The sequence below is a fragment of the Balaenoptera musculus genome, chromosome 6 (genome assembly GCF_009873245.2).
Source record: "Balaenoptera musculus isolate JJ_BM4_2016_0621 chromosome 6, mBalMus1.pri.v3, whole genome shotgun sequence".
NCBI classification, from domain to species: Eukaryota; Metazoa; Chordata; class Mammalia; order Artiodactyla; family Balaenopteridae; genus Balaenoptera; species Balaenoptera musculus.
Window position 1 is genome coordinate 71889322 of NC_045790.1, and position 953659 is coordinate 72842980.

The 953659-nt window shown below is 40.0% G+C and overlaps 3 protein-coding genes and 1 non-coding gene across 17 annotated transcripts; 3 read left to right on the forward strand and 1 right to left on the reverse strand.

The window, feature by feature from the left end:
- The first annotated feature begins 228388 nt into the window (after positions 1-228388).
- On the forward strand, positions 228389-717477 carry PCSK5 (proprotein convertase subtilisin/kexin type 5). Of its 11 annotated transcripts, none has more exons than XM_036855671.1 (38): positions 228389-229115; positions 266274-266378; positions 310985-311098; positions 357779-357922; positions 361778-361854; positions 395262-395350; positions 398648-398820; positions 420584-420796; positions 432013-432113; positions 480993-481096; positions 510185-510302; positions 512166-512354; positions 525725-525861; positions 534362-534505; positions 538525-538627; positions 540198-540391; positions 551993-552077; positions 556051-556148; positions 556581-556710; positions 557130-557245; positions 599156-599258; positions 605633-605769; positions 612122-612328; positions 612667-612735; positions 652141-652183; positions 656445-656581; positions 657422-657649; positions 661869-661949; positions 665132-665215; positions 666467-666662; positions 678988-679205; positions 680273-680509; positions 683435-683665; positions 687688-687865; positions 692495-692712; positions 698306-698406; positions 700060-700246; positions 717422-717477. In XM_036855671.1, the coding sequence occupies exons 1-38, from the start codon at positions 228924-228926 to the stop codon at positions 717427-717429; spliced, it is 5289 nt and encodes a 1762-aa protein (XP_036711566.1). In that variant the 5' UTR covers positions 228389-228923; the 3' UTR covers positions 717430-717477. The 11 variants fall into 11 exon arrangements, with proteins under 11 accessions (XP_036711566.1, XP_036711559.1, XP_036711560.1 ...); XM_036855664.1 differs by lacking the exon at positions 717422-717477 and adding an exon at positions 703604-705302; XM_036855665.1 differs by lacking the exon at positions 717422-717477 and adding an exon at positions 703604-705302 and having other exon boundaries at positions 556584-556710.
- An 8523-nt stretch (positions 717478-726000) lies between these two features.
- RFK (riboflavin kinase) lies at positions 726001-733708 on the reverse strand. Its single transcript, XM_036856497.1, has 4 exons — positions 733280-733708; positions 732200-732351; positions 729904-730006; positions 726001-729129 (listed from the first exon to the last, which is right to left on the reverse strand). The coding sequence occupies exons 1-4, from the start codon at positions 733359-733361 to the stop codon at positions 728999-729001; spliced, it is 468 nt and encodes a 155-aa protein (XP_036712392.1). The 5' UTR covers positions 733362-733708; the 3' UTR covers positions 726001-728998.
- A 22232-nt stretch (positions 733709-755940) lies between these two features.
- On the forward strand, positions 755941-756047 carry LOC118897603. The gene has a single exon (XR_005020491.1). It is a non-coding gene; the product is annotated as a U6 spliceosomal RNA (small nuclear RNA).
- A 51958-nt stretch (positions 756048-808005) lies between these two features.
- Positions 808006-866488, forward strand: GCNT1 (glucosaminyl (N-acetyl) transferase 1). 4 transcript variants are annotated; one of them, XM_036854671.1, is made up of 6 exons: positions 808024-808142; positions 808773-808810; positions 808966-809085; positions 853885-853978; positions 863469-863605; positions 864685-866488. In XM_036854671.1, the coding sequence occupies exons 5-6, from the start codon at positions 863578-863580 to the stop codon at positions 866112-866114; spliced, it is 1458 nt and encodes a 485-aa protein (XP_036710566.1). In that variant the 5' UTR covers positions 808024-808142; positions 808773-808810; positions 808966-809085; positions 853885-853978; positions 863469-863577; the 3' UTR covers positions 866115-866488. The 4 variants fall into 4 exon arrangements, with proteins under 4 accessions (XP_036710565.1, XP_036710569.1, XP_036710566.1 ...); XM_036854673.1 differs by having other exon boundaries at positions 808778-808810; XM_036854670.1 differs by lacking the exon at positions 808773-808810 and having other exon boundaries at positions 808006-808142.
- Positions 866489-953659: the final 87171 nt, after the last annotated feature.

The window sequence follows — 953659 nt, forward strand, 5'->3', positions numbered from 1 at the left end:
CAAAATTTTCACCCAACCAATCTTACCCTAAATCTTGCCCTCATCAGAAGTTGCATCACCTCTGAAATTTCTGTTTCAAGTAATAAATCATTCTTGGACCTTTGCAATTTATTCTTCCAGTTACTTCCTGTAGCTTCTTAACTGTAACAGTTCTTGCCTTATTGAGCCTTTGCTCTATAATTCTACTTCCTTTTTACTCTTCATCCCCCTTCTGTCTCTGTTTTCCTTCTCACTCAACTCAGATTCCATTCATAATCCATCATTGTAGTTGCTTTCTTGAAAATAGCAATAGTTCACCTCTCACTCCCTTTTTATGTATTTGTACAGCAAAATTCTAACATTGGTCAAACCAAATCGTTCACTTCTTCTGTTCCAATACTGAAGGAGCAGAATATTTTGGGGGACTATCACAATGTAGCTGACTGGCTTCACTTGAAATCCATAACTAGAAACCCAAAATAGATACTGTCTGACAATCCTGTTATTTACAATGCTTTCACCGAGTATGGCAAGCTTAATGAATGGGCTTTTCTCCATAGGGACAAAGCAGGAAAGCTGTTTCTTCTCTCCAGTCACTGCTTTCCAACCCAATGAGTAGGAGTTCTCTTCCTCACTCACCGATGGCCTCTCAGGCATATTTCATGAATTCTGACCACTTTCAAATATAAACAAACACATTCTCAGGTCAAAGAAAAAAAGTGTAGTCCAGTCTCAATTACACCTTGAGCTTATCATTCAATTAAAAGTTTCTCCTCTTCCCAGCTCAGCTGACCCATGGTTTGAGGATATTCAGTGGAGGAGTAGAGCATAGTCTATATTTTCAGTGTTTCTTCACCTTGCTCTTCCACTTCTCTACCCCAAGCCCCTTGTTATGTTTCTTTTGGATCCTGGAGGGTCAAGATCAGGAGAGGATGAGTGAAAATGGGGAAAGACCATTTCACTTAGCTAAGGCTAATGAAAGTTCTCTCTTGTCTGAGAACCTGACGTTAACCTCCGTCAGGTCAGGTATTCAAATGCTGGCTCTTCTTTTGTCTTTAGTGATCCCCCCAACAGGGTTTTCAGTGACCTCCTCCCCCAGCAGAGGGAATCTTGGCTCTGTTAGAGTTAGCAAACTCTTGTGACCCACTACCTCAGTTTCTGCACCCACCAACTCCACCAATACCGTGACAAGATATACATCAACAGCCTTTTGAACTTGGAGTTTCTTCAACCTTAAAGGCAAAGAATTATTTGAGCAAAGATGCTATAAGAATATTCATATCTGACTCCCCTCTACAGCGACCACTCATATCCTACAATAAACAGTACACATCCTTGGTCTGCTGGATCAACACCTTGGTCTGATTCCAATACTGAGCTCTTTTCTTAGTCTCTTACTAAGAGCAGGTGAAAGCAGGAATCAAGTGCCTGTAGCTCTACTTTATTTTTTTTTCTTGAGGCTCGCTCTAATGGCTCCCTTGGAGCCCTACCAACCTTCTGCTATCTATGGGGAAGGTAGTAAAATTAATCATTCAAAACTCCATCTTTCCTTGAAATTCCCTTTCAAACAGTCCTCCTCTGCGAATTCTTAAACGTTGGTTGTAATTCTATAGGCTATAGAACGTGGTGATTACTAGCCATTTTGCTGTCTTTTTATAGATCCTTCATACAAGCATCTGGCAGACCCATCAATTCTCTAGGCTTTTGGGATCTAACTGCAATTCTGAAAATAGAAAGTATCTCATTCAAAATTCTTTTACATCTGTAATTTATTTCTTTTAGTCTTTGAGATGATTATTTTATGCCTTCTCCTTTCTCTTCATATCTTGCACTCATTTTCTTCTATTCCCTCTCAACTGTTGACTTTGTCTCACATTTTGTTGAAAGAATAAATATCATGATAGGGAAACTAGGCAAATGTAGCCATATTCTCTACTTTCCTTTTTGTTTCCAGGAAGAGGTGCCCCTTTAAACTAGAGTTTATTGCGGTGAAATTTCTGAGGTTATCAAACTGGAGGGGAAGGGCTTTTTAAAAATTTGTCTTGGAAGACAAGAATCAAAGTGGAAATAAAAGAGAGAATAACTGGGGCTTGAAACCTGGCTACCAAAATTTAGAGGACACAACTATTTAAACACTGATTTTAAAAAATACTCCTCTATTAGAGACTGTCATACAGAGTGAAGTGAGTCAGAAAGAGAAAAACAAATATAGTATATTAACGCATATATGTGGAACCTAGAAAAATGGTACAGTTGAACCGGTTTGCAGGGCAGAAATAGAGACACAGACGTAGAGAACAAACGTATGGACACCAAGGGGGGAAAGCGGCAGGGGGTGGGGGTGGTGGTGTGATGAATTGGGAGATTGGGATTGATATGTATACACTGATGTGTATAAAATGGATGACTAATAAGAACCTGCTGTATAAAAAAATAAATAAAATAAAATTCAAAAATAAAAAAAATACTCCTCTATTGTAATTGGATGAAATTATGTACAGCTTTATTTTATTTTTAATTTTCATAAACATGAACATAAGCATATGTTTATTTATATCAAAAAATACAGAAGGACCTTTACTGTTGTTTTGCTTTGAGAACAAATAACAGTAGCCTTCAACTCAACTAGTTGGAACAAAAAGGAAAGTTTATTATCTCTCATACAAGACATGTTGAGATAGGGTTGTTTAACTGAGAGCTCAGTGATGTCAGGAAGGTTTCAGGTTCTTCCATGCCCTGCCATTCTGTGGATGTTAGTTTTTTCCTCAGTCTAGCTTCCTCTTGGTGGTTATACAGTCCAGGCATCAAATTCAGACATGTCAATTTTGAGAGAGAGAAGAGGAAAGCAGTCTTCCAAGAATCCTCCTTTCATATCTCATTGGACAGAACTGGGCCATATGACATCCTTTAATCCAGTCACTGGTTAGAGATGTAGGATTACCATGATTCATTAGACTAATCAAGATTTACTCCTCGTTAGAGATGGGATCACATTCCCTGCAGAGTAGAAATCTGAATTCTGTTTGTAAGGAAAGAGGGGCAAATGGAACTATTGCAGGCTTATAATGAATGTAAGCAACAGTGTCAAGTTCCCTTATCCCCTCCCCCATTCCTGCACATTATTCAGCAAATTCATTCTTTCAGCAGATATTTATTGAGCAGTTACAATCAGCCACTTGCTATTCTAGGTACTGGAGACACAGTAGGAAAGTTCTTCAATTTTTACTTCTGGTGGTTACTCCATATTTCTAAATGGTATGCTTATGGTACAGTTTCTTAATATATCAAAATTAGACATTGCCTTTTGACTTCCTGCCATGAATCATGAGAATTTGGCTATCTTATATCACTACCGACCTCCTCTGTGTCTCTCCTACTCTCATAGTCCCTCCATGAATCTTCAAAGAGGATTTTTAAATCTGTTTCTTATTTAATAAATCACAGACAATCTCTCTCTCTCTCCCTCTCTCTCTCTCCCCCCACCCCCTCAGCATTTAGCATTTATTTAATTCCTAATAGCAATTTGGCAACAGAAATATGAAATCTTTCTTCCTTAAGTCTTTTTCTTTCTTGCAAACTTTTCCAATGTCATTTTCAGTTGCTTTTAATTTCTACCTTTTGGTGCCTTGGTGCTTCTTTGCCTATTGCTTCTCTCTCAGTCAAGAACATCCAAAAAGTGAGACTTGGTACTCTAATTCTTTGGGAACTCAGTAGCTGAGGGCAATGGCAGAAATCTGAGGGAAGGCTCTCACTTTATAGACGGTAGGTATCTCTTGGTTCCCAAATTCGTAAGATAAAGTCATTAGTCCTCCCTCCACGATCCTCATCCTCTTTTTACCTCTCAGTCTTCATCAGTTATACCTTTCTTTTAATATTGTCAATACTAAGAATATTTACACTTTATATCTTTTCCCTTGATTTATTTACCCTTGTTGACTCTAAAAGGTGAAAATGAATAAGTAATAATATCATATTATGACTACATAAATATTTTCTGCTGCAAAAAGAGTCAAATAGTGTCCTCAGATTACATTTTTTTCCTCTATGAGTCAGTGTCACACCAAAGAAATAATTCCTGTCAGAAGTTTGATTGGATTATCTCTCTCTCTCTAAAAAAATAAGCCACCAATTATATAATCAAGTTATTCCAAGCTTTTAACCACACTGTGTAATTTAGAAATTCCCAACGACTGACTTCATGAATGGCTTCCACGTCAGCCAGGTTCTTTGTCAGTCAGCCCTCAGCTCAGCCAGAGGGGCCCAAGGCTCACAGAACATACAGAGGTTGGCTTCCAGGTTCACGCAGTTTCCTCCATTTACTCCAGTGTGCCTGATATAGGTTACCATTTTTATTTGTGCCATGATATGAGAAAGGTTGAGAGGAATTGGAAGCCTTTCAACTTTCTCATTTTTCCCCACAGAGATCTCCGAGAATCTGAAGTTTGCTTTATTCCTGTTGCAAAGTTATCATCTCAGGACTTCCCTTCTCTTCCCTTCCCTTCTTCTGGATTAGATCTATTGTTTTCCTGGATCCCATGTTTTCTTTTTTCGGGGTTTACTCTCACATTTTCCTGAAGTCTAAAAGGTGTTCTGAGACAATTTCTAATGTGTGTGTGTGGGGGCGGTTCCCACATCACCAACAAACAGTTCTCTGACACCAGCTGGGTGTCCTATAATTCAACTCAATTCTGACACTATCTGTCCAGAGATAGCATCAGATCCTGAAGGTTAAAGGCTCATTCCCATAAGACTGCTCCTCCCCACCCCCACTTCAGACACCCATCACAAGCTCAGTTTGTCACCTGTGCTTCTAACCGATCAGCTATAAATCAGAGGTTCCAGTGACCTCCTCCTCAGGTTTAATTTGCTAGAGTGGCTCACAGAACTCAGAGAAACATTTTACTTACTAGATTACCAGATTTTTATAAAAGGAAACAACTCAGCAACAGCCAGATGGAAGAGATGCATTGGGCAAGGTATGGGGAAAAGGCCTGGAGCTTCTATGCTCTCTCCAGGCTCACCACTCTCCCCAAATCTCTACGTGTTCACCAACCTGGAATCTCTCCGAACTCTCTCCTTTTGGGTTTTTATCGAGGCTTCATTACATGGATATGATTGATTAAATCATTGGCCTTGATGATTGGTTCAGCTTCTAGCCCCTCTTTTCTTCCCAGATGTTGGGGGTGGAGGTGGGACTGAAAGTTCCAACCCTCTAATCACAAGGTTGGCTCTCCTGGCAACCAGCCCCCATCTTTAAGTGCTTTCCTAAAGTCAATCCCTTCAGATAACAAAAGACACCTTTTTGCTTTCATCATTTAGGAAGGATTTTAGGAGCTCTATGCCAGGAACAGGGACGGGGGCTAAATATATATTTCTTATAAATCACAATATCACAAGTCTGTCTTCAGGCTACTTCCTAGAAATTATACTGGGAGGCAAGAATTCCGAGTCTTCCATTTCTCTAAATATGTTTATTCTGCCTTCATGCAGGATTGATAGTTTGGCTGAATGTAGTCCTCTCAGAACTTTGACAGCACTGCTTAGTTTTCTAGCATTCAGTTGTTGATGATAATTGGGGCCACTGTTTTTTGGGGTTTTTTTTTGGTACATGACCTGAAAGCTTTTAGGATCTTTGGTTTATCCTTGATCTTTTGAAATATCATGGTGGTGTGTCTGTAGGGCCATATCCATTCATTCAGCTGGGCACTCAAGAGATCCATTCATATAGATATCCATGTTCTTCTTTAGGTCTAGAAAATTTACTTCTGTTTCTCTGAAATTTTCCCTTTCATTTTCTCTATTCTGTCTTTCTAAAATTTAAATCAGATAGATATTGGACCTCCTAAGTAAATCTTTATTTTCATTTTTCTTTACTCTCATATTTTTCTGTCTCTTTTTCTCTTTGTCCTGTATTCTTAGAAGTTTTCCCAATGTACGTTCAAACATGGCTATTAAAACCCCAGAACAAAGTCCTCCTTACTCTGAAATTTGGGCCTCTCCAAGTGTAAAAGCTGCTTCCTAATTTGTTTAGCCTAAAGCAAATCCTTCTAATTGGCAAACCCCATTCACGTACACAGAGCTTCTGCTTCTATCACCTTTTTTTTAGATTTTCCTGAGTTTTATTTTATTTTGTTTATTTTATTTTATTTTTTTTTTAAGAAATTCACGTTCTTTTATTTATTTATTTATTTATTTATGACTGTGTTGAGTCCTCGTTTCCGCGCGAGGGCTCTCTCCAGCTGTGGCAAGTGGGGACCACTCCTCATCGCGGTGCGCGGGCCCCTCACCATCGCGGCCTCTCCCGTTGCGGAGCACAGGCTCCAGACGCGCAGGCCCAGCAATTGTGGCTCACGGGCCCAGCCACTCCGCGGCACGCGGGATCTTCCCAGACCAGGGCTGGAACCCGTGTCCCCTGCATTGGCAGGCAGACTCTCAACCACTGCACCACCAGGGAAGCCCTATTTTGTTTATTTTTAATTGAGCTATAGTTGATGTACAATATTTTATGTTACAGGTGTACAGTATAGTGATTCACAATTTTCAGAGGTTATATTCCATTTATAGATATTATAAAATATTGGCTATGTTCCCTGTGTTGGACAATATGTCCTTGTAGCTTGTTTTATACATAGTAGTTTATACCTCTTAATTCCTACTCCTAAATTGCCCCTCCCCCCTTCCCTCTCCCCATTGGTAACCAATAGTTTGTTCTCTATTTCTGTGAGTCTGTTTCTTTTCTGTTATTTTCGCTAGTTTGTTGTATTGTTTAGGTTCCACATATAAGTGATATCATACAGTATTTACTTTTCTCTGACTTATTTCACTTAGCATAATACCCTCCAAGTCTATCCATTGCTGTTGCCAATGGCAAAATTTCATTCTTTTTTATAACTGAGTAGTATTCCATTGTGTGTGTGTGTGTGTGTATATATGTGTGTGTATATATATATATATATATATATATATATATATAAATATATGTACCACATCTTCTTGATCCATTCATCTGTTGATGGACACTTAGGTTGCTTCCATATCTCAGCAATTGTAAATAATGCTGCTATGAACATTGGGGTGCATGTATCTTTTTGATTTAGTGTTTTTGTTTTTTTCAGCTATGTACCCAGGAGTGAAATTGCTGTGTCATGTGGTAGTTCTATTTTTAGAGTTTTGAGAAACCTCCATACTGTTTTCCACAGTGGCTGCACCAATTAACATTCCCACCAGCAGAGTACAAGGAGTCCCTTTTCTCCACACCCTCGCCAACATTTGTTATTCGTGTTCTTTTTGATGATAGCCATTCTGACAGGTGTGAGGTGAAATCTCATTGTGGTTTTGATTTATATTTCCCTGACGATTAGTGATGTTGAGCATCTTTTTATGTGACTGTTGGCCATTTGCATTTCCTCTTTGGAAAAATGTCTTTTCAGGTCTTCTGCCCATTTTTTTATTGGGTTTTTGTTTTTTTGATATTAAGTTGTATGAGCTGTTTACATATGTTGAATATTAACCCCTTATTGGTCATTTCATTTGCAAATATTTTCTCCCATTCAGTAGGTTGTCTTTTTGTTTTGTCGATGGTTTTCTTTACTGTGCAAAAGCTCACCTATGCTTAAATGAGAACAGATAACCAAGGATCATTAAGCATTCATGGAAAGCCTGCAACATGAAATGTAATTAAGCTAACTAAAATTAAACTAGGAAAATTTGACTCACATGGAAAGAGATAATTCAAAAAGAGATCAAAAGAGAACAAAAATAAAAACTAGAAAAAATTAATTTCTTTTGTAGGGGTTCAGTACAGGCTTCTCAAGATGTGTCACTTTGGCATGTGGATTATTTTACCTTTCTGTTTTTGAACCTCTTGTGTATATGGACTCTCTGACCCTCTCATGTATGTAGGGTTGCCATACATGCAAAATTAAATTTTATTTTCTCCTGTTAATCTGGGTCTTGTCAATTTAATTCTTAGACCAGCGAGAAGAACCTAGAAAAGTAGAGAAAAGCTTTCTTCCTTCCCAACATTTTCTTAAAGAAATACCCTTTTATTTAGTTCTACCTGGAGAAAGATAATAAGGTAGCAGTTCATTGCATAGATTTTCAATGCAGTCCCCCTTTTTCCTGTGCTTTTTCACTTTTGAATCCATAGCCTCTTTGGGGTTTTGCCTGACTCCCTGTTTGGCTGAGGTACCCTCTGAAAATATAGCTTCCTCTGTTTGTTTCCATTGGTTTTTGTTTCTTCAGAAAGTTTTAAAAACTCTCACCCATTAGTGTTCCCCCACATCCATTTCCTTTGTTATTAGGAAAAATACCTTTATGTATCTCTGCCATCATTTTAAGGGATATCTGAGAAAAGGCAATAAATATATGTGTTCAGTGCAAGATCTTGAACAGTGGAACAAATTCTGACGTTTAACTTTTTTTGAAATTTTTTTCATTTCGTTTACCAGTTGATGGTGCATGTACTTCCCAAAAGAGACTGCCTGGTTATCAAGAATTGATTAAAATATTTTAATACCAAATTTCCCATACTGTTAATCATCTCCATCTGTTAAATGCATCCTGAGTTATGAAGTTGTTGTGAAGTTCATTTTGTGTTGCTTATTCTGGTCAATGTTGCTGGTTACTACTCCAGCCAGTTTTAGCATGCCAACTAAGACTAGTCTGGGTGATGAGAGGCTGTATTCAGCATACACTTTACCCTTAGGAAAAGTATAGCATAGAATATTCATAAAAGAATTTTGTAGAAGAAATACATATTCTTATATTGGGATGACCTTACAGATTTCTGACAATAATAGGCTGTGAGAAGTCTAGATCAGTGACCTTAAATATTTTTGTTTATGTTCCTCCTAAAAAATATGAAAACTTACTTTCAGTAAATACCCCTTTTTATATTTTAAGTATTCAATTTTATTTGTCAAAAGATTTTTTTGTTTAGGTTAAAGCGAGTTTATTTAGAGAGATACACATTGCATAGACAGAATGCAAAGCATCTCAGAAGTTGAGAGCAGCCTGTCAAAAGATTAAATACCTGCAAAAGATATAAGTATCACATGTAAAATTAAACTATTGCAACCCCTTAAAAAATTTACCCAATGGAATCTAAATATAATATGAATTTATACCTATTACCATCCATTAAAAAATACATGAGTAAGCTATCTTTAGTAGTATATTCTCATTGCATTTCCCCCTCTGAATTTTGTCCTAATGTAATATATATTTAGGCTGGAAAGTCTTTTTGTTTAAATAATATTGATGTTCTATTTATTTATTTTATTATGATTTTTTTTTTTGGCCATGCCACGCAGCATGCAGGATCTTAGTTCCCTGACCAGTGATCAAACTAGGGTCCTTGGCAGTGAGAGCAGGGAGTCCTAACCACTAGACCACCAGGGAATTCCCCACACTGGAAAGTCTTTAATTAATTGTCTTTATTGATTAACTCTATGTAAAAAATATATATGAAAGTAAATTGAAATAGCAATATATTTTCTGTAACTCTAAGTCTCTAAAGGTTAAATTTATTTTTATTGATTTATCATTATGATCATTAGTAACAGCCAGTTACTCAAAACAGTATAAATGTATCACAAATTTTGAAAAGTATTAAATATAAAATGTGGAAGTGTATTGAAAATGAATCATTTAATGAGATGGATATAGTCATTTTTCCTGATTAATTCACATTATCATGAATAAGTACTTCTCATTTCCAGAATGAGAAAAGGCTCAGCATATTTTTTATTCTAGTTTTTTACTTTTATAGATATAATCAATAAGGGCTTACCTATTAAGTAGATGAGAATACATAGACTTTTTTTTTTAATTTTTATTTATTTATTTTTGGCTGTGTTGGGTCTTCATTTCTGTGCGAGGGCTTTCTCTAGTTGTGGCAAGCGGGGGCCACTCTTCATCGCGGTGCGCGGGCCTCTCACTATCGCGGCCTCTCCTGTTGCGGAGCACAGGCTCCAGACGCGCAGGCTCAGTAGTTGTGGCTCACGGGCCTAGTTGCTCTGCGGCATGTGGGATCTTCCCAGACCAGGGCTGGAACCCGTTTACCCCTACATTGGCAGGCAGATTCTCAACCACTGTGCCACCAGGGAAGCCCAACATAGACTTTTGTTACAATAATGTCACTCATTTTTTGGAACTCCTTTTGATCTATTTGTCAAAAATCACATGATGTATTTTGAAAAATTATTTTTCATCATCTAGAATCTGACAACACAGTTTTGCTTTTTCAATTTTTGGAAAGCATGACTTGGAAATTACCTGATAAGCACACGGATTTGTTATTCAGTTATTAAGGTCATTCACTTTCCCAAACCGACACCGGTGTTTTGAATTCATTCAGTGTTATGAGTTTTTACACCTGGAGCAGTGCACCATATTAAGTTGCAGTGGAACGTATGCTACCTTTTCGTAAAGTGGAAGAGGACAATTGTGAAAGGGATGGTTTGACTCTTACATATTCCCAGTCCAATCAATTTTAGGAAAGAAAATATGTGAAGGATGAGGATCCAATTTGATTCCCTTCAAGTCATTCTATCCCTTGGGAAGCCTTTGTGAACTCTCAGAGGTAGCAGCAGTCCAGAACCCTACTGAACTATGGGATTTCACTTCCTTTTGACCCTTTGATGATAAGAATTACTGATGTTTCCTTTCTCCTATAAAGGAAAACACAGCTTCAAAAAACTTTAAAGAGGGTCTCGAAGTGATTGGGGAAAAAATAAATGTAAACTGCAGAGGAGAAAAAACTCTGTGGTTAGGAAGCCCAATAGGCAATGAGGAGACTGCATAAAAGTGAACTAAATAAAATCCAATGTTTAAATCTGATTAAAAATGGAAATTTGGGGTTTTAATCTATGAGAGGTGTATGTGTGCACACACACACATACACACACACACACACACACACACACCCCACACCTATTGCCTTTTTGTGCCAAAACAGCAGGCTGATATCTGAAGATTTTAAAATCATAATAAATTATCATTGCATTATAATAGTTTCGGAAGACTTTGAGTAAAGGTGGACTGATGAATGATTGCTTTGGGACAGTGGCTTTTAATCTTTTTAAACACAACTCACAGTAAAAATACAATTTACATCTATATAACTGAAATGGGAGTTCTCTCAAAAAAAAGATTATACTTACACGTACAATGTGAGATATTCTCTGATATTTTGTCTTCTATCCTCCATTTTTCTCATCTATTAAAGACAATGCTGGTCAAGAATTACCAAATTTATTTCACAATCCACGAATGGGTAATGGTCTGTAGTCTGAAAATCATTGTATAACAAGGTCCTCTGAGAAACAACATTATATCTTTGTATTAAATATTTATTTTAAAACAATGTTGTAAAGAAAAGCACACTTATATTGAACTCATCTCTGCCTAGGAGAAACCAAGCTTTTCATACCCAAAGGATAAAACCAAGATTCCTTTGGTCGCAGCCAACCCCAATTGTAGGCATCGTGCCTAGAATGAAGTAGTTTCTGAAATGCTATAGAACAACAGTAAGTAAGAAAAAAAAATCAGCTTAATAGAGAATCAAAGGCCTCATAAGTCAATCTTTGAATTGATGGAACCCTTTTGTTCTGGGATGATAGAAAGTAGGGGTGGAATGGGAGTGGAGGAGGTAAGGAGGTAGGGAGGTTGGGAAGGAGCAAGATTTGAGAGAAGAGATGATGTAAGTGGAAAGTTACTGGATCTTCTTCACACAACTGATCTTCCCAGTAGAGTGCTAGACTATCTATGTGTTCCACACATCTTGTAACTGATAACTGTCCTCACTTGCCTTTTCTCTCTAAGAGAAGAAATATGCAGAATTAAACAAAGGCATCGGCTTCCTAAGAATGTGCTCTTGGAGTTGGCTCGAGTCTGTGAGGCTAATAAGAGAACAAACACATCATTAGGGTGCAATCCAAGCAACCCAAGTTAATGAATACAATAGGAGAGGGCTGTGGGAAGACTGCTGAAGCCAAGAACTGGTTTTTAAAAGAAAGGGAAAATATAAATTTCTAATCTACCTATTACTCTAAGGTTCTTTTTACAGTAGGTAAAAAAAAAAAAGTTAAAGGCAAATGAAACAAAAAAAATCTCTGAGTTACACAATGTTATCACTATCAAATCAAATTACAAAACAAAAAATTAAACAGGATTTACTATCCTGAAATGTGTCAGGATTGAAAAAATACCCAGAGTGCCTAGGACTCTAAACACTTACACCTGTAACTATCAATAGAGAACTTATTGGTCAGATTAAAAAAATTTAAAAACAAAAACATTGTCCTAAAATCCATTGGAGAACCAATTGAAATGGCCCTAAATGGATTCCTAAATGGAATTACCTGGGGGAGCTTTTAGACCATCAGAAAATATAGCCCAATCCAGACCAATTAAATCAGAGTCTCTGGGAATGGGACCCAGGCATCAGCATTGTTTAAAGCTAATATGCAGCCAAAGTTGTGAACCATTGCTCTAGACCCTCCTAGTCACAGTGTCTTCTGTGGACCAGCAGCAAGAGTATCCCCTGGGAAATTCTTAGCCATTCAGAACCTCAAGCCCTCCCCTAGACTTCCTGAATCAGAATCTACAATTAGACAAGATCCTCAGATGATTCTTGTGCATATTAAACATTGAGAATCACTAATTTGAAAGATCCACACTATTAAATTCTGGTGTTCACTGTTTCCGTAATACTTTACTGTTTCTTGTTTGATGTTGATCTACATCACGGTATTTGGAATGAGCCAACTGGCAGCACCTGCCTTGTTTTACTACCTCTGAATTCTCTAGTTGCTCAGAGTTGGTGTCCTAATTCCTAAGACCTGTAGGGCCAATTCCTGTCTTGATCCTAATCGTAAATAGCCTTGGCCCTTCCCAAGTGAGATCTGAATGTTGCTAGGATCCTACGTAGAATCCAGCGTCTTTTGCTGAAAACCATATCCAGGACAGATTTTGGTGTGCTAATTCTGTTTATTTATTTATTCTTTAGATTAGGCATCAATATTAGCACTAAGACCTTGTTCCTGCCTTCTCCCTCTCATGGTTTTCTCTTTCAGTTTCTATTGCTAATTCTATTTAGAACACTCCTCTGAATCCAAAAGAGTGGCTGTAAGGGCAGTTGGCCTTCCTTGCTTATGCTGTTTCTTTTTCAAAAACGTGGCTAGAATTCTGAATGCACATGTAGAACTGGATGAAGATGCTACCCAATTGGTTCCACTGGTACTGCCTTTTCCATGCATCTAAGCTTTCTGTGACTTTTCAATTTTGTTTGTCCACCAGGCTACTGGAATGGACTGATAACCATTAAAATAACTTCTAGAGTAGAATTCTTCTTGCATTCCACTGGAGATGACTTCTAGAGCAGAAACCCTTCAGTCCCTGGCCCTGGAACTGAACTTTATAAGGTCCCAGCTCTAGTCTTCCTTTCCTTCTAGCTATATTTGGTTATATATGACCCATAAAACTTCATGTCTCATGCCCAGCTGAGCTCTAACATTATTTATATGGTAGATGGTCAGTATATAGTCATCTCAGGTTCATTAGATTTGTAAGGAAATCTCAGAAGGTTTCTATGTATAGGGACAAAGAGGCAAAAAATAAAGGAAGAAATGCAAAAAGAGCTCAACCAGAAAAGTCTTTTTTACTGTGTTTCTGGCAAACCTCAGCATATTCCTGGACATATTGTTGGATTGTCCTTGTGTAGACGTACTCTGAGATCCTGGGGAAAACGTGTCTGCAGGCACTAGAAGTGAAAGCCTTAAAGGATTCTATGATGACTAACTCCTGTAGTAACAGAATTTGGGGACATGTGCAACTCTGGCTTATTGAAGAAGAATTGATTTCTGAAAGGGAAGATATGAAATTCCTCCAGAAAAGAACATAAATGTTCATAGGGCATTCACATCATAAGAACAAGATACGTAGTTGGTTTAGAATCAGGAGCTTTCAAACTGAACAGCTGTAACCCATTTGGGCAGTCGTGCAAAACAGAAAGTTGGCAGACCAGATAGTCTTTTCGGACATTAAACACAAGATGCTTGGGGCCAAAACCTGTGATTAAGAAATCAAATGTTTTCTTTTTCCCCTTCCAACCTGTTCTCAGACTGTGGAAAGTTGTGTGATTTTTCTTCTCTGACTCTCTGGCTATAGTTATTGAGAACTGCCTGTCTCTTCAGCCACTGGAGGTCAATTCAATTCAATTCAATCCATTCTAGTCCAGTCCATTCCAATTTAATCCAGTCTAATATAATCCAGTTTGACTTCATCTACCTTTCTTTGGGGGAGACCTATATGAACATAAGAATTTAAGTGCCATGGGGGCTGAGATACCAGGTTCTCTTCAGCTCAGCTCATAAAGTATCTTGACTGTGATGCAATATCTCTCTACTTCTCTGCTTCCACTGAGGATCTAGAAATCTGGTTTCTAGACACTTTTCTGCATCCTGGATTCTGTTTCCTCTATAACTCCCAGTTGTTGTACATTCATTTGGGCGTGACCTGTTGCATTTCTGCCTAACTCTAATGGATGTAACTGACGTCCCAACTCTCTCCCAAAGTCTCCTCCCAGCTCTTCTACAGTACCTGTCTGTATTTCTGTCCTTCATTTCAACGTTTCAGACTTTACTTTCTCCTCCCACAGCTTGGCCTAGTAGGGACCACTTCCTTTCAAAGGGTTTCCTTTCAAGTACACATGCAGAAATATGCATGAGCATCTGGTGTGAGCCTTTAGTTCAACTTCAGCCCCTAGTGAAATATGGAGACATAGACACTGAGAAAAAGACAAAAAGGCAAGATTAATGAGAACAAACATCAGAGAAATGCCTTCATGTCTAGAAAATGTTAAGAACCTGCTTTGGCCACATTTGAACAGTCGTATGTCTGGATTTCAGCCTCTTTTTTTCTGGTGTACCTGGAATAGACCAGACTCCCAAGAAGCCTGGCAGCAAGAAGTAGGGGGTTGTAGTGAAAAGTAGCTGCTGGCTCCAAACTCTCATGAGGAAAGGGGTGAAGTCAAAGCTTCTAGTCAACAGGCAAATACCCATGATGGTCGTACTAGTTAAAATATGGGAATGCTACCCTGCTAATCGGTAACCAGCCATTGCCCCACGTCCCCACTTACTCCTCTTCTGTGCCCTGATGCCCTGAGTGCCCTCATAGGTTCCTCTCATGCCTCCAGCAACGAAAAGGTTAACATTTTAATTTGTGGTTAAATGTTGTGAAAACTCATTCCTGGATGATGACTCTTGACTCTGGGAGGAATTGAATGCTTCGAACTTCTTTAGGAACCAATAGAAAGTAAATAATTTGTAGGATCTTAGGAAGTGCTGTGCTTGTAACTTGCCTCCTGAGTTAACTTCCTTAGGGCTGCCCAGATTCATCCAAATCCTTTTGCTTCAACCATCCTCCTCACTAATTTGGCGTTTGACTGTCTGTCTGATGATCTAATCTTCCTGCCCCCTGTCCTCCATCCATGGAGCCTGCTGTCTCCATTAAGCACAACTTGAAACTCCTTCTCTTCATATAGTCACCTCATCCACTTTCCTGGACAGGAACTGGTTGGTTCCAGGTCTGATGAGCAGATTCTTCCCAAATGTTCACTCCATAACCCCACGCAGCCATGTGCCGGCTTCTCTGCCGCAGCCACCACAGGCAATCCGGTACCAGTGAAGCCCTCCTGCCATTATCCTCCCAGACAGTGTCAGGGAGCTTTGGAATCAGATAGACCTGGGTTTGAAAGCCAGCTTCTCTTTACTAACCAAGTTACTTGAGCAAACGACTGACTTTTTATAAGGCGATTTTTCTAATCTGCAAAATAAAGGTAGATATTACTTCATAAGAATGAGAAGGAAGAACAAATGAAATAATGCTGTTGTAGTGATACATTTATTTTCTTGGCCTGCCCAGCATCTCTTTAGGGAACCACCCTTTCCTATTCTTATTCTACAAGGTTTGACAATAGGAATGCACATGACCCAGGGGACCAGAGTACTTGGCTACAGTGGTTCATTCTGATATAGGCAGATGACCCAAGTCTAGCCAATTAGAATCTTCCCTGAGAATTTGCTGAAACAATCCACAAAGAGATAGTCTCTTTTCATGAGTACACTTTTTTTGTTTGTTTCTTTGTTGTTTAATCTTTATTGGAGTATAATTGCTTCACAATACTGTGTTAGTTTCTGTTGTATAGCAAAGTGAATCAGTCATATGCATACATATATCCCCATATCTCCTCCCTCTTGAGCCTCCCTCCCACCCTCCCTGTCCCACCCCTCTAGGTCATCGCAAAGCACTGAGCTGATCTCCCTGTGCTATGCTGCTACTTCCCACCAGCCGACTGTTTTACATTCGGTAGTGTGTATATATATCCATGCTACTCTCACTTCGCCCCAGCTTCCCCCTCCCCCGTTCCCGTGTCCTCAAGTCCATTCTCTATGTCTACGTCTTTACTCCTGCCCTGGTTCATCATTACCATTTTTTTTTTTTTTTAGATTCCATATATATGTGTTAGCATACAGTATTTGTTTTTCTCTTTCTGACTTACTCCACTCTGTGTGACAGGCTCTAGGTCCATCCACCTCACGACAAATAACTCAATTTTGTTTCTTTTTATGGCTGAGTAATACTCCATTGTATATATGTGCCACATCTTCTTTATCCATTCATCTGTTGATGGACATTTAGGTTGCTTCCATGTCCTGGCTATTGGAAATAGTGCTGCAATGAACATTGTGGTACATGACTGTTTTTGAATTATGGTTTTCTCAGGGTATATGCCCAGTAGTGGGGTTGCTGGGTCATATGGTAGTCCTATTTTTAGTTTTTTAAGGAACCTCCATACTGTTCTCCATACATTTTGAATAGACAGTAGGAGAAAAAGAATTATTTTTTAAAATTATTTGTATCCAGTTATGTATTTTGAGAATAATGGTTACAGTGGTGTTCTGACACTTATAACCTAGAGTTTTGGTATGCATAAAAGCTCCAACTCTAAATGTATATGTCATATCAATATATGATTTAGAGCACTAACTTAGTTCTTGATAAATGGTAGCTAAATTATTTAATCCTTAGATTAGCTTAAGAAAAAATGGAATTTATTGGTTCATGTGTCATGGAGCTAGGGTGGGGTGTTGAGGTAAAGAACTGTCCTTAGAGACTCCAGGAAGTTTGAGAGTATCACCTCTGCTTCCCTAACGGCCATTGGCTTTGTGATCCCTACTGTAAATGAGTTATTAAATTGGAACAGGGACATGACCAGAGACAACTTTAGATCTTCATAATTTCAGTTTAGTAACTCCAGAGGAAAGAGAAGACATCTTTTTCATTCAGTGTCTATGAAGTGTCTTACAGGGTCTTTGAAGGCACATTCACAAGAGCACAAGTTCTTAAAACTCAGGTTGGTCTGGCTTGAGTCACTTGAACATTGCTGAACCCATCTCTGAGATGTATATATATATACATATATACATACACACACACACACACACACACACACACACACACACATATGTGTGAGTGTGTTGAACTGTGTAATTGACACATTCACCAAAACCATTTGGAGAGGGAGACAACAGTTCCTAAAGGAAAAGGAGGTATAATTACAAAAGAATGGTGGAAAGGGAGGCTTGAGTAGGCCAAAACAGTAAGTATCTCCTATTGATATCATTATCATCACCACCTTCATTCTCATACTATTATTCTTAATCATCACCATCATAATTACTCTTGCAGGAGGTGTATACTTAACAGTGATTCACTGTCAGACTGATTTTCAGGGGACATTTGAAAGCAAAGGGAGATGGGCATGGTAAAAGCTAACAGTATTTGGCCCTTTTGACAGTAAAAATTGACCTGCCATCTCTGGCAACAGCATATATAGGTGGTATTTCCTTATTAAGAGGAAAAAGCCATAATTCCTAACTTACAGTAAGCATTATCATCCATTTAAAAATATTAGTGTCAGTAGGGGCTGAAGCTTCATGAAAAAAAAAGATGTTTTAGATATGCAGAAATTTCATGGACCACGTGCTCCTAGAAACAGTGCTCTTACCTGGAAGACACTCACATCCCATGTAACACAGCCTGGTGCACTTTGTGGCTACTTGAAGAATATGAATTCAATGCGATTATTGGACCAGAGGAGCAAAGGCAGTATCTTTTAATAGTTATTTTCTGTATGTCACATCTTTGGTAATAAGGTGCCAAAAGGGATATTTCTGGCTGTGATTGGTTAGTATCATTCCATGTGCATTAGAAGACATGCCAAATATATTTCTCCATTTTCTGCAGCAATATTTATTTCACTTTATTATGTAATTGGCTTTATTAAAAAGTAAGAAAAATAAAATATTCTCTCAGTATAGCACATGAAAGTTGATATGACAACCACTTCTCCTAGTATACTGTGGTTTTGGAAATTCAATAAATGCAGATGTATACTTAGGCAGATTCAAAAAGGCACAGTATAGAATTTCTACTTCATATAAATTAGAAAGTCATTTGGAGCTTTTATGGCTTTTGGTGATAAACTGTATTAAATCAGCTTTCGAAGAAATAGATTTTTATGAATTCTAAATTGTATGCATTTGGGCCTTCATCATTTCATATTAACATGCTATCCTTCTTACCAGATGTCTAGTACTTAGTAACATTCATGTTCCTTACTAAAAAAAAATCCAATTTTTTCAAAGCAGGGCGAGAACCAGTAACACTGCCAGAATTACGTTCTGATTTCAGAAATGGAATAGATGTTGCCCATTAGACACCCCTCTTACCTATCTTTGACTCTGCCCCACGGTAGGAACACCAAATTTAGCAAATAAAAATCTTGGGTGTCCAGTTAAATTTGAATTTCAGATACACGATAAATTTTAGTATAAGTATGTCTCATGCAATACTTGGGACATATTTATGCTAAAAATTATTTGTTGTGTATCTGAAACTCAAATTTAACTGGACATCCTAGATTTTTATTTGCTAAATCTGTCAACCTTACCCAAAAGGGCATTACCTGACTCTTTCCTCTAAGACTGTGCGCCCTCCTCTTGTTTTTTAATGTGCCTTTCTGCTAAAATATGCACAAGGCAGAGGATCCCAAGCCCATTCATTCTAAGATATAAACCTGTGTGCAGCCCTTATGGTCCATCTTAGCTTGCTGATATACCCAACAGAAACATAACTCTGACTCAAAACTAGCCTTTAAGGGAGGCAAATTTTTCCTGGTAGTCCCTTGAGGTTAGAAAGCACATCACACAATAAATCATCTTAGAGGATGTCTTCTTTCCCTGTCTCTCTCCAAAGTCTTACTCTGTGAGGAATTCCTTCTCACTCTTTCTTTCTTTTCTCCCCAACTTCTCTTCAAACTCCCCTCTCCACTCCCACCCTCCATTATGTTCAGTTATCTTATCTTCCCCAGCCTTCAGCCATTTGCATTCTCACTCATATCCCAGCAGATTAGAGGAAGGAAGAGGTAAAAAGAGGAAACGCTGTGGGTGCAGGTTTATGTTGACATATTTCCCCCACTTACATACCAAACACTACTACAAATGAAATACTTATAATTATCTTATTGACTTGGATTGAGTTGGATTAACTTTAACCTTCTTCTAACTCTTCTTCCAAAACTAAGATCGTCCAAATTTCTTAAAATATACCCCCTCAGCATTGTTTGCAATTATATTGCCTTTCAGTGTCTTAACTGATGACTTCTAACCTAAAATGTAAAATAAGAAAGCTTTTTTCCTTCTTTTTAGCTAGGAAGGTCATCCCAGAAGCCCAGAAATTATTCCATGCAGGCAGAATTCCATATTCTGCCCTCCCTCTGGATAAATTGAGCTTGTCTGTAGTAATTTCTCTGTATTTCCATACCCACACACTTATTACAGCTGCCATCGTCCAGCAATATTTTTCCCCACTCATCATCATAACGGCTTATAAGTATTTGATGGGATTAAACAGAGCCAACCTAATTCTGTCACTTAAGCAGCCAAATTCATGAGCCCAGGCATCAATATATACTGATACAATGTCCAGAAGCCCATTCCTGCTGGCTGTCATCTGAATGGTGTATGGGTGGGTTTTAAGTTTTGGAGTCAGGTAGACACCCTAGATAGCAAAGCAGGTGAGCTGTGATATTAATAACTGAATTACTTTGCTAAAATCTGCCCCTGAATTTTTTAAGTTTTGTACAATCTATCCCTGGGGACAGTCAAGTGCAGGCTTGAAAATAGCTGTTTACCTTTTCATTTGCCCAGAGTAAATAATGATTATTTCTGGGTATGGAGAAAAAAAGTGTTTGTTTACTTTATGTTGCTGACATTAAGATATCCGCATCCCAGCAACCACCAAGGGAAGGTAGGCTGGAAAAGCATTTGTTGGAAAGGAAAATAACAACAACGATAATAACAACAATTATAACAATTTAGTATTAGCAATAGTATATCCCATATTTCAAATTATCAGCCTGATGTATTTTAAAACAATTGTACAGAGACAAATTTGAAAATGTGATTTTTTAAAATACTGTACTACTGAAGGCTTGACTATATGCATTTGGAGGGTAAAAAGGTTATTGACTATAATTTATAGCAGAAAGAAAGCTATCCTGCATTTTTACATGCAATTTCTCATTTTGTAAGTGATGTGCCTCTAACTTTGTGAGTGAAACAGGTAGCATGTACAGAGTAGAATAACACCCATTTGAAAAGTTGTTAATTTAGCCAAATAATATTTAAAAATACAGTGTAATGCCAAAAAATTAATGGATCCATTTCATTTCATGGATCTGTAGCACATTCTTGATCAACTATTGTCCTGATGATTTATCACAACTGGCTCTTCCTATGGCTAAAAATTACCTTTTAAACTGGAACATATATTTGCATGATGCAAAGATATTATTTGACTCTGATGATTTTATCTTTCTAAAGTATTCTAGAAGATTAATTGATAGAATACTGGGCCATATGTGGACTATATTGTTGGGGCTCATGTGCATATGAAAAAAATGTTAAGCCAAAAATTAAAAAAGCTGGACCCAAAAGAAAATGTGCAAATTGATTACAACTATGTAAAAGTATTATACACATCAGCAAAGAATAAAAATAGGTTTGGAGAGTAATAATCTAATGCTCATTAGGAGTGTGTGTATAAAGTTTGATTTATAACACTTAAAATAATAAAAAACATCCTAGAAGGAAAAGTGCCAAGACAACACTAGTTTTAAAATAAAGTTTTGTGCTATTGAAACATGCGTATGTAGTCAAAACAATTTATTACTAGGGATGGATTAGAGATATAGTAGTTTTAGTCTTTAAAAAAAGCAATAGAACAAGATGAATATTTTAAAAATTTACTTAGAAACAAAACACTAGTGGCTTCCAGGATCCCATGTGCCAATTTCCCCCTCTGAACCATTTTTACAGACAACTTACAACCTCCCTAAATTATAGGTTTATGTGGGAAAATAAGGGGTTGTTGTATAATAAGGAAGCTGACAAATCTTTAAGTATAACAGAACTAGTTATTGCTACTGTAATTTATGCACAGATACTGATTCTAATTAAGTAATAGCAGAGGTTGCCTTTAAATTTATGAGGCTATAATCAGCTCCCTTGTGCTCAGTAAATGCCACAGCTACAGACTGTGGTGTTAATTTCACACTACAGTGGAAACTAGTGGTTGTTGCCAAATATACTCATAAGTCACAGGCAATTTGGATTATTACTGTAATGTGTGCTGCATCGAGCAATGTACCACTCATAATCACTTTTTAAAGTCATTATTGAGTGTTTGTGTATGATAAGTCTTCTGACATTGACAAGGCAGAGTGCGGTAGCTTGCCTTTCCCCGAAGTCATTTCCAGATAAAATAAATATGCTAAGTCCTCTGGAAAAATAATAATATAAGAAGCTCCCACTTCCTCAGCTCCCTAGCTATTTCTGGTACATGAGAGCTGGAAACTTAGGATTTTTCCTATAAACTACCCTGTGTGTGATGTTTCCCAAAGGAGAGCACCTGATATGGGGTCACTTTCCTTTGGGGATCTCATGAATTAATGTGATGGGATTTCATAAGTGCCACAAACTGAGCTTTCTGGCAAAACTGCATTCTGTTCTTTTCCACTTTCCTGAAGCTGGGTGTGAACTAGAGAACCCTCGCTGTGAGGTTTAATGCTAGTTACTTTCCTCAAAACATCACATGAAAGATGAGAAGTGAACAAACCAGCTCACACAAACACAGTATCTTCCTCTTTCTTTTACCTTCTCCCTTCTATTTTAGAGGAGTTCCTCTTGACACTTGGGATTTAGGAAATTCCACCTAGGACTACCTCATATTCCACATCTTATTCTTAAATCCGCAACATTGGAGTGGCTCCTTATGGTCCAACGGTAAACGGGTCCAAACTCCAGCTGTTGACGATAGGGGTCTTCTTTGTGACTGAGTGAAGACTGCATCAATCCCAGGGACAGCATGCTCTGACTGGTGGCAGGGACCACAGATTTCTGTTTGGAATATTGTCACATCATTTCCTAAGGAACCCAGTAGGCTCCAGTGCAATCAACCACATAACAGGAGCACCATGTTTTCCTCTTAGCGGGCAAGCACAGGAGGCAGATGGCTCCCCAGGTGATGTTGTTTTAGACCTGCCAAAATCAAGATGCAAAGAGCGGCCGAAACTAGTCAAGTTTCACCGTCTCATTGTATTCTTCCAAATAAAATGACACGAAATATCAGGTATTTCCTGTATGGCTTTTCATTATTTGCCAAGAGAGGATTCTTCGAACATCTGAAAGATCTAGGATCCTGGAGTTGAAACTGCTCCTTTGGTGATGGGCTATCCATAGAAAGGTGGTTTCAGCAACCTACAGCCAGTGCCCTGTGGAGATAATGGGTACTCATTATGGAAAAATGTGTGCGTGTTTGTGTTCTGATCCCTCTTACTAACACATTCCAGGGGCAGAAACTGTGGTCTCATAGTGGCACATAATCACAACTTTTCTTCACTTAATTTGTGACACAAAAGGACGAGTCTCTCTTCTAGTGTTGTACAGACAAACACATAACAAAAAATCAGGTCAATAGCTTTATTAACAAAAAGGCTTTAGGAAGAAAAATTGCAGTTGTACATTCTCCTCATTCAGTGCAGACGTGCAGCTTAGCTTTTTGGAGGGAAAATGGAGACCATTAATAAATCCCACTTAACAGCACAGACAGGGTCATAGTGTGTCTGTGGTGGCCATGGAGGTGCACCATTCAACCCCTCCTAGAGAGAACCTCTTGAGAAGCATTGTCAGCTGAGAGCCTCTGCTGTCACACCTCTGGATCCACCACAGCATTCGTGCCAAGACCATGGTCTTCCCAGACAGCGCTCAGCAAATGGCCATGGTGGGGATACTAGAGACGGGCCATTCCTGCTTGACATGGGACTCCTCCGATGGGCAGGATGTGCTCGGGGGTCCTCGCCAGCCTGACCACAACTTTTACAGAGCGGCACTGCAGCCTGAGGCTCACCCTGCTCAACCCGCCTTCCTTCCCTTTTCTTTTTCCACAGTCGTGAGACCTCCATCACCATTTGAAGTCTCTCTCTTTCTAACGCTGCTGTCTTGTCCTTTTGCCATACATGTCTCCAGATATCACCACATGTCCACTGGATGAGGGCCACTGGTAGAAAGTAAGAAAGCTTCCCTAAGGAGAGTAAAGCACTTGTTCCCCTGGGCTCCTGTGGCGCTTAGTTTCATTAAAGCACTTTTTATGCTTAATTGTCACTGTTTAGCTGTCAGGTTCTCCCACTAGATTACAAGCTCCTCTAAAGAAACTGTCTTTTGTGTTCATTGTATTTCTCCAGTCCTCTTTGGTTCTGTTTAAAAGGTGCTCATTTAAATGTCAAATAAGAGAAGAGAGGGAAGGTAGCAGGAAGAGAGGAACAGAGAGGGAAGGAGGACAAAAGCAAGCAGTTGGGCAGCCGAGGAGGCAGGACAGAGTGACTCCATGGTTCACCTTTCCTCTGCTGACCAAAGAGGGCTACGATGTGTTTATACTTTTGAGCCTATTCATTCCAAGTTCACTGCTTCCCATTTGGGCCTTCCTGCATTCCTTCTTTCTATATTATTAGTTTGTTAAGGAACCATTCATTTATTATACTCCAAGTGTTGAAATCCTCTTTGGTTTTTGGACCTTCTCATGGTCTCATCTGCCCACTCTGAGGCCATTACCAGGCAACAGCTGGCAGCTTGTGGTCCCTCTCCAGTAGTTGACAGCAGTTAACCATCAATAACGTGATCTCACACACCAGGGCAGTGCTCCAGAGGGTGAGTACTTTTTGTTTTGGATTAACAAAATATTCTGAACAGTGGATGGTCCCAAATGGAGAGGTAGTTAGGAATGCAGTCAATTAACTTGGATGATGTCATAATCCACGAGTGGCAGAAGAACTGGAATTCCAGCCCTTTCCTTGCTCAGCTCTTCTGAGGGTGATTAGCTGTGTTCCAAGGCCTTCCACAGGCTATTGTGTTCTATTTCTCTAACAGTAAAATAGGCCTTGGAGACTTGGAAAAGAATTCATTTATTAAAATTATTTAAAACTCAGACTAGCAGGAATGAGAGCAATGCTGGTAGGCATAGCAGAATTATACTAGTGCCTGTTTTGGCTCATCTTGCTCTCAAAGCCTGCGTTCTTCTCAATAGCAGATGTAGACGTAGAGAGGCAAAGGAACTCTCTGGCCAGGCATGGGCCAGGTATTACAACCTACCCTAGAAGCCCTCCTAACCCACGCACTAACTGGTTCATCTAAATCTGTTCCCTAGATAGAGGTTTGCCAAGCTTAAAAAAATTTAACTTCTAGAGTTCTTAGTCTTTGATATTTTTCATAGTCTTCCTAATAGCTAAAAATATCTTTTGTCATCTATCTTTGACATTAAGGAATGCTTTGCCACTGTCACCCAAATTGGAGTTTTATGGAATCCTAAATTTGTAAGGGAGGAATCAATTATTAAACTCAGTAGTGGGACTTCCCTGGTGGCACAGTGGTTAAGAATCCACCTGCCAATGCAGGGGATACGGGTTCGAGCCCTGGTCTGGGAAGATCCCACATGCTGTGGAGCAACTAAGCCCGTGCACCACAACTACTGAGCCTGCGCTCTAGAGCCCGTGAGCCACAACTACTGAGCCCGTGTGCCACAACTACTGAAGCCCACGTACTCTAGGGCCCGCGAGCCACAACAAGAGAAACCACCACAATGAGAAGCCCACACACTGACGAAGAGTAGCCTTCACTCGCCGCAACTAGAGAAAGCCCACACGCAGCAACGAAGACCCAACAGCCAAAAATTTTTAAAAATTTAAAAATTAAAAAAAAAACAAACCTCAATAGTTCCCAAATTTTAGTGAATGAAGCATTCACCAAGGGAGCTTGTTAAAAATTCAGATTCTGATGAGGCCCATCTGGTCCAAACTTATTGTTTTATAGATGAGGAAACTGAGGTGTAAATGTAAGTGCCTTGTCTGAAGTGAAATATTACTGTTAAATCATTGGAATTGTGTCTCTGGAGAGGCTTCCTTGAATCATTTAATTTTCCTCGACCTCCCTGTGATGAGAGAGATTGAGTCCCTGAAGAAGCACCTTAACAATCATATCAAATACTCTTCGTATTTCTTTTTTATGTTTATTTCTTTCTTTATTTGGCTGCGCTGGGTCTTAGTTGCAGCAGGAAGGATCTTCGTTGCCTCGTGCGGGATCTTAGTTGTAGCATGCGGGATCTAGTTCCCTGACCAGAGATCAAACCCGGGCCGGGCCCCCTACATTGGGAGTGCAGAGTCTTAACCGCTGGACCACCAGGGAAGTCCCCTCTCCTTATTTTGGATTCACCTGACCAATGGTACGAGATCCAGTGTGTGAATATTCTTTGGATTTTCTTCTGGGTTACAGGAAATTATTGCCAGGTCTTTCCTCAAATTAAGAAATATTTACTGAGAGACAGATGATGTAACAAAATAACTCTTTAAGATTCTTGATTATAGTGTTTGCTTTTGTACATGGTAAAACGCAATGAACAAAACCCCTAACTTGACATCAAGCCTCCTCAAGTTCCTCCAAAGGAACTGTGTCTGACTGACTGAATAGACTTATTCCTTGCCTCCCTATTCCATGCTTCCAGCCTGGAAACTGGTTGCGTTGATCTTGAAGATCTGGTAGAACAAGTTTTTCCCCCACTTTTTTCTGGATCACAGGCCCCTTTGTGAATTTGATGGAAGCCACAGAGCCTTTTGGGGGAGGGAGATGTTGAGGGACACATAGGCAGGTGATGTGGCAGCTAAGCAGAGGATCCAGGATCAGGCAAACAATAGTCAGGGGGCAGGACTGGTTACAGCTCTAAGAGTGTCAAAGCTCTGTAAGGGTGCCCCTGCTGACTGAGTCCTTTGTTCTTCAGGAGTCCAGGTCTACCCCATGAAAACTACGCTCAGGCCTAATTTTACAGAAGAAGAAAATGAATTTCTGGGAAGACCAAAATCTGCCTGTAGCCAGTACTTAGCTTAGTCATACAGCCAGTACCAAGCTCATGACGTTAACCCAAGTCTGTTGTACTCTATCACCCATCCTATGCTGTCTCCACTATTTGCTCTAAAACTGAATGTAGGAGAATGATGTAGAGAAGCACATCAGCTAGTGACCATTTATAGGTAGAGCAAAAGTCTTCCAGGCCCTCACCATTTGATCATTTATCCACATGACCGTTTTAAAGGGCTAATGAGAGTTTACGAGGCTATTTTCCTTTTTTGTGGCTTCTCTAAAAATTGGAAGTGCAACCAATGCCATAAAAGTAAAATGAGTTAGTCTTCCTTCAAAAGTAGTAAAAGAAGGGGGAAGCAACCAGAATATATCCTTTAAAGTAAGCAGACAATTCTAAGGATAATACTCTCGATTTCCATTTATGACTTTCTTATGTGAACCCTCAGTACTCTAGAGCGAGCATGTGTAACTTACTGATCCTGGAACAGAGTGCCCAGCCCTTGTCTTGAAGAGACCTGCGATCTCCTATCACACCCCTGCGTTTGAGGCAAGATGGATGATCCTGTAATGACTTGCTTCTGTAATCCTTTTTCAGAGCCTCTGAGAGCTAAAAAATGTGAATGCCAAGAAAATAAACAAACTGAAAGTGTGAATTATCTTTATAACTAAATTACACATTCATATATATATATATATTTGTACATTGCAACAAAAATAAAAAGCTTGGAAGAATTTCTAAACACACAACACATATTAAATGTATTTTAAAAGTTGTCAAAATAATCAAGTTCATCCATAGTTCTTAGCCTCTTTCTGCTGAATCTCTTTCGTAATGATTGGCTATGACTATGTTCTTCCCTCTACTTTGAGCTTTTTTCCTTCACTTTTCACCTGCAAAGCTCTAAATCAATTTTCAAGACTTAACTTCAGCACTTGCTACTATGACTTCCTGAGCATGCTGTATATAATTTCATTAAAACACATACCTTATTGTATTATAATATTGGTTTTCCTGTTTGTCTCCCCATTAGCTTGTGGGACTATCTTGCTCATGTTTGTATTCCCAGCACCTAGTGCAGTGCCTGGCAAATAGTTGATACTCAGTCCTGCTAGACAATAGAATTAGTGAACGCCATCCCGCTATTCCTTCTTATCGCTGGGTCTACAAACCTCTAGTTCACTTTCCTACATTCATTGATAACTTTGCCATCTTGCGTCTCTTACTCACTTCACTCCCTCATCTTTTACTGTCATCCTGAGAGACTTCTATGTGGTTGATACATCCATCTTTGACATGAAGTCAAATGGAATTTTCATCCTGATTCTGCTTCATAAATTCATTTCCATGACTCAAGGATAGATTCTTCATTTCGCCAAAATGTTTCCCTTCCAAAATAGTAAATTCCAATATGCTGTTCTGTGATCTCAGTTTTATATCCTTCCACTTTTATTTTTTCATTCCCACTCAACCAGATTTCAAATATATTAGGATTTCCAGTCCCTTTCTCTGATTATTTTTGGCTCACCCTGAAATATGGTTCCTTGTTCACTATGTCCAAATCTTATGATTAGTCACTTCATTTCTCACCTATAACCTCAGCGCCTTTCACCTTCCACTAATCCTATCTCAGAAATCTTTAGTCTAAACTCTGCAATGTAATTACATCTCTCTTATATTGGGGCCACTGAATGTTGTTGGAGAATAATATAACATGGCTTTGTAAATTATTACAGAATATGAATGTCGGTATCCAATATACCCTCAGTGCGGCTCAGATTTTTTCTATTCTTAGGGAGTAGTTGACTTTCATAGTCTTACTATTATTTGCAGGTTAACTTCCTGTTTCAGACACCTTTTCCTCATAAGGCCAGAACCTGTTGGCCTTACCTTTCTCAGGGGCCCTCAACCATTAGCTTTGCCCCACATGTACTGCAATGATCTGCTCTATGTGGGCTCTTTCCAAGTATTGCTTCACCCACCATCTTCATGAGGGCACAGTAACTCACCTCCCACCCTGGGGCTTCCCTGGGAAACTGCTAGGCACCCATATTAGAAAACTAGTAATGTAGGAGACTTGATGCTTTCTGGGGCAAAACTTTGACCAGTGGAGATAGGAGCTACTGGAAAAATTATTCTCCATTCTCACTCCCTCCCTGGACTGTCCTGCAGTGTTTCACATGACCTTCTGCAGTTGGATGTCTGATGTCACATACTTAGCTGCACTTGGTAGCAAGCATTCATTATTTCAGTTATGTGCCTTTTCATACTTGTTCTTCCTCCTTCTCTGTCTCACTTCCCTTTTCCCTCCCTCATACTTCTTCGGAATTATGCCACACTTCCTCCTCCAATAAAGTGTTAGAAAATAAGCTTTTGCCCTAGGTTCTGTTTGCCGGGTAATCCTGGCTAGAATACTTTCTATGCCCCATTACCTTCACTCTCAAAAGACTACTTGCTTTCTATTTTATAGAGATAATGGAGGCTACTGGGTATGAGAATTTTCAACTCTCTTGCTCTGTAGATGTAAATTTAATTACCTGTTCCCATGTTTGTCTCCAGTCTCAGAGAAGAGGTATCATTTCCCTAATATAAGTCTAATTTCTTTCATTAAGCTTTGGAGCTAATCCCTTCCCTTCCTCAAAGACTGTGATGTGAGCCATTCATTGTAACTTCCTCTTCTCTTTAATTTCACTGTCTCCTTTTTTGTGGCTCCTTCCCTGTAAATTGCAAATATGCACATATTTCCTACATTAAAAAAATCCTCTCTGAAACTATAGTCCTCCTGTACTCACTCATTTTCTTAGTAGTGAGATTGCTTAAATGAGTCAGTAACAGTCTTTTCCCGCTTTTATCATCCTTGAACACACTCTTAACTTCATGTAATGTGGTTTCTTCTCTTACTTCTTAGATGGAACTGTCCAAGCGAAGGCCACCAAACGTTCCATTGTTACCAACTCTTAATGGACAGTTTTCAATATTGATTTCCCTGAGATTCTTGATACTTCGGGACACTCTTTTATTACTTAAGCTCTTTCCTCCTTTAATTCCAGGATTCTACTCCCTCGTAAATCCCACACCTGATTTCTGGCTATTCTTTCTCAGATTCCTGTGCTGACATCCTTTCCTCTGCCCACCTTTAAAGCAGATGTGTGCAAGACTCCATCATCCTCTCCTCCTCCCCCCCTCCATTGTTCCTCACTCTGCACACTTTTCCTGTTGGAGTGCATCCACTGCCATGATTCTAACTCACATCAATATTTTGATGATTGTCAAATCTAACCTAAGTGTATGTCACAAGTACCAGCCGCACATGTCCAATAGTATAATGGGTGTCTTCATCTGTCAAAATCATCTCAACATGGCAAAGGTCTCAAGCATGTGTCATGCTCCTTCTACCCACAGTGCTCCTCTATGCAAGATCCACACGTCCACCTCCTTTTTCATCCTTCAAAACCCACTTTAATGTCATCTTCATTAAACCTTATCCAGTTCCTTCAGGTAGAGTTGATGACTCTGGCTTTTGGGGTCCACTCTGGTAAACCTCTTCCAACAAACATTCATTGATAATGTACTTTATGTCAAGCCCTAGAGAAAGAGAAATGAAAACAGCTCACAGAGCAGCAGAGAAGTCACTGAAGAGGTACAAGTTCCTTTAGTAACAGAAACAAGCAAGAGAATCTGGTAAGGCCATGGTTCTCAAAGTGTGGTTTGTGGGCCCCTGGGGGATCCCTGAGACTCTCCCAGGATGTCCACAAAAGCAAACGTACTTTCATAATAACATTAAGGCATTATTCACTTTTCCACCATATTGATATTTGCACTGATGATGCAAAAGCAATAGTGGATAAACATCTTGGTGCTTTAGGCAGTGGCACTAAACTAGTACTTGTTGGATTCTTCACTTCCTCCCACTTACAGTAAAAGAAAATACCAAGATCACTTGAGAATGTTCTTTCTGAAACAATAAAATTTTAAATTTTAAATCTCAACCCTTGAGTGTAACTCTTTTTAATAGTCTGTGTGACAGCATGAGAAGTACACATAAAGTACTTCTATTGCATACTGAAGTACGATGTTTATCTTAGGGAAATTGTGTAATTGTTGTGTAATTTCTCATTTTGTGTCTGTTAACCTTTGTCGTATATGTTGAGGTGCTCCTATGTTGGGTGCATATATATTTACAATCGTTATATCTTCTTCTTGGATCGATCTCTTGATCATTATGTAGTGTCTTTCTTTGTCTCTTGTAACAGTCTTTATTTTAAAGTCTGTTTTGTCTGATATGAGTATTGCTACTCCAGCTTTCTTTTGATTTTTGTTTTCATGGAATACCTTTTTCCATCCCCTCACTTTCAGTCTGTATGTGTCTCTAGTCTGGAGTGAGTCTCTTGTAGGCAGCATATATATGGGTCTTGTTTTTGTATCCATTCAGCCACTCAGTGTATTTTGGTTGGAGTGCATTTATGTTTATGGTAATTATCGGTATGTATGTCCTTATTGCCATTTTGTTAATTGTTTTGTAGGCCTTTCCCCCTGCCCCCTGCCCCTTTTCTTCTTTTGTTCCCTTCTCTTGGGAGTCAATGATTATCTTTAGTATTATACTTGGACTCTTTTTTCTTATTTTGTGTGTATATCTGTGATCAATTTTTGGTTTGGGCTTACCATGAGGTTTTTATATAGTAGTCTCTATAAATATGCGATTGTTTTAAGTTACTGATCTCTTAATTTCAAATGCATTTTTAAAACCCTGCATTTGTACCCTCCTCCCCTCATGATTACTGTTTTTGATATAATATTTTACATCTATTTGTTTTGTGTATCCCTTAACTGCTTATTGTGGATACAGGTAATTTTACTACTTTTGTCTTTTAACCTCTCTACTAGCTTTGTATGTGGATGATTTCGTACCTTTACTATGTGTTTGCCTTTACCAGTGAGCTTTTTTCACTTTGTAATTGTCTTGTTTCTAGTTCTGGCCTTCTCTTTTTCACCTAGAGAAGTTCCTTTAACGTTTATTGTAAAGCCGGTTGGGTGGTGCTGAATTCTTTTAGATTTCATTTGTCTGTAAAGCTTTTGATTTCTTCATCAAATGTGAGTGAGAGCCTTGTTGGGTAGAGTATTCTTGGCTGTAGGTTTTTCCCTTTTATCCCTTTAAATATATCATGCCACGCCTTTCTGGCCTGCAGAGTTTCTGCTGAAAAATCAGCTGATAGCCTTATGGGAGTTACCCTTTTATGTTATTTGTTGCTTTTCCCTTGCTGCTTTTAATATTCTCTCCTTATCTTTAATTTTTGTCATTTTAATTACGATGTGTCTTGGTGTGTTCCTCTTTGGGTTCATCCTGTATGGAACTCTCTGCACTTCCTGGACTTGGGTGACTGCTTCCTTTCCCAGGTTAGAGAATTCTACAGCTATTATCTCTTCAAATATTTTCTCAGGCCCCCCTCTCTCTCTTCCCCTTCTGGAACTCCTATAATGCAAATATTACTGCACTTGATGTTGTCCCAGAGGTCTCTTAAACTGTCCTTGTTTCTTTTCATTCTTTTTTCTTTTTTCTGTTTGGCAGCAGTGATTTCCATTACTCTGTCTTCCAGCTCACTGATTCATCCTTCTGAATCATTTATATGGTCTATTTTTCATTTCAGTTATGATATCCTTTATCTCTGCTTGGTTGTTCTTTATATTTTCTCTTTGTTAAAAACATCTAACTTCTTGCTCTGTGCATCTGTTCTTCTCCCAAGTTCTTTGATCATCTGAACTCTTTCTTGGGTAGATTGCCTATCTCCATGTCACTTAGTTCTTCAGGAGTTTTATCTTGTTCCTTCATCTGGAATATGTTCTTCTGCTGCCTCATTTTGTCTAAGTTTCTGTTTGTATTTTTATGTGTGTGGTAGGTTATTTACATTTCTCGACCTTGGAGAAGTGGCCATCTGCAGGAGACGTCCTGTGTGTCCCAGCAGCCAGCTCCCCCCTTATTACCCAAGCTATATGCTCTAGGGGTTCCCCCTAAGAGGGCTGCATGGGTCCTTCTGTTGTGGCGGGCTGACTGTGTGGGCTGTCTGGTAGTTGGTTGTCAGGCCGTGACTTGTGTGGATGCTGCTGGCTGCTGTTCATTGGGGCGGTCATAAGGCAGCTGGCTGCAGAACTCTAGGGGGCCCTGGGGCTAGTGCTGGCTCATTAGTGGCTGGAGTCAGGGTTCCAAAGACTCTGGGGCTGTTGCCCACCCACTGGCAGGTGAAGCCAGGTTCTGGGGTTAGTGCTGGACTACTGGTAGGCAGGGCTGGTTCCTGGAGTCTGGCTGCAGGACCCAGGGATCCAGAGCTCATTTCAGATCATTGGTGGGGAGACTGGTTCCTGGCACAGTGGGTATGGGGTGTTCTGAAGCTTGTGCTGACCTGCTAGTGGACAGGGCCAGGGCCAGCTGGTCCCAGGGTAGGGTCTGGCCTGCTGTCTGCAGACTTGGTCCGTAGGCTGTGGGATTGTAGTTTTCTTGCTTCTGGTATCTTCCCCCTGGTGGATGAGGCTGGTTTAGAGGCCAGTCCAGGCTTCCTGGAGGGAGAGATCAGTGCCTGCCCACTGGCGGTGGAGCTGGGTCTTGGCCCTCTGGTGGGCAGGACTGTGTCTAGGGGTGTGTCTAGAGGTGGCTGTGGGCTCAGGAAGTCTTTAGGCAACCTGTCTGATGTTGGGTGGGGCTGTGTCCCCGCCCAGTTAGTTGTTTGGCCTGAGGCATCCCAGCACTGGCGCCTACAGGCTGTTGGGTAGGGCCAGGTCTTGGTGCTAATGAGCCAAGATGGCAGCCACCAGCAGCAGTGTTCACACGATATCTGTGTCTGACACCAGTGTCTCTGACCCCAGGGTAAGCTGCAGCTGTCCTCCACCTCTCCAGGAGACTCTCCAAGACCAGCACGTAGGTCTGGCCCAGGCTCCTATCAAATTACTGTTTTTGCCTTGGGTCCCAATGCACGTGAGATTTTATGTGTGCCCTTTAAGAGTGAAGTCTCTCTTTCTCGCTGTCCTGTGAGGCTCCCGAAATTAAGCCCTGCTGGCCTTCAAAGCCAAATGCTCTGGGGACTCATCTTCCCGGTGTAGGACTCCCAGCCTAGACAACCCGATGTGGGGCTCAGAACTCTCACTCCTGTGCGAGAACCTCTGCATTGTAATTATTCTCCAGCTTGTGGGTTGCCCACCCAGGGGTGTGGAATTTGATTACATCTCGAGTCTTCCCCTTTTACCCATCTCATTGAGGTTCCTTCTTTATGTCTTTAGTTGTAGAAGATCTTTTCTGGTAGGTTCCAGTCTTTTTTCATTGATGATTGTTCTGCAGAGAGTTGTGACTTTGATGTGCTTGCCAGAGGAGATAAGCTCAGGGTCTTTCTATTCCACCATCTTGGCCACTCTCTGTTGTGGAATTGTTGAGTTGTAAGGTAGACTAGTTGCTGTTTGTGAAATGCTATTTTTTACTTGAATGACTGATGAGTAGACTATGGTTATTTAGACTTGAGTATTTGGCAAATATATCCTAAAAATGAGTGAGTGAGCCTGTCACGGAAAATAACTGACTGTATCTGTTGCTAATGATGAAATTCAAGCTTGCAAGTGAAAATTAGAATTTTGGAAAACATATACACCTGTAAATTTGAAAGCTTCCTAATATTTAAGGCTTTTTTTGAGATTGGTTGTGATATTAACAATGTGATTTTTTAAAATACATATTATATAATGAGATGTGTAACCATTTGAAAGATCTTCATGACTTAGTGAACCAGTGTTTTCCCAGTGACCAATGCATGATGTTAGAAAATCATGCATAGATAAAAGATCCTTTCAATGTGAAAGATAGACCAATGAATTTTAATTTAATAGAGTATGTAAAGTTCATTGGAATGGTATCAGATCCCACATTGCAACTAACCTTTAAGAAACTACAGCTTGGCAAGTTTTGACACAGTATTAATAAGAATATCCACAATTATCTGAAAAGGATATTAAAATACTCCCCCCTCTTCCAACTACATATCTATGTGAGGCCAAATTTTCTTCATATACTTCAACTGAAATAACATAGCTATAGGAGATTGAATGCAGATATGGGAAACCAGCTGTCTTGTATTATTCCAGACATTTAAAAGATCTGTAAAAGTGCAAAACAACTCTATTCTTCTCACCAATGTTTTGTTTGTTTTAAAAAATACACTTTGTTAAAAGATAATTTTTTAAAAAGATCAAGTGGAATCATGACTTTCATACAGGTATAAAAATAAGCACAGGTTAAAGATCTTATTCTACTTGTTAATTGGTAAGGGAACCAAGCAGATATTATAAACAGTTCAAAACAATAAGTTAAATTCAAATTTATATGGAGTAAAAGTATATTAATGAATTGTAAGTGGAGGCAAAATGGGTTTGCCAATCTAACCTTTATCAGACAGGACACAATTTGCATGTCTCTCAGTCATCTACAATTATAGAGTTATAATATAGCTCAAAAAAAAAAGAGATGTTTAGAGTCTGGTAACCCAGAAAGGGTGTCTTCTACGCAATGCACAGTTTCACAATGAAATAAATTTTTCTCAACAAATTAATTTTCATTTAAAAAAATGTTGTGTTAACAAGAAATGGGTATCATTCTGGATGAAAAACACTTTCCATTTCTTGACCTTTTGAACTTTAATGACCTCCACTCCATGTCCTTGATCGGATCCTAAAACTTTTCATTACCAGGAAATCCTTCCCTCCATCCAAACCTCACACTTTCTGATCACGGTTCCCTCAATCTGTTATTCTCACTATGTCTGCTCTTCAGTCTCTTTGTGATCTCTACTGCCTTGTTCCTTCAACTGTCATCCCACATCATCTTCAGTCCCATCATGACCACGAGGCAAATTTCCTCATTCACGCTCTTGCCAGAGTCTTCAATTCTCAGTGTCCTCCTTTCATCTCCTACACCCGGTAAAGTCCTAATTTTACAGATCTCCAGCTGATTGCCTTTTCTGCCTTCACTCACAGGCTTCTTTCCCAGTGCTACGCATAAAGCTTGGTGCTGCTATAAATTCATCTTCTCTAATTTCATGCACTCTTCAAAGGTGCCTTGTATTTATATTTATACATCTTCTGAGTCATCTCTCTCCAACTTTCCCCACACCCCTCAAGCCCTCTCTTCTACTACCTTCTCCTCCTGTGCATCAGGAATGCATTTATCTCCTTCCTCACATACATACAATAAAAGGAGGCCATCACGTGAGATCTCTCAACTTCCTGTCACTGCTACCCACACCTGCATCCAAAAATGGCTTTGCTTCCGCCTCTGAGGTCACAGTGGAAGAGTCAGAAGGTGTCCTTTCTAAAGCTAATCCCTATCCCTGCAAGATGGCTCAGACAGGAGCTGTGCCACTAGTTGAAGGATGTAGCCACATTCCAGTGACCCCACAGGGAAGGGCTCAGGGGAGAAATACCCCAGCCTCATTTCTTTTCTGTCCTTTTCTCTTGCTGGTGCTTCCCACTGACTGAATCCAGTTGGAAGCAAGAGGGCAAGGGAGCCCATTGATACGATCCATAAAATTTCAGTCTCCCAGGACCCAGGGCAGAGGGGATAAGGTGAAGAGTAGATCTAGAAGGCCAAAAGAAAATATCCTCCTTTTTCAGAGCTAGGGACTGAGAAGGATCTTTCAGCGTTTTTTGCTTCATTGGAATGTGATCCCCATGGCACACCCAGCGTTCCAACCAGTGAATGTCGCGGGGGCAGGGGCAGGAGGGGCACACCGGAGTGGACTAGGACCTCTTTTCCATATTCTTCTGTATGTCGGGTCCTCTAGCTGGAAAGGAGGAGCTCAGCATTCTATCAGCAGTGCCCCTACAGTGCAGGACAGCACCCTCACACCTTTCCACTTGTCTGCCTGCCCAAATAGCACGCTGTGGTGGACATTCTGTGGCTATGTCGTATGCCCCTTTTCCTTAACTCCATTCTCAGTGTTTGGAGACACCTCCACTCCTTCACATGAAAGAGTAACCCAGGGGACTTCACTCATGGTTTAGAAGGCTCAAGCAGGAGTTAAGTCAAAAATTATTTACCGAAGGGCCCTTTCTGAGACCACCTCCTCCTGTCACCTACAGTGGAGAGCTGGGCTGAATGCCTAACAGATGAGTTCGGAGAGAGGTAAGATGACCATTTGCCACATTTTCCTGTGTAGCTGACTTCACTCCTCCTGGCTCTTCCTTACTCCTGATCATATTTAAGCAGAGCCAACTATTGCAGCAAGAGATCGCTTTTGATATGAAGCATATATCCTCCTATTAGGCATAAAAATTAATCTGTATTCAGTCATTGTGTGTAAGAAATTAAACCAGAAGATTTTCCAAGGTCTGAGCCTTGTCACAAATAAGTATGTATAAGCTATGTCAATGCTGTGCTTAAACATACTATAATGTAATGGGGAAGATGAATATCTTCCCTTCTGCTTTAGATTTGAGGTTAGATTGGGTAGGTCTGTGCCAGGGTCGTCTAGATCTAGACTGCAAGCAAATCACCTTCGCTGAGATCAGACCTGATAATGGAAATGAAGTCACCCAGCTAAAATGTGTTGAGCCTTACAAAAGACTTCCTCCGTGCTCCTGTTTATATAGGCAAATTACTCACCCCAGTGGCTCCTAGGCCACTGTACCTGCTGAGCCCCTGCCTGCTATTTTTGAGCCAGCGATTTATCACAACTAGAGTTTTATTAAAAAATGTACCCTCCGCTCTTCAGAGAACAAATATGAAAATCTGGTTTCTGAAGATATCAGAGCCATTTATTTTTGAAGTTGGCAGCGCTGGCTGTGAACACTGCTCCAGGATGGATCTCTTCTGTGGAAGGTGGAGTTATGTATTTTTCAGAACAAGGTTTTCTCCTTTCATCCACAAGAAGCAATAAAATATTAAATATGGTATAAGATAATTAAAACATTTTGGAAGAGAAAGAGCAAGCAAATCACATTCCCTGAGTGGCAGCCACTGTAGGGGGCCTCCCTGGCAACAGGGAAGAGAAAGTGGCTGGCACGGGGCCCTCTGATCACTGCATCTGTTCCCCAGCTTCCCTGCAGAGCTGGCTGCCCCATGCTGGGCGAAAACACTGGCTTCTCCCCGGCCATAAAGCGGACAGGAACAGATGGGGCATCTTTGAGGAGGCTGTCCAAGACCGGCCAAGGCCTGCTTATGGGACACTAGGACAACTAATTGAAAAGTGAGAAAGTCAGCCAGCTGGCTAGTTAGCTGCTTCCTCTTCACAAGTGCGAAGAGGCGGCCTGGAATGAGAAAGACTTGGTTAGGACTTGTAGCTTAACCGCTTACACAGTGTGTGGTCTTGGAAAAATTACTTATTACTTATTACTCTGAAGTCCATTTTCTCTTCAAGGAGAATAGAGATTACAATATCCAGCATCCACCTGGAGGTATTGGCTGCAATCATTAAGGTAAAGCACCCGGACTAAAGTAGGGATTTATCACAGTCATGGTAGCAAACACTTACACAGCGCCATTCCTTCCTAAGCACTTTATGCGTCAGCTCATTTAATCCTAAAACAGTTGTGTGATACAGGTACAAGTTTATCTCCATTTTACTGGTGAAGAAACTGAGGCACAGCAAGTTTAAGTAACTTGCCCTAAAACACACACTTGCTTATAAGATACAGAGTCAGGATTCAGACCCAGGCAGTCTGGTCCTGGTTCTCAATCTCTAGACCTGTACTCTTCACCTTAGAAGAGTCTCATATGGATTAATGTTCATGTCCCCCTACCCATAGTTAACAGTGTGGTTTTTCTTTCCACAGAAATAAAAGGGAGTTTTGTTACTGTCATTTTTGTTTAGACATGGCTCCCATGAATTTGAGAGAGCATCTTAGGACTCTGCATTTCTTCTTTGCAGTGAATGGCCTTTCTTTTCACTGTTTAAGAAATTCAACACACTTCAGGTTGAGACTATTCAGTTTAAGTCCATCATGTTCCAAGAGAAACCTGCTGATTCAGTTACAATGATGTACAATGGACAAACGACTGGTTATTTAGGTAGTTTGAATTTTCATCAGGTTGTCAGGGAATTGTGGAGACATTATAATGCTGGAGAACCAAGACAATCAGATGCAATCCTAAAGTTATGATGTCGATGATAAACTTAGGTATCAATTGCCAACCAGAACCCTTTACTTAGCAAAAATGAGTCACTGTCAATTTTATAGGTGAAAACAAAAGGATACTATGTTAAATCAGGATCTTGGCCTATCCTGATTTGTATATTTGTCTCGTTATACATTAACTGATGTGTTTTTGTAAATGTGAATATGGCAGTCATCAATAAACCTTTATGAGTGATTGAGTTAACCTCAAGTCACTGTAGCTTTAGTAATTGCTTGTTAGTTTAGATGCTAGAACTGCATGTGTTGTGCATATTCTGATTTTATTAAAATAAAAAGTTGAACTGCAAAAAAAAACTGCATGGAAAATTAATTTCGTAAATAAATCAAATTTTAAATTCATAGGGAAATGTAGTATTCTGTAAAATCATTTTGTGAAATGAAGGCTTATTCTGTGATGGAAATATGTTCTGGTTAATGTACCTATTCAGTAATTGAAGTTTTTGTATGATGATGTTTCTAAAAGTGAAATGTATATATATGTATAGATGTGTGTATAATCAGCAACAGTGACACAGAACATAATCCTGAGCCCTTGAAGGGCACTGAGGTTTGAGAATGAGGTTCCCATGGGTGCCATGTTTGGTTTTTCCTGCAATATCTACCTATAAGTTGTTGGCAGTAATCCAACAGTAATCAGACACCATCTGTGATTTCCTTTCTGTTTAATATCAAAACCTCACCGACTATAAATACCCTCCTTCCTCCCATTACCACGCATCTCTCTCTGCTTCCCCCACCCCCACCAAATCCTCCCAACAGACTTCAGGGCTGCTCTCTAATCAATTTATTCCTACAAAAGAGACACACAAGTTACAACTTAATGGCAAGTTGAATTTTCCAAGTGTCTAAGTGTAAACCCTACAGTCATCTATCAGTAGAGATATGAGTATGAACTAAAGCAGAAAAACATTAAATTCCTGAACTAGGTTTATCAACAGTTCAGCCTGATAACAGTTTTATATGTTTCTAATTACAGCTGATGATGCAGACATCAGACTAACACTAAAAACACATAAATACAATGGCATTTGAGGGAGTATGAAGGTGATTTCTACCCACACAGACTACAGCTTTCAGAAGATCCTGGCTTCAGCTAATAATGACCATTCAGATAATATATGCACTTATAGTGTCTTATTTACATAAAGAAAGGAAAGAGATGAGGGACTTCCCTGGTAGCGCAATGGTTAAGAATCTGCCTGCCAATGCAGGGGACATGGGTTCAAGCCCTGGTCCGGGAAGATCCCACATGCCACAGAGCAACTAAGTTTGTGCACCACAACTACTGAGCCTGTGCTTTAAGCCCATACTGAACCCGCGTGCCTAGAGCCCGTGCTCCACAACAGGAGAAGCCACCGCAGTGAGAAGCCCGTGCACCGCAAGGAAGAGTGGCCCCCGCTGGCTGCAACTAGAGAAAGCCCGCACGCAACTACGAAGACCCAACGTAGCCAAAAATAAATTAATTAATTTTTTAAAATATTTTTTAAAAAAAGAAAGGAAAGAGATGAGATGGGGTTGAGACTTTATCAGAATGGCTGCAAAGTAGGAGAGATTGGAATCAGTCTACTGGACTTGAATTTTAGGTCTAAGAATATATGCATTTGGCATTCAACTTTTAGAAGATGTTTATAAATTCTTCTCTGTGACAAATACAATTTATTTTCTTTAAATGTTTAATAGGCACATTTTTTTCTGTTCAGCTGCAGTATCAACTGTGCACACCTGTATAAAGGAGAAGATATTGCTCGGTGTCAAGTGGTTATTCCTTTGCCCTTCTCAGGGCAGTGATGCAGCCGATGTACCCATTACTGCTTTTAGTCCCCTTTATTTTCCAGGAGCAAGGTGAGCTAAAGGAGAAAATTCACTCCAAACATAGAATAAAATAGAAAGGAAGAAGAGAGAGGATTTGAGCACTCATGAACTATAAAGAAACAGGGCAAAGAGAAGTCAAAAACTTGTGTGAAGTGTTCAGCCTGCGTGGATGTGGGTGGAACCTGCAGAAAGATCAAGCGGACTAGTCGTGTTGGGGAAGAAGATCTACATGGGGAGGGAGGCAGTAGAGAATGGGCTTGGGTTGGTGTAAATGTGGTAAAAGTAGACAAAGAATTGGAAATGATCAGCAGGTACATGGAAATATGGAAAGATGCTGAGAGTATAGATTTGAGAATCATCTGCACTGAAGGGTCAGGTGATGCCTTAATAAATGAGTTTTGTTTGGTAATATCTTTAACTTATTATATTTAACGTCTTATCAGGTTTTTCTAAACAGATTAATTTACTTCTGGGGAAAAAAGAAAAGAATGTACATTCTAATTCAAGATAGATTGAACATACATATTCATCTCTCTCCCTGTAGAGACTACATTGAAATGATAATAAAAGTTTTTAAAGGAATGGAAAGAGTGTGGAGAGGAGGAAATGAGTAGATAAGAGACTTCAAGAAACTTCTAGATGATGGCAAGTGGTTGGAAGCATGTAGACAGATGAAACACAGTAGCAAAACCATAGCCCAGAATGTGCTGTATGATGGTCTGCAGTGCAGAAGAGCACCCATCCGCCTGGAGGGGCTAAAGGCTTGGAGTCACAGGAATGATGAGAAAGAAGAGGTGAGCAGAAACCATAAACAGGGGAAAGTTGTGTGAAAGTCAGTGCCTGGCAGCCCTACTTGCTCCCCGACCCCTCAGAGCTGCAGGCCACCTGGCCATTGCCTCCAGGATCCTTCTCAAAAGATAATAAGTAAACCAGGGAAAGCCATGACCTCTTTTGAGAGTTTTGGCTGTTCAGCAAAAGAATTCCTTATTCTGGCATTTGGATACCCCTGAACTGTCAGGGAGCTCCAAGCCTACTTACCATAAAGCTGATCTTTCAACCTGCCCTTCCCTTGTACACGGATCTTCCAGGAAGACCCTCCAAGCGAGGAAAAAAACTCTCTACTGAACAGAGGAGGAAACACACATCTTCATTATTAATATGTAGCATCTAGGGAGGATCCAACACATGAGGAAGACAAGTAGTATGAAAGAGAAAGACCACAATTATCAGAGAAAATAGACATTATTCAGAAAACAGAGAAGGACTTTTTCAAAATCTTCTGGTACTCTCAGAGATTCGAGAAGATATTGTATCCTAAAATCAAATTGTTGTGAAACAGGAACACAGAATAAGTAAGACTGCTTAGAAATTAAGCATAATTGCTATAAGATAAAGCAGAGGAAATCTACAAAACAAAGCAGAAAGACAAAGAAAATATAAAAAATGAAAGAAAGAGACATAGAGGCTTAATTTAGGAATTCCATCTTCTGACCATAGAGATTCAAGAACAGTAGATTTTAATAAAAAGAAGAGGTGAAAATTCTTTTTAAAATTAATAGAAAAATGCCCCAGCAATAAGGATAGACACAAGTATTGAAATTGAAAAGGCATACTGAGGGGCAAATGGGATGAATGTAATAAAGATTCCTACCTAGAGACATCCTCATGGAATTTCAGAGCAAGAAGGTTAAAGAAAAGTTCCTAAACTTCCAGAGAGAATAAACTTGGACTTCAAAGTAGTTAGAATCAGACTCACACAAGACTTCTTATCATCACCTGTGGATGTTAGAAGACAATGAGGGAAAGCTTTCAAAGTACTGAAGGAAGACGATTTTCAACCTAGCTATTTTTCTTTTTTAAAAAAAGTTGAAGTGTAGTACCCATGGTGAGATGCACAAATCTTAAGTGCAGAGCCTGGTGAGTAAATGTGCACCATCCAGATCAAGATGTAGGCTGTTTCCTTCACCCCAGACAGTTCCCTCATGCCTTCTCTCAATCAATACACATTACTTTCTCCCTCAAATCGGTATTTGACTTCTATCACCATAGATTTGACTTCCCTGTTCCTGAACTTTCTATAAATGTAGTCATAGAGTATATACTTTTATGTCCAGCTTCCTTTGATCAATATAATTGTTTTAATATTTATCCAAGTTGTTGGGTGTAGTAGTAATTCATTCTTTTCTATTGCTGAGAAGTCTTCCATTGTATTATTATGGTATGGTTTGTTTCTCCATTCTCCTTTTGGTAGTCATTGGGTTGTTTCTAGTTTGAAGCTATTTTGAATACAGCAACTACAAACAAACTTACACAAGTTTTTGTGAATTGTTTGACCATTTCTTCTGGGTGGATTTGAATTGCTGGTTTGGTCATAGGTAAATGTACGTTTAATTTATTAGAAACTGCTATACAGTATTTCAAAGAGTTTTACCCTCTCATAAGCAATGTATTCTGAAGTTCTAGTGTCTCTACATCTTTCCCAGTAGTTGGTATTATCAGTCTTTTTAACTTAAGCCATTTTGGTCAATGCACAGTGATATCTCACTGTGAGTTCGATTTTCCCTGATGAGCATTGATAATGAGCAACTTCTCACATACGTCTTAGCCATTTGGTTGTTTTCTTTTGCAAAGTTCCTATTCAAGTATTGGCCCATTTTAAAAAATTGGGTTGTTTATCTTTTTCTTACTGATTTTTAGAAGTTCTTTGTAAATTCTAGGTCCTGGCTTTTTTCAGGTTTATGTATTGCAAATATTTTCTCCTAGTCTGCAGCTTGCCTTTTCACTTCTTTATTTAACTTATTTATTTCACTTCTTTATGGAATTCTATACTTGGTCAAACTATCCACTGAGTATGAGAATAAAAATAAAGACTTTTTTTAGAGGTATATGTCTCAGGATCTCCTAATATCCTTTCTTAGTAAGTTATTTTGGGATGTCCTCTTAGAAGACAGGGGTAAAAAAGCAAGAAAGAGGAATAGGTAAGATCCAAGAAAAAGTAAATCCCAGAAAGACAGTGAAAAGATGAGGATAAAAGCTATACAATGGGCTTAAGCAGCAAATACTCCTGATTGGAGCAGGAGAATGCAGAGTTCAGGGAGTTCTGGGGAAAAAGGTGAACTCCAGCATGACTGATAGTCTAGATAAGCCTGAGAATAAGGTGAAGGTGAATTATTCTTCTATCAACAAGAAAAAAGAAAGCAATTACAAACTTCAGGAGAAACAAAAAACTATGTAGGAAATTCTAGTTCAGATATTATGAAATAAAGTGTGTCAATTTTTTTTTGATATAGGATGTCATGATTTTCAGCTTTTAATTGATTTGGCATAAGAACAGGGAATTTATTTGACTAGAGTGATTAAGATATAAATATTCTCCTTTAAATTGCTCAGGGGTTATGCCATTAGACCTTTTATAAAAAAATATATAATTCTAGCCTATTACTTGTCTTTGCAGTCATTGACATGTACATAGTTATGATAACATAAGTCTGTTAATAGATTTTTGACTTTTAGAATCAACCTATTTAGGTAAAGAATGGAAGACCTATTTATATTTGAAAAACAGAATGGAAACATTAAAAATCCTGATGATATACAAAATACAAGTACAGCTGTAAAAGAAGAATTGGGCACCACTATCCTCATGTTAAAGATAAGGTGTTAGTTGAGACACTAATTAGGTGGTGGAGCTGAAGTAGGAGAACATAATGTGAGAATGTGAGTTCTATGAGGGCAAGGATTTTTTTTTTTTTTTTCTTTCCAGTAGGGAGGTCTCTTCATTGCTGTATCGCTGGCACCTAGAACAATGCTCTGAGCACATAATTTGCCCTTAGTATAAATTTGTTCAGTAAAACACATATTTAATGTAACAATTAGAAGAACAAAATATATGCTGCCTCATACTTGATTTCCACTTCTTATCCCCTTCCTTAAGAAGGCCAGTTTTGGGCTTCCCTGATGGCGCAGTGGTTGAGAATCTGCCTGCCAATGCAGGGGACACAGGTTCGAGCCCTGGTCTGGGAAGATCCCACATGCCGCGGAGCGACTAGGCCCGTGAGCCACAACTACTGAGCCTGCGCGTCTGGAGCCTGTGATCCGCAACAAGAGAGGCCGCGATAGTGAGAGGCCCGCGCACCGCGATGAAGAGTGGCCCCCGCTTGCCGCAACTAGAGAAAGCCCTCGCACAGAAACGAAGACCCAATACAGCCATAAATAAATAAATAGGTAGATAGATAGATAGATAGAAGGCCAGTTTTGTGGTTCCTGACCTTGGCCTCACCCCTAGAAAGAATTTTTCACATGTCTCTTAAGTTTCAATCACTGCAGCCCACTGTCCTATCTTGTCTTAGGTTCTTACACAAAGCCCAGTTCAATTCAATCACCTAGAATTCAGGTTGGTTGGTAAGTAAGTTTAGCCAGATATCACTGTCCTACTCCAGTTCTTAGTTTCCATTGAGTTCAGTGGCAGGATCCAGGAGCTGGAAATGTGCCCAGTGGACAGCATCTGTACCAAGAATAGGGGCCTGCCATGTATGGAGGATGAAACATGCACTTCTGAGGCACTAATGCTGAAAGGGCCTATATGACTGAATGAAACAAAGAAGAATTGGCATCAGTTGAAACCATATCTTTGGGTGGCTAAACTATTTGCTGTCAAAAGTTAGGAAATGGGGTTGATAGGGAGGGTGGGAGGGAGACGCAAGAGGGAGGGGATATGGGGATATATGTATACATATATTCACTTTGTTATACAGCAGAAACTAACACACCATTGTAAAGCAATTTTACTCCAATAAAGATGTTAAAAAAAAAAAAGTTAGGAAATGCCTAGTGTCTTAAATTGGGCTGCCATAGCAAAATACCATAGACTGAGTGGCTTAAACAACAGAAATATATTTCTCATAGTTCTGGAGCTGGGAAGTCCAAAATCAGGTGCCAGCATGGTTCCATGAGGGCCCACTTCTAGTTTGCAAGTTGCCACCTTATCACTGTGTCCCTACATGGTGGAGAGAGAGCTCTCCTTATGAGGGTACTAATCCCACCTTGGGTGCCCCACCCTCATGAGGGTAGGATGTCCCATCCATCTAAACCTCCCAAAGGCCCCACCTCCAAATACCATCACATTGGAGGTTAGGACTTAAACATATGACTTTTGGAGGGACACAAATATTCAGTCCATAACACCTAGCAAATTTCATTTTGATTGCGCTCATCATTTTCATTGTAACTTGAGAAAAAGAAGTTTGTTGCACTGATCAATTTGAGACTTTAAGGACTAGATATATATGGGAAAAATCACTGGAAAGTGTCAGATGAGAAACAGAATGTTTAAGCAGGAAATCTCTAATTGTGATTTCCTCTCAATTAAAAAAAAAAAAAAAAGAAGTAGGAGGCTTGAGAGATTTTAAGACATGATTGAGATCTGGATGCTAATGTAGTTAGAAAGAATAGATCAGAATCCACTTAAATTCCAGTCAGTGGTCTTTTTACAGTGTAACACTACTCTCGTTCTTGCCAGTGATCAACCATCCTTAGCCAGCAGTAAGGGATTTGATTTCTACTGGCCAATTTAAAAAATCATGACTTTTGCCATTTCCATCTAGAAAACCTTGCAAAAATATTTTAAGAATTTTAAAGAAAAGCTGAGATAATGAACATCAGTGAGAATATTTAAAGATCATAATAAAGTGGGGTAAGAGAGAAACCTTCCTTGATGGAAGACACAATCCCATGAACAATAAGAGGAGCAAGAGAAATTCTCACTTTGGAATTCATCTGGTATGAATATTGGATGAATACATTATTTTTTAAAATCATTTTGAGGTTGGGGAGTGATTTAATAGCATGCTAATACTTTTTAAATATCTGGTTGAATCTAGTAAAATAATCCATTTCATCAGGTTGCTTAAAATCCATTTCACCAAATTCACTATCTTTTTTATTAAACCTTTTTGGGTGAACAAAAAAAAAGCCCATATAAGAAACAAAAGAAAAGGTTTGTGTAGTTTATGCTTGTATATATGCCATAGGACTCTGGAAGAATCTGCAAGAAAAGGTAACAAGAGCTGCCGCTAGGAAGGGGAGTAGAATCACTAGGGAGAAGTTTGGGAAGACCTACATTTCAGCATATACTTTTTGCAGCTTTTGAATTTTGTACCATGTGCATAAATTACCATTCAAAAGCTTTAAACATAAAATTTATTTTTAAAATTTAAAAAATAAACGCAGTTGAGTTTTTTAAAGTTAAATTTGGGGAACACAGTGAGCTGTCTTACTGCTGCTTGGAGTACAGTGTCCCGAAATACCTTGGCGAAATTTCTACAGTCATTTTGTCTGAGCAGCTCAGAAGGGAGGGCCGTGGCCTCCATGGTCACTGTACTGTTTTGCTTTTTTATTTACTGTAGCTGTGACAAGGTGGTGTGCAGAAGAGAAGCCTCCACCTTAGTCACTGGCAAAGTGCTGACTTGAGAAGTTTTGTTCTCCGTTATGTTTTTTCAATAAAAACTGGCTGCATGCTTCACTATCTTTTTTTTTTTTCTTTCTAAGTCCATACAAATGTCAAAATTGCATTCACATTTCCAGCTATAAAGTTAACATGACCAGCAAAAGGGAAACTGTCTGCTTCCAGGACTTGACTTTACTAGGGATTTTTCAAGCATGAAGCTTTTAATAAGCCCTCTGCATGCAGTATTTCATTTCCTTCAGACGAGACACTACCTCACGGCCTCCAAACGCCCTCCCCTTGGCTCACAGCAGCTGCTCGCTGTGTGTAACCTGCCTAGGGGTTTGTACAGCCTCCTCCCATGGAACCCGGCATGTTTCTAGAGAAGAGATACGGAAGTTAAATTTTTCTTTAAGTGGCATATATAGCTACTTCTCTCTAAATTCACAAAGTTGCATGTTTATGCAGTTATGGAGAGTACTAGGGACCTGGGCAAAGGCCACCAGTGCTCTAGGGACTACAGGTATTTTGAAGAAGGCTGCTGGAGAGAATTTTGAAGCTTTGGGACTTGGCACTCCTGGAATATCAAATATTTTCTCTTTCTTGCTTTCCTCTTTTGGACCCCCAAAACAACAAATATTATTTTTTCTTCTTGGAACAAGTATGGAATTTAGAGATGAACCTATAACCCTTTTGGACATCAGTTTTTTATTAAGTGTTGGGTGGAGTAGGGTCAACGTTTCCAGAGACAACTCGCCAAGAAAGGTGGTAAATCAGCATTTTTACAATCTACCATGAGAGTTTGAAGAGGCAAGAACTTAAATGACACTGCTGGGAATTACAGACTTTGCTATAATTGCACAGTGGTGCACATCCATATGGGAGGGAGCCTTTTATTTATTCCTCTAGTCATCTTTCCTCTGTTTGGATGGGCCGGAACTGGGCTGTGTGTGCTGCCTGCATTACATCCAGGACTGGTGCTCTCAAATGCACCATCCATGGAGTGAGTTCAAAGGCTATCATTCATGCCCCTACTGATACTGCTTCTCACTGTTTGTTTGAAGGGGAAGTGGAGGATGAGAAGAACTTGGAAGCCATGGAGTGGGTGGGCTCACCTGGGTGGGGAGCAGTGAAGAAAATGTAGAGATGGTAGACCTCATATGGGCACGTTTATGTGTGTTTTTGGCCTTTGCCAAAATGTCAGGGTTGGCATCCACTTGGTTGAGATCTAGTTTTGGTTCTTTAAAATAAGCAGCAAAATAGAAAGTTTAGGACACAGAGAGCCTTAGCAGAGACCTGGTAACTATCCAAAGAGTTTCCTACTTCTCTTTAACGGTTTCCCTCTGTGCTCACAAGATTCTTTCCTTTGGTACCGTTATTTTCTTTTTCTTTTTGATTGTCTAAGGTATGGACTAACGACCTTCTTTTAAGGATTTTTGTCAGCAAACTCACGTTTGCCTCAGAGTTAGGGTGAGTGAGAACAGAGGCTCTTCCATCTTATTTGCTTACAGCCCTTTTGGGATGGGGAGTGTGGAAGGTGGAGTTGATTGGCAGTGCTGTCAAAACACACTGACTCTTTTTAGTGTGGCTTCCCTGAGCAACATCAAACAACAACAGAGCCTCACTGTGAGCAGAGGAGCTTCTCTAGGGGAATTTGCAAGCATCATGCGTTCTGCTTATTGCAGTAGTGTGAAATTTATCTTTCTGAGAAGGGTACATGCAGATCTCCATGTGCCTTTACGTCAGTAAAAGAGATAACAGTCACAATTTACTAATCCCATTTGTTTCCCAAAAGAGGGGGAAAAATCACTAATTTTACAGCAAATAAAATTTTCCCGTATTTCATAGACTATAATGTCATTGACAGTAAGAACCACCGTTATTTTATAGATAGCTCAAGAAAGAAAAAATGCTGTCAATTAAATTTACATAACATTGTTCTCTCACTTAGAGTTTTCATTTTCTTCTTATCGAAAGAGCTGTTTTAGAGTTATTTAGGCATAGATTATTTTGATATAGAACTCTTGCGCTTTCCTTAAAAAGGAAAACATAAGCAAATTAAATTGGTTGAGATATTCCTAAAACTTCTAAACATTTAGATGCTGTCTCTTCTAAAAACTTTTTCACACAAAGCAGTAGATATTGAGATTTTCTACATACTGTGGTTACTGACCCAGATTCTTGGACTCTTTAATCAATAGAAATTGATAAGAGGCCAGACTAGAAATTCAGGCAAGGCTTTATCGGGACTGGTGCTGCAGCATGAGAGAGTGAAAACAAGTAACAGGTTCCCTTGCTCGCTCCCTGAGGGGGGAGAGCTGGTTCCTTAAATGGGGTGAGTGTAGGGGTGGATCCATGGATGGGGCTGGAGGGGCGGCTTAGGCGATCTGCCCACCCTCTTGGTGGTGCTGTGTGCAGAGATCATGTGCAGTACACTGTTTTTGCTCCGGACCTCTCAGAAGTGGCAGTTGGGTTTTGGTCTTTGTGTGTCTTGTTGTTCATAGTTTGCCCCAACTGCCCATGCACGCAGTTATTTTTAGTCCCTTACAGTTTCTTTGTATCTGTTGCTTGAGGAACGTGTGTCCAGGTGCAAGCGCTGCAACAAAGGAGCCCAGTTCCCAGGACCCAGCCTGTCTCACTATTATCTTCCATGGTGTCAGGAGAGTTGGTGATGTCACATTGCTTTAAAACCATCCTTCATCTTTTCCATGAATTCCTTTGAAACCACTGACACCGACCTTACTACTTCGGATGTACCAACACACTATGACAACCATATCCTGACTCTGCCTGCCCAACAGGGATTAGGAGATCCCTCACCATTTCATAGATGTAAAACATGCAGAACAAAATTTGTGTCTTAGAACTGACACCTTGCCCTATAAACTGGAATTTGTCAGAGGTCTTCCAAGAACTATGACACTTTGGGAAGGACATGTGATGATCTTTTACATTTATATACCATGATACCCCAGTCCAGTTGTAGGATTCATTCATTTATTCATCCATCCATCCATCCATCTAGGCACCCAGTCATACAATATATTTATTGAAGGCCCAGGCATAATGCTTGATACTGACAATACAATGATACTTAATATGAAACTTGCAACAAAATTGAAAAATAGACTTAAACCCAATAGTCACAATATGATACTATTGGTGAAACAATAGAGATATATAGTAGGTACTTGTTACAAGGAAATGAACAAGCAAACACCTTTGCTTGGAAGGCTGAACAGACCTAGACCTGCTGCTGAGATGGAGCAGGGACATTCCTGGTCCTGAAAACAGCTGGCCTTCCTTCCAAGCAAGGTTTACACACTTCTTAGCCATACTACACTCAAGCAGAGAGCGTTGCCAAATGAAAACCATTGCCGTCCATCTCTGACTGGTGCTGTTGGGTTGTTTACAATGTAAAAGCCTATCACTTTTGTGGGCCTCTCAGGATTGGAGATCTGTAGCCTTAGACAGGAGGCATGCTGTAACTTCAGTAGCACACAAGTAGACATTGGAGAGGAAGCTGGAAAAGTGTGGGCCAGAGCCAACAGGGCTAACCCGGGTGTGCAGCTGGCCCCAAAGAAACTAACCCATGGTACACATGACACTAAACCAAGGCTGTCCTGAACTTGGGGCTGTCACTCAAGGGATGATCCTAACATTTCCTTGCAGACACACTGTTACAAGTAGCCAGCTGGCAGCATTGTTTTTGCAGTGAGATCCAGTCAACTACAGTGGAAAAATAGGACCTTCCATTGAGCCAGGGGAGGAGTCATACTGCAGGTATAGAGGTTTCAACCTGGGAAAACTGGAACACACTTAAGGGATCGGGGGCAGAAGCCAGTCTTGGGAAATCTCAGGAAGACTTAGAGAGAAATGTTGTTCAGTGGGCCCCTGAACTCAAAAGCTCACCCCAGGCACACAGACTTCATGCTGCAAGACTAATTCTACACTCCTTCTTCTGCATCCTACCTCTTCGTTCAGGGAATAGGAGACTTCTAAGAGTCTCCCAGGCCTGATCAGTATTGGCCCAGAGAATTCCTTGGATAAACCAACAGGGAGAAGGCTTTTATCACTCACAGCTAGTGGGGAATGACACTCACATTTTTCAGAGGGAATTGAGATTTCTAGAGGATAAATAACTGCCAACACTTATCCAGCTGGGCGGTAGTGAAGGTGACAGCCTTTGACTTGAACCCAAGCTTTCTGATTCCAGATTCCATAAGGGGCACTTTGATACCTGATAGGAAGGGAGACTCCTTCTCCCTTGGACTTAGCCTCTGCCCAAAGGAAAACAAATTCTGCCCAAGCTTCTTTTCCCCAGTCAGAGGACTACAGAAGGAAATGTTAGTGGCTGCAACTGGATTTCCTTACCAGACAGAAGGATTTTCTTTCTTTGTCCGCGCCTGACTTTCATTTGGTCAGAGTTCACTAATGGGTGAGGTCATTGCGTTGGGAGCAGCTGAGCATCTTCTGCTTCTGATGGCAGTTTTCTCGGGGCAGGCCTCTTGCTCACACTTTCACTTCCTGCATTCTTGCCTTGGGCTTTCTTTTCTCAAACAGGAGGGCCACCTGGGCAGAGCTCTCAACCCACCTCACAGAGGCAGGCTCCACCAGAGCCCTTTCTCCCCGTAGGAGGAAGCCAAGGCCTCTTTCCTGTGCTCTCTTTCATCTCACATAACAGCTTCCTATCAGTTCGACAGCCCAGATAGTGGAGTCTGGGTAGCCTAGGCAGCTAAACAGTAGGCATTGGTGATAACTACATGATTTTTTTTTAAACTTCTTTCGTGTTTCCTTGTTGCTGTCACTGGTAAGTGTGTTTTGAATTGGCTTTCCAGTGGGGTGGGGGTTCCTGGGTGTTGATAACAGGCTGAGACTTACTTAAGCCTCTTGGCCTTAGCCATGCTACAAAACCTTTTCTAGAGGAGCCCTAATTAGTGAGTATTTTCTAAGATATTTGACCATTTTACCTTCTGTGTTCTGTGTTTAATACATTTAGCACAAAACCTGGAGGATAGAAGAAGTGAGAAATCAGATTTGAGCCCTAAAACCCACATTCAACCTTGAACCCATAACAACAGCATCGTCCATGGTCAAAGATAGGTACTCAGTCAGTGATAGGTGCCCAGTAAATGTTTGATTTTATAGAGAAATTCAGGTGCCTGTGTATCATTAGTGTGCTTCTTCCTCCCAGAGCCCAATAATCTTTACATTTTCTAATCAATTAGTCCAAGGACCTTTTCCACCTTGTCCTAGCAACTAAGAGTTGCCATTTAGCATATGCTAAATCAATTTCCATACAAGGCAGCGACATTTCTAAATCAAGCCATAGACTATTATGAGTTAGTTTCATTCACTAGAATCCAAGACAAACAGTGCATCTTATGCCTTTTGACAGCAGTTGTTTGTTTGGAAGAATGTTTTCTAGGGTAATGTGGCATGAAAATAAAATTACTACAATCAGAAAGTTTTGCACACTAAAGAGGAGCAGACAATGCACAGTTGAAAGGAGGCAATGAGTCACACTGTAGTTTGGAAAACAATTCCTAAAACACACTTGTGAAATGCCAACTCAAGAGACATTCAGCTAAAGGATAACAGTTTCAGCTGCTCAGAATTTTTGGCACGCTGTGAAATTATTTTCTATGATTAGTGCTTCCTACGTGAAAGGAGTATCCTTTATATCCAAAATTATATAAAAAAACAAAAGCATTTTTAAAAAGAAAAGTAAACAGAAATATTTCTTTCTGTAGCAGTGTCTTCTGAAGAGTGACAAAATGTTTCTTTAATTTAAAATAATAAGTTAAAGTTTTGGCGCTAGAAAGAAAGATTTCGGCAGAGTTGCTTAACTAAATTTATGTTTCTTAAGAACTGTGGATAGTTGAAGTCTACCAAGAAATCACTTTTGGTTTTTGTCAAGGTGATAACCAACAACTGATTCAACTCGACTTTGTCCTTTTGACCTGTTGTGTGATGTTTTATAAGTAAAAAATTAAGAGAAAAGAGGTCAGGCCTGTGAAATGGCCTCTGAATATATAACTGCTTAATCTACTGGGTGGTTTTGGATAAGCGAATTAAATTTGCTAGACCTTAGTTTCCTTATCTGTAAAATTAAGGGAGTGAGTTAGAAGACCCTGTTGGAGTTCTCTCTTTGTTTTATTCCTCTTTCCTTACCTTCCTTTCACCACTTATTTTACTTGGGAAGAGAAGTCTATATTTTATAGTACTGCCAACCATTTCCAACTATTGTATTTCTTCCTTTTACTCAGACATTTATTTCCATCCCTCTTATTTTATTGGCTTCTATTTGTAGTAACAAAGAGATATAGGCCAAATGCTTGATGTGTGTGAAATAACTTCAGCTGGAGCCTTATTCCTCTCTAACATGCTGTGTGACTTTTAACAAGGAATCTGTGCTTTAACATTATGTAAGGGCTGATAAAATGACATTTGTACAACGCTGTGGAGTGGAAATAAAGGAACTATGTACTATGGAAAATCCTGTTATTTTTATCAGATGATGTTGTGCCAACAAGAAAACAACACAAAACTAAGTTCTCAGACTGTTTGGCTGGGTTTGCCTGTCTGAACGTACATTCTTTGAAATATCATTTCCAGGTTTATAGTTACCGCAGAAAAGCCTTCTAAACAAGATGTAGTTCTAGTTTGCACATTGTGGTAGCCATCTTCTACAGGGTCCCCCAATGATCCTCGCCTCCCCTGTTAAATAGGGTTGACCACTTATAACTAATAGACTATTGTGTAAATGATGGCATGTGACTTCTGAGGGTAGATAATGAAAGACATATGGCTTCCACCTTGTGCTCTTCGGAATTATTTTCTTGGGAGGAAGTCAGCCACTGTGTTCTGAAAACATTTCAGCAACTTTTTATAAAATTACACGTGGTGAGGAATTGTTGCCTCCTGCCAACAGCCAGCACCAACTTGCCAGTGACTGAATGAGCCATCTTGGAATCAGATCCTCCAATTCCAGTCCATCATTCAGATGGTTGCTGTTCCAATCATCATGTTTACAGCAGCTGTGAGAGGCCCTGATCCAGAATCGCCCAGCACCCAGCGCTCAGCTAAGCCACTCTGGAATTCCCGAACCACAGGAACTGTGTGAACTAAATGTTTAGAGTTGTTTAAAGCTGCCACTTTTTGAGGGTAATTTGTTACGCAGCAATAGATAACTAATACACAAGTCAAAAGAAAAATGTAACGGCCACTTACGCATGTGTAGGAAAGAAAATAATGTTCTTTATTTTTCTATAACAAAGTAATCTCTATTTTAAACTTCATTATATCTGATTATGGGAAAAATAACCTTAATCCATTCTGGGATAATTTAGTAACTTCAGATTTTAACACAGGTAATTCAGGATTTTTCCTCACTCTCCCATCTGCCTAGGAGTGGCACCTATGACCAGAGGACAGTGGCTTACCTGGTGTATGGATGTCTTATCCCTTGTCTTTGCAATATGTCCTCAGCGGCATCCACTAGAATATTAATGGAATAATAGGTGACTATAGATGTATTATATAGGTGTATTATAAAGGTGGACTTCTCAGGATTCTTTCTAGGTCAAATGCTTTTCACTGTTTTATCTCTGATATTTACCTCTGATATTTCATTAAAACCCAAAGGAATTGTACAGGACACAGAACAAACCAATAAAGTCTCACTAAAAATTCTATGGCTTATTGTGGAGGTAGAAGGCCAATGTTAATTTAAATGTGTGGACTCCTTTGAAAGTCCTTTCCTTTGCTATGTGTCATGAGCTATCCATGAAGTTTTAATATCTGAAAGCTCTCCTGGAAGGGCAGAAAGTAAAAGAAGCTACTTCAACATTGCTTGATACTTTAAAGTGAATGATCATTTGGGGAGCATTATGCTGGATGCCTTAAGCTGCCTTCAATATTTTAAGACAATTTTGCTTTTTTTAACCTGTAACTCTTTGGAATAACTGTCACGGCTCTCTCCTTTGGTCAGATAGAAGTGAATATGTTGAATAAATGACTAATAAAACATACCAGTGACAGAAATGTGGATTATTAGCACTCAGGACCGGTGTTGCCATATAGTAAATCACATAGTTAGATAGTTACAGTGCAAGTATTAAAAATAAATTACCTATGACAGTTGATCAGGACAAATACTGCGAGATGGCATGTCCCATCACGTGGTACACCTCAGAAATGAACAAAATCGACCCTTACATGACCTCTCATTTGACGTCTTTCCCTTTGTTTCTTAGCCTTTGTTTCACTACTAGAATTTAAATGACTTTCATCATGTTCTATGTTCAGTGATATCTCCAGGTTTAGGCCACTTCATCAAAGTAACAGCCTAAGACACGTTCCTGCCACGGAGCTCTCCTTCTATTTTTATCAAGGCAAAAGCAATCCACTTGTTAGCCTCTATAATTCTCATAGAAGCTGAAGGATAAAAACAAGACATTGGGAGGACACTAATATGAGAAATTCTCTCCTTTTTGGAGGTAAAATTTCATGGCCCATATGTTCTTTTGATTTTTCTTGCCATTTCTTAATTTCAGGGTCATTATTACTTGTAAAATAACCTGAGTCCTTAGACTATATTACCATGCCATCAGTAGATGTGTATTTATTTTTCTGCCGTACATATTTTATTTGTTTTTTAGTTGCTTATCTATTCTGGAGTTGCTTTATCATTTTATAGTGTTGATTTTTGATTCATTGCATGTCTTTTGGTATATGAAAGCAAGTCACAAAGGAATATCATAACATAGTACAAAAACTGGTAACAGATAGAATAATATGAAGTCCTGAAATAATGATTAAATCAAAGAAAGATGAAGAAAGACTAGTGTGATAGGAAGCACTATAACCACGTTCTTAAAAATGAGGTGATTTCTGTTGTAATTCAGATATAAAATCAATTTGAGAAACAAATATAAATTCTGATGTTTGAGGCAAGGTGAAAGGCAAGGTATATAAGGAGGACAGTGAGTGTCATTATTATAGTAACAAGTGACACACTGAATTGAGGGAACAGTCAATTACCTTGTCCCTTTGAATTTCCACTGCAGCATTAGGGACTCTCAGTGAAATGTATTCTTGGAGAGACAGGCTATTCTGTTTAAAGTTGGGACATTCTACTCTGTGAACAAAGACATCCCATTCCCCAAAATAATTTTTGCCATTGTATTTCAGAAACTTAGATATTATCCTGCTTTGAAAATATTTTTATTTTCTATTGGCCATATCAATATTATTTGGAGATCTGTGGACTTGCTGTGTTACAGTGTCTATGATGGACTCTGTAATCACTTTCCTTTATCTTCTAAACCATAGTCTTAAATGGGCATTTTTCTAATATAGAAAGACACTCTGTCAACTCCTCTACTTTCATCATCAATATCAAAAGTATCTGCTGAGTGGCTATTACGTATTTGTCACCATACAGATTCTGCAGTTAACCAACAATACACTCTAACTGTAAAACACAGCCTGGTACATTGTTTATAACCATATTACTTTTTTTGTAAACATAGAAGTAAAAGCCTAAACAAAATACTATCAATCCAAAATCAGCAGCATATAAAGAAGCTATTCTATCACAGATATAACTGAGTTTATCTCAGGAATGCCAAAAGTGGTTTCACATTAGAAAAATTATGAATGTAATTCATCATATTAGTGAATTAAAGAAAAAAAAAGCTATATACCAATTCCATTTAAGCAGAAAAATCATTTGATAAAATACAACACCTATTCAGTTTAAAGATAACTTAGTAATCTAGGAATAGAAGAAAACATTTTTATCTTGATAAATATTATTTAAAAATAACTAGAGAAAACTTCATACTTAATGGAGAAATACTGAAGTTACTGTCTTTAAAATTAAGATCAAGATAAGGGTACTCACTTTACTGCATACATTCAACATTTATTGAAGGCCCTTGTCAGTTCCATAAGACAAGAAGAAAAAAAACTAAAGGTATGAAGATTACCAAGAGAGTAACTTACTTAAGATTACTTAAGATTGTTGATTTATGTTATTTATTAGAATAAATAAGAGAATAAAGCAAAATGAGCATATATAAGATCAATATACAAACATTAATTGCATTTTTAAATACTAGCTAAACTTTGTTGTTTTTAAAACTGCATGACATTTAAAATAGCAATAAAAAAATATAAGATCCTTGGAAATAAATCTAACAAAAATTGTGCAGAACCTCTTTGGAGATATCATAAAACTTTATGGAGAGACATTAAAGAATACTTAAATTGTGAAATTTATCAGGTATACAGATTGGAAGATCCAATATCATAAAGATTTTAATCCTTCCCAATATGATCTATAGATCCAGTGCATTCTAGTAAAAAAATAAACAAAAAAACAACTGCAATAGAATTTTTAGAGACACGTGAAAAGTTGCTTCCATAACGTATATCAAAGAACAAAAAGCTAAGAATAGACAATGGGGTAGTAGGATTTGCCCCACCCACATCAATATTTATTATAAAGCTTTACTAATTGTGACAGTGTGGTATTGGTACGGCCTCTGTTATAAACAGAAAAAAAGCCTAGAAACAGATACACACATTTATCAATACATGATATATTACAGAGTTACTATTTGATAATGTTGCTGAGACCGTTATGTATGTGGGAAAAAATAAAATTGTGTCCCTACCTCATTCCATCTACAAAGATTAAAGGCTTATATGTAAAAGGCAAAACTTTAGAGCATTTAGAAGAAATGATAGAAGAATATCTTTTTGATAGTGGAATACGGAAAAAGTTTCTTAAATAAAAAAGCACTAAACGTCAAAGAAAAGATTAATAAGTTTGCCTATATTAAAATTAAAAACTTCTGTCTTTCAAGCAGTATAATAAAAAAAGTGAAAAAAATAACCACCCCTCCAGAAAAAAAAGGTGAGAAGATATTTACAATGAATATAACAAGTATATAAGGAAGATCTATGCATTTAAAAAAAAAAGAATAAAGAAAAACAGCTAAATAGATAAATGGATAAATGACATGAATAGGTATTTCCTAGAAGAAGAAACCTGAATGGCCAACAAACATTTGAGAAGTTGTCCAGCCTCATTAGCAACTAGGAAAATGTGAGCTGAGACCCCAGTCAAGTATTATTTTCCACCTATTAATTTTCAAAAAAAAGTCTGAAATACCAAGTGTTGGCAAGAATATGGATAAACATACACTTTATATACTGCTGGTGGGAATGCAAATTAGCAAGAACTCTTTCCAAAACAATTTGTCATTATCTTGTAAATTAAATGTTTACATGACCTGCAACCCAGCAATTCCACTCCTAGGTATATCCCCTCAGAGAAACTCTCTTCCAGGTGTGCACTGTGATAGAAATAAAAGAGTGTTCATTGCAGCACGGTCTGTAAAAAGATAAATTGGAATCATCCCAAGTGCCTGTTTATAGGACAGTGGAATTAGGTCATATTCACACAATGGAATGTTATGCAACAAGATGGATGAATCTTAAAAACCTAATAGTGAAAAAACAGGTTTTGGAATGATACATATGTGTGTGTGTGTGTATATATATATATGTATATATATGTATATATATATATATATATATATATATATATATATATATATACATATATATATATATATATATATATATATGGCTGCTATGAACATTGGGGTGCAAGTATCTTTCCAAATTAGTGTTTTTTACCTAGGAGTGGAATTGCTGGGTCATATGGCAGCTATATTTTCAGTTCTTTGAGAAACCTCCATACTGTTTTCCATAGTGGTTGCACCAATTTACATTCCTACCAACAGTGTACAAGTGTTCCCTTTTCTCCATGTCCTCCCCAACACTTGTTATTTGTGTTCTTTTTGATGATGGCCATTCTGACAGGTGTCAGGTGATATCTCATTGTGGTTTTGATTTGCATTTCCCTGATAATTAGTGATGTTGAGCACCTATTCATGTGCTTGTTGCATCTGCATTTTCTCTTTGGAAAAATGTCTCTTCAGGTCTTCTGCCCATTTTTTAATCAGATTGTTTGTTTTTGTGATGTTGCGTTGTATGAGCTCTTTATATATGTTGGATATTAACCCCATATTGGTCATATCATTTGCAAATATTTTCTTCCATTCAGTAGGTTGTCTTTTCATTTTGTCAATGGTTTCCTTTGCTGTGCAAGCCTTTAAGTTTAATTCGCTCCCATTTGTTTATTTTTGCTTTTCTTTCCTTTGTTTTAGGAGATGGATCCAAAAAAATACTCCTATGACACATGGGTGACCTGAAGGAGCGAGGTATGTGACCATATTGGCAGGGATCCTTCTAGACAAAGGTTGGTCAAGGGGAGAGTACAAGGGTTGATCACAAGTGTAGGCCTGAGCGACAGAATGAATGGAGGTAACATTTAAATTTTTTTTTTCCCTGCCTTTATTTTCTTATTTTTTATTTTTAAATTTATTTATTTATGGCTGTGTTGGGTCTTCATTTCTGTGCGAGGGCTTTCTCTAGTTGTGGCATGTGGGGGCCACTCTTCATCGCGGTGCGCGGGCCTTTCACTGTCGTGGCCTCTCTTGTTGCGGAGCACAGGCTCCAGATGCGCAGGCTCAGTAGTTGTGGCTCACAGGCCTAGTTGCTCTGCGGCATGTGGGATCTTCCCAGACCAGGGCTCGAACCCGTGTCTCCTGCATTAGCAGGCAGATTCTCAACCACTGCGCCACCGGGGAAGCCCATGGAGGTAACATTTAATGAGATGAAGACAGGTTTGGCCGGATGGATGGGACAGGAGTGTACGGGAAATTAAGAGTTTGGTTTTAGATGTGTTTAGTTTGAAATGCCCTTTAAGCCTCCAAACTGAAGGGTTGAGTAAACAATTGCGTAGATGAGTCTAGAAGCCAAAGTGCAGGTTGAGTTATATGGGATTGCAGGTCAAAGCACATGTGCAATTACATTAAAAATGGGTATAAGGCCAAATTTATAGCCACCTTAATGTAATACAGGTTAAAGTAACAATAAATATTCCTCACTAACAAATAATCCACTGATTTTGAAATATAAAATAAATTGCAAGAACAGTTTTCTTCCTAAGCAATTTGCTCTTGCAATTCATGTACAAGAAGCAAAGCTTCTGGTTCAGAGCTGTGGTCGGTCGCCTTTCTGCTGGTCATTTGAAACAGCAAAGCAGGGGCTTGTCAATGAGGCTTGACTGAGCAGAGGCGAGATCCTTTGTCTCACTGAGTCCGGTGCTTGCTGGCCTGGTTGAGCACAGCGTCCTGCTGTACCCAGCGTTTTCGAGGCATGAAGGCCGTGCAGGTTGAAGAGCCACAGCATCGTTGGAGCCAGTACTTTGACAAGCAGGTTTGCTCCTGCAGTGGGTTTTCAATGGAGCCAGCATAACAAGGAGGAAATTCTGCCAATTAGTGAATGACAATGGGCTATAGGGCAAGCCATGCCGAGACTCAGCAGCAATTGTACCTAGAGACCAGAACATTCCATTCCCTCTTTCCCTTTGCCTCATGTTCCTCAAATACCAATGTTTCATGTTGATGTTAAGTCCCCAGCAGCTCTCCCACAGCCTCAGCAAGGCCTTCCTCCTTCCCCCGTCCCTCGGGTTTAGATAACACTAGGGTAGGGGGATCAATGGATTTCAGTTAGGCTGAGCATTGTGATCTCTTGCCCAAATTTGACCCGAACAGCAGCCAAAACTTGAGATCTTGGGAACACCCAAGCAATGTGACACACTTACTTCAGAGTAGGGGATATTCTCATTCTTCCTATCTAGAAAGTGAGCATCATTTCTACATGCCTCTTAAAGATGCAATGATATATGCTTCAAACATCTGTCATCACAAGATGTTTAAATATAGGAGATAAATGATAAGTAGGCATTACTCATTTGGAATCAAGAAACTATGTATTATGTCCAGTGTACAGAATTTATAAATAAAACTCAGGTGTAAACTGAGGTTTCCATGACCCTTGAAGATCTCAAAGTTGACTCAAACTCAAATCCCCCTATTCTATGGCCAGTGACAGTCCAAAGTTGTCTTCATGATTTCAGTTAGTCCTAAAAGCTAAAACTCTTCCTGGTCCCCTCTATCCCTTATGTCTGTGCCCACTTGTGCTACCTCTCTCTTCTCCCATATCCACCCATACTCCAAGCTAAAACCTTTTACAGATTTTCACAAAAAATGACTCACCCCTGCAAAGCATCTAGTGGGTTTGGTAGCTTTCCTAGAAATTTGAAAGGGAACAGGGAGGGGGCCCATCGTGCACTCTATGGCTTTGGTCATCTCAACAGCTTTATTCCTCCTCTCTTTCCCTTCTTCACCTCCAGGGCCAAATGCAGTCTTTGCCGTGTTCATAGCAAGTTCTGGTTCTAACAGAAAGTGTGGCCTCTCTGGACTGTCAGGACCTCAGTTTACACAGTCATAAATATAACGTGCCTATCTTGTACTGACTTTGAGTCCCACTGAACTCTCACACATGACAGGTCCACCAGAGTTCTATATTGATATGTATTATAATCATCAAATGCAAATGGAGCCCCAAGGAACACAGACACACATGTTGCACAGATCTCCTCTGTTCACACATGCTCCCTTGTCTCATTGGACTTTACTTACAAAGCACACGTTCAAAGATGACAAGTTATATAAGACAATCAGGATGGCAACAGCAGTGCATTAAATCAAGTGTGCGGAACTCTTCTGAGCATGGTGTCTTGTGTGACTTTCTGCAGCCCTGGCTGATATCTAACAGAACGGTATGAGATACCAAACCAGAAATACTCAGCTAAGCTTCCCCTAAGTATCTGACCCATAAGAACTATGAGAGAGAATAAATATTTGTTATGCAGGAACAAATAGCTGATATATGAGTCTCAGTAAAATGCATACTCATTGATTCTAATTCAGGGTCAGGTCGTAGCCCAGGAATACGCATTTTAATACTAATCCCAAATGTCAGGGAAGTACAGATCAAAACCATAGTGAGCTACCACTTCACACCCACTAAGCTGGCTGTATTAAAAAAACCCAATAATAACAAGTGTTGGCAAGGATGTGTAGGAATTAGAATCTTCACATACTGCTGGTGGGAATGGAAAATGGTGCAGCCACTTTGGAAACAGTCTGGAAGTTCCTCAAGGGTTAACAGAGTGTTACCAGATGAGCCAGCGATTCCATTCCTAGATATGTACCCAATAGAATTGAAAACACATGTCTATAAAAATATTGTACACAAATGTTTATGGCAGCATTACTCATAATAGTCCCAAAGTGGATACAACCCAAATGTCTGTCGACTGATAAATGGATTTTTAAAAATATGGACTAGGGTTCAGTAGTAAAAAGAAATGCGGTACTGATACATGCTACAACAAAGATAAACTTTGAAAACATTATGAAAAGTGAAAGAACTCAGTCACAGAAGACCACATATTTTATGATTCCATTTATATAAAATGCCCCCAAATAAGCAAATCCATAGAGACAGAAAATAGATTAGTTGTTGCCTAGAGCCGAGGAGGTTGGAGGGAAATGGAGAGTGACTCCTAACGGGTGTGGGGTTTAACTGGGGAATGCCGAAAATCTCCTAAAATTGATTGTGTTGATGGTTGTGTAACTCTGTGAATATGGTAAGAATCATTGAATTGCACACTTTAAGCAGGTGAAATGTATGGTATATGAATTGTTTCTTGATAAAGCTATTATATAAAATAATAATCCCCAGATGACTCTAATGCCAGTGGTCCAGTTTTTACACTAGGCTGGTCCAATGCCAGTCTAGTCTTTTAAAGTTGATATTCATTTAAAATAAAAAGAATAACTATAATAATTCTAATTCATTTTCTTATGTTCACCACTTAAACCTTTCTAAAGAGAAAATATGACACTAGACAAGTGAAGCAAAACTTGGGATAAGACAGATCTTTAACTTCAGTCTGAAACGACTTTTAAACTATCCAGCTGTCTTGGCAAAGAACAAAAAGCATGACAGTAGCTGTGAGGATTGAAATGAACTCTTGAGAAGAGAACAAGTGTGTCAGTAAGAGAAAAAAACATTCATAGTTCCTCTTTAGAGGCAGTGAAGAGGAGCTTTAATTTCTCCACGAAGTGGCTTCTTTGCTTGTTCTCAAGACACCCTGTCTCGGCCTGGCCACCATGAGTGTCATTCATTTTGCTTTTTCTCTGAGATTACTTACAGTCTCTTCTCCTAGCTGGGACGGGTTGACAAGACACAGGATGCACCTTACAATTTCAGTGACAGCAGTTTTTATTCTAATTTGGTGTCTGTCAATGCCTAGCATTTTGCCTTTTCTCTGTAGAGCTTGCAGACACAGTAATTATTTAATTGCTCAAGCTCTCTTTGTCATAGGCAGGGTTTGAGCTCTACTGAAGCCAGGGATGAAGCTACGGAGAGGAAACGAAGAGGTTCTCTGTGCTGAAGCGCTTCCCTCTGGAGGCGTGCACAGTCCTCCCTTTCTCTTACAAAATGGGGATGGTCAAAAATTGCCCAGTTTCCACTCTCAATTCCTTAACCGTAAGATTGAACTCTTAAACTGTGATCTTTAAAAAAATTTTGGCTTCTATACAATGTGTAGAAACACTTGACTATATATATATTTCTCATGTAACTCATAAATTGAGAATGGAATCATTTGTTGGGAATTCAAAGATCCCTTTTTAAACATCTAAGGTGACCAATATCATTTGAAAGACTATGAACGAGAGTTGTAACTAGGGAGAAAAGCATATTCTCACGATTGTGCTAGTTATATCAAAGATGTGCTATGGATTTTCTGAATTTATAATATATGCCACTGTATTCATGACTGAAATTTCATCTGAAGAAAAAACAGGAAAAAAAACTTGATTTCAGCCCTGACCACCTCCCAGGAAGGGACTGTGCATTATTTATGTTAACACTAAGCCCAGATTGCAGCACACTGTTTGGAACATAGCTGGTGCTCAGTAAATGTTGGAGTTTACAGAATTACCTTGAGAGCTTCCCTGCTCCCCTTTGGGCACCTCCCTCTTGCTTCCATCCTTCCCAAATCATGATTCTCCAAGTGCTGCATGTGTTGCCTTGTATGGCCTTGTCTCTAACATAATCCCCTCCATGGCTAGATGCCTTATAACAGGGCCTCATCGCATTTCATTGAGTGCTGTGTGCTATGAATTATAAGGCAGCAAGATCATTTTTTAGGAATGTCTAGAGTTTACCAATTTTTCAAACTCTCTTGCTGGGAGAGGGGGCATATCCATCCCCAAAGAGTTCTGTTAGATCAGTTCCATTTAGCTGTAGAGCCATTAATTTGAGGAAAATTCTTGGGTCCTTCCCAGTTCTGCTTCAGGAAGCAAACTCTAGAGCTCATGAGAGAGTCTAGTGGGTCGAGGAAGGGAGGAATAGTGGGGCTACAGAAAGTAAAGAGCCCCAACAAGCAGCACGAAACTCCCTGGAACATACCCTGTTAATTGATAAGATCTGCTGATTTAGCCAAGGGCAATGCAGAGGGCTCTGGGGCTCCACATGGCCCAATATGGTGGAGCTGCCAATCAATCTGTTAATTTCAGGTACCTATAAGCCTGCAGGATAAATTTTCTTCTTAAAGACCCTTTGTCCCTCATGAGGAGGATTCCACAAATGGGATTGTTATCGTCGAAAATTTACAAAGGTAATGGAGAGCAAGCAACAGTCAGAGGCTGAAATAGAATTTTTCAGCTGCCACCTTTTCTCTCTGCATCAGTTTATGAACGAGGCCCTCATTAGTCCTCATCAAATGGGAGAGGCCTGGAGAGTGGCTGATTTTCTGGGGGCCTCCTAAATCTCTAACAATGGAAAAATAAATCACCACTTCCTTAGTAGGAGAATCAAGTGGACTGATTGGAATTTTTAAAGTCATTTCCTTTTTTTAATTCTTTTCAGGAAAACACAGGGCAATTTTGCCACTTAATTCTAGAGACACTATATTTAAATGAACAAGAAGAAATTAGCAGAGTTTAAAAGAAAAAGAGCAGCTTTGGTTTTAAATATTTTCAAAGCAAGCAAAAACCACAACAAAGCATGTTTTCAGCACCATGAAAACATAGGTTCCTAGAGGTAAAAGATAGTCCAGTCTTTGTACAGATTTCCCTGTCATGCTTTGTACTGCACGGGGCTGGCTTCAATGTGTTCTTTGTTTCTTTTCTCAGAAGCCCTGTCTCTAGTCTTTCACCTGGAGACTGGAAGAATTTACCTGATGTTGACTGAGGGAGCAATTCTTAGGAAGCAGAACTTGAAATTGTGGACACAAAATGAATCTTTAGGGACCAAACTTCCCTTCCTGAAGCTCAGTCTCCTCATCTGTGAGATGAAAGAGTCCCACGGTATCTTTAGGTTACCTTTATATTCTAAGTCTAATGATGATGACAGTACTACACCTATTAGTTTAACTTTCCCAGTTCACCCTTAACTTCCATTTTATTCTTCTGTTGGAGTACATTTTAAAGAATGAGGGCTTTGAGGTCAGTAAACCTATGTTTAAATCCTCATTTGGCTCTTTGCTAGCTGTGTGACCACTGACCAGTTACTTAATCTTTCCGAGATTCAAATTGCCTCTTCTGCAAAATGGCAATACTAATATTGTGGTGATGATTGAACAAAATAAGCTATATACAGTCATCTTGTAATATCCACAAGGGATTGGTTCCAGACCTGCCTTGAATACCAAAATCCATGATGTTCAATTACTGTTATTTGTGATTCTGCATCCATGGATTCAACCAACCTCTAATTGTGTAGTTATGTAGTACTTAATGAAAAAAATCTGCATATAAGTGAACCCGAGTAGTTCAAACTCATGTTTTTTGAGTCACCTGTACTGTGTTATGGACTGAATTCAACCTAAAATTCATATGTTTAAGTCCCAACCCCCAGTACCTCAGAGAGTAACCACGTTTGGAGATAAGGTATTAAAAGAGGTGAGTAAATTCAAATGGGACCCTTATGGTGGGACCTTAATCCAACGTGACTAACGTCCTTATAAGAAGAGGAAGAGGAAGATACACCAAGGATACTTGCACAGAAAAAGGGCCATGAGGACACAGAAAGAAGACAGCCATCTATAAACCAAGGAGAGAGGCCCCAGAAGAAGCCAAATCTGTTAACACCTTGATCTTGGACTTCAAGCTTTCAGAACTGTGAGAAAATAAGTTTCTGTTGTCAAAGCCACCTAGTCTATGCTATTCTGTTATGGCAGCCATAGCAAACTAATACAACTTTTACAGTAACTGTACCACAGTCCACTTTTAAATAAATAGTAGCACTATTACCATTTGACAAACATTGGTTGAGTGCCTACACTGTGCTGGGCCTACTAAGAGTGGGGGGCTGGAGGGGTAATGAAAAACACAGCCAGACTCTTTCTAAAGAAGCTCATAGTCTATAGAAAGTCAATATATTAGCAATTAATACATTATAATGTGATTAATACTGTAATGAAAACATGTTCTTTACTTGTTTTTCAATTTTCCTCCTTTATTATATAACCTAAATGGTTATCCTTAATTTTATTAGAACGTCCAACCAATCCTAATTACTTTTTTCTCATCTCTTCTTTTCCTATTCAACTCTACCTGTGCCTGAAGCGATTTTCTTTTTTCTACTTGGGACCACCTGAATTCTCTATTCCTTACCTTCATTATTCCAATCGTTCATTTGTAATTTTTAGACCCATCACTAATTCAGTTACTGGTTTCTTGGAGTCATCTGCCCAGTCAATTCCAATTGCTCTGAATAGCATCTGTACATTTCAATGTGATATAGCTAAGTGATGGCTTTCCTGGCTCCTCAATTGCATTAGGTTTCCATGACAACACAAGCTTCCATTGATAGTTTTAACTTCTTTAGCTCTGAATTCCAAGTTGTCCCCACCCCCTTCCCCATTACTTTACTTCAATGCAGTATTTTACTGTGGGTTGCTCTGTAATTTTCTCCATATGGTTCTAAGCCCATGGTGTTTTGAATGTGCAGGTGAGGTTCTTTTTAGACACAAAATTAGTTTTATCTGGTATGGGTCATTTAGATTCCTGACAACTGTTGACAGATGTGCAGGAATATGCTGACTGAAATTACCCACTCTCCAGCTTTTGCACACTCACACGGTCACATTCATATTCAAGGATAATTGATGGGTGTGTCACAATATTCATTAAAATTATGACCCATCTTGTCACTTAGGAAGGGTCTGTCACATATGTATGAACAAACCTCTATTTTCAGCACTTTATGACTTTTCTATAAAAGAATTATTGTGGAATGAGAAGCCCAGAATGTCTCTCAGCTCAGAAACATTTTTTTCCCACTCTCTTTCTAAACTGTAGTATCAATTTCTCATTATTTCTCCTTCTGGGAAGTTGAGAATGACTTAGTTTAATGGTTTTCTCAATAAGTCACACATGAATTCTGTAGCATTTTTGCCTCTTTGGAGTTTTCTCATGTACTTTGTGGAATTAGTACCTGAAGATATGGTGTAAATTGAAAAATCAAAAGAGCAACTATATCAATTTTTAGGGTAAGTGGAGGAAATCAACAACTGAAAAAGTAGCAAAGGGCCTTGAAGCATGTGCACATGGTCAAAAACATGTAAAAGATTCAACTGGATTCCTTCCAACAGTCACACAAAATGTGTGAAAAGCTAAGGAGTAGAGGGGGCTGAAGAACTGAATCAAGGTTGACAAGAAAAGGGAATTGTCAGTGGAATGTTCTCTTACAACTGCTTTCCATGACTCTTCATCTTAATTGAGGAATCATATTCTCTAGCCTTCTGGTGTCAACCACTGTGACCCTTTGCTCTCTTGTCCCCATTCCCAGTGTCTACCATATTTCTCCATTTCTCTCTGTATAGCCACTGTGATACTCAAGCTTCTTATCCCCTCACCACTAGATTCCTCCCTTTGCCTCTCAGCTTTCCCTGAGCCTGCCATTCCCTGCTCTTCCTCTGTAGTATTGTTAACTGAGATAATGCTTAATGCACTTAAAACAGTGCCTGGGACATAGTAAGTATCATAAAAGGTACTGTTATTCATCACCTCCAACCTAACCATCAAAAACATTTCTTCTTTTATATTTTCCACATGATTGTGAATCTTGTTTATTCCATACTCCAAACCCAAACTCTTTGGCTGAATATCTAAGGCTCACTCTTAATAGGCCTCATTATACCATTTTTAAGGTCATCACTCAGTGTCGTAGCCTCTGACCCCATTAGATTAACATGTGGCTTCTGTTTAGGTCTTCATTATCCCTGCTCTGGTAACATTTATGTCATTCTAGCTTACATTATGCATCATCATTTTATTCCTCTATTTTATTCCTCTATGCACACTCTGCAGTAGGTATTATCACCCCCATTTTACAGAATAAGAAATTTAGTCTTAGAGAGGTTAAGCAATTTATTAAAAATGACATAGCCAAGACATGAACTTGAACCAGAACTTGGACCAGATCTATGCAAACTCTTTGGACTTCCCCAAGTTTTCTTGACTAGTTTCAGAGACATCAGTCTTCCTCTCTGCTAATCCTCTGAGGCCATAGTCTTATGTTGTCTTTTTTTTTTTTTTTTTTTTTTCTATGTTGGATGGTTTGTTGTCCCTATTATAACCTCCTCAATCATTTAGTCCCTGTATGTAGTGGAGACTGGTGTATCTTTCTTTTAATTATCATAGTTGTCTGGATTAGCACTTTGGGTGGAGGTACATGAACAAATGATTAGTACTGGGAGTACTGGGCTTTCACCTCTATCTTTTTTTCTGAGTACTCAGCAAGGAGGTTCCTGCTAAACTCAGTGACTACGTGTGAGGTGAAAAATACTAAAGTGCTGAACCAAATCTTCTGTCTGGTGGCAGTCACCTCTCCTGGTTGAGTGTGCTGCACGCGGCCAGCTTCCCTGAATTATAAGCAGTATGCGACGGAAGAAGCTGGAGGGAAGGTCTATGTGATGCTGGCTTTATGTTCCCATGACTGTTACAGGGAATAGTCAACTCCTTCGCAGATCTCAGTGAGAATGGAACCAAGGCTTCGGTACTAACTGGGGACTTTGAATTAAACAGCAGACCACTCAGGCATGGGCTTTGTGTCCTACCATGAATTGAGTTTCTCTAAAGTCTTACCTCTACGTAAATGTCACTAATCTAGGATATGCTAAAAAATGTAGCCTATAAGATAGGAGATTCTACGTGGAGTTGGAATTGATGCATTGTCAGCTCCAGAAAGCAAATGCAAACTTGTGGCGTGAAGGTAATGCCTGCGACTGAATGTCTAAAGAGGTTTTAGTGGCATGCAAAGGCTAAAGGGCTAACCTTCACATCTGCCACCCAACTGGGGCTTTCTAGTTTTGTTGACTTTGGTCCCCCAGTATTCTATAGCAGGCTGGAAGAGACTGGCTGCAAGCTACCGGTAACAAGGCTCATTGCTCTGCTTCCTCCTCAAGAGACAGAAGGAATCCTCACGGGCTTTCCAACTATGGGGCCAGGTGTGTCCTTTAAAAGGAGAAGAGAGGAGGTCAAGGGTAAGCATTAAATCATGTTAAAGTCAGAGTGTAAGTTCTGACTTGTGATGATTAACTCCACTGGCGATCAATTTAAATGAACTCAACCAGACAGGAAAAGAGAATTTTGATGGAATCACTTAAATAGTAAAAATTTCAGGAGCTGCTGTATGAATTTTAAAGGGAACTTGAATGCTTCGTATCCTCAGAGCATTGTTTTGCTTTCTGCTGCTGATGTCTTGGTCCTTTGGAAGATAAAGTGAATGCTTTGGTTAGACTGCATGTGTTCTAGTCCCTGAAAAGTTGGGTTTTATCTTTGTATCACATACTGCTGTGAATGAGAATAAGTAAATCTATCTTGCTTTTGTAGCTACAAATCAAGAAAAAGGTTTGACTGTGCACCTCATCAAGAAATATATTTATTATATCTGCTGCTTCTAACCAGCTACCCTGGCTGCTTCCATTATCCTCTTGTAATGCTTTCTGTTCTCAGCTTTTAATTTTTTTTCTTTTGTAGGCTTACGTTGAATCCCTTGTGTTACTGTGTTATTGGAATGTTTCCTTGTGTTATTGGAATGTTTCTTTATGAAGGATTCATGAGTAGTGCGTGAAGTAAAATCAGAATACTAATGCTACTTATTCTATTTTTACTCACTCATAATTTTCTTTTGGGCTGAGCCTTTGTATTTTGATCAATTTTTGCTCTCAAATTCTCAGCTAAATTTATTAATCTCTTTTGTGCATGAATAGATCTCTAGTGGGAGATGTAGCTACCAACTTGAGAAGGACTAAAGCTTTTAAACTTCTGGTACGGCTTCATGGCTGTGAGTAGTTCTAATGGATTTGTCAAATCCTAAGGAATTTTGTAGGTTGTATATTGTTTTAGAACTCTGATTTCAGGTGAAAATATATTTGATCATTTTAACTCACTGGCTTCAAACTACACTATGAAGATTTCATCCTGACCCATTTAAGATTGCAAAAGACCGTGACATACCGCATTTGGGCTCTTAAATTGGCGTCCTCATGACTATTTATATCACTATTGTCATATTCTTTTAATTATTCTCCAAAACTAGTTCTTTCATTATTTGTTCTTTATTAAAGAAACACAGTAGAAAGTGAAGGAATTTTTATCAAACAACCACTCTTTTATTCAACCAGCTTTTCCAAGGGTCCTTTTTTTCCTTCTGTGCTTTTGGTTGCTCTTCACTTCAACTTTGAACACTACTGAACTGAAACAAGGTTTTCCAGGCTAAGAACCCATAACTCGCGGACAGTTGTACACATCTCCTAGTCAGGAGACAATTCTCCAAGGGATGAATGGTCCAGCAGAAGGACAGTTACCACTGAACAAAGGGAAAGGGGAACTAAAGAGTCGCTATTATGGCGGCATTAGATACATTAAGTGAAGCGAGCTGTCCTAGAAGCATAGATCTTCCCTTGCATTTCTCTTTGATGATTTATGATATGGTTACGTTGAGTGTCCTTGTGGCCTCATATGCAGCAGACATTACTTTGATTTTCTTTTTTTCGAGCTTCATTTCATTCCACAGAGCACAATCCAAAAAAGCCAGAGAGGCTCCTATTCAATGCACTGTAGTCCATTTAAGCTAGCTCCCTTCTGGTTGACAGAGAACGGGGAATTTGGGCTGGCAAATTTTATCTGGTAGAACAATGATAAACAACATTAGACAATTATTACCTTTACTGGAATACTCCTTAACCCCCAATATCATGTGATACTTTTTCTTTCACATGCTTTTTCCCACTTATAAAAATCAGAGAACTATGCATTGAAGTAATTTTTGATTCCTTTATCTCTTCAACTGAGCCAGATATTTTCAAATACATCATTATATTATTTAAATTTCAATATTCCTAAGAGATAGATATAGTCACTAGATCCATTACAGAAACTTACACACATCACATACGTGGTAACTGGCAAGATTAGAATTCAAGCCAGAGCAGTCAGGATTGAAACTCAAAAGTCATATACTTTCTATTACATGATGCTAAAATCTTGCTGAGTTTCCCTATATAATACACACCATTAATAAAAAGAAGATATTTTCTATACCAATAACTTGTCCTGGGCACTCTACCTTTAAAAACTCAAACTCAAGTTATATTTTTGCACTCTGGCCCTTACACTCATTCTTTTCCCAACTGAAGGATTATAGTCAAGCACAAGGATAAAGGTCACCTTAGGACAAAAAGGAAGGGCCTGTATTTATTTTAACTGATGTAGAAACATTTCATGTCCAATTATAAGCTACTATTCAAGCCAAAGGAAAAAAACAGTTATTGTTTTGATGGCTTACTATGACATTATGAAGGAAATCATCAAATCACATGACTCACAAAGAAAATGGCATTCTTTTACCAGATGGACAGTAGCAGCATATAATCAGAATTCTGAGATCAGATCTTTTCCCCACTTTGGAATGCAATTATGGGTCTGAGTCACGTTTGTTTTTAGTTTCTTTCTTCTTTCAACTTCAGAGATTCTAGTCAGCGGTTTAACATCTAAAATTTATGAGTTTCTTTTTCATTGAGTAAAAGAGAACATTTTAATTTGTTTATTGACCGTACTAACCACTCCAGTTAGTGTTATATTTGATACTTTAGCTGGATTTCCTTGTGTCTTAGACTGGATTCTTCCAGAAGCAGACCAGAGGCAAGCATTTGAGAGCAAATAGTTTATTTGGGAGGTGATCCCAAAACGCGCCAGTAGGGAAGTGGAGAAGTGAGACAGGGAAGGAAATAAAGCCAATAAGAGGTGTGTTTATGAAGGCAGTTACTACAGTGAGCAACCTGGTGCTACTCCACGAACTGCTTGTTACCAGTTAGCAACGAGATAAATCCAAAAGTTGAGACCAAATGTTTATAAACGCTTATAGCAAGTTGACATTGTCATGAAATACACATTGATTTTTATGGTATTTTACAAAAATATTGGTCAGAAACAAACAAAAAACTGGTACCTCACAACTTAAGGGTTGAGAAGCATTGGTATACAGCAGATGCCTCAGCATTAAGTCACCCACCCCAGAGGGTCTGAGCTGTGATGCTTGTATACCCAGGCTGCTAGTACCTGTAGCCCTGCTCCTGGAAGGGGTAATACCTGGTCTGTCTCCATCTGCTGTGCATGTGGGCAGAGTAGGCAAAGAGATGCAGGTGCTGGCTTTTGGAAATTGGGTAGGGCACTTTTCAAAAACTGAAAACAATCAGTAAGTTATTCCAGAAGTGATCATATGGCCAGGGCATGAAAACCAAAGGGATTAGCTGGGCTGATACTTATTGAACATCTCTGAAAACATATGGCAATTTAGAACTCAGTATTCAACAAAAAATGACTTTCTAGTAAGGAAGGTAAAATAAAAACACTTTCAGATTAAAGAAATCTAAGAGAATTCATTGCCAACAGAACTTCAGTGCAAGAAACGCTAAAAGAATTTCTTTAGCCTGAAGGGAAATGATATAAGAAGACAATGTGGATCTTTGAGGAGTAAAGAATATCAGAAATGGTAAATATCTTGGTAAATATAAAATATTTTTTCTATTTAATTTTTAAAAAACAAATAGGACTATTTAAAACAAAACATCAGAACATTGTCTTGTGATTTTAAAATGTATTTCAATATAATATAGATAACAACTATAGCACCAAGTTTGCCAAAATTAAAGAAACCTATATGATTTTAAGGTTTCTATGTATTATGTGAAGTAATACAACATTAACTTTATGTAGACTGTGAAAAGTTAAGGATGTATACTATTATTCCTGGAACAACTACTAAAAAATTGCAGAGTTGCAATGGCAATAATAAGTTAAAATGGAATTATTTGAATGATTCAAATAATTCCCTTTATTAATGCTACCAAGTTCCATCTATGTTGTCACAAATGACAGAATTTCCTTCTTTCTCATGGCTGATTTCCTCCTTTTTCATAAACCAGCTGGTTTTGAAAGGAAAATACATGTTGAAACTTTCTAAAAATGGAGAGCAATATATAAAATGCCTGGGAAACCAGAGAAAATATTTATTTATTAATAATTTTTGAGAGATTCTTCAATAGCAAAAGACATTTAATCTATTTTATTTTAGATATTTGCCCAGAGTCTATTAAAGCGTGAATTCTTTGTGAAGTATCCCCTAGCGCAGAATTTTTTCAAACATGGGATTATAGGTATTTCATCTTTGTTACCTATACATTTTTAGTTTTATTTGAGGAGAATAGAGTTGAATAAATAACTAATATTTTGAGCTGATAAAGTAGTTTGGAGAAAGCAGAGCTTTCCTGTCTTTACATTCTGAATTTAAAATGTTCAAATATAAACCTTAACAACACTCCTGGACATCAGCATAAGCAAGATAAAGTGAGGGTCTTTATTTAGTAACTGAAGCCCCATAGTTTGGGTTTGAACAACATTCTACAAGTGACCTTCTGATACACTATAGTTTATTTTTGGGTTTTAAATTTGATGTTAGATGTAAAATTAAAACCACGTGTGCATCACATTATATATGTTTACACAGTGAAAGCATAAGAGAGAACTTTCTTAAAATGGGAGATATACAAACGTGAACCTTATGACGATTTACCAGCTGTTCAAGGGTATGAGAGAAGGTGGTGGGATTTTAGACCTCAGTGTTTCTGGGGGCTCATTCAAATTCTAAAATTAAATGACTGTTATTCCAAGTTTGTTTACTCTAACGTGGATGTATTCACCGTTATACTGTGCATGTTTATTTCTCTGCTGCCTTCTACGTTCTCTGCCCCAAAGACCTCTGCTCTTCATGTCTGGTTGTCTTTGTCCCTGGGAATGTTTGATCATCTGTCCCTTGCTCTCCCTTTCATGTCTAGTGCTTTAAGGTTCCTGCTCGAGCCCCATGGTGGACAGACAAATCCAGAAATGACCAGCAGAAGCAGCAGGAAGTGAGGGGTATAAGAGGGGAGCAATAAATAAAAGTAGCCTCTTTTAACTTCACAGTGTATTGGACTAAGCAAAGTGAGATGAAAAAGGCTCTAAATGGGGCACAAGGACCTTGTAACTACCTATCAGTTATTAGTGAAATGGGAGTAATTTGTCTCCTGCATGAAAGGAGTTGGCTTCTGCAAGGTTTCTTGCAACACTTCCAAAAAGTGTCAGTGCCACTTTTTTTACAGACACTGACAGCTCCCATGCTGCTTCCTGGTTGTCCAACTTTATTCATTGACAAAATTTACATACCCTATGCCCTATTCCCTCATAATCCTTATCTCTCATGTTAGCTACTGTGACAAATTATCCTAGCAATGAGTATGTATAGTTAACGTATTATCCTTTCTCAGGGAACGTGTTGGCCTCCCATAAAAGGGTCTTATTCTCTTCTGTCTGCTCTCTGGAGGGCAGGCCACTGAGGGAGGCATTTGGAAGCCCTCTGAGGACCTTTGATTGCATTGGGTGGGCAGTTGCCCATCCTGACTACCTTTAGGTACCAGTTTGAGGAGTGCACACCTCCGCTGCCCATCGCTGCTTCTTTTGTACTCTCCCAAATAACACTACTATCCAGTGCAGCTGCTGGAAGGGCAAGGGAAGGATGTGACTTGCCAAGGATGCCCTCTTCTGAGTGGTATTGACAGTGGTGCAGTGGCAGAAGGGACCCATGAACCACATGTGAGTCCTAAGTACCAAAAAGCACAGTTTTAATGTCAAAGCCCAAGATCTAAAGCTGGTAAAGGCAGAGCCTAGATTGCAAACCAAACTTTTCCACCTGGAGGTAGCAGCACATCTAGTTTCCTATACTATTGATTTATTTTCTCTACAACAAAGGAGAAGCAGTAAGAGGAGGGTAGAGGATACCCAAAGGGAATGAAGCTGGGGAGGGTACTTGGAAACGTACAAAAGGGACATAAAAATAGAAAAGAGAAATTCTTGGATATTCAGATTTTTCAACAGACTAGTAGTGAGGATTGTTTTAGACAGCACATCTTGGCAGCCAGATTTCATGCTGGTAGGTAATGTTGACTTTCAGCTGCACCAAACAGAAACAATGTGCTCTCCAGTCCTCATCAGTGGTAAAGCCGGGAGCAGGTGAAGACCTCCGTCATCTCACCTACATGTGTGAGAGGTAGCTAATGCCACCAATGCAGGGCAGCCGTTCCCAGGGCTTTGCAAGCACAGCCTCTCTGGTGTAAACAGGTTGGATCTTTTCCCCTTCTGTGCTGAGCTAAAAATAAAACTACCTGACTCCCTGCGAGAGCCCCATGGCCAGCTGCCTGCCATCTATTAGTGGAAAAGACTGGGTAAGAATAATTGCTCGTGCTTCCTGTGTTTTGATCAAAATGGCCTGAATTTAGATTTTCAAGTTCAGTATTGTATTTCCGTACAGAGAACTCTACTCCAGGCTCTCCTCCCATCCCCTCCTGTCTGTCTTCTCTGTGTTTCAAGTGAAGAGATACGTTGAAGCACCGGGAATGGATTTATGGGGCTGGCTATCACTATGACTTCAAGATGCAAGTAATTTATTGAAGCCCTGTGGTCCCCTGGGAGTGGGAAAGGCTGGTCAGTGCTGAAGAACCGTAGCAGGCCTTGTTTCCTTTTCATTTATGGGACGACTGGAACGCTGCCTCCTTAGCTTGGCTGAGGAGGAAGTTGTTAATAACTAGGTTTTCTGGTATGGACTCTGTCTGTATCGGGTCGATACATTCTTTGTCCAGATGTTGCTAAGGCCTCAAAACGTACTGATAGCCTTCAATCTGATGGCATTGCTGGCAGAGCCAGCTTGTGACATTCACCCAATGCATGAGTTGTTCCGAATCTGGTTTCTGTTTTCCCACCTTCTCTCCTAGTCCCATCACCAACCCTTTTCTCCATTAATCTGCTCACCAGCCCTTAGGCATGTTGGAGACATTCCTACCTCCAAACACTGGTTCACAACGTCACTCCTACCTGGGCTGCCTCTTTCATTCTCCCTCTCCCTCTCCCCCCCTCTCTCCGTATGTCCTCTGCTTCTCTCTATTGTATTTACTCTTTAGGGCTCAGCTCAATCCCCTCTTTCTCTGGGAAGCCTCTCTTTCCCTGACCCTCTTTAACTTTGTTTCCCAAAACGAGGTCCATGTGCTCACATCATCAGCATCATGTGGAAGCTTGTTCGAAGTACAGATTCTCTGGCCCCACCCCAGATCTACTGAATCAGATGCTGCCGTTTAAAAGAACCCCAGGAGATTTATAGGAACATTAATTTTGAGAAGCACTGTTCTAAAGCACCTACTGCCTAGCTCATTTGGCATTTAGCAGCTGTCTCCCCAAATAGATCCTAAGCTCTTGAAGAGAGTGACCCTGGGTTCTAGCTCTTCGTGTCTGCAGCGCCATGCTTACAGTGGCTGGTGGTTCACTCTCATATAGTCATTCAACAAACATGCAGCTAGGCACTGAACTTGGCTCCAAGGATATTACTTGGATCACTTTCTTTTAAATTTCCAGATGTATCTTTCTAACCAAGTTCTATTGCCCTGGGGTCTCTACACCAACTAAAACAGTGGGCTTTAGTGCTTTATAAGAAAGGTGAATTCCCCTTTTTCTAGAAAATTAGAATATTTTCTGAGTGCATTGCAAGATGATCAATGGGATTTTCCAAATTCATGTTCTCATTAGCACCTGAGGCCTAGCTGGCTTAATCATGGAACCCTTTTATAAGTTATAGGGTAGAGAAAATTCTAGGTACAGTGTAAGGAAAAGGGACACTTCTAGTCCCTGGCAGTCTCAGTGAATTATGAGAAGAAGAAATTGGAGGTAGGGAAACAGGTTATGAGACATGTTTATCTTGTCGTCCCCACTCTTAGCCTCAGTTCTGTAGCAGGGAGGTAGTGTAGATAAAACCAGGGGAAATCCAAGAGCAGAGAGGCTTTTGTTTCACTCTCCACTTGGGACTTTCAAAGCAGGAGAGACCACAGTGTCACTTTGCCCTGCAGGATCAGGAACCAAATGGAAATCTCAGCCTTACTTCAGGGAAACTACCACTTCAGAGCTAAGGAGGGTTGCACTGAGCAAGTGGAGATGTCTGGTATAAAGGAAGCAGACCTTGAGGTACATGAGCAGTGGACACAAAGAGGATACCCAGGGACAGGACTGAGGTGTAAAAAAACAATTAAAATTTTAGTAGTCAAGAGCTGGTATCTCACTCCATGGTCATCTTGCTGCTTCAGCATCCATTGCTTTCTTTCATATGATCCAAGATGGCTGCTCCAGCTCCAGTCATCATGTCTGCATTCCAGCAAGGTTTGATCTAGTGAGAACTTAACAAGCATGAGAAATGTATTTAGTCATTTAATGAAATGTTTTTCTATGTCCTTTTTAATATTTATACTTTATTTAATTTAATTTATTTATTTATTTATTTATGGCTGTGTTGGGTCCCCGCCTCCGTGCGAGGGCCCTCTCCAGCCGCGGCAAGCGGGGGCCACTCTTCATCACGGTGCGCGGGCCTCTCACCATCGCGGCCTCTCTTGTTGCGGAGCACAGGCTCCAGACGCGCAGGCTCAGTAATTGTGGCTCACGGGCCCAGCCGCTCCGCGGCATGTGGGATCTTCCCAGACCAGGGCTCGAACCCGTGTGCCCCGCACTGGCAGGCAGACTCCCAACCACTGCGCCACCAGGGAAGCCCCTCTATGTCCTTTTTAAAGATACAGTTAGTAGATAGTAAGGTTTAACAATTAATATTCTGTTAAATTAAGAATGCCACAAACCAGAATAAATCTTAATCTAAAAGGAATTATGCATGCATATAGAAAAAGGAAATGAGGAATAGATGTGGAATAAGGTAGAATGACATATTTAACATGCAGCCCAAAAGTTTGGTTTATGGACAGAAATTCAGATGTCTGAAACGTTTTATACAAATTTGGCTTGGTTCCTAAGAGACACAGAAAATTCAGATAACTCATGTTTAACTTCTCCAGTGTTTGGGGAGGAATGAAGTCAACAGCAGATGCCCCAGTGGTGTACATGTGATGAAAACTGAGTAACAGTTTCACATGATGGCAGGTCTGTACACCTTAAATTAAATTGCTGAGCTGAATCAAAGACAAAAAAAATGTAATCCTACAAAGATGAAAATAAATTGTTGATCCTTTCTTATTTTCTCCTGAGAGACTCTATAACAAACCATTATTTTTCTTCCACCCATCTTCCCAATTTTTGCTCCTCGTATTTTCATAAGTTAATAGAGGAAAATACCATCGGCATCTAAACTAATTTGGTCTAGTTGTTGCATGGATTAAATAGTCAACTAACACAAGAGTGATTTAAAGTCCATCCCACCCCTTTTTGTATTCCCTGATGAATGATTTGACAAGATGCCACCAAGGCAGCTCAGTTTAAAAGAATAGTATTAATGTGGACACAAAACCAAGAAGCTCAGTGACGACCATCAGCCAAAGTACATCTGCTTTTCACATAGTGAACACATCCATTTCCAACCGTTCCTAATTTATGTGTGACATACTGATATGAGGTTTATTAATGGAAAAGGTGAATTTGACTGGCCTTCTAATACAATACACACAACCAGTTATGTAGAAATGTATTCAAACAACACTCCTGTTTTGTTGAGAATAGAAAAGGAATAATGAAAAGAATAATTGGGGGATAAAGTACAGTGGAATAGTGAATAAGACAATGTTCTGAAACTGTAAAGAAAAGCAAATTGTAAATAAAGCAGTGGGCCCTCCAGGACCATCAAGAGAGAATGGGGAAGATGGAGAAAGGCTATTTCCAATATCAGGATTTATTCGATGAGTAAAAAAAAACAATAATTATATTAAAAACAAAGAAAATCACAAAATGACACCAGTTAACAAATTAAAGATCAGTATTCTGACCCACTATCTTATAGGACATGATAAATTTCAAAGAAAGTACCTGACAATCTCAGATGTGGGTGAGGAGGTACATCTTGTTGCTAATAGACCTCAAGTGGTGGCATTTCGATGTGATAATTTAAACACCCTCAGTTTTACTTACTTTATTTGGTTGGAGTATCAGAAACTCTAGCTCATCGATGCTGCAAATACAGTTGGAGGTAGGGTTGCTGAGTCACACAAACTAAACTCACAGAGGCTGTTATTTATAAACATAATGACAATTTAATAATTTACAAGGAATAACATAACTCGCATGAGGAGTAGATTATTCATTTTAACCTGGAGAGCCCATTTTCTTCCTATGACAAAGCCATACAAAGAGGAAAATAAAATTCAAAAGGTTGCTACACAAATACGGAATAAAAAAGTTCATCGTCATTAGAAATTTAGAACCCGGTACATCTATATTCACAACAGGGATTAACTGCAAAGTGGGTCTCTTCTTGCCAAGACACTGTCCTTTTTTAGACATTGCTTTTCTGACTTTTTTTTTCTTTTCTGACTCTCTCTTGTCTCTGTGTTAGTTCTGACTTTCCTCCCTACCCTTCTGATTGATGTATTCTTTCTTTAGATATGATAATAACATCAATGAGGTATTATTATTTTTGTTGTCATCATTGTTAGTCTGTTCCTTAGACTATTTTCAATTTTTGAAGTATGCTAAAGGACCTCACTACTCAAAAGTGTAGTTTAGGGACCAGCAGCGTTGGTGTCACGTGGAAACGTGTTGGAAATGCAGAATCTTGGGCCCCACCCCAGACCTACTGAATCAGATTGTGCATTTTAATAAGATCTTCAGGGATCTGGGTGCACATTAAAGTTTAGAATGTACCTCCCTACTTCTCATTCCATCCCTACCTCTCCTTCCATCTGTCTTTCTACTTTTGCCTTTACAGTTGGATTAACTCCAATTCAATATTGACGATAATCTCAAATATAAACTCTTCTCTAAGTTGGCCCACTGTGTTTTGAGTTTATATCTCAGGTCTCAAGGGAATACCTTCATTTCAAATTTTGGAGGCTACTTTGCTGTTGCACCCGGGGAAACAAGCTTTCTGAATACTGGGCCTGAAATGGAACCACACAGCCTCAATAGTGTACTTGGAACAACAGACATACTTGAGACATAGCTCTATCATTGAGTAAATAAGCTAAATTCCAACTAAGATCTCCTTTGAAATAGTCAGGATTCTACCACTTGGAAGTTATAGAAAAGTAACTAAAATGGTTTAGGTCAACAGGAGAATTGCTGGTTCTCAAAATGTCAAGGGTTGGGGGTTTGTGTCACTGATGATACAGGAACCCAGAGCATCATGTCGCAAGGCTCTCGCTCATCACCTCTCATGCCAGCTTTACTCCCGCCCTCTGAGGACGGTTGCCAGCACTTAGAGATTCAGCCCCTCTGTGTAGCTTACAGCCTAATCTGCTGGATATCACAAGACAATTTCTGTTCCTACTACTTGAGAGACTAGGGTTCAGATATATTCCTGATCAAAATTAACTAATTTCATTACTGCTAGAGCCAACCATAGAAAGCTGAGGAAAGCAATTATTAAGGAGATTATGAAGGAGAAGATGCAAAAGAAAGAGGTAGGATTGGTGGATCTGGGCTCCATCCCTGTCCTGTATTCACCTGTATTCACCTGTATTCACCTCCAAGGACTGGAGGACCCACCCGGCGCTGTGCACATGATTAGTGGCCGCCCAGAGAGATTATCTCTTTTTCAATTACGTGTTATCATGTTTACACTACTTCAGTGTATAATCCATTCATTATTTAGATTTCTTTTTCCAGTAAGAGTCAAAATGTATATAGCTAATCTGGCCCCTCTAAATTGCTTACAATATATTTAAGATTGAAAGCAAAAAGTTTTCCTTAACTTTATTCTAATCATCACATTGTGGAACTTGCTCTATTGATGTTTGTGTGCAATTCCCACAATATAATTTTTACATGTGTTTGAAAACAATAACAAACTACATTGGGGGAGTGAGTAGCTTGTCAAGTTTAATCTTGTTTCATATTTGGAGTGATGTCTCAGTCAGGGACTGTGAACTTTACAGTGCTATTTCTCCATAAAAAAAAAGCTTCATAAGGAATCACATAATAAAAGCCCAAACTTTATTAATAAAATTAAAATCAATCATCCTTGGAAGGCATTACTTGGACTGTTTACTAATCAGAGGAAGTATAGAAAATGGATCCCACAGTGGCTAATGTTAATTTTTTCTTCCTTTTCCTCACCCTAATCAAATATAGCTTGCTTTTAAAAGTATTTGCCTAAGATTAAGACAGAAGTTTACACCCTGTGGTAGAGAGAAAAAACAACCTTGATTTGGGGAGATTTAACATTCCTTAATTTGCTGAACTGATGCTGTGCTCAGTCGTTTTTGTGATTGTCTGTCCTACAATAGGATACAAATTCTTCAGGATACAACTTAGAGGCAATACAAACATCAGGTTTCCATCATGAAGGGCAGCCGTAGTGCATCTCACTTGATCAAGACATACTGGGAAAGTTAATCATTTGAATGGCACTTTTTAAAAATGATAGGAACACAGGGCGGTTCATGGGGGCAGGCTGTCCCACCAAAAATAATACTGAAGATTGCTTATTTTCCATAGGTGTGGGCAGAAATGTCAGGGAAACATGAGAGAGGTACAGTATCTTGAAGGTGATCACAGTGGAGCATCTTTACCACTGCGAGGTATGAAAAGAATGGGGATCTGGAGAGAGAGAGAGCTAAGTATGGCCAGAATGAGGGAGGGTGAAATGCTTAGGGGCAGAAATTTAAGGAGAAACCATCGGGGTTCCTTCTCTGGCTCCTGCCCGCCTCCCAGTCCCCCACCCCAATGGACCGAACATTGCCCCCGGAGGTTTAACTTCCCTATAATTTTGGTTTTCTGACATCATTAGATACCGCCTTGAGGCAGAAATTGGGAAGACTAACAGAGGAAGCTTTGTCATTTGTCATAGGACGGCCACCACTGTAAGGGATTCTGTGCCCACCTCAGTAGAAAGTGCTCCGAAGGCAGAGGCTAGCTGAGGGGACCTGACCCCAGGCCCCAAGGCTACACAGAGAAAGCCCTAAATGGAGGTGCACTCGGGCACATTTGCCAGCGTCTTGCTACTTTGCTTTCCCTTTGACTCCCCCAGCCCCATCCCTTCAAGTCCAGAAGACCTTTATCACCTCAGAGACAGGATTAAACACAGTATTACATCATGTATTTGGATGTCTACTTTTCAGTGGCAAAGATCAAAACGTTTTCTTTTAAGCTGGTGTCTCTATCACAATTTATAACATATATTTTGAAACTCAGAAGTTGAGCATTGTCTTTTTATTTCTTCTTGTATTTCTGCTATAACAACTCTACCCTGAACTGGGGGCTGTGGGGAAAGAAGAACTGGAGTAGCAGAATATGGCAGCAAACAAAGTATGGGTTAAAGTTTCAAAACATAATCTGCCCCCGCCCCCCCCAACCCAGTATTGAGGGGTGAAAATCATTCATTGCTGAGTGTTCCCAGTCTTACCCCGAGGCCTTGCTTAGTCAAGAGGACAACGGCTTGACCTCAGTCTATCCACTTCCCCACAGTGCCCTCCACCTCCCACCCCTACGAAGGTCCCGCTTTGATAGACTGATTCTGAGACTGTTGTAGGGGACAATCTGGAGGAAACAGAGGAAAGAGGAGCATGGAAAGAGGCACATAAATGGAAGAGTCGGAGGGATTTGGGAGGAATCTCAAGTTGAGGAAAGCAACTGTGGCGTGTGAGGGCAGTGTTCAGAGCAAGAAACAAAATGGGAGCTTTAAACAAGTATTGCAGGAAATTGTGTGTCCCTTGTTGGTGTTCAAGAGATACATATAAAGGACTTGAGTTATTTCTAAATTGCTTCTGATTACACGGACTGTGTTCTTTTAACTGCGACTTTTCTCTGGGACTGAACCACATGAATCACGTTATGTAAGCATTCATATCACTCCTTGAAAAGACGTCTCTGCCACTCTCTTCTTTCTCACTTCTTTTTTCTCCTCCTTACCTCTCCCCTTCTTCCTCCCTCCTTATCAGCTTTTTAAAGTGGGTTTATGGACTTATGGGCTATAAGGGCTGAGATACTATCCTCCCCACAAATTTAGACCATGGTGATGAAAGGAAAAGCATGATCTCAGATATTTGATCTTAAATTTTCGGCTTTTGAATGTTATATGTCACTTATTGTGTGCTGTGTCTTACAGTCCTAATGAATGTTGCTAAGTCTTTCTTAATTCTACCTCATCCTCTCCGCCATGAGTCCATAAGCTCTAAGGGCCTGATCTTGTCCTGAACTTGTCTCCAGCCCAGTACTGGAGAGCACCAGCAACCCTTCTCCTTTAGATTGCAGCCTTGCATTTCCATTTGTATTCGTTGCCCAGGGTGGCTTTAAAATGCATTACAAACTACTTGGCTTCACACAATAGAAACTTTATCTTCCAAAGTTCTGGAGGCTAGAAATCCAAAGTCAAGGTGCTAACAGGGCCATGCTCCCTCTGAAGGCTTTGGGGAAGAAGACTTCCTACTCTTCCCCAGCTTCCGGTGGTTGCCAGCAGTCCTTGGTGTCCCTGGCCTGTAGCTGCATCTCTCCAGTCTCTGTCTCCATCTGCACGTGGCCCTCTCCCCTCTGTGTGCGTCTCCTCTGCATCTCTGTGTCACTCCTGTTATTAGGGCACCAGTATAGTTGGCCCTTGAACATTGTGGTGGTTAGGAGGGCCAACCCTCTGTGCAGTTAAAAATCCACATATAACTTTACACTCGGCCCTCTGTACCCATAGTTCTGCATCAGTTCAACCAACCACAGATTGTGTAGTATTGTAGTACGTGTCTAGTGAAAGAAATCCGTGTATAAGGGAACTTGTGACGTTCAAACCTGTGTTGTTCGTCAACTACAATTGGATTTAGAGTCCACCATAATCCAGTATGACTTCATTTTAACTTAACTAAGTACATCCAAGTTTCCAGGTGGATGTGAATTTGAGAGATCGCTGTTCAAGCCAGAACACAATTGAAGGCCATGCAGCAAGCACTTCCTCTCCCCTTCACCCAAGGCATCACACCAGCCCAAGACTGGCGATCGAGCCTGTGGCCAGGACTAGACGTGGGAGTTAGATGTCACCCCAGCCCTCTGGGCTGCAGCTATTAAAATGCAACCGTAGGCGTTCAGGTTGCTCTGGCACTTCAGCTGTACCTTTTCCAGGAAGGCATTCACCCCAGAGGCTGTGGGGACATACTTTGGCATGGAGCTTCAACAGTTTGATTTAGTTGCAACGATGGGGTTTAAAGCTCACTGAGGATAGCTAGCTATCCAAATGGCACATCAACTCTAAGGCACAATCCAGTTTATCCTTCTATAAAACACTTCAGAGAACATGGACAGATATATTTTACAATGTTTAAACATTTCTGTAGGGCCAATAAAGGAAGAGCCTGGTTCTTGAGAGTCACTTTGACTTACTGGTATCTTTCCGTGTTTATGGGCTGCCTTGTAATGCAGATTTAGGGGACTAGAATGAACTCCAAGGCAAAGCCACAAAGAGGAGGCCAACAGAGGGCAAAAGAAATTACCTCTTGCTGTATGAACTCCTGAATTGGAAATGCAAACAAAATCCAAGTTTTAGATATTAATTTATAAATCAAAACAGAGGAGCAATACCCTTAGCATTTATTTGTACATAAAGATTCACGTCCTGTATCTGTGGACTGTGGCCAGAGAAGCCTGTAGTTATTGCTGTGAGACTCCTTGACCACTGAGTACTAGTACAGCCTGGCTTGGGGCCCGAATTATTGATACTTTGTGTTGATGGCTGCCTGGCAAAACGCTGGTTAGATTGAGATGCCCAGTATAATCGCTGCTGGGTGGTAACTAAAACCAGTCATTAGGAAGTAATCTTATAAATCTAAGGTATATACCTATAGTCTCCTAAGGACAAGAAAGAGTAACATAAATAAAGAAGTAGGCTGGGTGAGAGCTGCAGCATTGACGAGCCGAGGCCCCTGCTGCATGGAGAAGCAGGTACTTTTTTTCGATGACTGTTTGCTCACATTTAGAATGTGAATTTTCAGTACCAGTACAGCCAGAACCTTATAAAATTCTCTTAAGGAAAACAAAGCATCCCGACTTTTATGTAATTTGCTGCTTTTAAAAATGTAGATGACTGGTTAAATTCTTTTGAAAACACAATCCAGGTAAAATCATCATCATCATCATCATTGAAAAAAGCCTGGCTTCTACAAGTACCCACTGATTTAAAATCTCCATCTCAAGATTAAAGAGGAAATATCTTTCTCTAGGGGAAAAAAGAAACAAAGAAGAACTTTCTGTCATCAACCATATTTTTAACAATAGGTCTGCATTTTACATGAGGAGACTTGGGGTTGTACTCACAGCTCTGCCACCAACAAACTCAAAACCCTTCAAAACCTTCACTCTCAGGACATCGATTTCCTGATGTGGGACCGATGATTTCTGAGTATTTCTGTTGCTGTCATTATTCTGTGATTTTGTGATCAAGCACCTTGAGGCAAACAGTGATCCCTTTGTTCGGTGTCTAGCACAGTACCTGGCGTGTTGTCAGCACCCAATAAGTATTGTTCAATGCAGGACTAAATGCATGAGTGAGTGAATCAGTGTTATCCCCATTTTCAAGATGAATAAACTGGGTCCCAGAGACGTTGAGTAATGTGTCTAAGTTTCTACTATTAATAAGGGTGGAGTCAGGATAGGGAACTTTGGTCTTTCTGCCCTTGAGGTAGTGAACATTGAACACTGAACATGAAGGAGGATGTACCAAGTGCACGAACGCCCCCTAGATTATGTTACCAGAAGTTCAGCTCGGTCCAATTCCTTGCTACTGGTCACTTTCCCCCCAGGTTTTTTTAAAAATTAAGATGTCATTTACATACCATAAAATCACCCTAATTTTAGTGTACAGTTGGCAAAATTTTTTTGTTTTTAATTAATTAATTAATTAATTTTTGGCTGTGTTGGGTCTTCGTTGCTGCGCGCGGGCTTCCTCTAGTTGCAGTGAGCGGGGGCTACTCTTCGTTGTGGTGCGCGGGCCTCTCATTATGGTGGCTTCTCTTGTTGCAGAGCACGGGCTCTAGGCGTGTGGGCTTCAGTAGTTGTGGCACGTGGGCTCACTAGTTGTGGCTCGCGGGCTCTAGAGCACAGGCTCAGTAGTTGTGGCGCACGGGCTTAGTTGCTCCGCAGCATGTGGGATCTTCCTGGACCAGGGATCGAACCTGTGTCCCCTGCATTGGCAGGTGGATTCTTAACCACTGCACCACCAGGGAAGTCCCCAGTTGGCAAGTTTTGAAAACACATAGAATCATATAACTACAACCAAAATCAAGATATAGAAAAGTTCCATCAAAATTACACATATATTAGCTATACATAAAGTTGTTCTATAACTGGTGTTCATTATTTTTCAGATATTTTCTTCTTTGTGTTTCATTTTGGATAGTTTCTATTGCTGTATCTTTAAAATCACTGATATTTTCTTCTTTAGTATCTAGGATATTTTAATTTCATCCTGTGTATTTTTCATCTCAGACTTCGTGTTGTTCATACCTAGAAGTTCAATCTGGGTCTTTTAAAAATATCGTCCATAGCTCTCCTTACCATGCTTATGTTTTCCTCTACTTTCTTGAACATATAAGTTATAGTCATAATAACTATTTTAATGTAGTTGGTACTAATTCTATCATCTTTGTTACTTAAGGGTCAGTTTTGATAAGTTGATTTTTCTACTCATTGTGCATCATATTTTCCTGCTTCTTTGTATGTCTGATAATTTTTGATTGGATGCCAGATGTCTTGAATTTTTCCTTACTGGGTGCTGGGTTTTCTTTCAGTTTAAAAAATACCCGGGAACTTTGTGCTAGGTTACTTGGAAATTCTTGGATCTTTTTGAGGGCTTCTTTCTACAAGCTCTGTAAAGTGGGATTAGAGGAGCCTTATTGTAGGGCTGATTTTGCCCCCCTATGAAGGTGATATGCTGTTGAGTACTCTGCCCAGCCTTCCATGGGCTACAGGCTTTGTCTGCTTCTGGGCAGGAACAGGAGCTGTCCCAGGCCTGTGTGAGCCCCAGGGGTGGCCCCACCTGCTCCTTTGCCCGTAGTTCATTCCCTGGCCTCAGCTAGTTTCTTCACATGTAAGAGCTGGTTAGTATGCAGATCTCCAGAGTGCCTGCTCTGTGCACTTCCCTCTGGTCTAGCTGCCTGGGCTTTCAAAAGCTCCCATCTCCATCTCCCCAACTCAGGGAGACCTGGAGGACTTGCCTGGGTTTCCCTTTCCTGCACTGGGGCCTGGAAACGCTTTCCAAGCAGTGAGCTGGGGCAACAGCAGAGCTCTCTCCTTATTGTGTCCCCTTTCTCAGAGGCCACTGCCCTGCACTGTCTGTTGTCTATTGCCTGAAAAACATTTTTTCATATGTTTTTATGGTTATCTATTTCTTTTAGAGTGTGTGATGGGGGACTATACATCCAGCCCTCATTATTCCACCTTGGCAGGAAGCAGGCCATTGGTCTCTTTGATTTCCTCTTGTTCAGCCACTCATGAGGTGGTTCTTTCAGTGTCCCTTTTGTCCCTTAACAATGCCTGATTCCGATTTCCTTCCTTGTCACGTTGTCTCCAGTTCATAAATAAATAGGCAATGGGAATAACTTTATTATTTTATTTCTAGTCAGTAACAGTGGCTAATTCACTTTTTCAATCTATCTCTGTTGCTTACAAATTCCCTCATCAGCCACCACGTCAGTTTAGTACTGATTCTTGGCACAAACGCCCCACTCCAGAGCTGCCGACCTGTCTCAGCTGCGTTCCCAGCGTTTGAATTCGCTTCTGGATGCCACCCCTAGGGTCTCCACTTTCCCACTCATCTCCAAGGTCTTTACAATGCTCATATTCATTCATATGCATTCAAAAATTATTTTGGAGCATCCACTAGTCTAGTCCTGTGTTGGCCCCTGGGAGACCAGCGGTGAACAGAGAGGCCATGGCTCCAGTCTTCGTGAACCTGACCGCATAACAAAGGGAATACATGTCACTCAAATATTCATTTGTATATTTGTGAGAATTCAACTCAGAAGACTTCAAAATGATGGATAAAATTGTTTCTCAAACACTTTTTAAAAAACTACAGCTGAATAGCAGATAAAGAGGAAAAAAATGTGATAGGCTTGATATAAAAATGGTGTAATTTCCTAGAATAAGCTATAATGGGCATGAAGGTCTGCGTCCTTGGAGTCCTTGAGGCTCGTTTTCAGCAGGCCACGTGTGAGAGGGGGACAGGAAACAAACCAGGAGCTAAGGAAGAAAGATCAGGTCAGAAACCCTACTGAGGGTGGACCCTAAGGAGTAATCATACAGGAGTGAGCCAGCCAACCTCCATCCCACAGATGAGATCACTTCAGTCTCATCCCCAGCTCTGGGTGGAGCAAATGAAATGAAATGAAAGCAGGATCCTCTGAGACTCCATTACTACAGCCTTCGATCACCTGATACTGGGGCTTGGCTTTAAGTGTGATGACCAAGGGGGCTTGGCTTTAAGTGTGAAGACCAAGGGGCTGGAGGCCAAAACCATAATTTAAGGTATTGCTGACAGTCCATAGAGGAAATTGATGCAAATGACTGTTTAACATAGGACAAGATGATAAACCTCAGTCATAATAAAAATACACTGAAATAATACTTTGCAGCTACGAAACTGGTAAAAATACCGAAGAAAGACATTCTCATTTACTACTGATGGTCATACAAAATGCTCCAACTCCCATGGAGGAGACTATCTAGTAAAATTACATACACATTTACCCCTGTACACATGGGCCCTATTTCTAAGAATCTATCCCAAAGGTATGCCAAAAAATATACAAGTTGATATCAGCAAGTGGCTAAAAATTGCAGCTTTATTTGTAACAACAAAAGACTAGAAACAATGCAAATGCTCATAGAGCACTAGAAGAATAAGTTACTGTAATAGAGAACTAAGAAGTTGATTGAATAGCAATAAAATATTATGCTGTATGCTGTTTATAAGAAATATTTCAGAAATAAAAGAACTTAAAATGATTGAAAGTAAAATGATAGAAAAAGATATATAAAGCAAATACAAACCACAAGAAGGAGGGATAAAAAAGTTAATTTTAGACAAAATAGAATTTGACAAGTTATTATAAGAGATAAAGAAGATCACAGCATATTAGTAAATGGTTAATTTCACCAGAAAGATACATGTTTAACTTTGTATATTCCTAATATTATAGCTTACAGCAAAACTTAACAGAATCCAAGGAGAAACTGACAAATCCACTAGCTTAAAAAGGAGATTTTTAACAGCATACTTAGTAATTGCTTGATCAGAGAAAAATCATAAGGATTATAGCAGAGACAGCTACTTTCCCTCAATATCTGGGGTTATTTCCCTTCCTTTAAATACTTACTTAGCATCCAGAGTAAAGACTGTGTTTCCCAACTTCCCTGACACCCAGGTGCTGTTGTGTGACCAAGTTCTTGCTAAAGGAAAAAGTGTGAAAGTGGTAAGTACACCGTCTGGATCATGTCCTTAGAAGGAAACTGGCTGGACTGGAAAGGTGAATGTAAGAGCTAGCGATGGACCGGGAGATGGAGGCCATGTGTTGAGGGGAAGAGCAACAAGGAGTGTGGGCCCTGGACACTGTAAACACCTTGCATTGCTTTTGTGATAACTGCTGTTTGAGAGGGAAGTAAACTCCTGTCTGGCTTAAATCACTGTTATTGTGGGTCTTTAATACAACATGTACATCATAACAAATACAAACTTAGTCCCTGGAAGTGGAGCTACAGGAACAGAATCTAGGTGACATTTGCTTGGAAGGCGCACTACTCAGAATGCAGACTCTGAGAATGCAGACAGGGCAGGCTGGAAATCTGGGGGCCTGCACAAATCTGAGGAAATCTGGGGGCCTGCGCAAATCACTTAGTAAATCACTCAGTTCCTTTATTTTGGATGACTTCAAGGTAGCCACCAATAAGTTGAAGCAGAGCAGGACTGGCAGAGCACAGAGATCATTAATAAAAGTCCAGAACTGAAAAACTGCTAAGATTAGTGCTTTCTAACCACATTCACTCATGCACTCAAAATATAATATAATATTTGTATAGCTCATAGGGGTACATCAGTGAAGCTACTCATAGCCAGTGGTGACCAGACTGCATGCTCTGATCATCCCAAGTAGAGCCCAAAGGGAACAATATCTTGGATGTATTTGTAACCTATTTGTGGCTAAACAGTATGCCCAGTGCACTGCTTGAAGAGCTCTGTTTTACATAAGGTCTTTGGCTGTAGTAACTCCAACATGGAACTGACCAGAAGCAAGCAGCCTAAGAAGGCTAAGCGAGTTTTGCCAAAGAACCCACAAGCCTAGCCTGAAAAATCTGTGCTTGTTGACTCCTTAAAGCAATCCCAAGCCTTAAGTCTGGAGAAGCAGGAAATGCCTGTAATACCATCGGTCACCGAGGAGGCGCACATTCTAATAGCCACTTCATTGTGCCACAGGACAGATAAGAGGTAGGGAAGCTCCTTCTAATGGCAGAGCCAGAGGACAAAGGACAAAGGAGTTCCTGCCAGACCTGAAACAATAACTGCAACATGGGCTAAGCAAGAATTTTCCTCCATTGCCAGGACAGTATATCTCCACATGCTCAGTAGCATTTAGATTTTCCTATAGAGGAATGACTCCTGGGTGTGACTAAGGTTCCCTCTTCTCAATGAGGAGCTTTTTATTGCCAATATTCTATTCATACTCCACAAGGGTGAGCATATTAATAGCCTTCATTGTAGGTGGCTGGGTCTTGCAGAGCCAGACCTGATGGAGTGAACAGGGCATCTCCCAGCAATTCTACACTTCTGGAGGGGATTTCAGGGATGGATTGTTGTCCTTTGGGAGAAAAGGTTGTGTTATGTGTAGTGAGAGGTGTCCATTGACATAGTTGGGTAGGCATAATAGTTATCTATCATATCAGTCCAGGATTGCTTATGCTCGGACTGTTTTGGGAGAGAGAAATACTTCTACCTTGTTTAAGTCACAGACTTGTTGGGCCTTTACTATAGCATAACTACTGGCCTATATCTTAACTACGATAGGTATAGAGTAGATTTGAATAGCATAACCAAAAGCAACAGGAAACATGCATAAGAATAGTCCTAGAAGCTATTTTTAGAATTGTACAAAACTGCAAACAATTCAAATATCCATCAAGAACACAATGGGTAAATAAATTGTAGTTTGTCAGACAGTAGAATATAAAATAGTGGGGAAAAAACAGGAATAAACATGAATCAACTATGAACAAACATGATGTTTAGTAAAAGAAAATCACAGAAAAAATGCATGTGGAATTATTCCATTCATGTAAGGTTTTAAATGAGACAAAATTAAAGGCGTACTATTTAGGTATACATTCATATGTGGTATATCCATTGTGGTGGCTGATTTTATGTGTCAAAATGACTGGGCCAGGGCTTCCCTCGTGGTGCAGTGGTTGAGAATCTGCCTGCCAACGCAGGGGACATGGGTTCGAGCCCTGGTCTGGGAAGATCCCACATGCCGCGGAGCAACTAGGCCCGTGAGCCATAACTACTGAGCCTGCGCGTCTGGAGCCTGTGCTCCGCAACAAGAGAGGCCGCGATAGTGAGAGGCACGCACACCGTGATGAAGAGTGGCCCCCACTTGCCACAACTAGAGAAAGCCCTCGCACAGAAACGAAGACCCAACACAGCCAAAAATAAATAAATAAATAAATAAATAAAAGACTGGGCCACGAGGTGCCCAGATTTTTGGTCAAACATTATTCTGGCTGTTTCTGTGAGGACCTTGTTGGATGAGATTAACCTTTAAATCAATAGACTGAGTAAAGCAGATTTCTCTTCCTGCTGGATGTGGGTGGGCCTCATACAGTCAGTTGAAGGCCTGACTAGAACAAAAAAGCTGACTGTCCCTCTAGTAAGAGGGAATTCTATCTGTTTGATGACCTTTGAACTGAGATCCTTGCTTTTTTCCTGCCTTCAAACTCAAACTGAAACATTGGGTCTCAAGCCTGCTGGCTTTCAGACAGGAAAGCTCTCCTGGGTCTCAGCCTTCAGCCTCGGACTAGAACTCCACCAACGCCCTTCAGCTCGCCGACTCATCCTGCAGATCTTGTGACTTGCCAGCATCCGTAATCACATGAGCCAATTCCTTATAATAAATCGTTTTCCATATTTATATACATCCTATTGTTTCTGTTTCCCTAGAGAACCTTCATATGTACAATCCTTCAAAAAAAATAAAGCAAGAATGATTAACAACAAATTCAAGGCAGTGGTCACATCTGTTAGGGACAGAGAGGAGGATTCATTCATTCAGGACACCCAGGGGACTGTCGTGTTCATGACGATGCTCTTTTGCTTCATCCTGGGTGGTGAACTTCAAGGATGTTCACCTTATTATTAGCCTTTAAAATGTACTTTTATCATATATTGTTTTTGTATGTATGATATGTTTCACAGAAAAAATGAAAAAAAATTTTTTTCATTAAAAAAGTTGCAACTTTGAAAGTGCCATGAAAAGAGGTGAAAGCTTCCATGGGCGCCTAAAGAAGGGTGGTCAGGGGAGATGTCACTGATTGTTCCTGTCAGGCCTTCTGTGTCTGTAACTAACATTCACAGTGTTTATTTATTGATCACATGAGGGACTTCCAAACAAATACTTCTGTTCTTTCTCAATATGCAGTTGACAAAAGCAAGGAAAGGTCAGTCACTCCCTAAAAGTGACACGGGTGACTTCCCTGGTGGTCCAGTGGTTAAGAATCTGCCTTCCAATGCAGAGGATGCGGGTTCAATCCCTGGTTGGGGAACTAAGATTCCATATGCCGCGGGGCAACTAAGCCCACACGCTGCAACTACTGAGCCCATGTGCCTCAACTAGAGAGTCCACGTGCCACAAACTACAGAGCCTACGCCCTCTGGAGCCCATGCACCACAGCTAGAGAAGCCCACGCACTGCAAGGAAGAGCCCACACGCGGCAATGAAGATCCCGTGTGCCACAACTAAGACCTGACGCACTCAAAAATAAATAAATTAAATAAATAAAATATATTTTTTTAAAAAAGTGACAAGGTCCAGCAGCTCCTGAAACTAAGTGGAGAACCAGTTTCTGGCCAAGGCACACATTGAGGTCATATGACACACACACAGAGGCAGGCGTTGGAAACACACCCCTCCCGTAATTTGTTTCCAAGCTTCTTTGGTTAATTTCACTAGGATTATCTCAGACAAGAAAACTCTTAGTCCCTGAAAAAGATAAATGGTCAGAAGAAAGCACACAGGAGATCACTGAATTGAGTGTCAAGGGAAGTAAATTCAGTCCACTCAGTTTATTTTTTTAATCTACTCATGACTCATTCATGGAAGAGTTTAAAATCCCAAAATCGTTCATCATGCTGGTGTGGAATGTGGAGCTGGATGCTCCGGTTAGCTGGATGCAAAATTTTCGTGCAGCTAACGTGGGGGTCTGGAAACACCTGCCCTCCATAGTGGAAGTTGGTAGAAAAAGTGTATTCAATGTGAAGAAATGTATTACTGACCAATCTATTTAAATGAAGAGCATGTTATTAAAACAATAAAGAAAACAAGAAAAAGACAGTTGTGTTTTATGTGGCAATTGGAGGTGGTCCTGTGTGTATGTATTCAGTGTTTTGAGAGTTGCTGACACAGCAAAAATAAGATTATCATTTATTAAATGCCTACTAGGCAGTTTAGACACAGTATCTATTCTTTTATTGAAGTATAGTTGATTTACAATGCTGTATCAGTTTCTGGTGTACAGCAAAGTGATTCAGCTATACATATATATATTCTTTTTCATAATCTTTTCAACTATAGTTTATTACAAGACATTGAATATAGTTCCTGTGCTATACAGTAGAACCTTGTTATTTATCTATTTTATATGTAGTTGTTTGTATCTGTTAATTCCAAACTCCTAATTTATCCTTCCCTCCCCCTTTCCCCTTTGGTAACCATAAGTTTGTTTTCTATGTTTGTGAATGTGTTTCAGTTTTGTAAATAAGTTCATTTGTATCATATTTTAGATTCCACACATATGATATTTGTCTTTCTCTGTCTGACTTACATCACTTAGTATGATAATCTCTAGGTCCATTCATGTTACTACAAATGGCCTTATTTCATTATTTTTATGGCTAATATTCCATTATATATAAATACATATATATATATATATGTGTGTGTGTATCACATCTTACTTGTCTATCTATCTGTGGATGGACATTTAGGTTGCTTCCATGCCTTATCTCTTATTTTTATGAGTACGCTATGGTGACAGTTTATTATCCCCACTTGACATAGGTAGGTTCAGCACCTCTCCTAGATGTGAGAAACATCCTTGCCTTGAAGCAGAGAGTATAGAAAGAGCTGCCAGGTCTTGCCCACCTTGGGGTGGAGCGCTAAAGTGGTGGGATTCTGTCTTTACTGACCTGGGTTAGAAAGGTAACGCCTGCTTATTCCTAAGTAACTTATCCAGCATCTTCGTCAGCTTCAAGGGTTGGAACTCTCCCTTTTTCTTCCCTACTCCTTGTCTGCCTGCCCTCTTGTTGCCTTTCCCCTATATCCCTTCTTTCTGTGCTTGGTCCTCCTCTGTTGGATCCTGCTTCTCCTTTGCCTTGGGTCCTGATGCAGGCTCCTTGCTCTCATTTCCATTTGTCATTACTTTGGACCATCCTTTACCTTCCAAATGGAGTTTTCTGGAAGCCCTTATATATGACCCTGGAAAAGATGGATCTAGTGCCAAGGTTTTTGCTCCTTCCTCTCATCTCATTTGACAGTAAGCAACTGAGAAGAGGCATAAAGATAAAGTCCAAACTCCTTAACATGGTCGATGTGGCATAAAAGTTCATTTAGATATCACCTTATTGTCTTATGTTAAGTCTCCTGTAGGAGACTCAAAGAATGAAAAGCTAAACATTCCTTCCATTTGTATTCTGGAAGGACAACCAAGCATCTGTCTTTTGGACTTCTTGCCCTAGTAATAGTGGAGATTAATAATTCCTTTGTTTTTCCAGAATATCACTAAAGATATCTTTGAATGCCTTTGTTTAGAAGGCCTAAGAGAGTACAGAAAAGGGTACTTTGAGAAGAAAAGGCATGTGACCCAATCCTAGAGGGAGAACCAATTCTTGGTTCCTGTGAAACTGGAAATACAGGTAAGTTGTGGGTTTCATGAGTGGCAGGCACCAGGACTCTGCTTATATTTACGCCGTAGTGGGTGGCAGGACCTCAGATACACATATGTTCTGGGATGCTCGCCCCTGAGCCCTGCATTTTGGAATCCATGGAAAATGTGGTTGTCTCTGCAGTGCTCATAATGGATGGAGAGATGCTGCTGGCTTTCAGATGGAGGGAAGCCCCAGGCCAGAGAGCATTGGAAGCAGCAGCTAGGATAGAGGAAACATCAGAGGTCCTCATCAACTTTTCTGGAATATGAATACTTCATAATTCATAGAGGAAATGATCACAAAAATGTGACTGAGAATAGCTATCCCTCAATCCTTAGCAGAAATAGATAGCCATTTGCTAAAATTAGATATATATATAACATCTCCAGAGTCTGGTGCAAATTTACTTCTTCCAGCTTTGCTTTGCCCCTTTACCAAATTGTATTTTGCCTTACTCTAGTTTAGTTAAAATTTTTCTATTTTTAAAGCACACCATTAGTTTCTTTGCATCCAAAACCTTTGTGTTTGTCATTATATCTGCTTGAAATACTTCTATCTCCTGTCTTCCCACCCCCAAGACACACATACACACACACATACTTAGGTGAACAGAAATTTGGAATGGGACCATGTGACCCTGGGGTTGATGGTAAGTCTGCCTATTTTGATTCACTTGTGTAGCTGACTAGGGATTTGTACTTGTTTAATTTGGTCACTGCTAAATACAGAATTGAAAACTTACACAGAAAAATGAAATTTGTGTGTAGCCCTGATTTAGAAAGGAACAAAAGTGCTAGCAAAAGTTAAACGAATCCTGCATAGAAATATGTTTCCAATCAAAGCTGAGAAATACTGGGAACCAAAAGGCTGTCTCTTGCCTTTTATTATAAATCTGATGCACTAGCAAAGGCCTTGAATTGTTGAGCTCGTTACAAATCCATAAAATAGTCCTCTCTAAGGAGCTATTTCAACCTTTTTTATATAACACTCATTATAAATTAATTCTCTCTGACAACTAACTAGGGAAGTATTTTAATCTGGATAGACAAAAATCATACTCTTCTAAGCCACCATAAGGTCTATGTTCTGTTACTAAAGACAATTTTATGAAGGTTCAGGGGTGATTTGCAAACTAATGTTGTTTTGATGTGTCTAATACACAATATAGTTGCTGAGTTTATCTACTAAATTAGTCCCTCTTGGTACACATTACACTGGGAGCAGTCTTGAAGAATGATAGTGAAATTGAACCTTGTTTCATGTTTTGATTACCTGTATTATTATTACTTTCTCCCTTGAAAGACTTAAAAAAACAATTAAAATTTTCTTGGGAATAGAATGAGAGCAAATATTATTCTGCTGTGCAGACATACAACTGTAAAAAGAACACAAATGTTTCAAAGAAACCAGAGACAACTCTGCCTGCGGGAGGTTTGTCTTCTTGTCAGAAGCCTCTAGATTAGGTTTGCTACATTGAAATCAAATAATACATATTTCAGTCCAGGGGATATTGAAAGTAGAATTATATTTCTATGTTCAATGCATAAAACATGAGCAAATAATTCAGTGGTTGCAGAACAGTTGTTTCTTTGGGTAGGGATTTTGCCAGCCTGTTTTGTAGCTTTGCAATTCTCTTGAGCAAAGTGATAAAGGTGATGAATGTCTATTTTGAATTAACTCCTGTTACAGTGAAGTGCCAGTTGATCCGAGCTCTTTCAGTCATGACAATTCAAATGTATCTCATTCTTTTTATAAAAATCTGAGCAATACCTTCTTGAAAAGCAAAAACTGACAAGAAGTATACCTCCCTGGAGATAAAGGATGGATGGGAATCATTGAGTGGACTTTTGAAATGTCATTGTCAGATTGCACTGGACACTCTGCAATCACTCAATTGCATAGTTGCTCCCCAGCCTCTCCTCTGTGTTCTCAACACCAATTCCTTCCAAGCCTGAGTCTTTGGAACTTACGCAAAAAGGAACGACATGGATTTTTATATCTTCCTAAATCCATTTATGAAATAGCTGTGACCATTGTAAATAGAATGTGAATATTACACTTTTGTGACAGTACATTGAATCATAAAATGTTTGAGTTAGAAGAGGCCTGAAAAATCATCTTAACTTTACTGTAAGGAAATTCTGGCCATAGGAGGTGGCATAACTTGGCAGTTAGTTGGTAGAAAAGCCTGAATAGGAACTTTGCACAATATGTGGTATGGAATAGGTGCTCAATCAGTTTTAGCTTAATTGAATTGAATTGGAATATACTCTAGCTCAGAGTGCAACAAAGATGGCTTATCACTTTACAGACGCTTAAGATGACTCAGAAAGTCATCTCTGTTGAGAAGAAGAGCTAACATTTCTTGAATTTATACTATGTGCCAAGCTTTATGCTAAGTGTTTTATATACATATTATTTCTACTGTTCAATCAGGTATATTCTTTTATCTTTCTTTTTTCTTCACACAAAGAAGCCAAGAATCAGGAAGATTAAATAACTCGGCCAGTTACCAAGCTAGTGAATAAAAGAACGAGGATTCCAACTTAGGACAATCTGACTCCAAAGCTTGTTTTTTTTAACGACTATGCTGTAACCAAGTATTTTTACTGGCCAAGTTAAAGAATTGAAGTGTCCACAGAATGTCTCCAAGTAATGCCTGTTGATACTAAGAGAATTGACTGAAAAATGCAAAGACAATAGTCTAATTTGACTTCCAATTCTGGTAACTTGGCAAAGTAAGCCAATTGAGAAACTCTCATGTAACAACTACTTGGAGAGCTGGATGAATTATTTTTAATATGATATCCTTGAGGCGCTTAAAAGGAAATCACATAACACAGGAATGCTCATGCACACATATACACACAAACACACCACACACACACACACAAACACACACACACACACACACACACACGAAAGATATAGCTACAAGCAAAGATGAAGGATTCATATTTGGAAAACAAACTTTGTTGAAATTTAATTCTCAGTCAAAATTGAAAAATGTGTTTGAAAAAGATCCATGTGTGTCAGAGTTATCAGGCACAATAAACAGCAGGATTTATAGTCCCCAAAACTTGGATAGATAGAACCCATTGGAAAACAACAAGACACTGTGAAAAAAACAACAAGCAGATGTGAAGAAAAGAAAAATCAAACTTGAATTTGCAAAAATGAAAAATATAACAATTTAAATTAAAACCTCAATCTACAGGCTAATTAGCAGATCGGACCTGGTGGCAGAGAGAACTGGTACAATTGAGAGATCTGAGCAGTTTTCCAGACAGTAGCTCAGAGATCTGAAAAAATGGAACAAGTGAAAGAGATTCTAAGCACCATGGAGCATGTGGTGAGAAGGTTCAACATTATCTAATAGGAGTTCAGAAGGAAAGAAAAGAAAATACTTGTTGGCAAGGTTCAATATGATATTCAATATTCGATGATTGACTACATTTCTAGAACAGGCAAAAGACATGTATTTTCAGGTGGAACGCATACACGGCCCAAGGAGTTTAAAAAATATAAATCCACACTCTTTTAAGGGATATTTTTGGCCAAAGTCTCGACAGTCTCTCTCTTCTATGCCAATATTCAAATCAATTATAGGATTATTTTTTTTTAGGCAATAAATTAAAAACTCAGAAATCCAAGAAAAAGTCATTAGTCAAATGGCTTTTCAACAAGTCCGTTTATCCTCTACTCAAAATAACAAATAACTAATCATCAAATATTACTCTCACTGTTTCCAAATATTACTTTTATGATTTCATAGCCTTCTATGGTTGGGACCTGTATCATTTAATTGTTTCCTACATTCATCCTTGTAGAACTGCCATCTTAGGAGTGACAGACCAAAAGAAGTTTGTCCTTGGTAAAGCTTTGTGGACACAATCCAGCTAGTGCTTTTCCCAGCACGGCCACATATATCCAAGAAAAACTAACATATTCAAAAACAGTTACAGGTTGTATAACCCCTAAATGAGTCAGGTGTAGATGGGAGGGAGGAATACTCAAACCAGTAGAAACCAGGAAAGAAACCTAAGAAAAAACATTATTCAAAGAAACTACAAAGTAATATGGAAGAAATAAATCCAAATGTACCAATTATCACAATAAATGCCAATGGGCTAAACTTACCAATTCAAAGACAAAGAGTCTCCACTTGCTTTTTAAAAAGTACTGCTGTTCAACACCCATTTATCATAAAATCTCTCCAGAAAGTAGGCATAGAGGGAACCTACCTCAACATAATAAAGGCCATATATGACAAACCCACAGCCAACATCATTCTCAATGGTAAAAAACTGAAAGCATTTTTTCTAAGATCAGAAATAAGACAAGGATGTCCACTCTTGCCACTATTATTCAACATAATTTTGGAAGTCCTAGACATGGCAACAGAAAAAAAAGAAATAAAAGGAATCCAAATTGGAAAAGAAGAAGTAAAAATGTCACTGTTTGCAGATGACATGATACTATAAATAGAAAATCCTAAAGATGCCACCAGAAAACTACTAGAGCTAATCAATGAATTTGGTAAAGTTGCAGGATACAAAATTAATGCACAGAAATCTCTTGCATTCCTATACACTAACAATGAAAGATCAGAAAGAAAAATTAACGAAACAATCTCATTTACCATTGCAAAAAAAAGAATAAAATACCTAGGAATAAGCCTACCTAAGGAGAAAAAAGACCTGTATGCAGAAAACTATAAGGCACTGGTGAAAGAAATCAAAGATGACACAAACAGATGGAGAGATATACCATGTTCTTGGATTGGAAGAATCAATATTGTGAAACTGACTATACTACCCAAAGCAATCTGCAGATTCAATGCAATCCCTACCAAATTACCAGTGGCATTTTTCACAGAATTAGAACAAAAAATTTTATAATTTGTATGGAAACATAAAAGACCCCAAATAGCCAAAGCAATCTTGAGAAAGAAAAATGGAGCTGGAAGAATCAGGCTTCCTGACTTCAGACTATACTACAAAGCTACAGTAATCAAAACAGTATGGTACTGGCACAAAAACAGAAATATAGATCAGTGGAACAGGATAGGAAGCCCAGAGATAAACCCACACACCTATAGTCACCTAATCTATAACAAAGTAGGAAAGAATATACAATGGAGAAAAGACAGTCTCTTCAATAAGTGGTGCTGGGAAAACTGGACAGCTACATGTAAAAGAATGTAATTAGAACACTTCCTAACACCATACACAAAAATAAACTCCAAATGGATTAAAGACCTAAATGTAAGACCAGACACTCTAAAACTCTTAGAGGAAAACATAGGAAGAAGACTCTTTGACATAAATCACAGCAAGATCTTTTTTGACCCACATCCTAGTGTAATGAAAATAAAAACAAAAATAAACAAGCGGGACCTAATTAAAGTTAAAATCTTTTGAATAGCAAAGGATCATAAACAAGACAAAAAGACAACCCTCAGAATGGGAGAAAATATTTGCAAATGAAGCAACTGATAAAGGATTAATCTGCAAGATATACAAACAGCTCATGCAGCTCAATATCAAAAAAACAAACAACCCAATCAAAAAAATGGGCAGAAGACCTAAATAGACATTTCTTCAAAGAAGACATACAGATGGCCAACAAACACATGAAAAGATGCACAACATCACTAATTATTAGAGAAATGCAAATCAAAGCTACAATGAGGTATCACCTCACACCCGTCAGAATGGCCATCATTAAAAAATCTACAAACAATTAATGCTGGAGAGGGTGTGGAGAAAGGGAACCCTCTTACGCTGTTGGTGGGAATGTAAATTGGTACAGCCACTGTGGAGAACAGTATGGAGGTTCCTTAAAAAACTAAAATTAGAACTACCATATGACCCAGCAATCCCACTCCTGGGCATATACCCAAAGAAAACCATAATTCAAAAAACCACATGCACCCCAGTGTTCATTGCCACACTATTTACAATAGCCAGGACATGGAAGCAACCTAAGTGTCCATCAACAGATGAATGGTTAAAGAAGATGTGGTACATATATACAATGGCATATTACTCAGCCATAAAAAGGAATAAAATTGTGCCATTTGCAGAGATGTGGATGGACTTAGAGTCTGTCATACAGAGTGAAGTAAGTCAGAAAGAGAAAAACAAATATCATATATTAACACATATATGTGGAATCTAGAAAAATTATATAGATAAACTCATTTGCAAAGCAGAAATAGAGACACAGACATAGAGGACAAATGTATGGATACCAAGAGGGATGGGAGGGTGGGATGGATTGGGAGATTGGGATTGACATATATACACTACTATGTATAAAATAGATAACTAATGAGAACTGACTGTATAGCACAGGGAACTCTACTCAATGCTCTGTTGTGACCTAAATGGGAAGGAAATCCAAAAAGGAGGGGATATATATATACGTATAGCTGATTCACTTTGCTATACAGCAGAAATTGACAACAATGTAAAGCAACTATACTCCAATAAAATAAATAATAAAAATAAAAAATAAATTTAAAAAAAAGTAGTTATATTCTATTTAGCGAAGACATCTAAAAACATAAGATGACAAAAAGAAAAAACAAAAGGATAAGTATATACCAGTCAAATACTAAGCAAATGTTATTATAGTGAGTGGTGCTTAATACCTTCAGATGGACATGGCCTAAGGGCAAGGACCATGTGGGCAGCAGCTAGGATACACTAAGCATCAGAGTTATCAATTTTTCTAGGATGTGAATATTTCACAATTTATGTATAAGGAAGAAAAACTAACCATTTTATTTTTTTCCAACTTATTTTTTTGAGTTGGAAGCTTATCTCATTAATTTTTAATTTTCAAACTTTTTGTTTTTGAATGTGTATATATTATATGCTGTAAATTTCCTTCTAAGTATTGCTACATTCCATGAATATTAATATATAGTGTTTTCATTGTTTTTTACTTCTAAAAATTCAAATATCCATTATGATTTCTTCTTTTGAGAAGTGAGAATTTCAATTTTCAAACTTTTGAGTGTGGTTTTCATTTTAAACTATATTTTATATTTAGGTATTAAGAACATACAGTGACAAAAGAGAAAAATAATAATTCTTGAGTAAAGTACGTTGGAATAGTTGAATCTTTTTTTAGAGATTCACTATGTATATTAAAACATAAAAGGACATGAAAAGATGTGCAGCTAAGCAACCTAGCTGTCATTTTTATATATTCCCAAATTATTTAACCAGATGTCTGTTTATAATGTTGCACCTATTGCAGTGACACCAGCAGTGCCCTGCCCATATCCCCTCAAAACACAGAAATTCCAGTATATGCCCATAACTACAAGCAGCTGAGTGCTTTCCCTTGATCCATAGGTGAGAAGGCAGGAAGTGCTAGGGATTTAAAGCCCTTGGGAGCAGCCCTGAATCACTGATGAATGAGGGAGAGTCAGTACCCTAGCTTCCTTGCTCCTTGGGTGAGACAACTTCTGGGCAGAAAGGACGTTTTCTAGTATCTCTCAGAGTGCCCCAGTGGGACCAAGCTCCAATTGCCCACAGTGGAAATCCACTTTATAACACACGTTTTCTTGACTTTCTTCCCTTTCCTGTCTCATTTCCCCACCACTTACTGGTGCTCCTAAGAAGTCAACCCAAAACACCAATTGACAGCTTGAAAGAATTCTGAAAGGAATAGAATTTGAGGATAGAAGCTTTAAAGCATTGGGTTACCACCAGTTTCATTATTTGCGTTTATCTGAGATTAGAGGAACTTATTCATATTCATGAAATAAAGAACTATAGGCAAGTCAAGAAATACAGTTTATCCCAGCAGAGAGCTTATGGCCCCTCATTCTACTTTTGGAGAACTTGAAACTCTTTAATAAAAATAAATTTCTGCTCCTTGTAAGCCACCCAGTATATGGAATTCAGTTAGAGCAGCCAGGACAGACTAAGACAAGGGCTTTTTATCCTAGGATCCATGGATGACCAGGGGATAAGTGGTTAGAATTCAGAGAGTCCTTCAACTTGGAGATAGATAGGTAGATCGATAGATACATGGATAAATCTAGATAGACACAGATATAGAGATCTAAATATATATATCTTTAATTTCAGTAACCTCTAACTGAAATTTAATATATCCTTCAATTGGGAATGCAGGCACCAAACCACACAGTAGAATTGGCTGTCACTTTATGACCTGTAAAAATTGTTGGGTTTTTCTGGTAACACATTATAATTGTTGTAGATAACTTGAAATATTATTTTCACTCATCACAATCTCAAGATTATGGTAGGTATTATACCCCTTAGTTCTTATTATCTAGTAAGTAAAGATATATATAAATACATACAACTCTGTCAGCTATATCTGTTTAAATATGTTGATAACTATTTTAAAAATATATTTGGTGTCTTTTGGAATCCTATGGTATGTTATTTTATGCATTAAAAAAATATTTTTTTTGAGAAGAGATCCATAGGCTTCACCAGACTGCCCAGGGGTTCAAGGCATAGAAAAGATTAAGAACACCTAATGGGCACCATTACCCATTTCACATATTGGGAGACTGAGGCATAGAAAGCCTAAGCAATTTGCCCAAGGTCAAAGAGTTTATAAGGCGCAGAGCTAGGAGAGAAACGCAGGTAATCTGGCTACAGAGTTCACGCCCTTAACCGAGACCCTGTGGCTGCCTCTCTGAGAGTCTGTGAAAGCTCCTCTACAGTATTAGATTACAGAGGCGCCAACGTCTCCCCAAGAGTAATCTCGGCCGCGCATGCGCGCTCCACATAGCAGCCAGCTGCGCTCAATTAAACCCTCAATTGGATCCTTTTTGTACCATCCTGCGTGTTCCGGCCGTCGACTACCGCTCCGAGCCTCTCTCTGCTTTCCAGCCGCATTGCTCTTTGAACTCAGTCTGTCTTCTTGCTGGAACGCTCTTCCACCCTTCACTTCTTTTTCATCGTTTGACCTTGGTCTCCGTGTCCCCACCAAACAGAGGGCTTCCGTGGTTAACTTATCAAAGTAAGTTCCCTTTTTCTTTATGTATTTTATATGTTAATCCTGTCTCAGTTCCGGATATTGCAAATATCTTTTCCCAGTTTTTGGCTTGTCTTTCGCCTTCTTTAATAGAATCATTGGATGAGTAAAATTCTTAATTTTAATGAATCAAGTTTATCAGTCTTTTCCTTGATAGTTTGTGCTTTTTGTTTCTGAAGAAATCATTCCCTACCTCCTAAGTCACTGGGATATACTTTTGTATTTCTTCCTAAAAGTTTTAAAGTTTTGCCATTCACATTTAAGCTCTTGATACATCTAGAGTTGACTTTAGTGAAAGTTGTTATGTAGGGATTCAATTTTTTTTCCTTATGGATCTGAAACATTTCTTTAAAATCCTTTCATTTTAGGATATTTTAATTTCAGAATATTGTTATTTCATAATGATAGAACATGGGGTGCTTAACAACAAGAGAAGACCCTGATGCTTTCTGTGAAGAACTTGCCATGATTTGTGATGTGGAGGAATGAAGAAAGCACTTTTCTATTATATTTCCACTAAGTATTTTCTAAAGAAATTAAAACTGGCCAATTTTAATTAAATACTCAAATTTTAAACTCCTTAAGAAGAAATGCTATGTATAGAATTGGCAGTCATCTCTCTATGTTTTGGATGCTACTTCTTGAGGCAGTCCTACCTAGCACTATGTCCAGCAACTTGGCACTTAACATTCAGAAAGTGAAACTTCTAGAAAACAAGAGATCAGGGGGAATGCATGTGCGTGCCTGCATGCATGCATACATGTCTTTGTGTGTTTATGTTGGGATTAGTGTGTTTGCGTATGTATGAAGTAAGGGGAAAAACACAGAAATGGCAGTGTGGCATTTCATCCTGAAAAATGTACCCTTTCCCAACTGCAGCACAGTGGAAGGTGACAGAGAAGGAGTCCTGGTGGCAATGCATGCTGGGATTGTTGCTTTCATAAACTCATTAGTTCAACCGGTCACCCTAGTTACTGTTACCAGATGTAGGGAAAAGAAGGGGAGATAGAAGGAACGAAGTGGGCAACTGGCAGAAATTTCTGCTGTGGGAATCTGCATGTACAGCCTTTTGTAGTAGTTCTTGGCATACAGCAAGACATGTCAGGGCCTGGACTATGGACTCAGGAATCCCTATAGATGGATGAAAGGTCACAGCTGAACATCTGGAAAGATAACTGGTTCCTAGGAGTAAGTGATTATAGCTGTAACCTTCCTACTGAAAGATCAATAGCTTAAGTATTTTGTTCCCTTAATTGGGCTTTAATCTGAAAATGGCACAGCAAGACTTTACGTTTCAAAGGAAACACAGAGGGAAAAAAGTCCTTTTCCAGACTTTTATAGAAGGATATTATATAGAATGAAACTGGATAGTTGTCACTCATTCTCTCATTAGGGCACCCTAAATACTGTGATTGGGTCTAATTCTCAGTAATACTGTAGAACAGTAGTTAAGAGCTCAGATCCTGAGCTAAACACCTAGGGTCCTAATCCTGCAGCCACAATTTATCACTTGCTTTTTCTTAACATGACTTTATCTCTATGCCTAACTTCCTGTATCTATAAAAATGGGGAGAGGGAGTAAAAATAGTGTCTGCCTCATGGAATCTTCTAAGGGTTAGATGAGGTAATATGTGTTAAAAGCTTGATCAGAGCCTGACTGACAATATTATAGAATTGATAGACCCCACTCTCCAAAATTTCCTCATTCAACTCTATGTAACCACAAAGTGCTTGCTAAAACAGCAAACTGAGTTAATAAGAAAAAATGCTAACTGGTTTGATTCTCTCATTGCTACTTTACCTCCAGGAAAGAAACTTGACATTTTGTTTCTGTAAAACGCCCCAGGAGCTGGAGTATGGTAGGTCATGTCATTGTCCCCAGTTCTCCCATGTTTCTCCCAGGGAGTAGTTTTTACCTCCCTACCCATCAGCTTGGCCATGTGATGATGTGTTTTGGATGATACATTTTGAGCAGAATTGATGTATGCAACTTCCAGACAAAAATGAAAGGGTCATTTCATGATGTGATATTGCTCTGTTTCCCATGAGGCCAGTTAAGGACAGCTCCAACAACCTGGATCCACTAATGAAGAAGTTGTGAATTAGAGCCATCTCCAGTCTGCAGCTGACATGAACATGGGCAGAGATAAACTTTTGTGTTGTAAGCCCCTTAAGAGTTTGTTTCTGCCGTATAACTTATATAAACTGATACAAGGGAGATGGAGAAGTGTGTTAGTTTAGGTAGAGGCAGAAACTGTCAACCTGGGGCAGGGAGAAGTTGTCCAACACTGGAAAAACTGTGTTTTCAGGGACCCACACCTCCTCTCCCTACCCTGCTGCTTCTCTGCCTAGAATAGAGGACTGACCTGAGAAAAACAAACAGCTTAATGCATTTAGTTATGTGAGCTTCTAGCCTCCTCAGAGATGCTCTTCAATGCACATCTTAAAGGGTTCGACCATGTTGACTTTTCTACATGAGCATATCATAAAGACCACCATGAATCTAAAGATAATGGGGTCTCCCTGAAAGACCTGGACTGTGTAAGCCCCCACCCTAGGACTTCAGCCTAATCCCAGTGGAGTTGGGAGCCCCAGGAATGACTGAGACTGAATTTCTCACCACCCTAACAAGATTAGAAATTTGAGCTAAATTTTGCATGCAGTTGTGGTAGTCATGAGTTTATGCCTGCTTTGTTTGCTTGTTTTGGGAGCTTCTTTTTTTTTTTTTATTTTTGGCTGTGTTGAGTCTTCGTTTCGTGTGAGGGCTTTCTCTAGTTGCGGCAAGCGGGGGCCACTCTTCATCGCGGTGCGCGGGCCTCTCACTATCGCAGCCTCTCTTGTTGTGGGGCACAGGCTCCAGACGCGCAGGCTCAGTAGTTGTGGCTCACGGGCCTAGTTCCTCTGCGGCATGTGGGATCCTCCCAGACCAGGGCTCGAACCCGTGTACCCTGCATTGGCAGGCAGACTCTCAACCACTGCGCCACCAGGGAAGCCTTGGGAGCTTCTTTTGAAAAACATGATTATTTTAGCAAATATGTTTCCTAGATATTGAGCAATAACTGAATTACGGACTGTTATGGCATAATCCCTTGCTCACACCAAGTATCTTTTTTTTTTTTAACATCTTTATTGAAGTATAATTGCTTTACAATGGTGTGTTAGTTTCTGCTTTATAACAAAGTGAATCAGTTATACATATACATATGTTCCCATATCTCTTCCCTCTTGCATCTCCCTCCCTCCCACCCTCCCTATCCCACCCCTCTAGGTGGTCACAAAGCACCGAGTTGATCTCCCTGTGCTATGCGGCTGCTTCCCACTAGCTATCTATTTTACATTTGGTAGTGTATATATGTCCATGACACTCTCTCACCCTGTCACATCTCACCCCTCCCCCTCCCCATATCCTCAAGTCCATTCTCTAGTAAGTCTGTGTCTTTATTCCTGTCTTGCCACTAGGTTCTTCATGACGTTTTTTTTTTTTTTCCCTTAGATTCCATATATATGTGTTAGCATACTGTATTTGTTTTTCTCTTTCTGACTTACTTCACTCTGTATGACAGACTCTAACTCCATCCACCTCATTACAAATACCTCCATTTCATTTCTTTTTATGGCTGAGTAATATTCCATTGTATATATGTGCCACATCTTCTTTATCCATTCATCCGATGATGGACACTTAGGTTGCTTCCATGTCCTGGCTATTGTAAATAGAGCTGCAATGAACATTTTGGTACATGACTCTTTTTGAATTATGGTTTTCTCAGGGTATATGCCCAGTAGTGGGATTGCTGGGTCATATGGTAGTTCTATTTGTAGTTTTTTAAGGAACCTCCATACTGTTCTCCATAGTGGCTGTATCAGTTTACATTCCCACCAACAGTCACACTAAGTATCTTAAAATCACCTCTGACTCCATTCTATCTCACCCTGTATCCAATGCTTCAGGAAATTCTGATGGCTCTACCTTTAAAATATATCAAGAATACAACTACTTTTCATCACCAGGGTGGTCCAGTCTACCATCATCTTTGCCTTAGGGTATTACGATAGCCTCCTAACTGGTGTCCCTGCTTTCACGTTTGCCCCTTCCTATAGTCATTATCAACAAGACAGCCATAATGGTCCTGCTAAACTTGGAACAGATTATCTCGATATTTCACAGTGGCTCCTCATTTCTTTCAGAATCTAATCCACGGTCCTTAAAATGTACAGCAAGTCCCCCCCTGTACTCTCTTACCTCTCTGAGTGTATTTCCTTACCTCTTCACTGTTTTTTAAACATATTAGGCACATTCCTGTCTCAGGGCCTTTGCACAGACTGTTCCTGATGTCTGGAATGCTTTCCCATCCAAAATCTGCCTGGCTTACTCCACATTTACCTCAAGGAATTACTTAAATGTCTTCTCTGATGTCCACTGATACTCATAAATCTAGACACCTCCATCTAAAACTGTAGCTCTTTCTGGCACTCCCAGTTTCCCTTATCCATTCTCTTTTTATTTAGCCAGAGTACTTAGCCCATTTTGACATACCGTACCATGTCTTATTTATTATGTTTGCTTTTTGCTGTTTGTGTTCCTTTCCAGGAATGTGAGTGCAGGAAATTTTGTTGATTTTGTTCATTGAAAACTAGAGTGGTACCTGGTAGGTATCAGATGCTCAACAAATATTTATTGAATGAATTAATAGATGAATGAATGAAGTGCAGTACAGTGTGCTGGTGGTCACAGGCCAGAGCAAAAGCCTCCACTCTGGTTTGACCGAGCCATCCTGTAATGAGGTAGGCCCCTGTGGTTGGGTCAAGCATTGTGTAATTCTGAGAGGGAGAACCTCCCTAAATTTTGCACCCTAGCACCTGCCTTACTCATCTCACACAGTCTGGGCCCTGGTCAAATGTGACAGCTTCTGTTTCTTAACTAAAGACTTCTGAATAGAGAAGATGGTAAGGAAACAACACAGTGTATCTGAGTGAATTTTACATTTTGTCCCCTGTAAATCCAGACTCATTTTTTTCATTTTTTCATTGGGTGCCCTACTGTTCACAACAGAAATAAGGGGAGAAAAACCATTTTCTTCTGAGGAATGCAGGTGTCTTCAGGAAGAGAACTGTGATTACCATATTTTTTAAAGATTATTTGAGTCCACTGCAGAAATAGTTGTGAAATTATACATTAATCTTTGGAAAACATTGGAATGTAATTTACTGCTACCAGTTAGACTTAATATTTAATTCAGTTAGGTTCAGTTCAGTTATTAGCATTTTCCTTCTCAAATATGCAAAGATCATTTAGTTCTCTGGGAAATTCTTCCTAGGCTTCAAGAGTTCATATTCAGGAGACCTGCTGAGAGGCAGCAAGCTGCAGGTACATCATTCATACATTCAGAAACCCTATGCTGACTCTCTAGCTGGCATAAACTCTTTTGTATTCAGATCGTAATATTGCTGTCTGATTAGGTTATGATACTGAATTCACAAAAAAGCCACCCAAAAGGATTCACTGTATGACCCAGTACCTAAACTGTATCCAAAATGCTACTCTCTTGGTATAAAGATTTCCGAGGAAAGGAAACGCCCTAGGTTCTTATTCATTCATTTGCTTGTTTCCTGCTGTAGTAGCAATTGCAGCAGAGATCTGGAACCTCAAAGAGGGGCTTGCTCCTTTACCAAATTAAAACTTCTTCTGACTGCTTTAATGTGTGGGGTTTTGCTTTTCTTTAAGTCACAGACTGAAATTGACATTTGAAGTGCCGCAGCATTGTAATTAATGCTAATTATATTGGCAGTAGCCCAAGAGCCAGGAGGTGGTGTGGGAGGAAGCACAGTGGTCCCTCTTCAGGACCCTCTTGCTAAAAGTGACCTGTGACACTCCTCCCTTGTGGCCACGGTTCAGTTTAATTCAACACTGAGCGGAAGTGGACACCTCTGATGTGCAGAGCTGCAAGCTCCTTTTTGAACCCTAGTCCCTCGTTAATATGTAACCTGAGCAGCCAAAGAATAAATCTTCCATGCTTTCTCCTGGCACCACCTTCAACCACGCATGGAATATTTCTGTCCTTTGCCAAGTGACAAACCAGAGATGCAGGCTCTGAAAAAGACCATGGGCTGTCATTTTTTTAAGTGTCTTTGTGGAGCGAGCCACAAAGAAAAAGGCAGCAGGAGCATATGTTTGTAGATGCTTTTTATATCCCAAAAGGAAAAAAAAGGAGGAAGACACTGTGGGGATTGCGATTTACATTTGGATTATTTATTTTTATGTTAAACACAGACTCCCTGGGAAGAGTGTTGCTTTTAACACAGGCCAGGGTGGCCAACTGGAAACTGGTACTCCTTCCCTCTCTGCGGGCTTGCCCACTCAGTCAACCAACTGTCAAGCAAGTGGGTTTGCCTCCTACTTATGTGACTGTTTCCAGCTTCCCCCCAGACTTATCCAGTTGCTTACGTGGGTGCTAATCTTACCCCTTTGCCTAAAATACAGGGGTAAAACTTGCCTGGATGTAGATTGCTCTAACACCTGCTAACTTCATAACTTTGGACACATAGTGTCAGGACTCTAAATCTCAGTTTTCTCATCTGTAAAACAGGGGTAATGATAGCTCTTATCTCACATGGTTTGTCTTGGGACCAAATCCATGTAAGGCGTTTGGCTCAGTGCTTGGCATAGAGTACTCCCTCTTAAAATTCTAGCCATTATTACTATTACTATTATTATTATTATTATTATTATTATTATTATTATATTTCTTATTGGCACCATAGAATAGATACCTCCCGGGTAATTTTCATAGAGAAAAATCTAAAATTCTAGCATGTGCTAAAGACTTCCTGGGTTCTGCTCAGTTTGGGTTCACCCTAAAGTAGACGCCTGAAGCAAAGATATAGTTACATGATCATAATGATGATTTTTATTCTTCAGTTTGTTAATGTGGTGTATCACATTGATTTCTTTGTGGATGTTGAACCATTCCTTCATCCCTGGGATAAATCCCACTTGATCACAGTGTATGATCCTTTTACTGTATTGCTGAATTTGATTTGCTAATATTATGTTGAGGATTTTTGCATCTATGTTCATCAGTGGTGTTGGCCTATAATATTCTTTTTTATGGTGTCCTTGTTTGGCTTTGGTATCAGAATGATGCTGGCCTTGTGGAATGAGTTTGGAAGCATTCCTTCCTTTTCAATTTTTTGGAATAGTTTGAGAAGGATAGGTGTTAATTCTTCAATAAATGTTTGGTAGAATTCATCTGTGAAGCCTCTGGTCTGGAATCTTGCTTATTGGGAGTTTTTTGATTACTGATTCAATTTCATTGCTGGTAACTGATCTGTTCATATTTTCTATTTCTTTCTGATTCAGTCTTGGGAGATTGTATGTTTCTAGAAATTTATGAGTTTCTTCTAGGTTGTCCAATTTCTTGGCGTTTAGTTGTTCATAGTAGTCTCTTATGATCCTTTGTTTTTCTGTGATGTCAGTTGTAACATCTCCTCTTTCATTTCTGATTTTAAGGTTTTGGGCCCTCTCTCTTTTTTTCTTAATGACTCTGGCTAAAGGTTTATCAATTTTGTTTACCTTTTCAAAGAACCAGTTCTTAGTTTCATTAATCTTTCATATTGTTTTTTTAGTCTCTGTTTTATTTATTTCTGCTCTGATTTTTTATAATGTCTTTCCTTCTACCAATTTTGGGTTTTGTTTGTTCTTTTTTTCCTATTTCCATTAAGTGTAAGTTTTGGTGGTTTATTTGCAATTTTTCTTATTTCCTCAGGTAGGCTTGTATTGCTATAAAATTCTCTCTTACAACTGCTTTTGCTGTGTCCCATAGATTTTGGATTGTTGTGTTTCCATTTTTATTTGTCTTCAAGTATTTTTTTATTCCTTCTTTGATTTCTTCAGTGACCCATTGGGTGTTCAGTAGCATATTGTTTAGCCTCCATGTATATGTGTTTTTTGCAGTTTTTTTTTCTTGTAGTTGATTTCTAGTCTCATAGCATTGTGGTCAGAAAAGATGCTTGATATGATTTTAATTTAAATTTACCAAGGCTTCTTTTGTGGCCTAGTATGTGATCTATCCTGGAGAATGTTCCATGTGCACTTGAAAAGAACGTGTATTCTGCTGTTTTAGAATGGAAATATATATATATATATATATATATATATATATATATATACACACATATATATATATATGCCTGTTAAGTTCATTGGGTCTAATGTGTCATTTAAGGACAGTGTTTTGTTACTGGTTTTCTGTCTGAATGAACTATTCATTGATATAAGTAGGATGTTAAAGTCCCCTATTATTATTGTGTTACTGTCCATTTCTTCCTTTATGCTTGTTAACATTTGTTTTATGTATTTAGATGCTCCTATGTTGGGTGCATATATATTTACAATTGTACTTCTTGTTGGATCAATCCCTTTATCATTATATAATGTCCTTTTTTGTTTCTTGTTACAGTCTTTGTTTTAAAGTCCATTTTCTCTGATATTAGTATTACTATCCCAGCTTTCTTTTCATTTCCATTTGAATGGAGTGCCTTTTTCCGTTTTTTACTTTCAGTCTGTGCTTATCTTTAGATCTGAAGTGAGTCTCTTGTGGCAGCATATATACATTTTTTAATCCATTCAGTCATTCTCTGTCTTTTGATTGAAGCATTTAGTCATTTTACATTTAAAGTAATTACTGGAGGACGACGTTCAAGTTGGCGGAGGAGTAAGACATGGAGATCACCTTCCTCCCCACAAATACATCAAAAATACATCTACATGTGGAACAACTCCTACACAACACCTACTGAACTCTGGCAGAAGACCTCAGGCTTCCCAAAAGGCAAGAAACTCCCCACGTACCTGGGTAGGGCAAAAGAAAAAAAAAAAAACAGAGACAAAAGATTAGGGACAGGACCTGCACCTCTGGGAGGGAGCTGTGAAGGGGGAAAAGTTTCCACACACTAGGAAGCCCCTTCGCGGGCAGAGACGGGGGATGGGCGGGGGAGGGAAGCTTTGGAGCCACGGAGGAGAGCGCAGCCACAGGGATGCGGAGGGCAAAGCGGAGAGATTCCTGCACAGAGGATCTGTGCCAACCAGCACTCACCAGCCTGAGAGGTTTGTCTGCTCACCCGCCAGGGCAGGTGGGGGCTGGGAGCTGAGGCTCCGGCTTCGGAGGTCAGATCCCAAGGAGAGGTCTGGGGCTGGCTGGGTGAACACAGCCTGAAGGGGGCTAGTGCGCCACAGCTAGCTGGGAGGGAGTCCGGGAAAAACTCTGGACCTGCCTCAGAGTCAAGAGACCATTGTTTCAGGGTGCGCGAGGAGAGGGCATTCAGAGCACCACCTAAACGAGCTTCAGAGATGGGCACGAGCCGTGGCTTTCAGCGCGGACATCAGAGACGGGCATCAAACGCTAAGGCTGCTGCTGCTGCCACCAAGAAGCCTGTGTGCAAGCACAGGTCACTATCCACACAACCCCTCCTGGGAGCCTGTGCAGCCCGCCACTGCCAGGGTCCCGTGATCCAGGGACAACTTCCCCGGGAGAACACACAGTGCACCTCAGGCTGTTGCAACGTCACGCCAGCCTCTGCTGCCGCAGGCTTGCCCTGCATTCCATACCCCTCCATTCCTCCAGCCTGAGTCAGAGTCCCCTAATCAGCCACTCCCTTAACCCCCTTCTGTCTGGTCGAAGAACCTATGTCAGAAGGCAACCTACATGCAGAGGCGGGGCCAAATCCAAAGCTGAACCTCAGGAGCTGTGCAAACAAAGAAGAGAAAGGGAAATTTCTCTGTGCAGCCCCAGGAGCAGTGGATTAAATCTCCACAGTCAACTTGATGTACCCTGCATCTGTGGAATACCTGAATAGACAACGAATCATCCCAAAATTGAGGCGGTAGACTTTGGGAGCAACTATAGACTTGGGGTTTGCTGTATGTGATGACTAGTTTCTGATTTCTATGTTTATCTTAGTTTAGGTTTTAGAACTTATTATCATTGGTGGATTTGTTTATTGGTTTGGTTGCTCTCTTCTTTTTTTATTTTATTACTTTTTAAATTTTTTATTTTAATAATTTTTAAATTTTTTTATTTTCATAATTTTATTTTATTTTTATTTTATTTCTTTTTTTTTTCTCCCCTTCCTTCTGACCCGTGTGGCTGACTTGGTGCTCCAACCAGGTGTCAGGCCTGAGCCTCGGAAGTGGGAGAGCCAAGTTCAGGACTTTGGACCACCAGAGACCTCCCAGCCCCACATAATATCAATTGGCAAGAGCTGTCCCAGAGATTTCTGTCTCAACGCTCCACTCAATGACCAGCAAGCTCCAGTGCTGGACACCCCATGCCAAACAACTAGCAAGACAGAAACACAACCCCACCCATTAGCAGAGAGACTGCCTAAAATCATAATAAGTTCGGAGACACCCCAAAACACACCACCAGACATGGTCCTGCCCACCAGAAAGACAAGATCCAGCCTCATCCACCGGAACACAGGCACCAGTCCCCTCCACCAGGAAGCCGACACAACCCACTGAACCAACCTTACCCACTGGGGGCAGACACCAAAAACAATGAAAACTACGAACCTGCAGCCTGTGAAAAGGAGACCCCAAACACAGTAAGTTAAGCAAAATGAGAAGACAGAGAAATACGCAGCAGATGAAGGAGCAAGGTAAAAACCCACCAGACCAAACAAATGAAATAGGCAGTCTACCTGAAAAAGAATTCAGAGTAATGATAGTAAAGATGATGCAAAATCTTGGAAATAGAATGGAGAAAATACAAGAAACATTTAACAAGGACCTAGAAGAACTAAAGAGCAAACAAACAATGATGAACAACACAATAAATGAAATTAAAAATTCTCTAGAAGGAATCAATAGCAGAATAACTGAGGCAGAAGAACGGATAAGTGACCTGGAAGATAAAGTAGTGGAAGTAACTACCACAGAGCAGAATAAAGAAAAAAGAATGAAAAGAATTAAGGACAGTCTCAGAGACCTCTGGGACAACATTAAATGCACCAACATTCGAATTATAGGGGTCCCAGAAGAAGAAGAGAAAAAGAAAGGGACTGAGAAAATATTTGAAGAGATTATAGTTGAAAGCTTCACTAATAAGGGAAAGGAAATAGTCAATCAAGTCCAGGAAGTGCAGAGAGTCCCATACAGGATAAATCTAAGGAGAAACACAAGACTGAACCAGGAAGATATAGAAAATATAAACAGACCAATCACAAGCACTGAAATTGAGACTGTGATTAAAAATCTTCCAAAAAACAAAAGCCCAGGGCCAGATGGCTTCACAGGCGAATTCTATCAAACATTTAGAGAAGAGCTAACACCTATCCTTCTCAAACTCTTCCAAAATATAGCAGAGGGAGGAACACTCCCAAACTCATTCTACCTGGCCACCATCCCCCTGATACCAAAACCAGACAGAGAGGTCACAAAAAAAGAAAACTACTGGCCAATATCATTGATGAACATAGATGCAGAAATCCTCAACAAAATACTAGCAAACAGAATCCAACAGCACATTAAAAGGATCATACACCATGATCAAGTGGGGTTTATCCCAGGAATGCAAGGATTCTTCACTATACGCAAATCAATCAATGTGATACACCATATTAAACTGAAGGATAAAAACCATATGATAAAAAATGCAGAAAAAGCTTCGACAAAATTCAACACCCATTTATGATAAAAACCCTCCAGAAAGTAGGCATAGAGGGAACTTACCTCAACATAATAAAGGCCATATATGACATACCCACAGCCAATATCATTCTCAATGGTGAAAAACTGAAACCATTTCCACTAAGATCAGGAACAAGACAAGGTTGCCTACTCTCACCACTGTTATTCAACATAGTTTTGGAAGTTTTAGCCACAGCAATCAGAGACAAAAGAGAAATAAAAGGAATCCAAATTGGAAAAGAAGAAGTAAAACTGTCACTGTTTGCAGATGACATGATACTATACATAGAGAATCCTAAAGATGCTACCAGAAAAGTGCTAGAGCTAATCAATGAATTTGTTAAAGTAGCAGGATACAGAATTAATGCACAGAAATCTCTTGCATTCCTGTACACTAATGATGAAAAATCTGAAAGAGAAGTTAAGGAAACACTCCCATTTACCATTGCAACAAAAAGAATAAAATACCTAGGAATGAACCTACCTAAGGAGACAAAAGACCTATATGCAGAAAACTATAAGACACTGATGAAAGAAATCAGAGATGACGCAAACCGATGGAGAGATATACCATGTTCTTGGATTGGAAGAATCAACATTGTGAAAATGACTATACTATTCAAAGCAATCTACATATTCATTGCAATCCCTATCAAACTACCAATGGCATTTTTTACAGAACTAGAACAAAAAATTTCACAATTTGTATGGAAATACAAAAGACCCCAAATAGCCAAAGCAATTTTGAGAAAGAAAAACAGAGCTGGAGGAATCAGGCTCCCTGACTTCAGGCTATAGTACAAAGCTACAGTAATCAAGACAGTATGGTACTGGCACAAAAACAGAAATATAGATCAATGGAACAGGATAGAAAGCCCAGAGATAAACCCACACACATATGGTCATCTTATCTTTGATAAAGGAGGCAAGAATATACAATGGTGACAAGACAGCCTCTTCAGTAACTGGTGCTGGGAAAACTGGACAGCTACATGTAAAAGAATGAAATTAGAACACTTCCTAACACCATACACAAAAATAAACTCCAAATGGTTTGAAGACCTAAATGTAAGGCCAGGCACTATAGAACTCTTAGAGGAAAACCTAGGCAGAACACTCTATGACATAAGTCACAGCAAGATCCTTTTAGACCCACCTTCTAGAGAAATGGAAATAAAAACAAATGGGACCTAATGAAACTTAAAAGCTTCTGCACAGCAAAGGAAACCATAAACAAAACGAAAAGACAACCCTCAGAATGGGAGAAAATATTTGCAAACGAAGCAGCTGACAAAGGATTAATCTCCAAAATATACAAGCAGCTCATGCAGCTCAATATCAAAAAAAAAAACCCAATCCAAAAATGGGCAGAAAACCTAAATAGACATTTCTCCAAAGAAGATATACAGATTTCCAACAAACACGTGAAAGGATGCTCAACATCACTAATCATTAGAGCAATGCAAGTCAGAACTACAATGAGGTATCACCTCACACTGGCAGAATGGCCATCATCAAAAGGTCTACAAACAATATATGCTGAAGAGGGTGTGGAGAAAAGGGAGCCCTCTTGCACTGTTGGTGGGAATGTAAATTGATTCAGCCACTATGGAGAGCAGTATGGGGGTTCCTTAAAAAACTAAAAATAGAACTACCATATGACCCAGCAATCCCCCTAGTGGGCATATACCCTGAGAAAACCGTAATTCAAAAACAGTCATGTACCACAATGTTCATTGAAGCACTATTTCCAATAGCCAGGACATGGAAGCAACCTAACTGTCCATCGACAGATGAATGGATAAAGAAGACATGGCACATATATACAATGGAATATTACTCAGCCATAAAAAAAAAGAAATTGAGTGGTTTGTAGTGAGGTGGATGGACCTAGAGTCTGTCATACAGAGTGAAGTAAGTCAGAACGAGAAAAACAAATACCGTATGCTAATACATATATATGGAATCTAAAAAAAAAAGGTTCTGAAGAACCTAGGGGCAGGACAGGAATAAAGACGCAGACATAGAGAATGGGCTTGAGGACATGGGGAGAGGGAAGGGTAAGCTGGGACGAAGTGAGAGAGTGGCATTGACATGTATACACTACCAAATGTAAAATATATAGCTAGTGGGAAGCAGCTGCATAGCATAGGGAGATCATCTCGGTGCTTTGTGATCACCTAGAGGAGTGGGATAGGGAGGGTGGGAGGGAGATGCAAGAGGGAGCGGATATGGGGATATATGTATACGTATAGCTGATTCATTTTGTTATATAGCAGAAACTAACTCAACAGTGTAAAGCAATTATATTCCAATAAAGATGTTAAAAAATAAAAATTAAAAAAATAATTACTGATAGGTATGTACTTATTGCCATTTTGTTAACTGTTTTCTGGTTGTTTTTGTAGTTCTTTTTTGTTTCTTTCTTCTTTTTTCTCTTCTCTTGAAATTTGATGACTGTCTTTACTCTTCCTAGCATTACACTCAGTCTCAGGAGCCTTATGCCAAAGTAGGCCTGGGATCTTCATTCTACAGCTATTAATAACCAACAATTCCATTTCAAGCTTTTATACAGCTCTTTCCCTAGAGACATACCTAGAGTACCATGGTAAATGGGGTCAGGAGAGATCCAGACCCTATACTCAGGACCAGCTCTCCCTCCACCAACCTGGGCCCTTTGATTAAGTCCAGCTATTCAAATGAAACTTCCCCTTTCTAGTTGATGAGTTTAATCTGGGAGTGGGATTGCCTATTTTTAGATTTTACAACCATGTTTCTTCTGCAGCATCTTCCATTTGATCAACAGTTTTTAAAAGGGTGAAACTTATCTCTTCTTAGTTGCAGCATAGAATTCTTGTGATGCCTCTTAAATGTATGGTTCCAGCCCAGGGACTCATATATATATAAAGCTGCCTGCTGAATATTCTACTTGGATATACCATGAGTCCCTCAAAATCACTATCGGCTTCCTCAAACATGCTTTTCTTCTGTTTCCTACTCAAGAAATAGGAAATGGAACAATCACTGACTCGGTTACTCAAGCCAGAAAGTTAAACATTCTCCTTGGTGCCCACCTTTCTCTTACTCCTATGTATAATCATTCACAAAGTCCTGGCGTTTCTTTTGAAAATACCTACTTCTCTCCATCCCCACTGCTACTATTCCAGTCCATATTACCTGAGCTGTGAAAAAATCTTCCCAGTGAAACTCCAGATATTCCTTCCTTAAACCATTCTTCATATAATAGCTAGTGTGATGTGTCTCAAACACACAAACCTGATCATATCTCTCTGTACTGCTTACAATCCTTATGTCCAGAATACTAATGATCTAGCATTGCTTATCTTTTAAGCCTGTTTTCATTCCACTCTCCTCCTGACAAACTGCTCTTCATACACTAAATTTCTTTTAGTTCCATGAAAGATTCAGGCTCTATTTCACTTACAGGATGTTGCACAAATATCTCCTCTACCTGGAGCAGTCTCTCCCTCACTCTTCACCTGACCCACTCCTATTTATCTTCAGTTCTAAGTTTAAATGGTACTTGAAATCTGGCCCCCAGATTTGAGTAGGTTCCCTTCCTATGTACTCATAGCTTCTTTATTTCCTGTTATCACTTTACTCTTCTACAACCCCCGTTAGATTATAAACCCTGGGAGAAAAGATCCTGAGTTTGCATCACCTTGTAAAACTAGCTTCTAGCACAGGGCCTGCTATGTGGTAAGAATTCAACAAATACTTGCTGAATGAGTGAATAAGTGAATTGTGGGAAGCCATTATGCACAGCTCATGACTCCCTTATTTTCATCATTATCAAATAAACATCTAGGCAGTCACCAACAGAATCAAGTCAAGAGGTGCCAAGGGTGGAAACTGAGTTTTTAAGTGTAGTTCTAGGGGAGTTTACAGTTCTGTAGCTATCTTTCCTTCTTTTTTCTCTTGCTTGATGTTATTTAATTAAAGATAACTGTGTTTTTAATTATATGAATACTCACTGTAAGTAAAGTATTAATCCACTCACCCAGAATAATACTTTTCTCTTGACTTGTTTCTCTACCTATTGCAGTTGTGATCACACTATGTTGTTTTTAAAAACATTACTCTTAAACAACATTTTAATCATATTCTATTATTTGCCCTGGAACCATGAGCTGAAATAACTCATCTTTTGATTCAATTGTTTACACTATCTCTAGGAATATTAAAGAAATATTAACTGCAATTAATGTGGGCTTGAATTTCCAAAGAAAACTATTCTGCAATATATTGCTCCATATTTACCAAATGGTTGGAGTTTCCCCAAATTTCTGATCAAAGAATCCCCTGGCACTTCTTAAGGAGTCAGTCTCAGGTCCTAATCCTCTCTATTGCTATAGAATCCCCAAGAGGAATGTGGGATCTGTAGTGCATTTACTTGTGTCGTGAGATACTAGAGCAGCAGAACAAACACCAGGCTAGGATTTATGGAGACAAGAAGTTCAGTCCTTACTAACTTTTCCCAAACTCTGAGACTGTAGGAAAGCTGCTTAATATCTCCAGGCCTCAAGTTTTCTTAACATAAAATGCTGATTCTTTTTCCTATACGATTTACTCCAGAGGAATGTTGACCAAATCCATTGCAAAGATAAATATATATAACCGCTTTGAAATTTACACAGCCCTGCACTGACATAAGGCATGATTAGTATCAGATAAAGGGCGCAAATCTATCATTTCTGTTCATATGGTTTAATCAATAGCATCACACTCTTGCTTCTTTTCCAGTTACAAAGTTAAACCAATTCTAAATGCTTTTGAGTGAAATTTTAAATCAAACAGTGGCAAAGCTTTCTATTTAGATAAAGTCTTAGTTTTCTCTATCTTCTGAAAATAACATTTTGGCTAATCACTAGAATCTGTAGGAAGAGTGACAGCTCAGAAGGCAGTGGTTGGAAGGTCATAGGCTTGGATGCAGTCAGGAAATTCTGTGTTTCTCAGCTTTGATCTTTGGTTCTTTCCCCACTATCAAACACCTTTTCCAGTTTTTTGAAAGATTAACCACTTTACGTTAAAGACAACCTTTTAAAATACTGAAAGTACTAAAATTATTTAATTATTATTAGTGTTTACAATTGTTTTCATACTTTTCATTTAATATACCAACACACTGGCAAATAGAGCCATTCTTATATCTCTGTTTTTCTCACGGCTGTTTCTCAAGTACTTACGCATGAAGACTTGCTATGGGATCATAAAGCTTGACTGATTCAATATTTATTCATGGTTTTGAGTAAGTAAAAAATATTTATCAAATACATCATATTATATAATATATTTAGGTGTGGGGGGAGAGGGAGAGAGAGAGACTGAGATCATTAAAATAAGGCCCTGATTGACTGTTAGTTCTCATGGATACAATACATCATAGTAGAAAGAACATAGGATTGGGAGTCAGATAGACAAGGTTTCAAAAGTGGAATCTGCCATTGCTAACTGCAGTGATTTCAGGTGAGAATTTCACATTTGTAAGTATGAGTGTTCTCATCTGTAAAATAGGAATCATAGTGCCTTGTGAGTAGAGTTTGGAGAGACGATGTAGGGAAAGCGCTGGCATGAAGTAGGTGTTCACCGAAGATTAGTTTACTTCTCCTGTCACTGGAATGATGTTTTATGTCTTTTACTTACCCTCCACGTTCTCTTCCTGTCACTGCATGCCAACTTTCATTCAGTTTTGCCGATGTGCTGACAAGGTAGATTTTTTTTCCTCTTTCACATTTAAAACTTTTGTTTTGTATCCTAGCCTGTTGCTCACCTGTGATTGCATTTCCCTTCAGCTTATAGGAGAAAGGAAAGGAATTATGAAACAGGTTAAGAAATCAAAAATAATAAAATTGCCTGCAGCACGGGCAAGAAGCAAGTGTCATTTTTTTTTTTTTTTTGAATGTTGCAAGTGTCATTTAACGCGGCCCCATAGAACTGAAAGTGAGGCTGGTGCTTAGAAATGGATTCATTACTTCACCTCACAACATTGCATTTGTTGAGGGTCTGCTGGGTGTGTGGTACCGTTCCAACTGTTTTAAATACTGGATGTCACTTTTAACACTACCCTCCTTCTATTTTCAGCACAACCGTCCCTTTAATTTTGCTTAACTTAATTCTTCATGTACTCTTTCTTTCCTCATCCTGAACTGCCTTCCATCTCTCCCCTCTTCCTACTCCATCTATCTAAATCCCATTTATCCTCCTAGGCTATGGCTTATATCATCTGTGAAGTTGTCCTGTCTGCTTGAAACCCACTTGGGCATTCCTTCCTCTGCGTGCCTCAGTTTCCATATTTGTGAAATGGAGGCAAAAATAGTACCCGTCACATAGAACTGTCAAGAAGACTCTACTATAATGTATATAAATCACTTAGCAGAGTACCTTTTTTTAAAAAATGGAGCTGTTATATTAGTAATATTTTATCATTACCCCTAGCATCATTATCGTTATCATTATTACCTCTGGGTGCCTGTAGTATTTTGCTTGGGCTTTATATTTGATGTGTGTTTTATTCTGCCTGATACTGGAGGAAACTACACGTGCGTTTCCTCCAGAGCAGTGTGCACTGCTTGCAGAGAGCAAGGCTCTTTCCTGACTGTAGCCCCAGAGCCTTACTTAGTGCCTGGTGAAGAGTGGAAACTTATTAGATGCTTACTGTGAAAAAAATGGACAAATCCCTTACTTCCATAAAGAAAAAATTTAAGACCTCTTTATCTGTGGTTTCAGTTTAGCAGTTCTCACCATGAAAGGTGTCTCGAGCATGCAGTGTGATGAAAAGAGGATTTTCTTTGTTGTCTTTTCTTTATTAAATGTTTAATGGTAAATTGGCTTTTCCTTTTGCAAGGTAGTCCCTCGAGACCAAGGATTTAAGGGAAAAATGTGCGATTATGCAGACTTGGAGTAATGGAGCTCTCGTCCCCTGGGCCTGAGTCTTGCCTTGGGAGTTGGTGTGGCACCTTGGGAGACTCACTCAGGCATTGAGGTCCCTCGAGAACCATGTAGCTTGGTGCTGTTAGACTCAGAGCTTGATGCTGGGCTGAACAGTCTTGGAAAAAATTGCCTGGACTCATTTCATTAAAATATCTCAGTCTTTGGCGTTTAAGTTATTTTTTATAGAGATGGTGTCGTGGTTAGAGAAATATTTCATGCACTAGGTCGTATTTCTCTACGCAAGCCTGGTTTACAGGGTTAACAATTATAATACGTTTAGAAGGCTGGGCCTGGATCATTCTATGCTGGCCACTTCTCTTAAGTTTGAAGATTGAGGGTGGCAGAAGAATCTGGCTGTAGCTGAAAGGGATCTTACTTCTATCCAGGCTACCAGTGGAGGGCTCTCTCCCCTGGGGTTTGCTGTGGCAGGTGGAGATTGATCTGGCTGCATCTTAGGACTCAGTGTTCTTACATTTGGGAAACTTTCTTCTTATAGAGACTGCTAAGGATAAGGGCATTTTTGAAATTGTACCCGTATGAATTAGAGTTTTGAAACCTTAATGGAAAAAAATTGAGATCTCAAGCTTTCAAGTGTTATGAGAAGTTGGGGGCTTGGATTTGCTCTTTAGGACAAATAGTTCTTTCTGAAAAGTCCATTTCTATCAACTTTTGGTGGTAAAAAGGAAAACAAAGAAAAAAAAGAGTCTAATTCCGTTAAAATATCAAATTTATCTTACTTGTGGTAAAGCTTATCTCTAGATATCACTTCTTTTAGGAATTTTTTTCCCAAAATTATAGATTAAGATTTCACTTCACCTGAAAATTGCTTTTGGAAAATGTGTGTGTGTGTGTGTGTGTGTGTGCGCGCGCTTGTTTTCTCATTCAAGCAGTTATCCACAGACAAATAAGATTGGAAACCAGAAGATGATAGTAAGAGTTCTGGGACATGACCTCACCTCATGCTAGTGGAAGATGCATAAAGACACCAGACTTTGATTGCTGACACCCAACAAGAGCCATATATTAAAGTTGTTGGTCTCAGCAGTGTTATTATAGACTAAATTTCCTAGATATTGATGAATACACTGATAGTAGATATTTGTGATATGACAGAAAATCCTGAAGGGGATTCTAGGGCAAGGCCAAGGGTAACTACCAAGGATAGGAAGTGCTGTTTTTTTAATGAAAGTATCGAGCACCCCAAAAGCCAATCATCTCAGAAGGTGAGGGATCTGGGATGCAACATGAAGACTCAAAAGCAGACCTGGAGCAGGTGTCTGTGGCCTGGAGCACCATAGGGAGGAGGCACTGGAACTCATTTTCCCTCTTTTTTTCTCTCTCTCTCCCTCTTTTCTAGAGAGTATGGCAGACTTCCTCTATGTAGAAGCAGGCTCAGAGCTAGACTGTGAAGCATCCAAGAAGATCACAAGGTAAAGGGTTGGACCCTTGTGAGTATGAGATCAGTCATATCTAGTATCTGAGCTTGAGCATCTATGAAATGTAATTCTCTCCTGTTACACCCAAGTTTTCAGTAAAGTTTGCTAAAGGTTTTAGCCTGGTTTGGGCAGCATAGTATGGAATTAGCTGTGTCCATGCTTAGCATGTGGATAAAGACAGAAACAGTTTTCCCTACCCTCACTTCCATTCCTTAACTCCATCTTTTCTGAAGCCATTATTGTGGCTGCTCTTCAGGAAAAAATTGATGTCTTGAAAATCCATGCGGTGACTGGCAGCAAAATAAGAAGTGATCCAGGGCAGAGGAGTAAACAATGACATGGAACCAGTCAGCAATATGAGCACAATCTGTTTCCTAATCAGATGGCAAGAAATGTTTACCAGATGATTAAGAGATAGATTTGCTCAGCTTAGTTTAGTCATTGAATTATATTAACCTTAGATGTTTTATCTGGCTATCAAAGGACTCTACCTTGTTGCTTTGATTAATGATTAGCCAGACAACAGAGATAATTTCTATCATGTGTGTTTTATGCCAAAGCAACCCTCAGTAATTTTGATAGATTTATTACTATGTTTCTAGGAAAATGCTAGGAATTTTGTGAGACGGGGTGATATGGTAGATGAGAAAGATCATCCCTGTTGTTTTGGAAAATGACTCAGTCCTGCCGCTGAAAACAAAGGAATAAATACCTCATGATAATTCCGGATAAGTCCTCAAGTTGGGCTATGAGACACTACTTCATAGGTTTTATCAAGAGATGTCATTTTGGCAGAATGAGCACTCCCACCACAACCAGAGCCAACAACCTAGTCAATATGCAGAATGGCTGGGGAGGTAAAACAGCTTTTGGAGAAAGTGCAGCATCTCCTTTCTTCACAGGCTGTGAGCGAATTCTCAATAACCACGCCCACAACCCAGCACACACACACTGCCTTGAAGATAAGGGGAAGGACACACAAGATAACTGGTTTTAATGTTTGATAGTTGCTTCAGGGAAGAGGTACATTCTTACTCCATGATGTTATGTCTTCCTAACTAGTGGGACTGGTAACGTTTTCCAGAGCAGTGCAAAGAACACTGGGGAGGGTGTGGGATGGTAGTACGGACAGAAAATGAATGAAGCAGTGAGTGCTACCTGTTGTAGTATTCTTGGGCTGCCATAACAAAATACTACAGATCGGTGGCTTAAACAACAAAAATTTATTTTCTCACATTTCTGGAGTCTGGGAGTCCAAGGCCAAGGTATCAGCAGGGTTAGTTTCTCCTGAGGTCTCTTTCCTTGGCCTGCCTTCTTGCTATGTCCTCACATGGCCTTCTTCTGTGCATGCACATCTCTGCTGTCTCTTCCTCTTCATATAAGGACACTAGTCATGTTAGGTTAAAGCCCCACTCTTACGACCTCATTTTACTTTAATTACCTCTTTAAAGGACCTGTCTCCAAATGCAGTCACATTGAAAGTTAGGAATTCAGTGTATGAATTTTGGGGAACACAATTCAGTCCATAACACCACTCTTCCCAAAATTATGTTCTCGAGAAGTATAAAAGATAAATCTTTTTTCCTTCATGCTTTCCAGAATTGGAGCCACGGTGGACTGACGAGTGTGGAGGCTGCAGAGTGCTCAGAACCTCCATAGCGTAGAAAAGGGAGGTGCAAGCATCAGAGGACAATGATGTAAATCCTCCAGATGGATATCAAAGTTCTCAGGGGACCACCAGTCCCTAAGAGAACTATTTGAGAATTAGTCCTTAGTGATCAAGGCTTGTCAAACAAATGACTAAGTCTTGTAGAGTTTACAGACAATGAGCTAGATCAACAGTGATGATCGGCAGAACATCAGTCTTGCCAGGACAGGCATGTAAGGACTTATGTTTTACCTTCCTTTGTCTTTCTCCCTACCCGAACATCAAGGAGTAAGATACCAAGGATGGTAAAGGTACAGCTAGTAAGGCCAGAATTGTATAACCCTAAGAATAACAAACAGAGTATATGCCCAGATGAATGAAATCCATCACCAATAGCACAGCAGAAAAATATATTTAAAATTCCAAATGTAATGTATGAGTATAAAATTTTGAGGCATGTGCCATAAGTGACATGTAAATTGGCATTACTACTATAGAGCAGGGATTGGCAAATTTAGCACACAAGCTAAACCCAGCCCATCACATATTTTTAAGTATTTTAAGGATTGTTTTTTTCCATTTTTGTATATAAAATGAAAAAAAGGCTCTTAGGAGATTCCATGTCTAGAATGGTAGCATGAGGAGTTCCATGGACCTGTTCCCCAAACCTTTGAAGTTGCTGGAAATTATCCTAAGGGCATACAACAAATGGATGGGCATTTATTCAAGAAAATCTACTAAATCTTAGTAAAAACAGCAAGAACTTATGGCACTTCAGCTATGACCCTCCTTCCATACCCCCAGCTCAGCTTGATGGACATTTCATTCTGAGCAGGTATGGCCAAGAAGACAAGTCCCTCTCCCCTCATCAATCAAGGGATACAATCTCTCTCCAGGAGGGACAGGCCATCAGTAACTCTCATTTCCTCCAGATCCATGTTGCAGAGACTAAATTCCTGGTAAGGGTGGCTAAGAGGTCAGGGCTCCCTTTCTCTACCCAGTCCCCACTCCTAGGGCACAGGCCCCAGGCATGTTAGGCCACTTCACCTCTGGGGCAGAGCTCCCATGCCATAAGAGACAAGCTGAAATACCAGAGGCTACCATCACTGCCCAGAGCCCTGATTGTAAAGCCCAAGTATTATTCCTGCCCCCAGCTCTAAAACAGCGTCTCTGAGTTTTGTGCAAGGGGAGAAGCAATCCATAAGAACATAGAGCTCTGACATGCTCCAAAAGCTTACTTTATTTGAAACAGAGTGTGGAGAAGTTCAAGCGTAAGGGCACTCTCAAAAACAACGGAGATTTTGGTGGTATACAATTAAGAGGAAGCTGCTGGCTTTATGAGAGCAACAAGCTAAACCGTAGGACTGCTAATTTACCAGGGAGAACCAAGGAAAACTATAGCTAAGAAAAGCCCTCCTGGAATCAGAACAAACCTGAAAGACTGGCCTCAAAATCTGTTCCTGCAACAGGCCCTGAAATTAATTGGATCATACCGTGGAGCAGTTTATGCCAGGGTATTGTCAAATAGTGAATATTGTCGGCTGGCAATTACTGAAACTTAATAGCCGAATGTCATACCAAACCTATCAGACAGTAGAGAGGTCAGGGGAAGAGGCAGTCTAGAAAGCCCTAAAATGAAAGCCCTAATATAACTCTTATCCCAGGTTGACTGTACACAGTTAGCTGTGTTCTCTAAGGAACAACATCAAAGGCTTCACACTGTAGGGAAAACATATTTCCCTAAAATAGTCCAGCCAAGTCACTAAAGTAATAAAACAAGCTAATAAGAAAAACAAGCCTTGAAGATGAGGGAAGGGAATTAGTATCAAAAATTGCTACAATATATTACCTAAAATGCCCAGTTCTCAACAAAAAGATGGTGAGAATACAAATAAACTGGATAAATATATAAGAAGAGCAGAAAAAGATTACATATTACATTCCTTAGTAGCTTACTTATTCCTTAAAGTAACTAAATGGATAAGACCATGTTTCCCAAGAATTTTTATTGGTATTATTTTATTCATTGGGATTTACAGGAGGGCATACAAGAGAAAAGGTCACTAACTGGGCATTTGTAAGAAATAATCTTTTAGGATATTTTCCATTTCAAGGAAGAGTGTGTTAGAGAGGAGCAATGGCTGATCTTGAATGGAAGCTGAAGTTAACCACCTATTGCCTTCTAGTCTTTAGAATGTGTCCTATTAATTTGAACATGACTATTCCTCTTTTTCAATGACTCTTTGGGTATCATCAAATGAAAGTGCTGTTCATTTTTCCTTAAAGAGGATCAAGTAAGTGTTTCATTTGGCATAACTTTAGCTTTCAGTTACAGGTGTCTTCTTGTAACAGAGGAGCTTCTTGGGCCATCTGAATTTGTCATCTACTAATGGTTCCATGACAGTTATGCATCTGGGTTAGAGCTAGGGCTCAATGGGGGTAGCAGAGAGGAAGAAGAAGGACAGGGGGCAATGAGGTCACCTCACACAAGTGCAGATTTGGCCAAAAAGGGCCTCTGTGGCCAACATCAGATGCCAGATTATAAGGGAGGTGTGGGACACTTACTTGGATTTGCCTGACATCTCAGATTCTTAAAAATCATAACCTCTAATAGAAGAGACATAGCAATAACAAGGGCATAGTTTAAGCAAAGGCATAGTAATACTTATATTTTCAAGGTCATGCTGCCAGCCAAATGAAGAATTTGAAATGGATTTCAGACATCTGCCCAGCTAGACTGATTGTAATATCCTTTTTTTTTTTAACATCTTTGTTGGAGTATAATTGCTTTACAATGTTGTGTTAGTTTCTGCTGTATAACAAAGTGAATCAGCTATACATATACATACATCCCCGTATCTCCTCCCTCATGCGTCTCCCTCCCACCCTCCCTATCCCACCCCTCTAGGTGGACACAAAGCACCGAGCTGATCTCCCTGTGCTATGCGGCTACTTCCCACTAGCTATCTATTTTACATTTAGTAGTGTATACATGTCAATGCCACTCTCTCACTTCGTCCCACCTTACCCTTACCCCTCTCCATGTCCTCAAGTCCATTCTCTATGTATGTGTCTTTATTCCTGTCCTGCCCCTAGGTTCTTCAGAACCTTTTTTTTTTTTTAGATTCCACATATATGTGCTGGCATATGGTATTTGTTTTTCTCTTTCTGACTTACTTCACTCTGTATGACAGATTCTAGGTCCATCCACCTCACTACAAATAACTCAATTTCGTTTCTTTTTATGGCTGAGTAATATTCCATTGTATATATGTGCCACATCTTCTTTATCCATTCATCTGTCGATGGACACCTAGGTTGCTTCCATGTCCTGGCTATTGTAAATAGTGCTGCAATGAACATTGTGGTACATGACTGTTTTTGAATTATGGTTTTCTCAGGGTATATGCCCAGTAGTGGGATTGCTAGGTCATATGGTAGTTCTGTTTTTAGTTTTTTAAGGAACCTCCATAGTGGCTGTATCAATTTACATTCTCACCAACAGGGCAAGAGGGTTCCCTTTTCTCCACACCCTCTCCAGCATATAATATCCTTTTTATTTACCTCAAAAAAAAATGTCCTGCTGTGATGAATGAAGAAAGTGATAGAAACATGGAAAGAATCATCACAGGTTAAAAAAAAAAGGACATACAAAATAAAAATCCTTCCAAATGCAGCTGTGACAAAAAGACATCTCTGCAAGTCAGTCTATAAAGCGTCTGTGATAATTCAGAGAAATTATTTAGCACTCAGGAAAACATTGCCATGGAGTGATGGAGGGGTCTGGCAGGAGAAATTGTCAAAAGACAGGCATCAATCACAGTTAAGTGTGGCATCTCCGCTGATTACGTGTACCCTGCAGCGAGCCTGCCAAAACAGATCTCTGACACAGCGATGACACGCTGATGGGTGACTGTGAGAATGATTGATGGGGTGGCCCGCCAGCATCTGGTACTAAAAGGAGCAGATTGACATTGCTGAGTGTTTTGAATGCAGAGTAATTCTTTGTGATCCTGGCATTACATCCCTGAAGCTAAATGTACACAGTGAGAAAGAGGAGGCTTCCTGTGGCCTGGCTTTCCATGTGTGTGAGCTTATCCTCATTATTTGCTAGAGAAACCAAAGGTTTGGAATGGCCTGAGTTGGTCTGAAGTACTACAAAGATGTACAAAGAGAAATCTTTAGAATTTTTCTCATCAAAGCCTATAAAATGTTTAGTGTTTTCCTCACACTTCTTAATGAACTCAAGAATGACAGCAACTACCATATTTTGAGTGTCATTTATGCACTGTATACTTTATATATCATTTCAAATCTAACACCTACCCTACTAGGTGGATATTAATAAGCCCATTATATAGCTGTGGAAACTGAGGCCCAGAGAAATTATGTCATTGAACTGAGGCCACCCAGCCTATAAGTAACAGTCTTCCTGCTTGAATTCAGGAATGTCAGACTCCAAAGCCTGTTCTCTGCCCACTCTGTCATACCACCATCTCCCAAAAAGCCGCTTACATGGTACTAGACACTGGGTCTGTTAAGAGATTATGTAACTACCAGATGAGCAGTGGTACCTTAATTTTGAACTCATTGTTTAGAACAATTAGGTTTCCCATAGACTTGAAAACTCAGAAATAATAGTTCAGTTGTAATAGTTCAGTTGTAACTTCAGTCACTTCATTCTTCCTATCATGAGACTGAACTCCATCAGGCCCTATCCAAGTCTTGCATATGCAAGAAAAGTAAGTAGCTGATAGCTCGCATGCCTAGTAACTGCCTAGCAGATTTATCACGGTCTAGATCACTACTGTCCAATAAAAATAGAATACAAGTCACAAACGCTAGTCATATAATAAATTTAAAATTTTCTAGTAGCCATATTTTAAGAAGAAACAGATGGAATTTATTTTAATAATAGATATTATTTAACCCAATAATTCAAAGGTTATCATTTCAATATATGATCAACAAATAAATTATTCTTTTCTGTACTGTGTCTGAAATCTGATGTACAGAATGTCTGTTTGGACCAGCCACATTTCAAGTGATTGATAGCCACATATTGGACAGTGTAGTTCTTGAGAGTAAATGACTTGGCTTAACTGACCCAACTCCTTGAACTCAGACCAAATGTCTGCTTTACCTATTGATCCATCTGTCCCTTCTATCACCTGATTTATTTATACAATATTCATTTATACAAGAATGTGAGGGAGCTGACATTCCTCTAAATATCATCACCTCACCTACCAGTTCTTAAGTTCTTATCATCTCAAACTTTGAAAGCCTGACTTTGACCTGAAGTTGGGACCCCTTCCTCTTCCAGCTCCAGTCATCTGGACATTGTCCTGAAGATTCTGCCTGGCCCTAAGAAAACTGTTAGCTTTCTTTTCACTGAATATTCTGTTTTGGTAATGTTCACAAATCAAAAGTAGACAGCTCAATGAATTCTCACTCAGAATTCAGATCAGATCAGAAAATCCTTCTATCACCCCTGAATCCTACTATCACCTCATGCACCCTCCTGTAATCATTACCCCCTCCAAGGTAACCACTATCCTAAGTTCTAACACACAGATTAATTTTGCCTATTTTTAACATTACATAAGTAGACTCTTCTAGGGCATACTCTTTTCTATCTGCTTTCTTTCAGCCCTATTCTATGTGCGAGAGTCATCATGCTGTTGCATGTAGTTTCTGTGATTTCATTCTCACTGATGTAAAGTATTCCACTGCACAACTATCACAGCTTATTCATCCACTCTACTGTTGATGGATGTTCTAGTTTCTGACCATTACAAGTCATGCTGCTATGAACTTTTTTTTTTTTTACATGTCTTCTGGTAGAAAAAAAAATGAATGTGTGTATGTGTAGAATTGCTGAATCATAGTAGATCATGCCTGTGGTAGGTAGAATAAAGACCGCCCAAAGATATCAGGTCCTCACTCCTGGAACCTGTGAATTTTACCTTGTAAGAAAAAGAATCTTTGCAGATGTAATTAAGGATCTTGAGATGGAGAGATTATCCTGCAGGTCCTAAATGTAATTGCTATCCTTATAAGAAGGAGGCAGAGGAAGATGTCATGTAAACAGAGGAAAAGGAGATGAGAAGACAGAAGCAGAAATTGGCATGATGCGACCACAAGGCAAAGAATGACAGCAGTCACCAGAGCTGGAAGAGGCAAGGAACTGTTCTCTGCGAGAGCCTCCAGAGGGAGCACGGCCCTGCCAACACCTTGCTTTCGGGCCAGTGTACTGATTTCAGACTTCTGGCCTTCAGAACTGGGAGAGAATTCATTTTTGCTGTTTTAAGTCACCCATTTTGTGATAATTTGTTACAAGACATTAATAGTGCTAATTCGTTTTCCCAGTTGACAGTTAGCTGTTTAAAAGAAAAAAAATCTTAGTTCTCAAATTACCAACAATATTAAAATGCAAAGTATAGACTCTAAAGAGCGAGGTTCAAAAGAAAAGTCTACTGTCACTACTACCATGTTTAAAAGAAAATATCACCATCCAGAGGGCTCAGAAGAAAAGCATACTCTAAAAATAATTCACTGAAACACACAGATGAAAATTTTGGTAAACTGTCTAGCATCCTTCGTAAAATATAAATAGATATAAACTCTATTAAAAGAAAAAACACCTAAACTAGGTAAAGAGAATCCAAATTGCTGCATGCTAAGTAAAATAGCAAGGGGCTATGTGGGAACTCTCCATACTATCCAGACAGTTTTTCTGTAAATATACAACCATTCTAAAATAAAAAGTTTAATTAAAAAAATCAGAAGAATGGTAAACAGAATTCAAGAGCACGCTAACCTCTGCTGAAGCCACTTCATGGCTTCTCTTTGGCATATTTGAATTGCTAGCATCACTAGTCTTGTGCTTTGGGGCCATTATTAAGTAAAATAAGGGTGAATTGGGCACAAGCACTGCAATACCGTGACAGTCAATCTGATAACCAAGTCAGCCACTAAGTGACTAACAGACCAGATATGTGGGACAAAGAGATGATTTCACATCTTGGGCAGAATGGAGTGGGAAACCATGAGATTTCATCATGATACTCAGAACGATGCACAATTGAAAACTTATGAATTGTTTATTTCTGGAATTTTCCATTTAATATTTTCAGACTGCACTTGGCCACAGGTAACTGAAACCACAGAAGGTGAAACTGTGGGGGGAGGAGGGACTACTGTACAAAAATGAAGAGCTAGAGCCTAGAATGGATGCAATAGCAGAAAAAAGTCTTTCCTGTGTTGAGGGAACAAGTATATATTGAACAAGCTCACTCCAGGCAAAACTAATTAAGAGACCTATTTCTAGATACAGACTGGAAAAGAGACAAAATACCTTACTGGTATTCAGACCAAATAAAAGAAAATATTTTTTTAAATTTAATTAATTTATTTTTTTATGCAGCAGGTTCTTATTAGTTATCTATTTTATACATATTAGTGTATATATGTCAATCCCAATCTCCCAATTCATCCCACCACCACCACACCCCCCAACGCTTTCCCCTCTTGGTGTCCATACGTTTGTTCTCTACATCTGTGTCCCTTTTTCTGCCTTGCAAACTGGTTCATCTGTACCATTTTTCTAGATTCCACATATATGCGTTAATATACAATATTTATTTTTCTCTTTCTGACTTACTTCACTCTGTATGACAGTCTCTACGTCCATCCACATCTCTGCAAATGACCCAGTTTTGTTCCTTTTTATGGCTGAGTAATATTCCATTGTATATGTGTACAGCATCTTCTTTATCTCTTCATCTGTCAATGGGCATTTAGGTTGTTTCCATGACCTGGCTGTTGTAAATAGTGCTGCAGTGAACACTGTGGTACATGACTCTTTTTGAATCATGGTTTTCTCTGGGTATATGCCCAGGAGTGGGATTGCTGGGTCATATGGTAATGCTGTTTTCACTTTTTTAAGGAACCTCCATACTGTTCTCCATAGTGGCTGTATCAATTTACATTCCCACCAACAGTGTAAGAGGGTTCCCTTTTGTCCACACCCTCTCCAGCATTTGTTGTTTGTAGATTTTCTGATGATGCCCATTCTAACTGGTGTGGGGTGATACCTCATTGTAGTTTTGATTTGCCTTTCTCTAATAATTAGTGATGCTGAACAGCTTTTCATGTGCCTCTTGGCCATCTGCATGCCTTCTTTGGAGAAATGTCTATTTGAGTCTTCCGCCCGTTTTTTGATTCAGTTGTTTGTTTTTTTAATATTGAGCTGCATGAGCTATTTATATATTTTGGACATTAATCCTTTGTCCGTTGATTCATTTGCAAATATTTTCTCCCATTCTGAGGGTTGTCTTTTCGTCTTGTTTATAGTTTCCTTCGCTGTGCAAAAGCTTTTAAGTTTCATTAGGTCCCATTTGTTTATTTTTGTTTTTATTTCCGTTACTCTAGGAGGTGGGTCAAAAAAGATCTTGCTGTGATTTATGTCAAAGAGTGTTCTTCCTATGTTTTCCTCTAAGAGTCTTATAGTGTCTGGTCTTACATTTAGGTCTTCAATCCATTTGGAGTTTATTTTTGTGTATGGTGTTAGGGAGTGTTCTAATTTCATTCTTTTACATGTAGCTGTCCAGTTTTCCCAGCACCACTTATTGAAGAGACTGTCTTTTCTCCATTGTTTATCCTTGCCTACTTTGTCATAGATTAGCTGACCATAGGTGCATGGGTTTATCTCTGGGCTTCCTATCCTATTCCATTGATCTGTATTTCTGTTTTTCTGCCAGTACCATATTGTCTTGATTACTGTAGGTTTGTAGTATAGTCTGAAGTCAGAGAGTCTGATTCCTCCAGCTCCATTTTTTTCCCTCAAGATTGCTTTGGCAATTCAGGGTCTTTTGTGTCTCCATACAAATTTTAAGATTTTTTTGTTCTAGTTCTGTAAAAAAATGCCATTGGTAATTTGATAGGGATTACATTGAATCTGTAGATTGCTTTGGGTAGAATAATCATTTTGACAATATTGATTCTTCCAATCCACGAACATGGTATATCTCTCCATCTGTTTGTGTCATCTTTGATTTCTTTCATCAGTGTCTTATACTTTTCTGAGTACAGGTCTTTTACTTCCTTAGGTAGGTTTATTCCTAGCTATTTAATTTTTTTGTTGCAATGGTGAAAGGGACTGTTAATGTATAAGAATGCAAGATATTTCTGTGCATTAATTTTGTATCCGGTAACGTTACCAAATTCATTGATTAGCTCTAGTAGTTTTCTGGTGGCATCTTTAGGACTTTCTATTTATAGTATCATGTCATCTGCAAACAGAGACGTCTTTACTTCTTCTTTTCCGATTTGTATTCCTTTTATTTCTTTTCCTTCTCTGATTGCTGTGGCTAAAACTTCCAAAACTATGTTGAATAATAGTGGTGAGAGTGGACAACCTTGTCTTGTTCCTGATCTTAGAGGAAATGGTTTCAGTTTTTCACCATTGAGAGCTATGTTGGCTGTGAGTTCGTCATATATAGCCTTTATTATGTTGAGGTAGGTTCCCTCTGTGCCCACTTTCTGTAGAGTTTTTATCAGAAATGGGTGTTGAATTTTGTCAAAAGCTCTTTCTGCATCTATTGAGATGATCATATGGTTTTTATTCTTCAATTTGTTAATATGGTGTATCACACTGATTGATTTGCGTGTATTGACAAATCCGTGCATCCCTGGGATAAATCCCACTTTATCATGGTGTATGATCCTTTTACTGTGTTGTTGGATTCTGTTTGCTAGTATTTTGTTGAGGATTTTTGCATCTATGTTCATCAGTGATATTGGCCTGTAGTTTTCTTTCTTTGTGACATCTTTGTCTGGTTTTTGGGTATCAGGGTGATGGTGGCCTCGTAGAATGAGTTTGGGAGTGTTCCTTCCTCTGCAGTTTTTTGGAAGAGTTTGAAAAGAATGGGTGTTAGCTCTTCTCTAAATGTTTGATAGAATCCACCTGTGAAGTCATCTGGTCCTGGGCTTTTGTTTGTTGAAAGATTTTTGATCACAGTTTCAATTTCAGTGCTTGTGATTGGTCTGTTCATATTTTCTGTTTCTTCCTGGTTCAGTCTTGGAAGGTTATACCTTTCTAAGAATTTGTCCATTTCTTCCAGGTTGTTCATTTTATTGGCATGGAGTTGCTTGTAGTAGTCTCTTATGATGCTTGTGTTTGTGTGGTGTCCGTTTTAACTTCTCCTTTTTCATTTCTGATTTTACTGATTTGAGTCGTCTCCCTCTTTTTCTTGATGAGTCTGGCTAAAGGTTTGTCAATTTTGTTTATCTTCTCAAAGAACCAGCGTTTAGTTTTATTGATCTTTGCTATTGTTTTCTTTGTTTCTATTTCTGCTCTGATCTTTATGATTTCTTTCCTTCTACTAACGTAGGGTTTTGTTTGTTCTTCTTTCTCTAGTTCCTTTAAGTGTAAGGTTAGATTGTTTATTTGAGATTTTTCTTGTTTCTTGAGGTTGGATTGTATTGCTATAAACTTCCCTCTTAGAACTGCTTTTGCTGCATCCCATAGGTTTTGGGTCGTCGTGTTTTAATTGTCATTTTTCTCCAGGTATTTTTTGATTTTCTCTTTAGTTTTTTCAATCATCTCTTGGTTATTTAGTAATGTATTGTTTAGCCTCCATATGTTTGGTTTTTTTACGTTTTTTTCCCTGTAATTTATTTCTAATCCTATAGCATTGTGGTTAGAAAAGATGCTTGATATGATTTCAATTTTCTTAAATTTACCAAGGCTTGATTTGTGACCCAAGATGTGATCTATCCTGGAGAATGTTCCGTGTGCCCTTGAGAAGATACTGTAATCTGCTGTTTTCAGATGAAATGTCCTACAAATATCAATTAAATCTATCTGGTCTATTGTATCATTTAAAGCTTGTTTTTCCTTATTAATTTTCTGTCTGTATGATCTGTCCATTGGTGTAAGTGCGGTGTTAAAGTCCCCCACTATTATTGTGTTACTGTCTGTTTCCTCTTTTATAGCTGTTGGCATTTGCCTTATGTATTGAGGTGATCCTATGTTGGGTGCATATATATTTATAATTGTTATATCTTCTTCTTGGATTGATCTCTTGATCATTATGTAGTGTCCTTCCTTACCTCTTATAACATTCTTTATTTTAAAGAATGTTAATTTGAGAATGTCTATTTTATCTGATACAAGGATTGCTACTCCAGCTTTCTCTGGATTTCCATTTTCATGGAATTTATTTTTCCACCCCCTCACTTTCAGTCTGTATGTGTCCTCAGGTCTGAAGTGGGTCCCTTGTAGACATCATGTATATGGGTCTTGTTTTTGTATCCATTCAGCGAGCCTGTGTCTTTTGGTTGGAGCATTTAATCCATTCACATGTAAGGTAATTATCGATATGTATGTTCCTAGTACCATTTTCTTAATTGTTTTGGGTTTGTTTTTGTAGGTCCTTTTCTTCTCTTGTGTTTCCCACTTAGAGAAGTTCCTTTAGCATTTGTTGTAGAGATGGTTTGGTGGTGCTGAATTCTCTTAGCTTTTGCTGGTCTGTAAAGCTTTTGATTTCTCCATCGAGTCTGAATGAGATCCTTTCCAGGTAGAGTAATCTTGGTTGTAGGTTCTTCCCTTTCATCACTTTAAGTATATCATGCCACTCCCTTCTGGCTTGTAGAGTTTCTGCTGAGAAATCAGCTGTTAACCTTATGGGAGTTCCCTTGTATGTTATTTGTCGTTTTTCCCTTGCTGCTTTCAATAATTTTTCTTTGTCTTTAATTTTTACCAATTTGATTACTATGTGTCTCGGTGTGTTTCTCCTTGGGTTTATCCTGTATGGGACTCTCTGCGCTTCCTGGCCTTGGGTGGCGATTTCCTTTCCCATGTTAGGGAAGGTTTCGACTATAATCTCTTCAAATATTTTCTTGGGTCCTCTCTCTCTCTCTTCTCTTTCTGAGACCCCTATAATGTGAATGTGGGTGCATTTAATGTTGTCCCGGAGATATCTTAGGCTGTCTTCATTTCTTTTCATTCTTTTTTCTTTATTCTGTTCCGCAGCAGTGAATTCCACCATTCTGTCTTCCAGGTCACTTATCTGTTCTTCTGCCTCAGTTATTCTGCTATAGATTCCTTCTAGTATGTTTTTCATTTCAGTTATTGTATTGTTCATCTCTGTTTGTTTGTTCTGTAATTCTTCTAGGTGTTTGTTAAACATTTCTTGCATCTTCTCGATCTTTGCCTCCATCCTTTTTCCGAGGTCCTGGATCATCTTCAATATCATTATTCTGAATTGTTTTTCTGGAAGGTTGCCTATCTCCACTTCATTCAGTTGTTTTTCTGGGGTTTTATCTTGTTCCTTCATCTGGTACATAGTCCTCTGCCTTTTCATTTTGTCTGTCTTTCTGTGAATGTGGTTTTTGTTCCACAGGCTGCTGGATTATAGTTCTTCTTGCTTTTGCTGTCTGCCCTCTGGTGGATGAGGCTATCTAAGAGACTTGTGCAAGCTTCCTGATGGGAGGCACTGCTGGTGGGTAGAGCTGGGTGTTGCTCCTGTGGGCAGAGCTCAGTAAAACTTTAATCCACTTGTCTGCTGGTGGATGGGGCTGGGTTCCCTCCCTGTTGGTTGTTTGGCCTGAGGCAACCCAGCATCAGAGCCTACAGGCCCTTTGGTAGGGCTAATGGCAGACTCCTGGAGGGCTCACGAAGGAGTACTTCCTATAACTTCTGCTGCCAGTGTCCTTGTCCCCGTGGTGAGCCACTGCTGCCCCCCAACAGTAGCAGCAGGAGACCCTCCAACAGTAACAGGTAGGTCTTGTTCAGTCTCCTATGGGATCACTGCTCCTTCCCCCCTGGGTCCTGATGTGCACAGTACTTTCTGTGTGCCCTCTAAGAGTGGAGCCTCTGTTTCCCCCAGTCCTGTCGAAGTACTGCAATCAAATCCCGCTAGCCTTCAAAGTCTGATTCTCTATGAGTTCCTCCTCCCGTTGCTAGACCTCCAGGTTGGGAAGCATGACGTGGGGCTCAGAACCTTCACTCCAGTGGGTGGACTTCTGTGGTATAATTCTTCTCCAGTTTGTGAGTCACCCACCCAGCGGTTATGGGATTTGATTTTATTGTGATTGCACCCCTCCTACCATCTCTTTGTGGCTTCTCCTTTGTCTTTGGATGTGGGGTATCTATTTTGGTGAGTCCCAGTGTCTTCCTGTCGATGATTTTTCAGCAGTTAGTTGTGATTCCGGTGCTCTCGCAAGAGGGAGTGAGTGCACATCCTTCTACTCCACCATCTTGAACCAATCTCCAAAGAAAACATTTTTAACAAGAAGCAGTAATCAATTTACCACAAAATTCTTTTCTGTAAAAAGAAAAGAATTCCAGAAAACCAGTGGAACAACACCTGGAGTTCTAGGAGCAGTGCTAAGGCCCAATAATTATATAATTTAAAAATGCCATCCTTATACAAAGGCAATAGAAGGATATTCTCAGGTATTAAAAAGCCCAGGAAATAGGCTACCCACTTACCTATCTTGGGAAAAAATATATTTTAAGTCTTACTTCAATCAACTGAGATGAAGCAATACTAAGTACTCCAGGACTTGGTAAATCATAATATAAAAGGGCTGAGCAATATTAAATTTAAAAATATCGAAATAGTATTTTAAAGCTGTTTTAAAAAATGGAGTGGGGGAAGCGAAAAATAATTACTTCAAGAAAACATATGTAATCTATAAAAATTTCACACGTATTGTCTATATCATAAAAACAAACATATATAAACACATACAAATCAGTGACTCCTAGGAAGACTCTCTTCTGCCACCCCTGATACCACCATTGACTAGAACCCCGCTCATCCCTTGCTACCAGTACCAACAACTTCAACAACATGACCTGCCTAAGTGACCATCAGAAAAAGTATTTTACCTAAGTCACTTTGAGGACCTCAAGACTTTGAGGTCATCTTTCTTCACCTGGACACTCATCCACACATAGCCCTGTAAATTCCTTACTCTGATCCAATGTCTTATTCTCCTCACCTTCACAAAACCTTCCACTGTCCACCAATCCCTATATATTCAGCTCTTTTCTGAATGATTCTTTTACCTTTTTAGTCTAAGACCTGATTCTCTCCTGTGCACATTGTTCCCTGTTATCCTTCCCCAAAGTAACTATTTTTTTCTCCCACACCTGTCAGGGCCACTAGAGTTAGGGCAGATATACTCGTTAGTACTCATTCTTTGAAGATTTTATCGCCTGGCTCACTGTCACTTTTTCCAAAATTAGTCTTGTCATAATTATTGATGAGCTCAATATCAGTATCCTTGTAGATCAATCCAATAAACTGTTTTTCAGTGATGGAAATGTTCTCTTTCTGCCCTAGCTAATATGGTAACCATTAGACACATGTGCTAGTAAACACTTGAAATGTGACTAGTGCAACTGGGGAACTAAAGTTTTCCTTTCATTTAATTTTAATTAATTTGAATGGCCATGTGTGCTAGTGCCTACCATTGTGGGCAGCACAGACACCGATGATAATTTCAGTAGCCAGGGCTCTCAGGTGTTTGTCCTATATTCTTCCAAGTGGCTTGTCCTCCATACTACATCAAGCGTCTACTTTCAAACCCTAGAACACGTTACCGATAACTACACCTCCTCCAAAAGTTTGATTTCAGACAACCCCCACACCAACCACCATTCTTGCTCTTTACAACTCACTTGCTCTGGTAGACTCATCCCAACAATTGCACAGATTCACCTGGTATATATCTCCAGTTCCCTTGCCTCTCTCTCTCCATTTTACTAATGTGACAGAATACTGCCCTGATTAAATCAGCACTCAGGTGACTAAATGTGGCTGGCGAAAAACACACAACCATGCCGACCTGTCTCACTTTAAGTTTATATCCACCAACTTCAAGAGGGCTTTTACCTCTCTCAGTTTTACTACACCTCTCTAGTCCACTCGCTCTCACTCTCCTAGACAGATGTGCTATGTCCAGTCCCAACTCCTCTAACTTTCAGCACCTCCTCTCACTGTGTATTCTCTGCCAAAGATTTGGTTCCTATTTCACTAAGAAAATAGAAGTAATGAACACAGAGTTTCTATAATGCTTCCACTGATACATCTCCCAGCCCACCTGCATCTGTCCCCAAATATTCTGCTTCTGTTTCTGTGTTGGATGTGCAGTGGATTCCAAGCCCCTATAGCAATTATCCCCCATATCTCCTGCATCATCAGTTTCTCCCTCTCTTCTGGATATCTCATCAGTAGGCAAACAAGCTATAATACCTCCCACATTAAAAAATAAAAGCTTTCTTTAACTCAGTTGATTCATTCCCCTTCAGCTATAATCCCATTTCTCTGTTCTCCTTTACAGCAAGACGCTGTGAAAGAATTAGTTGCAATTGCTATCTCTGTGTCCTCTTTCTAGGTCTCTCTTAACTCCGTATTCATCAGGCTTTTGTCCCCACTGCATTCACTTAGATAGCTCATGTAAAGGTTTATAGTGACCCCCATGTGGCATAATTTGACTATCTCTTCCTCACTCAGCACCATTAATCAGCAGCGTTAATATAGTTATCCCTCCTTCCTGCTGAACATTTTTAGCTTGGCTGCCAGGATTCCTTTATTTCTTGATTCTCCTGCTAAAGCACTGGCTACTTCTTAGTCTCTTGCTGATCCCTACTTATGTCCCAACTTCTAAACATGGAATTGCTGCTGAGTTCACCCTTCTGATCCCATTTACACCCACTCCTGGTAGCACATGAATCTGATATCATGACTTTAGATGCTCTCTCGGTGTCGGTGAATCCCCAAATTTATCTGTCTAGTGCAGCATATCCCTCTAAAGTCTAGGCTCACATTTCTAATTGCCTGCTCAACATCTCTGCTAGGGTATCTCACAGGCAATTCATATGTAATACACCCAAAAGTGCTCCTCCCATAGTGTGCATCACCTCAATGATGGCAACACCATCCTCTCAGCTGTTCAGACCAAAACCCTTGGAGTAAATCTTGAATCTTCTCTGTCTACATCCTATTTGCAAACCCTATTTGCTGCTTTGCTTTCAAAGTTTATCTTGAATCCAGGCACTTCTTACCATTTTCACCACCATCATCCTTTATCTAGATTACTCCAATAATGCCCTACTATCACTCTTTCCTTCTGAAGTCCAAATAATTATACTTATATAACAAAAGTCAGATCCAGTCACTGCTCAACTCAAACTCTGCGATGACTCCCATCTTGCTCAGAATAAAGGGCTTACAAATGGGCTAGAAGGCCTTACATAATCTGGCCCCACTCCTGTCATCAACTCTGTGGCCTCACATACTACAAATATCCCCCGAGTTTAGTCCCCTCTAGCTACCCTGCTTCTTCTGCAAGTTATCCACATGATCTGCTACTTTTCTTCCTTCTGATCCCTGCTAAATACTGCTTTATCATAGAGCCTTCCCTGACCACCTTATATATAATTTCAGCAATTCTCAGTCCCTGATACACCACATCCCTTTTACCCTGCTTTATATTTCTTCATAACACGTAACACCATCTGAGCTAACTCTGTAGCTAGATCTTCTGTATATCTACAGCAATATCTACATATTAGAGGGGGGGCATATTTCTGAGGGTAGTAACTTTATATTTTTTCATGCTCTGTCTCTATTTTCTGGCACTTATTGGAAATCAATAAATATATTTTGAATGGCTGTAAGAAAGATCCACACAGGAATTGGGTAGGAACGAAGAAAGCACTCAGGTTGGGAACAGCACCCCTGGGAGGACCAGAAGAAGAGGGGTAATAAATGGGCTCAGAGATCTTCTGTGGGGAGTGAGTGGTGAGAACTACATATTGGGTGCCCCAGGCCTGGGGTTTGACACCAGGAGGACGAGTCCCCTTAGATGGTTTGAAAACCAGTGGGACTGATAGTGGGGTTGTAAGAAACCTAGACTCTGCTCTTGAAGAGCACACACACGCTTGCTTACTCGTGAAACAAGGCAGTGTAAGCAGATTGAAACTGCCCAGGACTCTGGCTGGTTTCCCGTGACTGCCCTGGAGCATGCCCTAGCCTGAGCCAAGTGTCCACTCCAGCACCACTCACCCCACGGCGCAGCTCCACACTAGGGGAAGGGCTGCAGTGGCCGAGGGGAATGTGCAGTTGTGAGGAACAGAGCTGGCTTGGACCCAGAACAGCATCTGAATGGGGAGAGGGTGGCCGCTACTGGGGCCTGAGGAGGCAGTGGGTCAGCAACTTGGGACCCAACCCTGCCCACAATAGGGGAGTATTGGTCACTGAGAAGAGGAGAAGCTCCAGCTTACACCTGGCTCTGGCTTTATCCCCTCCATCTCTAGCCCCACCTCCTACCAAGGTGATAGCTGCCAGCACACCTGTGGGGGAGGGTGTGATTCATGCTCATATCAAATCCAGCTCTCCCACCAAAGCCACTGGATACAAGCAGACTGCATAGGGACACAGCCATTCAAGGACACCATTTGAAGACCACAATAGGTAACTGTTTCAACTAATTTCATAGAGACAGAGAAAGTTAAGCAAAATGAGAAGACAGAGAAATTTATTTCAAGTGAAAGAACAAGAGAAAACCCCTGATAAAAACAAGTAATGAAACAATTTACTAGGTAAAGAGTTCAAAACATTAATAATAAGAATGCTACCTGAATTAGGGAAAAGAATAAATGAACACAGTGGGAATTTTAACAAGAGACAAGAGAATATAAAATAGAACCAGTCAAAACTGAAGAATACAATAACTGTAATGAAAAACACACTAGAAGGAATTAATAGCAGACTAGGTAATATAGAAGAACATTGAAGTGATCTCAAGATAGAATAATGGAAATCACTCAATCAGAACAGCAAAAAGAAAAATAAATTTTAAAATGAGAACAGCGTGAGGGACCTCTGAGGCAACACCAAGCATACTAACATTCACATAATAGGGGTCCCAGACGGAGAAGAGAGAGAGAAAGGGGTCGAAAATGTATCTGATGAAATTACGGCTGAAAACTTCCCAAACCTGAAGAAGGAAATAGATATCCAAGTAGAAGAAGCTAAGAAAGTCTCAAGCAAGATGAATCCAAACAGACCCACACCAAGGCATATCATAATTATAATGAAAAAGTTAAAGAGAGAATTCTAAAGGCAGCAAGAGAAAAACAAAGAATCATAGACAAGATAACCCCCATAAGGCTATCAGTTAATTTTTCTGCAGAAACTTTGCAGGCCAGAGGAGAGTGGCATGATATATTTAAAGTGCTCAAAGGGGAAAAACCTAAAACCTAGGATACTCTACCCAGCAAGATTATTATTTAGAATTGAAGGAGAGGTAAAAAACTTATCAGACAAGCAAAAGCTAAGAGTTCATCAATACTAAACCTATGCTAAAAGAAATGTTAAAGAGTCTTCTCTAGCTGAAAAAGAAAAGGCTACAACAAGAAATAAGAATCTTTAGAAAAGGAAAAATCCCACTGGTAAAGACAAATATATAGTAAAGGCTGTGGATCAATCACATTTTTAAATAAGATAATACAAAAATTAAAAGACAAAAATTTTAATATCAAATAAAACTATAATAAACAGTAAAGGGATAAACATGAAGCTGTAAAATATGACATCAAAAACACAAAATTGGGGGGAGTAAACAAAAATAGATCTTTTACAGTGTGTTTGAATTTAAATGATTTCTAGTTTAAAAGAAGTAAATACAGTTATAAGTTAACATATATGAACCCCATGGTAACCACAAATCAAAACTCTACAATAATTTAGTTAATTTAGTGTATATCTCCTTCTCAAGGTCCTATGCTCCCCAAGGTAGAGAATGTTCTTGTTTTTCCATTCCCAGAACCAACTGTCAGGTTGTGCACAGAGTAACCATTCAAAAAGTGCTTATTGAGTAAAGGAAGGCCTTTAATCAAGAGGCCACTCAGAATGAAGCAACAGTACAGGGGAAAAGGCACAGGACTTTGATTCAGGAAAACCGAGTTAAAGCTCTGGCTCTGGTATTTGATAGCTATATGACCTTGGGCAAGTCACTTTGCCTCCCTACCCTCGGCTCTCTGAATGAAAAATAGGAATAAGGTCATCTAATTCATGTGAGCTCAGTATTTGACTCAACATATATTTTACATGAATTATTATATTCTTCATCGCCTATTATTCCCTTTCTTTAGACTACAGGTCCCTGAGTCACTCCCACAATCTTTCCCCCGTAATTTTACATACCTCTATCCTTTCACTTAGACTCACTTCTTCATCTTTTTCTCTTATAATTTCATTGTATGTGCTGTAAGTCCTTAAGCATTAGAGAAGCAGTAACTATTTCTATATTGCCCATTGTTGTGCTGGACTGTGCTGTAGTCACCTTGGTTAGGTGAGGAGCTAGGATCTCTTTCTGTCTTGGTAGCTGGTTAGAGTCGGCCAAAGGAGAAACTTGCATGAGATTTGGGAGGCAAACTGAAGCAGCAGTTAGTGTTCTCAGAAAGTCTTTTTCACAATCAGACACTGTCGTGGAAGGATGCAGAGAAGCCCAGTGGGTCCTAGCCTGTCCCAACTCTGCTTTGCTCCACATCCAGTCATTTCCTGCCCACGCTGGCCAGGCTGCTGAACGGACCGACCCCAGATGCTCCGTACAGAGGCAATCGTGCTCCCCTTTCTCAGTCTCTCTTCAGAAACAGGATGTGCTTAGCTTCTTGGATTTCCCTGCAAGCTCCAAATTGTCCACACGTGCCAATGTCTAGGTGAACTGATTAGGGACTCAGTCTCTAATATCCCAACTGCCCCTTTCCAGACCTTTGCTTCCCCAGCTCCTCTCACATTTTAACAAAGTCTAGATAACATACAGTATCTCCAGTTTGTCGTGTGTGTGTGTGTGTGTGTGTGTGTGTGTGTGTGGTGGGGGTGGGGGGCGTGGTGGGAACAGAGAGAGACAGAGACCTGGCATATAGTAGGTATCCAATAAATACTTGTTAAATTAATGAATAAATGAATGAATGTGAATATATATACTGATTTAATTCCCCTATAAGACTGTTTGACCCCTAAGATCAAGGACTACATCTAAAGACTCTTTAAATATCTTTTACAGTACTAAGTTAGTATTTGTTAGTTTTCAAAATGGCACATGGAAGAACCAAAAACAATGATGAACCCCAATAAAAAGATAGAGGGGACAAGCAAACACAGTTTGTAGACTTTTGTGTGACACAGTTGAGCTCCAAGGAAATACAGCTAAATACTATAGGTTCAAATAAAAACACAGGGTGACTCAGACCTTGAAAAAATGATTACTCCATAAAGTTAATGTGGGATATGATTAAGCCAAGCAACGATTATGAGAGATCCTCCGTTATTTCTGTTTTCCAAATAATCTAGAAATAAATTTTATGTGTTTCATATATAGATAGATTTCATGTCTTAAGAGTCAAATTATGTCTCCTTTTTCTTATATTGTTCTTCTATCAGTGGAAGAAAGAAATCTGTAATAGGAAAATGTGGTACATTGACTGAAAATTATACATGTTATAAATCTTTTGCAAATTCTGCTCTAAGACTTCACTGTGGTCTTTCCTTTCTCTCTTTTTTTCTTAACTGCAATCATATCCACCCAGATGTTTGAACCCTGAACAAGTGCGATGTGTTCAAGATGTACACTTCATTAAATGAGGATTTAACGGGAGCACTGGTGTGTGATTTTCCTTTTTGAACTACATAGAAAAGAGAAAGCCAAAACCTATGGTAATGTGACATTTAAGTTGCAAATTCAAACTGAAAAAAAAATTAGGAAATGCAAAAGTTATGGTTGTCATAGCAATTCTAGCTAAACCTCAGTATGCAAGTGTATTTCCTGAAACTCATTTACACTGTAGAATCTTTTATATTATAATAGCATATATTTTAATGTTACATGGTTCATGATTCCTACTAGCATATGCATTTATATGAACACAAAACAAGCTCTTTTTTGTTTATATATTTTGCTATAGTAGTTCACATACTAAAAGCTGAATCTAAAAACTGCTCCTAAATTCATGCTAAAATTTTAAATTCTGGGTAGAGTTTGTTTACTATGTCTTCCTTTCCCATCACCAGAACATGGTGTTTGGAGTAATGCGTTCAACAATGTATGAGATGATCTCATTTGGCTTCATCAGTATTCACGTCGAAGCCCTCTTGACTTGAAAATGCAACATTAAAGAATGTACAGAATGCTGGATTCTTTAATCCCAGTTGACTTTTTCATCATTTCTACATACCACATTACGCATTGCGTGCCAGGTGCTTTAAAGCCTCTTTCAGCCTGGAAATACTATGATTCTCCCAACTTACAGACTTCTTGCTCAAAAAACACCCCATCACTTCTCCAACCATTGTTCCACTATCCCCTATGAATACTTTTGAAATATCATTTATTTTTGTAAGACAAGACAAAATTGAAGCATCCCTCAGGCAACAAATAATAGCATACATATCGCATCTTTTTTTTCTCCACTAAAAGTTGTGTTTTACTTAGGGCAAAACTTGATAGAAAAGCCAAGATTTTTATGAATAACTTGAAGGCAAATTATTATAGCTCACACCTTTAGAGCTTCAAAGCATCTCAGCCAAGAAAGTACATAACTCTATACAATTTTCAGTATGTTCTATCGAACAAATCTAAAAGGGAAAGGACTTTTCAATTTCCCTGTTACTTATAAGCATCATTCTAATTAAACATTCCCCTTTTCTAAAGGGAGATAGCAGGGCCAGGTGCTCTCAGCTTAAATCAAATCCATCCAGCCTGCAGTTGACCTTGACGTCCTGTTCATTCATATCATTTTCCTCAGTATAGATAGTGCTGTGTCTACTCATCTCTCTCCCAAGTAGAACCCAGGGTTCAGACCTTATCCTGTTCCTCTATTTTGCACACCATTGCATCCTGGGCACTTTCCAAAGGGAAGCACTACATAGTAAATGCAGATATGTATTTTTGGAATGAGTTAATTAATGATTTATAGCCTACTAAGCCTTCATCTCCCCAGCATGGATGCTATTATTAAATTCAGGGTAGGCACTCAGTAAATTTTTGGTGAAGGAAAGAGCGTAAGAAAGCTTCTAGTAGAACTCTGAGGTGAGCAGAAAAGTTCTTTAAGACATCCGGGAGAGGAATATTGCTCCAAAGGAAATCACAGACATCAGCGACCACCAGCATGTTTGCTATTTTAGAATGTAATATATTTGGCATTGGATTCTGAGTCCTTGGTGCCTTATACCAAAATATTCATGGAAACAGCTAAATAAAATGTTTTCCTGTGGAGTGTTTTGCAAGTCTCAACCCATATCTGGCAGTCAAAACCCACTTGGATGTTGAGAAATGCTGTTCTGTTGCATCCAGGTGTTTGGCTGCATCAGAGCCCTTTTGTTTTCATCTGCCCTGCGTTCTTACCTGGTGACACAGTCCACAGATTGAAAAAGCACACCAGGCAGAGACCGTAATGACTTACCATTGTTCAGAAGAGCCTTGGGCCAAAAGTCGCCATTTCATAAATGGTCTGCAAGCATTTGAAAATCAGGAGATAAGGACATATTAAGAAAACTGTTTCCACTTGGTAGAAGACTAGGGAGTCAAGGTAGGAGGTGGAGATAGGTGGGGAGTTTATTCTTCTTCCTTTCAAAAGCGTCCATACTTTGCTCCATTCTAAGTCTGTGATAAACACACTGGATACTTCCGGTATTCCTCTGTGGTTCTTTGTTCATTACAAGTATTAACACATTTGATCCACACAACATTATTACAACTGTCCAGTGATACTGCTATTTGCTTAGCCAGTATCCATTTCCCCCCTTTCTTCCATGTAAATAATACCATAATTTTGTTTGGGAGTGGCAATGTGGCCAGCTAAATCAGTAAAATCCCCAGCCTTCCTTTACATGGTAAATGTGATGCAGTTCTGTCCAATGAGATAGAAACAGAAGTTTCGGAAGAGGCTTGCATCATCAAATAATAAGGTAGAACAAGCCAAGAGAAGACTTTTTTGCTTTACCTCTTTCTCTTTTCCCCCTTTCATATTCTGCCTGGAATGTGAATATCTGCAGGTGTGAAACCATCTTGAGACCATGAGAATAAAAGTTACACATTTGTTCCACACATTAAGGATGGTGACACAAAGCTAAGGAAAAAATCTGATGGCCTCTTGGAGCCATTGTTCCAGCCCTGGACTGCCTACTCCTGAATTATTACCCTAGAAAAATAACCACTATTTGAATAAGCCATTGAACTCACATTTGTCTTGTGCAGCTGAATCTAATCCGCACTGACAGAGGTAGGGACTATTTAAATCCATGTGTTTCTAGTGAGGAAACAAGACACAAGGAGATTTAGTAACTTGGCCAAGGTCTCTCAGGCAGGAAGTGGAGGGATTAGGATAAGCACCCAGGCCAATTGCTCCTGGACCTTTGCTTCCAGCATCCTGACCTGAGCTCTCGCTTACTCTCTCTCTCTCTCTCTCTCTCTCTCTCTCTCTCTGTTTGGTTCCTACAGATAGTCAGGACCTTTGCACATTCTTCAAACCCTGCACCAGTCATCCCACTTCCCTGGTTCCAACAGAGAAAAAGGCAATGTCCACAACAGGCTTCACAGCATTCAGGCTTAAGGTAGAGAAAACTATTTCAGAAAGAAATTACTCATGATATTTTTCTCTAAGAAACACATGAAAGCTTTAAACAAAGTCCTAAACTAATAGGCTGCAAATCTGTCTTGCAATGGGCTTGTGAGGAATGAACTGCAAATTAATGAAAAACTCTTTCATTTCTAAGGGCTAAATCACTATCATTAAGACAGTAGTTCCAAGGGGGCGCCTGGAGAGCTGTGACTTAGTCTTCGATCTTCAACCATCATGCTCTCAGCCTTTTCTCTCCTAGCAAAGTTTTAAGCGGACGTGCATAGGTTCTGCCTCTTGATATAAATTGTTTTAATTGCTTATTAAAATTGAAAATGTACAACCATGAAAAGCAAGAAGAATGCAAATTTTCTGTTAGCAGCCTGTCTTCCAGGAAATACCCCAACAAGTTGAGTACCCTTGGAGATGTAACTTTATCAAATAGAACACAGAAGGGAGAAATGGACAGTATGTCTAAGATCTGGAAGTAGGGTTAATCCACCCACTGACCCTAAGAAACATTCCAGAGAGTGGTCATTTGGCTATATGAATGACAGCCTTTACAACGCAAAATGCTTTTCTATTCAAATAGAAGTTTTCGGAGCCTTAGGATTAAGTTCCAGATGATTTTGTCAGAAGGGCCTTAGAGCAGCATTTCCCAGAGGGTGTAATGGTCAAATTTAGGAAATACCATATTTTGTAGACATTTACAATGTACATTAGCATATTTAAGGCTTTGAAGGTTTCTGCAGTACAGTGACAGGTTGGATATTATTCAATATATTTAAATATATTTGAGGAAAATATTAACCTACACAGAAACTGAGAACATCACGTCTTTACCTTGTCAGGTTAATGCTTACGTGAATACTTTAATAATCCTCCTCCACACCCCCCATCCCATTCATAAAGCCCTTAGCTATGCAGGAAGTTTGAATCAATTATATACAGTCAATCCTAATTCTTTGCAGATTCGATATTCACAAATCTGCCTATTTGCCAAAACTTATTTGTAACTCCCAAGTCAATACTCCTGGTGCTTTTGTGGTCATTTGCAGACATATGCAGAGAGGCAAAAAAAATTTTCTCCCAATGCATGTGTTCCCAGCTGAGGGGAACAGGGCAAGGCTTTGCCTTCTCGTTTCAGCTCTCATACTGCAACAAGTGACCTTTTCACAGTACATTTAGTGCCACATTTTTGTTGTTGTTGCATTTTTTATGCTTTGCTTGTTGATGAGTTGTTTAAAATAGCCCCTATGTGTAGTGCTGAAGTGTGATCTAGCGTTCCTAAGAGCAAGAAGGCTGTGATGTGCCTACAGAGAAAATGTCAGATAAGCTTCATTCAGGCATGAGTTATTGTGCTGTTGGCCAATATATAATATATAAGCATGTATATATATAATAATATGCATATATACTGGGTTCCGTATGATGTTATGGAAAAACCCAAACGAACTTTTTGGCCAACCCAATATAATGGTTATGAATCAATCATTTATCTTAAATAAGGTGTCCTTAAATAGAAACACACATAAAACAAGGCTATGTGTTGACTGGTTGACAAAAATGCTGTGACCAGAAGCTCACACGAACCTGGCCCTGCATTTCTCCTACGAGCGATGCTTCAGTTTCGGCCAACTCAGTGTTCAGGACAGCTTTATAGAACCTAACTACCACAGACAACAAGAATCGATTTTATCTTGTCAAACTTAATCAATTTAAAAACTGTCTTCAACACATAAGCACAAGTAACTGATAAGAAAACTTTATATATGACGCTATTCATCTTCAAGGCATTTTAATATAAGACAAGCAGTGATAGAAACAAAAATATATAAAAACATTTACTGAGTCCTCACTATGTGCCAGGCACTGTTTCATATCTTTCAAATGTATTAGCTCAAAGAATCCTTCGAATGACCTGTGAAGCAGGAACACTTTCTTGTCTATATTTTACCTGAGGAAACTGAGACACAGGGAAGCTAAGCAACCTGCCCACAGGTACCCAGTCAGGACACAGCAGGGCTGGGATTTAACCCAGGCTGCCTCCAAAGCCGTGCTCATAAACGAGTTACATGGGCTGTGTGGAGAGAGGCAGGCGGCAAGATGCATTTTGATCCAAAACTCAGACGGAATACATCAAAAACATTATGGTCAGCATGATAAACACCTGCTTGAGGGTGGTAAATAATACTGGAATTGTTTCAACTGAAGAGATTCCAGTGGCAGTCACGGCATCAGATGCTGGAGGATACTAGGGCTCAAGGTGGTACTTTCTTTGTTTTGGGTTCTGAAATTTAAAGCACTTCAATTTAGGGCAAATTTAGATCAGACTAGCTTTGGAGCAATAGAAGACCCTGTGGATGAAGGGCCACTGGCAAAGTCTTTTAAATCGCTGCTACTGTTCTCCCTTAAACACTTCACCTGCACAGAAACTTGATGGGAGATTCGTGGCAATCAGAGCCAGGGCAGGCAGGGTGTAAAGAGTAAGGAACGGAAAGGAATGGGCTTTGGAGTGGGTGATTGGGGAGAGGTGGATAAACATGGAAGAAGAAAAAACTTAAACAGTAAGAATGAAAAAGCTTCACTATTTCAGTGAAGCTTTTTATGGCCAATTTAGAATCCATTTCTCTCCCACCCCACCTAATAAACTTCTGTCTGTTCTTCAAAATTTAACGAAAACCTATGTGCTAATCAGTCTCCATGTGTCATCGCCCACCCAGCTCCATCGTTCTCCCTTCTCTGCTGGGCCCCTGTGGGCTGTGTACACCTCCTGGCTGCTGGCCTCAGCTAGTGCAGAGAAGATGGGAGGAGAGAGAGCTCAGAGCAGTTCCTCCCTACCCACTGGCTGAACAAGTCATCCCAGTTTGCCTGGGACTTTCTGGTTTCAGCAGAATCCCCCATCCCATCCCGGGAAACCCTTCAGTTCCAGGCACACTGGTACAGCTGGCCACCCTACCTACTTCTCCCTACTTGGGCACAATGTCTCTGAGTGTCTCCATCCTTCCATGACCACAGCTCTTATCAGGGGAGCCCTCCTCCGTGCCTCCATGTTTCAAGTCTCACTGGGTCCTAGTTAATGCATCTCCTTACCTCATCCCTTTGACCTGCAGCTGGAATCTAGGTGCCATACTCCCCACTTGTTCGTTCCCCAAAGCCTGCCCAACCTTCACCTTCCTTTCACGAAAGTCTCCATCTGAACCATCCAGAGTGGATTCTATTTCTGCCATCACAATGAATGAGGCTACTCTCATGACTTTATTCAGAATTCACATCCCATCTCCTTTCCTTCCCCTCCCAGAGACCTCCCGTAACACTGGAGATGTATTCTGCCTGGTCTTGGCAACACTTGTTTGCGTATCATCTCTTTGTGGGTAGAGACTGTGCCCAGTACTCCTCTGTAGCCCTCACGGCATTTAGCGCAGAGCTGGACATCATGTGCCCAGTTGTTGGTTGAGGAGTGGGCGGCTGAGAGCACGAGTGAACCAGCCTACAATGGCCTTGCGTCGAGCGCTGCACTGCCTGCTGCTTTAACTCCTGAGCCACTCTTTAGTTTGTAGTTTTGACTAGGTTGAGATGTTTTCTTCCAAATCTCTGATGTGGCACAATAAAGGTATGAATTAAAGTTTAAAAGACTATACTTATTGTGGTGGACAGAATAATGGTCCCCCAGAGATGTCATGTCCTAATCCTCAGAACCTGTGAAAATGTTAGGCTTAGTGGCAAAGGAAAATTAAGGTGGCTAATCAGGCAACCTTGAGATGGGAGGAGCATCCTGGATAACACAGGTGGGCCCAATGCGATCACATGGTCCTTAAAAGCAAAAGAGAAGCAGCAGGAGAGTCAGTGTCAGAGGCTGAGTGAGCTTTGGAGGTGTTATGCTGCTGGCTTTGAAGATGGAAGAAGGGGCCACATGGCAGGGGATGTGGACAGCTTCTAGAAACTGGGAGACGTAAGGAAATGGGTCCTCCCCCAGAGCCTCCAGAAAGAAAGCTGCCCTGCTGACCCCTTGATTTCAACCCACTGAGACCCACTGCAGACTTCTGACCTGATGTCCAGAACTGTAAGGTAACTAATTTGTATTTTAAGCCACTAAGTTTACGGTAATTTGTTACAGGAGCAGTAGAAAACTGAGTCAGGAACCAAAAAGTAATTGTGTTCTTTTAATACGGATATTTGGTTGATTTCGTAGCAAAGTCTTGTAGAATTAAAAAACTAGTTAAACTTTCTTATCATTTGATTCATGTCTTAACTCTACAGTGTGATTTTTATAAGTATAAATTCATAGTCTTTTTTGAAGAAAGTTTAGAAACATCTGATGAATGTTAGAGTTGGATCATCGGCTTTGTAGAAAGTTGAAAACTGCTTGTTCCTTATTTTCTGATCCACGAATGGCTACCTAGGATCTCTCTTGCAGGTGTTTCCACTTTGGCCTCTGTGATTTTCCCTCCTGTAGCTCATCCACAGTTAATTTGTTGATTAAGTCGTTGACTGAATAATCCTGAGTTTCCAGACTGCAGGATGAAGTCCTGATGACACTCAGCTGAACTCAACACACACACTGGCCACTCATGCTCGCCTCCCCCTTCCAAAGAAATTTTATCTTAGGCTTTCTGGCCATACACAGTGCTAAACATCCTACAACAAAGAATTACCTGTCCAAAATATCAATGATGCCGAGGTAGAGAAACCCTGGTCTCCATGGTTTACTGATTCCTTTATTACTTACTTCATTCAACATTTTAAAACCAAATATTTGCTGAATATCTACTGTGCTCTAGACCCTACATAAAATTTGATTTTAGAGAACTTATAGCCTTGTTTGTGAAGAAGTCACATTAACAGTTATAGTTAAGAGCAATGGTGTAATCACTAAAATATAATCTCTGCGAGGTCAGGGAACCACTTTACTGACGTATCCCTGGCACCTTGTAAATTCTCAAAAAATACTTGTTATTTGAATGAAATGTTTTATATGGAGAGAGATGCACAAGAGTCTAGGGAACCCAGAAAGAGGATTTCTATCCTGAACTAAGAGGGTCAGAATAAGCATCCTGGAGAAGATTGTCCAGGCAAAAGAGGGGGATGGGGTGGTGGAGGGGTAGGAATGGTCATGAGGGATAAAGAGAGGTGATTTCAGACAGATCAGTTTGGGCACCATGGTAGGACAACATGCGGTCTTGTTACTTAGCTTTTCACATGTGTGTTCATGTCCTATCTCTCTAGTTCCCGTTGTAAGCAGTTTGAGCATTGGGATTGTGTCTAATCCTTTAGCAGAGTGTATCCCCTCCCTTCTTCAGCAGTGCCAGAGCAGTGTCTTGCACACAGCAGGTGATTAATACGTGATTGTTTATTAACCAGTATAATTCACTATAAGAAGATATAAACAACAGCATCTCCAAATACATTACGGTACATGCGTATTTACAAATATAGCTTATCCTATGAAATAGGTGAGTTCTAAAACAATGTATGTACATTAAATTTTGTAAATTTTAAATTCCAGCAAATAACCTAAAAAGTAAAGAAATCAAAATTTATTGGGTAGTGCACAATATTTTTGTGATGGTGAAATTTGCCCCCATGTCCTGGATCTGTTTTTTGTGTATAATTTAGCTGTGGTATATCCAGAATGGTAATCTTTAAGATGGAAAAGAAGCATGAGCAAAGCCTCAGGCTGTGGGACAGTATTCAGCAGCCTAATTCATACCTATATCTTGAGTTCCAGAAGGAAAGAGGGAGACTGAAAGGGTATTTGAGGAAATAATGGTTGGACAATTTTCGAAATTTGTTGAAGACTAAACCCACCCGTCCAAGAATCTCAATGAAACCTAAGCAGGATAAGCACAAAAACAAACAAAAAACCTAAGTACAGTAGTATTAAAATCAAATTGTGGAAAACCAGTAATAAAGAGTCTTGAGTATTCTACTTTTAGCTGCTGGTCCTCGGTTTTCTTTCATCTGTAAAATGGGTCTAATATCCATTTTGGTTTTTTCTAATAGTGGAGGCAGGTATGTAGAGTAAACAACATGTATTTAAGACCCCCATGATGTGGTGATTCTTAACAAAGGCTCAAGAACAGCCTGTGTCCCAAACTCAGCTTAAGGAATCTCTGGCAGGTTACTTAAGCTCTCTGTGCCTTGGTTTTCTCATTGGTAAGACAGGATTATAACAATCCTACCTTTAGGGATGTGAGGGTTAAATGAGGTGATGACTATAAGATACAATAATGCCTGAAAATAGCTAGTGTTCAATAAATGTCAGCTTCTATTTAATGAGAAGCAAACAACCACGTTCTAGCACTAAAGTGATGTGTTTCCAGAAGGAATGCTAAGCACAGTGTTTTTCTCAGTGCACCTCAGGTTTAGGAACTGAGGCAGACTTGCACGGCACATAGGACCGGCTAGAACTGTGTTCCTGAGGTTCATCCGCAGGCTGCGCCTACAGCATCCCAAAGCACGGACCCAGCTCCAGGCTCCTTGGGTAGAGAAAGTGCTGTGCTTTGGTAAAGGAAGGAATCAAGCATCTCCTTGGGGAGTGAACTTGCAAGTCCAGGCAGAATCTAGTTTCCCTTAGGATCTCCTGAAAAATTATCGATTTTTGCAACCAGCAAATCTTTAAAAATAGAATAGTCTTTTAATAAAAAGTTCTTTTTCCCCCCAAAGAGTAAAAAAGGAATTTAAAAACTATAATATTAATGCTGAAATAAAAAGTAAAACACTATCCCCTGGAACTTTTATAATCACTTTTGTCTGTGCCAGCTTTCATGAGCTTCAGAATTGTAGGTTTGATTTGAGTTGTCAGTCAGTATTCATCCATTGGGGTAAAATGTCCCACGTAAACAAACACACAGATAAAAGAGGGTCACCATTGCTCTTTGCACAAGAAAAAATGACGCCGATTCACGTAAAGGGAGATCTGTCCATCATTCTGTCACCAAGATCCATCTTGCTTTGTTGGATTTGGCATCTTAATAAAGCCCTTTTTATCTTAAAAAGACTAGGGTCTAGTTCAGCAAGACCTTGCTTAGGGTGTCATTTTGAACTTATACCATTTCATATCATCATGGGGCAAAGGGGTTTGGATCGACATCTTGCTTCCCGCCGATTTTATTGACAACATTGAGAATGTCATCTCGGAGGAGTGAAAGTTAAGTGCACTATTGACAACATGTAAATAAGAGAAGATTAGTGCCTTTCCTGGTGAAATAAAAACGACCTCACTTTCAAAAAAGACTGTTTGAAACTGACTGCTCATGACTGTATACAACTGACACTTGGAGTTATTCCATCTTCCCCTAAAGTATAGGCAAACTGTCTTAGTCAAGGTTCTCTTGGTTGCAGGTAATTGACAGCAACGGAAATTTACTTGAGGGGAAAAAATGCAACTATTGGAAAGTTACTGAGTTCCCTTCCAGAATTCAGGAGAGACTGGGCCTGTCAAGTAACTGCAACCAGAACCAGAAAGGGAACAGGAATCCAGCTGTTCCTCTCTCAGCTCCTTGTTTCTGCTTCTCTGTGTGTCTCTGTTCTTCTGTCTCTACTGAGCAATTTTTAAAAAAATTTTTTTATTGAAGTAGAGTTGATTTACAATGTTATGTTAGTTTTAGGTGTACAGCAAAGTGATTCAGTTATATATATCTATATATGTATATATATATATTTTTTCAGATTCTTTTCCATTATGGTTTATCACAGGATACTGAGTATAGTTCCCTGTGCTATACAGTAGGTCTTTGTTGTTTATCTATTTTACACAGATATCTATTTGTGTATCTGCTAATCCCAAACTCCTAATTTACTCCTCCCCACATTCCCCTTTGGTAATAAGTTTGTTTTCTATGTCTGTGAGTCTGTTTCTGTTTTGTAAATAAGTTCATTTGTATCATATTTTAGATTTCACATATGAGTGATATCATATGATATTTGTCTTTCTCTTTCTGACTTACTTCACTTAGTATGATAATCTCTAGGTCCATCCATGTTGCTGCAAGTGGGATTATTTCATTCTTTTTTATGACTGAGTAATATTCCATTGTATATATGTATCACATCTTCTTTATCTATTCATCTGTTGATGGACACTTAAGTTGCTTCCATGTCTTGGCTATTGTAAATAGTGCTGTGATGAACATTGAGGTGCATGTGTCATTTCAAATTAGTTTTTGTCATTTCCAGATATCTGCCCAGGAATGGGCTTGCTGGATCATATGGTAACTCTATTTTTAGTTTTTTAAGGAATCTCCATACTGTTCTTTTCTGAGCAATTTTTCACCATCTCCTTGCCCACATGGCAGAAAGTGTCCAACCTACAGCTCCTTCAGTTACATTCACTTGGTCACGTCCACAGGCAGAAATGAATGAGTTATCTCTGAATCCCAACTCTGAGTTACTAGGAGTCAAACCTTCCTAGTGAGCTCAGATCAGATGTCCTCTGGTGGTCTAATAAGCATGGTCAGTGTGGGTACGTAGTCTGGGGGACAGGATGTGTGACACAGCATGGATATCTGAGCTCCATTTCTGTGAGCAATTAGTTGGCTGTAGACTGAAAAAAATGCACAACCTAAAAATTGAGAATTATATTTTATTTGGTGGACAAAACTGAGGACTTAAGCCTGGGATGCAGCCTCTCAGATTGCTCTGAGGGACTGCTCAGGAGAGGTAAGGGAGGAGCTGGGATATATAGGAGTTTTTGCAACAAAGACTAACTAGGTAGTTGGAACTTCAAAAGATTACTGTTAATGAATCAGAAAAATAGACATCTCAAGTTAATGAATTTAGCACTTTTCTATGTATGAAAGATTCAAGAGTCTGGGCTCATTGAAATAATTCCTTTGATTAAGAACCTTAGCTATCTGGTGCCAGTTCTCTCCCATCCTGAGTTCCCTCGGGGTGCACAGTTGGGGGCAGCTGCAGTGGTTGAGCGCATGGCAGCGGGCAGCCTGTTTGTCTCCATCCTGAGTTCCCTCAGGGCTCACTCTTGGGTCAGCTGCAGTGGCTTGATAGCTGCAACATCCTTTGTTTACCAATATGGCAGGCAACATTTCTCATTCACAAGGCAGTTCTCAGAGAGAAGGGAGATATTTAGCAGATATCTGCACAAACATTAAAAGAGTTGCTTTTTTTACATAATAATAGCTATAAAAGATAATGTCTACTCAGCAAAGAATTCAACTCTTCTATTCCACCAAAATGTAGCTAAGGAAAAGGCCCCACAGTCAACACTGGGCCAGCCTGAGAGAGGCCTTGGTGTGGAGAAAGGTGACTTGAAAGAGGCCAGATCTACAATTGTTAGGAAAACACAACTTGCCATCTCTGGGTCTCCTGACACTCCTCTTCAATGGGCAGACAGCAGAGTTTTTATAGAATTCTTTCTGCAGTTAGTGGGAATTTGTGTGCAAACCTAAATATTAGCAAAGATAAAATTTTATCTAGAACTTTGTACTGTTTATTTTTTAGAGCATTAAAATTTATAGCTAAGCTGAAGTTGGTTTAAAGTGTAATAAAACATGGGTTATTCCTTTGAGATAATACTTTGGGAATATACCAAGCAGCTGATAAAGCCTTAAGGCATTTTCCATCTTGATGTGTTGACTTGATGGTGAATTTAAACCTTCACCACGGTATCTTTCAGAATGTTGTTGTATATTTTGGGGAATTATGTATCATCTGCCTCCCTCTGATTTTTATCCTCAACTCATTCAGAATAAACTGGCTCTTCAGTTTCTTTGTAACTTCCCAAATTCCACAGCACCTATGATGGACTCCAGGTCTCTCAAAGTAGCTTTTATAAATCATTTATGTTAAAAGTAATCCATTCATTTTAGAGATATAGACTGAATTATACTGGGATAAAATTGCATGATGTGTGAGATTTGCCTTAAATACTTCAGTGAAGAAAAACAAAAAGGGCACTGATGAAGCTAATGTGGTAAGGTCTAAATAATAGGTAAATAGGGATGTATTGCACTATTCTCTCTGCTTTTGTGGATATTTAAAATTGTGAACAACAGTAAAATATTTTAATAATACAGAACAACATGATCCTGCCCAGCCATTCTTCTGATGTTAGAATTCCTCCATAATACTCCTGGCCATCTGTTGTTGAGCTTCTGTTTGAAAATCACCAGATCAGGGAATTCATTATCTTCTAAGGCAGTCCATTCCATCTGAGGACAATTGTGCCTATTTCACACTGCGTTAACATTTATTTATCTGAATCAACTATTACCCCACACTTTTACCACCAATACTGTCAAAAAAAATCGTCAAATCAACTTTCTCAGAACTCTAGAAATTAGCCAAAGGTTTGTAACAATCCAGGGATAGTTTAAGAAAAACAGCCAAATATCAGTAAAAACAACAAGCATTGTGGCATTTTAACTTGCTCTATTCCCATTCACCCTCCTTGGTTTCCTTGAAAACCAACATTTCCACAATCACGTGGAAAGCAGCAACCTAGCAGCCTCTGGAGGTGACAGAAAGAGGTTGAAGATCCTCCAAAGCCCTACTTCCAGAGAATTGTCATTATTTGTTCTGTCTAGCAGTTCCCTGGAAAACTCCACTTGCATGGCTTGTCTTCATTTGACCTGACTCAGAGCTCTGCCCATGGATGACAGATTTGCCTCCAGTGGTGTTTGTTGAAAATGATAGGTGTCAATTGTTTAATGGTTCAGCTGCCTGAGGTAGTGATAACAGTTGGGGCAAATGGTAAGCTGACTAAAAAAAGTTAAAACAAAAAGCTGGAGGATGAGATATCTATAAAAAGGTTTGGAAAGCTCCCACATGTTCCTGGGGCATCTAGAAGACCACACACATGTGTAGGGCTGTGCACATGCCCAGGGCTGTGTGCATACTTAGGAGAGACCTGAGAAAGCCTTAAGCACACATATGTATGTCTGACCTTGAGACTCATCTCAGGTCGTAGTGAAGGATAAGGCAGAGTGGCAAACTGAGTGGTGAAGGCATACCACAACACAACAACACACACCCAGAACACCTCAACAATGGCTGGGAGACTTACCGGTTGCAGGTATTTAAGGGAATCTCTGTGCAAACATTAGCTGACCACTGAAGCAACCAAGCAGAGATTTCATTGGCTGCAGAGGACAAAGAACCGAGACTTTAGAGAACTATTCTAGAAAACTCGCTAAACGAACAGCAACAGCAGCAATAACAATGATAACAAACTCTGGGGAAGCAGGAGAATCTAATTTCCAGAATTGCCACACTATATTGTTAAAAACATCCATTTTCAACAACAAATTTTGACACAGACAAACTGTCAACTTAAAGAAAAAATGCACAATATGAGAGTTGTGAGTTTAAGTTTTATTCAGGGACCTTGCTGAGGACTGTAGCCTGTAGAGCCTCTCAGTAGCTCTGAGGGAACTGCTCCCCAGAGGTAGGGGAGAAGCCGGTATATATATGATTTTTAGCTCGAGAATACGTGGTGTCAAGCATACATCTTGAATAAAAGATGACTGCTAGTCACAAAGAATAGAAATCTCAAGTTAATGACTTTAGTGCTTTTGTATGCATGTATGTATGTGCTGTGACTGGACTGGTTTCTTCTAATGGTAGCCATGAAAGTCTCTGGACCACTACTACTCTTACTAGTCTGTTATGGTCTAGGACACGATTCTCCCTTGTTGCTTCTTCCCATATCTAGAGTTGTACTATTATAGTCATTTTGATCTTATGTAGAACTATATATTTAGTGAATCATTTCAAGTCACTTAGTCATCATTTTTGTCAGATGGTTAGTTACACATTGAGTAATACAAGAAACAACAATCTCACAGAATAGGCAGAATACAAGTAATATAACTAGTAACATTAATAAGGTCATAAGTAAGAATTTAAGTCAAGAACTTCAGAACCAAATCAGGTCCTTAAAAGATCACTAGGACTAGGAAGATGATCACTTAAGGCAGAAATCTGATTTTTCTTGTGGGTCGTTAGATGCATTATATTCTCTAGTACGACTTAATTGTTCCCAACATAAGGGGGCCTTTAAACTTAAATGACCAGAGCTTACTGTTATCTATATAAATCCATCCCATAATTGAGGGAGAACCCCTCCTGATAATTGGGAAGTTATGTTTGTTTGTTTGTTTTACCAAAACTTAGCTCATTGCTCTGACCAAGCTTGAGTAACTTTTAAAGAAAATTTATCTTTATGGTCAAGATCAGAGCAAGTATTATTGATAGGCCAAATGAGGGGATACCACCTAGTAATATCAATAGTGGCTTGAACAGAACTATAACTCCCTTCCTCTAAAATAAATTTTCTAAGTGTCATCCAATCAGAGGCTTGGAGAAGAGAAATCCACCAAGGTAAACCAGAAGTACTGGACATAGGTAATTGACCACAAATCCAGAAATTAGGTTAATTTAAAAACCTGTATGTGTAGGATCATGCCTATGATAGAAAAACATTGACTTATGTGCAAAAGTCTAAGAAGTCAAGAAAACATAAATAATCATTCAGGTCAGGTCCAGAATCTTGGGATAGCTATCTATTTCTGATGTTGTCATCTTGTCCCAGTGTGGGTGTTGTTTCTTCTCTGAGCATTGTTTTAAAGTGAGTTTGAGGTCAGCAGTCTTCCCTATAGATCAGTCTGGTGCAGGGGTCCTTTTTAGGTGGGAAATATAAATCTGAGAGTCAATTCCCTTCAGTTTTGCTGGGCATGAGCTAGTTAAGAGTACCTGATAAGGGCGCTTCTATCTATGTTGGAGAGAGTGCTTTGAATGGTGTCTTTTTCAGCATACATGATTATGACCTGGTTGTAGGTCATGGGACATCTGATCTTCATCTAAAGATAGAATACTGTGATAAACTTCAGAAACAAGCTTAGAATGTCCTTTTAATAATTCAATTAAACTTTTGCAATAATGTAACATAGCAACAAGGACCCATCAAGGAAGTGAGTCTTACTCAGTAAACAGTAATATCTCAAAGACAATTAACAGCACTGGAACTTAATATCCACAAAACTATATTACTGAAAGATAGTTTTTCTCTAAAAATCACCCTTATTTTTACCAAAGATAGCCAAATTAAGACATTCTCAAGGCTAGTCCATATGCTGGGCCATAAAACAAGTCTTACTAAATTTAAAAGGATTGATATCATAGAAAGTTTGTTGTCCAACCACAACAGAATAAAATTAGAAATCAAAAATAGAAGGATATTTGGCACATTTGCAAATATATGGATATTAAACAACACACTCCTAAATAATCAATACGTCAAAGAAATCACAAGGGGAATTACAAAATACGTTGAACTAAAACTAAAACTCAACAAAACTTACAGGATACTGCTAAAATAGTGTTTAGAGAGAAATTTATACCTGTAAACACCTATATGTTTTTAAAAGATATCTAATCAATAACTTAACATTCTACGTTAAGAAACAACATTCTAAACACGAATTAACCAGAAGGAAGGAAATAATAAAGATTAGAGTGGAAATACATGAAACAGAATAGAAAAACAGTAGAGAATATTAACAAAGCAGAAGTTTGTCTTCAAAAATATAAACAAAATTAACAAACCTTTAGTCTTATCAAGCAAAAAAAAATTCACATTACTAAAACTAGAAATGGAAGATGGGACATCCCTACAGCCTTTACAGAAATAAAAAGGATTATAAGACAATATTAGTGTGTGTGGAGAGAAAGAGAGATATTTATTATAAGGAATTGGCTCATTCAGGGAGGCTGACAAGTCCCAAGATCTGTAGTCACAAGCTAGAGACCCAGGAGAGCCAATGATATAGTTCCAGTTCAAGTCTGAAGGCTTGAGAGCTGGGAAAAGCAATGGTATTCTTCTAGTCCAAATTCCAGCAAGCTCAAGACCCAGAAATAGCTGATGTTTCAGTGTGAGGCCAAAGGCAGGAAAGGACCAATGTTCCAGCTCAAGGCAGTCAGGCAGGAGGAGTTCATTCTTCCTCATGGGAGAATCAGTCTTTTTGTTCCATTCAGGTTGTAAATTGGTTGGTAATCCAAAAATTTCCTACAACAACCTACAGAATGGGAGAAAATATTTGCAAATCATATATCTGATAAGGGATTAACATCCAAAATGTATAAAGAACTCATACAACTCAATAGCAAAAAACCAAACAATCCAGATAAAAAATGGGCAGAGGAAACTAAATAGATATTTTTCCAGAGAAGACATACAAATGGCCAACAGGTATATAGAAAGGTTTTCAACATTACTAATCATCAGGGAACTGCAAATGAAAACCACAGTGAGCTATCACCTCACACCTGTTAGAATGGCTGTCATCAAAAAGACAAAAGGTAAGTGTTGGCAAGGATGTGGAAAAAAGGAAACCTTTGAGCACTGTTGGTGGAAATGTAAATTGATACAGCCACTATGGAAAACAGTGTGGCAGTTCTGCAAAAACTTAAAATAGAACTACCCTATAATCGAGCAATTCCACTTCTAGGTATTTATCCAAAGGAAATGAAAACACTAACTCAAAAAGATATATGCACCCCCATGTTCATTGCAGCATTATTCACAATAGCCACAACATGGAAACAACCTAAGAGTCCATCAGTGGATGAATAAAGAAAATCTGATATATGTATATACACATACAATATGGCATATTATTCAGCTATGAGAAATAAGGAAATCCTGCCATTTGTGACATTGGATGGACGTTCAGGGCATTATGCTAAGTGAAATAAGCCAGTCAAAGAAAGACAAATACTACATGACATCACTTACATGTGGAATCTAAAAAAAAGAAAAAAAAAATCAAACTCATCAGAACAGAGAATAGAAGAGTGATTGCTTGGGATGGAGGAGGTGGGGAAATAGGGGGAAGCTGGTAAAAAGAGTACAATTTACAGTTATAAAGTGAATAAATTCTGAGGATCTAATATGAAACGTGGCTATAGCTGATAACACTATATTATAAGATTGAAACTTGGTAAGAGAGTAGAATGTAAATGTTCTCATAAAAAAAAAAAAAGTGAGGTGATGGGTGTGTTAACCAACTAGATGGTGGAAATCCTTCCTCAATGTATACATATATCAAATCACCACAAGGTACAATTTAAATATCTTACAATTGTATTTGTCAATTATACCTCAGTAAAGCTGAAAATTTTTTCTACAAAGAAGAGTTCAGTCCCGTATGGCTTCACTCGTGAATTTTATGAAATGTTTAAAAAGAATGAACTCTCAGTTCCTAAAAAAATCTAAACACAGAATTATCATATGACTGAGATTTTCTAATCCTATGTATATACTCATAGGAATTGAAGACAAGGATTCAAACAAATACTTGTATGCCAATATTTATTACAGTGTTGTTTACAGTAGCTAAAAGGTAGAAATAGCCCATGTCTCAATCAACAGATGAATGAATAAACAAAATGTGGTATATACATCCAGAGAAGCATTATTCAGCCTTTAAAAGGAATCAAGTTCTGATACATGCCACAATATAGATGAATCATGAAAATATTATCCTATATGAAATAAACCAGACATGTTAAGAAAATAATACAAGGAGGAAATATTTCCCAACTCATTCTATAAGGCCATGGTTACTCTGGCACCCAAACCAAAGAAATCACAAGAAAGGAAAAGTACAGATTGATATCCCTTGCAAATATAGACATAAATCTCCTCAGAAAAACACACGTGAACTAAATCCAGCAACATTTAAAAAGGATTATACACCAGGACCAAGTGGGATTTATTTCAGGAATGAAAGATTGGTTTAACATACAAAAATCAGTCAATGTAATGCACCATATTAATGGAATAAGGAACAAAAACCACATGATCATCTCAATTGATGCAGAAAAAGACATTTGACAAGATCCAACAAACTTTCATGATAACAACACTCAACAAATTAGGAATAGAAAGGAATTTTTCAAACTGATAAAAGGCATCTAAAAAACCCAGAGCCAGCACTATACTTAATGGTGAAGTACTGAAACCTTTTCCTCTAAGATCCAGAACAGGACAGGATGTACAATCTTGCCACTTCTATTCATCATTTTATTGGAGGTCCTAGCCAGTGAAATCAGGCAAGTAAAAGAAATAAAAGGTATCAAAATTGGAAGGGAAGAAAGTAACACTATCTCTATTTGCAAATGACATGATCCTGTATAGAAAATTCTAAGGAACTCCAAAAAGCTATTAAAACTAATAGTGTGACAAGATCAATATGCAACAGCTAATTGTTTTTCTGTACACCAGCAATGAACAATTTGAAAATGAAGTTAAGAAAGCAATTTTATTTATGAAAGCATCAAAAAGAATAAAACAGGAATAATTTTAACAAGTACGAGACTTGTGTACTGAAATCTACAAAACATCATTGAAAGAAATTTAAAAGTTCTCCATAAGTTGAAAGACATCCTGTGTTCATGGATTGGAAGACTTAATAATCTTAAAATGGCAATTGTCCCCCAAATTGATCTACAGATTCAATGCAATCTCTATCAAAATTCCAGTGACTTTTTTGCAGAAATAGAAAAACTCATCTTAAAATTCATGTGGAATCTGAAGGGACCCCAGAGAGCTGAAACAATCATGAAAAAGAACAAAACTGAATGAATTCTCACTTCCTGATTTCAAAACTTACTACAAAGCTACAGTAATCAAAACAATATGGTACTGGAATGAAGACACACATATAGACCAATGAAATAGAGTAGAGAGCCCAGAAATAAACCCTCACATATATGATCAAGAGATTTTTTATAAAAGTGTCATGACTATTCAATGGAGAAAGGACAGTCTTTTTAACAAATGATGCTGTGAAAACTGGATATCCACATATAAAAATTTGAAGTGGATCCCAACCTCACACCATACACAAAAACTAATTCAAAATGGATTGTAGAACTAAATGTAAAGCCCAAACTACAAAGCTGTTAGAAAAAAAAGTCATAAATCTTCATGGCTTTGGGTTAAGCAGTGGTTTCTTAGACATGACACTGAAAGTACAAGCAACAGAAGGAAAAAATAAACTGGATTTCATCAAAGTTAAAAAATTTTGTGCCTCAAAAGACACAATCAAGGAAGTGAAAACACAACCCATGGAACTGGAAAAAAATTTTACACATCATATATTTGATAAGGGATTAGGATCCAGAATACATAAAGAATATCTGTACCTCCATGATAAAAAGACAGTCAATCCAATTGAAAAGTGGGCAAAGGAACTGAATAGACATTGTTCCAAAGAGGGTATACAAATGGCCAAAAAGCACAAGAAAAATGCACAATATTATTAGTTATTAGGGAAATGCAAATCAGAACCATGAGATACTACTTTACATATAAATCAACTTTTAATACCTGATGCGAAGTCAAAAAAGCCAGACACAAAAGGTCACATATTGTATGATTCCATTTATATGAAATGTCCAAAGTAAGCAATCCATGGAGACAAAAAGTAGGCTAAGGGGTCAGGAGAGGGGCAATTTGGGGGAAATGAGGAGGGACTGTGAATCATTTTCTTTTTGGGGTGATGAAAGCATGCTAGATTAGATGGCGATAATGGTTGTACAACTTTGTGAACACACTAAAGACAAATGTAATTATTTACCATTCATTAATTTACAAACCCTATCTCTCTACTGGGTATATCATCCTTCTGCCCAATAAGCAACTTTGCAGTTTAAATGCCATGCTTCAGTATTTGGAAGTTTGAGAGCTCCTGGTATGAATATGCCCTCCAAGAAAAAAAAATCCATATGAGGTAGAAAAAAAGAATATCCTTCACTTAGAAAGAATATTTATACAAAGATTAAGAAATTTTCCCATCTTGCAAAGTGTGGGAACTATTACTGAACTAATTCTAAAGAGACGTGTTAAGGTTCAGGGCGCCATATGTACTGATGCAGATAGACATCATTCATAGTACTTGAGAATTCTCATTTCCATATACAGCAAGCCGGGGAAATAAACACAGCTTTGATTGATTTTTCCAGGAAAAAAATGTGCAATATGGTGTAAGCACATTTCTTTTATTCATTTTTTTATTTCATTTTCATTTTTTTTTGTTTGTTTTTTTTGTTTTTTTTCCTGAAGAGAATGGTTCTGGGAAAACCACAATAAGCTAGAGAGAATTCTGGGAGTTGCGTTTCAACTTCTTATATGGGAGCCCCAGGGCTCATTGGAATGGAGGGGTCCCTGCAGCCTCCTATCTGTGCTCTTTGAGATCTAAGCCATTTCTTTCAGTCTCTCCAATAATTGCTTTTTTCCACTAAAAATTTAACAGATAAGTCCACTCCAGTGAATTGCCACGTAGCTCACTGAGATAAAAATTAAAAATTGTGAAAAAAGTAATTAGATCTTGAACTTAATATGCCCCAAACAGAATCATTGATTTCTAACCCTTCCAAACCCATTCTTCCCCTAGTTCTCTTCATCTCAGTAAATGGCATAACAAACCATCTAATTGCTTAAGCTAAAAACCCAGGAGACTTCTTTATTCCTCCCTTTTTTTCACCTCCAACATCCAACCAATTATCAAGTCTTATTGGCTCTAACTCCAAAACATCGCTTTAATTCATCTACTTCTCTCTAAGCCCACTGCTACCATCCGAGTCCAAGCCATTATTTTCTCTGACGAGGACCACTGCCATAGTCTCCTAACTGGTCTTCCCAACTCCACAGTCACCCCACTGCAAGCCACTCTCTCCTGAGCTACTAGATTGGCCTCAGCAAGAAATTCACTTCCCTACACAAACCCATCTCCCGAAAAGTGTCCCATTGCATGTAAAATAAAATCCAAACCACTTACAAAGCCCTGTTCTCCCAGACCCCTGCCTTCCCCTCTGACCTCCTCCTCCACTTGCCCTCACTCGCTAGACAGCAGCCTTCTTTCTTTTCCGCTAACACTCCAAGCTGACCCCCAGTTTAGGTGGTTGCATATCTGAAACATTCTGGTCATTTCAAGTCTCAGCTTAAGAATCACTGCCTCAGAGTATCTTGAGTGATGACTAATCTCATACCTTTCCCATTACATTGTGGTATGTTAATCATAGTACTTATCTTTATTTAAAATTCTTGGTTCTATTTTTATCATCTATGAAATGTAAGCCCCACACAGGTAGTCTGTTTTGTTCCTCACTGTATCCCCAGATCCTAGAAAACTGCCTGGCACCTAGTAGGAACTCAATAAATGACGTGTTTAATGATTACATGTATTTCAGGACTGCATTTCCTGAGCCCTACATGAGTTCCTAAAAGCTAGTCAGTTCTTCCCACAAGCATTTTGTCAATGCCTTATTAAGTGCCAGGCGTGATGCCAGGAGCTAGAGGCATGAAGCCTAAAATCTTACCTTTACACACCTGTGCACACTGTTAGCCAACTGGGGGCCCTCAGTAGATTTTGATTGATATGGAATGATCTATTTATTATGCCCAGTTAAGATTACTAAAGAGGATATTGAGGGCTTCCCTGGTGGCGCAGTGGTTGAGAGTCTGCCTGCTAATGCAGGGGACACGGGTTCGAGCCCTGGTCTGGGAAGATCCCACATGCCACGGAGCAGCTGGGCCCGTGAGCCACAACTGCTGAGCCTGCGCGTCTGGAGCCTGTGCCCCGCGACGGGAGGGGCCGCGATGGTGAAAGGCCCGCGCACCGCGATGAAGAGCGGTCCCCGCACCGCGATGAAGAGTGGCCCCCGCTTGCCTCAACTAGAGAAAGCCCTCGCATGAACCGAGCACCCAACACAGCCAAAAATAAAATAAAATAAATAAATAAAGTAGCTATAAAAAAGAAAAAAAAAAAAAAAGAGGATATTGAACATTTTGACAGTTTCTTCTATCACTATGGAGACAGAGACTATTACTATATTTAAAGCACAGATTTGCCAACTTAAGAAGATGTTGGGTCGCTAATAATAACATACTAGTATGTTATTATAGTTGATATAATTATTAATAAAATAGACTAAGCATAGAACATCCCTAAACTGATGGTTACTTGGTGAGCCCACTGTGACAGGAAAGCAGCCAGTGCCCAAGAGAAAGTCCCATTCACTCGGATGCCAGTCTGTAGTAGCACTGGCCCAAAGGCAAAGGCTGAGTCCAGGATGAGCAATGTGCTGCCAGAGACCAAGCATCTCAAAGTACCTGCCAGACTGGGCTGTGTCAGGCAGGTGTCTATACCAGCTTACAGGCCATGATGTGGAATTAGGGCAATTCATGAAGTATTTGCTGAGCGCCTGTAGTGCTCCAGACCCTCTGCTGCACATGGGAGATACAGACCCAGACATGGTCTGGTGATGCTGAAGTATGGTTCATTTATTGAAACCCAATGCTCAGCTCTCTTATCTTTCTTTGAAGACTAATTTCAAGCCACTTTAAAATAATTTTACAAATACCAATTCACTTAATCTTTATAACATTTAGGTGGTTATTATTACCATCCCCATTTTAAAAATTCAGGAAGTTGGGCTACAGAGGGATTAAGTGACTAGCCTAAGGTAACACATCTGGTAAGTGGTAAGCCTTGCTCAAATACCACCAGCATCTGCATCTGACTCAGTGACCTGACTCTGCTCTAAGGATCCAAACTCTGCACCTCACCCTGGATCTAGTCTCGCTCCTCTTGAAGTTGATCTCCTTGACTTGATATCCTTCTAACTTCTTCTTCTGCTTGTTGCTTTTGTTAACGTCTCAACCCTCCCTTGCCCGGAGTCTGAACCGACTCTTTCTCTGATTTGTGAAACATCCTCCTCCTCCCAATTCCTGGCTCCAAATTGTACTGATAGCAACTGTCTGTGGGCTATGAAGGCTATCCAAATGGGCTGGTTGTTTTGGATTTATCAATTCAGCAAAAAACTGGGACGTTGTGATTCCCACATAGACATCTTGGAAAATGCATTCATATAGGAAATGAAGACTACACAACCACAGACAAGTATTTTGCATCTCTACAAATAAGTTGCAATATAAATGCAAGACTGTTATCTTTTCCAATAACGTAATGTGCCAAAGGGACACGAACAATGCACAACAGAGGTGAGAGCAGCACTGCAAATAGACAGCACACTTTAAAATGGGGGCCACTCGTGGGGAAATTGTAATTGTCATTTTCAATTTTTTAACACTCTTCTACCCTATTGCCCTCCAGTCTTTTTAATAAGGCATTTCTGTGTATGTGTGTGTATGTGTGTGTGTGTTTTCTTTTCACATCTGAAGGAAATGGCTATGTACAATTGTATTTGTAATAAATAGGAAAGTCAGTCGGCAAGTGATTACGAGTTCCACAATGAGTCATAAATATTAAATTTCTCTTGGAGCGTTTGGCACTCTGCAGTGTAGTTTCCCAGATAATGTGCATATAACCCCAGGTCTTATCAGTTTATGAACCAAAGGTTACGACCACAGTGACATTTTATCCTTAGGTCCTCCTGGATTATATAACCTCTTACTTTCTAAGGGGCAAGCGCTAAGAGAACCCCCTTTTCCCTTTATTATGTTTTGCTGAGAGGCCCAAAATAGGGGGGTTATGGGTTCACGTGTAATTTCCCCTGTTGCCTGTACCTCTGCTGTCCTTACATTCCAGCCGAACCCTTGCCATCCCTCTGATCTGTTTTCTAATCACTTGGCCTAGAGTGCTTCCTACATTCTCCTGGGGCTACTTACGAGGAATCACTGACCTAACCTTTTTTCCTGTGCCCTTGCATCCTATACCGTCACTGCTGCTGCCACCTGGAGCTCGGTAACTGCCTGGCTGTTAATCTCCATCACTGAACGTCACCTGCCATGATTCTCTGTGCTGCCCCTACTCTCAGACCACTCATGTAGTGTCCCTGACTGGCTTTTCACCTCTGCTCCCCACGTCTCCAGCTGATGGGGGCAAGTTTACTGCCTTACGTCTCGCTGTTTGGAAAGTAAGAGGAGGGGGTCTTTTAGTACAGTCACGCGAGCATCCTAATGTTGAGATCTAGTTGTTTTATTTTGCATCATTCTCTTACCGTAAACACTTAGGGTGCCTCAGGGTGGTTCAAATATAACGTCACTCCAGTCCTTGAACCAGTGCCCTCCTCAGCTCACGCCCTATTGTTGAGTCTGGTGCAGCCTGTAATCTGCCACCCAGTCACCTTCTCCAAGGCATCCAACATAACTGTCTATGTCTGAACTCTAGTCCAAGTTTTTTCCTAAGTCCCAAGGAAGTGTCACAGCATTTAGCCCTGTGTCATTCCCATTTGCCAACTTGTGATTGGGTGAATTGAGAATGCACAGTACAGGAAATGGTTTTGATAGCAGGGACGAGGAAGGCTTTATCTGGAGTGGGGTAGCCAGTGCTGAGAGGCCAGACAAAAAGGGAACTCAGTGCTTACTCCACCAGGCCATTGAGGATATTGGAGAACCAACCAACCAACAATCAAACATAAAACTGAAGGGCTAGACCACTGTAAGTTTATATATGGAAAGTGTATGGAGTGGCTCATAAAAAGGAGCTAATTCTTAATCTTCCATAGTGGGGGCTTCGGCTTCAACCAGCTGTCTTCAAACTTTAACTTGTGTAATGTCATTTGTTTGCTGGCTCTTGATCTATTCGATGCCCTTCCCCTGAAACTATATTTCTCAAGCTTCCTTGCCAGCTAGCTCGGGGCTAGATTCAGCCAATAAAATAGGCAGCAGGAGGAAGAAAGAAGCTAGGGCGTCCCTCCTCCCATTTTTCTGTGCTTCTAGAAGGATCTCTGACAGTGGCTGCCTCTTCTCCATGGTTTCTCTCTCCCCAGGCCAGACTAACACCTCCTTCCATGGCCCTAGCTCTCATCTTATGGATTCTAAGTCAATTCAACACTACAATCATCCTTTTTAAAAAATACATGAGCAAGCTTTATATTATTAATTGAAAAATTTAATCATTGCTTTATTTCCTCTTTGGGTTTTTCAAATTTTCACTCTACTTCCTTGACATAATTTTATATAAATGTAATGTTGAAAGTCTTTCATTAATCATGGGATCAAACAACTGTAAAACAAAATGTATATATAAAAATTTCAAATTGGTTTAATTTCCTGTGACCTTAAGTCTTCATGTGATCAAATTATTTCTGGAATAAGTTGTCATTACAATTATTATTTGTAAATATTTGATCTAAACAACAGTTATATTTTACAAATTTTAGTAAGTAAAATATAGGAAGTAGAATTTTAGTATAATGCCCTCCAGTGAGAGAAATTTTTTTTCTCAATTAGTACATGTATCTATGGATGAAAATGGCTTATTGCCAAAATCAAATAAGGGTCACCATTGATTCTTTATCCATTATTTACTTCTGTAAATGTAAACCCTGAGAAACCATGTTCACACATATATGGTATGAATATTATTTTTTCTTTTAAAAATCTGTGTCCCTTGATTTTTTAAAACTCCTTCCTGGTTATAAACCAAAATAAACACAATACTCTATCATCAAAAGTTTTTTTTTAAGATAATATATATGATGTACAATTTAATTGGATCCTTCTTTGATTTTGTGGAATGTGAAAAATTGGAAGCCACTTGAATTGCAAAATTTTCTTTATGAGTTAGACATTTGAGTCATTTTCGTTTTATATTTCAGGAAATATAGTCTTTATCCAAATTTAGAGAATTGTTATTAATTATACTTGTTACTCTACAATTTAAAGGCATCATGTTTAACTTCAGAAAGGATTGAGAAAGAGCATAATATTGTGAACCTTAGTATACTTTGCAGTTGCATTACTTTCTGATGAAATACTTTTATTTAATCACAAGCTTTAAATATACTTTCATCAAAACCCTGGAGCTACAGATTTTGCTATTCAGGTTATGAGAATTCTCTGCCATATAACTTAGTTAGGAAGGCTGACCCTTATTTTCTACCTATCAGTCATATAAAATCTATTTTCCATCAGAAAAAGTCTGATTCTATTTTTCAATTGCAATAAGCATATTATTATGTATTTCAGGGAATATGTTTTTTTAAATAGATACAGAATAATAGACTACATCTTGCAAAATATATTATTAAAATTATTCAGGATTAAACTGTTATAGAACTAATGTAATTAATACATCCATTCTCTAATAAGTTTTAAGATAATAAATCAATGTTCTATTACTCATTTTCTACCTCATGAAAATGTAAAATGTTGCTAAAATTGTGTTCTTTATGAAGCAAGAAGTATGATTAAAAAGGCATGAAATTCAGTAAATATATTTTGACCCTTGGCTTTTAGGAGTAATAAGAATCACATTTAAAAAATCAGAAATAACTCTACTTATTCATTAGACATTATAATCAAACTTTACTTATGTACTTAATGAAAAAGCATATCCTGCTAAAAATTAGATAACTGGCTAGCCTCTTTTTTGTTAACAGGAAATGGAAATACTAAATATTACATGAGATAAAATAGTTTACTATATTTGAAATAAACATTTTGAAACATATTTTTGATAAAATAATAATTACCATTAAATAACACATCAGAATTTTAAAGAAATCACACACAAGTTTCATCCATGGGTTTTACCCACCGTGTCTTAAAAATCTAGATAGTGCTGGGAAATATCCTAGTTATATTTAAAAGAATCCATAACACCAATCTATACTGCTTCGGCTGTTGGAAGGTGCTTTTTGTTCTCAGCTAACTATATATGTCTAAGAATAAGTATGCTGAGTAGTTGAAATGAATTTGTATTTAGATATTTTTTAAAGTTGTTTGCAGTGTTCAATATTTTCTACCACTTTGCTTTGCTCTTATGGGACCTTCCCTCAGAGTTACGCAATCTCAATAGTCAGGGACTTAAATAAATTTATCACTACTACCATACTCTATCACATATCTGAATTCTGAGTATGCCAACAAGGACAAACATAGCCACTTTCCAAGAAGAAGCTTCACCCTTAAGAGTGATGCAGTATGTATAAGACAGGGACATCTTACCAGGTAATGGGGACTTGATCCATCCTTAGCAAGCCTCCTCCTTTAGTTGGCACTCTTGAGATTTCTATATCGGGAAAGATTTTTGGATGAATGAGAACAAATGCCTTTGTTTTGTCAATTGAGAGAAAAGCTATTGTGAACTCAGACTCAATTTCAGCTACTGAAATTTTAGGAAAGTGCATATATGGATGTTGAAAGCCTAAAATTTAACATCTAAATCTGTGCCTGCAAAACCCTTGGAAAATCTTTGTGTACCCCAATTTGAGGACTGCTGGCCTAGTCCATTTTCTCCTTGCAGGGTTTAGGTTTAGCTAATGGTCCTCTATGTGGTTTTTGCGGTTTGTGTGAGACGTGACATACTTATCAACTTGCCCGAGGTTTCCTCTATGAAATCTCTATCCTTGAGGACCCCTGGAATGTTTGACTCCAGAAATGACAGTGAACATCTAGGTTTTTGGACTTGGTCTAATCTCTCTTCAAAGACCTGCTCCAGTTGTCTCTGAAGTGGTACAGGAAAGGGTGGGCCTTTTAAACTCCTTTGGTCATAGTCACTTCCTGATTAGTGCATGAGCTGAGAAATTGCCCATTGTGAAGTGCCAGGATAACACTTCCTGTGTAACACAATTAGCAAGCCCTCGAGGGAGGTCATTGCTATGTTTTAACCTCATCTTGCTCACTATTCTGTGGACTTCATTTATACCCTCAGAAAACATTATTTTTTAAAATGTTAGTATAAATGATTTTAATTATTTTGTAACCTTAATCATAATTTATGAACAATCAGAATTTTGTTAATGAATATGAAATATTCTATTTTTTATGTCTTCAACTTTAAAAGGGAACATTTAACATGTTTCCATTCATTCATGCGGCAGATATTTATTCAATACTTGAGTGCCAGGCACTTATACTAAGTGATGTGGATGCAAAGATGAGAAAACACAGGATTGTATACTGTAGAGATGGAGAATAGATTAGTGGTTGCCAGGGGACAGGGACAAGAGCAAGGGGGTGCATGCCACTAAAAAGGGGTAACACAAAGGAGTTCCTCTGTGAAAATGGAACAGTTCTGAGTCCAAAGGTAGATAAAAAACAGAGGTCAACAAATTTTTTCTTAAAGGGCCACAGCATCAATATTTTAACGAAGTTATGCTTAGAGAAACAATCAATATTAGCAAGAGATTGTTTGTCTTATAGATGGTTCACTTTGAAAAATCTGAATGACTTTTACAGCTATGACAGAACCTCCAGATCTGAACCTACCACTTTAGGATGGAGCTGGAGGCCCTGGCAACAGAGCAAAGGAATATGTAAGTCTATGAGGAATATAGAGGAGAAAGAAAAGAAGGGAGACCAGAAAGAGAGTGACTCCAAATGCCCAGCAGAGGAGGATTCTGAACAGACTGACACAATAGGAAAAACAATGATTTATACTAGAGTTGGAAAAGTATGACCCGGGGCAAATCTGCCCCACTGCTTGCTTTGGTAAATAAAGTTTTACTGGAACACAGCTCCATTCATTCATTTATGTACTGTCAATGGCTGTACTAGCACCACAACAGCAGAGTTAAGTACAGTTGGCCCTCCGGTATCCACAGGTTCCACATCCTTGGATTCAAACAACCTTGGATTGAAAATATTAGAAAAAAAATCCAGAAAGTTCTGAGAAGCAAAACTTGAATTTGCTCTGCACCAACAACTATTTACATAGCATTTACATTTATTAGATATTATGAGTAAACCAGAGATGATAAAGTATATGGGAGGATGTACTTAGATTACATGCAAATACTAACCTATCTTATATAAGGGACTTGAGCATCCAAGGATTTTGTTATCCGCAGGGTGTCCTGGAACCAATCCTCCTAGGATACCAAGGGACCACTGTAGTTGTAACTGAGACAATATGGTCCACAAAGCCTAAAATATTTACTATCTGTCCTTTACAAAACAGTTTCCTGACCCCTGTTTTACATCGACTTTAGACCCTGTGCCTTTCCTTCTGTCCTTGTGTTTATATGCCCTCTCAGGTGTCATAAGCATAACATGGGGATTATATTGAGTTCATGCATGCAACAGAGTTCTCTGCAGTTGTTAACAAAGTTTTATGTAGCTTCAATGTGAAATAGGGAATGAAAAAACTAATCAATATGATATAATTGAAAAAAAGTAAGTTTTGGAAGAGAAAATGTAGCCAAAAGCCATGTAAAATATAAATACACTCAAAATGAAATACATATTTTTGTATACTTATAGAACAGTGGCCAAGATGGTGAGGTTATAGGGCATTATCACCCTCTGATTTTTACATTTCTGTATTATTTGGATTTTGTGCAAAGGATGTTATTTAATAATCAGAGGGAAAAAAAAAAAAGCTCCTGAGAAAATAAACAAATAAGAACATAAAACATTGAAAAAACCACATTCACAGAAAGATAGACAAGATGAAAAGGCAGAGGGCTATGTACCAGATGAAGGAACAAGATAAAACCCCAGAAAAACAACTAAATGAAGTGGAGATAGACAACCTTCCAGAAAAAGAATTCAGAATAATGATAATGAAGATGATCCAGGACCTCAGAAAAAGAATGGAGGCAAAGATTGAGAAGATGCAAGAAATGTTTAACAAAGACCTAGAAGAATTAAAGAACAAACAAACAGAGATGAACAATACGATAACTGAAATGAAAACTACACTACAAGGAATCAATAGCAGAATAACTGAGGCAAAAGAACGGATAAGTGACCTGGAAGAAAGAATGGTGGAATTCACTGCTGTGGAACAGAATAAAGAAAAGAGAATGAAAAGTGATGAAGACAGCCTAAGAGACCTCTGAGACAACATTAAATGCAACAACGTTCGCATTATAGGGGTCCGAGAAGGAGAAGAGAGAGAGAAAGGACCAGGGAAAATATTTGAAGACATTATAGTTGAAAACTTCCCTAACATGGGAAAGGAAATAGACACCCAAGTCCAGGAAGCGCAGTGAGTCCCATACAGGATAAACCCAAGGAGAAACACACCGAGACACATAGTAAGCAAATTGGCAAAAAGTTAAAGACAAAGAAAAATTATTGAAAGCAGCAAGGGAAAAATGACAAATAACATACAAGGGAACTCCCATAAGGTTAACAGCTGATTTCTCAGCAGAAACTCTACAAGCCAGAAGGGAGTGACATGATATACTTAAAGTGATGATAGGGAAGAACCTACAAACAAGATTACTGTACCTGGAAAGGATCTCATTCAGATTCGATGGAGAAATCAAAAGCTTTACAGACAAGCAAAAGCTAAGAGAATTCAGCACCACCAAACCAGCTCTACAACAAATGGGAAAGGAACTTCTCTAAGTGGGAAACACAAGAGAAGAAAAGGACCTACAAAAACAAACCCAAAACAATTAAGAAAAAGGTCATAGGAACATACATATCGATAATTACCTTAAACGTGAATGGATTAAATGCTCCAACCAAAAGACACAGGCTTGCTGAATGGATACAAAAACGACCCATCTATATGCTATCTACAAGAAACCCACTTCAGACCTAGGGACACATACAGACTGAAAGTGAGGGGATGGAAAAAGATATTCCATGCAAATGGAAATCAAAAGAAAGCTGGAGTAGCAATACTCATATCAGATAAAATAGGCTTTAAAATAAAGAATGTTAGAAGAGACAAGGAAGGACAGTACATAATGATCAAGGGATCAATCCAAGAAGAAGATATAACAATTATATATGCACCCAACATAGGAGCACCTCAATACATAAGGAAACTGCTAACAGCTCTAAAAGAGGAAATCGACGGTAACACAATAATAGTGGGGGACTTTAACACCTCACTTACACCAATGGACAGATCATCCAAAATGAAAATAAATAAGGAAACAGAAGCTTTAAATGGCACAATAGACAAGATAGATTTCATTGATATTTATAGGACATTCCATCCAAAAACAGCAGATTACACTTTCTTCTCAAGTGTGCACAGAACATTCTCCAGGATAGATCACATCTTGGGTCACAAATCAAGCCTCAGTAAATTTAAGAAAATTGAAATCATATCAAGCATCTTTTCTGACCACAACACTATGAGATTAGAAATGAATTACAAGGAAAAAAACGTAAAAAACACAAACCCATGGAGGCTAACCAATGCATTACTAAATAACCAAGAGATCACTGAAGAAACCAAAGAGGACATCAAAAAATACCTAGAGACAAATGACAATGAAAACACGATGATCCAAAACCTACGGGATGCAGCAAAAGCAGTTCTAAGAGGGAAGTTTATAGCTATACGAGCCTACCTCAAGAAACAAGAAAAATCTCAAATAAACAATCTAAACTTACACCTAAAGGAACTACAGAAGGAAGAACAAACAAAACCCAAAGTTAGTAGAAGGAAAGGAATCATAAAGATCAGAGCAGAAATAAATGAAATAGAAACAAAGAAAACAATAGCAAAGATCAATAAAACTAAACGCTGGTTCTTTGAGAAGATAAACAAAATTGATAAACCATTAGCCAGACTCATCAAGAAAAAGAGGGAGAAGACTCAACTCAATAAACTTAGAAATGAAAAAGGAGAAGTTACAACAGACACCACAGAAATACAAACCATCCTAAGAGACTACTACAAGCAACTCTATGCCAACAAAATGGACAACCTGGAAGAAATGGACAAATTCATAGAAAGGTATAACCTTCCAAGACTGAACCAGGAAGAAACAGAAAATATGAACAGACCAATCACAAGTAATGAAATTGAAACTGTGATTAAAAATCTTCCAAGAAACAAAAGTCCTGGACCAGATGGCTTCACAGGTAAATTCTATCAAATATTTAGAGAAGAGCTAACACCCATCCTTCTCAAACTCTTCCAAACAATTGCAGAGGAAGGAACACTCCCAAACTCTTTCTATGAAGCCACCATCACCCTGATACCAAAATCAGACAAAGATACTACAAAAAACAAAAATTACAGACCAATATCACTGATGAATATAGATGTAAAAATCCTCAACAAAATACTAGCAAACAGAATCCAACAACACATTAAAAGGATCACACACCATGATCAAGTGGGATTTATCCCAGGGATGCAAGGATTCTTCAATATATGCAAAGCAATCAATGGTGTTAATACACTGTATTAACAAATTGAAGAATAAAAACCATATGATCATCTCAATAGATGCAGAAAAAGCTTTTGACAAAATTCAACACCCATTTATGTTAAAACTCTCCAGAAAGTGGGCATAGAGGGAACCTACCTCAATATAATAAAGGCCATGTACAACAAACCCACAGCAAACATCATTCATTTTCAGTGAATAACTGAAAGCATTTCCTCTAAGATCAGGAACAAGGCAAGGATGTCCACTCTCACCACTTTTATTCAACATAGTTTTGGAAGTCATAGCCACGGCAATCAGAGAAGAAAAAGAAATAAAAGGAATACAAATTGGAAAAGAAGTAAAACTGTCAATGTTTGCCGATGACATGATACTATACATAGAGAATCCTAAAGATGCTACCAGAAAAGCGCTAGAGCTAATCAATGAATTTGGTAAAGTTGCAGGATACAAAATTAATGCACAGAAATCTCTTGCATTCCTATACACTAATGATGAAAAATCTGAAAGAGAAATTAAGGAAACACTCCCATTTACCATTGCAACAAAAAGAATAAAATACCTAGGAATAAACCTACTTAGGGAGACAAAAGATCTGTATGCAGAAAACTATAAGACACTGATGAAAGAAATTAAAGATGATACCAACAGATGGAGCGATATACCATGTTTTTGGATTGGAAGAATCAATATTGTGAAAATGACTATACTACCCAAAGCAATCTACAGATTCAGTGCAATCCTTATCAAATTACCAATGGCATTTTTTACAGAACTAGAACAAAAAATCTTAAAATTTGTATGGAGACACAAAAGACCCCAAATAGCCAAAGCAGTCTTTAGGGAATAAAACGGAGCTTGAGGAATCAGACTCCCTGACTTCAGACTATACTACAAAGCTACAGTAATCAAGCCAATATGGTACTGGCACAAAAACAGAAACATAGATCAGTGGAACAAGATAGAAAGCCCAGAGATAAGCCCACGCACCTATGGTCAACTAATCTATGACAAAGGAGGCAAGGATATACAATGGAGAAAAGACAGTCTCTTCAATAAGTGGTGCTGGGAAAACTGGACAGCTACATGTAAAAGAATGAAATTAGAACACTCCCTAACACCATACACAAAAATAAACTCAAAATGGATAAGAGACCTAAATGTAAGACCAGACACTCTAAAACTCTTAGAGGAAAACATAGGAAGAACACTCTTTGACATAAATCACAGCAAGATCTTTTTTGACCCACCTCCTAGAGTAACGGAAATAAAAACAAAAATAAACAACTGGGACCTAATGAAACTTCAAAGCTTTTGCACAGCAAAGAAAACCATAAACAAGACGAAAAGACAACCCTCAGAATGAGAGAAAATATTTGCCAACGAATCAATGGACAAAGGATTAATCTCCAGAATATATAAACAGCTCATGCAGCTCAATATTAAAAAAACAAACAACCCATCCAAAACTGGGCAGAAGACCTAAATAGACATTTCTCCAAAGAAGACATACAGATGGCCAAGAAGCACATGAAAAGCTGCTCAACATCACTAATTATTAGAGAAATGCAAATCAAAACTACAATGAGGTATCACCTCACACCAGTTAAAATGGGCATCATCAGAAAATCTACAAACAACAAATGCTGGAGAGTGTGTGGAGAAAAGGGAACCCTCTTGCACTGTTGGTGGGAATGTAAACTGATACAGCCACTATGGAGAACAGTGTAGAAGTTACTTAAAAAACTAAAAATAGAATTACCATATGATCTAGCAATCCCACTCCTGGGCATATACCCAGAGAAAACCGTAATTCAAAAATACACATTGACCCCAATATTCATTGCAGCACTATTTACAATAGCCGGGTCATGGAAGCAACCTAAATGCCCATCGACAGACCAATGGTTAAAGAAAATGTGGTACATATATACAATGGAATATTGCTCAGCCATAAAAAGGAACGAAATTGGGTCATTTGTTGAGACATGGATGGATCTAGAGACTGTCATACAGAGTGAAGTAAGTCAGGAAGAAAAACAAGTATCACATATTAACGCATATATGTGGAACCTGGAAGAATGGTACAGATGAACCGGTTTGCAGGACAGAAATTGAGACACAGATATAGAGAACAAATGTATGGACACCAAGGGAGGAAAGCCGTGGGGGGGTGCGGGTGTTGGTGTGATGAGTTGGGCAATTGGGATTGACATGTATACACTGATGTGTATAAAATTGATGACTAATAAGAACCTGCTGTATAAAAAAATTAATTAAATTTAAAAAAAAACATAAAACATTGCCAGTCCAGGTGGACTCAAAAGAGAGGAAATTACTTCTAATTAGTCTGTCTGTGAACAAGGAAGCAGACAGCATAATAAGCTAACGCTAAGTTCTGAAAGCAGTGTGTTGGGGGCAAGGGAGAGGGGTGTTCCAAGGCAGCTGTGAGTGTTGGAATGGAAGGAGAAGGGAAGAGTGGCAGGAGATTCTATGCTATCAGGCTGGAGGGGAGGGAGTATCATTTGGTGACTATAAAGTCACCCAAGGAAAACTAAAGAAAAATAAATTTCAAGATATAAGGTATGAGATTTTAAAATATTTTGAAGTACCAGACAATTGTTATACAATATGAGTAAAATTTGACAGCTTTATTTAATCATCAATTTCTGAAATAAGGATGGCAGCTTATTCATTTTGTTTTCTTTTGTTTTAATGAACTGAACTGGCTTCCAAGACAGTATGTACAACATTTCATGTAAGTGGTAGCTTATTATTCTCTTGACTAAGTTGTTCTCCTCAATACCTTCTGAGCAGAGTTTCTTGCAATGCCCTTAACAGATTATGATTATAGCCAAGAGAATTATTTCTTAAACCACTATTGATTTTTATGTATGTTGCATTCACTTTTGTTGCCAATCTTAGCAAGCATTTTTTTCCTGTAGGAAAAACTTGTTTTACTTTTTTATTTACCTATGAGATTGGCTTTGAGTTCAAAATTAGTTACTAAATCAGTGCCATAAATCAAAATTTCAGTTGGTTACATTGATTGCAGTCATCTTCAATGGGGAACTCACCATTGAACAACTGTAGGTTTGGTCTAACAGCTTATAACCTGGCACATATTTCCATGGCAATAAATTAACAGAATGAAAGTACTGAACTGATCAGTAATATATGTAAAAAGAGACTATTCCTTAAAAAAAAATATTTGGGACTTCCCTGGTGGTCCAGTGGTTAAGAATCTGCCTTCCAACACAGGGGACCCGGGTTCGATCCCTGATGGAGGAACTAAGATCCCACATGCCACGGGGCAACTGAGCCCTCGCGCCACAACTAGAGAGAAGCCTGCTCGATGCAACAAAAGACCCCACATGCCACTACTAAGACCTGACTCAGCCGAATAAATAAACTTTTTAAAAAAGTTTTAAAAATAGTTATTTTAATCCAGGTGAATTTCTTGATTTTATATAATCCAGGTTAATCTCTTGATTTTAGATAGTGATTTTTTAAAATTTATTTTCAGCCCCACTCCAATTCAGTTTTAAGATTGGTAAGCTGTGAGCTTTAGAAATATATACAAATATATACATGTCAAACAGTTACAATTTCTTAAATTTCAAAAGAGACTGGGTGCAATTTAATACTACACTATATATGAAGAAATGGTGTAGAAGAGAAAGAAAATTAATTGGCCAAGAAATCAGAATATCTCTCCTAGTTACATAACCCTAGGCAAAACACTTAATTTTCTGAACTTCAGTTTCTTATTGGGAAATAACTTAAAGAAATGTTCCTCATTCTTCCTCAGATGTGTGAGGGCCAAGATAATAGTGTATGTGGAAGCACTATGCAAATGTCAAACTACAAATGTCAAATATCAAGGTGTTTCTTGACTATCTACATCCATTGTGCTGAGTGATATTCAAAACACAACGATAGAATAGAAATTTTCATACTATTTTCTAAAACACTGAAGCATAAAATTTCAGAGCTAGAAAGCATCTTTGACATCATATTGTTTGCTATCTTAATTGTTTGAAAATACTCCCCCACTCTTTGCTTCAAAGACACCCTGTCCGTTCAGACCATTTCTTCTCAGGCTCTGTTGCCCGCATATTCTCCAAGGTCAGGTTTTTTAATATTAGAGTTCCTCCAAGGTCCTCATCTCTGGCCCCTCTTTTCTTCTTATGTTATATTCCTTCCCTAAGCCCTCTTATACTCCCATAGCTTCCATCTCCACCTACAGGCAAATATCCTCTAAGATTCTATCTCAAGTCCACACCTCTCCCCATCCCTAACCCAACTAGCCAACTGCCTACTTAACACTTCTATTGGACGTTTCAAACACAGTTCAATAGAACCTTTCTAAAACTGACCTCATATTCTGCTTTCTCCACTGTCCCCCAGACTTGGCCCTCTTCCAGTGTGCTTACCTCAGCGTATTTCATGCCCATGTAACCTGTTCCACAAATCAGAACCTTGGGTATTATTTTTGTCGTTTCTCTTGCTGTTACTTTCCATACCCAAAAATGTACTTTAGTTCTATAGACTTTGCCTTTAAGAAAGTATCTTGGATTTATCTACCTCTCTCCATCTAAATAACTAAATAACTTTGGGAAACACTGAGTTCAACAAAATCTGTAGGCAAAATCTATTACTTCTGAATAACCCCAGAGACTCTATTCAGTTAATACCTATTATAAATCTCTTCACTTACCTGTTTTCCCTTGTTCTAGAAGCTGAAAATTTGGGCCCCAAAGCACAGGTATCATGACCCTGGCATTTCCATTAACAACCATGCATAATTTTTGGCCTCTTACCCTGACCAGATACATAGACACCTATCTCTGGTCCAGGTCACCAACCACAGGGTCTTGGCTGGGACCCACTTAGTCCACCCTGATGGACCACCATAATTCAAATCTCAGAGAGAAGATATGGGAAAGGGAGCTGGTCGTTGTCCTTCCTCAGAAGAAGAACTTTGAACTTCTTAGGTAAATTGGGCCATCTCTTCCTAGGACCAGCTTTGTATACCAAGGACCTAGAGGAGTGGGAGTACTGATCAAGTAAAAAAAAAAAATTTGTAACACTGTAATTTATAAAACTGAGTGGCCACTTAGGTGGCTTTATTCTGAATAGTGAGGTCTGTTCCTATGGCCTGCTATCTCCACCCTTAGACACAGGAGAGGCTGGGATTCTCGGTATCTTCTTAAATCCTATTTTATCTCTGCTTTGACAGTTGTCTGGTTATTTACCTCCTAGGACTGCGAGGAGCCCTAAGTGAAATAAAGTGGTTAGCATAGTTTGTGGGATGGAATAAGTGTTCCATAAAGGGAAACTATTATTATGGCTGATTATTTTAATCTCCCTAATTACCTTTAAGCACCGTAAGGACAGGGACCAAGTCTTATGTTTCTTTGTATCCTCATAGAAATTAGCATAGGGTCTGGCTCATAGTTGTCTTATATTGAAGAAATGAGGTTGCTTACTTCACAGTTTTTGGGGTTTTTTTTTTTTTACCTGTCTATGCCCTATGTTCCTTGGATCCCATTCAGCTAAAGAAATAATTGTAACGTGAAGTAAACATTTATTATTGTCCATACTGGTTCCTCTGAAAAACCACCCCAAAGTATGCAGAAGAAATAGAGTTTGAAAATCCCTCTTAGTTATGGCTACTATCTTGGAAGAGCAATTCCAAGCCTCAATCAGACAGCTACTTAGAGAGCAATCTCTTTGTCTACATTGTCACATAAACTTGGCGTTAGTGCCTGGATGGAGTTTCAGCGAATTCTATATATCTCAGGTTCAACTTCAGCATCATTCAAAGAGGACTGTTGCTGCTCCAGGCTTCTTCTCCTCACTGGTGAGTGATGCCTTAACAATGAGGGATTCATCTAAAATGTCATCTGATTGAAGATCGCATCAAACTGTGGAGCCCAGGGCATGCCTACTGCAGGCCAGCTCTATTGTGAAGCTGGAAGAGTAGGAACCAGGATGGCAGAAGAGAAGTTTGATCCTTTGAAGGAGGTTAGGGCTAGGAAACTCTTTCCTTAACTCTTTAAGCCAACGCTGTTCAATAGAACTTTTTACAATGTTAGAAATGCTCTATATCTGTGCTGTCAGATAGGGTAGCCGCTATCTACATGTGACTATCACAGCTGAGGAACTGAACTTTCCACTTTATTTAGTATTAATTAACTTTATTTATTTTTTAAATTTTATTGAAGTATAGTTGATTTATAATGTTGAGTTAATTTCTGCTATACAGCAAAGTGATTCAGTTATACATATATATATTCTTTTCCATTGTAGTTTATCACAGGATATTGAATATAGTTCCCTGTGCTATACAGTAGGACCTTGTTGTTTATCTGTTCTATATGTAATAGTTTGCATCTGCTAACCCCAAACTCCCAATCCTTCCCTCTCCCACCCTCCCTCACCCTTGACAATCACAAATCTGCTCTCTATATCTATGAGTCTATTTCTGTTTTGTAGATATGTTCATTTGTGTCATATTTAGATTCTACATATAAGTGATATATGGTATTTGTCTTTCTCTTTCTGGCTGATTTCACTTAATATGATAATCTCTAGGTCCAACCATGTTGCTGCAAATGGCATTATTTCATTCTTTTCTATGGCTAAGTAGTATTCCATTGTATATATGTAGCACATCTTCTTTATCCATTCATCTGTCGATGGACACTTAGGTTGTTTCCATGTCATGGCTATTATGACTAGTACTGCTGTGAACACTGGGGTGCATGGTTTTTTTTTTCATAAATTTATTTATTTATTTATTTTTGGCTGCGTTGGGTCTTCGTTGCTGTATGCAGGCTTTCTCTAGTTGCGGCGAGCAGTGGCTACTCTTCGTTGCGGTGCATGGGCTTCTCACTGGGTGGCTTCTCTTGTTGCAGAGCATGGGCTCTAGGCACACAGCCTTCAGTAGTTGTGGCAACGCGGGCTCAGTAGTTGTGGCGCACGGACTTAGTTGCTCCATGGCATGTGAGATCTTCCTGGACCAGGGATCGAACCTGTGTCCCCTGCATTGGCAGGTGGATTCTTAACCACTGTGTCACCAGGGAAGCCAACCATATTTCTTTATGAATTATAGTTTTGTCCAGATATATGCCCAGGAGTGGCCTTGCTGGATCATATGGTTGTTCTATTTTTAGTTTTTTGAGGAAATGCCATACTGTTTTCCATAGTGGCTGCACCAATTTATATTCCCACCAACAATGCAGGAGAGTTCCCTTTTCTCCACACCCTCTCCAGCATTTGTTATTTGTAGACTTTTTAATGATGGCCATTCTGACCAGTGTGAGGTGGTACCTCATTGTAGTTTTGATTTGCATTTCTCTAATATTAATTAACTTTAAATAGTCACATGAGGCTAGTGGCTACCAATTTGGACAGTGCAGCCCTGAGCTATGGAATACAGTTCTAGAAGGGATAGTTAAACCAATGATGTCGGTTGCTCTTATGCAAGGACTTCAGTTTCATAACCTGAAAAAAGAAAGGAAGAAAACTAATATGTTAGGTCACAAGATTTTTCTGAGGATCAAATGAGATAACAAATGTGAAAGTACACAGTTATGATAAAAATAAAATCCTCTACCAGTGCAAGGCATTATTATACAATAAGTACTACATGGTATGATAGATAGATAGATAGATAGAAAGATAGCGAGACACATACATAGGAAGAGAGGGCAAGAAGATGGTTGCTATTTTATAAATTCTCTCTTTCCTATAAGATGACTTTTTGCTTCCTATAAGCCTTCTTCTATATGGGGGAAGAGAGGGAATGTGAGTTCAGGTTCTTCTGACCAGCACCTCTCAGCATATTCTGAAAAGGGAGCTGACCCTGCAGCTGGAAGGTCTCTGAAATTAGAATGAGAGGTAATCTGTGCCCTATGGTTAGCTATGGGATCTGATTGCCAGTTTCTGGGAATAGCCTTTCAAAACCTCACAGCAGCATGTCACATGAGGAAAGGGAAGGGGGAAAGGAGCATGGAGTGGAAAGAGCCTGGGCTGGGGCTGACGAGATAGTTACAAGTGGTGGAGCATGAATGAGAGACATTTGGTGTGGAGCCAAGTGGCAGAATGGAGGCGGGGGATGGGTACGTGGAAGGCAGGTGACAATGTGAGAAACCTGGAACACCTAGAAAGTAAAGCAGGAACTCTCACACCTGAAAAAGTAAGCATGCACTTTCATTTCAGTGAGTACCTACTATGGGCTTGAACTACACTCGTCAATAAAACAGACAGATATCCATGTCCTACTCATATCCCAACAACCTAGTAAAGGAAAGTCAGATATCTATGGTATTTTTTCCAGAGCAGCTGCTCGTTATGGCAGTGTGTAGCCACAGGTGGCTGCTGAGCTCCTGAAATTTGGCTAGTCTGAAGTATAAAATATATACCTGATTTCAAAGACTTAGTACGAAAAATGATGTAAAATACCTCATTAATATTAATATTGATTACATGGTGAAATAACACTTTCAATATATACTGTGTTAAATTGTATTATCAAAATTAATTCCACCTGTTTCTTTTTACCTTTTTTGGTAATGTGGCTATGAAAAAATTTACAATTATATATGTAGCTCACATTATATTTCTATTGAGTAGTACTGACTTTGGAGTCAACCCAGCTGAGGCTGGTCTGAGAGGCTCACCTGAACACTTCCTGTGAATATATGCACACTGTGCTAGGCACCAATATACCTATGAGAAGATCGACGAGCCCTGAAAAATGTCTGCAGCAGGGGTTCTCAAGTGGAGCCTCTCTGAGAAAGAGATTTAATAATTGCTTTCAAAAGGCCCACATTTCATCAAAGAGTATATTGTTGCTGCGAAAAATCCTCTCTCAGCAGCACTGGACCTTTGTCTTTCCTTCCACGTTGACCAGATTCCCTATAATCTCTGAAATGGCATCTTTCCTAATGTCCCTTCTGCTAACACTAGACAGTTTCTTTGATCCATTGAAATATCTATATCTATCTATAGATAGATATATAGATATATAAAATATTTATACCTGAAATGTATATATTCACACACACAACTCAGATTGCATAGCCTTATACTATAGACTATCTGGAAGAAAGTATTTAAGCCTTAGGGAATATTTTACACTTCTTTCCTTCTTAATTCTTCCTGTAAGAATCTACATACAATTTTGTCTTCTATCAGAAGGTTCAAACTTCAGTGAAATGTCTTGTGACTGGAGATCATTAGATAAGAGAAAGGAAGTCCGGGACTTTCTGAAGACAGCTTCATGTGTTCACTCTCATCTGACAACACTCTATATTCATGTATATCTATAAACTGACTGAGATACTACTAACAAAGACCATTCTGCAGGAAGCAATGATCCAAGTTTTCTTACCATCTTTACTCACGTGTACCCATGGAATAGATGATTCTTTTATCAGGAGCTACTAACAATTTTTTCTTTAACTATGGGATTCTTGAGGTTTAAAGAAATACTTCAATGACCAGGTTAATCATTTTGGAACAGAGCACTCTATTTGTACATTTTCACATGCTTATGTGTTATGTCCAAAGAAGAACACATGCATTTACAGAAGGCAATCACCAAACCAACTTCATTTACAAAGAGAGGTTATGCATCCATACACCTAACTTGTGTTCACATGAAGTGGACAAGGGCTGTGTGTCTAGTAGTATTTTATCTCTAAATGCATCTTCTGAATTCAAATGAAATATAAAAAATATTTTCAATTTTTCATCTTTGGAGGGAAGACTTCTCAAACTCAGATGCTATAAATATTTTAATTTCCCATAATTCATTAATGTTAACTGCTTAATATTTTCTGGTCCACATTATAAACATTTCCAAAAAGAGAGAATTTCCATAGTTATTACAGTTACCTGCTGCTGTAGACTGAATTGTGAATTCCCACCCCCAAATGCATATGTTGAAGCCCTAACACCAAAGCAATGGTATTTGGAGATGGGGCCTTTGGAAAGTAATTAGGGTTAGATGACATCATAAGGGCGGGACCCTTCACATGGTATTAGTGTCCTTTTAAGAAGAGACGGAGAGAGAGCAAGTGTCTCTCTGTACATTCATAAAGACGAGGTCATGGGAACACACAGAAAGATAGCAGCCAACTACAAGCTGGGAAGAGAGTCCTCCCCAGGAACTAAATTGGCCAGACCCCTCATATTGGACTTCCTAGCCTCCAAAACTGGGAGAAAAGAGATTTCTGTTGTTTAAGCTACTCAGCCTATGGAATTTTGTTATGGCAGCCTGAGCTGACTTATTCATGTCCACCTCCCCATCCTCCTACTCTTCTTGTTTCTAAGAGTGGGTAACCATCATCAGTATCTCCTTCTGTACTGTATTGGAAAGAGATTTCCATGAGAAACCTTACCAACCAAAGAATATTCAGGCACATGACTACTTATGGCCCTAAAGATTCTTGTCATTCTTTCTCCTGAAATCAAACTGTTAAATAAATAAGTAAGCCTGAAAAAGAATGCATTAGTTTGTTCTTTCTGATGTAACAAATTACCACAAACTAAGTAGCTTAAAACAATACAAATTTATTCTCGTACAGGTCAGACATCTAAAGTTAGTCTTACAGGATTAAAGTCAAGGTGCTGGCAAGGTTGGTTCCTTCTGGAGTCTGTTCCTTACCTATTCCAGCTTCTAGAGGCTGCCTGCGTTCCTTGGTATTACTTGTCTTTTCTGGGCTTGAGGCCACATCACTCTAACTCTTCCATCAGCAAATCTCCTCTGTCCACCTTTTATAAGGACACTTGTGATTACTGGCTCATCCAGGACAATCTCCCCATCACACGATTAATCACATCTGCGAAATTCCATTTGCCATATAAAGCAACATTCACAGCTTCTGGGGATTAAGATCTGGATATTCTGGGAGCCATTATTCAGCCTGCCACAAATAAATACCACCACAAAAATGTCACCTATTTAATGGGTGTTACACATAATTTCTAACTTCCCATTTGGTGTTACAATTGTTGATCCATTTCTCTATGTGCTGTTGAGAAGGTGGCAATTTGACAGAATTTAGAACTAGTGGCATAGACAGTTTCCAGTGCAAATGATATTTTCTCCAGGAGTAATCTAATTCTCTCATGTACTAAAGGGTTTAATTTTTCAACAGCCAGACAAGGTGGCAAAAGCTGTTATTGTTTCTCTTGCAAAATGCAACCAATTATCCTCATTTGTGGGTGAAATGACTTTTTGTTAGTAAAAAGGTGCAAATTATCTTAAATTGGATAATTTTGCAAGTTGAGAAATGTCACGCCATTTGAGATGTTTCAGATATTCACATGAGAAAGATAGCATCGACTCAGGCAAACTTTAGCAGATGACTAGGAAAGAAGCCTGAGATTGTCTGCATATAAAGTATGTCCATAGGTTTGAACATAATAGGTAAGCAATAAATATCTGTTTCATGTAAAACTGGGGAGGAGTGTGACTCAGAAGTTTTCTAATGAGTCTAACCCTCTCATTTTATAGATGAAGAAACTAAGGCCCAGAAAGTGATCTAAGATCACAGAGCTATAAAGGCCCCTTGGGTATTTTTTAATTTTTAGAGGTGTGAAAGGTATTTGGACGTGGGACTACAGAAGTGAGCAGATTATTTTGCTGTTTAGATTGGAGATTTTGCCTGTAACAGGCCCCTGCCTTAAGTGCCTCATACGTATGCTGTCTCGCACACAGCCACCGTGTACTCTCTTACACTGGCCTCCTCCAGATGCACCCGATTCCTGACAAAGGAAAGGAGGTCAGGCAGCGGATAGACCGAGCGGACTAGAGGGAAGGGCAGCCCGGCCAAGTCTATCGCAGGTCCTGGCCAGCATCTTGATCAACTGTGGACTCTACCACATCGGCCGCCTCCTTTTTTTTTTTTTTTTTAAATAAACAGAAGAGGTTTTTTTTTGTTTTTGTTTTTTTATCTATTTATTTATTTATTTATGGCTGTGTTGGGTCTTCGTCTCTGTGCGAGGCTCTCTCCAGTTGCGGCAAGCGGGGGCCACTCTTCATCGCGGCGCGTGGGCCTCTCACCATCGCGGCCCTTCTCGTTGCGGAGCACAGGCTCCAGACGCGCAGGCTCAGTAATTGTGGCTCACGGGCCCAACCGCTCCGCGGCATGTGGGATCTTCCCAGACCAGGGCTCGAACCCGCGTCCCCCGCATTAGCAGGCAGACTCTCAACCACTGCGCCACCAGGGAAGCCCCTGGGCCGCCTCCTTTTAAAAACAAGATCAGAGAAGCCTTTCTCTGTGATGGGCCCAGGTCTCGTTAACTACTTTGTAGCAGCACCAACAAAAGCAGCGCCACAGACTGCTTCCCAAGCCAGTGCTCTGCAGAGGCCATATCCATTTCTTGAGGCTCCTGGTTTACTAGTAAATGAAGATCTCTGAAAGCAGAATCACAGAAATTGTAGGATATCCTATAGGTTGACATTAAAGTAATGGCTTAATGTTTTAAAAGTGTTATAACATTCTTATCTTCACAGGATAACTATGAGATATACTTTATGTATACATATATAATTGTAATACATAAGATATAATTGTAAGATTCTTATCTTCACAAGACAACTACAGGATATATTATATATTAATTATAATATATTGGATATAATACTATATTATATATAATAGTATAGTAAACTCTTAATGTATGTTAAGTATTTGTTGACTTGCAGTGTAGTCTGGAAGAGAGACACAAATTTTATTGAATTTTATTTTTTATTCTAAGTTTTATTTTTATTTTATAAATTGTATTGGAGTATTTTTAAAATGTGTTAGTTTCAGGTGTACAGCAAAGTGATTCACTTATACATATACATATATTAATTCTATTTTAGATTCTTTTCTCATATAGGTTATCACAGAATATTGAGTAGAGTTCCCTGTGCTATACAGTAGGTCCTTGTTGGTTATCTGTCTTATACGTAGTAGTATGTGTGTTCATCACAAACTCCTGATTTATCCCTCCCCTCCACATTTCCTCTTTGGTAACCATAAGGTTTTTTTTGATATCTGTAAGTCTGTTTCTGTTTTGTAAATAAGTTCGTTTGTTTCTTTTCTTTTTTAAAATTAGATTCCACATATGAGTGATAGCATATGATATTTGTCTTTCTCTGACTTACTTCACTTACTGTGATAATCTCTAGGTCCATCCATGTTGCTGCAAATGGCATTATTTCATTCTTTTATACGGCTGAGTAATATTCCATTGTATATATGTACCACATCTTCTTTATCCATTCCTCTGTCGATGGACATTTAGGTTGCTTCCATGTCTTGGCTATTGTAAATAGTGCTGCAATGAACATTGGGGTGCATGTATCCTTTCAGATTATGGTTTTCTCTGGATATATGCCCAGGAGTGGGATTGCTGGATCATATGGTAATTCTATTTTTAGTTTTTTAAGCAACCTCCGTACTGTTCTCCATAGTGGTTGGACCAACTTACATTCCCACCAACAGTCTAGGAAGGTTCCTTTTTCTCCACACCCTCTCCAGCATTTATTGTAGACTTTTTGATGATGGCCATTCTGGCCAGTATGCGGTGATACCTCACTGTAGTTTTGATTTGCATTTCTCTGATAATTAGTGATGTTGAGCATTTTTTCATGTGCTTTTTGCCCATCTGTATATCTTCTTTGGAGAAATGTCTATTTAGATCTTCTGCCCATTTTTTGATTTGGTTGTTTGTTTTTTTGACATAGAGCTGTGTGAGCTGTTTGTATATTTTGAAGATTAATCCCTTGTTGGTTGCTTCGTTTGCAAATATTTTCTTCCATTCTGTGGTTGTCTTTTTGTTTTGTTTATGGTTTCCTTTGCTGTGCTGAAGCTTTTAAGTTTCATTAGGTCCCATTTGTTTATTTTTGTTTCTATTTACATCACTCTGGGAGGTGGATCAAAAAAGATATTGCTCTGATTTATATCAAAGAGTGTTCTGCCTGTGTTTTCCTCTAAGAGTTTTATAGTGTGTGGCCTTACATTTAGGTATTTGATCCATTTCAAGTTTATTTTTATGTATGGTGTTAGACAGTGTTGTAATTTCATTCTTTTACATGTAGCTGTCCAGTTTTCCCAGCACCACTTATTGAAGAGGCTGTCTTTCTCCATTGTATATTCTTGCCTCCTTTGCCGTATATTAATTGACCATAGGTGCGTGAGTTTATTTCTGGGCATTCTGTCCTGTTCTGTTGATCTATATTTCTGTTTTGGGGCCAGTACCATACTGCTTTGATTACTGTAGCTTTGTAGTATAGTCTGAAGTCAGGGCATCTGATTCCTCCAGCTCCATTTTTCTTTCTCAGGATAGCTTTGGCTATTTGGGGTCTTTTTTGTTTCCATATAAATTTTAGGATTTTTTGTTCTAGTTCTCTGAAAAATGTCGTTGGTAATTTGATAGGGATTACATTGAATCTGTAGATTGCCTTGGGTAGTATAGTCATTTTGACAGTATTGATTCTTCCAATCTAAGAATATGGTATAACCTTCCATCTGTTTGGCATCTCCGATTTCTTTCATCAGTGTCTTATAGTTTTCAGAGTAGAGGTCTTTTGCCTCCTTTGGTAGGTTTATTCCTAGGTATTTTATTCTTTCTGATGTGATGGTAAATGGGATTGTTTCCTTAATTTCTCTTTCTGATCTTTTATTGTTAGTGTATAGGAATGCAAGAGATTTCTGGAGACACAAATTTTAAATTAACTGATGATAATCTAGCAATACCATCAGTGTGTCTCTGTGACAGTATTATCACCTTGGGTACTGTCAAAACTCCACTACGTGTATGAGAGGCCACAGTTATAACCATGGCCCATAAAATATATGAAAAAACTATTTATACAATACATAGAAAACAAGTCTTAAAGAGAAACAAATTAAACTTTACCATGGATGACCTCTAAGAAGGGAAATGGGATCAGGGTAGGAGTTGGTTTCCCTCTTCATATTCCTTGAGTTTCTTTTTTCAATGAGAATAATCCTATATCCCATTTATAAATTTTTTAAAAATTTAAATTGCCTCAGCAGAAACCATCTTATCCCATATGGAGTCAAAAGTTTGACAGAACTTAAGTCTCCCTAGGAGGGAATCATTCAGGAGACTGATATGTTGAATCCACCAAGGAAGGAAATAAAAGGTCAGCACTGGACCCTACAAAATAAAAAGCAATGCATAAAACATAGCCCACTACTGGAAAGATTCAGTACTTCAAAATTAAGATGGAGTAGTCCATTTCTACCTTTTACTAAATCCAGCCTCTCAAATAAATAAATGAAAAGATTTAAAAACACAACAACTTCCCAGTGCATGGTATAGTAGAAGCGACTTGAGAACTCGGAAATCCTGATCTCTAGTGCTAATGCTCCTCTTTATTACCTATAAGACATGCTTTAGGAAGCTGCTTTGGAAAGCAGAACCAGTGCTGTGGGGCTAGACAAGATCTCCCACTCAGCTCATCCATGAATGGAAATAACACAGTGCAACTGTGAGCCGTATTAATTTACCTTCTAAAATCACTGCAGTCAATTCAGGTTGGAATTCAGTCAATTGTAGTCAATTTCCAGATCATAAACATTCTAATAGGAAAAGCATGGGGAGAGGGGGCCAGAAAACATGGGAGGTGTGAGATGGAGGTAGAGCGAGAGATCTATAGGCTCAGCTAAGCCTCGTGAATTTGGACCAAACCGAGCCACCTCCCTGCTTTCCTTAGAAATCTGTTAAAGGGTAATGAATAGGATCAAGTAGCTGAGTCACACTGCACATCCTGAAGAATTCTGCAATATGTTAAAAATCAATGTTAACCTCATTTTCCACTTGCTGTAGTTGTAATTGTTTTAAATTTTGTTATTCTCTACAGAACTTTGTAGCCTATTCAAATGCTTTTTTTGGAATAAGATAGAGTTAAAATTTTTTTGAAGATACTGTTTTTATTCCCAAATTCTGCCACCAACTATTATAGGCTGTTATCTAGTGCAGTAGGAAAAGAGTACAGTTTGGGAACTGAAAGGCCTTAGGTTCAGATCCTTGTTTTGTCAAGGTGGTTGGCTCTAGACAACTCACCTTGAATCACAGCACCCATATTAGAGTGGCATTGTAAGATTCAATGAGACAAAGTGTAAAATGCAGTAAGAGCCTGGAAAATGTTTCCTTCTTTGCTCAAGAATTCTATCGCACCCCAAAAAAGCACAAATGACTCAGGAAGCTTCTTAAACAATCACAGAAAAACAAAGCATGTGTCCCAACAGTGGCTTCAGAGCAGCGTTCAGTGTGCTGAATGCAAGCTAGAATGATGAAGGACCAGAGATGTTATAAAGCACAGCATTTATAGCTTTTGAGAAGGCTTTTTCCTTTTGGACGAAGCACTCTATCTTCCTCAGTTTAATTTTGTGCAATTGTGACTCTCCTCTAAAATATGCAGTAAACAAATATTGGATTCATTCTTTTAGAAGAACAAAGCTATGCATTGCCAATGTGGGAACTAAGAAAGATTTAAGAAGAAGTGGAAATACATTTTTTAAAAAAAGGAATTGGGGGCTTCCCTGGTGGCACAGTGATTGAGAATCTGCCTGCCAATGCAGGGGACACGGGTTCGAGCCCTGGTCTGGGAAGATCCCACATGCCGCGGAGCAACTGGGCCCGTGAGCCACAATTACTGAGCCTGTGCGTCTGGAGCCTGTGCTCCGCAACAAGAGGGGCCACGATAGTGAGAGGCCCGCGCACCGCGATGAAGAGTGGCCCCCGCTTGCCACGACTAGAGAAAGCCCTCGCACAGAAACGAAGACCCAACACAGCCATAAATAAATAAATAAATAAACCCAAAGTTTAAAAAAAAAAAAAAAGGAATTGGGAGCTTTCCCTCTTCTCAGCCCAAACCGTATCAGACAATGTTTGGTAAATGTAGAATGAATGAGCCCAGTAGGCATTGCCAGCTGTGACATATATTCCCTCTCAAGTCTTGCAGATGATTCAAGGTGGTCTGGAGAGTGTGAGAAAGTCCAGGAAATGGGGTCCGGAGACCTGGGCTCTGGACATTGACATGTTCTGTGACCCTGGCCACAATTTTCTCAACCAGCCACAATAGTGATGAGTCTCCAATTTGTAGGTTCAAAGATAGGCAGTTCCTGTTCTCACCATTCCCTTTTAAAATTCTCTCTTTGGAGGGTCTTTCTCATATCTTCCCTTAATTACACCCAAGCAGTCTCATTCTGTGGTTTAAACTTTGGCTTGGGAAGGATTTACCATCTGGGAGACCTTGGAAAATTATGTAATCCTTCTTAGTCTCAGTTTTATCACCTCTAATATAGCAATAATAATGCTATATTAGAGTAATATAGAATAATATACTTCACAGAGGTACTATAAGGTTTAATAAGTTAATATAAAGCCCTACCTAATGCATGGCAAATAGTGAATAAATATTAGCTATTACTTACCATTAATATTATTTCTCCAAAATATTTATTGTAATTTCTCTTTTCTTATGACTTTATTCATATTCTCACAGCCTGACCCAGCTAACTTTTTTTGTTTCTAAATTAAAAATAAAATATTTAAGTGTGTATTTGTTAGGCTGGGTTTCAGGAAATGTGTATGTTACACATGTCACATTTGCCACCTTGTTGGTTGAATTTTGACCGAGTAAGAGTGTATTCTGAGCTACAGAGCACAGATAGGTGATCGCTTCTTTACTATGTCAAGATTCTATTTCTAACCTTAGTTTTTTCAGTGGCATCACAGGCATCTGAAGAAATGTCATTGTTTCTTCTGCAGAGTAGGGTGGCCCAGCATAATCTGGCAATGACTTTAGCTTTCCAGCAGTAAGAAATCTGGCTTTACTGCCTTACGATAGGCAGCCCTAAGGCCATGTGAAGTTGGCTTTGTCTGGAGTCTCAAAATGGTTGGAATGGACTTTTCTTTTGCCCAAAGAAACTGCCAAACAAAGTTTTCAACAATTCCAGATTACTTTTGGAGGGGGAAGAAGGAGAGTATTTGGTCTATCTTTCTTTGTGAGAATTGGCACAAGGTGAAAGAAGAGGTACATGATTTCTCTCTACCCATTGACCAAAACCTCTGATCCCAAATGGAGATGGATGTGCTCCAAGATCCATTCTGCCTCCAAACTGCCAACCTTTGGGGCAAGATCTAACTGAGCCTATCCCAGACCCTCCAGCTTAGTCCCTCCTCCTTGATGAAGCCTTCCCTGTCCCACACTCAGTTTAGTCCTTACTTATTGTCTTTAGTATTTGGTCTGCATTGCTTATTAATTCCAGCAGATAGTAAACTCCTTGGGTGAGAAGATCATGTCTCTCCCCATGGTGACCAGCACAGTGCAGAATCTATAGTAAGTGCTCAAAGCTGATCTATTCTGACATCACAGCTTATTGTCCAAAACTATGCCTTTTCTCAGCCCAACCCACATATCCCCACCAGTGGGCTCTCTGCTATGGTCTAGATGGCAAACACCATGAGGGGGTTAGGGGCGGGCTCATTCAACATTACACCCTCACAGCTCAGGATGGCACTGGACACAGTAGACATGCAATAAATAGTTGTTAATTTGAATAGAATTCTCAACATTACCTTTACTGAAAGCTTTCCTTTCTCCTTCTAAAACACCACATTGAGAAATACCTCTACTTTTTCTTTCATTTGTTTCTGGACTTCCAAGTATGACAGAAGCTTATCAGAAGGTTAAGGACCCGTGCCAACACTCTAGGTCAGGAGTAGGCAGACTATAGGGTCAAATTCTACCTGCCACTGGTTTTTGTAAATAAATTTTTACAGAAACACACCATGCCCATGAGTGTGTGTAGGGTCTATAGCTACTATTCTCCAGCGACAATGACAGAGTTGAGCAGCTGCAACCATATGGCTGACAAAGCCAAAAACGTTTTCTGTCTGGCACTTCATAGGAAAAGCTTGCCAACCTCTGCTTGTTTAAACTACAAAACCACAGCACTTCTTGTGTATTAGTTATGAACAAGGAAAAGAAGCCTTGAAAATTCCCCAGTACAGAAAATAATAATATTTCCTGATAGTTTTATAATAATGAGAAACTTTCTGGGGATACATTACCTATCTACATATGTAAAAACATACTTATAAAATTTTTAATATATGTAATCTCATTTGATTCTATTAACATTTGGATGAGGTAGACAGGGAAATTATATCCTTGTTTTACAAATGAGGAAATAAAGAAATTAAATTACTTGCTCTGGGGGGTAAATTGTTTAAAAAAATTTGATTTCCAATTGGGTCTTTTCCTAATACCCAGTTATTGAACAACAACAAAATAATAACAGTTCTGCCTTATACCCTTATTCCTTCTTTACCACTAAGCTGGCACTTGAAGATGTCCAGTGCTGAGCTTTGAAGAGCGCTGCTTCATAAAATTCCCCATGCTGGAGGCCCGTGGTCCTCTTATATAGATAGAGTTTACTTCATTTAAATCTTTGTGGGCCCCATTGTCTGAGACAGCACTGCCTTTTGCTGCAAAAAGTGTTTGCAGAACGAACAAAGGGTTGTGAAGACCCTTGTTTCCCTTAGTAGTGTCTCCATCTCAATATTCTCCTGTGGGGAGAGTAGGTATTGCTGTGTTCTTTCATGTGCTTCTGTAAATGCACCCCAATTCAATATTTTATTACAGAAGGTTTCCGACTTTTGGTCACTTCATAGGTTCCTGAAGGGAATACAGAAGGCCCCATGCATTCATCCCTGTATGTGAAAATAGACTGTGGCCAGAACAAAATGATGACAAATCTCATCACAGTCTCCTCTTCAGAAAATCCTGAAAGTTTGAATGATCCCATTTCAGACACTGTCATTCTCCCTAACCAGTTAATGGCTCCTACTGGTATCTTAACCAGGAAATTAGTTGCTTAGCAGCGATTATGTAGATCTTTATGTGTATACATATGATTAAGCCAGCAAATAGAAGCCAAGCCATTTATTTGAGTAGGTCTGCTATAAACCACTGAATCAGGCAGAAGGGAAGAAAGTGGGAGATGGCATCTGGAGAAAAAACAATTTAGAGCAAGTCCAGCAGATATAGTTACCAGAGATGTAGGACTTCTGAGGGCAAAGGAGTGAGAAAGTTCAGAGCAGTGCTTTTCAAACTTTATCATGCATCAGAATCACCTGGAAGGCCTGTAATAAACAGATTGCTGGGCTCCACCCAGAGTTTCTGATTTAGTCGGTGATGCTGGCGCTGCTGGTCCAGTGACCACACTGTGAGAACCACGCTAGACTCTGAACCAGTGTTTCTCTAACTTTAATGTGCTTATGAATCTCTTTGGGATCTTGTAAAATTCAGATTCTAATTCAGCAATTTTGGAGGAAAGAGGGCTGAAACCCCTATATATCTAACAAGCTCCCAGGTATTGCTGACTCAGCATATCTGGCCCAAGTAGATCTGGTGTTGTATATAACAAGGGATTCCACAGTGTTCCCTAGAACAGGAGGTCTATTTTGCAAGTGGAATTACACTTCTGAAGTTGCCGTGAAGTTATAGCATGCTTCAAGACTTTAAGTTTGCATCAAGTGTTTTTTCTCCTGAATTCAATGCCTATCTTTCTTTCCTTTCTTTTCTTCCTCTTTCCGTCCTTTCTTCCTTTCCTCTTTCAAACTCGAGTTTACTCTCTCATCTTCACCTGTCAGCTGTGAATGTATTATAAAGCTAAGGAGAGCTTAGTATAGTGAAGACAGGCCTGAGGTCGGGTAACTTGGATTCTAGTTTGGGCTGTGGTTCTAAAAGCTGTGGGGTGTTCAGCAGGTCACAGGATCTTTCTTGGCTTCAGCTTCATTTCCTCAAAATGACAGGGCTGTCCTAGATGATCTTTTAGGTCCCTTGAAGGTCTCAAAGACTATCGTGTTAAATGCAATCAAAAGCGCACCAAAAAGCAATAGTACATGTGCTGCCACCTTTGGGTGGAAAACATAACTTTAACTGGACCATACACAACTTTGAAATGAAAGATATTGTACTGAAACTCATGGCCTGCAGCCCCAATACCAAATGATATTTCTTCCACATGATTGCAATTCATACTGACCTCCCTTTAACATAGAATTTCAGGCACAACCCAAACATAAATTTGATTTTGATGTCATTGTCTTTTACATATATTAAAATTCTATAGCCTGATCAGTGTCTTGTGGATTTTTTTTTTTTAAATAAATTTATTTATTTTATTTATTTATTTTTGGCTGTGTTGGGTCTTCGTTGCTGTGTGCGGGCTTTCTCTAGTTGCGGCGAGCAGGGGCCAGTCTTCATTGCGGTGCGCAGGCCTCTCATTGTGGTGGCCTCTCCCGTTGTGGAGCACGGGCTCTAGGCGCATGGGCTTCAGTAGCTGTGGCACTTGGGCTCAGCAGTTGTGGCTCACGGGCTCCAGAGCGCAGGCTCAGTAGCTGTGGCGCACGAGCTCAGTTGCTCCGCGGCATGTGGGATCTTCCCGGACCAGGGCTCGAACCCGTGTCCCCTGCATTGGCAGGCGAACTCTCAACCACTGCGCCACCAGGGAAGCCCTGGATTTTTTTTATGTTATAAAATTAACATGGTTTCAGAAAGTTTGAATTACATTGGGTTATAATACATTCTAGTTAAAATATTGATTAGTAAGTAATTGAGCAACCCCAGAAATGCACAGTGGAGGAACAGAACAAAAATGTGTGCATTGGAGTAAAATTAACCTGGATTTAAGTTTTCGACCATTCTACTTTCTAACTATGCTATTTGGCAAGTCATTTAACTTCCCTGTACCTTCCCTTTGTTGTTGAGAGATTGAAAGTTTTACCTTGTAAAGCCCATGGCAAAGTAGCTGACACTTGTGAGTGTTCCATATACACAAGATATTAGCAAATGACCGCTGGAAGGCAGCCTGTGATGTTGAAAACCAAATGGGCTTTAAAGCCAGAAAATGGTCTCATTCTGAGCTGTTCCACTTATCAGTTTCGTGACCTTGCACAATTCACTGAACCTTTCTGAGGCAGTTTCCTCATCTGTATAATGGAAATCAAGACTTTCTGGAATTGGTTGAGGATACATGACGTTGCTATGGACTGAATTTTGTCCCCCACCCCATCCCAGTTCATATGCTGAAGCCCTAACCCTGAGGTGACTGTATTTGGAGGCAGAGCCTTTAGGAGGTAATTGAAGTTAAATGAGGTCAAAAAGGTGGGGCCCAGATCCAATAAGATTAGTGTCATTATAAGAAAAGATAACAGAAAGCATGCTCTCTCGCTCTCACTCACTCACTCGCTTGCTCGCTCCCTCCCTCTCTCTTTCCCTCCCTTTCCTTTTGTTCATTTGCACCAAGGAAAGCTCCTGTGAGCAGACAGTGAGAAGGCAGCCATCTGCAACCCAAGGGGGAGAGCGCTCACCAGATACCAAACTGCTGGTGCCTTGATTTTTTATTTCCAGTGTCCAGAACTATAGGAAAATTAATTTCTGTTGTTTAAGCCACCCATTCTATGGTATTTTGTTATGGTGGCCCAAGGTATCAGACTAATACAGTATCATAATTAAATGTGCATAAAACCCCACCAGGGATTTGAAAATGATCCCTTTCTCCTTTCCTCTTCTCCTTTGCTCTAATAAAAAGAATGTTAAAATTTTTGTTGTTAGGAGTTTAACTCACTTCTGGAGTAGCTTAGAATTAACCCAAAGTAATTTCCTTGCCACTAGAAACATACTTCTGCTAGCATACTTTCTTCCAAGTGCTGGAGTGACATGTAACTAGATTCATTGTTCTGGTCTTTCTCATTTGGAAACAACTGTGAAGGAAAAAAAGATCTGAGCAAGGCAAATGAAGTTGGGCATCTTCATCGGAGCCACCTGCAGATGGCACCCTGGAAATAGGCAACAGAACCAATAACTGGAACCCATATCCAGGCATAGAAGCAAGCTATCTGTGTGAATAATAAACTGTTCTTTGTTTCTGACCCCAGAGTCTCATGTCTTCTGCCAGCATCTATATCAGAGCAGGCTAACCTGTTAGCTTGCATATAGGAAAAATCTCAAACCTTTCACAGTTCTTCACACTTATTTTATCCCTAAAAACCCAGATCCTGCTTACCTTTAAGTTTACTTCAAGTGCCTCTCCTTCATAAAGGTGTCCTGGTTCATTTTTGCCTTATCTATAAAATAGGAATAATCATAGTATTTACCTATTTGGTTGTTGTGCAGGTTAAATGAGATGATATATGTAAACATAAGTTACTTTCTACTTTGTATGCTTCTAATTTATTTATGTATATTATTTCATCTTTTAACCTGTAGCTTCATTGGGAATAAGAACTCTAGTGGATTAATCTCAATGGTCCTCAAATGCCTAGCACAAAGAAGACATCAACTTATAATTCATTCATTCACTCATTCCTGCAAAAACATGTATGGATCACCTACTATGTACTAGGTACTCTTCTATCATGAGTGATACACCAAGAACTACTGACACTAAATAGGAGCAGGGGAAAAAAAATGCTAACCTTAAATTTATTTTTTCTCTTTTTAGGGATATAAAAAGTAGGATTTGGGAATTAGAGTTTGAGAAAAGCACTTGCTTATATAATTTGAGCCAAAATGGGAAATGGCTGTATCAGATAATGCTCAGGATTATTGCATTTAAGGCTTCCTTAAAACAATCTTATTTTCTCCATTGTTGCATATGGGTGAAAAAAAAAACAAAAGGTTATGTAATTTTAAAGTTTTTTTTTAATTGGTACACATTTGGTCGACTTAGGTGACCCCTGACTTTCTCGATTATTTGAAAATTCTGTGCATTTGCAATTTTCCTTATCCAAGCCAGTCTCCCACACACTGTCTTCAGCTCTCAGACATGGAGTGTGAAATCAACTTTCTCGAGAAGGCAAGTCTCCTGGTTCAGTTTGGTTGGTGTACTCCACCCCTTGCCAGCTTTTGGCATCTGACACTGGTAGAAAAGGTCTCAGCATTGTAAGTGTAGGAAGGGTGGGGGCATCCCAATGATCTCACCCTTTCATCGAATGAATAGGTCTCTCCAGATAACAACCGCCCTGAAACATGCCAGCCGGAAGGGTAGGGCCAACTTCCGAGAATCAGGAGCCCCACTACCATCCATTCAATCATGGGCCTCAGTGCCCTGAGAAAATCATTCTGCTAAACCATGGCTTCAGCTGCTCTAAAACTATGCAAAATACATCGTCATCTCCCTGAGAGGTGTCTGGAAAGACAGAAACATGCCATAATTATAATCATATTTGCAACAACAAAAATAAGCGTAGATATGTGTCAGAGGAGATAGTTTCTCTTCTTCCTTGACACTGCTCTAGATTAAAGAGACAACAGCAATCCTCAGATAGTGCCTTTGCGTCCCCTTGCTGGGATCCCATTGCCAATTAAATTTTCTTTCTGTGTTTATTTTTTTACTAACTCAATCAGTACAAAACATAAGCAACAGCAAACACATTTTATAAGTGCAAAGTAGTATAACAGCTACCTGGGGAGCCACTCTCCTTCTCATATCACGTGACCCAAAGAAAAGCAAAGGTGACCTGAGTGTTAAGATCCCCATTTGTTTTCTCATCATTTTGTGAGGATCGTCCTCACAAAAGCTTCCAAGATTACATTTCCAAGCAAAGCCAGCTTTTCCAACAGGGCTGGCATGTAGAGGGCCTCAAAAAGTGTTACCTGAATCAAGTTGAAATGCATTTATTAAATTCGGAGGAAATATAGTATATCAGTATTATAGCACATCTGGTTCTGGACTTCAGACAGACTTTGGGGGTCAGAAGTTGTCACCCTTAAACTCGATAACTGTTTGCTCTCCTCTTAAACCAATAGAATAAGATGGACCTGCAAGGCTCCAATGTTAGCATTTTCAAGGAGCTGCGTTATCTACCTCAGTGAACAGCTGGACACATATATAAATTAGTGAGTAGCAAGAAGCTTCCCGAAATCACCAAGCTCTGTTTGTTTTTCAAAAATAAAGGAATACCTTTCTATTAACAAAAAGGATGTGCTCTAGTGAAACACTTGCTTACTGACAGAAGTCTGGTAAATAAGTGCAGAAGTAATACAGATAGCATAGGGATGCATTCTAATGTAAAATAATTTTTATATTATTAAAATCATCCCTTTAGCTAGTCAATGTATATATTCATTGATCGCTTACCCTTTCTGAAGGGTAATACAGGCTCTTCCAAATCTAGAAGTTTCAGAATCAAATGGTCGCTCTTTTAAGGCAGCTCCCCAAGGTAAGGAAGGAGCTTGGAGATATAGAATGACAAGTACCTCTGTGGGTCTCTCTGGGCCCTGTCCCAACCCTGAGGATGTACTTGGCAGTGTCCCTCTAGGCTCACAAGAGGACACCAAGTTTGAGCTCCTTTCCTTACCTGTTGTTTATTCCTGCAGCCCTTTTCATTGTGAACAATGCCTTTTTTATCAATTTGGAAAAATGTAAATAGTTGCTTGATGGTTGCATGGGTTTTACTTTAAATGCAATCAATTTGTCAAGCCACAAGTGATAAAGAATTATCTCCTTATTAGATCTTTGTTGGGGCATTAGTGTTTCTGAAGCCAAAACCTCTGCTTAACTACTAGACCCCCTGCCCACATGATGTTGCATCCTCTGGACTTCTGTTTTCCTTTCTACTAAAACATCTGCCCTCCCTCTGCTGTGAAAAATGAAATAATGAGTGAGAAAATGATTTGGGAGCTGTGAAGTGTGGTGCAAACATGGAGATGAGGACAACGATGGTGGTTACTACTAGCGTGTGGTTCCAGACACTTTACCCCCTTAGAGCTCAGCACCCTCTGACAAGGTGTGTTTGTCTCTCCAACTCCTCACCCCATTAGAACATGAGTTCCAGGAAAGCAAGCTCTTTATTTTGCTGCTGTATCACCAGGCACCCAAGGAGTATTTGTTTAATAAATAGAAGAGGGAATGAATTGTTCATGTATGCTGCCAAGTTTTCTGTGTGTGTTTGCTTATTATTGAATAACAGCAGCACAGGGAGTTCCATTTGCCAAAATCCTTACCAAAATTCAGTTGAAAAACTTTATGCTAACTCAATTTCTTTGAGTGCACGTTTCAAAAATTACTTTGTCATGCTCTGTCTTTATTGGAGTAGAGATATTATGTAATATCTCATAAACTTTGTAAAGCTGGAAATGGTGAACAAAGACAAACACTGAGTCCCCATTCTATGGAGAAGACAGAGGCCAGAGATGTGGGTTTCTTGCCTGTGATGTGTAACGGTGGCATCCGTAGGCTGACAGTTGCGTGCTTTGCCTCCAGGTGATGCTACCTCTCTCTTCTCTCAGCAGACAAGTTGGGTGCCTGAGTGTCCCCTGCCATTCTGACTTCTGCTGGATAAGGAAGGCTCTCTCTGTCAAGCCACTTAAGTGGGTGTTGTCACATAAACAAGAAGAAAGAAAAGGAAATAAATGGGGGTTGGGGTCATACAGATGGGAAGTCAACTAGTGAGGGGAAAGAGATTAAAGTGGGAAGAACTTAAATAGCCTAGGAAACCAACAGAGCTGTCATGCACTTATTTAGGAGATACTGAGCCCCTACTATGTGCATGACTCTGGGGTAACAAAGGTGATCGCCACCAAGTTGGTGTTTTGGTGGAGACTTACTGTTGTCAAAGGAACAAAATGAATTGAAAGATGGGAACTAACTTTAGCTTGATTGTCTCGTCTCAAACCAGTTTGCAGCTCTAACCAGGTACTGAAGGTATAAACTATAATAAATAATTTTTATCACTATTATTAGCCATATATTATACATCTATATGCCGACTGGATAACTCCACCTCAGTATAATGTATCTAAAACTAAATTTCCTCCCAAATCTCCAACTCCCATCTCCCTGCCTTTGGATTTCTTTCTCAGTGCATTTTCCACAATGCTGTCAGAGCTATCATTCTAAAATGCAAATATAATAATATTACTTCTCTGCTCAAAGCCCATCAATGGCTCATCTTGAGTTTTAGGTTAACTTTCAAAGGTAGTAGTTTAGCAAACAGGGCCTTTCATGATCTGGCTCCTGACAGCCTGCTGTAACTCATCTGCTGTCCTTTTCTTCCCTTCCCCTCCTCCTCTTACCCAAAGAACAAACATGCTTTTTGCTCTTTGATCCATCCAGATTGATTTAGTTTGGTTCCCTGGATGAATCCTCCTGTTTTACATTGCTGGGACTCAGCATGTACAGTTCCTGTGCCTCAAATATTCTCTGGTCCTTTTGTGTAATTAAAGATCACTATCCCTCACAAGTCAACTCAGGCTTGTCTTTGAGGAGTCTTTGTGGTTACACAGTCTGGAGATCTCCTCTGGCCTCTGGTAGAACCATGCTTCTGCGTCCTAGAACTTACTATCCTGGTCTGTTTACCCTACCAGATAATGAGTTCCTTGAGGGAATGAACTATGTCTTAGTCAACTTTCAGTCACTGGCCTGGTAGAATATTTGGAACAGGGTGATTCTTCATTAAATATTTGGGAAATTAGTACATTTAGAAATGAACAAATGTACAATAGAGAAAACTTTTCTATTTTAGAAAGTTTCATATGAAAATCTAAGGAAACCTGGTCTTGACAGTGTTTTGTGTCTGTGTACATATTATCATTGGGGAAGCTGGGTGAAGGGTATATGGGAACGCTTTGTACTATTTTTGCAGCATCCTGTGAGTCTTAAACTATTCAAAATAAATTTTTTTTAATCTAAGGAGAAGAACAAATCCATGTAGCAATTAATTTCCTATAAATTATTCAAAAATCAACATGCTTCTAAAAAATTAAAATCAGTTGTTCTATTTTCTCCTAAAGAAGAATGGGTGACATCTTCTGAGAATTTCTTAGGAAAACTTAGAAGGCGTTTTGGTTATTGCCTCCGTCTCCTCCCCTCCCCCCCACCCATTTTTTGTCCAAAGACAGCCTATGATACAAAAAGACTTCTCTCCCTTTTCATCTGAGAATAAGAACCACATTTAAAAAGTATGTGAACTCTAAACCCTGAACATCACAATGTGCTGTGCAAACAATTGACAGCAGCATTAACTCCGATGCTGTCTAGAGAAGGGGAGTATTTGCAGTTTTTCTATTTATCACCCAGTCATCTGGCCCAAGCACTACATCAGGGTCCCTGGTCAGACTTTACTCTGGGTTTATAAAGGTTTTATTGGGATAACAGAGGAGGTACCACGACTCTTTTAGACTAGAAGCAGCAGGTCAGATTATATTCTTACGTGGTAAATGGGCTGAAGTTCATCATCACTGTCTGCTATAACAAATAGCATAGAATGGGTAGCTTAAACAGTAAACATTTCTTTCTCATAGTTCTGAGGCTGGGAAGTCCAAGATCAAGGTACCTGCAGATTCTATGTCTAGTGAAGGCCTGCTTCCTAGTTTGCAGATGGCTGCCTTCTTGCTGTAACCTCTCGTGGTGGAGAGATATCATCTCTCTCATGTCTTCTTATAAAGGCACTAATTCTATTCATGAGGACTCCACCCTCATAGCCTAGCCTAGCCTCCCAAGCGCCGCCTTCAAATACCATTGCACTGAGGATTAGGACTTCAACATACGGATTTGGGAGAGACACAAATATTCAGTCCATAGCTGGCACCTTTCCTTTTCTTGTAATGACACATCAAGACTGTACAGAGAAAAACAATGCAGAGCAAAGCAGAAGGCAACCCTGAGAGTGGAAACTTGATGAGACTATTTAAGGGAAGCATACTCTTCCCTCTTCATGGAACACTTTACCCATCTTTACTGGCTAGGTACTAAAAGATATTTAGGTTATTAGCATCATCCCAGAGGTTCCCACTGGCCCCCACTCTGCGCGTAGAGACTGGGTACATGCCCCTGCCACATGCTCCGCCAGCACCAGGTACTTTCTCCTCTTATAGGCTCTATGACACATATGAATGGTAGTTATTGTCTTGTCACTACACTCCTTGAGGCCAGGGACTACACACTGTATTGCTGATGCTCTCCAACACGTGAATAAATACCTGTTGAGAAAACGAAGTGTTGTGACTACAGGTGAGATTCGAGGGATCAGTCTCTTCTAAACCAACAGTTCTATCTGTGATCCTGAGTTTTCCTGTTGATTTTGTATTTCCCACTGAACTAAAGTAAACTATTTTTGTTGGCAATGTGAAATCCAAAGTGTGCATTAAACAAATCGAGTGTTTAGCTAAAACAAAATCAAACCCCAAATCATGATAACCTCAGGAGCCTTTGAAAATTCTGTATTCTTTCACAAGAAGGACATTTAGCTGCTGGCAATGTACAATGAGTTGCCAACCAATCTACTTCCCTGATGGCCTTGGACAGTCACTAGGCATTTTTCCACCCAGGATGGTTCTGTTCTTCAGTATGATGGATAACCTCTGGCACTTTTTGGAATCCATGATTTCCCAAGCTGAGCATAACTTGCATTGCTAGTATCTTCTTTATCTCCCTTCTGAAGATGAAAGCTGCTTCTGCGATGTGCACCTACACAGAGCAGATGTTCCATTTGGCTTTACATAAACGAGCAATTCCCCCGAATCAAGACTTGTTCCCACCAGTGCAGTTAATTAATCTGCCAGTTAATCAACAAATATTTATTGAAGAGCAGGCACTATTCCAAGCACTGAGAATACAGCAGTGAACAACACAGAGAGCCCTGCCTTCAAGGAGCTCACACAAGTCAAGAAGTGTGATTGTACTGGTTGGTGATAAACATACAAATAAAATTATAATTTATGAAATGTATCCGAGGTGATAGAGAAAGGATTTCCTGCCTAAAGGAAATAACAGTTTTGCTTTATTGAGTCACTGATTCAGAGCCAGAGAAAGCACTAGTTGTAAGGATTATTATTGGAAAGAATTTGTTGTAATTAGGTAAACCAAGTACTATTAACTCTGAGCTGCAGGGATATGGAAATAAAGAACCTTCTTCAAAACGGCATTGGCATCAATGGGATTTTGCCTGTGGGCCGCGATGGGATTTCACATAGAACTGTATTATTTGGCACAAGAGGAAGTTTCCTCTTTCCCCTGTTTGTCTCTAAGGAGCAATATGAGTTATTTAATGTATGTAATGAAGTAAAAACTTGACTAGTTGAAAGAAAATTAGGGCACATTTGTTTTTCTGTCAGCCTGACCCAAGTAAGTCATTAGTGGTCAATCCCATCATAGAACCAGAAACCCAACATGTGTGAGAATTTATCACAGAGTCAGAAGATAGAGCTGGGTGTTTATTGTCAAGTCACTCTACTTTCTGCTACCATCTGCACAATCTTTGATTTATCTGTGTGCCACCTGTACTATTACTTACACAATATTTTTCTTCATGTTGACTCATTCTTTGCCATAAAAAGCAAATTTGATGTCACCATGGATGGAAAACCAGTATAATTGCCAGAAATAGAACTCAGCCCTAAAAATCAATACAATAAATCAAGCAATACCATTATGTTCTAGTTAGATAATGCTGTCTGCTGAAGGCTCTGATTTTTGAGGTCTTCTCTCTTTTTGTTAAAAAAAGAGAAATTGGCAACTGTGAGAGGGGTTTTAGAGACATTCCAGCATAAGCATGAGCCATCTCCTTGAGACCACTAGAAGGAATGGCCTGAGCACTGAAAAGGGATTAACATTTCTCCCTCTGTGATCCAGTGTTATCATCATGTCCATGCATAAGCTAAAGTAATAATCTCTTCTAGGAATGGATGACTCTCTGTGCTTTGGGAAACATTTCACTAGATGAGCTTGAGAGGACCTTCCAGTTCTGAAGTGGCACACACTCTGAGACACACCCTCTGCTGGGGCAGGAGGACAGATGCTGTTTGAAGCCCAGCAAGAGTCATCTAGTACTTCCACTTCTCCCAGCCCTAGCCAAAATGTCACATCCCATTTTCTGTCTTCTACCTGCTGGAGACAAGTCAAACGACTTCGGCCTGGATATCTCTCTTTAACAACACAGCAAAATAGAGGAAAGAAAACAAGGTAGATCAATCACAGAACTAGGGGTCTGGGTGATCCAGGATGAATGGAGGAAAATCTTAGCTCCTTAGCTAAGTGTGGCGCCCACATGTCACCTGACGACATGAGGGTATTTGGAAACATCTCTTAGGGAGGCGGTATGTTGAATCTTGATGGAATGTTTCACTTTTCATGCAAATATTTGGAACCCTATAAACAGTGCCTCCCATCACCCTCTGTGCCACTCTACTCCCTGCCAGAATTATTTGTTGTCCTTTACACACTTTGAGTCCCATATTTAATTCACAGACACACAAAATTCTATTACAGGGCCAGAACGATCCCAGGATTTGCCAATTTGTGAAGAAAGAGAAAAACACTGAACAGGCATCAAATTCTTAACAAAGCTGAGGAGGAAAGTTAGGACTATTCACCTTTGTTAAATTTATAGATTCTCAATCTTTGTTTTTGTTGACTGCCGCCCATCAGTCTAAGTAGTCTCCATTTTTGCTTTGCTCAAGCAAGGAATTAGTCATAATTTAATCTAAGTTAACAAAAATTTTTAATGAGCCTTCTAATCTGTTTTGTTTACGAAAGACCATTTCGTTCTGGATGCTCAGATGTTTTGGTTTGCCTAAATCTTTTCGTTAAGACAATGCACAGAATTTCTATGATTTCAGAAAGAGAACTCCCTCTTGTGGCAAGAGTAGTTTTTGCAGCCAATTCTAGAGCATCTGAGTTTCAGATGCTAAAGAGCTGTGTAAGATCTTAGAAACCCCCTCATTTTACAGGTGAACTGAAACCCAAAGAGGACAAGTAGGTTATCAGTGTTTATATCTAGTTGGTGACTGAGCCAGATTCAGTACCCAGGTCTCCTGTCTTCTGGTCAAGGGCTTTTTCTCTATATGTTAGTAATGGAAGAAATGCCCTCACTGGTGTGATTTCCTTTTTCGAGGCTCTGCTTTCTGCTGCCTCTGAACAGAGCTGATAGAGAGATGCTGTCCTCAGTCTGAACAGGCAGAGTTCTTCACATGAAAGCTGCTTCTTGGTGAGCTTTCCCTCTGACACAATTAACCATTTCTCAGTGCTGGGCCGTAAGCTTCGTGCCTTACACCTGACAGCAGTTTGGCCCAGAAGACAGGGGCTCTCTTCATCTCTCTGGGGACAGCCACCACCTGTCATCACCTGGATGCTGCTTCCTGTCTAATTATCTGCCATAGGTTTTGGCTTATTGTGGCAATGGGTAGGGCCAAACACAGCGCTGAGAAATATAGAAGGACACACTGACAACCTGGCTTCCTATAAGGAGTAAAAATTATAAGTACTAGAAATATGATGGGACTCTCTAGAGCCTTGCTACTCAAAATGTGTTCTTTGGACCAGTAGCATCAATATCACCTGGAAGTCTTCCGGAAATACAGAACTGTGTTCTTAAAAAGCATAATCCGATTTAGTAGATCTAGGGGCTAAAATTCTGCATTTCTCACAAGCTCTCAGGTGACGTCAGTGCTGCTGGTTCGTAAACCACACGTTGACAAGCAAGAGTCTAAAGTAAATTAAGTTACCAAATTGCAAAACACAAGTCACAGTTCTGTTTGTTCTGTAACTGGGTACGACTTGAAAGTTGCTTATCAAAGTGAAGACAGTCATAAGCCCTTGATCTCGTAAGCTTGTGAAGAGAGCTACCACTGACACAGCCTAATAAATTGCGCTCCAGTCCATGTCGAATTTAGTCACCAGTGAGTAGAAAGACATTCATTCTTGGATTGCCAAATACACTTCTTATCCTGCCCATGTATCTTATCTCTAAGTTTATCACAGAACCTCAAATCTACAAATTAGAGAGTTTCTGCTTAGAATAAGGCCCAAGTCCAGCAGATCTACACACTCAGCCTCTGCTATCTCCTATGAATAACTCAATGGGTTTCCGTAAACCAAAAGATCTATTCCTAACAAACCTTCCCATTAAAAACATACATCAGTCTTTGCCTGTATTGACCATGAGGCAAAAAAAAAAAACAAAAAACCAGGAAGTGAGGACATTTGGAAAAAGAACAAAGCAGCGTCAGAGAGCCTTGAGGGATGCCCACTGTGGGAAGAGGAAGCTGAACAGTCCAAAAAATACCCAGATCACACAGTGTTTCTGGTGACATCTGAGAAAAATAATACTCACAGTTGTTCATGATTACTTTGACTGACTCGTAGCACATAGATAAATGTTTCTCACAGTTATATGTTGGATGTATTAATTTTGGATCATAGCCTCGAGTTTCCCATCTATTATGACTAGTAGAAATGATGAGACTTTTGGAAAAGCAGCTCTAGTCCAGTTCTGAATTGATTTTATAAATAATCACTCTTAGCAAAGCAAATACCGAGATTTCATGTCCCCGCTTGATGCAGATGGGCAAGTACTAAGGCTGAGCAGCATTCCAGTAAGCCTCCAGTGCTATCTTGGTCAGACACCCTGGGAAATTGCCTCTGAATTGGAGATTTCCAGGCAGCGGGTTTACTGGGAAGCACGACGCAGAACTCTACCTGTAAGGAAGCTGGGAAGGATTGGGATGCAGAGGTCTTTCCAGGAAGGATTGGGTAGAGGGAGAATTGATCTGCGACACTCAGCAGATCCCACGGGGAGCTCTGAAATAGGGATGACCTTCAGAGATGTCCCAGGTTGAAGCTAGGGGACCATGCTTTCTTACCTGTGCAGTCATTGGATAGGGACTGCTCCTGGGGAGGGGTGCAGGTTTGGATGAGGCGCTTCCTTGGATTGAGGCAATTCCCAGGCAGGAATCAGGTATGAAGAGAGCCTACAGCAGCCAACAACCTTAGAAAGGACACTCAGGGACCGAGAGCCTTTGTCTTGAAAGGGTGGAGGGGAAATATCTGGGTACCACACCATAGCAGCCATTTCAGTGACCAATTGCAAAATTTCCTCTTCTTACTCCTCCATACCGTTTATGTCCTGGGGCTGCTGTCTTTTAGCTTTGAGGGTATTTGTCTAACAAACTAGAATCATCTGGTGCAACTTTTAAGAATATCAATACCCAATTCCTACTCTCTAATTGAATTGATTTCAATGTGCAGCCAGGGTTGAGACCTCTATATCTAATAGATCAGACGGTTATTCTTAAATCTGAAGCGTGATAATGTCCCTTACCATGTACATGCAGCATCTCAGGATTACATTTGGCTGGCATGGGGCAAAGCTGTGAGTTGAGAATTCCAGCCACCACTGCTCCAAAGGGATTAATTAGAGATGTTAAGTACATTTAGGGGAATGAAATGGCCAACATAAACACATACACCACCAACTCATTCAGGGTGCCACCTCCCAAGACTTTGCGGATGGGTTTTATTGGCTAGATTTTAAATGTTTGAAGCTTATAGTTTGTTTCTTTTTCTTTCTCTAGCTCATAGTTTGTTTCTCTTTCTTCTTATTTTTGGTTCAGTGTCTGCCTTGGGGTCCTTGTATAAAGGAGACTTTTATCTGCCTAGCTCTTGTAGTCCTACCAGTTTGTGCCAAAGTACAGTGGTCGTTGCCTTTCAGAGCAGAACAAACTATTCATGAGCCTCATTCAAATCATATCCCCGGAAACATAATAGTCAAGCGCTGTAAAATCAAAAATTCCATCAATGATGCCCTTCTCTAAGATACTGGCATTATAAAGTCACTCTTCTTAGGATGTGCTTTTATGTGTTGTGTCTTGTGGTTGTGTGTGTATATAAATTTATTTTGTGCTATGAGAATTTTCAAATATAGAAATGGAAATTTTCAAATAGAAATGTAGAGAGCATGGCATATTTGATTCCTCCTTATTTATCACCGAGCTTCAACAGTTATCAATATTACGGCCAATTTTTTTCATCAATACCTATCATTTCTGCCATCACCCCTTCTCCCCCCACCCAAAAAAAAAACACCTGGATTGTTTTTAGGCATATCCCAGCTATATCATTCCATTCACAAACACTTCAGAAGAGACATGCTCTTTAATCCCTGTCAATATTCCTAATTCATCAGCACGTATCCTGGAACTGATGTGAGCCATAAGTCTAGATCAGAAATGGAAGACTGGAATTATTCATTTGACAGACAGATATTGGGCATCTAATACATGCTTGTTACTTAGAATTGAAAATAGAATTGGAAATGGTATTTGCCTTCAGGAATTTTAAGTTCTTGGTGTGTGATGTATATGTAGGGGTGTGTGTGTGTGTGTGTGTGTGTGTGTGTTTGTGTGTAGGTAGGTAGGTAGGTATTTGGAGGGGGAGGCAGGAAAAGAAACACATGAAGTTGGCTACAATGCAGTTTGTGATTGTTGTGGGCAAGAGAGGTACAAGATTTGGGAAAGGCTCTTTGCCAATTTCTTGAGTGAATTTTTGAAGATTCATCACCAAATGATGACGTGGAGGTTGAAGGATGTTCCAGGCAGTGGGAAGAACCGTATGAAACTCCTCACCTCTGCAGTATGTTAAGTGCCTATCTACCCATCGTTGAAATTGCTCTATCCAATCAGCTTTCCCACGGAGGCCATTTAGCATCACTCGGACACTTGGTCACAGTCACATTCTTATTCTAGACAGAACTTCCAAAATGAATGTAGTCACAGAGGGCAGGTCTACTCATCTATGACCTCTTTGACAGCCTGTACCAGCATTTTTACCTTGGATCCCCTAGCCCACCTAGAAAACTTAGGTACAGCATGGAGGTGATATATGTGGATCTGGGCGAATCAGAAGGCATCATCTACAGAGGGTGACTCAGTACTGTGATCTCTGTGTGTTATCCATGGGTCTTTTGGATTTGAGTATTTGCAGTGTAACTGCAAATGATAGCTGGTATGCTAACAAAATCAACGAAATAGACTCTCTGAAGTTTGAGCTGTTCTTTTCTCACATGTGCTCCATTGAAAAACTGTTAAAATATTTGCAGGGAGAAATTGAAATACCACTTGATGGTATTCAGAGGTATTTTGGTATATGTATTTCATAGACTATTTATGATATTCACTGCTAGTTCTTATTAAGAAACTACTATGTGAAGTCACATATTAAATCCCTTTTCATAAATTATTTTATTGAATCTTCACTACAGATTTATGAAGTAGGTCCTAGAATTATACCAATTTTACAGATAAAGATGGAAACAGAAAAGTTTTAAGGACTTTTCCCAAGATCATACAAGTGGTAAATCTGATGTTTAAACCCAGGTCGCCTGCAGTGTTGACACGACACAGCATAGCTTCTTTATAGTTTTTGATATTTTATGACTTCCATGTAGAATCAGGCTATGTCGTAGGTCATTTTCAGACTGCAAAGCTTGCTCTGTGAAAATCATTGAACCAAGAGGATGTGCCTCTATACAGATGCCAGTACAGTATTATCTGTAATATACTCCCCCCAAATTGGAAATGACCTATATTGTCCACAATAGAATAATGGTTATGTATGTGTGTCTATACAATGTGTGTGTGTGTGTGTGTGTGTGTGTGTGTGTGTGTGTAGTATATCTGTATGATAACTCTCTTGCAGCCATGAAAAGACATATTTAAAAAATAAATGGGGAAATAGAATATATTTGAAATATATAAGTGAAAATAAATGAAAATGAAATATTTGGAGAAAAACTACATATGTGTATGTGTGTACATTATACATATACACATATGTATAATTTGCCTAATGTATAATATGAGAGAGAAAGTAGATTTAAAAAAAAACCCAGATAGTGATTAGAGGTTAGAGGTGTTTGGGAAAGTTATGAAATATTTTTATTTTTTAAATTTTTTTCTGCAGTAAACTTATACTCATCCAATCAAAAAAGGACATTTTGAAAAAAGTTCAGCTATCTCAAACTTTGAGGAAATTAAACTTTTTGTTGAAGAATGTGTCTTAACTGTAAGCTAACCATTCATTTTTACAAATTGAACTTGCTTCCAATGTTACTGCTATGCCATCTTATTTTTATGTTGGGAGAAAGATTCAAAGAGAACTATAGTTAAATGCTGTGATAAGCATTTCTAGTCTTGTTTTTATCTTGACCCATTTCTAAATGTTTTTTACATAATAGAGTGACCTACCTTTACTTACATCTCCTTTCTTCAGACTCCTGAAGGTCTTTTCTTCATTGGTATTTATCTGACACAGTAAGCAAAATGGTCATTTAGTCCATATTTACAAGAGGATACACTAAGGAAAAAGAGTTCGTGAATATTCTGTACTAAATAATCTGCTGCAGTGCGGTGTTAACACAATTTTCTTCAATTTTTACATGGAGTCATACTTCTTTCATGCATACTGCATCCTCAAAATTGTCTTTTCTTTAAATAATGCAGTGAAGAAATTAAATACTTAAAATTGCAGACAAGATGTATTAAAGACTTTAAGCAGAAAAGGAGGGAAGAGTGACAGGAAAGAAATGAACATTTTTAAAGAAAATACTTGAAACCCTTAATGCACATGCTATTTAAAGAGAAAACCTGCATGAATGAGACCTGAAGGGAGAGAGGAAATGGCCAGTCTTTCTTTGTTAGAACAGGAAATTGGTGATTTTTGTTGATTGTTTCACTTGAGTAAGGCCTTTGGTGTTATTGATTAGATTGCAGAGTTTCAAGTAAATTTTAAATTACTTTATAGACCCATCAAACATCCTTCAGGATGTTTGAACTTATTGGAAACAAACCTCTGTGCTCTGGTTACTGGAGCAGCCAAAAGCTGCATTTGGGGAATCCTGTTGGCAGACTGGCAACCTTTACAGGGAAGGTTAATGGTATTCCACTTTCCTGCCTTGGCCTTGCTGGAGACTAGGAGATTATTTTGAATGGATTTTAAATGTCTCAGAGAACAGAGCACTTTCCCCTAATCCAATCAAGAGCTCAAATCCTCATACTTTGCTCAGAAATTGACTTTTAATCTTAAGGGGAAACAGAGAGTCATAAAGATTCTCATTGGTTGAAGAGAAATTCCTTGTGAGTTAGAGAACTTTGGTTAAAATTATAAAATAAAAAACAAACTCTTGGGGCTTCCCTGGTGGCGCAGTGGTTGAGAGTCTGCCTGCTAATGCAGGGAACGCGGGTTCGAGCCCTGGTCTGGGAAGATCCCACGTGCCGCGGAGCAACTAGGCCCGTGAGCCACAACTACTGAGCCTGCGCGTCTGGAGCCTGTGCTCCGCAACGAGAGAGGCCGCGATAGTGAGAGGCCCGCGCACCGCGATGGAGAGTGGCCCCCGCTTGCCGCAACTAGAGGAAGCCCTCGCATAGAAAATGAAGACCCAACACAGGCAAAAAAAATAAATTAATTCAAAAAAAAATTCTTAAAATCTTAAGCTCCCTAAGATTTGGCACTGAGAAGTATACCAAATATGAAAATCGTATAATATTTTCATTCTATTCAAACTCAACCCCCAACCTATCTTTTAAAATTTATCTCGAGCTCTGTTTTCTCCATGAAATTGCCTGGACCACTCCAGCAGTATCTTCACCCCCTCACCTTCTTTCTTAGTGTCAGCACTTAGCATTGACAATTAGACAAATTAAATAATAATATAACAATTGAAGTGTTTCAACAAATGGCTTAAAGCTTTATGAAACTGTGACTTCTATATTAGTCATTGATTCAACTGAGTAAATTTTAAAGATCTTGTTGGCTTTATTCAACAATTCATGAATTAGGAAGCATCCAATGTAGCAGATTAAAAGGAGCTCTGAGGAGCTGTACAAAATGAAAGACATTTATAGGCAGAAAGAAGCAAGAACAAGGAAGTTATACTAGACAGAAAAAGGCAGATTGGTTCTTGCAAGGTTACTTTCCCTATAGGGGATGGCAGGGGTTTATCAGGAGATTGCCTAACTGCTGATCAGGTGATTCCTGATTGGCTGCTTTAAGAGTCCATTTCTGGGAGAGTCAAAACTGTAATTAAGTGAAGTCTCAGTTTGTTGATGTGGTCTTAGCATAAGCAACTCCATTTTGGGCCTGTTTTCTTTAATACTAGTATTGACTGACTGACTGAAGGATGGATGGATGGATGCAGCAATCCTGGTAGTCAGAGAAGTAGATTTGGGGAATGCTGTCAGAGTTGAGAGAAGAGCTAATTCATTCACCATATTTACTGACCCACTTCTCTTGTTTAAATTACATACCTGGTCCCTCTAAAGTTTGAGGCTGCAAACCATTCTCTAATTTTTGGAGCATGAGAGACCCAAAAGACGTTAATTCATCTAAGGAAAAAAAAATCTACAACACACACAGCCTGTATTCATGAAGATACTCTCTGCAGTATTATTTACAACAATGAAAAATTGGAAACAATTTAAATGTCTTAGTAGAGTTTAGTAAATTATGATACATCAACCCAATGGAGTATGATCATTAAAATGATAATTACAAAGACCACAGAGACATATTTGTAGTATACATTATATAAAAAATGCAGAATATAAAAGTGTATATTGTGTTTATAACTTAGTAAAGATATAGTTGATTTCATACCAATACTAGGAGAGAGTACATAAATATGAAAGTAGCCATGTTTCAGCAGTGGAAATATTGTTATATATTTCCTTTTCTCAAATTGTTTGAAATATTTTCTCTCATTTATTATTATTGATGAAGATCAGGGTGATGAAGGACAATATGTGATGAATAGACAAATTGATAGGAAACTTGGAACAAGGGAGATACGGGACGAAAAATGGGGATAATAGGGTGAAGGACTTAAATTTGCTCTAAAGGGAAGGAGATGCAGTTGATGCTGCCTCACCTGTGATGAATCTTACTTGTGGCATCTGCTGCTTTTACCCATACACTTTTTTTTTTTTTTTTTTTAAATTTATTTTTGGCTGTGTTGGGTCTTCGTTTCTGTGCGAGGGCTTTCTCTAGTTGCGGCGAGCGGGGGCCACTCTTCATCGCGGTGCGCGGGCCTCTCACTGTCGCGGCCTCTCTTGTTTTGGAGCACAGGCTCCAGACGCGCAGGCTCAGTAGTTGTGGCTCACGGGCCCAGTTGCCCCGCGGCATGTGGGATCTTCCCAGACCAGGGCTCGAACCCGCGTCCCCTGCACTGGCAGGCAGATTCTCAACCACTGCGCCTCCAGGGAAGCCCAAGAACACAGTTTTAAAAATAGCTCTATCGAGGTATAATTGATATAAGGAAAAGGTCCAATTTTAAAAATGCACCTTTGGCCATCAAGTAAGAACAGCTCTGATAATTGGGTCACCTATAAAGTAAGCATGTAACTGACTGAGAACCTTAAAACCATTCTTTACGAGAGTGTCCATTATAATGAATTCCAACAAGACTTCACAATTGCCTCTCCTAAAACTAGTGGAGTTTCATCATATGGGCACATTGCAATTAATCACATCCATAGTTTGCAGGACCTGGAAACTTAGCAAATGAAAAGAAAACCTCTGAATTCAGTCAGAAAGGAGAAAAAGCATTTAGACACAATGAATCCCACGTCTGCTTTCTTCCTAGAAACTTTTGGAGAGGTGTTGATTTGGATATCCATCTGGGGACAGAGCTGAGAAATGACTGGACTTTGAGGTGAAGAAAGATGAGGGGAGGGGTAACTGCTACTTGATGACGGACTCAGGAACCCCTGAAGGAAGGCCCTTAGCTGCGAATTCTCCAGTCTCTCCTCCTCGGCTAACAACACAAAAACTTTCCACAATGAGTGACTGGTAGAGGCATGGGAATAGGACAGAAGTATATATTTTAGGGGGCTTATCTTTGTAGGGACTTTGTTGTAACTCTGGGATAGTGGAATTAGCACAAATACAGGATTCAGAAACCCTGACTTCCAGGCCAAGTCCCATCACTCCGTAGCTGTGTGCAGCTGCAAACATCGTTTCAGCACCCTCTTTCCATATCTGTAAAGTGACTGAGATGGCTGTGACAGTGTTAAAATAATGACGATGTCTCCACTTATTTGGCGTGTCACTCTGAGGAGTAAATATTATAATAACCTGAAAGTACTTTGAAAACTCTAAAGAAATGCTCTGTCAATGCTCTATCAATAATAGTCCTCAAGAGCACTCGGGGTTATTATTTGTCCAATCAGTGTGACAGGGCTGACTTTCACCCTGGCTATAGAGATTTGCCAATTTCCTCTTTTCCTTTGATCCCGTTGCTTTCAGGGAATTTTACTTTGAATTTGTAGAACGGAAAAGGCCTGTTCCTGCCTAGACTCCATTTGGCAGAGAGTTTATCATTAAACATACAGAAGGCATGACTAACACAGGAGAAATTGCAGCATTCCAGGCCCAATGTAAGTCAAAGGGCTATTGGATAATAGAATATTGATTAGATCATTTGTTTCAGAGTCATTAGTTTCCACACATAACTGAACCACTTCTGGAACCTCACACCTCTCAAATCATGAGACTCCATCTGCTAAACCCAGAGCTCACCCCCAAACAACACAGTTGGGTAGAAAAAGTGTTTTCCAAAGTGTCCAGATTATTAAATGCAAAATCAATTCCATGTGCATCCAATTCTTTCATCTAGTCAGTGGTGTGGTCTTGAATATTTCCCTGACCTTTAGGTGATCAGCTTTTTGCCTGTAAGTTTTTCATCTAACATCTAGCACCCAGCTCCTTTGAGCCTAGAAATCTTTTTCTTTTTTAAATTAATCAATTTATTTATTTTTGGCTGCATCGGGTCTTCATTGCTGCGCACGGGCTTTTCTCTAGTTGCGGCAAGCGGGGGCTACTCTTCGTTGTGGTGCGCGGGCTTCTCACTGCGGTGGCTTCTCTTGTTGCAGAGCACAGGCTCTAGGCACACGGGCTTCAGTAGTTGGTGGCTCACGGGCTCTAGAGCGCAGGCTCAGTAGTTGTAGTGCATGGGCTTAGTTGCTCCGCGGCATGTGGGATCTTCCCGGACCAGGGCTTGAACCCATGTCCCCTGCCCTGGCAGGCGGATTCTTAACCACTGCGCCACCAGGGAAGTCCGAGCCTAGAAATCTTAACTTCCACCATCCCTTAAGATTTTTTTTTTCCTAGTAATGCTTAGCCCAGTTTTATAGAATGTCACTAAGTTTTGCATTGCTGACATTCTCTGCAAAATCTTTTCATTTTTCATTTCGCTGCCAAAATGTCAACATGCAAATATCCTGTGAATTTGCCAGCTTGTATCTGTATGGACACATGCACGATATGTATGACAAAGACTAGCATAAGAAAGGATTAATGATACCAAATATATTGCCTGTTCTTTCCTACAGGATTCAATCTATGCTCACCTCTCACGGTTCAATATGCTACCAGATCTCTAAACAGTACTCTAATTATTTTTTAAATAAATGAACAGCAGTACTAGAGAAATGTCTTCCTCACCCAAACTCTAATTATGATGCACAGTATTTTCATAAAACTTGGTCTCATCTTCACTCACAGAAGGCAATATTTAGCATTTATACAGCCTATTTATATTATAGTCTTATTTAGCACATCTATGAATCAAGTTTCCCTGCTCATATTTGGAGAAAATTGAAGAGAGAAACCTGCCTCAGGGTCTCCAGTGATTTAGTGGACTCAGTTCTTGATACTCTGGGGGAGCCAACTAAGTCATAGGACTTAAAAGTGTAGCACTGCCAGAGTCCAAATCATAGTTTTTTTTAATGCAGGATCTGGTTTTGAGCCATCGCAGGAAACTTGTAAATAAAAAGCCAGGGAAATCTTACACGTTTTTACAATTGGAAAGCCCTGAAGAGGCGTCCTGTTGAATTGTATTTCCACTGCCTTTAGACAAATAAAATTTTATCAATGAATTATTTGTAAGTATGGGATAACCTTTTTGAAAATAGAACTTTGCCACCGTTCTCTACAGAACAATAAAGAATAGTAGATGCTCACTGGCATTAAGTGTAAGCTGAACTCCTTTCTTTCCAGGCAAACTACTGCAATGAGGTTCAGCTCTGGAGTATCTTACTAATAAATACCTTTATTTACCATGCTTCTAAAGGTTAAGGGTGACATAAAATGTCCTTTTTTCATGCATTCCTAAAATCTGAAGTAGATTTAGGGAAGGTTGGTAGGGAGCAGAAGCTTTACAATTGTTGTGTAACAACTACATCCAGAATACACCATGGGAAGAATGAAGTTATGTCACGCACATGACATAATGATGAGTGATCTAGGTATACAGTTTCTGGAAATGGTGAAATGTAGTAAGTATAAAGGATGTACTAATACAAGGTATTTGCGAAATAATTTTGTCATAATTTATCTTGCTTCAGACAAACAAGTAAAAGTCATAGCAGATGTGTTTTGAATTACAGTGTATCATTTGGCATTATTGAATCAGAGCTACACAGCCTGAACTCAAAAAATGTTTTAATTCCAAGGGTCCATTCAACTTAATCCAAACAAGATCAGTTGAGTCAGTAGTTATTAAACCCCTGATTCTCTGAGAGGTTTAAGAGTAAAAGAGCCAATAAAACGTCTTGGAGAAAATGGTCCAGAGGCATTACAAAGAGAGCAAGTCTTGACTCTTAGGGGATGGCTGCTGCCATTGTCATAGGATTCATTCCTTTTGGTGGGTAAATCTCCAAGACCCAAGCCTATTGCTTTGATTTTTTCCCCCACCCCTCTCTACCTGCTTTTCCCTGAATTAGAGTCTAATTTAGGGAGAGGGGAACATCACATCCATCCACCATATCCATCCTGATGGGTATACTGCTCTGTGATGAGGGATAGAAGCTAGAAGGTGACAGAGTTGGTGTCACTGCTTTCATATGTATATCTGAAGGAAGTCACCCACAACCTTTACACTTTGCTTCCAACTGGAAAGCTTTCTGAGACCCCGCTTGTCTTTGTAGGATTTAAATGTCCACAGATGAGGGCCAATTATGCCAATCTTAGACAACTTCAAGCAGGTTGAAGAAGGAGCAAAAGCTTCCCGAAATCTGCAAGACGTTAGTCACCTATTAGTGTCCCATTATTTAAATATTATACAAAAAGGTAATATCAAGCCCTGAATTAACTTTTTTCCTGGGCTCATATGTGTCATGGGTCATATTTTTAGATGGTGGTAGTTAAACATCTAAAGAATCTGAAATGTTAAGTCAGGTGTCCATTCTCCTGATTGAATTTATTAACCCAAATTTGCAAATTAGATTAATGTTAATCCTAGGTTCATAGCACACTATTATCTTTGGTCCATGTATCCCTTCCTTTGTTTTTTTTGTTTATTTCTAAAAAATCAACTTTATTGACGTATAATTTATATAAAAGTAAATGCATTCATTTTATAATTTGACAAGTTTTGACAAATATAACCACCACTACAATCAAGATATAGATTACTTTCTTAGCCTTAAATGTATTCTCTTGCAGTTAATCCCCAGAACTGTCAATCACTGATCTACTTTCTTTCTGTATAGTTCCTTCCTTCGTTTTATTTCTATTATTCATCCATTTCTTAACTTATTTTTTCCATGATAGGATTAATGTCTTCCAAATTAGTTTTTTTTTTTTTAAACATGAAACCCAGTGTAATTTTTTTTTAAATTTTATTTTGGAGTATAGTTGATTTACAATGTTGTGTTAGTTTCAGGTGTACAGCAAAATGATTTCGTTATACATATTCATATATCTATTCTTTTTCAGATTCTTTTCCCATATAGGTTATTACAGAGTATTGGCCTCCATTTTCTTTTCTATTAAATAAATAAGTTAGGGTCTATGATACCTAAGGTCTCTTTCAGCTCCGATGTTCTGTGAATGAGATTAAGGCCTGAAATGTGTTTGGCTCAGTGCCTGGCATAGAACTAGTTCTTAATAAACAGTAATAATAACTACCATTTATTATTATTACCATTATTAAATTTGACAAATTTCCACTGCCGATTCTGAATTTGATATACTAGAAAAGTGATTAGAATCCCCATAAATTTACTGACTCCCCTACTGGGCAGTGAAATTTCTAGGGGCAGTTTTCCCCCTTGGCAGCTCCAAACTTTCCATTACCAATTTATTGTTGATTCACAGAATCTCAGGTTGGAAGAGATCTTAAAGGTCATTTTCCAACAAAGGATGTAGCAGAGGAAGAAATGAGATGTCTCAGAAGGCAAACTCTTCCCAGAATAATTCCCATTTGCCGAGTTTCAAGATGAGTCCTATGGAGTTCTTATTCGCTTCTTGTACTAAACTGCCTGGATTTCTGTTCATCTCATTTCACTGGATTTTTCTGTTAGAGCTGTGAGGGACCTTGGCAGAGAGGCCAAACACTAGTGGGGCCTCATTATCAAGTAATATGTTGCTAAGTATAAGGCAGAGTAAAACTTAAAACTGCCTAGTTTCCTGCCATATGGCATGTTACAGAGGGAGAGAGAAGGGTCAAATCGTGGGTGCTACTCTTAGCAGACAAAAAGGAAGCATTTGGGGAAGACTTAGATTTTAGCTTTTCAGCTTCTTTTCCAATGTTAGTGATGGTTGTGCACTAATCATTACTATTCTGTCAGTTCCTTGTTCTTTTGGCTACTGAGGCATTGATAATAGGGCTGAGTGTGATAACCAACAAAGCTGAAGGTCATGAAAGAAGGTTTGTTTTTTGGTTTTTTTTTTTGCTTCAGCTATTGATCCTTATTTGGAAGCTTCATTCTGGCCAACTGGCTCTAATCAAGGAAACTAATGAGTTCATTAAGGTAGATCTCAAAGCAGGAAGCAGGGTGTGCTTGTGCACCAGTGGGAGTAGTATTATTTAGGTTTGAGAATCCCACTCTTTGAGAAAACACACATAATTGAAGTGGAAGAGAACCGTGAAAGCGATGGACACCAAGATGAATGAATCTACATTCATATGTTTGATTTGACAGATGAATGGGGGCTCCAAATCTTTTTTATTTTTTTGAACAGAGCTAGTTTTTTCCCTTCTGAATAAGTATGCATCCAAATGGAAGAATACACCCTTTGAGTAAGCTAAATGCTGGCCCAGGGATTGGTTTACAAAGCAGAAAAGTGGTTGCCCATTTTCCTACCTGACTTTCCAATTCTCTCTCATGCTCAATGCAGTGTATGCTGTGTGTGTGTTACAAGCAGGGCATGCTCACAGAAGGCAAGAGTGTTAGTGGAAAGAAAAAGAGAGACACACCCTGGAGAAAAAATATCAATGAGAAATTTGCCACTGTTAGGAAACAACCTCCAGGCCTCAGGAGACCTGGTGCGGTGACGCCCCTTCATTTCATGCAGAAGTCGAAGCCCAGAGGCAACATAGCTTTCAAAGAGAAGCATTTTTGTGCTGCCTTTGCTGTCCTAAACAATAATGGCCCAGAGTCACAGAGAAACCCACAGGCCATGCTGCAAACTCGACTCATGAAGTAGATTGTGTAGTCCTCGCAGTGGCCACCCTCCTGTGGTTCATCGGCCGACAGGCTCTCCCTCCAATCTGACAGCAAACGCCTTCAATTCTTCAATACGGCTGACTGGCGTATATTGAGAATTGGATCTTGGCTGAGGTCTTCCCATCCCATGTGAAATCCATCCGCTTCTAGAGGAATAATCCAATGTCCCTGTGAATAGATGCAGGTAGTCTGGGTGGCAATTAACAGTGACCTAATAGGTTGTAAACTTTCTAGGCTCCAGGTTGAAGAGGGAATGTGCAAAGGGACTAGCCAGTAGCCAGGCTGTACCGAAACTCTAAAGCCCAAAGCATAAGCATAGTACTTATGCTTTAATATCTACAAATAACAACAATAACAATAAACCACATTTAGAGTTATTCAGAGAGTCTGAATTCCATTAGTCCTTGGTGCCTCCCCATCTTCCCCCTCCTCCTCTTTCTCCAGGATCTAGCACAGTGCCTGGCACATTCTAGGTGCTCAAAAGATATGTGTCCAACCAGTCAAATAAGTAAATGAGTAAAATACATGTCTTTCTGCAAATGATTTAGTTCTTCTGATCTTCCACTTCTTCGTCAGTAGTGTGGGAATAAGGTTATTTGGTGGGTTTGTTTTCAAGAGTAAATAATAGGGCATACATTATACGATGTGTAAAATGTCATAAAATGATAATTTTATGAATTTAACTATGAATTTTATAAAATTTACATGTTTTGTGTCTGCAGCTATGGTTCAGCTGAGAGGATAAGGGAGGAAAGTAAAGCCCTAGGCAGATAAAAGAATCATTACCCAAAGCTATAGGTGTGATGGGTAAATTACCCTCAAATACATTTAACCAATGCCTAGGAAGAAAGAGAATGGGGGATGGGAAAAGGAGAGGGAAAAGGGGGGCCCGGGTTAGGGACAGAGTGAATACTTTTAAGGTCAATTGAATTATTTCATAAGGGGTACATTTTCTATTCACAAGAAGTCGTCCCTGTGCCAGAAAAGGCGGGGAGGTGGTTCAGCAGAAGCGGGTTAATCCGTGCTCCCTCCTGCCTGCTGCAGTCACAGCGCAAGATACAGCAATGAAGGCGGCGCAGTCACACATTTATTTCATTCGAAATTCCTCTGTGGTCCTTTTTCTATCAAAGTCTCTCACTGTTACAGGGCCGTGCTTGAAAAAGTTGCAAAACTTCTCCCTTGGTGGAGAAAAAGAAGCCCTCATCAGACTCAGTGGAACGAATGAATGAAGTTATTTCCTTGGGCCCAACAACTCCATCCACTTTCATACCGAATATACACAGAAACATCTTTCCCCAGTTCCGCGACTGGAATTTTACTCTTCCGTGGCGTTGCCTAGTATTGGAAGCACGGATTTCGAAAGTCAGCAGGCAGCAGACTCGGCTTTGGAACCGCCGTGGCTGGCTTTTGCAAGAGTCGATGCGCCTTACGGTCCTGTGTGGTAGCTTCTCCCGGGAGCAGAATGTGTAAAATAAACAGTTGCTGAAAAGCGTGAAGAATTAACGAAGTGAAAATCTCGGGTTATTTGTTCGGCTATTGACACGCAAGTGACCTCCTTAAATACCTCGTTGTTTGAGGAGGTTCAGAGCTAGGATGAATGAATCTTCGGGGCACTTGACTAGAACCAGCTTGTAAATCTCTTTAGTCTTTCGGGAAGTGGTGGTAAATTAATACAAATCCAGGAGGGAGGGGAGAGAAGGGGGTAAAACCTCCACACCGGGGCTCTCTTCCCAGCCCTTTGGAAAGACTCGCTTTTGCTGCCCAGGACCCTGGAGGCTACAGCCTGAAGAACCCGGCGGCGCTAGGACCTGGTTGGCGCCTGGCCGTGGCCGCTTTCGGGCGGGCGGAGGAGGGAGAGGAGGAGGGGGATGTGGGAAAGGAGGGGTGTCGAGCGGGGCGGGGGGAGTCATTTATGCAGAGCGGGTGCTGCTGCCATTGCCACTTACACTCCCGGCGCGCCGCTCGGAGCCGGAGGGAGCGCGGGGAGAGAGCTAGCGAGCGCTCGGAACCTGGGCCAGCAGAGGGGGCGCCCCGCCGCTGCCTGCACCGCCGCCTCCGCCGCGCTCGGGGGCCCCGGGAGGAGCGAGGGCGAGTCGGAGAGTCCGGGAGCCGAGCCCGGCGAGACCCAGCAGCGGGAGGGCGCCCGCCCCACTCAGCCGCCTCCTGCGCCCGAGCCGGGGAGCGCCGGCCGACCGCCCCGCGGGCCGGAGAGCTGGGAGCACAGGTCCCCGGAGCCCCAGGGATGGTCTAGGAGTCGGCGCGAGGCTCGCTGCTCTGCTCCCTGCCGGGGCTCGCCGCCTCCTGCCGATCGCCCAGGGCTGCGAGCCGCGGCGGCCGGGGGCTGCGAGCCGGGGCGGCCCAGGCCGGAGAAGTTAGTTGTGCGCGCAGCTTAGTGCGCGGAGCAAGCGAGCGAGCGAAGGAGCAGCGAAGAGCCGGGGCCATGGGCTGGGGGAGCCGCTGCTGCTGCCCGGGACGGCTGGACTTGCTGTGCGTGCTGGCGCTGCTCGGGGGCTGGCTGCTCCCCGTGTGCCGGACGCGCGTCTACACCAACCACTGGGCAGTCAAAATCGCCGGCGGCTTCCCGGAGGCCAACCGCATAGCCAGCAAGTACGGATTCATCAACCTAGGACAGGTAACCGCTGGCTGCTCGGGCTCTCGGCCCTGAAGCTGAGAGGGCAGGGGTGGGGGCTGGGGGGAGTCGCGCTGGTCCCCTCCTCGTCAATCCCCCTCCCCCTCTTCCAGATGTGCTCTTGCAGCTGTCGCCCTAACTCTTGAGCGATGCTCTCGCTCTCTCACACACACGCACACACACACACACACACATATTCGCTCCCTAAAGTTGCTGGGGTTTGTGTTTTGTTTGCTTGTTTCTTGCAAGTCACGAGGCATAGGTAGGGTCTCTAGAAGAATCGCGAATGTACATACCCTCCTGGTGGTTTCAGACCCGACCGGAACTTTTGCAGTGGAAAGTCGGGGACCAGTGGGCTCTTTGGGGGGTAGAGGGTAAGCGCGCCCCTGGTGCCGGCTCCCTGTGGTTTCTGAGAGCTGGTGTAAGGGGGAGGCGGGGAAGGGAAAGCCTTTCCTGCTCGGACCTGAATTTAGTCCAGAAAGAAGTTTCCTCTTCTAGGGGGGAGAGAACCGCTGGGACCGGAGCTAGACTGGAGGAGGGAGAGAAGAGGGCACCGGACCCGGCGTGAGCAAAGGTTTGAGGGGAGACCTCCCGGCTTCTTCGCCTCTTGAGCTGGATCCGCGTGGGGCTCCCAACTGGGGAGTCGGAGCGGGAGGTGGGAGAACTTCCGAGACCGCTGACGGGGCTCTGCTTTGGAAAACGGCGAGTCTGCCCTCGCGGAGGCTCGGTGGGGCGAGAGTTGGGCAGGCAGCGGGGCGCGGGGCTTTTGTGGGGTGCCGCTCGCGGGCTTTGGGCAGAGCTGCCTGGCTGGGGGACCGTGAATTGAGTGGTGTATTGGAAGCGCAACAGATTTGTAGATACCTCCATACGGTCTGGGCTTCCTCGCTCTCTTTCCTGCAAGAAATGGGGTGACAAAGGCTGTATACGCGGGTCCCAGAAAGTGCACCCCCATCCTTACACCCCTCCCACTCGCTTCTCCCGGCCTGGCCCGAGGAGCGGGCCCTGGCCTGACCCTGGTGAGACTTTGCTGGGGTAGGGAGGCGAGGGTGTTGGGGGCGCCCTCACAGCAGACGCGCTTGTGGGACTGCTCCGGCTGCACGCGCCCTGCCTGCCCTGCCAGGATGAGGAGAGAGGAGGGTGCCGGCTGGGGCCACTGGAGCAGGAGAGCACAGACGGTTTCTGATGCTGTCGACCTCCATGTCCAGGAACACAAGTGCTCTAGCACGGGGACCCTCGGCTGCCTGGGGACGCGGCACCGAGAGCAGGCAGAGCTGCTGTTGCCGCATCTAGAAAGAGCACTGGGGGCATCGGAGGAGCGGGGGGCGGGAGGTCTTGCTGCTCTTTGCGGGTCCAGAGGGAGGGCATGTTGCGGAGAAGCCAACCTTGTGCAGGGCTGAGACCAGGGCAAGGGGCATCATCTGTGTCTCCCGTCCCCGAGACCAACACACACCAGGAAGGAAGGAAGGGACAGCCAGCCAGATTTTCTTGCCTGAGTGCCTATCATCTTCAGGAGAGTTTCATTCTAATGGCTTGGTAGGGTTCTACCTGCTTCTTTTTTTCTCTGGAAGAAAACATTGAGTCTGTTCAAATCTTTTTACACGAGCTTGAAGTTGGGTGCTGCACGTGACTGGAGAATGTAACAGGGAAGGCTAACAATAAAAGTAGTCATGTTAATAATCTTTCCAGATGCATCACTCAGGTTCAGTTAACGTTGAGCATCTCTCATAAAACAGGCATATTTGGAAGAATAGTTCTTGACCATACACTTACTTCATAATCCACAAAACGACCGTTTTTGATGGATATTACTTCACATATAGCAACAGGGAACCTAATACTCTGGAGAAGTTGACCTGCACAGGGTCACCCAGCTAGACAGTGGTAAGGGCATGATTCAGACCTAGGACTGTCTGGTCCAGGCCTACTCATGCTTGTGAGGATGGGGGGAAGGAGGAAGTAAGTAAAATCCCCATTTCCCTGAATTCTGATTTAGTGGCTCAGTAGACTGGATGCAAACATCCATTCTTAATTCACAGATACTTAGTTCAAGCCGACCTGGACTTCTTGAACCTGAGAAGCTTCAGGAATTACGAAAGCAGAAAGATCTGTATCAAAATAAACTCATCAAATAGAACTTACACAGTTCGGAACCTGGCAGAGTGGGGGAGAAGAAATTGTCACAGAACCCACTTGTGAAGAAGCAAACATTGCAGTATCCTGCAACCTGGCCTGACTTTTTACAAAGGGCCTTCTAGTGAAGATCCATGGATTTTCATTTAAAAAGTAATACTAAGAAAGTTTACATACAAATAACACCAAACATGATTTATTGTGGTTTTTACAATGCCAGTGAGGAAACTGAGTGCTTACAGAGGTGACAGAGAACCCGTTGAACTCATGCCCTAACCAGAGTAAAAAGATCACCTATTCTTACAGTGTAAAGCATTTCCTCTGTAGATCAAAGGAGCATAACCTAAGCTAAGTCTTGCAGGTGGTAAATTGAGTTCACACATGCAATATCATTGCACTGTAAGAGCCATCCTTTTGTTATTCTTTCTTTCCATCAGTAAACCAGCTGTGGTTCAGTTGAGGGCAGTAATTTATTTGCAAATGTCTCTGGAATGCTCTCCTATTTTTACCCTTTTGGGCTTGGGGGGGTCCCACCTTATATGTCACAGATTGGAACTGAGACCTGTTATTGTTTCTAAAGTCATTTAATATCCTGGTAGTATTTTTTTTAATTTTATTTATTTATTTATATTTATTTTTGGCTGTGTTGGGTCTTCGTTTCTGTGCGAGGGCTTTCTCTAGTCGTGGCAAGCGGGAGCCACTCTTCATCGTGGTGCGCGGGTCTCTCACTATCGCGGCCTCTCTTGTTGCGGAGCACAGGCTCCAGACCTGCAGGCTCAGTAGTTGTGGCTCACGGGCCCAGTTGCTCCGCGGCATGTGGGATCTTCCCAGACCAGGGCTCGAACCCGTGTCCCCTGCATTGGCAGGCAGATTCTCAACCACTGCGCCACCAGGGAAGCCCCCTGGTAGTATTTTTGCTATCTTTCTGTATAATATTTTAGGTGAATAAGGTAGTCACTTTCCACCACAGTAAAGGTACGGTTTTGACTGTCTATTCAGAGTTTCAGTATCATGTTTTGTATAGCATCTTAGCATTTAAAAGCCACCAGAGGTAAAATTTCTGGCCTGGAGATTTCTACAGAAAAGAATAGGCATGCCTCTCATGTTCACGAAAGATAGGATATGGAGAGTAACACAAGAGCAAGTAAGCAAACAACAGGCAGAAGGGACATACTTGACTTCCTGGAAGGGAATAATAATGAAGGTTTTCTTGTCTTTGGTTATAGAGATAGCGCTTGTTTTGGTAGGTTTTCACATAATGTTTATATTTTGTGAATGGTTATGCCTCGAAACTCTGAAATTCTAGAAAGCCCTTCCTTTCTTCCCTTACAAGCCCTGACTCCAAACCCTCTTAATATTTAGTTCGACCTCTGTACCCCGGGTGGCTGAGGGTAGGTACGTCTGCCTGTTGGCCTGCACAGGGATGGAAGAACAGGCCTAGTTCTTCCTTCCTAATCGTGTGCTCTGACCCTTTGAACTAGCGGTATAGTGGTTAGAGGATAGAAAAGACGTAAAGGAATAAGACCTGACATAATGTTAATTGTGAACCTTTGTTTGGACAAAATCTACAAACCAGTAGGAATTAACTTCTGGTTATTTGAACCCAGGGAGAAGGTCCTCTGTAAAGGTTGTTTGCAGTATGCAACAGCTGTATTTATCCTTCTGTGAGGTGCTTAGAATCCTTGATTCCAAACTGAGATCACTAGGAGCAAAAACCCCTCCCCAAACCTTGTAACTTATCTTGAGCAAGATTCCAGAAAGATAAAGCCAGCTGCAAGCAATACTGGGGAAAATGTTTTACCTGGTGTTGCCATTGAGCGCATAGACTTGTAAGCTCTGCAGATGCCATTTGCAAGGTCCAGGAAAGCAGGAGAGTCACTGAACTTAATGGAGCCCCTGTTCCTTCATCTGTAAAAGGATAAATCTCTAGATAATAGAGGGAGTCGATTCTGTGTTGCCCAGCATATAGTTAAGCTTGCTGTGGAAGGTTTGTTGAATCTGAATCTGAAATAAGTGAGATTCAGACTTTATTTAGATATGGAGAATGGAAGACATTTTTATAATGGAAGATGCAACTCATTGAAGATCAGGAAAATACATTTTTGATGACCAAGTCAAAAGAGCTAAATCAGAGCTTTGTAGACAGGGAAACTGGTTTTCCACTTCAACTAACAATTTAAAATAGTTTAAAAATAGTTTTCTGTTGGGTTCTGAACAATTCCGGCTGATTTCCCATGGTAATGCTCCCCTCCCTGGTTGATCTTTGCTGTAGTCCATTAAAGAGTATAGGATAAGCTCAATGGAGATGGGAGAAAGGGACAAAAAATACCTGAAGACTGAATATTTTATAAAGCATCTTGCCTTGGTATATTATGATAGATCATATTTGAATCCATATTTCGTTTAATTCTGAATGTGGTTTACCTGAGGAAGGTTAGAAGAAGCATTTTCCAAATCAGCAGGAAGAACCTTGCTCAGCAATGCCCTGAAGGCCTCCCACTCTGCTGGTTGGTTTTGACCTGTGAGTAATGTGGAATGCTTGAAGTGCTGGTACACAGTGGAGAGTGAGTTCTGGGTGCTCATGGATGGCATTAGAAATAGGGGATGGGGCTAGTCTGGTAGGTTGTGTGGGAGTGGACTGTCCTCCCCTAGTTATATCCTTAGGCATTTGTAAATGGATGTGGGATTCCCAGGTTGATCCTTGTGTGATGCATCTGCCTTTGCACCAGGCAGGAACCTCAGCTCTGACCTCCATGCCCAAGAACTTTAGCTTTGACCTCTGCTAGCCACTCTCACATGCGTAGGTTCTTATGAGTGGGGGAACCATTCATGAGAAAAAGCAGTTCAGAGTGCTTGGCCTGATGATGGTGGGTCTGTTGCTTTAACCTCATAGACTAGGAATGGCTTGTATGTGACCATTGGGATTTTCGGGGTCTGTTTGAAATGAAACACTGCATTTTTGTGAGCCCCAAGGCAGCTGAATTTGCCTTATTGCTATCTTTCATGAGTTTATATCCAGAGGTCCTAACTGTAAAGGTCAGCCAGAGAAGCAGGGTAGTGTGCTGGGAAAATGTCCAGCAATGTCTGACTCTTTGGTTAAGGGAGGGAGTCCTGACCCAGAAACATCCCCTGGGCAGGGAGGGGAATTTGTGTTGTCGGTTCAAGTTATGTGAAGCAGTGTCTGGGTTTTCCCCAAGGCTAAAGTATCTCCCGGCATCGCTCTGGCATCGCTCTGGCTTCGGACTTTATCACTTGGCTAATTCAGGTTGGATTAAATGACAAAGAAGCTGACTTTGTCTTCATGGGTGGTAAAAATGAGTGCTTATACACACGCATGCATGCTATAAGATACATACGTATGTATCTGTGAATTTCTATTTTTATCAAAGTTAAATTTGTACATAGTTTAAAGTGAAATTACTCATGCAACGTTCTCACTAGTTCAACAGATTACATCTCTCCATCTAAGTGTACCAAGAAGGAACAATCCATGCCAATAAACTCTTCAGTTTGGGTTAACCCTGGGAGGAAAAAGAGACCAGAAAGAAAACCAGACTGAGTCAGAGGTTTGAGTGAAACTTCAAACCTTTTATTTATTTACCAACCTGACCCTCAGTGCCTGATTTTTCACTTTGGGGACCTTAACACCTGCTCCATCCACCTCACAGGCTTGCTGTGTTATCAAGTGCCCTAATAATGAACATGAATATATAAATAAAACAAGACATAGGAAGCATTACATGATCTATAAGGACTCCACGGAGATGCAAAGGCTGCTCAAAGGAAAAATAAGAGAATGCCAGGGTTCCTGGGGGAAAATCACTGGTGATTTTCCAGTTTCTGGTGATTGCCCCTGGGGATCTGGTGGAAGCAGAAAGGGGGAGGAATCAGGGTGGCATCTGATTCTCCCATTTGAGGGTACGGAAAGCCACACTTTTCCCTTGAGAGCCTTGGAGAGCAGTGTAGGGCTGGGACATCTGACCAGAACATCAACCAGTTAAGGTTCCCCATCTCCTGGTTGGACAGCTTTGATTTATAAGGCATATGCAACATGGAGGTCACATGATTTTTTTTTTTTTTTTTAATAGAGAGAATCAAAACATAGTCTTTTAAATTTGACTCAAATGTGAGCTACGTATAGAAGAATAGTGGAGAATAAAACCGAAATACAGAGAGGCCCATAAAGAATACAGATGGGACCCTTGAGTACAAGTGTCAAAAACCTAACTCATACTGCTTAAATAGAACTGATAAGCAGATAAGGAAACAGGGAATCTGTTGGTGTAAACAGACCCACGTGCCTTTATGTGCAGTTCTGAAAGCAGAAGCTGAACCTTTTTGCAACCAAACCTTATCTGATCTGTACTTTCTTTGTGGCAAAAACCTATCCTGACCTAAACTGACATTAATTAGGGCATTAATTTGTTTGGTTGAAGAAATCTGTTACTGAGTTTGATTATGAGGATGTTATCCTTGATCCAGATAGAGGTCTGTATAATACACTCCAGCATGTGCCCCATTGTACTTTTCTTATCTGAAGAATTACGAATTTCCGAAACACATCTAGATTCAAGAGTTTCAGGAAAGCGATTGTAGGTCTGCCCAGGTGAAAAGCCAGAGGTAGTGCTAATGTCAGTTATTTATCTGTTTCCTGTGTTAGCTTCATTTTCAGTCAGGCCCTTTCCACAGGCAGTAAAGCTCTTCTGATTCTTAGTACCTCTCTTACCCAGTATTGAAATTAACCCCTGAAAGAGATTCCAATTCTTCCTGCTTGGGTCATATCTCCACTTGCAGGCCAATCACTTTTTTCCAGGGGTGGTGGTGTTTTGGTGAGTCAGCTTGGGTCACATGTCCAGCCTTGAAGTGAGGGGGATGTTGACCTTGGATGGGCAACCCACCAAATGGGGAGAGACAGTTCCCTAAAAGAAAAGAGGATGCTACTACTAGAATAAGGGAAAGGAGATATAGGACAAGAAAAAAAAAATCTACTGCAAATCAGATTATATAAGGCCTTAAATGACTAGGCTATGGAGTTTCAACATTATCAAGGAAGATAAAGAATTATATTGAAGGTCTCTGAGAAGGAGGCAACAACCTATTGATTCAACACACATGAGAGTCCACCGTGTAATCCATAAGACAGTCTCTGCTCCCAAGGACCTAGGACATTTTTTATTTTTTAATAAATTTATTTATTTATTTATTTTTGGCTGAGTTGGGTCTTTGTTGCTGGGCACGGGCTTTCTCTAGTTGCAGCAAGTGGGAGCAACTCTTTGTTGTGGTGTGCGGGCTTCTCATTGAGGTGGCTTCTCTTGTTGCGGAGCACAGGCTCTAGGCACGTGGGCTTCAGTAGTTGAGGCTCATGGGCTCTAGGGTGCAGGCTCAGTAGTTGTGGCGTGCGGGCTCAGTAGTTGTGGCTCATGGGCTCTAGAGCACAGGCTCAGTAGTTGTGGCGCACGGGCTTAGTTGCTCTGCGGCATGTGGGATCTTCCCGGACCAGGGCTCGAACCCATGTCCCCTGCATTGGCAGGCGGATTCTTAACTGCTGCGCCACCAGGGAAGCCCATGGACCTAGGACATTTTTATCCATAACTACTGTTAAGCAAGACAAGTACCAATGGAGCCACAGGTAGTGCGGTATGGTTCAGTCCTGCCTGGGAGGAGTTCTCTGGTAGCCTTGTGCGTAATGACCTGGAAGAGGCAGAGATCCCATTGTGTTGGGAAAAGTTATTGTTAACAAACACAAAACCTGTGACAATGGAAAGAGAATAGATTGAGAAGCTCTTATACAGGTGGATTCAACATGGCTTGGTAACCAAATGCAAGTGGAGGTTGAGGAGAAGGGAGAAGGTGAAGAGAGCAAAGTTTATAGCCTGGGGACCCGGAGAATGGGGACTTGTCTGTAGAATGAGGGCAGTCTGCTGGGAACAACATGGTAGGATCAGCCTTAGTGTTGTTGGCAGGTAGAGAGTCATGCAGATGCAAATGTCCAGTAGGAAGAAGAGAATTTAGGGCAGGAAGGAAGTGAAGACTGGCACTCACCACCTCAATATAAGTGAAACTGTGGAAGGGCATAGGATGCTAAGATGTGAAGCACAAAGAGAGAGGAGGGCTGGGAATACAACCTGAAGGAATGCCTCCATGGAGAAGGCAAGGGATAAAGGGAGTAGATGAAGGAGGCGGGGAGGCCCTGAAGACACAGAGTCAGAGAGCCACAGAGGGTCGCACTACAGAGAAGTGCTGTAGAGAGAATCTAGGAGGTGAGAACTGAAACATGGCTTTAAGAATTGGGGACAAGGAGGTTACCCGTGCTCTTAGCACCAATGCTTGATTGAACAGTGAAGGGGAGTTTCATTGCACATCTGCCTGCCCACCTACATTATCTCCCTTCATCTCATCAGTGTCCTGGAGTATTTAGGATCATAGGTCTAGAACCAAAAGGGTTTGAATCCTAATACTGCCACTTCCTAGCCGGGGTGACCTAGGCAAGCATCTTAAGCTCTCTGTGCCTAAGTTTCTTTATGTGTGAAAAAGATCTAATAGTATTTCCCTCATAGGGTTGTTGTGAGGATTAGTTGAAAGTAGTTAGAATGGTGCCTGGCACATACTGCATACTAAATAAATGTCAGTTATTATGTCTTGTTTTTTTTTTCGACCAAGTTATGCTCAGTTTCTATATACTGTTTTCACTTAACATTGTATTATGAGCCTTTTCCAATGTTACTAAATAATTTTAGGCAAATTTTAATGGCTGCATAATCGAAGGTGCCATACTATCTTGTAATTAGTGTGACCATAATCATATTTTGCCAGGGACAGCACTGGTTTATGCCTACGGTAAATCAGTTCACCTCCATTAAGTATTTTCTATATCCCTTTCACTTTCAGACATGTCTGAGTTTGGCAGAGAAATGATATGGTCACCCTGATTGAATGTGTATTTGTGCGTGTGTTTGTGTGTGAGTGTGTAATTGCATATCTGTTCTTCCACTAGCTGGGAAAGCAGGGCTGTGCCTCATTCCTATTTGTGTCCCCAGCACCTAGCACAGTGGCTGGCATAGGAGAAGCACAGTGAGAACTTGGGACAGGAAGCACGAAGGGTGCACGTAGAGAGGAATAGGTTTGGAAAGGAAGAGGGACATTGGTGCCTTGAGCCTAAAGAAGAATGAAGGTGAATGGAGATTTAGGGAGTTCACATTGGGGAGGGAAGGAAGTGAGCATGTGTGGACAACGGTCTGGATCTCACTATTGGTTCTGAGGTGAAGGTCACCTGCAGAGAGAGGGGGAACTGGGTGAAATTGGTGGCCTGGTGCTCCAGTGCTCCTACCAGAAAATTCTGATAGGAATTAATGGTCAATGCCTAATGAGAAGAGTTGCCAAACAGCAATGGCAATAGCTGCTTGTACATAGTTATTGCTCAGTAAGTAGTGGTTAAGTGAATGAGAAAATGAACCAATCTATATTGTTTTGTGCTTTTGTCACTAATGCTCAGGAACCTTAGATTAGATAAAGACAAAACAGGGAGTTAGAATGTATCAGAGTGAGATAGAAGGGAACAAGAGACTGTGGGAAGCTGGGGGTGATGGAGATGAATGGTTCTCGAACACAAAGGGATACTGTCTTTGAAATGATAGACCACAGTGTCCTGGCTTTGAGAAAGATGGTAGGGCTAAAATAGGACTGGGGAGCCAAAGGAATAAGGCAGGTATAAAGGTTCAAAATAAAAATGGAAAGCCAGTTTGATAAGAGTGGTAGAAGTGGAAAGATGGGAGCCATCCCAGAGGGTAATTTTCTTTGTAAGCTCTAGGTTAGAGCTATTCTGCATGATGATAAGGTCCAAGGTGGGCTGACCAGATAGAGAACAGGTGAAGGCCAGGGGACTGGATGGGATCAAGAAACTGTGAGGCTGTGATATTGGCAGGGTTATCAGTTTGGATAAGATAAGGATTACAAGTATTTTGTGCTGGTATACCCACTAGGCAGATAAATATGAAGTCTGCCCCATACTTCAATTCTCCTTGGATAAATTTAGGTATTATCTCTACTTTACATATCTGTGCACTATTATTTGCACTGCAGGTCCTGTATCAACTTAAGGGATAAAGATAGATTCATGGGGGATTGCTTTCCAAATGAGCCTTCCCATATTTGATTTAAAAACTGAAGATTGCATTCAGCACTGAATATAGAGGGAAGAGTGTAAACAGAGAATGTGAAGCCAGAAATAATATTTAAGGATGATTTAAAAATGGTATATATGATGTCACATTTTATGTTTGCGTCTATCTTAAGTTGTCATGTAGCCTATTTTCCATTATAATAAATAATTATACCTATAATTTATTCACGTCATTTATTCTGCCCTTCACATATATTTTTTTATAGTATAATGAAGCTGTGTTCTGAACATGTCTTTTATGTATTCTTAGTCTAACTTTACTGCCTTGTAAGAATATGGATATATTTTTAAATGTGTTTTTTAAATTATTTATAAATTGCTCTCTGAATAATATATCATATTTTTCGGTTGCTGTCTACAATACTAGATTAATCTTGTTTGCATTTATATGTGAATCTGATTGTTAGGTTAGGATTAGCATCACAAAAGAAGCATGAAGTTTCTAGTTGAATCTTCTGTGCATTATCTAAGGGGTTAATTCTGTCCTGGGAAAATTACATTGTGGATACCCTGCCAGCATTGAAACTGGTTAAGATTTATTAAAAGCAAGTCCTTCCCTGCTGCCTTTCCCAGTGTGTGTGTGTGTGTGTGTGTGTGTGTGTGTGTACACACACACACATATATATATCATATATATTTGTACTAAGTACTTAGGGCTGATATTTTTGTAATAAGTACTTAAGGTCTGGTATTTTTCTACTCTGAGAAGCTCTTACAGCTGTAAAAATATACCAGTTCTCTCCATATCGATGTTCCCAGGCTTGTACCTTGTTTTCACTAGTTGAAGTTTCTCAACCATAATAAAACTGGGCAGTGCTCATGAGTTTGAATGCAGTGCAGGGAGGGAAGACAATTTCAGAGCCTTTAATCTTGTAAGCATGTATCCGTAACTACAAGTTTAGAAGTTTACTGCTTACTCATCCTGGGCCTATTCTAGTTGCATTTAACTAATTTTTTTTTTTTTTCTTTTCTGTGTGTGTGTGGGACCCATTCATCAATTTCAGAGTTTTTCAAGAGAAAACTAAATTGTAGGCCACTTAAGATTTATGACAGCCTAGCTTCCAGCAAAACCTTTTTTCTTTATTTTTTTTAACCTTGGGGCATCTTTCCATTTGGTTAGTGCTCATGAGCCAATTTACCAAATGCTGCATTCTTTGACTCATCATAGGATGATGTCATTGCTTCTGGGCTAGTTGGGCAATGCTGAGAACCAGTAAACAAAACTCAAGGCTGGAAACAGGTGACTTGAATTCTCCTCTAGGTCCTGCCCTGCCACTAATTTGCCACATACTTATGAACTGGTGATAGTTTTCTGTCTTAAAGGATTAGTTTTACTCATTGTTTTATTTTAAAAATAGTTATTGAAGGACACCATCAAGAAAGTCAAAAGACAACCCACAGAATGGGAGAAAATATTTGCAAATCACATGTGATGAGAGGCTTGTATCCAGAATATGTAAAGAACACCTACACTCAATAATAAAAAGACAAATAACCCAATTAAAAATGGGCACAAAGGATCTGAATAGACATGTCTCCAAAGAAGATATACAGATGGCCAATAAGCACATGAAAAGTTGCTCAACGTCATTAGTCATTAGGGAAATGCAAATCAAAACCACAATGAGATACTAATTCACATCATATTCATTTAGATTGCTATAATCAGAAAGACAGATAATCACAAGTGTAGACAAGAATGTGGAGAAATTGGAACCCTCATACACTATCAGTGGAAATGCAAAGTGGTGCAACCACTGTTGGAAAACAGTCTGGCAGTTCCTCAAAACATTAAACAAACATAGAGTTACCACACGACCCAGCAGCTCCACACCTAAGTATACAGTCAAGGGAAATGAAACATTTGTTCACACAAAAACTTGCAGACAAAAGTTGGTGGCAGCATTATTCATAGGAGCCAGAAAATGGAAACAACCCAAATGTGTATCAACTGATGAATGGATGAACAAAATATAGTGTATCCTTACGATGAAATATTGTTCTGCAATAAAAATGAATGAAGTACTGATACAGGCTACAACATGGATGAACCTTGAAAACACTTCACTGGCTGAGTGAAAGGAACCAGTCACAAAAGGTCATGCATGTATGATTCTGTTTATATGAAATGTCCAGAGTAGACAAATCTACAGAGACAGAAAGTAGATTAGTGGTTGCCTAGGGCTGAAAGGATTGGGGGGTGGGGAGATGGGGAGACTACTCATGGGTATGGGGTTTCTTTCAGGGGTGATGAAAATGTTCTAAAGTTGGTTGTGATTTTTGCACAACTGTGTAACTATACTAAAAACATTTGAATAGTATACTTTAAATAAATATATGGTATGTGAACTTTATCTCAATGAAGCTGCTAAAAAATAGTTCTCGAGTACCTGTTGTTTGTCAGCCATTCTGTTAGACCCAGTCCTACTGTATCTGTCTTTAATAAGGTATCTGCTCACATGGAGCTTATAGTGAGAGGAGCCAACCTATGAGGCAGTCATGAAGTGAATAAAATAATTTCAAATTATGATAAGTTGCTATTGGAAAGCAAAATACATTAGTAGAGTATAAAGTGCCTGAGGGTGGGAGGACTCCTTCAGATAGGCTGGTTAGGGAAGCTCATTGAGGAGGGAACACTTGAGCAGAGATCTGAATAAGAAGGAGCCGACCACATGGAGGTCTGGGGTGGGGTGAGTTCCCTGCAGAGGAGACAGCTGGTGCAAAGGCCCCAGGGGAACAGAAACCGGCGGGTGTAAATGAAGTCTAGTCAACAGGGAAGAAGTGGTTGAGCTTGAGATTGAAGAGGGTGATCTTAAAGCTTAATTTTGGTGATGCCATTTACCTGTTCAGAAGTCACCAGTAGCCCCCATTTGCCTCCTGTGTTTAAACAAACAGATTTCTTCTCTGGGCTTTTACAGGCCTCTATCTACTAGTCCTGAAATACTTTTTCCATCAACTTTCTTGCTCCGTCCCTTAACAAAGCCAAACTGGACTTCCCATTGTTCCCCAGATACTATACTCAATCCTTTCCTGTTTCTGTGCCAGTCTTTCCACCTGGAATATTCATCTGACCCCTTGCCCTTCTGGAAATTCTCTTCTTAAAGGCACATCTCAAATGTCACCTCCACTATACCTCACTCTGGAAATACAGGTAAAATACAGGTACAATCACTCTGATTTTTCAGTGCTTTGACTCCAATAGTACTTTGCCCGAAATCTCCCCAGGGAATTTAGTAAATTTTTTTCTTCTTTTTTTCTCCTTGTAAGGGGTGTAATTATTATTCCACAGCATGTAGCATGGTGTTTGGCTGTGTAAAGGTAATCACTGAATATTGGTCAAATCCTAAAGTATATTATAGTCCTGCAGTGTATATAAAATGAGAAACAAATCTGAACATTGGAGAAAAATTACAAAAAATTCTACTACCCAGTCAATAAGGAAGGCTAACAGTGCATAGTATATTCTATAGGGGAGTGTGGTAAAAAGGAGTGATCGAGGATTGATGAGTCATGTGTGTATGGATTCTAAAGTCTAGGGCTTCCTGGGAAATAGCCTAATCCTTATCTTTGAACGTTTCAGATCTTGGCATCGTCAGCAGGGTCATTCTTTCTGGCTTTGACTTCATGAGAATTCTTAGTGGGAGAGTCAGAGTACACAGTGTGACATCGTCCACCCCAAGAGCCAAGTCCCAGATCATCCTAGGACTGCGATGGCTTCTCCAGGGATCCCAGGGAACCCTGGGGGCTCTGCTGGCTATGCTCATCTCCCTGGGGGTGACAGTGCAAGTCTTGTATCTACTGGAGCAGTGGGAAGAACAGCACAGAGGGGCCCCCCAGTGATGGAACTGGTCAGTAGTAAGAGAAGGTTTCGGATCACAGGCTAATTTTACTGTCTGTGTGGAATGCACGGGAGTAGCAAAAATAAGCAGATTTGGTGCACACGACAGGTCCTAAAGCTCTGTATAATATAAGCCATAGAATCTTGTGATGGCCCATGGCTGACCTACCTGGATCGACCATGGAAGGGCTTACCTGGATTGGCCAATTTGAAGGGCCAAAGTGCTGAAGTTAAATCTGCATGAGAGGAGGAATTACAGGCTCCAGGACAAACAGACATAAATTTAGCCCTGCAGTTTAGTCCTTAAGGAGTGGCTTCAAAGATATCCTTGGAGATAGGAAATAAACTCAGAACAAATAGAGGAACTATCCATTGGGAGTTAACTCCACTTAATTATGAAAGGAATGCCCTCTTGGTTGGGTGACATGGCCAGAAGCTAGTCTCTCAATCGAGATGGGTCTCCCCGTCTGACCTCGTCACTTTGATCAGTTCTAAGCCTCAAATGACCAGTCCTTTCAGGCTCAGGCAGATAGAGGGAAAGGTGAGTTATATTTTCTGGGTCAGATGAAAGGGAGATGGGAAAGCTGAGTATTCCCCTGCTGTATACGATTCTAGAGTAGAGCTATTCTCTTCTCTCCATTGAGGTGGGTCTACTGTAGCTAAGCCCTTTGTTACTTCTTGTTTGGACTATTGCGCCAGTCCTATCCTGTCCCACTGTCTTTCCCTTCAAAACATGCCACGTAAGGCAGTTTAATCTCTTCAGAACCCACTGTGGTCAAAGAGACTTCTTCCTCTTCCTCCTCTTCTCCTCCCCCCTCTTCCCACTTGCCCCTCCCCTCCCCCTTCTTGCCCCTCCCCTCCCCCCTCCTTCCCCCCCCCCCCACCCCGTCTATTCTGAATATCATTCAGCCTAAACATTTTGCCATTCTTTGCACGTGCACTGCCGTGCCCTACTTTTCTGCCCCTGCTCGTGTTGCTCCCACTGCCTGGACATCCTCCTGTCTAGTTCTCACTCATTCGGCAAAGCCCTTCTCAGACGTCATTTCCTCAAATGAAATTGCCTGTGGCTAAAACCTCTTTTGTTTAAACTCTGGTACTTTATGGTACCTGGAAGAGTGTGCTCTGCCATTCAGATGCTCTCGGAAAAATATTCTGAAATGGATAAATGGCTGTGAATACATGGAGGCCGGGAGGGAATAGAGACGGCAGCGTCGTTAATACCGTCCCCTGAATATTTTCAGTTCTTCTCCTCGCCATGTGATAGGATTGTATTTCCCTATTTGGGGTGTAAGTTGGTGTATTTCCTATTTGGTCATGTAACTTCTGTTGGCCAATGAAATGTGAGCAGAAGTGACACACGTCCCCTCCTTAACAGTCAGTGCATGATTTACTGAGCTCCCCATCTGCCCTACTTTGATCTGCCAAGCTCCAGGTGGTGGGTGCTCCATTGGCCCGGGTCCTCGCGGGCCATGATGAACGGCGCTCCCAGCCAATGCACAATGGATGTGTAACATGAGCTAGAAACAAGCTTTTCTTGTTTTCAGTCACTGAGATTCATGGGTTCATTTGTTCCTACTGTGGAACCTTGCCTGTTCCCACTAATACAAAAGTTCAAGAGCTTTCTCCTTAGCCTTGCACACAGTATAGATGGAGATTGGTAATGGAAGAGGGAGAAAGATTATGTGATACTCTAGATAAGAATCCTGTGACTTAATGGGAAGACCTCATGGATCTCCAGTATACATTTTGCGCATTATGCAAGTGATAATTACATGTGTTTAAAAAAATCAGAAGCCAGATATTAGGTATTTACAAATGTGTGTATGGGATTCTGTTGCTTAGAGATTTGCACTTCCTGAAAGAAACCCTGAAGATCCCAGAGCTTAATTGCTCTGAGTTGCTTCTCTCCAGCCTCGCCAGCTCTCCGGAGGAGACTTGTTCCATGAGTTTAGATATAGCTGTCCATGACTGGTAAGACTAGAGAAAATTGAGAGTTTGTTTCCTTTTCCAAGAAGACAGAAACTTAGTGTATTACAGTTTGTCTTTTATTTTTTCCCATCAAATGAAAATAACATGTTAGCTTTGTACCTCAGTTAATTGTTTAATATTGAACTTGCTTTTTGCTTGCCAATTGCACTTGTTTGTGCCATTGCTAAGGACCACACTGTACTCTCAGATTATGACACCCACTGCTGCAGAATACACTTAAATTTGCCGCCGCATTCCACAGACCATTGTGCCTTAGTTGTTAGTGAACTGACTTCCCAAACATGTGGGTATCTGTGTGCTTATTGATTTATGTGAGGTGGACACAGTGGGGAACATCTGAGATTTAAAATGTTATGGCCTGAATTTCCAACTCTTGACATGAATCCAAAGCAGCAGATTTTTCTTCTTTGGCAAGACAGAATTGAAGCAACATGCAGTGATTTGGTTCGCCGATTTGCGAGCTGTTAAAAATCGGAATAATTTAAAATGAGGAGTGTAAGTGCTGCATAATGTGAAAACTATTCTAAAGGTCACATGGCTATGCAGCCTTAGACAAGTTAAGCACCGTGAAACTAGAATTATTTTGAATAAATTTGAAACACTGCATGTGAATGAACATGTGGATTTTTTTTTTTTTTTTTGCTAGAATATTCTGTTACCAAAGTAGTTGAAATCTTCTTTAGTTCACCCTGAATCTGAAGAGACAAGGTTCCAATGAACCTAGGAGGTCCTGCTCCTACCTTTTAGTCTCTCAGTGATGGAGGCCATTTCTGGCCTTTATTTCTTTCACTTGTGGGTTTTTTTGTGTTTTTTTTCCTTTGCTATCATCATTCTGTCCTTCAACATTCACTGCAAATGTTTTAGACTATCTCCCCTATGCTAAGTACACTACTAAACGCTGGAGATGCAGTGGGGCACAAAAATCTCTACCTTCTTGGAACTTACAAGGGCCCCAGCTTGCTTCAAAACATAACACCCGAAACCCAGTGGCTTAAAATGACAATCGTTATTGCTGTGAGGCTGTGAGTTGAATGTTAGGTTCTTCAGGCAACTGGTGGGTCACCTAGGGCCTGGCTGGTCTGGGATGGCTTCACTCATGTTCTTGTGGTTTCTGCTGGCTGCTGGCTTAGATTATGGGGGTAACTGGTCATGGGTCTCCCATCCTCCAGCAGCCTGGTTTGTGCTTCTTCCCTTAGCGACAAGAAGGCATCCCAGCAACCAGAGAGAGAAATTCTCACGTGCAAGCTCTTTTCAAATTTTTGCTCGTGTCCCATATCCTAACATCCCATAAGTCAAAGCAAGTCACATTACCAAGCCCAGCTTCAAGAAGCAGAGACATCTCTTCCTCCACAGAAGGAGATGCCAAGAATTTTGGCCATATTTTGCAGTCTATCACAGGGAGACTGTTAATAAACAATTGAATAGAAAACAAAAAAGTATGTCCACTGGTGGTAAGTCCTGTGCACAGGAAGCAGGGAAGGGGGGATGTCTGGAAAATTTTTTTCAGTTGTAAACAGGATGGTGAGGGAAGTTTTCATGGAGGAGGCGACATGAGAAAAGATCTGAAGAAGGTGAGGTAAAGAAATGAGCCTTCCAGATATCTGGAGGAGGCACATTCTAGTAGAGGAAGAAGCCAGTGTAAAGGCCCTGAACAGGAGAGAGCCTGATAGATTGAAGGATTGGTAAGAAGATGCTGAGCGAGCAAGTCAGGTAGCAGAGAGGTAATAGGGGTGGGTGGGAGAGGTGGGGGAGACTCAGTAGGTCAGTGCTTGTCACAGTTTTTTTAATTGAAGTATACTTGATTTACAATGTTTCAGGTGTACAGCAAAGTGATTCAGTTATACATATGTGTATTCTTTTTCGGATTCTTTTCCATTATCAGTTATTACAAGGTGTTGAATATAATCCTCCGTGCTATACACGGAGTGTATACAGTAGGACCTTGTTGTGTATCTGTTTTATAGCTTCTCACATTTTAATGTGCATAAAGTCACTTGGGGATCCTGTTTAAATGTAGATGCTGATTTAGTTGATCGATGGGGCCTGAGGTTCTGTAGTTTTGACAAGCTCTCGGGCGATACTATTATTGCTGCTGGCCCTGGGACCACACTTTAGTGCAAGTCTGTGTAGCCTGTGCATAGTAAGGACTGGATTTTCTCTGAGGGAAGAGGAAGGCCATTAGACAGTTTTGAGCAGAGATGTGACCTGTTCCCTACTATGTGATAAGAGACGTTAATTGTTTAGAATGTTAACATCCATAAAGTGCACCGGGTGGAAATGTTGTGCAGTCTCAGGTGGAGAGGAACATCGTCTCAATTTAGCCTGCTGTGGCTTTAATCATCTGAATGTCCTTTCCTCTACAGGGCCATTTTCTTCTCCTCTGTTGGTGAACATGAGAGAGACCTATCTCTGGACACCCCCTACCCGACCCCGCTCCCATACCAGATTCGTTCTAGGAGGAACTGGCTCTGTTTTATTGCAGTCACTCAGGTCCTGATTACTGGAGCTGTGCTTACTCAGCCTTTTCTATCCCCCAGCCTCAGTGACCCTGACTCAGTGGCCGTCAATCCCTGGCTCACATTCCAGTCACCCGGGAGCCTTTAAAGGTATCTTCAGTGATTCTGATTAATTGACCTTGTGTGGGGTCTGCGCATCCGTTGTCTTAAATATGCAGCCAGAGTTGACAGCATCCACTGTGCTCAGTTCTTCCTCAACACCTGATAGGCTGGCTGTTTCCCCAGAACTCAGAGCCTCTCTCTCCCCAAGGAAGCCGCTCTCCCTCCACTCTGGTCTCAGCCTTCTCTCTTTTCATTAACATCAAAACACAGGAATCATTAGCTCATTTTCAACTCTATTGCGCTTTGATGATTCCAGCCTCAGTACACAGATTTTGCTAAATTACAGTCTATTTTCTTTTGGACTGGGGGCTGGTCTTTGGATAGCTACACATATATAAGTATTTGTTGATGTTGAATGTCACAGATTTGTGCTTTTTTATGTAATTTCTATTTAAAGGCCCTGGCCACATAATAAATCTTTAAATGAGCTCCAAGATCTTACTCAGGGGATGGAATACCGGAAGCATGGGCTGAAGATCATTTGGCTCCAGGTTTCATGTTGAAATATCTTCCAATTTGCTTATAGATGTAGTTTCGTACCCCGGCCATATTGAAATACAATGTCTGTTTACTTTCATCTCATTTCTCATTACTACATTTCACTAGTTATAGTAAGTACACTAGGAATGAATATACATTGTGCATTCTGAAACTCTGGTGGACAGCATAGTTATATTTTTGTATTACACATAAACATTTAAATAAATATGCTACATACTTAAGCATTTCTTTATTTTACAATCCACCAGGCAGCTCAAAATATAGAAATGGGCTGGGGTCTTTCTCAACCTTTGAGAGGTCTTTCTGAAACCCTATGTAACTCCTTAGGAAATTGCTTTTTTTTCCCTTTTAATCCAGTCTGTATGTATATAGGTCTTATTTGAAGGTCTTATTTGTTCTTTAATGCCGTTTTGTTTTCTAATCAGAGTAGGAAATAAAGAAAAATGAAAGGCAGTGCAAAATATTATCTGTAACTTGTATCACAAATTCGCTGTATCATCATGTACCTGGAATGACTTGTCTATGCATCATTAACTTGTAACAGATTTAAACTAATTATTAACTCAACCAGATGGATTTACTCGAGTGTTATCATAAAGGGCTTTGTGATGGGAGAGTATGATCAAGTTCCATAAAATTTATTGCTTAAATCTTGCTGGATCCAGCATTCCATTAAGGCACTGCCTTGTACGTTATCACATCAGATTTGGTTATTCCTTATTGTTGGAAAGAGAGGGTGTGTATGTGTGTGTTTTAATTAATGGTAATTTGTTTGTTTTGAAAGACAAATGCCACTTCCAACAATCTATGGCTTTGGAGGAGTCCTATAATATTGTCTTCTAAAATGTAAATGGCCCCGTTAGGTAGTGAGACCTGTTGGGTTTCAGGTTTGCTAGCAATTGTACCACCTAGCCCCTCATTATAAAGATGAAGAATCTGAGGCCTCAAAAGAAGAGGTATGGCTAGAGCAATGAACGGGCATTTAGCAGACCTGAGTTCTAGTACCTTCAAGCTCTGATTTTAAAGGTGACTCCTGAGAATTGTCTTACTAATAATATAGAGAAGCTTTTCTAGTCATCTTGATCCTTTATAGGAAGAACATATATATCTTTAGTAAGTATTGCTAATAATTTTTGTATTTATCAGGGCCTGTGTCTCTTTAGGAGATATATGAGTGGGGAAAATTTATCAAAGGTGTTTGCATATTTAGGTATGTGGTGTACGAAAAAAATCTCGATTTTGGAGGCAATATTATTTTCCCTACTTCTGTGAAAATCTCATTTTTATACCCTTTTCATTAAACTACCTTGAAATGAAATGTTAGATGTTTTTTCCTGGTTTTGGTACATCAAAAGGTCATTTTTATTGTGGTGGCTGTTTAGTAACGAGGTAAATGATTGATCTAACGACTAAAGCATGAATACCTTGGTTGGTCTCTTGAACCAGAGAGCTGTTTCCTGGGGAAGGTCACAAGGCTTGTTTTGGGAAAGGTGGGTGTAGTGGTCACTTTTGCAAATAGGAATATGACCATATTATAATGGGGGTGCCTTTATCCATGACTGTAACCTAAACTCAGCTTTCCTTGGTGGGTTTATTAAACTGTGTGATGAGGCATAGGAAGTTAGGCAGTAACTAAAGTAACAGTATAGAGACATTTCAGAATATCTACTGCAGTCACTGTAAGAATTCAAATTAATATGATACATTTGAAATGGGAGTAAATGCTTGTAACTGCCCAAACCATTCTCCGCCCTGGGTCTTTATCACTTTAGTTTATTGGGGCTTTAAACCTATTTCACAATTTAGCTACAGAATGTCACCATATTTGAGCTAAGAGGGAGGAAAACTTGTGAAGCCTTTTTTTCTACTAAATTGCCTGCCTCTATTTGAGTGATACAAATGTAGCAGTCAGGCAATATCCAGTGTTTGGAGTATCAAAATAATTCATGGATTAATTTTTAGTCCTGTGGACACCTCAGATAGAAGATTAATATATATTAAATTCACTTACTTTTTCTTCATTTATCCAGATATGAGGTATTTGTCCAGATAAGTATATGTCTTCAGTTACTGCAAAATACTGTAAACATTGCAATGATTCTTTTGGTAAAACACTGTATTTGGTTTATCTTTTATGTCAACAGTAAGTACTTAGGAATGATAGAAGAGAAATACTTATAACTCAGTCTACCTCCTGAGTACATTTTCTTAAACATCACTTCTAACTTTCTATTTTATGGATACAGACATTTACTTGGTAGGCATAATGGTTATTTAAACTCTCTTTTTTGGGTTATTTGACATATATTTAAGATCAGGCAAGCTGCTGAGATAAAGGTCAATGGACTTTTTATGTTAAGAAAAAAAAATTTTAAACTTCAGACAAGCTCAGGAATTGCTGAGATAAAGGTATTAATCCTACAGTTAATCATGTTGGAGTTGAAACTTTAATAAGAGTTGAAAATATGACTCTAAGCACAAATTATGATTTTTTTAAAAGTCTATTTAGGATTTGTATCAAATAGTGAAACTAGCACTGAGCTTAGTGTCAGAAAAATCTTGTTTCTATTACTAGCTCATAGTATGAAGTTGGGTAAATTGCTGAATTTAGCTGGGCTTCAGTTTTATTATTTGGAAAATTAGGGTAATAATTCTTCACTTATTTCACAGTATTCATTCATTCATTTATTCATTCTATAAATGCTTATTGGGTAGCCACTCTGTGCCAGGCACTGTGGTGGGTGCAGCCAATATACCAATATTTTAAAACTTAGAAAATAAACAGCTTGATCAGATGGAGAGGAACTGGAGAAGGTCAGAGAAGCTTTTTTTCTGAGGAAGTGATATTTGAGTTAAGATCTAAAAGAGGAGAAGGAATTAGGCAATGGGAGATTGGAAAAAAAGGAATGCCAAGACAAATGGAACAGCAAGTGAAAAGGTCCTGAGGCTAGAAAGGAGGCCAGTGGGGTTGGATTGAGTGAAGGGGAGAGGTGTTAGAAGATGACAATAGAAAGGTAAATAGGAGCCAGATCTGGTAGCCCTTCTTGGGCCAAATTAACCATACTTTATTTTTTTATTTTTTATTTTTTTTATTTTTATTTTTTAAATTAATTTATTTATTTATGGCTGTGTTGGGTCTTCGTTTCTGTGCGAGGGCTTTCTCTAGTTGCGGCAAGCGGGGCCACTCTTCATCGCGGTGCGCGGGCCTCTCACTATCGCGGCCTCTCTTGTTGCGGAGCACAGGCTCCAGATGCGCAGGCTCAGTAGTTGTGGCTCACGGGCCCAGTTGCTCCGCGGCACGCGGGATCCTCCCAGACCAGGGTGCGAACCCGCATCCCCTGCATTGGCAGGCAGATTCTCAACCACTGCGCCACCAGGGAAGCCCCCATATTTTATTTTATTATAAAAATAACAGGAAGTAAATGGCCAGTTTTATAAAGGGGTATACCATTATCTTAATTACTCATAAAAAACAGTGTAAGGGAAAGCACTTTAAAGGTGGAAATATTGCTGTTACCTAGGATAAAACAAGACAAAAACATGTGGCCTGATGAGTTATTGATCCTGTTTACAAAATTGTAAAATTCTTAAAGTGGGCAATGGTGCTAAAACATGCAGATCATCCAAAACACTGGCATTAGTTTTACACGTGTTTTGGGCCAAGTGTATGCATGGAGGTGAGGGGCAACAGATCTACCTTGGTGGTGTTTTGCTTAAACTGATGTTCAGATGTTGTTGCCTGTGAGTATTCATCCACAGAAGAACTGAATGTCAGCTGGGAACTGGCATCAGATTAAATATCTGCCCCTAGATGATTGAAAGATTAGATAGTCCATTTGTGCAGAATTACGAATGTATAGCCCTTGGATATCATGGACAGATAGTATCAATAAAGCAGGACTCCAAGAGGAGACATTGATAATTTAATGCAAATAAAGCCTTGTTTTATAAATTGAGCATATCTGCTGGTATAATTATGATGATATTTGGGACTACTTTATTCATCTTCCCTGTGCTTGATGAACTCTCATTCAGATGGATGAAAATAACATTTTTCTACTAAGGCATCTGTTGAAATATCAAAACATTTTACTTGAAAAGAGGAAGAAAAACATGTTCTGATCTTTACGGCTTGAGGTATTTATTGAAAATTTAGAAATCATTATTCATCCTTTACATGGAAAGAAAAAGCTAAGAAGATACAGTCCACATAAAGTAGAATATGGCAGGACCCAATGGTTATTGGGAGACGACTTTTGATTTTTAATAGTTGCAATTATTAGTATGTACATCACCTGTGAAACTTTAGTTCTGAAACTTTACTCACTTGGTTATGGAATGAACTGATCTGTCACAGATAACTACACCTCTCTTAGTACTGTGAACATTATTAATGTTTTTAATTATCTCCTAGAATTGAGTTTGCATAAAATTCTACTTGAAGTCCAATTTCACTTTAAATACAGATTGGGCTCAGAGCGTTTTAAAAGGGTAAAGCCTGTAATTAAAACCCTTTGCAATCATTGTTGCTTTTGTTGTGGTCATCCATGTACAATGCTTGGTGTCAGTCTATTTATGTCTTGTAAAAATAAAATACAGTGTGTGTGTGTGTGAATAAAAAAAAAAAAAAAAAAGAAGAAAAAAAAAAAAAAAAAAAAAAAAAAAACCCTTTCTTACTATGTAGATTGTATGGGCATATGGCGGGGTAGGTTTGTACTTCATCTTGACCGCATGGGTGGAGATGGACGGCAATGTGCTTGCGTCCTTTTTTGGATGTTTTTTTTCATCAGCCATTCATGATGGCCACTTCCTCATCTGTTGAACTTAGAGTTTGCTGAGCAGGGAAATGACTGGATTCTGATTCACGTTGGGGTGGAGCACATGAATGTGCATCTGCTAAGCTCCTGATGAGATGGTGCCAGTACTGCTGGTCTGATGCCCGTAATCCTGGTGCCACGCTTCAAGAACTACCGACTTATATAGATTTTTACTTACTTTCAAGGCAGTTATATTAGGTGTAGAGTTAACAGCACTTAGGAAACTGAGCCATTTATGCTTTCTCATCTTTGTTTCAAAATTACCAGCCATATTTTCAGAGTTTACAGTAGCTTCAAATGACTCCATCATTTAGCATAATCAGTCATAGTTTGTTGTGACTAAGGTGGTCACGTTCCTGGAAAGCAGGTCTGTACTAAAAAATGTTGCAAGACTTCATTCCTTTGATAAAAGGAAAGCTTTACATATTGTGAATGGTTCTCAGGGTTGCTGTTTGCACTGTGTAATTCCAAATGTTGAAGTGGTTGCTGTGGATTTAGGGAAGCTCCTTAATCAAATAAAGCCAATTTGATAATATATTTTAATCCAAACAGCTTTTTAAACTTTTTGCTTTTCCATTTGCATCACCTTTCCAACTAACTCACTTTGATGACCGGGCTTTCCCCTATGGACATTTTTTTGGGATCAGGTTTATTTGAGGTATTATTTGCATACAGTAACATTCCCTGTATATTTCTGTAGGTTTTGATGAATGCATATAGTCATGTAAACACCTCCATAATAAAGATACAGAGCAATTCTGTCACCTCAGAAGAACTCCCTGGTGCTCCTTTGTAATCAGCCTCTTGCTTCACCCCCAATTCTTGGCAACTCCTAATGTATTTTCTGGTCTACTTGCCTCTTCCAGAATGTCATATTAGTGGAATATGCATTTATATATAACATTTTGAACCTGGTTTCTTTCCCTTGTTACAATGCATTTGAGATTCATCCCTAATTAATCAATCAATAATGTGTTCCTTTTAATTGATGAGTGGTATTCCATTGTATGGATTCACCGGGTTGTTTATTCATTCACCAGTTGTAGGCCAGTGGGTTGTTTCCAGTTTTTGGTGATTATGACTAAAGCCACTATAAACATTCATGTGCAAGTTTTTGTATGAACACAAGTTCTTATTTTTCTTGGAGAAAAGATTTAGGAGTGGGACTTCTGGGTCATATAGTAAATGAATGTTTAATTTTGTAAGAAACTGCCAAACTGTTTTCCAGGTATTCCCAACAACACTGTATGACCTTCCATTTACCTACATCCTCACCATCAGTTGGTGTTGCTGTTTTTTTGGTTTTTTAAAATTTGATCTATTCTAATAGTTGTGTATCTGTAATATCTTTACTACAAATGACCAATAGCTGCCTACAGTGGCAGCGCCTCAGGAGCTATAAAAGTAGGACCCAACCTCACATCTGCCTAGATGGAGAAATTCTCACCTGGCTGGATACCTCACCCACCTGTCATCTGCCATTGGCTACAGGTGCTGTTGCTTATCCCCTGCTCTGGGCCCTGTTTGTAAGTTCACCACCCTGCAAGTGTTAACCCTGCCAGTCCCCAGGAAGGACCAAGATAGGGACAAAGGAACAAGGCATCTCTGAACAGCCATTAGAAAAGACACGGAGCTTCTGCATCTAATAAGTTTTTTAACTGAGAGTGACAAGGCCATCAACTGTCTTGAGCACACATAGTTTCTATCACATGTTCTTTTTTTTTTTTTAACGTCCTTATTGGAGTATAATTGCTTTACAATGGCGTGTTAGTTTCTGCTTTATAACAAAGTGAATCAGCTATACATATACATACATCCCCATATCCCCTCCCTCTTGCGTCTCCCTCCCACCCTCCCTATCCCACCCCTCTAGGTGGTCACAAAGCACCGATCTGATCTCCCTGGGCTATGCGGCTGCTTCCCACTAGCTATCTATTTTACATTTGGTAGCTATCACATGTTCTTAATGCTCACACCTTCTACTCTCGGAATCTTCCTTTTTAAGAATAAAACGTGTCATTTAAAATTCTGTAGAGCTCAGAATAGCCTCTGTTTACCAGTATGATAAAATATTGGAAATTACTAATCTGGTTATACTAAATACATTTTTCTAAAAACTTTTTTTGGGGGAGAGATGGCTTTTGAAATAATTAAGGGGATGAATAAAAGAACAAAACATACCAGTTACATGAGTGCTAAAATGAAATTAATTAGATATTTTCTCATTTAAACATACTTTAATTAATTAGATAGGAATAATTGAATGGAGATTGCAGAATTCAGAGTAAATTGTTCTATTTCTGCAGAATGAGATGGATGGATTAGAATAGTGGTTGTTGACCTGTAGAATCACTTAGAATGCTTTTTAAAAGAAAATACTCATGCCCTGGCTTTTAACTCAGATCATTATGTCAGAATCTCTGGGGTGGACATGGGGGGAAACGAACACTTAGTATTTTTTTTTTAGCCTCCATATTATTCTAATGTTTAGCAAGGGTTGAGAATCATTGAATCTAAAGAGAAAATTTACTGTTCCTAGGGTAATTCTAGAAATGTTGCCACCTATCAAAATAGGTACTATTTTGTGTTTGTTTTCATATAGTACATGGAAATGCTTTCAGGTTGCAAAAGTGATCAATAATGAAAAGAATAATACAGATCTAAATATAGGCTGTGTGTGCTCTTTCTTGCTCAGCCTTTCTTAGACTCTTACTTCGTGTGTGTGTGTGTGTGTGTGTGTGTGAGATGTGTGTCTTATAAGCAGGTGGAATAGTTTAAATATTAAACAATAATTTCTTTCAGTTTCTCCAGAAATTACTTACAGATGAGTTTTTAAAAGCTCTTGGAAAGAATAACTGACTATAAATAGCAGTAATAAATGTTTTTATCTGAGGAATATAGTACACGGATTATATTACATTAAGGATAAAATTATTCATTTTGGATGCAAATGGATCAAAGAAAATAAAAGCCTAATGCCATTTACAGTTCATTCTTAAATAACTGTTCCAAACATGTTATACATTGAATGTTAAACCCCATCCTTATCTATAATAGACTAATACGAAAAATTATTTCAGTTCTCTTGGGAGAAATATTCTGATTCAATAGGGAAAATGTAAATTTCATACTTGCAGTTGACACAGTGGGGTTGTCAGAGTCAAGTCAGAATGTTATCTGCATCTTAGCAGGGTCTTTGTCTTGTTCACTCTGTCTCCAGTGTCTTTGGATCAGTGCTTGACATAGAGTATGCTCTCAGTAAATAAATGAATGTCTTGGCAGGCTGTAAATGTATAGAGTAGGAGATAGAAAATGACATTCAATATTCAACAGAAATGTAAATTTCTATCATTTACATTTAAGAAATTAAACTATAGACTGGAGGAGAACCAAATTAAAAAGGGCATCTGAGGATTTTTCAGTTGGCCAAGTTCATTCAGCTAAAAATATTTCAATTCTAAGCTACTTCTAATAGAAATACATTGCCCAGGGAGGTCATGGGATCATGACTCTATCCTGGCTCCACCATACCTAGAGTTGAGCTGTGTTATGTTCTGGGTTCCAAGTTTTCTGGGAAGGCATTATGGATGTTGGCACGTCTAGGGGAAGCAACCTTGCGAAGGCTTGTCACATGAGAAAAAAATGGAAAAACTTGGATGTTCAGCCAAGAACAGGGAAGACCCAGTAGGGACGTGTTGGCTGTCTGGCATGCAGAAGAGGGATGACCCTATTGGGTTGGCCTCACAAGCTAGAACCAGGAAGGAGGAGTGGATTTAGACTAATTATCTGGGAGAACTTCCTAACAAATGGACTGTCCCAGAAAATGCAGTGCTCTACGTTTAAAGGTTGAAGAATGGATTCCTGCATTCAGTGAGGAAAGGCAGATCAAAATCCTGTTAAGGTCTTTTCCAACTCTGATATTCTCTGATTTGCTTCAAGGGAAACTTCCTGTCCTGTGTGAATAGCGGGGTAGATCGTAGGTTTCTCACTTGAACTTGGGAAAATCTGGTGCTCACTCTGTTTTTTTCTGTCTTACATTTTCTTGGTGAAATTGCTGTATCCGTTTCTTGCTTGCTTGGGATTTGTAGTCAGGATGTTTTTGATCACCTGCTTTTAAGATGAACTATTGGGACCTAGATTCTGCTATACTCTGCTGATCAGGTAGCTTTAGAATAAAATAATGAGGCCTCATCTTGGTGAGGGCAAAGGAGTGGGATGGGGTGGGGATATTTGAGTGTGCATACTGAATTAAATGTGGTGATAGAAAACCCCTTGAATAAATTTTAAATAAAAAACAAAGTGCTATGACTAGAAAAAGCTTAGATTTTGGAAATCAGACTCAGACATTTCCTCACTTGGGCATGTTACTTAGCCTCTCCCAGGTTTGGACTGTTTCCTTCTCCATAAAATTAGAATAATTCTCCTTCCTTTGCAGGGTTGTTGGAGAGATTGGAGATAATGTAGGAAAGCATCAGTAAGTGGTACCTATTGTTATTAGTAGTATTAATTATACATTGGCTTTGAATAAACAAGCCGCTTACTGGTTCTCTTTTGCTGGGCCAGTTGCTTTATCTTGCTTTTCGGTTTGTTTTGAGGATTAAGCAAGAGAATGCTAACAAAGTGCTGAGCAGAGTACTGGGTTGATACTAATCACTATTATTATACTGGTATAGCTACTTAGAAATTGATAACTGAATACCCAGAGAGTCCTGAAAATTATGAAGAATAAACAGGCTCCAAATACAAATAGTCTAGTTTCGTTTCCTTTGCTTCTCATGGATGTCTACTGACATACCAGTTCTACCTAGTATTAGTTTCCTCTTGCTGCCGTATGTAACAAATGATCACAAACTTAATGGTTTAAAACAACACAAAATTATTATCTTTCAGTTCTGGGGCCAGAAGTCCTAACCTAAAATGAAGGTGTCATCAGAGTTGCGTTCCTTCCAGAAATCCTAGAGGAGCCTCATCTCCTTGCCTTTTCCAGCTTCCAGAAGCCACCAGAATTCCTTGGCTTGTGACCCCTTCCTCCATCTTCAGAGCCAGCAACATAGCATCTTCAAATCTCTGTCTCTCTCTTTTCCTTCTTTTTCTTTCTCCCTCTCCTTCTCCCCATCTCTGATCTCTGTTTCCGTCTCTCTCTGTGCTTCTGCCATCACATCTCTCTGACTTTGCTCTTATAAGGACTCTTGTGATCTCATTGGGCCCACCCAGATAATCCAGGATAATCTCTCCATGTCAAAACCCTTAATTTAATCACAGCTGCAAAGTCCGTTTTGCCATATAGGGTGGCATAGTTACAGGTTCCGAGGATCAGGATATGAACATTTTTAGGGGGCCATTATTCAGCGGTCACATTCCTGCATATCTGAGAAAGTTGCTCTAAAATCATAGAGATTATACATCTTTCCTTGAGCATCCTGATGAAAAAAAAAATGTAGTTCTTTTGCTCTGAATTCATGTATTCTAATGTCATTCTCTGAAGAGCTGAGTGATTGACTTGAAACTAAAGTCTAAGGAAGACATTTTTCATGTCATTTGTGGTGTTTCATGGAGTAACATCCAGGATGCTTGGTGCCAGGTATTGTACTTGTTAAGCTTAGAATGCCCCTTGAACTTCAAGGTGAAGGTGTACCTTAAAGATAATTTCTCACCTAAAGAAGACACTAATGTAAGTTCCTTGGGGTCAGTGGTAGAACAGGAAACAGAGACCAAGTTCCTTGCCCCCCACAGAGGACAAGAATGGGCTCTTTCTCACTCTCAAAGATGCTTGTCAACACTTTCTCTTTTGGATCTGCTCAAAGAAGATAGAAATATCCCTAGGAAACATCCCCTCTGTGTACAACTCTTAGGAGCACAGTCTTCTGGGTAATTGTTTTAAATTCATCCTTAGAAACCTTTTATTTTAAACATCTTTTGGAGTAGTTGAGAACATATGCTCTGGAGTTAGGCTGCCCAGAATCAACCTGAGCTTGGCCCTTTGCTGTGTGGCCCTAGGCAAGTTCTTAAACTTTGTGAGCTTCTGCTTACGTGCATATAAAATGGAAATCGTGGGCTTCCCTGGTGGCGCAGTGGTTGGGAATCTGCCTGCCAATGCAGGGGACACGGGTTCACGCCCTGGTCTGGGAAGATCCCACATGCCGCGGAGCAACTAGGCCCGTGAGCCACAACTACTGAGCCTGCGCGTCTGGAGCCTGTGCTCCGCAACGGGAGAGGCCGCGATAGTGAGAGGCCCGCGCACCGTGATGAAGAGTGGCCCCCGCTTACCACAGCTAGAGAAAGCCCTCGCACAGAAACGAAGACCCAACACAGCCATAAATAAAAAATAAATAAATAAACCCAAAAGTTAAAAAAAAAAACAAAAAACAAAAAAAAAAAAAAAAAAAAAAAAAAATAAAATGGAAATCGTGATACCTACTTCATATGGTTGTGAGGACACAGTGCAATGATGCTGGGCACTTAGTTTGTACTTCATAAATATTAGCAATTCAACAGATTTCTGTAGTTAGTTGCCTTCTAATTTAATATTTAATAAATTCAACAGCCTTGTTATAAATATCACTTTTGTTCAGTGATTCCAATAGGTCATTGACTATGATGAAATAAGAGAGGGAAATACAAAGGCAGACTTTGGTGATTAGGTGGTTGTTGGTAGTAAATTATTAATTTTCAGATATGTTTACATGTAATAATGTCATTCATTCATTCAACCTTTATTAAGTATAAAGTGTATGTTATATGTTAATGTATCACAGAAAGGGTTATAAAGAGATTTGCAAGAAGCCTTCCCTAAAGTTTAGAGACATGCTCACTGCTGCTTTGATTTCCTGAAGATCAGGGACCATTCATTCATTCATTCATTCATTCTAACATTTATTGGGTATGCCTGGCACTGTTAATAGGAGCTAAGTCTAATTCAGCAGTGAATAAAACAAAAATTCCTGACCTATGGAGCTAACATTCTAGTAGGGAAAGACCAGCAATAAATGGGACAAATAAAGAGAATATATAATATGTTAAGTGGTGATAAATGTGAAGGGGAAAAATAAATCAGGGAAGGGTCAGTGGGGTATGCTGGAGACAGCAATTTAAAATTGGGTGGTCAATTCGGTGGAAATCTTCCCTGAGAAGAGAGCATTTGAGCAAACACCTGAAAGCAGAGAGGATGTGAGTTATGGAGATTTCTAGAAGGGCATTCTGGGCAGAGGAAAAGCAGGCGCAAAGGCCCTAAAGTTGGAGTATTCTTGGTGACTTTGGGGAAAGCAATCATGGCCACCTTCTCTTTGATTCTCCTTTGAATGTTATAGAGTCTGAAATACAGAAGGCAAATAGTTACAATGGTTTTAATATTCTCAGGGAAGTACAAATGAGGCATCACAGTCAAATTTTAATGAAGGGAAATCAGTATATCCAGGCGGTGCTTCTGTAGCTTTCTGTCTGAATGGAATTTAGCAAGCAGGAGTTTCAAACTTTAACTCCTGGATGTCGGAGATTGATCGGCAAGAACAATTGTCTTGGTGACTTGGTTCCTCCCCACCTCACCTGAGAGGGTGGGAGGAGATCTGAGCTGAAGAACCCCAGGTCACTGGGTTCTTGCATTTCCCAATCTCTGAATCATTCTACAGATGGGAAAGAGAACCAGAGATCAGTAGAGGAGATATAACTTTTGAACTCACCATTATTGTGGTATAATTTATATACTCCCCATCGCAGCCATTTTTGTGTAAGATTGGATGAGTGTTGACAAATGTACATACCCTGGGTTGTGCTGATAAATACTAAACAAGTGACTGATCAGGGAAAAAAGAAGCCCTAATTTGTAGCCTTTGCCAATTTTTCCTGATGTGTTAAAAACTTCCATCATTGTTGATGTCAAGTCATCAATGTGATGTCCCTGCAGAGGGTGTTGGGAAAAGATGCAATTGGATCTGGCAAGCCTGCAATGAGCTGGTTCCAACATGCTGGAGCACTTACCACTGATGGAATTACCACCACAGTCATGATATAGAACATTTCCCAAACTCAAAAGTTTCTCCAGGCTTTCCCCAAGATTATCACTGATCTGTTTGCTGTCATGATAGAGTAACTGTCCTAGAACTTCTTACCAATGGAATCATACAGTGTATCCCCTTTGTGTCAGCATGCTGTTTTGACCTTCATCCATGAAGCTGCATGCATCAGAGTTTTGTTCCTTTTTATTGCTGGGCATTCCATTCTATAAATATACCACAATTGATTTATCCATTCACTTGTTGATAGACATTTGCATTATTTCCAGTTTGGGGCTATTATTAAGAAAGCTGCTATAAGCATTTGTGTATGAGTTTTCTTTGGAAATAGGTTTTCATTTCTCTTGGGTAAATAATGTAAATGAAATGGCTGGGTCATGAGGAGGATGTATGTTTCATAAGAAATTACCAAATGATTTTCCACAGATGTTGAACCATTTTCTACTCCCGCTAGCAATGTATGAGAGTTCCAATGCTCCATAATCTCATTAAAAATGGGTATTGTCTACCTTTAAAATTTTAGCCATTTTGGTATGTGTATAGTGCTATTATGATTTTAATTTGCATTTGAGCATCTTTTTACATGCTTATTGGCCATTTGTATATCTTTTGTGAAATGTCTGTTCAAACTTTTGCCCATTAAAAAAATTTTATTTGTAGGCTGGTAGTAAATAACTTTTCAAAAAGGAGTACAGAATTTGGGGAAATCTGTAAGCTGGACAGGGCAGGAGGGAAAACAAGGCAAACAAGCAGCCTGAGAGAGCTGACAGGTTCATCGAGGTGGCCACAGTGCTTTATTCAATGAGTTAGATAAAGCATGTAGACTAGTTCCTGGCACAGAATAAATGTTGATATAATTATTATTAACTTTAAAATTATATTATTAAATAATATTAAATATTACTATTTATTTTAACAGCAAAGGGAAGCCACTGAAGGATTTGAAGCAGGCGTATGAACTATGACAGTCAAATGTACATTTTATAACCTTATCCTGGCTACTGTGTAGAAAGACTTGAGAGAGGAGATTGGTGTGAATGGCTGTGAGAAGCCAAGAAGCCAGTGTAGCCATCTAACAGGATGTTAGAGCAGACACAGTGGGTCATCCGTAGCCTGTGGCTCAGTGGTGCCTGTAGCCCATGACTCAAGAGGTACATACTTTTGAGGATCTCTAAGTTGTACAATATTGTATATATATAAAGCTACTTTTTCAGAAATTCTCATCTGTCCAGTTTGGAATATTCAGGGGAGCCAACTACTGAATCCACTGCTTGGTCTGCTTTGGAAGGCATTCAGTATTGACTATTAAATAGCTTGGAGTATCAATCAGGAGGGCCAAGTTTTTAGAAAAGGCCCACAAAGCCACACCACAGAATGGGCCTCCACCAGAGCTGCTGCTTCTGCCTCAGTGAGGAAGCTGAGGAAGGAGGAAGCTACCCTATGATGCCCCTGTAGTTCTTCTAAAATCTCTTACCAACTGACTGACAAAACAGGATATGCAAATGAATGCCCAGAAAGCTAGCAACCAGGTACTAAGACCTTTAGCCACAGCCACCACTAAACGCGTAAATGCCTCCAAGAGCATGCCTCACGATGCCACGGTCTGCCTTTGATTGGTAGAACCTTAATCACATTCAGAACCCTGGCTGCATAGAATTTAGCTCTGCAGTATAGGAAGGCTCACTAGAAGGATGTCGGAATGTGTCTTGTGAGCCCATCGACGGGATGCACCATGAAACTTAACTAAATTCACCCTGATGCTAGGCATTCAACAAAGGTTTACATTTTACCACCTCACAATACCAGCTGTGTACATTTGGGCACTACCAGAGCCTCAATAGCCTCCTTTATCAAATTGGAGGTAATAATATTTGTCTTCAAAAGCCCTTGGGGAGATGAAGTTAAATATAATACCATGCGGAAGAGCAGCAAGATGCTTGGCATGTGGCAGGCATTCTGTAATTGAGGCATCAGCCAATCAGTGAACACCATTCCATAACCCTATAGAGGAAACAGAATCCCTGAAAGATGGAGATTATAAATAGAGTGTACTGCTCAAGAGATTTAATGGCCCAAATAGAAGTGGCCCTTGTATCAGTCCCATGGAATTGGGGGAGCGTATTTGCCCCTGGAAAAGTAGGTGGGATTTGTGTGTGTGCTATTTCACATGTTCATTTGTATTATTTTTTTCATTTTTGGTTAGTTTAATTTAAAACAATAATGCAGCCACATAAATAATGAAAAGAAAATCCCTCTTTTCCAGTGTGTCAAGTTTCCTTCCTGAAATATCCTGTGCATATAAGCACACATGTCATCTAGAGTCTTCCTTTTTTCTCCTACAAAAATTGGGTCATATTATATGCTTCTTTTGCACCTGTATTTATTTATTTCTTTATTTATCCACTACCTTGGAGACAATCCATTTCAGTTCACATAGAACCAATCACCTATTGATGGCAGCTAGGTGTTTGCATTCTTTTGCTTTTACAAAATTTGCTCTAATTAACATCCATCCTTTTACGTAAATGACTATACCTATAGAATAATTTTAAGAAGTGGAAAGGCTAGGTCAAAGGTTAAGTACTGTGTATAATTTTATTGATATTGCCACATGGCTCTCCAAACACCTGTACCATGGTACGCTCTTTACTGATCCTGTATGAGCTGCATTTGTGCCTACATCCTTGCCAACAGTGTATCATCAACCCTTTAGATTTTTGCCAGTGAAATAAGGGAAGTGAAATAAGGGAGGTGATACCAGGGCAGATTAAGAGGAATCCTGCCAAGAGACAGAGGTGAGGGATTAATTAGAGGATAAGAGGTGAGGGGGAAGGTAGGATTTAAATATAAATTTAGAAGGGAAACTCATAACCTTCTGCCACTTACTATGTGATGGGCAGTGACTTGACTAGGCAGGGTACCTGCTATTACATTCAGTCCTTATAACCACACTAACCCATAAACACTATTATCCCCCATTAGACTCTGACACCCATTCTCTGTCCACTGTACCTCCTGTGTCCTTATTCCACAGTTGAGGAAACCAAAGCCCAAAGAGGTTAAGCGATGTATCCAAAATCCCAGAGCAAGTTAAGTCAGGACAAGGGTTCCACTTCCCAGCTCCATGTACACTGCATTAGGCCAGCATTCTGGTGTGTACCGTTGAAGCCACAAAGGATCTGAATATTTCTTCAGGGTGTATTTCATCCACAGTTTGAGTTTAATAGTTGAGTTGAATTCAGTCATTTCCTACAGTCGAAGAGGTTCCATAATAGTTGAGTGGACATGATCTTAAACGTACTGACATTTTTCACGTTGATAAAAAGTTCTTCCTCAGGGATTCTCTGTTCCTTTCCACAAAAACTACTGTATTTACTCAAGGAGCATTCTTGACAGAAACTACATGAGGTGAAAGCTCTAAGCTTCTTGGGATTTTAAGATTTCTGATAGAGGATTATGCAGCCCCTCCTGAATTCTACCCCTACTCCTCTGGAATTTTAAAGTTGGCCTGTAAAACCCTCCTTGAAACACCCTTGGAGACTGGGACTGGCACCTGTGCCCTCTTCCTCATTGTTTTCTACTGCTTCAGAGTCCAGAATCATTGAGATTAGAGGTTTCAGCTAGGATTTCCTCATTTCCTACTTGTTTTCAGAGTCGAGGATCTCTTCTGTGTACATCTGGGCAGTTCCACTTGAATCAGAAATGGGAGACTTCAGACATTCAAATTTAATGAAGATAAGAAACATTCAATTAGAGCATGAAGTCCCAGTGAGGAGATGACTCTTAAATGGCACAGAAATTTGGTTGATCATCCTTATTGGAAGGGCGGGACGATGATTGAGAATGTGATGAAAAGATGGGAATAAAAAGTAAACCTTTTATCTGAAAAAATTAAGCTGGGGCAATGACTTTTTTTTCTTTTTTTTTTATTAATTAAGAAGGCCTAACTTTTGAATTGTCCTAATTGGAAAACATCCTGATGGTGGTCATTCTTTTAGGGTAGAGCAATGGTGTTCTGGAGGAATAGCCCTAAATGTATTTGCCCAAAGCGAGTAAAGTGTCAGTGGTAAAGAATGGAATTTGAGAGCTGTAGTGATCTGAGAAATGAACTGGCTTGAAGTCCAATTTTATAGATAATGAAACTGAGACATAGTAAGTATATGCGATTTAGCTAAGAAGACACTTCTGATGACCATCAACCAAAACTAGAACCAAGCTCTCCTGCCTTAGCTCATTGTATGGTTTAATTTCCATTATGTGATCCACATTTTATAATCTGCTGAAAGAATATGATGGTTGGAATTGTGTTAGTTTGTTTTCTTAGAATGGACAGGGATTTATTTTTACAGCTATCCTAAACAGACCTGTTTTTAACTAAAGAAAGGGGTACATAAATGAGAAAACTAATTTATTAAAGAAATGGTTAAGATAAAGTCGATTGAACTATTTTCACACAGGAAGCTTAGCTGATAGGTAGGACGTGTGATCTTTGTTTTGTTTTAGAAATTGCCATTCATTCCACTTTTAGTTTTGCAACACATGAATAAGAGCTATGTATTTATACTGTCTACTGAAGTCAGGAAACAAACTAAGTAGTGTTTTCTTTGCAGATGATCAATTGCTTAGGACTTGTTTCAAATTAATGATATAAATAATCTAACAAGGTCTTTCATTGTACATTTCTCAGAGCAAACAAAATGCGATGTGTTTTTATAACCAGATAGCTATTTGATTTTTTTATTCTCTTTCATACATTTGGATATAGATTGATATAGAATTACTTAAAATGCTGCATATAAATTAAACATTAAAAGGGAGATATGGAGAGCCCAAGCTGCCCCATTATAATCTTTAGTTCCACGGTCACCGCCTCAAAGACACTCCATTTCATATCACATGTCCTTCTTTTGAAAAGTGATCACCAAGGTTCAAGTAACATTTAAGCATGGCCAGCAACTACATAATTTATGGACCTTTTCCTTTTTTTTGCTTTTGTGTTCTTATTTTAATGAAAAACCAGGAAAACAGAAGACTTTTCATACGTTAACTCTCTTATATTCTTTCCCTCCTGCCTTTGCAGATCGGGGCCCTGAAGGATTACTACCACTTCTATCACAGCAGGACGATTAAAAGGTCAGTTCTCTCAAGCAGAGGAACGCACAGTTTCATTTCAATGGAACCAAAGGTAAGAAGAACCAGTTGGGTGGGGACCAAGAGGCAGAGCTTCTGCATTTTTCATTGGTAACATCACACTCTGAACTGGTGACCAGCATGAAAGCTTAAATTTCAAGAGCTGTCATACTATCCTTTGGTCCAATATCTTTGCTTCCTCTTGAGACCAAAAATAGGCAATGGCTTGATTTTTTATCGAAGTGCCCTTATCATCCCAGTTGTAGAACAGCCCAGGGGTATCAGAAGTAGGAGTTGTCATGGAGAAATGAGAAGGAGTGTATGTGGGGACAGATAGGGATGGATTCAGAAGTACTGAAGTCTTAAGAAGACCATACCATCTGCCTATTTGCATACAGATCTGAGGTTCTATCTGAGCTCTGTAGAGGGGTCTCTTCCAGAACCCTTAGGTCAGGCCTCAGGTCACTACGAATCCTTGCAGTTTCAATGCGCGTTAATAGAGCCATGCCACTGGTGGCCCAGGGACTAGACCATGTCTGAGACAGGAGGGATTCTGAGCACAGAAGGAACAGAAGCTGGCTGTGCTCCTCTTGGAAGCTCAACAGGGATCTTTCTTACACATTGTCTTGACCCCAATCCTTTTGGGTTGTACAGAAAGCATACTTCTAGGAGAACCTAGCAGAAGGTATGTCATGTCTAGATTCTCCCAATCCATTTTGGTGAGGCAGGGCAGCTTTGAAATGGGAGATAGGAAGCTGGAGGGTGTTGGGGACAAACAGACTAATAACTGGCAACTAAAACTCTGAGGATGAGTTAACCCTCTGTCCTTATTACGTTGGAGGAAGGGATTGACTCTGACAGAGAACTGCTTGGCCTCCCAGATGTGATGAGTAAAGAGGGAGAGAGGGCAGCAGTACCAGCCTGCCCTGGTTCCTCTGTGGATTCACTGTTTGTTATTTACTGATCAGGAAGGGTTGTCTTTTCCTCATTATGGTTTGGGTTTATCATATGAGCTCATTTTCAAATAAATTGGTCAACAAGTCTCTACCAGTGAGCATGGCAATCTCTCCTAGAGATTCCTCGAAAATGATATCCCTTATTAAAGCAAAAAGGTCCCTATTTGAATTAATATGCAAATCAGATTGGCCATTTGGAGTCCTGTCCTCGGTTATGTGCCACAGTTCTCCTTGTTTAATTTTTGTCTGGAATATTATCACACAGTGTTCATGACTGTGAAATTGTATCTTGGTGGTTAGAAAAAGCACATTTGTTGTAGGGCCCAATTTTCTGTGGATTATAGGAACATCCCCTGATACTTAACACTCCGGCAGCCTGTGGATTATATATATATTTTCCCTTTATCTCTATTCAGAATTTAATGTTACTGGAAAAGCAATCTGTTAGGATGTTCTTGAATTAGCGAAGTTTTCGAAGCAAAGTCACATTTTTCATCTGTTACCTTTTTCCAAGCTTTCTTGAACTTTGGTCATTTAAATGATTTTAATTTCAGACCTCACGTGCATAGTCCATGTGAATTTGAAAAACCGAGTACTAAATGGTTTGGGAGGTAAGAACAGAATTGAATACAGAGCTATTTCAAGCCTTAACGTTCTCTTGGTTGAGAACGGAAGCTTGGTCTTCCATTCTTCTTATCTCAGTGCATCAAATAGCTCATGCAGGACCCAGTGGAGACCTCAGATGCTGGGACACGTAGTGCCTGGCATGTTTGTCCTTCCCCACCCAGCCCAGAGGAACAGAGCCAGTTCAGGCCAGCTCCAGGGTACATGCTTAGTTCCTCTTCCTCCTCCGTATAAAGAACACCCTAGGATAGGACTGCACCTTGCTCCTCACTCCTCATTCTGGTGCCACCTGCACCTCATTGCCGCCCAGCTGTTTATACAGAAGGGCCACCGTTCTACCAACTTTGCAGATTGGGGATTGCCTGCAGTTTCTTTCAGATATTTCTTAAAGTCCGATCATTCCTTCCATTGGCCATTTCTTGAGCGTCTAATATATGCCAGGCCCTGTGTTAGGCTCTGGGGATTTGCGGATAGGGTGGTGCCCTCAGGGAGCTCTCTGCAGCCTCCCACAGTAGCTTTCGGGGAAACACAAGACGTTACAATGCTTCTCAGTGTTGGGGATGGAAGAGCAAAGGAGATGGGGGTCTACTACATTCCTCCTCCTTCTCCAGCTCCCTCCTCGAAAAGCTCAGGCCCACTTAGGTTAAGTTTCCTTTTTAATTTAAAAAAAAAAAAGCAACAAACGTTATTTACAGAGAAGTTGCAAAAACGTTATGAGGAGTTCCTATATTCACTTCCCAGATTCCCCAAATGTTAACGTTTACATTTTACATCTCATCAAACTTACTTGGTCATTTTCTCTCTCTTCTCTCTATACACATGCACACATAGCTATGTATATAAGTTTCTTTTTGAAAATTTGGCTGCGAATTGCAGATATGATGCCCCTTTAACTCTAAATACTTCACTGTGTATTTACCAAAACCAAGGACGTTCTGTTATATAACTGGGAGTACAATGGTTAACATTTTGGTAAAATCTGGATATTAACATTGATTCAATATTATAATCTAATCTACAGATTTTATTCAGATATTGCCAGTTGTCTCTTTTCTGGGCCAGGATCACATCAGTTGTCATATTTCCCAAATCCCCTTGGTATACTCTGTCATACTTTCATTTTCTTCCCTCCCCTCCCCTCCCTTCCCCTCCCCTCCCCTTCCCCTTCCCTCCCCTTCCCTCCCCTCCCCCTTCCCCTTCCCTTTCCCCTTCCCCTTCCCCTTCCTCTTTCCTTTCCTTTTCTTTTCTTTCATGATCTAGAATTTTTTTGCAGAGTACTGGCCACTTATTTTGTAGAATCTCTCAAGTTGCATTTGTCTGTTTCTTCATGATTAGCTGCAGGTTTGGCGAGAACACCAGAGAAGTGCTGTGTCCTTCCCAGTGTGTCAGATCGGGAGGCACATGACATTGACATGTTTCATTGCTGATGATTTGACTTTGGTCACTTGATGAAACCTGGTGTCTGCCAGTTTCTTTATTTTAAAATACGATTTTCCCCCACCTAATTAATAAGCGTTTTGTGGGGAAAGACTTTGAGACTATGTAAATTTCTACAGGCTGACTTTTTATTTTTCCCTCCCAGCAGATCTCATGGGGAGTATAAAGTATCCACACAACTTGCTTCCTTAGGCAGGTCTCCTTTTCTTTAATCTTGGGGGTGTGTGTGTGGTGGGTGATTTGTGTGCCAGAGTGGAGGCACATTTGTGATTAGGGGGACGGGACCATGTGAAATGGCTTGGTGGAAAACATTGGTGATGCGTGAAGTTATTTTTGTTCCTCATCTTCTCCAGAAAGGGAAAACACACATGGGTGAATTGCAGGGAATACACACACTCAACAGATCCTGGCTTTTACTTGCTGGAGTAAATTGCATGGCTCCTTCTTCCCCCTGCTATTGTTTTTACTTAGAGGGTTCTAAAGAAGGAAATGCAAAAAGTAGCAACATTGTAAGAACAACCCTCCTGGTGCTAAGAAAATGCTGTGGTCAGTTGGGGCACATGAGCCCGGAGAACAGGAATAGACTGGATTCCCATATGTTAACAGTATGTTATGATTAGCTTTTAAATGACAGGGATCCGCAGACTTCTAAGACAGCATCACGACACAATAATAACACAGTTTGGCAAAAAGTGTTGGTACAATATTACAGCAGTTAGAAGGGTGAGTCTTACAATGTTCTTGACTCACCAACTTCTCTCCAAGAGACCTAGGTTAAATTTGAGAAACAGCAGTCTTGAATTAACGTTTTCAGAAGCCTCTCATTAATCTGCTTAGAAATCTTTGCCAGCCCTGTGGCATTTTGGTCAAAGAGGGCGGTATCTACAGGAGCTCTTTGGAATAAAAGGTCTTTACAGCTCTTTAACTGCCCATGCAGACATGGGCGGGGGTGGAGGAGATACTTTTCTTTCGTTCTTCTTACCCAGAACAGAAAAATCAGAAGCCTACATTTTCCATTAGAGTAGGCTTTCAAAAATAAAGAACATAAACTGTCCTTCAGTTAGCCCCTATGTCCTATTCATGTGTAGTTTGATATACGAGCCCAACTTCTACCCTTGCCCATGAGGTTTTATCTTGAAGATTCTGGCCTTTTAATCTCTTATCTTTTCCAGTCCTTTTTTCTGTCTTCAAATATATTTAAAGATCAATTTTTATCTAAATCTAGGATAGAATTACCTTCTGCTCTGGGCTCAGGGATGAGCAACTCTCCTGCCATGTTTTTTGCTAAAGTTCAACTTATCAACCCGCCTCATCGCGTGGATGTGTATGGCTGTGTATCTCAAATATGGAAAAACTATTGATATAGTATTATTTATTGCAGAACCATAGGCTCCTTAGAATTAGACTTCTCTCCTTCCTATCCAATGCTAACATACCCTCTGTCATACTCCTAAAAGGATTATTTTCAGATCTGTTAAACATGCCCAATGACAGAGAGCTCAGTACTGGACAAGGCAAACATTTCTATAATTAAAGAGATTTAACATGCTGAGCTAAAATTTGCTTGTCTGTAACTTCTATCCATTGATTGGATCTACTTCTACCTTCCAGACTTACACATAACAGCTCTTTAAATATTTGGAGCCCCTCTCTTAGTCTCCTGGAGCAGCAATTGTCCCTCTGTCAGTGTGGCCCAGAATTAAGTTCAAGGCTTTAGCTCACAGAGAGACTGCTCATTTGTTACATTTATATGTAAGCCATTTCCTCTAAAGAGAGTTTTAGAGCAGGGCATGCAACCACTGTACAGTGACAGCTAAAGGGCTGTAGGAAAAGGACAGGAAGGTGGAAATGAAGTAATTGGAGGTAATTAGCAAGATCAGATAGAATCAAACCTGTGAAACAAGAAAGGGAAGTTCAAGTTCCTGACTAATCCCTGTTGGTACCTATTGTGTCCAGAATTTGATTTTCAGGTGACTGGAGTTTCTCTTTTTGCCTCAAGGGTGAAGACGATGTGATGGAGTAAAGTAAGGGTGCAGGAGTACTTCACTGTACATAATGGTCATGTTCCCGAAAAGCTGTACAAATCTACTTCTTATCAGTCAAACCTCATTTCCCCAGGGATTCACTTTAGAATTTCAGAATCAATTGATCTTCACTGAGGATTGATATGTCATTTTTCTGTGGAGACAACCAGCACATTAGTTAACTCTTTTTTTTTTTTTTAACTCTGAGACAAACCATTTATAAGCTGTTTGCATGCAGCTGACCTGCCAGGGGATCTTTGGAGGTAAAGGTCAGTTATTCCGTTAGAAACAGATGCTCAGGAGTGTCCGCCTGGCTCCCATGCGCGAATCGCAGCCGTGCCTTTCCACTGACAAGATTCCTGGTGTCCTGGTGCAGCTTCAAAATTCATTCCACCCCGAGTACAAGTGCTTCCTGTTCTAGCCGCTGCTTCACTTCCTCTCACCCCACCTGCCCTCATTCCAGCTGGTGCTCCCGTGGACTGTTTTCTCTGGCAGTTCAATTTTCTGCTCTTTGGTTTTAACTGTGATAATAACTTCATGGTTTGACTTTCTTCTGTGAAGTGCAGTTTTATAACAACATTCCTGGGCTTGTGCTCGGCGGCCATGTGCGCAGATCCCGGGTGTGTTGGGGTGGAACGAGAGGGGCTGTGTTCTCTGGGGCAGGAACCCGAGGCTGTGTGTTCTTAGCCTGTGTCATAACCGTGATTGTTACACATCTGCTTCTCAGCATCTCACCAGTGAATGAAAGCAGGTACCAGACAGCTTGAGAATGCCCTGAATTCTTCTGGAAGCAGCGTGGGCTTGGGTGTGATGATGAGCGGAGAGGACGTGGATGCGGTGGTCAAGGGGCATGTTGGGGGGCTGTCTTGTTCCGGGTGACCCTCTTTAACTACCTTTCACCAGTTATGAAGTGCAACCGCTATGGCAGATTCCTGTCTTTGCCTTTTGATAGCATTCCTGTGCCTTCGAAAACCCCACTAGAACGTGTAGACTCCTGGGAGAAGCGTTTCAGCCATAAGTTTGCAACCTGTGATACAGGTATAATGGCAGGATGGCTAGGAGTGTAGGAGAGACGGAAGGAGTGTGTGGGTACAGATGCCACCGAGTTCTCCGTCTTCCCTTCTTTTCTGTCTTGTTTTCAGGTCTCCCAGATGTCTGGATGATCAGAAACCGGAGAGTCAGATTGTACACTGCTGGGTTATCTGATGGGAAAGTTTGGGTCATAACCCCAATTTTTTTAGCTCCTTAGGAAAAGTGGCCAAATCTGTATTAGAGAGCACTTCGCAGCATTTCATTTTGAAAGGTTATAAACGCACACGCCCACAGTGGAGTGCAGATAAGAAGAATGAGTAAGATGGGCCAGACGGAAAATCCCTGGGCGTAGGATAGAGTGTAGAGCCCTTGCTGTGTGTAAGGGAGCAGCTGCAGCCCTGGGGCATCATGTTTGCAAGCTGGCTCGTGGTTGCCAGTTGAGAAGAACCGGCAAGTCTGCACTTTTACAGGACATTTCCCAATTTTAAATGTTGGCCAATAATTCAGAAGTTTGAACATATTCGTGTGGGCCAAGGAAAATGCATCCGAGGGCCATCCCAGTTTGTGACCCCCTGACATGGGCTGCATTGGGAAAAAGCAGGGCAGGCGTGAAAGGTAGGTGTTAGCACCTTCATAACTTGGCCTCGGTCTTGCCCTCACCTGAACACTGGTTTCAATCTGTCAGTCACGCTCTGCTGAGTGGCTCTAGTATGATTTTTCTCTGTGCCTTAGTCTCCAAACTGAAATGCAAAGATCTTTTAGGTATAAATAATTGGCTCAGAGCACTCACGTTCTGAAGCAGAGGCTGCTGCCGGTGAGGACGGGGGGTTGGGGGAGCTCATTCTAGCTCCTCTTGTGCTTTTCCCCAGTTTTCCACTGACAACAGTCTCAACGGGAAATGAAGCCTGGAGGAAATAGGATAAGTCAAAGAAAAGAACAAATAGCAAATAAAGTGATGACCATGTAAAAATAGGAAGAGGAATTAGATAGGGCGGGGGAAGGGTAGATTATGGATTTTGCCACTTTAGCCACGTGAAGGAAAGGTACAAATATAAAATCTTTATTATTTTCTTAGTTTATGTAGTATTTCTAAGGTGTCAGATGCTAAAGCAGCCGGTGCTAGATCTAGAAAATGTAGGGTAATGACAACATTCTGAATTTCTAGTTAGGTCTGGTCTTAGTTCAGGTTGCTTATGACAGAATATCATAGACTAGGTGGCTTATAAACAACAGAAATGTATTTCTTCTAGTCCTAGAGGCTGCGAAGTCCAAGATCAAGGTGCTGGCAGATTCGGTGTCTGGTGAGAGCCCACTTCCTGGCTCATAGACAGTCGTCTTCTCACTGTAATCTCACCTGGCGGAAGAGGCAAGGGAGCTCTCTGGGGTCTCTTTTATAATGGCACTAATCCCATTTATAGGTGACCATTAGGTCACTCCATCCTTGTGACCTAATCACCTCCCAAAGGCCCCACCGCTAAATGCCACCACATTGAGTATTAGGTTTCAACATGTGAATTTTGTGGGAACACAAATTTCAGTCTGTAACAGGTCTTAAGAAGGGAACTTTAGAGCCACAGGTTCTGTTGAACTCTTGGGCAAGTTAGGATATAATAAATAAGTAATCCTAGGGAATAAGCGAAAACAGTAAAAACAAACAAAAGCCAGCAACAACAACAAAACCCAAAGCCATTTTAATTGTTTGGCTTTGAAGAGAAATCATACTGATTTACATATTTACTTTAATGAATGCAAGAGTAAATAAGAGATCCAATTAAAACATCACCATTGAAAAGGCATGATTTGTTAAAAAGTGCTTGTGAATTTTGTTTCTGTGCTCAGTTCTACCAAATGTCAATCAATTCTTACAACATAAGAAGAGGCAATATGGTACAACAGAAAGAACCTTTGGGTCTTTGTTGATGCTCGGATCTCTGTGGGGTGAGCGCTTAACTCCTCTGTCCATCGATTTTCTCTCCTCATCATTGTTCATGCACATACTCAGGGAAGTACATGGTATAATACAGTATAATGATTTGTACATAAGAAAGGATCAAAAGCATAGGTTAAATTCTTATAACAAAATAGTAAGTTCACCATTAAAATGATGTTATAAATCTATACATACTGATAAGGAAAGATCTCCAAAATAATATGTAAAGTAACAAAAAGCAGTAATAAAAAGAACATATAAAATGCGTTCCTATTTATGTTTTACATTTAAAAACAAACAAACAGAAAGACCTGTGTGTATTTTTGTGTAGTTATATGCAGCATAGGTTTGAAAGGAAACACAAACACATAAAAATAACTCTTAATAGTTACCTTTCCACATTGTATGACTTTTAACAAACTGTTTATACTGAAACTGCTTTTGTTGATATCAACAATGATATTTGATATTTCAAATCTGGTGAGTTCATCTCTGTTCTCATCTGACTCTATCTTTCACTGAATATAGTTGTTGATCATTTGCTCCTTCCTGAAAAATGACTCTTTCAGTTTCCTGAGACCACATCTCCCAGTTTCCTCCTTGCCTCTCCTGCACCTTCTGTCTCTGGATGGTACTCCTCCACCTCACCTATGAATTTTGGAGAGCCCAGGGCTCCCCGTTATGCTGGTGTCCTTGCTTCTAATTTATATCTTCTTCTCTCACCTACCTGACATCTCCAGTTAGATGTCTAGTAAGCATCTAAGCCATAATATGATCTATATGATGCTTTTAATTTCTATCCATCACCATGGTGCTCAAACCTTTTCCTTCCCAGTAAACGGTACCATAATTTATCTAGTTGCCGAAGCCAAAAATAAAGCAATCTATTCTTGATTCTCTCCCTTTTCCTCATTTCCCCTCATGGAACCATTAAGAGATCCTGCTGGCTCCCCTGCTAAAATTTATCTTAAAGCTGTGAACCTGTGGGCTTTCCTCTCCTGCACTGCCACCAGCCTGGTTAATCCCACCATTGTCTTTGACTTGGACTACAGCAGTTGCCTCTACTTCCACTCTTGTTCTTCTGTAGTCATTCTCCACAGCAAGCAAGCTTCTTAAGACATACAAAGATCAGGTCTTTCAAAGACTTTCCATGGACTTTGGAATAAAATCCAATTTTTTCTTAATGATCTTTAAGGACCATCATGATCTGGCCCCTTCTTACCTCCCTGAGCTAGGCTTTGAAATGCCTCCTTTTGCTTATCACTCTCAGCCACATTGACCTCTTTCTATAAACATCAAACTCTTTCCCTTTGCCTGGAACGTATTTCCTTTGGTCTTTGCATGATGGATATCTTCTCACCCTTCACATATCAAAGCAAATGTCACCTCCTTTGAAGGACCTTCGACAGTCATCCTTGCTAAAGAACACCCTTAATCTCATCTGCCCAGCTTCTGTCTAGCTTTAACATGTTAATTTCCTCTTTGATAATGTATCTGAATCCAAAACCATATTGTTTCTTTATTTGATTGCTATTGGATTTTCCCTTCTGGGATAAAACTCAGTAGGGGCGGGGGCCCCATCTTATTAACTGTGGTATTCCCTCAATCTGGAATAATATCTGGTACATAAAGACCATCAATAGAAGAATAAATGAATAAATAAATATTTAAAATTAATTTGTACAGGAAAATAAATGATAGAGGAAGTAATAAATCTAGGGGCTGAATTTCTCTTAATTCCCTTAGAACTCAAATCATTTTATGATGACATACACAGTACTATCTCATTTTAGTGCAGACGTGAGGGCAGCCAGTTGGAGAAACTGTTTCATAAAATAAAAGAGGTATTGCCTGGACTTGGGACATTTGGATTCTGGTCTCAGCTTTGCTACCAGCTCAACCTGCTATTAGCAGGTCACTCCTCACTGGGCTTATTTCACTTATAAAATCATGGAGCAGGTGAGCTATTTTCTGACATTCATTCCGATCCATTAATTACCATCTTGAACCAGTGTCACTTGTGATTTTACTGTTGGTCCACATTGCCCATCAGATGTGCCCTTTTCATATTCCCTGTTCTAATGTCTTTCCAAACTTCCTCCTTCTCTCTTTCTCCCCACTACTTAGAATATTTCTTAGCACTTCAGCTCTTCCCCTGGACTCTGTTCTACCTGAAAGAGTGAATTTTGTAATTAGACTTGAGAATAACCTGGTTCGTCTTGAGACAGATATAGACTTTACCTATTCAGCAATGCACATGATAAATGAGGAACAAGTAACATTGCTTCTTTGTTTTCAGAGTACACGTCTCTCACTGATACAAGAGTATGATAACGAGAATGGTAATTATTATTACTGATGCTCATGAATTCCAGAAGGCAGTTCTGAACAGCAAAACATACTTAATACAAGTTCTTCTAAGGAATTTGATACTTTATGTGGTTTTTGGAGAAATGGAATACCTTCTAAAATGACAACAACACTAGAACAAATTTTTAAAAGCTTACCATGGAAATTAGAAATTAGAAATATATTGGGAGGGTGGTGGGTAGGAAGTAGGAAATAGAAGCAGCCAAGAATCAAGGGTGGACACAATTCATGAAAATTGTTGGTGGAATATAGATTCTTCTTTAATCCACTGGCAAAGCTAAGCGAGTGTTTTCAGGTTTGAGTTTTCAAGCTTAGACTGTGATTCCCCCCCGACCCACACCACCACCAAAAAAAACGGCAAAAGGTAAACAGAGTGAGCAGGTGAGGAACAGGACTGTGTCTTAGGGCAAATTTGCTAGGCCCCAGCTCAAGGTCAGCCTTTGCTGTAGACAGAATGTTCCAATAATGTCCCTCAAGATATGGACAAGCTTTTCAGACTTACTCTTTGCACCAGCAGGAAGCCCTTTTCAAATTCATCTATGCACGGAGAGAAAATGACAAAGATGGAGACTACTTGGAGGATTGGGAAAGAAATGGGGTCATTCCTCAATACCAGGAAAACTGAAGTCTCCCAGGAATGAGGTAGCGTTAGAGGGCTCTCTGGATTCAACCATTCATTCATTTGCTTTCTCCAAGGATAACTTTGAGAGCTAATTGTGTACAAGATACTGATAGACCCCAGAGCTTTTTCCGAGTGGAGCTTACCACCTAGTAAGCCTAAAGTCCAGGCCTGAAGCCAAAAAACCCAGTTCTCAGCATCAGTTTCTATCCCCAACTGCAATTCTAACATCACTAGAAAGCTGAGACTTTTGAAGGCATCAATTAATACAGTTTTAATAGCTTTTCACTAACACATCTCAAGTTTTTATTTATATTTAGGGCTGCCAGATAAAAGAATATACTTTTTTTTTTTTTTAAAGTTGTGATTTTATTTATTTATTTATTTATGGCTGTGTTGGGTCTTCGTTTCTGTGCGAGGGCTTTCTCTAGTTGCGGCAAGTGGGGGCCACTCTTCATCGCGGTGCGCAGGCCTCTCACTATTGTGGCCTCTCTTGTTGCGGAGCACAGGCTCCAGACGCACAGGCTCAGCAGTTGTGGCTCACGGGCCCAGTCGCTCCGTGGCATGTGGGATCTTCCCAGACCAGGGCTCGAACCCGTGTCCCCTGCATTGGCAGGCAGATTCTCAACCACTGCGCCACCAGGGAAGCCCCAAGAATATACTTTTAATAAGAGCTTGTCCCAAATATTGTACGGGCCATACTTTTATTAAAATAATTTGTTTTTCACCTGAAATGCAAATTTAACTGAGTGTCCTGTGTTATTATTTGGTATGTCTGACAACCCTGACTTATACGGAAATCATTTTGAGATTACAGTTAGGAAAAACACACTGATACCGAGACTTAGTACATGTAAATGCCGTAAGGCACAGCTAAGGGTAAAGACTAACCAAAACTCCGGTCTCCCATGACCACAGTAAATCAGGAGATTTCCCATGTTCCCTATGTCATGAAGTGTTTCTAGAAAACATTATCACTATATAAGAACCTGCTTGGAGTAACCACTATTTATTTTACCGTACATGTATGATGGGACATTAAGATTGGTTCTTCAGCTTATAGTGATATCTGTAACCCAGCCAGTAAAGTCCCCCAGCCCCCACCATGATGATTACTTCTGTGTTGTTTGGTAGAAAGACAATCTCTTTCAGCCCCTAGTAAAACATTTCATAAACTGTTCTTCTTCATTCCAAGAGACAAAGCCAATTTTCTCTGAGGCTGAGCTCTGTATACCTGACCCTTAAACCTCTGTAACAGAGGGTGTGTGTGTGTGTGTGTGTGTGTGTGTGTGTGTGTGTGTGTGTGTGTGTGTGTGTGTGTGTGTGTGTGTGTGTGTGTGGTGGGGTAGAGGTCGCTGTAGCTAACCTGAGACCTGCCACAACAAGGGCATTGAAATGAAAGCATCTATTTATCAGCCTTCTGATCAGCTCTCAGCTTTCAGATTGTATGATTATAGGAAAAGCAACACAGTGTGCAGATTTGTAGATTTTGGAGATTTTAAAGCAGTGTCATTGTAAGAGTGCCCCGTCACAGGAGAAAGTTCCAACTCCATAGACATAAGTTCTAACCAGCAGTTGTTATTAACTGATAGGAACCGGGTCAGAAGTCCAGCCTGGCACAGAACCTGAGACTGCTGAATTACCCCAAGAGGGCAAAGACTCCCATGTGGCCCTAAACGAAGATAACACGATGAATCACTAGTACAGAGGGCTGGCCTTTTCCAATTCCATGATTCTCCAACTCCAACCTTGGGGGCATTGGAATAACATCATTGGGAATAAAATTTAGAGCGTTTCCCCCTTTTGCACCAGTTCCAGCGTCCTGTATATGAGTTAATACAATGGTAGGGAATTAGGAAGCCATTCTGTAAGGGTCAGTTTTCTCTTATCATCAGTGGTAAATAAAGCCTATGTTCAGCCTTGTGTGTCTAATTCAAGTTTATAGTTGAGCAAACCCTGTGAAGTGACAGGCACAGCTCTCTGTGTTTGTGGCATAATTTACAATTTGAATCTGATATGTTACATGACTAGGATACGATAGTCATGGGAAAAATGATACCTCACAGCTTTGTAAGAGTTAATGGGATATGTTTTTATTAAATCCTTTAAAATGCTCATTGTGTTATGTATATATTTTAATTCATTAGAATTGTTTTTTCCCCATTTCATTATGATTTTCAACATACAGCAAAATTAAAGAATTTAAAGTGACCACCACTATACTTACTGTCTAGAATCCATCATTAACATTTACATACTTTCTTTATCACATATTTATGTACCCATCCATCTTTATTCATCTATTAGTTCATTTAATTTACGTATCTGTGCATCTGTCTATCATTATTCATCCATTTATCCATCTAATTTTTGATGTATTTCAAAATAAGTTGCAGACATCAGTCCATTCCCCTCCAAATACTTCAGCATGCGTGTCGTTAATATTTTTCTGTTTTTTTATGTAAAATTTACATACAATGAAAATCACAAATGTTAAATGTATAGTTTTTGAGATTTGACAAATGCATGCACACGTGTAGCCTAAACCCCTTTCAAGATATAGATTGTTTCCATCACCCCCCGAACCCCTTCCCAGTCACTTGTCTCCCCATCCAGAGACAATCACTGTTTAATTTTTTCCTACCATAAATTAATTTTGAAGGGTTGATTTTTAAAAATTAAGGTCTAATTTATAGAGTAAAATTTGTCCTTTACAGTGTACAGTTCTGTTAGTTTGTTTTTTTTGTTTTGTTTTGTTTGTTTGTTTGTTTTTAATTTATTTATTTTTGGCTGTGTTGGGTCTTGGTTGCTGGACGCAGGCTTTCTCTAGTTGCGGCGAGCGGGGGCTACTCTCCGTTGCGGTGCACAGGCTTCTCATTGCGGTGGCTCCTCTTGTTGCGGAGCACAGGCTCTAGGCACGCGGGCTTCAGTAGTTGTGGCACGTGGGCTCAGTAGTTGTGGCTCGCAGGCTCTAGAGCTCAGGCTCAGTAGTTGTGGCACACGGGCTTAGTTGCTCCGCAGCATGTGGGATCTTCCCAGACCAGGGCTTGAACCCGTGTCCCCTGCACTGGCAGGCAGATTCTTAACCACTGCACCACCAAGGAAGCCCTCTGTTAGTTTTGATACATGTAGATAGTTATGTAACCACCGCCACAATCAAGATATAGATCAGTTCCATCACCACCAGAAATTCTCCTGGGTCCTTTATAGTCATTCCCTTCCTCCACACCTAGCTTCTGGCAACCACTGATCTGTTTTCTGTCCCTATAGCTTTGCCTTTTCTAGAATGTCATATAAATGGTATAATATAGTATGTAGCCTTTTTGAGTCTGGATTCTTTCACCTAGTATAATGCATTTGACATTTCATGCATGAGGTTGTGTGTATCAGTGGTTTGTTCCTTTTTATTGCTGAGTAGTATTCTATTGTGTGGATAGACCACAGTTTATCCAGTCACTGGTTGAAGGACATTTGGATCATATCAGGTTTTGGCAATTATGAGTAAAGCTGCTATACGCTGAACGGAATACGTTTTTAAGTCTACTATGAGGTGGATTTGCCTGACCCAGGTTTTGGTGTTTATTTGTAAATTCCCAATCCACTATCAGACACAGGACAAATGCACAGTCAGTAGTTGCTAGAAGTGTGAATTATACGATTTGGTAGAGAATTGTTTAGTTATTTCACTCCTATGAAATTTGCAACAGAAATCCAAGTTGTCAGTATGCATTACATGACATTTTGCATTTTGACTTTGGGAACCTGAAAAAATATCATTAACTACTGTTTGAATTTCATAGTTTAAAATGTCTCATGGGTGATTTTTTCCAAGTGGGTTTGGAGCATTTTTATGTCCTCGGCAGAGCAGATATTTTGATTTTCCAGTCTCATTTCAGAAGCCAGTATGTATAATCCACCCTGATGCTCTGAGCACCAAGGGGGGAGATTTGATGGTGAAGAAGCAAGAAAAGTGAGACCGGGCAAAAAGGATATGGGCGAGGGGAGGGCTCCACGTAGCTGTAACAACCACCAATAAATATTTCATTGGGTTGCTATGTGGCAGCGGTTACACCAGGTCAAGTTGCCTAACAGTAAGTCGGCTTGATGCAGGGTTTAGTGAGCTGAGAGACTGATGAGGCGATAAATTTCACCGTAGGATTGTGCTTTTGTTTTAGTCAGAGATCCAGTGCCAAATGTGAGAAGCTTCTGCCAGGTGCCTACTGGGATGAAACCTGCTCGTCTCTTCTTGCTTCCTGCATTTTCTGTGAAAGCAGAAACAATTTGGTCATTTTATTTACATGCATGTGTGTGTGTGTGTGTGTGTGCATGCGTGTATGCATTTATAATGTAGTTGGAGATAGCAAACCAAAGTACTTGCTTTTTTCATTTACTCACTATTCCGTAGAAATGTATTAAGCAGCTATCAAATCCCCACACTTTTGAAACTTTCAGTCAGAATAATCAGACCTTAGCAAAAGAAAAAAGATTGCTATGCAGTTTTGTCATTATTATAAGAATTAAGGGTAGAGATGAAATTTGACTTATTTGCCTCAGTAAAGTCCTATGGGGATGAGAATCTTCCCTCCCTTCTCTGAGCTAAGAATCAAGAAGGAAACAGTCTTATAGAAAACTTTGGATTTAGCACTGCACCAAAAGGTGCTAAATGGATAAACTTCAAATAGGAATAAAAGAACATGAGGCCATCTAAATAGGTTAATAATTGGTAATTGTGTGGCTAAACAGTACGTGGAAACAGAGAAAACCAAGTGATTTTGCAACATACTTGGAATTTTGTTTCTAGAAACAGGCATATTTTTCCCCCCATGTAGAGTTTGTAGATGATTTCTGAGAATGGCATCAGGGATGCATTTTTCTTTATAGGTACATCATTGTTCAGGTTAGGTTCATCAGTCACTTTAACACTCAAGGAACATCAATAATCTGTCTTTGTGTTTGTAGACCTGTATGCTGCTTATGAATTTACAAGCATACAAGTTGGTTAATGAACGTCCCAGGAGGGCCAGGGGAAGCACATCCTTGACTAGCTCTCTCCCCCACTTCTGTTCAAGGAAGCTGATGTAGCACCAGGAAAACACTGTGGTACTTTATCCTTATTATAACGATAGCTCTGTTACAAAGTTATTGAGTTACAGTGCCTTGGCTTCTTTCAAGATCAAATTTACTCATAATTGCAGCTGTTACAATGGCAATTTGTTACACTTAAAATACTTGGCTCTCTGGAATGTCACTATTAAGGAGAGTGAAGAGGGAGTTTGGCTGCCAGGATCAAATGGATTTAGACCTGAGGAAAACCAAAGGGAAATAAATACACGCATACCCCATGGAAGCCTCCAACCAGCAAAGCCAGCCGACAGACGGGGAGCATGGCCTGAAAAGCTCCCCTGCTCTTTCACTCTAGGGCTTTCTCAACAGGAGACCGGGTCTATGCAGCACTTGCCAGGGAGAAAGGAAAATTATCAGAAAGCATGCTAATCCTTACTAGTGGTTGCCTACAGGTCTCTGAAATGCTGAACTATGAAACATCTTTCTTTTCTTGAATACACATCTTTCTCAAAAAATGTTTTGGAAATGTTTTCAGTTTGACACTAAATATTGACTGCATCCTAATGAAAACCTCCATTTTGTGGTTCACAATCATTCAAAAAGGATAATTTGAAAGAAAAGCTAGTATTTATCAAGCCTCTACTATATGTGGAAGCCGTGTGCTATGCAATTCATGAACGCTGTCATTTAATGCTTTTGACAAACTTTAGAAGAAGGTGCATTTCTTTCCAGGAGAAAGACTCAGAGAGGTTAGGTGGTTTTGTCAAAGCGTATACTGTTTTCACTCCACCATGCTTACTCCTGCCTTTGACAAAGATATAAAGCAGGAGGGTAAAAAGTAGCAATTAAGAAAGATTAACATTACTTAGGCAGGAACTCCAAGGCAGGCTGAAAGATCAGCTTTCCCTTCTCCCGATTCTTCAAATCCCCTCTCACCAACACACGTACTTTAAAGTCATTTTCAGTGATTTAAGTAATTTTAAATAGCTTAAAACACTTAGTTTGAAACGGTAGCCTCCAATTAATTCAATTATTACATACTTAATTGGAACCACGATACTACTGTTACATCTAAAAATAAGAAAAAAGTCATCATCATAAATACTGATTGCCTGCTTATTATGTATCTGGCCCTGTTGTAGGTGCTTTATATATACTAACTCAGTGTTTTGCAACCTTTTTTCTCATTATTGTCCTCCTAAGGTGAAAAATTAAATTAAAATTAACTTTATTAATTTGAATTTGAATTTAATTTAATTTCTCCATAACAAGAAACATTGAACAGTAAGGAATATGTCTTTGTCAGGCAGGGTTGCGCTTGGGGACACCACCACCATTCTAATGTCTAAGATCACCCTCCAGTGATATCATTCTTGGTGAGAATACATTTGATGCCCCTGACAACCCTAAGAGTAAGGTCCTGTGATTACTCTACCTATTTTACAGATGAGAAAACAAAGACCCTGAGAGGCTTCATAACTTGCTCAAGAAGCTAGTTTCCAGGCTGTACCATCTTAACCACTGTACTCTGTTGCCTCTGTTTAGTCATTCATACCAGTGGATGCCTTTCTGCAAATACATTTTATGTCTCAAACAGTAATCTTCGTTAGCAACATGGTCGAGTCTGTCCAAGTCTGTCCTGTTTGTTACCCCCTGGTTAACATACATCTGAATTCTGGCCTTGGCATACTTTGTAGTTCTCAGCCTGAGCCCTTTACTCTGTCCCCTGTCTCAACCCTTTACTCTTTTATCTTCTTTAATCCTTTTGATAACCTGTGGGGTGAGTAGGTGTTATTAACCTCATTTTACAGAGAAGTCAGGGAGGAGCCGGGAGATTAGGAAACCTGCCCAGGGCCACAGGGCTGGTAAACTACTGACCTAGGCAAGCAGTCCAGACGGGTTATATTCCAAAGCCCATGCATGTCCTGGGTCATTTCTCAGATAATCTCCCATGGCAGCATAAACTCTGGGTGGGCTTCCAACATCTCATCACACATTTGAAAATCTATTAATATCATTTAAATGTTTCTTTGAAATAATTCTAGATTCATGGACAAAACAGAGTGAGTTAAATGTATCTTCTGCCAAACCTAAGAGATTAATAGAAAGATTTATACATAATTTAAGGTACAAACTAGACAGAAATATTGGAGCGATAGCTAGAAGGCACTGCTGCCTGAAAATCAATTAGAAAGGAAGATAAAATACCTTGGAACTCGGGCAGGATTATAAAATGGATGCAGTTTTTCCTCCGTGGCTTGCCTCTCACTGAAGTCTTCTCTCTCCCCTGTATCTTTACATCTTTTTGTTCTCAGCGTCCTCAATATTCTCTTCCTCAGCAATTCTGAGACTGACTCTCAAAGCCTTAATTCACAACAAGTTACAAAAGATCAATTATAGCTTAAAGTATTATTCCTCCCCAGAGGATTTGTAATTTGGCAGAAATTGAAGCTTAGGGGATAAATGTTAAGGGTGACAGTTTCGGCTCAGGGTGGGGAAATTCATAGGAGGGCTTTACTGAGCTCCTGGCATCCTCCCAGATGGCTGTTGTCTACAGACTCACCCATAGGCCTGTTTCTCAGGTTCTAAATCAAATTGGGTGTTGGTTTCATGGGATTTCCTATATACCCACCTTTTCCAAGATGTGAACTCCGTGCCCAGCTTCTCCTGGTTATTGTGTCTTGTTAGGAAACCAAATCTTGACTGAGTCCTGGCAGAAGGCTATGGGCCCAATGATGAGCGAGATGGCGCCTGCTCTCGGCCCCTCCCGGTGGCCATGTGGGTGGTCTCTCGTGCCTTAGTTTCTCCATCTGTTTTAGTGGAAAGGATCGTAACATTCTTGGAGATCCCAGAACGGAATGTGCTGTGTAAACACTAGGCAGTGTTGTTACAATAAATAGCAAATTAGTGACTCTAGTTTAAATTTCCTACATTTGATGACTTGTGGGTGTACCAAAGAATCAGAAATTGTCACTAGGAAAAAAAATCTTCCTCCTATTTTCTGACAAAAACAGAATTTTAGGATTTTGGCTACCATCTGCTGAAAAGTGCAGTTCTGCCTCTCCCCGTGGAAGGCTGGAACGGGGGCTGCAGTAGAATCTGGCATCCTTCTAATTAGCTGGGTTGTTGAGTTCTGTCTCAAGGGTTCTAACCTGTGTTGCTAGCTTTTTGGTTTTCTAATTTTTACAAATCTTGTTTTTTTTTTTAATTTAAAATATTCTATTGAAATACACTGCCATATTAAGATTGACATTTCTGTTAGGCAAGAAGAGATGAGAATATCTCTATTGTGATAGTCTAGCTTGTTATGGAGACAGGCATGTACATATAGAGAGTGATGGCTTGTTGGTGGTTGAGTGCTGTTACTGTCTCTTTTAGGTGATTCTATTTTGAGAGATTTCTGTTTCCATTTCACATCCCAAGGATCCAGAAGTAGGCAAACAGATCCTCTTCTCTCACCTGACAGTGATAGTTTATGAAACAGAGAAAAGAATATCGACTTCGTGCCCTGAATCCCAGATCTTAGATTTGTCCCACGCAGTATGCCATCATTTATTAGGAATAATAATATCTGCCTTGTCTATGTAACTGGGTTGCTTCGAAGCCCCGATGACATTTGAAACTGCTTTGTAAACTCGAAAAGATTCTGTAAAAGTAACACATTATATCTTATATGTTCTGGTATAATGTTATAAGTCATAATCCTAGTTATTACCTTAAAATGTATATCTCAGAAATAACTAATTTTCTTGTAAAAAAAAAAAAAAAAAAAAGTAACACATTAGTGATAGTAAGTGTAAGGTCGAAATTGGGGTAAACCTAGTTAACTTTCTATGATGCCCGGGTGAGAACAGGCCCCTGCATCAGGCCCAGAATAAACTCAGCCTTTGACCCAGTTCAGGCTCAACTGTGGTCAGGACTTGACCTCTCTGTGCTCCTGTCCCAGTTAGAATAGAGTGGAGTTCAGGAGTGGAGAATGAAGCCAAGTTTATTAGGACATTCTACTCTGTGTATTTCACAGTGGTTTGCCCAGCCTGACTGTAAACAGCAGCTGGAAGACATTTTGCTTCCTGAGTCCCCATGTGTATCCATGGAGCTTGGAGTTCAGAGGAAAAGCTTGAGCTTTAGAGGCTAAAAAAACTATGTTCAGGAAGCAGGCCACTACCTCTGTAAGATTCATGAACTTGAGACACTCTGGGACTCAGTTTATTCTGTGTGGCAGGGTTGTTTTAGAGATTAATTGAGATAATGCACATGGAATTTTTTTTTCCATGGAAGACTCTGGGCCCTTGATTTGGAGTCAGAAAAACCATTTCTGTTTTTATCTTTCATTGACAGTGAACATTTGGGCAAATGATTTTAGCTCTATGAACAAAAGTTTCCTTCTGTATAAAACGGAAATGATAGTAAGAACTCATAACGATATAAAGGTTACAGAGGTTGATTTACGCAAAAGACATGTAAACTTGAAAGCAGTATATTCATTCATTTATTCATTCAGTCAACACTACACATCTACTTTGAATTCTTGCCCACAAGGAGTTAGCAGTCTAGAGGCAGACAGACAGAGAAGGTGACAATTACAGCATAGTAGAGTTAGGCCTCTGATAGAAGTGTGCCCACAACACGGAGGGAACATTGAGAAAAAAACTGTAATTATTTGAGGAATCTGGAATATCTTCCCAGAGGAGGGGAGACCCTTAAACCAGCCATTATGGAATAGAAGTTGGCCTGTGGGCAAGAAAATTGATGTGGCACAAGGAGGTTCTAAAAAGACTGGCGAGACTTTCAGGCGTGTGACAGGGAATGATGGTACCTTCATTTTGGCTGGAGCTTAGGGGTGTGTTTGTGGGGGGCAGGTAAGGTGGGGAGGTACAGAGGAAGAGGCTGATAAGGAGGTACCCTAGGAAGCAGGTCTTGATGCACTGCTTATTCCATACCCAAGCATGTAGGCTTCAGCTTGCATGTGTTAGGGTGTCATATCCTACATGTGAAACTACAGAATACCATGTTAGTATTAAATGATGATGGTACTGAGCTCCCATGAGCTGCACATGCAGTCTGATACTCCTCACCACCCCGCCTCCAAGATTAGAGAAGGATTTGCACTAATCCAGTGAGCTTCTTCCCTAAGCAGTCCACCACATTCCAGACTCCGGGGCTCTGGCACAAGCAGAGATATTTGCCAGGTGAAGCTTAAGAACGCTTCTGAGAGTCAGCTCACATTTGTCTCATCTGCAGCAATAAACATTCAAGTTGAAAGAGCATTTATTGGGCACTGCTGTGTGCAGGGGAGATACAAGGATGAGTAATGACAGTAGCTGCCTGTTGTCGAGCCCTCAGTGTGGGTCTGGCCTGGTTGTGTGTGCCCTGCTTGTGTTAACTCATTTAAATACTCCAAAGCCCTCTGAGATGGGTGTTGTAATCCCTATTCTTCCTAGCTCAGAACAAGCAGTTTTGCATAAACACCTAGTTTGTAGAGGAGCTGGGCTTTCAGAGTCGGGTGCCCGGGACCAGAGTCCATGCTCCAATGCCTACTCGTGGCATATGATGGAGACAGATGTGTACATGACTAAACGAATAGAAGGTGGAGACTTGAGAGTGAAGGAGATTGTAGGAAAATAACATAGACAAGAGTTAGGGTCCTTCTTCAAGTGTAAAATAAAAATAAAAGGTTTATTACAGGATAAAATAAAACAAAAAATAAAATAAAAATAAAAGGGACAAATCTTTCTTTTGCTTACATTTCTTAAATCCTAAGTCAGAAGAATCAATCAGGGCAATTGTCAGATTCTAACAGGCTCACGAATTGAAGGGGAAATGAAAGAGTGGGGAGGAATAAGGTTAGTTGCAAACAGCCGGAGTTAAGGGAAACTCAACAGGCTAGACTTTGGAAGGAGTGAGAAGTCTGAGAAAGCTTTGTGGGCAGCTAATCATTGAAAGGAAGTGGGGGTGAGGGAAGCAAAGCCATAGAGAGAAACTGTCGGAGAAAAAACTAATTTTAATATTCAAGGAAAACGGAGGGCATGTGATCATGGGGAAAAGGCATGATTAAGGAAGGAGCAAAAGGAAATTTAAAACACCGAAGATTGCAAATTTGATCTTGTTAGTATAAAGTCCAGTTTATTCTTTTTATTTATCACAGGGTCGCATTTGTTTATTACTCCCCAAATCGTATGTATGGAAGAGAAGGGCAGAGGGGAGCATCGGACATCCTCAGGATTCCCGCCATGCTCTGCTCATTAACATCCAACAGCTGTTTGCCAAGCTCCTGCTAGGAGCTCAGTTCTCTGTGAGGTTCCACAATGAATTCTAATCTTCCAGAGTTTTGAGAGTGAAGAGGGGTGCAGATGACACCAGGACAACAGGCTTGAACTGCAATTGTCCTGTCCAACAGGGACATCTAGTCACCCTGTTCATGACGAATAGGGCTCTCTCCAGGCTCAACTTATTGACTGTCTTATAAGGCAAACTGCAGCCTGTGTGCAATCAGAATGAAAAGTGGAGTGGTAGAGTGCTGAAGGACTGGGTCAGGCAGCAAGTGCTGGAAGAAGGACAGCTTCTTGCTAATCTAACAGAAGAGCTGTGTGGCTTAGCTGTGTCCCTGATTCCACCAGTTACTGTCGCCCCCAACTGGATTGAGTCTTTGTGATTGAGCTGAGCCTGAAGTTCAGGCTTCCTGATTGCATCTGGTGCCTCTGTGTAGCCTTATCTCCCATGCGTGGCCCAAGATGGTAGGGCTGGTGTACTCCTACAGGGAAATGATTCAGGATTGCACTGACTTGATACAAAGTGATTTAGCCTCCAGAGAAAATCCAAGAGATTTAAAGCCTTTCAATTGACTAGTGCCAACATTTTCTTTACAGTTAATTTAGCAATCAATTGATATTTTAGAATTCATTCTCTCCTTGAATCATTTAAATGGGTCTCCAGTATAGCAGCCACCAGCCACAGGGGGCCATTGTGTACTTGGCACGTAAATTTACTCAATTTAATTAACTTTAAATTTTAAAACTTATCCTTGACCCAGTTATTAGAAATCGTTTGTGTCTGATACAGTTTGGGTATGTGAATCTACTGTTTCAACTGTCAATTTTATGGAAGCTAAGTACAGATCGAGTATTATTGATGAAAATTTGGTATCTTAATTGAGATCTGTTTTAAGTGTAAAATACATACCTGATTTTTAAAGACTTAGAACCAAAAAACTGAACATATCTCATTAATATATTGAAATATCTCATTAGTAATTTCTATATTGCTTACATGATGAAATAATAACATTTTGGAGTACTGGGTTAAAGACTTATTAAAATTTATTTCACCTGTTTCTTTTTGCTTCTTTAATGGGTGGGGCCCCTAACAAATTTAAAATGATACACGTGCTTGCTTTCTCCTTCTATTGGGTAACACTGCTTCAGGTGTTGATTACCTGCAGTGTCTCCAGCTCTGAGCTCACCACAAACAACAGTCGTGGAGGCGGTGAGGTTCCTGCCCTGGTAAAGCATGCGGTTACTGTGGGGAGGATGGAAAATAAACAGATACACACAAATAATCGGCATGAATTCAGGTTGTGGTAAGTGCTGGGAAGCAGTTATGCAGGGTGATGCTGGAGTAATTGGGGCAAGGAGGCCCCATTTAGAGAGTGTGGTCGGGGAAGGCCTCCCAGAATAAATGATTGAGCCGAGACCTTGGAGGATGAGGAGTTGCTGGGAGGGATCGTAGAAGGTTTCTTGGAAGAGAAGGTCTTTGATCTGAGTCCTGAAGGGTGGGTAAACTGTGCTTCCCTTAGCTCATTCAGAAAGACTTCTTGGGCTACTGGGTCAAAAGGAGGATGTAGAGAAAGCTCCTGGCTTGAGACCAGGCTTGGCAACTCGGAAGGCTCAGATCCAGCTGGGCCAGGGGCCAGGCAATCGGCCAGCACATGAGGAAAGAGTCTGTTGGCAGATTCACCCTCCTGGAGCCAGCTGGATGTTCAAGGCTAGGAATGTGACAGGGTGGCCCTTCCATAAGAATCCAGACACTTTCAGTTTTGACAACTGGGTATTCACAGCAGAATACACAGTAGGTTTTCAAACTGTGGTGTGTGTGCCTGGCTCCGTCGTTCTGCCTAACCTTGGAACGGGGCAGAACGCACTGGGATTGATAGTCATTGTCATCTGCTGCTGGAGGTCTCAGCAGAGATTTGGAAGTGGACTGAGAACCAGCATAACATGCCCCATCTGTAGAGAGTGGCTCTGTCAGTGGGTGTTATGAAACCAGTAAGACATCACCCCTGACTGGCTGGCACAGATTGAAATGGGACCAACAAAAAAGTGATGAGTGGTGACAGAGTCCCAAATGGGCATCTTCAGGGACCCAGCCCTGGTCCTGTCTTGCTTCATAAGAAACTGTGTGTGTAATGGTTAATCGAGTGGGTTCTGGAGGCAGGTCTTGTCTGAGTCCTGCTTTGCCAATTACTAGCTGTGGGAACATGGCAGAAAACTAAACCTATCCGGGTCCCAGCTTCCTCATCCATGATAATGTCCTTTACACGATGCCAACTGACCTCCTAGGACTGTTGTGGGGATTAAACGATAAGATACATACACAGAGTCTCGCTCATAGAAAGTGCCTGATAAATTGTAGCTATTATTATTATTGGCATCATGTTCATTATTCCCTTTTTTCTTTCTTTTATTCTTTTGAAATACCACAGAAAAGCAAAGTTAAAAGATCAGCTTGGGCCATAGCTCACTGGTTAGTATTTTGGGGATACTTGATCTGACGCAATCAAGAGAGAGATCACTACTAACACCGTTCTGGGGGAAAATAACATAATCTTGGCTCTTCTGGGCTGCAGACTTTGGCAAACCCACGGAAATCACAGCTTTCCTCTGAAATTGCTCTCACATTTCCAGTTCCAACAATTTACAGTGAAAATCTAAGGAGCTTTTGTGTTTAAAATAAGCAACTTGGAAGAAGAAGAATTACGGGGGAGGCATCTTCACCTGAATCATTTTGTTGGCAACAACTGCCCTGCAGCATCCTGACATTTAGTTTTCGTGTGGTTCTTAGCCAACTTAGAGAGGTGTGGACTCGTGCCAGGCAAGGAAGAGCAGGTAGTGTCAGAGCATTTGTTTGAGTTCAGTTTTACTTTTGGTTAAAGAATAATTGAATGATGGCTTGTAGTGTAGTGGAAAAGCATGGCCTTAGCTGTGGGTTTACAACCCAGCTCTGCATAGTCTCATGGGTAACCTTGGGCTTTTCTTAGCTTTTTTTTTTTTTTTAATTAATTAATTTATTTATTTTTAGCTGTGTTGGGTCTTCGTTTCTGTGCAAGGGCTTTCTCTAGTTGTGGCGAGTGGGGGCCACTCTTCATTGCAGTGCGCGGGCCTCTCACTGTCGCGGCCTCTCTTGTTGCGGAGCACAGGCTCCAGACGCGCAGGCTCAGTAGTTGTGGCTCACGGGCCCAGTTGCTCTGCGGCATGTGGGATCTTCCCAGACCAGGGCTCGAACCCGTGTCCCCTGCATTGGCAGGCAGATTCTCAACCAGTGCGCCACCAGGGAAGCCCTTGCTTAGCTTTTTGAATCTCAGTTTCTTTAGCTGGGAAATGGAGATAACATCCAGCGGTTTGTTGAGAGGATTAGAGACCGTATGGATAGAGTACCTGGGACTGACAGTGTGGTATTTGGTGAGCAGAGCTGATGACACTGGCAGCTGCATTGCTCTCCTGTCTCAAGAGAGCACGTCTACCTGTAACAGGGTAAAAGTCCTTTGGCCAGAATACAAAGAAGTCGGTGTTCTGAGAGTTCCTTGTGTCTTGGTTTTTCTTTTTCGTTTCTTTCTTTTTTTTTTTTTTTTTTGATATTTTTACCTCAAGACTGAATATTTATATTGCTTGACTAATATGTTTTAAAACTTTGAGTGTTCTCAGAACACTCTTCCTGGCATTATCTCAGTGTTCTTGAATATTTTACACACATCTTGGGTTAAAAGCAATGAAATAAAACTTGTGTTTAGAACACGGTTGTAAAAAATGCCAACAGTGGAATGAGTTATGGGGTGGTCAGCACAAGCCCACCAAAGACTGGTGGCCTTCACCAAGCAGTGCTTCCTTTGCACCTGGGATGTTTGTCCATTGTATTTGATGGTTACTAGGTGTGCGCCTGGGCATGTTTTACGTATGACTGAGGGAATAAAGCCCACAAATGCCAATGCATGACTAACAACAGCATAATTTCAGTTTGATGAATGCCATTATTAATTCATGGTTCATTTCAACTTCACGTATTAATTAAGTCCTCACTGCATATCTGCTGTATGTGTTTACAAGGCTATTTCCTTGTAGGCTCACATTTTAAATCCGGCAGTTCATTGTCAAAATTTAGAAAGCCAACTTTGTTTTTTTTTTTTTTAAACTTTGGGTTTATTTGTTTATTTATGGCTGTGCTGGGTCCCCGCTCCTGCGCGAGGGCTTTCTCCAGTTGCGGCAAGTGGGGGCCACTCTTCATCGCGGTGTGCGGGCCTCTCACTATCGCGGCCTCTCTTGTTGCGGAGCACAGGCTCCAGGCGCGCAGGCTCAGTAATTGTGGCTCACAGGCCTAGCCGCTCCGCGGCATGTGGGATCTTCCCAGACCAGGGCTCGAACCCGTGACCCCTGCACCAGCAGGCAGACTCTCAACCACTGCACCACCAGGGAAGCCCCGCCAAGTTTGTTTTAAACAGTACTTTTGTCTCTTCCTGCCCATGTCGGGGGTCATTATCCATGTTGGTTCAATTTTGCTTAAAAGCCAAGCATCAAATATTAGACTGTGTAGTGGTGGTCAAAGGGCAGGCCTCAGAGGAGGAAGACCTTTCTTATCACAAATTAACTGTAACCTCACTTGGATTCAAGTTCGTTATTTGTAAAATGAAAGGTTTGAGCTAGATAATCTCTAAGATCTCTGCCCAAAAGGCAAAGAATCTGCGGCAGGACATAAGAGGCTGCTAACTGAAGTGTACCGTAGGCCTTGATCCCATGTTTATTGGTGACTTTTTTGGTGAGGCTATGTCCCCCTTTCTTAGGTGTATGAAGCAAAAACTAATAGATGCAGAAAGCTAGTTTTTTGCTTTTTTAGTCCCTGATTCCAAAATAGGAGGGAATTCTTGGGAAGAACAACATCCTGAACTCTGGACCTGCCCCATGAGGGCCACAGATTGCCAACAGTGATGGGATTTGTAGTTAGGAAGTAGAATCCAGCCCGTGAGCGGTGGAGGGCACATTAGAGTGAGACAGCAGAGGGTAGATGACAAGCATGGTACGGTGTACAAGTATACAGATAAGGTCCCTGCCTGCAAGGCGGTTTGCCCTGTGATGCCATCTTGGCTGCTCTTGGCACTAAGCCCCTGTATCAGCCAGTGCATCTAGAAGTTAGTCCAGGGTTAATGCTTTGGGTGCATACCAGCTTGTACTGAGGCAGGGCTGGAAAGGGCCCTGGAGGTAGGTCAGAGAAAGGAGAAATCTCTCCAGAAGTCCAGATGGAAGGCAGTTTCAGCAGATTGTTTACCATCTGGGAACTGGCCAAAATGCCTATCGGAGATGGTTAGACTAGCGATGGGGAAACCAAAACTCTGACAGTTTCATCCTATTCTAGAGGATGTGGGGTAGCTAGAAAGTGAAAAAGGACATCATGGTTGTCACCTGCAGTGCTTCTCTTGACAAAGGTTTTTTAATGGCTACTTATAAATAGGACATTTATTGGGTACTCCACCCAGAAAGAGAGCAGCTTACCATCCCAACCTCGTGGGAATGTGCTCTTGAAAAATCTCTCTTCTTGCTATAGAGATAGTCCTGTTTTTAGTGGTTTTACTGACTTCAATTAAATTCAATTAATCGCAGGTGGACCTACCCATGTTTGAACCCCCAGTGTGTCCTCTTAACCTGTCAATAAACATATTTGACAGTTTGGCCCCAAGAGTGCTAAGGGTATTGGAAAGGAACTATTTTCTACCAAACACCTACTATGTGCCCGTCACTTTGGCTCACAACACGCCAAGGTAACTGATAATTAGATAGGTCAAATCACTTAGGCAAGGTTACATAGTAAGTGTTGCTTTCTAGAATTAATCTAGAGCCATCTAGTTTTGTCTGTCCTATTTCTACACAACATATACTGTGAAACCATTCATCCCTGCACGTTATATCTTTACATAAAGGAAAACTAGTTCTGCCTCTGCATGGCTTTTTGTTCTCTCCATTCAGGGCACAGTCAGCCTTAGTAAACAGAGAGCCTCCAAGGGGAAGGAGGTAACCCATTTCCACTTGAGTCTCACTGCAAATACAAGGTGACAGGTTTTAGCCAGGGCCCCAAAGGAACTATGATGTGCTTCAGATGTTCAGCTTTCACCTCACCCCTTTGGATGAGGGTTCCTATTTTCTCTATCGTTGGCCCACTTCACAAGACACAGTGTAGCAGGAGGAACATGCTGAAGCTTTCCAGAGGTTGCAAGACAGAACATTTTAGAGCAAGAAGGGACCAGGGAGAATCCTATGTTGCTAAGACATATGCCCCTTGGTGTTATAATAACTTCACCACCTGGGCTGTAAGTAAGCTCCTGGAGGGGAGAGACCTGCCTGATCGTAATTGCCAGCAATTAACTAAATTGTCTCCCCTGCTCCAGGAAGTCAGAGGCCTGTTGGTGGATTCACTGATAAAACACCACTGCCTGGCACCTGGTAGGTGCTCAATAAAAGGGTTTCCAATCAGGTTGATTTGAAAGCTTAGCAAGGATCACCTATATCAAACAAGTGTGAGGTCAGTCTCAGGAGCTAGGCCAGTTGAGGCAAGGCCTTGAACGCCAGTCCGAGTCTGTTACAAAGTTCTGCTCTATTCTTCGTGCATTTACAGGCAAATTAATTCATTCAGCAAATACTTACGGCACCTCCTTTGTCAGCTAGGTAATCTGCCAAATGCCAGGGACACCGATATGGGAAGTACAGTCTCTTCCTTCTAGGAAGGTAAGCTTTCATGGGGAAGCCTGACAAATCAATAGTTCGAAGGCTTTTAATAATGGTTGTGGCAGAGACAAGCATAGGTTGCTCAGAATGCACCAGAGGAGGAAAACAGGTGCCTTCACCAAGAGGGTGCTAGGATAAAAGAATTTACCTACTGAGGTCCTCTGGAAGAGCTTGGAGGATGAAAGAAATGAGGGCCAAACTTTATAGAAATCCAACCAGGGAATTATTAGGGATTTCAGTGAGAAAGATATGAGAAAATCAGCATCTCAGTTAGGGTGATGGCTGTGGAAATGCTGAAGAGTGGTCAGATCTGATCCATCAGTGGTGGGGACCATTTGATATGGTTTGTGGAATCTTTTTGTGACCTGCTGTATTGTGAGCTTATTTAATTATTTATATTATGATAGAAATCATTATTTACATACCTACTTCCTTTTCTAAACACGGCTTTGGTAAACTCTAAGACATATGTGTTCATTAGAATTGTTCTATGGAAGGTCCAGAAACCCACTTTAATGGGGAAACATCATGACTGCCCTTAGTGGAATTCTGTCATCAACATAGCTTTCCCTGGTTCCAGTCTTCCACCACAGGCTACTGCTGATTACTCCATAAGAAAAAAAGAGCTGGAAAGTTTATTTGCACAAAACAAACAAACAATGAGAAATCTTAATTCTCAGAGGTTAATGTAGGTTGCCCTAATGCTAGACAAAAAGCAGGTCTAAAAATTTTAGAGGTTCAGTAGAATCTTACTCACCACGTGGGATCTCAGAACTTTTGAGATTGTCTTTTCTGGTATGAAGCAAAATACTTTATTCAAGAGATGGCCTACTTTGGAGGGTGGGGAGGAGGGGATATTGATTGGCCTTACTGTTTATCCACACTTCCTTGACCTTGGAGGCAACTCTCTGAACCCCTGGGCTCAGCTCACTGCTCTGGCCTAACACCTGGAGCTTGTAGAGAGGGACATTGAAACCAAAGAGGTAACAGGGCTGGATTGTACAGATCTCCTGATTTCCAGTCCAGTGTGCCTTTGTAAAACTTTGACCTTCAGTGTCACATTCTGGTCAGTTGGGACTGAACTCAAGCTTGCAGCTCTTGGGCTAATGAAAGCAGTAAACTCCTTGGTGGGCATAGTTGGGCATACCAACACATCGCCATGGCTGCATGGTGGGTAGTCTTGTGTCAGGAACTGTGCTAAGTATCTGTCATGAATCAGCTCCTTTAGTCTTCAGATCCAATTGTCTGCCCCATTTGACATTCAGAGGTTAAGTAACTTGTCTGAGGTCAGTGTGCTTTTCAGTGGATAAGCCAGCATTCTCAAACACAGGTTGCATGGACTCCAGAAACCCCGCTCTTAATCAGTAACCATCATGTCTTCTTTTGTCTCATCTTGTCAATTCAGTCTAATTCAAAGCATCTGGGTAACTAAGGAATTGGTTACAATGAGTTAGTGTTTTGTTTTTTAATTTGGGAGATTTTTAGACCTTGAACTTCCTAGGCTTTTAAATGACAAGTCAGAAGGTACCCTTGAGGGAAAAAGGATTTCTGTCATCACTGCCAAGGCTGTGCTGAGAATTCTTTTCCTGATTCAGATTTTTATTTTTCATTCATCAGACAACTCTCCTGTCTTTTGCAGACTTAACTGAGTGTCTTAACCCATTTTAAAATGCTTGCAGCTGAGTAATTGAGGACCTCTGCAAAATTCCTTACATTGATGATAAAAGCTCCGGTGTTATGCCATTTTGTCCTACTTTTTTTCCTCCTTCCCTGACCTTTCACCCACTAAAGCTTCTAGTTAAGTGATCAGCTTTGACTAATCTCCAGGCATAGAAATGTTATAATGACACAAAGGGGGAGGAAAAAGATGTGCTCCCTCAACCCACTCCATCAGCTGAAGAGAGATTTCAGTGAGGGGCCACTGTGTTCTATGGAAAGAAACCCGGGCGTGGATTTACTTGATAAGGATTCTTGCTTCAGGTCCCTTACTATCCTGTGACTTGATCAAGTCACTTAACCTCCCTGTACCACAGGCTCCCCACTGGTGAACGGCTGATCTTTTCATGGGACAGTTTGGTGGTGTTAAAGAAACAATAGGTAGATTTTATTTTGCACAAAACATGGAAAAAATCAGAGTTTTACTTTCAAAAGCATGAACCAATGATTTCTTTACCCACTGGAAATCAAAGTACTGGAAAAAAACCACAGCTGCCACCACCTATATGATTTATTCCTTGGCCAAGCAACAATGACTTCATTGGTCTGTTTTGAGCCTAAATCCAGAAGCTCCTATCTGAAAATGACAGATCATTTCCCCTCTGTTTCCAGAGACTGAGAACTCCTGTCCTACTAGAGCTTGTTTTTTGGCTTTCCCTAACGCATTTGGGGCTGAAAAACAACTGGACTACCAATTATTCCTTTACTGAAAGAGTAGTGAATACAGTCAGTCATTCTGTAAATCCTTACAGGGTGCTTGCTCCGGGCAAGGCACGGCGTGGCTGCTCTGAGGGCCAGAGAGATGCTGCTTTCATCCTCCTGAACCTTCACAAATCCTAGGCATCATCTTCAAGCCTGTCGTTGCCGTTTTCCTGCTCTGCCTTCCCTCCCCTAGATTCTGAGCTGCTAAGTGTTATACTGAACCAAGTCTAAGAAGTGGACTCGGCGGGTGCTACAATTTTGACGGCCCTTTCTCAAGTAGCCAAGACTCAGTAGGGTTGCCGGGAACTGTGGTCCAGACCAAGCTCTCACTCCACCGCCGAGAGCCCGAATGTGCCAGAGTGGAACTCGTTGGAGGAGGGAGAGTGATGCATTAGAACTGCTGACAGCCCCTGGGTGCAGTAAAGTTCATCACGATCCCATGAACATTGACACAACAGACTCCAGGGCAAGGCATCCAAAAGACACAGCAGGAAAGAAGGAAGCTTGAAGGGGGAGAGCTGTGGCTTCTGGGTCTCCCCACTGAAAATGTGTCAGATTTGATGACAGTGATGAAAATGTGCTTTCTCTTTCCTTCCCTGAGCCTCAGCCCCAGGGCTCCTGTAATTGACTGTGGTGGGTATGAGTTATGAGTTCAGGGAGAGGGAGGCCGAGTGGAGTGACTTGGCACTCCTCGGCTGTGACACGGAGGCCGCCAGGAAGCTGGGAGCCAGGGCGCTGCCTGGCCTTCGCAGAGGGCAGGCGGAAGCTCCAACGGGCACACTCACTCATCAGGCCCCGCTCCAGACTTTTATGTGCTCTGACCTGCAAGTTTGGTCAAGTACCACCTTGCTGGAAGCCTTGTCAGTGGTTTCGAGGTGAAGGAACAGCAGTGAAATTGAGAAAACATTTGGTTTGCCTCAGGCAACTGGATTTAGGTGAGAAAATGCCAATCCCTTTCCCATTGGCCCAGGGATTTTGGACAGTATTATTCCCGGAGGCTGAAGGCATGCTTCTCCCCCATCCTGACCGAAGTAGCTGTTTGCTGAATATTTCAGAGGGTGATGATGGTGTTTAAGAGCTGCCACAGTTCCAGTGTTTTTGTTGCAAAACACCCCTGCCATCTCTGCCAAGTATAAGGTTAGGGTTCAGGAAAAAAAGGGGAAGGAGTGGAAACCCAAGTCAGAGACCCTCTCCAAAGGCCCACCTTTCTCATTTCTCTCTGCCTTTTGGGGGCCCAACATGGGATCTTCATCCAGACTTCTCCCCACCGGTGACTTCATACTACTTATTTACTGACTTACACATTTTGAGCTCATTTTAGGTTTAAAAATGTCAGTTAGCCTCAAAAAAACATAGAACACTTGTGCAGACTTTGTGCATTCATCCCTAAAGTTGCACATTTATCTTATAGCAACAGGAGGAAGAGAAGACATTGATTTTTAGCCCAACCCCATTTGATTCATAGTGCTAGAGCTTACCAACACAACAATTGGTAGTTTCTTGATTTCCAAGATTTGCGATCTTGACAATAAAGAGATTTACAGATGCTGGAAAGATTAAAAAACAGAAGCTATCAGAGTATTGAGAATGCCTTACATGGAAAAAAGAATAAAATGGATGAAATTAAAACTTCGGGTACCCAATTCTGAATTTATGTACTCACCCCTCCCCCTCAAATTTTTCCACTGTGATCAAACTCATAGCAGTAGGGTCCATGGAAATTAGAAACAAAAGCTATTGCCATTTATATTTAAATAGCTTGGAGAATAAGACAATGTGTGCAGTGGAGCTGAATTAGTCACTAGAGAAGAGTGTTTCTCCCCATATGAGTATAACTTTTACAATCATTGCTCGTGAGCCATGGAATTAAGTGGTACATTATATTAAGAAGTAAGATGCTGACACACTTTTGGTATTTAGCAGATCACCCCATGTCCTCTGCTTGGAGAAATAATGAGAATGACTGCCCTTTCCTTTGCCAGCATTTGCCTCTTTTTATATTAATCTCAGCTGAATTGAACAATTTCTCCACTCTGTACAAAATAATGCTCGTCTTTGTATTCACTTGATATACAACTTGAGGGCATCCAGTTTTTGCAAATACAGATCTGGGAATATCTTGAATGATTTATTCACAGAGTTGCAGGATTGGTCAAAGAGAACCAAAATCTATTAAGTGATTAACACTTTGTTTTAAGGTAAAATTGTCATTTTTGCAGATATCTAAAACTTAAACTGTATTAAGGGCAGAATGAGGTGTAACTTTAAATGCTCAGTGGATTTCATTAATTACCTTGCCTTGGCTTTCAAATTGCTTAGAGGGTGGTTATTCAAAAGACAAATACATGTAGAATGAAGTCATGCCACTGTGTTTTTAATGCAGTGATAATCTTGATCCTAGAGTGAAGCTGGAGGGAATTCTGTGCCATCCCAATTTAATCCCTGCCTTAAGATTGCATTTAATCAAAAGTGTGAATTTAACTCCAGGTGGCATTCAGACAGTAGAATTAGTTTAGGTACTTTACAATTCCATTTCCTTTTAATACTTTTAAGCAATCAAAATTGTTTTTCGAATTTCCTCTCATTGCTTACATTAATTGTCCTAAAGTTTAAAATAGAAAAACCTGAAATCCAACTTTAAAAATGCAACATTCTTTGCCATTCAGGTATCTAATGAGTTCACATCACTGGCTTTTCCTTCTACCACTTCTATCCCATGAGCTGGGTGCATCTGTGTGCTTGCGTACACACACACACACATACACACATACACACACACACACTTTTTTTTTTTTTTTTTTTTTAACAAAAATCAAATTCTATTTTACCCACTGGAAAGCATTTTGGCATGACTAGGAATAGGGAACTATTTTTTCCCCTAGAGGACAAATTAAATTTGTCTCAAAAGACAAACATGTTACATTTGAAACATATATAAAATGTGTCATGCCTTCAAGGGATTTTAAGAAAGTTTAGGAAGTGACACATCAATGGGAAAATGAACCTAAAATCTTTTGAGATTATCTTTACTGGAAAGATAAAGGGAAAGCAAAATATAGATATAAATATATGTACTGTTATCGGACATAGGGGAAAAAAACTGTTGCTCATGGGTATTATTACTAGTGGCCAGGATGTGCAAAGTCTTAAGTTTAAATGTTTGAAAATAAGCGTTCCTTAAAGAAATATGCCCTAACATGTTTTTTCTTATCAGTTTGGCACCTTTTCCTGTTTTGCTTTGAGTTGGTTTCCAGTCATTTTCTTGTTCTAATATTCTACCTCTGTAGCTGCTTTTAAAATCCTACTTCTTCTGCCATATCCTTTGCTTACGGACTAGTTGTTGACCGTTTAAATATTGGAGATGCTCTTTATTAGTCTGGGAGAATGCATCATTTAGCACTGTGGGATTCATTGACTTTATTTAACGCTGGGCCCTTGTAGTTTATGAAAGACTGCTGGTTTCTGTGTTAATATGCCAGGTTCTTGACCTGTGTCAACCACTACTTCATTCATCATGTTTATCCATTTGAATTGTAGACACTGTCTTTTGTTGCTTCTCAGACTTAGTTTGGGAAAGTGGAGGAAGTGGTCCCATCTCAAAAGATAATCTGTACAGCAGTAGGTTTCAAGTTGAGGATCAAACCGAGAAGGGTTCCATGATACATTAAAAGTATAGAATTATATATAGAAGGAACCCATCCTATTCATTGCTAGTAAAGTAATAACTTGTGCTATCATCTTTCTGTTGTTGAAATATGAAATATCCTATTATATTTGGTAGAATTAAGCATACACCCTTTTTAGCACCCTCTCCTGTTTAAAATTTCCTCCTATTTTTTTTAATAAGTAGAAGACTTAAACATGCCTAACGGAAAATGTATTAGTTCAGTGTAAAAATATTGTCTAGCCCTCTATACCTATTTATTGAGGGCCTGTTGTCAAGCATTGCCCTTGATACTAAGAATACTAAAACTTAGCTTCTTTCTTTCAAGGAAGTGGCAAGAAACATGCAATTAGAATACAAGGTACTAAGCCCTGTAAGAGCCTGCATTTGTATAGCACAATATATTTTGAGCCTCACACCAAAAATGTCATTTTACAGGTGAGAATATAGAACGTTAAGGCTTATGTGATTTGCTCAAAGTGGACAGGCTAGTAATTGGTGGCACTCTACCAAGAACTCAGGTAGCACACTTTCCCAGTTCATTATTCTGCACTGCCTATCTGTGACATAGTCCAGTTCAGCTCTACCCCTCTGCATGTATAGAGCACATGCTAAATATTTTTACATATAGCTCTAGAAATAACCTCCTTGCTTTTTGAATAAACCTAATTTAATGTTAAATTGTTTTGCAAAATTTGTCCAACACGGATATTATATCCTTTTTTGTGGAGTTGAAGAGGTGGTAATTGATATGTCTGAGATGGAAGGATTAAGTAACTTTGTCTTCTGATTAGTAATACAATGTTCCATACCTGCTGATACACTAAATAGCATTTTATGCCTTATCCTTTCCTTATGCTTGAATGCTTCATACTTGGAATCCTTTCTATCCTAGAAGTCATTTTATAATTTCTCAGCTGTTTAGATGACATTGAAACTGTGATTTTTACTGCATAATTGAAAGGACAGAATCTGTATCAAAGCTCCTTACTGGACCAGTTTATAGTGGCCAGCATCACACAAGTACCATTCCTAGATCTGGGCAGGAGGGTCTTCTGCCCAGGGCCTCATGCTTTAGAGGGCCTTGTTGAGCCTTTTTTTCAGCTGAGTTTGTCCCTACCAGCTGAGGAGTTGGTGGGGCCTTGGGGACATGCCCACCCTGAACCTGTGTGGCCTTCTAGACCATTTTCCTGGTACTCAGGAGCCCAGAATTAGTTGACCAGATGGCTGGGAACCAGCTTCCATGACTTGTGTGCGTCTCTTTCCTCATCCATCCACTGGAGGGCAAAATGCACTACTGGTATACCTACCCCTAGGCCTTGAGGGATTGCCGTAGGCATCTATGGCCCATGGATGAGCTGTAGACCAAAATACAGACACACATTGTTTTAGGGCTTTTGCATTAGCTATTCACATTGCCTGTAATATTTTCCTTGAGACATTTATATGGCTGGTTTCTTAATATTCAGGATTCTATTAAAACATCACATCTTTCAAAGAGGCCTTTCTTGACCACCTTACCTAAAATAACCCCCTCCTCCATAATCACTCTCAACCACCTTACGTTATTTACTTTTTGCACCATTTAACACTATGAAAATCTATTATATAATCTTTTTATTTATTTACATGCTTATGGTCTAACTCCCAGTGGAATGGAAACTGCCTGAAGGCAGGAAATTGGTTATTTTGCTCACTGCCATTTTGTAGCATTCAGAACAGTGCCTGCCACATAGTAGGTACTTAATATTTTTGGAGTGAATAGAGAAATGAAAGAAAAGGCCTTGAGGGTGGGGAATAAATTTTACTGCTTTAACTGAATGTAACCATTCATTTTTCCCTTTCATACATCATCTTACCAGAAATGGAGAGGAAAAAAACTAGACAACAAATTAGGAAATTAAATTAGAAGTGTGCAAATTATAGTGGAATAGTTTAAGGGAATAAATATAACTTTAATTCTCTAAAAGTAAGTAATACAGTTAGAACCATAATGCCATGAGTTTTTCATGAAACAAAATAGAACATGATTAAATTGATGACACATTTAAAAATATAGGGTTCTCTTGGAGAAAGCCAGCTAATTATAAAATTTTAGGGCAGTTAAAGTTTTTCACTGTGGCCTGCATTGTCTTCTGTTACCCTCTTCTAAACATATGTGCAGTATTTATTTCACAACTTTCTTCTCAATGACCTTACAAAATTGTATGATTCCTCATATTCCTGACTAGATGATTCTTTAACATAAGCCTCTGATGTCTGCAGTCATTAAATAGGATTCAGTGTTCCTATCTCAAGGAAGTCAAGTGAAAATTCTCCTTCAAATAAACAATAATGCTTATTTTGTTCACAAGTAGCCCTCTGAAATAAGCAGAATTCAAACTATTATGGGTTTTTTCCTCCAAAAAGAGGAATCAAATAACAATGTCAGTATTTAGTAACTCACTGATTACCAGTTAGTGACTAGATAGCGCAAGATTTAAAGACTATTATACCCTGAATGCATAATTTTACTAGATTCTCTGATTCTCTCAGTGATTACCTCTGATTTCTTGACCAGAATTTTAGAAAACTTTTGGGATATGTTGGCTTCAGATTTTAAGGTTTGGAAGTAGCTTGTCAGTGCCAAATCGTCTCCATCAATCCCTTACTTCCAAAGGAAAAAATTACACGGCCGGTATGTACTTAACTAGTACTTTTTGTTTGTTTGTTTTCAAAGTCAGAGAAGAAAACAGAGGGGAGAAATAGCTTCGTGCTCCTTTCCCCCATTTTGTCAAAGCTGATCAAAAAAGAATATGAAAGATGGAATCCCACATATTTTATTCACTGGCATCTGCTTCATCAAATCACGAAAGTAGTAATATAATTTACTATGTTCCTTTCTAAATATTAATCTTGCATCTGCACAGAATGACTTAAGATCCTCTGTCCACAGGAGCACCTGTCTCACCTCTGTATTGTGTTTAACACAAACTTTTCATTCCCAGTCACATCAGAGAGTAGACCACATACATCGACAAAAATTTCAAAGCCAGAAGAAAGAGAGTAGAGAGCATATTTAGTCTGTCTTCTATCATTTTACAGAGGAAGGAGGCCCACGAAGATTTTGCAAGGTCACACAGGTGGCTGGTGGCACATTTGAGATTATAAACCAAGTTCCCCAAATTCCAACCACTTCTCTTGGTTACTTACCCACCTTTTCTCAATATTGGCCGTGTCACAACATACTATAACACCATCTAAGGTACTTTTTATATACTATTTTTCTCATTATTGCTTTTAAAATATGTTGTAATTTAGGCATTGGGTCACATTTGATACCATTGGATTACATAATAGTAACCAATGGAACATGTTAAATTAAAGGAAATTTAAAATTGTTTGTATAGGTGACATACTCACATAGTTCAAAAGTAACAAGGTATTAAAGGGCCTACAGTAAAAGTTTTCCCTCGTATTCCTGCATCTCAATCACCTAGTTATTCCCCCAGAAAGCAACCAGTGTTATCAGGGTTTTTTGTGTACAGTAATTACCTCAGAGAGGTGCAAAAATTGTAGTATCTTTTATAGACTGTTCGTACCTTCTTTTTTTTTTTTTTTTTTTTTTCATTTTAGGCTACATCATGGAGACTATTCTCTGTCAATACATAAAGCCCACTTCATTATCTTTTATGGTTGCATTGTGCTCCATTATAATGATATGTCGTTGTTTATTTAATTAATCCCTATCAGTGTATATTCAGGTTGTTTATTACTTTCAGTTATTACTAGAAGTGCTTCAATAAATAACCTTGTATATTTACATGTGTTAATAAAAATGTAGGGTAGCAGAAAGTAACACAACGTTGTGAATCAACTATACTTCAATAAAATATTTTTTTAAAATGTAGGGTAAATTTCTAAAAGTAGAATGACTTATTTCAGGATTTTTGTAGGTAATGTCCACTTACTGTCCATAGAGTTGTATAGATTTACATTCCCATCCCCATTATATGAGGATGACTATTTTATCATTCCTCCCTAGTAGTATGGCATCAATATTTAGAATGTTTATATCTGAAAGGTGAGATGTGAAAAGCCGTATCTTGGTGTGGTTTTTTTTTTCTTTTAAATTAATAGTTACTTTATTTATTTATTTATTTATTTTTTTACCTGTGTTGGGTCTTCGTTTCGTGCGAGGGCTTTCTCTAGTTGCGGCAAGCGGGGTCCACTCTCCATCGTGGTGCGGGGGCCACTCTTAATCGCGGTGCGCGGGCCTCTCACTATCGTGGCCTCTCTTGTTGCGGAGCACAGGCTCCAGACGCGCAGGCTCAGTAGTTGTGGCTCACGGGCCTAGTTGCTCCGCGGCACGCGGGATCCTCCCAGACCAGGGCTCGAGCCTGTGTCCCCTGCATTGGCAGGCAGATTCTCAACCACTGCGCCACCAGGGAAGCCTTTGGTGTGGTTTTAATTTGCTTTTTTGTATTTATATGCATGAGGTTAGGCATGTTTTTATATGTTTAAGAAACTTGATTTACCTTTTTGGAGGTAAATTGTACTCTTCTCTTTTGCCTGTTTTCCTATTGAATTTTTCTCTTATTGATTGTAGGAACTCTTTTTTTTTTTTTGAATTTTAATTATTTATTTTTTTAGCTGCATTGGGTCTTTGTTGCTGCATGCGGGCTTTCTCTAGTTGCGGCGAGCAGGGGCTACTCTTCATTGCTGTGTGTGGGCTTCTCATTGTGGTGGCTTCTCTTGTTGCCGAGCACGGGCTCTAGGCACGCGGGCTTCAGTAGTTGCGGCACACGGGCTCAGTAGTTGTGGCTCGCGGGCTCTAGAGAGCAGGCTCAGTAGTTGTGGCGCACGGGCTTAGTTGCTCCGTGGCATGTGGGATCTTCCCGGACCAGGGCTCGAACCCGTGTCCCCTTGCATTGGCAGGTGGATTCTTAACCACTGCGCCACCAGGGAAGTCCCAGGAACTCTTTATATTTGAGGGAAAGAGCCTTTGTCCATGGTAACAGCTATAAATGTTTCTCTAGTTTGTCTTTTACCTTGTTTATGAAGTAATTTTTGCCACGCCAAATTTATGTTTTCTGTAGTTGAATGTATCCATTTTTTCAAATCACTTTTGTGATTTTTATTATACTTAGACAAGCATCATCCACTCTAAGGTTACTTTTCAAAATTTCCTATGTTTCTCATGGGGCTTATATGGGTTTATTTGTTTACTTTACTTTTAAATATGATTCATTTGGAACTGATCCTGATTAAGATGTGGGAATGGTTTTAATTTTATTTTTTTCCCCAGTTAGTTCGTGTTTCAACATCTTTTATAAAGTAATCTGTTTTCCCCCATTGCTTTAGGATAGCAGCCGTATCATATGCTATATTCTTACATATTTTCTGTCAGTTTCTTGACTTTCCATCCCATTCCATTGATATATCAATACCTGTAGACATTTGCTAGCAGTATGTGTTTCAGTCATTAGCTTTAATATATTTTAATATCTAAAGGGCTGATTTCTCCTCACTGTGGAGATGCTACATATTTGTTAAATTTCAGTTTTATTGAGACATAATTGACATATAAAACTGTAAAATATTTGAAGTGTACCTCATTGTGATTTGATATATTTGATCTATTGAAAGTATCCCCCATCTAGTTAACACATCCATCACGTCACATGTTTATCTTTTTTTTTTTTTTTTTTTGGTGAGAACATTTAAGTTCTACTCTCTTAGCAAATTTCATTTATACAATATAGTGTTATCAGCTATAGTCACCATGTTATTCATTAGATCCTCAGACCTTATTCATCTTACAGCTGTAAGTTTGTACCTTTTACCAACTTCTCCTTATTTCCTCCACCTCCAGCCCCTGGCAGCCACTTTTCTACCTTTTTTTATGAGTTTGACTTTTTTTTTAGATTCTACATATAAGTGATACCATGCAGTATTTGTCTTTCTTGTGATAGATACCACAATTGGTTTTCTGTTTATATTTATATGATAACTTATATAATGTAGATTCATAGACTAACATCCTCTTTTCTCTGATTGCTGACAAATTTCCTTCCCTGTGTGTATAGTGTCAGAAAGTTGGTAAATTCCAAAATCATGAGATATGAGTTCAGCTGAGACTGTGGGTAGTCTTCCCATAATCATCAATTAACGTGCTTTGCTTGACAAGTGAAACTGATGAAAGAGAACATGTTTAGACAAAGATTCTGAAGTGGCAAATGCCCACTGTTCACGTGGACCATGTAGGCAGGTGAACTCTGTGAGTAGAGGGAGGGGCTGTCCTTAACACCCCGTACCACACATGTGGCTTAATTAATGGAGGCTAGATTGATTTCAGAGGTCTAAAGGTTTTTATACTCTGGCTTAAGTGTAGATCCATAATATATAGGAAATAGAACTTTTAGAAGTTAAACCAGTGAGGGAAAGCACACAGTTTTCCTTTTTTCCTGGGCTGACCATAATTTTATGAAAATGAATTTCTAACTGGCTTTTCTTCGCACTGGGCTTCTTGGCAAGAAGTGAAATCTGTATAATGCATTACCTCTGAGCTTTTTTTTTTTAAGGTCTCAAGGACAGACATATGGATAATGGTTTAAAAATATAAATATGCTCTTTCCAGTCATAGAAATCTTCAGACCCAAAGGGTGCTTTTCCCGCTTTCCCAAAAATGTAGGGCTATAGACTCATACTCATAAAACACCGAAACAAAATACATGGTATCTGACACTAAAAAAACCCAACTGTACTTTTCTTGAGTATTGCAGCCCTGTGATCAGACAGAGTGACTTATAGTCAAATGTAGATGCCAACTTGCTGTGCTACCTTCTAGCCACTGAGCCCTGTAACTAAGCATTTTTGTTTGGTAAAATTACAGAAGAGATGGTGTTTGGTGAGGTATTTTGTTCTATTTTAGTACCTATAGTTCATCCGGGAAAATGGCTGTCACTTGGTTTTCTCACATACTTATCCCATTTGTCCAGTTGTGCGTGTGTGTGTGTGCACGCACGCACACATGTAGGGAGAAGTACATACTTACAGTGTCATTGTAGAGACAGTTATCCACCCTACCCCACTGTAGACTTGTTCTGAGCTTGAGCCATCTCTTTATTGAGTCCACACGAGATCTGACACCTTCTGATTTGCGAACACATGTATGTTGGCAGTTCAGGATTTATGGAGGCTCTCTTAGGAAAGACCACTGCCAATATATAATTAGTTTGAAAAGCATTTGGTCTAAACAGATCTGCAGCCTTCTTTTACCAAGTGTGCAAATATGAACTAGTTCCATCTTATTGGGATAAGTCTTAAGAGACAGTACTATAAGGACTGTAAATGTAATTTGCATAGTCAAAATTTTCATAAATGGTCTAATTAGTATAGTGATAGATCCTGCATCACATGTCATTCATGAAGATAATGACATTTTTATGAAGCGGAGAATTGTAGAATAATTGCTGAATATTCCTTGATAAAATTAAGTCCATCAAAGGCAAAGATTATCCTTAGTCATCTTTATATTCCCAGTACAGTGTCTGGTATTGAATAAGCACTTACTGCATATTGAATGAATAAATGACTTTATGAAACTCATTCCTCAGAAAGATTGTTTGAAATAAAGAGATTAAAATGTTTTCTGGAAATAGACAAAATACATGCAAGCTCATGCTTGCTGCTCCACTTTGATTGAGAAGGAAATTGATTTTGTTCTGTATTTTTAGAAACATGGTCACTTTAAAAACTACTCTCTTCATTTAAAAAAATTACACACATTTTTAATGCCCCATTAGTTTCAGTGTGGTTTCTAAATAGCAGTCTCTTGGAGTAAAGAAAAAACAAGATCCTTATTAGCTTGCCTGACAGCTATTGTCCTATAGTTTAAAGAAATAACATGTAATACCTTTTATCCAGTGTGCACACGTGTGTGCATGTGTGTGTGACGTAGAATGATTCAGTGCCACTGAGTCACTTGGTCTAGATTAATTAAAGCAGGAACAGAAAACTTTCATTTTCCAGTGTATTATTTTTTATTTATTGACTTTTCTCTGTACTGATAATTTTGCTTAAATTACCTAGCAGAAAATGCACATATATGATGCTTAGCTGTGATCCAAATCATAAATAGATCTTATTTAGGAGGCTGTGTGATTCTGTTTGCCTTGTTAGTGATGTAACTAAGAATTCACTATTTAAATTCATCTTGCATACCAGTCTTCTTGTTGAATAATATTTCCTAATATGAGAATCATAGAAATTTATTAGTTGGGCTTTTGGCCTTAGTACCTTGTTTATAGCTATGCATTTTGAGCTTGTTAATTGGTCCTTTAGTATTCCTTCTCCTCCAGTAATCTTTGAAGTAGGCAAGAGAGGTTCTGAAATCTTTATTGAATGGATAGGTATGGAATCACAGATCATAGTAGTGGACCACAAAGTCTTCCTCCCCCCACCAGTTTTTAATTCCTTTGTGGAGAGTAGAGGTACATGGTGGAAGGGAACATTTTAGAGTATTACAACTGAATTAGCTATGGCCAGAAGAAGAAATCAAACAAAGAGAATTTAGGAACAAATTGTAGAATGCCACCGGGCTGATACTGTATCTGAGATGCTCCGTTCAAAATGAAACATGCTTATACTTATATTGCCATAATGATAAACTGTTTTTAAAAGTACCCCCATTCATACCCATACCATTTAGGTTACAATTCTGTATTAAACTCATAGTTCCCAGTTGCTTTTTAAAAACTAATTGTGGCTAAATGTTAAGACTTTCTCAAATGTAGAGGGTTTGAATTTTGGAGCTGGCAGGGAACCTATGGCTCAGACAGTTGAGTGACTTCTCCAATTTTGTACCAGAGACAAGTCTAGGGCTTTGGTTTTCTGATTACCTGAATAGTGCTTTTTCCACCACTCTGTTGTAGGCAGCCATTTTAAAAAAAAAATTTGTGATCCTAGAGCATTTGATCCCAGGATGATTCTTTTAATTTGATGTGTAATCCCAGACCATTTAAAATGTTTGATATAAACTGTGGCCTGTGGGCCAAATCCAGCCTCCCACCTGTTTTTATACATCTGGAACATAGTCACACCCATTTGTTTATGTGCTGTCTATGGTGCTACAATGGCAGAATGAGTAGTTACAACAGAGATTGTATGACCTGCAACGCCAAAGATATTTATTATCTGGACCTTTAGAGAAGTTTTCTAGCCCTTAGTATAAGGTCAGGATGAATAAATTAGCTTTAAAAATTAACACGATCAATTTGCAATAAATTGGGAGTAAAATATGCTTTCTGAAAAAGCTAAAGGGGTGAGCATGTTGTTGAGAAATACGAATGATCTATCATAAAAGGCTGCAAAGCCTACCTGCATTAAAGATGAAATAGAACCAGGTTTCTAGGGAATCTCTATGCTCTGGAGATTCTAGTTGCCAGAATGAAACCTGTGACTTAAACAGAACTGACTCAAGATGGAAATGTCCCAGACTGTCATTTGTGTTGTGCTAACCCTGATGGAACTTGAACACTCACCAAATGTCCTTCTTGGCAGGTGGAGTGGATCCAACAGCAAGTGGTAAAAAAACGGACCAAGAGGGATTATGACTTTAGCCACGCCCAGTCCACTTACTTCAATGATCCCAAGTGGCCAAGCATGTGGTATATGGTGAGTTTGCCTGGCCTGGGGCCACGGCGTTCTGTTCTGTGTTGTGCAGGGATTGTCTGTTAGGACCGGGAGGACACAGAAGCAGTGACCAGGGACTTTTTCCTGTTTCAAGATGGAGATTGATGGCCTGTGATGGTTTCTGGATCTTTTTTTGAACTTAGCTCTCTGGTTCTAAGGAGAAAGAAGGGAGTTCTGATTCTGAAGGTATTTGTGTTTGAGATCTTACTCTGGGTAGTAGCTTGGTAAGTTTGGGCGAGAAGATAGAAAAATATACTAAGGGCAGACACCCTGAGACCTAGCAATAGTTGTGTTCACCTCTGGTACTCATCTACTCCACCCTGAAACCAGCCTGGTTAATGGTACTGGGTCTTGGAACTCATTGAGATGACTTTGCAAGTAGGTAACAGATTCCTGACTTTAGTTGTCTAAATGTGCCTTCTCACTTTGGGTAACAATTTTTAAAACTAGACCAGGAAAAAAGCAGTTGAAAAGTATTTGACTTGTAGCTAGTTCATTGGTTCAAGCAAAAACTTTCAGTGAGGGAAATTTAACATATTGGGAAGAGTGATCTAGAAATTCACTTGATGCCGCCTCCTTTGAAAATATATTGACACTTCTGTAGTCTTAGGGTTTTATATTCATGATCCCTGAGAAATTGATTAGAATATGTTACTTAATCATGAAATTCATATGTTACCAATTTGCTCTATAATCTACAAAAGACCTTAACTTTTCTCTTTTTTGAAAATCTTTATTGCAAATTGTTGCCAGAGTTATCTCCTCCAATCTACCTTGTTTTTTGCACTCTCTGACCCTGCTTCTCTACAAATCCACTGCATTCCACATACTTGTCTGATGCTTTTCTGCCTCCTTGCATTTCATTCCTTCTGCCCAGAGTGGTCTTTTGCCCTTCCCCACATCCTCGGTTCAGGATAGTCCGTCCCTCAGAGCCCACACCCAAGGCTGACTATTTCTTGTCTCCCATGTCCTCACCTGTCCGTGTTTGTCCTTCCTCTGCTCTCCTGGGCCCTCTATCTCAGCCACTCCTGGCATCCTTCCCTTGGCACTTTGTTTCATAGTTGTTGGATTTTTAAATCTCCTCTGTTACTTTGGGCAGTGGGTCACTTATATCCTCCCATCTGAGAATCTAACCTAGCACCTAGCAACACTAAGAATTTGTGTTTATTTGGAGATGGGTGAATGTAGCTGGCGCTTCTCCCAATTTCCCTTTTCTTAGTCTTACCTGGAAGTGGAAGGTTGTGGAAAGATTTTGGACCCCAAACAGAATTTTACACAGAAAACTCTTTCATGCATAAGGGGAAAAAAAGGAGCCATAAAGCTAAGTTCAAAGGGAGGTGGGACTCTAAACAGCATTTGAGTAGAAATCACCTGAGGGGACAGTAAGACACTTGACAGCTTATTAGCTCCAAGACCAAGAAAGAGTGAACCACAAGGGAAGGCATTAGAGGGAGTGTTGGCAGGAGCTAAGGAGCTTTGTCTGTGCTGACAAGATGATAAGGATGTAATGGGATTAAGAGATAGGATGCAAGCAAAATCCCCCTACACCCCTGTTTATAAGGCTGGGGGGAGTGAGACCCTCCTTGCCTTACGTTTCTTTTTGCAAGAAAGAACCAAATTGCCGTCTGCACATGTCCCACTGGACAGTGGAAATGTACAGCAGCTTTCCCCTACCCTCTCCCCACTCCAGCAGGGCAGGTTGGGCTGTCGTAGGAGCCATGGCCAAGGTGACGCCAAAGGTCTCAGTGCTTATAGAGTGAGATACACTCACTCCCAGGAACCACTGCCATTTCTTTGGAAATTCTCTTTTGATGTAAGGAAAGGTTGAGAGGGAAGAGCTTTTGTTTGGCCATTTAAAATATTGGATGTTTTTCAACACATATTTGATGGTAATAATTCAAATAGGTAACATTCATTGAGCACTTACCACATGCCAGGCAATGTGCTCATACTTTATTTGTGCTAATATTTTTCTAATGTAGTGTGAACAAAAGTGTGCATTAATATTGGCCCCGTGTTATAAGAGTGAGAAATCTGAGGCTCATAAAATTTAGGCCACTTGCCTAAGATCACCCAGCCTGAGAGTGGTGGAGCAGAGATGCCAAACCAGGCAGACTGATGGGAGTCCAGGGGATTAAAGTGGCATCCTATCCCCATCCTTCTACTATGTACAACCACCATCATAAGGAAGACACTACTGCAACCCTCCAGGAACTTCTAATCTATCCATGGAGAAATAGCTGAAATACAAGGCAGAATGGTGGGTGCCATGTAGGATGGACAAAGTATCTTGGGGACAACCAAAATACTTCAAAACTTCCTATTACATACATACTGTTCCCTTAATGAAAGGGGTGGGAAATAGGTTACACACCATATGTTTATCTGTCAGGAGTGGTGACAGAATAGGAGTCAGAACTTCAAATCTGCAAACATGGATTCAAATCCCTATTATTTCGCTTACTACGCCCACGATTGAATCAGTTAAACTCTCGTCAGCTATAAAATAAGAGTATCTAGCTCTTACGTATGAGTTAGCTATTGCTGCATAATAAATTACAGAGCTCAGTTTTTAAGACAGTGATCTCCTGGGTTCTGTGGGTCAGGCATTCAGACAGGGCCCAGTGGTGGCGACTTCTCTGTTCTGTGATGTCTGGGACTTCAGCTGGAAGACTCAAAGGTATGACTAGAGCTGGAGGGTCCACTTCTAAGGTGGCCTAGTCACGTGGCGGGTTCCTCGCCACGTGGGCCTCACCGTGGGGCTGCTGGAGTGTCCACTCGGCTCCATGGCTCCGTCTTCCCCCAGCGCAAGTGATTCAAGAGGTTGCGTCAGAAGCGGTGACGTCTTTTATGATCTAACCTCAGAAGTCACAGTTACTTCTGTAATCTTCTCTTGGCCACATGTATGAACTCTGATTCAGTGTGTGAGGGAACTACACAAGCATGCGTATACTACTAGGAGGGGAAGATGGTTGGGAAACTGGTTACCATAATGAAGTGAAATACTGCACAGGAAGCCTTTAGCACACTGCCTGACACTAGAAAACTCTCAATAAATTATAATTGTGATTATTCTTCTCTTTTTAATTATAATACATGCTGTTTTCTTTTTATCTGTTGTTTTAATTGCTACTAGTTGAAGGGGGGTGTGATCACATGTGCAGTGGGCATCCTTCAGAGCGCTCTGGTGACGTGTGAGTGACACAGTTGGGGAAGGTGCTGATTTCCTTCTTCCTTTTTCTGAGCCCTTGGCCCTGCTGCAGTGTTTCTGAGGGCTGCTTGGTGAGCCTCCATAGGGTCCTACCTTCAGCTCGTTAGCCTAGGCCTGGTCCTGTCAGTCTATATTTATCACAGGAGAACAGAGATTAAAGAATGGCATGAAGTGTGCCTGAGTGTCTCTTTTAATTAATTTAAAAGCTTTGTCCCTGTCACTCCTCCCTTTGGAAACCGGTATGTGAAACCATTATGTCTAGCCTTGAGGCTTGGGCAGTATATTCAAGGAAAGGTACATATTCAAGAGTTTGTTATGGAGACGACAGCTGTCTAATTACTCCTCTGACCTGAAACACTGTGCTTAGGCTTCCAGGAGTTGGGAGGGTCTAGGCGTAGAAACAGAGCTCGCTTCTTATTGCACTGACAGACGCCAGCATCTCCTCTTTGTCAGCATGGTGGCAAGCACTGAGGATTTAGGAAGACATGATTCGTGCTTCCTAAGAAGATCAGTTAACGCAGGAGAGGAATACATAAGTGCCAATGAAAGTTTGCTGGGCCAACGACTCCTCCCTAAACGTTTTTCTGGGATCATGTGCATACACCCAGCTCCATGGGCTTTGGGTTGTAATTTTTGCTTGTAGATTTGCTTCTTCCATTAAAACGTCCTGAGTAGATTTTAATGGATATCCAAGCTTGGGTCCCACTATCAGAGATTGTTATTTTTGGTATAGAGGAGGGCTCAGGCAGTAGGATTTCATCAGAATTCCCTGGTGATTCTAGTATGCAGCCAGAGTCCTGAGTTATTCACTGCCCGTGTCTGTGGTAAATGCTAATCAAATAATAGATGAGTAAACTGGACATCTGTGATCATGTAGAGAAAATAATTGCTCATGTTTATTGAGTCTTTGTCAAACATTTTGCCAAACTTTCACATGTATAATATTATCTTATTGCCAGCGTTCCAGTGAGCTGGGAACTATTATTGTCTTCATTTTACACTGAGGAATAAAGCAGAGACAAGTTAAGTAACTTGCCCAAAGTCACACTCTTTACCAGGGGCAGATCCTGGTATTCAAACCCAGTCACTCTGACTCCAGAGGCTAGACTTCCAACTTCCGAGTCCCTGGACCTCGTACTAGCTGGCATCAGAATCACCTGGAGGGATTGCTGCCCACCCCTCTCACGCCCCCCAGCGGAGATTTGGGAATTTGCATTTCTAACAAGTTCCCAGTTCAGCTGGTGCTGTTTGACTCTCAGGACTGCTTTGAGATCTCCGTGCTCTATCATATTTTCAACAGGAGGTTTATGTGAACACAGCTGGCCTCCATCTTCCCATTATCAGTTGGAGGAAGAAGAGCTTTTTAAAAACTTATGAGACACTTTAAAGTGCACTTGGTCGATTTAATTTGTTTCTCTTGATCTTATACCTTTTTCTTACAAAATTTTCTATTTGGGAAGCTGGCAGCTTTAATATAAGAAGATATTTTCACTTTACTTGCACTGATTGAGAAATATCCTTGGCTTATATAGTCTTTCAAGATGTTCCACAGACAAAGGATATCTGATAGGAAAGGTTGTGAAGATTTGGCCAAGTCTTTGGGAACTCAGTGTAATAGACATGGTTTTAATGTACCCAGCTGGTATAATGGACCATTTTGACCCCCTGAAGAAAATTCAGTTTGACTCTAGAGATAACAAGGCTAAGATGCCTCCTCAAGGGTCTGGGAATGCCAATTGAGCAAATTCAGGGAGTTAAATTTTTTTAAATTGTTACAAAATATTTAAGACATACAAAAATTTGAAAGAATACCACAAATGCAGGTCCACCCACCCCCAATCTAAGGAATAGAACATTATGTATACAGTTGAAACCCCTTGTGAATCCTGTCCTAATAGTGTCCCTTCATCCCTTACAGAGTTATGGCAGATGCTGCATTTGAAATACAGAGTGGGGGGGAGGGAGTTCCCCTTTGTTGGCAGGATGTTTCTCTTTGTGGGAGGGATTATTCAATTTATAGTAGATTTTATATTTTCTGAAGTCATCCTGAAACACATTCATACATGAAATTTGTACTCAGGCTCTTGACAAAGAGTCCCAGGAAGGCAAACTGGAAATGAAACTTGGAGGAAAATATAAGTTTAATAGAATAGCTCTTTTATTCCTTTAGTCATGTAAATATTTTATTGCCTTAGGAACGTGTTATAGCATTGTACAGTATTTCTTGTCTAACTGTTAAGAACTAATACTGATTTTGGAGAAGCCCATAGTAAAGAACTTAAAAAAATTTTTTCTCCTGCCTTATGGAAGGCAAGCTCAATTCCAAAGAGGAAAGCAAAGAAGGCCTTGTGCAGTCTTGCTATTTGATTCTCAGACTATAGTAGTATGACTAGTATTCTTTTTTTTTTTAAAGGAATTCCTTTATTTTTATTATTTATTTATTTATTTATGGCTGTGTTGGGTCTTCGTTTCTGTGCGAGGGCTTTCTCTAGTTGCGGCAAGCGGGGGCCACTCTTCATCGCGGTGCACGGGCCTCTCACTATCGCGGCCTCTCTTGTTGCGGAGCACAAGCTCCAGACGCGCAGCCTCAGTAGTTGTGGCTCATGGGCCTAGTTGCTCCGCGGCATGTGGGATCTTCCCAGACCGGGGTTCGGACCCGTGTCCCCTGCATTAGCAGGCAGATTCTCAACCACTGCGCCGCCAGGGAAGCCCATGACTAGTATTCTTAACACAGAATTTTTTTAATGAATATTGGGTGGCCTGCTTAATATGCATTTTTTAAAGCCAGGTTTTAACAAATGGGCTCATTTTTTGTTGCACTACCTCAAATTTCATGAAAGCTCTCTGGGTGGTTTCTTTGAGGAAAAAAAATCATATTTGTCGATCAGCAGAGTGAAAATTAGCTGAGTTCGGCTATGCGTGTGAGGTATATCTGCCAAAAACTATGAACTAGCTAGGATAGTAATTGTGAAAAATGATTGTAAGCCACATGGTTCTTTCTCAGCCAACTGGATGGTATTCAGTTCTCCAAGAGTGTGAGGCATTGCTGTTTCTGTGGTTGGCACACATTTTCCTAATGACTTACTGTCATTTGACTCTAATAAAATCTGGTGGAGTTTGTGGCATTATTGTCCTGGCAGCTTGGAAATCATCCTTTTACAACACCCCATTTAGCTGTTTTAATTGAAAATGCAACATGGCGTAAATCTGCAACCATGTGGCCCGTCTTGACGTAAGTAGGAGGGCTTCTGAGAAAGGATGGACTCCAGCCAGGCAGCAAGTGATTTCCTGGTAGGAACTACTGGGGGTTGAGATGTGGTTTTGGTGGACCAGTGTTTGCTTCGAACTAGCTCTGTGTCCTGTGGAAAGGTATTTTAGCTCTCTCAACCTTAGCTCATCTGAAAAAATGAGGAATCTGGACTAGATGCTTTCTTGAGTTCATTCCTGCTTGAACCTCCTCTAGGTCCACATGGCAAGTTGAACTAGAGAGTGCGTCTTAGACAGACACATACCACCAGTAGGCCCAGGTCTTGATTTCCAGCTCAGACCCACCCCATGAGTTCCTGACTGTTGTATCCCATGCTTTTGTTTCATTACTACTTCAATCTCAGTGTGTCCCCTTGTTGGGGGTCCCCAAGGCCACCCCCAGATTTGGTGATTCACTGGGAGGAGTCACATGATTCAGCATAAGAGTCATACAGCTATGATTTATTTCAGTGAAAGGATACAGTGCGAAACCAGCAAAATGAAAAGCCACATGGGGTGAAGTCCAGGGGAAACCAAGCTGAAGCTTCCAAGAGACTTCTCTCAGTGGAGTCACACAGAAAGCACTTAATTCCTCCAGCTTGCATTGTGACAACATATGTGAAATGTTGTCTACCTGGGAGCTCGTGAGGGACTTGGTGCTCAGGGTTTTTACTGGGGGTTGGTCGTGTAGGTACCCGGTGCCTTCCATGTACCCGAATTCCATACTCTCAGAGGCGTTCAGCACAAACCGTATTGTTTGTGTAACCAGTTTAGACACAGTGAGACATACTTATGAAGAAATGGTGAGATCCCTCCCCAAACCCAAGTTCCCAGATGCCCGCCAAGTGTATCTGGGGAGCCGAACGCATGAGTGCCTGAGTTGGAATAATGCTCCTCCTTTATTAAAACTTTGTGTTCACTGAGTGAATAAATTAACACCAAAGAAAAATACTCATAAGTGATAATTCCAAGAAAAAGCAAACTTGAATCCTAACTGTAAGTCCATATTTGTTTCACAGCCTGGAAAATCCCAACTGAATGAAAGTTCCTATTAGGCAAATGTTTATTCATGTATGCATTCATTCATTCATTCATATTTAGCAGAGATTTATTTTTTCCCAGTACTTTCAATGTCTTTGACACCAAGGATAAAATAGTAAAAGGTGCTTTCTTTTTTATTTTATTTTATTTTATTTTTTTACATCTTTATTGGAGTATAATTGCTTTACAATGGTGTGTTAGTTTCTGCTTTATAACAAAGTGAATCAGTTATACATATACATATGTCCCCATATCTCTTCCCTCTTGCGTCTCCCTCCCTCCCACCCTCCCTATCCCACCCCTCTAGGTGGTCACAAAGCACCGAGCTGATCTCCCTGTGCTATGCGGCTGCTTCCCACTACCTATCTATTTTACATTTGGTGGTATATATAAGTCCATGCCACTCTCTCACTTTGTCCCAGCTTACCCTTCCCCCTCCCCGTGTGCTCAGGTCCATTCTCTACATCTGCGTCTTTATTCCTGTCCTGCCCCTAGGTTCTTCAGAACCACTTTTTTTTTTTTTTTTTAGATTCCATATATACGTGTTAGCATACGGTATTTGTTTTTCTTTTTCTGACTTACTTCACTCTGTATGACAGACTCTAGGTCCATCCACCTCACTACAAATAACTCAATTTCGTTTCTTTTTATGGCTGAGTAATATTCCATTGTATATATGTGCCACATCTTCTTTATCCATTCATCTGTTGATGGACACTTAGGTTGCTTCCATGTCCTGGCTATTGTAAACAGAGCTGCAGTGAACATTCTGGTACATGACTCTTTTTGAATTATGGTTTTCTCAGGGTATATGGCCAGTAGTGGGATTTCTGGGTCGTATGGTAGTTCTATTTTTAGTTTTTTAAGGAACCTCCATACTGTTCTCCATAGTGGCTGTATCAATTTACATTCCATAAACGGTGCTTTCTTTAATGAAGAGTAAGTGGAGCATTTTATGGGCAGAGGTTAGGGTAGTTATAGGCAGTTTGTCTGCTCAGTTGGTGGTAGTCCACTGAGGGTACCAGTAGCAGAACCCTAATTGGAACTTGCTGATCAACTCACGATGATTGTGATGACTTCATGTGATTTCATTACCCCATGTGATGTTTGTGATGGAAGTCAGTATATTAGAGGTATTAAGTTAACCTATAATTAACTAGTCAAAGTGCTTCTAAAAGAGACCAGTAAAAAATCACTTCAGATAATATTCATTCTTGCCTGGTGCAAATTATTACGACCTTTATTAATTTCCTTGAGCAAGACATAACTTATTCCATACTGGTAGTTTATCTTCTCAGCTTTACTTTCAAAGAGTAAAAGTATGTCTGTAGTCTGGCCCTTTGGGCCTGACTCTAACATGATGAAGGGTCTGTTAACATAAAGTTGTTTTCATCAAGATTTTAGTGATTTTTCTTTAATTAGTAACGCATTTTCTGCTGGAGAACAGATAGCATTGACCATTGAACTCATTTAATCTGTGGTTGTCTTCTTAACATGTTGATTCAAGTTCTTTTATCAAAGTTTCTCTGAATTCCTCATTTCTTATTTACTTTTCACCCAGTATTGGGATTAGTTCTAGTGATCAAGGCACATTTTTGGTTGATTTTAACATATTTCTTTGCCAATGAGTAGGGTTCTCTTAGTAAGTACTCCATAAATGTTTATGGATATGAAGTGAGGAGAGAGTTGGTCATTGAGACCAAATTCACAGAACTGAGTTTGGCTTTTCCTGAAAGGTGATGGTGCCTTCAAGTGTCCTGTGTTGAGAATTCAATTCTAAAGTTATCTGAGAGGAAGGTGTCTGGAATGCTGTTTTTTCCTTAATTTTGGTTGGCAGTGAACTTGGCTGGGAAGTTAATGGAGTAAGAGAAATAATTCTTAGCAATCCAGTGATGAGAAGAATCAGAAAGAAGAAAACGCCTAAATTGCCCGGGGACGAGAAAGTAATAATCATCTTCAAATAGGATACACATGCACTTCAATGTGATTTTTCCAGTTTCTCAGATGTTAAAAAAAAAAAATCCTTGGTAGACTATCTCAGCCTTGGGTTTGGAATTCTAGGCTAGCGATAGGTAATCTAATATGCAAATGGTATGGGCACCAAGAGCTGCTCCATACCAGATGAAATCAAATTATACTGAGGCAAGTAGAATAAAACTATAAATTCCAGAAATAGGATTTGATTACTTAATTACATAGGTCAGAATCAAATTGGGTTCATAATGCAAAGATGCTATTCTTTATGGTAGACGATGTGGACAAAGTACAAAATGCATTTACTGATTATTCTTTCCTTGATTAAAAGAAGGAGAACCCAATAAGAAACCTAATTTCTTCCTTTATGCTAGGAAAAAAAGAAAAACTAGTCAGTTTAGATGGTGTCTATTCAAATATTTGGTACAAAACTTACAGAATAATCTTAAAGACTACTTGGAAGAAATGTAGCTTTGTGGGGCTTTCTTTTCTGTTTTAGTTTTCTGGTGAGGTGAATTGCATGTCTTGTAAAAAGCCTACCAGGATAGAAGTTCTGATCCAGACGTACCGAATTAGCATGTCTGAAGCAAAGAAAAGAAAATTATGCCCGGGTAGCATAGGACTGTGTTCTCCTAATGATCTCTTTGCGTGGTTTCCTGAAATTTAGTTAAATTAGTGTCTTAAAAACTTGATGTTTGGGTTTGTTACCTAGTGATAGAGAAATCATCCTTATCTTTTAGTGAACTTAAAGAAATTCAGCAGGACTCTTAGAAGTAGTAGGTTAAACATAGCAGGTATACAAATTTTTTAAATGTCATTCCTATTCTGTAGAAATGTTTTATATGCCCATTCTCATTTTGCTTTCACACCTGTGCTCCGTAGCCCAGGCCCTTCTGCTTCACATCCATGGACTATCCAGAAAAACATGCTGTGTGTGTTTCTGCAGTTAGTACCTTGAATGTAGTCTTTAAGAAGAAGATACTGAAAAACAAGAAAACCCTCAAAGACCACCAGATTGGGATGGGCCTGAAAAATAACTTAATTGAAGCTCTCAGTTCATGCTCAATACCCACCCTGTATATTTTCAGTCACCAGAAATATACGCTACTCAGACAGCCCTTTCTTTCCATGATGAACAATTCAGTTCAAAAACACTTGCATGCAGATTATCAGAAACTTGTATCCCTGTTACTCCACACACACCCGATGGTCTAGATTCCAGGTTGTGTATCACATCTGATCCCTATTTCACCAGCTTTCACTACAAATATTACAGAAAAGCAGGACTAGAAACATTTATAATTGTGGAAGTTTGTCCAAGAAAATGAGAGATTAAGGCGATCCGTAATGATCAAACCTGATACTCTCTGGACAAGTAAAAGAAATGTGCAGTGAGCAAATCATTTAAACTAGTCATACACACTAATGAACACTGAATTAGTTCTGTCCTCCCAGGACTTAAGAACTAGGAGTTACCATAGAATGCTCAATAAAAGCATTAATTCAATGTGTAACAGGAGGGAAAATGTAGGAAAGCAACAGGGAATGTAATTCCCACAGAAAAAAGTAAATTGATGATTATTTTATTTAATCAACAACATGAATTGAGCTCCTCGTCCGTATCAGGCATAATTCAACCTGCTGGGGATACCTTTGGGACAAAGTGATTTCAAAGGAGAGTGAGTAAGAGATAACTGAAGTGCACAGGGCATCGTGAGGCTCAGGAAGGGAGGTCACCCCACCCCAACAGAAATCTTGGTATTGGGTGAGCATCTTCGTCATGCAGGTTCCTTGGCAGAGTGAGTGAAGGCAGCTGTTGAGAAGCCCTCACCAGAGAGCCTTAAAGAAGAGATAGCTGGCTTGCCGCCTTAGCAAGGGCAACGTGCAGTATCTGTGGACAAGGCGGTGGGTGGTCTGTAGGCGCTGGCTTGGCTTCCTCTTGGGTCCTGGTGTGCCTAGACGGCAACTGCCTCTCCCTGGATCATCTTGAAATCTGTCATTATGTCCTGAGCTCTATGCTTTGTGCCCTTTGGGGCCTAACATTTTGATTATTTTTTTTTTAAATTTTGCCTGTAATGTTTTACCCCCAGTGTTTTGTTTTGATAAATACGAAATCTATAGACAAATGGAAAGAATAGTAGGAACATATACACATTGCATTCACCTGGATTTAACCAAAAATTAATATTCTCTCTCTCTTTGCACACACACACTTTTTCCCCCTGAATTTTGAAAAGAAGTTGCAGACATGGTAAAAATACACCCCTAAATATTTCAGGATGCCTCTCCTAAGAATGGTATTTTTCTATATAACCAAGGTACCATTCTCACTTCTAAGAAAGTTAACAGTGATCTTACCCAGTTTACTGTCCATATTCAGATTTCCCCAATGGTCACAAAAATATTTTTAATAGATCTGTGCCTTTTGATCCAGAACCTAGAATCATACATTGACATTATTTGTTCTATCCTTTTATCTCCTTTAATTTGGAAGAGTTGCCCTACTGGGGGTGGGGAGTGGTGAGGAGTGGTCTTTCATGTTGATGATTTTGACGAGTCCAGGTTGGTAGTTTGTAAAATAACTCACACTTTGTTATTTGAATGTTTGTTTGATGGTTTTTCAGGACTTTAGAGGGATAAAACATTTTTGGTGTGAAAACTACCCAGATGAGATGATACCTTTTTCAGTGATTCATATTAGGAGGTAGAATGTTAGAAGTTTCATTTTTGGTGATGTTAACTTTATTTCTTTGGTTGGTTGAGGTATCTGCTAGATTTCTCCATTGTAAAGGCACATTTTAGCTCTCTAATTAATAGGAAATTTGAGGGGTAATAGTTTGAGACTTGTGAATTACCTTGTTTCCTGTCAACTTTTCCCCAAGGTTTTAGCACCTATTGATGATGTCCGCCTAAATTAATCATTAGATCAGTGGTCACAAGACGATGATTTTCTAATTCTGTAATCCCTTCTTCACTCCACTTACCTTTTAATATCATTATGAGTTCATGTACTCTTTTAAAATGGAATGATTCATTACTGACATTATTTGTTTTTTGGTTCTTAAATTGTCCCAGGTTTGGTGAGTGGGTAACTTTTCAAGTTGACTGAAGAGTCCTTTTGAGAAGACCCCAATCATTTTTTTAGTGCTTAGTGCTTTCTCCTTTATGGCACAACAAAATGTTCACCTTGTATTCTCTCTGCCTCAGACCTAGAAATAGCCATTTCTCCAAGTAGATGGTTTCTTTTATTGAGGAATGATACTTAAAAGTCAAGATTCTGGTGGTAAGGGTGTCCTTGGTTGTAGGCTCTTTTTCAGTGGACAGAGCTGAGGGATGTATATCTAGAATTCCTAGTGTTACCTTCAATTCTAATCCTAGAGCATGGCTTCTTCTTCTTAGCCCATTTCATATTTCTCTCCCCTCCCCACCTCGGTGAGAACCATGGTTCTCATCAATATCAATAAATGTACTACTGCACACACAAAAACGTATTGGAATTACTACAACAATGCCACCGACAACCACAAACCTACTTACGTAGAATTCAAGATTTCTTTTTATTCTTAGAATATATCCCACTGAGGCAATACAGTCACACTACTTGAGTCAAAAGTTGCTTTAATAAATGCTTTTTCCCTCTATGATTATGTCATTATTTATATACAGTTAGATCGTTCTGTTCAGTTTTAGAGCTCCCTCCCCCATCATTATATGTTTAATCTTATTACTTTTATTTTGGAATACATAAAACATATATATCAAAATGAGATACAGAGAATACTATAAATGCATTTTTCCATTTTGCTTTTATCACTTAATATACCTGAAAATCACTCCATGTTAGTTCATAGAGATCCTTATTCTTTTTTTACAGCTGTGTTATGGTAGACTTACCATAATTTATTTGACTAGACATTGATAAATGTGCAGTTAGGGTGTTTTCAATATTTTGTTTTTACAAATAACTCCGTACTGAGTAGCCTTGTGCATACGTTTTTGTGTTGTTGGAGGTGTATTTTCAGAGTAAATTCCTAGCTGTGGGGTTGCTCAGTCAAAAGGTAGAAGCAAATGTAGTCTGGTTTGTTTTTTTTAAACTTTTGGATTTATTTATCTATTTATTTATGGCTGTGTTGGGTCTTCGTTTCTGTGCGAGGGCTTTCTCTAGTTGGGGCAAGTGGGGGCGACTCTTCATCGCGGTGCGCGGGCCTCTCACTATCACGGCCTCTCTTGTTGCAGAGCAGAGGCTCCAGATGCGCAGGCTCAGTAGTTGTGGCTCACGGGCCCAGTTGCTCCGCGGCATGTGGGATCTTCCCAGACCAGGGCTCGAAGCCGTGTTCCCTGCGTTGGCAGGCAGATTCTCAACCACTGCGCCACCAGGGAAGCCCCGCAAATGTAGTTTTAATATTAGATCTTGCCTGATCCCCCTCAGCGGGGTCTAGGGCCGTTTACATTCCCATTAGCCATGTTTGAGAGGACCTGCTCCCCTCACCTTGCCCTGTTGTCAATTGCTGCATTTTGGCAAGTTTGATAGGTGAGAAACGGTATTTCTGTGTATTTTAGCTGATGTCAGAATCACAATGCCTGCTTTTACATCATTTGCATTACCATAACCCTTTATTCTTGGACATTTGAATTACTCTGTTTTAGGAGTTAGATTCTGCCTTGTGAGCCAGTTTTAATGCATTTTTCTTTCAGTGGAGACTTTTGAGCTTAGTTACATTTATAGATATGACCAAAAAGTCTCAACTCTGTCATATTATTGTCATATTGTCCTATTATGATAGATATGATATGTATTGTGTTATTTTTACTGTGTTTCATTACGTGGTCTGTTTTTGCTCTTTTAAAATAATTTCTTTTGGCTTTGGGGAAGATTTATATTATAATATATAATATAAAATATAATAAAATAAATATAAATAAAAAATATAAAATATGTAAAATAATATTTTAGTGATTGTTAAAAATACCTTACATCTCAGTTTCTCTTTTCTCACTTAGGCTTCTATATTTGGTTTATCAAGTTTAAACCATATACTTTAACTCTTAAGTCTATGACAATTCATTAGCTTATTCTATTTTAACATTTCTATTTCTTTTACTGCCCCCCCATTTTAAGTTCATTATTCCTACTTTGTCAGAACACATAGCATGTACTTACTCTTCTTCCATCCTTGTTTCCACCTTTGCTTTTATTCTTAGATTTACTTAGATTTGCTGATTTTATTCTTAGGTGTATATTTAAATATATTTCATGCATACCCTCAGTTATTTTGCAAGTCAGATCTTGATTGGATAAAGCACATCGCCTGCTAGACTACCTAGGATGGGATTGCAAGAGCAGTATTCCCTGAGTTCTTAACTGTATAACTGTATAGGCTTGGAACTTGAAGGATACCTTGGTGGTTGATTTTTCTTTGCTTGCCAGTAACTTTCTTTTTTTTTTTTTTTTTGATCTAGAGACCCAGGAAATATTTTTCTTTAAAGCGTACTATTAAAAATTAGACACAGTTATAAGCATATTAGATCTTCTTTGCCTATTTTCTTTATTAGTTATTTGCTCTCGGATCCTTTTGACGTCTGCTTTTTTTTTGTTCTTTTCGTACATTTATGTCTTTCCTCAGTGCTCCTGATTATATTTCCAGTTGAATCAATTCTCTCTTGGACACTTTGTAATTTTGTTTTTATTTATTTATTTTATTATTATTATTTTTTAATCTTTACAAGAGGTAGACTGACACCAAGCATTGTACATGGATGACCACAACAAAAGCAACAATGATTGCAATTACCAAACATGAAACACACTCATACTATGTCATAATATTGACATTGAGTCCAGTAATCCTCCGCTGTAACAGCTCCTTTACTTTGCAGTGAAAATTGATTTGTATATTCTTTGCCTCTGAGTCCTTGTGGGATTTTTTTTTTTTTAATTCAGACAGAAAGTCACAAAAATTATACTCATCCTCATCAGTTCACTCAGTCCCATGTAATTAATTTTTTTTTTTCATCTTGATCTTTTGTTAGCACTTTTATGAGTTCATCAGTTTTTCATTAGAGTTCTGAAAATGCTTATTCATTCAGTTCAGCAGTACAGTCAGTTACCAGAAACCTGTACTTGTCAGAGTCTTTTCCATGAATTTCTTGAAGATGAAACCCTTTTATAGGAACATATTTGCAAAAGCATCAGAGTACACCCAGAACTGTCTGTAAATGACAAAAGACTTAAAAATGACCACAGTTAAAGATTTGATGAAAGTTCATAATAATGCAGTTGACAAGAAAATTAGTTATTTCTGAGATATACATTTTAAAGTAATAACTAGGATTATTACTTATAACATTATACCAGAACATATAAGATTTTTAGAAATTTCATGTAATGTCTGAAACATTTATATTAACATATTTCCATACAAATACAAATATAAGATTTTTAGAAATTTCATGTAATGTCTGAAACATTTATATTAACATATTTCCATACAAATAACCCAATGAAAGTTTAGTATTAGTTGTTTTGTTTGTTTGTTTGTTTATACTGCAGGTTCTTATTAGGCATCAATTTTATACACATCACTGTATACATGTCAATCCCAATCGCCCAGTTCAGCACACCACCATCCCCACCCCACCGCAGTTTTCCCCCCTTGGTGTCCATATGTCCGTTCTCTACATCTGTGTCTCAACTTCTGCCCTGCAAACCGGCTCATCTGTACCATTTTTCTAGGTTCCACATACATGCATTAATATACGATATTTGTTTTTCTCTTTCTGACTTACTTCACTCTGTATGACAGTCTCTAGATCCATCCACGTCTCAACAAATGACTCAATTTCGTTCCCTTTTATGGCTGAGTAATATTCCATTGTATATATGCACCACAGCTTCTTTATCCATTCGTCTGTTGATGGGCATTTAGGTTGCTTCCATGACCTGGCTATTGTAAATAGTGCTGCAATGAACATTCGGGTGCATGTGTCTTTTTGAATTACGGTTTTCTCAGGGTATATGCCCAGTAGTGGGATTGCTGGGTCATATGGTAATTCTATTTTTAGTTTTTTAAGGAACCTCCATATTGTTCTCCATAGTGGCTGTATCAATTTACATTCCCACCAACAGTGCAAGAGGGTTCCCTTTTCTCCACACCCTCTCCAGCATTTGTTGTTTGTAGATTTTCTGATGATGCCCATTCTAACAGGAGTGAGGTGATACCTCATTGTAGTTTTGATTTGCATTTCTCTAATAATTAGTGATGTTGAGCATCTTTTCATGTGCTTCATGGCCATCTGTATGTGTTCTTTGGAGAAATGTCTATTTAGGTCTTCTGCCCATTTTTGGATTGGGGTGTTTGTTTCTTTAATATTGAGCTGAATGAGCTGTTTATATATTTTGGAGATTAATCCTTTGTCCATTGATTCACTTGCAAATATTTTCTCCCATTCTAAGGTTGTCTTTTCAGCTTGTTCGTAGTTTCCTTTGCTGTGCAAAAGCTTTGAAGTATCATTAGGTCTCATTTGTTTATTTTTGTTTTTATTTCCATTACTTTAGCAGGTGGGTCAAAAAAGATCTTGCTGTGATTCAAGTCACAGAGTGTTCTTCCTATGTTTTCCTCTGAGAGTGTTATAGTGTCCATTCTTACATTTAGGTCTTTAATCCATTTTGAGTTTATTTTTGTGTATGGTGTTAGGGAGTGTTCTAATTTCATTCTTTTACATGTAGCTGTCCAGTTTTCCCAGCACCACTTATTGAAGAGACTGTCTTTTCTCCATTGTATATCCTTGCCTCCTTTGTCATAGATTAGTTGACCATAGGTGCGTGGGTTTATCTCTGGGCTTTCTATCTTGTTCCACTGATCTATGTTTCTGTTTTTGTGCCAGTACCATATTGTCTTGATTACTGTAGCTTTGTAGTATAGTCTGAAGTCAGGGAGTCTGATTCCTCCAGCTCCATTTTTTTCCCTCAAGACTGCTTTGGCTATTCGGGGTCTTTTGTGTCTCCATACAAATTTTAAGATGATTTGTTCTAGCTCCGTAAAAAATGCCATTGGTAATTTGATAGGGATTGCATTGAATCTGTAGATTGCTTTTGGTAGTATACTCATTTTCACAATGTTGATTCTTCTAATCCAAGAACATGGTATATCTCTCCATCTGTTGGTATCATCTTTAATTTCTTTCATCAGTGTCTTATAGTTTTCTGCATACAGGTCTTTTGTCTCCCTAGGTAGGTTTATTCCTAGGTATTTTATTCTTTTTGTTGCAATGGTAAATGGGAGTGTTTCCATAATTTCTCCTTCAGATTTTTCATCATTAGTGTATTGGAATGCAAGAGATTTCTGTGCATTAATTTTATATCCTGCAACTTTACCATATTCATTAATTAGCTCTAGCAGTTTTCTGGTGGCAGTTTTAGGATTCTCTATGTATAGTATCATGTCATCCGCAAACAGTGACAGTTTTACTTCTTCTTCTCCAAATTGTATTCCTTTTATTTCTTTTTCTTCTCTGATTGCCGTGGCTAGGACTTCCAGAACTATGTTGAATAATAGTGGTGAGAGTGGACATCCTTGTCTCGTTCCTGATCTTAGAGGAAATGCTTTCAGTTTTTCACCATTGAGAATGATGTTTGCTGTGGGTTTGTCATATATGGCCTTTATTATGTTGAGGTAGGTTCCCTCTATGCCCACTTTCTGGAGAGTTTTTATCATAAATGGGTGTTGAATTTTGTCGAAAGCTTTTTCTGCATCTATTGAGATGATCATATGGTTTTTATTCTTCAATTTGTTAATATGGTGTATCACATTGATTGATTTGCGTATATTGAAGAATCCTTGCATCCCTGGGATAAATCCCACTTGATCGTGGTGTATGATCCTTTTAATGTGTTGTTGGATTCTGTTTGCTAGTATTTTGTTGAGGATTTTTGCATCTATATTCATCAGTGATATTGGTCTGTAATTTTCTTTTTTTGTAGTGTCTTTGTCTGGTTTTGGTATCAGGGTGATGGTGGCCTTATAGAATGAGTTTGGGAGTGTTCCTTCCTATGCAATTTTTTGGAAGAGTTTGAGAAGGATAGGTGTTAGCTCTTCTCTAAATGTTTGATAGAATTCACCTGTGAAGCCATCTGGTCCTGGACTTTTGTTTGTTGGAAGATTTTTAATCACAGTTTCAATTTCATTACTTGTGATTGGTCTGTTCATATTTTCTGTTTCTTCCTGGTTCAGTCTTGGAAGGTTATACCTTTCTAAAAATGTGTCCATTTCTTCCAGGTTGTCCATTTTATTGGCATAAAGTTGCTTGTAGTAGTCTCTTAGGATGCTTTGTATTTCTGCGGTGTGTGTTGTAACTTCTCCTTTTTCATTTCTGATTTTATTGAGTCCTCTCCCTCTTTTTCTTGATGAGTCTGGCTAATGGCTTATCAATTTTGTTTATCTTCTCAAAGAACCAACTTTTAGTTTTATTGATCTTTGCTATTGTTTTCTTTGTTTCTATTTCATTTATTTCTGCTCTGATCTTTATGATTGCTTTCCTTCTGCTAACTTTGGGTTTTGTTTGTTCTTCTTTCTCTAGTTTCTTTAGGTGTAAGGTTAGATTGTTTAGTTGAGATTTTTCTTGTTTCTTTAGGTAGGCTTGTATAGCTATAAACTTCCCTCTTAGAACTGCTTTTGCTGCATCCCATAGGTTTTGGGTCGTCATGTTTTCATTGTCATTTGTCTCTAGGTATTTTTTGATTTCCTCTTTGATTTCTTCAGTGATCTCTTGGTTATTTAGTAACGTATTGTTTAGCCTCCATGTGTTTGTCTTTTTTACGTTTTTTTCCATGTAATTCATTTCTAATCTCATAGCATTGTGGTCAGAAAAGATGCTTGATATGATTTCAATTTTCTTAAATTTACTGAGGCTTGATTTGTGACCCAAGATGTGATCTATCCTGGAGAATGTTCCGTGCGCACTTGAGAAGAACGTGTAATCTGCTGTTTTTGGATGGAATGTCCTATATATATCAATTAAATCTATCTGGTCTATTGTGTCATTTAAAGCTTCTGTTTCCTTATTTATTTTCATTTTGGATGATCTGTCCATTGTGTAAGTGAGGTGTTAAAGTCCCCCACTATTATTGTGTTACTGTCGATTTCCTCTTTTAGAGCTGTTAGCAGTTGCCTTATGTATTGAGGTGCTCCTATGTTGGGTGCATATATATTTATAATTGTTATATCTTCTTCTTGGATTGATCCCTTGATCATTATGTAGTGTCCTTCCTTGTCTCTTGTAACATTCTTTATTTTAAAGTCTATTTTATCTGATATGAGTATAGCTACTCCAGCTTTCTTTTGATTTCCATTTGCATGGAATATCTTTTTCCATCCCCTCACTTTCAGTCTGTATGTGTCCCTAGGTCTAAAGTGGGTCTCTTGTAGACAGCATATATATGGGTCTTGTTTTTGTATCCATTCAGCCAGTCTGTGTCTTTTGGTTGGGGCATTTAATCCATTCACGTTTAAGGTAATTATCGATATGTATGTTCCTGTTACCATTTTCTTAATTGTTTTGGGTTTGTTTTTGTAGGTCCTTTTCTTCTCTTGTGTTTCCCACTTAGAGAAGTTCCTTTCCCATTTGTTGTAGAGCTGGTTTGGTGGTGCTGAATTCTCTTAGCTTTTGCTTGTCTGTAAAGCTTTTGATTTCTCCATCAAATCTAAATGAGATCCTTGCCAGGTAGAGTAATCTTGGTTGTAGGTTCTTCCCTTTCATCACTTTAAATATATCATGCCACTCCCTTCTGGCTTGCAGAGTTTCTGCTGAGAAATCAGCTGTTAACCTTATGGGAGTTCCCTTGTATGTTATTTGTCGTTTTTCCCTTGCTGCTTTCAATAATTTTTCTTTGTCTTTAATTTTTGCCACTTTGATTACTATGTGTCTTGGCGTGTTTCTCCTTGGGTTTATCCTGTATGGGACTCTCTGCGCTTCCTGGACTTGGGTGGCTATTTCCTTTCCAACGTTAGGGAAGTTTTCGACTATAATGTCTTCAAATATTTTCTCTGGTCCTTTCTCTCTCTCTTCCCCTTCTGGGACCCCTATAATGCGAATGTTGTTGCGTTTAATGTTGTCCCAGAGGTCTCTTAGGCTGTCTTCATTTCTTTTCATTCTTTTTTCTTTAGTCTGTTCCGCAGCAGTGAATTCCACCATTCTGTCTTCCAGGTCACTTATCCGTTCTTCTGCCTCAGTTATTCTGCTATTGATTCCTTCTAGTGTAGTTTTCATTTCAGTTATTGTATTGGTCATCTCTGTTTGTTTGTTCTTTAATTCTTCTAGGTCTTTGTTAATCATTTCTTGCATCTTCTCAATCTTTGCCTCCATTCTTATTCCGAGGTCCTGGATCATCTTCACTATCATTATTCTGAATTCTTTTTCTGGAAGGTTGCCTATCTCCACTTCATTTAGTTGTTTTTCTGGGGCTTTTTCTTGTTCCTTCATCTGGTAGATAGCCCTCTGCCTTTTCATCTTCTCTATCTTTCTGTAACTGTGGTTTTTGGTCCACAGGCTGCAGGATTGTAGTTTTTCTTGCTTCTGCTGTCTGCCCTCTGGTGGTTGAGGCTATCTAAGAGGCTTGATGGGGGGCTCTGGTGGTGGGTAGAGCTGACTGTTGCTGTGGCGGTCAGAGCTCAGTAAAACTTTAATCCACTTGACTGTTGATGGGTGGGGCTGGGTTCCCTCCCTGTTGGTTGTTTTGCCTGAGGCAACCCAACACTGGAGCCTACCTGGGCTCTTTGGTGGGGTTAATGGCAGACTCTGGGAGGGCTCATGCCAAGGAGCACTTCCCAGAACCTCCGGTGCCAGTGTCCTTGTCCCCACGGTGAAACAGAGCCACACCCCGCCTCTGCAGGAGACCCCCCAACACCAGCAGGTAGGTCTGGTTCAGTCTCCCCCAGGGTCACTGCTCCTTCCCCTGGGTCCCGATGCGCACACTACTTTGTGTGTGCCCTCCAAGAGTGGGGTCTCTGTTTCCCCCAGTCCTGTCAAAGTCCTGCAATCAATTCCCACTAGGCTTCAAAGTCTGATTCTCTAGGAATTCCTCCTCCCATTGCCGGACCCCCAGGTTGGGAAGCCTGACGTGAAGCTCAGAAGCTTCACTCCAGTGGGTGGACTTCTGTGGTATAAGTGTTCGCCAGTCTGTGAGTCACTCACCCAGCAGTTGTGGGATTTGATTTTACTCTGATTGTGCCCCTCCTACTGTCTCACTGTGGCTTCTCCTCTGTCCTTGGACGTGGGGTATCCTCCTTGGTGAAGTCCAGGGTCTTCCTGTCAATGATTGTCCAGCAGCCAGTTGTGATTCTGGTGCTCTCGCAAGAGGGAGTGAGAGCACGTCCTTCTACTCCGCCATCTTGGTTAATCCCGTCGACACTACTCTTCTTGTTTTTATTTATAATATAATTTGGTCCTTGATTTATTTCCAAGATTTAGTCAACTCTAGTTTCACGTCTTTCTGGTTGTTTCTGTCCATATATGTTTTAAAATGTTTTATTTGTGCTATAGTTTCATATCTGCAGATTCTATTTTAGTGTATTTCATTTCGATTCAGGTGTGGTGCTACAGTTTTGTTCTGTTGCAGGTTTTTGAGCAGAATTTCTATAAACTGGAATATTTTGATTCACTTTGTATTTTCTACCTGTAGAAACAATGAATGGATGTTTGTCTACTGGTTGCCATTCACTTTGAAATGTTGTATTTTCTTAGACTGTTAGTAGCAGTTGTTTGTAGAAAGCTGTTGGAGTTCGGATGACTTGTTCATAAGTTCCATAGTTCAACAGTATGCTCGTATTTTGGTACAGTAAAGTTTATTTGTTTTGATCAGTGTTTTTGGAGGGAGTTGAAGGAGGGTAGTTTGTCTTCTGATTTTGTGATTCTATTTTTAGTTTTTTTCTTTATTTCTATTTTTCATCTCTTTCTTATCTTTCTCTCCATCACTTCGTCAAGGAGTGCTCCTTCCAAGTTGCCCCTTCTCTCCCAGAATCTCTGCTCCTTTGCACTATGTAGTTATTTTATCTGTTCTATCACCACTGGGATTCTGCTTACTCTTTACTTCTGCTCAGTCTCCACCTGACTTTTTTCTCTGGCGTCATCTCCATAGCTGATTCTGCAGGATTAGAGTGTTTTTCTCCTATTTAATGTGTAATTTGAGGTTTATATTCTTTTTCTCCTAGTTATGATGTAGATATGTGTTATCAATATTTTAATATTTTCTTCTATTTTGAGCTATATGTGTTTTTTTAAGAAATTGAAATTTTGGTGGTTTTCGGTACCGTATTGGAACCAGGATTAGATACTTGATAATTAGATAGGAAGGACCACAGATGCTTGGAAAACTGTGTTCTAAAATATGTAGGTAGTCCTGGTGTGTCTGTGGAAAGCTTCAACATTAGTGTTGAATTTAATTGTGTTAACATTACTGCTTTCATTAGTGAATGGAAAAAAAAAAATGTGACTTGGGTTACAATAGCAGTGTTCCAGTTTACCCTGAATATGCCATTATAAGAGTTACTATAAAGAGAGTTCAGCGACCATACCCTATAAATGAAGATGTGCCACTGTGTTTGTATAACTACTTTTCTGGAATTATTATTTTTCTCTAGCAGAAGGAATTCTGTAGGATGCTATTAAAGCAAGTTGTTTGGTTAGATTCTTTAAAGGATTCAACTTTTTTTTTTTAATTTTATTTATTTATTTATGGCTGCGCTGGTTCTCCGTTTCTGTGCGAGGGCCCCCTCTAATGGTGGCAAGTGGGGGCCACTCTTCATCGCGGTGTGCGGGCCTCTCACTATTGCGGCCTCTCTTGTTGCGGAGCACAGGCTCCAGACGCGCAGGCTCAGCAATTGTGGCTCACGGGCCTAGTTGCTCTGCAGCACGTGGGATCTTCCCAGACCAGGGCTCGAACCCGTGTCCCCTGCATTGGCAGGCAGACTCCCAACCGCTGCGCCACCAGGGAAGCCCCCAACATTTTTTATTAATAAGAAAAACATTTGCAATTACGCTTGCTAGTATAGGATACAAATGACTTGGTTTTCTTGCTCATTATACTTCAGGCTCTGGAGAGAATCTCACCAGGTCGAAGAGGCAATCTTCTCTGTAGGTTCCTTTATTGAGTAGCTAATCACATGTATTATGGAATCCTTCATCTTTTTTGAAGCATCTACACTTGCCACAGGAGAAGAAGCACTAGACATAGTATTGGCCTGTCCAAGCAAAATGTTTCATTGTCCTTTCCATCCACTTTGTAGATTTTATACTCGTTTACATCTTCAAGTGGACAGTGAAAGCAAAGATGTTAGGGAGATTCAGACAATTATTTTTACTCAGTTTAGAAGGAACAATATTAAAGCAGGCTTTTTAGTAGCCATCTGAATTGATTTGGCTGGTAGTTGGAGGTGAGATTGTTTTTGCTTTGCAATATAGATTTATTTTTCTGTGGATGCTTCACAGTAATAGCATATTTCACATTCTTTATTGTTATGGATTTTTGTCTTAGAAAATGTTTTGGTTTAAAATTTTTATTTGAAATGTGAAAATATTTTTTGTTTTACTTTTTAAATTTTAAATGGCAATAGGTCTGGAATCTCAATTTTGCCCTAATTTGCTTTTCTGAGGCTGGGGTTTATTGCCTTATACCTATAAACATCTTTTTTCAAAATGAAGTTTCTGTGTTCATTGAACAAAAGTCTGCTTAATAGTAGTAAAATTGTAAAGAACTCAAGGTATAAATTTAATAACACATTTCCCTTGTCATTGTCCAAGGTCTCTTCTTTATTTCCTTTATAATTATTACCATAATCTCTAATTATATTGTTTGTCTCATTTGTCTATTTATTATTTATCTACTCCAACTTGAATGTAAACTTTGTGAAGGCCAGACTGTGTGTTTTCTCATTCCCTGATGTAGGCTCAGCATCTAGAAAGCATATAATTAGCATTGGAAAATTAAAAACAAACTAATAAAACATAAGTGAATGAATGAAATGTTTTGACAGTTAACAGATGTAGAGAAATGGTAATGGAACTGATATTCCTCTAGCTATTATAGGATAGAAATCATTATATAACAGATATATGTTGTTCAGAAGGACTTGCAGATAACTCAGCTGGGGCAAGTATGCATTAATAACTGAATCTTACACAGAAGGGTGAAAATTCTCCAGCTGTTCATGTGAATGAAGAAGCCATCTTAAACTTCCATGTCAGTCAAGCCTTCAGATGCATCTAGCCCCGGTGGACATCTGACTGTAACTGCATGGGAGGCCCCAAGGGAGAACCACCCAGCTGAGCCCTGCCAACCCGTAGAACTATGAGCCATAATAATATTTTTTTTTCAGACATTAAGTTTTGGGGTCGTTCATTTGTACTATATAGGAAAAAGAAAAAGTTGATAGTATAAACCACATTTATTGATACTAAGGAATTTCTCTCTTTTTCTAAGAAGACACTTATTTTTTGGCCCATTATAAATATCAGACCTCTTCTTTGATTATATAAAAACATAAAGACTAGATTATACCTGAAGAATTCATGTCACCAGGAAAAAGGAAAGATTCATGGGTGTCCAAGTGGGCTATTGTGTTGACAGGAAAGCAAAAGTGAACTCAGATTTTGTCTGTGACCCATCATGACCATGTGAGCTTTGCCCACCCTATCTCTTCTGATACGATCACTTAATTTTAAGAATAAGAATTTTGACACACTGATAGTATTATTCCCTCTTCTCAGAGTTTCTATACCACAATTATTACAGGTTTCTTATAGAACTAATGTATTTGAGGTAATGATGTATTAGAAGGCATGGTGAAAACCCTTCAGAACTTTCAGGAAGTTGAGTCAGTAATCTCATATATCCAGAGAGAAACAAAATTAAAATCTGAAAAGACTGTTTGAAATTCCATATCCCATTAATTTTTATATATCATTCCTACAGACTAACACATCTTTTTTGTCCTTTTAAGCATATCTACTTCAGTGTCCTGTTTTGAAACAAAAATTAGGGGAACCACTGTTAATATTTAAACCAAATTTATGCTGCTCTCTGTTAACGTTAAATACATTAAATATGTTCTATTAGGAAAGTTCAAGTAGTTCTTGTTCTGGAAAGGGATGAGCTATCTAATAGCTCTGGACTTAGCTTGAATATGCGCAGCTTCACTGTCGTGTGGATTTGACCCTCTCTTCCTCTTCCATCCCCCTGTATCCTCTTCCTCCTACATATGTTTCATTTTGTGACGTGGTCTTGATTGAAAATATCCTTTGGGAGCATCTAATCTATGGGCATTTGAGGAGTTGACTCAGGGAAGAGGAAGTGGCTTTTACTGTTCAGAAGTTCTGCAGGGTCCTGGAAAGGTACACATCCTTCAATAGAAATTTGAAAATAAAACTGAAATATAATAGGACTTGAAAGTAACCTGCATGTATTGTCTGTTTGCTTCTCTGTCCATTCATTCTTTGTCCATCCATCTATCCTTCTGTCCATTTGTCCATCCACCCATTTGATTATGTGGTCAAAACCTGAATGGCAGAATGATTGAAGTTTTGGGAAGATCTTATATAGGTTTATTCCTAGTTCTTCATTATTTTTCTAACAGTAAAATGGATTTTTTTCTCACCTGGAAAATAGTTGCCTCTACTATTATGTTCCATAAGAATATTGCCATTTATGAAATCATGTAAATGAAGAAACATGACATATTAGTAAGGGTATACTCACATATCTTCAAATGATATTCAGATTCTTCCTCCTCAACCTTAAATGTCTCTAATATAACAAAAAATTGTTTTCTGTCATTTTTTTCTCAAAATTTCTTCTGTGACTTTGAAAAGATAAAAATAGTGGAGCAACTGAGTTCTGAAGTCAGTTGGTTAGGCTTATCCAAACCATACTGCATCCTACTCATTTTAAAGAAAAGGAAAAGTTCTCCAATCTGAGCTCTTCTTCCTGAGATCTTGATGAAAAAAGAAGAGACAGGAGTTTCTGAGTCAGATTTATGCCTAAAGGAGACAAGAGAGTGAAGAGTTCTATGCAAGCAGAATTTTGTGAACAGTGTGAGCAAAGAAGTTACATTTTAGAAAGGAATGAAGTTTGCTTCTTGCTAATGTTTGCATAATTATTAAATAATGCAGCTCAGTTGCTTCTCAAATTCATTTTCATGAGCTCCAATGTAGGAATTATTTCTTGGCTTTATAGGCATTTAAGGAAAAATTTCAATTGAGACCATCCCTAAACAAACACTACTTACTAATTTACTAATTGCACAATTTGGGCAAAGAATAGTATATTAGGAATAATTGGTGCTTGATTCATAGTCAGGAAAAGTCATTTGGTAACATGGAGTTTCTCAACTCATGGAAGAATTTACTGCATGACCTACAAGGAAAGACAGTATTAAAATTGAGCCATTGACCGGATACCAGAGAAGAGTCAAGAAGTGTTTACTTCCATCATGCCCTGTATTGTTCCAAAGGAAAGAGACCTGTACCCCTGAATTCCTCTCCAGCCAGGAGACATTTCCCACCAGGCCTGTAAAGGGATAATAGTTCTTGTGTCACCGTGTTGCATCTCTTTTCACATCTTCTGCCAGGAGTGTTGAGCATTATTAGCAGGGCGTTAGCATAACCAATACCCCTAAATGAATGTTCTTTTTCCTTATGTAATTATTTGGCCCCTGCACATTTCCTATGTTACTTCTTGAATCTTTTTGTTGGTAAAGTTGAATAAGCAGGTGCCCTATTATGAGCCCTGAGCGGAAGACAAAGATTTGTAGGTCTTATTTGAACCTTTTCTATTACCTGCATTTATGTCTTAACTATGTAAATTATCTTCTTCTGCATTTTATCTCAGAATTTACTTCTGCCTTCTCTCTTGAATAAATATCAATTCATTAACTGTTGAGTATTTTTACTATGAACTCTAGAGGTTATAAAGATGCATAATACAGACTTCATTATTAAAAGTGGCTTATAATTTCATTGAGAAGATAAAACCTATATACAGTCAGAAATTGCTGATATGAGGGCTGGATGGGATGAGCAGGAAAACACTGGGCTTCCCACGGAGGGAATGAGTCACAGGGGTCTTAGAATTTGCTTTAGAATTGTGTGTTTGATACATTGTATCCTTACTGCTCTTCCTCCTCAATTATACAGCCAATTCTTCTCTTCTTGATAAGCTATTTCACCGTGATTCGCTGATTTTTTTTTTTTCCTGTCTTTCTGGTTTGACTTACTTCCCTCAGGCTTATAACCTCATATTTTAGTTAGCTTTTGCTGTGTAAAGATCATCCCCAAAGTTTTGTGGTTTAAGACAACAGCACTTTATTAGATTTATGATTCTGCATGTCCGAAATTTGGGCTGAACTCAGCTGGACAGTTCTCGGGTATCATGTTGGCTTGCAAATGCATCTGTGAGCCATTCTAGGTCAGCTGGGGGCTAGCTAGTCTAGTGTGGGTTTAGTCAGGACAGTTTTATGTGTTCCATGTGATCTCCCATCTTCTAGCGGGTTACCTTGGCTTGTTCACATGGCAGCCAGGAAGGATTATAAGCGAAAGGGTGTGGGAAGTGTGGAAATGGGTCACTGTTACTTCTGCTACACTGTTTTGGCCAGAAGCAAGTCACCAGGTCTGCCCAGAATCAAAGGGTGAAGAAAAGCCTCCTTGCTTCACGGGGAGGATTACATGTGCCATAAGCACAGGGAGCCGTGGAGAATTGTAGCCATTTTTGCTCTCAGCCACACGTGGTCATGACCTTGAATTTGCTAAGACCATCAAATTTATACACTGTATGCTACCCTTAGGGATTTTTGAACTTTGGGGCAACAAGTGGCACTAGACAGTGTATGTTCATTGCCAGATTGTGGAGCAACTCGGAGGCGAAGACGTTAGTGCTTTATAGATGAGAAGAAGATTTGAGGTGGGAAATAACAGCATGATGCCAAAATTCTAGGAAGAATTCACTCGTGGGTCTGGGCAGAAAGAAACTTTAGATCCACATATCCAGTCGCTACAGGCAACTCCTGCTTGGATGTTATTTAAATTCCCATGTTTCTAAAACTGAGCTCAATATTTTCATTCTCCAGGCAGATTTTCTCCTCTTCCCATGTTTCTTTTCTCAGTAAGTGACCCTATCCTCTGCTCTATAGTCCAAGGCAGATATTAGATCATTCTTGATTCCTCTCTCTTCTCTCACCATACCCATTCACTGTCATTATCAACAAATACGAAGAATGCCTGCTGTATATCAAATACTGTAGTTTCCATGGTCCCACTAATCTCAACCACTGTCATTGCTCAATCACTAGAGCAATTAATTGGTCTCCATGCTTTCCTTTATGTTCTAGAGGACCCACAATGACTTTTTAAAACCCAGTCTGTTCATTTAATTGGTATATAATTATTGAACTTCTATGTGTTAGTGTGAATACAGAAATAAATAAGGCAAAGTGATTGCCTTCATGGAGTTTACAGTCCAGTGTGGGAGACAAACAATAAAGAGACAAATTGATAGATAATATAGTAGTTGAGAATGCTATGAAGAAAAGGCAATCAGAGTCAAGGGTGGAGAATGACATAGAATGCTATTTCAGATAGGTTTACTAGGAAGAGCCTCTCTTAGGAGGTGATATTTGAGCATAAGAGAGGCAGCCATGTGGATACCCGAGGAAGAACATCCTCGTGTGGGAGAAGAGCAAGTGTCAAGGCCTTGAGATGACAGTGGGTTGGGATGGGACAGGATAGTGTGGTGGAGTACAGTGAGTGAAAGACGAGAGGGGTGGGACAAGAGGTCAGGGAGATGGCACCAAATCAGGTCATGGGCCGTTTGTAGGCCATGGAATGGACATGGGGTATTATTGAAAGTGTGAGGGAAAGTCACTGGGAATTATTGGGAATATTTATTGAGAAAAACTCTGACATAGTTTACAATGATCACTTTTACTATTGTATGGAAAATAGACTGTAGAGGAATAAGAGATGATAGTAGCTTGAATCGGTTTGGGGCCGTGAAGATGGTGGGAAGAGGTCAGGTTCAAGAGCTGTTTGGAAGGATTCGCTGATGGGTGTTTATAGAGAAGGAGAGCAGCTATAGATGCTCTGGTGTGGGGAAGACTGAGAACCCTGGGGATGAGCGGCTTTGTAGGGGTCAGAGCAGGTGGAGATCAAGTGTTTTTCTTGGGAATTAAGTTTGAGATGCACTTTAGGCATCCAAACCATGCCAATCCCTATCTTAAAACCCTTACATGATTTTTCATCAAATTATGATAAAGTTCAAAATTTTTTTTAAAAAACATGGCTTATAGGAACATTTACAGTCTGGCCCCTGCCTATCTCTCCAGTCTCATCTCTTTCCATTTTTCTCATCTCCCCCACCTCTTGCATCTGTATCCTCCAGCTGTACTGAATTTCTTTCAGTTCTTTTAACACTCCAGTCTCTCTTTGATTATTCCATACCCTTATCGAAAATAAACACATCCTCTTTATCCCCTGCTTGCCCTCTGGCTAGTCAACTCATATTTGGGAGCTTAGATGTCATTTTCTCTCGGAAGTGCTCTCAGCCTTCCCACGCTTCCCCCTGACTGGGTTCCATGTTCCCACAGTACCCTGAGAACCCCTGTTATAATACTTCTGTTTCTGTAAAAAAAAAATTTAAATAAAAATTCCTTGTTTGTCTGTCACACAGACTGGACTTCAAGGACTTGAGCATAGTGACATTGCTCTGGCCAGTATAATAGCCAGAATATAGTAAGTACTTGATAAAACTGTTTTAATGCCAGGAGGATAGATTGAAAGCCTAAACTAGGTTAGAAAGATTAAAAGTAGTGGAGCAGAGCCAATGGCCTGAACTGCAAGGTGCTGTGAAAATTGAAGGAAACAGGAGAGAAGGATATGTGGTTTCAGACCCAGATTTCCAGAACCTGACTCAGTGTTTGAATCTGAGTAATTTGAGAATGGTTAGAACCATGGCACATGCAATGGGCCATACATGTAAAGGTAAGCTTGATCTTAGTGTCTCAGAAATATCCAGTAAGTTTCAGAGACTGATTACCCTTTAGCAACATGGCTGGCTAATATAGCTGAAACCAATTCTGCAAACACTAAGACAAGACATGTAGAGATTCCTTAAAGGAAACAAGATTTTTTTGTTGGCTTATTGGTTTTACTTTGTTAAATGTTTTTAGGACTGAAAGTTTCTAATTCAAAATGTGTTAGGGCTGGAAAGATTCAAAGAGGATCACAAAATTTACAAATGAAAGAAATGTGGTCCACTAAACTAAATTCATAGATCATCCAGTTACCCTTTGGCTGCTCTGTGAAATTCCTTTTCTTTTAAAAGACTAATTTTTTAAAGAGAAATTTTAACTTCACAGCAAAATGGAGGGGAAGGTGCAGAGATTTCCCGTATACCACGTACCCTAACACGTACACAGCCTCCCTCAGTATCAATATCTACCTCCAGAGTGGTCCATTTGTCACAGTTGATGAACCTACATTGACACATCATACACCCTAGATGTATAGTTTACATTAGGGTTCACTCTTACTGTTGTACATTCTGTGGGTTTGGACACATGTACAGTGACATGTATTCATCTATTCTAGTTTCATACAGAGCATTTCCACTGCCCTAAAAATTCTTTGTGCTCTGCCTATTTATCCCCTGATCCTCAATCCCTGGCAACCACTTATCTTTTTACTTTCTGCATAGTTTTGCCTTTTCCAGAATGTCATATAGTTGGAATCATACAGTTTTTAGCCTTTTCAGATTGGCTTCTTTTACTTAGTCATATGCATTTAAGGTTCCTCCATGTCTTTTCCTGGCTTGTTAGAGCATTGCTTTTTAGTACTGAATAATATTTCATTTTCTGTGGCACCACAGTTTATTTATCCACCTACTGAAGGGCGTCTTGATTGCTTCCAAGTTTTGGCAGTTATGAATAAAGCTGCTATAGATATCCCTTTGCAGGATTTTGTGTGGACATAAATTTTCAACTCCTTTGGGTAAATGCCAAGGAGCACAATTGCTGGATCGTATGGTTAAGAGTATTGTTTAGTTTTGTAAGAAGCTGCCAAGAAATCTTCCAAAGTGACTGTACCGTTTTTTTTTATTCCCACCAGCAATGAATGAGAGTTCCTGTTGCTTCACATCCTCACCAACATTTGGTGGTGTTCTGGATTTTGGCCATTCTAATAGGTGTTTAAATCTACATTTCTCTGCTGACATATGATTTGGAACATCTTTTCATATGCTTATTTACCTTCTGGATATCATCTTCTTCAGTGAGGTGTCTGTTAAGGTCACTGGCCCATTTTTTAATTGGGTTATTTTCTTATTGTTGAGTTTAAGAGTACTTTGTACATTTTGGATAACATTCCTTTATCTTTTGCAAATATTTTCTCCCATTCTGTGGCTTGTCCTCTCATTCTCTTGACATTGTCTTTCACAGAGCAGAAGTTTTAAATTTTAATGAAGTCTAGCTTTTCAGTTACTTCTTTCATGCATTATGTCTTCAGTGTCGTATCTAAAAAGTCATCACCATACCCAAGATCATCTAGGTTTTCTCCTGTGTTATCTTCTAGAAGTTTTTTTTAGTCTTGCATTTTATATTTAGGTCTATGAGCTGTTTTGAGTTAATTCTTGTGGAAGGTGGAAGGTCTATGTCTAGATTCTTTTTTTTTTTTTTTTTTTTTTTGCATGTGGATGTCCACTTGCTACAGCACCATTTGTTGAAGGGACTATCTTAGGTCCATTATATTGCCTTTGCTCCTTTGTCAAAGATCTGTTGACTATATTGCCTCAATTTTTTGATGCTCAGTTATGAGTAGAATTTTAGGAACTGGATTTATTCTCATTATCCTCTATTTGGGCATATTTTCTACAACAGCCTTCCTTCTAATATTTTCTATTTTCTGATGTTTCTTTGGTATTAAGTGGGACATCCTTAAAATTTTGTAAGTGAGAAATGATCTTCTATCAAAATTATATTATTGTAGATGTGATCCATGGTTCTAACAAAGTTGGAATACTGGTATAAATACGTAGGAGTAAAACATGGTGATTCATAGGAGGTCATTTGACCGATGTGCCAGAAAATAATTGGACACTGTTCTCTTCTCCTACACCCCATCCCTGATCTCCAACCACCAGCTGAGACTCCCAGCCACAAATGTAAATATTCAATCATCCTAGCTATCCTTACAAAGATGAAGTGCCCTTTCAAGTTTGCCTAACCTGTCTCTCCAGATAATGAAGAGAATCATCATCTCATTATTTTGTAGTAATCTATTTCTCCTTTTTTTTTTTAAACCAAGGTCATCTTCTGTAAACTATTAGGAACACTGATGCCTCCTATGAATGTGGAGGCATCCATTTGTTACATACTTTATCTTCTTCAACCTTCATAACAATTCTCTGCATTCAAACTACAAATCAGCTTTTAAGAATTTAGGTAACTAGACAAAGTCATACAACTGGGAGGTAGCAGAGGTGGAATTTAACCTTTCCTCTGCCTGATCCTCCTAACTAGTATCCCTTACCTGCTATGCTGAGTTTGGCGGTGTTGAAACGCACTGAGCTTCCTTGGAATTTCTGGGAAGTTTGTAAATTGAATGATCATTCTTGGATAAATGTACATTGGATCTAGTTTGGTCAGGGATATCTTTTTTTTTTTTAATGTGTGTGATAACAAAGGTTTTGAAGTCCATCAAAGTGGCCCGTAAATGTCTGAGAACTTCCCTAGCTTAATTTAGATTTTCTAAAATCTGTGAAGGCATCTTCAGTTTTGGAGTCACAAAATCTCTACTTCATAGATCCCAAGGAGAGCCCATCAGCTTATGGGCTCACCAAAGCTCAAAGTCCAGTTGCTTCAGGTAGCCCTGAGAACGAAAGGTTAAAAAAGATCGTCTCCAAAGAAGTGCAAGAGAGAGTAACACTATTGTCTGAAACTGCAAAGGGGAGAACTAATCCTAGGTACTTCCCAGTGGTTCCCAAGTGCAGTTGACCCTTGAATAGCACAGGTTTGAACTGCACCAGTTTACTTATATGTGGAATTTTTTTCAGTAGTAAATACTATAGTACTACACAATTCACGGTTGGTTGAATCTGTGATGGGGAAAGGCAGATACAGAGGAACCATGCATACAGGTGGCCGGCTATCAGTTATACGTGGATTTTCAACTGCGTGGAGGGTCAGCGCCTCTAACCCCTTCATGGTTCAAGGCTCAGCTGTACTGAGATGCAAATGGCAGAAGTATGGGAAGTGATGACTTCATCAGAAATGGAGCAGGACTAACAATGGAGTGAGCTGTTCCCGGTGGTGTGCTGGGTGACCTTCCAACAGCTCTTGAAAGCTTACTGTTACACATTCAGGAATTCTGCAAGCATGGTAGCTTAAAACTGTCCATGATGTGAGTATTTACACTGCGGAAATTGGCAAACACTAGAAATAAGAGATCTTTTTTTTTTTTTTTTTTTTTTAAATGGAAACTGCATTTAGGAATTTTCATTTTCACTTTCAATGCACTTTGCTTTTGTCCTTCCATCCTTAGTTTTTTGTTTGTTTGTTTGTTTTGTTTTTTTTAATTTTTTACTTATTATTTTTTTAAAGTATTTATTTATTTATTTATGACTGTGTTGGGTGGGTCTTCGTTTCTGTGCAAGGGCTTTCTCTAGTTGTGGCAAGTGGGTGCCACTCTTCATCGCGGTGCGCGGGCCTCTCACTATCGTGGCCTCTCTTGTTGTGGAGCACAGGCTCCAGACGCGCAGGCTCGGTAATTGTGGCTCACGGGCCTAGTTGCTCCACGGCATGTGGGATCTTCCCGGACCAGGGCTCGAACCCGTGTCCCCTGCATTGGCAGGCAGATTCTCAACCACTGCGCCACCAGGGAAGCCCGAGATTTTATTTTCAAAGAACTGATTTACCAGCACGTCATTGGCTCTTCAGTAAAGAAGTGAGCTCCCTGTCATTGAAACTGTTGAAATAGAAACTGATGATTTGCTAAAAGATGTGTTGCAATAAGTGGAATAAGGAAACATTAGAAGGCCTCTAAAGTCTTATCCAACTAGGTTCTGCCTTGTCACTTGAATGCACTGATCACAGTGCTAAGACCAGTGAGACTTCTGTTATTTGAATTTCTTTACTGGAGCTATATTGTCCAACATCCACTCCTAATCTGCTCCTTATGAGTCTGCAGTGTTTTGCCCTCTCCTGAGCCCTTTTTGTTTCAACTTTTAACAGAAGAGTTTCCATAGACCATAGGGCTGCTTGGTTTTGAATCCTAATTCTACTATTGACCAGCTGTTTGACCTTTGGAAGGTTACGTAGGCTAAGTCTCATGTTCTTTAGCTGTTAAAAGCAGATGATAAAAGTACCTCTCTCCAGTAGTTGTTCTGACTCTTAAATGAAGCTAGTTCATATAAAGGGATTAGTACAATGCTTGGCCATACTAAGAATCTAGTACATGTCAGTTCTATGTCCACTTAAGAGGGTAATGATTCTATTTTTTTTTCTATTTCTTAGAGCTTTTTGACTCCAAATTTTACAAAGAATTCCAAGCGTATTTTTACACTTTACTCAGCTAACTAGATATGTTTCTGAATTTGTCTATAAAACAGATTTTTTTAATTTTATTTATTTATTTTTATTTTATTTATTTATTTTTATTGAAGTACAGTTGACTTACGATGTTATGTTAGTTTCTGGTATACAGAATATATATAAATTATTTTTCAGATTCTTTTCAATTAGAGGTTATTACAAGATATTGCATATTGTTCCCTGTGCTATACAGTAGGACCTTGTTTAGCTTACATAAAGTAGTGTAGGGGGAACCTTCAAGATGGCGGAGTGGTAAGATGTGGAGATCACCTTCCTCCCCACAAATACATCAAAAATACATCTACATGTGGAACAACTCCTACAGAACACCTACTGAATGCTGGCAGAAGACCTCAGACTTCCCAAAAGGCAAGAAACTCCCCACGTACCTGGGTAGGGCAAAAGAAAAAAAAAAAAACAGAGGCAAAAGATTAGGGACGGGAACTGCACCTCTGGGAGGGAGCTGTGAAGGGGGAAAAGCTTCCACACACTAAGAAGCCCCTTCACTGGCGGAGATGGGGGGTGGCGGGGGGGGAAGCTTCAGAGCCATGGAGGAGAGCGCAGAGGGCAAAGCGGAGAAATTCCTGCACAGAGGATAGGTGCCGACCAGCACTCACCAGCCTGAGAGGCTTGTCTGCTCACCCACTGGCCGGGGCAGGCGGGGGCTGGGAGCTGAGGCTCGGGCTTCGGAGGCCAGATCCCAGGGAGAGGACTGGGGTTGGCTGCGGGAAGACTGCCTGAAGGGGCTAGTGCGCCACAGCTAGCTGGGAGGGAGTCCGGGAAAAAGTCTGGACCTGCCTAAGAGGCAAGAGACCATTGTTTCGGGGTGCACAAGGAGAGGGGATTCAGAGCACCGCCTAAACAAGCTTCAGAGACGAGTGTGAGTCGCGGCTATCAGCGCGGACACCAGAGATGTGCATGAAACACTAACGCTGCTGCTGCAGCCACCAAGAAGCCTGTGTGAGAGCACAGGTCACTATCCACACCCCTCCGGGAGTCTGTGCAGCCCGCCACTGCCAGGGTCCCGTTATCCAGAGAAAAGTTCCCTGGGAGAACACATGGTGTGCCTCAGTCTATTGCAACATCACTCCAACCTCTGCCACTGCAGGCTCACCCTGCATTCTGTATCCCTCCCTCCCCCTGGCCTGAGCTACAGCCCCCCCCAGGCAACCTATATGCAGAGGCAGGGCCAAATCCAAAGGTGAACCCCAGGAGCTGTGTGAACAAAGAAGAGAAAGGGAAATTTCTTCCAGCAACCTCAGGAGCAGTGGATTAAATCTCCACAGTCAACTTTATGTACCCTGCATCTGTGGAATACCTGAATAGACAATGAATCATCCCAAAATTGAGGTGGTGGATTTGGAAGCAACTGTAGACATGGGGTTTGCTTTCTGCATCTAATTGGTTTCCGGTTTTATGTTTATCTTAGTTTAGTATTTAGAGCTTATTATCATTGGTAGATTTGTTTATTGATTTGGTTGCTCTCTTCCTTTATATATATATATTTTTTTTCTCTTTTTGTGAGTGTGTATGTGTATGCTTCTTTGTGTGATTTTGTCTGTATAGCTTTGCTTTTACCGTTTGTCCTAGGGTTCTGTCTGTCACTTTTTTTTTTTTTTTCTTAGTATAGTTTTAGCACTTGTTATCATTGGTGGATTTGTTTATTGGTTTGGTTGCTCTCTTCTTTCTTTTTCTTTTTTTTATTACTTTTTTATTTTTAATAACTTTAAAAATTTTTATTTTAATAACTTTCTTTTCTTTATTTATTTTTCTTTCTTTCCTTTTTTTTCTCCCTTTATTCTGAGCCGTGTGGCTGACAGGGTCTTGGTGCTCTGGCAGGGTGTCAGGCCTGAGCCTCTTAGGTGGGAGAGCCGAGTCCAGGACATTGGTCTACCAGAGACCACCCAGCCCCACGTAATATCAAATGGCAAAAGCTCTCCCAGAGATCTCCATCTCAACGCTAAGACCCAGCTCGACTCAATGACCAGCAAGCTACAGTGCTGGACACACCATGCCAAACAACTAGCAAGACAGGAACACAACCCCACCCATTAGCAAAGACGCTGCCTAAAATCATAATAAGTTCACAGACACCCCAAAACACACCACCGGATGCGGTCCTGCCAACCAGAAAGACAAGATCCATCCTCATCCACCAGAACACAGGCACCAGTCCCATCCCCCAGGAAGCCTACACAACCCACTGAACAAAGCTTACCCACTGGCGGCAGACACCAAAAACAACGAGAACTACAAACCTGCAGCCTGCAAAAAGGAGACCCCAAACACAGTAAGTTAAGCAAAATGAGAAGACAGAGAAATACACAGCAGCTGAAGGAGCAAAGTAAAAACCCACCCAACCAAACAAATGAAAAGAAATAGGCAGTCTACTTGAAAAAGAATTCAGAGTAATGATAGAAAAGATGATCCAAAATCTTGGAAATAGAATGGAGAAAATACAAGAAACATTTAACAAGGACCTAGAAGAACTAAGGAGCAAACAAACAATGATGAAAAACACAATAAATGAAATTAAAAATTCTCTAGAAGGAATCAATAGCAAAATGACTGAGACAGAAGAACGGATAAGTGACCTGGAAGATAAAATAGTGGAAATAACTACCGCAGAGCAGAATAAAGAAAAATGAATGAAAAGAATTGAGGACAGTCTCAGAGACCTCTGGGACAACATTAAATGCACCAACATTCAAATTATAGGGGTCGCAGAAGAAGAAGAGAAAAAGAAAGGGACTGAGAAAATATTTGAAGAGATTATAGTTGAAAACTTCCCTAATATGGGAAAGGAAATAGTCAAACAAGTCCAGGAAGTGCAGAGAGTCCCATACAGGATAAATCTAAGGAGAAACATGCCAAGACACATATTAATCAAATTATCAAAAACTAAATGCAAAGAAAAAATATTAAAAGCAGCAAGGGAAAAGCAACAAATAACATACAAGGGAATCCCCATAAGGTTAACAGCTGGTTTCTAAGCAGAAACTCTGCAAGCCAAAAGGGTGTAGCAGGACATATTTAAAGTGATGAAAGGGAAAAACCTACAACCAAGATTACTCTACTCAGCAAGGATCTCATTCAGATTCGACTGAGAAATTAAAACCTTTACAGACAAGCAAAAGCTAAGAGAATTCAGCAACACCAAACCATCTTTACAAAAAATGCTAAAGGAACTTCTCTAGGCAGGAAACACAAGAGAAGGAAAAGACCTACAATACCAAACCCAAAACAATTAAGAAAATGATAATAGGAACATACATATCAATAAGTACCTTAAATGTAAATGGATTAAATGCTCCAACCAAAAGACATAGACTGGCTGAATGGATATGAAAACAAGACCTGTATATATGCTGTCTACAAGAAACCCACTTCAGACCTAGGGACACATACAGACTGAAAGTGAGGGAATGGAAAAAGATACTCCATGCATATGGAAATCAAAAGAAAGCTGGAGTAGCAGTTCTCATATCAGACAAAATGGACTTTAAAATAAACACTATTACAAGAGACAAAGAAGGACACTGCCTAATGATCAAGGGATCAATCCAAGAAGAAGATATAACAATTGTAAATATTTATGCACCCAACATAGGAGCACCTCAATACATAAGGCAAATCCTAACAGCAATAAAAAGGGGAAATCAGCAGTAACAAAATACTAGATATCAGTTACAGGAAGAAAACTGTAAAAAATACAAACACATGGAGGCTAAACAATATGCTACTAAATAACCAAGAGATCACTGAAGAAATCAAAGAGGAAATCAAAAAAATACCTAGAAACAAATGACAATGAAATACTACAAACCCAAAACCTATGGGAGGCAGCAAAAGCAGTTCTAGGGGGGAAGTTTATAGCAATACAATCCTACCTCAAGAAACAAGAAAAAATCTCAAACAAACAACCTAACCTTACACCTAAAGCAATTAGAGAAAGAAGAACACAAAAACCCCAAAGTTAGCAGAAGGAAAGAAATCATAAAGATCAGATCAGAAATAAGAAAAAAGAAATGAAGGAAACGATAGCAAAGATCAATAAAACTAAAAGCTTGTTCTTTGAGAAGATAAACAAAATTGATAAACCATTAGCCAGACTCATCAAGAAAAAAGGGAGAAGACTCAAATCAATAGAATTAGAAATGAAAAAAGGAGAAGTAACAGCTGACACTGCAGAAATACAAAGGATCATGAGAGATTACTACAAGCAACTATATGCCAATACAGTGGACAACCTGGAAGAAATGGACAAATTCTTAGAAAAGCACAACCTTCTGAGACCGAACCAGGAAGAAGTGGAAAATATAAACAGACTAATCACAAGCACTGAAATTGTGACTGTGATTAAAAATCTTCCAACAAACAAAAGCCCAGGACCAGATGGCTTCACAGGCGAATTCTATCAAACATTTAGAGAAGAGCTAACACCTATCCTTCTCAAACTCTTCCAAAATATAGCAGAGGGAGGAACACTCCCAAACTCATTCTACGAGGCCACCATCACCCTGATACCAAACCAGACAAAGATGTCACAAAGAAAGACAACTACAGACCAACATCATTGATGAACAAAGATGCCAAAATCCTCGACAAAATACTAGCAAACAGAATCCAACAGCACATTCAAAGGATCACACACCATGACCAAGTGGGGTTTATCCCAGGAATGCAGGGATTCTTCAAGGATTCTTCAATATAAGCAAATCAATCGATGTGATAAACCAAATTAACAAACTGAAGGAGAAAAACCATGTGATCATCTCAGTAGGTGCAGGAAAAGCTTTCGACAAAATTCAACATCCATTTATAATAAAAACCTTCCAGCAGGCAGGCATAGAGGGAACTTACATCAACATAATAAAGGCCATATATGACAAATCCATAGCCAACATCGTTCTCAATGGTGAAAAACTGAAACCATTTCCTCTAACATCAGGAACAAGACAAGGTTGTCCACTCTCACCACTGTTATTCAACATAGTGTTGTAAGTTTTAGCCACAGCAATCAGAGAAGAAAAAGAAATAAAAGGAATCCAAATTGGAAAAGAAGTAGTAAAGCTGTCACTGTTTGCAGATGACATGATACTATACATAGAGAATTCTAAAGATGCCACCAGAAAACTCCTAGAGCTAATCAACGAATCTGGTAAAGTAGCAGGATTTAAAATTAATGCACAGAAATCTCTTGTATTCCTATACACTAATGATGAAAAATCTGAAAGAGAAATTAAGGGAACACTCCCATTTACCACTGCAACAAAAGAATAAAAATACCTGGAATAAACCTACCTAAGGAGACAAAAGACCTGTATGCAGAAAACTATTAGACACTGATGAAAGAAATTAAAGATGATACAAACAGATGGAGAGATATACCATGTTCTTGGATTGGAAGACTCAACATTGTGAAAATGAGTATACTACCCAAAGCAATCTACATATTCCATGCAATCCCTATCAAGTTACCAATGGCATTTTTCACAGAACTAGAACAAAAACTTTCACAATTTGTATGGAAACTCAAACGATCCCGAATAGCCAAAGCGATCTTGAGAAAGTAAAACGGAGCTAGAGGAATCAGGCTCCCTGACTTCAGACTATACTACAAAGCTACAGTAATCAAGCCAGTATGGTACTGGCACAAAACCAGAAATATAGATAAATGGAACAGGATAGAAAGCCCAGAGATAAACCCACACACATATGGTCACCTTATCTTTGATAAAGGAGGCAAGAATATACAGTGGAGAAAAACAGCCTCTTTAAGTCGTGCTGGGAAAACTGGACAGCTACATGTAAAAGAATGAAACTAGGGACTTTCTTGGTGGTGCAGTGGTTAAGAATCCACCTGCCAATGCAGAGGACATGGGTTCGAGCCCTCATCCAGGAAGATCCCACATGCTACGGAGCAACTAAGCCCTTGCGCTACAACTACTGAGCCAGTGTGCCTAAGCCCGTTCTCCACCACAAGAGAAGCCACCGCGATGAGAAGCCTACACACTGCAACAAAGAGTAGCCCCCACTCTCCGCAACTAGAGAAAGCCTGCGCGCATCAACGAACACCCAACCCAGCCAAAAAATAAATAAATAAATGTATTTTTAAAAATTAATGAATTTAGAACACTCCCTAACACCATAGCCAGAAATAAACTCGAAATGGATTAAAGACCTAAATGTGAGGCAAGACACTATAAAACCCTTAGAGGAAAACATAGGCAGAACACTATATGACATAAATCACAGCAAGATCCTTTCTGGCCCACCTCCTAGAGAAATGGAAATAAAAACAAAAATAAACAAATGGGACCTAATGAAACTTAAAAGCTTTTGCACAGCAAAGGAAACCATAAAGAAGATGAAAAGGCAACCCTCAGAACGGGAGAAAATATTTGCAGATGAAGCAACTGACAAAGGACTAATCTCCAAAATATACAAGCAGCTCATGCAGCTCAATATCAAAAAAACCAAACAACCCATCCAAAAATGGGCAGAAGACCTAAATAGACATTTTCTCCAAAGAAGATATACAGATTGCCAACAAACACATGAAAGGATGCTCAACATCACTAATCATTAGAGAAATGCAAATTAAAGCTACAATGAGGTATCACCTCACACTGGTCAGAATGGCCATCATCAAAAAATCTACAAACAATATATGATGGAGAGGGTGTGGAGAAAAGGGAACCCTCCTGCACTGTTGGTGGGATTGTAAACTGATACAGCCACTATGGAGAACAGTATGGAGGTTCCTTAAAAAACTAAAACTAGAACTACCATATGACCCAGCAATCCCACTACTGGGCATATACCCTGAGAAAACCATAATTCAAAAAGAGTCATGTACCACAATGTTCATTGCAGCTCTATTTACAATAGCCAGGACATGGAAGCAACCTAAGTGTCCATCGACCGATGAATGGCTAAAGAAGATGTGGCACATATATACAATGGAATATTACTCAGCCATAAAAAGAAATGAAATTGAGTTATTTGTAGTGAGTTGGATGGACCTAGAGACTGTCATACAGAGTGAAGTAAGTCAGAAAAAAGAAATACCGTATGCTAACACATATGTATGGAATCTAAAACAAAACAAAAAATGGTTCTGAAGAACCTAGGGGGCAGGACAGGAATAAAGACGCAGACGTAGAGAATGCACTTGAGGACACGGGGAGGGGGAAGGGTAAGCTGGGACGAAGTGAGAGAGTGGCATGGACATATATACACTACCAAATGTAAAATAGATAGCTAGTGGGAAGCAGCTGCATAGCACAGGGAGATCAGTTCCGTGCTTTGTGTCCAACTAGAGGGGTCTCATAGGGAGGTGGAAGGGAGACGCAAGAGGGAGGAGATATGGGGATGTAGCTGTATATATAGCTGATTCACTTTGTTATACAGCAGCAACTAACACACCATTGTAAAGCAATTATACTCCAATAAAGATGTTAAAAAACAAAAAAAAGAAAAAGAGGTGTGTATCTGTTAATCCCAAGCTCCTAATTTATCCCTCTCCTGCCTCCCCCCTTTAGTAACCATAAGTTTGTTTCTATGTCTTTGAGTCTGTTTCTTAAACAGATTTTTGTGTATTTAATTCTGCTCTCTTATTAACGTTGTAGAGTCAGAGACGCAGTCTTATGAACCACTTTATCAATGGAAATGAACAACAGATGTTTTCAATGTTAGCAGACTATGGCAGCCATATAAATTGCAGTTCATTGGAGACCTAAGAACCTGGAAAAGTTAAAAATATGACACTGAGGGTTCCGACCCACCCCCCAGTCTGAGGAAAATGGTGGTGAGAGCATAACAAAGGTGTTTATTTTGGGTATAAACTGTTCTGTCATTTAGCAAACTTTGTGATATGTTTATAAAGACACAAGAGAAGTAGACACACCCAGAGTGGTTATAAGCAAAAGAGCTCATAACCCGTGGTATGGAAGAGGCCTGTTTCTAGAACTCACAGAATATCTCTCTAAAATTTCATTCCTGAAAAAGAATAAAAGTTTCTATTGATAAGGAAATGAGAGACCTATGTAGTAACCATTGTTTCTGTAGATATTTGCTATTTTGTGTCTTCTAAATACTTGTCATCTGTGCATAGCCTATTATTGAAATACAGGACATTATTCAGAGCTGAAGGTGCATATATGTACTCTAAATATTTGTCTTACATATACAGTGCACATATGTGGTTTTCATCAGCTTTAAATATGCTGGAAATTTCTGACTGGCCCCTTTTGTGAATACCAGCCTCGGGACTATATGTGGTAACACAGTTCCAGACACTAGTCTTAATTCCTGCTCTGGCACAGATCTCTTAACATGGCAGGCTGAGTGTGAGGAAATCATGGCTAATATGTGTTCCTTTTGCCTTTGGGTATGCTGTACACAGATTGCTGTCAAGTAAATAGAGCCCAGTTTAAAGACCATTTTGATCAGGCAGTTAAGGAAATGATTAATTCCTTTTCATTTGGGCTGCATGAGTGACGTCAGTATTTTCTGTAGTTTTTTGCTCTTTGGATACCTTGGGCTTATGAAACAGTGACATGAGAAACATGTTCGGAAGCCTGGACTACTTGAAATGGTGTTAAAAATCTAAAGATCACGTTCAGGATGTAGGGTCCTCGTTTAAGGGTCCACTGATCTTATTACTCATTTTCCAGAAACACCCCTGGCTCTGATCATCTTTTTTTTTTTTCTTTGACATTTAGCTACCTGATATATTAGATTATCCAAATGAAAGTATCAATTGGATATTTCCCCTCCTTCCCCTTCTACCAATACCATGTTGGCAGATGAAAAGAAAAAAAGTGGTTCAAAAATATTTAATGGTGAAGTCAGATTCAACAGAAGCAGAGGTGGAAGAAAGAAACCTAACTGCTCCACTTTGAACACACATGTTTTCCATACACGGTGGGTTTTCTTCAGTTTTCATAATTACAATTTCAGGCAGCATCCCTCCACTCCAGGACAGTTATCCATGTGTGGGTGACCCATTTCCTGTGCATTTCCTTCCTCCCACCCACCTCTTGGCCACATTAATGCTACTTTGTGTCACAAACGATACCACAGGTGGCCAGAGCAGGTTTTGAAAAAGAAAAAATGAAATGGAAACCTGTCAGTGTTTGCTTTGTGTTAAATTAAAATATTTGGTGAGGAGAGGCCCAAACTCTTGGCTAGAATGAGACTTCCGAAAAACATGGGCATTTTGTAAATCTACACTGTTTCTTTCATGATCTGTTAATCAAGCATTAGCTGGCTGGATATCTCTGACGAGGTCGGAGGAGCAAGCGTTTGGCAGATGTGAACTTGGATATAAAGTGGAGAATATGCCCTCACTTCTGGCGTGTAAGCGATAAGCCAATATTGACTGAAATCCTAGACTAGACTTGGTTTAATGCATAGTCTTCTAGAGGCTTACAAAGGAGCCAAAATTCACACACAAGATTCAACATTCAACCACAGTTCAGCAGAATTCAGTAAGTTGAGGTTGGACTGTGTAGAACAGAATGTTTTTTTTATGTGTGTGTTGTGTGTGTGTGTTGTGTGTGGTGTGTTGTGTGTGGTGTTGTGTGTGTGTGTCTGTGTCTGTCTCTCTTCATTCCTAAGTTCAGGGAAGGGGAAGAGCTAGCCAAGTGGGAGGCAGTAGGTCCTGAGCTGTGCTCCAAAAACTGGGGAGAGAGGGGAGAGTGGAATTGGATCAGTGTAGTAATAGATGGTGGTGCAGGGCCTCAAGTGCCAGAAAGAAGTCAAGAAAGTGACAGAAAGTTACAAATGTTCATAAAATATATAAGCCCCTATTTTCAATGAAATTGATATTATCTGTGATGAAAAATGGGTACACCATTTGTCAGAATGAATCCATAAAACTACTCAAGTGTGTTTATAATGTTCGACAAAGGTATTAGAGGTATCTGCCACTAGTTAGCATTTGATTTTGAGGGGTAAAGTTTGGAAAGAGGTGAGCTTCCATTTAGGTTGTACTTAAAATAAAAGTCAAGTCATGGCTACAAAGCCCGGGACGACCTGACCTCTGCTGCCCATTCTGATCTGCTACCTTTTATGCCATTTTCCTGCTCATCCACTAAGCTTCAGCTAGACCCCATCTTCTTTCTCTTTCTTCAATGCACTCATCTGTTTCTCACCTTATGGCCATTGCATTTGCTGTGTCCTCTACCACGACAAGGTCTAAGCTCTTGGGCAAGCCAGCTCTTTCTCATCAGTCATATCTCAACTCACATTTCACTTTCTCAGAAACTGGGATCTTTTCTGACCGTCCCCCCCAGAGAGGTGTGTACTCAGACTGCTCAGCATTGACTGCCATATTACCCTCTTCAATTCCTTTAAAACATAAGGAGTGTTCTGAATGGTCTTCCTTGTTTTCTTTATCATCTGTGTTTCCCCTTTAGAGAGGTCATGAGGACAGGGACCTCATCTTCCATGTTCACTGCCATACCCCAGCATGTAGTAAGTGCTCAATAAAGTATGCGTTAGATGAATCAGTGGCAGTGGGGTCTCCATTATGCTTAGAGCACACAGAGCTCATGTTCTCTTCGCCTCTTGAAGTGCTGAACTGTTACAAAGCAGGAGGAAGATAGTGAATGTTGAGGATCTGGGCTCGCGTTGCCATGGCAGTAGGCTACGGCACACCCCTTTTCCTTTGTTCCTCTGCTGAGCCTTAAGAACCTGGAAAACGCCACTCACTGGGATATTTCATAGAGATGGACTTTGAAGGAGTAATTGTGTGGGTTGGATGAATGCTAGTCAATTATATCGGGAAGAACTGCTGGTTTAATTTATTTCTTGATGTGTTTGTATGTTGTAGCCATTGTGGAATGAAATCACTACACCTAATGAGCTAAGATTCGATGCCTCTTCAGCCTGCCCTTCGAAGCCCTCACGCACATTTTCCTGTGCCTGTTCCCTGTCTGGACTCTGCACTCTTCTTCTCTCCCTTCTCAAAGTAGCACTGAATGAGTCTGTTGGCTCCCTACAAATTATGAGACAACACTCATTGTTAATTTGCTGAAAGAAGTTTGAAGAAACTGTTATTTTTTCTCATTAATGGGTTTCTCACAACAGTGGCACACCTCTGGCTGGCACCATGCAGAAGCTGCCGGGGGTTTTTTGCAGCCAGGCTTTTCTAGTTGCCTGTTTAAGAAATTATAATGTATATGTTCTTCAGTTATCTAGTTTGGGTTTATAAATGAAATGCTACGATCCCTTTTTATGTGTCATTAATACATGCTAACAATAAAATGGTGCACCCATTATTCTGCTGTTGAGATATACTTTATTTATCATGTTTTTCCGAAGGTATTAGAACAGGGCAGAACTGGCAGGAGAGATTTCTGTCTTGCTTTCCTTCCCCACATCTATCCTTCCTCCCTTCCCCTGTTGTCATGTTGGAGATCTGAGCTTCTACTTGAACAGACGATCCACCAAATTCCTGTTAATTTAATGCATTGTCTTAAGTAGTAGGTGATTTTCCAGCCTCCTCACTATTTGGTAATCTGCAACGTCCAGTTCTCCCTCTTACACCTTTAGCACTGCAGTGACAACACACATCCCTGCCAGTCAGACATGAATATCGAAGGAGCCTGGAAGAGAGGCTACACGGGCAAGAACATCGTGGTCACCATCCTGGATGATGGCATTGAGAGGACCCATCCAGACCTGATGCAGAACTATGTGAGTATTTGCTGTGGTCAGAGCAGCTTCCCTCCTGGGAAACAATGGAACTCATGTTAGGATGCTCCAAAAGGGGGAAAACCACTGAAAAATGCAGCCAGCGGGTACAATAGGCTCTGCGTGTTGCTCCCGTCTTATAAAGCATGCACTCTTGGAGGGCAGGAAGCAGGAGATAAGGCTATCCCGCTATCCACTTCTGTGTGCCTTTGATGTTCTGATGACAAAATGCAGGTGATAAGGTAGCAGAAACCCCAGCACCAATCCCACGTGCTACTGACAACATCCACTCTTCTCAGCAGTTCATCCATGCAGCCAGATAGCACTCCTCGTTTCCTTTATGGAGAAAGCGTGCTTAGAACTCTTCTCAAGTTATTCCGCGAGTCTCGTTCTCTCTCTGCCTCTCCGTTTTTAAAGGACAGTAATGAACGGCCTCCCAGTAGTCCTTAGGAATCAGTCAATTCCCTTGCTTAAGAAAGGACTGAGATTCCAGGACTCAGAACATAAGGTGAGCCCAAGGTCACAGAGCAAGTGAAAGGGCTGAGACTCAGTACTTTCATTGAAAACCACAGTCTTGATACCCAGTGCCCACTGGACACTGGGGTCGGTTTCTGTCCCTGGGGTCCCCTTAACCACCATGATATTTCCTGCCTGGAAATAGGTCAATGACCCCTCTCTCTTCTACTCTCCAGACGCCTCCTTTTCCATCAGCTTCTCCTTCCTAAGTTTGGTTAAAAATGCCATAATTATCTCCCAATATGCCATTCTCTGCTCAAATTTGTTTCTCATGACACCTTGGTGTTCTCCCTAAAATATCTCTTTTGTTACTTAAGAGCCTGCGGTGCCTCCCTCTTATCTGCAGATGCAGCTCTCTGATTCCTGTCAGGACTCAGCAGAGACTCCTGGTGGACCCCACTCAACACCAGTGCTTTCTAAGCTCTTTTCTGTTGACGACTGCTTCCACTAGAACACTGGTATCACTGCATACCCACTAGGACTTCAGTCACTTTTACCTATGTCCCTCTGTGTCCCTTCATAACTCCTTTCAATCCCAAAACTTTGGTTGTATGAGTTTTCCTATATTGTATTTCATGTTGTTATTGAAAAAAATTTCAAAGTTGGTGATTTTCTCTCAGCTTACAAGTTTCCTCTCACAGCCTTGAAAATACAAGCAGCTGTAAATCATGATGAAGTCAGGACTCGTATTGATCCTTGAGGAGGAAAATCAGGGACCAGGGTGGGAAGCTTTGCTTCGTGTTTACGGAAGGTCCCCACAGAAAACCCTAGGCTATAACTGGAGGACCACATCTCCTCAGATTTTTCTCTTCTCTGTTCTGTATTCATCACCATTAAGGGAGTAGTGTCAGCAAGCCCAGCCCATCTCACGGTGCCCTGAGCTTGTGGAGAGTTCTGAGAGGGGCCCGGCGCATAGCTTCCCGTTGCACATTAACACAAAGGACCCACCATCCTCGCAGGCCTGCTGCCTTTCTCTCCTCTTTGCTCCTCGGTAACTGGTAGACACGGCAGTGGCCCATTGTCCTGGACTCAACTCAGAATGGACATGGCCTTTTCCTTAAGGCGGACATACTGTCCTCTTGAAATCTGCTATTTCCACCCCCCTCTCTCCGTCGCCCTCTCTCTCTCTCTCTTCTTCAGCGTGGGAAGACATGGTTTCCCTGCACTGTGGGAATGACTCCCTGTATCTGTCTCTCTGACCATCTCTCCTCTGGCTTTTTTCTCATCTGCCACTTTATCTTCTCATGAAACCATTTAGGTAGCAATTGCCATATATGCTCTCCAATGTTTATTTTTCATTTGCTCAGTCTCACTTATTGCATGACACTTGTTCTCTCAATTAGTTTTCCTTTTGTCACTCAAACCTGAAAAGATTCTCTTTTGATCTTTGCAAATAAAATACTTCCAAGTCACTTCCTTGACACATCAGAAACTACCACTGGCTCACACAGCCACCCGTATTTCTGACCTACGAAGACGTTCCTTCACTCAGGACCACCCAATATCACCTTATACTTTTATCAACTTGAACTGCTTTGTCTCTCAGTATTCTACCCTGTTGCCCTTTTTGTTTCAAAAATTCAGCTAAGAAACTTCACAAATCGATTTTTACAATGAAAGGTTGAAACAGTTTCTCCTAAATTAGATGATTTTCCCTAAGGTTGAAAAACAGAGAGGGAGAGAGAGAGAAGGAACTGCCAAGTTCATTTAGTTCTCATTTGTACGAGACACTTGATTGGCTGCCCTTATCCTGCCTCCAAGCACACTCAGATAAACTTGTGTCTCTTCACAGAATGGAATTTCAGAGGTAGAAAGGAACTTCAGTTCAGCCTCCTCATTTGATAGGGTAGACACTGAGGCCTGAAGACTAAAGTGAGTTAGCCCAGGTCATATAAAGAACAGAACTGCGCCTGTCCACTGCCTAGCAAAGAAGTCTTTCTTATCGTATGCAGTACAGTTTTTACAGGGTGTTCCTACTCCCCACTGCATAGAAATGCATTTGATTAAACACAAAGAGCCTTAACCTAAATGTGATTGCATTCTTTACCTCTTTCACTTTTTTCTCCCTGGAAAGAAAATTCTCCAGAATTCACCTGTGCAATTAGCAGTACTGGTGCCCTTTTGATTCTCCTAATGTTAGAGCTGGTGAAGAGTAGAGAAAAGCACATTGGATGGGGTGGCTGGGTTCCAGTCTTAATTCCATAGGCAATTCGTTTCATGCCTTTGGCCAAGTTACGTAACCTGTCTCGGGCTTCTGGTTCCTTATAAGTGAAATTGCACAGTATTGTCCTTCATGCTCTAATGACTGCTGAGGTGGGCTGCTTTGTATGTTCCTTTGTACGGGAAGCAGAGACTTATCACCTTTATATGTCATGTATATTTTGCTTACTCCCCCCAAAAAATTCAGACTCCATGTACTTTAAGTTATTTTCAGAAACAAGAGCCTTTGATAAAGACAGAAAACAAAGATAGCATTTACTTTCACTAAAACTGATAACAGAAATAAATCATCATAAAGCATCAGAAAATTCAAAACATCCTAAATTAGTTCTATCTATGGTGATATAAATTTGGATGATGGAACAATCCATTAATTTTTTTTTTTTTTTAGTAGTTTGAAGATTTTTCACAATCATTTAAAAAAGCAAACAAATAAATTCAGCTTTGGTTTCAAAGAAACTTCTGCTTCATTTTGAAACTTTGACATATAACAAAATGTTAATCATTATTTTGGTTGGGGCAAAAGACCTTTTGGTGTTAGTACGAAGTCTTGAATTGTAGACCCTTTTACAGTAGATAAAACATCTGAAACCAGACAAATATTGCCTAATAGAGGTCCCAAGATACCTGATATAATAGATTTCTAATAATGATTTTTAATTGGCTTGCCAATTATTTGTGAATGATTTCTGTCTCCAAAAATCTTTGAATTGTGATAAGGAATTTGCACACTCAAGAAATGAAGTAAGGAATACAGAGAGAGTCGGCGAAGAATAAATCACTGTCTTCTAGGTGTTCTAGCAGTACTTCACAGAGAAGGTGGTTGTCGAGGACGTCTTCAAAGCACTGGGGTGAGGGGTCAGTGCTAGGTATGAGGGAAAAGTGCTGGCAAGAGCGGACTGGACACGTCTTTGGTCTGTAGAGAGTATTTCTTCACCTTCATGGGGAAAGATATGACACTGATTATTACAGAACAAGGCATCCTGACACCACCGGACCATGAGTGTATTATTTACTCTAATTACTCTCTTGCAGAAATGTGTTTCAGGAGGCATGAGCCTTCAGGGGCATGGCTAATTAATGAACGTCTGTCTCCTTTCTCTCTCTCCTCTGTGACCATAGGATGCTCTGGCGAGTTGTGACGTGAATGGGAACGACTTAGACCCCATGCCTCGTTATGACGCGAGCAACGAGAACAAGTAAGGCCCAAGTGGGGGTACCTGGCATGTGGCCGGCAGGGAGCTTTGTTTTCTGCTTTTGCGGAGGGAAGTGTTTTTTTTAAAATCTTTGGTAACAAATGATCCCTAATTTGCTCCAAGATAAACAACTGTCTTTCCGCTAAAGCTTCTGGATATAAAAAGGCGCGGTCCACATAGTAAGAATGGTTGCAGAGAGAACTCTGTGGAATGACTTGAGGGTGCGGTTGGGGAATATCGTTCCTCAGGTGTTCATTGGCCTGTGACCCATTTGTTTAGGGATAGGGGTGCTAAAGGGAGAGGCAAAACGAAGTGCCCCCCGAGAGGGTTACTTTATTCTGTTAAGTTCAACACATTTGATTGAACGCTGTGCTTGAGGTCTCTGCCAGCGCTTTCTGATTTGCTTCTTTTTCTCCTCTACTTTGTAGTGATTGTGTTTTTTACTGATATACCTGAAATACCTCTATGGTTTGCCACGTATGGAACACATTACCTTTCTTATCCCCACAGGCAAGAGCCTTAGAAACCCATGGAACCACGTTTACACTTTCCAGTTAGTACAGTAGTTTTCTTGAAACCAAATGAAATACACATCCATTTCTTGCTTATGATGATCCAGGTATTTTTAAAAGATTAGTAGGCGTTTCTAATCTCTAGATCACATTAACTTTTTTGCTTTTACTGCACAGTTTCTCTAGGATAATGCTGTGATTTAGATACTATCATTTGAATTTTTATTTACATGTTTTTGTTTGGAATCACACAAGTTATAAAGAGAGGTGTTTTACCCATTTATTATGTACTATTTCTAGCCTGCATTTTTCTGTAGGGAAAAGTTTCTCAGCTGGTATTATTTAAGTAAGTCAATAAGTTTAGATAAAACCAATGCGGCCTAGATAATTGTGACTGTACATGGGTTTTTCTTTTTTTTTTTCCCCTCTTCTTACCATTTACAAAGAAGCCTCAAAAAAGTTACTGTGAAAAATGCTGTTTTTTAATATTAACGAGTCAATATTATAAATCAAATTCAGTGGTGAAAGCATTAACATACAAATTGATGTAGATAGAATTTTCCAGAACTTTCCAAACAAGAAGAGAAAGGGCCCTAAAGTAAACTGGATCCTTTTCTTTCAAGCCTGGTCATTACTGTCTAGATTACACTGTTTAAAGTCATGGTCAATTTCACGCAAAGGGTTACAATTTGAGACAATGTGAGCTAATTTATTTAACCTAATTTGCAAACTAGCATGAAACACTGAAGAAGAAACTGGAAGCTTCCATACTTAAAAGGTCACCGATAAATTTCACTCTCCAGTCCATTCTGCTCTAGTGTGACACATATACTCCTAAAAATACTCGTACTCTGCAAAGTCTAAAACCATAGAGTATTAGGAAAAGCTTAGAAGCTTCATCAGTGACACACAGAAAAATGATAGTGACCTATTAAAAATTATTCATGTTAACACTTTATTCATGTTAAGTGGTTAAGAAATTTATAAAACTATAATAAATGTGGCACTTAATCGTTTTTTAAAATTTTTTAAATTTAAAAAAGTCCTTTGTTAAATTATCTTATTTTAATTTCAGCCCTTAGATGTGAAGGAAAAAACAAGGCTCAGACAGGTCAAGTGGATAAGGGTTAAACAGGTAATAAGTGATGAAGAAGTTAGGAAGCAAAGAATCAAACTCAAGTGGTTTGTTTACAGACTCTTGCTCTGCGTATTATACACAAGGCCAGAGCCCTTATGGTAATGAAAAGGAACATGATCCAAGTATCTTTCATTTAAATGAGTTGTAACTAGAGATAATTGGTTTCAATAACAGTAAATTTGAGAGGAAGAAAGGCTGAATTATTGACCAGAATATTTGGAGAATACAGAGTGCTGAGCTGACCTTGGACATCCTGTCATAAAGAAGGCTCGAGACTGCATGCCAGTCTGATACTTCAAAATAGTAAGGATATGATTCATAGCTAGGCTGGGTTCAAAGTCCGTTTCCATCAATTTTATACTTAATGTGTCTTATCATTATGAAATTAAATTCTAACTAGTATGTTTATAATACAATTCTCTTGTGACACTGACTTCTTAAGCTGCACTGTTCTTTTTAAATTTTTTATACAATTTATAAAGTTTACACTCCATTTACAGTTTTTACAAAATATTGGCTCTATTCCCTGTGTTGTACAATACATCCTTGTAGCCTATCTTACACCCAGTAGTTTGTACCTCGCACTCCCGACACCTGTACTGCCCCTCCTGGCACTTCATCTTGAGTAAGACCTGAAATTTGCTTATGGAAGTGTGTACCCATTGCATCTACTTCTACTCACATGCCTGCCACTCGGTGTGCAAGAAAAAAAGAGGAAGAAAAAAGAGATAAAGAGGAAAACTTTGAAGAAGAACAGAGAATAGAGAGGAAAATAACAAAATAGGCTGGGAGGAAGGGGGAAAATAAGCAGAGTGGAGGATACCCTCCAGGATGGTGTTTGGAAGCATGGCAGCTTGCAAGTTATTCTGAAGTGGAAGGAGGGTTATCTGAGTTCAAAGAGGAAGTGACAGCACCAGATGTAGACACATGTGGACCATTGTGCTCCTAAGGTGTGCAGCTCTGTGTGTTTCGTGCATTCCTACAGCGCTCAGTGCAACTAGGTATGTTTTCTACAGTCACCTAGAGTTTCTGGGACAAAATGGTGCATAAACAAATGCAAATTTCACATTATACTCAAATCACTCTCTAATATATCAACGTTATAGGAAGAAATTTGTGTTTTCAAGGCAAGCATGATAGTAGAACTGATTGTACTGTATCTTTTGGCTAAAGTTACCCCATCAACATTTGTGTGTATAGAGAAAAGATAAACAGGAAAGCTAGAGGAAAGTCGAGATCAAGTTAACACCCACAGTATCCTTGTACAGGGTGTGAAGGGACAAGAGAGGCTGTAGGTGGAAACTGAAAATGCATTGTGCCCTGTAGCCAGTTCTGTCTGAATCTACATGTGGTGACTTTTGCATCGAAACTCAGTGGTAATGGTGACTCTTCTCCAAGGGCGTGTCTGTCCTGTGACTGACAGTACTAACTGCAAAGGCTGTGTGTGAAGACAATTCTCTGAGTGTTGGCTTTGATGGCTTTTTACAGGCTGCCTTTTAAAAACTGTATCCTTTGTTGAGGATTCCTTTCCAACTTGGCAGCTCCCCAAGACCTTTGTCCAGGAAGAGTCACTACCATCCCGCTTCCTCTGGGGTATTCTAGTGTGTCCTGCTTTGACTCATTCTAAGTACTGTTCATGGTTCATTGAGTGCAGTGTGGGTTTGAGTGTTGGAGGACACAGGCATTGTTCTGGATGTGTGCTTAGGTTTGTAGCCTTGACAGTGAAATAGGGCATTTTCAGAGGGGCAACACCACCACGCCTACCTCTGTTTTATGAAAATCAGCAGTCACCTTGGGCATCAGATGTCCCTTTATCTCCTATCAGTACTGCTGCCCAGTTTTTTCTTGGCCAACCACAAGCATGTATTCAGACATTTAGGGTTAAAATATCCTCTCTGCTCATTAGACCATAATTATAAATATGATTGATGGATCTGTCTTTAAGTGTGGATCCACAGATAGATAATTCTGTTTCAATAGAAGTCATTTGGCATCAGGAAATAAAGAGTGGTTTGTAGTTTAAGAGAGTTGACTTTTATCCTTGGTTCACCTTAATAGCTTTATGGTCTTTAGGCCTAACTATTCTGAGCTTTAGTATTTTAAAAAATATCTAAAATGGACATAATAATACTTCCAAAGATTAGCAATAAAACATGTAAAACACCAAGCATAGGGCTGCCTATCTAATAGGCACTAGGTAATTATAGCTGTTATTATAATTATGTGTTCAATACCTATATCCAGTTCTCGATAAATAATCAGTTAAAAATTACAATTATCTCAAAATATATGTGCATATGAACATTTCACATTTCAATTAAGACTTGGAAGTCTTTGTTTATTTCCAAGGTTAGAGGTTTAGATATGTTTTCTGCTTCTTCAGGGGCTGGGAACTGTGGCTCATTTGGTCTACAGTAAATCTGCTTTTCTTTAATTCCAATACTCCATCTCCCTTTAGTGGACCATGAGTCCTTGAATTTGAAGTGAGTTAGTGAGGGGGAGGAATTTCTAAACATTGCCTGAATGAAAAAGTTGAGGCATATGCTGTGCAAGTGCCTCCTCATTGTACAGTCTGACCAGTAGGTTTCAGAGCATATTGGAATTATTTACACCTAGGTGCATTTGTTCATTCCTTCAGCAGGTACTCATTAAGATGCTACTTTTGTGAATGGCTCTGTGCTAAATGCTTGGGGGATACAATAATGCAATAATATAGTCTACTAACAGGTTGAATTAGGAGATGACTTAGGAAGAAGCTGTAACCTGAAGGGTTTTGGGTTCTATAGTTGGCTCTTCCTAACTGTAAGTGTGGAACCTGAGGATACAGAGGGTTAAACTGAACCGTGTCATTTTGTATAAAGGACTTGAGCTTCCACAGAGGTTGGTATCTGCAGGGGGCGCCTGGAACCAATGTCCATGGATACTGAGGGATGACTATACTAAGAGACAATGCACCCTCAAAACTTTATGCGGATCATATCTCTCAGATTTACCTGATTACATTTCTAGCACTAAAGCTTTGGGGTGAAGAAGAATCACCTCTGAAGTAAAAAAGTTATAAAAATCCTTTTCTTATTGCTTTTTCAAGTCCCCAGATGGTGGAGTGTCAAACCTAAATAACAGATGCTAAAGAAATAGCATTATTAGGGGAGACCATAAAACCTGTTCTCCCATTCCGCTTTGCCTCCATTCGTATTAACTGGTAGAATAAACTGACTGCATTATTCTAGGCTTAAAATAGAAAACGCCTCCCTATAAATGAAAGTCTCCTGGCATTTCATACTACTACTCCCATTTCTGATAAATGAATTATTGATGTCTGAGTTAGATTTTTCCTTCCCTAGGTTGCTTCTTTTTAAATATTCCCTGTGCTTGAGTCATAGCAACATATTTAGTGGGAGATGAGACCACACTGCGTATCTTGAATGTGTGATATGTGGGCCCAGAATCTAATTCCCTTTCAAAACAAACCAACCTATAGGTTAAAGACTCATTTCCAAAAGGAATGGATTTTTCATTTTTGTTGCTTATCTCTGTTTCCCTGAAGATTTAACCAGGGTGGATGGAAGTACACTTCTGCTCGTCTTTTGTGTCCTTTTCACACATCATTTCTGGTTTTTAGAATGTCGCCATGTTGTGTGGCCTTTTCTTTCTCATCCCTGCGGATGAGGACGGTTGTCGGGAGATAGCGTTGCAAAGCAAAGCCGATAAATGTAGGCAGTGTTGTCTACCTATACAGGAACTATTTTAACTCAATACTAGAGAGAAAACCACACTTTAAATCTACCACCTTAACAAATAGAAGCATTATTTCTTCATACCCAGGATTTAGCCAAACATGTTCAGATAAAACTATCCTATAGCTAGGTAGCTCAGACAAAACCTACCAAAAAGAAGTGAGGCCATTATCAGAGGCTGATTTGTTTTTTCCATATATTTTGAAATTTTTCCCCTAATCCTTTCTCAAATAACACTACAATGTACTATATAGTAGTTACTTGATCAATGATTAGTGTGTGAATTTATATAATGCTGACTACAAATGTATGTACCAGAGACCAAATGTGTACAAAAGAGACAATTGTGAAAAATATCTGATCCTTTTCATATACAGCTATAGATTTTACGTCCATGAAAGAACCTGCAACAAATATTGTAGAAAATTTGTTTCTATCCCATAGATTCATAATGTAATATGTTGAAATAAGTAACATTTGGACCATCTTTTAGGTTCTGGAAGTGGTCTCGGTCTGGGGCCTCACAGAAAGTTGAGTAACAATAGGAAATGGCTTCTCTCGGACCAGAAGCCAGCCATCCCGTCCCTTCCCTCACCACCTGGTAGTCACAAGTCCTGACCATCCTCACCATTGAAATCCTTCTCTTTAATAGTTCTCCAAAGACTCGCCCGCCCCACCTGCCCACATTCCATCCCATCCACACTAGCCTTCTGTTAGTCTAATCCCCTTCTCTCACCTGCATCCTTGGAAAATCTCCTAGATGGTTTCCCTGTCTCCAGTCTCAACCCCATCCTGCTGCCCAAGTGATATTTTAGAACCAAAATAAGAATATTAAAATTTTGTAATATCTTGAAATTTTGTTAAAATGCAAAACCCTTCATGACCCCACTCTTCCCTCAAGTCTGCTCTACTCTCTGTCCACCCCTTCCCCCCACTTTATTTATCTACCCTGCAGGACTTGTGGGGTTCCCCAAAGGTGCCACACTTGTTCAACCTCCCACCATCTGCACCTGCATAATTCCTTCTTTCTCTGCCACTCGTGTCACTTCCCCTGTGAAGCCTTCTCTCATCTCCTGCATCCGAGTTGGATGCCCTCCAGTGAGTTTTCACAGCATCTGCGAACTTAACTTCTTTTATAAAAACCTTCGCTATTGTAAATGGGGTCACATATACCAAGATAGGGAATAGAGAGGCAAGGAAAGATACTGAGAAGATGTCTTCCAGTTTAGTATGGGTTATGAAATGTCTGTTCAGTCATACAAAAGTTACAAGAGTACCTACCTTGACTGGCTTGTCTAGATGAATTAGCAAAATGTGTCCCAAAGTAGTAACTATTAAATGGTGTTATATATAATGGACCTTGTGCTGGATAGCTTTATTTTTTTACCCTCTACCCTGCTCTGTACCCCAGAAAGCTGACCTCTGAGGACTGCATTAAGGGACTCCCTTGCCCTCTGGCTCCCATTGGGTTTGGCCAATGGAACACTCAAGCAGGACATCAGTGGGATGCAGAAGGGTAAAGAAAAGGTATTTATTCTCTGTCCCCTCCTTGCTGAGCCACTGGGGGTTAGCTGCATCCCAAAAGATCGTAACTCCCGTTAGGTGGCCCTAAGGCTGACCTCCTAAGGATTGTCGTTTGTGGATTCAATGACCACTTCCTCCCCAGGGCTTCTTAGATCCAGGGGTTTCCCAGTGTTGCTAGCCCAGAATGCTGCATTCTTCCTTGCATCTTCCAGGAATCTTTCCTTGCCTCTCTGTTCCTTATCTTGGTACACATGACCCCATTTACAATAGCGAAGGTTTTTATAAAAGAAGTAAGTTCGCAGATGCTGTGAAAACTCACTGGAGGACATCCAACTCGGGAGAGAAGGCTTCACAGGGGAAGTGACATGAGTGGCAGAGAAAGAAGGAATTATGCAGGTGCAGATGGTGGAAGGTTGAACAAGTGTGGCACCTTTTGGGGAATCCTGCAAGTCCTGCAGGGGTCCCCAAATCCTGTCTGCTTCTCTATGTAAGTTCCTTGAATACATTTTTTAATACTCAGATATAAGTCTCTGGAATAAGTTTTTATACCCAGTATAAAAGAGCGCAGACACATCTAAGAAAGAAAATAACTATGTCCATAGGAGTTGTCTTAATGGCTGTTTATTTATTCTTTAATGAGAGCTGAGTAAATACAGAAAATGGTTATCTAACCTCAAATTCCTATATACCTGACACCTGAAGTGTAAGTATTTATTTTTATAAAATACTGTATTAATTATTCCAGGGCTCATAATCATGATAATGCAGCCTTCAGGCCCTTTGTTGTTTCCTTTGTCAGTTTCAATGTGTTCTCCTCAAGGATTTGGGGACATAATCTCTTGGGGCTCACAGTACCAGTTTTGATAAAGGGTCTGATGCTATAGGTTACAGTAAGGTTTGGGTTTAATTTGTGCTAACCCACTGCACTATTGACATGAATAATTGGTCGTTGCTTCAATTTAAATTTCTTATTTAAAAAACAAACACAAATTCCTGAGGTCTCTAAAGCAGATGGAAATTGCAGTAAGGGAAAGAGATAAGTATCCTTTTTAAATATGGATTAAGCATTTGAGCAGGGTTCCAGACAGGTATATTTATTTATCTTTCTCTTTTCATCTTCTCCTCTAACCTCCACCTTGGATCCTTCTATTTTCTCATGTTTCCTTATATCCAGAAATATGTAAAATCGAGAGCACGAAGACCTTGAGAGGTCAATGCTATCAGTGTGTTATTTGTATTATTACAGAGCAGTAGAGAAGGCATCCAGGACTTTTCAATTGTGATCAGCCAGTGTCCACAGACTGAACAGGAAGGAAGGCAGACTGAGGAGAAAAGAACCCTTGTTTTGTTTATCTCACTTGCTGTATAGATACCAGAAGAAGAACATGCTGAAAATATAATCAAACTGCAAACTGGTTGATGGTTCATTTCAGTATTAAGGTATTATTTAGATATTGGTTACCTTCCTATTCAAATCAAATGCCCTCTAAGATAAAGGACTGAAGTTAGAATTTTGTTTTTACAAGCTAAAGGAGATTTTATAATTTTTATGTTTTAGCAGTACAGTTAATTACAGTAGAAGTCTGTTGTTCCGGTGTACTTAAGTATGTGTGTGTGTAACATCTGTGGTAGCTGTGCATTTCAATTATAATCCTTAATAAAAGATGGAAAGGTAGAAAGTATGTCTTAGATCAGGACATATTTGCTTAGTTCTTATCTCATAAGATAGGTCACCAAAGAAGGCAAGGTGATAAAGGAAAAAAATGTCCTGATTTTGGGTGAGACCTGGGTACCAGTCCCAGCCTTGCTGTTCGTTATATCTGTGGCCTTGGAGAAGCATTCTTATCAATGTCTCCTCCTGCCACATCAGTATCTCGATGACCCTGTTTGACTTAAAACAACCAAAAAATCCATAAGTCTGTGGGGTTGCTACTTGGCTGCATTTGAATGCAGTGTAAGCAGCTGCTAATACAGTGAGCACGTCAGTATGTTGTCTCATTTACCACTCACAACAACCCACAATTGGAGAGAGAGTCTGGAGGGGTGAAGTAACGTGGCTAATGTCACCACATGGCAGACGCACAATTTGAGCTCATTTGTTCCCACGCCATCTGTTCACCTGCATAGTTAATTAACCTGTGGTCAAGTAGATGAGAAATTAATTCCTGTGTTGAGCACATGCTTCAGTAAGTTTACTGCCTGGGAAGAACTGCGTTTACCAGAATGCCTTACTGCTGTATTCAGTAAATACCCAGCAGCCTGGCTTTACCAAATGCTGGTGCTCAGGGCCCTGTTTCTCCAGAGAGAGGGGATTGGTCCACAAAGGTTGGTCAACACCTTACGTACACGTAACTTTGGCCAAGTAACAAAAATCCTTTATTACAGAAAATAATTGTACAGATCTGACTTCACAGTGGTATTTGCTCTACGGAAATCAATGAAGACCACCCAAATGACACTCTGGGCTAATTATTCGGAGCTTGCTATAGCAAGGGAGTCAGCTACTGTCACTTTAAGAGACTCAAAGGCAGGCACATGGCCCAGAAAGCTTTATAATGTAAAAACAAAAAACAAAAAATAAGAAGACTTCAGGTATGGTCTGATCAGAGGGTGCCATGTGGAAACTGGAGCTTGGGTCTCTGTTCTTAAACAATTCTACTAGTATATATTAACAGCTTTAAAAAAATTTGAATGAGTATCAGCTGGTCATCATGTTAATGTAGATAAATGTTTTGGTAAACTCTGTAAAATTGCCACAGGTGTGGATGTTGTTAATCTTATTAAGGGTGATAACGAGTAATAAGATAAAGTTTTAGTCTGATCCTCAGATGGCAGGTAGTTAAGTTTCTCTCTATGGAGATATGGACTGTTTGAAGTTGGAATCACATAACCTAAGAGACGCTGTCCCAATGTTTTTACACTTACATGACAGCCCTTGAGAGTGCTCTGGAAATGTGGTCTGGGAAAGGAAGAATCTCTATAGGAGGAAGAAACTGAGACCAAGGAGAGCCTGTGGGAATCAGAAACCTTTTCCTGCCCTCAGATGGGTGTAGAGTCTTGAAGATGTGTCCTGCTTTGGGAAATGGTGGTGAATTATCTTGCCTATAGAACACCTAAAATAACTTGAAGGAATTGGGAGCAGTTGACTACTGGTGATTTTCCAGCAGATTTCCCTGAATCCCTGCTTTCTCTGCCTCATGTTCTCATCACAAGCTGCCATCTCATGAATTTTAGAAAAGACTGACCTTTGCTAGAAGAGTTTACCTCTTCCTATTTTAGAGATCCTTACACCATCTGCATATAATTTACGTATGCTAGTAAATGCATTTGAATTTGCATGAATTGCAGATAAAATACCTGTGGTGACATCCTGGGCTGAGTGTAGCTGACTACTACAGATTTTGTATGACCTTTTTGCTCTTGGTTGGTTTTCCCTTTCTGAGATTCATTCTCACTGGATCACACCCCCTCCGACACCGGTCTGGATTGCCAAATATAGACTCTTATTTTCTCCACAACCCTCCAGCAGCACCCCCCCTACCCCCGTATCACAAATCTCTCTCTCTTTCCACTGTCTTGATACCTTGATCTTCCCATAGGCTCTAGTATTTTGTTGCCATCGTGTAGAGAAAGAAGAACACATTTGTCGCCGGTAATCACCTGGTCTTGGCACCAGTGTATATAGTTTGTACTGGGTGATCTAACTAGAACTTGAACGGTTCAGCAGCTTTAACTGTGACTTGTGTTGTTAATTTTATTGGCTATCTGACTCTTTCATAGAATTTATTTCCTTCCTAAATGAATGACAGATCCCTTTAATGCTTTTCAGAGGAGAGAGAAATATTTGAAACAAAAACACTTGTTTTCTTCTCTCTCTTATCCGCCCATCTCACGCAACACGTAAGAAGTATTGTGGGAGGCTGGGTAATGGAGCATCTGAGAAAGAGCTGGGGTTTGAATGAAAAAGATCAAAGAAATAGAGGACTTGATTTGGTTGAAATTTAATTCAAATGGAGGCAAAAGGGGTCCCCAAAGGGTCCCTACATCTCAGAAGCCACTCCATTAACAACCCTGCATTTGCCTCATCATCCACAGTTTGAAGCATTGCCATTTATGGGACAGTAGAGGCCGCAGTTATTGTGACTATAGTTTTCCCCAATAGAGAGATGTCATAGCAACTGTGGCTTAATTTTCGATAGGTTGAATTTGTGTCGAATTGTTCAGCCTCTACAGGGAGTAATACTAGTGGCGTTATAATGGTGGAACCACATTCTACAACATGGAAGTATGGGAACAAGACCTATTTTGATGGTATACTTGTAAGAGTGTTCATTCGTATTTGTTGAAATCTTTGTAGCTCAAATGCAAATATGAGCAGTTATTCAGGTATGCCATTGCAAATTCTATGAATATTCTTTCTTCCAGATTTTATCATCATACGTACTATTTTTATATCAATTGATTCCATTTACCATCATCCAGTTTTCTCACAGTGTTTCTATGAGCTTCTGTTAAAATCCACATTGTAAAACTTATATCAACTCTAAGGTATACTAACTTCGTTTAATTCATCTTGGTTGAAACAAAATGCACACAACAACTTCATATCTGTTACGTTTTTTCCTTGTCTCTTGTCAGGGAGATGTTGTTTTCTCTTATGCTCAGAAAGTCAACTTTGTTAACAGCGGGTACTCATCTTAATTCACGTGTTTTTAATAAGATGTATAGGTTTCTGAAATCTATATGAATATAGTACATATAGATTTCCCACACGTGATTTGGAGTAAACCAGGACAATGTGAATGGGGGAGGAAGGCCCAAGTAACTGTTAGATAAGTTGTTTAATAAAATTGAGTGATCCTTTCTAAACTGAGAGGATGTTTTGAGCCATACCAAAGCATAACTGTGCTGATACAGCGACCAACACTACATGTTGTTCATACTTGAAAAGTCATGGCTATGTCATCCAATGTAATGAGCTGCTTATTTGGTTTTCCTGTGAGCAGTTCTATAGCCTTGAGGAGCTTGGTACATAATTTGGGCGGGAGAGCGGAGAAACAACTTTGTCCCCCAAAGAAACCTGGCTATTTTTGCCTTGGGCTATAAACTCAGCACAGTTTAAATAGAGTTCAGCAGGGTCAGTATATGTTTTCCATGAGAGATGAGAAAAGAGAGCAGGTTTTCTGGTTCCCTCGATTGGCGTTAGTCCTTCCAAGCCATTTCAGATTTCACCTTCTCAAATACAGAGGAGCCTTCTACCAAGGATCATAATTTATTTAGAACTTTACAGTTCACAAAGCATTTTTACATATATTCTCACTTGACTTATAAAAATTTGTATCAGATAGGTAGTAGGTAGTTGTTTTGGTCCCCCAGTGTCTGCATTCTTTTTCTTTTTTAAACTTTTTTTTTTTTAATTTATTTATTTTTGTCTGTGTTGGGTCTTCGTTTCTGTGCGAGGGCTTTCTCTAGTTGCAGCAAGTGGGGGCCACTCTTCATCGCGGTGCGCGGGCCTCTCACTATCGCGGCCTCTCTTGTTGCGGAGCACAGGCTCCAGACGCGCAGGCTCAGTAGTTGTGGCTCACGGGCCTAGTTGCTCCGCGGCATGTGGGATCTTCCCAGACCAGGGCTCGAACCCGTGTCCCCTGCATTGGCAGGCAGATTCTCAGCCACTGCGCCACCAGGGAAGCCCTGCATTCTTTTTTATGTATAAGGAATATTCTGTCTTTTGAGTCTTGGTGGAGAGCCAAGACTACTCTCCAGTATGGCGGCTGGAATTACCAGATCCAATAGTGATTTGCTCATCCGGCACCGCTCTAGTCTCGGACACAAACCATATGGTCTAGATTCTAAAAATCAGTAGCACATGTGCAGCCTGGTGACAGAAAGGGCCAAGTAAGCTCTCACTCACTTGCTTGTGTTCTTTCTTCCCACCCCCTCCTTCTCCCAGCAGATCCTCCCTCATACAACAGCCAGGTGTTTTTCTCGATCCTTCACCTCCATCTTGCTAATTCTGTGTTTTCTGTGTTCTCAACCATTCTGAGCTTCCCAGTATCCTTTGAACAAAGTACTTTTCTGCTTAACTCAGTTGCAGCAAAGAACCTGAAATGAAATGTTATTGCTGTCCCCTTTTTTCCAGGGGAAGAAAATAAAATTCAAGGCAGGTTTACATAGCTCATGAAAGTGAATCTGGCTTCCAAATTCATGTTCTTTGTATCACATAATGCACTCTAATTTGGAACATGATACTAGGTGTTCTTTTTTTGAATATAGTGTTCATAAGTAAGAGACACTTTTAATTCATGGCAGTAATTGTTATTTTTGAGAATTTAGTGCTTATGTTATGGCATATAGTTTCATTCAGAAAAGATTTTTTGAATACCTACTGGGAGAATAGCACTTAAAAATCAAACTGGTGATATACTTAGAATATGTAGAAATTTAAGGTTTGATCCATCACTTAACTAATACAGTTAAAACAAGCCATTAGGCAAGATGTGATTTGGAGACCATTGTTTTTCCAAAAGTGTTTCATGGAAACTTAGAGTCTGTTGATGGATCTTACAGGCTTTCCAGCTGTCACTCAAGAGACTGTGTGGAATGGGTCTAGCTCCCTCTTCCTCAACTAAACTTCCCCTTTTTAAAAACCTCATTAAAATCTATTTTAGATGGTGGTATTTCTCATAAAACAAGATTTGAATTAAAGAGTTCTGTTTATACAGAACCAAACAAACGATTGTAAACCAGTGCTACAGACCAGAGAAATAAGGTTTAGATAAGCTGTCACTGGAGGTAGGCAGACATTTTAGGGAAGTCTTCTGTAGGTGGTGGCATTTGACCTGGGACTTGAAAAATGACTGATGGGAGGGAATAATCATTACTGAGAGAATGTCTGTAGTGTCTGGAAGTGTCTTAGTATTAGTGGGCTCCTTACAAGCTTTGGAATAAAAAGCACCTTTCTGTTTAGACATTTTGGTGTTTTCTTTTTTTTAAGGGGAGAAGCCAGAAATTTCTTATTTTCCCTAGGACCTCTTCTTTATCTAAATTTCAAATCTGAACATGTTTTTACTATATCTTCAAGCCCTTTATGACCAAGTCCAAACTCTTTAGATATATGCAAAGGATTCATAATATGTCCACTATTTTTTTTTAACTTATACTGCATCATATTCTAGTTTTAATCAATTCTTTTACAGCTCTCTGAAAATAGCATGCTTCATTTGTGTTGGAGACTGGTATATAATAGGCATTCAATAAGTGGTTATCATTCTACCATGCTTTGCAGTTGTTAACTATAACATGTAATCTTGGTATGCATTATGCTTATTACTAATTTAACCCAACTGAAAGCTGAGTTTCAGTCTATCCCTGCTCTGTGGCAAGATCATTGACCCTTTTTTTCCTTGAGAAACCAGGGAAGGAAAAAAGGCTAGGAAATGCAAAATACTCAGATTTTATTGGTGAAGAATTTAAAACCAGTGTCAGAAATAAAAGTTTTAAGTTAATTTTAATTTGTCCTTACTCTAATATTCCAAGTTATTGTGTAAAATTGCCCTAACTGCCATTTTTTTTGTTTGTTTCTATTTGTCTTAAATGACTATAAATAACTAATAGTTTCAGTAACAGAAAGAAAGCTTCCCTTTATATGGAATACTTGTTAGTATTTTCCTTAGCTAAAATTAAGGAGCTTCCATTTAGACTCTGAAAAACAGAGTTCAGTTTGCATGGAAAGAAAATGTTGCAAGTTACGGTGGGCTGTGTTCATTAGTATCAACTGATTGTTAATTCTTAGCCATCAGAGAAGAAATGATAAATTAATTAACCTTTGATTTAGGTTTTCTTTTTCTTTCAGATATTATGTGCTGGCCTTTCTTTAAATAAGGAGGTAAATCAAGTAGTATAGCCTAAAACAAATGTTTTCCCAGAGTAATTTTAGTATGAAAAGGTGAAAATGGGCCATGCACAAATACTACTGATTAATGGAACTTTTGAGATAATTCCTTTAGATATTTGAAATCTAGTGAAAATCAATCTCCCTCTCTCTCTGTCTCATTACACATAAATATTTTCTTATTGTATTCTCATTTATTAACTACAATCTTAAAAATTAAGGTTAAACTTCTTAAATATTTAGCATAACTTGAAAAGAAGCAAATCAAATAATTGGACCAACTTAAGGAACAACTTCAGATTTAGAATTTAGCTGACAATTAGAAATAATAATCATACATGAGTTCTTCATACTCAAAAAATAACAGTGCTTGAGGTCATACATTTCCATATATATTTATCTTCTACCAGTATGAGGAGATTAGAATTAATCTAGAGATGGGAAATAGACAAAGTGATATTTTTGAATGGGGAATACAAGCTGGAATTAGGGAAGGGTGTCTGAGCAGAACGACTGTGAATGTGAAAGTCTGACATGGGGAAACACACTAAATGGTTGTAGGAATAACTTAGGACAAGTCTTTTTGCCACTGGGAGACTTAATTGTCTCCTATATATAAAATGGGGGCAAAAATAGCTTCTTGCAGTTTTCTGTGAGAATTACAGATAACGCATTCTGAATGTTCAGGGTACTATAGGCCCTACTGGCCTATGTAACAACGCAGGGCGTTAGCGCTACTTTAGCAGTTTTGTCACCAGGAATGCCTAGCGACATAGCTGCAAGTGAAATGAATCATTGAAACTTTTCCTCCTGTTATTTCTCTGGGGGAAATCGTTTCTACTCAGTTGGAATATTTAAATTCTAAATGTGCAAACAGTGGAAGTGGTATCTGGATTTTGGTGGAGGCAGGGGAGGGTGCGAGTCTGAAATTCTCTTGGAAAAGCTAAATGGATCCCAGAGCTTAGGGAGATCATCTCCACTCTGTAACAATTGGTTGTTTCAAGGGTCTTTTCAAAGTCAGATTTTCATAGTCGAGTTTCAAAAAATTGAAGATTCCTTCTGAATTTCTTGAAGAAAACTGATCAGAGTCGACCTGTTCTCTGGAAATTACATTTCTTTCCTCACGCGTTTGCTAGGAGGAAATAGAAGAAGAGGAACATGATCATAAATTTTGAAAGGAGTTCTTAAGTTTACTTGATTGCTCTAAGGTTTTCTTGATTTTAAAAAAGCCCTTAAAAACTCATTTAATTTTGCGTTTTATTATATGATTTATTTATTGGATTTATAGCAATCTGTCCTTCAAAGAATGACCCAAACAACTTATGCGAATACAATAATCATTGTGATTATGAAAAGAATTACAACAATAAAGCAGTGGTGAACACACATCTCCGTGTGTTCCTGAGATTACAATATGCTGTCCATCCCAATGCAAGAGGAAAGTTTTAAAACAGTGATCATTTCAACATTCTTGTTCAAAAATTTGATCTACCTTGTTTTCACCAGTTGGTGACTGGTTTCCATGGAAATGGAAATGGAATAAGCATTCCTCATTTTAGATTCTCAGCTGCCCCATGCCAACTGAGAGCTGTAAATGCCATTTGGTTAACAGCAAGGATCCAGAATTCTTCCATTTTAAAGTGGCAGAGGGAGAGGAAAAGAAAATGTTTGCCAAGTCATTTTGCTTTTCTCCTTTTGAAAAGGACACAGTTTTATGATTGTCCGAGCTATTGACTGATGGTTATCAAACACATACTATGTCCAACAGTACCTCTTCTGACTAATCAGTTTAAATCTCTTTTCCACCCTTCACAAAGTTCGTTACCTCACTGAGATTTAGCTAGCCTGGGATTGCCTTCCTGGTTGTCTACCGGCTGTCCCAGTGATGGTCGCTGAACAGGAAAGTGGTCAAAATGTTGGAAGGAGACAGTTTGGTGATCTCAATGATCTGAGACTTGAAGGGAAAAAAAACAATCTATTGAAAAAAGGAGTGCATGGGGGGCATGTTGGAAAATGATCACTCTTGAGAGAATGTTAGTTAATTTTGCCATAAAGATTTCCAATTTCTGAGATTATCGCCTCTAACTACTACATTTTCTAGAACTGTTACATAGGGAAGATAATGAAGAATACTATAAATAAATGCTTTAACCCGAAATATTTGTCTCAATACAGTTGTTTTCTTTTATCCTGCTTTTTTGGAGTCGGAAAAGTTGAATCGATCTGAATGCTAGAATAAAACGTTAGTAGCATTAACACATAATGTTTTCTTTTATATTCTAAGATGTTTAGATACTAGGGCAACAAAGGATGAGACTCTTGTTCTTAAATATCACCCAGTGCGGTTCTATGAACACACTTCTCTTGGGACATAAAGAGTTTCTCTGTGTTGCAATGTCTAACTTTAATAAAGAAAACCAGGCGTAATGACATCCAGCCACGGGCCTCCCCTGTGTCTGTAAGTGTGGTCTCACACCTAGCCAAAGCAAGTAATGTGTCAACTAAGGAAAAAACAGCCTTATACCAGACTTAAGAAACTGCATGACTCCTTCAAAGGAAATCTTACTGATGCTGATCATGCGATTTCGGGCCTGACATTTTCTATTATCACATTGTATTCATGGGGGAATATCCTTCTCATGATTGTTTCGGTGTAAACAACTTGTGCATTCCAGTGACTTGAGAAAAAAGCATTTAGGATATGGAAAGGGACTTGCACAGAATATACAGTGAAGGTCAAGATAACAAGCGAATTCTGGATGTGGCAGGGACTCAAATTCTGTGACTGCTTCTGCACTCTCAAGAGAGGGGAGCAAGTTCCTTATTCTCTCACTTAATCTACAACCTTCCCGGTTTGGAGAAGCAGTGCATAAGGGACTCATTATTGGGATAAATGGGTGTTGGGAGGAGAAAACATTAGAAATGAATCCACTTAAATTGGGGCCAGAGTCTTATAATGAACGATGCAAATGGTGTTTTATTTTAAACAATAAAACCAAAATGATGAAAATACATGTAGTTTATTATCTAACAGAACATGCAGCTATAGCCATTCTTACATCAAACAAAAATGAATCATGTTTACAGTTGTAGTTTTTATGTAATATTATGAAATTTGAATTTTAGTAGAGTCATAAACAGACTCAGTTTATAAAAATCTTTATCGGTTTTTCTAAGGGCCATTTGGAATCATTTTATTGACAAATCATTCTCATTTAAAGCCACTGTCACGTCGCCTGACTTGTTACATTTTCACTAAATCTCGCTCTTCTGTATCCTCTTTCAACAAAAGCTTTCAGAATGATTAAAGCTGTTCTCAAATATTATTTTCATTGATTGTATGAAATCCTGTGTCTTTTGAAAGTTCATTAGGCAGTTGATTTGCTTGATTTGCCTTGTATTGTTTGCACTTTATGTTTACGCAGAGATAAAAAGTTCTAACACTGAAAAGGGTGGGGATGCTTGAGTCGGCAGTAATTTTATTAGTGGTAGGATCATTCGTGAATATCTTTTTTACTCTCTTAGTTAGGAAACCTAATCATTATGGTACCCTGTTAAAAAGAACCTGGGGGCAGTAATCCAAATAGCTTCAAAGGTGCACTTCTGAGCATTCCTGTCAGGAAAAGTCTCAAGTCATCATGACTTTATTTGGCCCTGCTGAGTATGTGTGTGCCTGAAGATGGTTGCATGTTTTTCTATAAGTTGATTGTGCATTTGCTGTTGTGGAAACACTAGGACTTGGTGTCAGGAGATCTGGGTTCAAGTTCTTTTGCAGTAAACTGGCTGTATTTCCTTGGTGAAGTCACTTAACCCATAAGAATCTCCATTCCCTTTCCTATAACATGGGGATGAAAGTACATGCAGCGCAAGATTATTGGAGACATCAAATTAAATTAAATTAAATGTGAGAAGCTAGGTGAGATTATCTGGCAAATAATAAATAAGTGAACCTTATTACCTTCATTGATTTGATGTATAAATTGCAAATGGTATTAAGCATTTTTTCAAATGGAAATGATACCAGTGGATATGAATGATACATAATAGTTGTTGGGATGATGAATTTACATTAAAAAATATTCAGTATTAATATCAAATCATAGGAAGTGGAGGTAGAAAAGGTAGAAGCATGTGTTTTTTGGACACATGCAAAAGACATAAATGGTTATGACTGTATTTACCCTTCATGCCTAGAAACCAGAGATTAGTAAACTGTACAATATAGGTAAACCTGCCCAGTGACTCTCTAGCTAAGAACCGTATTTACATTTTCAAAAGGTTTTTTTAAAAAAAGGAATATGTGACAGAGACTGTATGTGGCCCTATAAAGCCTGAAATATTTACTGTTTGGCCCATTACAGAAAATGTTTGCCAACCCCTGCTCATAAACTCATGCAAATACCATCATAATAAAGATCCATCCCTTATGTTACTTCTAAATGAAATACGATTTCTGTGTTAAAATGCTGAGTTGATAATTAGGGATTACGGTAAATTATATGTTTTGGAGGAAGGCATTCCTTAATTGTTGGTTTCATACTTCCATAATGTTGAGAACCTTCCAGTGTGTAAGAAAATGGCTCTGATGAACTCTGCAGAGAGAACCAGAAAGAGCTATCAAGAAATGGAAAGGCTGGCAGTTGCTTGGTGGAGCTGAGCTGAAATGATGATAGCCCAGTGAATATAAGGTGTTCAAGTTACTTATCTATACTTTAGGACCTCTTTCTCAGAGTGCAAAGGGACCCTGGGACCAAGCACCACCCAACTTCTCAGACCCTGGAGCCACAGTTTACCTACTGTATTGCAGACAAATAGGATTAGGTAATAGTCACCTATTTTAGATCATTATTCCCTGCAAAGTACAACTCAAGTCTTTAGAAGTGTTTTAACAGTTCATTTATGATATGGAAGCAGTCTCAAGCAAAGAGAAGTCAAACAGTTATACGATCACTGTTCTCCATCAGTCAATTGTTAACAGATTTTGAGAAAAACAGATATTTTTAGGCCATTTCATGGTGTATAGGTACTGAATGGTATCTTTACCTGAATATTTTAGCAAAAGCAAATAGAAGCAGTACTTTAAATAGTTTACTGCCAAATGAACATAGGCTTGTGAATTACTGCTTATTATTCAGGATTTCCAGGCCAACGGAATTCATTGAAAATACATTATATCATGTCTATTTTTCTCACTATTTGAATCCTTAGTGACTAATACATTCCACAGGATGTGTTAGGTACTCAATAAATATTTGCTGAATGAATGACTCAGAAAAGTTAATTAATTATGGACCAGAACATGGGAGTAGTCTCATTACATACACTTAACTAGGTCATTATAATATTCATAAAATGAGAATTTACCTATGTACAGGAGCACAGGTAAAATTGAAACATTGATTGTCTATGTAGGGTACATTCTAGCATCCTGGTCTCTTGTTTTTGCTACTTTAGAATTATTTCTATGAGGTGGTTTACAGTATACATTTGGAGAAGAGAAATATGTATGGAAAGAAATAGACCACAAAAATCAAAATTATAATTTGAGACAGGTCATTATTTCTTTCATTATCTTTATAGATCTTTTTCTGGTCTCTTGGTATACACATTCAGTATATACCTCATATTTCATGCTTTCATGAGCTCTAATTATGAAATTTTATTTTAATTATGAGGATGAGAAATTACAGGAAAAATCAGCTCAGGTGTAAGGAGGAGAAAGTTGTTTAGGCTGCATACCAAGCATTTTCGTAAACACCAACCCCAAGTCAGAACTCTTGGAGCAGAAATTCCTGTAACACTTTGTACATAAACCTTGATTAGTGTGTACCTCAATACTTGGTAATTATTTGCATAGATCTTACAACACCCCTGTCAGTGATCTTAGGTTCAATTGGTCAGTTGAACTCATAGAACTCATTAGGCTACAATTGGTAATTAGATGGATAGAAATATAATGTACTAGTAAGGCAATATCAGCTGTATTTCTTTAGGAAGAATGCTCACCAGTTCCAGGACTATTTTCTACTCTTCCCCTGTCTCCCACCACGACCCAAGTGACACCCAAGTGACACCTCAGGTGTGCTAGAAAGAAAGGTGTGAGAGTCCCTTTGCCCTAGAAACCCCATGCTCCTAGGAACAATGTTTCTTGCAAATGCCTATGAATAGAGCTTCCAGGGCCTCACAAGGAAGGGCACACTGAATTTCTAGGGTCCACTCTCAGAAGCCCAAAACCAAGACTCCTCACCATGTGTTTATTGTTCTGGCCACAGACCTCCCTGTTCATGGTCACTCACCAACCAACTTTCATTTTTTTTACCATAAGCAATGTTGCTTGGTAGCTAACATTCCACCTTTTTCAGATACCAAGGGAAACAGAGCTAGAAAGTAAAAATCAAAGTAATTTTTCCATAGGTAAAGAAGAAAGCTTTTGTTATCCTTGACTCAGAATCTTCCCCACCAAGACTGTGAGCACCACAACTTTGGATAATTCAACTCTGTATGCCCCTTGCTTAGAAGAGGCCTAGGACATAGGATGTGAATTATCTGGACTTGAGAAAGTGAGGAGGGACGGATGGAGGGAGGGAGGAAAGAAGGGCTGGAAGGGATTAATACTGTTAACTAAAATATTTCTTGGTAAGTACTTTAATAATTTTCAAAAAAATAACAGCATTCCTGACAGAGTTCATTGCTTACTTAAAAAGAAAGCGTTGTATTTCTTTTTTAAAAAAATATCTTTATTGGAGTATAATTGCTTTACAATGTTGTGTTAGTTTCTGCTGTACAACAAAGTGAATCAGCTGTATGTATACATATATCCCCATATCCCCTCCCTCTTGCGTCTCCCTCCCACACTCCCTATCCCACCCCTCTAGGTGGTCACAAAGCACCGAGCTGATCTCCCTGTGCTATGCGGCTGCTTCCCACTAACCAGCTATTTAAATTTGGTAGTGTATACATGTCCATGTCACTCTCTCACTTCGTCCCAGCTTCCCCTTCCCCCTCCCCGTGTCCTCAAGTCCATTCTCTATGTCTGCATCTTTATTCTTGTCCTGCCCCTAGGTTCTTCAGAACCAATTTTTTTTTTTTTTTTTTTTTAGATTCCATATATATGTGTTAGCATACGGTATTCGTTTTTCTCTTTTTGACTTACTTCACTCTGTATGACAGTCTCTAGGTCCATCCACCTCACTACAAATAACTCAATTTTGTTTCTTTTTATGGCTGAGTAATATTCCATTGTATATATGTGCCACATCTTCTTTAGCCATTCATCAGTCGATGGACACTTAGGTTGCTTCCATGTCCTGGCTATTGTAAATAGAGCTGCAATGAACATTGTGGTACATGACTCTTTTTGAATTATGGTTTTCTCAGGGTATATGCCGAGTAGTGGGATTGCTGGGTCGTATGGTAGTTCTATTTTTAGTTTTTTAAGGAAGCTCCATACTGTTCTCCATAGTGGCTGTATCAGTTTACAATCCCACCAACAGTGCAGGAGGGTTCCCTTTTCTCCACACCCTCTCCATCATATATTGTTTGTAGATTTTTTGATGATGGCCATTCTGACCAGTGTGAGGTGATACCTCATTGTAGCTTTAATTTGCATTTCTCTAATGATTAGTGATGTTGAGCATCCTTTCATGTGTTTGTTGGCAATCTGTATATCTTCTTTGGAGAAATGTCTATTTAGGTCTTCTGCCCATTTTTGGATTGGGTTGTTTGGTTTTTTTTGATATTGAGCTGCATGAGCTGCTTGTATATTTTGGAGATTAATCCTTTGTCAGTTGCTTTGTTTGCAAATATTTTCTTCCATTCTGAGGGTTGTCTTTTCATCTGTTTATGGTTTCCTTTGCTGTGCAAAAGCTTTTAAGTTTCATTAGGTCCCATTTGTTTATTTTTGGTTTTATTTCCATTATTCTAGGAGGTGGGTCAAAAAAGATCTTGCTGTGATTTATGTCCTAGAGTGTTCTGCCTATGTTTTCCTCTAAGAGTTTTATAGTGTCTGGCCTTGCATTTAGGTCTTAAATCCATTTAGAGTTTATTTTTGTGTATGGTGTTGGGAAGTGTTCTAATTTCATTCTTTTGCATGTAGCTCTCCAGTTTTTCCCAGCACCGCTTATTGAAGGGGCTGTCTCTTCTCCATTGTATATTCTTGCCTCCTTTGTCAAAGATAAGGTGACCATACATGTGTGGGTTTATCTCTGGGCTTTCTATCCTGTTCCATTGATCTATATTTCTGTTTTTGTGCCAGTACAGAAAGTGTTATATTTGTATGTTCTGGAATTGTAGGTAGTAAGTATCCTAACAAAGCAGACAGATGTCCAGTGGAAAAGGTGGGCATCATGTTGTCCCTCCAGTTCCAGGGAAGAGTCGGATCCTCCGGATCCACATTTAATGAACTTTTAAGAGAAAACACTTGACTCCCAGCTCACTAAAAACACACCTAAAAAGAATCAGCAGGAATGACTAATTTCTGAATATTCATAGTCAAGAGGTAAAGGAGACAATTTCTCAGGCCTACATTGGTGGTGGAATATGAGATCAGGCTGTTCCCAAAGCTCTAACTACATGGAGTAAAAATCAGTAGGTCTAAGTTTCAAAGACTGAACAGAACACTCTGATAAGAGGTTAGGGAGCTGGAAGAGCAGGGTGGTGGGCTCTTAATAGACCCAGTGGGGCAGGAATAGCATCATGGAATCACTAGGGGATATAGACAGGCATGGGCGATCTGAATTCATAGAAATAAGCTCAAGTAACACGTAGAAAACTAATCATTAAAGCAAAAAGAGGAACCGAAAAGCATGGTGGGGTAAATTTAGAGTATTAACCAGGGAGCCGAGAAAAAGGGCCTCATTTAATCATCATGATTAATATATTTCATCAAAGGGATCTCTCATACCCTAGTGCCTTGACACTCTTGTTGATCCGTAAGACAAGGGTAGGAAGAGAGGTAGGCTGATAAAAAGCTGGTTACTGTCTTGGTCAGGACTATATACATAACACATGTACATAAATGCCTGCCATGGGCTTTTTTTTTTTAATTGAAGTATAGTTGATTTACGGTGTTATGTTAGTTTCAGGTGTACAGCAAAGTGACTCAGATATATATATACATACTAGTTTTTATTCCATGTAGTTAGAGCTTTGGGAACAGCCTGATCTCATTTTCCACCACAGTGGAGGCCTGAGAAATTGTCTCCCTTACCCCTTGATTCTTCATCAGATTCTTTTCCTTTATAGGTTATTACAAAATATTGAGTATAGTTCCCTTTGCTATACAATAGGTCTTTGTTGGTTATCTCTTTTATATATAGTAGTGTGTATATGTTAACCTGCTGTGGGTTTTACTGTACTTCATCATTCCATGCAACATTATATTTGGGAAAGCAAAAGAAGTGAGGTAAAGAACTAGGTTTTCTGATAAATCAAGCTATTTATTCTTTCCGTTAAACGTGGGCTAGCATAGTTAACAGTGAATTCATTTAATGGTGAATAAGTCGTTTTCCTAGACTGGGGAGGTTAAGGAAGAGGGAAAATGGCAGATGTGAGAAAACACTTCTAAAGCAGTTTGACCACTTGAGATTTATTTATTTTATTGTCAATATTTTGTGTTCTGACTGAAATATTCTTTTTGAATTACAACCAACATTATAAATAACTATACAAATTCTTCAAACCTACAATAATTTTTAAACTTAAAAAGAAGTAATCATAAACTCACAGAGAGTTTCAGAAATAGTAGAGGTCCCCCATATCCTTCACCTAAATTCTCCCAATGGTAACAACATATGTAATTATAGTAAAATATCAAAACTAGGAAATTGACATTAATGCAATTTACACACCTTATTCAGATTTCACCAGTTTTTACATGCACTCATGTTTGTGGGTATATGTATGTGTGTGTCAAACTAACAATACTTTTAACCCTCCAAAAGAAATATTCTTCAGCTTTTTTAAAATACTTACTAGTCATTTACATATGATATTATCTGATGCTAATTCTTAGTAGTATTCTATTGCTACCTAATACTCTAATACTATAATATATTTTTTCATTTTCTTTCCTTGCCTGCAGTGTATCTGTTAGACTTTGGAGCAGTTGATGAATGCTAACTTTTATTAATTTCTTTAAATATTGTATATATTACTCCTGAGGGCCAAAAAGAGGATTCACAATGTGTATTGCTAAGTATAGAAACTGTCATAGTTTAAGTTCATGTTTAAAATTCTTTCAGTATTAGGCTATCAAAAGGTCTGTGACTATAATCTTATTTTATGTATCTGTTTGTCATTATCTTAGTTCAGACTACTCTAACAGAATACTATAGACTGGGTGGCTTAAACAACAAATATTTATTTTTCACAATTCTGGAGGCTGGGAAGTCTAATATCAAGGTATTGGCAGATTTGGTTTTCGGCTTGTAGATGGCTGCCTTCTTACATGGCAAAGAGAGAGAAGGGAAGCAAGCTCTCTTGTATCTCTTCTAATAAGGGCACTCATCCCATCATGATGGTACCACTCTCATCACTTAATTACCTCCCCAAGGCCTCATCTCCAAATATCATCACATTGGGATTAGGGTTTCAACATGTGAATTAATTAGGGGTGGGGCAGACAGAAACATTCAGTCCATAGTAGTTTGGTTTTTTTTTTAATTAATTAATTTATTTATGGCTGTGTTGGGTCTTCGCTTCTGTGCGAGGGCTTTCTCTAGTTGTGGCAAGCGGGGGCCACTCTTCATCGCGGTGCGCGGGCCTCTCACTATCGCGGCCTCTCTTGTTGCGGAGCACAGGCGCCAGACGCGCAGGCTCAGTAATTGTGGCTCACGGGCCCAGCTGCTCCGCGGCATGTGGGATCTTCCCAGACCAGGGCTCGAACCCGTGTCCCCTGCATTAGCAGGCAGATTCTCAACCACTGCGCCGCCAGGGAAGCCCCATAGTAGTTATTTTGAATGAGTTTTCCTAGTATATTTTGAGTTTCTTGCTAGTATAATAAAAAAAATTAATATCATTGAAGCCTCAGGGACTATGTATAATTGTAGTCACATCAGAAGCTATTGTCTTAATTGTCTCACAAAAACTAATCACCAAAAAGTGGCCTGTGTGATTTTTTTTTCTTCTTAAAATTTTTAATTTACCTTTTTTAAAAAATATATTTCTTAAGCTTTTTGCTGAAGACAGGGTGAAAATCCGTTTTCAGCTATTTTCCATTCTTCTTAAGTTTTTTAAGATTCCCAACATTTCCTCCTTATAACTCAAGTTGAATAAATTATCATGGGGATTCTATAAAAGATATTGTCAAATATGCTGTCATCAATAGTAATGAGGAAATAAAGTTGCCTCTGCCTCACAAAATAAGTAGGGTAGCAGGCAAAGAAGTCAGGAAATCTTGGCAATCATTCAAAGACTTAGGAATGTGGGCCCTTGTGAGTCTTGCTGGAAGAGTGAAAAGCCTTTAGAAAAGGACCCAGGAGACCCAGATCTAGTCTTTGCCCTGTCACAGTTTATACCTTCCAATCACTGTCTTACTGACTAAATTTTCTCACTTGTAAAGTAAGAGAAGTAATGTCTGTTTTGCTTACATCACAGGGTTGAAGTGAGAATCAGATGAGGTTAAAATACTTTGAGAAGTGGAGAGTTTGATATAAAGTGGTAATATTATCAAGAACAACACAAGCAGTCAGAAACAGCCGCTCTGAGTGATATATTGGAGAACACCTCAAACACATCACTATTTCTTGCTCCCCTCTCCCCTTCTAAGGGGGCTTTTGAAGTAGACTCAGATGGAAGGTTTTCACTCAGATTCAAACAGAATCAAAACATGCCAAGGAGAATGGGCACATCAGATGTCAGAAGGGAATAGAAACAGTGAGAGGGGGAGCCAGAATCCACGAACAGCTGAAGATGTTTGTTCCAAGAAAGAAATGAAATAGAAAGTAGTCTTTCTCCAACTTGCCATTGCTTGATTCCATACAAGGATAAGTTTGACTTTCAAGCAATGTCGTGATAACTAACGGGAGACCTCTTGCATGTGTCCTGATGTCTCTGGTTCATTGCTGAGCTCATTCACATCTTGTTTTCAGATCCATCGTAAATCTCAAATGAGTTAATATTTCCATCCCCACTAACTCATGTGAAATAAAAAGAAGTTCACAAAGCAGTGTGACTAGAGGACTGGGAGAAAGCAAACGAAGGAGTAAAGGCGGTATTTTACTACCTAGCAAGATTTAGTAGACCTCACAAATTTATACACTAGACTAACTTCACCTAACTTGTTTGTGTTCACAATATTATAGAAATGAGTTAACAGGCATTCTCTGATCTGATTTTCCATCTTTTCAATCGGATAGCCAAGGTAAAATTTGTTGAGACCTGTAATTGCAGTGGTTTCTTGTTGGGAATAGGTAATGTAGCAGATGACAAAAAAAAAATTTTTTTTCTGAGGAAGAAAAAGCCATCGGACAAAGACAGACATGATTTTTAAATCAAAATGCTCTTTAGGCCAAATGGTTTATTCAAAAATTATATAATACAATGTTTTACACTTACTAGGGGCCCTGGCAGCAATGCCCTTAAGAGATTCAGAGAAGTGATGCATTTTTAAGTCCTAGTTTGTCTACATGTGCTTTATTTTAGATGATGTCCAATTTAAGTCACTGGTTTATATATCCTTATAATTTACATAATTGGGTTATCTTCTAGAAGTCTCAGAAAATATGTGTCTTAGTAATATTGTGAACATATGCAAGAAAGCTAAACAGGTGACTCATTTCCAAGGGACATTACATGGAACGTGGCTAGTAAAGTTCGCATTTAGGTGCATGTGGGTCAGAACATAATCTAATGAGTATATTGTTTTCTGGACTAAAATCTACTAAAATTTTCTTCTTATGCTGAAAATACTTTACATGCTCATAATCTGTCATCTCTGAAGAAAAATACAACTGAAAAACAGACTTTTGTCTGTTTTGTGACTTTCGTATTTATTGACATCATGAGTACACTTTTTGCTGACCACCCTTTGTTCTTTGGGAGAAGAAATTGAATCATGTTCACGTACTTGAATAGGTCATGATGATACCCATTGTTCTATGATCTATTTAAAATCCATGTCAAGACAGAGTCCAACTAGGATATAAAAATAAAAAAGATGACTAGTACTTTACTTGGAGTAATGATCATTGTCATCTGAAGAGTGGGCTGTTTAAGTGTAGTTGAGCTGGCAGTTTGGACCCTCAATTACAGTATGCTGCAATATATGATTTAACTGATATTTAAAATATATGTGTCAACAGTAGAGTATAACTTCCTTGTCTCCCCAAAATAGTCCATATATTATGATGTAGAGCCCTGTACAGAAATCTTTGCAAGAAATGTTTTTATAAACAAAATAGTCACTCTGTTCTTCACTTACAAACATTCACTGTACATTAATGATGCACATAATATGTGCAAGGCTTTACTGCATTTTAGAAATACAGAACCATGTTACTTCTGTTTTTTAGTAATATGGTAGAACAGATATTCAATTAAATCTCTCCTACCACAGTATATCTAAAACTCATGGGAAAATATTAAAGAACTTTTCAGTGCATGGTTGAGCTAATGGGTTACCAGAGTATTTCTCTGAGAAAGTGCAAATTTATCAACTACGTGGGCAACAGGTGGACACTAGGCATTTCCCAGGGTGAGCAACCAATCCCAGCCAGACTGGAGATGGATCTTTAAAAGTCCAGAGATGGCAGGAGACAAGGTCTTGGTCCAAAGGGTGAGAGAAGCTTTCTGCATAAAATGGAACCCCTGAGGTACTATCTTCAGTGCAATAACTATAGAAAAAGAAAACCTACACAGAGAGACAGAGGATGTATTTGACTTTCTCTCCCTGGGTGATAGATAGGGCAAGAGGATAAATAAATAACTACCTTGGAGAATAACTAACTTCTCTTGTGGAATTTGCACCTATAATTCATATTACTTGTATGGCCCACATTTTTAATTTGGTGGAACAGGTCTTGGTTGGTGTAGCCCAAAATATGTGTTAGAAGTGAATTTAAATCTTCTTTAAAACAATGGGTTTTCCATACCATCCTCAAGGAGTTCACAAAGATAAAAGCCTAAACAACATGATCTCCTAATTTGACAATTCACCAACTACATGGGGGAAACATCACCATGAAAACAAGCCAGTAGAAAAAAAGAAGAGCAGAATTAGATTCACCTATTTAGAATTATTATATATAATTCATATGCATCAAAAAATAAATATTGGGCTTCCCTGGTGGCGCAGTGGTTGAGAATCTGCCTGCCAATGCAGGGTACACAGGTTCGAGCCCTGGTCTGGGAAGATCCCACATGCCGCGGAGCAACTGGGCCCGTGAGCCACAATTACTGAGCCTGCGCGTCTGGAGCCTGTGCTCCGCAACAAGAGAGGCCGCGATAGTGAGAGGCCCGCACACCGCGATGAAGAGTGGCCCCCGCTTGCCGCAACTAGAGAAAGCCCTCGCACAGAAACGAAGACCCAACACAGCCATAAATAAATAAATAAATAAATAATTTTTTAAAAAAAAGAATTAAAAATAAATAAATAAATAAATAAATAAATAAATAAATAAATATTGAAAAGCATTTTTAAGAAAAATTGACTATCCAAATTAACTGGGTGGATTTGACAAAAGAACTTTAAAAAGTAAAACATATAAATAACTGAAAAGAAGAATGCAATGAATGGACTAAATAGCAGGTTGGTCATGGCCGAAGATAGGATAAGTGAAGTATAGGACTGAGCAGGTTACACAGAACACAGCTGAGAGAGAGAAGGATGGGGGAAGCCTGAAGGTGAGATTGAAGATTAAGATAGCGTGAAAAGGTCTAATATATGCTTAACGGGGATTCTGATAGGAGGAACCATAGAATGATGTAAAAGCAGTGCATCAAGGTACTAGCTTACAAAGGTACTAGCTAAGACTTCTGAAGATTTAAATATTAAACTGCAGGCTTAGGAATTCCAAGAAAGAATTTTTAAAAATACATACATACAAAATCTTCATGAACCTGCAGAATAGAAAAGACAAAGATCTGAAAAGCATCCAGAGAGAACTAGATTGCCAGATGGCTGATTTCTCACCAGAAACAATGGAAGCTAAAAATTGGTGGAATGGCATCTTTGAAGTGCTGTTCGTCTAGGATTGTATATCCAGCGAAATTAGTTTTTAAGAACAATGGTAAAATAAAGTCATTTTCTGAGGCTACCAAAAGAATGTTGAATGTTCTTCAGAAAGAAATCAGTGATCCCAGAAGGAAATAAAAGCTACAAAAATAAACAGAGCAAAGAATGTAAATCTAAACAAACATTGATTGTTTAAACTAGAACAGTAATGGGTGATTTCTAGAGTTAAAAAATCCAGTGTATAACTATAATTATGGGGGGATCATGTCAAGAGGTGGATAATCAGTTAAAACATTCTAAAGTCTGCATTGTTTGGGAAAAGGTGAAAAAAGTATTAATAACTTTAGTGTTTGTGATCTTAGCTATCTATTATCAAATATCTAGGATAACCATTCAATAATAGAATATAACATCCAAATTAGTACAGGGAAAAAATACAGAAATGAATGTGAATATATGAATATATAGACACTGTAAATGGACTGACTCTTGAGTCAAAGACAAAGATAGCCTAGCTTCAAAAAAACATAATTATATTCTACTTATGAGGCAAACTAATATGAACACAGAATATTTGAAACTAAAATGATCAAGTGGTTTATAATTTAAATATTAACCAGATATCTTTAATTTTTATTGCAAGAACCACAGTGTTACTACATATTCATAAACAGTTTGTTTCACTAGAAAGACTTGATAATTCCTTTCTAAATACAATAAAAATTGATAGAACTGCAAAGAACATTAACAAATCCACAATATAATGAACAAGTTTGACATAATGGACTTATATGGAACAATTGGAGAATACACATCCTTTCAGGCACGTGGAACATTTATAAAAGTTGATCATATGCTTCGCCATTTTATGAGCTCACAAGATTCAAATGATTGCTTCATAAAAACTATATTCTTTTTATCATAAGGTAATCAAGTTATTGATCGATATAAAAAACATAACACCTGCATACATTTGAAAAATTTAAATCATACTTCTAAATAACCCATGGGCCAAAGAATAAACCAGAGCCGAATTAAAAGCATAGGTCCTTATGATCCTGTAGAACTTGCATTAATTAATAATAGAAAAAAATAATAATAATAGAGCCAATGAAGTATAAAAACAGTAGACTCATAAAGGGAATTTGACATTTGAATAAAAATAACCTACACCATGAAGTAATATGCAGTAAGAGGCTAATGAAGATTCATAGTAAATAATTACTATGCTCAGGGGAAATTAGTAGTTTAGCTTGGGGCTTACAAAAATATTTTTTTTAAAAAAGAGATCATTTTTTCTGATGATTAAAGTGTATAACCAAATATCAGAGGGCAAGATAATTATGAGTACATTAAAATTAAATAACTATGTGTGACAACCTAAAAGTGCCATAAATAAGATTGTTACATTCCAAATAAAGAATTTGGAAGTATATTTGCAACAGGTATGATGGAAAGGCGATAAGTGATTTGGGCAAAAAGCATGAAGAGGTTATTCAGAAAGCAAGAAATAGAAATAGCTAATAAATATTTGAAAAGATGTACAACATCAAATGTAATCAGAAGGGATAAAGAGGGAAGCAACAATGAGATAATATTTTTCAAGTCTGCTTGGTAAGGATGAAAAAGATTGAAAACTCATACGTAGGGGTTTACGTACACAGGGGTTTGTCCAGATATTTTCTCCGTTCTTCATATTGTCATTCAACTTGGCTTATGGCCTGTCTTTTTTTGTCATGAATTAAAATTTGGTGTTTTGTAGTACTATTTATCAGTCTTGCAGTTTTTATGAGGTTCGGTTATACTACTTTTATCTTCTGTTGACAATGTGACAGTATATTCTGTACTCTTTGATCCAGTAATTCCACTTCTAGAAATTCGTCCCAAGGTATATAAAATTTTGTATATACAAAACTGTTCTTTGTAGCCTCATTAATACTAGTGAAAAAATGGGTAAATTTTCAGATATAAAGATTATGATGCGTGTGTGTGTGTATATATATATATATATATATATACACACACACACACGCACACACATATATAGGTATATGTATATAGGTATATGCCATTTCTATATAAATGTAAAAGATTATATAAGAATAATAGTAACCATTTAAATGATATATAGATTAATTTTTACATAAAAAGAAATGCATGATATTACTAAGTGGAAAAAGCAAGATATATCTCTTTTGTGTAAACTGGTGTGTACCTATCAGTTGTAAGCAGCTACTTGTTTATAGTTGCATAGACAGTAGTTATATCCCATGATGAGTGTGTAGAATATGCTGTAAAATAAAAAGTACCAGAACAGAATTTGGGGTCTTGAGTTTTAGTCACTGTTGGGCTATTTTTGACAGATCTCTTTACATCTCAGGGCCTCCTTAAGTGCCCTCATCTCTAAAAATGTGGGAAGGGAGGTGAGCATTGACTTCATTAGCATAGAAATACACCACAGTTGTTGTCACGTCCCCCTCCTGCATCCAGGGCAAGCATTAGTCGTCAGTCCTCGCCTTCTTTCTCTGGGCTCAGCCGTGCCTTAGAATTGTTCTCAGCACACACCGTATTACGCCACCATTTCTAAACAGACTGTCCTTTGCACTTGACGCTTCTTTGCCGTCCTTGGATAAGATCTTAGAAGTCCTTTCAGCTAAATGATTTTTCTGATTAAAGAACTAAGTTATTGTGGTGAGAGATAACAAGGAATATCTTTCAGAAAAATTTTGTACTTTTCTGGCAGCCACATCTTAAAAAAGCAGTAAAAAGGTGAACACAAACAGGTAAAATAGGTTTTGATAATTATTTATTAAGTACAATATATCAACATGTAATTGATATAAAATAACTACTAAGGCATTATTTTATGTTGTCTTTTCACATAAGATCTTTGAAATCCAGTGTGTATTTACAGCAATCCCATCTTAGATGATGAATTTTCTTTGGAGATCCTTGATGTATATTTTAATTTCCTGTTTAAAAAGTAGTTTCTCATACCCACATTCTTAAATTTTCTAATAAATGAATTGAGTACTAGTTTTTAAATTTAATTAAAATTAAAAATTAAGATGTGGTCACACTAACCATATTTCAGGTACCCATTAGCCGTATGTGGCTGGTGTTTACCATATTGGACATCGAAAGTTCAGAGAATCCAAAGGAACATACAACTTGATTTTAGCCTTCAAGGAGATTTTCTGGTTGGGAAAGCAAGATATCAAAAATAAGCATACAAGAATGTAATCCAAAACAGAATGTAATTAAGCGCTAAAAGTTTGCCATGGGCAGACTTAGTGCTACTTGGGTAAGAAGTTCCGGAAACACCCACAGCTTGCTATATTCTTTACCACTTTGAAGTCTGAGTGGTATCGAGGGTGTGTTGAGTTTGGGAGAATGAGGTGTCTTCCTTTAGAAAGTGTGTGTGTTCTCCCTGCAGGCACGGGACCCGCTGTGCTGGAGAAGTGGCCGCCGCGGCAAACAACTCTCACTGCACAGTTGGCATTGCTTTCAACGCCAGGATCGGAGGTATGGGAAACAGACACGAGTGGATGTAGAAACAAGCCAAGAGCTCTCACCCTAACTGGTTTTCAGAACCCTTTTCTGAACTAAAGACAGGCATATGTTTGCATAATAGAGTTCAACTACTGCTGACAGCAAAATGACCGTGTTAACCTGCGTTATTAAGCAGCCCCCCTAAAGCGTTGCAAACACAGACATTTCTTTCTTTAAATAGGAATGAGAAAAGGTTGTCCAATAACGAAGATGGGGTCATTACCAACTATACCAAATTGTACAATTGGTGCCTGGGTCAGAAAGAACTAAGGATATAAACACCAGGCCATAATATCTCTATGGAAAGAAGCATTTTGAAATTCTGTCAAAGCAGAAAATATTTTTTTGCTTTCCCATAGGCTTTACAAAAAGTTCCTTTTAATTGTGATTAAAAGGTAAATAGTAAAATCTCCTTTTGTAGTCCCAGAGTATAGTAATACTATTACCATTAATAATTGCAGGTTATAGATATATATATGTACACACACACATACACAAGCTCAAATATACATATACTTACTACAAGGACCAACCAAAGCAGTGTAAATTCAGATATTAATAAAAGCAAACTCTTACTTTCCCATTTGTAATCATCTTTTTTAGTATAGCCTGGTGCCACAGCCACACACAAATGTGAAGAAAACATTGTAAGAGATGGTGTAGATCCTACTGGCTTTGAAGGTGTTCCTCGAAGCGTCTCCTGAAGGGTTTCATAAGATGAGGCTCCTGGAACCAGGCTGACATCCTTGTTTCCAATATACTATTTGTTTCCAAATGGTAAACAGAGTTGGATCTAAAAAATAGAAATGATAGTCCTTTCTAAGGTTAATGCAGCTGTCTTATAACATGAAATAATTGGGGTATATAATGACGGTGCTAAGAAAAGGTTTTCTGAGACTGTCTTTTGTGTCAGTCGTCAGTAAATTAGACCTCTTTCTTTCCTTCATTTCACCCGGGATTCCTAGAGTATGGCAGCTTATTAACCAGTAATTAGCAGTACTCTGAGAGCATCTGCTGGGTATCAAGGGCAAGGTTCATGGAGGTGTTATGGAAAGGAGACAGACATCCTCTGAAGAATCGTGAGGGTGCTGGAAGCCCCTCTTCTCCTCAGGATAGTTGGATGACTACAGTGGCTGTCCAGTCAACCCTACTTGCTGTCCAGCACACACACACTCACATACACAGACACACACCCAGGTCCCGATCATTACTATTCAGTACTAACCCAGCACTTCTGACCTTGAGGGAATGAAGGAATGAACTTGTGAACTTGTGAAGTCACAGATAAACTGCTGACCTAGCTAAACAAGACCTCTAGAAAAATGAATGAATGGCAATGCCTGACAAATATTCTTTCATCCTAAAAGCAAGAACATTCTAAATTATAAATTTAACCCCTCAGACCCAAGGCATGAAGGCTTGCAGTTAGTTAAATGAAGAAAAATTAACCTTTCATTTTTAAACTTGAGAAAATAAAATTCTTACCAATTTTTGGTCAGAAAATTAATATTATGCTCTAGATATGATTTTATCAAGCATGTTTTCATGGACATCACCTAAATTTCATGGTGTAGAAACTGAATTCAGGTGCTGTGTAGACACTCCCGTGTTTAGACATACTGATTGGATTATTTCAGACCTCCCTGTAGTGGTAAAATAGTTGCATTTTATGCTTTTAAATAGAAGTAAGAATATGAAATATTTCATCTTTATTTGGTAAAAACCATGCAGATGAGTTTTGAATATTCATGTCAAATCAAAACAAACCAATGGCTGCTGAGGACCCAGTATGTGCAGAGCATCCTGCTGGGTATTTTACTCCCACAAAATAAACTGCTGAAAAGCTTTCTAAGTATGCTTTACATTCCATAATTTTTAAATGGACTTGTTCAAAACCTTTGTTCTCCACATCACCTGTTTCTATACATCTCCTTTAAAAATACGCAAGTCTAGAAGAAAAGACAGTCAAGAGATACAGCAGCCAAATGCAACGTCTTTAGGGATGCTTTGGGGAAATTTAAGATAGAGTGGGTGTTTGTTTCCCCCTTTTTTTGGAAAAAATATTAAAGGATAGAGTGTCATATCTGTCATGTAATTTAAAATGGTGTAGCCTAATATTTATATTTTTAGACGAAGAAAATGTGGCAAAATGTTAACAGTTGTTGAGTCCTGGCTATATCTGGGTTCATTGTCATTTTTTCTGCTTTTCTGTGTTTGTGGTTTTATAGTTAAAAGTTAAACATTTTTTTAAAAGCACAAAGAAGATATGGTTCCTTCAAGAATATTTTTATATTCCACCAGAATTCCCACCTCAAACCACATAGCCTCTAAAGCTGCCTGATTTAGGGTTTTATTATTTAATCCTCATTTATTGGTAATCAAAGAAAGTTGAAATCCTACTAGATAACAACGTTTTCCTAAGGAGTAAATTTAGGCTATAAGGACATAATTTTAAAATAATACAATGTCTCACTGATGGTATTTAGCTTCAGCTGAAGGAAAGGTATGTTTACTTATTAGGTGTTTTGTTGTTATTGCGTGTCTGTAAAATGAAAAGAAAGCTTTGTATTTGACAATTTTTTTTAGTATCTTAGTGTCTGTTTTTGCAAATTAAGGTTAATAATAAATTCCTATCTGTCTGGTGGGAATACTTACATGAAGATTAATGACTAAACATTGCCAAAACCCTTTGAGAATTATTTAATGTGTTACATGCACAGAGGGCATTCTCATTTATTATTTGAGTTATAATAACTTGGCAAAGAAGTAATATATTAAGTTCACATCAGTATTTCAGATTAGGAGATAATATTAAATATGGAGGAAATTGGACCACTCTAACTTGGGGGCTTTCCAGGTTTCTAAGACTGCTGAGGTTAGAATGTTTTATACCAATTATGAGCACAAGGTACCTAATGAAGAGAAGTTTAGGGAAGATGGATTGCTTGAGGCTCCCTTTGTCAAGAGACAAAGATATCCCTTAAGAGAGAGATAAAGAGAAGGGAAAGAATGTGGAAACTTAGAAAAAGAGAACAATGGCTAAAAAAGTTTTTAAAGAAGTTTTGGTCTTCTACATGCAATGTAACTTCCTTTCCCCCCAAGAAAGCTTCAGAAAAGTCTTGCACTATCCTTTTCTGAGGAACATATGCTGACTTAAGTGTTGATTTAAAGGTTATTCTTTCCTTAAAAAAAAAATGCTGCAATTGAAATATATCTTGGTCTGTTTGGGTGAAGCTTCTGATCGAGTTACTTCCCCTCTCTGTCTTACAGGAGTTCGAATGCTGGATGGAGATGTCACGGATATGGTTGAAGCAAAATCAGTTAGCTTCAATCCTCAGCATGTGCACATTTACAGTGCAAGCTGGGGCCCGGATGATGATGGCAAGACTGTGGATGGACCAGCTCCACTCACCCGGCAAGCCTTTGAAAATGGTGTTAGAATGGTAGGTGTTTTTTTTGTTTTTTGTTTTATTTTCCTGGAGTATAGTTGATTCACAATGTTGTGTTAGTTTCACATGTACAGCAAAGTGATTCAGTTATACATACACATATATTCATTCTTTTTTAGATTCTTTTCTCATATAGGTTATCCCAGAATATTGAGTAGAGTTCCCTGTGCTACACAGTAGGTCCTTGTTGGTTATCTATCTTGTATATAGTAGTGTGTATGTTTATCCCAAGCTCCTGATTTATCCCTCCCGCCCACATTTCCCCTTTGGTAACCAGAAGTTTGTTTTCAATATCTGTAAGTCTGTTTCTGTTTTGTAAATAAGTTCATTTATTTCATTTTGTAAAAAATTAGATTCCACATATGAGTGATATCATATGATATTTGTCTTTCTCTGTCTGACTTACTTCACTTGCTATGATAATCTCTAGGTCTATCCATGTTGCTGAAAATGGCATTTCATACTTTTTGATGGCTGAGTAATATTCCATTGTATATATGTACCACATCTTCTTTATCCATTCCTTTGTTGGTGGACATTTAGGTTGCTTCCATGTCTTGACTATTGTGAATAATGCTGCAATGAACATTGGGGTGCATGTATCCTTTCGGATTATGGTTTTCTACAAATATATGCCCAGGAGTGGGATTGCTGGATTATATGATAACTCTATTTTTAGTTTTCTGAGGAACCTCCATATTGTTTTCCATAGTGGCTGCACCAACTTACATTCCCACTAACAGTGTAGAAGGGTTCCCTTTTCTCCACACCCTCTCCAGCATTTATTATTTGTAGACTTTTTAATAATGGCCATTCTGACTGGTGTGAGGTGATGCTTCATTGTAGTTTTGATTTGCATTTCTCTGATAATTAGTGATGTTTAGCATTTTTTCATGTGCTTTTTTGGCGATCTGTATGTCTTCTTTGGAGAAATGTCTATTTAGATCTTCTGCCCATTTTTTGATTGGGTTGTTTGTTTTTTTGAAATGGAGCTCATGAGCTATTTGTATATTTTAAAAGCACCTCAGCTCAAACTGTGTCGATTGGTGATGATTTTCATATGAAGCCACCTCTGAAACAGTGAGTTTCCAATTCTCCCGTCTAGAGGAATGCATGGAGCTCTAGGCTGAGTCAGTAGACAGGATTGTGTGTTGTCCTGCAAATAAGCTAAGGGCTAGAGAGTTTCCTCTGATGAGAACAGAGGTATATTTGGATGCTTAGATTTGTTGAAAAGAAATATTTATTAATATTAACATCATTAATATTCATCAATATGTTAATTTTGGATTTGGAGATATAGATTCTTGAAACTGTGAGACTGAGAATTGGAGATATTGAAACGCTCCAATTGGTGTTGATAGATCATCCAACAGTGCCCTTCTGGGCATCTCCCTTGTGTAGTCCCTTCCCTAGCTTCACCTCTGTCCCAGGACAATATTATTTTTCTGTTCCCACATTCCCTAACCAGGCAGCTTAATTCATCATCATTTTCCTTGATTTCACTAAAAAAATTCATTGACCACTCCTCTCCCCCAAATTGACCATATAATCTAATGTAATAAAATATCTGTTTCAAATTATAGATCTTGAGAAATCCTGTCTTATTTAAATTAAATTTAAAAATAAGGGCTATATACTTGTAATACTCCACTGGAAGCAACTCCTTTCTCTTTCTTACTCGTGAATGCACCACTGGGTGATTTAAAGCATACATTTTTAAAATTTATTTTAAAAAAGTTTTTATTGAAGTATAGTTAATATATAATATTATATAAATTATAGGTGTACAATATAGTGATTCACAATTTTTAAAGTTTATAATCATTTATAGTTATTACAAAATATTGGCTATATTCCTTGTGTTGTACAGTATATCCTTGTAGTTTATTTTATACCTAATAGTTTGTACCTCTTAATCCCTACCCCTATATTGCCCCTCTCCCTTACCTCTCCTGACTGGTAACCACTAGTTTGTTCTCTATATCTGTGAGTCTAAAACATACATTTTAATCATGTTCCTGTTTGGCCATTGTTGATCTGGGCCTAACCTCTTTTTGCTTCCTCATCTCTTTTTTCTTTTTAGGAATGTAAGCGTACCCCACTCTTTTTTTTTTTTAATTGAAGTATAGTTGATTTACAATATTGTGTTAGTTTCAGGTGTCCAGTAAAATGATCCAGCTAGGTATATATTTTTCAGATTTTCTATTATAGGTTATTACAAGATATTGAATATAGCCCCCTGTGCTATGCAGTAAATCCTGTTGCTTATCTATTTTCTGTATAGCAGTTTGTATCTGTTAATCCTCTACTCCTAGTTTATCCCTACCTCCTCCCTTTCCCCTTTGGTAGCCATAGGTTTGTTTTCTGTGTCTGTGAAGCATATTCCACTCTTACTACCCATTGGCACATACTGCTTTCTCTACAGTATGTGGTCTTTGACTCTCTCCCATGACCTACTACTATACAGACAAATCCTATTTGACCATCAAACTTCAGTTAAACTGTTACCTCTTCCCGGAAACCTTCTCACTGCCCAAGCTAGAATTTAGTGTATGTGATCCCTACCTTATTTTCCCTATACTTTATATTCTTCCTTTAATATGATAAAGACTCATTCTTTATCATATTGTGCTCTCTGTCAGAGTAAGTTTTGCATTTATCTTCTTCACTAAATAGTAAGTTCTTGAAGAGCAGAGCTTGTACTCTATGCACCTTTATGGGCTTTGCAAAACCCGTAAAGTACATTGAATTCTACTGAGTGCTCAGTGAATGTTTGTTGAATTTAATTTAATTTACTGCGAATTATGCTAACCATAGGGTTGTTATAAATTCAGCCCAGATTTGAAACAGTGGAATGCATGCAGTTGATTAACGTAACATTGCAGCTGGAGTACAAATAATTATGATTCTTCCACCTTTGTGGGATTGGGGTTAGGGTTTTAATCAGAAGACTGAGCTAAGCCGTCTCCTGGTTATTCTGAAAGAGACTGGAGGGAAAGCTTCTGCACTTGTTCTGTATGCACTTTCTAACTATATTTAGGTTTGGTTCAGACTTTTCTAGCTCTGCCAATTTTCAGCTACATTAGAATCCTTTGAAACTATAGGATAATGTTCTAAGTTGTTGGGTAGAATTTTCCTTTAATCACCAGTAATCTGGTGACTTCATTACCAAAACCTTGGGCTGCACATTACTATTCTTTCTCTCTGTGTCATCAGTACAATGGTTGTTCAAGTTAAGTCAGTCATGCTTAGTTCATATTTAATTTTCAACTGTATGTGTATGACTCTTAACATAATAAAGAGCAATCTGAAATTTCTCATTAAAATGAATCTATTTATGTTAGTAGTACACATAGCCTCATGAGGATATATATAGAGAGAATGTCCTATATTCAGTAGCTATCATTAAATCAGGTGATATGGACCAATGGTTTTCAAATTTATTATTGCTAGTGAATCTTTCATTCAATGGAAATCTTAACTGGAAGTCTAATATATAAAACAAATACAAATGTGGTACGTTGGTAGAAGGAAAAAAGAGCTAAGATTAGAAACAAGATGATCTGAGAAAGTTATTCAGACATATAGAAAGATTACATTCAGAAATAAATAATTTTTTAAAACTTATTCTATACTCATCGTTAATTATAAAAGTAATCCATGCCTGTTACAGTAGATCATTACTATAATGATGAAATTAAAATAGATGTTCCTGTCCAACTAGATTACCATTGCTAGGAGTATGGACTACATCTTCCCATACTCCTGTGCACATTCGTATACCAAATGGGGATCATATGTCTTTTCATGTTGCTGTTTTCACCTAACAGTGTATCATGGGTATCCTTCTGGGGCAATCCATAGGATAGGACTCATTTATTTTACTCTTTCAAAATTTTTGGAGTATGGCGATCCCATAATTTATTCAACTTTCCATTGAGGATCTTTCAAGGTTTTAATCTGGGAAAACAAGGACTTTAGTTTTAAAACAGACCATTTACTTTTAGAGTTAAGGCAGTTACAAAAGAAGTAACTCTTAAAAAGAACAAATTATCCTGACTCCTAGCATTGCACATCTAATTATGGAAAAGCAGCGGTGACTCATTTAAATGTGTTAAGATCAGCATGAGAGGGTTTTTATGTGTTTAATATACATGGGCTTGCGACTTAGCGTAGAGTTGAGTCTAGGATTTGTCATTTACTGCTCTCTGACCTGATTTAGATCAAATTACCTCTCTGCTTCCATTTCCTCATCTACAGTAGGGCGATAATAGTATTTACTTACAAAGATGTTATGAGTGCTAAGTGAGATGATAATGCATATAAAGCAATTGACACAATACCTGGAACATAATAGGTTCTCAAGAAATACCACATATATGTTTTTCTTTCTTTGGAAAAGAGATCGTGTTCTTCCAAAAAACTTTGTATTTATTCTCAGCCCCCCATTCTTCTCTCCTATACCATTTCCACACTGTGGAGTTCTAGATGATTCCATTTAGTTACTTGTAGTGGTAGATTAAAAATAATATGATAAAAGTCAGCATAGACTTTCTGAGTTCTATAATGTCATTTATTTTGTTCTTCCTATGTCTATACTCACCTTCGATTTTACTTGCCTTATAAAAGCTCATCCTCAGTTTCATCAAGATAACCTCTCGGTATACAAATTCATTTCAGTTATCCATGTTTGTGATTTTTGAAGCAGTATATTAGATAGCCTTTTCCAGGAAAAAGAAATCTTTCATTCTTCCATTATCAGGCATCAAATGAGTTGGTAAATTTTATATTCTTTGAGATTATTTTATTATTTATTTTATTATTTTATTATTTATATAGATTATTTTGTATAATATATACTGTCAAATATATGGAAAATAATTGGATAATTACGTTATGCAAAGTTAGATTATAGAACACAATAATGAAATAAATAAGTGATTTATTAGCTGAGTGATTTAAGGAATGAGGGAATAAGTGACTAAAAATAATTCCTTCAAGAAACTAGCTGAAAATCTATGTGGCAGTCTAAAGTCACTGTGACTTTAGGCTGTTGCAGTTTTAACTACATCATCTAGAAACTACAGGAATTGGAATTTCTTCTTTTTATTAAGTTTAGTCAACTTCCGCACTGTAGATAAAAGAGGGAAGAAGATGTCTAAGTTTTATACGTAATACATAAAAGTTTCCCCATTCTAGCAACAAGGCAAAACAAACATAAAAACTATCAAGACTATTTGAGCTAAGGAGAAGTATTATGAATGAAATTAAACCTATGACTGGGGGGAAACAGAACTGATTTAGTTAGGGAGGACAGGGAATCATCTTTGAGGAGGTGATATGTGAATGGAGACATAAATGATAAGACGCCAGTTAGGTGAAGAAATGTGGAAGGAATGTTCTGTGCAGAAGGAACAGCAAGAGCTAAAAAGCACCCTAAGTGGAGAATGATTAGGGTGTATCTCCAGAACAGAATGCTAATTTGGGTGTTGGGAGCAACAAGAACAGAAAGCGGGCAGTAGTAGATGGCCACAGAAGTAGGCAGGGGGCTAGCTCAGCAGGGCGTCCTAAACCATGAAGGGGGCCTGCCTTTTAATCTGCTACAGAAAGCCAGTGGAGGTTTTCAGCAGAGTAGTGGCCTGATGGAATACACAGTTTTAAAAGATCACTGCTGTGTAGAGAAGGGACTGCGTGTGGGGCAAGGGATGGGAAGGCAAGAGAGGAAGATTGAAATGGTCCAGGAAAGAGGTGATAATGAGTTGGACTTGGGTGACAGCAATGCCAAGAGCTCTGGAGAGATCGGTGGCAAGAGAGAGAAGCCTAAGGATCAAGAAAGATTTCACAAAGGAAATAAATACATTTTGCTCAGGGAGTCCAAGTATTGATTGCACGCATGCCTTCTGCTTGCTAATCAAAAAATGTAGCAAATATTGAATTTCAAAGTGCTCCCTATTTGTTTACTATAAGTATTTGGCCTAGTAAAATGGAACACTATTTTCAAAGACTTTATAACAAAATCAGAATTGATTGCATTTATAGCCCCTTTAGAATTAATGTGCCAAAATTGCATTAGAGAAACTATGTTAAACAGACCATGTCACAATTGACAACTTGCTCTTTCTCTCAAAGATAGCACTATATTTGCTGCTACAGAGCTATAAAATTAAATGCAAGAATTAGAAGTATATCATTTGGGCTGCATGAAAATAATAATAATAATAGTATCTTTAACATTTGCCAGTCTACTGTAGTATAGTTACTCTCCTAAGCCCTAAAATAGATAACTTTTTTTTTTTTTTTTATTCTATAGAACGATGATTTTCAACATTTTTCCCACTCCCAACAAACTTGAGAGATCTGACACATTCCTCTGATGCAGTGTCATATAATGTGGAAGGGCTTGAGCTTTTTTTTTTGTTTTGTTTTAAAATTTTATTTATTTATTTATTTATGGCTGTGTTGGGTCTTCGTTTCTGTGCGAGGGCTTTCTCCAGTTGTGGCAAGTGGGGGCCACTCTTCATCGCGGTGCGCGGGCCTCTCACTATCGCGGCCTCTCTTGTTGCGAAGCACAGGCTCCAGACGCGCAGGCTCAGTAATTGTGGCTCACGGGCCCAGCTGCTCCGCGGCATGTGGGATCTTCCCAGACCAGGGCTCGAACCCATGTCCCCTGCATTGGCAGGCAGATTCCCAACCACTGCGCCACCAGGGAAGCCCAATAGATAACTTTTAATCTTCACAATAATTTCATAAGATATATACTCTTCTCCCCAATTTTGTAGAAAACAGATATTGAGCATAGCTAAAAAAGTCAGAATGTGGACCTCAATGAAATCTAATCGATTTTTTTTTACAAGTTGTCATTTCTGTTCTGTTTGGCACATCTGTCCTCCTCCCTCCATCTGTGACCGCATACTCTAGCTTTTCTCCTGTTACCATGGTGAATTAATTGCTCTTCTACCTAAGTCCACTGCCTCCAATTCTTCACTTGACCCCACTCCTTCTCACCTCATCAGTGACATGGTTCCATCAGTTAGCTTCTCTTTCATCTTTAAAATTTCCCTCTCAAATGTATTATTGCCATCCACAAACGTTCACCCTGCTAATTCTCCTATCTCAAAAGAGAGAGAGGAGAATCCATCTGTGGGCTCCTATCTCCTTCCAATTACTGCCTCATTTTTTTTTTCACTTTGAAACAAAATTCCTTGAAACTGTGGTCCATACTTGCCCTCTACAACCTCATTTGTCCTATCATCTGGGAAGCCACGGCATCAGGACTCTGCCCCATCATTCCACCGAAGCTGTTCTTATCAAGGTCACCGTGAAACCCAGTACTCTTCTCTGAGTTCTTATCTAATTTGTCCTGACAGGGACTCCTGCCTGCTTCTTTCTATCCACAATATAACATACATGCACTCCAGCCCTTCAGAACCCCTTTTGGCAATTTTTATCCCTTCTTCTATGTATTAGATTTACTTACCTTGTTAATTGATTGTCTCCTCCATGAAGGCCCTGAGTTTGACTGTTTTGTTCTCTACTGTATCCCAAGTACCCAAAACAGTGTCTTGTACTCTGTAAGTATTTAGTGAATGAACGTATGAATGACTTCCATGCCAATTTGCTGCGTCTACTGAGTTAATTTGCTTAAGGGTCACACTTGCATTGTTTTTGGTTAATATTTTGGAAATGAGTTATTAACATACATGGAATAGTCTGGTGATTAGTGTACCCAGACTCTGCATTCAGACTCTTCAGTGGGTTCTAATACATTGCCTTTTTCGAGTTAATTAGCCTCTCTGAGGATCAGTTTGTTCCTCTATACAATGGAGCTAAATGCTAGTAATTAGTTTATAGGACTATTATGAGGATTATATGATTAATGCCTGTTAAATACTCAGCAGAGTTCCTGGAACATAAGAATCTCTCATTATGTTATGAATCTTTATCATCACTAAAAGGGCAAGAGTAATAAAAGTAAAATACTGATTAATCAGGTAAATATTATAAAAAGTTTTTATTGTTCCAAATCTCTGGGTTTAATCAATTTCATATTGCTGAATGGTCCTTAGGGAAGGTAAGTATATAATCTTGAGATTATTATTAAGGAATGGCCAAAATAAATCGGAGAAAACCCAAGGTTTCTAAGCTTTTCCGTAAAACACTAATTAATAAAATGCTAAAAAAGGTGGGGGGATGGAGGGATTTTGCTATCAAATACACTTGAGGAACACCACTTATTATATGTTTCCTTTAGAAATTTAAAAGCATATTAAAGGCTCTGAGAAGTCCTGCAGTAGAGAGATGTGTTTAAGTTTATTTAATCAATGTTCTAAACTTTAACCACACCAAAGCTTTTATTTTCATGACTTTTTTGAATTGCTGTTAAATTTCACTTTAAATTCTTTAGAATTTCTTAGTGAAAATTCAGCTAAACTTATTAGAGTCAGAATGTTAGAACTGGAAATAATTTTAGTGACTGAGTTGTTTTTACCAACACTAATGTATTTATTTACTTGATGTCACTGCCATTCACCCAATCTCCCTTCCTAGAACTCGTCATTTCCTCTTTTCTTCGATCTAGTCATCTAATAAGTCTTCCTTTCCTGTACTACTTCTGAAAAGTCTATGGAATCTGCCCTCTTGTCCTCACAACTAGAACCAACATCTCTCATATAGACTTTGGCAATAGCATAATTTCAAAACTTCCATCTTCCCAGCTTGAGCTTCAACTTTCAATTCAGCATGAACACCACAGCCAAAGAAGTATTTTTATATGTAAATCTTGTCATTTGTCTTCTCTTTAAAATTCATCACTGCTCCCTGTGACCAACAAGGAACATTCTAAGCTTCTTAGGAGGGCACATAGGGTCTCTTACAATTTTGGCAGGAGTCTCAGAATCAAAATCTTGAGAAAGGATAGTTTAAGAAAAAGTTGCTCTCATTCAAACAGATACGATTTCACTTACCATGGGATCCTTTGGCTTGGCTCCTGGGTATGACTGCAGGCTTCCCTCGGGGGAAACTCTTGGCTTCATCTGCCCACACAGTTCTAAATAAGAAATGATTTTATAAAATGAGTGAGTTGATTGACAATGTTTCAGAGATAGGTGACCCAAGGTTTGGTGTTAGAATAAGGAGCTAATTGCCTAAAATTGTCTTTGATAGACTCTTTATTCATTCATTTATTTCTGATTGCATTCAGGAAACACTCACTGGTGGTTATAATATTCCAGGCAGTTTTCTAGGTGCTAGTGAAAGGTAAATAACACTCAGGACTTGTCTTCGGGGAGCTCACCGTATAACAATGAGAAAAGGTTCTAAACAAAGTGCCAGCAGACTCCCAGATCTGGTGAACAATAAGGACAGACTAAACTACACACAATAACAAAACGTACTGTGTGCAGTCTAGTTGCCTTGCAGTCATCTTTTTTGCCCTAGTTGGGTTATTAAACTTTAATAATGCATTTGCTATTCATCAGCAGGCATCTAATGCATTGACAGCATTTCACAATTTCCTGACAAGTGTGTTTAATAATATCCTTTAGAAAACAAGCAAAAAACATAGAATTGAATCTTTTCTTTTTTCCATAATCAGAAAACCCTGTATTCGGGTTACCAGTACTTCCCTGATTATTTTATTCAAAAAATATTTCTTAAGTATTCACTACATACCAAGCACTGGTTTGACATTTAGCTTAATCTTTTATCTGGAGAAATCATGGGGCTCATTGTAGATACTGTAGGATTATGGCTTATAGTGTTTGCTTTGCCATTTTATCTACAAGTATACTTTCAATTTCAGATTCTTTTTATTTGAGCATTTTAGGCTTTGGGGTTATCAATTAAGGCATTCCAATGAATTCATGACAGAACCAGTGTCAAGGATGAGGAACAAAAGTAGGTGAAATCAGAATCATTGGTCTCTAACTCCCTGTTGGAACAGTGGCCTTCATCCCGTCTTCACTCTGCTCTTCCATTCAGGGGTCCACGATGGAAACTAGTCTCTTATGAAGTCTCTGATTAGTATATCTCCTTTCTATCATCAATTTCCTTTTCAATTCACCAGATTTTACAACTGACTGAATATTTAGAATATTTGCTGAAAGCACAAGCATGCTTTATTATCACACATTGTCTCATTTACACACGTGCACACACACAATTTCTTCACCCTTAAATTAAAGGCACATGTTCACGAGAACAGGAGAGAAGAAGTATAATGAGCTTACATAATAAAGCAGTAATAATAATCGTAATAAAATTAACCAATTCCACTCGGGAAGGATTTGTTTTTATCTCATATACACCCAGCTATAGCAGGCTTGGTACCAGTTTGCATTTTAGTAAATGACAGATTGTTGTTAAATTAGTTGGCAAATGTAAAACTTTGAAATAATATATGGGTAGGCAAAGATAGACAAGGGAGCTTTTTTTATATCGGTTCCACTTCATGAAAATTGACTTTATTTGTTTATTTTTGGCTGCGTTGGGTCTTCGTTGCTGTGCACGGGCTTTCTCTAGTTGCAGCGAGCAGGGGCTACTCTTCTTTGAGGTGCGCGGGCTTCTCATTGCGGTGGCTTCTCTTGTTGCGGAGCACAGGCTCTAGGCACGTGGGCTTCACTAGTTGTGGCTCACGGGCTCAATAGTTGTGGCTCGTGGGCTCTAGAGTGCAGGTTCAGTAGTTGTGGCTCACGGTCTTAGTTGCTCTGCGGCATGTGGGATCTTCCCGGAGCAGGGCTTGAACCCATGTCCCCTGCATTGGCAGGCAGATTCTTAACCACTGCACCACCAGGGAAGTCCCAAAAATTAACTTCAACTGGAGTTTATTTTTAAAATCCTCCCTTAGAATTTAACTATGTACTGATGGAACTCTGTGTTTTTAGAACTTTAACAAAGCTAAGAAGTGACTTGCCAAATGGACCCAGTAGAACATTATCCATTTTGGAAACAAAGAAATAGATGTTTTCATAAATACATAGGTGGTTTCACATTCTGTAATTGAAGATTATCTGATATCCAAGTATCAGATTTAGATTACTGTATTATTGGGATTTGTGATGCATTTATATGGAAAGTAGCACAAATTTATCCTAGCTTTGTATAATTCACATCAAGTATTTATTGTCACCTTGTTTCTAGTTTAGAGATTTGTTATTAACACTGTGAGTAGTTTTTTTTTTTAACTTCTGCAAATTCCATTCCAATTCCCTTTGTTCTACTCATGGATTAAGCAGATATCAGTAACAGTCCTCTTTTCTTTTAGTTTGTTTTGTTCTATTTTTAGTGACTCCTGGGCCAACCGGGGGATAAATGAGGTCCATATCACAGGAGTCATTCTAATATAGTCTGGATGTCCCTGTTATAGGGAAGATACAAAATCCTACAGGGAGTGGATTAGGTCAAGTTGAGGTTCATACCAATTCTGAGTGTCTGTGATTCTAAATATAGATTTGAAAAAGCTGATGGGAAGGACAGATACATAAATTTCCTTCAACAAAACATGGCAGCAACCAGAAAAGAAAGGCCACTGTGTAATAAACAAGGATAAATTGAACTGAGTTGATAGTATCCAATGATTTAAACGTATATATGGCTTTTACTGCAGACTTTTTTTTCACTTGCCCTGAGCCTACATTCCTCATCTTTAAGAGGAAAACAATCAAATTTAATATTCAGGATTGTAAACATTATTATGATTTTTACTTCTGACAGCCTCTCGAGTTAGGCATAGGAATAATTTTCACAGGACCTCCCCCAGTTTCAAGATTTGAAAACCCAGTCTTGGCAAAGTAGGTAACCTGGTCATTAAGAAGCATGACTGTGGGTCAGACTCAGGTCTGTCTTCCAAGCCTGTGCTCTTGGCCCCCATGCTCTATGTGATATCTGCTCTGAAGAAGTGCGTCACACAGGCCTGTGTCTGCATACTCAGCTCTCAGCCAACAGTAGCTTTAATTCTGGTCATGAAAGTGAACACTGCAACAGGGACCTCGCTCTCCTCTGAACTCCTGGGAAATTTATCATCTAGGCAAACTGATTTGGCATATCCTGAACTTCACTGGCTTCTCTCTTTCTCTTCATGCCTGGGTGCAGCCTGTGATGATGTAGAAAGTATCGGCTTTAAAAGTCACAAAGACCAGAGTTGAAATCTCAGTTTGGTTTCTCTCTAGCATTTTGACCTGGAACAAGTTACTAAGTTATCAGAGCTTCCATTTCCCTGAGACAAGGCTATGATAATACTTACTTTATGGAGCCATCGTGAAAACCGACTGAGGTCTCACATACACAGTGCTCAGACCAATTGCTGGTCTCCCCCCGAGAGGAAGGCCAACGTTTGGTGCATCTTTAAGGACCCTAGAGTATCCACCACAGTCTTGTAAATAATATAAGCTTAATATCAATTGTAATTTTTTCAGAAGTGTGATTTGCTTTCATTTGAATCAGGATTATGTTTATGGGAAGAAACTGTAAGGGGCTGATTTTCTCCCTTTCAGAAACGTTATGAGCTACTCTGCAAAAGGTCAAAGTCATTGCTTCATGGAGTAGAGGCCTGTGACATTCAAGCCGCAGGATGGGCTTCAGAGAGGGGCAGCTTTGCTCACCCCTTCAGAGCTGAGCTGGGAGTTGGAACCAACCCACAGGAGGCATTCTCTACCCCACAGCTAACTTAGAGAAGAGTATTAACTTTTCATTATTGCTGGAGTATCCATCCTTCTTTCCAAGTGCCTTTCCAAACATTTACAATAAATTCCTTTCATACCCCTATTGATAATAAATGTTTTTATTCTCTGTGAAAGGAATTTTTCAAATTCTACTCCTTCAATATAATTTAAAGGTGATGGTATCTTTCTGGGCAGTTTGAAAATAGGGAATTAATGTGAATATGGAAAATATCCTCCTCCATTTCATAAGTCTGGCTCTCCTGAAAGTCTGAGCATGACACTGCATTTGCTCTGCGATGATCCAAGGTGGAGAAACCTTTGGGAGGTATGTCTCTTTTTCCCTCAAAATGGGAGTGCTGGGATGGTGAATGTACCCAGAATAGCTGCGTTGGTGCTGTTCATTCCTGTGATTATTTCAGAGGGCAGATGACATTCAAACGTACTTTTTCAGTTGCTTGGAATGAGAAATTGACAAACCCAATCTGCATGCTTCTCCCCACGACTGGTGTTAGCCTTCCCCAGGCCCTGGGAAAACTGCTCGAACAGGGCTCAGAGCTTGCAGGACTGTGGGAGTGACCAGAAGTAAACAATAACCAGAATCTTTCTGAGGCTTCTATGAGTCAGATGAGGAAGACAAGGGCTGAGAAAAAAAAAAGGAGGCATTGATCAGTATGAATTAACCATAGATAAACATGAAAAGCAGACAGTTACTTGGGGATTGTTGATTTGGCAAATGAGATAAAGCAGGAAGGGAAGGGTTTTGGGGTTTGTTTCTGGTTTTTTTGTTTGTTTGTTTGTTTGTTTGTTTTTCCTCTAATGCACTATTGCTAAGCAGTATTTCTCTAAACCATGTTGTTAAGCATTTTTAGGAATACCCAGTGTCAGTACTAGTCAGTGGGGATCAGCATTGGTTGAGGTGAGACTGGATTATCTGGTCCTAGCTTTTCTGCCACTGAATGGCTCTGCTCACTTTATTCCCTTTATTTCCTTATGTAGAAATGTAGAATTTCACTGTACGAACCTCTTATGTGTCCAGCTTTAAATAATATCCATAGCACATTCTTCGCCTCCACATTTTTATTATGTGGAGTTTCTAAATGTACAGCGAATCTGCAGGTTAACAGGAATTTTTGCTTGAAAGCATATTTATTTCCATTAGTAAACACACATGGTTTTTATTTACTCCTAGATCTTCTACTATCCTTTCTCCATGAAAGACTGATTTTCTTCTTCCAATTATACTGTAAAAATAACCAAAGTAAACGAAATCTACCCTGATGTAATACCACTCTCAGGGGCCAAGGGTTACACCATTGAGCACTTGGTGATAAAGTGTAAGAAGCTGTATTGTGTGTCCAAGTCCTCTGTCAGCTCTTCTGAAGAAAGGGAAGCTCTGATAACAGGACTTGATTCTACACGCCTTCAGTGAGCTGATGCTCTATTGAATTTATATTCTGGCAGATGTGGTGAATAAGCAACTCAATTTGGGTTTTTTTCTTCTTTCTAGTCACACAATAAATATAAAAGTAGCTTTTTATCGGGAACCTGAGTCTGGGGTAGTTCTGTATTTGCGGTGTTGATTGATGATTCTTCACACTAGTCTTCGGCCGTATGAGTCCAAGGGTCCTTTTAGAAAACTGAGCTAAAGTCACCTTTAGGTTCCCTGAATTCAGTGCATCATGCTGTTCCTTCATGTACTAGAACACAAAGAATATCATGGAAAGACCCTAAATGTAGATATAAGTGGCGTTTTTAAATGTGGCATTTTACCAGAAATGCTTACAACTGTTGTCACCAGCAGCTGATCCCACAATCATAATCAGGCTGTTTATTCCTTTAAAAGGGAAGTCGACTGCATTTGGCATGCTCCGGAAACATATAAAATGGATTTTCATTTGTGCCGGATAAAATTAATATCATCACGAATAACTGCATCTAGTATTTTTAGTGTGTTATTAAAAAGTCAACAGAACATAAAAAATTGCTTAATATATATGGCTTAGCGACCTACTGTGTACACAGCAAATCAGAATACAGAAAACCTGACGTGGGGCAGAAAAGGTGGGTGAGGTTGAGATGGAGAGGAAGAAAGAGGCGGGAATGAAGTCCTATCACTTGAGAAAAGGCAGGAAGACAAAAATGCGGAGAAACAGGTTACCGTTCACGAAAGCCTTCTTTAACTGCATTTGTATTTTCAGTCTTTTTCTTTCATCAGCCATCCTTCGGTAGGCTAAGTAGCATAAAATGAGATTGGTGAAGACACTCCCACAGAGTGCTTTTTGTAAGTCACTGGACCGCTAGGGAAGTCCGACAGTTTGGTTTTAAAATGCTTAGAGTCATTCCTCTGTTTACCTTAGTAATTCTGAGAGCTCAACAACTAAACATTCTGAGAGCAGAGCGGAATCGAGTGAAACCTGTATACTCTGCACTTCGGACGTTCCGACTTGTAGAGTAGATCTTAAAAATGAGAGTCAGGTGTGCTTATTTTCCAGGTGAGGATACTTGTGGCTGGCAAAGTTAGCACTTCAGCATGGAATTGTTCCTGATAAAAGCAGCACTTAATCCCTGGATTCCTGACCCTCCGAGGCCACGTCTCCTTCTTTTACTCCTTTAAAAACATCTCATATCTGCCTCATTCGATTCCCTTGGGCTTTGGTGGGGAGTGACCCACTTTATTTCCTGGGTCCAATTCTGTCTCATACAATTAATTTCCCTACCCCCATCTCCATCTTGCCCAAATGCACTGATTGAAGAAACAAGTCTTGGGCTTTAGTCTTTCCCAAAGACATCTGATTACGTCTGTCTCATGACTACGTTCTCTTGATGTCTTCCCAGAGAAGACTTTTTCCCACCAGGTTACACCAGTGTTGTCTCCAAGGCATCGGAAGCTGTGTGCTCCTGATTTGTTTTCAATTGTGGATTATATTTCTTTTCAGATTACTTTTCAGGTCGCCTTTAAGGAGCCTTCATTTTCTTGTGAATCATCTGTCCTATTGATGATCATGATTCAAAGAGTTATTAAGTATTTAAAAAGCAATATGTATTTTTAAATTCTGAAACAAACATCTTGGGTGAGCACTACAAAAACCTTTTCAAAGTTTGTTGTTGCTGTTGATTTGCCTTTACATCATGATTCTGGACCCAGACCTGTTTCTTTCAGTGAACGCTGCTCTGTTAAGGAACAGGATTTATTTTGGAAATGCTTTTCAGAATGTTTTTGAGCTTTAAAAGATGAACAGTTCTCTCTTCATATCTCAGCTACGGAACAGTTGTAGGTGTCCTTGTCTTTCTCCAACCTCTTCCAACCTGAAGCCCCTTTATCTGTGAACCACGTATGGAAGAGCTTCCATAGAGGGCTGCGCTCTTCTCTCACCGATATACGAAGATCAGAAAAAGGCAGGGAGCAGAGCAATGAGGGGCTTTGGTAAACTGGGTATCAGGCTGTACTTGGAAGACATCACACTTAAAAGAGAGTTCCTCCTCCTACAGTTGTTTTATTGTGTCTCTTCATATCGACACATACAGATATGTAGGTCTGATCAGACTTATTGGTTGCCTCTCCTATCTCCACCCCACTCTCCTTACATGATAGTGTGCCCATTACTTAATGTTACTCAGTTTTTTTAATCTGTAAAAATGCATATCTAATTTGCTTGAAGTTAACTAATAGATGTGAAAGTACCCAGCACAGATGTGCCCGTCTTTTGTTTTTGCAGAAGCCTCTGGTCATGTAAGTCATGTCCCTTTAAGAATACAGTTGACCCTTGAACAACACAGGTGTGAACTGCACAGGTCCACTTGAGGTGGATTTTTTTTTCAGTGGTAAGTACTATAGTACTACACCAGTCTGCAGTTGGTTGAGTCCACAGATATGGATGAACGGTATATACAGAGGGCTTGACTCTAAGTTATACATAGATTTTCAACCGTGCGGAGGTTGGCACCCCTGTCCCCCACCATTGTTTAAGGGTCAACTCTACTTTCTAAGCAATATGGAAAAGAAGTAGTATTAAATACCAAATACAATCTAGCTGTATTGCTGAAAAATTATCACAGACCGTTTTAAAGGAAAGAAATTTAGTTTCTCCATTAAAGTCTATACCTCTCTAAACCTGACTTGCAGTGTATGATTTAATTGATAACCCAGCATAAAGTAGCCTTTTCCGACCTGAACCACAAGAAAATCCAGTTTTTTTCTAGCCTTTAATAATAATGTTTATGGCGTATATAAATTAACTTTTGTAGGGCATACATGAGAAGAAACACATACACAATTAGATACACAGTGAAACAGAATCTTTAGAGTTTGGTCAAATTAGTCCTGTGTGGATTTCACAGTATATTTTGCTGTAAATTTACTAACTTTTAACTTGGCACTCAGTTAAATTGGAGGATTCTTTTCCTTTCCTCATTCAAAGTTATATTAATGTAACCAGTTGTAATCACAGTACTTTACCAAACTATACAATAATGTTACTTCCTACGCTTCGGGAAAATACGTGTCTCAAAGATTCTTTTCTCTTTATAATATTCTGCCCACCTTCCCGTCTCCCTACATCCCACATTAAGATTTAATTCTTAAATTACTCTGAGCTTTAGAGAAATGTCCAGATTTCTTTTTACCACATATGTTTTGGTTTTCTGAATATTGCACACTAATGAAAATTCCCTGTGCATCTGTAGTAAATAAACCTTTGAATTGCTAATTGTTTCAGATCAGCCCCCTAGATCTTTAGCAGCTGTCTTTATGGCATTTTCAGCCCACAGATTCAGTCTGTTTCTGGGATTTTAATCATCAGCCCTACACACAGGCACAAAGGTCAGGTTGCCTTGTAGACAGAGTGGTGGCAACATCTGTATGTGCTGTAGCCTCCATGGGGGGCGGCTCATCCTTTATCTCCTCCTCTCACCTTGTGTTAGTCAGCTCGGGCTGCCGTCAGAGAATGCCACAGACTGGGTGGCTGAAACAACAAAAATGGATTTTCTCACTGTCTGGAGGCCAGAAGTCTGGAAGTCCATGATCAGGGTGCCGGCAGAGTTAGGTTCTGGTGATGCCTCTCTCCTCAGCTTGCACACAGCTGCCTTTTTACGGTGTTGTCACAAGGCCTTTCCTCTGTGCACACACTTTTGTTGTCTCATCTTCTTAAAAGGACGCCAGTCCTGTCTGATTAGGGCCCCACCCTTATGACTTCATTAACCTTAATTACCTCTTTAAGGGCCCTATCTTCAAACACAGTCACACTGGGGATGTGAAGCTACGTCTTCCATTCGATCCTCCAGCTCCCCGTCTCCCCTTCTCCCCTTCTCTCCACAAGCCTCATGCTCTAGGATACTGATCTCTATGGGATCCAGGTCCTCTGGCTTCTGCTGGGGTTCAGCCTTGGGATACATTGGCAAAAAATGGGAGAGAGGGAGGAAGAGACTGAGGTCTTGCTCAGCACGCATTCCCCTGGCTCCTTCCCTGCAGGGCCGACATGGGTTAGCGAGTCCCCTGACCAGTTTTCAACTCCTATTAGCCCCTCTGTCTCCCATTTCAGTGACTCCTCTCTCCCTGGCTCCCTTTAGGCAGTGACGGACCCCATACCCTCCTTTGGAGTTTGCCTTTGCCATGCCCAGTTGAATTTAAGCTTTGGCTCTGGCCTTAGGGAGCATTTCCGATTCCCAGTTTGCTCATCTGTAAAATAATGATATAGACTTGAATTGTGCAGAATAATGTTTGTACAGTGCCTGGTGCATAGTAAGTTTCTGTGAATGTCAGCCTCTGTGGTTTTTAGTGCACAATGAACCTTCTATGTATAAAACTCCCCTTGATTATAAAACACAAATTATCTCTTAAGAATTAGCCCTAGGTTTTCCCTCTTAATAGGGAATAATGTGTTTGTTTCTGTTTATAAAAATCATACATGTCACGGAAGGAAGGTATAAAAAGAAAATAAAATTCTTTCCTAATCTACTGAACACGGTAAGTTCTACTACATCGTCACTTGATGGTAGCTTTAAGCGTAAAACTGTACTACACGTTAACTTCATTGCGCACACACGCACATACACTTTTTTCTAAACTGAGACTATACTGTATCATTTTGTATCCTACATTTGTAATGATATTACAACATAAAAGTACCTTCCAAACATTGTCTTTATTAAATATTCTTTTAAAATCAAATATGCTTTTAGAGATCTTTTCAGACAGTCATAATTTTACATAGATACATAAATGTGATTGTGCCATATGTGCTTTTTCATCATTTTGTGGGTTTTAATCTATTATCTTGTTATGGTTTAATCTATTATCTTGTTATGGTTCTGTTTAAACCAGGTAGGTTTGGTCATTATCTCGTGTGTTCTGTTGACAGGTCAGGTAAAGCTCTGTTGTGACCGTGCTTTTTCCTGGTGACACAGCCCCTCAGTGTGTGATGGGGAGAGCACATTTTGATGATGAAATGGAACCTTCTTATTCTTCCCTGGCTGCGACATTCTGTCTGTGATGTATAGACATGAGTCAGTCACCAGAGTTTCTCAATCTGGCCATCCACACCATAGTGAGGAGTAATTCCCTCTGGAGAATTGGAAGCATTGGACAAAATCCTTAGTTTATGATGGGTTGGTGATTTTTGCATCCTTCTCTATGTTTCGTGAATATTTGGATGGGAAACTGAAGGATGGTAAACCAGGTCCAGCTGTCTAGTGGCAATAACATCCAGAAGTTTCTCCCCCTCTCTCTTCATGAATTTTTCCCATTCCTGTGTAATCATATTGCATTTTTCCACATTGAAGGGCAAAAAGAAATCCATGCTCAGGTCAAGTCAAATCCTGTCATAAATATTCTGTTCCCTGAGGATTCAAGGTCAGGGAGAGTTTATCAAAGATGCTCCAGATTCTTTCTCGTCTCTCTTTCCTTGGCTCTTTTTTCCAGAAATTCCAGGACAACACTCCAAATACTTTTTCCTCCACCTGACACCAGAAGAGTTGGGGCCTGGAAAGAAGAAAAGAGGTTTAGTCATCACTAGCTTTGTGACTTTGGTTCTCACTTCCTAATTACAAAGTGATAGACTTGACCTACGTGTCCTCCAGCGTGACTTGTAGTTTTAAAATGGTAGAATTTCTGAAGGATTCAGCTATAACTGTTCTGAGAGATGCTCTTCACTTTGGCTTATTTTTCTCTTTTCTTCTGAAGATCTCTTACAGAGAAAAATAGTCCATATGCTTCAATACATCTGTGTTCTACTTTGCTTCTTCTCCTTAATTATTTTATGACCTTAGGAAAGTCTTTGAGTTTATGCCAAGTTTTGGCATAAAGAATGTAAGAAAAACTTCTTGGATCTGGTTGAAGAAGGTATCCACAGTCAAATATGTTTGGAAATTACTTCAGATCATGCCCCCCTCTTAGTTTTGCAATGAACCGTCACTCACTAAAGACTCTTAGAAGTTCTGCAATAAGGGAACCTGTTTAATTTTGCTTAATTCAGAGTTTCCCAAACGTATTTGATCTTGAAATCCTTTTATTTCTGGTAGCATCCATAACATCCCTCATAATTAATGTCCCTGCCATGCATAGAGGAAGCACAGCTCTGGAAGGGAGGACATCATCCCAAATTCTGCCCTTTATTGATGATGTGATCTCAGAATAAATACATTACCTCTGTGCACCTCACATTGCTCATATATCAAATGAGGGTACATAATAGCAGCCACTTCATATTATAGGAATATAATATGACTATGGTAATTGTGACTAATAATATTCCAACTCTGAGGTCTGGCTGTCTGGGTTCAAATTTTGTCTTTCCACTTACTGGCTTGTGACCTTAAAAACATTACTTCTGTACCTCAATTCTTTATCTGTGTGATGGGGACAAAAATTATACCATTCTCACAGAGTTGTTGGAGGACTTCAGTCTGATTCATGTAAAACATTTAGAATTGTGCTTGGCCCGCGGTAGGTACCTAGTAAAATGTTAGCCCTTATGATCGTCATTGTTGGTGCTCTTGTTACTTCTATGACTATATCAGGTGAAAGGTAATTATTTTAGTTTCTTTTTTTTAAACCACTGTACACTTTAAGATTTATTTATTTATTGATTGATTGCTATGTTGGGTCTTCGTTTCTGTGCGAGGGCTTTCTCTAGTTGTGGCAAGCGGGGGCCACTCTTCGTCGCGGTGCACGGGCCTCTCACTGTCGCGGCCTCTCTTGTTGCAGAGCACAGGCTCCAGACGCGCAGGCTCAGTAGTTGTGGCACACGGGCTTAGTTGCTCCGCGGCATGTGGGATCTCCCAGACCAGGGCTCGAACCGTGTCCCCTGCATTAGCAGGCAGATTCTCAACCACTGCGCCACCAGGGAAGCCCCTAGTTTCTTTTTTTAATTGGGATATAATTGACATATTAGTTTCAAGTATACAACATTAATGATTCATTATTTGTATATATTTGTGAAATGATCACCACTGTGAGTCTAGTTAACATCCATCACCTTACATAGTTATAGTATTTTTTCTTGTGATGAGAAATTTTAAGATCTACTCTCTTAGCAACTTTCAAATGTACAATACAGTAGTATTAACCATAGCCATCATGCTGTACATTGCATCCAGATTAGTTTTGTCTTTTGTTTTTTTAATAAATTTATTTATTTATTTATTTTTGGCTGCGTTGGGTCTTCGTTGCTGTGCGCGGGCTTTCTCTAGTTGCGGCGAGCGGGGGCTACTCTTCACGGTGGCTTCTCTTGTTGCGGAGCACGGGCTGCAGGTGCACAGGCTTCAGTAGTTGTGGCTCGTGGGCTCTAGAAAGCAGGCTCAATATTTGTGGCACGGGGGCTTAGTTGCTCCACAGCATGTGGGATGTTCCCGGACCAGCAATCGAACCCGTGTCCCCTGAATTGGTAGGTGGATTCCTAACCACTGTGCCACCAGGGAAGTCCTATTTTAGTTTTTAAAAGCAACTCCTCTTACTTCAGAAAGCAGCTTAGATCCAGCACACTATTAATGTAGCATCGTACGCCTTCTGCAAATGCTTCATTCTGCCATGTTGATATTGATCTTGTCTTCATCTAGAGTCTGTGACCCATGTCTTCCATCATCTAAGTTTTTCTGTTTGTGTGCAGGGGCGGAGAGGCCTCGGCTCTGTTTTTGTCTGGGCATCGGGAAATGGTGGGAGGAGCAAAGACCACTGCTCCTGTGATGGCTACACCAACAGCATCTACACCATCTCCATCAGCAGCACAGCCGAAAGCGGAAAGAAGCCTTGGTACCTGGAAGAGTGTTCATCCACGCTGGCCACAACCTACAGCAGCGGAGAGTCCTATGATAAGAAAATAGTATGTGATATTTGCATGTCTGGCATGATTGGTTTATTTATCTTTCACTTTGAAACACAAAGGGAGACCATACATTTATATGCACAAGTAATATATGGAAATAGAAAGATTAACTGATTACTCAACACAGGTATTTGTAAATATTACCATTCCGTTACCAAGTCATTGAAAAAGCCTGTCTGGGTCATTACATTCCAGCATTGAATGTGGCCTTAGACATGATTAAGCTTCAGTTTTGTTGAAGACAAATGAATGGACTACATTCACCTTGTGAGTTGGTGGCAGAGAAGAGACTGGATGGGATTCTCAGCCCAGTTCCCTATCACTCTGTCCCCGTACTGCCTTTGACTTCAGCTTGAGTACTTGGTTTCAAGTAGGTACAACAAATTCAATATGACCTAAACCTATGTAAAAGGTGCTTCTCTAACACTGCAGCACAGAGTTTGCCTGAGAAGCACATTAGTCCTGTGTGATCTGCTTACCAACATGCTCTGCTCTCTATGCAGGTGGTAAAATGGTTAAGAGTTCAGGTTTGCAGGACCAGCCTGCGTGGGTTTCATTCACTCTGGAACTATTTACTAGCTGGGTAACTTTGGATACATTACTTAATTTTTCTGTCTCAAGATCCTTACCTGTAAAATGAGGGCATTTAATAATACCTAGTTCATGGAGTTATTTCGTGATTATGAGGAAGTAGATAGAAAGTGCTTTGCACACTACCTGACCCATTGGTGCTCAAGAAAGGTCTGACTTTTAGGATGCCCCACACTGTGCAACTGACTCTAAATTTCAGACACCTTTGCACTTTGCTCTTTTCCTGATCATGGTTTTATAAAATGTCTTGGGGTTTGTCTTTCTAAAGTGGAGCTAAGCTGCTATACATGACACTTTTTAGCATTTAGCCAACACCCTGCTTTCAGATCCTGTGATTCACGCAGGTTTGGTTCACTCTGCGATGCTCCCTCTGGCTTTATACAGCAGTGGAAATAGAGGTGATAAGATACTACCTCCTTCATGTAATTCTTCATCCGTATCTATTTGGTTCCTCTTGATTCCTGATTACTATAGGATTTTCATGTTTGATTTCTCGGCTACCTTTTACTATCCTCTTTAGTTACATTTTTCAGATTGATTTAAATAAAAACTGCCTACCCCTATGCATATCCCATCTGCCCCCATCTTTCTCTAATCCCTTCATAATAATTAGGTTAAAAACATGCACATGAGTAACCCTGGAAGTACCTCCATCATACATCAGTAAACATATTGCACAATACAAAGTGAAATATAAAAGGAGGAAATACAGAGATGACAAGTTTTGAAGTTCCATGGCTTTCTTCATGGGAAAGTGATGCTCTATGATAGTTTACCATCATTATGGAAATGTTTTAATCTAGGAATGTTCCTTTGGCTTTCAAATTTGCTCGTCTCTCAGAGCTCCTGGTCAAGGCCCACTAATACTGAGTGGCATCCATCAGTTCTGCATCATGAAAATCCTGAGGAAAACTCTCTGGAATAAGAATTGTCTTCCCGAACTTCTAGAGTCTGAAGGCATGTTAATGAAAACTCGCCATTGCTTCCAAGTAAATATGCCCATCTAGTGCTCTTATTTCCTGTGGGGCAGTTGTTGTGAGAGAGGTGTTTTTAAGTTCCATAAGTGCCTTCCTTAAGAGAAGATTATAATCCAATGGGCAAAATATCAAGGAAGAAGGAAGTGTTGCTGGGTCCCAGATGGAAGAGCACAGTGCGGATAGAGGGACCTCAGAATCGCTACCCTGAGATTTACTCCTTACACTTGACCTTCCTGGGCTTTTCATCACTATTTACTGTGATGGTGTGGTAGCTGCTATGACCCCCATTGAATGGGTGGTCATTTAGGATTCTTCCATGGACGGACAAATCGATCATTCTGTGGTGAGGGATAGGGCTTGAGAGGAAAGATGGACACCATGATTTAATGTCAATATCCTTGATTCAGGTCATATTTCACTTTGCCCTAGTTGCTGCTTCTGATATCAAAACCTTTACTGACTCACTCAATATATAAAGTTATCTATTTAACTTTTACTTGGCTCTTCCTTTTGTTTAACCTCTCCCATTTTCATGGCAGCAATTTATTACTAATTTTTCTCTAGCCAGTTCTCAGATTCTCTTATTTTGCCTGAATCTCCAGATTACCCTCAATTGGAGAGGAACGTGGTAGCTGTTTCAAATTATAATCTCTAGCTACAGACAGACCACTCAGTGGCTAAGTAACCTTTACGGAGTCTTGGTTTCCTCATCTGTAAAATGGAGGTAAAGCCAGAACCAACCTCATAAATTTTCATGAAGATAACAATATACTGAGCATAATGTACTTACACAACGCCTGTGGCAACGAGCCACCTAGTAAGTGGCTGGTACCCTTGTTCCCCAAGTCAGTGTAGCTTTCTGTATCTTGGGAGCTTAGGCTGGTCGTTTTTCCAGCTGTTGTTAACAGAGGTGCTTGTTGCACCTTCGTCTTTGCAATCTGTAGAACCACGATCTGTTCCACCCACCCCGTAAAGAATGGCACTTTGATGGTGAACATGTTAACAGTTTGAACATGAGTAGAGTTGGCGGCAACATCAGGCTTTTATGGTCCAGCTGCCCCTTTTCCTTCTAGATGTCAGAATGACAAATAATCCTGCTCTGCGCTTGGGACCTTTTCTTCACCACGCTTTGAACCAGATGTCTGTGGGCCCTCAGAGATGCCCGCTTCCTGGTAGTGGCATCCGTGATTGAGTGTTACAGGAACAGCAGTGTCTCCCTTTGTTCTGGGGTGCCCCTCCCCAGTCCATCCATTTCCTTTTGTCATTTGCAGCTTCTTCAGAAGAGCAGAGTTGTCATTCTTCATTCATAGAGCACCTTTGTGAGTTGAACTGAGGCAGACGCTGAGGATCCAGGAGAGAGGAAAGATCTCACTGCTTCTGGGAAAGCACTTTGGTTAAATAATTTTTTCTTGTCCTTTTCATGGTGTGCAAGTAGGAAAACCTTGCCCTGAGTTTCAGAACGTAGCCAAGTCTTCATCCCTTGGTTTCCTACCATCACTATCAGTACAGTTGTGGACCTTGGTATTCCACGCATGCTTTAATAGATTTGGATCAGTGATGGCCTTGAACCTTATTATAACAAGTGAAGCAACCAAAATATCAAGATTACTATGATAAGAAGCTCCCCATAAGGTAAATAGAAATCAGTTGAAATGACTGGTTATTATGAAATAATGTTTTTATTAACAACACCGTATACATTTTATTCCATGCCAGACATGTAGTACATTTATAGTTATATTAACATGTCATAAATATAACATTTTTTGCCCTTCTAATGTGTGCCTGGCAGGGTGCTAGGCACAGTGAATGCATCATCTCTTTGTATCCTCAAAACATTATGCAGGAAGATCAAGTATTGTCCCCACTTTACAGATGAGAAAACTAAAGTTTGAAAGGTTAAAAGAAACACAGCTAGTAAGTGGTAGAGTCTGGATTCCAACCAAAGTTGTGTTGAACCCCCAGCCCACCTTGTAACCAATGTGCTGTCATGCCCCGGATCCTTTCCAGGGACATCCAGCATGGGGCTGTATGAAAGAATGGTGCTTTTCTTGCCTGTTTGGGGTTCTCTTCACAGTGATAAAAAAAAAAAAAGAAAAATATGTGGACTATATAGGCATCCACTGTTTTTCACTACTTGGCCCACTCTTTCTTCTTTAATTTGAAAAGTAATTTTAATTTTTAAATTTATTACCTTTACTTGCATTTATATTCTTTTTTTAAAATTAATTAATTTATTTATTTATTTATTTTTGGCTGTGTTGGGTCTTCGTTTCTGTGCGAGGGTTTTCTCTAGTTGCGGCAAGCGGGGGCCACTCTTCATCGCGGTGCGCGGGCCTCTCACTATCGCGGCCTCTCTTGTTGCGGAGCACAGGCTCCAGACGCGCAGGCTCAGTAGTTGTGGCTCACGGGCCCAGTTGCTCCGCGGCATGTGGGATCTTCCCAGACCAGGGCTCGAACCAGTGTCCCCTGCATTAGCAGGCAGATTCTCAACCACTGCGCCACCAGGGAAGCCCCTCATTTATATTCTTGATGACAGTGTATTCAAATTTTATAAACTCCGAATACAATGAGCAATTTGCTTCGTAGTCCTTTAGATAGGCGTTGTCCAGTAGAACTTTCTGCTAGGATGGAAAGGTTCTCCATCTGTGCTGCCAAAATGGTAGTCACTAGACACACGTGGCTGTCGAGCATGTTAAATGTGGCCAGTGCAATGGAAGAACTTTAATTTTAATTCCGATTAAATTTTAATTGATTTAAATTTAAATATCCACATGGGACTATTGGTGATTATGTTGAACAGCACATTTTTTATTTTTATGGCTCACTAATTTTGAATTTCATGCCGTTAGACCTCTTCCTAACCCCCTCAGACGATCGATCGGTCTTCTTGCAAAACACCTAAGCCCTTGGCCAGTCTAAGTGGCTAGTTCCCGTGGCCTGGCGTTGAACTCCCCAAAGTTACCTTTTGCCTTTTGTGTGATTTCAAACCAGGGCCCTCCTGTGCGACACGTGTCATCTGGCAGGAACACTCTTTTCCCAGAAACCACTTCATTTATGCCTCTTCTCAAATTTCCTCTCAGGAAGGCTGTTCTTCCTCACCTTCCCCTGAAAGAGTGGCACTCCCCTCTCCCCACACTCTACCCTTTTATCCTGTTCAGTTTTCTTTCTAGCGTCCTTAGAGCTACTTAACATGATGTTACACATTTTTTTATTGACTGTCTGTTTTCCATGCTAGAATGGAAACCACTTGAGGTTGAAGACTTTGTTCTTTCCCAGAGCCTGAGCTTGATAAATGTTCAAGCGTAACTGACGTTGAGAAAGATAGAAGCCTCACAAGGGGTTTAAACAGTCACAGGAGGCAGGTAGGTGCTCTCTCTCTTTCAGAGAATCTTCCTCTACTGGTAGGTTGGAGAAAGGCAAAGGGTACTTGACAATATATTTCACATAGGAAATTGCCTGCAGGAATCCTGCTATGTAAAGCTGTACATCCAACTATTCTTAGTGTCAAGGAGCCTTAAAGATCCTCTCTTTATGTAACCCTTCTCTACCTCCTGAATTTCTCCCAAGTTCTCTGTTAGAGATAAAGCTCCCCTCTCTCCCCAGTCACTCCCATCATTAAATTATCTGTTTCTTTTGGGACTTGTTCAGCCTTTGTCTGTTTTTCCTCTAGTAATTTGTCTCAGTGATTGGAATATGGGGGCCATCGTATTCCTCCTGGGTCTTGTGAGCCAAGGTTTAAATATATGCTCTGCTCAGCCCTCTTCTGATGTCATTTTATTTATTTGTGTTCAAAACAAACTTGCTGCCTGGGGTATCTCAGGGTTGGCCTGAAAGACCAGTTCCATTGGAGGAATTATCTTATTGCTTTTAATATTCCTAAGCAGCTACACATTTCCTTCTGCAGAAAGTACCCTCTCCACTAACGAATTTGTTATTCAGATGCAGTCATTACTATCATCTCTCTGTTTCTCCTTTTGATTTGGGAAATGTCATGATTTTTCATGAGTGAAAGACTAGCAAATCCAGATGTGTTTAGTTTGTATAGACGTCTGATCCATATTCTCTTGAGAATGTTAAAAAGAAGGAAGGAAAGTTTATGCCTGAAAAATTCTGATTTTGATTGTGGCCCGAAGGAGAATGGCGATACCCACTGGCTGACGGGGGCTGGATCCCAAGGCCGGTTTCGCCATAATTGCTGGTGATGGTCTGGAACTGCCACCTTTGCTCTCATGGGTGACTACACTCTGTAGCTCAGCTTTTTCTTTTGCTGCCATTTCAGGATTTGATACTTCACCACTTACCAGCTCTTTAGTGGCTGCATGTCCTTGGGCTCATGAATCTCTCTGAGCCTCCATTGCCTTAGTTAATAAATAGTATTGATATATCTTCCTTGCAGAGTTCTTGTGGATCAAATGTAATTTTATATACAGCTGTGTGCACACATATACACCTATTGCTCATTGCGTTGCTCTTTGCAAGTTGCTGGTGGTGGTGGTTTTAGAAGCAGTGCAGCTAGTGTTAGCAATAGTAGTAGCAAGAGAAATGGCTATACTTTAGCCCCTGGATTGTATATATACACATACACACATAATTTTTGTAGGCTGCTTATAAGTTTATGTAAGTCTTATTTGGAGAATCGATAAAGAAGTAACCTTGAAGTCTTTCCTAATAAGTGGGAGAGTTTAAAATATAGAACAAAATGAGTATAAAGGAGCTTGACACTAGTAATTCAACTTAACAAATAAATACTGTACCTCTGCTCTGTACCCAGCACTGAGCTGAACATTATAGAGATTCAAACAATGATATAAGATGGGATCCTTCTTTAGTGATAGCAACCTCACATTTATAAGCAAAACCTTACGTTTGTACTTTACAGTTACAGATATTCATTGCAACATGGGAGTGGAATTTTGTGTGACCTCGTCAGTCATAATTGAATTTTACACCAGTCTTTGTGACTTTGGTGAACACAGACAGCATTAGTTAGTCTTCGGTTCCTTTATATTTTGCTGTGCTTAATAAATCAGCTTCTCCTATTTTATTCGTTAATACATTTAAGATGTAGTTTCTGCCCTTATCCTCCTCCAGAGCTGTGTCTGAAACAGGTTTTGTTTTTTGTTTTTTTTTTTTGGCACCTTTCTAATCCAAATCCAAATCAACACCGGAAACAAATTCAACCTAACAGACAGAATCATTTCACGTTTTAAAAATATCTGTTCAGTTGCTCTTTTAACAGATATGAGACAATATGGCACCTTCAAGATAAAACAGATCACAAGATATCAGGGAGATAGAAACTCCTAACTGTGTAAAGACTTGTCATTTATGGCCAGCCTCAATCTGAACTGAGATTCCCTGGAGAATTACATCAACAGGCTAAAATAAAAGATCCAATCAGCCCAAGTAATTGAAATGTGAAATACTCGGAAATAAGAGCTTAGGATGAGAAAAAGGGATGGTTCTTCTCAGCAAAAGCCTGACTCGACCTGAATACCCACCCCATCTCACCAAATCAGGATGACATCCCAAACTTTGTGGAGTCCAAAAGCCCATCTGCTACGCGTCCCGGGAGAGGCTGAAAATCTAATTTGCTGATCAAGACAGCTTTGATCTGGTGTGAGGCCTGGTGTCATCTCCTGTTTCCTTCACTCTGATGGGCAGAAATGATATTTTCTTGAGCAATCTGAGAAGTTCTGTGGAGAAAAATTCTGTTTCTGATTTGGGTAGTGAATTTGGGGAATTCAGAGCATGCAAGATGCGCCAGCGGGACCAAAACCAAATTCTGAGACATTCTAAAATGGAATTGAAACTTAATGCGCTTTATTGTTCTGTTTTCACATATCAACTCTCTGAATTCCCAGCCCCATGATGCGGGCCAACCGTTGAATGCAACTTTTCCTTTAAATTACACTGTCAGTTCTTGTATGCATGCGTTGTGATTAATGGGGTTACCCATGTGGTTCCAGTTTGGGGAGCATCATTTTTCTTTAAAATTGCATGCTCCTTGGTGGTCTTTGCCTTTTCTCTCTAAAGATGGACATAAAAATTTCCTGATGCTGTGCGTTCTCTTAATGATGAAAACCCTGCCTTAGATCTTTCTGGTAATTTACACCTCAATATCTCGACCACTGACAGTAACTTCCTCTTGAAATGACCCAGCTGGAGTTTCCACTTAAAGCAGGATGAGAAGGGAGTAAGAATGTTTTCGTTTCTTTTCTCTCCATTCCTTTTAACCTCCCTCCTCTCCATCACCTTCCTGCTCCACTCCCTTTCTACCCCTACTCACTACTCAAGTTTCATTTAGTTAAAGTGATTGGAAAAAAAAAAATAAAAGCACAATGATGATGATATGCAATTCCACAAACTTGCCTATATTAATAGCATTTAACAGTAAATTGGTGTTTATATATAGAAGTACTGAGTGGCTGTTTACTTACGTATATATCATTTGTGTATATACCTGCGGACCCTATTTGGGTGGGGCATATTCCTATGGCCAACCCAACATCATAACATTTTTATTGTTCACTGGAGGTGAGGCTGGAGGTAGCTATTTATTACACTCGCAAATGCTGCACACACTTGGCGTCTCTATTCTGGATTTGTTTCTGTACATTGAAAGTGTCTGGTGCAGCTGAAGAATAAGCGAAATGAGCCAAGTGAGAAAACATCATGAAAAATCTTGAATTCAGGCGCAAGTCATTGAAAAAAAAAAAAAAACTTGGCAAAGGAATGTGACCGTGAGGGTGAGGTAAAATGAGAAAAATGCAGGCAAGGCCACCTCTCAACAACAGTATATCTGGAGACCTGGAAACAGGCTGCTGCTGGGGTGTTTATGCATTGACTTAGGGACCAGGCCTTTGGAAAACAAGGCTGCAAATTCACCCATCATTTCAAATGAAATAGAAATCACTTTTTAACAATCCATCAATCCCACTTCTGAGTACATATCCAAAAGAATTGAAAACAGGATCTGGGGACTTCCCTGGTGGTGCAGTGGTTAAGAGTCCGCCTGCCAATGCAGGGGACACGAGTTTGAGCCCTGGTCCAGGAGGATCCCGCATGCCAGGGAGCAGCTAAGCCCAGTGCACCATGACTGCTGAGCCTGTGCTCTAGAGCCCGGGAGCCACAACTACTGAAGCCCACGTGCCTAGAGCCCGTGCTTCACAACAAGAGAGGCCACCGCAATGAGTAGCCCGCGCACCGCAATGAAGAGTAGCCCCCACTCGCCGCAACAAGAGAAGGCCCTCGCGCAGCAACGAAGACCCAACGCAGCCATAAAGAAGGAAGGGAGGAAGGAAAAAAACGAAAAGAAAAGAAAGAAAGAATTAAGAAAAGGCCAGCTGTGGGTCTAAAGGAGTTGGTCTTTAAAAAAAAGAATTGAAAACAGGATCTGGAAGAGATATTTACACACCTATGTTTATTGCAGCATTATTCACAATAGCCAAGAGGTGGAAGCAACCCAAATGCCAATTGACAGATGAATGAATAAAGAAAATATACTACATAATACAATGGAATATTATGCAGCCTAAAAAGAAGGAAATCCTGCCACATGCTACAACAGGGATGAGCCTTGAGGACGTTATTCTAAGTGAAATAAGCCAATCACAAAAAAGACAAATGCTGCATAATTCCACTTACATGAGGTACCTAGAGCAGTGACAGTCACAGAAGCAAACAGTAGAATGGTGGTTGCCAGGGGCTGTGGAGGGGGCACGGGGAGTCGTTTAATGGATAGAGTTTCAGTCAGGCAGGGTGAAAATGTCGTAGAGCTCTAGGATTGCACAGCAAAGTGCATATAATTAGCAATACTGTACTGTACACTTAAAAAGTTGTTAAAAGGGTAAATCTGTGTTATGTGTTTTTTTTACCTGGCCCCCTCCAAAAAGAAATACCTTTGTAACGTCAACAATTGAAAAATCTCAGAAGTTTCTTAATGTAGAAGTGGGTAGGGCTCTATTTACCCAGACATCTTGTGAACATCCACTGTGGAGGCTCAGAGGATGGCTAGCTAATCACGTCCGTGAATCTAGAAACAACTTGCCCTGCTTGCCAAACACGCGGTCAGGCTCTTGCCCAGCTCTCAGTTATTCCAGAAAAGAGTGCAAGGCTCGTCTCCTCTCTCCCACCACCTATCTACGCGGTTCTCTATATTTTTACTCTTTCTCCCATTTCTTTTGTATCAGTGCCTCTCTGGTATGGCTAATCTGGTAACATTAGTGGTGTCAAAAGGCATAAAGAACAGACGGTGAGCACTGATGGCCTCATGTGAAACTAAATCACCGGGATGTCAATCTCGATTCATAACAGATAATTAAAGAGTCCCTTCAGACATCCTCACGTGACACTGAGGAAACTTTTAGGGGAGGACTCATTTCTAAAGAGTTATGCAGTGCTTTCTTTCGGTGATGAGCAAATTTCTTTCCAAATCAGCTAATCTGCATTCTTCTCTTGAAGGACGCACCTTAGAAAAGCAAGGCTTTGTTTTCGCCACCTCTATTCCCCTACACCTTTCTGCTGACCTTTCACCTCAGTTTTCTTATCTGTAAAATATGGGCAATATACTTGTCTTGATGACGGAGAAAGCTTTACCAATGTCTTCCAATAACTACAATGAGACTCCTAAGTTCATCTCACAAGCCTTGTAGCTTCCCAACAGGAGGGCTATTAGTCCCAAGGGGGCAAAAAAGGATTCTTATCAGGGAGGGAGGATCTTAGATATTACAGTGGTTTACAAAATTATATACCATAGTGCTTTATTTCTCTTGTTATGAAGATTCTGCATTTAATGTTTCTTCTTTCATGAAATGATCATGGAACAAAGGTTGAGAAACACTGCCCTTGCTGATGGGCATGTTATTCAGCCACAGCTGAAGTGAACTAGATTCAAAAACCAAGAGGAAAAAATGATCTAGTCCTCACATTTTGATTTTTAAAAAATGGAAAATGGCTAATCTCCTATAGTATACAAGCATGCACTTAGGTCTGTTCATTTCACATCAAGTACACTGGCTTCAACCTTGTTTTTAGTGTTTGTGTTAAATCTATCAGGAAGTCTTGGTTTATCCAAGTCACATTTCTGTGCATTCTAAAAATGAGTCTGTAAGCAAAGTTCCTTCTCGGGCAGAATAAGTCTTTTGCTTGAAATCTGCAGCTTTTCTAAGGTAATAGTTCTAGGAGGGCAGGAACAAGACCCTGTGCTTTTATTCCTTATGCTAGGTGCTTAACTCAGTGTCTGGTTGTTGGCGCAACATGTTTGATTATTTAAAATGTTGGAGTAATGAAAGAACTTTTGTTTTAACTAAAGCTGGGACCAGAGAGAGGCAAGTGAGGTGCCTAGGGTGTAAAATTTAAGGATACACTTGCACAACCCATATGTTTCGGGCCAAAGGCTCACCTTAGTCCTGACCCTGGTTGTAACACAAGTGGAATCCAATTTCCAAACCCTCCCCTTTTCAGAGTTGATTTACACAGGCGATTCTCTGGAAGTGATACAGTCACAGGAGTGCAGGAACAAGGAATTTAAAACAACTATTTCAACACCCCTCCATTCCAGTTTTATGAGTAAATTTCTTTTTACTTGCATGTGACTCACATTGACCCCAGAGCCCTAAATTTTCCACTTCTGTCTTCTAGATCACTACGGATCTGAGGCAGCGTTGCACGGACAACCACACTGGGACATCGGCCTCAGCCCCCATGGCTGCAGGCATCATTGCACTGGCCCTGGAAGCCAAGTAAGCCTTTATCTCCATATGTCTCCACTGGCGACAGCCCCTCAGCTCAAGGATAGTTTACCCCTTCGCTAGTATACAATCCCAAGCACAGCAAGCCAGAATATAATCTTCCCAGTTCCACCTTTAAAACTTCAAAGATTAGGCCTTAAGAAAAGCTTCCCCTCTGTTAAGGGAAAAGGCAACTTTTTTGGGTTTTATCTTCTTAAAAAATCAAACTGTGTAATTACTTTATTGTGGAGTCATAGTACAAGCGTGCCAGTTGGCTCTAACACTCTTGCCTTGTTGAGGTTTTTATTCTAGTCGGGGAATGTTCTGTGAGTCTCAGAAAGCTTAGGTCTGCCCACTTCTGGTTCCTTTCCCTGCAGGACAGATTCTGAGCAATGCAGCTCAGATTCCATGACAATAGAAACCATCACAGACTCACTCTGGGGAACAAAACACGTCAAGGTCATATGACAGGAGCCCGGGAAGAAAGACAACCCACTTAACTTAAATCCTTCTTAATGTTGTCAAATTTGGTGTTTAAAAGATCCCTTTGAAAGACCCCCTCAGGTTATTTTAGGTTCTTAGGTTAGAATTATATGGTGGTAGGCCTCCTCTCTTCTTTCTCTAAGCACCAATAGATTAGTTTGTCTTAACTCTTTGAAAACCTAATAGAGATCTACACTCCCTTAACCCTCAATTTCAAAAGCCAAAATGGCCTGAAAACTGAAAGTTGTTTTTTGCACATTTGACACCAAAACTCATTTGATGGCAAAGCTTTCCCAGAACTGATTTGAAGCTATTTTCAGTCTTTATGTATTGTGAAAATTCATACATTTCACTGTAGAAGCATTAATATATTTGATTATGAGGTGCTAGCTTGGACCCCACTGGAAGTTTTGTGTACCATATGCTATGGACACCATATCTGAAAAAATTTTGAATTCCCAACACATCTGGTCCAAGGATTTTATAAAAGGGATTGTGGGCCTGAACTCTGAGGCCATCCCTACAAGAGGATCATAACAAAAAGGAATTGAAGTAATGACATAAGTGTTTTTCCAAAAGTAACCTTGCATCCCTGCCCTAGGGAGGAATGGAAGGAGTCTTTCATATAAACCTGATATAGAGCAGTAGCAGGTGACAGGGAAAGAATACAAGAATCATGATGAGACTCGGGTATTAATAAGAACAGTACTGTTTCATTCCCAGTACATATTGGCTTCCCGACATTTACAGCTGACTCTCTATAAGGCAAACAGCCTCTGTCAAGGCAGTTGGGCCTCAGTGTAATATGGATTCAGTAAATTGCTAAGTCATGTGTAATTCCTTGGACTGAGACAGGCAGAAGAACACAGGCTCTGGATATGGTGCTATCTTAGTCCGTTCAAGCTGCTATAACAAAATACCATAAACTGAGTAGCTTATAAACAACAAACACTTATTTCTCACAGTTCTCAAAGCTGGAAAGTCCAAGATCAAGGTGCCAGCAGACTTAGTGTCTGGCAAGGACCCACCTCCTAGTTGGCCTTACATGGTAGAAGAAAGGGGCAAGGGAGATCTCTGGATAAATGTCTCTTATAAGGGCACTGATCCCATTAAAGAGGGATCCAGCCTTGTGACCTAATCACCTCCCAAAGGCCCTACCTCCTAATACTCTCACATTGGGTGTTAAGTTTCAACATACGAATTTTGAGGGCACACAAATATTCAGACCATAGCAGGTACCATATCTTTTGGTGGCCTCCTGCCCCTAAGCATTGACATTGAGAGATATTCAAGCTCCCGTCAATGTTTGGATTTCTTTTGTTTTGGCAGGGTTAAATATTAAATCATTTCAACATATTTTATCTTTTAAAGTGTTAAAACTTTAGTGAGGAGCTGGCACTTATCCTATTCTCACTTTATAACTTTTCACTGGACTGTTCTGACAGCAGATTAAGTGTCTGTGTTTTGAATTTTGTGACTGTAAATTGGATTTTGAAAAATATATCATCTTCATTCTGAAATTCTGGGTTGTTTCTCTGGAATAGTCTCCTGTCCACAAAACACTGAAAAACAAAATCAGGAATTCTTCCTGCACCTCCCTATTTCCCAAAAAAAGGATATAATCTCAAATTTGGCAAACAAGTACCATAACTGTGGCTATACAGCACATGCTACTCAGTTCCTTGAAATACTACTATAACACTAATATTTTCAACAGTAATTCTTTTAACCACTATTTAAGCTCAAATGAAAAATCCTTAATTTTATGCCTCAAACAACACACTCAGTTGGATAAGGTTGCTTTGGGGCTGGGGAACACACTGGAAAGCTGCCTATTTTCTTTCCCTTTGCATTTTGAACATTTTTTTAAGATTGATTTTTGCCAAAACTGCAATGGGTGGAAGGAAGGTCCTAGGATACAGTTTATGTAGAAAATCCACTGTATTTTAAGATTTTAAACAGTCTAGTCCGATCATGTGGCCAAAGTAGATAGTAAACAACCAGATCAGGTGAGAAAGAATAAACCTTTCCTTGCATCTCTATCGGTTTGTTCTACAGGCCAATCTTTGCCTGTAAGTGAAGCTGAAAGTTAGGGGAAAGAGGTCTGAGTACCTAAAGAGTGGGTCAGGCATGGATGTTAAACTAGCATCAATAAGCAGTGGGCCTCCCACAGGAGAAAAAAGTATCTAAATAGCAAAGAGCTCAAGTAACAGTGTGCCAAGTTTGCAGTTGTTCTAAACAAAGCTAAGTTTAACCCTTGGTAAGTGTACCTCACCCAGTCACCCAGCCTCCACCACTAGTACTTCTTAACAACACTTAAACCTTGGTATTTTGAGATTCAACCTTTGCTATCACAAGTTGAAGAGCCTGATAGTAGTTCCCCGTTATCCATGTTCCAAGACCCCCAGTGGATGCCTTTAACCACAGATAGTACCAAGACCTATATGTACTATGTTTTTTCCTATAAGTACATACCTATAACAAAGTTTAATTTATAAATTAGGCACAGTAAGAAATGAAGAACAATAACTAAAAATTGAACAATTATAACAATATACTGTATTAAAAGTTATGTGAATGTGGTCTCTCTCAAAACATCTTATAGAACCATACTCACTCTTCTTGTGATGATGTGAGATGATAAAATGCCTCCGTGTTGAGAGGAAGTGAGGTGAATGACGTAGGCATTGTGATGTAGTGTTAGGCTACTACTGACCTTCTGATGATATGTCAGAAGGAGGGTCATCTTTGGGTAATCTGGATCATCACGCCATGGTTGGCGATCCCAGGTGGGACAGGGCTGGACGGTATGAGATTTCATCGCACTACTCAGAACGCTGTACAATTTAAACTTATGAATTGTATGTTTCTGGAATTTTCCATGTAATATTTTTGGACCACGGTTGACCATGCATAAATGAAACCGCAGAAAGAGAAGACAAGGATTGGGGCAGGGAGGTGGACCACTGTACTCCCTTGTAAGGAGGGAAGAGAGAAATCCAGAGCTGGGTCGAATTCTGGCCCAGGACTCTGTCCAGCACTTCAGATATTCACCCCCTGCTCAGGTCAGATGAGTCACGGGATGAGGCTGAGTGTTCAGGTGAAAAGCTGCAGGCAGGGACTGCCAATCCCTATCCAGCTGCATATCCCAGCTCTTTCTGCCCGACAAGGAGACATGCATCGTTTCTCCTAATGTCACTAGGTTACAGTAGTATATACTCAGGGAAAACTGCCACGTCCCAGCGTCTTCACAGCCTGCTTCCTTTATGTCCCCACATGTCTGCTTGCATCAGTAGGACTGTGGGTCCTACTCCGGATGCTACTCCAGCTGTTGACCCCTCTGCATTCTGAGTCTTCTTGCTCCCCTAAGGTTGGAGCTTTCCAAAAAAATCTTCTTAGGAAACTAAGGGGAGAGAAAACAAAAACAAAACATAGAAACAGAGAAACTTCAAGTGTTCAGATCTCTTATCTGAATGCAACAAAAGTTTGGTCATTAACTCTGCTGTGATAACTAATAGGACTCCCAGGCCATCCTTATCCTATGGGGTATGTAAGAACATGTGTTGCAAGAAACTCCACTGTAGCACACCCCCAGATCCTTGGGTAAAAGTGTACCACTCCCAAGACCGGAAGGATTCTCAGTTCTAAAAACCTACCTCCTTTCCTTTTTTTCCTGAGTCTGAGCCTCTTTAAGCTCTATAGCCACCTCTGACAGTCTGATCATAACTTTGCCTTTCTAATTACTAAACGATTTCCTCCTGCTCCTAAAAATGTTACCTGGGTGCAAGAAGCAATTTCTAAAAATCAGGAGCAATTTCAGAATAAGAGAAAACACTGGCATCTTAAAAGAGAGGCGAGAAAACTGTTTCTGTTTTGGGGTACCCTCATCACATATGTGTTGGTTCAGAGGTTTATAATATTTCTGTTGTTTGGCTTTTGTGGATTTGGGGGGAATTTTCTGGTTTTTCAGTTGAGTGAATAGGGAATATGTAATCAGTGATTACAAGTAAACTAATTATCATTTGGGCCATTGCTACTTAAAATGATATCTTTTTATATAGTGTAACTGAAAAAGTTTAAGTAAAATAAGTGTCCTGGGAGAAGGTTTCTTTATTTTTTTTTATTGAAGTATAGTTGATTTACAATGTTGTGTTAATTTCTGCTGTACAACAAAGTGATTCAGTTATACATATATACACATTCTTTTTAAAATATTTTCCATTATGGTTTATCATAGGATACTGAATATAGTTCTCTGCTATACAGTAAGACCTTGTTGTTTATCCATTCCATATATAACACCTTACATCTGCTAACCTCAACCTCCCACTCCACCCCTCCCCTCCCCAACCCCCTCCCCCTTGGCAACCACTAGTCTGTTCTCAATGTCGGTGAATCTGTTTCTGTTTCGTAGATAAGTTCATTTATGCCATATTTTACATTCCACACATAAGTGATACCATATACTAGTTGTCTTTCTCGTTCTGACTTACTTCACTTAGTATGATAATCTCTAGTTGTATCCATGTTGCTGTAAATGACATTATTGTGTTCATTTTTATGGCTGAGTAGTATTCCACTGTATATATGTATATACCACACCTTCTTGATCCATTCATCTGTCGATGGACATTTAGGTTGTTTCCATGTCTTGGCTATTGTGAATAGTGCTGTTGTGGACATAGGGGTGCATGTATCTTTTTGAATTAGAGTTTTCTCTGCATATATGCCCAGGAGTGGGATTGCTGGATCATATGGTAATTTTGAGTTTTGAGTATTTTCAGTTTTCTGAGGAACCTGGGAGCAGGTTTCTTAAATGAAGAAAGTAGTGAAACATAACTAATAGTGTTGAGTGAGCAACCTAGAAAAACATCAAGTCACATTTGTAAGGTGCTTTGTATCTCAGTGCTGGTATATATTACCAGTACGCCAGACCTGTAGAAAGAAAAAAATATGTTGCTAGCAAATGATGTTTCATATAAAATGGTTTATAAAGTACAGTTGAAATAACTGACATTCAGAAAAACCTAGTATTCAGAATCATAAACTCTGTTTTACTGAAAGTTTTCCTGCCTTGAGTCTGCAACTATTAGCTAAGGAAAGCTATTCCTTATATGTTTTATATGTTAAATTATCAGCATTAGCTCAGGAAATTCAGAATTTAAGTTCACCAAAGAAACCTTTTTGCCTTGAATCGCAAGTGGTCTCTCACTGGAAATTTGAACAGTATGTACTCGGCAAACAAGAAATGTTGCACAGTGAATGGTAAATAAAAGGGACTGAGTTGGGTAGAAACATCTGAAATTATTTAGCACTGATACAAGGAATCTGCCACAAATTCCTGTTTTAAGTGACCCAATGCCTTTTCCTCAGATTTCATATCTCAGGGGCCACAGGGATACTATCCTTTGAGAACATTTAATATATCTAGATCTAAATTTAGAAAATAAATAAATTGGGGTGGCAGCTGTTATTCTGTTCTATTCTGTATATTCTACAATGCGTATTCCATTTTACACATATATCTATTCTATATATGCATATATGTATTCTATATATACTAGAAACAGACCTGGTACACATTAAACATTAGCTGCCCTTGGTGTTCTACACTTATGCATGCATACATACACACACATTCCTAGGTAGGCTCATCTACTTTCTTATTATTATCTATCTGTTCTCTCTTATTTCAATTGTCATATTACCACTGGTTTATAGAATATACCATATAGGTATATGTAGAACAAGATTGTAGAATATATATAGAGAGAATATAGTTCTAGATAGCTTAGACAACTTCTGTTCTTGTACTACAGATGTTTTTGTATGTATTATCTTCCAAACAAGGCTTAAACTCCTTGTGACTAAAGATTGTATCTTACAGTCTTTATTTATGTGTATGTAATCAGTATCTATTGCATACTAAAAATAATTTTTTAACATCTTTATTGGAGTATATTTGCTTTACAATATTGTGTTAATTGCTGCAGTATAACAAAGTGAATCAGCTATACGAATACATATATGCCCATATCCCCTCCCTCTTGCGTCTCCCTCCCACCCTCCCTATCTCACCCCTCTAGGTGATCACAAAGCACCAAACTGATCTCCCTGTGCTATGAGGCTGCTTCCCACTAGCTATCTATTTTACATTTGGTAGTGTATATATGTCCATGCCACTCTCTCACTTCGTCTCAGCTTACCCTTCCCCCTCCCCCTCCCCATGTCCTTAAGTCCGTTCTCTACATCTGCGTCTTTATTCCTGTCCTGCCCCTAGATTCTTCAGAACCAATTTTTTTTTTTAGATTCCATATATATATGTGTTAGCATATGGTATTTGTTTTTCTCTTTCTGACTTACTTCACTCTGTATGACAGACTCTAGGTCCATCCACCTCGCTACAAATAACTCAATTTTGTTTCTTTCTATGGCTGAGTAATATTCCATTGTATATATGTGCCACACCTTTATCCATTCATCTGTCGATGGACACTTAGGTTGCTTCCATGTCCTGGCCATTGTAAATAGTGCTGCAATGAACATTGTGGTACATGACTCCTTTGAATTATGGTGTTCTCAGGGTATATGACCAGTAGTGGGATTGCTGGGTCATATGGTAGTTCTATTTTTAGTTTTTAAAGGACCCTCCATACTGTTTTCCATAGTGGCTGTATCAATTTGCATTCCCACCAACAGTGCAAGAGGGTTCCCTTTTCTCCACACCCTCTCCAACATTTATTGTTTGTAGATTTTTTGATGATGGCCATTCTGACTGGTGTGAGGTGATACGTCATTGTAGTTTTGATTTGTATTTCTCTAATGATTAGTGAAGTTGAGCATCCTTTCATGTGTTTGTTGGCAATCTGTATATCTTCTTTGGAGAAATGTCTGTTTAGGTCTTCTGCCCATTTTTGGATTGGGTTGTTTGTTTTTTTGATATTGAGCTGCATGAGCTGCTTGTATATTTTGGGATTAATCCTTTGTCAGGTGCTTCGTTTGCAAATATTTTCTCCCATTCTGAGGGTTGTCTTTTCGTCTTGTTTATGGTTTCCTTTGCTATGCAAAAGCTTTTAAGTTTCATTAGGTCCCATTTGTTTATTTTGGTTTTTATTTCCATTTCTCTAGGAGGTGGGCCAGAAAGGATCTTGCTGTGATTTATGTCACAGAGTGTTCTGCCTATGTTTTCCTCTAAGAGTTTTATAGCATCTGGCCTTGCATTTAGGTCTTAAATCCATTTTGAGTTTATTTTTGTGTATGGTGTTAGGGACTGTTCTAATTTTATTCTTTTACGTGTAGCTGTCCAGTTTTCCCAGCACCACTTATTGAAGAGGTTGTCTTTTCTCCACTATATATTCTTGTCTCCTTTATAAAAGATAAGGTGACCATATGTGTGTGGGTTTATCTCTGGGCTTTCTTTCCTGTTCCATTGATCTATATTGCTCTTTTTGTGCCAGTACCATACTGTATTGATGACTGTAGCTTTGTAGTATAGTCTGAAGGCAGGGAGCCTGATTCCTCCAGCTCCGTTTTTCTTTCTCAAGATTGCTTTTGCTATTTGGGGTCATTTGTGTTTCCATACAAATTGTGAATTTTTTTGTTCTACTTCGGTGAAAAATGCCATTGGTAGTTTGATAGGGATTGCACTGAACCTGTAGATTGCTTTGGGTAGTATAGTCATTTTCACAATGTTGATTCTTCCAATCCAAGAACATGGTATATCTCTCCGTCTGTTTGCATCATCTTTAATTTCTTTCATCAGTGTCTTATAGTTTTCTGCATACAGGACTTTTGTCTCCTTAGGTAGGTTTATTCCTAGGTATTTTATTCTTTTTGTTGCAATGGTAAATGGGAGTGCTTCTTTAATTTCTCTTTCAGATTTTTCATCATTAGTGTAGAGGAATGCAAGATATTTCTTTGTATCCTGCTACTTTACCAAATTCATTGATTAGCTCTAGTAGTTTTCTGGTAGCATCTTTAGGAGTCTCTATATATAGTATCATGTCATCTGCAAAGAGTGACAGCTTTACTTCTTCTTTTCCGATTTGGATTCCTTTTATTTCTTTTTCTTCTCTGATTGCTGTGGCTAAAACTTCCAACACTATGGTGAATAATAGTGGTGAGAGTGGACAACCTTGTCTTGTTCCTGATGTTAGAGGAAATGGTTTCAGTTTTTCACCATTGAGAACGATGTTGGCTATGGGTTTGTCATATATGGCCTTTATTATGTTGAGGTAAGTTCCCTCTATGCCTACTTTCTGGAAGGTTTTTATTATAAATGGGTGTTGAATTTTGTCAAAAGCTTTTTCTGCATCTATTGAGATGATCATATGGTTTTTCTCCTTCAGTTTGTTAATATGGTTTTTCACATTGATTGATTTGCATATATTGAAGAATCCTTGCATTCCTGGGATAAATCCCACTTGATCAGGATGCATGTACGATCCTTTTAATGTACTGTTGGATCTGTTTGCTAGTATTTTGTTGAGGATTTTTGCATCTTTGTTCATCAGTGATATTGGCCTGTAGTTTTCTTTCTTTGTGACATCTTTGGTTTTGGTATCAGGGTGATGGTGGCCTTGTAGAAAGAGTTTGGGAGTGTTCCTCCCTCTGCTGTATTTTGGAAGAGTTTGAGAAGGATAGGTGTTAGCTGTTCTCTAAATGTTTGATAGAATTTGCCTGTGAAGGCATCTGGTCCTGTGCTTTTGTTTGTTGGAAGATTTTTAATCACAGCCTCAATTTCAGTGCTTGTGATTGGTATGTTTATATTTTCTATTTCTTCCTGGTTCAGTCTTGGAAGGTTGTGCTTTTCCAAGAATTTGTCCATTTCTTCCAGGTTGTCCATTTTATTGCCATAGAGCTGCTTGTAGTAGTCTCTTAGGATGCTTTGTATTTCTGCTGTGTCTGTTGTAACTTCTCCTTTTTCATTTCTAATTTTATTGATTTGAGTCTTCTCCCTCTTTTTCTTGATGAGTCTGGCTAGTGGTTTATCAATTTTGTTTATCTTCTCAAAGAACCAGCTTTTAGTTTTATTGATCTTTGCTATCATTTCCTTCATTTCTTTTTCATTTATTTCTGATCTAATCTTTATGATTTCTTTCCTTCTGCTAACTTTGGGGGGTTTTTTGTTCTTCTTTCTCTAATTGCTTTAGGTGTAAGGTTAGGTTGTTTATTTGAGATTTTTCTTGTTTCTTGAGGTAGGATTGTATTGCTATAAACTTCCCTCTTAGAACTGCTTTTGCTGCCTCCCATAGGTTTTGGGTTGTAGTATTTTCATTGTCATTTGTTTCTAGGTATTTTTTTGATTTCCTCTTTGATTTCTTCAGTGATCTGTTGGTTATTTAGTAGCATATTGTTTAGCCTCCATGTGTTTGTATTTTTTACAGATTTTTTCATGTAATTGATATCTAATCTCATAGCGTTGTGGTTGGAAATGATACTTGATTCGATTTCAATTTTCTTAAATTTACCAAGGCTTGATTTGTGACCCAAGATATGGTCTATCCTGGAGAATGTTCCATGAGCACTTGAGAAGAAAGTGTATTCTGTTGTTTTTGGATGGAAAGTCCTATGAATATCAATTAAGTCCATCTTGTTTAATGTGTCATTTAATGCTTGTGTTTCCTTATTTATTTTCGTTTTGGATGATCTGTCCATTGGTGAAAGTGGGGTGTTAAAGTCCCCTACTATGATTGTGTTACTGTCGATTTCCCTTTTATGGCTGTTAGCATTTCCCTTATGTATTGAGGTGCTCCTATGTTGGGTGCATAAATATTTACAATTTTTATATCTTCTTCTTGGATTGATCCCTTGATCATTATGTAGTGTCCTTCTTTGTCTCTCGTAATAGTCTTTATTTTAAAGTCTCTTTTGTCTGATATGAGAACTGCTACTCCAGCTTTCTTTTGATTTCCATTTGCATGGAATATCTTTTTCCATCCCCTCACTTTCAGTCTGCATGTGTCCCTAGGTCTGAAGTGGGTCTCTTGTAGACAGCATATATACAGGTCTTGTTTTTGTATCCATTCAGCCAGTTTACATCTTTTGGCTGGAGTATTTAATCCATTTACATTTAAGGTAATTACCAATATGTATGTTCCTATTACCATTTTTTTTAATTGTTTTGGGTTTGGTATTGTAGGTCTTTTCCTTCTCTTGTGTTTCCTGCCTAGAGATAAAAATAATTTTTAAAGCATCATGCTAGGAGCTAAGTGAATTAGGCAGGACATAATTCAAGTATTTGTAAAATATGTCACTTGCCTTCAAAGGATCTTAAAATATTATTAGGGGGCAAATGGACACTAACATTCATGCACAAATAATTTAAGAAAGTCCATGAAATAGCTTTGGTGGAAAGGTGGTGGAACGTGCAGGATTTGGATGAAAATTGAAACAGTCAGACTCGATGATGATCCAAATTGCAACCTTGGTGCCATGGCACTTGTATAATCTCTGTGACACCTTAAACACCATGTTTTGAACAAGTTCAATTCTAAACAAACATTAAATTAATCCATCTATTCCAACCTTCTTATTTTTTGTACAAGGGAAATGAGGTTTACGGAATTGCTCAATTTCATATATTATTTTTACCTCTCAGTTCCTCTCATTGCTGTTGCATAGTGACTCCTCTCGTGCACTGCCACAGCTCATCTCTTACCCAGTTTACTTATCATTCCTTAGAACTGGGCTTAACCTGGGTAAAATAAAGACATGATGGTATTCCCTGTTTTAGCTTCCAGAAGAAGTCCCTTTACCTTTGATCTTCAGTGGAAGGGTTAATGTGAGACGTGGAAAGATCAACCTGTGAAGAATTAAAGACGCGTTGGGCCACAGGAAGATTCACCTCATATGCTGTTGTTTTCAGAAAACTATCCCGAAAATTCTTTTCTTAGGAAATTAAACTTATCAAATTAAACTTATCTGCATGTCTGTAAGACCTAAAAAGTCCATCTATATAAATGTTATGCAGTTCCCCTTCATCAACCACTTTACATCTTTGTTTTACCTTTCGTTATAGTCTCTCTCTTACCTATGTATATTTCCAGTGCAAGAAAAAATGGGCCACTGTCCAAGATATTTGGGATGCAGTTATTGTGAGAAGTTAATACCTAAGGCAGTTGAAAGGGAGTCTGGAGTTTTTAACAAACTGAGTTAAAGTAACTAATTGAGGGGCTTCAAAGTTCTAGAACTGACCATCTTGAAGGGAGGCCACATATGAAAGATATGATAGGCATAAACATTTCTAAATATTGGAGTTAGCATCTTAGGCCTGATATCTTGTAAACTGTTCTTATCTTCTTTGTTTTGTTTTAATTAAAAACACATTTCAGTATAAAATGTTCCATTAAAGATTCTCCCAAGGGCCACATTCAGCTGTATGAAATGTTGCAGTGGGCGGGGAGCACAAATGCATTTGGTGATTGAGGTAAAATAACAGAGGATATACCAACTCTTTCCTTTTAAGAGAGTTTTATTTATTTCAATTAGAACTTAACACATGCACAGATAGTGAGAATACAGGCATAAATGCTCAGGTTCTGTATAATTACAGGTTAAAGAAGGAGTTATTACACATGTCCTTCCTTTCACATACTCTTAGAGTGTCTCCTGTGTTATAATGTTGTAGTTCTGGCTTAGAATTTAGCTGAGATTTCTGGCATGAATGGTTGGGCTATATACTGTAAGGAGGGTGAAGAAAATTAAAATGTAGTCAGGGAGGAGAGCTGAAAAAGGGGTTTGTGAGGTAGAAACAGCACACATTTCCATGCGAGGCTGAGCGGACAGAGAAGGGATGTACTGTCCTGGATTGTTCCCTATAGTGACATAATTGTAACCAGACTCACAGAGCAGTTACCACGGGCCTTCTGCCAGGACCGTGCATGAAAATAGCTTTGTTATGTCTACACACACACAGACAATACACTGTGTCCTCTAGCACTTTGCAAGTTCAAATTATGTAGAAGCCAATTCTCACTGGACTCAACTTTGTACCTTAACTGATGGTCAATGGCTTAAAACAATGCAGCTTCCAAAGGTGTCCTTTATTACTAGAAAACCCCTGGTCAACAGGCTCATTCACTTTGTATTATCTGGAGATTTAGCCAGTGTTTTCCATCCCCTTCCTGAGTTGAGGAAACTAAGAAACTTGATGGATGGTTGAGTTGCCCAGAGACTGAACTGAGAACAGAGAATGAATCTATTAGGTGATTATTCACTGAATGTATTTTGCTCTTATTACTGTAGTAATAAAGATTATTTCTTAAGAAGAGTACTTCTCAGTCTTGTTGCAATCCCCAGAGTTTTTCCTTGTAGAGCTGGTCAGATATCATTTTCAAGTGTCATATGTCATATATTAGAAATGTCTCATGTTCTAAATATTCAAATTGTGATTTAACCTAAGCAGTAAAGCTGAAAGATTGGGGGTGGGAAAGGTCTTTACAGTGTCCTCTGGGATTTGACTGATTTCATAGCAATTATATCACTATCTATGATATGCCATCCTCTCCACCACCTTGACAAGAATCCCATCTGAAAGGACACTATGCCTAGAATTCTATAAAAATGACACCACTCTGAGAAAACACAAAGTAGGAAGCTTCTCCCAGTTTTAGGAAGCTTCTCCCAGTTTAAGTCCACCAAAAAAAGAGTAGGTGTAGAAGAAGGGAGTTTAGAAGGAAACTTCTAATCTCATTTTTCTCATCTCTGAAAGGTATATAAAGAGACTAAGGTTGTTGGTAACATAGACCTTAGATGGAATCATTCATTCATTCAACAGACATGTATTCATGGTCCACTGGTTGTCAGTTCCTATGCTAGGTATTGTGAATTGATTGGTGGATTGACAGAGGTGGAACTTTCATCCTATTTGGTGAGGCAGTCTGTAAAAAAGCAAACAATAAGTACTAAGAAAAACAGAGTAGAATAATGGAGAGTAACGGAGGTATTTTTACATACAGTGGTTAAGGAGAGACCGCTGAGAGGAAGTGACATTTTAGCTGAGACCTGAAACATGAGGAGAAGCCAGCCTTGTAAAGAACTGGCCTGTGCATTCCAGGGAGAGGAAGGAGCCAGCTCAGAAGACCATGTGGTTGGAACAAGGTTACTGGCTTTGAGGAGTAGGAAGATCTGTATGGCTAACGTGAGGAGAGGGATGGAAAAGTCCAGTATACATATGGCATCATAGTAGGTAAGCATGATAAGAGATCTATGGAGTCTTTTAAGAAGGGAGATATGACTTGATGAAAAGTTTTAAAGATCATTCCAGATTCTCCTTGGAGAAGTCCTGGTGTGGGAGGAAGGCAGGTAAACCATTTTGGAAGTTAGTTCCATAGATCAGGAGAGGTTGGGGTTGCCTGGTCAAGGTGATGGTGATGGGGATAGAGAGAAATGGATAGATCTGCTATACATTTTGCATGTACAGCAAACAGGGAGAGAATTAGATCATGGGCTTTGGGGTAAAGGAAAAGCTCAAGGCTGAGTTCTAGTTTCTCAGCTGAGCGCCTGGGTGGATTGCATGCCATTTATTGAAATAGATACCGTTTTCTTCCCATGGGATTCTGAGAATTAGAAGAAGCATAAATACCCAATGGGACAAGGTCCCTGGGTTTACAGGTCTTGTGACGAGACCTATAGCAAATTTCTCCTACAATTATTGACTGGGCTTTGGTGCATCAGCTCCCTAAAAGTTTATGAATTACTCCTTAGAAAAGGCTTTTCACTAAGACCATGATTGCTATAAATGTCTGAGACAATTTACATTTTTAAAAAGAGAAGGAAAAAGAGAATAGATTTATTTACATTATAAATTGCTCATCAACTGCCACGTCCTTTAATTTAAATAGGGTGTTAATAGCAAATTAATTTTTATGCAGTTACCCCATAAAATTGCTTAGAAAATCTACTAGTGTATTAGTGAGTTTATAACAAGTATGTAAAATTTAGTATTTAAATTTAGTCTCTTGAGGATTTGTGGATTATATTCATTGCCAAGAAATTTTTGTTCTTGATAGTGTCTATGGTAACACCCCAAATACTATCAAATATAATTTTTCTTGCTAGGAATAGGAGAAGCTGACTTTTTTTTTCCAGGGTTCATTATAGTTTCACATCATAATCTGCTGCTTAATCACTTTAATCAAAGCATATTTCAGTACATTCTGCAAAATGACTTATTGTATGGCTTCCTGGAATATGACTATCTTTGTATTTGAAGATTCTCAAATATATTCCTCAGCTCTATATTGAAACCCAGTTAAAATTCAAATCTATTTTTATACCAAGTGTTCTTGGGCTGAGTTTTAAATCAATCTTGCCTGTGCCCGCATTTTCTTGACCTATAATTTTTTGCTTCTAGGAGATTTTTGTGTCATTTGTTCAGAAGAGCATAATTGTTCCCAGTGACACTAGTATCTAGTTTTTGTATTTAGCTGATTCCAGCATTCTTTGTCTCTCTTTTTAAAGAATTTTAATCATAATACACTTTGCCATTATCAATATGAGAGAAAAATAAATAAGATAAATATACTTGACAGATTGAAAGGCATGTCATTTCACTAGCATGTAAGATTTATTCATCCTGATGTCAACAAGTTGTTTATGGCATTTGATGTGTCAAGCTCAAAGCAACAAATTTCTAGTAAAATAAACTATGATACCTGAAATAGAACATTCAAGACAAAAAGAAAGACATTTTGTGCTTAGAAGATTGGCTTATTTCTTACCATCTAGGATTAAGTTTTCATTTCTCTATTCATTCTGATTCTAAATCTTATTGAGTAACCATATGTGCGACTGAGATGAAGTAAAGTTTTATGTTCTTTGCATATGCCAGAAAAACAAGATGCCTGCAAAGCCTGGTAGTATCATCCTACCCAATAAAAATCATAGCACATCTGACTGTGACATACTGTGTATGAGGCAAAAGATTCTTCTGCCATCAGCCCCAACTGAGTGTGGAAATAGTGTGTAAGAGTGCAAGAAGGTAAAATAAAAAGTAAAATGGTGAAAAATAGAAGCAGCTGCCAACTTTTATTGAATTCTTACTCTACGCCAAATACTGAACTTAGTGTTGTCATTGGTCATCTCATTTAATCCTCAAAGCAGCGCTTATAAAGTAGGCAACATCACCATATTTCGATGTGGAAACTGAGGCTTAGAAACTTGCACAGGCAAGAAGTGATAGATCTGGAAATTGAACTCAAGGCAGTGTGACACCGGAACCCACAATCACACTACATCATGTGTTTTAAGAGCTATAACGAGACATGGTTAATTATAAATGGCTGCTGTGAAGTATAAGGTCCATGAGTATGGAGAAGGGTGATGAAATTTTGAACAGAGATGATTTAGGAAGACGTTACAAAAGAAGAGGGATTTGAGCTATACTTTGAAGATTCTTTGTTTTTTAATTGAAGTATAGGTGATTTACAATGTTGTGTTAATTTCTGCTGTACGGCAAAGTGATTCAGTTATACATATATGTGCCTTCTTTTTCATATTCTTTTCCATTATGGTTTATCAAAGGATATTGAATATTGTTCCCTGTGCTATACAGTGTGACCTTGTTGTTTATCTGAAGATTCTTTTTTCAGCTTTAGTGTGCATATGAGTCTTATTGAATCTTGTTTAAAAATGCAGATTTCAGAGTCCTCAGGATAGTTTGGGTGATTCATTTGCAAGTGGCCCATAGATCAAAAGAACACCCCCATCCCGACTGTAAGCTGTCTTGAAAGTGGGTATGCTGCAGTAGCCCCATCAATAAGAACAATGTTTAGCACATAGTAGGAAATCAAATACTTGTATAATGAAGGAAAGAAGGGAGGGAGAGAGGAAGGAAGGAAGGGAGGGAAGGAACTCTCCCTTTGGTTTTTCAAAAGTATGGATAGAAAAATATTTGCAAATGAAGCAACTGACAAAGGATTACAAAATTTAAATCCAAAATTTACAAGCAGCTCATGCAGCTCAATATCAAAAAAAAAACCCAATCCAAAAATGTGCAGAAGACCTAAATAGACATTTCTCCAAAGAAGATATACAGATTGCCAACAAACACATGAAAGGATGCTCAACATCACTAATCATTAGAGAAATACAGATCAAAACTACAATGAGGTATCACCTCACACCAGTCAGAATGGCCATCATCAAAAAATCTACAAACAATAAATGCTGGAGAGGGTGTGGAGAAAAGGGAACCCTCTCGCACTGTTGGTGGGAATGTAAATTGATACAGCCACTATGGAGAACAGTATGGAGGGTCCTTAAAAAACTAAAACTAGAACTACCATATGACCCAGCAATCCCACTACTGGGCATATACCCTGAGAAAACCATAATTCAAAAAGAGTCATGTACCACAATGTTCATTGCAGCTCTATTTACAATAGCCAGGACATGGAAGCAACCTAAGTGTCCATCGACCGATGAATGGCTAAAGAAGATGTGGCACATATATACAATGGAATATTACTCAGCCATAAAAAGAAATGGAACTGAGTTATTTGTAGTGAGGTGGATGGACCTAGAGTCTGTCATACAGAGTGAAGTAAGTCAGAAAAAGAAAAACAAATACCGTATGCTAACACATATATATGGAATCTAAAAAAAAAAAAAAAAGGTTCTGAAGAGCCTAGGGGCAGGACAGGAATAAAGATGGAGATGTAGAGAATGGACTTGAGGACAAGGGGAGGGGGAAAGGGTAAGCTGGGACGAAGTGAGACAGTGACATGGACATATATACACTACCAAATGTAAAATATATAGCTAGTGGGAAGCAGCCGCATAGCACAGGGAGATCAGCTCGGTGCTTTGTGACCACCTAGAGGGGTGGGATAGGGAGGGTGGGAGGGAGATGCAAGAGGGAGGAGATATAGGGATATATGTATATGGATAGCTGATTCATTTTGTTATAAAGCAGAAACTAACACACCACTGTAAAGCAATTATACTCCAAAAAAGATATTAAAAAAAAAGTATGGATAGATACCTATTCAAGTAGCTGGAGTTAGTGGGGTATAATGCCAACAAGTTTAGTCTTAACTCTAAATATTGATTAATTCATTCAAGAAATATTTATTGAGTCATGCTTGTTACATCATTTCTTTATTTTGAAATAAACATTTTTTTCACATCTCTGAAACTGTATTACATCTTACAGTCATAGTTGTAATCTTTAGCACCATAGTTGTGATGTGATTCAGTATGTGCCTGGCAGTATGCTTGGAACTAGAATGCACCTGAGCAAGACATGCATGTTCCATGCCAGAGATGCCAGGAATGGTAGAGCAGATTGAGTACAAATGTATGTGATGCTTTGGACCTGGCTCTAGTAGAGCATACATTCCATAGATTAAAGATAATAACACTAACATTAATTGCTATGAAAGGGAAAAAAAATAAAACAAATGATAATATTGTGACAGAAAGTGGAGTAAGAGTAGAAAAGGGTGAAGAATAGCAAATAAGGATAAGGCAAGGCCATCAATGAGATGATACATTTTGACAGGAGTCTTTAAAGTGATCCAACTTATACCTGGGTTTTGTGAGTTTTTACTGAGTTACTGTTTGATCGCAACATTAACCAAGTTTCCCCTTTGTTCATGCAGTGGTGCTGCAGTCATGGCCAAGTAGGTAACAGAAGGGCAAATGAAAAGGAGAAAACCCTGAATGATCCATAATTTTTTAAAATTCCTACAACAAATTTAGGAACATGCCTGTATATGAGACTGGTTGGACATCACTTCAGAGATTAAAATTGTTCATCCAGTCAGAAAGAATACAGCAAAAACCTTAATTTTCTGTCTTCGGTGGACACCCCCAGTACATCTGAAAAACTTGGTACACAACTGAAGAATGTTGGGAGGAAGAAAGAGAATTTGAGTGATATTTAAGGTAGGCTCTCGGGGGAGTCTGCTTGTTATTTAGCTGTTGGAAACCCTTACAACCGACTTGAAAGAATGTTGTAGAGAGCTTCCTGGAGTGAGCATGATATGGAAGTGATCGTATTAGTCATGCTGAGTTCTTATTCATTGCTCTGAATTTAGGTGCCATTGGAGTTGACATCTAATAGCCTTGTTTTCCATAGCAGATGTGTTCAATTTTATAATTTTCATTGTGCTAAAACTCTCAATTACATGTGATACCATACCTGGAACATAAAATAATTGTTATCAGTTTGTCTGAGACATCATAACATTGGAAGGTTGCCCAGAGACCATCTGGTCTGTAGAGATGCTATTTAGTGAGAGTGTTCGAGGATCACCAGGCAGAGAAGAATAATAGTAATGCAATATAGCTTAGTTTAAAAATAAAGGTATTTTTTTAATTTAAAAAAATTTTAAGTGACTTATTTGGAAATTATATACTATTTTGATATAAAATTTTCTTAATTATGTGAAATGATGTTGTCCTTATTTGGCAAAATTAAAAGTTACCAATCTTCCACTGATGCCCTTTGTCACTAACTTCTTAGAAGCAAATAAATATTTAACACCGAAAGATCCTAGGAAGAGCAATCCCCATAACCACCGATATCATTAGCAGGAGGACCACTTTTTTTTTTTAACATCTTTATTGGAGTATAATTGCTTCACAATGGTGTGTTAGTTTCTGCTTTATAACAAAGTGAATCAGCTATACATATACATACAATCCCCATATCTCCTCCCTCTTGCGTCTCCCTCCCACCCTCCCTATCCCACCCCTCTAGGTGGTCACAAAGCACGGAGCTGATCTCCCTGTGCTATGCGGCTGCTTCCCACTAGCTAGCTAGTTTACATTTGGTAGTGTATATATGTCCATGCCACTCTCTCACTTCGTCCCAGATTACCCATCCCCCCTCCCCGTGTCCTCAAGTCCATTCTCTATGAGGAGGACCATTTTTATAACTAGATTATTATCACTAAAATAATACATGCTCTTTGTAAAGAAGAATGTAAATCATGAAGTATATAAACAAAAATCGAAAGTCTCCCAACAAAATCAACTTTCAGCGACTTTTATGCTTGAATAGTGCAGTAACTCCCAATACTATAATTCTGGGTCCAAATATTCTTAATACATACAATATTTATTGTAAAAATATTTCCTACTCTACTATCTTCAATCTGCATGTTGCTTTCCCTTCAGATTTTGTTGTGCATTTTGTCATTTCTTCCCCATTAACTTTTTTATTATACTTTTTAAACAAAAAATGCTTTATCTAACCTGCAACCAAGGAAAATTAGGTTAAACAAGGTTTCAGGTTTTTGTGGGTGCTGTCTCTGTTCACTTGTTGGAAATTGGGTATTAGAAATTCCCAAACTGTAAGAATTAATATTAAAATTGAATTTCAGAAATGTGTTTCAAAGTCACTCTAGGGTACTAATGCTATGAGTTCTCTACAAATCATCTACTAATCTTTCACATTGTTAATATTTTTATCAGTATATAGTCAATATACTACCCCCTGGCCATAGTTATTACAAACATTTTATCAATTTGTCATTTGCTTTCAAGTTTTCTTCATACTGTTTTGACATAGACAGCTAATATCTATTTTTTAGTTATTATTTAGTCAAATATATGTGTCCTCTATAAGTTCTTCAATTAGTCATATCTTATCTTTTGTATATCCTGGAGAATTTTCTGTATGCTAATGAAAGCTATGTATGCTTTCGCCTAAAATAAGCCCAAACATACATAGCAGGGGATTTGCTGTCCCATAGATTCATCCCTATACCCCAGGTTAAGAACTCTTAGGTTAGAAAGTCCTTTCCTATCTCAAAATCTATTAATTTCCAACTTTCTCTAGTGTTTTCTTGTTTCATTTTTCAACATTAATATCTAACCAAATAGAATTTATTTTGGTGTTCAGTGTGAGGATCTAAATTGAATTTTTATAGAGGTCCCGTTTGCCCAATGTCATTTGTTAAGTAATCCACCTCTTGCCAAAACAATGTTTTCCATTCAAATTGTTGCATTTATGAAGGCCTCTTTTAGAGTTTCCTGTTCTATTATTCTGTTAATTCTTTTGACACTATACTATCACCCCACTTTTTAAACATTTTCTTAAACATTCTTACCTGTTCATTTTTCCAGATAAAATTAAGCACCATATTACTATGTTCCAAAAACAATCCCAGTGACAATTTATGACAATTTTATGAATCTTGGCCTCTTTGTAACAGTTGGTTTTCCAAAGTTTTAGGCGTGTCTTTAGTCCCATACTTTTGGGATTAGATATATTTTTAGAGTAGTAAATATTTGTTTGTTTTGCTATTACCATTATGCCTTTAACTGATTATTGCTTGTTTATAACAGAGCTGTTGTTTTTCTATATTTTTCGTATCTCTTGCCCCTTTAATTCACATGTAACTGATTACCTTGAGGGTTGTTTTTTTTTTTTTTTTGAAGAATACATAGTATCTGACAATAGTAATACTTATCTCTGTTCATTTGAGTATTTTTCATGTTTGTTCTTATTGTACAAATTAGTCATTATACGTTCAGCTCTTGGCATCAGGTTGACTTCAGTTCCAAACCTGTCTGTACAGCAGTGCTACCTGTGTAGCCTTGAACAAGTGAAAATTAAGTTTCTTAACCTTCAGTTTCAGTTTCTTCATCTGAAATTAGGGGTAGTAACCCAGAATCACCAGATTGTTGCTAGGATTAAATAAATTTAGGCATATGGAAAGTATTAAAACTATGGAAGCTGATATCATCACAATTAATATTTCTATTATATTAGCTAACCATTTAAAATGTTAAATGTCAAGAATGACAGTAGGCTTTCATGTATAGGTCCTGATTTTCCCTGGATTTTTTTTACCTTTTTTTTTCACTTTTTGTGGATGTTTGCTTTTGTTTATTGTGTCTATGCAGCATTTTCGGTTTTATAAAGGTTTTGTTAGGAATGGGATTTGGGTGTTTTCTCAGTGTCTGTTGAGATTAATATATAGTGTCTCATACTAAAATTGTTGATGTGATTTATTAGAATAATAGATTTCTTAACATATTTTCTGCTTATATTCACAAATTAAATTTAGTTCTTTAATATGCTATTGGTTTGGCTTTAGAATATTTTATTTATGCTTCTTTTTCTTAGTAGAAATTTATAGTTTCTTTTCCTGAATAATGTGTGTGTGTATGTGTTCTATATTATTGCTACAGCAGTTTGGTAGTACTACTTGTGTACTTATGGCAGATAAACAGAATCTTTTAAAGTATTCTTTATGGTTTTTTCATTTATTCCTCATGTAGAAGGTAGCGCAGGTAATAAATGAAGAGCCAGGCTTCCTAACCCAGATTTGTTTGACCTTGAAACTGGCCTCTGTCTCTGCCAGTTTTTGATATCAAGAGACGTAAAAATTGTGAAATTTTGCAACTTTTTCTTTCTCTGGAGACACTTGGGATTGCTGTCCTCATAAGTTTGAAGGAAACCATCTGGCCTTAAAGCCTTTTTGAAAGGTAATTCTTTGGTAACTTTTCTCGATTTTAATTTTTTTAATTTATATTCTCCAGAACCATGTCCATTTTATAAGATTTTTTAAAAAATGTTTAGCCAATTATATATATAGTTATATATATCTAACTGTAATATAATTGTATGTAATACCATTATGTATATTTATATATAGATTATATATTGTCAATTGAAAAAAGATGCACAACCTAAAAGTTGAGAGTTAATGTTTTCTTCGGTGGACAAAACTGAGGACTTGAGCGCAGGACATAGCATCTCAGATAACTCTGAAAGATGTTCCAGAGAGGCAAGGTGGGGAGCCAGTATATATAGGAGTTTTTGCAACAAAAACCAGGTAGTTGGAACATCAAAAGATTACTATTAATTAAAGAAAACCAGATATCTCAAGTTAAGGAATTTAGTGCTTTTCTGTACATGGGAAGATACAAGAGTCTGGGCTGACTGAAATCATTCCTTTGATATGCACCTCAGCTATCTGGGGCCAGTGGGGTTGGGGGCAGTGGGGCTGGCTACAGTGTCTGATGATGATGGGCATTATGTTTCTATCCTGAGGTCCCTCAGGGCTCAGCATAGGGATGGCTGTAACATCCTTTGTTTGCTGATATGGCAGGCAATATTTTTCATTAACAACATTATTATATAGATTATATATTGTATTACATATAATGTCATTATATTAATGTTATGTGTATAATATATATATTATTTTCTTAGATGTTTTTGTTCTTGTTGTTTTTCAAAAGGCCAGTTCTTGGATTTATTGTTTAGTAATGCTGTTTTTCCTTTGTCCTTTTTTACTTTGTTACTCTTTCTTATTTTCCTTAGGATCGCTCTGTTCTTTTATGACTCTTATTGGTTGAATCATGGTTCATTTATTTTTCCTTTTACATTAATACAATTTTTTAATGTGGACATTTACCTCTGAACATACTTTTGGCTACATATCATTATTTCCTAATGATGTTTTGGCTTCCTCTTTGATAGAACGACAGTTGAAAATAGTACCGTTAAGTGTTTAACAAACTTTGTTTCTATTGAGATTTACTACTGACTTTTTTTTCCACTGTATTGTGGTCAGATAATAAGGTCAGATAATTAATGGCACTAGTGGTTTGAGAGGTATTGTTTTTCCTTAGGGCAATTGTTGAGATTTCCTTTTGGCCTAGTATACCTTCAATTTTTCTTCCAAAAACTCTTTAGGTGATCCATGAATACTTAAGTGAAAAAGTTGCTCTTTGTAGGACATATATTTTAATATTATTAAATTATATCTATTATATAAACAAATCCTTTGTATTTTTTCTCCTGAAATAAATTGATTAAATTATCTGAACATTAGTGTGGTTCCATTAGTTACTTCTTTTGTCTTAAAGTCTTTAATGCATATATTTTGATGCACAAATTTTATACTGTTAGATATTCATGGTAAGTAGAGCTAAATTGTACTTTCTTGTCCTTTTTAGTGTTTTTGTCTAAAAGGCTATATTGTTTGCAACTAATTTTGCCATCCATTCATGTGTGTATGTGTGTGTAGTGGAAAAATCTGCCCATTCTTTAATGTTTAGTTTTTATATTTTATTTTTTAGGTAGAAATTTCAGTTCTTAATAATTTTAAAATGTCATTTTTCAAGTATACAATAGAGGTACTTTAAAATAAGTATTTATCTTATAAGAAAGAAGTTATCTCTTTTGACTCCTTGCTGTATGAACTTGATTTACATTTGCTTTACTTCTCCCATCTATACTCATTTCTCCATCTTTAATCTCATAATTTGGATTTACACAACAGTCTATTTTAGTTAATTTACTTCTTATCATTATTTGTCTTTTCAGAAGAATTGTGTGAGAACAATGATCAACTCTATGTTTAATTTATCTTAGAGCCATCAGTAAGTCTTACTAACAACTACCCATTCTAGGAGTTTTAATTTGGATGTTTTTATTCATCTGCTGAAATAGCTCTTTAAATTATTTGTTTTATTTTGGTTTTCAGAGTGTGTGTTTGTAGAAAGATGGGTTAGAATACTTTCTCAGCCCTGCAGATGTGTGTCTTCTGCATTTACTCACGATGGACAAGGAGCTCAGTATAAAATTCTTGGGTTCATTTCAATAGCTTTTTCTGACCTTTCATTGTCTCCTGAAATTAGCTTTGCAGAGAAAGTCTTAAGATAGAAATCCTATTTTGCTTTGTTTTTTAAATCCTCAAATAGCTTTCTTTTCATTTGTGTTTGTAATGAATATGTGTGTGTGTATATATATATATATATATTTTTATATATATATACACACACACACGTGTGTGTATAAATATTTATATATTTTAAGATGAGTCTATGGGATGCAGCTCTTAATATTTCCTGAAACATATTGTGTCCTTTCAGCCTCCCTTGGACATCTTAAATCACGTGTGATTTTGATTCTTGATAAAGTCTGCCATGGGGTTTCAGAGCTTGGGCTTTGTAGTCTAAGAGACCTGGCTTCAAAGTCCCATTCTAGTTCTCACTGTTATATGACTTTGGGAAAGATGTTCAACCTTTTGAAGCCTTAGTTTCTACATCTGTAAAAAGGGAGTAATGATGTTGTCTACCTCATGGGATTGTTCTGTATGCATTAAGTGAAGTAAGGTATACAAACCACAAAATAGAATATCTGGTGAGTAAACACTCAGTAGGTATCAGTCTTCAGAGGAAGACAAAGCTAGTATCCTGAAGTAGGTTTCTGTTTTCTGTCTTCCAAATCTATCATTTTGTCTTTCCTTGTCATCTCTTCATTATTTTCCTAAAAAAAAAAATTGTGGGAAGTTCTTACATTTGTATTCTGCATCATTATTTCAATTCTCTACATCCACTCAACAATATCCATATCTGTATCACTTTACTCCCTGCAATGCAAACTCTGCTATTTCTAATACCACTTTATACTCCTTGTAATCTTGCTTTCTCTAGGCTTCTATTTTGATATCTCAACTTGCTTTATTGATTGATTGATTCCTTTCTTCTGCACTATCTTTTCCATGGGCTCCATATTATTGTTGTTTTTCTTCCATGGCTTTCTTCACTCTTTTTCTTTGTTTTTCCTGTCCTTTCCACTCTTCTCTCCCCCCCCCACCCTTTTTTTAAACATCTTTATTGAGTATAATTGCTTTACATTGTTGTGTTAGTTGCTGCTGTATAATAAAGTGAATCAGCTCTACGTATACAAATATCCCCATATCCCCTCCCTCTTGCGTCTCCCTCCCACCCTCCCTATTGCACCCCTCTAGGTGGACACAAAGCACCAAACTGATCTCCCTGTGCTATGCGGCTGCTTCCCACTAGCTATCTGTTTTACACTTGGTAGTGTATATATGTCCATGCCACTCTCTCACTTTGTCTCAGCTTACCCTTCCCCCTCCCCGTGTCATCAGGTCCATTCTCTACGTCTGTGTCTTTATTCCTGTTCTACCCCTAGGTTCCTCAGACCCTTTTTTTTTTTTTTTTAGATTCCATATATATATGTGATAACATACAGTATTTGTTTTTCTCTTTCTGACTTACTTCACTCTGTATGACAGACTCTAGGTCATCCACCTCACTACAAATAACTCAATTTCGTTTCTTTTTAGGGTTGAGTGATATTCCATTGTATATACGTGCCACATCTTTTTTATCCATTCATCTGTCGATGGACACTTAGATTGCTTCCATGTCCTGGCTATTGTAAATAGTGCTGCAGTGAACATTGTGGTACATGACTCCTTTTGAATTATCGTTTTCTCAGGGTATGTGCCCAGTAGTGGGATTGCTGGGTCATATGGTAGTTATATTTTTAGCTTTTTCAGGAACCTCCATACTGTTCTCCATAGTGGCTGTATCAGTTTACATTCCCACCAACAGTGCAAGAGGATTCCCTTTTCTCCACACCCTCTCCAGCATTTGTTGTTTGTAGATTTTTTGTTGATGGACATTCTGACCAGTGTGAGGTGATACCTCATTGTAGTTTTGATTTCCATTTATCTAATAACTAGTGATGTTGAGCATCCTTTCATGTGTTTGTTGGCAATCTGTATATATTTTTTGGAGAAATGTCTATTTAGGTCTTCTGCCCATTTTTGGATTGGGTTCTTTATTTTTTTGATATTGAGCTGCATGAGCTGCTTGTATATTTTGGGATTAATTCTTTGTCAGTTGCTTCATTTGCAAATATTTTCTCCCATTCTGAGGGTTGTCTTTTCGTCTGTTTATGGTTTCCTTTGCTGTGCAAAAGCTTTTAAGTTTCATTAGGTCCCATTTATTTATTTTTGATATTATTTCCATTACTCAGGGAGGTGGGTCAAAAAAGATCTTGCTGTGATTTATGTCATAGAGTGTTCTGCCTATGTTTTCCTCTAAGAGTTTTATAGTGTCTGGCCTTGCATTTAGGTCTTAAATCCATTTTGAGTTTATTTTTGTGTATGTTGTTAGGGACTGTTCTAACTTCATTCTTTTACATGTAGCTGTCCAGTTTTCCCAGCAGCACTTATTGAAGAGGCTGTCTTTTCTCCATTGTATATTCTTGCCTCCTTTGTCAAAGATAAGGTGACCATATGAGCGTGGGTTTATCTCTGGGCTTTCTATCCTGTCCCATTTATCTATAATGCTGTTTTTGTGCCAGTACCATACTGTCTTGATTACTGTAGCTTTGTGGTATAGTTTAAAGTCAGGGAGCCTGATCCTCCAGCTCTGTTTTTCTTTCTCAAGATTGCTTTGGCTATTCAGGGTCTTTTGTGTTTCCATACAAATTGTGAAATTTTTGGTTTTAGTTCTGTAAAAAGTGCCATTGGTAGTTTGATAGGGATTGCACTGGATCTGTAGCTTGCTTTGGGTAGTATAGTCATTTTCACAATGTTGATACTTCCAAACCAAGAACATGGTATATCTCTCCATCTGTTTGTGTCATCTTTAATTTCTTTCATCAGTGTCTTCTAGTTTTCTGCATACAGGTATTTTGTCTCCTTAGGTAGGTTTTTGTTGTTGTTGTTGTTTTCTTATATAAATTTATTTATTTAATTTTCTTTTGGCTGCATTGGGTCTTCGTTGCTGCGCGCAGGCTTTCTCTATTTGCAGCGAGTGAGGGCTACTCTTCATGGCAGTGCGCGGGCTTCTCATTGCAGTGGCTTCTCTTGTTGCGGAGCATGGGCTCTAGGTGCACAGGCTTCAGTAGTTGTAGCACGCAGGCTCAGTAGTTGTGGCTCGCGGGCTCTAGAGCTCAGGCTCAGTAGTTGTGGCATACAGGCCTACTTGCTCCACGGCATGTGGGATCTTCCTGGACCAGGGCTCAAACCTTGTCTTCTGTATTGGCAGGTGGATTCTCAAACACTGCACCACCAGGGAAGCCCTTTAGGTAGGTTTATTCCTAGGTATTTTATTCTTTTTCTTGCAGTGGTAAATGGGAGTGTTTCCTTAATTTCTCTTTCAGATTTTTCATCATTAGTGTACAGGAATGCAAGAGATTTCTGTGCATTAATTTTGTATCCTGCTACTTTACCAAATTCATTGATTAGCTCTAGTAGTTTTCTGGTAGCATCTTTAGGATTCTCTATGGATAGTATCATGTCATCTGCAAACAGTGACCATTTTACTTCTTTTCTGATTTGGATTCCTTTTATTTGTTTTTCTTCTCTGATTGCTGTGGCTAAAACTTCCAAAACTATGTTGAATAATAGTGGTGAGAGTGGGAAACCTTGTCTTGTTCCTAATCTTGGTGGAAATGGTTTCAGTTTTTCACCATTGAGAATGATGTTGGCTGTGAGTTGGTCATATATGGCCTTTATTATGTTGAGGTAGGTTCCCTCTCTGCCTAGTTTCTGGACAGTTGTGATAAATGGGTGTTGAATTTTTCAAAAGCTTTTTCTGCATCTACTGAGATTATCATATGGTTTTCATTCTTCAATTTGTTAATATGGTGTATCACAATGATTGATTTGTGTATGTTGAAGAATCCTTGCATTCCTGGGATAAATCCCACTTGATCATGGTGTATGATCCTTTTAATGTGCTGCTGGATTCTGTTTGCTAATATTTTGCTGAGGATTTTTGCATCTATGTTCATCACTGATATTGGCCTGTAGTTTTCTTTTTTGGTGACATCTTTGTCTGGTTTTGGTTTCAGGGTGATGGTGGTCTTGTAGAATGAGTTTGGAAGTGTTCATCCCTCTGCTATATTTTGGAAGAGTTTGAGAAGGATAGGTGTTAGCTCTTCTCTAAATGTTTGATAGAATTCTCGTGTGAAGCCATCTGGTCCTGGGCTTTTGTTTGTTGGAAGATTTTAAATCACAGTTTCAATTTCAGTGCTTGTGATTGGTATGTTTATATTTTCTATTTCTTCCTGGTTCAGTCTCGGAAGGTTGTGCTTTTCCAAGAATTTGTCCATTTCTTCCAGGTTGTCCATTTTATTGGCATAGAGTTGCTTGTAGTAATCTCTCATGATCCTTTGTATTTCTGCAGTGTCAGTTGTTACTTCTCCTTTTTTCACTTCTAATTTTATTGATTTGAGTCTTCTCCCTTTTTTCCTTGATGAGTCTGGCTAGTGGTTTATCAATTTTGTTTATCTTCTCAAAGAACCAACTTTTAGTTTTATTGATCTTTGCTATCATTTCCTTCATTTCTTTTTCATTTATTTCTGATCTGGTCTTTATGATTTCTTTCCTTCTGCTAACTTTGGGGGTTTTTTTGTTCTTCTCTAATTGCTTTAGGTGTAAGTTTAGGTTATTTATTTCAGATTTTTCTTGTTTCTTGAGGAAGGATTGTATTGCTATAAACTTCCCTCTTAGAACTGCTTTTGCTGCATCCCATAGGTTTGGAGCCATCATGTTTTCATTGTCATTTGTTTCTAGGTATTTTTTTATTTCCTCTTTGATTTCTTCACTGATCTCTTGATTATTTAGTAGCATTTTGTTTAGCCTCCATACATTTGTATTTTTTACAGTTTTTTTCCTATAATTGATATCTAGTCTCATTGCATTGTGGTCGGAAAGGATACCTGATATGATTTCAGTTTTCTTAAATTTACCAAGGCTTGATTTGTGACCCAAGATATGATCTATCCTGGAGAATGTTCCATGAGCACTTGAGAAGAAGGTGTGTTCTGTTGTTTTTGGATGGAATGTCCCATAAATATCAGTTAAGTTCATCTTGTTTAATGTATCATTTAAAACTTGTGTTTCCTTATTTATTTGCATTTTGATTGATCTGTCCATTGGTGAAAGTAGGGTGTTAAAGTCCCCTACTATTATCGTGTTTCTGTCGATTTCCCCTTTTATGGCTGTTAGCATTTGCCTTATGTATTGAGGTGCTCCTATGTTGCGTGCATAAAATTTTACAATTGTTATATCTTCCTCTTGGATTGATACCTTGATTATTATGAAATGTCCCTCTTTGTGTCTTGTAATAGTCTTTATTTTAAAGTCTATTTTATCTGATATGAGTATTGCTACTCCCGCTTTCTTCTGATTTCCATTTGCATGGAATATCTTTTTCCATCCCCTCACTTTCGGTCTCTTTGTGTCCCTGGGTCTGAAGTGGGTCTCTTGTAGACGGCATATATATGGGTCTTGTTTTCATATCCATTCAGCCAGTCTATGTCTTTTGGTTGGAGCATTTAATCCATTTACATTTAAGGTTAATTATCAATATGTATGTTCCTATTACCATTTTCTTAATTGTTTTGTCTTTGGTATTGTAGGTCTTTTCCTTCTCTTGTGTTTCCTGCCTAGAGAAGTTCCTTTAGCATTTGTTGTAAAGTTGGTTTGGTGGTGCTAAATTCTCTTAGCTTTTGCTTGTCTGTAAATGTTTTAATTTCCTCGTCAAATCTGAATGAGGTCCTTGCTGAGTACAGTAATCTTGGTTGTAGGTTTTTCCCTTTCATCACTTTAAATATGTCCTGCCACACCCTTCTGGCTTGCAGAGTGTCTGCTGAGAAACCAGTTGTTAACCTTATGGGATTCCCTTGTATGTTATTTGTTGCTTTTCCCTTGCTGCTTTTAATATTTGTTCTTTGTATTTAATTTTTGATAGTTTGATTAATATGTGTCTTGGTGTGTTTCTCCTTGGATTTATCCTGTATGGGACTCTCTGCGCTTCCTGGACTTGATTACTTCCTTTCCCATATTGGGGAAGTTTTCAACTATAATCTCCTCAAATATTTTCTCAATCCCTTTCTTTTTCCCTTCTTCTTCTGGGACCCCTATAATTTGAATGTTGGTGTGTTTAATGTTTTCCCAGAGATCTCTGAGACTGTCCTCAGTTCTTTGCATTCTTTTTTCTTTATTCTGCTCTGCAGTATTTATTTCCACTATTTTAACTTCCAGGTCACTTATCCGTTCTTCTGCCTCAGTTATTCTGCTATTGATTCCTTCTAGAGAATTTTCAGTTTCATTTATTGTGTTGTTCATCATTGTTTGTTTGCTCTTTAGTTCTTCTAGGTCCTTGTTAAACATTTCTTGTATTTTCTCCATTCTATTTCCAAGATTTTGGATCCTCTTTACCATCATTACTCTGAATTCTTTTTCAGGTAGACTGTCTATTTCCTCTTCATTTGTTTGGTTGGGTGGGTTTTTACCTTGCTCCTTCATCTGCTGCATATTTCTCTGTCTTCTCATTTTGCTTAACTTACTGTGTTTGGGGTCTCCTTTTCGCAGGCTGCAGGTTCGTAGTTCCCGTTTTTTAGTGACTGCCCCCAGTGGGTAAGGTTGGTTCAGTGGGTTGTGTAGGCTTCCTGGTGGATGGGACTGGTGCCTGTGTTCTGGTGGATGAGGCTGGATCTTGTCTTTCTGGTGGGCAGGACCATGTCCGGTGGTGTGTTTTGGGGTGTCTGTGACCTTATTATGATTTTAGGCAGCCTCTCTGCTAAGGGGTGGGAGTGGGTTCCTGTCTTGCTAGTTGTTTGGCATGGGCTATCTAACACTGGAGCTTGCTGGTCATTGAGTGGAGCTGGGTCTTAGCGTTGAGATGGAGATCTCTGGGAGAGCTCTCGCCAGTTGATATGACATGGGGCTGGTGGTCCAATGTCCTGGACTTGGCTCTCCCACCTCAGAGGCTCAGTCCTGACAACCAGCTGGAGCACCATGGCCCTGTCAGCCACATGGCTCAGAAAAAAAGGGTGAGGAAAGAAAGAAAGAAAGAGAGAGAGAGGGAGAGAGAGAGGGAGAGAGAGAGAGAGGGAGAGAAGGAGAGAGAGAGAGAGAGAGAGAGAGAAAGAAAGAGAGAAAGAAAGAAAGAAAGAAAGAAAGAAAATAAAGTTATTAAAAGAAAATTTTTTTAAATAAAAAAAAGAAGAGAGCAACCAAACCAATAAACAAATCCACCAATGATAATAAGTAGTAAAAACATTGTCCATTCAGGTATTCCACAGATGCAGGGTACATCAAGTTAATTGCGGAGATTTAATCCGCTGCTCCTGAGGCTGCTGGGAGAGATTTCCCTTTCTCTTCTTTGTTCGCACAGCTCCTGGGGTTCAGCTTTCCATTTGGCCCTGCCTCTGCATGTAGGTCACCCTCTGGCATCTGTTCTTCACCCAGACAGAAGCGGGTTAAAGGAGCAGCTGCTTCGGGGGCTCTGGCTCACTCAGGTGGGGGGAGGGAGGGGTACAGATGCGGGGCGAGCCTGCGGCAGCAGAGGCCAGCATGACATTGCACCAGCCTGAGGCGCACCATGCGTTCTCCCGGGGAAGTTGTCCCCGGATCACGGGACCCTGACAGTGGCGGGCTGCACAGGCTCCCAGAGGGGAGGTGTGGATAGTGACCTGTGCTTGCACACAGGCTTCTTGGTGGCGGCAGCAGCAGCCTTAGCGTCTCATGCCCGTCTCTGGGGTCCGCGCTGATAGCTGCAGCTCATGCCCATCTCTGGGCTCGTTTAGGCGGCGCTCTGAATTCCCTCTCCTCGCACATCCCGAAACAATGGTCTCTTGCTTCTTAGGCAGTTCCAGACTTTTTCCGAGACTCCCTCCCCACTAGCTGTGGCGCACTAGCCCCCTTCAGGCTGTGTTCACGCACCCAACCCCAGTCCTCTCCCTGGGATCTGACCTCCGAAGCCCGAGCCTCAGCTCCCAGCCCCCGCCCGCCCCGGCGGGTGAGCAGACAAGCCTCACGGGCTGGTGAGTGCTGGTCCGCACCGCTCCTCTGTACGGGAGTCTCTCCGCTTTGCCCTCCGCACCCCTGTTACTGCGCTCTCCCTCTTGGCTCCGAAGCTTCCCCTCACCCCCCCGACCCCCATCCCTGCCATTGAAGGGGCTTCCTAGTGTGTGGAAACTTTTCCTCCTTCACACTTTCCTCCCAGTGGTGCAGGTCCCCTCCCTATTCTTTTGTCTCTGTTTTTTCTTTTTTCTTTTGCCCTACCCAGGTCCGTGGGGAGTTTCTTGCCTTTGGGAAGTCTGAGGTCTTCTGCCAGCGTTCAGTAGGTGTTCTGTAGGAGTTGTTCCGCATGTAGATGTATTTCTGATGTATTTGTGGGGAGGAAGGCGATGTCCACATCTTACTTCTCCACCATCTTGAAGGTCCATCCTGCACTCTTCTCTTATGCTTCTTTTACCTTAAATTATTTTTTCCTTCCTTTCTTTGTTTGTTTGTTTCTATTCTTTGCTTTTTTTAAATTCTCAGTGAGAAACTCTGGCTTCAAAAAGGGTGTGATGATGAGCTGCTCTGACTAGCGTCCAGGCACAGACCTACTCAAATCTGCCATTGAATTGTGGAATGAGGGACAAAACCCCCAGTCAACTCTGAGATGCTGGTAGAGATCCATCCAAAGTGAGGATGCTGAGTGAGGACAGGATCATTTCCTACCCCTACTATAAAAACTGGAGGCTTGCTGGCCAGTCCCTACAATGATTGTTACCCTGACTCTTCTCCTTGTGACCCCCTTCTCCAGTACAAGACAACATGGTGGTGGAATAGGTCAGATCTAGGGCTCTGGAGTCTGACTGCCTGTAGCCAATTTCAGCTTTTGCTAATCATGTGACCCTAACAGGGTCATTAAACTTTCCCTGCTTTGATTTCCTTATTTTAGTAATAAAAATAATAATAGTACCTGTCTCATAGGATTGTTGTGAGAAATAATGAATATTGAGTACTTTTTACAATGTGCCTGGCACACAGTGAGTACTCAATAAATGCTATCTAATACTCTGTACTTCTGGAGATACATATTTTAGGAATTGTATTTAATAGCTAAGTGGGGCTGGTACAACAGGAAATCCGCAAGTGAAGATGTTGGTTCAGAAACTCAAGGCTACCAAGGCCAAAGTCTGTGTTATCTCTTGACTTTTTCTTAATGGCTGCTGCAGTGCCAGCCATCACATCCACATTCAGGTAAAAAGAGGAAGGAAAGAGTGAAGGAGGATTAGGCAGTGCCTGCAGTAGGAAAGCACAGACTTTCTCAGAAATGCTCAGTAGACTCCCACTTATGTTTTATTAGTCACAACTCTGTCTCTTGTGTACCCCTCACTGGAAAGACCTGATTTTTGGCATCCCAACATATAGAGTAGGGGAGGCAATAGAAAAGAAAGTTGGAATTTATCCTCTATTTTCTGCCACAGTTTCTGGGAATTGAGACACTGATAATACGGACAGGAGAGATATCGGAGTTAATACATGGGCTGCCTTGAAAATAAAAAAGGAGTTCTTGTCCGGTAGTGAATTATGTACCTGCATTTTTAGCCCATTAATATCTTGGGTCTTTAATTTGGGAGACAGGGAAACAGGGCTGAGGTTTGAGGGGTTTTGTTACTTTTATTCCCTCTACTTTCCTTTAGGTGACAAGCCAGCTTTGTTTTCTTAATGTGAAGTATGGGAAAGTTAAACATTATTTTTTTCAGTCCAGTCACATCAGCCATAGGGTTATTTAAAATACCTCCAGAACTGTTGTAATAGATTTCTATTCATCTCAGTTGATCTTTTCCTCGGAGTGTGTGTGTGTGTGTGTGTGTGTGTAGCATGAAATTTTTGAAAAATGTTTTTCGTTACTATTTTAGTCTAATAATTTAAAAGATTGCTAGGAGTTTACATAATGAACCAGGAGTGTCTAAAATAGAATAACATTTACTTAAAATTCTAGAATCCAAAATGCTTAGTCATTTTCATTTAAGTTTAAAATTAAAACTGAACTTTGAAAACCTTTGTTTAAAAACATAAGCATGTAGAAAAGGATCATTTTAATTCTTTGTACTTAATAGGATAAAAATAATGAGAAAAATGCTGTAAAGTAATTTAAAATAATAGTGAGAACAGAGATGCAACCAAATATTTTTTGTTGCCTGTCCAAGGGTTCACCTGCTGGCTTTTGAGGTAGGAACTCTGCAGATCCTTGAACTATGTAGAAAAAGTTTCAAAACACTTCAGTCTGAGAGTTCAGTTAAGCGAATAAGTACGTTCAAAGTCTTCATCCTAACATTTGGTACTTGAAAAGCACTAGGATATCAAACCAAAGAACAATTCACCGTCCTTTACAACATCACATCAATGGCCAGCCATCAAAAGGGAAGATCTTCGCACAAATAGAGAGGGTTTGTTACAATCACAGCGGGTACAAACAGTTCTTTCCCAACCAGTTGCTGCCTCCACCATCAGCTTTTAAAACCAGAGCTTTTTGACACATCTTAGTAGCATTATTATTTCACTAAGTAGAAATATACCAAGGTGTTGAAGATGGTATTTTGTTCATCTATTACAGAAACTAAAAAACATACCATTAAAATTTAGGAGCATAGAGGAAAACTTAGCTTAATTAAATGACAATTCATCAGATGCTAGTATAAATTCAGAAAGTGGTCCTTCTGAATTTTTCTGGGATGATAGGTTGTTCATCTCAAGTAATCATAATGACTGCTGTCTTTGAGAGCCTTTCATGTGCCAGGCACTTTATATTCATTACCTCAAATTCTTGCAACCAAGAATTTGAGCTAATGAATTTGTCTCCACATTTCAGGTGGGAAACTGAGTCCAGAGAATTTTAGTAAATATACTAGGGTGACAGACCTATTAAGTAGCAGGTCATGATTTACCCCAAGTCTTCCTGACTCTAAAGCACAATTTATACCATTCTCAAGTGATTAGAAACTATGTTTATTATTATTTTGAGAACAAATTTAAATTAGAAATAAATAATTGGGGCCACAGTGTCTTTCTGCAGGACAAGGTCAGTTAGCTTAAAATTATGTATTTATTCATGCCTAGTGTTAGGTAGCCTACAAAATTAGCAGAAAAGGGGGAGTGAGCTGTGTCCTCCAGTTTCTTTCCCAGACTTGAGCTTCTCCCAGCTTGACCAGGATAAACTTAGGGAGGAAGCTCTCATACCAACACATTTGGTCTACTTCAAACAATTTCAAAGATTGGGGACAAAAATGAGAATCGGATTTAGATTCCAGGTTATGGTTGCATAAAGACAGAGACCTTTTTTTTTCATTTATTTTTATTTTTTATTGAAGTATAGTTGATTTACAATGTTGTGTTAGTTTCAGGTGTACAGCAAAGTGATTCAGTTATATATACATATATATATGTGTGTGTATATATATGCATTTCAGATTCTTTTCCCTTTTAGGTTATTACAAAATATTGAGTATAGTTCCCTGTGCTATATAGTAGGTCCTTGTTGGTTATCTATTTTATATATGTGTGTATATGTTAATCCCAAACTCCTAATTTATCCCTCCCCCACCCCAACCTTTCCCCTTTGGTAACCATAAGTTTGTTTTCTATGTCTGTGGGTCTATTTCTGTTTTGTAATTAAGTTCATTTGTATCATTTTTTTAGATTCCACATATAAGTGATATCATATGATACTTGTCTTTCTCTGTCTTCACTTAGTATGATAATCTCTAGGTCCATCCTTGTTGCTGCAAACAGCATTATTTCATTCTTTTTTATGGCTGTGTAACATTCCATTGTGTATATATACCACATCTTCTTTATCCATTCATCTGTCGATGGACACTTAGGTGCTTCCATGTCTTGGCTATTGTAAATAGTGCTGCTATGAATATTGGGGTGCATGTATCTTTTCTAATTTGAGTTTTCTCCAGATATATGCCCAGGAGTGGGATTGCTGGATCATATGGCAACTCTATTTCTAGTTTTTTGAGGAACCTCCATACTGTTTTCCATAGTAAATTGGCTGCACCAATTTACATTCCCACCAACAGTGTAAGAGGGTTCCTTTTAGGAGACAGGGCTTTAGAATGGCCAGAATTTATAGTCTCAGGGTAATATTCTCAGAGGGAATTGAGTGTACACAAGAGCAGGTGGAAAGAAAGTTCCATGATCATGAATTGATTTCAATGCATATGATCTCAACTTAGTGTACCTCTGGCTGACCACTCATCAGGTTTTATTCCATAAGCATTTACATAACAAAGTATTTCAAGGATATGATTATTGAGCTTACAAACAAAATAATCATTTTTAAGGCTGCAGAAAACTTAATTGATGTCTTTCAGGTATAATGACAAATCCTACAGATAAGCTGGGATTTATAATGGAAAGAAGGCACTTCAGTTTAAATGACAGAATTTTTCTTTGTAAATTGGGGGCTATCTTAAGTGTGTTTATAAACCAAATTTCCACACCTTTGGTTTAGACTAAATTCAGGGAATCAGTGAGTGGTTTCACAAAAGAGTAAAATAAAAATTTGACTTAGGTGATCTCCAACCAGTTTTTTCTTTTATCTTTTCTGCTTTGATTCAGGTGTGGATGGATCCTAAGCAGGGATCCTGGTGATACCAATACAAATCATATTTCTAAATCTGGAGGTATTATTAACTGTGTTTTCTGTTACTGCAACGCAGCTTTAGACCCAGGACTTTTGAATTAATATAGAACACAGAACAAATGCACTCCCATTAGGGATACACTCCTGCTCGTAGTGGGACTCACCACCTGGCAATCCCTTTGGGCTCTTCATTACCTGACAAAAGAAGGTTGGTTTCCTTTGTTGAAAGGTCTGTATTTTATTCTTCAATCATCGCTGGCACATACTGGCTGCAGTCAGAGTAATGTTTTTCCTCAATCTCTGCAGGCTTTAAACACTTCTGCCTCATCTTGGTTCTTCCAGCTCACAATGAATCCTTTCCCATAATTGCTGACTTATTTAGCATCTGTACAATGACGTTCATTTTCTGGCTACTGATTCCCATTTTTCTTTTACACAATCTTAAGAAACATAAAAGGAGACTGCTTTGGCCTTGGATTTTTGCTTGACTAGTAAGTTGGATATTTGATGATTGCTGATTGCTCTTGCTGTTTCCCTATATGTCTGGTCCACGTAATCGCTCATCCTCGCTTTAGATGGAATCACTCTTGTATTTAAAGACGATTGTCCTGTTTAGGAAACGGTTTTCATTATCTGGATTCGCTATTGCTCCTCTTATTGATCTATTCTTTTTCTTTTTTTTTTGTTTTTGTTTTTTTTTTTAATGTGTCATTTAAAGCTTGTGTTTCCTTATTTATTTTCTTTTTTTTTTTTCACACACACACACTGTATTTTATTTTTACAAGAGATAAATAGACTGACACCAAGCATTGTACATGGATGACCACAACAAAAGCAACAATGATTGCAATTACCAAACATGAAACACACTCATACTATGTGATAATATTGACATTCAGTCCAGTAATCCTCCACTGTAACAGCTCCTTTACTTTGCAGTGAAAATTGATTTGTATATTCTTTGCCTCTGAGTCCTTGTGGGATTTTTTTTTTTTTTAAATTCAGACAGAAAGTCACAAAAATTATACTCATCCTCATCAGTTCACTCAGTCCCATGTAATTCTTTTTTTTTTTCATCTTGATCTTTTGTTAGCACTTTTATGAGTTCATCAGTTTTTCATTAGAGTTCTGAAAATGTTTATTCATTCAGTTCAGCAGTACAGTCAGTTACCAGAAACCTGTACTTGTCAGTCTTTTCCATGAATTTCTTGAAGATGAAACCCTTTTATAGGAACATATTTGCAAAATCATCAGAGTACACCCAGAACTGTCTGTAAATGACAAAAGACTTAAAAATGACCACGGTTAAAGATTTGATGAAAGTTCATAATAATGCAGTTGACAAGAAAATTAGTTATTTCTGAGATATACATTTTAAAGTAATAACTAGGATTTTTACTTATAACATTATACCAGAACATATAAGATTTTTAGAAATTTCATGTAATGTCTGAAACATTTATATTAACATATTTCCATACATATTTCCATACAAATACAAATATAAGATTTTTAGAAATTTCATGTAATGTCTGAAACATTTATATTAACATATTTCCATACAAATAACCCAATGAAAGTTTAGTATTAGTTGTTTTCTTTGTTTTTTTATACTGCAGGTTCTTATTAGGCATCAATTTTATACACATCACTGTATACATGTCAATCCCAATCGCCCAATTCAGCACACCACCATCCCCACCCCACCGCCGTTTTCCCCCCTTGGTGTCCATATGTCCATTCTCTACATCTGTGTCTCAACTTCTGCCCTGCAAACTGGCTCATCTGTACCATTTTTCTAGGTTCCGCATACATGCATTAATAGACGATATTTGTTTTTCTCTTTCTGACTTACTTCACTCTGTATGACAGTCTCTAGATCCATCCACGTCTCAACAAATGACTCAATTTCGTTCCTTTTTATGGCTGAGTAATATTCCATTGTATATATGTACCACTACTTCTTTATCCATTCGTCTGTTGATGGGCATTTAGGTTGCTTCCATGACCTGGCTATTGTAAATAGTGCCGCAATGAACATTCGGGTGCATGTGTCTTTTTGAATTACGGTTTTCTCTGGGTATATGCCCAGTAGTGGGATTGCTGGGTCATATGGTAATTCTATTTTTAGTTTTTTAAGGAACCTCCATATTGTTCTCCATAGTGGCTGTATCAATTTACATTCCCACCAACAGTGCAAGAGGGTTCCCTTTTCTCCACACCCTCTCCAGCATTTGTTGTTTGTAGATTTTCTGATGATGCCCATTCTAACAGGAGTGAGGTGATACCTCATTGTAGTTTTGATTTGCATTTCTCTAATAATTAGTGATGTTGAGCATCTTTTCATGTGCTTCGTGGTCGTCTGTATGTCTTCTTTGGAGAAATGTCTATTTGGGTGTTCTGCCCATTTTTGGATTGGGGTGTTTGTTTCTTTGATATTGAGCTGAATGAGCTGTTTATATATTTTGGAGATTAATCCTTTGTCCGTTGATTCATTTGCAAATATTTTCTCCCATTCTGAGGGTTGTCTTTTCGTCTTGTTTATGGTTTCCTTTGCTGTGCAAAAGCTTTGAAGTTTCATTAGGTCCCACTTGTTTATTTTTGTTTTTATTTCCATTACTCTAGGAGGTGGATCAAAAAACATCTTGCTGTGATTTATGTCAAAGAGTGTTCTTCCTATGTTTTCCTCTAAGAGTTTTATAGCGTCCAGTCTTATATTTAGGTCTCTAATCCATTTTGAGTTTATTTTTGTGTATGGTGTTAGGGAGTATTCTAATTTCATTCTTTTACATGTAGCTGTCCAGTTTTCCCAGCACCACTTATTGAAGAGACTGTCTTTTCTCCATTGTATATCTTTGCCTCGTTTGTCATAGATTAGTTGACCATAGGTGCGTGGGTTAATCTCTGGGCTTTCTATCTTGTTCCATTGATCTATGTTTCTGTTTTTGTGCCAGTACCATATTGTCTTGATTACTGTAGCTTTGTAGTATAGTCTGAAGTCAGGGAGTCTGATTCCTCCAGCTCCATTTTTTTGCCTCAAGACTGCTTTGGCTATTCGGGGTCTTTTGTGTCTCCATACAAATTTTAAGATGATTTGTTCTAGCTCTGTAAAAAATGCCATTGGTAATTTGATAGGGATTGCATTGAATCTGTAGATTGCTTTGGGTAGTATACTCATTTTCACAATGTTGATTCTTCCAATCCAAGAACATGGTATATCTCTCCATCTGTTGGTATCATCTTTAATTTCTTTCATCAGTGTCTTATAGTTTTCTGCATACATGTCTTTTGTCTCCCTAGGTAGGTTTATTCCTAGGTATTTTATTCTTTTTATTGCAATGGTAAATGGGAGTGTTTCCATAATTTCTCTTTCAGATTTTTCATCATTAGTGTATAGGAATGCAAGGGATTTCTGTGCATTAATTTTGTATCCTGCAACTTTACCATATTCATTAATTAGCTCTAGCAGTTTTCTGGTGGCAGTTTTAGGATTCTCTATGTATAGTATCATGTCATCTGCAAACAGTGACAGTTTTACTTCTTCTTTTCCAATTTGTATTCCTTTTATTTCTTTTTCTTCTCTGATTGCCATGGCTAGGACTTCCAGAACTATGTTGAATAATAGTGGTGAGAGTGGACATCCTTGTCTCATTCCTGATCTTAGAGGAAATGCTTTCAGTTTTTCACCATTGAGAATGATGTTTGCTGTGGGTTTGTCATATATGGCCTTTATTATGTTGAGGTAGGTTCCCTCTTTGCCCACTTTCTGGAGAGTTTTTATCAGAAATGGGTGTTGAATTTTGTCAAAAGCTTTTTCTGCATCTATTGAGATGATCATATGGTTTTTATTCTTCAATTTGTTAATATGGTGTATCACATTGATTGATTTGCGTATATTGAAGAATCCTTGCATCCCTGGGATAAATCCCACTTGATCGTGATGTATGATCCTTTTAATGTGCTGTTGGATTCTGTTTGCTAGTATTTTGTTGAGGATTTTTGCATCTATATTCATCAGTGATATTGGTCTGTAATTTTCTTTTTTTGTAGTATCTTTGTCTGGTTTTGGTATCAGGGTGATGGTGGCCTCGTAGAATGAGTTTGGGAGTGTTCCTTCCTCTGCAATTTTTTGGAAGAGTTTGAGAAGGATGGGTGTTAGCTCTTCTCTAAATGTTTGATAGAATTCACCTGTGAAGCCATCTGGTCCTGGACTTTTGTTTGCTGGAAGATTTTTAATCACAGTTTCAATTTCATTACTTGTGATTGGTCTGTTCATATTTTCTGTTTCTTCCTGGTTCAGTCTTGGAAGGTTATACCTTTCTAAGAATTTGTCCATTTCTTCCAGGTTGTCCATTTTATTGGCATAAAGTTGCTTGTAGTAGTCTCTTAGGATGCTTTGTATTTCTGCGGTGTCTGTTGTAACTTCTCCTTTTTCATTTCTGATTTTATTGATTTGAGTCCTCTCCCTCTTTTTCTTGATGAGTCTGGCTAATGGCTTATCAATTTTGTTTATCTTCTCAAAGAACCAACTTTTAGTTTTATTGATCTTTGCTATTGTTTTCTTTGTTTCTATTTCATTTATTTCTGCTCTGATCTTTATGATTTCTTTCCTTCTGCTAACTTTGGGTTTTGTTTGTTCTTCTTTCTCTAGTTTCTTTAGGTGTAAGGTTAGATTGTTTAGTTGAGATTTTTCTTGTTTCTTTAGGTAGGCTTGTATAGCTATAAACTTCCCTCTTAGAACCGCTTTTGCTGCATCCCATAGGTTTTGGGTCGTCGTGTTTTCATTGTCATTTGTCTCTAGGTATTTTTTTCTTTCCTCTTTGATTTCTTCAGTGATCTCTTGGTTATTTAGTAACGTATTGTTTAGCCTCCATGTGTTTGTCCTTTTTACGTTTTTTTCCCTGTAATTCATTTCTAATCTCATAGCATTGTGGTCAGAAAAGATGCTTGATATGATTTCAGTTTTCTTAAATTTACTGAGGCTTGATTTGTGACCCAAGATGTGATCTATCTTGGAGAATGTTCCGTGCGCACTTGAGAAGAACGTGTAATCTGCTGTTTTTGGATGGAATGTCCTATATATATCAATTAAAACTATCTGGTCTATTGTGTCATTTAAAGCTTCTGTTTCCTTATTTATTTTCATTTTGGATGATCTGTCCATTGGTGTAAGTGAGGTGTTAAAGTCCCCCACTATGATTGTGTTACTGTCGATTTCCTCTTTTATAGCTGTTAGCAGTTGCCTTATGTATTGAGGTGCTCCTATGTTGGGTGCATATATATTTATAATTGTTATATCTTCTTCTTGGATTGATCCCTGGATCATTATGTAGTGTCCTTCCTTGTCTCTTGTAACATTCTTTATTTTAAAGTCTATTTTATCTGATATGAGTATAGCTACTCCAGCTTTCTTTTGATTTCCATTTGCATGGAATATCTTTTTCCATCCCCTCACTTTCAGTCTGTATGTGTCCCTAGGTCTAAAGTGGGTCTCTTGTAGACAGCATATATATGGGTCTTGTTTTTGTATCCATTCAGCCAGTCTATGTCTTTTGGTTGGGGCATTTAATCCATTCACGTTTAAGGTAATTATCGATATGTATGTTCCTATGACCATTTTCTTAATTGTTTTGGGTTTGTTTTTGTAGGTCCTTTTCTTCTCTTGTGTTTCCCACTTAGAGAAGTTCCTTTAGCATTTGTTGTAGAGCTGGTTTGGTGGTGCTGAATTCTCTTAGCTTTTGCTTGTCTGTAAAGCTTTTGATTTCTCCATCAAATCTAAATGAGATCCTTGCCGGGTAGAGTAATCTTGGTTGTAGGTTCTTCCCTTTCATCACTTTAAGTATATCATGCCACTCCCTTCTGGCTTGCAGAGTTTCTGCTGAGAAATCAGCTGTTAACCTTATGGGAGTTCCCTTGTATGTTATTTGTCGTTTTTCCCTTGCTGCTTTCAATAATTTTTCTTTGTCTTTAATTTTTGCCACTTTGATTACTATGTGTCTCGGCGTGTTTCTCCTTGGGTTTATTCTGTATGGGACTCTCTGCGCTTCCTGGACTTGGGTGGCTATTTCCTTTCCCATGTTAGGGAAGTTTTCGACTATAATCTCTTCCAATATTTTCTCTGGTCCTTTCTCTCTCTCTTCTCCTTCTGGGACCCCTATAATGCGAATGTTGTTGCGTTTAATGTTGTCCCAGAGGTCTCTTAGGCTGTCTTCATTTCTTTTCATTCTTTTTTCTTTAGTCTGTTCCGCAGCAGTGAATTCCACCATTCTGTCTTCCAGGTCACTTATCCGTTCTTCTGCCTCAGTTATTCTGCTATTGATTCCTTCTAGTGTAGTTTTCATTTCAGTTATTGTATTGGTCATCTCTGTTTGTTTGTTCTTTAATTCTTCTAGGTCTTTGTTAATCATTTCTTGCATCTTCTCAATCTTTGCCTCCATTCTTATTCCGAGGTCCTGGATCATCTTCACTATCATTATTCTGAATTCTTTTTCTGGAAGGTTGCCTATCTCCACTTCATTTAATTGTTTTTCTGGGGTTTTTTCTTGTTCCTTCATCTGGTACATAGCCCTCTGCCTTTTCATCTTCTCTATCTTTCTGTAACTGTGGTTTTTGGTCCACAGGCTGCAGGATTATAGTTTTTCTTGCTTCTGTTGTCTGCCCTCTGGTGGTTGAGGCTATCTAAGAGGCTTGATGGGAGGCTCTGGTGGTGGGTAGAGCTGACTGTTGCTGTGGCGGTCAGAGCTCAGTAAAACCTTAATCCACTTGACTGTTGATGGGTGGGGCTGGGTTCCCTCCCTGTTGGCTGTTTTGCCTGAGGCAACCCAACACTGGAGCCTACCCGTGCTCTTTGGTGGGGTTAATGGCAGACTCTGGGAGGGCTCACGCCAAGGAGAACTTCCCAGAACCTCTGCTGCCAGTGTCCTTATCCCCACGGTGAAACAGAGCCACCACTCGCCTCTGCAGGAGACCCCCCAACACCAGCAGGTAGGTCTGGTTCAGTCTCCCCCAGGGTCACTGCTCCTTCCCCTGGGTCCCGATGCACACATTACTTTGTGTGTGCCCTCCAAGAGTGGGGTCTCTGTTTCCCCTAGTCCTGTCAAAGTCCTGCAATCAATTCCCACTAGGCTTCAAAGTCTGATTCTCTAGGAATTCCTCCTCCCGTTGCCGGACCCCCAGGTTGGGAAGCCTGACGTGGGGCTCAGAACCTTTACTCCAGTGGGTGGACTTCTGTGGTATAAGTGTTCGCCAGTCTGTGAGTCACCCACCCAGCAGTTATGGGATTTGATTTTACTCTGATTGCGCCCCTCCTACCGTCTCACTGTGGCTTCTCCTCTGTCCTTGGACGTGGGGTATCCTCCTTGGTGAAGTCCAGGGTCTTCCTGTCAATGATTGTCCAGCAGCCAGTTGTGATTCTGGTGCTCTCGCAAGAGGGAGTGAGAGCACGTCCTTCTACTCCGCCATCTTGGTTAATCTCCCCTATTCTTTTTCTATAATAAGATGTGTATTCGTTTTTCCTTTTATCAGTTGTCCTTAAACTGCCTATGATGATAGATCCATCTGGGGGGTTGGGGGGGAAGGTGAGTTCTTTTTTCTCTTTAATAAATGCAGGTGAATAAGTCACTCAGGATTTAAAATTGGTCCTTGGTTTTAAGGACCACCAAGTACAGATTTATTCAAAAGTGTGCAGAATTATCTGGGAACACTCTTGGGGAGGGAATTTTTTTTTTAAGTGCTAGCAGTTGCACTTAGACGTCCTACAAGAAGCACTAGACAGAATGTCTCTCCTGGGATATGTCCTACTTCTTCTAAAACCTGTTGTTGGGCCCATGAAATACTTTGAACTGCTCAGAACAAAAATGTAATACAAACACCAGGTAGTGATAGTGTCGTTCATGATCCTATTTTTGCAGCGGGAGACTAGAAGTATTTGAGATGAGGTTCAGCTGAGGTTCCCTTGCTGGAGAAGAGTTACCTAATCAGGCTTTAAACCACATCAAAGTGTGAGTGTGTCAGGCAAGGTGACAAGTTCATACCAAATGTTAAGAAAAGGTACAATGTTATGACATCTAGTATAAAATATTATTTTATAAAAAAGAGTATGATTTTTCCTAGTTCAGTATCTTTCTGTTTACCTTCTTGATAGAATGTGCCAAAGTTAGGCCTTTGGAACCTGAAAATCAAATTAGGACTCAAGAATCTCCTGAATTGTGTGGCAAACAAAACTCAGCCAACTGAGTTGAGAGAGAGAGTGTGGGCACAAAAATTGTATGACCATGAGGACAGAACATGCCACACTTGGCTTCCTGATCCAGCTGTTAGAGAACCACCTGACAAGCCGCTGTGTGTACATTCATTTCACCTTTATGGGTCCATGTGGAGATGGTATTAAATAGTGTTTGGTAGCATATTATCATAGCCAAGTGCAGTTGGTTTGAATTGTAGCTCTACCACGACCTACCTATATGTCCTTGAGTTACTGTGTGGAACTCAAAGTCTCACTTTTGTCATCTGTGAAATGGGAATAAAAATTTTACCTCTGTCATGTGATTTTTTTAGATTACACAATCATAGTGCATATACAACATACAGTACCTCTCCCTGGCCAAGTGTTCACTAAATGTTGGTTATTATTTTGAGGTCATCAAAGGATGCAAAACTTCCTTACAGGAAAAGATGATACATACAGGACTCCCCAGAAAATCATGTATATTGTATTGCCTTGAAAGGTCATTGTTAACTAGCCACGTTTTGCAGGCATTTATCAATGTGACCTTTTAGTGTATATTGTTATTCAGGGGTAACTGTCAATAATTCCAGGAAGAAACCTGAGGGGTATGTGGCATAACTCCTGGTGGCTTATTATGAGACTGGTGGTCACCGGGCTCAGAGTTGAGAGAAACTGCTCTTTTTTTCCAGGTTGGTTAGACTTTTGGCCTTTTTGATTATTATTTGCCCCAAATCTTTTGGTGCTTTGGCAGTGAAAGGGGTATTGGTTTTCAGAGGCCACTGGAGTGTGGGTCCAGGGTAATTGGCAGGAGGGGGTAGGTTTTAGGAGGTCCTATGTTACCATAGTGGACTGTGTCATTCACGGCACAGGGCACTCTGCTTTCACTCTGTATGTGGTTTACCCCACGTTTGATGACTTCTTCATTCCTACATCATCCCTGTGAGCATAAATACAAATAGGTCATAAAATGTGAATCCGACTTTCCCATAAATAAAAGTCCTCTCAGGATACTAGCCACTTAACCTATGGCTGTTTCCTGAGCTATAATTAATTACCCTCCCACAAGTAGGAACACCACTGATTCAAAAATCCATTGGTTTCCCATATTATCTTTCTCCCTTTATTTTGGTGAAATTCAGGAAATTTTGAAATTAAATCATTTCTGAAGTTGTACATTATCAAATGTCACAGTAAAATTATCTGAATGCCTCCTTTCCATGTGTAGTTTCAATTTCCTGAAGGTAATTTCTCCCTTCTAATTACAAGCACTCCAAGAAGAATTAGTTTGTGCAACTCAGCATGAGAGCAAGTAACTCTCATTTCTTCAGGCTGAGTTGAATGCAGGAGGCTTCCTGAATCTGCCTGAATACAACTGCTTAAGGTACAAGATAAGTGTTTCCTGTTCTGTTATTATTATTCTATTTTTAGAGCTAAGGGTCACTAGGGAAATGGTCTCCCAATGGTCAGAACCTTGTGCTTGATATTTCTAAAGGAATTTTGCCCTGGTGATAGGTAACAGGGAAACTTGTGTTCTTTTCTTTTTTTTTTTTCCCCCTGAAGGATAACATTTAAAATGTGAAAGTTTTAACTGTGTGTTAAATGTTATTTTAAAATTACAAGGTTGAGTTAGACATATTTATCACATCCAAGTGTACTTTTATGGGTCTTGCTGTTTGCTCATGAAAAAATAAAAATATACATGTTCACTTGAGAGGATTTTGCTTTCCCATAAATAAGGGGCTGGAATGTCTTTCCAGACTGAGCTTTTCTGTTGTTGTTTTCACCCCTCACCCAAGTAACTACACTGGAAAAGGGAATGGAGATTAGCATCGCATTTCAGGCAGAGCTAGAACGTCTTATGTTGAGAGTAGCATTCAGAATTTTCCCTGGACTCATTCTCCTAATTTTCCTGACTGTAGTGCATGGACTCTATTAAATTTTGTTGTGGATTCACTATTAGCCAGCTAAGGGCCAAATCATGCCAACTGTTTTAGAAGCAAAACTTCCATGCCTCCTGGGATCCATCACACAACCTCCCTCCCTTTCTTCAGAGTTTTGTGCCTTGTCAGGTTCTAAAGTTGGCTCCTAACAAGTGTTGTATCAAAACAAAAATAATTCTGCTTCCATTGTTCTCATATCTTTCAAACTCACTTGGATGGGTTTTAATCCCTTAGTATAAGTTCTTCTATTAATGCAGACTTACAAAATAGTCGAGATCCTATCTTGTCCCTTATGGAAACTTTGAAAATGGCAGTAATATTTCTCTTTTATTTGGAATCTGAGAACATAACAAAAAGGTATAAGAACTCTGTAGTACTTTTCTCTCCCCATCTCCTTCATTTTCAAATCAGTAAATAGGAGCTGTGGCTCTTACTTTAGCAAAATGATGTACTGTCTACCACTTATAATGGTTTATTATGTACCAGGAACAAGGTTAAGTACTTGGCATGGCAGTTGACTCTTGAACAACATAGGTTTGAACTGCACAGGTCCGCTTATACGCAGATTTTTTTTTCACTAAATACGTACTACATGATCCGCTGTTGGTTGAATATATGGATGCAGAACCGTGGCTACGGAGGGCCAACTATAAGTTATACTCAGATTTTTGACTGCTCAGGGGTCGGTGCCCCTAACTTCCACGTTGTTCAAGGGACAACTATACTTTGATTCAGTTGGTACAAGGAAGTAAAATAGATATTAACATCCACATTCTAAGTGGGGAAACTGACACTTTGGGAAGTCAATTTCACATATGTAGAAAATGAAGGAACCAGAATCTGATCACTGGGCCCCCTCTCATTAGGAGGGCGCCCTCAAAAACACGTATATGCTGAGTGTGATAGGAAAATGTAGTATCAAGTGAAGCAGTGTGCAGCTTCATCATTGATAATTAGCTATAAAGATACCACTGCCTGGGAGACACCAGTGTGCATACGTGCCCATACGAGGGGGGTACAGAGATTACCACATGCCTGTCACACTTCTAGGAAGGTAGCAAGTCATTGTCTCTCCTCCTTCAAATGTTCCGACCTATCCTTTGCAAATATCCTTCTAAAATGAAGGTGGCAGATGAGAAGCAAAGAAAATAACTACACAGCTGCATGATAAGTTGCCATATTTCCTAGTTAAGTAAAAAAATTGTCACACCTCACATTCAAGACTGAATTGAATAAGTATCCTGATTAGAATTTCATGCATGCACTGAGTCAAATGCCTTTAGTAAATAACATGTTCTTTGAAAGAGAACAAAAGACTGTGTATATGTACTTGGATTTGTTTTCTGTGTGTTTATTAGTATTGCAGTTCTTTGATGAAAGTATCTCCCATTCCGTAGTGTCTTTGTGATCTTCAGTGCCAACAGCCATAAGAAATAGGTATCCAATAATTTAATAACTATTTATTGCAAATTAAGACACTCCCATAGTTTTCTGTGCCTGGGTACCCAGTTTTGGACTCTGTACCACATCCTCTTCCTTTGAGAACACTGAAAATGAAGACTTGGTTTCAGTTGAGACTTTTTCTGTATCCCACACATCCATCCAGAATGGTTAACTTTGCTAAGTTCTTTGTTAAATTAAAATCAAGTGCCTGGCTAAACAACTGAACAAGGAATGTTCAAGAGCCCTTCAGTTTTGATTTTAGCTTGTTGTAATTTTCTTATGATGCAAGAGTCTACACGAAGGATGACAGGGCAAGAATTGGGAGCCATTTTGTTGAGGAAACTGGAAATCTTCACCCTTTTAAAAACTTACACTGACTAATATCACATTATTTCTCAAATTAAAGGTTACATTTTCTGCCTCCCTGAGACTAATGTCACTTCTCCAAGTTGAGAACAAGAGCGGCATTTGGCATTTGTTTATCCCAAACCCAAATCGCTGACCCTTTGTTTTTAGTACTTTGCCCTTCTGCTTTCGCTTTTTTAATTTGCTTGTGACTCTCTGCTTCCCCCATCTTTTTTTTTTTGGTACAATGATTCTTACCTTGTCTTTCCCCAGTCCGTTTCTGACCTGGAGAGACGTGCAGCATGTTATTGTAAGGACTTCCCGTGCAGGACATTTGAACGCTAATGACTGGAAAACCAATGCTGCTGGTTTTAAGGGTGAGAACTTCTTTCATATTTTGTCACAGGCAAAATATTTTTATTTTTCCCCCATTTTAAATGGAGAGCAGGAAATAGAACCCATCCAAAGAAACTTTAAATTTTGTACTGACACAGGAAGAGCTTGACCTCTTAGTAGAAAAAAAAAAAGGCAGGTTCCTTTTTTTTTTTTTTTTTTAATTAAAACAACACATTTAAGGCAGATTTCCTTGGCTTCCCACATCATAGGTCAGTTTCTTTAAAGGTAACCAACTTCCAAGTATTGTCGACCTATGGGGCTCCTCATTAGTTTACTCTTTGCTGTCATTGATTATCTGAGTGGTATTTGTAACAATGTATTTAAAAATTCCTTACCTTCTGGAGTGATTACTTCCAGTTAATAATAGCTGGTATCTTTTGTTCGTTTGAGGGTAGCACTGTTAGTTGCTAGGCTGTGCTTTTCTACATATTTTGTTTTTGTTGTTTTTTTTTTTCAAACCTTCCACAAACAGAAAAACAGGCATAATTCTAAGACATTACTTTACATAAACTAAAAGTTCTTATGAAGCTTTATAATGTGCAGTCTTACGCAAGTGTGCACAGGATATAATAAGTGCTGACTATTTTTCCCATGGCTGATAGGGATTCTAGTTCCCTCAAAGTATCTTACTAATGGTAGCCATTTTGTTTATTGTCATCCATAACATATGCTATAATCAAAAGAAAATAATTATATAAAGCAGATGTCCTATAGTGTAGTATCTTTACTCAGGTTTCAGATAATCTAAATTTTAATCCATTAATTTAAGTTACAACAAAGATTACTTTTTGTTGTATCTGCAGACTTAAATTTACTCCCAAGTAATCTTTGTATCATTATATATCCCTATGGATGAAAAACAGTATTCTATAACATAAGGAATATCTACTTAAAAATCACGGTTCTGGTCCTCAGATCATTGGTAATAAGCTGAATAATCCTGGGCAAGTCATTTAATTTTTCTGGGCCCTAACTTCCCCAACTTAAACAATTTAGAAGCTGAATAATATTATCTACATAGGATATCTTACATATGATTTTAATATATCCTTAGTGTATTATACCCAATGTATATAAATATTCATGCTGAAAATGTAAAGTGTAATTTTAAAAATTATTTGCAAGCAGCTTATTAATCATGCTTTGCCAAAACCTATCAATATGCCAGGGAACCAGCACCATATAAAAGAGTTCTTTGATTAACATCTTCACTGAAAACTTCACTTTTAGAAAAAAAGAATGTCCCTCTGCTTTCGAGTATTATCGAATACCTTTCTGTGCTTGTAAATTATATAATGCAGCAGTGTTCAATGAGCTTTTAATCTAAAGCATTGTAAATACCTGTTGGGATCACATTTTCGGAAGCCCAAATCAAGACACGTAGTTCCAGAATAGCAAATGTTATGTGCAGCATCAAAAATATTTGAAATTTCAATTGTTCTAGAAAATCCAGGATGTAATTTGCCATATGTATGTTTCCTTTTGATTAGCTTCCCCATGCTTCCAGCCCCGACTATATAAATCCAGGCAGCCAAGGGGTTGGGTTTGGGGAGGGGGGAAGAAGGGATCAAAACATAACCCTGGCTGGTTCAACACTGCAATGAACTTCTTAGTAGAAGGTTCACAGACTAAGTACATTGACCTCAGTGAAGCTGAGGAATCAACTTTAACCCAAATAAAAGTCTTAGTTTTACTTACTCCTTTTTGGCAACTTAAAAAGAGCAAATGGTTCTAATAAAAAATGCAACTCTTTTGAAAACCTCTGTTGGTTTTGGAGAGGGGGAAGCCGAGGATTTAGACTAAATCACCAGATCCAAACCTGAGTCTGAAGGGGGCCATACACTGCTTCTGGCAGGGAGGAAAGAGCATTTTACTATTGCACGTGGCAATATTTAGTATAATATTTCACTCTTCTCTTAGATTGCTGCCAAGAGTAACAATTAAAGTTCACTTTTTCATAGATGAATTACCCTGAACCGTCTGGACTCCCAGTGGAATTGTTTTGTAATTTTGTTGATGGCAAGCCCCATATTTCATCTAAACATGATCATAATACGAAGGATTTTTTAAGAGTTATTTTCTTCCCTACTCGAAGCATTCCCATCCCCTCCCTAGCGTCCCACAAATAAAAGTGATTAAGGCAGAGGCTAGCAGGAGAAGCGACATGCTTCCGGGAAGGAGAGAATGCAGGTCACTAGGACTGGAAAAAGATGGGCTGACTTTTTATGGAATAAGATCTGAACGAACAAAAAATAGCGAAGGCTTGGAAGAGGTTCATGCAATGAGAGCTCATATTTTAAATTAGGTCAGCCGGCTTTTGCAGGCCTTGCTTAGCGGGAACACATGGCCAAATGTTTCTCCTTAGGAAAAAACGGAAGTTGCCTGCAAGCAGAAGCCTGCAGCCCTGGGTGCACTCCCTCTTACCACTTGGTTTAGTCCTAACGCTGAGTGAGATGTAGGTATGAAACGAATCTGAAAACACCTGTGCTTCCCTGGGCTTGCTGTTGTGCCCTCACGTTGAGCGATTTAACTTGTCTGAAGAGTGGGTTTGTTTTTTTTTTGAAACCACCAGAATTTCATAAATTGCTTGGCAGGTACTCTTCTGCAGTGGGGCCGTCAGTATGAACATGTGAATCTCCTTCTCATCAGGTAAAGCAGAAGCAGCTCAGAGTAGCAACCAGTTAGGTTTTGGGGTCTTGCCCTCAATAGACTTGATAGTCTTAGTTCTCACTGATAACTTTGGAGAAGCCAACACCCTAAAGATCAGTCTTTCCCCAAACCCTGCCAAGTGCATTTCACACAATGTCCTTACATTTCTTCAGACCTACCCATGTGTGGTCCATCCGAAGCAGAGAACAGAGCCAGATGTTATAGGAACTAGACTGGTGTGGGTCTCCTCTCAAGGCAGACTTGATCCACTCTTACCCACATGTGTTAATGGGCCTGGATTCCTGGCTCCTGGAAGGGGATTCCCTCCAGAGGCAGCTGCTGGCTTCTTGTTGACTGGCATGGACAGATTGCATCCAGGCAAGGAAGTTGCCCTTGAAGGACTGGCTCCTCTGTGTGTTTCTCTGAGAGCAGAGTTGCATACTGATGAGCTGGGTGCAGAGAACTTTCTTCCCCTTTCTCTGTGCTCTCATTATGGTCGCACTCTATAAACGATCCTATATTGAGATCAGTTCACAGTAAAGCCAGCCCCAAAGCTGGAAGCCACTCATCAACATTTTTATGCTAATGGTACCTTAATTTTTAACAATGTTAATTGAACTAAGATGATTCTGTCTTGATGCTTCTTCAATAATAATAGTACTCTCTTATAGTTAAAATATCTTGCAGAAGATTTGTTTTTCAAAATAAACATAATCCAATGAATGCATACCTATGGAAACTAACTAGATGTTATTTAGATTTGTTCATCCTGTGAATAATCGTAGCTAAATTTCAGACACCTTTTGACTTTAAACCTCCTCCAGAGATAGTTTCTTTAATAATAAATGGAATAAATATCATGCATCTAGCAAAGAATCTGAGATTATGCATGAGAATAGGAAAGTATTTGTATGAGACCACATGAACAGATGTGGTATTTGCCACTACAGAACTAAACTCCAAATTCCAGTATTTTGCTACTGAGCAGCATTTGCAGTGCCTGGAGACGACTTTGGCATTAAATTGTTTGTTTGGGGGTTTCTTCAATATTTCTTCTTTCTCCTTTTTTTCCCTTTGCTCTTACGATAAGTCTTTTCCTATTTTTTTCTTTTCTACTGTTTTTAATACCCCCCTCATGCTCCTTAAAATGTACAAATCAGCTGTAGAATTGAGGGTTTTCGCCATCAGGGTGGTTTTCTTCAAGGAATATAAGTTATGCAGTCTCTTCATTCATTTATTCACAAATATTTCCTGCGCACCCTCAGCAGGCCAGCCCACTGCATGCTGAATGAAGTGCAACCAAAGAGGAGAATTAGAAGGAAACGTCCGGGGCCCCATGACTTTGCCTGCTCTGATCTGGCTGTGCTATGATTTACACACAGAACAGAAATTTACACTGCACTTTTTTCTCCCTTCAGTCAAGCCCAACCAATCTGCCAGGTTCATGTTTATAAAAGTATCAATGATCCTTCTCTCATCATGTAAAATGCAGCCCAGCCTGAGCAACAGAAGGCATCTAATGAGAGATTCTCTCTTGTGGAGTGCCATTTGCATTTTGACCAGCTCTGTTTGTACCTATAGAGTATATGGATCCTAGAGCCATGCAGAGGACTTGAATTCTGCATTCTTCTAGAATCCATGGCTCATAGCCTTTCAGGAAGAACGTGACTCTTTGTTATGAGCCCCTCCCTCCTACTGCGTTAATCTGAAGACCCTGCAGATTTCCCCTTTCTCCCCCAGCCTCCTGGGCTGTGCTCGCTGAATCTTTCCCCCATGTCCTTATCTCTGGTTTGCGGATGTAGTTATGAGAAGTATAATGGAATGCATGCAACATCGGTGCTGTAGTTTTTTTCAGTGTCTGTATTTGGATATGATGACTTGATATTTTACAGTTAAACTCTCTTGAATCTAGGAACAGGAATAGACGTCAGATAATAAATTAGGAACTTCTGTCATCTTTACTAGGCGAAAGAATGAAAAAAATGTCATTGAAAATCAAAAATGACAACTAAGTGAGCGAGGTTACCACGCCTTCCATTTCACTGCCCTCCCAGACTATGTAAGTCTCTTTTTTTCTACCAGCATGTTGCTGAAACCTCCCCATTCTCCACTGACTCTTTCTTTGACCACAACTAAACTACTAGATTTTTTTTTTTTTTTAATTTCTAACTGATTTCCCACCATGGGGAAAACAATTGACAGTCTAACATGACTTCCTAGCCTCAAAGGCCCTTAACTTTTAATAACCTTTATTACTTTTAATCGCCATCATTTTATTTCCACTGTTAGGGCTGGTAATTTTAAGATGTTCCAATATATTTTTAATATCTACCTGTCTTGCTTTCAGTTTTAACACTTATTAAAAAGAATTAGATATGCTGAAACCATTAAGCATGCCATGTGTTGAACTGAAACTAAAGGTTTTGAAATGTGGTGTTTTTATTTTTTATTTTTTTTGAGTCTATAAAGTGATATCTGATGTGTTACCATTTGAAAGGGTAAAGCTATATTGTATTTTATTATGTCACTGTACAAATAATATCTTATCTTTGCCACCTAGCATGCTGATGTGATGTTGGTAGCTATGATTAAAGCTACATAATGTACCTTAATTGGAAATCTGCACATCATGTTTTCAAAGAAAGGTCAAAGTGAAACATTATTCATCTGGTCAGTGTCAGAGGGGGTATTTGAATCAGATGCTTGACTTCAGTCCTGATCCTATTTTCAGAAATAAGGCATTTAGTTCTTCCCTTAAAATGCAGAGAGGGATGTAAGTACATTTGATCCTACCTAATAAAATTTGCTCCCTAGAAACACCACCTGATTTTCTTTCAAGATTCTATGTTTACTCCATTGTATTCTATGAACTCCTATTCACTTATTAACTTAAAACCTTTCATTTTTGCATTTATTGATCATTGAATGTATGAGCTTACCTTCTTGCTCATTTATAAAAAAAAGATATGAATCACACATAATTTAGGGATTTTACGTTTATTCTTTTGTCTGGTGGATGATTTACCTAAATATCTACCTGGGAACAGCAATATAGAACCCCTGACAGCAGTCTGCTTGGTCACTGCTTAATCCGGAGTCTTGTATCCAAAATGTCTACTTGCCCCATCAGAGTGTTCTATTCATACCTACTAAATATGTGAGATTTTAAAATATTTTCTGCAAATGAAAAATGTTATTTTCTCTGCGCTGGTCTTTGAATGGTAGTGTTAGGTTTGTTAGACTTTGGGGGTATTTTGTTTTGCTTTTTCATCCCTAAATACAAAAGTTTTAAATGCATGTGGTTTCACACTTAAACTCCATCTTCAAAATAGAATTAAAACCATGGTTGTACTGTATGACTATTATCTCTTTACAAAACATAATTAGTTAATGAAGGGAATTATGTTTGGAGTAGTTTTGTGGCTTTGCCACAATCTTAAGAACTTTATTCTAGTAGAGTCTGTTACTGATATTTTCTTTGGCCTTTGAGGAGGCCAATTAAAGTTTTTGTATCTTGGGTTTTTAGAATGTGGGTAACAAATACCAAACATAATGAGAAGGCTGAGTTGAAAGAAAAGTGCTTTGAAATTGGAAAATAACTAAACATAAAAAGAGCCTTGACAAAGAAAAGAGTCTTAAAAGTGTATTTTCATATGTCACAGCTTTCTACTGTGAAATGAGGATAAAGATATGAAACTATGTTGTGAATTAGAATGCTATTTTGCGATTGAAATTAATTAAATTGGAGGGCACACACAAAGTAGGCGCATCAGGACCCAGGGGAAGGAGCAGTGACCCCATAGGAGACTGAACCAGATCTACCTGCTAGTGTTGGAGCATCTCTTGCAGAGGTGGGGGGTGGCTGTGCCTCACTGTGAGGACAAGGACACTGTCAGCAGAAGTTCTGGGAAGTACTCCTTGGCATCAGCCCTCCTGGAGTCCGCCATTAGCCCCACCAAAGAGCCTGTAGCCTCCAGTGCTGGGTTGCCTCAGGCCAAACAACCAACAGGGAGGGAACTCAGCCCCACCCATAAGCAGACAAGTGGATTAAACTTTTACTGAGCTCTGCCCACCAGAGCAACACCCAGCTCTACCCACCACTGGTGCCTCCCATCAGGAAGCTTGCACAAGCCTCTTAGATAGCCTCATCCACCAGAGGTCAGACAGCAGAAGCAAGAAGAGCTACAGTCCTGCAACCTGTGGAATGAAAACCACATTCACAGAAAGATAGACAAGATGAAAAGGCAGAGGGCTATGTACCAGATGAAGGAACAAGATAAAACCCCAGAAAAACAACTAAATGAAGTGGAGATAGGCAACCTTCCAGAAAAAGAACTCAGAATAATGATAGTGAAGATGATCCAGGACCTCAGAAAAAGAATGGAGGCAAAGATCGAGAAGATGCAAGAAATGTTTAACAAATACCTAGAAGAATTAAAGAACAAACAGAGATGAGCAATACAATAAATGAAAAATACACTAGAAAGAATCAATAACAGAATGACTGAGGCAGAAGAACGGATAACTGACCTGGAAGACAGAACGGTGGAATTCACTGCCACGGAACAGAATAAAGAAAAAAGAATGAAAAGAAATGAAGACAGCCTAAGAGTTCTGGAACAACATTAAATGCACCAACATTTGCATTACAGGGGTCCCAGAAGGAGAAGAGAGAGAGAAAGGACCCAAGAAAATATTTGAAGAGATAATACTCAAAAACTTCCCTAACATAGGAAACGAAAGGGCCACCCAAGTCCAGGAAGCACAGAGGGTCCCAGGCAGGATAAACCCAAGGAGAAACACACCGAGACAAATACTAATCAAATTGACAAAAATTACAGACAGGGAAAAATTATTACAAGCAACAAGGGAAAAACGACAAATAACATACAAGGGAACTCCCCTAAGGTTAACAGCTGATTTTTCAGCAGAAACTCTACAAGCCAGAAGGGAGTGGCACGATATATTTGAAGTGGTGGAAGGGAAGAACCTACAACCAAGATTACTCCACCCAGCAAGGATCTCAATCAGATTCGATGGAGAAATCAAAAGCTTTACAGACAAGCAAAAGCTAAGAGAATTCAGCACCACCAAACCAGTTCTACAGCAAATGCTAGAGGAACTTCCCTAAGTGGGAAACACAAGAGAAGAAAAGGACCTACAAAAACAAACTCAGAACAATTAAGAAAATGGTAATAGGAACATACATATCAATAATTACCTTAAATGTGAATGGATTAAATGCTCCAACCAAAAGACACAGGCTTGCTGAATGAATACAAAACAAGACCTGGATATATGCTGTCTGCAAGTGACCCACTTCAGACCTAGGGACACATACAGACTGAAAGTGAGGGGATGGAAAAAGATACTCCATGCAAATGGAAATCAAAAGAAAGCTGTAGTAGCAATACTCATGTTGGATAAAATAGACTTTAAAATAAAGAATGTTACAAGAGACAAGGAAGGACACTGCATAATGATCAAGGGATCAATCCAAGAAGAAGCTATAACAATTATAAATATATATGCACCCAACATAGGAGCACCTCAATACATAAGGCAACTGCTAACAGCTATAAAAGAGGAAATCGACAGTAACACAATAATAGTGGGGGACTTTAACACCTCACTTACACCAATGGACAGATCATCCAAACAGAAAATTAATAAGGAAACACAAGCTTTAAATGACACAATAGACCAGATAGATTTAATTGATATTTATAGGACATTCCATCTAAAAACAGCAGATTACACTATCTTCTCAAGGGCACATGGAACATTCTCCAGGATAGATCACATCTTGGGTCACAAATCAAGCCTCGGTAAATTTAAGAAAATTGAAATCATATCAAGCATCTTTTCCTACCACAACACTATGAGACTAGATATCAGTTACAGGGAAAAAATTTAAAAAGAAAAACACATGGAGGCTAAACAATATGTTACTAAGTAACCAAGAGATCACTGAAGAAATCAAAGAGGAAATCAAAAAATACCTAGAGACAAATGACAATGAAAACACGATGATGCAAAACCTATGGGAGGCAGCAAAAGCAGTTCTAAGAGGGAAGTTCATAGCAGTACAATCCTACCTCAAGAAACAAGAAAAATCTCAAATAAACAATCTAACCTTACACCTAAAGGAACTAGAGAAAGAAGAAAAAACAAACCCAAAGTTAGTAGAAGGAAAGAAATCATAAAGATAAGAGCAGAAATAAATGAAATAGAAAAAAAGAAAACTGTAGCAAAGATCAATAAAACTAAAAGCTGCTTCTTTGAGAATATAAACAAAATTGATAAACCTTTAGCCAGACAGAAAAAGAGGGAGAGAACTCAAATCAATAAAATTAGAAATGAAAAAGGAGCAGTTACAACAGACACTGCAGAAATACAAAGCATCCTAAGAGACTACTACAAGCAATGCTATACCAATAAAATGGACAACCTGGAAGAAATGGACAAATTCTTAGAATTTGGTTATTCTTCCGAAGGTATAACCTTCCAAGACTGAACCAGGAAGAAATAGAAAATATCAACAGACCAATCACAAGTAATGAAATTGAAACTGTGATTAAAAATCTTCCAACAAACAAAAGTCCAGGACCAGATGGCTCCACAGGTGAATTCTATCAAACATTTAGAGAAGAGCTAACACCCATCCTTCTGAAACTCTTCCAAAAAACTGCAGAGGGAGGAACACTCCCAAACTCATTCTACGAGGCCAGCATCACCCTGATACCAAAACCAGACAAAGACACTACAAAAAAAGAAAATTACAGACCAATATCACTGATGAATATAGATGCAAAAATCCTCAACAATATACTAGCAAACAGAATCCAACAACACATTAAAAGGATCATACATCATGATCAAGTGGGATTTATCCCAGGAATGCAAGGATTCTTCAATATATGCAAATCCATCAATGTGATGCACTATATTAACAAATTGATGAATAAAAACCATATGATCATCTCATTAGATTCAGAAAAAGCTTTTGACAAAATTCAACACCCATTTATGATAAAAACTCTCCAGAAAGTGGGCATAGAGGGAACCTACCTCAACATAATAAAGGCCATACACGACAAACCCACAGCAAACATCATTCTCAATGGTGAAAAACTGAAAGCATTTCCTCTAAGATCAGGAACAAGACAAGGATGTCCACTCCTGCCACTGTCATTCAACATAGTTTTGGAAGTCCTAGCCATGACAATCAGAGAAGAAAAAGAAAAGGAATACAAATTGGAAAAGAAGAAGTAAAACTGTCACTATTTGCAGATGACATGATACTATACATAGAGAATCCTGAAGATGCTACCAGAAAACTACCAGAGCTAATCAATGAATTTGGTAAAGTTGCAGGATATAAAATTAATGCACAGAAATCTCTTGCATTCCTATATACTAAGAATGAAAGATCAGAAAGAGAAATTAAGGAAACAATCACATTCACCATTGCAACAAAAAGAATAAAATACCTAGGAATAAACCTACCTAAGGAGGTGAAAGACCTGTACTCAGAAAACTATAAGACACTGATGAAAGAAATCAAAGATGACACAAACAGGTGGAGAGATATACCATGTTCGTGGATTGGAAGAATCAGTATTGTGAAAATGACTATACTACCTAAAGCAATCTACAGATTCAATACAATCCCTATCAAATTACTAATGGCATTTTTTTACAGAACTAGAAGAAAAACTCTTAAAATTTGTGTGGAGACACAAAAGACCCTGAATAGTCAAAGCAATCTTGAGGGAAAAAAACAGAGCTGGAGGAATCAGACTCCCTCACCTCAGACTGTACTACAAAGCTATAGTAATCAAGACAGTATGGTACTGGCACAAAAACAGAAATATAGATCAATGGAACAGGATAGAAAGCCCAGCGATAAACCCACGCACCTGTGGTCAACTAATCTATGACAAAGGAGGCAAGGATATACAATGGAGAAAAGACAGTCTCTTCAATAAGTGGTGCTGGGAAAAATTAACAGCTACATGTAAAAGAATGAAATTAGAACACTTCCTAACACCATACACAAAAATAAACTCAAAATGGATTAAAGACCTAAATGTAAGAATGGACACTATAACACTCTTAGAGGAAAACATAGGAAGAACACTCTGTGACTTAAATCACAGCAAGATCTTTTTTGACCCACCTGCTAGAGTAATGGAAATAAAAACAAAAATAAACAAATGGGACCTAATGATACTTAAAAGCTTTTGCACAGCAAAGGAAACTGCAAACAAGCTGAAAAGACAACCCTCAGAATGGGAGAAAATATTTGCAAGTGAATCAACGGACAAAGGATAATCTCCAAAATACATAAACAGCTCATGCAGCTCGATATTAAAAAAAACCCAATCAAAAAGTGGGCAGAAGACCTAAATAGACATTTCTCCAAAGAAGACATACAGATGGCCAAGAGGCACATGAAAAGATGCTCAACATCACTAATTATTAGAGAAATGCGAATCAAAACTACAGTGAGGTATCACCTCACACTGGTTAGAATGGGCATCATCAGAAAATCTACAAACAACAAATGCTGGAGAGGATGTGGAGAAAAGGGAACCCTCTTGCACTGTTGGTGGGAATGTAAATTGATACAGCCACTATGGAGAACAGTATGGAAGTTCCTTAAAAAACTAAAAATAGAATTACCACGTGATCCAGCAATCCCACTACTGGGCATATACCCAGACAAAACCATAAGTCAAAGACATATGCACCCCAATGTTCATTGCAGCACTATTTACAATAGCCAGGTCATGGAAGCAACCTCAATGCCCATCAACAGATGAATGGCTAAAGAAGTTGTGGTACATATATAGAATGGAATATTACTCAACCACAAAAAGGAACGAAATTGGGTCATCTGTAGAGAAGTGGATGGATTTAGATACTATCATACAGAATGAAGTAAATCAGAAAGAGAAAAACAGTTATCGTATATTAATGCATATATGTGGAATCTAGAAAAATGGTACAGATGAACTGGTTTGCAAGGCAGAAATAGAGACACAGATGTAGAGAACAAACATATGGACACCAAGGGGGAAAAGCCAGGGGAAGTGGGGCGGGGATGAATTAGGAGATTGGGATTGACATATATACACTAATATGTATAAAAGAGATAACTAATAAGAACCTGCTGGACACTATCAAACTCTTAGAGGAAAACATAGGCAGAACACTCTATGACATACATCACAGCAAGATTCTTTTTGACCCAGCTCCTAGAGAAATGGAAATAAAAACACAAATAAACAAATGGGACCTAATGAAACTTAAAAGCTTTTGCACAGCAAAGGAAACCATAAACAAGACGAAAAGACAACCCTCAGAATGGGAGAAAATATTTGCAAATGAAGCAACTGACAAAGGATTAATCTCCAAGATTTACAAGCAGCTCATGCAGCTCAATAACAAAAAAACGAACAACCCAATCCAAAAATGGGCAGAAGACCTAAATAGACATTTCTCCAAAGAAGATATACAGATTGCCAACAGACGCATGAAAGAATGCTCAACATCATTAATCATTAGAGAAATGCAAATCAAAACTACAATGAGATATCATCTCACACCGGTCAGAATGGCCATCATCAAAAAATCTACAAACAATAAATGCCGGAGAGGGTGTGGAGGAAAGGGAACCCTCTTGCACTGTTGGTGGGAATGTAAATTGATACAGCCACTATGGAGAACAGTATGGAGGTTCCTTAAAAAACTAAAAATAGAACTACCATATGACCCAGCAATCCCACTACTGGGCATATACCCTGAGAAAACCATAGTTCAAAAAGAATCATGTACCAAAATGTTCATTGCAGCTCTGTTTACAATAGCCAGGACATGGAAGCAACATAAGTGTCTATCATCGGATGAATGGATAAAGAAGATGTGGCACATATATACAATGGAATATTACTCAGCCATAAAAGAAATGAAATGGAGGTATTTGTAATGAGGTGGATGGAGTTAGAGTCTGTCATACAGAGTGAAGTAAGTCAGAAAGAGAAAAACAAATACAGTATGCTAACACATATATATGGAATCTAAGGAAAAAAAAAAAAAGGCCATGAAGAACCTAGTGGCAAGATGGGAATAAAGACACAGACCTACTAGAGAATGGACTTGAGGATATGGGGAGGGGGAGGGGAGAGATGTGACAGGGTGAGAAAGTGTCATGGACATATATACACTACCAAACGTAAAATAGATAGCTAGTGGGAAGCAGCCACATTGCACAGGGAGATCAGCTCGGTGCTTTGTGACCACCTAGAGGGGTGGGATGGGGAGGGTGGGAGGGAGGGAGATGCAAGAGGGAAGAGATATGGGAACATATGTATATGTATAACTGATCCACTTATAAAGCAGAAACTAACACACCATTGTAAAGCAATTATACTTCAGTAAAGATGTTTAAAAAAAAAAATAAGAACCTGCTGTATAAAAAAACAAAATTAAATTAAATTTTAAAAAAAGAACATGCAGAATCTAGCAGAGAATCTAAAAAAAAAAGAAGAATATACATACGTACACATACAGGCACATTTTCTTACGGAAGCCTTTTTGTTTTTTGTTTTAAATAAACAAAACCTCTTGTTTGAGGTTTTGTTTATTTAAAACAAAAATCTCACTCTGCCTAGTGGTTTGGAGCATGGGCCCCAAAGTCAAATAACCTGGGATTGAATCCCAGCTTTGTAAACAAATAAATAGTACATCTGGGGACCCACATACATTCTTAACTTCACTGGACTGAGTTTACATATAATAAAAAGCACCATTTTAAGTGTACAAATGTATACGTCTGTGTAAACATCACCGCAATCAAGGTATAGAACATTTCCATCACCCCACAAAGTTCTTTTGTGCTCTTTCTCATCCCTTATCCCACCCCGCAACCCCGCCCTTTGCAACCAGTTGATTTTCTGTCACTATAGATTAGATTGTCTTTTGTGGACTTTCATGTAAATAGAATTATTTGAAACTGGCTTATTTCCCTCCATATATTTTTTTGAGGTTCATTCTTGTCATTAAGTATATGAGGAGTTTATTCCATTTTATTACTAAGTAGTATTCCACTATATATATAGGAATGTACCACAATTTGTATCATCATTCACTTTTTCACAGATAATTTTATTTTTATTTTTTATTGAGGTATAGTTGATATACAATATTATATAAGTTACAGGTGTACAACATAGTGATTCACAATTTTTAAAAGCTATACTCCATTTATAATTATTATAAAATGTTGGCTACATTCCCTGTGTTGTGCAATATATCCTTGTAGCTTATTTATTTCATACATAGTAGTTTGTACCTCTTAATCCCCTACCCCTATCTTACCTCTCCCCCTTTCTCTCCCCCCACTGGTAATTTCTACTTTGTTCTCTATATCTGCGAAACTGTTCTTTTTTGTTATATCCACTAGTTTATTTTAATTTTTAGGTTCCACATGTAAGTTATATCATACAGTATTTGTCTTTTCTCTGACTTATTTCACTTAGCGTAATACCCTCCCGGTCCGTCCATGTTGTTGCAAATGACAAAATTTTATTCTTTTTTATGGCTGAGTAGTATTCTACTGTATATATGTACCACATATTCTTAATCCATTCATCTGTCGATGGACACTTAGGTTACTTCCATATCTTGACAGTTGTAATACTGCTGCTATGAACATTGGGGTGCATATATCTTTTTGAATTAGTGGTTTGGTTTTTTTGGATATGTACTCAAGAGTGGAATTACTCATATGATACTTCTATTTTTAGTTTTTTGAGGAACCTCCATACTGTTTTCCACAGTGGCTGCACCAATTTACATTCCCACCAACAGTGTACGAAGGTTCCCCTTCCCCTGGACTATTTTATTGTTTCCAGGTTGGTTGTTATGAGTAAAGCTGGTATGAATATTCATGGACAAGTCTCTGTGTGGACAAATTACAACTTTTTAAACATTACACAGTCCGAAAAGACCTAATTTAAACAGAAGCTTTGAGGAGTAAGGGAATGGTCCAAATGGCTAGCCAGATATAGAGCATTTCAGGCCAGGCATACAGCAGATACAAAGTGTCAGTCAAGGAAAAGCTAGGAGGCCATCCATCCTAGCTGGAGTGTGTGGCAAAGGGAAGAATGAGGAAAACAGTATCATATACAGAATTGAGCACAGTTCTTCATTCATAGCAGACACTCAGGGAACACGATCATCTACATGTTGTGCATCATTCTCATACAACATTTAATGTTGAATTAATAAACAGTTAATATTCTGTTAGAATTTTTGTATGATAAAAATGAAGCATATATATATATATATATATATATACATACACACATGCATAGATCTGTGGCCATTAAAATGCTGTGTGTAGCTTAGGAATGAAATGAGCTCCACTCTCCCTTGCAAATATGACACTCACTCCTTTATATTCACATATTTCTTGTAACACTTCTGTTCCCCTCTCTGTAGTTTACTTTATCTAATTTGGGTTCTTATTTCCATTTGCCAGTGATTTTAGTTGATGATTCTGGATAAAGGGTTAACTTCCTTATTTGTTATTTCTCTGCTTTTCTAGAAGATTACTTGGATTTCAAGAAACAATAGATGGCTGGAATGTTTTGAAAAAAGCATAATCTGCTGATCATGAATGATTTGTTAATGTCATGTACATAACCTAGATGAGAAGCATAGATAAATATAATGAGAGGGTGGAAGGTGTTTGAGAACCTTAGAGTTACTCCTGGGAATCAAAACTTGTCTGAAATAGTTTTTAGAGTAGTTAGTTTAAACAGATGTATTATTTTTTCTTTGTATCTCTTGGAGGATTGGGGATTAAAACTGGATGAGACAGCTGTGGTGAAAGCAATGGTCAGGGTAAGGGAGAAGACAGAGGGCCCAGTGTGCAAAAAGGACGGGTATGATGTGATGAGGGAAGTAATTCAGAAGAAACTGAGAGCCATGCTACCTGATTCCTAGAGTTAAGAGTTCTTATTTGATCTGAAAAACATGTTGGGGCTACTGCATTGATTTGAGAAAGTGAGTTGGATAATAGTAATGACCATCAAGCAAGTCGATTCCAGTTGCTTTGATGTTAGAGTTCTCTTTTTTAAGCTGATGGTATAAATCCATGGGTCCTGTGATATGTGCTACAAAATGACACGCACAGAAGAAACTGACTTGCTAAAATGGATGAAAATGCTCTTGCAGTGATCATTTTCTATCATCTTAGCATGCAATTGTATATTCCTGACCTCAAGGGCTGTGACATTCAGGGAAATTTTTTATCATCTCTTGGTCGCCTTCTAAATGAGGAGAGTTATAGCACTGGTGTTTATAATCATCTTTGCTAAATTCTTTTTTTAAAAAGAGAAGACAAAGAAATGCTTTTTGAAATGGGTCTTTAATAAATCCAGGACAAAGGGTGTGGTGACGAGATCGCTTCTTGAAAAGTGTCAGGCCAGAAATTGTACTTTGAGAAGACTTCACAAATTTCCTTTGACCCAAGTCTTTTTGTTGCTTATTATTGTTCACCATGACCTTCAGAAAGCCACTTAACTTCCAATATTTGAATTATTTTCACGTACAGTTGTGGTCTGTGTATTTGCCGTGTCAATTTTCAGAGACTTAAAGAAAGCGAGTGACATAATTCTGGTTAGCTTCTTGAGTCGCTGTGAGACTCTTGCAGATAGCGTGACAGAGGCATTTACAGTTTACAAATGCCTTTTTCCCTTTCTTAAGTTTTATGTTAATATTCTTTTTCTTGGCTGTGAAGCAAACTTAGAATCATCTATAGTCCTAGGAAGCTTTATGACTTTTTTGAACCTGCCAGAGGCTGCAGCGTCTATGCTTTCTTAATATACTGTGTGGGATGGTTCTGTCTGGAAATTTTTTGCTTTTCTTTATACGTTTTGCCTTCAGAAGTGCCTTTAGAGCCAAGGTAAAAGATACGTGTCCGGCTTTGTTCCAGAGTTCAATATTGTGCATCTTAGAATCCTAAAATTCGCACTAAATTCCGGCCATATATGACTAAAGAATCAGAGGAGATACCTGAAAATGCAAGAAATGTCTATGATTGTATGCTAGGGCTGCCATAGTTCGTCGCACAGGTTATTAACTGTGCAAGGGAATCAAACGAGGATTGAGTGGAGACTGAAATCTGGCCTGTGATTTACTCACCAAGCCAAGTGCCCCAGAGTGGGATGATGTCCACCTAAAGAAAGAGGCAGGTGTCTCTAATACACATAATTCTCACATAGGCAGCCCCTGTTGCATAGAATTCTGTTGTAATTTCTCCCACAATTGTCAAAGGCACGGGTATCTTTTAAAAGGTGTCTCTCCAGAGATGGTTTTGGTCATTTTAACCTTCATCTACTGCTTCAACCTTGACATTCACAGAACCTTCATTAGCAAAGTTACTGCAGTCAAATAGAGTTTTCCAATATCTTTTTTCATCACTATCTTTATCACCAACTCTCTAGACACAGTTTGATGCAAAATCTTAGAATTTTGAGTAAGTGTGTAAAGCACAGATCTGTTTCTCTCTTCATATTCTTTCTACATTCTGCCTTATTTTGTGACCAAAAATGATTGAAGCTTCATTAGTTCAAATGTATAATTGTTTCACGTGGAGCCAGTAGGAAAAGATTCTTATTTGGGGTGATGAGTCCTTATAAACATTGATATATGCAGGATACATGAACACAGGCATAAGGCAGTGGTGAAGAGGACTTTATGTGATGTTTCCATGATTATCATCAAGCTGGCTTGGGAAGGTGCTCCCAACAGACCATCTTTTCTACCGAGGAATAGAGCTTTAAATGTGAAAGGGGGAAATGTGATTGAGGTGCATAGGAGGAACTCTGTCATTGAAATCAGTACATGCCTATCAGTTTGGACTCTGGCATCAGCATTCTGAGCACAGACTGTGGCACTAATTCCCTGTCCTCCATCAGGGACAGGGGGCTCTAAGTTGCTGTGACCATAGTGAGACCATGCCAAATGGGCACTGTTCCAGCTGTGAAAACTGGTTCAGGATCAATAAGATAACCCAAATGAACAAGAGAAAAAGGAGCCTTATTACATCTTTTTAAATTTTCATAAAGATGGCTTAGCCCATCCTTTTTTTCTATCCAGAGAGATCTTTATATTCATACCAGTGTCTACAATAAAAACCAGACCCAAAGTTTCAAAAAGAAATCCTGAAAATTAATCCCACCCTAGTTCTATGCGTAACTTCCTAAGGCCACTGTGTCTAGGAAGGTACAGTTATACACACCAGGAGATCACTTTGCAGAATCCATCTGGATTCATCTTCTGTGACATAAATAGATCCAGACTTTTTTTTTCTTAGAATCTCAATTCAGACTCTTTACACATGTTCACATCTTGCTAGCCTTAGGCATTTCAAAGCAATTAAATTTCTATCACACATCCCAGTAATAGTTTCAACAGGCTTCATTTTATGGTGTTCTACCAGAAGACACAGTACACCCTGAAGTTTCCAGAGTCATCTTTGAAAGAGCCCAAAAGGAGGGTATTGTGATCACTGCTGGGTGTTAACAAATGGGAAGCTGCTCTTTGCCACTCAATGCCATTCTTCCATCTGTGCATGACTGGTTAGCTGTAATAAAACAATGGTCTCAGCATGAATATAAAATAAAGTATCCTTACCATATTAACAATATCTTCTCACTCAGGGAAAACCCCTGATAGAAATGACTGAAGAAGGTCATTTCTCAGCAAGAATAGGGGAAAGGGTTATGGGCCAGATGTTAACTTTCCTTCCAAACTCCACATATTTCTTTCTCTGCACATGATATTTTAATGAGTTTTGAAGAAGAGAGCAGTTTTTAATGCAGCTGATTTGCAAAAGGAGGAGAGGATAAAAATGTTCCAGTGTTCATTTGTGATATGTAGATAAATTCCCAAAATGTTCCCCCTGCACCTTTGCTACCTTGTTATTCCAAGGATTTATGATTGATTTGAGTACTGTAGTTGAAAGAAATACTGTGTGTGTCTTACAGACAGTGGTAATCACTGAGTACATATATAATACATCAAGATTTTGAACACTTGGGATCAAGTCCCAGTGACTTTAGAGTTGTTGTTTTTTTTTTTTTAATATTCATGAGACAGTTTATTCAGCTGTAAAATGTGAATAATACTATCTTGCTAGCATTGTTCTACAGATTTCATTAGCTAATATGTAAAAAAATGCATATGTAAAATATTTTTACCTCCCATACAAAATTTCTTCTAGGCATCTTATTTTGGGAAGCATGCTTGATAAATGCACTTCAATTGTAGAGGCGGTAAGATTAGGAAATACATATCTCAGTGCATTTACTTTTTTCAACATTGTAATTGAGCATGATTTTGTATCTCAATCAAACACTGATTCTATCCTAACAAATGCATAGAATTTAACTCTTTAAGTGATGTGTATCCAAAGAAGGAAATACCTAGACCAGTCTGTGCTTGACAAATGAGGGATGTGCATTTATAGATTAATTGGGAGAACTTTATCTTCTTAAAATATTTTTTTAAGAGAAGCAAAAATGTCTTTGGTAGCCCACATGAAAAGATATTGGCATGATCTTCTGTATAACCCACTTACTTCTTGCACTTCTGGCATGAGGGACAGGTATTTGTGAATCATGCCTACAGAAACTCAGGCCCTATGTTGGAGATACTAGCCTAATTAACCAGGCTTTATCAACTGGGCTTCCAGGAAAGATGCTAGCCTGTATACCCTTAGGAAGTGGTTCTCAAAGTGGCGTCCCTGGACCAACAATATTGGCATCACCTAGGAACTTGTTAGAAATGCAAATTCTGGGCCTTACCTCAAAACTACTAATCAGTGGGGCTACACAATGCGTACCCTAACAGGTCCTCTGGGTGATGCACATGCAGGTTTGGGAACCACCCACCCAAGTTATCCACTGTATGCAATGAATTAACTTCTCTTCTAGTGAAATTTGAATGTTGCTAATTGAAATACCATCCTTAGAAGAAATGAAAAACTTGTCTCTCAAATGATTTTTTTTTCTGTAGTTTGGATAAGGAATCCCATGTGTGAAAGGTGCTCTTAAAAAATCTCATCTCTTGTCAGTCTCTTAGCCATTTGCTCCCAGCTTCATGCATTTGCCTTTCTGTCAATTGGACCATACCCTGTGTTTTCAAACTTTGTACCCCCCATTTTGGAGGGGGAAAAAAAAACTTTTCCATTATCCTCCTGCCTTAGTTCTGTCCTTCCTTACACAACTAAAAATTCCCAACAAGTAGTCTGATTTAGCTGCTTCCGTTTCCTTACTGTTTAATCCCTTTGTAATTTTCTTCAATCTAGTTTCCACTTCCACCTTTGAAGTGCAATTACTCTTTGAGATTTTCAACCATTTTCTGCTTGCCAAGCCAGAAGCCTCCTTGTTTTTCTCTAGGATTTCATGCTTTTGATCTACCCAGTCCAGATCTGTCTTTCCTTGCCTTTTGTGATGCCAAGATATAGCCCCATTCTTCATTGACACTCTCCTGAGTCCTTTCTCTCCCTTCCTCTCACCTGGGCCATTCCTTAAGGTCTGTTGTTTAGAGCGCTCTGGCTCTCTCTCCTTCTCCCCTCCTCTCTCCCCGTCTCCTCCCTCCCTTCCTCCCTCCCTCCCTCTTACATTCTCTTAATTCCACCTTCACATCCCCACCTTCCTTTAAATGACAAGTACCACCTCCTGACTAATGATTTTCAGTTCTACCATCTTCAGCATTGACTTCATCCATTACCCACCTAGAATCTCTGCCCAAGGCTCACCTGTGTCATTTAAAACTCAAAACTGCCAAACGGAACTGTCAGTTGTCTTTTACAAAACAACTTCTCCCCCAAAGTTACCTCTGTCATCAGGGCGTATCCTTCTCTAGATCACCCCATTTACTCTGACTCAGTATGTATCCTACATAGTGCGAGATGTGAAATTTCATTGCTCCTTTCTTATCTGATCTCTTATTTCATTTCACCCCTTCCATAACCTTCTTTATGGTCTTCCATGCCTGCACCATTGAAGGAACTAGTTCCCTGCCTCAATCCGTCTGCCATTTCATATCCCATACACCAATGCCAGATCAGTCTTTCTAAAATATTAATTAAATGATGTCATTTCCTTGAATGTTGGCTACTCCATTACCTCCAGATTAAATCCATCCATGGGATTCCAGGCCCACACAGGTTTCTTGAGGAAGCCACCATTCCAACTATCTCATTCCTTTCCCCATGAATTATACCTCCATGAATCCAAATCTTAGTCCAGGATATAAGAACCATCTCAAGTATTATTTCTTCTAAGAGAATATGCAGCCTTCATTAATGGCCTATTTTTCTGAGATTTTACAGAAATTTCCTTATTATTGTCCCTTATTTGAGTTTTATGTAAATGAAAAGGAATGTTCATGAGAAGCCTTATATAATACTTGAACCTTAGAAAGATAAGTGTTAGCTTTCTTCCCAATCAGAAGGTGACATTCCCAGCTGCAAGGAATAATTTCTTCTATGTGTCACTCTTTGTAGTTTGCCAACCATCATATCAGCAGTGGGTAATGGCTTCATATCAGGTGAGCCATGGATGTTTGTGTAGTTAGATGAAATAACCATATCTTTGCAACCTCTGTTAACTACTGAGTATGAAAATACACTCACTTGAAATAAATATCAACCAGATTTTCTATTCCATTCTTTTATGAGAATTTAAGGAAAAAAGCAAAAGTAAACAAAAATTAAGTGAAGAGTTATCTAAAAATAATATGAATAATTCACAAGTAAGAATTTTTGACTGCTGGCTCATCAAGATCCCAGTCTGGTAATTGTTTATCCAAGTTATATACCAAGAAGATCTAGGCTGGGGAGCTATATGGTCAGTCTAATCTTCAATTAGCTTCTACCCAAAGGCCCTTGTAGTACATTTTTTATTTTGTTCTCATCTCTGTCCAAACAACCTTAGTTTCCTAAAAGCAAGCACAGCATCTATGCTTGTGTGCCCAGGAATACATGGCTAAGTTTCCCCAAGGTGGTAAAATAGTTTTCCTACCTCCATTCAAGAAATACTAGTAAATTACCTTAAGCAAATTACTTGCCTATCATGACCACGTTGGAAGCAAACAAAAGAATGGCCAGAGAAAAGGAGAAAATAATGTGACATGTTTATCTTTTCTTAAATACCCTTAAGGGAAGGCAGGCATATCTCCTTATCTTAACTCTGTAAATTTTAAAAGATTAGAATAAATATGTATTTTATATATGCATATATAATAAATTGTGTACATATAAATCATGTATAATGAAGTACATTGTACATGGAGGAGAAGAACTCAGCAGTGGTTTCCTAAACTCTTTTTACTTCGTCTCTGTAATGACGAGCCTGTCTGACTACCTATAGCTGCTAACCAAACACATCCTGAGGGGCGCTTTGAAGTGCAGACCCCGCAGACAGCCAAGCATCAGTGTCTGGAAACTTTCCACATGCAAGTCCTCAGTAGTGCTGGTGATGGATGGCATCTTTGGATCTGGCTGGAGTTGTTAGTAGAGCCTGTGATTTTAGGAAAAGCAAAGGAAAACTGGAAACAAAACATGCAAAGTAAGGCAATAAGGCAGGTGCTGGCTGCAGGGTTTTCCTGCCCCCAGGGAGTCTGCATTTTGTAGGAAGAGGCAGAAGAAGGCACTGCAACTAGAGTTCTGATTCTCTAAGAAGCTTATGTGCCTTTCACACTGAAATTTAAAGGGTATGTAATGAAGAGATAGATGTCTGAGTAAGGAAAGAGAAGAAAAGGCTAATTCTGCAAGCATCCTGGCTTTCATCTATCGAGATGTTTAAGTGTAGAAGTGCTGACATAGGAGACGGAAGAGTATTACTTTCCGCTTCTTCATGTTTATAAATCATACATTTTATGTTTTCGTATTTAGCTGTTTATTTTTACTTTAGAAGAAGCAGTACTGAAGCACTTACGTCATGCATGTGCAATGGGGTGCGTTGCACGCCCTCTGCTTATTCTGCACGTTTGGTCTGGCTTGATTAGTAGGTGCAGGAGGCGCAGGGTCCCTGGTGGGAGCAGTTATTTCAGAACAGGTGGTTCAGCACATTGACGACCAAAGAACCCAAAGGTGCGAGGACTCTCACAGCGGCAGGAGCTCTTTGATCTCAGTCGGAGTTTCAACCCCACCCTGCAGATCAAGCAGCCCCCCTCAAGACAGGAATTTGCATTTTGCGTAACTACCTCTCAGTCTGGTGGTTTACCCTTAAGTATCAATAGAATAGCAACAGCCTGACTGATGGCAGAAGACACCCCACTGTCACGGTTGGCATCCAGTTCTCCCTCAGTCCACTCTCTTCCCCTTATTTCCTACCATGTAGACTGCTAAGGCCCATCCCCTGCTGACCACTCACCCCACACGCCAGGGCTGCTGGTTTCCTCACTGCACCAAAGAACCACACACAGACCTGATGATTATTTAATTGGAGGTTCCATCCTGGTGCCTGGTTGTCCTCCCTGCATCTCCACCTCACTGAATCCGATGTGGGCACCAAAGCCCAGTCCAAATATCACCTTCCCTTCTTGGGTCATCTTACCTGACTCCAAATTTCAGCTAACATTTATTGAGTACTTTGTGTAGAGCAGGCTCTAGTAGTTGCTTTACATCCATTGTCTTTTTTTTACTGATTTCTTACTCTTTTGAAGTCTTTTTACACTTACACAGTGACTACACAGTTATCGCTTTTAATTGTTTCTTCCTGAAATCATACAGTTATTCTTGTCTCATCTCCTGCTGGCCTGAGAACACACAGCAGTTTCTGTTTCTTTTGGAGCCTCATTGTGTTGAATACATAGTAGGTGCTCCAAACCCCATGAGTGATATCATAATTAATGGTAAAAATTCTTAGCTTATATTGGTGAAGTGTATTGAAATTGACCCTTTCTAAGAATTGAATAATTAAACCTAATTTATCAACCATGTTTTATATTTTGATGATCACGTGCATCTCAACAAATACAAGTTCAGGATGCCCATACGTCTTCTAGTTACTGGATTATTGATTTTAAAAGATGTGAGAGCTCTGTACCACTCCGTAAGAGCGTCACCTTTCTCCCTTGGTTCCACGTGGGGTAGCCACTCTCCTGGTTTGTCCATGAATGAAGGCTTTCCCCAGCACACAGGATTTCAGTGCTAAAACCAGGACACCTCTGGATAAACCTAGGCATTTAGTCGTGTTAGTCATAAGAAATGATTTCCCCAATGGAAGAAATTGGCTGTACTTTTATATTAAATGCTCAGGAATGGATAGCTGTCACTTAGTTGTATTTTTTTCAGTCACAGGCAAAATTTTTAATCTCTCATAGGCAACTTGGATGGTTTTTGTTGTTGTTTACCCTCCTTTACACTGGATGCTACATAGCATTGTCTGTACATCTGACAGCTGGTAGCAGAAAGCCGTACTTCAGGGAGCTCAAAAACTTTTAAAAACAAATCACGCACACAACTTTTTCCAACCAATTACTTTAGTATATAGAGAGTGCTTTACTAATAGCCATTTTAGAGTTATGAAATATCTGTTCAGTATGATATTTTTCTAAAAAAGATTTAAAATAGCTGGCATCAGCAAGGATAGTCCACTAAGAGAGATAGAAGTACACCAAATTTCCCTGGTTATAGCTTCCTGTGCCTGAAACTTCTAATTTTTCTTTTCCTACTGAGCTTTCTGACTTTTCTTTAGAACTGACTTTTTTTAGGTCTCATAGCTAGCACTATTGTCTAAATTAACTGTATCTGCTTTTGAACTATGCAATTGTTTACTTGTGTATTTAATGATTAGCTCCTCTTGGCACTTCTGGTCTCATCAAAAAATGGAAATATACCTGCCGGAGAACATTATCTATTTTCCCGCCTTCTCTCGGCCATCGGACTAGTCCAAGCAGGGAAGCTTTTGGATTACTTGGCATAAAAACCAGTTAAACTTCTGGTGCAAGGCAGTTCCACTTTTCGGAACTTATCTGTATAAACAGTCATGCAGCCTAATGGAACAAATATAATGCTAAGCAAGTTTTTCAGATGCCCTTTATTAAGCTTGTTCAGCATCATTCTACCAAGAGATAAATGTACTTTCTGAAATACATTTCTTAACTGTGCTTCGAGATCTTTAGTTAATCTATATACATGCTTTGTTCCCTCAGTGTCTTTCTAAATATCGAATTCAAAGAATTTTGCATTTGGCACAGTGCTTGCACAGAGAGGTCCCACTTGATCATCATGAAGTTACTTTCAGGCTCAGGATTTGCTCTGATCTTGGCATGAAAAACGTGCATAGATAAAACTATTTTAGTTATGGAATGGCCATATCACAACCAGTTGTTTGCATGGTGTATTTGCTATACAGGTAATCATAAATTTTTAAAATAGGAATATTGGTTCTATACTTGAATACATTTTGAGTATTAATGATGACTTTATAGTAGTCAGTAACAAAAAGAACAGACCTCTTAATTCCCCCTTACAGTTCTCCTAAAAACACTTTATGCCACTTGGTGAATTAAAGAAAATTTCTCTAATCAGTTACATTCATTCACTTCGCAAATACATATGGAACCTCATCTCTAAGCCAGGTGTTCTGCAGCCACTGTAAGAAATCATACTCCATGGGGCATGGTAACAGTGGTAACAGTGTGATGGGCAACACTTGACTCAAATGGTTGACTCAAACAAAACAGTGTTTCTGAATTTATAGCTAATTTTAGAGCGTGAAACTTTATATTATTTAAAAAATTATTACATGTCAGTTATAGCTCAGAAAAATTACTAGTGCTCCCATACCGTTTAATGGCTGTTTCCCTGTTGACACCATGTTTTGAAGGCGTTTATCTTCCCAACACATTCATTCTGTAATTATCTTCTCATTAGTATTTGCCAAAAACCAAACAAATAACTGCCAGTCAGAATACACAGAGTTGATATATTGTCAGCACCGCCCCCCCCCCGCCCAAAAAAAGAAGAAATAAATTTATTTCATTTTTTTCTTAGACTGTGTATCATGATTGTGGGCAGATACACAATTTCAAGTATCTTAAAATAATTTAAAATACTGAAAATCTCCATTACTGATCCAATGGACTTCAGTGATCTATTCTGATTCCCTCATTTATTAATATTTTATTAATATACACTCTTTTTTCTGTTGACCTGCCAGTCTCTAGTTTTACTGCAGCTACTCAGCCTCTGTTCCGAACACCTCCTTTGAGTGTTGCGTGAACAGACCTTGTCTCTGGAGGGTAGGAACTGAATCGGAAACCGAAACAAATTTACGGTCTTCATAAAGACTCAAGGTGCTTTTCTACTTAACTCGAGTGGTTGTTTAACAGTCATGAAGTGTTTGTTGTGTTTGATGACTCTGTGTGTTCATTTACGTCCCAAAGGTTGTTAAGTTGACAGTTATTGGGGGTGGGGTGTGGGGAGGTGGGGAACAGCAGCGTGCACAGCTGAGCTGGGGCCCGGGCGCCCACTTTGCAGACTATTCAAGCCCTTCCCTCCCCAGGCCCCCACTTACCCTCTTCCCTACCTCCCTCCTAGCAATCAAATCTCTTATCTCATTTCCCTAAACTGAGACTAAATGATAAATTGTACGGGTTTAAAACCGGTTGACACTAGTATGGGGATATTTGTGCACCATGCAGAGTTAGCCTAGTATTGTATCTTTGGCAATAATTTCAGTTCCTCCAGGGAAAGAAAATACCTTAGAGTATTCATGAGGAAATGATATAGACTATGGTTAAGTGATAAGTGACAACATAGGATTTATATGAACTTTAACAAAAGATCTGCACAATTTTGTTTCCTTAAGCCCAAATTTGACATTTCTCCTCTATTATGTGGGTTACTCTGTATCTTTTTTAATTAAGGCGGCAAGCTTACCTCACATAATATTATGTAAATAAAACTAAATAGAATAATTGTTAGTAGCATTTACTGATTTGTGATGAGGTTACTGATGAGTTTTATTTTATTCTTTTCTGGATGTATTTACAAGTTTTTACGATGAACATACATTATTATTTTTTTTAATTTATTTATTTATTTGTTTGTTTTTGTCTGTGTTGGGTCTTCGTTTCTGTGCGAGGGCTTTCTCTACTTGCGGCAAGCGGGGGCCACTCTTCATCGCGGTGCGCGGGCCTCTCACTATCGCGGCCTCTCTTGTTGCGGAGCACAGGCTCCAGACGCGCAGGCTCAGCAGTTGTGGCTCACGGGCCTAGTTGCTCCACGGCATGTGGGATCTTCCCAGACCAGGGCTTGAACCCGTGTCCCCTGCATTAGCAGGCAGATTCTCAACCACTGCGCCACCAGGGAAGCCCCATACATTACTTTTTAATCAAGAAAAAAATCACTTATAATAAAAGTTGCAAAAGTACATGTATAGAAATCCTAGATATATCTTTGCCATAGCAAAGTACTTTTGTTCTGTTTTATTCAGTATGTCCTGTCTGGCTGAGTATCTGATATAATAATGAGCCCTTCCATTTGTATAGTTCTTTACACAGATTTTCTCATGTAGGATATATAATAATAATCAATTTAGTAATGGTGATGGGATAGATAATAACATCCCCAAACAAGGAAATTGTGGGTTAGATATTTTATCTTGTTTGCCAAAAGTTATATGATTAGCAAATAGCAGAAATGGAGCAGTATTTCTGAATCATAGCACAATTTTCCTTTATATATGCTATAATTTCCTCCCATGTGTATAAAGTTCTGCTAATTTCCATGAAACATATAAAGAAATATAAGTCCTAGTTCCCACCATCAAGCAGTTTATAATACATTTGGGGTAAAAAGACATGCTGACAGAGAGTTAATTAGCAATTCAATAGATGACACAGGTAAAAAGTGCAATGCATAATACAGTACCTGGCACATAGAAGGCACTCAAGAAATGCTGGATAGGTGGACAGATGCATGGATAAACAGATGGATGCATGGACGGATGGATGAATGGATGGCTGGCTAGATGGGCAGAGGGCAGATGGATTGACAAATTAATTAAAGTTATAGGTCTAGAAAGGAGAAAATTCACTCATCACAGATGGTTGAAATTCAGTAAATGTCTATTGACTTTTATTGGCCAGAGACTATTTCAAGAAGGAGAAGATAGACTAGCTAGGCCTTCAGGAACTTAGAAGAGTAGAGTTTGACTCTGCAGAGAGGATGAGTGAGGGAACTGCAGGCCGAGGGCTCAGCACGAGCAAAGGCAGAAAGAGCAAGATACGACTGGGACTGCAGAGGAGTGACTGACCTTGCTAACGCAAAAGGTTTGGTAAGGAGGTTGTTTTGAAAGTAGAATGGGACTGTATCATAGAATATCTTGAATTTCAAGCTGAAGTATTTAAATAATCCATAAGCATGGGCATCTCTAGACATTTTTGCATAAAGTAATTCATGTCATAAGGAAATGTTTTAGGCAACAAATCTGGTCAAAGTATGACTTTGTGTTAAACATAAAGATGAGAGAGTTTAATGCAAGGTGGAGATGGGATTTTAAAGTATTTTTAGAAAGAGCTGCAAATGTAGATCTCACTGTATCATCATTAAAATATTCCTATATGTAACTGAAACTTCTGAGACAGTTATATCAAATTTAGCTTTAGATCAATAGGTATTTCTCATTGAGAACTAAAAGTTTATAACATTCGAGGATAAGAAGCTGGCATAAAAGTCTACAGGCCTCCAAATATTTCATGCATGAAGTTTAATAAATTTTTCATATGCCAGAGGAAAGATAATAATTTATGTCTTCCAGGATTTTCAACCAAAATACTAGATAGGTCAGAAAATTTGTATTTTTGAAGTTGTATACACTTCTCTTTAAACCTACTAATTATTTTATCTTACAAAATTGGTGATGTTATCACTTGAATACAGGTGGTTAACAGTGAGGCCTGGGAGCAAATCTATGTGGGTTAGAATTTGGCTCAACCACTGAATTGCTGGTCAATCTTAGCCAAGTTTCTCTCTTTCCTCAGTTTTCTCATCCATGAATGATAATAATAATAGCACTAACATCTTAAGATTGTTGGGAGGATTAAATGTAAAAATATGGGCTAGTGCCTGCCATGTAGTAACAATTCATAAATGGTAGTCATGTTACTAGTTATAGAACATATTCAATGAATAATATGCATTCATCTTATTTTCTTATGATTGTTTACTTGTTTTATTTGTTTTTTTAATCATTGCTAGAAAGAAAGCTTGGCTCCCGTAGGGTTGTGTCTGGGTTTTCTACTGTGTGAAAGTATAACTCAACATATATGGCATAGGTTGCTGCTAACTACGGTAAAGCTGACCAACTTCTTGCCTTCTGTAGTGAGCCATCTCTATGGATTTGGACTGATGGATGCGGAAGCCATGGTGATGGAGGCGGAAAAGTGGACCACAGTTCCCCAGCAGCACGTGTGTGTGGAGAGCACAGACCGACAAATCAAGTAATGTTTGCTGCAAGCAGACAGCATGACAGTGCCCTAAAAGAGATTAGGCCAGTGCAGATATCTTGAGACAGCCCTGTGTTGCACATGGAAACTAGAAATTTGTGTAGTATTTTTCTAATGTAATTATAAAATTCTAATAGAATGTCTAAGACCCTAAGCCATTAAACACACACTAGTATAACTCAAGGATCCTTAAAAGAAAAACGTATCTTACAAGGGGGTGGGGGAACTCTTACAGATGGGCATTCTTCAAGTGTCTACTCTGTCAATATTTCTATTTGATGGTAGAAGTATTCCCCATAAGTTGGTATACTCCCAAAACTAAACCTTATGTTCTGGAAACTTAACTACATACCATGTAGTTCTCTGAAGAGTGATGCAGGATGCACAGTAAAAGAGATTGCAGTTTACTCAGATTCCAGGGCTTAGTCCCCTGTTTCAGCCTCACAAAATTGGAGGCTGTGCTGATTGGATTCATCAAGTGATAGTGAAGTCTCTCCTAGGTGCTGAATCCGAAGAAAAGGATTTATTTTAGTGATTTTATTAGTAATTTACTTTCAGCTTTCTTTTTAGAGAGTTAGCTCGGAAAAATACATAAGAACTTTGGTTTGTAATAAAACTAGAGCCATTGTAATTCTTGAGGAAATTGTTAGGAAGCAGAAATAAGTGGACTAAGTTTTTTTTTCCCATTCTACCTATTTTTGGCAAAGAATAAGAGAAAAAAAAAATAAAGAAGTAAAAAGTTAACCAGTATTTATTGAGCTCTTACTATAGGTCAAGCCAAGTGCTAGAAACAATGTGTGTTTTCTTCTTAAAACTTTATAACAACTTGGGTATTATTCCCTTTTGACAAAGGAGGAAATGGGATCAAATGGAATAATTGTTTATTCATTCACGAATTCATTTACCAATTCAGCAACAATTTTTCTTGCTGTCAAGCACTTACTGGCTATCAAGCACTGGGCTAGATAATTAGGGATAGAAACAGGAATAAGAAATGCTTCCTGCCCTTGTGGAGCTTACAGTCTAGCGGGGGAGTCAAACCAAAATAATATAATAAGTAGATCATTACAAATGACAATAAGTGAATGCTGGAAATAAAAAGGGTAGAAAATAAAAGGTGGGGAACGTGTTTTTCCTATGGTTCAGTGACCATCTTAGAGAGTGAAATTTAAGCTTTGACTATGAAAGAAGAGTCAGCCATAGGAACAGCAGCAAAAAAGCACTAGAGGCAGAGTAGTGTATGCAAAGTGGCTGAGGTAAACTTGAATTATCCCAGAACTTGAACCAATGCTAGTGTGGCTGGAACCCAGTGTTCAAGGGGCACAGTGGCACAGGAGGAAGCTAGTGAAGAAGACAGGAGCCTGTAGGCAAGTGGAAGAGTGTGCGCTTGGCTTATAGAGAAAGGAAATGGTAGACCAGGGATTTGAATCAAGGTCATAGTCATCCCCAAGCCTCCACTGTACCTATACTGGTGGGTCACAAAGTGGATTCCGCAGATCAGCAACATCCCTATCGCCCGGGAACTTGTTGGAAAGGCACATTCTTGTGACCCACCCCAGCCTTACTGAATCAGACACTCCAGCACCAGGGGCCAGCGATCTATCTGAACAAGATTGATATCCACTACCTGCATGAAGATAAAAGAACCTTCATTCCTCCTTTCCTCTCACTTGCACCTTTCCCACCCTAACCAGGGTTACACCCTTAAACGACCTAATCATTTGGGTAATGACACCGTGTCCCTTAGTCTCCAGCGACCATGGCTTGCATTGCATCATGCGGTCCTGCCAGGCCTGCAGGCTCACGCAGCCGAGCTCTGCCTCGTGCTCTGCTCAAACCCCCTTCTCTCTGTTGCAGGACAGTTCGGCCCAACAGCGCGGTGCGCTCCGTCTACAAAGCGTCAGGCTGCTCCGACAATCCCAACCACCACGTCGGCTACCTGGAGCACGTAGTTGTGCGCATCACCATCACCCACCCCAGGAGGGGAGACCTGGCCATCTACCTGACCTCGCCCTCAGGAACCAGGTCCCAGCTTTTGGCCAACAGGTACAGTCATGGCCCCTGACCGCCAGTGTGCGGGGGTCACAATGACACCCAGCGACTCTTTCGGCTCGAAAAAGTCCGCTGTGCTTTATTTTTTATTTTTTCAGAAGTCGAGGATTGTGCATGTACATATATTGTAGGATCATGATTTTCTATACAATTTTTAAAGGTTACTTTCCGTTTACAGTTATTACAAAATATTGGCTGTAGTCCCTGTGTTGTACAGATAATCCGTGAGCCTATCATATACCCAATAATTTATACCTCCCACTCCCCAACCCATATATTACCTCTCCCCACCCCGTCCACTAGTTTGTTCTCTAAATCTGTGAGTCTGCTTCTTTTTGTGTTATATTCACTAGTTTATTGTAGTTTTAGATTCCACATGTAAGTTATGTCATACAGTATTTGTCTTTCTCTGACTTATTTCACTTAGTGTAATGCTCTCCAAGTTCAACCATGTTGCTGCAAATGGCAAAAATTTCATTCTTTTTTATGGCTGAGTAGTAGTCCATTGTGTGTGTGTGTGTGTGTGTGTGTGTGTGTGTGTGTGTGTGTATACCACAGCTTCTTTATCCATTCATCTGTTGATGGACACTTAAGTTGCTTCCATATCTTGGCTATTGTGAATAGTGCTGCTATGAACATTGGGGTGCATATATTTTTTCAAATAACAACCTGATTAAAAGATAGGCAGAAGAACTGAACAGACATTTTTCAGGCAGAAGAACTGAATAGACATTTTTCCAAAGAGGAAATGCAGATGGCCAACAGGTACATGAAAAGATGCTCAACACTGCTAATCATCAGAGGAAATGCAAATCAAAAACACAATGAGATATCTCCTCACACCTGTCAAAATGGCCACCATCAAAAAGAACACAAGTAACAAATGTTGGTGAGGGTGTGGAGAAAAGGGAATCCTTGTACACTGTTGGTGGGAATGTCAATTGGTGCAGCCACTGTGGAAAACAGTATGGAGGTTTCTCAAAAAAACTAAAAACAGAACTACCGTATGACCCAGCAATTCCACTCCTGGGTATAAATCAAAAAAACCCCAAAAACATTAATTCAAAAATATACAGCTGTTCTTTAATTTCTTACTAACCTAAAAACTGGGCGGGGCCGGGGGGAACGCCACTTACGCATCATGATGGGATGGTCATATCTCTCACTGCCCACACATAAACAGAGAGTGCAAAGCTGCCTAGAATCTGTAGGCACAGAACAGTATAACATTTAAGAGTTGGGTAATATTAAAAGGATGCTGCAGAAAAATTTAGGGCCACCTGTTGTTCTTTATCCTATAAAAGAAGTGCAGAACACTAATTCCTTAGGCCTCTGAGATGCCCTCCCCTGCCCTTAAGTGTCTGCTGGAATTTGTTACAGATTAACTGAATGCTCTTGCCCGAGCACTTTCCAAAGTTAAAGGAAATTCTATTTGTTTTAAAACAGGTTTTGGCAGATTTTTTTCTACAAAGATTCAGTTAGTAAATGTTTTGAGCTTTGCAGGCCATGTGTTTATTGCCACTACTCAACTCTGCCGTTAGAGTGCAAAAGCCACTGTAAACAATATAAATGAATGTGTATGGCTGTGTTCCAATAACAACTTTATTTACACAAACAGGCCAGGGGCTGGATTTGGTTTGAGGACTGACCGTAGTTTGCTAACCACTGTTTTAAAGTTTGGCCCTTTAGTTTTTATTGGCCAAGAGGGCACTTACTTTCTCTTAGTAGCCTCTTCCTTTCTCCATACTTCCTCCAAACATTTCTCCAGCAGGTAATTGTATTGCCAGGACCCTGCTGAAAGGCCAGAATGTTCTAGCACAAGTTTTCTTTTGCTCCACTGGCTTTTCAAGTGGTTGAGAGCATGGGTGGGGGATACTTGTCAACAAGTGGGACCAGATGGGGAAATGTCAGATTGCCTTATACACCCCATTCCCATTATGGTTCTAAAATACAAGCCATAGCCAAACGCCTATAAGTTTCTTTAATTTGATGTTTCTCTCCAAGAGGAACATTTAATAGGGGCAAAAACCTTATTGTCAAAGGCCTATGCAGTCCAAATGAAAGCCAACCTCTTATGTTGACACAGCCGCCTGTACACATGCCAGGTGTCCACAGCAGTGGTGATCTCTGTTAGGACAATGACAATATGCCAGATGAGTTGAGAGGCCAAGACCAATGCAAGCCTGCAGAGCTGAAAGTGAGACTCAGGAATTGCCAGTTGCTTTTCAAAATCTCCAACTTCATCTGCTGTAGGACAGTGAGAAAAACAGAGAGCAGTAGCACTTCTTGGTGATAGTGACTAGGAGTACAGATTGCAGAGTCTTTCACTGCATTTTATTTCTGTGCTCAGAAGTCTTCTTGTGTTCGTCTTTAAAACTTAATGTCTTCCCTTAGGGCATGGGGAAACCTGGGCTTCGTACTCTATGAAGCGCAGTTTGCCAGGTTAAGGGTAGGCAGGTGCAAGGAACTAAAGGATGCTTTGGTATCTCAGTCGCTGGGCACGCCCTCCTCCCTCCACAGACAGGGGTCTCAGCTGCCGCCAGGTCATTGCTGCTACCTGCCTGAGGCTTCTCTCCAGCGAGCAAGGCCTGCAGATGCCCAATTCTATGATTAATGGAGGTCACACCAGCTGTTGTTACCAAAACCAGGGAAGACCTTTTTCTTGATGTTTTTCTTTTTTTCTTTACTGCTGTGCATTTGCATTGAACTTGGAGTATCCAGGTGATCCCTGGTGAAGTGCAAAGGTTGGCTTCACACATGTGCAGCTCTTCTCCCTGGAGCCCCCTCCGTTGTAGAAAAACAGTCCCTCCACAGTTGCTGTTTGCTTGGAAAACTCAGTCCCTTCAGCCTTTCTGGGCTCTTCCTGCATATTTCAGTATTTCTTGTTGGCTTCCCTGGAAATGACTTCAGTGGGGAAACTTGTGAGCAGGGGAGCTGTGGGTTGCATCACAGGCATTTGGTGGATTACAGCGTCGCTGGCTTCAGTCTTGCATGCATTCTTCAACAGCAGACATCCGCTTTGCTCTTTGCAAAGTGCTGAACCCCAAAGTGCTGCATGACTTGTGTCAGAGAAAAGAAACAGGCATTTCAGATGCTCGGTGACCGATCTTGGCGGTTTCCTTTAGCCTCTCCCATCATTACCTCCTGGGAATAAGATCTGCACTCAGAGTGCATCTTCTTGGTCTGGAGCATTTCTTAAAGTGCTGTTCTTTTGTCTGTCTTCCATCTCAGTGCTGAAAATAAGTAGCCACCCCAGAAAAGGTAGACAAATTTGAGTGGAGGGAGGGGACTGGAGGCACCGAGAGATGTAAACGGATGTTATGAATTCATTTGTCCATAGCTCCCCAAAAACACTGCTTGCAGCATCTGACCCTTTAATAGTAAAACAGCTACACCTGGTCCCAAAACCTCGTCTGCCCACCTTCCAGGGCCTGGCTCCCCTGTCCTTGTTGTACTTGATGCTAGTATCATCCCTCCTACTGAGGCAGCTAAGGGAAGACCGTTTCCTTTGGCATTTTTTCCTTCTGGCATATTCCAAAGCTTTAATTTTATGAGAGGAAATCTCTACTCAGAACTTCCCAGTCTCTGACCTCATGGCAAGGAATCCTCATGTCCTCTCACCTTGGCCCTGTTTCAAAGCACATTCCTAGGATTGGGAACTGAAGGCAAGAAGCATCGACAAGGGGGCGGGCAGGCTGTGAAGGGAGGGTCTGCTTTGCTCCTGGTGGCCTTCATGTTGGCCTGCAGGGCAGTAATACCTTTCCTCAAGGAAAAGGTGATGAGGTCAGGGTTTAGAAGGGATTTGTATGTCAGAGATTTTTTTTTTAATTTATTTTTTTATTGAAGTATAGTTGATTCACAGTGTTGTGTTAATTTCTGCTGTACAGCAAAGTGATTCATTTATACATATACATATATTCTTTTTCATATTCTTTTCCATTATGTTTTATCACAGGATAGTGAATGTAGTTCCCTGTGCTATTACAGTAGGAACTTGTTATCAGTTCTATATGTAATAGTTTGCATCTGCTAACCCCAAACTCCCAGTCCTAATCTACCCCTCCCCCACCCCCCTCCCCCCTTGGCAACCACAAGTCTGCTCTCTATGTCTGTGAGTCTGTTTCTGTTTCATAGGTAGGTTCACCTGTGTCATATTTTAGATTCCACATGTAAGTGATATCATATGGTATTTGTCTTTCTCTTTCTGACTTACTTCACTTAGTATGATACTCTCTAGTTGCATCCATGTTGCTGCAAATGGCACACTTTTGTTCTTTTTTATGGCTGAGTAGTATTCCGTTGTATACATGTACCACATCTTCTTGATCCATTCATCTGTGGGTGGACATTTAGGTTGTTTCCTTGACTTGGCTATTGTGAGTAGTGCTGCTATGAACATAGGGGTGCATGTATCTTTTCGAATTATAGTATTGTCCAGATATATGCCCAGGAGTGGGATTGCTAGATCATATGGTAGCTCTATTTTTAGTTTTTTGAGGAACCTCCCTACTGTTTTCCATAGTGGCTGCACCAATTTGCATTCCCACCAACAGTGTAGCAGGGTTCCCTTTTCTCCACACCCTTTCCAGCATTTGTTACTTGTAGACTTTTTAATTATGGCCATTCTGAGTGGTGTGAGGTGGTACGTCCTTGTAGTTTTGATTTGTATTTCTCTAATAATTTGCTATGTTGAGCATCTTTGCATGTGCCTATTGGCCATCCATATGTCTTCTTTGGAGAAATGTGTATTTAAGGTCTTCTGCCCATTTTTCGATTGGGTTATTTATTTTTTGTTGTTGAGTTGTATGAGCTGTTTGTATATTTTGGAAATTAAGCCCTTGTCGGTCATTATCGTTTGCAAATATTTTCTCCCATTCCATATGTTGTCTTTTCATTTTGTTTATGGTTTCCTTTACTATGCAAAAGCTTGTAAGTTTGATTAGGTCCCATTTGTTTTTTTTTAATTTTATTTCTATTGCCTTGGGAGACTGACCTAAGAAAACACTGGTATTATGATTTAAGTCAGAGAATGTTTTGCCTATCTCTTCTAGGAGTTTTATGGTGTCATGTCTTATGTTTAAGTCTTTAAGCCATTTTGAGTTTATTTTTGTGTATGGTGTGAGGGTGTGTTGTAACTTCATTGATTTACATGCAGCTGTCCGACTTTCCCAACACCACTTACTGAAGAGATTCTTTTTCCCATCATATATTTTTGCCTCTTTTGTCGAAGATTAATTGACTGTAGGTGTGTGGGTTTATTTCTGGGCTCTCTGTTCTGTTCCATTGATCTATATGTCTGTTTTTGTGCCTGTACCACACTGTGTTGATTACTGTAGCTTTGTAGTATTGTCTGAAGTCTGGGAGTGTTATGCATCCAGCTTTGTTCTTTTTCCTCAGGATTGCTTTGGCAATTCTGGGTCTTTTATGGTTCCATATAAATTTTAGGATTATTCTAGTTCTGTGAAAAATGTCATGGGTAATTTGACACTGTATTAAATCAGTGATGTATTTAATACAGGTGTATTAAATCTGTAGATTGCTTTGGATAGCATGGCCATTTTAACAATATTAATTCTTCCAATCCAAAAGCATGGGATATCTTTACATTTCTTTGAATCTTTAATTTCCTTTATTAATGTTTTATAGTTCTCAGCATATACGTCTTTCACCTCCTTGGTCAACTTTATTCCTAAGTATTTTATTTGTGTGTCAGAGATTATTAATGAGGGCAATAAATAGTTCCCCTGTTGGACACTTATCTTTCTTTCAAAGAAGTCAAGATTTCTGAGGAGGACCACATAAAGCAAAGGACACTGTGCAGTTAAAAGATAGGAATTCTGGGCTTCCCTGGTGGCGCAGTGGTTGAGAATCTGCCTGCCAATGCAGGGGACACGGGTTCAAGCCCTGGTCTGGGAAGATCCCACATGCCGCGGAGCAACTGGGCCCGTGAGCCACAATTACTGAGCTTGCGCGTCTGGAGCCTGTGCTCTACAACAGGAGAGGCCGCAACAGTGAGAGGCCCGCGCACTGCGATGAAGAGTGGCCCCCGCTTGCCGCAACTAGAGAAAGCCCTCGCACAGAAACGAAGACCCAACACAGCCATAAATAAATAAATTTAAAAAAAAAAAAAAAAGATAGGAATTCTGAAAGGTTTAAAACACACAGTTTTCCTAGTGGGGTCATTTGAGATGAAGAGGTAGAGCTGTGGTGGCAAAGAGTCGTCCCCATTTGATCTCTCCTGTTTCTCCATGAGGCAGAACTCTTCACAGTGGCCTGTGCACTGGCTGCTGTGAGAAGGAAGGATGCTGAGATTCAGCTCAGACTCAGAATCCGAGGCTCACTCGGCATCATCTCCCCTTAATGATGCAAAAACTAGAGACACAGACAAGGAGAATAAACTAGGAAGGAAGCTGAGAGGACAGCAACTCCCCTCCATTATTATCTTCATTTCAGTATTGACAAAATCTGTGTCCCGGTCTTGGGACCAGAAAATGCTATCCATAACAGTAAATTCCCAAAAGAAATAAAGGGGTCATGGTCAGCTTTCCAGAAGTCCTCATTTTCCTAGACATTTCAGTAAGGAGTGTCTTCAACATTGCTTACGCCCTCACCATGACAATTCCTAGGGAACTGCTTTTCAGCGAGGTCGTTGAAGACGTTGTCAGTGTGGGCCGTCTGGAGCCCCTCAGTGCTTCCCTGTCCTGGCTGCCGGGCACTGGCTGGAACTCCTGTGGAGAACAGCTGTTCCAGGAAGCACAGTTTACCCGAGCATCTGCAGGTGCTGAGCCCTGGAAGGCAGTCAGCAGCGTTCACAGCTAGTCCAGCTCGAGCTGCGTGCCCCATTAGCCCAGCAGGCAACACCCCCCCGCCCCCGTGGCAGACCAGGTTGATGGTTTAGTGGGTGGGAGCCCCGAGTAAACAGAGGCATCCTGGAATGCACAGTTAGTGCCTTCTCTTCCCTTTGTTTTCTCCTGTCTTTCCACCCTTCCGCTCCTCCTTCTGGCCTGTCCACCCTGCCTGACAAAAAACCAAACTGAATAATCGGCACAAATGCTTTCCTTCTAGGGAGACTGTGGGGATCTGGCATGGGTAGGGGGAATCAGGTGGGCTTGGGTCCCTTTAAAACAGATACAAGAGCAACTCGAGATGTAAGCCTTTATATGACCACGTGTTCAAATTCTGCCTGCCTACATATTTTCCAACAAAAAAGCTTATCCCATCAGATTCTTCTTTCAACTGCATTTGTTAGAATTATGAAAACCTGGCTTTTTTTTTCTTCCCCTAAATACACCCCCTTTCCCCAACTCATTGAGTTTTAGATTTAGTTTAGCTGTATTGGCTCTCTGTTCCAAATTTTGGCCTCTGCCTGAAAGCTGAAACTTTGCCTCCCTTTCTAAATTTGATTACAGATGAGTATCTCTGCTTCTAATTACGGTCTTAAGTAGAAAGAAGGTACACTTTCTCGTCTGCACAACCTATAGGGTTCTATAATTAACTGTGTTTAACTGGTGTTTCTATTTGAATATTTTTGTCCCTGCCCAAATGTTCAATGACAGACTACTGACATTTTGTGAAGTGTCCTGCTGTATAAATGTATGTGTGACTTGCAGAATTACACTTTTGCTGTGGAAGTTTTACATTCCAGTAAGGCCTCACCATAAGAATAACCCTCTTCCTTTATTCAAAAGAAGGTACAGCCTTTGGAGCTTAGAGCTGGGATTGTCTTGATTTCACCCTTTTTTTTTTTTTTTTTTTTAACAAAGCAATCCCTCCACAACATTCTTTTTTTAAAATTAATTAATTAATTAATTTTTGGCTGTTTTGGGTCTTCGTTTCTGTGCGAGGGCTTTCTCCAGTTGCGGCAATTGGGGGCCACTCTTCATCGCGGTGCGCGGGCCTCTCACTATCGCGGCCTCTCTTGTTGCGGAGCACGGGCTCCAGACGCGCAGGCTCAGTAATTGTGGCTCACGGGCCTAGTTGCTCCGCGGCATGTGGGATCTTCCCAGACCAGGGCTCGAACCCGTGTCCCCTGTACTGGCAGGCAGATTCTCAACCACTGCGCCACCAGGGAAGCCCGATTTCACCCATTTTTACGTTCGACTTTGGAAAAGTGATTCTTTCATTTAGAAAACAGATGTAGTAGTATCTGCCTCACAGGGTTGTTACAAGTAGTGAATAACATAACATAACAGCAAGCTCCTAGTAAGCACTTATAAGCGCTAACCCTTCTTTATGCAGTGCTTTTCAAAGCACCTGGTGAATGACTGTCACACACAGATGGCCAGGTCTCTCCCAGAGAGGCTGATCCTAAAGGTCTGGGTGAGGCCCATGAATTTGCATTTCTAATAAGCTCCCAGGTGATGCCGAAGCTGCCCATCCACAGACCAGACTTTTAAATAGCACCGATTTAAAAGATCACCCAGCTTTTTCAAACACATTCTTCTTATTTTCATGTCATCAAAAAACTTGCGAGCAGTATGCTGCTGGGTGCTGTGAAAGTCATTTACAAAGTCATTTACATTTTATAATGTAAAACAGATATTTAGATAAAAGCCATCTACTATTTAAGAATATATCTTCAGGGCTTCCCTGGTGGCGCAGTGGTTGAGAATCTGCCTGCCAATGCAGGGGACACGGGTTCGAGCCCTGGTCTGGGAAGATCCCACATGCCACGGAGCAACTAGGCCCGTGAGCCACAATTACTGAGCCTGCGCGTCTGGAGCCTGTGCTCCGCAACAAGAGAGGCCGCGATAGTGAGAGGCCCGCGCACCGCGATGAAGAGTGGCCCCCGCTTGCCACAACTAGAGAAAGTCCTCGCACAGAAACGAAGACCCAACACAGCCATAAATAAATAAATAAATAAATAAATAAATAAAAAGAATTAAATCTTAAAAAAAAAAAAAAAGAATATATCTTCAAGACGATTAAGTACTTACATCATGTACCCACAAGAAGGAATGCATTTCGGGGTTGGTAAGTTAGTAATAATGTGCACGTTGAAAGTTTTTTAGAAAACTCACCTTTTTAGGTATTCCAAACCTCTAGAACCAGTACCTTTCTCTCAGCCTTTCTTAAAGAAGCAATTTAGATTAGAAGTGAGAGAAAAACTTAATAGTGTGTTTTAAATACCGTTTGAGAAGCAAATTATTTAAAACTTACAAAAGCCAAACATCTAAAGAAAATCAGAAGCTGAGTTACAACTAAGCCAAATGAGTGCTTTAAGCATTCTATCAGCTTTATGTTAAATTGTGATGAAGCACTAAAAATATTAAAAATCAAAAAAGAGAACAAAAAGAGAAAAGAAAACTTCCAAAATATTGGTTTAATGTCTAATTCTGTAGTGAACACAAATACTGTCTGGGTAGTCGTGGATGATTCTGAAATTAAGATCCATTTACAATTTGAGAAATAATTATATGATAACACATAGCTGTCAGTACTTACAAAATGTCTTGTTATTTAGTTGCCGTAACATCAGAGAAGCATGTTGTAGCCTTGACACATTGTCTAGACTCTTTAAGTGAAAGGGGGAAAGAAAGCTTACAGTAATTATATGAGTTATTTCCTGAGTTAATTCCTCAAAAGGACGTACTACATTTAATGGCAGTCCTTCCTACCAGGCTTCATCCAAAGTAATTTATTTGAAAACCGCTCACAGGGATAAGGCTGTGGGCACCGTTTTAATAACTGGATACATGATTTGTGCCACTGCATGCATATATCATTTCATTGAGCACATGATTATGAAGTCAAGTTGACAGAACAGGGTTTCACTGCAATAGGAGATGTGGACACGGGCATGGAGTTAATCTACTCCAGCTTTCAGCACACTGGCCCTGCTTTATTGACATTTGATCCACACTAATAATGTTGGCATGTGTCTCTTTTCTTCACTGTTGGCACAGCACAGACGTTCAGACAGGGCACTGGACTTTTTAGTTGATAAACAAAGACCACACAATTAGAATCTCTTTAGCGGTGTCCAGTGGTTTGACACTTGGTTTGAGCAAGTATGTTCTTTGCAACACAAATCTCGTCTACTAACCTACATTACCTTTTGTTATATGCAGGTGATGCAGGGTTTTTAAATAGCACAATACGAAAAATAGCGAATAGTTTTAAGTACTGAATCAGAGTAAAAATAAAAGGGTGGGGATTAGAAAAGTCAATGCCCAGCTAGTTGAAACAACAATAACAATCAGTGTCTATTTCTCTCCCCGTCAACTCTTTTAGCAAAATGCAGTGATCGTGTTTGGCTGCATTTTAATTCCCCTCCTCAACTTTTATGTCCACATGAAACTAATGAGCATTCCAGCTCTGCATAAAGTGAAGAGACGGGGCTGGGGGAACCACTCAGCCAGATAGACAAAGCCTGTTTACATTCGGGCTTTGAAACACTTATTTGAATGGTGATTATGGATAGTTCTTCTGGGTACCTAGTTTATATTTAATTTTCATTCCAAATGTGATTTTAAAATGATTGATAGCAATGGAATGATTTTCAAAGGTGGAGAGGAAAGGGTGTAAGGGAAGAAACATAGGGTCTGCTAATCCAGCACTCAAATAACTGACCCATGAGTAATTAAAAGTTGGCTGAGGTTGTGGAAACAAGACCGCCCCTCATGTAATGGCAGCCTCAAGCCTCCTTTGTAGTTTTTGGACATGAGGCCGTGAGCCAAATGTTCTGTCTAAACTGTTTGGGAATTGCTTTTAAGTTCGACACTCTGGGAAAGGTATTACGTGACAAGTTGTTGCTTCAGTGCCCTCAAATGGCACAATAGCCTCAACGAATTAGAACTGAAATTAGAACTGCTGGGCTAAGAAGTGGTTCTAGACCAATTTTCTGCCTCCATCCATTTCTATGTCACAATATTCGCTTCAGTAACATCTCTCTGGCAGGAAGTGCCATTTGAAAAGGTTCCTCCTTCCTCTACCTCTGTGTCTCGTTTTCACCCAACACACACTTTCTGGGTTTTACGTGAAGGACCCAGTAGGTAAGTCAATTGTGTTTATAATGACCCAACAATTTCTTCCTGGCCAAGTCCAGTTTCAAGCCACAAATTTGTGAAACAAGCCCTATTGTGGTAGTGCGTGGATTGTCAGATCTCCTGGATGTATGTACCATCCATAAGCTATCGAAGATCATTTTCAGTGGGAAAACATTCACGTACGGAGCCACCGTTTCCATCCCTGTTATCATGAGGGAAAGCTGCCAGATCCAACATGGTCCTCGTTGAAATGCCGCACCCTTCGGTTCAGAAGTAACCTGTTACAGGTAGTATACAGATATTCTAAAAAAAGAAAAAGGCCTTCCCGTCCATATAAGGTTTGAAAATCACTGCCTCCCATTAACCCCATTATGGAGATTAACAAAACATATTTGAATATTCCAAAGATCTGCAGTGTTCTCCAGTAAAGAGATCTGTTCAACTTTAACTCAGCCTTTTCTCAATTTTCTGACCATGGGACACTTTGAGAATGTTGCTAAATACTTTCTATTTTTCTTCTTTCAAGAGCTCAGGAGCATGCAACAGGTGATTTTCCTGTTTATTGCTTTTCTCCAGGGAAAGCTGCCAAGTGTCAGCCATTTACCCAACACAGTCCCTAGTTATGCCACCTAACCCTTCAGCTTTAGAATCCAGCTGGCATTTTAGAGGGAGCCTCAAACACATTGATAGAACACTTTAAAAAATCAGAATTGTAATATATTAAGTTATAATGAGATTAAACTGGTTATTTTTGTTTTTAGAAGGGTGCATTTTCTCCTAATGGGAAGATCCACATGGAAGTTCAAATGATAACCACCAGTTTCCTTGGTGAACATGAAAGTAAAGCAAGGAGAGGTGATTGTATGTCTTAAATAGCTATCAACATCCACTTGTCATGACCTTTGTATTTGTCTGCACTGAAGGACAGATATGTCCCAGTAACTGGACATGGTTGCTCCTAAGACAATGCTAGAGATGCTTTTCCCTCTCTGTTTGCCCCAACAAAAATAATAGATGTATATAATTTTTTTTAAAGTATTTAAAAATTTTTTTTTCTCTTGCCCCATCTTTCATTTTCTACTTTCTGGGTCCCATCTCTATAGAAATCTTTTGGATATTTCTTCAGATAGTCAAATCTACATCACATGCCTATGTAAATAATATGCCTGTTTCTTCATATGCTAGCCTTATACATATCTATTTTATACATATCTATTATACATATCTATTGACATCTCTTGATTCTTGATGAGGATTCTTTTTATTTTCCTTTATATTTTGTATCCCTCAGGATTACTTCACAGAAAACAGAAGTAATTCCAGTGATTTCAAGCAGGAAGAGATTTCATATAGGGAATTAGGAACTTAGAAAATTATTAGAAGGGCTGGAAGGGCAGAATTTAGGCTGCAGTTCCAGGCATGACTCCCTGAACTGGATAAGATTAATGGGCATGGTTTTTCATTGAGGAGTAATTTACATACAATTCACTTTTTAATGTGAATAATAAGTTTTGACAAATACATATAGTTGCATAACCATCCATTATTTTCAAGGTATAAAACAGTTCCTTCATTCCCAAAACTTCCACCATGCCCCTGCCTCCTACCACCTAGCCCCTGGCAGCCACTAATCTGTTTCTGTTTAAGTAGTATTTTCTAGAATGTCATATAAATTGAATCAGATAGTGCATGATCTTTTGTGTCTGACTTTTTCCACTTAGCTTAATACCATCGAAATTCATTCATGCTGTTGCAGTTATTAGCAGTTCAACAGTTTCTATTACTAGATAGTATTTCGTTCTGTGAATATACCATAATTTGTTTACCCATTCACCAGTTGATGGACATCTGAATTGCTAACAGTTTTTGATGATTATGAATAAAGCTGCCGTGAGCCTTCATGTGGAGTTCTTTGTGTGGACGTATGTCTTCACTTCTCTTGGGTAAATATCTGGTGGGGGAGGGGCAGGTATTGTTTAGTCATATGGTAAGAATTGTCAAACTATTGTTCAGAGCAGCTGCACCATTTTGCATTTCCATCAGCAGTGTAAGAGAGCTTCAGTTGCTCCACATCTTCAACTCTTGGTACTACCAGGCTTGTGAGTAGAGTCTTAGCCTAGGTTCCCTGATACCCACATCATTATCCCTCCCAGGTTTTTTACTGTACAGCCAGCCCCATGCCTGTTTCCCTCTGGTAGAACGATGATATACATATATTTGGATGTACTAATCGGTGATGCCCAGGATGAAGACAACCTCCAGTGTTGAGCGGAACATGCTGATAGATACAGAGAGATCACCGATCGTCGTCTTGACTTGACACTCACTAGATTTTTAAATAACATACAAAAACAATGTTTTATGGTTCTCTCTCAGGCTTTTTGATCATTCCATGGAAGGATTTAAAAATTGGGAGTTCATGACCATTCATTGCTGGGGAGAACGAGCTGCTGGTGACTGGATCCTGGAAGTTTATGATACCCCCTCTCAGCTGAGGAACTTCAAGACTCCAGGTGAGAACCCCCTTTCTATAATTTGATTTATTGTACAGAAAAATGATGGAGTATATTCTGGCCAAGGAATGTGTTTCACATTCATATATCAATTTTATCCTTTATCATATGATCCTGTGCTTTGAGTTGTCTTCCTGTACTCCAATTCTCAAGATCACCATTAGAAAAAGTAGTCATTTAAGGATATGAATTCAAGAATAAGTATTTAGATATAAGTACAAGGTGAAACACGACAGCTATTGATTGATATTTCAGAATATATGGTCCATATCTCTAACCAGCTTCCCTTACTTTCTTTGTCAATAAACAAGCCAGCCTTTTCCACCTACAATGGGTTAAACTGCATGGTCATAAGAGGAGACAAGTTCCCTTGACTATCTTTTTTCTGAGTTTACTTTAAATTTAATTTTCAGTGCAGACAAGACATTGAGCCTGGCCTATGCCAGCTAAACTGGTTACCACTAAAGAGAATGCATGCCTAGGAATTCTGCCCTTTGTGAGCCCAAGAGCTAAGTAAAGAGAAAACTTTCCTGATACGTAAAACATGGAAATGAATGATGTTAACAGAGTTCTTTTCAGGTGATCTGACTCTGTTGCCGCACATGGTCTATTTCCCTCTTCTTGCTAACGTATGAACCTTGTTTGTGACATAAAATAAGGACAAGTACAAATGCAGCATGAGATGGGAGATTGAACAGTATTTTTGCAGCAGCCTGTGTTGCCTATGATGGAGCCCTAAGTAGTACTTGGCTCAGTAACAAGTGATCTGTTTGATAACTACCCCAGCCTCCCACCCAGCTGTGGACCCATCTTCCATCATCTAATAAGTTTATGCTTCTCAATGCTCTGTCCACTCCATCTGCAGAAGAACCAGGCTTGAGGGCAGTTTTAGGACTGACATCCAATTCTAAGTCCTCTCCTCGTCACAGAATAATTTAACCCAACATTCTGTAATTAATTGTAAGGGTATGATTCATTCAGATACTGTGGGTTGCATTGGGCAAAAGAAGCAAACAGCAGAATGCAGGCGTGAACCGTACATTTGCCACTCTTTTGCCCACCAGTCAGGGAACGTTACTCATTCTGAGAGATCCATTTTCTGCACACAGTTTAGCCATCTCTTTTCCCTCATTCCGTGATGTGGTTCATCTGTGTTGCCACAGTGGTCCCATACTCAGGGAAATCAAAACCAGCATGGTGGCAAGGTCACAATGAATCAGGATAAAAGTTTTGTGAAAGAGTATCTGGGTCCAGCTCACTTCCAGCATGCACCATGGATATAATGGTTGCCAAGGTTTTATTCAGAAATCAGATATTTGTCAACAAGGCAGAGCTGATAGAAAACATTCAAATAAACTAGACCCTGGTTTCTAGACAACTTTCTTTTTTTTTTTAATTTTATTTATTTATTTATTTTTGGCTGTGTTGGGTCTTCGTTTCTGTGCAAGGGCTTTCTCTAGTTGCGGCGAGCGGGGGCCACTCTTCATCGCGGTGTGCGGGCCTTTCACTATCGCGGCCTCTCTTGTTGCGGAGCACAGGCTCCAGACGCGCAGGCTCAGTAATTGTGGCTCACGGGCCTAGTTGCTCCGCGGCATGTGGGATCTTCCCAAACCAGGGCTTGAACCCATGTCCCCTGCATTAGCAGGCAGATTCTCAACCACTGCGCCACCAGGGAAGCCCTCTAGACAACTTTCACTTGTTCCTAATCTAGTTAGTTCCCAGGACCTTCCTCTCTCCTTCCCTCTTCTTTTCAGGGCAGGCTTACTGCTCATGCTGTGGAGATGTGCTTTGTCATGGCGCTCAGGGGCAATGGCAGGCATGGTGACTGGAGTGGGCTGCCCTGACCAAAGGGCAGCTCCCAGGAGATCCATCAGCACGTGTCACTACAGGGCTCTTACATCTCAAGAGATCCCAGAGAAATAAACACTGTCCAAACGTGGCAGTTGTGTACCAACAGGGGTGCAGCCTAGGGTACAGACATAAGGGGTGCATTATCTATTGAGAATTTAAGACAGTTATAAAAGTGACTCTTTATTATCACCATTCTAAAGAATGTCAGTGATAAAATGCTCCTCCCCACAAGCATAGACTGCCCCTAGGGGCATACTAATGGTAGACCTGGGGTTGGTGTGCAAGCATGAGAGGCTAACATAAATCTCTCTGCCCTCAAGGAGTTCAGAGTCTATCCAGAGTTTACCGTGATTATCTGTGTTAAAAGCTCTCTGCAGTATTCCAGATCATGTAGAGTTGTCTATTTCATATCATTGGCTTCTCCTTATACTGTTTAAATGTGTGTGTTCAACCCCAGTCACCTCCAGTCATCTTAGAGATGTTATTTTGTGTCAGAAGAGAGATACCCTAATGCTATACAGCCTGGGGTCAGGAGGCTTTAATAGAAACACATGGTATCCAGGTATCCTTTCTTCAACCAACCTTTCAGTTCGGAATTAGACACAACTTTGAAAAGGGACTTTTACTTTTCTCTGTGTGTTTGTGTGTTTCTATCATTGTTCCTATGGTGTACAGTCCTCTAATTAATGAGGGGTTTCTTTAGTAAGCTACTCGAAATTCAGCTGGAGACATAGAATCTTCTAGCCCAATTAAATGGTAGAATCATTCCCAAGTATGGAGGTTCCTGGCTCTAAACTGAGTTTGTATTTGTATATTATTTCTTCCCATTTGCTTATTATTAAAACACATACTAAGGATTTTTGGAGGGGTTTTTGTTGTTGTTTTTGTTTCATTGCATATTAAATCTATCTTGGGTTTTCTATCTTGGGCAGATTGCATTGAAGTGTTAGCAAGTAGAATGGCTTTTTTCTCATTCTACATTTACACTGCTGTTTTTCACAAGATGTTGCAGTATCTACTGCAAAGTCTGCTATAGAATTTAGCAAATGGAAAAGTGACAGGGGAGGGAAAAATTGATGGCCCAAATATGGCAGCATTTGATGTGAATTGTGGCAGAGATCCTAAGGAAATAAAATTACATAATAAGTGAAAAATAAAGAGATAAACTGCCCAGCGGGCTTATGATGTACTTCAGAAATGGCACCAAGGGAAATAATCAGTTATGAGTCAGCACTCTTTAAACATTTACAAGGGTAAACTTTTAGATAAAATCATCTTAAGTTAAATGGACCAGGTTTTAGAGCAGCTGACATAGTGTCCTTGTATTAAGTGTTCCATTTGTGCACTTGAGAGATGCCGTAAGGAAAATAGGTTCTCTTTTGCATTGCTACCTAAAGGCAGTCAGATTGGTCATTAATTTCAGGTAGTCATTCATTTCTTGATACTACTTAATGTCTACCACTTTAAATTCTGAGACTGAACAACACCCTAATTATGAATAGCATAGTCATTAACAAGTGAGTCCAAAGAAAACCTGGCAGGGGGCAAACCAAATATAAACCAGTGTGCTGGCCCAATGCAGATGTCAGAAAACAATGAATGTGGCCCAGAATATGTTCATTTTTAAACTTCAAGTTCCTAAACTTCTAGAAATGACAAGGAAGGCAGAATTATATAATAGTTTAAGAATGCAAGATTTGGATACATAATTTTTTTTAATTGAAGGATAATTGAAATATCAGTTTCAGGTGTACAGCTGTATGATTTGATATTTGTATGTATTGTGAAATGATCACCACAGTAAGTCTAGTTAACGTCCATCACCTCACAGTCACAAAATTTTTTTTCTTGTGATGAGAATTCTTAAGATACACTGTTTTAACAACTTTGAAATATACAGTACACTACTATTAACTATACTCACCATGCTATACATTACATCCCCAGGACTTATATGTTTTTTAACTGGAACTTTGTATCTTTTGACCCCCTTCACCTATTTCACCCGCTCCTACCTACCCCCTGCCTTTGGCAACCACCAATCTGTTCTGTGTATCTATGATTTCTGTCTTTTACTTTTTGTATTTTATTTTTTTAAGACTTCACATGTAAGTGAGATCATACAGTATTTGTCTTTTTCTGTCTGACTTACTTCACTTAGGAAGGTCCATCCATGTTTTCACACAAGGCAAGATTCCCCGTTTTTATGGCCCAGTAATACTGTGTGTGTGTGTGTGTGTGTGTGTGTGTGTGTGTGTGTGTGTGTACACACATATATATACACATATATTTTCTTTACCCATTCATCCATCAGTCGACATTTGGGTTGCTTCCTTGTTTTGGCTATTGTAAATAATGCTGCAGTGAACATGTGGGTACATGTAACTTTAAGAGTTAGTGTTTTTCTTTTGTTTTTCAGATAGATACCCAGAAGTGGAATGCTGGATCATATGGTAGTTCTATTTTTAATTTTTTGAGGAAACTCCATAATGTTTTCCAGAGAGGCTGTACCAATTTACATTCCCACCAACAGTGCACAAGGGTTCCCTTTTCTCCACATCCTCACCAATATTTGTCTTTTTGATAATAGTCATTCTAACAGGTGTAAGGTAATAGCTCATTGTGGTTTTGATTTGCATTTCCCTGATGATTAGTGATGTTGAGTGCCTTTTCATGTTGGCCATCTGTATGTATTCTTTTGAAAAATGTTTATTTAGATCCTCTGCCCACGTTTTAATCAGATTATTTTTCTGCTATTGAGTTGTATGAGATCTTTACATATTTTGGATATTAACCCCTTACCAGATATATGATTTGCAAATAGTTTCCATAGGTTACCTTTTCATTTAGTTGATGGTTTCCTTTGCTGTGCAGAAGCTCTATAGTTTGATGTAGTCCCACTTATTTATTTTTGCATTTGTTCCCTTTGCTTTTGTTGTCAAATACAAAAAATCATTCCCAAGATCAGTGTCAAGGAGTTTACCACCTAGGTTTTCTTCTAGAAGTTTTATGGTTTCAGGTCTTACATCCAAATCTTTAAGCCATTACGAGTTAGTTTTTGTGAATGGTGTTAGATAGTGGTCCAGTTTTTCTAACACCATTTATTGAAGACTGCCTTTTCCCCATTGTATATTCTTGGCTCGTTTGTCATAAATCAATTGACCCTATATGTGTGGGTTTATTTCTGGGTTTATTTCTGTTTCATTCATTTATGTGTCTGTTTTTATGTCAATACCATACTGTTTTGATTATTATAGCTTTGTAGTATAGTTTGAAATCACGGAGCGTGATACCTCCAGCTTTGTTCTTCTTCCTCAAGATTGCTTTGGCTATTTGGGGTGTTTTGTGGGTCCATAAAAATTTTAGATTTGTTTGTTCTATTTCTGTGAAAAATGCCTTTGGGATTTTCCTAGGGATTACATTGAATCTGTAGATTGCTTTGGGTAGTATGGACATCTTTACAATATTCTTCTAATTTATGAGCATGGAATATCTTTCCATTTATTTGTGTCTTCAATTTATTTCATCAATTTCTTATAGTTTTCAGTGTGCAGATCTCTCACTTTCTTGGCTAAATTTATTCCTAGATATTTTATTCTTTTGATGCATTTGTAAATAGGATTGCTTTCTTAATTTCTCTGATAGTTCATCATTAGTGTAAAGAAGTGCAACAGATTTTTGTATACTGATTTTGTATCTTGAAACTTTTCTGAATTTGTTGCTTAGTTCTAAGTTTTTTGGTGGAGTCTATATATAATATCATGTCATCTCACAAATAGTAACAGTTATACCTCTTCCTTTCTAACTTGGATGCCTTTTATTTCTTTTTCCTGCCTACATCCTTGTTCCTGATTTATTATGATGTATGTTCCCTCTATAACCACTTTGTTGAGAGTCTTTTTCATAAATGGACGTTGGATTTTGTCAATGCTTTTTTGCATGTATTGAGATAATTATATGTTTTATCCTTCATTTTGTTACTATGTCAAATCACATTGATTTACAGATGTTGAAACATCCTTTCATCCCTGGAATAAATCCCATTTGATCATGATGTATGATCCTTTTAATGTATTGTTGTATTCAGTTTGCTAATATTTTGTCGAGGATTTTTGCATCTATGTTTATCAGGGATTTTCTTTTCTTGTGTCATCCTTGTCTGGTTTTGATATCAGGGTAATACTGGCCTCATAAAATGAGTTTGAAAATATTCCTTCCTATTCTATTTTTTGGAAGAGCTTGAGAAGGATTGGTATTAATTCTTCTTTAACTGTTTGGTAGAATTCACCAGTAAAGGTGTCTAATCCTGGACATTACTTTGTTGGGAAGTTTTTGATTATTGATCCTTATAGTAATTGGTCTGTTCAAATCTTCAGTTTCTTCATGATTCAGTCTTGGTAGAGTGTATGTTTCTAGGAATTTATCCATTTCTTATAGGTCCTCCAATTTGTTGGGTATAATTGCTGATAGTAGTCTTTATGATCCTTTGTAATTCTCTGGTATCAGTTAAAATGTCTCCTCTTTCATTTCTGATTTTGAGTCTTCTCTCTCTTCTTCTTGGTGAGGCTACCTAAAGGTTTGTCAATTTTGTTCAGAGTCCTAGGGGACCCGTGAGCCTAAGCCACACTGGCCACCAGAGCTAGTAACCTAGAGGTGTCCCCTAGGTGCCAGCTGAGAGTACGAGCTCCTTTCTTGTTGGTACCAGCAAGCTGGAGCAGGCCAAGGAAGAACACACAGATGGCTCCAGTGAGCCTCCATCTTTGGACAGTATTCAGTAGGCCCTTTTCTATATGTTAAATTAGATGCCTGACCCTCAGCCAGTGCTTTAAGATAAGCAAATAAGCCTTTTTCATGGAAAGTCTGGGTGCTTTTCAGTCGCCTGCCTCTGCACAGCACCCTGGAGTGAGAGTCCATGCAGGTGAGCTCTTTAAGAACTGCTCAGTTCACTACGGTCTTGTGGGTCTTGTGGACCCAAGCCCCTTTGGGTTTCAAAGCTACATGGTTTGGGGGCTCATCTCTCAGGTGCAGGTCTTAAAAGTTGTGGTACCCAGTGTGGGGCTCAAACCTTTCACTCCTAGGGGAGAAGCTGGAGGTTTTTGAGTCCCCTCTCGATTGTGGGTTGTAGCACTGGGGGATGGGGTTTATGGTAAGATGCATCTAAGCCTCTCCTACCCATTTTGATCCGGGGTTTTCTTGTTTGCCTGATGCATAGGAGCCACGCAGTTAGTCTGGGGGTTTTTTTCCAGAGGAAATTGTTCCATATGTGGCTATAGATTCAGCGAGTTTATGAGAAGCAGTGAATTCAGGATCTTCCTATATTACCATCTTAAATCAGAACCCCCAAATAGATTTTGATATCAGTCTGTCCTTTTACTGCCCTTGGGAAAGTTACCAACCTCTGTGCCTCAGTTTCCTCATCTATATATTGGGAATACAAGTACCTATTTCCCAGTTGTTGAGACCACTGAATGGAATAAAACTTACTTAGCGTATAGTAAGCACTTATAGAAAATAAGCATCAATTTGATGGTGATTATAGATGTTAATAGATGAATTAGCAGACACCTGAAATTCATCACTCTCTGGGCTGTGACAGAGCCCAACCCTAACCTTGCCTGGATTCTCTGTATTAGGCCAAGGTGAGGAGGAGCTCTAAGGTGGGGGGAGGGGTATCCTACCTTCCTGCCAGCATATTTCCACGTTTTTAGTGGTTTTGTCTTAATAATTTTTATTTAAGATTCATATAAAAAAAAGAACCAAATTAAGCTTAATGGCCAGGAGACAGTTGTTTTCTGTTTGTTTACTTTTTGCATTAAAGACTTTAGTTTTATAAAGCTAAGAAATAAATGTATAAATAAGGACTAAACTAAAGCAAATATTCCTTGAAAGCCTACCATCCAAAGGAGGTAAAACACTTCCCTCTCATCTCCAAGCACCCTTGACCAGAAAATGCTCTATGACAGCACTGCCTAGTAGAACATTCTGCCAGTGGTAGAAATGTTTCCTGTATCTGTGCTGTTCATTGTAGTGGCCACTAGCCACATATGGCTACTGAGCACTTGAAATGTGGTCTAACTGAGGAACTGAAGTTTTAAGTTTTAGTTAATTTAAACGGAAATATCCAAATGGATCTAGTGGCTATCATTGGACAGCACATGTCTACAGGATAATGTAGTGATGTATTCTTAACATTTCAGGTGGAACAAAGTAGTTGTTTTCATCTTTTTTTGATAAACAAGTCACATAATGCCAACAGTTTTTTAAAATTTATGTAAGACCTTTATACCTAGAAAAAGAAGGCCTTCTGTAAAATTCTGGGATTCTCTTAAATATCCATAATTTGAAACTCAGCACTTGATCCAGAAATCTGAGATGTGTTTGTTTCTCACACACACAAAAAATGCTGATTCAATTAAGGTATATCCTACGTTTGGTGCTCAGTAAATATGTGGTATGTGAATTATTAAATAGTTAACTCTGCAAGCGTTGGAAAATGCGTTTCTAGCCCTGTCTCTGATGCAACGATTCATATGAATCTGTTTCCCACAATTCTTCTACTCTTGCTTTTTCCTCAGTGAGAAGGATTTAAAGAAATTATAAAGCTAAAGAAGGAATGTTTGGTCATGATATGCTTTCATTATTTCCCAAGGTAAATTGAAAGAGTGGTCTTTGGTCCTCTATGGCACCTCCGTGCAGCCATACTCACCCACCAATGAGTTTCCTAAAGTGGAACGTGTCCGGTATAGCCGCGTTGAAGACCCCACTGATGACTATGGGACAGAGGACTATGCAGGTGAGCTGGCTTCCAATGGGGAGGCAGGCTAAGGAAAGAAAGCTCATGCATCACTCCCCCAAAGAGATAAACTTCTACTCACATTCTGATATATTTTATTTCGTCTTCCTTTCTATCCCTTAAATACTGGTATGTGTACATTCAAGTATTCAAATATTCATGTTTTTTTCTTCAAAGCTAAAATCACACTGTATATAGAACATTCATATTCTTTTTTTTCCATTAAAGGTATCATTAAGAGCATATTTCCCTGTTGTCAAGTATCCTTAGAACACATATTTAAAAGACAGCATAATAGTCCATCCTGTGATTGTACTGTAATATATTTAATCCATAACCTGGGATGTGTAGTTTGCTTAGAGTTTTATACTATTTTAAATAAGGTTTCAATGAATACCATTATCAGTTTTTGACTATATCTTTGACTATGTCTTTAAAATAGAGTTCTAAGAATTACTGCATCAAAGGGAATCATCAGTTTTAGGGCTTGGATATGGTTTGTCATGTTGCTTTCCAGACAAGATATACCAGTCTGCACTGTGACCACTGTGTTAGTGTTTACTACACTCATTCCTGCGCGTTAAGTGGAAAGAAAAAAGTAAAAAAAGAAAGAAAAGAACATGTTTAAATTTTTACAGCTTTGATTGCTAGTATATCTAAACATTTTTTCCTTTGTGTTCTCTGAATGAACTATGTCTTTTACTCACTTTTCTATTCAACGTGGCAGCAATTTTCTTATTTATAAAAACTCTTTGTATGTTATTGACTCTCACATTGTCTCATATTTGCTGAAACCATTTTCTCTGTTATCACTTGCTTCCAAAATATACTTTTTGTTTTGTGTTGTTTTGAGAGAAAAAGAAAATTGGAGAGCAGAGTTTATAGTTTCAGATAACATTTGTAATTTCTTTTTTACAGAATGTTTATTCTTTAAAATCAGCTAAATATTCACATGGATTATTTTTTTGTAATCTTTGATTTTTAATATATATTGTGAAGTGAAGTTCTGTCTTTATTTTCCAAACAAACAGACTAACATCAATAACTGAGTTGCCATCCTTTCTTTTATTAGTTTAGGATGTTTCCTTTATAACAGTATGGTAAGTTCTTATACCAGGTCTCTTCTGGTACCACCTTTTCCGATTTACCAATCTAATAATTCTTGATCCAGTAGCACCCACACTGTATCTTAATATCTGTTGAACGTCTACTTCTTGTTCTCATAGCAATTCTTAAATCCCCCTTTTAAAAATCTCATTGAAATTTAGTTTGAATTTACATGCAATCTCATGGGAAGAACTGTTTTTACGATATACAGTCTTTCCATCCAAAACATAGACCATGTCCCATTTTACTGAACTCTTTTAATTTTATGTAGTGTTATTCCTAAGTATTTTGGGTCTTGTTGCTACTGTAGTGGAAAACATTCCATATTTTCTAACTATTATATGCTGGTATCAGGGATATCTGTTGGCTATTGTGTGTTTATCTTACATCTGGCCATTTTGCTTAACTTTATTAATTTGTATGTTTTAGAGTTGATTTTCTGGGGCAGTTAGGTACTGTAGCCATATCATCTGCAAATTATTTTTTCTCTTTCCCAGTGTATTTCTGATTCTTGTCTTGTTGCATTGGCTACCACTTCCAGCAGCATTCAGTCCTTCTGGGATATGATATATAACACTTAATGAACAAAGCTTCTCCTAATGGAAAACTGTTTGTAAATAGCAGTTTAACATACCTTTAGACAGGAACTATTTTTTTTTCTTGCAGCTCAGCTCTCTAAGATTCTTTTCCATTAATCACTTTAACAGAGTATTTTAAATAAATATGCATTTGGTTCCTTTTATTCTAAATAGGTGGTATCCCTGTGTCAATAATAAGCTTAAAGAATTCAGACCAACTGAGCTAACCAGAACTAGATTGTATTCAATTTTTGTCTTATTTTGCTTTGAGCTTATAACATTACTACTGATGTTATAACCAGCAAACCATTTTGTCTTCTCTGATGGGAGAAAGCATATCTAAAAACATAAATGGAGTATAATTAATAGTAGTATATTACTATGTGCCTTACGGTATGTTTCCAATTCAAATTTTGGTAATGTTAAAATTCTGAAGAGTTATACATCTTTGTGGGTTTTCTCACTACATCTCCAAAATGTCCACATTGGCGCTTGTGAGAGAACAAAGACAATTATTTCATTATTACGCAGCAACCTAAACTGCTAAATTGCATCTGGGACAGTTTAAGATTATGAAAGAAACAGCACAGCATATGAACTTGCCATACACAGCTCTTTGGCACATATCAAGAATAAGTGGTTTGGGTTTTTTTTTTTTAATTGTAGAAATCATCTGGTGAAAATTTAGGGCCACCCATGATTCCTTTTCTTCGGAGCTGTGATTTTCACCTTCATTAAGAAGTCAGCCTCTCTAGAGGCACAGATGGCATTATCATAACCAGATCCCTGTACTGTTTCATCGAATTCCAGGGACTGTGGGACCCACAGCCGGGTGCACTTCAACCCTTACACAGCAGAGACACTCTCTCCTCATGTACCATAGCAGTCAGCTAAAATGTTCCAAGTTGCACTAGCTGCGGAATTTAAAGACCAATTTTAAGGCTTTTGGGAAAATAGAGATAAACAGTGCTGTCAAATGACTCATGATTAATCAGAAATATACTTCAAGTCTGCAGCATTTTGAAATAACTCATTTCCATTCAGATCCAAAGGTCACCGCTAAGCAGGAGACCTGGACTAAGAATAAGAAGCAGGACCTCTGTTGATCCCAACTCTTTTAGCCATATGATACTGGACAAGCCACTGTAACTCTTGGAAAATCGTTTTTATCTGTCAAATGACGGTGTTTGACTACTAGATTTTTCTCTAAGTCATTCCTCCCCACTTCTACCATTTTATGTTTCAATTCAGTAACTGTAGAACATAGTCCTACAATGACTAAAGGAGACCAAGTTTCAACAAAAGTAAAAGTCCTTTTGATTAAAATAAGTATGGCTCAAGACATTTCTGGTACCCTTGACTTACTTTTTGTGCATTTCATGCACCATGTTTATTGCTAGTTAAAATCATATGAGTTTTCAATGGAAAGAGCTTGAAGATTATGAGACCAAATCTCTCAAAATATGGAAAACAAGAAAAAAGGGAGTTAGTTAGTCAAGCAAGCAAAATATCTATAACTAGCCCATGTCATTAGAAAACTTTCCATCAATCACAAAATAGCTCCATCTTTCTGGCATTTTTTTCTGCCTGTGCATTCTTTCTAGCTCTTTACCAAAGAATACACAGCAAGAGAGATTAGGAACCTTCATCCCAGGTCTGGAATTCTTTAAGCTTGCTTGCATCTTTAAAATGTGTGTGTAATTTTCTTTTGTTGAGTTGCCCATTGGCCTATGGGTAGGATGCAATTTTAAATCTATTATCTGTGCCTGAAGTACCTGCTTTGTAATCCAAAATGAGATGCTGATAAAATTGTGCCAGATGCCATAATGATGTTTCTTGCTGGCTCCAGTATCTCAGAGGTACTCAGTGGCTTTAATGACCTTGCATGAGAGAGACAATCTGGTCAGGGCATTGAATAATAACCCTTTTTTCCTTTCTGTCAACAGCTTAAATTCTCAATTTTTCTATCCGACATTTTTATCATTATGCATATTTAATTGCAATCAGTTTTTTTCTAGTTGCTGCAATGGCATTGTTCTTTTGAATTCTAAATTGTCTTCTCCCACAAGGCAACCATATGTGTGCTTTGAAGACCAGGCCCTGACTAGGATTTACACGCTTGATACTTAGGTAATTGAGGTTTTCCCAAAAAAAGAGTTCACTCTGGGCTTACAGCCACATTGAACATTACTCCAGCTCTACCTCACTGCATTAGAAACTCTTAAAGAAAACTCTCACTGCCTAAGGGAGAAAAACGCCTAGTTATAATTGAAGGTAAAGCTTACCTGCTTTAAAATCATTTTCTCCAAGTGTTATTCTGATTTCTTTTGGAAGGTCCCTGTGACCCTGAGTGCAGTGAGGTAGGCTGTGATGGGCCAGGACCGGACCACTGCAATGACTGTCTGCACTACTACTACAAGCTGAAAAACAACACCAGGTAAGAGAGAAGCCACATCAGACCCCCTGAAGCACGCCTCCTGGTGTTCCTGGGAGCTCCCACAGGGTCACCACAGGCAGCGTGTTCCATGTTCTCCCACCAGGACCGAAGCCCAGAAGAGATGCTGCTGCCCCCCCACCACCCCGTCCCCCCACCTCGTTGCATCATTCAGAACGGTGAAACTGATACTGAATTACAAAACATCAAATGGACCTGTAGGCTAGGAAACTGCAAACGTCTTTTCTCACATTTCAAAGGATGATGGGGAGGGACTAGCTATGCACATGCCTGGTCTTCCCCTCTAGACCTTTCTATCCCGTTGATGTTTGATGCCACAGCTGCATGTGCCCTTCATGAAAATGCCAGTACACAAGCCAAATGGATGCTTTCCCGAATTCCCCAAAGTATAAGCCCTCCCTGTGGCAAAGCTGCTGGCCCCTGCACGTTCTCACTACTCCACTCTGGGCACTGAGGCGGGCCTGCTTGGACCCTGTGCTTCTGAGCCCCTGGCTTCCGACTCAAGCAGATATGTACCCACAGGGAGGGCCATGGAACAGTGACTGCCCATAAGAGGCCGTGCTCTTCCAGGCGTGTCTCTCACATCCCTACCACCTCCCCCTCCTCTTTCAGGAGGAAACTCATAGGGAGCCGACTTACGGTGCATCCACACTCCAGACACCCAGGCGTGGTCCTGTTCCTGTCACATCCATGCTGGAATTTCAGTTCCTTAAAGGGAATATAAAATTAAAGTTTAAAAATGTCTAAAAAAATTTTTTTTAATTAAAAAAAATAAATTCCTTAAAGGGAAAGCCCCTTGGCTACCTCAGCCCCTCTCATTAGCTCCTAGACTTAGCAAATGCCTGATGTTTAATTGATACTCAGTAAGTACTTGTTAAATGAACACATAAAGCCCAGACCTTCAGTTATGGGCAAGCAAGGTAGTCATTTTTTTGTTTATCATAAACAACATACATTTAAATACTTTTTTTTTTTTTTTTGGCCACAATGCACAGCTTGCAGGATCTCAGTTCCCCAACCAGGGACTGAACCCAGGCCACAGCAGTGAAAGCCCGGAATCCTAACCACTAGGGAACTCCCTAAATATATTTATATTAAATTAGACAGTAGCATACAACCACCATCACCCTCACCACCCATACACACAGGATTCATATGACAAACACAACAATAGAAGTAACCCCTTATTAGGGACTTTTTGCATAAAATCATGGTTTGCACATGTTTTCCCTTCAACCCAACAGCACAACCTTCTTGGTGAGACTCAGTTTCTAACCATCATCCCCTTTAAAATCTAGACCCGAACTGGAAGATGGTTTGGACCAAGACATGCCTTACTTGGTGGACTTGGTATTATGTAACTGCAGTGCTACGTCAGCACCCTACATAGGAGAAGGCTTTAACCAACAGAATTTGGCCCTTTGGATGTGGTGTTACCATCATGGTTAAAAAGGATTTTGATAGTGAGGACAGCTATGTGCTCAGCACCTCACTCACTCAGGACTGAATCTCTGGTGACACTGCCCTTCTTTCTTATTATTCCACAATGCAGAATCTGTGTCTCCAGCTGCCCCTCTGGCCACTACCACGCCGACAAGAAGCGATGCAGAAAGTGTGCCCCCAACTGCGAGTCCTGCTTTGGGAGCCATGGGGACCAGTGCCTGTCCTGTAAATATGGATACTTCCTGAATGAGGAAACGAACAGTTGTGTCACTCACTGCCCTGATGGATCGTATCAGGACACCAGTGAGTTGATTCCAAAATTTGGTTTTTAGAGAGGAAATGTAAGGTTTTCACTTGATTGATCTTAGGAGGGATAGTCCTCCTTCATGAAATCTGGGCCTTGCTTAACATCAAACAGGATCTAGCCAGTTTTTAAGAGAACACTTTACAATTGTCTTGTGAAAATGAATTTGTAGAAAAATTTGCAAAAAAATAATTTACGTAAAAATGCCTATAACTGACTGAATCTGGGGATGAGCCTGAGGACCCCTTGAAGCAGTGACTTGCTAGGAGGACCCACAAGACTCAGTATATCATTGTACTCATGAACTCACAATTATGACTTATTACAGTAAAAGGATACAGAGTAAAATCAGCAAAGGGAAAAGGCACATGGGACAAAGTCTGGAGGAAACCAGGTGCAAGTTTTCAAGAGTTTTCATCCAATGGAGTGACACAGGATACATTTCATTCCCCCAGCAACAATTTGTGACAACATGTATGAAATGTCATCTACCAGGGAACCTCCCTAGAGTCTCAGGACCCGGGGTTGTTATTAGGGTCTGGTTATGAAGGCACCCTGTGCCTGGCACATACCAAAATTCCAGACTCCTAGAAGGAAAGCTGGTATTCAGTGCAAACCATATTGTTTGTACAAACTGTTTAGGCTCCATGAGCCACTCTTATCAGGGTGGTGGGAAACTCCATAAAATCCAACTTCCCAGATGTCAGCCATGGGCCAACCTTATAAGGATAGCAGCCAGGCCTGCTCTTTTCTGCGCACTAAGCAAAGGAAGCAGGCCCCTATATGATATCAACAAGGTTAAAAACGTGACTTTCATGTAAATAGAGAATGGAAATATGTCAACAAATTACTTAACCCATTAATGAGGAAAACTACAAGGTGATAAGTGGGGTCAAAGACTATCAGGTATCTTAGTCCACCAGGAAAGGCAAAATGAAGTCCATTTGCTGAGTTAGAGACAAAACTGAATAATATCCTGCATGGCAACACAATTAGAATTTTGGGGGGTTATTTTTTCAAATGGACAGAAATCATTTGGAACTTTATCAAACAAAAATCTGTAAATTAACATGTGGCTTCACAGAATGTGGGCCCTAATCAAATGTCATTAGTGAACAGACAAAGGTACATTGCCTAGAGAATTCCATAATCCTTGGGCACACCTCTTTTTGACAGTGTTCTGGTATGGCCCTGACAAGGGCTGCAGGTGTCTTTTGCTTTATTTCTGAGCTCTGGATAATTTGTCTGAACAAGAGATTTAAAAAAAAAAAAAAAAAAAAAAACAGGAAAGAATTTTGAAGTGGATAATTTTGCTACTTAACAAGTCAAATTCACTCTTGATTCAAAGGCATGCTTTTCTCTATGAGGGAGAGGGGGATCTTGGCTTACCCTTTAGAGCAATGGGGATGGGTTCCCCAGTAGTTTTTATTTTCCCCAAAATTCAGAACATAAGCTGCAATGTGACGAAGAAAGGGAAAAATGAGAATGGGGAGGGGACATAAGGGATCAGAAATAAGTAGTATTCCTTGAAGAAAAAATTCAATCAGGAAGGCTGAGCCTTGGAAAAGATGCCAGGAGAGGCCACAAGCCACCACCGCCACTGCCCTGCCTGACCCCAGGAGTGGTCATGAGCTGCCTAAGCCACTATGGTGCACTCCGGGGGTGCACCTGAGCTGCCACCGCCACCAAGAACCCCGGGAATGGCACCAGCCATCACTTCTGCACACCCCATATTAAGGGGCTAATGATCAGCACATGCTGAGGAAAGAGGCAACAGGCATCTCTACTAAAAACAGCCCTCACACCAAATATATTAAACACAAGCTACACAGGGATGCCCCCACATATAAATAGCCCTCCAAGACCACAGTAGATAATTGTTTCTCCTAAACTCACAGAGTAAGAGAAATATAAGTAAAATAAAGTAGGGGAGGAAACACTCCCAGTTAAAAGACCAAGAGAATTCCCCTGAAAGAACAAACAATGAAACAGACCTCTTCAGTCTAATAGACACCAATTTCAAAAAGGAGATAATGAAAATACTGAAGGAATTAAGAAAGGCTATCAACAGAAATGCAGAGTACTGTAAAAAGGAATTAGAAACTATAAATAGGAACCAAGAAAAATTAGAAAACTCATTTGCAGAGACAAAACTGAGCCAAAGGCATGAATAGCAGAATGAATAATGCAGAAGAATGAGTAAGTGACCTGGAAGATAGAATAATGGAAATCACCCAATCAGGACAGCAGACAGAAAGCCAAATGAAGAAAAAAAAATGAAAGCAATGTAAGAGACCTATGGGATAATATACAGCATGCCAATCTATGCATAATAGGGATTCCAGAAGGGGAAGAAAGAGAAAAGGGGATCAAAAATGTAATTGAAGAAATTATGGCTGAAAACTTCCCAAACCTAAAAAAGGAAACAGATATCCAGGTACAGGAAGAACAGAGGGTCTGAAACAAGATAAGCCCAAACAGACCTACACCAAGACATATTATAATAAAAATGGCAAAAGTTAAAGAGAGGATTGTAAAGGCAGCAAGAGAAAAACCAAGAGTTAATTACAAGGGAACCCCCATAAGGCTATCAGCTGATTTCTCTAAAGAAACATGCAGGCCAGAAGGGAGTGGCAAGATATATTCAAAGTCCTGAAAGGGAAAAATCTGCAACCTAGGATACTCTACCCAGCAAGATTATCATTTAGAAAAGAAGGAGAGAGAAAGAATTTCTCAGACAAGCAAAAACTAAAGAATACAGCAGTACTAAACTGATCCCAAAAGAAATATTGAAAGGTCTTCTCTAAATAGAAAAGAACTAAAACTCTATAGGAAAGAGAAAATCACAACTGGAAAGTAAATCACTTAAATAAGCCAGACACAGATTTTTTTAAAGATCAAATAATTTCTGTGAAAGTGATGATAACCACAATGAACAGCAAAAGGATGAAGATGTAAAAGAAGACATCAAAATCATAAATGTGGGGAAGGAGAGTAAAAAATGTAGATTTTTTCCTCCTATAATGTGTTTGAGCCTATATGACTCCCAGTCTAAGGCAAGTAGATATAGGAAGGGGTTAACATACTTGAAAAACAGGCTAAGCACAAATCAAAAACATACAATAGATTCACAAAAGCCAAAAAGAAGAGAACATAAGTATAATACAAAAGAAAATTATCAAACCACAAAAGGAAAAACAAAAAGGACAAAAAAGAAATATAAAGTCAATGGGAAAACAAGGTTTAAAATGGCAGTGAATACATATCTATCAATAATTACCTTAAATGTCAATGGACTAAATGCTCCAATCAAAAGACAGAGTGGCAGACTGGATAAAAAACAAAAGAGCCTACAATATGCCACCTACAAGAGATCCACTTTAGGGCAAAGGACACACATAAATTGAAAGTGAGGAGATAGAAAAAGATATTTAATGCAAATGGAAATGACAAGAAAACAGGGGTCACAATACTCATATCAGACAAAATAGACTTTAAAACAAAGGCCATAAAGAAAGATAAAGAAGGACTCTATATAATGATAAAAGGACCAATACAAGTAGAGGATGGAACACTTGTCAACATATATGCATCTAATATAGGAGTACACAAAGACATAAAACAAATACTAACACACATAAAAGGAGAAACTGACAGAAATACAATAATAGTAGGAGACTTTAACATCCCATTCACATCAATGGACAGATCTTCTAGACAGAGAATCAATAAGGCAACCGAGATCCTAAATAATACAATAGAACAGTTAGACTTAATTGATATTTTCAGGACATTACATTAAAAAAAACCAGAATACACATTATTTTCAGGTACACATAGAACATTCTCTAGGACTGACTACATACTAGGGCACAAAACAAGCCTCAACAAATTTAACAGTATAGAAATTATCTCAAGCATCGTTTCTGACCACAGTGGCATGAAATTAACCACAGGAAAAGAAATTAGAGAAAAATGATGAAATGCAGACTAAACAACATGCTACTAAAAAACTAATGGGTCGAGACTTCCCTGGTGGCGCAGTGGTTAAGAATCCGCCTGCCAACGCAGGGGACATGGGTTCGAGCCCTGGTCCGGGAAGATCCGACATGCCGCAGAGCAACTGAACCCGTGCGCCACAACTACTGAGCCTGCGCTCTAGAACCCGCGAGCCACAACTACTGAACGAGTGTGCTACACCTACTAAAGCCTGCACGCCTAGAGCCTGGGCTCCACAACAAGAGAAACCACGGCAATGAGAAGCCCGCACACTGCAATGAAGAGTAGTCCCCACTCGCGGCAACTAGAGAAAGCCCACATGCAGTAATGAAGACCCAATGCAGCCAAAAATAAATAATTAAAAAAAAAAAAACTAATGGGTCAACAATGAAATCAAAGAGGAAATTTTAAAATACCTTGAAACAAATGACAATAAAAACAACTATACAAAATCTATGGGATGCAACAAAAGCAGTTCTTAAAATTCATAACGACACAGACCTTCCTCAAAAAACAAGAAAAATCTCAAATAAACAACCTAACCTACCACTTAAAAGAATCAGGAAAAGAAGAACAAAGAAAACCTAAAGTCAGCAGAAGGAAGTAAATAATAAAGATCAGAGAGGAAATAAAGAAAATAGAGATTAAAAAATAATAGAAAAAATCAGTAAAACCAAGAGCTGGTTCTTTGAAAGGATAAACAAGACTGACAAACTTCTGGCCAGGCTCACGAAGAAGAAAAGAGAGAGAACCCAAAAAACAAAATAAGAAATGAAAAATGAAACACCACAACTGATGTTGCAAAAATACAAAAAATCATAAGGCAATACTATGAACAATTATATGCCAACAAGTTCTACAACCTAGAAGAAATGGACAACTTTCTAGAAACACAGAGCTCACCAAAATTGAATCAAGAAGAAGTAGATAATTTAAACAGACTGATCACTAGAAGTGCAATAGAATCTGTAATCTAAAAACTGCCTACAAACAAAAGTCCAGGACAGATGGCTTCACAGGTGAATTCTACCAAACATACAAAGAAGAATTTAATACCGATCCTTCTCAAACTCTTCCAAAAAAATTGAAGAGGAGGGAACACTCCCAAAGATATTCTATGAAGTCACCATCACCATGATACCAATAAAAGACAAAGGCACTGCCAAAAAAAATTACAGGCCAATATCTTTGAATAATATAGATGCAAAAATTTTCAACAAAATATTAGCAAAACAAATCTAGTAACACATAAAAAAGATCATACATCATGACCAAGTGGGATTCATCCCACGTTCACAAGGATGGTTCAACATACGCAAATCAATGTGATGCACCACATAAACAAAAGAAAAGACAAAAAACACAAGATCATCTCAGTAGATGCAGAAAAGGCTTTTGACAAAATTCAATACCCATTTCTGATAAAAACTCTCCAGAGAGTAGGCACAAAGGGAACCTACCTCAACATAATAAAGGCCATGTATGACAAACGTACAGCTAACATCATACTCAATGGTGAAAAGCTGAAATCATTTCCTCTAAAATCAGGAACAATTCAAGGATGACCACTCTCACCACTTTTATTCAACACAGTTTTGGAAGTCCTAGCCATGGCAATCATAGAAGAAAAAAAAATAAAAGGAATCCAAATTGGAGAAGAAGTAAAACTGTCACTGTTTGCAGATGACATGATACCATACATAGAAAATCCTAAAGATGCTACCAGAAAACTACTAGAGCTCATCAGTGAATTTGGTAAAGTTGCAGGATACAAAATTAATACACAGAAATCTGTTGCATTTCTATACACTAACAACGAAAGATAAGAAAAATAAATTACAGGAACAATCCCATTTACCATCACATCAAAAAGAATAAAATACCTAGGAATAAAACTACCTAAGGAGGCAAAAGACCTGTACTCAGAAAACTATAAGACACTGATGAAGGAAATCGAAGATGACACAAACAGATGGAAAGATATACCATGTTCTTGGACTGGAAGACTCAATATTGCCAAAATGACTACACTACCCAAGGCAATCTACAGATTCAATGCAATCCCTATCAAATTACCAATGGCATTTTTCACAGAACTAGAACAGAAAATTTTACAATTTGTATGGAAACACAAAAGACCCCAAATAGCCAAAGCAATCTTGAGAAAGAAAAACAGAGCAGGAGGAATCAGGATTTCTGACTTCAGACTATACAGCAAGGCTACAGTAATCAAGAGAGTATGGTACTGGCACAAAAACAGAAATATAGACCAATGGAACAGGATAGAAAGCCCAGAGATAAACCCACGCACCTATGGTCACCTTATCTTTGACAAAGGAGGCAAGAATATACAACGGAGAAAAGACAGGCTTTTCAATAAGTGGTTCTGGGAAAACTGGACAGCTACATGTAAAAGAATGAAATTAGAACACTCGCTAACACCATACACGAAAATAAACTCCAAATGGATTAAAGACCTGAATGTAAGGCCAGACACTATAAAACTCTTAGAGGAAAACAAAGGCAGGACACTCTTTGACATAAATCTCAGCAATATCTTTTTGGATCCATCTCCTAGAGTAACAGAAATAAAAACAAACACAAACAAATGGGACCTAATTAAACTCAAAAGCTTTTGTGCAGCAAAGGAAACCATAAACAAAATGAAAAGACAACCCATAGAATGGGAGAAATATCTGTAAATGATGTGACCGATAAGGGAATGGTCTCCAAAATTTACAGTTCATGCAGCTCAATATCAAAAAAACAAACAACCCAATCAAAAAATGGGCAGAAGACCTAAATAGACATTTCTCCAAAGAAGACATACAGATGGCCAAGAGGCACATGAAAAGATGCTCAACATCACTAATAATTAGAAAAATGCAAATCAAAACGACCATGAGATATCACCCCACACCCGTCAGAATGGCCATCATCAAAAAGTCTACAAACAATAAATGCTGGAGAGGGTGTGGAGAAAAGGGAACCCTCCTGCACTGTTGGTAGGAATGTAACTTGGTACAGCCACTATGGAGAACAGTATGGAAGTTCCTTAAGAAACTAGAAATAGAGCTACCATATGATCCAGCAATCCCTCTCCTGCATATATACCGAGAAAACCATACTTCGAAAAGATACATGCACCCCAATGTTCACTGCAGCACTATTTACAATAGCCAAGACATGGAAGCAACCTAAATGTCCATCAACAGATGAATGGATAAAGAAGATGTGGTACATATATACAGTGGAATATTACTCAGCCATAAAAAAAGAATGGAATAATGCCATTTTCAGCAACATGGATGGACCTGGAGATTGTCATACTGAGTGAAGTAAGTCAGACAGAGAAAGACAAATATCATATGATATCACTTACAGGCGGAATCTTTAAAAAAAAATGATACAAATGAACCTTTTTACAGAACAGAAACAGACTCACAGACTTAGAGAATGAACTTATGGTTACCAGGGGAAGGGTGGGCGGGGGGAGGGATAGAGTGTGAGTTTGGGATTGACATGCACACAGTGCTATATTTAAAATAGATAACCAGCAAGGACCTACTGTACAGCACAGGGAATTCTGCTCAATATTCTGTAATAACCTAAATGGGAAAAGAATTTGAAAAAGAATAGATACATGTATACGTATAACTGAATCACTTTGCTGTACACCAGAGACTAACACAACATTGTTAATCAACTATACTCCAATATAAAATAAAAATTTTAAGGGGGGGGGGGGAACTATAATAAAAGGTATTTATGACAAACCCACAGCCAAGATAATACTCAATTGTGAAAATCTGAAAGCCTCCCCACTAAAATCTGGAGAAGGACAGGGATGCCCACTCTCAGCTCTTCTATTCAGCATAGTATTGGAAGTCCTAGCCACAGCAATCAGACAAGAAAAAGAAATAAAAGGTATTCAAATTGGAAGGGAAGAGGTAAAGTTGTCATTATATGCTGATGACATGATTACATATATAGAAAGCCCTAAAGACTCCACAAAAAAATACTAGAACTGATAAACGAATTCAGCAAGGTAGCAGGATACAAGATTAACATACAGAAACCAGCTGCATTTCTTTACACCAACAATGACTATCAGAAGGGGAATGTAAAAAAACAATACCTTTCAAAATTGCACCCCCAAAAATAAAAGACTTAGGAATAAACCTGACCAAGGAGGTGAAAGACTTATATGCTGAGAACTATAAAACATTAATAAAGGAAAGTGAAGATGATTCAAAGAAATGTAAAGATATTCCATGCTCTTGGATTGGAAGAATTAGTATTGTTAAAATGGCCATACTACCCAAAGCAATCTACAGATTTAATGTGATCCCTATCAAATTACCCATGAATTTTTTCACAGAACTAGAACAAATAATCCAAAAATTCATAAGAAACCATAAAAGACCCAGAATTGCCAAAGCAATCCTGAAGAAAAGAACAAAGCAGGAGTCATAACCCTCCCAGACTTCAGACAATACTACAAAGCTACAGTATTGGCACAAAAACAGACATATGGATCAATGGAACAGAATAGAGAGCCCAGAAATAAAGCCACACATCTACAGTAAATTAATCTTCGACAAAGGAGACACAAATATACAATGGGAAAAAGACGGTCTCTTCAGTAAGTGGTGTTGGGAGTGTTAGACAGCTGCATGTAAATCAATGAAGTTAGAACACACTCTCACACCATACACAAAGATAAACTCAAAATGGCTTAAAAACTTAAACATAAGACATGACACCATAAAACTCCTAGAAGAGATCATAGGCAAAACATTCTCTAACATAAATCATATCACTGTTTTCTTTGGTCAGTCTCTCAAGGCAGTAGAAATAAAAACAAAAATAAACAAATGAGACCTATCAAACTCACAACGTTTTGCACAGCAAAGGAAACCATAAACAAAATGAAAAGACAAAGTACAGAATGAGAAAAAATATTTGCAAATCATGCAACAGACAAGGGCTTAATTTCCAAAATATAAGAACAGCTCATACAACTCAACAACAAGAAAAACATAACCCAATCGAAAAATGTGCAGAAGACCTAAATAGACATTTCTCCAAGGAAGACATACAGATGGCCAATAGGCAAATGAAAAGATGTTCAACCATTGCTAGTTATTAGAGAAATATAAATCAAAACTACAATGAGGTACCACCTCACATCGATCAGAATGGCCATCATTAAAAAGTCTACAAATAACAAATGCTGGAGAGGGTGTGGAGAAAAGGGAACCCTCCTACTCTGTTAATGGGAATATAAGTTGGTGCAGCCACTGTGGAAGACAGTACGGTGGTTCCTCAGAAAACTGAAAATAGAACAACCATATGATCCAGCAGTCTCACTTCTGCGCACATATCCAGACAAAACTATAATTCAAAAAGATACACGCACCCCTATGTTCATAGCAGCACTATTCACAATAGCCAAGACATAATGTCCATAGATAGATGAATGGATCAAGAAGATGTGTGTGTGTATGTATATAAGTATATACATACACACACACACACACACATAATGGAATACTACTCAGAGCCATAAAAAAGAATAATGCCATTTGCAGCAACATGGATGCAAGTAGAGAATATCATGCTAAGTGAAGTAAGTCAGAAAGAGAAAGACAAATACCATATGATATCACTTATATGTGGAATCTAAAATAAGACACAAATGAACCTGAACCTATCTATGAAACAAAAACAGAAATCAGGAACGTAGAGAACAGACTGGTGCTTGCCAAGGGGGAGCGATGCAGTGGGAGGTTGGGGTTAGCAGATGTAAGCTTTTCTATATAGAATGGATAAACACCAAGGTCCTACTGTATAGCACAGAGAACTATATTCAATATCCTATGATAAACCATAATGGAAAAGAATATATAAAAAAGAATGTGTATATATGTATAACGGAATCACTTTGCTGTACAGCAGTAATTAACACAATATTGTAAATCAACTACACTTCAATAAAAATTTTTAGAAAAGGGATCAGAAATAAGTAGGATTCCCTGAAGAAAAAATTCAAAATTCTTTCAAGAAGGCTGAGCCTTGGAAAAGGAATTTGGTTCTAGATGGTATATGATAAGATAAAGATAATTGAGAGAACCAGTTCTTTAGCCAGAGCCTGGAAGGTAGATAATTAAAGAAGGCTATTTAAACAATTACTTTGCTGATACAAGTGGTCTGTGCATCTCTCTCCTTCTATGCAATTGCCTTTTGTTTTAATTTCCTCCTTTAACGAGTCCATTTACATATAACATAGTGATTATGCATGATCGTGACTAGCAGTAATTACCGCCAACATATTTACAGTTCCCTTGAATAATGTCATTAACTCCTCAAGACAAGCTGAGAGGTAGGCATTATTGTAATATTTAGTTAACAAATGGGAGAACAGAGACTGTGAACTTGCCCACTGGAAATGCTAAAAGCATAACACAAATCTAGGTCCTCTGGCTTCAGAGCCTATGCCATGTCCAGTAGTCTCAATGACACTATGAGGGGGAGATCATAGATTGTAAAGGACTTCATATTTCAGGCCAAGGGGCTCAGAATTGAGAAAGGAAATGGATTTCCAGGAGGTCCTTAGAGGGATCCATTAAAGCAGTGCTTCTCTGTGGAACCCTGAAGAACACCAGCATTTAAAGAGCAGATAGAGGGGCTTCCCTGGTGGTGCAATGGTTGAGAATCTGCCTGCCAATGCAGGGGACACGGGTTCGAGCCCTGGTCTGGGAAGATCCCACATGCCGCGGAGCAACTAGGCCCGTGAGCCACAACTACTGAGCCTGCGCGTCTGGAGCTTGTGCTCCGCAACAAGAGAGGCCACGACAGTGAGAGGCCCACGCACCGCGATGAAGAGTGGCCCCCACTCGCCGCAACTACAGAAAGCCCTCGCACAAAAACGAAGACCCAACACAGCCAAAAATAAAAATAAAAAAAAAAAAGAGTAGATAGAGAAGCCTATAGACAAAGCTTCATTCAAGTCTACATACACATGAGGTTAGAATCCACTTGCATCTCAGAGAAGGTATCAAGTCTCCAGCTGCTATGAAGTTTAAGACACTGAACAACGCAAGAAAAAATCAACACTTACCTTAAAAGCGAGTTCTCTTTCCTAGTATGGTTCGTCAGAGTAGTCCTGAAAGCTGTGAGCATGGGGTCTACCGTTCCATCCCTCAGCTGCTAGCGTTGCTTCTCAACACTTACTAGTGACAGTGCCCCAGCTTCATGAGTGAGATTTTCATTGTAGGAAGTTAGGAAACCCTGCTTGGGAAAGAGAATGGGAAGAAGAAAAAAACCAATAAACTATTTAAGAATTAAGTGGGCTGTAGTTCTCTTGTCTATAAAATGGTAGATATCACTAAGGTGTTACCCCATGCTATATAGTTCCTACCTGTATTTGGTTTGCTGAGAAGTGGTAGCAAGTGCTGAGTCTGGGGCTTTTCCTACAGTTTCCTACTCAAGGCCATGTGTACTATAGCATACATTAGCAAACATTAGAACATATGCTTTGATGGAATCCAGTTGACCAAAATTGATTTATAACCTTGTTACTTTTTCTTTTTTAACAGAGAAAAATCTTTGCCGGAAATGCAGTGAAAACTGCAAGACATGTACTGAATCCGACAACTGTACAGAATGTAGGGAGGGGTTAAGGTAAGAGAGTGAAGGATTTCATCAAGTAACACAGCCCAAGAACTTCTCAGTATAAATTAAAAAAAAAAAAAAAAGTAAATAGATAACCCTTTTATAAGTCACCCTTGGTTTGACTCCCATTCAAACACTTGATTGCTATTTGCATTATCTCTACCATTTTATGTGAAAAAATGGATACCGTCTTGGCTAAGGAAGGTTTATAAACCAAATAAAATTCCCTTTAGAAAAGATGGCTCAAATACAAGTAAATAAATGGCCATTTGAGAGGCTTGCTTCAGGCTTTTTGACCGGTAGTGCATCAGTCAAGGATTACTGTGTAGGTAACACCAATGAATTATATTTAATCCCCGTGATTCATTCCTCTGATGGTTGAAACTATTCCCTTATCTTTATTATTTCTCTCCGTATAGCCAATCATTCTCTTATCTTCAGCACCTCAGGCTGGTTCCATTATGCTATGGTATGCACATAGATTTAATACCAAGGGGTGTTTTCCTTGAATGGATGAGACCTGCACATTGCTACAGCCAGATAGTTGATAGATTCCTTGAGAGAATAACATGCAGCTCAAATGAACTAGGTATTCTCTTGATATCCTTAGTGAAGGTCACATCATCCCACACTGAGTGAGGAGTTGGACTCTGGGTTTATTACATAGAGCTAGAATCGTGCTCCACTGCTTCCCTTTCAAGAATCAACAGTACCGGGCTTCCCTGGTGGTGCAGTGGTTGAGAATCTGCCTGCTAATGCAGGGGACACAGGTTCGAGCCCTGGTCTGGGAAGATCCCACATGCCGCGGAGCAACTAGGCCCGTGAGCCACAACTACTGAGCCTGTGCGTCTGGAGCCTGTGCTCCGCAACGAAAGGCAACGATAGTGAGGCCCGTGCACCCTGATGAAGAGTGGCCCCCACTTGCCGCAGCTAGAGGAAGCCCTCGCACAGAAACGAAGACCCAACACAGCCAAAAATAAATAAATAAATAATAATAAAAAAAAAAAAAAACTTAAAAAAAAAAAAGAATCAACAGTACCTCTATTTTCACCTCTGATCAGAGGTGAAATATGCAGGGTCCAGGCAGTTTTTAGGCAGGTAATTCTTCGCATTAATTAATAGCGGAACATCATTTTTATTTAGATTAATTGATTATCCGTGGCTTTCTTTTTTTCCCCATAAATGCATTCAGTGTCAGTTTGCTTATCACCTTTTACCTCAGGACTTCAGTTTTGACAAATAGCAGTCTGGTCGGCCTCCTACTGCTTTTTGTAGAAGGAGCAGATCGGCATAATGAAAAGAAGGAAGATAAATGTGAGCTCAAACCTTTCTCTGCCATTTATCATCTGTGTGATTTTGGCCAAGTCACTGTGCCCCTCTGAGCTGCGGTTTTCTCATCTATAAAATGGTGATAATAACCCCGATGTTGCTGGATCATGATAAGGATTAACTGTGATAACATTTACAAAGCACTTATTCCAATATCTGACACTGAATTGGTCCATGAGAAATAAAAGATTAAGATTATTCTCTGTAGTTCTTAGGGAACATTTGATAGGGTAAGTTAACCAGTGCTCTCCAACAGAAGTATGAGAACCATATGTTATTTTAAATATGTCAGTAGCCACATTAAAAGGAGTAAAAAGATACGGGTGAAATTTATTTTGATAAAATATTTAATCAGATATATCCAAAATATTATTTCAACATGTAATCAATGTAAGACAATATAAAAGATAATTAGTGAGATATTTTATATTCTTTTTTGTTTGTAGTACCTAGCCTTCGAAATCTGATATGTATTTCACCCCTAAAGCACATCTCAATTCAGACAATAATTTTTTATGAGAAATACTTGAGCTGTATTTAGATTTTATAAAATTTAGTTGAAGTAGGTTTTATATAGCCAAGTTGTTCCACACTTACTCAGAAGTTTGCCAATAACCAAATCAAGTGCCAATTTGTAAAATTTAGAATGAAATTAACAAAAATAAAACAAAATGTTAAATTCTGTTCCTTGGCCACACTAGCCACATTTCAAGTGCTCCCGAGCTACAGGTGCTAGAGCGTGTGGGATGGCACAGGTCTAACCTGGCTGGCTTATCCCAGAAAGAACCCAGGAGTTCACAGTACCAGGTTCGTTAGCCTTGCCACCCCTGTATTTTGTTTTGTTTTGTTTTGTTTTAGATAGTAGTCACCTTTTCTTTTTTAAATTTATTTATTTTATTTATTTATTTTTGGCTGTGTTGGGTCTTCGTTTTCTATGCGAGGGCTTTCTCTAGTTGCGGCAAGTGGGGGCCACTCTTCATCGCGGTGCGCGGGCCTCTCACTATCGCGGCCTCTCTTGTTGCGGAGCACAGGCTCCAGACGCGCAGGCTCAGTAGTTGTGGCTCACGGGCCCAGTTGCTCCGCGGCATGTGGGATCCTCCCAGACCAGGGCTCGAACCCGTGTTCCCTGCATTGGCAGGCGGATTCTCAACCACTGCACCACCAGGGAAGCCCCACCCCTTTATTTTGGAACCAGCAGAAAGCATCATGGCTCACAGAGACTGCTGTGCTGCACGTCCCACTTAGTGCATTCCCTCCTCACACAGTGCAGCCTCTGTCTCCTGCTGAATAAGTGCCAACCTCAGAAGTAATGTCCTTTATTAGAAAAACGAGGCAGCTTTTTAAAAACTTTGATAAGTTTTTTGGTAGTCCTGTTTCCTCCCACAAAAGGATTCATTTGATGCACTGTCCCCTTTTTACAGCTCTACAAAAAGGAAAGGGATTTTCTTTTACTGGCTTTTTAAATGACAGCTCTCTGGCCAGTAGAAGATCTATGAATGAAATACACTTGCTGTCTCCTTGAGGCTCCCTGCGTTTTCCTTAGGGGCTTCTAGGGTTGGCCATTTTGCCTCAAGAGACCTGTAAAATTTTAAATACTGGCTAAAAACAAACAAAAATATCTATGCATAAAATACTAGAAGGAAATGGATTAAAATGTGAACAGGACTGTCTGGGATTCTTTTTCAACTACTTGGGTTTTTGTCCTTTCCAAATTTCTTTAAAGAGCATAGGGAAAAATAAATATTACTTTTTAATAGTATGATCCATATTCAAAACACAGTCAAGTAAGATGTGAATTGGAACAATATAGAGAAATATATTTTTTATAAGAAAATAGAAAGCATTTGACCCTGTTGCTTAGATACCCATTTTCTATTATTGTCTATTGGGTGACATAGGATTATGGTAACAGTCTCACTATTGAGTTATTCCGTGAGTAAAATTTGTATATTAAATGTTGTAAATTTTATGCATTTGGTTTTAATTTTAAGAATCAGTCTGTAGACTATGAAAAAGCTCATAGCTGATAAAAATTAGAAGAAAAAAAATACACATTCCTCATTTGACATTCTAGCAACTCATTAGGTAACACCTAAGAGTGCTATTTAGAGAAAATATGACACAGATAACACCTAAAAAGACTAAATAATAGTATAACTAAGGAAAATCGAGATGTTTGGAGAAGCAGCAGCAAAAAAAATTTTGCCAAATTTTTTCATTAGAGTTTAAAATTAATAAATCAAGCTGGTGCCAAAAAGGTTGGGGACCGCTGGCATAGTAGGTCTAGGAGGTCTGGATATCAGGGAATTGGTAAGCATATTGTTAGCTAAGGTGATCGTTTGGGTCAATAAAATACTTTTAAAAACCTCCATGTTGTAAAATGTTAAGAAGAAATGTGTCAGCCAGTCTAATAATTAAGAGGAATGTCCCCAAAGCTTGCAGCACGTGTATATGCTACAGACATAATTTTAGGCACAGAGAAGCATTACAGGGATTGGGAGGAGAAAAAAAAAAAGACTACAGGGGCTATTTCCTATGCTTCGAAGCTTTACCAAAGCCACTGGTCTCTGGGGGGAACTATATTTGTTACATACGGCGCTGGGGAGTCATGACTTCTTTGCCTGATCACAGCAGTCTGTGTCTGTGTCTTCAGCCTGCAGGGATCCCGGTGTGCCGTTGCCTGTGAGGACGGACGGTACTTCAACGGCCAAGACTGCCAACCCTGCCACCGTTTCTGCGCCACCTGCGCTGGTACCTTCTCTCCCAGTCCTCTTGTTTATTCTTCTGGCTCTGGTTTGGCTTTTGTTTACCTGTCTTTCTCCATCACTCATGCAAACCCATTTGATATTTTTAAAATAAATGCTGGAGAAGCATGGGTCTCTTCTGATAATCATGCATGTATTCTCAGAAGTCAGTCATCAGTAGCCTATGCTCATTGAAAACTTAAATTTCCCAATGATAACCTCCTTCGCTTTCCAAAGAGATTTGATGTTTTTGGCAAATGGGTTCAATGTAAAACTGGAGCATTATTTTTTCCAAAGAACATAAGGAAAAGCACAAATATCATAATTATTAAAATTACAACCTACTAATGCCATTTTAACCAACTATGCAAGAAGCGGCCCATCATGCAACCTCTTCTGAGGTTTTGTTTCTGTCTTCTGCATCTGTCTTGCTTTTAAGGAGCAGGTGCTGGTGGGTGTATTAACTGCACAGAGGGCTACTTCATGGAGGATGGGAGGTGCGTGCAGAGCTGTAGTATCAGCCATTACTTCGACCACTCTTCAGAAAATGGATACAAATCCTGCAAAAAGTAAGTGGATCCACCCCATAAGCCCTAGTGTTTGGCTACCGGGTTCCTTATTTGACTGCCTTCATAAATAATATGAAACAGAATTATTAATGAAAAATAAGTTTCAAACATTTACGTGTGGACACGGCGCTGCACCTTTAACCCAACTGATTTTTTTTTTTTTTGCACCTCGAAAGAACTTTAAAACCTCTAAAGTAATATTTCTGTTTCAAGTGCATGCTCTCTCCCCTTTAAAATCATAGTCTACCTGCTAGGCTTTCTTTAATGTTGTCAAACCTCGCAGTTATTGTAAGAAAAGATTTTTGTGGCATCTTCAAAGGGAGAAGATTAAGTTTAAGACATTAAGAGGTTGGTAGCAAACACATCTCCTTCTGTGCCTGATGTGCGAAAGGATGATAAATTGTACATTCTCCCCATAGATGTGACACCAGCTGTTTGACATGCAACGGTCCGGGGTTCAAGAACTGTACGAGCTGCCCCAGTGGGTATCTCTTAGACTTAGGAATGTGTCAAATGGGAGCCATCTGCAAGGACGGTGAGTACAACTGCTCGTTTTGCTCTTCTGAGTAAAGTGTGATCTTTCTACGTTAAGGTCTAATATATTTCCACTTGAAAATGAAGCTATCAAGCGTGCCCCAGATAGGACATGCCCAATATCTTGTTGGTGTTCACTCATCTTGAACTTCTACCCTCAATGGGTTTGGTTTTTTGGTTGTTTCAATTGCAAGAAGAACTAAAGCATCCACTAACCAAGATGGCACTAGTCAATTTTTTTTTACGTAGTAAACTTGGTTATTTACAACTTTAGAGTTTTGGGTTCACAGCAAAATTGAGCAGAAAGTGCAGAGAGTTCTCACATAGCCCCTGACTACCCTACGCACATACACAAACACACACACAAACACTCCCATTATCAGTGTCCCTCACCAGAATGATATGTTTGTTATAGTTGATACCTACATTGGCACATCATTATCACCGAAGTCTATAGTTTACATGAGGGTCCACTCTTGGTGTTCTATGAGTTTGGACAAATGTATAAAGACAAGTATCCACCATTGTACTATCATACAGAACACCTTCACTGCCCTGAAAATCCTCTGTGCTCTGCCTGTTCCTCCCTCCTTCCCTCCCCCTGCCCAACCCCTGGAAACCACTAATTTTTTTTACTGTCTTCATAGATTTGCCTTTTCCAGAATGTCATATAGTTGGAATCATACATCAAACACTAACTAGAAAAGGCTACCTAATGTATTTTTTCCAGTCTTTTGGCATATGTACTTTTCATCAGATTTTTAAAATACCATATACATGGAGTTTTGTATCTTGCTTTCTGCACTAAGCATTAGATAAACATTATCCTATGTTTTTACAAAGTCTTCAGAAACTTCATTTTTAACAACAGCTTAATATTCTATCATGTGGAGATGCCACAGTTTATTGCCACTCTCCTCTTATTTGGATTGTTTATAATTTTGATATGTAAATAACAATCAAATGGTATCTGAATCTTTCATTAAGCTGTGATAGATAGGCATCTATCTAATGACAGAACCAACTACAGATTGGTTCTAATGTTAATGTTGGTCTATTTTTCTTTTCATTGCACCAGTGGTTCTCAATCAAAATGCCAGGACCCCAGACCTTCCCCAAAGATTCATTTAAATTGGTCTTGGGGTACAGTTTGAGCACTGATAGCTTTAGAATCTTCTCAGGTATTTTTAATGTGCCACCATTCCCCCTGACAATTGGGGAAATACCAAGTTCTCTCACTTTTCTAGCCTCAGTTTCCCCATCTATAAAATGAATGAATTTAAATTATTCCAACTCCAGCCTTTTGTGAACTTTGACTCTCGATATAATTCATGCAGAGAGGGCCCTAAAATTTGTGCCTAAATTTTATGCAGACGTGCATCTCAATGATGTAGAAAGAAATTGTTTTGAACCATCATTGTTCTAAACATCTTTGGACTGTTAGGGAAATAGGAAAATAAAAAACTATGCATTTGGAACAGTTTTCCCTGATAAAATCATTTCCCTGGGTTTAATCTTTGTCTTCTTTTGAACGGTACCTCTTCTGGAAATTTCACAAGAGGCAGAAGAGTGCTGTGGTTGGGAGAATGTGGATTCAGGAGTCAGAATGCTGTCATTCATATCTAGCCTCCAGACCTTGGGCAGGTTATGAGCTTTTCTGGGCCTCACTTCCCTCATCTGTAAAAATGAGAAGGCTAATGCTGTTGACCTCATATGGTTATTCTACAACTTCCCGTTAGGAATCTCAAAACATCAAAAAGATCTGAGCATGCGATGGCATGCATAGGGACATCATTTATGGTCTCATATCCACAGAGTATCACAGGTGACTGTGCATCTTCATAGCTTTTCTAATGTATGATTGACCTGGCAGGGATGGGCAGACCTGCTCAGGCTCTGTGTTTAAACTCTTCATGGCCAGGGCTAATTCTCACCACACAACATGGAGGTGAGAAGATTGAGGGATGGCACCCCAGGTACTATGTAAGTATCACCTTTTAGTTACCAGCCAGTGCTCCTTTCCCTTACTTGAAAAGATGGTTCCCCTATATCTGAATATGATCAGAAGTTTTGTAAGTTAGTAACTGAAAAACTAAGGAAGATTTTTAAGTGATTGACCCAAAAGATCCACTGTGACTTGAAATTTTCACCCGTAGCACTTGGTACTGGGCATTTCAAGGTTTGTGATGCTTTAACGGCTTTCCCTAAACCACAGTAAGCATGGGATAATTTGTGCCAATGGCACTTTGGTAAAAGTGGAGTGTCAGGATTGCAGGCAAAAGTGGAAAATGAAGAACCACGATTTGTGATGAGTCCATTTTCAGGTCGGTTAAAGAATGAGATCATTGATGGCTCACCAGGCTTTTCAAATCACGTGGCAGTTGCATTCAGGGATGTGCTATTTATTTTCTTTCAACTGTCATATTTCAGTGATTCTAAGACATACTTTTTTAATATATTTTAACAGATCTGGAATCAGATGCATCTTATAATTCATGGCAGCTTACAACTGCTTTTGATCCACAGGTTGATGTGACATAGTTGTCGTCGCCTGTGACTTAGTCACAGATATGTCTAGTCAACTGAGTTAGGCACATGATCACTCCTACTTGTGTTGCATTTAATTGCACTTCATAATAGCCTGAAAAAGTTAAACTATTTCTCAATATTCAAAGGAAGAATTATTACATAAGCCCAGAAACAAAACAGCATGTTATATAAATTTAACTAATACTTTCAATAAGCATAAAACTAATATTCTGATAAGAGGCTATTGTGTCACCATTTAATATGAATTTTTTTCTTGGTAGTACTTAAAGTAGTGGTGCATCTGAAATCCAGTGTCTTGGATTCAGTGAAATATAGTATAAATGACTGTATACGCTCTGCTCTAGGTAACTCCGAAAAGAAAAATTCCTTGCCTATATTATTATTGATTTCTAATTTATTCTTTTTCTAATCTTTTTTTTCCTTTCATAAATGGATACCAATCACATTTACCGTTGGACTGCAATATCTCTCCTTGAAAACAATGCTGTTGACTGAAATCACTTTGGGTGGACCAAATTTCCTCCTGTTGACTGCTCCCGAATGATCTCTTCCAATCCCCCCAATCTGCCTCTCTGGCCAATCACAACCTTCTTCCGTGTGTGTCCATCATGCTGCTCTCGTCCTCAACTTCCCCTCTCTCTTGCTGACTTCCTGGAAAAGCAACGGAAGAGTCCTGGGCGGAAGGAGGCTTCTGTATGCTAGTGAAAAAGAACAATCTGTGCCAACGGAAGGTTCTTCAACAACTTTGCTGCAAAACCTGTACATTCCAAGGCTGAGCTGCCATCCTAGATTTCTTTGTTCCTGTAGACTTATAGATTACTCCATATTATTATTAAAAAGAAAAAAGCAAGCAAAAAAAAAAAAAAAGCAAGCCACCTCTCTCTTTCTTGCTCTCTTTTTCTCTCTCTCTCAAATTTGTGCAGGGAGATGGTGAACTGTTTTGTCAGAACTTAAATGGAAAAAAAAAAAAATAAACCTACAACAAGCCTACCTTTTATAACTGGGTGTTTAGTGCTAAACAGCCAGAACCACAGAGACAGTATTGTATGACCAAAGCATTTGATGCCAAAATTTGACGTTAAAGTAATGATTTGATTTCCTGCCCTGTTTTTGAAGGTCCATTTTTTTTCCTTTTGCATTTACTTGCTTGTTTCCCCTTTGAGACGCCTAAAAATATACCTTTCAAAAACATCACAAGAGCAGACATAGATCAAAATGAAACAGAAAGCTCTTGCATCCATCATTTTTCATGCTTGAGTCCACTGTTGGGGGAAATGGCAGAAAACTGGACCTAAGGGCATTAAGAACATCCCGCAGAGTTGTGTTCAGTGTTGTTTGTCTTGGTTTTTCACAGTTGACCATTGATACTTTCCACACATAATTTACTTCATGCATTATGTGCTGGTTTTGGCATTGTGCCCACTTGATAAGTCTGCTCCACTGGTTTCATCAGATAGACTTGCTGCTACTGGCTTTTCCATGGTAGATTCGGTTATTTCACATACAGCTGGTCAAATGGGATTGCTCTGCATAGTCAAAGTGGTGATGGACAGAATGCAAAGATTCACAAAATAGCTGAGACTGATCCAGCTCCCCCCAAATCCAGAGTGTTCACTTGTAAACCCTGCACAATCTCTTGGTGCTATTCAGCCATTATCCCCATAGCATTTTTTTTTTTTTTTTTTAAGGCCATCAGAAATTCCATGTGTTGTAGTGGGAAGCATTTTGGATATGATGAAGAAAATTTCTTCCTGTAGTCAAAAGTTTCTAAAAGGTCCTGTATTTTTAAGAAATGGAATTTATTTAAATAATATTTAAGCTCGTGCCCAAGTTGGCCGGGCAACATTTTTCAATGGTGCTTATTAGAAGTTTTTTTCATCTTGTCATTTTAAGAAAATAAAACTGGAAATGGAATATGGGCAGCATGATTGTACCCTCCTGGTTCTGTTCTTTTCCCACTCCTCTGTCCCTCTATAACCATGCTATGATACACCTGTCCACTGAATGTCACTGAGATCATCTGTTTTCTTGGAAGTATCTTCACTGGTTTTCTATGACTCCCCAAACACATCCTGGAATCTATCAGACTGAATTATGTGAAGACTGTTTGGATCAGTGGTCAGAAATGAGGAAACCTGATAGATCTTTTTATAACTCTGAGTTGCTCTGTTTAGGAGAGGATAGACTGATATCAGGTTTCTTCATGTTTCATATCAAAGCTCCATTGGTGACCTCATTTGCTTTGAGAATGACCAGCCATCTTGCAAGCTTTAGGCTTCTGACAGCCTCACTTCCAAGATGTCACTGTCCTCACACATGAGAAGAGGAATGATATCAATATAGGTTATCCTGGGAAGTGGGTGCTAACTAAGGTCCCCATCCAAGCAGCAAGGTAGTAAAAAGCCTACCTTGAAAATATGCATTCCTAGACATCAAAGTTAACATTGAACCCAAGGTAAATAATGAGTATAAAGTCTAATGACCCTCTTAATAGCATTATAGTGATACTGAGTCACGTAATGATTCATATGTAACTAGGGAATCAACTGATTTTGTTGAGTAATTTTCCTCTTCATACCACTTCAGGCCCTTCTGACCCGAAGAAAGCAAGTTAGTCCCAGGTATGGCATGTAGAGTCTTACATTTAAAGGCACAGTCTCTAAGTGGACAAAAGCAAGTGAGAGCCTAAAGCAAGGTCAAGCAGATGGTGAAACCAGATTTGCCTGCAAAGAAATCCATTTAACTGAACCCACCCATAATATATGAGGCACAAAGTTACTATGAAGGGAAAAATTAAAATGATGTCTGTGTTCTTAGACAAATAACTATCAATCTGACAGTCAAAATCATTGGGGTCTACCAACATGTGTTCCATTTCTCACTGACCATGCAGGCACACATTGTGGAAATACTGGTTTAACTACTAGTGGTTACTGCCTCGTTTATCTACAGAATATTATTAACTAGAACATAATGCTTTCAAAGTTTAAGTTAATGTTATATATTATGTATAAATATATATATTCATAATGAGATATATGTAATGGATAGTACAAAGTTTGGAGACTTAACAAATGCTCTAACCTCTAGAGACAAAAGTCCTATCTTCTGTTTTCTTTTGTCTTTTGATTTTTCATTAGTGATCCATTGTTAAATCCAAATCCACTTTTACTGAAAAATACTGTACATGTGTAAAATGTTCAGTTGTTTTTTTGTAAAATATAGTAGAATGGTTGTAATTGATACTGGCCAAAATCAATGTTATTCCATATTTTATTTTTTCTATTAAATTAACCTAAGTTCCTGTTTATTTGATCTGTTCGTACCCATGTGCAAACATCTCTGAAAGGGTGAGGTCATGAGAAACGTCTCTGTTTCCACATAGACGCTGAATATGGAGGAAAGGGTGAGGTGAATGAACCACCTAAATAAAGTTGGGAAAAGGGGTGAGCAGAGGTGGGAACTGAAAAAAAAGGAGAAAGTAACAGGAATAGAAGAAAGGATCAGTTTAGGTTTGGTCATGAATGTATGTTAAATCCCATTTTTAGTAAGCAGATTGTGAAAAAAATCTACAAAAGTTTGGTGCAGTTGCTATTGCATTGTACAGATGCCATGTCCAGTGAAAGGGCCACCTGGACCTGCTCTTTTCCTGGTTTCCCCCAGGGCATGGACTACTGCATACCCGCCAGTGGGTGTATGGAAGGGTGGGGACCAAGGCGCTGGGCACAAAGAGGTCGGGCAGCAGGGGCAGGTGTGAAAGCTGTTATAGAAGATGACCTTGTTCAATTGACTAATATCCTGTGTATCACTGTTAGTTGGCTGTATCCCTGGAGGCCTAGAAGATGACCTTGTTCAATTGGCTAATATCCTATGTATCACTGTTAGTTGGCTGTATCCCTGGATGCCTAGAAGATGACTTTTCTAAAATCAATCTCCAGTACATGCCACAGGGTAGGACTGTATAGTAGCAAAAAACAACCATGGATTATAGATCTTTGTGAACCCTGCTTGAGATGGTCACTAGCCTTGAAAATTCAATGCCCTGTCTTTTGCAAAAAGAAATGAGAAATCAACAGAAGTGACACACATATTGCGCTCCAATTAGGTTTAAAGATCTGGGGGTACAAAAAGGTATAAGAGAGAGCTGCTGCCATGAAGTCCCATTACAGAAATGGAGAGAAACTAGTTTTATTGACCACTTACTATGTGCTGTACAATATGGGAATATAGAGTATATATATACTGATATAAATATATCCTCTTTTAAGTTTCACACAAACTCTAGAGCAGAGACATGTATTATCCTCTGTTTATAAATGAGAAAGCTGAGGCGTATGGACTGAAATAAATTGATTGGGATTACATAAGCAGACTCAGAATAATAAAAATAAAATTCAGGGGGCTTCCCTGGTGGCGCAGTGGTTGAGAATCTGCCTGCTAATGCAGGGGACACGGGTTCGAGCCCTGGTCTGGGAAGATCCCACATGCCGTGGAGCAACTAGGCCCGTGAGCCACAACTACTGAGCCTGCGCGTCTGGAGCCTGTGCTCCGCAACAAGAGAGGCCGCGATAGTGAGAGGCCCGCGCACCGCGATGAAGAGTGGCCCCCACTTGCCACAACTAGAGAAAGCCCTAGCATAGAAACGAAGACCCAACATAGCAATCAATCAATCAATCAATAAATCTTAAAAAAAAAAATTCAGTATTAAGACCATTAATAGTAAGTAGTGAATTCTAAATCTCAGATGAATGAGACACTAAGTTGTTAAGTTCAGACAGGCAGAAATTCCTTTGAATTGGATTGGTCAGGCCGAGTTTCCTAGAGCAGTCTGGACTAGCATTGGTTCTTGGAGGATGGCTAAGGCTTAACTAAGCAGATGGGACTAAAGCAGGAGGAGCGTTACCAGTGAACTTGCTGCACAAGAGGTGTTCAGGGAAGCAAGTCAATTGTTTTAATGCTTTTTAATCTAATTAGCCTGTTGCTACAAAGGACAGTGATTCAACATTTGATGATCAGTCAAGAAGAATCGACATTTTTACACTTTCCAAAAGATGGATAGCGTGCCCATTCTTTTCAATTCCCACACCCATGGAAGACCTTGCTAATCATCAATATCCATCTGTGGACTGATCAGCATTTTCTCACCTTTCACCCCAGTATTAGGGCCTTATCATCATGCTACTGATCTATCAGACTCATGGTTTTCCACCCAACAGTCTACTCTTCATTTTGAGGAACTTGCACACTGAGTGCTTCGTAGAGAAGGGCAGGTAGTTGTTCTAGTAACTACTAAATTAAAATTTCTCCATCAAGTGATCAACACTGTAGGCACATCTGAGTATGGAAATATCAAACACCCCATCCCCCTCATGTAGAAAGAATATCATGCAGCTAAAATATAAGTGGGCATGCATTCGCAACTGCTTTCATATGATCATTCAGATTCACACAAAGGGCAATGACAGACAGCAGCTTGACGATTATGGAGAAAACTGGAGGCAACTTCCGCTGTGGCCTGGCCAGCTCAACACTGCCGCCTTCCATCTGCTGATACAAAATGGCAGCGGGAGCACAAAGGCCAGCTGCAGCCCGACCTCACCTGGCCCAGGCTGGGCCCTGGGCCCCAAACTCAGTATGTGTCAATGACAAAGTATGAACCTGCTTCTCCTCCCTGGTTGACAACCATTTCCAAAGTTATTTTTGTTGCAAACCTATAAAATCTGAAATTCTCGGCAGAATACTTTGGAGCCATTGACAAATTTAGCAGGGCATAGCCAAGATGGACTTAATTTCACTGTGGCTCATTGGAGCAGCTTGGCAGTAGAGATGGGGCTGTAATCCGTACAATCATGTCTCCTCTTCCTCATGAGAGGTGAAGATCTGGCCCAGAGTCAATTCCTGGGCAAGAAGGATGCAGTTGTGCAGCATCACTGAGTCTCAGAGGGCAAGTCTGGGACCTGGGAATGCCAGCAGTTCCTTCCTACCTTCTACCTGCAAGGGACTTAGAAGGATGTTTGACTGTCTTACTACTGAAAGATTTTCTTGCAAGATTTCTTCTCTAAAGGGCCACTGTTGGGTCCCCTGCCCCCAACAATTGCTGCAACTGTTGCTTTTTCAGGGCCAGGCATCAGGCGACAAAAGATATTTTGCATCCCCACTGCTAGAAATTTCCAGAAACATTCCCTGAGGCCTGAATTGTAAGACCCTTTTTCATTTTATGAAAGAATACATTATTTTAAGAATACAGCGTTTTGAAGCTGGCAGAGTTCTACTAAAATGGCTTTATTTAATTTTGCACCCACAAAAATCAGAGCGACCTATAGAAACTAACTTTCTGTTGCAAGATTCACAACAAGTCAAGGGTGTGGCTGAAACTCAAGCCCACAGCATCAACCTTCTACACAACACTGCCTCCTTTTTATGAGTACCATAGAGAAAACAAGTCCATATATGTTGCAAGGCAGGGGGTAAGAGCCTTTTCCCAAGTGCAGATAGAAAGCACACTGTATCCCTGGACTTGGTTTTTTCTCCTATGAGCCCAAATGAATTGCTTCCGTAAATAAACTTTGAGTCCCTGTCATATACCAAGCTCTGAGGTCCTTCATGCCCTCTTCAAGCTAATGGTCTAGTGGGAAACACAGACACAAAAATGCATGGTTATAATATGAAGCTATCCAATAAAGGGCTAAAAGTCCCATGTCTTACACGATACGCTTTCCAAGGGCATCCAAAAATAACGTGAAACTTCAAATAGAGTTGCCTTTAAAATGTGCAAAATCAAATGATGTTTTAATTAAATATCTACAAATGCAAACGTCAAACTAGTCAACTGCAGCTCAAAACTTAAGGAATCACATATAATTAAACTTAATGTGGGATAAAGCTGAATTTTAATATGTTTGATATGATGTGGGACCCACAGAGGTAGGAGAACTTAGGATCTGCTGGGTTCCTAATTTAACACTGCAAAGGAAGGAGAAATTCACTATTCATTGCGGAGAGGAATATATTTATATATATTTCTGATCTCTTCCCTCAAGATTCCCTCCTGTAGATCCAAATAGCTACTTGCCATTTCCCTTCAGTTATCTAATAGACATCTCAAAATTAACACCTCCAAAATAGACTTGAGACTCACCAATCCCCTAAACATTATTATCACCAAGTGTCTCCCATCTCAGCAAATGGCATTAAAACACATCCACCTAAAAACCCATCTATCCACCATTTGCTCAAACCTGAAATCTAGAATTCCTCCTTTTCCGCCCCCAAATCCAATCTATGAGCAAGGTCCCATTAACCACACCTCCATGATATATCTCGAAGTGGTCTACTTCTCCCCATTCCATAGCTATAATTCTGGATCACACCACCATCCTCTCCACCTTAAACTACTGCCAGAGCCTCCTAACCAGGCTCCCCGCTTCTCTCTGCCTCCTTTCCTCTTTTTTCTCTCCTCCCCCATCATTCTCCACACAGATAGCAGAGTGCTATTACAACTACAAAATCTGATTTCGCCTCTCCCTATTCACTCAGAATAAAATCTGAACTCCTTACCTGAGATCTTTCTGATCTCTTCTCATGCTTCCCTGCTCATCATATTCTAGTCATACCAACTTTCTTTTTGTTCTTCAAACAAAACTAGCTTATTTGTGCATCCAGACCCCTGCTCTTCACATGGCTGGTTTTTTCAAAAATAGCTTCCTCGGGAAGCAGCTCCACACCTGCCCACTTTTTTGGTCTTTTCATAGCACGTACCACAAATGTGACATTCTATCGTTCATTGACTTGTTTACTGTCGGTCTCTCCCTCAGCACTGTGACAGCTGGGGTTTTGCCCATCTTGTTCACAGCTGTATCTTACAGGTCTAGCACAGTGCCTTGCTTAGTAAATATTTGTGGAATGAATGAATAAAAAGACGTCAGAGAGAAATGGCATTAGACATAAGCCTTGAAGGATAAGCAGGAATTTGTCAAAGAAGGTGAGGATGTTGGAGTAGGACTTGAGAGAGAGAGAGAGAGAGAACCGGTACAAAGGCACAAAACCATCAAAGGGCTTGTGGACTGAGAGGCAGGGAGTGGGCAGGGTGGGCAACTGAAGGGAGGGAATGGGAAGACCCCGGAGGTCAAGTTGCAAAGGGCTAGGAGGGGCTATTGCCCTTCCTCCACCTCCTTGTCCTCGGAGTCATCAACCCTCTTTTCAGAGAGGCTAATTGACTTGCTCAAGGACCACATCAAGTCAACTAGTGGCTTCCTGCCAACAAATTCGGGAGGCATTCAGTGAGGCAGAATGCTGAGGAGGCTGTAATTTGCTTCAGTCCCCAGGGGATTGATGGCTGCATTGAGCCAGCTAAATGAAAGGACAGGGTACTAAGCGGAGCTCAGCTGTCAGATTAGCTCACATGAGAGAAGGCAGCCCATGGCTTCTCTTCCCTGGGATGTCCATGGCCAGAGCAACAAATTTGGTAAGGCCTGTTTGCAAGGCCTGTTTGGGGACAAGGGCTGGCTCAGAATCTTCTTTTCCTTCTAAGAGAAAACCCCTTGCCCTCTAAACTGTCATTACCAGAGATGAGTAAAAGGAAAGAAAGTAATATGTGAGCAACTCCCTTCCATAACAACAGAAACAGTAACTCCCATATATGGAGTACTTCCTATGTGCTAAGCACTGTGCTCAATTCTTTATATGAGTTATTTCATTTGATATTCCCAATAGCCTGACTTTATTCTCTTTTCACACATGAGAAAGCAGATGAGGTAAATGCCTAAGGCACCCCAGTGGTTAAACGGAAGATCTGGGATTAATTTAAATCCATACGATCTGATATCAGAGTCTCCAAGAGAAATATAAGAGCCAAGGAAGATGTCAAAACAAACTTCAGGCCGTGACCGTGGAGCTTGCATCAGGATTGTATATGTTGTATATGTTACCTGACAGCGTCTGGTCCAGGGTCCACGCTGTCTCTTGTGAATTGAGCAGTGTCCACCCAGGACTACTCAGCATGGCCACATAGTGCTTTGTGTGACCAAGCTAGGATTGAATTTCAATATCATCATGAGAATTAGTAGCAACCAATGGGCCATGTGGGCAAAAGAAATCAGAAAGGACCTAAAGGAAATGAGGCAGTGGCTATTAAGAAATGAGGATGTGATGTTCCCTTTCATGCTAATTTTTCTTTGTCTTGGAAGCCATCATTTGCATACTCTAGCCTCAGATGAAATGAGGATGAAATAGAATGGAGATATGGGGAACACACAGAAACATTACAATACTCAAAATCATAACATAATACAAATTCCATGAGCTCCTTTGACAAATCTAGTAAAACATAAATTCTTCTCAGGTGATATTAAACAGGATTTTCTTGACACTCATATCCATAACTGTTACAATACAATAAAAGCTAAACTATCAAGAAAATGTAAGGTTTTAAATCATGTACAGGAATGTGATTTTTAATTGACTTGTGTCATTAGAAGAGCCACAGATATGACAGGAACCATGAGTTATCTTGACCATCTTCCCTTGATCATTCCCATATCTGATCCATCAGCAAGTCAAGACAGTTCTACCTTCAAAATATATCTTTGATCCATTTTCTGTCCTTCACCTGTACTGCCACCATCCTTGTCCACACCACCCTGGGTCAAGCTACTTCTCACCTGGGCTGTTGCAACACCTCCCAGCTAGCCTCACTGAATGCACCCCTTGTGTCCACACTCCAACATGTCCTCATCTACTTCCTCTAATCTATTCTACATAACAGCCAGAGTGCTCTTTCTAAAAAGTCAAAGTTCACATGAGACTCTGCTGCTTAAATCCCTCCCATGGCTTCCCATTTCACCTAGGAAAAAGTTGAAATTCCTTTCCCTGGTCATGAAGGCCATGGTCAATCTGACCACCCACCTCTCGAAAACTCATCTCGTGCCATTCTCTCCCTTCCTTCATATTTTCTAGCAACACTGACTTTTCCTGATTCCTCTATTCTGCTTTGTAGGCTAGAACTTTCCCACATGCCATTCTCCGTACTTTAATGCTATTCCATCCCTAATCATCTATATCTGGCTAGCACATTTATTATCTGGGTCTCAGTTTAAATGTCATTCTTCATTTCCTGATCCTTCTAGACAAGGTTAGATCTCCTTATTATAAGCTCTCATCCATGCCTCTACTTTACTTTCATATCAATTATATTATAAACATCTAGTTAGCCGTAGGAGTATCTGTTTGCTGTATGTGATTCTCAGTACAAGGTTTGTTCCATGGGGACAAAGTCTGTAAATGTCTTACATCTCATGAATCTAGCAAAATGTCTTTCATAGAGTAGGTACTTGATAACTCTTTGATCAGTAGTAGATGAATAAGTCAATAAATGAATAATTAAGTGAATAATTGAGTAAATAACAATTTACTCAGGAAATTGCCCTGGACCAGTTATTGGTATAACTAAGTTCTAATCTTGATTCTGTATAACTTCAGTAAAGCCCTCTATGTGTCCACCTCAGTTTCCCCATCTTCAGCATCATCCCTGTAAACCATTCCAGCCCTTCTGCTCAATGAAAAGGGAAAATCCCGGGAGATTTCATGGAGATTCTATCACCAGCCCTAAAACATACAAAGCCTTTGTCACAAACTCAGTAAAGCTAAAGCTAGGACCTTGCCACTAAAAGCATGCAGCTGGGAGTTGGTTGGTGTGGTGACAGAGTTCTCAAGTGTACCGCCCAGATTCCCATCCATTCATTGCTGTGAAGGGACTTTGCAGATGGAATTAAAGGTTACTATCAACTGACTTTAAAATAGGAGATTATTCCTGAATTATCCATGCGAGCCCAAGGTAGGTCAGAGGGACGTAGTAGAAGGAGACAGAGAAGGCATGAGGCAGAGGAGGGGATCAGAGAGATTTGAGATGAGAAAAGGATTTGACTCATAGTTGCTGGCTTTGAAGAGGCAAGAAGGAAGCCATGAGCCAAGAAATGCATGCAGTCTCTAGAAACTGAGAACAGTCCCCAGCCAACAGGTGACAAGGAAACAGGGACCTCAGTCCTGAACTCTGCCATCAATTTGACTGAACGTGGGGCAGATTCATGCCCAGAGCCTCCAGAAAGGATGCAGCCTGAGACACATTAATTCCAACCTTTTAAAACCAGGAGCAGAGAAGCAGCTGAGCCACACTGAGCCCAGACTACTGACCTACAGAATGGTGAGAAAATAAACGGGTGTTCTGGTAAGCCATAAAAGTTATGGTTACTTGTTACAGCAGCAACAGAAAACTAATACATATTAGCTTATTTTCATAGCTGCGACCTGAAGGGCAGGCTTCTAACTAAACACATATGTAAGGGCCCACTTTAATCTTCTCCAGATATCTTAAAGGGTAGGTGCTATCTTTTTACTCTCCCTTTGCCATGCTACAGAGCACCTGTATCTCCCCAAGGGGAGCTTTTAGACATGGCTAGTGCCCCAGTTTTTGTGGCTAAAGTCCAGGGGCCAGGAGGGCTTGCATTCCTGGGTCCCACAGGACTATAACAAACAGTTCGTGGCTGGCTACCAACCCCAGGGCACCTGTGCATAGAGAAGACTGAAACATACCCACATACCCCCAATCTCTTTGTGAAAGAAGCCTATATGCTCGCTTGGAGCTTTGGCCTGAGAGCAGACTTCTGATTTGGCACACTGTAGGGTCCTATGAAAATGTGCTCCTGGGACAGAAGCCCGTGGATGCCATCTTTGCACTCTCCCTCTGCCTCACTCCAGGTGGCTGGTATCTCCCAGAAAGGAACTTGTACAACTTGTCTGGCACCCTGATTTTGTGACTACCACACAGGGGATACATCTACATCACCTGGCTCTGGTGGCCAGTGGGGCTTACCCTTGCAGTCCCATAGAACTCCATGTGTTTGCATACTTTAAAAGCTACTGCCCGAGGGTCTGGTTTCCAATCAGCCTGAATCTAGGTGCTGACTGAGATCCTCCCCTTTGGGACACTGACAGCTCTTGGCACTCTCCAGCTACTGGGACCCACCAAAAATAAAAATAGGCTGCTTGGACAATCACAGAGATTTGAGAAACCACCAAGATCTAGGGCAGGACTGAATGACAAGCTTCATACCCTACACAAGGTCACTCCTTCAAGACTGGGAGAAGTGGCTGTTTTATTTTATGCATAGAAACCAACACAGAGAGTCAAGAAAAAATGAAAAAACAAAGGAATATGTTCCAAATGGAAGAACAAGATAAAACCTCAGAAAAAGTCCTTAATGAAATGGAGGTAAATGATTTACCTGATAAAGAGTCCAAAGTAATGGTCATAAATATGCTCACTGAACTTGAGAGGAGAATGGATGAACACAGTGAAAACTATTAGACATGGAAAAGAAATTGAGGAAGACACTAGTAAATGGAAAGATATTCAGTGCTCATGGAAGAATTAATATTGTAAAAATGTCATACTACCCAAAGCAGTCTGCAGATTCAGTGCAATCCCTAGCAAAAGTCCAATGGCAATTTTCACAGAAATAGAACAAACAATCCTAAAATTTGTATGGAACCACAAAAGACACCAAATAGTCAAAGTAATCTTCAGAAGGAACAACAAAGCTAGCAGCATATTGCTTCCTCATTTCAAATTATATTACAAAACTATAATGATCAAAACAGTATGGTGGTATTGGCATAAAAACAGACACATAGATCAATGGAACAGGATAGAGAACGCAGAAGTAAACCCATACATGTATGGTCATTTATATTCTGACAAAGGAGCCAAGAATATACAATATGTAAAGGATAGTCTTTTCAATAAATGGTTTTGGGAAAACTGGATAGCACAAAAGAATGAAACTGGACCACTATGTAACACAATACACAATACTAACTTAAAATGTATAAAGGATTTGAACATAAGACATGAAACCATAAAACTACTGGAAGAAAACATAGGTGGTAAGCTCCTTGTCATCTGTCTTCGCAATAATTTTTTGAATCAGACAACAAATGCAAAAAATAAGTGGAATTACATCAAATTAAAAAGGTCTGCATAGCAAAGAAAACCATTAGTAAAATAAAAAGGCAACATTTTGGAAATCATATATCTGATAAGGGGTTAATATCCAAAATACATAAAGATCTCATACAACTCAACAGCAATAAAAACACACAATCTGATTAAAAATGGGCAGAATATCTGAAAAGACATTTTCCCAAAGAAGACATCCAGATAGCCAACAGGTCCATGAAAAGATGCTTAATATCACTAGTCGTCAGGGAAATGCAAATCAAAACCACAATGAGATATCACTTCACCCGTTAGAATGGCCATTACCAAAAAGACAAGAAATTACAAGTCTTGGCAAGAATATGGGTAAAGGGAACCCTTGTGCACTGTTGGTGAGAATGTAAATGAATGCAGCCACTATGAAAAGAAGTTTTCTCAAAAACTTAAAAACAGAATTACCATATGATCCTGCAATTCCACTTCTGGGCATATAACTGAAGGAAATGAAATCATTATCTCAAAAAGATATCTGCATGCCCATATTCATTGCAGTATTATTTATAAGAGCAAAGATGTGGAAACAACCTAAGTGTCCACTGATGGACTAATGGATAAAAGAAATGTGATACACACACACACACACACACACACACACAACTGAATATTATTCAGCCATAAAAAAGAAAGAAATCTTGCCATTTGCAACAACATGAATGGACCTTGAGGGCATTATGCTAAGTGAAATAAGTCAGACAGAGAAAGACAAAAACTGTATGATCTCACTTATATGTGGAATCTTAAAAAAAAAAAAAGTATCTCATAGATACAGAGAACAGATTGGTGGTTGCCAGAGGCGGGGGTGGGAGGGTGGGTGAAATGGGTAAATGGGGTCAAAAGGTACAAACTTCCAGTCATAAGATATACATCATGGCAATGTAATGTACAGAATGTAATGTGTAATAATACTGTATTGCACATTTGTAAGTTGCTAAGAAAATACTTCTTAAAAGTTCTCACCACAAGAAAAAAAATTTTTGTAACTATGTATCATGACAGATGTTAACTAGATTTATTGTGGTCACCATTTTGCAATATATACAAATATCAAATTATTATGCTGTATACCTGAAACTAATATGTTATATGTCAATTATACCTCAAAAAATAGAATAATTTTAATTAGAGAAAAGGAAAACTAGTACAATTAGAACAGACCCATTCAATCAGAATATGTATTTTTGCAATCTCTCAAGATGATCTGTGAACACATGAAAGTTTGAGATGCACTGCCATGGATGAGCACTTCTTTCCAGAGTGTGAGAAGCCTACCCTTGATTTATTGAGAGCCACTGCTGAAAACTTCATGCTGCTGAAGGATGCACACTGAGGAATTAGGCAGCTGGTCCTTGGCTGGCTATTAACCAGGCAGAACTGAGGCAAGTTAGCAGCACTTTAGGTCAAAGAAACAACTAGTGAGCAGCTAGAGTGTTCTGATCCCCAGCCTGATCAGGGAGCCTGATAGACCCAGCTATTTGACTGAAAGTGCGAATTGGGAATTTGTTTACAGGCTCCCAACACTGGCTCTCAGCAGTTAATGGGGCGACAAATTCTGCCTGTAGCTACTTTAACAACCCAGCCAGCTCAGCAGTAAGCTCTGCCTTGATACCATTTGTACTCATTGAGATAAAGGGTTCTGTCCTTGTGACAATTTTCCATGTCTGTTCTTTCCAATGAGCTGCATGATCAGCCACATTTTTGGCAGATGGACAAGTGTGAGCCTTATCCTTCTCTACTTCCCTTAGTACAGATTCAAATTTATCATTGGCTTACTGAAAACCTACTTTAGGTCAGGCACAGCACTAGTGCCTTCTGTGTTCATTACTTGGCAACTCAGTGTGGCTGTCCCCATTTCAAGGTGAGGGATCAGAGGACTCAAGTGGTTGATTGCTCTCTCAAGGCCATGTAATTAGCCAGGTTTCCCGCTCCTAGTTTAGTTGTTTTCCTCCAACAGCAAAGCTGGCCCTGTCTGTTACTCTTCTATCCACATTCCAGCCTTCCAAAGTCCTCCTAGCCAGGTGGCATATCTTCCACCACCCCTACCCATTTATGTAGTTTTGAGCAGAGACTAGGTTGAACCTAGTATATTATACTAAATAAGTCTCCATCCATCTCTATCTAAATGAGTCTCAATCCATCCATTCCAGGAGATCATTCAATGTCACAGTTACATTCACAGAATATGAAGGGAGGTTGCTGGATTCACGCCTTGGCTCTGTCACTTACTAGCTGTGAGATCTTAGGAAGAATGCTTAACCTCTCTGCGTCTCTGCTTCCCCATTTGTAAACTAAGGATGATAATCATCTCTCTCTCCTAGGGATGCTGTGCGGATTAAATGACTTAAAATGATTAAAGCACTTAGGACAGCGCTTGTATGTATTAGACACAATATATGTTGGTTATTACTATTCCTAAGCCAAAAACTTTGGATTCATCCTTGATGCCTCTTGCCCTACATCTGACCTATCACTAAATCGAGTTAACTTACCTCTTGAGTGGGTCCTTTTCCCTCCATGCCACCACTACCACACGAGGTTAGCTACCAATATCCCTTGCCAAAAGAAATCTGCAAACCATTCTCCTGGACCCTCTCCAGTTGCTGCTTTACAAAGAAGCCAAAGTGGCATCTTAAAAATGCAAATCTGATCACATACTCTCTCGCTGAAACCTGCTGCTTTTTAGGTATATCTGGGAACTTTTAAGATCCGCAAGACCCTGCAAGTTCTGCCTCCCCCACCCCAATTTCTTCACTCTATCCCTGTCTCCCCTCCATCCAGTCTGGCGTCCTTTCAGTCCCTCACACTGGCCAAGCCTCCTCCTGTATGGAACCTTTGCAGACATGTCTCCCACTCCCACCCCCTGTGTCCGATTATCTCCTCCCTCAGCACTGCTGGAGTCACAATTGCTTTTGTGATTATTTGACTGATAGCTGTCTACCATTCCAGACTGTAAGCTCTATGAGGGCAGGAAGTGCATTTGCTTTTTCTCACCATTGTATCCTCAATACTTAGCACAGTTACTGGCATATAATATTTGCTCAGCAATTTGTGTTTTAATGACTAAAAGAATGAATGAATGAATGAAAATACTGTGGCACAATTTTAGAGGCAGGACAGGTAAGGGTTGGTGCTTCCGACGGTTTGACTCCTGCTTGTGGGGAGGGAGGGTGAGGATTAAATTATGTTAGATCCAAAACTTCAAGTCATTGGCTGGATAACTGTTGATTTGATGCAGCCTTTGCCCGCGTGTCGCAAACTATTTGGAAGCAGCTGAGCCACACAAGAGGAACAACCGGAAGTTGGTTCGGCAAAGGTATCATTTCAAAATACAGAGGTCTTAAGGGTTATATAAAAACCAGAAGCTGAAAAATAGACTTTACACATTCTCACTACTTGACATCTATTATTTCTTTAGGGAATACTGCCTAGAAAGATCTTATCCCCACCGAAATATATACCCCTTAGTTTGCTGCTATCCCACTACTAGGTTAGATCTTATTCCCTCCTCCAGCTCTGTGGCAGTAAAACTCCACGATCCAGACCTCGAGAATGAAGACCCACCTATGCTGTTCCTACAGAATACAGTGTGAGGAAGTGGCCAGACATTTGAAGACCACGGAGGGCTTCTTAGGGTTGACTGGAGCAACTTCACCTTTGATATCTATGCTAGAAAGGAAGCCGACTAATAGATATGTCATCTGGGAATATTCAAGCTCACTAAATCCTTCATGAGACTGGGAGAACATGAGGTCAGGCCTCCTCCAGAATTGATTTCAGGCCCTGCCCCATCCTGTGATATGTATTCTCTGGGCTTCTGTTCATTGTAGTTTGGGCTCTCTGTCTTGTAAGCTCCAAGAACACGGGGGTCACATCTAGTGCTGAGAATTCCAGATACACGTAGGTGCTTTAAAAATGTTGATAATGCAAGACAGTTTGGTACTGGCACAAAAACAGAAATATAGATCAATGGAACAGGATAGAAAGCCCAGAGATAAACCCACGCACATATGGTCACCTTATCTTTGATAAAGGAGGCAAGCATATACAGTGGAGAAAAGACAGCCTCTTCAATAAGTGGTGCTGGGAAAATTGGACAGGTACATGTAAAAGTATGAAATTAGAACACTCCCTGACACCATACACAAAAATAAACTCAAAACGGATTAAAGACCTAAGTGTAAAGCCAGACACTATCAAACTCTTAGAGGAAAACATAGGCAGAACACTCTATGACATACATCACAGCAAGATCCTTTTGGACCCAGCTCCTAGAGAAATGGAAATAAAAACACAAATAAACAAATGGGACCTAATGAAACTTAAAAGCTTTTGCACAGCAAAGGAAACCATAAACAAGACCAAAAGACAACCCTCAGAATGGGAGAAAATATTTGCAAATGAAGCAACTGACAAAGGATTAATCTCCAAGATTTACAAGCAGCTCATGCAGCTCAATAACAAAAAAACGAACAACCCAATCCAAAAATGGGCAGAAGACCTAAACAGACATTTCTCCAAAGAAGATATACAGATGGCCAACAGACACATGAAAGAATGCTCAACATCATTAATCATTAGAGAAATGCAAATCAAAACTACAATGAGGTATCATCTCACACCGGTCAGAATGGCCATCATCAAAAAATCTACAAACACTAAATGCTGGAGAGGGTGTGGAGAAAAGGGAACCCTCTTGCACTGTTGGTGGGAATGTAAATTGATACAGCCACTATGGAGAACAGTATGGAGGTTCCTTAAAAAACTAAAAATAGAACTACCATATGACCCAGCAATCCCACTACTGGGCATATACCCTGAGAAAACCATAATTCAAAAAGAGTCATGTACCAAAATGTTCATCGCAGCTCTATTTACAATAGCCAGGACATGGAAGCAACCTAAGTGTCCATCATAGGATGAATGGATAAAGAAGATGTGGCACATATATACAATGGAATATTACTCAGCCATAAAAAGAAATGAAATGGAGGTATTTGTAATGAGGTGGATGGAGTTAGAGTCTGTCATACAGAGTGAAGTAAGTCAGAAAGAGAAAAACAAATACAGTATGCTAACACATATATATGGAATCTAAGGAGAAAAAAAAAAAAAAAAGGTCATGAAGAACCTAGTGGCAAGATGGGAATAAAGACATAGACCTACTAAAGAATGGACTTGAGGATATGGGGAGGGGGAGGGGTGAGATGTGACAGGGTGAGAGAGTGTCATGGACATATATACACTACCAAACGTAAAATAGATAGCTAGTGGGAAGCAGCCACATAGCACAGGGAGATCAGCTCGGTGCTTTGTGACCGCCTGGGGGGGTGGGATGGGGAGGGTGGGAGGGAGGGAGATGCAGGAGGGAGGAGATATGGGAACGTGTGTATATGTGTAGCTGATTCACTTTGTTATAAAGCAGAAACTAACACACCATTGTGAAGCAATTATACTTCAATAAAGACGTTTAAAAAAAAAATGTTGATAATGATGTCAACAGAAACAACATCAGTCTCCTTTTGTTGTTTCAGGCTAATTATCAGATAACTCTAAAACAGAATAGAGATGATGTTTATCCGTATCTAAGGGTTTCATAGCAAATACTCTCCAGGCAGCAAGCAGAATTTCTGACTCTGTGTTGGATTCCTCCTCTTCTCTCCTATATCCACCATTGAAAGACCTTATACCATAGTCACCAATCACTACGGAAAATCTGGAATATCCTTGAACCATGCACATTGGCCACTTCCTACTGCCTGTGCTAAACACTAACTCAGAGTAGCAAGCAGCCTGGGCCTGGGCCAAGATGGTGACTGTCCTTCCAAAAGACTCTAAGAAGAATAGCACAGAGCAGTGGTTCTCAAACTTAAGCAGAGAGCAGAATCTGGAAAGCTTGTTCAAACACAGATTCCTGCCACCCCACCCCAGAGTCTCTGATTCAGTACGTTCAAGGTGGAAGCTGAGAATTAACATTTCTAATAATGTAATAATTACATTTCTTTTTTTTTTTTTACAAATCTTATTTGGCCTTTATATAGTTATTCAACCATTTTTTAAAACTAATTAATTTATTTATTTTTGGCTGTGTTGGGTCTTCGTTTCTGTGCGAGGGCTTTCTCTAGTTGTGGCAAGCGGGGGCCACTCTTCATCGCAGTGCGCGGGCCTCTCACTGTCGCGGCCTCTCTTGTTGCGGAGCACAGGCTCCAGACGCGCAGGCTCAGTAGTTGTGGCTCACGGGCCCAGTTGCTCCGCGGCATGTGGGATCTTCCCAGACCAGGGCCCGAACCCGTGTCCCCCGCATTAGCAGGTAGATTCTCAACCACTGTGCCACCAGGGAAGCCCAATAATTACATTTCTAATAATGTAATAACCAGGTGATGCTGATGCTGCTGGTCCCTCCTTGGGACCCAGCTTGGCCATTTACCATGTAACCTTGGATAAATTACTTAATCCCTCTAATCCCTACTTTCTTCATCTATAAAAAAGAAGTAGGGCTTCCCTGGTGGCGCAGTGGTTGAGAATCTGCCTGCCAATGCAGGGGACACGGGTTCGAGCCCTGGTCTGGGAAGATCCCACATGCCACGGAGCAACTGGGCCCGTGAGCCACAACTACTGAGCCTGCGCGTCTGGAGCCTGTGCTCCGCAACAAGAGAGGCCGCGACAGTGAAAGGCCCGTGCACCGCGATGAAGAGTGGCCCCCGCTCGCCACAACTAGACAAAGCCCTCACACAGAAACGAAGACCCAACACACCCAAAAATAAATAAATTAAAAAAAAAAAAAAAGAAGTAATAAGAGCGCCATGGCTGAGGATTAACCAAGATGACGCATGGTGAGGTACATGGGTGCATACAAACTACCCCCTCCCTCGGCAAGAGAAGGAACCCCTTTCCCAGTCCCATGCTCTGCCCTGACTCTCTCAGGGCTGCAGGATGCTTTTCGTGGCTCTCCCTGGCAGGGCTGCTGTGGAACATTTGGGTGGTGGGCAGGGCACAGTGAATTCAGTCTCTGGCTGCCTCTCTCCAGAAGCGTCCTGTCTACAAGGGCTCCTCAGCCCACCTCACAGAGAGAGAACAAGGCTATTGCGTGACACTTCTGCAAGAACAGTATTCCATGTGGCTTGCTGCCCTGAGACTGAGAGATTAAATGACTCATCCCAAACGCACAGCTCTTAATGGGGAGCTCCAGAGTTAGGACAACACATCATCTGACTCTTCTACTACGACTTGCCCTTAGAATCTTGCTCTATCAGTTTCCCACAGCTGCTGTAACAAATGACCACAACTTGGTGGCTTAAAACAATACATATTCATTCTCTTACTGTTCTGAGGTCGGAAGTAGGTAGTGGGTCCCACAGGGTAGAAATCAAGGTGTTGGTAGGACCACCCTCCCCTCCTCTCTCTAGGGGAGAATCTGTTTTCTGGTCTTCCAGCGTCTAGCACTGTATACCTTGCACTCCTTGGCTTGTGGCCCCTTCCTCCATCTTCAGAGTCAGCAGTAGCATCTTTAAATATCTCTCTCTGCTGAGGTCATGATGTCACCTTCTTCTATTAGTAAAATCTCCCTCTACCTCCTTCTTCTAAGGATACTTGGGCCCACTCTGATAATCCAAGATAATCTCCCAAATCAAGATCTTTAATCACACCTGCAAAATCCCTTTGACCATATAACGTAACATTCACAGGTTCCAGGGATGAGGACCTGGATGCCTCTGGGAGCCATCATTCAGCCTACCACACTCGGAGAGATCATCTAACTCTCTGAGCCACCACTTTTTCATCAGTAAAACAGAAATAATAATATAGCCTCATGAGAATGTTGCTGTGAGACACACTTTAAATCACTAAAGAAATGTTTATTGGGTTGTTAAACACAAAAGAGAAGCAGGCAGCATTTATCTAACATTAATTCATTAACTCTATTCATTTACGCACCTTTTACTAAACACTATGTGTCAAGTACCGTGCTAGACACAGGAGATGTAATAGAATGAGGAACCCCGCCTTTATGGGTTTTATACTGTAATAGAAACAGATAAATGCTAGAGAGAAAGTGACCTGATGCATCAACAGGGGCTATGAAAAGAAATCAGAGAGGAAATGCTCTACAGGGATATAATAGTAGTTGTTGTCAGTCCTCTGGGCAGGAAAAAGGAGTGGAAGGATAGAGTTGGAGAAAGGGGCCGGGAAGTGCCAGGAGTTTCTCCCGCTTGGAGTCGTGGGTTGGAGACGCTGGGGTGCAGTGTGAGAGATGAGCTAACAGTGCAGACCGGGGTCCAGTTGTGAATGGTCCTATGTGCCCTATAAGTGATCTGGATTGCATCATGTGCTCCAGGGAGCCACTGAAGAGTTTAAGCAGCCCTTCCTCAGTATCCCATCCCCCACAGCGATCCAGGGCTCCAAGCAGGAAATCCTGAAAGCTCTGGCCTCCTTATTCATATTTAAACATCAAACTTGGCAGAGTTCTCTGTGAAGTGGTACTGGTTTCTTTTTTTTTTTTTTTTTTTTAACTTTTTAAAATAGTTTTATTGACATATAACTGATATACAAAAACCTACACTTATTTAATGTATACAATTTGATGAGTTTGGGCATATACATACACCCATGACACCGTCACCACATTCAAGGTAATAAACATATCCATCACCTCCAAGGTACTGGTTTCTTTAAGCGCCTCCTGCCTTTCATTGAGACCCTTTGTGATTTATACTTTCAGAATTTTACTTTTAGAGCCTCCTGATATAGTGAGCCATCATCTCCCTTAGACTCCCTGTCAATCTCATTTTTAAAGCACTTGCTCTTAAAAATATCCTTATACCCCCTGGATCCCATTTACCCCCCCTACTCTTTATGGTTCTTTTTATGAGAATGTCCAAAAAATAGATTTGCTATATTAACTATTAGTGCCTTAGGTAGACCACAGTAATTCTGATTGCTCATGCAATATTTTTTTCTAACCTGGGTGGTTTTTCTGAAAAGTGGGTTGATGAAAATTGTGATGTGAATTTAGTTGAGAACGCCTGCTCTCCTGGATGCATGGTCCCCAGTCTGCTCCGTCCCTCCACTTTACCGCCTGAAACGTAACACCCCTCCCTAATATGCTTTTGTCAACCAGTATCATTCTCTCCGTGAACTTCAATATACTGGCAGTACATTTCTGTGCTGGAAAGACATTTTGCATTAAAAAATTGGACGCACAGCTGGCATTCTGCCTGGGGACCACATGTCTAGGAAAGCAGTCATTTTTAACTAAGGATATTACAAGCCTAGATAGAATAGGGCTGGTGTACTCTGAAGCACAAATGTCTAGCCTACTGGAACCAAAATTACCGTACTGCATGTTGGTAATTAACCTTGTCAACTAGCTTTCAGAACAACTCCAGCCTAATGCACACACTCACTTCTCGGGTTCTATAGCTGTTGTTTCTGGATCTCATTACATTCCATTTGCAACCTGCATCTCTGCCACTGCCTCTCGCCAGCATGCTCTGATTTGCTTGCCCCCTTTGCCTTGTTTTTCCCATAGAGTTGATTAGCTTCTTTTTTTTAATTAACTTTTATTGGAGTATAGTTGCTTTACAATGTTGTTAGTTTCTACTGTACAGCAAAGTGAATCAACCATACGTATATCAATACATATACCCCCTCCCTTTTGAACTTCCTTCCCAGTCAGGTCACCACAGTGCATCAGGTAGAGTTCCCTGTGCTATACCGTATGTTCTCATTAGTTATCTATTTTATACACAGTAGCAATAGTGTATACGTGTCAATCACAATCTCCCAATTCCTCCCACCACCCCCCACCCTTTCCCCCTTGGTATCCATACATTTGTTCTCTACGTATGTGTCTCTATTTCTGCTTTGCAAATAGGATCATCTATACCATTTTTCCAGATTCCACATACATGCGTTAATATACGATATTTGTTTTTCTTTCTGACTTACTTCACTCTGTATGACAGTCTCTAGGTCCATCCACGTGTCTACAAATGACCCAATTTCGTTCCTTTTTATGGTCCATAGCATTGATTAGCTTCTAACCATACAAAATTTACTAGTTTGTTGTATTTGTGATGTACACTCTATCTCCTGTGCTTCACCAGGGAAGAGACTTGTGTTTTGCCTACCGTTGTATCCCAAATTCCTGGAAGTGTGCCTGGCGTGTAGTAGTTGCTTAATAATTATTTTAAATGAATGAATGCATACATTTCCATGGAGCTATCAGCTATCAGGTGACTCTTTTTTGCATTCCTAATTCCAAACACGTCAATTTATTTTCCAAAATGTTTTGACCACTTTATCACTTGGCAAATAGAGATCCAGGAGAGAGGCTGAAGCTCTGTCCTGTGGGAAAACTCTGGAAAATGGTATAGATCACAGGCCTCAGAGTTATCTCACTGGAGGGACAATGGAATCATGATCTTTATACACCAAATCCTTGGCATTGGTTGAGGAAAACTCCGGCGTCAGTTCCCTGGTTCTCCTGGCCTGCCACGTGAACCGGACAGAGCAGCCTTCCTGCACTGGAGAAAGCCTTGCACTGATACAAGCAGATACTCTCCCCTGGAGGTTGGTTTCCACACATTGATGTGGCCACAGGATGTGTGCAGGGCACCAAAAATGTCTGCTACAGTTCACAGGGAGAGCAGCAGGGGATGAGGCCAGCAGTGGAGGCAAGGGCCAAAATTTGAAGGCTCATGGATATCCTTCTTTGGAGCTTTATTCTGTATTGAGGGAACAGCACTGGAAGACTTCAGGTAGAAGAGCAGTATCAAATTTACATCTGAGGAAGACCATTCTGGTTAGAGTAGACAGAACAGGGGTGAGGTGGGCAGAGCAGATAATGAGTCCCAGAGACCAATTAGGAAGTTAAATCTATTACATGGGATAGGAAAGATTGGGTGAGAAGTCCTGTGGTGGTGCTGGAGATGGACCTGAGAGATTGTGAGGGATCAAATGTGGGGAAGGGTGGGGTTGAGCATCAGTTCCCCGTACTGGCTTTCCCGATCGGAGGGTGGCGGCACTCACCTACGTAGTGAGTATAGGAAGGATGTAGGTACTGGGGTGAGATGCTAAGTCTTGTTGGACATTTTGGGTTGGAAATACCTGTGAAGTGTCCAGGTGTAGAGTCTGTGGACAAATGGATATAGGATTATTGAACTCAGGAGACAGATCTGGACTAGGAAAAGCTATTTAGGAATCTCCACTTTATAGAAAATGTTTGAAGACAAGGAAGCAGGAGAAATTCCAAGATACATAACTAGAAGTTTACCATGTGAGATAAGTTGAATGTTACCGTCAACAACCTTCTGGTATCAAGTCCCTTGCCAACCTAGAGAAAGCATGGCTTCTCTCATCTCTGGGTGTTGCTTTGCCTTTACTTCTCTCTACAATTTCCCTAAATGATTATCTTTCCTCCTCAACATAGTTGAATATGGAGAGGGAACAGACAAACTGTGTGATTTGGGGAGAGCTGGGTAAACTCTCATTGTCAGCTTTTTCATCTGTAAAAAAGGGATCTCCTGGGTGGACATCAGCTTGCCTGACAGTCAACTGAAGAAACTTTCTTGAGATGTAGGCTTTCCGAAGTGCTCTCTCTCCTGAACACAAATAATATCAAACTCATGCTCTTACCTTCCCAGGCACTTAGCCTGGTTGGTACAAGGACACTCCTCACTGCACCTTCCACAAGCATTGCCTCTGCTATAATGATGAGCCTTTAACCTGCTAATCCTTGTTCATCATTTACCTGAGACTCGTTACTCATTGAAAAGCATCTTTTCGGATGGGCACAAAATCCAAGTAAGCTGCTGCAATCATTGTGATCGGAGCCCTTGTAACAACTGACCTTCCTTCTGCATGGGTTTGTACATTAGAGTGTCTACAGATGCTTGACTTTTCTGCCAAACAGCCATCCTGGCCAAGAACAGGACGGCCCCTCCACCGGAATGTGTAGGTGATGACATTTCTTTCACCATCCTGGCATCTAAACCTGACACTCTATCTGGTAACAATGCATTGAGCTCCTGATTGTTTATGGATGGCACTCGGCAGAATGGGCTGTGAACTCCTGCACTATATTTTACTCCATCAACTCTTGTTATACTTGTGTCAGAGAGAGAACACAGCCGCTCGATGTTGAGCAGACCCAAAAAACAGCCACTGTCAAAATCCTGCCCGAGGCATCTGTATAAACACACAGAGCCATGCCAGGAGTCGTGCATTTTCAAAACATCTGCCAGTTCATCCCAACCAGCTTCCCTCACATTCTCAGGCCCTGTCAGTGCTACCATCATTCCTTTAATCCCTCAAGTTCAAGTCCATGGATTTGACTCCTTGGTCTCGACCCATCTCCTGTATGCAGGAGTCATCATTTATCAATAATAACAGTAACTGTATTTATTTGTTGCTTATTATATGTCAAGCAGACTCTGTGCTAAGTCCTTTATTAAATTTAGTTGTTACAACAACTTTCTAAAGTTGACTATTTTTATTCCATTTTGCAGCTATGGAAATGAGGGTTAGAGATGGAGCCCCAAATCACACAGCTAGAAAGTGGTGGAGTTAGAATTTGGATCCAGCTTTCTCTGTCACTAAACTGTACTATAGTCCCGCCTGTGGAGCATTAATCATCTTATCTTCCCCTCCTTTATAAGGCATTTTGAAGTTTCCAAAACATTGTCACAAGGCATATCATTTGGTCCTCCAAACAGACCAGAGAACGAGGCAGGACGTGTTCCATCCCCACTGTCACAGAAGTAAATAAAACTCAGCGTTTACTCGACTTGCTCAAAGCCACGCATGCCTGAGCCTTGGACTCAAATCTTGACTCCTTTCACTATTCTCATAAATATCATGCTTTTCTTTTTTTCATAACAGCTATTTCTTCTTTCGAAATGACCAATGTATAAAATTTACTCGGAGGCCATTTTGGCCTACTAACTACAAAGACATTTCTACAGGGCTTTCCAAAATTGGAAGAGGAGATAATGAGTTCTCCATCCCTTTTAGTTTTTACTCAAATACTGGGCAGTCACTGAGCTAGAAACCATTGAGACAATTAAGCCTGATCCCTAGATAAGTTCCAAAATCCCCCTCTCCCTGAGATCCTGTGACTCTGTTTTCTCGATGATTTGGTTTGCAATAGCTCCAATTCCCTCACTCCTGGCTTTCTGAAGCCATCTGCTAGCTGACTTTTCAGGCTGTCCCCCCAATTCAGCCAGTCTCCCCTGACCAGGGTGATCATCCACCAAAGTTGTTCTCATCAGTGACATTCTTCCTAAATCTTCCTTGGCTCGCTTTAGCCAACCACACCCATTTGATACACCTCTGCCTGATGTTCCATGATCTATATCCTCTATCCAAACTCAGTTTCTGCTTCAGTCAATCCAAACATTTGCCTGAGTCACAGAGACATCATGCCTGGTCCAGCTCCCCAGTCCTTTGCTTTCTGTGTTCCCCTCCTGAAATATGCTCCACTTTCCCCCCCGCCCTCCCCACCTAGCCACATCCATTTTTTTGAGGCCCAAGTCAATCTTATTTCAGTACAACAAACAAATATTTAATGAATATCTCCCCAAAAAACACAAAACAAGTCTAGGAACAATCTTCTACTCATGTAGTGAAGCCATGAGGACCTAAAACTGAACAAGAAATGGTCCTGTCCTCAGGGAGGGGTACAACAGGAACCAGCTGCCCTGGGCAACCATTAGGTTTTGAACACTTATTCTACATTGGCTGATGTTCTTGGATTTTATGTGAGCTGATTCTGCCTGTCTCATGAAGGGTAGACATTAAGCCTTCTTCCCAAATAGCCTCCAGAAAATGTTAGGCAAGCAATAGTACAGGTTGCATGATTGAGATGTCTAGGGTTGCATATTTTGAACTCATCCCCATATACATTCACACGCACACACAGCCCACCAATTATTTGAATTTCCAGTGTAGTAGAAGGGGCACACGACATCTGAAGTCCACAGGGCCTGGGATCAATCCCGTCTCCAATATCTTCTGGGAAAATGAGTGCTACAAAACCAGGGTGAAAGGAGCAGAGTTCTGAATCTGACCTCCTGGGTTTAAGTCCCAGCTGGGTGACTGTAATAGGTCCCTTCATGTCTCATTGCCTCAACTTTCTCAACAGAAAAATGAGGATGATTAAAAAATAAAACAGCTGTACACAGAGCCCTCCTTTCCCCATGGGGTTATTACTGTAAGGATTGAGTTAATACACACAAAGCACTCAGGACAATTCCTAGCATACGCCATCAGTGAATAAGTGTTAGCTATTTGGATTAGCACTAATTCAGTGAAATAGGACAGATTACTTAAATTTCCTGAGCCTCAGTTTCCTCTTTAAAATGACAGCAGTGCTCACCGCCATAAGCTGGCTCTGAGAATTAAATAAATGTGGAAGCACTGCGGAAGCACCCAGCTGTCCCAGAAAAGGTCCCCTTATCTCCAGGCCAGGGCCCGGACCTCTAATCCCCAAACTACACACAACATTTTTCTCCTGCCTCTGCAGTTTTGCCTGCCCATCATTTGTGCTACTGTAGTTAAGTGCTTGTTTTTATCCCACAGAAAATGTTGGCTTCTTACAAATTCATCTTTAGGAAATTACAACCTAAGTCAAGCTCAACGATTGCATAAGCAAAAAAACCATTCAAGCTCCCCGAGCCCCGTGGGCAGCTTTTCCACAGCCCATCCCTGCCCATTTTGGCAAACTGTGCCCAGCAGAGACAGGGACCAGCCCTCTCCATCTTCAGGAGGGCTTGGGGCCTCAGGCACATCACACCGTGTAAAATCTGGTTAAGACGAATATCAAGAGCAGCCTTGAAAGCACAAAGGAGTCAAAGCAGGTCAGACAGCCGCCAGAGGGAGTTTGGGAAGGGGAGGAGAGCCTGACTCACCAGCTCTGCCTGTGGGGATCACAGCGAGTTTCCAGGGAGCGTCAGGCTTCCCGAGTCCTGGACACCGAGCCCTACCTCACCGCCTGGTGGCCGCAAGCCTAAGCTGGAGGCTAGTCTCTAAAGGTCCAGGACGCCCGAACGTGGGGCCTGTTCCCTAGAAATGATGCTGAAGGGCCCCTCCCCTCCCCCAGGACAGTGATGTAACTAGAGCAGGAAGATACAGTGGCCCCCAGGGAGACCCTGAGGGTCGGCTGGAGGTGGGCTCAGCTATGAAGGGTGGAGGTCAGGCCCAGGCGAGGAGAGGTTACATCACTTGTGCAAGTTTACACAGGAAGCCCAAGAGAACCCTGGGATTCACATCTAGGACAGCCAGCTCCAGGCACAAGCACCTCACCTGTTCCTGCCTCTCCCGTCTCTGAGCGGGGAGAGGACAGCACTCGCTTATCCAAGGGCTCAGTGGGAAAGAGAGGAAGCCTGAAGGGGGGTGGGAGGCGCAGGCACTCTGCGGTGGTGCCAGAGGAGGTCCTGGTCCTGGATCTCACGCTCTGGACAGAGTCTAAAGCTCTAATCGGACACAAACCATGCGCAAGGAGGCTGGTAGGCAGGGAAACACTTGAGACTCCGTCTCCGACGCCCAGGGCTCCTGAGGCCTCTCCCCTCTCAGCACGAACTCCCCCTCCCATACACAGAACACAGCCACACTCACGACATGCAACCCTGCGCCCACTGCCACGGTCAGCTGCTCGTGTGTGCCACCGTCACTGAGACAGAGAGGAAACTCTGCAATTTATCCTGATACCAGCCAAGGAAGGAAGCTAAGTCTATCAGCCGAGGAAGGAAGCTAAGTCCGTTCCGGGCCACTCACCTAAAGGAGAAGCCGGTCGTCCAAGCGTAGCGTCTACGCCACCGCGGGGCCCAGAATCCCGTGCTCTGAACCCGAGCTGGTGAAACGCTGCTTCTCGGGAGAAGCCTGTGTGCCTTCCCAAACTTCTACCTCAGCAGCCTGAGAAGGGCACAGCCATAGCTCTGGAATTTTCCACAGCTACGCGCAGGGAAAGCTGGCTTTGCTCTGGTCGAGGGAGGCTGGCTCCCAGGGGCTGCTAATTACGTATGGAAATGACCTTGTGTGCGTGGGTTGCGTCTTGCAGCTGAATTGCTTTGAGAGGTCATAGTTCTCCATCTCCAGGGTCATTAATTTGCCTCATTGCCAACGACCTGTGCAGCCAGTACATTCTTTGAATCCCCTTCGGGGTGGTGGAAAAGGCACAATTTGGGATCCAATGAGCCCAGGGTTTGAGTGATGTTTAGAGAAATCATATTTTGACGCTTGAATTCCTTATTTGGTCAAATGAAGATGATAGCCCCTACCCTACCTTATTAACTTGAGGCTTAATGAGGTAACATGTTCAAAGTACCTGATAATTACAACTACCATTCTGTCATCCACCGTGAGAGGTGCTTTCAGGTCTGTTTTCTCACTTGATCCCCACCACATTCTGTGAGAAAGAAAATATTATCCACAGTACACAGAAGAGGAATGTCAGGGAAATATGTGACTTGATTAATGTCAGGCAGCTGGAGAAGGAAGCCAAAATCAAACCCAGGTGGGGATGACTCCAAAATTTGTGCATTTATCCAAAACAGTGCTTCCTACCACGCTGGCACTCCACTGTAGGCACACAGCAAACTTTGGTTCCCTGCTTTATTTCCACACTTGAGTCTTTTCAAAAGCACAATTTGCTCACTCTCAACAAAACATATGGCAGCCTAGCCCTATGAATTGGGAGATTGGGATTGACGTATATACACTAATATGTATAAAACAGATAACTAATAAGAACCTGCTGTATAAAAAATAAATAAAATAAAATTCAAAACAAACACACAAAAAAAACATATGGCAGCCTGACTCATCAAATGCTTCCCCAGTCATTAAGGGACTGAGGTGTTCTGGGTGCCATGCTCCATTCAGACTTGTCACTAGACAAACCAAACCATCTCTTAGAAGGCAGCATCCCCTGCCCGAGGATGCAGAGCGTTAATGATGACCCAATGAAAGACTAAATTGCCAGTTACCAGCTCAGGTGCAGGTGGAGCCCCAGGCCTTGGAAGGCAACTTCTTTCCCTTTCCAGGAGATTCTCTTTCTCTTAATTAGCAGTTAGGCTGCAACTTAGCACCAGCAGGCAGGGCTTGAGGAAAGACTAAGGAAGGGAGAGGAAAGACAAAGACAGCACTTTGGATGTGTTGATGCAGAGCAAGAGAAGGAGGGTAATTTGAGGATGTTCCCTCCCATGGGTACTGACGTTGGGGAAGGGACAGCAGTGGTGCCTTGAAGGGTTTAAGAGCAAGAGTTGTTTTTGTTTTGTTTTGTTTTACGTTTGTTAACTTAATTTTTTAATTTTAATTTTCTAAAATTTTTATACAATTTTTGAAGGTTACTTTCCATTTACAGTTATTACAAAATATTGGCTATATTCCCCATGTTGTGCAATACATCCTGGAGCCTATCTTACACCCAATAGTTTGTATCTCCCACTCCCCAACCCCTATATTGCCCCTCCTCCCACCACTGGTAACCACTAGTTTGCTCTCTGTATCTGTGAGTCTGTTTCTTTTTTGTTATATTCACTAGTTTGTTATATTTTTTTAGATTCCACATATAAGAGATATCATACAGTACATGTCTTTCTTTGTCCGACTTATTTCACTTAGCATAATGCCCTCCAAGTCCATCCATGTTGCTGCAAACGGCAAAATGTCATTCTTTTTTATGCTGAGTAGTATTCCATTGTATATATTGTTGTGTGTGAGTGTGTGTGTGTGTGTGTGTGTGTGTATATATATCTCACACCTTCTTCATCCATTGATCTGTTGATAGACACTTAGGCTACTTCCATATCTTGGCAATTGTAAATAACACTGCTGTGAACAATGGGGTGCATATATCTATTTGTATCAGTGTTTGGGGTTTTTTTTTGGATATGTACCTAGGAGTGGAATTGTGGGGTCATATGGTAGCTCTATTTTTAGTTTTTTGAGAAACTTCCATGCTGTTTTCCACAGTGGCTGCACCAATTTACATTAAAAAAAAAAAAAAAAAAGAGCAAGTTTTAAAAGCGGTTATTTAGGGATGCTCTTTGGGTAACCATAGCAATGAAAGTACATGACAACAAGTCTCATCTTTGTGCCTGTGTTCAGGACTTCCACCATCACAGAAAACATTTAGATCATATTCAGCTCCTTGGGAAGGACTTTGGGTTTTAACCGATTCACATACTAGGACCCTCGTTTAGTTCAAAAGTGTCAGGAAGGCTCAGTGGGCGACACTCCTGATAGTTTCCCCTGCCATCTTCATCACCCCCAAAGTGAAGGGAAACGATGCAGCCCGTAAGGCCTGATAGCTCCCCTGCTCACTCACTGGCTGACGGGAAGCTCTAGTCAACAACCTGTCCTTTCAAGTCACTTACTTTCTCAGTGAGTGTCCCCCAAGCATGACCTGCCTCAGGTAATGAGCCATGTTTTCCAAAAGGTAAACAAGTTATTTTCTCAAATTATGATCACTTACTTCCAGCGCTGGGTATTGAACCCCACATATCCCCTCACCATGAACACATCACATTCTGTACAGTTTCTCCCATGAGTAGTGCCTCTGCAGGCACAAATGGTGGGAACACTGGGGGATAAAATCTTACCTCTGAGGAGGAGAGGGATGGAGTGCCCAAAAGAACCTGTAGAGAGTCTAGGCTCACTTACAGGGAGAGCAGACAGCCCACTAATTAGAGAGACCGTCAAGACACTTTGCACACCTCCAATGGGCAAGAAATGGATTCCTACCCACTGTACACTGCTTACGGGAAAGTGCTCATGGCTTCCCTCAACCACACATTCAACAATAGGCTTTGTAAATGTATTTTGTTTAAATTCAGATAATAATCACACTTATGCCTCTTGTCTTCTCTTGTGTCTGATCTTGGAACCAACTGTTCAGTGCCTTTTTAATTTTAGCATCCCTAACTAGGAAAAGAGTGACTTTTCACTAACATAAAGACAGTGCAGGGCTTCCCTGGTGGCGCAGTGGTTGGGGGTCTGCCTGCTGGTGCAGGGGACACGGGTTCGAGCCCTGGTCTGGGAGGATCCCACATGCCGCGGAGCAACTGGGCCCGTGAGCCACAATTACTGAGCCTGCGCATCTGGAGCCCGTGCTCCCCAACAAGAGAGGCCGCGACGGTGAGAGGCCTGCGCACCGCGATGAAGAGTGGCCCCCGCTCGCTGCAATCAGAGAGGGCCCTCGCACAGGGATGAAGACCCAGCACAGCCAAATAAATAAATAAAATAAATTTTTTAAAAAACTTGCTAAAAAAAAAGACAGTGCAAAATTCTCTTAATTGAGAAGATATACAGGAAACAATCCATCTATACTAGATTTTCATATAAATTGAGGGACCAGAGAGAGGCTACTATAATTCTGGTTGTAAGCTATTTCTGAGGAGGCAGTTTATTTTGGTTGTGGACAGCAGTTAAGAAGTATAGAAAATCCCTTTGCAGAGTTCCAACCAATTATTTTATTCATTCAAAAAAAATTGGGGGATTTCTCTTAAAAGCTTCTAGCCTAGTGGACAGAACAAGCTGCTTGTAAAATATCAATTCGATAAGCAGAATTGCCTTTTAATAAATAGTGGCCATTTTATCTGAGAAAATAAATTTGGAAGGTATATTCAATCATTGAGTAAATCTGCTTAGTGCAGTATGCCAGCTCAAAGTTCATTTGTTTACACAGTGAATTCCTTTTTGATACCCTTACCTCACCAAGTGGTTTAGAGGAGGCATGTACTCAGTTCTTTCTTTTTATAAATAGCAAAGCTACTTGGAACTCCAAAAGGGGAAATGAATTGGTACCAGGGAAATATTGCAGAAAGAGCATGGCTCAGACTCAGACAAACCTGGGTCACAACCCAACTCTGTCACTCACCTAGTTGAGTGAATTTATGCAAAATTTTTCATCTCTCTGAGCCTTGGTTTCTCATTCACAAAAGGGGCTGTTGTCTGGCTTAAACATTACATATTACAAATACATACAGTATTTGTAATATGGTAGGTGTCGGTGAATGGGAGCTTGTGTGATTGCTGCATCACCCCTCTACTCAGGTGTGTTGGCCAAGACTTCACTTTGGATACATTTTTTTAGCAGCCTGACTATGCTCAGGGCCCAAACAGCAGGGAAAAACTAAAAGGATCAACTCTTAATTCCTTGCTCTTCGGACAGCACGCAGGCTGAGGGAAACAAAACATTTGCGAGTGTGTTGGATCCACATTTTACAATCCGTCTTTTTGCAGGAGTGCCAGCCTATGGGGGTGCCAGAGTAGCATTTCAGAGCATCTGCACAAACCACACAGAAGAACACTAGCACCTGAGAATGAAAAAGCAATGGGATCAGGAAGGATAAGTCTCGTCAATCAGAAAAGCCTGTGGGGGAGGAAAAGCGGAAATCACTAAGAGGACGAGATAGAGAAACAGTAGCCCCCAGACACCTCCAGGCTGTGGAAACAGAACTCCGCTTTGAGCTGCGTGAGGTTCACTCTGCCTTTGTAACTTCTAATGGAAAGGAAAAACAGTGTGCCATCTGCCAGATGTCTCCATTTTCACAAGCTTTATCCACTTACTCATGTATCTCCATTATCACAGGAGGTCTCCCAAGACTCAGTTTAACAAACTGGATCCCCAAGATGGCTGGTGCTCTTTGGACCCATCCCCAAAGGCAGATAATCCTGAGGTTTTTAGTTAAAATCAAGTTTTGCCCTTCCAGGGAATAAACTCATTGTGTAGACGTGTGTGTGTGTGTGTGTGTGTGTGTGTGTGGCAAAATGTATTGTATGTAACATAAAATTTACTATTTTAACCATTATTAGTGTACAGTTTTACAGCATTAATTACATTCACAGCCTAGTGCAACCCTTATCACTATCCATCACCAGAACTTTTTCATCTTCCCCACCTGAAACTCTGTACCCATTAAGCAATAACTCCCCACTTCCCCGCTTCCCCCAGCTCCTGGCAACCTCCATTTTACTTTCTGTCCCTCTGAAGTTGACTACTCTAGGTACCACGTATAAATGGAATCATGCAATATTTGTCCTTTTGTGACTGGTTTATTTCACTTAGCATATGTCTTCAAGTTTCATCATCGTTGTGGCATGTGTCAGAATTTCCTTCCTTTTTTTTTATCAATTTTTTTTTTTTAATTACACTATACTAGGTGTGCTTTATTTATTTATTTATGGCTGTGTTGGGTCTTCGTTTCTGTTTGAGGGCTTTCTCTAGTTGTGGCAAGCGGGGGCCACTCTTCATCGCGGTGCGCAGGCCTCTCACTATCGCGGCCTCTCTTGTTGCGGAGCACAGGCTCCAGACGCGCAGGCTCAGTAATTGTGGCTCACGGGCCCATTTGCTCCGTGGCATGTGGGATCTTCCCAGACCAGGGCTCGAACCCGTGTCTCCTGCATTGGCAGGCAGATTCTCAACCACTGCGCCACCAGGGAAGCCCTCCTTCCTTTTTAAGGCTAAATAATTGTGTAGACTTTTAGGTGAAGATATTGCAGTCTCAGTTGATGGCCTCATATTCTGAACTTTGCTACAAAACTTCACACTTAATGAGGCCTTAAAAACTGAATTATTTCATTAGTGTATAACTGGTTGAAAGTGTTACTGTGCATTTATTGTAGCTGGTGGAAAGTAATAAATATATGGATTTCTTTTCATGAAAACTGTCTGCACACAGTGGTATCTTAAGTTGGAAACTAGTTGTTGGCGTCCTTGCAAAGGGATAGTATTATTTGATTAGCACTTCTGGTTGTAGAAACATTCAGGAAAGTCACCGTCTATGATACCTGGCATCTGAGTGATAAGAGGTCTACATAAACAGAGGTCTACAGATAATTCAGTACCCCAAGGTTGCTCACTGAAATAACGAGATCGAAAACCAAATGGCTGATTTCTCATCCAATGTCCCTCCTATTTTCTCTTACTAATCACCCTTGCTAAAAAGCTGTGTTAAACTCACATCATAATCTACTTATGTGTTTATTAGTTTACTTGGCTTATATATTTATTTGCTTAAATATTACAATAAATTTGACTCTAATCAATAAAGAAATATTACAAGGTACCAAAGAAAGCAAAGCATTTCAGCCAGAGACATGAAGCTCTTCTAGCCATGTAAGCCTAAAAAATATTGCTATGTGAGTCTCAACCATGTTTGGTAGCTGCGGAGGATGTAATCAATGTTTACCTATTCTGGATGATTTCATAAAGTTTATTTATAACTTAGACTTGTTAACACAAACACATTCTGCAATGTCATCAAGAGGTGGAACAGGCGTACTAAGGCACTTACTTATACTTGTAAACTTTTAAATTTACAAGTATTAATTTTTAAGCTGTGTCTTCAACTGCTGAGACATCATTCCTCCCCATGAGACCCTACTGCCTCAGTGGCCTTTGAACTATTATAAGATGGGATGAGAAAGAAACTAAAAGGGGAATGAAAAGATTTTGATGACAAGAGAAAGATAATTTGGACATGATAATAATGGATGAAGACACCAGAAGGGAGAGCTTGGAGGCTGAGGAGGAGAACAAAAATATTGACCCCGAATTCTGTGCTAAAGTGATTTTTCCTAAGAATTTTGTATATCACGCCTGTCATAAACATTCAGCTTCATTGTGCAATGAAAACAGATGACAAGAATTTACTGCTCCAACAACCAAAAAAAAAAAAAAAAAGCAACTTGACTATGTCCTTGGAATCTGGTTTCTTTGCTTTCAAATGTTCAGTGGAACACTTGTGCCTGCAAGGGCTGGGGGCAGTTGTTTATGTAACTCATTGGATGTCTACATAAATATGAAAAACGGGACAGGTTTCTCTATTCTCATCTGTTCTAAAGCCAGAGTTGGCTCTCAAGTTAAGAGGCATGCAGACTGGAGAGAGATGCACAGTTTAGCTGTCTTACGCTGATTCTCTTACATAAGCTTCTAGGTTATGAGATTTTCTCCATTTTGTTTCCAAATGGTAGGAGGAAAAGACATGTTTTAAGAGTCACTTATCAGGGAAGAAAAATGCTTCCGAAGGTTTTAGGTTGGGGAGAACTTTTATAGATCCGAGGATGGTGGGAGACGTGAAGAAAGGACTAAAGACAGACTGGTGGAGAAATATCCTGAGGAAAGATTGAGAGCATTAGATGGAGATTTGAGAATGGCCAAGAAAAAAGACTAACTTCCTCAGAGATAGAAGACAGGTGAACATTCAAGAAGATAGGAATTTTGACATTGAAAACAAGGATGCTGGGGAAACTCAGTATCTTATCAGAAAATTAGGTAGTGAGGTCACATTCTGAGAAAGAATGAGGAAAGAATGGTGGGACTGAGTCTTGGGAAGGTTGGACTAGCCCAAATGAGGAATGCAAGAGGGAACTAAACAGATGAATGAAAGGATGACCAAGCAGCCTAGGGCACCACCTGGGTAAGCTAGACTCATAATGGGGCTTAAGAAGGTTGTGTCTGGAGTGGGTACTTGAAATCTCAGAGATGGGGCAATTCCAAGTGATGATTATATCTAAGGTGGCACTTTGTCAGTACCAACAGAGGCCATAATAGTTGAGCAGATCAAGGAAGTACAAGGCCAAGCTGTCAGTGCCACCTACTGGCTTACGGAAGCCAATGAGGAGGCAAATCAGATACAGAGGAGAGTTTAAAATTTTCACAGTAATAACTGAATAACCCTTGCTTGACCTAGCCATGCATCATCTGTAATTACAAAGGAGACTTTGGGCGTAGATGTAGGATAACTCGCAGAACCATCTAAATAGCAGTTGATTTAGCAGAGCAAGGTATATTTAGTTTAAAATCCTACCCTAGCATTGACTCTAATATATCGTGAAGATTAAGGTGGATGGCTATCAGGAGTTGGGAGACCCAAACCACTGTCTCAGTTCCTATAGGCATGGATGCCAAGGCAAAGGAATGGTCTTTGCCTCTAGGTCTAGCAGAGTCCAGCGTATGCCCTTGTTCTTTGTTTCAGACTTTAACTTAGACTGTCCAAGAGGTCAACGACATGTGGCCAGCATTTGGATTATAACTATCTCTTAAAAATCATTCTACTCAAAACTCTTTGAGAAGCCAAGAACAGGGCCTATTTAATTTCTATCTCTAAATCTCACCTAGTACCTGGCATATAGATGTTCAGAAAATATCATGGAATGAATGAGTGAATGAATGAGTGAGTGAGCTGTGCTCTCTATGATCCTACATTTCTCTAGAATACACTTTCTTTGGGTTTAGGAGCCTCTGTAACCCTCCCCCATTCCTGTTCCACTCAGCACACATCTTGTGAAAGACACATAGCTGTCATCTAACTCTGTAAACACAAATTGTTTTCATCAGCCATGTAGGCATGATCTACATCTTCTTACTTGGTCCACCCTGGATCCTCTGCTCTTTATCTGGCTGATGCCTGGACTGATGACTGCTCCATTGGTTGTGCCTTGCACAACAAAAGTGGAAGAGATTTCAGCAAGGGCAACAATTAAGAGGGGAATGGGGGAGCCTGAAAAAATAAAAAAGAAGGCTGCAGAACTATAATGCCTGTGTTGAGTGAGACAGTCGCATCTTGAAGTCACCACTCCTACTAGACAGAAGCCCCAGCTTTTTTCTGCCTCAGGACTGCTGATTACCAAGAGTACACCTAGTCCATTCTAACACCTTTGCGTGAATTAGTAAAAGGTGCCCCTTACAGAGGCAGAGGCTGTCCAGCTTGGTGGGATGAACATGGCGGGGGATTTCCACCTCCACTTGACCATTTGAGAAGGCACCTTGCGCAGTGAACAACCTGCGCATTTACATTCTTTGCCCCTCTTGTTCCTCACTCTTTAGGGGCTAGGACTTCTGGGAGTCACTCCTGGGCTAAGAGCCACAGTCTCATTCTGAAGGTTATGTATCAGATTTCTGGTCCACACTGTACCTTGGCAACTATTAGAAGGCACAGAAGAACAGAGTCCAAGATGTGCAGCGTGTGCCACTGTTAGATGCTTGCATTGCTCTGAGTATGTACTTTTCCCCATTAGTTAACAAAACCAATAGAGTAACTCTCTGTGAAAGGCTTTTTCTGCCATGTAAGGGCAAACTCTGGTTGCCTCTTCATTTTCACTTTTGTGGTTTAGTGCTAGCAAGTGGAAGATTTATGTAAGTAAGGTTTACCTTACCCAACTCTGCTAGTTCAGTAAAGCTTTGGGAAAAGGCAGAGGGGTAGACTTCCCTCCACTCCTCACCAGTTAGGTCCAAGTTTCCAGGGCTTTTTGCAAGGCAACTACAATAAATCAGGCCGTGAATCTTGGAGTCTGCATAAGATCCCTCAATCAAACCGAGGGTGAGTCTTGCTCCCTCACTCTTCTGGCTGGATCTCAGATGAACAATGTTCAGACAGGCTTAGGGGCTGTGAAAGTTGGGGCTGAAGTGGGAGGCAAGTGAAGGTTGTGACTCTACTGAAATCTGAACCTATATTTTCTGGGCACGATCAGTTTCCAAATCACACAAAGTGGCTCTTTGGATCAGACTGAAGACACTTTTTGACTTTTTTTTTTTTAAGACAATGTCAGAAGAGGATGAGTGTAGTGTGAATAGAGGGTTGAATTCAATGAATAGACACCCATCATGAGGTAATCACCTGCAATGAGGTTGGCCTCTCTCCACCACCTTTGCCATGGGAGAAATTTTTTAAATGTCCACAAGTTTGTGAGGCTGAACTTGCTTCATGGAAAGTTCATGTGGAAAGGCCTCATCTGGGTCTTTCCTTGGGAGAGATAAACTTTCTAAGTCAATGAAGAATTCTCTGGCTATCTCTTTATTGTTACTCTTTCAGGGTGAGGTGCAGCTCACATTTGTCCAATGTCAACCAACATTCAATTCCCATTTTTGACTAGTAACCACAATCCCCCCCAGAGCGGTGGGACGAGATATGGGTGGGTCCTGCCTGTGGCTTGACTTCAACCAAGATTATAACTGGGCTCTTCGTGGACCAGGAGCCCTCAGGTTTTAACAGGAAGGTCAGTAGGAGCTCAGTAAAAGGGTCCTATGGGATGCCCGCCCCCCCACCCCGGCCTCTCCCTACTTATAAAATCTGTAACACATGTTGACTAGATCCAAAATTATGTCATTGCCTCATAACTTTTTGAGGTTCCAACTTCCGGGGCCCTTGGGTGAAGAGCAGACCGGCTGCTGAAGCCATTCAAGGTCTCCTCTCTCTGTGTTGTCTCCATCGGTTTTGGGCAGCCACAGAGGGATCTGGCTGCTCTCAGACTGACAGCCCAGACAGCACTGCCATGCAGAAATGAGATAAACAACTAGATTTTGTTCCCCAGGAGAATACATTGACGAGCACGGCCTCTGCCAGATCTGTGAAGCCTTGTGTGCCAAGTGCCGGGGGCCAACCCAGGAAGACTGCACTGGCTGCCCCGGCACAAGGTGAGTGACCTTTCTTGTATCTCCTGGGGTTGGGGGTTCATGAGATGCAGGATGGAGAGAGGAGGTGCTTACCACCTAGAAGCACCCCTTGGGCCTACAGGAAAAAGAATCAAACTCCTTCCCCTGACACAGAAACCTGCTGTGGTCTGGCCCAAGGTCAGACGTCTGTAGTGTCCTCCCCCTATGGTGCCCCGTAACCACTGTGAGAATCGGTTCCCTGGACACTACAGGGGCTTTCTCATCAGTGAAGGTAGTGGTGGCTTTGATGCCTAGAATCTCATCCCTTTCTGCACACCCATCCCTCAACAATCATCTCCATCTGCGAATAAAATATCTACTCCTATTTCTAGAGTTAGTTCAAGGGTGAACTGTTCTATGAAAGCATTTTTTACCTCTTTCCAATAGAATTAACCTCACCCTCTTTATGTTCCCCTGTGCTCTGTACAAACTTCCATAAGTGAACCTGTGACATTTTCAGACATTGACTTACAAATCTACTTGTTAGACTGTAAGCCCCTTGAAATACTCATCTTTGTATCTCCATTACCTATCACAGTGCTAAGAAAACAGTAGGCACTCAATCAATGTTTGATAACTGAATGAATGAGGAAATAGCAAGTATCCAAATGGGATGAGCATCTTTGCTAGTACACTGAGAATTTATAATGAAGAGAGTTGGGAGCCCATTGCATTTTTAATCAACACTCCTCTGATTCTAGCACTTAACATTTATTGGCCTCATCTGCTCTGATAAATGCGTAGGAAGCAAGGTTTCTCCCAAGACCAGTATAATGAGGCTGCTCCAGTGGCAGGTGAGTCTCTAGGATGGACATTCCCTCTGCCTTGAACAACAGTCATTTCACCTAATTCTTTATCAGGACTGTAATACCCTGAGTAGGAACTGTGTTGTGTTTGTCTCCTTATTCCCCTGCAGTGATCAACACATAGTAGTAGTTCAATAAATGTATGTGTTATTGAACTTGATGAAGTGTGTAATTAATATCATGAGCTTGGTTCTCCAAATAGCTCCCTCAGAAAGAGAAAGAGAGAAAGAGAGAGAGAGAGAGAGAGAGAGAGAGAGGAGGGAAGGAGGAAAGGAAGGAAATACAAAATAATAGTCTTGGACTTCCCTGGTGGCGCAGTGGTTGGGAGTCCGCCTGCCAGTGCAGGGGACATGGGTTCGAGCCCTGGTCCGGGAGGATCCCACATGCCGCGGAGCAGCTGGGCCCCTGCGCCACAACTACCAAGCCCACGTGCCACAGCTAGAGAAAGTCCACGCGCAGCAATGAAGATCCAACACAGCCAAAAATAAATAAATAAATAAATTTATAAAAAAAAATAAAATAATAGTCTTATTAAGAATTCTTAATGTTGTGATAACATTTTCTAAGTGTCTCTTTAAGACACCTATGCCTCTTGAGTTTGCTTTAAGCCAGCTTCAAGGCATGCTATTAGATACAGACAACATTTTGAAAATAGGTCCTTTTTCTCCTCTAACTCCTCACCACATCAACAATCAAATCCCATCTCATGTTTGGACATCTTTGAACCAAGGGAACTTTTTAGCATTTGTTTAATAAGGCAGCTACCATCATCCAGTGTACATTGCGGAAGTCATGATTGTCCCAGGCTCACCAGAAGTGAGAAAAAAATTCAACCACCATCAGTGGCCATTTTTTTAAAAATCGAAGCTCATTGGTACAAGAAGATCAGAGGTACACCTCCTGCGCCATTTGAATAGTTTGGCTTCAGCAGCCCATTCTTTAGCTTTTGAAGATAGAAAAGCATGTGTGTAGATCTCAAACCAGGTGTCCTCCTGGAAATCCTATTGCTCAGGAACAATTTTCTTCTCATCTCCCTGAGAGCCCCATTTCTTTCCCCATTTCTCTTCCTTGATGTCGGTTACTTGCAAATACATCCAAGAAAGGACATCCCATCATGGCAATGAACTAGCTGACTTTTCTTATCTGCATTTTCCAGAAAGGGGTTAGAAGATGAGGAGAAAGAAACTATTTTGAAAGGTGGTGTCGTTGACTTATTTGTCCTCAAAGGGCAGCCAAATATTTTCCTTAAGTATTTTCCAAAGTATTTCCTTGAGTAGACTCAGGTCTACTCAAGACGGTCTTGAGCACCTGCTTTATGTCCGGCTCAGAGTTAGGTGCAAATCCATGGATTTTTATAGGTGGTTCAGGAGGTCAAAATCAAGGGCTGGTGAAGCACTCAGGGACCAGAACACTGGGGGAGCTTTAACACCCTAGGCCTGAAGCAAACCCTGTAGCCATAGAAGAAGGGGTGCCTGATAGAAACTGGAGCTGGAGGGAACATAGCCACTCCAGAATCATGTGAGGAGGAAGCCAGGTTGTGGCTCCAGAGGAAGAAATACCCCAATCTCTCTCTCCCCCCACCCTCAGATCTCCTGCTGGTGTTTCCCTGTCTGAAACACCTGGATGCCAATGGGGAACACCATTTACAAGTGAGGGAAGTGAGCTTGGGGACACAGTCTCTAGTGGGCACTTCCAGGGCATAGCAGGTCAGAGAATGGCAGAAAATGGATCTGGGGTGGGGGTAAGGGGTAAGGTGAGGCAAACAGAATAAACCATTGGTCACTCTGAGTTTCTTCCTATTCTTAAGCTTTTGGGGTATCTCCAGTCCTGGCACAATAAAGGTCATCCCTAAAGGAGTTTTTATCTGGGAAAGGAATGTTAACTTTTAACTTAGAGGTTTTCTTCAAAACAATATGACAGGGAAGTAAATCACTGGGGATGTAGATGAAATAAGATTGGCCATGTGTTGACAATTATTGAAGCTGAGTGATGAGTACATGGGGGGGTTCTGTTATGTCTTGTTTATTTTATATATGTTTAAATTTTTCCATAATAAAATTTGAAAAAATAATTTAACTCTGAAGTTGGTTTAAAAGAAATTGAAACTTGAAAAGCTCTCTCTTCGTCTTCTAGCTTTCCCTCTACATTTCTATAAACCTTTGGGTTTATCTAGCTCCTTCAAGATGATTAAAAACTTGGGGGAAGCAAGTATCGTCTTTGCCACCGTTATTTAACACGTCTAGCTCTGTAATGTCGTGGTCCTCACTGCACAAGCTAATTTCCCAACCCAGTCCTGAAGGAACTGCAGAGTCTATGAACTAATTAAAAGCATGTAAAAGTTTTCTGACCCACCCTCAAATGTTTTATTTGATCTGTTTCAAGAATTCGGGGAGAAAAAGATCCTTTGCGGTATTTCATTCTGTTACAACATTAACGTGCCAAGAAATTACAGTAAATGCTCTTGTGATGGCTTTAGTTAGACCAAACCAACGATCAGCGTAGAGGACCAGCTAACTCTGACTTGCAACTCTTCTGTTCCAGTTCACATCTCTCTCTCACACACACACATACACCCTGGGGCTTCTGGAAAATTTAGTGCCAATGTTGAGAACTTCACCTCTGCCCAACTCTTCAGCACTTGGTTTTGCCACCTTCTTCCTTTCCATGAGCCTGTTGGACCTGGAATGGTTCACAGCTTATGAAAAGGCCAAGAGCGTGTGTGACTTGGGGAGAGAAGGCCTTCCCCTGCAGAGATGAGCTTGCCTGAGTGTCCTAGAAATCCACAAACTGGATGATTGGTGGTCCCAGAGATGGCTTGAGTTCACTTTAAAGAAAATTTTCATCAGCCCCATGTAGCCCAGAACAAGATATCTCTTCTCCACTCGGGGAGATTTGTTGGTGGTGGTAGAAATCTGTGTCACTTGAAATGGGACTTTTCTTCAAGTTCCTTAGCAATTGTTCTTGAGTGGGATGGGGAGGTTGCAAGGGATGATGTAATTCAGTGCCTTCACTCAAGCACGACTGTTGTCCTTATCATTCAATCTTTATAAAGAATCATGTTCTTACAAAAACTGGGTACATCACCTGTGCTTTCTTCAGGGTAGAGACAGAGGGAGGTGGTTTGCAGCACAATTATTTGCTTGGTACTTTCTTAAAATAAGCTCTCAAGTAAGAAAGACAGCCCCTTCCCTACATAAACGTGGCAGCGCTACACCATCTGCTTCACCTCCATACCCACCCAAGTTCCTGAAGGGTTTTAAATGGTTCCAGCCATTGACAGTATTAGATCACCTCTCTCAAGAGAAATAACAAACCAATCTGTCATCTCTTCCTATAAAGAACAAAATGATGATGTACTTTCCATCTCTTTTTCAACTTAATTTAGCAAGAAAATGAACCTTCACAAATAAACATGCCTCATTCTCCTTTTCAGTGGAGAACAGAGTAGTTCACTTGTTTAAAAACCTCAGAAAGCTCCTACATAGTTTTTCTTAAAGGGAGGTTTTTGTTTTGTTTCCGTTTTTTTAACTAGCCACAACCAAATTATTCCTTGACAAATCTTCTAGCTAAGAAACCAGAGCAAGGGTGGGACCAGGATATTCCCAGCTGGCATTACTGCCATCAGCTAAAAGTCTGGAGCACAGTCTTCTCATTACGGGTCATGGTGCAGGAGATCTGTTTCGACATGAACAACCAGCTGTGTGTGCATGTCTGTTTAGGGCTGGGATTCCACACTCTGCAGCGGGCCAAAAGGATTGTTGACTCCAGTGATGCCGGGTATGGTGACCAGAGCCTGAGGGGCTGAGGATCCAAGAACGAGGTGTCCTTCTTGTATGCTTGGCCTTAATCCCATTCTGTTTCCAAACAGATGCAAATGACACAGACTTTCAGGGACGAGATGGAAGACTGCAGCAACACATATTCAAGATGCCTTGTCCCCACCCCAATTTCCTCCAAACCTGGTATTGAAATGCTAATCCTCCATTTAGGGCTGATTCTAGCTATAGAAACACAGGGATTTAGACAAGTAAACACCACCCCAGGAATGAGTTGCTCAAGACCTACACCTGGCCTTCCGTGTGACATCCAGACTGGGGAGAGGGAGAGAGAAAAACCCTAGCTTTGTTTGCAGGCCCTCAGTTCTCCCAGATCTGGATGCCACCATCACACCCTTGGAGGCCTCACACCCTCACGACTGACACAGTAAGTACTGCTCTAAGGGAGCTCTCTGAGATGCCAGTTTGGCACCACCTGTATTACTTAGGTAGAAATCATTTAGCAAATTCCATAGTAACCCAGACTATCACTGAGAAGTTCTCCAAGTATGCTCTCTAGACCAGCACCACGAACATCATCTAGGAACTTGTCAAAAATACAGAATCTCGGCTCTCTCCCCACAGAAACTCTGGGGGTGGAGCTCCCCATCTCACTTCATCCATTCACATGACCCATCTGACTCTCGCTCTTAGACACTGTGGATTTTCTTCTGAGGAAAATTCTTGGACACAATTTACTTCATCACATTTGCTCTTGGGATTACTTTCAAGGGAAAGAAGAAGCAAAACTATGAAAACATTAACCATGACATTATGGTATATATATATATATATATATATATATATATATATATATATATATATATATATATATATATATATATATAGTATGTGTATAAAACCAAAGGTTTTGGAAGCCCACATGCTAACTTATCTGCAGTGCCCTTGTAGGTGATGGCAAACAAGGTCAGAAAATAGAGACTATGGTACCCTATACATCAGGAAATACTTGCAAAAATGACAGAGTTCAACTATATATAGAATAGATAACTAATAAGAACCTACTGAATAGCACAGGGAACTCTATTCAATATTCTGTAATCACCTGTATGGGAATAGAAGTTTAAAAAGAGTGGATATGTGTGTATGTATAACTGACTCACTTTGCTGTACAGCAGAAACGAATACAACATTGTAAATCAACTATACTCCAATAAAAAATTAATTTAAAAAAAGTAAAAAAAAAATCAGAATTCATTGATTACTTGCCATATGTGTAGGTCAAGTTTATAAGTAGCACCTAAACTACAGGATGGTGCTTCTTCGGGAGCCCTTGGACTTGACATTCCCATTGCAAAGTGTGGGCATGCTGATAACTAAAGAAAGAATATTTACTCCAAGGCTTCTGGATTCAAAAACCCATTTAGTGTCTTGAAAGTTCAAAGACCTCCACCTGAGTGTTGGCCGGGTTTGGCTGGAGCCTACAGTGTGGGTTTAATCCCCGGGGTACTGGTTAATTTGTTTGAAACTAGAATCAAGATTACATCTCCAGCCAGTTCCTGGCATGCCTGCTGTTGGGTCCAAATCTCTGGCCAAGGATGGGTACATGACCAATATTCCCCATGTGCTAAGATGATCAGTCCCAGGCATCACCCTTGTTTCTCGAACAATGAAACCAAGAATGTGCAGCGAAACACAAACACCACATGTTCTAGTACTTAACACCATTCCATAAAGTCACCCTTACAAACTCTAAAAGTCTGGTTTCTTCTAGGATTTTTGATGATGGTCGCTGCGTTTTGAATTGTCCCTCGGGCAAATTTGAATTTAAGAACCAATGCCATCCATGCCACTCCACCTGCCAAGAATGCCAAGGAGATGAGCCTTCCAACTGCACCTCCTGTGGAGTAGGTGAGGGAGTCTGGTTGCTTGCTTCTTCTTCCTGCTGCAAACCTGCTTGCCCACTGGACATTATTTGGTTTGATTAAAAATCTTCATCTCTGGGGACAAGGGGGTGAGATTAGACAGCTGTCTGTTCATTAAAGAGTATGTACAACCTTGAAGTTTCTGCTTGTTGTCAGGACACAAGTTCAAATTGTTGGAGACACAGACCCGCTGCCCCTGAGGAGATGAGAGAGAAACTAAGAGATGTCTTTCCAGAGAATAGGAAAGAAAGGGCATGCAAACACGATGACAGACATGAGCTAGACAAAGCTAAGACTCATTGAGGTGAAAGTGAAAAGCTAGGAAATTAAGGCAGACATATTTGGTCTTTAAGAGAAATAGCATCATAGAGGTTGGGTCAGGGTCTCCTCAGCCCTGAGCTATGCCATTTAGAAGTTGTCAGAGCCCTGTGGGAACAGAGTAATCTTTTCCAAACACAAATATGACCTTTTCTGTCCCAGCCTTAGCAATGCTAAAGTTTCTGCTGTCATTAAATTATATTCCATGAGCTCTCAAATCCTCTGTAGTTTGACCCTTGACTCCTCTCCAGCCTCCCTACATATGCTGGCCCCCACTTTGACTTCATGGGGGACTAATTCATATTTTATTTGACCTACAGAACACTTTAAAATTTGAGCCAAATTGTGAAATTTCAAATAAAAACTTGGGTTTTTGGTTTCTCTTGAAAATTTGGAAGATCTGGCAACACTGCTCCATATGGTCCCCAAATGGTTGACTGGAGACCATCGGGGCTGCTCTCCATTTCGTCACAGTCCCCACCCCTCCCAGCTGTCTCACTAATCTTGAGGCTCCCAGTTACCACCATCATGACATTTACACAGTTTTTCTAATAGGAGAGAATTATTTAGCTTTGTTCTTGCTTGTAATAAAACCAAGAAAAATGAAGAATAAATGAAGGGTATCGTGCATTTGCAGAAAAATGAGAGCTAACACACTTCTTTGTATAAATTAAAATGATTTCTTTGTGTTTCATATGTAAACAAATTATATCTGTCAAATTTTACCTCTAACCTGCTTATTCTGTTCCTTTTCTCATCTGTAAGATGGTGATCATGGCTGCCTTCTTTTAGGATTATTATGAAAATGAAATGAGATAATAATAAAGCACTTAGAATGGGGTGGGGTGCATAGGAAGTACTCACTAAATATTAGCAATTATTATTATTATCACTACTATTACTACTGTTACTGTTTGTACCTGCTTGCTCCTACAGGCATTTCAGTCTCTCTAGCTGTTCAGACTTCACTTGAGATGTTCCCCAGCCACTGTCTACCTGATCTCTTTCTATTCATCCTTTAGGCCTCCATTTCAATGTCATTTCCACAGTGAGGGCTGCCCTAACCTTCTTGTCTAGGCTAAGCCCCCTTCATGTGAGCACCCTTGGAGCCCAGCACTTCCCATTCACAGGCCTCCTCACCCTTGCTATCTACCTTGTCCATCAGACTCTGTGCCTTGTAAGAGCAGTCAATGGTTTCTACCTGTTTTCTGCCGTATTTCGAGCATGGCACAGAATCTGGCATATAGAAGGCACACAATAAATAAATGGATGAATGTATGGTTCAGTAGAAACAATATCACTCAGAAAACCTGGATTCTAGTCTCGGCTTTGTCACTAATAAACTAGAAGACACTAACCCCATCACCTCACCTCTTTAAGTCTCTCCATGTTTGTAAAAAGGGGGAGAATGGACAAGACAGCATCTAAATTCCCTTTCACATTTAAAACACACTAAATCTTCATATATATACACAACTACGGAGTAGCTTAAATGCTAAACAAGTATCTAAAACATTCTAAGCATCCTATGGCTACTTGGACCAATCCACACGTAAGATGCCCTGACATTTCTTCTGTGTTTTCTATTTCAAAGTCTGTGTTTAACCTGTTCTCTTAACAAAATGTATTGTGGTGCCGAGGGGGAGAGAAGGTAGGGGAGGGAAGGACTGGGAGTTTGGGAGTAGCAGACGCAAACTATTATATGGGACGGACGAAAAACAGGGTCCTAGTACATAGCCCAGGGAACCATATTCAATATCCTGTGATGAACCATAATGGAAAAGAATATGAAATATACATATATATGTATAGCTGAGTTACTTCTCTGTATAGCAGAAAAAAAGCACAACTATTTTTTTTATGTTTGTTAATATCACCACTGATCTCATCAGAAAAGTCTTTGAGGATTGGGGAGCTATCAAGCTCACAAGCACATGTGATAAACACAACATTTAAATCAACTATACATCAATAATTTTAAAAAATGTATTGTGCCCCTCCCACATATAAGTTACTCTACATAGGTACCATGGAAAATGCATAAATAATAGCATGATACTCACTTTCAAGGAGTTTTACAATCTAACAGAAGGGTTTGTCCTCATGTATTATAAAACAGGAAGATATTAGATAAAAACTGAATGAATGGTAGCAACCCTACTACAGGTCACTGCTTTCAGCTGTAGCAAGAACAGGAGGCTTCCTGAAGAGGGGATGGTTGAGCAGGTTCTGATTAGCAGGGTTTTCTGCCTGTTAAGACTGTACTATCCCAAGTCCACATATTAGTGCAGCTAATCCACGAGGCAGAGCTGCAGAAGATAGATGATAGAATGGGTGCAGTTCTATATCAATAAGCTTTATTCAAAGGCTGAAATTCCTCTGGCTAGGGAGTCCCACCTACACACATAAGCCTGTCCCATCTCTCTGTAGAAATTTCATCCCTTGCTTAATTGTAAATTTGATAATGTTAGGTCTGAATCCTTTTGGAAAGGCAGATCTCCAGCTCTATTGGTGAAAATTCACTCTAAACTCTCTTCTAGGTTTATCCTCTACCAAACTGAGCCCAAAGCTAAGTTCTACCAATCATACAACAGCTTCAGTAAGCAAAATGTTGGAGTAAACTTCATAAAGTTTATTTTCAGAGTCCCTCAGCCTTTCTTTCATCCTTTCCAGCAATCCTGTTCCCTTCCTGCCTTTCAACCCTCAACCTTCCTTTCCTCCGGCAGACATTCAATGCCTTCACGTTGGTCCACCTTCTCTTCTAACAAAATCGGTTGCCAAGAAATACTCTGGAAACAGTTAATTACTCTTCAGTATAAATGAAAGCCAATCTGAACCTCTTTTGGAGTTCCTTGATTTTTAACTCTTGTCTCCTATTACCGCATGAACGGTTTTGTCACATAACAAAAATATCAGCACTTCTACTACAAGAACCAGCCTCTCCCCCCATATCATTACAGGAACTTAAATTCTGAGACTCTGGGCAAGTAGCCAAAAATTTATGCATGATATTCGAATCACTGAGGTGTCCAAATAATCATCCAAAGCTAAGTGAGTGGCCATGCTGTCAAGCTAGTAGAAATATCAAATCTTGGCATAATCCTGAACCAATCACGTGGGGAAAGCTGGCCATTGTTAAGGTACCTAAGTGACTTCCTTTTGCATGGTCCATGTATTTTAAACAACAAGACCCTTTAAATCTCTGTCTTTTAAACCCAAATTATAATACCCAGAGGGGTCCAAATAGCAAAACCATATCTGAACAATAAAAATGGAATTGGAGGGACTTCCCTGGTGGCGCAGTGGTTAAGACTCCACACTCCCAATGCAGGGGGCCTGGGTTTGATCCCTGCCCAGGGAACTAGATCCCACATGCATCCGCAACTAAGAGTTCGCATGCCACAACTAAGGAGGCCCCGTGCCTCAACTAAGGAGCCGGCAAGCCGCAACTAAGACCTGGTGCAACCAAATAAATAAATAAATAAATAATAAATAAAATGGAATTGGAGAACATTTCCTCTAATATCTGAACCCATCATCATTCATTTTTAAGATTGTTGATCCAGGGACTTCCCTGGTGGCGCAGTGGTTAAGAATCTGCCTGCCAATGCAGAGGACACTGGTTCGATCCCAGGTCTGGGAAGATCCCACATGCCGCAGAGCAACTAAGTCCATGTGCCACAACTACTGAGCCTGTGCTCTAGAGCCCGTGAGCCACAACTACTGAAGCCCGCATACCACAACTACTGAAGCCCGTGTGCCACAACTACTGAAGCCCGCACATCTAGAGCCCGTGCTCCGCAACAAGAAAAGCCACCACAATGAGAAGCCTGCACACCACAATGAAGCATAGCCCCCACTCTCCGCAACTAGAGAAAGCCTGCATGCAGCAGCGAAGACCCAGCACAGCCAAAAATAAATTAATTAATTAATTTTTTAAAAAGATTGTTGATCCAGTTGGATACGTTGGAAAAATGGGAATATTGACAAATATGAATTCACTCACTCATACATTCAGTCATTCAACAAATATATATTTAGAACTCACCATATGCCAAGCTGCCCTTAAGCCTCTAGATCTTGAGTTGACATCATATGAAGGTGTAGGGAATGTACAGCAACAGCTGGATGGAGGAGAGGGTGGGCTTTTCACTGCTCTCCCTCACATCTTCCTACCTACATGTGAGAAGGTTGGCACTTTGTAAAACAGAATCTTTTCTCAATGAGTCATGGTAGAAATGAGAAGAACAAAACTTGGAAAGTTGACCTTTTTGTGGTCTCTTGAGATTCGAGGTCCCACCAGATTGGGGTTTTGGGCTCCACAACCTTGATCTATAGCTGTAGAATCACCAAATGCACATTACATCCTCCCAAACACTCTCCTTCCCTTAGAGGATAATGTTTTTCCAAGTCTAACTTGGAGACTGCAAACACTTTTTTCTACCACCTCTTTCAACACTCTCTTTATTTTCTTTGTCCCATGGGGACCAGCAGACTTCCGGCATGAAATCACCATCAGAAAAAAGGGAGCTTCAGAGTCCGTAATCCAAGGGTGTGATTTTTAAATTGTATTTGAAATAGGGCTTTAATCAAATAAGAATATTAGGTTAAAACCTTTGAAAGTGCCTAGTTTACAGGTAAAAAAACAGTCGAATGTGGGCAATTTCATGTGGTTCAATCTAATATTCAATATTATACTGACTTTCGGATTTTGCACTTGTAACATGGAGTTAGCGCTATCTTTACAAATTCAGCAGCCTTGCAAATTTTTTTTTAAAAAATATTTATTATTTTTTAATTTTATTTATTTTTGGCTGCATCGGGTCTTAGTTGTGGCACACGGGCTCTTCGTTGTGGCGCACGGGCTTCTCTCTAGTTGTGGCCTGCAGGTTTTCTCTTCTTTAGTTGTGGCATGAGGGCTCCAGGGTGCGTGGGCTCTGTAGTTGTAGCGCATGGGTTTCAGAGCACATGGGCTCTGTAGTTTGCAGCACACAGCCTCTCTAGTTGAGGTGTGCAAGCTCAGTAGTTGTGGCACGTGGGCTTTGTTGCCCCACGGCATGTGGGATCTTAGTTCCCTGACCAAGGATCGAACCCGTGTCCCCTGCGTTGGAAGGCAGACTCTTTACCACTGGACTACCAGGGAAGTCCCAGCAGCCTTGCATCTTGAAGGTCAATGGTTCTGGGTCTTCATGTGGTAGATCACATGATGAGTGAGCTCTAGACCCAGTTATTTTAGGTAATGCAGATATTTTCAGAGCCAGGGACATGTGGGAGACCTGATTCAGAGAAGATGGATGCCCTGGGCACACTTAGCACAAGCAAAAACTCCAGGGGGTGGGAGGTAGGAGGCCTCTAGGTGCATCTACATTAATCTTGTGTGTTTAAGTGTATGATTAGAACTGATTAGAATCCTTTTGCATTCCTTATGATAGTTTGGAATTGATTAGAATTTTCCATTCCCTCCAGGGGCAACATTGGGTCTTCTGCAGAAGCAGATTCCCACAGTCTCATACTGGGAGTACTGTTGATTCTTTCCTTGCAGAGTCCAATGTTGACCGCCGCTCAGAACTTCCAGGAATTCATATAAAGGAGTCAAAGAGGCATGTTTGGTTGAGTGCTTCAATAGGCTGTCAATACAGGAATTGGTAGCTGTGCAAAAAGTCAGTCCTTATACAGTTAACACAAGTGTGTGATTTTGATAACAGAATTCAAAATCATTCTAAAAGATTGCACTATCATAGAAATGTATCTATCATCAAGAATTTGTTTATTCTCATGGGATCTCTACAGTCCCCAACTCTGTGAGCTTCTACAGACACCAAAAGGAGCCCAAGGAAGTCTTTTCAACTACAAGTTCAAAGATACTGCATTTTCTATTCAACCATTCTTATCTTTCTGGTCCACTGGGAGCAAAAGCAGTTGGTCATATCTTTTTAATAAAATGACTTCAGTTATATTACCTTCATGGTTAATTTTGTATATTTTCCTTCTTTTAATTTTGCTCATTTCTATCTGTTTAGATAAGCACGGCCGAGAGCGGTTCCTGTACTGGGGAGAGTGCCGGGAGAGCTGCCCCACAGGCCACTACCCTGACGAGGACCACACCTGCCGGCCTTGCCCAGACAACTGTGAGCTTTGCCACAGCTCACACGTCTGCACACGATGCAGGCGTGGCTACTTCCTGTTGCCCTCCAACCGCACCTGCCGGAAGTTAGAGTGTGGACAAGGTAAGGCTGCTTCATCACTTATATACCCAACTACGTTCCCAGAAACTGAACTTACTTCTTTAATAAATAAAACCTACCAACTTGATTTCAAAGCTACTTGCATGGCATACAGTCCAACTTTGTGCTATTTGTACCCAATCAAACTAATCTAATCTATTAAATTAATAGAAGGAGATAAAATGTGGGTGACACATACATCCTCAATCATGGTTGTGGGTTTCATAATTGTTCTATGATTTGCTTGAAAATAAGCTACACGCCAACGTATTTTTATAGCAACTAATGTGTCTCCATCCAGCGAAAATGAAATTGTGCTTTTTACTCCTCTTATTGTATAGGTGAAGTCCAAGACCCAGACTACGAAGAATGCATGCCTTGTGAAGAAGGGTGTCTGGGATGCAGTTTAGGTACGTCATCTCCCTTTTTCCTTAGAGTTGAAATAACTGTGTCCTTCTTCACACATCCGCATCCTGTCATTCCTTCAACAGGGACTCTTGTCATTGTTGTCACCATCAGTATCCATTAAGTGGGCTCACTTCCACGCAGACAGGGTCACAGTGAGAGATGCTCCCTTTTGAGGCAATGGATAGGTCACTAGTCTTCGCGAAACTCAAGTTTAGGAAAGGACAGGTATCTTCTCCCCTGGTTGTTAGCTAGTCGGCAGGTGATACCTACAGCAACCACATTTCAGGGTGCCTGGGACTCGGCCTCTGCTTAGCCTCTCAAGGTGACAATTTTGAAATGAGTAATGGTGGGAGAGAAATAAACTCAAGCAAAGAAATACATAATTACTCTAACTCACTCCGTATATGAAACACAAAAGCTTTTCAGAAGTTTTCCTTTGCACAAATGATTCTACTGCTTGGAGCCCAAGACAATCTTTTGAGAGGAAAGCAACATGGAGTCAGTAGAGTTTAAGATCCCCATCATACAATGAAAAGCACTTGCCAGTCTTCCATATAATTCTCTAGTTCAAATTATTGCCTTCTCCTTTCTCCCCATGCATGCCTGGTTCTCCTGCAGAACAGTGTGTATCATACAGCACCATTGGATTGGATGTAAAATGAAAAATAGGGAGGCCACCAAACCCCAAGAATGTATCTTAATGTAAATTTAGGCAAGATATTGACATAATTGGCACTTGGTTTTATGGATCTTTGAAAGGAAACCCAACCTAAATTAAAGATGGGTGGGATAATCTCTCTTCATAGAGTTTCCATGAAACCCTGTGACTGGTTAACTCATGCTTCTAAAACATCAATGTGCACACACATCACAAGGGGGATTTGTTAAAATGCAGATTCTGATTCAGGGGTCTAGAGTGGGGCCTAAGAATTTGCATTTCTAACAAGTTGTCAGTGAAGCCCATGCTTCATAAAGCACTCATGAAGTTGCAGGGGGTTAGACTGTGCCAGGATTAAGTAGACTTTTTATTGGCCTTACTTAATAGATTCCCTTAATTCTTAAATATTATACATGAGTTATAATTTATCTGATGGCCATCACCATCTCTCTCTGCCTTAAATGGAAAGACATATTATCTATAATATACGTAACTACAAAACAGAGTTTTGAGGAACTGGAATACCATTCCCCCTTTACCTTCCACTATACAATGGAGCATATATTATTGGAAAATAAAATATAATAATAAGTCGCACTTACGAAGGGGGTAGCACTTAGAGTCAGAGATTTAAGGATAAAATACTAATTTTCTGGGAAGCAAAAATAGATCTAAACTAAGTAATGAAAGTATTAAAATCTAAAAGATGAGTAAATTGCCATGTTTCTTGTGAAGAGATGGGACGTAGTCTTTCTTGCAGGGAGCAATGATAAATGTTTTTGACTATCTTGATTTCACTTTTTTGTCCATTTCAGACCATATTTGCCCATTGGTTTGCCCATTTTCCCTGCTAAATTTTGTGGTCTCTTTTTATACCTTTGCTATCATGTGTTATGTGTCCATGCTAACATCTTTATGCATCATGGAGGGGGGTGTGTGTGTGTATGTATGTGTGTGTGTATGTGTCTGTCTGTCTGTAAAATCTCAAACCTATGATTTCGGCTCTCAGGTTTAAAGAGGTGGATGAATGTGTGTGGACTCATTTAGGATCAGTGAGAATCTGGGCATGGGGGTGGGAACGGTAACAACCATGATCTGTATTGTACCCACCCTTCTCTTAGCTGATTCAGCTAAAGATGAGACTGAGATGTCTCCCCTGGATGATGAATTCCATAGCAGACCCCAGCAATCTGGGGACTCAAAATCCAAAAGAATCAGTTTTCAAAAAAAGAGATAAATTAGAAAGTTTGATTCACTTTACAAAGTGCTATTAAAATACTTCATTCCCTCCTTTAAGAGACTTCAGTTGTCTACTATGTGCAGAGTGCTGGCCTTGGCAGTGGGAATTCAAAGGTGATATGACTGTGATTCTGCTGTGAGACCCTCTCTGGCTGCCATAAGTGACACACCTGGAACCAAATCTTTTACAAGTCAAGCTGCCAGAGTAGAGAGATGTATACAGTGTAGTAGGATTGCAGGAGAGGGTGACATAGAACATTCTGCTAATTTCTAATTTGAAATTTGAAAATTTCTCTTAATTTATTAACTATATGTTGAACCTTGTTTATTTTTGTATTGCCTTAGCTGAAATCAATTATCATCTTATTTCTGAAGCTTTTGTTAATCTTTCCAATAGAATTAACTCTTTTTTCTTGTTTCCCCTGGTTTGTAGGCCAATGATAATACTTTTTACTGCTGATTTGTGTAATATTTGGTGTGTACACATCTTTCTGCCTAGAGAGTAAACTACTTCAGAACAAACTCTGTGACATATACACTGCTCCCACAAGAACTAGCAGCATGTCTAGGGTATAATAAAAGCACAATAAATGTGTAAACGTTTGTTGAATTGAATTTGAGAGTTGCCCAAATTCAAAGCAGAGATGCATGGCTCAGGATACACATGGATTTAGATACGTTTTCTCTAGTCAGACTGTGTCTATGGGCCTTTTATCGGGCTGGAAACAAACGAATAGCATTTTACATAATATCATTTTATTCTAAGAGGATTTGATGCCAAATTCTTTATCTTTGTAACCAATATCTTAAATGGAAATTTCAACTAAGATAAATCTAAGTGTTCTAAATTACATTTCTTCATTAATTGAGAGGATAAGCAAATAGAATCATTTTTACACTTGACATTTGACTATAACCTAAGATTTGGGGCCCATACCTACGTCAGCATTGACTTGACTTAATGACTGATTTTAATCAAATTGCGTAAGATCTCTTTACTTCCTTACCATATCGATAAAATAGAGAGATTAATGTGCCTTTATCTTGGCTCAGAAATGGGTGATGAAAACTGATTAATATTTGCATACTTAATAAAACAGCAATAGTCCCTACTCTTGGGGGAAAATATACACAAATTTGAAAAATTTGAAGTAACTGAAAGAAAAAAAAAAGCCATTTAAATTAAGTGCCACACCGGTCAGAATGGCCATCATCAAAAAAATCTGCAAACAATAAATGCTGGAGAGGGTGTGGAGAAAAGGGAACCCTCTTGCACTGTTGGTGGGGATGTAAATTGATACAGCCACTATGGAGAACAGTAGGGAGGGTCCTTAAAAAACTAAAAATAGAACTACCATATGACCCAGCAATCCCACTACTGGGCATATACCCTGAGAAAACCATAATTCAAGAAGAGTCATGTACCAAAATGTTCATTGCAGCTCTATTTACAATAGCCAGGACATGGAAGCAACCTAAGTGTCCATCAAGAGATGAATGGATAAAGAAGATGTGGCACATATATACAATGGAATATTACTCAACCATAAAAAGAAACGAAATTGAGTTATTTGTAGTGAGTTGGATGGACCTAGAGTCTGTCATACAGAGTGAAGTAAGTCAGAAAGAGAAAAACAAATACAGTATGCTAACACATATATATGGAATCTAAAAAAAAAAAAATGGTCATGAAAAACCTAGTGGCAAGACGGGAATAAAGACACAGACCTACTAGAGAATGGACTTGAGGATATGGGGAGGCGGAAGGGTAAGCTGGGATAAAGTGAGAGAGTGGCATGGACATATATACACTACCAAATGTAAAACAGATAGCTAGTGGGAAGCAGCTGCATAGCACAGGGAGATCAGCTCGGTGGTTTGTGACCACCTAGAGGGGTGGGATAGGGAGGGTGGGAGGGAGGGAGACACAAGAGGGAAGAGATATGGGGACATATGTATATGTATAACTGATTCACTTTGTTATAAAGCAGAAACTAACACACCATTGTAAAGCAATTATACTCCAATAATGTTAAAATATATATATATATAAATTAATTAATTAATTAAGTGACAATTAAGGGGATAAATATATGTACCAAGTGAATTTAGCAAAGGGAGGAAGCCCTGGGCACTGAAGTGATTAAGGAAGGCTTCCAAGAAAATGGGACTTGAGATGAGCCTTAGAGTTTCCATGGAATTTAGACAGATAAGAAAGCAGGGCTGCACTATGGAGGGGCTTTTGACCTGGACAGTCGCAGAAAAAAGGTTTGGAGGGAAGGATTTCTGCCATGGATTTTAGGACACTAATTTTGCAGAAGGAATATAATACTGCAAATACAAGGGAATAGGCAATCACTTTAGAGAAGTGATTGAAAATCATAACTTGAATTCTGGACTCATGAGTTTGTGCCTAAAAGGGAATAACTGAAGGTTCTTATAGAAGAGAAAAAGAGAGTTTTTTGAAGAGGTGTTTTAAAAAGATTAATTTTGTAACTCCAATAACTGTGTTGAGGGTAGTTGAAAGGGAGTGAGGTTGCAGACAGAGAAACCAGCTAGATGACTATTTCAGAATTCTGGGTATGAAGTAACAGGAGCCTGATCTAAGGTAAGAGCCAGGGAATTATGAAGAAAGAAATAGGTTTTAAAAATCACATGAGGGCTTCCCTGGTGGCACAGTGGTTGAGAATCTGCCTGCTAATGCAGGGGACACGGGTTCAAGCCCTGGTCTGGGAAGATCCCACATGCCGCGGAGCAACTAGGCCCGTGAGCCACAACTACTGAGCCTGAGCGTCTGGAGCCTGTGCTCCGCAACAAGAGAGGCCACAATAGTGAGAGGCCCATGCACCGCAATGAAGAGTGGCCCCCACTTGCCGCAACTAGAGAAAGCCCTCGCACAGAAACGAAGACCCAACACAGCCAAAAATAAATAAATAAATAAATAAAAATTAAAAAAAAAAAAATCACATGAAACGGACTTCCCTGGTAGCACAGTGGTTAAGAATCCGCCTGCCAATGCAGGGGACACGGGTTCGAGCCCTGGTCCGGGAAGATTCCACATGCCACGGAGCAACTAAGCCCATGCACCACAACTACTGAGCCTGCGCTCTAGAGCCACAACTACTAAAGCCCTCACGCCTAGAGCCCGTGCTCCGCAACAAGAGAAGCCACTGCAATGAGAAGCCCGCACACCACAACGAAGAGTAGCCCCCACTCGCCGCAACTAGAGAAAGCCCGCACGCAGCAATGAAGACCCAATGCAGCCAAAAATAAATAAATTAATTAATCAAAAAAAAAATCACATGAGGGCTTCCCTGGTGGCGCAGTGGTTGAGAATCTGCCTGCTAATGCAGGGGACAGGGGTTCGAGCCCTGGTCTGGGAAGATCCCACATGCCACGGATCAGCTGGGCCCGTGAGCCACAACTACTGAGCCTGCGCGTCTGGAGCCTGTGCCCCGCAACGGGAGGGGCCGCGATAGTGAAAGGCCCGTGCACCGCGATGAAGAGCGGTCCCCGCACCGCGATGAAGAGTGGCCCCCACTTGCCTCAACTAGAGAAAGCCCTCGCATGAACCGAAGACCCAACACAGCCAAAAATAAAATAAAATAAATAAATAAAGTAGCTATAAAAAAGAAAAGTGCTTTAAAAAAAAAAAAAAAAATCACATGAAACAAATGACCCTATGCATAAGAAAAGATGCTTAACTTTGTTCGTTATATGGGAAATGCAAATTAAAACAACCATAACAGGGGCTTCCCTGGTGGCGCAGTGGTTGAGAGTCTGCCTGCCAATGCAGGGGATACGGGTTCGAGCCCTGGTCTGGGAGGATCCCACATGCCGCGGAGCAACTGGGCCCGTGAGCCACAATTACTGAGCCTGTGCGTCTGGAGCCTGTGCTCCGCAACAAGAGAGGCTGCGATAGTGAAAGGCTCGCGCACCACGATGAAGAGTGGCCCCCACTTGCCGCAACTAGAGAAAGCCCTCGCACAGAAACGAAGACCCAACACAACCATAAATAAATAAATAAATAAATTTAATTTAAAAAAAAAAACCCATAACATACCATGTCTCACCTATTAGACTGGCAATATTACAAAAGCTTACAAAACACTGTACAGACAAGGCTGTAAGAAAGCCCTCTTAACCGTAACTGATGGAAGACAAAATGGTACGACCACTGTTGAAGGAAAGTTGGCAATATACAACACAATCGCATACGCATCTGCTTTGACCCCTCAACACCCCTTCTAGAAATTTATCCTGAGGATATGCACCCACAAACTCAAAACAGCATATTCACAGTGTTATTCATTGTGGCATTATTTGTGGTGTAAACTATTTTAAACAGCCTAAATGCCTTCTCGTGGAAGAAACTCATTGAATCAACTGAAGGACACATACATAATGGAGTACTATGCAGCCATAAAAGAGCAAAGATCTATATGAACTGATGGTGGTTTTATGATACACTGTTAAGTAGAAGGCAAGGTGCCAAAAAATGTACATAGTATGCTACCTTTTTGGTAAGAATAGATGGTGAAATAAAACATATGTGCATATGTGTATATATATATATATATACACATACACACATATACATTTTTTACTTATTTTTAAATAAGTAGCACAGAAAAGATACATCAGAAACTAATGAAAATGCTTACCTACAGAGAAAAGTGTAAAAGGAATGGGAGTGAGCCTTCTCTAGGTATAACTTTTTACATAGTTTTGATTTGAACCATGTAAGTGGGTTACATATTCATAACAAATGACACAGTAATTAGTGTGAATGGGCTCCCACTGGCCAATCTGGGACAATTTGAGCATCAAAAAAAAAGATGATAAAGATTACAATTCAATTAATAAAAATAATCTATGCATCAAGAATGATATTTAAAGAAGAGAGGAAGGAAGCGATGGGAAAATAGAATAAGGGAGAAAGCTCTTTACAGTAAGATTTCACCTGTTATATATGCAAGGGAATAATTAGAGTATCATCATTTTACATCCCCTAGTGTATTGATTCATGGGAGAACTATGAGTGGATGCTAAAATCATTAGGTGGAAAATTGTTCGGGAACACAATAATCACACAGACTCAAAGTACTTCCATAATTACTAGTTAACTACAATGGAGGGATTTGCTGCTTACCAACTTAACCAAGTTATTACACTTAACATTACCATCATTAGTTCCATACAACATAACATCATGTGTTTCCTGATGTGATATATTAACAATATAACCTAGGAGCCTTGACGAAAGTGTCTAGACCAATGATTTTCAACTGGAGGTGACTGTGACTCCAGGGGACATTTGTCAATGTTTTGAGACATTTTTGATTGTCATGGCTGGGGAGTTTAGGGATGAAATGTCATGATGTCCACAACTTATTTTCAAATGGTTCAGAGAAATAAAAGGATTGAGGTAAAGCATATAAAGTTGTTCATTGTGCTATTTCAGGCTTTCCGTAGATTTGAAAAAAAAAACTTTTTAAATTGGAGAGAAAAAAGCACTTCATGCTGGGTCAGCTGAGAGGGCCTAGAAGCAACACCCCAGTAGCAATAACCACACCTAGTGCCCAGATCTAGATTCTTGACACCATCCTCCAATAAAAGATACCAAGGCTCCTTGGAAAATTGGCTGATTCTAGGACTGGGGCAGGAAATATACCAGATGAGCTGCAGCATTGTGTAGTGACAGAAAGCAAGAGAGCGCTCAAAGGAAAAAACCCCACAATGATGGGGGTACAGCAAAGGGACATAGGAGACAAGTGAAAGAGCTCCCAATAGCCAAAACAGGAACAATTTGAGCAATAATATAAATAAAATAGTATTAGCTTATAACCCAAAGTATAAAATAAGAATCCATGAGTTCATAAGATAAAAATAAATAAATGGTTGAGTAAATAAGTAAATGGGGGAGAGGAGACAAATCTTCAGTGCAAAACATTGCAAATAACTTATCTAGCACTCCTCCCTCCAGGAAGTGAGCATAGCTCCCTACTCCTTAAGTGTAGGTTGCATGTAGTGACTTCCTTCCAAGAGGACAGTATGAAAGGGAGGAAGGGGAAGAGCCTCACAGTGGGGAAACCTGATAAGCACTATCTCATCCAAGTGATCAAGGTCAATGTCAGCAGTGCTATATCAGATTTTTTTTAAATAAATTTATTTATTTAATTTATTTATTTTTGGCTGTGTTGGGTCTTTGTTGCTTCAAGGGGGCTTTCTCTAGTTGTGGCGAGTGGGAGCTACTCTTCGTTGTGGTGTGCGGGCTTCTCATTGTGGTGGCTTCTCTTGTTGCGGAGCACGGGCTCTAGGCGCGTGGGCTTCAGTAGTTGTGGCTCGCGGGCCCTAGATCGCAGGCTCAGTAGTTGTGGCACATGGGCTTAGTTGCTCCACGGCATGTGGGATCTTCCCGGACCAGGGCTTGAACCCGTGTCCCCTGCATTGGCAGGCGGATTGTTAACCACTGCGCTACAGGGAAGCCCACTATATCAGATTAATGGGCAGGTACCCTTGATGTAAAGGGAGCAGAATGGCATTTTGCCTCTGCAGTCTTCCACCCCAAAACCCATAACCCCAGTCTAATCATGAGAAAAACATCATCAGAAAAATATCTCGATAGAGGGCTATTTCATAAAATACCTGATTAGTACTCCTCAACACTGTTAAGGTTGTCAAAAAAGTAAAGTCTGAGAAATTGTCATAGTCAAGGGGAACCTAAGGAAACCTGACTGCTAAATGTAATATGGTAACTTAGGTAGGATCCTGGGTCAGAAAAAAAGACAATAGGTAAAAACTAGGGAAATCTGAGTACATTATGGAGTTCAGTTAATAATAATCTCATCATCATTATCATCAAGGGCATGAGAGAACTATTTGGGGTGTTGGAAGTGTCCTGTATCTTGATTGTCAGGGGTGATTACATGACTGCATGTTTATTTGTCAAAATTCATAGAACTGTACACCTAAAAAGGGCAAATGTTACACTATGAAAATTATATTTCAATAAGTCTGATTTAAAAAGAAAAGTATAACGTTACCAGTGCCCCTCTTTCCCATCTCTACATAGTAAAACCATAACAGTAACCTAATTGCCAGCATTTATTGAACACTTACTCATGTTCTGTATGTGTATTACCTCACTTAACTCTAAGAAGTAAATGTAATTATTGTTCTCATTTTTTGGATGAAGAAATTAAGCTCAAAACAGTTAAGCAACTTATATAAGATAACAGAGCTGGTAAACATTAGGACTAGGACTTGATTCTAGATAGCTCAAGATCAAAACCCATGTGTTTTACAACCATTCTATCCATACCACCTAATGTTCTTCCTTTCTGATTCTACGGAAAGGAATATTATGCTTTATGGAATAATAAAAAGATAAAAGAAAAATTTGTATCTGCCCCTTTCCTCAGTTCTACACACAATAGCTATTATACTTTGTTTAGCTACAACTTTAAGCCCAGGTGCCATAACTAAATTTACCAAACAGTGAAAGTGTTCATAACAGTCATGCAAATTGATTTGGGATCACAGCTCACCTGAAACTGTCAGCCTTTAGGACCTGCATCTGGAATGTTCTGAGATGGAGCAGAGCAGATAGGAGAATCCTTGCAGCAGAAGGACTAAGAGAAGGTGGGCTCATTTTCATTTAGCCCTGGATTCCTCTCTGCCACTTTACCTGCCTTCAGTTTCATTCACGTTCACAGGAACTCTTTTACTTTCTGGACAGTGGGTTCCATCATAAGGGTATGATTGGCAAGAGACACCCCTCTCTTCTCCTTGTGAATATGAAGTGAGCTCTCTCCACCCTGATCCATGTTAGATTCAAGCTTCAGATCCAGGAATTAGAGAACCAACCTCACTTCCTTCTGCTACTCTATTTTCTATTAAGGAGTGAGACCTCGGTCATAGAGGAAACAATATCAAGACATGTGAGACATGAATTTCATGGTTTAGTTTTCGAATGGAGCGGACATACAGGGTTTTTCAAATGAAATATGGTAGTCACAGATCACTATTTTACTTTTACCCAGATCTTCCTTTGGACCTTTCCCATAAAATTTCTGGGGGAACAAGAACAGTGTCAAACAGTTTTGGTGCCTTCCAAATCAAAGGCATTGCAGAATAAAATGTATACTAGCCTGATGTCTCCTTTAAATTGGAAAGAAGTTGCTGATTGTAAAAACGAAACTCAACATTCATAAAGGACCTTGCAGTGACTGATTGCATTACTCACTATCCAGCCAACCTTAGGGCATGACCCAGGTGGCTCGCTACCATCATTTCCATGGGCAGTTCGAGATGACTCTTTTCTTTAAAAGGCCAAACACAGGGCTTCCCTGGTGGCGCAGTGGTTGAGAATCTGCCTGCCAATGCAGGGGACACGGGTTCGAGCCCTGGTCTGGGAAGATCCCACATGCCACGGAGCAACTGGGCCCGTGAGCCACAATTACTGAGCCTGCGCGTCTGGAGCCTGTGCTCCGCAACAAGAGAGGCCGCAATGGTGAGAGGTCCACGCACCGCGATGAGGAGTGGTCCCCACTTGCCGCAACTAGAGAAAGCCCTCGCACAGAAGCGAAGACCCAACACAGTCATAAATAAATTAAAAAAAAAAAAAAAAAAAAAAAAGGCCAAACACAAGCCATGGTCAGAGGAAGGATTGGAATCTAAATGCACTGTCACCAGTTTGCTGAAGAAAAGAGAAACGAGCAAGCTCTATTAGACAGTGGGGACAGTGCTGTCTTGAAAACAAAAACATATTTTTCATTTATTAGAGCCTCCCTCTCCCCTCATTTTCTAAGTGATATCTCATTTCAAAGGTGGTGGGTTAGAAGAAAAGAAACCTTAAGAAAAGAGAACCCACAGTTGGAAGAATTTGCAGAAGTTTTGCACTTTCATGGTTCCTTATTCATCCTGGCTTTCTTGACTAATTTACTTAGCAAATATTTATTGCATACTTTTGTGCTTTCTGCTTTCCCATTATTATTCCACAAATAACAGGACTGTGTAACCTAATATTTATTGAGCATCACCATTCACCAGGCACTGTGCTAAACACTTACGGAGATGATGTATTTTCACATCTATAATCCAGTGATTTTTACAGCTGGAGAAACTGAGGATTAAAGAAGTGTTGAAACTTGATCAATTTTATGCATATGGGAAGTGACAGAGGAATTAAGCTGTCAGTTTCAAGCAATCCTGTGCATAACTTTGTTTACTTTTTTCACAGAGGAACTAGTTGGCTTTGAAGCTGTTTGTCCCGAGTAGGCACTATGATGGGCAAGGTTGTGCTCTGATAATGGATTATCCCCAAATCTCAAGAACTTAAGACAACAAAGGTTTATTTTTCACTTGTGCTCCATCCCCATCATGGGTCAGCTGAGAACTGGGCTCTGCCTGGTCCTCAGTCCAGAACCCAGGTTGATGGAACAGCCATTAATTACCTTGTCATGGCAGAAGCAAAGCACACTGGCTTTCAAAGGTTCCCCCAGGATTGACACTTGTAACTCCTGCTCACAAATTTTTTGGCCAAAGCAAATCATATGGTTCTGCCTGAGACTGCAGACTGGGGAGATGCAATCTTGCCACGTGCCCGCAAAAGGGAAAGAAACTAATATTGTGCACATCCTAAAGACATTCTCACGTGATAATGACTAAGACTGTTACTGGTATATGCTGAGGTCTCACCTCCTATGGTTGCATGTGAAATAGCCCCAAACATGCACCCAGTCTGTGTCACTGATTTCTCTCTTCTACCGCTCTGAATCTTATCCAAGATAATTGCCCACTATCTACCTTGGCAGTGTCTGACTTTCTCCTTCTCTCAAAAAAACTCTTCTGAAGAAGCTGCTATATTTTTTCAACTGATGGAGTTTCCCATAGTATCCTGCTATCTCACTTCTCTGATCCCTTGGCAACAGAAGAGTCAAAAAGAGGACCAGCGATAAATGACATGATCGGTAAACTGTCAGCTGAAAGGACCTTGATCTTTCTTTACCCTGTTCTTTCAAACCCCTATTATGAGAATAATAACATGCTGGTATCTCTTGCCTTTATCTGCTGCTTAAGAAATATGCCCATATGAGACCAGTCTTAGGAATCTGGACAACTTTCTCTCCATTTTTTAGAGTTTAGTTCAAGAAATATTTATTGGGCATCCATATCAGGCTAAGCACGGGGATACACAGGTGAACAAACATGCTCTCTGCTCTCAAAGGGCTCGTGTGGAAATGGAAAGCTCGGTGATTCTTGGCCCTGGGTGCACCTGAAAATCACCTGGGGAGATAGAAAAATGCAGTGCTGAGACCCACTTCCAAGGTTTCTGATTTAATTGGTCTGGGGTGAGGCTCAGGCATCAGTATTTTTTCAAAACCCTTGGACTGATTCTAATGTGCAATCAGAGTTGATTTAAGATAGGTATATAAACAGATAACTTCAACATCATATTTAAAACACTGTTGAGGATGAAGCTGAAGCAGAAGCAGATACATTATATCATAATAACTACAACTTACTGTCCATTCCATATGAGGTGATCACCTAGGTAGGCACTTTACAAACACAATCTCTACTCCCCAGTACAATCCTCTCTGTTCAAAATCCTTATCCCCATTTCATAGATGAGAAAACCAAGGCCCAGAGAGTTTGCAACTTGCCCAAAGTCACATAACTAGCAAGTTTCAGAGCTAAATTTAAACTTAGGACTCTCTGGCTCCAAACCAACAGAACATCCAAATATTTGCTCTTTTTCCAGAGTAGACTGCACTCATTCACCATTTTCCTAGAGAATGTAAATGAAAGTCGTGTAAGTCAACCTGCCCTATTTGTTTCACTCTTGGTTATATTCTTATGCTACTTAGTTGTGTTTCCTGAAGTTTCCCTCTGCTCCTCCTACATTCAAGTTCACATTCTTACGGCGATGGGGGAGAAGAAATAGTGGGAAGGTAGCCTAAGTTCAATGCTAGAGCAACTAACTCATCATCTTGGCACTTCATGCTATTTTCCCCCAGAGCCAGGTATAATCAAAAGTTCCTCCTCCTAGTTGTGTAAATGACCTGCGAAGTCGAGCTGCAAGCCAAGGCTGTCTGAATCACGTGTGCTTGCAGAAAGAGAGCTGAGCCAATTACTTCCAAAACAAACCTAGTTAAACAAAAGCGCAGAGTGTGGTTGAGCACAACGCACAGGGTGGAGGGGTTCAGAAGACCAGCTCCCGTTCCTGAAAGCATCATGGTGCCTGCAACGTTAAACTGCCAGTGATTAGGGGCAGGGGACATTTGGGCTGGTGGGATGGATTTCACCTCTACAGAACTCTCTAGAAACCAACAAGAATGTCCCTTTTGCATTTTTAGGGGTAACAAGCTGGAAAAATGTTGCCAAATTACTTTTTTTTCAGTGAAATATTGATGATATTTCTGAAATCCTTCAGCTTATGTCTGTCCGTTAATTTGACAACAAAAATAAAAGTGAGACCAGCAGTAGTAACTGGAACCTTGGATGGTTAGGTCTCAGCTTAATTTTGTGGGATGGTGGAAAATGGAGTCTGAAATCTTAGTATCTATCTCCCTCCTTCCCCTACCACAGTGAAAATCTTTGGGCAAGTCCCATATACTTTTCATTTCTTAATTGCATCCTGTTTTTGTAAAGGAAAACATCATAAGTTGCCTTCTTTTTACCTCCTAATATGGCCCTAGAGATTATAATGAAAACTGGAAAAATGATCATATCTTGGGCTCCCTAAGGGAGTGAAACCAAGAGCTTCTATTATTAATAGCAAAATAAAATGTAATTTGCTTTCTCTCCATTTCCACCCTTTTTCTTTCCTATCGTATCTGCCATCATCAAGAGGCCTGTTGATATACCTGAGGCCACACTTCTAAATTGCGTGCCACTGTGTCATAAGCACTTAGCGTAGTACTTGTCACCAGGTAGGCACTCAGTAAATGTCTGTGACTTTTGTGCCTACTCTGACCTGTCCTCATCTCACCCCCAGAGCTCCATCTCCCTGCACCACTGCCACATTGCCATTTCACAGTCCTTTACCAGATGGTAGGAAGAGCTTCAAGCTCCACTGGCAGAGGAGAAAAAAAATTGATTTAAGTCACAGAGCAGACACCAGAATTGAGAGAAGCTGAGTGTGGGTGAGGCGGGAGCATCTGCATGTTGATACCCAGCTGCTCAACAGGCAGATCTCCAGCTAAGACTCAGGCCAACAATGAGTGTCAGTAAATTGCCTCTGCACCTCTTGAGTCTGAAATTCCAGCCTTCCAACAGTCAACAGGAGGGTAATTTGGTAGGAGTCCAGACTCGTCCTTTCCATGAAGTCTCCCTGCAACTCCCACCAGAAAACCTTGGCTGCAGCCCGACCTACAGCCTCAGTTCAGCTTCCAGCACAGTGGGCCAGCCCAGGGCACAAGAAGCAAAATGGAGACCAAATGGCACAGCAAGCTGGAGACAGCCGAGGGCACAGGGACAGGGTCCCTCATTTCCCACCCCTTGGCCAAGTACCCAAAGTTGAAGTACTGGAAGGCAGGGGATGGCCATGCCAACATCTCTCAACATTAGTCATGCCCTCACTGGCGATGTTACCGGGTCAGTCGAAACTTTTTTCCTCCCAACGGTGCCTATGCCCATCTGTAGCTGCCTTTTTTTTTTTTTTTTTTTCCCCAGATCTTTTCCATAAAAACAGTGTGTTCTGACTGTCTATAAACTATCCACCCCTAGGTGAGACAAGTAGATAATGTTTTGTATGAGCCAGGCAAGCGACCCAGGGGTGTCTACCTCCCAGCCCCTTGTTCCATGTCCACCAGGGACCGGGGGGCCCATGAGAGCACTGGGAGAGGAGCATTTATGCCTGAGAAGTTCCCATTCAATCAGCTCACCAGGATCAGAGCAAATCCGAGGACAAACATGGCATTAACTCCAGAGGGCTAACACGTGTAATCTAATCTGGAGATGCAAAGGGTGGGATACTAAAGTAGAAAAGTTTCTCAATCTCTCCAACCTCTAATTTGGACCAGAAAGAGCTGACAGCTTGATTTATCATCACAAAGGAACTTTATGCCCTAAAATAATTGCTAGAAACCTGGATGTTCCGCTAGAAAAATAAATCAACCTAAAAATGTAGTCTCCATATTACCGTGTCCCCAACATTTTAGGGATGACATCGAGCCTTTGGGTGAGATCTGGAGGTGAGTGTGGAAAGAGAAAGGAGGTTGTTTTGAAGGGGTGTTTATTGGAAAGCCTACTACAATCATGTTAGCTGCCCAAACCAATTGTAAAATTGCAGATTTATTATGTTTAGCAGAAATGCAGTCTGTACATCTGAAATATTATCCAAATGACCCAGCTTCAACTTAGAAATCTTCTATGAATTGAAACAAGTGAATTAGAAAGGCTCTTGTCTTTAGCACTGAAGGGTCTGTGAGAGGTGAGACAACATTTATAGTAGTGATAAAATACTATATTTAAGGCTATAAAAATTTGGCATACAAGATCTCAGTTCAGAAGTAAATTTGTTTTATGTGCTTGGCAAAAGAGCAACCGAAAAGTTTTACAAATGGGAAGTTTGACCTACTGAGACTTCAAAACATAAAATATGTCAATTATTCCTGGGGACTGGGTATAGTAATTACCCCTTTGAATGTTAAAAAATGCAAAATCAGAAGCATGAAATCAGTGACTGCTTACCTTGACCATGGCACGCATGGCTGATGACAGTTACGCAGAGCGACGGTCCAACTGTCACATTATGTGCCCGGGTGTGCCTTAATGGGATGGGCCACTTGGAAACCTAGCAAGAAACTGAGGGAAAGCAACGGAACCCTGTCCAATGAACAGATACCTCATCTGGTGGGGCATCATGCTTCGGTCTGCCCAGAAGCCAGCAATCCTGTACTTGGGATTCTATGCCTGGTTCAAGCTAGACCTAGCAGAAAATACTGGACAACTGACAGATGTGCATTGTAATCCAAAGAGCCTTACTAATTTTAGCCTTCTCCACATCTCTGACCTCATCACCTACCCCTCTCTCTTCATCCTTACTCTCAGCTACCCTGGGGGATCCTGGCCAAGATTGCTTCTAGCCCATTCTTGCTCCCAGGCCCTGCCCTAGCTGTTGTTTCCTCCACCTGGAATACTCTTCTTGAGATATTAACCTGGCTGGCTCCTTCCTGCCATCACATCTCAGTTTAAACATCACCTCTAAGAGGCTTCCCTGCAGCACCCAATCTAAAGAAGTCAGCCGGTCTCTGTTTCTGTCTCTGTCCCTACCTCTCTCTGTCTCTTTCTCCTCCCCCTACCCCTCACCTCCACTCTCACTCCACATACGCACAGCAATCACCTATTTTAATGCTGCCAGATCTCATGCAATTATCTGATATTTTAATTTTTTTTTCCTTATTTTTTTTGGCTGTGTCGGGTCCTAGTTGTGGCACGCGGGATCTTTGTTGAGGCATGCAGGATCTTTTCATTACGGCTCGGGCTTCTCTCTAGTTATGGCATGCGGGTTTTCTCTCTCTAGTTGTGGTGTGTGGGCTCTGTAATTTGAGGCACGTGGGCTCTCTCGTTGAGGCGCTCAAGCTCAGTAGTTGTGGCGCGCAGGCTTAGTTGCCCCACGGTATGTGGGATCCTAGTTCCCCGACCAGGGATGGAACCCGTGTCCCCTGTGTTGGAAGGTGGATTCTTTACCACTGGACCACCAGGGAAGTCCCTGATATTTTAATTTTTTATTTAGTTTTAAAACTTGTTTGCTGTGCTTCTTCCTTCATTAAAATGTAACTGCCAGGCAGGCAGGGACTTTGTTCTCTTTGCTGTTGTCTCATCAGTACCTGAAACCTGCCTACCACGTGTAGATGCTCAATATACAATTTTAGAACAAATAAACAAGCAGACTCCTGACAGGTAAACCTATGGGGCAGGTTTGAAAGAGCCCTTGTGGGGAGTGGAGGAGCCAGACTCCAGCCCCAGAGCTCACTTCAGGCAAGTCATTGCACGCTTGTCTCTGGGCCTCACATGCTTATCTGGAAACAGAGACCGGATGATCGGTGGTCTGCCCTCTGTTCTGTGAAGCCCTTCCCTCCCCCCACTGTCACTTCTCCCAATTTAGCCAGAGCAGCTTTGCTTTGACCTTTTTTTATGTATTTGATTTTTCATAAGTTCCCGTTTGATAAAGGATTCTGCTGCTAAAATAAAAATTTTAATCCTCCAGATTAGATAAACCCTTCTGCTTGAAGTTAATCCTGGCTCAGCCTCGTTACCAGTTGTGTGATTCTGGGAAATTCATTTAACTTCTTTAAACTTCGACATCATCATACATACTAGAGACAATTTCAGGACCTACCTCTCAGCATCTCTGGGAGTTACTCCACCCATGGTAGGCAGAATAATGACTCCCCAAAGATGTCAATGCCCTAATCCCTGGATCCTATGAATATGTTGTCTTCCACAGCAAAAGGGACTTCGAAGATATAATTAATGTTAAAGATTTTCGGATGGGGATGTTATCCTAGATTATCCAGATGGGCCGAACCTAAGCACATGAGTCCTTAAAAGTGGAGAACCTTTCTAGCTACAGTCAGGAGGAGATGAAAGAGAAAGAGAAATCCCTCACTGCTGGCTTTGAAGCTAGCCGAAGGGGCCCCCGGAGCTGAGGAACATGGGTGGCCTCTACAAGCTGGATATAACCCTCCGTGATAGCCAGTAAGGAAATGGATCTCAGTCCTACAACTGCAAAAAAAAAACCTGGGGGCTTCCCTGGTGGCTCAGTGGTTAGGAATCCGCCTGCCAATGCAGGGGACACGGGTTCGAGCCCTGGTCTGGGAAGATCCCACATGCCGCAGAGCAACTAAGCCCGTGCTCCACAACTACTGAGCCTGCGCTCTAGAGCCCATTCTCACTGCAACTAGAGAAAGCCTGCGCGCAGCAACAAAGACCCAATGCAGCCAAAAGTAAATAAATAAATTTTTTTAAAAAATTAAAAAAAAAAAACATGAATTCTGTCAACCACCTGAATTAGTAAGGAAACGGATTCTCTCCAAGAGCCTCCAGAAAGGTGCCAGCCTTGCCACGACTCTGATTTTAGCCCAGTGAGACCCATACCGACTTGTGACCACAGAACTGTAAAATAATAAGTCTGTAATGTTTTAAGCTGCTAAATTTATGATAATTTGTTACAGCATCAATGGAAAACTAATACACCATTTAAAGTACGTAGTGAAGTACTTGGCACATGGTAAGAGCTCAATAAATGTTGGCATTTCTTATAAATATTATTTACAGCATAATTATTAACATTGTTTTATTATCTCAAAAATCTCTTCCTGCCTTGGTGTTGAGCTCTGAATTCTGAAACCCCTCTTCCTGCCTCTCCTGGAATAGCTTCCTTTTAGTTGTTTTAAAGGAATTGTTCACCAGCTTCAGGTGCTGAGTGTTGTGCTGGCTTGAAGAGCAAGGAAATTTCTTGAGATGCAAAAACAAGAATGCAAATTAACATCACTAAAGAGGGACAGATGGATAGGTGTTGCATATTTCTGGATAGGATAGCTTGAGAAGAACACCACATGACCTACACAGTAGTTTGGCTGGGAACAATTGACCTGAATCTAACCAACAGAAAATAGCAGGCAAATGCCAAATGAGAAACATGCTATTAAAAAGGAACTTCTGGGGCTTCCCTGGTGGCGCAGTGGTTGAGAATCTGCCTGCTAATGCAGGGGACACGGGTTCGAGCCCTGGTCTGGGAAGATCCCACATGCCGCAGAGCAACTAGGCCCGTGAGCCACAACTACTGAGCCTGCGCGTCTGGAGCCTGTGCTCCGCAACAAGAGAGGCCGCGATAGTGAGAGGCCCGCACACCGCGATGAAGAGTGGCCTCCACTTGCCACAACTAGAGAAAGCCCTCGCACAGAAACGAAGACCCAACACAGCCATAAATAAATTAATTAATTTAAAAAAAAAAAAAAAGGAACTTCTGCCCTTCAAAAATGTCAGTGTCACAAAAAACAAAGAAGAACCAAGGAGTTGTTCCAGATTATAGGAGACTAAAGAGACAAGATAACTAAATGCAATATGTAATTCTAGAACAGATCACCACTGGACATGATTGAGTCAACTGAAAAAAACTGGAGTATAGATTGTAGATAAATAAGTGTATTCATTAATGTTAAATTTCCTGAAGTTGATGTCTATACTGTGGTTATATAAGAGAATGTACTTATTCTTAAGAAATACACACTGAAATATTTAGAGATAAGGGCCACAATGTGTGCGTCTTATTTTCAATGGTTCAGGGGAGTGGAAAAAAAATATATATATATATACACAAACACACATATGTAATATATGTGTGTATTTGTAAGGTATGTATGTGTGTGTATATGTATATTTTATACACAGAGTTAAAGCAAGTGAGCAAATTATACATCAAGTGGGGCAGAATGTTAGCAACAGGTAAATCTGAGTAAAGTATAAATGGTTTTACTCTTGCAACTTTTCTGTAAGTTTGAAATTACAGACATACCTTGGAGATACTGTGGGTTCAGTTCCAGACCACCACAATAAAGCGAATACCACAAAAAAGCAAATCACACAAAATTTTTGGTTTCCCGATGCGTGTGTTATGTTTACACTCTACTGTAGTCTATTAAGTGTGCAATGGTATTATGTCTAAAGAAACAATGTATGTACCTTAATTTAAAAAGGCATTATTACTAAAAAAAAAAAAAAAAAAAAATGCTAACCATCATCTGAGCTTCCAGCAAGTCATAATCATTTTGTTGGTGGAGGGTCTTGCGTCCACGCTGATGGCTGCTGACGGGTCAGGGGGATGGCTGTTGAGGGGTGGGGGTGCTGAGGCAGTTTTAGACAACAGTGAAGTTTGCTGCATCGAATGACTCTTCCTTTCACACATGATTTCTCTGTAGCATGCAGTGCTGTTTGACAGCCTCTTAACACAGAACTTTTTGCAAAATCGGAGTCAATCCTCCCAAACCCTGCCACTGCTTTATCAACTAAGTTTACATAATATTCTAAATCCTTTGTTGTCATTTCAACAATCTTCACAGCATCTTTACCAGGAGTAGGTTCCATCTCAGGAAACCACTTTCTTTGCTCATCCATATAATTTGTCATGTTCGTTTCATCATGAGATTGCAGCAATTCAGCCGCACCTTCAGGCTCTACTTCTAGTTCTAGTTTTGCTGTTTACATCATACCTGCAGTTCCTTCCCCCACCGAAGTCTTGAACCCCTCAAAGTCATTCGTGAGGGTTGGAATCAACTTCCAAACTCCTGTTAATGTTGATATTTTGACCTCTTTTCATGAGTCACATGTGTTCTTAATGGCATTTAGAAAGGTGATTCCTTTCCAGAATGTTTTCCATTGACTTTGCCCGGATCCATCAGGGGAATCACTATCTATAGCAGCTATAGCCTTATGAAATGTATTTCTTAAATAATTAGACTTGAAAGTCAAAATGACTCCTTGACTGTAGTATGAATATTGTGTTAGCAGGCATGAAAACAACATTAATCTCATTATACATCTCCATCAGAGCTCTTGGGTGACCAGGTACATTGTCTGTGAGCAGTAATAATTTGAAAGGAATCTTTTTTCTGATCAGATCTCAACAGTGGGCTTAAATTATTCAGTAAACCATGTTGTAAATAGATGTGCTGTCATCCAGGTTTTGTTGTTCCATTTATAGAGCACAAGCAGAGTAGAGTTAGCAAAATTCTTAAGGGCCTTAGGATTTTCAAAGCGGTAAATGAGTACTGGCTTCAACTTTTAGTCACCAGCTGCAGTAGCCCCTAACAAGAGAGTCAGCCTGTCCTTTGAAGCTTTGAAGCCAGGCATTGACTTCTCTTCTCTAGCCATGAAGGTCCTGGATGGCATCTTCTTCCAATAGAAGTCTGCTTTGTCTACATTGAAAATCTCTTGTTTAGTGTAGCCACCTTCATTCATTATCTTAATTAAAGATCTTCTGGATAACTTGCTGAAGCTTCTACATCAACACTTGCTGCTTCACTTTGTACTTTCATGTTATGGAGGTGGCTTCTTTCCTTAAACCTCATGAACCAACCTCTGCCAGCTTCAGACTGTTTTTCTGCAGCTTCCTCACCTCTCTTAGCCTTCCTAGAATTGAAGAGAGTTAGGGCCTTGCTCTGGATTAAGATTTGGCTGAAGGGAATGCTGTGGCTGGTTTGCTCTTCTATTCCAACCACTCAAACTTTCTCCATATCAGCAACAAGCCTGTTTTGCTCTCTCATCATTCGTGTGTTCACTGGAGTAGCACTTTTAATTTCCTGCAAGAACTTTTCCTTTGCCTTCACAACTTGTCAAACTGTCTGGCACAAGAGGCCTAGCTTTCAGCCTATTTCAACATTTGACCTGCCTTCCTCACTAAGCTTGATCATTTCTAGCTTTTGCCATTGTAGGATTATTAATTGGCCTAATTTTGATATTGTATCTCAGGAAATAGGGAGGCTCAAGGAGAGGGAGCGAGAACAGGGAATGGCCAGTCAGCAGAGCAGTCAGAACACACACATTTAGCGAGTAAGTTTGCTGTCTCATATGGATGTGGTTTGTGGCTCCCCAAAACAATTACAATAGTAACGTCAAAGATCACTGATCAGGGGCTTCCCTGGTGGCGCAGTGGTTGAGAGTCTGCCTGCCAATGCAGGGGACACGGGTTCGAGCCCTGGTCTGGGAAGATCCCACATGCCGCAGAGCAACTGGCCCCGTGAGCCACAATTGCTGAGCCTGCGTGTCTGGAGCCTGTGCTCCGCAACAAGAGAGGCTGCGACAGTGAGAGGCCCGCGCACCGCGATGAAGAGTGGACCCCGCTTGCCGCAACTAGAGAAAGCCCTCGCACAGAAACGAAGACCCAACACAGCCATAAATAAATAAGTAAATAAATAAACCCAAAGTTAAAAAAGAAAAAAACACATTAAAAAAAAAAAAAACCTTTAAAAAAAAAAAAAAAGATCACTGATCACATATCACCATAACCAAAATAATAACCACGAAAAAGTTCAAAATAGTGTGAGAATTACCAAAATGTGACACAGAGACATGAAGTGAGCAAATGCTGTTGGGAAAATGGTACCAACAGACTTGCTCTATGCAGGGTTGTCACAACCTTCAATTTGTAAAATGTGCAATATCTGTGGAGTGCAATAAAATGAGGAGTGCCTGTAAAATGTTAAAAGAAAAACCACCCAAGTTTGCAATCCTGTACAGAGAAGGAACTGGTAGCACTTGGTGTCCATTCAAGTCACATGTTTTCTTCTGATGTGTAATTTCTTTTGATACCTATCTTATCATGCCTGTCCATTTTCTAGGCATTTAGAATGTATAGCTTCCAAAACTAGCATAAAGACAGAAAATTTCCTCAAACTTTCCTTAGGGTGTATTAAACGTAAGTCCTGGTCAAAGAAAACACAATTTTCAAATAATCCACTAATTTTAGATGTAATAGTTCTTAGACCCTGAAGTGCTAGCCTAGTGCTTAGAAATACCCAGACAGCAGGCTAAGTAAATAAATATACTGCCTCACAAAGGTGGCACAGCTGTCAGCCAAAATGTTAGATGAATGAAGTAATTAGTCCATTGTAAAAAATAATTACATGTATTTACTGCATGTAGACAGAATTATTGATGATAATGGACCTACAGGAGTGATCATGATGGGTTGGGTAAATCACAGGTGTCTCCAAATGATTCTAAATGTTTGCCTATTTAATTCTCATTGCAAAATAAGCCCTTTCATCTTTGATAATGTTGGTATAGAACACTGGTGTTTGGGGAGGTGTGCTTATGGAAACGGAATGCTGTTCCCTTCTATTCACATACCAAAATATATGAGGTTTTGAGCCTTCTGTGGTCAAGCCAGCCTCAATTCCAGCAGTGCCAAGTTTTTTTAAGAAAATACTGGAGATTCCTAAAACGCATTAATGCTTTGGAAAATTGCTCTCATCACCAATAAGATGCTCTCATCACTCAGGCACCCACGTGTGCGTCCATCATTTGACAGCGTCTCATTCAATAGTGTCTCAAGAACCAGGAATGAAAATAACAATGGCTCTCCTACCAGGTCGGTGGCTTCTCTCAAAGTGGAGAAAGAAACGCTGAGCATCTCATCCATGTAATTTGTGACCATTAGAAAGACCGGGATGCGCTTTCGTTTAATCCCTTTGGACTAACAACATAGCCCATCTGGAGCATAAAAGCTCTAAGCCTAGAGAAAAGAGACAGCACAGATGAGCAGTTTCCACGCAGTTTCTCCATTCAGAGGTGCTAATAAGGAAAAATGCCGAATTACTATGATTACCCGTGACTTGAACATAGCTTATCACCTGCCAATATGAATGAAGGCCCCTGGAGGGCTGGGGAATGGCTGGAAGAACAATGGCCTTGGAGACAGAATCTCTGTGGTGTCTGAAAGAGGAATCTCTGCTGACTGCAAGACGGTCTGCCTTATAAAATGGAGCTCTTTTCTAAGTGAACCCTGCAAACTAGTCCTGGGGTGTTCCCATGCCATGGAGAAAGAAAATAGAAGAGCTCTCACGGAAAAATCAGGCCCATAAAACATGAAATGAAGGGAAGACAGAGCCAGCAATTATCCCAAAGAATCATACGAGATAGCCAATCGAAGATACTTCATAGTGAGGCCAAGCTCTCCTCAAATTCGGCAGATAATTGTCAGCCTGCTTTCTACTTTATGTGTTATTGTGTAGACTTAATTACACTGTGAAATCCCTCTTGTTTTCAGACCTAAGTGCCACTGGAATGCTGTTACAGCCGTCACATGAGATTCATTAGGAAGAAGAGCTTGGCTTTGTAGGGACTGGGCATTTGGCTGTTCCATGGAATCTTTTCTCTGTCATCACAAAGCTCCTGTGTTAAGGCCATTGTAGGCTCTACAGCACAGCACCTCCAGCCCTGCAAGGCCCCACAAGCCATCATGTCTCAGGGGTGGCTTGCCTCGTTGGCAGGTGCTAAGCTTTTATTTTTATTATGATAATGGGCACATTTCCCCATGCGCTGTTTAGATTAAGTATTGCCACAGCCTGAGTTCTCTTTTATGATCAACTTTTCACTTTATTTACTGCAGCACCAAAACAATTAGGATTTGTTTATTAATCTTTGTTCTCTTTGGGGATGGCTACAAGGAGAAAGGGCTCTCGGAAATTTGAAGAGTATTACCTTTTTGTTTAGTAATTCATGGTCCATCCTCACAAAGCCATGCATACATGCTTGTGCATACATGCTTGTGGGTGCATTCACATACACACACGCACACACACACACGCACACACACACTCACTTGGGGAGCCCCTACTCTCACACCATAGACACAGCAGCGTTCTAACGTGCTTGTGGGTGCATTCACATACACACACGTGCGCACACACACGCACACACACACTCACTTGGGGAGCCCCTACTCTCACACCATAGACACAGCAGCATTCTAACATGCTTGTGGGTGCATTCACATACACACACGCGCGCACACACACACACACGCACACACGCACTCGCTTGGGGAGCCCCTACTCTCACACCATAGACACAGCAGCGTTCTAACATGGGACAGGGGGGTGGAGAGACTAACTGTAGGCTGGAGACCAGGACATGTGCCCTTCATTAATAGGTGGAAGAGCAAATAACATAAAAACGTTTCTCATCTTCCACTACCTTCTCTAGATAAATCAGTGTTGTGCTCATAGCACTGCTTCTAACATTTTTTCAGCTTTTTCCTAATTCCTAGTCCTCACCTCAGTCTAGTACATTTAAGAAATCTTGAAAAACTACCACTTTTGGAGAATGTGCTCAGAGGGTCTCTCCCTTCTTCTCGCCCAGCCCATCCCACACACGTACACATGCACATGCTCGGCTCCAGGTACTGTGTTCCTCTACACCTGAAAACTAATTCCCTTCTTATTCTAAATAACACACAGAGTGTTACTAAAAAAGCTCACGCTGACAAGAGTTGCTGCAGTATCACCGGTTGCAGGGGATCATGTGTGTGGATTTGTATAGGTCTTAGTCAGAGCCATAGTTTCAAGTGTACGTCCTGTGAACTCCATTGTATTGGAGAAACACCGTAAAACGTAGTTTTGATGTTCAGAGAACTTGAAGCCCTGGGCTAGTGGTCAGTAAATCTAGATTTAGTTCTCAAGCTACCACTAATTAGCTTCTGGCTTTGGTCAAGTCCTGAAAAGTCTAAGTTTCAGTACTTTTATCTGTACAAATGGGGGAGAAGGGTGGAAACTGAACAAGATCAAGGGGCCTAAATTCAAGTCCCTGCAGGTGCCAAGCAGGAACCATGATCAGGTGGGCCAGCTGGGGACTCGGGCCCCCGGGGGTCCACCCATCTAGAGAAGTCATCTGCTGCTCGGCCCCTGTCCATTGTTGCAGGCAGAACTTGAGGTAATCCAGACTGTTATGAGAAATCTTTTGATTTCTTTAAACAGAGTAGGGGTCAACCCTGTGCTAGCCAACCAAAATTTCGGCAAACCAGATTCCAGTTAAGCAGCTTCTGAACTACTTCCCCTCCAAGGTCCTCCAGCCCTATTTTGTATGACGTTTAGAGCCATCCAGCAACTGGCATGAAAACCAAGTATTCAGAAGAGCGTACGGACCCTGGGGAAGACGGTCACTGAATCGCTCAGGTCATCGAACAATTATGAGCTGTGGTCATCGCTCACTCTACACTGTTTCAGCAGGTCCAAGTAGTTTGTGATGAAAATTGAGATGGGATTGCTGGCTTTTGAGAAGGAGGAGGGGCTTAGGAGGAACATTAAAGGAAACAAAACTCCATTTTTAACTGTACATGATACTCCTGGTTGACGGTATCCATAAGGAAGAGGAAGTAGGTCTCTGTATAATCTACCACACGACTCTGGAGACTCAGCAAAACCTCTCAGGGCTGTAAGAAATAAAAGCACAGAAGTACAGAAAAAGGAGCAATCAAAACGTACCCAGTAGTCCACAGAAGCCATCAAATAACACAGGAGAGAAAATGGGTAGCAATGAATAAGGCACTGAACACAGCAAAATTCTCAGACCAAGAGAAACATTTTTGAAGAAAACTTTCCAAATTCTGTGAAGTTTTCTAAAGGTAGAGTAAGAGGCAAAGGCTCCAAACCTAGGGGGAAAGATAGAATCTCTGGCTGGTGCCTCCTGATTAACAAGTAGAAAGTGATCCAGTTGTTATAGCGACTTGAAGATACACAAAAGAAAACATCACTTCTTTAAAATAGTCCTGACAATGAATAGGCAGAGTCTTTCAAAATATCTTCTTAAAAATGTAAGAGGCTCTTTTTTTTTTTTTTTTTCTTTAAGAGCCTATCACACAGAATGCTTCTTAGATTTTTTTTTCCCCCCAGATAACAAGACTTGTTTACACAAGCTCTAGTTTGCTTACACAGGTGAGCAATTTGGGCAAAAAGTAATGACTTATTACTAACAGAAAATATGTCTGTTAGAGAATAAATTTTGTTTTTCAGCAGTTTGTTTCTGTTTAGGCAGCAAAGGGAGATCAACGTATGTTGTCTTGGTTTTCCCTTTTTTCTAACGATGTATTTAGCTGGAGAGTTTCCCTGGATGCTGAGGTTGTGAAATGCACCTCAGCAGAGTCAGGAAATGAAAGGAAAGGATTTTCAAAATCCTAAAGCATAGGATTTTGGTGGGACTGCATGCCCAGTCCCTCTGCCTCCTCCAGCTTGGCTCCTGCAGCCCCAGACATTTACTTCAGAATCCAAAGGATCGGGCTTCCCTGGTGGCACAGTGGTTAAGAATCCGCCTGCCAATGCAGGGGACAGGGGTTCGAGCCTTGGTCGGAGAAGATCCCACATGCTGCGGAGCAACTAAGCCCGTGTGCCACAACTACTGAGCCTGTGCCCTAGAGCCCGTGAGCCACAACTACTGAGCCCACGAGCCACAACTACTGAAGCCCACGCTCCTAGAGCCCGCGCACCACAACGAAGAGCAGCCCCTGCTTGCCGCAACTAGAGAAAGCCTGTGCACAGCAACGAAGACCCAGTGCAGCCAAAATTAAAAAATTAAATTAAAAAAAAGGATCCAAAGGATTGCTCTGTTTTGCTCCAGACAGTTTAACTTTGGCAGAGTATCCTGACTGGAGATTCCAAGCAAAGTCTTGAAATGAAAACTGCAATGATGAAATATCCTGGGGAGCCCTTCTGTACGGGGTGGAGGGCTCTTACTTAAATGATTTGGGTAAACTGTTGGTGCAAAGTCCAGATGAAGTGTCCCAAGGCTATGGCCTGGACAGACATTCTTTAGCTGACAATGTGATGTGGGCTTTTGCTAACTGGTAAAGGGATCAGTGGTCTTTATATATATATATATATTTATTTTATTTATTTATGTTTGGCTGCATTGGGTCTTCCTTGTTGCACACAGACTTTCTCTAGTTGCTGCGAGCAGAGGCTACTCTTCGTTGCGTTGCGTGGGCTTCTCATTGCAGTGGCTTCTCTTGCTGCGGAGCACAGGCTCTAGGCGTGCAAGTTCAGTAGTTGTTGCGCACGGGCTTAGTTGCTCCACGGCATGTGGGATCTTCCCAGGCCAGGGATCGAACCCGTGTCCCCTGCACTGGCAGGTGGATTCTTAACCACTGCACCACCAGGGAAGTCAGGGATCAGTGGTCTTAAATAGCATAGTAAGCCTGCATATTATGGTCTTTTAGAATGAGTGTGGGAATATTTTTAAGCAAGGATGTGTAATCTTAAAGAGAAGTGGAGTAGAGGAGATAGAGAAATCACTTGGAATTCACAGAAACAGAAGTTTCCAAATCTGCATTTGTTCTGTATGATCTTGGACAAGCCTTGGGGCTCAGTTTACTCATCCTTAAAATGAGGGGCTTGGACCACCTTCAGTTCAGCCAATATATCAAGCACCTTCTACATGCTGTCACCTCCCACCTGTGTCCTCAACAACCGCTCCTCCTCAGTGTATGGCTCCAAATACAGTACCACTCAGCTGCTCAAGCCAAAACTCCTAGAAACTGTTATTTCTCCCTCTCTCTCTGGGCTTTGTTAGGAATACCTCTCTCCACAATTCAGAAACAAGTGAGCATTAAGTTTTGGCAGGGGTGTCATACAGAAAAAAGAGAAAAATATCAACCTGATTGTTTATAAGGCTAAAGTGGAGAATGTGTATTAGATCTACAAAAAAATGAGCAACCTAACACTCCTCCTGCCTCCATGAAACTTCCCATCTCAAGCATGCTGCGTCTCTTCTCCCAAACTCACCAATCACACAGGACAGAGCATTCCTCTTCCCCTTAAGAAGAAGTAGGCGAACTAGACAGAAGGACTGGTAGCTAGCTTTCCAATATTTTAAAGAGCAAGGCAGAAACACAGAGAAGAATGGTGGTCCCTAAACATGCGCTATATCACTGCATTAGTTTCCGAGGGCTGCTGTAACAAAGAACCACAAATTGAGCTGGCTTAAAACAACAGAAATGTGTATTTCTCACAGTTCTGGAAGCCACAAGTCCAAAATCAAGGCATCAGCACAAGTGACTCACTTCTGGCGGCTCTGAGGGAGGCTCGTTCCTCACCTCCCTTGCTTCTGGTAGTAGCTAGCCATCCTTGCCTTCCTTGGCTTTACACCTTCATGACTCTAATCTCTGCCTCAGTGGCCTCATTACCATCTTCCTTCTGTGTCTGTGCGTCTGTCTTCATGTGCCTTCTTATACGGACATCAGTCATTGGATTTAGGGCCCCACCCTAATCAAGTAGGACCTCATCTTAACTTCGTTATTTCCAAGTAAGGTCCCATTCATGGGCACCAAGGGTTAGGACTTGAATAAATTGTTTGGGGGGACATAATTCAATCCAGTCACCCAGTCGTTTCTACTTCCTAAACATTTTTCACTCTGCCCACTTCGACCCACATCCGTGACCATACTTTAGTTCAGGTCATGAACACAGTTCACTTGGATACTGCAATAGTCTTCTAACTGGTCTCCCTAATGCTAGTCTTTTTCTACTCTTTCACTCTCAAAATCCAGTCTCTATACTGCAAAAATGACTTTCTAAAATTTAAACCTGGTTGTGACAACTGCCTATGAATCTAAAATGATTTTCCACGGCTCTGGGTAAAGTCTGTATCCCTGAGCGTGATGTAAAAGCTTCTTCATAATCCAGCCACTGGTCTCTTCTGTCTTCTCTCTCCTGTATTTTCCTGCTTCCTCGAGCCCTAACATCTACTCTTCACTCTAACTATCTCAAATTCTTTGCAATTCACTTTTGTACTTTTCGCATTCTTTTATTTAAAAACCTGTATGTTTTTAAGGCGAGGGCATCAATGCTGTATTCTAACAAGATTTTGCCACTCCCTCTATGGTTTCTTCAAGGAGAATCTCATGAGCCCTTTTACTTAAGGAATTATTGCCATATATTTAACTCTTTCTACCTCCAGGCCTTTCCACACAAAAAGGTCCTTTCTTTCTCTCTCTCTCTCTCCTTTTCCCTCCCTCCCTCAAACTCATTCTTCAGGTCTCATCTAAGCTGTCACTTCCTCAAGGAACACCCCCCCCAACATACACCCTATTTTCTTCTTTGTAAATCGTTCACAATTCCATTAGTAACACTGATCACACAGCACTCATTACAATACCTTTTTACTTGCTGCATTGCCCCCTAGACCCTGAGCTCCATATTGTACAGGAATTAGTCATCATTGTAGCCCTAGCATATAGTACAACGCAAAATATATTTGTAGAAGGAATGAATTAATGCTGGGCATAACGCTAGGCACTAGGGTTGCAGAGATAAGTAAGATATATTCCCTGACTACGGCAGGTCATTAATAATTCACAATATCCCAACTGAATAAGAGTGACAGCATCAATATAAAGCTAACTGGAAGCTCAGAAAAAAAGACTCATTCTTTTGGAAGAATTAGAGGACTCAAAACAAACGAACAAAAATGTTTCATACTCTTAGGACATACAAGCTGGGCCTTGAGCTTAAGTTCCCTTCTGGCTCTTACATTTTATGAGTCCAAGTCTTTCATCAAAATTTCAAAGAACTTCCTGCCACTGTTTTAGTGTCTTTCTGAAATAACTGATGCTCTTTCATCCACCAAATTTTCATATCCTCTTCTCAAGGTATTTTCTTTCTTCTTCTTTACTAAGTTCTTTATTTTTCTTCACAGTCTAAGAGCTGTTCGTTTTCTTGGTTATTCTGCAATTTTAGTATGATGGGTCTTCTAGCAGATTAAAAACATAATTATGTGTTTATGCTGTTTCTTGGGACTAATGCTTAGAATCTTTTAACAATTCTGGAAAATTCCCAGGTATTCTATTATCTTTGAATATTGCCTCTTTCCCATTCTGTTGGGTTGGCCAAAAACTTCTTTCAGGTTTTTCCATAACATCCTACGGAAAAACCTGAACGAATTTTTTGGCCAATCCAATATTATCTCTTTTGGGAACTTTGATATATGTTAGACCTTGTTGTTTTAACCTCCATTACCTCTCATCACTCTTTCCTGTTTTCTATCTTTTTGTCTCTCTGGACTGAATTTTCAGTCTTTTCTTTGTATCTATCTTTGAGTTTACTAGTCTTCTTCCTCTTATGCCTTATGTGCTTAACCTATCTATTGAGTTCTAAATTCACATTTTTATGTCTCTGTCTCTCACTTATAGAGGTTATATTTGGTTCTTTTCAAACTGGTTACTTTTCTGTGTTCAGGATGCTCTTTTATTTCTTTAAAAATATTAAATATTTGTTATCTTTATATTCCATGTCAGATAATTTCAAGATCTGTAGTCTCTGTGGGTCTGATTCTGCTGTCTGTTATTTCTGCTGACTTTCACTCAGAGCACCTGATTTCCTTATGGTTTATGTTTTTAAACTGTGATCATTCTCCTTGAATGTGATAATATTTTGAGATCTGTGTTAAGATTACATTTCTCTAGAGAAGATTTGCATTTGCTTCTTCCAATTGCCTAGGGATACTACCTACCTGGAACTAGTTTAAATTGAGTTTGCCTTTTAGAGGTGTTTTAGAACACATAGATAACATGAATTCTGATTAAAAACTCTATGTAAGATCCAGTGTGTGTTTACAAATTCTCAGAGGAGGTTTGCTGTTGATATTATAATCTATCCAAGGCTAAGACCAGGATGATTTTTTTTCTGTCCTCTTCTCCTGGCAAGTTTATTTTTAATTCATCCTTACACTGACACTGTAGTCCTTGGGTTCCCACTTCAGTCTTGTATTTTATCTGGCAACCCTAACTATAATAAGAATGCTCTGAATTTCTCCATTTAAAAAGAGAGATAAAAGCCTAATTAAGGGGGAAGAGAGAAGAATCATAACTGGGTTTCTCTCTGGCCCTAAACAAATATTTCTGCAGTGCTCTAGATTAAAGGTTTTTTCATCTATTTTACATTTTGCCACATCATGATGTCTTCTCTAATTAGCTTTGTTAATTGCTGTCCCCTTACCAGATTGCAAACTCCTTGAGAGCAAGGATTGCCTTTCTTTTCTGCATATACTCATTACAATACGAAAAGCAGTGTATGGACTGCCATTAAGTATGTGTTTATTGCTCCTAAGTCATTTCACTGCCGAGTTCTCCTCCTTTTCCATCCACCCAGGTGCTCAAGCCAGAGTCAGGGAATCATCCTACCTCCCTACCTCTCACATTTTATCATCTGTTCTTCTATCTTTTTAATTTCTCTCAAATCTGATTTTTTTTGGCCACGCTGCACAGCAAGCAGGATCTTAGTTCCCCCACCAGGGATCAAACTCATGCCCCCTACAGTGGAAGTGCAGAGTCCTAACCACTGGGCCACCAGGGAAGTCCCCAAATCTATTTTCCTTCATGACTGCAGCCACAGTCTTAGTTTATCTCTAATCAGTTTCCCTCTAGTATATTCCTTAAAAGGGTGTTTCTCAAACGTGTTACATGGAATCGTGGTTTTGCATGATTTAATAAAGGTAACCATGTTTACAGTAAAATAAGTTATTTTCTAATACAGCTTTTCATGGCTTCCCATTACTCTTAGATTAGAATGCAAACCTCTTACCTTGGCCTAGAAGACCACATTTGATCTGATCCTGCCCTTGAACCTGGCCTCATATCCTGACTCTCTCCCTTTCTCCTTATTCCCTTTAGCCCCACTGACTTTCTTGACGTTGCCTGAACAGATCAAGCTTTCTTAGCCTCTGTTTGGAACACTCTGCCCTCAGAACTTCACGTGACTAACTCCTTGTTACCATTCCAATCTCTATTCAAATGTCAATTCTTGAAAGGCTCTCTCCCAACTAGCCAATCTAACACTTCCCTTCTCCCCTCTAGTCTCATCACTTCTAACATTTTATCTGAATGTGTATACTTATTTACGTCTTCCTTCTTCATTCAATGCCTATTTCTGGAGCATCTGCTATGTGCCAGGCAATACTGTTGGTATTAAGGTACAGAAAAATAAAACAAAACAAAACAAGCTGTCTTCATGGAGTCTGCATTTTAGACTTCCATGAATGTATGAACCAGCCATGTTCATACATTCATTGAAGATTTATATTTACATTCTAATAATTATCTGCTTTTTCTTTTATTGTCTGTTTCCCCCCTAAAATGTAAGCTCCAGAACGAATGAATAAGTGAATGAACATACGGCTGTAGTGAGCAATCCTCATAGGGACTCAGCTGTGTATATTCAGCCATCACTTCTACCAGCTAGTTGATTTAGAGAAGGATGAAAATCCATAAACAGCTTGCCTATTATGCTATTCCATTGTTGGAATCAGGAGACTTGGTAAAGACTAAAGTCCAACAGAGAACTGAGCCTTCTTTAGCCAACATTTGTAGACAATGATTTAGATTATTTATTCATGTCTCTTCTACTACTGTGTCCCTCCAGTGTGCCGTGCCCCATTGTCAGCTGCACTATTTGCCTTACTGCCAATTCAAATATTTATTCATTGTCCTTGGACACCATTGAGGACAAAATGACTGAAAACCATCAACAGTCCCCCTAACCAAATACTTTGTATCCCAGCACCATTGAACCTTCCAGAAAAATCTTCTGCTTTGGCAAAGCTGTCAGAGGGTCCATTTCATATTTGAGTGTTCCCTATCTGAAGCAATTTTAAGTGCAAAGCCTGTTTGGATTATGTACTTTCTAGTGCTAGGCTTATAATTAGTTGCATTCTTTGGGCATATAAATCTCTTAACCCAGTTCATTTTCCTTGGGTAGACTGAAGAACTTCCGTGACTCGCCTACAAATTTGTACAGCACTGTGCAGTAACTAAGTACATATTTACTCTGGGATAATATGCATTATTGACAATGTGCTTAATTATCTCCCCGAACAATTTAAGTACTGGCTGCTTGTAATGCTGTCTCTCTCCTCAAAGGGAGCAGTAGTGCATCTCAGTAGGGGGTGGACATTCTGCTGATGCTCCAACAAGGCTGCAGGTGCTCATAAATGGTGGTTTAAGAATGGTTGGCCCAAGTGACAGCCCCAGCCCACTTAGGGAGTCTGAGGCAGAGCCAAGAACAACCCCATTTCCTAGTCATCTGCCTCCTTTACAGAATCCTATCAGAAAAACAATTCATATTAAAAGTGAATTTTTTAAAAGGAGTTTACACAAACATCTGCCACTGTTTTAACCACACCCCATGGAAGAACGTCAGTCTTGTCCCAGTGATGTAGAATTAGGGAATGCTGAGAAACAAAATGGAAAGATGAGAAAATAGAAGTAGGCAGGAAAGGAACAGAAAATGAAGAGCAGAAGCAAAAGTCCAGGTCCCTTGGGGGAGATCTGTGGGAGGAGAGTGTTTCCAAACACGTGGCCCAAATGAGCCCTAGAACTCATAACCTGAGCACTTTCTTTCTTCCCTTAATAGCATTTTTGATTCTAATTAATTCCATAACACACGTTTATTAGGAAAATATGGAAACATACACAGACACATAAATGAAATAAATCACACTATTAAATCACACTACTATTGACATTTTAGCTTTTTCTTCTGATTTTTGATAAAGTTGTATCTAGATAGATAGATAGATAGATAGATAGATAGATTATACATGTATCTAGATATGGATTATCATCCTTTTTTACCTAGCCTATCTTGAAAATGTTTTCATGTCTTTAAACACTCTTGAGAAACAAAATTTTAATGGCTGTGTACTAGCCCATCTTGTATGAATGTACCAGATTTTTTTTAACCTATTCCCAATAGATGAACTTTTAGGCTGTCTTTTGCAGGGACGTAAGTATTGGTTATTTTCATCTAGAAAGTTTGTTCTGGGAATAAATTTATGTACTAAAGCTATAGTGGGTGGTAGAAAGGTGGAGAAAGTAGAATCTAGCCCTATCACTCAAACACGTTCACTCATGTCTATATTTTCAACTATTCCTCCACCCCAAAAGTGCTAGGTGAACAAGCTGATTAGAATTATATAGTCTGTCTGTAAATAAGGGCCGGAAGCCAAGTGCAGGGAGTCCTTGTATATAAATATATGCATATGAGTGAAGTCATCAGAGTCACTCCTTTCAATTATAACTTTAAGGAAGCAAACGTAAGACATATTCCTGGAAGTTTAACATATGAATTCATTAGCTCAGATGTGGCTTTTGGTTAGGCGTGGCCTGAGTCAGTGGTCTTCAAAGAGAAGTGTGCAAGACAATCCACTGGGCTGCAGAAAAATATAGAACTTGTATTCAAAATTATTTTTAGGTTATTCTCTTAAATGTTCTACTTTAGCATGACTTTTTTTTTTTTTTTTTTTTTTTTTTTTGGCTGCAGTGGGTCTTCGTTGCTGTGCGCAGGGTTTCTCTAGTTGGGGTGAGCGGGGGCTACTCTTCATTGCGGTGTGCAGGCTTCTCATTGCGGTGGCTTCTCTTGTTGGGGAGCACGGGCTTTAGGTGTGTGGGCTTCAGTAGTTGTGGCACACGGGCTCAGTAGTTGTGGCTCGCGGGCTCTAGAGAGCAGGCTCAGTAGTTGCGGAGCAAGAGCTTAGTTGCTCCGCGGCATGTTAGATCTTCCCGGACCAGGGCTCGAACCCATGTCCACTGCATTAGCAGGCGGATTCTTAACCCCTGTGCCACCAGGGAAGCCCTAGCATGCCTTTTTAATGTATGTAAAATATTCATGCACCAGTACATATAAATAATTTACACACACACATATATGCATTGCAGGTACCTGTTAATTGTTTTTTAAACCATATTTCAAAAAAATATGGGGATTACTGCTTTTGATTTGTGGTATTATGGAGCTCGGAGAGTTATTGGGGCTAGAAACCTATAAAGTATGGGTGGAGCATCAGTTTGGTCTAATGCTTTGCCTGAGTGTGGGAGGCACTGGGAAGGCAAGTAAAGCCCCAAGTTTGGTCAAGCCTAGGGTATAGGTGATTGGGCCTGGAAAGGTGACTGAGCCAAAAAGTCGAGATCACCTGAGAAAAGCAAGCCTCTAAAGTATGCTGAATTACAATGAGGTGGGTGCTGTTTTACAGCACAGATGTGGCCTAAGAGGCCAAGGTAGAAGGACCCTTAATGAGTCTAGGACAGCTGAGAAGAGACTGAGGTAGGTGAGAGCTTAGGAGCCTCCCAAGACTGCAAGTTTAACATGCCCATTAGTCTAGCATTCTAGGCAGTAACCTAGTAGGTCTTTGCAGTAATGGGACATGGGACAGACAGGTTTCAATAGGCAGTAGTAGAGGGAAACCTGGCTAGCACGGGGTATGGACAAAGTCCTAGAAGCCTAAAAATGTATTTTGAGAGAAATAGCCCAAGGCAAGTTAGGAGCACCTTGACATTAACTTTTCCCCACAGTTTTACAGAGACTCAATTCTGCCTAAACAATATATCTAATCCCTGGCTAATTCTGGCATATCTAGATATTATACGATAAAAGGCTAGTCTTGAGGCACCGAGTTTCTTCTGTCTCCCTCAAACGAAAAAGAAACATACAATAAGAAACATAAATTTAGAGAAAGCAAATTAGAGTCGTTTTAGCTTGTATGTATTTTTAATTACGTGACTCAAAGTTTATGTAAACCATAAAAATAAATTTTTTTCTCTGGACATTTTTAAATGTTCAGTTCCATCTGAAGTTTAAAATATCTCTTTTCCAATATAGTTTGTAAGTAGGATGTACAGAACTCCTAATGTGGCCCTGATCCACCCCTATTCAATGGTGAAGGCTATAGGTATTACTGAGAACAAAATAAAATGTCAGAGAATGTAAGTTGACCACTGAAGGTGACATTGACAGCAGGAGTCAATGTCTCCATGAGGACAGGGCATTTGTGGTGAGTTCCAGCCCTGCTGGTCTCCAAGGAAACAGTGGAAAGGTGATGCAGAGAATCACGTAGCTCTGTCCAGAGTGGACGCTGTAGTCCTACTCACCCCATCCCATAAAAATGAGACAATAAAACAATTTTTCTCAAGAAATGAAGGCTGTATCCCCATCTTGACAAGGCATCTGCTCGCACATTCTCCTTAGCTGGGATGTGAGCAGCTGAAAGCCAGTGGCTGTTTCTGAAGGCTTTTTTCTAAAAGTGGAAGTCTCTTACTCTCTGAATTCTGTCTGAACTTGCCCCATCCCTCCTCAAAATATGCTCTCTCAGCTCAAAGTTTGACAAGATCAAATAACCAGAGCTATTTAAATACCCTGTTTTGGGTAAAGCTTCCAAGACAGTTAACAATTCTAGCTTGTTTACACTCTTCAAACACCACCCCCTCACTCCTCACCCCAACACACACACACATATTAGAAGTCAGGAAAATTCACCTTCCTCCTTAAGCCCTCCTTACCAACCAAATGCCAACTTGACTTAGAGTCAATTTCTAGGTTTGGAATTGTTACCTTTCCTTAATCCCATAGCAGCTGCCTCTCAGTGGTCAAGCTAAATCCATTTAGCTGATGTTTGACTTGTGGATCTTCTGCGGTAGAAAAATTTTTCTAAATAACTCTTAATGCTTTAGAACTGTTAATAATGAGAAAGACTAGTGGGCATTCATGAGCTGTTATAAGACAGGGTTCCTGTTCTACGCCTTATTCATTTATGCAAACTGTTGTAAAGGTACCAAATTCACTGTGCAACTGGGCTGGAAAAGTCCCTGGAATGGAGATTACATTGGTATGCACATTTCTGAGGCTTGGTTCTGTTTCACATTTTCATCAGTGACCTGCTTAAGGGAGCAGAGAGCAAACTCATTAAGTTCCTAGATGGGAGGGATGGCCAGAACATTAGAGAACAGGATTAGAATTTCCCCAGCCCTTGCCAAATTAGCAAAACTGTCAGAGTCAAATATGTTCATGGGGGACAGGCAGGGAAGAGGAAAGCTGCCCAAATGCAAGCCGAGTAGTAGCAACTTATTTAGGAGCAGAACTGAAAAGACTATAGATGCAAGCACAGACTAGTAGCAGGAAATAAACTTACCCAGTATAACCACTAGCGTTCATTGGGACCTTTGCACCCCCTTAAGAAGGATTCAGATTCCCCAATCAATGGACTGGAGAAGCATAAAGCCCTCTCCCAAGAATTCTAAGAATTCCAGTGAGCTTTTCTTCTCATGGCACCTCTAAATTCAGATTCCTGATTCCATTTAATTTCCCTGGTTTATGATTCATTTCACTGTCCTGCTCTAGTCACCCTATAGCAAACCACGTTGACCCAGACATAAAAACCATTTCCCTCCCATGAGCAAACCATGGCCTCCTGCAGAAGGGCCTGGCTATCTCCTTGGTTGTCTTGGCTCTTGCTTAATCCTTCTGATTAAACTTCTATCCCAAGTAGCTTAGCAAGATATTTTCTTAAATACAGACAGTTCTCTCCTTTAGAGGAACTCTGGGACCAGCTATTAAGATAATAACATTTACACCTGTGTTATCTAACAGAAGCGAACATGACAAAGTCACGAGCCAACAGTGCTTCAGCCAAGGGCCGGCCCATATCTTCTGTAAAGTAAATAACTATTAGATAGTAGATACTTTCTAACTCTATTGCAACCACTCCGATGCTATAACATGAAAGCATTTATACAAAATATGCAAACAAAAGGGGCCTGACTGGATTTGGCCCCCGAGTGGGCCATAGTTTGCCAACTCCTGCAACACTCAGCTTCAGAATCTTAGACTTTCGGGGAGGCTTAGCAGCCATATCATCCAACCTGCAGAAATCAGCACCCAGAAAATAGAGTGACGCTTACGCGAGTTCACAGGACAGGTAAGCCAGGGTTAAAACTTCAAATTAGAAACAGGTAGCCCAGTTCCCAGGCCAGCCTATATCATCACCAGGCTATTTCCAGAAGGTTCTAAGGATCCCTGTTTACATGGCAGAACCTCTTCTAGAAATTCTCCACTATAACTTTGGCACATGCATTAGTCGTAGTATGTGTGAGACACAGTAGTATTGTCTTGCAGCACCTCGAGGAGGAGGACCCAAGATGAAAGTCTGACTAAAGATGCGGGTGAGGTTGACTCTACCACCAAGGGGCAGACTTCTTGAAAACCAGAGTAAAGCCTAGAATAGATCAGGAAGGAAAACTAGGCACAAAGTTCAAAGGACATAATTTTATTTCGTTTAAATAAAGTTAAAGGTGACATAAATCCTCATATACCAAGAGGAATGTTTCCAAAAGGAGCAATTGTTTTCCATCTCCTTTTAGAATGAAAAGAGCAGAAGTGGAGTATAGGTTAGATCACAGAAAGAACTTAATGGAGGTAACCCTGTTACTCACGAGAACTGCAGGCCAGAGGAAGTCACAGAATTGTCTTAATAATTGGATCTGGGAGTTGGCATCTTTCAGGGAGGGACAGGAGGGAGGGAAATAGACTGAGTCAGTGATTCTCAACGTCCTTTCTGTCTCATTAAGTCCCCTGAAAGCTGTAGGAAAGAGTCCTTCTCTGAGCCAACAGGGACACATTGAATCATTGTGTTTAATGAGAGCAGGACAGTTTCTTTAAGAGGGTGGTGAAGTGCAGAACACAAAGTGGATACTGTATTGGAAAAAAATAATTGTCCAGATTTCAAAGGAGCTTCCCAAATGACACTCCCTCACATTGGCAGGCATTTGGGGTAACTCATGAAAAACCCACCACTCGTGGTTGGAAGCTTGCAGCCCCTTCCAAATGTGTGTGTGGACGTGCTTGATGCCTTTACCTAGGTAGTGGCCAGGAGTTTCTTCCTGTAGGTCATTCTTGATCAGCAATTTGAAGACCCAGTAGCTTGGGCCTATTCCTCCTTGCAAGTCAGGGCCAAGTTTTTATGAGAACTCTTATTTTACTAACTTTGATAAAGATAAATCCTAGCGTACATCTTGCTACTAATTAAAAATGGTACAATCTATTTAAATATCATTTCTAGACAGTATATTTCATGAAACTATCCCACAAGTATTTGTCTCAAGCCACAACTTTTCCAAAGCTTGGTTTTTCAAATGATGAACTCTTGATGATGATTATTTTTTATTATTATAATTTTTTTCCAGATGATCCAGGAACCTGCACATCATGCGCTACGGGGTATTACATGTAAGTCTGGCGGTTTTTTTTTTTTTTCATGGCACTAACTTTTTCTGCAGTTTAAGCATTACTGACTTAATCCTAAATCCAGTGATTAAAGCAAAGAGGGCCTGCATCCTGAAGCAACTCTCCCCTGTCAGGCTATTAATGAACAATTCTTGCATTTAGCAATAAGAGTGCAGCTGTTCTCTTGCCTTGAAAGGAGGTCCTCTCTTTCTTGGTCCTGGAAGTCACCCAGCCTGACACTGGTGTCTAGGAATCTTGCCATGGGTTACCAAGATTCAGACCTTGCTGTTTATGGACAGACTTTAATAATATACCTGACCCCAAGCAAGCTGTTTCCAAATGTCTGCACGGAGACCTCGTCCTTAAAGGGAGTCAGACAGTCCAGGATGAAGCCAGGTGTTTCGTTAGTTCTTTTTTTTTTTTAATTAATTTATTTATTTTTGGCTGCATTGGGTCTTTGTTGCTGCGTGCGGGCTTTCTCTAGTTGCGGCAAGTGGGGGCTACTCTTTGTTGTGGTGCGCGGGCTTCTCATAGCAGTGGCTTCTCTTGTTGCGGAGCATGGGCTCTAAGCTCTCGGGCTCAGTAGCTGTGGCACGTGGGCTCAGAAGTTGTGGCATGTGGTCTCAGTAGTTGTGGCTCACGGGCTCTAGAGCGCAGGCTCAGTAGTTGTGGCTCACGGGCCTAGTTGCTCCACGGCATGTGGGATCTTCCCGGACCAGGGCTCAAACCCGTGTCCCCTGCATTGGCAGGTGGATTCTTAACCACTGCGCCACCAGGGAAGTCCGTTTCGTTAGTTCTTAATGCTCCCGTGAGTAATGAGAGACATGGACCACTAGGTTAAATGAAATGCAGATAACCATCACCCCCAAAGTTCTCTGTTAAAAATCTACAAATCAAAGATGGTATGTCTCAACATCACCTCCCCCTCCTATTCTTGTCTCCCTTCCAGGGTACGTTGGTGCCTATCTTGGAAGAAAAACTAAGAAAAGAAGGGAGACACAAGCTAGTAGGGGATTTACATTTGGGTCACCTCCACTTTGGTGGGCTGATTCCTCCTGTCACCTCACGGCCTTTCTCCTCCATCAAATTCCAAGGACTCAAAATGTGGTGGGAAGAGGTTAAAAGGGGTGAGGAGGATGGGAAGGAAAGGCAAACCCAACAAGCTGAAATATACATAAAGTGATCCGTTAACCTTAGCATTATTTAACCTTACGGATTTAATTCAACTTTTCCATAATTGCCTAATATTCTCTACATTGACTATGTCTCTACATCCTCCTGATGGGATGATTTAAATTATTGTTTCATTTAAAGAGGAGAGGAGGGTGGGTAAGAGGTCCCTAGACTTGATCTTTGTAAGGTAGACCAGATGACATTCAATGAGCAGCCGGTCATTTGTCAGCACATTCATGGTTGGTGTGTGGCCCGCCACACGAACCCCCAGCAGACATGAACCGCAGAAACGCAAGCATTTCTTGGTAAGGTCACATGGTTGGAGGGACAAAATGTTCCTCTAGGAGCCAAGGAAGGAGGACTTAGACTCAAATAAAGAAATAGTGACCATGCAGAAGCAGGTGAGGAATTCTCCTCTTTGTCTCTATTACAGCCCTGCATCCCTCCAGTCTAGCTCTGCCCTGGCTGTCTTCTTCATTTTGATGCCAGAACACACCCCTTCACCTGCACCTACTGCCTCTGCCACCTGAGAGCTGCTTCCTCTGTTAAACTTGGGAGCCAATCTCTCCATTTCACCACCGCTTGCTAATGAGCATGTTTCATAAAACCCCTTGAGACACAAATACACTGAAAGAACATGCCCAACATCACTAAGGGTAAAACATTAGATATTTGTTCCCAGAAACACATCTTTATAACCCTTTAGAATACGCAGTAACTTCGAATACACATACACTAATAAAACACTGCACAATAGACGTTGTTAAGGAAGAAATGCAAAGCTTCCCTCTGATATCTTTTTGATGCTGTGAAATTCATCAGAGGGCAAAGGTCAACTTCATTCCACTCCCCTTTCAAATGAACCTCAGCGGAGGCTGAATTACAATGTTTTACTATAGAATGAGAATAACAGATGATATATGTAAAACTATATATACAGAAAAGCTAAGGCAGTTCACTGTTAATATCAATAATCTGGTTACAGACATCATGGTAAGCTACTTGAACTCAACACTGAACTGTTTCAGACCTGGCGGGTACCATGTGGCAAAAGCACACAAGTTGTTCAAACAGATCTTGGGTAAAATCCCAGTCCCACCCTTACCTACGTGACTTTGAGCACTTAACCCTTAAGCTCAGTTCCCTTATCTGGAAATTAAAGATAAGTAACAGCTACCAGGGCTTCCCTGGTGGCGCAGTGGTTAAGAATCTGCCTGCCAATGCAGGGGACACGGGTTCGAGCCCTGGTCTGGGAAGATCCCACATGCCGCGGAGCAACTAAGCCCGTGAGCCACAACTACTGAGCCTGCGCGTCTGGAGTCTGTGCTCCGCAACAAGAGAGGCCGCGATAGTGAGAGGCCCGCGCACCGCGATGAAGAGTGGCCCCCGCTCGCCGCAACTGGAGAAAGCCCTCACACAGAAACGAAGACCCAACACAGCCAAAAATAAATATAAATAAATAAATAAATTTATTAAAAAAAAAAAAGTAACAGCTACCATATGGGGATTGTGCAGAGGTTTAAGTGAGCTAATACCTGACACATAATCAGTACTCCCTAAGTAAATATCAGTATCCATTTCCTTCTTCCTAGCCTCCTCCCTGCTGTCCCAGTAAACGGTCCTTGGAGTCCAGAGCGAGGTGGTTAATGACTTGGTTTGGAGGGCACACAACAGACCAAGAGGAAGTTTTCTCCCTTGAAACCCAAATATCTATACCTGTTAAAAATGATGCATTGGGACTTCCCTGGTGGTCCAGTGGTTAAGACTCTATGCTCCCAATGCAGGGGGCCCAGGTTCGATCCCTGGTCAGGGAATTAGATCCCTCATGCCACAACTAAGAGCCCGCATGCCACAACTAAAGATCTCGCATGCCTCAACTAAAGATTTCACATGCTGCAACTGAAGATCCTGCACGTGGCAACAAATATCCCGCATGCCACAACTAAGACCCAGTGCAGCCAAATAAATAAATAATTTTTTTTAAAATGATGTGTAATCAGGGGGTGAGATAAATTAGGAGTTTGGGATTAACATATACACACACTACTATATAAAATAGGAAACAACAAAGACCTACTGTATAGCACTGGGAACTCTACTCAATATCGTATAATAACCTATAATGGAAAAGAATCTGAAAAAGCATTTATATATAAATATATATATCTCTGAATCACTTTGCTGTACAGTTAAAACTAACACAACATAGTAACTTAACTAGACCTCAATTTAAAAAATGATGTATAGGGCTTCCCTGGTGGCGCAGTGGTTGAGAATCTGCCTACCAATGCAGGGGACACAGGTTCGAGCCCCGGTCTGGGAAGATCCCACATGCCGCGGAGCAACTAGGCCCGTGAGCCACAACTACTGAGCCTGCGCGTCTGGAGCCTGTGCTCCGCAACAAGAGAGGCCGCGATAGTGAGAGGCCCGTGCACCGCGATGAAGAGTGGCCCCCGCTTGTCGCAACTGGAGAAAGCCCTCGCACAGAAACGAAGACCCAACACAGCCAAAAATAAAATAAATAAATAAATAAATAAACTCCAATCTCTAAAAAAAAAAAAAAAAAAAAAGAACCTTCTAAAAAAAAATGATGTATAATATATGTATAAAATACATAAGCTACAAGGATATATTGTACAGCACAGGGAATATAGCCAGTATTTTATAACTATAAATGGAACACAACCTTTAAAAATTGTGAATCACTAAGTTGTACACCTGAAACTTACATAATATTGTACATCAACTATACCTCAATAAAAAAAAAATTTAATGATGCATAATATTTGAAAGTTGCTAAGAGAATAGGTCTTAAAAGTTCCTGTCACAAGAAAAAAAATTCTGTAACTATGTATGATAACGGATGTTACTGTGGTGATCATTTTGCAATATATACAAATATTAAATTATTATGTTGTACACCTGAAACCAATGTAATGTTGTATGTCAGTTATACTTCAAAATATTAAGGGAAAAAAAGACTATAACTTCAAAAGAGGTGATGTGTAGACACATACAAGGAGATTAAATTATGGTGATAAAGAGAAATATGTCAACACAGCTCATGGAAGAAACTCCATCTTCTCCCCAGGTTCAAACACCAGTGTTATAAAACCTGTCCTGAGAAGACCTACAGGGAAGAATCTGAATGCAAAGCGTGTGATACCAACTGTGGCAACTGCGACCAGAATGAATGCTACTGGTGTGAAGAGGGCTTCTTCCTCTTGGGTAAGCTCAAAAACGGCACTGTACAAAGTGACCGCAAGGCTCCAGGGCTCCACCCAGAAATGGGAGAGCTCCTCTGATCAGTTTTAGAGTCTTCCTGTGTCTCTTGTCCAAGAAGGAATTTTAATTTGGTTTGAAAATAAACATTAGCCAGGACTACTTCTTTCTGCTTTTATTATTGAAGCATAGCTCCGATTTCAGTAATTAATCTCAAGTGTCTCTAAGCTGATGGAAAGAAGAGTGAATGGAGGGGAGGGAGAGGTGCTGAAGAGAAATGCTTTGGAATTGAAGTCACCTGGAATATTCAGAACATGACCCTTTCCTTGAGACTTCATCCATGTTATATATTCCTTGCACTGTAAAAGTTAAATAAGATCTTTTGTCTTAGATTTTGGTCAATTCATTGACTTTGATGGAAATGAATAGTTAGGAAAGATAAATACTGTGAGCCTTCCAATTGAAGAGAAGAGTCCAGGTTCTTGAATGTTTGTGGGAGAAAGAGTGGGGCAGACAGCCCACAGTGACCTTCAGAGATTCTGTATGTAGAGATCATTTTATTTGCAGTTTTTCAAGGCCTTGAGGACATGAATGTCTTTATTCTATGCTCCTAACCCTTTGAGCTGACAGCCAACTTAAATTTTCAGTTGAAAAAGGACTTAAAGCGTTGGATTTATTAAGACACAATTCTTGGTTGAAACAAGCAAATGCCATCATGGTTTCTTTAAAAACTAAAAAATGTTCCTCAGCCTCCCTTCGGCCTGTTTAGAACTTGGCCCTGCGTAGATCACCAAGCTCAGCCAGCCAGGGCTGCATTTCATGCCTCCATTCTGTGTTCTCACGTAGGCGGCAGCTGCGTGAGGAACTGTGGCCCTGGCTTCTACGGTCACCCAGAGATGGGAGAATGTGAGCCCTGCCACCGAGCCTGCGAAACCTGCACCGGTCTTGGCCACAACCAGTGTAGCAGCTGCAGAGAAGGGTTGCAGCTGCTGCATGGGACGTGTGTGCATCTGGTCCAGACCCAGGTGGAAGGCAGATTCTGGAATGGTATGGACCTCCCGAGAGAGATCGCAGGTGTCTAGCTGCCTCCTCTGCCTCCCCCCGCCCCACCACCCCCAAACCCTTGCTTTCGGGATACCCAAGAGATGAAGGCTGCCAGTAAAAGAAAAGCCTGGAGTCCCAGAGCCTCTGTGATGCTCATTGCAGGAGAGGATAGGAGACTATGGCTGGCGTTTGGCGAGGAGGGAAAACCCAAAGGGCCACTGATGACTGATCTGACCACTTGAGTTTCCACCTGGGTGGAGTATACTGCAGAGCATGTAAAGAGTGTCAGAGAGAGAAATGACTACCACTTTCTCAAAGATTTCAGAATAGCTTCTATCACATTCACTTATCTCTTTATTTAAAAAGAGATAAAAGAAAACTACCAGTGGGATAGCTTGTCCAGTTAGACAAGGAAGAATCACTCTAAATTATGGGAACTTCAGCTGAAATGACTGATCTTTCTGGCTGGATTATTAGAACTTGCCATCATTCAAGCTTACCTTTTAAAAGTTGCCCCTCTAGTTGCAGATGGGGAAAGTGGGGGGCTTGAGAAGCGGCGGGAGGGAGGAAAAGTGTGGGAGCTTGGAATCTAACAGTAAAGGCCTGTGTGTATTCATTCCCACCTGAGTCTTCGGAATTGGCCTCCAGACCCTGAAGCCTTGGTCACAGGCTTCCTGGCAAGGCGTTACAACCTTGCAGTGACCTCTCCATGTCTGAGGTGGTTAAAAAACAAAATCCTCCTCCTGCTGGAAAAATCTGACTCACATTCTATGCAGAGACGCTCATGAAAACAAGAGATGTTCTCCGTTTTGATTTCGAGGCAAGGATTTGTTTAAAAAGGTCATTTCAGTGCAGAAGCAACAGCAGCTGAAAGCAGGTCTGCTTGGGATGATTCTTCTAAGAGCTGGAGGGAAGGATAGATCTGGGGCAAGAGAAAAGCCTCTTGCTGGGTTTCAGAGGAAGGATGTCCACAGCTGCTGTCTACTTCGACAGTGTCGCATATGTGACTTAAAGGAAGAGCAGCTCGGAGCCCATCACAAACCCAGCAGCCAAAGGCCACGGAGAACACTGGCCGATTTCAGAGACACAGCCAGGAAGAAAATCATTCACTCCAGACTGGGATATCTTCCGTGAATTAAGGCTGAACCAAAATGCTGAAAACGAGTTTGTCTGGCATTCAGGCATTTAAGAGGCAGTGCAAGCCAAGAGGAAAATAGTCTGGTGGTGTGTTTCTAGCTCAGAACATCTGTATTTTATCTGGCGTCCAGATGATGAAAAGGTTCAGGGAGCCAAGAGTCAGAGCAGATTGATTCCCCAAATGATTACACGTCCCTTTCAACTGGACTACGCACTTCGCAAGCAGAAATGAGGTCTTGATTGCTCCCCCCTTTGTCGAAGCATCACACCTACCCCTCTGCATTTTCTACTATCAAAACGTAATGTTTTTGAAGAGAGGAAGGAATTAGTCCATTTGGGGATTTACTACTAAGGGATTCAGGAAGCAGATGAGAATATTTCTCATGGCTGGACAAAAGCAGTGAAGTCAATGACACGGTTGCACTTTCCCACATCTGTGATCTGGGAAATAAGACATGCAGACTATGAACAACGAGAAAAACTTAACTGAGCAAGGTAAGACCAGAGCTCAGCTTCCCCGGCATAGTTGAGGTACCACTGAAATGGACAGTAAATGAGAAATGTACTCCACAAGGCCCTGAGAGTATTTGAGCCAATGCCTACATTTTTCTCCTGACTTCGTTTCCTTAAAAAACAGGGTTGAGGTTGTAATAGGAGAGCAGAGGGTTCCAGAGAACAAGCACTAATTAACCGCACCTTTAAGATGATGGAAAGCAGATTGCAGTCATCCTGGGTCAACTCAGAGGGAGCCCAGACAAATCAGAGTGTTTATGAGAGAATGGAGCTACCTAGGTGGTACCAGCGAAGTATTGTATTGTTTTAAACACAGATTCAGATCCAGGTAGGACAGAGCAGATGGGACAAACTTTAGCCCATTTCTTCACCCACACTACTGCCAGTGGAAACAATAAGCTCATGCTTGCATCTGAAGACTATGACCACCCCCACTGTCTATGTCAGCATGTGTTGGGGAGATGCCCTTGAAATAAAAATCCAACTAGAGTCCACTGAACTCCTCTTTTAATAACGTGGCTACTCATGATGAGAGTGGTGAGGATGACAGGTCATCACCCTTTGTCAATTACCAGCTGAGCCTGGGAATGCCTCCTATCCTGGTCCAAGGATGGAGATTTTCCTACGCCTCAGACCATAGCTGGCAAATCCTCCAGCCAAGACTAAGTAATCTCCAGAGATTCTTCCTGCCACGTAAAAGTCACTGCACAAAAGTATAGACCGTCCCCAGATTCCCTGTCCCAGTCACTAACTAATATATTGTGAAGATTACTTAGGCCAATGTCCCTGCGCGGCAATAATAGAACCAGTGTTAAACAGGCTGCTGCCAATGGCATCAGTAGTGACTCAGGCAACACTCAGAGCCACCGTTGGTGAAAATGTTCAGGGCTGGCAGGCCACGGGCTTTGAAAGAAGATGATGGCTTCAGCTGGTTTCCTGAAACCATTGTCGGGAATGGAAACTGTGTACCCTATTACTGTTAAATCATTTGGGTTCTCTTAAGTGGTTTTCTCCCTGGTAGTGCTGGAAAGTCTTCAGAATAATTCCTGCACATTTCCCCTACCCACCTATTTCCCTCATTAAAACCATGTTTGTAGCAGGCTCTAATTACATATTCTGATGGGTAGTCTAATCTACAAAGCACAGACATGGTAAATTAACGTTTTATCTTTGACCACATCCTAACAATTTATCACTAGCCTGTCTTTTGATCTTAATTCCTATGCTCTGAGAAAGACTGAAATCCCGGAGTCAGTTACAAACACTGGAAGCCACTCATGTGTGAAAAAAAATTCTCAACAGTGGGGAGATATGTTGCTTCCTAGTAACTGAACTTCAGAGAATTTTAAAGAAACCATGAGAATCTGGTTTTTTAGAAGGGCTTTGTAGATGTGTACAGTTGCCTCACTTAACTTACAAATGAGAACATGATTTTTACTTAATTAAGCAATCACAACTCAGAGTGCAGAAAATACATGTTTCTGGGTAGCTAAGTAAACTTTTGGCTAGTGATATGAGGGAGCCACATGTTATCTCCTTACACTGAGTTTTAAACATCCAGGAATTTTATGAGTGGACCATTAAACCATTGCAACTTAAAATCAGCTATGGTGGGAATATTTACACCACAGAAATTGGTAAACAGGATGACTCAAGTTTTTGTTGTTGTTTTGTGTTCCAAAGAGCCATTTTACCAGTACATCACTGCTTTGACCTCTACCAAACTATTTTAAATCCAAGTGAATTACTAAAACATCTCTCTAGTGAACGTAGGCTTTAGAATTGGGCATACCTGAATTCAAATCCTGGCTCTGTTCTTTACTACCTCCATAGCCTTGAGCAAGATATTCATCCTCTCCGAGCCTCAGTTTTCCTCACCTATAAAATGAGAACATGAAACTGCCTCATACAAGGTCCTTTTGAGAATTGAATGAAAGAATACAAATGAAGCCCCCAGCACATATGATGCAATAAAAGTTAATCTATTCTGTAACCCTTTAACCTATTCCAGTTTTAACCCATGAAACACTAGTTCACTTTCAAAACTGCCTCCTTGAGCTCATGAAAGAAAGCAATTTGGGGGCCTAAAGAGTAATACAGGTCTGGGAAAAATAGTCCCAGAAAGAAGGGCAAATGATGGTCAGTTGGGATGCCTAATAGCCAAGTTGAGTCCTGACTTAACCAAGAATGTGTACAAAGATGATAATAGCAGTTTTACTTATAATAACAAAAAAAAAGGAGAGAGCAATCTAAAAATGTAACACGAGAAAAAAAGTAAATTATGGTTCATGCAAATACACAAACCATTAAAAATAATGTTTACAAAGAATTTTCATGGCAAGAGAAAATGCCTATAAGACGTATAATATTAAATGAAGAATGTAGGGTTGGTCTTATATATGCAGAAGATGTAAATGATTACATATATATGCACATATGTAATTATACTCACACATTCAGTATAAAGATGGGAAATCTATATGCCAAAGTATACACAGTAGACATTTCTGGGTGGTAAGATTATGGGCAAACTTTATGTTCTTCTTTATCTTGTTTGCATTAAAAAAATAAAACACTTTATTTTCTTTAATAAAAAAAGAACCTGTGCCCACTGCAAGCCCATCTTTGGTGAAGAGCCCGCTGCAGGAGCGACGAAGGTGGAAGTTTCAAATCAAAAGAGGTAACAGGGAAATAGGGAGGAGAAGACAATCAAGTATCAGGAGAGTCTCTGTGATGTAGAAACCAACCCAAGAAGCCGGGCGGTGAGGAACAAGCAGGGATGCAGAAGTCATGAGAGAAACAGAGAGAGGAGGAAAACACAACACAAAATATAAGTGGGCGCCCAAAGGGAAAGACTGGGAGGAATTTCATCATCAGTGGAGACTTCTAGAACATACAAGGACATTCCTGAGGTGCTAAGTGGTTATGCTTGGGAGAGGCTATCAAGAAAAGCCTCTGTCCTTGCAAATCTTTAAGAAAAGCACCATTTGCCTTCCCAGTCACTGCAGCCTTGTTTGAAATAGCAAAGATTGGAAAAAACTAAATGGTTACCAATAAGAGTAGAAAAATGAAGCATGACACATCCACACAATGGAATACTATGGAGCCATCAAAAAGAATGGGGAGGTTCTTTATGTACTGATAAAGAATGGTCTCCAGAATACTGAGTTACAAAAAAAAAGGCAACATGATTAACATTGTGAACAGATAAAGTTTGTATAAAAAGGTTGGAGGGGGATGGGGAGAGAGGAGAGAGACTTCACGGTATGTGCCTTTTCTGCATTTCGAACCATGTGAGTATTGTTTATTTAATTTAAAAAAATTTAAATAAGAAGAACCCCTGTTTTATAGGATTGAGTTAGTCATTTTTGAAGGTTGGACACTACATTTTCTTGGTCAAGGTGATTTTTTTTTTTTGAGGTGGGGGAGGTCTTGTTCAGTCTAGAATTTCTGGAGTAGCAAAAAGAGAAACTATGATCAAGGTCAAATTTTACTTGTTGACGTTAAGTCTCTAATCTTTCATGATAGAAAAGCTCTGGCTGGAGACGACTTTATCCATTTGCCGAAGCCTGGTTGCTAACTGCGTGTGCAGAGTACCCTCTAGTGGAGGAATGTGGAAATTACAGAATTTTATACCAAGTATATTAGAGTAAAATATCAAACTGCCAGAATGTGAGATATGTATGTATAATTACAGATGCATGTATATGTGTAAATATATACATTATATATTTTTAAATATGATAAAATTAATGAAAACTTTTATCTTTTTAAATATAACATTTTAGCATAAAAACGATAAAAGTCAAAACAAAATCAACCCATGGCCTTGATATATAATAAAGATTTTCAAGGCGCTCAATAGCTAACGAATATTATTTTGCTATTATTCTTTGAATAACTGGTCTCAGAAAGTAAACATCTTTTTTTCCCCAGCTTAAATGAGATGTAATTGACACACAATATTGTGTAGGTTTACCGTGTATAACATGGTGATACATGTGTAAACTGCAAAGTGATTACCACAATAAGGTCCGTGAACACATTCGTCAACATCACTTTCATGAAAATCTTGGGACTAGTATTGCTCTGCACTGGCTAACTGAACTCAACAAATCCCGCAGGGAGAGTACATAGGTCAGTGGTCTACTGGAAAACCAGTACAAAATTTTCTCTACAAACTAGGAAACAACTGCCATGCAGCATGGCAGGACGGACAGTCATTTATATCCATGTATATATAGCTCTCTACCTTCCTACCTACCTACCTAGTTTTCTCCTTAGCAAGGTTCTGCAGTTTATTAACCATGAGTGCCATCAGAGAAACCAAGCAATGCCTCCTGGTGCCACTCCAAGTATGGAACAAAAGAGAACGGGAAATAAAACAGAAGCTTGAGAAATGGGGTGGAATGGTAACAAATGAGGAAATCGGGAGAGAGGAGAAAGGAAGAAGTAGGAACCACCATTTACTGAGCCACTCCGTGCATGCTTTACACGTTAACTCACTCTGGCTTCACAAGAGTCCTGTAAGGGAAGAATCATTTGCTCTCATTTTAGAGACGTGGAAATTAGGACTCTGAGAGTTTAATTACTGTATCCATGGTTACCCTACTGGAAGCGGCACAGCTGGGATCTGAAGGCAGGTGTGACTAGAGACTGACTCTAGGGAGGAGAAGGAAGGAAATGAAAGGCAAGAGAATAGGAAGGAAGGAAGGAGGGAGGGAAGGAAGGAAGGAAAGAAGGGAGGGAGGGAGGGAGGGAGGAGGGGAGGGAGGGAAGGGAAGGGGAAAGGAGGGAGGGAGGGAGGAAGGGAGGGAGGAAGTAGGGGAGGGGGGGGGAAGGAGGGAGGGAGGAAGGGAGGAAAGAAGGAAGGAAGATGGGAGAGAGGGAGGAAGGAGGGAGGGAGGGAAGGGGATTGGTAAGATGCCAACAATAACAACTAACTGAACTTCAGGGTCATTCATATGACACATTCTGAGCTAGAACTTCTTTTTCTAATTTTCCCCCGTGTGAGTCACGCTGATTCCTAGGCAATTACTGAAATTTAGTCAAGATCTCTATGTATATTGATTGAGTGATGTTATTGAGGCTGTTATGTATGTCTGCACAACTGCCCAGTGGAGTTGCTGCCTTCCTGGAAAAGCCTGCCCAGCAAATGGTCATGGGGGAAGAAAGGGGAAACAGCTCGAGTGTTTCCCAGCTTAATGGCATATTAACCTGGAATGGCCTGCCCACCACCTGACCAGCCAGAAAGCTCTTGGGTGCCTCTGCTATATTGATGTTTAACAATGACTGGGGACAAATTTAAGAGGAGATCAATTTAGGCTGCATCCCACAGTGGCTACTCTGAAGAACACAGAGACCCAAACATTGACCAACTGTGAAACCTGGTTCCAAAGAACAACAGAAAAGGCGCAATGAATTCTCAGTTATCATCTTGGAGTGAAGAGAAGTGGTTATCTAAGAATCCTGGGGAAATAAGTGATTACTTTTGACGCAAAAACTCCTGCTTGCATACACATAAGCACACACTCCCTTACCCCACACATTTTTTAAATATGAAAGAAGTAAAATTTGTTCATTCAAATATCCCCTTAGTATTTAAGGCTATCCTGTCTTAATAGGATAGTCTGCAAAGAAAGTCTTGATAATCAATTGTCAATGACAGAGTAAGAAAAAAATAAAATAAATGAAGTCCACATGGTAGGCAGTGGGTGGTGCAAAGATTTAGCCAATGTCAACTTGAAGGGATTCTATTTGGGGTGAAAAGGGAAATGAGATTACCTATGAGATCTTTTCCAACACTGCAGTGCTCTGAGCCTGTTCAAAAGAGACAGACTTCTTGTTTCTTTCCCTGCACAGACCTCTTGGGAAGTTACCAGCCTTGTCATTCTTCTTGCAAAACCTGCCGTGGATCTGCAACCCTGTGCACTTCATGTCCAGACGGTGAGTGTGGCGTGCGACAGAAGGAAGCCGTGGCCAAACCAATTCGCTGTAACTCATGTACATCAGCATCTCTGTGTAAGGGGTTTGCAGGACTTGACCTAGTCCCACCACATGTGGCTATCACCGTAGCTGCTCTGGAGAAACACAGGGACCTAGACACTGACCTATAATAAAAACTGGCTTTCAAGGGACCAGAACAAAAAAGAAAAGAAATGTTTCTTTTCCAAAAGCACGATGAAGTTAGTGATGGATTTGGCCACAGAGTTTGTTAGGGTCTCTGGGTGTCTGACATTTCTAGAGGTTCCATTGTTCTTTGAAAGTGCATTAGCTGAAAGAAGAGAATTAAGGTGGAGAATCTAGGTGGGGATAAAGAGTCTACCTGCTATTTTTCTTCATTTTTGGTACTGAATTTAGGGGAGAAAAAAAAAAACAAGCACAACATAACAGCTCAATAAATAATTTGCTTCATCATCTATAAAAACACATCAGAAATAAGTTCCCTGAATTAGGGGGACAGTTTATTAACATGGTACGTTAGGAATTAAGAATTTAAGAATCACTATTAAAGTGATCATTATGTTGAAATGTGCAATGTTAATAGTGAGATGACATGCAAAAACAACAGAACTTAAAATGACAAGTGTGCCATGATCCTACTCCTACAATATATAGAAGTCAACACACAAAAGTTGATGGAGTTTTCTTGGAATTTTGGAGTTCAGGGTGATTTTTAAATTGCTTTCTTTAATAATAATGTTATCTTATTTTTTTCCATTAAAACTAAATAGATGGACTGTCCGTTAAAGGTGGAGTTGGGTGGAAGGGTTGCTACTATGTTAGTGTCCTAACAGGATAGGCTTTGGGAAGCAGAAGAATAGACTCCATCAAGCTGTGCGTGTATAACTGCCTCACACCAGGAAGGTCTTAATAGACAAAGTTCTTAAGACAAAGGTCTCAATAGATGGACCACCTGGGCAAAGGGAAGCTCCATGGTGACCCGCAGAAATATCAATAGGAAAGTCAAAGAAACAAGCCTGTTGTCAATTTCCTTCCTAGAGCTTTAACTCATCTTGGAAGATTTAGCATCACTAATAGACGTTTTGGTAATCCTGCTATAAGTGTTCCCGATACTCAGGTCTTTGGAGCAGTTAAAAAAATCTGTCAGGAGCGTCAGTTCTCTGCGTGGATGCATGTGCTGTTAGATTAGACACACGATGACCGTCTGACCTGCCTTCTTCCCTGGGTTTCTAGGCACATATCTGTTGGCTCAGACCTGCGTCCCATCCTGTCCCCAAGGCATGTGGCCCTCAGTGAGGAGCGGCAGCTGTGAGAACTGTACCGAGGACTGTGCCTCTTGCTCTGGAGCCAATCTCTGCAAAGAGTGCCAAACGCAGCCAGACCACCCCCTCTTCCTCCACCAAGGCAGGTGCTTCACCAGGTGCCCTGAGTAAGTTTTCCTCTTCCTTTCACTTGCTACTTGTGTTCGTTCTCCTGCAGTACTTTGGGGACAATTCCTTCCCATTCACCAAAGACCTCTTCTCTTCCTTGGTTAGAGCACCTATATCTGCCTCCCTTCTCGACTGTCTGACATCACTGTCCGTCACAGCAGCCAAAGCTTACATAAGGCCAGGTACACGCTTCTCCCTGGTGACCATAAGATGTATATATTTTTTACCTTTATGAAAATATGTTTTTTTTTTACCTTGTATTTATGATCAAACAGTTGTCAGGGTTTTTTTTTTTTTCCATCACAAAAGTGAGGCTGTGATAGGCTGTGGAACACACGGACCTCTTCTACATGTTGAAAGTGAGGTATGAATCACAGATAATAAATAAAGAGTAATACCTACCTAGTTATTTATCAGTTCCTCATGGCTTCCTTGGTCCCCTGGTTTACAATTCCTTTACTCTTCCTATCAATGGTCCTGCCTCCAGGATTTACCTAAATGGGAAGTGGGAATAGCAAATGGAAAAGTTCATCAGGAAAATTTCAGTGACAAGCAGCAGAAATGTCAAAGAGCATGACAGAAAATATGGGGTATATTAATGCATACAATAAAAAGTTTGGAAATCTAGTATTGGTTATTTCAGTGGCCAACGCTTCATTAGAAACCCACAATCTTTCCATTTTGCTCTTGTACCTTCCTCAGCTTGTCCTCCCCCGAGCCCACGTTGTCTGTCCATCCCCAACTGCACCACTCCATACTGCAACAACCTGAGACAGAAAAGGGTGCCTTTCTCCTTGTTTATCTCTTTTTAAGAGGAAAGAAAACTTCCTCAGACTTCCCTTCACATCTCATCAGCCAGAATGCATCACTAACATCTTCCTAAACTGATCGCTGGCAAGGAGAATGGAAATGTAAGGATTGATGTAGGTTGAACAAGATTTGCCCCTAAACACCCACAAAAATCACAACACTGACAGCCAGGAAGAGTGGAGAGAAGGAGGCAAGAAATGAGTTTGGGGAAGCAGCCTACAACATCTGAAGGAACTAGAAATTTTATTTGCCCGCTGCTTAAAAGAACTTCATGATAAAAACAACACCTATTTTCTAGTGACCTGTTTGTATCTGTTACTGAAATTGATCCTGTTGGGTACAAATATAAGTCATGGTACTGACACTCAAAAAGCATCCAATCTAGTGTAGAAGCCAAATGTATCCAATTCAATTCTACAGATACATATTTAGCACCCACTGGATGTAAGAATTGATATTGGAAGCTAAGATCAAGTGAAGGAAGTCTGAGCTTACAACAGGCTTACAATCCAGTAGGGAAGGTTACATCAATCAATGTCATACTTCTCAGGTCCTTAATACACAAAGGGCTAAAAGATTCCAAGGAAAAAGAAACCATTTAAAAACAGTTACTTACTGAGAGCTTGCAATATCTAGGCACTGCACTAAGGGTTTCAAATGCACCATCCCATTAATCCTAACAAGAATCTTCTTATCCAGATACAGTTGACCCTTGAACAACACAGGTTTGAACTGCGAGGTTCCACTTACACGGAGATTTTTTTTTTCAGTAAATACAGTACTTTACAATCCATGGTTGATTGAATCCACAGATGCAGAACCACGGATATAAAGGGCCAACTATGGGAATTGAACATCCATGGATTTTGGTATTCATGTCTGGTCCTGGAACCAATCTCCTGCAGATACTGAGGGACACTATATCATTATTTCCCCCCATTTTATGGGTGAGGAAAGGGGTAGCATGTCCAACATCACACTGCTAACACATGGCATGGTCAGGATTTCAAGCCAAATCTCTCTAGCACTGAAGTTCATGTGCTTAACCATTGCACTATGCCACATTTACATCCAACTGGGGTTTCTTTTTTCTTTCTTTATAATAGCTTTACTGAGATATAATTCACATATCACACCATTCACCCACATAAAGTGTACAATGCAATGGTTTTTAGTATAGTCAGAGAGTTGTGCAACCATCAACACAATTGATTTTAAAATACTTCCATCACTCCCCAAAGAAAACTCTATACCTTTTTAGCAGTTACTCTCAATTTCCCACAGCCCTAAGCAACCACTAATTTACTTTCTGTCTCTATAGATTTGCCTATTCTTGAACATTTTATATAAATAATACAGAATATGACCTTTTGTGACCGACTTCTTTTATTCAGCATAATATTTTCAAGGTTCCTCCCCAGTTGGGTATTTGAGAAGAGGCTTAATGGTGAAAGGGTCAGGGTAAGAGAACCCAGCACAGCAGGGAGAAAGGAGTATGAGGGGAGACTGAGTCAGGAAACACCCAGCTCTCCTTCCCCAGCCACCATGCTTCAGCCTCAGCAAAGTTAGCAAAGATATTCTACAACAAAGGTGAAGGTCAGAAATCTACTTACCAAAGTCAATCATTGCTTCCTTATTAACCTTTGTCATGGTGGGAATGAACTGGCTGTCATTATCATCACCTTATTTATCTAATCATTACCACCATTTTCCTACTATCTCTTGGATTCTTCAAATGTTCCAGGAATTGAAAATGCATTAAAGTGAGGCAGAAAGAGATGCATTTTGCTTTCATCCAATTAGTTGACCATTCCACCCTTTTTTTCTCCAAATCTGGGTTGAGCCACTCAGATTTGGAGGAATAAAAAGAAGCAATGGGACCCTATGCAGATACATGGCAACCAAGATATTTTCTTTTCTTTTTTTTTTTTTTAAGCAATAGGGAAGCTACTAACATGCCCTGAAAATCCTGCAGACTATGGAATCACAAGTATGTGCTTTCCTGTCTTGAATAGGGTGGTCTTATTACTGTGGAGTCCTCCGTCTTTATGTTTACAAAACAAGAGGGGAGATAAAGTCTGAGGAACATATAATACCCAGCTTGGCTTGGCAGCTTTGTTTCTCTTTCTGCAAAATTGCCCTTTGGGGTGCGATCCATCCTAAAATAGCAATAAGATTTATAACAGAAACACAACCTGCAAAGAAATGATATCCAGGTATTCAGAATTATTTATAAATCGGCATTAGTGGCCACTGCTTTTTCAAATATGGTATATGTTCATCAAATTTAAAAGTTCGAGTGGTAACATACATCATTACAGTAATTGTTTAAAAGGTAATGCAAAACTTAAAGTGTGCTCAAATTCACCAAAAGGAGTGGATATGAGATTTAGAAGCTCTGGTAGAAGAAAAAATGGTCTTCTTTTAAGCGTTGGCTGTCACTGTCTTAGGTGTCTGTAAAATATAGATAAAGTTCCAGAACCATACAGATTTTGCATTACATATATTTATCTGGACCGAAAGACTTCAACGTAAAGTACTTTGAATTTAACAATTTAATACATATGGCCATTTCTTCTCAAAAAAAAATTTGTCTTCTTAAATAAAAATAACAGTGAAATAAAGCATTAACTAAAAAGTCTTGTAAATGCAGGGAGAAGACAGGAAGAGTAATTACTGGCCAGATCTATGTGGAGAAGGCTGCTTTCAGCAAAGTGGCTCTCTGAAAAACACCTTCTCATGTTGTCTTCTGGCTGCCTCCCATCTGACAAGTTTCTGAGATTCCTGTATTTTTGAATTAGTAGTCGTCTTCAACAGCTTTGTTTTCTTTTTTTGCTTGAATCTATTCCTTTCATTTCAGCATCTCCTCTGACATCCACTGACTCCCTTATGAGAAGAATCTGAGAAAGCTTTCTTCATGCTGCATTTCTTCAAATTCTGTACTAGAATTGCTCACCTTAAGTGCCCAGCAGCTATTCTGCAGAGACCTTGACCAGGCCTAGCACTGAAATTTCCCCAGAAGCCAGGTGATATCACATAGCCCAAAGCCCACAGCTACTAAACACAGGTTGGTCTTTCCTGCATGGCCAATCCCCACCCTAAAGCTATAGACTATGACTGGTCCCACCCTGCGTTATTTTGTTAGCATAAATTCTAAGGTGGTCAGAGGAGCAAATAACATTCCTACCACTTGTTAAATTCCAAGAATTTAGAAGTTAGCTAGGGAGAAATGCTAGACCTCTCTTTGGAAGAGGCCAAATCCCTTGCTACACACTAAGAAATAATGAATCTACCAAATTCTCATTCAGGTAGATGTGATATGTTTAAGAATGCACTAAATTTCCTTAATTTCAAATTTCTCAAATTCAGTCAAACTCTTGATGAGCATATAATACATTTCTATCCACTGTCTTGTTAAATGCAATTTTAAGAGATTGACTTGTTGGACAAAATAGTAGTACTGTCTTTGTTCTTCAAGTGTTCTCCATCATGGTCCAAAAAAAAACTAAGGATACTAATGAGTAAGGAAGCCTGGCCTTACTTTTCATCTGGATACTATTTAGTTACCCCTCTTCTACCTAGACTTCTTTCTTCTCCAATTTTTCTACTTAAAACTACGTTAGAAATGTGACATTTGTTCACCCCTGTCCTATTTCTTCCTGACACATTCAGTACATTTTTGTTTACTGAATTAATATAAGAAATTAGTGACTGAAAGAATGATTAAATGGATGTGAATGAGTTAGCTAATTAATTAATTAAAACATCAACTATGGGGCTTCCCTGGTGGCGCAGTGGTTGAGAATCTGCCTGCCAATGCAGGGGACACAGGTTCGAGCCCTGGTCTGGGAAGATCCCACATGCCACGGAGCAACTGGGCCCGTGAGCCACAACTACTGAGCCTGCGCGTCTGGAGCCTGTGCTCCGCAATAAGAGAGGCCGCGATAGTGAGAGGCCCGCACACCGCGATGAAGAGTGGCCCCCGCTCGCCGCAACTAGAGAAAGCCCTCGCACAGAAACGAAGACCCAACCATAAATAAATAAATAAATAATTTTAAAAAATTAAAAAATAAAAAAATAAAAAAAAAAAACATCAACTAAAGATGCTATATAAGAAGGTACTTACTCACTTCACTTACACCAATGGACAGATCATCCAAAATGAAAATAAATAAGGAAACAGAAGCTTTAAATGACACAATAGACCAGATAGATTTAATTGATATATATAGGACATTCCATCCAAAAACAGCAGATTACACGTTCTTCTCAAGTGCGCACGGAACATTCTCCAGGATAGATCACATCTTGGGTCACAAATCAAGCCTCAGTAAATTTAAGAAAATTGAAATCATATCAAGCATCTTTTCTGACCACAACGCTATGAGATTAGAAATGAATTACAGGGAAAAAAACGTAAAAAAGACAAACACATGGAGGCTAAACAATACGTTACTAAATAACCAAGAGATCACTGAAGAAATCAAACAGGAAATAAAAAAATACCTAGAGACAAATGACAATGAAAACACGACGACCCAAAACCTATGGGATGCAGCAAAAGCGGTTCTAAGAGGGAAGTTTATAGCTATACAAGCCTACCTAAAGAAACAAGAAAAAGCTCAAGTAAACAATCTAACCTTACACCTAAAGAAACTAGAGAAAGAAGAACAAACAAAACCCAAAGTTAGCAGAAGGAAAGAAATCATAAAGATCAGAGCAGAAATAAATGAAATAGAAACAAAGAAAACAATAGCAAAGATCAATAAAACTAAAAGTTGGTTCTTTGAGAAGATAAACAAAATTGATAAGCCATTAGCCAGACTCATCAAGAAAAAGAGGGAGAGGACTCAAATCAATAAAATCAGAAATGAAAAAGGAGAAGTTACAACAGACACTGCAGAAATACAAAGCATCCTAAGAGACTACTACAAGCAACTTTATGCCAATAAAATGGACAACCTGGAAGAAATGGACAAATTCTTAGAAAGGTATAACCTTCCAAGACTGAACCAGGAAGAAACAGAAAATATGAACAGACCAATCACAAGTAATGAAATTGAAACTGTGATTAAAAATCTTCCAACAAACAAAAGTCCAGGACCAGATGGCTTCACAGGTGAATTCTATCACACATTTAGAGAAGAGCTAACACCCATCCTTCTCAAACTCTTCCAAAAAATTGCAGAGGAAGGAACACTCCCAAACTCATTCTATGAGGCCACCATCACCCTGACACCAAAACCAGACAAAGACACTACAAAAAAAGAAAATTACAGACCAATATCACTGATGAATATAGATGCAAAAATCCTCAACAAAATACTAGCAAACAGAATCCAACAACACATTAAAAGGATCATACACCACGATCAAGTGGGATTTATCCCAGGGATGCAAGGATTCTTCAATATACGCAAATCAATCAATGTGATACACCATATTAACAAATTGAAGAATAAAAACCATATGATCATCTCAATAGATGCAGAAAAAGCTTTTGACAAAATTCAACACCCATTTCTGATAAAAACTCTCCAGAAAGTGGGCATAGAGGGAACCTACCTCAACATAATAAAGGCCATATATGACAAACCCACAGCAAACATCATTCTCAATGGTGAAAAACTGAAAGCATTTCCTCTAAGATCAGGAACGAGACAAGGATGTCCACTCTCACCACTATTATTCAACATAGTTCTGGAAGTCCTAGCCACGGCAATCAGAGAAGAAAAAGAAATAAAAGGAGTACAAATTGGAAAAGAAGAAGTAAAACTGTCACTGTTTGCGGATGACATGATACTATACATAGAGAATCCTAAAACTGCCACCAGAAAACTGCTAGAGCTAATTAATGAATATGGTAAAGTTGCAGGATACAAAATTAATGCACAGAAATCTCTTGCATTCCTATACACTAATGATGAAAAATCTGAAAGAGAAATTATGGAAACACTCCCATTTACCATTGCAACAAAAAGAATAAAATACCTAGGAATAAACCTACCTAGGGAGACAAAAGACATGTATGCAGAAAACTATAAGACACTGATGAAAGAAATTAAAGATGATACCAACAGATGGAGAGATATACCATGTTCTTGGACTGGAAGAATCAACATTGTGAAAATGAGTATACTACCCAAAGCAATCTACAGATTCAATGCAATCCCTATCAAATTACCAATGGCATTTTTTACGGAGCTAGAACAAATCATCTTAAAATTTGTATGGAGACACAAAAGACCCCGAATAGCCAAAGCAGCCTTGAGGCAAAAAAATGGAGCTGGAGGAATCAGACTCCCTGACTTCAGACTATACTACAAAGCTACAGTAATCAAGACAATATGGTACTGGCACAAAAACAGAAACATAGATCAATGGAACAAGATAGAAAGCCCAGAGATTAACCCACGCACCTATGGTCAACTAATCTATGACAAAGGAGGCAAAGATATACAATGGAGAAAAGACAGTCTCTTCAATAAGTTGTGCAGGGAAAACTGGACAGCTACATGTAAAAGAATGAAATTAGAATACTCCCTAACACCATACACAAAAATAAACTCAAAATGGATTAGAGACCTAAATATAAGACTGGACACTATAAAACTCTTAGAGGAAAACATAGGAAGAACACTCTTTGACATAAATCACAGCAAGATCTTTTTTGATCCACCTCCTAGAGTAATGGAAATAAAAACAAAAATAAACAAGTGGGACCTAATGAAACTTCAAAGCTTTTGCACAGCAAAGGAAACCATAAACAAGACGAAAAGACAACCCTCAGAATGGGAGAAAATATTTGCAAATGAATCAACGGACAAAGGATTAATCTCCAAAATATATAAACAGCTCATTCAGCTCAATATCAAAGAAACAAACACCCCAATCCAAAAATGGGCAGAAGACCTAAATAGACATTTCTCCAAAGAAGACATACAGACGGCCACGAAGCACATGAAAAGATGCTCAACATCACTAATTATTAGAGAAATGCAAATCAAAACTACAATGAGGTATCACCTCACTCCTGTTAGAATGGGCATCATCAGAAAATCTACAAACAACAAATGCTGGAGAGGGTGTGGAGAAAAGGGAACCCTCTTGCACTGTTGGTGGGAATGTAAATTGATACAGCCACTATGGAGAACAATATGGAGGTTCCTTAAAAAACTAAAAATAGAATTACCATATGACCCAGCAATCCCACTACTGGGCATATACCCAGAGAAAACTGTAATTCAAAAAGACACATGCACCCGAATGTTCATTGCAGCACTATTTACAATAGCCAGGTCATGGAAGCAACCTAAATGCCCATCGACAGACGAATGGATAAAGAAAATGTGGTGCATATATACAATGGAATATTACTCAGCCACAAAAAGGAACGAAATTGAGTCATTTGTTGAGACGTGGATGGATCTAGAGACTGTCATACAGAGTGAAGTAAGTCAGAAAGAGAGAAACAAATATTGTATATTAATGCATGTATGTGTAACCTAAAAAAATGGTACAGATAAGCCAGTTTGCAGGGCAGAAGTTGAGACACAGATGTAGAGAATGGACAGATGGACACCAAGGGGGGAAAACTGCGGTGAGGTGGGGATGGTGGTGTGCTGAATTGGGCGATTGGGATTGACATGTATACACTGATGTGTATAAAATTGATGCCTAATAAGAACCTGCAGTATAAAAAAACAAACAAAACAACTAATACTAAACTTTCATTGGGTTATTTGTATGGAAATATGTTAATATAAATGTTTCAGACATTACATGAAATTTCTAAAAATCCTATATTTGTATTTGTATGGAAATATGTATGGAAATATGTTAATATAAATGTTTCAGACATTAAAAAAAAATAATAATAATAATAAATGTAAAGTTTGTACAACAATCTTCTTTAGAAGCCTATTAAATACAGAGGCACTGGGGTTGGCCTTTGAATTAAAGTGAAGTTGGAAAAAAAAATAAAAATAATAAATAAATAAATAAATAAATAAATAAATAAATAAATAAATAAATAAATAAAACATCAACTAAAGATGCTATATAAGAAGGTACCTTTATTGGCTTTAGGATTCAAAGAGGACTGTAGTAAATTGAGTTACTTGCTGCAATTCTTCACCCTTCCTTGTATCTATGCCCTCTGCCTGTAATGTTGCAGCACTTCCCATGAGTAGCAGAATGGACTTCCCTGACCCTTGACTTTGGTCTGGGTAATTTGATTTGCTTTAGCCAATGGCATGTTAGCAGAAGAGAATCAGAGGCTTAAAATGAAATGTGCTTGCCTGTGTTGACCTGATGAACAGACTGTCAGGTACTTCTCCAGCAATGATAGGTTTATTTGGAATCAGCAGAGAACTGCAATTCAAGGTCTGCGAACATGCTGAGCCACGTGCAAGTTCCTGCACAGCAAAGGAAGGAGAACAATTTTATAGAGAGGAAAAGAAGTTGGGAGGGCTTAGTAAACAAAGAGTTTGTGGCTTTTCATTAGCTGAGTCCTTGCCAGGAGAGAAAAGGAGACTTTCTTCTTCCTCTTCGACTTTGCTATTGTCACAGGGTGTGAGAACTCCCCTTCTGGTCTCCCAACTCTATTTAGTTGAGGCTTCTCATTATTTTTTTACATTTCCCCCTTTTGATCAAGATCACTGATCAAGAATCAGGTTTTCTAATTTCAGCAGCTTTTTGTCCCTCAACGTCAGGAAGGACTTTTCCTGGGTGTAATGTCTCATGTCAGAGGGAAACTGTACAGATTGGAAACCTAGTAAGGTCACATTCAAGTAACGAGGAGTGGCAGGAGGGAGAAATCTCCAGCACTTTTTATCTACAGTCCATACGTTATGAAGATCATAGATATTGGAGTTCATTTGAAGATGTCATCATCAAAGGTTTGGCAACAACTTCCAACAGGTCTAGTCCAGATATCTTGGGAAAGTTGTCCCATCAGATGTCATCTGCTTCAATTCTGGGAAATCTTTACTTTCAGGTCACCAGATGATGTGCAGGTCCAATCAGGGTTCAGTGCTTTCTTTATGTGTGTCCAATGAATCCAAGAGTCTGTTCCTTGGAGTGTGGCAGCACAAGAGTTGGTTAGCAGTATCTAATAGGGACCTTTCCAGCAAGGTTAAAGAGAGTTCTTCTGGAGGTATCTTTTCCAAGAGATGAAATCTCCAGTTTGCAAGGTATGATGCTTAAGGTCTTCATCTCCCATGGCCATACTGTGAAAAGATTGCTCTACTAAAGCATGTTTACTTTTAATAGAAGCAATTAGGCCTTTGCAATATTGGTGTATCTCTCCTTTTATCGGTTGAGGGTCAAAATAACTAGGAGCCAAGTTCATTGGGCATCCTGTGACTATCTCAAATGGTGAGAGTTTATGAATTCCAAAAGGAGTGGATATGAGATTTAGAAGTACCAATGACAATGCTTGTGGCCAGGGTATTTGGAGGGCCTCTACAAATTTTTCCTACTGAGTCTTAATAATGCCATTAGTGTGTTTTACTAAACCAGAGGGTTGAGGGTGGTAAGCACAGTGAAAGTGTTGTAAAACTGGCCAAACAGTACAGATTTGTCTAAGTACCTGATCAATAAAATAGGTTCCTCAATCACAATGAAGTTCAAGAGGAGTTCCAGGCAGGGAAAATGCTTTCCAAAGGATTTTAGCCACAGAAAAGGCAGTAGCCTGTCTGCAAGGGAAAGCTTCAGTCCAGAGTGAAAACATACAGACCATGACTAAAACATATTTACATCCATTAGACAGAGGAAGTTTATGTATTCCATTTGCCAGACCTCAAGTGGTCCATCAAGCAGTTTAAAATGTCAGGAAACAGTATGAAGAGGCTTCCCTGGGTTGTAGTTTGGACAAGCGGGAGAACTGAGGTAAATACTTTTTGTGGCCTTGTTAATGTTTCCCCACCAGTACTGATTCAGGAAGGCTATCATTTTGTCATAGACTGAAGGTTTAATGCATGTACGGTGGTGGGGAGTGGGAATTTCAGAGTCTCCAGTAAGACTGGCTTGTTACATGGTCCAAACTAGAGTTTTCTCTTTTTAATCAAACCAGCAACTACTGAATTTCCAAATTTGTTTTTCCTTTTCTGAGGCCAACTGTTGGGCCTCTCTAGCCATTTTTTCTAAATTATCACTTGGGGAAATGATATTATAAAATATCATTTGGCTGCTATTTGACCCTTTAAGGGCATCATTCCTTGCAAAAGTATCAACAGGATGGTTTCCCCTAGCTTGTAGTTTTGACTTCCAGAGTCAAACTACAAGCCCCAGAATCTTAATAGCTAAAGTGACAGGTAAAAGCATTGTATCAACTGATTCCTGAACATAGGGGCCATTTAAAATTTTATTTCCCCTGGGAGTAAGGAAGCTACCTTGCTTCTACAACATTCCAAAACCATGCGTTATTCTGAAAGCTTATCTCCTATCAGTATAAATATTGGCAGTTTTGTCCTTAGCTAAAGTACAAGCCTGTGTAAGGGCATATAATTCAGCCTGTTCGGGTGAAGTAGTCATAGGTAAAGATGCTGCTTCAACAACATCAAAAGGAGTTGTAGTAACATACCCAGCACAATATTTACTATTGTCACCTTGTTAAATAAGACCATCAGTGAACAAGATGTCAGTGTTATCCAATGGAATTTCCTGTAGATCATCATAAGGAATCAGGAGGTGGTCCATCAGCATTAAGCAGTGGTGGGGTATTTCGTCAGCGATGGAAGGAGGAAAAGTAGCCGGGTTAAGGTTATTATAACATAGAAGAGTTATGTGAGGAGCAGTTACCAAAAAGCCTTCATAGGAAGTGTCTGGCTGAGAAATGTTGAATGTGATGAGAATTCAGGAGAGCTTCTACTGCATGAGGAGCAAAAATGGTTAAAGGGGATTCCACAACAATTTTCTCAGTGGCCTTAACAAGAAGGGTAGTAGCTGTAATGGCTCTAAGGCAAGAGGGGTATCCCTATGCCACAGGGTCCAGTTGCTGGCTATAATACTCTATGGGTCACAGGTGGTCCCCGTGTTTTAAATGATTACTCCAAGGGCATTCCCTTCCTTTTCATATACAAAAATTGTATAGGTCATTAAACCTTTTGATCCTCTTAAAAATATTTTTATCTGTTAAATTTTAAACTGTTTTTAAATTAAAAACATACTAAATTGAATAAAAAGCATTTTCTATTCTAACATAAGTCTCCAACAAAAAAGGAAAAACGAATGAAGATTAGGAGATAAAATAGAAAATCGGAAGATAACTAAACTATATACAAATTAAAAGTTGTTTTCAAACACACCAAATTCACAAGAATAATACCTATGCCTTTCATTTTATTTTTCCAAACTTGATTTTTTACCACACTTCCCCAGGAATTCTGATGGATTCATTTTGGTCAACAATAGCCATAGCCCTTCCGTTTTCAGTCCTAATTCTCAGCTGCCAGGTGTGAATCACCGCCCTAGTTGGAAAGCTTCTCCAGTGACTCCCTCTTCTCCCCACAGGGGCTTCTATGCAGAAGATGGCGCTTGTGAACGCTGTAGCCCTTCCTGCAGAACATGTGAAGGGAATGCCACCAACTGCCACTCGTGTGAAAGAGACCTCGTCCTGGACCAGGGGGTGTGCCGGGAAACCTGCCCCGAGAGGCACGTGGCCATGGAAGGGGTGTGCAAGCACTGCCCAGAGATGTGTCAGGATTGCATCCATGAGAAAACATGCAAAGGTACCTGGGAGCCTCACAGGGGAGAGTGTGGGGACCCACTATCTGAGGGTGGGGTGTCCAAGTAGAACTGGGGGAGCCAATCTCCCTACCTTTACTGAAATTGACCTCCATGGGTGTCACTGAGGAAACTGAGGGTGACATAAAGCCTTTCCATGATGGAGTCTGCAAATTAAGACAGACAAGAGCCCCTTTTTTGCACGATTTCTCCCACACATGTACTGGGTAGTTAGGGTGTGGTAAGCACCATCCCAGGTGCTAGAGATACAGAAAAGAACCCAAAGTCTCTGCCTCTTTGAACACAAAATCTCATAGGAGAGACTGATATTAATAAAACACAGAGGTGGCTGGAGAATTTCAACTGTTATAAAAGATACAAAAGAAAATTTCAGGCAACTATAAGACTCTGAGAGTAGCACTCTGGCTAGGAAATTTTTTCCCCTGAAATTATCTCCTAAGAAAGGCTAATTTCCTCTCCAGGACAAGACAGACTCATTTAACTGGCTCTGTCCAATCCAAAGGACTCTCTTGGTGTAACCTAAGAGTTTTTTGGAATTCCTCCCCCAAATAAGAGAATAGGCACTAATAAAATAAATACACAATGCATTCTTCATACTGATTAACCATGTATATTTCATTGGTTTACCCTATCAGTGAATGAAAAATTAACTGATCCACGAATTCCTAAACTGCTTTTTGTATTAAATAGAGTCTGAGGTGCTCAATACAATTTAAAAAATCTGTTAACACTTTCTGGGTTTTCAGAACAATACGTCCAGCATCTCCTTGACTCATCCGCCGTAGCACTACAAGTTTTTGCAATTGAAGGGGCAGATCATTTCAGCATATGAACCCAGCACCATCTAATTGGGCCACCATATGTGGTCTCCTCTCCCTAGGCAGGGCTTGTGAGACAAGGAGGACAGGCCCTGGGAAGGTGGGAGCGGGGCAAACGTACACTGGGGTCAAATGAGTCAAAGAGATGGGCGATGGGCTAGCCCACTGCAGAAGGAATAAATTCCTTTCTGCTGCTCCCCTGGGGGTAACTTGCTGCTTCCCTCTGCCCGCAGAGTGCATGCCTGAGTCCTTCCTGTACAAGGATACGTGCCACCAGTCCTGTCCCAGCCACTTCTACGCAGATGCGCGCCACTGTGTTCCCTGCCATGAAGACTGTCTGGAGTGCAGCGGTCCCTCAATGGATGACTGTGACGTCTGTGCTGAGACGTCCTTGGTTCTCTACGATGGGCAGTGTTTGGAGGAGTGTCCAGAAGGAACTTACTTTGAAAAAGAGACTAAGGTTTGCAAAGGTAAAGACTTCCGGGTACATGGCCGAGTACCACATCCCAGGGAACCTAGTTGGGATTATGAGTTTCTTCTAAGTAGGTTCTGGGGTTTGCCCAGTTCCACCCCAGTCCCAGAGCTGTGGTCTCAGCTCTTTCCCTCCTCCTTAAGGAAGCATATTTTGAATCTGCTCTAGTGTATGATTTATTTTAAATGAATCATTCCTTAGCTTTGATGATGTAACTTATTAGCAATGAATCATGTTGACCCTCCTCACAATGGTAGCTGATCAAAAAGGATTCCCATGTGAAGATTTACAACAGAGATGATGAGCCTTTAAAAGTCCCCCAAAATGGAAAATTTTTCTAAAAATTTTAATCCATTATAGGTTTATAGCAGCATAAGGAAAGCTGTGCCATAGAGGGTTTTCTCCATGCCTCTTGTCTCCCTAAAGCCACCCTCCTCCTCATCACCTGCAGCCTCTCCTGCCCGGGGTCTCCTATTCCATGTCCCATTTGGCATTTCAATCCCTACACGTTCAAGAAAGGATCTGTTATTATTTATGCTTCCTTATGTTTTAAGTGGGCATGAATTCTTTGCTTCTTATCAGTTGTTAGGGAAAAGAAAAATTAATTAAATATAAATTGCCCATCACTAGAGGAATTCTCAAGCAAGTGAGAGAAGCATTCTTAGGGAAAGGACTTTCCTTTTTCCTCCCAGTTTTATTGAGAGATAATTGACATATAGCATTGTATAAGTTTAGAACGTACACTGTGATGATTTAATATACGTATATATTTTGAAATGATGACCACAATAAGGTCAGTTGACACTGACCTTAGTTACCTCTTTTGTTTTTTTCTTCTTTGGTAAGAACATTTAAGCTCTATTCGCTCAGCAACTTTCAAGTATACAATACAATATTGTTAACTACAATCACAGGATTCACTCCAACAAGGCAGCCAGTGGTAGTTTAGCCCCTTACGTTGCCGCCAAGCAAACACGAGACAGATATCCAGAGGCAGCCCCCTAACCACAGTGAGAGCTTGAGCGTGAACTCACATGGCAGGAGAAACCTTGGGCCACCCACATCCTAGAACGTACTCGGGGAAATGTTTTTGGTCAAACGTGAAGATGCAGTGCGCTCCTACAGCCTTTCTGCTCTAGCCTTACAATCTGGATATAGCTTTTTGTGTCTTATGTAAAGCACTACTTAGTGTCGATGTCCCACTTGACTGTGTGTGAAAGAACGTGGACTTGAAGATGGGCGGCTGTGCCTGTGTAGCGGAGGGGGCGGGAGTAAACATGTTGAGGAGGCTGCAACTCTGTGGGTCAGTTTCCATGAGAAGTTTAAAGACTCAGCCAAAGGCCTGCAGGGCCATCTTGCCTGTCCTGGGGCAGGAACCGAGGATCAACTTTTGGCCTTTCTCTGGTGTTCCATAATAAAAGTAACCTGCCATATAGAGAACTTTACAAGTTCAGAGTACATTTACTTAGTTTACCTGGTTTAATTTTCTCATTGAGAAAGGCCTCTGGTCGTCATCCCTGGTTGCCCGTGAGAACCACCCAGGGAGCTTTAAAAGACACAGATGCCCGAGCTCAGGCCAGCTCAGCTGTTGGGAACTAACCTGAGGTCTCTCCCTGCAATGCTGTTTCTCCTTCCATCAGTCCCAAGCGAGGCGGCGGAAAGCTGGTACTGGAAGAAACAGGGCAACAAGCTGACTTTCCAGAGAAGAAACAAAGGACCTGACCTGAAAATTAAGATTTGGGTTGGTGTAGAGAACCTTCCAGAACCAAGCCATCTCCAAGCAGGATCTCCTCTAAGAAACACAAAGAATGGGATCCATTCTGATCACCCTGAATTTCTCCCTACGAGATAACATAGACAGGTCTAAGAACAAGGAGCTGGGGCAGAAATGGCCAAGAGCTCTTGTTACGGTCCTGGGTTCATCTCCTCACCCTGCCCTTTCCCAGCCTAGTGACAGCACCTCCAACCTCAATGTCCTGATCTACACACACTGAGAAGATAACAATCACAATAATAATACCATGCATCTATTCATCCAGGCAGTGCTTACTGGGGGCCTACCATGTGCTGGGTGCTCTTCCAGGCCTAGGGCGCAGCAGGGAACAATACAGACAGAATCCTGCCCTCATGGAGCTGACATTCAATTGGGGAAGACGACTCTAAAGAAGCCAAGTCAAAAGGAAAAATAAGGCAGGAAAGGGGGGCAGGAAGTTGGGCAGGAGGGAGTTGAAATTAGAGAGAATGCGGCCTGGAAGAGATCATTGAGAAAGGGAGGGGAAAAAACTACTCACACAGGGAACAAACTACTCACATAGAGGATTCCCGGCAGAGGGAACGGCAACTGCTAAACCCCCGAGGTGAGGGTGACTTGTTCTCATTTCGTTTGTCTAACAAATATTTACTGAGTGCCAGTGTTATATGCTAGGCCCTCTCACAGGCACTGTGCATGCCTAAATGCCTATAAAAAAGGTCTTCTGTATCAAGAGGTGCTTCCAACACATATTAACAGTTGTTACGTTAGTAATAAGCTCAAATCCCTTGGCGGTCAGTGGAGAACCACAGCAGAGGAATTACAGTGGTGAGATGCCCGCAGACTAGCGCGTGACTGTGCTACGAGAGGGCTGCTTCTTCTCATCACGTTGCAGTTTGGGTAACTATGGGCGCTCTTACCACTATCTCTGAGGCGGCTGCTGCAGGAAGGGGCTCTCTGGGGATCCCAGGGAAAGTGAAGCAGTCATGTTTTCCTCATCTTGTAACAAGAATGCTCCAGCCTAGAGCTCAACTCCTGGCCCCACACCCTTGGCCCAGAGCCTAGAAATCTCCGAGGAAGGAAGGTGTGCACACTTTGCAGGGGAACTGATTCCCTCAAGGGGCACCCTGACCCTCTCTCACTCTCCGTCTGCTGTCCCCTCCCCCCCCGCAGACTGCCACAAGTCCTGCCGGACCTGCTCGTCCTCGGGGGCCTGCACGACGTGTCAAGAAGGCCTGAGGGTAAACAACCACGGCGGCTGTGTGCCTCACACTGAATGCGCCGCCGTGGAGTACTGGGATGAGGGGGCCCTGACCTGCAAGGCCTGTCATGCCAAGTGCTTGCACTGCACGGGACCCTCGGAGGACCAGTGCCACACCTGCCTGCGGGACAGCCTTCTTCTTAGTGAGTTACCTTTCCTCTGAGGACGGGTTTGTCTCTCCCTCCATCTGGGAAACTATCTTGCACGATGCCTGGCGCCCAGTAGAAACTGGCGTCTTTCTTTTTAATTTTTCACTTTGTATTTGGAAAATTTTCAAGCCTACAGAAAAGATGCAAGAGGAAAAACAGTACAAAGAGCCCCGCACACATGCCCTTTACCCATTTGCCCCGTTGGCCTTATCGTTTGCTTGCTCTCACTCTCTCGCTCTCGATGTATACGCATACGTAATTCGCAATATAGATTTCTTAACCACTTGAGGATATGTTACATACATCATGGCCTCTCTCCCACAAATACTTTAACACAAGCATACCTTGGAAATATTGTGGGTTCGGTTCCAGACCACTGCACTGAAATGAATATGGCAATAAAGCGAGTCACACAAACTTTTTGGTTTCCCAGTGCATATAAACATTCTGTTTACATTATACTGTAGCCTGTTAAGTGTGCAATGGCATTATGTCAAAGAAAAAAATCAATGTACATACCTTAATTAAAAAATACTTTTTTGCTAAAAAATGCTAACCATCATCTAACAACGCAAGGTTGCCACAGACCTTCACTTCGTAAAAAAACTCAGTATCTGTGAAGCACAATAAAACAAGGTCTGCCTGTATGTATTTCCTAGGAATAGGGATGCTCTCTTATGTAACCATGGTACAGTTGTCAAGTCTAGTAACTTTAACATTAATACAATCCTTTAATGAACCGTCCATATTAGAATTTTGTGAATTCCCCCTTTAGATCAGGGCCCAGTCTAGAGTCAGGTATTGCATTTAGTTGCCATGTCTCTTTAGACTCCTTTAATCTGAACGTTTCCACAGACTTTGTCTTTTATGATATTGACATTTGAGAAGAATACAGCCCCTATCCCTCCACTGGGGTTTGTGTGAAGGTTTCCATGATTAGATGGAGATCATGCATCCTCAGCCAGAATACTCCATATGTGATGCCGTGTCCTTTGGAGGCACCCAGTGGTCACCTGCCTCTTGCAGGTGATGTTAATTTTGGTCCTCTCTTCAGGGTGCTGTCCAATTTCTCCACTGCAGAGTTACTATTTTCCCTTGTGATTAATGAACAGTCTGTGGAGAGATACTTTCTGAACATGTAGGTAATTCAGCTTTTCATGAAAATTTCCCCTTGATTTAGCACCCATTGATTAATAAATCTTGAACAAAATCCGGGACAATCTGAGGTTGTCCAGCAGATCAGATGTGAAGGTTATTGCTAGTGCGAAGCAATGCCCTCAGGTTTTCAGGGATACCACAATTAGGCTTAACATGGGTATGGGAGAAAGAAAATGAAACAGAACTCCACTGAAAGAAGGAAGAGTGAAGGGGTGTAGGAGAGAGAGAAGAGACGAATATGTGAAGACCTGGAGAGTGTGAGCATTCATCTCCCCAACCCGGCAGAGTAGACCTGAGAAGCAAGACACTCAAATAGAAATGTGTGGCAATTTTTTCCTCTTCTTGCTGAGGTACCATCAGCAAGGGCACCAATTCCCTGCAGAGACACAGAGACAACTATCCTCAATACCATTCCTGGTTGCCTCCCGGTAGAAAACACTTGAGGATACCTATCCATCTGTCTTAGCTCCTCTTCCACAAATCTCAGTGAACTTTCTTCCCAGCAGTTGCTGCTTCATGAGACCATTCCAGATCGCCTGTATCACCCCAACCCCCAGGACCTTCTTTTCTAATTATCTCCAATCTAGAGTGTTACCAGTGATCACCTCAGGTGCCTTCATACGGACAGGAATACATCTTATCACTACAAGGTGGTCTTCCCTTTAACTAGGGATACGAATTAGACTGGAACTGAGACTTCGGTGCTGGTGGTCCCCCAGGGGCTGGATGCAGGTTGTGCTAGGACCTGGTCTTCTCATATTCTCCCACCCTGCCCCTCACCACCACCCCACCAGGGTCAGGCTACTTATAAACTAGATAATTCCTCTGGAGGCTGTGGTAGTTTGAATAATGCTCTCCCTAAAAATGTCCACAATCTAATCCCCAGACCCCGTGAATATGTTACCTTACATGACAAAAAAAAAAGAAATTGCAGATGTGATTAAGCTAATTGTGTTGATTTGGGAGGATTATCCTGGATTATTGCAAGGTCCTTATAAGAGGGAGGCAGGATAACCAGAGTTAGTGGTTGAAGTCTATGTGACATCAGAACAAAGAGAAGATGCTCCAGCTTTGAAAATGGACGAAGAGCCGCAAGCCAAGGCAAGTGGGTGACCTCTAGAAGCTGGAAAAGTCAAAGAAACAGATTCTCCCCCCAGAGCTTCTAAAAGGGACCTAGCCCTGTAGACCCATGTTAGACTTCTGATCTATAGAATTATAAGATTTATTGAGTTATATTGCTTTAAGCCACTATGTGGTAATTTGTTACAACAATAGGAAACTAATAAAGAGGTGTTTCATATTTAGGGGATTCAGGCTTCCCCCTAGTTAGCTAGATACATCAGCTGGACAATAAACCACTGTCAACACCCATCTTTAACAGAATAGCCACTGGAGGACCTGGCACTGAGCCAGGTGCTGGGAAAGCAGAGATGAATGACATGGCCCCTGCCCTCGAGCAGCTCAGAAGGTCTCCCAGCACAGACTTGGGTGGGTCCACAGCACTTACAGAGCTCTCATATTATTTAATTTTGGGGTTTTTTTTTCTTTTCCACCAGTGCCTGTGCTAATGCTGACTGAAGTTATGGAGACAAACTGGCTTCTGGTCTAGAGCTGACCAGTGGCTCACATGAATAAGGCAGGAGAGTCCGGCTTCTGGTCTATGAGTTCAACAGATTAGGGGGAAGAAGTTGCCTCAAAGACTGTATGTTGGGGCTTCCCTGGTGGCGCAGTGGTTGAGAATCTGCCTGCCAATGCAGGGGACACGGGTTCGAGCCCTGGTCTGGGAAGATTCCCACATGCCGCGGAGCAGCTGGGCCCGTGAGCTACAATTACTGAGCCTGCGCGTCTGGAGCCTGTGCTCCGCAACAAGAGAGGGCGCGATAGTGAGAGGCCCGCGCACCGCGATGAAGAGTGGTCCCCGCTCGCCGCAACTGGAGAAAGCCCTCGCACAGAAACGAAGACCCAACACAGCCAAAAATAAAAATAATAAATAAATAATAAATAAAAAATTTAAAAAAAAAAAAAAAAAAAAAAAGACTGTATGTTAAACTGCGAAGCCAGCAAATCTCACGTTTTAACTTTATCATGAATCCACCCTCACCGTCCACCCTAAATGCTGTTAAAGAAGTTGAAAGGGCAAGAATCAGTGACTCCGCTGGGGTGGGTGGAGGAAGGAATGGGGTTATGCGTGGCTGAACTCCCCTGCAACTCATCTTGCTGTATAGACCAGAGGGTTCACGGTTAGAGTCTAATTTTTTTAAATACTGGGCGAAACAGAGTCTCACAATCCATAGAACTTTCTGTCCCGATGGAAATATTCTATATCTGTGCTTGTACAACTGAGGGACTGAAGTTTTCATTTTATTTCATTTTAATTCACTTAAATGTCAAGAGTCACACTGTGTGGACAGCACAGCAAAACTGAGGGTAAAATCTTATATTTTAGGCTAGAAATAGTTGAAATTGTAGGAACTTGTCATTGCATTGGCCCTGCACTTTCTGTCTTCTTCAGTGGAGCCTTGATTCTTGCTACCCTAGCCCCTGCCTTGAATGTTCTCCCCATCCTGCAAGACCCTGTACATCCTCTTCCTCACTTTAACAGACGGTGGTTTCTCTCCTGCCCAACAGAGCCCATCCACTCTGACCTCTGTTTTTTCTCAACTCCTAACGTCCTTATGGTTGATTCTATTTCTTGGACATTCATCTTAGCTCCTGGGATGTCCATCAGCCCACAGGGACACTGTCTCATTCCTCCTGCATCACCCCACCCCCTACGGTATACAGTGGGGAGCATATAGAGGTTTGGAAGACATGTGTCATACTTGATACCAAGACAGATTCTTTTCATCCCTTGGCAGACACGACGTGCGTGCAGGACTGCCCCGAGGGCTACTATGCTGATGAGGACAGCCACCGGTGTGCCCCCTGCCACAGCTCTTGTAGGACATGTGAAGGGAGACACAGCATGCAATGCCTCTCCTGCCAGCCAGGGTGGTTCCAGCTGGGAAAGGAGTGTCTGCCCCAGTGCAGAGAAGGGTAAGGTGCTCAACACACTTTCCCCTCACTTAATCCCATAACCACTCCAGATATCACTATGAGCAAACCCATTTTGCAGATGAGGAAGTTAAGTCTCAGAACACTTAAATAACCAGATTGAAGTCTCACTGCTAGTAAGAAACAAAGATGAGAGTCCAACCCAACTGTAATGGTCTCCAGAGGATTTCGGCCAGTTCACAGTAATGGAAGAGTAAACAGGAAAGGCAGAGGGACCCAATGAGATAACACAGAGTCAGATTGTCAAGTCAGACCCACATCACTAATTCAAAGGATACAAGCAATTACAAGGCAGAGGTGATTCTTCTCTTAGAGAAGTCCAAATCCATGAATGTAGGTTCTTTCCCTTCTGCATTACGATTTGTTCGAACCAGATTTAATATGTGAGGTCTAAGCACTGCATGTGGTGCATTGATTTTACAAGGGGAACAATTTCACTTAAATATCTCCATTTATACCCTACTAATTCTCCAACCTGCTATGCCCCCGTAAATCCACAAATAACAGGTTTAGTTACCATAAACAACCCAGATACACAGATGTATCCTTCTAAAAGCATTTCACAGATAAGAGCCCTCCATCACGTGTTTTTCTGCAAGGAAAAACTGAGTGTGTTTATCAGAAGGTCTGGTTAGCAGCACATTTGGAAGAGGATTTGACTGGGTCATCTTTTTCCCCCCAGGCATTCCCAGTAAAGAGGAAGACTGATTACAGGCCTATTGCTAACTCTTCTTTCCCAATCAGTAACTCAAAGCACTGAGAGTTTCCAGACCCAAATTGAAGGGCTATAACTTTGGACTTTCCCCAAATGCTTTTGCTGAAATTAGCACATCTCTTATCTTCAGTTCTATAGCAATTACTGCTTGTATCACTGCCTTGTGTTTTGATTCACCTCATTCATTCAACACATGCTTAATAAAGAGCACTTGTATGTATTGATATAAGATGAGTAATACAAAGACTTTGTAAGAGCTTATTCTTCTTATATATCTCTTTCCCAGAAAATTATAGGCTCCTGGAAGAGAAACACATCTTACTTTTCACACAGGTTATGACAACACTCAGCACAGAGCCATACACATTAGCAGCCCTGAAAACACACCAGTCACATAGATCAATAAAGAGAGATTCCTGCCAGACAAGAGGGGGATGGGGCTACCTGGGTCAGGCTTTCATCTTCATCTTACTAAGTGCTTGAAAAATCTGGATCCCATCTTTCTCAGATCAAGTCATTAGATACTCCTATGCACACACACACAAAATTTAAATAGATTGCAGACCATGAAATTAAGAAAGCAATTGCTCCATATTATGTGAAGTTACCCATTGGGAGGTGAGGCACAGGTTGCCGTAAATCCCGTAAAGGGGAGTAAATGGGGTATAAATGAGTTATAAGTGGTGATATTTTACTGAACTAGTTCCTTTTGTAAAATCAATGATCCACATGTATAAACTTCATATGTTAAATCTCATCGCCTTGGGAAGGCAGGTGTGTAATCCTCTGCATCCTGACCCCATGCACATCATTACTTTGGTTTTTAACCTCAGAGCAGGTTTTTAAGGCCCCAGTTACTGTTTGTACTTATGCACAAGATCCTCTTCCAGGCTATGAGGCTCAGGTGATTTCATAGTCACCTCATGCAAAAGAGTTATCAAGGTAAGCAGTGGCACTGTGCTCTTCTTTTAATCAGAAACAGTCAATGGACAACTCTCCATTGTCTTCCTTTAGCATGACTCTTTAATAATTTTTAAAACCTATTCGGGGGCTTCCCTGGTGGCGCAGTGGTTAAGAATCTGCCTGCCAATGCAGGGGACACGGGTTCGAGCCCTGGTCTGGGAAGATCCCACATGCCGCGGAGCAACTAAGCCCGTGCGCCACAGCTACTGAGCCTGCGCTCTAGAGCCCGCGAGCCACGACTACTGAGCCCAAGTGCCACAACTACTGAAGCCCATGCGCCTAGAGCCCGTGCTCCTCAACAAGAGAAGCCCCCGCAATGAGAAGCCCACGCACCACAATGAAGAGTAGCCCCCGCTCGCCACAACTAGAGAAAGCCCGCACACAGCAATGAAGACCCAACACAGCCAAAAATAAATAAATTAAATAAATAAATTTTTTAAAAAAATAAAAAATAAAAAAAATAAAACCTATTCGGGGGCTTCCCTGGTGGCACAGCGGTTAAGAATCCGCCTGCCAATGCAGGGGACACGGGTTAGAGCCGTGGTCCGGGAAGATCCCACATGCCGCGGAGCAACTAAGCCCATGTGCCACAACTACTGAGCCTACGTTCTAGAGCCTGCAAGCCGCAACTTCTGAAGCTCGCACACCTAGAGCCCGTGCTCCGCAACAAGAGAAGCCACCGCGATGAGAAGTCCGTGCACCACAAGGAAGAGTAGCCCTGGCTCGCAGCAAACAGAGAAAGCCTACGCACAGCAAAAAAGACCCAACGCAGCCAAAAATAAATAAATAAATTATTAAAACGAAAACCTATTCGGTATTGATAAGCTTTCTTCCCCAGGGTTCCTACTGATGTTTTTCATCTTAATAACAATCTATAATAACAACATTAGTAACCAATGTTTATGCTGCTTTAGAGTTTACAAAGTATCTTCACTCACAATGTCTTTATATTATGATTTGAGTCAACAATAGTCCTATGAGATTGATATTATTCTCCCCATTTTGCAGATGAGGAAACTGAGGTTCAGAGAGGTTAAGTGACTTGCCTAAGGTCACATGGCTACTAATACTTGGTGGAGCCAGGACAAAAAATCAGATCTTCTGACTTCAATATTGCGTATCCCCTCTGTGGAAAATTGTGGATTTTCACTTTTTCCTATGGTTTTCTCTTTTGAGTCGTAGGTGATCTTTATCAACTATTCAGTTCATGATTGATGTTTTCGTTGGATAGCGTCAGTGTGCCAACATCCAGACAGGTTTATCTTTGGCAATGGTTCCTTTTCACTCTTCAATGTTACTTGAAAATCTTGTGTTTACCTTCAAATAATGCATTGCTTGTTATCGTGGCATTTAATGGATATGTTCAAATTGCGTTGCCCCACTTCATTAGCCCTTTGACCTTAAGCAAGTTGACTAAATTCTCTGAGCCTCAGTTTTTACATATGTAAAATACAGATAATATCTAAATCATAAGGTTTGGTGTGAGGATTAATCATAAAACTCATAATTATCAATAATATACATTAATTAGAGTGGACCTTGAATAATGTGGTTCCACTTGATCTGTGTGGTTTGCAATGCATGGCTCCATTTATATGCGGATTTTTTTCACTAAATATGTACTACACAATCTGCAGTAGGTTGAATCCAAGGATGCAGAACCACAGATATGGAGGGCCGACTATCATTATAGTATTTTTTAAAAACAGTATTACGGGGCTTCCCTGGTGGCGCAGTGGTTGAGAGTCTGCCTGCCGGTGCGGGGGACACGGGTTCGAGCCCTGGTCTGGGAAGATCCCACATGCCGCGGAGCAACTAGGCCCATGAGCCACAATTACTGAGCCTGCGCGTCTGGAGCCTGTGCTCCGCAACAAGAGAGGCTGCGATAATGAGAGGCCCGCGCACGGCGGTGAAGAGTGGCCCCCACTTGCCACAGCTGGAGAAAGTCCTCGCACAGAAACCAAGACCCAACGCAGCCATAAATAAATAAATAAATAAACCCAAAGTTTAAAAAAAAAAAAAAGTTGTGCCATTAAAAAAAAAAAAAAAACAGTATTACATGCAAAAAAACTATATATTATTATATGCAAATTTTCGACTACATGGAAGGTTGAAGCCCCTAACCCCTGAGCTGTTCTAGGATCAACTGTATTTATAATGTTCCTGGCACTGTTCTAACAAGCTTCTCAGTAATAACTTATTTAATTTTAGCTACTAATATTAGCCCCATATTACAGACCTGAGACACAGAGATGTTGTGTGACTTGCCTGAGGTCACACAGCACATGAGGGTTGACTCCATGCACTCCTGCTCCAAAGGGCAAACTCCTAACTGCCATGTCCTAATGTCTCATTTTTAGACTCAGTGAGGTGAAATAATGTTTATGATGTCTCCAGTGTACTGTCAGGCATATAGGAGAAACTTAACAAATGGTAATTATTGTTATTATATTTAGCCTCTGAAAATCTTTTCAAAAGAGGTCACATCTATGTAAAGGTCAATATCACTCATGTCACCTCCTATTTCAAGATTTTTTTTAACTGAGAAATTAGAAAAACCACTCAGGAGTACATTTAAAATACCTCCCATTCCCATTCAATATGACTTAACACCTGAATTTTAAAGTGGCAGAGCATATAGGTATATAAAAGGCAGGGGTAGTGAACAATTATTGTGGCACTACTACTTGTGATCTATGCTAGGTCCTTTCATATGTGTCATCTAACTTAATCCCCACAAATAACAGAGAAGGGATTGTAATGTCCAATTTACAGATAAGAAACTGAGACTCATTAGATGTATTAGTATAATTAGTAATGAATCTAATAAGTAAAGAGTCTAAAGGCACACAGCTTGTAACCATGATTTTTTCCACCGCACCCAACCTTGGAGCAAGCTTAATATTGAGTCTCTGCTTCCCTCCTTGGTTCAGGTATTACGCAGAAAACTCCACGGGGCGGTGCGAGAGGTGCAGCAGGAGCTGCAAGGCCTGCAGAGGCCCGTGGCCCACAGACTGCCTGTCTTGCGATCCATTCTTCTTTCTGCTCCACTCCAAGGGACAGTGTCACCGTACCTGCCCAGAGCATTACTACGCAGAGCAAAGCACACGGACCTGTGAGAGATGCCACCCAACTTGCGACAAATGCAAAGGTGAGGGCCATCTATCATTTTGCATGTGTGAATGGAAAAATGCAAAGTGTTTTTTCCTGCTTTGTCCCTCTCTCCTTTCATCACCTTTGGAGGGTCTTCTTGCTTGCCAACCTCATAGCCAATCCTCTCCAGCAGCAGCACCCTTTGTTCTCTTTCAGCTTCTGCACATCTGCCCTCTAACCCTAATTGATCCTGCACCACACTGCTGCCTCTTCAGATCCTTCCCATCCTTCAGGGCCCAGATACAAGCATCGTCCCCTACAGCAAGTGTTTTCCACCTACTGTCTTCTTTCTCTACCTGTTGAACTTGGAATCTGCCAAGCAAAATTTATTTTCATTATTTCAACAACTACTTAAGATGTTGGCCTAAAACTGTCCCAAGCTCCATTCTTATTTTCCAGAGACCTACTTGTCTGTCCCAGAGATTCTTAAAATCAACATGTCCCAGAGTAAACACAATCTGAGTTTCCTCTGATATTCACTCTTTCTGTTAATAGACCCACTGTCCAACCAATTGCCCAGATTTGATACCTTCAAGTTATCTTCCCTTTGCCTCCTGTCCAATGCACCTACCCTCTAACAACGGTAAACTTCAAGGTCTGTTGATTCTCTCTTCTAAACGTTTCTCTGCTCAGATCTCTTTTTCCATTCTCACTATTCTCATTCTTCATTCTCAGCATCTCTTAGCTGACTTTCTGAAATAGCACGTCACCCCAACTCTGGTCTTGCTACCCCACCCCCAGGTCACTGTGTACAGTAATGCCATAGCAATCTTTCTAAAATTCAAATTTGCTCATTTTTCTCCATAGCTTGACATAGAATGGTAATTATGGTGAATTCCTCTCACCATTTAAGAAGGAAATACCTCTTACAATGTTTTTATTCTTAAAACTTATTAGATTAATATTGATACCTGGTAGGGTACATTCCTGTTATCCTTTTCAAAATTGTCTTGGCTATTCCTAGCTCTTTTTCCAAGTAAATTTTATTATTTTCCAAGTAAATTTTATCACATTTCATTTAAAAAAAATCCCTTGGATATTAATTGACATTGCATTAAAACTCATCTTTACGATCCTGAGTCATCACATTTATGAACATGGTATATCTCTCCAATCTATGCATTCATTTTTTTTTCCTTGATAAACTTTCAATAAATGTGTTCTGTTTTTGAAAAGTGATTAAATTCTTTCCCTGGTCAGTCCTTTCAGCTTATGGTCTCAACTCTCCTTCCATGTACTTCAGAACCTAGAACCACCCAGAACCACTCAGCAGCCACCAAATAGGTGATGCTCTTTCATGCCTCCATGACTATTGTCCATGCATTTCCTCTTCCTGGAGAACAACACTCTATTAACTCTCAACTTAAAGACCCAGTTTGAATATCATCTTCTCTGTGAAGCTTTTCTTAGTCTTCCCAGAAATCTTCTTCCTTCTTCTTGATTCTATAATACACTGTTTTATCATAGCTATTTTTATTCAATACATTACATTTTAATTAAACGTCCAGCTCTCTTGCTGATTGTGAGACCCTCAAGGCAAGAATTGGACCACATTCATTTTCTCAATAAAGACTTTAAAAAATGGTCCACACCAAAAAAATCTTTAAAAAAATAAAAAAATAAAAATTCAGTCCACCTATTATTTTAGTTTTTTAACTTAAATGACTTATTTTTAAGATTTCTAATGGTTTGTTTTTCATATCCATCTATTTTTGTTTCATATCTTCCTGTTTGTGCTTCAATTTCTTTTTTTGAGAGGATATTCTTGTCTTCATTTACTTTTTAAGCATCTTAAATATGCTAATTTTTAAGTTTGTCAAACTTTTCTATGAAATTAATATTATCTGAAGTAAATTCATGTTAATTCTTGATTGTGTTTATCTTCTTTTTTAGCATTCTTTTTTCTACATGCTTTGAAATTTTGGTCTTGAGCTCATTTTGAATGGAAGACTTTGCTTTTGGTTTTCACTCCCTTTCTCTCTCCCTTCGTCCTTACTCCTCACAGTCTGGTACTTTTTCAGCTCATGCTACCCCATGTCCCCCCCTGAAACTCAGTATAGGAACATGATGTTCCAATATTCCTGGAGGTGATACTGATGTCACTGCAGATCTCATCAGCAATCCAGCTGGCAGCCCAGGAGAGTTCCTGGTCAACAGGTGATGTCTATGAGGGCAAAGAGTCCCACCCTGACTCCTGTTTTAAGCTCTAAACCTGGATTTTAGTGCAGGTCTTATATGAAACACTTTTAGTTCCTATTATGGTAGAAAAGTTGAACTCACAGCCACGATTGCCTACATTTAGGCCCAGAGCCAAGCAGGTGGGTGGCTTGAATCTGATTGCTATTTTGCATTTATATTCCCTTTCTGGTCCAGAGAGATTTCATCTTACTTTTGAGCCGAACTATCTCTTTTTTTGGTTCTCTCTGTTTATATTTATTCTCTCATTTCAGTGTGTTTGGAATGAAGGGGTTATGTCAGAACCTGAATTCATATGATTTTTTTATGTATACAGGAAATCTCTGTACCTCTCTCTCTCTCAATTTTGTTGCAAACCAAAAAAAGCTCCAAAAGTAAATAAAGTCTTAAAAAAAAAATAAAGCTCATCAACACAGTCTCCCTGAGATTGTATTCCAGGGATGACTGGGCATATCTGGGTGAATCTTAAAGCCATCCTGAGTGTTTGTGCCTCCCCCTCCTGTATTTGACTTGAACCCCAAATGTTCCTGGTTAATGATTTCTATCTTTGTTGTTCATTTCTTCTGTCATCCTTTCTTCACCTACCACACATGTCCTTTGCTGGTTAGTGAATCTTTGTGCTGCCTTCTGATTTTGCAATATATAGATTACAAAATCTGGGAACAGGTTTTCTCCTGGGTTATAAACTGGGTGAAAAAATAAAGGATGAGTTCCTTCCTTCTTAAAATATTAGCTGTCATACTAAGAAATGAGGATGCATGAAGGATACAGGGAAAATTTCCCAACCTAAGTAAGTAATTTACCAACTAGATTGTATTTCCTTCACATTTGACTGCCCAATAATATTAGGGTGTTAAAAAATACTTAAAAGAACTAAGGGGGTCCGTCTATTTATCTCTTGTAAAAATAAAATACAGTGTGTGTGTGTGAAAAAAAAAAAAAAGAACTAAGGGGGTTGGGGGAGGGAAGCATACTAATGACCAACATGTATCTTTTATGCAGCTGGTTCCTTCATAATTAGCTCATTCCTTGCCTTCACACATTTAACTTTTTATTTATCGTTCACACAAAATTGTATTAAATAAAAATCCAGGCTGGTTAACCAAAGCCTCCTAACTCTCCTGAGCTGCCTCTCTCTTCCGGTGTGGAATGACACCATGGACAGACCCCAGGGGTGGCTCTGCATGGCTGAATTCATCCCGTGGGGGTCATTCTAAGGGAGAGCAGATGGTGAGCTGCTCCGAATTTTATGGAAAAGCCAAAGCTGTCTTTATAGGTGCCAAGTTTCCTGCAGATCCTTGGAAGCAATGATAAACGTAAGATGTTAAACTTGAAAAAAAAAAAGAAAACATTCTGGAAATTAGCCAACTACCTTTTGCAAAAGACACAGAGTACCCTAAGTATGCAGATTTTGCAATAAATCAATGTAGGCGATGTAAATGGAGTCCTGATTTGTCACCCAGAGGTGGCTTGTAGTGCCTTTGGGGATTGCCCAGGATCTAGGCCAAATTGCTGCTGGCCTTCTGGAAAATGTAACCAAACTTAAGACACAAATTTTGTGACCTAACCTTTTTACTCCCTTTCATTTCTCTCTTCTAATTTTTCCTACCTTTAATTTCTCTTCATAAAGAAAAAAAATCCCACACCTCTATATTTTAAAATCGGAGTAAGACATTTAAGCTGTATTTCAAAAAACTGCAGGGAGAAAAGGAAAGAAGTAGGGGAAGATTGATTCTTTCTTCAGAGACCACAACTGTGTTCCAGAACATGTAGGAAATTCTGTATGAAGTTGGACGTAAGATAAAAATAGAGTGGCTTTGAATTTATACCACTATAGGCAGCCCGCAATCTAAGAAGAAGTTGGGTAATAAAGGTTTATTATCTGAGCTGTTGTTCAGAACTCAGAATTCATTCTTCCATAGAAACATTATAAATGATTGAGCTCACAGATCAGACATGAAAAGTGGATTTAAATCCAGAGTGAATGTAAGAACAGGACTCACGGTTCTAGTTCAACTTCAACTAACCACACTTTACAATATTTTTCTGATGAAAAGGCCTATATATCAAGTTCCATCTCACAATATCAGGCACATTCCATGCCCCCTCTACCTCCCTGTTCCTACCTCTCCATCTAACTCAGTGAACTAGAGCTCAGGTCTCCTGTCCCCAAACTCTCTCCAGAAGTTATCCCTTGATACCTGCATAGAAAGAAATACTTGGGTCAGTCATTCTTGGGGTCTCTGAATTAGGAGAGAAGGGTATTACCTCCACAGGAAACAGTCTGTCTGTTCAGACCTCCTCTACTTGGTTCATGTATGAAGGCAGATAGTATGATCAAAGAGCACTGCACTGTCAGTCAACAAACCTGAATTTGACTCTTGAGACAACCATTCCCTATGAAACCTTGAATGAGTGACTTCACATGTCTGGGAATTTGTTTACATTTATTTAAAAATTAAATAAATAGGATGTCAAATTTCTGAGAAGAGAGTTTACAGCTTTCAAGAGAATTTCAAAGGAATCTATCATGACAATCCCCAAAATTAAGAACTACTGGACAGGGCTTCCCTGGTGGCGCAGTGGTTAAGAATCTGCCTGCCAATGCAGGGGACACGGGTTTGAGCCCTGGTCCGGGAAGTTCCCACATGCTGCGGAGCAACTAAGCCCGTGCGCCACAACTACTGAGCTTGTACTCTATAGCCCGCGAGCCACAACTACTGAACCCGCGTGCCACAACTACTGAAGCCCGTGCGCCTAGAGCCCATGCTCCGCAACAAGAGAAGCCACCGCAATGAGGAGCCCACGCACCGCAAGAAAGAGTAGCCCCCGCTCACTACAACTAGAGAAAGCCTGCACGCAGCAACGAAGACCCAACACAGCCAATAAATAAATAAATAAATAAAAAAGAACTACTGGACAAAATGATCTGGTAAATTCTTTTAGCCCTAGCATTTTAAATTCCAAGTCTGGTGTTGTTTCTCAACTAGGAACTGCCCATTCATGATTTACTCATCGAGTTTTGGGACCCTCCAAATCATCCTCATCCTCTCTACTAGTTAAACAATAAGCAGAATGATAAATAAAGCTTTCACAAACTTTCTACATGATTTCTCATTCTCTGAAAATCTTTCCTTTTGCTGTAATAAAAAATCTGTCATCTCCAAACCCTTATTTCCAAATTGAGAGTTTACATTGATTAGACTAATTGGATAATTTCTAGGTCTTTACTTGGTATCTCATAGATTTTTTTTCTTTTTTTCCATATCCTCAATCAATTCACCCTTCTACTTCAATTTACTTGACATGTTCCTTGCTCCTAAGTGTTTTGGATCCAAGACAGAGATTGAAATCTAAGGTCAGTTTCATAACTTAGAATCATTTTTTCCTTTCAGGAAAAGGAGCATTGACTTGCTTATCCTGTGTGTGGAGTTACCACCTGGCGGGAGGAATCTGCGTCTCTGACTGTCTCGTGGGAGAGTACAGAGTGGGAGAGGTACCGAGCTGGGCGTGGTGTGCCTGCCACCATTTCTACAGAGGGACATGAGCTAGTTTCTGCACGTCATTTTGGGCAAAGTCAAAAAAGTCATAAAATCCCTACACTCACTATAGTTCAGGTTTAATATTTTTAAATCTACCATTGCACTGTGGAATAATGGTGCTACCCACCTGTAACCTTAATTTCAATCAAAAGAACTGAGAAGACCTGAGATAAATAATGGAGAAGTTATTTAATGAGGACCGCAATATATTGCTCATGACCTTAGAAGTTTCGGGTCTACATGGGAATATTATGTCAGAAATAAGAAATATCTTCTCTCCTCCCCCTCTGCTGGCTAACCTGAAATGTCTGAATAACGTCAGAACTACATAACCAATGTTGGTCCTTCATCTCCTCCACCCCTTCGAATATATTAAGAGAGGTATATTTCGTTTCCTGGCCTAGAAACTATGGATTTTCTGAGTCCACTAACATCTTGATTGTGTTTCCAAACTTTAGAAATTAAGTAAATCTCTCCATGGTAAAACTCACAAGTCCCAGCATATTCACATATGCCATTCTCTTTAAATTCTCACAAGAGCCCTCATTACACTTTGGAGAAACTGAGAATCCAAGAGGTTAAATACAGTAATTTGATAAAGATCATGCGAATAGTAAGGAACAAAGTTGGGATTAAACACAGGGGTTCTGACTCCTAATCCAGGGTTTGATGAGATCTCAGCTGAGAAAGCACCTTATCAGCACCTGAAACTTGCCAAGGTGCTCAACAACGGCAATTTCCATTCCTTCTTTTTCTATTGTACCAGCCTTCCAAAGTGCAGAAGTGAAATAGGAAGGTATCTTCCCTCATCTATGTTTTCAGCACCAGTGAAATGGAGCAACTTGTTGGGAAGGAAGCCACTTTCTCATCTCTCAACAATCTTCCCACTGAGATTTCACTGTTTTAGCTAACAGTCACAATTTATATTATTCTGGGGCAGAGACACGAGAATCTAATAATCACAGAGGCAGAGCAGGTCATGTAAATGAGTGAAGAGCGTTGGGTCAAAGAAAACCCTAGTGCAAACTTGACCATAGGTGGAATCTGACGTTTCACCTGTGTGTTGGTGACCTCAGAGCAAGGGTTGGGGATTGTATCAAATAGGAGAGCACAAAAAGGGGGCCACCGGCACTCAGCTCTGTCTGTGATGTGGGAGTGGTGAATTCAGTGTTGATAAATCTTCCAGTTTTTAAAGAGAAACTCAGAACTGATTTACATGTGAAATATCCCAATTTTGAAATGTAGGCAATGAATTCAATTTTTTTAAACTGAGAAGACCAGTTGAGTACAGACCAGACAAAACTTGTCCTTGATCAGGTACAGCACATGGCTGTCAATTTGTAACCTGAGCTATTCTAGAAGCTTGTTCTCTCACTATGATTACCAGCAGATCTCAGAGGAAAGGCTCAGCAACGGTTCCATCCAAGTGCAAATAGCTGGTTCTGTCTTTCATCCAGAACAGTAAAAATGGACCCAGAACAAATCACCTTTCTGCTATCCCCAACTTGCCTCCTTCCCTTATCCATAGGAGAGGCAACCTCCATTTGGGAACTCCAATGCCTTGTTAATTTCTCCACACGCCAAAGGAATCTGATTGTTCTTAACAGGGGGAGAAATTTAACTGTGAAAAATGCCATGAGAGCTGCATAGAATGCAAAGGACCTGGCACCAAGAACTGTACTGTGTGTCCTGCCAACCTGGTGCTGCACATGGATGACAGCCGCTGCCTGCACTGCTGCAACACCTCCGATCCCACCGATGTCTGGGAGTGCTGTGACTGCCATGACACCACAGGTGAGGGGAGAGGGAGAGCAGCCTGCGGAGCCAGAGGAAGCGCATGTCCTCAGGATGCTGATGGGAGCATGGGGGAGAGAGGGATGGGAAGTTTCAGAGGATCAATAGAGCAACCTTTATTTAATGATTCTTTTTTTAATTTATTTTTTTAATTGAAGTATAGTTGAATTACAATGTTGTGTTTGTTTCTGCTGTACAGCAAAGTGATTCAGTTATGCACATATATACATATTCTTTTTCATATTCTTTTCCATTATGGTTTATTACAGGATAGAGCAACCTTTTTATTGAGTGCCTGCTATGTGCCCACTGTACCTGAAACGTTCTGTCCATCATCTCATATAAGTTGATATTATTAATCCCATTTTACAGATGAGGAGACTCTGGCTCAAAGGGTTTGATTAGCATGCCCACGTCCATACCAATGTTAACAGACGCATCTGGAATCAGAATATGGGTCGTTTGGACTCAAAGCCAGCATTCTCTCCACTGCTGTCCTGCCTCCCAGATTCAAGCTCAAGCAAGTCTAGAGTTTCATCTTTATAAATTTACTTTATTCCTTTTTAAAAAAATCTTCCCTCCTGGGAAAAAAGGAAAAGAGTTGTCTATCAAGGAAGCTGATGCCAATATTATCTTGATTCCGTCAAAAAATCATCCTGCGGAAGGCAGCCCAAATCCAGGGCTCCCATTAGAGACTTAAGGCATTTTAGAAATGAACTTTCATTGAAGGCTAAGAGGACACAAAACCCCTTTTACCAATTCCAAGTCCCCCAACTGTCTCCCACCCCCAATCTATTCATACGGGTACTTGGTTCTCATTGGCCACAAGCTTAGAAAGATCCCCAATGGAATGATTTCTTCTAAAAAGAAAAAGATAAATTCTTAAAACCTATTCTCTAGTGTAAAAGCAGATCATTTCCTTGGAGTTCAGCTACATCATGGCCTGACAAAAAGAGACATTATATTTATGGGAGCCTGTCCATTTTTAAGAAAAGTATATCCCAGACCCATAACTGCTACTAGTCTTTTCTGTTTTATTTTTGATCAGCCTTTTCAACTAATTTTTAAATACCATCGTTCCAAAAACGAATTGTTTCCTTCTTTCAGCTTTCCCACCCCCATTAGCAGCTGGTTTCCCCAGCTCTTCATACACATCCACCTTCAGGGTCTGATTGCCTAATATCCATGCTGTGTCAGCTAAGAATGAAAACCTTCATTACATTGATGGCTTTAAATGAAACCAGAAGTGTGTACATGTTGGGTGCAGAGTTTCTGCAAGCCTTTTCCAACTAAGAACTATTTAGTCAGCTCTCCTGGGCTTTCTGTGGCTCTTGAAGACCTACCTGGGGCAACTCTGCCGAAGACCAAATACTCTTGATTACCTGCTCATTCGTTACTAAGACACTCTGATCCTTCAAAGAACCCATATCACAGAGGCTGACTCTGACTCTGCGGACCTAAGACTGGAGAGCAGTAAGACATAATTGCATATGGCACCCTGGTAATTGAAACAACCTCGAAAAGTCTTTTATTGATTCTCCTGCCTCAGGCAGTATTTATCGCAAAGTACCACACACGGGTTGCTTATCCTTCCCTCTGATGCTTTAATATTTCCTCCAGGGAAAAATTCTGTGCTGATATGTTAATGACAAAAGTAGTAATGACGGTGCTGTTACTTTAGGAGGTGAAATTCTGCTTGATGGGCAAAATCCCATGAGGATGAAAGTTAGGATAAAATAGAAAACTTGTTTATCACTAGCAAAAAGAGAAAGAAAACACATAGTGATGAATCAGACCTAATTGGCCAATATATAATAAAAGAAAATAATTAACCCTAAAATAATTGGCAACAGTATTATATCCATTAAGCTAGTGTATATCATGTACGTAGAATCTCATAAAACATCCTGGGGGCAGACCTAGGTGGTTCAAAAATATTTATGGAAAACATACTGTGTATTTCAACTTGTACATCCAACAAGGCCTGCTAGTTTTTTCTCTGGTTCTTTCATACTCTCTTTCACACTCCCATTTGGTGGGTTATAGAAAAAAAAAAAATTAGGTAACTTACCCAAATTATACCACCTGAATAAATGAGTGAAAAGTACAAAAAATGAGCTCATCACTGAATTATGACACTGTTTTGGTTACTCCATATTTTCAATTAAGGCATCAAAACAAATGTTGGTGGATGACAGGGGGGCAGAGCTCTCAACTTCAGAAATCTTAGTTATGATAGAAGAAATCCCCTATCACTCAATTTGGTAGTCAGAATTTAAAGATGGTACTTTTCATGCTGCCAAATTAGGTCCACAGAAAGCCAAGAAGTCAAAAAACCTTTGTCAGTGTTTTGCCCTAATGTCTCCAGACTGTAGCATGAAGCAAGGATTCCTGGGTTCGAGTTCTGCTTGCTCCATAAACAAGTTCTTACCTGTGACAATGTGACAATTCACTTTCTCGCTGTGGGTCTCAGTTTCCTCAACTATCAAACAACAGATTGACCTGTGATTTCTATGGCCCCACACAGTGATGAATCAATGGCTTTATAAATAATCTGTTCCTATCTTTGAATTGTGGGATAATCCTGTTGAATCAGGTTTAAAGGTAGCTGGGGAAAAGACTCAGTCTTAGAAAAAGTCAGAGTTGAAACAGGAATAGAGCATTTAGCAATAACTGAAGCCTGGCCCAAGATGGAACATTTTTCTCAGGAAGGAAGTAGAAGAATCGATTTGGTAAGGTTGGACACTTGGTGACTCACCCATGAGGTATGGGTATGAGGGGGCTCCCTTTGGATCTCGAACTGACTTTCTCCCTAGAAGAGTTTGTTGGTATCATCTGGGATAGACTGAAACTCTCATGGGAGTAGACACGGAGCAATTCTGTAGAGGGGTGTGCTCTCGAAGAAAATCGAAGACAGTGGTTCTACCATTTTAGATTCAAAAGATAAAGGTGGGGCTTCCCTGGTGGCGCAGTGGTTGGGAGTCTGCCTGCTAATGCAGGGGACACGGGTTCGAGCCCTGGTCTGGGAAGATCCCACATGCAGCGGAGCAACTAGGTCCGTGAGCAACAACTACTGAGCCTGCGCGTCTGGAGCCTGTGCTCCGCAACAAGAGAGGCCGCGATAGTGAGAGGCCCACGCACCACGATGAAGAGTGGCCCCCGCTTGCCGCAACTAGAGGAAGCCCTCGCACAGAAACAAAGACCCAACACAGCCAAAAATAAATAAATAAATAAATAAAAAAAAAAAAAAAAAGATAAAGGTGAAGCTCTTTACCTCAGAAACTAATTTTCTCCATTCCCTTTCTTCTCTGCCACCCTTCCCCTCTGCCCTCTTCCTTTGGGGTCATCTTCCAACAGATGAGTGTATCCTTCGAGCAAGTGAGGTTGAACCTGCAGGTGAGCCTTCCAAGACAGCCCTGTTCATCACCTCCTCCGTTATGCTGGTGTTTCTGCTCGGGGCAGCTGTGATCGTCTGGAGGAAATCTCGGGGCAGAGTCAGGCCCACAGAAAAGGCCGGCTATGCAAAGCTGGCTGACCCTAGCAAGTCTTACTCCTCCTATAAGGGCAGTCATCGCGAGAGCACCAGCTTTGCAGAGGATCAGGTGATTGAGTACAGGGACCGCGACGATGATGAGGATGATGAGGATGACATTGTCTACATGGGCCAAGACGGCACCGTCTACCGGAAGTTTAAGTACGGGCTGCTGGATGACGATGATGAAGATGAACTGGAATACGATGACGAGGGCTACTCCTACCAGCAAACAGAGGTCACCTCCGCCCCGAGCCCATTCTACTCACAGGCATGCGTGTGAGCATTACCGTGTTGGATTTTATCCCGACACACCAGGGTGACGTGAGGGTGTCTGTGTTTGTCTTTTTAACCACGAGTCCAACTAGAGTATGTAAGAATGCTGAAATATTTTGTTCTTCTCTTGGATGGCTAAACTCCATTAACCATAATAGTTCAACCATAATTGAGGAACAAGGATAAAATTCAGAATGATTTTCCTCAAAACAATATGTCAAGACGCAAAACACAGGATGTAAAAAAAGTGAGATCTGTGCAAACTGTTTTATGTGATTTAAAAAAAAAAAAAAAGGAAATGAACCTATAGAGATTCTGTTTCTCAGCTGTATTGTGGAGATATCTGCTGCCTTCTTGATTTCTGATATTTCTGTAAATGATTTTGGGGGATGGGGAGACAAAGGAATTGTTTGTCTTAGGGGATTTTTCTCCCCTTTTAGTTCTCTTTGGGGGGAGATTTGTTCTATAAGGGGCAACTAAAGAAGGTTCTCCTCCTCATGTCATTTATACCAATTATTCCAGATCACCCCTGAGCAGAAGAGGCCACCTCTCTTGAGGCTGGTCATGACCTATTTGTAGACATGAGGAAAGGCCCAGGAAGTAGCGTCATAGGCAAGGAATCAGGCCGTGGTTCCTTTGCGGTAATCTCTAGTCATGATGAGTCTAGAGCAAGCTCAGCCAGGAGATAGGCAGGAGCATCCCAAGAGGAAAGAAATCACTAAGTTTCCAAGAATGTCAGCCTTACACCCTCATGATTTTTCTAAGAGCATTTCTGGTTGGAAACATCAGCTAAAACGTCAAGTAATAAAAGAAAAATGTCAATGTTAACCTAACATAAAAAGAGGTAAAATGATAAAAACTTCAGACACTCTTAAAAAAAGACTTTAGCTACTTAATTAAAGAGCTTTTATCAACAGCCCATCACAGAACTGTGGACTCTCCATAGAAAAAGTTAGGATGAAATTCCCAACATCCTGCTCACCAGCTTAATCCGGCTGCTGACCAGCCTTCCAACACTCTTCATCTCTGTGATCTTTGTTTCTAGACATCCTAGGCATCCCTTTTTCCACCCTCCTGTCAAGTACACTCTTGGATTTGTGCACCCGGGACAGTTTTTCTGCAGGCAATACAAAGAAGGGCTCTTGCTAAGTGAAATTATATAAGCAGGGTTTTGTGGATTTCCTTGTAAAAACAGAAGTGATAGGCAGCCCTGGGAGTGGACCACCAGAAAGTGACATTTTCAGATAATGATGATAATCACACACACACACAAAAATGTACTGCACACTATGTACCAGGTACCGAGCTAAATAATTCCTTTAAAAAACTCACCCCACTTAATACCACTGTAACTTCATGAGGTTGGTACCATAATATTACTCTTTTTTTTAAAATAGGAAACCCAAGGCTTACAAGATGTTAAATAACTAGCCCAAGGTCACAGAAAGCTAATCAAGATTCAAGAAAAAAGGATGACTCTAAAGTGTGTGTTCTTAATAACTATTCTCCACTGACACAAAGTGGAAAGAGAAGCATCCTAAATCTAATAAAGGCATGTCTATTATTTTATGATATGGCAACTCTATTATCTTTCCTGAATGTGTGCATTTTCTTTCCTTTTTTTAAAAAACACTGACATAGGAAATCTTTGTAAAGAAGTCTTCAGTTTACTGAAGTCCTCAGCGTTTCTTTAGGGGAAAGCTCTTAAAACAAAGTTGGAGTACTTTCTCTGGAAAGAGCCAGATAGTAAATACTTTTAGGCTTCGCACAACTATCAACTCTGCCATTGTGGCCTGAATGCAGCCAATCCACAACAAATGGGTGGGCTGTGCTCCAAGAAAACTTTATTTATGGACACTGAAATTTGGATTTAAGATAATTTTCACATATCATAAAATATTCTTCTTCTTTCAATTTTTTTCCTTCAATCGCTTAAAAATGTAAAAACCATTCTTGGCTCAAGGCAGTACAGAAACAGGTGATGGTTCAGATTTGGCCAAGAGACTGTAATTTGCTGACCTTGTCTTAAAAAAAAAAAATTCTTAAGAGACCATGTGTATCACACATACATATGGTATGCTTCCAAAAATTTTGATCATTTAAAATCACCTCTTCAAAATCTATTTGAAGCCTTTATGGTTCCCTTTTCAATTCTTAGAAACAAATAAAAGTACATGTAAGATACCCATCTTATCAATGGAAGAATTCCTCATCTTTTGTTGTGTAATTGGAGTGTAGCTTATGGAAATAAGTAATTTTGTTTATACTGTGTTGTTATCTTCCCTGATAATTCTAAAGCTCTGACAGACTGAGTTTAACATTTCTTTGTGTAGCCTGGAAATCGTTTTCCAAGAAAAATCTGTGTTTATGATACACAGTTAAAGATTAAATGAGGTCAAGATGACCTTGAATACTAAGAAAAATTGTGTTGTTACTCTATGTAATCCTGAAAAGAAGGCTCATGCTGTATATGGGTAGTTTGACATCTTTCCTTCTTTGTTCTTAGTTAGACCACTTTATTCGCAGACTTCTTCTGAATATTCTGCTAACAACTGCCTAAATAGATAAATATGTGGTTGGAAAACAAAGTCACTTTTTGGTTTTCTGTTTGCGAACAACTTGGAAACATTGAGAATCCTTGCAGACTGGAAATACACCAAGAGGCTGGGCAGGAGCTTGGAAGGCTCTAGTTCATAGAAAGTAATTTTAAAATTGAAAACTGGGACTTCCCTGGCAGCCCAGTGGTTAAGACTTCGCCTTCCAATGTAGGAGGTGCAGGTTCAATCCCTGGTCGGGGAGCTAAGATCCCATATGCCTCGGGGCCAAAAAACCAAAACATAAAGCAGAAGCAATATTGTAACAAATTCAATAAAGACTTTAAAAATAGTCCACATCAAAAAAAAAAAAATTGAAAATAAAATTAAATCAAGACCAGACAATGCCATAGGGACTTGCTTATTGATGAACTACTTCTGAGCACTTTTTATGTGATTAGTATTATGCTTTAACAAGAATATGAAGCAATAAAAGAATGTTTTTTTTTCCCCTCCTTTTTATCTTTCTACCTCCAATGACTAAGCTAGTCATATCAATTACAAACTTTCTTCTTAAAAATCAATCCAGTCGTTTATCAGCCCCATCATCACTGGCTCAACTGGGCCATTAGTCTCTCTCATCTGGATCTTTACTACTTCCTCCTGACTCATTGCTAAGCTTCAGTCTCTTTCTCCCAATTTATCTACCTTGCTATCATAGGCCATTTCTAAGGTCTATCGGATCATCACATTCAGGGCTCCCCATCACCTACATTGATTACAACATTCAAAATTTTGCAAGATATGGCCACTGCCTTTGTCTCCAATCTTACTATGCACCAATTCTTGACCCCTCCTCATTTCCCAGCTTCTCCACTTATACTCAACAGTACTGAATTGCTTCTAAGTTCTCCAGGATAATATCTTGTTATCTCATGTCCTTGGGCATACATTGTTCACTCTCCTTGGAATATTTTCCCCTACTCTCAACTTGACCTGGAAAATTTCTTACCATTCTTTAAAATCATGTTCCCTCATAACCTCTCCTGGGAGGTCTTCCCTGACCCTGAAGAAGGTTAATCACTTTCTCACCTCTCTGCTACCTAGATACTATGCGCGTATAGCTTTTCACATCACACTGTTGTCACTGTTTGATTATACATCTATTTCCACTAAGAGACTGGGTACTTCTTGAGGCAGCTACCATTTCCTTTCCAGAACCTACCACAGTGCCCAGCACTAGGTAAATAATCAAGAAATATTGATGGAATTGAGTGTTAAGAAGACAGGACTCACAAATATGAAGTAATTAGACAATGATACAGACCATATGTTGTATTATGCAGTCCATTCCTATTTGGTCTTGAATATAAATGATAAGGGGGTGAGGTGCAGGTGATGGTGTCAGTTAAATATGAGAAGTATGAGATAACCACAAATTAGAGCATGTTAGGGGTGGCTTCATGGGAAAAGGACTCATGCTTGGACTTGATTTGAAAAAGAAAAGAGGATGTAGAAGGTATCCCTCAAGGAAGGTGCTGGAGTTAACAAGTTGTTAACTTGATAACTGTAATAATATTAACTCACTAAGTGTGTATTAAGAATTCTCCACATTCCAGGCACTGTTTTGGAAACAACAGCGAGTGGAATCAATCAGATCTTGGGCCTTAAGGAACTTGCAGTCTAGTTGGGGAGAAAAAAATAATGACGACTCAACTACCATTTTCGATGCCTTCTATGTGCCAGCCACAGTCTTAGGCCCTTTTCTCATATGACATCATTTAATCCTTACTACACAAATGCAGTAGAATAAGACCGTGATCCCTCTTTACAAATGAGGAAATGGAGGCTCGGGGAGGACACTCAAAGTGCCATCAGTCAGGGTGTGAGGGGTCCAACTGGGATGTGAATCTAGGACTTTAGTCCATCTTCCTTGTGCTCTACCACCCTGCTTCTAAGCTAAAAAAAAGAGCCTGGCCTTTGTCAGTAATCCCTGGATCTCATTTGGAGATTCGTTTTCGCTGTATGGAATTTGCTATAATGAATCATCAGAAGGTGATGCCAAGGAAGCACCTATGGGATCCTGCAGTTCGGGTGCATAATCTCACCTAGAGGCATAGTGTTGAGGGGCAATGAGGAAAGAAAGAATTTTAGGTAATTGTGCACATTAACTGTAGATAAGCCAACCTATTAAAAAGGATTCATGGGGCTTCCCTGGTGGCACAGTGGTTGAGAATCTGCCTGCCAATGCAGGGGACACGGGTTCGAGCCCTGGTCTGGGAAGATCCCACATGCCGCGGAGCAACTGGGCCCGTGAGCCACAACTACTGAGCCTGAGCGTCTGGAGCCTCTGCTCCGCAACAAGAGAGGCCGCGATAGTGAGAGGCCCGCACACCGCGATGAAGAGTGGCCCCCACTCGCCGCAACTGGAGAAAGCCCTCACACAGAAACGAAGACCCAACACAGCCAAAAATAAAAATAATAAATAAATAATAAATAAAAAATTTAAAAAAAAAGGATTCATGAGAAAATAAAGTTTAAAAAGATAAAAAGTATTCATGAGATTCTACCATATAAAAGAAAAAAATTTTAAGAAGTTAAGAATTTCCAAATATGGAATCAGAAGTAGCATCAAATGGGGATAGAAGACTGCTATTTAGTAAAACTGAAGATACAGACTTTAGGTGCTTAATACATACATTTAACATTGGAATAGAGCTTTCAAGATCTGTTCAGAGTTAAGGAGGTCTACTTCAGAGCTCGTGAAAAAAGAAACTGCTCAGTGTACCACCCAACTGAAGAATTAAGTTCAGATGCCAGCAGAGTAGCCTGCATTTTATACTGAAATGTAAGAACTGTAAATAGATTGTGTTTCAAAAAGAAATATATGAATTCTATCAATGCATGCTTGGCACAGACTTTAGATGTAACTGATCACCACACATCAACAATATCTGATAATGAATAAATGAGATCATAATTTGAAGATGTCTTTAGGGTTTCACTTTTAAAACCACCCATGTCTACCTTGCACTGCTCTCAAACATAGGCAAAAAAAAAAAAAAGTCATAAAGTGAAGAAAGATATGAGGAATGAAGTCTGTTTATTCACTTCTGTGGCCCTAGTGACCAACACACTACATGGTACAAAGGCCATTCATTTATTTACAGGAACAAAAATCATTGCATGTGGGTGTCTTCTGAGTTAAGAGTAGAAGTCAGAACTAGGTCCCGTGGTCACATTTAGCTGTAAAGAAGGCTTGAAAACAAGTATTTGGTAAAAGGATATGAGATTATCATGAAGGGTTTAGCACAATCATGACTAATCTTCTGGGGCTTTGCCACCCGGAATAAAATGTTTCCCTCATCCAGGAAGAGGAGGGTAGGACAGGATAGCTGTTAGATAGCCTGACAGGAAAGCCTCTCACTCTAACAAAGTGTTCATTGATAAGAACTGATCCTAGGCTTCAAGGGAAGTGATATAAGCCTTATTAAACTATTAAATGAAAAAAATATATGTTTGTAAAACAGAGAATTATAACTAATACAACAGCAGAACCAGACTGAAGTCAGGAGGATTATCATTCCTCTAAGTTACTGTTTTCAGTGAAGGCACTTTGGTGGCTAGGAGTGTGATTCTGGACCTGATAAGCTGACCCTTGAACAATATGGGTTTGAATTGCACAGGTCCACTTACAAGCAGGTATTTTTCAATAGTAAACACTACACTACTACCTAATTGGTTGAATCCCCAGATGCGGAGGAACCACAGATCCGGAGGGCCGACTATAAACTGTATCCAGATTAACCCTCAGTGTTATTTAGGGGTCAACTATAAATTCTGCTGTATCCTTTAGGCTGCTTTTAGTTATAAATGATAGAAAAGTCAACCCAAACTGGCTTAAATACAAAAGGAATTTATCAGCTCACCTAATCAAAAAGTCTAGGGCTAGGGGATGAAATCAGGTATTGCTGGAAATGGGGCTCAAACCATGGCATCACATATGGGTTTCTCTCCATCTCTTGCCTGTCTTTTGCTATATTGGCTCCATCCTCCCGGGAGGTCTCCCTCACACTGACAGTATGATGGCCTGCAGTGCCAGACTTAGAATTCTCATGGGTCCACATCCAATAGGAAAAAGGCCCTACCTCTGACCCACATCTCAGAAGACACTTATGTGGTATCTCATTGGCTCAGAAAAGGCATTTGCCAGTTTCCAGGTGTAAATACTCCCACTGTGGCCAATTTCAAGCTTCAAATGTGATGTCAATTAATGTGCAGTTGGAAGAAATGTAAAGGGAACCATTACATAGTATTTCTATCACACAGATACATTAGACATCAATAACCTCAAGAACACAGCTAATGTTAAAACGTAAAAGGCAAAATCAGTTTTGCTTGTTACTTGTGTTTTTAATATAACTTCTTTAGTAGAAAGTCTTATAACCTAATTTTTAAATAACAGCTGTCTAACAACTGCTTCACAAGATTCTTGACAAATTAACAGCTGGGTTTCATAAGCTGGGACAAGCCAACTTCAACATACCACCCTTCCACGCTTTTTTGGGTAGAAGCTTTTCCTCTGTGATTGTTTTCTTTCTCTCAATAACAAATATCCAGAATTTCCTGTCTTTTATTTTCCACAAGTTCCCCCACTCCAATGCTCTCAGAAGACAACAAAATAATAATAATAATAATAAAACTATTATTATTATGCTCATTTCCACCAGCAATCAAAGAAAAACAAATTTAATCAATAATGTCTTAGCGGGCTTCCCTGGTGGCGCAGTGGTTAAGAATTCGCCTGCCAATGCAGGACACATGGGTTCGAGCCCTGGTCCGGGAAGATCCCACATGCCTGGAGCAACTAAGCCCACGCACCACAACTAATGAGCCTGCGCTCTAGAGCCTGTGAACCACAACGCCTGGAGCCCATGCTCCGCAACAAGAAAAGCCACCGCAATGAGAAGCCCGCGCACCGCAACAAAGAGTAGCCCCCCGCTCGCTGCAACTAGAGAAAGCCCACGCACAACAACAAAGTCCCAGTGCAGCCAAAAATAAATAAATAAACTAAATAATAATAATAATAATAATGTCTTAGCACACTAAGACATTAAGAACACTAACTCTTTTAATTATAGCACACAATTCTGGAGTTCTATCTACTGCCACCTGTAGTGACATGGACAATTTCATGTATTACTTGGTATAGGGTAAGCGAATGTAATCATTTTTTATTACTGCATAACAAACTGCCACCAATTTAGCATCTTAAATAGCATCCATTTATTATCTCATAATTTTATAAGTCAGAGGTCCAGGTAGGCTTGACTGGGTTCTCTGCTTAGGGTCTAACACGGTCAAAATCAAGGTGTCAACCAGGCTGGCTCTTACCTGGAGGTTCTGGAAAAGAATTGTTTTCCCAGGTATTCAGGGTGCTGACAGAATCCAGTTTCACGTGGCTGTAGCACTGAGGTTCTTGCTTTCTTTTCTGGGTGTAAGTCCGGGGCCACTCAGCTCCTAGAGGCCACTCTCTGGTCGGGTGCATGCCCTCCCCCAGCGCCCTCCTTCAAAGTCAACATCCATGCACTGAATCCTTCTCATGCTCTGAATCTTTCTGATGGTCCCTCTTGCTACCAGCTGGAGGAAACTTGGCATTTAAAAGGCTCCTGTGATTCGTGTGATCCCATTAGGCCCACCTGGAGAATCTCCCTTTGGCTATAGTGTAACAATCACAGGCATGATATCTCATCATATTCAAGGTCCTGGGGATTAGAGTGAGAAATCTTGAGGGGTTATTTTAGGATACTATAACCAATAAAACTCTTTTGGAAATCAGTTTAGCAAAATATGTCGAGTCGTTTCAATGTGTGCTCTAGCTGAATTCACCAGTTCCTTGCTAGGAAATATTATAAACAGAACCAAAGCATTAAAAAAAAAATCATTGTTGTTTATAATTTAAAACTACAACACTCTAAAAGTAAGTTTACAAAGACTATACAAGATACGCTACAATAGTTACATATAATAAGATATAAAAGTTTATGTATACTACCATTTCATGTGTACTTCTGAAATTAAAAATCTATGTGGATTATGCAAGCCAAACTGTAAAAAGCAGAGATAAACAACATTATCTGTCCCCGAAGAGCTTAACACTGAGGTGGAAAAACAAATATGTGTACAAATAACTACAAAATGAGGGAGAATGCAAGCAGTGCAATAATTCGAGGGGAAAAAAAAACAATAAAACCATTGGAACACAGAGACCGTGAGACAAAACAAATCGATGCATCTACATACCTTTTGGGGGAGAAATGTTGAGGGAAATATTTAGGAGAATAAAAGGATCTGCAGAGCTCAGTAACAGCGGACAGTAAGTCTCTATCTCGACTTTCCTATGGCCTGTAAAACGACAAGCACTTTTCACATAAACTTGAAATCACAGGTCAATTTCAGCTGTAAGTAATAAAGAATATTAGTCCTCCAGCAAACCTGGGCCCCCTGAAGTTAGTAGAGGGAAGGCAAACGTATAGCAAGCAGCCAATGTCTTAGGTGGACCCTACCTTCTCTCCCTGCATCATTTCCCCCTTCTTGTGTTCTTGTTTCTCAAGTCACCAATGAACCTAAGAAATGGGAAAGTTCCACAAACGTCAAAAGACATTGGCTCAAGTGCCAGCTTGACAAACTAGGGCCTCACTTCAGTTTCAATAGTTACATATCATTCTGTCCATTCACAAACTATCCCTAAGTATAAAGCTCTTTTTAAAAAAAATCTTGGTGGGTGATGCCCTGATTAGATTCACCATTCCTGTATTCAGTTTTATAAAGATGGTTTGGCATGACAGAAATATCATGAATTTAAGGGTTAATGATTCCTGAGATGAAATTTCAGTCCTGACTCTTTCTTGTGTAGAATCTTCGGCAAGTTACTAAACTTCTCTGATTCTCTACTATGTGTAGGAAACTTGAACTCCAGACTTCCCAAGGTTGCTATGAGAACAAATGAGATCACAAACGCAATGCGCTGGGTATAAAGAAGGGGCTCTAAAGGCGCGAGCTACCCATCCCCCACCCCCAACCCCAACCCCCCCACCCCGCCCCCTGCCCACCACTTCCTCCCATATTGTTTTAGCAGCAGTGAAAGCTTCTTAATAGTCTTCCCTCCCATGAACCTGTATCTTGAAAGGATTTGTGAAGTGAGACTGTGAGGGAGAGACAAGTAGACTGAACTCACCCTTTACACTTAATCTGGACGCAAAGACACACCCACTCAGCACTTGTTAACAAGGCTTCTTCTCATCAAAGCAAATACGCTTGAATGAGTGGCTTTAAGTAACCAGATCATTAAACTGGCTTTTCTTACTTGATTTCTCAACAGACAGAGAAAAACAGAAGATTGTTTTTTCAGAAACCTGAACAGTGATTTCCTCCAAAACCAGGAGAAAATAAAACTCATTCTTCACTGAAGTGATATGTTTTGGTTAAAGGGCCATATATTCCATAACTGACCAAGTGCTTGACCTCTAAGGAAAACTGTTTCTCTCCCCACAGCTTTCCACTCTCTAAAAAGCAACTACAGTTCCCCCCCCCCCCACCGCCAGCAGAAGTTTCTTAATAGAAATCCTATTTATACCTTGACTGTCCAAAAGAATCCATGCTTCTACAGTAAAGCCTCCCCCTCTTCCCAAGTCTTGAAAAACTCAAATGTTAAGGCTTTGGCTCCGAAGCTCCAGGTGATCTTAGCGGTGTGATGAGAACATTGGAAAAGGAAGGATGACAGCAACCCAGTCCTTCTCTAGGTCCCTTTCACTTTGAATCCATATACAAAAACCCTTAGGGTACAGGATTGGAACATGGCCTGAGAAGAGAGTCAGGAAAGCGGGCCCATCTGCACTGTCGAGGTGAAAACTCAGGGAGGCCCCCTTTGCCTCCTTTGGCCTTAAATGGCTGAGCTGAGGACCATGATATAGGTGTCGTGCTTCTCCACTCGGCCAAGCAGCAGCGGCCTGGATTTCAGACGTCAGATTGCAAAGGGAGCTGTGAAACAAGACGGGCAGAGGCAGGAGATCAGCAAGTCAGACAACTAGGTGGAAGCAAGTACAAACCACAGTCTGGGTGCTGCAAGATTGCCAAAAGATGGTACTTGGTCTGGGTTCCAGACAGTCTCAGGCCGGCAGCCTTATAAAGGTGGCTTGAGCAGTATTTTCAGTATTGATCTGTTCCTGGAACAAAGGAACACAGAAACCTAATCAAATTGCTAATCAAGAAGTGACTGGGCAAAGATAGAATCCTCGACAAAGGAGTTTTCAGCCAGACTTTGTGATACTTATCCCTGGGCTATAAAGGGATCGTGAGGGATCTTTGTGACTCTTGCTCTAGGATTATCCAAGAACAATGTCTCTTCTCTCTCCCTCTCTCTTGGCCTGGGATTGGAATTTTTATTCCCCATGATCCCTCTGGCCAAACTCCATGCTGAGTCCTTTACTGCCTTTGTAACTTCCTTTGCAGCACAGCTGTATAACATCTGGATAATTTCTCTGTCCTGTTTTTCTGTTGATTTTCACTTTTAAAGAGCTGTTTGCTGTTTGCCTGTCAAATCAATTTCATCCCTTGTAGGTGGATTTCTGTTGGCCTTAAATAGACTTGCCTCCTAACATTTGCTTGTGAGGATTAAAGGAGATAATGCATGTGAAAGTCTGTGGTAAACCCTAAGGTGTTACACCAATGTTATTTCCCCATTCACCTGTAGTCCATCCTAAGAAGGCAAGCCACTTATACTGTGGAAACTGGGAGAAAGCAAACAATACTCTCAGGCCAACCATCTGGGTGTGGTTTCTCAGAAAACTAATTGGGTCAGTCAGAGGCAGCTACATAATTTGTGGAGCCCAGCATAAAAATTATAAAAGAATTTCAAGATGGTGGCAGCAGAGCATTGAAACTAAGCCTGGGGCCCTTCTAAGAATCAGGCCCTGTGCGACTGCCCAGAGAGCACAGCCGTGAAGCTAAACATGGCTTCAGTATATTCAGAACAACGTGTGGCTTGCAAAATGCATCCACTACTGCATCTACCTCCACCCGCAAATGGGTCAAAGTATTTAGATACAAAAGGTGGTAGGTAGCTTTGGGGAAAAGGAATAAGAAGCTCTTTAAGATCTACAAAACATGTAGATATAAGGAAAACACTGAAGAAGATGTCAAGATATGGAAGAGGAAGAACTTCTTTTCAGAATAAAAAACTTAGGGACTTCCCTGGTAGTCCAGTGGTTAAGACTCTGTCCTTCCAATGCAGGGGGCGTGAGTTTGACCCCTGGTTGGGGAATTAAGATCCCACAAGCCACGGGTGGCATAGCCAAAAAAAAAGAAAAAGAAAAGAATAAAAAGCTTAATTGAAAGACAACTGGTCTTCAAGTCAGGATATCTTCATTTCCATCTAAGCTCTCTGAGACACTGGCCAAGTCATTGAAGATGATGTCAGGGGCTGTGCTTTGTAGTTGTAAACTTGTAAATTGCACAACAATTAAAGCATAATCTTTACTGTTGCCATTTTTAAGGGTAGTTCTTAACCTTTTTAGAAAAGACACACACACATTCTGATTGGGTCCCCACCTATGTGCAGCTGTATACGCCCTCCAAGGCAACAGGTGGGGAGGGCTTTACGTTCTCCCAAATCAGCCTCTCTTTTTGTCCCTTCTCTAGTTTCTACTGCCTCTGGGCTAAAAAGGAATACAAACCACCCTGTCAATTTGTTAACTTTATGTGTAACCTGCGTGGACGTCTTTGCCCTGCTCTAAAGGGCAGAAGGGGCGGGAAGAAGGGCTGGACATACTCACCCAGCCTGACCTTCCTTGGGTTGTGACATCAGAGCTCTGTTTACATGGCTGAAGGACTGGGAGTTTTGGAATGGAGGGAGGGGACCACATGGATGATTCAGGAGGCTACACGACCTCCCTGCTCTTATTTTCCTGCTGGCTTGTCAGCTGCTCTGAGCAGCAAAGAGAGATGAAAGCTGTAAAGTTCTTCTCTGTCGTTTGGCGCCATCTGTTTCCTTTCTTATTCCTTTCCTGAAAACTGTTTTTCAACAAACACAATAAAATAGACAACAGAGGATATCTACAAGAACAAATTCATCTTTCCTCAAGTGTAGATTTGCGGCATCTGCAGAAAAGTTCCCTGTGCCGCTGTTCTTCCCTCCACATCTTGAAGGTACTGGAAAAAAATGAAGGGAAGTGATGCTCCCTTATTTACTGCATCTGGGTGAGGTAGACAGTTCGTGATTCCTGACGTAGAAATGTGTTCAACACATATTTACTATGGACCGAAAATATACCAGGTACCTCATGGGGTTGATGGAGATCAAGTCAAATAAATTGGAAGTTCTTTGGGAGACTGTATGTTCCTTGTTATCTTATTCTACTTTGTATCCTTAACGCACTACAGAGGGCTAACACGCAGTAATTGCTCCGTAAATATTTGTGGAACGCCTCTTTGCCCATAGAAATGGTTGTCTTCAGCTGAACAGCACTAGACTCTCTGCATCTGGGGAAGTTTGCTGTGTCCTTACAGTTACAATGTTATCTTTGGCCAGGGGATGAAATAACCACTTTACAGCAATAATTAGCATTTATCAAGCATCAATACATACCGTTTTTCAAATACTATGAGAACCACTTCGCGTGGATCAACTTATTTAATCCTTTTAACAACCTGATAACTATTATGATCCTTGTTTTACAGGTACGACTCTAAGCCAAAGAAAGGTATAAAATAACTTGCCCAAATCTGCACAGAAACTGACTCCACAGACCTTGTTTCTAATCTCCCAAACTACAGCTGCCTAATCCTTCCAGAACCAAGCACAAGAAGAGCAAATTAAAACAGGGGCTTTCGAACTTCTTTTGACTGTGATCCACAATTTAAAAAACAAAATTTATACCAACACCTCTATAAAACTGAAGGAAAAGTTTCATTACATTTTTTCCATCATATTCTAATTTAGTTTTTTTTTTTTTGAAGCTTACTATCATCAATTTGATTTCATAATGCATAGCTTAAAAAACTCTGGGTTAGGGAAAAAAATCAGGCTTACCTGGCTGACCCTGGGCTTGCTGTGCTGTGCTTAAAGCCGATTCTCTGAATTTTCTCTACTGGGGCAATTAAATTGCAATGACTCTGGTGCATCCAAGCCCCCTTTAGGCCCCTTAGACCCTGAATTTCTGGAAACCCTTCCTCTGCCCATCTTCTGCTCTATGTCACCGCTCCAGCCTGCCATCTTGGGTGGAGTCTCTTTCAGATTTGGCTCTGGCCATATCTTCATTTCTTGTCCGTGGGAAGCATGCACCTTTGCCCCTTTCCCTGTCCCCTCCGAGGATGACAGTGCCACCTTCTCTCTGCTCTGTTGTCTAAGGCCAATCCAGCTACAGCTTCTCATACAATTCTTATGTCCCACCTCCCAACTAAGGGCACACAAGCTCTCTGTTGGATACACTTGAAGGGGACACAGACAGAGTACACTGCTATTTATCTCCAAAGGATCTCTCCCTCCTCTCTCTTCAACTCCACCCCTATAAGCAGAGGGGTGTGGTGGGCAGAACAGTTTCACATTCTCTTAGCATGACCTGGATTTCCTAGGATTTAATATTGGAATATGGGGGATTTTGTATCATCTTTTACAGAGATTTTTTCCCCTTGGCAGGCTCTTCCAAAAGTATGAAGAAAAGAAAGTCCTCATGTTCACATCATTTTACAGATGAATGGGCTACAGGTAAGTGGAGGGAAAGGGAAGAGAATAAGCAAAGGCTTGGAGTCTGGAATAAGCAATCAGAGTTTAGGGATTACTAGGGAACGTGAGCTTGCTGTGGAGGGTCCATTTATGATGGGACTTTACAGGGAGCAAGAGATGGATGTCAATGGAATCACAACAAGTGGCCCAAGGAGCTTGCCAGGGCCTTAGGCCCTAATGCTAGGCACCCTCCTCTGACATTAGTTGACTCTCCTGGTCCAGTCTGTGAACTGGATCCTTGGCACTTCTCAGTTCCTCCAGACTCAGAGACCTTGTTCCTGTCCACAGCATGCCAAGTTGATTAAGACTTATATGTTTGTGAACTTTCTGCCTTTTTACTACCTCAACTAAAAGTTTGATCTCAGCTTTGCTAACTCTATCCTGTGCCTAAAACACTCCAGCTAGTAGAGACAAGAGCCAAGCAAAGGGTAAGCTGCCATGTCCTGCAAAAGCTGCTAATCGGTGGGCCTGGGGATTGTCCTCACTCACTACGCCACCATCCATAGCTCCCAGGGTCCCATATACACAACTCCTCCAGGGCTGGGAGGCTAAGCCTGAGTCTACTAAGATTGTTTCCCTCCTGTAACGGGTGAAGACCTGGATTCCACACTCAGCTCTGAAATTTTCTGCCAACACAGTTCAAGTCCGCCTGAGTTTACCTTTGACTTTCGGTTTCTTCATCTGAAGTGTAGTTACAATAACATCTAGCAGGATGTCTCAGACTTCTTGTGAGGAGCAATGAAGTGATGTGAATAAAGGCATATTGAATCTCCTACTGGTACGACCACTAAAATTTACCACTGGGAAGTATTCAATAGATGAAATGGAGAGAACGTAATCACTCCCATCTTGAATCTCTATAGTGAAACATGGGGACATATTCTTCTTTTGAATGTGTTCAATGTGTACCTAGTTATCTGTACTTGACTTTTAATATTGTATTCTTACAAAGAACATGATCTCCTTCGTGTAGTTAAGCTGTTTTGGTGATATTTCATATTAGCTATTCCTTTGCAAGACTGTGTAAAAAGGCATGAAGAAAATACTTTCAAAAGGGGCAGAGAATCCAAGATAACACTTCCTTCCGTCCTCTAAATCTTCAGAAAAGTACTCAAACTAAATCAATAGGAAACAGCAGAGAACAGGTCTAGCTGGTCAGGCGAAGAGCCAGGGAAAATCCTGCTTTTGAAATATGGCAGAAATCTCAGAATATTATAGTATTACGGCTTGTCAGGTTCAGGAGATAGATTTGCAAACAAAACAAAACACTTCATTTGACAGAAATACAGTTGTGGATGGGGAGCCTTTAATTCATTTGAAATACAAGCAAATTTGTAAGCAAAACAACTCCCTGGGCAACAGTAGAAAATATTTTGAAGGCTCAGAGAGGCCTAAAAGGACCCTGAGATTAACCTGGAATTCCTATGAGTGACTCATAAATAGTTAGAAGCAGGTATTTGTTTACATGGAGCCAAGAAGAACCCACACCCCAGAATCCTCTCGAAGCCCCAGAGGGAGTGACTCTTCTAGGATTTATATCCATCTGCTTCCAGAAAAGTGCTTGCAGTGCGTCTTTTATGTATACAAATGAAATTGTTGACATGGAAATAGAGGACGTGAACCCTGAGGGAGGAGGACATAAGTAGGTTAATCAATCCAAGCAGAAATTTAAGTATTTCTTAGCAGTGGAGGCCTTTAATCAAACGTAGTCTTCACCAGACAGTTAAGAGTGCTGCCTTAAAGTAAGGAGGGTGTGAAGGGGCAGAGGTCCTCTTGGCTGCCCATTGCCCATGGCACTTCTATGAGGCTCTACAGCAGTTTGGAGAACATTTTGAAAATCAGGGTTCTAGATGATTATAGCTACTGTGATTGAACATTAGCCCTGAGCTTCCAGCAAATCAAGATAAAAAGGGAGATACTATGGATCACTTTTTCTTCCTTCAGTAAAAGAAAACCAAAGGTTCTATCAGTCTCTCTGGAACATTCTAACTTAATATAAGGCATGCTTTATGGAGTGGCTGAGGGAGTGGATGGATAGCGTATACTCAGAAGCTCATAATTTCCTTCAGAATTAGGTAATGGTAGTGGATATTTGTCTTCTTTTTTTTTTTAATGCCCAGTTTCGGAACCCCTTCCTTATGTTTAGGGAATTTATTTCCCACTGCATGAACTTTGATAGAAAAGCTTCTCTCAAAGAAGCTGAAATAGCCAGGTACTCAGCCCCTCTTGCAGCTAACACATGGGCATGTGACCGAAGCTTGGCCAATCAGATGCTAATCATATAAAGATTCATTTCCAGGGCAACAGGGCCAGCCAGCAGTGTGAAGGACATAGTTCTGCTGGAGTTTGATGGGAATTTGGGGCCTCCCTACTCAGCAGCAGTGGCACTGCCCTCGATGAACTAGCTCTGTGCAGTCATTCTGGCTCTGGTTCGAGGTCCCCTTTGCTCAGAGTTCCCCTTTTCTCACCCAGTTGCCAGCTTTCCCACCTATCCCGTGAGCAACCCATCATTCTTCCAGTAAATTCCTTTCTAGCCTAAATCAGCCAGAAACCATTTGTTACTTGCAAACAGATTCCCAGCTGAAATGGTAACTATGAGGCTTAGGTCTGCTATGGGAAATACAAAAGATGATACAGTGCAGTTGTGTTCAACTTAAGAAAATTCAGCTATATAGGTTCGTTGGACAAGAGCATGAGAGAGAAAAGTAAGATTCTTTTATTTGCTCAGTTATCCTTGCTTGTTCAAATTCAACCAAGGCCCCTACTAGCCCAGAATAAGGAGGCCATGGCCAAAATGCAAAGAGACACAGAAGAATTAAATCTTAGGTTTGAGTTACAAAAGACCCAGGTTTTAGCAACTTAAAGGTAAGAAGTTTTCTTGGATTTCCCTGGCGGTCCAGTGGTTAAGACCCTGCGCTTCCACTGCAGGGGGCATGGGTTGGATCCCTGGTAGGGGAACTAAGATCTCGCATGGCACACAGCCAAAAAAAAAAAAAAAGTTTCATGGGTCTTTTTGACTTCTGTATCTGCCTTTTGGCCATGCTTGCTGACTTTACAACCTAACCCCTTCCTAAGATGAGGCTCCACTATACACAGCAGTAGTGAGCACTCAAGACTCTCAACTATACAGGCACTGGCAACCACCCCTTTCCTACGTACCCCTCAGCAGCTCTGCTCACCCCATTGTCCAGGGTAACCCAGGGAACTAGTGTTGGTTTACAGCATTGACCTTAAGAAATTCTATTAAGACCAGTACCCTGGAGGCATTTCATATCTAGTTCCAAAGAGAAATATTACAAACATTTATAGATGATGCCTTTGTATCTTCTTCACTCCCAGTTCAACTGCTCACACCTGTTTCCATTAGAGAGAGAAAAGAGGAGAAGAGAGGGGGGAAGACGGGGGTGGCGGGGGAGCATGAAAGAGAGGGAAAGGTAGAAGAGGAGAGGGAAGGAAGAGGTCACCTACTTTATTTCACATCAGGGTTCCTGTATTAGTCTGTTCAGGCTACTATAAAAAAAATACCATAGATTGCATGACTTAGAAACAACAGAAATTTATTTCTCACAGTTCTGGAGGCTGGAAGTCTGAGATCACGGAGCCAGCATGGTCCAGTTCTGATGAGAGCCCTCGTCCAGGTTGCAAGACTGCCAACTTCTCATTATACCCTCAAGTAGTGGAAAGAAAGTGAGAGAGCTCGCTGGGGTCCTTTTATAAGGGCACTAATCCCATTGATGACGGCTCCACTCTCATGACCTAATTACCTCCCAAAGGCTCCACCTGCTAATATATTGGGTGTTAGGACTTCAACATATCAATTTGGCGGGGACAAAAAATTTAGTTCCTATCCAGTGTTGGCATCTTGTGATCACCTACTCCTCACAACTAGAAGAGTAAACATTTAAAATTCACCAGGACACTCCAGATTTGAAGATACCAATACCACTTTAAACCCATAACTATCTTCCTTCAGTGTTAACACCTGTGCTTCAAAATTGTGTGCACATGAATTACATAAAACCTGCATAGCAATTGGAAAAAAGAAGGTTACTATTTCTCTATGTGCTAATAAAGATTGAAAAAAAGAGCTCTTTTCACTCAGGAGTTGGCAAACTGTGGGCCTATGGGCCAAATCCAACCTCCTGCCTTACTAAATAAAAACTTGAAACATAGCCGTGCCCATTCATTTACATATTGTCCATGGTTGCTTTTTCGATATGGCAAAGCCTTAAGAATTTTCTGTCTGGCCCTTTACAAAAGTTTGTCAACCTGCTCTGGCTGACAGGGAAAGCCCGAAGTGTGGTCTGTGACTGCTACTGGCCTATGAACTGTCTCTTACTGAAATTGACAGTATTTAGAATACCTTACAGCATTTTGACATTGTCAAGACATCCAAGTGTGTGACTATTTTTCTAGTAATTTTTATTGTATTTTTTTAAGTATCAGTTCATGAAGGATTAGAAATAAAACATTCAGGAAGTCACAATTTTTTTGTGAGAAAAATATAAGTTAATATCTATCATAATGACTGTAACGAGCCCTTAATAGATAACAAAACTCAGTCCTCGAGGCTTAATCCATGGCATAGATTTTGCCTCGGAGAATAAAATGGAGCTAAGGAAGGCAGAGCCAGGTTTAAAAATTATTTGGCCCACAAGCTGGGTCCCCAGTGAAGCTTTCTCTAATTCTGTTGCTGTATTAAGGTCCCAATACCCAAGATATATTTTTTTCTAATTAATGCACAATTATATACAGAGCACTTTCTATACATAGGTGCTGGAGGAATTAAAATACAGTTCAAGGCTTCCAGAAGTTTACACTCTAGGTGAAAGAGCTTAAGGCGATTACAAACATATGAGACACTGGAGTTTGTGGGAGGCTGCTATAAAGAGACTATTGTGGGGACTTCCCTTGTGGTCCAGTGGGTAAGACTCCACGCTGCCGATGCAGGGGGCCCGGGTTCGATACCTCGTCGGGGAGCTAGATCCTGCATGCATGCCGCAACTAAGAAGTCCACACGCCGAAACTAAGACCCAATGCAGCCAAAATAAATAAATAAATAAATATTTTTTTTTAAAAAAGAGAGACTATTGTCGGTTGGTATATGAATTCATATATTCATGAATGCCATTCAGATATATCCATCTCCCTTCTGTTAAATGCCCTTCAACCTAACTTAAGAATGCAGTCCATTGAGAACTCTAAGGGAAGGTGACTGTGTACAGGACCGTGATCAGGAGAGCTGAGCAGAGATGCCAAATGCCAGACAGCTCACTCCCTTTCCAAGGGGCTGGCTTCCACATGCCGGCAGGTAAACCTGGAGTGGGGGTGTGGGGGCGTGAGCTTGAGACTTAAAATGCTTATAAAGGAAATAATGGCTGAAAATAAATGAGAAATTAGAAAAAGAGCAAACTAAGTAGAAGAAAAGAGTATCATACGCACAGCATCCGCAAAGCTGAGAAACAATTTGAACTATATGTTAGCTCTATTTTCATGAAATGTGGTCCACGCGTTTTCAGATAAAGTACCTCAAAATTAAAGCAATTGGTCCAATTGTTAATCTGAAAAAAAGCACAGTAAATATATTATTTCCCCTGTATTTCTTTTTTTTTTTTTTTTTTGGATCTTCTATAGTTGGATTGTCTAATACAATAGTCACTAGGCATATGTGGCTATTTAAAGTAATTATTGGAGAGTGAAGAAATGGAACATTATCACGATAGCAGAAAGTTCTATTGAACAGCATGCTTTATAATGTGTGCATTACTTTTTCCAGATTACTAGTTGAACTCACTGAATTTAGAGGTACTTTATTCAAAAAGGTGTTTGTAAATTGAAGAAAAACATACTGAGCATGTAATTTGAAAATATAATACATTGTTTAAAAATGTTTATCCTGGGACTTTCCTGGTGGCACATTGGTTAAGAATCCGCCTGCCAATGCAGGGGACATAGGTTCAAGCCCTGGTCCGGGAAGATCCCACATGCCGTGGAGCAACTAAGCCCGTGTGCCACAACTACTGAGCCCGTGAGCCACAACTACTGAAGCCTGCGTGTCTAGAGCCCATGCTACGTAACATGAGAAGCCACTGCAATGAGAAGCCCTCACACCACCACGAAGAGTAGCCCCTGCTCACCCCAACTAGAGAAAGCCCGTGCACAGCAATGAAGACCCAACGCAGCCATAAATAAATAAATAAATAAATTTATTAAAAAACAAAAAGTTTGTCCTAAGTTTCACAACTTTTTAACACCCTCCAAATACATAATTAACTTTCTAAAGGCTAATTTTTATTTTCATCAGGATATACCTGCACATAGTTTAAGGAATCAAATTATTTAACAAGACATAGTAAGTAAAAGAAATATTAATTTGTTTGCTCCCATCACATCCCATTTCCCATTCCTTAGAAGCAAGCAATTTCAACCCTTTGAGTTATTTAATGTGTCTTCTCCCTATCTCTAAGGGAGATGCTTATACTGCTGCTTCCTATGTTTTCAGGTTAGGTATCTACCTATTCATTTCCCACTAACGGAAGATGAGCATTTCTTTCCCAAACTCTTCCCATCACTGCCCCTGCACACTTCCCTCCTCCTCATCCTTCCAATAAATGTATTTTGCTTCATAAAAATTCAGTGCTGTAATTCTTGACTGTGTAAATGACATTCACAGTCAAGCTATACAGAACATCATTTGCCTTATTTGAATGTGTACAAGTAGGTATAAAGCTTGATGAATTTTCACAAGCGAGCACATTATGCAACCATCACCCAGATCTAGAAACAGGACAGTGAGACGGAAGCACCCAACAGCCTTCATAATCCTCCTGTCACCCCTGTCCTCAAGAACCACTCTGACCATTTTTGCTATAGTTTTGCCTGTTCTTACAATTTATATAGAATCACAGTGTGTACTCATTTTTTTAAAATTTATTTTATTTTATTTATTTTTGGCTGCGTTGGGTCTTCATTGCTGTGCGTGGGCTTTTCTCTGGTTGTAGTGAGCGGGGGCTACTCTTCGTTGTGGTGCACGGACTTCTCATTGTGGTGGCTTCTCTTGTTGCAGAGCACTGGCTCTAAGCGTGCAGGCTTCAGTAGTTGTGGCTCGCAGGCTCAGTAGTTATGATGCATGGGCTTAGCTGCTCCGTGTCATGTGGGATCTTCCCGGACCCGTGTCCCCTGCATTGGCAGGCGGAGTCTTAACCACTGTGCTACCAGGGAAGCCCAGTGTGTACTCATTTTTGTCTGGCTTTTTTGCTATTCTTTTTCTAGCTTGAGATCAAAGCTTAGATTATTGATCTTTCTTTTCTATGTATTTAAAGCTATAATTCTTGATAGCATTAGTTATATCCTATAAATTTTTGCATGTTGCATATTATCATTCATTTCAACATAGCTTTCCATTGTGATATTTTTGTATTTTAAAAATACTGATTTTTCTCCATCATGTTGTGATATGTTCCTTATACCAATCCTTAGAAATCTGTTGAGACATTTTATATATCCTGGACAACAGCTGCAGTTGAGGTCATCACCTGATTAGCTGATAATACAGTCATTTCCCAAGATCCATTAAGTTTCTGTACAGTCTGAACAGATGTTAGGAGCCTTTACCCTGAATCTTTCTGTATTTTTTTTTTTTTTTTGCTTGTTTTCTTTCTGTATTTTTAATGACGGCACTTGGCAATTTCCCCAGAGATGTAGTACTGACTTGCTTTACTATTCTGGCTTCTACTTGGCCCTTGTTTCAGTCAGGGAACCAAAGTGGGGATTCCGTCAGTTGTCAGGTATGTCTATCCCAAATACACACTCAGGAACAGGGAAAGTAAGCACAGGGGCAAGTCCAAGAACTGAGCTGCCTCTGACACAAGCTAGGGCTCAACGTCCATGTATGACTTGACCCAAAAGGAAGCCAACTGTCAAAGAAGTGTTAAGTCACAGCCACATTACAAAAAGCATGGGAAGCGAATTTGGAGTGAATAGACAATAGGTTTATGAGAGCACAGTCACAGACTGTCAGATCTCACAGCTCACCAACTGTGTCTAACCTGTACTTATCCTGTCCACTGAGCTTTAAATTTCAATTATTTTTTCATCAATATAAATTCTATTTTGACAATTCGTAAATCTGCCCAATTTTTTATAGAACCTTGTTACTTTCCCATTTTTGACACTTATTTCTTTACACATATTATACAGTGATTTCAAGTTCTCTATCTGATAATCCCCATATCCGTCATCTTTGTAGAGCTTATTCTGTAATTTGTTTCTGCTAACTCTTGCTTATGATGGCATCTCTTTCTATAGGGTAGATTTATTTCCTAGCTCAGTCCCAGAAGGTCAGATTGGTTCTCCTCTATCAGCCTCCATCCATTTTCCAGGTAAGAAGAGAACAGGAAAAGGCTAGCACTTTCACCAGGGAAGCAGAACTGTCCTCATAAACTCCAAGTAGACTTCTGCTTACATCTCCCTGATCAGAACCGTGTTACAGCCCTAATTGCTAGGCTTTAAGCCTCCATAATTGACAGCACTGGTGATGAAGTGTTGAAAGAGCCACTGTGAGCTTCTCCATGTAGTAGAGAGAGGCAAGAGTCCCAAGTCACTGCGAGGGGGTTGGTGGCACAAGTCATGAGGGTTACAAAACGCTGTTTTGGAGCAGGGGTTATGGAAGGGTACTCAGACCTAACCTACAAGGACGGAAAAGGCAAGGCCTCTGTTTGCAGAACCACTGCTGCTGGCCAGGTTCTCCCTGTAGCTGCTGCCTGTAACTCACTATTCAGGGCCTCTAACACACCTTACAGTAACCAGTAACCATCAACCAACAAATCAGGAATTTATATAGACAAAGCAAAAGATTCAAACTGACACAAAAAAAGAAGAAACATCACTTGGTCAAGATTTACTTCAGGGCCTGAAAACACTGACTAATCGAAAATGGCCCTACTGCAATTTCTTATAATATATAAATACTTTATATATATATAACTTAAAAAAATGTAGACACTATTAACTAACTCCTAAACCACATACTATAGGCTTTTCAAAAGCAATAGTTATTTAACAAAATGTAAGGTGACAATATCAAAGAATTTTCACACTTAATGAGGACACAATCAGTCACAAGCTACTCAAACACAAATCTTTTTTACACTTTCCATGTTTTTAACTTTGTTTCATAGAACCACTGATAATTGAGGCTTCTTTCAAGTACAGGATTTCTAACATTAAATTACATTTTCTAAGTATTTCTTTAAAGAAGAAATGAAAAAGACATATACTACATTGTTTGCCATAAATTCATACACCAAAAAGTCAAAACAATCCAACTGAATTTATTCCTGCTTCCCCCTTCTCCAACATTAGTTCTTCTAAATACTATATAAACAGTTTTGTTAAAATCAGTTCTCATTTATGCAGATTAGGGGAAAATGGTTTTATAATGAGTTATCTTTAAAATTATCTTCTAGATAGCACTCTTTAGCCTTAAATTACATTGTGCACACACAACTACAACAGTCTGCATTTGCTCAGGAACATATAGTCACATTAAAAACAAATAACTTTGTATTTCATAGTTTAGTTGGCTCTTAAATAGTTTCCCTGTGGGGGGGGGGCGGGGAACAAGTATTTTGTGTTGTTTAAGAAACTGGTATATATAAATGAAATGCTAGGTGTTCGTTTAAACTTTGAGGAAACCTACAGATGAACATTTGGGTATTTTTTCTAAAATGCAAGAGACATGCACTTAATCACTGTTCATATAGTGAAGCGATGGGATGGCAGATACAGACGCAGATGAAACTCTACATTTTGTAAATGTAAAGTTGGATATTCTAAATGGAAGAACTGACACTGACAACTGTTTACAGGAAACAAAGGTTAAGAAAAATGTTGAAGAATATCTACTCTTAAAAAGAGAGAAGTGTTATACAACACAAAAATGAGAACTAGAGATTCGAAAAACACTCATTTTACTGTTTTAAAAGAAAAACAAAAAAATAATAGGGAGAGAGTCTAGACCAATTAGAACTGAGGCAGCTGTAACAAAAATGGAACACAGTACAATGATTTGAGCCCTTAAAGGAAATGACTAACTAAAATGAAATTTCACAAGTCTTCATGTCTATAATAATATATAAATGCACACAATATCAAAAATACGAAGTCTGGATTTTTTCCCCTTAGGTTTGTAATAAACTGTCAAACCTCCGCTTAATATAGTTACTTTTATGAGCCTTCTGATTAGCAGAGCATGCTATACAGGTACATGCATGCTAGAATTTTACCATGAGAATTATAGTTCTCATCTCAAACTAGTGACTAGCCTGTTACCCATATTTATATATATTCCATTTCCATTATAAAACACTTAAGACCTTTCTAGTAGTACATTTTAATCAACATATTACATAAAAAAGAATCTTGATTTTTAAAATGAACCTTTTTAGTACTGTAACATGATGGGTTTAATTGAACAGTTGGAACATAATATGGTAACTACATTGTACTGTTTAATTCACAGCTGTAGGAAAATGTTTGATTTTTAAAATATAACCAAGATGAGACTGTAGAGTTATGAGCAGTAAAATAGTAGAAAACAGTGAATGAATAAATAAGATGCTTTTCCTTTAGTGGCCATTCATTACTTTGCTTTTAGGAACCTTGAAGAAATTGTCTTCTTTGAGTTTCAAATGTTCTGGTAAATCTAGTCGTTTCTTAGCTTCCTCAATATCACCTTGAATTGCTGAAATAAGTGACTCTGTGGAGAGAATATACCAGGTAAAGATAAGGAAAAACTGCTGCTGTGCTTTTTTACGACTCCTTTGTTCAGCTTCTCCTAAAATCTCATAGGCTGGCAGTGTTCCTGGCACAGGGTAGATGCCCAATAATGTTTGTTTCATCCTTTCTTCTAGACTTAAGTAAGTCAATAGTACACAAAAGATGTCCCTAATCTTCTTGCAATTATTTAGAGAAAGGCATTAGCAGAAAGGTACATGGCATATACTAAATGGAAGAAACAAATACTATCAATTCTCTTCAGTATTTACAGTTGTAAAAGAAACTCTACATTAGAACTGAAACTATCACACTACACTAAGATACTTGACATTTGTTTTAAATGTTCCGATTTACTGCTTCTTACACTTCAACTACCGCTAAGCATCCATTATTCATCACAGTATTAACTCTTACTTGTTCCTTAAAATATGAAAAGGAAATAAAGATTTCATTAACTTCATACTGTTGGAGAGAGAGCCAGCCTGCTGGGTTTGAATCTAGGCTCCATCACTTACTATGCTACCCCAAGCAAATTACTTAACCTCTCTGTGCCAATTTCCTCATCTGCAAAATCGGCAAAATAATTCCTCATGTGGGTGTTGTGGGGATAAAGTGAGTTGATTCATGTAAGGCTCTTAAAGCAGTGCCTGGCATATTAAATGCTCAAATATTATCTGTCTGGCCATGATTACTATTAGGAGAAGCAGCAGAAGTAACTGCAGTAATATTTAAGAAGATCTAAATAAGAACTTACCTAAAGAATCAAAGTTCTTTTCTGGTCTGAGGTAGCCGACAATGGCCACGTTGAGAATTTCCCCATAGAAGTCCTCTTTGAAAGTATGCATGATGTGAGTTTCCTACAGTCAAGAGATGTCAAAATTGAATTTATCTTTATCTTTATGGTGAGGTAATTTAAATGAAACAATCAACCCTCCTTAAAATTTTAAAGAGCAGTATTTCCTGAATTCTTCCATTACTCCTGTTCTTGACCTTATACCATTATAACTGAGTAAGGTAGATGCTATCCCACAAATCTGGTGTGATTTGCTGTTTTTAGAAAAAGCTAACATGCACCAAAGTAATTAAGGAGTCTTATCAAGGTGAAAAAACTGAGCAAATACAGCAGAGGGAAATGAGCAAAGAAACTCTTCTTCAAAAGATACCAGTCCAGGGGCTTCCCTGGTGGCGCAGTGGTTGAGAATCTGCCTGCCAATGCAGGGGACACGGGTTCGAGCCCTGGTCTGGGAAGATCCCACATGCCACGGAGCAACTAGGCCCGTGAGCCACAACTACTGAGCCTGCGCGTCTGGAGCCTGTGCTCCGCAACAAGAGAGGCCGCGATAGTGAGAGGCCCGCACACCGCAATGAAGAGTGGACCTCGCTTGCCGCAACTAGAGAAAGTCCTCGCACAGAAACGAAGACCCAGCACAGCCAAAAATAATAAATAAATTAATTTTAGAAAAAAAAAAAAAAAAAAAGATACCAGTCCATTGAATACCAGTCCATTAAAAAAAAAGGCAACACAGTGGAAGAAGACATTTGTCATACATAGTTCCAACAAAAGAATTGGATCCAGAATATATTAAGAACTTCTTTAAGTCAGTAAGACAGACAATCCAATTTTTTTAAAAGGGATAAAGACTTAAACAGGCACATAATGTATGTCTGTTATCAGCAAAAAAAAGGAAAAAGAAAAACTCTAAAAAGTATGAACCTCCTACCAATGGAAAACTGAGTTTCTCCTAACTATGGAAGGACCTCCAAGGCACTCCTTAACTGGCTCTACAGTAAGAGTTCTGTTATCTGAGTAGCTAATAAGGAAAAATTAGTCATGGGATAGCCTCCCCTCCCCTTCATCTCCTCTCTCATTCCAGAGAAAAATATTTTGCCTTCTTTCATCAATTATTTTCTTTATCTATTCCAACACACCCTAAATCCCGAAAAATAAGAGGAACACTGAGCACAATGTTAAGTAGTTCTGGGCCACTTCTATTGCTTATACCAGCACTTTTCTATAAACTCTTCAAAGAGGATGAAATTTAGATCAACTATAACCGTTTGTGCCACATACTTGAGCTGACCCAAAGATTCAGCCACATCTAGCAGATTAAGCACTTAAGCTGTGTAGGTCTTCTGTTCATAAGAACAGAAGAATTACGTATACCCTCAAAGGGGTTTAAAAAGAGGAAAAAAAGCATCACCTTGCAATTTTATCAGAAAGCACCATCCATGGCGTAAGCAGTTCTACCTTAACAGGGTGACCAAATAATTAAAGAGTAAATGACCTACATTAACTGGTGAACTCAACTTTATTTCACTTTTATTTCTAATAAAGGTAAACACATGGGCAGTTATAAAAATTAATTATTGTAGTTTTGGTTTGTGATTCCACTTTCTATTTTCTCCATGATTTAAAAGATAAATGCATAAAAATTTATTAATCTATGTTATTGGGTACACAATGATGTAATTTGTGAGTTTTGGTATACTATTAAGTTCATATAAATTCAAAATAGATTTTTATAACTTTAGGATGTTAAATGCAGTCCCCATGGTAACCACAAAGAAAATATCTATAGAAAATACACAAAAGGAAATAAGAAAGGGATCAAAATGTGTCACTACAAAAAAAAGTCAACAAAAAAGGCAGTAATGGAGAACTGACAAAAAAGCTATAAAGCATACAAAAAACAAAACAGCAAAACATCAGCAGTCTCTCCTTATCAGTAATTACTTTAAATGTAAATGGATTAAACTCTCCAATCAAAAGGCAGAGATTAGCAGAATGGTTCAAAAACACAAGATCCAACTATACCCCCTTTATAAGAGACTCACTTTAGATCCAAAGACACAAATAATCTTGAAAGTGAAAAGGATGGAAAAGTTATTCCATTCAAATAGTAACTAAACGCTTCACTTTTAAACCTGTCAAGTAAATTCTCATATTTGGATTATGTTGTGATCACCACTGATGAGTTCTATCTGTGTATTACTCTAAATCATCATCCCATTCTCTGTTTACAGAGTGAAATACAATTCTTAATTCTTACCATGGACTTTTTTGTATTCTTGTAGTATGGGTTCCATCCTATGCTCACCACCATCTTATGGACGTCTCCACTTCCAACACTGGCCCAACCATAATATATGCCAGTGGATACATCAGTTGGAAGATTATCTACTACTTGTTCAGGAAAGTTAGCTAAACAACATAAGAAAATACATTAAAATTTAGAGTTTCATATTCAATATTTAGAAAATTCACATGTAAGGCTAGCCTAAATCATTACCCTCAACAAGACTCCTAGGACTCTAACTACAATTATTAATCCCATCATTTCATACTCTGGCTAGGATTTCTTTCTCCTCTTCATACGGATTGGTTAGGGAAAAAGGTACCAGATTATGTATGTATAAGTTACCAGGTTATAGTAAGTGTACCAAAAAACGTAAACTCTCACATTAGAAGAAAACAAGTACATGAACAGCTAGGGTTTTTTTTAGCCCTGGTCCTTCTTAAGGAGGTTCAGCATCTCTTGAAAAGATTTCTATTTTCGAAATATACATGCCTAGGTCCCAAGCTCAAAGACTGCTTTAATAGGTCTAGGTGCAGCCCTGGAATGTATTTTTAAGGAAAAATTAAGCATACCTTCAGGTCCTGACTACTAAAACTAATTCAGACCAAAAAAGATACCTAGTTCTCATTCAACTGCCTGTGTCATCATTTGGACACAACCTACTAACGTATTTAAAGAACGAAAACCTTACAGCTGGCTTGAGAATTTAGCCTATCTGGCCCACATTACATTTCCTAAAGAGAAAGACGCGCGGCACGCTTGGCGGGTTTATCACGGCTGGATAGGGAGGCGGGAAACAGGGCTCCCGAAACTCAGCTCCGGCTTCCTGCCCTCACCACCCCCCAAGCCGGTGAGCTCGGAGCCACGGGCAAGGACGCGCTCCATCAGTCCGACCAAAGGTCCTCAGCCTCAACAAAGCGGGAGCGGGGAGGACGGAAACGTCACCTCTGCCCGTAGCCCCACCACCCGGCCCGGAGCCCCCCGGCTGACGTCCCCGCTCTCAGGTGACCCGGCCCAGCGTGGGTGGGGGACTCCGCGCCCTCCCGCGCTCACCTGTAGGGATGCCCAGCTGCTTGGAGCCGCGACCGAAGCCCCGCACCACCTGGCCGCGGCAGAAGTACGGCAGGTGCCTCATGACGCCGTCCGCTCGGGGTGCGGGGTGCGGGCTGCGGTCCAGTCCGCGCGTCCGGCGGAGCCGCCGTCGAGGCGGTGCCCGGACGCCCCGGACCAGCCGGGGGACACGGGCGAGAGCTCCGCAGGCCGGCCGGCCGGGCGAGCGCACGGGCGTACAACTGGCCGAGCGGCGCGGACGACACGCCACGGCGAGACGCTCACGCCACTGACCGAACAGAAGGCGCCGGGCGACTCAGACGCCTGGGCTCCGGAACGCCCCCGACCGCGGAAGTGCGGCTGTGGGCGGGGAGCGGAGCGGGCGCGCGCCGGCTTGGAAGGGCCCCACAGCCCACTGAGCGCCACGGGCCTACGCACTCTGCCCAGGCCGAGCGCCCCGGCGCTCGTACGGCTTCCGTAGCCCCGCCCCCAACGTAGCCCCGCCCCCAACGTAGCCCCGCTCCCAACGTAGCCCCGCTCCCAACGTAGCCCCGCCCCCAGCCGTAGCCTGGGAGGTGTCGGTTCTCTTTTCTTTGGTATCTCTCTCTTCCCGGGCGGTGGGAACCGAGGCGGCGATACGTTTTTCAGCCTGGGGCCTGTGAAAGCACTGTCCTCATTCTCAGCCACTTCGAAGTGTTTCTTTCCCCTTTTTCCTTTTCATTATGATCCTGATGCCGAGGAGAGACGTTCTTTAGCTCCTTGACAACTGCTAGGTTGCTCGTCATTCATCACTCATTCGCTTTCTAAAGATTAAACCTCCAAAATTCCACCTCTTCATAGAAGCTTTTCACGACTAGCTACGGGAAGTGGACCTCCTCTCCCCCAGACCACTTGACCATGGTCTGAAGTTGTATCAGTATGTAAGCTCCAGGGGAGCGGGTCCTGGTCTGTAACGCTGCAATCCCAGTGACTAGTGGAAGGTTACAGTGATGCAATTTTTTTGAGCAGGGAAGCGGCTGCCTACCCTCCCTCTATCTTACGGCCTCCCTGAGAACTTAATAAACTTGATGTAAGACTTGATCTCTACTGCAATGCAAATTCGTGGGCCTTCTGACCCTGCAAACTGTGAACATTACCTCGGGAAATAGTTCCAGGGTCACTCACAAGATATATCCTCTTGTCTTGTTCTTGAGAAAGAAGTTTTTTTTTTTTTTTTTTTTTGAGAAAGAAGTTTTAATTCTTCTCTTTTGCCTTTCTCTACAAATGTGTGTGAAATTCTGTCCAGCCTTTGCAGTCATTATCCTTTTACCTTAACTCTGATGGTGCTTACCCAGTGTTCAAATTATGTTCTCTCTCTATTGGTACCAAAGGGCAACTTGAGAAATGGAATATTTCCAGTCATATCGGTAAACAAAGGATGTCACAGTCATTAGCGATGTAGCCCTCCAGTATGAGCTGGTGAGCCCTGAGGAAACTCAGGATGTGAAAACACAGGATACTGGCCCCAGATACCTCAGGTGCACATCAAAGGAATGATTTCAATGAGCCCAGACTCTTGCATCTTCCCATACATAGAAAGATACTAAATTCCTTAACTTGGGATACCTGGTTTTCTTTAATTAACAATAATCTTTTGACGTTTGGACTACCTGCCCTTTGTTGCAAAACTTCTATATAACCTGGCTCTCCCCTTGCCTCCTCTGAGCTGTTCTCTCAGGGTTACTTGAGATGCTGCCTCCCAGGCTTGAAGTCCTAAAAATTCCTGCTGAATAAAACATAACTCTCAACTTTTAGGTTGGGGGTAATTTTTTAGTTGGCAGGGTCTTTGTTGGTAAGACTGTGTTATTTCCCTAATATTAGTATAGCGCCTGGCTTATAGCAAACTCTCCGAAAGTATCTGCAGAAAGAATGAATCGAGCCCAGCATGCGCCAAGCACAATGCAAGGTGCTGGGGGAACAAAGGTGTCTGAGACAGAGTCTTGGCCCTCAGGAGACTCAGCTTAGTGGGGGAGACCTATTGGGAAGCCTGATAGCATAGCATTCTATGCTATAAATAGGCCAATGAAGTCCGGACAAAGTGCTTGGAAAGCTGCTAGAGGGAGCAGTCCTCAATAAAAGGCATTTTGTATAGCTAATGGTTAAGTGCACAGGTGCTAGAGCTAGATAAGCCAGGGTTTGATTGCAGGCCTTGCCTCATTTAATTACTGGGTGATCTTGGGCAAAGTACCCTGTCTGAATCTGTGTCCTGATGAACTAAATGGGCACACCAATAATTTTGTGGGGTTTGAGTGAGATAGTGTATCTACTGCATTTAACAAATTGCTTGGCCTGTTGTAAAAAGTTCAGTAGCAGCAGCAACAGCAGGAGCATCCTTAGCCATGATACACCAAATAAAACCCTGGAGATGAGAGCCTGGGAAAGCATACGTGATGGGTCTACTCCTCCAACATTACAAGGAGGTGTGACAATTAAATGAGGTAAAATAATTAAATGGGTCATGGGGGACAAATGAGGAGTGGTCTTAAGAATTAAATGAGATGATAATAAGTACTTCACACACTCATGTAATCCTCATTATCAGCTTTGGAGGAAAGCATTAAACCCAATTTATAGAGGGAAAGGGAGACTTGGAGAATTTCTAAGATGGAGCATTTGGGCTCCAGTTTTTTTTAACTGCGTTGACATGTCAATTACCATGCATAAACACTGTGTAGTCAGTGCAGGATATGAAAGGCAGAAGCCTGACTCTTTTCCACTGCTGCTCAATAGCCCTCAATGGCTCCCTTGGTACTACAGAATAAAATAGCCCTCCAAGGGTCCCCTTCAATTTGCCATTCTGGGTTTTATCTCTAAGGACTCCCCTCAAGTACTTTATATACTAATCTAATCAGACCCCCACCCCCCTACCCTGATCTCCGAGAGGCAGCAGTGGGTGGTGGCGTGAAGCGAGTTCTTAATTCCCTGCCCAGGAATTGATCCTGGGTAGCCTGGATGAAAACCAGGAATCCCGGCCACCACACCCCCTGGCTTTTGCCCCCAGTGAAAAAATGCATTTCTCACAGAGGCAAAAACTGTAAGAACAGGTACAAGTTTATTATTACAGACATAGCACAACAACAAGTGGGAGAGCACACAGAGAAACAGTTTAGTTAAGATAGAAGCAAGGCAGAGATGCACATCAGATAGAAAGGGTGTGGGCATCCCCCTAATGAGGAGAGCAGTAAAGAGGCGGTTAAGTCATTTATATAGGGCAGTTCTTCCGGATCTTTGTTTACCTTTGGCCAATTATCTGGTTTCTGTTTCCACACCTGACCTGCCCTAGGACCCTCCCAAACACGCGTGCGCAACTTTTTTCCACGATGGATTCCAGCCCAGAGGTCTATGGGATGGCCTTAGCATCACATATTATGGGCTGGTGCCCCCTCCTTTTTTACCCCCAAGGAGCCTTTCTGCGCATGTGCAATGTTTCCCTTGCCCCAAGGATGGGAAATGTATGACCTCTCGATCTTTTAACAGGGTTTAGCCCCTCTCTGTCCCTGCCATAAAAGTGTCCAAATGTCCAGTTATCTACACTATTCCTGTTGTTGTTTCTTACATTGAAGTGCAGATCTTGAAATATAGACAGGAGTCCGGTCATAAATATGTAGTCCAGAGCCCCATTGTCTCTTGCCTCAGGCAATGTAAACAGGGGGCTGGTAATGAATGTCCGGCCTGGAGCCCATCTTCTTCTCACCTCAGGAAGCGTGAACAGGAGGCTGTTGTAAATGTCTAGCCTGGTGCCCGTCTATCTCCTGCCTCACCACCATAAGTAAACAATAAAAAAAAAAAAGAATCTAAAGAACTCTTAACACTCAACAATAAGAAAATAAACAACCCAATTTTAAAAATGGGCAAATGGTCTGGATAGACACCTCACCAAAGAATATATAAAGATGGCAAGTACATGTATGAAAAGACATTCAACATCATATGTCATCAGGGAATTACAAATTAAAACACCAAGGGGATCCACTTTGTTACTGAGTCCAAGCTCGCTCTGCTCGCCCCATGACAGGCCAATGAATCGGAGACGAGGTGCTGAGGCAAGAAGTATGACTTTATTCGGAAAGCCAGCAGACCGAGAAGATGGCAGATTAGTGTCTCCGATAAACCACCTTATGGGGGTTTGGATGCCAGTTTCTTTTACAGCACAGAGAGGGGTAGGAGATGAGGAAGTGAAGTAAAAGCGCCATAAGTTTTGCAAATATCCCCTGGAATGGCCAGCCTTGGGGAGGCGATGTGTTAATTTCTTCTTTTCTGCAGTCATCCACAGGTAGGGGGGGTCAGATTGTCTCCCTGTGAGCTGAACAAAGGCACTTTAGTTTAACATTCAGGCAGAGGAGCAGGGTTCCCTGAGGCAGGCCATTATGTACGATTATAACAACAAAAGCAAAGGTTAAAGTCAAAGAAACAGTCCAGTTTAGCTCTTCCCTGTTACAATTCCCCACTGTCAGTGTCTATTCCACAATCTTGTGGAAAAAGGGGTGACAACGTTTTAACTGCTCTGTCAGATGCATCTTTCCGGGAGTGTCCGCCATCGGTGTCAGTGTTCCAAATGCTGAGATTTGTCTTCTGTTCCACTTTGGAAATGTCTACTTTACACCTGTAGACTTAAAAATATTTACAACCTAAAAGCTGAGAGTTATCAGGAATTTTGAGGGCTTCAAGCCCAGGAGGCTACATCTCAAGTTAAGGAATTTAGCATTTTTCTTTGTATGGGAAGATGCAAGAGTCTGGGCTCACTGAAATCATTTCTTTGATATGCACCACAGCTATCTGGGGCCTGTATCCTGTATTTTCTTTTATTTATTTATTTGTTTGTTTGTTTTTGGCCGTGTTGGGTGTTTGTTGCTGCACACGGGCTTTCTCTGGTTGCAGCAAGTGGGGGCTACTCTTTGTTGCTGTGCGCGGGCTTCTCATTGCAGTGGCTTCTCTTGTAGAGCACGGTCTCTAGGTGCGCGGGCTTCAGTATTTGTGGCTCACGGGCTTCAGTAGTTGTGGCGCACGGGCTTAGTTGCTCCGCGGCATGTGGGATCTTCCCGGACCAGGGCTCGAACCCGTGTCCCCTGAATTGGCAGGTGGATTCTTAACCACTGAGCCACCAGGCAAGTCCCTGTATCCTGTATTTTCACATCCCGAGTTTCCTCAGGGCTCACCATAGGGAGTGGCTGCAGCCTGATGGCTGCCAGATGGCAGGTATTCTTCTCCTTCTTGAGTTTCCTCAGGGTTCACTGGCTCACGCTGGAGGGCTGCAATGGCCGATGACTGATCCTCTCCTCTTGATCAGGAATTTGACCAATATTTGGGAGACATTTTATGATCAAATTTTGCCCCATGGTGCTGGGAGGCTCATGCCAGGTCAGGCGAAAATTCTTGATATGCCACTCCAGGTGTTAATTTTCAGATTAGGCCCTACTGATAATTAAAGATTCTCTGGATCCTCTGTCTAATTATGATCCAGGAGACATTTTCCCTTGTTGCTTCTTCCCATAACTAGAATCACGTTATTACAATTATTTTGTGTTATAAATGTGATCTATTATCTTAAGATGTTTAGCCATAGAAGTTTTGTTGGAGGCTTGGTTACACACTGGGTACTGCAAGAGACAACAATCTTATAAAATAAACAGGATATAAGTAATGTGGCTAGTAACATTGACAAAGACAGAGTGCAGCAGGGAGACACAAAGCACAAACAACTTGGAAACAAAGAGCAAATTAAAACAATGATTAGCATAATATCAAGTCCACAAGAGAGCCAGCTGGAGACAACAAATTCTGGCAGGATTAGGTAGAGAGAAAAAGATAAATGTTTCGTCTTCGTTTACAAAGGCATACTTTATCACCTTGTTGTAGGTCATAGCATAAGAGAAAATGTTTTTCCAAAAAACAAAGATTAAAGCCAGTATATTTCCCAAAGTCATAAAGTTATAAATCATATTTACCAGTTCATTCAGTCCCATGTAATTAATTCCCATTGATCTGGATGAAATAATCAGGTTTCCCATTAGTTTTGTCATTTCTTACCCAGTCCAGTGATATTATCTAAAGGCTATCAGAAACTCATATTTGTGAAAAAGTTCCTTTTTATCAGTCTTCTTGGAAATCTTCATTTTGTAAAAGCGTCAGGACAAAACTTAAAATAGCATTGTTAAAGATTTGAGTACAATGCAATTAGCAGGAAACTTGGATATACCATTTTAGAATAACTAGTATTATGATTGATAACATATCAGGACATATCAGATGTTAGGGATTCCATAAAAATTTTGGAATAGCTATATAAATGACATTTATCCATACACTATAACCTAAGGTGCATCTCCAATCACTTGACAATGTTTTTGAAGTAATTTAACATACCAAATAAACTGAGTTTGACATTTCTCTCTGAGATGTCTCAGAAATGTTCTTTCAAAGTATCCCAGAGTCAGCTGGAGGCTAAAAAGCTTTAGTCAGATTTTGATATTTGGGAAGTTTGTTAAAAATATCAAAAAGGTTTCAAAACACAACAGGATCGTAGTCCGCTGTGAAACAATATTTATTCATTTATCCAAAGTCACAAAACAGTTAAAAGAAAACACATAAGGATCACCTAAGGGCACGGAAACTTATATAATCTGTTATCAAAAAGAGCACTTGTAACAGAGAGATCAAATTCCAGTCTTGTATTAGCTTGCTTAACAAAATCCATTTACTTAGTTAACTTCAATCTAAATTTAGTTAATCCTGACCATGTATAAAACTTTCTCAGTAAAATGTAGTTCCATTCCTCATACCACCTTAACTGAAAACACACATTCTACCATACTGAAATGTTTTATTATTTTCAGTAGCTTTAATTATATATTTAAATTAGCATCCCCGACTCTTAAAAACCTTAATTTCTAGTGACAACCAAGAGGCGAGTAATAGTTACCAAAATCTGGAGAGACTATTTTAGATAATTTTCAGAACATAATTATTCCTCTAGAGTTTACCTAAAAGCCTTATTTCATTTATATTTAAAGTTTCATCATATCAAGTTATTTTTCTTGCTGACAAATTTACAACAGATATAACAAGATTTCATTTAACTTTTATTAAACCTAGGTGCAGTGAAAGTACTATACTTAATGTTGATGGCTCTAAAGACATGTCTATATTAATTAGATCAACAAACTTAAGCATTAATACCAGGTATTAATTTAATACTGAATATTTCCCAGTTCACGTGAACCTGAAACTCATGTAACTTAATTTCTCTTGTATTTAGAATTGTTTGGTTTGTAAGCGCTTCCTTTTCTTTAAGGCAATTAAATAGAGCTCATTTACAGATTAACCTCAGCAGTGTTATCCAAAGACAAAAACACATACAAACACACAAACAGAGAGACATCATAGTTCTCATTTCAAAATTTCAGCCCTGAGTCAAGTGCAGCAATGTAAAACCCATCAGTTTACTAAAGAGTTCGGATTAAAGTTGAGTTTCTGGCAGATGGAACAAATCAAGCTCACTTGTCTAGATGGCTAAACCCTTTCTACTAATATTTATGGAAAACAAGTCAAGTTCTAAATTACTGTACCCTCTTTTTCAAAATTTGCATTTTAAAAAGATGGCAGAGATAAGCGTTTTTGAGAAGACCAGATAGGACATTTGTATCTCAAAGATACAGGCAAATTTCTCCTAGGATGACTTTGTTTCCCCTTTGTTTAATATTTACAAGCCTCTTAAGATCGCCCGTATGTATCAGAAAATCAATCAACTTGTTCTCCACTGTCAATGTTACCTGGGGCTCCTGTGGGGAAATCAGAATCAGACGCCTCAAGTCCAAGGGAGTCCCCTGGCCTCTTACAGGATATTGGGGCAAGGGGAATTGCCCTGCTGCAGAAGTGGCTCCCGGTCCAAATTGGATGCCCTGTCGGGTCTTAGATGGTGATACTAAACCAGGTCCCTGTGCCCCGGGGGTTACCATGGAAACTTTTATTTGATCCCCATGGGTAGGGGACACAGGAGGCGTTGAATATGTTGGCGGCATGTGGGGGGGTGCGGGGGGGGGGCATTTGGAATAACTGCCAGTGCAGCCTGCTCGGCCACTGGGGGAGCTGGATAGGCTGGAGGGGGGTTAAGTTTTGAAATAACATGTCCCCACTCTCTTTTTTTTTTTTCTCTTCCCTTGTAGAGCAGGTTTCCTCTTGGGTTTCCTTTCAGACCGCAGCACCATAAGGTGGCAGCCCTCTGACTCCTTTTCCTCCTGATGCGATAGCATAGATGCTCCTACATATGGAATCTCATCTCTTTTTCCTGCTCTTTTGCAGAACATTTCTAACTGCAAGATTGTATAATAATTGAGTAAGCCATTCAGGGGCCATCGTTCTTCTGATCCTAACAAATATTGGGTCCACACCCTATTACAATAGTATATCATGTCTTTCTTATTCATAGGCTCACAGCTATGTTTTGCCCATTTATCTAATATATTCCCCAAAGGGCTCTCCTTTGGGATAGATGGAGTATTTTCCACTTTTAAAAGTTTGATAACACCAAGACACAAAAGACGCAAATTCCAACACAAAAGGCACTAATTCTAGCATCAATGCATACAAAACCAAGACAAAACCAAGACCAAAACCAATGAACTAGTTCCCAGATCGGGTAGACTTACCCTACAAAACCAATGAACTAGTTCCCAGTGAACCGGTTCCCAGAATCAGGTAGAGTCCAACAACAATTCCCCCTCCAACAGGGTACCCCAACCAGATTGACTTGTCCCATAAAGGAAAAGCCCAGATTGAGGGGGGAATATGTTCCCGGCATGCATGACGGTGACTTACCCTCCAGAATTGAATCCAGTCCATTGACTCACAGCCTCAAATGGAACTGAAGTTCCCCAGATGGAACCGAAGTTCCCCAAATTGGAACCGAAGTTCCAGAATCAAATCGAGTCCATCGACTAGTAGTTCCAAATTGAAGTTTGTCGGTTCCTTGCTTCAACTGCCAAGCGCTGGGGTAGCTGGTGCCGCTTCAGGGAACTTGGAAGGGAAGATCCTCAGGACAAATGGTCCTGGCAGCTGCTAGGGCCTTGCCCCAATATTCCCCGACAGGGACCAGCTAGCCACAAGCAGCAAGGATCCTGGCTGGCTAACCCAAATTTGTTACCGAGTCTAAGCTCTCTCTGTCCGCCGCACAACAGGCCAGTGAATCGGAGACGAGGTGCTGAGGCAAGAAGTATGACTTTATTCGGAAAGCCGGCAGACCCGAGAAGATGGCAGACTAGTGTCTCCGATAAACCATCTTATCAGGGTTTGGATGCCAGTTTCTTTTATAGCACAGAGAGGGGGAGGAGATGAGGAAGTAAAGTAAAAACGCCATAAGTTTTGTAAATATCCCCTGGAATGGCCAGCCTTGGGGAGGGGATGTGTTAATTTCTTTTTTTCTGCAGGCATCCACAGGTGGGCGGGGTCAGATTGTCTCCCTGTGAGCTGAACAGAGGCACTTTAACATTCAGGCAGAGGGGCAGGGTTCCCTGAGGCAGGCCATTATGTATGATTATAATAACAAAAGCAACAAAAAGCAAAGGTTAAAGTCAAAGAAACAGATGGAACTTGGAGTACAATTTAGCTCTTCCCTGTTACAACTACATACCTATTAGAATGGCTAAAATCCAAAACACAGACAATACTAAATGCTGACAAGGATGTGGAGCTCCAGGAACTCTCATTCATTGCTGTTGGGAATGCAAAATGGTACAGCCACTTTGGAAGACAGTTTGGCAGTTTCTTACAGAGGTGGACATACTCTTACTATATGATCCAGCAATTTTGGTATTTAGCCAAATAAGTTGAAAACTTATGTCCACACAAATCCTGCCCATTTATGTTTATATGTTTATAGTAGCTTCGTTCAGAATAGCCAAAACTCAGAAGCATAAAAAATTAAACAGAAACCTCAAATACAGTAAGTCCCCTACATACGAACCTTCAAGTTGCAAACTTTCAAAGATGCAAACATGCGTTCACATGTCCAATCACGCAGGTTAGTCCACGTGTCTGGCATACATTGTCATGTGTGTGCATCCTCTACAAGTGGTTTTGCTTTTGTGTACTTTACTGTACAGTACTGTATAGAGTGCAGTAGTACAGTATCTCTATTTCAAGCCCAGGATGTCCGGAAGCAAGTGTAAACTCAGCGGTGATGTAGCTGGTATTACTGTACTTTTCAAGGTACTGTACTGTGTAAGATTAAAAATGTTTTCTTTATTTTTTGTGTTTTTTTAATGTATTATTTGTGTGAAAAGTATTAAAAACCTATTAAAGTACAGTACTACATAGCCAATTGTGTTAGTTGGGTACCTAGGCTAACTTTGTTGGACTTAACGAATAAATTGGACTTACGAACGCACACTCGGAATGGAACTTGTTCGTGTGTAGGGGGCTTACTGTAGAGTTGGGAGACCAGAACAGGGAGCTCTCATGCACAGGGCCAATAGCAGAACCAAACAGGAAGAAGAAAGACTTCTTCCCTGGCAAGAACTCAGCCAAAAAAAGCCATAGACTCCTTATTTACTATAGCCCTCCAAACTTCCTTTTCCTCTCTATAAAAACATTCTCCTTCCCTTTCTATGCCAGGGACTTGTACATGACTTACCATGATTGCAATTCTCTTCTGAGCCCAAATAAACCCATCTTTGCTGGAAAAATATCTGGTAGTCTATTTGTTTCAAGTCAACATTTTTGTGACCAGTAGGAGACCATAAAATGCTCCTGATGGCTCTGGGGCTGGTGAGCACACAGTTGTGGTACCCACAATTGAGCCATTGTCACTCACGGCTTTTTCACAGACCTTGGAGTTTGAAGTTTTTCTCATGGATCTGAGCTTGTGCCCTCTTTGCATTTGAAGCTCTCCAGGCTTAACTTGGGATCTATTCAAAGGTTTCTTCTTTCTGGTTAAGGCATTGTTCTATACTAGAGTATTCATTTGGCACTTTGCTCTGATTTTGAGATCAGACTGATTCACTGAAACTGTCTAGTCCTGGCCATTCTTCGGGATCAGGGATTGCTTCTCCGAAACTGTTCCTGAAGAATGGTCAGGATTTTTCAGCTCTTGGCCTATTCCCTTGGAAAGGCTGTCTTCTGGAGACTGCCTAAAAAAAGTCTTTGGCCTGGCTCGCGTGGGACCGACCTGTCTTCTTAGGACTGGCTGGAATTGGCTTGCCAGCTGTTTGAATTGAGCCATATATACTGTAAGTTGCTTAAGCTGTTTGAGAATTGTCCTTTGCTCTAGAGGAAAAACCTCTGGGGAGGGGGATCCCAATTATCTAAGTATTTTGAGGGCACCCACACACAGGAACTCAGGCCAATTTTATGTTTAACATCCATGGTCCTTCTTCATGCATATTTCTAACTAAATGGATCTACCTGACCAAAGGCAATTTAGAGTATCAATGGCCACTGTGGGGAACTTTTGAAACCTCCAAACTTAATTTTCTTAAAATTGAATTGGACTACAATAACTCAAAAATTTCCAGAGCTGAGTGGAACATTTATTTCGAAGCATCCCAACATTATCAGTAGACTCAGTAATTTTAGTCTGCAAAATAAGATTTTAAGATTAACTGAGGCAAACAAATGATTAAAGAAAGATAAAATGGCTCCCAAAGCCTTGGGCTCTTCTTCCTTGTCTTCTTTGTCTCAGATTCCAACTCTGTCACCATCTTCCACCTTCACTTCTATGCCAACTACCCCTCTACTATACCCTAAAATCCCCCATACTGATTCTCTTGCCAAACTTCTCCTTTTCCCTGAAACACTCCCACTCCCCTTTCCTCTGGACTTGTCAGAACCTGTTCTTTAAAAATTAAGCCCTCTGAGGACCCAGGGGCTAAACCTTTAATTTCTTATACTCCCTGGGCTAAAGCTGAACTGTGAGCCATAGTCAGAGATTTTCAAAGTGACCAAAGATCCTCACAGATTTCCTGAGGCATTTAGTATAGTCACTTGAACATTTCAACCGGGTTTCTCTGACTTACATAAGCTAGTTATGTTTGTCAGCGAAGACCGGGCCCAGCACTGGATGAAAACTGCTAATTGGGAAAGTCCTGAAGGGTCTCTAGAATTGAAACTGAGCAATCCCTGCACAGGCTTCCTTGGTAGTAGACCCCTTCATGTTCCCCATCTCTCACTTAGAGAAAAAACTATGGTCTCCTGAAGCTTCCCTGAGTTTCAAAAAATCTGGCTCAAAAATTTCAAAAAATAATCTGGCTCAAAAGTTAATGATTAGGAGCTTCCCTGGCAGTCCAGTGGTTAAGACTTTACCTTCCAGTGCAGGGGGTGTGGGTTCGATCCCTGGTTGGGGAGCTAAGATCCCACATGCCTCACGGCCAAAAAACCAAAACATAAAATAGAAGCAGTATGGTAACAAATTCAATAAAGGCTTTAAAAATGGTCCACATCAAAAAAATCTTAAAAAAAAAAAAAAGTTAATGATGAGAGGAATGAGAACAGAGGAATAGGAACATACAGAAACAAGGAACAGCAGTCAGGCAGAACTGGTAACAATTTAAACAATAAATCAGCCATATAGCAGAGTCACAGGACGTTTAGATCCTCCCCGAAGGACATAGATAACAATGTCTGACACACACTCTTAAGTTGTTTTTACAGAAATCAGATCCCCACTAGATGGAAACTGCTGACCACAAGCACATAGATCTCAGACCAGATGGAACCAGAAGATTGACGATGTTGATTCCTGAAACTTCATTTTGTTACCTCATCATCAACCAATCAGAGAATTGTGCATGAGCTGATCACACACCCTGTGAACCTTTCCCTCATACTGCCTTTAAAAATCCTTCCCTGAAAGCCATGGAGATGTTCTAGTCTTTTGAGCACTGGTTGTCTTTTCTCCTTGCTTGGCACCCTGCAATAAACACTGTACTTTCCTTCACCACAACCCAGTGTCAGTAGATTGTCTTTGCTGTGCATCGGGCAAGTGGACTCAAGTTCAGTTTGGTAATACAATTACCACTGGAAGACCAGCCCACTAACTTATTGCATGATCAGGCTTAGGCAATCATTAGGTGAGTTCATTGAGCAAGTCCTAGGACTTTTCCAAAGTCTGTTGATTGGAATAAAATTCAGCCTTGCACAGAAGAATCAGATGAATCTGTTCATGAATATTACAACTGAGTTCAGATTATTTTTAAAGAAAATTCTGGTCTTCCTTCAGATGCTGGTTCCACCTGAGTAGCTTTTGTTTATTAATTGGCTGAACCAATTCCCTTCTGGTAAAAAGGACCAGGATGGAATGGGAAATTATGACTACTCCAGATTTAGTTAATCTGGCGAACCAGCTCTTTTGCAGTCTAGATGAGTTACCTCAAAGGAAAACCACCAAAATTCTTAATTTTCAACTCCAGAAAATGAAGGCTCCTAAATGAAACTAAAACACTCCTAGGTTCTGCTATTACAAAGAGCCAGGATTTGGGGAAAAAACATTGTTACAAACTTAAGTGCTTTAGGAAGCTTCAGCCCTATAACCAGCCTTTCCAACATCCTCCCAATTCTCAATGATGGGGCTCCTAGGAACTACAGGAGCCCTTTCCAATCCTCCCTCTCAATCAGCATAAAGAAACATTCTCCATATTGGGAATGAATTGCTTCCAGTACTAATTGACCATACAGCCACCCTCTTGGTGCTCAACCCCACTACTATAAATTAGCCCCTGCCTCTGACCACTAAAACTGTTCAAATAGTGGGGATCTCTAATGAACCTCAAGAGGTTTCTGTCTCTGAATCTATTCCCTTTTGTTTAGACACTTTGAGAGATACCCACCCTTTTCTCCTTAGTTCCTCCATACTTATCCATTTATTAGGCTGAGACTTAGAGAAGTATCATGCCGTAATTTCATTCTTTCAAAAGGGGGAAGTAATTCTACAAATTGATAGTAGTCATCAAAGTAACCCACCACGTGAATTACACAACCCTCTGACATCTTTTATTTGTTCTGTCTCTGATGGTACTAGAGCAGATTCTGGAAACACTGGAACACACCTTCTATCAAGATTCAAATAGATCCCTCAATGGAATATAACTTTTAAAAATTGTGAATCATTATAGTGTACACCTGTAACTTATATAACACTGTACATCAACTATACTTCAATTTAAAAAAACAACAACAAAAACAAATAGACCCCTCAAAACCTCTTCCCAGAATGAATCAATACCCTATAAATAAAGAAGCCCTTCAAGGCACAAAACCCATAAGAGAAGCTTACAAGACTCAAGGCCTTATTATGCCTTGTACTAGCACTTATAACACTCTTATTTTACTGGTGAGAAAACCTAAGTGCTGACGGTGGAGGTCTGTCCAGGACCTCCAAGCAATGAACAACATTGTTATCCCTCAACACTCTGTTGTTCTTAACCCGTATACATTACTAACATCTGTCCCCACAGGAAGTGAATTCTTTACTGTAATTGATTTTGCAGTTCATTCTTTAGTATTCCAGTTGATGAAGCTGGTCAATACCTTTTTCCCTTCACTTGGGAAGAAAAACAATTCACCTGGACACTAATGCCTCGGAGTTTTATTGAGTCCTTTCTTATTTCTTGCAAATCCTGAAGCCTGATCTGGATGACAGAATGTTCCCTAGAAGTTCTACTTTGTTGCCATAATGTGAATGATTTGCTGCTTTGCTCTCCTTCTCAAGCCTCCTAACTGGAAAACCGCTTGCTAAAGAATCACTTGCTAAATCTTTTACCCTTAAAGGGACATAAGGTTGCCAAAGAAAAATTGCAGTTTACCCAAATCCAGGTTCAATATTTAGGGCATATGATATCAGAACAAGGGCTACACCTAGATCCAGATAGACTTTGTGGTGTCCTAAATTTCCCCAAACCGAAAACTAAGCACCAACTGCAAGATTTTCTCGAGTTAGTTGGTTATGGCCGAAATTGGAGTTGAAATTTCTCTCTTATGGCCAAACCTCTATAGGTTTTTCTCAACAATAATAACTCTGACTCAATTATATGGGAAGAACCAGATGACATAGACTTCAAGGCCTTAAAGGAGAGTTTGATGAACCTACCTGCCCTTGGACATCCCAATTATCAGATTCCTTTTTTTCTTTTTGTATATGAGAAGGAAGGGAATGCCTTTGGGGTGCTCAGTCAGAAACACGGGGACCACCATCAACCCATAGGGTATTATAGCCAGCAACTGGACGCTGTGGGACACAGATACACTCCTTGTCTTAGGGCCATTACAGTTACTGCCCCTTTGGTTAAGGCCACTGATAAAAATCACTGTAGAATCCCCTTTAACCATTTTTGTACCTCATGCAGTAGAAGCTCTCCTGAATTCTCATCACACTCGACATTTCTCAGCTAGTCACCTCACCTCCTATGAAGTGCTTTGGTTAACTGTTCTTCACTCTTTTATTTTAGAATAACCTTAATAATAATAATAATAACAACCTTAACCTGGCTATGCTTCTCCCCTGCTTAACGCTGACGGACCACCTCCTGATGCCTCATAATGAGCTATAAGAGATTCCATAGGGTAATGTTGACTTCTTTTAGTTCACTGATGGTCTTATTTTAAAAATTGACATGGCAACTTTCGTCAACAATGGCAATGTGCTGGGCATGTTACTACAACTCCTTTTGATGTTGTTGAGGCAGCATCTTTACCTATGGCTACTTAAGCCCAACAGGCTGAATTGCATGCTTTTACATGTGCTTGTACTTTAGCCAAGGACAAAACTGCCAATATTTATACTCATAGGAGATACGCTTTCAGAATAGCTCATGATTTGGGAATGTTGTGGAAGCAATGTACCTTCCTTACTTCCAGTGGAAATAAAACTTTAAATGGCCCCTATGTTCAGGAATTATTGAATATAATACTTTTAACTACCACTTAAGCTATTAAGATCCTGGGGCTTCTAAACTTGATTCTCTGGAACCTAAGGACTACCTTACTGATATTTCTGCAAGGAATGCTGCCCTTGAAGGAACCAAGAGCAGCCAAACCTTTGTCATGGTCCAAGTGGATATTTCCCCAAATTATAATGTTTTTTTTTTTTTTTTAAACCAGCTAGAGAGTCCCAACAATTGGCCTCAGAAAAGAAAAAACAAGTTTGGAAATTCAACAATTATTAGTTTGATAAAAAGAGAAAGCCCTGGTTTTAACCAAATTACCACCGAGTCCTATTGGAGACTCTAAAATTCCCACCCTTCACATGCATTAAACAATTGGTCTATGACAAAATGATAGCCTTCATGAATCAATATTGGTGGGGAAACATTAACAAGGCCACAAAGATGCCCACCTCACTTGTCCCACTTGTCCAGAATACAACCCAGGGAAGCTTATTCATGCAGCTCTTGGACTTTTTAAACTGCCTAATGGGCCATTCAAGGTCTGCCAAATGGATTCATACAACTTCCTTTGTCGAATGGACATAAATGTGTTTTGGTCATTGTCTGTACGTTTTCATACTGGACTGAAGCCTTCCCTTGCAGATAGGCTACTGCCTCTTCTTGGGCTAATGTCCTTTTAGAAAAAATTGTCCCTACCTCGGGAACTCCTCTCAAACTTCATAGTGATCAAGGAACCCATTTTTCTGGCCAGATGCTTTGACAAGTCTGTGCCGTTTGGCCAGTTTTATACTTTCACTGTGCTTACCACCCGCAAACCTCTGGTTTAGTCGAGCACACTAATGGCATTATTAAGATTCAGCTGGCAACATGTGTAGAGGCTCTCTAAATACCTTGGCCAAAAGCATTGCCGTTTTTCCTTCTAAATCTCAGATCCACCCCTTTTGGAACTCATAAACTCTCACACTTTAAAATAGTCACAGGACACTGAGAGCACATGGCTCCTGCTCCTTTTGACCCACAGCTGATGAAAGGAGTGATACTCCAATATTGCAAAGGCCTAATTGTTTCTATTAAAAATAACCATTCTTTGGTAGAGCAATTTTTTCTCAGTGAGCCCTCCAGACATGAAAACCTTAAGCATCACGTCTTGCAACCTGGAGATATTTTTCTACTGGAGAAGATATCTCTAGAAGAACTCTCTTCAGCCTTGCTGAAAAGGCCCCATCAGGTACTGCTAACTAACTTTTGTGCTGCCAAACTCCAAGGAACAGACTCTTGGGTTCGGTGCACACATGTAAAGAAAGCACTGAACCCTGACTGGACCTGCATATCATCTGGTGACCTGAAAATAAAGATTTCCCAGAATTGAAGCAGATGACATCTGACAAAACAGCTTTCCAAGATATCAGGACCTCACTATTGGAAGCTTGTCGCCAAAACTTTGATGATGTCATAATGCTTCAGATGATCTCCAGTGTCTATGATCTTGATAACATATAGATTTTAGATAAAAAGTGCCTGAGAGTTCTCCCTCCTACCCCTCCTTTTTACTCAAATGTAACCTTAATAGATTTATAATCTGTGCACTTTCCCTCTGACATGGGACTCTACACCCAGGAAAGGTTCTTCCTGACATTGAGGAACAACAATCTGCTAAAACTAGACAAGCTGACTCTTGATCAGTGATGCTTTCAGAGAAAGATCTTGAACAAAAGGGGGAAATGTAAGAAAAAAAATTAATAAACAGAAATCTCAAACAGAATTAGGAGACCAGAAGGGGACCTCTCTCACCCTGGGATGGATAGCAGTGCACAACAGCAAGAATAAAGAGTCCTTTTTTTTCCCTGGCAAGGAGTCAGCCAATAAAAAGCCTGGATTCTTTGTTTACTATAGCACTTCCAACTTCTTTTTCTCTCTATAAAAGCATTTTCCTTCACTTGCCATGAGGGGACTTGCAAATGGCTCCCCTTGGTAGCAGATGAATTGCAATTCTCTGCTGACCCCAAATAAATTCATCTTTGCTCAAGAAATATCTAGCAGTCTATTTGTTTCAGGTCAGCAGAAGCCACAAGGATGCCCTTCAGTAGGTGAATGAATAAACTGTGGCATGTCCGTATAATGCAACATTATTCAGCAAAACAATAAATGAACTATCAAGTCAGGAAAAGACATGATAGGACCTTCCTATTGCTAAGGGAAAGAAGCCAATCTCAAAAGGTTACATACTACATGATTCTAATTATATGTCATCCTGGAAAAGGCAAAACTGTGGAGACAGTAAAAAGATCAGTGGCTACCCAGAGTTGGGGAGGAATAGGTGGAACACAGAGGTTTTTAGGGCATTGAAACTATTCTATATAATACTGTAATGATGGACATATGACATTACGCATGTGTCAAACCTGTAGTACTGTACAGCACAAAGAGTGAATGAACTCAAATATAAACTACTGTGGGGGAGGAAAAATAATTTGTTGTTAATGCAGATAAAAGTCTTTGCCTTCTCTATTGATAAGAGTTTCTAGAGATTTAGAGTCCTGCTCCTCCTTCTGGTACAAAAAGGGAGACACACTTACAAATGGAAATTTCCCTTATATAATGTAAATGTCTCTTACAAAAGAGTGACTTCTACTAGGTTTTCAGAGCTTCTCCTGTGTCTACTGTTTCTTAAAGATAATGAGGATACAATAATCTTTATTCCAAAGAGGCACACTTTGGGTCCTATAGGCTATTCCCCTTCACTATCAATATTGGCTTATCAATGATAACAAATGTATCACACTAATGCAAGAGGTTAATAATAGGGGTGCAGAAGAAAAATTGTCACTCACCATCTGCCTCTACCAGGATGAAGTCACCAGCCACTGCAGTCACTGACCTTCAACACACTGTGAAAGGAGTTCAGGGCAGAGATCAGGAATGAGACACTCTGTGCTCTGGGAAAAAGTGGCAGAACAGGCCTTCAGAGAGTTAGATATTTTCAGGAGAAGATTTTATGAGCCCAATTTCTTGCATCTTCTCATATCTAGAAAAGCACTAAAATCACTAACGGAGATATCTGCTCCTTGTGACTAGCAGCAAACTTCTGCCGAAACGTGTGCTTGATTGCACATATCCCCCTTCACTAAAATCACATAGGTACTGATCCCTACATCTTTGGAGCACTTCCGCAGAGCTATCTGAGAAGCTGTCTCCTGCGTTATAGTCCTCATTTTGCCCCAAATAAAGCTTAACTCACGACTCTCATGTTGTGCTTCTTTTTTTCAGTCCACAGGGGAAAGTGGGGGGGATGTGGGGGTGGGATTCGGGGGATGATATAAGGGCACTCTCTGAACTTTCTTTTTTTTTAAAGATTTATTTATTTTATTGATTGATTGCTATGTTGGGTCTTCGTTTCTGCGCTAGGGCTTTCTCTAGTTGCGGCAAGCGGGGGCCACTCTTCATCGCGGTGCACGGGCCTCTCACTATCGTGGCCTCTCTTGTTGCGGAGCACAGGCTCCAGACGTGCAGGCTCAGTAGTTGTGGCTCACGGGTCTAGTTGCTCCATGGCATGTGGGATCCTCCCAGACCAGGGCTCGAACCCGTGTCGTCTGCATTAGCAGGCAGATTCTCAACCACTGTGCCACCAGGGAAGCCCATTTCTGAACTTTCTACTCAATTTTTTTGTCAACCTAAAACTCTAAAACTGATCTAAAAAATAAAGTCTGTATCTTTTTAAAATAAATCTTAAAAAGGGCTAACCTTTAAATCTGACAGCAGGGTCCACGCCCTCCATATCTGAACAATCACCAAGTGTCTCCCAATCTGTCTTCCTCCCTCTGCCCCAACCAAATCCAAGACACCACCTTTTTTTTTTTATTTCTTTATTTCTTTATTATTATTTTTTCCACACACATACACACACACACTGTATTTTATTTTTACAAGAGATAAATAAACTGACACCAAGCATTGTAAATGGATGACCACAACAAAAGCAACAATGATTGCAATTACCAAACACGAAACACACTCATTCTATGCAAGACACCACGTTTTACCTGCCTAGTGGCAGCAGTCTCCTTTCAATTCTTTCAAACCTTAGATTTGATTCCAGTCAATCCCAATCAATGTTTTTGCACAGCAGTGACCTTTTTCAAATGCCAATCTGATCAAACTGCACCAAAAGCTTTTCCATGCTTCCCATCCTCTTAGGGTAAGTCTAAACTGAACTACTATTCTTAGAGTCCTCCCTATGACACCCCTTGACTCCTGTTGTAGGCCAAAAGCGTGTGTGTGGGGGGGGGGGGTTGGTCCCTGGAGGAAAAGAACCAGACATAGATTACTTGACATAATGTTACTGAATCCAAGCTCTTACCACTTGGCACATGACAGGCCAATAAATCGAGAGACAAGATGTTGGGGCAGGGAATAGAGACTTTATTCAGAAAGCCAGCAAACCGAGAAGATGGCAGACTAATACCCTAAAGGACTATCACTGTCAGGTTAGAATTCAAGCTTCTTTTATGCTAAGAAAAGAGGAAAGTAGGAAGGGTGAGGTCAGGAGGTGTTGAATAGCCTCAAGCAGCGGGGCATCAGCCAGGTGGGATGCTATGAAAATTTGTTAATCAGGTCTCCTCACAGTATGCCTGCAGGACTCGATAAGACAAATGTTATCTTTTCTGTTCAGTTTTCCTTATCTTTGTTGGGGGGAGGACCACTCTCTAGAAAGGGGCTCTCACATACACCTTAAGCCATGGGCAGAATTCCTTCAATGATTATTGTGTCTGTGAGTTCAGGTGCAGAGCTAGCTTCTCTAAGCAAGGGCAACTAGCAACAGAACACAAAGTTTAGAGCTAAAGAGATAGATTCAATATGGAGTCAGGTTTGCTCTTCACTGTTACAATTAGAGAAGCCATTTTAGATCTAAGCCATTTTGCGACCTAAGCCTGGCCACAGTGCTTGCCCTTGCAGAGGTCTCAGTAGTTAATGATTTTAAGGGAACCAAACAATGTAAGGACAAACAGGTATTACCAGGCTAGGGAGATAACTTAACCATATGGAAGACAATGTATAAGTTGTAAAGATTCCCAGTTCTTTTTTTTTTTTGCAATGTTTCTAATGTTTTAAGTTACAGTGTATCAAATCAATATTAGTTTATTATTTTTAAAATTTCCATATAAATTTATAACTGACAGTAGTGAGTTTTTTTGGTTTTCGGTTTTTTTTGGTTTTGTTTTGGTTTTTGTTTTTCCACATCTCTACAAATGACCCAATTTTATTCCTTTTAATGGCTGAGTAATGTTCCATTGTATATATGTACCACATCTTCTTTATCCATTCATCTACCAATGGACATTTAGGTTGCTTTCATGTCCTGGCTATTGCAAATAGCTCTGCAATGAACATTGTGGTGCATGTGTCTTTTTGAATTATGTTTTTCTCAGGGTATATGCTCAGTAGTGGGATTGCTGGGTCATATGGTAGCTCTATTTTTAGTTTTTAAGGAACCTCCATACTGTTCTCCATAGTGGCTGTATCAGTGTACATTCTCACCAACAGTGCAAGAGGATTCCCTTTTCTCCACTCCCTCTCCAGCATTAATTGTAGAATTTTTGACTATTGCCATTCTGACTGGTGTGAAGTGATACCTCATTATAGTGTGAATTTGCATTTCTCTAATAATTCGTGAAGTTGAGCATATTTTCATATGCCTCTTTCCATCTGTATGTCTTCCTTGGAGAAAGGTCTACTTAGGTCTTCTGCCCATTTTTAGATTGGGTTAGGGTTTTTTTTGGATATTGAGCTGCATGAGCTATTTGTATATTTTAGAGATTAATCCCTTGTCAGTTGCTTCATTTGCAAATATTTTCTCCCATTCTGATGGTTGTCTTTTCATCTTGTTATGGTTTTCTTTGCTGTGCAAAAGCTTTTAAGTTTAATTAGGACCCATTTGTTTATTTTTGTTTTTTCATTACTCTAGGAGGTGGGTCAAAAAACATCTTGCTGTGATTTATGTCAAAGAGTGTTCTTCCTGTATTTTCCTCTAATAATTTTATAGTATCTGGTCTTACATTTAGGTCTTTAGTCCATTTTGAGTTTATTTTTGTGTATGGTGTTAGGGAGTGTTCTAATTTTATTCTTTTACATGTAGCTGTCCAGTTTTCCCAGCATCACTTATTGAAGAGGCTGTCGTTTCTCCATTCTATATTCTTGCCTCTTTTGTCACAGTTTAGGTGACCATAGGTGTGTGGGTTTATCTCTGGGCTTTCTATCCTGTTCCATTGATCTATATTTCTATTTTTGTGCCAGTACCATACTGTCTTGATTACTGTAGCTTTGTAGTATAGTCTGAAGTCAGGGAGCCTGATTCCTCCAGCTCCGTTTTTCTTTCTCAAGATAGCTTTGGCTATTCAGGGTCTTTTGTGTTTCCATACAAATTATAAAAATTTTTGTTCTAATTCTGTGAAAAATGCCATTGGTAATTTGATGGGGATTGCCTTGAATCTGTAGATTCCTTTGGGTAGTATAGTCATTTTCACAATATTGATTTTTCTTGTCCAAGAACATGGTATATCTCTCCAACTCTTTGTGTTGTCTTTGATTTCTTTCAGCAGTATCTTATAGTTTTCTGAGTACAGGTTTTTGCCTCCTTAGGTAGGTTTATTCCTAGGTATTTTATTCTTTCTGTTGCAATGGTGAATGAGATTGTTTCCTTAATTTCTCTTTCTGATCTTTTGCTGTTAGTGTATAGGAATGCAAGAGATTTCTGTGGTGCTCGCTTCGGCAGCACATATACTAAAATTGGAACGATACAGAGAAGATTAGCATGGCCCCTGCGCAAGGATGACACGCAAATTCGTGAAGCGTTCCATATTTTTTAGTGGCAAGATGGGAATAAAGACACAGACCTACTAAAGAATGGACTTGAGGATATGGGGAGGGGGAGGGGTGAGATGTGACAGGGTGAGAGAGTGTCATGGACATATATACACTACCAAATGTAAAATAGATAGCTAGTGGGAAGTAGCCGCATAGCACAGGGAGATCAGCTCAGTGCTTTGTGACCGCCTGGGGGGGTGGGATGGGGAGGGTGGGAGGGAGGGAGATGCAGGAGGGAGGAGATATGGGAACGTGTGTATATGTGTAGCTGATTCACTTTGTTATAAAGCAGAAACTAACACACCATTGTGAAGCAATTATACTTCAATAAAGATGTTAAAAAAAAAAAAAACACCAAAAAAAAAAAAAAAAAAGAGATTTCTGTGCATCAATTTTGTATCCTGCAACTTTACCAAATTTATTGATTAGTTCTAGTAGTTTTCTGATGGCATCTTTAGGATTTTCCATGTATAGTATCATGTCATCTGTAAACAGTGACAGTTTTACTTCTTCTTTTCCAATTTTGATTCCTTTTCTTTTTCTTCTATGATTGCCGTGCCTAGGACTTCCAAAAGTATGTTGAATACGAGTGTCGAGAGTGGACATCCTTGTCTTGTTCCTGATCTTAGAGGAAATGCTTTCAGTTTTTCACCATTGAGAATGATGTTTGCTGTGGGTTTTTTGGGGTTTTTTTTTTTTTTTTTGAAGGTAAAGATCAGTCTGAAGCACATTTTTGAGTTGTTCTGTGGGATCAAACCCCCTTGGAGCACTCAACCACCAGACTAACTGGAACCTAAGAAATGACAATGCTGACCTTGCTGACCCTTGTAGACCTCAATCAACTGGAGCCTGGACTCTGTCAACCTTGTCTCAATTCTATGCTGAATTCTCCCCTGCTCAAGCCCCTTCATGAATATGCATGCACCCTTGGCTTAAAACCTCATCAATTTTGTTATTGGAGGATACGCTGCTTTGGGAAATATCCCTGGCGTTCTCCTTGCTTGCTTCAAGTAATAAATCCTTCCTTCACCTGCTCTTTGGCTTGACTGTGCCTTCTGGCTCGACACCCACCAAGAGGCAAACCCAGTTTTTGGGTAACGTTGCCTCCACACTTTATCCAGGACCTCTCCTGAATTTCTGCAGTTTTTCCAACTCACTCCTGGGCCTTTGCATGATCAGGCCTCCTAGCATGAGCCAGTGCCACAGTGGATCAGAGAGACAGGGGAGCCCTGGGAGTCAGGTACACCAGACACTTTCCAGAAGAGGTGGGACTTGAGCTGGACCCTCAGGATGGGTGTGAGACAGCTGAACAAAGAGGAGGGAGGGAAAAGTATCAAACTGGGGTGGATTCCATTAGTCTCATTTCTGAGGCAGGAATGTCAATACACAGACCAGAACAGGAAGACTCTACTGCAAGGTGATAATAAGAGGGGACCCTGACTTTACCACTTCTTTAGGCCCACTAATTGGCCTCCTTGTGCCCCAGGTTCCTGGCTGTGAGATGGGAATAATAACGTTGGCCATCTCATAAAGCATTGGAAAGATTTAAGAGCTAACACAAGGTAAAGCAACTAAATCCGTGACTTATGCAGAGTGAGCTCTCAGTATCAGCTATTATTATTATGATTACCTGAGAAAGGGAGCAGAATTTGCCACCCCAAAATATGCCTCTTTAGCACAAGAACTGTTTTTCGTTTTTGTTTTTTTTTGGCCACGCTCCGTGACTTGCAGGAGCAAGTCTAACTTCCTTAGTTCCCCCGACCAGGGATCGAACCGTGCCCCCTGCAGTGGAAGTGCAGAGCCCTAACCACCAAGGAATTCTCGAACTGGTTATTTTTAAGAAGTTCTGAAAATAGAATAGAAGTTACCCTTTTGTAAGAGACATCTACATTTGTAAGGGTGTTTCCCTCTCTGTACCCAAGAGGAGGAGGACCAAATCTCTAGAAACTCTTATCAATGGAGAAGGTAAGGACTTTAATCTGTGTGATAACCTTGCCCTTGTTTATGTGCTTTTCCTGGTGACCTCCCATAACTGGCTCTCCCCAACTTCCCCCAATTTTTTTTTTTTTTTTTGTCTTTAGCTGGAGATGATATTTGAGGTGGTGGCTTGGGCCACTCCTTAAAGCTACTTGTTTTCCAGGTTCTCTCCAATATATACAGGAGTTATACATGTTATTAAACTTCTGGGGTTTTTTTTGATTTTTGTTTTTCATTTTAATCTGAGTTTTATTACAGAGGGGTTTCTGCCAAGAACCTAAAAGGGTAAACAGAAAATTATTATTCCTCCCCTACACCTGTTGATGTGTTATAGAGAATTTATTATAACCAGGTTTGGGGCTGCATCCTGCAGGCCTGCAAGCCCTGTACTTGCCCGGCTTCAAGACAGAAGAAAGAGCCCAGAATCAGCCACAGAGACTCAATGGTTTAATGGATGGGGGGAGCTTACATGGATGAAGCAAGGTCCTGGAACGACACCCCACTGTGTGCAGCAGAGGCAACAGTCTTCATTCCAGGGGGAGAGGGAGGTTACCAGTTATAGGGGAAATTGACGACAAGTGGCTAGTTGGTTACCAGGGAAACCAGCAGCCGGGCATGCCCCTTACTGCCTCTGTGATAAGCTGTCCTAGTGGAGATGTTCTGATCTAAAGCTAAAACAGTCGTTAGCTGGAGCCTGGCTGTAGGAAAGTCAGTCAGGTGAGTAGGGTGTAGGTGAAGCAGGCACTGGTTGAGCAGGGAATGAACAGAGAGCAAGAGAACAGCCATCCTGAGTGGCCTGACCATACACCAGGCTATAACACAAAGGGGCTGGCTGAGGTGTAAAGGTCTTCAGAATGCCATTCTTGAAAACAGACATGTGAGATCTCACATAAAACCTCAACGTAAAAGAGAAACAGGGGCTTCCCTGGTGGCGCAGTGGTTGAGAATCTGCCTGCCAATGCAGGGCACACAGGTTCGAGCCCTGGTCTGGGAAGATCCCACATGTCGCGGAGCAACTAGGCCTGTGAGCCACAATTACTGAGCCTGCGCGTCTGGAGCCTGTGCTGCGCAAGAAGAGAGGCCGCGATAATGAGAGGCCCGCGCACTGCGATGAAGAGTGGCCCCCACTTGCCGCAACTAGAGAAAGCCCTTGCACAGAAACGAAGACCCAACACAGCCATAAATAAATAAATAAATTTTAAAAAAATAAAAGAGAAACAAAGAAAAATAATAATTTGTTACAAGTGTATTTTGTTGTTTAAATGTAGAAAATTTACTTTGTATAATATGTTTATTCAATGAAGACACATTAATATGTTGACAGTCTCTAATACCTCCAAATTTGGTTCATATTACTGTATACACTTTTATAACATACTACATTCAGGAAATACATATTATAAAATAGTAGTGTATGAAATAAATTCAAAAAAATATATTTATAATAAAATTTGGATCAAATATTTTTAGAACCTCTTAAAACACACAGTTTGAAAATTACTAATCTGTTCTAACACTATTATTTTGCAGAAAATGAAACAGACCTAGAGCCTGGGACTTGTTAAATCCAGAAGAACATGGAGAACCTATGGAATTCTTGAGGAGCCATCCAGCTCTGAATTCTGTCTTCAACAGTGGACCTAAGATCACCCTTTCTGGGAGAGTCCACTCATCTCCAGGTCTTCTATATTCAACTATCCCATAATAACCCATAGTGAAATGTGTATTTTGGTTGATGGTGAAACACCCCACACAGGGAAATGGAGAGTTGTCAATAGTACTAACAGATCATTTTTAATACCTATATGGAATGTAAATAAAGTTTTATCACTTTCTCCCCAAATGGAACATTAATAATATTTCTGGAAGATAAGATCCTAATGTAAGGCCAGGCCTGGAGGCAATAACTGACCTGAAAAATCAGACTTCTAAAAATTCATTCATTCATTTATTCATTGTGCTGCTTCAATAGGGCACACTCCAAATCAAGACTGGGATGATTACTGTTTTCTTCATATACTCAACTAATATTTGAGTATCCACTTTCTTTACTTTTTTTTTACGCTGAACAATTATTGCTTGTATAATTGGAAAAAACATAAAAATACAACGTTAAATTTTCATCATGGGAAAAAAATCCTACAATAGTTCTATTCCTTGTACTTCCACAAGGTGGCACATTACCACTTTGTTTTTTATTTCACTGATACTTGGAATTAGAAATGCAAACGGAAAATCAAAGTTAAGTAATTATGTTCACTTCAGGCACTACTAGGCACAGGAGAATTATATCCTCAGTTGAAGAGTTTGCCTTACTCACTGCCTCGTGCACTTGGATTTGGTAAAGGACCATTGTACTCTACCTCTTTCCTCAATCACGAGAGTATTTGAAAATTGATTGTTCTAATTTCAAAAGTTTATAAGTTTTGAAGCTTTTTTTGTATTTTTTTATATATTTTTTTTAAATAATTGATTTTATTTTTATTTTTGACTGCGTTGGGTCTTCATTGCTGCGTGGGCTTTCTCTAGTTGCAGCACGCGGGGGCTACTCTTCGTTGTGGTGCGCAGGCTTCTCATTGCGATGGCTTCTCTTGTGGAACATGGGCTCTAGGTGCATGGGCTTCAGTAGTTGCAGCATGCAGCTCAGTAGTTGTGGCTCACGGGCTCTAGAGCGCAGGCTCAATAGTTGCGGTGCATGAGCTTAGTTGCTCTGCAGCATGTGGGATCTTCCCGGACCAGGGCTCTCGGCGTCTCCAGGGAAGTCCCAAGCTTCTTTTGAACATGTTTCATTAAGCAGGATAAGGCAGAGGAGAACTGAAGCCAGAATTATACAATGGAAGAATACAGGCTTCTTTCCCATTTAAAAAAATGTTTTAAATTATTTAAATATTTGGTGTGACTATAGTATAGGAGAAAAAAATATGCTAAAATTTCTGAAAAGAAAGGTAAGAAAAAATTTCTGGGCACTGGAATATTTTCATAATAATTAGTAAATACTTCTCAGATTGTGGAGATAAACTTCCACTTCTTTTCAGAAAACCTCCTTTTTTTTTTTTTTCTTTTTTTGGCTGCACCACTTGTGGGGTCTTACTTCCCTGAGCCCCTGCAGTGGAAGCACAGAGTTCTAACCACTGGACCGCCAGGGAATTCCCAGAAAACTTCCTTTTTTAAGGCAGGATTTACTCATAATAAAAATGGCCATTCTAGCTTCAGCGAGAGCCTCCTATCCTGATTTCTCTCAACTTCACGATAGCTTTGCCATGTGACAACCATGGTAAAAATATCAATGTTACCAAAACTAATTACATATTTAATTATTTCCGTTTGTCTCCAGAATTACTGGTGTTTCCTTTCTCCTTTTTCACAGTTAAGATACGAAATTCCTAAATCTGCCATTTTTTCTTCCCAATATGTAAAATCGCTACACAGAAAATTTCTCTAATCCGCCAAATTGTTTTCAGCGTGAAATATAGCTATACTTTGAAGAGGAAAAAAATTACAGGCAGGATGATTCAGAATAACCAAACCAGCGAGTGAGCTCTGTTTTGCCAATATTGTTTTTTCTTTTAAATACAGTTCATTTTTAAGATTTTATTTTTTATTTTTATTTATTTATTTATTTATTTATTTTGGCCCCACAGCCTGGCATGCAAGATCTTAGTTCCCCACCCAGGGATCAAACCCGTGCCCACTGCAGTGGAAGCTGGGAGTCTTAATCACTGGACCACCAGGGAAGTCCTGATTTCTTAGTTTTAGGTTCATAGCAAAACTGAGCAGGAAATAGCGAGTTCCCATGTATCCCTTGCTTCCCTACATGCACAGCTTCCCCGCACTATCACCATCCCTCACCAGAGTGGCACATTTCTTACAGTGGATGAATCTGCACCGACATCATTTTCACCCTAAGTCCATGTTACCTTCGGGTTCACTCTTGGTATTTTACATTCTGTGCTTTTTGACAAATGTGTAATAATATCTTATCCACCATTTTATTACCATACAGAATAGTTTCACTGCCCTAAAAATCCCCTGTGCTCTGCCTATTCATTCTTCCCTATCCCCTGCTTCCTGGCAACTGATCTTTTTTACAATCTCCATAGCTTGCCTTTTCCAGATGTCATATAGTTGCAATTATGTTGGATGCCATCTTTTTTTTTTTTTTAATAAATTTATTTATTTATTTATTTGGTTTTGGCTGCACTGGGTCTGTTGCTGCGAGCGGGTTTTCTCTAGCTGCAGCGAGTGGAGGCTACTCTTCGTCGCGGTGTGCGGCCTTCTCATTGTGGTGGCTTCTCTTGTTGCAGAGCACAGGGTCTAGGTGCACGGGCTTCAGTAGTTGTGGCTTGCAGGCTCTAGAGCGCAGGCTCAGTAGTTGTGGCGCCCGGGCTTAGTTGCTCTGCGGCATGTGGGATCTTCCCGGACCAGGGATCGAACCCGTGTCCCCTGCATTGGCAGGTGGATTCTTAACCACTGTGCCACCAGGGAAGCTCTGTATGCAGTCTTTTTAGATTGGTTTCTTTCATTTAGCAATATGCATTTAAGTTTCCTCCATGTCTTCTCATGGCTTGATAGCTTTTTTTTTTTAAACGCTGAACAATATTCCTTGTCTGGAAGTACCATGGTTAATGTATCCATTTACGTACTGAAGGATGTCTTGGTTGCTACCAAATTTTGGCAATTATGAATAAAGCTGCTGTGAACATCCATGTGCTGGTTTTTGTGTGGAAACAAGTTTTCAACTCCTTTGGAGGAGATACCAACAAGTGTGATTGCTGAATCACATGGGAGGAGTATATTTAGTTTTGTAAGATACTGCCAAACTGTCTCTCAAAGTGGCTATGCCATTTTGCATTCCCACCAGCGATGAATGAGAAGTCCTATTGCTCCCCATCCTCAGCAGCATTTGATGTTGTCAGTGTTTTGGAGTTTGGCCATACTAGTAGGTGTGTGGTGGTATCTTATTTTTATTTTAATTTGCATTTCCCTGATGACATATGATGTGGAGCATCTTTTCATATGCTTATTTGCCACGTGTATATATCTTTTTTTTCACATTTAAAAAAATTTTATTTATTTATGTATTTTATTTTTGGCTGCATTGGATCTTCGTTGCTGTGTGCAGGCTTTCTCTAGTTGTGGTGAACGGGGGCTACTCTTCGTTGTGGTGTGCAGGCTTCTCATTGCGGTGGCTTCTCTTGCTGCAGAGCACAGACTCTAGGCATGTGAGCTTCAGTAGTTGTGGCATGCGGGCTCAGTAGTTGTGTCTCCCGGGCTCCAGAGCACAGGCTCAGTAGTTGTGGTGCACGGGCTTAGTTGCTCTGGCCACATAAATATATCTTTGATAACATGTCTATTTAGGTCTTTTGCCCATTTTTAATGACGATGTTCATTTTCTTACTGTTGAGCTTGAATTCTTTGTATATTTTAGATAACAGTCCTTTATCAGTTATGTCTTTAGCAAATATTTTCTTTAGCAAATATTTCTCCACAAGTCTGTGGCTTGTCTTCTCTTTCTCTTGACAATGTCTTTCACAGAACAGAAGTTTTAAATTTTAATGAAGTCCAGCTTATCAATTATATCTTCCATGAATCATGCCTTTGGTGCTGTGTTAAAGTCATCACCGTACCCAAGGTCATCTAGATTTTCTCCTATGTTATCTTATAGGAATTTTATAGTTTTGCTTTGTTACATTTAGGTCTATAATTCATTTGAGTTAACATATTTTGTTAGATTTATACCTAAGTCTTTTATTTTTGGTGATGCTAATATAAATGGTGATATGTTTTTCATTTCAAATTCCATTTGTTTTTGCTGGTGATAGGAAAGTGATTAATGTTTGTATGCTCACCACGTATCGTGCAACCTCGTTTTAATTGCTTATTAGTTTCTAGGTTGGTGGGGATTTTTTCTCTGAACACTTTAAATATTTCACTTCACTCCCTTCAAGTTTGTTTGCTTCTGAGGAGAAGTTGGATGTAATTTTTATTTTTTCTCCTCTATAGGTAAGGTGTTTTTCCCTCTGGCTTCTTTAAAAATTTTTTCTTTGTCTTTGATTTTCTGCAACTTGAACGTGACCTAGTTCTTTTGACATTTATCTTACCTGATGTTCTCTGAACTTCCTGGATCTGTGGTTTGGTGTCTAACATTAATTTGGGGGAAATTCTCAATCATTATTGCTTCAAATATTTCTTCTGTTCCTTTCTTTCTTCTCCTCCTGGTAGCCTCATTAGGTGTAAGTTACACCTTTTTAGTTGTCTCACTTCTCTTAGATGTTCTGTTCCAATTTTTTTCAGGCTTTTTTCTTTTTGCTTTTCAGTTTTGGAAGCTTCTACATATCCTCAAGCACAGAGATTCTTTCCTCAGCCCATCAAAGGCATTCTCTATTTCTGTTACGGTTTTGTTGAACTCTAGCATTTCTTTTTATTCTCAGAATTTCCATCCGTCTGCTTACATTGCCCACCTATTCTTGCATGCTGTCTACTTTTTCTATTAGAGCCCCTAGCATATTAATGATAGTTGTTTAAGATTCACAGTCTGAGAATTCCAACATCCCTGTCTTATCTGGGTCAGGTTCTGATGCTTGTTCTAAGTTCTTCAAACTGTGTGTTTTGCCTTTTAGTATGCCTTGCAATTTTTTGTTGAAAGTCAAGCATGATACAGTGAGTTAAAAAAACTACTATAGGACTCCCCTGGTGGCTCAGTGGTTAAAGATCCACCTGCCAATGCAGGGGATACGGGTTCGAGCCCTGGTACGGGAAGATCCCACATGTCGCGGAGCAACTAAGCCCGTGTGCCACAACTACTGAGCCTGCATGCCACAACTACTGAAGCCTGCACACCTAGAGCCTGTGCTCTACAACAAGAGAAGCCACTGCAATGAGAAGCCCACGCACCGCAACCAGGAGTAACCCCCGCTTGCCGCAACTAGAGAAAGCCTGCACGCAGCAACAAAGACCCAACACAGCCAAAAAAAAAAAAAAAAAACTACTATACATGGGCCTTTAATAATATGATGGTAAAATGTGGGGAAGGGGAAGCATTCTGTAGTCCTATGATTAGGTCTCTGGTCTTTTGGTGAGCCTGTACCCATGGGATGTGACCTTCACAGGTGCCTCTTAGATTTTTCCCCGCCTAGGTGGGACAGGTTGGCTGGAGGGGGATGGAGCTGGGTATTTCCCTTCACCCAGGTCAGTTAGGCTCTGATAAAATCTCAATAGGTTAGGCCTTTGGTAAAATAGCTGCTTTGGTAAAATAGTTGCTCTGAAGGACAGACTTTCTTAAGAACAACAAAATGCTCTGCTGTATTTGAAATGGATACTTTTCCCCTTACCCTGCTGAAAGCCCAAGGGGATATTTCTCTGATATTTGCTGTGAGCACCTTCCTGGTAGAGCTCCAGGAAGTAAAACTCACAGACGTGCATGGCTCCCACTAGAGATTTTATCTGTCAGACTTGTCCACAATGAGCCTCCAGCAATTCATCATTTACAGCTCAGGTTTTCCTAACCTGGTAATGGTCCCGTGGAGGTTTCTGCTCCACTAAGTTGTGATTATCTGTAGCCACCTAATTTGTCTTTCCAGATTCAGGAGCAGTCATTTGCCCTGTGACCTCACTTCCCTGACAGACCTAAGAAGACTTGTTTATTTTTCAGTTTGTTCACATTTTTACTTGTTGGTGAGATGTAGTAGTGACTTCTAATCTGTTTGCATGCCAGACCAGAAACTAAATTCTCTTTGATGATCCAATATTTCTTTAAAGACAAGGGAAATCTGATTTTCAAACTGCAGAACACGTCTCTCGACTCAGTAGAGCATAGGTTCTTCTGTCTCAGCACAAAAAGCATTCAATGAGAGGCAGAGTGACAGGCATGGAAAGAGTTTATTAGGTTTGGATGCTTGTGAGAGATGCAAGCGGACAGGCAAGGGAGTGCCACGCTGAGAACTAGTGGGCTACATTTTTATAATCAAAGGAAAAGTGGGGAGGAAGAAGACCACCTTCCTCCTCATTCTTTTTTTTTTTTTTTTAATACTTATTTTATTTAATTAATTAATTTATTTATGGCTGTGTTGGGTTTTCGTCTCTGTGCGAGGGCTTCCTCTAGTTGCGGCAAGTGGGGGCCGCTCTTCATCGCGGTGCGCGGGCCTCTCACTATCGCGGCCTCTCCCGCTGCGGAGCACAGGCTCCAGACGTGCAGGCTCAGTAGCTGTGGCTCACGGGCCTAGTTTCTCCGCGGCATGTGGGATCTACCCAGACCAGGGCTCGAACCCGTGTTCCCTGCATTGGCAGGCAGATTCTCAACCACTGCGCCACCAGGGAAGCCCCCTCCTCATTCTTGAGTAGACATCAAGCTTCCATTATCGGTTCCTCCTCCACACTGGGCGAAGGAGTTTTCGACCCTATATGGCCCAACCGGGACTGTCATGGCACTATGGAAATGAGCAAAAAGGCAGTAACATATACTAAAATATGGTCAGTCATCTCAGGTTTCAGTATAATGTCACCTTTCCCCTATATTTCTGCTTAGTACATGCAGAAAAAGCCCCTTCTCAAGGATCATTAATGTGCTGACTTCAATGGGCAGGATGTAGGTCTCATTCTACCATTTTTTATTGTTTGGGGGAACGTCTTGTGTTTCTGTTGCATGGATTTGTTGTTAAGCAAGCCTGCTTGGCTTTGTTGTTAAGCAAGCTTACATTCTTGAGTGATCATTAACTTAAAAGGTCTCTCATACTTTATTTATGATCCCCTAGTGGGATTAACTATCTAATCACCCACTTTGTCCCTTTACTCTGTTCCTATCACTTTGATGGCTAAAGTAGTGTTAGTCAGATAATAAGATTTTGTTGAGTGCTAACATCACTGTGCAAGGGCAGTGCAGGAGAGAGACTACTAAATATACATTATAGAATGTATCTCTTAAAGATTTCATCATCTAGTTTTCCTCCAACTCTAGCCAGTATAATTGTGATGCTGATGTGAAAAAAAAAATTGTTTATAGATGCATTGTCTAGTTCTCCTCGCCCCATCTTTCATTCCAAAACACAAAGCAGTCTACCGTAGTAGATGGAACCAAAGATGATCAGATAAGAAAAATGCCCCTGCATGGGCCTGTGAATGACAACACATGTGTTTAAAATGTAGCATTCTGACCATAGACACATAAACTCAGTACTTTAAAAGGACCAAATTTGGGGGATATAGGGAGGAGGGCATATGGGGTTTTTCTCCACAGTGTGCCAGTTAAAAATTTGCTATGGCTTTTAAGAGTTTAAAGACGTTGACTTAAAAACATGCACAACTTATTGAAATGATCACGTGGTTTTTAACCCCTGCTGTTAATATGATACATCACATTAATTGATACTTGTGTATTGAATTGTCTTTGCATCCCTGGAATAAATCTCACTTGATCATGGTGTATGATTCTTCCACTAAAAATTTTTTAAAAAGCACAACGTGAGAGTTCTGAGTTAAGTTTTATTTGGGGCAAAATGAGGACGGCAGCCCAGGAGACAGCATCCCAGATAGCTCTGAGAAACTCCTCCAAAGAGGCAGGGGAGAAGGTCAGTATATACGTGATTTTGGTGAAGAGGGAATACATGCAATCAAGCACATTTTTTTTGTAGAAGGTTACTGCTAGTCACGAGGAGCAGACGTCACCATGAAGGATTTTAGTGTTTTTCTAGATATGAGGAGATATAAGAATTGGGCTCATAAAATTGGCTCCTGAAAATATCTAACTATCTGAAGACCTGTTCTGCCAGTTTTTCCCAGAGCACAGAGTGCCTCATTCCTGCTCTCCACCCTGAACTCCTTTCAGGGGGTGTTGAAAGTCAGCAGCTGCAGCAGCGCATGATTTAATCCTTATAGAGGTAGATGGCAATGGAAAATGGCCAATGGAAAATGCCAATTTGTAGTTCACAAAGAAGAGATGTATTGCTTAATGCTTAGAACTAAAATACCCTAAGTGTTCCTAGCCTCCAAATAATTTCAAATGCTTCATCATTAAGTGAACAAAGTTAGATACAGGACAATATGTACAGTTTTCTATACATGTAACACTATTTAAATATGGACCTCTTTCTCTGTTTTAATGAAGCACCAATAAACTATTCAGTACCAAAGCACATGTGAAATAGACCTTCCATGTTGTAGGGATGGAAGAAAAATCTTTTCCTCTCTCCATCTGAGGTTCTCCATCTGGGGCCCTGTCAATGAGACTAGCCAAAGACACAGATCAACAAGAGAAAATAAACAGAAGTTTATGCACAGGTACATGTGGGAGTAGCCAGCAATGAAAAACTCAAAGTGTGGTTAGAACTCCAGCTTATATACCATCTTAGGCTAAAACAAAGGAAAAGGAGTTTGGGGTTTCTGGCTGGAGGTAGGGCGGAAGGCAATTTATGGGAAAGTGACCAAACAAGGGTTCTTTAGAAAGGTTTGTTATTCAGATGCCTTCTGTGCTGATGAGAGTTATTCAGACTCCTCTTCTCCCTAGCAAGGGAGAGGGAGACCTCTTTGCAGATGGAAATACCCTTTATACATGTAAATTTCCTTTGTAAAAGGAAAACTTGTTCCTTTTAAAGCTTTTCCTATATCTGCTGGTTCTCATTAGCCATTACCTCAAAATAAGGCATATGTCAAAGAGGGTGGCATATCCTGGTACCCCCTCACTATGTAGAATTAACAAAGGAAACTATTGACAATTTCACAACCCTTGATCCCTTATCCAAACCCAGGTTTAAAAGTAGAGTATGGAAAGGAGAGAGGATTTAGGAAGAGAAAAATGGCGGGTGGCTGTAAGAAGCCTTAAATTAGTTTTGGAGTTCGGTTAATGCATGTGACTGAACAATCAAATTACTGAACTAACAATGTGTCCTGTGTTAACTGTACATGAGCTGAGTATTCATCCTGGAGCAGGAAAGTGAACCCTGTGGAATAAACTTTAAATGGGCAAGAGGAGGCAAATATAAAGTTTAATCACAGCCCCAGAATCCCGTGTACCCAAGGTGTCACATACATACATGATGCTTAGATGTGTGTAGAACTTCTTACACAAGAAGCTGATTGTACTGAGAGCCTGAAGTGGGGGTCGTGGAGGGGAGGAGTCAACAGAGGCGGAAAAGAGAATTTTCACTATGCGTGTGCTTCTTATCAAAGCTAATTTTTTTTTTTTCAAAGCTAATTTTAAAAACTGATTATTTTTCAAAATATATTCTTGAAAATAAATGATATTAAAAATGGATTTAAATATGTAATACAGGAAAGTAAACATTCTATAATATAAAGTTGTAGCCACTGTCATGGAGTTTTATGTGAGTCCCCAAAATTGTTTGTTCTTTATGTTACAGCTAACACCACAAGGTAAGTTGTTACCACGTAAACAGCGAAGTGACAGTTAATTCGTACATCAGGACCCACAAAATGGAGGCCGCCCCAGTGGCCTGGCCCACATCACAAATCTAAACTTAAGTCAGCCTGCACTTTATGGGTAACTCCAGTCAAGGAGACCTAACACACACCAGTCACAATCCTCCAGCTCAGCTTATTCTAGAAAATAAGAGGACTTCCCTGGTGGCACAGTGGTTAAGAATCCGCCTGCCAATGCAGGGGACATGGGTTTGAGCCCTGATCCAGGAAGATCCCAATCCCACATGCCACGGAGCAACTAAGCCCGTGTGCCACAACTACTGAGCCTTCACTCTAGAGCCCGTGAGCCACAACTGCTGAGCCCACGTGCCACAACTACTGAAGCCTGTGCGCCTAGAGCCAGTGCTCCGCAACAAGAGGAGCCACTGCAATGAGAAGCCCGTTCACCGAAACAAAGAGTAGCCGCCGGTTGGCCGCAACTAGAGAAAGCCTGCGCGCAGCCAAAAATATAAATAAATAAATAAATTTTACAAAAAAAAAAAAAAGAAAATAAGACCTGCCAACCTTACAAGGAAATCCCAGACCTCCTAGCCATTCATGCCCCATTGCTGCATTGCCTCTACTAATGCTCTATAAAATTTGCTCTTGCCCCAAATCCCTCCAGAAGAGTGTTCCACTGCTTACGAGGTACTGCACCCCTCACCCAACCCCCACAAGCCATAGATTGTTTTCCCTTGAATAAAAGACATCAAGCTCATTACTAAATTGTGTTGTTTTTGTCATTTGACAGAAGTAAGCTAAGCTTCTTTTTGAATGAAATTGGAATACCTACTATATTTAGCAAAACAATACTGTGCAAATCAGTGTACCAATTCCGATGTTTTTCTACTTTATAGTTAGAAAGGCTCTGACTTGAAAATACTCATTACATTAATATTAGATGCTTAGTTGAGAACTTGATCCTTCTTATCTTATTTGGTTCCTATAGTTCACCAAGCTGTTCTGATTCCTCTTTTGGCAATATAATGTGACTCATCGGTTCCAAAATATAAACTCTAAATCATAGGGAAATCACATTAGCTTCCTTGTATTAGTAGGATGAATGAGAGCTCCCTATTAAATCTGTTATCTTAAAAAATATGTTATATCATGATATCAAAAAATCCTTTTGTTGTAAAATTTACTTACATTCTAAAAAGTTTACTTAACTTCTCTGAATTTGTGAAGTTTATTACGAATGTGAGAAGAATGTGGTTAAATTTCACTCATAGCCTTTCAGCTTTGCTTAGGAGATTGAGCAGTTTTTAACGAAATAGAAATACGTCTTGGTTTTGAAAAGAAATAGTAGAAGATAATTCTAACAGTTTTTGAGTAGAGAAAACAGATACAGAATGACAATTTAATAATCGTGCTTTAGAAAAGTATTTCTCTCCATCCTCCTCAAGAGAAAAGACAAACAGAAAAAAAAAAACCCTAAGATTTCATGTTTGTCTTTTCATTGTGATTTCCTACATTCTGCCCTTATGTCAATGTTATTCAGTGTTTTGAGCTCCATTGCCAAGCTTACCCTCTGCATCCTGGTAATAATAGGGATTGGAGCAATAGTCACTACCTCATATTTAACTGAAGGAAGTCTTGCAGAACTTTCTTTCTGTTTGCTTGCATTGGAAGGTAGAACTTTTTTTAAAGTGTTGAAGACAATGAGAATGCTTCTTTTATGATACTTAACAATTTAGAAGCTATGAACCACGTATGGTCATGAATTTGTCCCTTATCTGCCTTAAATCTAAACAATGAAATAAGAAACAATTTTCTTTGGAATCATTTATAAAGTTATTTATGAAGTTCATGAAATTATTTGCCTCAATAAATACTAGTAAAAGAAAAGGAATCCTCCCTTGGCTCCCCCTTCAAACTCTAAGACAAGGATTATAATTTAGGAAGACAGAACAAGAAGCATATGGATGAAAAATGTCATCTCTGCAGCAGATAAAGAAGTGTGACAGATATTCGATAAAATGTCATCATATTTTTTACCCATTTCAGTGTTTATCAGAATGTACTTTTCCATCAACTAATCGCATCCCATCAAGATTATAGCAAATCTCACTCATTATTCACCTGTATGATTGCTTTATGAATTGCTGCACAATCTGTATAACCTCAATAATCCCCCTCTCCATTCTCTGTGCATAATCCCTTATAGCCCCATCATGATCTTCACCATCTTATGTACATGATTATTGGCACAGAGTTGTTACCTAAATATTTGTTGAATAATGAATGAATGAAAGAAATAAAAAAGAAATTGTTTAAAATGTAAATCAATTGTTTCTACCTGGAACAGTGGTACAGATCCTACTGTTACACTCTGACTTGCATTTATTCCAAATGTAACTGGGCCCTAACATAACAATTATGCTTAAAAATAACTTTAGGACTTCCCTGGTGGCACAGTGGCTAAGAATCCACCTGCCAGTGCAGGGGACACGGGTTCGAGCCCTGGTCCGGGAAGATCCCACATGCTGTGGAGCAACAAAGCCCATGAGCCACAACTACTGAGCCTGCGTGCCACTACTACTGAAGCCTACGTGCCTAGAGCCCGTGCTCCGCAACAAGAGAAGCCACAACAATGAGAAGACTGCTCACCGCAAAGAAGAGTAGGCCCTGCTCCCCACAAGTAGAGAAAGCCCACGTGCAGCAACAAAGACCCAACGCAGCCAAAAATAAAATAAATTTATAAAAAATAATTAAATAAAATAAAAATAACTTTAAAGAGAACTAATTAGTTTGAATATATTATACGCGCACTTGGTATAGAATTGAAAAGGTACAAATAATATAAAATGAAAAGTAAGTTCCCACTACTGCCACCCCTCCCCGTCTTGCCTCTAGCCACAAAGTTTTCCTCTTTCCAGGTCATCACAGTAACCAGTTTCAAAAGACCTTAATGGATAAAAGAATTACTAGATTTGTTCCCCCAAATGACGTGTCCCTTGCAGTTCTGCAACCAGAAAGGAATGGATAGAATCACTGATTTTTTTCATGCCTCCATGAGGTGAGGATTCTACAACTCAGAATTCTGAGAATAACATACACTATAACATAGTTGAATGAAATCCGTAGAAGTGAGTCAATGTGACGCTATTGTTAAGCTTTCCAGTGTGGAATGGCAAGGAGTTTATTGAGATAGAATATTTTTTTGATTTCTGAAACAATTTGATCAAAGTTTTGCTTTTGCTCAAATCGGGCAGAGTTATTTCATAGTGAAATTTACCTTATTAGAACTATGTGTTGACATTTTCTACCTTACATTCAGCACTAGGTGGTAGAGATTCCAAAGAGTGGTTTACCTTTGAATGAAAGGAGATAGCAGTTGACTGTTTAAACCTTTTCTGAACTGTGACGGTTTCCAAGGAGCCACCAGGGCTGGGGGAAGAACTGAAGAGGATGTTTTCCCCTCCTAGTGAAATGGGTATTCAGCCTCATTGACAGAAAAAAATTGGCCTTTATTCTCTTGTTGAGTGTTATGAAAAGTATTCAGTAATTCAATACTTAAAAGTCCTTCTTTTCAAAAGCTAAACAGAACCTATAAAAGGAACCATTTGTATGCTGCTCTGAGTAACACAGAACTGGGTGATAAGCAGTAGCTAAATCTCTTTTTGTACCCTGTTCAGAATGAAAAGGTCAGAAGTTACAAACTGACATTAAGGCAAACATGATTCATTTACCCCACCTCAGACAACAGTAAAAATGAAATCAACCAACCTACAACTAAAATCAACAGATATACTTTTCCCAGAACTTACAGTGAAAAAAGGACATTGAACCATCACAAAAGTTTACATGTAAACATTACCAAAAGGCCAATAAGGGACAGTAGTTTTATTTTTATTTTATTTTTAAAATACTTAATATTTACACAAAATATAAGCTACCAAGTTCACGCAAACGGCTAAATATTTTAGGAAAACATTAAGTTAGTTCTATACTTCATAACAGATGAATTAGATGAATTCCATCTGGATTAACTACTTAAATGTAAAGAATGCTTAAGTGGGGCTTCCCTGGTGGTGCAGTTGTTAAGAATTCGCCTGCCAGTGCAGGGGGACACGGCTAGATCCCTGGTCCGGGAAGATCCCACATGCCGCGGAGCAACTAAGCCCGTGCGCCACAACTACTGAGCCCGCGTGCCTAGAGCCCGTGCTCTGCAACAAGAGAAGCCACCGCAATGAGAAGCCCGCGCACCACAACGAAGACCCAAAGCAGCCAAAAATAAATAAATAAAATAAAGTTTAAAAAAAAAAAAAGAATGCTTAAATGTTTACATGTAAAAAACAAACCGTGAAAGTAATGTAAATTATAGGTAAAATTTATCTGTAAATTGTAAGTAATGGGACTCCCCTGGTGGTCCAGTGGGTAAGACTCCACGCTCCCAATGCAGGGGGCCCAGGGTCGATCCCTGGTTGGGGAACTAGATCCCACATGCATGCTGCAGCTAAGAAGTCCACATGCCTCAACGAAGATCCCCCGTGCCACAGCTAAGACCCAGTGCAGCCAAAATAAATAAATAAATAATAAATATTTTTTTAAAATTATAAGTAAAATTTTTAGGGTATTAAATATACAGTTGTCTCTTCATAGCTGCAGTTTCTGCATCCAAAGAGTTAACCAATCACGGATTGAAAATATTCAGGAAAAAAAAATTCCAGGAAGTTCTAAAAAACAAAACTTGAGTTGCCCTTTGCTGGAAGCTGTATGCATTTTCATTGTACTTACACCTATTTACATAGAATTTACATTTTATTAGATATTATAAGTAATCTAGAGATGACTTAAAATATATGGGAGGATGTGCATAGGTTATATGCAAATATTATGGTATTTTATATAAGAGCTTTGGGCGTCCTTGGATTCTGAGATCTCCTCCACCACAACTGTTCTAAGTGAATACCAAGGGACAACTGTATAGATAAATATGAAGATTCTGGGATTCTCAATGCAGAAAACTATAAAGGAAAAGACTTTCATTTGACTACATAAAACTTCTGAATGGGAACAAAATTCTTCTACATGGAAACAAAATCCTATCAAATAACCGACAACAAACTGGGAAAAAAAACATATTGTTGAAAAAACTTTCTAGGCCCAAGATGGAGCTGCTCCTGCCTGGGGTGCCATGTCAGCAAACTGAAACCTAAATGACTTTTCTTGTAACTTGTAAATGCTCTGCTTGAAATGCAGTATATCTTGTCAGCCTACACTGATAAGTATAATAATAGGCTAATAGCCTAATACTAAGGCTCTATACTAATTTCCTTGTTCCTTCTCACTCCAAACAAGATTGACTATGTGGCCACTGCCAATCAGATATTTTCTATTTTTCTCTTCCTTTTTCTTAATTCTTTATCCTATAAAAGCCTCCTGAAAAAAGAGTAAGTATCACCCCAGTCTAGGTGATGTGATCACAAATCATGAAAAAAAAAAAAAGCCTCCTGCCTTCTGCCTCATCTTGCAGTTCTTGAAATGGAGACCATCCACTTCAAGAAGTATTAGATAAAGTTTATTTGTATCACCTAAATGGTCTTCTCTAATCATTTTTTTAACAACATGCAACTTTTGTGAGAAGTAGTTTAATATATAATAACATTTTATAAATCAATAAGCAAAATTTCCAATAAGAGGATGCAATAAAATGGCAAAGGACACAAGTATAAAAATTTACAGTAGAACAATTCCGTTGGATAATACATTTATGAAAAAATGTTCATTATCTATTATAGACTGAATTGTGTTACTCCCAAATTCACGTGTTGATGACCTAAGCCTCAATACCTCAGAATGTGACTATTTGGCGATAAGATCTTTAAAGAGGTAATTAAGTTAAAATGATGTCATTAGAGTAGGCCCTCATCCAATAAGACCAATATCCTAATATGACAAAATTTGAACACTGACACACACAGAAGGAAGACCACGTGAAGACATAGGGAGAAGACAGCCATCTACAAGGCGAGGAGGGAGGCCTCAGAAGAAACCAACTCTGCTAACACTTCCGTCTCAGACTTCCAGCCTCCAGAATGGTGAGAAAATACATTTCTGTTGTGCGAGCCACCCAGTCTGTGGTACTTTGTTGTGGCAGCCCTAGCAAATTAATACACCATACCATAATCAAAAGGATGTAAATTAAAATGGCAATTACAACTCTCAAAGTGGCAAAGAGAAGATGAATAGCTATATTACTCAGTGTTGATAAAGTGGTCATACACTGCTAGCAGTAGTATAAATTATTATTACCTTCTGAAGGACAATTTGAAAATAAATATTAGAAATCTTAAAAAACTGAATACACTTTGACCCACCAATTATACTTCTGAGAATGATCATATGGAAATAATCAGTGTCATACAGAGATGTTCATCACAGCCTAATTTATGCATGTGAAAAATTGCAAATCACCTACATAACAAAAATTAAAGGATTAATTTAAGAAATATTAGCTCCTTAACTAGAATATTAAGCAGTCATTACAAATGCTATTTTTGCAGATGAATTAGGTACCTGTAAAGTTATTTTTTTGTTGTTTAATGAGCCAATTCAAATACACAAACAATAAAGAGAATAATGTATGTGCTTACTGCCCTGATTTTGAAATTTTTAATATTTTGCCACACTTGCTTCTGTTTTTTTTTTAACATTTTATTTTCTATTGGAGTATAGTTGATTAACAACATTGTATTAGTTTCACGTGTACAGCAAAGTGATTCAATTATACATGTACATGTATCTATTCTTTTTCAAATTCTTTTCCCATTGAGGTTGTTATATAATATTGAGCAGAGTTCCCTGTGCTATACAGTAGGTCCTTGTTGGTTATCTATTTTAAATATAACAGTGTGTCCATGTCAATCTCAAACTCCCTAACTATCCCTTTCTTGATATATATTTTTTAAGAACTAAAATATTACAGATCCAGCTGAAGAATCTTTGTGCCCCTCTTCAATAGTATTTTCCTCCCACCATCACCCTCATCTCCTGAAAGGTAACCATTCCCTCAAAATTAATTTCACTCAACATTTTATTTTCAAGATTCATTCATTTTGAATCATGTAATTCTAGCTTAGTCCTTCCAATTGTGATGTATATTCCATTATATGAATACGCTATAAATAATAAATTTGTCTTCTTTTGATGAGTCACTTGGGTTTTTCCAATATTTTTCCTATGACATGTACGAGGATGCAATGAACATTCTTGTACATATTTCCTTGGACATATTTGTGAGGTTTTCTCCAAGGTGCATACTTAAGACCTGAATTGCAGGGTCACTGAATATATGCATCTTTAACTTCATTATATATCGTCTCGGTATTTTCCAAAGTCGTGGTATCTAAGTTACACTCCCATTGTGTATCAGTTAGTTTTTGCTGTGTAATAAACCATTCTTTAACTCAGTGGCTTATACGTTTATTATTTATTATTTCTCATAATTCTTTGGATTGATAGCCAATTCTTCTAGTCTGGTGAGCTTGGCTGGGGCTGGATTTTCTAGGATGGCTTTACTCAGATGTCCAGGTTCTCAGCTGTGATAGCTGGACAGCTGGAAAAGCTGGAGCCTTTCTCTACATGGCCTCGCATCATTCAGTAGGCTAGCTCCAGCTTCTTCACATGGAGGCAGAAAGGACAAATCTTGGCAATAAGAAAGGACAAATTCTAATGAACAGAAGAATTTCAAGCCTTTGCTTTCATCATGTTTATAAAAGTGCCATTGGCCAAAACAAGTCATATGGCTAAGCCCAGATTCAAAGACTGGAGAAATATACTCCACCACTTGACAGTGGAGTGGCAAAGTTACATGGCAAAGTGTCAAGCATACAGAAATGAGAGAAATAAATATGTGGCTATTTTTTTGCAATCTACTATACACTGGCAGTTGATGAAAGTTCTCATTTCCCTGCATTCTTTTTTTTTTTTAATAAATTTATTTATTTATTATTTATTTTTGGCTGTGTTGGGTTTTCGTTTCTGTGCGCGGGCTTTCTCTAGTTGTGGCGAGTGGGGGCTACTCTTCATCACGGTGCGCGGGCTTCTCGTTGTCATGGCTTCTCTTGTTGTGGAGCACAGGCTCTAGATGCGCAGGCTCAGTAGTTGTGCCTTACGGGCTTAGTTGCTCCGCGGCATGTGGGATCTTCCCAGACCAGGGCTCGAACCCGTGTCCCCTGCATTGGCAGGCAGATTCTTAACCACTACGCCACCAGGGAAGCCCCCTTGCATTCTTGACAACGCCTGGTGTTTTATGACTTTTAAATTTTTTGCCAATCTGAGAAGTATAAAGCAACATCTCATTATTGTTTCCATTTTAATTTGTATTTCTCTAATTGTTAGTAAGGTTGTACATGTTTTCATATAATTATTGGCATAGCACTGTTTTAAAATAACATGCACACACATACACAGAAAAAAGAGTGGAAGAATATATATTGGAATAGTTCAATTGGGGTAGTGGAATTATAGGTTATTTTTATTTATCCATATTTTCCAAAAGGAACCCCTATTACTATTGGAAAGAAGTTAGGAAAGTAATTTTGCATGTTAAAATATTTTGGTAAAACCCCAAACTGGACTAACACCAATTGGCTGTACTACAATTGAGTTCTGACACTAACCACCCTGAGTAGCATCAGACTCCACAAATCAAAGGCTTTGTGGTTCACAAGACTGCCCTCCATTTCAGGTGCCAGCCCAAAGTAGGGTTCCCAGGCCACCTACATGTCTGACCTACTGTCTGTAGATTTAGAAGTTCCCATGACCCACCTAGGTTCAATAATTCACTAGATTGACTCATAAACTCAGGAAAGTGCTATACTTATTTTTATAGTTTTATTAAAAAGGATACACATAGAGTGAGGTCTGGAAGAGAACACAGAGTTCCTTGTCCTCTCCTCGTAGAATCAGGGCATGTCACCCTTTCTGCCCATCAATGTGTTCACCAAACAGGAAGCTCCAATCAACTTTCATGTCCAGAGTTTTTAATGGGATTTCAATATGGAGGCATGACTGGTTTAATCATTGGCCACATAAGTGAACTAAATCTGTAGTCCCTCTCCAGATTTCAGATGGTTGGGCTGATATCAATATGAGTCATCTCATTAGCATAACAAAGACACTTCTCTCACTCAGAAAATTTCAAAGTTTTTAGAAGTTCTGTGCCAGAAACCTGGCATGAAGACAATACAAATTCTTTATTATGCAACATAAAATATATTACATCAGTCCAAAACATATGTGGACAATCAAAATTAAAATGGTCTAGTGAAAATCCCAGCCATTGAATTTAGAAATATTTAGTATCTAGTTTAATCTTACCAGATAGGATGATATGTGATAAATTTGGAACAACACAGGGTTCTAGGGACTTCCCTGGTGGTCCAGTGGCTACGACTCCATGCTCCCAATGCAGGGGGCCTGGGTTCGATCCCTGGTCAGGGAACTAGATCCCACATGCCACAACTAAAAGATCCTGCGTACCGCGACGAAGACCCTGCACACGGCAACAAAGATCCCACGTGCTGTGACTACGACCCAATGCAGCCAAATAAATAAAAAAATATTAACAACAAAAAACAAAAAAACCCCCACAGGTTTCTGGCCCTTCCATTTTCTAGTGGCTGTGACTCTTAAGTAAGTCTTCAGTTTCCAACCCTTCAGTAAAACTCCTTACATCCCTCAACTGTTGTTTAGGGCCACTGAGCTCATGCCTATGAAAGAACTCTGTAAAATGCAAAGTATATAATATAAAAGTAATAATATGATTATCATCACGTATGGTCCAGTGGTTAAGACTCCATGCTTCCAATGCGGGGGGCATGGGTTCAATCCCTGGTCGAGGAAGTTCCACATGCCACAAATAAATAAATAAAACAACTATAATGTCAGGGGATAAGCTGGGCAAGAAGGAGTTTTCTGAGTCACAGGTCAGGGGTCATGGCCATGACTCATTGGTTCAGAGTCCAGCCTTAAGAAAACTATATTAGCTTTGGCTGCCACGGCAAAATACTACCGACTAGGTGACTTCTTAACAGAAATTTATAACCTCACAGTTCTGGAGGCTAGGTGTCCAAGATCAAGGTAATGGCAGGGCTGGTTTCTGATGAGATCTCTTTTCCTGGCTTGTAGTCAGCTATTTTCTTGCTGTGTTCTCACATGGTATTTCCTCAGCGTATATACTTTCCTGGGAAAATATATTTACTTTAATGACGGTAAACTGAATAGTCTAGAGTTCGGATTAATGGATTTTCAGGAAGTTCCTAGAACAAACAATAAAATTATTTGCCATCTCATCTTTCTGGGTAAGAATTTCCTGGAACAGGAAGTCAAATAAAGGTAGACAGCTGCGTATGTGCAGACAGGAAGTTATTTTGATTTTCAAAAGAAAACTCTTTTAACTTCTTTCAATCCAGTGTTTTCCCAACTGATTTGACCATAACACTCTTCTCTCATAAAATCCGTTAAAATTTCAAAGAACAGACCATAATAAACACTAGACGAGGAAATAATTTCTATGAGAGCATGAGGAACCAGAGGTTCTCAAAGGGTGGTCCCCGGACCAGTGGTGTTAGTATCACTTGGGAACTTGTTAGAAATGTTACCATCTACTAAATCAGAAACTCCAGGGGTGGGGTCAGCAATCTGTGTTTTTAATCCACCCTCCTGGTGACTCTGATGCATTGCCAGAGTTTGAGAACCAGTGCTGTAAGGCACCTCATAACTCTTCTTTTTATTTTTCTGCGCGGTGCAGAACAGAGACATGTGGGTGCCTCAGGGGACTAATACCTGGTAGTCCTTCAAGGAGACAGGCTTTAAATATTTGTCTGCATGTCCTTGGTGGAGATGGGAGCAAACCAATTTTTTGTAATAGCTGAGAGAGCCTCTTTCTTTATATTGTGACTCATACTCTGATATTCTCTCTTTTCTGAGCTCTTTGAAAACTATACTGTCTTTGCACTAGGATTAGTACATTAGTGAGGATTATAAAATTTACTCAAGACGTTAGAGGGGAGCCCCAGGAGAGGGGCTGGATAGCGTAGTCTCAGGGTTTTGCTTTTTTAAGAAATTAATTCTGCCCACCCTGCCACCCCACCTCCATCTCCTCCCCTCCCCACCTTGAGATAGCTCTTCTCCCAAACCTCTCTTCTTGGCTTGGCAGCTCTTGGGTGGCCTTTCTCTTCCAGCTCCTGATTCCATGCCTTCTCTTTGACCTTTTCCAAGAGCAGTTCAGTTCAATGCCCATAAAAGCTTCAAAAGTCTTCATCCCATCCCCACCTACAAGTTAACACGCTCTTCAAGGAAATTGGACGAATTCTATTAAGGCTGAAGACTTTGTTTGCCTTGTGAACAAAAGTTTCCCCAGGTCCAGGCTTCACCAAAGCTGTGCTGAGCGAGGGTGACATCAATTTACATCTCCCCACCTTGGCAGAGAAAACCTGAATTACAAGCAGTAGCGTGTTTCCGGTTTGTTCCGGCCAGAGTCCAGAGTCTCTTCCGCATGGGTGTTCCAAGCTGGGTGAGTCCCCCTTAGTGTGGCTCGGGTCCTGCCCCCGGCTGTTCCGCCTCCTTCCTGGTTACGGGGAGCCGAGCCCAGTGGGCAGAATGAAGGGCGCACCTACAGGGTGTCATTGAGGGACTCTAATAAGTGGCACATCTGAAAGAGACCTGTTTATAGCTTCCAAGGTGCAGTGTTCCCCGGTTTCAGACTTTATTGCACGTTAGAATCATCTGGAAGCTTTTACAAATATTGACACCCAGGCCATACTCTACACTAGTTAAATCAGAATACTTGGTACAGACTTAGGTACCAGTGTTTTTTAAAGCTCCCTGAGTAATTCCAAAATGCAGCAAGTTCGAGAGCCGCTGGACTAGACTGTGTACACCATCATACACTGTGCTAAGACGTTATGACCATTTTTTGTTCAAAGCACTTCACATAACTAAATTAGTTATATTGTCATCACTTCCTGTTTCACAGATGGGAAATTTGATACACAAAGGGAAAATGAGAAAGGCCACAGGTGAATTGTTAAACGGGTTATAGAGGGTGTCACTCCTCTCAGCAAGGCCTGAGATGTGGTAAATGCTGTTATTATTGTTTGAGGTTTCCTGGGACCAAAAAGAGTTTGGAGAATCTAAATGGGGCATGCAGGCAATGTGAGTGGAATCATCATGCATTAATTTCTGAATTAATGTTTTCTGTCTGAGAACCCTGAAACCTGAAGCAGTAAAGTGATCATGAATTTTTTAAATTAATAATATGGTTTTGGTTTTAATGTTAAACCTGACTAAGAGCTGTGGCAAATGCTCACATGTGGTCAGAATCAACATCAAAATATTCAATACTTTAACCGTGTTCCATAGCAATTCACACCTTGTGATTCTGGAGAGACTGCTGTTCGCCAGCTCTGGCTCAAAACAAATGTCAAAAAACTCAAACCGAAGGCCCTGGCAGGCCAAAGAACCCATATCTTGGGTAGTTACAGAATATTTAAATTACAGTGGGGAAAAAAAAATAAGAGGGAAGGAGTTGATAGGGACAGAGCTTTTATTCTAAAAATCAGTGTTTTAAATTTACTTTCATACTTTTAATTAATCTTATCTCTGATTGAGTGCTGAAGTTGTAAATTACTAACCCCATCATTACCAGTAGTTGAATCAGTCAAAAGAAGGGCGTAGATTAATTTCAGCAGAATTCTATTTTGGCTGCTCTTCTGTCACTTTCCAGTTTTGCTTTCCAGAATCAAGCAATTTCTGCACTGGGATGAGCAGATCAGAAGACATTGCTACAAAGGAGAAGCCATTCTCCTTTATCATTAAGATTATCAGAGTGGAAAATTCCATCAACCCCCCTGAAGACTTATTTCGCCTGGAGATTACATAGAATATCCTACAACTATGTGAATGGAAGGTCAACGTGCCCTAAAGACTTCGTCACAGAAGAGTTCCCCCACCAGCCCGTGGATAAGACCTGAAATTTTTCCACCATAGATTCGAATTTTAGAATAAAATGCCATCCCTCTCATGGCAGGTCTTGAGCGTTCCCAAGTGAACAGTAACTTCCCCTTTTCCTTGCCAGATAAAGCAGAGGATGCCTAGTTAAATTTGAATTTCAAATAAACAGTGGATGATGTTTAGTATAAATTTGTCCCAAATATTACATACTTATGCTAAAAAAAAGTGGTATTTTTTTTTTTGTCAGAAAATCAAATTTAACAAGGCATCCTGTATATTTATTTATTAAGCCTGGCACCCCTCTGCTAACCAAATGGAAATTCTGTTTGTGGCAGCAATATGCCCATCAGCAGACATTAGATCACGACTGGTCTAAATCAATCATGATAATACAGTCCCTCATTTTCCCAGACTTTCTTGCATCTGGGAGTATAGTGTCCTGGCCATTGAGATTAAGGGAAGTCTGTGCATATGTGTGGGACGCGGTTTGAAAAGATTTTTCCAGCTATAAGCCTGCACAGGGAAAGGTACAGAATAATTGCAGCTCCTTCCTGAGTGATCACTGTGAGGGCAAACTGATGGTCAGCTTTCTGTAAGGCAGGGTGGGTAAACTAAGGCAAACGATGCCACATACATTCATTTACGTGTTGTCTGGGGTTGCTGCCTCCCTCCAGGGGCAGAGATAAGTAATTGTGACTGAGACAGTATAGCCCACAGTGCTTAAATATTTACGAACTCTCTGGCCCTTTCCAGAAAAGTTTGCCAAGCTTTGCTGTAAATAGAGAGGGAGAGAGAGAGAGAGAATGAATTAGGGCAGTGGTAAAGGATGAAAGGGTTCAAGAAAAGGCTTTTAAAGAAGAATGAAATAACATTTGTGTATGCTGAATTCAGGAGAAAGAATAAAAATTGAAATTGCAGAAATGAAAATTGCTGGGTGGTGTTCTCGAGTATAACAGAAGGGCGGGCATCAATTGCCCAAGTAGAAGAGTTGGTCATGCTAGCATTAGAGACATATATGTCTTTCATTGTTATTCTGTGGAAAGATGTGCAACCTCACACAGGTGAGGAAACATTCTCCAGGGCAATCATACAGCTCACCTGACTTGTTTCCTGTTTTGGAGGGAATCACTGTCCTGTGCTGCCTGATGTTCAATTTCTGAAAACCATTATTTCAAAAATAATTTTCATATATTTTGTACAACTTCTTGTTTCAGGTGGATAGTGTTAAAACATAAAATTCAACTGAATAAGTTTTAAAACTTTTCATTGGCTTTATTCAATGATCCAGGAATAGAATTCCAATCTAGCAGATAAGAAAGGAGCTCCAAGGAGCTGTACAAAATGAAAGACTTTTATAGGAGACAGGAAAAAGGAAGTTATACGAGGCAAAAAAGCAGATTGGTTACTGCAGGGTTACTTTCCGGACAGAGGATGGCAGGGGTCGATTAGGCAGATTACCTACCTAACGCTGATCAGGTGATTCCTGTTTGGTTGAAAGTTCTGTTTCTGGGAGAGTCAAAATTTTAATTAAGTCTTGGTTTGGTGACAGGGGGCTTAGTATAAGTGACTCCATTTTGGGCCTGTTGTCTTTTTTTTTTTTTTTTAAATAAATTTATTTATTTATTTATTTTAGCTGTGTTGGGTCTTCATTTCTGTGCGAGGGCTTTCTCTAGTTGCGGCAAGCGGGGGTCACTCTTCATTGCGGTGTGCGGGCCTCTCACTATCGCGGCCTCTCCTGTTGCGGAGCACAGGCTCCAGACGCGCAGGCTCAGTAGTTGTGGCTCACGGGCCCAGTTGCTCCCCGACATGTGGGATCTTCCCAGACCAGGGCCCGAACCCACGTCCCCTGCACTGGCAGGCAGATTCCCAACCACTGCGCCACCAGGGAAGCCCTGTTGTCTTGTTTTTAACAGCCAGTAAATCTGATCCCTGTTACTCCCTCTTGACTAGAAATGGAAGTCTATCGAGCCATTTATTTTAGATAAAACTAGCTAAGTGTAGTGGATTTTCCAAGTGTATTATATTTACTCCTAACATTCAATGTACATTAAGAACTAGAGCTGATTTTCCTCACATTTCTCAACTATTTCATGTTTACACATTTGGTTCTGGATACTACCAGCAGAGGGCACCTCAGCCACATTTTGACCACTTGCAAGTCAGAATTAAACAATTTCATATCTGGAATGTTCTTGCTCATTTAGAAAGAAAATTCTAGTGCTCAGCTTAAAATACTCTGTGTGGCACAGTGGTTAAGAATCCACCTGCAGGGCTTCCCTGGTGGCGCAGTGGTTAAGAATCCGCCTGCCAACGCAGGGGACACGGGTTCGAGCCCTGGTCTGGGAAGATCCCACATGCTGCAGAGCAGCTAAGCCCATGTGCTACAACTACTGAGCCTGCACTCTAGAGCCCACGAGCCACAACTACTGAGCCCACGAGCCACAACTACTGAAGCCCGCGCACCTAGAGCCTGTGCTCCACAACAAGAGAAGCCACCGCAATGAGAAGCCCGCACACCGCAACTAAAGCCCGCACGCAGCAACAAAGACCCAATGCAGCCCCAAATAAATAAATAAATAAATGATTTTTTTTAAATAAATAAATAAAATAAAATACTCTGTGAGCCCAACTGACTCTTCTGTTTCCTTTAACATGTCAGCCCACCCTCCCTGGTGTCCAGGACACAGCGTTAAGTTTGTTTATCCTCCACTGCTTCCAACCCTTTCCCCTTCCTTTGCTATGCTCGTGCCTCATAATCATAAAACTTCCTCACATCTTCTCTTAGGCACTCTCATCCCTTCCCAGGTGGCTCCTAGATGGGAAACACTGGAGTCCAGGCATATTTCCAGGAGCCTAGAGATTCTCTGCTCCTAGAGAACTCATCATCATTGCAAACTCAGTGTGTCCAGGTCTTGCCCAGCAAATGCCCTCTCCTTTCTGCTTATACCTTCTAGTTTTCTTAAACAGACGTTTCAAAAAAGATCAATTTTATTTTATTGAGGTATAGTTTATATATGAAGAGGAGCAGAATATGCCACCCCCAAATATGCCTCTTTGGGGTAAGGATTATCTTCAGTTGGTTATTTTTGAGAAACAACAGACACTGGTGAATCTCTGAAAACAGAGTAGAAGTTACCCTTTGTATGGGATATGTGTATTTATAAGGGGAATCTCCATTTGTAAGGGTGTCTTCCTCACTGTACCGGCAAGAGGAGGATGACTAAAACTCTAGAAACTCTAGAAACTACTGTTCCTTAAAAATAACCAGCTTAAAAGAATCAATATGCCTAAGAGGTTTATTTAGGGGTGGTATATTTTTGTTTCCCACTAGTACTATTTTCAAAACTTTAAAGAAGTTTCACAATTCAGAAGCTAAATTGATAGATTGTTCCATATCTTATTGAACCAGTCTGTCTTGAGAATAAGTCAATTCAGTTAAACAGTTGTGTCTCATTTCAGGAGGTGGGTGATGTTACTTTCAGGAGGTGGGCTCCCAAAGTTAGGCCTATATTACATAAATCAGGGATTTAATAAGAGGCATTTCTATGGAAAGGAAAGAAAAACAAAAGTTAACGGCAGGAGCAAATTATAAATCTAATGTCTGAGTCCTGAGGGCAGCCAGTTGAGATTGCTAGAGATTTTTAGATGTCAAGATCAAAGCATCTTTTACAGTTTGAATGTCTCTGATGATGTCATTGGGTGTTTAGGTAAACTTTCTGAGTGGCTCACTCAGCCAACAGGCACAAAGATTGTCTAAGCATGAGCTATTGCGGTGATCTCACTGAAGTTTATATCAAGTTGTTCACATTCAATTTGCAGGGTTTCAGGTCAAAGGGCAGTTTTCAAACTTAGTAATTCCAAGTCAAAAGGGTGGGAGAAAATTGGAAACGTTAGTTTGGAGATTTGCAACCATATAGTTGAGAAAATGAGAAGATGTCAGGATCCAGTACAGTTTACAGTTTACCAGAAACCTGAAATACAATGAACAGAAATAGAATCTAATATCCACAAAGATGTGCTACTGAAACATAATTTTCCCTCTAAAATCACCTAAATTTATTTCCACCAAAGAGAGCCAAATTAAGACTAATTTGTTTACAAAATCACTCTAGTTTCAACAAACTTGGCCTGATTATTTACATAAATGTAGCAAGAATAGCAATTGACCATATAGGCTATTTTAAATCTATTTTACTGGAACTTTTCATAAGGAATCTCAGATTGGACTTTTAAAAGCCTCTCAAGGCTAGGAAGCCATGCTAAGGATTTACCATCAGACTTTGCAGGCAATACCTATAGATTTGGGAGGATTCCTCTCTGCTGGTGATCTCCAAAATATCCTGAGGTTCTTGCACCTGCCAAGAAGTGACCTTCCTTCCTCACCTGGTTTGGCTGTCAGAAACCCTGTAAGCAAGGTACCAGGCTGTACTTCCAAGGGCCTTTATTGGCTCCATAATGTCAACCTTAGTTCATTAAAGCTGTCTGGTATATTTGATTCTATGCACATTCTCAAATCTGATATTCCAGTCAAAGCTTTGATAATATACCAATGTTTCCAATTGTGTCTGTTACAAGGAGAACAGATTCTTTTCGAATTTATGCAAATAACTATATTGCCATGGAAAATAAGAATACTCATGGAGAGTTTCTGAATTCTGGAGGGATCGGGTAGGGAGAAAAAGATAAACGTTTCCTCTTTGTTCACAAAGGTATATTTTACCAAATTGTTGGTAGCTTAAGAGAAAAGAGGAAAAGGTTTTCTTAAATCTGGAAAAACAAAAACATTAAAAAAATCAGCAATGTTTCAACCCCAAATTCATAAAAACTATAATCATCTTCATCAGTTCACTGAGTTCCATGTTATTCATTCTTGCTCTGCTTGAATATAGTTTTTCCATTAGTTCTGGAAATTCTTACCCGGTTCAGTTTTATGATCTCAAAGTTGTCAAAAACATGTGTTTGTCAGAGTCCTTTCCATGAGCCTCCTTAAAGATGAAGCATTTTTGCAGAAACACTTTTGCAAAAAGCATCAGAGTAAAACAATAACTTTAAATGACAAAAGACTTTAAAATGGCCATGGTTAAAGATCTGATGAGAGTTCATTATGATACAATTGACAAGGAAATTTGCTTATTTTTGTGACAAACAACACTTTGAGATAATAAGTAGAATTACAGGGCTTCCCTGGTGGCGCAGTGGTTGAGAATCTGCCTGCTAATGCAGGGGACACGGGTTTGAGCCCTGGTCTGGGAGGATCCCACATGCCGCGGGGCGACTGGGCCCGTGAGCCACAACTACTGAACCTGCGCATCTGGAGCCTGTGCTCCGCAACAAGAGAGGCCGCGATAGTGAGAGGCCCGCGCACTGCGATGAAGAATGGCCCCCCGCTTGCTGCAACTAGAGAAAGCCCTCGCACAGAGACGAAGACCCAACACAGCCAAAAATTAATTAATTAATTAATTAATTAAAAAAAAAATTAACACTTCAGGATATTCATATACTATTTAAAAAAAAAAAAAAAAAAGAAGGCACAGAGAAAGTATTCAAGTCTCCAAGATGGAGTTTGGGGGCATATTTGCCTGTTATCAAAGGTCTAGAGTAATTTATAATTTTAAAAATGTTTAAAAAAAATTTTTTTTTACATGAAAGACAATTCTGTTTCCAACATCCAGATCTTTTATAATATCTACAAGCATTTAGAGATGAATAGGGCAGGTTTGGGGATTGATAAAGATAAGCAGGATTTGAATTGATTTTAGAGCCACACTTCTGGTTTGTAGAGATTTGCAAGATGAAGACAGTTGTTTCCAATTCCCTGCAAAGAGCTGATTACAGCCTGAGCATCAAGGAACTGACCTACCCATCCAAATAAACTTGCTTCTTTATATGAGGGAGACTTCCAACTAAGATGGAAATCAAAAGATTTCTACGTTCTAGAACTTCAGGGTTTAATGCAGTATGCCTTGAAAAAAAATCTGTATAAAGTGTTCAACGAAGGCCTTCAAATGTTCTCTTTTTCCCCCAAGTTTACAATTCAACATTAGACCAATTCACTTGAATAGGTAAAGGTTCTACTATTGCTCCTATCTGCCCATGAATATCAGCCTTCAGCTGAGCCATTTCTTGGTCATTTGTAGGAGGGCCTGGAAGAAATTCTGGCCAGCTGTTTCCTCTATGAGCCACCCTCACTTACACACACACCCTGAGGCTGCTTAGCCTGATAACTATATTACAATCAAGGATGAGAAGCATACCCCTTCCCAGCCAATTTAGGTCCCTGTGAGTGAGGTTGTAAACGGTCACTAATCTTTCCATTCTTCTCTAAATTTAGTAGGATCTTCTGAAAGTGGAGATAAATGGGCTTTATAAATTAGAAGATCTGTTGCTGGTCAGGGGACATGAATTCATTGCAGTGGAGGTCCAGGATACATCAGCAAAGGACATTGCATAGGAAGGCCTGAAGTTGGCAGAGCCTGGTAGAGACCTGGAGAGTAGGAGGAATTTTAAGAGACAGCAAAGGGAGTCCTACTGCCTGTACCAGGTTCTTCTGCTAAATTCACTTCCTGGCTTTCAGCATTTTTATGAGTAACCCGTATACTTTGGGCCTAGAGATTAGGCTGGAGGGATCTCTGTGAGTCTTGTAGGAAAAGAGAAGCTAAAACATGCAGATGGGGCCGGATTTTGAGAAGGAGAATTTACATTGGATGTGGACATTAATTTTGTTTTAAGTTTAATTTCTGTTCTTCATTTTGTTATGGGAGTCCCTGTGGCTAGCTGTTATACTTCTCTGTCTTCTTTTCAATTTGATCTTTCCATAGGTACCAATAAGACAATTGTGTAGGATGTCAGTGCTCTAAAAACTTTTTTCTCTCTCAAATACAGCCAATTCGGGCTTCCCTGGTGGCGCAGTGGTTGGGAGTCTGCCTGCCAATGCAGGGGACACGGGTTCGAGCCCTGGTCTGGGAAGATCCCACATGCCGTGGAGCAACTGGGCCCGTGAGCCACAACTACTGAGCCTGCGCGTCTGGAGCCTGTGCTCTGCAACAAGAGAGGCCGCGATAATGAGAGGCCCGCGCACTGCAATGAAGAGAGGCCCGCGCACTGCAATGAAGAGAGGCCCCCACTTGCCGCAACTAGAGAAAGCCCTCGCACAGAAACGAAGACCCAACACAGCCATAAATAAATAAATAAGTAAATAAAAATTAAAAAAAAAAATACAGCCAATTCAAAGGATCCATCATGTGGCCAAGGACAAATTGCACCTAATATTAGCCTCAATAGTGACTCAAACCAACAAGCCTTTATATGGTTTAACCAAGGCTGCAAGACGTGTTCCACAAGAGAATACAAAAGATGCAGCCCTCAAAAGATCTAGAAAGTTAACTCCCAAAGTTAGCCTAAGAAAGATCTATCTGCAGATGTGGGTGCAACCCACATTTCTGTCTGGCTAAATTAGTAAAAACAGTGTTTCCTGACGTGATAAGAATTCATATCTTCTGCAGGCTTTTCTCGGAGGTCCCAGGATCTCTCTCAGCTGTAGCAGCCCTGAAGTGAGCAGTGTCCAGCCAGTGAAAAATCCCATCTGCATTGCCACCTCTAGAGGTAGAAAAATTGTCCCTTCTTCCTTTTTAGGTTCTTTGGCTAGTCTAACAATTAAATTAATATTAGCCAGATTAATAGGAGAAAATCAAACAAAAGTTTAATAATATGTATACCTCCTGTATACATGGGAGAGACCCAGGAAAACTGAGTAACTCTCTGAAATGGCTAGAGCTATCATCTTTTTTTTTTAAATTTATTTATTTTCTTTATTTTATTTTTGGCTGTGTTGGGTCTTCGTTGTTGCATGCAGGGTTTCTCTAGTTGCGGCGAGCGGGGGCTACTCTTCGTTGAGGTGCATGGGCTTCTCATTGTGGTGGCTTCTCTTGTTGCGGAGCATGGGCTCTAGGCATGCAGGCTTCAGTAGTTGCAGAACGCGGGCTCAGTAGTTGTGGTGCACGGGCTCAGTAGACGTGGCTCGCGGGCTCTAGAGTGCAGGCTCAGTAGTTGTGGCGCACAGGCTTAGTTGCTCTGCGGCATTGGGATCTTCCGGGACCAGGGCTTGAACCGGTGTCCCCTGCATTGGCAGGTGGATTCTCAACAACTGCGCCACCAGGGAAGCCCTAAAGCTATCATCTTAAATGTCATATTCATCTAAGACAAAAAATGGTGGTGGTGGGGAGTCAGTTGCGGGAGGTTACCAGGAAAAGCACAGTAAACAAGTGTCAGGTTGTTATGCAGATTTAAGCCCTCAGCTTCTCATTGACAAGAGTTTCTGGAAATTTAGATATCCTTCTCTTCCTGGTACAGAGAGGGAGACATCCTTACAAATGGAGATTTCCCTTATAAATGTTAACATTTCTTACAAAAGGGCAACTGCTACTAAGTTTTCAGAGCTTCACCTGTGTCTGCTCTTTCTTAAAAATAACCAGCTTAAAATAATCACTATGCCAACAAGGCATATGTTGGGGTGGTATATTTTGCTCCCCTGCAGATTTAAGATGAGTGAATATTATTCACTGCTGAGCAACCCAGAGGCAATCATAAACCTCCTGAGCAGGGCAAGTCAGGGATTAAGAAATAGTCTCTTGAGGACTCTTATTGGCTTTGTTCCTGCCAAATCAGTTCAACCATCTGTGGAGAGGTGGTAACATAGGTCAGGGTCTTAAAAGAGATATGCTTACAATGAAGAAAAAAAAAAAAAGAAACATTAATATTAAAGGTCTAAGAGATCTTTGGATTATGTAAGCACTGCTCGTTGTTTCTGAAAGCTAAAATGTCAGTGCCCTTGGCAATGCTGTCCATGGTTTTACTCCCTCTCATAGAATGGCATGTATGACCTGAACATTTTGCCAGACTTCCTGGTGGCCCAGCCAGTGGTTTGTGTGGGAAGAATCCAGTGCATGTATGTGTGGTCTGTGGTGATGATGAGTTCTTCAGGGATGTATCAAGTTGTTGGGCTTCAGTTGCCAGTGTTTCCTCAGATCCTGGAGAAAAAGTCCAGCTACAAGGCAACCTATAGTCCTGATAACAATCTGGGCAGTCAGGTTTTAGTTCTTGGTCAAGAGGGAGGGAGAAAAAAAGAAAACATTACTTTGGAAGTTGTAGCCAGATGTTGCAGGAAACTGGAAGAATTGAAAACTTGCAAGGGTTGACAATTTGTGCAAGGTGACAGGATCTAGTCTAAGTTATAGGTAGGTAATGAAACTGGCTTTTCCATAGTGATAAAGAAACCAATTAAATCCCTACCTGACAAATGAGTTTGCACATCCATCTGTGACCTGCAATTTACAAAGATGTACAAAATAGCTCAAAAACAATGAATAGAACCAGAATCTGATCACCCCAGAAGATGTGCTGTTATTTTCTATGAAACACAAAATTTCTCTCTACATTCACACCTCTTTTGATGAAAGATAGCCTTAAAGAAAGATTATTCTTGATCACAAAATAAGGCTGACCTCATTAAGGCTGACCTGATAATTTACACAGGTGCAGCAAGAATGCTAATCTAGCATATAAACCTTTTAAAGTTTGCTTTATTGGAATTTTTTCATAGGGAATCTCAGCTTGGACTTGTACAAACCTTTTAAGGCTAGGAAGCCAAACCATGAACTTGCCATCACATATCACCTGCAGTATCTATGGAATTGGATAAATCCCTCTCTTCTCTATGTCCCAAAATTACTCTAAGGTTCCTGGACCTGTCAGGAAGTGACCCTTCTTGCTCACCTGTAAGGCTGGAACCCTGTAAGCCAAGTACCAGGCCAGTTTTCCTAAAAGAGCTTTGTAAGCATTAGCTCTAGAATAGCTTCTTAAAAGTGTCTAGTAAGTGAGCATCATTCTCAAATATGACATTCCAGTCAAGGCCTTGGCTTTATCATATCCTATCAACAAGGAGGATACAGTCTTACTGAACCTATGCAAATAATTATATTGTCATGAATATAAGAATGTTCAATAAGAGATTCTTAACTCTTAAGAAAGATAAATTTCATTTCTCTTTACAAAAGTATAGTCTACTAAATCGTTATGAGTTACAAATAGCTTAAGGGAAAAGAGAAAGAAAGGGGTTTTGTATGTCCAGGAAAAAATAGAACATTAAGGAATCAATATTCCAAACAAAACTCAAAATCATCTTTCATCAGATCTTCATTCTGTCCTAAGTAAGTAATGTTCTGATTGATCTTGATTTGCAATCTCATGAATGCATCTGCTTCTCTACTAGAGTTCTGGAAATCTTGACTCATTCCACTGGTATATCCTCAAAAGTTATTTAAGTGATACCATCAGAAGTCTGTGTCCAAGAGTACTTGGTTGGCAGAGTTCTTTTCCACGGGTCTCCGAGAGATAGTCCTTCTTTGTTGAAGACAAAACACTCTGGCCTGATTTGCAAGCACTTTCAGGGAAGCATCAGAGAAAAACAAAAAAACTATCTGCAGATGGTGAAACACTTAGAATGACCAGGGTTAACTTATTACTGATAATTTTCAAAAAGGGGAAGTTCTGATGAGAATTCATTACAAAAATAACGCAAGTAGCAAGAAAATTTGTTTATGTAGCATGCAAAGATGAAGTCAATCCAAAATCAAAGTGGTTTTACCCGAAAATTGGTTTTGCCTCTTGGTGGGTGTGGAGCCAAAAGACACAATCAAGCCAAAGAGCAGGAGAAGGAAGGATGTATTACTTACAACAAGTAAGGAGAAAACCGGGTATGCTTCCCAAAGCAATGTCTCCCCAAACAGTAAAACTGGGAAAGTCTTAAGCTAAGGGTGCATGCATATTCATGAAGGGGCTTGAGCAGAGGAGAATTCAGCATAGAATTGGGGCAAAGGTTGACAGAGTCCAGGCTCCAGTTTACTGAGGTCTACAAGGGTCAGCAAGGTCAGCATCATCATATCCTAGGTTCCAGTTTGTCTGGTGGTTGAGTGCTCAAGGGGGGTTGGATCTCACAGAACAGCTCAAGGATGTGTTTCAGACTAATCTTTACCTTCAAAAAAGAACTGGGAGTCTTTACACCTGATACATTATCTCCCTGGCCTGGTAATACCTGTTTGTTCTTACATTGTTTTGTTCCCTTAAAATCATTAACTACTGAGATCTATTCTTCTGCAAGGTCAAGCATTGTGGTCAGGCTTAGATTACAAAATGGCTTAGGCCTAAAATGGCTTCTCTTATGTCAAGAAAGCTATGTCTGGTTCTCTTCCTCCGGGGGACCTCTACCCTATCTGCCTGCAGTGGCAGTAGAAGATTTTAAAAGTAAACATAGGAGGTGACATGGTTGTAAAGAACCACAGCTCTTTCGAAAGCGAGAGGACTTTGCTCTTTTTAAGTCAAGAACATGGTAAAGTCAACATAAGGCACAGGAAGTTATTATGATAAGATACAAAATCTTTGCCTTCTAGGCATATTACTCAGAATTAAAACCTCTTTACAACTTCTTGTGAAGAACATACCATAAGAAAATTTTGTCATTGTTAACAGAGAGAACACCAAGTTCTGGTTTTGTATCAGCATTATATTTTTGATACTAAAGCTTTAAAAATATTCTTATAAATGAAGCTGTCAAACCTTAGCCAGCTTTGACAATGACAAACAAAATTCTCTCTCTGAGAATCTTCTACAACTTTCTACAGACCTTCTGGTTTTCCCTACATTTTTCTCTTTCTCATCCTGAAACAACCAGTCATTTGCCTTTAGGACAAAATTAGTCTCCCTTTCTTCAAAAAATACATCCTGAATACCTTGCATACACAGCTGTTCCTTTCTGGCATCATTTCTCCAAGCAGGGTCTCACTCGCTGTTATGGGCTGAATTGTGTTTTTTTTTAATTCATATGCTTTAGTTCTAACCCCTAGTGCCTCTGAATGTGACTGTATTTGGAGACAGGGTCTTTTAATAGTAATTAAGTTAAATGAGGTCATTAGGGTGGATCCTAATCCAGTATGACCAGTGTCCTTATAAGAAGAGGAGATTAGGACACAGATACACCCAAAAGGAAAACTGCATGAAGACATACGGAGAAGATAATCATCTTTGAGCCAAGGAGAGAGGTCTCAGAAGAAAGCAATCCTGTGGACACCTTGACTCGTGTCAAGTTTAGGGGCCTCTAGCCTCCAGAATTGTGAGAAAATAAAATTCTGTTGTTTAAGCCATCCAGTCTCTGATACTTTGTTAGAGTAGCCCTAGCAAACTAATACACTTACAGAGAGAACTATGACATAGATAATTGTGAGCTATTATACACTGGCATATTGTAGCAGACTAGCCAAGCTAAAGAATATACATTTCATAACTTTTTTTATAGTCATACATTTCCTTATACAATTAGTCAGTGTGGCAACAATGAATGTGTTCATTAATAGACTGAAATATATTTAAGCTTCTCTGTCATAGAAGCTTAAAAATAAGAGGTAAAAACTTTTAAGTTTATAGAAACTTAAAATTATGTTTCAGTATTCTATCTTACTTAGAAATGATCTAGACATTTAATGAATATCTACCAGTTAATTTAATTTAGCATAAGTTTAAGATTTTAAGATACCTAAAAGAGATTGGAAACTATCTTCAAGCTGACATTTTATAAAACATAATTATTGTTGAAATTATTGTCAGAATAATGATTCAATTTGTTTAAATACAAATTTACCTTTTTTATACCATTAAACATGTAGTAGACGTAACAGTAGCTTATTAATAAGCAAATCTGTATAAGTTTAGGAAGAACATGTCTAAATAGAATAAAAATGTATGCTTGTTTTATACTTAATGCTGATAACTCAGAAGACAGAGCTGTTTTTATTAAACCAACAATATCAGACTAGTGTCATTTGCCAAAGATTTACCTAAATTATGTGGACATGAATTCTTTAAATATTTGGATAGTTTCTGCAAAAGTACTGTTGAAAGTACTCTTATTGAGTATTAGATGCTCATATTAGAAGTATCAGGACTTAAAATATTAGAAGTTCAATTTCCTTAATTTCTGGGAATTTTAGGAGTATTTAATTTACATAAGCTCTAAATTATTTCTAAGTCGATCAGAATTGAGGACCTTTAAGGGATTTTATCATCTAATCTGGTAATACCATCTGGATTTAGGAAAATAGTATGTGTATAATACATATATACATATAGATATGTAAACATATATATGTAAACATAGAGACAGGCTCAAACAGAGAGTTTATAGCTTCAACGTTAAAATTTCAACTCACCAGTTCGTATAAAAGTGCGGCTCTCATCCTTTACCAGGATTGTGTTTCTAGCAAATCATTACTTGCTCAATATGAGGCTTAAGCATTTCCACAAACACTGGTAGAGCAGACCTTTAAGATTTCCTCTGCCCTGATGGGTAATCTTATAGAGTCTGTGGACTAAATTTTGGGCAAGGGACTGAGAAAAGACCAAGCGGCCATCTGTGTGCCTCCAAAGCCTATCTGAGTGGATAAAATATCCAGTCTGTTTCCAGTGACGTTTTTCACACAAGTGGTTGCTGTTGGGGTCCCTGAGCTCCTCAAGAGCCCCTGATGGGAGAAGGGTGTATTGTAAGGCCTGAAGTTTCATGTGCTGCCTTGACACCTTTGATCCTCACAGGGCCCCAAAGCCCTAACCATGTGTTCTGCTTCTCTTCCCTTGCTCTGCTCTTGCCCCCGCACAATGCAAATGGCTCCCCACTCAGCTAGTACCCCCATCAGCCAGACCAGATGCACGTCTCTTGATTCTCAATAAGGAGTCTTACCTCCCTGCCAGCCCACACAATTATTTAAATAAGCCATCACATATTCCCATGGATACCCAGGGTCACCCATCCCTGTGCCTCTACCACAGAGCCTGCCTTCCACAGTCCCTGCTCATTCACTCTGATGTTGAATGTAACCCCCATGCAGCCCTGAGTGACAGGGAGTGCTCTCCTCCCCCAGGCTGAGCCTATGTGACTATAATAAACTGCTATCAGTCTCATCTGTCTAGTATCAGGTGTTGTGTCTTTGACTACCTCGTTCTCTTTAGGGCAGGAGATCCCTTCTCCACCAATGGAGTGAAGAGGAGGCGAGCAGAAAGGAAGGGACCCAAATCTCAAGGGACTAGGAGCTGAGGAGCTAGGGTGCGCAGGGAGGGGTCTGACAGGGTGGGTGGGACTGGACAAGACAAGGGAGTTGAAGGGGGACAGATCAAAGGATTCAGGGCAGCGGAAGAGAAGGTTCAGATGATAAAAAGGAGCGGGGGATGATGGGAAGGGAGAGGTCCTACATGAGCCAGGTTGGGGAGATCCCAAGTTTCCCAAAGAAGCCTCTGAAGTGCTAAATTGCTTTGGGTAAAGTTTGCCATTTTTTGAAGATAATTAAACTGAATTCGTGCCACGATGACATGCAAAGATTCTCTCTTTGTTGGAAAGAATAAAAGTAACTCTTTACTGTGATCCTTCAACAAACAAGACGTCCGGAGCACTGGTTCAAGATCTAAACTCACCAAAGTTTCCGCAAAGCACTGAACCGTTGCCAGCGTAGGGATGGTAGAGGTCCGTAGCTGAGGTCCAGTCTTCAGCCAAGTCACAGCACCAGAAGAACTGTCAAACAAAAACCAAATCCAGATTTGGTAAGAAGAGACTTCATTCAAAAGGATTATTGCAATTCGGGGAAGGGGCTTATTGCACTAGGCGGAGGGGCGATCCTAATGGAGAGTGCTCCATTTGTAAGATCTGCAAGCTTTTGAAAGATCAGGCAGAAAAGGGCTAGAAAGAATGGGTATCAGGGAGTGAGATGAGCAGCTGGCTTGACCAGACAATTGATCAGGAAAGGTTTTCCTTAAGGTCAGCTGAGAAGGGGCTTCCCGCTCCCTACCTCCCGCACCCCCCCCCCCGCCCCCCCCAGCCAGACAGCATGAGGGATCTTAGTTCCCCAACAGGGGTGGAACCTGTGTCTCCTGCAGTGGAAGTGTGGAGTCCTAACCACTGGACCACCAGGGAATTCCCAGAAAGGGGCTTCTTGGTAGGGGAAATTAGGGGTTTATTCTGCCTCCCAGTGCTAGCTTAGGCTGAGGGCAAATGAAACATAAAAGTCCTGGGGAAGGAAGGATGCCTAAATAAAGTCAAGTGAGCAGGCGTTTTGTACAGATAGGTCAGCATGGACAAACAGTTCAGCTAATCATTTATGAGACAAAGAAGGGAATTTGGAGGGTCTGTGTCTGGCCTTGTCTTGGGTAATCAAGGGAGTTCTCTGTGACTTTTATCTAAGTCACTTGAGGAAAGGTGGTGGTTCTTTGCAGTGAGCTGTTTCCTGGAACACAAAAGGGTGTGGGGATGGGTTTTCTTTCTTTTTTTTTTAAACAACCACTGTCTTTCGAGAGCACAGGGTTTGGGTCGAGTTCAACATTGTCTCCTTATTTGAGTTGTACTTTTAACCACAGTTTTATTATACTTAAAAAAAATGTGTTACAAGTGTCATCACTGTAAAAGCTGTGTTTATCAGCACTTCCCTGAATTTATAATATTAGATTAGTTGATACTTGTAATTCTGAGTTTACTCCTCATGCTGGTTATTAAGGTATATCTTGCGGCTCAAGCCCATTCTTCCGTGCTCTGTTCTGTGATGCTGTGGGTGTGACATAGCCAACCATGTTTCCTGTAAGCTTTTGCCAATAGGGGGCTTGAGGAGAGCTGAGAGCTGGTGGAGGGAGAAGGGATTTGCTCCTTGATATTTGGTCAGTGGGGACAAACAGTTCAGATAATCATTCCCACCAGTGTCACCAAGCAGTGGCTCTTTCCCCTCCCTGGCTGAAGCAGTTGGTTCCAATTTCCAGTTTTTAATCTACCCTCTTTTCCAGCCTCAACACTTACCTTCAGAAATAACACCACCAGCTGGGTGCTCCCCTTCCCCAACCTCAGAGGTCCGAGTCCCAGCTGCCCAGGGGCCTCCTCCGAGCTCTTAGTTTCTGATACCCCCACACTTCTCTCTCCAGCTCTACCAGTGGCACTTGCTCCCCACAGTGGGCATCTCGTTGCTACTGCAGTGTTTCTCTTTGTGCCTTTTCAATCCTCCTTACTTGTTCAACCAATTCCTTAAATTCTCTATAAAAATAACGGCTATGATTTTTGCTTTCCGCCTGGACTCTGACTGATACACCCCTAAGACATCCAGAAATACCTTCTGAACCACCCTTGTGTAAATTTATGATGGATTATATGTTATTGTGGTCATTAAAAATAGGTGGATTGGGCTTCCCTGGTGGCGCGGTAGTTAAGAATCCACCTGCCAATGCGGGGGACACAGGTTTGATCCCTGGTCCGGGAAGATCCCACATGCCGCCGAGCAACTAAGCCTGTGTGCCACAACTACTGAAGCCTGCGTGCCTAGAGCCTGTGTTCCGCAAGAAGAGAAGCCACCGCAATGAGAAGCCTCCGCACCACAACGAAGAGTAGACCTCACTCGCTGCAACTAGAGAAAGCCCGCGCGCAGCAACGAAGACCCAACGCAGCCAAAAACAAATAAATAAGTAAATAAATTTATAACAACAACAACAAAAAGTGGATTATATTCATGGGATACATGCCACACACAACTGACAAAAAAGATATATTCTAAAGGTTAATTTACAAATTCATTGTCTGGATCTTGAAATTAATTTCCCTATCAAAATAATATTACACACTAAAGTTAGATGATCAGATAAATCCAGCAATGTTCATAATATAACTGAACAAGCTATACAAATTGTGTTAGGGAACAGAATTAGCATCGCTTTGCAACACATATTCAAAATTCCAGTTATTATGCTAGTGAAACCGAGCCACGTAAAAGTGAGTTCCTTTTGCCAAGTTTATGATTAACCTCTCTATCCAAAACTTTATTCTCTTTATTGTCCTGCCCCTGTTCCCCTCAAGATTTAGGCGTATCAAAGAAAAGGGGGAATTGAAACTGAGCAGGACCCTGCAGGGCCTTCCCAGGTACAAAAGCCTCTCCGTGGCCCCTGTTTCTGTAACTGAGCAGGACCCTATGGGGCCTTCCTGGGACAGGCTTTCCCCCATATCCTCTGCTTTAGCTCCTCTCTGAAGTACCTAGATAATAGTATTTGATGCAAATTTCCTGAGTTGTTTTGCAGATGTGAACGGCCAGCCACCCCCCCCCAACCCCGCCCCTGCAAATGGAAGAACTACTAGAGGACCATGAGCACAGCCCAGGCCTCCTGGAGCCTAACGACTGATGTTAACCCCTGTGATGCTACCCTGCTGCCTCACCATCGGCCAATCAGAGAACTGTGTACAAGCTGAGCACGTACCCTGTGATCCCCCTTCTCCTGGCCTTTAAAAATGTTGTTTGTATGTGTGTTGGTATTTGCATTGACCAGCTGAGACATCTTTGGTGAGTAACGGGGTTCGTGTGTGATGACACCAGGGTATCTTTCCCTATTGTGTTGGTTTCGCCTGCGACGGAGCGTTGGTTAGAATTTCTTCCTTTTTGGAGTTAGGGAAATCTAACCCTGAGAGACCGATTTGAATTGCTGTTTGCTTGATAGCTGATAACACCGGCTGTCCCCTGTACTTCTGCAAAACTGAGAGATCTTCAGCTATGCTCCCTAAATGAAAGAAAATGCCTCAATACTCCCTGAGATCTGGAAGGCAAAAGCCCCTAATGGCTTGGCTATTATATCAAAGTGGGTCTTTTGCAATTGCTTTACCTTGGGGGTATGTGTGTGTATGTGAATGAGTGTCTCAGTATCTGAGTCCAAATCCCTTTTTCTCTTCCTGGTTTTGCTGAAAAAGGGGCATGCAAATGTGAGCGGATGATATGTATTATTGTATTTGTTTGTTTAAACTGAGGTTGATATTTGGGAACTGGAAAAAAGAAGGTTCCTTGAAAATAGCCTGAGATGGCTGGGTTTTGAGTAAGTAATTAGAAGAGGAATTTGCATTTCTCTTCCTGTGCCTTTGAGAAATAGTGATCTACCTGGGCTCTCTGGAGCTTATCTAATCAATCTGTGTTGCTTGGAACTGAAGAAAAAAGGGGATGCAGGAATAACATTCAAAACTGCTGGGAATGTTCCCTCAGCCAAACTTTAATTCATAAGCTTCATAAGGGTACGAAGAAACTTACAGTAAAACCTATTAATTATAAAAAGGTGAAAGAGGTCCAACAGGGACAGGAGACTCTCTTCCAAGGGAGACTACTGGAGGCTTTTAGGAAGTATACGAATGCGGATCCCTCATCCCCCAAGGGACAGGCCCTTTTGGCTATACATTTCATAGCCCAGTCTGCCCCACACACCAGGCGCAAAATTCAGAAAGCAACTGCTGGTCCTCAGACTCCAATGAACAATTTGTTCCAATTGGCTTATTTGGTTTTCACTAACAGGGCTATGGTCAAAAACGCTGAATGCACCCAGAGAAATATGCAAAAGGCCCAGATGATGGCAATGGCTCTGACCCCTCAGAGACCACCAAAGGGGAAACAAAGGCATCCAAGGAGAAATTTGCCTGTATCTTTGAGATGCAAGGGTACTATCTGGTCTTCTCAGGAAACCTCATCTCTGCCATCTGTTTAAAATGCAAATTTTGAAAAGAGGGTAAAGTAATTTAGAAATTGACTTGTCAAGGGTAAATAGAAATCTTAAGTGTCTTTTCTGCAAATATTTAGCTATCTAGACAAGTGAGCTTGATTTGTTCCATCTTCCAGAAACCCAACTTTAATCCAAACTCTTTTGTAAACTGATGAGTTTTACATTGCTGTACCTGACTCAGGGCTGAAATTTTGAAATAAGAACTCTGAGGTCTCTCTGTTTGTTTGTGTATATGTCTGTGTCTTTGTCTTTGGATAATACTGCTGAGGTTAATTTGTAAATGAGCTCTATTTAACTGGCTTAAAGAAAAGTAAGCGCTTACAAATCAAACAATTCTAAATACAAGAGAAATTAAGCTGCATGAGTTTCAGGTTCACATGAACTGGGAAATATTCAACATTAAATTGACAGCTGGTATTAATGTTTAAGTTTGTTGATCTAATTAATATAGACATGTCTTTAGAGTCATCAACATTAAGTATAATACTTTCACTGCACCTAGGTTTAATAGACGTTAAATGAAATCCTGTTATATCTGTTGTAAATTTGTCAGCAAGAAAAATAACTTGATATGATGAAACTTTAAATATAAATGAAATAAGAGCTTTTAGGTAAACTTTATAGGAATAATTAAGTTCTGAAAATTATCTAAAATAGTCTCTCCAGATTTTGGTAACTATTACTTGCCTCTTGGTTTTCACTAGAAATTAAGGTTTTTAAGAGTTGGGGATTCTTTTTTTTTTTTAATTTTTAAATTTAATTTTATTTATTTTTTTATACAGCAGGTTCTTATTAGTTATCCATTTTATACATATTAGTGTATATATGTCAATCCCAATCTCCCAATTCATCACCCCCCCCCCCACCCCCGCCACTTTCCCCCCTTGGTGTCCATACGTTTGTTCTCTACAAGAGTTGGGGATTCTAATTTAAATATGTAATTAAAGCTACTAAAAATAATAAAACATTTCACTATACAGTAGGAAAGTGGGATATATGTTTTGAGTAAAAAAGGAGTTTTATGCATGGTCAGGTTGAGATTAGATTACACTTAATTGGGTAAATGGATTTTGTTATTAAAAGTAGACTGGTGCAGGACCAGACTTGGTTCCTCTTTGCTAAGAGAACAAGTTTACTTAGAATGCTGCTTCTGATAACAGATTGTATGAACTACCTTGCCTTTAACTGATCTGTATTTGTTCTTAAATATTCTATCTGACCAAATGTTTTTAAGAAAACTTTTTGATATTTTTGACGAACTTCCTATCAAACTTTAATTAAAATTCTTTTGACTTCAGCTAGCTTTGGGATGCTTCAGAGGGCTCCTGAGGCACCTCAGAAAAAAAAATATATAAACTGACTAGAATTGGTTGGTATGCTAAATTACACGGAAAGCATTGTCAAATGAGTGATAAGCCTCCTCAGATTATACAGTATGAATGTTATTAATATAGACATTCTAGAAATTATATAAGGTTTCTGAAATTTGTATATGTCCTGGTATAATGTTATAATTTTAGTTATTGTAAAATGTTGCACATCACAACAGCTTGGATAAGCTTCTTTGCCAAGAAGAATTGTAATCAGATCTTTAACCTTGCCTTTTTAAGATTTTTATCATTCATAGGCAGCTAAGCTGATGCTTTGTAAAACTGCCACATCTTCAAGAAGAGTCATAGAAAGGCTGTTTTGACACAAACAGGTTTCTGATAACTTTTAAATCATACTGCTGAACTAGGTAAGATATTTTAAAAGTGTAATGGAAACTCTGATTTCATTAAACTGTTAGTAAAAAGGACTAATTATATAGGACTAAGTAAATTGATGAATATGGTTGTAATTTTTTGATTTTGCCTAAAATATTACTGGCTTTTAATCTGTGTTCATCCATATATAAGGAAATCTTTCCCCCTAAGTATAGTTATGACTCAGGCAGAAAGTTAAAATTAATAGATAGGTCCAACTACAAAGTAGATAACAACAAGGCTAAGGGGCTTAATATTCCCTGCCCAAGGCTGATCAATTCCATTCCACAATCACCTTTTATCGCCCCCATACAGCAGGAAGTAGCTAAGACCGGTCATTGCTCCTTTCCCCACAAGACTGTGGAATGGACATTGACAGTCGGGAACTGTAATAGGGAAGAACAAATCTGACTCCATATTAGACCTGCTTCTTTTATTTTAACCTTTGTATTCTATTGCTTTTGCTACAAGTTCATCACTAAAGAGATGTTGCCTATAGCTAAAAGTATACATAATGGTCCATCTCAGGAAACCCTGTCCCCACGCTTGAATGTTAAACTAGAATATCTTTGTTCAGCTCACAGGGAACATCCTGACCCAGCCCACCTGTGAATGGCTGCAGGAAAGAAGAAATGAACATATCCCCTCCTGAGTCTGCCCAAAACCAGGAGATATTTGCAACAACTTATAACCTATATTGCCTTTTTGTTATTTCTTGGATTAACAGATGCGTGACTGAGCCTCGGATAAAATAATATATAGTTCCATATAAGATCAATGATAGTAATAGTGAAACTCTAGATATGAGAAGAAGCAATAAGAGGGAATATTTTCCTGGACCATAAGAGGCTAGTAAGACAGGAGGTCTGGAGAGTTTTGGCACTAAGGCCTAGTCCAGTGCTAGTACATTGAGTGGCATACCAATGAAACCTTTGCCAGACCTGGGAATGAGCATTCCTAGCACCATGGGATGAAATGGTCATGAAGTGCCCCCAAAACCATAGTCAAATTTATGACCATGAAGGGGCCCTGCCAGCTGAAAATTGACACTTTCCATCTACCTCTCCACTGCAGCTGCTGACCTTCAACACCCCCTGAAAGGAGTTCAGGGTGGAGATCAGGAATGAGGCACTCCGTGCTCTGGGAAAAACTGGCAGAACAGGCCTTCAGATAGATATTTTCAGAAGACTTTAGGAGCCCAAATTCTTGCATCTTCTCATTCTAGAAAAGCATTAAAATCACTAATGGTGACATCTGCTTTGGCCATTGAGGAGAGAAATGCATCTGGAAGTAAAACTGGAGAAGCCACCAGCCATTCTCAAAGCAGTGTCTGCCGGAATAATTGTAACAAGCAGGACCCTGTGGGTAACTCTCTCAAGTTTATGATTAACCTCTCTATCTGAACCTTTATTCCTTTTCCTGTTCAAAACTTGTTCTTCTTCAAGATTGAGGGGTATCAAAGAAAAGGGGGAATTGTAACTGAGCAGGATCCTATGCGGCCTTCCCAGGACAGGCCTTCCCCCATATCCTCTGCTTTAGCTCCTCTCTGAAGTACCTAGATAATAGTATTTGATGCAAATTTCCTGAGTTGTTTTGCGATGTGAACCCACCCCTTCCAAATGGAAGAACTACTTGCTGACCATAAGCACATAGCCCAGGCCTCCTGGAGCCTAAGGACTGATGTTAACCCCTGTGATGCTACCCTGCTGCCTCACCATCAGCCAATCAGAGAACTGTGTACAAGCTGAGCACGTACCCTGCGATCCCCCTTCTCCTGGCCTTTAAAAATGCTTTGCCAAAACTCTTCGGGGAGCTCGAGACTTTTCAGGGCATGAGCCACCTCGTCTTCTTGCATGGCCTTGCAATAAACCTTTCTCTGCTCCAAACTACGACGTTTCAGTTTGTTTAGCTTCACTGTGTGTAGGGCTCACGAACTTGCGTTAACATTTCTTGTTTGTAGAAAAAGGCTACTAGGCCTCCTGAGTTCCAAAGAGCAGACTCAAGCAGTTACCGATTAGGGGAGTGAGGGAATGCAGAAACAAAGGAAAAGCAGTCAAGAAACAATAGTTCAGCAAGAAAACAGAGCGCTAGTTCCTCTTCGAGGGGTATACATAACAATCTGGCATATATCTTTGAATTGTTCTGTAGAAACTAAGAACCCCATCCACCCAGGTGGGGGATGGTGACTACATGCTGACCACAAACAGTAGACCCCAGACTGGTTGGAGTCAGAAGGTTGATTAAGACGCCAGAAACATCACCACCAACCAATCAGAAAAAAGTCCATGAGCTGCAGCCCTCACCCCAAATGTTGCCTTTAAAAACCCTTCCCTGAAAGCCATCAGGGAGTTCAGGTCTTTTGAGCATGAGCTGCCAGTTCTCCTTGCTTAGCACACTGCAATAAATGCTGTACTTTCCTTCACCACAACCAGGTGTCAGGAGATTGGCTTTGCTGTGTGGAGGGTGAGTGAACCCAAGTTCCGTTAGGTAATACTAGTGACAAATTTTATTCACCTTTCATTTTTTCCTAATTAAAATTTTTAAAAATAATATTTAAAATAATATAGCCAAAATATTATCATTTTGACATATAATCAATATTTTAAAATAAATTTAGATATTAAAAATTTTTTTCATATGAAGTCTTCAAAATTGATTGTGTATTTTATGCTTACCACATGTTTCAATGCAGTCCAGACACATTTCATGGGCTCAGTAGCCACATGTGGCTAGTGGCTACCACATTAGACAATACAACTGCTGAGTTTATGCCAAATAGTAGAATTGCTAGGTTATAAGATCTGCGCATTTTATTTCTCTTTTTTTAAGATATAAATGTTTAATGATATGAGTAGATAACTCAAGGGCAAGCAAATTTGATCAGCCCTTTAGAAATTAAAGAGTAGTCTTGTAAGCATACGGGAGGAAAATTTTTCTTTCTCCCCTTCTAGGTTCTTTGGCTGGCTTAATAATTTAATTGACACAAGACATTAACAGGAGAAAAACAAACAAAAGTTTATAACACATATACATGGGAAAGGCCCAGTAAAATTGAGTAATTTCCCCAACTGGCGCAAGTCCTCACCTTAAATACCATCTTCAGCTAAAGACAAAAGAAGATGGGTGGAGTAGGGGGACAGTCACTTTGAGCAGTTATCAAAAAAAGAAAAACACACAAAAACACACAGTAAACAAAAGGAACATTGTGCTGCATTGATAAGAGGTTTGGTCTTCCCCCCTCTTCCGAGTAGAGGGAGGGAGATACCCTCACAAAGGGTGATTTCCCTTATATATAAAAATATCTTTACAAAAGGGTAACTTTTACAGTACTTAGTTTCCAGAGCTTCTCTTGTGTCTCAGTTTCTTAAAAATAACCAGTTTAAAATGATCCTTGTGCCCAAGAGGCATATTTTGGGGTGGCATATTCTGCTCCCCTAAATAGGAATACTAAGTATTGACAATTAAAAACAAACTTAAAATATTCTTGATGTAAGCACAGTAAATAAAAAACTGGTCAAGTGAGGATGGAGGAAACATGTTTAGTCTAGTGGAAAGAAGTGACAGGCTTAGTTTCAAACACTGAATTAATAAAATTTATGAATTTAATTTCATAATGCAGTATTAAGGTTTTAGCATAATTGACTTCACAATGGCTTTACTTAAGGAATTAAAAAATATAATTCTGTCCTTTAGTAAAAAAGGTCATCTGGATTAGCAATAGATTGAAAAAAAAATTGCAATTACTTTTTTTCTAGTTCTGACCAAAATGTAAATTCTGTGTATATTTGCAGAAGATATTTTGGGTTCATACTTTTGTTTCCATGATAAAAATATAAACCACGCTTAAAAGCGGTTCATGAACAAGGAGCTCCCCTTGTTCTAGGTCTTGCACAGAACGCATTAAGAAGATTCTTAAATAAGGTGAAAGCAAGATGTTCCAAGATTATCATTGGAGGAGGAATCTCCTCAGGGAAGAGGCAAGATTTACCTTCCCCCAGGAATATTTTACTAGTGACTCCACCATTGTCAGTACAGCTGACCTGCATGGTCCTGCTTCGCCCAGCAACACTCTGGCACAGGGGTGGGGAGGAGTTGAGTCCAGAGCACTCCTCCCAGAATATTCCAACGTCTAGAAGAGAAAAGGCCAGGTGTTCATAAAAGAGACAGGTGGGTTAACGTGACACCTGTGTGCTGTGCAGTGTGGCAGATTTATGCTCCACTTACTGGGCACTGTCAGCCTCTGCTTTGTGTGGACGTGTGTATACAGCTAACCCTGTGCCTAGGGCATCTAATCTCATCAAGACCAAAGCCCAAGAAGATGAGCTTCAGATACTCAGTGCTTCCCGGCCCTGCTCTCTGTGTTCACGCGTCTCCCGTGAGCAATGACCTCCTTTCCTCAGAATGGTGGACACCAGGCAAGCCTCCTGTTACAGGGAAGCCCACCCACTAACAAGGTCTCAGCTTTACCCTACAGCTCCAGCAGGACCCTGTGGGCAGGGAAGTGACTGTGTATCCAGTTAGTTCCTTCATTTTTTTCAGTACATATGTGTTGAATGAATAAGTGATATGAAGATAAGTAAGAACCTGTTCTGCGCTCCAGGAGTTAAAAATTCAACGGAAGAAAACACGTACACAATATTCCTCTTGCTGCAAGGGAGATTGTGCGGACTTTTATGATTGACACAATGCTACGGGCAATGAGGGCAGGAGAGAGGTGCTTTCTACTTTGCATAGCATTGAGGATTGTTCCACAATTTAATTTAATTTTAGTTTTCATGTGAAAATGCACACGAATGTAATGAGTTTTTTAAAATGCTAAATTTAGTAAGCAAAGCTCATCAGGGGAAAAAAAAACTACACGGTCACCTCTAAACTTTAACATGATGTAAAGAGTCTTAGCATTAATTTTTTTTCTTTTTCGTTATAAAACCTATTTTTATTTTTAAAATCAGAGAAGACAGCGCTTCCCGCGTTTCCTGCCTCCGAGGAACGGGGTATAAAAAACCCCACTCACGTGCCCAGTCCTCACGCGGTTCTCCCAACTAAGAACCCGGGCCAATCTGAGGAAGCAGAGAGAGGACGCACGCGGAGTCCAGCCCTCCGCCCAGACCACGGAAACGCCCTGAGGGTGTGCTGACCTCTGCCGGGTGGCCCGAGGCGCCTGCAAGAGCAGAGGTGGGCGAGGCGGGCGAGGCCCATGAGGCCGGCTAGGCGGGGATGCGCTGGGCGGGGCCTAGAGGGGCGGCCCGAGGGGCGTGGCGCGCGGGCGCGCGGATGGGCGGCCCGAGGCCGGGCGGCGAGGTCCTCCAGCGCCACCGGCGCAGCGCAGTGTAGCGTAACGCCAGGCGAGGAGCGTACCGGCGCGGCCCAGCACCTTCCAGCGTCCTCGGGACCAGGCGCTCGCTGCTGGTAACTAACTCCCTACGAGGTCCCTGCTCGGCTGCCTGGCTGCAGGGGAGGAAAGGGGAAGGATAGGCTGGAGGGAGGGAGCCGGGTCTTAGCCAGGACCCCGCTACTCCGAGCCGGGTCAGCTCTGCCGGGGAAGGGGAAGCGTAGCCGGGGCAGGAGAAAGAGGACGCGCGGTGGGAATCGGTTTCGAGCTTGTGTGCCCGGGGCCGGGGATGGTGCAGGGCGACCCTGCCTCGACCCTACTCTTCCGTCCGGTCAGGGGAGCCTGGGGCTAGGACTCTGGTTCCCAGTGTCACCTGGAAGCCACTTTTTCTGGTCTCTTTCCCCCTGGTCCACGTAGCGAGTAGGAGCTTAGGAATCGGAGTTGGCGGCTGCGGGCGTGGATAGTCAGGGAGCGAACAGTTAGTCATTGTTGTCCCTTCGGGCCAGAGGCTTTAACTTCATTTAATCCTAACTGTAGCCCTGCGGAGAGGCATTTATTACCCCCATTCTACTGAAAAAGAAGCCTACTCCAGGATAATAAATGACTCACCCTGGGGCAAACCACTGGAAAAGAGACGCTACTCAAGGGCTCTGAAGCCCTCACGCGTCTCCCCATCTTCCTGTTCCCTCTCTATCCTTCACGCCAAGTCTAGGAAACGAGTGCTGCTGAGTCTATGATGAAACAGGTGATTCTTCTTAAACTCATTCTACTCCCTTCCTCGGTTTCTTTTTGGTTTTGTGTTGTTAGCACCCAATTTCTGATTTAAATGTTTCCAATTTTTGTTTATTAGCTTTTAAGGTGGAAGAAGCTCTCCCTCACAGCTCTTTTCCCCCCTTGCAGCCCTTTCTCTGGACGCCGAGCAAAACACAGGCACCCCTGCCTGCTACACACTTCTCATCTTTCCCGTTGGATGAGGTCGCTTGTAGGTCCAGCCTCGGCCTTAGGGCTGCCCGGTTGGAGGTGAGTCTTGTATCACCTGGCATCCTGCACACCCTTGGCTTTGTGATTTCTTTTTAGAGAGAAGAGAATCTTCATTTTAGAATTAGTAGGACAAGAGGCAAATTGGGAAGATATACAGTGTTCAGAGAAAGCATGGTCTGCATTTGGTGAGGGGTAGGTGAGGCATCTGGTCAGGGACTTGCATGCTCCTCTGGGGCATTCTGCCCCCCTTTTAGAGCTGTTCTGAAAGGCAGATTTGTTTTATAAAGGGGAGGAGGAGGGCTGAATGGTTGTTAAAGATCAGTGTAAATTACCTGCTAGGAACCCAGGCAGTTCCAATCAAGCCCCCCTGCCAGAGGATTTGGTAACAGATTTCAGTTAGGGCAAGAAGGAAAATGCGGGCTCTGTGGCTCTCTGCTGTTGCTTAATGGATTTTTTGCAGGCCTTCAGGATGGTAGTTCTGGGAAGATTTTGAGTTCTCAGAAGTGGCTAACTCCTCTATGTTTAAAAACAATGTAATATACGGTCAATTTACTTTTACTCAGTTTTATTGATAGATGAAAGAAGTTTTGTTTGTTTGTTTGATTTCCCTGTTTCATGGTGAGGGTGTAAAGGTTCCTGTCAGCTCCTCTGCCTTTGCTTCAGCCTGACCTTGGAAAGAGCCTTCTCAGCCTTGGCCCTTCCATTCTTCATTAATTATAGTTCATCCTTGATTAATTATAGGACTGCTTCAAATCACTAGTTACTTCTTTTCCATTTGCAATTTAGTCGCTTAACACTAAGGAAAATGTTTTTCTTGAGAACTATCAACTATTTACAAAATGAAATCAACAGATTTACAGGCAGGGAGCAAGTAATGTGTGGGGAGAGCTAAATGGACCTTGATTGGTCCCAGATGACCTGCAGAGGACCTGTCAACACCTGGGTGGGTATCGGCCATTTCCTCCCTATAACTGTGCAGGAATTCTGGCCCAATGTGACCAGAGCTCCCCCACCCAATAACTGAAAAATCTTTATTAAAAAATATGTAAAAAGGGACTTTAAATATTGGCTCTTTTTTTTTCTTTTTTAAAACACAAGAAATCAAATCAAATTTGGTTCATGCTGCATCATCTGTTTTCAAATCTCTTAGAAACTGCTATACCTGGTGATCACATTCTCAAGTGAATGAAAAATTCTGACCTATGATGTATATATTGTACATTTTTCATGAAATGAGGTGGTAGGAAACAAATTAATACTATTGAAAATGATCTCTTCTGAATCTCAATTTCTCTTTTCTATGAAGTGTACATTAGTGTAGCTGCATTGAGGAAAGTAGTCTTTTTTGGACCAACCAAGGAATTTTGTTACTGTTTATTCATGGTTCTAGCTCAGGATGTCAGATGCCTTACTCCCTGCCTTAAAAAGGGAGTTCCCAAATGACTATTCTTATAAATCTGGTCTTTCTCCTGGGGCCCGTCTGTACTTTTAACCACAATGGTTTTGACACAGGAGGCATGGCTTCAGGTTGTCATATGTCCTTTTGCCTATCTGTAGCAAACGCATGTACGCTGAGACCAGAGTTTCTCAACTTCGGGACTTTTGACATTTTTGGCCAGATAATTTCCTGTTGGGATTGTCTTGTGCATTGTAAGATGTGTAGCAGTGTCCCTGGCTTGACTCACTGGATGCCACCAGTCCCCTCCGTCTAGGTTTTTTTTTTTTTTTTTAACTTAAGTAATTAATTAATTTGGCTGCGACAGATCTTAGCTGCGGCACGCGAGCTCTTTGTTGTGGTGCGGGGGCTTCTCTCTAGTTGTGGCGCTCTGGCTCTAGAGCACAGGGGCTCAGTAGTTGCGGCGTGTGGGCTTAGTCGCCCCCGTGGCACGTGGGATCTTAGTTCCCCAACCAGGGATCAAACCTGGGTCCTCTGCATTGGAAGGCGGAGTCTTAACCACTGGATCACCAGGGAAGTCCCCCCTCCATCTAGTTATAACAACCAAAAATGTCTCCAGACATTGCCAAATGTCCCCTGGGGAACAGAGTCACCCAGTTGAGAAAAACATGCACCAATAGTTAAAATGCTCTAGATGTTTATTAACTAAACTGTATACTAAACACAGTTAACTTTAAACTTCTAATGAGTAGAGAAGCTATTGGTAAAGTTTAAACATCTGACATTTAAAATATTTTTATAATAAAGATGACTAAACCAGTGTTCTTCGTGAATGGCCACGTGTATTCTGCCAGGTTTTATCGCCAAAGAAATCTCAAGTGTTTGATGCAGCTGTTAAATTTCTAAAGTTTAAAATGTGGAAGCTAAAACGGGGTTATACAGCAGTTTTCATTTTTCTCTTTAGTGTGCTCATTGTCTTTCAGTTTTTTTTTAAGGTGATGGAGTATCAGTGGACCATGGTTATTGATTTGAAAAAATTGACACAATCCCTAATATTAGAACAACAAACAAAAAATTTTAAGCAAAAATTTTAAAAGAGAGACTCAATCTAAGTCATGTTCAGAGTGGAATTTAGTTGTAAAAGAAATTTAAAACTTTTTACCTAACAGCAATAACTAGGACAACCATGTGTTTCTGTAGTCTGAGATGTCCTAATTTTATAAAAGAGAATGCTAAGTAATATATGATATTGTTTATCAGAAGGAAAAATGTCCTGCAAGTATAATCCTCTTTTTTTAGACCATGGGAGGTTGAAAACATTGCCCTGGTTATAAACGATGCATCCTTAGAGAAATCAGACTAATTTGTAAGACTCAGGACTGGCTACATAATTTGTGGGGCCCCTTGTTTAAATATTATGAAGAATTTCAGGGTGGCGACAGACAGCGCTAAGCAAAGCTCAGGGTCCTGTGCAACAGCACACAGGAAACTGGCCCTGGTAAAACTCTGTCCATAGCTCAAAAGAGGATTGTGGTTACAAATGCAAATCCAGAGAAGTGTTCCTGCTGCCATGAAGCACCCAGAATTTCTGATTCTTTGATTGTCCAAATATTTCCAATCAGGAGTCTATGTGTATTTGATAAGCAGTGCACTAAATTTACTACGAACTTCCTCCCATGATTAATTTTTCTTTTGCTAAAGAGGGAGCCAGATAGTTTGCGAGGGACCTGGGCACCTGCACCTGTTTACTCATTGAACAGCTATTTACTGAGCACCTGTTGGATGCCAGGCATTGTCAGCTCTGGGGCTACAGCTGTGAATGGGATAGAGGGTCCCTGCCTTTATGAACCATTTAGTCTAGTGGCTGGTTGGTGGGGGGCAGGGGGCTGACTAGCACATAGTCACACAGGCAATCACAGTCATAAGTGGTACTTCAGAAAAGCACAGATGTCCAGAGAACATTTAACCTGGGGACCTAACCTAGTTTAGGGGAGGGAATTACTCAGGGTAGGTCCACCTAAAAAGAGACATTTAAAATGAGGCCTTAAAAATTAGAAGGAAGTAGTCAGGTGAATTAGGGTTTAAAGTTCCCGGCTGAAATGGTTGAGACCAAGGAAGGAACGTGGCTTGGGATGAGGCCTCTTGGGTCATTTTTTGGACTTTGGACTTTAATGAAAAGGTAGGGAGATCTCATTGAAAGCTTTCAAATGGGAGATGAGATGATTAGATTTGGGTTTAAAAAATGATATCGTCACTGCTGTGTTTGGAGGGGTAAGCCCTGTTGGCATATACAGTGCCTTTGTGCAAACCAGAAAAAGGCTTCCCTTCTGGGTGGACCAATTAGAAAAGGTGTACTGTTTGTCCCACCAGATCAGGCCTAAAGGTAGCCCCCTGAGCCAGTCACTTTGTGTGGGCACAGCCTGTGCAGTCATATGCGGCTACCGCGGGGAGGGGGAGAATTGGGTGCAATAGTGCAAAGGCTTTTCAGGCACCCAGGGATAGAGGGGGGGCTTGGGAGGGAGGGAGAGAGGGAGAGAGACATTGAGTTTGTAGTTAAAAATCAGTAAGAAGGTAGTGACTATTTGGATATAGTTGATAGAGAGGGAGGTATCAAGGATGATTTAAAAGTTTGGCATAAATACCTGAGTGGGGTAGGATGGTGAAACCATTTATGGTTGAAGGCACTAGAGGAGGAGTGGGTTGGTACAGGGTGGGAGAGGGAAGGTAATTCCATTCATATCTGTTTGCTTGTGAGACGTCCAGGTGGAGTCAGGGAGTAGGCAACGGGAACTCCTGAAAGAGATCTGGGGTGGAAATGACATGTTTGGGAGGTATTGCATATGAAAAAGATCCTCCAGTGCTCCGCTAGCTCAGTCTGTCAGAGCATGAGATGCTTAAAAAAGATCATCCAAAGAGGGGTGTAGAATGAGAAGCGGAGGGGGCTGGTCCTGGAGAATTTGATCATTGTGCTCGGATGAAGAGGAGAAATTGGTTAAGACTGAGAAGCCAGGTACACCTGCGGGGTAGGGAGGAAATATGGGGTCTGTGGCCCACTCTTTGCTTGTTTCTTTTTGGCTTGTTTTTTCAAATTGAGATTGAAGAAACTTGAACGTATTCTGATGCTGTTGGGAAGTTTCTAGCAGAGATGGGAGAGGCTGAGGATGTGGGAGTGAGAAGGGACCCTAGGTAGCCTCAGGATGAGACTGGTCACTAGAAAGACCAAGTAATTAAGAGGGTTGGAACTTTTCAGCCCCACACGGTGACCTCTGGGAAGGGGAGGAGGTGCTAGGGATTGGGTTATAAAAACACTGGAACAACACCGTTTGGAGAGCTTCTGGGTTGCTGCACACATCAAGGTGCTGAGCAGGGGTAGTCTGCCGGGAGGAGAAGCCAGGAAGCTCGGCACCCGTTCCCCTATACCTTGCCCTATGTATCTCTTCCTTTTGGCTGTTGCTGAGTTGTATGCTTTCTAATAAACTGTAGTAGTAAGTAAAGTGTTTTCTGGAATCCTAGCTGTGCTAGCAAATTTTTGAACCTGGGGTTGGGGTGTCATGAGAAACGCTGAATTCATGGAACCCCCAAATTTATAATTTGCCTGGGCACCCCATTTGCAGCTGATGACTGAAGTGCGGGCAGTCTTGTGGGACTGAGCCCTTAATCTGTGGGGTCTGGGCTGACTCCAGCTAGTTCGTGACAGAATTGAACTGAATGGTTGAGTACCCAGTTGGTGTCAGAATTGGTGGGCGTCAGGAGGAAAAACCCCGCATTTGGTGTCAGAAGTGTTGTAAAAAGCACCTCAGCCCCACGTACCTGAAATAGCCTCTTACTACCTTTTTTTCAAATCATTTCCCACCTTTCACCTTATACTTTTTTTTTTCTTTTTTTTAAGATGATTAACAGCAGGATTTGCAGTGTTTGAGAATCAATTGAAATATGACTTTATAGCTACTTTTTAAAATTTATTTATTTTTATTTATTTATTTTTAGCTGTGTTGGGTCTTCGTTTCTGTGTGAGGGCTTTCTCTAGTTGCGGCAAGCGGGGGCCACTCTTCATCGCGGTGCGCGGGCCTCTCACTATCGCGGCCTCTCCTGTTGCGGAGCACAGGCTCCAGACGCGCAGGCTCAGTAGTTGTGGCTCACGGGCCCAGTTGCTCCGCGGCATGTGGGATCTTCCCAGACCAGGGCTCGAACCCGTGTCCCCTGCATTAGCAGGCAGATTCTCAACCACTGCGCCACCAGGAAAGCCCTCACCTTATACTTGATGACTAAAGGCATTAATGCTCACCTGAGAGCTTATTTTGATGGACATCAAGGCCCCTGGGGTGGGGGGGAGGCTTCTGGAGGGGAAGGGTCTTCCCAGGCTCCCTCCTCAATGTGCAGGTACATGTCCAAGTTCTCAATGTTGACTATACATTAGGAACACTTGGGAGCTTTAAAAATTCCTGCCACTCAGGTCAAACTGCAGACCAATTCCATCGAATCTCAGGGAGGGGGATCGGTATTCTTGGAAAGCTCCCCGGTAGTTCCAACATGTGTACAGCCAAGGTTGAGAGCCACTCCCTCGGCTACCAGACCATTTAAAGCCATTCTGCCCCATTGAGCTCCAGCCTATTACCTGGAATTTACTGTATTTGCCTATTGTGTAAGAACAATTAGGTTGAGACCATTATGAACGAAATAGATTGGCATCCAAAGCAGGAGGCAAATGACGATTCTGTGGGGGTGTTGAAGGAAAGTATAAGACCTTCTATTTATAATTTTGTAAATATTTAAGAAGGAAACCAAGCTGTCTTAATAGTTAAAGTCTGTGTTGCCAGTGGTGCCTTCTGGATCTGCTATCCTGTGCGAGGAGTGTGATTTCCTAAGGAGGAGGAGGAGGCTGGGATTCCTCGCCCAGGTGGGGCCCTCCTCACCTCGCCCTTAAGCATATTGTGAAGTGTTGCAATTTGCCAGTGACAGGGTATCATTGAGTTATGTAGTTGTTTTATCAACCCAAAGGCTTTAAATCACGGCATCTCTCAAACAGTGAACTGAGACTTAGCTGTGAGTGGGTTACAGGTGTCCTGAGATTTGATTCTCAGCCACGGGAGCTGAAGTTGAGCATTCGCCTCGTTGGATGTGTGTCAGGGCATGAGAGAGAATTGCAGCTTCAGGTGGTGGATGCTTTACCATCCTTTATAATGCTCTGGGGAGGGAGCGTGACCATCTTCGCACCACTCAGCATCCCTGGTTCTCTTCCTGGCACCCACCTAAGAGTGGTTGAGTTTACAGGTGTCTGCATCTTTTTTTTAACAAAAGACAAGGTTTCCAGATTTGCTGCCCTTTCCCAGTTTTGCTGTGCCTGTCAGTAGTTGCAGCTACTTTGGAGAGCAGGAACAATCCAAGATAAGTGTGAAATTCTCACAAGGAGAGGGGGAGTGACTGCTTTTCAGAAGAAATTTATGCTACAGAGGCATTTGGAGATAACCATTTGGAAAACGTTTGCATTAGGATGTGAACATGTTGCCAAGAAATATGGTAGATTTGTGAGTTATCAAAACTCTCCCCCAAAGAAAAAACTTTTTATTTTTATTTTATTTATTTATTTATTTAAAATTAATTAATTAATTAATTTTTATTTTTGGCTGAGTTGGGTCTTTGTTGCCGCGCACGGGCTTTCTCTAGTTGCGGCGAGCGGGGCTACTCTTCGTTGTGGTGCGCGGGCTTCTCATTGCGGTGGCTTCTCTTGTTGCAGAGCACGGGCTCTAGGCCCGTGGGCTCAGTCGCTGTGGCTTGCAGGGGCTTAGTTGCTCCGCCGCGTGTTGGATCTTCCCGGACCAGGAGTCGAACCCGTGTCCCCTGCATTGGCAGGCGGATTCTTACCCGCGCCCCCTGCAGTGGAAGCGTGGAGTCTCAACCACTGGACCGCCAGGGAAGTCCCAGAAAAAACTTTTAAAAACTTGGAAACAGAATTGTCTACCTGTTAAAATGTTTTAGGTGAAGAATATCAGTAAGTTTTGAATCTATTTGTTGAATTTATAAAAATGTGACACCTGAGACTAATTGCAAGAACGACTGATTGAAACTTTACCAGTTGAATCTCATCAAGGAGCTTTTTATAATTGGTCAATAGACAGAAAAGTATCAGGATTTGGGAAGCAGAGCTAAGTGTGTTCTGCTGTTTTTCCAGTGTATCCCTGTCACCCCAGACAACCATTAAAGCAAAATGTTACAGTACAGTGAGCTTGGAAGCAGTCATTCAAGCGCTGGATCGCAAAGTAATTGGGGGTTTTCAAAAATAGTGAAGCATATTTAATATATTGCTTTCATTACAAATATTAATAAAAATTTGTAGTGAGCAAGAACTCTTGTGCCCTAAGTGACTAAGCTAATAGGTTTTATTTCCTCTTGCGCCACCTTTTTGTTTTGTAATGCACATCATTTAAGGTACATATGTACAGTAGTACATGTAATTATTAAAGAAATATACATATATTGAAGGTACTTAAAGCTTTTACTCTTAGTATTTGTAGTAAAAATTTTGCAAGCTTATCATTAAAAACTTTGAGTCAAACTGCTGTGTCTCTCCTCCCCCCCGCCACACACATAGGACAGTCTGAAAACTTGCTTTCCTTGTAAACTTTAATCTAAAACTGCCTCTTTCCCATGATACGCTCCTGTAGCTCACTCAGTGGAAAATAAAACTGCTATTAGAGTAAAAATAAGTGCTCAAACTCTGGAAGGAATTGAATGCTGTGTCTTGTTTCCCTTGAAATGTGTACATTAAACTTCCTTTAAACAAGCCACTTTGAACACTTTAAAAAACAAGCACAAAAAGCCATGGAACTTCGAGAAATCTTGTCGTCAGCCCTTTGCTCTGGGACAGGTAAATGCTTTAAGTCATGTGGCTTCCCTTTCACTAGCCACGTCATTGCTGTTGTCCGTGCAACCGTACAAGCCAGTTTGGGTATTTTTGGCAAGCAGAGATTGGTGGAGGGCTGCAGTTCTCTGGGCAGGTGAAGGTTAAAACGCCAGTCCAGGTCAGCTGTGTCCTGTCTTGGGGCTCTGATTGCCTCTCCCGCAAAAGGTTGACTTGAGGCACAGGGTGTCAGACATTCCAGCAGGATTCAGCTGACCATCATCATGTTGCAGTCAGGTAATCACGAATTTTCTGGAATCAGCAGCTGGACCCAGTAATGCTCCCAGGGCACCATCCCAGGCTGTTCGACTTGCCAGGCTTATGTGTCCTTTGGATGTAAGCGTAGGACGTGCCTCTAGAATATCCCTAACCCATCCACATAGACGGAGCATCCTGATCTCATCTTTGTCCACTCTGCTCAAATGCCCTGTTAATCAAAGTCATTAGCTTCACCCAGGAAGATTCAGTTCTAACACTCCTGCTAATTAACAAAACCTCTGGTTTGCAGTGAAAATACCTGAAGCACTCGTAGTAGCTGCCACTAGAGTGCGGCTGTCCCAGGAATGTGTTCCTGTTTAGGGCTCTTGACCTCTCTAGCTCCCAGGTATAGATGAAAACCAGCACATTTACATCTTACTGGCTCTGCTGAAGTATTTTAAAAGTACACTGTAGTCAACCTAACAATATTGTGTTGATTGCCTTTTATCAGAGAACTTGCAAGTTCCCTGAAAATAGGCATGGCTATAAAAATACAAGATTTTCAGGACTTCCCTGGCGGTCCAGTGGTTAAGACTCCACGTTCCCAATGCAGGGGAACCCTGGTCGGGGAACTAAGATCCTGCATGCTGCACAGCCCGGCCCAAAAAAAAAAAAAAAAAAAACCAAGATTTTCAAACACATGCACAAATCAAAATGAGTGCCTTTGAACACCTTGTTTGGTATCCATGAAAGCAGGACCCTGTGGAGCCCTCCCAAGTACAAAGCCTTTCCATGCCCCACCACTTCTTGTTGTAGGGAAAAGATTTTAGCCTCCTAGACCTTCCCTGAGTTCCAAAGGTCAGATTCAAATAGTTACTACTTAGAGGACGGAGGGAATGCAGAAACAAAGGAAAGGCAGTCAAGGAACAAATAGTGCAGCCATCAGTCAGGGGGCCCTGGTTTCTCCTGAAGGGATCTCTGATCTCTTTTACGGGAACTAAGGCCCCTCACCCAGGTGGAGGGTGGTAACTTCAGGCCCGTGGGCCCCAGACTGGTTGGAACCAGAAGGCTGATGGTTGAGATTGTTGGAACTCCACCCTGTTGCCTCACCACCAACCAATCAGAGGAAGGGCACACACCCTGCAGACCTGCCCCCCAAAGTTTGCCTAAAAAAAACTGTTTCCCCAAAACCGTCGAGGAGTTTGGGGTTTTTTGAGCATTGGCAGCCCCGGACTCCTTGTCTGGTGCCTTACAATAAAGGCTGAATTTTCCTTCACCATAACCCAGTGTCAGTAGATTGGCTTTACTGTGCACAGATGCATGGACCCAAGTTTGGTTCTGTAACATCCTTAGACGTTTCTGGTTTTTTTGAGGATTAGCCTCTGCTAAATTGGACCCATTAGGAAAGAGACCAGTGTTTGATGGTAGATGTGATTTTGGAACATGGTGAAAGTCAGCGTTACAAGGTAGATTGATCATGCTTAGTAGTACCATTTTGGGGAGGTGGGGTAGGGAGGTTAAAAATAAAGTGTAAATGTAAGAAAATAATACACTAGATTTCTTGTTGGGCTCATATAGAGACTTTTTTTTCTTTCTTTTTTTGGTTATGAAATTTGACCTGTATTGAAAGGGGATGGAAGAAAAGAAAAGAAGTGAAGTTTGATGGCCATTAACCACACAGGAATCAGATTTCCCGTTTGGGTTTGTGTGGCCGGCCCTTCCTATCTCCCCCGCCCCCATTCCCCTCCCCCACCAAATTGAGTTGAGGCAAAGCAGTAGAGTGTAAAAACGCACATTCTGACAGGGTGAAGTTCAGGGTGAACGCTCAGCCTTTCCACTCACAGTTGACCCTTAGAAAAGTCACTTGTGCCCCTGGGCCCCAGCTTCTTCGTGAGCTAAAGAGGAGAGTGGGGCTTGGGACTAGCTGGATTTTTTATGGTTGTAATCTGCTGCTCTAAAATGTGTTCTTGGTCAAATTTGAGAAATTCTGAATACCCTGTCCCTTGTACCTGTCTTTAAATATTCATGGTGAGCATTACCATCTTGAGAGCTATTAGAAGGAAGAAGCCCGGGAGTACAGCATCTTGTCCAACTTTCTTTCTGACCACATTTCTCATAATTTATTGGACCACAGGATCCACCTGACCCCCACAACCTAGTAACTGCCCACCAGAGCTGGTGTTTCTAGCAGGACTAGATGCATTCTCAAGTTTCTTGCAGCTCTACAATGGATGAATTGTTTCCAAAATAGTTTTTTACTGTATTGACCAAGCCTATAATTTCCCGCAGAAGGCTCAGCAAGTAACCTTTGTGTGAACTCTTTGAGATCAGGAAGATGCATTATTTGTGATTGTATTTTTCCCCTAGAACCTATATGATAGGTTTTGTATAATAGCTTTTTGTATAACACAGTGTTTTGTATGATAGCTGCTTGTGTGGAATTAAGTGTATTCAGGTATTTGTCAATAAACTTGAGATACAGTTTCTTATTTGGGGGGCGGGGTGTCTGAAAAAAGTTAGATATGAATTAAAGATTTGAACAATGTCCAGATGAGGAAATATAAACAATAATAATGAATAAATTGCTAATGTTCATTGAAGGCTCATTATGTATCAAGTATAGTGTAAGTACATTACAGGTTGGCTCACTTATTCTCTATAAAAACTAATGTATGTATGATCCTTAACCCAAATAAATTGCTTAAAATTATTATTTTTTAACATCTTTATCAGAGTAGAATTGCTTTACAATGGTGTGTTAGTTTCTGCTTTATAACAAAGTGAATCAGCTATACATATACATATATCCTCATATCTCCTCCCTCTTGCGTCTCCTTCCCACCCTCCCTATCCCACCCCTCTAGGTGGTCACAAAGCACCGAGCTGATCTCCCCACGTCACACAGCCGCCTCCCACTAGCTATCTATTTTACATTTGGTAGTATATATAAGTCCATGCCACTCTCTCACTTCGTCCCAGCTTACCCTTCCCCCTCCCCAGGTCCTCAAGTCCATTCTCTATGTCTGCGTCTTTATTCCTGTCCTGCCCCTAGGTTCTTCAGAACCATTTTCTTTTTTTTTTTTAGATTCCATATATATGTGTTAGCATACGGTATTTGTTTTTCTCATTCTGACTTACTTCACTCTGTATGACAGACTCTAGGTCCATCCACCTCACTACAAATAACTCAATTTCGTTTCTTTTTATGGCTGAGTAATATTCCATTTTATATATGTGTCACATCTTCTTTATCCATTCATCTGTCGATGGACACTTAGTTGCTTCCATGTCCTGGCTATTGTAAATAGAGCTGCAATGAACATTTTGGTACATGACTCTTTATGAATTATGGTTTTCTCAGGGTATATGCCCACTAGTGGGATTACTGGGTTGTATGGTAGTTCTATTTTTAGTTTTATAAGGAACCTCCATACTGTTCTCCATAGTGGCTGTATCAATTTACATTCCCACCAACAGTGCAAGAGGGTTCCCTTTTCTCCACACCCTCTGCAGCATTTGTTATTTGTAGAATTTTTGATGATGGCCATTCTGACTGGTGTGAGGTGATACCTCACTGTAGTTTTGATTTGCATTTCTCTAATGATTAGTGATGTTGAGCAGTCTTTCATGTGTTTGTTGGCAGTCTGTATATCTTCTTTGGAGAAATGTCTATTTAGGTCTTCTGCCCATTTTTGGATTGGGTTGTTTGTTTTTTTGATATTGAGCTCATGAGCTGCTTGTAAATTTTGGAGATTAATCCTTTGTCAGTTGATTTATTTACAGATATTTTCTCCCATTCTTTTTTTTTTTTTTCACACACACTGTATTTTATTTTTACAAGAGATAAATAGACTGACACCAAGCATTGTACATGGATGACCACAACAAAAGCAACAATGATTGCAATTACCAATCATGAAACACACTCTTTTCTCCCATTCTGAGGGTTGTCTTTTCATCTTGTTTAGGGTTTCCTTTGCTGTGCAAAAGCTTTTAAGTTTCATTAGGTCCCATTTGTTTATTTTTGTTTTTATTTCCATTTCTCTAGGAGGTGGGTCAAAAAGGATCTTGCTGTGATTTATGTCACAGAGTGTTCTGCCTATGTTTTCCTCTAATAAGAGTTTTATAGTGTCTGGCCTTATATTTAGATCTTTAATTCATTTTGAATTTGTTAGGGAGTGTTCTAATTTCATTCTTTTACATGTAGCTGTCCAGTTTTCCCAGCACCACTTATTGAAGAGGCTGTCTTTTCTCCATTGTATATGCTTGCCTCCTTTATCAAAAATAAGGTGACCATATGTGCGTGGGTTTATCACTGGGCTTTCTATCCTGTTCCATTGATCTATATTTCTGTTTTTGTGCCAGTACCATACCATACTGTCTTGATTACTGTAGCTTTGTAGTATAGTCTGAAGTCCGGGAGCCTGATTCCTCCAGCTCCATTTTTCTTTCTCAGGATTGCTTTGGCTATTCGGGGTCTTTTGTGTCTCCATACAAATTGTGAAATTTTTTGTTCTAGTTCTGTGAAAAATGCCATTGGTAGTTTAATAGGGATTGCATTGAATCTGTAGGTTGCTTTGGGTAGTATAGTCATTTTCACAATGCTGATTTTTCCAATCCAAGAACGTGATATATCTCCCATCTGTTGGTATCATCTTTAATTTCTTTCATCAGTGTCTTATAATTTTCTGCATACAGGTCTTTTGTCTCCTTAGGTAGGTTTATTCCTAGGTATTTTATTCTTTTTGTTGCAGTGGTAAATGGGAGTGTTTCCTTAATTTCTCTTTCAGATTCTTCATCATTAGTGTATAGGAATGCAAGAGATTTCTGTGCATTAATTTTGTATCCTGCTACTTTACCAAATTCATTGATTAGCTCTAGTAGTTTTCTGGTAGCATCTTTAGGATTCTCTATGTATAGTATCATGTCATCCGCAGACAGTGACAGCTTTACTTCTTCTTTTTCCAATTTGGATTCCTTTTATTTCTTTTTCTTCTTTGATTGCTGTGGCTAAAACTTCCAAAACTATGTTGAATAATAGTGGTTAGAGTGGGCAACCTTGTCTTGTTCCTGATCTTAGAGGAAATGGTTTCAGTTTTTCACCATTGAGAATACCCATTGGCTGTGGGTTTGTCATATATGGACTTTATTATGTTGAGGTAAGTTCCCTCTATGCCTACTTTCTGGGGGGTTTTTATCATAAATGGGTGTTGAATTTTGTCGAAAGCTTTTTCTGCATCTATTGAGATGATCATGTGGTTTTTCTTCTTCAATTTGTTAATATGGTGTATCACATTGATTGATTTGCGTATATTGAAGAATCCTTGCATTCCTAGGATAAACCCCACTTGATCATGGTGTATGATCCTTTTAATGTGCTGTTGGATTCTGTTTGCTAGTATTTTGTTGAGGATTTTTGCATCTATGTTCATCAGTGATATTGGCCTGTAGTTTTCTTTCTTTGTGACATCTTTGTCTGGTTTTGGTATCAGGGTGATGGTGGCCTCGTAGAATGAGTTTGGGAGTGTTCCTTCCTCTGCTATATTTTGGAAGAATTTGAGAAGGATAGGTGTTAGCTCTTCTCTAAATGTTTGATAGAATTTGCCTGTGAAGCCATCTGGTCCTGGGCTTCTGTTTGCTGGAAGATTTTTAATCACAGTCTCAATTTCAGTGCTTGTGATTGGTCTGTTTATATTTTCTCTTTCTTCCTGGTTCAGTCTCGGAAGGTTGTGCTTTTCTAAGAATTTGTCCATTTCTTCCAGGTTGTCCATTTTATTGGCATATAGTTGCATGTAGTAATCTCTCATGATCCTTTGTATTCCTGCAGTGTCAGTTGTTACTTCTCCTTTTTCATTTCTAATTCTATTGATTTGAGTCTTCTCCTTTTTATTTCTTGATGAGTCTGGCTAATGGTGTATCAATTTTGTTTATCTTTTCAAAGAACCAGCTTTTAATTTTATTGATCTTTGCTACTGTTTCCTTCATTTATTTTTCATTTATTTCTGATCTGATCTTTATGATTTCTTTCCTCCTGCTAACTTTGGGGTTTTTTTGTTCTTTCTTTAGTTGCTTTAGGTGTAAGGTTAGGTTGTTTATTTGAGATATTTTGTTTTTTAAGGTAGGATTGTATTGCTATAAAGTCCCTCTTAGAACTGCTTTTGCTGCATCCCATAGGTTTTGGGTCATCGTGTTTTCATTGTCATTTGTTTCTAGGTATTTTTTGATTTCCTCTTTGATTTCTTCAGTGATCTCTTGGTTTTTAAGTAGTGTATTGTTTAGCCTCCATGTGTTTGTATTTTTTACAGATTTTTTCCTGTAATTGATATCTAGTCTTATAGCATTGTGGTTGGAAAAGATACTTGATATGATTTCAGTTTTCTTAAATTTACCAAGGCTTGATTTGTGACCGAAGATATGATCTATCCTGGAGAATGTTCCATGAGCACTTGAGAAGAACGTGAATTCAGTTGTTTTTGGCTGGAATGTCCTATAAATATCAATTAAGTCCACCCTGTTTAATGTATCATTTAAAGCTTGTGTTTCCTTATTTATTTTCATTTTGGATGATCTGTCCATTGGTGAAAGTGGGGTGTTAAAAGTCCCCTACTATGATTGTGTTACTGTCGATTTCCCCTTTTATGGCTGTTAGAACTTGCCTTATGTATTGAGGTGCTCCTATGTTGGGTGCATAAATATTTACAATTGTTATATCTTCTTCTTGGATTGATCCCTTGATCATTATGTAGTGTCCTTCTTTGTTTCTTATAATAGTCTTTGTTTTAAAGTCTATTTTGTCTGATATGAGAATTGCTATTCCAGCTTTTTTTTGATTTCCTTTTGCATGGAATGTCTTTTCCCATCCTCTCATTTTTGGTCTGTATGTGTCCCTAGGTCTGAAGTGAGTCTCTTGTAGACAGCATATATACTGGTCTTGTTTTTGTATCCATTCAGCCAGTCTGTGTCTTTTGGTTGGAGCATTTAATCCATTTACATTTAAGGTACTTATCGATATGTATGTTCCTATTACCATTTTCTTAATTGTTTTGGGTTTGTTATTGTGGGTGTTTTCCTTCTTTTGTGTTTCCTGTCTAGAGAAGTTCTTTAAGCATTTGTTGTAAAGCTGGTTTGGTGGTGCTGACTTAGCTTTTGCTTGTGTGTAAAGGTTTTAATTTCTCTGTTGAATCTCAATGAGATCCTTGCTGGGTAGAGTAATCTTGGTTGTAGGTTTTTCCCTTTCATCACTTTAAGTATGTCCTGCCACTCCCTTCTGGCTTGCAGAGTTTCTGCTGAAAGATCAGCTGTTAACCTTATGGGGATTTCCTTATATGCTATTTGTTGTTTTTCCCTTGCTGCTTTTAATATTTTTTCTTTGTATTTAATTTTTGATCGTTTGATTAATATGTGTCTTGGCATGTTTCTCCTTAGATTGTCCTGTATGGGACTCTCTGCACTCCCTGGAGTTGATTAACTATTTCCTTTCCCATATTAAGGAAGTTTTCAACTATAATCTCTTCAGATATTTTCTCAGTCCCTTTCTTTTTCTCTTCTTCTTCTGGGACCCCTGTAATTCGAATGTTGGTGCGTTTAATTTTGTCCCAGAGGTCTCTGAGACTGTTCTCTATTCTTTTCATTCTTTTTTCTTTATTCTGCTCTGCAGTAGTTATTTCCACTATTTTATCTTCCAGGTCACTTATCTGTTCTTCTGCCTCAGTTATTCTGCTATTGATTCCTTCTAGAGGATTTTAAATTTCATTTATTGTGTTGTTCATCATTGTTTGTATACTCTTTAGTACTTCTAGGTCCTTGTTAAACGTTTCTTATATTTTCTCCATTCTGTTTCCAAGATTTTGGATCATCTTTACTAGCATTACTGTGAATTCTTTTTCAGGTAGACTGCCTATTTCCTCTTCATTTGTTTTGTCTTTTGGGTTTTTACCTAGCTCCTTCATCTGCTATGTTTTGCTTTACTTACTGTGTTTGGGGTCTCCTTTTCACAGGCTGTAGGTTCATAGTTCCTGTTGTTTTTGGTGTCTGTCCCCAGTGGGTAAGGTTGGTTCAGTGGCTTGTGTAGGCTTCCTGGTGGAGGGGACTGGTGCCTGTGTTCTGGTGGATGAGGCTGGATCTTGTCTTTCTGGTGGGCAGGACCGTGTCTGGTGGTGTGTTTTGGGGTGTCTGTGACTTTATTATGATTTTAGGCAGCCTCTCTGCTAATGGGTGGGGTTGTGTTCCTGTCTTGCTAGTTGTTTGGCATAGGGTGTCCAGCACTGTATAGCTTGCTGGTCGTTGAGTGGAGCTGGGTCTTAGCGTTGAGATGGAGATCTCTGGGAGAGCTTTCGCCATTTGATATTACGTGGAGCTGGGAGGTCTCTGGTGGACCAGTGACCTGAACTTGGTTCTCCCACCTCAGCGACTCAGGCCTGACATCTGTTTGGAGCACCAAGACCCTGTCAGCCACACGGCTGAGAAGAAAAGGGAGAAAAAAAGAAAGAAAGAAAGAAAAATAAAGTGAAATAAAATAATTAATATAAAAAATAATTATTAAAAATAAAAAAGTTAAAATTAATAAAAAAAAGAAAGAAAAGAGAGAAAGAAGATAGCAACCAAACCAAAAAACAAATCCTCCAATGATAACAAGCACTAAAAACTATACTAAAAAAAGAAAAAATGGACAGACAGAACCCTAGGACAAATGGTAAAAGCAAAGCTGTACAGGCAAAATCACACACAGAAGCATACACATACACACTCACAAAAAGAGAAAAAGGGAAAAATATATATATATCGTTGCTCCCAAAGTCCACCTCCTCAATTTGGGATGATTCCTTGTCTATTCAGGTATTCCACAGATGCAGGGTACATCAAGTTGATTGTGGAGATTTAATCCGCTGCTCCTGAGGCTGCTGGGAGAAATTTCCCTTTCTCTTCTTTGTTCGCACAGCTCCTGGGGTTCAGCTTTGGATTTGGCCCCGCCTCTGCGTGTAGGTCGCCTGAGGGCATCTGTTCTTCACTCAGACAGGACGGGGTTAAAGGAGCAGCTGCTTCGGGGGCTCTGGCTCACTGAGCCCGGGGGGAGGGAGGGGTACGGAATGTGGGGCGAGCCTGCAGGCGGCAGAGGCCAGCGTGACGTTGCACCAGCCTGAGGCGCACCGTGTGTTCTCCCGGGGAAGTTGTCCCCAGATCACGGGACCCTGGCAGTGGCGGGCTGTACAGGCTCCCGGGAGGGGAGGTGTGGATAGTGACCTGTGCTCGCACACAGGCTTCTTGGTGGCGGCAGCAGCAGCCTTAGCACCTCATGCCCGTCTTCTGGGGTCCGCGCTGATAGCCGGGGCTTGCGCCCATCTCTGGAGCTTGTTTAGGCGATGCTCTGAATTCCCTCTCCTTGCGCACCCCGAAACAATGGTCTCTTGCCCCTTAGGGAGCTCCAAACCTTTTCCCGGACTCCCTCCTGGCTAGTTGTGGTGCACTAGCCCCCTTCAGGCTGTGTTCACGCTGCCAACCCCAGTCCTCTCCCTGGGGTCTGACCTCCGAAGCCCGAGCCTCAGCTCCCAGCCCCCGCCCACCCAGGCGGGTGAGCAGACAAGCCTCTCGGGCTGGTGAGTGCTGGTCGGCCCTGATCCTCTGTGCGGGAATCTCTCCGCTTTGCCCTCTGCACCCGTTTCTGCGCTCTCTTCCGTGGCTCCGAAGCTTCCCTCCCCCCGCCCCGTCTCTGCCAGTGAAGGGTCTTCCTAGTGTGTGGAAACTTTTCCTCCTTCACAGCTCCCTCCCACTGGTGCAGGTCCCATCCCTATTCTTTTGTCTCTGTTTGTTCTTTTTTCTTTTGCCCTACCCAGGTATGTGGGGAGTTTCTTGCCTTTTGGGAAGTCTGAGATCTTATGCCAGCGTTCAGTAGGTGTTCTGTAGGAGTTGTTCTATATGTAGATGTATTTCTGATGTATTTGTGGGGAGGAAGGTGATCTCCACATCTTACTCCTCCACCATCTTGAAGGTCTCCAAATTATTATTATTTTAACCAGCAAAGAAGCTGAAACTTGGAGAGTTTAAGGCCTTATGAGAGCGTGAGTTGGTGGATGATGGTGTCCAGTGTTTGAACTGGGTAGTCTGGCTTTAGAGTTGAAATCATTGCTACCAGACTCTCCTTCCTCTCACATGTAAACATACTGGAGAAAATATTGAGCCACTAGTAATCAAAGAAATAGAAAAGGAAACCTCTCTGATGTATCATTTTACAGTTACAGTAGGTCAAAAATAATTATACAGTATATGAATAGGTAACACATAGTTAAGATAATTCTAGAGTAAATATAGAGAAAATGATACTCAGATATTAGGGTACTCAGCTATTTACTCAGTATAAGTAAATACTATAGTCCATTTGAAAGGCAATCAAGAGCCATAGAAATTTATAGATTTTGATCCAAGAGTCCTCCTGGAATTCCAAGGAAAAGCAAAGATACGAGTATATTCAAACATGTCCATAGCTCATGTTTATATCAGTATAATTTGGAAATAACCTTTAGTATCCAGCCACAAGGCACACACTAATTGGGGCAGAAACAATGAAGACATTTTGATATCCATTGAATGAAAAAAGCAGAACAGAAAACCGAATCCCAGCTGCTGTCACATCTGAGCACAAATGTAAAACAGTCGTGCCCCTGGATAGGCATCAGAAAGGAACACGTAAATGACATGTAGCTGGACTGAGACTCTAAACAGCTTTTCGTTTGTTCAGAGATTATTGTTACCGTCATGCTTTGCAAACCTGTCAGTATTTAACCGGAGCTTATGTTGGAGCACTGGGGCCATTTTATCTCAATTTACAATTAAAAACAATTCCTGAAGTGAAAATTAAAAATTCACATATTACAAAAGTGAATAAGTACCTCTCTCCCCTGCCTCCCCAGACTAAAAGATGATCACTAAATGGTTTTGGGTACGTGCCTCTCAGATTTTTCCAGTGCACATTTACGATATGTTTGGAGGCTTTTTTTTTAATGGGTTTATTTTGTACAGACTAAAGTGCAACTCATCTCTGAATGCCAGTTCATGTCAAAAACCGTTTTCTGTGTTATTACATAGAGAATTCCTTCATTCTTGACTTGGGCAATAATTTCAAATTCAACAACTGCGCTTAAGTGTAATTTAGATAAAATGATGGATAAAGGTTGCCCCTCAAGTTTATGAAGCTACGTAAAGGGAGTGTTCAGAGCTCCGCTCACAAATGGGTGTCTGAGGGTTGAAGACGTTGTTCTGATGTATCTTTGGTCTGAAGCCTTCAGGAGGAGAGTTTGTCATAGTTATACCCGAGGGAAGAATTGGAAGGTTCTGGGACTCCTTGTAAGGTGAGGAGGTAGGGTGAGGTATAATTCGAAGCTTTTAATAACTAGATCCAGTGTTGTTCTTGGCTGGAAAGTGAGACTGTTCTGCTCCCTCTTCTCTCTCCCCAGAGTCAGTTGTGGGTTGAGTCTCACCTCACTTCTTTCCTGCTGGTAAGCTAGAGTAGATAAACAGCAGATGCTCATCAGAGCAGCTAAAGTCTCAGTTTCTTTAACTGTTAGAAAAATGTATGTAAAAAGAACTTGCTAACTCTTAACATTAAAACTTTCCTTAATTCTGCAGTAACTTCAATTGTAAGAGCACCATCAATTTAATATCAATTTTCAAGGAAATTATAAAAAACCACCATAGTAATGAACACATAGTGTATATAAGTGCATCAAATGCCTATCAATTTCAAAACTATCAATGTGAGAAAAAATAAGTTCTCAGACTTGCAGAAATACAGTCCGATTAAGATTTTGTCTTGCATTGGGACTTACCTGTCATCCTCTGCTCTCTCGACTCTCAGCTCAGTCAGTGCTCAGCCTTCCCATCCCTCGTCCCTGTCCATCATACATCTGCTGAGGAGCAGCAAAGTGCTTTATCATTCAAAAGTAGGGGTCCCCTAACCGAACTCGTCTGCTCTTGTGCATAGGTGAGGAGACTGAAGTGCAGAAAGGTTAAGAAAGGTAGGTCAATCCTGAAGACGGGATGAGAGCCACCCAGCATGAGGCCAGTCGTTTGGGGTTTCTTTATAGATATTCATTCTGTGAGACCCAACACAGAGTGCTTTGAATTCATGTTACACTCATCGACAGACTATAATTTGGAGCATTTAAGTACTGTACTTTAGTTTCTTTATCTGGAAAAAACTGAGTTAGAAGGCACATTTAACAAAAAGCATCCAAGATACCGCCCTACCTTTTTTGGGTGGAAGGGAGTGGATTTTGCAATATTTAGACTTGTTTTTTTCATTCTTTGGGTCCTTACTGGTTGAATAAGCCTATGCAAGGCCTAGGGAGCAGTGTGAGTGGAGGGGGTAGGAAAGAAGGCTGAGGCTGGACCCTGATTACTAGGAGCTGAACAAGCGTGTGCCTGGATTAGTTCAGAGATGGGGTTATGTGGAATTAAGTGAGCGGTGATGGTGGTAACCCTTGTTTATTGAGGAACTGATGCATACTAATCACTGTTAGTTGCTTTATAGGTTTTTTTAAAAATCATCACCAACCAAATAAAGAGGGTATTATGAGCTTCATTTTTTAAAATTTATTTATTTTATTTATTTTTATTTTTGGCTGTGTTTGGTCTGCTTTGCTGCGCGCGGGCTTTCTTCTAGTTGCGGTGCACAGGCTTCTCATTGCGGTGGCTTCTTTTGTTGCAGAGCATGGGCTCTAGGCATTCAGGCTTCAGTAGTTGCGTCACACGGGCTCAGTAGTTGTGGTTCATGGGCTATAGAGCACAGGCTCAGTAGTTGTGGCGCACGGGCTTAGTTGCTCCGCAGCGTGTGGGATTTTCCTGGACCAGGGCTCGAACCCGTGTCCCCTGCATTGGCAGGTGGATTCCTAACCACTGCGCCACCAGGGAAACCCGAGCTTCATTTTTCAGATGAGGAAACTAAGGCTCAGAGAGGTTAGGTAGCTTGCTGAAGCCAGTCATCAGGATGTCGCATGGTTAGGATTTATACTTGCTTGTGTTTGACTTCACACTGCTGTTTTGCTCTGTGGCTTCTGATAGTGAATGATGTTGGATTTCAGATAAGGGGGCAGTCACTGTGGTTCAGAAAAGGGACCAAGTGCAAGAGGTTGAGCTGGTTTTAACCTGTTGAAGAAATTGGGCAAAGAGAGCACTTCTCATTCTTGTTAATAGTTAGCTGTATATTCTTCTGTATGGATTGAGACTATTTGCTCTGACAATTACATTTAGCAAGCCAAAAATCCAGACAGGTGGTATGACCTGGAATTTTGGGAATTCTTCTAAAAGCAGGAGGGAATCTAGTATTTTATAACTAGAATTTTTGGAACCTAGGAAGCATTTAAACCCTAGAGTATTTAAAATTGGGATTGTTCAAAAAAATCTGGGACCTATGGGCTTCATGAGGAGTGGGTGGGACAGAAACTTGGGCCACTATTAAGATGCCTCTGCTTAAGAATTCTTCTTGCTGGCTGGCCTTGCCAACCGTGTACACTCTGAGTGCTAGTTTTCTCATCTTTAACATTAAGAGTGAGCAAAATGAACCTTAAAGTACCTTTGAAATCTAAAATTTGTTTCCAGAAAACTGTGGTGCTCTATTCAGTATTATAAACTACCCAGTATTCAATTTTTAAAAATAAGGAAAGAAAGAAAGAAAAAAGTTTATTACTCTTCAGTCTGCAATTTTGAAAGTGAACAATGAGATCTTTTATACTTATTTTGGTGTGTAGTTAGTAATGAGGTTGAAGATTTCTTCAAAAAACAAACTCTGCGTGTGTCTCTGTGTGTGTGCGCGCGTGCATAAATAGATGTATTTCTGTTCAGATCTATCAAGGTCAGCCTCTGCGAATGAACTTACTGCCTTTTCCCATTTCAAAGTTAGTTTAGCCGATACTCATACTTTAAGGAAATTGGGATAACACTACAGCCGTAAGAAACACACTGGTTTTTGAGAGGGAGCCAGACAGATGATCTTTGTTCTTTATCTCCAAATTTTCATGGCATGAAACTTGAAAAGGTCTGTCTTTGTGTGTTCAGGCAGCCTGCATCACTGCCTGTACTCCTGATAAATTTCTCTTAAGTTAAAAAGCCTCTTCTAAGTAACATTTTTGCCTAAATGTACTCACCTGCTCTAAAGGTGTCAAGGTGTAAGCCAGCAGCATCTTTTTGAAAATCATAACGGCTTAAAAAAAATAACCCTCGGCTTCCCTGGTGGCGCAGTGGTTGAGAATCTGCCTGCCAATGCAGGGGACACGGGTTCGAGCCTTGGTCTGGGAAGAACCCACATGCCGCGGAGCAACTGGGCCCGTGAGCCACAACTACTGAGCCTGCGCGTCTGGAGCCTGTGCTCCGCAACAAGAGAGGCTGCGACAGTGAGAGGCCCGCGCGCCGCGATGAAGAGTGGCCCCCGCTTGCCGCAGCTAGAGAAAGCCCTCGCACAGAAACGAAGACCCAACACAGCCGAAACTAAAATAAATAAATTAAAAAAAAAAAAATAACCCTCAAGTTTAAAACTGTATCACTGATGGAGTCAGGAAAAATTCAGTGACACTAAGTATATTCACAGTGTTGTGCACCTGTCTGCACTGTCCATTTCCAGACCTTTTCATCATCCCAAACAGAAACTCTGTACTCATTAAGCAATAGCTTCTCCTTTCCCCCTTGCACTGCCCCTGGTGACCTCTATTTTACATCTCTGTGAATTTAATTACCCTAGGTACCTCCCTCCTGTAAGTGGAATAATACGGTATTTGTGTTTTTGTGACTGGCTTACTCATTTAATGTAGATGAACGTAGCATGTGTCAGAATTTCATTCCTTTTGAAGGCTGAAGAATATTCCATACACACACACACACACACACACACAAACACACACCCCATTTTATCATTTGCTTTTCCTAATTACTAATATAATGCATTAATTCTGATATTTTAGTACAGTAATGGGCATTCTTTTGGCTTTTAAGGGAACGGGTACAACTTGTGTGGGTAAACCCAAATAGTGAGTTTCAAGGGACACATAATTGTAGAATCCTGCTGGAATTGACCAGCCTTATCCACCTGCATTTATTTCCTCGTGAGCTGGAGCCAGTGTTTTCAAGCCCTGCTGCTTCTTCAGCCACGGGCCCCTCTCTGGTGGCCAGAGGACACAGACAGCTAAACATAGTGGGAAGGAGAGGCCGTCAGCTCATTTATTCTGATGCATTGTGTCTGGTCCTGCGGGTGCCCTCATCCCCTCCCCAACTTTTCTTTTTTGACTCCATGAATATATATGTCTAGGTTCTTGGAAAAAGGACTTAGGCCAGTTATTAAGTCTTCTTTCACCCTTTCAAGCTATCATTGAGTATTTAAAGAGAGATCCAGATGAAGAGCTTTGGTCTTTATTCTCAGACGTTCAGAGTGAGAGTGTGTGTGTGTGTGCGCGTGTAAGGGGTGTATAAGGAAAAGAAGGCATTCAGAGAACAAACCAGTCTACTCTCTGGTCTCTGTGTACTTATTGTTTGCCTTACATTTGCAAAGGAAATTTCCAGAACAGTGTTTTGGTTCTTCTCAAGTTACCTTCCTTTCAGGGGATGGTTTGAGCATTTTCAGTATTACTGAGCAAAGCTCATTTGATGGATGAGGAGCCATCCTAGGGGAGGACAGAGCTGGCCCTGGAGAGAGGCCGCCACCACCACTGCTTCTGTGCAGGACTTTTCTACAGCCTTCTGAGCTGCTTCTCAGAAGGGCTTTTTATTATGAGTGAGAATTGTAATCATTTGGGGCATGTATGTGTCCCCTGTTTATCATCACTCTTTTGATTGCTTTACTGCAATCTTGACTTAGTTTCCACAGATGTACTTTAAAATCTATTCATTGTTGTGGTTCACTGTAACTGAGAAAACAGACCTTGTGTCATAATAGAATATGAAAGGAGGTCTCTAGGGTTATGGAACATGAGTGGTAAACAGCTGTTATCTCTTGTTCACCTTCCTTTTCTTTTTTCTCTTTTTAATTTATTTTTTTATACTGCAGGTTCTTATTAGTCATCACTTTTATACACATCAGTGTATACATATCAATCCCAATCTCCCAATTCATCACACAACCCCCCCACCCCATCCCCCGCCACTTTCCCCCCTTGGTGTCCATACGTTTGTTCTCTACATCTGTGTCTCAGTTTCTACCCTGCAAACCGGTTCATCTGTACCATTTTTCTAGGTTCCACATATATGCGTTAATATACGATATTTGTTTTTCTCTTTCTGACTTACTTCACTGTGTATGACAGTCTCTAGATCCATCCACATCTCTACAAATGACCCAATTTCGTTCCTTTTTATGGCTAAGTAATATTCCATTGTATATGTGTGCCACATCTTCTTTATCCATTCGTCTGTTGATGGGCATTTAGGTTGCTTCCATGACCTGGCTGTTGTAAATAGTGCTGCAGTGAACATTGGGGTTCATATGTCTTTTTTTTAATTATGGTTTTCTCTGAGTATATGCCAAGTAGTAGGATTGCTGGGTCATATGGTAATTCTATTTTTAGTTTTTAAAGGAACCTCCATACTGTTCTCCATAGTGGCTGTATCAATTTACATTCCCACCAACAGTGCAAGAGGGTTCCCTTTTCTCCACACTCTCTCCAGCATTTGTTGTTTGTAGATTTTCTGATGATACCCATTCTAACTGGTGTGAGGTGATACCTCACTGTAGTTTTGATTTGCATTTCTCTAATAATTAGTGATGTTGAGCAGTTTTTCATGTGCTTCTTGGCCATCTGTATGTCTTCTTTGGAGAAATGTGTATTTCGGTCTTCTGCCCATTTTTGGATTGGGTTTTTTTTTAATTAGTGAGCTGCATGAGCTGTTTATATATTTTGGAGATTAATCCTTTGTCCGTTGATTCATTTGCAAATATTTTCTCCCATTCTGAGGGTTGTCTTTTCATCTTGTTTATGGTTTCCTTTGCTGTGCAAAAGCTTTGAAGTTTCATTAGTCCCATTTGTTTATTTTTGTTTTATTTCCATTACTCTAGGAGGTGGATCAAAAAGGATCTTGCTGTGATTTGTGTCGAAGAATATTCTTCCTATGTTTTCCTCTAAGAGCTTTATAGTGTCCGGTCTTACATTTAGGTCTCTAATCCATTTTGAGTTTATTTTTGTGTATAGTGTTAGGGAGTGTTCTAATTTCATTCTTTTACATGTAGCTGTCCAGTTTTCCCAGCACCAGTTGTTGAAGAGGCTGTCTTTTCTCCATTGTATATCCTTGCCTCCTTTGTCATAGATTAGTTGACCATATGTGCATGGGTTTATCTCTGGGCTTTCTATCTTGTTCCATTGATCTATATTTCTGGTTTTGTGCCAGTACCATATTGTCTTGATTACTGTAGCTTTGCAGTATAGTCTGAAGTCAGGGAGTCTGATTCCTCCAGCTCCATTTTTTTCCCTCAAGACTGCTTTGGCTATTCGGAGTCTTTTGTGTCTCCATACAAATTTTAGGATTTTTTTATTCTAGTTCCGTAAAAAATGCCATTGATAATTTGATAGGGATTGCATTGAATCTGTAGATTGCTTTGGGTAGTATAGTCATTTTCACAATATTGATTCTTCCAATCCAGGAACATGGTATATTTCTCCATCTGCTGGCATCATCTTTAATTTCTTTCATCAATGTTTTATAGTTTTCTGCATACAGGTCTTTTGTCTCCCTAGGTAGGTTTATTCCTAGGTATTTTATTCTTTTTGTTGCAATGGTAAATGGGAGTGTTTCCTTAATTTCTCTTTCAGATTTTTCATTAGTGTATAGGAATGCAAGAGACTTCTGTGCATTAATTTTGTATCCTGCAACTTCAACAGATTGATTGATTAGCTCTAGTAGTTTTCTGGTGGCATCTTTAGGATTCTCCATGTATAGTATCATGTCATCTGCAAACAGTGACAGTTTTGCTTCTTCTTTTCCAACTTGTATTTCTTTTTTCTTTTTCTTCTCTGATTGCCGTGGCTAAGACTTCCAAAACTATGTTGAATAATAGTGGTGAGAGTGGACATCCTTGTCTTGTTCCTGATCTTAGAGGAAATGCTTTCAGTTTTTCACCATTGAGAATGATGTTTGCTGTGTGTTTGTCATATATGGCCTTTATTATGTTGAGGTAGGTTGCCTTTATGCCCACTTTCTGGGGAGTATTTCTCGTAAATGAGTGTTGAATTTTGTCAAAGGCTTTTTCTGCATCTGTTGAGATGATCATATGTTTTTTATTCTTCAGTTTGTTAATATGGTGTATCACATTGGTTGATTTGCATGTATTGAAGAATCCTTGCATCCCTGGGATAAATCCCACTTGATCATGGTGTATGATCCTTTTAATGTGTTGTTGGATTCTGTTTGCTAGTATTTTGTTGAGGATTTTTGCATCTATATTCATCAGTGATATTGGTCTGTAATTTTCTTTTTTAGTAGTATCTTTGTCTGGTTTTGGTATCAGGGTGATGGTGGCCTCATAGAATGAGTTTGGGAGTGTTCCTTCCTCTGCAATTTTTTGGAAGAGTTTGAGAAGGATGGGTGTTATTAGCTCTTCTCTAAATGTTTGATAGAATTCACCTATGAAGCCATCTGGTCCTGGACTTCTGTTTGTTGGAAGATTTTAAATCACAGTTTCAATTTCATTTCTTGTGATTGGTCTGTTCATAGTTTCTATTTCTTCCTGGTTCAGTCTTGGAAGGTTATACGTTTCTAAGAATTTGTCCATTTCTTCCAGGTTGTCCATTTTATTGGCATAGAGTTGCTTGTAGTAGTCTCTTAGGATGCTTTGTATTTCTGTGGTGTCTGTTGTAACTTCTTTTTCATTTCTGATTTTATTGATTTGAGTCCTCTCCCTCTTTTTCTTGATGAGTCTGGCTAATGGTTTATCAATTTTGTTTATCTTCTCAAAGAACCAGCTTTTAGTTTTATTGATCTTTGCTATTGTTTTCTTTGTTTCTCTTTCATTTATTTCTGCTCTGATCTTTATGATTTCTTTCCTTCTGCTAACTTTGGGTTTTGTTTGTTCTTCTTTCTCTGGCTCCCTTAGGTGTAAGGTTAGATTGTTTATTTGAGATTTTTCTTGTTTCTTGAGGTAGGCTTGTATAGCTATAAACTTCCCTCTTAGAACTGCTTTTGCTGCATCCCATAGGTTTTGGATCGTCGTGTTTTCAGTGTCATTTGTCTCTAGGTATTTTTTGATTTCCTCTTTGATTTCTTCAGTGATCTCTTGGTTATTTAGTAACGTATTGTTTAGCCTCCATGTGTTTGTGTTTTTCACGTTTTTTCCCCCTGTAATTGATTTCTAATCTCATAGTGTTGTGGTCAGAAAAGATGCTTGATATGATTTCAATTTTCTTCAATTTACTGAGGCTTGATTTGTGATCCAAGATGTGATCTATCCTGGAGAATGTTCTGTGCGCACTCGAGAAGAAAGTGTAATCTGCTGTTTTTGGATGGAATGTCCTATAAATATCAATTAAATCTATCTGGTCTATTGTGTCATTTAAAACTTGTCTTTCCTTATTAATTTTCTGTTTGGATGATCTGTCCATTGGTATAAGTGAGGTGTTAAAGTCCCCCACTATTATTGTGTTACTGTCAATTTCCTCTTTTAGAGCTGTTAGCAGTCGCCTTATGTATTGAGGTGCTCCTATGTTGGGTGCATATATATTTATAGTTGTTATATCTTTTTCTTGGGTTGATCCCTTGATCATTATGCAGTGACCTTCCTTGTCTCTTGTAACATTCTTTATTTTAAAGTCTATTTTATCTGATATGAGTATAGCTACTCCAGCTTTCTTTTGATTTCCATTTGCATGGAATACCTTTTTCCATCCCCTCAGTTTCAGTCTGTATGTGTCCCTAGGTCTGAAGTGGGTCTCTTGTAGACAGCATATATATGGGTCTTGTTTTTGTATCCTTTCAGCAAGCCTGCGTCTTTTGGTTGGAGCATTTAATCCTTTCACGTTTAAGGTGATTATCGGTATGTATGTTCCTTTTACCATTTTCTTAACTGTTTGGGGTTTGTTTTTGTAGGTCTTTTGTATTTCCCCCTTAGAGAAGTTCCTTTAGCATTTGTTGTAGAGCTGGTTTTGTGGTGCTGAATTCTCTTAGCTTTTGCTTGTCTGTAAAGCTTTTGATTTCTCCATCGAATCTGAATGAGATCCTTGCTGGGTGGAGTAATCTTGGTTGTAGGTTCTTCCCTTTCATCACTTTAAGTATATCATGCCACTCCCTTCTGGCTTGTAGAGTTTCTGCTGAGAAATCAGTTGTTAGCCTTATGGGAGTTTCCTCGTATGTTATTTGTTGTTTTTCTCTTGCTGCTTTCAATAATTTTTCTTTGTCTTTAGTTTTTTCCAGTTTCATTACTATGTGTCTTGGTGTGCTTCTCCTTGGGTTCATCCTGTATGGGACTTTCTGTGCTTCCTGAACTTGGGTGGCTATTTCCTCTCCCATGTTAGGGAAGTTTTCAACTGTAATCTCTTCACATATTTTCTCGGGCCTTTTCTCTCTCTCTTCTCCTTCTGGGACCCCTGTAATGCGAATGTTGTTGCGTTTAATGTTGTCCCAGAGGTCTCTTATGCTGTCTTAATTTCTTTTCATTCTTTGTTGTTTATTCTGTTCTGCAGCAGTGAATTCCACCATTCTGTGTTCCAGGTCACTTATCCGTTATAAGTGCTATTCTGCCTCAGTTATTGTGCTATTGATTCCTTCTAGTGTATTTTTCATTTTATTTATTGTATTGTTTATCTCTGGTTGTTCTTTAATTCTTCTAGGTCTTTGTTAAACATTTCTTGCATCTTCTTGATCTTTGCCTCCATTCTTTTTCTGAGGTCCTGGGTCATCTTCACTATTATTATTCCGAACTCTTTTTCTGGAAGGTTGCCTATCTCCACTTCATTTAGTTATTTTTCTGGGATTTTATCTTGTTCCTTCATCTGTCTTTCTGTGAATGTGGGTTTTGTTCCACAGGCTACAGGATTGTAGTTCTTCTTGCTTCTGCTGTCTGCCTTTTGGTGGTCTCCTTTTCTTTTTAAAACTGCTTCTGTTAGACATCACCATCGCAACTTCCTTTCCGGCTTCCTTTGTTTCAGGCTTTCACTTGGTCAGCATGCATAGAAAGTAGGGATGCTTTTCTCTCCTATTTCCTAATATCTAAATCCTACCCATTTTTCAGGATTCAGGTTGGTTGTAACTGAGGAAGCTTTCTTGGATCCTTTCTTTTCCTCTAGATGGAGTTATAGGTTTCCCCTCTGTAGTGCAGACTGGGGTGTATTTCATGGGTCCTGCCAAGCCTGTGCGCAGAAATGGTAGGTTTTAGCTCCTCTTTCAGGCCATCAGCTGCCTGTGTCCCTGGCTGTGCCTCAGGGGAGAAAGTGATGGCAATTGAATGAATACTATTTCCAGTCATGAATGAAATGCAAGAGTTATTTATTTTATTTTATTTTTAAAATTTTTATTTACTTAATTTTGGTGATGTTGGGTCTTTGTTGCTGCGCACAGGCTTTCTCTAGTTGTATCGAGCAGAGGCTACTCTTTGTTGAGGTGTGAGGGCTTCTCATTGCAGTGGCGTCTCTTGTTGCAGAACAAGGGCTCTAGGTGTGTGGGCTTCAGTAGTTGTGGCCTGTGGGCTCAGTAGTTGTGGCACACAGGCTTAGTTGCTCCGTGGCATGTGGGATCCTCCCGTACCAGGGCTCGAACCCGTGTCCCCTGCATTGGCAGGCAGATTCTTAACTACTGCGCCATCAGGGAAGTCCCAAGAGTTAGTTATTTAAATGACATTTTCTCCCACAGTAGTGTAATGAGTAAGTGAAAGAGAGTTCTGTAGAACTTTTCATGCCATTAATTCAGGCATGGAGAACCTTTATTTATTTATTTTTCTTCTGTAGTTGACCACACAGATGAAATGTAGTTTTGTTTAGTTTCATCTAATCTAAAATTAGGGGCAGGTCATTGAGACTTTCGTTAATCATATTTACTATGTTTTAAAAAATTTTATGTAATTATTAAATATGCTTTAATGTGAGATTAAACAGTTAATGAAAATGTAAAAAGAAGGTAAAAAGGGAAGATATTTTAATAACCATTCTGCTTACCGAGAGTTGAGAATATTGATTTATGCTAGTTATGTTTAAAAACTGATTATCTTTATAGCTCTTAATTTTATCACTACCTTTAAGACTAGAAAAATATAGCCTTTATTTTAATTATTATAAATGCACATTTTTTGAAAAAGCAGATATTTCCACAAGAGTGGAACTATCAAAAAGCTCTTAGAACTATCAAAGGTCTTAGATTTAAAATCAGTCATAGTTTTCATCGGTGCTGGCAGAAGGCATAAGACTCCTGGGCCAAAGACAAAGGACAGTTTACTACCTATAGCAATAACAGAGCAGAATATTGGCATTTTTCATGTAGGTTCCTGAGCCCCATTTCCCCCAGGGCAATATGAACAGAGCCAGATGGTACCCGCACAGGCAGTGGGTTGCATTACAGTAAAGGAATCCTGAGCTTAGGGAACCTGAACCTTTTATGGTGGGCAGTGAGCCTACCTTCCCTTTGTTCCCAGAGATATTATCTTTATTATCTCAACAGTAAGCACACTTGCCCTTTGGCAGGGAGCAAAGCACTATCTTATCTTTCAAGGCTGTTTGCTATACGAATAGCCTTAAAAAATAGCCCAGAACAAAAGGGCAGTTAGTGCCTTACTTTCAAGATGTGCAGAAATTCGAGGGACCCATGGAGAATTGTCTCCCAACAAAGAATTGTAGTTATGAAAGGTAGCAGTCCTCTACCAGTGCCCCCCAGAACTTCCTGCTCCCTAGAACCCCATTGTACAATAGAAATATGATGTGAACCACATGTAATTTTCTAGTAGCTGCATTAAAAAAAAAGCAAAAAGAAACTTATAAAATTAATTTTAATATTATATGTGACCCAGTATATCCAAAATTTAATCATTTTAATAGTTAAGCAGTATAAAAAAGTTTTAATGAGGTATTTTAAAAAGCTTTTTTCTTTGAGTTTTATTGAAATGTAGTTGACATACCTCACTGTATAAGATACACAGCCTGGGGACTTCCCTGGTGGCGCAGTGGTTAAGAATCTGCCTGCCAATGCAGGGGATATGGGTTCGAGCCCTGGTCCGGGAAGATCACACATGCCGCAGGGCATCTAAGCCTGTGCACCACAACTACTGAGCCTGCGTGCCACAACTACAGAAGCCTGTGCGCCTAGAGCCCGTGCTCTGCAACAAGAGAAGCCACTGCAATAAGAAGCCTGCGCACCGCAACGAAGAGTAGTGAGCCCCCGCTCACTGCAACTAGAGAAAGCCCACGCACAGCAATGTCGACCCAACACAGCCAAAAATAAATAAATAAATAAAATAAATTAAAAAAAAAGGTACACGGCCTGATGATTTTCCTTTACATACATCACAACATGAGTAATACATAGGTTTAGTGAACATCCATCATCTCATATGGATACAAAATTAAAGAAATTAAAAAATATATTTTCCTTGTGATGAGAACTCTTAGGATTTCCTTCCCTAACAGCGTTCATCTATAATGTGCAGCAGTGTTCATTATATGTATCATGTTGCATTGCTTCCCCAGGACTTATTTGTCTTGTAACTGGAAGTTTGTTCCTTTTGACCGCCTTCATCCAATTCCCCCACCTCCGATAACCATAAATGTGACCTCTTTTTCTCTGATGTTTCTGTTTGTAACCACAAAAATGATCTCTTTTTCTATGAGATTTTTTGCTTCTCTGCTTTTGAACTGACATACCACACTATGTTAGTTCTTAAAATACAGCAAAGTGATATTTCTATATATTTCAAAATGATCACCATGATAAGTCTAGTTACCATCTGTCAGAATACAAAGATAGTATATAGGGCTTCCCTGGTGGCACAGTGGTTAAGAATCCGCCTGCCAATGCAGGAGACACAGGTTCGAGCCCTGGCCCGGGAAGATCCCACATGCCGTGGAGCAATTAAGCCCATGTGCCACAACTACTGAGCCTGCACTCTAGAGCCCACGAGCCACAACTACTGAGCCCGCGTGCCACAACTACTGAAGCCCGTGTGCCTAGAGCCCGTGCTCCACAACAAGAGAAGCCACTGCAATGAGAAGCCCGCGCACTGCAAGGAAGAGTAGCCCCCACTCGCCGCAACTAGAGAAAGCCCGCATGCAGCAACGAAGACCCAACACAGCCAAAAATAAATAAATAAATAAATAAATTAAAAAAAAAAAAAAAAAAAAAAGATAGTATATAACTATTGACTCTATTGACATTCCTCTGTGAGGCCATTGATCCCGGACTTCTGTTTGCTGAGAGAATTTTTATCACACATTTAACTTTATTACTAATGATTGGTCTGTTCAGATTGTCTCTTTCTTCCTGATTCAGTCTCAGCAGGTTGTATGTTTCTAGAAATTTGTCTGTTTCTCCTAGGTTGTCCAATTTGTTGGCATATAACTGTTTGCTTTGTAATATATTTTGAAATCAGGAAGTGTGATGCCTAATGAGGTATTAAAACGATGCCTTTGTCCAATACATGTGCTACAGTAAAACAGGAATATCTTACACAATGCAGCCATCACAGCTAAATGGAGTCTTACCAGAAACAATGTTTAATGTAAAGACATTTTACACTCCTTCAAGTTTTAAAATTTAATTTTAATTAATTAAAATAAAATAAATTTTTTTCCTTAGTTAGGCTAGCTACATTTCAGTTGCCCAATAGCCACATGTGACTAGTGGCTTCCATATTGGACAACATAGCCTTAGAGGTAACCATTTTTAACTTTTTACAGATTTCTTTGAGTCTTTATTTCCATATCTTTAAATAACGTGCTTATACTGTTTCTTTATTTTTCAGTTGTAAAGTCTTCCTATTGACTTTCTACTGTTAAAGAAGATTTAATTCTCTTTTATCTCCAAATCCTCCTGCTGTGTGTTCACTTCACAGCCCTGTTTCCCATCCTCCCAATCAGTGATTCTGAAAACTTGTTTTACACTCTTAAAAATTATTGAAGATCACAAAGAGCTTTTGTTTATGTGTGATATGTTTATTTGCATTTAGCCTGTTAGAAATTAAGACTGAGAAAAAATTAAATATTATTTATGTAAAAAAAACAATGATAAGTCCTTTGCATATTATCATAAGTAATATTTTTTAATGGAAATGCTTTCATAAAAATTCATGAGAGTAATGACATTTTATATTTTTGCAAATCTCTTTAACGTTTGCCTTAATAGAAAACAGCCTAATAGAAACGAGAAAATACTTGCCTCTGAACTCATTCTGAAGACAAATCACATATTATATAGCCTCTGGAAAACTGCACTGTATACTTGTAGTAAGAAAATGGGAGTAAAAAGGGTGAATGATATCCTAGTATTACTATGAAAATAGTTTCAAGATTCTCTGTATATTATCATAATTTTGTCAGACCATGACTCAGTGTTTATATTATTATGACCATGTAATAGCTGAGCTATAGTAGCATAAGCTGAGCTAAGCAGCATACCATGGATTTTTTTTTTAATTGCACTTTTTTGTTTTCCTTAGAGATAATGCTTTCTTTTCATATATATATGTATTTTTACTATGTACATTTTACTTATTCAACTCTGAACTCTATCTTAGTTGTCAAAATCTCTTCAAAATACATTCATTTACAGCAGGTGTTTTCTCCCTTTTGTCTTAAATATCTTCTGTAGCCATTTGACTTGGTTCAGTTAAGACTGGTTTTTTCCTAGGACCCCTGCATATCCTAGGATCGCTTTTCCTCAGAATCCTGGGAATTTCTGTTGCCTCTCTTTTATATTGGATCCCTGATTATTAGGTCCCTTGTCTTTTTCTTGATATGCAGTACAGTCGTCCCTCGGTATCAGCGGGTGGTGGGTGGGTGTGGTGGGGACTGGTTCCAGAACCCCCTAGGATACCAAAACCTGCCAGTGTCCAGTCTCTTATATAAAATGATATAGTATTGGCAGGTAACCTACACATATACTCCTGTATACTTTCAGTCATCTCTAGACTATTACCTGTTACAATGTAAACGCTATGTAAATAGTTGTAAGTACAATGTAAATAGTTGCTGGAGAATGGCAGATTCACGTTTTACTTTTGCAACTTTCTAGAATGTTTTTCCCCCATTTTTTTTTTTTTTAATGATACAGTGGACAACTCAGTCTACATTTCTTTTTGCAGTAGTGCTAGTTTTTTTTTTTTTTAAAGACCATTATTTATTTACTTATTGGCCATGCCATGTGGCATGTGGGATCTTAGTTCCCTGACCAGGGATCAAACCCGTGCCCCCTGCAGTGGAAGCGCAGAGTCGTAACCACTGGATTGCCAGGGAATTCCCCCAAATATTTTTGATTTGAGATTAGTTGAATTCAAGGATATAGAACCCACAGATACAGAGCCCACAGATATGGAGGGCCAACTGTATAGTATAAACTTGGGGGCCAGACTGTGTAGGTTTGAATCTTAGCTCTCCCACTTACTAGGTATGTGACTGATATTGTGATTTATAATAAATATGTAAGTCTATCTGGTCTAATGTGTCATTTAAAGCTTGTGTTTCCTTATTAATTTTCTGTCTGGATGATCTGTCCATTGCTGTAAGTGGGGTGTTAAAGTCCCCCACTATTATTGTGTTACTGTTGATTTCCCCTTTTATGGCTGTTAGCATTTGCCTTACGTATTGAGGTGCTCCTACGTTGGGTGCATAAATATTTATAATCGTTATATCTTCTTCTTGAATTGATCCCTTGATCATTATGTAGTGCATGGAATATCTTTTTCCACCTCCTCACTTTCAGTCTGTATGTATCCTTAGGTCTGAAGTGGGTCTCTTGTAGACAGCATATGTACGGGTCTTGTTGTATCCATTCAGCCAGTCTGTGTCTTTTGGTTGGAGCATTTAATCCATTTACATTTAAGGTAATTATTGATAATGTATGTTCCTATTACCATTTTCTTAATTGTTTTGGGTTTGTTTTTGTAGGTCTTCTCTTGTGTTTCCCTCCTAGAGAAGTTTCTTTAGCATTTGTTGGTGGTGCTGAATTCTCTTAGCTTTTGCTTGTCTGTGAAGGTTTTAATTTCTCTGTCAAATCTGAATGAGCTCCTTGCTGGGTAGAGTAATCTTTGTTGTCGATTTTTCCCTTTCATCACTTTAAATATATCCTGCCACTCTCTTCTGGCCTGCAGAGTTTCTACTGAAAACTCAGCTGATAACCTTATGGGGTTTCCCTTGTATGTTATTTGTTGCTTTTCCCTTGCTGCTTTTAATACTTTTCCTTTTGAGTTTAATTTTTGTTAGTTTGATTAATATGTCTCAGCGTGTTTCTCCTTGGGTTTATTCTGTGTGGGCCTCTCTGTGCTTCCTGGACTTGGGTGACTATTTCCTTTCCCATGTTAAGGAAGTTTTCAACTGTAATCTCTTCAAATATTTTCTCAGACCCTTTCTCTTTCTCTTCTTTTTCTGGGACCCCTGTAATTTGAATGTTGGGTGTTTAATGTTGTCCCAGAGGTCTCTGAGATTTTCCTCAGTTCTTTTCATTCTTTTTTCTGTATTCTGCTCCTTGGCAGGTATTTCCACCATTCTATCTTTCAGTTCAATTATTCATTCTTCTTCCTTAATTATTCTGCTGTTGATTCCTTCTAGTGTATTTTTCATTTCATTTACTGTGTTATTCATCACTTTTTAAAATTTAGTTCTTCTAGGTCCTTATTAAACATTTCTTGTATTTTCTTGATCTGTGCCTCCATCCTATTTCCGAGATTTTGGATCATCTTTACTGTCATTACTCTGAATTCTTTTTCAGGTAGATTGCCTATGTCCTCTTCATTTATTTGTTCCTGTAGGTTTTTACCTTGCTCCTTCATCTGTAACATATTTCTCTGCCGTCTCATTTTGTTGATGGGTGGGGCTGTGTTCCTCTCTTGCTGGTTGTTTGGCCTGAGGCATCCAGCACTGGAGTTTGCAGTCAGTTGGGTGGAGCCATGTCTTGGTGCCGAGATGGGAACCTCTGGAAGGGCCGACACTGATTAATATTCCCTAGGGCTTGAAATTCTCTGTTAGTCCAGTGGCTTGGACTTGGCATTCCCACCACAGGGACTCAGGCCCAACCCATGGCCTGGGAACCAAGACCCCACAAGCCACGCAGCGTGGCAAAAAAGAAGAAAAGGAGAAAAAAAAGACAACCCCCCCCAAGAAAACAGACAACAAATGAAAAAGATCAGAAGAATAACAAAGATTAAAAAATAAAATAAAATTAGAAAAATAAAAAATATTAGAAAAAATAAAAATTAAACAACAACAACAAAACAAAGCACAAGAGCAAAAAGAAAAGAGAGAATTAAAAAAAAAAGCAACTCACTGGTGCCTCTGCTATCAGTGTTCTTGCCCCCACGTGAGCTACATCCAACCCCCGCCTCCCCAGGAGGGCCTCCAAGACCTCTAGGTAGGTCTCTGGACCCACTGTATCAGCCCCACCTCTGCATGTTTTCCTTTCACCAGCATCTGCTCCTAAAGCTGGCCTGGAGCACATGAGCCCGTGTAGGCCAGCTGGGGTGCAGGCTTCCATGGGCATGTCCACAGGGGCCGACGTAGCTGGAGGAGGCTTTGTGGCGGGGAGCGGGGGTGTGGTGCTAGGATCCGCCGGGACCCGCTCAACCAGAAGAGGCTTTGGGGGTGCGACACAGCTGGAGGAGGCTCTGTCAGGGGCGGTCATCCCCCAAAGGTCCCCTCCTATCCCAGCCAATCCCCCCACCATGAGTGGGTTCCCCTGAGTGTGGGAACCTCTCCTCCCCCAACCCAACCCCAGGTCACCAGCCCCATTCCGTCTCCACCCATCCTCCCCCCTCTTCCCTCCCTTGTCCCACCCGGCTGTGCCGAGACCCCTCCTGTACCCCTAAGTGTCTGAGGTCCTCCTCCAGTGTCCAGCAGGTGCTCTGACGCACCCCTGTCATACCTATGAGGAGACGTGAACTCCACATCCTCCTACTCTGCCCTCTTGACTCTGCCCCTCTCCCTAAGAGCTCATTTTTATTCTCTGTTCCTTTTTCATAGTCTCTTGTTCTTGTTTCACGGCTGCAATAGTTTCTCTTATGTCTTTGCCGATAATAGCACTAGTATTTTGTTGTTGCAGTTTTCATCTCTTGATCTTAATTTCTCCATGTGACAGAATGTTTAATGGATACAGATTCCTCCCATTGCAGTATCCATGCCCCCTTGCAATTGATTTTGCTTCTCTTCCCATCCAGAAGTAGAACCTTACTTCCTCTGGAATCATGGCTGGCCTGGTGACTTTCTCTGACTAATAGAATGTGACAGAAGTGATGTGTATATTCTGGACCTTAGGCCTTATGAGGCTTTGGAGCTGCTGTGTTCTCTTGGTATTCTGCCATGCAGCTGCCAAGTAAGGAATCTTGTCCAGACTAGTAGATGATGAGAGGCACCCCAGCTAGCATCCAGTACCATGTGCAGATGTGAACGAGCTGTATGGAACCCTCCAACCCAGACAGTCCTCCATCTGCATGCAGCTGCCTAGGTGAGCCCAGGTAAAGCCAGAAGGACTGCCCAACCAATTCTAAAAGTAGTGAGAAACAATAAATTGTTGTTCTTTTCAGTCATTAGGAATTGTGGTTGATTATATAGCAATAGTTAACTGATACTCTCCTCTGTTTTTTCTGTTTGTTCTGATCTCTTTTGTGTCATGAGCTTTTCTTGGATATCGGGTAGTTCTCTCTTATCTGAGGACGAAGCCTGGGAGATATATATGCCTGCCTGCCAATGTTCTGGAAATGAGGACCTGTGACTTAATTCCCTTGTTTTCAGGTCGGTACTCCTGTCCTCAGCTGTGCCTTGTACCCTCCAGGTCAGATACCCTTTGTTTCACATTTTCCAGAGTTTTTCACTGAGGCCAGGAGGGTATTTACTGGGTTATGAAGAATAGGGGTCTGGGAGTCTTAACAGCCTTTTAAGTAGGTTTTCACTCAGTTGTGTTTAACTCCACTTCACGCCGCTTCCAGAGGAGTTGTGTTGCCAGTTCTGGAGCCTTCTGAGGAGGGGCGGATGGCTGATGGTGGGAGGTGCGGGGTAGGGGGAGTTGTGCTGTAAGTTGAGTTGCCTCTCAGCTTTCTCCTCTGCCTGCTTCAGGGTCAGCTTTCTGAGATCTCCAAGTCAGTTACCGCTCAGCCCCTCTAGCTTTCAAAAGTTTGGTGCCATTTCCTCGATTCTTTGAGGGGTTTAATCATTTACTATCATTTCATCTTTAAACAGCATGTTCTTTTCGATAGACTCTCTAAAATAGGATAGGCCTTGCTGCAAGTGTAGAGAACTGGTGACAGAACCCTTCTCTGACATTCAAAAGGGAGAGAGGATAGATGTTCAATTTTTAGCAGAGGAACGTGGGCTTCACTTGAGAGAGACTTTCTTTCAACAAACATAACCAAGCGATTCTCTGTGCTGCATTCTGCGTCTGGCTCTAGGACATGGGGGTCTGAAGAAGGGAGACACGGGCCCTCTTCTCCCTGCATCACACCATCTGGCTTTAGTTGGTGTAGAAAGCGCCCTTTCCCAAGGGAGCATAGGACATGTGGTCCAGTTTGGTTATAGAAAGTCCCCTGTTGCCTATGTTTCCTTGGCTGGAGCCCAAGGAAACTCTGGGATGGATTCTGGGAGACAACGGCCTAAACTGTGGAGTTTGGTGCTGAGGTATGGGGACCCCAAGAGCTGTTGCTGGCCAGTCTGGAGAGGCAGGCATTGTGGGGTCTCAGGGGTTCGTTTTAACACGAGACCTCAGAGAAGCTAGGGAGTTCACCGCAGCGAATCACAGACAGCAGCCAGGCAGCAGAGACCACCCTTCAGGCCGGACACAGCTGTCAGGAGGCAGAGACCGGGTACCCTCGGATGATGTGAGGCCATGGAGGTGCAGGTGGCAGAAAGAACCCCACCCTGGTTGGCAAGGCCTCTGCCTTGTCATCTTACCTGCTTCCCACTCCTTCCATTGGCCTGCTTCAGGGTGGCATTTGGGCACCCTGGCTGGAGTCACGATCCTCTGAGATACTTGCATGGCCTTGGCATCAATCATAATAGTATTTTCCTCCCGTCACAGCCTCTGGGCCACAGAACAGTAGTCCTTGTAGAGTCTGAAATTGAGGCCCGGAGGAGTATTCAGTGAAACTAGAGAGTGACTGAACTTAGACCATGCTTCCTGCTGCAGAAGGGCAATAGGTTGTGGACCCTGATTTATCCATCCAGCTATTTTTTTATGCAGGCACACAGATGTGTGCGCATACATGGTGTCTACACATGTGTGTGTGTACTTTTTTTAAAAATAATTTTTATTTAATTAATTTATTTATTATTTTTGGCTGCATTGGATCTTCGTTTTTGCGCGCGGGCTTTCTCTAGTTGCGGCGAGTGGGGGCTGCTCCTTGTTGCGGTGCATGGGCTTCCCACTGCAGTGGCTTCTCTCGTTGCAGAGAACAGGCTCTAGGCATGCAGGCTTCAGTAGTTGTGGCATGCGGGCTCTAGAAGCTCAGGCTCAGTAGTTGTGGCGCATGGGCTTAGTTGCTCCACGGCATGTGGGATCTTCCCGGCCCAGGGCTCGAACCCGTGTCCTCTGCATTGGCAGGCGGATTCTTAACCGCTGCACCACCAGGGAAGGCCGGTGTGTACTTTTTTAAGAAAGAATATTTCCACTACTTAAAAAATGGTACAATAGGCAATTGGTAGAGAGAGTTATTCTTATCTATAGTACTTTTATTTGGACTTAAACCAGAATTACTTTGGTGGAAATTGTTGAAGAAAAGAATTTACCTTTTTAACTTCTCCTTTGTTTTATTATAGTTGACAGTTATATCTGTCAGCTTTAACCTTAACAAAGGTTAACAAAGCTAACCAGTGCAGAGCCCTTCCTATCTCTCTTTTTTTTTTTTTTTAATTTATTTTTTTGGCTGTGTTGGGTTTTCGTTGCTGTGTGTGGGCTTTCTCTAGTTGCAGTGAGCGGGGGCTACTCTTCATTGTGGTGTGTGGGCTTCTCATTGCGGTGGCTTCTCTTGTTGCGAAGCACAGGCTCTGGGCACGGGGGCTTCAGTAGTTGTGGCTCGTGGGCTGTAGAGCTCAGGCTCAGTAGTTGTGGCTCATGGGCTTAGTTGCTCTGCAGCATGTGTGATCTTCCCGGACCAGGGATTGAACCTGCGTCCCTTGCATTGGCAGGCAGATTCTTAACCACTGCACCAACAGGGAAGTCCCTTTTTTACTTTTTTAAATTTAATTTTTAATTGAAGTATAGTTGATGTGGTGCGATGTTATATAAGTCACAGGTATACAATATAGTGATTCACAATTTTTAAAGGTTATGCTCCATTTATAGTTATTATAAAATATTGACTATATTCCCTGTGTTGTACAATGTATCCTTGTAGCTTACTTTTTATATAATAGTTTGTACCTCTTAATCCCTACCCCTATAATGCCTCTCCACTCATCCCTCTGCCCACTGGTAACCACTAGTTTGTTGTCTATATCTGTGAGTTTGTTTCTTTTTTGTTATATTCACTAGTTTGTTGTATTTTTTATTTATTTTTTAAATTAATTTTTATTGGAGTATAGTTGCTTTACAGTGTTGTGTTAGTTTCTACTGTATAGCAAAGTGAATCAGCTATATGTATACATATATCCCCTCATTGTTGGATTTCCTTCCCATTTAGGTCACCATAGAGCATCGAGTAGAGTTCCCTGTGCTAATTAGTAGGTTCTCATTAGTTATTTATATACATAGTATCAATAGTGTATATATGTCAATTCCAATCTCCCAATTCCTCCCACCCCCTGTTGTATTTTTTAGATTCCACATGTAAGTGATATCATACAGTATTTGTCTTTCTTTGTCTGACTTATTTCACTTAGCATAATGCCCTCCAAGTCCATCCATGTTGTTGCTGATGGCAGGATTTCATTCTTTTTTATGGCTGAGTAGTACACCCCGCCCCCCCACATCTTCATCCATTCTTCTGTTGATGGACACTATCTCTTTGTCTAGAAGTCTCAGGTGTAATTAGAGGCTGAACAAGAAAATCCTGATTGTTCTTAGAGGTGTGTACGTATGTATGTGAATAGTCATGTAAATATGGTAAATCCTTTTCCTTCCAAATTCTGAATATGTTATGTCATATTAATTTATAATAAAATATATATTATTCCCCCTCCCTCCCTCCCTCTTCCTGCTTTGCCTTTCTATTATTAAAAAAGAAATTAAGGAGAAGATAGCCTGAGCCACATGTAGCTCATTTCTTTAAACATTTTTTTCATTTTCTTCTTTATATGATGATAGTTTTCTAAATTAAAGAGTAAGTATGTGATTGAGATGAATATCATCATTTTGGAATTGGTTCATTTTAAAATACAGAGGCAAAAAGAAACGAAATCAAGTTAGTTGTAGTGAGTTGGATGGACCAAGAGTCTGTCATACAGAGTGAAGTAAGTCAGAATGAGAAAAACAAATACCGTATGCTAATGCATATATATGGAATCTAAAAAAAATGGTTCTGATGAACCTAGGGGCAGGACAGGAATAAGGACACAGACGTAGAGAATGGACTTGAAGACACGGGGTCGGCGGGGGGGAAGGCTAAGCTGGAACGAAGTGAGAGAGTGGCATGGACATATATACACTCCCAAATGTAAAATCGATAGCTAGTGGGAAGCAGCCACATAGCACAGGGAGATCAGCTCGGTGCTTTGTGACCACCTAGAGGGGTGGGATAGGGAGGGTAGGAGGGAGGTGCAAGAGGGAGGGGATATGGGGATGTATGTATATGTATAACTGATTCACTTTGTTATACAGCAGAAAGTAACACAACATTGTAAAGCAATTACACTCCAATAAAGATGTAAAAATAAATAAATAAATAAAATACAGAGGCACGTGCTAGTCATACCTAGTAGATTTTAATTTTGAAATGCCGCTATAGCACTTATTTTTTTACGTTGTAAGGTCTTCTGATGTTTCTTACTTATTTGATGATCAATGGTTTTTGGACTTCTCTTACGTGCATCTCCTCATCTATTTATCACTGCAAACAAGCCTGCATGAGTTGTACTCTTTACCTCTACTGTATGTTTTTGATCAGATCCTTACCATTTGAGCTGTTGAATGCAAAGAGCACTTGGTGGAAGAATAAAATGAGAAAGAGGCCTTTTGCTTGGAACAGCAATGTAATTCTAAACACCCCCTATGGCCAGTTATGTGCTGCTGGTCAAAGTACACAACCCCTGTGTTTCAACACCCATCTCTCCCATTGCTCTGTGCTCCTACTATAGTGTTATTTAATCTCGTGGAAAACAGTGTTTAAGTTATTAATACTGATGCTCTTCCAAGCTAAGCCACGGATTACACTATGATTGATTTTGTCATCATCTCATGATTCTGATTTCTTTCGAGTCAATAATAATTATTTCCTCAACCCCCTTCATTTGCTTTTCTTCAATATAGTTCTTACAGATTCACCCCAAACTCTGCCAGTTGCTTACATTGGCTTTCAATATGCTTATTCCCATCAGTTATTCCATCCATTTCATCTTCTTGAAGACATCTCTTCCAGGGCCTTCTGACCCACTTCCATCTTCTATATTTGTCTGTGGCCTATTACACACACAGCCTGGGGTGTTCCTTTACTGTCCTGCTGGTATTTCCTTTCCTTCCTTCTGGTATTGTGATACAGTTTCTGATTCTAATGTTTTCCTCTTTCTTGGTTTATACTTTAGTTTTGATGGAGCTCATCCTCCAGTAGCTTCCTGAAAAAAGGATGCATAATGGTAAATATTTTGAAGCCTTGCCTTTCTTAATATGTAAAATGTTTTTATTTTACCCTTAATTTACTTAGTAGTTCATCTGGTTCTAAGAATTCTCATCTGGAATTCAGTTTCTTTTAGTACTTTGGAGGCATAGCTCCATTATCATCTGGCTTCTTTGGTTGGTTTTTATGAGGTATGAAGACATTTTGCTTCTGAATCTTTTTCACGTGGATTATTACACCATCCACCCCCCACCCCCCGAAACCTACATGATACTCTTTTTACCAGTGTTCTGACATTTCATGATTAGTATGTATGTCTTGGTGTGGGTCTGTTTTCACCCATCATGTTGGTATTCCAAAGGACTTTTCAATCTGGAAACCATCCCTTTGTTTTGAGATACAGTCTTGAATTATTTAATTGATTTAATTATTTACTTCCATTATTTCTGTTTTCTCTTTTTGGAGGTACAGTTTGGATGGTGGATCTCCTGGTTTGGTTCTCTAAAGTACTATATTTTTTTCTCTAATTTTCCATCAGTTAGTTTGCCTATTTGCTTAACCTCCCGAGAGTTTTTCTCAACTTTATTTTCCAATGCTTCTATTGAGTTTTTCAGTTTTTGCTGTCATGTTAAGTTTTAAGAGCTTTTTATTTGCCAGGTGTTCTGTTTATGTGGTTTCTTGTTTGTTCTAATCATTGCTGTGAGGCAAACCACCCCAAACATAGTAACATAAAACATTGCTGTTTTATTTTTTGCTCACACATTCTGTGGGTCAGGAATTCAGTTAAGACTTGAGTGACTAGGGGCTGGAGTCATCTTGGCTTCTTCACTCACATGGCTGGCACCTGGGCTGGGATGAATTGAAGACTGGGTTCAGCTGGGACTGTTGACTAGGGTACCAATGTGTGGCCTCTCTGTGTGGCTTCTTGCAACATGAGAAGTGAACTTTCCCTCTGACGGGGAGCTTCTGGAGAGCACATTTTCCAAGACAACCAGGTAGAAGATACGTGGTTTTATATGACCTAATCTTGGTGGTCACGTAGTATCACTTCTGCCAAACTCCACTGGTCAGTGTAAACATAAGGTTGTCCAAATTCAAGGGGAAGGGAGTTTTGACCACTTCTTGATTGAAGGGTGGGAAGATCACATATCAGAAGAGCATATGGTATGGTAGTATTTTTTTGCCTGTTTTTAGATAATACAGTCTGTCTTGTATATTGATTAATTGTATACAATATCTTTTTTTACCTCTCTGAGGGTATTATTAGTAGTTTTCTTTTCCCTGTGCATAGTCTGTCTCCTTGAACATTTGGGGGGCATTCCCAATGTAAGCAGCATGATTAAGTCTTTTTCACTTGTCCTGATTGGATTCCCTAGACAGTAAATTCCTGCATTGGCTTGGCTGCCAAAGTTCTGGGAGCTGATAGCTGGAAATAGGGAAGGAGATGAGATCTCGATATTTATTGTCCTTGGGTTCACTTAGTCTGACTGTCTTCTCTTTCAGGAAAGGCATCAGTGTTCCAGTGCAGGACCTTTTCCAGGACACTCACGATGACAGTTGCCAAGTCCTGTAGTAGGTCCTGGGTGAGGAAGCCTTGGTATGTATTTGGGACTTTTATTTTTCTTGCTATCTCAGAATTCATGAGCTTTGGTTATTTAGAGTGGTTCTTATTGTTCAGTCATTGGCCTCATTGACTGTTCCCACTCCACATCCTTCAAGAAATCTATGTGATTTATGAAATCTGAAGGTGAAGGAACACTGGACCCAGCAGTATGAACCTCTGCCTTATTTTTGTTATTTATTTTTATTTTTTAATTGTATTATTTATTATTATTTTATTTTATAAATTTATTTATTTATTTTTGGCTGCATTGGGTCTTCATTGCTGGGCATGGGCTTTCTCTAGTTGCGGCGAGCGGGGGCTACTCTTTGTTGCGGGGTGCTGGCTTCTCATTGCCGTGGCTTCTCTTGTTGCGGAGCACAGGCTCTAGGCCTGCGGGCTTCAGTAGTTGTGGCACACAGGCTCAGTAGTTGTGGTGCATGGGCTTAGTTGCTCTGCTGTATGTGGGATCTTTCCGGACCAGGGCTTGAACCCATATCCCCTGAATTGGCAGGAGGATTTTTAACCACTGCACCACCACGGAAGCCCCCTGTTATTTGTTTTTTAATATTTTCAATATTCTTTGTGTGTGCTTAAACTAAGTAATGTTTGATGACTGAAGTTCCATTGAAATAATATAGTATGTGGACATTTATGCCTCCCTTTAAACTTTTCCACATAGAAATCCCTTTCTTAATGAAATCTTATTTTCCCTTCACCTTCTCCTAACTCTTAGCCAAGTTTTGTTTAAGGGAATGTTCTATATCTTGAAGTTAGGCTCGTTAAATACTTTGAATGATACATCATTGGAAGAAATGTATCTTCTCTATTCTCCATGGTGATAAATACACAAAAACAAAAACATTATTAATAAAATAGACTTGTTTTCTCACACGCTTACCTACTTTACAGAAACTTATCCATTGTGTTAAAACCTGAGACTAGTGATTTTACATTTTAAAAAGCATTTTTCAAAGCATGGTGGATGTTTAGGATGTGGATGAGAATGGTAAAGACAAGCCTTTTTTGAGGTGAGATATAAGTTTCTGGTCAGTTTCTTGAGGTGAGATCCAAGTTTTTGGTCAGGAACTTGTATTTTCTGTATGAATTTTGGGGTGACTATGAACTCACATTCTTTAAAAAAATCTGTTTAGGATAGTTCTTCTACTTCTTGTTTAAAAAACTCCACATGGGCTTTCCTGGTGGTGCAGTGGTTAAGAATCCGCCTGCCAAAGCAGGGCACACGGGCTCGAGCCCTGGTTCAGGAAGATCCCACATGCTGCGGAGCAACTAAGCTTGTGCTCCACAACTACTGAGCCCTCAGGCCACAACTACTGAAGCCCACGTGCCTAGAGCCCATGCTTTGCAACAAGAGAAGCCACTGCAATGAGAAGCCCGTGCACCACAATGAAGAATAGCCCCCGCTTGCCGCAACTAGAGAAACGCCCGTGTGCAGCAACAAAGACCCAACGTGGCCAAAAATAAAAATAAATAAAATAAATTAAACAAAAAAAAAAACTCCACAGGTGCTAGTCTTTTGTTTTTTGGTTGAGTTGTAAGAGTTCTTTATATATTCTAGATATTTATCAAATAAATGATTTGAAAACATTTTCTTTTATCCTGTGGGTTGTGTTTTCACTTTTTTGATGGTGTTCTTTGAACCACAAAAGTTTTAAATTTTGATGGTTTAGTTAATCAATTTCTTTTTTCTTTTATTGCTTGGGCTTTTGGTGTTATATATAAGAATCCATTGCCAAATTCCAGGTCATGCAGATTTACCCCTGTTTTCTTTTTAGTTTTATAGTTTTAGCTCTTATATTTAGATATTTTATCCATTTTTTGGGCATATGCTATTTTGTATATGCTGTGAGATAGGGACACAACCTCATTCTTTTGGATGTGGACATCCAGTTGTACCAACACCATTTACTTAAAACACTGTTCTTTCCTCATTGAATTCTCTTGGTACCCATATCAAAAATCAGTTGACTGTAAATGGAAGAGTTTATTTCTTGGATTCTGTTCCATTGTTCTGTATGTCTCCTTGTACCAGTACCATACCATTTCTCTTACCATAGCATTTATAGTAAATTTTGGAATTGGGAAATGTGAGTCTTCCAGCTATGGTCTTTTTCAAGACTGTTTTGTCTATCCTGGGTCCCCTGAATTTCCACATGAATTTTAGGATCAGCTTGTCAATTTTTGCTAAAAAAGGCAACTGAAATTTGATAGGAAAATTATTGGTTAATTATTGGGTATATTGCCATCTTTACAATATTGAGTCTTAAGTTATGAACGTGGAATGTCTTTCCATTTATTGTCTTAAATTTTTTCAATGAAATGTTTTCAACAGTCAAGTCTTATACTTCTTCTGTTGAATTGTTTCTTTTAGCTATTTTATTCTTTTGAATGCTATTATAAATTGAATTACTTTCTTCATTTTATTTTTGGATTGTTTATTGTTAATATATGGAAATACAATTGCATTTTTGTATAATGACCTTGAATCTTGCAAACTTGTTAAATTCATTCTAATTTTGTGTGTGTTTTTCTTAGGGTTTTCTATAAACAAGATTATGTCACCTACAAATAGAGATAGTGTTACTTCTTTCATTTTAAACTTGATGGCTTTTATTTCTTTTTCTTCCCTAATTGCTTTTCCTAGATCCTCCAGTAAAATGTAATAAAAGTAACAAGAGTGGACATCCTTTTCTTGTTCCTGATCTTAGCGGGGGAGAATCTCGTCTTTTACCATTAAGATGTGCTGTTAGCTGTGCATTTTTCATAGATGGCTTTATCAGGTTGAGGAAATTCCTTTTTATTCCTAGTTTATTCTACTGTTTCTATCATGAAGTGGTGTTGATTCTGTCAAATGCTTTTTTCTGTGTCTATTTGGATTATGGAGTAATTGTCACTCATTCTATTAATAGGGTGTGTTACATTGACTTTTGCATGTTAAACCAATTTTACATTCCTGGATTAAAACCCATGTGGTCCTGGCATATAATCCTTTGTATGTTGCTGAATTTGGTTTGCTGGTATTGTGCTGAGAATTTTTGTGTCTATAAGTGATATTGATCTATAGTTTTCTTGTGATGTCATCGTCTGCTTCTGTTATCAGGGTAATCGATTACTGGCGTCATAGAGTGAGTTGGGAAATGGTCACTCCTATTCCACTTTTTTTATAAAAGTTTTGGAAGGATTTTTGTTTAATTCTTCTTTAAACGTTGTAAAATTCACCAGTGAAGTCATCTGGGCCTGGGCTTTTTTTTGTGGGAGGGTTTTTGGTAATTGTCGTTACAGCTCTGTTCAGATTTTCTATTTCCTCTTGAATCACTTTCTGTAGTCTGTGTTTCTCTGTCTAAGAATTTGTCCATTTATCCAGATTATCTAATTTTATTGGATGATGACTTTTCATAGTATTCCCTTATAATCCTTTCTATTTATGTAAGGTTGGTATGTTAGGTTGATATTTTAAAAATATAGGTGTTTATAGATATACATTCCTCTTGAACACTGCTTTTGCTGCATCCTATAAGTTTTTTTGTTTTTGTTTTCATGTCATTTATATCAGAGTAGTTTCTGATTTGCCTAGTGATTTCTTCTTTGACCCATTGGTTATTTAGGAGTGTATAGTTTAATTTTCACAAATTTGTGAATTTCTCAAATTTTCTTCTGTTGTTGACTTCTAATTTCATTCTTTTGTAGTGAAGGACATATGTTCCATCATTTCAGTCTTTTTAAATTTAATAAGGTTTGTTTGATAGTCTAGCGTATGACCCATCTTGGAGAATGTTCCATGTGTCCTTGAGGAGGATGTGTGTTTTGCTGTTCGGTGAAGGTGTTCTATAGCTGTCTGTTAGGTCTAGTTGGTCTATAGTGTTGGTCAAGTCTTCTGTTTCCTTGTTGACCTTCTCCTTTTTATTCGTTTTATAATTATAAAATGTGCTTCTTTGTCTAATAATTTTTGTCTTAAAGTCTGTTTCATCAGATTAGTATGATTACTCTAGCTCTTTTTTTTTTTGTATTTATTCGTGTAGTATATCTGTTTACATTCTTTTACTTAAACCTAGTTGTGTCTCTCAATCTAAACCATGTCTCTTGTAGACATCATATAGTTGGATCATTTTAAGAAAAATCTATTTTGCCAATCTCTGCCTTTTGATTGGAGGTCTTAGTCCATTTATATTTATTATAATTACAGATAAGGTAGGATTTACATTTGCTATTTTGTTATTTGTTTTTTGTGTGTCTTATGTCTTTTTTGTTCCTCTCTTCCTCAATTGCTATATTCTTATGTGTTAGATATTTTCCAGTGTACTATTTTAACTCCCTTGATGTTTCCTTTACTGTATGTTTTCAAGCTTTTTTAAAGTGATTGCCCTTGGAATTACAAAAAAAAAAAGAACCTTCTTAACTTAAAATATTCTACTTTAGATTAATACCAACTTAATTTCAATAGTATTCAAAAACTTTGCTCTGATAAAGCTCTGTTCCCCTTCCCTCCTTTATACTATTATTACTATATAAATCACATCTTTATACATTATAATCCTGTCAATACAGTGTTATAATTACTACTTTATGTAGTTATCTTTTAAATCAGGTGGGAAAACTGTTCATAGAAAATTACATTTCCTGTGTATATACTTTTATAGATGCTTTTTATTTCTTCATGTGGATTTGAGTTACTGTCTAGTATCCTTTCTTTTCATCCTGAAGGACTCCATTTAGTATTTCTTTTGGGCAGGTCTGCTAGTGATGAATTCTCTTAGTTTTCATTTATCCAGAAATGTCTTAATTTCTCATTGTTTTTGAATGACTATTTTGCTGATCATAGAATTCTTGGTTGAATCTTTTTTATTTCTGTCCATTGAATATGTTATTCATTACCTCCTGGTCTCCATTGTTTCTGATTTGAAGCTGTTAATTTTGAGGACCCCTTGTATAATCACTTTTCTCTTGTTATTTTCAAGTTGTCTTTCAACAGTTTAAGAAGTATCTAGATGTGAATTTATTTGAGTTTATCATCCTTGGAAGTCACTGAGCTTCTTGAATGTACAGATTAATTTTTTTTTCAATTTTAATGGATTTTTTTTTTTTTTTTTTTAGAAATCTCCATTTTAATTTTTATTTATTAATTTATTTATTTTTGGCTGTGTTGGGTCTTCGTTTCTGTGCGAGGGCTTTCTCTAGTTGCAGCAAGTGGGGGGTCACTCTTCATCGCAGTGCGTGGGCCTCTCACTATCACGGCCCCTCTTGTTGCGGAGCACAGGCTCCAGATGCGCAGGCTCAGTAGTTGTGGCTTACAGGCCCAGCGGCTCCGTGGCATGTGGGATCTTCCCAGACCAGGGCTTGAACCCGTGTCCCCTACATTGGCAGGCGGATTCTCAACCACTGCGCCACCAGGGAAGCCCTTAATGGATTATTTTTTAGAGCAGTTTTAAGTTTACAGAAAAATTACACAGAGAGTCCAGAGTTCTCATAAACCTGCTCACATTGTTTTCCCTATTATTAGTGTCTTGCACAAGTGTGGTACATTTGTTACAAGTGATGAAACAATATTGATACATTATTAATTATAATTAAGAGGGGTCAGTCTTTTTTTTTTTTTTATAAATTTATTTATTTTGTTTATTTATTTTTGGCTGTGTTGGGTCTTCGTTGCTGCACGCGGACTTTCTCTAGTTGTGGTGAGCAGGGACTACTCTTCATTGCAGTGTGCAGGCTTCTCATTGCGGTGGCTTCTCTCGTTGTGGAGCACGGGCTCTAGGCACGCGGGCTTCAGTAGTTGCGGCACGCGGGCTCAGTAGTTGTGGCTCATGGGCTCTAGAGCACAGGCTCAGTAGTTGTGGCGCACTGGCTTAGGTGCTCCGTGGCATGTGGGATCTTCCCGTACCAGGGATCAAACCCGTGTCCCCTGCCTTGGCAGGCGGATTCTCAACCACTGTGCCACCAGGGAAGCCCCTAAAAGGAGTCAGTCTTTGTGTTGTACAATTCTTTGGGTTTGGACAAATGCATAGTATCCTTTAACCACTGTAACAGTATCCTATAGAATAGTTTCATCACCCTAAAAATGCCCTGTTCTGTACCTATTCATCTGTTCCTTCTTTCCTTCAAATCCCTAGTAAGTGCTGCACTTTTATTGTCCTTATAGTTTTGCCTTTTCCAGACTATCATATCTTTGGACTCATACAGTGTGTAGCCTTTTCACATTGGCTTCTGTCACTTTGCAGTATGTGTTTAAGCTTCCTCCATGTCTTTTAATAGCTTGGTAGCTGATTTTTTAAAAAATCACTGAATAATATTCCATTTTATAGATGTACCACAAATTGTTTATTCATTCACCTATTGAAGGACATCTTGATTGCTTCCAGTTTTTGACAATTATGAATAAAGCTGCTATAAACATTCATATGCCTGTTTTTGTATGTACATACATGTTCAGTTTGGGTAAATAGCTAGGAGTGTGATTGCTGGGTTGAATGATTAGCCTATATTTAGCTTTGTAAGAAACTGCCAAAGTGTCTGCCAAAGTGATTGTCCCATTTTGCATACTTGGAGCTCATTGAGTCTCTTGGATATTCAGATTAATTTTTTAAAGTCAAATTTGGGAAGTTTCAGCCATTATTCAAATTTTTTCTGGAGATATCATACTCCCTGACTTCAGAACATACTATAAAGCTACAGCAATCAAAACAGTGTGGTATAGGCACAAAAACAGATACATAGATCAATGGAACAGAATAGAGAGCCTGGAAATAAACCTACACACTTATGGTTAATTAGTCTGTGACAAAGGAGGCAAGAATTTACAGTGGAGAAAAGACAGTCTCTTCAATAAGTGTTTTTGGGAAAACTGGATAGCTATATGTAGAAGAACAAGATTAGAAGAACATTTCTTCACACCATATACAAAAACCAACTCAAACTAGATTAAAGACCTAAGTATAAGTCCTGAAACCATAAAACTCCTAGAAGAGAACATGGGCAGAATGCTCTTTGACATAAATTATAGCAACATTCTTTGGGAACTATCTCCTAAGGCAAAAGAAATAAAAGCAAAAATAAACAATGGGACCTAATTTTAAACTTAAAAGCTCTTTGCACAGCAAAGGAAACCACTGGACAAGACAAAAAGACAAGCTACTGAATGGGAGAAAATATTTGCAAATGATATGACCGATAAGGGGTTATTATCTAAAATATGTAAACAGCTCATACAACTCAATATAAAAACAAACAACCCAATCAAAAAATGGACACAAGACATGATTAGACATTCTTCCAAAGTAGATATACAGATGGCCAACAGCCATATGAAAAAAATGCTCATCTCTAATCAGCAGGGGAATGCAAATCAAAACCACAATGAGATATCACCTCACACCTGTCAGAATGGCCATCATCAAAAGTCTACAAATAGCAAATGTTGATGAGGATGTGGAGAAAAGGGAACCCTAGTACACTATTGGTGGGAATGTAAATTGGTGCAGCCACTATGGAAAACAGTATGGAGGTTCCTCAAAAAACTAAAAATAGAACTACCATATGATTCAGCAGTTCTACTGCTGGAGATATATCAGAAGAAAATGAAAATGCTAATTTGAAAAGATACATGTACCCCAGTGTTCATAGTAATGTTATTTACAGTAGCCAAGATATGGACACAAACTAAATTGCCTGTCACTGGAATATTACTCATCCGTAAAAAATGAAATTCTGCCATTTGCAACAGTGTGGATGGACCTAGAGAGTATTATGCTTAATGAAATAAGCCATACAGAGGAAGATAATACTCTGTTATTAGTTATATGTGGAATCTAAAAAATAAAACGAATATATTTAACAAGCCTCACAGATACAGAGAACAAACTAGTGATTACCAGTTGGGAGAGGGCAGGGGAGGAGGAGCAAAATAGGTGTATGGGATTAAGAGACACAAACTATTATATATAAAATAAGCAACAAAGATGTATTGTACAGCACAGGGAAATAAAGCCATTATTTGGCATTTACTTTAAATGGAGTATAATATATAAAGTATTGAATCACTATGTTGTACACCTGAAACTAATATTGTAAGTCAACTGTACTTCAGTAAACAAAATAAAGTCAAATTTGGGAAGTTTTCAGCCATTATTCAATTTTTTTCTTCACCCCCTCCCCCATGCTCATGACTGCAGCCCCCTTTTTCACCCTTCTCTCCCACCCTTTCCTCCACTTTCTTTCTGACACTCCTGTTATGCATTTGTTGATGTGCTTAATGGTTTCTCACAGGTCTCTGGGCCTCTGTCATCTTTCTTAATTCTTTTTTCCTTTTGTACCTCAGGCTGGATACTCTCACTTGACCTTTCCTCAGTTCCATTGATTCCTTCTACTGTCAGTGCATACTTGCTGTTGAGCCCCTCTAGTCAGTTTTTCAATTCAGTTATTGTACTTTCAATACAATCAATTCTATTGGTTCTTTTTTATAATTTCTATTTCTTTATTGAAATTCTCAATTTGGTTAAGTATCTTTCTCATGGTTTGATTTAGTTCTTTAGTTGTTTGAACATACTTATAATAACTGACTGAAAGTCTTTGTGTAGTTAAGTCCAGTGCTTGGGCTTCCTCCGGGACAGTTTTTATTGAAGCCCCTTTTTCTGTGTATGGGCCAGACTTGTGTTTCTCTACGTGCCCTGTAATTTTTTGTTGTTGTTGAAAGTGGACATTTTATAATGCATCAACTTTAGAAATCATACCTCTGCCCCTGCCCAGCCCAGGGTTTATTGTTGTTATGGACCTTCTTGGGTTAATTTTGTAAATCTGTGTTCTTTATTGCGTGAGGCAACTTAAGTCTCTGTTCAGTTAGCTTAGAAGCTGACTAATGATTAGTCAGAGATTTTCTTAAATGCCTTAAGCAGAAATTGCTTAAGGGTATAACTTTGTTTAGGGATCTGATGTCTTAATAGTTCAGATGCTTAAGTATTTTAGCAGAATCTCCCAATGTTTGCTTTCCAGTAGAGGTTTGGAATGGGGTAGTAGACAACATAGTTGGAGGAAGATGAGATAAGCAGCTAATTCAATTGCAGGATTGTCTTTAATGGGCCAGTGAGCATTGGGAATCCTCACAGCCGGATAGGATATGTGGGATTTTCCAATCATATAGGACCATTAAACTGTTCCTTGGCACACATTTTGGGAAATACTCCTAGAGTTTTCCCTGAAAAAGTTCAACCTAAATTGTAGGATGTCTTCAAACCTTTAGCAATCCACAAACTTAGACTAAAAAAAAAAAAGACTGGAGAGAAGGTTTTAAAAGAGAAATCAACGAGCCATCATTTTGAAGAAAAAAATGGATATGACCAGCCATCATTTTGAAGAAAAAAGTGAATATGTCGAATTAGTTTACCAGTATGCTTTCTGAGTGTGTGTGTATACTTACGTGGGCATATATATCCCTTCACAAATTTTTCTTTTTGTTTCACGTGTTTTTTTAAAAAAGACTCATGGGACATAACAGCATTGCTGGATGCCTGGCACATTTAAGAAACCTGACTGCATAAGAAGCACTCTACATGGGCAGAAGATGTTACCTGGAATTAGAGCACTAAATGATCCCGACTTTTCTTGATTTAAATGGTAAAAAGTCTAACTACTTTTTGTAACATTACTCTGTACAAATGATGGTCAGTTATTTATTTTTATTTGTATTATTAATATTCACAATTTGTTTCCTAATTAAATATTTAAAAGTTCTAGTGCTAATTCTGGTGTTAAAAACTGTTCAAATCTCTATAAATCTGGTTTTGAGACAATTGATAGTATTTGACTTTCTTTGTTAGAACCAATTGCCGAGTAATAAAATTGACTTTTGAAAACAAAACAATATCTGTATATTTGTAAACATTTTACATAATAAAAGTGGGTTAGGTTCCTGGAATTTGAATATAGACAAAGGGTCTTTCATAAGTTACAATTTGCATACAAGTGTTGTTTTTCAGCTAGGCTGTTTCTCTGTTTTGGTTTATGTATGTCTTCTCTTCCTGTGGTGCCTGGTGTGGAACTGAACAAAGTGAAGTCAACCCAAAACAGTTCCAAATCTGACCTGGTTTCACCTGAGCCTTTCTGTTCCAGTTTGAAAATCCAGTTGACCTGCTTTTCCTTCAAAGATTCTTAGAAGCCACAGCCATTTCTGAATATCTCCTTAAGTGTACTCCCACTCCTAAGTTGGTAAAGAGCAGAGTGGATCTGATCTCTTCAAATACTTGGGGCTGCTGACACCAACTGATGGACATTAATGGATGTGTCAGGAGGAACCCAGATTAGTAATGATTTCAAGGCAAGTGGTGCTAATTAGCACTGGCACAGGATCAAAAACTCACCAACTGTGGAGAATTCAATAACTATAGCCTAGGTCTTCAACTGTGTTTTGCACTTCAATATACCTGAGAGGTAAAATGTTGATTGTAGGATACTCTAGCATATCCTTGTACTCAGCTTTTTTAAAAAGACAATCTGGCATTGATACCAGAGATGATGGGTATCCTATAACACTACTTCCTTTCCTCTGATTGACCCACTTTGTTTTTGTCTTAAACATCTGACCTCATAGCAAAGAGGACAGTTTTTGAACCTGAGAAGATGTCATGAAACACTGTATTTTTTAATATATATATATATATATATATATGTATGTATCCTTTCTATTTTTCTTTTAGTGCTGCCCTCCATTTCAAGATGCCTTTGCACTTCTGATAAATGCAAACTGACAAATCTCCAGGCCACGACAGAGGGGAAATCATTACTGCTTGAAGCCTGGAAGACTGCCCTTAATAAAGCCAAGTCCCCAATTGTTGTTGAAATGCTGAGGAAGTTGTGGAGGAGGAAACTTTTTTCTTATCCCACTAAATACTACTTCTTCCTTCTTGTTTTTTCCCTGGTCACCTTCTCTGTTTTAAGAATTCATCAAAAGCCTGAATTTGTAAATGTTGGACATTTGGAGCTGCTTGAAGAGAATCCTAGTCGTAATATTAATTGTACCAAAGTTCTACAGGGTGATGTAGATGAAATCCAAAAGGTAAAGCTTGAGAGTCTAACAGTGAAATTTAGAAAGCGCCCTCGATGGACAAACTATGACTACATAAACATGACCAGTGATTGTGCTTCTTTCATCAAGAAGCGCAAATATATTGTAGAACCCCTTAGTAAAGAAGAGGCAGAGTTTCCAATAGCATATTCTGTAGTGGTTCATCACAAAATTGAAATGCTTGACAGGCTCCTGAGGGCCATTTATATGCCTCAGAATTTCTATTGCATTCACGTGGATACAAAATCAGAGGAATCCTTTTTGGCCGCAGTGATTGGCATTGCATCCTGTTTCAGTAATGTCTTCGTGGCCAGTCAGCTGGAGAGTGTTGTGTATGCATCTTGGAGCCGGGTTCAGGCTGACCTCAACTGCATGCAGGACCTCTACCGAATGAACGCAGACTGGAAGTACTTGATAAATCTCTGCGGTATGGATTTTCCTATTAAAACCAACCTGGAAATTGTCAGGAAGCTCAAGTCGTTAATGGGCGAGAACAACCTAGAAACGGAGAGAATGCCATCCAATAAAAAAGAAAGGTGGAAAAAGCATTATGCAGTCGTGAATGGAAAACTGACAAACATGGGGACCGACAAAATACATCCTCCTCTTGAAACACCTCTGTTTTCAGGCAGTGCCTATTTTGTGGTCAGTAGGAGGTATGTGGAGTATGTGCTCGAGAATGAAAAAATACAAAAGTTTATGGAGTGGGCAAAAGACACATACAGCCCGGACGAGTATCTCTGGGCCACTATTCAGAGGATCCCCGAAGTCCCAGGGTCACTGTCCTTAAGCCATAAGTACGACATGTCCGACATGCACGCGATTGCCAGGTTTGTCAAGTGGCAGTACTTTGAAGGTGACATTTCCAAGGGCGCCCCCTACCCGCCGTGCAGCGGCGTCCACGTGCGCTCCGTGTGCGTTTTTGGAGCGGGTGACTTGAACTGGATGTTGCGCGTGCACCACTTGTTCGCCAACAAGTTCGACACGGACATCGACCTCTTTGCCATCCAGTGTTTGGATGAGCATCTGAGGCATAAGGCCCTGGAGACATTAAAACACTGACCCTTGGAGGCAGTTTTAGAAATAATTAGGAGGCATGAGATGTACCCCATTTGATTCTTCCGCCTACAGAATCTAACTCTTCAAGCCAGAGAAGCTCTGTGGTTTCTGCTTAGCAGGTCGGTTAGAAAGGTTGTAGCCTTCAGGCTTGACTTAGAGTCAGTGAGAGGGTAGGGCAGGTTGCAGGGCGTTGTGCAGGGGAGTGGTCTGGGGCGGCTGGGGAAGAGGTTGAATGCAAGTTATCCTGTTTAAAGAGCTCAGGGACTGAACAAAACCTGAAGGTTTGACCTGTGCCAAAATTGCTTGGAGAGCTTTAAATATGATGGTTTTTCCTGATTTGACTAGATTTATAGCAACAGCCAACAGTCAGGATGTAATTTATTTTGTAGACCACGTTTGTTGAAAGAGAAATTTGACTTTATTCTAAATGATCTTTGTAAATGATTGACTTTCTGCTGTAACATTGCATTGTGTTGTGTGTCTCTATATGCCATCTCAGGGAACTTGCAAAAACGGGCTTGACTGAATGTGAATATTTCCCATTTACGCTTTTAACAATGTACATATGTTTTTAAAAGCGCCCCCCCCCCGCCGCCAAAAAAAAAAGACTTTATAGTTTAGTTGATTCTATGAATCATCTTAGGTTATCTACAAAGTTAAGGTATCTTTGATTATTATAATGTCTACAGAGTAATACTCAATTTTTTCAAATATGTCTCTCTTCTCCTCCTCCAGTCTCCCTAGACCCTGCTATCAAGCTGTATATAAACTTGTTTTCATAGTGCTCCATATTCCTAGTGTCCCATATTACAGCCTCAGTTCTCCTATGTGATCCGATTGGCAGTAATTGGTGTGGAGAACTAAGACGGAAAGGGTGAAGTGTAAGTATGGCAGAGGGGAGGAGGAGTCATATGTAGACAATCTCTGAGGTCTATGATGCAGCAATCGGTACTATCCCCAGAAATTAAGCCTGTTGCTCTTTGGGTCTGCTTGTGTCCATCCTCCAGGCTCTTGCATCCGACTGTCACCTCTGTCGCCTTTTGAAAGGAACTGGCTTCCCGTCTTCTTGCTTCTTCATGTTACCTGCCCGTTGGTTATTCGTTAGCTCTTGCATTTTCAGTTCCCTTCTCTCTCGGAACCTATGAGGAGGGGAAAGGTGTGCTGTTGTACCACCTGCCATGCTTGAAGGCCTGGGTATCCTAAAGGGAACATTAGATTTGGGGCGGATTGTCTCAGTATTGATATTATTCTCAGCATATGGTTTTTACTCTGTTTTTCACTAAAAGACAGATTTGCGGTTGCTATTGTGCTGTCTCAAATCTCAAAGTAAATGAAGATTTAAAAAAAAAAAAACCAACTTGCTCTTTTGCTAAGCTGATACCATTCAGCCATCGATCTAATAGGAAATGAGAAGCTTTATCATTTAGCTGAGACTTCAAACAAGAATCAAATCCATGTACTTTATTTTTAAAACTTAGGCAACTTAAATAGTATATGGGAAATATATAATATCAGACAGTTTTCAGGCATTCAACTGATAAAACATTTTATTCCTCAGAGTTAGGAAACATTTTTATTTTATGGAGAGGTTTGTTATACTGACCCTCTTGAATGAAAGTTTCACAGTTTTGGAAACTTAATCATTTGTAAATGTGCAAGTCAGTGGATTGCTATGGTTTGCATGACTTAACAGGGCAGCCAATGTTAGACCAAGAAAAACATACCCACTTTGAAAATTCAAGAGGTGATGTCAGTGGGGACATTATATGCATGGTGTTCTGTCTCCATTGGCTTCTAAACCAATTTTTTCTTTGAATGCACGTCACATGTCTCTCCCATGCTCTCTTTTAGAAGAAAGATTTTACCTGTAAGTTGGGCCTTTTTTTTTTTTACTCTAAAACCAGTGATTTTCAGTGACATACTTTGTGTCTGTGTCTTGTGTTTCTTTCACTTCATTCATTGTATCTTGAATACTGTAGACATTTGTCATTTTTTTATTTTGAATATTTGCAAATTTACGGGAAAGTTAAAAGTAATAGTACAGTGAACATCATAGAACTTTCACCTGGAGTCACTGGTGGTTAGCATCGTGCTCATTTGCTCAGTTTTATGGATTTTGGAATTTAGCAAAATCGAAAATTGAAAGTTAAAAAAAAATTTACAAATATCATCGCAGTGCTCTTACTGTAGCATGACTGAATCTGATTGACATTTAAATTGGCAGCTTTGAGGGTTTTTTTTTTCCTCCACCATAGATGTAAAAATATGATTTTAGGATCCGTTTCCACAAGCCCCACACTACAACTGTGCACCCACCATCTTTTATGTAGCTGTGGTACGTCATCTCTCTAGAATGGCACTTGCTGAAATGTGTCTGAATATTACCCTATTGCTAATAGCTTTACAGGGATTATATAGCCATTAGGACTCAATTTTATACTATCCAACCTAACTTAAAACAAATAAAATTCATAGTAGTGGAACAAGCAATTGGAAGAATCAAGAAGATGGTTTCAAAAGGAAACCCTTACTACATTCAGGAGGAGCAAAAATGTTGTAAGTTCTTTGGGAAAGATAAATTATTTAAATTGCTTCCTGTATGTCAGTTATTAAATACTAATTTCTTTTTGCTGTCATTTAAGGTCTTTTTTATAGGGAATTATTAGAAATCATATTCCCAAATAAATCCTTAAATATACATAAACTGCAATTTTTTAATGGAAGCGTTCTAGTTAATGAAGTACTGATCAAGATTCACATATTACTTATTAAGGACAAGAGTTAACAAAAATGGTTCTTTCTTTATAGGCAGTTACCTAGGCTCTTCCCAGACCATGGTAAACAGCCATTCAGCCTTGAAAATGTGAAACACTATTGTCTCTAAACATGTATGTGTGTCATTCGTCAAGCACAATTCACTTAAAGAACAGAAGTGGATTTTCTTTTGTAGTCATTTGGGGGAGGAGGAAGCCATGTTTTACTTCATTTCATCTGTAGAGTCAGTTGACCTGGACTTTTTCAGTTGGCTTAGGAAAATAAAAATCATTTCTCATTATGGTAAACATAAATAAGTAAATGCAACACTTTCATGGCAAGTGTGGTTACCGTAAGGTTTACTCTTTTGAATACGGGCATGACTGGATGCGTTTGGAACTAGTCATATCACCATTAAAATCAGCTATTCAGAAACCAATGCCTTGTCTCCACAAGTTATTCTTATTTTGTTAGCTACCAGCACCCCAATATTAAATTTAGTATTTGGATTTGATAGTTTGTAACCAACAGGTGTTTTGTGTGAGTAGTGATTCAAAACATAAAGGTTAATTCTTTAGGCAGAAATGTCTGAGAGAGAGGGTTTGGCAATGGCAGAAAGTGTAACCCAGGTTATGCAAAAAGAGCTAGAGCGGGGACTTTAGAAGAAAGCAATTTAATAGCTAGTATTGCTTTCTGGGCATTACTAGCTTCAGCTTATGTCTGCAGAAGAGCAATGGCCACAAATACTAATAGGATCCATGACTTGTTGTGGTATGAATGTGGAGGGCACACCTGAGGGAAAAGGGAAGCTTCCTCCCCGGAACATTGAGTGTCTGCTCCAGCTGTCTCCTCAGCTGGTCTGGTAAACCCTTCTGGGTGTTCTTTAGCCGCATTTTCGATGAAACAGACTCTATGAAGTGGCAAAATTGATTAACCTCAGGTCTTTCTCAAAAGCTTGAGAGCTTTATGTATCCTTTATAAGCCTGCTTGTCAAGGATTTAATTTTTAATATGTGCTTAAAGTTTTCAGGGCTTGTCATCAGAATATTGATTTACTGTTTTTCAGTGTAATAAGACCCGAACTAGAACTGAGTTGTAACTATTGGGAAAGAAAAGACTGTTTTCATTAGTGCAGATGATGGGATTGTCCCAAGTTGAAAGCCCAGGAATCTTGTCTTGAAATTAGTAAGACTTTAGCAAATACTGCCACTCATCCAAAGATTAGTTTTCCATATTCAAACAAAATAATTATTTTAAGGTATAATGGGGATAGGTTACCTTTCATCATGGCAATAAGCTCTGTAAAGTGTGTAGACAAACTTAAGGTATGTGTGGGACCTGTATGAATAAAATACTTCTGTAGATTCAAAACAAAACAAAACCTTGTGCTCCTAGCTGATAAATATTTTAAATATCTCCCTTCTTCCCAGATCAATCCATCAGTCAAATATAAGCCCAGTCATAATCTCAAAGGGTTGATAAAATTATTCTAAATTTCATCCGAAAGAAAAAATGTGCAAGAATAGCGAAGAATGCTTTGAAAGAGATTAATGAAGTCATATAATATTAGATATGAAGCCATACTTTAAAGGTAAAAAATGTTAAGAGTACTGTAAGTTTATATTTGAACTCTCAGACTGATAACAGTAATAGCCCAGAAATAGATGCTAGTATATATAAAACATTGCAAAGCAACTATCAGAACATAGTGAGGAAGGGGGGTGGTAAAAGTTCCAATAAGTACCTGTTTGGAGAACATTAAATTATCGCTTTGTAATGTGCAGCAAAATCCAAATGGAGTAAGAATGAAAATAAACTGAAAGAACATGTCAGTGACTATCTTTGCATGTGATGGAATTTTCCAAATAAAAGCAATGGGAGGATTCATTAAGGAACAGATAATAGATTTAACTAAAAGTGTGTATTTCCTGAATATGAGAAAGCAAAAGGCAATCCGAATTGGAAAATTTGCCAACAGATTTTGAAAGAGGGAAAAATGGAAGTTATTTATACTAATATTTTTTTAAAAACAGCTTTTTGAGATATAATTCATATACCATACAATTCACCCATTTAAAATGTACAATTCAGTGGTTTTTAGTATAACATCACAGTCAGTTTTAGAAGATTTCCATCACTCCCAAAAGAAACTCTGTACTCTTTAGTGGTTACTCCCTATTACCTCTCAACCCCCGTATACTAATATATTTTTTAAAAGCATTAAGATGCCAAGAGTAAAATGAACAAAAGATGTAATAATTCACAGAAAGTGAAATAAGGAGAATACAAATGGCTAATATGAAAAATTGAAATTCAATAAAAAGAATCCAAATTAAAACAATTTTTACACACCAAATTAGGGTGTTTTTTTGGGGGGGGGGGTTGGGGTTTTTTTGTTTTTTTTTTAAACTTGACTGTTGAGGAATGCATGCTCATACTGCAGGGAGGAGTGTTAAAACCTATCATGTAGAGTCTTTAAAAACACTCAAATTCTTTGATCAATAATTCACTTCTTGGAAAATATCCTAGGGTAATAACCAGAGATTTGGATCCACATTTAAACCCAGTGTTTGTCAGCTTCTTATTTGTGGTGAAATGTAAAAATACATAAATCTCCAGTAATAGAGGAATAATTATGTACTTTAAAAAATATATGATGGGGTATTATAGAATATTCCTATAGTATGCCTAATGCCATGGAAAATCACTGTAGGTTAAATGAAGTAAACAGACTGGAACAGAATATATAATGTGCTCTCAATTATGTTAAAAAGAAAATGATACTGAACAGAAAGGAGCATTCAGAATTTCCCTGAAATATCACATCTTGATATTTTGAGAACTGTTCCTTCCAGCTCTATAAAATTGGTGCTTGCCAAATATTTATTTGGAGCATTTTCCACATATGGTTTGCCTTAGGGAGTATTACTGAGACTCCTTACCCCTAGTCTTCACTTGGTGGGTTGTAGGGGGAAGGAGCCCTGCTTTCCTGGAGCACTCCTCTTTTACCCACAGAAATGTTTTTAGATTTAAGCTTTGGTGCTTTGCAGTATGTCCCGAGGCCTTATACTCTGGGTAACCCTCTAAGATACTCTAGGTGTATACCATGGGTGGAGAGAACTTTCTGCAGCACTGGCCAGAAGAATCACTGAACCAATCCTAAAGGGCACTGTCAACCTGGCTTCAAGATCCTAGGGTGCTCAGATTGGCAGCTATTTGGCTTCTAGCTCCTTAGAATCTACAGATGGAACTTCATTTTCTGATCCCAGATAAGTGTTAATTGCTAACTAGGTGAGGATGGTCTGGTTCTTTCAGCTGCATGCCAATACAAAGCAGATGTTCTTCTTCAGCAAGAGGACAGGAAAATATTCAGATGGGTAGTGTGGAGTCACTTGGATGAGCAATCTTGGTGCAGGAGGCGGATCTTGTTTAACTCCAGAGTTTTCTGCATTCCACGTGAAGGCTTCACTACCTTTAAGATTAGCTAAGAAACAGAAACCAATGCTTTCTTTTTTAAAAATATTTATCTATTTATTTATTTGGTTGCGCCGGGTCTTAGTTGAGGCATGTGACCTCTCAGTTGCGGCACGCACGTGGGATCTAGTTCCCTGACCAGAGGTTGAACCCAGGCACCCCCCTGCATTGGACTGCGGAGTCTTAACCACTGCGCCACCAGGGAAGTTGTGAAACTAATGGTTTCTTTAAAAAATAAATAAATAAATAAATAAATAAAAATTTTTTTTGAAAGGATTTACTTCTACAGAGCTAATCGTTAGCTTAAACATTACTTACAGGATATTTATAATTTACTTTCTTGGTCAGACTTACTAGTAAACTGTTCCTGGCCCAATCAGAGTTCCTTCGTTTAACTTAATTCAAAGGAGACATGTTTTCTCTCTGGGAAGCTTTCCCTACATCTCTTTTCCAAAGAAAAATGCCCCTTCAAATATGTTCCTTAAAGCTCATTGAGGGAATAATGACAACAGCTAATATTTGTTGAGCATTTCCTTTCTGCATGTTCTAAGCACTTTGCACTTATCACCTCTCACTTCACAACAACCTTAGGAGCAGAGGCTACTATTGGCCCAGTTTACAAAGAGGGCAAAGAAGTACGTGAATCTGTAACAAATGGCACCTCTTAAATAAAAAACAAGTTTTCTTCTGATCTGTTCACCTCCTTTCTACCATTTCAACCATTCTGTCTCCTTCCCCAGACCCTGCTCTACTCTGAGTGTAGCACTGTTTTTTAAATAAGCAAATGTATTGAGAAATAAAAAGGGTGGAAACAAAAAGAACGAACCCTTGCGTCTTGCTGAAATCTTCCCCAAAAGAGTGTGTGGAGGGAGAGGAGATAAAAACCTGGAAGTGTGGTGAACATCAATTTGATGAGGGCCACTGAAAAGGAGAGATGGGCCGGAAATCCTGAGCCATAACAGTCTTAAAGGTAGAAGGAAATGCAGGAGAGAGGAGTCTGGAAGCCACAAACGGGAATAGTTTCAACAAGTGCCATCAGTCTTAAAATACTTGAAAGCATGGGAGGTTTGACAGGGAAATGTTTGGGCATAAAATATATGACAAGTGCCAACCTCCAATTTCCAGGGACAAGTCTCCCTTTGAGTACTACTTTCCTGTAGTCGAGCATTGTTTCTCTAACTAATGTAATAAATATACTTTCACACATACAAAGAAGGGCGGCCCTGGAAATGTGAGGTAATTTTTCTTTGGCTGAGCCCTATTTGCTTGCTTTTTGTGTTGCTGAGGGAATGATGCAAATTGATGGATTTTGCTAAGGACTGTGAGGGGAGGAGATACCAGCTGAAAAGACCAGAAAGGACTGTTTGGGGCAGGGCGGTGGGTGGGCCTGCAGTCTACGGAGGAGAATTTGAGGGCAAGGGGAGATTGCAAAGGGAGTCTTAACCTTCTCCTTGATGTCAGGTGACCCACCATCCTGATCTGCCCAGCCCTAAGGAGGAGGGTCCTGGGACGCTGGACCCGAGTGCCAACACCAGGAGGAGATGGTCTCCCTTCCTTTGTCTTTCCCCCCACATCTTCAGGAAAATCTTCATCAATGCTTTTGACAGTGGATTTTATGCTTCCTGGGCACTAGCAATTCAGAAATTGACCTGTAGGCAAGCACGAGAAAGAACAGGGGGCCCGCAAGTGGGCCCAGCCACATACAGGCGGAGTTGCTCATGAAGGAGAGAATTATAATCAAGCAAGGCTTGGAGAAGGTATCCACTTACGGAACCTGAAAAGCCTCACCCAGACTGTTTGCGTCCAGGCCTTCCCACTTCTGAGGGGCTCTTTGTAGGCAGGGCTTGTGGATGGATAGAAATCAGAATAAGACAGACAAAGCTGGTTCCAGTTATGATATGTCAGCTCATGTACCAAATCACACCCACCTACCTTTGCAGGTTCTACTTTGGAAAACCCTTCCGTGTTCTACCCGGTTACTCTCGTGTTCATTCTGGAGTGTCCTCTCTCCCCACAGCCAGTCCCTACGGTCTCTCTTCTTAACGGTGCTTCTACTCACACCCTCCTCTCTTGTCATCAAGCCCTGTTTAGTCCCTCCTCTCTCACCTGGAGCATTGCCACTTGCCAAGCCACCTGTTCTTGAAGGCTGGCTTCCTGAAAATGTCACCAAAACAATCTGGTTGTAAGACAGAGCCAAGTCTACTGCTGATGGCAGTGATGGAGAGCTCCATCTCCAGGCTCCTCGTAACATCTCAGAGGGAGGAGGGCCAAGTCGGGCTATTTCTGAGGTTTTGAATTCTGCTTAAGTTGGGTCTGATAGTGTGGGATCTTGGATAATGACAGTATAAAATAGTGTAGGATTGGAGGAAACAGCAAAGGTGAGGATTTTGAGGCAAAGGGTTCAAACAGTCCTGGGGTATAAACTGACATTTGATGCTTTTTATTTATTGCAAAATTCTTGGGCCTTAGAGGATGTTCCTGGAGTGAAAAGTGAAGTTATTTGCAACCTTTACCTTCCAGGGCAAGAGTTTTCTGAAATAGTAAAGTGGTGTTGATGAAGACCATGTGGGTTCAGATGAATTTGCTTCTCACCTCCTTCCCTCAGGTCTCTCACTCTTCTGATAACAGCAACGACAACAGCAACAACAATAACAGTAGCAGGAAATACTTAACTCTATGTGCCAAGCGCTGTCCTAAGCATTTTACAAATATTAGCACGTTTAATCCTCACCGTAATCTTATGGCGTGTACAACTATTGTTCACATTCTACTAATGTAGGAATAAAGCAGTTCAGAGAGGTCAAGTTACTTGGCTAAGTCACACATTCTGACAGTGGAGGCACTGTCAGAGTGATTTATCAGAAATGAAAATTTGGGGCTTCCCTGGTGGCGCAGTGGTTGAGAGTCTGCTTGCCAGTGCAGGGGACACAGGTTTGAGCCCTGGTCTGGGAAGATCCCACATGCCGCGGAGCAACTAGGCCTGTGAGCCACAACTACTGAGCCTGCGCGTCTGGAGCCTGTGCTCCGCAACAGGAGAGGCCACGATAGTGAGAGGCCCGTGCACCGCGATGAAGAGTGGCCCCCACTTGGCGCAACTAGAGAAAGCCCTCACGCAGAAACGAAGACCCAACACAGCCAAAAAAAAATAATAATAAACTAATTAATTAATTTAAAAAAAAAGGAAAATTTGGTAATTTCACACCCTTGCTTAGCCCTTTCGATGACTCCTTATTGCCTAAAAGATAAAATCCTGATTTCTTCAAATGGCACCTAAGGCCCTCCCTGGTGTGGCCTCTGCTCACCTCTCCATACCTTCTGTTTTGCACATGATGCTCTATCCATTTGGACCACATGTGGTTTTCTGAACACATGATGCTATTTCATGTCTCCTTGAATAGGACTCATCTGGGATTTTTGCCCCTGGTGTCATCTCAGTAAGCATCTGCTAAACAGTAGTCTGAAGGAACCATCTCTTCTCTCACTTTCAGCCTGTGTGCTTTGTCCACACTTACAATGGACTGAGAGTAAGAGGGTGCTGGGGTTTCTACATCCAACTTACAGGAAGCAGGAGGGTTCACCAATGTTGAGACAGCAAGTGGAGAAAGGGAGAGTTGCAGATTTTGTCGTAGGGCTGCCCTTTGAGCCCTGGAGCAGCCTGAGCCCAGGATTGTTCACTCATAGGATCCAGTAGATTCTGACTTTTACTGCTTGAGAGAGATCGAGCTGGGTTTTTGAAAGCAGTTGCAGCAGAAAAGGTCCTCTTTCACACTGTACACTCTCCTGGAACACATTTCTCCAGGCTTTCAGACCAGAGCGTCCTCACCTCTTAACACTCAACTCGGGCATCATCTCCCCTATGATGAGGTCCTTCCTGACCATCACTGTTTTCCTTCTGGCTTATATAAATGATCACTGTGATCTCTGGTTTCCATAGTACCCTGTACAGAGTTTATCGCCACCATCTAAAATAAACTATTGAACTCACTCATATACCTGTATGTGTAGTTCGGTATATTTAAAAAAATAGACTATTTTTTAGAGCAATTTTAGGTTCACAGCAAAACTGAGTGGAAAGGACAGAGTTTCCCTTTATCCCCCACCCCCGCTCCCTGCCCCCATCCTTCCCCACTATCAACTTCCTGAACCGGAGTGGTTCATTTGTTATAACAGGTGAACCTGTACTGACATATCACCATCACCCCAAATCCATAGTTTGTATTTGGGTTCCCTCTCAGTGTTGTACATTCTTTGGGTTTTGACAAGTGTATAATGACATGTATCCACCATTTCAGTATCATGCAGAATGGTCTCACTGCTCTAAAAATCCTCTGTGCTCTGCCGATTCATTCCTCCCCTCCATCCCTAGCAACCACTAATCTTTTTACTGTCTCCATAGTTTTGCCTTTTCCAGAACATCATATAGTTAGAATCATACAGGGTATAGCCTTTTCAGATTGGTTTCTTTCATTTAGTCATATGCTTTTAAGTTTCCTCCATGTCTTCTTATAGCTTGATAAGCTTTTCTTTTTAGCATTGAATCATATTCCATTGTCTGGTGTACCACAGTTGATTTATCCATTCGCCTACTGAAGGACGTCTTGGTTGCTTCCAAGTTTTGGTTAATTCTGAATAAAACTGCTATAAACATCAGTGTTCAGGTTTTCTGTGGACATAAGTTTTCAGTTCCTTTGGGTAAACAGCAAGGAGCATGATTGCTGGATTGTATGGGAAGACTATGTTTAGTTTTGCAAGAAACCTCCAAACTGTTTTCTGAAGTGGCTGTACCATTTTTGCACTCCCACCAGCAATGACTGAGAGTTCCTGTTGCTCCACATCCTCACCAGCATTTGGTGTTATCAGTGGTCCGGATTTTGGCCGTTCTTACAGGTATGTAGTAGTTTTTCATTGTTTTAAATCTGCAATTCTGTAATGATACATGATGCGGAGCACCTTTTCATATGCTCATTTGCCATCTGTATATCTTCTTTGGTGAGGTGTGTGTTCAGGTCTTTTGCACATTTAAAAAATCGGATTGTTGATTTTCTTATTGTTGACTTTTAGGAGTTCTTGGTATATTTGGGATGACAATCCTTTATCATTTGTGTCTATTGCAAATATTTTCTCTCCGTCTGTGACTGCATTTTTTAACATAAAAGTGCATGTTAAAATGTTACATTAATAGCTGATATTGCTTCTCGGGGGCAGGGACAGTGTACCTTCATTTTTGTATTTCCAGGCCTAGCGCAGCGTGTGACATACAGTTGGTTCTCACTAAATATGTGGTAAATGAACAAAGACAGTTAATTTGCTTAATTTTTTTTTTTTTTTTTGGCCGTACCATGCAGCTTGTGAGATCTTAGTTCCCCAACCAGGGATTGAAACCATTCTCCCTGCATTGGGAGTGTGGGGTCTTAACCACTGGACCACCGGGGAAGTCTCTAATTTCCTTAATCTTGAATAACCTCTCTTAAGGGAAAAAAATCTTCTTTTAGATATATTTTTTCCTCTCAAATAGAAACCATAACAGTAGAAGGGGAAAAAATAGATTTGCTCACAGCATCTAACTTTTGGTTTAATTTGGCTTGTCTTTATATTCACTGTGAAATGAAACCTTACTGAAAATGAAATGCTGCACCTGAATTCAAGTATTCTGTCATTTTGTCCCTGCCCACAAATATTTGTTCAGGAAATACGATTTTTAGGAATCTGGTATTCTTTGCTCACTGGCTGAGCACGTGACTGAGGTAACTGGAGAGCAGGTCCAACCAATCCTGCGTGTGCTGTCACAGAGTTCGGGTCTTGGGCAGGTCAAGGTTCGCTTCATTCCCCAGAGGAAAAGAAGGGAGGCAGAGGGCGCAGTGCATGTTCATGGGCCCCGGGATGCATTTTTTCCCAAGCCCTTTATAGAAATTCACAAAGGGGGTCAGGGTACACCTGTTTCCTATGAAGCTGGACTGTACTTTGTATGAGTTGCAAAGAAGGAAACAGGGATGGGTAATGCAAATAGGAAAGATAGGTGTCTAAAAACTTGGGGAGAAAAAAATACATGCTTTCTTGGCTTAGGATGAGTAACAACAAACCAGTGGGACAGGAGAGAGAAAAGCCTTCCCCAGGGATCTTTCCACACACCTCCTGCATGGTAGGCGGGCTGTGGGGGGTGACATGATTCGGTACTGCTGTGTCATTTCAACAGTGGAATATGGCAGGAGTGCAGCGTCTGAGAGTGAGAAATTGCCTACTGTGATTGTTACATCCATCCATGTAAGCAGGTTTGCCTCAGCCTGGGCATGATTGACGTTTTGGGCCAGATAATTCTTTTTTATGGGGGTGGAGTCTATTCTGTGCACTGTAGGATGTTTAGCAGCACCCCTGGCCCCTATGCACTAGATGCCGGTAGCAGTCGCCCTCCCTGGTTGTGACAACCAAAGATGGCTCTAGGTATTGCCAAATGTCCTCCGGGAGGCAAAATCACTGTTGCTTGAGAACCACTGATTTATAGGAAGAATTAAGTTCCCATCACAGTGCCTGGGAACAGTGTCTTCTATGTGAAAAATCACTGACTAAGGTATTAGATTCACTCTGGTGGACCAAATATTCATGGTTTCTGCCCATATGACGCTTAAATCTGATGGATGAGAAGATGGGTAGGTGGATGTAGGGTGTCTCAATAGGTAGATGTGATTTCTCTTAGTAATCAGCCAGTGTTTTAAAAAAAAGTCATCCAAGCTACTACCTTTCTAGCCAATCATGGGAGGTAAAAGCAACCCTTGTGTGAAGGTAGATCAAGTAGTCGACAATCAGAGCCTAATGACCTGGGAAAAAAAAAGTTATTTTTTATAAAAAATTGAGGCAGAGTCTATTACATAAGCTTCAGGTATACAGCTTAGTGATTCACAGTATTTAAAGGTTATACTCTATTTATAGTAATTATAAAATATTGGCTACATTTCCTGTGTTGTACAATATATCCTTGTAGCTGATTTATTTTATATAGGGCTTAGCATTTCTTGACTCCGGATAACGTGACCACAAATTACTTTGGCTTTCACCCTCACAATAATGCTACCCACTCTGCTTTTTAAAAAAAAATCTGTCATCGTCTCATGAATCCACAAATGTAGCTGCATTTCCATCTTTTCCATAGCTTCATCATGCACTACACGTGTTACTTTAGCACTTTCCCAAGGGGCCTCACCCAGAGATCAGCAAATTTTCTCTTCCTTTCCTGGATGTTGATTCATTAACGCCGGACTCGCGGCCAACAGCACTGTTAACTTGCGCCTGAACCAAGCTTCTCTAACTTGTTTTCTCTGTAAGGCACATCCCAGCCTTCTGGCACCTCAGGAACATTAGATAGCACTTCAGCACTGCTGGGGGGATGGCATGGGCTGGGGAGGTGGGGAAGTGGTGGTGAACAGAAAAGCACAAAACTGCAAAAAGCATGGCACTATTAGATTGCAAAAAGGACACTTGTTTACAGTGTTAGAGCCGAAAGGAGAAAACAGAGCCTCGCCTTTTCCACCTCAGCTAGGAATGTGCATATTGGATGACTGAGATTTTTCACATCTCTGTACATGTTGGTGAGTGATCGTAAAAGTGCCACAAGTAATGCTTTTGGGGTCACGAATACATTTTAGTGAGTATGTGAATTTGCAAATACAGAATCCACGAATAATGAGGATTGATGGTATCTATATTTTTAACAAGTTCCCTATGGTATTGTGATACACAGCTAAGTTGAGGAAACTCTGAATTACATAATTTGTGAATGTGAGGTAGTGCTTCTATTTGTGACAGTGCAAAAATTATAAAATTTTCTAAAGACATTTAGGTTTACTGTCCTGCCTCAATTAAAAAAGAAAAGTTTAAAGCTATGCCTATGCCTTGTGCTGCAACTGTGGCTATTACCATTGGTTGAGCTTCTGTTGAGGAATTAATTTTTATTCTTTTGACCTTAGATAAACAGAGAGATTAAAAAGAATCTTCTTTGTGATGGAAGTGTACAAAAATTAGGTTACCGCTGCAGAATTAAGATAGGAAAGGAAGCACAACTGGAATAATTCACTTTTGGAAAATCAACCGATACTAAAGGAGCAAAGATCAGTGTATGGTCAATATTTCTCTTTATAGTTGATGATCAGGAGAAATGAGATACTATCCTCATTTTTTTTCTCCCTAAATTGAAAACAGAGGATCAAAAGATTCCTTGAATATGACATCTCCCTTTACTTCCTTTCAGCACTACTGTGATCACAGTTACTTTCGATGCCACTTATCGTGTATTATTTGTCTCTCCTGCAGAATGTAAACACATTAGGGATTGTGTTTTTCTAATTCACCACCATGTCCCTGATACCTGGTACAGGGCCAGGTGCATAGTAAATGTTCAAAAAAAATGTGGTTGAACACATGTTTTTGAACGAGAAGGGAAAGGGGAAAGTGAATAAATACTTGTTGAACACTTACTGTATGCTAAGCAAGTTACTATTCCATTTATTCCTCACAACCTATATGATAGATATTTTGAATCCTGTTCTTTGGTGAGAAAAACCAAGGCTCAGAGACACTTTGTAGGAAACCTGTGTCACTCCATCAGACATTACTAGTTGCCAGCTTACCTTCCATCTCCCCTTCTTCCTTGCTGGTAGAGCCTCAATTGTGCTGAGTATATAGCACATCCCCTTACCCCTAACCCTTACATGCTTTAAAGGAAGGCATTCTTAGCCCACATTCTAAGTGTAAGTCCTGATGAATTTAAGACAATCTGGGTAAAGTTTTTCCCTTTGTAAGTGATTAATTTGGGGGTTGGCATGTGACTCAGTTCTAACTAATGCTGGGGGTTGGATATCCTGAAAAAGATTTCGAATTCCTAAGGGGACATTGAAAAAGGCAGAATCTCTGGATTTGGTGTTTCCTGGATATGATGCCTGGAATAAATACAGTCATCTTGTGACCCGAAATAGCAAAGTGGAGAAGCTGAAGAACCAGGGTCTGTGATGACATGAGTAAGCCTCTGAGTTAACTAACCTCAAAGTTACCCCACCCCTGGCCTTGTCAGATTAGAAAATAAATTTCTATATTGTTTCAGGCATTTTGAGTCAGGGTGGTATTTCCAGATGAAGACATCCAAACTGACATAATCAGGTACCTGGGAGTGGCAAGCCCAGATTTTTTCCTACATCTGGCTCTGTAGTCTATGTGCTTTCCACTCTACTCCACTATCTTTCAGAAAGTGAAATCGTTCAAAACAAGGGCCAGAAACTTCTGAGTCCCAAGGGGAACTGAATAATGGGCATTGTTCTAAACCATTCAGCTGTGCACTCTAGCACATTCTTCATACGCTTGACAATAGAATTATTCACCGTACAGGTATAGTACAACGTAATGCTTAAGTATATTTTAACTTGTATTTTCTTCTGTAATTGTCCCTGTCTTTCCATATGAATCCTAAATTCTCTGAGGGCAGCACACATGCCTTGTTTTTCCATAAATCTCTATTTGTCAGTTTCTTTTTTCATTCTAACGGATAGAAACACAAAGTGAATTAACTCAAACAGTGAAGGATGAAATTTTAGCTTCAGACCTCAAGAAGGGTGGAGCTGGCCTCATGCGTGAATGAACCCAGGAACGGCTTGTGACTTGTACACAAATCAGGGTTCGGCAGCTCACAAGGTTTTCCCTGGAACTTTATGCCTTCAGGTTTCCTTACTTGGTGGAGAACCAAGTAAGGCCATTTCCACATCACAGTCAAACAGCTCCTGACACATGAGAAAGGCAAGACTCTTCTTCAGCTTCTACAGAAACATCCTGGAGAAGCCTCCCAATTGGTTGGGCTTATGTCCCATGGCCCTTCCTGGGCCAGTCACTGTGGCTAGGGCCAGTCACATTGGCTCACCCTGGGCTCTGTGTCCACTCCTGTGTTCAGAGGGGTGGATATCTTAAAGGAAAGAATTCTGGACAGAAAGGATAAGAGCTACCCCATCCTCCCAGGTCTTCTTTCCAGGCTCCTAGGTTAGCATTGGGTAAATAGTAGTCACTATAAGTACCTAGGGAGCTTGTGAACACAAACTTGTCTCTGGTGACAAACGAACACACACACACACACATACACACACACACACACAGAGTGCACCCTTACAAGCTCTTTCCCAGTTTCAGAACTCCATGCAGACACTATGGGAAGAGCTTCTGTACCCACATTTTAGAGTTGGGAACTTTTTACTCCCAACCCTTGATGGTGATCTTGATGATTGCCAGATAGCACAGACTTTACCCTCCACGCGCCCCCCTCAGCCCCCATCCCCGGTCCCCAGAAGGAATGTAGCAGGGAGAAAATTCCACAGTACCAACTCCCGCATGTCAACCTGCTGGACAGCACACAACCTCGGCGCCAGTAACATGCCTTTGCCTGTCTGCTTTGGGATTGAGAGTTCTCACTTTTGAACCATTTAACCCCCAACCTTTCCTCACAGCCCGTTGAAGCCTGTTCAGTCTCCAGCATGGGAAAGAGAGAGGGGGGCAGTGATCACTGAGGAACTTGGATGTCCTGGGGACACAGGCTGAACATGATAAAATCCCAGGGAACACTGATCTCCCAGCTCACCTGGCCTCGTGCTAAATGCAAGAGAGCCAAGGAAGAGAGGAAGCCATCCTACTTTCCTTTCCTTGTTCACAGACTAGTAAATAATACGGTGAATAGTGACATGCTGGAAACAAAGTGCTTAGTCCAGTTTCCACGTGGGTCTACCAGCCAAGATAATGACGTGAGAATTCTCGGCCAATCATTGCTCAGAACAGCCAGAGACAATTTCGATCTTGAGTTGTTAAAGGAGAGTTTTGGTTTCTTTACCTACTTTATGCAAGGATCATGTACAAATTTTATAGTTGGAAAAAATGCTTAGTATTAATTTAAAGTAAGGTATGTTAGTATTGGCTTTTCCTTCACTGAAATTTTTAGTAGGAGGGAATAATACCTCTGTTGATATGGAGATCATCTTTGACATAAAAAGTGACTCCAGCAAAAGGCTTTTCTGTGTCTCTCAATGAAGAGCAAACCAAAGAATTCAAAAGAGTAAGAATATTTGCACCTCATCTTTTTTCCCCTCTATATTAGCTTCCCCTTTGTATTGTATTGCTGTTGTAACAAAGTACCACAAACTTAGTGGCTTAAAATAACACAAGTGTATTCCCTTATGGTTCTGGAAGCTAGAACTCTGAAATCAGTTTCACTTAGCTAAGGTCAAGGTGTCCACAGGGCTGTTTCCTTCAGTGTCTCTAAAGGAGAATTTGTTTCCTTCCCTTTTCTGCCTGGGCTGTATTCCCTGCATTCTTTGGCTCCCGGCCATCTTCAAAACCAGCAGAGTAACATCCTCAAATCTGCTTCTCTCTGACTGATTTCCCCTGTGTCCCTCCTTAAGGGCCCTATGAGCACATCAAGCCCACCCAGGGTAATCTGAGACAATCCCCCACGCCAAGGCCTTTAATTTAATCACATCTGCAATGTCATTTGCCATGAAGATAACATATTCGCAGGTTCTGGGGATTAGGATGAGGATATCTTTGAGGGTTGTTATTCTTGATTCGTCCTAGTACACCCTTTTACTAAATTAACAATATAAATCAAGGAGAATTTATGAATCAAGGGATATTTATTTTAGATTAGTGAAAAATTACTGAAAACATATAACCCATCAGGTGCTCCTCGTGGAGCTCCACAGTTTTTCTGTTAAAATTTTGTTGCCTGAAAAAAAACCACACTAAAGAGCTAAAAATTTTTTTGAAGTACAGTGTATAATAAAGTATACCTACCTTCAGTACAGCTGGGTTAATTTTTGCATATGTGTGTGTATTTGTAAAACCATACCCACATCGGTATACCAAACAAGTCTAGAACCTCTGAAGTCTCCCTCACGCCCTTGCCAGTCGGTAACCTCCCACTTTAGTAGCCTCTGTTCCAACGGCAGCCACTACGGCTTTGTTTTCACCTGTTCTTCAACATACAAATGTATGAACTCTTCTCTATTTGCTTCCTTTTGCTCAATACAATGTCTCTGGAATATATGCATGTTGATGCAGGCAGCAGTAGTTTCCTCTTCTTTTTTTTTTTTAAATTACTATGACTACCATAGTATTTTTGTATCCATTGAATGAATACCCAACCTTTTATCCATTCTCCCTTTGATGGACATTTGGCTTGTTTCCATTTGGGCGCCATTATGAATAAACCTGTTATGAACATATTTGTAAACATTAAAAGATTTTAATAGATGGTTAAAAAAAGAAACCATGTCCTCAGGCACTGTGGAAGACTTTGAAATTTGGTTCATCTGTTAAGACTGGGATCAAATATGCCCCCCGAACCAAGAAGTCTTCTTCCACCCCAGTGAGTATCAGTGATTTGGGCCTCTACTCGCCCATATCCATGTATGGTATTCCTCCATCTGCTCACCTGGAAAAGAAAAGAAAATGACAATGAACAATTTTGGGGGTTCCCTTTGAGAAAAAACTTTTGCATATACTTCTCTGTAAACATATATATGCTTATGTTTGTTTATACAAAGGAATTAGACTCTACAAAGTTTTCTGTACCTTGCTCCTTTCACTTATTGATAAATTTGTATGTATTTGGGTATCAGTATAAAGCATTGTTGTTTTTAAGGGCTATATAGCATGGATGAATTATAGTTTATTTAAGGAGACTCTCCAGTTAAAGGACGTTTAGGTTGTTTCCAGTCTTTTTCTGTAATAGATAATTTTTCAGTGAATATCTTTGTATATTTTGGGAAACAGTTTAAAACATATCCATAGGATTCCTAGCAATAATATTATAGGTTTAATAATATTTACTTTTTAAATGTTGATAAAATTGCCAAATTATTTTCCAAAGATTTGTACTGTTTTGACCTCTTAACAAAAGAATATGAAAGTACCTATTTCTCGTATTCTAGCCAACCCTGAGCATCATCAAACTTTAAAATATTTGCTGTCTGCTAGAGGAAAAAATAATGATGCCTTAATTTGCATTTTTTGGGAGGATAATAGTTAAAATTCTTTTTCTTCCAGTTTTATTGAGTGACATACAGCACTGTACAAGTGTAAGGTGTACAGCATAGTGATTTTGACTTACATACCTCATGGCGCGATTACCATAATAAGTTTAGTGAACATCCATCATCTTTTTTTTTTTTTTTTTTTTTTAATTTTATTTATTTATTTATTTATTTATTATGGCTGTGTTGGGTCTTCATTTCTGTGCGAGGGCTTTCTCTAGTTGCGGCAAGTGGGGGCCACTCTTCATTGCGGTGCGCGGGCCTCTCACTGTCGCGGCCTCTCTTGTTGCGGAGCACAGGCTCCAGACGCGCAGGCTCCGTAATTGTGGCTCACGGGCTTAGTTGCTCCGCAGCATGTGGGATCTTCCCAGACCAGGGCTCGAACCCATGTCCCCTGCATTGGCAGGCAGATTCTCAACCACTGCGCCACCAGGGAAGCCCCATCCATCATCTTATATAGGTACAAACTAAAAGAAAAATATGATACGCACACACTCATACACATACAATGGAATATTACTCAGCCATAAAAAAGAAATTTTACCATTTGCAACCAGATGGATGAACCTAGTGGGTATTATGCTAAGTGAAGTAAGTCAGAGAAAAACAAATGCTAAATGGTTTCATTTATATGTGAAGTCTAAAAAACAAAACAAATAAAGATAACAAAACAGAAACAGAATCATAGATACAGAGAACAAACAGGAGGTTGCCAGAGGGGAGGAGGTGGGGGATTGAGCCACATAAGTGAGAGAGATTAAGAGGTACACACTTTCAGTTACAAAATAAATGAGTCATGGGGATGAAATATACAGCATGGGGAATATAGTCAATAATAGTGTAATACCTTTGTATGGTGACAGATGGTAACTAAACTTATCATGGTGAGCATTTTGTAATATATGGAAATATCAAATCACTATGTTGTACATCAGAAGCTAACCTCGTGTTGATTTCTATTTTTTTTTTTTTTTCTTAATACTTATTTGGCTGCACTGGGTCTTAGTTGCAGCATGTGGGATCTTTGATCTTCGTTGCAGCATGCTGGATCTTTAGTTGGGCATGCGGGATCTTAGTTGTGGCATGTCGAATCTAGTTCCCTGACCAGGTATCAAACCCGGGCCCCCTGCATTGGGAGCACGGAGTCTTACCCACTGCACCACCAGGGAAGTCCCTGATTTGTATTTCTTTATGAGTGTGACTTAGGTTTCTTTTACTTTATATTACTTCTGTAAACTCTACTGTTACAAATTCTCACCCTTTTAAAATTAGGTTGCTTCAGACTCAGTTTTTTATTTATGAGATCTAGCTTTGAGATGTACTTAAATTTCTATTCATTACATTTGGTATAGAATTGAAACTTGTTCAAAATCTGAAAAGTCTCAAAACAATGCACTTTGAGCCACTTTTCCTGTTTTTTTAAAAAAAAATTTATGTAATAGAAATCTCTTGGTCACATGAAGGTCATCTAAATTTTTTGACACTCATTTTTCTATAATCACTGTCAAAATCACTTTTCATCTTTTCTTTCTTCTCTTTTCTGGCTTTTAAAATTTTGTATTCATCAACTCATTGATGCCACATTTAACATTAAGTAATACATAAAGCATTTCCTCTCATGTAGCAATGTTCTACTTGTAACGGGACTATCAGAAATGGAATGAAGTTAGCCAAAGTGTTCTTTGGGCAAGTGTCTCTATCTGCAGTTCCATTAATCCTGCAACCCCCATAAAATTGACCTTCCATTGTGGGCTCTAAATAACCCTAAACCAGGAGGATTTTAATCATTCTTCCTCTCTCATTTCCTGGTAGTGAGAATTCTTTACAGTGTTTTACCTTTCTTGGATCTCAGTGCAAGGAAACTGGTCTTTCATAAAAACAAGTGCAGGTTTAGCTGTAAGGATGTTTCTCCCGGCATCATTTGGGTTTGAAATAATCCAAGTATTCAAATGAAGGGGAACAGCTAAATAAATTCATTCACCTGTATCATGAAATGTTCAGCAGTCATTCATGTGATGGTGTAGACCACAGTCTTCAAATTGTGCTCCCCAGATCAGTTGCATCAGCATCAACTTGTTAGAAGTGCAAATTCTTGCCCCTCCCACCAACTACTGAAGTGGAGACTGGGCAACTGAGTGGGTGAAGACCAAACACCTTGTGTTGTATTGAGCTCTTCACATGCATGATCCAGTGTGAGAACCACCGTAGTAGACAGAAATTTACTGACATGAAAAGAGGGCCACAATAGAATGAGTTAAATAAAAGCAGATTACAAAAGGAGTATATACGGCATGATTCTAGTTTTGAAATATTCATACGTATATATGAAATGTATAGAAACAGATATGAAAAGGTGTTACATTAAAATGTTGACAATGGTAATCACTGGGTGGGGAGGTTACAAGTGATTTCATTTCTTAAAACATTTTATTTGTACTTTCAAGCATTTTTACGGTGAATACAAATTACTTATGTAATATTAAGATAGAGCAAAATAAATACTCTCCATTTGGAAAGGTTTGGGACCCTTTGGGTCCCCGAGAGGGACCCATCTGTGCCCCTGAGTTTCACTTTCCACTTGGGGAATGTCTTTATTTCTGCTGCCATCAACAGACTGGTACATGGAGAGCAGCATTTCCTTCTAAATCTCTCAAGCAGACAGAAACAAAATTGCTTTGACTTCCTTAGTATGGCTGGAATTTAAAAAAACATCTTGCCAAACATACTAAAAGATAACTGAAGATGAATAAGCCAGGAAATATGAGAAACATAAATTTCAGATCCTAGCACAGCTACCTGCTCCTTTTTCCATTTCATATTTGGCACGAGATGTTTCTATATTGTGGCTGTCAGAGCAGGATATCTCCGTAAACACTTCCTCATCCAGAGTTCTTCTGAAGCTACAGTCCCAGCTTCACATCTGAAGGCTGCATTTCCTCCTAAGTGACTGGCAGGACTCATGTTAGGCATGATTGATGAGCCCATGCTTCATGCACGACTCTGACTTTTATTTTGGGGGTTTGACCTTGCATGGACTCTATATGCATGAATATGCAATCGCTTTGTAACAGATATAACTTCCTAGTCACATCATTCCACAAAATTCAGGAGTACAAAAATATAATTTTAATTTGAAATAAGTCAGTTTTATGTACAAGATCGTGGCTCCCATTTCTATCAAAGAAACATTTAATTTTGTTATTTCTGTGAATAAATTTCTTTGTTCTTGAAGAAGAGCCCAAGCTCTTGATATTTTGGATTCTTCAGAGTTAAAAAACAGCTATCCCATTAGGGGGATGCCTTTTTCCAGGGTTTTTCTTCCTCATCTCCTTCCCTCTCAATTGGTTCTAAATTCCTGGATTCTTATGCCATTGCCAGTAATTGAGAGTGAGGAAGGAATCACCTTGCTTCTGGGTCTTTCTCTCTCGGTCCTCTGTTGGCCTTTGGCTCCCAGTGTTTCCTTGGCATTTGTGCGATACCCAGGGTGTTGTAAGTCATGGCAGATCTGCATGTGTGGATTATAGCGTTGGGACCCACGCAGATGCCACTGCCTCACGGTGACTATAATTTATTTAAAAATACTCAGCATAAATTCTGTGATATTTTGTATCTGCTTACTAGGTTAAGCCAAAACCTATGAAGTAATCCAGAATGCATAGTCAAAGAGTGATTAGCTAGGATTAAATCAGAGAAGGTTACCATCCAGAGGTGGCTTTGTCAAAGCAATTGTTGGTTAATCAGCAAAGTGAATGTCAGAAAGGGGATTTTATTGGAGAAACTAGTAACTTAGTTTATTAGGAAACTTAATTACTTAGCATGATGATTCATAGAAATGAGGTCTCATTGGTGATGCTAAAGGTATTCAAAATATGAGGACTGGCTAAAAATACCTTAAAGAGACTCCTTACTCTTGTGCGAACAGTGGGTGAGCCGTCAGGGAAACCTAAAATCTGGCTTGATCCCTGAGTGGTCCTTTGCCCAGCTATTGGTGTAGGAGGATTTCTGAATGATGCCAATTAGGAAGCATAGACTCCTGCTTCTGAAGAGTTTGCCACCTGTGAACATTTCCCGCAGTGTGGTTGGGTCACCTGAAGGGTTCAGAAGAGCTAAAATCTCATTGAGCTAACAGGAGAGTGCCAACTCTTTGATGACCACTGATGAATAGGTGTGTAACAAACATCTGTATAGGTGGCAGAATTTGGCCTGCGGTTGCTTTCCCTGTATCCTGATAGATGATGAGGGTGTACGTAAATCTCACTTCCTCAGACTTCTTTAATGGCTAGTATTTTCCAGCAGAAACAACCTAAAAGATTTATGGACTCATGATTCTCCCCATCCTGGGTGGACACAGCACAGCTTTAATGCAGGATTAGGGTGGAAGGCACTACAGTGCTGTTGGGCACCAGGAGGGGTTGAGATTTTGGGAACATCACCTAGACAGAAAAGCTGAAGTAGATGCCGTTAAAGGAACATTGGTGGGGCATCTCCTGGGTGGCTTCCTGTCAGTGGAAGTTAATAAAGGGACAGCACAAGCACTATTTACAGTAGCCAGGACATGGTAGCAACCTAAATGTCCATGGACAGAGGAATGGATAAAGATGTGGTGCATATATACAATGGAATATTACTCAGCCATAAAAAGGAACAAAATAGTGCCATTTGCAGAGATGTAGATGGACCTAGAGATTGTCATACTGAGTGAAGTAAGTCAGACAGAGAAAGACTAACACCATATGATATCACTTATATGTGGAAACAAACTTATGTAGAAAACAAACTTATGGTTATGAGAGATAAATTGGGAGATTGGGATTGGCATATACACACTACTATATATACTATGTATAAAATAGGTAACTAATAAGGACCTACTGCATAGCACAGGCAACTCTACTCAGTACACTGTAAAGGCCTATGTGGGAAAAGAATCTAAAAAAGAATGGATATATGTATATGTATAACTGCTTCACTTTGCTGTACACCTGAAACTATACTCCAATAAAAAGTTAAAAATAAAGGGGCAGCACAAAGGGGTCTAGCCTTGTTCCTGAGCAAGTGGAAGGGGTCTCCAGAAATAGCTGGGGAAACTTTGGTATGTGTGCTGCGATCCCATGACGCTGTGGATGGGGCCCACCCAGCCAGCGAAATGTGAGCATGATCAATGTTAATGCAATGGAAGACATTAGGGTTATGTTTTCTTAGGCCTTTGAGCCAACATATTAGTAACCGCCAGTGCTGCATTAAGACTTTCATGGCCCCTCAGCACTTATGCCTTCGTGGGTTCCTTCCTCCATAAAAAAATATTAACAGTTACATTTTACAACTGCATGAGTATAAAGATGAATATAATCCAGACCGGGTTCACTATAATATGTTCACTTTTTTTTCTTTTGATTTTGAAAGAAATAAAAATTAAATCATTTTTGTGGGTCTCTAAAATCATCCTGTGCCCCAGGCGCTTTGCCGACTGTGACTAATGGATACGATGTCCCTGGTAACCGCTTTCCTCTGTTTTTTTTTTTTTCCCAGCAGCTTTCTCCTCTTCTCTCTCTTACGGCCCCTTCTGACTACTTCATTGATCTCTATCCAAATCGGCCTTTTCACTGACACTGGAAAGTTGCCTGTAAGCTGGCTATGTTTAATCATTTGCCAGCTATTTCAGTTTAAAAAAAACACACACTCATTAAGTTATCAACTTGTTGTTTTCTAAAATGGATTTGCTATTTTGGAAAAAATATACCAGCTATGCACTCCAAATGGTTTTTCTTAAAAGCAGAGAGCTGTAGTTTTCTATGGGGTACCTGTGCATCAGCCCTAAAAACTTTTAGTTTTTTTTTTCCTAAATTCCAAACCCAGGTTGTTTGCGTAGGTTCAGGAACCAGGGAGTGCAGTTCTGTGGGCTCTGACATCCAGGAAACACCGCAGTCAACCGAGTCAACGTACTTAACCTTCCCGCCAACCTGCCCTTGAGCCACCCCTTGTTCTAGTTACTCCTTGATGGGAAGGTGCTGTGAAAAAGTTGGCTCTCAGATGAAAAACGAAACAAAATATAAAACCCATGATGCTTTCAGAAAAGAACTATTTCCTTAGATTTCTGTATTTGTTCTCTCTGCGTTGCTTACGTTATACTGGCAAGAGGTTAAATGGATAAGATGGATTTCTTTAGGAGAGGGGTAACATTAGCCCACCCCCAGTTCTGAGGCAGGTTGAATGTAGAAAACCAAAAGTAGAAGAATGTTCTTATAATCCGCTGGAAATATTAAGGATGAACCAGAAAAAAACCAATTACTGACATAAAATATAGAGTGATATGTAGAAAGTTTGATCTGAGTATGTATGAATCTTCCAAGAGCTTTGAAACTCATCATCATCCCTTTTGTAGGGTTAAAGTGATCATTAAGAACAGAATGGCGGTTGTTTGGCTCTCACTTGCCTCTCTAGTTTCATGTCTTACACGTTATTCCCTGTACCTTATGCTCCATCCGCCTCAAAGTTTTCATTATTCCCTGAGTATAAGAATATACTCCCTTTCAACTCAGCAGCACATGTGTCCCTGCTTCTGCCTAGCGTGTGCCCTCTCCCCTGACACTTGCTCCCTCATCTGAGTACCTCCTTCTCATCCTTCCAGACAGCTCGCATGCCTCTCCAGCCTCTGGGCTCCCATGGCAATTAGTTCACTCTTCTATTGCGCCGCCTACCAAGGAAGATGGCAATTTATCTGTTTATAAGTCTGTCTTTTTTTCCCCACCGCACCAAACTAAAATTGCCTTGAGGGCAGTGACCCTATTTTATGTCTTTTGTATTTCTAACACATGGCATAATAGTCAACATGTAGTAAGCGTTCAATAAAGGGGCCAAATGAATGATTTAACTAACAGAAACTGAATGAAGTCACTTCAACCTTTCCTTATTGTTCAAAGCTTCAAGGGACGCAAATCAAATATAGTGAAATAACGCATATGAGAGCGTTGGGCTGTAGGGGTTAAATCTCAGACTTGGGGGTTACAGAAACGAAGTTTGAATGCCAGCTGTGTCACTTATTAGCCACGTATCTTTGAGTAGGTAACTGTCTCCGCTTTTTGGTTTCCTTATCTTTAAAATGGGGGTCATACTGGAACTTATCTCATGGGGTTTTTATGAAGATGAAATAAGATAGAGCATATAGAGTGACCTGCATGGTGCCTGGCCCCATAGCAAGTGCTTGGTAAGTTTTCATAATGCGGGTGATGGAGAAGAAGATGACTATGGTTACTAATATCGTGACTCTCACGAGGCCCATAATCTGACTCAGGAATTCACGGAGAAGGAAGCACAGAGAGATAAGGAGAGGAAACATACACATAGCTGGAGGTCTTGGAGATAAGAAAAGGACAAAATGGAAAAAAATATTTGAAGATGTAAAACAAGAATGAATACTTGCTTGAAATGAAAAAGTTTAGTCTACCTAATGAGAAAGTACATCTTGTCTTTAGAAAAAACCGAGAGAAGAAAAGTTACTAAATGTCAAGACTAACGAAAGAATCTGATGGGCATCAAAGCAGACAAAACAAGTGTACAGAAGACACCTTCCGCCTGCTGCATGCGTCTGCCCAGCAACGCTCAGTGCCAGAAACTAGCGCCGCAGTGTTTACGTGTTCTCAGGAAAGCGTGAATCCAAGCTGCTCTACGTGTGCAACTCTCCCTGTTTACCTGGAACAGAGGGGTTACCTGGGACACAGGACTTTCAGTGCTAAAACCTGATAGTCCCAGATAAATGAGGATGGTTAGTTACTGTGTACACAGCAGTCATGAACTTTTCATGAAAAAAAAAATGATTTGAGGATTTAAAAAAAGAAGATTTGTTGGCAAAATCTAGCCAACGGAGAGAAGAATCAAAATTAAGAGGTCAGAAATATAAAAGGCTTTGTGAAAGAAATGGTAATAAGTATCGACTATATTTATGTGTAAAATTAAAATGAAACTGCTGTGGAAGCTGTAAGCCAGCACCTCCTGCAAGTTTTATAAACCCTAACAAAGTACTATAACCATGCAAATAACAAATATTGAAAAGTAGAGAGAGAGAAGGAGTCAGGCGGTCCTGTACTGTGCTAATTTATCTTTCATAATAGGAAGTTGATTCTGTTTGAAATTGAAACAAGTAGGGAAAAAAAAAAAAAAAGAAAAAAACCCATGGTGACCGCCACCTTCTTAATGGCTTTACATCATGTTTTTACCGAGCCTCGAAAGGATCTTTTGGGAGTGAACGTACCTTATTGTAAGGAAACATTTATTTGCAGTTACACTTTAATTCCTTTTTCTCCTTTTAAAGAAATGTTAAATTTTAAACTTTTATCTTAAAAATAGCATTCATAATACAGGCATACCTCATTTTATTGTGCTTTATTGTGCTTCACAGATATTGCGTTTTTTAAAATAAATTGAACGTTTCTGGCAACCTGGCATTGAGCAAGTCTATTGGTACCATTTTTCCAACAGCATTTGCTCGCTTTGTGACTCTGTGTCACATTTTGGTAATTCTCGCAATATTTCAAACTTTTTCTTTATTATTATATTTGTTATGGTGATCTGTGATCAATAATTTTTGATACTGTTATAACTGTTTTGGGGTGAGTGAACTGTATCCATATAAGGTGGTGAACTTAATAAACGTTGTGTGTGTTCTGACTGCTTTATTGACTGGCCTTTCCCCCATCTCTCTCCCTCTCCTTGGGCTTCCTGTTCCCTGAGAAACAACAACACTGAAATTAGGCCAATTAGTAACTATACAGTGGCCTCTAAATGTTCAAGTAAGAGGAAGAGTTGCACGTCTCTCACTTTAAAGCAAAAGCTAGAAATGATTAAGCTTGATGAGGAAGGCAGGTCAAAAGCTGAGACAGGCTGAAAGCTAGGCCTCTTGCCCCAAACATTTAGCCCTGTTGTGAAGGCAAAGGAAACATTCTTGCAGGAAATTAAAAGTGCTACTCCAGTGAACACATGAATAATAAAGAAGTGAAACAGCCTTATTGCTGATATGGAGAAAGTTTTGGTGGTCTGGATAGAAGGTCAAACCAGCCACAACGTTCCCTTCAGCCAAAGCCTGATCCAGAGGAAGGCCCTAACTCTCTTCAATTCTATGAGGGTTGAGAGAGGTGAGGAAACTGCAGAAGAAAAGCTTGAACCTAGCAGAGGTTGGTTCATGAGGTTAAAAAAAGAAGCCACCTCCATAACATAAAAGTGCAAGGTGAAGCAGCAGGTGTTGATGTAGAAGCTGCAGCAAGTTATCCAGAAGATCAAACCTAAGATATTAATGAAGGTGGCTACACAAAACAACAGATTGTCAATGTAGCTGAAACAGCCTCCTATTGGAAGAAGACGCCACCTAGGACTTTCATAGCTAGAGAAGAGAAGTCAGTGCCTGGCTTCAGAGCTTCAAAGGACAGGTATAAGCAACCTGAAGGTTTGAGAGGAAAGAAGTTCTACCATGGATAAAATGCTGTCAAACAGCACTGCCTGCTACAGAGACATTGTTCATGAAAGGAAGAGTCAGTGATGTGGCAAACTTCATTGTTGTCTTATTTTAGGAAATTGCCACAGCGGCCCCAGCCTTCATCACTTACCAGCCTAATCAGTCAGCAGCCATCAACCTTGACCCTCCATCAGCCAAAAGATTATGACTCGCTGAAGGCTCAGATGATGGTTTGCATTTTTTAGCAAAACAGTATTTTAAAATTAAGGTATATACATTGTTTTTTTTAAGACATAATGTATTACACACTTAATGGACTACAATATAGTGTAAACATGACTTGCATATGCACTGAGAACCAAAAAATTCATGTGACTCCCTTTATTGTAATATTTGCTTTATTGTGGTGGTCTGGAGCCAAACCCACAATATCTCAGAGGCATGTCTGTATATGCTTTTTATCTTTTGTCTATATTTCTCTCTTTATTTGCCTAGCTAGCCATATAGAAGTTTTGAGCATAGTGGTTACTAAATATTGAAATTTCTTGTTGCAAGGTGTTTGGATTTGGGATGGAGGGAGATAAAAATTCTTCTTTCTGCTTTTGCTTTTTCAGTATTTTTAAATTTAAAAAACACTGTGATGGTTAATTTTATGTGTCAGCTTGGCTGGGCTACAGTACTCAGATATTTGGTCAACCATTATTCTAGATACCTCTGTGAAAGTATTTCTTTAGATGAGATTAACATTTAAATCAGTAGACTTTGAGTAAAGCAGATTACCCTCCCTAATGTGGGTGGGCTTCATCCAATCAGTTGAAGGCCTTAATACAAAAAGACTGACCTCCCCAGAAAAAGAGGGAATTATGCCAGCAGACTGACTTTGGACTTGAACATCAACTCTTCCCTGGGTCGCCAGCCTGCTGCCATACCCTGTAAATTTGGGACTTGCCAGGCTCCCCAGTTGTGTGAGCCAGTTACCTTAAAATACCTTTCTCTCTCTCTCTTTCTCTCCAGCTCTATTTATATAACATCCTATTGGTCTGTTTCTCTAGAGAATCCTAACTAATACAAGCTCCCAATGCACGTGTATGAGATCTATAAAAATAATAATATCATTATTTCTTTTTATAAAAAAGTTAAAGCTTCCATATGAGAAAATAGGTCCAGAAAAATTTAGGAAGATATCCAAGGGAACTTCCATAGACCCCTTCCACAGCTAGTTAGTGGTGGAGTTGAGGCCAAAACCTATGAATGACCGACTCAAGAGCTTACCCTCCTTTCCAATGAATTATGATCGTTATACTTATCTACTAAATTATGATATAGAAACAATAAATGCTTGGAGAATACAGAATATGAGATAGATCTTGATGGCTTTGTAGAATTACTGGAGCGGAGAGAAATGATGAGGCATTTGCAGGCAGTGAGAAGTGTTTAACTAAAGCTTTAGAGGAGAGAATGAACAAAATGCATCTGTGAGTTTAGGTGGTTGTGGGGCAGATATATTATTAAGTGAAAAAAATCAAGGCATGGAGCAGTAGGAATATATCACTCTTTTATTATATAAATATAAAATATGTATATGTATATATGTGTAGTCAGTTATAAAAATGTGTGTGTGTGTGTCTGCTTGTGGGCACGTATCCACATAGGTATGTAAGGAAAACTCACCCACATTTCCAGGAAGAAAGAGCAGCCGTCATGCTTCCAAGACCTGAGCCCCTTATCCCAGAGGAGCAAATGAACACATCTGTTACTGAAAAGTGATGCTCCATTAAAATGATTCAGGCGGGTTTCACAAAAACTGTTAACAGCATTTTGTGGGAGGATAGGGGTAGAGACTTTCTTTTTTTCATTTTGTCCCCTTCCATAGCGTTCACATTTTTTTTTTATCATATGCATGAATTACTTTTGTAATAATAATTCTAAAAACTAGTTTAAATTAAAAAGGAAAGGGTACTTAATGCCACTGAACTGTATACTTAAAAATAGTTAGAAAGGTAAATTTTATGTTATGTATATTTTAACATGAAAGAAAGGAAGAAAGAAAAGAAAAGAGAAAGAAAGGGAAAGAAAGAAAGAGAGAAAGAGGAAAGGAGGGGGCAGGAAGGAGAGGGAAGGACATCTTACACTGATGAATATAGGACTAAAAACAAATGTGTAAAAATTGTTCTCCTTTTCCTGAATTTGTTCAATTTTTGATGTGACATGTGCTAAAAAGAAAAAGCATGCTACTTGGACAGCTTTAAAAAGCCCCCCTAAACAGTGAAAAGAACAGTGTTTGGTGACAGTATTTTTGGTCACATTCCTGCTTCCAAGTTGGCCACGCGCTCGGGCTAAGGGCAGCCCCAGCGGGACTGCGGAGCCCACCTTCACGAAAAGCATCTCTGGATTTGAACCTCAGCAGGCTGCTCCCAGAAGCTGCCAAGCTCCCAGCATGGCATTGTCTGGAGCTGTGCCCACATTCTTATTTCACTCACTCTTCCATTAAAAATCGAGACAAAATGAAAACATCCCAGACACCTGGGTTCCCTGCGTTAGAACTGGCCCAGCAAACCTCTCCTGGCCAGTTGCTCCCCCTCTTACCAGTGAAGGGGAGGGAGGGGAGGGGAGCAGGGTCCACACACTAGGCCACTGAGGGGAGGAATGCCGGAGCTGAAGCAGCTTGCGCTGCAGCCGGGCCGGACAGAGTCATCTAGGAAAGCTGGGTCCCTGTCCCCATAGTCAGCTGCCTGAAACTCCTAAGAGCTTCACACTGCCCTGAAGAGGCCCCGCCTGACCTGTCTCTTGCCTCCCTCTCAGGCCTCCTTTCCCGGCCCCCCCTGTGTCAGGCAGACAGGACGACTTTGCCCACCCTCGCTGCTATTCTGAGTGGAGAGGACAAGACCTGAGGCAGATATTTCGATTTTTTAAAAGTTGTGATTAAAATATATGTAATGTAAAATTTACCATTTTAACCATTTTTAAGTGTATGTACAATTCAATGGCATTAAGTATATTCACAGTGTTGTGCTTGACACAGCCTTTTGGTGCAGGGGACATTTGGAGACAGCCCACTTGATGCTGTAATTTTTCCCCAACTTTTTTATTTTTAAAAATTTCAAAAGAACAGAACATGAATCGCCATTCACCTGGATTCTCCATTTGTTAACATTTTCTTTCATTTCTCCCTCTCCCTCTCTCAGTGTGTACTAGTTTGTTTTTTTGCTGAAGCATTTGAGATTAAGCTACAGACATCATGACGACAAGTCACTGTTAAATGCTTCTCCAGGTACCTCATAAACACAAGGACATTTTTTTTCTTGACTCTAGAACACATACCTAGTCTTTGTGTGGGTGTGTGGGTGTGTGTGTTTCTTGACATTGACGTTCGAAGAGCCCAGTACAGTTATTTTGCAGAATGTTCCTTGATTTGGATTTGGCTGTTTGTTTCCTTGTGTTTGGATTCAAGTTAAGCATTATTGGTAGAAAGATTATTATTTCAACACTAACAAGGGTATTGCAACTCAGTTCTGGCACTGACACCGGGAGTTAGCACGGATCCCACAAGTAGGGGGCACGGTTCCCAACAAGAGTGCCTTCACTTCAGATGTCAGCTGTAAGTTCAGGGGATCCCCAGGCCACTCATACTCTGACCAGCTAGCTACAAATTCAGAGGTTCTTAGGACTCCCTTGAGTTCAATAATTCACTAGAATGACTCACAGAATTCATAAAAATGCTATTGTAGAGGAGGAAAAATAATTTCCCCTCTACCCTTCTAGGTTCTTGGCTAAAAGACAGATTAACAAGAGAAAAACAAACAAAAGTTTAATAACATGTATACCTCCTGTATACATGAGAGATAACCCAGGAAAACTGAGTAACTCCCCCAAATGGCCCAAGCCACCACCTTAAATACCATCTCCCACTAAAGAAAAAAGAAGATATTTGGGGCATGAGGGAGCCAGTTACGGGAGGTTACCAGACAAAGCACAGTAAACGAGGGTAAGGCTGTTATGCCGATTTAAGTCCATGCCTCCTCCATTGATAAGAGTTTCTAGAGTTTTAGTCATCCTCTTCCTGGTACAGAGAGGGAGACACCTTTACAAGGGAGGTTTCCCTCATAAATGTAAATGTCTCTTACAAAAAGGTGACCTCTACTTGGTTTTCAGAGCTTCTCTCATGTCTGCTTTTTTTTTTTTTTAAAGGACCATGTCAAGATAATCCTTATGCCACAGTGGCATATTTTGGGGTGGCAAGTTCTGCTCCCCTTCACTATACTTATTATTTTATTGTAAAGGATACAACCCAGGAACAGCCAAAGAAGAGACATATAGGGTGAGGTCTGGGAAAGCAGAGTTTCTGTGCCCTGTTCTTGTGGAATCAGAACGCATCACCTTCCTGGGACATCGATGTATTCACCAACCAGGAAGTTCCACTGAGTTTCCATGTCCAGAGTTTTATTGGAGTTTTATGATGTCGGTATGTTGGTTGAGCCATTGGCCATGTGATTGAACTCAGTCTGCAGCCCCACCCCTTCCCCAGAAGCTGGGCTGGCTCAAAGACCCGACCCTCTAATCATGTGATTGGTCTTGATGGGGGTAACCAGCCCCCATCCTGAAGCTAGGCGCCCACCATGAGTCACTTTCGTAGCATAAACTCAAGTGTGATCCAAGGGGCTCATAAGTAACAAAGGTACTTCTGTCACTCAGGAAATTTCAAGAAATTTTAGAAATTCTGTGCCAGGAACCAGGGACAAAGACCAGACAAATTATTCATTATATAACAGCTGTGTAGGTCATTTTGTGTCCTTCTCAGTTTATTACATCACGAGGCGCATAATATCAGTTTGTCCCATCATCGCTGATATCAGATTTGGTCATATTTCCCACGTTTCTCCATTGTAAAGGTATTTTAACCTTTGTAACTAACAAGTAATATTTTGTGTGATATTCTGAATATCCAATTTCCGCAAATCTTTTCACTCAAAAGTCTTAACACTTAGTGATAATTATTGGCTATATCAGTTATTGCAATATGGTTATTTTCTAATTCAATAATATCATCTACATTTATTAGCTGGCATTTTTCTGTAAAGAATAGCTTTCACTTTCCCCTCTCCCACTCCATTTAAATTTTTAAATGAAGTATCATTATGAACTCATGGGTTCTATTACTCTTATTTTTATGCTCAAATTATCCTAGATTTGGCCCTTTCACACTCACTCCTGTGTCCCATTTTGAGCACTTACTCTCTGGTCCAAAATGATGTTGATGAGGTTGTTATGACTTTGTTATGAACGGATACAGTCTAATGAATAAGTGAAACAACCATTAATTTTCATGTAGGAGGTGAGTCAGTCTTCTTCTTTCACTGAGACTTTCTCCATCACTGACCCCACCCCACATGAAGTGACTGGACTGGGGTGAAGGATGGGAGGGCACTAAACACCCACAGAGAGATCACAAGTAGAGGAGAAGAGTGTCACCCCACTTTCTCGCTCAGAAAGTGCTGTCAAGCCCAGTGATGACTCTGAGAATTCACTTTAGCTTCATCAACTGCACATCACTTAAATGCTGTAATTATATTTGTGTCCTTAATAATGGCAATTCACTTTCCATTAGTAAAGCTTAAAAATGCATACTTTTTATTGCAGCCTTCCTTATGATGCATGTCAGATATATATTCAGCTCTGGAGAGGAATGTTTCAGGGTAAAAAGGAGAGAAAAGAGTTTTGGCTGAAAATGATAACTTATTCTGATAAGAAAAAAAGAATGTTCAACTAAATTTCTAATGATTTTTCTCTTAGCTAAGTAATGTCTGTACATTAAAATTGTTTATAAGCTTTTGTAAAGGGTTGTTCTGGGGGACAAATAAGCTACTTTCAGAAGAAGCTGATTTTAGAGTCTAATAGATTTTTCAAAAATTCAAACTGTGCTTTTAAAGTACTATATATTCATTTGTAAATAATTCAAACAACACAGAACATAATAAGATGGAAAATAATCACTTCAGTTCCTAAGTAGAAAATTATACAAGGGAAGGCACTTAGAGATGGGTTTCTCAACCTCAGCACTAATGACCTTTGGCGCTGGATAATTCTTTGTGATGGGGTCTGCCCTCTGCATTGTGGGATGTTGAGCGGCCTCCCTGGCCTCTACCCATCAGATGCCAGTAACACCCTCCTTTCAGTTGTGACAGCCAGAATGCCTCCAGACTTTGCCACCTGTCCCCTGGGGGACAAAACTCCCTCACTGAGAACCACAGAGTTAGGGTAAGGAAGCTCTACTGCACACATATCTGGTAATAAAAAGAGTAATATTAAAATCAAGATACCTTTGTCCAAAACTCCAGTTTCAAAATATTTCCTTAATGAAAAGAGCCATGTCAAGATGTCTTGCTTCAGCCTAGTCAGGGATTATGGGTCGCTTGGACCAAAATAGCCTTTCCTCTTTTTTCCCCCTCCCACTGTATTTACGTTTTAAAATTAAGTTCATGAACTCATGAACTCCTACCCCTGGCCTTGATGACTCCTGGCCTTAAATCAGCCTGAATGTGCCTTCCTGGGGCATCCTTGGGATGTTCAAGGTGATTTCCATACTCTTTTGTTATATGTTCTCACAACATCCTGTCCTTTCTTTTGTTTATAACACTTTGTCACATTTGGAATTATCCTACCTAGCTCAGTAAGGACACTGCTGGTGTTGATTACTGCAACTCATAGAATCTGACATTAAGTGTATGCCAAGGAAATATTTTGAAATTCATTTTCTCTTTGGTTCCAAAATTATTCACCCTTAAGTTCATATATGACATCATTCTTTTTTATTATGATGAATGCACTTTGGTGAAAAAGAGTTAAGAAGGTGCATGAAGTACTCGTGAAGAGAAATAGATAACCGTGGGTCGGGTTTGACTACCTCCTTCAAATTTGTGGCACATGCCAATCCCAACACATATTTCACTCAGATTGCATTTCAGAAGTCACAGGATAGTCTTTTATACGAAGCTAAATAAATAACACGATTTTAAAATTCTTTATATAAGTTGAGGGGATATATCTGTGAAAGCTCATGTATTTTTTTCCTTGTAGAAATGGTAATATACAAGTTGGTCCAGAACATAGTTTCAAATTACTCAAGACATTCAAAAGACTCCAAGACTCTACTTTTTAATGATGGGGATGATGCAAGTTTTGGAACAAAGTCATTGAGACTTTCTGTGCAGGATAAATTTGGCTGCAAATAACAGAGAACCCAATTCAAAATGGCTTAAAGAAAGAAAATTATCATTATTTTATGTAATAAGATTCAGGGTGGGTTGGTGGGTTGGTTTCAGGTTTGGATAGACAGTTGGCTCAACAACATTTTTAATACCCAAGTTCTTTCATCTTTTCCATTCTTCCACCTGTTTATATTAGTTTTGTCTTCATTCTAGCTCAACCATGGTGATGAAATGACTGCCCTACTTGAACAAGTCACATCTAGCCCATCACTGAGCAAAAAAGAAACTGTCTCTTCCTTTGTGTTTCTTTCAAAGAATTTAAATTTACATAAAATTCACTTTTTGTTGTGCAGTTCTTTGAGTTTTGACAAATACATAGTCATGTAACCACTCCCACAATGAATATACAGAAGACTTCCATTAACCCCCAATGGGTTTTCTTTTTTTGTGCTGCCCCTTTGTAGGCAACCCTTTCCCCATCCCTAAATCTGGCAACCACTGATTTCTTCTGTCCTGGCCATTCTAATACGTGTGTGGTGATGTATCATTGTGGCTTTAATTTGCATTTCCGTAAAGCATAATGATTTTAGAATCTTTTCATGTGCTTATTTGCCATCTATATATCCTCTACAGTGAAGATTCTGTTCAAATCTTTTGCCCATGTTTTTATTGTGTTTTTATCCTTACCACTGAGTTTTTTTAAAAAATATTTATTTGTTTATTTATTTTTTTGGCTGCGTTGGGTCTTAGTTGCGGCGCACAGGATATTTCGTTGCGGCACGCGGGCTCTTCATTGTGGTGCGCGGGCTTCTCTCTAGTTGTGGCGCATGGGCTCTGTAGTTGTGGCACGCAGGGTCCAGAGTGTGTGGGCTCTGTAGTTGGAGCACTCAGGCTCTCTAGTTGTGGCACGCGGGCTTAGTTGCCCTGCGGCATGTGGGATCTTAGTTCCCTGACCAAGGATCGAACCAACGTCCCCTGCATTGCAGGGCGGATTCTTAACCACTGGACCACCAGGGGAGTCCCCCTTACTATTGAGTTTTGAGAGCTCTTTACATATTCTGCATACAAGTTCTTTGTTGTGTATGTGTTTTGCCAGTATATCCTCCAAAGCCTGTGGATTGTCTTTGCGTTCTCCTATTGCTGTCTTTTGTGAAGCAGAAGATTTTAATTGTGATGGAGTCCAACTTATCATTTTTCTCTTTCAATGATTATACTTCTGGTGTCGTATCTAAGAAGTCGTTGCATAACCCAAGTTTACAAAGATTTTCTCCTATGTTTTCTTCTAAAAGTTCTGTAGTTTCCCATTTAGATTTGGGATCCATTTTAAGTCAGTTTTTGTACAAAGTGTGAGGCACAGATTGAGGTTCATTTTTTTTGCAAATGGATGTCCAGTTTTTCAGAACCATTTGTTGAAAACACTATCCTTTCTATTTTGAATTGCCTTTATCCCTTGGTCAAAATTGGTAGACTTCATTTGTGTGGATTAGTTTCTGGACTCTCTGTTCTGTTCCCTGAGTGTCTGTTCTCTCACCAATATCAAATTGTCTTGATTACTGTAGCTTCATCATAGTAAGTCTTGAAGTCAGGTAGTGTGAGTCTGTCATCTTTTAGAGTCAGCTTCTCGGCCTTTACAAAAAAAAAAAAGAAATCTTTCTTTCTGGGATTTGATTAAGGCCGTGTTGAATCTATACACTGTAGATCAATTTGGAGAGAACTGACATTTTAACAATATTGAGTTCTTCCAACCCATGAACTCAGTATAATACACCCTTTCAGTTCTAAGAGTGAGGAAATTTTTCAAGAAAAGTCCCTGGAAGACTTCCCTCATGTCTCGTGAACTTGCATGGGTCGCTAAGCCCAAAGCCTGTCATTGTCAAGAGGAATAGGATTGACATGACGGGCTTAGAACAGTGTTTTGAAATTTGCCTCATGACTTATTAGTGGGTTGGGAAGTCAAATTCATTGGGTCAGAGTTATCATTCAAAAAAGAAATATAATAGAAGAAGCATATCAAAGCATAATGCACATTATAAAAAATGGATGTTGTTTTTTTAAGCTTTCTTTTCAATTTTCTGTAAAAATTACATAGAATGCATATGTGTACTGGGTTGCCATGTGAAATTTGTTTTTTACTCTGAGTTACAGTCTAAAAAGTTTATAGTGTCAGATTTAATTTTGAGCTGGGGATAGAGCCACCCTCTCTGATGGATAGAGACCTGAACAAAATATGGGTCTCTTAGCTAGGAAGAGAGGAAGACTAAATATTATTAAACAGCAAGCAGCAGAGCTTGCTATACATCTCCTAACATTTTGTTCCTTCATAGTGAATTCTCTGTCTTTCCGTACTTTCAGATTCCAGTTAATGAAAACATGCTGTTTTGCCCAAGTTGAAGGAACACAGATGTTCATGCAAACATAAATCTTCTATTGTTGTCCAATTAGGAGGAACTAAAAGAAAAAAGAAAAACTATTGGTTCTCTTTTGGAGATAGTGGTAATAGGAACAGCGATCCCTGACAATAATTACTTGACCTTGGAGAAAGAAATCAGTTCAGTATTTCAGATGGACATTAATAGGTAATTAATCTGACAAAACAAAGAGAGTGTTTATACTCGTCAATGCAATATCACCACACTGACACTATTTAAAATTTTAAACATACTATACGAGGTTCCAGCTAATTCATTATGTGAGCCATAAGCCAAAGGTCTCTGAATGTAGTTTGGTGGATTCTCGGAGTCAAAATCTTTGAAGATAAGGAAAGGAATTTTGTTGCCAAATGCTGTTTCTTGGCAGTTGCCCTGTTACACCAGATTCTTAAACCTCCAAAACAATTTAGAGACTTAGTTTCTGTCAACTCACAATTCATAATTTTGGTACAGGAATCACTTCTAAATGTCAGGAAATGAAGACATTTCACACACCTTTGAGAAATTGCATTTTGAAAAGTTTACAACTAAACATAGAGGTAAATGTCAATTCACAGAGCCTGGCCCGTGGGGTTGTGTGATCTCTTGACACATGAAGAGGGTCTTGCCTTCTGCCTCGTGTTGCCTTTAGTGCAGGAATGTCCTCAGTGATATACCTCGCACGTCCTCACGGAATAAGAATAGACTGGATTTGACTAGACCATTCCCCAGATGAATGCACTATTAAATTGGTCTGTTTCTAACTTGGTCAGAGGTTTCTGCAACAAAAGCTTCTTTTTTCCTTGGTTGTTTTCTTTATTGGGAAATTCATGGGACTCACACAACCACCCCATTGACTTACATATATGTAGAATAACCTTTCAGGTACATCCTTTACATCATACCTGCTTATTAGGAGCCAGTTACATTTTTTGGCTGAGGACCAGATTACTCAACTGGTAGATGTAGAGGCATGTTTGTTTCACAACTACAACCAAGAATGTTTTGTGAAGTAGTGATGGGGCAGGGGTAAAACCCCCAAAAAACAACCAACTCCACGATCTATTTTTTAGATAGCTTAGAATAAAAATCCCCCTTTTCTCCTTCCATATTAATTTCAATGCCAGCTAATTTTTGGAATCTTAAACAGTTACTTAAGGTCATGCTACAATTTAGTAGAAACTGGGAAATTTCACCTTTGATGGACACAACTGCTAACTAAGCATTTGCTGGATTTTATACTAAGTCTAAGAGGCTTGTCACTTCAAATGACTTAAAACACAGCGTGAGAATATTGTAAAAATATATAGCATCTCTCTTCTAGATTGTCCTATATGTTTGAGAAATTTGAATAACTTTGTGTTACCCTGGTTAAATTTCATGATATTGAAACTGAGTTCCCCGGAAACCAAGTTCCCCTGCTGAGTTTCTGATTAATCTCTCTATCTAAAACTTTATTCCCTTTCTTGTCCCCCCTCCCCACCTTGTTGCCTTCAGGATTGAGGAGTAAGGCCTATCCCTTTAAAATCACCAGATCACAAAGAGTTAAACGCATTTTTAGGAGTATTGGCTTAACTGAAGGAGGAACTTGGGAACTATGGGAATGGGGGGGGCGGGGTACATACATAGTAATAATGGCTACAGTTCGTTCCCTGCTTCCCTTGTCCCCAGCATCGTACAACATTGTATACACCTTATTTCATTTTAATCTTCACCTGTGAGGTAAGTATTATTTATCCTTCAAAAAAATCTAAGTAAATTGACCAATATCACACATCAAGTATATTTTCTTCATCTTAGTCTTCTTGAGGACAGGGACGTTTTTTTGTTCATTGTATGTTTGAAATTTAGAACAATGCTTGGTGTGTAGTAGGTCCTCAATAAATATTTATTGATTGCATGAATAAATGAAAGAAGGTATTAATCAAAGTGAAAAAGGTAAGATTAAAAAGTGGGTCTTTCAGACCTTGCCGTCTGTCCTCTTACTCTATTTCCACCACATGCCATAGCATCCTCACAGGGTAGGAATGGCTGTCCTTCCAGTGTGATGGTTTTTGTGCTGAAGGCTCCCACCTGTGGGCTCCTCTTCCAGTGCGTGAGGCTGTTGAGGCCAGTGGACAGCAGCTTGCGCCTGCTGACTCTGGCTTTGATTTTGTCTAGGGCATCTCCTGGGTATTCCCTCCTGGAAAGCCTTGTATCGCCACCTTTGAGTCTTCTAGTGCAGAGAAAACAGTAAATTGGGCATTGCAGCAGAGGGAAACAAGTTGGTGGTGAGAGTGGATAGAAGAAAATGAAGACTCAGCCCCCAACCGAGGGAGCCCACAGTTGACACAAACGTTTGAAATAGCATGAACATGCGGGTTTCCTTTTTCTTGTGCAACTGCTGTTTGTCAGCAGTCCTCTCCACTTGCTGAGAACTAGGGGGTGGGAGGACAAGGGCACATCACGCAGTGCAAATGAAGACATTGACATTCAGGTGGGCTGAATTATTCTTTTGTCAAAGCAGAAGATGGAGCCCCAAGTCGGCAGATATAATAACAATAACAACAGTAATCCTTGTAGTTGGAAGAGACAATATTATTTGTGTTGTTGATGATAGGGTTGGGGAAGGCAAAGAGACATGGTGTCTACTTCCTGTTCAAGACTTCTGAACCCAATCAGGTAACTTTCTAGTCCTCTGGGGGTTTTTGTTTTGTTTTGTTTTCTGTTTTTGTTTTTTTGTTTTGGCTGCACCGTACAGCATGTGGGATCTTAGTTCCCCGACCGACCAGGGATGGAACCCGCACCCCCTGCAGTGGAAGCACAGAGTCTTAACCACTGGACCACCAGGGAAGTCCCAAGTCCTCTGTTTAGAATTCCATGGAGTGGAATGTGCACATTTCTGGGAATTGGCTGAGCTTTTTTTCTTAAGGTAAAACACGAAGGTGAAGAGGAAGAGAAAGTGTGGCAGAGAAGGAGAGAGTGCCAGAGCCCAAGGGAGCTTGGGATTCTGGCTTGGGCAATGCCATCACTGCTATAAAGGGAGAATCAAAGATCTGGGTGTGGGTTCTGTAAAAAAAAGCAAGCGGCTGCCTGTTGGGGTGGAATGTCAATAAGCTTTGGTGCCCCAGAGAGCTGTGTTTGAATTCCTACTTTATCAAGCACCGGTTTTGTGTTTTAGAGTAAGTCCCTTCATCCCTGAGCACAACCCGTAACTGCCAATTTGGTGCTCCAGAAAAACAGTATAAACAGTGCCCGCAAATTGCCGTTGTCGTTTGTATGTGACTCGTTGGTGGATTTTACTAATAATGCACCTTCATGGTGCTTCCTGTTTTCAAGAGTTACTCTTCATAAATATATGCTCTGCTCTGTTGTTTCCCCGCTGCTGAAGCAACGTGGATGACGACAAGAAGCATACGAGCAAGTTTTTTGGTGGCGCGATTATTATTTAAAATATTTCTCCTTCTAAGTTTGGTTGCTCAGAAGACACTGACTGCTTTAGTCCCCCCTCTTGCATAACTTATTTTCCTCTGATGCTCAGCTTCTTCTGCATCATGGAGGATGTAACCTTTACCTTGCTTGGTATGTATTAGGTTCTAAATAAACAGCTCTAATAATGATGATAATTCTAATAGGGGTTCTGTGAGACTGAAGTCTTTCAAAAGCAGAACTTACTAACCTGCTTACAGAGTGGACAAGTGCTGCTGCTTTCTGTATAACCAAGGGAGCTTTCTTCTTAGATAGCACAGTCGAAAACAGGGTTGCTTTCCGTAACCACTGTCCTGTTAGTGACTTTTTCAGTACAGTGGTGTTGAAAAGTTTTACTGCTTTCTGGTCAGTTCGCTTTTTTTGATATAACAAGTTTTCACCCCCAAGCACAGTAACTATATAGTCTGTAAGAACTGCTATTTTGACATTATGGTTTTGGGCAAAGGCATACTCACCAATTCACTTGACACAGCAATTTCTAGTCAGAGAACAGCACTGTGCGCCATGTTTGAACATACCCGCATGTTCAGCTTTGCATGTGTGAGCCAGGCAAGAAGGATGACCGGGGAGTACCTTCTAGGACTCTTCATGCCTGTTATGCATGTATATTGTTACCATATGTTTCAAAGCAGTCTTGTGTTTAGCTTTTCTTTACGTCTAAATGTGTTTTTCCGTGCTATAATCTTAAGTGCATTTTGAGTGTAAGATAACTATGAGCCACAGAAGTTGAAAACAGTGTGGAAACAATGATTCAAAAAAAAAAGGAGGGCTTCCCTGGTGGCGCAGTGGTTGAGAATCTGCCTGCCAATGCAGAGGACACGGGTTTGAGCCCTGGTCTGGGAAGATCCCACATGCCGCGGAGCAACTAGGCCCGTGAGCCACAACTACTGAGCCTGTGCATCTGGAGCCTGTGCTCCGCAACAAGAGAAGCCGCGATAGTGAGAGGCCCGCGCACCGCGATGAAGAGTGGCCCCCCGCTTGCCGCAACTAGAGAAAGCCCTCGCACAGAAACGAAGACCCAACACAGCCATAAATAAATAAATAAATAAACTAAAAAAAAAAAAAAAAAAAAAAGAGGATACACATCCCAAAGGATAATTCTCATTTACCTCTTCTACCACCCACCACCCATTCTCAAGACTGTTTTTCCTCCGTCAATGACTATAGTAAACTTTCACTAATTTACATTTTATGGATAGTCTCTGTTTACTTTCAACTTATCCTCTGTTGTTTAAACTTACCTCCAATGATGTCTTTTTCTATTTGTAGAAATCACTTGGGTATCTTGCTTGGGTTGAGCTAGAACACATCATACTTTTTCCCATTAAAGTTCATGGAACTATTTTTTCATTTAGCAGCTTCTCAGAGCATCAGGGTTTACAGGATGAGTTAAAACTCATTCGGCAAAGAATACAAAAAGATCTGGATTCTGTATTGATATGTTCTAGCAACCAAGTGCTGAAAGCTTCTATAAAGGGAGAGAAGAAAAAGACCATATAATAGTCGCTTGACTTTTGGACAAGGCATGGAACTACGTGATAACTTTGGACAAGGATAAAACACTCTTTTGGTCTTCCTCCTACCTCATTCATGTTCCAGTCCTTCTCAATCTCTTATATTGTCTCTTTCTGCTTTTCTTGACCTCTAAATGTGAGGGTCCCAGGCAGTGATGTGCTGGTAAATGTTTAACATCTGACTCTATGGGGAAAAAAAGCCCTGACGTGTGGCGTTTTCCAGTTTTCATGGTGCAAATATTTACACTCTGGCTGGTTTCTAGCTATTAGCATCATGTTACTGAATGGGGATTTAGGAAGAGATGTGCTCAATCAGCTCTCACCAGCAGGCTAGAGCCTGTTCCAGCTCACCACTGGCTCTATAATTTAATCAGACCCTTTTTTTTTTGTAGTTATCTCCTAGGTGATCTCCCCAAATTCCGTGTCTTTAAATACTACCCACATGCTGATGAATCCCAAATTAGATCTTATGCCCAGGCTGTCCCATTTGCACATATTCATATCCAGCAGCCAGCTTGACACGTTCATTTGGATGTAGCACAGGCGTGTGAAGTTTAACAAGAATAAAACAGAACTCTGGATTTCATGCCCGCTTACCTCGACGTCCTCCACCATCTCAGTGCATGGCATCGTCGTTCACCCAGTCACTTCATTCTAAACCCTCAGAAGCATTCTTGCCTCTTTCTTTCTCTTATACCCCACGTTCAACTCATCAGCAGGGCTCATTAGCTATGCTTTTAAAATTCATCCCGAATTACACTGATGTGTGTCCATCTCCAGTCCCTGCCCTGTAATGTAAGTGTGATTTCTCTCCTGTGGTGCCATCCCTGCCTCCGTTCTGTCCCTCGGCAGTCAGTTCTCTGCATAGCAGCCAGAGGAAGTCTTTATGATAGAAATCATGTTCAGTCACTCCCTTGCTGAAAAGCCCCCAATTAGCTTATCATATCTGGAATAAAATTCAAACCCTGCCACCTCCCATGAGTCTCTACTACTTCCCGTGGCCCTTGCTACCTCTCCAATCTCAGCTCTCTCTACCCTGCCTTTCGCTTACCTGCTCTAGCTGCACTGGCCTGCTTGCTCTTATGAACGCACCAAGCTTGTTCCAGCTCTGGATATTCGCATTTCTGTACCCTCTGTGTGCACATCTCTCCCCAAAGCCCTATCCCATGTCTTCACATAATTAGTCCACCTCATTTAGAGTCTTGCTCAAATGTTACCTCTTAAGAGAAGCCTTCCTTGACTACCACGTGGCAAAGAGTCCCTTTCAACCCCCCCTACCAACCCTATACCTCTTTAGAGCGCTGTCACTATCTGATTTATATTATTTATCGATTTATTTCCACGAAAGCAGGATTTGTCTTGTTGCGTGCTGTATTTCCAGCATTATGAAGGTGCCGTGCACACAGTAGGTGCTTAATAAATACTTGATGAATGAATAGATGTGACGAGAAATGAAGCCATCTACTTCCACACAGCTTACTGTCTGCATCAGGAGTCGCAAACTTTTTCTGTAAAGAGCCAGACAGTAGCTATTTTAGACTTTGTGGCCATACAGTCTGCATCACAGTATTTGAACTGCATTTGTAGTATGGAAACAGCCACAGACAATACTTAAAGGGATGAACGTGGCTGTATTCCAATAAAACATTATTTACAATAGCAGGCCACAGGCCAAATTTGGTCTAGATGACCATGACTGTACCATTCTGCTATCTGCATTAATGTGGCCTTGCTATTCCACTGTCTTCATCACCACGACTTTTCTATTCCAGGAAATTCTTGCTCAAGATAATAAAAGTTGCAAATAGCTTTGGAAAAACTCAACTGAATGAACATCCGACTGTTCAACTTTTTGTTGGATAGCATCAAATGCCAGTTTTCTCTCTAAGACTCTTCAAAACTTACTGCAGAACCCTCACCTTGCTCTGTCTCCCAGTCCTAAACTATTATGTCACAATCTTGCATTGAAAGACCTGCCTTCAACCAGACCTCAAAAACCTCATAAATATCTTAACTTGGCTCTCCCGACCCAGAGATGCCGGTAAGACTCTATCAACGTGACGATCTCCCTGAATGCAGTAAGCAAAAACTTCAGAGTTATTTGCTGGTGTATCCAGGGAGTCAGTCATAGTGAAAGATAATCCCAGAAGAGGTTATTATGTTGTTTCTGCTATCATAATTTCTTGGCCCCAAATTAAAGGAGATATTCATTCATTCACTCATTCATTCAACAAATATGTATCAAGATCTTACTACACATCTGCCTTCGTATTAGCCAGTCCTGATATGAGTGTATAAGTACAAATCAGACAACTGTGCTTTGTCTAAATATGATAGAAAAAGGCAATCTTTTCCCCTAGTGATTTAATGCCTTTCATGTTTACGTTTTTGAAATTTAAAAAATTGTGTCACCAGGGATTTTGACAGGGAAGGACAGTTTTTTACTCATTAAAAATGAGGACTTCTTGGTTTGCCCTAAGCTTTTTATATCTCCTTTTCTCCAGTCTCCTACGTTCACTGATCCAAGAGTTTTCTGGAGGAATGCCAAGCATGGCTGAAACATCAACTTTCTGACTACTTGGGGGAAAAGCAACCCTCATTGCCATCATCGTTCATGAAAACTCTGGAATTTATTTGCACAAAGAGCTCATTGAGAGCTGACAGGCCTGCTACAGCCATTCCTTTAGTCCCATGGAGGAAGCGTCAGAAAAACCAGCCAACCTGCTTGTGCCATTTCTGCAAACGCAGTGTTGGAGAGTCTGGGCCTTGTGGGTAACCGGCGGGCCTGGCTGTCCTGATGGGCAGAGGCCACAGAGCAGCCTGGGGAGCAGCCCAAGGCACAGAGCCAGGGCCTAACTCTGCCAACTGAGGCAAGTCACTGAGCCACCCGGAGCCTCACGTCCTCATCTTGGAAAGGCAGACGGGAAAAAAGAGTAGCATCTCACCCGCTGGAAGCTGGTGTTTATCAGCTGAGAAAATAGAGACAGGATTGTTGTGTAAATCTGACTCTATTCGCAAATGCCCGTCATTATTATTTCATTAAGGCAGTGGTTGGAGCTGTCCTTTCAGCAGTTCTACAAAATCTGCCTCCCCTCCATCCCACCCCCCTGGCCCCTACCGGCAACTGTCTTCCCTGAAGGGCCACGAATAGAATAGCAATCTTTGTTCTCTTCTTGTTTGGACTCTTTTTTTTATTTTTTATTTTTTTGGTAATTTTTTTGGCTGCGCCACACAGCATGGGGGATCTTAGTTCCCCGACGGGGGGATCAAACCTGTGCCCCCTGCACTGGAAGTGTGGAGTCTTAACCACTGGACCGCCAGGGAAGTCCCTGGGCTCTTTTAAAATGCAAGCACCTCCTGGAAGGCATAATACACCAGAGCAATCCAGACTAAAACACACGGGGCTTCTCGAATGTTTTCTTTCTCTCAGGAGGGATCAGGTGGCTACGGATGGATAATGAAGACAAGGATTACTAAAAAGTCTGGAAAAGTCATTTTAAAAAGGAGGAATGCCCACTGAATAACAGAATTGTAATAGCCTTGCAGATTATGAGGACCAGTGGTTTTTGAAGTGAAATCTTAGGCAGGTTCCTTTTATATAAAACAGAAAGAAACAAAGCTGGAATGGGAGTTTCACTCACCATCACAGCCTCTCGCGGATGCCTCTGCAACCCACAAGGGCCCTCTGTGGAATTTCAAGGCTCTGAGGAGCAGAGTTGGAAAACCTCTGCTACTTAGCCTCCACTTTGTCTAGCAGAGGCCAGTGCCCTCCCAGAAGAGAGATGGAAATATAGCCACTCTCCTAATCTAGGGCTCATGGCTGTACATAAAAACAAAATAATCCTGATGAACACTTGCAGTCTTACTATATGCCAGGCTTTGGGCTAAATTATATGCATTGTCTAATTTAATCTCCAGAACAACCTTGAGAAGTAGATACTCTTTTCCTTCCCATTTTACAGATGAGGAAATGGAGGCTTAGGATAAAAAACTTAGTAAGACCTCAGACTGAGGCCTGTGTGGCTCTAGGGCTGATATTCTGAACTCCATCCTGTATTTCCTTCCATCATACTGTTTCCCTGAAGAATATTTTTGTCTCTTCCTGACCCTTATCACCACAGATGTCATGTAGAATTTCTCTAGACTCTAGGTTTGGATTTCAACGGAGATTCGTCTGCAACACACAATGTCTTCGGTCTGGATTTATGTTTTAGAAGAGGGAGAAAGAGTTTGAATCGAAATAGAAAGTTCTCTTACGGGTGTAACAAGTAAGTGAGCATACAGTCTTAGGCACAAGATGAGGTTCTGTTTTCCTCCCATTTAGCCAACTTTGGGTCGTTATTTTTTTCCTTTTCAAGTTTAGCATAAGCTTACCGAATAAAAGAAGAGGGGAAAAGTTGACATACTGCAACAAACAAAATACCCCACCTTAAAATCTGAAATTCAGATTGGAGAATCACTCTGCAAAGCAAAATAACATTGGGTCCCTTAAAAACAACTCCCAAACTTAGCTCATCATGGAAACTTTTAAGTGATCTCTAACAGAGAGAAAGAGAAAGAGAAAGAAAGGAACCAAATGAATAAGGACATTCTTCTTTCAGTTTAAACAGCGTCAGACAGAAGTGAAAAAATATTTGATTCCCTTACTGGCAAGAACAGATAACCATTTTCATATTAGTCACCAGCAGAGTCATCATTCACTTGGTTCTGACAGCTACAGAATTATAAAAATAAGAGTATTTTAGAGCTCTGAAAATTCTGCCCAAGGATGAGCCAACCACCCTTAGAGATAGGAAGATGGAAAAATGGAGCGACTGACAGGCAGGCGGTGCACAGTGGTTTTAATGGGTTGTTGTCTCATTCCTGTCCATTCACAAGAGCTCTTTGTATGTTAGAGACACTAATACTTGGCTTTGGCATTACACATTTTTTTAAACCATATTTTTTTGTCAGTTGGTTTTTACCTGGAACATTTTCCAGATACGGGTTTTCACTTATTTATGTTTAAGTATGTCTGTCTCTTTAAAAATAGCTTTTGGGATTCCAGTCCCAGCTAAGAAGGTTATTTCTCATGTCTACATGATACATGTCCTACGTTTTCTCACTGTTTTTTTCTTTTTTTTTTAGTTTGCATTTAAGCCTTCCTTCTTTATACAGTTGATACCATTTTGTATTCTGTGAGATACAAGTCTACTTTTACTTTCTTTTTGGGACTTAATAGTTGTGCTAGCATCATTTATTAAATAACCCATTCTTACCTCCTTGAGTTGTAATAGCACTTTTGTCAAGTGTTAAATTTCCATATATAATTAGATGTCTTTCTGGCTTCTCTGTTCCGTTCCACTAGTGATTTCTCCACAGTACTCTGTTGATTTTATTATAATACCTTTTTACTATTCTTCTTTTTCATACATTCTTGGCAGTTCTAGGGTGTTTATTCTTCCATAACAATTTTGAGAATCGTATTCATGTTTGTGGTAGACTGAATAATGCCCCCTCCCCCAACAAATGGTCTACCTCCTAATTCCTAGAACCTGTGAATGTTACTTTACTTAGTAAGAGGGACTTTTTGGATGTAATTAAGTTAATGATGTTGGCATGGGGAATGATCCTGAATTATCCCATGGGCCCAGTGTCATCACAAAAATTCTTATGAGGGACACAGTAGGAATCAGAGTCGGAAGAGAAGGCAGTGTGATGATAGAAGCACAGATAGGAGTGGTGTGCTTTGAAGATGGAGGAAAGGGCCACAAGCCAAGGAATGAATACAGGTGGCCACCAAGGCATATAGGTGGCCACAAGAAGCTGAAAAAAGCAAGGAAGTAGATTCTTTTCTCAAAGCCTCCAGATAGAACCAGCCCTCCCAACACCTTGATGTGAAACTGATTTTGCACTTCTGACTTCCAGAACTGTAAGACAATAATTTTGTGTTGTTTTAAGCCACTGAATTTGTGGTAATTTCAGTAGAAAACTAATACAGTGTTACAATAGAAATCACATTAAATTTATATATTGATTTTGTGAAAAATGGCATTTTGTTTCTTTTTTTTACTAGACTTATTCTGAAATATTTTATATCTTGCCATTATTGTGAACGAGACATTTTTCTATGTTTCTACAATACTTTTATGTAATTATTGTTAGGATTTGAGAAAAGCTACTGATTTTTAAATATTTATTGCTTGTCCAACCATGTTACCAAATTCTCTTATCTTGTTACCTGTACTTGATTCTCTTGGGTTTTGTTGTCATAGTTTGCTTTAAAATTTTTTTTTTTATTTTTAGGAAAGCAATCACATCATCAGCAAAAACAAAAAGAGCTTTATTCTTACTTTCAAATGTTAGGTCAGTTATTTAATGTTGTTGTGTTAATAAGTTTGGGATCTCTTCCAAGTCAATTTTTAGTCATAATGGTGATGGTGAGCATCCCTTGGGTAGTTTCTGTTTAATTAAAATGGTTTTAGCATTTTGCATGTTAGGATATTATCTGTCATCAGTTTGGTAAATAGCCTTTATTATATTAATTCTTTAATTCTTATTTTACTCATTGGGAATGGCTGCTACTTTACTAAATACATTTTAAACATCTAAAGATATGATCATATGGTTTTCCTCCCTTAAAGGACTGATGCAGTAGATTGTGTTTAAACTTCCTGGTACTGAACCACCCTTGACTTCGTGGAAGAAGTCATGATCTGGTTTTTGTTTGTTTGTTTGTTTTTTGATACATGACTGGATTCTACTTGTTAATGTTCTTGAATCTATACTTGAAATTTTCTATAATTTTCAATTTAAAATTTTTCAGCTTTAAGGTTTTTTTGTTTGTTTGTTTGTTTTGTCTGCACCCAGCGGCATGTGGAATCTTAGTTCCCTGACCAGGGATTGAATCCGTGCCCCCTGCATTGGGAGCGTGGAGTCTTAACCACTGGACCACCAGGGAAGTCCAGCTTTAAGTTTATTTTGACTTTATAAAATGAATCGGAGTCTTTTTATCCTTTTCTATGGCTGAGAGTAATTTAAATAAAAGTAATATTGTCAGACCTTTAAAGGTTAGATAAAATTCAGCTAGAAATTCATGCCCGGTGAGTTTTCAAACATTTGTATTTCCCTCCTCTTTCCCACCCAGCTTTAAACACCTAGATTTTTCTGATATAATTTAGTATTTTATTTCTATATTGTCATTTGAATTATTCTTATAAATCTTTCATTTCAAGAGCCCTCATTTAGACTTACCTATCTCTAGTCAGAATCTTTCTATTTAATATATATACATGTATAAAGATTCATTGCTTACCAGTCACTCTTCTTTTTTTATCTTCTCCCATATTGAGATTTATATTCTGATTTATTTGATGTTTGGTTTGTCTTTCTGAGTATTTTCCTCAGATAGAGTACATCACAGATAGACTGACACGCTCTCTGAAAGCTTGCATGTCCCTCCTCATATATATTTTCTTTCACTCTCACAGACTAATGAAATAATGCCAGGGTATGGAATTTCTCTCAGTACTGTGTAATGATATTTCACTGTTTTCTGGCTTCCAGTATTGTGGTCTGATGTGATACCTGTCTGATTATTTTCCCAGTGTAGATAACTTGTTTCTTCTATCTGGAAGTTTACAAAATCTTCTCCTTATCCTTAGAATTCAAGACTTTTATTGAAATATGGCTAAATATGTGTCCTTTCTCCCAGTACTGCATTTATCTAATGACTAACAATGTTGAGCATCTCTTCATATGTGTATTGGCTATTTGTCTGTCCTTGGAGAAATGTTTATTCAAGTGGTATGTTTATTTTTTAATTGGGTTATTTGCCTTTTTAATGTGGCTATTAGTTGTGTGTTATATGTTTGTATTAGTTATTTGAACCCATGGCTTCCCAGTGTTTTCTGGATTTCTTTTTTCATCAGTGATCACATCAGCCCAGCAATGATCACATCACATCAGCAAACAATGAGGTCCACATTGGTCATAGTTAATGATGTTCACCAAAGGAATACATTCTTTATGTTTCATTAGAAGTTGGAAAAGGTACTTTATGACCTTAATGTAGAATGGCAATCAGTTATTTGGGGCTCAGTGAGAGAAAGAAAAAGTTCTCAGAGCTCTGAATTTACATTTTGAAAGAATCCAGGTTTTCATAGCATAGACTCTAAGGAAGTGAGGCTTGAAGTGAGTTGTTCAGTTAAGAATCTATTACAGTAACCTAGGTGAATGGTGAATGTGTTTGGGCCGTGGGGATAATGGAAGATTATAAGTGATCAGGTAGAATGAAGAGGATTTGCCACTAGATTGACAGTGGTGAAGAGAGAAAGAGAGGAGTCAAGGAAAAGTCTAAGGTTATTGTCCTGAGAAACTGGAAGAATGGAATCATTCACTGGGTTTAAGATGACTGTAGGAGAAACAGTTTGAGGAGTAAAATTAAGGGTTCCGTTTTTAACATGATAAATGTGAAATTTCTATTAGCTATCCTAATGAGAATATTGAGTAAGCAGTTGGATCTCTCTGCTGGAATTCAAAGGAAAAGTATTGGCTGAAGAGAAAAATTGGGGAATTATTAACAGTTAGATGGCATTTAAAATCATGATATGGTGTGTACACACACACACACACACACACACACACACACACACACACACACAATGGAATATTATTCAGCCTTAAAAAAGATGGAAATTTTGTCATTTGTGACAACAGAGATGAACCTGGAGGGGATTATTCTAAATGAAATAAACCAGACAATGAAAGACAAATGCTATATTGTATCACTTATACATGGAATCTAAAAAAAAAGAAAAAGGTTGAACTCATAGAAATGGAAAGTAGAAAAGTATTTTTCAGGGGCTTGGGGGTAGAGGAAATAGGAAGAGGTTGGTAAAAGGGTAGAAACTTTAAACTATAAGATGAATAAGTTCTGAGGAACTATGTGATATGGTGATTATAGTTGATAACACCATATTGTGTAATTGAGATTTGCTAAGAGAGTAGAAGTTGAATGTTCTCACACAAAAGTAAATATATGAGATCATGGGTGTATTAATTAACTCAATGGAGGGAATCTTTTCACAGTGTATGTGTATATCAATCAAATCACCATGATGTACACTTTAAATATCTTACACTTTTGTCAATTATACCTCAATAAAACTTAAAAAAAAAAGAAAGTCATGATCCTGAATGAGGTTACCTAAGGAATGAGTGTTGTATAGAAGAGAAGAGATTTGAGGTTGGAAAATGACGATGAAAAAGCAGAGGAGGCTAAGAGAAGGCAGTCTGTGAGATACAAGGAAAACCAAGAGAGACGGATGACCTAAAGCCCAGTGAAGATAGTGCCTCAAGAAGGATGGAATGATCGGTTTGGTCAGAGGCAGCTGAGAGGTAGAGTAAGTTGAGCTGGAGAAGGGACCTTTGGATATGACGATATGGAAGTCATTGGTGGAGTTGATGAAAACTGTTCAGCTGCAGGGGTGGTGATGGAAGTTTGATTGGAGTAGGTTCAAGAGAGAAGTGAATAAGGGATTAAAATTTTGTTCTATTATTATTATTGGCACTTCAAATAAAAATGTTATATTTCTTAATACCGAAACCTAGTCATACTCTGGTAGGTAATCTCTGCTAATTTAAATTTAACACCCATTATTTTAAAAAATACTTAACTAAACCAGCTATTGAAGACACCCACAAACACACTTCACAGAACCAAGTACAAGACATACTGTGATCCTTTGGGATTTCTTTTGGAATATTTGTATAGGAAAGCGAGCAGCTTTAGTGTGAAGGGCAGCAGAGAAATGGGGCAGTGACAGGAGGGGGCACGGGTTCTCTTTTACAGATGGGGGGAATATTACCGCATAGGCGGCGGAGAGAGAAAAACTGATGCTACAGCAGCAAGATGGAGCCGATTGCTGGAGCAGCACCTTTGTGTAGATGAGAAGGTAGCTAGTGGGAATCTAGCCACAAGTGGCAGGGTTGACCTAAGATAAGGAACCCTTGTTTCAGCCAGAGAAGCCAGAAGAAAGGAAGCATGTAAGTGTAGCGAGGCGGGGAGGTTGTGCAGGTCGGGGTTGGGGTGTGTTCTTGCTCTTTGTCTAGTTTGGGCTCAACAGTGACCTTCCGCTCATTTACTGATTTTGTTTCGTCCAAAATTATTTCATTTAGAGAACAGAGTGCTTTGTGTGCTACACTTGAATCTAAGCACTCTTAACTATTTTCATATTTAAGATAGTATCTTCCTGCTATAGCAGTGCTGTTTCTCTGGGTATGTCTTCTGTTTGTTCATGTCCATCTTCCTCTCTCTTAGTGTTGGTCCCTTGAGATGAGTTGTATTTTTCTTTATTGCCTCTTGGGGATGAGCTCTAGTAGCTTGGGTACTAGAAAGCTTGGGTAGCATGCCGAAAACTTGACCTCTGTTCACCTGTTGTTTCAAGGCAGGCAGGTGCCAGTTCCTGCTGAGGAATGCAGAGGAAATTCTTTTCTCCCCCTTTCATCTTCTTACATTTTCTCAGACTTGGGAGCAGAGAAAACCCAACCCATCCGTTGCCGGACTTTTCAGCATCTTGTGCCTCAGGAAGAATGGGCACATTTATGTGGGCAAGTTTAAATCCCCGGCCACTCTCTCGGCAGGATCCCCTCTTTTCTGGTCCTCACCTGGTGCTCTTGCACTGTGGTCCAGGCAGTTGTCCTACTTATGGTGATGAAAGACCTGCATACTTTCCTTCTTCCAACCTTTAAAAGTTACCAGGGCCTTGCTTGCACCTAGTACCCTATAGCCTATAGGCTCCTGCAGCCATTTCACTTAGGAGGGTCTGGAGGCAGGGAGCATAGGCAGAGGGAGCTCCCTGATTCCTTTTGTAAGGCACTTCGGCGGTCTACTTGCTTTTCACGTTTGGTAGACATTTGTTGATTATTCCCCATGTGTCAAGCACTGTGCCCGTTTCTCAAAGTATGTCCTGCAGAACATTAGCTATGCAGGATATTAACAGGTGTGTCATGGGAAAGCTGACTTTATGGTTAGTTGGTTCAAAGAAAGGTGAAAGAAGTTACTGCAGGACCTCTCCTCTAATTTCCAGTATTAATGGGAACACTCAACAGCTTGTCACATTTCTCAGCAGTCTCAGTATTATTTGAACCATGAAAGCTTTTCTTGAGATATATTTAACAGAACACATCATGGAGCGATTGTTCCTGGAACAAACTTTGGAAAATGTTGCATTTGGGGTGAAGCTAGGTGAGCACATATGTATTACATCATACTCCAGACCAGGCTCTTTGTTTTATGTTGTATGTACATGACCTCACTGTTACTTGACCACAGTCCTATGAGGTAGACAGCACTAGGAATATGAAACTCCAAATAATGGCAGAGTTAGAATCTGGCCTTGTTCTATGATACCACTGAAACAGGAGGGAAGGGGGCAGGACACAACCTTTAAATGAATGACATAGCCATAGGACATGACAAAAACTGGTTGGAACCAACTAGGTCCAAGATGGCGGAAGATTCAGCTTCCAGTAGACCTTGAGCCTCATTATACGCTCATTGTAATACATTAGCTAAATGGCACATCCACCAGTGCCATGACAGTTCTGAGGCCAACTATAAAAGATCAAAAAGTGGCGGTGGCCCAATTTCTGGAAATTCCCGCCCCTTCCCTGAAACAATTGGAATAATCCTCCCATTCATTAGCCTATGAAATTACCCAGCCCATAAAAACTAACACACCATGTTTTGGGGTCTCTCGCCTTCTGAGATGGCCCACACTCTGTCTGTGGACTGTGTTTCTCTCTAAATAAATCCACTTCTTACCTATCACTTTGTCTCTCACTGAATTCTTTCTGTGATGAGGCTTCAAGAACCTGAGCTTCATTAAGTCCTGAGACCAGGTGTGTGATCTCAGTTGAAAGACCGTGGGTTCAAGTCCCAATCTGAGTTGCACAGTTTCACCACCACTTCACCACTTCTCCACCAACCTATTGAAAATTACGTGAAGAACTTTAAAAATCACTTCAGTATAGCTTAACATTGTAAGTAAACCACTTCAGAAACCTGCTCCAGAAAGAGTGTATAGTTTCTAGACTGCCACAGGAGAACTGTCTTTTTGTTGCTTCTTTTCCCAGAATTTAGAGGAGACATTCAAAATGTTTTTGAGTTCTTCAGTGTCTTCTTTTGGAACCATGCCCAAACAATACATATTAGAGTAACACTGGCTCCTATAACAAAGATAAACAAGAATGGCTAATAACTCAAACACGAAAAAAGTTCACTTCTCATTCATTAACAGTCCAGGACGGGGATTCTGGTCATCAGGGGAAGGTTCTGCTCTACACAGACTTGTAGGACTTCATCAAATGGTGGCTCTGCCATTTTCTTTTTTTTTTTTTTTTTCCTTCCCTTTTAAAAAATTTATTTATTTATTTATTTTTGGCTGCATTGGGTCTTCGTTGCTGCGCGCGGGCTTTCTTTAGTTGCGGCGAGCGGGGGCTACTCTTTGTTGCGTGTGTGTGCTTCTCATTGCAGTCTTGTTGTGGAGCGTGGGCTCTAGGTGTGCGGGCTTCAGTAGTTGTGGCTCATGGGCTCTAGAGCACAGCCTCAGTAGTTGTGGTGCACGGGCTTAGTTGCTCCACTGGCATGTGGGATCTTCCCGCAACAGCGCTCGAACCCGTGTCCCCTGCATTGGCAGGCGGATTCTTAACCACTGCGCCACCAGGGGAGCCCAGTTTTCAAAATATTATGTCTCAAGCCACACTGGTGAGATGGGGTGTTGCTGCCTCAGGGAGTACCAGTGGCACACACCACTTCTACTCACAGCTTACTGCTAGAACTCAGTTACATGGCACATCTAAGTGCAGGGGTGTCTGGGAGATATCATCCAGCTGTGTGCTCAGGAAGAAAAGAAAACTTATTCTGTTGGACAGCTAGTAGATTCTGCCACACCAACCGGTGAAAAAGATACCTACCAAAGCTTTCCCTGAGCATCTCTTTAAGATCAGCCAGTAATAATTGTAATGATGACGATGATTTAAAAAATGGAAAAGTGCTTGTAATTCAATAATAGATATTTACCAAATGTATGAAATGTGCAATATACCATACTAAATGCTTTATATCTATTATCTTTAATCCTCTCATAAATCCTAAGGCAAGGGGGAATATTAACCCTGTTTGATACAGAAGGAAACTGAGGCTTATGTCAGATTGAGTAGCAGAGGTCAGATGTAGAACTTGGTCAGTCAGCTTCAAAGCCTGTACAGAACCTCTATTCTATACTCAGAAAACAACTGCATGCTAGGATTACAGCTGTTTAAAGGGAGGCACATAAAAAGACTCAAAGGAACACACAAAGTGCGTAATAGTCATTGTGTCCAGGTGGTGCAACTTATATTTTCTTCTATTTTTTTAAAACTATGCTTGAAGAAACTTTTTCCTGCTTCAGACCTTTTCAGTGGGATGGCATTTTTCTTTGAGTGAAAGGAGGAGACTAATTTTACCAATTAAAATGTGGCATTTAATAAAACAAATAAGACAAATCACCTTCTTGATAATAATGGGATGGGGAATGTGACCTTTTCTTTTTCCTGGAACTTGCTTTTGTAAAGTCTCTCTGGGGCTTGTCTGTGGCTATGGAATAAGAAAAGGCTTCTTGGTCGTCTTGTTTGGAACGGGCGTGGCCTTACCTTGTTCTCCACCTGAGTGGGTAACTTACTGGAAAGGGCATTCTGTTTGCTGGGAAAGGGGATCCACGTGGGAATCCTACAGCTTAACATTTTCCTGCCATCATCACATTGCATCTCTTGATGTGGTGTAATCTTTTCTTTCTCTTCTCTATTGCTGTTGTTCTCCTTAAAACTGACAGCTAATTTTGTTTCAAAATGAATTTTATTTTGAACAATCTTAAACTCACAGAAACTGCAAGAACAATACAAAGAATTATTTTTCCCTCAAACCATTTGATGGTAAGTTGACTACATGATACACTATCCTCCCCCTCTCCCCTTATGTCAGTGGGTGTTTCCTAACAACAAAGACATCCTTTTACAAAAGCACAACACACTCATTAAGATCTGCAAATCAACATTGTTACGACTCCAGACCCCATTCAAATGCTGTCTATCGTCCTGCGTCCATTACAGCAAAAGGATCCACCTCAGAACGCCTCGTTGCATTTAGTTGTCAGTCGCTTTAGTCTCCTCCAGGCCCATTTTTTTTAAAAATTGAAGTATAGCTGATTTAAAATGTTGTGTTAGTTTCAGGTATACAGCAAAGCGATTCAGTTATTTTTATATGTATGTGTGTGTATATGTGTGTGTGTGTGTGTGTGTTTGTGTATGTATGTTCTTCTATATATATATAGACTATGTATACATGTTCTTTTCCAGATTCTTTTCCATTATAGGTTATTACAAGATATTGAATATAGTTCCCTGTGCTGTATATAGTAGGTCCTTGTTGTTTATTTTATATATCTGTTAATCCCAAACTCCTAATTTGTCCCTCCCTGCTCCTTTCCCTTTTGGTAACCATAAGTTTGTTTTCTATGTCTTTGAGTCTATTTCTGTTTTGAAAAGAAATTCATTTGTATCATTTTTTTAGATTCCACATATAAGTGATATTATGTGATATTTGTCTTTCTCTGTCTGACTTACTTCACTTAGTATGATCATCTCTAGGTCCATCCATGTTACTGCAAATGGCCTTATTCTTTTTTATGGCTGAGTAGTATTCCATTGTATATGTATACCACATCTTCTTCATCCATTCATCCATCGATGGACATTTAGGTTCCTTCCATGTCTTGGCTATTGTATGTAGTGCAGCTATGAACATTGGGGTGCATGTATCTAGGCCCATTATTTTATAGACTTCATTCAATCTGGTTTCATCTGATATAAAATTTAGTTTATGTATCTTTGGCAGGAACTTCTCAAGTGCCACTTTATTCTTCTCTTTGCATCCTATCAGGAGCACAGAACAGAAGAAGGGAGCTATCACCATAGATAACTAGAGTATGAACTATGTGTGCTATACAGGGAGGAACCAAGTAAAATCTGTTTGTTAAAATTCCTCTTTGGGTCCCATGGTCTCTACATGACCCAGAAAACATTTCTTTACCAAATATTTGCTTTTCCATCTTCATGTAACTTGCCTTCCTCCCCTTTGGAGTCCCAAACCACTACTTCCAACATCCTCTTTTGCTTTTAGCTGAAGATGATATTTAAGGTGAGGGTTTCAGCCATTTTGGTGAGTTACTCAGTTCTCCTAGCTCTCTCCCATGTATACATGTTATTAAACTTTTATGTGATTTTCTCCTGTTAATCTGTCTCCTGTGAATTTAATTCTCAGGCCAGGCAGAAGAACCAAGAAGGGTAGAGGAAAATTTCTTCCTCCCCAACACTGTGTATGTTGAGAACCATGAGTTTACCCCAAATGCATCCAATTCCTATCCAACATCATGGAATGTATTCTAGTTTTCTTCTTTTCCATATTGTAACTCCCAACTCCAGCAGTAAGAAATTTGGCTCCCAATATCCTTAAATCTCCTTATTTGCTCAATCCCTATAAATAGGAACCTCCTATTTATAGCCACTGGCTCGGAAGCACAGGTAACAACCTGGACTTATGATTGTCATCTGAATGGAGGGCAGTCTTGTGGGACTGAGCCCTTATCCTGTGGAATTTGATGCTGTCTTTGGGTAGATAGTGTCAGAATTGAATTGAATTGTAGGACACGCAGCTGGTGTCTGTGAATTGCTTGGTGGTGTAGGGAAAATCCCTCCAAACGTTGGAATTAGGTGCAGAAACCTCACAGCCCTAAATCATCACTATGACAAACCCTGAGTTGACTCTTAAGGTTCTGTGCTTCTGATCAAGTTTATTTTGGAGACCATCTCTGGGCACAAAGTTGAAGATCTGGGTGATTAAGAGCTTCAGCAGATTGGGCACCAGGCTAGAGGTTAGGAGGCCCGGCATCTAGTCCTGACCCTGCACTTTGCCAGGGGTATGAAGCCTGTGCCACCTCTAGCCCTTTGTATAAATGGGGTGATAAATAAACAAAATGATCAATAGGTAAGACGCCCAGTAGGAGTCCTTTTTCTGCACATATAAAATAGAGATGGTTGTTGTGAAGGTGAAGCGAGGTAAGGCATTCTGAAATGTTTTGAAAACTATAAAAACCTATGCATATGTGACATTTTTATTAGAAAAAGATTTTATCAGGAAATATTAATGTAATGCAAACTTTTAGCAGGACAATCCTATTTTCTTTATGACTTAGAAAATTGATGAGACTAAAACATATCCCAGTACACAGAGCTGAAAATGTGTGCTGGGGAAATAAAATACAGGATGCCTGGGTGGGGGGTTGGGCAGCACATGCTGGATCCTGCTGAAACCAGAACGCTGTAAGTTTACGGAAGAGCTTTGAAGAACTTCCAATTTAATACAGTTTGCATATTTATCAATTGATTTATTATAAACTTTCTAAGAGCAAGATTTTTTTCTTCAGTGATACCCGAGTTTACTCCTCTGTCTCCTCTGTGGAAATTTCCTCTGTGCACTGACACTGTTGTAGCTGCTTCTAGGACTTCCTTTTTCATTACTGTTTACCATCCACATATGTGTGGTATGTAATTGAACTATCTCCTATTTCAACAAAAGAAGCCAGCGCAATGGGATCTCTAAATCTGAAAATTCCTTGATTCCCAAAGCTTCCATTTATGCAAAAGGAATGAATTTAAGAAGTTTTCCCATATATTATGAACAAAATTCCTCTCTGGCATTTTTATCAGTGATTCTAATACATGTTTAAATTACTTCTCACTTATTCTTGAATGCTGGAATAATGAATTAATAAGCACAGCTAAGCCAAAAAAGGGGCCCTGAGGCCACCAGCCCTGTATGGATTACAAGTAAAGACTGGCTTCTAATGTTGCTCTATGTTAGAGGGACTTAGGCTTTATTTTTTAAAGATTCCAGAAAAACCACAAGAGAAGTTCAGCACTGTTCAAAAGAAGAAATAAGGTCGAAGTTTAGGGAAGGCAGAGTTGAGAAATCCCCACATTTGAGAAAGCTAGAGACAGCATGAACATTGCAAGGAAGTGGTCAGTTCTAGCAGACAGTGGGGCAGCACGAGGTTGAAAGGAGATGAAAACCACTGACTCATGGCCTCCTCTTCCATTTGACAGGCTGCCAAGTGCCTTAACACAATTTTTATTTTTTTAACATCTTTATTGGAGTATAATTGCTTTACAATGGTGTGTTAGTTTCTGCTTTATAACAAAGTGAATCAGTTATACATATACATAAGTTCCCTTATCTCTTCCCTCTTGCATCTCCCTCCCTCCCACCCTCCCTATCCCACCCCTCTAGGTGGTCACAAAGCACCAAGCTGATCTCCCTGTGCTATGCGGCTGCTTCCCACTAGCTATCTATTTAACGTTTGGTAGTGTATATGTCAGTGCCACTCTCTCACTTTGTCCCAGCTTATCCTTCCCCCTCCCCATATCCTCATACACATTCTTAGTTATTTCTGCAGGCACGTTGTAACTGCAAGGGATTTCTTAGCTCAGTGGTAACTGGGAGATGCCACGCAGGTAACTGAGCTGGGCCAATGAATGGGAGGAGGAACGGGCTCTCTACAGGGTGACCCGGAGGGTGTCACTGTGTGGCACTGGCTTCAGCTGGATAGGACCGCCTCTGAGGATTAAGTTACTTTCACGTATCTCTCTTCATTCATCCATTCATTCCTTTAGGAAACCCTATCCTTGCATAGATAGGGTTGTCAGGTGGTTTAAACCAAAAATTCCAGACATATGATAAAAATGTGTAGACCAAGTTAAAAAAAAAAAAACACCTAAAACTCCAGTGATATGGAAAACTTATTAGTTAGAGTTGGTGGCTTGTACACATGTGTTTATCTTGGTTCTCTCGAAAGACCCCATTAAAATGACAATGAATTTTATATCAGAGCACAAACGCATAAGGACAAAGAGAGTAGAGGAAACAGCGGGAAAAAAGGCAAGATGGAGAGCCAACAGATGAGTGGGAACTGACGTAGCTAACTCAAAGAAGTGAAACCCTAAGCTGCCTGTGGTGGAAAAGGAGTCACCCACTCACTTTACACCACAGACCCCAGAAATGCTCAGAAATCCGTGACACCACACATCTCTAAGATGCGGGAAAACAGGTTGAAAATCGTTTCAGGAAGCAGTTAGAAGCCCCACTCCCTTCTCAAAGTCCTGCAGCCGAGGGTCCCTTCCCCACCTTTGCACAGGACCGAAGGCTTGTCTGTAGAGACGCATTGCCCTTTACAGTGGCCACTCAGCACATGTGGTTTTTGAGCACTTGAAATGTGGCTCTTCTGAATCGAGATGTGCTGTAAGTGTGAAATACACACCGGACTTGAAGACTTAGTACAATAAAAAAGAATGTGAAATACCTCTTGACGTTTTAAAAAATATTGATTACAAGTTGAAACAGTAGTGCTCTTGATATGTCAGGTTACATGAAACATGATTAAAATTCACTTCTCTTTTTATTTTTTTAATATGACTGAGAGAAAATTTAAAATTATTTCCATGGCTCCCATTATGTTTCTGTTGGACAGAAACTGCTGCTGCTCTAGAGAGTGTGAACCAAGGGTGACACGGGGGCAAGGGCACCGCTGAGGGGTTTCCATACTGAAAACAGGAGGGCCAAGCGAAGGCTGACATGAAATAGTCAGACCCTAGCCTCTTCCCTTACTCAGATCCCAGGTGGCTGGCAGCTGGTCTGCTAACCTCAGGTTGGAGAGGGGAACACTTAGCCCAGGACAGCCTAGGAGAAGACCTACACAGATCTCCAAGCAAACCCCGGTAGCCCCTGCCATCTCCAAAGCATTCACTTCTGTGCATGAAGATGGGTTCCTGAAAACGTCTGCAACTGTCTTGGGGAGAATGTGCTTCTCGGCCTGCACATCCCGGCCAGAAATGCCAGAGCCAACGTCCCTGCAGTTGGTGGATACAGAGCCCAGCTCCTTGGCTCTTCCACTGGGTAGACAACCCTGAGCTGTATGACCCACAGGGACTTGAGTTCTGCAAAGTGCCGAGTTTGCTTGCCCTGGACAGCCTCCTTCCTCCCCTGCCTCACTTCTCTGCCTCCCCACCGGGCTTTCCTGAGATGACCCATGAAATTAATTTCCTGCACTCGGCTTCTTGTCTGTGGGTCTGCTTTGGGGAGAACCTAAACCAAGACACATTCTTTTTTTTTTTCTAACGTTTATTTATTTTCTTATTAGTCATGCATTTTATACACATCAGTGTATACACGTCAACCACAATCTCCCAATTCATCCCACCACCATCACCCCTACCCCCCGCCGCTTTCCCCCCATGGTGTCCATACGTTTTTTGTCTACTTCTGTGTCTCAATTTCTCCTCTGCAAACCGGTCCATCTGTGCCATTTTCGAGGTTCCACATATATGCGTTAATATACGATATTTGTTTTTCTCTTTCTGACTTATTTCACTCTGTATGACAGTCTCTAGATGCATCCACGTCTCTACAAATGACCCAATTTCATACCTTTTTATGGCTGAGTAATATTCCATTGTATATATGTACCACATCTTCTTTATCCATTCGTCTGTCGATGGGCATTTAGGTTGCTTCCATGACCTGGCTATTGTAAATACTGTTGCAATGAACATTGGGGTGCATGTGTCTTTTTGAATTATGGTTTTCTGTGGGTATATGCCCAGTAGTGGGATTGCTGGGTCATATGGTAATTCTATTTTCAGTTCTTTAAGGAACCTCCATACAGTTCTCCATAGTGGCTGTATCAATTTACATTCCCACCAACAGGGCAAGACGGTTCCCTTTCTCCACACCCTCTCCAGCATTTGTTGTTTGTAGATTTTCTGATGATGCCCATTCTGACTGGTGTGAGGTGATACCTCATTGTAGTTTTGATTTGCATTTCCCTAATAATTAGTGATGTTCAGCATCCTTTCATGTGTTTGTTGGCAATCTGTGTATCTTCTTTGGAGAAATGTCTATTTAGGTCTTCTGCCCATTTTTGGATTGGGTTGTTTGTTTTTTAATATTGAGCTGCATGAGCTGTTTATATATGTTAGAGATTAATCCTTTGTCCGTTGATTCATTTGCAAATATTTTCTCCCATTCTGAGGATTGTCTTTTCGTCTTGTTTATGGTTTCCTTTGCTGTGCAAAAGCTTTTAAGTTTCATTAGGTCCCATTTGTTTACTTTTGTTTTTATTTCCATTACTCTAGGAGGTGGATCAAAAAATATCCTGGTGTGATTTATGTCAAAGAGTGTTCTTCCTATGTTTTCCTCTAAGAGTTTTATAGTGCCTGGTCTTACATTTAGGTTTCTAACCCATTTTGAGTTTATTTTTGTGTATGGTGTTTGGGAGTGTTCTAATTTCATTCTTTTACATGTAGCTGTCCAGTTTTCCCAGCACCACTTATTGAAGAGACTGTCTTTTCTCCGCTGTATATCCTTGCCTCCTTTGTCATAGATTAGTTGACCATAGGTGCGTGGGTTTATCTCTGGGCTTTCTATCCTGTTCCATTGATCTATATTTCTGTTTTTGTGCCAGTACCGTATTGTCTTGATTATTGTCGCTTTGTAGTATAGTCTGAAGCCAGGGAGCCTGATTCCTCCAGCTCCGTTTTTTCCCTCAAGACTGCTCTGGCTATTCAGGGTCTTTTGTGTCTCCATACAAATTTTAAGATTTTTTGTTCTAGTTCTGTAAAAAATGCCATTGGTAATTTGATAGGGACTGCATTGAATCTGTAGATTGCTTTGGGTAGTAGAGTCATTTTCACAATATTGATTCTTCCAATCCAAGAACATGGTGTATCTCTCCATATGTTGGTATCATCTTTAATTTCTTTCATCAGTGTCTTATAGTTTTCTGCATACAGGTCTTTTGTCTGCCTAGGTAGGTTTATTCCTAGGTATTTTGTTCCTTTTGTTGCAGTGGTAAATGGGAGTGTTTCCTTAATTTTTCTTTTAGATTTTTCATCATTAGTATATAGGAATGCAAGAGATTTCTGTGCATTAATTTTGTATCCTGCAACTTTACCAAATTCATTGATTAGCTCTAGTAGTTTTCTGATGGCATCTTTAAGATTCTCTATGTATAGTATCATGACATCTGCAAACAGTGACAGTTTTACTTCTTCTTTTCCCATTTGTATTCCTTTTATTTCTTTTTCTTCTCTGATTGCTGTGGCTAAAACTTCCAAAACTATGTTGAATAAAAGTGGTGAGAGTGGACATCCTTGTCTTGTTCCTGATCTTAGAGGAAATGCTTTCAGTTTTTCACCATTGAGAATGATGTTTGCTGTGTGTTTGTCGTATATGGCCTTTGTTATGTTGAGGTAGGTTGCCTTTATGCCCACTTTCTGGAGAGTATTTCTCATAAATGGGTGTTGAATTTTGTCAAAAGCTTTTTCTGCATCTATTGAGATGATCATATGGTTTTTATTCTTCAGTTTGTTAATATGGTGTATCACATTGATTGATTTGCATGTATTAAAGAATCCTGGCATCCCTGGGATAAATCCCACTTGATCATGGTGTATGATCCATTTAATGTGTTGTTGGATTCTGTTTGCTAGTATTTTGTTGAGGATTTTTGCATCTATATTCATCAGTGATATTGGTCTGTAATTTTCTTTTTTTGTAGTATCTTTGTCTGGTTTTGGTATCAGGGTGATGGTGGCCTCATAGAATGAGTTTGAGAGTGTTCCTTCCTCTGCAATTTTTTGGAAGAGTTTGAGAAGGATGGGTGTTAGCTCTTGTCTAAATGTTTGATAGTATTCACCTGTGAAGCCATCTGGTCCTGGACTTTTGTTTGTTGGAAGATTTTTAATCACAGTTTCAATTTCATTACTTGTGATTGGTCTGTTTATATTTTCTATTTCTTCCTGGTTCAGTCTTGGAAGGTTATACGTTTCTAAGAATTTGTCCATTTCTTCCAGGTTGTCCATTTTATTGGCATAGAGTTGCTTGTAGTAGTCTCTTAGGATGCTTTGTATTTCTGTGGTGTCTGTTGTAACTTCTCCTTTTTCATTTCTAATTTTATTGATTTGAGTCCTCTCCCTCTTTTTCTTGATAAGTCTGGCTAATGGTTTATCAATTTTGTTTATCTCCTCAAAGAACCAGCTTTTAGTTTTATTGATCCTTGCTATTGTTTTCTTTGTTTCTATTTCATTTATTTCTGCTCTGATATTTATGATTTCTTTCCTTCTGCTAACTTTGGGTTTTGTTTGTTCTTCTTTCTCTAGCTCCCTTAGGTTTAAGATTAGATTGTTAATTTGAGATTTTTCTTGTTTCTTGAGGTAGGCTTGTATAGCTATAAAGTTCCCTCTTAGAACTGCTTTTGCTGCATCCCATAGGTTTTGGATCGTCGTATTTTCAGTGTCATTTGTCTCTAGGTATTTTTTGATGTCCTCTTTGATTTCTTCAGTGATCTCTTGGTTATTTAGTAACGTATTGTTTAGCCTCCATGTGTTTGTGTTTTTCACGTTTTTTCCCCTGTAATTGATTTCTAATCTCATAGCGTTGTGGTCAGAAAAGATGCTTGATATGATTTCAATTTTCTTAAATTTACTGAGGCTTGATTTGTGACCCAGTATGTGATCTATCCTGGAGAATGTTCCATGCGCACTCAAGAAGAAAGTGTAATCTGCTGTTTTTGGATGGAATGTCCTATAAATATCAATTAAATCTATCTGGTCTATTGTGTCATTTAAAGCTTGCGTTTCCTTATCAATTTTCATTTTGGATGATCTGTCCATTGGTGTAAGTGAGGCGTTAAAGTCCCCCACTACTATTGTGCTACTGTCGATTTCCTCTTTTAGAGCTGTTAGCAGTTGCCTTATGTATTGAGGTGCCCCTATGTTTGGTGCATATATATTTATAATTGTTATATCTTCTTCTTGGATTGATCCCTTGATCATTATGTAGTGTCCTTCCTTGTCTCTTGTAACATTCTTTATTTTAAAGTCTATTTTATCTGATATGAGTATTGCTACTCCAGCTTTCTTTTGATTTCCATTTGCATGGAATATCTTTTTCCATCCCCTCACTTTCAGTCTGTATGTGTCCCTAGGTCTGATGTGGGTTTCTTGTAGACAGCATATATATAGGTCTTGTTTTTGTATCCATTCAGCAAGCCTGTGTCTTTTGGTTGGAGCATTTAATCCATTCACGTTTAAAGTAATTATCGAGATGTATGTTCCCATTACCATTTTCTTAACTGTTTTGGGTTTGTTTTTGTAGGTCCTTTTCTTCTTTTGTGTTTCCCACTTGGAGAAGTTCTTTTAGCATTTGTTGTAGAGCTGGTTTGGTGGTGCTGAATTTTGTTAGCTTTTGCTTGTCTGTAGAACTTTTGATTTCTCTATCAAATCTGAATGAGATCCTTGCCTGGTAGAGTAATCTTGGTTGTAGGTTCTTCCCTTTCATCTCTTTAAGTATATTATGTCACTCCCTTCTGGCTTGTAGAGTTTCTGTTGAGAAATCAGCTGTTAACCTTATGGGAGTTTCCTTGTATGTTATTTGTCGTTTTTCCCTTGCTGCTTTCAATAAATTTTCTTTGTCTTTAATTTTTGCCAATTTGATTACTATGTGTCTCGGCGTGTTTCTCCTTGGGTTTATCCTGTATGGGACTCTGTGCTTCATGGACTTGGGTGACTATTTCCTTTCCCATATTAGGGAAGTTTTTGACTGTAATCTCTTCAAACATTTTCTCGGGTCCTTTCTCTCTCTCTTCTCCTTCTGGGACCCCTACGATGCGAATGTTGTTGCGTTGAATGTTGTCCCAGAGGTTTCTTAGGCTGTGTTCATTTCTTTTCATTCTTTTTTCTTTATTCCGTTCCACAGCAGTGAATTCCACCATTCTGTGTTCCAGGTCACTTACCCGTTCTTCTGCCTCAGTTATTCTGCTATTGATTCCTTCTAGTGTATTTTCATTTCAGTTATTGTATTGTTCATCTCTGTTTGTTTGCTCTTTAATTCTTCTAGGTCTTTATTAAACATTTCTTGCATCTTCTCGATCTTTGCCTCCATCCTTTCTCCGAGGTCCTGGATCATCTTCACTATCATTATTCTGAATTCTTTTTCTGGAAGATTGCCTATCTCCACTTCATTTAGTTATTTTTCTGGGGTTTTATCTTGTTCCTTCATCTAGTACATAGCCCTCTGCCTTTTCATCTTGTCTATCTTTCTGTGAATGTGGGTTTTGTTCCACAGGCTGCAGGATTGTAGTTCTTCTTGGTTCTGCTGTCTGCCCTCTGGTGGATGAGGCTATCTAAGAGGCTTGTGGAAGTTCCCTGACGGGAGGGACTGGTGGTGGGTAGAGCTGGCTGTTGCTCTGGTGGGCAGAGCTCAGTAAAACTTTAATCCGCTTGTCTGCTGATGGATGGGGCTAGGTTTCCTCCCTGTTGGTTGTTTGGCCTGAGGTGACCCAACACTGGAGCCTACCCGGACTCTTTGGTGGGGCTCATGGCAGACTCTGGGAGGGCTAATGCCAAGGAGTACTTCCCAGAACTTCTGCTGCCAGTGTCCTTGTCCCTTGGTGAGCCACAGCTGTCCCCCGCCTCTGTAGGAGACCCTCCAACACTAGCAGGTAGGTCTGGTTCAGTCTCCTATGGGGTCACTGCTCCTTCCCCTAAATCTCGATGTGCACACTACTTTGTGTGTGCCCTCCAAGAGTGGAGTCTCTGTTTCCCCCAGTCCTGTCGAAGTCCTGCAATCAAATCCCACTAGCCTTCAAAGTCTGATTCTCTAGGAATTCCTCCTCCCGTTGCCGGACCCCCAGGTTGGGAAGCCTGATGTGTGGCTCAGAACCTCCACTCCAGTGGGTGGGCTTCTGTGGTGTAAGTGTTCTCCAGTTTGTGAGTCACCCACCCAGCAGTTACGGGATTTGATTTTATTGTGATAGTGCCCCTCTTACCATCTCATTGCGGCTTCTCCTTTGTCTTTGCATGTGGGGTATCATCTTGGTGAGTTCCAGTGTCTTCCTGTCGATGATTGTTCAGCAGTTAGTTGTGATTCCTGTGTTCTCGAAAGAGAGAGTGAGAGCATGTCCTTCTACTCCGCCATCTTGAACCAATCTCACCAAGACACATTCTGATAGTGGAGGTTCTTCTGGAAGACAACCCAGCCGTGTCCCTCTGTAGGGGAGCTGCTGCGGATGTGCCTCACCCATGCTCTCAGCTCCTTCCAGAGCCTACTTTTAAATATGAGCAGGGAGCCCAAACCACCAGACATTGGAGGGAATCCTCTAATGATTCAGAGAGGAAAACAACATTGTTTTTTAAATGATAATCTATTTTATGGCTCATTTTTGTGCCCTGCTTGTGCATGGAAGTAATATTGTGCCATAAGAATAAGACTGAATGCATAAAAAGGATGTGTGTGTGTGCCTCTTTCACTAAACAGAAAACTGAACTACTAGGCTGACTGACTCCTACCTATGCCAGGTGCCTCTCACTGAGTCAGGTGCTGGAATGCAGAGATAACAGTCAGTCCCTGCTGTTCAAGGAGGTACAGTTCAAGAGAGAAGTTAGCCAAGAGGGGAGATGCTTATTGTGCCACAGGAAAGAGTGGGATAGACTCTGCACAATGGAGTAAGGGTGCCCAAGTGGCCCTAAAACAAACAGGCTGGGGGAGGGCACGAGGAAACATGTACAGAGGGCCACCAGGATGCAGCAGAACGAAGGACGTTCCCAGCAAGGACCACGGAAGGGACCACATGCGGAAAACTGAAATATCCTGAGATGTCCGCAGTGAAGGGTGTGAACAGGAAAGGGTCCAGGAATGGGGCTGGAGGAGAGCCCGGGCCTGGCTTATTATGCCAAGGAGGTGGAATGACTTTCTACAGGAACCCAGGCACCATTGAAAGGCTCTGGGCAGCTTCACCTAAAGAGAGAACGTCTTCAGTGGCCTCCACAGTCTTTCCTTAGTGGCCAGATGCCCCCTGCCCCTGTAGAGGAAATGCAAGCAACCACTACCTACTTCTGTATCTTTTTTTTAATTTGAAGTATAGTTAATTTACAATGTTATGTTAGTTTCAAGTCTACAGGAAAGTGATTCAGTTACATATATATATACATATATATTTGTGTGTGTATATATATGTGTGTGTGTATATAATACACACACACACACACACACACACACACACACACACACACACTTTTTCAGATTCTTTTCCATTATAGGTTATTACAAGATACTGACTGGTTCCCTGTGCTGTACAGTAGGTCTTTGCTCTTTACCTATTTTATATATAGTAGTGTGTATCTGTTCATTGCAATCTCCTAATTTATCCCCCCCACCCCCGCTATCCCCTTTGGTAACCATAAGATTGTTTTCTATGGCTGTGAGTCTATTTCTGTTTTGTAAATAAGATCATTTGTATCATTTTTTTATATTCCACATGAGTGATATCATATGATATTTATCTTTTTCTGTCTGACTTACTTCACTTAATATGGTAATCTCTAAGTCCATCCATGCTGCTGCACATGGCATTATTTCATTCTTTTTTATGGCTGACTAATATTCCATTATATATATATATATATATAATATATACACAAATATATACATATATATATTATATATATATATATCACCTCTTCTTTATTCATTCATCTGTTGAGGGACATTTAGGTTGCTTCCATGCCTTGGTTGTTGTAAATAGTGCTGCTGTGAACATTGGGTACATGTATCATTTTGAATTATGGTTTTCTCTGGATATATGCCCACGAGTGAGATTGCAGGATCATAGGGTAACTCTATTTTTAGTTTTTAGTTTTTTTTTTTTTTTTAATTTTTATTTATCTATTTATTTATTTATGGCTGTGTTGGGTCTTCGTTTCTGTGCGAGGGCTTTCTCTAGTTGTGGCAAGTGGGGGCCACTCTTCATCGCAGTGCACGGGCCTCTCACTATCGCAGCCTCTCTTGTTGCGGAGCACAGGCTCCAGACGCGCAGGCTCAGTAATTGTGGCTCACCGGCCCAGCTGCTCCGTGGCATGTGGGATCCTCCCAGACCGGGGCTCGAACCCGTGTCCCCTGCATTGGGAGGCAGACTCAACCACTGCGCCACCAGGGAAGCCCCTATTGTTAATTTTTTAAGGGACCTTCATACTGTTCTCCATAGTGGCTGCAGCAACTTACATTCCCACCAACAGTGTAGGAGGGTTCCCTTTTCTCTGCACCCTCACCAGCATTTGTTATTTGTAGACTTTTTAAATGATGGCCATTCTGACTGGTGTGAGGTTGTACCTCATTGTAGTTTTGATGTGCATTTCTCTAATAGTTAATGATGCTGAGCATCTTTTCATGTGCCTGTTGGCCATCTGTATATCTTCTTTGGAGATCTGTATCTCTTGACGCCTATGGCGCCAGGTGCCTGGCAGTGCTGTGAAGTGTGCCTTTTGTGCTTTAAGTGTCCCCTCCCCCCATGAGTGATATCCATGTTTTTGTTCCTCTCACTCAGCGTCTCCATTTGGCCCAGGGCCTCTCACCAAGGAGCTGAGTGGCAGGCATTCCTCCTGCTGAGACCCATTCACTTCGAGTGAGGAGTCAGTGGATTGGATGCTCTGATCCTGGCGAGTGTAAAATTCTTTCCAAGTTACACGAGATCATCTTAAACCAGTTACATCAGAAAAGTTTCTAGAAAGCACTAAGAATGATAAGGGGAGAATGTCAGGCTCCTGACAGGGTGACAGGGAAGAGATCTGCTGGTAGAAGTCCTCATGACACCCCTAAATCATCACCCAGACACAGGGGATCTGGAGAGGCATAAACAGGCAAAGGAAGGAACATGTTTTAGGGAGCTGAGCAGGGTCTGCCAGGCAGCCCTTAAAACCGTCTGCAGGCAGCACAGTAGGGCTTTCTGACAGTATAGAGCAAGAGAATGGGTGTGGCTGTTAGAATAAAACAATCTACAAAAATAGGTGATTGTGGGCTAAATATGGCCTATGGGCCACAGTTTGCCAACTCTGGTATAGAGGTAAAAAAAATTATGGGCTTTGGACACACATAGACGTGAACTCAAATCCTAGCTCCAGTATCTACCAGGTATGTGGTCTTATGAAGGTTAGTTGACCTCTCCAATCCTCATTTCTCTTGAATGTAAAATGGGATAGTAATACCCACATCTAGTATAGTGACAAGGCTAAGATTCTAAATGTAAAGACCTTAACACTATGCTTGGCACATGTAGGCACCTAACAAATATTAGTCCCTCTTCTCTACTTTGACTTTTCCTTAAGCTGGCATTGTTTAAAATGTGTGGGTAATGGGACTTCCCTGGTGGCGCAGTGGTTAAGAATCTGCCTGCCAATGCAGGGGACACAGGTTCGAGCCCTGGTCTGGGAAGATCCCACAGGCCGCGGAGCAACTAAACCCATGTGCCACAACTACTGAGCCTGCGCTCTACAGCCTGCGAGCCACATCTGCTGAGCGCACGTGCCACAACTACTGAAGCCTACGCACCCAGAGCCCACACACCGCAATGAAGAGTAACCCCCGCTCGCTGCAACTAGAAAAAGCCTGCGCGCAGCAACGAAGACCCAACGCAGCCAAAAATAAGTAAATAAAATAAAAATTTAAAAAATGTGTGGGTATCAATAAATACTCATTGATTGATCCCTTGGTTGATTGAGTGATCAGATGGCAGATCCCAGAGAGGTAGGGTGTGAGTCAGGATATTTTTGGGGTCCCATATTTCTTGGATGGCATATACTTGGGATGCTGTGTAAAGTTTGGAAGTCACTAAAGGGATTTGAAGATTTTCCTTTCAGTTAGTTGCAGGCAAAATAAATTGATTGGCTAACTGAAGCGAAAAAGAAATTTACTTGAAGAGTATGGTGTAGCTCAGAAGCTCCAAGAGAAGCTGGGGAATTAGATTTAGAGCTGATTAGGCAGCTAAAGGGGAGCCTCAGAAGCAGGAATTTTACATCAGACTTGCCAGAAGTCTTTGTTTCTTTTATATTGAAGTATTTATCTTAACATTCAAAGTCCCATGGAGAGTTCGGATTGAATGAGCTTGGTTCTCTCTCTCTCTTTCAGAGAGGAAAGAGGAAGGATCTTGGCCAGGATCCTCCAGGGACCCATTGACTTCCTTAGTGGGGGAGCCAGCACCTGGTTGAGTAAACTAGATTGTGGCCACAATAAGCTCTTATGAAGAGAAATTTCTCAGACTCAACAAAAGGCATAAGGATTCTTGGGCTGAAAGGCCCCTTGTTCATCTGGTACGATTTCTCAACCTTGGCACTGTTGCATTTGGGGCAGAATAATTCTTTGTTGTGGGGAGCTGTCTTGTAGAATGTTTAGCACCATCCTGATCTCTACCAAGTAGGTGCTAGTAGCAGTGCTCCCTCCCCCTCCCATATCCCTGGGGAGGGCGGCAAAAATCACCCCAGGTTGAGAACTGTAGGACTGCTTCATATCCTGGGGGTCCTCTGAATGTTATGCCCGGTTAGGGCTTATGTAACCAGTCCCTCAAGGACTTGGTCAGCCTTGGGGGTAGACTCAATTAGTACTTGGGGTCCACTCTACTTCCTGAGTGGATGCTATATTATTGGGATCCACTCTACCTCCTGAGTGGATCCTATATTATTGGGATCCACTCTACTTCCTGAGTGGATGCTGTATTATTTCACTTACCACAAAATATTTTAATGACGTTTTTAATATGACAATTTCTAAACAGCCCAAGATTCAGGTAAGGCTTTGCCTCTCCGGTGTTCTAGACACTCCAAGGTGAATACATGAATAAGTGAATGAATACATATATGAATGGAAAAGAGAGAAAGATGCATCCACTTTTATTCTGTCTGCACAGTGGCTATAGTAGTTCTTTCTTTTTGCGCCATCCCAGCGCCAATGTCCATTTTTTCCTTTCTGATTTCGTTCGAGGAGTTACCTCCCCCTCTTCCACAAATCATGCAGTTGTGGTAGGACTGGGAAACCTGGCCCCGCTTTCCTACTGAGGAAGCCCAAGGTCCTTGGGGGATTCTTTCTCTCATATCACCATACCTTGTAGCAGCATCTGACTCCAGCTCAACCAGTTAGAATTTTTCTCCCAGGAGCTTGAGGGCTAAAGGGCAAAGAAGGGGGGAGGGGGAAGAAGAGGAATGGATAACTGTGGAATGTTGGCTTCCAAAGGGATTGAGAGCATCTGCTTCATCGTGCCCACTGCCCTGAGGAGGCAGATGGGCTCAGCACCATTCGGTGACTTTCCCAAAGTTGCTCTGTCAGGAAAGAGAAGGCTAATGGGGCCTCTGGGGAAGAAAAGAGAGAAAAAGAGATAGACATGGGTGGAAGAGGGAGCGGGAAACCAGGCAAGAAGGAAGAGAAGCTGTTGCTCAGGAAAGGCGTTGGTGTGCATCCACCCACTCATGACCCGGGGCTGTAGCTTGCCCACCAGACCTCAGGTTCTGTGGGGAATGAGTCACTCAGGGCCTCACCAACTCGTGATGACCATTCCATTACGTCCTTTGGAAACATGTGAGGCTGTGCTTCTGGGCAACAGCTTCCCCTTTAAAATAGCAACTACCACTACCATTGCTGCTATTTGTTATTAAGCTCTATGTTCTCTGTTGGGCCATGGCATATATTGAATATTTTCTCATTGATTCCTCAATCTCCTCTCATTCTTTCCTGATTGAAAGCCAGTGAGATAGGTGATAGTATTGTCCCCATCTTATGGATGAAGATATTGAAGTTCAGAGAAGTTAACTTGCCCAAGGGCAGAAACAGGATTTGAACCAAGGTCTGACTCACTGCAAGGCCTTGACTACAGACAGTGGCAGCTTTCCAGCCTAGAACCTCCTAGCTCCAGGCCCTGGAAAAATGGAGGAGAGGGCGTGAGAGTTCCCCACATCCGAGGCCAGCTCACACCCACGCGGATCTCTATGCCTTCAGCTTTTGAAGCAGGACTTCACTTTTTGAACCTGACTTTGATCTGGCTTTGGAAATGCAGCTGTCTCCTGATGCAGCTCCCCCGCTCTCCATCTGGTGAATTAGCTTGCTTTCCATGTCCTCCTCCCTCCCTTGGTCTGTGGGTCAGCGGGCTACTCGATAGCACCTTGGCCAGAGAATCAATGGATAAGGAAAGGAAGCGAAGGAAAACTTAGCCCAACTCTTGTTACCTGAGGCAGCAGCTGAAATCAATGCCCACAAAGGGGGTTTTGTATTTCCCATGAATTTAAAATGTGCCTGTCACTCATGCTACCAAATGTCCTGAGCTGGTGATCCAAAAGAGAATGCGATCATTGTGCAAGCAGGACAGTTTATAAGGAAGTAGCACACAGATATGTAGTAAAAACGCAACCCCAAGGAGCTGACTATTCAGCTGTTTCTATGTTGCTCCAGCCTTGGTGGGGGGAGGGGGAGGAGTGGCACTGTTGAAAAGCCTGAGACCCCCCAAGACAGGGGGTTCAAGGCCTGCTCCCCACTCTCTCTGTGGGTCCAAATCATGCTCCCCACTGCCTCTGTGCTGCTTCCTCACTCCTCACTTGAGGGAGGCTGTCCTTGCTGTATGCTATTTCCAGTCCTGGTCAGGGAACACACATGCTTGGTTTATAAATTGAGGTGTCTGGATGTCGGAAAGATACGATAAAATTATCAGCAGCTACTGAGCCAATATTGGCTTCTGACAAGCTTGGCCATTGGGAGGATATTTTCTGGTGGGCTTGATTGAAGTTTTGGAGGGAACGGAGGCCATTCCCGTCAGAGGAGTAACAGGTGCCTTTTCAAAACTTCTTTCTTTTTTAAAAAATGCTCTCCGACACGGACAAGGGGAGCCACCGTTGTGTAAGAAAATACCGTTTTGGTTAACAGCACAGAGGTGCAGTGAAGCTTTGCTCCCAAGCTGAGGGGCGATTCTGTTTTAGCTGAAGAGTGATTCTATTTTATTTCTGAGGTTGAAAGTGAAACAAGAAGATAAAGCTTCCTAATTCTGACTTAAGTTCTTTTTTAAAATTATTATTCTTAGGAACATCTTCAATGTCAAAGAGAATTACATTTTCCACCCTCTTCTCTGCCCCTCTTCTTTTTTTTTTTTTTTACATCTTTATTGGAGTATAATTGCTTTACAGTGGTGTGTTAGTTTCTGCTTTATAACAAAGTGAATCAGTTATACATATACATATGTCCCCATATCTCTTCCCTCCTGTGTCTCCCTCCCTCCCACCCTCCCTATCCCACCCCTCAAGGTGGTCACGAAGCACCGAGCTGATCTCCCTGTGCTATGCGGCTGCTTCCCACTAGCTAGCTATTTTACGTTTGGTAGTGTATATATGTCCGTGCCACTCTCTCACTTTGTCCCAGCTTACCCTTCCCCCTTTCCAGTATCCTCAAGTCCATTCTCTAGTAGGTCTGTGTCTTTATTCCCGTCTTGCCCCTAGGTTCTTCATGACCATTTTTTTTTTCTTTTTTTAGATTCCATATATATGTGTTAGCTTACGGTATTTGTTTTTCTCTTTCTGACTTACTTCACTCTGTATGACAGACTCTAGGTCCATCCACCTCGCTACAAATAATTCAATTTCATTTCTCTTTATGGCTGAGTAATATTCCATTATATATGTGCCACATCTTCTTTATCCATTCATCTGTGGATGGACACTTAGGTTGCTTCCATGTCCTGGCTATTGTAAATAGAGCTGCAATGAACATTTTGGTACATGACTCTTTTTGAATTATGGTTTTCGCAGGGTATATGCCCAGTAGTGAGATTGCTGGGTCATATGGTAGTTCTATTTTTAGTTTTTTTTTTTTTTTTTTTAAATACCACGTTAGCCATTTATTTATTTATTTATTTATTTATGGCTGTGTTGGGTCTTCGTTTCTGTGCGAGGGCTTTCTCCAGTTGCGGCAAGCGGGGGCCACTCTTCATCGCGGTGCGCAGGCCTCTCATTATTGCGGCCTCTCTTGTTGCAGAGCACAGGCTCCAGATGCGCAGGCTCAGTAATTGTGGCTCATGGGCCTAGTTGCTCCGTGGCAGGTGGGATCTTCCCAGACCAGGGCTTGAACCCGTGTCCCCTGCATTGGCAGGCAAATTCTCAACCACTGTGCCACCAGGGAAGCCCCTATTTTTAGTTTTTTAAGGAACCTGCATACTGTTCTCCACAGTGGCTGTATCAACTTACATTCTCACCAACAGTGCAAGGGGGTTCCCTTTTCTCCACACCCTCTCCAGCATTTATTGTTTGTAGATTTTTTAATGAGGGCCATTCTGACCGGTGTGAGATGATATCTCATTGTAGTTTTGATTTGCATTTCTCTAATGATTAATGATGTTGAGCATTCTTTCATGTGTTTGTTGGAAATCTGTATATCTTCTTTGGAGAAATGTCTCTTTAGGTCTTCTGCCCATTTTTGGATTGGGTTGTTTGTGTTTTTGATATTGAGCTGCATGAGCTGCTTGTAAATTTTGGAGATTAATCCTTTGTCAGTTGCTTCATTTGCAAATATTTTCTCCCATTCTGAGGGTTGTCTTTTCATCTTGTTTATGGTTTCCTTTGCTGTGCAAAAGCTTTTAAGTTTCATTAGGTCCCATTTGTTTACTTTTGTTTTTATTTCCATTTCTCTAGGAGGTGGGTCAAAAAGGATTCTTGCTGTGATTTATGGCATAGAGTGTTCTGCCTATGTTTTCCTCTACGAGTTTGATAGTGTCTGGCCTTACATTTAGGTCTTTAATCCATTTTGAGTTTACTTTTGTGTATGGTGTTAGGGAGTGTTCTAATTTCATTCTTTTACATGTAGCTGTCCAGTTTTCCCAGCACCACTTATTGAAGAGGCTGTCTTTTCTCCATTGTATATTCTTGCCTCCTTTATCAAAGATAAGGTGACCATATGTGCGTGGGTTTATCTCTGGGCTTTCTATCCTGTTCCATTGATCTATATTTCTGTTTTTGTGCCAGTACCATACTGTCTTGATTACTGTAGCTTTCTACTGTAGTCTGAAGTCAGGGAGCCTGATTCCTCCAGCTCCGTTTTTCTTTCTCAAGATTGCTTTGGCTATTCGGGGTCTTTTGTGTTTCCATACACATTGTGAAATTTTTTGTTCTAGTTCTGTGAAAAAGGCCAGTGGTAGTTTGATAGGGAGTGCATTGAATCTGTAGCTTGCTTTGGGTAGTATATTCATTTTCACAATGTTGATTCTTCCAATCCAAGAACATGATATATCCCTCCATCTGTTTGTATCATCATTAATTTCTTTCATCAGTGTCTTATAATTTTCTGCATATAGGTCTTTTTAAAAAAAATTAATTAATTAATTTTTGGCTGCGTTGGGTCTTCGTTTCTGGGTGAGGGCTTTCTCTAGTTGCGGCGAGCGGGTGCCACTCTTCATCGTGACGCGCGGGCCTCTCACTGTCGCGGCCTCTCCCATTGTGGAGCACGGGCTCCAGACGCGCAGGCTCAGTAGCTGTGGCTCACGGGCTTAGTTGCTCCGTGGCATGTGGGATCCTCCCAGACCAGAGCTCAAACCCGTGTCCCCTGCATTGGCAGGTGGATTCTCAACCACTGCGCCACCAGGGAAGCCCCCTGCATATAGGTCTTTTGTCTCCTTAGATAGGTTTATTCCTAGATATTTTATTCTTTTTATTGCAATGGTAAATGGGAGTGTTTTCTTAATTTCACTTTCAGATTTTTCATCATTAGTGTATAGGAATGCAAGAGATTTCTGTGCATTAATTTTGTATCCTGCTACTTTACCACATTCATTGATTAGCTCTAGTAGTTTTCTGGTAGCATCTTTAGAATTCTCTATGCATAGTTTCATGTCATCTGCAGACAGTGGCAGCTTTACTTCTTCTTTTCCGATTTGGATTCCTTTTATTTCTTTTTCTTCTCTGATTGCTGTGGCTAAAACTTCCAAACCTATGTTGAATGATAGTGGTGAGAGTGGGCAACCTTGTCTTATTCCTGATCTTAGTCGAAATGGTTTCAGTTTTTCACCATTGGGGACGATGTTGGCTGTGGGTTTGTCATATATGGCCTTTATTATGTTGAGGAAAGTTCCTCTATGCATACTTTCTGGAGGGTTTTTATCATAAATGGATGTTGAATTTTGTCGAAAGCTTTATCTGCATCTATTGAGATGATCATATGGTTTTTCTCCTTCAATTTGTTAATATGGTGTATCACATTGATTGATTTGCATATTTTGAAGAATCCTTGCATTCCTGGGATAAACCCCACTTGATCATGGTGTATGATCCTTTTAACGTGCTGTTGGATTCTGTTTGCTAGTATTTTGTTGAGGATTTTTGCATCTATGTTCATCAGTGATATTGGCCTGTAGTTTTCTTTCTTTGTGACATCTTTGTCTGGTTTTGGTATCAGGGTGATGGTGGCCTCGTAGAATGAGTTTGGGAGTGTTCCTCCCTCTGATATATTTTGGAAGAGTTTGAGAAGGATAAGTGTTAGCTCTTCTCTAAATGTTTGATAGAATTTGCCTGTGAAGCCATCTGGTCCTGGGCTTTTGTTTGTTGGAAGATTTTAAATCACAGTTTCAATTTCAGTGCTTGTGATTGGTCTGTTCATATTTTCTATTTCTTCCTGGTTCAGTCTTGGAAGGTTGTGCATTTCCAAGAATTTGTCCATTTCTTCCAGGTTGTCCATTTTATTGGCATACAGTTGCATGTAGTAATCTCTCATGATCCTTTGTATTTCTGCAGTGTCAGTTGTTTCTTCTCCTTTTTCATTTCTAATTCTATTGATTTGAGTGATTTGAGTCTTCTCCCTTTTTTTCTTGATGAGTCTGGCTAATGGTTTATCAATTTTGTTTGTCTTCTCAAAGAACCAGTTTTTAGTTTTATTGATCTTTGCGATCATTTCCTTCATTTCTTTTTCATTTATCTCTGATCTGATCTTTATGATTTCTTTCCTTCTGCTAACTTTGGGGTTTTTTTTGTTCTTCTTTCTCTAATTGCTTTAGGTGTAAGGTTAGGTTGTTTATTTGAGATGTTTCTTGTTTCTTAAGGTAGGATTGTATTGCTATAAACTTCCCTCTTAGAACTGCTTTTGCTGCATCTCATAGATTTTGGGTCGTCGTGTTTTCATTGTCATTTGTTTCTAGGTATTTTTTGATTTCCTCTTTGATTTCTTCAGTGATCTCTTGGTTATTAAGTAGTGTGTTGTTTAGCCTCCATGTGTTTGTATTTCTTACAGATTTTTTCCTGTAATTGATATCTAGTCTCATAGCGTTTTGGTCGGAAAAGATACTTGATACGATTTCAATTTTCTTAAATTTACCAAGGATTGATTTGTGACCCAAGATAGGATCTATCCTGGAGAATGTTCTATGAGCACTTGAGAAGAATGTGTATTCGGTTGTTTTTGGATGGAATGTCCTATAAATATCCATTAAGTCCATCTTGTTTAATGTATCATTTAAAGCTTGTGTTTCCTTATTTATTTTCATTTTGCATGATCTGTCCGTTGGTGAAAGTGGGGTGTTAAAGTCCCCTATTATGATTGTGTTCCTGTCAATTTCCCCTTTTATGGCTGTTAGTATTTTCCTTATGTATTGAGGTGCTCCTATGTTGGGTGCATACATATCTTCTTCTTGGATTGATCCCTTGGTCATTATGCAGTGTCCTTCCTTGTCTCTTGTAACATTCTTTATTTTAAAGTCTATTTTATCTGATATGAGTATTGCTACTCCAGCTTTCTTTTGATTTCCATTTACATGGAATACCTTTTTCCATCCCCTCACTTTCAGTCTGTATGTGTCCCTAGGTCTGAAGTGGGTCTCTTGTAGACAGCATATACACGGGTGTTGCTTTTGTATCCATTCAGCCAATCTATGTCTTTTCTTTGGAGCATTTAATCCATTTACATTTAAGGTAATTATCGATATGTATCTTCCTATTACCATTTTCTTAATTGTTTTGGGTTTGTTTTTGTAGGTCTTTTCCTTCTCTTGTGTTTCCTGCCTAGAGAAGTTCCTTTAGTATTTGTTGTAAAGCTGGTTTGGTGGCACTGAATTCTCTTAGCTTTTGCTTTTCTGTAAAGGTTTTAATTTCTCCATCAAATCTGAATGAGATCCTTGCTGGGTAGAGTAATCTTGGTTGTAGGTTTTTCTCCTTCATCACTTTAAATATGTCCTGCCACTCCCTTCTGGCTTGCAGAGTTTCTGCCGAACGATCAGCTGTTAACCTTATGGGGATTCCCTTGTGTGTTATTTGTTGTTTTTCCCTTGCTGCTTTTAATATTTTTTCTTTGTATTTAATTTTTGATAGTTTGATTAATATGTGTCTTGGCGTGTTTCTCCTTGGATTTATCCTGTATGGGACTCTCTGTGCTTCCTGGACTTGATTAACTATTTCCTTTCCCATATTAGGGAAGTTTTCAACTATAATCTCTTCAAATATCTTCTCAGTCCCTTTCTTTTTCTCTTCTTCTTCTGGGACCCCTATAATTCGAATGTTGGTGCATTTAATGTTGTCCCAGAGGTCTCTGAGACTGTCCTCAATTCTTTTCATTCTTTTTTCTTTATTCTTCTCTGCAGTAGTTATTTCCACTATTTTATCTTCCAGGTCACTTATCCGTTCTTCTGCCTCAGTTATTCTGCTATTGATCCCTTCTAGAGAATTTTTAATTTCATTTATTGTGTTGTTCATCACTGTTTGTTTGCTCTTTATTTCTTCTAGGTCCTTGTTAAACATTTCTTGTATTTTCTCCATTCTATTTCCAAGATTTTGGATCATCTTTACTATCATTATTCTGAATTCTTTTTCAGGTAGACTGCCTATTTCCTCTTCATTTGTTACGTCTGGTGGGTTTTTGCCTTGCTCCTTCATCTGCTGTGTGTTTCTCTGTCTTCTCATTTTGCTTACCTTACTGTGTTTGGGGTCTCCTTTTTGCAGGCTGCAGGTTCGTAGTTCTCGTTGTTTTTGGTGTCTGTCCCCAGTGGCTAAGGTTGGTTCAGTGGGTTGTGTAGGCTTCCTGGTGGAGGGGACTAGTGCCTGTGTTCTGGTGGATGAGGCTGGATCTTGTCTTTCTGGTGGGCACGTCCACGTCTGGTGGTGTGTTTTGGGGTGTTTGTGGCCTTATTATGATTTTAGGCAGCCTCTCTGCTAATGGACAAGGTTGTGTTCCTGTCTTGCTAGGTGTTTGGCATAGGGTGTCCTGCACTGTAGCTTGCTGGTCGTTGAGTGGAGCTGGGTCTTGGTGTTGAGATGGAGATCTCTGGGAGATTTTCACCGTTTGGTATTATGTGGAGCTGGGAGGTCTCTTGTGGACCAGTGTCCTGAAGTTGGCTCTCCCACCTCAGAGACACAGCCCTGACACCTGGCTGGAGCAACAAGAACCTGTCATCCACATGGCTCAGAATAAAAGGGAGGAAAAAAAAGAAAGAAAGAAAGAAAGAAGATAAAATAAAATAGAATAAAATAAAGTTATTAAAATAAAAAGTAATTTAAAAAAAATTTTTTTTAAGTAAAAAAATAAAAAAGACTGACATAACCCTAGGACAAATGGTAAAAGCCAAGCTATACAGACAAAATCACACACAGAAGCATACACATACACACTCACAAAAAGAGAAAAAAGGAAAAATATATATATATCATTGCTCCCAAAGTCCACCTCCTCAATTTGGGATGATTCGTTGTCTATTCAGGTATTCCACAGATGCAGGGTATATCAGGTTGATTGTGGAGATTTAATCCGCTGCTCGTGAGGCTGCTGGGAGAAATTTCCCTCTCTCTTCTTTGTTCGCACAGCTCCCGGGGTTCAGCTTTGGATTTGGCCCTGCCTCTGCGTGTAGGTCGCCTGAGGGCATCTGTTCTTCACTCAGACAGGACGGGGTTAAAGGAGCAGCTGCTTCGGGGGCTCTGGCTCACTCAGGCCGGGGGGAGGGAGGGGTATGGACGCAGGGCGAGCCTGCGGTGGCAGAGGCCAGCGTGATGTTACACCAGCCTGAGGCGCACCATGCGTTCTCCCGGGGAAGTTGTCCCTGGATCACGGGACCCTGGCAGTGGTGGGCTGCACAGGCTCCTGGGAGGGGCGGTGTGGAGAGTGACCTGTGCTCACACACAGGCTTCTTGGTGGCGGCAGCAGCAGCCTTAGCGTCTCATGCCCGTCTCTGGGGTCCGCACTGATAGCCGTGGCTCGCGCCCGTGTCTGGAGCTCCTTTAAGCGGCGCTCTGAATCTCCTCTCCTCGCGCACCCCGAAGCAAAGATGGAAGAAAAAGTCTCTTGTCTCTTCGGCAGCTGCAGACTTTTTCCCGGACTCCCTCCCGGCTAGCTGTGGCGCACTAGCCCCCCTCAGGCTGTGTTCACGCCGCCAACTCTAGTCCTCTCCCTGGGATCTGACCTCCAAAGCCCGAGCCTCAGCTCCCAGCCTCCGCCCGCCCCGGCGGGTGAGCAGACAAGCCTCTCAGGCTGGTGAGTGCTGGTCGGCACCGATCCTCTGTGCGGGAATCTCTCCGCTTTGCCCTCCGCACCCCTGTGGCTGCGCTCTCCTCCGTGGCTCCGAAGCTTCCCCCCTCTGCCACCCACAGTCTCCGCCCGCGAAGGGGCTTCCTAGTGTGTGGAAACCTTTCCTCCTTCACGGCTCCCTCCCACTGGTGCAGGTCCCGTCCCTATTCTTTCGTCTCTGTTGTTTCTTTTTCCTTTTGCCCTACCCAGGTACATGGGGAGTTTCTTGCCTTTTGGGAGGTCTGAGGTCTTCTGCCAGCGTTCAGTAGGTGTTCTGTAGGAGCTGTTCCACACGTAGATGTATTTCTGATGTATTAGTGGGGAGGAAGGTGATCTCCGCGTCTTACTCTTCCACCATCTTGAAGCTCTTCCCCTCTTCTTCTTTTTAAAGATTTTCTGGAAGGTTATTACTATCTCTCTAGCTTTTGATCATGAAGAAATCTCAAACAAAAGTAAAAAGAAAAGTACAGTAAATCCTCATACACTCTGGGAAAATTTAAAGTTAGCCAAAGTACGGAAATAAATGGAATTAAATAGCAACCACGGAGGAAAGCAAGATTTTTGCTTTTGAATTCTCAATAATAAAGGCATCTCAGTTGCACATTGAGATGTAAATTAATAAGACTTTCCTCTTTTGGGGGCTCCACCTCTGGCTCAGCCCCTAAAATCTCCCTTTGTGGCTTCTTTCTTGCCACAGGGATTCATGAATATACAAAGGTCTTGGATGGAAGGCAGATGAAACCAGAGATTTCAGCAAAGCCTCATAAATAGGTTTTCAGAAAAGCCAGCGGGCTGTCGGGTTGGTAACATCCTGGGGAAGCTGCAGGTAGGTCCAAAGGAGGGAAGATAGAGGGATGGGGCACACCAGAGAAAACACTTCCACTTACCTAGCCAGGCTGTGCAGTCAGCATGGAACCAGGGAGACAGAGTGTTCAGTGGTCTAGACTAGACTCTCGCACACCCACAGACCACTTGGGGATCTTACTAAGGTGCAGATGGAGTCAACGGGTTTGGGGGAAGCCTGAGAACCTGCATTTCTAACAAGCTCCCAGGCAAAGCCAGCGTCCTGGGCTGAAACCTGTGTAGTCTCACAAGGCCCTGTGCTCAGAAGGGACCCTGAGCTTGGTTTAATGGTCTACTGTCACCCTCTTGAAATTCTTAGTAATTTTCAATTTGAACTTGTGTTTTGGAGGTAAAGCCTGATGGGCCAGTGTAGCCTGCGTGAGAGTGGTGGAGATGCATGCAGTGCAGTATGAATATGCGTGTCCCTTGTCTCTTGCTATACCATCACATACAGTGTTTGAGATGACCCATGACTACAAAATTCTGCTGGGAGTTCCGTAGGTCTCAAAGCGAGTACAGGGTAATGTGTTATGTCAAGACTTAGGAGGGTTGGGGCACTGACGGCCTTGGAATCATTACTTGCTGTGAAACAGAAAGAAGGAAATGATGTTCTAAGACACATGAATAACCAAGGAACCCTATTATATTCTTTTATTATGTTGCTTCTCTATATTAAGCCAACCACTTATGCTAAAAATGATGCCATAGAAAGAAAGGGAAAGTTTCCTTTCCTTTCACTCTTTCCTTATTTATCAGGAAGCAGAAGGTACAGATTGTTCTTAGAATGTGTGCTTATTAAAAGGTAGAATAAGAACAACTGAGTTGCTTTATTCAGTGTTTCCACTGTTCTGTGAAGAACAAAATACATCTGTGTGTACAATTACAAAATACAAATTGTGTAATTTCAATGATTCCACGTATGAGTTAAATTTACATTTGCATTTAAAACTGGCCTTACATGATAAAAAGATGAATGAGAAATCCATGCTAGTAATTTAAAATCTTACTGTGTCTTTACTTAGAATGACATTAAATGGCAAATGTAAAACACCACAACAGTTTGAGGGGCTGTGTAGGACAGGAAGAACTTTATCTTCAGTACCTTTCATGGAACTTTCTTCCTGCTTTTTGAACAAAGGACTCACGTTTTTATTTTGTTCTGGGCCACACAAATTATAGAGCTGGCCCTGCCCTTAGGCGATGCTGATGTTTCTGGCCAACAGACCAATTTTGAGAGCCACGTTTTGAAGCCAGACAGATCTGAGTTCAATTGCAGACACTACCACGTGCTAGTTGTTTCTGTGATCTTAGCTGTTCCTTAAAGGAATATGTAAGAGAAAGGGAAGCATTATCTTTATGTCTTAATAATAATAATAATTTTCTAACTTGGTATGTGATACTTTTGCTCATATACTTTAGTTTCCTTATCTATACAGTGTGGAGGGTAATTCCTCCCAGGTAGGAATTCAAAAGACAACCCCGTCCTCTAAGGCTTCGCACCCTCTGCAGACCCTGGAGCTGAACAAGGGGTCCATCCATCCTCTACTGTAGTTAGAGGTTGACCTGTTGCTCCTTCTGCTCAAATGCAAGCTCTCTGAGAACTGGGTCATGTCATGCCTCTATCCGGAACCCATCCTGCACAGCCAGCTTCTACCACAGTATCAATAGTATTATAGCCTAGATGTTTAATATTGAATGAATACAAATTCTCTGCTTCAACAAAACAAAGGAAAACAGATTAAAAATAATTACAAGTGCCATGGTCGAGATATGGCACATTCCCTCTAGATTTTTGCCATTTGTCCCACTATTAATATTCTCCCCTGTCCTTTTTCCTATTCAAATCATACTTGTCGGGCTTCCCTGGTGGTGCAGTGGTTAGGAATCCTCCTGCCAATGCAGGGGACACAGGTTCGAGCCCTGGTCTGGGAAGATCCTACATGCCGCGGAGCAACTAACCCCTTGCGCCACAACTACTGAGCCTGCGCTCTAGACCTCGCAAGCCACAACTACTGAGCCCACGAGCCACAACTACTGAAGCCCGCGTGCCTAGAGCCCATGCTCCGCAACAAGAGAAGACACCGCAATGAGAAGCCCGCACACCGCAACAAAGAGTAGCCCCCGCTCGCCAAAACTAGAGAAAGCCTGCGCGCAGCAACGAAGACCCAACGCAGCCAAAGATAAAAATAAATAAAATAAATAAATTTTTAAAAAAAATGACACTTGTCCTTCAAGGATCAGCCACGTGAATGTGGGTGATCCTTTGGGCTATTAGAGGGTTTGATAATATCTCTGGTTCCGTTTTCCAAAAGTCTCTTGGTTCTGCCCTCCACCAGCATCTACTCAGCTCCTCTTGTACATGGCTGCAGCATCTCAGGCTTTCATACCATCTGGAAGGAGGGAGAGCGTCTGCATCCTAGAATTCCCAGGAAAGATCCTGTGCTTTGTTCTGATTGGCTGACCTCTGAACCAGTTTTAGTGGTAAAGTTATGTTAGAGGTTGATTAGCTTAAACCTGAGATGACCTAAACTAATCACTTTGATGAGGGAAGCCTTTCTGTTGATCCTTTTTTTGTTGTTTTTTTTTTGATGTCAGATATTATTTATTGGTTACTCTTAGAGCATCTTGTTTTTGACTCAGCCTGAGAGGTAGAAGCTCTCAGAGAGGACAGCCTCCATCTCTTGGCAATCTGTTCTTGGCGTTTTTCTTTGGCCTCCTTTATTCTCTTGGCCAAAAGTTTAGCATATTCTGCAACCTCTTCCTTCTTTTTTTAAAAATTTGTTTATTTATTTGGTCGAGCCGGGTCTTAGTTGTGGCTCTTGGGCTCCTTAGTTGTGGCTCACTGGCTCTTTAGTTGCAGCAGGCGGGCTCCTTAGTTATGGCTCACGGTCTCCTTAGTTTCAGCATGCATGTGGGATCTAGTTCCCTGACCAGGGATCGAACCTGGGCCCCCTGTATTGGGAGCTCAGAGTCTTAACCACTGGGCGACCAGGGAAGTCCTACTTATCTTCCTTAGTATGCCTCCTCGTTGGTAGTGGGGTTAATCCCAACCAAACAAAACACCATGGAGCAGGTGATGGTAGATTAGCTATTGGAGGACAACCCAGATATTCTTCATACTCCCTATCACAGCTCTGGCAGATCCATGGTCTCTGTTAATACATATTGCCTCTTCTAGGACTCCATAGCCCTTTGAGATAATAGTTCAGCTCTCTTGTTTTAAATGTAAGGAAATGACGCCCCACAGAGAATAAGGGAGGGGCTTCCTCAAGATTCATATCTAGTTAGTGGCAAAGCTGAGACTGGACCACACTGCTTCCACCTCAGTTAGCCCTTAATTATATACTCTATTGCCTTGTGGTGCCATTTAAAGATGTTGTGTTTAGATATTTTCTTTCCTTCTAGACACCGAGTTTCCAGGGACTAAAGACCATGTATTCTGTCTGCACTGCAGCACTTAGTTTAGGATTATAATGAAAACTTAGCTCAGGACTATAAACGTATTAAGTTGACTCAGTAGTATTAGCAGAATAAATGAAAACTGTGTTTATCACCAAAGTGCCAAGCAAAAGAAATAACAAATTAAACAATTATTATTGATAAGTTATTACTGTGATGTGACCAGAGAGATATTTTGCCTTTCCTTTAAGTAAGAATGATATAGAATTTAACCTAAAATTCTCAGACTTATGAATAATTTCTATATATCAGAAGCTCTTTATATCAACTGTAACCCTTACATGTATACCTATATCTATCTATCTGTCCATCTATCTATCTACCATCCATCTATCTTTGTTTCCTCTTTCAGAAATCACCTGTATTTAAAAGAGAAAAGAACTTGTCATCTTCAAAATGTATAGAACTTTTAAATATTATCTAGTTGTTTTATCTGTGAACTGAGAAATTTGGTTGAACTGGCTCCAAATTGT

Coding starts and splice junctions, on each gene's coding strand:
- PCSK5 (XM_036855664.1), top strand. CDS start 228,924: ATGGGCTGGGGGAGCCGCTGCTGCTGCCCGGGACGGCTGGACTTGCTG. Junction 657,650..661,868: donor CCTCCCGAGAGAGATCGCAG/GTGTCTAGCTGC, acceptor TAATAAAAAAAG/AACCTGTGCCCACTGCAAGC. Junction 692,713..698,305: donor AACTTGCGACAAATGCAAAG/GTGAGGGCCATC, acceptor TTTTCCTTTCAG/GAAAAGGAGCATTGACTTGC.
- RFK (XM_036856497.1), bottom strand. CDS start 733,361: ATGAGGCACCTGCCGTACTTCTGCCGCGGCCAGGTGGTGCGGGGCTTC. Junction 732,352..733,279: donor GCAGCTGGGCATCCCTACAG/GTGAGCGCGGGA, acceptor TATGTTGTTTAG/CTAACTTTCCTGAACAAGTA. Junction 729,130..729,903: donor AAAGAACTTTGATTCTTTAG/GTAAGTTCTTAT, acceptor TTCTCTCCACAG/AGTCACTTATTTCAGCAATT.
- GCNT1 (XM_036854670.1), top strand. CDS start 863,578: ATGATCCCGACTTTTCTTGATTTAAATG. Junction 863,606..864,684: donor GACTTTTCTTGATTTAAATG/GTAAAAAGTCTA, acceptor TTTTTCTTTTAG/TGCTGCCCTCCATTTCAAGA.